Here is an 893,037-nt window from a genome sequence, read left to right on the forward strand (position 1 = left end):
GAGAAGTTAACACCAGAAAAGAATATGTTTCCACGGACCCACACCTATTTTCCCTACTCTGCTACCTTTCTGCCTAGAATAGAGGACTGATCTGAGAAAAACAAACAGCTTAATGCATTTAAGTGGGAAGAAATGTTAGTTATATGAGCTTCTAGCCTCCTCAAAGATGCTCTTAAATACATATCTTAAAGGGTTCAACCATGTTGACTTTTCTACGTGAGCATATCATAAGGACCACCATAAATTTAGGGACTTCCCGGGTGCTCAGACAGTAAAGGATCTGCCTCCAATGCAGGAGATCCAGGTTTGATCCCTGGGTTGGGAAGATCCTCTGGAGAAGGGAATGACTAGCTACTCCAGTATTCTTGCCTGGATAATTCCATGGACAGAGGAGCCTGGTGGTCCATGGGGCCACAAAGAGTCGGACATGACTAACTAACACTTTTCACCATGAATCTAAAGCTAATAGGGTCTCCCTGAAAGATCTGGACTATGTAAGCCCCCACCCAGGGAATTAGCCCAACCTCAATGGGATTGGGAGCCTATGAATGCCTGAAACTGAATTTCTCACCACCCTTACAAGATTAGAAACTTGAGATATATTTTGTGTACAGTTGTGGTAGTCATGAGTTTAAGCCTACTTTGTTGGCTTGTGTTAAGAGCTTCTTTTGAAACACACAATTACTTTAGCAAATATGTTTCCTAAATAGTGAAGCAATAACTGAATTTGGGACCTTTATGGTATAATCCCTAATTTCTAACACGGATATTTATTACTTCTGTATGATTAACATACAATTACTACTTTGGCTACCTCATGCGACGAGTTGACTCACTGGAAAAGACTCTGATGCTGGGAAGGATTGGGGGCGGGAGGAGAAGGGGATGACAGAGAATGAGATGGCTGGATGGCATCACCGACTCGATGGACATGAGTTTGAGTGAACTCTGGGAGTTGGTGATGGACAGGGAGGCCTGGCGTGCTGTGATTCATGGGGTCTCAAAGAGTTAGTCATGACTGAACGACTGAACTGAACTGAACTGACTGCTTTGTTGGCTGATATCTTTATCTCATCTACTTCTTCAGAGTTCTTTGAATTGTTCACCTATATCCACCCAACTTTCCCTCAAGGAGGTTGCTTTTTAACTTGAAACTTGGATTGAATCCACCGGGTTCTTTTACTATTGTGCGTGCTCAATCACCTCAGTTGTCTCCATCTCTTCGTGACTCTGTGGACTGTAGCCCGCCAGGCTCCTTTGTCCATGGGATTCTCTAGGCAAGAATACTGGAGTGGATTGCCATTTCTTCCTTCAGGGGATCTTCCCTACCCAGGGACTGAACCCATGTCTCCTGTGTCTCCTGCATTGCAGGCATTCTTTACCCACTGAGCTGCCTGAAACCCTCTTTTACTATTAAATAATCCCAAATTTTTTTATTCAGTATAAAGCATTAAACTATTTGCTGTGTAGATAAAATTATTCCTGGTAAGACAGAATGTTAATAGCAGAGTGCCAATGCAGAGTAAGCCCATTGGCAAGAGCCAGTTCCCATCAGCACAGAAACACAGTACTATTTTTTCCAGCCTTTACTTCTCTGATCTTATTTTAAACTATGTTTGTGACCTTGCTTTGGCTAAAAGCCATAGTACCATTTCCCTAACTTTCCTTTCATTCAAATCTCCTTTAAAATTTTGTCTATTGTTATTTCCATTCTTGTTTCTTTCTTAATTCCACTCCCATCTGGCTTTTACCTCTCACCTGACTCCACTCAAACTGTTCTTACCAAAAGTCACATGGTATCCGCATCATTTAATGTCCTAAGGTTGGGGTCCTCAAACTCTGAACCATCCTGAAACCAGCACCTCCCTGTTTTGTGGGAAAACTGTCTTCTACAAAACCAGTCACTGGTGCCAAAAAGGCTGGGGACTGCTGTCTAAGGGACTCTCAGACTTCATCTAATTTGATCATTAGAAACATTTGGTATCTGATCACTCCTGGAAACTCTTTTATGTGACTCTTTGATAGCACATTTCCTTGGTTTTGTTTGTGTAGGATCCTCCTCTTCTTCATCTTTTGCTATTGGAATGCCCCAAGCTTTAATCCTTAGATCTCTTCTCTCTCCTTTTGGTGATCTTATCTATAATAATTTCATATAACTTCTTTATGTTGATGTCCAAATATGTATATTCAACCTGGATTCTCCCCTGCCTCTATACTCATATATTTAGTCACCTTCTGAAAGTGAAAATGAAAGTTGCTCAGTCGTGTCCAACTCTTTGCGACCCCATGGACTATACAGTCCATGGAATTCTCCAGGCCAGAATACTGGAGTGGGTAGCCTTTCCCTTCTCCAGGGGATCTTCCCAACCCAGGGATAGAACCCAGGTCTCCCGCATTGCGGGCAGATTCTTTACCAGATGAGCCACAAGGGAAGCCCTCAGAATCTTCAATTAGAAGTCTTATACCGTCTCACATTTATCCAAAATCAAAATTGGGGTCCTTATCCTAAAATTGCGCACATCTGTGTTCATTCTCATCTCAGAAAATGGAAATGCCCTCTTTCCATTCATTCAGACCAAATATCTTAAAGTTACTTCTGACTCCCCTCTGTCTCACCCTTTTTCCAACCCATCAGGAAATTCTGGTGGCTACCTTTAAAACAGATTCAAGAACACAATCACGTTCCATCACCAGGGTGAGCCAGTCTACCATCATCTTTGGCTTAGTGTATTATGGTAGCCTAACTTGTCTCTCTGCTTTCACATTTGTGCCTTGCTATGGTTGCTATCAACAAGACAGCCAGAGTAGTCCTGTTAACTTGGCACAGTTATTTTGAAATTTCAGAGTGGCTCCTTATTTCTTTCAGGATTTAATCCATGGTCCTTACAATGTACAGCAAGTCCCCTTGTACTCTCTCACCTCTCTGACTGCATTTCCTGACCTATGTGCTGTTTTTTAAACATATGAGGCACATTCTTGTTCAGGGCCTTTGCACAGACTATTCCTAATGTTTGAAATGCCTTCTCACCCAATATCTGCCTGGCTTACTCCGCATGTACCTCAAGTAATTGCTTAAATGTGTTCTCACTGATGTCCAATTGTTGTTTAGTCACTCAATCATGTCTGATTCTTTGTGACCCCATGTACTATAGCCCGCCAGGTTCCTCTGTCCATGGGATTTCCCAGGCAAGAATACTGGAGTGGGTTGCCATTTGCTTCTTCAGGGGATCTTCCCGACTCAGGGTTTAGACCCAGGTCTCCTGCATTGGTAGGCGGATTCTTTACCACTGAGTCACCTGGGAGGCCCACATCCACTGATCCTCATAAATATAGAAACCTCCATCTAAAGCTGTAGCTCTTTCTGGCACTGCTGTTTTCCCTTATCCTTTCTCTTTTTATTTAGCCAGAGTACTTAGCCCGTTCTGACATACCATTCTTTGTCTTATTTATTATGTTTGTTTTCTGTTGTTTGTGTTCCTTTCTGGGAATGTGAGTGCAGGAAATTTTGTTGATTTTGTTTATCGAACACCAAGAGTAGTACCTGGTACATATCAGATGCTCAATGAATATTTATTGAGTGAGTGAGTAGATGAAAGAATGAAGTGCAATACAGTGTGCTGTGGTCACAGGCCAGAGCAAAAGCTCCATTCTGGTTTCACTGAGCTGTACTGAAGTGAGATGTGTCCCTGTGGTTGTGTCAAGCATTGCGTGATTCTGAAAGGGAGAACCTCCTTAAATTTTGCACACTACCAACTTCCTTACTCATCTCACATAGCACTGGCCCTGGCCAACCCTGACAACATCTGTTTCTTTTTTTCAATTAATTCGTTTATTTTGGCTGTACTGGTTCTTCACTGCTGCATGTGGCCTTTCTGCAGTTGTGGCAAGTGGAGGCTACTCTCTAGTTGCAGTGCTCAGGCTTCTCATTGCAGAGGCTTCTCTTGTTGCGGATCATGGGCTCTGGAGAGCAGACTCCGTAGTTGCTGCACACAGGCTTTGTTGTTCCACAGCATGTGGAATCTTCCCAGACCAGTGATCAAACCCATGTCCCCTGAATTGGCAGGCAAATTCCCAGCCACTGGACCTCCAGGGAAGTCCAACATCTGTTTCCTAACTAAATATTTCTGAATAAAGAAGATGATAAGGAAACAACAAAGTATATCTGAGTGAATTTTAAATTTTGTCCCCCATAAATCGAGGCACATTTTTCTCCTCTTTTTCATTGAGTGCCCTACTAATCACAACAGAAAAAAAGGGGGGAAGAAACCGTTTTCTTCTCAGGAATGCAGGTGTCTTCAGGAAGAGAACTGTGATGACCATATTTTTTAAAGGTTATTTGAGTCCACTACAAAAAATGTTGTGAAGTCATACATTAGTCTTTGCAAAACATTGAAATATAATCATTTACTGCTACCAGTTAGACTTAATATTTAACTCTCAGTTCAGTTCAGTTCAGTTATTAGCATTTTCCTTCTCAAATATGCAATCATGGTTTAGTTGTCTGGGAAATTCTTCCTAGGCTTTAAGAGTTCATATTCAGAAGACTTGTTGAGAGGCAGGAAGCTGCTGGAATGTTATTCACACATTCAGAAACCCTATGCTGCAGCTCTAACTGGCATAAACTCTTTTGTATTCAGATCATAATATTGCTGTCTGTTTAGATTTTGATATGGAATTCACAAAAAAGCCCCCCAAAAGAATTCATTTTATAACCCAGAACCTCAACTGTATCCAAAATGCTACTGCTTACTTTTTGGTATAAAGATTTCCAAGGAGGAAAGGAACCATCCTAGATTTTTATTCATTCGTTTGCTTGTTTCCTGCTGTAGTAGCAGTTGCAGCAGAGATTTGGAACCTCAAAGAGAGGGCTTGCTTCTTCACCAAATTAAAAGTTGTTCTGACTGCTTTAATGTCAGGTTTTATCATTTTTCTTTTCTTTAGTCACAGACTGAAATTGACATTTGAAGTGGCACAGCATTATAATTAACATTAATTATAATGGCTATAGCCCAAGAGCCAGGAGACGGTGTGGGGGGAAGCACAGTGGTCCCTCTTCAGGACACTCTTGTTAAAAGTGACCTGTTACACTCCTTCCTTGTGGCTACAGTTCAGTTTATTTCAACACTGAGCGGAAGGGGACACCTCTAATGTGAAGAGCTGTAAGCTCCCTTTTTGAACTGCAGTCCCTCATTAATATGTAACCTAATCAGCTAAAAAATAAATCTTCCATGCTTTCTCTTGGCACCACCTTTAACCACGCATGGACTATTTCTGTCCTTTGCAAGTGACACACCAGAGATGCAGGCTCTGAAAAAGACCGTGGGCAGTTGTTTTTGAAGTGTCTTTTTGGAGCAGGCCACAGAGAAAAATCCGGCAGAAGCAGATGTTTATAGATGCTTTTTATATCTCAAATGGAAAAAAAAGGATGAAGGCACTGTAGGGATTGCAATTTACATTTGGATTACTTATTTATATGTTAAACACAGACTCCCTGGGAGGAGTGTTGCTTTTAATGCAGGCAAGGATAGCCAACCATAACCTGGTATTCCTTCCTTCTGTGCAGGCTTGGCCACTCATTCAACCAACTGTCAAGCAAGGGGTTTGCCTCCTACCTAACTGACTATTCCCAGTCTCCCCCAGACTTCTTCAGTTTCTTCAGTTCAGTTCAGTTCAGTCGCTCAGTCGCGTCCGACTCTTTGCGACCCCATGAATCACAGCACGCCAGACCTCCCTGTCCATCACCAACTCCCAGAGTTCACTCAAACTCATGTCCATAGAGTCGGTGATGCCATCCAGCCATCTCATTCTCTGTCGTCCCTTTCTCCTCCCGCCCCCAATCCCTCCCAGCGTCAGAATCTTTTCCAGTGAGTCAACTCTTGGCATGAGGTAGCCAAAGTATTGGAGTTTCAGCTTTAGCATCAGTTCTTCCAATGAACACCCAAGACTGATCTCCTTTACAATGGACTGGTTGGATCTCGTTGCAGTCCAAGGGACTCTCAAGAGTCTTTTCCAGCACCACAGTTCAAAAGCATCAATTCTTCAGTGGGTGCTAATCTTACACATTTTCCTAAGATACAGGGTAAAATTTGCCTGGATATAAATTGCACTGCCTCTTGCTAACGTCATAACTTCAGACACATAGTGTCATGACTCTAAATCTGTTTTGTCATCAGTAAAACAGAGGTAATGATAGCTCTTATCTCATATAGTTTGTCTTGGGACAAAATCTGTGTAAGGCATTTGACTCAGTGCTTGGTATAGAGTACTTCTTACAAATACTAGCCATTATTATTATTACTATATTTCTTATTGGCACCATAGAATAGATACACCCCAGGTAATTTTCATAAAGAAAAATATAAACTTTGAGTACATGCTAAAGACTTCCTGGGATCTGCCCAGTTTGAGTTCACCTGAAAGTAGACACTGAAACCAAACATAGGTGGTACATGATCATAGTGATGATTTTTATTCTTCATTGTGTTAACATGTGCCGTATCACATTGATTTCTTTGTGGATGTTGAATCATTCCTGTGTCACTAGAATAAATTCCACTTGATCACAGTGTATGATCCTTTTAATGTATTGTTGAATTTGATTTACTAATATTACGTTGAGGATGTTTATGTCTATGTTCATCAGTGATACTGGCCTGTAATATTCTTTTTTAAGGTGTCCTTGTTTGGCTTTGGTATCAGAATGATGCTGGCCTTGTAGAATGAGTTTGGAAGCATTCCTTCTTCTTCAGTTTTTTGAAATAGTTTGAGAAGAAAAGGTGTTAATTCTTCTATAAAAGTTTGGTAGAATTCACTTGTTAAGCCTTTGGTCTGGAATTTTGTTTATTGAGAGTTTTCTGATGGTTGGTTCAATTGATCTGTTCATATTTTCTATTTCTTCCTGATTCAGTCTTGGGAGATTGTATGCTTTTAGAAATTTATGAATTTCTGCTAGGTTGTCCAATTTATTGGTGTTTAATTATTTGTAGTAATCTGTTAGGATCCTTTGTTTTTGTGTGATGTCAGTTATAACATCTCCTCGTTCATTTTTGGTTTCATTGTTTTAGGCCCTCTCTCTCTTTTTTTTTTTTAATGGCCCTAGCAAAAATTTATTACTTTCATTTATCTTTCCAAAGAGCTAGTTCTTAGTTTTATTGATCTTTCATATTGTTTCCTTAGTCTCTGTCTTATTTATTTCTGCTCTGATCTTTATAATGTCTTTCCTTCTCCCAGTTTGGGGTTTTGTTTGCTCTTGTTTTACTAGTTATGTTAGGTGTAACTTTGGTTTGTTGTTGTTTGTTGCTAAGTTCTGTCTGGCTCTTTTTGCCACCCCATGGACTGCAACCTGCCAGGCTCCTCTGGCCACGGGATTTTCCAGGCAAGAATACTGGAGTGGGTTGCCATTTCCTTTTCCAGGGAATCTTCCTGGCCCATGGATCGAACCTGCATCTCCTGCATTAGCAGCCAGATTCTTTACCACTGAGCCACCAAGGAAGCTCTATTTTTGGTTATTTATTTGCAGTTTTTCTTATTTCCTGAGGTAGACTTTTACTGTTATAAAATTCCCTCTTATAATAGTATTTGCTGTATCCCATAGATTTTGGATTGTTGTGTTTTCATTTTCACTTGTCTTCCAAGTATTTTTTGATTATTTTTTTGCTTTCTTCAGTGACTCATTGGTTGTTTAGTAGCATACTGTCTAGACTCCACATGTTTGTGTTTTTTTTTTTTTTTCAGTTTTTTTTCTTGTAGTTGATTTGTAGTCTCATAGCACTGTGATCAGAAAAGATGCTTGACATGATTTTAATTTAAGTCTACCAAGGTTTATTTTGTGATGTAGTATATGATCTATCCTGGAGAATATTCCATGTGCACTTGAAAAGAATGTATATTCTGCTGTTTTAGAGTGGAATATTTTCTCTCTCTCCTTCTCCCCCAACTTACACACACACACACACACACACACACACACACATATATAGAGAGAGAGTTCATCTGCTTTAATGTGTTATTTAAGACCACCATTTTGTTATTGGTTTTCAGTCTGGATGAAGCATTCACTGATGTAAGTGGGATGTTAAAGTCTCCTACTAGTATTGTGTTACTGTCAATTTCTCCCTTTATTTTTGTTAGTATTTGCTTTATGTATTTAGATGCTCCTATGTACGAGTTGACTCACTGGAAAAGACTCTGATGCTGGGAAGGATTGGGGGCGGGAGGAGAAGGGGATGACAGAGAATGAGATGGCTGGATGGCATCACCGACTCTGTGGACATGAGTTTGAGTGAACTCCGGGAGTTGGTGATGGACAGGGAGGCCTGGCGTGCTGTGATTCATGGGGTCGCGGAGAGTCGGACACGACTGAGCGACTGAACTGAACTGAACTGAACTGAACTGATGTTGGGTGCATATATTTGTACAATTGTACTTTGTGTTGGATCAATTATTTCATCATTGTATAATGTCCTTTTTTTTTTTTTGTCTCTTGTTACAGTCATTGTTTTAGTCTGTTTTTCTAAGTATTGCTATCAGAGCTTTCCTTTATTTCCACTTGAATGGAGTACCTTTTTCCATTTTTCATTGTCAACTTCTTAACTTTAGATGTGAAGTGAATCTCTTGTGGCATCATATATACATTTTTAAATCCATTCAGCCATTCTATGTCTTTGAGTTGAAGCATTTAGTCCTTTTTCACTTAAAATAGTTACTGATGAGTATGTACCTATTTTCCAGTAGTCATGTATGGATGTGAGAGTTGGACTATAAAGAAAGCTGAGCGTGGAAGAATTGATGCTTTTGAACTGTGGTGTTGGAGAAGACTCTTGAGAGTCCCTTGGACTGCAAGGAGATCCAACCAGCCAATCCTAAAGGAGATCAGTCCTGGGTGTTTATTGGAAGGACTGATGCTAAAGCTGAAACTCCAATACTTTGGCCACCTGATGCGAAGAGCTGACTCATTTGAGAAGACCCTGATTCTGGGAAAGATTGAAGGTGGGAGGAGAAGGGGATGACAGAGGATGAGATGGTTGGATGGCATCACCGATTCAATGGACGTGAGTTTGGGTAAACTCTGGGAGTTGGTGATGGACAGGGAGGCCTGGCATGCTGTGGTTCACGTGGTCGCAAAGAGTCGGACATGACTGAACGACTGAACTGAACTGATGTACCTATTGCCATTTTGTTCACTGTTTTCTGGTTGTTTTGTAGTTCTTTTTTCTTTTTTTCTCTTCTCTTGTAATTTGATGATTGTCTTTACTTTTCCTGACATACTTAGTCTCAGGAGCCTAATGCACATGTAGGCCTGGTTCATTTTTCAGCTATTAATAACCAGTAATGCCATTTCAAACTCCTATGCAGCTCTTTCTCTAGAGACACACCCAGAGTGCCCTGGTAAATGGGACCAGGAGAGATTCAGACAATATACTCAGGATCAGCTCTTCTTCCATCAGTATGGACCTTCTGATTAAGTCTAACTATTCAAATGAAACTTCTCCTTTCTAGATGATGAGTTCAATCTGAGAGTGGGATGGCCTGTTTTTAGATGTAAAAACTGTGCTGCTACTATAGCATCTTTCATTTGATTCTGCAGCTTTTGAAAAAGATGAAACATCTCTTATTAGTTGCAGCATAGAATTCTGGTGATGCCTCTTAAATGTATGGTCCCATGTCAGAGACTCAGATATATATGTGTGTATATATACATATATATATAAAGCTACCTGCTGAATATTCTACTTGGATATAACTTGAGCCCCTCAAAATCACTGTCAAATATGCTTTTCTTCTATTTTCCTACTCAAAAAATAGGAAATGCAATAATCGCTTACTCAGTTCCTCAAGTCAGAAATTTTAACATTTTCCTTGGAGCTTCCCTTCCCCTTACTCCTATGTGTAATCACTCACCGAGTCAGGTGTTTCTATTGAATAAACCTACCTCTCTCCATCCCCACTGCTACTGTTCTATTCTAGTCCATATCTCATCTGAACTATGAAAAAAGCTAATAAAACTCTAGACATTCCTTCCTTCAATCATTCTTCATATTATAGCCAGTATGATGCATCTCAAACACACAAACCTAATCATATCTCTCTATACTGCTTATAATCCTTCAATGTCCAGAATTCTGATGACCTGGTGTTGCTTATCTTTTAAGCCTCTTTTCATCCCACTCTCCCTCTGACAGCCTGCTATTTGTACACTAAATTTCTTTCAGTTCCATGAGTGATTCAGTCTCTGTTTCACTTATAGGATGTTGCACTAATATCTCCTCTACCTGGAGCATTCCCCCACCACTCTTCACCTGTCCAACTTCTATTCCTCTTTGCTTCTCAGTTTAAACGGTAGTTGAAATCTGGCACTCAGATTTGAGTAATTTCCTTTCTTGTGTACTCATAGCTCCTTTATTTATAGTTATCACTTTACTCTTCTTCAACTCCCAATAGATTATAAATCCTAGGAGAAAAGATTCTGAGTTTTCATCACCTTGTAAAACTAGCTTCTAGCACAGTACCTACTATGTGATCAGAGTTCAACAAATATTTGTTGAATGAATGAATAAATGAATTGTGGGAAGCCTTTATACACAGTTCATGACTCTCCTACTTCCATCATTATCAAATAAGCATCTAGGCAGTCAACAATAGAATCAAGTCAAGAGGTGCCTAGGATGGAAACTGAGTTTCTAAGTGTAGTTCTAGAAGAATTTACAGTTCTGTAGCTATCTTTTCTTTTTACTTTTTCTCTTTCTTGATGGTATTTAAAGATAATTCTATTTTTAATTATATGCATAATCACTGTACATAAAATATTAACCCATTCACCCAAAATAATACTTGTTTTGTTTCTATACCTATTGCAGTTGTGATCACACTGTGTTGTTTTTAAAAACATTATTCGTAAACAACATTTTAATGAACCATGAGCTGAAGTAACTCATATTTTGATTCAGTTGTTAAAATTATCTCTAGGAATATTAAAGAAATTTTAACTGCAATTAATATGAGCTTGAATTTCCAAAGAAAAGTATTTTGCAGTATATTGCTCTCAGCTGGGGTTTTTACCAAATGGATAGTTTCCCAGATTTTCTGATCAGGAATGCCCTGGCACTTTTTAAAGCATCAGAGTCTCAGATCCCATCTCTGTTGCTGTAGAATCCTCACAGTGAAAGTGAAAGTCGCTCAGTTGTGTCCAACTCTGCGACCCTATGGACTGTAACTCACCAGGCTCCTCTGTCCATGGGATTCTCCAGACAAAAATATTGGAGTGGATTGCCATGCCCTCCTCCAGGGGATCTTCCTGACCCAGAGATCGAACCTGCATCTCTTATGTCTCTCCTGCATTGACAAAAAGGTTCTTTACTACTAGCACCACCTGGGAGCCCAACAAGGGATATGATATAAGTGCCTTTGCTTGTGTCATGAGATGCTAGAGCAGTAGAACAGATACCAGGCTAGTAGTTACTGAGACAAGTTTAGTCCTCACTAACTTTTCCCAAACTCTGAGACTGTAAGAAAGCTATTTAATGTCTCCAGGCCTCAAGTTTTCTTAACATAAAATGCTGATTCTTTTTCCTATGCTATTTACTCCAGAAGAATGTTGACCAAATTCAATGCCAAGATAAATATATATAACTGCTTTGAAATTTACACAGCCCTGCACTGACATAGGCTTGATTAGCATCACATGAAGGGAGCAAATTTATCATTTCTATGTGTATGGTTTAATCAATAGCATCACACTTTTGCTTCTTTTCCAGTTACAAAGTTAAACCAATTCTAGGTGATTTTGAGTGAAATTTTAAATCAGACAGTGGCAAAGCTTTCTATTTAGATAAAATCTCAGTTTTCTCTATCTTATGAGAATAACATTTTGGCTAATCACTGAAATCTACAGGAGGAGCGACAGCTCATAAAGGCAGTACTTAGAGGATGGTCAGAGATAGGCTTGCATGCAGTCAGGAAATTTCTGTTTTTCATAGCTTTGATGTGGTTCTTTTCCCAACTCTCTCAAACAGCTTTTCCAGTTTTTTGAAAGAGTAACCATTTTAACTTAAAGACAGTCTTTTAAAATACTAAAATTATTTAATTATTTGAGTAGTGTTTACAATTGTTTTCATATATTTTATTTAATATACCAACACATTGACGAATAGAGCCATTCTTGTCGCTCTGTTTTCCTCATGATTGTTTCTCAAGTTATGCACGAAAACTTGCTCTGGGATCCTAAAGCTTGACTGACTCAATATCTTCTATTCATGGTATTGAGTAAGTAAAAAAATCATTTATCAACTATGTCATATGATATACAGGTTGGGGCAGGGGAGAGAAAGATTGAGATAAAAATAATACCCTGACTGGCTCTTAGTTCTTGTGGATACAATACATCATAATAGAAAGAACACAGGATTGAGAGTCAGATAGACAAGGTTTTGAAAGTGGAATCTGCCATTGCTAACTGCAATGATTTCAGGCAAGATTTCACATCTGTAAGTATCAGTATTCTCATCTGTAAAATACGAATCATAGAGCCTTGCTGGTAGACTTTGGAGAGAGAACACAGAGAAAGTACTGGCGTGAAGGAGGTGTTCACCAGGGAACACCTGGTTTATTTCTCCTGTCACTGGAGCGATAGTTTGCGTCTTTCATTTACCCTCCACATTCTTTTCCTATCATCAGGTGGCAACTTTCATTCAGTTTTGCTGGTGTGTTGACAGGGTAGATTTTTTTTTTTCCTATTTCACATTTAAAACTTTTGTTTGGTATCCCAGCCCATTTCTCAGCTGTGATTGCATTGCCCTTCAGTTTATAGGAGAAAGGAATTATAATACAGGTTAAAGAATAGAAAATAATAATAATAAAAGTGTCTGAAGCATGAGCAAGAAGCAAACATCAATTAACATGGCCCAGTAGAAGTGAAAGTGAGGCTGGTGCTGAGAAATAGTTATTATCTCACTTCACATCACATTTGTTGAGGATCTGTTAGGTGTGTGCTACTGTTGCAGCTGTTTTAAACGTCTGTGTCATTTTTAACACCGCCCTCCTTCCATGCTCAGCACAACTGTCCCTTTAATTTTGCTTAGCTTGGTTCTTTATATCTTGTACTTTCTTTCCTTGGTGTGAACATCCTTCTGTCTCTCCCCCTTCCTACTCCATCTATTTAAATCCCATTCATCCTCCCAGGCTATGGCTTCACTAACATCCTCAATAAGAACATTCTGTCTGCTTGAAACCCACCGAGGCATTCCTTCCTCTGCATGCCTCAGTTTCCATATTTGTGAAATGGAGGTAATAATAGAACCCATCACATAGAAGTATCATGAAGACCCTACTACAGTGTATATAAATTGCTTAGCAGAGTACCTGTCCTTTAAAAATGGAAGTGTTCTATTATTGATGTTTTATCATCACCTGTAGCATCATCATTGTTATCATTATTGCTTCTGAGTGCCCATAGTATTTTCCCTATGCTTTATATTTGATGTACGTTTTATTCTGCCTGATACTGGTGGAAGCTCCAGTGTGTTTCCTCCAGAGGAATGTACATTGCTTACAGAGAACAAGGTTCTTCCCTAACTGTAGCCCCAGAGCCTTGCCCAGTGCCTGGTGAAGAGTGCAAATTTATGCTTCCTGGGGAGAAGTGGACAAATCCCTTGTTTCCAGAAAAAAAAAATTTTAAGACATCCTTCTCTGTGGTTTCAGTTTAGCAGTTCTCATCATGAAAGCTGTCTCAAACATGCAGTGTGATTAAAAGAGGATTTCCTTTGTTGTCTTTTCTTTATTAAATGTTTAATGGTAAATTGGCATTTCCTTTTGCAAGGTAGTCCCCTGAGGCCAAGGGTTTAAGGGAGAAAATGTGATTATGTAGATTTGGAGTAATGGGGCTCTTATACCCGGGACCTGAGTCTTGGGAGTTGGTAAGGCCCACTGGGAGGCTCAGTCAGGCATTGAGGTCCCTGGAGAGTCATGAAGCTCGGTACTGTCAGACTCAGAGCTTGATGCTGGGCTGAACGGTCTTGGGAAAAAAGGCTTGCCTCGCCTCATTTCATTAAAACATCTCAGTCTTTGGAGTTTAAGTTATTTTTTAAAGTGATGGTATTGTCGTTAGAGTAATATTTCATGAACTAGATTATATTTCTCTGTGCAAGCCTGGTTTACAGGGTTAGCAGTTATAGTTTTATTACATTTAGGAGAAAGGGGCTGGATCATTCTATGCTTCAAACTTCTCTTAGGTTTGAAGATTGAAGGTGGCAGAGGAATCCATCTCTAGCTACAGGGATCTTGCTTCTATCAAGGCTACCAGTGGAGGACTCTCTCCCCTAGGGTTTGCTGTGGAAGTGGAGGCTGATCTACTGTTTGCATCTTAGGACTGTGTTCTTACATTTGGGAAGCTATCTTCTTGTAGAGACTTCTAAAGATAAGGGCATTTTCAAAAATTGTACTTTAATGAATTGGAGTTTTGAAACCTTAATAGAAAAAAGTGTAATCTCAAATTTTCAAGAAGTTGGGGGCTTGGATTTGCTTTTAAGGACAAATAGTTTTTTCTGAAAAGTCGGTTTCTATTGACTTTTGGTGGTAAAAAGGAAAGCAAAGAAAAAAAAAACAAAGAATCAAATCCATTAAAATATCAAATTTATCTTATTTGTGGTAAGATTGATCTCCAGATAGCACTTCTTTTAGGATTATTTTTTCCAAAATTATAGGTTAAGATTTCACTCCCTCTAAAAGAATTGTTTTTAAAAATGTGTGTATGTGTATGATTTTCTCATTCAAACAGTTATCCACACACAAATAGAATTATAAACCAGAAAATGATTGGAAGAGTTCTGGGACATGATCTCATCTCATGCTGGTGGAAGATTTGATTGCTGACACCCAACAAGAACCACGTTAAGGTTGTTGATTGCAGCTTTCCTATATTGATGAAAATACTCTTAGAAGTTATTTCGACTGACATAAAATCCTGAGCAAGATTGTAGGTCAAAGCCAAGAGTGACTACCAATAATAGGAAATGTTTTTTTTTTCAATGACAGTATTGAGCATTGCAAAAGCCAGTCATCTCAGAAGGTGAGGGATGTGGGATACAAAGTGAAGACTCTGCGAAGCAGACCTGGAGCAGGTGTCTGTGGCATGTGACACCATAGGGAGCAGGCATGGAGCTCATGTTCTCTTTTCTCTCTCTCTGTCCACCCCCACCCCCTGTGTTCCAATGAGTATGGCAGACTTTCTCCATGTGGAAGCAGGCTCAGAGCTAGACTGTGATACATCCAGGGGATCATAAGGTAAGGAGTTGGGCCCTTGTGGGTATGAGATCATTTATATCTAGTATTTGAGCTTGAGCATCTATGAAATGTAATTCCCTCTTGCTATACCCCAGTTTTCAGTAAAGTTCGCTAAAGGTTTTGGCCTGGTTTGGGCAGCATAGTATGGAACTAGCTGTGTCCATGCTTACCATGTTGAAGACAAAAGCGGTTTTCTTACCCTCACTTCCATTTCTTAACTCCATCTTTTCTGAAACCATTATTGTGGCTTCTGTTCAAGGAAAATTTGACATCTTGAAAATTCCTGAGGTGACTGGGAGTGAAATAATTGGTCCAGGGCAGAGGAGTGAACAGTGATATGGAACCAGTCAGTGCTATGAAAACAACCTGTTTCCTAATCAGATGACAAGAAATCTTTACCAAATGGTTAAGAGAGAGATTTGCTCAGCTCAGTTTAGTCACTGAATAATATTAACTTAGATGGTTTATCTGGCTGTCAAAGGACTCTGCCTTGTTGCTTTGATTAATGGTTAACCAGACAACAGAGATAATTTCTATCATATTTGTTTTATATTAAAACAACGCTCGATAATTTTGATAGATTTATTACTATGTTTCTAGGGAAATGCTAGGAATTTTGTAAAGTAGGGTGATATGGTAGTAGGTGAGAAAGAGCATCCCTATTGTTTTAGAAAATGACTCAATCCTATAGCTGAAAACAAAGAGGACTGAACGGTTCATGATAATTTGAGATAATTCCTCAGGTTTTAGCAATGAGAGATCATTTCACAGGTTTTATCAAGAGATGTCATTTTGCCAGAAAGAGCACTCCCACCACAACCACTGCCAACAACCCAGTCAATATGCAGAATGGCTGGGGAGGTAACACAGCTTTGGGAGAAAGTACAGTATCTCTTCTCTTCTTCCCACAAGATGTGCAAGAATTCTCAACAACCACTGCTCCCCACCCCCACACCACCTTGAAGATAAGAAAAAGGACATACAGGATAACTGATTTTAAAGTTCGATTGTTGCTTCATGGAAGGAGTGCATTCTTACTCCATGGTGTGTCTTCCTTACTAGTAGGACTGGTAACCATTCCCAGAGCAGTGCAAAGACCACTGCGGGGTGTGGAATGGTAGTATGGACAGAAAATGAGGAAGCAATACCACCTGCCATAGTATTCTTGGGCTTCTATAGCAAAATACTGCAGACTGGTGACTTAAGTAACAAAAGCATATTTTCTCACATTTCTGGAGTCCAAAAGTCCAAGGTCAGGGTATTAGCAAGGTTGGCTTCTCCTGAGGTCTCTCTCCATGGCTTGCAGACGACTACCTTCTTTCTGTGTCCTCACGTGGCCTTTCCTCTGTGCATGTGCATCCCTGCTGTCTCTTCCTCTTCATAAAGCCCCACTCTCATGACCTCATTTAACTCTTACTTACTTCTGTTTACTGTGCTATGGAGGTTCTGAGTACCCTGTAGCCTCCAGGCTTATCAGCCCTCTATGGCTCCAATTCTGGAAGGAAAACAGATTTATCTTTTATACTTCTTGAGAACATAATTTAAGGAGGAGTGGTATGAAGGACTCGATTGTGTTCCCCACAATTCATACATTGAATCCTTGACCTTCAGTGTGGCTGTATTTGGAGACAGGACCTGCCTCAAAATTTTATACTCATATATCACATTTGGAATTTTAAATATATATTTCTGCAGTGAATCTTTGGATATCATCAAATGAAAGTGCTGTTCATTTTCATTAAAGAGGATCAAGTAAATGTTTCATTTGGCATATCCTTAGCTTTCAGTTACAGGTGTCTTTTTGTAAGAAAGGAGATTCTTGGGCCACCTGAATCTGTCATCTACTAATGATTTCATGACATTTATGCATCTGGGTTATAACTAGGGCTTTATGGAAGAAGAAGAAGGACAGGGAGCAATGAGGTCACCTCACCCAGGTGCCGATACGGAACACCTTTCTGGCTAACAGCAAATGGCAGATTATAAAGGGGGGTGCAGAACACTTACTTGGATTTGTCTGACCTCTCATATTCTTAAGAATCATAACCTCTAAGAAAAGAGACATCATAATAACAAAAGCATAATTTAAACAAAGTCATAGTAATAATTAGATTTTCAAGGTCATGCTGCCAGCCAAATGAAGAATTTGAAATGGATTTCAGACATCTGCCCAACTAGACTGATCATAATATCCTTGTTATTTACCTCCAAAAAATGTCCCGCTGTGATGAATGAAAGGTGGGGGGGACATACAATCTAAAAATCCTTCCAAATGCGGCTGTGACAAAAAAACATCTCTGCAAGTCAATCTATAAAGCGTCTGTAATAATTCAGAGAAATTATTTAGCACTCAGGAAAGCATTGCCATGGAATGATGGAGGGGTCTGGCAGGAGAAATTGTCAGAAGATGGGCATCAATCACAGTTAAGTGTGGCGTCTCTGCTGATTACGTGTACCCTGCAGCGAGCCTGCCAAAACAGATCTCTGACACGGCAATGACACGCTGATAGGTGCCTGCGAGAGTGATTGATGGGGTGGCCGCTAGCATCTGGGACTAGAAGGAGCGGGTTGCCATCACTGAGTGTTTTGAATGCAGAGTAATGCTTTGTGATCCTGGCGTTACATCCTCGAGGCTCAGTGTACACAATGAGGAAGTGACTCCCTGTGGATTGGTTTTCTGTGTGTATGAGCCTATCCTCATTATTTGCTAGAGAAACCAAAGGTTTGAAATGACCCAATATTGGTCTGAAGTATCCCAAGAATCTGCAAAGAAATGCCTTTAGAATTTTTCTCATCAAAGCTTATGTTTACTGCATTTTCCTCATACTTTTTAGTGAACTCAAGAATAACACCAACAGCAGCTACCACATTTTGAGAGTCATTTATACCCTGTATACTTCATGCATTATTTCAGCTCTAACACTTGGCCTACCAACTGAATATTGCTAAGCCCTCTATATAACTGTGGGACTTGAGGTCCAGAGAAGTTATGTCATTGGACTGAAGCCACTCAGCCTGTAAGTTACAGACTTCCTGCTTGAGTTCAGGAATACCAGGCTCCAATGACTATTCTCTGCCCATTCTGTCATATCAGTTCAATTCAGTCGCTCAGTTGTGTCCGACTCTTTACAACCCCGTGGACTGAAGCACGACAAGCCTCCCTGTCCATCACCAACTCCCAGAGTTTACTCAAACTCATGTCCACTGAGTCGGTGATGCCATCCAACCATCTCATCCTCTGTCATCCCCTTCTGTTCCCGCCTTCAATCTTTCCCATCATCAGGGTCTTTTCAAATGAGTCAGTTCTTCACATCAGGTGGCCAAAGTGTTGGAGTTTCAGCTTCAATATCAGTCCTTCCAATGAATACTCAGGACTGATCTCCTTTAGGATGGACTGATTGGATCTCCTTGCAGTCCAAGGGACTCTCAAGAGTCTTCTCCAATTCCACAGTTCAAAAGCATCAATTCTTCAGCACTCAGCTTTCTTTATAGTCCAATTGTCATATCCATACGTGACTACTGGAAAAACCATAGCCTTGACTAGACATTTGTTGGCATCTGTCATATCACCATCTCCAAAAAAACTATTTACATGGTACTAGAGAGAAAAAGGAGAAGGCAATGGCACCCCACTCCACTACTCTTGCTGGAAAATCGCATGGACAGAGGAGCCTGGTAGGCTACAGTCCATGAGGTCACTAAGAGTCGGACATAACTGAGCAACTTCACTTTCACTTTTCACTTTCATGCATTGGAGAAGGAAATGGCAACCCACTCCAGTGTTCTTGCCTGGAGAATCCCAGGGACGGGGGAGCCTGGTGGGCTGCCATCTATGGGGTCACACAGAGTCGGACACGACTGAAGTGACTTAGCAGCAGCAGCAGCAGAGAGAAAAAAATGGCAACCCACTCCATTGTTCTTGACTGGAGAATCCCAGGGATGGAGGAGCCTGGTGGGCTGCCGTCTATGGGGTCACACAGAGTTGGACACGACTGAAGTGACTTAGCAGCAGCAGCAGCAGACACTGAGTCTGTTAAGAGATTATATAACCACCAGATGAGCAGTGGTGCCTTAGTTTTGAACTCGTTGTTTAGAACAATTAGGTTTTCCATAGATAAGAAAACTAAGAAATAATAGTTCAGTTATAACTTTAGCCCTTCCATCATGAGGCCAAAGTTAATCAGGCTCTGTCCAAGTCCTACATGTGCAAGAAAAGTAAGTAACTGATAGCTTGCATGCCTAGTAACTGCCTATCAGACTTATCATGATCTAGATCTCTACTGTCCAATAAAAATAGAATGCAAGTCACAAATGCTAGTCCCATAATATAATTTCAGATTTTCTAGTAGCCACATTTTAAGAAGAAACAGAAGGAATTTAATAATAGATTTTATTTAACCCAATAATTCAAAGGTTATCATTTCAAAGTATGATCAGTATATTAAGAAATTATATTCTTTTTGATACCATGTCTGAAATATGATGTACAGAATGTCTCAGTTTGGACCAGAAATGTTTCAAGTGATTGATAGACACATACTGAACAGTGTAGTTTTTGATAGTAAATGACTTGGCTTAACTGACCCAATGCCTTGAATTCAGACCAGATGTCTACTTTACCTATTGGTATATCTGTCTCATCTCTCTATCAACTGATTCATTTATACAATATTCATTTATACAAGAACATGAGGGAGCTGACATTCCTGTTAATATCATCAACCTCACCTACCAGCCATCTCAAACTTTGAAACCTTAACTTTGACCTGAAGTTCGGACCCCTTCCTCTTCTGTCTTCTGGAGATTCTGCATGGCCCTGAGAAAATTTTTCACTTGCTTTTCACTGAATTTTCCTTTTCTGGTAATGTTCACAAATCATAAGTAGACAGCCCAATGGATTCTCACTCAGAATTCAGATCAGAAAATCCTGCTAACATCCCAAAAGCCTTCTTTCACCTTCTTATAGTCATTGCCCCCTTCAAGATAACTACTATACTAATTTCTAACACAAAGATTAATTTTGCCCATATTTTTAAAAGTTTACTTTATTTTTGGCAGCACTGGGTCTGCATTGCTATGTAAAGTCTTTCTCTAGGTGTGGCGAGTAGAGGTTACTCTCTAGTTACAGTGTGTGGGCTTTTCTTTGAGGTGGCTTCTCTTGCTGTGGAGCTTAGACTCTTGCATGCAGGCTTCATTAATTGTGCATGGGCTTAGTTACCCCCATGGCATCTGGAATCTTCCTGGACCAGGGCTTGAGCCTGTGCCGCCTACATTGGCAGGTAGATTCTAAACCACTGGACCACTAGGAAAAGTACAGTCTTGCGCATTTTTAACATTACATGACCAACCTAGATAGCATATTAAAAAGCAGAGACATTACTTTGCCGACCAAGGTCCGCCTAGTCAAGGCTATGGTTTTTCCAGTGGTCATGTATGGATGTGAGAGTTGGACTGCGAAGAAAGCTGACCGCCGAAGAATTGATGCTTTTGAACTGTGGTGCTGGAGAAGACTCCTGAGAGTCCCTTGTACTGCAAGGAGATCCAACCAGTCCATTCTAAAGGAAATCAATCCTGGGTGTTCATTGGAAGGACTGCTGCTGAAGCTGAAGCTCCAATACTTTGGCCACCTCATGTGAAGAATTGACTTACTGGAAAAGACCCTGATACTGGGAGGGATTGAGGGCAGGAGGAGAAGGGGACGACAGAGAATGAGATGGCTGGATGGCATCACCTACTCTATGGACATGAGTTTGAGTGAACTCCAGGAGTTGGTGATGGACAGGGAGGCCTGGCGTGCTGTGATTCATGGGGTCGCAGAGAGTCGGACACGACTGAGCGACTGAACTGAACCGAAGCAGACTTTTCTGGGACTCACTCCTTTCTCTCTGCTTTCTTTCAGCCCCATTATACATGCAAGAGTCATTGTGTTGTTGCGTGTAGTTTGTGTGACTTCATTCTCACTGATGTGAAGTGTTCCATTGGATGACTGGATCACTGCCTATCCATCCACTCTACCACTGATATTTGGGTTGTTCTAATTTCTGACCATTACACGTCATGCCACTATGAATGTTTTTTTTAAGATGTCTTCTGGTAGAAAAAAAATGAGTGTGTATGTTTATGTAGAATGGCTGAGTCATAGTAGATTGTGCCTCTGGTAAGTAGAATAAAGGAGGACCCTCCCCCAAAGATATCAGGTCCTGCATCCTGGAACCTCTGAATTTTACCTTATAAGAGAAAGGATCTTTGCTGATCCTTTTTCTGTTAAGGATCTTGAGATGTGGGGGGAGGAGGGGTTATCCGGCATATCCTAAATGTAATGCCACGTTTCCTTACAAGAGGGAGGCAGAAGGAGACATCACACACACACAGGAAAAGGAGATGCGAAGACAGAACTGACATGATGCCACCACAAGGCAAAGAATGGGTTGGACGAGGCAAGGACTGTTCTCTCCCAGAGCCTCCAGAGGGAGCACAACCCTGCCAGCACCTTGCTCCCAGCCCAGTGGTACTGATTTCAGACTGCTGGCCTTCAGAACTGTGAGAGAATGAATTTGTGCTGTTTTAAGTCACCCAGTTTGTGATCATTTATTACAAGACATTAATAGTGCTAATTTGTTTTCTCAATTGACAGCTGTTTAAAAGAAAAATATCTTAGTTCTCAAATTACTAACAATATTAAAATGCAAATTATAAACTCTAAAGAGCAAGTTTCAAAAAGAAAAGTCTACTCTTGCCATTACCATGTTTAAGAGAAAACGTCACCATCCAGAGGGCTCAGAAGAAAAACATACTCTAAAAATAATTTGCTGAAAGACACAGATGAAAATTTTGGTAAATTGTCTAACATCCTTTGTAAAATATGAGTAGATATAAATTCTATTAAAAGAAAAATAAACTAGGTAAAGAGAATCCAAATTGCTGCATGTTAAAGAAAATAGTACAGCTATGTGGGAACTCTCTGTACTAACTTCACATTTTTTCTATAAGTATAAAACTGTTCTAAAAATAATGCTTAGTTAAAAAAATCAGAAGAATAGTAAACACAGAATTCAAGATCAGGCTAACCTCCACTGAAGCCACTTTGTGGCTTCTGTTTGGCATATTTGAATGACCAGCATCACTACTCATGCACTTTGGGACTGTTCTTAAGTAAAATAAGAGTGGCTTGGACACAAGCTCTGAGATGCTGAGATAGCTGATCTGATAGCCAAGTCAGCCACTAAGTGACTGACACACCGATAGGTGGAACAAAGTGATGATTTCGTGTCTTAGGCAGGATGAAGCGGGATGGCATGAACTTTCATCACGATACTGAAATGATGCACAAGTTAAAACTGATGAATTGAGTATATCTGGAATTTTCCATTTAATATTTTCAGACTGCTCTTGGCCACAGGTAACTGAAACCGCAGAAAGTGAAACTGAGGGGAAAGGAAGGGCTGCTGCAGAGGAATGAAGAGCTTAGAGCCTGGAATGAAGGTACTAGCAGACAGTACTCTCTTATATTGAGGGAGCAGCTATATATTGAACAAGCTCACTCTGCTGTCACTGCTGCTGCTAAGTCACTTCAGTCGTGTCCGACTCTGTGTGACCCCATAGATGGCAGCCCACCAGGCTCCCCCGTCCCTGGGATTCTCCAGGCAAGAACACTGGAGTGGGTTGCCATTTCCTTCTCTAATATGTGAAAGTGAAAAGTGAAAGTGAAGTAGCTCAGTCTAGGCAAAACTAATTAAGAGACCTACTTCTAGATACAGACAGAAAAGAGACACAGTATCTTACTGGTACTCAGACCAAATAAAAGAAAACCTTTCTAACAAAGAAGCAGTAATCAATTTACCACAGAATTCTTTTCTGTAACATTACATTCCACACAAATCATGGAACAGCACTTGGAGTTCTAGGAGAAATACTATGGCCCAATAATTATATAATTTAAAAATGCCATCCTTATACAAAGGTAATAGAAAGACATTCTCAGGTGTTAAAAATCCCAGGAAATAGGCTGTCCACATCCCCATCTTGGAAAAATATATGTCTTACTTCAAGGAACTGAGATGAAGCAGTACTAAGTACTCCAGGACTTGCAAAATCATAAAAGGGCTGAGCAATATTCATATTTAAAATATTTCATAGTATTTTAAAGTTGTTTGAAAATGGAATGGGGAAACAGAAGATAATTATGAAAAGATATATAATGTATAGAACTAATTTCACAAGTATTATCTAGATCTTTAAACTAACATATATACAAACACATACATATCAGTGGCTCCTAGGAAGCCTCCCTTCTGCGTGCCCTGATACCACCATTGACTGGAACCCTACTTGTCCCTCCCTGCCAGTACAGACAACCTCAGGAACATGACCTGCCTAAGAGACTGTAAGAAATGACCTCCATTTTTAACCTGAGTCACTTTGAACAGAAGCTCAACACTTTGAGGTCGTCTTTCTTTACTTTGACCCTCATCTCCACCTGTAAATTCCTTGCTCTAATGCAATCTCCTGTTCTCCCCCACCTTCATAAAACCTTGCACTGTCTGCCAGTCTCAATATACTCAGCTCTTTTCTGAATGATTCTTTTATCTTTTTAGTCTGAGACCTGATTCTGTCCTCTGCATATTGTTTCCTGTCATCTGTCCCCAAGGTAACTGTCTTCTCTTCACCACCTGTCAGGGCCACGAGTTAGGGCAGATATCCTCATTAGTACTCATTCCTTGAAGATGTTATAAGCTGACTCACTGTCCCTTTTTCCAAAATTCATCTTTCATGATAATTGGTGATATTGATGTCAATATCCATGAAAATCAAACCAGTAGACTGTTCTTCAGTAAATGTTCTATTTCTGCCTTAGCTCATATGGTAACCATTAGATACAAGTGCTATTAAGCATTTGAAATGTGACTAGTGCAACTGAGGAACTGAAGTTTTACTTTCATTTAATTTTAACTAATTTAAATAACCGCATGTGCTAGTGGCTGCCATTGTGGGCAGCACAGACACCAGTGAAAATTTCAGTAGCCAGTACTTTCAGTTTTTCATCATGTATTCTTCCAAGTGGCTTGTCCTCACTGCTACGTCATATTTTACTAATAAGACACAGTACTGCCCTGATTAAATCAGCACTTAGGTGACTAAATGTAGCTGATGAAAAGCACACAATCATGCCAATCTGTCTCACTTTATATCCACCAGCTTCAAGAGGGCTTTTACCTCTCACAGTTTTACTACATTTCTCTAGTCCATTCACTCTCACTGTCCTGGACAAATGTGCTGTGTCCAGTCAGACTCCTCTAACTTCAGACGCCTCATCTCACTGTGTCTTCTCTGCCAAAGATTTGGTTCCCATTTCACTAAGAAAACAGAATTAATGAGCACAGAGTTTCTATAATGCTTCCCCTGATGCATCTCCCAGCCCACCTGCACCTGTCCCCAAATATTCTGCTTCTGTTTGCATCGAAAGTGCAGTGGATTCCAATCCCCTGTAGCAATTAGGCTCCATATCTCCTGCATCATCAGTTTCTCCCTCTCTTCTACATATGCTCATCAATATGCAAACAAGCTACAATACCTCCCCATTAAAAAATAAAAGCTTTCTTTAACTTATTTGACTCATATTCCCCTTTAACTGTAATCTCATTTCTCTCTTCTCCCTTTCAGCAAGACATGGTAAAAAACTGTCTCTTCCTCACTCAGCATGATTAATCATCAGTGTTAGTGTAGTTATCACTCCTTCATGCTGAACTTTAAAAAAAATATTTATTTATGACTTTCAATGTTAATGGACTGAATGTTCCAGGCAACAGACAAAGGGTGGATAACTGGATTTTTTTTAAAATAAGACACATCTATAGGTTGCTTACCAGAGACTCACTTAAGAGCTAATGACACATAAAGACTGAAAGTTAGGGGATAGAAAAGCTATTTCATGCAAATGGAAATGACAAAAAAGTGGAAGACATAATACATCAGACAAAATAGTTTAATATTAATACAAAGTCTGTTGTTGTTCAGTTGCTAAGTCATATCCAACTCTATGTGACCCCATGGACTGCAGCATGCCAGGCTCCTCTGTTCTCCACTATCTCCCCAAGCTTGCTCAAATTCATGTCCATTGAGTCAGTGATGCTGTCTAACCATCTCATCCTCTGCTATGCCCTTTTCTTTTTGCCTTCAATCTTTCCTGGCACCAGAGTAATTTCCATTGTGTTGACTCTTTGCATCAGGTGGTCACAGTATTGGAGCTTCAGCTTCACCATGAGCCCCTCCAGTTTGCAAGGTTTATTTCCTTTAGGATTGACTGGTTTGATCTTGAAACCCAAGGACTCTCAAGGGTCTTCTCTAGCACCACAATTCGGTGGCATCAATTCTTTGGCACTCACCCTTCTTTATGGTCCACCTCTTACAGGCGTACATAACTACTGGAAAAACCATAGTTTTGACTCTATGGCAAAGTGATGTCTCTGCTTTTTAATATGCCTCTAGTTTTGTCATAGTTTTTCTTCCAAGGAGCAAGCATCTTTTCATTTCATGGCTGCAGTCTCCATCCACAGTGATTTTGGAACCCAAGAATAGAAAATCTGTCACCACTTCCACTTTTTCCCCTTCTATTTGCCATGAAGTGATGGGACTGGATGCCATGATCTTCGTTTTTTGAATGTTGAACTTTAAGCTAGCTTTTTCACTCTCCTCTTTCACACTCATCAAGATGTTCTTTAGTTTCTCTTCACTTTTGGCCATTAGAGTGGTATCATCTGCATATCTGAGGTTGCAGATATTTCTCCTGCAATCTTGATTCCAGCTTGTGTTTCATCCAGCTTGGCATTTCACGTGATGTACTCTTATATATGTTAAATAAACAAGGTGACAATATACAGCTCTGTTGTACTCCTTTCCCAATTTTGAACCAGTCAATTGTTTCATGTCCAGTTCTACCTGTTGCTTCTTGACTAGCATACAGGTTTCTCAGGAGGCAGGTTAGGTGACCTGCTATTCTCATCTATTTAAGAATTTTCCATAGTTTGTTGTGATCCACAAAGTCAAAGACTTTAGGGTAGTCAATGAAGCAGAAGTAGATGCTTTTCTGGAACCTGCTTACTTTCTCCATGATCCAGTGAATGTTGGCAATTTGATCTCCAGTTCCTCTGCCTCTTCAAAATCCATGTTATTCTCTGGAAATACATCTGGAAGTTCTTGGTTTATGATCTTCTGAAGCCTAGCTTGAAGATTTTGAGCATTACCTTCTTCTAGCATGTGAAATGAGCACAATTGTACAGTACTTTGAACATTCTTTGGCATTACTCTTCTTTGGGATTGGAATGAAAACTGGCCTCTTTCAGTCCTGTGGCCACTGCTGAGTTTTCCAATGTGCTGACATTTCGAATGCAACACTTTAACAGCATTATCTTTTAAGATTTGAAATAGCTCAGCTGGAATTCCATCACCTCCACTAACTTTGTTTGTATTAATGCTTCCTATGCTGGGAAGGATTGGGGGCGGGAGGAGAAGGGGACGACAGAGAATGAGATGGCTGGATGGCATCACTGACTCGATGGACATGAGTTTGAGTGAACTCCGGGAGTTGGTGATGGACAGGGAGGCCTGGCGTGCTGTGATTCATGGGGTCGCAAAGAGTCGGACATGACTAAGTGACTGAACTGAACTGAACTGAGGGCCATTTAACTTCACACTCCAGGATGTCTGGCTCTAAATGAGTGATCACACCATTGTGGTTATCTGTGTCATTAAGACCTTTTTTATATAGTTCATCTGTGTTTTCTTGTCACTTCTTCTTAATTTCTTCTGCTTCTGTTGGGACCTTATGGTTTCTGTCCTTTATCATGCCCATCCTTGCATGAAATGTTCCTTGATATCTCCAATTTTCTCGAAGAGATCTCTAGCTTTACCCACTCTATTGTTTTCCTCTATTTCTTTCCATTGTTTGCTTAATAAGACCATCTTATTTCTCCTTGCTATTCTCTGGAACCCTGCATTCAGTTGTGTGTTTCTTTCCCTTTCTCCCTTGCCTTTGCTTTTCTTCTCTCCTCAGCTATTTATAAAGCCTTTTCAGACAACCACTTTGCCTTCTTGCATTTCTTTTTCTTTGGGATGGTGTGGGTCACTACCTCCTGTATAGTGTTATAAACTTTCATCCATAGTTCTTCAGGCACTCTGTCTACCAGATCTAGTCCCTTGAATCTACTTGTCACCTCCACTGTTTAACCATAGGGGTTTATAACAAAAGACAAAAGAGAGTCTTATATAATGATGATGATAAAAGGATCAATATAAGAAGAGGCTATAGTACCCATTAACATAGATGCACCTAACATAGGCAGACATTAACATATAAAGCAAATATTAACAGACAAGAAGGGAGAAATTGATAATAATAAAATAACAGTAGGGGACTTTAACATTTCACTTATACCAATGGACAGATCATCCAGACAGAAAATCAATAAGGAAACAGTAGTCTTAAATGATATATTAGACCAGTTAGGTTAATACATGTGTATTATATGACTTGTCTTCCAAAAACAGCAGAAAACACATCCAAGTGCACATGAAACATTCTCTGGGATAGATCACATGCTGGGCTACAAAAATAAGTCTCAACAAATTTAAAAGGATAGAAATTATATGAAGCCTTTTTTTCTGACTACCGCAGGATGAAACTAGAAATCAACTACAGGAAGAAAAATGGGGGAAAAAACAAATACGTGGAGACTAAGCAATACTAGAGAGCAAATGGGCTGATGAAAAATTAAAGAGGAGATAAAAAAATACATTGAGACAAATGAAAATAAAAGCACAATTTTCCAAAAACTATGAGACCTTTAATTAGCATAGAGAATGTACCCAATATTTGATAATAACTTTAAATGAAGTAAAATCTATAAAAAATTAATCATGGTATTGTATACCTGAAACCAATATAACATTGTAAATCAACCATACTTCAATTTAAAAATTAAAAAGAAAGTTTATATGTGTTTATATATAGAATATTCAAAGAGAGAGACGTAGAAATTTTATGGTAAATTTTTTTACAACTAGAACATCTATGAATGAAGACCATGGGCTTTGAAAATTAAGAAAAATAATGGGTTGAACAAAGAAGTCAGAAGAGATAAAGATATGGAAATTATGGAAGAGTATAGAGTAACTAATAACAAGCTTTAACATATATCTGAGTTTCCAAAAAGAAAAAAAAAACTGGAGAAGCAAGTGAAGAGATAATATTATAACTGAAAGAAAGCTAGTTCAAAGAAGAACATAATTTTTAGATGGAAAGCTAGAGCAGATCTATAAAGCCAAATCCTAATCATAACAAAAGCTATAAAATATAAAAGGGAAGACTCATAATAGCTATCACAAGCAAAAGGCTCATTATCTGAACAAATACAATAATCAGAACAGCAGTCTTTCCATCAGTATAAATAAAAGTCAGAAGTAAAAGACCATCTTCACCAGCAATGCACAGAAGGTTCCAGTTTCTCCATATACTTACCAATACTTGTTTTGCTTTTTTATGTTATTAGTATAGCCATTCTAGTGGATGTAAAGTGATATCTCATTGTAGTTTTGATTCACATTTCCCTAATGACATGATGTTGAATAACTTTTTATATGCTTATTAGGCCATTTTAATATCTTCTTTGTAAAAATATTTATTCAAATTATTGCCCACTTTTAAAAATTTTTTTGGTATGAACCGTTTTCAAATCTTTATTGAATTTGTTACAGTATTGCTTCTGTTTTGGCTCTGATGCACGTGGGATCTTAGCTCCCCAACCAGGGATCCAACCCATACCTTCTGCATTGGAAGTCAAAGTCAACCACTGGAAAACCACTGGAAAGTCAGGGAAGTCCCTGTTGCCCACTTTAACTAAATTGTTTGTCTGTTTTTTGTTTACTTCTAAAAGTTACATGTACAAGTCTCTCACCAAACACATGGTTTGGTATGGTTTGCTCCCATTCTGTGCGCTTTTCTTTTTACTTTCTTCTTGATATCATTTGAAGCACAAAGATTTCTAATTATAGTTTTAGTGGATCCCCTAGGATTTTCTAAATACAGTGGGGAAAAAAAGTCATGTCACCTACAGATAGCATTTCACTCCTTCCTTTCCAATCTGAAAGTTTTTATTTCTTTTAGTTGCTTAATTGTTCTTTTTAGAATTTCTAATACTATACAGCGTTGAATAAAAGTGGTAAGAATGGATGTCCTTGTCTTGTTCCTCACTTTAGAGGGAACTCAGTTTTTCACTATTAATTGTGATATTAGTTGTAAGTTTTTCTTCTATGATCTTCATGGTATTTATCAGGTTAAGTTCCTTTCTATTCCTAGTTTGGATTTTCTCAAATGCTTTCCTTGCTTCTATGTTAGTTTTTCCTTTAGTCTAATAATATGGTCTGAACTGAACTGAATAATATGGTTTATTACATTGATTAATTTTTGTACATTAAGGCAAACTTACATTCCTGGGGTAAAGCTCATCTGATAATGGTGTGTGGTCCTTTTTATATGTTGCTGGATTCTTACCAAGATTTAGTTGCTTTTGTTGAGTGAATATTTCCTCACTTGTTTTATGTACTGAGACAATTTCCAAGGACTTAAAATTTTTATATATTTAAACTTTCAATAGTTAAATTGTTATTTTGCCAGGGATATGGTTCACCAAGCTCCTTATTCTGTCATTGTGAAAGATTTCATTTCATTCTTTCCTATTGTCATATAGTATTACATTGTACGAATAATATAGTAAAACTTTGTTTTCCACTCTGTATATATTTGATTTGTTTCCAGTTGTCATAGTTATTGTAAATTTTCTGTTCATTATCTATTGAATTAAATGTGTAAGAGTTCTTTTTTTTAATTAATTTATTTTTTATTGAAGGATCATTGCTTTACAGAATTTTGGTGTTTTCTGTCAAACCTCAACATGAATCAGCCATAGGTATACATATATCCCCTCCCTTTTGAACCTCCCTCCCATCTCTCTCCCCATCCCACCCCTCTAGGTTGATACAGAGCCCCTGTTTGAGTTTCCTGAGCCATACAGCAGATTCCCATTGGCTATCTATTTTGCATATGGTAAAGTTTCCATGTTACTCTTTCCACACATCTCACCCTCTCCTCCCCTCTCCCCAGGTCCATAAGTCTATTCTCTATGTCTGTTTCTCCACTGTTGCCCTGTAAGTAAATTCTTCAGTAACATTTTTCCATATATATGTGTTAGAATACGATACTTATCTTTCCCTTTCTGACTCACTTCACTCTGTATAATAGATTCTATGTCCATCCACCTCTTTAGAACTGACTCAAATGTGTTCCTTTTTGTGGCTGAGTAATATTCCAAAATCACTGCAGATGCTGACTGCAGCCATGAAATTAAAAGACGCTTACTCCTTAGAAGGAAAGTTATGACCAACCTTGATAATATATTAAAAAGCAGAGACATTACTTTGCCAACCAAGGTCCGTCTAGTCAAGGCTATGGTTTTTCCCGTGGTCATGTATGGATGTGAGAGTTGGACTGTGAAGAAAGCTGATCGCCGAAGAATTGATGCTTTTGAACTGTGGTGTTGGAGAAGACTCTTGAGAGTCCCTTGTACTGCAAGGAGATCCAACCAGTCCATTCTAAGGGACATCCATCCTGGGTGTTCATTGGAAGAACTGATGCTAAAGCTGAAACTGCAATACTTTGGCCATCTCATGCAACGAGTTGACTCACTGGAAAAGACTCTGATGCTGGGAAAGGTTGGGGGCGGGAGGAGAAGGGGACGACCGAGAATGAGATGGCTGGATGGCATCACCGACTCTGTGGACATGAGTTTGAGTGAACTCCGGGAGTTGGTGATGGACAGGGAGGCCTGGCGTGCTGTGATTCATGGGGTCGCGGAGAGTCGGACACGACTGAGCAACCGAACTGAACTGAATATTCCATTGTGTGTATATACCACACTTCTTTATCCATTCATCTGTTGATGGACATCTAGGTTGCTTCCATGTTCTAGCTATTGTAAATAGTGCTGCAATGAACAATGGGGTACATGTGTCTCTTTCAATTTTGGTTTCCTCGGGGTATATGCCTAGGAGTGGGATTGCTGGGTCATATGTTGATTTTATTCCTAATTTTTTAAGGAATCTCCATACCATCTTCCATAGTGACTGTATCAACTTACATTTCTACCAACAGTGCAAGAGTGTTCCCTTTTCTCCACACCCTTTCCAGCGTTTATTGTTTGTAGACTTTTTGATGAGGGCCATTCTGACTGGTGTGAGGTGATATGTCATTGTAGTTTTGATTTGCACTTCTCTATTAATGAGTGATGTTGAGAATGTTTTCATGTGTTTGTTGGCCATCTGTATGTCTTCTTTGGAGAAATGTCTGTTTAGGTCTTTTTCACACTTTTTGATTGAGTTGTATGTACTGCTTGTATATTTTGGAAATTAATCCTTTGTCAGTTATTTCATTTGCTATTGTTTTCTCCCATTCTAAAGGTTGTCTTTTTACTTTGCTTATAGTTTCCTTTGCTGTGCAAAAGCTTTTAAGTTTGATCAGGTCCCACTTGTTTACTTTTGTTTTTATTTCCCTTACAGTAGGAGATGGGTCATAGAGGATCTTGCTTCGATTTAGGTTATTGAGTGTTCTGCCTATGTTTTCCTCTAAGAGTTTTATAGTTTCTGGTCTTACATTTAGGTCTTTAATCCATTTTGAGTTTATCTTTGTGTATGGTGTTAGCAAGTGTTCTAATTTCATTCTTTTACATGTAGTTGTCTAGTTTTCCCAGCACCATTTATTGAAGAGGCTGTCTTTGCCCCATTGTATATTCTTGCCTCCTTTGCCAAAAATAAGGTACCCATAGGTGCATGAGCTTATTTCTGGGCTTTCTATTTTGTTCCATTGGTCTATATTTCTGTTTTTGTGCCAGTACCATACTGTCTTGATGACTGTAGCTTTGTAGTATTACCTGAATTCAGGAAGATTGATTCCTCCAGCTCCATTCTTCTTTCTCAAGATTGCTTTGGCTATTCGGGGTCTTTTGTGTTTCCATATGAATTGTGAAATTTTTTCTTCTAGCTCTGTGAAAAATGTCATTGGTAATTTGATAGGGATCTCATTGAATCTGTAGATTGCATTTGATAGTATAGTCATTTTCACAATACTGATTCTTCCTACCCAGGAACATGGAATATCTCTCCATCTGTTTATGTAGTCTTTGACATTTCATTAGTGTCCTATAATTTTCTGTGTACAGTTCTTTTGTCTCCTTAGGTAAGTTTATTCCTAGATATTTAATTCTTTTTGTTGCAATGGTGAGTGGGATTGAGTCCTTAATTTCTCTTTCTGACTTTTCATTTTTAGTATAGAGAAATGCAAGTGATTTCTGTGTATTGATTTTGTATCCTGCAACTTTGCTAAGTTCACTGATTAGCTCTAGTAATTTTCTTATACTATCTTTAGGGTTTCTATGTATAGTATCATGTCATCTGCAAAAAGTGAGAGCTTTACTTCTTTTCTGATCTGCATTTCTTTTATTTCTTTTTCATCTCTGATAGCTGTAGCTAGGACTTCCAGAACTATGTTGAATAATAGTGGTGAAAGTGGACACCCTTGTCTTGTTCCTGATCTTAGGGGCAATGCTTTCAATTTTCACCATTGAGAATAATGTTTGCTGTAGGCTTATCATATATGGCCTTTACTATGTTGAGGTAGGTTCCTTCTATGCCCATTTTTTGAAGAGTTTTAATCATAAATCGGTGCTGAATTTTGTCAAAGGCTTTTTCTGCATCTATTGAGATGATCATATGATTTTTATCTTTCAGTTTGTTAATATGGTGTATCACATTGATTGATTTGCATATATTGAAGAATCTTTGCATTCCAGGAATAAACCCAACATTATTATGGTGTATGAACTTTTTGATGTGTTGCTGAATTCTGTTTGCTAAAATTTTGTTAAGGATTTTTACATCTATGTTCATCAGTGATATTGGCCTGTAGTTTTTTTATGTGTGTGTTGTCTTTGTCTGGTTTTGGTATCAGGGTGATGGTAGAATGAGTTTGGAAGTGTTCCTTCCTCTGCAGTTTTTTGAAAGAGTTTTAGAAATATAGGCATTACCTCTTCTCCAAATGTTTGATAGACTTCTCCTGTGAAGCCATCTGGTCCTGGGCTTTTGTTTTGGGGGAGATTTTTGATCACAGTTTCAATTTCAGTGCTTTTAATTCAGTGCTTGAGTTCTTCATAATTTCTATTTCTTCCTGGTTCAGCTTTGCAAGATAAGAATCTGTCCATTTCTTCCAGGTTATCCATTTTATTGCCATATAGCTGTTTGTAATAATCTCTTATAATCCTTTGTATTTCTGCATTGTCTGTTGTTACCTCTCCTTTTTCATTTCTATTTTGTTTATTTGAGTATTCTCTCTTTTATTCTTGATGAGTCTGGCTAAAGGTTTGTCAATTTTGTTTATCTTTTCAAAGAACCTGCTTTTTGTTTTATTAATCTTTACTATTGTTGCTTTCATTGCTTTTTCATTTATTTCTGCTCGGATCGATATGATTTCTTTCCTTCTACTAATTTTGGAGTTCATTTGTTCTTTTTCCAGTTGTTTTAGGTGTAAAGTCAGGTTGTCTATTCAATTTTTTTTCTTGTTTCTAGAGGTAGGATTGTATTGCTTTAAACTTCCCTCTTAGGAATGCTTTTGCTGCATCCCACAGATTTTGAGCTGTGTTTTCATTGTCATTTGTTTCTAGAAACTTTTTGATTTCCCTTTTGATTTCTTTAGTAACCTGTTGGTTATTCAGAAACCTGTAATTTAATCTCTGTATGTTTGTGTTTCTTATAGTATTTTTCTTATAATTGATATATAGTCTGATAACATTATGGTTGGAGAAGAAGCTTGATATGATTTTAATTTTTTAAAATTTACTGAAGTTTGATTTGTGACCCAAGATGTAGTCTATCCTGGAGAATGTTCCACATGCACTTGAGAAGAAGGTGTATTCTTCTGCATTTGGGTGGAATGTCCTGAAGATATCAGTGAGATCCATCTCATCTAATATATCATTTAAGACTTATGTTTTCTCATTAATTACTGTTTTGATGGTTTGTCCATTGGTGTGAATGGAATGTTAAAGTCTCCTACTATTATTGTGTTACTGTCAATTTCTCCTTTTATGTCTGCTAGTGTTTTTCTTATGTATTGAAGTGCTCATATGTTGGGTGCACAGATATTTACAATTGTTATATCTTCCTTTTGGATTGATCCTTTGATCATTATGTAGTGGTCTTCCTTATCTCCTATAATCTTTCTTTTAAGGTCTATTTTGTCTGATATGAGGATTGCTACTCCAGCTTTTTTTGCTTCCCATTTGTATGGAATATATTTTTCCATCTTCTCACTTTCAGTCTATATGTGTCTTGAGGTCTGAAGTGGGTTTCTTGTAGACAGCAAATATATGGATCTTGTTTTTTTTATCCATTCAGCCAGTCTGTGTCTTTTGATTGGAGCATTTAATTCATTTTCATTTAAAGTAATTATTGATATATGTGTTCCTATTGCAATTTTCTTATTGTTTAGGGTTGATTTTGTAGATCTTTTTTCTTATATTTCTCGAGTACATAAGTCCATTTAACATTTGTTGTAAAGCTGGTTTGGTGGTAATGAATTCTCTTAACCTTTGCTTGTCTGCTGCTACTGCTAAGTCGCTTCAGTCATGTCCAATTCTCTGCAACTCTACAGACGGCAGCCCACCAGGCTCCTCTGTCCCTGGGATTCTCCAGGCAAGAATACTTGAGTGGGTTGCCATTTCCTTCTCCAATGCATGAAAGTGAAAAGTGAAAGTGAAGGCGCTCAGTAGTGTCCGACTCTTTGAGACCCCATGGACTGTAGCCTACCAGTCTCCTCCATCCATGGGATTTTCCAGGCAAGAGTACTGGAGTGGGTTGCCATTGCCTTCTCCTTGTATGAAAAGTTTTTTATTTCCCCGTCAATTTTGAATGAGATCCTTGCTGGGTCCAGTAATCTTGGTTATAGATTTTTTTCCCTTTCAGTACATTAAATATATCCTGCCATTCCCTTCTGGTCTGCAGAGTTTCTGCTGAAAGATCAACTGGTAAGCGTTTGGGGTTTCCCTTGTATGATACTTGTTGCTTCTCCCTTACTGCTTTTAATATTATTTCTTTGTGTTTATTCTTTGTTTGATTAGTATGTGTCTTGGCACGTTTCTCCCTGGGTTTACCCTGTATGGGACTCTTTGTGCCTCTTGGACTTGATTGACTATTTTCTTTTCCATGTTGGGGAAATTTTCAACAATAATCTCTTCAAAAATTTTCTCATACCCTTTCTTTTTCTCTTCTTCTTCTGGGACCCCTATAATTCGAATGTTGATGCATTTGATATGTTCCCAGAGTTCTCTGAGACTGTCCTCAGTTCTTTTCATACTTTTCACTTTATTCTGTTCTTCAGAAAGTATTTCCACCATTTTATCTTCCAACTCACTGATTCATTCTTCTGCTTCAGATATTCTGCTCCTAGAGTATTCTTAATTTCAGTAATTATGTTGTTTGTCTCTGTATGCTTGTTCTTTAATTTTCTAGGTCTTTGTTAATTGATTCTTGCATTTTCTCTATTTTGTTTTCAAGATTTTTTTATCATCTTTACTATCATTATTCTTAATTCTTTTTCAGGTGATTTTCCTATTTCCTCTTCATTTATTTGAACTTCTGTGTTTCTAGTTTGTTCCTTCATTTGTGCAGTATTTCTCTGCCTTTTCATTTTTTTTTAAGTTATTATGTTTGAGGTCTCCTTTTCCCAGGCTTCAAGCAAAGTTGAATTCTTTCCTTGAAGAAGGATGAATTCTTTCTTCCTTCTGGTTTCTGCCCTTCTAAAGTAGGTCCAGTAGTTTGTGTATGATTTATGAGATTTGTGCCGAGTTTTTGCTTGTTTGTTTTTCCTCTGGTTGGCAAGGCTGAGTGAGGTGGTAATCCTGTCTGCTGATGGTTGGGTTTATATTTCTGTTTTGTTTGTTGCTTAGGTAAGGCGTCCTACACAGGTTGCTACTGGTGGTTGGGTGATGCCACATCTTGTATTCAAGTGGTTTCCTTTGTGTGAGTTCTCACTATTTGATACTCCATAGGGTTAGTTCTCTGGTAGTCTAGGATCTTGGAGTCAGTGCTCCCACTCCAAAGGCTCAGGGTTTGATCTCTGGTCAGGAACAAAGATTCCACAAGTGGTTTATTATGGCATTAAGGGAGAGTAAAGTAAATATCCAAAAACGAGAAACCAAAGATGAACCCCAGATGAGTGGCAATTACAAAATCAGGTAAATAACAATTAAAATAATGAAATATACACATATACCATGAGAAAAGTAAAAACAGTCCAAAAAAAATAAAGTATGGTAGATTGATCTGGCAAACAAAGGAAATAAAAAATTATATTTACCAGTTAAGAACGAAAGTAACTTAAGCACAAACTGGAAAACAAAACTAAAGCAAAGTGCCAAGTGGGGAATAAAGCAATGAAAACAAAATTAACAAATATGTTGAGAGGAAAGGAGAAAAAGAAAAGAATAGATATTCAAAGTTAAATAGAGGTAGATAAAGAAGATTTATATACGTTAAAGATTAACTGCAAGGTGAAAAGAACAGTAGGAAAAGCAAACAAAGGAATAAATGTAGAAAAAATAATAATAGGTTTAAAAAATTAAAAACTAAAGTTAAAAAAAGAGAAAAAAAAAGAGGAAAACAGAACTGCAAAGGCCCAACATAGAGGCAGAGGTTTCTGACAAGAATAAAAAATGTGACTGAGGAAAAAGGAAAGAAAGAGAAAGAGAGAAAAAATCTGAAAGAATCTACAGAACAAGTCAAAACAATAAGAATAATAAATGTTTTTCTTGAGTCTCTGCTGTCAGTGTCCTTTTGCATGCTGGGAGTGGCAGTCCACCTTACCTCTCTAGGATGCCCTCTAACACTGTACTAATCTCTGGACCTGCTGTGGGGCTGCTCAGATTCTAATCTGGCCCTACTCCTGTGTGTTCTTGCCTCCAGTGTCCACAGCTATCAGAGCTACTGCGTTTTCTTTTGTGGGAGTTCTCAGTGTCCTTTTATATATTCCATAGACACGGAGTCTGCTTAGTTGATCATGTGGATTTAATCTGCAGCTTGTATAACTAGTGGGAAAGTTTTGGGTCTTCTTCCTTAGCACTGACCCTGGGTTTCAGTTGTGGTTTTATTTCCTCCTCTACCTATGTGTCGTCAGCTGGGATTTAGCTCCTGAGGCTGCCCTGGAGGGCTTGGGTTTGCCCCTGTGAGGGCCAGATGTGGAAGTGGTACAGCTGCTTGGGTCACAGGAGTTCTGGCAGCACCAAGGGTTCTTTAGGATATATACACCCTGACTAGTTCTTGGGTACATACAATTTCATTGGGTAATGTCATAGTACTCAAACTGTAAGTTGTGGTAGTGAGAATTCTTGATATTACTGATCTTCCCAACAGTTGTCAGATCTAAATTTTATCAGTGTGTTGGGTATGAAATGGTATTCTGTGATAATTTTATTTTATATATTTGAATACTACTGAAGTTAAGTATTTCTTTATACCTTTATTGTAATTAGTTTTCATTTCTATTTTTATATCTACATACTCATAATTTATTTTTCTAATGGATTATTTGGGTTTATTGATTTGTGTTTTCCAGTTTGGAAGTCTCATTTAAGAGATCCTTTCCTACCACAAAGTAACAAATATATGCTCACACATTTGCTCCTAAAATATAAGCTTTAACATTTGGCTTTCAAATTAAAATCCTTAAGCCATCCAGAATTATTTTTTGGACATGGTGTGAGTTAGGAATTAATTTCTTTTTTTCTTTGCTTGTTTGTTTTATGTTTCTCTTTGCTGCTGCTGCTAAGTCACTTCAGTCGTGTCCAACTCTGTGTGACCCCATAGACAGCAGCCCACCAGGCTCCTCTGTCCATGGGATTCTCCAGGCAAGAATACTAGAGTGGGTTGCCATTTCCTTCTCCAATGCATGAAAGTGAAAAGTGATAGTGAAGGCACTCAGTCGTGTCCGACTCTTTGAGACCCCATCCGTCCATGGGATTTTCCAGGCAAGAGACTGGAGTGGGTTGCCATTGCCTTCTCTTTTTTTTTTTTACAGTTCATAACTTTTATAAATAAAATAAATGTACAGTGAATAAATTCTCTGAAATATTTCAATATTTCTGCAGGTTTAGTAACATCGTAAAATACATTTCAACTAAAATTCACAAATCTAAAAACCTGTTAGGCATTTTTAGGCGTTTTAAGTTGGAAATGAAGACCAATGTTACATCGTAATATGCCAATTACAAATAGTACTTCAAATAGCAAATACTACAGTTTGTCCCAAACTTTAAAAACTATTCATGAACTCAACACTGAGCTATTGATGGCTATGAGAATTGTTTCCTAGCCTTTTTGAAAATTTCAACCCATTTACGTTTAAGGTAATTGTTGATAAGTACGATCCCGTAGCCATTTTCTTTATTGCTTTGGGTTCAAGTTTATACACTCTTTCTGTGTTTCCTGTCTATAGAAGATCCTTTAGCATTTGTTGGAGAGCTGGTTTGGTGATGCTGAATTCCCTCAGCTTTTGCTTGTCTGTAAAGCTTTTGATTTCTCCTTCATATTTGAATGAGATCCTTGCTGGGTATAGTAATCTGGGCTGTAGGGTATTTTCTTTTATCACTTTAAGTATGTCTTGCCACTCCCTTCTGGCCTGAAGAGTTTCTGTTGAAAGATCAGCTGTTATCCTTATGGGAATCCCCTTGTGTGTTATTTGCTGCTTTTCCCTTGCTGCTTTTAATATTTGTTCTTTGTGTTTGATCTTTGTTAATTTGATTAATATGTGTCTTGGAGTATTTTGCCTTGGGTTTATCCTGTTGGGGACTCTCTGGGTTTCTTGGACTTGGGTGATTATTTCTTTCCCCATTTTAGGGAAGTTTTCAACTATTATCTCCTCAAGTATTCTCTCATGGTCTTTCTTTTTGTCTTCTTCTTCTGGGACTCCTATGATTCGAATGTTGGAGCGTTTAACATTGTCCCAGAGGTCTCTAATATTGTCCTCATTTCTTTTAACTCGTTTTTCTTTTTTCCTCTCTGTTTCATTTATTTCTACAATTCTATCTTCTAGTTCGCTTATCCTGTCTTCTGCCTCTGTTATTCTACTGTTTGTTCCCTCCAGAGTGTTTCTGATCTCATCTATTGCATTATTCATTGTATATTGACTCTTTTTTATTTCTTCTAAGTCCTTATTAAATCTTTCTTCCATCTTCTCAATCCTTTTCTCCAGGTTATTTATCTGTAACTCCATTTTGCTTTCAAGATTTTGAATCATTTTCACCATCAAAATTTGAAATTCTTTATCAGGTAAATTCCCTATACCTTCTTCTTTTGTTTGTGTTGGTGGGCAATTATCTTGTTCCTTTACTTGCTGGGTATTTCTCTGCCTCTTCATCTTGCTTATATTGCTTTGCTTGGGGTGGCCTTTCCCTCTTCTTGCAGTTTGTGGAGTTCTCTTTATTATGTAGTTTCTTCGCTGTGTGTGGGGTTGGACGGGTGACTTGTCCGGGTTCCCTGGTTAGGGAAGCATGTGTCGGTGTTCTGGTGGGTGGAGCTGGATTTCTTCTCTCTCCTTTAGAAGACAATGGGCTGCTTTTCTGGGAGCCTGATGTCCTCTGCCAGTATTCAGAAGTTGTTTTGTGGACTTTACTCCGCGTTCAAATGTTCTTTTGATGAATTTGTGGGGGAGAAAGTGGTCTTGCCATCTTATCCCTCCACCATCTTGTTCCTTCCTCCCCAGAACACTGGATTCTTATATTCCACTTGGTCGTGGAGTATCTCTTCCCAGCTGCTCCAGCAAGGCGCAGCCGCTGTACCTTACCTTGGACGAGGGGTATCTCCTCAAGGCCGCGCCTCCTGCTTTGAATGTAGATCAGCTCCTCTCGGCCCTCCGGTGCCCAAGCAGCCACCGCCTCCTGAACGTGGTACAGCTCCTCTCGGCCACCGCCCTAACCCTGGGTGCGGGGTAGCTCATCTCAGCCACGATTCTGCATGTGGTCGGCGCCGCTGGAGCCGGGCGTCTCTCACGTCTGCGCCGCCGGAGCCGGGCGTCTCTCGCGTCTGCCGCCGGAGCCGGGCGTCTCTCGCATCTACGCCACCGGAGCCCGGCGTCTCTCTGCCATTGCCTTCTCCAATGTTTCTCTTTATGGATAGTCAATTTTCTTAGTACAAGTTATTCAATATCATTCTTTTACCCACTTATCATACCCAATTGGTGTATTTGTCTATCCTTGAAGTGAAGTGAAGTCGTTCAGTTGTGTCCGATGCTTTGTGACCCTGTGGACCATAGCCTACCAGGCTCCTCCACCCATGGGATTCTCCAGGCAAGAATACTGGAGTGGGTTGCCATTTCCTTCTCCAGGGGATCTTCCCGACCCAGGGATCGAACCCAGGTGTCCCGCATTGCAGGCAGACGCTTTAACCTCTGAGCCACCAGGGAAGCCCCTTTTGTCCATCCTTAAACCTTATATCCTTAAACCAATGTAATTAATACAAGATTATCAAGACTTTACTAAAAAGTTATAATCATATAGTATTATATTATCTATCCTTAAACCAATATAATACTACATGAATTATTATAACTGTTTAGTAAAGTCTTGATAATCTTGTAGGATAAGTTCCTCAGTCTGGTTCTTTTTTAAAATTGATTTAGCTATCCAAATGAGATTTTTATAAATTATAAAATCATGTTGTCATATTCCAAGAAAAATCCTTTTAAGTTATGATTCAAATTGTTTTGACTCTTTATATTAAAGTTTGGGATAATTGAATCTTCCTACATATGAATATGTTTCTCAACTTACATATTAAAAATATAATTTAGTAAAGTTTAAAATTTTATTTGTCTGCATTTGGAAATATTTGTATTGTTTCTTCATAAATATTTTGCATTTCTATTCTTTTTCCAAGTTATACCTTTTTTAGTCCATATTCTAACTCTTGTAAAAGTTAAGAATGTCACTGATTTTTACACACTGATCTTTTATCTATTAACTTTGCTAAACTCCCTTATTGACTCTACTAATCAGTCTGTTTTGGTTTTCTCGGTAAACAATTATGCCATCTAGCCTTAAATTCCAGAGAAGGCGATGCACCCCACTCCAGTACTCTTGCCTGGGAAAATCCCATGGACGGAGGAGCCTGGTAGGCTGCAGTCCATGGGGTTGCAAAGAGTAGGACACAACTGAACGACTTCACTTTCACTTTTCACTTTCATGCATTGCAGAAGGAAATGGCAACCCACTCCAGTACTCTTGCCTGGAGAATCCCATGGACAGAGGAGCCTGGTAGGCTGACGTCTATGGGGTCACATAGAGTCGAACACGACTGGAGTGATTTAGGAGCCTTAAATTCACTTTTCTTTTTCAGTCCTGTTACATTTTATTTCTTGTTCTCTCTCTTCTGTTGTGTTCATATGAGGTTGTGATCCTTTTCATTTTCTTCTTATTATTGTTTTGTATTCCCTTTTTTCTTGATTATTCTTATTAGATATCAGCCTTACTGTACTTTTCCCAAAAAATCTATTCTTTTCAAATATCTATTAGCTGTGCTAATCTTCTTTAGTCTGTCTTCTCTACTTCTTTAATTTATGCTCTTATATTTATTATCTTCTTTATTCTACTTTTTTGGTGTTAGCTTTGTTGTTATTTCATAAGTTGAATACATGGCTCATTAATTTTCAGCCTTTCTTAATTTCTAATGTAAGCATTTAAGACTATAAACTTATTTTTAAGTTCTGCTGTAATAACATCCTTCAAATTGTTTGTAAGTGTTATTTTCATATTACTCACTTTTGATAATTTTTTTATCTTCCATTGTGATTCATTTGAAAATTTTCTCATCAGAAAAGGTGTTTAAAGTTGATTTGCCCTGAAAATCTTTTACATTTAAAGAAAGTTATCTTTCTAATCACTCATCAAGGATAATCTTGTAGGAAATTAATTTCCTTTGCCCTTAAAGATCTCTGGTCTTCTCCCTCAGGGTTTCCTGGGTCATGCTAGTGGTAAAGAACCTACCTGCCAGTGCAGGAGATGTAAGAGACATGGGTTCAATCCCTGGGTTGCGAAGATCCCCTAGAGGAGAGGATGGCAATGGACTCCAGTATTCTTGCCTGGAGAATCCTATGGATAGAGGAGCCTGGTAGCTACAGTCCATGGGGTCACAAACAGTTGGACAGGACTGAAGCAACTTAGCACGCAGGCATGCACTTCTTCCTCAGTGCTGCTTTTGTTGACGTTTTCCGTCACTCATTGACTGGGTGAAGTTCACACACCACTCTACTTCTGGCTTCTCTAATCCTCATCTCATTCTTGAGAGCATCTGTAACCAAATGTCTTGAGGTCCTCACACAGTCTCTGAACTTTCCTCTACTGGCCAGTATCTCCATCACAGTCAAAGGTGACAGGCCAGAGCTCTGCCTAAAAATCCCTGGGCTTAATCCTGATGAGTTTCAACCTTAATGGATTGTACCTCCAATCATTTTATGTTTTGAAAAGTTTTTCATCCAGTTGTAATTCTGTCCCTTCTCCTATCATGGCCTTGGGTCCTAATTAGCTCAAAATCACTGCAGATGCTGATTGCAGCCATGAAATTAAAAGACGTTTACTCCTTGGAAGGAAAGTTATGACCAACCTAGATAGAATATTAAAAAGCAGAGAGAATACTTTGCCAACAAAGGTCCATCTAGTCAAGGCTATGGTTTTTCCAGTGGTCATGTATGGATGTGAGTTGGACTGTGAAGAAAGCTGAGCACCAAAGAATTGATGCTTTTGAACTGTGGTGTTGGAGAAGACTCTTGAGAGTCCCTTGGACTGCAAGGAAATCCAACCAGTCTATTCTAAAGGAGATTAGTCTTGGGTGTTCATTGGAAGGACTGATGCTAAAGCTGAAACTGCAATACTTTGGCCACCTCATGCGAAGAGTGGACTCACTGGAAAAGACTCTGATGCTGGGAGGGATTGGGGGTGGGAGGAGACGGGGACGACAGAGAATGAGATGGCTGGATGGCATCACCGACTCTGTGGACATGAGTTTGAGTGAACTCCGGGAGTTGGTGATGGACAGGGAGGCCTGGCGTGCTGTGATTCATGGGGTCGCGGAGAGTCGGACATGACTGAGCGACTGAACTGAACTGAACTGAACTTCCCCCATGCTATTTTCAAAGATTGTTTGAAGTGCCCACTCACCCCTTTGCCTCCCCACTTCTCTACCTCTCTCGTGTCCCGTCACACATATATACTTTTCCGTTTAGCTGATTTTCCAAGGCTGCTCACTGGCCACATGCTTTCTGTGTCTCCATCTTTAGCCTTGATCCTAGGTTTCCACACTTTGTTCCTTGCAGTTCTCCATACCCACAATCCTTTATTCTCTTATTCTTTGCCTTCATTTCTATTCCTTTATTGTAAATGGAAACTAAATGCTATAATATTTAATATTTTTTAATTTTATTTTTAATTGGAGGATAATTACTTTACAATATTGTGTTGGTTCCTGCCATACAGTAACATGAATCAGCCATAGGTATGCATATGTCCCCTCTCTCCACCCTCCCATCCCATCCCAACCCTCTGGGTTGTCTCAGAGCACCAGATTTGGTTTCCCTGCATCATATATTAAATGCTATTATCTTAACTTTTTAAAAAATTCTAGTTCTTACTATTAGGATATACTAAGCACTACTTAGTTCAGTTCAGTTCAGTCGCTCAGTCGTGTCCGACTCTCCGCGACCCCATGAATCACAGCACGCCAGGCCTCCCTGTCCATCACCAACTCCCGGAGTTCACTCAAATTCATGTCCACAGAGTCGGTGATGCCATCCAGTCATCTACTTACGCACTTTAAAAATTGTAATTTAGCTGATATTTATTACTATTGAGGGATAGAGTCTATTATTATCACTGTCATTTTATAACTGCAGTAACAGAGGCAAAGAAAGTAAATCATTCAAGAAGAAACAGCTATAAAGTGGTGGCATTGAGGTTTGGACCCAAGTAGGCTAATTCTGATAACCTGCTGTCAAGTGCTACTCCACCATGCCCTTGCAAAGCCCTGTCTTGCCAGTACTCAGATTTGTTCTCTTTCTTCCCTAAGCTCCCACTGAACCGTCTTTGTCCTGCTACCATAGTGTTTAAAGGAGGTTGCCTTTCTTACATGTTAATTTAGTGTTTGTCTCCTCAAGGTTCTATGTTCCCCAGAGTAGAGAATGTTCTTGTTTTTTCCATTCACAGAACTGACTACCAGATTGTTCAGAGTAACTCTTTAAAAAGTGCTTATTGAATAAGTAAGGTCTTTAATCAAGAGGCCACTCAGAATGCAGCAGTACAGGGGAAAGGGCAGAGAAACTTTGATCAGGAAAACCGAGTTAAAACTCTGGCTCTGGTGTTTGATGGCTATATGACCTTAGGCAAATTACTTTGCCTTCTTGCCCTTGATTCTCTTAATAGAAATAGGAATAAAGTCATCTAATTCATGTAACTTCAGTGTTTGATACAACATATATTTTACATGAATTATTATATTCTTCACCTCCTATTATTCCCTTTTTTTTTAAACTACAGGTCCACGAGTCTCTCCATCTTTCCCTCTTAATTCTATACAGCTCTGTCCTTTCACTTAGACTCACTTCTTCACCTTTTCCTCTTATAACCTCATCGTATGTATGTGCTGTAAGTCCCTAAACTTTTGAGAAGTAGCAACTATTTCTGTATTGCCCGCTGTGCTGGACTGTGCTATTATCACCTTGGTTAGGTGAGAAGCTAGATCTCTTCTGTCTTGGTAGCTGGTTAGAGTTGGCCAAAGCAGGAACCTGGATGAGATTTGGGAGGCAAATTGAAGCAGCAGTTATTATTCTCAGTAAGTTTTTTCACATCAGACACTGTTTTGGAAGGGTGGAGTGAAGCCCAGCAGTCCTAGCCTGTCTCGAGTCTACTTTGCTCCACATGCAGTCATTTCCTGCCCATGCTGGGCAGGGTGCTAAACAGAACAGCCCCAGATGCTCCATACAGAGGTGATGATGCTCCCCTTTCTCAGTCTCTCTTCAGCAACAGCATGTGCTCAACTTCTTGGATTTGCCTGCGAGCTCCAGATTGTTCACACACGCCAATGTCTAGGTGAACTGATTAGGGAGGGACTCAATGTCTAATATCCCAGCTGCCCCTTTCCAGACCTTTGTTTCTCCAGTTCCCCTCACATTTTAACAAAGGCTAGATATACATGCACTATCTCCAGCTTATCTTGTGTGTGTGAGAGAGAGAGAAAGAGAGAGACAGACAGACAGACCTGGCATAGAATAGGTACCCAATAAATGCTTGTTAAATTAATAAGTGAATGTAAATATATATACTTATTTAATTCCCCTATAAGATTGTTTAACCCCTAAGATTGAGGACTACATCTAATGGCTCTTTAAATATCTTTTACAGTTTTAAACTAGTATTTGTTAATTTTCAAAATAGCTATGGAAGAATCAGAAATAATGATGAACCCTGATAAAGAGATAGAAGGGACAGTTTGTAAACTGTTATGCCACATAGTTGAGTTCCAAGGGAATACAGTTAAATACTATAAATTTAAATAAAAGCACAGGGTGACTCAGACCTTTAAAAAATTTAAATAAAAGCACAGGGTGACTCAGACCTTACAAAGCTAATGTGGGATACGATTAAGCAAAACAACAATTATTATGAAGGATTCTCCTTTACATGCTTTTTCCAAATAATCTAGAAATAAATTTTACGTGTGTTTCATATATAGATAGATTTCATGTCTTAAGAGTCAAATCATGTCCCCTTTTTCTTATACCTTTCTACTTCCAGTGAATAACCAAGAAGAATGAAATCTGTAATAGGAAAATGTGGTACGTTGATTGAATATTATACATGTTATAAATCTTTTGAAAATTCTACTCTTAAGACTTCACTGTAGTCTTTCTTTTCCCTATTTTTTTCTTGAGTGTAATCATACCCACCCAAACGTTTGATCCCTGAACAAGTGTGATGTGTTCAAGAGGTATACTTCATTAAGTGAGGATTTAACAGGGGCAGTGGTGTGTAATTTTTCTTTTTGAACTACATAGAAAAGAGAAAGCCAAAACCTATGGTAATGTGACATTTAAGTTGCAAATTCAAACTGAAAAAAAAAAGGAAATGCAAAAGTTATGGTTGTCATAGCAATTCTAGCTAAACCTCAGTATGCAAGTGTATTTCCTGAAACTCATTTACACCATAGAATCTTTTATGTTACATATTGAAGCATATATTTTAATGTTACATGGTTCACAATTCCTACTAGCATATGCATTTATATGAACACAAAACAAGCTCTTTTTTGTTTATGTGTTTTGCTATAGTAGTTCACATAGTAAAAGCTGAATCTAAAAACTGCCTCTAAAATCATGCTAAAATTTTAAATTCTGAGTAGAGTTTCTTTGCTATGTCTTCCTTTCTCATCACCAGAACCTGGTGTTCAGAGTAGTGCATTCAACAATGTATGAGAGGATCCCATTTGGCTTCATCAGTATTCACATCAAAGTCCTCTTGACTTGAAAATGGAGCATTAAAAATTGTATAGAATGCTGGATTCTTTAGTCCCAGTTGACTTTTTCATCATTTCTACGTCCTGCATTACACATTGCATACCAGGTGCCTTAAAGCTCTTTCAGCCTGGAAATCCTGATTTCTCCCAACTTGAAGACTTCTTTCTCAAAAAAATAAAAACACCCCGTCACTTCTCCAACCACTGTTCCGCTATCCCCGAATGAGTACTTTTGAAATCTCATTTATTTTTGTAAGATAAGACAAAATTGAAGGATCCCTCAGGCAATGAATAATAGCATGCATATCATATCTTTTTTTTCCCCACTAAAAGTTGTGTTTTACTTAGGGCAAAACTTGATAGAAAAGCTAAGATTTTTATGAATAACTTGAAGGCAAATTATTATAGCTCATACTTTTAGAGCTTCAAATCATCTCATCCAAGAAAGTATATAAATATGCAATTTGGTGTATGTTGTATCAAACAAATCTAAAAAGGAAAGGATTTTTCAATTTCCCTGTTATTTTTAAGCATCATTCCAGTTAAACATTCCCCTTTTCTAAAGGAAGGCAGCAAGGCTGGTGCTCTCAGCTTAAACCAAATCCAGCCAGCCTGTGGTTGACCCTGGCATCCTGTTTGTTCATATCCCTTTTCTTAGTTTGTTTAGTGTTGTTTACTCATCTCTCTCCCAAGTAGAATTCAGGCTCCAGACCTTATCCTGCTCCTCTATTTTGCACACCATTACATTCTGCCACTTCCCAAAGTGAAGCGTGATACACAGTACATGCAGATATGTATCTGTGGAATGAGTTAATTAATGATTTATGGCCTACTAAGCCTCTGTCTCACTGCCATGGATGCTATTATTAAATTCAGGGTAGGCACTCAGTAAATTTTTGGTGAAGAAAAGGGGAAGGAAAGGGGGAAAGAACGTCTCTGGTAGAACTCTGAGGCGAGCTGAAAAGTTCTTTTAAGACATCCAGGAGAGGAATATTGCTCCAAAGGAAATCACAGACGTCAGCGACCACCAGCATGTTTGTTATTTTAAGAATGTAATATATTTGGCATTGGATTTTGAGTCTCTGTTGCCTTATACCAAAATAGTCACAGAAACGTCTAAATAAAATGTTTGCCTGTGGAGGGTTTTGCAAATCTCAGCCCATATTTGGCTGTCAGAACCCACTCAGATATTGAGAAATGTCGTTCTCCTGCATCCAGGTGTTTGGCTGCATCAGAGCCATTCTGTTTTCATTTGCCCTGTGTTCTCACCTGGTAACACAGTCCACAGATTGAAAAAGCTCAGCAGGCAGAGATCGTAATGACTTACCATTGTTCAAAAGAGCCTTGGGCAAAATGTCACCATTGCATAAATGCTCTGCAAGCATTTGAAAATCAGCAGATAAAGACATATTAGAGAAACAGTTTTCACTTGGTATAGGACAGGGAGTCACGGTAGGACATGGAGATGGGGGCGGGTAGTTCATTCTTCCTTTCTAAGACATCTATGTGTAGTTTTTGCTCCACTCTAAGTCTGTGATTAATACATTGGATACTTCTAATACTACTCTGTGGATCTTTGTTCTTTATAAGTATTAACTCATTTGATTCATACAACATTATTACAACTGTCCCATGATACTATTATTTGCTTAGCCAATATCCATTTCTTCCCTTTCTTCCATGTAAATAATACCATAATTTTGTTGGGGGGACAGTGTGGCCAGTTAAATTAGTAAAATCCACAACCTTCCTTCCATGGTAAATATGATGCAGTTCTGCCCAATGAGATAGAATTTTGAAACAGACTTGCATCATCAAATAATAAGAACTAACCAAGAGAAGACTTTTTTGCTTTTTGTCTTTCTGTTTTCCCCTCTTTCACATTCTGCCTAGAACATGAATATCTGTAGGTGCGGAAACCATCCTGAGACCTTGAGAATAAAAGTTATGTATTTGTTCCATACATTAAGGATGATGAGACAAAGCTAAGGAAAAAGTTTGATGGCCTCTTGGAGCCATTGTTCCAGCCCTGGACTGCCTCCATTCCGTTCCGTTCAGTCGCTCAGTCGTGTCCGACTCTTTGCGACCCGGTGGACTGTAGCCTACCAGGCTTCTCCGTCCATGGGATTCTCCAGGCAAGAATACTGGAGTGGGTCACGTTTCCTTCTCCAGGGGATCTTCCTGACCCAGGGATCGAACCCGGGTCTTCTGCATTGGAGGCAGACGCTTTAACCTCTGAGCCACCAGGGAAGCCCTACTCCTGACTTTTTGTTACCCTAGAAAAATAACCACTATTTAAAGAAGCCATTGAACTCACATTTGTTTTGTGCAGCTGAATCTAGTCTCCACTAATAGAGGTAGGGACTATTTAAATCCCTATGTTTGTAGTGAGGAAACAAGGCACAAAGAGATTTAGTAGCTTGGCCAAGGTTTGCCAGGCAGGAAGTGGAGGGATTCGGATAAGCACCCAAGCCAGTGGCTCCTGGACCTTTGCTTCCAGCATCCTGATCTGAATGTGCGCCCTCTTTCCCTACCTCTCTCTCTCAGTTTGGTTCCTACAGATCCTTAGGACCTTTGTACATTCTTCAAACCCTGGACCAATCGTCCTACTTCCCTGATTACAACAAAGAAAAAGACAAAGTCAGTGTCCACGACAGGCTTCCCAGGTTTCAGGCTTAAAATAGAGCAAATTCTTCCAGAAAGAAATTACTCATGATATTTTTTTCTCTGAGAAACACGTGAAAGTTTTAAACACAATCCTAAACTGCAAATCTGTCTTGCAGTGGGCGCATGAGGAATAAACTGCAAACTAAAGAAAACCTCTTTCATTTCCATGGGTTAAATCACTGTCTATCATTAAGACAGTAGTTCCAAGACAGCGCCTGGAGAGCTATGGCTTAGTCGTCAATCTTCAGCCATCATGCTCTCAATCTTTGCTCTCCTAGCAAAGTTTCAGTGGATGTGCATAGGCTTTGCTCGTGATATAAATTGTTTTAATTGCTTATTAAAATTGGAAATGTACAACCATGAAAAGCAAGAAGAATACAAATGTTCTGTTAGGAGCCTCTCTTCTGGGAAATCGCCCAGCAAGTTGCATGCCCATGGAGATCTAACTTTATCGAACGGAACACAGAGGGAGAAATGGACAGTACATCTAAGATCTGGAAACAGGATGAATCCACCCACTGACCCTAAGAAATATTCCAGAGAATGGTCATTTGGCTATAGGAATGACAGCCTTTACAATGCAAATTATTTTTCTATTCAAATAGAAATTTTCTGAGCACTAGGATTAAATTCTAGATGATTTTGTCAGAAAGACCTTAGAGCTGCATTTCCCAGAGGGTATAATAATCAAATTTAGGAAATACTATGCTTTGTAGACATTTACAATGTATGTTAGCATATCAAAGAATTTGAAGGTTTCTGTAATACAGTGACAGGTTGGATATTATTCAATATACTTAAATACATTTGAGGGAAATATTAACTTATGCAGATATTCAGAACATCACATCTTTACCTTACCAGGTTAATGCTTACATGGACACTAATAATCCTCTTCCACCACCACACCCCCAGTCATAAAGCCCTTAGCTATGTGGGAAGTTTGAATTAATTATACATAGTCAGTTCTCTTTTTGCATATCTGTATTCACAAATCTGCCTATTTGCCAAAATTTACTTGTAACTCCCAAATCGATACTCATGTTGCTTTTGTGATAATTTGCAGACATGCAGAGAGGCAAAAAAATTGTCTCTCATTGTGTGTGTTCACAACTGAGGGGAGAAAGGCAAGGCTCTGCCTTCTCATTTCAGCTCTCATACTGGAAACAAGTGGCTTTTCGCAGTACATTCAGTTCCACTTTTTTTTTTTTTTTTGGCTGATTAAAATAGCCCCATGTGCAGTGCTGAAGTGTGGTCTAGTGTTCCTAAGACCAAGAAGGCTGTGATGTGCCTACAGAGAAAACATATGTGTCAGATACAGACAGACAGGAGTTACAGTGCTGATGGCCAATATATAAGCTTGTGTATGTGTGTGTATATATATATATATATAATATGCATATGGTAATGGTAGTGGTAATGGATCAATAATATATCTTAAATATGTGCATGCTAAGTCGCTTCAGTCATGTCCAGCTCTTTGTGACTCCATGGACTGTAGCCTGCCAGGCTCTTCTGTCCTTGGGATTCTCCAGGACTGCCGTTTCCTACTCTAGGGTATTTTCCCAACCAGGAATCGAACACCCATCTCTTTTGTCTCCTGCATCGGAAGCTGTGTTCTTTACCACTAGCACCACCTGGGAAGCACATATCTTAAATAAGGTGTCCTTAAATAGTGACACACATAAAACAAGGCTAAGTGTTGATTGATTGACAAAAGTGTTGTGACCAGAGGCTCACACAAATCTGGTGCTGCCTTTCTCCTGTGAGCAATGTTTCAGTTTCTGCCAAGTCAGTGTTCAGGACAACTTTATAGAACCTAACTACCACAAACAACAAGAATTGATTGTGTTTTGTCAAATGTAATTTAAAAAATTTCTTCAATACATAAGAACAAGTAACTGATAAGAACACTTTATATATGACGCTTCTCATCCTCAGGACATTTTTATATAAGACGAGCAGGGTTAGAAACAAAAAAAATCTAAAACATTTACTGAGTGTTTGCTGGGGTGCTAGGCACTGTTTTAAATCCTTTATATGAATTATTTCAAAAAATCCTTAGAACATCCTGTGAAGCAGGAACAATTCCTTGTCCATATAGTATCTGAGGAAACAGACACAGGGAAGCTTAGTGATCTGACCGCAGGCAGGACTCAGCAGAGTGGGGATTTAAACCGGGCTGCCTGCTGAGTCAGGCTCGTCAACAGTCAGGCTGCGTGGAGAGGGGAAGGCAGCAAGATGTATTTTGATCCAGAACTCAGATGGAATGCATCAAAAACATTATGTTCAAAATGATACACACCTGCTTGAGGGTAATGAATAATACTGGAAATGTGTGAACTGAAGAGATTCCACTGGCAGTCATGGCATCAGATGCTGGAGGATACTCTGGTTAAAGGTGCTGCTCTATATGTTTGGGCTCTGAAATTTAAAGTACTTCGATTTAGGGCAGGTTTAGATCAGACGAGCTCTGAAGCAATAGCAGGCCCTGTGGATGAAGGGCCACTGGCAGATTCTTCTTAATTGCTGCTCCTGCTCTCCCTCAGACACTTGGCCTGCACGGAAGCTTGGTGCGAGACCCGTGGCAATCAGAGTAAGGGAGGAGGGGTAAAGAGTAGGGAGCAGAAAGGAATGTGCCTTGGAGTTGAGGACTGGGGAGAGGTGGATAAACATGGAGAAAGAAAAAACTTTCTGAAATACTGAAGCTTTTCATAGGTGATTTAGAATCCCTTTCTCTCCCACCCTAGCAACTTCTAGCTCTTCTTCAAATTTTAACGAAAACCTATGTGCTGATTGTCTTCAGGTGTCATCACCCGCCCAGCTCCATGGTTCTTCTTCTCTGCTGGGCCTCTGCAGGCTGTGTTCACTTCCTGGCTGCTGCAATTGCCTATGATTGGGCTCAGCGAATGCAGAGAGGGTGAAAGAAGAGAGAGGGCTCAGAGCAGTTCCTCTCTACCCCTAGGGTGACCAAGTCATCCCAATTTGCCTGGAACTTTCCGATTTTAGCAGAGTCCCCCATCCCGGGAAACCCTTCAGTTCCAGGCACACTGGTCCACCCAGCCACCCCACCTACTCCTCTCTACTGGGACACCATGTCTCTGAGTGCCTGCATCCTTCCACGACCACAGATCTTGTTAGGGGAACCCGGCTCCATACTTCCCTGTGTCATGTCTCTCTGGGTTCTAGTCATTGCATTTCCTTACCTCACCTTTTTGATCTGCAGCTGGAATCTAGCTGCCACACTCCCCTTTGCTCATTCCCTAAACCCTGCCCACACCCTCACCTTCCTTTCATGAACATTTCTATGTGAACTATCAAGAGTGAATTCTATTTCTGTCATCACAATGAATGAGGCTACTCTCATGACCCTATTCAGAAATCATATCCCATCTCCTTTCCATCACCTCTCAGACGCATCTCTCACACTGGATATGCCCCCTACCTTCTGCCTGGACATGGCAACACTTGTTTGCATGTTATCTCTTTGTGGGTAGAGACTGTGCCTGATACTCCTTTGTAGTCCTCACAGCATTTAGCGCAGAGCTGGACAATATGTGCCCAGTCGGTGGTTGGTGAGTGGGTTTCTGCACTGCTGCTTTGACTCCTGCACCCCTCTTTATTTTGCAGATATGACTCCGTTGAGATGTTTTCTTCCAAATCCCTAATGTGGCACCAAACAAAGATATGAATTAAATTTTAAAAGGCTCTACTGATTGTAGTGGACAGAATAATGGTCCTCCAAAGGTGTCACAACCTAATCCCAACCTGTGAAAATGTTGGGCTTTGTGGCAGAGGAAAATTAAGATTGTTAATTAGGTGACCTTGAGATGGGGAGAGTATTCTGGATAACACAGGTGGGCCTAATGAGATCACAAGGTCCTTCACAGTGAAAGAGAAAAGAAGCAGGAGAGGCAGTGTCAGAGGCTGAGTGAGGTTTAAAGATGCCACACTGCTGGCTTTGAAGATGGAGGAAGGGACCACAAAGCGAGAGATGTGGATGGCTTATGGAAACTGGGGAAGCTAAGGAAACAGACTCGTCTCCTCTGGAGCCTCCAGAAAGAAACCTGACTAGCCAGCACCTTGATTTCAGCCCACTGAGACCTGTTTCAGACTTCTGACCACCAGAACTGTAAGGTAATTAATTGGTATTATTTTAAGCCACTAAGTTTATGGTGATTTGTTACAGGAGCAGTGGAAAACTAAGAGTCAGGAACCAAAAAGTAATTGTGTTCTTTTAATACAGATATTTGTTTGATTTCATAGCCAAATCTTTTAGAATTTTTTTAAGAAAACTAAGCTTTGTCATTCAATTCATGTATCCAGCTCTACAGTGTGATTTTTAGAAGTATAAATTCATAGTCTTTTTTTGGTAGGGGGAGGGAGTTTAGAAACCTCTGATGAATGTTAATGTTGGGTCATTCATTGGCTTTGTAGGAAGTTGAAAATTACCTGCTCCTGGTTTTCTGATCCACAGTGGCTACCTTGGATCTCTCTTGCAAACCTTTCCTCTTTGCCGTCTGTGGTTTGCCCTCCTGTAGCTCATCCACAGTTAGTTGGTGAATTAATTCATTGGCTTACTCCATAAACCGGAATTTCCAGACTGCGGGGTGAAGTCAAGATCATACTCAGTAAAACTTAACAGCACACACAGTCCACTCATACTCACCTCCTCCATCCAAAGAAATTTTATCTTAGGCTTTCTGGCCAGAGATATTGCTAAACATCCTACAAAAAAACAATTATCTGCCCAAAATATCAGCGGTACTGAAGTTGAGAAACCCTGGTCTACATGGTTTACTACTTCCTCTGTTACCTACTTCATTCATCATTTTTTAAAAAAACAAACATTTGCTAAATAGCTACTGCACTCTTGACCCCATATAAAACTTGATTTTAGAGAACTTATAGCCTTGTTGGTAAGGAATTCACATTAACAGTCCTAGTTAAGAGAGATGGTGTAATCACTAAAATATAAACTCTATGAGGTCAGGGAGCTACTTTTTTTGACATATTCCTTGTGAATTATCCAAAAATACTTGTTATTTGAATCAGGTACTTAATACGGAGAGAGATGCACAAGAGTCTAGGGAACCCAGAACTAGTTTGGGTTGTCTTGAACTGGTCTGTCTTGAACTAAGAGGATCCGAATAAGCATCCTGAAGAAGATTGTCCAGACAAGAGTGGGATGTGGTGGAGGAGGGGTCGGGATGGTCATGCGGGGTAAAGAGAGGTGATTTCAGAGAGATCCATTTGGGTGTCATGATAAGACAAGATGCAGTCTCATTGTAACTGACCTTTTCAGGTATGTGTTCATGTCGTATCTCCTGCTCCTGTTATAAGCAGATTGAGAGTTGGGATTGTGTCTAATCCTTTAGCAGAGTAGCTCCCTTCTGTTCATCTCCCTGCTAGGGCCAGAGCAATGTCTTTCACATAGTGGGTGCTAAGTAAGTGATTGTTTATTAACCACTATAATTCACTATAAGAAGAGATAATAGCACCTTTGAATACATTATGGTACATGTATATTTGCATATATAGCTTATTCTATGAAATAGGTGAGTTCTGAAAAAATGTACACTAAATTTTGTAAATTTTAAGTTCTAAGAAATAGCCTAAAAAGTAAAGAAATCATAATTTATTGGATAATGCACAATATTTTTGTGATGGTGAAATTTTTCCCAATGTCCTGTATCTGTTTTCTGTGTGTAATTTAGCTGTCTTGGGATTCCAGAACTATAAGCTTTAAGATGGAAAAGAAGCATGAGCAAAGCTTCAGTAGGCTGTGGGACAACATTCAGCAGCCCAACCCATACCTGTATCTTGAGTTCCAGAAGGAAAGCAGGAGGCAAAGTTGAGGAAATAGTGGTTGACAGTTTTCCACATTTGAAGAAAACTGACCCACCATTCCAAGAATCTCAATGAACCTAAGCAGGATAAGCACACACATACAAAACCTACCTAGTATTAAAATCAAATTGTAGAAAAACAGTAATAGAGAGTCTTGAGTATTCTGCTTTTAGCTGCTGGTCCTCAGTTTTCTTTCATTTGTAAAACGGGTTTAATATCTGTCTTGACTTTTTTTTAATAGTAGAGCAGGTGTGTAAAGCAAACAACATGTTTTTAAGACCCCCATGACACAGTGATTGTTTTTCTTTAAGTATTTATTAATTTATATACTTGACTGTGCCGGGTCTTAGTTGTGGCCCAAAGAATCTCCCATCTTTGCTGTGGCATCTTTGAGCTGTGGCACGCAAACTCTGAGTTGTGGTATGCAGGATCTAGTTCCCTGACCAGGAATCGAACCCAAGTCCCCTACACTGGGGCTGCAGACTCTTAGCCACTGCACCACCTGAGAAGTCTCACCATGGTAATTCTTAGCAAAGGCTCAGGAAGAGCCTGTATCTTAAGCTCAGCTTGGCCACATAGGGAATCTCTAGCAGGTTACTTAAGCTCTCTGTACCTTGGTTTTCTCATTGGTAGGACAGGATGAAAACCATCCTACTTATAGTGATGTGAGGGCTAAATGAGGTGATGGCTATAAGATGTAATAGTGCCTGAAAATAGCTTAGTGTGCTAGCACTAAAATGATGTCCTCATCCCCAAGTTACATTTGTAATTTCCCAACCTGCGAACCCTGCTCCAGGCTGCTCGGGTAGAGAAAGTGCTGTGTAAAGGATAGAATCAAGCATCTACTTGGGGAGGGAAACTGCAAAACCAGGAAGAATCTAGTTTCAGTTAGGATCTCCTAAAACAAATGATCTATTTCTGCAACCACCATATGTTTAAAAATAGAAGAACCTTTTTAATAAAAAGACTTCTCTTTTTCCCCTAAAGAGTAGAAAAAAAATTTTAAACTATAATTGTAATACCAATATAAAGAATAAAACACTGTCCCTAGAACTTTTACAATCACTTTTGTCCCTGCCAGCTCGTGAGCTTCAGAATTGTAGGTTTAATTTGTGTTCTCAGTCATTATTACAAACACACAGATAAAAGAGAATCAACATCGCTCTTTGCACAAGAAAAAATAATTGACAATTCACTGAAAGGAGATCTGTCCATCATTCTTTAACTAAGATCCATCTTGCTTTGTTTGATCTGGCATCTTAGTAAAGCCTTTTTATCTTAAAAAGACCAGGGTCTAATTCAGTAAGACCTTGCTTAGGGTGTCATTTTGAACTTGTGTCATTTCATATCGTCTTGGGGCAAAGAGGTCTCGAGCGACATCTTGCCTCCCACTGATTTTACTTACAACATGGAGAATCTCTTCTTGGAGGAATGAAAGTAAGTGCATTATAGACAACATGTAAATGAGAGAAGATTAGTGCCTTTCCTGGTGAAATACAAATGACTCTACTTTCAAAAATGCCTGTTTGAAACTGACTGCTCATGACTGTATACAATTGACACTTGGAGTTATTCCATCTTCCCCTAAAGTGTAGGCAAACTGTCTTAGTCAGGGTTCTTTTGGTTGCAAGTAATTGACAGCAACTGAAGTTTACTTAAGGAGGGAAAATGCACTTATTGGAACATTCCTAAGTTCCCTTACAGAATTCAGGAGGAACTGGGCTTGCCAAGTACCTGCAGCCAGAACCTGAAAGGGAACAGGAATCCAGCCGTCTCTCTCTCAGCTCTTTGTCTCTGCTTCTCTGTGCATCTCTATTCTTTCTCTCTCTACTGAGACATTTTTTTTTATTATGCTTAATTTTTTCATTGAACTAGAGTGGATTTATATTGTTGTATTAGTTTCAGGAGTACAAGAAAGTGATTCAGCTGTGTATGTGTATATATATATGTGTGTGTGTGTGTGTGTGTGTGTATATATATATATATATATAATTTTCAGATTCTTTTCCATTATAGAGTGCTACAAGATATTGAGTATAACTTGTTGGTTATCTTTTTATTATAGAAGTATGTATCTGCTAATCCCAAACACCTGATTTATTCCTTCTTACCTTCTCCTTTGGTAACCATAAGTTTTCTATGTCTGTGAATCTGTTTCTGTTTTTAAAGTAAGTTCATTTGTATCATATTTTAGATTTCACATATAAGTGATATGATACTGAGGGCAGGAGGAGAAGGGGTCAACAGAGGATGAGATGGTTGGATGGTGTCACTGACTCAATGGACATAGATTTGAGCAAACTCTGGGAGATGGTGACAGGAAAGCCTGGCATGCTGCAATCCATGGAGATCACAAAGAGTCAAACACAACTGAGTGACTGAACAACAAAAATATGATATTAATTTTTCTCTGACTTAATACACTTAGTATGATAATTTCTAAGTCCATCCACATTGCTGCAAATGGCATTATTTCATTCTTTTTTAAAGCTGATTAATAATTGTATTTATGTTCCACATTTTCTTTATCCATTCATCCATTGATGGACACTTAAGTTGCTTTCATGTCTTGGCTTTTGTAAATAGTGCTACTATGAACGTTGAGGTGCATGTATCATTTCTAATTAGTTTTTGTCTTTTCTGGATATATACCCAGGAATGGGCTTTCTGGATCACATGGTAACTCTGTTTTTAGTTTAATGAGCCTCCATATTGTTATTTACTGTGCAGTTTTTCACCATCTCCTTTCACAGGAGAAGGTGTCCAGCCTACAACTCCCTCAGTTACATTCATTTGGTCATGTCCACAGGCTGAAATGAATGGGTTATCTCTGACTTCCAACCCTGAGTTCAGTTCAGTCATTCAGTCGTGTCCAACTCTTTGTGACCCCATGGACTGCAGCACGCCAGGCTTCCCTGTCCATCACCAACTCCCAGAGCTTGCTCAAACTCATGTCCATGGAGTCGGTAACACCATCCAACCATCTCATCCTCTGTCGTCCCCTTCTCCTGCCTTCAATCTTCCCTAGCATCGGGGTCTTTTCCAATGAGTGGACTCTTCGCATCAGGTGGCCAAAGGATTGGAGCTTCAGCTTCAACATCAGTCCTTCCAATGTATGTTCGGGACTTATTTCCTTTAGGATGGACTGGTTGGATCTCCTTGCAGTCCAAGAGACTCTCAAGAGTTACTCTGAGTTACTAGGAGCCAAACTTTCTCAATGAGCTCAGAGGGGATGTCATCTGGTGGTCTAATAGGCACAGTCAGTGTGGGCACATAGTGTGGTAGATGGTATACGACATGTGACACAGACACAAATATCTGCCTTCCATTTCTGTGAGGAGTTAGGGGCCATTGACTGAAAAAAAAACAATACACAACCTAAAAGTTGAGAATGTGTTTTATTTGGTGGACAAAACTGAGGACTTAAACCTGGGACATGGCCTGTCAGATAACTCTGAGGGACTGCTCGAAAGAGGTAAGGGAGGAGCCAGGCTGCATAGGAGGTTTTGCCACAAGGACCAGATAGTTGGAACTTCAAAAGATTACTAATAAAAAAACCCAAACATCTCAAGTTAGTAAATTTAGCACTTTTCTGAGTATGGAAGATGCAAGAGTCTGGGCTCATTGAATTCATTCCCTTGATTAGCACCTTAGCTGCCTGGGGCCCATGTCCTATTCTCTCCCATCCTGAGTCCCCTCAGGGTGCACCACTGGGGGCAGCCGCAGTGGCCATGGCATGGCAGCAGGCAGTCTGTTTGTCTCCATCCATTCCCTCAGGGCTCACTGGGTTGGCTCTGGTGACTTGATGGCTGCAACACCCTTTGTTTACTGATAGGGCAGCCAACATTTGTCACTCACAGGCAGTTTTCAGAGAGAAGGGGAATAGTTAGTAAATATCTGCACAAACATTAAAAGACTTGCCTTTTTTTTTTTACATAATAATAGCTATAAAAGATATCTACTCAGTGAAGAATTCAACTCTTTTATTCTATCAAAATGTATGTAAGCGGACAGTCCCATGGTCAACACTGGCCCAGCCTGAGAGAGGCCTTGGTGTGGAGAAAGGTGACTTGAAAGAGGCCAGATCTACAGTTGTAAGGAAAACACAGCTTGCTCTCTTAGGTCTCCTGACACTCCTCTTCCATGACCAAATAACAGAGTTTTTATAGGATTCTTTCTGCAGTTAGTAGGAATTTGAGTTCAAACTTAAATATTAGCAAAGATAAAATTTTATCTAGAACTTTGCACTGTTTAGTTTTTAAAGCATTAAAATTTATAGCTTAGTTGAAGTTGGCTTAAAGTGTAACAAAACATGGGTTATTCCCTTGATAAAGCCTGAAGGCAATTTCAATCTTGATGTGTTGACTTGATGATGAATTTAAACCTTTACCACAGTCTTTATCAGAATGTTCTTATATACTAACGCATATATATGGAATTTAGAAAGATGCAAATGATAACCCTGTATACGAGACAGCAATAGAGACACAGATGTATAGAACAGTCTTTGGGACTCTGTGGGAGAGGGTGAGGGTGGGACGATTTGGGAGAATGGCATTGAAACATGTATGTTGTCATATGTGAAATGAATCACCAGTTCAGGGCCGATGCATGTTACAGGATGCTCAGGGCTGGTGTGAGGGGATGACCCAGAGGGAGGATAAAGGGAGGAGGGAGGTGGGAGGGGGGTTCAGGAGGGGGAACTCATGTACACCCAGGGCGGATTCATGTCAATGTATGGCAAAACCTACCAATGTAATATTGTAAAATAATTAGCCTCCAATAAAAAAAGTTTGAGACTCCATAAAAGTCTCAGCAAAAAAAAAAGGGGGAGGGGGTCTGTGGTTATATAAATAATCAGGTCAAGTTTATTGAGAACAGATCTATTTTTTAAACAAGTCTTAATTTGGTTATAATTGGTAAAAATGAGGGTGATTTTAGGGAGAAAATGATGTTTCAATAAATGTTAAATCCCAGTTTGTTAATGGCGGTCTACCAATGGAGGTAGTAAGACTCATTTCTTGGATAGTTCCTTGCTGTTATATGATATTAATATAAAATTTAATTGAATTCTTAAAGAACACCCTAAGTTTGTTTCTGAAGCTTATCTCAGTGATCTATCTTTGGATGAAGATCAGATGCCTCGTGACCTGCAACCAGGACTGAAAAAAAGAAAAGGGCATAATTTAAAGGACTGTCTCCAACCTGGATGGAAGGACTTTTTTCAGAAGAAACTACACTACACCAGGATGAGAAGACGACGACATCAGAGGTAGACAGCTTGCCCAAGATGCTGGACCTGATTCGTATGATCATTTATAATGTTTTCTTGACCTCTTAGCCCTCTGCATATAAATCAAATGCTTTTCTACCATAGGCCTGATCCTACGCTAGTTTTAGAAATTAATCCAATTGTTGGGTTTGTAGTCATATAAAAGCTCATTCAGCTTATACAAAAACTCTGTTAGACTTGTGCCATCCTAATGTCCTTAAACCATGGCAACAGTCTGCTTCTAAATTGGAAAATTAAAAAGAATAGCTGGAAATCAGAGTCAGGGCTATGGGAAATCCAAGATGGCTGCTTGGCTTTTCCCAGCTCCCTGACAAACCTCATTTTTTAATTGATGGGTTAAAGCCTCCCTGGCTACAGGGCCTCCATAATGAAAAATCACGGAATATTAAGTTTTGTAAATTGTTAAATTAAGTTTCTAGTTTTGTTAATGTCTAGTGTTTACTAAGACTCACTGCTGAGACAGTTCCTTGTTATGTGATACTGCTAAAAGATTTAATTAAGTTATTAAAAAAGGACACTCTAGGTTAGTTTCTAAGGCTTATCTCAGTAACCAGTCTTCAGATAAAGGTCGGATGCTCCATAATGTACAACCAGGAGACTAACACCAGAGTATAATCATTTAACAAATGAAGTCAGGTGACTTGGGGTATACCAGGCTTTATCTAATGAAAGTTCTTGACATATAATTCTTATTTGACTAATAACTGCTAGCTATGGCTATATTATTTTCTATGTCACTTGTTTCACTGAGCCTGTGATATAATGCTGAACTGACAGTTCCATATGAGATCAATAATTGTAATAATGTGACTCTGGGTATGGGAAAAAGCAGCAAGAGGAAATATTTTCTTGGACCAGGAGGCTAGTAAGACAGTGGTCCAGAGATTTTTGCTACTTGCAAAGCCTGGTCCAATGTTAGCACACTGAGTGGCCCATCACTTCCCTAGACCTGGGAATGAGCCTTCCCAGCACCGCAGGACACAATGGCCATGAAATGGTGTCACATGGTCAGATATGTGGCTATGAAGGGACCCTGCTGACTGGAAGTTGGTAGTTGCCAGCTGCCTCTACAAAGATTACATCATGACCATTGCTAGCTGCTGACCTTCAACACCCCCTGAAAGAAGTTCAGGGTGAAAATCAGGAATGAGGCACTCTGTGCTCTGAAAAAAAACAAAACTGGCAGAACAGGCCTTCAGATAGTTAGATCTTTTCAGAGAAAGGTTTTATGAGTTCCAATTGCATCTTCTCATACCTAGAAAAACACTGACATCATTAATGGTGAAATCTGCTTTGGCTATTAAAAAAAAAAAATTTTTTTTTTTTACAATTAAAAGTCAAAATAGAGTAGCTATGGTTCAGACATCCTGGGAAATAACTATTTCCCAGATATCCTGAAAAATGATATTATGGGTGTGATTTCAGATTAGACGCTGTGACCTAATGTAGAACTTAATGTTCCTGTAATGCATTTTTGCTTCTGTACTTTGCTTGCTGCTCGTAAAACCAAAGTTACTCCATTTTAAGATAAGGTTGTTTTTAAGTAAAGATTCCTAAAATTGCTTTTGAAAAAAAAAAACAACTTAAAAATTAAAAAAAAATGTTCTTATATATTTTTTGAAATTATGTGTCATCTGCCTCCCTCCAATTTTTATCCTCAACTCATTCAGAATAAACTGCTTCTTCAATTTCTTTGTAACTTTCCAGTTCCTATGGACTCCAGGTCTCACAAAGTAGCTTTTCAGTTCAGTTCAGTTCAGTTGCTCAGTTGTGTCCGACTCTTTGCGACCCCATGAATCACAGCACGCCAGGCCTCCCTGTCCATCACCAACTCCCGGAGTTCACTCAAACTCATGTCCATCGAGTCAGTGATGCCATCCAGCTGCCTCATCCTCTGTCATCCCCTTCTCCTCCTGCCCCCAATCTTTCCCAGCATCAGAGTCTTTTCCAGTGAGTCAAACCTTCACATGAGGTGGCCAAAGTATTGGAGATTCAGCTTCAGCAGCAGTCCTTCCAGTGAACACCCAGGACTGATCTCCTTTAGAATGGACTGGTTGGATCTCCTTGCAGTCCAAGGGACTCTCAAGAGTCTTCTCCAGCACCACAGTTCAAAAGCATCAATTCTTCAGCGCTCAGCTTTCTTTATAGTTCAACTCTCACATCCATTCATGTGCATTGCATCAGTGATGCCACCCAACCATCTCATCCTCTGTCATCCCCTTTTCCTCCTGCCTTCAATCTTTCCTAGCATTGGGGTCTTTTCCAATGAGTCAGCTCTTTGCATCAGTTGGCCAAAGTATTGGAGCTTTAGCATCAGTCCTTCCAGTGAATATTCAGTGTTGATTTCCTTTAGAATTGACTGGTTTTATCTCCTTGCTGTCCAAGGGACTCTCAAGAGTCTTCTCCAGCACCACAATTTGAAGGCATTAATTCTTTGGCGCTCAGCCTTCTTTATGGTACAACTCTCACATTTGTACATGACTGCTGGAAAAACCATAGCTTTGACTATACAGACCTTTGTATGAGCTAGTTCTGTTCCGTTCCATTCCGTCACTCAGTCGTGTCCGACTCTTTGCGACCCCATGGACTGTAGCCTAACAGGCTTCTCTATCCATGGGATTCTCCAGGCAAGAATACTGTTTAGGAGTACCTAATAAGGGCCCTTGGGGCTTCACCAGTGGCTCAGCAGTAAAGAATCCACCTGCAATACAGGAAAAACAGGAGACACAGGTTCAGCCCGAGCATTCTTGCCTGGAGAATCCCATGAACAGAGGAGCCTGGTGGGCTGCATACCATAGGATTGAAAATAGTCAGACATGACTGAAGTGATGGAGCATACATGTGCAATAAGGGCCCTTCCATCTATGTAGGAGAGTATGCTTTATATGGGTCATTTTCAGCATATATAATCTCCTGGTTGTAGGTCATGGGGCATCTGATCTTTATCCAAAGATAGAATACTGTGATAAGCTTCAGAAAGAAGCTTAGAATGTCCTTTTAATAATTTAATTAAACTTTTGTAATAATGTAACATAGCAACAAAGAGCCATCTAGGAGGTGAGTCTTAGGCAGCAATAACTCAAAGACAATTAACAACACTAGAACTTAATATTCACAAAAGTATTATTCAAAGATGGTTTTTCTCTAAAAATCACTTTCATTTTTATCAAAGATAGCCAAATTAAGATATTCTCAAAGAAAGTCCAAACGGTGGCCCATAAAACAAATCTTACTAAATTTTAAAGGATTGATATCCTTTGCTATCAATATCCTTATTCTCCAGTCACAGTAGAATAAAATTAGAAATCATATAGAAGAATATTTTATATATTCACAAACATATGGATATTAAACAGCACACTCCCAATAATACATCAGAGAAATCACAAGGGGCATTTTGAAATATCCCGAGATGAATTAAAACTAAAACTCAACAAAACTTATAGGATAGTCTAAAATAATGTTTAGAGAAAATTTTTTACCTGTAAACACCTATATATTTTTAAAAGATATCAGTAGCATTCTACCTGAAGAAACAAAGACTATTCTAAACACCAATTAACAAGAAGGAAGGAAATAATAAAAATTAGACTGGAAATTCATGAAACACAATAGGAAAACAATAGAGAATATTGACAAAGCAAAAATTTGTCTTCAAAAATATAAGCAAAATTAATATACCTTTAGTCTTATCAAGCAAAAAATTACACATTACTAAAACTAGGAGTGGAAGAAGGGACATCCCTATGACTTTACAGAAATAAGAATTATTATAAGGGAATACTAATATGTGTGTGTGTGTCTCACACAATCAGGCTGATAAGTCCCAAGATCTGTAGTCACAATCTAGAGACCAGGAGATCGAGTGATGTAATTCCAGTCCATGTCTGAAGGCTTAGGAACCAGGAAAACCAACAGTGTCCAAATTCTAGAAGGTTCAAGACCCAGAATTAGCTATTGTTTCAGCATGAGTCCAAAGGCAGGAAAGGATCAAAGCAATCAGGGAGGGTCAACCTTTTTGTTCTATTTTAAATTGGTTGATGCTAAAAAAAATGTTCTACAACAGCCTACACAATAGGAGAAAATGTTTGCAAATAATAAGGGGTTAATACTCAAAATATATAAGGAACTCATACAACTCGATAGCTAAAAACAAGCAATGCAAATAAAAAATGGGCAGAAGAACTGAATAGACATTTCCCAAAGAAGACATGCAAATGGCCAACAGGTATTTGAAAAGGTCTTCAACATTATTAATCATCAGGGAACTAGAAATCAAAACCGCAGTTAGATATCACCTCACACCTGTTGGAGTGGCTATCATCAAAAAGATGAAAGATAACATGTGTTGGCAAGGATGTGGAGAAAAGGAGACCCTTGAGCACTGTTGGTGGGAATGTAATTTGATAAAGTCACTGTGGAAAACAGTATAGCAGTTCCTCAAAAGCTTAAAATAAAACTACCATACAGTCAATCAATTCCATTTCTAAGTTACTTATCTGAAGGAAATGAAAGCACTAAAGTTGAATGCATCTCCATGTTCATTGCAGCAATAATACAATAGCCCCAACATGGAAACAACCAAATAATCCATGTACACATACACACCAGGGAATTTCATTCAGCTATGAGAAATAAGGAAACCCTGCCATTTGTGACACCATTGGATGGACCTTCAGGGCATTATGCTAAGTGAAATAAGCCAAACAAAGACAAATACTACATGTTATCACCTCTATGTGAACTCTAAAAAAAAAGTCAAACTCATCAAAACAGAATAGGAAAGTGGTTGCTTGGGATGGAGGGGTAGGGGGAATAGGGAGAAGTTGATAGAAGAGTACAAATTTATGAATAAATTCTGAGGATCTAATGTAAAACATGTGGCTATTACTGATAACACTGTTACATAATTGAAGCTTGGTAGCAGGAGAATGTAAATGTTCCAGTTTAAAAATAAGTGAGACACAGGGTGTGTTAACCAACTAGATATTGAGAATCCTTCCCCAGTATGTATCAAATCACCACAGTGTACAATTTAAATATCTTATATTTGTCATTCACCCACCAAAGCTGAAAGAAATCTCTACAAAAAGTTCAGTCACATATGACTTCACTTGTAAATTTATGTTTGAAAAGAATGAACACTCACTTCCTCAAAAATCTAAACACAGAATTATCATATGACTGAGATTTTCCAATCCTATGTATATACACATAGGAATCCAAGGGAAGAGCTCAAACAAATGCTTGTTTGCCATTTGTTTACAATGTTGTTTACAGTGGCCAAAAGGTAGAAATAACCCATGTCTCCATTGACAGATGAATAAACAAAATGTGATGTATGCATCCAAATGAAGCATTATTCAGCCTTTAAAAGAAATCATGTTCTGATACATGCTACAATATAAATGAATTCTGAAGATATTATCTATGTGAAATAAGCCATTCATAGTAATAAAATAATACAAGGAGGAAATATTTCCCAACTCCTTCTATAAGGCAAGGGTTACCCTGGCACCCAAGCCAAAGAAATCACAAGAAAAGTACAGATCAATATTCCTTTCAAATATAGGCATAAATCTCCTCAGAAAAACATGAGCAAACCAAATCCAGCAACACTGAAAAAGAATTATACACCAGGACCAAGTGGGATTTATTTCAGGAATTAAATATGGGTTTTACATACAAAAATCAATATAATACACCATATTAATGGAAGAAGGAACAAAAACTACATGGTCATCTCAATTGATGCAGTAAAAGACATTTGACAAAATCCAACAACTTTTCATGATAAAAACACTCAAAAAATTAGGAATAGAAAGAAATTTTCAAACTGAGAAATCTGAAAAACCCAGAGCTAGCATTATATACTTAATGATGAAATAATGAAATTGTTTTTCTCTAAGATCAAGAACAGGTCAAGGATGTCCAATCTTGCCATTTCTAGTCATCATTTTACTGGAGGTTCTAGCCAGAGGAATCAGGCAAGAAAAGGAAATGAAAGGTATCAAAATGGGATGGGAAAATGTATCTCTGCAAATGATGTGATCCTGTATAGAAAATTGTAAGGAACTCCAAAAAATGGTTAAAACTAATAGCGTTGTGGCAAGATCAATATGTAACAGCTACTTGTATTTCTGTACACTAGCAATGAACAGTCTGAAAGTGAAATTAAGAAAGTAATTTCACTTATATCATCAAAAAGAATAAAATATTTAGGAATAATTTTAACAAGAAGAGTGCAAGACTTATGTACTGAAATATACAAAACATCATTGAAAGAAATTTAAAGATCTCCATAAGTTGAAAGACATCCTGTGTTCATGGTTTGAAGGACTTAATATTCTTAAAATGGCAATACTACACCAAGTTGATCTACAGATTCACTGCAATATGTCTAAATTTCAGGAACTTTTTTGCTAAAGTAGTAATAGAAGAACTCATCCTAAAATTCATGTGGAATCTGAAGGGATCTCAGAGATTTGAAATAGTCATGAAAAAGAACAAAACTAGAGGTCTCTCGCTTCCTGATTTTAAAACTTATTACAGAGCTACAGTAATCAAAACAATGTGGTACTGAAATGAAGACAGACACATAGACCAATGAAATAGTTTGTATATAAACCCTCACATATACAATCAAAAGACTTTTTTTTTTACAAAAGTGTCATGACTATTCAATGGAGAAAGGACAGTCTCTTTAACAAATGGTGCTGTGCAAATTTGTAATGGATCCCCATCTTATACCATATACAAAAATTAGTTCAAAATGGATCATAAGGCTAAATGTCAGTGCCCAAACTCTAAAGCTATTAGGGAAAAAAAAAACATAGCCATAAATCTTTATAGCTTTGGGTTAGGTAGTTGTTTCTTAGACATGACACTGAAAGTACAAGCAACAAAAGAAAAAATAAGTTATATTTTATCAAAGTTGAAAAATTTTGTACATCAAAAGACATTATCAAAGAAGTGAAAATATAGCCTATGGAACTGAAGGGGAAAAAAAGATTTGCAAGTCCCTTAGCCCATTTGATAAGGGATTCAGATCCAGAATATATAAAGAATATTTGTACTTCTATGTTAAAAAGTCAATCCAACTGAAAATGAGCAAAGGATCTGAATAGACATTCTTACCAAAAAGATATATAAATGGCTAAAAAGCACAAGAAAAATGCACAGTGTTATTAGTTGTTGTTCAGTCACTAAGTTGTGTCCAACTCTTTGCAACCACATGGACTACAGCACGCCAGACTTTCTTGTCCTTCACCATCTCCTGGAATTTGCTCATATTCATGTCCATTAAGTCTGTGATGCTATCCAACCATCTCATCCTCTGCTATCCCATTCTCCTCTTTCCCTCAATCTCTCCCAGTATCAGGGTACTTTCCAGGGAGTCCACATTTCGCATCAGGTGGCCAAAGTATTGGAGCTCCAGCTTCAGCATCAGTCCTTTCAATGAATATTCAGGATTGATTTCCATTAGGATTGACTGGTTGTAACTCCTTGCTGTCCAAGAGCAATATTGCATAAGAACCTGGAATATTAGGTCCATGAATCAAGGCAAATTAGAAGTGGTCAAACGGGAAATGGCAAGAGTGAACGTCTACATTTTAGGAATCAGTGAACTAAAATAGACCAGAATGGGTGAATTTAACTCAGATGACCATTATATCTACTACTGAGGGCAAGAATCCCTTAGAAGAAATGGAGTAGCCATCACAGTCAACAAAGGAGTCCAAAACCATTCAATATCACAGTAATCCAAGTCTGTGCCCCAACTAGTAGTGCTGAAGAAGCTGAAATTGAATGATTCTAAAAAGACCTACAAGAACTTCTAGAACTAATACCCAAAAAAAGATGTCCTTTTCATTATAGGGGACTGGAATGCAAAAGTAGGAAATCAAGAAACACCTGGAGTAACAGGCAAATTTGACCTGGGAGTACAGAATGAAGCAGGGCAAAGGCTAATAGAGTTTTTCCAAGAGAAAACACTGGTCATAGCAAACACCCTCTTCCAACAACACAAGAGAAGACTCTACAAACAGACATCACCAGATAGTCAACACTGAAATCAGATTGATTATATTCTTGGCAGCCAATGGAGAAGCTCTATACAGTCAACAAAAACAAGACCAGGAGCTGACTGTGACTCAGATCATGAACTCCTTATTGCCAAATTCAGAATGAAATTGAAGAAAGTAGGGAAAACCACTAGACTATTCAAGTATGACATAAATCAAATCCCTTATGATTATACAGTGGGAGTGACAAATAGATTCAAGGGATTAGATGTGATAGACAGAGTGCCTGAAGAACTATGAATGAAGGTTCATGACATTGTACAGGAGGCAGTGATTGAGACCATCCCCAAGAAAAAGAAATGCAAAAAAGCAAAACGGCTGTCTTAGGAGGCTGTAAATATAGCTGAGAAAAGAAGAGGAGCAAAAACCAAAGGAGAAAAGGAAAGATATACCCATCTGAATGCAGAGTTCCAAAGAATAGCAGAGAGAGATAAGAAAGACTTCCTCAGTGATCAAGGCAAAGAAATAGAGGAAACTGTGAGCTGTAGTTTCTGGGAAGTGAGCAGCTCTCATTCCAGTAACTCTTGTAATCCGGTCATTCCTGTGCCTCCTTCATGTGGATTCAGTACGGCTGTGGTGCTGTTATCCCTCTGATAGGAACTCTAACTCGGTGTGAAGCCCCAAAGGTCTGTTACTTATTTTTATTATATATTGTACTATATTTTATTTAAAGTGTTGTGTTTGTTTCAGGTGTATAGCAAAGTGATACAGTCATATATATGTAAATATGAATTAACAAAAGCAGTTCCCATCTTTTGATGGGGTGCTTATGGTTTATAACATAAATGGCATTATTTTGAGAGAGGGATAACTTAGGTATGGTATTGGGTTTTTTTTTCTTTTTGCAGCTTGAGGCAGTTGTAAAATAACTTAATGTAGCTTTTTACAACTGTGTATTCTATAGTATTTTTTCATTTGGTGGCTCAGAGGTTAAAGCATCTGCCTCCAATGCGGGAGACCGGGGTTCGATCCCTGGGTCGGGAAGATCCCCTGGAGAAGGAAACAGTAACCCACTCCAGTATTCTTGCCTGGAGAATCCCATGGATGGAGAAGCCTGGTAGGCTACAGTCCACGGGGTCGCAAAGAGTCGGACACGACTGAGCGACGGAAGAGAACAGAACAGATTCTATAGTATTTTTTCATTTGATGAAATTTTAACTGTTAATGTTTTTGGCATTGTGCTTTGTACCATTTATTAAATTAAAAAAAAAAAAAAAGAAATAGAGGAAAACAATAGAAAGGGAAAATCTCTTCAAGAAAATTAGAGATACCAAAGCAACATTTCGAGCAAAAATGGGCACAATAAAGGACAGAAAGTTATGGACCTAACCAAAGCAGAAGATGCTAAGAAGAGGTGGCAAGAATATACAGAAGAACTATACAAAAAAAGATCTTCACGACCCAGATAATCACGATGGTATGATCACTCACCTAGAGCCAGACATCTTGGAAAAGGAAGTCAAGTGGGCCTTAGGAAGCATCACTATGAACAAAGCTAGTGGAGATGATGGAATTACAGTTGAGTTATTTCAAATCTTAAAAGATGATGCAGTGAAAGTGCTGCACTCAATATGTCAGCAAATTTGGAAAACTGAGCAGTGGCCACAGGACTAGAAAAAGCCAGTTTTCATTCCAATCCCAAAGAAAGACAATGCCAAAGAATGCTCAAACTACTGCACAATTGCATTCATCTCACAGGCTAGTAAAGTAATGCTCAAAATTCTCCAAGCCAGACTTCAACAGTACATAAACTGTGAACTTCCAGATGTTCAAGCTGGTTTTAGAAAAGGCAGAGGAACCACAGATCAAATTGCCAACATCTGATGGATTATTGAAAAAAGAAGAGAGCTCCAGAAAAACATCTATTTCTGCTTTATTGACTATGCCAAAGCCTTTGACTGTGTGGATCACCAAAAACTGTGGAAAATTCTGAAAGAGATGGGAATACCAGATCACCTGACCTGCCTCTTGAGAAATCTGTATGCAGGTCAGGAAGCAACTGTTAGAACTGGACATGGAACAACGGACTGGTTCCAGATAGGAAAAAGAGTATGTCAAGGCTGTTTATTGTCACCTGATTATTTAACTTATATGGAGAGTACATCATGAAAAATGCTGGGCTGGATAAGGCACAAGCGGGAATGAAGATTGCCAGGAGAAATATCAATAACCTCAGATATGCAGATGAGACCGTCTTTATGGCAGAAAGTGAAGAAGTACTGAAGAGCCTCTCACTGAAAGTGAAAGAAGAGAGTGGAAAAAGTTGGCTTAAAGCGCAATATTCAGAAAACTAAGATCATGGCATCTGGTCCCATCACTTCATGGCAAATAGATGGGGAAACAGTGGAAACAGAGACTTTGTTTTGGGGGAGCTCCAAAATCACTGAAGATGGTGACTGCAGCCATGAAATTAAAAGATGCTTACTCCTTGGAAGAAAAGTTATGACCAACCTAGACAGCATATTAAAACAAATGCCAACATATTAAAACATATGCCAATAAAGTTCCGTATAGTCAAGGCTATGGTTTTTCCAGTAGTCATGTATGGATGTGACAATTGGACTATAAAGAAAGCTGAGTACCAAATAATTAATGCTTTTGAACTGTGGTGTTGGAGAAAACTCTTGAGAGTCCCTTGGAATTCAAGGAGGCCAACCAGTCCCTCCTAAAGGAAATCAGTCCTGAACATTCATTGGAAGGACTGATGTTGAAGCTGAAACTCCAAAATTTTGGCCACCTGATGCGAAGAACTGACTCATTTGAAAAGATCCTGATGCTGGGAAAGATTGAAGGCAGGAGGAGAAGGGGACGACAGAGGTTGGATGGCATCACCGACTCAATGGACATGAGTTTGAGTAAACTCCAGGAGTTGGTGATGGACAGGGAGGCCTGCTGCAGTCCATGGGGTCGCAAAGAGTCAGACATGACTGAGCCACTGAACTGAACTGAACTGAACTGACCTGTCCATGATACTTTCAAGAGTCTTCTCCAGCACCACAATTTGAAAGCATCAAATCTTTGGTGTTCAGCCTTCTTTATGGTCCAACCCTCGTATCCATACATGACTACTGGAAAAACCATAGCTTTGACTATACAGACCTTAGTCAACAATGTTGTATCTCTGCTTTTTAATATGCTCTCTAGGTTTTTTGTTTGTTTGTTTTTAATTTATTTATTTTAATTGGAGGCTAATTACTTTACAATATTGTGGTGGCTTTTGCCATACATTCACATGAATCAGCCATGGGTGTCCATGTGTTCCCCATCCTGAACCCCCCTCCCACCTCCCACCCCATCCCATCCCTCCGGGTTCCCAGTGCACCAGCCCTGAGCACCCTGTCTCATGCATCGAACTTGGACTGGCGATCTGTTTCACATATGATAATATACATGCTTCAATGCTATTCTGTCAAATCATCCCACCCTCACGTTCTCCCACAGAGTCTGAAAGTCTGTTCTTTTCATCTGTGTCTCTTTTGCTGTCTTGCCTATAGGGTCATCGTTACCATCTTTCTAAATTCCATATATATATATATATATATATATATATATATATACATGTTAATATATACATGTCAATATGCTATATTGGCGTTTTTCTTTCTGACTTACTTCGCTCTGTATAATAGGCTCCAGTTTCATCCACCTCATTAGAACTGATTCAAATGCATTCTTTTTAATAGCTGAGTAATATTCCATTGTGTATATGTACCACTGCTTTCTTATCCATTTGTCTCACAGTGGACATCTAGGTTGCTTCCATGTCCTGGCTATTGTAAACAGTGCTGTGATAAACATTGGGGTACACGTGTCACTTTCAATACTGGTTTCCTTGGTGTGTATGCCCAGCAGTGGGATTGCTGTGTCATACGACAGTTCTATTTCTCATTTTTTAAGGAATCTCCGCACTGTTCTCCACAGTGGCTATACTAGTTTGCATTCCCACCAACAGTGTAAGAGGGTTCCTTTTTCTCCACACCCTCTCCAGCATTTATTGTTTGTAGACTTTTTGATAGCAGCCATTCTGACTGGTTCTGAGATGGTACCACATTGTGGTTTTGATTTGCATTCCTCTGATTATGAGGGATGTTGAGCATCTTTTCCTGTGTTTGTTAGCCATCTGTATGTCTTCTTTGGAGAAATGTCTATTTAGTTCTTTGGCCCATTTTTTGATTGGGTCGCTTTTTTTTCTGGAATTGAGCTGCAGGAGTTGCTTGTATATTTTTGAGATTAATTATTTGTCAGTTGCTTCATTCGCTATTATTTTCTCCCATTCTGAAGGCTGTCTTTTCACCTTCCTTATGGTTTCCTTTGTTGTGCAAAAGCTTTTAAGTTTAATTAGCTCCCATTTGTTTATTTTTGCTTTTATTTCCATTACTCTGGATGGTGGGTCATAGAGGATCCTGCTCTGATTTATGTCAGAGAGTGTCTTGCCTATGTTTTCCTCTAGGAGTTTTATAGTTTCTGGCCTTACATTTACAGCTTTAATCCATTTTGAGTTTATTTTTGTGTATGGTGTTAGAAAGTGTTCAAGTTTCATTCTTTTACAAGTGGCTGACCAGTTTTCCCAGCACCACTTGTTAAACAGATTGTCTTTTCTCCATTGTATAGTCTTGCTTCCTTTGTCGAGATAAGGTATCCACAGGTGCATGGATTTATCTCTGGGCTTTCTGTTTTGTTCCATTGATCTATATTTCTATCTTTGTGCCAGTACTGTACTGTCTTGATGACTGTAGCTTTGTAGTAGAGCCTGAAGTCAGGCAGGTTGTTTCCTCCAGGTCCATTTTTCTTTCTCAAGATTGCTTTGGCTATTCAAGGTTTTTTCTATTTCCATACAAATTGTGAAATTATTTGTCTAGTTCTCTGAAAAATACTGTTGGTAGCTTGATAGGAACTGCATTGAATCTATAGATTGCTTTCTGTAGTATACTCATTTTCACTATATTGATTATTCTCTTATCCATGAACATGGTATATTTCTCCATCTACTTGTGTCATCTTTGATTTCTTTCATCAGTGTTTTATAGTTTTCTATATATAGGTCTTTTGTTTCTTTAGGTTGCTTTATTCCTAAGTATTTTATTCTTTTTTTGCAATGGTAAATGGAATTGTTTCCTTAATTTCTCTTTCTGTTTTCTCATTGTTAGTGATTAGGAATGAAAGAGATTTCTGTGTATTGATTTTATATGCTATAACTTTACTATATTCATTGATTAGCTCTAGTAATTTTCTGGTGGAGTCTTAAGGGTTTTCTATGTAGAGGATCATGTCATCTGCAAACAGTGAGTTTTACTTCTTGTTTTCCAATCTGGATTCCTTTTATTTCTTTTTCTTCTCTGATTGCTGTGGCTAAAACTTCCAAAACTATGTGGAATAGTAGCAGTGAGAGTGGGCATCCTTGTCTTGTTCCTGACTTCAGGGAAAATACTTTCAATTTTTCACCATTGAGGATAATGTTTGCTATGGGTTTATCATATGGCTTTTATTATATTGAGGTATGTTCCTTCTATGCCTGCTTTCTGGAGGGTTTTTATCATAAATGGATGTTGAATTTTGTCAAAGGCTTTCTCTACATCTATTGAGATAATCATATGGTTTTTATCTTTCAATTTGTTAATGTGGTGTATCGCATTTATTGATTTGCAAATATTGAAGAATCCTTGCTTCCCTGGGATAAAGCCCATGTGGTCATGATGTATGATCTTTTCAATATGTTGTTGGATTCTGTTTGCTAGAACTTTGTTAAGGGTTTTTGCATCTATGTTCATCAGTGTTATTGACTTGTAATTTTGTTTTTTGTGAAATATTTGACTGGTTTTAGTATTAGGGTGATGGTGGCCTCATAGAATGAGTTTGGGTTTACCTTTCTCTGCAATTTTCTGAAAGAGTTTGAGTAGAATAGGTGTTAGCTCTGCTCTAAACTTTTGGTAGAATTCAGCTGTGAAGCCATCTTGTCGTGGGCTTTTGTTTGTTGGAAGATTTCTGATTACAGTTTCTATTTCTGTGCTTGTGATGGGTCTGTTAAGATTTTCTATTTCTTCCTGGTTCAGTTTTGGAAAGTTGTACTTTTCTAAGAATTTGTCCATTTCTTCCAAGTTGTCCATTTTATTGGCATATAGTTGCTGATAGTAGTCTCTTATGATCCTTTGTATTTCTGTGTTGTCTGTTGTGATTTCTCCATTTTCATTTCTTATTTTGTTGATTTTATTCTTCTTTCTTTTTTTCTTGATGAGTCTGCTTAATGGTTTGTCTATCTTAGTTATCTTCTCAAAGAACTAGCTTTTAGCTTTGTTGATTTTTGCTATGGTCTCCTTTGGTTTTTTTTTTTTTTTTTTTTGCATTTATTTCTGCCCTATTTTTTATGATTTCTTTCCTTCTACTAACTCTAAGGTTCTTCATTTCTTCTTTTTCTAGTTGTTTTAGGTTAGGTTATTTATTAGATTTTTCTCCTGTTCCTTGAGGTAGTCTTGTATTGCTATGAACCATCCCCTTAATACTACTTTTACTGAATCCCATAGGTTTTGGCTTGTTGTGTTTTCATTTTCATTCATTTCTATGCATATTTTTATTTCTTTTTTGATTTCTTCTGTGATTTGTTGGTTATTCAGAAGTGTGTTGTTTAGCCTCCATATGTTTGTATTTTTAATAGTTTTTTTCCTGTAGTTGACATCTAATCTTACCACATTGTGATCAGAAAAGATGCTTGAGATTATTTTAATTTTTTTGGATTTACTAAGGCTATATTTATGGCCCAGGATGTGATCTATCCTGGATAAGGTTCCGTGTGCACTTGAGAAAAAGGTGAAATTCATTGTTTTGGGGTGAAATGTCCTATAGATATCAATTAGGTCTAATTGGTCCATTATATCATTTAAAGTTTATATTTCCTTACTAATTTTCTGTTTAGTTGACCTATCCATAGGTATGAGTGGGGTATTAAAGTCTGCCACTATTATTGTGTTACTCTTAATTTCCCCTTTCATACTTGTTAGCATTTGCCTTACATATTGCAGTGCCCCTATGTTGGGTGCATACATATTTATAATTGTTATATCTTCTTCTTGGATTGATCCTTTGATCATTATGTAGTATCCTTCTTTGTCTCTTTTCATGACCTTTATTTCAAAGTCTATTTTATCTCATATGACTATTGCTACTCCTGCTTTCTTTTGGTCTCCATTTGCATGAAATAACTTTTTCCAGCCCTTCACTTTCAGTCTGTATGTGTCCCTTGTTTTGAGGTGGGTCTCTTGTGGACAATGTGCTATCTAGGTTTGTCATAGCTTTTCTTTGAATGACCAAGCATCTTTTAACTTCATGACTGCAGTCACTGTCTGCAGTGATTTTCAAGCCCAAGAAAATAAAGTCTGTCACTGTTTCCACTTTTCCCCCTTCTTTTTGCATGAAATGATGGGATCAGATGCCATGATCTTTTGTTCTGAATGTTGAGTTTTAAGCCAGCTTTTCCGTTCTCCTCTTTCACCCTCATCAAGAGGCTCTTTAGATCTTCTTTGCTTTCTGCCATTAGAGTGGTATCATCTGCATATCTGAGGCTATAGATATTTCTCTCAGCAATCTTGATCCAGCTTGTGATTCATCCAGCCTGACATTTCACATGATGTACTCTGCATATACATTAAATAAACAGGATAACAATATACAGACTTGATGTACTCCTTTCCCAATTTTGAACTAGTCCATTGTTTCATGTTGGGTTCTGTTGCTTCTTGACCTTCCTACAGGTTTCTCTGGAGAAAGATGATCTGGGATTCCCATCTCTTTAAGACTTTTCCACAGTTTGTTATGATCCACACAGTCAAAGGCTTTAGCATAGTCAATGAAGCAGAAGTAGATGTTTTTCTAGAATTACCTTGCTTTCTCTATGATCCAACTAATGTTGGCAATTTGATCTCTGGTTCCTCTATTTTTTCTAAACCCAGCCTTTACATCTGGGATTTCTTGGTTCACATACTATTGAGGCCAGGCTTGAAGGATTTTGAGCGTTAACTTGCTAGCATGTGAAATGGGCACAATGGTACAGTAGTTTGAACATTCTTTGGCATTGCTCTTCTTTGGGATTGGAATGAAAATTGACCTTTCCAGTCCTCTGGTCACTGCTGAGTTTTCAAAATTTGCTGACATATTGAGTGCAGTGCTTTAACAGCATCATCTTTTAGGATTTGAAATAACTCTGCTGGTATTCCATCACCTCCACTAGCTTTGTAGTAATGCTTCCTAAGGCCCACTTGACTTCACACTCCAGAATATCTGACTCTAGCTGAGTGACCACAGCATTATTGTTATCTGGGTCATTAAGACCTTTTGGGTATAGTTCTTCTGTATATTCTTTCCACCTCTTCTTAATATCTTCTGCTTCTGTTAGGTCTGCACTTTACCTATAAATCAACTTTTAATACCTGATGCTAAGTCAAAAAAGGCAGATGCAAAAGGTCACATATTGTATGACTCCATTTTTATGAAAAGCCCAAAGCACGCTCATAGACGCAAAAAGTAGGCTAACGGGTCAGGAGAGAGGAAGTTTGGGGCAAATGAGGAGAGACCATAAATCATTTTCTTTTGGGGTTGATGCAAACATGCTAGAATTAGATGCTGCTGATGATTATACAACTTTCTGAACACACCAGAGACAAATATGCATTATTTACCATTCATTAAATTACAAACCCTGTCTCTCTACTGGGCATATCATTCTTCTCCCAGTAGGCAACTTTGTAGTTTAAGTGGCATATTTCATTATTGGAAATTTCAGAAATCCTGGTCTGAATATACCCTCCAAGAAAAACACATTCCATAGGAGGTAGGAAAAAAAGAATATCACTCACTTGGAAAGAATATTTATGCGAAGACTAAGAAATTTTCCCTTCTTTAAGTCTATGAGAACTATTACGGAACTAATTCTAAAGAGACATGTTCAGGTTCAGGGCGCCTATGTATAAGGCACATAGACATCATTCATAGTACTTGAGAATTCTCATTTCCATGTATAGCAAGCCAGGGAAATAAGCACAGCTTTGATTGATTTTTCTAGGAAAAGAATGCAATATGGTATAAGCACATTTCCTGTTTTCCTTTTCCTGAAGAGAATGGTTCTGAGAAAACTGCAATAAGTTAGAGAGAATCCTGGGAGCTGCTTTTCAACTTCTTCTATGGGAAGCCCCAGGGCTCATTGGAATGGAGGGATTCCTGCAGGCTCCTAACTGTGCTCTTTGAGATATAAGCCATTTCTTTCAGTTTCTCCAGTAATCGCTTTTTCCCACTACAAATTTAACAGATAAGCCTTCTCCAGTGAATTGCCATGTAGCTCACTGAGATAAAAATTAAAAACTGTGGAAACAGTATTAGATCTTGAATGTAATATACCCCAAACAGAATCATTGATTTCTGACCCTTCCAACCCTGTTCTTCCCCTAGTTCTCTTCATCTCAGTAAATGGCATCACAAACCATCTAGTTACTTAAGCTCACAACCCAGGACTTATTCTTCCTTTCTTTTCACCTTCATCATCCAGCCCATCATCAAGTCTATTGGCTCTGTAACTCCAAAACATTGCTTTAACTCATTTACTTCTCTCTAAACCCACTGCTACTATCCAAGTCCAGCCATTATTTTCCCTAATGAGGACCACTGCATAGCCTCCTAACTGATCTTTTGTGCTCCACAGTCACCCTACCACAAGCCACTCTCTCCTGAGTTACTAGATTGGTCTCAGCAGGAAATTCACTCTCCTATACAAACCCATCTCCTGACAAGTATTCCACTGGATATAAAATAAAATCCAAGCCACTTACAAAGCCCTGTTCTCTCAGACCCCTGCCTCCCCAACTGACCTCCTCCTCCTCTTGCTTCACTCACTAGACCACAGTCTTCTTTTTCTCTAACAGGCCGTGTTCACCCCCACTTTAGACAGTTGCATGTCTGAAACATTCTGGTCATTTCAGGACCCAGCTTAAGAATCACTGCTTCAGAGTATCTTGAGCGATGACTAATCTCATATATTTCCCCTTACACCACTGTGTTTTAATCATAGTGCTTTATCTCTGATTATCTAGTGTGTTCTTTATTTAAAATTTTTGTTCATATTTTTATCATCTCTGAAATATAAGCCCCACACAAGGTATATGCCCAGATGAGATTACTAAGGGGGATACCGAACATTTTGACAGTTTCTTCTATCACCGTGGAGACAGAGACTATTGATGTATTTAAAGCAGATTTGCCACTTAAAAGGTGTTGGGTTGCTAATAATAGCATAGATGACACCACCCTTATGGCAGAAACTGAAGAGGAACTAAAAAGCCTCTTGATGAAAGTGAAAGAGGAGAGTGAAAAGTTTGAAGCTCAACATTCAGAAAACAAAGATCATGGCATCTGGCCCCATCACTTCATGGGAAATAGATGGGGCAACAGTGGAAACAGTGTCAGACTTTATTTTTTTGGGCTCCAAAATCACTGCAGATGCTGATTGCAGCCATGAAATTAAAAGACGCTTACTCCTTGGAAGGAAAGTTATGACCAACCTAGATAGCATATTAAAAAGCAGAGACATTACTTTGCCAGAAGAATTGATGCTTTTGAACTGTGGTGCTGGAGAAGACTCTTGAGAGTCCCTTGGACTGCAAGGAGATCCAACCAGTCTATTCTAAAGGAGATCAATCCTGGGTGTTCATTGGAAGGACTGATGCTGAAGCTGAAACTCCAATACTTTGGCCACCTCATGCATCGAGTTGACTCACTGGAAAAGAGTCTGATGCTAGGAAGAATTGGGGGTGGGAGGAGACGGGAACGACAGAGAATGAGATGGCTGGATGGCATCACCGACTCGATGGACATGAGTTTGAGTGAACTCCGGGAGTTGGTGATGGACAGGGAGGCCTGGCGTGCTGTGATTCATGGGGTCGCAAAGAGTCGGATACAACTGAGCGACTGAACTGAACTGAACTGAACTGAATATATTATTATAGTTGATATTATGATTAAGGAAATAGACTCAGCACATTCCTAAATTGCTGGTCACATGGTAAGCCTGCTATGACAAGAAAACAGCTGGTGCCTGAGGAAAAGCCCCATTCACTTGGATGGGCCAGTCTGTAGTAGCATTGACCCAAATGCAAAGGCTGAGTCCAGGATGAGCAACATACTACCAGAGACCAAGCATCTCAAACTTCCTGCCAGACTGGGCTGTGTCAGGCAAGTGTCTGTACCAGCTTGCAGACCATGGTGTAGAGTCAGAGCAGTTCATGAAGTATTGACTGAGTACCTAGAGTGCACCAGATACTCTGCTACACATGGAAATACAGACCTAGCTAAGACATAAGGCTGGTGATACTGAATTATGGTTCATTTATTAAAACCCTGGGCTCATCTCTTATCATTTTTGGAGGTTAATTTCAAACCACTTTAATAATTTTACAAACACTTTCGTTTATTCTGTATGAAATTTCTGTGGTTATTAAATATTATCATCCCCATTTTTTAAAATTCAGAAAGTTATGCTACAGAGAGATTAAGTGACTAGACCAAGGGGACATACCTGGGAACTGGTAAGCCTTGCTCAATACCACCAGCATCTGCATCTGACTCAATGCCATGACTCTGCCTTGTGGACTCAAATTCTGTACTTCCCCATGGATTTGATCTTTCTCTTCTTGAAGTTGATCTTCTTGACTTGATATACATCTAACTTCTTCCTCTGCTTGTTGATTTTGTTAACATCTCAACCCTCCCTTGATGGGAGTCTGAACCAATTCATTCTCTGATTTATGAAATATCACCCCCCACACATACAACTCCCAAGTCCAAATTGTATGACAGAAGCTGCCTGTGGGCTATGAAGACTCTCCAAATGGGTTGGTTGTTTTGGATTTATCAATTCAACAAAAAACAGGAACACTGTGATTCCCACATAGACATCTTGGAAAATGCATTCATATAGGAAACAAAGCCTCCACAACCACAGACAAGTATCTTGAGTTTCTGCAAATAAGTTGCAATATAAATGCAAGACTGTTATATTTTCCAATGACTTAATTTGCCAAAGGGACACGAACAATGAACAACAGAGGTGAGAACAGCACTGCAAATAGACAACACACTTTAAAATGTGGGCCTCTTGTGGGGAAGTCGTAATTGTCATTTTCAATTTTTTAATGCTCTTCCACCCTATTGCCCTCTAGTCTTTTTAATAAGGCATTTCTGTGTATGCATGGGTATGCGTGTGTTTTCTTTTTTACAACTGAAGGAAATGGCTATGTACAATTGTTTTTGTTATAAATAGGAAAGTCCATCCACTAGTGATTACGAGCTCCACAATGAGTCATAAATATTAAATTTTGCTCAGAGCTTTTGGCACTCTGCAATGTTGTTTCTCAGACAATGTGCATATAACCTTAGTTCTTATTAGTTTATGAACCAAAGGTTAAGACCACAGTGAGAGTTCATCCCTAGGTCCTTCTGGATAATAATCCCTTACTTTCCAAGGGGCAAGCACTCAGAAAACTCTCTTTTCCCTTTATTATGTTTTGCTGAGAGGCCCAAAATAGGGGGGTTATGGATTCACGTATAAGTTTCCCTATTGCCTGTCCCTCTGCTTGTCTTCATGTTCCAGCCAGACTCTTGCCATCCCTCTCTTCTGTTTTCTGATCACTTGACCTCAAGCACATCCTGCATTCTCCTGGGGCTTCTTATGAGGAATCACTGACCTGAACTTTATTCCTGTGCCCTGGCATCCTGTACTGTCACTGCCGCCGCCGCCACTGCCTGGAGCTCTGTAACTGTCTGACCATGAATCTCGATCACCATGTGTCACCTGCCATCATTCTCTCTGCTGCCCAGACTGTCAGAGCACTCCTGTAGTGTTCCTAACTTGCTCTTCACCTCTGCACCTCATGTCTCCAGCTGACGGGGGAAACTGCTTGCTACCTTATGTCTTGCTGTTCGGAAAGTAAGAGAAGGGGGTCTTTCAGTGCAGTCATGTGAGCATCTGAATGTTGAGTTCTGGTTGTTTTATTTTTCATCCTTCTCTTACCCTAAACACTTAGGTATCCCCAAGGGTCCTCAGGGTGGTTCAAATATAGCCTCACTTCATACCTTGAACCAGTGACCTTCTCAACTCACACCATACTGTTAAGTCTGGTGCAGCCTATAATCTATGCCACCCAGTCATCTTCTGCAAGGCATCCAACATACCCGTCTACGTCTGAACTCTAATCCAAGTTTTTTCCTCAGCCCCAAGGAAGTGTCATAGCATTTAGCATTGTGTCACTCCCATTGGCCAACTTGTGACTGAGTGAGTTGAAAATGCACAGGGTTAAGAAATGGTTTTGATAGCAGGGACAAGGAAAGCTGGATCTGGAGTGGAGTAGCCAGTGCCGAGAGGCCAGAAAACGAGAGGACTCAGTGCTTACTCCACTAAACCATTGAGGATATTGGAGAAGCAACTAGACTGGATATCAAATAGAAAACTGAAGGGCCAGACCCCAGTAGGTCAAAAGCTTGGAAAACCAAGAGACTATATGGCCCAAGTGCAAAGCCAACTGGAGGTCTGAAGCCAACTCACGTGGTTGCACAGAGGATCTATCAAAAAGAGCTAGAAAATCCACACATGGGACTAGCATCAGGATAAGAACAGCAACAGCAGTAGCAAGGCGGGGATCTGGAGACAGAATTTGTCACCTTCTTCAGACTGAACCATCTCCAGTCCCTTGCTCAGTTGAAAGCTGATTGCAAGTCAGCATGGCCCAAACGCCTGACGGGAATGATATCAGAAGATAGCAAAGGGCAGGAGAAAGGCAGTCATTTAGTTTCTTTAGAATACCCATGACATCAAGGGGGATAGACAGCTCTGTGTGTGCATGTTACAGAAACTCCATAAGCTCATGAGCAGCTTAGGTTCTGGGAAGATCTTAAACCCCAGGGACTTCCTAAACTGTCCCAAAGTCCACTTGTCTACACATCCAAAGGCACGATGTCCATGGGACCACTGATACCGTCTTCTGGTGGTAAACAAGGTAGATAAAGTTTTTCCCTGGCTAGCCTCCATAAAATTACAAAGTTGAAAATCTCTAAATAGACATGCATCTTTATAACCAAAAGCAGAGTAGATGGACAAAAACCTTGCATGGAAAAATGAGTAATTTGGGTCTTCTGTTCCTCTTAAAGCCCTCATCTGCCCAAACCACCATTGTTCAGTCCTCTACATGCTAATTAAATTCAACAAGCATTTACTGAGGGCTCCTAGAGAGCCAGGGACAGTGTTAAGCAGCAGGAGAGATAAAGAAGAATGTCAACGCCTACTTTTGAAGAGCTTTTAATTTAGTCAGGGAATCAGTCAACTAAAAACAAATAATCATATCTTCCAGGTACCCCAGTAGGATATAAGAGTCTTGAAGGATGACTTGGTTTGCCAATTTGAGAAAAGGTCTGTCTGAGGAAGCAACTGAAACAATGCATGAAAAATGCGTGGAACAGAGGCTTTGGATAAAGGTGGCTGATTGAGTGCATGCATTTGATTTCACTCCCTTCTGAAGCCCTCCAAAATTTCACAGAGATTTTTAAGGCATATACTCACAAGAACAAAATAATATGGGAGAGGAGACAACAGTCACAAAACTTTGGAATCTGGGAAGCAAATAAGGAAAGTAAAGAATGCTAAATCCTAAGCTGGCCATGGGGAAGCCAAAAAGAAAACTGATTTATTCCACAGAATATACCAAAGTCTCCAAGGCTAACCACCCCAGGTATCTCCAGCTGCTGCTGCTAAGTCTCTTCAGTTGTTTCCAACTCTGTGCAACCCCATAGACGGCCACGCACCAGGCGCCTCTGTCCCTGGGATTCTCCAGGCACGAATACTGGAGTGGGTTGCCATTTGCTTCTCCAGTATCTCCAGAAGTAGGCCTTCTGGTGGTGCCTAAAGCTAGAGATAAACCTGATTAAGAAGGGTGAGGTCCTGACCCCCTTGCCCACTCTGTCCAGTTAAGGACTAACTCTTGCCCACCTTCTTCCTAGTAAACAGAAACCAGAGAATTTTTAACTAGAGGATACTAGAGATAATCAAGGGTGAGAGTATGATATGTAAACAGGAGGAATGAATGAATGATGTTGAAAAACCAAGCCTTCTTCTCTCAGTTAATTTCTAAAACACTGTCAGAGGGAAGGTCACTGAAGGATAGTAGTGAGCCACTGGAGGGCTTTTCTGTGAAATCTTTCCAGTCCAAAGGAAATGAAGAGAGTGATATGGTACCTCTCTAGTCCTGTCCCCGTACGGGGAGAGTCACACTGTACTAATCTCATATCCATGCTCAGAGTACAGCCAGGTTATAGTGCTTCATTCTGAAAAAATGAGTACTCCAAGGTCTCTGCCCAAAGAAAGGAAAACACACGTCCTCACAAATGTACATATACAAGTAACATTATTTACAGTAAAAGAAAACAGGAAAACCACACAAATATCCATCAGTGACTGAATGGATAAATAAATGTGGTATATCCATACAATGGAGAAGCAATATATGTGGTATATCCATATAATGTTTATTCAGCAATAAACAGGAATGAAGTACGGATACATGCCAATGTGGATGAACCTTGAAAACATTGTGCAAAGTGAGAGAAGCCAGTCACAGAAGGCCATATAATGTATAATTCCATTTAGGTGAAATGTCCTGAATAGGTAAATCCATAGAAACAAAGTAGATTAGACGTTTTTAGGGGCTGGAAGGAGATGGGAATAAGAAGTGACTGATAATGGGTTCGATAAAGGACAGAAATGGTATGGACCTAAAAGAAGCAGAAGATATTAAGAAGAGGTGGCAAGAATACACAGAAGAACTGTACAAAAAAGATCTTCACGACCAAGATAGTCACGATAATGTGATCACTGACCTAGAGCCAGATATCTTGGAATGTGAAGTCAAGTGGGCCTTAGGAAGCATCACTACGAACAAAGCTAGTGGAGGTGATGGAATTCCAGTTGAGCTATTTCAAATCTTGAAAGATGATGCCGTGAAAGTGCTGCACTCAGTATGCCAGCAAATTTGGAAAACTCAGCAGTGGCCACAGGACTGGAAAATGTCAGTCTTCATTCCAATCCCAAAGAAAGGCAATGCCAAAGAATGCTCAAACTACCGCACAATTGCACTCATCTCACATGCTAGTAAAGTCATGCTCAAAATTCTCCAAGGCAGGCTTCAGCAATATGTGAACCGTGAAATCCCAGATGCTCAAGCAGATTTTAGAAAAAACAGAGGCACCAGAGATCAAATTACCAACATCTGCTGGATCATGGAGAAAGCAAGAGAGTTCCAGAAAAACATCTATTTCTGCTTGATTGACTGTTTCAAAGCCTTTGACTGTGTGGATCACAATAAACTGTGGAAAATTCTGAAAGAGATGGGAATACCAGACCACCTGACCTGCCTCTTGAGAAACCTGTATGCAGGTCAGGAAGCAACAGTTAGAACTGGACATGGAACAACAGACTGGTTCCAAATAGGAAAAGGAGTACATCAAGGCTGTATATTGTCACCCTGCTTATTTAACTTATATGCAGAGTACATCATGAGGAACGCTGGGCTGGAAGAAGCACAAGCTGGAATCAAGATTGCCGAGAGAAGTATCAATAACCTCAGATATGCAGATGACACCACCCTTATGGCAGAAAGTGAAGAGGAACTCAAAAGCCTCTTGATGAAAGTGAAAGAGGAGAGTGAAAAGGTTGGCTTGAAGCTCAACATTCAGAAAACAAAGATCATGGCATATGGTCCCATCACTTCATGGGAAATAGATGGGGAAACAGTGGAAACAGTGTCAGACTTTATTTTTTTGGGCTCCAAAATCACTGCAGATGCTGATTTCAGCCATGAAACTAAAAGATGCTTACTCCTTGGAAGGAAAGTTATGACCAACCTTGATAATATATTAAAAAGCAGAGACATTACTTTGCCAACAAAGGTCTGTCTAGTCAAGGCTATGGTTTTTCCTGTGGTCATGTATGGATGTGAGAGTTGGACTGTGAAGAAAGCTGATCGCCGAAGAATTGATGCTTTTGAACTGTGGTGTTGGAGAAGACTCTTGAGAGTCCCTTGGACTGCAAGGAGATCCAACCAGTCCATTCTAAGGGAGATCGATTCTGGGTGTTCACTGGAAGGACTGATGCTAAAGCTGAAACTGCAATACTTTGGCCACCTCATGCGACGAGTTGACTCACTGGAAAAGACTCTGATGCTGGGAAAGGTTGAGGGCGGGAGGAGAAGGGGATGACCGAGAATGAGATGGCTGGATGGCATCACTGACTCTGTGGACATGAGTATGAGTGAACTCCGGGAGTTGGTGATGGACAGGGAGGCCTGGCGTGCTGTGATTCATGGGGTCGCGGAGAGTCGGACACAACTGAGCGACTGAACTGAACTGATAATGGGTACAGGGTTTCTTCCTGGGATGATATAGATGTTCTATTATTTGATAGTGATGATGATTGTACAACTCTGTGAATAGACTAATAACTACTGGATCATACCCTTTAAAAGGGTACATTTATAGTACATGAATTATGTCTCAAAAAAAAAACTGTTACAGTAAACACATCTGCATATCACATACATGCACAAAACCAAAATTCACTAGACATCTGAGGAGGGCTGTAACACAGAACTGTCCATTGGAAATATAATACAAGATACATATATACTTTTAAATTTTCTAGTAGCCACATTAAAATAAGTAAAAATTTAGAAATTAATTTTCATAACATATTTATTTACCCTGAAGACTCTTGAGAGTCCCTTGGACTGCGAGGAGATCCAACCAGTCCATTCTAGAGGAGATCAGTCCTGGGTGTTCATTGGAAGGACTGATGCTAAAACTGAAACTCCAATACTTTGGCCACCTCATGCGACGAGTTGACTCACTGGAAAAGACTCTGATGCTGGGAGGGATTGGGGGCGGGAGGAGACGGGGACGACAGAAAATGAGATGGCTGGATGGCATCACCAGCTCGATGGACATGAGTTTGTGTGACCTCCGGGAGTTTGTGATGGACAGGGAGGCCTGGCGAGCTGTGATTCATCGGGTCGCAAAGAGTCGGACATGACTGAGCGACTGAACTGAACTGAACTGAATATTATCATTTCAACATGTAACAAATATAAGAATATTAATAATATGTATTAAATACATCCTTTCTTTCATTCCAATTTCTCAAAATCCAGTGTTTGTTGAACTTACAGTACATCTTATTTTGAACTAACCAAATTTCAGTTACCCAATAATCCATATATCTAGTGGCTACTGTATTAGAGAACATGAACCAAAAATGAATCATCTGGACTAAAATAAACACAAAGGAAAACTAAAACCAAGTTTTCTTTTAGAGAAAACAAACTACAAGCAGAAAAAAAAATTAGAAATAAGCTATCTGAGAATTCCCTGGTCATCCAGAGGTTAGGACTTGATGCTCTCACTGCAAGAGGGCCTAGGTTCAATCCCTGAAGGGGAACTAAGATTCTGCAAGATAACCTGCACGACATAGCCAAAAAAGAGAAAGAAATAGGCTATTATTAATGTGCTCAGGGAATAAGAAAAAATTTGGACTCATTAACAAGAGCAGATTACTTTAAAAAAGAAAAGAGAAGAACAGAGGACACAATAAAGATTATTAGAAATTAAAAGTATGATGCTACTGCTACTGCTGCTGCTGCTGCTGCTGCTAAGTCACTTCAGTTGTGTCTGACTCTGTACGACCCCATAGACAGAAGCCCACCAGGCTCCCCTATCCCTGGGATTCTCCAGGCAAGAACACTAGAGTGGGTTGCCATTTCCTTCTCCAATGCATGAAAGAGAAAAGTGAAAGTGAAGGCGCTCAGTCGTGTCCGACTCTTCACGACCCCATGGACTGCAGCCTACCAGGCTACTCCGTCCACAGGATTTTCCAGGCAAGAGTACTGGAGTGGGGTGCCATTGCCTTCTCCAAAAAGTATGATAGCAGAAACTAAAAATTAAATAAAGGTGTTCAAAGATAAAATTAAGGAAATTTCCCTTGGAGTAGAGCGAAAGGACAAAGAACTAGAAAATTAGAAAACTAGTCACAGAGAAGGGAGAAAATAGTTAAGAAATATTTCCAGAACTAAAGAACTAGCTTCCTGATTGAAAAGATGCAGTGATTACCCGGAACAATAGATGAAAGTAGACTCACAATGTGATACATCAGTTGTGAAATTTTGGAACACTTGAAATTCAAAATGTTAGAGCTCTTTTTCCCTAGTGGTTCAGACAGTAAAGAATCTGCCTGAAATGCAGCAGACCTGGGTTCAGTCCCTAGGTCAGAAAGATCCCTGGCAAAGGGAATGATTATCCACTCCAGTATTCTTGCCTGAAAAATTCCATGGACAGAGGAGTCTGGCTGGCTACAGAGTCAGACATGACTGAACAACACCACTTTGAAATGAGAAGGAGATACTACAAGCTATCAAAAAGATAAAATAAAGGTCACAAATAAAAGACCGGGACTTCAGATGGCTTGGGGACTTTTCAACAGCAATGTTGGAAGCTAGAAGACAATGCATTCAGTTCAGTTCAGTCACTCAGTCGTGTCTGACTCTTTGCGACCCCATGAACTGCAGCACGGTAGGCCTCCCTGTCCATCACCAGCTCCCAGAGTCTACCCAATCTCATGAGTCGGAGATGCCATCTAACAATATCATCCTCTGTCATCCCCTTCTCCTTTGGCCTTCAATCTTACCCAACATCAGGGTCTTTTCAAATGAGTCAGCTCTTCACATCTGGTGGCCAAAATATTGGAATTTCAGTTTCAACATCAGTCCTTCCAATGAACACCAGGACCGATTTCCTTTAGGATGGACTGGTTGGACTCCTTGAAGTCCAAGGAACTCTCAAGAGTCTTCTCCAACACCACAGTTCAAAAGCATCAATTCTTCTGCACTCAGCTTTCTTTATAGTCCAACTCTCACATCCATACATGACTACTGGAAAAACCATAGCCTTGACTAGACAGATATTTGTTGACAAAGTAATGTCTCTGCTTTTTAATATGCTGTCTAGGTTGGTCATAACTTTCCTTCCAAGGAGTAAGCATCTTTTAATTTCATGGCTACAGTCACCATCTTCAGTGATTTTGGAGCCCAAAAAAAGATTTGGGGAATGATTTCCAACCCCGAATTCTATATATGTGTATTTAACCATTCTATTTATTACTTGTGTGTATTTTGTACTCAGTTGTATCCAACTCTTTGCAACCCCATTGACTGTAGCCCACCAGGCTCCTTTGTGGAAATTTCCAGGCAAGAATACTGGAGTGGGTTGCCATTTCCTCCTCCAGGGTATGTTCCTGACGCAGGGATCGAACCCACATCTCTTGAGTTCTTTTTCATTGGCAGGCAGATTCTTTACCACTGCACCACCTGGAAAACCATGTATTAGTTGAGATTTAACCCTAAATTTATTAGTTGTCATTTAACCTTTGATTTTTTTAGGTGAGATTGAGGGTTAAATGGCATTTCGAGTACACAGTGCCTCAAAAAACTTAATGTACATGCCTCTTTTTCTATCAGGCATCTGAAAGATGAGTGCTATCAAAATTAATTGGAAAATCAAATTTATGCATACTCATATATACATAAAAAAGGAAGACTTAAAATTCAGAGAGCACAGTAAGGAGAAGTTTAGGAAAGACCCCAGAATAGCAAATGTATACCAGACAGAGAGAGAAATCTGTCCAGATTAGAGCACGTGAAAAGGTCCCATGAAAGTCATCTTTAAGACGAAACTGGTAGAATAACCAGTGTATCTGAACATCTTGAGAAGGAATTTGAAGAACTGGTAGAGAGTTTGGGATGAATTAATGATAAATAATAAAAAATTAACAGAAGACAATTACCAGTCCAAAACTTGCCCCCTCACCACCAAAAAAAATATAGATAGAATGGACATGAGATTGTGATTATTGTAGTTGGGCACTGGGTACCTAAAAGTGTATCATGTATGTCTGAGTTTTTTTTGTTTTTAATATTAGAGCAGGCAAATTTGGCATTGGAGTACAAATGAAGTGGGGCAAAGGCTAACAGAGTTTTGCCAAGAGAACTCATAGCAAACACCCTTTTCCAACAACATAAGAGAAGACTCTACACATGGACATTACCAGATGGTCAACACCAAAATCAGATTGATTACATTCTTTGCTTCTTCTTGGAGAAGTTCTATATAGTCAGCAAAGACAAGACCAGGAGCTGACTGTGACTCAGATCATGAACTCCTTATTGACAAATTCAGACTTAAATTGAAAAAAGCAGGGAAACCACCAGACTATCCAGGTACAACCTAAATCAAATCCCCTATACAGTGGAAGTGACAAATAGATTCAAGGGATTAGATCTGACAGACTATGGAAGGAGGTTCATGACATAGTACAGGAGGCAGTGATCAAGACCATCCCCAAGAAAAATAAATGCAAAAAGGCAACATGGTTGACTGAGGAGGCCTTACAAATAGCTGAGGAAAGAAGAGAAATGAAAGGTAAGGAGAAAAGGAAAGATATACCCATTTGAAGGCAGAGTTCCAAAGAATAGCAAGGAGAGATAAGAAAGCCTCCCTCAGTGATCAACGCAAAAAAATAGAGGAAAACTATAGAATTGGAAAGACTAGAGATCTCTTCAAGAAAATTAGAGATACCAAGTTAACATTTCATACAAAGATGGGCAGAATAAAGGACAGAAATGTTATGGACCTAACCAAAGCAGAAGATATTAAGAAGAAGTGGCAAGAATACAAAGAACTATACAAAAAAGATCTTCATGACCCAGATAACCACGATGTTGTGATCACTCACCTAGAGCCAGATATCCTGGAATGTGAAGTCAAGTGGACCTTAGGAAGCATCACTATGAACAAATCTAGTGAAGGTGATGGAATTCCAGTTGAGCTATTTCAAATCCTAAAAGATGATGCTGTGAAAGTGCTGCGCACTCAATATGCCAGCAAATTTGGAAAACTCAGCAGTGGCCACAGGACTGGAAAAGGTCAGTTTTCAGTCCAGTCCCAAAGAAAGGCAATGCCAAAGAATGCTCAAACTACCGCACAATTGCACTCATCTCACATGCTAGCAAATGCTCAAAATTCTCCAAGCCAGGCTTCAACAGTACATGAACCATGAACTTCCAGATGTTAAAGCTAGATTTAGAAAAGGCAGAGGAATCAAAGATCAAATTGCCAACATCAGTTGGATCATCAAAGAAGCAAGAGAGTTCCAGAAAAACATCTACTTCTGCTTTATTGACTACACCAAAGCCTTTGACTGTGTGGATCACAGCAAATACCAGACCACATTACCTGCCTCCTGAGAAATCTATATGCAGGTCAGGAAGAAACAGTTAGAACTGGACATGGAACAATAGACTTGTTCCAAATAGGGAAAGGAGTACCTCAAGGTTGTATATTGTAACCCTGCTTATTTAGCTTATTTGCAGAGTATGTCATGTGAAATGTTGGGCTGGGTGAAGCACAAGCTGGAATCAAGATTTCTGGGAGAAATATCAATAACCTCAGATACACAGATGACACCACCCTTATGGCAGAAGGCAAAGAGGAACTAAAGAGCCTCTTGATGAAAGTGAAAGAGGAGAGTGAAAAAGCTGGCTTAAAACTCAACATTCAGAAAACTAAGATCATGACATCCAGTCCCATCACTTCATGGCAAATAGATGGGGAAACAATGGAAACAGTGAGAGACTATTTTCTTGGGCTCCAAAATCACTGCAGATGATAACTGCTGCCGTGAAAGAAAAGCTATGACCAACCAAGACTGCATATTAAAAAGCAGAGACATTACTTTGCCAACAAAAGTCCATCTAGTCAAGGCTATGGTTTTCCCAGTAGTCATGTATGGATGTGAGAGTTGATCTATAAAGAAAGCTGAGTGTCAAAAAAGTGATGTTTTGAGCTGTGGTGTTGGAGAAGACTCTTGAGAGTCCCTTGGACTGCAAGGTGATCCAATCAGTCCATTCTAAAGGAGATCAGTCCTGGGTGTTCATTGGAAGGACTGATGCTAAAACAGAAGCTCCAATACTTTGGCCACCTGATATGAAGAACAGACTCATTGGAAAAGACCCTGATGCTGGGAAAGATTGAAGGCAGGAGGAGAAGGGGACGACAGAGAATGAGATAGTTAGATGGCATTACTGACTCAATGGACGTGAGTTTGAGCAAGCTCCAGGAGTTGGTTATGGACAGGGAAGCCTGGAATGCTGCAGTCCATGGAGTCGCAAAGAGTTGGACATGACTGAGTGACTGAAATGAACTGAACTGAACTGATACTGTGTTCAGTAAACTGCATGGCTCAGGTGTAAAACATTTATTAAACATAGTAATGTTAGTGTTATCTGTTGATATGATCAAAATTATATAACCTTATTGGGAAGGGGAGAAAATGAAAAGCAGAAAGAGTGACTCATAAAAAGGAGCTAATTCTTAATCTTCAGGGTGGGGGTGGGGATAGGGTTCAATCAGTTGTCTTTAAACTTTAACTTGTTTAATGTCGTTTGCTTGTTGTTCAGTTGCCCAGTCATGTCCAACTCTTTGAGAACCCTGGCCCTCACATCTCCAGAAGTTTGCCCAAGTTTATGTTCATTGCATCAGTGATGTCTTCCAGCCATCTCATCCTTTGACACCCTCTTTTCCTTCTGCCCTCAATCTTTCCCAGCATCAGGGATTTTTCCAGAGTCAGCTGTTCATATCAGATGACCAGAATACTGGAGTTTCATCATCATCATCAGTCCTTTTAATGAGTATTCAGGGTTGATTTCCCTTAAGATTAACTGGTTTGATCTCCTTGCTGTCCAAAGGACTTTCAGGAGTCTTCTCCAGCAGCACAGTTCGGTGCTCTACCTGCTTTACAGCCCAGCTCTCACAGCCATATCTGACCACTGGCAAGACCATAACCTTGACTATAGGGACCTTTGTTGGCAGAGAACATCTCTGCTTTTCAACACATTGTCTAGGTTTGTCATAGCTTTCTTGCCAAGAAGCAACCATCTTCTGATTTCATGGCTGCAGTCACCATGTCAGACTTTTGAGCCCAAGAAAGGGAAGTCTGACACTACTCCACCTTTTCCCCCTGTAATTGCCTTGAAATAATGGGGCCAAATGCCATAATCTTAGGTTTTTTGGTATTTAGTTTTAAGCTGGTTCTTTCACTCTCCTCCTTCACCCTCATCAAGAAGCTCTTTAGGTTCCTCTTCACTTTCTGCCATTAGAGTGGTATCATCTGCATATCTGAGGTTGTTGTTCTCCCTTCTATCCTGATTCCAGCTTGTAACTCATCCAGCCTGGCATTTCTCATGTTGTGCTCAGTGTATCCGTTCCGTTCCCTCGCTCAGTCGTGTCCGACTCTTTGCGACCCCGTGGACTGTAGCCTACCAGGCGTCTCCGTCCATGGGATTCTCCAGGCAAGAATACTGGAGTGGGTTACCGTTTTCTTCTCCAGGGGATCTTCCCGACCCAGGGATCGAACCCGGGTCTCCCGCATTGGAGGCAGACGCTTTAACCTCTGAGCCAGCAGGGAAGCTCAGTGTATAGAGTAAACAAATAGAGTGACAGCAGACAGCCCTGTCGTAATCCTTTTTCAGTCTTGGACCAATCAGTTGTTCCATACAGGGTGCTGACTGTTGCTTCTTGACCTGCATACAGGTTTCTCAGGAGACAGGTAAGATGCTCTGGTATTCACATCACTTTAAGAGCTTTCCACAATTTATTATGATCCACATAGTCAAAGGCTTTGGCACAGTCAATAAAACAGAGGTATATGTTTTTCTGGAATTCCCTGTCTTTCTCTGTGATCCAGTGAATGTTGGCAATTTGATCTCTGGTTCCTCTTCCTTTCTAAAACCCAGCTTGGACACCTGGAAGTCCTTGGTTCACATAATGCTGAAGACTAACACGCCAGATTTCACATGCTGCTCTTGATCTATTCAGTGCCATTCCCTTGCAAACTAAATTTCTCAAACTCCCTAGACAGTTAGCTCAGGGCTAGACTCAGTCAATGAAAGGCAGCAGGATGAAGAAAGAAGCTAGGGCTTCCCTCCTCCAATTTTCCTGTGCAGCTAGAAAGATCTCTGACAGTGGCCGCCTCTTCTCCATGGTTTCTCTCTCCCAAGCCAGACTAACACCTCTTCCATGGCCCTAGCTCTCATATTGGGATTCTAAATCAGTAAAAAATGATTTTGCCAATCATCCCTTTTAAAAGAATACATGAAAAAAACTTTATTTTATCAATTGAAAATTTTAATCATTGCTTTCTTTCCCCTTTGGGTTTTTCAAATTTTTATTCTACTTCCTTGACATGCTTTTATATAAATGTAATGTTGAGAGTCCTTTATTAATCATTGTATGAAACAAGTATAAAACAAAATCTATATATAAAAATTTCAAATTGGTTTAATTTCCTATGACCTTAAGTCTTAATGTGATCAAATTATTTCTGGAGTAAGTTGTCATTGCAATTATTATTGGTAAATATTTGATCTAAACTATTTTATAAAATTTAATAAGTAATTAAAACATAGGAAATACAATTTTAGTGCAAGTGTCTTTCAATGAGATAACTTTTTTTTTAATTAGTACATGCATCTATGGATGAAAATGACTTATTGTCAAAATCAAATAAGGGTCATCACTGATTATCCATTAATTCTATAAGTGTAAGCCCTGAAAAACCATGTGCACACAGTATGGTATGAATATTATTTTTTCTTTTAAAAATCAATGTCACTTGATTTTTTAAAATTCCTTCCTGTTTATAAACTGAAATCCACATAGTGCTCTATCATCTAACTTTTTTCAAAGATGATATATATGATGTATCAGTTGACAATTTAACTGGATTCTTCTTTGATTTTGTGGAATGTGAAAATTGGAAGACAACTTGAATCAAAAAAATTTTTTATGAGTTAGACATTTGAGTCATTAACTTTTTATATTTTAGGAAATATAGTCTTTATCCAAGCTTCACTTCAGTTCAGTTCAGTCGCTCAGTCATGTCTGACTCTTTGCGAACCCATGAATCACAGCACTCCAGGCCTCCCTGTTCATCACCAACTCCCAGAGTTCACTCAAACTCATGTCCATCGAGTCGGTGATGCCATCCAGCCATCTCATTCTCTGTCGTCCCGTCTCCTCCCGCCCCCAATCCTTCCCAGCATCAGAGTCTTTTCCAGTGAGTCAACTTGTCGCATGAGGTGGCCAAAGTATTGGAGTTTCAGCTTTAGCATCAGTCCCTCCAATGAACACCCAGGAATGATCTCCTTTAGGATGGACTGGTTGGATCTCCTTGCAGTCCAAGGGACTCTCAAGAGTCTTCTCCAACACCACAGTTCAAAAGCATCAATTCTTTGGTGATCAGCTTTCTTCACAGTCCAACTCTCACATCCATACATGACCACGGGAAAAACCATAGTCTTGACCAGATGGACCTTTGTTGGCAAAGTAATGTCTCTGCTTTTTAATATATTATCAAGGTTGGTCATAACTTTCCTTCCAAGGAGTAAGCATCTTTTAATTTCATGGCTGCAATCAGCATCTGCAGTGATTTTGGAGCCCCCAAAAATAAAGTCTGACACTGTTTCCACTGTTTTTCCATCCATTTCCCATGAAGTGATGGGACCAGATGCCATGATCTTTGTTTTCTGAATGTTGAGCTTCAAGCCAACCTTTTCACTCTCCTCTTTCACTTTCATCAAGAGGCTTTTGCGTTCCTCTTCCTTTTCTGCCATAAGGGTGGTGTCATCTGCATATCTGAGGTTATTGATACTTCTCTCGGCAATCTTGATTCCAGCTTGTGCTTCTTCCAGCCCAGCGTTCCTCATGATGTACTCTGCATATAAGTTAAATAAGCAGGGTGACAATATACAGCCTTGATGTACTCCTTTTCCTATTTGGAACCAGTCTGTTGTTCCATGTCCAGTTCTAACTGTTGCTTCCTGACCTGCATACAGGTTTCTCAAGAGGCAGGTCAGGTGGTCTGGTATTCCCATCTCTTTCAGAATGTTCCACAGTTTATTGTGATCCACACAGTCAAAGGCTTTGAAATAGTCAATGAAGCAGAAATAGATGTTTTTCTGGAACTCTCTTGCTTTCTCCATGATCCAGCGGATGTTGGCAATTTGATCTCTGGTGCCTCTGCCTTTTCTACGGTTCACATATTGCTGAAGCCTGCCTTGGAGAATTTTGAGCATGACTTTACTAACATGTGAGATGAGTGCAATTGTGCGGTAGTTTGAGCATTCTTTGGCATTGCCTTTCTTTGGGATTGGAATGAAGACTGACCTTTTCCAGTCCTGTGGCTACTGCTGAGTTTTCCAAATTTGCTGGCATATTGAGTGCAGCACTTTCACAGCATCATCTTTCAGGATTTGAAATAGCTCAATTGGAATTCCATCACCTCCACTAGCTTTGTTCGAAGTGATGCTCTCTAAGGCCCACTTGAGTTCACATTCCAAGATGTCTGGCTCCAGGTGAGTGATCACGCCATTGTGATTATCTTGGTCGTGAAGATCATTTTTGTACAGTTCTTCTGTGTATTCTTGCCACCTCTTCTTAATATCTTCTGCTTCTGTTAGGTCCATACCGTTTCTGTCCTTTATCGAGCCCATCTTTGCATGAAATGTTCCCTTGATATCTCTAAGTTTCTTGAAGAGATCTCTTGTTTTTCCTATTCTGTTGTTTTCCTCTATTTCTTTGCATTGATCGCTGAGGAAGGCTTTCTATCTCTCCTTGCTATTCTTTGAAACTCTGCAATCAGATGCTTATATCTTTCCTTTTCTCCTTTGCTTTTCGCCTCTCTTCTTTTCACAGCTATTTGTAAGGCCTCCTCAGACAGCCATTTTGCTTTTTTGCATTTATTTTCCATGGGGATGATCTTGGTCCCTGTCTCCTGTACAATGTCACGAACCTCCGTCCATAGTTCATCAGGCACTCTATCTATCAGATCTAGTCCAAGCTTAGAAGGTTGTTATTAATTATACTTGCTACTGTTCAATTTAAAGGCATCATGCTTAGCATAAAAAAGAATTGAGGAAGAGTATAATATTGTGAACCATAGTATCCTTTGCAGTTGTATTATTTTCTGATAAAATACTATTATTTACTCACAATTAAATTTACATTCATCAAAACCCTAGAGCTACAGGTTTTGCTTATTCAGGTTACCAGAATTCTCTATGATATAACTTAGTTAGGAAAGCTGATTCTTTATTTTCTACCCATCAGCCATATAAAATCTATTTTCCATGCAAAAAAGTCTGATTCTATTTTTTACTTGAAATAAGCATATTATTATATAGTTCAGAGAATATTTTTCTAGTACATATAAAATAATAGACCACATCTTGCAAAATACATTATTAAAAATATTCAGGATTAAATTATTATAAATCTAATATAATTAATACATCCATTCTACAATATGTTTTTAAGATAATAAATCAATGCCCTGTTACTCATTTTCTACCTAATGAAAACGTAAAATGTTTCTAAGATTGTGTTTTTATGAAGCAAGAAGTATGATTAAAAAGACATGAAATTCAGTAAATATATTTTGATGTTTGGCTTTTAGGAGTAATAATCATATTTTAAATATCAGAAATAACTCTGCATATTCATGAAACATTACAGTCAAACTTTACTTAGGTATTTAATGAAAAAACATATTCTGCTAAAAATTGAATAATTGGTTAGCATTTTTTGTTAATCCAAAAAGAAAATACTGAATATTTTATGAGATAAAATATTTATTATTTTTGAAATAATTATTTTGAAACATATTTTTGATGAAATAGTAACTACTATTAAATGATACATCAGAATTTTAAAGTGATCACACACACGTTTCATCCATGGGTTTTACCCACTGTGTCTGAAACATTTGGATAGTACTGAGAAATATCCTAATTTTATATATTTATTTATTAAAACTTTTTTTTATCGTACCACATGACATGCATAATCTTAGTTCCCCAACCAGGGATCCAACCCATGCTCCCTGCATTGGAAACATGAGTCTTAACCACTGGACTGCCAGGCAAGGCCTTATGTTATACTTAAAAGGATCTACACCAATGTATACTCAATATGCCAGCAAATTTGAAAACTCAGCAGTGACCTCAGGACTGGAAAAGGTCAGTTTTCATTCCAATCCCAAAGAAGGGCAATGCCAAAGAATGTTCAAACTACACTCTCATTTCACATGCTAGCAAGGCAATGCTCAAAATCCTTCAGTCTAAGCTTCAACAGTATGTGAACTGAGAAATTCCATATATACAAGTGGGATTTAGAAAAGGCAGAGGAGCCAGAGATCAGGTTGCCAACATCTGCTGGATAATAGAAAAAGCAAGACATTTCCAGAAAAACATATACTTCTGATTCATTGACAATGCTAAAACCTTTGTGTGGATCATAACAAGCTGTGGAAAATTCTTAGAGATGGGAATACCAGATCACCTTACCTGCCTCCTGAGAAACCTGTATGCTGGTCAAGAAGCAACAGTTAGTACAGGACATGAAACAATAGACTTGTTCCAAATAGGGAAAGGAGTACATCAAGACTGTATATTGTCACCTTGCTTATTTAACTCATATACAGAGTATATCATGTGAAATACCGGGCTGGATGAAGCACTAGCTGGAATCTAGATTGCAGGGAGAAATATCAATAACTTCAGACATGCAGACGACATCACCCTTATGGCAAAAAGCAAAGAATTTAAGAACCTCTTGATGAAAGTGAAAGAGGAGAGTGAAAAAGCCGGCTTAAAACTCAGCATACAAAAAACTAAGATCATGGCATCTGTCCCATCAGCTCATGGCAAATAGATGGTGAAACCATGGAAACAGTGACAGACTTTAATTTCTTGAGCTCCAAAATCACTGCAGATGGTGACTGCAGCCATGAAATTAAAAGACGCTTGTTCCTTGGAAGAAAAGCTATGACAGTGTATTAAAAATATAAAACGCAGAGACATTACTTTGCCAACAAAGATCCATATAGTCAAAACTATGGCTTTTCCAGTAGTTATGTATGCATATGAGAATTAGACCATAAAGAAGGCTGAGCACTAAAGAATTAGTGCTTTCCGAACTGTGGTGCTAGAGAAGACTCTTGAAAGTCCCTTGGACTGTGAGGAGACCAAACCAGTCAATCCTAAAGGAAATCAGTCCTGAATACTCATAGGAAAGACTGATGCTGAAGCTGGAGCTCCAATACTTTGGCCACCTGAAGTGAAGAGCGGACTCATTGGAAAAGACACTGATGCTGGGAAAGATTGAGGGCAGGATGAGAAAGGGGATAACAGAACCTGAGATGGTCAAATGGCACCACCAACTCAATGGATGTGAGTTTGAGCAAGCTCCAGGAGATGGTGAAGGACAGGGAAGCTGGTGTGTGTTGCAGTCCATGGGGTCACAAAGAGAGGGACACAAATTAGCAACTAAACAACACCTATCTACACTGCTTCAGTTGTTGAAAGATGCTTTTTGTTCTCAGCTAGTTGTATGTGAGAATAAGTTTGCTGAGTAGCTGAAATGATTTTGTATTTTGATAATTTTTGAAACTGTTTCTGTGTTCAGTATCTTCTACTTCTTTGCTTTGCTCTTGTGGGAACTTCCCTCAGTGTTATGAAGCCTCCATAGTTAGGGACTTAAATAAATCTGTCATTACTGACATATTCTATCACATATCTGAATTCTGAATATGCCAGCAAGAACAAACGTACCCACTTTCCAAGAATAAGCTTCACCCAAAACAGCAGTTCAGTATGTATAAGAAAGGAGTATGTATGTATAAGTATGTATAAGAAGTATGTCCTACCAGGGAGTGGGGGCTCGATCCATCATTAACAAGCCTTCTCCTTTAGATGGCACTATTGAGATTTCTACCCACCAGGAAAGATTTTTCAATGAATGAAAAGAAACACCTTTGTTTTGTCAACTGAGAGAAAAACTTGTTTTTCAGCTACTGAAATTTCAGGAAAGTGAGTATATGGATGTTGAAAATCTAAAATTGAATATCTAAATCTGTGCCCGAAAAACCCTTGGAAAAAGTTTGTTTGCCCCAATTTGAAGAATACTGCTGCTGCTGCTGAGTCGCTTCAGTCATGTCCAACTCTGTGCAACCCCATAGACAGCCACCCACCAGGCTCCTCCATCCCTGGGATTTTCCAGGCAGGATTACTGGAGTGGGTTGCCATTTCCTTCTTCAATGCATGCATGCTGGCCTAATCCATTTTCTCCTTGCAGTGTTTAGATTCAGCTAATAGTCTTCTGTGTGACTTTTGCGGTTTGTGTGGGTGTGATATACTTATTAACTTGCCCAAGGATTCCTCTATGAGATCTCTATCCCAGAGGAACCTGGGAAAGTTTGACTCCAGAAATGACAGTGAATAGCTCGGTTTTCAGACTTGGTCTAATCTCTCTTCAAAGACCTGCTCCAGTCTCTACAGTGGTACAGGAAAGGGTGGGCCTTTTTAGCTCCTTTGGTCACAGCCACTTCCTGATTAGTGCATGAGCTGAAAAATTGCCCATTGTGAAGTGCCAGGATAACACTTCCTGTGTAACACAATTCACAAACCCTCAAGGGAGAGCATTGCAATGGTTTAACCTTATCTTGTTCACTATTCTGTGGACTTCATTTATATAATCAGAAAACATTATGTTTAATAGTGTTAGTGTAAGTTGTTTTAATTATTTTGTAATCTTCATCATAATTTTCAATCCGAATTTCATTAATGAAATATCCTATATTTTATGTCTTCAAATTTAAACAGGAACATTTAACATGTTTCCATTCATTCATTCAGCAAATATCTATTCAATACTCGTGTGCCAGGCAATTATAGTAAGTGAAGTGGATGCAAAGATGAAAAAAGACAGGATTGTAAACTATAGAGGTGGAGAATAGATTAGTGGTTGCCAGGGGACATGGACAAGGTCAAGGAGGTGCATGCCACTAAAAAGGGGTAACACAAGAGAGTTCCTCTGTGGTAATGGAACAGTTCTGAGTCCAAAGGTAGATGAAAAAAGATGTCGACAAATTTTTTTCTTAAAGGGCAAGAGAGTCATTATTTTAAGGAAGTTATGCTTGGAGAAACAATCAATATTAGCAAGAAAATGTTTGTCTTGTAGATGGTTCACTTTGAAAAACTTGAAGGACTTTTACAGCTATGTCAGAACCTCCAGATCTGAATCTACTATTTTAGGATGAAACTGGAGGCCCTAGCAACAGAGCAAAGGGATATACAAGTTTATGAGGAATATGGAGGAGAAAGAAAAGAAGGGAGAACTTTATTCCCACATACCCAGCAGAAGTGGACTCTGAAAAGACTGACACAGTAGGAAAAGCAATGATTTTATATTAGAGTTGGCGAAATATGACTCGGGCAAATCCGACCCACTGCTTGCTTTTGTAAGTAAAGTTTTTTTGGAACACAGCTCCAACTGTTCATTTATGTATTGTCTGTGCCTGTATTATTAGCACTACCACAGCAGAATTCAGTACAGTTGGTTCTCAGGTGTCTTAGGTATCCATAGGTTTGAATCTATATCCTTGGATTCAAACAACCTTGAATTGAAAATATCTTTTTAAAAAAATCCAGAAAGCTCTGAGAAGCAAAACTTGAATCTGCTGTGAACCAACAACTATCTGCATTGCATCTACATTTATTCAGTTCAGTTCAGTCTCTCAGTCGTGTCCAACTCTTTACAACACCATGAGCTGCAGCACGCCAGGCCTCCCTGTCCAACACCAACTCCCAGAGCCTACCCAAACTCATGTCCATTGAGTTGGTGATGCCATCCAACCATCTCATCCTCTGTCATTCCCTTCTCCTCCTGCCTTCAATCTTTCCCAGCATCAGGGTCTTTTCAAATGAGTGAGTTCTTTGCATCAGGTGACCAAAGTATTAGAGTTTCAGTTTCAACATCAGACCTTCCAATGAATACCCAGAACGGGTCTCCATTAGGATGGACAGGTTGGATCTCCTTGAAATCCAAGGAACTCTCAAGAGTCTTCTCCAACACCACAGTTCAAAAGCATCAATTCTTTGGTGCAGCTTTCTTTATAGTCCAACTCTCACATCCATACATGACCACGGGAAAAACCATAGCCTTGACTAGATGAACCTCGATTGGCAAAGTAATGTCTCTGCTTTTTAATATGCTGTCTAGGTTGGTCATAACTTTCCTTCCAAGGAGTAAGCATCTTTTAATTTCATGGCCGCAGTCACCATATGCAGTGATTTTGGAGCCCAGAAAAATAGTCAGCCACTGTTTCCACTGTTTCCCCATCTATTTGCCGTGAAGTGATGGGACCAGATGCCATGATCTTAGTTTCCTGAATGTTGAACTTTAAGACAACTTTTTCAGTCTCCTCTTTCACTTTCATTAAAAGGCTCTTTAGTTCTTCTTCACTTCCTGCCATAAGAGTGGTGTCGTCTGCACATCTGAGGTTATTGATATTTCTCCTGGCAATCTTGATTCCAGCTTGAGCTTCCTCCAGTCCAGCGTTTCTCATGATGTACTCTGCATATAAGTTAAATAAGCAGGGTGACAATATACAGCCTTGAAGTACTCCTTTTCCTATTTAGAATCAGTCTGTTGTTCCATGTCCAGTTCTGTTGCTTCCTGACCTGCATACAGGTTTCTCAAGAGGCAGGTCAGGTGGTCTGGTATTCCCATCTCTTTCAGAATTTTCCACAGTTTATTGTGATCCACACAGTCAAAGGATTTGGCATAGTCAATGAAGCAGAAATAGATGTTTTTCTGGAACTCTCTTGCTTTTTCGATGACCCAGCGGATGTTGGCAATTTGATCTCTGGTTCCTCTGCCTTTTCTAAAACCGGCTTGAACATCTGGAAGTTCAAGGTTCATGTATTGCTGAAGCCTGGCTTGGAGAATTTTGAGCATTACTTTACTAGTGTGTGAGATGAGTGCAATTGTGCGGTAGTTTGAGCATTATTTGGCATTGCCTTTCTTTGGGATTGGAATGAAAACTGACCTTTTCTAGTCCTGTGGCCACTGCTGAGTTTTCCAAATTTGATGACACATGGAGTTCAGCACTTTCACAGCATCATCTTTCAGGATTTGGAATAGCTCAACTGGAATTCCATCACCTCCAATAGCTTTGTTCATAGTGATGCTTCTTAAGGCCCACTTGACTTCACATTCCAGAATGTCTGGCTCTGTGATGTGAAGATCTCTTTTGTACAGTTCTTCTGTGTATCCTTGCCACCTCTTCTTAATATCTTCTGCTTCTGTCAGGCCCATACCATTTCTGTCCTTTATTGAGCCCATCTTTGCGTGAAATGTTCCCCTGGTATCTCTAATTTTCTTGAAGAGATCTGTAGTTTTTACAATTCTATTGTTTTATTAAATATTGTAAGTAATCCAGAGATGCTAAAGTATATGGGAGGATATGTTTATATTACATGCAAATACTAAATATCTTATATAAGGGGCTTGGACATTCAAGAATTTTATTATCTGCATGGTGTCCTGGAACTAATCCACCTAGTATACCAAGGGACCTTTGTAATCGTAACTAAGACAATATGGTCCACAAAGGCTAAAATATTTACTGGACTTTACAAAAAAGTTTCCTGACCCCTATTTTACATTGACTTTGGACTCTGTGGCTTTCTTTCTGTCATTGTGTTAATATTCCCTGTCAGGTATCATAAGCATAACTTGGGAGTTATTAATATATTGAGTTCATCATGCAGCAGAGTTCTCTACAGATGTTAACAAAATTTTGTGTACCTTCTATATGAAATAGAGAATAAAAAAAATAAATCTATGATTCAATTGAAAAAAAGTAAGTTTTAGAAGAGAAAATGTAGCCTAAAGTCATATAGAATATAAATACACTCATAAGATAAAATACATATTTTTGTATACTTGTAGAAGATGGTGAGGGTATAGGGCATTATCAATTTCTGATTTTCACATTTCTGTATTTATTTGGATTTTGTGTAAAAGATGTTATTTAGTAATCAGAGGGGAAGAAAAGCTCCTGAGAAAATAAACAAGTAAGAACACAAAATATTGCCAGTCCAGGTAGATTCAAAAAAGAGGAGATTATTTCCAATTAGTTGAAAGGAAGCATACAGCATAATAAGAAAATGCTAAATCCTAAAAGCAGTGTATTAGCAACAAGGCAACTGTGTGTGTTAGAATGGAAGGAGAAGGGTGGAGTGGGCAGAGATCCTGTGCTGTCAGGCCAGAGGGGAGGGACTATCACTATAAAGTCACCCAAGGAAAACTAAGGAAAAATAAATTTCATGATATGAGATTTTAAAATATTTTGAAGTATCAGGCAATTGTTATACAATATCAAACATGAGTAAAATTTGATAACTTTATTTAATCATTAATTTCTGAAATAAAGATGGCAGTTTATTCATTTTAATGAACTGACCTGACTTCCAAGACAATATGTATGACATTTAATATAAGTGGTGACTTCTTATTGTCTTGACTAAATTATCCCCCTCAATACCTCTCTGAGTAGAGTTTCTTACAATGCCCATAACAGGTTATGATTAAAGCCAAGAGACTTGTTTCTTAAACCGCTATTGATTTTTGTGTATGCTGCAATCACTTTTGTTGCCAATCTTAGCAAGCATTTATTTCTATAAGAAAACTTGTTCTACTCTTTTATTAGCCTATGAGATTGGCTTTGAGTTCAAAATTAGTTCCTAAATTACTGTCATAGATCAAAATTTCAGTTAGTTACATCGATTACAATTGTCTTCAGTGGGGAACTCACCAGGTGACAACTGTAGATTTGGTCGTGAAAGGTTGTAACCTTGCACATATTTCCATGGCAATAAATTAACAGACTGAATGTACCAAACTGATTAGTAATGTATGTAGAAAAAGACTATTCTATAAAAGAAATTATTTTAGTCTAGGTGAATTTCTTGATTTTAGGTAATAATGTTTTGTTTTTTTCTTATTTTTAACCACACTCCAATACAGCTTCAAGACTGGTAAGCTTTGAGCTTTGGAAATATATACAAATATATACATGTCAAACAGAATTTCTTAAATTTAAAGCGAGACTGGCTAAAATTTAATATTATACTATATATGAATAAAAGTAGTAGAAGAGAAAGAAAATTAATTGGCCAAGAAATCAGAAAATCTCTCCTAGTTACATAATCTTAGGCAAAACACATAGTTTCCTGAACTTAAGTTTCTTACTGGAAAATAACTGAAAGATATAGTCATCTTTCTTCCTCAAATGTGTGAGGGCCAAGATAGTCGTATATGTGGAAGTGCCATGTGAATACCGAACTACTAATGTCAAGCGTCAAGTTGTTTCTTTCTGTTACATTCATTGTGCTGAGTGATATTCAAAACAACCGTAGAAAAGAAAATTTCATACTATTTTCTAAAATACAGAAGCATAAAATTTCAGAGCTAGAAACCATCTTTGATATCATAGAGTTTGCTATCTTAACTATCTTAACTGTTTTAAAATATTCCCCTACTCTTTGCCTCCAAGACACCCTGTCGTGATGTTCTTCCTACTGTTCTGACCATTCTTCCTCAAGGCTTCATTGCCTGCACATCCTCTAGATTCAGGCTTTTTAATGTTAGAGTTCCTCCAGGCTCGTCTCAAGCCCCTCTTTTCTTCTTATGTTATATTTTTTCCCTGAGCCCTCCCACCTACTTCCAGAGCTTCTGTCTCCACCGATATGTAACTGTCCTCTAAGATTCTATTTCATGTCACTCCTCTCCTCAGTTCTACCCAACTAGCCAGTTGCCTACTTGACACTTCTGTTGGAGGTTTCAATAAAATCTTTCTAAAAATGACCTCATATTCTGTTTTCTCTCCTGCCCGCCCCCAAGCTTGGCTCTCTTCCAATGTGCTTACCTCAGCACATTTCATGCCCATGTAACCTGTTCCACAAATGAGAACTTGAGTATCATTGTTGTCATTTCTCTTTCTGTCACTTCCCATACCCAAGAATGAACTTCAGTCCTATAGATTTTGCCTTTAAAAAATATCTTAGGTCTATCTACATCTCTCCATCTAAATAACTAAATAACTTTGGTAAATACTGAGTTCAACAAAATCTATAGACAAAAATCTCTTATTTGTGAATTCCTCAGAGACTCTATTCAGTTAATATCTATTAAAAGTCTCTTCACTTATCTGCTTTCCCCTGTTTTAGAAACTGACATTCTGGGCCCCAAAGTGAGGGTATTTCCCTGGCATTTCCTTTAACAACTGTATGTAACTTTTAGCCTCTTACTCTGACTAGATACATAGATGACTATCTCTGGTCCAGGCCACCAACCACAGGGTCTTGGCTGGGACCCACTCAGTCCACATTGATGGGCCACCATAATTCCAAGTATCAGAGAGAAGATATGGGAAGGGAGCCTGCTATTTGTGCCTTCCTCCTCAGAAGAACTCTTAACTTCTCATGTGAATTGGGCCATCTCTGCCTAGGACCAGCTTTGCATCCCAAGGACCAAGAAGAGTGGGAGTATTGATCAAGTAAAAACAGTGTTAGCACCGTAGTTTGTAAAACTGAGTGGGTACTTTGGTTCTGTTCTGAAAAGTGAGGTCTACCCCTGTGACCTGCTGTTTCCGCTCTTCAACACGGGAGAGGCGGGCATTCTGTGTCTTCTTAAATCCTATTTAATCTCTGCCTTAACAGCTGTCTGGTTATTTGCCTCCAGGATTGTGAGGAGCCTTAAGTGAAATAAAGGAGTTTGTATAGTTTGTGGGATGGAATAAGTGCTTCATAAAGGGGAACTATTATTAAGACTGATTATTTTAATCTCCCTAATAACCTTTAAGCACCGTAAGGACAGGGACCAAGTCTTATGTTTCTTTGTATCCTCCTAGCAATTAGCATAGCGTCTGGCTCATAGTTGGCTTAATAAATATTTATTGAAGAAATGAGGTTGCTTACTTCACAGGTTTTTTTGGCCAGTCGATGGCCTTATGTTCCTTGAATCCCGTTCAGCTAAAGAAATCATTGTAATGTGAAGTAAACATTTGTTATTCTTAATACAAATGCCTCTGAAAAACCACCCCAAAGGATGCAGAAGAAGTAAAGTCTGAAAATTCCTCTTAGTTATGGCTACTATCTTGGAAGAGCAATTCCAAAACTGAATCAGACAGCTCCTTAGAAAGCAACCTATTTGTCTACATTGTAACATAAACTTGAAGTTAGTGCCTGGATGGAGTTTCAGTGAAACAGTTTCAACTCCAGCATCATCCAAAGAGGACTGGTACTTCTCCAGGCTACTTTTCCTCGCTGGTGAGTGATGCCTTGATAGTAATACGTCATCTGATTGGCATGAAAATCACAATCCAACTGTGGAGCCCAGGGCAGCCTACTGTCAGCTAGCTCAGTACAGGGAAGCTGGGAGTACAGGGACTGGGATGGCACAAGAGAAGTCTGATCCTTTGAAATAGGTTAGGGCTAGGAAACTCTCTCCTTAACTCTTTAAACCAGCACTAATCAGTAGACTATTTTACAATGATAGAAATGCTGTACATCTATGCTGTACGATAGAGTACCCACTATCTACAGGTGACTATTACAACTGAAGAACTGAACTTTCCATTTTATTTCATATTAATTATTTATTTAAAAAATTTTTTCAAGTATAGTTGATTTGCAGTGTTGTGTTGATTTCTTCCATACAGCAAAATGATTCAGTTATACAGATATTTTTCATATTCTTTTCCATTATGGTTTATCACAGAATATTAAATATAGTTGCCTGTGATTTATCATAGGACATTGTTGTTTATATATTCTTTATGTGATAGTTTGTATCTGCTAATTCCAAACTCCCAGTCCTTCCTTTCTCACCACCCCCAATGTGGCAACCACAAATCTGTACTCTGTATCTATGAGCCTGTTTCTGTTTTGTAGATGTGTTCATTTGTCTCATATTTTAGATTCTACATATAAGTGATACCATATGGTATTTGTCTTTCTTTCTATGACTTATTTTGCTTAATATAATAATCTCTAGGTCCAACCATGTTGTTACAAATGGCCTTATTTTGTTATTTTTTTATGGCTAAGTAATGCTAAAGCTGAAACTCCAATACTTTAGCCACCTCATGCATTGAGTTGACTCACTGGAAAAGAGTCTGATGCTAGGAAGAATTGGGGGTGGGAGGAGACGGGGACGGCAGAGAATGAGATGGCTGGATGGCATCACTGACTCGATGGACATGAGTTTGAGTGAACTCCAGGAGTTGGTAATGGACAGGGAGGCCTGGCATGCTATGATTCATGGGGTCGCAAAGAGTCGGACACGACTGAGCAACTGAACTGAACTGAACTGAATATTCTACTGGGGAATATTCCATGGGACTTCCCAGGTGGCACTATTGGTAAAGAACCTGCCTGCCCATGCAGGAGACTTAAGAGACACATGTTTGATCCCTGGGTTGGGAAGATCCCCTGGAGGAGGGCTTGGCAACCCACTCCGGTATTCTTGCCTGGAGAATTCCACAGACAGAGGAGTCTTGCAGGCTACAGTCCATTGGGTTGCAAAGAATCAGACACAACTGAAGTGACTGAGCATGCACACAAATATTCCATTGTGCATGTATACTGCATCTTCTTTAGTCATTCATCTGTTGATGGATATTTAGGTTAGTTCAGAATCCTGGCTTATATGCAGAGTACATCATGAGAAATGCCGGGTTGGATGAAGCACAAGCTGGAATCAAGATCACTGGGAGAAATAAAAAACCTCAGATATGCAGATGACACCACCCTTATGGCAGAAAGTGAAGAGAAACAAAACAGCCTCTTGATGAAGGTGAAGAGGAGAGTACAAAAGCTGGCTTAAAGCTCAGCATTCAAAAAACTAAGATCATGATATCCAGTTCCATCACTTCATGGCAAATAAATGGGGAAACAATGGAAACAGTGACAGACTTTACTTTCTTGGGCTCCTTAGTCATTGCAGATGGTGACTGCAGCCATTAAATTAAAAGATGCTTGCTCCTTGGAAGAAAAGCTATGACAAACCTGGACAGCATATTAAAAAGCAGAGACTTCACTTTGCCAACAAGGTCAAAGCTACGGTTTTTCCAGTAGTCATGTTTGGATTCAAGAGTTGGACCATAAAGAAGGCTGAGCACCAAAAAACTGACACTTTTGATCTGTGGTGTTGGAGAAGACTCTTGAGAGTCCCTCAGACTGCAGAGAGATCAAACCAGTCAACCCTAAAGGAAATCAATCCTGAATATTCATTGGAAAGATTGATGCTGAAGCTAAAGTTGCAACACTTTGGCCACCTGATTCAAAGAGCCAACTCACTAGAAAAGACCCTGATGCTGGGAAAGATTGAAGGCAGGGGGAGAAGGGGACACCAGAGGACAAGATGGTTGGATGGCATCACCGACTCAGTAGACATGAGTTTGAGCAAGCTCTGGAAGCTGGTGAAGGACATCTGGGAAGCCTGGTGAGCTGTAGTCCATGGGGCCACAAAGAGTGAGACACAACTGAGTGATGAATAGCAACAAATGTCCTGGCTATTGTAAATAGTGCAGCTATGAACATTGGGGTGCATTTTTTTGAACTATAGTTTAGTTACAGGAGTGGCCTTGCTGGATCATATGCCAACTCTATTTTAGGTATTTTGAAGAACATCCATACTGTTCTCCATAGTGACTGCACCAATTTACATCCCCACCAACAATGCAAGAAAGTCCCCTTTTCCCTACACTTTCTCTAGTATTTGTTATTTGTAGACTTTTTAATCATGGCTATTCTGACTGGTAGGCAATGGTACCTCACTCTAGTTTTGATTTGCATTTCTCTAATATTAATTAACTTTAAATAGTCACGTGAGGGTGAAAGTGAAGCTGCTCAGTCGTGTCCTACTCTTTGTGACCCCATGGACTGTAGCCTACCAGGCTCCTCGGTCCATGGGATTTTCCAGGCATGAATACTGGAGTGGGTTGCCATTTCAGCTATCAATTTGGACAGTGCAACCCTAAGCTATGGAATGCAGTCCTAGAATGGATAGTTAAACTAATGCTGTCTCTTTCTCTTATGCAGGGACTTCAGTTTCATAACCTGAAAAATGAACAAAAACTAATCTGTTAAGTCACAAGATTTTTATGAGGATCAAAAAAGATGAGAAATGTGAGAGTACACAGTGATGATAAAAATAGAATCCTCTACCAATGCAAGACATTTCAATACAGTAAGTACTACATCGTATGATAGATATAGATAGACAGATATATAGGCAGACAAGCACATACCTTTGAAGAGAGGGCAAAAAATGGTTTCCATTTTATAAATTCTGTCTTTCCTACAAGATGACTTCTTGCTTCCTGGAATCATTCTTTTAAACATGAGAAGGGAAGGAATGAGTTCAGATTCTTCTGAACTGGTACACCTCTCAGCATATTTTGAGAAGGGAGCTGACCCTGCAGCTGGAAGTTCTCTAAAATTCTAACAAGATGTATTCTGTGCACTATTGTTAGCTATGGGATCTGATTGCCAATTTCTGGGAATAGAGAAGGACCCCTTCAGAAACCTCACAGCAGCATGTTACACAAGGAAGGGGTAGAGGGAAAGAAGTGTGGGGTGGAAAGAACCTGGGCTGGGGTTAGTGTGATAGTTACAAGAGGTGGAACAGTAATGAAGGAAATTTGGTATGGAGCCAAGTGGCGAAACAGAGGCAGAGTGGATACGTGGAAGGTTAATGACAATGTTAGAAACCTGGAATACCCAGAAACTAAAGCAGGAGCTCTCACACCTGAAACAATGTGCACTTTCATTTCAGTGAGTACTTACTGTGCACTTGAACTGCATGGATCAATAAAACAAAGATCCATGTCCTACTCATACCCCAATAATCCAGTAAGGAAAAATCTCACAGTATTTTATCCAGAGCAGTTGCCCAGTATGGAAGGGTGACTGCTGAACTGAAATGTGGCTACTGACCTTCTGAAATGCAGCTAAAGTATAAGACACATACCCAGTTTCAAAGACTTAGTACCAAAGGTTATGTAATATACCTCCTTAATATTTTTTATATTGATTTCATGGTGAAGTAACATTTTCAATATACTGCATTAATTATTTTACCAAAATTAATTCCACCTGTTTCTTTTTACCTTTTTTAGCCATGTGCTATGGGAAAATTACAATTATGTATATATATAGCTCACATTATATTTCTATTGAGTTTTTGAGTAGTATTGATTTTGAGTCAACCCAGCTGAAAGTGGTCTGAGGCTCGCCTAAACTCTTACTGTGAATATTAGCACATAGCATTGGGTACCAATATACCTGTGAGAAGAAGGATGAGCCCTGAAAAATATCTGCAGCAGGAGTTGTCAAGTGGAGCCTCTCTGAGAAAGAGATTTAATAAATGCTATCAAAAGACCCACATTTCATGAAGAAGTATATTCTTGTTGCAAAAGAACCCTCTCAGTCAAGTCTTTTCAGCTTGACTAGATTCCCTATAATCTCTGAAATGACGTCTTTCCTAATGTCCCTTCCCCCTAAGGCTAGACAGTTTCTTTGATCCATTGAAACATATATGTATATACACACACATACATATTATCTTTATACTTGAAATTTTTGTATTCACACATGCAACTCACACAGATTGCATGACCTTAATTTATAGACCGTTTGGGAAAAAGCAAGCCTTAGGGAATACTTGACACTTCTTGCTTGCTTGCTTGTTCCTGTAAGAATCTACATACAATTTTTTCTTCTCTCAGGAGGTTTCAACTCCAGTGAAAGGTCTTGTGACTGGAGATCATTAGATAAAAGAAAGGATCTCTGGGACTCCTGGTTTTTGAAGATAGCTTCATGTGTTACTCTCATCTGACAAAACTCTATATTCATATATGTCTATAAACTGACTGGAGATACTACTAACAATGACCATTGTGCAGGAGCAGTGATCCAAGCCTTCTTACCACCTTTACTCGTGTGCTTATGGGATAGATGATTCTTTCATCAGGAGCTACTAACATAATCTTTTCTTTAACCATGGGATTCTTGAGGTCTAAAGAACTACTTCAGTGACCAAGTTAATCATTTTGGAACATAACACTGTATGTACATTTTCACATTCATGTGTTATGTCCAAAGAAGAAAATATGCATTTACAGAAGGCAGTCACCAAACCAATTTCATTTATAAAGAGAGGTTATGAATTCACATTCGTAACGTGTTGATGTTAAGTAGACAAGGGCTGTGGCTCAAGTAGTGCTGTATCTCTAAATGCACTGTCTAAATACAAAGATATATTTTCCATTTTTCATCTTTAGAGGAAAGGCTTCTCAAACTCAGATGCTATATTTAATTTCGAATCATTCATTAGTGTAAACTACTTAATATTTTCCAGTCCACATTATAAACATTTCCAAAAAGAGAAAACTTTCATAGTTATTACAGTTACCTGTTGCTACACATTGAACTGTGAGAGCCCACTCCAAAATTCATATGTTGAAGCCCTAACAGCAATGCAGAGGTATTTGGAGATGGGGACTTTGGAAAGTAATTAGGGTTAAATAACATCATAAAGATTAGATTCTTCACATGGAATGGGTGTCCTTTTAAGAAAAGACCCAGAGAGAGTGTCACTCCCTATATTCATAAAGACCACGTCATGGAAACATACAGAAAGATGGCAGCCAACTACAAGCCAGGAAGAGCCCTCCCCAGGAATTGAATTGGTCAGACCCCTGATATTGGACTTCCTAGCCTTCAAAATTGGAGAAAATAAGTTTCTGTTGTTTAAGTCACTCAGCCAACGGAATCTTGTTGGTCTCTCCATCATCATATTCTTCTTCTTTCTATGAGTGGGTAATCATCATCCGTGTTTCCTTCTGCACTGTATCAGAAAGAGATTTCCATGACAAACCTTGCCAACCAAAGGAATTCCAAGAATATTCAGGCAAATGGCTACTTTTGCTCCTAAAGATTCTTGTTACTCTTTCTCCTGAAATCAAACTGTTAAGTAAATAAGAAAGCCTGAAAAGGAATCTGTTTGTTCTTTCTGCTGTAACAAACTACCACAAACTAAGTACTTAAAACAACACAAATTTATTCTTACATGTCAGATGTCCAAAATTAGTTTTATAGGATTAAAATCAAAGTGCTGGAAGGGTTGGTTCCTTCTGGAGTCTGTTCCTTACCTATTCCAGCTCCTGGAGGTTGCCTGCATTCCTTGGTATTACTTATCTTTCCTGGGCTTGCAGCCACATAACTCTAACCTCTCACTTCCATCATTACACCTCCTACTTCTGTAGTCAAACCCACTCTGCCCACACTTGTGACTACCTGGATCATTCAGGACAATCTCGCCATCACAAGATTAATCACATCTGCAAAATACCATTTGTTGTATAAGGTAATATTCACGGATTCTGGGGACTAGGATCTGGATACTCTAGGCTTTCCTGGGGGCTCAGTGGTAAAGAATACACCCTCCAATGCATGAAACGCAAATTCAATCCCTGGGTCAGGAAGATCCCCTGGAGAAGGAAATGGCAACCCACTCTATATTCTTGCCTGGGAAATCCCATGGACAGAGGAGCCTGGTGGGCTACATTCCATGGGGTCACAAAAGAGTCAGTCAGTCATGAGTTAGCAACTAAACAACAACTCTCTGGGAGCCATTTTTCAGCCTGCCACAAATACCACCCCAAAAATGTCGTCAATTCAATGGGTATTATTACATAGTTTCTAACTTCCCATTTGATGATACAATTATTGATCCATTTCTCTCTGTGTTATATAGAGAAGGTGGCAATTTAACAGAATTTGAAACTAGTGGCATGGACAGTTTCCAGAGCAAATGATATTTTTTCCAGGATTAATCTAATTTTCTCATGTACTGGGGTTTAATTTTTCAACAACCAGGCAAGGTGGCAAAAGCTGTCATTCTTTCTCTTGCAAAATGCAACCAATTATCCTCATTTGTGGGTGAAATGACTTTTTGTTAGTAAAAAGGTGCAAATTATCTTAATAAATTGGATAATTTTGCAAGTTGAGAAATGTCATGCCATTTGAGATGTTTTAGATATTCATATGAGAATGATAACATTGACTCAGGCAAACTTTAGCAGATGACTAGGAAAGAAGCCTGAAACTGCCTAAGTATGCCCATGGCTTTGAACATAACAGACAAGCAATTAATATTTGTTTCATATAAAACTGAGGAGAAGTATGTGACTCAAAAGTTTTCTAATGAATCTAGTCCTCTCATTTTACAGATGAAGAAACCAAAGTGCAGAAAGTGGTCTAAAATCATAGACCTATAAAGCCCCTTGGGTATTTTTAAACTTTTGGAAATGTGGTATATGGTTAGATGGGCAACTATAGGAATGAGCAGGTTATTTTGCTGTTTAGATTGGAGATTTTGCCTGTAACAACCACCCCCCTTAGGTGCCTCCAATGTAAGCTCTCTCACACACTTGCACCTTGTTATCACCTGCACTGTCCTCCTTCACATGTACCCTGACTCCTGTAGAGGAAAGGAGGGCAAGCAGCAGACAGACCATGGGGAGTGGAGGGAAGAGCGGCCAGGCCAAGGAGAGAAGGACAGCCTGGTCAAGTCTGTCACAGGTCCTGGCCAGTAGTTTCGATCAAGTGTGAACTTTGCCAGTCAGCCACCTCCTAAAAACAAGATCAGAGACACTTCTCTCTGTGATGGGCCCAGGTCTCATTTGCTAGTCTATAGCATCACTAACTGGAGAAGGCAATGGCACCACACTCCAGTATTCTTGCCTGGAGAATCCCATGGACGGAGGAGCCTGGTGGGCTAAGATCCATGGGGTCGCAAAGAGTCGGACACGACTGTGTGACTTCACTTTTCACTTTCATGCATTGGAGAAGGAAATGGCAACCCACTCCAGTATTCTTACCTGAAGAATCCCAGGGATGGGGGAGCCTGGTGGGCTATGGTATCGCACAGAGTCGGACACGACTGAGGCAACTTAGCAGCAGCAGCAGCATCACTAACAAAAGCAGAGCCACAGACTGCTTCCCAAGCCAGTGCTTTGCAGAAGCAATCTGTATTTCTTGAGGCTCCTGGTTTATTAATAAATGAAGAGCTCTGAAAGCAGAATCACAAAAATCATAGGATATCTTATAGGCTGACATCAAAGTAATGGCTTAATATTTTTAAAAGGGTTATAATACTCTTATTTTTCATGGGATAACTATGGGATATATCTTATATATACATATGTAATTAAAATATATAAGATATAATTGTAAGATTCTTAACTTCACAAGGTAACTGTAGCATATATTACATAGGATATAATATTACATTACATGTAATATAATATAACATTATAATATAGTGAACTTTTTGTTGACTTCAGGCAGTGTATTCTGGAATAGAGACATTTGTTTTATTTTACTTCATTTTATTGTTGTTCATTCTAAGTATTATTTTTATTTCTTTTAAAATTTTATTGGAGTATAGTTGATTTACAATGTATTAGTTTCAGGTGTACAACAAAGTGATTCAATATATTCATTCTTATTTGGATTCTTTTCTCATATAGGTTATCACAGAATATTGAGTAGAGTTCCCTGTACTACACAGAGGTCCTTGTTGGTTATCTATCTTATGTATAGTAGTGTGTGTGTGCGTTCATGCCCAGGTCCTTATTTATCCTACTCTCTCCCACGCCTACCACCACATTTCCCCTTTGGTAACTGTAAGTTTGTTTTTTATATCTGTAAGTATGTTTCTGTTTTGTAAATAAATTCATTTGTTTCTTTTCTTTTCCTTGCTTTTTTATTAGACTCCATATATGAGTGATATCTTATGGTATTTGTCTTTCTCTGTCTGACTTATGTCACTTGGTGTGATAGTCTCCAGGTCCATCCATGTTGCTACAAATGGCATTATTTCATTCTTTTTAATGGCTTAGTAATATTGTATATATGTACCACATCTTCTTCATCCATTTCTCCAGTAATGGACATTAAGGTTGCTTCCGTGTCTTGGCTATTGTAAATAGTGCCTCAGTGAACATTGGGGTGCATATATCCTTTCTGATTATGGTTTTCTCCAGATATGTGCCCATGGGAGTGGGTTTGCTAGATCATATGGTAGTTCTATTTTTAGTTTTTTAAGGAACCTCTGTACTGTTCCCCATAGTGGTTATACCAATTTATATTCCCACCAACAGGGTAGAAGAGTTCCGTTTTCTCAACACCCTCTTCAGCATTTATCGTTTGTAGACTTTTTGATAATGGTCATTCTGGCTGGTATGAGGTGATGTCTCATTGTAGTTTTGACTTGCATTTCTCTGATAATTAATGATGTTGAGTATCTTTTCATGTGCTTCTTGGCCATCTGTATGTCTTCTCTGAAGAAATGTCTATTTAGATATTCTGCCCATTTAAAAATTTTTTTAATTAATTTATTTTTAATTGGAGGATAATTGCTTTACAATATTATGTTGGTTTCTTTCATACATCAGCATGAATCAGTCATAGATATACTTATGTCCCCTCCCTCTCAAACCTACCTCCAACCTCCCAAACCTCTGCCCATTTTTTGATTTGTTTGTTGTGTTTTTCTTTTGTTTTTTTACATAGAGCTGCATGAACTGTTTGTATGTTTTGGAGATGAATCCTTTGTCAGTCATTTGCAAATATTTTCTCCGATTCTGTGGGTTATCTTTTCATTTTGTTTATAGTTTCCTTTGCTGTGCAGAAGCTTTTAACTTCAATAAGGGCCCATTTTTTCAGTTTTGTTTTTATTTTCATTAGGAGGTGGATCAAAAAAGTATTGCTGTGGTTTATGTCAAAGAGTGTTCTGCCAATGTCTTCCTCTGAAAGTTTTATAGTGTTCAGTCTTATGTTTTTGATCCATTTTGAGTTAATTTTTGTGCATGGTGTTAAAGAGTATTATAATTTCATTCTTTTACATGTTGCTGTTCAGTTTTCCCAGCTTATTGAAGAAACTGTATTTTCCCTGTTGTACATTCTTGCCTCCTTTATTTTAGATTAATTGACCAGAAGTGCATGAGTTTACTTCTGGGCTTTCTGTCCTGTTCCATTGACCTATATTTCTATTTTTATGCCAGCTGTTTTGGTACCAAACTGTCAGAGCATTATAAAGCAGAGACTTTACTTTCCTGACAGAGGTCTGTATAGTCAAATCTATACTTTTTCCAGTAGTCATATATGAGTGTGAGAGTTGAACCATAAAGAGGTTGAGTGCCAAAGAATTGATGCCTTTGAGCTGTGGTGTTAGAGAAGACTCTTGAGAGTCCCTTGGACTGCAGAGAGATCAAAACAGTCAATCCTAAAGGAAATCAGTCCTGAATATTCATAGAAAGGACTGATGCGGAAGCTAAAACTCAAATACTTTGATCACCTGATGCAAAGAGCTGACTCTTTGGAAAAGACCCTGATACTGGGAAAGATCGAAGGTGGAAGGAGAAGGGTATGACAGATGAGATGGTTGGATGGCATCACTGACTCAATGGACATGAGTTTGAGCAAGCTCCAGGAGTTGGTGATGGGCAGGGAAGCCTGGTGTGCTGCAGTCCATGAGGTCACAAAGAGTCACAATACAACTGAGTGACTGAACTGAACTGTTACTATTTTGATGACTGTAGCTTTGTAGTATAGTCTGAAGTCAGGAAACCTGATTACACTAGCTCCAGTTTTCTTTCTCAGGATTGCTTTGGCTATTTGGAATCTTTTTTATTTCCATGTAAGTTCTGGGATTTGTTTTCTTCTAGTTCTGTGAAAAATGCCTTTGGTAATTTGAATCTGTAGATTGCCTTGGGCAGTATAGTCATTTCAACAATATTGATTCTTCTAATCAAAGAACACGGTATATCCTTCCATCTATTTGTGTCATGAATTTCTTTCATCAGTATCTTATAGTTTTCAGATTAGAGATTCATAGGTAGGGTTTAATGCTCAAAATTCCCCAAGCCAGACTTCAACAGTACATGAACCGTAAACTTCCAGATGTTCAAGCTGGTTTTAGAAAAGGCAGAGGAACCAAAGATCAAATTGTCAACATCCGTTGGATTATTGAAAAGGCAAGAGAGTGTCAGAAAAACATCTATTTCTGCTTTATTGACTATGCCAAAGCTTTTGACTGTGTGGATCACCACAAACTATGGAAAATTCTTCAAGAGATGGGAATACCAGATCACCTGACCTGCCTCTTGAGAAATCTGTATGCAGGTCAGGAAGCAACAGTTAAAACTGGACATGGAACAACAGACTGGTTCCAAATAGAAAAAGAAGCACATCAAAGATGTATATTGTCACGCTGCTTATTTAACTTATATGCAGAATACATCATGAGAAATGCTGGGCTGAATGAAGCACAAGCTGGTATCAACTGCATATCTGAGGTTGTTGATATTACTCCCAGCAGTCTTGATTCCAGCTAGTCAAGGCTGTGGTTTTTCCAGTAGTCATGTACAGATGTGAGAGTTGGACTATAAAGAAGGCTGAGCACCAAAGAATTGATGCTTTTGAACTGTGGTGTTGGAGAAGACTCTTGAGAGTCCCTTGGATTGCAAGGATATCCAACCAGTCCATCCTAAAGGAGATCAGTCCTGAATATTCATTGGAAGGACTGATGTTGAAGCTGAAACTCCAATACTTTGGCCACCTGATGCAAAGAACTGACTCGTTAGAAAAGACCATGATGTTGGGAAAGGTTGAAGGAAGGAGGATAAGTGGACAAGAGAGGACAAGATGGTTGGATGGCATCACCGACTCAATGGACATAAGTTTGAGTAAATTCCAGGAGTTGGTGATGGACAGGGAGGCCTGTCGTGCTGCAGTCCATGGGGTTGCAAAGAGTCAGACATGACTGAGGGACTGAACTGAACTGAGGTAGGTTTATTCCATTCAAGAGACTGATATGTTGTGTACACCAAAGAAGGAAATAAAAGGTTAGTATTGACCCCTACAAAGTCAAAAGCAATGCAAGAACTATAACTTGCCTTCTAACATCAATGCAGTCAATTCATGTTGGAATCCAGTCAGTTTATAGTCAACTTACAGATAGTAATCATTATAATAAGGAAAGCTTGGGGGCGGGTCAGAAAACCTGGGAGGGATGAGATGGAGGTGGAGTGAGCGATTTCTAGACTCTACGAAGCTTTGTGAATTTAGACCAAACCAGTCTACCTCTCCTTCTTTCCTTACACATCTGTTAAAGGGAAGTGAATAAGATCAAGTAGCTGAGTCACACTGCACATACTGAAGAATTCTGTAATGTGTTAAGAATGAATATTAACCTCGTTTCCACTCACTGTAGTTGTAATTGTTTTAAATTTGGTTATTCTCTATGGAACCTTGTAACCTAAGCCTGATATTCATATGTGGCTTTTTTTTTTTTTTTTGGAATAAGATAAAATAAAGTTAAAAAAATTTTGAAGATATTATTTTTTATCCCTTAACCTGCCACCAACAATATAGGCTGCTATCCAGTGCAGTAGGAAGAGAGTGCAATTTCGGAGCTGAAAGGATTTGCGTTCAAATCCTTGTTTTGTCAGGTTAGCTAGCTCTAGACAATTCACCTTGAATCACAGCACCCATATTAGAGTGGCATTTTAAAGATTCATGAGGCAAGAAAGTGTAAAATGCAGTCAGAACCTAGAAAATGTTTCTTTCCTTCCCTGCTTAAGAATTTGATCTCACCCTCAAAAAAGCACAAATGACTCAGGGAGCTTCTTAAAACAATCATAGAAAAACAAACATGTGTTGCAACAGTGGCTTCAGAGCAGCATTCAGTGTGCTGAATGCACGCTAGAATAATGAAGGATGGGAGATGTTATGGAGCACAGCATCAACAGCTTTCAAGAAGGCTTTTCCCTTTTGGACAAAGCACTCTAACTCTCTTAGTTTAATTATGTGTAACTGTGACTCTCCTTTAAAATATGCAGTAAATACTGGGTTCATTCTTTTAGAAGAAAAAGCTATACATCTCCAATATGGGAACTAAAAAAGATTTTAAAAGTAGAAATATGTTATAAAAAAAAAAAAAAGGAATTGGGAGCTTTCCTTCTTCCCACCCCAAATCATATCAGACAGTATTTGTTAAATGTAGAATGAATAAGCCTAGCAGGCATTGCCAGCTAGTATGTATATTTCTTCTCAGATCTTGCAGATGGTTGAAGGAAACATTGTTGTTATTGTTCAGTCACTCAGTTGTGTCCGACTCTTTGCCACCTCATGGACTGCACTGTGCCAGGCTTCCCTGTCCTTCACCATCTCCCAGAGCTTGCTCAAACTCATGTCTATTGAGTCAGTGATGCCATCTAACCACCTTGTCCTCTGTTGTCCCCTTCTCCAACTGTCTTCAATCTTTCCCACCCTCAGGGTTTTTTCTAATGAGTCAGTTCTTTGCATTCAGTTCAGTTCAGTTCATTTCAGTTGCTCAGTCAAGTCTGACTCTTTGCAGCCCCTTGGACTACATCACGACAGGCCTCCTTGTCCTTCACCAACTCCTGGAGTTCACTCAAACTCGTCCATTGAGTCGGTGATGCCATCCAACCATCTTAGCCTCTGTTGTCCCCTTCTCCTCCTACCCTCAATCTTTCCCAGCATCAGGGTCTTTTCAAATGAGTCAACTCTTCACATCAAGTGGCCAAAGTATTGGAGTTTCAGCTTCAACATCAGTCCTTCCAGTGAACACTCAGGACTGATCTCTGTTAGGAAGGACTGATTGGATCTTCTTGCAGTCCAAGGGACTCTCAAGAGTCTTCTCCAACACCACAGTTCAAAAGCATCAATTCTTCTGCCCAGCTTTCTTTATAGTCCAACTCTCACATCCATACATGACTACTGCAAAAACCATAGCCTTAACTAGATGGACCTTGGTTGGCAAAGTAATGTCTCTACTTTTTAATGAGCTGTCTAGGTTAGTCATCTTTTCTTCCAAGGAGGAAGCATCTTTTAATTTCATGGCTGCAGTCACCATCTGCAATGGTTTTGGAGCCTGAGAAAATAAAGTCTGTCACTGTTTCCATCATTTCCCCACCTATTTTCCATGAAGTGATGGGACCCAGATGCCATGATCTTCATTTTTTGAATGCTGAGCTTTAAGTCAGCCTTTTCACTCTCCTCTTTCACCTTCATCAAGAGGCTCTTTAGTTCCTCTTGGCTTTCTGCCATAAGGGTGGTGTCATCTGCATTTCTAAGGTTATTGATATTTCTCCCAGCTATCTTTAATTCCAGCTTGTGCTTCATCCAGCCCAGAATTTCACATGATGTACTCTTAATATTTTAATTTCACGGCTGCAATCAGCATCTGCAGTGATTTTAGAGCCCAAAAAAATAGTCTGACACTGTTTCCACTGTCTCCCCATCTATTTCCCGTGACGTGATGGGACCAGATGCCATGAGCTTTGTTTTCTGAATGTTGAGCTTCAAGCCAACCTTTTCACTCTTCTCTTTCACTTTCACCAAGAGGCTTTTTAGTTCCTCTTCACTTTCTGCCATAAGGGTGGTGTCATCTGCATATCTGAGGTTATTAATGTTTCTCCCACAATCTTGATTCCAGCTTGTGCTTCTTCCAGCCCAGCGTTCCTCATGATGTACTCTGCATATAAGTTAAATAAGCAGGGTGACAATATGCAACCTTGACGTACTCCTTTTCCTATTTGGAACCAGTCTGTTGTTCCATGTCCAGTTAAAAAGCAGAGACATTATTTTGCCAACCAAGGTCCGTCTAGTCAAGGCTATGGTTTTTCCCGTGGTCATGTATGGATGTGAGAGTTGGACTGTGAAGAAAGCTGATTGCCGAAGAATTGATGCTTCTGAACTGTGGTGCTGGAAAAGACTCTTGAGAGTCCCTTGGACTGCAAGGAGATCCAACCAGCCCGTTCTAAAGGAGATCAGTCCTGGGTGTTCATTGGAAGGACTGATGCTAAAGCTGAAACTGCAATACTTTGGCCACCTCATGCGATGAGTTGACTCACTGGAAAAGACTCTGATGCTGGGAGGGATTGGGGGCGGGAGGAGACGGGGACGACAGAGAATGAGATGGCTGGATGGCATCACCGACTCGATGGACATGAGTTTGAGTGAACTCCGGGAGTTGGTGATGGACAGGGAGGCCTGGCATGCTATGATTCATGAAGTCACAGAGAGTCAGACACGACTGAGCGACTGAACTGAACTCTTCATATAAGGTAAATAAGCTGGGTGACAAGATACAGCCTTTTCATACTCCTTTCCCAATTTTGAACCAGTCTGTTCCATGTCCTGTTATAACTGTTGCTTCTTGACCTGCATACAGGTTTCACAGGAGGCAGGTATGGTGTCTGGAATTCCCATCACTTTAAGAATTTTCCACAGTTTTTGTGATCCACACAGTCAAAGGCTTTAACGTAGTCAATTAAGGAAATGTGAAACCAGGAAGTGGGGTCAGGAGACCCGGGTGGTGGACATTGACATGTTATGTTTCACCGGGCCACAATTTTCTTAACCAGACATGACAATAAGGACTCTCCAACTTGTAGAGTCAAAGATAGGTAGATACTGTTTTCATCATTCCCTTTAAAAATTCTCCCTTTGGAGAGTCCTTCTTATATCTTCCCTTGATTACACCCAAGGAAGTCTTATTCTATGATTTTAAACTTTGGCTTGGAAAGGAATTACCCTCTAGGAGACCTTGGAAAATTATGTAGTCCTTCTTAGTCTGTTTTATCACCTCTAATATAGCAAGAATAATATCACCTCTAATATGGATGGAAAAGCCTGGTAGGCTACAGTCCATGGGGTCGCAAAGAGTCAGACACGACTGAGCGATGGAACGGAACGGAACGGAATATAGGATCATAGAGTTCACAGAGGTAGTATAAGGTTTAATAAGTTAGTTAATATAAAGCCCTACCTGTGTTGTGCTTAGTCACTCAGTCACGTCCGGTCACTCTGTGTGACCCCATGGACTGTAGCCCACCAGGCTCCTCTGTCCATGGGGATTCTCCAGGCAAGAATACTGGAGTGCGTTGCCATGCTCTTCTCCAGGGAATCTTCCCAACCCATGGATTCAACCCAGGTCTCCCACATTACAGGCAGATTCTTTACTGTCTGAACCACCAGGGAAGCCCAAGCCCTACCTGATGTATGGCAAATAATGCATGGCAAATAGTAAATAATTAGCTATTATTTATGATTAATATTATTTCTCCAAAGTATTTCTTATAATTTCTCTTTTCTTATGACTTTATTAATACTCTCACAGCTTGACCAATGTGTTAGGAATATGAGGTAACATTTTTGTTTCTAACTTGAAAATAAAATATTTAAGTGTGTATTTGTTGGGCAGGGTTTCAGGAAATGTGTCTGTTACTTGTCACATTTGCCACCTTGATGGCTGAATTGGACCACGTAAGAATGTATTCTGTACTACAGAGCATAGATGGGTGATCAGTTCTTTAGTATGTCAGGGTTCTATTTCTAACCTTAGTTTTTTCAGTGGTATCACAGGCATCTGAAGAAAGGCTAGTGTTTCTCCCACAAAGTAAGGTGGCCCAGCACCATCTGTCAATGACTTTATCTTTCTAGCTATAAGAAATCTGGTTTTACTGTTGCTGTAATAGACTTAAGGCCATGTGAAGCTGGTTTTGTCTTGAGTCTCAAAATGGTTGGAATGGATTTTTCTTTTGCCCCCCAAAATTGCCAAACCAGAAAGTTTTCAACAATTCCCAGATTACTCTTTACCGGGGGGGTGGGGGTGGTGGGTGGGGGTAGGCAGGAGAGGGTAGTATTTAGTCTTTCTTTATGAAAATTGGCAGATCAAAAAGGAGGTACATGGTTTCTCCCTGCTTATTGACCAAGAAGTCTGATAGCAGGTGGAGTTGGATGTGCTGCAAGATCCATTCTGCCTCCAAACTGCCAACCTTCAGAGGAAGGTCAGCCTGAGCCTTTCCCAGACCCTCCAAATTAGTCCCTCCTCCTTGATGAAGCCTTCTCTGTCTCACACTCAATCTAGTCCTTACTTATTGTCTTTAATATTTGGTCTGCATTGCTTATTAATTCCAACAACTAGTAAGTGGTAGATTATGCACTGCGTTGATCACCATGGGTAACACGATCACGTCTCTCCCCATGGTGACCAGAACAGCCCTGAACCTATAGTAAGTGCTCAGGCTGATCTATTCTGACATCACAGCTTATTGTTCAAAACTATCCCCTTTCTCAGCCAAACCCACATGTCTCCACCTGTGGAATCTCTGCTATGGTCTAGGTGACAAATACTGTGAGGGAGTCAGGAGACACAAGAGACTCAAGTCAAGAAGATTCCCTGGAAGAGGGCATGGCAACTCACTCCAGTATTCAGTTCTTGCCTGGAGAATCCCATAGACAGAGGAGCCTGGAGGGCTATAGTCTACAGGGTCACAAAGAATCAGACATGACTGAAGTGATTTAGCATGCGAGTGAGGGGGTTAGGGACGGGCTCATTCAACATGACAATCCCATAGCCCAGGACAGTGCTTGATACAGCAGACATGCAATATGTAATTGTTAATTTGAATAGAATTCTTACCATTACCTTTACTTAAAGCTTTACTTTCCCCTTCCAAAACACCACATTGACAGGAACTTTCAATCAAAAGTAAAGGAACTTCACTTTTTCTTTCATTTGTTTCTGCACTTCCAAGTGTGACAGAAATTTATCAGAATGTTAAGACTCAAGCCAACACTCTAGGTGAGGAGTAGGCAGAATATAGTGTCAAATTCCACCTGCTACTGGTTTTTTTAAATAAAGTTTAACAGAAACACAGCCATGCCCATGAGTGTGTACTTATAGCTACTATTCTCCAGCAACTATGGCAGAGTTGAGCAGTTGCAATCATATGGCCTATAAAGCTAGAGACCTTTCCTACCTGGCAGTTCAGAGGAAAAGCTTGCCAACCTTTGTTCATTTAAATTACAAAACCATAGTATCTCTTCTTGTGTATTAGTTATGAATAGGAAAAGAAGCCTTGAAAATTCCCCAGTAAAGAAAATAATAATATTTAATGCTAGTTTTATGATAATGGCTATACATTACATATCTACATATGTAAAACACATTTATAAAATTCTTTTATATATGTAATCTAATTTGATTCTATTAACATTTAGATGAGGTAGACAGGGAAATTATATCCTTGTTTTACAAATGAGGAAATAAACTACTTGCTCTGGGGGATAAATTGTTTTCAAAAATTGGATTTCCAGTTGGGTCTTTCCCTAATACACAGTCGTTGAACAATAACAAAATAATAATAATTTCACCTTGTAACTTTATTCCTCTTTTGCCACTAAGCTGGTGCCTGAAAACGTCCAGCGTTGAGCTTTGAAGAATGCTGCTTCATAAAACTCCCCATGCTGGAGGCACCATGGTTCTACCATACAGATAGAGTTTTACTGCATTTAAATTTTTCTGAGCCCCATAGTCTGAGAGAGCAGTGTCTTTGCTGCAGAAAATACTTGCAGCATAAAAAACAGGGTTGTGAAGACCTTTGTTTCCTGGAGTAACATCTGCGTCTTAATATTCTTCTAATGGGAGAGTAAGGAGTGCTGTGTTCTTTAATTGTGCTTCTATAAATGCACCCAAATTCAATATGTTGTTACAGAAGGTTTCAGACTTTTGGTCACTTCATAGGTTCCTGAAGGGAATCCAAAAGTCCCCACGTGTTCACCCCTGTGGACTGGGGCCAGAGCAAAGTAGTGACAAGTTTCACTGCAACCTCCTCTTCAGTAAATCCTGAAAGTTTGAATGTTCCCATTTCAGGCACTGTCATTCTGCATAACTAGTTAATGGCTCCTACTGCTACCCTAACTAGGAAATTAGTTACTTAACAGCAATTATATAGATCTGTGTGTGTGTGTGTGTGTGTGTGTGTATGCATAATTCAGCCAATAAACAGAAGCTAAGCCATTTATTTGAGTTCTGTTCAGTTCTGTTCTGTTCAGTCGCTCAGTCGTATCTGACTCTCCGCCACCCCATGAATCACAGCACGCCAGGCCTCTCTGTCCATCACCAACTCCTGGAGTTCACAACAACTCATGTCCATCGAGTCGGTGATGCCATCCAGCCATCTCATTCTCTGTTGTCCCCTTCTCCTCTGGCCCCCAACCTTTCCCAGCATCAGAGTCTTTTCCAGTGAGTCAACTCATCGCGTGAAGTGGCCAAAGTATTGCAGTTTCAGCTTTAGCATCAGTCCTTCCAATGAACACCCAGGATTGATCTCCTTTAGAATGGACTGGTTGGATCTCCTTGCAGTCCAAGGGATTCTCAAGAGTCTTCTCCAACACCACAGTTCAAAAGCATCAATTCTTCGACAATCAGCTTTCTTCACAGTCCAAATCTCACATCCATACATGACCACAGGAAAAACCATAGCCTTGACTAGATGGACCTTGGTTGGCAAAGTAATGTCTCTGCTTTTTAATATACTATCAAGGTTGGTCATAACATTCCTTCCAAGGAGTAAGCGTCTTTTAATTTCATGGCTGCAATCAGCATCTGCAGTGATTTTGGAGCCCAAAAAAATAAAGTCTGACACTGTTTCCACTGTTTTTCCATCTATTTCCCATGAAGTGATGGGACCAGATGCCATGATCTTTGTCTTCTGAATGTTGAGCTTCAAGCCAACCTTTTCACTCTCCTCTTTCACTTTCACCAAGAGGCTTTTGACTTCCTCTTCACTTTCTGCCATAAGGGTAGTGTCATCTGCATATCTAAGGTTATTGATATTTCTCCCAGCAATCTTGATTCCAGTTTGTGCTTCTTCCAGCCCAGCGGTCCTAATGATGTACTCTGCATATAAGTTAAATAAGCAGGGGGACAATATACAGCCTTGACGTACTCCTTGTCCTATTTGGAACCAGTCTGTTGTTCCATGTACAGTTCTGACTGTTGCTTCCTGACCTACATACAGGTTTCTCAAGAGGCAGGTCAGGTGGTCTGGTATTCCCATCTCTTTCAGAATTTTCCACAGTTTACTGTGATCCACACAGTCAAAGGTTTTGGCATAGTCAATGAAGCAGAAATAGATGTTTTTCTGGAACTCTCTTGCTTTCTCCATGATCCAGCGGATGTTGGCAATTTGATCTCTGGTGCCTCTGCCTTTTCTAAAACCTGCTTGAACATCTGGGAGTTCACGGATCACATATTGCTGAAGCGTGGCTTGGAGAATTTTGAGCATGACTTTACTAGCGTGTGAGATGAGTGCAATTGTGCGGTAGTTTGAGCATTCTTTGGCATTGCCTTTCTTTGGGATTGGAATGAAAACTGACCTTTTCCAGTCCTGTGGCCACTGCTGAGTTTTCCAAATTTGCTGGCATATTGAGTGCAGGACTTTCACAGCATCATCTTTCAGGATTTGAAATAGCTCAACTGGAATTCCATCACCTCCACTAGCTTTGTTCGTAGTGATGCTTCCTAAGGCCCACTTGACTTCACATTCCAAGATGTCTGGCTCTAGGTCAGTGATTACATTATCGTGACTATCTTGGTCATGAAGATCTTTTTTGCACAGTTCTTCTGTGTATTCTTGCCACCTCTTCTTAATATCTTCTGCTTCTGTTAGATACATACCATTTCTGTCCTTTATTGAGTCGATCTTTGCATGAAATGTTCCCTTGGAATCTCTAATTTTCTTGAAGAGATCTCTTGTTTTTCCTATTCTGTTGTTTTCCTGTATTTCTTTGCACTGATCACTGAGGAAGGCTTTCTTATCTCTCCTTGCTATTCTTTGGAACTCTGCATTCAGATGCTTATATCTTTCCTTTTCTCCTTTGCTTTTTGCTTCTCTTCTTTTCACAGCTATTTGTAAGGCCTCCTCAGACAGCCATTTCGCTTTTTTGCATTTCTTTTCCATGGGGATGGTCTTGGTCCCTGTCTCCTGTACAATGTCACGAACCTCCGTCCAGAGTTCATCAGGCACTCTATCTATCAGATCTAGTCCCTTAAATCTATTTCTCACTTCCACTGTAAGGGATTTGATTTAGGTCATATCTGAATGGTCTAGTGGTTTTCCGTACTTTCTTCAATTTAAGTCTGAATTTGGCAATAAGGAGTTCAAGATCTGAGCCACAGTCAGCTCCTGGTCTTGTTTTTGCTAACTGTATACAGCTTCTCCATCTTTGGCTGCAAAGAATATAATCAATCTGATTTCAGTGTTGACCATCTGGTGATGTCCATGTGTAGAGTCTTCTCTTGTGTTGCTGGAAGAGGGTGTTTGCTATGACCAGTGCGTTCTCTTGACAAAACTCTATTAGCCTTTGCCCTGCTTCATTCCGTGCTCCCAGGCCAAATTTGCCTGTTACTCCAGGTGTTCCTTGACTTCCTACTTTTGCATTCCAGTCCCCTATAATGAAAAGGACATCTTTTTGGGGTGTTAGTTCTAAAAGGTCTTGTTGGTCTTCATAGAACCGTTCTACTTCGGCTTTCAGCATTACTGGTTGGGGCATAGGCCTGGATTACTGAAATATTGAATGGTTTGCCTTGGAAATGAACAGAAATCATTCTGTCATTTTTGAGATTGCATCCAAGTACTGCATTTCGGACTCTTTTGTTGACCATGATGGCTACTCCATTTCTTCTAAGGGATTCCTGCCCACAGTAGTAGATATAATGGTCATCTGAGTTAAATTCACCCATTCCAGTCCATTTTAATTCACTGATTTCTAGAATGTCTATGTTCACTCTTGCCATCTCCTGTTTGACCACTTCCAATTTGCCTTGATTCATGGATCTAACATTCCAGGTTCCTATGCAATATTGCTCTTTATAGTACCGGACCTTGCTTCTGTCACCAGTCACATCCACAACTGGGTATTGGTTTTGCTTTTGCTCCATCCCTTTATTCCTTCTAGAGTTACTTCTCCACTGATCTGCAGTAGCATACTGGGCACCTACCAACCTGGGGAATTCCTCATTCAGTATCCTATCATTTTGCCCTTTGATACTGTTCATGGGGTTCTCAAGGCAAGTATACTGAAGTGGTTTGCCATTCCCTTCTCCAGTGGACCACATTCGGCTGTGGTCCATGTGATCAGATCGACTAGTTTCCTGTGATTATGATTTCAGTGTGTCTGCCCTCTGATGCCCCCTCGCAATGCCTACCGTCTTATTTGGGTTTCTCTTATCTTGGGTGCTTGAGAGGAGCTACTCCACGTTCAAGGTCAGGAGGGGCAGCCTTGGGGAGATACCCCTCATCCAAGGTAAGGTGTAGCAGCTGCACTTTCTTGGAGCAGCTGTGAAGAGATATCCCACGCCCAAGGTAAGAGAAACCCAAATAAGACTGTAGGTATTTATTTGAGTAGGACTGTTATAAAGCACTCAGGCCGAAGGGAGGAAAAGGAGAGATGGTATCTAGCCAAAAAACAATGTAGAGCAAGTCCAACAGTTGTAGTTGCAGGGATGTAGGACTTTTAAGGGCAAAGGAGTCAGAAAGTTCAGAGCTGCTGCTGCTGCTGCTGAGTCACTTCAGTCGTATCCGACTCTGTGTGACCCCATAGACGAAAGCCCACCCGGCTCCCCCGTCCCTGGGATTCTCCAGGCAAGAACACTGGAGTGGGTTGCCATTTCCTTCTCCAATGTGTGAAAGTGAAAGTGAAGTCGCTCAGTCGTGTCCGACCCTTAGCGACCCCATGGACTGCAGCCTACCAGGCTCCTCCATCCATGGGATTTTCTAGGCAAGAGTACTGGAGTGGCTTGCCATTGCTCAAATTTCATCATGCATCTGAATCACCAGGAGGGCCTGTAATAAACAGATTGCTGGGCTCCACCCAGTTTCTGATTTACTTGGTGATGCTGATGCCGCTGGTCCAGTGATCACACTTGAGAACCATGCTAAAGTCTGAGCCAGTATTTCTCCAACTTTGATGTGACTGTGAATCTCTTGGGGATCTTGTAAAATACAGATTCTGATTCAGCAATTCTGGAGGAAAGAGGGCTAAAGCCCTATGTATCCAACGTGTTGCCAGTTCAGTATATCTGGCCCATGTATGTTTGATGTTGTGTACAATAAGGGATTCCAAACTGTTCCCTAGAACAGGAGACCTATTTTACAAATGGAAGTAAGCTTCTGAAATTGCTGTGAAGTTATAGCTTACTTAAAGACTTTAAGTTTGAGTCAAATATTTTTTTTCCTAAATCTAATATCTATTTTTCTTGCTTTTCTTCCTCTTTCCTTTCTTTCTACTTTTCCTCTTTCAAACTCAAGTTTACTCCCTCATCTTTACCTGTCAGCTGTGAATGTGTTACAGAGCTAAGGAGAGCTTAGTATAGTGAAGACAGGTCTAAGGTTGGGTAACTTGCATTCTAGTTTGGGGTATGGTTCTGAAAGTTGTGGGGTGTTCAGCAGGTCATAGGATCTTTCTCAACCTCAGGTTCCTCTGCTTCAAAATGATGGGCCTGTTCTAGATGATCTTTAAGGTCCTTGAAGCTCACAAAGACTCTGCTGTGTTAAATGCAGTCAAAAGCACACCAAAAAGCTATAGTACATGTGCTGCCACCTTTGGGTGGAAAATATAACTTTAACTGGACCAGACAAAACTTTGAAATGAAAGATATTGTACTGAGGCTCATGGCCTGGAGCCCCAGTACCAATTAATGTTTCTTCCATATGATTGTAATTCATACTGACTTCCCTTTAACATAGAATTTCAGGCACAAGCCAATATAAATTTGATTTTGATGTCTTTTGTCTTTTATATATATTGAAACTTCACAGCCTGATCAATGTTCTGTGAATTTTTTTTCATGTTATGAAATTAACATGGTTATAGAAAGTTTGAATTATACTGGTTTATAATACATTCTAATTAAAATATTGATTATTAAGTAACTGACAAACCCCAGAAGTGCAGTAGAGGAGCAGAACAAAAATGTTAGATTTAGAGTACAATTAACCTGGATTTAAGTTTTTGACTATTCTATTTTCTGTGCTTTTTGGCAAGTCATTTAACTTCTCTGTGTTTGTTGTTGAGAGATCAAAATTTTTACCTCGAAAAGTCTATGGCAAAGTTGCTGACACTTGTGAGTGTTTAGTATATTGGAGATATTAGCAAATGACCACTGCAAGGTAGCCTGTGACGCTGAAAACCAAATGAGCTTTAAACCAGAACAATCTTTCATTCTGAGCTGTTCCACTTACCAGTTTCATAACCTTGCACAGTTCACTGAACCTTTCTGAGCCAGTTTCCCCATCTGTGTAATGGAAACCAAGACCTTCTAGAACTGATTAAGGATTACATGATATTGCTCTGGACCAAATTTTGTCTGCCTCCACCCTCTCCTACCTCTAGTTCGTATGTTTAAGCCCTTACCCCTGAGGTGACTGTACTTGGAGGTAGAGTCTTTTTAAAACAATATTTATTTACTCATTTATTTATTTGACTGCCCTGGGTTTCAGCTGCAGCAGGCAGGATCTTTGATCTTCTTTATGGTATGTGGGATCTTTAGTTGTGGGATATGGAATCTTGTTCCCTGATCATGGATGGAACTCAGGCCCCCTGCATTGGGAGCATGGCGTCTGAGGCACTGGACCACCAGGGAACTCCCTGGAGTAAAGTTAAATTTGTAATAGGTAAAGTTAAATGAGGTCATAAAGTTGGGGTCCTGACCCAATAGGATTAGTGTCGTTATAAGAAAAGATAATAGAAAGCATGCTGACTCTCTCTGGCTCTCTCTTTCCCTCCCGTTCCTCTGCGCATTTCCACCAAGGAAAAACCTCTGTGAACAGACAGGAGGCAGCCTTATGCAACCCAAGGGGGAAGCTCTCACCAGACATCCACCCTGCTCATGCATCGATTTTTAATTTTCAGTCTCCAGAAGGATGAGAACATAAACTTCTGTTGCTTATGCTACCCAGTCTTTGGTATTCTGTTATGGTGGCCCGACATATCAGACTAATACAATATCATAATGAAATGTGTGCAAAACCCCACTAGGGCTTTAAAAACATTCTCTTTCTCCTTTACTTTTTCCCCTACTCAAATCAAGAGAACATTAAAATGATTAACCCAAGGTATTTTCCTCACCACTAGAAACATACTTCCACTACCATACTTTCTTCCAAGTGCCACGGTGACATATAACTAGATCCAATTTTCTGGTTTTCCCATTTGGAGACAACTGTGAAAGATAAAAAGATCTGTGCAAGGCAAATGAAGTTGTCCATCTTCACCACTGACACCTGCAGACGGCACCCCGGAAATAGGTGACAGCTAATAACTGGGATCCTGCCATGAAAGCAAGCCATCATTGTTCCTCACCCCCAGAGTCTCATGTCTTCTACCCGAATCTATACTAGAGCAGGTTAACTTGTTAGCTTGTGTGTAGGGAAAATCTCAAACCCTAATAGTTCCTCGTGCTTTTTTATCCCTAAGAAACCAAGATCTTGTTTATCTTTATCCATCTCTAAATTTTTAGTAGGTAAAGTTAAATGAGGTCATAAAGTTGGGGCCCTGACCCAACAGGATTAGTGTCATTATAAGAAAAGATAATAGAAAGCATGCTGTCTCTCTCTTGCTCTCTCTTTCCTTGTTTATCTTTAAATATACTTCAAATATCTCTTCTTCATAAAGATGTCCTGGTTAGTTTTTGCTTGTATCTGTAAAATAGGAATAATAATAATATTTACCTATTTGGTTGTTGTGCAGCTTAAATAAGCTGATATATATAAGCATAAGTTACTTTCTACTTTGTATGCTTCTAATTTATTTTCATATATTGTTCCTTCTTTATACCTGTAGCTTCATTGGAAATAAATACTCTGGTGGGTTAATTTCAATGGTCCTCAAACACCTAGCACAAAGAGGACATCAACTGTAATTCATTCATTCATGCAAAAACGCGTATTGATCACCTGCTTTGATCACCAAGTACTGTTCTATCATGAGTAATATACTATAAACCGTTGACACTGAATAGGAACAGGGGGAAAATACTAATCTTAAATTTATTTTTTCTCTTTTTAGAGATATAAAAAGCAGGATTTGGGAATTAGAATCTGAAAAAGCACTTACTTATAGAATTTGAGCCAGAATAGGAAATTGCGCTATCAGATAATGTTCAAGATTATTGCATGTAATGCTTCCTTAAAACAATCTAATTTTCACCATTGTGGAGTATGGGTGGGGGAAAAAAAGGTGATGTAATTTCAAAGGTTTTTTCCACTGGTACCCAATTTGGTTGATTTAGGTGATCCCTGATTTTCTCGATTATTTGAAAATTCTATGCATCTGCAATTTCCCTTATCCAAGCCTGTCTCCTACATACTGTCTTTAGTTCTTTGCATGTGGAGCATGAAATCAACTTTCTCCAGAAGACAAGTCTCCTGGTTCAATTGGGTTGAGAGACTCCATCCATTGCCAGCTTTTGGCATCTGATACTGGTAGAGAAGGTCTCAGCACTGTAAGTGTAGGAAGGGTGGGGACATCTTAATGACCTCACTCTTTCATTGAATGAATGGGTTTCTCCTGATAATAACCAGTCTGAAACATGCCAACTGGAAGGGTAGGGCCAACTTCTAAAAATCAGTAGCCCTACTACCATCCATTCGGTCATGCCCTCAATCCCCTGAGAAAATAATTTTCCTAAACCATGGCTCAGCTGCTCTAAGACTATGCAAAATACATTGTCATCTCCTTGAGAGATGTCTGAAAAGATAGCAACATGTCATAATTATAATCATATTTGCCACAATAAAAATAAGCATAGATACGTGTCAGAGGAGATAGTTTTTCTTCATCCTTGACACAGCTCTATATTAAAGAGACAACAACAGATATTGCCTTTGCATCCTCTTGCTGGGATCCTTTTGCCAAATATAATTTTCTTCCTGTGTTTATTTTTTACTAACTCAAAGAGTACAAAACATAAGCAGCAGAAAACTCAACATTTTATAAGTAAAAAGTAGTATAACAGCTACCCAGGGAGCCACGCTCCTTCTCATATCACATAACCAAAGAAAAGCAAAGATGGCCTGGGTGTCAAGATCCTCATTTGTTTCCTCATCCTGAGAATCGTCCTCACAAAAACTTCCAGGATTACGTTTCCAAACAAAGCCAGCTTTTCCAGCAAGCCTGACATGTAGAGATACTATTACCTGAATCAAGCTGAAATTTATTTGTTACATTTGCAGGAAATAGAGTTTATTGGTATTATAGCACATCTGGTTCTGGACTTCAGAAAGACTTTGGAGGTCAGAAGGTGTCACCTTTAAACTCAGTAACTCTGCTTTCTTGTTAAACCAAAGTAGTACAAGGGGCCAGCAGAGTTCCCGTGTCAGCATTTTCAAGGAGTTGCATTATCTACCTCAGTGAACAGTTGGGCACATACATAAATTAGTCAGTAGCAAGGAGCTTCCCCACAGTCACCAAGCTCTATTTGTTTTCCAAAAATAAAGGGGTAACTTTCTGTTAACAAAAAGGATGTGCTCTAGTGAAACACCTTTTTATTGACAGAAACCTGGCAAATGAGTGCAAAAATAATACAGACAGCGTAGGGTTGCATCCTAAAGCAAAATGATTTTTAGATTATTAAAATCATCCCTTTATTTAGCTGGTTAATGAATATTCATCCACCGATTAACCCTTTCTGAAGGGTAATACAGGCTCTTCCAAATCTAGAAGTTTCAGAATCAAATGGCAGTCCTTTTAAGGGGGCTTCCCAAGGTAGGGAAGGATCTTCCCAAGGTAGGGAAGGAGCTTGGGGATGTAGAGTGAGAAGCCCACCTATGCATCTCTCTGGGCCCCCCCACCCCTGAGAATGTACTTGGGAGTGTCCCTCTAGGCTCAGAGGCCAAGTTTGTGGCCATCCTGTCTTTACCTGCCTTTCATTCCTACAGCTCCTTTCATTGTGAACAAAGTCCTTCTTATCAGTTTGGAAAAAATGCAAATAGTTGTTTGATGGTTGCATGGGTGTTACTTTAAATGCAATCAGTTTGTCAGCCCACAAGTGATCAAGACATCTCCTTGGGTTGTCTTGGGTTAAGAGTGTTTCTAAAGCCTAACTCTAGTTTAATCACTAGATACCCTGGCCACATGATGTTGCATGCTCTGAACTTTGTTTTCCTTTCTACCAGAACATCTGCCCTCCCTCTAATGTGAAGAATGAAATAGCGAGTGAGAGAATACTTGGGAGCTGTCAAGTGTGCTGCAAACGTGGGGATGAGGACAATGATGGTGATTACCACTACCGTGCGGCCCCAGACACTTTACCCCCTTGGAGCTCAGCACCCTCTTACAAAGTGTGTTTGTTTCCCAACTCCTCACTCCATCAGAATGTAAGTTCCAGAAAAGCAAGCTCTTTATTTTGCTGTAGTATCACCAGGTACCCAAGGAGTGTTTGTTTAATAAACAGAGAATGAATTAATGGTTCGTGTATGCTGTCAAGTTTTGTGTGTGTGTTTGCTTATTATTAGATAACAATAGCAAAAAGGAATTTCATTAGCCGAAAGTTGAAAAACCTTGTGTGTGTGTGTGTGTGTGTGTGTGTGCGCGCGTGCGCGCGCGCACATGCACGCACGCTACGTCACTTCAATCATGTCCAACTCTGCAACCCTATGGATTATAGCCCACCAGGCTCTTCTGTCCATGGGATTCTCCAGGAAGTTGTATAACTCAATTTCTTTGAGTGCACTTTTCAAAAATTCCTGTTTGTCATATTCTGTTTTTATTGGAGTAGAGATATTATGTAATATCTTAGAAACTACATAAAGCTAGAAATGGTGAGTAAAGACAAATACTGTGTTCCCATCTATGGGGGAGAAGTCAGAGGCCAGAGATGTGAAATTTCTTGCTTCTGAGGTGCAATGGCAGCATCCATGGGCTGACAACTGTGTACTTTGCCTCCAGGAAACACTACCTCCCTCTTCGTTCAGCAGACAAGTTGGGTGCTGGGTGTCCCCTGCCATTCTAACTTCTGCTGGATGAGGAGGGCTCTCTCTGTCAAGCTACTTAAGTGGGTGTTGTCACATGACCAAGAATAAAGAGGAAAAGGAAATAAATGGGAGTTGGGGTCATATAGATGGGGCATCAGCTAATGAGAAGAAAGAGATAAAAATGGGAAAAACTTAAATAACCTAGGAAACTAACAGTGGTCATGCATTCATTTAGGAAATACTGAGCCCCTACTATCTGCATGACTCTGGGGGAGCAAAGGTGATCGCCCAAGTTGATGTTTTGGTGGAGACTTCCTGTTGTCAAAGGAACAAACTGAATTGAAAGATAAGAACTTACTTTAGCTTGGTTTTCTCATATCAAACAAAGTTGCAGCTCTAACCAGGTATGGAAGGTATAAACTATTATATATATTATATAATAAACTATTATATAATAAATTAATAATTTTATCACTATATTTAGCTGTATGTATGTGTGTATGCTCAGTCCTTCAGTCATGTCTGACTCTGCTACCTCATGGAGTGTAGCCTGCCAGGCTCCTCTGTCCATCGAATTTTTCAGACAAAAATACTGGAGCAAGTTGCCATTCCCAACAGGGATTGAACCCGCTTATCTTGTGCTTCTTGCACTGACAGGCAGATTCTTTACCATTGAGCCACCTGGGAAGCCCAGCAACATGTATACATATACATTTTTTGTTGTTCAGTTTCTCAGTTGTGTTCAACTCTTTGCAGCCTGATGGACTGCAGCATGCCAAGCTTCCTTGTCCTCTTCTATTTCCCAGATTTTGATCAAACTCATGTTCCTTGAGTTGATGCCATCAAACCATCTCATCCTCTGTTGCCCCCTTCTCTTCCTGCCTTCAATCTTTCCCGACATTAGGGTCTTTTCCAGTGATTTGGCTCTTCACGTCAGGTGGCCAAAATATTGGAGATTCAGCTTCAGCGTCAGTTCTTCCAATGAATATTCAGGGCTGATTTCTTTTAGGATTAACTGGTCTAATTTCCTTGCTGTCATATATGTGTGTGTGTGTGTGTGTGTGTGTATCTTTATATAGTCAGCTGGATAATTCCACCTTATTTTAATGTATTTAAGACTAAATTTCCTCCTAAATCTCCACCTCTCATCTGCCTTTGGATCTCTTTCTCACTCCATCTTCCACAATGCTGTCAGAACAATCATTCTAAAATGCAGATATTACTACATATTACTTCTCTGCTCAAAGCCCCAAGTGCCTCACCTTGAATTTTAGGTTCCCTTTCAAAGGTAGTAGCAAGCAGGACCTTTCATTATATGGCCCCTGACAGCCTGTTGTAACTTAAAAAAAAATTTGTGTTTTTTTATTTTTAATTTAATTGGGGGAAATTGGTATACAACGTGTTGGTTTCTACCATACAACACTGCAAATCAGCCATAATTGTATCACTTCCTGCTTGAGCCTGCCTCGCCTTGTGTGCTGGCCTTTTTTCCCCTTCCCCACCTCTTCCCCAAAGCACACACATGCTCTTTGCTCTTTGCTCCTTCCAAACTGATTTAGTTTGGTTCTCTGGAGGAGTCCTGGTGTCTTATATTGGTGGGACTGAGCAGATGCAGTTCCTGGGCCTGAAATATTCTCTGGTCTTTTTGTGTAATTCAGGTCAACTCAAGTTGTCTTTAAGGAGTCTGTGTGGTCGCAGAGTCTTTGGAGATGTCCTCCGGTTTCTGGTAGAACTGTGCGTCTGTGTCCTAGATCTTACGCGGCGTCCTCGTCTGTTTTCCCCACCAGATAATGAATTCCTTAAGGGAATGAACCATGTTTCAGTCAACTTTCAATCACTAAGCCTGGGAAATTAATGCATTTAGAAATGAACAAATGCACAATAAAGAAACTTTTCTTGTTTATAAAGTTACCTATTAAAACCTAAGGAAAACTGGTTTTGACAGTGTTGTACAGTTATGTACATAATGTCATTGGGGAATCTGGGTGAAGGGTATGTGGGAATCCTTTGTACTATTTTTGCAGCATCCTGTGAGTCTTAAACTATTTGAAATATAAAGTATTTTTTTAATCTAAGGAAAAGAACAAATCCATGTAGCAATTAATTTCCTATAAATTATTCAAAAATCACCATGCTTCTAAAAAATTAAAATCAGTTGTTCTATTTTCTCCTGAAGAAGAATGGATGGCGTCTTCCAAGAATTTCTTAGGAAAACACAGAACGCTTATTTTGGTTATGTCTCCTTCTCCTCCCCTCCCCAATACCAGTGTTTTGTTCAAAGACAGCCTGTGATACAAAAAGACTTCTCTCCCTTTTCATCTGAGAATAAGCAACAGGTTTAAAAAGGATGTGAACTCTGAACACTGATCATTGCAATGTGCTGTGCAAACAGTTGACAGCAGCATGAGCTCTGACGCTATCTGGAGAAGGGGAGCATTTGCAGTTTTTCTTTGTATCACTCAGTGTCTGGCCCAAGCACTGCATCAGGGTCCCTGGCCAGACTTGACTTTGGGTTTGAAAAGGTTTTATTGGGATAACAGAGAAGGCACTCTGACTCTTTTAGGCTGGAAGCAGCAGGTCAGATTATACTTACGTGGTAATGGGCTGAAGTTCATCATCGTTATCTTAGCTTGGGCTGCTACAACAAATACCATAGAATGGGCAGTTGAAATCACAAACATTCCTTTCTCATAGTTCTGGAGGCTGGGAAATCCAAGATCAAGGTGCCTCCAGCTTCAATGTCTAGTGAAGGCATGCTTCTTAGTTTGCAGATGGCTGCCTTCTTGTTATCAGTCCTGAATATACATTGGAAGGACTGATGCTGAAGCTGAAACTCCAATACTTTGGTCACCTGATGCAAAGAACTGACTCCTTGGAAAAGACCCTGATGCTGGGAAAGATTGAAGGCGGGAGGAGAAGGGGATGACAGAGGATGAAATGGTTGGATGGCATCACCAACTCAATGGACATGAGTTTGGGTAAGCTCCGGGAGTTGGTGATGGACAGGGAGGCCTGGCGTGCTGCAGTCCCTGGGGTCGCAAAGAGTCAGACATGACTGAGCGACTGAACTGAACTGAACTGGCTAAGCACTGGTACTTAGGTTATTAGTATCATCCCAAAGGCTCCTACTGGCCCCCACTCTGCACATAGAGACGGTGTGCATGCCTCTTCCACATGTTCCAACAGGACCAGGTACTCTCTCCTCTTACAGGATCTATAGAACATATGAATTCTGGTTACTGGCTTGCCTGTCTGTCTTCTCCACACAGCTGTGATTACACTTCTTGAGAGAAGGGCCTGCACACTGTATCACTGATGCTTTCCAACATAGAAATAAACACCTGTTGAGAAAACAAAATGTTGTGACAACAGGTAAGATTCAAGGATCAGTCTCTTCTAAACCAACAATTCTATGATCCTGAAATTTCCTGTTGATTTTATATTTCCCACTGAATTAAAGGAAACTATTTTTGTTGGTAGTATGAAATCCAAAGTATACGTGAAACCAACAGAATGTTTAGCTAAAACAAAATCAAAGCCCAAATCAAAATAACCTCAGAAGATTATGTAAATCTGTATTCTTTCTCAAGAAGTACCCTTTGCTGTTGGCAGTGTACAATGAGTGGTCAACCAGTCTGCTTCCCTGATGGCCTTAGATAATCACTTGTCGTTTTCCCATCTAGGATGATTCCACTCTTCAATATGATGAATAATCTCTGGCACTTTTTGGAAGAGGTGATTTCCCAAGCTGAGTATACCCTGCATTGCTAGTATCTTTCTTTATCTCCCTCTTGAAGACAAAAGCTGCTTCTGTGACATGCATCTCCACTGAACAGATGTTCCAGTTGGCTTTACATAAATGAGCCATTCCCCCAAATCAAGACTTGTTCCCACCAGTGCAGTTAATGAATCTACCAGTTAATCAGCAAATGTTTATTGAAGAGCAGGCACTGTTCCAAGCACTGAGAATACAGCAGGGAACAACACAGAGAGCCCTGCCTTCAAGGAGCTCACACAGGCCAAGAAGTGTGATTGTAGTGATTGGCAGTAAACATACAAATAAAATTATAATTTATAAAATATATCCGAGGTAATAGCAAAAGGATTTCCTGCCTAAAGGAAATAACAGGGTTTCGCTTTGTTGAGTCACTGGCTCAGGGCCAGAAAAAACGCTAGTTGTAAGGATTATTATTGGAAAGAATTTGTTGTAATTAGGCAAACCCAAGTACTATTAACTCTGAGCTGCAGGGATATGGAAATAGAGAACTTCCTTTGAAATGGCACTGGCAGCTCTGGGATTTTGCCTATGGGCCATGGTGGGATTTCACATAGAACTGTATTATGTGGCACAAAAGGAATTTTCCTCTTTCCCCTGTTTGTCTCCAAGGAACAATATGAGGTATTTAATGTATGCAATAAAGTAAAAACTTGACTAGTTGCAGGAAAATTTGGGCACGTTTGTTTTTTGGTCAGCCTGACTCAGGTCACTCATCAGTGGTCAATTCCATCATAGAACCAGAGACACAAGCTGTGTGGGAATTTATCCCAGAATCAGAAGGTAGAACTGGTGTTTACTGTCAAGTCACTACTTCCTGCTGCCCTCTGCACAGTCTTTGACTTGCCTGTGTGCCACCTGTACTGTTACTTACACAGTTTTTCTTTATGTTGACTCATTCTTTTACTTCAAAAGCAAATTTGATGTCACCTGGATGGAAAAACCAGTAAAATTGCCGTAAATAGAACACAGCCCTGAAAATCAATACAATAAATCAAGAAATACTATTGTATTAGAGCTAGATAATGCTGTCTGCTAAAGGCTCTGGTTTTTGAGGTCTTCTCTCTTTCTGTTAAAAAGAGAAATTGACAACTGTTAGAGGGGTTTTAGAGACATTCCAGTATGAGAGCAAGGCATCTCCTTGAGACTGTGAGGAGGGGTGGCCGAGATCTGAAAAGGGAATAACATTTCTCAGTGTGTCATCTGGCATAATTATCATGTCTATGCATAAGTGAAAGTCACATACTGTTCTAGGAATGGAAGACTCTCTACACTTTGGGAAACACTGGACTAGGTGGCTGATGTTGAATGGCACCACACTCTGAGACACACGCTTGGTCGGGACATGAAGAGAGATGCCATTTGAAGCCCACCAAGAGTCAGCTAGTGCTTCCCCTTCTCCCAGCCCTAGCCAAAATATCACGTCCCATTTTCTGCCCTCCACCTGTTGGAGGCAAGTCAAATGACTCCAGCCTGGAAATCTCTCTTTAACAACACAGCTAAATAGAGGAAAGAAAAAAAGGTAGATCAGGTAGAGAACTAGGCATCGGGGTGATCCAGGACTAATGGAGGAAACTCTTAGCTCCTCAACCAAGTGTGTACCCACATGTCACCTGCTGTGCTGTGCAAAGTCACTTCAGTCATGTCCTACTCTTTGTGACCCTATGGACCGTAGCCCTCCAGGCTCCTCTGTCCATGGATTTCTCCAGGCAAGAATACTGGAGGGGGCTGCCGTGACCTCCTCCAGGGGATCTTCCCAACCCAGGGATAAAACCCTTGTCTCTTAGGTCTCCTGCATTGGCAGGCAGATTCTTTACCACTAGTGCCATCTGGGAATCCCCAGATCACCTGACATTAGGGTATTTGAAAACATCTCTTAGGGAAGCAGCATGATGAATCTTGATGGAATATGTCTCTTTTCACACAAATATTTGGAACCCTATAAACAGCTTCTTCTATCACCGTCTGTGCCCATCTATTCCCTGCCAGAATTATTTGTTGTCGTTTACACACCTTGAGTCCCATATTTAATATGCAGGCACACAAAATTCTAATATAGGGTCAGGACACTCCCAAGATTTGCTGATTTGTCAAGAAGGGAAAAGCACTAAATGGGCCTGAAATTCTGAACAAAGCTGAGGAGGAAAGTTAGAACCATTCACCTTCATTAAATTTATAAATTCTCAATCTTTGTTTTTGTTTACTGTCGCCCATCAGTCTAACTAATCTCCTTTTCTGCTTTGTTCAAGCAAGGAATTAGTCACAATTTAATCTAAGTTTAAAATGTTAATGAGCCCTCGAACTTGTTTTAGCTATTTTTAAGACCCTTTAGTTCGGGATACTCAAATGTTACTGTTTACCTAAGTCTTTTCATTAAGACAATGCACAGAATTTCTATGATTTCAGAAAGAGACCTCCCTCTTGTGGCAAGAGCAGTTTTTGCAACTAATTCTAGAGCATCTGAGTTCCTGATGGAAAAAAACTGGGTCAGATCTTAGAAAGAGACATAGACATACAGAACAGTCTTTGGGACTCTGTGGGAGACGGTGAAGGTGGGATGATTGGGGAGAATGGCATTGTAGCATGTATATTAGCATATGTGACCAGTCCAGGTTCGACGCATGATGCAGGATGCCTGGGGCTGGTGCAGGGGAATGACATGGGGGGAGGATATGGGGAGGAGGGAGGTGGGAGGGGGGTTCGGGAGGGAGAGCACATGTACACCCGGGGCGGATTCATGTCAATGAATCGCAAAACCAACCAATATATTAATGAAAGGTAATTTGCCTCCAATAAAATAAATTAAAATTATAAAAAAAAAAAAAAAAGAAATCCCCTTGTTTTACAGAGGCGGTAACTGAAACCCAAGGAGGACAAGAAGTGAGTTCTCAGTGTTTATTTCTGGTTGGTGACTGATTCAGTACCCAGCTTTGCTGTCTACTAGTCAAGTGCTGTTTCTCTATATTTCAGAAATCTTACTGATGTGATTTTTCCCCCCGAAGGTCCTGCTTTCTGCTGCCACTGAAAGCAGAACTGACAGACATGTCCTCACTCTGAATAGGCAACGTTCTTTCCACATAAAAGCTGATTCTTGGTGAGCTTTCCCTATGACACAATTAACCATTTCTCAACACTGGGCTGTAAGCTACATGCCTTACACCTGAGAGCAGTTTGGCCCAGAAGACAAGGATTCTCTTCTTCTCTTTGGGGACAGCCACCATCTCGCATTACTTAGATGCTTCTTCCTGTCTAATTATCTTTCATAGGTTTTGGCTTATTGGGGCAATGCTGTTCTGTGCTTAGTCTCAGTCGTGTCTGACTCTTTGCGACCCCATGGACAGTAGCCCTCCAGGCTTCTCTGTCCATGGGATTCTCCAGGCAAGAAAACTGGAGTGGGTTGCCATGCGCTCCTCCAGGGGATCTTCCCAACCCAGGGATCAAACCCAAATGGGTAGGGCCAAACACAGTACTGAGATATAGAAGGACACACTGACCACTGGCTTCCTATAAGAAGTAAAAATTTTAAGTACTAGAAATATGATGGAACTCTCTAGAGCCTTGCTCCTCTAAATGTGTTCTGTGATCCATTAGCATCAATATCACCTTCCAGAAATACAGAATTGAGTTGTTAAAAAGCATAATCTGATTTAGTAGATCTAGGGGCTGAAATTCTGCATTTCTCACAAGCTCTCAGGTGATGTCAATACTGCTGGTTCATAAACCACACATTGACAGGCAAGGATCAAGAGTAAATTTAAGTTACCAAATTGCACAGTTCTGTTTGTTCTGTAACTGTTTATAACTTGAAAGTTACTTATCAAAGTGAAGATAATTACAAGCAATTGTGTCTGCCTCCAATGAGGGAGACCCGGGTTCGATCCCTGGGTCAGGAAGATCCCCTGGAAAAGGAAACGGTAACCCACTCCAGTATTCTTGCCTGGAGAATCCCATGGATGGAGAAGCCTGGTTAGGCTACAGTCCACGGGGTCGCAAAGAGTCGGACACGACTGAGCGACGGAATGGAATGGAATGGAATCTCATAAGCTTGTAAAGGGAGGAGACCACTGACACAGCCTAACAAATTGTGCTTCACCTACATCGAGTTTAATCACCAGAGAGTAGAAAGAAAGACATTCATTCTTGGATTGCCAGAACACTTCTTAGACTGTTCAGGCTTCTTACCTCTAAGTCTATCATAGAACTTCAAATAGAGAGTTTCTGTTTAGAATATCACCCAAGTCCAGCAGATCCACACACTGAGCCTCTGCTATCTGTGAATAATTCAGTGGATTTCTATGAACCAAAAGATCTGTTCCTAACAAACCTTCCCATAGAAACATACATATCTGTCTTTGCCTGCTTTGACAATGAGGCAAGGAAAAGCCAGGAAGTGAGGGCATTTGGAAAAAGAGCAAAGCAGCATCAGAGCCTTAAGGGATGCCTGGTGGGGGGTGAGGGGGAGTATTAAAAAACAGAGACATTATTTTGCCAACAAAGCTCTGTCTAGTCAAAGCTATGGTTTTTCCAGTAGTCGTGTATGGATGTGAGAGCTGGACCATAAAGAAAGCTGATAGCCAAAGAATTGATGCTTGTGATCTGTGGTATTGGAGAAGATTCTTGAGCATCCCTTGGACTGCAAGGCGATCAAACCAGTCAACCCTAAAAGAAATCAACCTGAGTGTTCATTGGAAGGACTGATGCTGAAGCTGAAACTCCAATACTTTGGCCACCTGATGCAAAGAACTGACTCCTTGGAAAAGACCCTGATGGGAAAAATTGAAGGCAGGAGGAAAGAGAACGACAGAAGGTGAGATAACTGGATGGTATCACTGACTCAATGGATGTGACTTTGAATAAACTCTGGGAGTTGGTGATGGACAGAGAAGCCTGGCGTGCTCCAGTCCCTGGGGTCACAAAGAATCGGACATGACTGAGCGACTGAATCGAACTGAACTGGGAAACAAAGAAGCTGAACGGTCTAAAAAATACACCATCACACAGTGATTCTGGTGACATCTGAGAAAAATAACACTGATGGTTGTTCATGATTACTTTGACTGATTTGTAGCATATAGATAAATGTTTCTCATAGTTGTAATATTTTGGGTACATTAATTATGCATCATAGCCTCAAGTTTCCCATCTATTATGACTAGTAGAAATGATGAGACTTTTGGAAAAGCAACTCTAGTCCAGTTTGGAATTGATTTTATAAATAATCACTCTTAGCGAAGCAAATATGAAGATTTCAAGTCCCCGCTTGATACAGATGGGTAAGTACTGAGCCCAAGCAGCATTCTAGTGAGTTTCCAATGTTAGGTTGGTCAGAGGCCCTGAGAAACAGCCTCTGAATTGGAGATTTCCAGGAAGATGGTTTATCGGGGAGCATGATGCAGAACCATGTCTGTGAGGAAGCTGGTTTTTCCAGAAAGGATTGGCTAGAGGGAAAATTGATCTACAGTGCTCAGCAGATCCCATAGGAAACTCTGAAGTAGGGACACCATTCAGATAGGCCCCAGGTTGAAGCTGGGGGCCATGCATCTTTACCTGTGCAGTCATTGGATAGGCCACCATGCATTTTTACCTCTGCAGTTGTTGGATAGGGACTGCTCCTGGGGGGAGTGCAAGCTTAGATGAGGTGCTTCTTTGGGTTGAGGCAAGTCCCAGGCAGGAATTAGGTAGGAAGGGCATCTACAGCTGTCAACGGTCTTAGAAAGGACACTCAGGGAACGAGAGCCTTTGTCTCCATAGAGTGGAGGGGAACTATCTGGGTACCAAACCATAGCAGCCACTTCAGTGACCAATTGCACAATTTTCTCTTCTTGCTCCTCTATACCTTTTGACATCTTGGGGCTGCTGACTTTTGGTTTGGGAGTATTTGTCTAACAAACTAGAATCATCTGGGGCAACTTTTCAAAGTATCAGCACCCAATTCCTGCTCTCTGATTGAATTGATTTCAGTGTGCAGCCAGGCTTGATATCTCTCTATCTAATAGACCAGATAGTTATTCTTGAATCTGAAAGACGGTAGTATCTCTTACTATGTACGCGCAGCATCTCAGGATTGCATTTGGCGGGCATGAGCCAAGGTTCTGAGCTGAGAATTCCAGCAACCGCTGCTCCAAAGGGATTAATTAGAGATGTCAGATGCATTTAGGGGAATGAAACAGCCAACATAAACATATATACCACCACTTCAGTCATGCTGTCGCCTCCCAGGACTTTGCAGATGAGTTTTATTGGCTAGATTTTCAATGTTTAGAGCTTGTAGTTTGTTTCTTTTCCTAATTTGTAGTTTGTTTCTCTTTCTTCTTATTTTTGGTTCAATGTCTGCCTTTGGGTCTTTGTATAAAAGAGACTTTTATCCATCTAGTTCTTACAGTCCCACCAGTTTGGGCTGAGGTACAGTAGTAGTTGCCTTTCAGAGAAGACCAAACTATCCATGAGCCTCGTTCAAATCATGTCCCCTAAAACATAACAGACATGTGATGTAAAATCAAAAGTTCCATCAAAGATGCCCTTCTCTAAGATGCTGTCATTATAAAGTCACTCTTCTGATGTTGTACTTTTATATGTTATGTTTTGTGTTTCTGTTGTGTGTATATATACATTTATTTGTATTATGGGAATTTTCAAATATAGCAATGGAAATTTTCAAGTAGAAATGTAGGAAGTATGACATATTTGATTCCTCTTTATTACCGAACTTAAATAGTTATCAATATTGTGGCCAATTTTTCCATTAATACCTATAATTTCTGCCACCCCTTTCTCCGCCCCCACTCTAAAAAAACCTGATTTGTTTTAGGCAAACCCCAGATATATCATTCCATTCACAGATAATTCAGCAAAGACATGCTCTTTAGTCCCTATCAATATTACTAATTTATCAGCACATCTCCTGGTATTGATGTGAGCCATCAGTCTAGATAAAAGATGGAAGACTCCAGAATTATTCATTCAACAGACAGATTAGGCACCCTATTACATGCTTGTTACTTGGAACAGAAAATAGTATTGGAAATGGTATTTGCCTTTAGGAGTTTTAAGCTCTTTGTGTGTGGTACGTATGTAGAGGAGTGTGTGTGTCGGTGAGGGGGTGAGTGGGTAGGTAGGTATTTGGAGGGGGAGGCAGGAAAGAAATGCATAAAATTGGCAACAGTGCAATTTGTGATTGTTTTAGACAGAGAGTCACAAGCTTTGGGGAGAGTTCTTTGCCAATATCTTGAGTGAATTTTTGAAGATTCATCACCAAATGATCCAGTACTCTTGCCTAGAAAATCCCATGGACGAAGGAGCCTGGTAGGCTGCAGTCCATGGGGTCGCTACGAGTCAGACATGACTAAGCGACTTCACTTTCCCTTTTCACTTTCACACATTGGAGAAGGAAATGACACCCCACTCCGGTGTTCTTGCCTGGAGAATCCCAGGGACGGGGGAGCCTGATGGGCTGCCGTCTATGGGGTCACACAGAGTCAGACACGACTGAAGTGACTTAGCAGCAGCAGCAGCAGCACCAAATGATGATATGAAGGTTAAAAGATGTTCCGGGCAGTGGAAAATACCATCTGAAACTCCCCACCTCTGCTGTCTGTTAAGTGCCTATCTGCCCAGCATTGAAATTGCTCTGTCCAATCAGTTTTCCCAGAGGAGTCATTTAGCATCACTTAGACACTTGCTCACGGTCAGATTCTCATTCCAGACAGAACCTCCAGAATGAATCTAGTCACTAAGAGAGAACAGGTCTATTCATCTATGATTGCTTTGACAGCTTGTACCAGCATTTTTGCCTTGGATCTCCTGTTGTTGTTTAGTCACTAAATCACGTCAGACTCTTTGAGACCCCATGGACCATAGCCCGCTAGGCTACTCTGTCCATGGGATTCTCCAGGCAAGAATACTGTCGTGAGCTGCCATTCCCTTCTCCAGGGGATCCTCCTGACCCAGGTATCGGACCTGCATCTCCTGCACTGGCAGGTGGATTCTTTACCACTGAGCCACCAGGGAAGTCCCTGCATCCCCTGACCCACCTGGAAAAGTTTGGTCCAGTATGGAAGAAAATGTATATGGATCTGGGGGAATCAGAAGACATCATCTACAGAGGGTGACTTTGTGCCATCCTTTCTCTGTGCTTCCCACAAGGCTGTTGGATTTGAGTGTTTGCAGCGTAAAATGAAAAAGTAGATATGACATAGCCAGTGTGCCAACAAAACCAATGAAAGCAGCTCTGAAGGTTGAGCTGTTCTTTTCTCACATGTGTTCCACTGAAAAACTGTTAAAATGTTTGCAGGGAGAAATTGAAATGCCACTTTAGAGCATTTAGAAGTATTTTGTAATACATAGTTCATAGACCATTTATAATATTCAGTCCTAGTTCTTAGTAAGAAATTACTATGTGAAGTAACATATTAAATCTCTTTTCAGAAATTATTTTATTGAATCTTCACTACAGATTTATGAAGTAGGCCCTAGAATTATACCCTTTACAGATAAAGATTAACACACACAAAAATATGGTTTAAGGGACTTTCCCAATATCCTACAAGTGCTAAATCTGATGTTTAAACCCAGGTCATCTGCAATATTTACACCATGTAGCATTATATACACCATGTAGTATTTACACCACATAGCTTCATTTATAGAGTTTTTGATATTTTGTGACTTCCATGTATAGTCAGGCTATGTCATATGTTATTTTGAGACTATGAACCTTGCTTTGTGAAAATCATTGAACCAAGAAGATGTGCCTCTCTGCAGATGTCAGTACAGTATTATCTATAAACATACCCCCCCCCAAGTTGGAAATGGCTTATATTGTCCACAATAGAATAATGGTTATATATATATGGGCTTCCCTGGTGGCTCAGATGGTAAAGAATCTGCCTGCAATGCAGGAGACCCTGGTTTGATCCCTGGGTTGGGAAGATCCCCTGGAGAAGGGAATGGCTACCCACTTCAGTTTTCTTGCCTGGAAAATTCTAGGGATAGAAGAGCCTGGTGGGCTACAGTACATGGGATCACAAAGAGTTGGACACAACAGAACAACTAACACTTTTTCACTTTCATATGTGCATCTATACAATGTGTGCGTGTGTAGTATATCCATTTGATACACTCTCTTGCAGCCATAAAAAGACATATTAAAAAATAAATAGGGAAATAGAGTCTACTTGGAATATATAAATTAAAATGAAGCATTAAATTAGGATAAAAAGTATATATGTATACGTACATACATTACTCATATACATATATGTTTAATTTGCTTAGTGTATAATAGAATGGAAGAGGAGAGAATCAGTTCAGTTCACTTCAGTCACTCAGTCGTGTCCGACTCTGTGACCCCATGAATCGCAGCATGCCAGGCCACCCTGTCCATCACCAACTCCCGGAGTTCACTCAAACTCATGTCCATCGAGTCGGTGATGCCATCCAGCCATCTCATTCTCTGTCATCCCCTTCTCCTCCTGTCCCCAATCCCTCCCAGCATCAGAGTCTTTTCCAGTGGGTCAACTCTTCTCATGAGGTGGCCAAAGTATTGGAGTTTCAGCTTCAGCATCAGTCCTTCCAATGAACACCCAGGACTGATCTCCTCTAGAATGGACTGGTTGGATCTCCTTGCAGTCCAAGGGACCCTCAAGGGTCTTCTCCAACACCACAGTTCAAAAGCATCAATTCTTCGGCGATCAGGTTTCTTCACAGTCCAACTCTCACATCCATACATGACCACTGGAAAAACCATAGCCTTGACTAGATGGACCTTTATTGGCAAAGTAATGTCTCTGCTTTTTAATATACTATCAAGGTTGGTCATAACTTTCCTTCCAAAGAGTAAGCGTCTTTTAATTTCATGGCTGCAATTGCCATCTGCAGTGATTTTGGAGCCCCCAAGAATAAAGTCTGACACTGTTTCTCCATCTATTTCCCGTGAAGTGATGGGACCAGATGCCATGATCTTAGTTTTTTGAATGTTGAGCTTTAAGCCAACTTTTTCACTCTCCTCTTTCACTTTTATCAAGAGACTTTTTAGTTCCTCTTCACTTTCTGCCATAAGGGTGGTGTCATCTGCATAGAGGGGATTAAAAACAAAAGCCCAGATAATGATTAGAGGTTAAATGTATTAGGGGAAGTTGTGAAATATTTTTATCTATTTTATTGTTTTCTGCAATCATTTATACTCATCCAATCAAAAAAGAACTTTTTGTTTTTAAAGTACAGCTATCTTGAGCTTTGAGGAAATTAAACTTTTAGTTAAAGAATGTGTCATAGCTGTAAGCTAACCATGCAGTTTTACAATTGTACTTGTTTCCAATACTACTGCTATCCCAGTTTATGTTGGAAGAAAGATTCAATGAAAACTATAGTTAAATACTGTGATGAGTATTTCTAGTCTTTGAAAGTGAAAGTGAAAGTCGCTCAGTCATGTCTGACTCTTTGCGACCCTATGGACTCTACAGTCCATTTAATTCTCCAGGCCAGAAAACTGGAGTGGGTAGTCATTTCCTTCTCCAGGGGAACTCCCAACCCAGAGATCGAACCCAAGTCTCCCACATTGAAGGCGGATTCTTTACCAGATCTTTATCTCGACCCATTTCTAAATGTTTTTAACAGAAAAGAGGGATATACCTTTACTTATATCACCTTTCCTCAAGCCCCTGAAAATCTTTTTCTTCACTGGTATTTATCTGACACAGTAAGCAAAATGGTCATTTAGTCCATATTTGCAAGAGGATACATTAAGGAAAAAGATAATTAGAGTTTGCAAAATATTCTGTACTAAATAACCTACTGCAGTGCGGTATTGCACAATTTTCTTCAATTTTACATGGAGTCATACTTCTTTCATGAATACTGCATGCTCAGAGTTGTCTTTTCTTTAAATAATGCAGTAAAGTAATTAAATAATTAAAAATAAGTATTAAAAACTTTAAGCAGAAAAGGAGGAAGAGTGAAAGGAAAAACATGAACATTTTTAGAGAAAACGAACCCTTAATATATCTAATATTTAATGAGAAAACCCACATGATTGAGACCTGGAAGGAGAGGGGAAATGGCCATTCATTCTTTGTTAGAACAGGAAATTGGTGATTTTTGTTGATGGTCTCATTTGAGTAAGGCCTCTGGTGTTATTGATTAGATTGCAGAGTTTCAGGTAAATTTTAAATTACTTTATAGACCCATCAAGCATCCTTCACAATGCTTGAACTTATTGGAAACAAGCTTCTGTGCTCTGGTTACTGGAGAAGTCAAAAGCTGCATTTTGTGGATCATGTTAGCAGATTGGCAACCTTTATGGGGGAAGGTTAATGATATTCCACTTTCCTGCCCCTGTCTGGTTTTCTCCATATGTTGAAGGCTAGGAGATTATTTTGAATGGATTTTAAATATCTCAGAGAACAGAGCACTTTCCCCTAATCTAATCAAGAGCTCAAATCCTCCTACTTTGCTCAGAAATTGACTTTAAATCTTAAGGGAAAACAGAGAGTCATAAAGATTTTCATTGGTTGACGAAGAATTCCTTCATATTTTTCATCCTGAAGAGTTAGAGAACTTTGATTAAAAGCATTAAAAAAAATTCTTAAAATTTTACGGTCCCTAAGATTTGGCACTGAGAAGTGTACCAAATATTAAAATCATATGATATTTTCATCCTATTTAAATTCAACCCCCAACTCATCTTTTAAAACTTATCCCAAGCCCTATTTTCTCACTGAAAATTGTTGCCTAGACCACTTCAGCAGCATCTTCATCCCCTCACCTTCTTTCTTAGTGTCATCACTTAGCATTACAATTAGACACATTAAATAACAATGTACAATTCAACAGTTTCACCAGATGGCTTACAGCCTTATGAAACTGTGACTTCTGTTTTAGTCATTGATCATGGCACTTAGTCCAGGGTTAATAAATAATAATTTTAAAGATCTTGTTGACTATTCAACAATTAGTAAATTAGGAAGCATCCAATCTAGCAGATTAAAAGAAACTCTGAGGAGCTGTACAAAATGAAAGATATTTATAGGCAAAAATGAGCAAGTAAAAGGAAGTTATCAGTTCAGTTCAGTTCAGTTCAGTCGCTCAGTCGTGTCCGACTCTCCGCGACCCCATGAATCACAGCACGCCAGGCCTCCCTGTCCATCACCAACTCCCGGAGTACACTCAAACTCATGTCCACAGAGTCGGTGATGCCATCCAGCCATCTCATCCTCTGTCGTCCCCTTCTCCTCCCACCCCCAACCTTTCCCAGCATCAGAGTCTTTTCCAGTGAGTCAACTCGTCTCATGAGGTGGCCAAATTAGACCAAAAAAAAAAGCAGATTGATTATTGCAGAGTTACTTTACCTATAGGGAACGGGAGGGGCTTATCAGGTAGATTGCCTAACTGCTGTGATTAGGTGATTCCTGATTGACTGCTTTAAGAGTCCATTTCTGGGAAAGTCAAAACTGTAAAACTGAAGTCTCAGTCTGTTGATGTGTGGCTTGGCATAAGGGACTCCATTTGGGGCCTGTTGTCTTTAATACTACTTTTGATTGACGGATGGACGGATGTAGTAATACTAGTAGTCAGGGAAGTAGATTTAGGGAATGCTATCAGAGTTGAGATAAGAGCTGATTCATTTACCATATTTATTGTCCCACTTCTCTTATTTAAATTACATATACCTAGTCCCTATGGGGTCACACAGAGTCGGAAACCACTGAAGTGACTTAGCAGCAGCAGCAGCAGTCCCTGTAAGTCAGTTCAGTTCAGCCGCTCAGTCGTGTCCGACTCTTTGCAACCCCATGAATCGCAGCACGCCAGGCCTCCTTGTCCATCACCAACTCCCAGAGTTCACCCAAACTCATGTGCATCAAGTTGGTGATGCCATCCAGCCATCTCATTCTCTGTCGTCCCCTTCTCCTCCTGCCCCCACCAATCCCTCCCAGCATCAGAGTCTTTTCCAGTGAGTCAACTCTTCACATGAGGTGGTCAAAGTATTGGAGTTTCAGTCTCAGCATCAGTCCTTCCAATGAACACCAAGGACTGGTCTTCTTTAGGATGGACTGGTTGGATCTCCTTGTAGTCCAAGGACCAAGAGTCTACTCCAGCACCACAGTTCAAAAGCATCACAGTTCAAAAGCATCAATTCTTTGGTGCTCAGCTTTCTTCACAGTACAACTCTCACATCCATACATGACCACTGGAAAAACCATAACTTTGACTAGATGGACCTTTGTTGGCAAAGTAATGTCTCTGCTTTTTAATATACTATCTAAGTTAGTCATAACTTTCCCTTCCAAGGAGTAAGCATGTTTTAATTTCATGGCTGCAGTCAGCATCTGCAGTGATTTTGGAGCCCAAAAAAATAAAGTCTGACACTGTTTCCCCATGAAGTGATGGGACCAGATGCCATGATCTTAGTTTTCTGAATGTTGAGCTTTAAGCCAACTTTTTTACTTTCTCTCTAATTCTTGGAGTCTGAGAGGTCTAAAAGAATCTAAAAAAATGCATTAATGCATCTAAGGAAAAAAAATCTAAAATACATACAGCTTTTATTCATGAAGATATTCTCTGTGGTATTATTTACAATGATGAAAAAATTGGAAACAATTTAAATGTCTTACAGTAGAGCTTAGTAAATTATGATACATCAACCCAATAGAGAATGGTCATTAAAATGATAATTACAAAGGCCATACAGACATTTTTATAGTATATATTATGTAAAAAATGCAGAATATAAAAGTGTTTGTGTGTTGTGTTTATAACTTAATAAAGATATAGTTGATTTCATACCAGTACTGGGAGAGAGTACATAAATATGAAAATGCTATGTTTCAGTAGTGGGCATATTAGATATTTTCTTTTTTTTTCAAAATGTTCTAAACATATTCTCTTATTTATTATTATTTATGAAGATCAGGGTGATGAAGGACAACATGTGATAAATAGACAAATTGATAGGGAACTTGGAACAAGGAAGATATGGGAAGAAAGTAGGGATATAGGGGAAAGGAGTTTAATGTAAAGGGAAGGAGATTTAGTTAATGCTGCCTTGCTCCTGATAAAGCGTACTTTTGACATCTGCTACTTACCTGTATACTTTTGTGTGAAACTTTTCCTGTTGTTCTCAGTGTTCTACTGATAATTATGTGGAGCGTGTGTGTGTGTGTGTGTGTGTGTGTTACGGGAGAACACAGTTTTTAAAATGGCTCTATTGAGGTATAATTGACATAAGGAGAAAGTCCAACTTTAAAAATGTACCTGGGCCTTCAGGTAAGAACAGCTGTGATAATTGGATCACCTATAAAAGACGCCTGTGGTAGCTCAAACAGTAAAGCGTCTGCCTGCAGTGTGGGAGACCCAGGTTCGACCCCTGGGTTGGGAAGATCCCCTGGAGAAGGAAATGGCAACCCACTCCAAGACTCTTGCCTGGAAAATTGAGGAGCCCGGTAGGATACAGTCCATGGGGTCGCAAAGAGTAGGACACGACTGAGCGCCTTCACTTTTACTTTTTTCACTTTCATAAGACTCCTGTAACTGACAACCTTAAAACCATTCTTTATGGAGAGTGTCCATTGCAATGAATTTTGACGAGATTTCACAATCGCTTCTCCTAAAACTAGTGGAGTTTCATCATATGGGCACATTGCAATTAATCACATTCCGAGTTTACAGGACCTGGAAACTTAGCAAATGAAAATGAAAGCTCTGAATTCAATCAGAAAGGAGAAAAAGCACTCGAGACACAATGAATCCCACATCTGCTTTCTTCCTAGAAACTTTTGAAAGGGTGTTGATTTGGATATTCATCTGGGGACAGAGCTGAGAAATGATTGGACTTTGAGGTGAAGAAAGCTGAGGGGAGGGGTAGCTGCTACTTGATGACCGACTTGGAAACCCCTGAAGGAAGGCCCTTAGCTGTGAGGGCTCCAGTCTCTTTCCTCAACCAACAACAGGAAAACTTTATACAGTGAGTGACTTGGTAAATGCACAGGAATAGGATGGAAGTATGTATTTTAGGGGGCTTATCTTTGTAGAGACTTTGTTGCAACTCTAGTATGGTGGAATTAGCAACAAACAATTCAGAAAACCTGAGTTGCAGGCCAAGTCCTATCACTCACTAGCTGTGTGCAGCTGAAAACATCATTTCAGCACCCTCTTTTCATATCTGTAAAGTAACCCTGATGGTTGTGATAGTGTTAAAATAATGACAAAGTCTCCACTTATTTGGCATATCACTCCGAGGAATAAATCTGGTAATAACCTGAAATTATGTTGAAAAGTCTAAAGAAATGCTCTCTCGGTGCTCTATCAGAAAGAGTCCTCAAGAGTACTTGGGGTCATTATTTATCCAATCAAGAGGCAGGGTTGACTTTCACCTTGCCTATAGAGATTTCGGTTTCCTCTCTTTACTTTGATCCAAATGTTTGCAGGGAATTTTACTTTGAATTTGTAGAATGGAAAAGGCCTGTTCCCACCGAGATTCCACTTGGCAGAGAGTTTATCATTAAACATACAGAAGGCATGACTAACACAGGAGAAATTGCAGCATTCCAGGCCCGATGTAAGTCAAAGGCTATTGGATAATAGAATATTGATTAGATCATTTGTTTCAGAGTCATTAGTTTCCACACATAAATGAACCACTTCTGGAGCCTCACATCTTTCAAATCATGAGACTCCATCTGCTCAACCCAGAGCTCACCTCCACACAACACAATTGGGCAGAAAAAGTGTTTTCCAAAATGTCCAGGGTATTAAATGCAAAATCAATTCCATGTGCATCCAATTCTTTCATCTAGTCAATGGTGTGGCCTTGAATATTTTGCTGACCTTTAGGTGATCAGCTTTATAGTTGTTAAGTTTTTCATCTAGCATCCAGCTCCTTTGGGCCTAGAAATCTCAACTTCCACCATCCCTTAGGATTTTTTTTCCCTAATAATGCTTAGCCCAGTTTTATAGAATGTCACTAAGTTTTGCATTGCTGACATTTTCTGCAAAATTCTTTTCATTTTTCATTTCACTGCCAAAATGTCAACATGCAAATATCCTATGAGTTTGCCAACTTGTATCTGTATAGACACACACAAAAAATGTACAACAAAGACTAGAATAAGAAATGATTAATGATACCAACTATATTGCGTGTTTTTTCTGCACAAGATTTAATCTATATTCACCTCTCATGGCTCACTATGCCACCAGATCGCAAAACAATGCTCTAATTATTTTTTAGATAAATGAACAGCAGTACTAGAGAAAGATGTCCTCCTCCTCATTACTCTGATTACAATGCACAGTATTTTCATAAAACTTAGTCTCATCTTCACTCACAGAAGGCAGTGTTTAGCATTTATAAGCCTATTTTTATTATAGCCTTATTTAGCACATCTATGAATCTGGTTTCCCTGTTCGCATTTGGAAAAAATTGAAGAGAGAAGACTTATTCAGAGTCTCCAGTGGTTTAGGGAACTCTCAGTGCTTGATATTCTAGGGGAGCCAACTAAGTCATAGGACTTGAAAGGGTGGCACTGCCAGAGTTCAAATCATAGTCAGTTTTCTTTTTTTCATTCTGATTCTGGTTTTACGCCATCACAGGAAACTTGTAAATAAAAAGCCAGGAAAATATTATACTTTTTAAAAATTGGAAAGCCCCGAAAAAGCTTCCTGTTGAATTGTATTTCCACTGCCTTTAGACAAAATTTTATCAATGAATTATTTGTAAGCATGGGATACCTTTTTGAAAATAGAACATTGGTGCCATTCTCTATACAGAACAGTGAAGAATAGTAGCTGCTCATTGGCATGATGTTTAAACATTTTTTCTTGCAGGCAAACTATTAGTGAGGTTCAGCTCTGGAGTACCTTACTGAAAAATACTGTTACCATGTGTTTAAAGTGCAACAAAAGATGAACCTTTTTTTCATGCATTCCTAAAGTCTGAAGTGGGTTTAGGGAAGGATGGTAGGGAGCAGAAGCTTTACAATTGTTGTGTAATAACTACACCCAGAATACAATCAGAAGAATGAAGTGACATCATGCACGTGGGTGCTGAGTGATCTAGATACACCATTTCTGGAAATGGTGAAATGTAACAAGCGTAAAGGATGTACTCACACCAGGTATCTGTGAAATAATTTTTGTCATAATTTTACATTTTTTTCATTTATTTATCTATTTTTGGCTATGCTGGGTCTTCATTGCTATGTGTGGCCTTTCTCTGGCTTCCTGTTGCAGTGGCTGCTTTTGTGGAATGCAGGCTCTAGGGTATATAGGCTGGGCTTCAGAAGTTGTGGTGCCTGGGTCAGTAGTTGTAGCCCATAGACTTGCTTGCCCACAGCATGTGGATCTTCCCAGACCAGGTATCAAATTGGTGTCTCCTGCAATTGCAAGGCCGGAGAAGGCAATGGCAGCCCACTCCAGTATTGTTGCCTGGAAAATCCCATGGACAGAGGAGTCTGGTAAAGTGTAGTCCATGGGGTCGCTAAGAGTCAGACATGACTGAGCGACTTCACTTTCATTTTTTACTTTCACACATTGGAGAAGGAAATGGCAACCCACTCCAGTGTTCTTGCCTGGAGAATCCCAGGGACGGGGGAGCCTAGTGGGCTGCCATCTATGGGGTCGCACAGAGTCGGACACGACTGAAGCGACTTGGCAGCAGCAGCAGCAGCAGCAATTGCAAGGCAGATTCTTAACTACTACACCACCAGGGAAGTCCATTTTGTCATAATTTATCTTGTTTCAGAAAAACAAGTTAGTCTTCCCAGATATATTTTGAATTACAATGTATCATTTGGCATTACTGAATCAGATCTACACAGCCTAAACTCAAAAAATATTTTAATTCCAAGTGTCAGTTCAACTTGCTCTTTCTAAGCAAGATCAACTTGAGTCAGTAGTTATTAAACCCCCGATTCTCTGAGAGGCTTAAGAGTCTTGAAGAAAGGGTGCAGTGGCATTACAAAATGTCTTGAAGAAAGGGTCCAATGCCATTACAAAAAGAGCAAGACTTGACTCCTGGGGAAGGGCTGCTGCCATTGTCATAGGATTCATTTCTTTTGGTGGGTGAAGCTCCAAGACCCAAGTTTATTGCTTTGATTTCTCCCACTTCTCTACCTGTTTTTCTCTAAATTAGAATCTAAGCTAGGGAGAGGAGAACATCACATCCATTCACCATATCTATCCTGATGGATATACTGCTCAGAGATGAGGGATAAAACAGATAGTTGGTGTCACTTCTTCACTTCCCTGAAGGAGGTCACCCACAACCTTTACACTTCGCTTCCAACTGGAAAGCTTTCTGAGAACTAGCCTGTCAGTGTAGGATTTGAATATCCACAGATGAAGGTGTTATGTCAATCTAAGTCAACTTCAAGCAGCTCAAAGAAGAAGCTAAAGCTTCCCGAAATCTACAAGATGTAAGTCAACTGTCTGATTCCCACTATTTAAATATTATACAATAAAAGTAATATCAAGTCTTGAATTAACTTTTTTCCTGGGCTCAGATGTGTCACAGGTCATATTTTTAAATGGTGGTGGTTAAACATCCAAAGAATCTGAAATGTTAAGTCAAGTTTCCATTCTTCTGATTGAATATATTAACACAAATTTGCAAATTAGATTAGTGTTGATCCTAGGTTCATAGTGCACCATGTAGCCCTTCCTTTATTTATATTATTCACCTATTTCTTAACTTATTTTTCCATGATAGGATTAATGTATTCCAAATTAGCTTTTTAAACAAGAAAGCCAGTGTAAATTTTTTTTTTAGAGCAGAGTTGATTATCCTGGCTTCCCCGGTGGTGCAGTGATAAAGAATCTGCCTGCCAATGCAGGAGACACAGGTTTGATTCCTAGATCAAGATCCCCTGGAGTAGGAAATGGCAACACACTCCAGTATTCTTGCCTGGAAAATTCCACGAACAGAGCAGCCTGGCAGGCTACAGTCCATGGGACTGCAAAGTGTCAGACATGACTGAGCAACACACATACACACACAGTTGATTTGCAGCGTTGTGTTAGTTCAGGTGTACAGCAGAGTGATTTAGTTACACATATTCGTATTATCTATTCCTTTTCAGATGCTTTCCCCACATAGGTTAGAGTATTGGCCTCAGTTTTCTTCTCTATTATATAAAAAAGTTAGAGTCTACAATACCTAAGGTCTCTTTCAGTTTTGATATTCTGTGAATTAGATTAAAGCCTGAAATGTATTTGGCTCAGTGCCTGGCATATAACTAGTTCTTAATAAATGGTAGTAATAACTACCATTTATTATTATTATCATTATGAAATTTGACAAATTTTCACTGCTGATTCTGAATTTGATCGACTAGAAAAGTGATTAGAATCCCCATAAATTTACTGACTCCTCTACTTGACAGTGAAATTTCTAGGGGCAGCTTTCCCTCTTGGCAGCTCCAAACTGCCCATTACCAATTTATCACTGATTCACAGAATCTCAGGTTGGAAGAGATCTTAAAGGTCATTTTCCAACAAAAGAGGTAGCAGAGGAAGAAATGAGAAGTTTCAGAAGGCAGACTCCTCTCAGAATAATTCCCATTTGTAGAGTTTCAAGATGAGTCCCATGGAGTACTTTTTCACTTCTTGTACTAAACTGCCTGGGTTTCTCTTCATCGCATTTCACTGAATTTTTCTGCTAAGAGCTGTGAAGGACCTTGGCAGAGAGGCCAAACACTAGTGAGGCCTCATTATCAAGTAATATGTCGCTAAGTATCAGGCAGAGTAGAACTTAAAACTGCCGGGTTTCCTGCCATATGGCATGTAACGGAGGGAGAGAGGAGGGTCAGATCGTGAGTGTTACTCTCAGCACACAAAAAGGAAGCGTTTGGGGAAGACTTGGATTTCAGCTTTTTTTCCAGTGTTCATGCTGGTTGTACTCTAACTACTACTATTTCGTCAGTACCTTGTTCTTTTGGCTACTGAGGCATTGAAAATAGGGCTGAGTTGGATAACCAGCAGAGCTGAAGGTCATCAAAGGAGGTGGTTTTCTTTTTTTGCTGCAGCTATTGATCCTTATTTGAAAGCTTCATTCTGGCCAACTGGCTCTAATCAAGGAAGCTAATGAGTTCATTAAGGTAGACCCCAAAGCAGGAAGCAGTGTGTGCTTGTGCCCCAGTAGGAGAGGGGCTTCTTTGGTATTATTTCAGTTTGAGAATCCTACTCTCTGAGAAAACGCACATAACTGAAGTGGAACATAACCATGAAAGCCATGGACAACAAGATGAATGAATCTACATTCATATGCTGGATTTGACAGATGAATGGTGGCTCCAAGTCTTCATTTTTTTTTTTAAAACAGAGCTAGAGTTTTCCCTTCTAAGTATATAGGCATCCAGATGGAAGAATATACCCTTTGAGTAAGCTAAATGCTGGCCCAGGGATTGGTTTACAAAGCAGAAAAGTGGTTTACCCGTTTCCTACCTGACTTTCCAATTCTCTCTCATTGGTGCAGTGAATGCTGTGTGTGTGTGCCAGGCAGGACACACTTACAGAAGGCAAGGGTGTAAGTGGAAAGAAAAAGAGAAACGCAACATGGAGGAAAAAATGTCAGTGAGTAATTTGCCCCTCTTAGGAAACAACCTCCAGGCCTCAGGAGGCTTGGTGCAGAGGCGGCTCCCCATTATCTTCAGAAAGTGAAGCCCAGAGGCAACATGACTTACAAAGAGAAGCGATTGGGGGCTGCCTTTGCTGTTCTAAACAATAATGGCGCCAGAGTCCCAGAGAAACCGACAGCCCATGCTACAAACCCAAGTCCTGAAGTAGTTCCCACAGTGGCCACCCTCCTCTGGATCATCACCAGACAGGCTCTCCTTCCCATCCAACAGCAAATACCTTCCTTTCTGAAGGAAAGAAAGGCTGACTGGCATATATTGGATTTTGACTGAGGTCTTCCCATCCCATGTGAAGCCCATCAGTTTTCTAGAGGAGGAATAATCCAATGTCCTTATGAATAGATACAGGTGGTCTGGGTGACAATTAACAGTGACCTAACAGACTGTAAACTTTCTAGGCTCCAGGTTGAAGAGGGAATGTACAAAGGGACTAGCCAGTAAGGAGGCTGTAACAAAACTCTAAAGCCCAAGCATAGTACTTATGCTTTACCATCTACGAACAACAGCAACAAACCACGTTTACTCTCGAGTTATTCAGAGTCTGAAATCCACTAGTCCTTGTTGCCCCTTCCTCCTCTTTCGCCAGTATCCAGCACAATGCCTGGCACATTTTAGGTGTTGAAAAGATATGTGTCTAACCAGTCAAATAAGTAAATAACTAAAATACATGCCTTTCTGCAAATGATTTAGTTCCTCTGATCTTCCACTTCTTCAGTAGAGTGGGAAAAAAGTCATTTGGCGGGTTTATTTCCAAGATTAAATATGTAATGTGGCATACTTTATACGATGTGTAAAATCATAAAATGATAATTTTATGAATTTAACTATGAGTTTTATAAAATTTGCATGTTTTGATTCTGCAGCTTTGGTTCCGCTGAGGGGAGGAGGGAGAAAAGTGAAGCCCTAGGCAGATAAAAGAATCATTACCCAAGGTGTGATGTGTTAATTACCTTCAAATACAGTTAACCACAGCCTGGTAAGAAAGACAATGGGGGATGGGAAGAGGAGAGAGCAAGGGTGAGGCGGGGCGGGGGGTAGCGGGTTAGAGGTATAGTGAATACTTTAAAGGTCAACTGAATTATTTCATAAGGGGTATATTTTCTTTTCACAAGAAATCGTTCAGTGCCAGAAAAGGCAGGGAGGTTCTTCAGCAGAAGCGGGTAAATCCGAGCTTCTTCCTGCCTGCTGCAGTCACAGTGCAAGATACAGTAATGAAGGCGGCGCAGCCACACATTTATTTCATTCGAAATTCCTCTGTGGTCCTGTTTATATCGAACTCAGCACTGTTACAGGGCCGTTCTTGGAAAAGTTGCAAAACTTTTCCCTTGGTGGAGAAAAAGAAGTCCTCATCAGACTCAGTGGAACGAATGAATGAAGTTATTCCCTTGGCCCGACATCTCCATCCACTTTCATACCAAATAGTCCAGAAACATCTTTCCTCAATTCCGCGACTGGAGTTTTACTCTCCCGTGGTGTTGCCTAGTATTGGAAGCACGGATATGAAAGTCAGCAGGCAACACACTCGGCTTTGGAATCGCCAGTGACTGGCTTTTGCAAGAGTCGATGAGCCTTACCGTCCTGTGTGGTAGCTTCTCCCGGGAGCAGATTTTGTGAAATAAACAGTTGTTGAAAAGCATGAAGAATTAACGAAGTGAAAATCTCGGGCTATTTGTTCGGCAATTGACACGCAAGTGACCTCCTTAAATACTTACTTGTTTAAGGAGGTTCAGAGCTAGGATGAATGAATCTTGGGGGCGCTTGACCAGAACCAGCTTGTAAATCTCTTTAGTCTTTCGGGAAGTGATGGTATATGACTACAAATCCAGAAGGGAGAGGAGAGAAGAGGGTAAAACCCCCACACCGGAGCTCAGCTCTCAGCCCTTTGGAAAGACTCGCTTTTGCTGCTCTGGACCCTGGAGGTTACAGCCCGAAGAACCCAGCGGCGCTAGGACCTGGTAGGCGCCTCACCGTGGCCGCTTTCGGGCGGGCGGAGGAGGGAGAGGAGGAGGGGGATGTGGGAAAGGAGGGGTGTGGAGGGGGGCGGGGGGAGTCATTTATGCAGAGCAGGCGCTGCTGCCATTGCCACTTAGACTCCCAGCGCGCTGCTCGGAGCCGGAGGGAGCGCAGGGAGCGAGGGAGAGAGCGCTCGGAGCCTGGGCCAGCAGAGGGGGCGCCCAGCCGCTGCCTGCACCGCCACCTCCGCCGCGCTCGGGGGCCCCGGGAGGAGCGAGGGCGAGTCGGCGAGTCCGGGAGCCAAGCCCGGCGAGACCCAACTGCGGGAGGGCGCCCGCCCCACTCAGCCGCCTCCTGCGCCGGAGCCGGGGAGCGCCGGCCGACCGCCCCGCGGGCCGTAGAGCTGGGAGCACAGGTCCCCGGAGCCCCAGGGATGGTCTAGGAGTGGGTGCGAGGCTCGCTGCTCAGCTCCCTGCCGGGGCTCGCCGCCTCCCGCCGATCTCCCAGGGCTGCGAGCCGCGGCGGCCGGGGGCTGCGCGCTCGGGCGGCCCAGGCCGAAGAAGTTAGTTGTGCGCTCAGCTTCGTGAGCGGAGCAAGCGAGCGAGCGATCGAAGCAGCAGCCAAGCGCCGGGGCCATGGGCTGGGGGAGCCGCTGCTGCTGCCCGGGACGGCTGGACCTGCTCTGCGTACTGGCGCTGCTCGGGGGCTGCCTGCTCCCCGTGTGCCGGACGCGCGTCTACACCAACCACTGGGCAGTCAAAATCGCCGGCGGCTTCCCGGAGGCCAACCGCATAGCCAGCAAGTACGGCTTCATCAACATAGGACAGGTAACCACTGGCGGGCTGGGTTCTCGGCCCTGAAGCTGCGAGGAAGGGGGAATGGGGGGAGTCCCCCACGACCTCGCGCTTGTCCCCTCCTCGTCTGTCCCCTCCCCCTCTTCCAGATGTGTTCTTGCAGCTGTTGCCCTAACTCTTCTGAGATGCTCTCTCTCCTCTTTCTCACTCACACACACACACACTCGCTCTCCGAAGTTGCTACGATTTGTGTTTGTTTACTTGTTTCTTGCCAATCAGGAGGGACAGGTAGGGTCTCTGGAAGGATCGCGAATGTGCATAACCCCCTGGCAGTTTCAGACCCGACCGGACCTTTTGCAGTGGAAAGTCGGGGAGCAGTGGACTCTTTTAGGGATTAGAGGGTAAGCACGCCTCTGGTGCCGGCTCCCTGTGAGTTTCTGAGAGCCGGGATCAGGCGGGAGGCAAGGCAGGGAAAGCCTTTCCTGGTCGGACCTGAATGTAGCCCTGAAAAGAAGTTTCCTCTTTTAGGAGCGAGAGAACCTCTGGTCACTCAGTGAAGGCGCCAGAGGCGTGGAGGGCTGGAGCTAGACTCGAGAAAGGGGAGAGAGGAGGCGGCCGGACCCGGCGTGAGCGAAGGCTTGTGGGGAGACCTCCTGGCTTCCCCTCTCAAACTGGATAAGCGTGGGGGCTTCCAGATGGAGAGCCGGAGTGGGAGGTGTCAAACTTCCGAGACCACTGACTTGGTTCTGCTTTGGAAAACAGCGGGTCTTCCCTCTGGGAGTTACGTGCGGGACCCGGAGGCGGCGGTGGCGGGGTTTTCGTGAGGTGCTTTGGGCGGAGTTGCCCGGCTGGGGACTCGGAATTGAGGGATGTTATGGGAATGATTAGAGGCGCTACAGATTTGGAGGTACCTCCGGGCTTGGCTTCCTCGCTCTCTTTCCTGCAAGAAATGGGTGGAAGGGGAAGTGGAAGCAGGTCGCAGAAAGTGCTCCCCCATCCTTACACCCCTCCTACTCGCTTCCCCTGGCCTGGCCCGAGGAGTGGCGCTGGTCTGACTCTGCTGAGACTCTAATGGGGGAGGGAGGCGAGGGTGATAGAGGCGCCCTCACAGCAGACGCGCTGCTGGGACTGCTCTGGCTGCACACGCCCCGCGTGCTCTGCCTGGTTGAGGGGAGAGGAAGATGCCGGCTGGGGCCACTGGAGCAGGAGAGCCCAGACTGTTGGTTTCTGATGCTACGGAACTCCATGGCCAGGAACACGTCCTCCAGCATGGGTACTCTGGGCTGCCTGGGGCAGCATCCAGAGCAAGCAGAGCTGCTTTTGCTGCATCTAGCAGGAGCACTGGGGCTTCGAAGGAGCAGGAGGGGCCAGGTGGGGGGTCTTGCTGCTGTTTGAGGGGCCAGAGAGTGGACATGGTCTGGAGAAACCAGTCTAGTGGAGGGCTGGGACCAAGGCAAGGGGCATGGTCTGTATTTCTCCTCCCCCAGTCTAACGCACACTGGAAAGGAAGCCACAGCCAGCCAGATTTTTTGTCTTGAGTGCTTGTCATTTTCAGGAGAGTTTCATTCTAACAGCTTGTTAGGATTCTACCTGCTTCTTCTATCTTCTTCTTCTGGAAGAAATCATTAAGTCTATTCAAATCTTTTTTACATGAGCTTGAAGTTGGGGGGTGCTGCATGTGACCTGGGGAATGTAAAAGGAAAAGCTAATAATAAAAGTAGTCATGTTAATAATCTTTCCAGATTCATCTTTCAGGTTCAGCTAACTAACACTGGGCATCGCCCATAAAAAAGGCATATTTGGAAGAATAGTTCTTGACCATACACTTACTTCTTAATCCACAGAACAACCATTTTTGTTGGATATTACTTCACTTACAACAACAGGGAAGCCAATATTCTGGAGAAGTTACCGACAGGTCACCTATCTAGACAGTACAAGGGTGTGAAATCAGACCTAGGACTGTCTGGTCAAGGCCTACGCCTGCCTGTGAGGATGAAAGGAAGGCGGAAGAAAGTAAAATCCCCATTTCCCTGAATTCTGATTTAGTGACTCAGTAGACGGAAAGCAAATGTCCAGGCTTAATACACAGATACTTAATTTCAACCGACCTGGACTTCTTGAACCTAAGCAGCTTCAGGAATTATGAAAGTGGAAAGATCTGTATCAAAATAAACTCATTAAATAGAATTTATGCATTTGGAACCTGGCAGAATGGGGGAGAAGAAATTGTCACAGAACTCATTTTTGAATAAGCAAACATCGCAGTCTCCTGCAACCTTGCCTGACTTTTTACAAAGGGCTTTATAGTGAAGACCCATGGATTTTCATTTAAAAGGTAATACTAAGAAAATTTACATTCAAGTAACACCAAATGTGGTTTATTGTGGTTTTTACAATGCCAATGAGGAAATTGAGAGCTTACCCGGGTGACAGAGGACTCCTTGAACTGATGCCCTAACCAGTGTAAAAAGAATTCTTACAGTGAAAAGCATTTCCTCTGTAGATCAAAGGACTGAGTCTTGAAGGTGGTAAATTGAGTTCACACATGCAATATCATTGCACTGTAAGGGCCATCCTTTTGTTATTCTTTCTTTATATCAGTAAGCCAGCTGTGGTTCAGTTGAGGGCAGTAGCTAATTTGCAAATGTCTCTAGAATGTGCCCCTGTTTTTAAGCATTTGGGCTTGGGGTCCCGCCTAATGTGTCACAGATTGGAACTGAGGCCTTTTATTGCTTCTATAGTCATTTAATACCCTGGACAGCAGTAGCAGCAGTATTTTTGAGGTCTTTCTGTGTAATATTTTAGGTGAATAAGGTACTGACTTTGTACCACAGTAAAAATCTGGTTTTGAATATCTGTTCAGTGTCATGTTTTGTGTAGCATGTTAGCATTTAAAAGCCACCATAGGTAAATTACTGGCCTGGAGATTACTACAGAAAACCTGGCCTGTTGTGTTCAAGAAAGATAGTATGTGGAGAGCAACACAAGAGAAGTAAGCAAACAGGCAAAAAGAACATGCTTGACATTCTGGAAGGGAACAATAATGAAGTTTTTCTTGCCTTTGGTTATAGAGATAGCAGTTGTTTTGGTAGGTTTTCACATAATGTTTGTATTTTGTGAATGGTTATGCCTCGAAACTCTAAAATGATGTTGTAACTAGTAGTAGTTTTCATGTCAGTATGTATCATATTAGGCTTGGCATTACCATCAGCTCTAGAAGCTCCTGCATTTCTTCCCCTACAAGACCCAACTCCAGGCCATCTCAGTATTTATCATAAGCAGCACTGCTCGGTTGGCTGAGGGTAGGTGCATCTGTCTGTTGGCCCACATGGGGGTGGAAAAAGAGGCCTAGTTTTTAGCTAGCAGTGTAGTGGTGAGAGGATAAAAAAGACATGAAGGAATAAGACCCAGCATGATGTTAACTGTGAACCTTTGTTTGGCTGCAGTCTACAAACCTGGAGGAATTAACTTCTGGGTATTCAAAGCCAGAGAGATGGTCCTCTATAAAGATTGTTTGCTCTGTGCACCAGCTACATTTATCCTTCTGTGAGGTCCTTTTAATCCTTGATTCCAAACTGAGATTACCAGATTACCCTCCCCGCCCCCCCCCCAAAAATGTTGTGACTTATCTTGAGCAAGATTCCAGAAAGATAAAGCCAGCTGAGAGTAATACTGTGGAGAATGTTTTACCTGGCAGTCCCATTGAGAGCAGAGACTTGGAAACTACAGATGCCACTTGCAAGGTCTAGGAAAGCAGGAAAGTCAGTGAACTTAATGGAGCCCCTATTCCTTCATCTGTAAAAGAACAAATCAGATAACAGAGGGAGTCGGCTCTGTACTGCTCAGCACATACTTAAGTAGCTTTGGAAGGTTTGTTGAATCTGGATCTGAAATAAGTGAGATTCAGACTTTATTTAGGTATGATAAAAGGAAGACATTTTCATAATGGAAAATGCAACACACTGAAGATCAGGAAAAGATGTTTGATGACTGAGTCAGAAAAGCTAAATCAGAGCTCTATAGACAGGGAAATGGGTTTTCCATTTCAACTAACAATTTGAAATAGTTTAAAATAGTTTTCCACTGGGTTCTAAACAATTCTGGCTGATTTCCCGTGGCAGTGCTCCCCTCCCTGGTTGATCTTTGCTGTAATCCATTAAATAATGTAGGATAAGCTCACTGGACATGGAAGAAAGGGACAAAAAATAATCTGAAGACTGATTATTTTATAAAGCACCTTGCCTTGGTACATTCTGAGAGATCATATGTGAATTCCTATTTCACTTAATTCTGAATATGGTTTGCATGAGAAAGGTGACAAGAACCATTTTCCAAATCAGCAGAACAGGATGCTTTAGCAGGAAGAAACTTGTTCAGCAATGTCCTGAAGGTCTCTCACTTTCTTGGTTAGTTTTGACCTGTGAATAATGTGGGATGCTTGAAGTGCTGGTAAACAGTGCCCAGTGCTCATGAATGGCATCAGAAATAGGGGACAGGGCTAGTCTGGTCGGTTGTATGGGAGTGCACTGTGCTCCCCTAGTTGAATCCTTAGGCCTTTGTAAATGGATGTAGGAGTCCCAGATTGATCCCTGTGTGAAAAATCTGGCTTTGCACCAGGCAAGAACCTCGGCTCTGATTTCCACACCCAAGAACCTTAGCTCTGACCTCTGCTAGCCACCCTCACATGCGTAGTTCTCATGAGTGGGGGAGCCTTTAAGGAGAAAAAGCAGTTCAGAGTGCTTGGCCTGCTGATGGTGGGTCTGTTGCTTTAACCTCATAGGCTAGGAATGGCTTGTATGTGGCCATTGGGATTTTTGGGGTCTATTTGAAATGAAACACTGCATTTTTGTGAGCCCCAAGGCAGTTGAATTTGCCTTATGACTATCTTTAATGAGTTTATATCCAGAGGTCCTAACCTTAAAGGTCAGCCAGAGAAGCAGGGTAATACACTGGGAAAGTGTCCAGCTATGTCTGACTCTTTGGTTAAGGGAGGGAGTCCTGACCCAGAAACATCCCCTGGGCAGGGAGAGGTATTTGTGTTGTCGGTTCAAGTTATGCGAAGCAATGTCTGGGTTTTCCCCAAGGCTGAAGTATCTGCAGACATCTCTGTGCCTCCGGATTTGATCACTTGGCTAATTCAGGTTGGATTAAATGACAAAGAAGCCGACTTTGGCTTCCTGGGTGGTAAAAATGAACACATATAGATGCTCATGTTATGAATATGCTATGTATATGAATTTTTATTTTTATCAGGATTAAATTTGCACATAGTTAGGGTTGCAAAGAGTCAGACATGACTGAGCGACTGAACTGACTAGAGTGCAGTTGCTCATGCAACATTCTCTCTAGTTCAACAGATTACATCTCTCCACCTAAGTGTACCAGGAAGGAACTATCCAGGCCAATAAACTCTTCCATTTGAGTTAACCCTAGGAGGAAAAAGAGACTAGAAAGAAAACTAAACTAAGTCAGAAGGTTTGCATGAAACTCTAGGGTTTTCCCTTTTATTTATCAACCTGACTCTCAAGTTGGGGACCTGAGAACCTGCCCCATCTGCCTCTCAGGATTGCTGTGTTATCAAGTGCCGTAAGAACAAACATGAACATATAAATAAAGACAGACATAGGAAGAATTATATGATCTATAAGGGCTCCAAGGAGATGGAGGCTGCTCCGGAGGAAAAGTAAGAGAATGCTGGAATTACTAGGAGTTTCTCTAGTGGAGCACTGGTGAATTTTCTACACACAACACAAATTTTCTACACACAACACAAATTCTCTAGTGGAGCACAGGTTCTCGTAGTTGCCCCTCGGGATCTACTGGAAACAGAAATGGGGAGGAGTCAGTGTGGCATCTGACTCTACCATTGTTGTTCAGTCTCTCAGTCATGTCCAGCTCTTTGAGACCCCATGGACTGCAGCACGCTAGGCTTCCCTGTTCTCCACCGTCTCCCGGAGCTTGCTCAAACTCATATCCATTGAGTCAGTGTTGCCATCCAACCATCTCATCCTCTGTCAATGCCCCTTCTCCTCCTGCCTTCAATCTTTCCCAGCATCAGGGTCTTTTCCAATTAGTTGATTCTTCACAACAGGTGGCCAAAGTATTGGAGCTTCAGAATCAGTCCTTCCAATGAATATTCAGGACTGATTTCCTTCAGGATTGACGGTTTGATCTCCTTGCAGTCCAGGGACTCTCAAGGGTCTTCTCCAACAATGCAGTTCAAAAGCATCAATTCTTCGGCACTCGGCCTTCTTTATGGTCCAATTCTCACATCCAGAGATGACCGCTGGAAAAACCACAGCTTTGACTAGACAGGCCTTTGCTGGCAATGTCTCTGCTTTTTAATATGCTGTCTAGGTTTGTCATAGCTTTTCTTCCAAGGAACAAGTGTCTTTTAATTTCATGACTGCAATCACTATCTGCAGTGATTTTGGAGCCCAAGAAATAAAGTCTCTCACTGTTTCCATTGTTTCCCCATCTATTTGCCATGAAGTGATGGGACCATATGCCATGATCTTCAGTTTTTGAAAGCTGAGTTTTAAGCCAGCTTTTTCACTCTCCTTTTTCACCTTCATCAAGAGGCTCTTAATTCTTCTTCACTTTCTGCCATAACAGTGGTGTCATCTGCATATCTGAGGTTATTGATATTTCTCTTGGCAGTCTTGTTTCCAGCTTGTGCTTCATCCAGCCCAGCATTTCACATGGAAAGTCTCACATTTCCCCTGAGAGCCTTGGAGGGTGGTATAGGGATGGGACAATTGACCAGAGCCCCAAGCAGCCATGGCACCCCATCTCTTGGTTGAACAGCTTTGGTTTATAAGGCATATGCGATTTGGAGGTTGCATGATTTTTTATTTTTATATAGACAATCAAACATAGTCTAAGTTTGACTCAAATATGAGTTATGTGTAGGAGAGTAGTGGGAAATAAAACTGAAATATAGAGAGGCCCATAAAGAATACAGATGGGACTCTTTTGAGTACATGTGTCAAAAACCCAACTCATACTGCTCAAATAAAACCAATAAACAGGCAGATAAGGGAACAGGGAATCTGTTGGTTTAAACAGATCCACATGCCTTTGTGTGCATTCTGAAGGCAGAAGCTGAAACTTTTTGCAACCAAATCTCATCTTATCTATACTTTCTTCATGGCAAAAACCTACCCTGACCTATACTGACATCAATTAGGACATTAATGTGTTTGAGTGCAAAAATCTATTACTGAGTTTGATTTTGAGGATGTTGTCCTTGATCCACATAGAGTGTGTATTACATTCCACTGTACTTTTCTCATCTGAAGAATTATGAATTTCTGAAACACATATAGATTCAAGTTTCAGAAAAGTGATTGTGGGTCTATCCAGCTGAAAAGTCAGAGGTAGTACTAACATCGGATTCTTCTCTGTTTCCCTGTATTTGCTTCATTTTCAATCAGGTCCTTTCCATGAGCAGTAGAGCTCTTTTGATTCTTAGTACCTCTCTTACGCAGTCTTGAAATTAACCCCTGAAAAAGATTTCAGTTCTTTCCAGTTGGGTCATATCCCTATTTTCAGGCCAGTCCCTTTGTTTGTGGGGGTAGTGGTGTTTTGGTGAGTTAGCTTGGGTCACTTGTCCACCCTTGAAGTGAGGGAGATGTTGACATTGGGTGGGCACCCTACCAACTGAGGAAGGACAGTTTCCTAAAAGAGGAGAGGATGCCACTACTAGAATAAAGGAAAGGAGTTGTAGGACAAGAAAAATACCCATCAGATTATATAAAGCCTTAAATGCCTAGGTTAGGGAGTTTCAACATGATCAAGGAAGATAAAAAACTACATTGAAGATCCCTGAGAAGGAGGCAACAACGTATTGATTCAAAACACATGAGAAGCTACCATGTAATCCATAATATACTCTCTGCTCTCAGGCACCTAGGATGTTTTTATCCATAACCACTGTTAAGAAAGGCAAGTACTGATGGAGTCTCAGGCAGTGCAGTTTGGTTCAGCCCTGCCTGGTGGGGAATTCACTGGTAGCTGTGTGGTTAATGAACTGGAGGAGGCAGAGAAGGTATTGTTTTGGGCAAAGTTATTGTTATAAACACAGAACTTGTGAAAACTGAAAGAATAGATTCGGAAGCTCTGGTACAGGTGGATTCAATATGGCTCAGTAATCCCGTGGAAGTAAACAGTGAGAAAGAGTGAGAAGATGAAGAGGAAAGAGTTTATAGCTTGGGACCAGGAACATGGGGGACATCCGCGGAATGAGGACAGCCTGCAGGAGAGTTTTGGGGAACAACATGGGAGGTCCAGCTGTTGGGTTGTTGGCAGGTAGAGAGTCATACTGATGGAAATGTACCAGAACCAGGAGAGAATTTAGGGCAGGAAAGAAGTGAGGACTGCCACTCAGCCATCTCAGTATAAGTAGAGCTGTGAAAGGACGCAGGATGCTAGGATGTGAAGCAAACAAGATAGGAGGGCTGAGAATACATCCCGAAGGAATGTCTCCATGTAGAAGGCACGGGATATAGGCAGTAGATGAAGAGGGTGGGGAGGGCCTGAAGACACAGTCATAAAGCCACAGAGGGCTCCACTAGAGAGAATCTAGGTGATGAGAACGGAAACATGGTGCAGTGCTCTTAACACCAGTGCTTGCCTGAATAGTGAGGGGAAGTTTCACTGTGCATCTGCTTGCCCTCCTGCGTTATCTCCCTTCATCTCTTTCTCATCAATGTCCTGGTGTATTTAGGATCACAGGTATAGCACTAAAAGGGTTTGAATCCTAATACTGCCACTTCCTAGCTGGGGCCCCCTAGGCAAGCATCTTAAAGATGCTTAAAGAAGCACCCATCTGTCTTACTTTCTTCATGTGTGAAAAAGATCTGATAGTATTTCCCTCCTAGAATTGTTGTGAGGATTAGTTAAAAGTAGTTAGAATGGTGCCTGGCACATATTACATACCCAGTAAATCTCAATTGTTTCATCTTGTTTTTTTAAGCCAAGTTATGCTCAGTTTCTATATACTTAGCATTATATTGTGAGGCTTTTCCAATGTTACTGAATACTTTTACACACACTTTAATGGCTGCATAATTGAAGGTACCATACTAAGTTGCAATTAGTGTGACCATACACCAGTCAGTCCTAAAGGAAATTGGTCCTGAATATTCATTGGAAGGACTGATGCTGAAGCTGAAACTTCAATACTTTGACCACCTGATTCAAAGAACTGACTCATTTGAAAAGACCCTGATGCTGGGAAAGATTGAGGCAGGAGGGGAAGGGGATGACAGAGGATGAGATGGTTGGATGGCATCACCAACTCGAGGGACTTGAGTTTGAGTAAGCTCTGGGAGTTGGTGATGGACAGGGAAGCCTGGCGTGCTGCAGTCCATGGGGTCGCAGAGTTGGATATGACTGAGTGACTGAACTGAACTGATACCATATTTTGCAAGGGAGAGCACTGGTTTATGCCTGCAGTAAATCAACTGACCTCCATTCAGTATTTTTTTTAATATCCCCTTCACTTTCAAACATATCTGAGTTTGGCAGAGAAATGATATGGTCAGCCTGATTGAGTGTGTGTGTTTGTGTGGGGGTGTGTAATTGCATATCTGTTCTTCCATTAGCTGGGAAAGCCAGGCTGTGCCTCATTCCTATTTGTGTCCCCAGCACCAAGCACAGTGGGTGGCATAGGAGAAGCACAGTGGGCACTTGGGCAGCAAGCGTAATGGGTATACCTAGAGAGGAATGGATTTGGAAAGGAAGAGGAACATGGGTGCCTTGAGACCAAAGAGGAATGAGGGTGAATGGAGATTTAGGGAGTTCATGTTGGGGAGGAAAGGAAGTGAATGTGTGTGGACAATGGCCTGGATCTCATTATCAGTTCAGAGGCGAAGGCCACAGGCAGAGAAAGGGGGAACTGGGTGAAATTAGTGGCCCAGTGCTTCAGTGTTTGGGAACATTGTTAGGAAATTTTGATAAGAGATAATGACCAATGCCAGTGAGAAGAGTTGCCAAGTAGCCATGGCAATAGCTGCTTTTATGTAGTTATTGCTCAGTAAGTAGTGGTTAACAGAGTGAGAAAATGAACCAGCCTCCATTGTTTTGTGCTTTTGTCACTAATCCTCAGGAACCTGAGGTTAGATAAGGACAAAACAGGGAGTTAGAAAGTGTTAGGGTGAGAGAGAAAGGAACAAGAGGCTGTGGGAAGCTGGGGGTGATGGGGATTAATGGTTCTTGAATGCAAAGGATTCCATCTTTGAAATGATAGACCACAGTGTCCAGGTTTTGAGAATCTTGGTAGGGCCAAAACAGGACTGGTGAACCAAAGGAATAGGGCAGTTATAAAGGCTATAGTTCAAAATGAAAATGGAAAACCAGTTTGGTAAGAGGAATAGAAGTGGAAAGATGGAAGCCATCCCAGAGGGTAATTTTGTTTGTATAGATTAGAGCTGTTTTGCATAAAGTTAAGGTCCAAGGTGGGATGACCAGATAAAGAACAGGTGAAGGCCAGTGAATTGGATGGAATCAGAAAACTGTGAGACTGTGACATTAGCAGGGTTATCAGCTTGGTTAAGATGAGGTTTCCAAGTATTTCGTGCTGGTGTACCCGCTAGGCAGATAAACTGAAGTCTGCCCCATACTTCAGTTCTCCTTTGGTAAATTTAGGTATTATCTCTACTTTACACATCTGTGCATTACTATTTGCACTGCTGGTCCTGTGTCAACTTAAGGGATAAAGACAGACACATGAGCGATTGCTTTCAACTCTCAAGTGAGCCTTCCCATCTTTGATTTAAAAACTGAAGGTTGTGTTGAGCACTGAATATGGAGGGAAGGTTGTAAACAGAATGTGAAGCCAGGAATAATATTTAAGGGTGATTTTAAAATGTTTTATACGATGTCACATTTTATGTTTGCCTCTACCTTTTAGTTGTCATGTAGACTACTTTCCATTATAATAAATAACTATACCTATAATTTATTCACATCATGTATTCTTCCCTTTACATAATTATATAGTATAATGAAACTATGTATCTTTTATGTATTCTTAGTTTAACTTTACTGCCTTATAAGAATATGGATATATTTTGAAATGTGTTTTTAAACTTATTTATAATTTGCTCTCTGTATGATGTGTATTATTTTTAGATTGCTCTCTACAATATTAGATTAATCTTGTTGACATTTATATGTGAATCTGATTGTTAGGTTAGGGTTAGTATCATACAAGAAGCATGAAGTTTCTAGTTGAATGTTCTGTGCATTATGCGTGTATGCTCAGTTGTGTATGACTCTTTGTGACCCCGAGGACTGTAGCCCACGATGCTCCTCTGTCCATGGGATTATCCCAGCAAGAATACCTGAGTGGGTTGCCATTTCCTCCTCCAGGAGATATTCCTAACCCAGGGATTGAACCCATGTCTCCCTGGCAGGCGGATTCTTTACTCCTGAGCCCCCTGGGAAGCCCTGTCTGGGCATTATCTAAGGGGTTAATTCTGTCCTGGGCAAATTACTTTGTGGATACCCTGCCATCATTGAAACTGGTTAAGATTTGTTAAAAACAAGTCCTTCCCTGCTGCCTTTCCCAGTGTGCGTGTATGTGTACAGACACACAAATATATATCTCATATATATTTTCCCTGAGTACTTAAGGGCTGATATTTTTGTAATAAGTACTTAAGGCCTGGTATTTTTCTACTCTGAGAAGCTCTTACAGCTGTAAAAATATACCAGTTCTCTCCATATCAGTGTTCCCAGGCTTGTACCTTGTTTTCACTAGTTGAAGTTTCTCAACCATAATAAAACTGGGCAGTGCTCACGAGTTTGAATGCAGTGCAGGTGGGGAAGACAGTTTCAGGACCTTTAATCTTAAGTGTATATCCGTAACTACAAGTTTAGAAGTTTGCCACTTACTCATCCTGGGCCTATTCTTGGTGCATTTAACTAATATGTTTTTTTCTGTTTCCCCTTGTATGTGTGTGGGACCCATTCATCAATTTCAGTTTTTCAAGAGAAAACTAAATTGTAGGCCTTTTAAGATTTATTACAGCCTAGTTTCAGCAAAACCTTTTTTCTTTATTTTTTTAACCCTGGGGTGTCTTTCTACTTGTTTGGTGCTCATGAGCCAGTTTACCAAATGCTGCATTGTTTGACTCATGATAGGATGATGTCATTGCTTCTGGGCTGGTTGGTTGGACAATGCTGAGAATCAGTAAACAAAACTCAGGGATGAAAACAGGTGACTTGAATTCTCCTCTCAGTCTGCCCTGCCACAAATTTTCCACATACTTATGAACTGGTCACAGGTTTTTTTTTTTTTTTCCCTGTCTTAAAGGATTAGTTTTATTCATTGTTTTATTTTAAAAATAGTTATTGAAAGATACCATCAAGAAAGTCAAAAGACAACCCACAGAATGGGAGAAAATATTTGCAAATCACATCTGATGAGAGACTTGTATCCAGAATATATGAGGAACACCTACACTCAATATTAAAAGATAAATAACCCAGTTAAAAATGTGCACAAAGGATCTGAATAGACATGTCTCCGATACACACATGAGAAGATGCTCAACATCATTAGTCATTAGGGAAATGCAAATCAAAACCACAATGAGATACTAATTCACATCATACTCAATTGGACTGCTATAATCAGAAAGACAGATAATCACAAGTGTTGGCAAGGATGTGGAAAAATTGGAACTCTCATATGCTATTCGTGGAAATGCAAAGCATTGCAACCACTGTAGGAAGACAATCTGGCAGTTCCTTAAAAGGTTAAATGTATTAGTAGAAGTACCATATGATCCAACAATTCCACCCCTAAGTATACATTAAGGGGAAATGAAACATTTGTTCACACAAAAACTTGTAGACAAAAGTCCATGGCAGCATTATTCATTGGAGCCAGAAAAAATGAAAACAACCCAAATGTCTATCAACCGATGAATGGACAAACAAAATATAGTGTTTCCTTACATGGAATATTCTGCAATAAAAATGAAGTATTAATACAGCTTCCCTGTTGGCTCATTGGGTAGAGAATCCACCTGCAATGCAGGAGACACAGGAGACGCAGGTTCGATCCCTGGATCTGAAGCTCCCCTGGAGTTGGAAATGGCAACCCACTCCAGTATTCTTGCCTGGGAAACCGCCTGGACAGAGAAGCCTGGTGGGCTCCAGTCCATGGATTAGCAAGGAGTCTGATATGACTGAGCGACTAAGCACTAATACAGCTACAACGTGGATGAACCTTGAAAACATTTTCCCTGGCTAAGTGAAAAGAGCCAGTCACAAAAGGCCATGCATGTAGGATTCTGTTTATATGAAATGTCCAGAGTAGACAAATCTACAGAGAAAGAAAGTAGATTAGTGGTCATCTAGGACTGGAGCAGTGAGGAATTGGTGGGGTGGGGGGCGACTACTAATGGGTATGGGGTTTCTTTTGGGGTGATGAAAATGTTCTAAAATTGGATGTGGTGATTTTTTCACAGCTGTGTAACTGTACTAAAAATCACTGAATAGTATACTTTGATAAATGTATTTGAATTGTATCCCAGTAAAGCTGCTAAAAAATAGTTATTGAGCACCTATTGTTTAACAGCCATTTTAATAGATCCAGTCCTACTATATCTGTCTTTATAGTAAGATATCTGCTCACATGGGAGAAGGCAATGGCAACCCACTCCAGTACTCTTGTCTGGAAAATCCCATGGACAGGGGAGCCTGGTAGGCTACGGTCCACGGGGTTGCGAAGAGTCGGACACGACTGAGCGACTTCACTTTCACTTTTCACTTTCATGCACTGGAGAAGAAAATGGCAACCCACTCCAATGTTCTTGCCTGGAGAATCCCAGGGATGGGAGCCTGATGGGCTGCTGTCTATGGGGTCGCACAGAGTCGGACATGACTGACGTGACTTAGCAGCAGCAGCTGCTCACGTGGAGCTTATATTTAGTGGAAGGAGCCAACCTATGAGGCAGTTATGACATAAAATAATTTCAACTGATAAGTTGCTTTTGGAAAGCAGGATACATTGGTAGAGTCTAAAGTGCCTGAGGATGGGAGGACTCCTTTAGATAGTCTAGTTAGGGAGCCTCATTAAGTAAGGAGCACTTGAGCAGAGATCTGAATAAGGAGCTGGCTACCTGGAGGTCTAGGGTGGGGTGAGGTCCATGCAGAGGAGACAACAGTGCAAAGTCCCTAGAGGAACAGAAACTAGCTGGTGTAAATGAAGTCTAGTTACCGAGGATGAAGGCGTTGAGCTAGAGATTGAAGAGGATGGTCTTAAAGCTTAATTTCGATGATGCCATTTACCTGTTCAGAAGTCAACATTAGCCCCCCATTTACCTTCTGCACTTAAACAGATTCTTCGTCTGGGCTTTTAAAGGCTCCTATCTACTTGTCTCAAAATACTTTTCCTGTCACTTTTTTTTTTTTTGGCTCTGTCCCCTAACAAAGCCAAACTGGACTTCCCGTTATTCCCCAGCTCCTGCACGCAATCCTTTCCTGTTTCTGTGCCAGTCTTCCCACCTGGAATATTCACCTGACTCCTTGCTCTTCTAGAAATTCACTTCTTCAAGGTATATCTCAAACGTCACTTGCACAATACCTCACTCTGGAAATACAGGTAAAATACAGGTATAGGCATAGTCACTCTGTTATATCAGTTTGTTGACTCCAATTGTACTTTGCCCCAAATCCTAAGAGGCTGAGTGTAGTTAAGTTTTTCCTTCTTTTTTCTCCTTGTAAAAGGCTTAATTATTCTGTAGCACATAGCATGGTGTTAGCTCTACATAAATAATCATTAAATATTGATCAAATCCTAAAGTATATTTTGAGCCAGCAATGTATATAAAATTAAATCTGAATGCTAGAGAAAAATGACAAAAAATTCTACTACCCAGTCAATAGGGAAGGCTAACAGTGCATAGTAAATTCTATAGGGGAGAGTGATATAAAGGAGACATCCAGGATTGATGAGTCATGTGTGTGTGTGTGTGTATTCTAAAGTCCAGGGATTCCTGGGAAATAGCCTAATCCTTATCTTTGACTATTTCAGATCTTGGCATCATCAACTGGGTTGTTCTTCCTGGCTTTGACTTCATGAGAATTCTTAGTGGGAGAGTCAGAGTACACAGTGTGACATCTTCCACCCTGAGAGCCCAGTCCCAGATCATCCTAGCACTGGGATGGCTTTTCCAAGGATTCCAGGGAACCCTGAGGGCTCTACTGTCTGTGCTCATCTCTCTGGGGGTAACAGTGCAAGCTTTGTGTCTTTTGGACTGGGAGGAATAACAGCTCAGAGGGTCCCCCCAGTGATGGAATTGGTCAGTAGTAAGAGGAGGTTTCAGATGGCAGGCAAATTTTAGTCTGTGTGGAATCATGGGAGTAGCAAAAATAAGCAGATTTGGTGCACGTGACAGACCTTAAAGCTCTGTATAATATAAGCCAGAGAGTCTTGTGATAGTCAGAGGCCCATGGCTGGCCTACCTGGATCAGCCATGGCAGAGCTTACTTGGATGGGCCATTTTGAAAGACCGAAGTTCTCAAGTTAAATCTGCATGAGAGGAGGAATTAAGGCTCCAGGACAGACAGACATAAATTAAGCCCTGCAGCCAGTCCTTAAGGAGTAGCTTCAGAAATATCCTTGGAGATAGGAAATAAACTCAGGACAAATAGAGAAACTATCCATTGGGAGTTAGCGCCACTTAATTATGAATGGAATGCTCTTAGTTGGGTGACATGGCCAGAAGCCAGTCTCTCAATCAAGATGGGTCTCCCCATCTGACCTTTTCACTTTGATCAGATCTAAGCCTCAAATAACCAGTCTCTTCAGGTTCTGGCAGATAGAGGAGGCGAGTTTTATTTTCTGGGTCAGATGAAAGGGAGATGGGAAGGCTGAGTGTTCTTGTGCTGTATGCGGTTCTGGAGCGGAGCTGTTCCTTTCTTTCCATTGCGATGGATCTGCTGTGTGCACATGCATGTGTGCTAAGTCGCTTCAGTCCTGTCTGACTCTTTGTGACCTTTTGGATTGTAGCCTGCCAGGCTCTTCTGTCCATGGGATTCTCCATGCAAGAATACTAAAGTGGGTTGCCATGCCCTCCTCCAGGGTATCTTCCTGACCCAGGGACCAAACCCACGTCTCTTATGTCTCTTGCATTGGCAGGTGGGGTCCTTACCAACAGTGCCCCCTGAGAAGCCCCTGCTATATGTTAGCCCCCTGTTACTTCATGTGTGGACTGTCGTACCAGTCCGACCCTGTTCCTATGTCTTTCCATGCAAAACATGTCACGTAAGGCAGTTTAATTTTTTCAGAATTCTTCCTCTTCCTCCTCTGCTCTTCATCCCTCTTCTCACCTCCCCCTCCCCTCACCACTCCCCTGCCTGCCTGCCCCCCTTCCCCCCTCCCCCATCTATTCTAAATATCATTCAGCCTAAACCTTTTGCCATTCTTTGCGCATGCACTGCCCTGCCCTGCTTTCCTGACCCTGATCATGTGGCTCCCACTGCCTGGACATCCTCATGTTCAGTTCTTACTTGTTCAGCAAAGCCCTTCTCGGATGTCATTTCCTCAGATGAGACTGCCTGTGGATAAAACTTTTTTTTTTTGTTTAAACTCTCACTGAACTTGTAAGCTTCTTTTTCCTGGCATTTGATGTTTTCAGTTTGTAGTCCATTTATTTCTCTGTCTTCTCTCCTTTAATAGATATTAATCCCCCTAAAGACAGGATTTTCTGTCTGGTTCATCTTTGTATCACATATGGTACCTAGAAGAGTGTGCGCTGCCATTCAGAGGGCCTCAGAAAAATAGTCTGAAATGGAGAAATGGTTGTGAGTAAGTGAAGGTGAGAAGGAAACAGAAACAGTAGCATCATTAGTACTGGCCCCTGAATATTTTTGGTTCTCCTCCTCACCGTGTGATAGGATTGTATTTCCCCATTTGGGGTGTAAGTGTGCTCCTCTAACTTCTGTGGGCCAATGAAATGTGAGCAGAAGTGACACACATCCCCTCTTTAACTGTCAGTGCATGATTTACTGTGCTCTCCATCTGCCCCACTGTGATCTGTGAGCTCCAGGCGGTGGGTGCCCCATGGCCTGGGTCCTTGCCGGCCATGCTGAGCGGCGCTCCCAGCCAATGCACAATGGACGTGTAACATGAGCTAGAAACACTCTTTTGTTGTTTTCAGTCACTGAGATTCATGGGTTCATTTGTTTCTGCTGGGGAACCTGGCCAGTTCCCCTTAATACAAAAGTAAAATAGCTTTCTCCTTAGCCTTGCACACAGTATACATGGAGATCTGTTACTGAAGAGGGAGAAAGATCATGTGATATTCTGAATAAGAACCCTGTGACTTAATAGGAAGACCTCAGGGATCTCAGGTATGCATTTTACTCATTATGCAAGTGATAATTATATGTGTTAAAAAAAATCAGAAGCCAGATATTAGGTATTTCCCAATGTGTGTATAGGATTCTATTCCTTAGAGATTTGCATTTCCTGAAAGAAACCCTGAAGATCCCAGAGCTTAATTGCACCTCATTGCTTCTCTCCAGCCTTGTCAGCCAACTGGAGATTTGTTTCGTGAGTTCAGATATACATTCAAAAGACTAGGGAAAATTGAGGGTTATTTCCTTTTCCAAGGGAACAGAAACCATGTATTACAGTTTGTCTTATTTTTTTCCCGTCAAATGAAGATAAATGTTAGCTTTGTACCTCAATTAATTGTTTAATAGCGAACCTGCTTTCTGCTTGCCAACTGCACTTGTTTGTTTGTGCCTTGGCTAAGGACCACACCATACTCTCAGATTATAACACCCACTGCTACAGAATCCGCTTAAATTTGCCGCTGCATTCCATGGGCCATCGTGTCTTCATCGTTAGTGAACTGGCCTCCCAAACATGTGGCTATCCATGTCCTTACTGATTTATGTGAGGTGGACATAGTGGAGAACATCTGAGATTTAAAATGTTATGGCCTGAATTTCCAACTGTTGACATGAATCCAAAGCAGCAGATTTTTCTTCTTTGGCAAGACAGAATTGAAGCAACATGCAGTGATTTAGTTCGCCAATTTGTGAGCTGTTAAAAATCGGAATAACTTAAAATGAGGAGAGTAAGCGCTGCATAATGTGAAAAATATTCTAAAGGTCACATGGCTGTGCAGCCTTAGACAAGTTGAGCACCATGAAACTAGAACTATTTTGAATAAATTTGAAACTGCATGTGAATGAACATGTGGATATTTTTTTCTCTGCTAAAATATTGTTACCGAAGAAGTCAAAATCTTATTTACTTCACACTAAACCTGAAGATCTGAAGAGACAAAGGTTCTAATGAACCCAAGGAGGTCCTGATTCTGCCTTTTAGTACTGCAGCAATGGAGCCATTTCTGGCCTTTTTTTTTTTTTTTCTTTCTTCACTTGTGGCTTTTTTCCTTTGCCATCACTCTGTCCTTCAACATTCACTGCAAATATCTTAAAATATTTACCCAATGCTAAGTACACTACTAAACCCTGGAAATGCAGCAGAGCACAAAAATCTCTACCTTCTTTGAACTTACAAGGATTTACAAGCTTGCTTCAAAATAAATCACCCAAAACCCTATGGCTTAACATGACAGTCATTAACTACTATGAGGCTGTAAGTCGACTGTTAGATTCTTCAGCCAACTGTTGGGTCAACTAGAGCCTGGCTGGTCTGGGATGGCTTCACTCACGTTCCAGTGGTTGGTCTGGGCTGCTGGCTTAGATTATGGGGGTAACTGGCCATGGGTCTCTCATCTTCCAGCAATCTGGTTGGGTTTCTTCTTATAGTGACCAGAAGGTATCTCAGTAGCCAGAGAGAAATCCTCAGTGTGCAAGCTCTTCTCAGATTTTTGCTTGTGTCCCATATATGAACCTAGACAGTGTATTAAAAACCAGAGACATTACTTTGCCAGCAAAGGATCATCTAGTTAAAAAGCTGTGGTTTTTTCAGTAGTCATATATGGATATGAGAATTGGGCCATAAAGAAGGCTGAATGCTAAAGAATTGATGCTTTTGAGCTGTGCTGTTGGAGAACACTTGAGAGTCCCTTGGACTGCAAGGAGATCAAACCAGCCAATCTTAAAGGAAATCAATCCTGAATATTCATTGGAAGGACTGATGCTGAAGCTCCAATACTTTGGCCACCTGTTGGGAAGAGATGCTGCTGCTAAGTTGCTTCAGTTGTGTCCAACTCTGTGCAACCCCATAGATGGCAGCCCACCAGGCTCCTCTGTCCCTGGGATTCTCCAGGCAAGAATACTGGAGCGGGTTGCCATTTCCTTCTCCAATGCATGCATGCATGCTAAGTTGCTTCAGTGATGTCCAACTCTGTGCAACCCTATGGACAGCAGCCCACCAGGCTCCTCTGACCACGGGATCTGCAGGCAAGAATACTGGAGTGGGTTGCCATTAGGAAGAGATGACTCATTAGCAAAGACCCTGATACAGGGTCTTTGCACTGGTCATAGCAAACACCCACTTCCGACAACACAAGAGAAGACTCTACACACAGACATCACCAGATGGTCAACATTAAAATTAGATTAATTATATTCTTTGCAGCCAAAGATGGAGAAGCTCTATACAGTCAGCAAAAACAAGACCAGGAGCTGACTGTGGCTCAGATCATTAACTTCTTATTGCCAAATTCAAACTGAAATTGAAGAAAGTAGGGAAAACTACTAGACCATTCAGGTATGACCAAAATCAAATCCCTTACAGTTATAGAGTGGAAGTGAGAAATAGATTTAAGGGACTAGATCTGATAGAGTGCCTGATGAACGATGGATGGAGGTTCATGACATTGTACAGGAGACAGGGATCAAGACCATCCCCAAGAAAAAGAAATGCAAAAAAGCAAAATGGCTGTCTGAGGAGGCCTTAAAATAGCTGTGAAAAGAGAAGTGAAAAACAAAGGAGAAAAGGAAAGATATTCCCATTGGAATGCAGAATTCCAAAGAAAAGCAGAGAGAGATAAGAAATCCTTCCTCAGTGATCAGTGCAAAGAAATAGAGGAAAACAATAGAATGGGAAAGGCTAGAGATCTCTTCAAGAAAATTAGAGATATGAAGGGAACATTTCATGCAAAGATGGGCTTAATAAAGGACAGAAATGGTATGGACCTAACAGAAGCAGAAGATACTAAGAAGAGGTGGCAAGAATACACAGAAGAACTGTACAAAAAAAGATCTTCACAACCCAGGTAATCACGATGGTGTGATCACTCACCTAGAGCCAGACATCCTGGAATGTGAAGTCAAGTGAGCCTTTGGAAGCATCACTACAAACAAAACTAGTGGAAGTGATGGCATTCCAGTTGAGCTATTTCAAATCCTGAAAGGTGATGCGGTGAAAGTGCTGCACTCAATATGCCAGCAAATTTGGAAAATTCAGCAGTGGCCCCAGAATTGGAAAAAACCAGTTTTCATTCCAATCCCAAAGAAAGGCAATGCCAAAAAATGCTCAAACTACCGCACAATTGCACTCATCTCACATGCTAGTAAAGTAATGCTCAAAATTCTCCAAGCCAGGCTTCAACAATACATGAACCGTGAACTTCCAGATGTTCAAGCTGGCTTTAGAAAGGGGAGAGGAACCAGAGATCAAATTGCCAATATCCACTGGATCATCGAAAAAGCAAAATAGTTCCAGAAAATCATCTATTTCTGCTTTATTGACTATGCCAAAGCCTTTGACTATGTGGATCACAATAAACTATGGAAAATTCTGAAAGAGATGGGGATACCAGACCACCTGATCTGCCTCTTGAGAAATCTGTGTGCAGGTCAGGAAGCAATAGTTAGAACTGGACATGGAACCACAGACCGGTTCCAAATTGGGAAAGGAGTACATCAAGGCTGTATATTGTCACCCTGCTTATTTAACTTCTATGCAGAGTACATCATGAGAAATGTTGGACTGGATCAAGCACAAGCTGGAATCAAGATTGCCGGGAGAATCAGTAACCTCAGATATACAGATGACACCACCCTTATGGCAGAAAGCAAAGAAGAACTCTTGATGAAAGTGAAAGAGGAGAGTGAAAAAGTTGTCTTAAAACTCAACTCAGAAAACTAAGATCATGGCATCTGGTCCCATCACTTCATGACAAATAGATTGGGAAACAGTGGAAACGGTGTCAGACTTTATTTTGGGGGGCTCCAAAATCACTGCAGATGGTGACTGCAGCCATGAAATTGAAAGACGCTTACTCCATGGAAGGAAAGTTATGACCAGCCTAGATAGCATATTAAAAAGCAGAGACATTACTTTGCCAACCAATGTCCGTCTAGCCAAGGCTATGATTTTTCCAGTAGTCATGTATGGATGTGAGAGTTGGACTATAAAGAAAGCTGAGCGCCAAAGAATTGATGCTTTTGAACTGTGGTGCTGGAGAAGACTCTTGAGAGTCCCTTGTACTGTAAGGAGATCCAACCAGTCCATCCTAAAGGAGATCAGTCCTGAGAGTTCATTGGAAGGACTGATGCTGAAGCTGAAACTCCAATACTTTGGCTACCTGATGTGAAGAACTGACTCATTAGAAAAGACCCTGGTGCTGGGAAATTTCAAGGTGGGAGGAGAAGGGGACGACAGAGGATGAGATGGTTGGATGGCATCACCAACTCAATGGACATGAGTTTGGTTGAACTTCAGGAGTTGGTTATGGACAGGAAGGCCTGGTGTGCTGCAGTCCATGGGGTCACAAAGAGTTGGACACAACTGAGCAACTGAACTGAACTGGTACTGGGAAAGATTGAAGGCAGGAGGCGAAGGGGATGACAGGAGATGGTTGGATGGCATCACTGATTCAATGGATATGAGTTTGAACCAGCTCTGGGAGATAGTGAAGGACAGGGAAACCTGGTGTGGTGCAGTCCATGGGGTATCAAAGAGTCAGACAAGACTGAGTGAGCACCAAAAATAACGTGTATGAACATCTCCTAAGTCAAAGCAAGTCACATGACCAAGCCCAGTTTCAAGAGGCAGTGACATAAACTTCACAACTCCATGAGAGAGACAAAGAGTTTGTGGTCTGTTTTGCAGTCTATCACAGGGAGACTGTTAATAAATAATTGAATGATGAACAAAACGTGTGTCGACTGGTGGTAAATCCAGTGGACAGAAAGCAGGGAAAGGGGAACATCTGGAACAGTTTTTCAGTTGTAAACAGGATGACTGGAGAAGTTTTCATGGAAGAAGTGACATGGGTAAAGATCTATAGAAGGTGAGCTAAAGAAATGGACCTTCCAGAAATGTGGAGGAGACACATTCTAGTAGAGGAAGCAGCCAGTGTTAAGGCCCTGAACAGGGGAGAGCTTGATAGAACAAAGTAAAGGTGAAATGTTAAGGGAGCAATCAGGTAACAGCGGGGCTGGAGAGGCAATGGGGATGGGAAAGAGAGGTGAGGGAGATTCTGTAGATCAGTGTTTCTCACATTTAAAAATATTATTTGAAGTATGTTTGATTTATGGTGTTTCAGGTGTACATCAAAGTGATTCAGTTACGCATATTCTTTTTCAGATTCTTTTCACTGTAGGTTTTTACAAGGTATTGAATATATAGTTATCTGTGCTATATAACAGTAGGACCTTGTTGTTTATTTTATCACTTCTCACATTTTAATATGCACAGAGTCCCTTGGGGAACCGTGTCAAAATGGAGATTCTGATTAGGTCAATGGGGCCAAAGGTTCTGTGGTTCTAACAAGCTCTCCAGTGACACCACTGCTATTGGTCTGGGGACCACACTTTGGCACAAGCCTTAGGTCTCTGTAGGCCATGCTCAGTAAGGACTGGACTTTCTCTGAGGGAAGAGGAAGGCCATTTGGTAGTTTTGAGCAGAGGTGTGACCTGGTCTCTGTTATGTACTGAGATATTAATTGTTTAGAATGTTGACATCCACAGAGTACAGGAGGTGGAAACATCATGCCATCTGACGTGGAGTGCAACTTGATCTGGATTTAGCCTGCTGAGACTTTAGTCATCTGAATTTCCTTTCATCTACAGGGCTGTTTTCTTTTTTGTTGGTGAACATGAAAGAGACCTGTCTCTGAACATCCTTTCCCCAACCCCACTCCTATATGGGATTTGCTCTAGAATAAACTGGCTCCGTCTCCTTGCAGTCACCCAAGTCCTGATTAATAGAGCTGGGCTGGACTCAGCCTTTTCTTTCCCCCAGCCTCAGGGACCCTGACTAAGTGGCTGTCAGTCTGGCTCACATTCCAGCCACCTGGGAGCCTTTAAGGATACCTTCAGTGCTTCTGATGAATGGACCTTGAGTGGGGTCTAGGCATCAGTTGTCTTAAATATGCATTCAGGGTTGACAGCCACCACTGTGCTCAGTTCTTCCTCAGCACCTGATGGCCTGGCTGTGTCCCCAGAGCTCAGAGCTTCTCTCTCCCCAAGGAGGCCACCTGCCCTCTACTCTGGTCTCAGCCTTCTCTATTTTCATTACCATCAAAACACAGGACTTATTAGCTCATTTTCAACTCTGTTGCACTTTGACAATTTCAGCCTCAGTAGTCAAGTTTTGCTAAATTACAATCTATTTGCTTTTGGAGTGGGGTGGGGGTCGTCTTTGGATAGCTACACATATATAAATATTTGTTGATGTTGAGGTTCACAGATTTCTGCTTTTTGTGTGCAATTTCTGTTTAAAGGCCCTTGCCACATAATAAATCTTTAAGTGAACTCCAGGATCTTTACCCAGTGGATGGAATACCAGGAATATGGGCTGAAAATCATTTGGCTCCTGGTTTCATGTTTATGAAATGTCTCCCAAGTTGCTTATAGATGTACTTTCCTACCCTGAATACAATGTCTGCTTACTTTCATCTCATGTCTCATTACTACATTTCACTATTTATAATAAGTACACTAGAAATGAATATACATTGTGCATTCTGAAACACTGGTGGACAGCAGTTATATTTTTGTATTACACATAAGCACTTAAATAAATATGCTGCTTACTTAAACATTTCTTTATTTTACAATCCACCAGGCAGTGCAAAATATAGAAGTGGCCTGGAGTCTGTCTCAACCTTTGAGAGGTCCTTCTGAAAAAATTCCTTAGGAAAATGCTGTTATCTTTTTCCTTTTCATCTAGTCTGTAAGTATATAGGTCTTATTCTTTAATGGCTTTTTGTTTTCTAATCAGAGTAGGAAATAAAGAAAAATGAAAGGCCAGTGCAAAATATTATCTGAAACTTGTTACACAAATTTGCTGTATCATCATGTACCCGGAATGACTTGTCTGTGCATTATTAACTTGTAACAGATTTACACTAATTATTAACTCAACCAGATAGGTTTACTCAAGTGTTATCATAAAGGGTCTTGTGATGTGAGAGTATGATCAAGTTCCATAACATTTATTGCTTGAGTTTTGCTGGATCCAGCATTCCATTAAGGCACTACCTTGTGCATTATCACATCTGATTTGGCTATTCCTTATTGTTGGAAAGAAAGGGTGTGTGTGGGGGTGTTTTAATTAATGGTAATTTGTCTTGAAAGACAAATGCCACTTCCAACAATCTGTGGCTTTGGAAGATTCCTAATAATGTCTAATTAGGTAGCAAGACTCATCAGGTTTTAGAGTTGCTAGCAATTGTGTCTCCTAGATCTTCGTTGGAGAAGGCACTGGCAAGCCACTCCAGTACTCTTGCCTAGAAAATCCCATGGATGGAGGAGCCTGGTAGGCTGAGTCCATGGGGTCACTCAGTCGGACACGACTGAGACACCTCACTTTCACTTTTCACTTTCACGCATTGGAGAAGGAAATGGCAACCCACTCCAGTGTTCTTGCCTGGAGAATTCCAGGGGCGGGGGAACCTGGTGGGCTGCCGTCTTTGGGGTCGCACAGAGTTGGACACGACTGAAGCGACTTAGCAGCAGCAGCAGCAGCAGCAGCACATCTTCGTTATAAAGAATCTGAGGCCTCAAGAGAAGACGTATAGTTAGAGCAATGAATGGGCGTTTAGCAGACCTGAGTTATAGTACCTTTAAGCTCAGTGGAAAAGAATCTGATACTGGGAGGGATTAGGGGTGGGAGGAGACGGGGACGACAGAGAATGAGATGACCGGATGGCATCACCGACTCGATGGACATGAGTTTGAGTGAACTCCAGGAATTGGTGATGGACAGGGAGGCCTGGCGTGCTGATTCATGGGGTCGCAAAGAGTCAGACACGACTGAGCAACTGAACTGAAAGCTCTGATTTTAAAAGTGTCTCCTGAGAACTGTCTTATTAATAATATAGAGAAGCTTTTCTGGTCATCTTAATCCTTTATAGGAAGGATATCAGTTCAGTTCAGTTCGGTTCAGTCACTCAGTCGTGTGTGACTCTTTGCGACCCCATGAATCACAGCACACCAGGCCTCCCTGTCCATCACCAATTCCCGGAGTTCACTCAAACTCATGTCCATCAAGTTGGTGATGCCATCCAGCCATCTCATTCTCTGTCGTCCCCTTCTCCTCCCGCCCCCAATCCTATATCTTTAATAAGTATTGCTAATAATTTTTGTATTTATCAAGACCTATATTACTTTAGGAGATCTGTGAGAGGGGAAAATTTGTCAAAGGCATTTGCATGGATAGGTTTGTGGTGTATGAAAAAGTATCTCTATTTTGGAGGCAATATTCTTTTCCCTATTTCTGTGAAAAATCTCACATTTATACCTTTTGTTGTTAAACTATCTTGAAAAGAAATGTTAGATTTTTTTTCCTGATTTTGGTACATCGAAAGGTCATTTTTATGGTGGTGGCTGTTTAGTAATGAGGTAAATGATTGATCTAATGGCTGAAGCATGAATACCTTGCTTGATCTCTTGAACCAGAGAGCTGTTTTCTGGGGAAGGTCACAAGGCCCATTTTGGGAAAGGTAGGAGTAGTGGTCACTTTTACAAATAGGAATATGACCATGTTATAATGGGGGTGCTTGTTCCCATGACTGTAACCTGAACTCGGTTTTCCTTGGGTTTGTTAATCTGTATGATGAGGGGTAAATTGTTGTAGCCATTATGTTGAGCACATACACATTCCCTTTATGGGTCTATGGAAGTTCGACAGTAACTAAAATAACAGAATGGAGACATTTCAGCATATCACTGTAAGAATTCAAATTAATGTACATTTGAGATATGGGAGTAAATGCTTGTGACTGTCCAAACCATTCTCCACCCTGGGTCTTCATCACTTTAGTTTATTGCAGCTTTAAACCTATTTCACAATTTAGCTACAAAATGTTGGCATGTTTGAACCAAGAGGGAGGAAAACTTGCGAAGCCCCGTTTTCCTGCTAAATTGCCTGCCTCTATCTGAGTGATGAAAACATCGCAATCAGGCAATATCCAGTGTTTGGAGTATTAAAATAATTCATTGGTTAATTTTTAGTCTTGTGAATACCTCAGAAAATTAATATATATGAAATTCCCTTACTTTTTTTTTATTTATTCAGATGTGAGGTATTTGTCCAGGTAAGTCTGTGTCTTCAGTTACTGCAAAAAAACTGTAAACATGACTATGATTCTTTTGGTAAAACACTGTATTGCATTTATCTTTTATGTCAACAGTAAGTACTTAGGACTGACAGAAGGGAAATACTTACCTCCCAAGAACATTTTCTTAAACATCACTTTTGAGTTTCTATTTTATAGATACAAACATTTACTTGGTAGGCGTAATGGTTATTTAAACTCTCATTTTGGGTTTATTTGACATAAATTTAAGATCAGACAAGGTGCTGAGATAAAGGTCAATGGACTTTTTGTGTTAAAAAAAATTAAAACTTCAGCTGGCTCAAGAATTGCTGAGATAAAGATATTAATCCTACAGTTAATCAGGTAGGAGTTGAAGCTTTAAAAATAATTGAAAATAGGGCTCCAAGCACAGATTATGGTTTTTTTAGGTCTATTTAGGATTTGTATTGAGTAGTGAAACTAGCCCTGAGCTTAGTTTCAGAAAAATCTTGTTTCTGTTACCACTCATAATATACAGTTGGGTAAACTGCTGGATTTAGCTGGGCTTCAGTTTTATTATTTGGAAAATTGGGGTAATAATTCTTCACTTATTTCACAGTACTCATTCATTTATTCATTTTATGAAGGCTTAATGGGCAACCACTCTGTGCCGGGTGCGGCCAATGGAGCAATATTTAAAAACAGTAAGAAAAGAGCTTGATCAGATAGAGAGTAACTGAAGGTTAGAGAACACTTTTTCCAGGAAGTGATATTTGAGTTAAGATCTAAAAGATGAGAAGGAATGAGGCAATGGGAAATTGGAAAAAAGGGAATGCTAATTCAAATGGGACCACAAGTGCAAAGGTCCTGAGAAAGGTGGCCAGTGGGGTTGGAGCATAGTGAATGAAAGGGAAAAGTGTTAGAAGATGACAATAGAAAGATACATAGGCGCCAGATCTGGTAAGCCAGATCTCCTTGTGGGCCAGATTACCAATTTTTAATTTTATTATAAAATTAACAGGAAGTAGTTGGCTAGTTTTACAAAGGAGCATGATATTATCTTAATTACTCATGTAGAACAATGTAAAGAAAAGATGGAAATTAATATTGCCATTTTCTGGGATAAAACAAGACAAAAACCTGATGAATTATTAATCCTGTTTACAAAAGTGCAAAATTCTTAAATTTTGCAATGGTGCTAAAACATGCAGATCATCCAAAACACTGGCATTAAAAAAAATTATATTGGAATATAGCTGATTAATAATGTTTTGATAGTTTCAGGTGAAGAGCAAAGGTATTTAGCCGTGCATACATGTGTATCCATTCTTCCCCAGACTCCCCTCCCATCCAGGCTACCACATAACATTGAGCAGAGTTCCCTGTGGTATACAATAGGTCCTTGTTGGTTATCCATTTTAAATATAGCAGTGTGTACATATTGATCCCAAACTCCCTATCTCTTTCTCCCATTCTTCGCTCTTGGCAACCATAAGTTTGTTCTCTAAGTCTGTGAACACTGGTATTTCTTGCAAGTATTTTGGGCCAAGTTTATGCATGGATGTGAGGGGCAACAGATCTGCCTTATTGGTATTTTGCTTACACTGATGTTCAGATGTTGTTGCCTCTGAGGATTTATCCATAGGAACTTCCCTGGTGGCTCGGATGGTAAAGAATCTGCCTGCAATACAGGAGTCCTGGATTTGATCCCTGGGTTGGGAAGATCCCCTGGAGAAGGGAATTTATACACGGAACTAGATGTCACCTGGGAACTGGCATTGGATTAAATATCTGCCCCCCATGATCGAAAGAGTAGGTAGTCCATTTGTGCACAGTCATGAAGTCATAGCCGTTGGATATCGTGGACAGATAGTGTCAATAAAGCCGGACTCCAGAGGAAATATTGATAATGCAAATAAAGCCTTGTATATCTGATGGTGTAATTATGATGATATTTGGGGCTACTTTATACATCTTCTCAGTGCTTGATAAACTCTCAGATGGATGAAATAACATTTATCTACTAAGACATCTGTTGAAATATCAAAACAGTTTACTTGAAAAGAGGAAGAAAATCATGTTCTGATCTTTACAGCTTGAGATAGTTGTTGAAAATTTAGAAATCATTATTGATCCTCTACACGGAAAGCAGAAACTAAGAAGATATAGTCCATATTAAGTAGAATATGGCAAGACCTAATGGTTATTGTGAGACAACTTTTAATTTTTAATAGTTTCAATTATTAATGCATATATTACTTGTGAAGTTTTAGTTCTGAAACTTTATTCACTTCGTTATGGAATGAACTGATCCATCACAGATAACTATACCTCTCTTAGTACTATGAACATTATTAATGTTTTTAATTATCTCCTAAAATTGGGTTTGCATAAAATTCTACTTGAAATCCAATTTTATTTTAAATGTAGATTGGGCTCATAGCATTTTAAAAGGGCAAAGCCTATAATTAAAACCCTAAAACTGTGTAGATTGTATGGGAATATGGTGGGGGTAGGTTTGTACTTCACCTTGGCTGCACAGGTGAAGATAGCAACATACTCACATCCTTTTCTGGATGTTTTTTTCATCAGTCATCCATGATGGCCATGTCCTCACCTCTTGAACTTAGAGTTGGCCAAGAGGGAAATGACTAGATTCTGATTCAGGTTTGGGTTGGGCACGGGAGTGTGCACTTCTGCTAAGCTCCTGGGTGCTGTGTGTCAGTACTGCTGGTCCGATGCCTCTAATCCTGGGGCCATACTTTGAGAACCACCAATTTATAGATTTTTACTTATTTTCAAGGCAGTTAATGTTAGATGTCATTAACAAAATTTAGGAGACTGAGTCTCTTATGCTTTTTCATTTTTGTTTCAAAATCACCAGCCATATTTTTTACAGTAGCTTCATGTGACCCCATTCTTTAGCATCATCAGTCGTATTTGGTTGTGATTCAGGTGGCCATGTTTGTGGAAAACAGTCCTTTACTAAGAGATGTTGCAAGACTTCATTCCTTTGATAAAAAGAAAGCTTTACATATTGTGAATGGTTCTCAGGGTTTCTGTTTGCACTGTGTAATTCCAAATGTTGAAGTGGTTGCTATGGCTTTAGGGAAGCTCTTTAATTGGATAAAGCCAATTTGGTAATATATTTTAATCCAAACAACTCCTTAACTTTTTGCTTTTCCATTTACATCGCCTTTCCAACTAATTCACTTTTATTCCCGGACCTTTCCCTATACACATTTTTGGGGATCAGGTTTATTTGAGGTATTATTTGCATACATTAAAATCTCTATATAGTTCTGTAGGTTTTGACAAATGCATATAGTCATGTGACCACCTTCAAAATAAAGGTACAGAACAATTCTGTCACCTCAAAAGAATTCTCTAGCTCTCTTATGTAATCAGCCTCTTGCTGCTGCTGTGCTTAGTCGCTCAGTTCTATCAGACTCTTTGCAACCACATGGACTGCAGTCCACCAGGCTCCTCTGTCCATGGGGATTCTCCAGTCAAGAATACTGGAGTGGGTTGCCGTTTGCTTCTCCAGGGGATCTTTCCCACCAAGGAATCAAACCCAGGTCTCGCGCATTGCAGGCAGATTCTTTACCATCTGAGCCACCAGGAAAGTCCAAGAATACTGGAATAGGTATCCTGTCCCTTTTCCAGGGGATCCTCCCGACCCAGGAGTCGAACCAAAATTTCCTGCATTGCAGACAGATTATTTACCAGCTGAGCTACCAGGGAAGTCAATCAGTCTCTTGCTGCACCCCAATTCTTGGCAACCACTAATGTATTTTCTGGTTTATAATGCCTCTTCCACAATATCATATTAGTGGAATATGCATTTTTATACATTTTGAACCTGGTTTCTTTCCCTTGTTATAATGCATGTGAGATTCATTCCTAATTAATGAATGAGTAAATGCATTCCTTTTAATCACTGAGTAGTATTCCATTGTGGGTATACCAGTTTGTGTATTCGTTCACCAGTTGTAGGACAATGGGTTGTTTCCAGTTGTTGATGATTATGAGTAAAGCTGCTATAAATACTCATGTACAAGTTTTTGTATGAACGTAAATTCTTATTTTTCTTGGAGAACATATTTAGGATGGGGATTTTTGGGTCATATCATACATGAATATTTACTTTTATAGGAAACTGCCAAACAATTTTCCAAATATTCCCAACACTATGTGATCTTCCATTTACCTGCATCCTCACCATCATTTGGTTTTGCTGTTTTTTTTCTTTTATTTAATCCATTCTAATAGGGCTTCCCTTATAGCTCAGTTGGGAAAGAATCTGCCTGCAATGCAGGAGACACAGGTTTGATTCCTGAGTCAGGAAGATCCCCTGGAGAAGGAAATGGCATCCCACTCCAGTATGCTTGCCTGGAATACTCTCATGGACACAGGAGCCTGGCGGGCTATAGTCCATGGGGTCGCAAGAGTCAGACGTGACTTAGCGACTAAACCACCACCACCACTAGTTGTGTATCTGTGATAGCTTTAATACAAGTGGTCAACAGCTGCATCCAGTGGTAGAGCCTCAAGAGCTATAAAAATTGGACCCAACCTCACATCTGCTTAGATGGAAAACTGAACATCTGACTGGACACCTCTCCCACCTGTTTTCTGCCATTGTGCCACAGATGCTATTGCTTGTCCCCTGCTCTGGATTCTGTGTTTAAGGTCACTTTCCTGCAAGTGTTAACATGGCCAGTCTCCAGGAAGGACCAAGATAGAGACAAAAGAACAGGTCTTCTCTGAACAGCCATTAGAAAGAGACAGAGCTTCTCCTCCTAAGAAGGTTTTTTAACTGAGGGTGATGAGACCAACTGTCTTAAACACACATTGTTTCTCTCATGTGTTCTTAATGCTCACAGCTTTTCCCTCAATCTTCCCTTTTATGAATAAAATGTGTCATTTAAAATTCTGTAGAGCTCAACATAGCTTCTGTTTACCAGTACGATAAAAAATAGGAAATTCTCAATCTGGTTATACTAAATGCATTTTTCTAAAAAAATTTTTTTTGAGAAAGATGGCTTTTGAAATAATTAAAAGGATGAATAAAAGAACAAAACATACCAGTTACATTAGTGCTAAAATCAAATTGATTAGATACTTTCTCATTTAAACTTACTTTAATTAGATAGGAATAATTGAACAAAGATGATAGAATTCAGAGGAAATTGTCCTATTTCTGCAGAATTAGATGAATAGATTAGAACAGTGGTTGTTCACCTGTAGAATCATTTAGAATGCTTTTTCAAAGAAAATATTCATGCCCTGGCTTTAACTCATATCCTTACATCAGAATCTCTGGGCTGGATGTAGAGGGAAACTAATATTTAGTGTTTTTTTTAGCCTCCATATAAGTCTAATGTATGGCAAGGGTTGAGAGTCATTGAATATAAAGAGAAAATTTAGTGTTCCTGGTGTGATTCTAGAAATGTGGCCACCTATCAGAATCTGTTTGTTTCCATATAGTATATGGAAATGCTTTCAAGTTGCAAAGGTGATCTGTAATGAAAAGAATAATATGGGCTATGTGTGCTCTTTCTCTCTCAGCCTCTCCTGGACTCTCTACTTTGTGTGGATGTGTGTGTGTTTATTTGTGTGATATGTGTATTACAAGCAGGTGGAATAGGTTAAATATTAAACAATAATTTCTAGTAGTTTCTCCAGATATTACTTACATATGGCTTTTTAAAAACTTTTTAAAAGAATAGCTGACTATAAATAGCTGTCATAAATGTTTTTATCTGAGGAATATAGTATGAGGATTATAGTAAATTAAGGGCATAATTATTCATTTTGGAAAAAAATGGATAGAAGAAAGTAAAAGCCTAACACCATTTACAGTTCATTCTTGCATAACTGTTACAAACATATTATACATTGAATGTGAAATCCCATTCTTATCTATAATAGACTAATATAAAAATTATTTCAGTGCTCTTGGGAGAAATATTCTGATTCAATAGAGAAGATGTAAATTTCAAACTTGCAATTGACACAATGCAGTTGTCAGGGTCAGGTCAGAATGTTACCTGCATCTTAACAGGGTCTTTGCTTTGTTCACTCTGTCTTCAGTATCTCTGGATCAGTGTTTGACCTAGAGTGTGCTCTCAGTAAAGAACCAGATGTTTAGGCACGCTGTGAATATATAGAGCAAAATATAGAAAATGACATTGTATATTCAACAGAAATGTAAATTTCTATCATTTACATTTAAGAAGTTAAAATATAGACTGGAGGAGAACCAAATTAAAAAGGGCATCTGAGAATTTTTTAGTTGGCCAAGTGCATTCTGTTAAAAATATTTCAATTCTAAGCTACTTCTAATAGCAGGACATCACCCAGGGAGGTCATAGGATCATGAGTCCATTCTGGCTCCACCATACCTAGATTTGAGATGTGTTATGTTCTGGGCTCCAGGTTTTCTGGGGACGCATAGCAGATGCTGGCATGTCTAGGGGAAGCAACTTTGCGATGGCTTGTCTCATGAGGGAAAAAATGGAAAAACTCGGATGTTCAGCCAAGAACAGGGAAGACCCAGTCGGGACGTGTTGGTTGTCTGGCACACAAAAGAAGGATGACCCTATGGGTTGCCATCACAAGCTAGAACCAGGAGTGAGGAGTGGATTTAGACTGGTTATCTGGAATAACTTTGTAGTAAATGTGCTGCCCCAGAAAATGCAGTGCTCTGTGTTTAAAGGTTGAAGAATAGATTCCTGCACTCAGTGGAGGAAAGGCAGATCAAAATTCTGTATAAGTTTTTTTCCAACTTTGTTACTCTCTGATTTGTTTTGAGGCAGATCTCCTGTCCTGTGTGAATAGTGGGGTAGGTTGTAGATTTCTCACTAGAACCTGGGAAAATCTGGTGCTCACTCTATTTTCTCTGTCTTACATTTCCCTGGTCAAATTGTCATACCTGTTTCTTGCTTGCTTGGTATTTGTAGTCAAGATGTTTTTGATCACCCACTTTTATGATGAACTATAGGGACATATATTCTGCTATGCTCTGCTGATCAGATAGCTTTAGAATAAAATAATGAGGCCTCATCTTGGTGAGGGCAAAAGGGTAGGATAAAGAGTGGGTATTTGAGTGTGCACATTGAATTGAATGTGGTGATAGAAAACCCTTTGAATAAATTTTAAATAAAAAAATGCTGTGACTAGAAAAAGCTTAGATTTTTTGAGATCAGACTCGGACATTTTCTCACTTGGGCTTGTTACTTAGCTCCTCCCAGGTTTGGACTGTTTTCTTCTCTATGAAATTAGAATAATTCTCCTTCTTTTGCAGGGCTGTTGGAAAGATTGAATATTATGTAGGAAAGCATCAGCAAGTGGTAGCTATTGTTGTTAGTAGTATTAATTACATAATGGCTTTGAGAAAACAAGTGACTTACTCCTCTTTTGCTGGGCAAGTTGCTTTATCTTACTTTTCAGTTTGTTTTGAAGATTAAGCAAGAGAGTGTTAACAAAGGTGCTGAGCAGAGTACATCACTGTATGGCTTCCCTGGTGGCTCAGATGGTAAAGCATCTGCCTGCAATGCAGGAGACCGGAATTTGATCCCTGAGTTGGGAAGATCTCCTCGAGAAGGAAATGGCAACCCACTCCAGTACTCTTCCCTGGAAAATTCCATGGACAGATGAGCCTGATAGGCTATAGTCCATGGGGTCGCAAACAGTCTGACACGACTGAGCGACTTCACTTTCACTTTCACAGCTACATAGAAATTGATAACTGAATACCCAGAGAGTCCTGAAAATTATGAAATATAAACAGACTCCAATACAGTCTGGCTTCATTTTCTTTGCTTCTCATGCATGTCTACTGAGATACTAGTTCTATGTTGTATTAGTTTCTTATTGTTGCTGTAACAAATGATTACAAACGTAATGGCTTAAAACAACACAAAATTATTATCTTTCAGTTCTTACGGTCAGAGGTCCTAACCTAAAGTGAGGATGTCATCAGAGTTATCTTCCTTCTGGAGACACTAGACAAGATGAGATTCTAGACTCATCTCCTTGCCTTTTCCTTCTAGAAGCCACTCGAATTCCTTGACTCGTCTGTCACCCCTTCCTTCATCATCAGAGCCAGCAACATAGCATCTTCAAATCTCTAGGTCTCTCTCTTTGACCTCTTTTTCTTTCTCCCTGTCTCCCCATCTCTGATCTCTGTTTCCATCTCTCTCTCTCTCTGACCTATGCTTCTGCCATCACTTCTCTCTGACTTTGCATCTCCTCTTATAAGATTATCCAGGATAATCTCCCCATCTCAAGACTCTTAATTTAATCAGCTGCATTGTCCTTTTTGCCATAGAGGGTGACATAGCCACTGGTTCTGAGGATTAGGATATGAACATTTTTAGGGGACCATTACTGAGCCTGTAACATGTATGCATGTTTTAGAAAGTTGCTCTAAAATCATAGAGGTAATAGATTTTCACTTGAGTATCCTGATTTTTAAAAAATGATTGTAATGCTTTTGCTCTGATTTTATGTATTCTAATATGGTTCTCTGAAGATCTGAGTGATTGACTTGAAACTATAGGTCTAAGGAAAACATTTTTCATATCATTTTGTGGCATTTCATGGCCCAGTGAAAGCATCCAAGGTACTTGGTACCAGGTTTATACTTACTTAACTTAGAATGCCCCTTGAACTTCAAGGTGAAGGTGTGCCCTAAAGACACTTTCTCACCTACCTGAAGACACTGTTGTAAGTGTGTTGGGGTCAGTGATAGATTAGGAAATAGAGAACAGGTTTCCTGTCTGCATAGAGGACAGGGATGAACTCTCATTACTCTCAGGGATGCTTTTCAATACTTTCTTTTCTGTATCTGCTCAAAGTAGACAGAAATGTCCCTAAAAACATCCTCTCTGCATACAACTATTAGGAGCATCGTCTTATGGGTAGTTGTTTTAAATTCACCCTTAGAAACCTTTTATTTTAAACATCTTTTACAGTAGTTAACATATGCCGTGGAGTTAGGCTATCTGGAGTCAACCTGAGCTTGGCCTTTTCCTAACTGTGTGGCTCTAGGCAAGTTCTTAAAATTTGTGAGCTTCTGCTTTTGTGCATATAAAATGGAAACCGTGACACCTACCTCATACTGTTGTGAGGATACAGGGCAGTGATGCTGGGCAGTTCGTTTGCCCTTCATAAATATTAGCAGTTCATCAGATATCTGAAGTTACTTGCCTTCTAATTTAACATTTAATGAATTCAACAGCCTTGTTATACATACCACTTTGGTTCAGTGATTCTAAGAGGTCATTGATTATGATAAAATAAGAGAGGGAAATATAAAGGCAGATTTTGGTGACCATGTGGTTGTTCATAATAAATTCTTAATTTTTGAACATGTTTGCATATGATAATGTCATTCATTCATTCAACATTTAATAAGAGTAAAGTGTGTGTTATGTTATGTGTTAATGTTACATCACAGAAAGGGTTATAAAGAGATTTGCAAGAAGCCTTCCATAAGGTTTAGAGACATGTTCACTGTTGCTTTGATTACCTCAAGAGCATGGGCCATTCATTCATTCAATTATTTATTGGGATACCTGACACTGCTAATAAGAGCTAGGGCTGATCCAGCAGTGAGTAAAACAAAAATTCATGTTCTGTGAAGCTAACATTCTAGTAGAGGAAGACCAACAATAAATGGGACAAATACAGAGACTATATAATGTTAAGAAGATGATAAGTGTGAAGGGGAAAATTAAATCAGGGAAGGGGCAATGGGATATGCTGCAGAGGGAGATGGTAAATTCAAGTGGGGTGGTCTCAGAAATGCTCCCTGTGAAGTGGGCATTTGAGCAAACACTTGAAAGAAGAGAAGATGTGAGTCATAAAGATTTCTAGAAAAGCATTTTTTGTCACGGGAAAAGCAGGTGTAAATGCCCTAAAGTTGGAGAGTTCTAGGTGACTTTGGAGAAAGCAATCATGGCCACCCTCTCTTTGAGTCTCATTTGAATGTTACAGAGTCTGGAACACAGAAGGCAAATAATAACAATGGTTTGAATATTTTCAGGGAAGTACAGAGGAGTCACCACAGTCAACATTTTAATGAAGGGAAATCAGCTTACCCTGGCACTGCTTCTGGAGCTTTCTCTCTGAATGGAATTTAGCAAGCAGGAGTTTCAAAAGATTAATTGTGAGCATTAGAAAGATGTTGACCTGCAAGAATAATAATCTTACTGACTTGGTTTCTCCCCACCTCACCTGAGAGGATGGGAGAAAATCTGGACTGAAGAGCCCCTTGTCACTGGGTTCTTGCATTTCCCAGTCTCTGAATCATTCTACAGATGGGAAAGAGAACCAGAAGTCATTAGAGGAGCTACAACTTTTGAATTCACCATTATTGAGGTATAATTTAAATATCCCCCAAGGCAGCCATTTTTAGGTAAGATTAGATGAGCTTTGACAAACGTCCATACCCCGAGGTGTGCTTATAAACACTAAACAAGTGACTTTCAGAGAAAAAAAAGAAACCTTAATTGTAACCTTTGCCAATTTTTCCTGATGTGCTAAAAACTTCTGCCATTGTTGATGTCAGGTCATCAATGTAATGTCCCTGAAGAACGTGTTGGAAAAAGATGCGTTTGGATTTTGCAAACCTTCACTGAGCTAGTTCCAGCATGCCGGAGCACTTATCACTGATAGAATTACCACCACAGTCATACAGGAATCCCCCAGACTCAGACATTTCTCCAGGCTTTCCCCAAGGTTATCGCTGGTCTGTTTGTTGTCATGATAGAGTAACTGTCCTAGAATTTCTTATCAGTGGAATCATACAGTGTGTACTCTTGGTGTCAGCATGCTGTTTTGACCTTCATCCATATTGCTGCTTCCTGGTAGGCTTCCCTGGTGGCTCAGACAGTAAAGCGTCTGCCTGCAATGTGGGAGACCCGGGTTTGATCCCTGGGTTGGGAAGATCCCCTGGAGAAGGAAATGGCAACCCACTCCAGTACTTTTGCCTGGAAAATTACATGGATTGAGGAGCCTGGTAGGCTACAGTCCATAGGGTTGCAAAGAGTCGGACATGACTGAGCAACTTCAGTTTCACATGTTGATGCATGCATCATCAGAGGTTTGTTCCTTCTTATTGCTGGCTATTCCATTCTATAGATATACCATAGTTTATTTATCTAGTCACCTGTTCATGGATATTTGCATTGTTTCCAGTTTGGGGCTGCTATTAAGAAAGCTGCTATAAACATCTGTGTGTGAGTTTTTGTCTGGAAATAGGTCTTCATTTATCTTGCATAAATGCTATAAATGAAATGGCTGGATCAATAGGACGATATATGTTTCATAAGAAATTACCACATGATTTTCCAAAGATGTTGAACCATTTTCTCCTCCCACTAGCAATGTATAAAAGTTCTGATGCTCTGCAATCTCATTAAAAATTGATATTTTCTGCCTTTTAAATTTTAGCCATTTTGGTATGTGTATAGTGCTGCTATTATTTTAATTTTCATTTGAGCATCTTTTCACATGCTTAGTGGGCATTTGTAAATCTTTTGTGAAATGTCTGTTCAAACTTTTGCTCATTAAAAAAAATCTAGGTGTAGATTGGTGGTAAAAAAAAAAAAATTATCAAAAAAGAGTACATAATTTGGGGATATATGTAAGTTGGAGAGGGTGGGAAGGAAAATAAGGCAGACAAGCAGCCTTAAAGAACTACTGGTTTATCGAGGTGCCCGTGATCTCGGCACTTCATAACCAAGGTGACCAACTCTCCCAGTTTGCCTGGGACTGATCCAGTTTGAGCACTGAAGAGTCCTGTGTCCCTAGAAACATGTCCGTACTGAGCAAACAGCATGATTGGGCACCCTATAGAACTGTCTATAAGAAATTTGCAAACTCTGTGTGTGTAATGACTATAAGTCATTAGGCTGGTGAAGGTTTTAGCTGCCAGCACAAGTGAGTCTGTTAGTAGTGAATGAATTCTGACAGACCACAAGCTCCTCATCAGGGGTAAAATAATATGGGTCTTCTGGCTTCTAGCTCTCTGTTCAGAAGTTAACAGCTCACCTGTGACATAGGAATTTAGGAACACTGGGAAAGCTCTCTCCTACTGGCAGAAAAAGAGGGGGGAAAAAGCCTCTAATAATTCTGTTTTTGACAGTGATTTTTTTTTTTAATTGCAAGCACCGTGAACTCACTTATTTGGCTCATGTTTTAAATTTCTGATCAACTGCACTTGTGCATGGAAGAACCAGGGCAGTGTCTTACTAGTTATTTACACCTTAGTATAAAAGAGTTTATAAAAAGCCTTACCTAAGAACATAATCTAGTTTGAGCAAAAGTAGTGATAGGAAAATTCTGGGTGCAAGGGTGAAGGGCTATGACTAAGGAAGAAAAAGCATAAATGCTTGACAGAATTGAGAATGAGAGATGAAATTCATAAGCTTTGTGTTGTGTATGAGTTGTGTTGCTAGGCACGGAAGAGAGTAGCTATATAAAAGAGGAGTTTAAGAAGATCAAATGGGAAGGAATTCTTCTCGTTCCTTTATGTGGTGTTAAGGTCCCATCACTTCATGGGAAATAGATGGAAAAACAGTGGAAACAGTGTCAGACTTTATTTTTTTGGTCTCCAAAATCACTGTAGATGCTGATTGCAGCCATGAAATTAAAAGACACTTACTCCTTGGAAGGAAAGTTATGACCAACCTAGATAGTATATTAAAAAGCAGAGACATTACTTTGCCAACAAAGGTCCATCTAGTCCAGGCTATGGTTTTTCCCGTGGTTATGTATGGATGTGAGAGTTGGACTGTGAAGAAAGCTGATCACCGAAGAATTGATGCTTTTGAACTGTGGTGTTGGAGAAGACTCTTGAGAGTCCCTTATACTGCAAGGAGATCCAACCAGTCCATTCTAAGGGAGATTGATCCTGGGTGTTCATTGGAAGGACTGATGCTAAAGCTGAAACTGCAATACTTTGGCCACCTCATGTGACGAGTTGACTCACTGGAAAAGACTCTGATGCTGGGAAAGGTTGGGGGCGGGAGGAGAAGGGGACGACGGAGAATGAGATGGCTGGATGGTATCACCGACTCTGTGGACATGAGTTTGAGTGAACTCCGGGAGTTGGTGATGGATAGGGAGGCCTGGCGTGCTGTGATTCATGGGGTCGCGGAGAGTCAGACACGACTGAGCGACTGAACTGAACTGAACTGAAGGAAAAGTGTGAGCTCTGATCTGCTATTGATCATATATTTCATCTACTCCTTTAGTTCTTGATTTATTTATAAGATGTCCCAGTTATGTATTATTCCTTGTTTTAGTCCTTGTTGCTATTGCATAACATATAAATACAGTCATGTTTTGTTTTACATTACCCCAGAGGAGCTAAATGAAGTTCCTTCTTATAGATAATATTACTGATGTGTTTTCATACACTGTCTTTCTTTTGAATCACTTCCAACATGTTATGACTTTTTTCTCCTTAGTGTTTATTAAATGCCCTCAACATGCACAGTGTTGTTGAAAGAATATAAAAGACACAATTCTTGCCAATAAGAGACATATTACTAGATGAGAGGCATAATGATGCTTTTAGATGTTTATATATATAGATATTATTTTTATATTTATCTTAAACATATAAGAAAGATATGCAAATAGTTAATATAGATTACTTTGTTTGGATGAGGTAGAATAATTGAACTAATGCACACTGCTCCTTAGCTCTTGGCTTGCCAAAAAATATAGAGATGTCTCACCTACCACCTTCAGAACCATAATCCCAGAAGACTTGGTACTTCAGTTAGGGTAGAAATAAACCCTTTTTTTTTTGCTTTTTTTGGGGCCTTAATTTAATAGCTCTGTGATTCTCATACTGAAGATTTTGAATCATATATAGCTCTAACATCTGTAGCTTTAGCAATTTAAGTATTCTGATTTTCACATCATTCATTCAAGAGTCTTTTCCCTCCTGAGAACACGCTGTGTGTTGAGCCATGTACCAGAAGTTGGGAACAGACAGAGGCACCTCTGCCTCGTAGGAACTTATAGGCATGCAGGTGGGGACACAGACATTCAAAGAATAATTGCACTAATCCAGGTATGACTAAAGGTATATAATCTTAGGATTCTGTGAGATGATGTAATAAAGAAAGCTGACCAGGTCTGGGAGTTTGCAGGCTTCCTTCTTGTGGTGAGACCTAAAGGGTAAGGAAGAGAAAGCAAGGTGGGGGTTGCTGGTGGGGAACAGTGCTACAGGGAGAGGGTGTGTATCGGCACCACATGGTCCAGGAACTGAAGGAATTGCCCGCAAACGTGACTTGATGTGAGACAAGAGGAAGGCAGCACCCGATCCCACAGGCCCTGCAGGTCGAAGGTGGATCGTGCTCTTCACTCCATGAGTTAGGTAAAGCATGTAGACTGGTTCCTGGTACAGCATAAATGTTGATATGATGTTATTATTGTTTACTTTAAAAGCTATATTATTAGATAATATTAGATCTTACTATTTAAGAGAAAAGGGAAGCCACTCAAGGGTTTGGAGCAGGGGCATGACGTATGACAGTCAAATGTACATTTTATACTGAACTCTGGCCACTGTATATAAAAATAGGAGAGAGGAGTTTGGCGCAAGCAGTTGTGAGAAGCCCAGAAGCCAGTGTAGTTATTTAACAGACAGGATATCAGAGCAGACACTGTGGCTCATCCATCGCCTGGAGCTTGGTTTTGCCTGTAGCCCATGACTTCATAGGTACATAACTTGGAGGGTCTCTGTCACGTGAGATTGTATACGCATAAAATTACTTTTTCAGATGTCGTCTATCCAATTTGGAATGTTCAGTGGAGCCAACTGCTGAATCCAGTGCTTGGTCTGTTTTGAAAGACATTCACTATTGACTATTAAATAGCTTGGAGAATTTATCAGGAAGGCCAAGTTTAAGAAAAGGCCCCCAGAGCCACTACAGAATGGGCCGCCACCAGAGCAGCTGCCTCTGCTTCAGTGAGGCAGCTGAGGAGGGAGGAAGCTATCCTCTGATATCCCTGTAGTTCTCAAATCTCTTTCCAACTGACTGACAAAACAGGATGTGCAAATCAATGCCCAGAAAGCTAGCAACCAGGTACTAAGACCTCTACCACCACCATCGTTAAGAAACATAAGTGTCTCCAAGAGCATGCCTCACAATGCCATAGTCTGCCTTTTTTTGGTAGAACCTTAATCACATTCAGAACGCTGGTTGCATAGAACTAAGCTCTGCAGTATAGGAAGACTCCCTAGAAGGATGTTGGAATACATCTTGTGAGCCCATCCATGAGATGCACCATGAAACTTAACTAAATTTACCCCGACGTGAGAGAGTCAACAAAGGTATACATTTTATCACCTCACAATACCAGCTGTGTGCATTTGGACACTACTAGAGCCTCAACAGCCTCCTTTATCAAATTGGAGATAGTGATATTTGTCTTCAGAGGCTCTTAGGGAGATGAAGTTAAATAACAAGACATGACAGGCATTCAGTAATTGAAGCATCAGCCAATCAGTGAACACCATTCTGCAACCTATAGAGCAGTGGTCCCCAACCTTGATGGCAACAGGGCCTGGTTTCATGGAAGACAGTTTTTCCATAAACTGGGGGTGGTGATGGTTTCAGAATGATTCAAGAGCATTGTATTTACTGTGTACTTTGTTTCTATTATTACATCAGCTCCACCTCAGATCATCAGGCATTAGATCCCAAAAGTTAAGGACCCCTCTATTGAGGAAATGGAATCCCTTAAAGATGGATATTAAATAAAGATTACTGCTTAAAAGACTTAATGGCCCAAATAGATGTGGCCCTTGTATCTGTCCTATGGGATTGGATGAGCATATTTTCCCCTGGAAAAGTAGATGGGACTTGGTTGTGTACTGTTTCAGATATTTGTTTGTGTTTAAAAAAACAATGCATCCACATTCAGTTTGTCAAGTTTTTGTCTTGAAATACCCCATGCATATAAACACACATGTCCTCTAGATTCTCCCTTTTTCTCCTGAAAAAATTGGGTCATAATATATGCCTCTCTGCACCTATATTTATTTATTTACCCCCTACCTTGAAGATTAATCCATTTCAGTTCATGTAGAACCAATCACCCATTGATGGCAGCCAGTTGTTTGTCTTCTTTTGCTTTTACAAAATTTTCTCTGCCGAACATCCATTCTTGTTCATAGGTGACTATTATATCTGTAGAATTAATTTTAAGATGTAGAAAGGCTAAGTCAAAGGTTAAGTACTGTGTATAATTTTTTTGATATGACCAAATGACTCTCCAAATGCTTGTACCAGAGCTTTACCGATCCCGTATAAGCTGCATTTGTGCCTGCATCCTTGTCAACAGTGTATCATCAACCCTTTTGATTTTTGCCAGTGAAATAAGGGAGGTGATACCAGAGTAGATCAAGAGGAATCCTGACCAAGAGACAGAGGTGAGGGATTAATTTGAAGATAAGAGGTGAGAGAAGGTAGGATTTAAATTTCAATTTAGAAAGGAAACTCATAACCTTCTGCCACTTAACTGTGTGACAGGCAGTGACCTGACGAGGCAATGTACCTGCTGTTACATTCAATCTTTATAGCCATGTGAACTCATAAACACTGTCATCTCACATTTCACTCCGATGCCCATTCTCTCTCCACTACATTTCCTGTGTCCTTATTTCATAGTTGAGGAAACCAAGGCCCAAAGAGGTTAAGTGATGTATCCCAGATTTCAGCGAAGTTAAGTTAGGATAAAGTTTCCACTTTCCAGCTCCACGTACACTGCATTAAGCCAGGATTCTGGCCTGTACCATTGAAGCCACAAAGGATCTGAATATATTTTCAGGGTGTATTTCATCCACGGTTTAATAGTTGAGTCTAATTCAGTCGTTTCCTATAGTAGAAGAAATTGTGTAATAGTTGAGTGGACATGATCTTAAACACACTAATATTTTTCATGTTAGTAATAAATTCTTCCTCAGAGATTCTCTGTTCCTTTTCACAAAAACTACTATATTTATCCAAGGAGCATTCTTGACAGAAGCTCCATGAGATGAAAGCTCTAAGCTTCTTGGGATTTTAAGATTTTCTGATAAAGGATTAAGCAGCCCCTCCTGAATTCTACCCTTAGTCCTTTGGAATTTTAAAATTGGCCTGTAAATCCTTCTTAAAACACCCTTAGAGACTGGGACTGATACCTGTGCCCTATTCCTTATTGTTTTCTATCACTTCAGAGTTCAGGATCACTGAGATTAGAAGTGTTAGCCAGAATTTCCTCGTTTCCCACTTGTTTGCAGAGTCCAGGATCTCTTCTGTGTGTATCTGGGCGGTTTCCACTTGAATCAGAAGTGGGAGACTGCAGACATTCATATTTAATGAAGATAAGAAACATTCAATTAAAGCATGAAGTCCCAGTGAGGAGATGACTCTTAAATGGCACAGAAATTTGGTTAATCATCCCTGTTGGAAGGGTTGGACAATGTTTGAGAACGTGATGAAAAGATGGGAATAAAAATAAACCCTTTATCTGAAAAAGTAAGCTGAGTCAATGACTTCTGTTTTTTCAAATTAAGAAGGCCTAACTTTGGAATTGTCCTAATTGGAAAATATCCTGATCATAGTCATTCTTTTACAGTAGAGCAGTGGTGTTCTAGCAGTGGAGAAATAGACCCTTAATGTATTTGCCCAAAGCAAGGAAAGTATAAGTGTTAAAGAATGGAATCTGAGAGCTATAGTGATCTTAGATATGAACTAGCCTGAAGTCCAATTTTATAGACAATGAAACTGAGGCATAGTAAGTATATGCAATTTATTCAAGAAGACATTTTTAGTGACTGTAAGCCAAATCTAGAACCAAGCTCTCCTGCATTAGCTCATTGCATGATTTAATGTCCTTTATGTGACCCATATTTCATAATCTGCTGAAAGAATATGATTGTTTGGGATTCTGTTTGTTTTTTTAGAATGTACAGGGATTTATTTTTACAGCTATCCTAAACCTAATTGTTTTTAACTAAAGAAAGGGGTACATAAATGAGAAGACTAATCTGTTAAAGAAATAGTTAAGATAAGGGCAATTAAGCTATTTTCACACAGGAAACTTAGCTGATAAGACATGTAATCTTTTGTTTTAGAAATTCTGCTTTTAGTTTTGCAACACATGAATAAGGGCTATGTATTTATACTGTCTACTGAAGTCAGGAAACAAACTAGGTAGTGTTTTCTTTGCAAATGATAAACTGCTTAGGACTTGTTTCAAATTAATGATATAAGTAATCTAACAAGGTCTTTCATTGTACATTTATCAGAGCAAACAAAATGCAATGTGTTTTTATAACCAGATAGCTATTCGATTTTTTTCCCCCCACATTTGGATATAGATTGATATAGAATTACTTAAAATGCTGCATATAAATGAAACATTAAAAAGGAGGTAGGGAGAGCCTAGGCTGCCCCGTTACAATCTTTAGTTCTGCAGTCACTGCCTCAAGGACACTCATTTCATATCACATGTCCTTCCTTTGAAAAGTGATCACCAAGGTTCAAGTAACATTTAAGCGTGGCCAGCAACTGCATAATTTACGGACTTTTTTTTTTTTTTTTGGTTTAGTGTTCTTATTTTAATGACAAACCAGGAAAACGAAGATTTTTCATATATTAACTCTCTTTTGTTCCTTCCCTCCTACCTTTGCAGATCGGGGCCCTGAAGGATTACTACCACTTCTATCACAGCAGGACGATTAAAAGGTCAGTTCTCTCAAGCAGAGGAACCCACAGTTTCATTTCAATGGAACCAAAGGTAAGAAGAACCAGTTGGGTGGGGACCAAGAGATAGATCTTCTGCATTTTTCATTGGTAATCTCACACTAGGAGCTGGTAACTAGCACGAAGTCTTAAATTTCAAGAGCGATCATACTATCCAGTATCTTTGTTTCCTTTTTCAGACCAAAAATAGACAATGGTTTGATTTGTTATTGAAGTGCCTGTGTCATCCTAGTTGGAGAACAGCCCAGGGCTATCAGAAGTAGGAATTGGCATAGAGAAATGAAAAGGGAGTATATGTGAGGGCAGATAGGGATGTATTCAGAACTAGTGAAGTGTTAAGGAGACCATACCTTCTGCGTATTTGCTGAAGTTCTATCTGAGCTCCATAGAGGGGTCTCTTCCAGAAGCTTCCGGTCACTGTGATCCTTGCAGTTTCAGTTGGCATTAATACAGTCAATCCATTGGGAGCCCAAAGACCAGACCATGGCCAAGACCATGTCTGAGACAGGAGGAATTCTGAGCACAGGATGGATAGAAGCTGGCTGCTTCTCTTGGGGGCTCATCAGAGATCTTTCTTACACGTTGTCTTGAACCCAATCCTTTTGGGCTGTACAGAAAGCATAATCCTAGGGGAAGCTAGGAGGACATCTGTGTCTATGTCTAGATTCTCCCAGTCCATGTTGGTGGCAGTTCAGCTTTGAAATGAGAGATAGTAAGTGGTGGGCTTGTATTAGGGACAAACAGGCTAGTTAACTGGCAACTAAAGCTCTGGGGATGAGTTAACTGTCTGTCCTTATTAAGCTGGAGGAAGGGATTGTCTCTGACAGAGAACCACTTGGCCTCCCAGATATGGCAAGTAAGAGAAAGAGAGGACAGGGGCACCAACCTGGTCATCTGTGGGCTCATGTTTGTTATTTACTCATTAGGAAGCGTTGCTTTTTCCTCATTATGATTAGGGTTTACTGTGTGAGCTCATTTTCAAATAAATTGGTCAGCAAGTCCCTACCAGTGAGCATAACAATTTCACCTAGAGATTCCTCGAAAATTATATTCCTTATTAAAGCAACAAGGTCCCTATTTGAATTAATATGCAAATCAGGTTTGCAGTTTGGAGTCCTGCCCTCGGTTATGTGCCACAGTTTGCCTTGTTTAATTTTTTTCTGGAATATTATCACACAGTGTTCATGATTGTAAAGTTATATCTTGGTGGTTAGAAAAAACACTTTTGTCATAGGGCCCAATTTTCCATGGGTTAGAGGAACATCCCCTGATACTTAATACTCTGGCAGCCTGTGGATTATATAAATATATATATTTCCCCTTCATCTCTATTCAGAATTAAATGTTACTGGAAAAGCAATCTGTTAGGACATTCTTGAATTAGCAAAGTTTTTGAAGCGGAGTCACGTTTTTCATCTGTTAACTTTTCCAAAGCTTTCTTGAACTTCAATAATTTAAATGATTTTAATTTCAGACCTCATGTGCATAGTCAATGTGAATTTGAAAATCCAAGTACTGGTTGGTTTGGGAGGTTAGAACAGGAGAAAACATAGAGCTGTTTCAATCCTTAATGTTTTCTTGGGGATGCTCAATCTTCCCTTCTTATCTCAATGTATCAGATTGCGCGTGCAGGACCCAGCAGAGACCTGGGATGCTGGGACACATAGTGCTCGGTGTGTTCATCCTTCCCCACCCAGGGCAGAGAAGCAGGGCAGGTTCATGCCAGCCTCAGGCTACATGCTCAGTTCCTCTTCCTCCTCAGCGCAAGAAATAGCCCAGGGTAGGACTGTACCTTCCTCCTCGTTCTGACATGCCTGCCCCTCTTTCCCACCCCGCTGTTTATACAAGAGATGCCACAGTTCTACCAACTTTGCAGGTGAAGGGCCCCAAATGAGCAATTGCCCACAGTTTGTTGCAGATATTTCTTAAAGTCTGATCATTCCTTCAGTTGGTCATTTCTTGAGCCTCTGGGGTATGCCAGCCCCTGTGTTAGGCTTTGAGGATTTGTGGGTAGGGTGATCCCCTTAGCGAGCTTGCTGCAGCCTCCCACAGTAGCTTTCAGATGTAGCTTTTTTAAATTACAAGATGTTACAGTGCTTCTCAGTGTTGGGGATGGAGGAGCAAAGGAGATGGGGTCTACTATATTCTTCCTCCTTCTCAGTTTCCTCCTCAAAAAGCTCAGGCCTGCTTAGGTTAAGTTTCCTTTTTAATTAAAAAAAAAAAAAAAAAAACAACTTTATTACAGAGAAGTTGCAAAAGCATCATGAAGAATTCCTATATTTGCTTTCCAGATTCCCCAAATGTTAACCTTTTTTACATTTTATCATGCTTAGTTGATCATTTTTTCTCTCTCTCCTCTCTATACACGTGCAGTCACAGGTACATATATAAGTTTCTTTTTGAAAATTTGGGTGCAAATTGCAGACACAATGCCCCTTTAAATACTTTACTGTGTATTTACTAAAACCATGGACATTTTTGACACATAACCGGATGTACATTGGCTCACACTTTGCTAAAATCTGGATATTAACATTGATTCAGTATTGCTATCTCGTTTACAGATTTTATTCATATCTTGCCAGTTGTCTCTTTTCTGAGCCAGGAGCACATCAGTTGTCATGTTCCCCAAGCCCTCTCGGTATAAACACTGTCATACTTTCATCTTCTTTTTTGTTTTCTTTTTCCTTCCTTTCCCTTCTCTTCCCCTCTCTTTTCTTTCACGATCTAGAACTTCTGCAGAGTGCTGACCAATTATTTTGGCGAATCTCTCAAGTTGGGCTTGTCTGATTGATTGTGATTAGATTCAGGCTTGGCAAGAACCCGAGAAGTGCTGTGTTCTTCCCAGTGTATCAGATCAGGAGGTACATGGCATTGATGTGTTTCATTACCCTTGATTTTAACTTTGGTTACTTGATGAAGGTGGTGTCTGCCAGTTTTTTTTTTTATTTTAAAAATAAAGTTTTCCTCCCACCTAATTAATAACTGTTTTGTGGGAAAAAAACTTGGAGACTGTGTAAATTTCTATTGGCTGACTTTATATTTTTTCACTCCCAGCAGACCTCATGGGGAGTATAAAGTGTCAATGTGACTTGCTTTCTAGGCAGATCTCCTTTTCTTTAATCTTGGGTGTGTGTGTGGTGGGTGCTTTGTGTGCCAGAGTTGGAAGCACTTTTATGATTAGGGGATGGACCATGGGAAATGGCTTGGTGGAAAACATTGGTGATGCATAAAGTTATTTTTGTTCATCATAGTCTCCAGAATAGGAAAACACACATGGGTGAATTGCAAGGAATACATACACTCAACAGATCCTAGCATTTACTTGCGGGAGTAAATTGCATGGCTCCTTCTTCTCCCTGCTATTGTTTTTACTTAGAGGGTTCTAAAGAAGGATATGCAAAAGTAGCAATGTTATAAGAATAACCCTCTTGGTGCTAAGAAAATGCTGTGGTCAGTTAGGGCACAGGAGCGCAGAGAACAATAATAGACTGGATTCCCATATGTTAAAAGTATGTTATGATTAGCTTTCAAATGACAGGGATCCACAGACTTCTAAGATAGCATTGCTACACAATAATAACACAGTTCGGCGAAAAGTGTTGGTACAGTGTTACAGCAGTTGGAAGGGTGAGTCTTATAATGTTCTTGACTCACCAACTTTTCTCCAAGAGACCTAGGTTAAATTTGAGAAACAGCAGTCTTGAGTTTACATTCCCAGAAGCCTCTCATTAATCTGCTTAGAAATCTTTGCCAGCTCTGTGGCATTTTGGTCAAAGAGGGCGTTATCTATAGGAGCTCTTGGGAATAAAAGTTCTTTACAGCTCTTTAGCAAAATCCCATGGATGGAGGAGCCTGGTAGGCTGCAGTCCATGGGGTCGCTAAGGGTCGGACACGACTGAGCGACTTCACTTTCACTTTTCACTTTCACACATTGGAGAAGGAAATGGCAACCCACTCCAGTGTTCTTGCCTGGAGAATCCCAGGGACGGGGGACCCTGGTGGGATTGTGTCTATGGGGTCACACAGAGTCGGACACGACTGAAGTGACGCAGCAACAGCAGCAGCTGCCCATGAAGATACAGGCGGGGGCAGAGGAGATACTTTTCTTTCATTCTTCTCCTCCTTCCCCAGAACAGAAAGTCAGAATCCTACATTTCCCATTAGAGCAGACTTTTAAAAACAAAAATATAAACTGTTACTCAGTGAACCCCCATGACCTCTCCATGTGTAGTTAATATACAAACACAACTTCTGTCTTTGCCCATTAGACTTTATCTTGAAGATATTGGCCTTTCAGTCTTTTATCTTTTCTAATCCCTTTTCTGTCTTCAAATATAAAGATCAATTTTTATCCAAATCTAGGATAGTATTTGGAGAAGGCAATGGCAACCCACTCCAGTACTCTCGCCTGGAAAATCCCATGGGCGAAGGAGCCTGGTAGGCTGCAGTCCATGGGGTCGTGAAGAGTTGGACACGACTGAGCGACTTCACTTTCACTTTCATGCATTGGAGAAAGAAATGGCAACCCACTCCAGTGTTCTTGCGTGGAGAATCCCAGGGATGGGGGAGCCTGGTGGGCTGCTGTCTATGGGGTCCCACAGAGTTGGACACGACTGAAGCGACTTAGCAGCAACAGCATCATAGGCTCCTTAGAGTAAGATTTCTCTCTTTCTTATTCAATAGCTGGCATACCATTCATCATATTCCTATGAGGATCATTTTCAGATCTGTTAAACATGCCCAATGACAGAAAGCTGAGTAATGGACAAGGCAAACATTTCTATAATTGAAGAGATTTAACGCGTTGAGCTAAAATCTGCTTGTCTGTAACTTCTACCTATAGGATCTATTTTTACCTTCTAGATTTATACATAACAGCTCTTTATATATTTGGAGCCCCTCACTTAGTCATATAGAACTGCAATTGGTCCTCTATTGGTGTGACCCAGAATTAAGTTCAAAGCTTTAGCCTATAGAGAAATTGCTCATTTGTTACATTTGTACATAAGCCATTTCCTCTGAAGGGAATTTTAGAGCAGGACATTCAAACTTTGTACAATGACAGCTAAAGGAGTGTAGGAAAAATACAAAAAGGGAGAATGAAGTAATTAGAGATAGTTGGCAAGATCAGATGAAATCAAACCTGTGAAGAAGAAAGGTAAGTTCAAATTCCTTGCTAATCCCGGTTGGGACCAATTGTATCCAGGATTTGATTTTCAGATGATAGGAATTTTTCTTTTTGCCTCAAGGGTGAAGACCATGTGATGTCCCAGTTCATTTCACTACCCTCTTCCCCTCTAAGTGTCTATATGCTTGTTCTCTGGGTCTGTGTCTCTATTTCTGTTTTGCAGACAAGATCATCTATACCATTTTTCTAGATTCCACATATATGCATTAATATATGATATTTGTTTTGCTCTTTCTGACTTATTTCACTCTGTATGACAGTTTCTAGGTCCATCCACATCTTTGCAAATGATCCAATTTTGTTCCTTCTTATGGCTGAGTAATATTCCATTGTGTGTGGAATCCTTCTTTTCTGGATTTCTCATGAGAACCTGCTGTATAGCTCAGGGAGCTGTATGCAGTGCTCTCTGGTGACCTAAATGGGAAGGAAATCCAGAAAAGAAGGGATGTATGTATACATGACCTTCCCAGGTGGCACTAGAGGTAAAGAACCCATTTGCCAATGCAGGAGACATAAGAGATGCAGGTTTGATCCCTGGATCGGGAAGGTCCCCTAGACGAGGGCATGGCAACCCCCTCCAGTATCCTTGCCTGGAGAATCCATGGATAGAGGAGCCTGGTGGTCTGCAGTCCATGGGGTTGCAAAGATTGGGGTGCAGCTGAGCGACTTAGCACTTTTGCACATGTATACATATAGCTGATGCACTTTGCTGTACAGCAGAAATGAATATAACATTGTAAAGCAATTGTGCGTGTGTTTGTGCTACTGCTGCTGCTGCTGCTAAGTCACTTCAGTCGTGTCCGACTCTGTGTGACCCCATAGACGGAAGCCCACCAGGCTCCCCCGTCCTTGGGATTCTCCAGGCAAGAACACTGGAGTGAGTTGCCATTTCCTTCTCCAATGTGTGAAAGTGAAAAGTGAAAGTGAAGTTGCTCAGTCGTGTCCGACCCTTAGCGACCCCACGGACTTCAGCCTACCAGGCTCCTCCATCCATGGGATTTTCTAGGCAAGAGTACTGGAGTGGCTTGCCATTGCCTTCTCCGGTGTATGTGCTATATTCCAATAAAAGCTAATTTTAAAAAGGCCATGTGATGGAGTAAAATGAGCATACAAGAGTACTTTGTTGTACATAGTGGTCATGTTCCTGAAAAGTTGTATACATCTATTTATCAGGCAAACCCCATTTCCCATGGATTCACTTTATAATTTCAGAATCAGTTTATCTTCCCAGTAGATCACTGATCTATGGAGACAACCAGTGCATTAGTTTACTCTTTCTTAACTCTGAAGCAAACCATTTATAAGTTGTTTGCACACACCTGATCTGCCCAGGGGACCTTTGAAAGTAAAGAAACCTTATTCAGTTAGAAGTAGATGTTCAGCAGTGTCTGCGTTCCATCTTGCCCTATTCCCAGGGATGCACCACAGCTTTGCCTCTTCCACATTCCTTCTACCCTGAGTACAAGTGCTTCCTGTTCCGACTGCTGCCCCACTTCCTCTCACCTCACGTACCCTCATTGCAACTGGGGCTCCCCTGGACTGTTTTCTCTGGTAGGTTAGTTTTCTGCTCTCTGGTCTTAAATTGATGCTAACTTCATGATTTCACTTTGTTCTGTGAAGTGCAGTTTTATAACAGCATTCCTGGGCTTGTGCTCAGTGACTGTGTGGGCAGATTCTGGGTATGTTCAGTTTGGAGAGAGGGTCAGTCTCCTCTGGGGCAGGAACCTGAGGCTGTGTGTTCTCAGCATGTGTCATAACCCTAATGACTGCACAGTTGCCTCACAGGATCTCACCAGTGAATGGAAGTAGTTACCAGGTATCTTGAGAATGCCTTGTGTTCTTCTGGAAGCAGTGTGGACTTGGGTCTGATGATAAGCAGAAAGGATGTGGATGTAGTGCTCAACAGGCATGTTGGGGGGCTCTCTTGTTCTGGATGACCTTCTTTAACCACCTTTCACCAGTTATGAAATGTGACTGCTATGGCAAATTCCTCGCTTCAGATTTTGATAGCATTTCTGGGCCTTTGCAAACACCACTAGACTGTGTAGACTCCTGGGAGAAGCATTTCAGCTGTAAGTTTGCATCCTGTGATGAAGGTATAATGGCAGGATGGTTGGGAGTTTGGAGAGACAGAAGGAGTGTGTGGGTACAGATGCCACTAAGTCCTCCACCTTCCCTTCTTTTCTGTCTTGTTTTCCTATCTCCTAGATGTCTGAATGATCAGAAACCAGAGAGTCAGATTGTACACTGCTAGGTTCTCTAATGGGAAAGTTTGGGTCATTACCCAAATCCCTTATAGACAGGAGTGAATTCAAAAAGTAGTTTTTTAAGCTACTTTGGAAAAGTTGCAAATCTTTATTAGGGAGCACTTGGCAGCATTTCATTTTGAAAGTTGTAAACTCACATGCCCACAGTGGATGGGAGATAAGAAAAAAGTATGATGGGCCAGATGGAAAATCACTGGGCATAGGACAGAGGGGAGAGCCTCTGCCATGTGGGTGGGAGTAGCCACTGCCCAGCAGCATCATGTTGGCGAGCTGGCCCGGGCTTGCCACTTCAGAACCGGCAAGTCTGGACTTTCACAGGACATTTCTCAATTTGAAATGTTGGCCAATGATTCAAAAGTTTAAACATATTCATGGGGCCCACAAAAATGCATCCGAAGGGCACCCCAGGTTGTGATCCCTGAGATGGGCAAGGTGGGAAGGCAGGTGCCAGCACCTTCATAATTTGGCCTCGGTCTTACCCTGACCTGCACACTGGTTTTGGCGTGTCAGTCACACTCCCCTGGGTGGATCAAGCATGATTTTTCTCTATGTCTTAGTCTGCAAACAAAAATTTCAAGATTTTTAAGTATAAATAATAGGCTCAGGGCCCTTGAGTTTTGAGGAAGAGGCTGCTGCAGGTGAGGACACAGTGGTGGTGGTGGTGTGGGGAATGTTCATTCTAGCTCTTCTTATGTTTTTGACCAGTTTTCCACTGACAACAGTCTCAACAGGAAATGAAGCCTGGAGGAAACAGGATAAGTTGAAGAAAAGAACAAACAACAAATAAAGTAATGACCGTGTAAAAATAGGAAGAGGAATTAGATAGGATGGGGTAGGGTAGATTATGGATTTTTGCCACTTCAGTCACTTGAAGGAAAGGTCAGATGTAAAATCTTTATTATTTTCTTAGTTTATGTAGTATTTCTAAGGTATCAGCTTCTACAACAGGGGATGATGAAATGAAAATGAAAACAACATTCTGAATTTCTAGATAGGTCTGATCTTAGTTCAGATTACTTAGGACAAGATATCATAGACTAGGTAGCTTGTAAACAACAGAAATTTATTTCTTCTTGCCCTATAGGCTGGGAAGTTCAAGGTGATGAACTTGATCAAGTTCAAGATCAAGGTGCTGGCAGATTTCCTGTCTGGCGAGAGCCCACTTCCTGGTTCATAGACAGTCATCCTCTTACTGTAATATCACCTGGCAGAATAGGCAAGGGAGCACTTTGGGATCTCTTTTATAACAGCACTAATCCCATTTATGGGCTTCCCTGGTGGCTCAGAGGTTAAAGCGTCTGCCTCCAATGCGGGAGACCCGGGTTCGATCCCTGGGTCTGGAAGATCCCCTGGAGAAGGAAATGGTAACCCACTCCAGCATCCTTGCCTGGAGAATCCCATGGACGGAGAAGCCTGGTAGGCTACAGTCCAAGGGGTCGCAAAGAGTCAGACACGACTGAGCGACTGAACGGAACGAATCCCATTTATAGGAGCTCCACCCTCATGACCTAATTACCTTCCAAAGGCCAGACCTCTAGATACCATCACGTTAAGTATTAGGTTTCAACATATGAATTTTGCAGAAACACAAACGTTTGGTCTGTAACATGACTTAAGAAGAGAACTTTAGAGTCACAGATTCTGTTGAACTCTTGGGCAAGTTAGGATATAATAAGTAAGCAATAAGCGAAAACAGCAAAAAAACAACAAAAGCTAGCAACAACAACAAAACTCAAAGCTGTTTTATTTTTCTGACTTTGAAGAGAAACATACTGATTTATGTATTTATTTTAATGAATGCGAGAGTAAATAAGAGATCCAATTAAAACATCACCATTGAAAAGGCATGATTTGTTAAAAAAGCACTTGTGAATTTTGTTTCTGTGCTCCGTTCTACCAAATGTCAGTCAATTCTTTTGACATAAAAAAGAGGCAATATGGTACAGCAGAAAGAACCTTTGGATTCTTATTCTTGCTCTGATCTCTGGGGAGTGAGCACTTAATTTCCTCTGACCATTGATTCTCCCCTCATTTGAAGACTCACCTTTGTTCATGCATGTACTCAGGGAAATATTGATGTATAGTACAGTATAATGAGTTGTACATATAAGAAAAGATCAAAACATAGGTTAAATTCTTATAATAAAATAGTAAGTTCTCCGTTAAAATGGTGTTATAAATCTATACATACTTGTAAGGAAAAATCCTGAAAATAATATGTAAAGTAAAAAAAAAAAAAAACGGTATAGAAGGGCCTATCCTGTTTATGTTTTATGTTTAAAAACAAACAAAAAGACCTGTGCATATGTGTGTGTAGTTATATGCAGCGTAGCTTTGGAAGGAAACACAAACACACAAAAATAACTCAATAACTTCCACACTGTATGACTTTTAAAAAACTGTTTCTACTGACCCTGTTTTTGTTGATATCAACAATGCTTTGATATTTCGTATCTGGTGAATTCATTTCTTTTCTCATCTGCCTGTATCTTTCACTTGATGTGGTGATTGATCATTTGCTCCTTCTTGAAAAAGAACTCTGTTTCCTGAGATCATGTCTCCCAGTTTTTTCCTTGCCTGTCCTGTACCTTCAGTCTTTGTGGATGGTTCTCCACCACCTCACCTATAAATTTTAGAGAGCTCAGTGCTCAGCTTTATGCTGGTGTCCTTGCTTCTAATTTATATCTCCTTCTCTCACCTCCCTGACATCTCCAATTAGATATCTAGTAAGCATCAAAACCATTATATGACATATACAATACTTTTAATTTCTATCCATCACCATGGCACTTTTCCTTTCAAGTAAATGGCACCATAATTTATCTGGATATCCTAGCCAAAAATAGAGCAATCTATTCATGATTCTCCCTCTTTTCCTCATTTCCCCTCTTGGAACCAGTAAGAGATCCTGCTGGCTCCACCACTAAAATTTATCCTGAAGCTGTGAATCTGGGCTTTCCTTTCCTGCACTGCCACCAGCCTGATTAACCCACCCTTGTCTTTGACTTGGACCACAGCAATTGCTTCCACTTCCACTCTTGTTCTTCTGCAGTCATCCTCCACAGAGAGTAAACTTCTTAAACTGTACAGAGATCAAGTCTTATAAAGACTTTCCATGGACTTTGGAATAAAATCCTTTTTCTTAATGATCTTTCAGGGCCATCATGATCTGGCCTCTTCCTACCTCCATGAGCTAGGCTTTGAAATGCCTCTTTCTTGTTTATCACTTGCAGTCACATTGACCTCTTTCTATAAACACCAAACTCTTTCCCTTTGGCTGGAACAAATTTCCTTTGGTCTTTGCATGAAGGTTTCTTCTCACCATTCACATATCAAAGCAAATGTCACCTACTTTGAAGAACCTTCAGGAATCATCCTTGCTAATGTACATCCTTAAGCTCATCTGCCCAGCTCCTGTCTAGCTTTCCATATTAATTTTCTCTTTGATACCTATCTGAATTTGAAACCATATTGTTTCTTTATTTGATTATTGTGGGTTTTCCTTTCCAGGATAAGAGTCAGTAAGGGCAGGAGCCCCATCTAATTAACTGTGGTATACCCTTGACCTGGAGTAATATCAATAGGAGAATAAATGAATGAATAAGTGATATTTACAAATTAACTTTTACAGGAAAATAAATGATGGAGGAAATAATAAATGGGACTATAACTTTCTCTGTTTGCTTAGAACTCATCATTTTATGGTGATATACACAGTACTATCTCATTTTTGGACAGCTAGTTGGAGAGACTGTTTCATGAAATGAAAGAAGTATTGAATAGAGTTGGGATATTTGGATTCTGGTCTTAGCAATTCTCCTAGCTCAACTTGCTATTAGCAGGTCACTCCTCACTGGGCTTATTTCACTTGTAAAATCATGGAGCAGGTGATCTATTTTCTGACTTTCATTCCGAGCCATTAATTACCATCTTGAACCAATGTCACTTGTGATTTTGCTATTGGTCCACATTGCCCATCAAATGTTCCCTTTTCATATTTCTTGTTCTAATGTCTTTCCAAACTTCCTCCTCTTTCTCTCAGTACTTAGAATATTTCTTAGCACATTCAGCTCTCCCCCGGACCCTGTTCTACCCAAAAGAGTAAGTTTTGCAATTAGACTTGAGAATAATCTGGTTAGTCTTGAGACAGATACAGACCTTACCTATTCAGGAATGCATATGATAAATGAGGAACAAGTAACATTGCCTCTTTGTTTTCACAGTACCTGTCTCTCACTGATACGAAAGTATGATAAAAAGAATGGTAATTATTATTACTGATGCTCATGAATTCCAAAAGGCAGTTTTGTATAGCAAGACATAGTTAACACAAGTTCTTCTAAGGAATTTAATGTTTTATATGGTTTTTGGAGAAATAATACCTTCTGAACAGACAACAACAAAGGACAAATTTTTAAAAGCTTGCCGTGGAAATTAGAAATATATTGGGAGGGTAGTGAGAATGGTAGGTAGGAAGTAGAAATAGAAGAGGCCAAAAATAAAATCAGATTGAGTAAGGGTGGACACAGTTCATGGCAACTGTTGGTGGAATGTAGGTTCTTTAATCTGTTGACAAAGCTAAACAAGTGTTTTCAGGTTTGAGTTTTCAAGCTTAGGCAGTGATCCCACACCCCAGAAATAAAAATGGCAAAAGGCAAGCAGAGTGAGCAGATGGAGGGCAGGCCTGTGTCTTAGTGCAAATTTACTTGGCCCCAGCTCAAGGTCAGCCTTTGCTCTACAAAGAATGTTCCAGTAATGTCCCTCAAGATATGGACAAGCTTTGCAGACTTACTCTTTGGACCAGCAGGAAGCCCCTTTTCAGATCCATCTATTCACAAAGAGAATATGAGAAAGATGGAGACTCTATGGAGACTTGGGGAAAAAAATGGGGTCATTACTCAATACAGGGAAAACTGAATTCTCCCAGAAATGAGATAGCATGAGAGGACTGTCTGGAGTTCAGCCATTCTTTCATTTACTTTCTCCAGGTATAATTTTGAGAGCTTATCTTGTGCAAAATACTGGGCTAGACACCAGAGCTTTTTCCCTGTGGAGCTTACCCATGGAGCTTGCTACTGCTGTCACTTCAGTCGTGTCCAACTCTGTGTGACCCCATAGATGGAAGCCCACCAGGCTCCCCTGTCCCTGGGATTCTCCAGGCAAGAACACTGGAGTGGGTTGCCATTTCCTTCTCCAATGTGTGAAAGTGAAAACTGAAAGTGAAGTCGCTCAGTCGTGTCTGACCCTTAGCGACCCCATGGACTGCAGCCTACCAGGCTCCTCCATCCATGGGATTTTCCAGGCAATAGTACTGGAATGGCTTGGGTTGGTCATAACTTTCCTTCCAAGGAGTAAGCGTCTTTTAATTTCATAGCTGCAATCTTTAGGCTTTGGCCACTTGGGATTGAGAAGTCGAGCTTTGATTGCATCGTCCAGTGCCTTGTCATACTGCTGGATTTTCATATAGGCTGCAGATCTATTGCTGTATAAGATACAGTTCTGAGGGTCAACAGCCAGGGCTTCATTGTACAGAACAATAGCTGTGTGGAAATCTCCATCATGACAGGCCTGATTACTCTGACGAACTTTCTCAACAAATTCAGCTTTGCTCAGCACTGGTCCATCAGGACTTCTCCGGCCAATAGTCTTAGCACCAAAGAGAGGAATCGGAGCCGGCGCCGGCGGCGACTCGGGCTACCGCCGTCTATGACTCTGTGCCGGGGTCGACCCCGGGGTGGGCTCAGGAGCGGGCGGCGGCGACTGCTCCATCCCGGCGGGGCACGGGCCGCGTCCGCCTCTAGCTAACAGGCCCGCCAGCTAGGCGCGCGCGCCGCTCCCGCGCGCCATGTTCCCGCCGTGCCGCGCACCGCCGTGGCGTCTCCCATGGAGTAAACCTCAAGTCCAGGCCAGAAGCCAGAAAACCCAGTTCTCAGCATTAGTTCCTGTCCTCAAATAGAATTCTGACAACACTGGAAAACTGAGACTTTTGATACTTTTTGGGGTTTGGTTTTGATTTTTTGGCTAAACTATGTGGCATGTCAGGTCCTAGTTCCATGCGGGATCCTTGTTACCTGACCCGGGCTCAAACCTGTGCCCCCATACATTGGAAGCACAGTGTCTTCACCACTGGATCACCAGGGAAGTTCCCTTTAATAAAGTTTTAAAAGCTTTTCACGAACACTTGCAAGTTTGTATTTATATTTAGGCTTCCAAATAACAGAATATACTGTTAATACCAGCATGTCCCAAATATTGTATGGGCCATACTTCTATTAAAAAAATATGTTTTCACCTGAAATGGAAAGTTAACCGAGTGTTCTCTGTTATTATTTTGTATGTCTGACAATTCTAATTTATAGTCAAATCCTTTTGAGATTACAGTTATGAAAAAGCATACTGATACTGAGACATTAGTACATGTAACTACCGTAAGGCACAGCAAAGGATAAAATGGATCAAAACCGCCTTCTCCCATGACCACAGTAAATCAGGAGATTTCCCATGTTTCCTATGTCATGAAGTGTTCATTATCATTATATAAGAACCTGCTTAGAGTAACCATCATTTATTTACCATATATGTATGTTGGGACATTTAGATTGATTCCCTAGCTTATAGTAATGCCATTAAAGTTCCCCTGTCCCCACCCATGTTAATTGCTTCTTTGTTGTTTGGTAGCAAATCTCTTTCAGCCCCTAGTAAAACGTTTTGCAAACTGTTCTTGATTCCAAGAGACAAAGCCAGTTTTCTCTCTGGCTGAGCTCTGTATACCTGACCTCTGTGTGTGTGTGTGTGTGAGGGGAGGGTGGGTCACGACAGCTAACCTGAGAGCTGCCACAACAAGGGCATTTGAAATGAAAGCATCTATTTATCAGCCTTCTGATCAGCTGTGCAGATTTGCAGATTTTGTAGATTTTAAAGCAGTGTCATTGCAACAGTGCTCCTTCACAAGAGAAAGTTCCAGCTCCTTAGACATGAGTGCTAACCAGTCGTTGTTATTAACTGATAGGAACAGGTTGGAAGTCCAACCTGGAACAGAACCTGAGACTGCTAAATTACCCCTGAGAGGGCAAAGGCTCCTGTGAGGCTCTAAAGGAAGATAACAAGATGAATCACTAGTACAGGAAGCTAGACTCTTCCAATTCCTTGACGCTCCAGCTCCACCTTTGAGGGGCATTGAGATTATCTCACTGGGAATAAAATTTAGAGTGTTTCTCCCTTTTGCATCAGTTCTAGCATCTTGCATATGAGTTAATAACAGTGGTAGGGAATTAGGAAGCCATTCTTTAAGAGTCAATTTTCTCTTATCAGAAGTGTAAGTAGAGCCCATGTTTAGCCTTGTGTGTCTAATTCAAATTTATAGTTGAGCAAACTGTGAAGTGACAGGCACAGCTCTCTGTATTTGTGGCATAATTTACAAGTTTTGAATCTGATACATTACATGACTAGAAAGGATAGTCATGGGAAAAATGGTACCTAACAGCTTTTTGAGAGCTAATGGGATATGTTTTTATTAAATCCTTTAAAATCTTCACTGTGTTATGTATATATTTTAATTCTTTATAATTGGTTTTCCCTTTTCATTATGATTTTCAAACATACAGCAAAATTAAAGAATTTAAAGTGATCACCATTATACTTGCTGTCTAGAGTCCACCATTAGCATTTACATGCTTTTTTTAATCTCCTATCTATGTACTTATCCATCTTTACTCATCTGTTAGTCCATTTAATTTGCATATCTATGCACCTGTCTGTGATCATTTATCCATTTATCTGTCTGGTTTTTGATGTATTTAAAAATAAATTGCAAGCATCGGTCCATTCCCTTTCAAGTACTTCAGCATGCATGTCATTAATATATTTGCTTTCTGATTTTTTTTTTTAATGTAAACTTCATGTACAGTGAAACTCACAAATGTTAAATGTATAGTCTTGGAGATCTGACAAATGCATACATATGTGCAGCCTAAAACCCTTTCAGGATGTAGATTGTTCCCATCAACCCCCAAGCCTCTTCCCCAGTCACTAGTCTCCCTCCCGAAGAAAATCACTGTTTAATTTTTTCCCACCATAAATTGATTTTTTTTTAAATTAAAGCCTAATTTACAGAGTAAAATTTGTCCTTTTTAGTGTACAGTTCTGTTGATTTTGATAAAAGTAGACAACTGTGTAACCACCACCATAATATATAGATCTGTCCCATCACCACTGGAAATACTTCTGCATCGTTTATAGTCATCCCCCTCCTCCACACCCAGCTTCTGGCAACCACTGATCTGTTTTCCATCCCTGCTGCTGCTGCTGCGTCGCTTCAGTCGTGTCCGACTCTGTGCGACCCCATAGACGGCAGCCGACTAGGCTCCGCCGTCCCTGGGATTCTCCAGGCAAGAACACTGGAGTGGGTTGCCATTTCCTTCCCCAATGTGTGAAAGTGAAAAGTGAAAGTGAAGTCGCTCAGTCGTGTCCGACTAGTAGCGACCCCATGGACTGCAGCCTACCAGGCTCCTCTGTCCATGCGATTTTCTAGGCAAGAGTACTGGAGTGGCTTGCCATTTCCATCCCTAGTCTTGCCTTTTCTAGAATGTCATATGAATGGATTAAAGTAGTTTGTAGCCTTTGAGTCTGGATTCTTTCACCTGGTAGAGTGCATTTTAGATTTCATGTACAAGGTTGTGTGTGTATCAGTGGTTTGTTCCTTTTTATTGCTGAAAGAAAAGTGTTAGTCACTCAGTCATGTTCAACTTTTTGGGACCCCACGGACTATAGCCCACCAGGCTCCTCTGTCCATGTAATTCTCAAGGCAAGAATACTGGAATGTGTTGTCATTTCCTTCCCAAGGGGATTTTCTCCACCCAGGGCTCAAACCCAGGTCTCCTACATCGCAAGCAAATTCTTTACCATCTGAGTCACCAGGGAAGCTCTTTTATTGTTGAGTAGTATTCTATTGTGTGGCTAGACCACAGTTTATCCATTCACTGGTTGAAGGATATTTGGTTCATATCAGATTTTGGCAAATATGTATAAAGCTGCAATACACCAAGTGTAATAGATTTTTAAGTCTGCTATAAGGTGGATTTGCCCTACTCGGGTTTTGGTGTTTATTTGTAAATTCCCAGTCCTCTATCAGACATGGGACAAATGCATAGTCAGGAGTTGCTAGAAATGTGAATTATATGATCTGGGGGAAAAAATGTTTAGTTATTTCACTCATATGAAATTTGCAGCTTGTAAATCCAAGTTGTCAGTATGTGTTACATGACATTTTTCATTTTGACTTTGGAAGCCTGAAAAAAATATCATTAACTGTTTGAATTTCATAGTTTAAAGTGTCTGTCTTATGGATGATTTTTTTCAGTTGGGTTTGGAGCATTTTTCTCTCCTTGGCAGGACAAATATTTTTATTTTCTAGCCTCATTTCATAAGCAAGTATGTATAATTCACCCTGATGTACTGAGTACCAAGGGCAAAGAGTTGATGGTAAAGGAGCAAGAAAAGTGAGATTGGGAAGAAAGGATATGGGAGAGGGGAGGGCTCCACAGAGCAGTAAGAACCACCAATAAATATTTCATTGGGTTGCTATGTGGCAGCGGTTACACCAGGTCAAGTTGCCTAACAGTAAGTCCGCTTGATGCTGGTTTTTACTGAGCTGAGCGACTGATGAAGGGATAAATTTCGCCATAAGATTGTGCTTTTGTTTTGGTCAGACATCCAGTGCCAAATGTGAGAACCTGCCAGGTGCCTACTGGGATGAAACCTGCTTGTCTCTTCTTGCTCCTTGCATTTTCTGTGAAAGCAGAAATAATTTGGTCATTTTACTTACATGCGTGTGTGTGTGCATTCATAATAGAGTTGGAAATAGCAAAACAAAGAGCTTGCTTTGTTCATTTGCTCAATATTCACTAGAAATGTATTAAGCAGCTATCAAATCCCCACACTTTTGAAATTTTAAGTCAGAATAATCAGCCCTTAGTAAAAGAAAAAGATTTCTATGTAGTTTTGTCATTATTGTAAGAATTAAAGTAGAAGTGAAATTAGACTTATTTGCCTCAGTAAAATCCTGTGGGGATGATAATCTTCCCTCTTTTCTCTGAGCTAAGAATCAAGAAGGAAACAGTGATATAGAAAACTCTGGACTTAGCATTGCACCAAAAGGTGCTAAACGGAGAAATTTCAAATAGGAATAAAAGGACAGGAGGCCATCTGAATTAATAATAAATAATATTAACAATTAATAAGATTAATAATTGGTAATTGTGTGACTAAACAGTATATGGAAACAGAGAAAACCGAGTGATTTTGAACAAAACAAAATTTTGGAATTTTGTTTCTAGAAACAGGCATGTTCACCGCCCCCCGCCCCCCCGCCCCCCACGCCCATGTAGTTTGTTCATGATTTCTGAGACTGTCATCAGGGAAGCATTTTTTTCTTTATAGGTATATTATCGTTAAGATTAAGTTCATCAGTCACTTTAACCCTCAAGGAACATCAATAATCTGTCTTTGTGTTTGTAGACCTGGATGCAGCTTATGAATTTACAAGTGCACAAGTTGGTTAATGATCCTCGCAAGAGGGAGGGAAAGTGCATCCTTGTCTAGCTTCCTCTCCTTCTTCTCCTGCTCAAGAAAGCTGATGTCTCACCAGGAAGACTCTGTGGTACTTTATCCTTATTATAACGATAGCTGTGTTACAAAGTTATTGAGTTACAATGCCATGGCTTCTTTCAAGATCAAATTTATTCATAATTGCAGCTGTTACAATGGCAATTTGTTACACTTAAAATGCTTGGCTCTCCGAAACATCACTATTAAGGCAAGTGAAGAGGGAGTTTGGCTGCCTGGATCAATTGGATTTAGACCTGAGGAAAACCAAAGGGAAATAAATACATACATATCCCATGGAAGCCTCCAACCACTCAAGTCAGCCGACAGACAGGAGCATGGCCTGAAAAACTGTCTTACTCTTTCTCTGTAGGGCTTTCTCAACAGGAGACTAAGTCTGTGCAGCGCTTGCCAGGGAGAAAGGAAAATGATTAAAAAAAAGCATGCTAAGACCTTCCTTACTAGTGGTGGCATACAGGTCTCTGTAATGCTGTCTGTTGACATTCTATCTAAACTATGAAACATCTTTCTTTTCTTGAATACACATCTTTCTCAAAAACTGTTTTGGAAATATTTTCTGATTGACACTAAATGTTGACTGCATCCTAATAAAAACTCCATTTGTGTGGATCACAGTCATTCAAAATAGACACTTTGAAAGAAAAATTAGCATTCATCAAGCCCCTACTATATGCTGAATCCCTGTACTATGCAATTCATGAATGTTGTCATTTAATGTTTTAGACAAACTTTGAAAGAAGGGGCATTTCTTTCCAGGAGAAAGACTCGGAGAGGTTAGGTGGTTTTGTCAAAGCGTGTGCTGTTTAGACTCCACCATGCTTACTCCTGCCTTTGACAAAGATAAAAAGCAGGAGGGTAAGAAATAGCAGTTAAGAAAGTTTAATATTACTTAGGCTGAAGAATCAGCTTCCCTTCTCCTAACTCTTTAAATCCCCTCTCACCAACACTTTAGTCATTTCTAATGATTTAAGTAATTTTAAATAGCTTAAAACACTTAAACTTCAGTTTTAAACAGTAACTTCCAATTAATTCAGTTACACTTAACTGAAGTTGGGAAACTACTGTTATGTCTGAAAGTAAGAAAAAAAATCATCATCATAGATACTGATAGCCTGCTCATTATGTGTCAGGCTCTGTAGTAGTAGCTCTATATTAATATATACTAACTTGGTGTTTTGCAACTTCTTTTTCTTTTTCTTGTCCTCCCCAGGGGTGAAATTCAATTAACCTTATTAATTTGAATTTGAATTAACTTCAATTTTACTATAATGAGAAACATTAAATAAGTTCTTTTTAAACATTAAATAAGTAAGGAATAAGTTTTTGTCAGGCAGAGTTGAGCTGAGAGCACCACAAACCGTTCTAATGTCTAAGATCTTTTCACCCTCCAACAATAGCCCTCTTGGTGAGAATACATATACTAACTTAAATCATTTGATGCTAACCCTAAGAGTGAGGTCAGCCCTAAGAGTGATGACCTGTGATTAGTCTACCCACTTTACAGGTGAGAAAATGGAGACCTTGAGAGGTTAAATAAATTGTTTAAGTAGCTAAAGTTTCCAGGCTGTACCTTCTTAACCTTCTTGTACTGCGTTGCTTCTGACTCTTTAGTTATTCATACCAGTGGATGCCTTTTTATAAGTACATTTTACACTGTCTCAAACAGTAATCTTTGTTAGCAACGTGGTTCAGTCTGTCTGAGGCTGTCCTGTTTGTTGCCTCCTAGTTAACATACATTTGAGTTCTGGCCTTGGTATACTTTGTAGGTCTCAGCCTGAGCCCTTTACTCTGTTCTCTGTCTCAACACTTTACTCTTTTATCAACTTTAATCCTTCAGATAACCCACTACTGAACTCAGCAAACAATCCATATATTCCAAAGTGCATGCATGTCCTGAGTCACTTCCCAGATTATCTCCCATGGCAGCATAAATTCTGAGTGGGCGTTCAATATCTCATCACACTTTTGAAAATCTATTAATATCATTTAAATGTTTCTTTGAAGTAATTCTAGATTCATGGACAAAACAGTGAGTCAGATGTACCACCTTCCACGAAACCTAAGAGATTAACTGCAAGGAGATCCAACCAGTCCATTCTAAAGGAGATCAATCCTGGGTGTTCATTGAAAGGACTGATGCTGAAGCTGAAACTCCAATACTTTGGCCACCTCATGCAATGAGTTGACTTACTGGAAAAGACTCTGATGCTGGGAGGGATTGGGGGCAGGAGGAGAAGGGGACGACAGAGAATGAGATGGCTGGATGGCATCACCGACTCTATGGACATGAGTTCGAGTGAACTCCGGGAGTTGGTGATGGACAGGGACTGTGCTGTGATTCATGGGGTCGCAAAGAGTCGGACACGACTGAGCGACTGAACGGAACTGAACTGAAGGTGCAAACTAGACAGAAATATTGAAATGATAGCTGGGAGGCACTGCTGCCTGAAGATCAATTAGAGACGAAGATAAAATATTTTGGAACTTGGGCAGGATTATAAAACAGATGCAGTTTTTCCTTAGTGACTTGCTCTCACTGGTCTTCTCTCTTCCCTGTATCTTTACATTTTTTGTTCTCAACATCCTCAATATTCTCTTCCTCAGCAGTTCTGAGACTGACTCTCAAAACCTTTAATTCACAGCAAGTTATAAAAGACCAATAATATCTTCAAGTATTATTCCTTCCCAGAGGATTTGCAATTTGGCAGAAATTGAAGCTTAGACATTAAGGGTGACAATTTCAACTCAGGGGGAGGAAATTCACAGGAGGGCTTTACTGATGCTCCTGGAAGCCTCCCCAGATGGCTGTAGACTACAGACTCACCCGTAGGCCTGTTTGTCAGGTTCCAAATCGAAATGAGTGTTGGTTTCATGGGATTTCCTACGTATCAACCTTTTCCAAGATGTGAACTCCGTGTTAAGTGAAGCCCACCTTCTCCTGGCTATTGTGTCTTGTTATGAAACCATGTCTAGACTCGGTCCTAAGAGAAGGCTATGGGCCCAGTGATGAGTGAGATGGCTTCGGCTCTTGGCTCCTTCTAGTGGCCGTGTGGGTGGTCTTGCTTGCCTTAGTTTCTCCATCTGTTTTAGTGGAAAGGATCTTAACACTGTAGGAGATCCCAGAATGGAATGTGCTGTGTAAACACAAGGCAATGTTGTTACAATAAATAGCAAATTAGTGACTCTAGCTTAAATTTCCTACACTTGAGGACTTGTGGGTGGACCAAAGAATCAGAAATTGTCACTAGGAAAAAAAAAAAAATTTCTTCCTCCTATTTTCTGACAAAAACAGAATTTGAGGATTTTGGCTACCATCTGTTGAGAGACTCAATTCTGCCTCTCCCAGTGGAAGGCTGGAATGAGGGCTGCAGTGGAGTCTGCTGCTGCCGCTGCTGCTAAGTCACTTCAGTCGTGTCCGACTCTGTGCAACCTCATAGACGGCAGCCCACCAGGCTCCCCCGTCGCTGGGATTCTCCAGGCAAGAACACTGGAGTGGGTTGCCATTTCCTTCTCCAATGCATGAAAGTGAAAAATGAAAGTGAAGTCACTCAGTCGTGTCCGAGCAGTGGAGTCTAGCATTCTCTTAATGAGCTGGCTTGTTGAGATCTGCCTCAAGCGTTCTAACCTGTGTCTCTAGCTTTTTGGTTTTCTAATTTTTACAAATCTCATTTTTTTTTTAGTTTAAAATATCCTGTTGAAATATATTGCTGTATTAAGATTGGCATTTCCTGTTAGGCTCAAAGAGATGAGAATGTCTCCATTGTGATAGTCTAGCTTCCTTATGGAGACAATCGCGCACATATAGAGAGTGATGCTTGCTGGTGGTTGAGTGGCATTACTGTTTTAGGTGATTCTGTTCTGAGAGATTCTGTTTCCATTTCACGTCCCTCCCCCACCCCTCCAAGGATCCATAAGTGGGCAAACAGATCCTCCTTTCTCACCTGAGAGTGATAGTTTAAGAAATAGAGAAAAGGACAGCAACTTTGTGCCCTGAATCCCAGATCTTAGATTTGCCCCATGCAGTGTGCCATCATTTATTGGGGGTAATATTATCTGTCTTGTCTATCTAACTAGTCATTTTGAAGCTCTAACGACATTTGAAGATGCCTTTTAAACTTGAAAAGATCTGTAAAAGTGACACATTAGCGATAGCAAGTGTAAGATCGAAACTGGGGTAAACCTAGCTAACTTTTTTATGATGCCTGGGTGAGAACGGCCCCTGAGTTTATTAGGCTGAGAATAAGCTCAGCCTTTGACCCAGTTCAGGCTCAACCATGGTCAGGAGTTGACTTTTTGAGCTCCTGTCCCAGTTGGAATAGAGTGGAGTTCAGGGGTGGAGGATGAAGCAAGTTTATTAGGACATTCTACTCTGTGTATTCCACAGTGATTTGTCCAACCTGACTGTAAACAGCAGCTGGAAGACATTCTGCTGAGTCCCCATGTGTATCCATGGATTGTGCAGCTTGGAGTTCAGGGGAAGGGCTTGAGCTGTAGAGGCTTAAAAAAGCCAAAAAAATGTGTGCAGGAACAAGGCCACTACCTATGCGAGATTCATGAACTTAAAACTTTGGGACTCAGTTTACTCTGTGTGGCAGGGTTGTTTCAGAGATTAATTGAGATAATGCACATGGAATTTTCTTTCCATGGAAGCCTGGGCCCTTGATTTGAAATCAGAAAAAACATTTCTGTTTTTACTCTTCATTGACAGTGAACATTTGGGCAAATGATTTTTAGCTCTGTGAGCAAAGGTTTCCTTCTCTATGAAATGGAAATTCTGATAAGAACTCATATAAAGGTTACAGAGGTTGATTTATGCAGAAGGCATGTTATAAAATTGAAAATAGTGTATTCATTCATTTATTCATTCAGCCAACACTACACATCTACTTTGAATTTTTGCCCATAACGAGTTAGCAGTCTAGAGGCAGACAGGCAGAGAAACTGACAATCACAGCACAATGGGAGTGTGCCCATGACATGGAGGGAACACTGAGAAAAAAAAGTGCAATTATTTGAGGAATCTGGAATATCTTCCCAGAGGAGTGGTGACCCATAAACCAACCTTTATGGAATAGAAGTTGGACTGCAGGCAAGAACACTGACGTGGGACAAGGGTTTCTAAAGGAGAAGACTGGCGAGGCTTTCTGGCCTGTGACAGGAAATGATGGTACATTCGTTTTGGCTGGAGCTTAGGAGTGTATGTGGGCCAGGAGGCAGGTAAGATGGGGAGGTACAGAGGAAGAGTCTGATAAGGAGGAACCCTAGGAACCAGGTCTTGATGCACTGCCTGTGTCATACCCAAGCATGAGGGCTTCAGCTTGCATGTGTTGGAGTGTCACGTCCTGTATGTGAGACTACAGAATACTACGTACTTATTAAGAGAGGATGCTGCAGAGCCACCATGAGCTGCACGTGCATCCTGATACTCCTCAGCGCCCCTTCCAAGATGAGAGAAGGATTTTCACTAACCCACTGAGCTTCTTACCTAAGCAGTCCACCACATTCCAGGGTGGCCGGGCTTGGGGCCAACTCGGGGGCTTGCCAGGTTAAGCTGAAGAAACCTTCTGAGAGTCAACTCACATTGGTCTCATCTGCAACAATAAACATTCCAGTTGAAAAGCAGTTACTGGGCACTACAGTGTACATGGCACATCACTGTGCTAGGTGCAAGGGAGAAATAAAGACAAGTAATGACAAGCTGCCTCTCATCAAGCCCTCGGTGTGGCTTTGGCCTGGTTGTATGTGCTCTACGTGGGTTAACTCCTTTAAACACTCCGCTGAGATGGTGTTGTAATCCCTTTTCCTCATAGCTCAGAAGGAGCAGTGTTGCATATACACCTAGTCTGCAGAGGAGCTGGGCTCTCAGACTCAGGTGCCCAGGACGAAGAATCCGTGCTCCAGCGCCTGCTTGTGGCATGTGATGGAGACAGATGTATGCATGACTAAATGAATGGAAAGTGGAGTCTTGAGAGTAAAGGGAATTGTAGGAAATAATGTGGACTAGAATTAGGTTCCTTTCTCAACTGGGAAATGAAAACAGTGTTTATCACAGGATATTAAAAAAAAAGGATAGTAAATAAAACATAAAAATAGAAAAAATCTTTTGCTTACATTTCTTAAAATCATAAGTCAGAAGAATCAATCAGGGCAGATGTCAGATTCTAACAGGCTTACGAATTGAAGGAGAAATGAAAGAATGGGGAGGAATAAGATTAGTTTGAAAGAACCAAAGATAAGGGAAACTCAACAGGCTAGACTTTGGAAGGAGTGAGAAGTCTGAGAAAGCTCTGTGGGCAGCTAATCATTGAAAAGGAAGTAGGGGTGGGGGAAGCAAAGCCATAGAGAGAAACTGTCACAGAAAAAACTAATTTTTAATATTCAGGGAAAACAAGGCATGTGATCATGCTGGAAAAGCATGATTAAAGAGATAGCAAAAGGATATTTAAAATATTGAAGATTGCAAATTTGATCTTGTTAGTCTAAAGTTGAGTTTATTCGTTTTCTTTATCACAAGTTTGCCTTTGTTTATTACTCCTCCAAATCATGTACGTGGAAGAGAGGGAGGACAGAGTGAGCATCGGGCATCCTCAGGACTCCTGCCATGCTGTTTGCTCATATCTAACAGCTGTTTGCCAAGTGCATGCTAGCACCTCAGATCTCCGCGAGGTTCCATGATGAATTCTAACCTTCCAAAATTTTGAGAGTGAAAAGGGGTGCAGATGACACCAGGACAACAGGCTTGAACTGCAGATGTCCTGGTCCAACAGGGACATCTGATCACTCTGTCCGTGATGATTAAGGCTCTCCACAGGCTTAAGTTATTGAGTGCCTTATATATCAAGCTGCAGTCTGCATCCAATCACAATGAAAAGTGGAATGGTAGAGTGCTGAAGGACTGGGTCAGGCAGCAAGTACCAGCAAGGACAGTTTATTGCTAATCTAAGAGTTCTGTCTTAGTCCCTGAGTCCACCAGTTACTGTCGCCCCAACTGAACTGAGTCTTATGTGATCGGACTGAGCCTGAAATTCAGGTTTCTGTTACTATGTAGTCTTATGTCCCTGGCAAGGCACAGATGGTGGGGCTGATGTACCTCTGCAGGGAAATGATGCAGGGTTGCATTGACTTGATACAAAGTGACTTAACTCCAGAGAACATTCAAGAAATTTAGAGCTTTTTGGTCAACTAGTGACATTTTCTTAACAGTTTAATTGAGCAATTGGTTGACATTTTAGAATTCATTCTCTCATTAAATCATTTAAATGAGTCTCCAAAATGGCAGCCACAGTTGGCCATTGTGTTCTTGACATGTAGCTAGTACAGCAGGGTGTGTGCTAAGTTGCTCAGTCGTGTCCAGCTCTTTGCAACTCCATGGACTATAGCCTGCCAGACTCCTCTGTCCAAGGGATTCTCTAGGTAAGAATACTGGAGTGGGTTGCCAAGCCCCTCTCCAGAGGATCTTTCCAACCCAGGGATCGAACCTGCGTCTCAAGTCTCTTGCATTTGCAAGCAGGTCCTCTACCACTAGCACCACCTGGGAAGCCCATGGCTAGCACAGCTGTGGACCTCAATTTTTAAATATACTTAATTAACTTTAAATTTTAAAACTTATCCTTGATCCAGTTCTTGGAAACTGGGTTTAAGTATCTTTGATACAATTTGGGTATGTGACTCTACTATTTCCACTTCCAATTTTATGGCATCTAAGTACAGACCAAGTATTACCAATGAAAATTTGGTGTCCTATATGCAGATGACACTACCCTTATGGCAGAAAGTGAAGAGGAACTCAAAAGCCTCTTGGTGAAAGTGAAAGAGGAGAGTGAAAAGGTTGGCTTGAAGCTCAACATTCAGAAAACAAAGATCATGGCATCTGGTCCCATCACTTCATGGGAAATAGATGGAAAAACAGTGGAAACAGTGTCAGACTTTGTTTTTTTGGGCTCCAAAATCACTGCAGATGCTGATTGCAGCCATGAAATTAAAAGACGCTTGCTCCTTGGAAGGAAAGTTATGACCAACCTTGATAGTATATTAAAAAGCAGAGACATTACTTTGCCGACCAAGGTCCGTCTAGTCAAGGCAATGGTTTTTCCTGTGGTCATGTATGGATGTGAGAGTTGGACTGTGAAGAAAGCTGATCGCCGAAGAATCGATGCTTTTGAACTGTGGTGTTGGAGAAGACTCTTGAGAGTCCCTTATACTGCAAGGAGATCCAACCAGTCCATTCTAAAGGAGATCAATCCTGGATGTTCATTGGAGGGACTGATGCTAAAGCTGAAACTCCAATACTTTGGCCACCTCATGAGACGAGTTGACTCACTGGAAAAGACTCTGATGCTGGGAAAGGTTGGGGGCGGGAGGAGAAGGGGACGACGGAGAATGAGATGGCTGGATGGCATCACCGATTCTGTGGACATGAGTTTGAGTGAACTCCGGGAGTTGGTGATGGACAGGGAGGCCTGGCGTGCTGTGATTCATGGGGTCGCGGAGAGTCGGACACGACTGAGCGACTGAACTGAACTGAACTGAATTGAGATTTGTTGTAAGGGTAAAGTGCATACCTGATTTTAGAGACTTAGAACCAGAAAACAGAATGTATCTCATTAGTATATTAAAATAGCTTGTTAATAATTTATTATATCGTTTAAATGATGAGATGATAATATTTTGAAATAGTGTTAGAAATTATTAAAATTCATTTCACCTGTTTCTTTTTGCTTTTTAATGGGTGGGACCTCTAGCAAATTTAAAACCATGCACATGGTTGCTTTCTCCTTTTAATGGGTAGCTCTGATTCAGGTATTGATTACCTGCAGTGTCTCCAGCTCTGAACTTACCATAAACAGACTTGGAAGCAGTGAGAGTCCTGCCCTGGTAGAGCCTAGGGTCCCTGTATGGAGGGGGGGAAAATAAACAGATACACACAAATAAGCAGCATGATTCAGATTGTGGTAAGTGCTGCAAAGCAGTTATGCAGGATGATGCTGGACTGATTGGTGGAGGGAGGCCACGTTTAGAGAGTGTGGTCGGGGAAAGCCTCCTGGGATAAAGGGATGAATTGGCCTGAGACCTCGGAGGATGAGGAATTGCTGGGGGGATCATAGAAGGTTTCTTGGAAGAGAAGATCTTTGAGCTAAGCCCTGAAGGGTGGGTAAACTGTGCTTCTTTAGTTCATTCAGAAAGACGTCTTGGGCTGCTGGGTCAAAAGGAGGATGTAGAGAAAGCGCCTGGCTTGAGACCAGGCTTGGCAACTCGGAAGGCTCAGCTCCAGCTGGGCCAGGGGCCAGGCCATCAGCCAGCACATGAGAGAGTCTGTTGGCAGATTCACCCTCCTGCAGCCAGCGGGATGTTCAAGTTAGGAATGTGACAGAGTGGCCCTTCCATAAGACTCCAGACGCTTTCAGTTTTGACAGCCGGGTATTCACAGCAGAATACACAGTAGATTTTAACACTGTGGTTGGTACCTGGCTCGGTTGTTCCACCTAACCTTGGAAAGGGGTGGAATGCACTGGGATTGATAGTTATTGTCCTCTGCTCCCTGAAGTCTCAGCAGAGATTGGGAAGTGGACTGAGAACCAGCGTTCGTGATGGACACACATAATAGGCCCATCTGTAAAGAGTGGCTCTGTCAGCAGGTGCCATGAAACTGGTAAGATATCATCCCCAACTGGGTAGTTCAGATTGAAATGGGACCAACAAAAATGATGAGTGGTGACAGAGTCCTTAACAGGCCTCTCCAGGGACTCAGCACTGGTCCTGTCTTGCTTCTTAAGAAACGGTGTGTGTAATGATCAATCGCATGGGTTCTGGAGGCAGGTCTTGTCTTAATCCTGCCTTGCCAGTCCCTAGCTGTGAGCACATGGGCAGAAAGCTAAACCTATCAGAGTCCCAGCTTCCTCTCTGCTGATCACACCCTTTACATAACGCTAACCGGCCTCCTAGGACTGTTATGGGGACTAAGCAATAAGATATAGACATAGAGTCTCGCTTATAGAAAGTGCCTGATAAATTGTAGCTATTGTTATTATTGGTATCATTTTCATTATTCCCTTTTTTCTTTCTTTTATTCATTTAAAATACCATATAACAGCAGAGTTAAAGGATCAGCTCAGGCCCATGGCTCACTGGTTAGTCTTTTGGGGATACTTTATCTGACAATCAAGAGATCACCACTAACACCACTCTGGGGGGAAATAACATAGTCTTGGCTCTCATGGGCTGCAGGCTCTGGCAAACATATGGAAATCACAGCTTTCTTCTGACATTATTCTCACATTTCCAGTGTTAACAATTTACAGTGAAAATCTAAGGAGTTTTTGTGTCTGAAATAAGCAACTTGGAAGTAGAATTACAGGGAGGTATCTTCACCTGAATCATTTTGTTGGCAATGATTGCCCCGCTGCATTCTGACATTTAGTGTTTGTGAGGTTCTCAGCCAATTCAGAGAGTCATGGACTCTGTGCCAGGCAAGGAAGTGCAGGTAGTATCAGAGCTTTTATTCGAGTTCATTTTTACTTTTGGCTAAAGGATAATTGAATGATGGCTTACAGTGTAGCAGAAAAGCGTGGACAGAGCTGTGGGTTTGCATCCCAGCTCTGCTTGGTCTCATGGGTACCCTTGAACTTTGCTTAGCTCTTCGAATCTTGGTTTCTTTATCTGGGAAATGGAGAGAACATCCAACCTTTTGATGGAGATTAGAGACGGTCTAGGTAGAGTACCTGGAACTGATGGTGTGGTTCTTGGTGAGCAGAGCTGTTGGCACTGGTGGCTGAATTGTTCTCTCTCAAGAGAGCACGTTTACATGTGGAGGGTTGAGATGGCTCAGGCCGGGATACTGGGAAAATGTAAATTCCACACTTAGGTAGGTCATATCATAACAGGGTAAAAGTTCTTTGGCCAGAATATGAGTGAGTGTTCCAAGAATTTCTTATATCACCATTTTTTTCTTTCTTCTTTTTTTAATTTTTACCTCAAGACAGTGAATATTTACATTGCTTGACTAGTACATTTGGAACTTTGAGAGTATTCTCAGAACTCTCTTCCTGATATTATCTCAATGTACTTGAATATTTTTACACACATCTTGGCTTAGAATCAATGAAACAAAACTTGTGTTTAAAACACAGTTGTAAAAAATGCCAACAGTGGGATGAGTTATGGGGTGGTCAGCTCAACCTTACCAGAGAGTGGCTGCCTCCACCAAGCAGGGCTTCCTTCATACCTGGGCTGTTTGTCCGTCATATATTTGATGGTTACTAGGTGTGTGTCGTGCATGTTTTACGTATCACTGAGGGAATAAAGTCCACAAATGCCAATGCATGACTAATAACAGCATAATTTCAGTTTGATGAGTGCCATTATTAATTCATGGTTCATTTCCAATTCACATATTAAGTCCTCCCTACATATCTGCTCTATATGTTTATAAGGCTATCTCCTTGTAGGCTCACATTTTTTCTTTAAACTTTTTATTTTGTATTGGGTTATAGCTGATTAACAAACAATGTTGTGATAGTTTCAGGTAAACTGTGAAGGGACTCAGCTGCACATATACATGTATCCATTCTCCCTCAAACTCCCCTCCTATCCAGGCTTAGGCTCACATTTGTTTTTTTATTTTTTCCTAGGCTCATATTTTAAGTCAGTTTATTTTCAAAATTTAGAAAGCCAAGTTTATTCTAAATAGCACCTTTGTCTCTTCCTGCTGTGTAGAAGAGTCATTATCTGCACTGATTCTGTTGCATGTAAAAGCCAAGCATCAAGTATTGGTCTGTGTAAAGGTGGTCAAAGGGCAGGCCTCAGAGGAGGAAGAAAGACCTTCCTTATCACAAATAAACTCTAACCTCACTTGGATTCAAGTTCCTCGTTTGTAAAATGAAAGGTTTGAGCTAGATAATCTCTAAGATCCCTAGCCAAAAGGCAAAGAATCCATGGCCGAACGTGAGTCTGCTAACTAATCATGCCATGGGCCTGGATTCCATGTTCATTAGTGACTTTTTTGGTGAGAATGTGTCCCCCTTTCTTAGGTGTATGAAGCAAAGACTAATAGATGCAGAAAGCTAGCTAGTGTTTTGCTTGCTTAGTCACTGATTCCAGAATAGGAAGGGATTCTTGGGAAGAACAACATCCTTCACTCTGCACCTGCCACCCGAGGGCCACAGGTCCCCAGCAGTGATGGGGTTTGTAGTTAGGAAGCAGACTCTAGCCTGTGAGCTGTGGTGAGCACGTTAGAGAAAGGCAGCAGAGCATGGATGACATGCATGGTACAGTGTGCAGAGGTACAGACAAGGAGCCCGTGCCTGCCCACAAGGGGGTTTGCCCTGTAATGCCATCTTGACTGCTTTTGCCTCTCAGCCCCTGTGTTAGTAAGTGCATCTAGAAGTTACTCCAGGGTTAATGCCTCAGATGCATATCAGCTTGTACTGAGGCAGGACTGGAAGGGGCCCTGGAGGTAGGTCAGAGAAAGGAGAAATCTCTGGGGAAGTCCTGACAAGAGTCAGTTTCAGCGGGTTGTTTATTGGCTAGGAACTGGCCAAAATACCTCTCAGATACGGCTTAGACTGGTGATTGGGAAATCAAAACTCTGACAGTTTCATCCTATTCTTGATGTGAGGTAGCTTGAGACTGAAAAGTGACTTCATGGTTGTCACCTGCAGTGCTTCCCTTGCCAATTTTTTTTTAGTAGTCACTTACAAATACGGAAGCCCATTTATTGGATATTCACCCCAAAAGAGAGCAACTTACCACCCCAACCTGTGGGAATGTGCTCTTGAAAAAAAATCTCTCTTCTTGTTATATAGTCCTATGAACTTCGATTAAATTCAGTAACTCCATGTTTAAACCCCCAGAGTGTCCTGCTAGTATGTCAATAAACATATTTGACAGTTTGGTCTCAAGGTGGTGAGGGGATCGGAAAGGTACTATTTTCTACAAATACCTACTGCTATGTGCCTTGGCTCTCTGCAAGCCAACGTAACCTAAATTAGATAGGTCAGCTCACTTGGGCAAGGATGTATAGGAAGTGTTGCTCTCTCGAATTAAATCTAGAGCCATTTAGTTTTGGAAAAGTAGTTCTGCCTCTTGATGGCTTCTGGTTCTCTCCCTCAGGGCACAGTCAGCCTCAGTAAACAGAGAGCGTCCAGGGGGAAGGAGGTAATCCATTCCTCTGCAGCCTCACTGCCAATACAAGGTGATAGTTTTTAGCCAGGGCCTGTGAGGAGCCATGCTGTGCTTTAGATGTTCAACTTTCACCAACACTCCTTTGGGTGTGGGTTCCTATTTTCTTGGTCGTTGGTCCACTTCGCAAGACAGAGTGCAGCAGAAGAGTGTACTGCATCTTTCCAAAGGTGGCAACATAGAACATTTTAGAGCAAGAAGGGACCAAGGAGAATCCTCTTTTGCTAAGACATACACTCCTTGGTGTTGTAATAACTGCACCCCCGGGCTGTAATCTCCTAGAGGGCAGACCAGCCTGATCCTTAATTGCCAGCAATTAACTACATTGTCTTGCCTACTCTGGGAAGTCAGAGGCCTGTGGGTGGATTCACTGATGAAACACCAATGCCTGGCACCTGGTAGGGGCTCAGAAAAGGGGTCTCCAGTTGGGTTGATATGATAACTTATTAGCAAGGACCACCTCTGTCAAACAAACATGAGGTCAGTCTCAGGAACTAGGCCAGCTGATTCAAGACCTCGAATGCCAGTGCAAGTCTGTTCCAAAGTTCTGTTCTATTCTTTCTGTGTTTACAGGCAAATTGATTCATTTAGCAATCACTTTCGGTAAGTCCTTTGTCAGCCAGGTAATCTGCTAAATGCCAAGGACACTGACATGAGAAGTACAGTCTCTTCCTTCTAGGAATGTAAGCTTTCATCCGGAGAAGGCAATGGCAAGCCACTCCACTACTCTTGCCTAGAAAATCCCATGGATGGAGGAGCCTGGTAGGCTGCAGTCCGTGGGGTCGCTAAGGGTCGGACACAACTGAGCGACTTCACTTTTCCCTTTCACACATTGGAGAAGGAAATGGCAACCCACTCCAGTGTTCTTGCCTGGAGAATCCCAGGGACGGGGGAGCCTGGTGGGCTTCCGTCTATGGGGTCACACAGAGTCAGACACGACTGAAGTGACGCAGCAGCAGCAAGCTTTCATCAGGCAACCCAACAAATCAATAATAGTTCAAAGGTTTGTAATAATGGTTGTAGTAGAGATAAACGTAGGTTTCTCAGAATACACCAGAGGAGGAAAGTACACCTTCACCAAGAAGATATTAGGATAAAAGAATTTACCTACTGAGGTCCTCTGGCAAGAGTTTGGAAGAGGAAAGAAATGAGGACCAAACATTGTAGAAATCCCACCAGGAAATTATTAGGGAGTTCAGTGAGAAAGATATGCGAGAATGAGGATCTGAGTTAGGGTGATGGCTGTGGGAATGCTGAACGGTGGTCAGATCTGACCCATCAATGGTGAGGAACATTTGATACGGTTTGTGGGATCTTTTTGTGACCTTCTTTATTGTGAGCTTATTTAATTATTTCTATTATCTTAGAAGTCGTCATATACCTTACTTTTTTTCTAAACTTTGCTTTGGTAAACTCTAAGACATATGCGTTCATCAGAATTGTTCCTTGGAAGGTCTGGAAACCCACTTGAACGGGGAAACATCATGACTGCCCTCAGTGGAATTCTGGCATCAGTGTAGCTTTCCTTGGTTCTAGTCTTCAATCCTAGGCTACTGCTGATTAGTCCATAAGGAAAAAACAACTGGAAAGTTTGTGTGCACCCACAGACAAAAAAAAGAAAAATCTTCTCAGAGGTTAATGCAGATTGTCCTCATGCTAGACAAAAAGTAGGTATAAAAATTTTAGAAGTTCAGTGGAATTTTACTCACTAGGTGGTATCTCGGAACTGGTGAGGGTCTCTTGTGGTATGAAGTAAATACTTTATTCAAGAAATGGCCTACTGGGGAGGGTGGGGAGGAAGGGATATCCATTCGCCCTACTGTTTAACCCCACCTCCTTGTCTTTGGAGGTTACTCTCTGAACCCCTAAGGGTGGCTCACTCTTCTGGCCTAACCCCTTGAGCTTGTAGACAGAGAAATTGAAACCAAAGCGGTAACAAGGCTGGACACAGATCTCCTGATTTTCAGTCCAGTGTGCCTGTATAAAATTTTGACCTTCAGTGTCACTTTCTGGTCTATGGGGACCGAACTCAAGCTTGCAGCCTTTGGGCTAATGAGAGCAGTAAACTCCTTGGTGGGCATAGTTGGGCACACCAGCACATTGCCATGGCTGCATGGTGGGTAGTCTGGTGGCAGGAACTGTGCTAAGTATCTGACATGAATCACTTCCTTTAGTCTTCAGTTTCATTTGTCTGCCTCATTTCACATTCAGAGGTTAAGTAACTTGTCTGAGGTCAGCGTGCTTTGCAGTGGACGGGCAAGCATTCTCAAACACAGGTTGCCTGGACTTCAGAAACCTCACTTTTAATTAGTGACTATCATGTTTTCTTTTGTCTCATCTTGTCTGTTCAGTGTAGTTCAGAGGAGCTGGGTAACCAAGCATTTGATTACAGTGAGTTAGTGGGTTTTTATTTTTGTTGTTTTTCTTTTTAATTTGGGAAATATTTAGACATTGAACTTCATGGACTCTTAAGTTACAAGTCAGAAGGTGCCCTTGAGGGGGAAAAAAATTTTTTTTCATCACTGCCAAGGCTGTGCTGAGAATTCTTTTCCTGATTGAGATTTCTATTTTTCATTCATCAGACAATTCTCTTCTGCCATTTGCAGACTGAGTGTCTTAACCGTCTTAAAATACTTCCAGCTGAGTAATGGAGGACCTCTGCAAAATTCCTTACATTGGTGATAAAAACCCCAGTATTATGCCATTTCCTGTCTTACTTTCTTCTTTCTCTCACCTTTCACCCACTAAAACTTCTAATAAAGTGATCAGATTTGACTAATCTCCAGGCATAGAAATGTTATAATGAAACAAAGGGGAGGAAAAAGATATGTTCCCTCAACCCACTCCATCAGCTGAGAAGAGATTGCAGAAGGGATTCTCAATCTGTGTTCTGTAGAAAGAAACTTGGGCACAGATTTACCTGATCAGGATTCTTGTTTCAAATTCTGTGACTTGATCAAATCACTTAATCTCCTTGTGCCAGGCGCTCCCCACTGGGGAAAGGATGATCATGGGACAGTTTAATGGTGTTAAAGAAACAACAGGTAGATTTGATTTTGCACAAAACATGAAAAAACTCAGTTTTACTTTCAAAAGCAGTAACCAGTGAGTTCTTTACCCATTGGAAATCCAAGTACTGGAAAAAACCACCACTACCACCACCACCTGTGTGATTTCTTCCTTTGCCCAGCAGCAATGACCTCATTGGTCTATTTTGAGCCTAAATCCAGAGACTACGATGTGAAAATGACAGAAGATCATTTCCCCTCCTCTTGCCAGAGACTGAGAACTCCTGTCTTACCAGAACTTGCTTTTTGGCTTTCTCTAACACACTGGGGGCTGAAAAGTGACTGACCTACCTTTTATTCCTTTACTGAAAGAGTAATTAAAACATTCATTCTGTAAATCCTTTAGGGGTGCCTGCTCCAGACAAGGCATGGCATGGCTGCTATGGGGGCTGAGAAAGCCTGAGATGCTGCTTTCAGCCCCCCAAACCTTCATGAATTCTAGCTATCATCTTTAAGCCTGTTGCTTTGGTTTTCCTCCTCTGCCGTCCCTCCCCTCGATTCTGTGCTACCAAGTGTTATAATGAACCAAGTCTCTAGGAAGTAGACTCAGCAGGTGCTACAGTTTTGACGGCCCTTTCTCAAGTAGCCAAGACTCAGTGGGAACTATGGTCCAGGCCAGGCTCTCACTCCACTGCTGAGAGCCCAAATGTGCCAGAGTGGGACACGTTGGAGGAGGAGAGTGGGGCATAGAATTGCTGACAGTGCCTGGGTGCAATAAGGGCATCGCAACCCCATGAACACTGACACATCAGACTCCAGGGTAAGCTATCCAAAAGACACAGCAGGGAAAAAGGAAGCTTGATGGGGGAAAGCTGCGGCTCCTGGGTCTTCCCACTGAACAAGTGTCAGATTTGATGACAGTGATGAGAACGTGCTTTCTCTTTCCTTCCCTGAACCTCAGCCCCAGGGCTCCCATAATTGACTGTGGTGGGTATGAGTTACGAGTTCAGGGAGAGGGAGGCCCAGTGGAGTGACTTGGCACTCCTCCGCAGTGACACAGAAGCCGCCAGGAAGCTGGGAGCCAGGCGCTGCCTGGCCTTCACGGAGGGCAGGCGGAAGCTCCGTTGGGTGCACTCACTCATCAGGCTCCACTCCAGACTTTGATGTGCTCTGACCTGCAAGTTTGGTCAAGTACCATCTTGCTAGAAGCCTTGTCAGTGGTTTCTAAGGTAAAAGAACAGCAGTGAAATTGAGAAAACATTTGGTTTGCCTCAGGCAACTGGATTTAGGTGAGAAAATGCCAGTCCCATTCCCATTGGCTCAGGGATTTTGGACCATATTTTTCCCGGAGGCTGAAAGGCACGCTTTTCCCCCATCCTGACCAGAGTAGCTGTTTGCTGAATATTTCAGAGGGTGATGATGGTGTTTAAGAGCTGCCGCAATTCCAGTGTTTTTGTTGCAAAACATCCCTGCCCTCCCTGCCAAATGTAAGGTTAGAGTTCAGGGAGAAAAAGGGAAAAGAGTGGAAACCCAAGTCAGACACCTTCCCCAAAGGCCCACCTTTCTCATTTCTCTCTCGACCTTTTGGGGACCCAGCAGGGGGGTCTTCATCCAGACCTCTCCTCATCAGAGATGTCCTACTACTTGCTGACTTAACACATTTTGAGCTCATTTTAGGTTTAAAAATGTCAGGTAGCCTCAAAAGAGCATAGAACATTTGTGCAGACTTTGTGCATTCACTCCTGAAGTTGTACATCTGTCTTTTGGCAACAGCAGGAAGAGAAGACATTGATTTTTAGCCCAACCTCATTTGATTCATCACGCTCAAGCTTACCAACCTAACAAGCAGTAGTTTCTCGATTTCTAGGATTTGAGACCTTGACAATAAAGAGATTTACAGATGCTGGAAAGATTAAAAAACAGAAACTACCAAAGTATTGAGAAGACTTCAGATTGAAAAAAGAATAAAATGGATGAAATTAAAACTTCACGTACCCAATTCTGAATTTTTATGTACCCACCCCTCCCCCTCAGGTTTTTTCCCCTGTGATCAACTCATAACATTAGGGTCCATGGAAATTAGAAACAAAAGCTATTGCCATTTATATTTAAATAGCTTAGAGAATAAGACAATGTGTGCAGTGGAGCTGAATTAGTCACTGGAGAAGTGTTTCTCCTCGTATGACTATAACTTTCACAATCATTGCTCATGAGCTGTGGAATTAAGTGGTATGTTATATAAAGAAGTAAGATGCTGACACACTTTTGATATTTAGCATATCACCCCATGTCCTGTGCTTGGAGAAAGAATGACTGCCCTTTCCTTTGCCAGCCTTTGCCTATTTTTATATTAATCTCAGCTGAATTGAACAATTTCTCCACTCTGTACAAAATAATGCTCGTCTTTGTATTCACTTGATATACAACTTGAGGGCATCCAATTTTTGCAAATACAGATCTGGGAATATCTTGAATGTTTTATACACAGAGTTGCAGGATTGGTCAAAGAGAATCAGAATCTGTTAAGTGATTAACACTTTGTTTTAAGGTAAAATTGTCATTTTGGTAGTTATCTAAAACTTCAGCTCTATTAAGGGCAGAATGAGGTGTAGTTTTAAATGCTCAATGGATTTTATTAATTATCTTGCCTTGGCTTTCAAATTGCTTAGAGGACAATGATTCAAAAGGCAAATACACGTAGAATGAAGTCATGCCACTATGTTTTTAATGCTGTGATAATCTTGATCCCAGAGTGAAGCTGGAGGGAATTCTGTGCTGTCCCAATTTAATCCCTACCTTAAGATTACATTTAATCAAAAGTGTGAATTTAACTCCAGGTAACATGCAGACAGTAGAATTAGTTTTAGGTACTTTAGAATTCCATTTCCTTTTAATACTTTTAAGCAATCAAAATTGTTTTCAAATTTCCTCTCATTGCTTGCATTAATTGTCCTTAAGTTTAAAACAGAAGAACCTGAAACCCAACTTAAAAAATGTAAGATTCTTTGCCATTTAAGTATCTAATGAATTTATATCACTGGCTTTTCTTTCTACCACCTCTAGTCCATGTGCTAGGTGCATCTGTGGGCTTGCATACACAAACACACACTTTTCTTCTTCTTTTTTTTTTTTTTTTATAAAAATTGAATTCTGTTTTTATGCACTGGAAAGCAATTTAGCATGCCTAGGAATTGGGAGTTATTTTTTTCCCAAGAGGACAAATTACACTGGTCTCAGAAGACAGATATTTTATATTTGAATCAAATATAATGTGTCGTGCCCTCAAGGGATTTTAAGAAAGTTTAGGAAGTGACACATCAATGGGAAAAAGAACCTAAAATCTTCTGAGATTATCTTTCCTGGAAAGGTAAATCAAAATATGTATTGGGTTGGCCAAAAAGTTCATTCGAGTGTTTACTTTTTGGCCAACAACAATATGTTGTTATTGAACATAGGGAAAAAACTATTGCTTGTGGGTACTATTACTAGTGCCTATGATGGGTGGTCTTGAGTTTAGAAGATAAGTGTTCTTTAAAGGAATATGCCCCAGCTTGTTTTTTTCTTATCAGTTTGGCACCTTTTCTTATTTTGCTTTGAGTTGGTTTCAATCATTTTCTTGTTTTTTTATTCCCCCTCTGTTCAGTTCAGTTCAGTTCAGTCGCTCAGTCGTGTCCGACTCTCCGCGACCCCATGAATCACAGCACACCAGGCCTCCCTGTCCGTCACCAACTCCCGGAGTACACTCAAACTCATGTCCACAGAGTCGGTGATGCCATCCAGCCATCTCATTCTCCGTCGTCCCCTTCTCCTCCCGCCCCCAACCTTTCCCAGCATCAGAGTCTTTTCCAGTGAGTCAACTCGTCGCATGAGGTGGCCAAAGTATTGCAGTTTCAGCTTTAGCATCAGTCCCCCTCTGTAACTGCTTTTAAAATCATGCTTCTACTGTGTGCTTTGCTTGTGGACAAGTTGTTGACCATTTAAATATTGGAGATGCTCTTTATTAATCTGGGAGAATGCTTCCTTTAGCATTGTGGGATTTATTGACTTTATTTAACCCTGGGCCCTTGTAGTTTGTGAAAGACTGCTAGTTTCTGCAATAATATTCCAGGTTCTTGTACTATGTCAACCACTACTTCATTCATGTATGTTTATCCATTTTAATTTAGACACTGTCTTTTGTTCCTTCTAAGACTTAGATTGGTATTGTGGAAGAAATGGGCCCATCTCAGAAGATAAAAGTCTGTACAGCAATAGATTGCAAGTCGGGGATTAAACCAAGAAGGGTTCCATGATACCTTAAAGTAAGATTATTATGTAGAAAGAACCATCCTATTTATTGCTAGTAAAGTAAAAACTCTTGTGCTATCATTTTCCTTTTGTTGAACTGTGAAATACCATATTACATTTGATAGAGTTAAGCATATTCCCTTCTTAACACTCTCTCCTGTTTAAAATTTGCTGCAATTTTCTTAATAGCTAAAAGACCTAAACATACCTAATAGAAAATGTATTAATTCAATATAAAAATATTATCTATTCCTCTGCACCTATTTATTGAGGGCCCATTGTCAAGCATTGCCCTTGGTACCAGGAATACTAAAACTTAGTTTCTTTCTTTCAAGAAAGGGGGAAAAAACATGCAATTCAAATACAAGGTATTAAGTCCTGTATGACCCTGCATGCATTTATATAGCACAATATATTTGGAGCTTCACAGCAATAATGTTATTTACAGATGAGAATATAGAAAGTTAAGATGTACATGGTTTGCTCAAGGCAGTCAGGCTAGTGATTGGTGACATTCTATCAAGAACTCAGGTGGCACACTTTCCCAGTTCATTATTCTGCACTGCCTATCTGTGATATAGTCTAGCCTAACTCTGTCTGTTTGCTTGTATGAAGAGTACATGCTATATACTTTTACATATAGCTCCAGAAATAGCCTCCTTGCTTTTTTAATATAAACTAATTTAATGTGAGATTGTTTTGCAAAATTTGTACCAATATGCTATCCTTTTTTTCAAGGAGTTGCAGAGGTGGTAATTGATATGTCCTCGAAAGCTGGATTAACTATATCTTCTGTTTTCTAATATGTGTTCCACACCTGCTGTTACACTAAATAGCCTTTTATGCCCTTTGTTGTTGTTCAGGCGCTAAGTTGTATCTATTTCTTTGCAACCCCATGGACTGCAGCATGTCAGACTTCCCTGTCCTTCACTATCTCGCAGAGTTTGCTCAAACTCATGTCCATTGCTTCGGTGATGCCATCCAACCATCTCTTTTTCTGTCGCCTCTTCTCCTGCCTTCAATCTTTCCCAGTATCAAAGTCTTTTCAATGAGTCAGCTTTTCACATCAGGTGGCCAAAGTATTGGAGTTTCACCATTGGTCCTTCCAATGAATATTCAGAGATAATTTCCTTTAGGATTGACTGGTTTGATCTCCTTGGTGTCCAAGGGACTCTCAAGAGTCTTCTCTAGCACCACAGTTCAAAAGCATCAATTCTTCTGTGTTCAGCCTTCTTTGTGGTCCAACACATCTGTACATGACTATGGAAAAACCATAGCTTTGACTATATGGACCTTTGTTGGCAAAGTGATGTCTCTGCTTTTTAATATGCTGTCTAGGTTTGTCATAGCTTTTCTTCCAAGGAGCAAGTGTCTTTTCTGTCATTACCCTTTTCTCATGTTTGAATACTTCATACTTGGTTTCCTTTATATCCTAGGAGTCATTTTATAGTTTCTCCTCTATTTAGAGGACATCGAACCTGTGGTTTTTATATCAGTATAATTGAAAGAACAGAGTCTGCCTCAAAGCTCCTTACTGGACCCGTTTGTAGTGGCTAGAATTGCAAGAGTATTGTCAAGATGGTCTTCTGCCCAAGGCTTCATGCTTTCGAGAGCCTTACACTTTAGAGGGCCTTGTTGAACAGTTTTTTTAAGCTGAGTTTTTGTCCCTATCAGCTGAGGAGTGATGGGGTCTGGGAAACATGCTCACTCTGAACCTGTGTCTTCTGCTAGACCGTTTTCCCTGGTAAACTGGAGCCCAGAGTTAGTTGACCAGATGACTGGGAACCAGTTTGCATGACTTGTGTCAGTCTCTTTCCTGACATACATGCACTCTTGGTATACTCACCTCTAGGCCTCAAGGGATTGCCCTAGGCATCTGTGGCCCGTGGATAAGCCAAAATAGAGACACATAGTGTTTCAGGACCTTTGCATTAGTCATTTGCATCTTCCTTGAGACATTTATAAGACTGACTTTTTCTCATTCAGGATTCTGTTAAAATAGCACATCTTTCAAAGAGACCTTTCTTGACTGTCTTACCTAAAATAGCTTCCTCCTCCATAATCACTCTGGACTACCTTATGTTATTTACTTTTTGCCCCATTTAACATTATGAAAATCTATTACATAATCTTTTATTTATTTACATTATTATGACCTAACTTCCAGTAGAATGGAAAGTGCCTAAAGGCAGGAAATTGGTTATTTTGCTCACTGCCGTCCTGTAGCATTCAAAACAATGTCTGCCACGTAGTAGGTACTCAATATAATAATTTGGAGTGAATAGATGAATGAAAGAAAAGGCCTTGAAGATGGGGAGTAAATTTTACTGCTTTAATTGGATGTAACCATTTTCATTTTCCCCTCTCACACATCATTTTACCAGGAATCGGGAGGGAAAAAAAGCAGACAACAGTTTAGGAAATTAAAAGTGTGCAAATTAAGAGTGGAATAATTTGAGGGGATAAACATGACTTTAATTCTCTCAAAGTAAGTGATACAGTTACAAACATAATGCCATGAGTTTTTCACAAAACAAAATAAGGCATGATTAAATTAATGACACATTTTTAAAAATTTGGGATTCTCTTGGAGAAAGCCAGCTAATTATAGAATTTTAGGACGGTTGAGGTTTTCCACTGTGGCCTGTGTTGTCTTCTTTTACCCTGTTCTAATCATACGTGCAATGTTTATTTCACAACTTTCTTCTCAGTTGCCTTTGAAAATTGTACGATTCCTCATAGTCCTGATTAGACGATTCTCTATTATAAGTTTCTGATGCCTAGAGTCGTTAAATAGGATTCAGTGTGCCTATCTCAAAGAAATCAAGTGAAAATTCACCTGCAGATAAACAGCAATGCTTATTTTGTTCAAAAATATAGTTCTTTTAAATAGCAGAATTTGATTATGGTTTTTTCAACAAAAAGAGTGACTCACATCAAATAACAGTGTCAGTTCAGTTCAGTTGCTCAGTCGAGTGCAACTCTTTGCAACCCCATGAATCACAGCACGCCAGGCCTCCCTGTCTATCACCAACTTCCGGAGTTAACTCACACTCATGTCCATCGAGTCGGTGATGCCATCCAGCCATTTCATTCTCTGTCATCCCCTTCTCCTCCCGCCCCCAGTCCCTCCCAGCATCAGAGTCTTTTCCAGTGAGTCAACTTTTCGCATGAGGTGGCCAAAGTATTGGAGTTTCAGCTTTAGCATCAGTCCTTCCAATGAACACCCAGGATTGATGTCCTTTAGCATGGATTGGTTGAATCTTCTTGCAGTCCAAGGGACTCTCAAGAGTCTTCTCCAACACCACAGTTCAAAAGCATCAATTCTTTGGTGATCAACTTTCTTCACAGTCCAACTCTCACATCCATACGTGACCACTGAAAAAACCATAGCGTTGACTAGACAGACATTTGTTGGCAAAGTAATGTCTCTGCTTTTTAATATGCTATCTAGGTTGGTCATAACTTTCCTTCCAAAGAGTAAACGTCTTTTAATTTCATGGCTGCAATCACCATCTGCAGAGATTCCGTTCCGTTCCATCGCTCAGTCGTGTCCGACTCTTTGTGACCCCGTGGACTGTAGCCTACCAGGCTGCTCCGTCCATGGGATTCTCCAGGCAAGAATACTGGAGTGGGTTACCGTTTCCTTCTCCAGTCTGCAGAGATTTTGTAGCCCAAAAAGTCTGACACTGTTTCCACTCTTTCCCCATCTATTTGCCATGAAGTGATGGAACCAGATGCCATGATCTTTGTCTTCTGAATGTTGAGCTTTAAGCCAACTTTTTCACTCTCCTCTTTCACTTTCATCAAGAGGCTTTTGAGTTCCTCTTCACTTTCTGCCATAAGGGTGGTGTCATCTGCATATCTGAGGTTACTGATATTTCTCCCGGCAATCTTGATTCCAGGTTGTGCTTCTTCCAGCCCAGCGTTCCTCATGATGTACTCTGATATAAGTTAAATAAGCAAGGTGACAATATATAGCCTTGACGCACTCCTTTTCCTATTTGGAACCAGTCTGTTCCATGTCCAGTTCTAACTGTTGCTTCCTGACCTGCATACAGGTTTCTCAAGAGGCAGGTCAGGTGATCTGGTATTCCCATCTCTTTCAGAATTTTCCACAGTTTATTGTGATCCACACAGTCAAAGGCTTTGGCATAGATAATAAAGCAGAAATAGATGCTCTTCTGGAACTCTCTTGCTTTCTCCATGATCCAGCAGATGTTGGCAATTTGATCTCTGGTTCCTCTGCCTTTTCTAAAACCAGCTTGAACGTCTGGAAGTTCATGGTTCACGTATTGCTGAAGCCTGGCTTGGAGAATTTTGAGCATGACTTTACTAGCGTGTGAGATGAGTGCCATTGTGCAGTTTCTTGAGCATTCTTTGGCATTGCCTTTCTTTGGGATTGGAATGAAAACTGACCTTTTCCAGTCCTGTGGCCACTGCTGAGTTTTCCAAATTTGCTGGCATATTGAGTGTAGCACTTTCACAGCATCATCTTTCAGGATTTGAAATAGCTCAACTGGAATGCCATCACTTCCACTAGCTTTGTTCATAGTGATGCTTTCTAAGGCCCACTTGACTTCACATTCCAAGATGTTTGGCTCTAGGTGAGTGATCACACCATCATGATTATCTTGGTCATGAAGATCTTTTTTGTACAGTTCTTCTGTGTATTCTTGCCACCTCTTCTTAATATCTTCTGCTTCTGTTAGGTTCATACCATTTCTTTCCTTTATCGTTCCCATCTTTGCATGAAATGTTCCCTTGGTATTTCTCATTTTCTTGAAGAGATCTCTAGTCTTTCCTATTCTGTTGTTTTCCTCTATTTCTTTGCATTGATCACTGAGGAAGGCTTTCTTATCTCTCCTTGCTATTCTTTGAAACTCTGCATTCGGATGCTTATATCTTTCCTTTTCTCCTTTGCTTTTTGCTTCTCTTCTTTTCACAGCTATTTATAAGGCCTCCCAAGTCATTTTGCTATTTTGCATTTCTTTTCCATGGGAATGGTCTTGATCCCTGTCTCCTGTACAATGCAATGTACAGAGCAATATTGCATAGGAACAGGGAATGTTAGGTCCATGAATCAAGGCAAATTGGAAGTGGTCAAATAGGAGATGACAAGAGTGAACATCAACATTCTAGGAATCAGTGAACTAAAATGGACTGGAATGGGTGAATTTAACTTGGCTTGAAGCTCAACATTCAGAAAACAAAGATCATGGCATCTGGTCCCATCACTTCATGGGAAATAGATGGTAAAACAGTGGAAACAGTGTCAGACTTTATTTTTTTGGGCTCCAAAATCACTGCAGATGCTGATTGCAGCCATGAAATTAAAAGATGCTTGCTCCTTGGAAGGAAAGTTATGACTAACCTTGATAGTGTATTAAAAAGCAGAGACATTACTTTGCCAACCAAGGTCCGTCTAGTCAAGGCAATGCTTTTTCCCGTGGTCATGTATGGATGTGAGAGTTGGACTGTGAAGAAGGCTGATCGCCGAAGAATCGATGCTTTTGAACTGTGGTGTTGGAGAAGACTCTTGAGAGTCCCTTATACTGCAAGGAGATCCAACCAGTCCATTCTAAAGGAGATCAATCCTGGATGTTCATTGGAGGGACTGATGCTAAAGCTGAAACTGCAATACTTTGACCACCTCATGCGACGAGTTGACTCACTGAACTCTGATGCTGGGAAAGGTTGGGGGCGGGAGGAGAAGGGGACGACCGAGATGGCTGGATGGCATCACCGACTCTGTGGACATGAGTTTGAGTGTACTCCGGGAGTTGCTGATGGACAGGGAGGCCTGGCGTGCTGTGTTTCATGCGGTCGCGGAGAGTCGGGCACGACTGAGCGACTGAACTGAACTGAACTGAACTGACCAGTATATCTACTACTGTGGGCACGAATCCCTTAGAAGAAATGGAGTAGCCATCATGGTCAACAAAAGAGTCCGAAACTCAGTACTTGGATACAATCTCAAAAACAACAGAATGATCTCTGTTCGTTTCCAAGGCAAACCATTCAGTATTACAGTAATCCAAGACTATGCCCAACCAGTAACGCTGAGGAAGCCAAAGTTCAACGGTTCTATGAAGACCTACAAGACCTTTTAGAACTAGCAGCCAAAAAGGATGTCCTTTTCCTTATAGGGGTCTGGAATGCAAAAATAGGAAGTCAAGAAACACCTGGAGTAACAGGCAAATTTGTCCTTGGAGCATGGAATGAAGCAGGGCAAAGGCTAATAGAGTTTTGCCAAGAGAATGCACTGGTCATAGCAAACACCCTCTTCCAACAACACAAGAGAAGACTCTACACATGGACATCACCAGATGGTCAACACCGAAATCAGATTGATTATATTCTTTGCAGCCAAAGATGGAGAAGCTCTAGACAGTTAGCAAAAACAAGACCGGGAGCTGACTGTGGCTCAGATCTTGAACTCCTTATTGCCAAATTCAGACTTAAATTGAAGAAAGTAGGGAAAACTACGAGACCATTCAGGTATGACGTAAATCAAATCCCTTATGATTATACAGTGGAAGTGTGAAATAGATTTAAGGGACTAGATCTGATAGATAGAGTGCCTGATGAACTATGGACAGAGGTTCGTGACATTGTACGGGAGACAGGGACCAAGACCATCCCCATGGAAAAGAAATGCAAAATAACAGTGTCAGTATTTAGTAACTTCTTGATTATTTGTTAGTGATGTGAGAGTTGGACTGTGAAGAAAGCTGATCACCGAAGAATCGATGCTTTTGAACTGTGGTGTTGGAGAAGATTCTTGAGAGACCCTTATACTGCAAGGAGATCCAACCAGTCCATTCTAAAGGAGATCAATCCTGGGTGTTCATTGGAAGGACTGATGCTAAAGCTGAAACTGCAATACTTTGGCCACCTCATGCGATGAGTTGACTCACTGGAAAAGACTCTGATGCTGGGAAAGGTTGGGGGCGGGAGGAGAAGGGGACGACCGAGTATGAGATGGCTGGATGGCATCACCGACTCTGTGGACATGAGTTTGAGTGAACTCCGGGAGTTGGTGGTGGACAGGGAGGCCTGGCGTGCTGTGACTCATGGGGTCGCGGAGGGTCGGACACGACTGAGCGACTGAACTGAACTGAACTGAACTGAGATCAAGGAAGATTTAAAGACTGGAACATCCTTACATGAATGCAGACTTTCACTGGATTCTGATTCTTTCCCTAATTAACTCTGATTTCTTGATCAGTATTTTAGAAAACTTTGGGGATATTTTGGCTTCAGATTTTAAGGTTTAGAAGTAGCTTGTCAGTGCTAAATCATCTCCATCAGTCCCTTATTTCCAAAAGAAAAAAGTACATAGCCAATATTCCCTTAAGTAGGACTTTTTGTTTGTTTGTTTTCAAAGTTAGAAGAAAACCAAGGAGAGAAATCCCTTTGTGCTCCATTTCCCTGTTTTGTCAAAGCTAATAAAAATTGTGAAATATCGAAGCACGCATATTTATTTCCTGGCATCTGCTTCATCGAGTCATAAAAGTAGTAATATAGTTTACTGTATTCCTTTTTAAATATTCATCTTGCATCTGCACAGAATGTCTTAAGGTCATCTGTCCACAGGAGCACCTACGTCACCTCTGTATTGCATTTAACACGAACTTTTTATTCTCAGTCAAATCAGAGATAGACCACATACACAGATAAACATTTCAAAGCTAGAAAAAAGAGAGTAGAGAGCATATTTAGTCTGTCTTCTATTATTACAGATAAAAGACGCCCACAAAGATTTTGCAAGGTCACACAGGTGGCTGGTGGTGAATCTGAGATTATAAACCAAGTTCCTCAAATTCCAACCCATCTTCTCTTATTTACCCATCTTTTCTAATATTAACTGTTATACATTAAAACCACCTAAGGTACTATTTATATACTATGTTTATCATTATTGTTTTTAAAATATGTTATGATTTAGGCACTTGTCACATTTGATATTCTAGGATTATATAATAGTAATCAATGGAATATGTTAGAGGAAATTTAAAATCGTTTTTATAGATAACATACTTGCATAGTTCAAAAGTAACAAGATAGTAAAGGGTCAGCAGTAAAAACGTTTCCCTCCTGTTCCTGGATCTCAACCCAACCACCTAGTTCAACCCCCAACCCCCGACCCCCAACCCTCCAAGGAAGCATCCAGTGTTATCAGAGTTCTCTGTGTACAGCATGACCTCAATTCAGTTCGGTTCAGTTGCTCAGTCATGTCCGACTCTTTGCGACCCCATGAATCACAGCATGACAGCCCTCCGTGTCCATTGCCAACTCCCGGAGTTCACTGAGACTCCATCAAGTCCATCAAGACCATCAAGTCGGTGATGCCATCCAGCCATCTCATTTTCTGTCGTCCCCTTCTCCTCCTGCCCCCAATCTCTCCCAGCATCAGAGTCTTTTCCAGTGAGTCAACTCTTTGCATGAGGTGGCCAAAGTATTGGAGCTTCAACTTTAGCATCAGTCCTTCCAATGAACACCCAGGACTGATCTCCTTTAGGATGGACTGATTTGATCTCCTTGCAGTCCAAGCGACTCTCAAGAGTCTTCTCCAACACCACAGTTCAAAAGCATCAATTCTTTGGCGATCAGCTTTCTTCACAGTCCAACTCTCACATACATACATGACCACTGGAAAGGTGCAAAAATTGTATCTTTTATAGTCTATGGCATTTTCCTTTTTTTTTTTTGTCTTAGGCTACATCATGGAGACTATTCTCTGTCAAGATATAAAGCCCATTTCATTATCTTTTATGTACTCCACCATGTTGATGTGTTGTTATTTAGTTAATTAATCTCTGTCAGTATATATTCAGATTGTTTACTGCTTCAGTTATTACTAGAAGTGCTTCAGTAAATAGCCTTGCATTTGACATGTGTTAATAAAAATGGAGGACAGCAGAAATTAATGTAACATTGTAAATGAACTATACTTAAATAAAATATTTTTTTTTAATGTAAGGTGAATTTCTAAAAGCTGAATGACGTCTTCTTAGGATTTTTGTAGGTCATGTCCAGTTACTCTCCACGGAGTTGGATAGATTTACATTCCCATCCATTATGTGAGGATGACCGTTTTACATTCCTCACTGGTAAAATGTCTTTGGTATTTAGAATGTTTATATCCAAAAAGTGAGATGTGAAAAGCTTTATCTTGGTGTGGGTTTGATTTGCTTTTTTGTATTTATATTCATGAGGTTAGGCATGTTTTTATATGTTAAAGAAACTTGATTTACATTTTCAGCTATTATTGTGCTATTCTCTTTACCTGTTTTCCTATTGCTTTTTTCTCTTATTGAATGTAGGAACTCTATATCTAAGGGAAAGAGTATTTTATCTATGGTTGTTGTTGCTGTTTTTCAGTAACTCAGTTGTATCCGACTCTTTGCAACCCCATGGACTGCAGCACGCCAGGCTTCCCTGTCCTTTACCATCTCCTGGAGCTTGCTCAAACTCATGTCCATTGAGCCAGTGATGCCATTCAACCATCTCATTCTCTGTCATCCCCTTCTTTGCCTGCCTTCAATCTTTCCCAGAATCAGGATCTTTTCTAAAGAGTCAGCTCTTCCAAAACAAGTGGCCAAAGTATTGGAGCTTCAACTTCAGCATCAGTCTTTCCAATGAATATTCAGAGTTGATTTCCTTTAGGATTGGCTGGTTTGATCTCTTGCAGTCTCACGAGTCTTCTCCAGCACCACAGTTTAAAGGCATCAATTCTTTGATGATCAGCCTTCTTTATGGTCTAACTCTCACATCCATACATGACTACTGAAAAACCATAGCTTTGATTAGATGGACCTTTGTCAGCAAATTAACATCTCTGCTGTTTACTACGCTGTCTAGGTTTGTCATAGCTTTTCTTCCAGGGAGCAAACGTCTTTTAATTTCATGGCTACAGTAATCATCTGCAGTTATTTTGGAGTCCAAGAAAGTAAAGTCTGATGCTGTTTCCACTGTTTCCCCATCTATTTGCCATGAAATGATGGGACCAGATGCCATGATCTTAGTTTTCTGAATATGGAGTTTTTCTGGGTGTGTGTGTGTGTGTATGTGTTAGTGTTTATTTTTGGCTGTGCTGGGTCTCATTGCTCTAGGTGCAGTGAACAGGGGCTACTTTCTAGTTGTGATGCATGAGCTTTTAATTGTGGTGGCTTCTTTTGTTGTGGAGCACAGGCTCTAGGGCATGGGGGCTTCAGTAGTTGTGGTGCATGAGCTTAGTTGCTCTTGGCAATTGGGATCTTCACGAACAGAAATGAAACCCTCGTCTCCTGCATTGGCAGGTGTAGTCTTTACCACTGAGCCACCAGGGAAGCCCAAATGTTGAGTTTTAAGTCAGTTTTTTCACTTCTCTTTGACCTTCACCAACAGGCTGTTTAGTTCCTCTTTGCTCTGTGTTTCTCTAATTTGTGTTTACCTTGTTTATGAAGTAATTTTTGCCATGCCATGTTTATGCTTTATTTAGTTGAATTTATCAATTTTTCCAAATCTCTTTTTTGATTTGTATTATACGTAAACAAACATCATTCACTCTCAGGTTATTTCCTAAAATCTCCTAAAAAAAATCTGTGTTTCTTATGGTACTTTATGGGTTTATTTGTTTACTTTTAATATGATTCATTTGGAATTGATCCTAATGATTAAGATGTGGGAATGGTTTAAATCTTATTTTCCCCCCAGTTGTTTGGTGTTTCAACATCATTTATAATGTACTCTGTTTTTCCCCATTGATTTATGATAGCAACCTTATGACATAGTCTAGTTTTGCATATTTTTAGTCAGTTTGTTGACTTTCCATCCCATTCAGTTGATATAGATATTTATGTCATTATTTATTTCAGTCATTAGCTTTAATATCTAAAGGGAAGATTTCTTCTCACTGTGGGATGCATTTTTAAAGTGACACTACAGATTTTTTCAATTTCAGTTTTATTGAAGCATAATTGACTTTTAAAACTATAAAATTGTACATTGTTGTGATTTGATATATTTGATCTATTGAAAGAATTTCTCCCTTCTAGTTATTAATAATTAACACATCCATCACTGCCCATATTTATCTTTTCTTGGTGAGAACATTTAAGTTCTACTCTCTCTTAACAAATTTCTGTTGTACAATATAGTGTTATCAGCAATAGTCACCATATTTTTCCTTAGATCCTCAGACTTTATTCATCTTACAAGTGAAAGTTTATATCTTTTACCAGCTTCTCCCTATTTCCCCCATTACCCCCAGCCCCTGGCAGTCACTTTTTATATATTTTTTATGAGTTTGACTTTTTTTTAGATTCCACGTGTAAGTAATACATGCAGTATTTGTCTTTCTTGTAATACCACCATTGATTTTCTGTTTATATTTTGTGATTGGCTATATAATGGGCTTCCCAGGTGGCACTAGTGGTAAAGAACCCACCTGCCAATGCAGGAGATGCAAGAGACATGGGTTTGATCCCTGGGGCAGGAATATAACCTGGAGTAGGAAATGGTACCCCACTCCAGTATTCTTGCCTGGAAAAGCCCATGGTTAGAGAAGCCAGGATGGCTACCGTCCATGGGGTTGCAGAGTTGGACACAACTGAGCACACACATACTGTCCATACTTAGATAATACAGATTCATAGAATAATATCCCTTTCTCTGATTGGTGACAGATTTCCTTCCTCATGTATATAGTATCAGAAAGTTGGTAAATTCCAAAATCATGAGATATGAGTTCAGCTGAGACTGTGTAGGTAGGCTTCCCATAATCATCCATTAGCATGCTTCACTTGACATGTAGAACTAACAAAAGCAAACGTTTCAGCAAAGATCCTGGAGTGGCTGCTGCTGCTGCTAAGTCACTTCAGTCGTGTCCGACTCTGTGTGACCCCATAGACGGAAGCCCACCAGGCTCCCCCGTCCCTGGGATTCTCCAGGCAAGAACACTGGAGTGGGTTGCCATTTCCTTCTCCGATGTGTGAAAGTGAAAAGTGAAAGTGAAGTCGCTCAGTCATGTCCGACCCTTAGCGACCCCACGGACTGCAGCCTACCAGGCTCCTCTGTCCATGGGATTTTCTAGGCAAGAGTACTGGAGTGGCTTGCCATTGCCTTCTCCACCTGGAGTGGCAGATGTCCACTATTCATGTGGACCATGGCGGCAGTAAGCTCTGAATAGTGGGAGGGAGTGTCCTTCACACCGTGTACCACACATGTGGTAAAATTAATGGAGGCTAGACTGATTTCACAGGACTGAAGTTTTTCTTTCAACTCTGACTTTAATGTAGATTCATAATATATAGGAAGTAGAACATTTAGAAGTTAAACCAGTAAGGGAAAGCACACTGTTTTCCCTTTTTCCTGGGCTGGCCATAGTTTTATGAAAATAAATTTCTAAGTGGCTTTTCTTTGCATTGGGCTTCTTGTCAAGAGGTGAAACCTGTATAACGCATTACATCTGAGTTTTTTTTTTTTTTTTTAAGGTCTCAAGGGCAGACATATGGATAATGGTTTAAAAATATAAATATGGTCTTTCCAGTCATAGAAATCTTCTGCCCCAAGAGGTGCTTTTCCCGCTTTCCCAAAAATGTAGGGCTCAGGACTCATAAAGCACCAAAGCAAAATACATGGTGTTTGACACTAAAAAAAAAAACCAACCCAACTGTGCTTTTCTTGAGTTTTGCAGCCCTATGATCAGGCAGAGTAACTTATAGTCAAATGTAGATGTCAACTTGCTGTGTTACCTTCTAGCCACTGAGTCCTTTAACTAAGCGTTTTTGTTTGGTAAAATTACAGAAGAGATGGTGCTTGGTGAGATATTTTGTTCTATTTTCGTACCTATAGTTCATCTAGGAAAATGACTGTCACTTGCTTTTCTCACATGCTTATCCTATTTATCCATTTCTCTGTGTGTGTATACATAAGGAGAAATACATACTCACAGTGTCATTGTAGAGACAGCTACCCCACTGTAGACTTGTCCCGAGCTTGAGTCATTTCATTATTGGGTCCACACGAGATTTAATGTCTGATTTGTAAATACATAGACATTGGCAGTTCAGAATTTATGGAGGCTCTCTTAGGAAAGACCACCACCAATATAGGGTTAGTTTGAAAAGCATTCTGTCCAAATGGATCTTACCAAGTGTTCAAATATGAACTAGTTCACCCTTGCCCTCTCCCACAGAGGGCGAGGGTGGGATAATTAGGAGAATGGGTTGAAACATGTAAAAAAAAAAACAAACAAATATGAACTAGTTCAATCTTGTTGGGGTAAATCTTATAGACAGTACTATAAGAATTATAAATATAATTTGCATAGTCAAAATTTTCATGAATGATCTATTTAGTATAGTGATAGATCCTGCATCAGATGTCATTTATGAAGATAACATTTTTATGAAGTGAAGAACTGTAGAATACTTGCTAAATATTCTTTAGTAAAATTAAGTCCTTCAGAGGCAAAGATTATTCTTAGTCATCTCTGTATTCCCAGCCCAATGTCTGGTATTGAATAGGCACTTACTGTGTATTGAATGAATAAGTGAGTGAAAGAAACTCATTTCTTAGATTGTCTGAAATAGATTTAAATGTTTCCTTGAAATAGACAAAATACATACACGCCCATGCTTGCTGCTCTGCTTTGAGAAGGAAGTTGATTTTGTTCTGTGTTTTTAGAAACATGGTCACTTTGGAAATTAGTCTCTTCATTAAAAAAATTGTATACATTTTTAATGACACACTAGTTTCAATATGATTTCTAAACAACAGTCTCTTGAAATAAAGCAAAAACAAAATCCCTATTAGCTTGCCTTGGAACTATTGTTCAGTAGTTTAAAGAAATAATTTGTAATACCTTTTATTTGGGCTTCCCTAGTGGCTCAGATTGTAAAGAATCAGTCTGCAATACAGGAGACCTGGGTTCGATCCCTGGGTCAGGAATATCCCCTGGAGAAGAGAACAGCAATCCACTCCAGTATTCTTGCCTGGAAAAATTCCAGAGACAGAGGAGCCCACCGGGCTACAGCTCAAGGGGTTGCAAAGAATCATACATGACTGAGCAACTAACACAGCACATCTTTTATTTAGTGTGTACACATGTGTCTGTACGTGCATGTGTGTAAGTGATGTAGAATGATTCAGTGCCAGAGAGTCACTTGGTCTAGATTAATTAAAACAGTAACAGAAAACTTTTACTTTCCAGAATATTATTTTCATTTATTGACTTTGTATGCATAATTTTGCTTAAATAACCTATCAGCAAAAGTACTTATATGATGTTGAGCTGTTGATCCTAATCATAAATAGATCTTATATTTATTTGGGAGGCTATATGATTCTGTTTGCCTTGTTAGTGAGATAACTAAGAATTCACTATTTAAATTCATCTTGCACACCAAATCGTTGTTCAGTCACTAAGTCACGTCTGACCCTTTACAACCCAATGAACTGTAGCCTGCCAGGCGTCTCTGTTCATGGAGTTTTTCAGGCAAGAATGATGGCATGGGTTACTATTTCCTTCTCCAGGGGATCTTCCCAGCCCAGAGATCAAACCCATATCTCCTGCATTAACAGATGGATTCTTTACCACTGAGACACCAGGGAAGCCCTCCGATATTTTGTTGAATAATATTTTCCAATATGAGAATCGTAGAAATTTATTAGTTGGGCTTTTGGCCCTAGTATCCCTGGGTTGGGAAGATCCCCTGGAGGAGGAAATGGCAACCAAATCCAGTGTTCTTGCCTGGAAAATCCCATGGACAGAGCCTGGTGGGCTACAGTCCATGGGGTCACAAAAGAGTCAGACACAACTTAATGACTAAACAACAACAAACCTTGTTTATAGCCATGCATTTTGAGCCTATTCATTTCTCCTTTAATATTTCTTTTCCTCCAGTAATCTTTGAAATAGGAAGGAGAGGTTTTGAAGTCATTATTGAATGGTATGGGTATAGAGTCACAGTAGTGGACAATAACATCTGTGTCGCTCTGTTTTTAATTCCTTTATGGAGAATACAGATAAATGGTAGAAGGAAGCATTTTAGAATAGTATGACTAAATTATCTATGGAAAGAAGAAATCAACAAAAGGGAATTTAGGAACAAATTGTAGAATGCCACCTGGGCTGATATTACAGTTGAGATGCTCTGTTCAAGATGAAACATGCTTATTTTTATGTTGCCATAATGATTCCCTGTTTTTAAAAATACCCCCGTTCATACCCATATCATTTAGGTTACAAATCTGTATCAAATGCAGAAGTTCCCTTATGTTTAAACATAAGTTGAGGCTAAATGTTAAGACCTTGGCGTAGAGGTTTTGAATTTTGGAGCTGGCAGAGAACCTGTGGCTCAGGAAATTGAGTGACAACTCCCATTTTATGCCAGAAACAGGTCAAGTAGGGCTTTGATTTTCCGATTACCCAAATAGTGCTTTTCCCACCACTCTGTTGCGGATAGCCACTTTTAAAAAATTTGTGATCCTAGAGCATTTGATCCCTAGATAGTTTGATGTGTAATCCTAGAGCATTGAAAAATTTATGTAAAATTTGGCCTGTGGGCCAAATCCAGCCTCCCATGTGTTTTTATTCAATGTTTTATTGAAACATCAGTTCAGTTCAGTTCAGTCGCTCAGTCGTATCCGACTCTTTGCAACCCCATGAACTGCAGCCTGCCAGGCCTCCCTGTCCATCACTGACTCCCAGAGTCCACCCGGACCCATGTCCATTGAGTCAGTGAGGCCATCAACCATCTCATCCTCTGTCGTCCCCTTCACCTCCTGCCCCCAATCCCTCCCAGCATCAGGGTCTTTTCAAATGAGTTAGCTCTTCGCATCAGGTGGCCAAAGTATTGGAGTTTCAGCTTTAGCATCAGTCCTTCCAATGAACACCCAGGACTGATCTCCTTTAGGATGGACTGGTTTGATCTCCTTGCAGTCCAAGGGACTCTCAAGAGTCTTCTCCAACACCATAGTTCAAAAGCATCAATTCTTCGGCGATCAGCTTTCTTCACAGTCCAACTCTCACATCCATACATGACCACTGGGAAAACCATAGCCTTGACTAGATGGACCTTTGTCAGCAAAGTAATGTCTCTGCTTTTCAATATGCTGTCTAGGTTGGTCATAACTTTCCTTCTAAGGAGTAAGCTTCTTTTAACATAGTTACACCCGTTTATTTATTTACTGTCTATGGTGCTACAATGGCAGAATGAGTCGTTGTAGCAGAGATTGTATGACCTGCAGAGCTGAAGATATTTATTATCTGGACCTTCAGAGAAGAAGTTTGCCAGCCCTTAGTATAAGGTCAGGATGAATAAATTAGTTTTTAAAACTAACACTATCGATTTAAAATAAATTGGGAGTTAAATATGCTTTCTGAAAAAACTCTAAGGGATTGGCACATTGTTGAGAAATATGAATGAGCTTTCATAAAAGAATGCAAAACCTACCTGCCTTAAAAATAGAACCAGGATTTCTAGGGACTCCTGAAGCTCCTGGACGTAGATTCTAGTCTCCAGAATGAAACCCGTGACTGACACGGGATGGGAACTGTCTCAGATTGTCATTGATGTTGTGCTAACCTGGACGGAACTTGAACACTCACCAAATGTCCTTCTTGGCAGGTGGAGTGGATCCAACAGCAAGTGGTAAAAAAACGGACCAAGAGGGATTATGACTTCAGCCGCGCACAGTCCACATACTTCAATGACCCCAAGTGGCCAAGCATGTGGTATATGGTGAGTTCGGCTGGCCAGGGCCTGTGGCATCCTGTTGTGTGTTGTTCAGCGATGTTGGGACCAGGAAGACAGAGAAACAGTGAGGTCTTTCCTGTTTCAGGACCCACCATTGGAGGTGGGTTAATGGCCTGTGCTATTTTCTGGATCTTTTTTGAAGTTAACTCTCTGGTTCTAAGGAGAAAGAGGGACATTCTGATCCTGAAGGCATTTCTATTTGAGATCTTACTCTGTGTAGTAGCTCTGTAAGTTTGGGTCAGAAGATGGGAAAATAATATAAAGGGCAGACACCCTGAGACTTAGCAATAATTGTGTTCACGTCTGGTACACATCAGCTCTACCCTGAAACCAGTCTGGTTAATGGATACTGGTTCTTGGAAATCATTGAAATCACTCTGCTTGTAGGTAGCAGATTCCTAACTTGAGTTATCTAAATGTATCTTCTCACTTGGGGTAACAATTTTTTAAAAACTAGACTAGGAAAAAAATAGTTGAAGAGTGTTTGACTTGTAGCTTGTTCAGTAGTTCAAGCCCTCTCCAGTATTCTTGCCTGAAAAATCCCATGGACAGAGGAACTCACCTGGTGGACTACAGTCCAAAGGGTCACAAAGAATCGTATGTGACTGAGCACGCACACAGCGGTTCAAGCAAAAACTTTCAACAAGTGAAACTTAATGTGTTGGGAAGAATGATCTAGAAATTCACTTGATGTTGCCTCCTTTGAAAATTTACTTCTCTAACCTTAGGGTTTTATGTTTGTGATCCCTGAAAAATTGACTAGAATATGATACTTTATCATGAAATTTATATGTTATCAATTTGCTCTATAATCTGCAAAAAGACCTTAACTTTTTAAAAGTTGTTTTGAAAATCTTTATTGTAAATTACTGCCAGAATTATTCCCCCATTCTACCTTGTTTTTTGCAGTCCCTGACCCTGCTTCTCTATCCACCCATTGCATGCCAAATACGTGTCTCATGCTTTTCTGCCTCCTTGCATTTCATTCGTTCTTCCCAGAGTGGCCTTCTGTCCTGTCCCGCCTCCTCAGGTCAGAATTCTCCATCCCTCAGAGCCCACACCTGAGGCTGCCTGTTTCATGTCTCCCATGTCCTTGTCTGTCACTGTTTGTCCTTCCTCTGCTCTCCTGGGTCTGCTGTCTCTGCCATTCCGGACATCCTCCCCTTGGCACTTTGTTTTATAGTTTTTATTGTATTTTAAAATCTCCTCTGTTTGTGTGTGGGGGTCACTTATATCCTCCCATCTGAGAATGTAGCCTAGCACCTAGCAACACTAGGAATCTGTGTTCATTTTTAGATGGGTGAATGTGGCTGGCATTTCTCCCAGTTCCCCTCCTCTTAGTCTTACCCAGATGTGGAAGGTTGTGGAAAGATTTTGGACCCCAACCAGAGTTTCACACAGAAAACTCTTTCATGCATAAGGGGAAATAAAGGAGCCATAAAGCTAAGTTCAAAGGGAGATGAGACTCAAAACAACATTTGAGTAGAAATCAGCTGAGTGGACCCTGATGCTGGGAAAGACTGAAGGCAAAAGGAGAAGAGGGTGGCAGAAGATGAGATGGTTAGATAGCATTACCGACTTAATAGACATGAGTTTGAGCAAACTCTGGGAGATAGTGGAGGACAGGGGAGCCTGGCATGCTACAACCCACGGGGTCACAAATAGTCAGACATGACTTAGTGCCTGAACAACGAGAGGACAGTGAGACACTTGCCAGCTTATTAGCTCCAAGACCAAGAAAGAATAAACCATGAGGGAAGGCATTAGAGGGAGTGTTAGCAGGAGCTCAGGAGCATTTGTCTGTGCTGACAAGATGATAAGGATGTAATAGGATTAAGAAGTAGAATGGAAGCAACATCCCCTTACACCTCTCTTCTTAAGGCCCAGGGGCAGTGAGTCCCTCTTTGACTTGCATTTCTTTTTTGCAAGAAAGAACCACATTGCTATCTGCACATGTCCCACTGGACAGTCTAAGTGGACAGCAGCTCTCCCTGACCCTTTCATCACTCCAGCAGGTCACGCTGGGCTGTTGCAGGAGCCATGGTCAAAGTGACTCCAAAGATTTCAGTGTGTATAGGGGAAGATCTCCTTACACCCGAGAACCTCTGCCATTTCTTTGGAAATTCTCTTTTTGATGTGAGGAAAAGTTAAGAGAGAAGAGCTTTTGTTTGATTCTTTAAAGTACTGGATGTTTTTCAACACATACTTGATGGTAATAATTCAAATAGATCACATTCATTGAGCACTTACCACATACCAGGCAAGGTGCTTATACTTTATTCTAATATTTTTCTAATGTAGTTTAAACAGAGATGTGTGTTTAATATTGGCCCTGTGTTATAAGAGTTAGGAATCCAAGGCTCATAAAGTTTATATCATTTACCTAAGATCACCCAACCTGAAAGTGATGAAACAGCAATGCCAATCCAGGCAGGTTGACGGAAGTCCACAGGATGAACATGGCATCATAACCCCACCCTTCTACTATTCACAAACAACTGTAAGCAAGGCACTACAGCCCTCCAGGAACTTCTAATCTGTCCATGGAGAAATGACTGAAGTTCAAGGGAGAATCATGGGTGCTGTGTAGGATGGGCAAAGTGTCTTGGGAGCATGCAAAGCACTTCAAAGCTTCCTATTAAATACATACTTTTTCCTTAATGAAAGCAACAGGAAATTGTCTGGGGCTTCAGTTGGAAGACTCAAAGTTGTGACGGGAGTTGGAGGATCCACTGACAAGGTCACATGGCTGGTTTTTCTCCACCTGGGCCTCACTAGAGGGCTGCTTGAGTGGCCCTTTGCCATGGCTCTATCCTCCCCCAGGGCAAATGATTTAAGAGGTTGTGTCAGAGGTGGTGATGTCTTTTATGATCTAATCTCAGAAGTTACTTCTGTAATTTTCTGTTGACCACATGTTTGAACTCTAATTCAGTGTATGAGGGGACTACATAAGGGTGTGTGTACTAGAAGGCGAGAATGGTTAGGAAGCTGGTTACCATAATTAAATGAAATACTACATGGGAAACCTTTAGCACAGTACCTGGCAGTAGAAGACTCATTAAAATAAATTACAATTGTTGTTGTTCTTCTTTTGAATTACAATACATGCTGCTGCTGCTGCTACTGCTGCTGCTAAGTCGCTTCAGTCGTGTCTGACTCTGTGCGGCCCCATAGACGGCAGCCCACCAGGCTCCCCCGTCCCTGGGATTCTCCAGGCAAGAACACTGGAGTGGGTTGCCATTTCCTTCTCCAATGTGTGAAAGTGAAAAGTGAAAGTGAAGTCGCTCAGTCATGTCCAACCCTTAGCGACCCCACGGACTGCAGCATACCAGGCTCCTCCGTCCATAGGATTTTCCCGGCAAGAGGACTGGAGTGGGGTGCCATTGCCTTCTCCGACAATACATGCTATCTTCCTTTTATCTGTTTTCATTGCTACAGTTGAAGGGTGTGATCATATGTGCAGTGGACATCCCTCAGAATGCTCAGTGACATGTCATTGACACTGTTGAGACACAGTGCTGATTTCCTCCTCCCTTTTTCTGAGTCCTGGGCCCTGCTGCAGTGTTTTTTGAGGGTTACTTGGCGAACCTCCATAGGGTCCTGCCTTCAGCTCGTTAGCCTAGGCCTGGTCCTGTCAGTCTGTATTTATCACAGGAGAACAGAGATTAAAGAATGGCATGAAGTGTGCCTGAGTGTCTCTTTTAATTAATTTAAAAGCTTTACCCTTGTCGCTCCTCCCGTTGGAAACTGGTATGTGAAACCATTATGTCCAGCCTTGAGGCCTGGGCAGTATATTCAGGGAAAGGTGCATTTACAAGAGTTTGTTATGGAGACGATGGCTGGCTAATTACTCCTCTGACCTGAAACTCTGCTCAGGCTTCCAGGAGCTGGCAGGGTCCAGTGCTAGAAACAGAACTCACTTCTCATTGCATCGGTAGACTCCAGCATCTCCTCTTTGTGAGCATGGTGGCAAGTGCTGAGGATTTAGGAAAACATGCTCTGTACTTCCTTCGAAGATCAGTAAGGCAGAAGAGGAATATATAAGTGCCAATGAGTTTGCCAGACAAACAATTCTGCCCTGAAAGTGTCTCTGGGATCATGTGCATACACCCAGCTCCATGGGCTTTGGGTTCTAATTTTTGCTTATAGATTTGCTTCTTCTGTTAAAATGTCCTGAGTAGTAATGGATGCCCAAGCTTGGGTCGCCTATAAGAGATTGTTATTTTTGGTATAGAGGAGGGCTCAGGCAGCAAGATTTCATCAGAATCCCCTGGTGAGTCTAGCAGGCAGCCAGGAATCCTGAGTTATTTATTCACTGCCCACATCTGTGATAAATGCTCAATGAATGCTAATAAAATAGATGAGTAAACTGGATATCAATGATCATCTCCATAGCTGAGAAAATAATTGTCTGTGTCAAACATTTTGCCAAACTTTCATGTGCATTATCTTATTGCCAGTATTCCAGTGAGTTGGGACCTATTATTGTCTTCATTTTAGGGCTTCCCAGGTGGCGCAAGAGGTGGAGAACCTGCCTGCCAATGCAGGTGACACAAGAGATGTGGGTTTGATCCCTGGGTTAGGAAGATCCCCTAGAGGAGGGCATGAAAACCAACTCTGGTCTTCTTGTCTGGAGATTCCCGTGGACAGAGGAGCCTGGCAGGCTACAGTCCACAGGGTCGCATAGAGTCAGACACAACTGAGTGACTTAGCACACACACATGCATTGTCTTCATTTTACACTGAAGAAATTACAGAAGAGACACTGTTTACCAGTGGGCAGATTCGAACCAGTCACTCTGACTCCAGAGGCTAGACTTCCAACAGTTGCATCACTGGACTTCCTGATAATGACATCACAGATCACCTGGAAGGATTACAGCCCACCCCTCTCATGCCCCCCAGTGGAAATTTGGGAATTTGCATTTCTAACAAGCTAGTGCAGGTGATGGAATTTCAGTTGAGCTATAAAGCAGAGACATTACTTTGTCAACAAATGTCTGTCTAGTCAAGGCTATGGTTTTTCCAGTAGTCATGTATGGATGTGAGAATTGGACTATAAAGAAAGCTGATATTTTTGAACTGTGGTGTTGGAGAAGACTCTTGAGAGTCCCTTGGACTGCAAGGAGATCCAACTAGTCCATCCTAAAGGAATTCAGCCCTGAATGTTCATTGGAGGGACTGATGCTGAAGCTGAAACTCCAATACTTTGGCCCCCTGATGCGAAGAACTGACTCATTTAAAAAGACCCTGATGCTGGGAGGGATTGGGGACAGGAGGAGAAGGGGACAACAGAGGATGAGATGGTTGGATGGCATCACCGACTCAATGGACACGAGTTTGAGTAGGCTTCGGAAGTTGGTGATGGACAGGGAAGCTTGACGCGCTGCAGTCCACGGGGTCGCAAAGAGTTGGACACGACTGAGCGACTGAACTGAATAAGTTCCCCATTAATGCTGATGTTATTTGACTCTCAGGACCACTTAGAGATCTCTTTGCTCTAGCATATTTTCACCATGGGGTTTATGTGAACACAGTTGGCCTCCACCTCCCCATTATCAGTTGGAGGAAGAAGAGCTTTCAAAAAACTTAGAGACACTTTAAAGTGCCTTTGGTCAATTTAGCTTGTTTCTCTTGATCTTATACATTTTACTTACTGAAAAAATTTTCTATCTGGGAAGCCGACAACTTTAATATAAAAAGATATTTTCACTTTACTGGCACTGATTAAAAAGTGCCCTTGCCTAAAACAGTCTTTCAAGATGTTCCACAGACAAAGGGTATCTGATGGGAAAGATTGTGAAAATCTGGCCAAGTCTTCATGAACTTGGTGTAATAGAAATGTTTTTAATGTACAAAGCTGGTATAATGGGCCATTTTGATCCCCTGAAGAAAAGTCTCTTTGATTCTAGAAAGAGCGTGGCTAAGTAAGATGCCCCTTCAAGGATCTGGGAATGCCAATTGAGCAAATTCAGGAAGTTAAATATTTTTTATTACAAAATATTTAAGACATACAGAAATTTGAAAGAGAACCACAAATGCCAGTCCACCCACCCCCAATCTGAAGAATAGAATGTTATCTATACAGCTGAAATCCCTTGTGAGTCATGTCTTTATAGTGTCTGTTGATCCCTTACAGAGTTATGGCAGATGCTGCATTTGAAATACAGGAGGAGATGGGAATTCTCCTTTGTTGGCAGGATGGTTCTCTTTATGGGAGGGATTATTCAATTTATAGTAGATTTTGTATTTTCTGAAATCATCCTAAACCATTTATATATGAAATTTGTACTCAGGCTATTGACAACGAGTCCCAAGAAGGCCACTTGGAAATGAAACTTGGAGGAAGCTATAAGTTTAGCCAAATAGCTCTTTTATTCCTTTAGTCATGTAAATATTTTATTTCCTTAGGAACATGTTATAGCATTGTACAGTATTTCTTGTCTAACTGTTAAGAACTAATACTGATTTTGAAGAAGCCCATAGTGAAATATTTAAAAAAAAATTTTTTTCCTGCCTTATAGAAGGCAAGCTCAATTCCAAAGGGAAAAGTAAAGAAGGCCCTGTGAAATCTTGCTCTTTGACTCTCAAACTGGAGTAGTTGAGTATGACTGGCATCCTTAACACATAATTTTTTGTGATGAATATTGGGTGGCCTACTTAATATGCATTTTTAAAGCCAGGGTTTAACAAACAGGCTCACTTTTTGATGCACTACCTCAAATTTCATGAAAACTCTCTGGGTGGTTTTTTTTTTTTTAAGAGAAAAAAATCACATTTGTCGATCAGCAGAGTGAAAATTAACTGAGTTCGGCTGTGCGTGTGAGGCATATCTGCCAGAAGCTATGAACTAGCTAGGATAGTAATTGTGAAAAATGATTGTAAGCCACATGGTTCTTTCTCAGCCAACTGGATGGTATTCAGTTCTCCAAGAGTGTGAGGCATTGCTGTTTCTGTGGTTGGCACACATTTTCCTAATGACTTATACTGTCATTTGACTCTAATAAAATCTGGTGGGGTTTGTGGCATTATTGTCCTGGCAGCTTGGAGATCATCTTTTTATGGCACCCCATTTAGCTGTTTTAATTGAAAATGCAACATGGTGTAAATCTACAGCCATGTGGCCCATCTTGACGCAAGCAGGAGGCCTTCTGAGAAAGGACAGACTCCAGCCAGGCAGCAAATGATTTCCTGGTAAGAACTACTGGGGGTTGAGATGTGGTTTTGGCGCACTGATGTTTTGCTTCAGACTAGCTCTGCGTCCTGTGGAAAGGTATTTCAGCTCTCTCACCCTTAGCTCATCTGAACAAATGAGGAATCTAGACTAGATGCTTTCTTGAGGTCATTCCCGCTTGAACCTCCTCTAGGTCCACACGGCAAGTTGAACTAGAGATTGACTGTTAGGGAGACATATACCACTACATCTTGATTTCCAGCTCAGACCTACCCTGTTCCTGACTGCTGTATCCCATGCTTTTGTTTCATCACTGCTTCAATCTCAGTGTGTCCCCTTGTTGGGGTCCTTGAGACCACCCCCAGATTTGGTGATTCACTGGGAGGAGTCACATAATTCAGCAAAGAGTCATACAGCTATGATTTATTTCAGTGAAAGGATATAATGTGAAATCAGCAAAATGAAAAGCCACATGGGGCAAAGTCCAGGGGAAACCAGGCTGAAGCTTCCAAGAGACTTCTCTCAGTGGAGTTACAGGGAAAGCACTTAATTCCTCCAGCATGAATTGTGCCGTGTGTGACATGTTGGCTACCAGGGAGCTCTTGAGGGACTTGGTGCTCAGGGTTTTTACTGGGAGTTGGTTGTGTCGGTACCCAGGGCCTTCTATGTACCCAAATTCCATTCTCTTGGAGGCATTCAGCACAACCATATTGTTTGTGTAACCAGCTTAGACACAGTGAGACAGTTTTATGAAGGAATGGTGAAAACTCTCCCCAAACCCAAATTCCCAGATGCCGCCAAGAGTATTTGGGGAGCCAAACACATGAATGACTGAGTTGGAATTATGCTCCTCCTTTATTAGAACTTTGTGTTCACTGAATGAATAAATTAACACCAAAGAAAAATGCTCATAAGTGATAATTCCAAGAAAAAGCAAACTTGAATCCTAAGTATAAGTCCATATTTGTTTTACAGCCTGAAAAATCCCTTCATGAAGGATAATGAAATCATATGAAGTCATCATTATTATCGTGAGTTAATTAGCAAGCTCCAGTTACAGTTTTGCTATTGGCACCCTCAATGGACTACTCTCAACTGACTAGACAAACTGACCATGATATGGTTGTGGTGGAAGTCAGTATATTAGAGGTATTAGTGTTAGTCACTCAATCATTTCTGACTCTTTGTGACCCCATGGACTGTAGCCCACCAGGCTCCTCTGTCCATGGAATTCAATAGGCAAGAATTCTAGAGTGAGTAGCCATTCCCTTCTCCTGGGGATCTTCCCTATCCAGGGATCAAACCTGGGTCTCCTGCATTGCAGGAAGATTCTCTACTGTCTGAGCCTCCAGGAAATACATTAGAGGTATTAAGTTAACCTATAGTTTACTAGTCAAATTACTTTTAGAAGAGGCCAGTAAAAAATCACTTCGGATAATATTCATTGCTGCCTGGGACATATTATTACAACCTTTATTAATTGCCTTGAGCAAAATATAACTTATTCCATACTGGTAGTTCATCTTCTCAGCTTTACTTTCAAAGAGTAAAAGTATGTCCATAGTCTGGTCCTTTGGCCCTGACTCTAATATGATGAAGGTCTGTTAACAGAAACAGAGTTGTTTTTATCAAGATTTTAGTAAGATTTTTCTTTAATTAGTAACTCATTTTCTGCTGGAGAGCTGACAGAATTGACCCTTGAGCTCACTTAATCTGTCGTTGTCTTCTTAACATGTTGATTCAAGTTCCTTTATCAAAGTTTGTCTGAATTCCTCATTTCTTATTTACTTCTCACCCTGTATTGGGATTAGTTTTAGTGATCAAGACACATTTTTTGGCTTATTTTTTATACATTTCTCTGCCAATAAGTAGGGTTCTCTTGGTAAGTACTTCATAAATATTTATAGATATAAAATGAGGAGAGAATTGGTCATTTAGACATCTTCATTTTCCAGATTCACAGAACTGAGCTGGCTCTTCCTGAAAGATGATGGTGCATATTCAAATATCCTGTGTTGAGAACTCAAATTCTAAAGTTGTCTGAGACAGCAGCATCTGGAATGCTGTTTTTTCCTTAATTTTGGTTGGCAGTGAGCTTGACTGGGAAATTAATGGAGTAAAAGAAATAATTCTTAGCAATCCAATGATGAGAAGAATAAGAAAGAAGAAAAGGCCTAAATCATCTGGGGAGGAGAAAGTAATAGTTATCTTTTATTGAATGCACTTTGGTGTGTTTTTTTTTTTTTTTTCCAGTTTCTCAAATGTTAAAAAAAAAAAAAAATTCCTTTGTAGACTATCTCAGCCTTGGGTATGGGATTGTAGGCAGTGATAGATAACCTGGTATGCAAATCATATGGGCACCAAGAACTGCACCATACCAGATGAAGTGAAATTATACTGAGGCAAGTAGGATAAAACTTTAAGTTCCAGAAATATGATTTGATTACTTAATTGAATAGGTCAGAATCAGATTGGGTTCATAATGCAAGAATGCTCTTCTTGGTGTCAGACAGTGTGGACAAAGTACAAAATGCATTCACTGATTATCCTTTCCTTGATTAAAAGGAGAAGAACCTGATAAGAAACCTAATTTCTTCCATTACGTTAAGGAGAAAAATAAAAAACTATTCCATTTGGATGGTATCTATTCAGATATTCAGTACAACATTTACAGAATAATCTCAAAGACTGCTTGGAAGAAATGTAACTTTGGAGGGCTTTCTTTTCTCTCTCAATTTTCTGGTGAGGTGAATGTTGTCTCTTGTAAAAGCCTCCCAGGATAGACATTCTGATCCAGACATACCAAATTAGCGTGTCTGAAGCAAAGAAAAGAAAATTATGCCCAGGTAACAAGACTGTGTTCTCCTAATGATCTCTTTGCATGGTTTCCTGAAGATCAGTTAAATTAGTGTCTTAAAAACTTGATGTCTGGGTTTGTTACTTAGTGATAGAGGAACCATCCTTATGTTTTAGTGAACTCAAATTCAGCAGTAGTAGGTTAAACATAGCAGGTATACAGATTTTTTTAAATCATTCCTCTTCTGCTAGAATGTTTTATTTGACCATTCTCATTTTGCTTTCATGCCTCTGCTCTGTAGCCCAGGCCCTTCTGCTTCACATCCATGAACTATTCACAAGCACCCAGAAGCAGTGCTGTGTGTGTTTCTGCAGTTAGCACCTTGAATCAGGTGGTCTTTAAGAAAAAGATACTAAAAAAAAAAAGAAAAAGAAACACTGTCTTGTAGACCACCATATTGGGATGGGCCTAAATAATAATTTCATTCAAGCCCTCAGCTCATGCTCAGTCCCCATCTTGTGTATTTTCAGTTACCAGAAAAATACGCTACTTGGGCAGCCCTTTCTCTCCATAGTGAACATTTCAGTTCAAAAACACCTCCTTGCAGTTTATCAGAAATGTGGGTCCTTGTCACTCCACACACACCCAATGGTTTAGATTCCAGACTGAGGATTACATCTGATCTCTGTTTCACCAGCTCTCACTACAGATATTACAGAAACTTTTTGAAAATTTGAAACAAAAGTAGAGAGAAAATAGAATGAACACCGCTTTCCCATTTCAGTTCAGTTCAGTTCAGTTGCTCAGTCGTGTCCGACTCTTTGCGACCCCACGAATCACAGCACGCCAGGCCTCCCTGTCCATCACCAACTCCCGGAGTTCACTCAAACTCATGTCCATTGAGTCGGTGATGCCATCCAGCCATCTCATCCTCTGTCGTCCCCGTCTCCTCCCACCCCCAACCCCTCCCAGCATCAGACTCTTTTCCAGTGAGTCAACTCATACCAACTTCAAGGCCAGTATTCATTCATTTATTGCCCCCCACTCTGATTATCCCAAAGCAAATCACACATTTAATTTCATTTCAGCCTTGAGTATTATAGTATTGGGTTGGTCAAAATGTTTGTTTTAGTTTTTCCATAAGATATTACAGAAAAATCCGAATGAACATTCTAGTCAACCCAATATGTATCTCTGTAAGGAAAAAATTAACAAGAAAGCCATAATATAATTATCACATATAAGAAAATTAATGATAGCTTCTTTGTATTATCAAATATCCAGTACATTTTCAAATTTTCCCTATTGGCTCATAATCTTTTCTTTGTAATTTGAGTCAAGATACAAATAAGTTTCATATGTTGATTGGTTGTATACCTCTTCAATATCTTTTATCCTACAGATCTTTATTTTTTCCTTTGAAAATGTTTAGTTTAAGAATCTAGGTTATTTAAAGCTTCATGTGGTCTAGATTTTACTAACTGCATTCTAGTCCCAATATCATCAATAAATTAGTAGGTAGTAAAAACTAGAGGCATGATCAGATTCAAGTTCAATTTTTATTTTGCTAAGTGTGTGACCACTTACTATCTAGTTGTTATGTGTATGCAGATATGTTGTATCAGGAGGTACAACATATCTGCTTGTCACTCTGTGATATTACCATTACAAAGAATTACAAAGAATCAACCATTGTGTGAAAGTGAAAGTCGCTCAGTCATGTCCGACTCTTTGTGACCCCACAGACTGTACAGTCTATAGAATTCTCTAGGCCAGAATACTGCAGTGGGTAGCTTTTCCCTTCTCCAAGGGATCTTCCCAACCTAGGTCTCCCATATTGCAGGCAGATTCTATACCAGCTGAGCCACGAGGGAAGCCCAAGAATATTGGATTGGGTAGCCTATCCCTTCTCCAGTGGAACCCAACCCCGGAATCAAACCAGGGTATCCTGCATTGCAGGCAGATTCTTTACCAGCTGAACTACAAGGGAAGCCCACCATTGTATAAATCCTTTAATTATTCATTGGGATTTGCAAAGTAGTCATCTTCTCTATCTGTGATTTCTTCTTCACTTACTGCCAGAAATACTTGAATAGAGAGAAACTTTGCTGTATATTACTTGGTACAGTGAGGTGCAGTCCCTACAGGAACGATGTGTACTAGGGGTTACTTCTCTAGCATTCACTGAATGCTACCAATGAGTTTATTTCTGCTTGCTTCATTACTAGTTCATGGATTTAAATATATTTGATATATTTCATTGAAATTATAAATCTTATTCTTAAATTGACCCATCTTTGGTCAGTGAGAAATCATTCAATTTATCTCGTAAGTCTTTTGATATGACTTCAGCATTCTTTTTTTCTGGTTTGATAAGCTATTCCTTACTCTTGCATATTTTCTGTTCCAGATATGGAATCAACCATTTCCCCAAAGACCCCCTAGTTCCCTATTTTTAAAATTGATATTGAAAGACTACTGTATGAATGCTGAGACTCTCATTCAGTTCAGTTCAGTTCAGTCGCTCAGTCGTGTCCGACTCTTTGCGACCCCATGAATCACAGCACTCCAGGCCTCCCTGTCCATCACCAACTCCCGGAGTTCACTCAAACTCATGTGCATCGAGTCGGTGATGCCATCCAGCCATCTCATTCTCTGTTGTCCCCTTCTCCTCCTGCCCCCAACCCCTCCCAGCATCAGAGTCTTTTCCAGTGAGTCAACTCTTCGCATAGTTGCTGTTTTATCAGCATGTTTTAGTTTATTTCACATTCTGTGCTGTTGATGACAGATAAAAGACATTACAGAGATAAGCAGTCTTATAGCTTGTGTAGGAATATATAGATGCAGAGGAGCCAAATCATCTGTGCTAGCAACCTGGAAATTCATATTCTATTTTGGAGGGGTGACATTAATGCTACTAGGTCTGTGCCCAATAGCATATGATCATTTCTCTTACTGTTCCAGTTTAGAAAAGAATGTGTTAAACTTGCCATTCTTTATTGATACAAAAGATGAGATAAAGCAGGACTAGAAACATTTCTAATCGTGAAAGTTTGTCCAAGAAAATGAAAGATTAAAGACATCTGTAATGATCAAACCGGATGCACTCTGGACACGTAAAAGAAATGTGCAGTGAGCAAATCATTTAAACTAGTTGTACACACTAATGAACATTGAATTAGTTCTATCCTCCCAGGACTTAAGAACTAGGAGTTACCACAGACTGCTCAATAAAAGCATTAATTCAACATATAACAGGAGGGAAAATGTCAGAAAGCAACAGGGAATGTAATTCCCACAGAAAAAAGGTAAATTGGTAATGATTTTATTTATTCAGCAACTTGTATTGAGCTTCTCCTATGTATTAGGCATAATTCAAACTGCTGGAGATACAAATATAAAAAGATTGTGTCATAGGCAAGCTAGGAAATAGCTAACTTTCTGTAATATCTAACAGTGTATTTAAGAATTTTAACATTGAGTTATAATCTTTGGTTTGAGTACCTGGACCTCAAATTCATAACATGGAAATTGAAGTGATATTGAAATTAAATGGTGATACATGACAGGATTTCTTGGCAGTCAAATGAGTGATTTCCACACAGTTATTACAAAAATTATTTCCCATGGAACGTTACTTCTAATGATTGTTCATAGGCATCTCCAAAGTCAAGTGATTTGGGACATGCTGATATGAACAGACTTTAAAATGTTTTTTTTTTTTTAATTGCAGGACTTTTCAGAGCCTTTATTATCTTTGTGAATTGATAGGAGGGGGCATATAAATGGAAACTAATAATTGATCTATTTGTCCAAGAAAATACATCTTTAAGTGAAATATTATTTCAATTGACATTGAGTTGTAAGTGATCAGAAAATTCAGTCCAAAGTGGAAGAAGGAAAATTAAACAGTGGGCAAATGGAGGGAGTTTATTGACTCATGTAACTCCAGATGGGCATGCCAGACTTGATGCAGGAGGTACAGCAGGTCTCCATGAACCCAATTCTTTCTGCCACTCAGGGTAGCCCTGATCTATTCAAATAGTGGTTTCATTCTCAAACAAGCTTTCCATTCATGGTTGCAAGATAACAGCCGGCAGTAGTTTCTAGTTGAAATCTAATGGGTTAAAAAAAAATAGCCTTTCCTTTAGTATGCTGAGAAAAATCCTTGGGAGACTACCTTTTCCTTCTCTGCTCACTTCCTTCCCTAGTCTGTTCTTGTTTTCTGAACACTGAACCTCATCTGCCTGTGGAATACCTTTGGAATGAAGTGATTTCTAGGGAGAGTGCATACTAAGAGTTAGCTGGAATCCATAGAACATCATGAGGCTTGAGAATGGAGGTCACCCCACCCCAGCAGAAATCCAGGGGTATGGGTGAGCATCCTTGTCACGCAGGTTCCTTGGCAGAGTGAGTAAAGACAGCCGTTGAGAAGCCCTCACCAGATAGCCTGAAGAAGAGATAGTTGGCTCACCGCCTCAGCAAGGGCAATGTGCAGTGTCCAAGGCCAGGGTAGTGGGTGGTCTGTAGACACTGGCTTGGCTTCCACTTGGCTCCTAGTATGACTAGATGGCAACTGTCTCTTGCTGGATCCTCTTGAAGTCTGTCATTATGGCATGAGCTCTCTGCTCTATGCCCTTGGGAAACTAACTTTTTTTTTTTTAATTGTGCCAGAAATTTTTTCACCCCGTGTTTTGTTTTGATAAATTGAAATCTATAGACACATGAAAAGAATAGTAGGAACACATACATTCCATTCACCTGGATTTAACCAAAATTAATATTTTGCCTCTTTGCACATACACAGTTTACCCCCTGAATATTGAAATAAAATTGAATACACTGTAAAAATACACCCCTAAATATTTCAGGATGCCTATCCTAAGAATGGTATTTTTCTATATAACCAAAGTACCATTCTTACTTCTAAGAAAGTTAACAATAGTCTTATCCAATTTACTGTCCATATTCAAACTTTCCCAGTGGTCACAAAAATATTTATAATAGATTTGTGTCTTTTGATTCAGAACCTAGAATCCTACATTGACATTTGTTCCATCTTTTTATCTCCTTTAATTTAGAAGAGTCTCCCTACTGGGTGGTGGGATGGGAGGGCAGGGGGAGAGTTGTGAGGACTGATTTTTCATGTTGATGATTTTGATGAGTCCAGGCTGGTAGTTTGTAAAATAACTCAGTCTTTGGGTTTGTTTGATGGTTTTTCAGGACTTTAGAGGGATTAAACATTTCTGGTGTAAGAACTACCCAGATGAGATTATATATTTTCATTGATTCATATTAAGAGGTAGATTGTTAGAAGTCTCATTTTTAGTGATGTTAAATTTTTTTCCTTGATTGGTTGAGGTATCTACTAGATTTCTCCATTGTAAAGGAGAATTAATTAGCTTTCTAATTAGTAAGAAATTTGGGATGTAATAGTTTGAATCTCATGAATTATCTTGTTTCCTGTCAACTCTCCCCAAGGTTTTGACATCTATTGATGATGCTTGCCTAAATTAATCATTAGATCAGTGATTACAAGACGATGATTGCCTAACTCTGCAATCCCTTCTTCATTCCTCTTATCTTTTAATACCATTTTGAGTTCATGAATTCTTTTAAAATGTTGTGATTCATTACTGACATTATTTGTTTTTGATTCTTACATTGCCCCAAGTTTGGTGAGTGGGCAACTTTTCACATTGCCCCTGAATCCTTTTGAGAAGACCACAGTCACTTTTTTAGTGCTTAGGGCCTCTTCCTCAATGGCACAACAAAGTGTTCACCTTGTATTTTCTCTACCTCAGACCTAGAAATAATCAATTTATCCAAGTAGATTGTTTCTTTTATTGAGGAGTGATACTTAAAAGTCAGGATTCTGGTAGCAAGGGCGTCCTTGGTTGTAGGCGCTATTTCAGTGGACAGTGATGAGGATTGTGTATCTATTATTATTAGTGTTACCTCCAATTCTAATCCCATAATATGGCTTCATCCTCCTGCTGTTGTTCTTGAGTCACTAAGTCATGTCTTTTTGCAACCCCATGGACTGCAGCCTGCCAGGCTTCCCTGTCCTTCACCATCTCTTGGAGTTTGCTCAGATGCATGTCCATTGACTCGGTGATGCTATCTAACCATCTCATCTTCTGCCACCCTCTTCTCCTTTGGCCTTCCATCTTTCCCAGCATCAGGGCCTTTTCCATTGAGTTGGCTCTTTGCACCAAGTGGCCAAAGTATTGGAGCTTGAGCTTCAACATCCGTCCTTCCAATGAATATTCAGGACTGATTTCCTTTAGGATTGACGAGTTTGATCTCCTTGCAGTCCAAGGGAATATCAAGAGTATAATCCAGCACAATAATTTGAAGACATCAACTTTTTGGCACTCAACCTTTATGGTCCAACTCTTAAATCTACACAGGACTACTGGAAAAACTATAGCTTTGATTATATGGACCTTGGTCAGCAAAGTGATGTCTCTGCTTTTTAATAAACTATCTAAGGTTTGTCATAGCTTTCCTTCCAAGGAGCAAGCATCTTTTAATTTCATGGCTGCAGTCACCATCCACATTGATTTTGGAGCCCAAGAAAATAAAATCAGTCACTGTTTCTACTTTTTCACCATCCATTTGCCATGAAGTGATGGGACCACATACCATGATCTTAGTTTTTTGAATGTTGAGTTTTAAGTCAGCTTTTTCACTCTCTTCTTTCACCCTTATCAAGAGGCTCTTTAGTTCCCTCTTTGCTTACTGCCATTAGAGTAGTATCATCTGTTTATCTGAAGCTGTTGCTATTTCTCTGGGCCATCTTGATTCTAGGTTGTGATTCTTCCAGCATGATATTTCACATGATGTACTCTGCTGGAATTTTTCAGTTCATGTACTGTTGAAGCCTAGCTTGAAGGATTTTGAGCATAACCTTACTAACATGTGAAATGAGTGCAATTGAATGGTATACGTTTTTTGGCACTGCCCTTTTTTAGGATTGGAATGAAAACTGTCCTTTTCCAGTCCTGTGGCCACTGCTGAGTTTTCCAGGTTTGCTGAACATATTGAGTGCAGCTCTTTAACAGCATCATCTTTTAGAATTTGAAATAGCTTAGCTGGAGTTGCATCATCTCCAGTAGCCTTGTTTGTAGTAATTCTTCCTAAGGTTCACTTGACTTCACACTCCAGGATGTCAGGCTCTAGGAGAGTGACCATACCATCGTGCTTATGTGGGTCATTAAGACCTTTTTTGTACAGTTCTTCTGTGTATTCTTGCCATCTCTTTTTAATCTCTTCTGCTTCTAAGGACCTAAGGAATGTTAGGTCCTTACCATTTCTGTTCTTTATAATGCCCATCCTTTCATCAAATGTTCCTTTATTATCTCTGATTTTCTTGAAGAGATCTTTAGTCTTTCCCATTCTGTTGTTTTCCTCTACTTCTTTGCACTGTTCATTTAAGAAGGCTTTCTTATCTCTTCTTGGCTGTTCTCTGAAACTCTGTATTCATTTGGGTATGTCTTTCCTTTTCTCCCTTGCCTTTTGCTTCTCTTCTTTCCTCAGCTCTTTGTAAAGCCACCTCAGACAACCACTTTGCCTTCTTGCATTTCTTTTGCTTTAGGATGGTTTTGGTCATTGCCTCAAGTACAGTGTTATGCACCTCCATCCATAGTTCAGACATTGTCTACCAGAGCTCATCCCTTGAATCTATTTATTGCCTCCACTGTATAATCATAAGAGAATTTTTTTAGGGCATACCTGAATGGCCTAGTGGTTTTCCCTACTTTCTTCAACTTAAGCCTGAAATTTTGCAATAAGGAATTCATGATCTGAGCCACAGTCAGGTCCTGGTCTTGTTTTTGCTGACTGTATAGAGCTTCTCTATCTTTGGCTGCAAAGAATATAATCAGTCTGATTTTTTTATTGACCATCTGGTGATGTCCATGTGTAGAGTCATCTTTTGTGTTACTGAAAGAGGTGTTTGCTATGACTAGAGTGTTCTCTTGGCAAAACTCTGTTAGCCTTTGTCCTGCTTCATTTTGCATACCAAGACCAAACTTATCTGTTACTCCAGATTTGCATTCCAGTCTCCTATGATGAAAAGTGTATCTTTTAAAAAATTTTTTTTGGTGTTCTAAAAGATCTTGTAGGTCTTCATAGAACTGTTCAGCTTTAGTTTCTTCGGTATCAGTAGTTGAGGCATAGACTTGATTATTGTGATATTGAATGGTTTGCCTTGGAAATGAACCAAGGTCATTCTGTCATTTTTGAGATTGCTCCCAAGTACTGCATTTCGGACTGTTTTGTTGGCTACGAGGGCTACTCTATTTCTTCTAAGGGATTCTTGCCCACAATAGTGTATATAATAATCATCTGAATTAAATTTGCCCATTCCCATCCATGTTAGTTCACTGATTCCTCCTCTTAGCCCATTTCATATTTCTCTACCCCTCCCCCCACCACCAGTGAGAACCATGCTTCTCATCAATATCACTAATGTAGTGCTGCACTTACAAAATGTATTGGAATTACCATACCAATAGCACCACCATCCACAAACCTACTCTGGTGAAATTCAATGTTTCTTTTTATTTTTAAAATGTATCCGACTGAGGCAATACAGTCAGACTACTTGAATCGAAAGTTGGTTTCATAAATGCATTTTTCTTCTATGATTATGTCATAATCAACACACAGATTAGTTTGTTTCTGTCCTGTTCAGTTTTAGAATTCCCTCTCCCATCATTATATATTTAACTATGTTATTTAATTTTATTTCAGAATATGTAAAACATATATATCAAAGTGAGATACATAAAATACTATAAATGCATTTTTTCTTTTTTACTTTTATCACTTAATATACCCTGGAAATTACTCCTTGTTAGTTCACAGAGATCGTTCTTCTTTGTTTACAGCTGTGTTCTGGTAGGTTTACCATAATTTATTTGATTAGACATCGGTGAATGTACAGTTAGCTTGTTTTCAATATTTTGTTTTTACAAATAACTTCTCATTGAATAACCTTGTGCTATGTTTTTATGTTGTTAGAGTTGTATTTTTAGTGTAAATTCCTAACTGTGGGATTGCTCAGTCAAAAGGTAGATGCATATATATGTTTAATATTAGATCCCCCTCTGTAGAGGCTAGACCAGTTTATATTCCCATCAGCCACGCTCAAGAGGACCTGCTCCCCTCACCTTGCTTGTTGTCAGTTGCTTCATTTTTGGCTAGTTTGATATGTGAGAAATTGTATTTCTGTGTGTTTTAGCTGATGTCAGAATCACAATGCCTGCTTTTGTATTATTGGCATTCAAATAACCCTTTATTCCTGGGCATTTGAATTACTCTATTTTAGGAGTTAGATTCTGCCCTGTGAGCCAGTTTAAATGCATTTTTTTTTTTTAGAGACTTAAGATCATTTACATTTATAGATATAATTAAGGAGTCTCAATTTCGTCATGTTATTGTCACATTTGGTACATATGATTTGGATTGTGTTACATTTACTGTGTTTCATTATGTGGTCTGTTTTGGCTCTATTAAAATAATCTCTTCTGGCTTTTGGGAGGATTTATATCATATTTGAGTGACCATTAAAAATAACTTAAATCTTCTCAGTTTCTTTTTTCTCACTTAGGCATCTATATTTGATATATCAACTTTAAACCATATCCTTTAACTCTTACTTCACTGACTATGCATTAGTTCATTTGGTTTTATCATTTCTATTTCTTTTCCCCTTCCATTTTAAGTTCATTTTTCCTGCTTTGTCAGAACACATACCTTGTACTTACTCTTCTTCCATCCTTGTTCCCACCTTTGCTTTTATTCTTAGGCTTACAATTAAATATATATTCCAGGTGCACTCTCAGTTATTTTGCAGGTCATATCTTGATTGGATAGGCTTCCCTTGTGGCTAAGTCAGTAAAGAATCCACCTGCAGTTCAGGAGACCTGGGTTCAATCTCTGGGTCAAAAAGATCCCGTGGACAATGAAACGGCAACTCACTCCAATATTCTTGTCTGGGAAATCCCATGGACAGAAGAGCCTGGAGGGCTACAGCTTATGGGGTCACAAGAGTCAGACACGACCTAGTGACTAAGCCACATCTTGATTGAATAAAGTACATTCTCTACCAGACTACCTAGGAGGGGCTTGCAATAGTGGTTTTCCCTGAGATCTTCTGATGTGAAGAACTGACTCACTTGAAAAGACCCTGATGCTGAGAATGATTGAAGGCAGGAGGAGAAGGGGACAACAGAGTATAAGACGGTTGGATGGCATCACTGCCTCAATGGACATGAGCTTGAGTAAGCTCCAGGTGTTGGTGATGGACAGGGAAGCTTGGAGTGCTGCAGTCCAAAAGAGTCAGACACGACTGAGCAACTGAACTGAACTGAACTGAGATCTTAATTGTATTAATGTCATTGTAAAGCCTTGATACTTGAAGGATATCTTGGTTGATTTTTCTTTCCTTGAAAGTGACTCTTCTTTTTTTTTCAATCAATTTTCTTTAAAGAGTATTGTTAAAAATTAGATCTTTCTGCCTATTTTCTTTATTAGTTACTTGCTCTTGGGTCATTTTGACTTCTGCTTTTTTTAGTCCTTTTCATATATTTATGCCTTTTCTCAGTGTTCCTGGTTATACTTTCAGTTGAATCAACTCTCTCAATTTTTAATTTCTTCTTTATTTGCAAGATTAGTCAACTCTAGTTTCACATCTATGTTTTCTGTCCATATATATTTTTTAATGTTTTATATGAGCTATAGTTTCATATCTACAGATTTTTATTTTAGTGTATTTCACTTCGCTTCAGGTGTTATGTTACAGTTTTTTCCTCTTGCATTTTCGAGCAGAATTTCTATAAACTGGAGTACTTAGATTCACTGTATATTCTTGTAGAAATATTGAATGAATATTTTTATACTGGTTTCCGTTCACTTTGAAATGTTTTGTTTCCTTAGCCCATTAGTAGCAGTTGTATATAGAAAGCTGTGGGAATTTGGCTGACTTGTTAATAAGTTCCAGAGTTCAGTAGTGCTGGTATTTTGGTAAAGTTTATTTGTTTTGATCAATGTTTTTGGAGGGAGTTGAAGGCAGATAGTTTGTCTTGATTTTGTGATTTTCTTCTTATTTTGTTTCTTTACTTCTACTGTTCATCTCTTTCTTATATCCTTCTCTATCACCTCTTCAAGGAGTGCTCCTTTCAAGTTGCCCCCTCTCCCCAGAATCTCTGCTCCTTTGCACTATGTGGTTATTTCATCTGTTCTGTCACCACTGGGATTCCGCTCTCTTTATCTCTGCTGAGTCTTCACCTGACTTTTTTTTTGCCCCATGTCATCTCCAGAGCTGCTTCTGTAGGATTTGTGTGTTTTTCTCCCATTAATGTGTAACTTGAGGTTTGTTATATTTTTTCTCCCAGCTATGATGTAGATATATTATCAATATTTTAATATTTTCTCCTATTTGATCTATATTTGTGTATGTGTTGTGTTTTTTTGTTTTTTTTTTTTTTTGGCAGAAATTGAGATTTAGGTGGTTTTCATTATCCTACTGGAGCCAGGATTAGATTCTTCAGAGTCTATACTGGATATGAAAAACAGGGAACACTGCATGTTTCCTTATCTTTAAATCTCTGCTATATGGCATTGAAACACGTATGTTGTCATATGTGAGACGAATCAATAGTTCAGGGTCAATGCATGTTATAGGATGCTCGGGGCTGGCATGCGGGGATGACCCAGAGGGAGGATAAAGGGAGGAGGGAGGTGGGAGGGGGGTTCAGGAGGGGGAACTTATGTAAACCTGGGGCAAATTCATATCAATGTATGGCAAAACCAACCAATATAATATTGTAAAATAATTTGCCTCCAATAAAAAATAAATTAATTACCTAAAAAAAAAAAAATCTCTGCTATAGCAATCTCAATTCTTCCTTAAGAAACATAGATGCAGGTGGCTAAACCACAAGACAAATTATTATCATTTTATAAGGAAGTTGTTGTTCTGTTGCCCAGTTGTGTCCAACTCTTTGCAACACCGTGGGCAGCAGCATGCCAGGCCTCCCTGTCCCTCACCATCCCCTGGAATTTACCAAGTTCATGTACATTGCATCAGTGATGCTGTCCAGCCATCTCATCCTCTGATGCCCTTTTTGCCTTCTGCTCTCAGTCTTTCCTAGCATGAGGGATTTTTCCAATGAGTCTTCTGTTTGCATCAGATGACCAAAATACTGTAACTTCCGCTTCAGCATCAGTCCTTCCAGAGAATATTCAGGGTTGATCTCCCTTAAGATTGACTGGCTTGATCTCCTTGCTGTCCAAGGGACTTTCAGGAGCCTTCTCCCGCACCACAGTTTGAAGGTATCAATTCTTTGGCATTCTGCCTTCTTTACAGTCCACCTCTGAGTGACCACTGGGAAGAACCATAGCCTTGACTACACGAACCTTTGTTGGCAGAGTAATGTCTCTGATTTTGAACACACTATCTAGATTTGTCATTGCTTTCCTCCCAAGAAATAATAGTCTTCTGACTTCATGGCTGCAGTCATCGTCCACAGTGATTTTAGAGTCCAAGAAGAGGAAATCTGTCACTACTTCCACCTTTCCCCCTTCTATGTGCCATGCAGTAATGGAGCCAGATGCCATGATCTTAGTTTTTTTAATATTTAGTCTTAAGCCGGCTCTTGCACTCTCCTTCACCTTCATCAAGAAGCTCTTTAGTTCCTCTTTGCTTGATACAATTACCTTTTGTTAGATACTAAGGTACTAAGGATTGCCAGAGTTAGTAAATAAGAATACAAAGTGTCCAGTTAAATTTGAATTTCAGATAAACAATGAATAACTTTTTACTGTATGTCAAGTAAACATCTACTAATATCGAGAGGCTTCTTCCTCTGTGAGGAAAAGCCTTTTTGTGACTTCTTCCTTCCTTCCTTCGTTCCCAGTTGGGATACTGGTGAGGAATATAATAAGGGCAGTGGTGGCAATTATCTTGCAACCAAGAGGCACTTTCAGAGGACAGAGGTCAGCTAAGCATGGTGGCTGAGCAAATACAAAGAATCTGGTTCCTTAATGATGTCATTAAGCTACTGCACCAAACTGGAAATCCCTGCTTCCTGATTTCTTAAGTGATAATTAATTAGCTTTGTGACTGTGGTTCACTGGGCTTTCTTTTCTGTAGCTAAAAACATCCCAAACTAACACAGACCCTTTCTCACTGAAAAGTAACTTTAGGATTTATAGATTAAACCCATCTTTTTAAAGGAAGTTTCGTTTTTTGCCTGTTTGCTCTAGTTAGTCTTTTGGATACAGTTACAGTGATCTGTCACTTTGTAGTTCATTGTGTGCGTTCTTCCCTATTACTGAAAGTAAGGTGCTGCTGAGTGAATGGAAAGTGGGTAGGTTTTCCTGCCATGGTGGATGTGCAGCTCTTTGGATCTGTTCAACATGAATTCTTCATCTTTCAACATCTTTCTCTACTTTTTCCACTTTGGAAACTCCTATCCAAAGGTGTAAACATACCACTGTCAGATGTGGGATGTTTTGGGCCATGATTGTCTGTGAAGTATTTATATTAGTTACCCATGAAGAGCTTGCCAATTAGATAGGAAGGACCACAGATGCTTGGAAAACTATATTCTAAAATATGTATGTAGTCCTGGTGAATGTATCTGTGGAATGCTGAAACGTTAGTATTGGATTTAATTGTGTTAACATTACTGCTTTCATTAGCAAATGGAAAACAATGTGACTTGGGTTGCAAGAGTCCTATTCCAGTTTACCCTGAATATGCCATTATAAGAGCTACTATAAAGTTCAGCTATGTTTGTATAGCTACTTTTCTGGAATTGTTGTTTTTCTTTAACAGAAGGAATTCTTTAGGACACTTTTAAAGCTAGTTGCTTGGTTAAATTCTTTAAAGGAGTCAACATTTTTTATTAATGAGGAAAACATTAGCAACTACACTTACTCTAGTGTAGGATACAAATGACTTCAAATGATTTGGTTTTCTTACTCATTATACTTTGGGCTCTGGAGAGAGTCTCACCAGTCGAAGAGGCAATCTTCTCTGTAGGTTCCTTTATTGAGTAGCTTATCAAACGCATGATGGAATCCTTAATCCTTTCTGAAGCATCTACACTTGTCACAGGAGAAGAAGCACTAGACATATTGGTCTGTCCAAGCAAAATGTTTCATTGTCCTTTCAAGCCACTTTGTAGATTTTATACTCTTTTACATCTTCAAGTGAAAGCAAAGATGTCAGGGAGATTCCGATGATTACTTAGTCTAGAAGGAGCAATATTAAAGCAGGCTTTTTAGTAGCAATCTGAATTGATTTGTCTGATTGTCAGAGATTTTATTTTTTGCTTTGCAACATAGATTTATTTTTCTGTAGGTGCATGGCAGTAGTAGCATGTGTCACACTCTTTATTGTTATAGGTTTGTCTTAAAAAATGTTTTGATTTTACTTTGTTTTTGAAATGTGAAAATATTTTTTGTTTTACTTTTTGAACTTTAAATGATAATAGGCCTGAAATTTCAATGTTGCTCTAACTTGCTTTTCTAAGGCTAGGATTTATTGTCTGATACCTATTAACTGTAAAATTGTAAAGAACTTAAGGTATAAATTTAATTACACATTTCATTTGTTGCTATCCAAGTTCTCTTTTTTATTTTCTTTATGTTGTTCAGTTGCTCAGATGTGTCCAACTCTTTGCAACCCCATGGACTGCAGCACGCCAGGCTTCCCTATCCTTCACCATCTCCTGGAGCTTGCTCACGCTCATGTCCATTGAGTTGGTGATGTCATTCAACCATCTCATCCTCTGTTGTCCCCTTCTCCTCCTGCCTTCAATATTTCCCAACATCAGGGTGTTTTCTAATGAGTCGACTCTTCACATCTATTACCGTAATCTTTAATTATATTGTTTATATCATTTGTCTATTATCTGTCTACTCTAACTTGAATGTAAACTTTTTGAAGGCCACACCATGTGTTTTCTCATTCCCTGATGTAAGATCAGCATCTAGAAATCATTTAATTATCACTGGAAAATTAAAAACAAACTAATAAAACATAAGTGAATGAATGAAATATTTTGACAGTTAACCGATTTAGAGAAATGTTAATGGATCTGCCATTCATCTAGCTATTATGGGACAAAATCATTATATAATAGATATATGTCCTTCAGAAGGACTTGCAGATAACTCAACTGGGACAAGTATGAATTAATTACTGAATCTTACACAGAAGGTTGAAAATTCTCCAGCTGTTCATGTGAATGAATGAGCCATCTTAAACTTCCATGTCAATCAAGCCTTCAGATGCATGTAGCCTCAGTGAACATCTGACTGCAAACACATGGAGACCCCAAGGGAGAACCACCCAGCTGAGCCCTGCCAACCCATTGAACTATGTGCCATAATAATTTTTTCAGCCATGCAATTTTGGGATTGTTGGTTTGTACTATACAGGAAAAAGAAAAAGTTAACAATGTAAACCACATTTGTGGATACTAAGAAATTTCTCTCCAAGCAGTACAATTATTTTTTGACTCATTATAAATATCAGTTCTCTTCTTTGATTCTATAAAAACATAAAGACTAGATTATATCTGAAGAATTAATGTTACCAGGAAAAAGAAAAGATTCATGGGTGCCCAAGTGGGCTATTGTATTGACAAGAAAGCAAAAGTGAACTCAAATTTTGTCTGCAACTAATCATGGTCATGTGAGCTTTGACCACCCTGCCTCTCATGACATAATCACTTAATTTTAAGAATAAGAATTTTGACACACTGATAATATTACTCCCTCTTCTCAGTGTTTCTATACCACAATTGTTATAGATTCCTTGTAGAACGAATATATTTGAGATAATAACATGTTAAACAGCATAGTGAAAATTGTTCAAAACCTTCAGGAAGTTGAGTCAGTAATCTCACATATCCAGAGAGAAGCAAACCTAAAATCTTAAAAGACTTTGAAATTCCATACCCATTAATTTTTTTTTAATTTTTTTTATTGGAGGCTAATTATTTTACAATATTATATTGGTTGGTTTTGCCATACATTGACATGAATCCACCCCGGGTGTACATGAGTTCCCCTTCCTGAACCCCCCTCCCACCTCCCTTCTCCCCTTATCCTCCCTCTGGGTCATCCCCACATACCAGCCCCGAGCATCCTGTAACATGCATTGACCCTGAACTGGCGATTCATTTCACATATGATAATATACATGTTTCAATGCCATTCTCCCAAACCATCCCACCCTCACCCTCTCCCACAGAGTCCCAAAGACTGTTCTATACATCTGTGTCTCTTTTGCTGTCTCGTATACAGGGTTGTCATTTCCATCTTTCTAAATTCCATATATATGTGTTAGTATATTGTATTGGTGTTTTTCTTTCTGGCTTACTTCACTCTGTATAATAAGCTCTAGTTTCATCCATCTCATTAGAACTGGTTCAAATGCATTCTTTTTAATGGCTGAGTAATACTCCATTGTGTATATGTACCAAAGCTTTAAAAACTGGAAATAGAACGGCCATATGATCCAGCAATCGCCCTCCTGGGCATACACACCGAGGAAACCAGAATTGAAAGAGACACATGTACTCCAATGTTCATTGCAGCACTGTTTATAATAGCCAGGACATGGAAGCAACCTAGATGTCCATCTGCAGACGAATGGATAAGAAAGCTTTGGTTCAGTTCAGTTCAGTCGCTCAGTCGTGTCCGACTCTCCGCGACCCCATGAATCACAGCACGCCAGGCCGCCCTGTCCATCACCAACTCCTGGAGTACACTCAAACTCATGCCCATTAATTTTTATATATAAGTCCAACAGACTAACACACTTTTTTTGTCCTTTTTCAAGTATCAACTTTCATCTCCTTTCTTGAGGCAAAACTTAAGGAAACCACTACTTAAGACCAAATTTATGCTGCTCTCTATGTTAACTTTAAATCCATAGAGAAACTGAAGTTTATGTTCTATTAGGAAAGTTCAAGTGATTCTTATTCTGGAAAGGGATGAGCTGTCTAACAGCTCTGGACATCACTTGACTATGCATAGCTTCACTGTCGTGCAGATTTGGCCCTCTCTTCCTCTTCCATCCTTCTGTATCCTCTCCATTATACATATGTTTCATTTTTTGACTTGGTCTTGATTGAAAATATCCTTTCGAAGAATTGACTTAGGGACTTGGAAGTATTCATAAGTTCTGCAGGATCCTGGAAAGGTACACCTCCTTCAATAGAAATTTGAAAAAAAAAGAACATTAAAATATAATAAGCCTTGGAAGGTAAACCTGCATGTATTGTCTTTTTGCTTCACTGTCTATCCACTCTTGTCCCTCTGTCTGTTTGTCCATTCATTTGTCCATCCATCCATCTAAGAGAAAATGATTATGTGGTCAAAACCTGATGGCAGAATGCTTGAAGGTTTGGGAAGTTCTTGAATAGGTTTATGTATGCAGGTCAGGAAGCAACAGTCAGAACTGTACATGGAACAACAGACTGATTCCAAATAGGAAAAGGAGTACGTCAAGGCTGTATATTGTCACCCTGCTTATTTAACTTATATGCAGAGTACATCATGAGGAATGCTGGGCTGGAAGAAGCACAAGCTAGAATCAAGATTGCTGGGAGAAATATCAATAACCTCAGATATGCAGATGACACCACCCTTATGGCAGAAAGTGAAGAGGAAGTCAAAAGCCTCTTGATGAAAGTGAAAGAGGAGAGTGAAAAGGTTGGCTTGAAGCTCAACATTCAGAAAACAAAGATCATGGCATCTGGTCCCATCACTTCATGGGAAATAGATGGAAAAACAGTGGAAACAGTGGCAGACTTTATTTTTGGGGGTTCCAAAATCACTGCAGATGCTGATTGCAGCCATGAAATTAAAAGGCGCTTACTCCTTGGAAGGAAAGTTATGACCAACCTAGATAGTATATTAAAAGCAGAGACATTACTTTGCCAACCAAGGTCCGTCTAGTCAAGGCTATGGTTTTTCCCGTGGTCATGTATGGATGTGAGAATTGGACTATGAAGAAGGCTGATCACCGAAGAATTGATGCTTTCGAACTGTGGTGCTGGAGAAGACTCTTGAGAGTCCCTTGGACTTCAAGGAGATCCAACCAGTCCATTCTAGAGGAGATCAATCCTGGGTGTTCATTGGAGGGACTTGATGCTAAAGCTGAAACTGCAATACTTTGGCCACCTCATGCGACGAGTTGACTCACTGGAAAAGACTCTGATGCTGGGAAAGGTTGGGGGCGGGAGGAGAAGGGGACGACAGAGAATGAGATGGCTGGATGGCATCACCGACTCGATGGACATGAGTTTGAGTGAACTCCGGGAGTTGGTGATGGACAGGGAGGCCTGGCGTGCTGTGATTCATGGGGTCGCAGAGAGTCGGACACGACTGAGCGACTGAACTGAACTGAACTGAATAGGTTTATAGTAGTTCTTCATTATTTTTCTAACTGTAAAATGGATTTTTTCCCTTGCCTGAAAAATAGCTGCCTCTACTATTATGTTTCTGAAGAATATTGCTATTTATGAAACAATATAAATGAAGAAATATGACATTTTAATTAGGGTATTTGAAGATGTCCCATATCTTCAAATGATATTCAGATTTTTCCTCCTTGACCTTAAAGGTCTCTAATATTGTTTTTTTTAATGTTATCTGTCATTTCTTTTCAAAACGTCTGTGAAAACTTCTATTGAAAATTAGAAATAGTGGAGCAACTGAATTCTAAAGTCAGTTGGTTAGGCTTATCCGAAGTATGCTGCATCCTACTCATTGTAAAGAAAAGGCAAAGTCCTCCAATCTGTTGTCTTTTCTTCCTGAGATCTTGAAAAAAGAAGAGACAGGAGTTTCTGAGTAAGATTTCTACATAAAGGAGACAAGAGAGTAAAAGAGTTCTATGCAAGCAGAATTTTGTAAACTATGAAATGGCAATCCACTCCAGTACTATTGCCTGGAAAATCCCATGGACAGAGGAGCCTGGTAGGCTACAGTCCATGGGGTCGCAAAGAGTTAGACATGACTGAGTGACTTCACTTACTTACTTACTTATGTAAACAAAGAAGTTACATTTTAGAAACGAATGAGGTTTGTTTCTTGCTAATGTTTGCATAATTATTAAATAATGCTGAGTTGCTTCTCAAATTCATTTTCTTGAACTCCAGTGTAGGAATTATTTCTTGGCTTTATAGACTCTTGAGGAAAACATTTCAATTGATATTATCCCTAAGCAAACACAACTTACTAATTTACTAATTGCACAGTTTTGACAAAGATTAGTATATTATGAATATTTGCTGCTTGATTCATAATCAGGTAAAGTCATTTGGTAACACCAAATGTCTCCTCAACTCATGGAAGAATTTACTGCATAACGTAGAAGAAAAATAGTATTAAAATTAAGCCATTGACTGGATACCAGAGAAGGGTCAAGAAATGTTTACTTCAAAGCATCATACCCTGTATTGTTCCAGAGGAAACAGACTTGCATTCCCGAATTCCTCTCTGGCCAGGAGAAACTTCCAAATAGCCTGTAAGGGGATAACAGCTCATGTGTCACAGTGTTGCAGCTCTTTTGACATCTGCCAAGAGTGTTGAACATCATTCGTGTACTCAGTACCCCCAAATGAATGTCCTTTTTTATTGGAATGTGATTGTTAGTTTCTGCTTACAACAGTATGAATCAGTCATATGTATACATATGTCCCCTCCCTCTTAAATCTCCCTCCCACCACCCCATCCTATCCCTCTAGGTCATCATAGGGCACTGAGCTGAGCTCCCTATGCTATCCTGCAGCTAGCTGTTTTACACATGGTAGTATACATATGTCAATGCTACTATTTCAATTCATCCTACTCCCTCCCTTCCCCCATCCCTGAGTCCATAAATTTGTTCTCTCCATCTGCGTCTCTATTCCTGCTCTGCAAATAGGTTCATCAGTACCATTTTTCTAGATTTCATATATATGTGTTAATATATATTAATTTATCCCAAGGGCTTCCCTGGTGTCTCAGATGGTAAGGAATCCGCCTGCAATGCAGGAAACCTGGGTTCGATCCCTGGGTTGGGAAGATCCCCTGGAGAAGGGATTCTAGCATTCTGGCCTGGAGAATTCTATGGACTGTATAGTCCATGGGGTCACAAAGAGTTGGACATGACTGAGCCACTTTCACTTCCATATACAATATTTGTTTTTCTCTTTCTGACTTATTTTACTCTGTATGACAGGTTCTAGGTTCAGCCACATCATGGGTGACTCAATTTTGTTGCTTTTTATGAATGAGGAAATATGTCATTGATGGTCCCTTTTTTCTTGTATAATTCTTGGTGAAGGCTTTAGTCCTTGCACATTTCCTATTCTTTGTTGAACCTTTTGATATTTTTTAAATCTTTTGTTGGTAAAGTTGAATAAGTAGATGCCCTATTATGGGCCATGAGTAAAAGAAAAGATTTCTAGATCTTATTTGAACCTTTTCTATTACCTCCATTTATGTCTTACCTATATAAATTTTATTCTGCATTATATCTCAGAATTTACTTCTGCCTTCTCCCTTTAATATCAATTTATAAGCTGTTGAGTATTTTTACTATGAACTCCAGAGGTTATTAAAATTTGTAATAATGACTTCATTACTACAAGTAGCTTGAAATTTCATTGAAAAGATAAAACCTATATAAAATTAGAAATTGCTGGTATTAGGGCTGTGTGGGATGAACAGGAAAGCACTGAGCTTCCTGTGAAGGGAATGAATCCCAGGGAACTTGAAATTTGCTTTCAAATTGTATATTTGACACATTAAGTGTTCTTACTGTGCTTCCTCCTCAACTACAAAACCAATTCTTTTTCCCTTCTAGATAAGCTATCAATAGTTCACCTTGATTTGCTGATTTCTCCTCTCTTTCTGGCTTGGCTTACTTCCCTCAGACTTATAACTTTAGTGTTAGTTTTTGCTGTATAAAGACCACTCCCAAAATTTTGTAGTTTAAGACAACAGCTGTTTGTTAGATTTATGATTCTGCAAGTCTGAAATTTGGGCTGAATTTGACTTGCGGATGCATCTGTGAGCCATTGTAGGTCAGCTGGGTCTAGCTCATCTGGCATGAGTTTAGCTGGGACAGTTTTATCTATTCCATATAGTCTCCCAGCTTCTAGCAGGCTACCTTGGCTTGTACACATGGCAACCAGGAAGAATTACAAGTGAAAGGGTGTAGGAAGTGTGGAAATGGAGCGCTGTTACTTCCGCTACACTCTTTTGGCCAAAGCAAGTCACCAGGCCCACCCAGAATCAAGAGGTGAAGAAAAACCCTCCTGCTTCGTGAGAAGGAGTACATGTGCTATGGGCACAGGGCGTGGTGGAAATTGCGTCCATGTTTGCTGTCAGCCACAGGTGGTGATGGCCTTGAATTTGCTAAGACCGTCAAATTTATACACTATATATATATGTCCCTTAGGGAATTTGCACTTTGAGGCAACAAATGACACTAGACAGTGTATGTTCATTGCCAGCTTGTGAAGCGGCTCAGAGGCCAAGATGTTAGTGCTTTATAGATGTGAAATAGATTTGAGGTGGGAAATGACAGTATGATGCCAATATTTTAGGAAGAATTCACTTGTGGATCTGGGCAGAAAGAAACTTTAGATCCACATATCCAGTCGCTATAGACTGCTCCTGTTGGATGTTACTTAAATTTCCATGTTTCTAAAACTGAACTCACTATTTTCATTCTCCAGCCAAATTTCCCCCTCTTCCTGTGTTTCTTTTCTCAATAAGTGATCATTTGCTCTGTAGTCCAAGCCAGATATTTGATCTTTCTTGATTCCTCTCTCTTCTCTCACCATATTCATTCACTGTTGTTATCAACAAATCTGTAGAATGCCTGCTGTATATCAAATACTATGGCTTCTTTGGTTCCACTAATCTAGACCTCTGTCATCTCTCAATCACTAGTATTCTCTCCAGGTTTGGTCTCCATGCTTTCCTGTATGTTCGAGAAGACCCACAATGACTTCTTAAAACTCAATCTGTTCTTTCAGTTGGTATATAATTATTGAACTTCTGTGGGTTAGACAATGCAAATACAGAAATAAACAAGGCAAAGTGACTGCCTTCATGGAGTTTACAATCCAGTGTGGGAGACAAACAATAAAGAGACAAATTGATAGATAATGTGGTAGTCAGGAGTGCTATGAAGAAAAGGAAATCAGAGTCAAGGGCAGAGAATGACACAGCATGCTATCTCAGATAGGTTTACTAGGAAGAGCCTCTCTTCAGTCAGTTCAGTTCAGTTCAGTCGCTCAGTCGTGTCCGACTCTCCGCGACCCCATGAATCACAGCATGACAGGCCTCCCTGAAGAAGGCTGATCGCTGAAGAGCCTCTCTTAGGAGGTGATATTTGGACATAAGAGAGGGAACCCCACAGATTCTGAGGAAGAACATCCGCATGTGGGAGAAGTGTAAGTGTCAAGGCCCTGAGATGGGAGTAGGGTTGGAGAGGGAGAGGATAGTGTGGTGGAATGGAGTGAGTGGGAATGAGAGGGGTGGGCCAGGAGGTCAGGGAGATGGCTGCAGATCAGGTCACGAGCACTTTATTGGCTGTAGAATAGACAGGGAGTATATTGGAAGTGTGAGGTAAAGTCACTGGAAATTATTGGAATATTTATTGAGAATAACCCTGACACAGTTTATAAAGATCACTATCAACTGTTCAGTTCAGTTCAGTCGCTCAGTCGTGTCCGACTCTCCGCGACCCCATGAATCACAGCACGCCAGGCCTCCCTGAGTTCACCAACTCCCGGAGTTCACTCAAACTCATGTCCACAGAGTCGGTGATGCCATCCAGCCATCTCATTCTCTGTCGTCCCCTTCTCCTCCCGCCCCCAACCCTTCCCAGCATCAGAGTCTTTCACTACTGCATGCAAAATAGACCTTAGAGGAATAAGAGATGGTAGTAGCTAAAGTTGGTTTGTAGCCATGAAAATGGTGGGAAGAGGTCAGGTTCAGTAGCTGTTGGGAAGGATTTGCTGATGGTCGTTTATAGAGAAGGAGAGCAGCTGCAGATGCCATGCACTGTTGTGGGGGAGACCAAGAAGCCTGGGCCTGAGCAGCTTTGGAGAGGTCAGAGAGGGTGGAGATCAAGTGTTTTTCTTGAGAATTAAGTTTGAGATGCACTTTAGGCATCCAAACCATGTCAATCCCTATCTTACAACTCTTGAATGGTCTTTTCATTAAATTATGATAAAGTTCAAAAATTAGAGGCGGGGGAGGGGAAACACACGGCTTGTAGGAACGTTTACAGTCTGGCCTCTCCAGTTTCATCTCTTTCCATTTTTCTCATCTTCCCCCCGCCCCCCACATCTGTATCCTTCAGCGATACTGAATTTTTCTCCATTCTTTGAGCATTCCAGTCTCTCTTTGATTATTCTATACCCTCATTAAAAAAAAAAAACACATCCACTTTTTAAAAATTTATTTTTAATTGGAGGATAATTGCTTTACAAAGTTGTGCTGGTTTCTGCCATACAATGTGAAGTAGCCATAAGTATATACATGTTCCCTCCCTCTTGAACCTCCCTCCCTTCCTACCCCTCTAGATTGTCACACAGCATCGGGTTGAGCTCCGTGAACACATTCTCTTTGTCCCTTGCTTCCCCTCTGACTAGTCAACTCATGTTTGGGGGCTTAAATGTCATTTTCTCTCAGAAGTGGTGTCAGCCTTCCCACACGTTCCCCTGACTGGGTTCCCACAATACCCTGAGAACTCCTGTTAAAATACTTGGTTGTTTTTGGAAAAAAAGAAAAGTAAGCTCCTTGTTTGTTTGTCATACAAACTAGACTTCAAGGACTTGAGCATTGCTTTGGCCATATAGTGGCCAGAATGTAGTAGGTGATTGATAAAATTGTTTTGATGTCAGGAGGATAGATTGAAAATCTAAACGGGGTTAAAGATTAAAAGTATTGGATCAGAACCAATGACCTGAACTGCAAGGTGCTGTGAAAATCAAAGGAAACAGGAGAGAAAGGAGGTGTGGTTTAAGATCCAAATTTCCAGATCTGAAATCTGGATCTGGTTTTTTAATCTCAGTTATTTGAGAATAGTGAATTCTCAGGCACTTTCGACATGTTGTAGGAGTGATGTGGACTTTCTTGAGTTTTACACATTCATAAGTGAATGGGCTGTATCTCGTGCCTTTGTTGGTTTTCTGTGAGCTGTAGTTTCTGGGAATTGAGCAGCTCTCATTCCTGTAACTCTTGTAACCCAGTCATTCGTGTACCTCCTTCAGGAGGATTCAGTGCGGCTGTGGTGCTGTTATCCCTCTGATAGGAACTCTAACTCGGTGTAAAGCCCCAAAGGTCTGTTACTTATTTTTATTTTATATTGTACTATATTTTATTTATAGTGTTGTGTTTGTTTTTTTTATTAAAAAAAAAACTAGAATTTAAGAGAAATCAACACTTTATAGCAGATTCACTCATTTTAATCTCACTAGAGAAAGAAAAATATTTCTTTTGCTTTAATAATAAATTGTGTTATTTCTTCAGTAAATGAATTATAAATTTATTAGTTATGTGATGCTGTCACTGAGTAGGAATTTATGTAAATATCATTAAAATAATAAAGGTCACTAAAAAAAGAGAATAGTGAGAACCATAGCACATGCAGAGGACCATTATGTAAAGGTAGGCTTGGTGTTAGTGTTGCAAAAATATCCAGTAAGTTTCAGAGACTGGTTCCCCTTTATCATCGTGGTCAGGTAATGTAGCTGAAACCCGTTCTCCAAACACTAAACAAGACACGTTGAAATTCCTTAAAGAAAACAAGATTTGTTGTTGTTGTTGTTGGCTCCTTGTTTTTGCTTTCTTAAATGTTTTTAGTACTGAAAGTTTCTAATTCAAGATGTGTCAGGCTTGGAAACATTCAGAGGATCACAAAATTTACAAATGAGAGAAAGCTTGTCCACTAAACTAAATTCATAGATCATCCAGTTACCCTTTGGCTGATCTGTGAAATTCATTTTCTTTTCTTCTAAAAGACTAATTTTTAAAGAGAAGTTTTAACTTCACAGCAAATGGAGAGGGAGGTACAGAGATTTCCCGCATACCCCCTCCCCCGACACATACACAGTGTCCCTCAGTATCAGCATCTCCCTCTAGAGTGATACATTTGTTACAGCTGATGAACCTGCATTGATCTGTAGTTTACATTAAGATTCCTAGATCCTAGATCTGTAGTTTACATTAAGATTCACTCTCAGTGTTGTTCATTCTGTGGGTTTAGACAAATGTACAGTGACATGTATTCATCATTGTAGTTTCATACAGAGCACTGCCACTGCCCTAAAAATCCTTTGTGCTCTCCTATTTGCCCCTTGATCCTCAGTCCCTATCAATCACTGATCTTTTTACTTCCTCCATAGTTTTGCCTTTTCAAGAATGCCATATAGTTGGAAACATACATTTTTTTAGCCTTTTCAGATTGACTTCTTTTACTCAGTAGTATACATTTAAGTTTCCTCCCAGTCTTCTCATGGCTTGCTAACACATCTCTTTTTAAGCACCAAATAATATTTCATTTTCTATGGCACCACAGTTTATCTATCTATTCATCCTCAGACATCTTGGTTGCTGCCAAGTTTGGGCAATTGTGAATAAAGCTGCTGTAGAACTTCCCTTTGCAGGTTTTTATGTGGATCTAAATTTTCAGCTACTTTAGGTAAATGCCAAGGAACACAATTGCTGGATTCATACGGTTAAGAGTATGTTTAGTTTTCTAAGAAACTTCCAAGCAATCTTCTGAAGTGACTATATGATTTTAATTTCTACCAGCAATGAATGAGAGTTCCCATTGCTCTACATCTTCACCAACATTTGGTGGTGTCAGTGTTCTGGATTTTAGCCATTCTAATAGGTGTTTTAATCTGCATTTCTCTGCTGACATATGATTTGGAACATCTTTTCATATGCCTGTTTACTTTATGTGTATCATCTTTTTCAGTGAGGTGTCTATGAAGTTCCCTGGTTCATTTTTTAATTGAGTTTTTTTCTTCCTGTTGAGTTTAGAGTACTTTGTACATTTTGAACAACAGTCCTTTTGCAACTATTTTTTCCCTGTGGCTTGTCCTCTCCTTCTCTTGACATTGTCTTTCATGGAGCAGAAGTTTTAAATTTTAATGAAGTCCGTCTTTTCAGTAATTTCTTTCATGCATTATGTCCTTAGTGTTGTATCTAAAAAGTCATCAACATACACAAGATCATCTAGATTTTTCTCCTGTGTTATCTTCTAGGATTTTTAGTTTTGCATTTCAGATTAAAGTCTATGAGCTATTTTGAGTTAATTCTCACAAAGGATGTGATTTTTAAAAAAAATTTTTTTTTATTCATTTCTTTGGATGTGGTGGGTCTTCGTTATTGCTCACAGGCTTTCTGTGTCTTCTGCAACATGTGGGCTACTCATTGTGGTGGCTTCTCTTGGAGAAGGCAATGGGAAACCACTCCAGTATTCTTACCTGGAAAATCGCATGGAGGAGGAAAATCCTACCTGGAGGAGCCTGGTAGGCTACAGTCCATGGGCTCGCAAAGAGTCAGACATGACTGAGTGACTTCACTTTCACTTTCTTTTGTTGCAGATCACCGCCTTCTAGGGTGCCCAGGCTTTAGTAGTTGTGACACATGGAATCTAGAACACAGGCTCAGTAGCAGTTGGCATGTGGGCTTAGTTGCTTCGTGGCATGTGGGATCTTCCCAAACCAGAGCTTGAATCCATGTCCCCTGCATTGGCAAGTGGATTCTTAACCCCTGGACCACCAGGGAAGTCCCCCAACTTTTGTTTTTTTTTTGCATGTGGATGTCTAGTTGTTCCATCACCATTTGTTGAAGGGACTATCTTAGGTCAAATATATTGCCTTTGCTCCTTTGTCAAAGATCCACTGACTATGCTGCCTCAGTTTTTTGATTCTCATTTATGAGTGGATTTTTAGGAACTAGGTTTATTCTCATTATCCTCTATTTGGCGTATTTCATACAACATTTCTTCTAATTTTTTCTGTTAAAAAATTTTTTTTTTGGTATTAAGTGAGACACTCTTAAAATTTCGTGAGTGAGATATAATTTTCCACCAGTTACATTGTGTTGGCCAAAAAATTCATTTGGTCAACCCATATTAGGTGTGTTTAGTCACTAAGTCATGTCCAACTCTTTGCAACCCCATTGACTGTAGCCTGCCAGGCTCCTTGGAATTCTCCAGGTCAGAATATTGGAGTGGGTAGCTGATCTCTTCTCCAGGGGATCTCCCCAACCCAGGGATCAAATCCAGGTCTCCCACATTGCTGGCAGATTCTTTACTGTCTGAGCCACCAGGGAAGCCCCAACCCATATTATGGAAGATGTAAATCATGGTTCCAGCAGAGTTGACATACTAGTATAAATATGTGAAGTAAAACATGATGATTCATAGGGAGTCATTTGACCAATGTACTAGAAAATAGTTGGACACCATTCTCTCTTCCTACACCCCATTTGTAACCTCCAACCACCAGCTGAGGGCCCAGCCACAAATAAAAACTATTCAGATCATCTTAGCTATCCTTACAAGGATCAATTGCCCTTTCAAGTTTGCCCAACCTAAATCTCAAAATAATGAAGAGAATCATCATTTCATAGTAATCTATTTCTCCTTAGACCATAAGATTGCTTGGTTTTGAATCCTAATTCTACCATTGACCAGCTGTTTGACCTCTGGAAGGTTAAAGGCTGATTAAGTCCTGTGTTCTTTAGCTGTTAAAAGGAGATAATAAAAGTACCTCCCTCCAGCTGTTCTGAATCTTACATAAAGCTAGTTCATATAAAGGGATTAGTACAAGCTTGGCTATGGTAAGAATCTAGATGTCAGTTCTATGTCCACTTAAGGGATTCTATTTTTTTCCATTTCTTAGAACTCTTAGACTCCAGATTTTACAAAGAATTCCAGGCATATTTACACCTTAATAAGTTAACTAGATATGTTTCTGAGTTTGTCTATAAAATAGATTTAAAATTTTTATTTTAATTATTTTTATTGAAGTATAGTAGATTTACAATGTTGTGTTAGTTTCTGGTATTCAGAATATATTCTTTTTTTCAGATATTTTCTATTATAGATTATTATAAGACATTGAACATTGTGTCCTATGCTATACAGTAGGACCTTGTTGTTTATCTATTTTATATAAATTAGTGTGTATCTGTTAATCCCAAGATCCTAACTTATTCCTTCCTTACTTCCCCCATTTGGTAACCAGAAATTTATATCCTGGGTCTTTGAGTCTGTTTCTTAAAGCAGATTTTTATAGTTAATTCTACTCTCTTATTATCATTGTATAGTCAGAGATGCAGTCTTATGAACCACTGTATCAATGACAATGAACAACAGATGTTTTCAATGTTAACAGGCTATTGGCAGCATATAAATTGGCAGTTCATTGGAGACCTTAAGAACCTGGAAAAGTTTAAAAACAATGACAATGAGGGTTCCTCCCCACCCCCCAGTCTGAAGAAAATGATGGTGAGAGCATAACAAAGGTGTTTATTTTTGGTACAAACTGTTCTTTCATTGAGCAAACACTGTGATATGTTTATAAAGACACAAGAGAAGTGGACACACCCAGAGTGGTTTATAAGCAAAATAGCTCATAGCACTGGTATGGAAGAGGCTGTTTCTAGAACTCACAGAACAATCTCTCTAAAATTTCATTCCTGAAAAGAATAAAAGGTTTTATGGATAAGGACGTGAGAGACCTAGAGACCATTGTTTCTGCAGATATTTGCTGCGTTGTGTCCTTTCTAAATACTTTGTCATCTATGTGTAGACCATCATTGAAACACAAGACGTTTTTCAAAGCTGAAGGTACATAAATTTACTGTAAATATTTATCATACCTATACAGTGCAAATATGTGTTTTTCATCAGCTTCAAATGAGCTGGAAGTTTCTGACCCGTCCCTTTTGTGAATACCAGCCTAGGGACTGCATCTGTGGTAACAGAATTCCAGAAATGAGTTTTATTAGTCCTTCCAGTTCTCAACATGGCAGACGGAGTATGAGGAAGACATGGTTAATATGTGTTCCTTTGGTCTTTGGGTGATGCTCTAACATAGACTGCTGTCAAATAAAGAGAGTCCAGTTTAAAGACCATTTTGATCAGGCGGTTAAGGAAATGATTAATTCCTTTTCACTTGGGCCAAGTTGACTGGCATCGATATTCTCTTGTCTTTGCTCTTTGGGTACCTTGGGCATATGAAACAACATTAGAAACATGTTAGGAAGCCTGGACCACTTGAAATAGGTATTAAAAACCTAAAGGTCACATTCAGGTTAAAGGGTCCTGATTTAAGGGTCCGCTAAACTTGTGACTTGCAGAAACACCCCTGGCTCTCATTATCTTTTTTCCTTTGACATTTCAGCCACCTGAAATAGTAAACTATCCATATGAAAATATCAATTGCATATTTCCCCTCCTTCCTCTTTCTCCTGTATCATGTTGGCAGATGAAAAGAAAAAGTGGTACAAAAATATTTAATGGTGAAGTCAGAGTCAACAGAAGCAGAGGTGGAAGAAAGAAACCTAATTGCTCCACTTTGAACACACATGTTTTCCATACATGGCTGGTTTTCTTCAATTTTCATAATTACAATTTCAGGCAGCATCCTTCCACTCCAGGACGGTCATCCCATGTGTGGGTGACCCATTTCCTGTACACTTCCTTCCTCCAGCCCACTTCTTGGCCACATTAACATTACTTCATGTCACAAATGATACCACAGGTGGCCAGAACAGGTTTTGAAAAGGGAAAAATGAAACAGAAACCTGTCAGAGTTGCTTTCTGTTAAATTAAAATATTTGATGAGGTGCGGCCCAAACTGTTGGCCAGAATGAGACTTCCAAAAAGCATTGGCAATTTGGAAACCTGCACTATTTCTTTCGTGATCTATTAACCAAGCATTGGCTGGGCTATCTCTGACAAGGTCAGGGAAGCAAGCGTTTGGCAGTTGTGAACTTGGCTATAAAGTGAAAATATGCCTTCACTTTTCAGGTGTAATTGATCAGCTAATATTGACTGAAACCCTAGATTAAAATCGGTTTAATGCATAGTCTTTTAGGGGCTTACAGTCAAAGGAGACAAAATTTACATACAAGTTTCAACAGTTAACCATAGTGCAGCAGAATTCAGTGTGTAGGGGTTAGATTGTGTGGAACAAAATATATGTATGTGTGTGTCTCCATTCCTAAGAGAAGAGATAGCTAACTAGGCTGAAGGATGAGGGAAAGCTTTGTGGAAGTTGTTCCCAAGCTGTACTCCAAAAACTGGGGCGCAGGGGGAGAATGGAATTTGGGTCAGTGTGTGCAGGGCCTCAAGTGCCAGAAGGAATCAAGAAAGTAACAGAAAGTTGCAAATGTTCATAAAATATATAAGCCTCTATTTTCAACAGAATTGATATTATCTGGGTTGAAAGATGGGTATACCATTTGTTAGAATGAATCCATAAAGCTACTCAAGTGTGTTTGTAATGTTCAACAAAAGGCAATCTCCTTTGGAGAATAAATTAACAAATTCGTGTCAGGAGATACTAGAGGTATCTGCCACTTGCTACCATGTGACATTGAGGGATGAAATTTGGAAAGAGGTGAGCTTCCATTTTGTTGTTGTTCAATCGCTGAGTCATGTCCGACTGTTTGTCACCCCATGGACTGCAGTACACCAGGCTTCCCTGTCCTTCATCATCTCCCAGAGTTTGCTCAAACTCATGTCCATTGAGTTGATGATGCCATTTCATCCTCTGTCGCTGCCTTCTCCTCCTGCCTTCAGTCTTTACCAGCATCAGAGTCTTTTCCAATGAGTTGGCTCTTCACTTCAGGTTGCCAAAGTATTGGAGCTTCAGCATTAGTCCTTCCAGTGAATATTCAGGGTTGATTTCCTTTAGGATTGACTGGTTTGATCTCCTTGCTGTCTAAGGGACTCTCAAGGACTTTCAATTACGTTGTATTTAAAATAGGAGTCAATTCATGGCTACAAAGCTCAGGATGACCTGACTTCTGCTATCCCTTCTAACGTGCTACCTTCTGTGTCATTTCCCCTCACATCCACTAATCTTGCCTGGAAAATCCCATGGACAGAGGAGCCTGGCGAACTGCAGTCCATGGGGTTGCAAAGAGTTGGACACGACTGAGCTACTCAGCACAAGCACTACCAGGATGAGCTCTGAGCTCTTGGGCAAGCCAGCTCTTTCTCTTCAGCCATATCTCAACTCACATTTCACGTTCTCAAAAGCTGGGGTCTTTTTGGACCATCCTTCCAGGAGAGGTGTATGCTCAGTCCCCTCAGTATTGACTGCCATATTACCCTCTTTAATTCCTTTAAAACATGCTACAAATGGCCTTCTTTGTTTTCTTTATCATCTGTGTTTCCCGTTTAGGAGGTCATGAGGACAGGGGACCTCATTGTCCCTGTTCACTGCCAATCCCCAGCGTGTCACAAGTGCTCAGTAAAGTACGTGTTAGATGCATCAGTGTCAGTGGCGTCGTCATTATGCCTCATGCCTACAAAGCACAGGTTCCCCTCCCCTCCTGAAGTGCTGAACGGTTACAAAGCAGGAGGAAGATAGTGAATGGTGTGGACCTGGGGTGGCTTGCGTTGCCATGGCAGTAGGCTAGAGTGGCACATCCCTTTTCCTTTGTTCCTCTAACTGAGCCTTAAGAACCTGGAAAACAATACCACTCAGAGGGATATTTCACAGAGATGGACTTTGAAGGAATAATTGTGTGGGATGGATGAATGCTAGTCAATTATATTGGGAAGAACTGCTGGTTTAATTCATCTCTTGATGTGTTTGTATGTTGTAGCCATTGTGGAATGAAATCACTGCACATAATGAGCTCAGGTTCACTGGCTCTCCAGCCTGCCCTTCAAAGCCCTCACACACATTTTCCTGTGTCTGTCCCCCATCTGGACTGTGCACTCATCTTCCCTCCCTTCTCAGAGTAGTGCTGAATGACTCTGTTCACCCCCTGCAAATTATGGTGCAATACTCATTGTTAATTTACTGAAAGAAGTTTCAGGAGATTGTTATTTTTTTCTTTTTTATGGGTTTCTCACAGCAGTGGCACACCTCTAGCTGACACTGTACAGAAGCTGCTGAGGTTTTTCTCATTTGCAGCCGGGCTTTACTAGGTGCCTGGTTAAGAAATTATAATGTTCTTCTGTTATCTTGTTTGGGTTTATAAATGAAATGCTACAAGGCCTTTTTTATGTGTCATTAATTCATGTTAACAATAAAATGGTGCACTCATTGCTCTGCTGTTGAGATACTTTATCATGGTTTTCCAAAGGATCTATGGTATTAGAGCAGGGTAGAACTGGCAGAAGAGATTTCTGTTTCACTTGCATTACCCACATCTCTCCTTCCTCCCTTCCCCTGTTGTCATGTTGGAGATCTGTGCTTCTACTTGAACAGACAATCCACCAAATTCATTAATTTAATGTATTGTCTTAAGTAGGTCATTCTCCCATCTCCTCTCCATTGTTGTAATCTGCAATGTCCAATTCTCCCTCTTCCTCCTTTAGCACTGCAGTGACAACACACATCCCTGCCAGTCAGACATGAACATTGAAGGAGCCTGGAAGAGAGGCTACACGGGAAAGAACATCGTGGTCACTATCCTGGACGATGGCATTGAGAGGACCCATCCAGATCTGATGCAAAACTATGTGAGTGTTTGCTATGGTCAGAATGCCTTCCCTCCTGGGAAACAATGGAACTCATGTGAGGACGATCAAAAGCATGGAGGTTTCCCAGGTGACTCTGGTAAATATTCCACCTGCCAATGCAGGAGATGCAGGTGCCATCCCTGGGTTAGGAAGATCCCCTAGAAAAGGAAATGGTAACCAACTCCAGTATTCTTGCCTGGAAAGTCCCATGGACAGAGGAGCCTGACAGTCCACAGTCCATCTGCAGTCCATGGGGTCACAAAAGAGTTGGACACAACTTAGTGACTAAGCAACAACAAAAGGGGGAAAGTCACTGAAAAATAGCTGTTATGTATTGCTCCCATCTTACAGAAGATTCACTCTCAGAGGACAGGAATCAGGAGATAATGCTATCCACTTTTGTGTGCCTTTGATGTTGTGATGACAAAAGGCAGGTGATAGGTAACAGAAACCCCAGCTGCTGCTGACAACAACTGCTCCTCTCAACAATTTATCCATGCAGCCAGATAACACTCCTGCTTTCCTTTATGGAGAAAGTGTACTTATAACTCTTCTCAAGTTATTCTGTGAGTCTCTTTCTCTCTCTGCCTCTCCCCTTTTAAAGGACAATAATGAATATTCTCCCCATAGTCCTCAGGAATCAGTCAATTCCCTTGTTTAAGAAAGGACCATGATTCCAGGACTCAACATACGCTAAGCCTGAGATCGCAGAGCAAGTGAAAGGGCTGAGACTCAGTACTTTCACTGAAAACCACAGTCCTGATGCCCAGTGCTCACTGGACACAGGTCGATTTCTTTCCCGGGGGCCTCTCGGTCCCCTTTACCACTGTGATATTTCCTGCCTAGAAATATGTCAGTGACCCCTCTGTCCCTTACTCTCCAAACATATCCCTTCCACCAGCTTCTCCTCCCTAAGTTTGGTTAGAAGTCTGTAAGTATCTCCCAATATGCTATTCTCTGCTCCAAATGTGTGTTACCTGATACCTCAGTGTTCTCCCTAAAATATTTATTTTGTTACTGAAGAGCCTCCAGTGACTCCCTAGTGTCTGCAAATGTAACTCTGATTCCTGTCAGGACCCTGCAGAAACTCCTGGTAGCCCACTCACACCAGTGCCTCCTACACTGCCTTCTGATCTCTTTCCTGTTGACGACTATTTCCACTAGAACACTGGTATTGCTGCAAACCCATCAAGACTTCAGTCACTTTTACCCATGTCCCTCTCTATACTTCATGACTTCTTTTAATTCCAAAACTTTGGTTGTGTGAGTTTCCCTATATTGTTTTCATGTTGTTATTGAAAAAAAAAAAATTGAAGTTGGTGATTTTCTATCAGCTTACAAATTTCCTTTCACAGCCTTGAAAAGACAAGCAGCTCTAAATCATGATGAAATCAGGACTCACATTGACCCTTAAGGAGGAAAGTCAGGGGGCAGGTTTGCCCTGTGCTTCCAGAAGAGCCCCACAGAAAATTCTAAGCTATAACTCATAGGACTACACCTCCTCAGATTTTTTTCCTTCTCTCCTATTGGGTTGGCCAAAAGTTTCTTCAAGTTTTCATGTAATACTGTATTGAAAAACCTGCATGAACTTTTGGGTCAACCCAATATATTCATGGTCGTTAAAAGAGCAACGTCATTAAGTCCAGCCTATCTCGCTCTTCCCTGAGCTGGTGGGAGTCCTGAGAGAGGCTTTGCCCATAGGTTCCCTAAACACATCAGTACAGAGGATTCTCCATTCTCACAGGCCTGCTGCCTTTCTCTCCTCATTGCCCCTCCGGAACTGGTGGACACAGCAGTGGCCCTGAGGAAGCTTGTAGTGGATGCACTCAGAATGGACATGGCCTTTTCTTTAAGGCTGAGATTCCAAGAAAAGAATAGAATGTCCTCTTGAAATCTGCTATTTCTCTTTCTCTCTCACTGTTTGTCTTCAGCCTGGGAAGGCTTGGTTTCTCCTCACAGTGGAATCACCAGCTCTGTTTGTCTCTGTTACCATCTCTCTTCTGACCTCTCTGTCAAATACCGCCTCAGCTTCACATGAAACCATTTAGGTAGAAATGTCCATGTATTTTCTCCACTGTTTCTTTCTCATTTGCTTAATATCACTTATTGCATGACCCTTAATCTCAAATTAGTTTTCCTTTTGTCAGTCAAACCTGAAAAGATTCTCATCTTTGCAGATAAGATACTTCTAAGTCACTTCCGAGACACATCAGAAAGTACCACTGACTCACACAGCCACCCCAATTCCTAACCTATGAAGACCTTCTTTGGGCACTCAGGATCACCCAATATCACCTGATACTTTATCAACTTTAACTATTTTTCGTCTCAGTATTCAATCCTGTTGCCCTTTTCGTTTCAAAAATTCAGCGAAGAAACTTCACAAATCAATTTTTACAATGAAATATTGAAACAGTTTCTCCTAAATTAGATGATTTTCCCTAAGGTTGAAAAAGAGAGAGAGAGGAGGAACTGCAAATTCATTTAGTTCTCATTTGAACCAAACATTTGAGTGGCTGCCCTCACCCTGCCTCCAAGCATACACAGGTAAACTTCTGTGTCTTCACCGAATAGACTTTTAGAATTTATAAAGGAACTTCAATTCAGAAGTTCCTCATTTGCAGGGTAGACACTGAGGCCTGAACTGGGCTAAAATGAGTTAGCCCAGGTCATATAAAGAACAGAACTATGGCTGGCCATGATAAGAAAGATTTCTTGTCATATGCAATGCAGTTTTTATAGAGCTTTCCTATTCTCCACTGCATTGAAATGCATCCGATTAAATACAAAGAGGCTTAACCTAAATGTGATTGCATTCTTTACCTTTTTCATTTTTTTTCTTCCCTTGAAAGAAAACTCTCTAGAATTTCCCTGTGCAGTTAGCAGTACTGGTGCCCTTTTGGTTCTCCTAAAGTTAGAGCTGGTGAAAGTAGAGACGAGCACATTGGACTAGATGGGATGCCTGGGTTCCAGCCTTCACTCCATAGGCAATTCGTTTCACGCCTTTGGCCAAGTTACATAACCTGTCTCAGGCCTCTGTTTCCTTATGAGTAAAATTAGATGATATCACCCTTCATGCTTGAATGAACACTGAGTTGGGCTGCTTTGTATGTTTCTCTGTATGGGAAGCAGGACTTACTCTATATATCATGTGTATTTTACTTACTTCCCCCAAACATTTCAGACTCCCTGTACCTATTAAGTAATTTTCAGAAATAAGAGTCTTTGATAAGAAAGCAGAAAGCAAAGAGCATTAACGTTCACTAAAACTGATAACAGAAATCATAAAGCATAAGAAAATTCGAAACATCTTAAATTAGTTGTGTCTAACATGATATAAATTTGAATGATGGAATAATCCACTAATTTTTTTCTTAGAAATTTGAATATTTTTCACAATTGTTAAAAAAAAACAAATGCAGCTTTGGTTTCAGAGAAACTTCTGTTTCATTTGAAACCTTGACATAAAGTAAAACTTTATTATTTTGTTTGGGGCAAAAGCCCTTTGGGTATAAATAAGAAGTCTTGAATTGTAGACCCTTTCATAGTAGATAAAACATCTGAAACCAGACAAATATTGCTTCATAGAGGTCCCAGGATAACCTGATACAGTAGATTTCTAATACTCATTTTTAATTGACTTGCCAGTTATTTGTGAATGATCTTTGTCTCCAGAAATCTCTGAATTGTGATAATGTATTTGTACACTCAAGAAGTGAAGTAAGGAATAGAGAGAGAGTCTATGAAGAATAAATCACTTTGCTTCCAGGTGGTCTAGCAGTACTTTGCAGAGTAGGTGGTTATTGGGGTGAAGGGTCAATGTGAGTTTTGAGGGAACAGTGCTGGCAAGGATGGACTGAGCACATCTTTGGTCTGTAGAGAGTATTTATTCCCCTTTATGGGACAAAATATGACACTGTGATCGAACAAGGCATTCTGACACCACTGGACCATGAGTGTTTTATTTAATCTAATTACTCTCTTGCAGAACTGTGTTTAAGGAGTCATGAGCCTTCAGGTCTATGGGTAATTAATGAACATCTGTATCCTTTCTTCCTCTCCTCTGTGACCCAGGATGCTCTGGCAAGCTGTGACGTGAACGGGAATGACCTAGACCCCATGCCCCGTTACGACGCAAGCAACGAGAACAAGTAAGACCCCTGTGGGGTGGCTGGTGTGTGGCCCATACGAAGCTTTGTTTTCTGCTCTTGCCAAGGGAAATCTTTCCTTGGAAATCTTTGGTAACAAATGATCCCTAATTTGCTGTAAGATAAACAGTGTCTTTCTGTTAAAGCTTCTGGATATAAAAACGGGTGGTCCCCATGGTAAGAATGGTTGCAGAAAGAACCTGGGGGAATAACTTAAGGATGTGGCTGGGGAATATTGGTTCTCATGTGGTCACTGGCCTGTGACCCACTTGTTCAGGAATAGGGCTGCTCAAGGGAGAGGCAAAACAAAGTGTCGCCTGGACTTTACTCTGTCCAGTTCAACATATTGGATTGAATGTTGTGCTTGAGGTCTCTGCCAGGGCTTTCCGGTTTGCTTCTTTTTTCTACTCTACGGTGATTGTATTCTTTACTAACATGCCTGCAATACCTATATGGTTTTTCATGTATGGAACACATTATCACGCTTATCCTCCAAGTCACGAGCTTTAGAAGCCCATGTAGCCACATTTACACTTTCCAGTTAGTGCAGTAGTTCTTTGGAAAGTAAATGAAATGCACAATCATTTTTTGCTTATGATGACCCAGGTATTTTTCAAAGATTAGTAGAATGTTTCTAATCTCTAGATCACATTAAACTTTGGGCTTTTACTTCAAAGTTTTTTTCAGGATAATGTTGTGATTTAGATACTATCATCTGAATTTTTACTAACCTGTTTTTGTTTGGGATCACAGAAGTTGTAAAGAGAGGTGTTTTGTTCATTTATTATGTACAGTTTCTACCTTGCATTTTTCCTAAGGGAAAATTTTCTCACCTGGTATTATTTGATTAAGTCGATAAATTTAGATAAAACCATGCAGCCTGGATAATTGTGACTGTGCATGGGGTGTTCCCCTGCCCCTTCTTAACCATTTACAAAGAAGCCTTGAAAAAGTTACCGTGAAAAATATGCTATTTGATAATATTAGCAATTGAATCAATGTTATAAATCAGATTTAGTGGTGAAAGCATTAATATACAAATTGACGTAGATAGAATTTTCGAGAACTTTTGAAACAAAAAAAAGGGCCCGGGAGTAAACCGGATAGTTTTCCATCAAGCCTGGTCATTACTGTCTAGATTACACTGTTTAAAGTTATAATCAATAATCTGAGACAACGTGAGCTAATTTACTTAACCTAATTTGCAAACTAACATGAAACACTGAAAAAGAAACCTGAAGCTTCCATACTTAAAAGGTCACCTGTGATAAATTTCACTCTCTAGTGCAGTCTACTCTAGTGCAACATATATGCTCCTAAAAATACTGCTGCTGCTGCTAAGTCGCTTCAGTCGTGTCCGACTCTGTGTGACCCCATAGACAGCAGCCCACCAGGCTCCGCCGTCCCTGGGATTCTCCAGGCAAGAACACTGGAGTGGGTTGCCATTTCCTTCTCCAATGGATGAAAGTGAAACTAGCACTCTGCAAAGTCTAAAACCACAGAGTAATAGGAAAATGTAGTTGGAGCTCACACTCAGAAACTTCATCAATGACATGCACAGAAAAATGGTAGGCACCTATTAAAAATAATAGCCCAGTTTTATTCATTTTAAGTGATTAAGAAATGTATAAAACTAATCAATGTGGCACTTTATCTTAAAAACACCAATACAGTATACTAACGCATATATATGGCATTTAGAAAGATGGAAATGATAACCCTGTATATGAGACAGCAAAAGAGACACACATAGAACAGTCTTTGGGACTCTGTGGGAGAGGGTGAGGGTGGGATGATTTGGGAGAATGGCATTGAAACATGTATATCATCATATGTGAAACGAATCACAAGCTTAGGGTCGATGCATGTTACAGGATGCTCGGGGCTGGTGTGCGGGGATGACCCAGAGGGAGGATAAGGGGAGGAGGGAGGTGGGAGGGGGGTTCAGGAAGGGGAACTCATGTACACCTGGGGCAGACTCATGTCAATGTATGGCAAAACCAACCAATATAATATTGTAAAATAATTAGCCTCCAATTAAAAAAGAAAAAGAAAAAAAAATAAAATGGAAATAATAAAACATAAAAAAAAATTCTCCCAACAGTCCTTAGATGTGAAGCAAAAAAAAAAAGGCTCAGATAGGTCAAGTGGACAATGGTTAAACAGGTAGTAAGAGATGGAGATGTTAGGAAGCAAAGAATCCAACTCAAGTGGTTTGTTTACAAGCTCTTGCTCTGTATATTATACACAAGGCTAAGTTCTTAAGGTAATGAAAAGGAAAATGATCCAAGTACCTTTCATTTAAATGAGTTGTGACTAGAGATAATTGGTTTCAATAACAGTAAGTTTGAGAGAATGAAAGATTGAAATATTGACCAAAATCGTTTGACAATACAGAGTGCTGAGCTGACCTTTGACATCTTATCATAAAGAAGGCTAAAAAGTGTGTGCCAGTCTGGTACTTCAAAATAGAATATAATTCAGAGAGCTAGGTTGGGTTCAGAGCCCCTTTCCATCAGCTTTATACTTAATCTGTGTCTTATCATTATAAAATTAAATTCTAACTAGTTTGTTTATAATATAATTCTGTTGTGACACTGACTTCTTAAGCTGTACTGTTTTATTTTTATACAATTTATAGAAGTTATACTCCATTTACAGTTATTACAAAATATTTATTATGAAGTATTTCCTGTGTTATATAAAACATCTTTGTAGCTTATTTTACACCCAGTAGTTTGAACCTCCCACTCCCCGACCCCTATACAAGACCTGAAATTGGCTTATGGAAGTGTGTGCCCATTGCGTCTGCTTCTACTCACATGCTTGCCACTCCGTGTGCAAGAGAAAAAGAGGAAGAAAAAATGAGATAAAGATGAAAAATTTGAAGAACAGAAAATACAGAGGAAAATAATGAAATAGGCTGGGAGGAAGGAGTACAATTCAGCAGAGTGGAGGATACCTTCCAGGATGGTCTTTGGAAGCATGGAAGCTTGCAAGTTATTATGAAGTGGAAGGAGGGTTATCCGAGGTCAAAGAGGAAACAACAGCATCAGATGTAGACACATTGTGTTCATGAGGTGTGTAGTTCTGTGTGTTTTGTGTATTCCTACAGTGCTCATTGCAATGGCAATCCATTCCAGTACTATTGCCTGGAAAATCCCATGGACAGAGGAGCCTTAGGCTATAGGCCATGGGGTCGCAAAGAGTCGGACACAAATGAGCGACTTCACTTTCACTTTCACAGTGCTCATTGCAACTTAGTATGTTTTCTACATTCACCTAGAGTTTCTGATACAAAATTGTTCATAAACAAATGCAAATTTCACATTATATTCAGATCATTCTGTAGTATGTTAATGTTATTGAAAATTTTTTTTTGTTTTCAAGGCAAGCATTATAGTACAACTGATTATACCATATCCACTGGGTAAAGTTATCTCGTCAACATTTGTGTGTATAGAGAAAAGAGAAACAGGAAAGCTGGAGGAAAGTCAAGATGAAGTTAACACCCAAAGTATCCTTGTACAGAGTGTGAAGGGACAGGGGTGCTGTAGGTGGGAACTGCAAATGTGTAGTGCCCTGTAGCCAGTTCTGTCTGAATCTAGATGTGGCGAGTTTTGTATCAAAACTCAGTGGTAATGGCTATTCTCCTAAGGTGTATCTGTCCTGTGACTAACAGTGCTGACCACGAAGTGTGTATGTAAAGACAATTCTTTGAGTGTTGGCTTTGATGGCTTTTTTACTGACCGTCTTTTAAAAACTGTATCCTTTGTGAGGACACCTTTCAAACTTGGTTGCTTGCCAAGACCTTTGTTCAAGAAAAGTAGCTATCTTCCTGGTCACACTGGTATATCCTAGTGTGTGCTGTTTTGACCTGTGCTAAGTAGTGCTCTGGTTCATTGAGTGTAGTGTGGGTATGAGTGCTAGAGGACACAGGCATGTTCTGGATGTGTGCTTAGGTTTGTAGCTTTGACAGTGAAATATGACATTTTCCAGAGTGCAGCACGAGCACTCCTACCTCTGTTTTATGAAAATCAGCCGTCACCAGGGGCATCAGAAGGCCCTATCAATCCATGCACATCCAAGACACATGTGTGCATGCTTGGTCGTGTCTGACTCTTTTGGGACCCCATGGCCTATAGCCTGTGAGGCTCCTTTGTCCGTGGAATTTTCCAGGCAAGAGTACTGGAATGGGTTGTCATTTCTATATTCCAGGGGATCTTCCTAATCCAGGGATCGAACCCATGTCTCTTGTGTCTCCTACATTGGCAGGCATATTCTCTATCACTGCCCACTCAGGAAGCTCGCTGCTGCTGCTAAGTCGCTTCAGTTGTGTCCGACTCTGTGCGACCCCATAGACGGCAGCCCACCAGGCTCCCCCGTCCCTGGGATTCTCCAGGCAAGAACACTGGAGTGGGTTGCCATTTCCTTCTCCAATGCGTGAAAGTGAAGTCGCTCAGTCGTGTATGACTCTTAGTGACCCCATGGACTGTAGCCTACCAGGCTCCTCCGTCCATGGGATTTTCCAGGCAAGAGTACTGGAGTGGGTTGCCATTGCCTTCTCTGGGGAAGCTCACTGCTGCTACTGCTAAGTCACTTCAGTCGTGTCCGACTCTGTGACCCCATAGACGGAAGCCCACCAGGCTCCCCTGTCCCTGGGACTCTCCAGGCAAGAACACTGGAGTGGGTTGCCATTTCCTTCTCCAATGTGTGAAAGTGAAAAGTGAAAGTGAAGTCGCTCAGTCGTGTCCGACCCTTAGCGACCCCACAGACTGCAGCCTACCAGGCTCCTCCATCCATGGGATTTTCTAGGCAAGAGTACTGGAGTGGCTTGCCATTGTCTTCTCTGGGGGAAGCTCACTAGTGCTGCCCAATTTTCCTTGGCAAACCACAAGCATGTATTGGGTTGGCCAAACCCAAATGAACTTTTTGGCCAAATTTAGGCATTTAGGGTTAAAATATCATCTCTGTTCATTAGACCATAATTATAAATATAACTGATGGATCTGTCTTTAAGAGTGGGTCCTTAGATAGATAATTCTGTATTAGTATAAGTCAATTGACATCAGAAAATATAGAGTGGTTTGTAGTTTGAGAGTTGACTTTTAGCTTTGGTTCACCCTAATAGCTTTATGGTCTTTCAGTTCAGTCGCTCAGTTGTGTCCGACTCTTTGTGACCCTATGAACCACAGCACACCAGGCCTCCCTGTCCATCACCAACTCCCCAAGTCCACCCAAACCCATGTCTACCGAGTCAGTGATGCCATCCAACCATCTCATCCTCTGTCATCCCCTTCTCCTCCTGCCCTCAATCTTTCCCAGCATCAGGGTCTTTTCAAATGAGTCAGTTCTTCGCATGAGGTGGCCAAAGTATTGGAGTTTCACCTTCAACATCAGTCCTTCCAATGAACACCCAGGACTGATCTCCTTTAGAATGGACTGGTTGGATCTCCTTGCAGTCCAAGGGACTCTCAAGAGTCTTCTCCAACACTTTAGGCTTAACTATTCTGAGCTTTAGTATTTTTAGAAATCTCAAAATGGGCATAATACTTCCAAAGATTAGCAAAAAAATATGTAAAACAGCAGGCGTAGGGCTGACTGTATAATAGATGCTGTGAAGTGAAGTCACTCAGTCGTGTCCCACTCTTTGTGACCCCATGGACTGTAACCTACCAGGCTCCTCCCTCTGTGGGATTCTCTAGGCAAGAGTACTGGAGTGGGTTGCCATTTCCTTCTCCGGGGGATCTTCCCGACCCAGGGATCGAACCCAGGTCTCCCGCATTCCAGGCAGACGCTTTAACCTCTGAGCCACCAGGGAAGCCCATAATAGATGCTAGATAATTATAACTTATTATAATTATGTATTCAGTTCCTACATCCAGTTCTTAATTAATAATCTGCTAAAATTATAATTGTCTCAAAATACATGTGCATATGAACATTACAAATTTCACTTAAGATTTGGAAGCCTTTGTTTATTTCCATGGTTAGAGGCTTAGATGTGCTTTATGCTTCTATAAGGGTTGGGAACCATGACTTATTTGGTAGACAGTAAATCTGCTTTTTTGAAAAAATAATATTTATTTGGCTGTGCCAAGTCTTTTCTTCATTGTAGCATGAGGAATCTTTAGTTGAGGTATGTAGGATCTAGCTCTCTGACCAGTGAATGAACCGGGGCTCCCTATATTGGGAGCACAGAATCTTAGCCTCTGGACCACCAGTTAGGAGGAGTGTTAATCTAGGGGAGTCCTACTCAGAGTGGTCCATGGATGGCTGCAAGTTCATGAACTATTTGCTGATGGTGAGCATTACGGTAAAGAGCTTGTGTGTGCATGCTCGGTCACTAAGTCATGTGTGACTCCTTTGTGACCCCATGGGTTGTAACCAGCCAGGCTCCCCTGTCCATGGAATTTCCCAGGCAAGAATACTGGAGTGGGTTGCCATTTCCTCTTCCAGGGGATCATCCCAACCCAGGGATTGAACCCACATCACCTACATCTCCTGTGTTGACAGGCAGATTCTTTACCACTGAGCCACCTGGGATCACGGAATTTGCCAAATCTGCTTCTCTCTAATTCCATCCAATATTCCATCTCCCTTTACGGATCACGGTGCCTTAAATTTAAAGTGAAGCTATGGTTTTCCCAGTAGTTATGTATGGATGTGAGAGTTGGACTATAAAGAAAGCTGAGTGCTGAAGAATTGATGCTTTTGAACTGTGGTGTTGGAGAAGATTCTTGAGAGTCCCTTGGACTGCAAGGAGATCCAACCAGTCCATCCTAAAGGAGATCAGTCCTGAACATTCATTGGAAGGACTGATGCTAAAGCTGAAATTCCAATACTTTGGCCACCTGATGCAAAGAACTGACTCATTTAAAAAGACCCTGATTCTGGGAAAGATTGAAGGTGGGAGAAGGGAATGACAGAGGATGAGATGGTTGGATGGCATCACTGACTCAATGGACATGAGTTTGCATAAACTCTGGGAGTTGGTGATGGACAGGGAGGCCTGGTGTGCTGCAGTCCATGGGAGTCACAAAGAGTCGGACACAACTGAGCAACTGAACTGAGCTGAGTGAGGAGGAGGAATTTCTAAACATCACCTGAATGCAACTGAAGCATATGTTGTACAAGTATCTTCTCATTGTACAATCTGACTGGTAGGCTTCAGAGAATATTTGGAATTATTTGATACCTAGCTGTGTTTGTTCATTCATTCAGTGGATAATCATTGAAACACTACCTGTTGAGTGGCTCTGTTACATGCTTAGGGAATACAATGATGCAGTAATATAAGCTACTAACTAATTAGGTAATGACTTAGAATCTGTAACCTGAAGAGTTTTAGTCCTATCATTGGCTATTCCTAACTGTGCTATGGAGCCTGAGGGTGTGGAGGACTGACTGTACCGTGTCATTTTATATAAAGGACTTGAGCATCCTTGGAGTTTGGTATCTGCAGAGAGTCCCTGAAACCAATGTCCAGAGGATACCGAGGGATGACTGTACTACTAGACAATGTACCCTCGAAACTATATGCAAATCATCTCTCTCAGATTTACCTGATTACGTTTCTAGTACTAAAGCTTTGGGGTAAAGAATATCACCTCTGAAGTAAAAAAGTTATCAAAGTCCTTTTCTTATCACTTTTTTCAAGTCCCCAAACAGTGGTGTATCAAACCTAAATAACAGATAAAGAAATAGCATGATTGAGAGAGACCATAAAACCTGTTCTCCCATTTCACTTTTCCTCCATTCATATTAACTTGCAGAATAAAGCTGACTGCATTGTTCTAGGCTTAAAATAGAAAATGCCTCCCTGTGAATGAAACAGTCTCCTGGCATTTCATGCCACTACTCCCATTTCTGATAAATGAATTATTGATGTCTGAGTTAGATTTTTCCTTCCCTAGGTTGCTTCTTTTTAAATGTTCCCTCTGCTTAAGAGTCATAGCAACATATTTAGTGGGAGATGAGACCACATGTTGAATCTTGAATATGTACTTTATGAGCCCAGAATCTAATTCCCTTTCAAAACAAACCAACTCAGAGGTTAAAGACTCATTTTCCAAAAGGAATGGAGTTTTCATCTTTGTCACTCATCTCTATTCCCAGGAAGGTTTAGCCAGTGTGGATGGAAGTACATTTCTTCTGGTTCTTTAGTGTCCTTGTCACACATCATTTCTGGTTTTAAGAATGTCACCATGTTGTGTGGCCTTTTCATTCTCATCCCTGCAGATGAGGACTGTTGTCAGGAGATGGTATTCAAAAGCAGACCTGGTGAATGTAGGTCATGCTGTCCACCATTACAGCAACTATTTTATCCCGGCACTGGAGAGAAGACCACACTTGAAATCTCCAATCTTAGCCTGTAGAAGCATCGTTTCTTGATACCCAGGATTTAGCCACAGATGTTCAGATAAAATTATCCTGTAGCTAAGTAAGTCAGACAAAAATCTACCCAAGAGAAGTGGGGCCATTAACAGAGGCTGATTGTTTTTTTCCAAATATTTTTGAAAAATTTGCTCTCATCCCTTCACAGAATAACACTGTGATATACTCCTATGTGGGATTCCCTGGTAGCTCAGCTGGTAAAGAATCCTCCTGCAATACAGGAGGCCCCAGTTAGATTCCTGGATCAGGATGATCTGCTGGAGAAGGGATAGGCTATCCATTCCAGTATTCTTGGGCTTCCCTGGTGACTCAGCTGGTAAAGAATCTGCCTGCATTGCGGGAGACCTGGGTTCGATCCCTGGGTTGGGAAGAACCCCAGGAGAAGGGAACAGCTACCTACTTCAGCATTCTGATCTGGAGAATTCCAAAGGGGTTGCAAAGAGTCAGACACAAGTGAGCAACTTTCACTTTTATAGTACTATATGGGGAAGGAAATGGCAACCCATCCAATATTCTTGCCTGGGAAATCCCATGGACAGAGGAGATTGGTGGGCTACAGTCTATGGGGTTGCAAAAGAGTCGGACATGACTTAGAGACAAACAACAAAAATCACAACAATCCTACTATATACTTGATCAATGATTAGCACGTGAATTTATGTAAGTGAAGTCACTCAGTCGTGTCCAACTCTTTGTAACCCCATGGACTATAGCCTACCAGGCTCCTCCATCCATGGGATTTTCCAGGCAAGAATACTGGAGTGGGTTGCCATTTCCTTCTCCAGGCATTTATGTAATGTTGACTACAAATGTGTTCAAAAGAGATGGTTGTGAAAAATCATCTGATACTTTCCATATACATCTATAGATTTTTTGTCCATGAAAGAACCTGCAACAAACATTGTATAAAATTTGTTTCTATTGCATAGGTTCATGATGCAGTATGTTGAAATAAGTAACATTTGGGACCATCTTCTAGATTCTGGGAAGTGGTCCATGTCTGGGGCCTCACAGAAAGCTGATTAACAGTAGGAAAAGTCTGCTCTCAGACCAGAAGCCAGCCTTCCTGTCCCTTCCCTCACCAGCCATTAGTCACAAGTCCTGACCATCCTTACCATTTCAGTCCACCTCTTTATAGCTCTCCAAAGACTGATGCTCGTCTCCCCTGACCATCCATCCACACTAGCCTTCTGTTAGTCTAATCCCTTCTTCTCACCTGCATCCTTGGAAAATCTCCTAGATGGTCTCCCTGTCTCTAGTCTCAGCTCATCCTGCTACCCAAGTGATATTTTAGAACCAAAATAAGAATACTAAAAAATCTTTTATATACTCAATCAAAGAGAGTATCAGTCACTCAGTCACGTCCAACTCTTTGCAACCCCATGGACTGTGGCCGACCAGGTTCCTCTGTCCATGGAATTCTCCAAGCAAGAACACTGGAATGGTTAACCATTCCCTTCTTCAGGGGATCTTCTTGACTCAGGGATCTAACCAGGTGTCCTACATTGCAGGCAGATTCTTTACCATCTGAGCCACCAGGGAGATTTAATACCTTGAATTTTTATTAAAATGCAAGATCCTTCATGACCCGCCTCTTCCCTCATTATTAAGTCTGTTCAGCTCTGTGTGTCCACCCCTCCCCCCACTTTATCAACCCTGCAGGACTTGCATAGTTCCCTGAAGGTGCCACACTCATTCAGCCTTCCACCATCTGCATCCATGTAATTCCTCCTTTCCCTTCCATTCACATCACTTCTTCTGGGAAACCTTCTCTCACCTCCTGCATCCGAGTTGGATGCCCTCCAGTGAGTTTTCACAGCATCTGTGAACTTACCTCTTTTAGTGAATAAAACCTTTGCTATTGTAAATGGGGTCACACACACCTAGATAGGGAATAGAGAAGCAAAAACAGATTCTGAGATGAGTTCCAATTTAGTTTGGGATATGAAATGTCTGTTTGGTCGTACAAAAGTTGCAGAAGTATCAACCTTGACTGGCTCACCTAGATGAATTAGCAAAGTGTATCCCAAAGTAGTAACTATTAAAGGGTGTTATATATAATGAACCTTGTGTTAAATAGCTTTTACCCTCTACCCAGAAAGCTGACCTCTGAGGACTGCATTAAGGGACTCCCTTGCCCTCTGGCTTTCCACTGGATTTGGCCAGGGAACATTCAAGCAGGATATCAGTGGGATGCAGAAGAGTAAAGAAAGGATATTTGCTTTCTGCTCCCTCCTTGCTGAGCCTTTGGTGGTTAGCTGTGTCCCAGATGGTCATATTTCCCCTTAGGTGGCCCTAAGGCTGACTTCCTAACAAATGCCTTTTGTGGGTTCAGTGACCACTTCCCCAAACTTCTTAGATCCAGGGATTTCCCAGTGTTGCTAGTCTAGAATGTTGTATTCTTCCTCATTGATTTTCCCAAATCCTGTCTGCTTCTCAATATAAGTCCCTTGAATATACTTTTTGACACTAAGATATAAGGCCCTGAAATAAATTTTTATACTCAATATTCAAGAGTTCAGATATCTCTAAGAGAGAAAGTACCTACGCCCTTAAGAGTTGTCTTGGTGGCCGTTTATTTATTCTTTAATGAGAGCTGAGTAAATATAGAAAGTGGTTGTCTAACCTCAGATTCCTATAAGCCTAACACCTGAAGAGTATTTCTTTTTATAAACTAGTGTATGAATGATTCCAGGGCTCATAATCATGATTAAACTGCACAGTTTTCAGGCCCTTTGTTGTTCCCTCTGTCATTCAGTGTGTTCTCTTCAAGGACTTGGGGACATAGTCTCTTGGGGCTCACAGTACCAGTTCTGATAAAGGGTCTGATTGATGCTATAGGTTACAATGAAGTTTGGGTTTAATTTATGCTTAACAGTGCCCTATTGACATGAATAATTGATAGTGGCTTCCATTTAAATTTCTTATTTAAAAAACAAACTCACAACTTCCTAAAGCCTCTAAAGCAGATGGAAATTGGAGTAAGAGAGATAAGTATCCTTTTTAAATAATGGATTAAGCATTTGAGCAGGGTTTCCAGACAGGTATATTTATTTATCTTTCTGTTTTCATCATCTCCTCTAACCTCCACCTTGGATCCTTCTATTTCTCTTGTTTCCTTATTTCCAGAAATATGTATAATTGAGAGCACAGAGACCTTGAGAGGTCAGTGCTAGCACTGTGTTATTTGTATTATTATTACAGAGAGGTGGAGAAGGCGTCCAGCACCATTCATGTGTGATCAGCCAGTGTCCACAGGCTGAGCAGGAAACAAACTGAAGACAAAAACACTGTTTTTGTTTATTCCACTCCGTATATAGATACCTGAAGAAGAATATGCTGAAAGTATAATCAAACTGCAAACTAAGGGCTTATTTTAATATTAAGATATTATTAATATTTAGATATTGGTTGCGTTCTTATTCAAATCAAATGCCTTCTAAGATAAGGGACTGAGGTTAGAATTTTGTTTCTACAAGCTAAAGGAGATGTTATATTTTTGTTTTAGCAATTCAGTTAATGACAATAGAAACCTATTGTTCCAGTGTACTGAAGATAAATAAATGTGTGTGTGTGTAATATCCATGTAGCTGTCCTTTTCAATTTTAATAAAAGGTAGAAAATATGTCTTAGATCAGGACATACATGCTGATTTCTCTTCTCATAAAATAGGTCACCAAAGAAGGCAAGGTGATAGAAAACTGTCCCGATTTTGGGTGAGACCTGGTTAACAGTCTCCACCTTGCTGTTCATTTTTTCTGTGACTTTGGGGAGAAGCGTTCTTGGCAAAGCCTCCCCCTGCAACATCAATATCTCTGTGACCCTGTTTGACTTAAACAACAACAAATAATCTATATGTCTATGGGGTAGCTACTCAGCTGCATTTGAATGCAGTGTAAACAGCTGCTAATACAGTGAGCACGTCAGTGGGTGCTCTCATTTGCTGCTCACAACAACCCACTCTCAGAGACAGACTGGAGAGGTGAAGTAAAGTGGCTGTTGTCACCAGGTGGCAGGATCACAGCTTGAGCTCATTTGTTCCCATGCCATCTATTCACCTGCATAGTTAATTAACCTGTGGTCAAGTAGATGAGAAATTAATTCCTATGCTGATCACATGCTTCAGTAAGTTTACTGCCTTGAAAGAACTGCAATTACCAGAATGCCTTACCGCTGTATTCAGTAAAGAACCAAGAGCCTGGCTTTACCAAGTGCTAGTTAGAGTCTTGGAGAAGGAAATGGCAACCCACTCCAGTGTTCTTGCCTGGAGAATCCCAGGGACGGGGGAGCCTGGTGGGCTGCTGTCTATGGGGTCGCACAGAGTCGGACATGACTGAAGCGACTTAGCAGCAGCAGCAGCAGCAGCAGTTAAGAGTCTTACTTCTCCAGAGAGAGGAGGTTGGTCCACAGAGACTGCCAACACCTTATGTACACATGACTTTGACCAAATAACAAAAAATCCTTTATAACAGAAAATGACTGTACAGGTCTGACTTCACAGTGGCATTTATTCTGTGGAAATCAGTGAAGGCCACCCAAATGATTCTCCGAAAAGCTTTATAGATTTTGGGTTTGCTTTTTAAAGGATGGCTTCAGCTATGCTCTGATCAGAGGGTGCCATGTGGAAGTTAGAGCTTGGGTCTCTACTCTTAAATAATTATACTAGTATATATTAATAGCTTTTAAAAATTTTGAATGATTATCAGGTTGGTCATATTGTAAATGTAAGTAAATGTTTTGGTAAACTATATAAAATTTCCACAGATATGGATTCTGTTAAATATTATTAAGGGTGATAAGAGAGGAATAAGATAAAGTGTTAGTCTGATTCTCAGATGGCTGGTAGTTAATTTTCTCTGTATGGATATAGGGACTCTTTGAAGTTGGAATCACAAAACCTAAGAGACACTTTCCCAATGTTTTTACACGTAATTGACAGCCCTTGAGAGTGCTCTGGAAACATGGGTTGTGAAAGAATCTCTGTAGAAGGAAGAAACTGAGACCAATAAGAGCCAGTGGGAATCAGAAACCTTCTCCTGCGTGGAGAAGGTTTAGAGTATAGAAGGTATAAAGTCTTAAAGATGTGTCCTGCTTTGGAAAACTGTGCATTATCTTGCCTATAGAACACCTGAAATAACTTGAAGAAATTGAGAAAAACAGTTGACTACTCGTGATTTTCCAGCAGATTTCCCTGAATTCCCACTTTCTCTGCCTCCTGTTCTCATCACAAGCTGCCATCTCATGAATTTCAGAAAAGACTGACCTTTGCTAGAAGAGTTTATCTCTTCCTATTTTTAGATATCCTTACACCATCTGCATATCATTTACATATGCTAGTAAATGCATTTGAATTTGCATGAATTGCAGATAAAGTACCTGTGGCTAGATTCTGGGCTGAGAGTAGCTGACTACTCAAGAATTTGTATGACCTTTATGCTCTTGGTTGATTTTCCTTCTTTCTGAGGTTGATTCTCATTCCTCCTTCCCACACCTGCCCTGATTACCAAATACAGACTTTTATTTTCTCCCCAACCCTCTAGCATCTCCCCTCCTCATATCACAGATCTCTCTCTTCCCACGCCCCCCCCGCCCCCCCACCCAGTTCTGGTTGCTTAACCTTCCCGTAGGCTCTGGCATTAAATTGCCATTATGCAGAAGAACACATTTGTCACTCACAATCTCCTGGTCTTGGCACCAGTTTATATAGTTTGTACTGGGTGAATCTGGCTAGAACTTGAGTGATTCAGCAGTTTTAACTGTGACTTGTGTTGTTAATTTCATTGGCTGACTCTTTCATACAATTGAATTCCTTCCTAAAGGAACGACAGATCTCTTTCATGCTTCTCAAAGGAGAAAGGAATAGAAACAAAAACCCTTGATTATTTTTTTCTTTCTCTTATCCACCCATCTCACACATCACGTAAGGAGTGTTGTGGGAGACTGGGTAATGGGGCATCTGAGAAAGAACTGGGATTTGAATGGAAAAGACTTAGAGGTCTTGATTTGATTGAAATTTAATTCAAAGGGAGCAAAAGGAGCCCCTAAGTGAAGGACAGTCTCAGAAGTAGCTCCATGAACAACCATCCATCTGCCTCATCTCGTCTTCTGCACTGTGAAGCCCTACCGTTTATGGTACAATAGAGGCCACGGTTATTGTGACAGTAATTCTCCCTAGTAAGAGGTGCCGTAGCAACTGTGGCCTAATTTTTCAGTGTGCTGAATTTGTATCAAATTGCTCGGCAGAGAGTAATGCTGGTGGCATTATAATGGTAGAACCACATTCTACAACATGGAAGCATGGGGACGAGACCCGTTTTGCTGGTGTTCATTCATGTTTAGGAGTGTTTATTCACATTTGTTGAAATGTTTGTAACTCAAATGCAAACCTGAGCAGTTATTCAGGTTTACAAGTTATTCAGTTATTACAAGTTATATGGATATTCTTTCAGATTTTATGATTTTATGATTGTATGTGATGTTTTTATATCAATTAATGCCATTTATTATCATCCAATTTTCTAATAATATTTCTATGAGCTTCTGTTAGAATCTCGATTGTAAAACTTATTTCAACTGGAAGGTCTACTAACCCATGTTTAATTCATCCTGGTTGAAACAAAATACCTACAACAACTTCATATCTGTTAATGTTTTTCCCTTGTTTCTTATTAGAGAAATGTTTTTTCTGATGCTCAGAAAATAGACTTTGTTAACAGTGTTCCGTTCCGTTCCGTCGCTCAGTGGTGTCCGACTCTTTGCGACCCCGTGGACTGTAGCCTACCAGGCTTCTCCGTCCATGGGATTCTCCAGGCAAGAATACTGGAGTGGGTTACCGTTTCCTTCTCCAGGGGATCTTCCCGACCCAGGGACTGAACCCGGGTCTCCCGCATTGGAGGCAGATGCTTTAACCTCTGAGCCACTTCACATGTTTTTAAATGCAGACACTTCTGAAATCTTTATGAATATAATACACATAGATTTCCCACACATGTAACTGTAGTAAGCCAGGACAATGTGAATGGAGGAGGGAGGCCCAAGTAACTGTTAGATAAGTTGTTAAATAAAATTGAATGATCCTTTTATACACTGAGAGGGTGTTTTGAGCCATCCGCTCCAAAAGCATACCTGTGCTGATGCATGGACAAACACTACATGTTATTCATACTTGAAATTTCACGGCTATGTAATTATGATAATTTTTGAAGTCCAGTATACACAACCTGCTTATTTGGTTTTCCTGTGAACAGTTCTGTAGCTTTGATGAGCTTGGTACATGATTTAGGTGGGGGAGCGGAGAACAACTTTGTCCCTTAAAGAAACCTTGGCTGTTTTTCCCTTGGGCTATAAACTCAGCAAAGTCTAAATAGAGTTCATCAGGGTCAGTATGTTTTCCAAGAGAGATAAGAAAAAAGAGCAGATTTTCTGATTCCCTCACCTGGCATTAGTCCTTCCAAGACATTTCAGATTTTATCTTTTCAAATATAGAGGCACTATCTATCAAGGATACTAATTTATTTAGAACTTTACAGTTCACAAAGCATATTCTCATTTGACTTGTAAAAATTCATATCAGATAGGTAGTAGGTAGCGTTCTGGGCCCCCAGTGCCTGCGTTGTTTTTTTATGTGTAAGGAATGTTCTGTCTTTTGAATCTTGATGGAGAGCCAGGATTGCTCTCCAGTGTAGTGGCTAGCATTGCCAGTTTCAATAGTGACTTGCTCATCCTCCCCTGCTCTAGTCTTGGTCAGGGGCCATGTAGTCTAGATGCTAAAGATCATGTGCAGGCTGGTGAAAGAAAAGGCCAAGTAAGCTCTCCCTCACTTGCTTTTGTTCTTTCTCTGCAGCCCCTCTTTCCCCCAGCAGGTCCTTCCTCATAGAACAGCCAGGTGTTTTTCTTGATCCTTTGCCTCCATCTTGTTAATTCTGTGCTCCCAACCATTCTGATCCTCAGCTTCACAGTGTCTTTTGAACAAACTACTTTTCTGCTTAACTCAGTTGCAGCAGAGAAATTGAAATAAAGTAACACTGGCGTCCCTGTTTTTCCAGGGGAGGAAAATAAAATCAAGGCAGGTTCACATAGCTTATGAAAGTAAATCTTCCAAATTTGTGCTCTTTGTGTCACGTCATGCACTTTAATTTGGAACATGATACTTGGTGCTATTTTTGAATACAGTGTTGATAAATAATGAACACTTTTAATTCATGGCAATAATTGTAGTTATTTTTGAGAATCTAGTGCTTATGACATATAGTTTCATTCAGAAAAGACCTTCTGAATACTTACTAGGAGAATAGCACTTAAAAATCAAACTAGTGATATACTTCGAGTATGAGGAAATTTAAGATTTAAGCCACCATTTAACTAATACAGTGATCGGTTACTAAACTGATACAGTAAAAACAAGCCATTAGGCAAGATGCAATTTGGAGACCTTTTGTTTTTTGTGTTGCATTGAAGCCGGGAGTCTGTTGATCATTCTTAATAGGCCCTCTGTCAGTCAGGAGGCTGTGTGAAATGGGTTTAGTTCCTTCTTCCTCAACTAAACCACTCTCCTTTTTAAAAACCTCATTAAAATCTATTTTACTGGTAGTTTTACTCCTAAAGGGCTTCCCTGGTGGTTCAATGGTAAAGAATCCACCTGCCAATGCAGGAGACACAGGTTCGATCTCCCCTGGAGAAGGAAATGTCAAGCCACTGCAGTATTCTTGCCTGGGAAAGCCCATGGACAGAGGAACCTGACGAGCTGCAGTCCATGGACTGGCAAAACAATGGGAGATGACTTAGTAACTAAATAACAACATTCCTCCTAAAATCAGATTTGAAATAGAGAGTTGTATTTATACAGAACCAAATAAACCATTGTAAACCAGTGCTACAGACCAGAGGACTAGGTTTAGAAGAGCTGTCACTGGAGGTAGGTAGACATTATAATGAAGTCTTTGGAGCTGTGGCATTTGACCTGAGTCTTGAAAAATGACTGATAAGAGGGAATAATCATTACAAAGAGAATGTGTGGTGGCTGGAAGTGTCTTGATATTGGTGAGCTCCTTGCAAACTTTGGAATAAAAAGCATCTTCCTGTTTACCCATTTAGTTTTTTCTTTTTTGTTAACAGAAGTCATAAATTTCTTTTTTCCTAAAGCCTCTTATCCAAATTACAAATCTGAACATGATTTTACTCTGTCTTCAAGCCCTTTGTGACCAAGTCCAAACTCTTTAGATATATGCAAAGAATTCATAATGTCTCCTCTATTTTTAACTTATATTGCATTATACTCTAGTTTTAACTAAATTTTTACAGCTCTCTGAAAATAGCATGCTTCATTTGTGTTGGACACTGGTGAATAATAGACATGCAATAAGTGATTATCATTCTGCCATGCTTTGTAGTTATAAGGTGTAATCTTGATATGCATTATGATTGTTACTAATTTAACACAATTGAAAGCTGAGTTTCCCTATATCTCTGCTCTGTGGCAAGATCATTGCCCCTTTATTCCTTGAGAAAACCAGGGGAGGAAAGAAGACCATGAAATGTGGTGAAGAATTTAAAACCAGCATCAGAAATAAAAGATTTAAATTTATTTTAATTTGTCCTTATTCTAATATTCCAAGTGATTGAGTAAATTGCCCTAACAGCCATTTTTTTTTCTATTTGTCTGTATTGTTCAGTTGCTAAGTCCTGTCCAACTCTTCGTAACCCCATTGACCCCAAGCATGCCAGGTTTCCCTGTCTTTTACTATAGTTTGCTCAAACTCATGTCCATTGAGTCAGTGATGACATCACTGACCATCTCGTCCTATGTCACCCCCTTCTCCTCCTGTCCTCAATATTCTCCTGCCTTAATTGACTATAAATAACTAACAGTTTCAGTAACAAGAGGAAATCTTCCCTTTATATGCGTACTTGTTAGTATTTTCCTTAGATAAAATTAAGGAGCTTCATTTCAACTCTGAATAGCAGAGTAAAATTTACATGGAAAGAAAATATTGCAAGTTATGTGGAGCCATGTTCATTAATATCAATTGATTGTTAATTCTTAGCCATCAGAAAAATTCTAAATTAATTAAACTTTTATTAAAGTTTTGTTTTTCCTTTCAGATATTATATGCTGGCTTTTCTTTAAACAAGGAGGTAAATCAAGTAGTATAAGCCTAAAAAATTGTTTTCACAGAGTAATTTTAGTATGAAATGGTAAAAATAGACTATGCACATTTATTACTGATTAATGGAACTTTTGAGATAATTCGTTTAGAGATTTGAAATCTAGTGAAAATCTATCTTTCCATCTCATTACCCTTAAATATCTTTCTTCTTATTGTGTTCTCATTTATTAACTACAATGTTGATCTTAAAAATTAAGGTCAAACTGCTTAAATATTTAGCATACCTTGGAAAGCAGCATATCAAATAATTGGACCAACTTAAGGAACAGCTTCAAATTTAGAATTTAGCTGAAAAAATAAAAATAATAATCATACATGAGTTCTTCATACTCAAAAAATAATAATGATTGAGGTCAGACATTTCCAATTATGTTTATCTTTTACTGATATGAAGAGATTAGACTTAATCTAGAGATTAGGTATTAGACATGGTGATGTTTTTGAACTAGGAATTCCAACCGGAATTAGGGAAGGGTGTCTGAGCCGTGTGACTGTGAATGTAAAAGTCTGACGTGGGGAGACACACTAAATGGTTATAGGAATAACTTGAGACAAGTCTTTTTGCCACTGGGAGACTTAATTGTCTCTTATATATAAAATGGAGACAAAAATAGCTCCTTGAAGTTTGCTGTGAGAATTACAGATAATGCATTCTTAATATTCAGAATACTATAGGCCCTACTAGCCCATGTGATAATGCAGGGTATTACCGCTGCTTTAGAGGTTTTATCATCGGGAACACTTAGCAATGTAGCTGTGAATGAAATGAATCATTGATACTTTTCCTCCTATTTCTCCAGGGGAAATCACTTCTACCCAGTTTGGAATGTTTATATTCTAAAAGTGGAAACAGTGGGAGTGGTATATGGATTTTAGTGGGACCGGGGGAGGGTGCAAGCCTGAAATTCTCTTGGAAAAACTAAATGGACCCCAGCGCTTAGGGAGTTCATATACACTCTGTAACAATTGGTTGTTTCAAGAGTCTTTTCAAAGTTGGATTTTCATAGTCGAGTGTCAAAAGATTGAATATTCCTTCTGAATCTGTTCAAGAAAACTGATCAGAGTCAAGCCATTCTATGGAAATTACCACATTTCTTTCCTCATGCATTTGCTAAGAGGACATAGAAGAAGAGGAACATGATCATAAATTTTGAAAGGCATTCTTAGGTTTACTTAATTGCTATAAAGTTATCTTGATTTTTTAAAAAAACCCTTAAAAGATCATTTAATTTTGCATTTTATTACATGATTTATTTATTGGATTTACAGCAATCTGTCCTTCAAAGAATGACCCAGAAAACTCCTATGAGTACAATCATTACTGTGAATATGAAAAGAATTATGACAAAATAGTGGTGAACACACATCTTGGTGTGTTCCTGAGATCACAATATGCTCTCCATCCCAAGGCAAGAGAAAAGTTTTAAAACAGTGATTATTTCAACATTCTTGTTCAAAAATTTGATCTACCTTGTTTTCACCAGTTGGTGACTGGTTTCCATGGAAATGGAAATGGAATAAGCATTCCTCGTTTTAGATTCTCAGCTGCCCCATGCCAACTGAGAGCTGTAAATGCCATTTGGTTAACAGCAAGGATCCAGAATTCTTCCATTTTAAAGTGGCAGAGAGAGAGGAATAGAAAAATGTTTGCCAAGTCATTTTGCTTTTCTCCCTTTGAAAAGGACACAGTTTTATGATTGTCTGATGGTTATCGAACACATACTACGTCCAAGAGTGCCTCTTCTGACTAATCTGTTTAAATCTCTTTTCCACCCTTCACAAAGTGTCTTACCTCATTGAGATTTAACTGGCCTGTGATTGCCTTCCTGGTTGTCCACCTGCTGTCCCAGTGATGGTCACTGAACAGAAAAATGTTGTCAGAAATGTTGGAAGGAGACAGTGTAGTGATTTCAATGACCTGAGACTTGAAGGGGGAAAAAAATCTGTTGAAAAAGGGAGTGTGTGGGAGCAAGTTGGAAAATGATCACTCTTGAGAGAATGTTTGTTAATTTTGCCACGAAGAGTTCCTATTTCTGAGATTGTCATCTCCAGCTACTACATTTTCTAGGACTATTATGTAGGGAAGATAATGAAGAATACTATAAATAAATGCTTTAACCCCAAATATCTTTCTCAATACAGTTGTTTTCTTTTCTTTTTTTTTTTTTAGTCTAAAGGGTTGAATAGATCTGAATGCTAGAAAAGAACCTAGTAGTAGCATTAACACATGCTGTTTTCTTTTATATTCTAAGATGTTTAGATACTAGACCAAGAAGTTCTTAAATATCACCCAGTGGAGTTCTATGAACTCACTTCTTGTGGGACATAAAGAGTGTCGCAGTGTCTAATTTTAATAAAGAAGACCAGACATAATGACATCCAGCCACAGACTTTCCCTGTGTCCGTCAGTGTGGTCTCACGCCTAAGCCAAAGCAAGTAGTGTGTGAACGAAGGAAATAAGAACCTCACCACAAATTTAAGAAACTGCGTGACTACTTCAAGGGAAGTCTTACTGTTGCTGATCATGCGATTTAGGGCCTGACATTTTCTATTATCACATTGTATTCATGGGGGAGTAGCCTTCTCATGATTGTTTTGGTGTAAACAGCTTGTGCATTCCAGTGACAAGAAAAAGGCACTTAGTCTATGGAAAGGGACTTGCATAGAATATACAGTGAAGGTCAAGATAACAAGCTAATTCTGGACATGGCAGTGACTCAAACACTGTGACTGCTTCTGCACTCTCAAGAGAGGAGAGCAAGTTCCTTACTCTCTTACTTAATCTACAGCCTTCCTGGTTTGGAGAATCTGTGCATGAGGGACTCATTACTGAAATAAATGGATGTTGGGAGGAGAAAATGTTAAAAATGAATCCCCTTAAATTGGGGCCAGAGTCTTGTAATGAACGATACAAATGGTGTTTTATTTTAAACAATAAAACTAAAATGATGAAAATACATGTAGTTTATTACCTAACAGAACAGGCAGCTATAGCCATTCTTACATCAAACAAAAATGAATCATGTTTAAAGTTGTAGTTTTTATGTAATATTATGAAATTTGAATTTTAGTAGAGTAATAAACAGAGACTCAGTTTATAAAAATCTTTATCGGTTCTTCCAAGGACCATTTGGAATCATTTTATTGACAAATCATTCTCATTTAAAGCCACTGTCACGTTGCCAGCCTTGTTCCATTTTCACAAAATCTCGCTCTTCTGGATCCTCTTTCAATAAAAGCTTTCAGAGTGATTAAAGCTATTCTTGAATATTATTTTCGTTGATTTTATGAAATCCTGTGTCTTTTGCAAGTTCATTAGGCAGTTGTTTGCTTGATTTGCCTTGTATTGTTTGCATTTTATATTTACACAGAGATAAAAAGTTTCTAGCACTGAAAGGGGTGGGGCTGCTTGAGTCTACAGTGATTTTATTAGAGGTAGGATCAGTCGTCGGAGAAGGCAATGGCAAGCCACTCCAGTACTCTTGCCTAGAAAATCCCATGGATGGAGGAGCCTGGTAGGCTGCAGTCTGTGGGGTCGCTAAGGGTCCGACACGACTGAGCGACTTCACTTTCACTTTTCACTTTCACACATTGGAGAAGGAAATGGCAACCCACTCCAGTGTTCTTGCCTGGAGAGTCCCAGGGACGGGGGAGCCTGGTGGGCTTCCGTCTATGGGGTCACACAGAGTCGGATACGACTGAAGTGACTTAGCAGCAGCAGCAGCAGGATCAGTCGTGAATATCATTTTTACTTGCTTAGTTAGGAATCCTAATCATTATGATACCCAATTTAAAAAGAACCTGTGGGCAGTGATCTAAATAGCTTCAAAGGTGTACTTATGAGCATTCCTCTCAGAAAAAGCCTCAAGTCATCATGACTTTATTGGCTCTGCTGAGTGTGTGTGTGCCTGAAGATAGATACATGTTTTTCCATAAATTGATTATGCATTTGCTGTTTGGAAACACTAGGACTTGATGTCAGGAGATCTGGGTTCAAGTTCTTTTTTTTTTTTTTTAAGATTTATTTTTTGCTGTGCTGGGTCTTTGTTGATACTAACAGGCTTTCTCTAGTTGGCATGAGCAGAGGTTACTCTGTTGCAGTGCACAAGCTTCTCATTGTGGTGGCTTCTCTTGTTGCGAAATGCAGACTCTAGAACACAGGGCTCAGTAGCTGTGGCATATGGGCTTAGTTGCCCCGAGGCATGTGGGATCTTCCCAGACCAGGATTTGAACTCATGTCCCCTGCATTGGCAGGCAGATTCTTAACCACTGAGCCACCAGGAAAGCCCTGGGTTCAAGTTCTTTTGCAGTAAACTGGCTGGATTACCTTGGTGAAGTCACTTAGCCCACAGCAATCTCCATTTCCTTCCCTATAAGAGGGACAAAAGTATATGCAGTGCAAGATTATTGGAGAGATCAAATTAAATGAAATTTATGAGAATTTAGGTGAGATTATCTAATAATAAATAAGTGAACCTTACCATTTGTTGATTTGATGTCTAAACTGCAAATTACATTAAGCATTCTTTCAAAGGGAAATTAACCATTGGATGTGAATGATACATCATAGCTATTGAATTGATGAATTTACATTAAAAAATATTCAGTATTAGTATCAAATCATAGGAAGAGGAGGTAGAAAACATAGAAGCATGTGTTTTTAGTTAACAAAAAGACATAAATGGCTATGGCTGTATTTTCCCTGCATACCTAGAAACCAGAAATTTATCAAACTGTACAATGCAGGTAAATCTGTTAATTTTCTAGCTAAGAATATTTTTTACATTTTCAAAGGGTTAAAAAAAAAAAGGATATCTGACAGAGACTGTATGTGGTCCTATGAAGCCTGAGATATTTACTGTTTGTCCCATTGCAGAAAATGTTTGCCAACCCCTGCTCATAAACTCATGCAAATACCATGGGTAATAAAGACCCATTCCTTATGTTGTTTCTAAATGAAATATTATTTCTGTGCTAAAATGCTGAACTGATAATTAGGAATTATGATAAATTATATGTTTTGGAGGGAGGCATTCCTTAATTGTCGGTTTCATACCTCCATAATGTTGAGAACCTTCCAATATGTAAGGAAATAATTCTGATGGACTCTACAGAGAGAACCAAGAATAGCTGTCAATAAACAGAAGGGCTGGATGGTGCTTGGCGGAGCTGAGCTGAAGTGATGATCACCCAGTGAATAGAAGGTATTTGAGTTACTTATCTATACCTTAGGACCTCTTTCTTGAGTTCATAGGGGCCCTGGGACTAAGCACCACCCACTCCTTAGACCTCGGGGCCACGGTTTACCTACTGTATTGCAAACAAATAGGATTCTGTAGTAGTCACCTATTTTAGATTATTATTCCTTACAAAGTACAACTCACATCTTTAAAAGTGTTTTGACAGTTCATTCATGATATTGAAGCAGTTTCAAGCAAATTGAAGTCAAATATTTATAAGATCACATTTCCCCATCAGTCAATAGTTAACAGATTTTGAGTAAAACAAATATTTTTAGCCTATTTCACTATGTATAGACATTGAATGGTATCTTTACCTGAATATTTTAGCAAAAGCAAATAGAAGCAGAATGTTAAATAGTTTACTGCTAAATGAACAGAGACTTGTGAATTATTACCTATTTTTCAGGATTTCTAAGCCAACAGAATTCATTGAAAATACATTGTATCATGGCTATTTTTCCCACTATTTGAATCCTTAGTGACTAACACATTCCTTAGGATGTATTAGGTACTCAATAAATATTTGCTGAATGAATGACACAGAAAAGTTAATTAATTATGAACCAGGACATGAGAGTTGTCTCATTATACACACTTAACTAGGTAATTATAATATTTATAAAATGAGAATTTATCTATTTACAAAACCGTGGGTAAAATGGAAATATTCTCTGTGTAAGGTACATTCTAGCATCCTGGTCTCTTATTTTTGCTACTTTAGAAATATTTATATGAAGTGATTTTCAGTATACATTTGTAGAAGAGAAATATGTATGGAAAGAAATAGACCAGAAAAATCAAAATTATTATTTGATACAGGTCATTATTTCTTTCATTATCTTTATAGATCTTTTTCCAGTCTCTTGGTATACACACTCAGTATATTCTTCATATTTCATGCTTTCATGAGTTCTAATTATGAAATTTTCTTATAATTATGAGGATGCAGAATTACAGGAAAAATCAGTTCAGGTGTAAGGAGGAGACAGTTGTTTAGGCTGCATTTTCATAAACACCAACCTGAAGTCAGAACTCTTGGAGCCGAAATTTCTGTAACACCTTATACATACACCTTGATTAGTGTGTACCTCAATACTTGGTAATTATTTGCATGCATCTTACAGCACCCCTGTCAGTGATCTTAGTTCATTGGTTAGTTGAAATCACAGGACTCTTTAAGCCACAAGTGGTAATTAGATGGATAGAAATATCATGTTTTAGTAAGGCAGTGTCAACTATATTTCTTCAGGAGGAGTGCTCACCAGCTCCAGGATTATTTTTTACTCTTCCCCTATCCCCCCACCATGACCCAAGTGACACCCAAGTGACACTGCTGGTGTGCTAGAAAGAAAAGTGTGAGAGTCCCTTTGCCCTGGAAGCCTCATGCTCTTAGGAACAATATCTCTTGCAGTTGCCTGTGAACAGAACTTCCAGGGCCACACAGGGAAGGTCACACTCAGTTTCCAGTGTCCTCTCTCAGAAGCCCAAAGCCACAACTCCTCACCATGTGTTTATTGTTCTGGCCACAGACCTCCCAGTTCATGGTCACTCACTAATTAAAGTTCAGTGCTGTTTTTTTTAACCATAAATGGTGTTCTTTGGTAGCTGACATTCCACCTTTTTCAGATACCAAGGGAAATAGAGCTAGAATCTTAGAGTAATTTTCCCGTAGATAAGGAGAAAATCTTTCATTAATCCTTTACTCAGACTTTTCCCCACCAAGACTGTGAGTGCCATAGCTTTGGATACTTCAACTCTATATACCCCTTGTTAAGAAGATGTCTGGGACATAGGATGTAGATTATCTGGACTTGAGAAAGGAAGAAGGGACAAATGGAAGGAAGGAGGAAGGAAGAGCTGGGAGGGAGTAATATTGTTAACTAAAAGAATTCTTGGTAAGTACTTTAATAATTTTCAAAAAAAATAAAAATAAAATAGCATTCCTGACAGAGTTCATTGCTTACCTAAAAAGAAACTACATTTCTCTGTGCTGGAATTGTAGGTAGTAATTATCCTAGTAAAGCAGTTAGATGTCCAGTAGAAAAGATGGGCATCATGTTGTCCCTCCAGCTCCAGGGAAGATTTGGAGCCTCCAGATTCATTATGAACTTTCAAGAGAAGACACTTGACTCTCAGCTCACTAAAAACACATCTAAAAAGAATCAACAAGAATGACTAATTTCTGAATATTTGTAGTGAAGGGGTAAGGGAGATAATGTCTCAGGCCCCCATTTGTGGTGAAAAATTATATCAGACTGTTCCCAAAACTTTGACTACATGGAGTAAAAACTAGTTTGTGCAATTTTCAGAGACTGAACAGAACCCTCTGATAAGAGCTTAAGGAGCTGGAAGAGCAGGGTGATGGGCTCTTAATAGATCCAGTGGGGAAGGAATAGCATCACAGAATTACTTGGGGATATAGACAGGCATGGCAATGTGAATTCATAGAACTAAGCACAAGTAACATGTGGAAATCAGTAAATCAAAATAGTAATCAGTAAAGCAAAAAAGAGTTGAAAAGCATGGTGGGGTAAATTTAGAATATCAACCAGGGAGCCAAGTAAAAGGGCCTAATTTAATCATCATGATTAATGAATTTCATCAAAGGGATCTCTCATACCCAGTGCTTTGACTTTGTCATTGATCTATAAAGATAAGGGTAGGAAGAGAGGTAGGCTGATGAAAAGCCTATCTCTTGGTCAGCCACTGTATACAAAAACATGTATAAAAATGCAAAAATTGAAGTATTGTTGTTTTTGGACTTCCCAGGTGGCTCAGTGGTAAAGATTCTGCCTGCCAAGTGGGAGATGTGGATTTGATCCCTGGGCTGTGAAGATTCTCTCGAGAAGGAAATGCAACCCACTCCAGTATTCTTGCCTGGGAAATCCCATGGATGGGGAGCCTGGCAGGCTACAGTCCATGCGATCACAAAAAGTCAGACACGACTTACTAACTAAACAACAAACAATGGTTGATTTACAATGTTATGTTAGTTTCAGGTGTACAGTAAAGTGACTCACACACACACACACACACACATACATACATACATACATACATACATACATACATACATATGTAGTGTTGGTCCCTGAGTCGTATCCAACTTTTTGTAACCCCATGGACTGTAGCCCACCAGGCTCTTCTGTCATGGAATTCTCAGGCAAGAATGCTGGAATGAGTAGCCATTCTCTTCTCAAGGAGATCCTCCTGACCCAGGGATCAAACCTGTGTCTCCTGCATTGCAAGCAGATTCTTTACAGTCTGAGCCACCCAAAAAGCCCACATGTGTATACACAAACAAATTTTTACTCCATGTAGCGTGTCTGTGTTGCAAATTCTTTCCCCTTATAGATGATTACAAAATACTGAATATAGTTCCCTTTGCTATACAATAGGGTTATCTATTATATGTATAGAAGTGTGTGTGAGTTAACCTGCTGTGGGTTTTATTGTACTTCATCATTCCATGCCACGTTATAGCTGGGAAAGCAACAGAAGTGAGGTAAAGAACTAGATTTTCTAAGAAACCAAGCTATTTATTCTTTCCTTTAAACGTGAGCTAGTATGTTTAACAGTGATTTATTTAACAATGAATAAGTAATTTTCCTAGGCTAGGGAAGTTAAGGAGGAAGGAAAATGGCAGAGGTGAGAAAAAAATTCTAAAACATGTTGACCACTTCAGATTTATTTATTTTCAATATTTTAGGTTCTGACTGAAATATTCTTCTTGGATTACAATCAATATTATAAATAACTGTACAAATTCTTCAAACCTACAATGATTTTTAAACTTTCAAGTAATTATAAACTCACAGCAAGTTTAAAAATAGTAGCGGTCCCCCATATCCTTCACCTAAATTCCCCCAGTGGTAGCAACATGTGTAATTATAGCAAAATATCAAAGCCAGGAAAATTACATTAATGCAATTTACATACCATATTCATATTTTATAAGCTTTTAGGTGTATTCATGTGTGTGTGTGTGTCAGACTGACAATAATTTTAACCATCCAGGAGAAATATTCTGCACCTTTTTTAAAATACTTGCTAGTCATTTGCATATTATATTTCTGATGCTAATTCTTAGTAGTATTCTGTGACTATGTAATGCTCTAATACTATATTTTTTCATTTTCTTTCCTTGCCTGCAATGTATCTGTTAGGCTTTGGAGCAATTGATGAATGCTTTTATTAATCTCTTCAAATATTGTATATTTTACTCCTGAGAGCCAAAAGGAGGATTCATAATGTGCGTTGCTAGTTGTAAAAACTGTCATAATTTAAGTTCATGTTTAAATTTCTTGCAATATTAGGCTATCGAAAGGCCTGTGAATAAAATCATATCTTATGTGCCCTTCACTGTCTTAATTCAGGTTACGCTAACAGAGTAGGCTGGGTGGCCTAGACAACAAACATTTATTTTTCATAGTTCTGGAGGCTGGGAATTCTGATATTAAGGTGCTGGCAGATTTGGCTTTTGGCTTGTAGATGGCTGCCTTCTTCCATGGCAGAGGGAAAGAAGTCAGCTCTCTTGTGTGTTTTCCTATACAGGCACTCATTCCATCGTGATACTACTATTCATCACCCAGTTGTCTCCACAAGGCCTCATTTCCAAACATCGTCACACTGGGATTAGGGTTTCCATATGTGGCTTGGGATAGGATGGACAGAAACATTCAATCCATAACAGTTATTGTGAATGAATTTTTCTGAATTTCTTCCTAGTATATTAAAAAAATTTAGTATTATGGAAGCCCCAGTGACTATGTTTAATTGTCGTCACATCAGAAACTATTATCTTAATAGTCTCACAAAAACTAATCATCAGAAAGTTGACTGTGTGGTTTTTTTCCTCCCTAAAAATTTTCATTTACCCTTCCCCCTCTCTCCCCCACCTCCCTGCTGCCAACATGTTCCTTAAGCTTTTCACTGGAGATAGAGTGAAAATCTATTTTCAACTATTTCCCATTCTTCTGAAGTTTTCATTTTTAAGATTCTCAGCATTTGCTCCTTATAACTCAAGTTGAATAATTTAGTTTGGAGATTCTATAAAATATATTGTCAAAAATGTTGTCATCAATACTAATGAGGAAGTAGTTGCCTCTACCTCACAGAATAAGTAGGGTAGAAGAAAGGAAGTCAAGAAATCTTGGCCATCATTAAAAGACTTAGGAATATGGACCCCTGTGAGTCTTGCTGCAAGAGTGAAAAATATTAATTTATCTATGCCCAGGAGACCCAGATCTAGTCATTGCCCCATCACAGTTTATACCTACTAATCACTATACGACTGACTACATTTCTCGCAATAAGAGAAGTAGTGTCAGTTTTGCCTTACTTTGCAGAGTTGAAGTGAGAACCGGATGAGGTTAAAATACTTTGAGAAGTGGAGAGGGTGATATAAACAAAGTGGTAATATTATCAAGAGCTACACAAGCAATCAGAAATAAAGGCTCTGCATGATATATTGGAGAATACCTCAAACATATCATTATTCTTGTTGTCCTGTCCCTTTCTAAGGGGGCTTTTGAAGTAAGCTCAGATGGAAGGTTTTCACTCAGATTTAAACAAAATGAAAACATGCCAAAGAGAATGGACACATCAGATGTCAAAGGGACTAGAAACAGTGGGGGCAGGAGCCTGGAGACAGAATCCATGAACAGCCGAAGATGTTTGTTCTAAGAAAGAAAAGACATAGAAAGTAGTCTTTCTCCAACTGTCATTGCTTGATTCCATACAAGTATAATTTCAAGCAATGTAGTGATCACTAACCGGAGACCTCATGCTTGTGTCTTGATGTTTCTGATTCATTGCTGAGCTTCTTCACATCTTACCTTCAGATTCATGGTAAATCTTAAATGAGTTAATATTTCCATCCCTACTAACTCATATGAAATAAAAAAAGTTTATAGAGCAGTGTGACTAGAGTAGGAGAAAGCAAACGAAGGAGTGAAGGCAGTACTTTACCATGTAGCAAGATGTAACGGACCCCACAAATTTATACTCTAGCCTCACTTCATTTGTATGAGTTCACAATATTATAGAAATGAGTTAACAGGCACTCTCTGATCTGATTTTCCATCTTTTCAATCAGATAGCCAAAGTAAAACTTCTTGAGACCTATAATTACAATGGTTTTTTGTTGGGAACAGGTAATGTAGCAGATGAGAAAACTTATATTTCTGAGTAAGAAAAAGGGAAAGGACAAAGACAGATGTGATTTTTAAATCAAGATGTTCCTTAAGAGCCAAAATCATTTATTCAAGTAAAAATTGCATAATACATAATGTTACATAACACAACATTTTACACTTACTAGGGCAGATATAACAATACCCTTAAGGGATTCAGAGAATTGATGCATTTTTAATTCCTAGTTTCTCTGCATGTACTTTATTTTAGATGCTATTCAATTTAAGTCCTTGATTTATATATCCTTGTAATTTACATTATTGGGTTATCTTTTAGAGGTCTCAGAAAGTATGTTTCTTAGTAATATTGTGAACATATGTAAGAAAGTTAAACAGGTGACTCATTTTCTTTCCAAAGAACATTGTATGGGACTTGGATAGAAAAATTTTTATTTAGGTACATGTGGGTCCGAGCTTAATCTAATGAGTGTATTGTTTTCTAGACTAAAATCTACTAAGTCTTTCTTATGCTAAAAATACTTTAAATGCTCATACTCAGTCATCTCTGAAGAAAACTACCTCTGAAAAACAGAGTTTTGTTTGTTTTGTGACTTTCATATTTACTGACATCATGAATATACTTTTTGTTGACCAGCCTTTGTTTTTTGGGAGAAGGAAGAAATTGAGTCATGATCACATACTTGAATAGGTCATGATGATATATTCATTGTTCTATGATCTATTTAAAATCCACGTCAAAACAGAGTCTAACTAAGATATAAAAATAAAAAAGATGACTAGTACTTTACTTGGAATAATGATCATTGTCATCTGAAGAGTGGGCTGTTTAAATGTAGTTGAGCTGCAATTTGGACCCTCAATTACAGTATGCTGAAATATATGATTTAACTGATATTTAAAATATATGTGTCAGCAGTAGAGTATAACTTGCCTGTCTCCTCAAAATAGTCCACATATCATGATGTAGAGCCCTGTACAGAAGAAATGTTTTTATAAGGAAAATATTCACTGTGTTCTTCACTTACAAGCATTCATTTTACATGAATGATGCACATAATATGTGCAGGGCTTTTAGAAATACAGAACCAAGTTACTTCTATTTTTTTAGTAATATGATAGAACAGATATTCAATTAAATCTTTCCTCCCACAGTATATCTAAAACTCATGGGGAAATATTAAAGAACTTCTTAGTGCATAGTTGAGCTTATGGGGTGCTAGGGTATTTCTCTGAGAAGCCTCAAATCTGTAAACTAGGTGGGCAACACCAAGCATTTCCCAGAGTAACTAACCAATCCCAACCAGCCTGGAACTGAATTTTTAAAGTCCAGAGATAGCAGGAGACAAGGCTTTGGTCCAACGGGCTGAGAGAAGCTTCCTACATAAAGGGGAACCCCTGAGGTACTGTCTTCAGTGCAATAAACATAGAAAAAGAAATCCTACATGGGAAGTGAAAGGATGTATTTGACTTTCTCTCCCTGGTTAATAGATGGGACAAAGGAATAAATAAATAACTACTTTTGAGAATAAGTCACAGTTCTTGTGGAATTTGCACCTGTAATCCACATTACTCGTATTGCCCACATTTTTAATTTGGTGGAACAGGTCCTGGTTGGTGTGGCCCAAGGCATGTGTTAGAAATGAATTTAAATGAGTTTTAAATGAGTTTTCCATACCATCCTCAAAGAATTCACAAAAATAAAAGCCTAAACAGCACGATCTTCTAAATGGACAGTTCACCAACTGCATGGAGTAAACATTGCCATAAAGACAAGCCAGTAAAAACCACAAATAGTATAAATAGATTCACCTACTTAGAATTATTATTTATATATAATTTATTTATATCAGGAAATAAATCTTGAAAAGCATTTTTAAGAAAAATTGACTATCCAAATTAACCAGGGGGATTTAAAAAAAAGAACTTCAAAAATAAAGCGTATTGTACCTGAAAAGAATAATTTGGTGAATGGATTAAATATCAGGTTAGTCATGGCTAAAGACAGGATAAGTGAAATATAGAACTGAGCAAGTTACAGAGAACACAGCCAAGAGAGCAATGTATGTGGGAAGCCTAAAGGTGAGATAAAGATTAAAAAAGTGTGGAAAGGTCTAATGTATGCTTAATTGGGATTCTGATAAGAAGAACCATAGAATGATATAAAGGCATACATCAAGGTACTAGCTTACAAAGGTACTAGCTGAGACTTCTGAAAATTTAAATGTTAAACTACAGGTTTAGGAATTCCAAGAAAGAGGTTTTTAAAATCCACACACAGTATCTTAATGAACCTGCAGAATAGAAAAGGCAAAGATCTGAAAAGCATCCAGAGAATTCAATTGCCAGATGGCTAACTTCTCACCAGAAACAAGGGAAGCTAAAAAATTGTGGGATGGCATCTTTGAAGTGCTATTAGTCTAGAATTCTATACCCATTGAAAAAATGCTTCTCTACCTTTTGGCTAAGATCGAGTGTAGTATCTGTTCTTACTATTTTAACTATATCCATTGAAATTAGTTTTTAAGAAGAGCAGTAAAATAAAGTCATTTTCTGAGGCTATCAAAAGCCTCTCTGATGGATACATTTATAGAATGTTTTTCAGAAAGAAATCAGTGATCCCAGAAAGAAATAAGTGCTACAGAAATAAACAAAGCAAGAAATGTAAATCTAAACAAACATTGATTGTTCAAAGTAGAACAGTAGTGGGTGATTTCTAGTGTTAAAAATCCAATGTGTAACTAATAATTATGGGAGGATCATGTCAAGGGCTGGATAATCAGACTTAAAATATTCTGACATCTGTACTGTTTTGGAAAAGTTGAAAAAAGTATCAGTAACTTTGTGATCTTAGGTATCCATGATCAAATATCTAGGATAAGCACTAAATAATAGAATGTATAACATCCAAACTAGTACAGGGGAAAAATACAGAAATGATTACGTGTATATGAATATTTAGATAATATAAATGGACTAACTCTTGAGTCAGAAACAAAGATTGCCAAGTTTTAAAAAATTATATTCTATTTATGAGCTATAACTAATATAAACAGAATATTTGAAAGTAAAAGGATCAAGTGGTTTATAATTTAAATACTAACCAGATATCTTTAATTTTATTTAAGAAACATGAAGTGTTATTACATATTCATAAACAATTTGTTTCACTAGAAAGATTTGATAGTTCCATTCTAAAGGCAATAAAAATTGATAGAACCACAAAGAATATTAACAAATCCACAAAATAATGAACAAGCTTGACATGATAGACTTATCTAGAATAATTGGAAAATATACATCTTTTCAACCACATAGAACATTTATAAAAATTGATCACATACTTCACCATTTTGTGCACTCACAAAATTCAAACGATTGCTTCATAAAAATATTTTATCATAAGTTAATGAAGTTATTGATTATAAAAAATATAACAGCTGCAAACATTCAAAAAATTTAAATCATACTTCTTAATAACCCATGGGCCTAAGAATAAACCAAGGTAGAATTAAAAACAGATGTCCTTATGCTCCTGTAGAACTTGCATTAATAATAGATGCAATGTAGTATAAAAACAGTAAACTCATAAAGGGAATTTGACATTTGAATAAAAATAACCTACACCAGGAAGTAATATGCAACAAGAGGCTAATAAAAAATCATAGTAAATAATTGCTATGCTCAGGGAAAAATTAGTAGTTTAGCTTGGGACTTCCAAAAGAAGTATTTTTTGAAAAAGAGATCATTTTTTCTAATGATTAAACTGGTATAACCCAGTATCAGGGGGCAAGATAATTATGAGTATAACAAGAATAAATATTGTGTGTGACAACCTAAAAATGCCATAAACAAGATTTTCATGTTCCAAATAAAACATTTGGAAACATATTTATAACAGATATGATGGAAAGGCAATGAGTGATTTGGGCAAAAAGCATGAAGAGGTTATTCACAAGGCAAGACATAGAAATAGCTAATAAATATTTGAAAAGATGAACTGAACTGAAAGAATAATTGTAACCATTTAAATGATATATAGATTAATATTTACATAGAAAGAGAGAGATGACATTCAGTTCAGTTCAGTCGCCCAGTCGTGTCCGTCTCTTTGTGACCCCATGAACCACAGCACGCCAGGCCTCCCTGTCCATCACCATCTCCTGGAGTTCACCCAAACTCATGTCCATCGAGTTGGTGATGCCATCCAGCCATCTCATCCTCTGTCGTCCCTGTCTCCTCCTGTCCCCAATCCCTCCCAGCATCAGGGTCTTTTCCAGTGAGTCAGCTCTTCGCATGAGGTGACCAAAGTATTGGAGTTTCAGCTTTAGCATCAGTCCTTCCAATGAACACCCAGGACTGGTCTCCTGTAGGATGGACTGGTTGGATCTCCTTGCAGTCCAAGGGACTCTCAAGAGTCTTTTCCAACACCACAGTTCAAAAGCATCAATTCTCTTATTAGGCCACCATTTTTAAAGAGCTTGTCCTTTGCACTTGACACTTCTTTGCACTCCTTGGATAAGATCTTAGAAGTCCTATTAGCTAAATGATTTTCCTGATCAAAGAACTGTTATCATGGTAAGAATTAACAGACTATTTTTCAGAAAAATTTTTTACTTTACTGTCAGTCACATCTTGAAAGAGCAGGGTAAAGGTGAAAACAAACAGGTAAAATAGGTTTTGATAATATATTGTATTGAGTATTATATTTTGACATGTAATTGATATGAAATAAGTGCTAATGCATTATTTTATTGTGTCTTTTCACTCAAGGTCTTTGAAATTCTGTGTGTATTTACACCAGTCCCATTTTAGATGATAAATTTTCATCAGAGATCCTTGATGTGCATTTAAATTTCCAGTTTACAAAGTACTTCTTATATTCACATTCTTAAGTTTTGTAATAATTGAGTACTAGTTTTTAAATATAACTAAAATTAAAATTAATATGCAATCACGCCACATTTCAGGTATCCATTAGTCTTATGAGGCTAGTGGTTATCATGTTGGATGTTGAAAGTGCAGAAAATACAAAGAAACATACAATTTGATTTTAGCCTTCAAGGGGATTTTCTAGTTGAGAAAGCAAGTTATCGAAAAATAAGCATATGAAAATATAACCCAAAATAGAGTATAATTAAGTGCTAAAAGTTTGCTATGGACAGACTAAGTGCTACATGGGTAGGAAGTTCCAGAAACACCCACAGCTTGCTACATTCTCCACCACTTTGAGGTCTGAGTGGTGACAAGGACTTGTTGGGAGAATGAGGTGTCTTCCTTTAGAAAGTGTGTGTGTTCTCCCTACAGGCACGGGACCCGCTGTGCTGGAGAAGTGGCCGCCGCAGCAAACAACTCTCACTGTACAGTCGGCATTGCTTTCAACGCCAAGATTGGAGGTATGGGACCCAGACTCCTGTGAATGTAGAAATGAGCCAAGAGTTCTGCTAACTCGTTTTCATAACCCCTTTTGAACTAAAGACAAACATATGTTTGCATAACAGTGTTCAACTACTGCCGACAGCAAAGTGACTGTGTTAACCTGTGTTATTAAAACAAAGACTTTGAAGCAGCCCTGTGAAGTGTTGCAAACACAGAAATCTTTCTTTAAATAAAAATGAAAGGAGCTTGTCCAATAGCAAAAATGGGGTCATTAGTATCTATATGGAACTGTAAAATTGGTACCTAGGTCAGAAAGAACTAAAAAGATAAACACCAGCCCAGAATATCTCTATAGAAAAAAGCATTTTAAAATTCTGTTAAACAGAAAATACTTTTTTTTCTTTCCCTTAGGCTTTACAAAAAGTCTTTTAATTTCAGTTTAAATAGTACGACCTCCTTTTGAAAGAGTGTAGTAATACTATTACCATTAGTAATTGCAGATTATAGATAGTATATACACACACACAAACTCAAATATACCTATACTTACTACAGGAACCCAACACAAGCAGTATAAATTCAGATATTAATAGAAGCAAGCTCTCACTTTCACATGTACAATCATCTTTGTTAGTATAGCCTGGTGCCACAGCCACACACAAATGAGAAGAAAACATTGTAAGAGATGTGTAGATCCTGTTGGCTTTAGAAGTGTTCCCCTACGCATCTCCTGAAGAATTTCCTAAGATGAAGTTCCTGGAATTAGGCTCATTTCCAACATAATATTTGTCTCCACATGGTGAAAGTGAAAGTGTTAGTTGCTCAGTCATGTCCAACTCTTTGTGACCCTATGGACTATAGCCCACCAGGCTCCTCTGTTCATGGATTTCTCAAGGCAAATTTACCGGAGTGGGTTGCCGTTCCCTTCTTCAGGGGATCTTCCCAACCCAAGGATCGAACCTGCACTACAGGCAGATTCTTTACCACCTGAGCCACCGGATCTATAATATAAAAATGATAGACCTTTCTAAAGTAAATGTAGACATCTTATAACATGAAATAATTGCGGTATATGATAAAGATACTAAGAAAAGGTTTTCTGAGACTGTCTTGTATGTCAGTTGTCAGTAAATTCAACCTCTTCTCTTTATTTCACCTGGGTTTCTTAGAGTATGGCAGCTTGTTACCAGTAATTAACTGTACTTTGAGAGCATCTGCTGTGTGTCAAGTGAAACATTCCTAGAGGAGTTATGGAAAGGAGACATACGTCTCCGAAGAATAGTGAGGGTGCTAGAGGCCCCTGCTCTCTTCAAGATAATCAGATAACTACAATGGCTGTCCAGTCAACCCTCCTTGCAGTCCAGAACACACGCACTCAGACATGCAGAGACATTCTCAGTATTAGTCGCTCAGTCGTGTTCAAGTTTTTGCAACCCGCATGGACTGTAACCCGCCTGGCTCCTCTGTCCATGGGATTGTCTAGGCAAAACTACTTGAGTGGGCTGCCATTTCCTTCTCCAGGGAGACACTTTCGGGTCCCTGTCATTACTCTTCAGTGCTAACCCAGCACTTTTGACCTCGAGGGAATGAAAGCGTGAACTTCTGAACCTCACAGATAAGCTGCTCACCTAGCTGATAAGACCTCTAAAAAAAATGAATGTATGGCAATGCCTGACAAATGTTCAGTCATCCTGAAAACAAGAACCTTTTAAATGATAAATTTAACCCCTCCAGATCCAAGGCATGATGTCTCACACTTAGTTAAATGAAGAATAAGTAACCATTCATCTTTAAACTTGCAAAAATAAAATTCTTATTAATTTTTGGTCAGAAAATTAATATTACCCTGTAGATACAATTTTATCAAGCATGTTCTCATGGACGTCACATGAATTTCATGATGTAGAAACCAAATTCAGATGTGTAGACACTCCCATGTTTAGACATACTGGTTAGATTATTTCAGACCTCCCTGTAGTGGTGAAATAGTTCAGTTTTATGCTTTTGAATAGAAAGCAAGTATATGAAGTAGTTCATCTTGCTTGGTGAAAACCATGCAGAGGAGTTTTGAATATTCATGTCAAATCAAAACGAACTGATAGCTGCTGAGGACCCAGTGTGTGCAGAGCCTCCTGCTGGGTAATTTTCTCCTACAGAATAAACTGCTGACGAGTTTTCAAAGTATCTTTTCTCCAGTAATTTTTAAAGGGATATGTTCAAAACCTTTGCTTTTCACATCACCTATTTTTTTTATGCGCATGTGCTCAGTTGGGTCCAACTCTTTGTGACTGGATGGTCTGTAGCCTGCCAGACTTCTCTATTCATGGGATTTTCCAGGCAGCAATACTGCAATGGGTTGCCATTTCCTCTCCCAAGGCATCTTCCTGACCCAGGGATTGAACCCCTGTCTCCTGTATCTCCTGTATTGGCAGGTGAATTCTTTACCACAGAGCCCCTGGGAACCCCACCTATTTATATATAATACATCTCCTTTAAAAATATGCAAGTCTAGAGGAAAAGATAGTCATGAGATATAGTAGCCAAAATCTTTAGGGCTGCTTTAGGGAGATTTAAGGTTGAGTGGGTGTTTATTTCTTCCCTTTTTTGGAAACAATATTAAAGGATAGTGTCATATCTGTCATGTAATTTTAAATGGTTTAGCTTAATATTTATATTTTTAGATGAAGAAAATGTGGCAAAATGTTACCAGTTGTTGAGCCCTGGCTATATCTGGGTTCACTGTCATTCTCTGCGTTTTTCTATGTTCGTAATTTTAAGTTAAACATTTTTAAAAGCACAAAAAATATCTATGTCCTTCAAGAATGTTTTTTATATTTTACCAGAGTTCCTCAAGCCACATTGCCTCTAAAGCTGCCTGATTTAGAGTTTTATTATTTAATCCTCATTTATTGGTAACCAGTAAAACTTGAAATCCTCCTAGATAACAGCATTTTCCTAAGGAGTAAATTTGGGCTATAAAGATACAATTTTAAAATACTATCATGTCTCAGTGACAGTATTTAGCTTCAGCTGAAGGAAAGATATGTTTATTAACAATCAAATGTTTCATTACTATTGTTTATCTATAAAATTAAAAGAAGAAAGAAAGCTTTGACATAAAATTTATGTTTAAGATTTTAGTCTATTTTAGCAAATTAAGGTTAATAATAAATTCCTATCTGTCTGGTGGGAATACTTACTTGAAGATTAATGACTAAACATTGCCAACCCTTTGAGAATTATTTGATGTGTTACATGCACAAAGGGCATTCTCATTTATTATTTGACTTAATAAATAACTTGGCAAATAAGTAATATATTAAGTTCACATCAGTATTTCAGATTAGGAGATAATATTAAATATGGAGGAAATTGGAGCACTCCAACTTGGCAGCTTTCCAAATTTTCGAAGACTGCTTAGGTTAGAATGTTTTATACCAATTATGAGTACAAGGAACCTAATGAAGAGAAGTTTAGGGAAGATGGATTGCTTGAGGCTCTCTTTGTCAAGTATTCATTTAAGACAGGGATAAAGAGAAGGTAGAGAATGTGGAAACTTAGAAAAAGAGAACAATTGGTAAAGAAGTTTTGATCTTTTACATACAATATAGTTTCCATTTAAAAATGCTGCAGTTGAAATATATCTTGGTCTGTTTGGCTAAAGCTTCTCATAGAGTTGCTTCTCCTCTCTGTCTTGAAGGAGTTCGAATGCTGGATGGAGATGTCACAGATATGGTTGAAGCCAAATCAGTTAGCTTCAATCCCCAGCATGTGCACATTTATAGTGCAAGCTGGGGTCCAGATGATGATGGCAAGACTGTGGATGGACCAGCGCCACTCACCCGGCAAGCCTTCGAAAACGGTGTTAGAATGGTAGGTTTTTTCCATTTTAATTTTATTGGAGTATTGTTTATTTACAATGCTATGTTAGTTCCAGGTGTACAGCAAAGTGATTCAGTTGTACCTGTACATATATTCATTCCTTTTTAGAGTCTTTTCTCATGTAAGTTATCCCAGAATACTGAATAGAGTTCCCTGGTAACCATAAGTTTGTTTTCGGTATCTATAAGTCTGTTTCTGTTTTTTCAATAAGCTCCTTTGTTTCATTTTTTAAAAAAATTAGATTCCACATGTGAGTGAGATTATATGATATTTGTCTTTCTCTGACTTGTTTCATTTAGTATGATAATCTCCAGGTCTATCCCTGTTGTTGCAAATGGCATTATTTCATTTTTTCTGATGGCTCAGTAGTATTCTATTATATATATGTACCACATTTTCTTATCCTTTCCTTTGTTGGTGGACATTTAGCTTGTTTCTGTGTCTTGGCTCTTGCAAACAGTGCTGCAATGAATACTGGGATGCACATATCCTTTCAGATTATGTTTTTCTCCAGATAGTTTTTTCCAGGAGTGGGATTACTGGATCATATGATAGTTCAGTATTTAGCTTCCCACACTGCTGAGGTTCTTCCCCACGGGGGAGGTTCTGTGTGTACACCTTTTGGGCTTCCCTGGTGGCTCAGAGGTTAAAGCATCTGCCTCCAATGCGGGAGACCCGGGTTCGATCCCTGGGTCAGGAAGATCCCCTGGAGAAGGAAACGGTAACCCACTCCAGTATTCTTGCCTGGAGAATCCCATGGACAGAGAAGCCTGGTAGGCTACAGTCCACGGGGTCACAAAGAGTCGGACACGACTGAGTGACGGAACGGAACGGATGATCTTATCCACAGTGGTTGTGTCAATTTATATTCCCACCCACAGTGTGGGGTGTTCTTTCTTTTCCACACCCTCTCCATAATTTATTGTTTGTAGACTTTTTTAAAAATTAATTTATTTTTATTGAAGGATAATTGCTTTACAGCGTTTTGTTGTTTTCTGTCAAACCTCAACATGAATCAACCATAGGTATACAGATATCCCCTCCCTTTTGAAACTCCCTCCCATCTCCCTCCCCATCCCAACCCTCTAGGTTGATACAGAGCTCCTGTTTGAGTTTCCTTAGCCATACAGCAAGTTCACTCCTGTTGGCTATCTAGTTTACACATAGTAATTTGTTTCCATGTTGCCCTTTCCATACATCTCACCCTCTCCTCCCCTCTCCCCATGTTCATGAGTCTAGTCTCTATGTCTGTTTCTCCATTGCTACCCTGTAGGTAAATTCTTCACTACCATTTTTCTAGATTTTACGATATCTGTCATTCTCTGTCTGACAGAGGTTCATCCACCTCATTAGAACTGACTCAAAGACATTCTTTTTATGACTGAGTAATATTCCATTGTGTATATATACCACAACTTCTTTTTCCATTTATCTGTCAATGGACATCTAGGTTGCTTCCATGTTCTAGCTATTGTAAATAGTGCTGCAATGAACAGTGGGACACATGTATCTTTTTCGATTTTGGTTTCCTCAGGGTATATGCCTAGGAGTGGGATTGCTGGGTCATATGGTGGTTTTATTCCTAGTTTTATTCATATGGTGAATTTCATATGGTCATATGGTGGTTAAAGGAAAGAAAGAAAAGAAAGAAAGAATAGATATGCGAAGTTAAATAGAGATAGATAAAGAACATTTATATACATTAAAGATTAAATGCAAGGAGAAAAGAGCAGTAGAAAAGGCAAACAAAGGAATAAATGTAGAAAAAAATATAATAGGTTTTAAAAAATTAAAAGTTAAAATTATAAAGAAGAGAAAAGAAAAAAAAAAGAAGAAAGAAAAAAGGGAAAACTCCACAGAACTGCAGAAGCCCAACGTAGAGGCAGAGATTTATGACAACAATAAAAAGTGTGACTGAATATATATATATATATATACACCCATAACCAAATCAAAACAGTCCAACAAAAGTAAAGTACAATAGATTGACCCAGTGAACAAGAAAACCAAAAAGTATATCTACTAGTTAAGAACAAAACTAACTAAAGCACAAACTGAAAAAAAAAACTAAAACAAGGTGCCAACTGGGAAATAAAGCAATGAAAATAAAACTAACAAGTATATTCATAGGAAAGGAAAGAAAGAAAAGAAAGAATAGATATGCAAAGTTAAATAGAAGTAGATGAAGAATCGGAGAAGGCAATGGCAAGCCACTCCAGTACTCCTGCCTAGAAAATCCCATGGATGGAGGAGCCTGGTAGGCTGCAGTCCGTGGGGTCGCTAAGGGTCCGACACAACTGAGAGACTTTACTTTCACTTTTCCCTTTCACACATTGGAGAAGGAAATGGCAACCCACTCCAGTGTTCTTGCCTGGAGAATCCCAGGGATGGGGGAGCCTGGCGGGCTTCCATCTATGGGATCACACAGAGTCGGACACGACTGAAGTGACTTAGCAGCAGCAGCAGCAGATGAAGAGTATTTATATACATTAAAGATTAACTGCAAGGGGAAAAGAACAGTAGAAAAAAACAAATGAAAGAATAAATATAGAAAAAAATATAGGTTTTAAAATATTAAAATTAAAAAAAGAGAAAAGAAAAAAAGGGAAAACTACACAGAACTGCAAAAACCCGATGTAGAGACAGAGGTTTATGACAATAATTAAAAATGTGACTGAGAAAACCACTCAAAACCTTAATAAGATTTTATAATGCCATTAAAATTGACAACTACAACAGAGGGGGGAAAGAAAAGGAAAGAAAAAGAAAATATCCAAAAGAATCTACAGAACAACTGAAAACATAGGATAATAAATGTTTTTCTTGAGTCACTGCTATCAGAGTCCTTTCCCTCGCTGGGAGTCACAGTCCATCTCACCTCCCTAGGATGCCCTCCAACACTGTGCTGATCTCTGGACCTGTTGTGGGGGCAACTCAGACTCTAATCTGATCCTACTCCAATGTCTTGCCTCCAATGTCTACAGCTGTCAGAACTAGGGTGTTTTCTTTTGTGGGAGCTCTCAATGTCCTTTTATATATTCCATAGACACAGAGCCTGCCCAGTTGATCATGTGGATTTATTCTGCAGCTTGTATAGCTGGTGGGAAGGTTTGGGGTCTTCTTCCTTAGGCACACTGCCCCTAGATTTCAACTGTGGCTTTATTTCCACCTCTGCTTGTGGGTTGTCCACTGGGGTTTGCTCCTGAGGCTGCCTTAGAGGACTTGGGTTTGCCCCTGTGAGGGCCAGGTGTGGAGGTGGTACAGCTCCGTGGGTCACAGGGGTTCTAGCAGCACCAGGTACTCAGGGAAACTGGCAGCTAGGGCAGCAGGAAATATAGTACTCTAGAAGGGTATGCATATTAAAAAGCAGAGACATTGCCAACAAAGGTCCGTCTAGTCAAGGCTATGGTTTTTCCAGTGGTCATGTATGGATGTCAGAGTTGGACTGTGAAGAAAGCTGAGCGCCGAAGAATTGATACTTTTGAACTGTGGTGTTGGAGAAGAGTCTTGAGAGTTCCTTGGACTGCAAGGAGATCCAACCAGTCCATCCTAAAGGAGACCAGTCCTGGATGTTCATTGGAAGGACTGATGTTGAAGCTGAAACTCCAATAATTTGGCCACCTGATGCGAAGAGCTGACTCATTGGAAAAGACCCTGATGCTGGGAAAGATTGAGGGCAGGAGGAGAAGGGGACAACAGAGGATGAGATGGCTGGATGGCATCACTGACTCAATGGACATGGGTTTGGGTGGACTCTGGGAGTTGGTGATGGACAGGGAGGCCTGACGTGCTGCGGTTTTGGGGTTGCAAAGAGTCGGACATGACTGAGCGACTGAACTGAACTGAGAAGGGTATGGCAACCAGAATTGGCCAATACACTCCAGTATTCTTGCCTGGAGAACCCCCCTGACAGGGAAGACTGGCAGACCACAGTCTACAGGGATGCAAAAGTTGGACACGACTGAAGCTACCCTGCACATATAGATGCAAGAATTTTTCTGCCTGTGGCAGCTCTGCCCCAGTGACAGTTGAGCATGAAGGTGGCACAGCTGCTTGGCTTGCAGGAACCCTGGTGACGCAAAGTGTGCAGGGACATGGACTGCCTCCGTCCCAGGAATTATGGTCCTATCTGAGTCTTTTTTCGAGCCTCTTGTCACTGACGATCAGAAGACCTCTTTGGCCAGTCTTCTCCATAGCTCTGCCCATTCAGGCAGTTAGAGGGCCCCCTTTCCTGGGGTCTTCCTCTGTTGTTCAGAGCCTCAGGCACATAGAGGGGCCTCCGTGCCTGGGGTCCTACTCTGTAGATCGGTGCATTAGGCATTTAAAGGTGCACCCTGTGTGGGGTCCTATTCTGTAGTTTGGTGCATCAGTCACTTAAAGGAGTACCCTGGGTGAGGTCCTACTCTAGTGCAGTGCATCATGCATTTGATGGGCCAGCCTCTCAGTTGTTCAGCTGGGTATGCTGATGAGTCGGGAGAGAGGCTGTGGTGATGGCAACACCTCTTATGTGTGACTCAGCAGTGTCGTCTTGCTTCCATGGCTGCCTGGCTTTCCTCCACAGGCATTTTGCACCACAGTCTCCTCCCTCACATCCCCTCAATCTGTCTCTCCACAGTTAATAGCAGTCCTTGCCCTGGGATTGCTCCATAATCCCTAAATTCCAGCTGCTAGCCGCTGTGCCTTCCAGAGGACCCACATCCCTGTCTGTGGTATGTATGTCTGTGGCAAGGACTGTCTGATTCTCATTCCATTTAGGCTGCCACAGATCAGCTGTTTCACTCTCAGCCTTAAATGTTTCTCCTCTGACTCAGACAGTTGCCCCACTGTGGGGATCAGACCCCTGCTTCAGTTCCCCACCAGCCGAGGGCAGGTCCAGTCCTACTAACACTCCTGTTTTTCCCCCTAGGTCCTTCATCCTACCGAGTTTTGCGTGGTTCTATATATTCTTTACCACTGGTCAGGTACTCCTGTCTGTTCTTAACTGATGTTCTGCATGCACTTCTGTGTCTGAAAGTGTATTCCTGATATATCTGTGGAGAGAGATGTACTCCACGTCCACCTACTCCTCTGCCATCTTGTTCTCCTGTTTGTAGACTTTTTAATGATGGCATTGTGACTGGTATGAGGTGATGCTTCGTTCTCTGACAGTTAGTGATGTTGAGCATCTTTTGATGTGCTTTTTGGCCATTTGTTTGGGTTTTTTTGACATAGAGCTGCATGAACTCTTTGTGTATTTTTAAAGACCTCAGTTTAGACTGTGTTGCTTGGTGATCACCTCTGAAATGGGTTTCCAGTTCTCCCAACTAGAGGAATGGATGGAGCTCTGGGCTGAGTCAGTAGACAGGATTGTTTATTATATCTGTCCTGCAAATAAGCTAAGGGTTAAAGAGTTGCCTCTGATAAGAACAGAGGTATATTTGGATGCTTAGATTTGTTCAAAGGAAATATTTATTAATATGAATATTAACATCATCATTGTTGTTCAGTTGCTTAAGTTGTTTACGACTTGGTGACCACATGGATTACAGCACACCAGGTTTCCTTGTCCTGCTTTATCTCCTGCAGTTTGCTTGGGTTAATGTCCATTGAATCAGTGATGCCATCCAACTATTTCATCCAACTATTTCTATTTTTCCCCTCAATCTCTCCTAGCATCAGAGACTTGAGTCAGCTCTTCGTATCAGGTGGCCAAAGTATTGGAGCTTCAGCTTCAGGATCAGTCCTTCCAATGAATATTCAGGGTTGATTTCCTTTAGGATTGACTGGTTTGATCTCTTTGCTGTCCAATAGACTCTCAAATCTTCCCCAGCACCACAGTTCGAAAGCCTCAATTCTTCAGCACTCAGCCTTCTTTATGGTCCAACCCTCATATCTGTACATAACTACTGTAAACACCATAGTCTTGACTATACAGACCTTTGTTGGTAAAGTGATATCCCTGCTTTTTCATACACTGTCTAGGTTTGTCATAGCTTTTTTTCCAAAGAGCAAGGGTCTTGTAATACTGTGGCTGCAGTCATCATATGCAGTGATTTTGGAGCCCAAGAAAATAAAATATGTCACTGTTTCCACTGTTGCCCCATCTATTTGCAATGAAGTGTAATGGGATAAGATGCTACAATCTTCATTTTTGAATGTTGAATTTTAAGGCAGTTGTTTGACTCTCCTCTTTTTCATCAAGAGACTCTAATTTCTCTTCACTTTCTGCCACTAGAGTGGCATCATCTGAATATTTGAGGTTGATGATATTTCTCCTGGCATTCTTGATTCCAGCTTGTGAGTCATCCAGTTTGGCATTCTGCATGGTGTGCTCTGCATAGAAGTTAAATAAACACAATGACAGTATACAGCCTTGATGTACTCCTTTGCCAATTTTGAAACAGTCCATTGTTCCATGTCTGGTTCTAACTTGTTGCTTTTTGACCTGCATACATGTTTCTCAGGAGGCAGGTAATTTGGTTGGTATTCCCATCTCCATAAGAATTTTTCATAGATTGTTGAGATCCACACAGTCAAAGGCTTTAGCATAGTCAATAAAGCAGGAGTAGATGTGTTTTTGGAATTCTCTTGCTTTCTCTGTGATCCAGTAGATGTCAGCATTTTGATCGCTGGTTCTTCTGCCTTTTCTAAATCCATCTTGTACATCTGGTGGTTCTTGGTTCACATACTACTGAAGCCTAGCTTGAAGGATTTTTAGCATAATATTGCTGGCATGTGAAATGAGTGCAATTGTGTGGTAGTTTGAAGATTCTTTGGTATTGCCTTCCTTTGGGATTAGAATGAAAACTTTTTTCCAGTCCTGTGGCCACTGCTGAGTTTTCCATATTTGTTGGCATATTGAGTGCAGCACTTTCAAAGCATCATCTTTTAGGATTTGAAATAGCTCAACAGGAATTCTGTCACCTCTGCTAGCTTTGTTTGTAGCAATGCTTCCTAAGGCCCAGTTGACTTCACAATCCAGGATGACTGGCTCTAGGTGAGTGACCACACCATCGTGGTTATCTGGATCATTAAGACCTTTTTTATGTAGTACTTCTGTCTATTCTTGCCATCTCTTTTTAATATCTTCTGCTTTTGTTAGGTCCTTGCCATTTCTCTTCTTTATTGTGCCCATCTTAGTCTTAAATGTTCCCTGGTATCTCCAATTTTATGAAGAGATCTTTAGTCTTTCCCATTCTATTGTTTTCCTCTCTTGGTTTACATTGTTCACTTAGAGAGCTTTTTTTTATCTCATCTTACTATTCTCTGGAACTCTGCATTCATTTGGGATGTATCTTTCCCTGTCTCCTTTGCCTTTTGCTTCTCTTCTTTTCTCAGCTATTTGTGAGGCCTCCTCAGACAACCACTTTGCCTTCTTGCATTTTTTTTTTCTTGGGGATGCTTTTGGTCACCACCTCCTGTACAATGTTATGAACCTCTGTCCATAGTTCTTCAGGCACTCTATCTATAAGATCTAATCACTTGGAATCAATTCATCACCTCCACTGTATAATCATATTGGATTTGACTCAGGTCGTACCCGAATGGCCTAGTTGTTTTCCCTACTTTCTTCGATTTAAGACTGAATTTTGTGCTAAGGAGTGTCATCTGAGCCACAGTCAGCATCAGGTCTTGTTTTTGCTGATTGTGTAGTAGTACTCGTCAATATGTTAATTTTTAATTTGGATAAATTCTTGAAACCATGAGATTGAGAATTGGAGATGTTGAAACCCTCCAGCTGGTGTTGATGGATTGTCCCACAACACCCTGCTGTGCATTTCCCTTGTATAGTCGTCTCCCTCTATCCCAGGACAGAGCTTTACCTCTTTCCCAGAACAAAATTATTTTTATGCTGTTCCCACATTCTCTAACCGAGCAGCTTAACTCATCATCATTTTCTTGATTTCACTAAAGAATTCACAGACCACGCCTCCCCTAATTCTAATGTAACTAGAACAATAAAATTTAATATAATACAATATCTGTTTCAGATTATATCTTAAGAAATACTGTTTTATTTAAATAAAGAGATTAACGGATAGATACTTGTAATATTTCATCAAAAGCAATTCCTTTCTCTTTCTCACTAGTGAATGGACCATTATGTAACTTAAAGAATACATTTTTTTACTTTATTTTTTAAAAAATTATTGAAGTATAGTTGATAAATAATATTATATAAGTTGCATGTATATAGTGTAGTGATTCACAGTTTTTAAAGGTTATACTCATTTATTGCTATTGCAAAATATTGGCTATCTTCCCAATGTTGTGCAATATATCCTTGTAGCTTATTTTATACTTAATAGTTTGTGCCTCTTAATTCTTTTCCCCTATATTGCCCCTCCCCTCTGCCCTTTCCTGACTGATAACCGCTAGTTTGTTCTCTATATGTGTGAGTTTAAAGCACACATTTTAATCATGTTCATGTTAGGCCATTGTTGACCTGGGCCTGACCTCTTTTTGCTGCCTCATCTCTGTTTACTTTTTTGGAATTTAATCATTCACCACTCTTTTATTACTATTATTGAAATATATTTGATTTACCATATTGTGTTATTCAGGTGTACAGCAAAGTGATTCAACTACATATGTATTTTTTAGTTTATCTTCTATTATAGATTATTACAAGATATTGAACATAGTTTCCCATGCTATATAGTAAGTTCTTATTGCTTACCTATTTTATGTATTTTAGTCTACTAATGGGCTTCCCTGGTGGTAGAGTGGTAAAAAATCCACCTGCCAATGCAGGAGATGTGAGTTCAATCTCTGGGTCAGGAAGTTCCCCTGGAGAAGGAAATGGCAACCCACTCTAGTATTGTTGCCTGGAAAATCCCAGGGACAGAGCAGCCTGGCGGGCTACAGTCCATGGGGTCACAGAAGAGTCAGATATGATTTAGCAACTAAACAACACCAACAAGTCTATTTATCTCATACTCCTGATTTCCCCCTCCCCCTCCCTCTCCCCTTTGGTTACCATAGGTTTGTTTTCTGTGTCCTGAAGCATCCTCCACTCTCACTACCTAGTAGCATGTACTGCTTTCTCTGCAGTGTGTGGTCCTTCCCTCTCTCTGATGACCTACAGCTATACAGACAAATCCTATCTGACCATCGAACTGCAGCTAAACTCTTACCTTTTCCCAGGAGCCTTTTCACTGCCCGAACTAGAATAAATATGATTAAATTAGATTTAATAATAAATATGTGATCTCTACCCTGTTTTCCCTGTGCTTTGTATTCTTCCTGGTGGTATGTATAGTCTAACATATTGCGCTCTTTACCAGTTAGTTTTGCATGTATCTTTCTCACTAAATAATAACTTCTTGAAGAGCAGAGCTTGTACTCTATGTACCTTTATAGGCTTTCCAAACCCATAAGAAAGAAAGTGAAGTTGCTCAGTCATATCCGACTCTTTGCGACCGCATGGACTGTAGCCTACCATGTTCCTCCGTCCATGGGATTTTCCAGGCAAGAATACTGGAGTGGTTGCCATTTTCCGTAAAGTACATTGAATTCTAGTGAATGCTCAGCGAATGTTTGTTGAATCTAATTTAATCACTGAGAATTACGTTAACCATAGGGTTGTTATAAATCTAGCCCTAATTTGAAGCAGTGAAGTACATGCAGTTAATGTTGTTGCTGGAGTACAAATAATTATCATTCCTTTGTGGGATTGGTGTTAGAGTTTTAATCAGAAGACTAGACTAAGCCATCTCCTGGTTATTCTGAAAGAGCCTGCAGGAAAAGCTTCTGTACTTATTCTGTATGCACTTTCTAACTGTAGTTCAGGTTTGGTTCAGACTTTCCTAGCTCTGTCAATTTTCAGCTACATTAGAACCCTTTGAAACAATAGGATAATACTCTAAGTTGTTACATAGACTTTTCCTTTCACGGTTGCCTGAACACCAAATAAATGTACTCTAAGTAATCTGGTGATATTATTACCAAAGCTCTGGACTGCACATTATTATTCTCTGTGTGTATCACTAATGGAATGGTTATTCAAGTTCAATAAGTAATGTTTAGTTCATATTTCATTTTCAACTGTTTGTGTCTAGCATTTAACACAATAAAGAACAATCTGAAATTTCTCGTTAAAATGGATCTACTTATGTTAGTAATGCACAAAGCCTCATGAATATGTCCATATATGGAGAGAGTATCCTGTATTCAATAACTATCATTGAATCGCATGGTGTGGACCCATAGTTTTCAATTGTATTTTTGCTGCTGCTGCTGCTAAGTCACTTCAGTCGTGTCCGACTCTGTGCGACCCCATAGGCGGCAGCCCTCCAGGCTCCCCCGTTCCTGGGATTCTCCAGGCAAGAACACTGGAGTGGGTTGCCTTTTCCTTCTCCAATGCAGGAAAGTGAAAGTGAAGTCGCTCAGTTGTGCCCGACTCATAGCAACCTCATGGACTGCAGCCTACGAGGCTCCTCTGTCCATGGGATTTTCCAGGCAAGTGTACTGGAGTGAGTTGCCATGAATCATTCATTGAAAGTGTTAACTGGAAGTCTAATATAAAAAACACAAATGTGGTATGTTGATTGAAGTAGAAAAGAGCTAAGATTATAAACAAGATGATCTGAGAAAACTAGCAAACATATAGGAAGATTATATTCAGAAATGAATAATTTGAAAAAATTATTCTATGCTCATCATTACTTATAAAAGTAACCCATGCCTGTTACAGTGATCATTACTGTAACAATCAAATTGAAATAGATTTCCTGTCCAACTAGAACACTACTGCTAAGAGTATGGGCTTTGTCTTTCCATACTCTATCCACATTCATATGCCAAATTGGGGTCATATGTCTGTACATGTTGCTGTTTTCACCTAACAGTGAGGAATGGGTATCCATCTGGGGCATTCCATAGGATAGGATTTATTTATTATCATTTTTTGAGTTTGGAAATCCCATAGTTTATTCTGCTTTCCATAGAGGATCTTTCAAGGTTTTAATCTGGAAAAACAAGGAGTTTAGTTTTAAAACAAACCATTTATTATACTTTTAGAGTTAAGATAGTAACAAAAGAAATAATTCTTATAAAGAACAAATTATTCTCTCAGCATTGCATATCTAATTATGGAAAGGCAGTGATGACTCATTTAAATATGATAAGATCAGCATGAAAGGGTTTTCATGTGTTTAGTACACATGGGGCTTGGGACTTAGGCTAGCGTTGAGTCTAGTAGCATTTGTCATTTCCTGCTCTCTGACCTGATTTACATCAAATTACCTCTCTGCATTTCCTTCCATTTCCTCATCTACAGTAGGGCAATAATGGCATTTACTTACAAAGATATTATGAGTACTAAGTGAGATGATAATGCATATAGAGCAATTGACACAATGCCTGGAACATAACAGGTGCTCAAGAAATACCATATATATGTTTTTCTTTTTTTTTTTTTTCAGGAAGGAGATCTTGTCCTTCCATAAAACTTTGTATATATTCTCAATCCCCCATTCTTCTCTCCCATACCATTTCCACACTGTGGAGTTCTAGATGATTCTGTTTAGTTACTTATAGTGGTAGATTAAAATAATATGATAAAAGTCAGTATAGACTTTCTGAGTTCTGTAATGTCATTTATTTTGTTCTTCCTATGTCTATGCTGCTGCTCTTACTAAGTCACGTCAGTCGTGTCCGACTCTGTGTGACCCCATAGACGGCAGCCCACCAGGCTCCCCTGTCCCTGGGATTCTCCAGGCAAGAACACTGGAGTGGGTTGCCATTTCCTTCTCCAATACATGAAAAATGAAAGTGAAGTCGCTCAGTTGTGTCTGACTCTTTGCGACCCCATGGACTGCAGCCTACCAGGCTCCTCCGTCCATGGGAGTTTCCAGGCAAGAGTACTGGAGTGGGTCACCAGTGTCTTCTCCCTTCTGTGTCTATCAGTCAGTTCAGTTCAGTTCAGTCGCTCAGTCGTGTCCGACTCTTTGCAACCCCATGAATCACAGCACACCAGGCCTCCCTGTCCATCACCAACTCCCAGAGTTCACTCAAACTCATGTCCATCAAGTCGGTGATGCCATCCAGCCATCTCATTCTCTGTCGTCCCCATCTCCTCCTACCCCCAATCCCTCCCAGCATCAGAGTTTTTTCCAGTGAGTCAACTCGTCGCATGAGGTGGCCAAAGTATTAGAGTTTCAGCTTCAGCATCAGTCCTTCCAATGAACACCCAGGATTGATCTTCTTTAGAATGGACTGGTTGGATCTCCTTGCAATCCAAGGGACTCTCAAGAGTCTTCTCCAGCACCACAGTTCAAAAGCATCAATTCTTCGGCGATCAGCTTTCTTCCTATGTCTATATTCATCTTCAATTTTACTTGCCTTATAATAGCTCATCCTTAATTTCATTAAGATAGCCTATCAGTATACAGATTTATTTCAGTTATCTATGATTGCGGCTTGAATTATTTCCCATGGGCTGTTTCTCTAAATATCTGCGACTATATAATTTATTACTTTGAAAGTTGTATATTAGTCTTTTCCAAGTAAAAGAACTCATTCATTCCTCCATTATCAGGCATCAAATGAAATAGTAAAATTTATATTCTTTGAGATTATTTTAATTTGTGCTTTTTATATAACATTGTCAAATATATTGAAAATAATTGGATAATTACTTTATGTAAAATTAGATTAGAGAGCACAATAACAAAAGAAATAAGTGATATATTGGCTGAGTGATTTAAGGAATGAAGGAATAAATGAGTAATAAAATAATTCCTTCAAGGAACCAGTTGAAAACCCATGTGGCAATTTAAAGTCACTGTAACTTATTACAGTTTTACCTGCATCATCTACAAAGTACAAGAATGGATTTTCTTCTTTTTATTAAGCTTAGTGAACTTCCACACTGTAGATAAAAGAGAGAAGAAGACATCTAAGTTTTTTATGTAATGCCTAAAAGTTTCCCCATTCTAGCAAGAAGACAAAACAAACATAGAAACTATCAAGACTGCTGAGAGAAGGCTTAGAGTCCTGAATGAAGTTAAACTGATGACAAGGGGTGGGGTGCTGGGGAAGAATGTTTTAGGTAGGGAGGACAGGGAGTCATCCTTGAGGAGGAGGCAGTATATGAATGGCGACCTACATGATAAGAAGCCAGTCAGGTCAATAGATGTAAAAGGAATGTTCTCTGCAGAAGGGACAGCAAGAGCACAAGAGCACCCTGAGTGGAGAATGATTCGGGCGTATTTCCATAACAGAATGCTTGTTTGGGTGTTGGGAGCAACAGGGACAGGAAGCAGGCAGTAGGAGGTGGCCACAGATGGAGGCAGGAGGCTCGCTCAGCAGGGCCTCCTAAACCATGGGTGTTTGCCTTTGAATCCCACAGAGGAAGCCAGGGGAGGTTTTCAGCAGAGTAGCAGCCTGATGGAATACACAATTTGAAAACATCACTGCTGTGTAGAGGATGGACTGCAGGTGGGGTGAGGGATGGGAAGGCAAGAGAGGAAGGTTGAAATGGTCCAAGAAGGAGTTGTTAATGAGGTGCACTAGGATGACAGCAAGACCAAGACATCGGAAGAGACTGGTGGCCAGAGAGAGAAGACTTAAGGATCAAGAAAGATTTTTCACAAAGGAAATAAATTTTGCCCAGGGAGTCCAAGTATTGATTGCATTCTTTACTTCTGCTTGCTAATCAAAAAATATAGCAAATATTGAATTTCAAAGTGCTCTCTGTTTGTTCACTCTAAGTGTTTGACCTGGTAAAATGGAACACTGTTTTCAAAGACTTTAACAAAATCAGAATTGATTCAATTTATCGCCCCTTTAGAATTAATGTGCCAGAATTGCTTAAGAGAAACCATGTCACAGTTGACAACTTACTCTTTCTCTTAAAGATGTTAATAGCACTTTATTTGATGCTAGGGGGCCATAAAATTAAATGTAAGAATTAGAGTTATATAATTTGGGCTGCATGAAAATAATAATAGTAGTAATATATTTAACATTTGCCAGTCTATTATACTTTGCACACTCTCCTAAGCCCTAAAATAGATAGCTTTTAATCTTCACAATAATCTCATAAGATATATATTCTTCTCAATTTTGCAGAAAATAGATAGCATAGCTAAAGAAGTCAGAATTTAGGCTTCGATGAACTAATAATTTTGCTATTAAAGTGCTACACTCAGCAAATTTGGAAAACTCAGCAATGGCCACAGGACAGAGAAAGGCCAGTACTCATTCCAATCCCAAAGAAGGGCAAATGCCAAAGAATGTACAAACTACCATACAGTTGCACTCATTTCACATGGTAGCAAAGTTATGTTCAAAATCCATCAAGATAGGCTTCAGCAGTATGTGAACTGAGAAATTCAAGATATACAAGCTGGGTTTAGAAAAGGCAGAGGAGCCAGAGATGAAATTACCAACTTTCTTTGGATCATAGAGAAAGCCAGGGAATTCCAGAAAACACCTACTGCTCTTTCATTGACTGTGTGGATCACAACAAACTGTGGAAAATTCTTAAAAAGATGGGAATACCAGACCACCTTACCTGTCTCCTGAGACACTTGTATGCAGGTCAAGAAGCAACAGTTAGAATTGAACATGCAACATGGACTGATTTAAGAATGAAAAAGGAGAATGTCAAGGCTATGTATTGTCACCCTGCTTTTTAACTTATATGCAGTGTATATCATGCAAAATACCAGGCTGGATAAATCACAAGCTGGACCCAAGATTGCTGGGAGAAATATCAACAACCTCAGATATGCAGATGATACCTCTCTAATGGCAGAAAGCTAAGAGGAACTAAAGAGCCTCTTGCTGGGGGTGAAAGAGGAGAGTGAAAAAGCTGGCTTGAAACTGAACATTCAAAAAGCTAAGATCATGGCATCCAGTCCCAGCTCATGGCAAATAGAAGGGGGAAAAGTGGAAACAGTGACACATTTTCTTTTCTTGGGCTCCAAAATCACTGAGGATGGTGACTGCAGCCATGAAATTAAAAGACACTTGTTCCTTGGAAACAAAGCTATGACAAACCTAGACAAAGTATTAAAAAGCAGAGACATGGCTTAGTTCCATGGACTCCAAGGAGATTAAACCAATCAATCCTAAAGGAAATCAACCCTTAATATTCATTGGAAGAATAGATGCTAAAGCTCCAATACTTTGGCCACCTGATGCAAAGAGCTGAATCATTGGAAAAGACCCTGATGCTGGGAAAGATTGAAGGCAAAAGGAGAAGAGAGCAGCAGAGGATGAGATGGTTAGATAGCATTGCTGACTCAGACATGAATTTGAGTAGATTCTGGGAGAGAGTAAAGGACAAGGAAGCCTGGCATGCTGCAGTTCATGGGGTCACAAAGAGTCAGATGCAACTTAGGAACTGAACAACAACAAAGAAGTTAGAATGTTAGGCCTCAACAAACTAATATTTTTTTGTGTCATTTTTATACTGTTTAGTGCATCTAACCTTCTCCCTTCACCTGTGACCACATATTCAAATTTTTCTCTTGTTACCATGCCAAATTAATTGCTCTTCTACCTTAGTCTGCTTCCTCTATTTCTTCACTGAACCCCATTCCTTCTCACCTCATCAATGACATGGCTCAGTCAATTATCTTTTCTTTCATCTTCAGAACTTCTCTCTCAACTTTATTACTGCCATCCACATTCATTCGTACTGCTAAAAGGAAAGAGGAAAAGCCATCTCTGGTCTCCTTGTGCACGCGTGCGTGTTCAGTTGCTCAGTCGCGTCCAACTCTGTGACCCATGCACCGTAGCCCATCAGGCTTCTCTGTCCATGGAATTCTACAGACAATAGTAGTGGGGAGCAATTCCTTTCTTCAGGGGATCTTCCCAACCCAGAGATCAAACCCATGTCTCCTGCACTACAGGTGGATTCTTTACCATCTAAGCCACCACGGAAACCCTTCCAATTACTCCTTTTTTTTTTCACTTTAAAACAAAATTCCTTGAAACTGTAGTCCATACTTGCCCTCTACAACCTCATTTTTCCTGTTATCTGGGAAACCATGGCATCTGGACTCTGCCCCATCCTTCCACTAAAGCTGTTCTTGTGAAGTCAGTTCAGTCACTCAGTTGTGTCTGACTCTTTGCAACCCCTTGGACCTCAGTATGCCAGGCTTCCCTGTCCATCACCAACTCCTGGAGTTTGCTCAAACTCATGTCCATCGAGTTGGTGATGCCATCCAACCATCTCATCCTCTGTCGTCCCTTTCTCCATTTGCCTCCAATCTTTCCCAGCATCAGGGTCTTTTTAAGTGAGTCAGTTCTTCTCATCAGGTGGTCAAAGTATTGGAGTTTCAGCTTCAACCATCAGTCCTTCCAATGAATATTCAGGACTGATTTCCTTTAGGATGGACTGGTTTGATCTCCTTACCTGTTCAAGGGACTCTCAAGAGTCTTCTCCAACACCATAGTTCAAAAGCATCAATTCTTTGGCACTCAACTTTCTTTATAGTCCAACTGTCACATCCACACATGACTACTGGAAAAACCATAGCTTTGACTAGATGGGCCTTTGTCGACAAAGTAATGTCTCTGCTTTTTAATATGCTCTCTAGGTTTGTCATAGCTTTTCTTTCAAGGAGCAAGCGTCTTTTAATTTCATGGCTGCAGTCACCATCTGCAGTGATTTTGGAGCCCAAGAAATTGAAGTCTGTCACTGTTTCCATTGTTTCTCCATCTATTTGGCATGGAGTGATGGGATCATATGCCATGGTCTTTGTTTTTTGAATGTTGAGCCAGCTTTTTCACTCTCCTCGTCAAGGTCACAGTTAAACCCAGTACTCTTCCCTGAGTTCTTATCTAACATCCTGACAAGGAGGCCTGCCTGGTTCTTTCCATCCACAGTATAACACACATGCACTCCAACCCGTCAGAACCCCTTCTTAGCAATTTTTATTCTTCCTTCTGTGTAATAGATTTACTTACCGCGTTGTCTCTTCCATAAAGATCCAGAGTTTGTCTTGTTCTGTAGTATATCTCAAGTACCTAAATAGTGTCTTGCACTCAGTAGGGGTTTAGTGAACGAATGTATGAATGACTTCCATGCCCACTTGCTGCATATATTGAGTTAATTTGCTTAAGGATAACACTTGCATTGTTTTTGGTTAATATTTTGGAAGTGAATTATTATACATGGTATAGTTTAGTGATTACTGGACCCAGACTCTGCATTCAGACTCTCTAGTGAGTTCTGATACCTTGCCCTTTTCAAGTCAATTAGCCTCTCTGAGTATCAGTTTGTTCCTCTATATAGTAGAGCTAAATGCTAGTAATTACTTTGTAGGACTATTATGAGGATTATAGGATTAATAGCTGTAAACTATTCCGCAGAATTCTGGAACATAAGAGTCTCTAAATTATGTTATGACTCTTAATCGTTATCATTAGTAAAATGGCAAGAGTAATAAAAGTAAAGTACCAATTAATCATGTGAAATATTATAAAAAGTTTTTATTGTTCCAAATTTCTCGGTTTAATCAATTTCATATTGCTGAATGATCCTTAGGGAAGGTAAATATATAATCCTGAGATTGTTATTAGGGAGTGACCAAAATAAATGGAAGAAAATGGGAGGGTATTTTCTAAAGCTTTTCCAAAAAACACTAATAAAATGCTAAAAAGGGGGACCAATAGAGGGATTTTGCTATCAAATACATTTGAAAAACACCACTTACTACATGCTTCCTTTATAAATTTAAAAGCATGTTAAAAGCTTTGAGAAGTCCTCCAATAGAAAGATATGTTTGTTTATTTAATCAGTGTAATAAACTCTAACCACAAGGAAGCTTTTCTATTCATGACCTCTTTTGACTTGCTATTAAGTTTCATTTTAAATTCTTTAGAACTGCTTTGTGAAAATTCAACTAATCTTATTAGACATTTAGAGTCAGAATGGAAATAATTTTAGTGATTGAGTTGCTTTTGCCAATATTTATGTATATATTTAGTTTACGTTACTGCCAGTCTCCCTTCCTGAAACTTGTCATTTCCTCTTTCCTTCATTCTAGTCATGTAATAAGTCTTTCTTTCCTATCCTACTACTGAAAAGTCCATGGAATATGGCCTCTTGTCCTTAGAACCAACATTTCTTCTACACGCTTTGGCAATAGCATGATTTCAAAACTTCCATCCTCCCAGCTTGAGTGCCAACTTTCAATTCAGCATGAACACCGAAGCCGGAGTACTTTTACACGTACATCTTTACATTTGTCTTTTCTTTATAAAACTCATCACTTCTCCCTGTGAGCAACAAGGAACATTCTAAGCTTCTTTGGAGGGCACATAGGGTCTCTTTCAATTTTTGCAGGAGTCCCAGAATCAAAATCCTGAAAAAGGATAGTTTTAAAAAGTTGCTCTCATTCAAATGGATACCATTTCACTTACCATGGGATTCTTTGATTTGGCTCCTTGGTATGACTGGCAAAGACTCCTCTCAGGGAAAACTCTTGGCTTCATCTGCCCAGACAGTTCTGAATAAGAAATGATTTTATAAAATGAGTGAGTTGATTGACAGTGTTTCAGGGATAGGTGACCCAAGATTTGCGTCAAAATAAGGAGCTAATTGCCTAAAATTGTCTTCAATTGACTATCCATTCATTTATTTCTTACTGTATTCAGGAAACACTCACTGGTGCTTTGACTCCAAGCACTTTGCTAGGTGCTAGTGAAAGGTGCGGAGAAGGAAATGGCAGCCCGCTCCAGTGTTCTTGCCTGGAGAATCCCAGGGATGGGGGAGCCTGGTGGGCTGCCGTCTATGGGGTCGCACAGAGTCGGACACGACTGAAGTGACTTAGCAGCAGCAGCAGTGAAAGGTGAACAACAGTCAGGACTTTGGGGAGCTCAGCATATAATGATGAATAAACGTTCTAACTTAAGTGCCGACAGACTCCCAGATCTATTAAACAATAAGGACAGGATAAAAACACCTAATAAGAGAACTTACTGCCTTGCAGTCATCTTTTTTGCTCTATTTGGGGTATTAAACTATACCAATACATTTGATATTCATCGGCAGGCATTTAATGCATTGACAGTTTTGCAATTTCCTGCCAAATGTTTGTAATAATATCCTTTAGAAAACAAGCAAGAAAGCCTAGAATTAAATCTTTTTCTTTTCCCATAATCAGAAAACCCTATGTTGGGGTTACCAGAACTTCCCTGATTATTTTACTCAAGAACTGTTTCTTCTTTGTTCACTATATATCAAGCACTGATTTGACATTTAGCATAATCTTTCATCTGGAGAAATCATGTAGTTCACTGTAGATATTGTAGAAGCGTAACTTACAGTGTTTGCTTTGCCATTTTATCTACACAAGTATGCTTTATATTCCAGGTTCTTTTTATCTGAGCTTTTTAGGCTTCGGGATTATCAATTAAAACATTCCAGTGATTTCATACAGAACCAGTGTCAAGGATGAGGAACACAAGTAGGTGAAATCAGCATCAGTGGTGTCTAGTCTCCCTGTTGGAACAGTGGCCTTCATCCCATCCTCACTCTGCTCTCAGGAGTGAGGGAAACCAGGATATTTGATGAACATCTATTGGCATATGTCAGGCTGTTGAGTCTCTTGTGAAGTCTCTGATTAGTATGTCTCCTTTCTATCGTCAATTTTCTCTTCAATTCACCAGATTTTACAACTGATTAAATATTTGGAGTACCTGCTGAAAGCACAAGCTTGCTTTATTATCACACTTCGTCTCATTTACACACATGTGCACGTGCACACACACACGTTTCTTCACGCTTAAAGAAATACGTTCTCCAGAACAGGAGAGAAGAGATATAATGAGCTTATATAACAAAGCAATGATAATTGCTCAGTGTGTCTGACTCTTTGTGACCCCATGGACTATACAATCCATGGAATTCTCCAGGCCAGAATACTGGAGTGGGTAGCCGTTCCTTTCTCCAGTGGATCTTCCCAACCCAGGGATTGAACCTGGGTCTCCTGCATTGCAGGTGGATTCTTTAGCAGCTGAGCCACCAGGGAAGTCCAATAATTATAATAAAATTAACCAATTCCTCTTGGAAAGGATATGTTTTTATCCAATACTCACCCAGCTGTAGCAGACTTGGTACCAGTTTGCATTTTAATAAATGACAGATTGCTGTGAAATTAGTTGGCAAATGATGTAAAACTTTGAAATAAAATATGGGTAGACAAAGATAGACAAGGGAGCTTTTTTTATATCGGTTCCACTTCAGGAAAATTGACTTTAACTGGAGTTTGTTTTAAGAATCCTCCCCTAGAATTGAACTATGTCCTGATGGAATTCTGTGTTTTCAGAACATTAACAGAGCTAAGAAGTGACTTGCCAAATGGATCCAGAAGATCATTATCCATTTTAGAAACAAAGAAATATGTTTTCATAAATACATAGGTGGTTTCACATTCTGTAGTTGAAAGTTATCTGGTATCTGAGTATCAGATTCAGATTGCTATATCATTGTGAATTGTGCTGCATTTATATTGAAAGGAGCACATGTTTATCCTGCCTTGTATAATGCACATGTCAAGTGTCTTTTGTCACCTTGTTTTTAGTTTAGAGATTTGTTATTAACACTGTGAATAGTTTTTATTAACTTTTGCAAATTCCATTCTAATTCCCTTCATTCTTCTCATGGATTAACCAGATATCAAGAACAGTCCTCTTTTCTTTTAGTTTGTTTTGTTCTATTTTTAGTGACTACTGGGCTGCCTGGGGAATAAATGAAATCCTTATCACAGAAGTCATTCTAGTATAGTCTGGATGTCTGTGTTATAGGGAAGATACAACATCATACAAGGATTAGATTGGGTCAAGTTCAGGTTCATACCAATTCTGAGCTTCTGTGATTCTAAACATAGATTTGAGAAAGCTGATGGGGAGGACAGATACATCAATTTCCTTCAACAAAACATATCAGCAATCGGAAAAGACAGGCCACCGTGTAACAAACAAGGATAAATTGAATTGAGTTGATAATATCAAACAATTTAGAAGTACATATGACTTCCACTGAAGACTTTTTTTCACTTTCCCTGGGCCTATGTTCCTCATCTTTAAGATGAAAACAACCAAATTTAATATTCAGGATTGTAAACATTATGATGATTATTATCTCTGATGGCCTCTTGACTTAGGCATAGGGATAATCCTCACGGAACCTCCCCCAGTTTATCGATTTAGAAACTAAGTCTTGGCAAAGTAGGTAACCTGGTCATTAAGAAGCACGACTGTGAGTCAGACTCAAGCCACAAATCCAGTTCTCTTGGTCCCCATGCTCTGTGTGATGTCTGCTTTTATGAAACGCGTCTCCTGGGCCTGTCTCTACATACCCAGCTCTCAGTGAACAGCAGCTTTAATTCTGGTTGTGAAAGTGAACACTGCAGCAGGGATCTCTCCCTCCTCTGAACTTCTGGGAATTTATCATTTAGGCAACTGATTTGCCATATCCTACACTTCAATGTGTTGTCTCTTCCCTTCATCCCTGGATGCAGCCCATGATGATGTAGAAAGTACTGGCTTTAAAGTCACAAAGACCAGAGTTGAAACCTCAGTTTGGTTTCTCTCAAGAGTTTTGAAAAGTTGCTAAGTTATCAGAGTTCACACTTCCCTGAGGCAAAGCAATGATGACACTCCCTTTATGGAGCCATCATGAAAACTGACTGAGGTCCCACACACACACCTGTCAGACCAATTGCTGGTCTTCTCCCAAGAGGAAGGCCAACATTTGGTGCGTCTTTAAGGACCCTAGAGTATCTTTCACAATCATATGAATAATATAGGTGTAATATCATTTGTAATTTTTTTCAGAAGTGTGATTTGCTTTCATTTGAATCAGTATTATTATGGGAAGAAAATGTAAAGGACCGATTTACATCCTTTCAGAAATATTATGAGCTATCCCACAGAAGGGCAAAGTCATTGCTTCATGGAGTACAGGCCTGTGACATCAAGCCCCATGGTGGGCTTCAGAGAAGGGCAGCTTTGCTCACGCCTTCAAAGCTGAACTGGGAGTTAGAACTAGCCTGCAGGAGATATTCACTTCTCCAGAGCTACCTGAGAGAAGGAGATCAGTTTTTCATTATTACTGGATCATCCTCTATCCTTCTTTCCAAATACCTTTTCAAACATTTACAATAAATTGCTTTCATCGTTGTTGCTAAGTCGCAAAGTCATGTCTGAATCTTTGCAACTCCATGGACTGCAGCACGTCAGGCTCCCTCATCTTCCACTGTCTCCTGAAGTTTGCTCAAACTTGAGTTCATCGAGTCAGTGATGCCATCCAACTATCTCATCCTCTGTCATCCCCTTCTCCTCCTACCCTGCATCTTCCCCAGCATCAGGGTCTTTACCTATGAGTCCGCTCTTCACATCAGGTGGCCTAAATATTAGAGCTTCAGCTTCAGCATCAGTCCTTCCAATGGATATTCAAGGTTGATTTACTTTTAAGATTGACTGGTTTGATCTTGTATTCCAAGGGACTCTTAAGAGGCTTTCCAGCACCACAACTCCTGTTGATAATAAATGTTTTCATTCTCTGTGAAAGGAAGTTTTCAAGTTCTACTCCTTCAGTATAATTGAAAGGTGATGGTCTCTTTCTGGGCAGTTTCAAAATAGAGAATTAATGTTAATATTGAAAATATCCTTCTCCATTTCATAAGTCTGGCTCTCCTCAAAGTCTGAGCATGACACTGCATTTGCTTTGTGATGACCCAGGATGGAGAAACCTTTGGGAGGTGTGTCTCTTTTTCCCTCAAAAAGGGAGTGCTGGGATGGTGAATGTACCCAGAATAGCTATGTTGGTGCTGTTCATTCGTGTGATTATTTCTGAGGGCAGATGAGATTCACATGTACTTTTTCAGTTGCTTGGAATGAGAAACTGACAAACCCAAATTGCCTGCTCCTCCCCCACGACCAGTGTTAGCCTTCCGCAGGCCCTGAGAGAACCACTGGAACAGGGCTTAGAGCTTGCAGGACTGTGGGAATGACCAGGAGTTAATATTGGTAATAAACCTGAGTATTACTTAGGCTTCCATGAGTCAAATGAGGAAGACAGGAGCTCAGAAAAAAAAAAAAAAAATGGGGCATTGATCAGTCTGAATTGACCATAGTTAAAACATGAAAGGCAGAAAATTACTTGGAGATTGTTGACTTGGTAAATGAGATAAAGAAGGAAAAGAAGGATTTGGGGGTTTATTTTTTTTTTTTTCCCTCTCCTCTAATGCACCGTTGCTAAGCAGTGTTTCTCTAAACCATGTTGTTAAGCATTTTTAGCAATACCTAGTGTCAGCAATGGCATCCCACTCCGGTCCTCTTGCCTGGAAAATCCCATGGACGGAGGAGCCTGGTAGGCTGCAGTCAGACATGACTACAGTCAGACATGACTACAGTCAGACATGACTACAGTCAGACATGACTGAGCGACTTCACTTTCACTTTTCACTTTCATGCATTGGAGAAGGAAATGGCAACCCACCCCAGTGTTCTTGCCTGGAGAATCCCGGGACAGGGGAGCCTGGCGGGCTGCCATCTATGGGGTCGCACAGAGTCGGACACGAATGAAGCGACTTAGCAGCTGTCAGTAAGAGTCAGTGCGGGACAGCATTGTTTGAGGTGGGACTGGATTACCTGGTCCTCGCCCTGCCACTGATTGGCTCTGCTCACTTTATTCCCTTAACTTCCTGTGTACAAATGTAAAAATTCACTGTATGAGCCTTAAGTAACCAGTTTTAAATAATATTCATAGCACATTCTTGGGCTCCACATTTTAATTATGTGGAGTTTTAAAATGTACAGAAAATCTACAGGTTAACAGGAACAGAACTCCTTGCTTGAAAGCATACTTATTTCCATTAGTAAACACACCTGGGTCTTATTTACTCCTATATCTTCTACTATCCTTTCTCCCTAAAAGACTGATTTTCTTCTTCCAGTTAAAAATAAACAAGGTTAAATAAATCTACCCTGATGTCATACTATTCTCGGGACCCAAGGGTCGCACCATAGTGCACTTGGTGATAAAGTGCAGAAGCTGTATTGTGTGTCCCAGTCCTCAGTCAGCCCTTCGAAGAAAGGGCAGCTCTGATAACAGAATTGACTCTACACGTCTTCAGTGAGCTGATGCTCTACTGAATTTATATTCTGGCAGATATGGTGAATAAGCAACTCAGTTTGTTTTGTTATTTTCTTTTATATGCACTTGGTAAATATAATAGTAGCTTTTTATCAGGAACCTGAGACTGGAATAATTCTGTATTTGCAGTATTAATTGATTATTCTTTACCCTAGTCTTTGACTATATAACTGTAAGTGTCTTTTTAGAAAACTGAGCTAAAGTCCCCTTGAGGTTCCCTGAACTCAATGCATCATGCTGCTCCTTCATGTACTTAGACACAAAGAATATGGTGGAAAGACCTTAAATGTAGATACTTAAGTAGAATTTAAAATGGTGGCATTTTACCAGAAATGCTTTCAGTTCTCATCACCAGCATCTGATACTACAGTCATCATCAGCAGGCTTTCTATTTCTTTGAAAGGAACGTCAACTGCATGTTATATGCTCAGGAATCATATAAAATGGATTTTCTTCTGTTCATGGTAAAATGTATATGATCACTAATAACTCCATCTGTTGTTTAGTCGCTAAGTCATGCCGACTCTTTTGAGACCGCTGGGCTGTCCGTGGGATTTTCCAGGCAAGAATACGGGAGTGGGTTGCCATTTCCTTCCCTAGGGTTAGAGTCATTCCTCTGTTTACCTTAATCATCCTGAGAACACGATAACTAAACATTCTGAAAACAACCAGAATCAAGTGAAGCCTGTATCCTTTGCACATTGGGCCCTCCAACATTATGGAGTAGATCATAAAATCAGAGTCAGGTGTGCTTATTTTCCAGGTGAGGATGCTGTAGCTGGCAAAGGTAGTACCTCAGCATAGGATTGTTCCCAACAAAAGCAGCACTTAATCCCTAGATTCCTCACTGTCAGAGGCCACATCTCTTTCTTTTACTCGTTTAAAAACATCTGATATCCATCTGCCTCATTTAATTCCCTTGGGCATTTGTGGAGCTTGACCCACTTTATTCCCTGGGTCTTATTCCATCTCATATAATTAATTTCCCCATCCTCACTTTGCCCAGATTCACTGATTGAAGAAACAAGTCTCAGGCTTTAGTCTTTCCCAAAGACATCTAACATGCAGCTGTCCCCTGACTACATTCTCTTGGTGTCTTCCCAAAGAAGGCTTCCTCCCACCAAGTTACATCAATGTAGTCTCCAAGGCACCAGAAGCTGTATTCTCCTGATTTGTTTTGAATTATGGGTTAGATTTCTTTTCAGGTAACATTTAAGAAAACATTTTCATGTGACTCATCTGTCCTAGTGATGATCGTGACTCAAAGATTTATTAAGTATGACTTTAAAATGCAATATGTATATATTTAAAATTCTGAAACAAGCATCTTCTTTGTTGTTGTTACTGTTTTGCCTTTACATCATGATTCTAGATCAAAACTTATTTTTTCAGTGAACCTAGCTCTGTTAAGGAACACGATTTATTTTGGAAATGTTTGTCAAAATACTTTTGAGCTTTCAAAAAGATGAACAGTTCTCTTCATATCTCAGGTACTGAATAATCATAGGTATCCTTGTCTTTCTCCAACCTCTTCCAACCTGAAACCCCTTCCTGGTGAATCATGTATGGAAGAGCTTCCGTAGAGGGCTGCAGTCTTCTCTCACTGATGTGCAAAGATCAGAAAAAGGCAGGGAGCAGAGCACTGAGGGGTTTTGGTAAAATTGGGTATCAGGTTGTACTTGGAAGACATGGCACTTAAATGAGAGTTCCTCCTCCTGCAGTTGTTTCATTGTGCCCATGTCTCTTCTTGTCAACACATACAGATGTGTAGGTTCTGATCAGACTTGGTAGTCTCCCTTTCCTGTCTCCATTCGACTTCTTTACATTATAGTGTGCCTGTTACTTAATGTTACTCACCTTTTTATCTGTAAAAATGCGTATCTAAGTGGCTTGAAATTAACTGATAGATGTGAAAGCATCCAGCACAGTGTCCAGCCATGTCTTCCGTATTGCCGGAAGCCTCTGGTCATTTAGTCATGCTCCTGAAGAATGCAGTTGACCCTTGAACAACACAGGTCCACTTTGACATGGATGTTTTTTCAATAGTAAATACTATATGGTAAAGAGACGCAGATTTGATCCAGAAACACACAATTAGATACACAATGAAAGAGAATATTTAACATTTGGTCAAATGGGTCCTGTGTGGATTTCACAGTACATTTCACTGTAAATTTACTATCTTTTGACTTGGCACTCAAATTGGAGGAATTTTTTTTTCTCTCATTCAGAGTTACCAGTTGTAATCATATAACTTTACCACAGTATAAAATAATGTTATTTCCTATACTTTGGGAAAATATGTCTCAATATTTTTTTGTCTTTAAAATCTTCTGCCCAACTTCCCTTCTCCTTACATCCCACATTAAGATTTAATTCTTAAATTACTCTGAATTTCAGAGAAATGTCCAGATTTCTTTTACCCCATATGTTTTGGTTTTCCAAATATTGCACACTAATGAAAATTCCCTGTGCATCTGTAGTAAATAAACCTTTGAATTACTAATTATTTCAGATTAGCCCCCTAGATCTTTTGCAGCTGTCTTTATGGCATTTTCAGACCACAAATTCAGTCTGTTTATTTCTAGGACTTTAATCATCAGCCATACACACAGGCAGAGAGGTCTGGTTGCCTTGTAGACACAGTGGTGGCAGCATCTGTCTGTGCTGGAGCCTGGGGGCAGGGAGGGGGGGTCTACTCCTCCTTTATCTCCTCCTCTCACCTCCTGTCATTAGCTTGGGCTGCCAGGCTGCCAGCAGAGGATGCCGCAGCCTGGGTAGCTGAAACAGCACAAATGGATGCTCTCACAGTCTGGAGGCTAGAAATTTGGAAGTCCATGATCAGGGTGCTGGCAGAGTTCGGTTCTGGGAATGCCTCTCTCGTCAGCTTGCAAACAGCTGCCTTCTTGCTGTGTTGTTAGGAGGTCTTTCCTCTGTTCACACACTTTGGTTGTCTCATCTTAAAAGGACACCATCCTGTCTGATTGTGGCCCACTCTTAAGACCTCATTTAACATTAATTACCTCTTTAAAGGCTCTTGTTTCAAATACAGTCTCCTCAGGGGTTAGAACGTCAACATATGAATTTGAGAGGACACAGTGTAGACCCTAGCACAGCTTAAAGAGGAAGCTACATCTTCCAATAGACCCTCCAGCTCTCCTCTCCCCTTCTTGCCACAAGCTTCCTGCTCCGGGATACTGATCTCTACGGGCTCCAGGTCCTCTGGCTTCTGGTGGTGTCCAGCCAATGGGTACATTAGTGAAAAATGGGGGAGAGGGTGGAAGAGATGGGGTCTTGCTCAGTGCATAGTCCCCTGGGCTCCTTCCCTGCAGGACCAACATGGGCTGGCACATCCCCTGATCAGTTTTCAGCTCCGTTTAGCCCCACAGTCTCCAGTTTCTGTGACTCCCTCTCTCTGGCTCCCTTCTCGCCCGGGGATGTGGTAATGAGGTGATTACAGACTCCATACCCTCCTCCTCTGGAGTTTGTCTTTACCATGCTCAGTTGGATTTAAGCTTTGGGTCTGGTATTAGTGAGCATTTCTGAGTCCCAATTTGCTCATCCATTAAAAAAAAATTGATACAGACTTGAATTATGCAGAATTATTGTGTACAATAATAATAAAAGGCAGAGACATTACTCTGTCAGCAAAGGTCCATCTAGTCAAAACTATGGTTTTTCTAGTAGTCATGTATGGGTGTGACAGTTGGACTATAAAGAAAGCTGAGTGCTGAAGAATTGATGCTTTTGAACTGTGATGTTGGAGAAGACTCTTGAGAGTCCCTTGGACTACAAGGAGATCCAACCAGTCCATCCTAAAGGAAATCAGTCCTGAATATTCATTGGAAGGACTGATGCTGAAGCTCAAACTCCAATACTTTGGCCACCTCATGCGAAGAACTGACTCATTTGAAAAGACCCTGATGCTGGGAAAGATTGAAGGCAGGAGAAGGGGATAACAGAGGATGAGATGGTTGGATGGCATCACCAACTCAATGGACATGAGTTTGAGTAAATTCTGGGAGTTGGTGATGGACAGGGAGGCCTGTTGTGCTGCAGTCCACGGAGTCGCAAAGAGTCAAACACGACTGAGTGACTGAACTGATTGTGTACAAACAGAAAAATGTTTGTACAGTGCTTGATGTACAGAAAGCCTCTGTAAATGTTAGCCTCTGTGGTTTTTAGGGCACAATGAACCTTCAATGTGTAAAATTCCTCTTGATCATAAAACAGAAATTCTCTCTTAAGAATTAGCCCTGGGTTTTCAGTCTTAATGGAGAAATAAATGTGTTTGTCTCTGTTTATAAAAATCCTACATGGTCACAGTAGGATGGTATTAATAAAATAAAATTCCTTTCTAATCTTACTAAGCAGGAAAAATTCTATTACATTGTCACCTGATGGTAGCTTTAAGTATATCACTGTATTGCACATTAACTTCATTGCATACACAAGCACATACACTTCTAAACTGAGATTGTACTATAAAATTTTGTATCTTACATTTGTAATGATATTACAACACAAAAGTATCTTCCAAATATTGTCTTACAAAATATTTTTTTTATTTTTTGAGTCACATAATAACAGTGCTTTTTATTTTATTACTTCTTTTCAGTTTAGTCGCTCAGTTGTGTCCGACTTTTTGCAACCCCATGAATCACAGCATGCCAGGCCTCCCTGTCCATCACCAACTATCGGAGTTCACTCAAACTCACGTCCATCGAGATGCCATCTAGCCATCTCATCCTTTGTTATCCCCTTCTCCTCCTGCCCCCAATCCCTCCCAGGATCAGAATCTTTTCCAATGAGTCAGCTGTTAGCATGAGGTGGCCAAAGTGGAGTTTCAGCTTTAGCATCAGCCCTTCCAATGAATACCCAGGACTGATCTCCTTTAGAATGGACTGGTTGGATTTAAATTGGAGTAAATTGAATATGTTTTTAGATGTTTTTGTTGAAGTTTATACATAAGCACACAGTCATAATTTTATATAGATATATAAATGTGATTGTGCCATATGTGTTTTTCCCTCATTTTGTGGGTTTTAAGCCATCATCTGTTATGGGGCTCTTTAAACCAGGTAAGTTTTGGCATCATCTCAAGCATTCTGTTGACTGGTCAAGTAAAGCTCCCACACAACCATGCTTTTTCCTGATGACAGAGCTCCTCAGTGTGTGATGGAAAGGACAGATGTTGGTGATGAAATGGGACCTTCTTATTCTTCTCTGGCTGTGACGTAATGTATCTGAGATACAGATGTGGGTCAGTCATGAGAGTTTCTCAGTCTTGCCATCCACATCATAGTGAGGAGTAATTCCCTCTAGAGAATTAGAAGCATTGAACAAAATCCTTAGTTTATGATGTCTGGGTGATTTTTGCATCTTTCTGTATGTTTCATGAATATTTGGATGGGAAATTGAAGGATGGTAAACCAGGCCCAGCTGTCTAGTGGCAGTAACATCCAGAAGTTTCTCCCCCTTCTCTTCATGAATTTTTCCCATTCCTGTGTAGTCATATTGCATTTTTCCACATTGAAGGACAGAAAGAAATCTATGCTCAGGTCAAGTTGAATCCTGTCATAAATATTCTATTCCTTGAAAATTCAAGGTCAGGGAGAGTTTATCAAAGATAAACTCCAGATTCTTTGTCTCTCTTTCTTTGGCTCTTTTTCTAGAAATTCCAGGACAACACACTAAATACTCTGAGACCAGAAGACTTGGGGCCTGGAAAGAAATTTAACCATCACTAGCTTTGTGACTTTGGTTCTCACTTCCTAATTACAAACTAGCTTCCCACGTGGCACTAGTGGTAAAGAATCTGCCTGCCAGTGCAGGAAACATAAGAGATGCAGGTTTGATTCCGGGGTTGGGAAGATCCCCTGGAGAAGGAAATGGCCACCCACCCCAATATTCTTGCCTAGGAAACCCCATGGACAAAGGAAGCAGGCAGGCTACAGTCCTTGGAATCACAAAGAGTCAGACACAACTTCAGTTCAGTTCAGTTCAGTCACTCAGTCGTGTCTGACTCTCTGCGACCCCATGAATCACAGCACACCAGTCCTCCCTGTCCATCACCAACTCCTGGAGTTTACCCAAACTCATGTCCATCGAGTCGGTGATGCCATCCAACCATCTCATCCTCTGTCGTCCCCTTCTCCTCCTGCCCCAAATCCCTACCAGCATCAGGGTCTTTTCCAGTGAGTCAACTCTTCACATGAGGTGGCCAAAGTATTGGAGTTTCAGCTTCAGCATCAGTCCTCCCAATGAACACCCAGGACTGATCTCCTTTAGGATGGACTGGTTGGATCTTCTTGCAGTCCAAGGGACTCTCAAGAGACTTCTCCAGCACCATAGTTCAAAAGCATCAATTCTTCGGCGCTCAGCTTTCTTCACAGTCCAACTCTCACATCCATACATAACCATTGGAAAAACCATAGCCTTGACTAGACGGACCTTTGTTGGCAAAGTAATATCTCTGCTTTTTTAATATGCTATCTAGGCTTTAGCACACACTATTGTATTCCTAATTACAAAATGATAGATTTGGCCTAGGTTCCTCCAGCATGCCTTGTAGATTCGATATGGTAAAATTTCTGAAGGATTCGGCTATAACTGTTCTGAGAGATATTCTTCAAATTGGCTTATTTCTCTCTTTTCTCCTGAAGATCTCATCTTATATAGAAAAGTAGTCAGTACATCTATGTTCTTTGCTTCTTCTCCTTACTTATGTTATGACCCTAGGAAAGTCTTTGAGTTTATGCCAAGTTTTGTAAGAAAAACCAAAAACTTCTTGGATCTGGTTGAAGAAGATATCCACAAGCAAGTATGTTTGGAAATTACAAGTCATGCCACCCTGTTAGGGCTTTGCAGTGAATGGTCACTCACCTACAGCCTCTTCAGAGTTCTGCAGAAAAGGAACCTGTTTAATTTGCTTAACTCAGTTTCCCAAAGATTTTTGATCTTGAAATCCTTATATTTCTGGTAGCATCTATTAACATCCCTCATAATTAACGTACCTGCCATACATAGAGGAGACACAGCTCTAGAATGAAAGACATTGTCCCAAATTCTGCCCTTTATTGACAGTGTGATCTCAGAGTAAATACATTACATTTAATGTAATGTACAGAAGGTGTACTTCTGTACACCTCACATTGCTTATATATCAAATGAGGGTAAATAATAGCACCCACTTCATGTGGATGTAGATTTATAGGAATATCATATGACTATGATAGTGGTGACTAATAATATGCCACCTCTGAGGTCTGGCTGTCTGGGTTCAAATTTTGTCCTACCATTTACTGGCTTGTGACCTTAACGTTATTTCTGTATCTCAATTCTTTATCTCAGTGAGGGAGACAAACTTTGTACCATTCTCACAGTCACTGGAGGAATTCAGTCCAATTCGTGTAAAATATTTAGAATGGTACTTGGCCCACAGTAGGTATCTAGCAAATGTTAGCCCTTATTATTGTCATTGCTGGTGATCTTGTTACTTCTATGACTGTATCAGGTGAAAGGGATTATTTTTGTTTCTTTGTTTAGTTGGGAGATAGTTGACATTAGTTTCAAGTAGTTAACATTAATAATTCAATATTTGTGTATAATTGTGATCACCAGAGTGTGTCTGGTTGATATCCATCACCATGCATAGTTGCAGTATTTTTCTTTGTGATAAGATATTTTAAGATATACTTTCTTAGCAACTTTCAAATGTACAATATAATAGTATTAACCAGAGTCATCAGGCTGTACATTGCATTTGGATTATTTTCATTTTTAAAAGCAACCCCTCTCACCTCAGAAAGCAGCTCAGATCCAACATAGTATTAATATAGCATCATGTGCTGTGCTCAGTCATTTCAATCATATCCAACAGTCTGCAACCTATGGACTGTAGCCAGTCAGGCTCTTCTGTCCATGGGATTCTCCAGGCAAAAATACTGGAGTGCCTACCTCCAGGGGATCTTCCCAACCCTGGAACTGAACCCATATCTCTGGCATCGCCTGTATTGCAGGCAGGTTCTTTATCCACTGAGCCACCTGGGAAATATCATACCCCTCCTGCAAATGCTTGATTCTGCTGTGTTGATATTGATATTTTCTTCATGCGGAATCTGTGACCTATTTCTGTTTGTGTGCAGGGGCGGAGAGGCCTCGGCTCAGTTTTTGTCTGGGCATCAGGAAATGGTGGAAGGAGCAAAGACCACTGCTCCTGTGATGGCTACACCAACAGCATCTATACTATCTCCATCAGCAGCACAGCTGAAAGTGGAAAGAAGCCTTGGTACCTGGAAGAGTGTTCATCCACACTGGCCACAACCTACAGCAGTGGAGAGTCCTATGATAAGAAAATAGTATGTACCATTTGCTTCTCTGACATGATTGGTTTATTTATCTTGAAACACAAAGGGAGAATGCATACATTTATATGCACAAGTAATATATGGAAATAGAATGTTAGAATAGCTAATTACTTCCCTGGTGGCTCAGTCGGTAAATAATCTGCCTGCAATGCAGGAGACCCAGGTTCAATCCCCGGGTAAGGAAGACCCCCTGGAGAAGGAAATGGCAATCCACTCCAGTATTCTTGCCTAGAAAATCCCATGGATGGAGGAGCCTGGCGGGGTATAGTACATGGGGTCACAAAGAGTCAGATGTGACTGAGCGACTTCACTTTCACTTTCTTTCAACACAAGAACTGAACTGAACTGAACTGAACCATTCTGTTACCAAGTCATTGAAAAAGCCTGTCTGGGTCATTTACATTCCAGCATTGAATGTGGCCTTAGACATGATTAAGCCTCAGTTTTCTCAAAGACAAATGAATGGACCACATTCACCCTGTGAGTTAGTGGTAAAGAGACTAGGTGGAATTCTCAACCCAGTTCCCTATTACTCTGTCTCTATACTGTCTTTGAATTTCAACTTCAAATCTTTGGTTTCAAAGTAGGTACAACAAATTCAGTGTGACCTAAACCTATATCAAAAGTGTTTCTCTAACACCAGCACAAAGTTTGCCTGAACAAGAAGCACAGTAATCCTGTGTGATCTGCTTACCAAGATGCCCTCCTCATTATGCAGATGGTAAAATGGTTAAGAGTTCATGTTTGCAGAACCAGTCTGCTTAGGTTTCATTCACTGTTGAACTGTTTGCTAGCTGGTACCTTTGGACAAATTACTTAATTATTCTGTCTAAACATCCTTAACTGTCAAATGGGGGCATTTAATAATATGTAGTTTACAAGATTTATTTCAGTGATTATGAGGAAGTAGATAAAAAGTGCTTTGTACACTGCCTGATCCATTGGTGCTCAAGAAAGATCTGACTTTTGGGATGCCCCCACTCAGTGCAGCCAACTCTGAATTTCAGACACCTTTGCACTTTCTTCTTTTCCCAATCATGATTTTGCAAAATGTCTCAGGATTTGTCTTTTAAAGTGAAGCTGAGCTGCTATATCTGAATCTTTTTAGCATTTAGCCAACACCCTGCTTTTCAATCCCAGGATTCATGTAGGTTTGGGTCACTCTGCGATGCTCCCTCTGGCTTTATACAGTGCTGGAAATAGAGGTGATAAGGTTCTGTGTCCTCATGTAATACTTCATCCATATCCATCTGGTTCCTCTTGATTCCTGCTTATTATAGGCTTCATATTTGATTTCTGAGCTACCTTCTCCTATCCTCTTATTTTATTTATTTGTTTGGTTGAGTTGGGTCTTATTTGTGGCATGAAGGGTCTTCATTGCCTCATACAGGATCTTTCCTTGTGGCATATGGACTCTCGAGTTGTGGCACACAGGCTTAGTTTCCCCGTGGCATATGGGGTCTCAGTTCCCCAATCAGGGATCAAGCCCACGTCCCCTACATTGCAAGGTGGTTCTTAACCACAGGACAACCAGGGGAGTCCCCTTTTACTATCTGCTTTAGTTACATTTTCAGATTGATTTAAATAAAAGCCGCCTACCAATATGCATATAATACCTTCTTTCTCTGATACCTTCATAACAATTGGATTAAACATATTCATATAAATTCCCCTGAAAGTACTTCCATCACTCATCAGTAAACATATTCCACAATACAAAGTAAAATATGAAAGGAAAAAATACAGAGATGACAAGTTTTGAAGTATCATGGCTTTTTTCATGGGAAATGATGCTCTATGATATTTTACCTTCATAATGGAAATGCTTTCATCTAGGAATGTTTCTTTGGCTTCCAAATTTGCTTATCTCTCAGGACTCATTGGAGAAGGCAATGGCACCCCACTCCAGTACTCTTGCATGGAAAATCCCATGGATGGAGGAGCCTGGTGGGCTGCAGTCCATGGGGTCGCTAACAGTCGGATACGACTGAGCGACTTCACTTTCACTTTTCACTTTCATGCATTGGAGAAGGAAATGGCAACCCACTCCAGTGTTCTTGCCTGGAGAATCCCAGGGAATGGGGAGCCTGGTGCGCTGCCGTCTATGGGGTCGCACAGAGTCAGACATGACTGAAGCGACTTAGCAGCAGCAGCAGCAGAACTCATGGTCAAGGCCCATTAATACTGAGTGGCATCTATCAGTTCTGCATCATGAAAATCCTGATAAAACTCTCTGGAATAAGAATTGTCTTCTCAAACTTCTAGAGTCTGAATGCATCTTAAGGTATCTCACCATTGCCTCAAAGTAAACATGCCTATCTAGTGCTATTATTTCCTGTGGGACAGTTGTGAGAAAGGTGTTTTTAAGTTCCATCAATACCTTCCTTAAGAGAAGCTTATAGTCCAGTGGGCAAAATATCCAGGAAGAAGGAAGAGTTGCCTGGGTCCAGGTGGAAGAGCACAGTGCAGATAGAGGGACCTCGGAATCACTGCCCAGAGATTTATGCTTACACTTGACCTCCTCGGGCCTCTCATCCCTATCTCCTGTGATTGTGTGGCAGCTACTATGTCCCCCATTGACTGGGTGGTCATTTAGGATTCTCTCACGGATGGACAAATCAGTCATTCTGTGATGAAAGATAGGGCTTGAGAGAAAAAATGGACACCATGAAATAATGTCAATATCCTCAATTCAGGTCATATTTCACTTTTTCCTAGTTGCTGCTACTGATATCAAAACCTTTACTGACTCACTCAGTAAAGTTATCTATGCAACTTTTACTTGGCTCTACCTTTCTCATTCTACCTTTCTCTACCATTCTCATGGCAGCTACAATTCTTCTGTAGCCAGTTCTCAGAATCTCTTACTTTGCCTGAATCTCTAAATTACTCTTCATTGGACAGGAGTACTATAGCTGTTTCAAATTATAATCTCTAGCTGCAGACAGACCACTCAGTGGCTAAGTAACTTTCCTGGAATCTTGGTGACCTCATCTGTAAAATGGAGGTAAAGCCAGTACCAACCTCATGGATTTTCATGAAGATAACAAGATACTGAGCATAAGATATTTGCACAGCTCCTATGGCAGCGAGCCACCTAGTGAGTGCCTGGTATCCTTGTTTCCTAAGTCAGTGTAGCTTTCTGCATCATGGGAGCTTAGGCCGGTCATTTTTCCAGATGTTGTTAATGGAGGGGCTTCATTTTCCTAATCTGTAGAACCATGATCTGCTCCAACCACCCCATAAAGAAAGGCGCTTTGAAGGTGAACATGTTAACTAACAGTTTGAACATGAGTTGGCAGCAACATCAGCCTTTTATGGTCCAGCTACCCCTTTCCCTTCTAGATGTCAGAATGACAGATAATCCAGCTCTGCACTTGGGACCTTTTCTCCACCAGGCTTTGAACAAGTTGCCTATGGTCCCTCAGAGATGCCCGCATCCTGTTAGTGGCATCTGTGATTGAGTGTTACAGAAACAGTGTCTCCCTTTGTTCTGGGGCTCCCCTCCCCAGGCCATCCATTTCCTTTTGTAATTAGTACCTTCTCGAGAAGAGCACAGTTGTCATTCTTCATTCATAGAGCACCTTTGTGAGTTGAACTGAGGCAGACACTGAGGATCCAGGAAAGAGGAAAGGTCTCACTGCTTCTGGGAAAGCACTTTTGTTAAATAAATTTTACTTGTCTTTTTAATGGTGTTCCAGCAGGAAAACCTTGCCCTGAGTTTCAGAATGTAGCCCAGTCTCCAGCCCTCGTTTTCCTGCCATTACTATCGATACAGCTGTGGACCTTAGTATTCCACTCATGCTTTAATAGATTGAGGTCAGTGTTGGCCTTGAACCTTACTACAGCAAGCGAAGCATCCAAACTATCAAGATTACTATGATAAGAAGCTCCCCTATAAGCTAAACAGAAATCAGTGGAAATGACTGGCTATTATGAAATAATATATTTTTCTTAATAATACCATATCCATTTTATTCCATGCTGGACATGTAGTACTTATATAATTATATTGACATGTTGTAAATGTAACATTTTTTGCCCTTCTAATGTATATCTGTATACCTGGCAGCATGCTGTGCACATTCAATGTAGCATCTCTTTGTATCCTCAAACCCTATGCAGGAAATCAGGTATTGTACCCATTTTAGTGATGAGGAAAGTAAAGATTAAAAGAAACATAGATAGTAAGTGGTAGAGTCTGAATTCCAACCAAATTTGGGTTGAACACCCAGCCCACCTTGTGATCAATGTGCTGTCCTGTCCAGTCCAAGGATGTCCAGCATGGAGCTGTATGAAAGAATGGCATTTTTCTTGCCTGTTTGAGGTTCTGTTCACAGTGATCAAAAAAATGAAAAAGTTTGTGGAATATATTGGCATCCATTGTTTTTCACTACTTGGCCCACTACTTTTTTTAATATGGAAAATAATTTTAATTTTTAAATTTAGTACATTCACTTTCATTTATATTCTTAGCAACAGTGTATTCAAGTTTTATACACTCCTGAATACAATGAATAATTTGTTTCATAGTCCTTTATATCAGCGTTGTCCAGTAGAACTTTCAGCTGTAATGGAAAGGTTCTCCATTTGTGCTGCCAAACTGGTCGTCACTAGACATATATAGTTATTGTGAAATGTGGCCAGTCCAATGGAGAAGCTTTAATTTTAATTTGTTAAGTTGTAACTGATTTAAAGTTAAATATACACATGGAACTAGTGGTGATTACATCAAGCAGCATATTTTTATGGCTCACTAATTTTGAATTTCATGCCTTTGACCTCTTCTTAATTGCCTCAAACAATCAGTCCTCTTGCAAAACACCTAAGCCTTTTGCCAGTCTGCGTTGCTAATTCCTATGGCCTGTCGTTGAGCTCCCCAAAGTTACTATGCCTTTTGTGTGATTTCAAACCAGGACCTTATCATGTGAGACATGTCATCTGGCAGGTATACTGTTTCCCCAGAAACCACTTCTTTTATGCCTCTTCTCAAATTTTTCTTCAGGAGGAATGTTCCTCCTCACCATCCCTTGAAAGAATGGTGCTACGCTCCCCTACACTCTACTCTTTTATCAATTTTCTTTCTAGTGTCCTTAGAGCTACTTAATGTGATGTTACACATTTGCTTATTGACTATCCATTTTCCATACTAGACTGGAAACCACTTGAGGTTGAAGACTTTATTTTGTACCTTCCCAGAACCTGAGCTCCATAAATGATCAGGCATAACTGACTCTCAGACATTGGGAAAGATAGAAGCATCACAGAGGGTTCATATTGTGACAGGAGACAGGTGGGTATTCTCTCTCTTTCAGAGAATCTCCTACTGGTAGAAAGGTTGGTGAAAGGCAAAGGGTATTTGACAATATATTTCACATAGGAGATTGCCTGCAGGAATCCTGCTACATACAGCTGTGCGTCCAACCATTCTTAGTGTCAAGAAGCATTAAAGGTCCTGTCTTTATATAACCCTTCACTACCTCCCGAATTTCTCCCAAGTTCTTTGTTAGAAATAAGCTTTCCTCTTCCCCCAGTCATTCCATCATTAAATTATCTGCTTCTTTTGGAACTAGTTCAGCCTTTTACCTTTTTGTTTCTCTAGTAATTTGTCTCAGTGTTTGGAATATGGAGGCCATTGTATTCCTCCTCAGAGGGGTTTTGTGAGCCAAGGTTTAGAGAATGTATGCTCTGCTCAGCCCTCTTCTGATGTCATTTTATTCATTTATGTTCATGTCAAACTTGCTGCCTGGGGTATCTTAGGGTTGGCCTGAAAGACCAATTCCACTAGGAGGAATTATCTTATTGCTTTTAATATTCCTAAGCAGCTACACATTTCCTTTTGCAGAAAGTCCCCTCTCTCACTACCCAATTCATTATTCAGAAGCAGTCATTACTGTAATCTTCCTGTTTTTCCTTTTGATTTGGGAAATGTCATGATTTTTCATGAGTAAAAGCTAGAAAAATCCAGATGTCTTTAGTTTGTATGGACATTTGATCCATATTCTCTCAAGAATGTTAAATAGAAGGAGGGAAAATTTATTCCTGAAAAGTTCTAATATTGATTGTGGCCTGAGGGAGAATGGAGATACCTACCTGCTGACAGGGAAGGAGCCCAAGGGTGGTTCCCTTGAGACTGCCGGTGATAATCTGAAACTGCCACCTTTGCTCTGATTGGTGACTACACTCCATAGCTCAACTTTTTATTTTGCTGCCATTTCAGAATTGAATACTTCACGCCTTACTCGCTCTTCGGTGACTGCATGTCCTTGGGCTCATGAGTCTTTCTGAGCCTCCATTTCCTTAGTTAATAAATAGTATATCTCCCTTGTAGATTTCTTGAGGGATCACAGGTAATTTCACGTACACCAGTGTGTGCAGACACCTACACACCTGTTGTCCATTGCCCTCACTCTCTGCCCTTGCTGCGTTAGTCATTTTCAAAGCAGTGTATCTAGCATTAACAGTGCATCTAGTAAGAGGAACGGTTCTGCTTTCGCCCCTGAACTGTATACACACACACACACATAATTTTTGTAGGCTGCTTATAAGTTTATATGAGCCTTATTTAGAGAATCGATAAAGGAATAACCTTGAAGTCTTTCCTAACAAGTGGGAGAGTTTAAAATATAGAACAAAATGAGTAAAAAATAGCTTGACACTAGTAATTCAACGTAGCCAATACTTCACCTTTGCTCTGTACTCAGCACTGAACTGAACATTATAGAGAAGCAAAAAAAAGATTTAAGATGGCATCCTTCTTTAGTGATAGCAATCTCACATATATAAGCAAAACCTTACATTTGCACTCTGCAGTTACTGAATCTCATTGCAGCATGGGAGTGGAATTTTGTGTGGCCTTGTCAGTCATGAATGAATTCTACACCAGTCTTTGTGATTTCAGTGAACACAGAAAGCTTTTAGTTGGTCTTCAGTTCCTTTTTATTTGCTGGCTTAATAAATCAGTATCTCCTATTTTATTCATTAGCACATTTAAGATTTCATTTCTGTCCTTGGAGCACATTTCTAATCTAAATCCAAATCAACACCAGAAATAAATTCAACGTAACAGACAGAATCATTTCATGTTTTAAAAATATCTCTTCAGCTGTTCTTTTAACAGATATGAGACAATATGGCACCTTCAAAATAAAACAGATCACAGGGTCTCAGGGAGATAGAAACTCTTAACTGTAGGTTTGCTATAAAGACTTGTCATTTATGGCCAGACTCAATCTGAACTGAGATTCCCTGGAGAATTACATCAACAGGCTAGAATAAAAGATCCAATCAGCCCAAGTAATGAAATGTGAAATATTAGGAAATAAGAGTTTAGGATGAGAAAAAGGGATGGTTCTTCTCAGAGGGATCCTGACTCGACCTGAACAATACCCACCCCTTCTCACCAGATCAGGACGACATCCCTAACTTTGCAGACTCCAAAAGCCATCTGCTACCCATCCTGGGACAGGCTGAAAATCTAATTTGCTGATCAAGACAGCTTTGATCTGGCATGGGGCCTGGTGTCATCTCCTGTTTCCTTCACTCTGATGGACAGAAATGATATTTTCTTGAGCAATATGAGAAGTTCTGTGGAGAAAAATCCTGTTTCTGATTTGGGTAGTGAATTTAGGGAATTTGGAGCATGCAAGATGCGCCAGCGGGACCAAAACCAAATTCTGAGACGCTCTCTGAAATGGAATCGAAACTTAAAGTGCTTTGTTGTTCCATTTTCACATATCAAATCTCTGAACTCCCAGCCCCATGATGTGGGCTGACCCTTGAATACAGCTTCTCCTTTAAATTATACTGCCAGAACTTGTATGTATGCATTGTGATTAATGGGGTTACCCCATGTGGTTTCAGTTTGGGGAACATCGTTTTTCTTCAAGATTGCTTCTTGGTGGTCTTTGCCTTTTCCTTCTAAAGATAGACATAAAAATTCCCTGATACTGTGGCTTCTTTTAATGATGAAAACCCTGCCTTAGATCTTTTTGGTAATTTACACCTAAATATCTCCACCACTGACAGTAACTTCCTCTTGAAATGACCCAGCTGGAATTTTCACTTAAAGCAGGATGAGAAGGGAGTGAGAATGTTTTTGTTTCTTTTTTCTTCCTTTATTTTAACCTCCCTTCTGTCCATCACCTTCCTGTTCTAATCCCTTAACACCCTCAACTTGAGCTACTCACTGCTCAAGTTTCATTTAGTGAAATTGATTGGGAGAAAAATATAAAAGCACAACAATGATGTCGAATTCTACAAATCTATATTAATAGCATTTAACAGTAAATTGGTGTTTATATATAAAGGTACTGAGTAGCTTTTTATTTACATACATATCATGTGTGTCTGTGCCTGCTGACTCTATTTGGATGGGGCCTATGGCAAATCCAACATTATAAAATTTTTATTGTTCACGTTTGAGATTGGCTGGAGGTGGTTATTTATTAGATTCAAAAACACTACATACACACACTTGGAGTGTTTATTCTGGATTTGTTTCTGTGCATTGAAAGCGGTGCATTCTGGTGCAGCTGAAGAATAAGCAAAGTGAGCCAAGTGGAAAAACATCATGAAAAATCTTGAATTAAGGCAAAAGTCATTGAAAAAAAATAAAACTTGGCAAAGGAATGTGGCCATGAGGGTGAGGTAAAATGAGAAGAATGCAGGCAAGGCCATCTCTCAACAGCAGTGTATCTAGAGACCTGGAAAAAGGCTGCGTCTGAGGTGTTTATGCATTGACTTAGGGACCAGGCCTTTGGAAAATAAGGCTGCAGATTCACCCATATATTCGAATGAAATAGAAATCACTTTTTGGTAATCCATCAGTCCCACTTCTGGGTATACATCCAAAAGAATTGAAAACAGAATCTGGAAGAGACATTTGCACACCCATGTTTATTGCAGCATTATTCACAATAAGCAAGAGGTGGAAGCAACACATCCATTCATCTGTCATTTGCCCATTGACAGATAAATCAATAAAGAAAATATACTTTATAACACAATGAAGTAATACAGTGGAATATTATGCAACCTAAAAAGAAGGAAATCCTGCCATAGTCTACAACATGGATGAGGCTTGAGGACATTATTCTAAGTGAAATAAGCCAGTCACACACACACTCGCACAAAAAATGCTGGGTAATTCCACTCACATGAGGTACCTAGAGCAGTGACAGGCATAGAAGCAGACAGTAGAATGGTGGTTGCCAGGGAGAGGGGCTGGGGAGTTGTCTAATGGGTAGAAGTTCAGTCCTGCAAGATGAAAATATCACAGGGCTCTAGAATTGCACAACAATGTGCATGTAATTAGCAATACTGTACTGTACGTTGTTAAAAATTATTAAAACGGTAAATTTGTGTGTGTTTTTACCCACACCCCCCCCACAAAAAGAAATACCTTTTTAAAGTCAACAATTGAATATCTCAGAAGTTTCTTTTTTAATTTTTAAAAATTTTATTATTGGCGTATCATAGCTTTAAGGGCTTCCCAGGTGATTCAGTGGTAAAGAATCCTCCTGACAGTACAGGAGACACAGGTTCAATCCCTGGGTTAGTAAGATCCCCTGGAAAAGAAAATGACAACCCACTCCAGTACTCTTTCCTGGAAAATCTCATAGACAGAGGAGCCTGAAGGGCTACAGTCCATGCAGTCTCAAATAAGTCAGATGTAACTTGGAACTGAACAAATAACAACATAGTTGCTTTATAAAAATGTTGTGTTGGTTTTTGCTGTACAGCAAAGTGAATCAGCCATAAGTTACATATATCCCCTCCCTCTTCAGCCTCCCTCCCACCCTACCCCCAAACTACTCTCCTAGGTCATCACAGCACTGGACTGAGCTTCCTGTGCTATGAAGCAGCTTTCCACTAGCTGTCTACCCACTCTCCTCTCCCTACATCATGTTCCCATATCCCTTCTCTACATCACATCTCTTTTCCTGCTCTGCAAACAGGTTCATCTGTACCATGTTGCTAGATTTCATGTCTGTGCTTTCAGTTTAGCCACTCAGTCGTGTCTGACTCTTTGTGACCCCATGGACTGCAGCACGCCAGGCTTCCCTGTCCATCACCAACTCCTGGAACTTGCTCAAACTCATGTCCATCGAGTCAGTGGTGCCATCTAACTATCTCATCCTCTGTCGTCCGCTTCTCCTCCTGCCTTCAATCTTTCCTAGCATCAGGGTCTTTTTAAACAAGTCAGTTCTTTGCATCAGGTGGCCAAAGTATTGGAGCTTCAGCTTCAGCATCTGTCCTTCCAAAGAATATTCAGGATTGATTTCCTTTAGGACTGAGTGGTTTGATCTCCTTGTAGTCCAAGAGACTCTCAAGAGTCTTATCCAACACCACAATTCAAAAGCATCAATTCTTCAGCGCTCAGCTTTCTTTATAGTCCAACTCTCACATCCATATATTATGCATTATGCGTAATGTATAGAGTATTTTTAATGTGTATGCATTAGTATACAGTATTTTTTTCTCTTTTTGATTTACTTCATTGTATATGACAGACTTTATTAGGTCCATCCACATCACTACGAATGACCCAATTTCATTCATTTTTGTGACTAAGTAATATTCCATTGCATACATATACCACATATTCTTTACGCATTCACCTGTCAATGGAACATTTAGGTTCTTCCGTGTCCTGGCTATTGTAAATATCTCTGCAGTGAACATTGGTGTACATGTGTCTCTTTGAATTGTGACTTTCTCAGAGTATATGCCAAGGAGTGGGATTGCTGGCTCATATGGTAGTTCTAGTTTTAGATTTTTAAGGAAACTTCATACTGTTCTCATAGTAGCAGCATCAGTTTACCTTCCCACCAACAGTGCAAGAGGGTTTCTTAATGGAGAAACAGGTAGGGCTCTCTTTACCCAGATATCTCTTGAACATCCACAATGTGGAGGCTCCATGGATGGATGGCTAATCAAATCTGTGAATCTAGAAACAACTTTCCCTGCTTGCCAAACACACTGTCGGGCTCTTGCCCAGCAATCAGTTAGTCCAGAGAAGAGTACAAGACTCTTCTCTTCTCTACTGCCACCATATCTATGTGGTTATCTATATTTTTGTTCTTTCTCCTACTTCTTTTGTATCAGCACCTCTTTAGTATGGCTAAGCTGGTAACATGGTGTGCGTGCTAAGTCCCTTCAGTCGTGTCTGACTGTGTGACTCTATGGACTGTAGCCCGCCAGGCTTCTCTGTCCATGGAATTCTCCAGGCAAGAATCCTGGAGTGGGTTGCCATTTCCTTCTCCAGGGTATCTTCCTGACCCAGGGATTGAACCTGTGTCTCTTAAGTCTCCTGCATTGGCAGGTGGGTTCTTTACCACTATTGTCACCTTGGAAGCCCAAGCTGGTAATATTAGAGGTGTCAAAATGCATTAGGAACAGACAGTGAACACTGATGGTGTCGTGTGAAATGAAATCACCACGATGTCCATCTCGTTTTATAACTGATAATTAAAGAGTCCCTTCAGACATCCCCACACGACACCCAGGAAGCTTTTAGGGGAGGATTCATTTCTAACGAGTTACGCATTAGTTTCTTTTGGTGATGATCAAATTTCTTTCCAAATCAGCTTATCTGCATACTTCTCTTGAAGGATGCACCTTAGAAAAGCAGGGTTTTGTTTTTGCCACGTCTGTCTCCCTGCACATTTCTGCTGATCTTTCACCTGTTTTCCTTTCTTCTTAATTTTTCTTATAATTTTGTTTATTTATGCTGTGATGGGTCTTCATTCTGCGCGGGATTTTCTCTAGTTGCAGCGAGCAGGGCTATCTCTAGTTTCAGTGCCCAGGCTTCTCATTGTGGTGGCTTCTCTTGTTATGGAGCACAGGCTCTGAGGTGCATGGGCTTCAGTAGTTGTGACAGAAGAACTCAATAGTTGCGGCTCCTGGGCTCCAGAGCACAGGCTTTGTTGCTCTGCAGCATGTGGAATCTTCCCAGATCAGGGATGGAACCCATGTCTCCTGCATTGGCAGGCAGATTCTTTACCACTGATCCACCAGGTATGTCCTCACTTCAGTTTTTTTATCTGTAAAATATGGGTGATGAGAAAGCGTTACCAATGTCTTTCAATAGCTATAATGTGAGTCCTGGTAAATTCATCTCATAAGCCTTATACCTTCCCGACAGGAGGGCTGTTAGTCCCAAGGGGGGCGAGTGCAAAAATGGATTCTTATCAGGGAGGAAGAATTTTTATATCTTAGCTGTTATAATGGTTTGCAAAATCTTTCACCCTGATGCTTCCTTTCACTGGTTATGAAGAATCTGCATTTTTCTTCCTTCAGGAAATGATCATGAAACAAAGGTTGAGAAACCCTGCCCTTGCTGATGGGCGTGTTATTCAACCACAGCTAAAGTGAACTGGCTTCAAACCAAGAGGAGACAATGATCTGATTCTTACATTTTGGTTTTCCAAAAAATGGAAAATGGCTAATCTCCTATAGTGTTCAAGCATGTACTTAGGGCTGTTAATTTCACATCAAGTGCACTGGCTTCAACCTTGCTTTTAGTGTTTGTGTTAAATGTGTCAGGATTTAAACCTTGGTTCATCCAAGTCACATTTCTGTGTATCCTAAAAATGAGTCTGTAAGGAAATGTTTCTTCTAAAACAGAACAAATCTTTTGCTTGCACTTGCAGCTTTTCCAAGGTGATAGTTCTAGGAGGGCAGGAACAAGACCCTGTACTTTTATTCCTTATGCTGATCATGTTTAACTCAGTGTCTGGTGATTGGCTCAACATGTTTGATTATTTAAAATGTTGGGGTAATAAAAGTACATTGAAGTTAGCTAAAGCTGGGACCCGAATGAGGCAAGTGAGGTGGCTAGGTATAGATTTTAAGGATAAACTTGCACAACCTGTGTGTTTCAGGCCAAAGGCTCACCTTAGCCTTGACCCCGGTTGTAACACAAATAGAATCCAATTTCCAGACCCTTGCCTTTGCAAAGTTGATTTACACAGGCAATTCTCTGGAAGTGATATGGTCACAGGAGCACAGGAACCAGGAATTTAAAACAACTATTTCAACACCCCTCCATTCCAGTTTTATGAGTAAATTTCCTTCTACTTGCATGTGACTCACATTGACTCCAGAGCCCTAAATTTTCCACTTCTGTCTTCTAGATCACTACGGATCTGAGACAGCGTTGCACGGACAACCACACAGGGACATCAGCCTCAGCCCCCATGGCTGCAGGCATCATCGCACTGGCCCTGGAAGCCAAGTAAGCCTTTACCTTCATTTGTCTCCACTGGTGACAGCCCCTCAGCTCAAGGACACTTTATCCCTTTGTTAGTATATAATCCCTAGCACAACCCAGAATATAATCTTCACAATTCCGCCTTTAAAACATTCAAAGGGTAGGGCTTAACAAACGGTTCCCCTATATTAATGGAAAAGGCAACTTTGGGGGTTATCTCCTTAAAAAATCAAACAGTGTAATTACTTTATCGTGGAGTCATAGTGTAAGCATGCCAGTTGGCTGCAACACTCTTCTTGCCTTGTTGAGGTTTTTATTCTAGTCTGGGAATGTTCTGTGAGTCTCAGAACACTTAGGTCTGCCTACTTCTGGGCCCTTTCCCTGCAGGTCAGCAATGCAGCTCAGATTCCATGACGACAGAATCATCACAGACTCGCTCTGGGGAATAACGTATGTCAAGGGTCATATGCTGGGAGCCCAGGAAGAAAGGCAACCCACTTACCATAAAGCCCTGTTTAATGTAGTCAAATATGGTGTTTCAAAGACCCCTTTGAAAGGTCCCCTCAGGTTATTTTAGGTTCTTGGATTAGATTTGTATGGTGGTAGTTTTCATCTCTTCTTTCTCTAAGCACCAATAGTTCAATTTGTCTTAACTTTTGAAAACCCAGTAGAGATCGACACATTCTTATCCTCAATTTCAAAAGCCAAAATGCCCCCAAAACTGACAGTTGTTTTTGCAAATCTGAACACCAAAACTCATTTGATGGCAAAACTTGCCCTAAACTAATTTGAGGCTATTTACAGTTTTTCTTTATTGTGAAAATTCATACATTTCCCTGCAGAAACGTTAATATATTTGATTATGAGGTACTGGCTTGGACCTCACTGGAAGTTTTGTGTACTACATGCTAAGGACACTGTACCTGAAAAAATCTTGAATTCCAAACACATCTGGTCCAAGAATTTTGTAGAAGGGATTGTGAACCTGCACACTGAGGCCATCGTACAAGAGGGTCATGACAAAAAAGAACTGAAGTAATGACGTTAAGTGTTTTTCCAAAAATAGCTTTGCACCACTTCCCTAGGGAGGACTGGAAAGATTGTTTCATATAAATCTGATGTAGACCAATAGCAGGTGACAGGAAAAGAATATAAGAATCATGACGAGACTTGGGCATTAATAAGAACAGTACAGTTTCATTCTCAGTACACAGATGGCTTCCCAATATTTACAGCTAATTCTTTGTAAGGCAAACAGCCTCTGTAAGGCATCTGGGCCTCAATGTAATGTGGATTCAGTCAATTGCTAAGTCATGTGTAGTTCCTTGGACTGAGACAGGCAGAAGAACACAGACTCTGGGGATGGTGCTCTCTTAGCACATTTGAGCTGCTGTGACAAAATACCATAAGCTGAGTAGCTTATGAACAACACTTATTTCTCACAGCTCTAGAAACTGGAACATCCAAGATCAAGGTGCCAGCAGATTCAGTGTCTGGCAAGGACCCACTTCCTATTTGGCCTTACATGATAGAAGGAGAGGGCAAGGGAGATCTCTGAAATCTCTTATAAGAGCACTGGTCCCATTCAAGAGGGCTCCAACCTCGTGACCTGATCACCTCCCAAAGGCCCCACCTCCTAATTCTATCACATTGGGTGTTAGGTGTCAACATATGGATTTCGAGGGGACACAGATATTCAGACCACAGCAGGTACCCTATCTTTAGGTGGCTTCCTGCCCCTCAGCATTGACATTGAATGCTTGGGTTTTTTGGACAGTGTTAACTAAGTGTTAAATCATCTCAACGTATCATATCTTTTAAAGTGTTTAAAGGTTAGCAAGGAACTGGCACTTATCCTGTTCTCACTTGATAGCCTTTCTCTGGACTGTTGTGACAGGAGATTAAGTGTCTGTGTTTCTAATTTGGTGACTAAATTGGATTTTGAAGAATATATCATCTTCATTCTGAAATTCTAAGTTGTTTCTCTGGAATATTTTTCTGTCCACAAAATACTGAAAGAGAATCAGAAATTCTTCCTGCATCTCCCTGTTCCCCCTGTACCCCCACCAAAAAGAGACAAATAATCTCAAATGTGGCAACCAAGTACTATAACTGTGGCTATAGAACCACATGCTACTTAGTTACTTAAAATATTACTATAAACACTAATATTTTCAGCAATAATTTCTTTAACCGCTATTCAAGCTCAAATGAAAAATCCATAATTTTATGCCTCAAACAACACACTCAGTTGGATAAGGTTATTTGGGTCCAGGGAACACACTGGAAAGCTGCCTGTTTTATTTTCCCTTGCATTTTGAGCAAATTTTGAGTATTTTTTTAAGATCGATTTTTTGCCAGAACTGTGATGGGTGAAAGGAAGTTCGTAAAATACAGCTTAGGTAGAAAATCCACTATATTTTAAGATTTTTAATGGTCTGGTCCAATGATTTGGCCACAGCGTACAGTAAACAACCTGATCATATGAGAGAGAATAAATCTTTCCATCCATCTCCATCAGTTTATTCTACAGGCCAATCTCTGCTTGTAAGTGAAGCTGAACGTTAGGAGAAAGAGGTCTGAGTTCCTAAAGAGTGCGTCAAACATGGATAAACTAGCTTCAATTAGCAGTAGGCCTCCCACAGGAGAAAAAAGATCTAAAACTAAGAAATTGTAGTGAGGAACTCAAGTAACAGTGTACCATGGTTTCAGTTGTTCTATGGCTAAGTTTAACCCTGGTAAGTGTACAGCACACAGTCACTCAGCCTCTCCCACTAGTACTTCTTAGCAACACTTCAATATTGGTAATATTTTGAGACTCAGGCTTTACCATCACATGTTGAAGAGCCTGATAGTAGCTCCCCCTTATCCTTGTTCCACGACCCACAGTAGATGCCTTTAACTACAGATAGTACCAAGTCCTATAGTACTGTGTGTTTTCCCATAAGTACGTACCTGTAACAAAGTTTAATTTATCAATCAGGCACAGTAAGAAGTGGACAATAATAACTGAAAATAGAGCAATTATAATAAAACACTGTACTAGCAGTTATATGAATGTGGTCTCTTTCGAAGTATCTTATAGAACCACAGAACTGAACTTACTTTTCTTGTGACGATGTGAGATGATGAAATGCCTCCATGCTGAGAGGAAGTGGAGTGAATGACATAGACATTGTGATGCAGTTAGTGTTGGGTTACTGTTGACCTTCTGATGGTGCATAAGAAGGAGGGTCATCTTTGAGTGATCTGAATCATCACGCCATGGCTGGGGATCCCAGGTGGGACGGAGCTGGGCTGTATGAAATTTCATCACACTACTCAGAATGGTGTGCAATTTAAACATATGAACTGTTTCTGGAATTTTCCACTTAATATTTTTAGACCAGGCTCGATGGGTAATTGAAACCACAGAAAGAGAAAACAAGAATTGGGGTGGGGAGGTGGACCACTATACTCCCTTATAGAAGGAGGGAAGAAGACCCAGAGCTGGGCAGAATTCTGTGGCTCTTACTCTGGATGCTACTCCAACCTTTGACCCCCTGCCTTCTGAGTCTTCTTGTTGCCCTGAGGTTGGAGCTTTTCTGAAAAATTTTCTTAGGAAACTAAGGGAAGAGAAAATAAGTATAAGACATATAGACAAATAAGCTAAAAGTGTTCTGATCTTTTATCTGAATGCAAAAAATGTTTGATCATTAATTCTGCTGTAATAGGACTTGTAGGCCATCCTTATCCTATAGGGCTTGTAAGAACATGCGTTGCAACAGTCTCCACTGTAACACACCCCTTGATCCTGCGGTAAAACTGTACCATTCCCCAGACTGGAAGGATTCTCAGTTCCTCCAAAAAGCTGCCTGCCTTCTTTTTAGCCCTGAGTCTGAGCCTCTTTAAGCTCTACAGCCACCTCTGACAGCCTGATCATAACTTTACCTCTCTAATTACTTGGCAACTTCCTTCTGTTCCCAAGGATGCTCCCTGGGTGAAAGAAACTCTAAATATTTTCCCTTCTAAAAATTATGAGCAATTTCAGAATAAGAGAAAACACTGGTAGCTTAAAAGAAAGGAGAGAAAACTGTTTCTGTGTTGGGGTACCCTCATCACATATGTATTGATTCAGAGATTTATAGTATTTCTCTAATTTGGATTTTGTGGATTTGGGAGTAATTTTCTGGGTGTTTTTTTTTTTTTGAGTGAATAGGGAATATGTAATCATTGATTACAAGTAAACTAATTATCATTTAGGCCATCGCTACTTAAAATGCTGTCTTATTAAATAGTGTAACTGAAAACATTTAAGTAAAATGTGTCCTGAAAGCAGGTTTCTTTATTTTTTATTGAAGTGTAATTGATTTACAGTGTTGTGTTAATTGCTGCTGTACAACAAAGTGGCTCGGTTTATATATATATATATACACACACACATTTTGAAATATTATTTTCCATTATGGTTTATCATAGGATGCTGAACATAGTTGTTCTCTGTGCTGTACAGTAGGACCTTGTTTATACATTCCATGTACAATAACAGATTTGGAAACCCCAACCTCCTACTTATCCCTCCCCCAAACCCCTCCACCTTGGCAACCACTAGTCTTTTCTCTGACTGTTGAGTCTGTTTCTGTTTCATAGATAAGTTCATTTGTGCCATATTTTAGATTCCACACGTAAGTGATATCATATGGTACTTGTCTTTCTCTTTCTGACTTCACTTAAGAATAATAATCTCTAGTTGTATCAATGTCACTGCAAATGACTTTATTTCATCCTTTTTGATGGCTTAGTAGTATCTCATTGTATATGTATGTGTACCACCTCTTCCTGATCCATTCGTCTGTTGATGGATATTTAGGTTGTTTCCATGTCTTAACTGTTGTGCATAGTGCTGCTCTGAACATAAAGGTACATGTATCTTTTTGGTTTAGAGTTTTATTTGGATATATGCCCAGGAGTGAGATTGCTGTATCATATGGTCATTCTGTTTTTAGTTTTCTTAGGAACCTGGGAGCAGGTTTCTTAAATGAAGAAAGTAGTGAAACATGACTAATAGTTTTGAGTGAACAACCTAGAAAAACATCAAGTCACATTTGTAAGGTGCTTTGTATCTCAGTGCTAGTATGTATGACCAGTATTCCAGACAAGTAGAAAAAATATGTTGCTAGCAAATGATGTTTTATATAAAATGGTTTATAAAATAGAGTTGAAATAACTGACATTCATAAAAACATAGTGTTCACAATCATAAACTATCTTTTACTGAAAGTTTTCCTGCCTTGAGTCTGCAACTATTAGCAGAGGAAAGCCATTTTTGTAGAATGTTTTAGATGTTAAATTATCAGCATTAGCTCAAGAAATTCAAAATTTAAGTTCACCAAAGAAACCTTTTTGCCTTAAATTACAAGTGGTCTCTCACTGGAAATTTGAATAATATGAACTCGGCAAACTAGAAATGTTACACAGTGAATGGTAAATAAAAGGGACTGAGTTGGGTAGAAGCATCTGAAATTATTTACGACTGATACAAGGAATCTGCCATGAATTCTTGTTTTAAATGACCCAAAGCCTTTTCCTCAGATTTCATATCTCACGGACCAGAGGGAGAGTGCCCTTTGAGAACATATAATATAGCTAGATCTAAGTAAATAAATTGGGGTGGTAGCTACTATTCTGTTCTACTCTGTATTCTATGTTTTCCATTCTATACATATATCTATTCAATATCTGCACATATGTATCCTGTGTATACTAAAAATAGACCTGGTACATTGAATGTTAGTTGTCCTTGGTATGTGCTAATTCACTTCTTTCCTGTCTAACTCTTTGTGACTCTATGGATCATAGCTCGCCAGGCTCCTCTGTCCATGGGATTCTCCAGGCAAGAATTCTGGAGTGGGTTGCTATGCCTTCTTCCAGAGGATCTTCGCAACCCAGGGTCTCTTATGTCTCCTGCATTGGCAGGCAGGCTCTTCACTACTAGAACCACCTGGGAAGCCTGCTGCCGTTCGTATGCTACATATATGCATGCATACATACACACACATTCCTAGGTAGGCTCATCTACTTTCTTTTTCATCTGTCCTCTCTTATTTCAACTGTCCTATGACCATTGGTTTATAGAATATACCATATAGATATATCTAGAACAAGATTGTAGAACATATATAGGAAGAATATAGTTCTAGATAACTTAGACAATTTCTATTCTTGTACAGAAGATGTTTTTGTATGTAATAGCTTGCAAACAAGGCTTAAATTCCTTGAGAGTAAAGATTTTACCTTACAACCTTTATTAATATATATATAATCAATATCTGTTGTATACTAAAAACAATTTTTTTAATTTATTTATTTTTTATTGGAGGCAAATTATTTTACAATATTATATTGGTTGGTTTTGCCACACGTTGACATGAATTCGCCCCAGGTGTACATGAGTTCCCCCTCCTGAATAAAAACAATTTTTAAAGCATCATGATAGAAGCTAAGTGAATTAGGCAGGGCATAATTTAAATATTTGTAAAATATGTCACTTGTCCTCAGAGGATCTTTTAATCTCATTAGGGGCACAAATGGACACTAACATTCATGTATGAACACTTTAAGACATTGAAGTAGTTTTGTTGGAAAGGTGGTGGAGGGTGCAGGATTTGAATGAAAATCTACATCAGACTTGATGATCCAAATTGGAACCTTGGTGTCGTGACACCTTAAGTACAATGTTTTGAACAAGGTCAATTCTAAATAAACATTAAATATCCATGTATTTTAACCTTGTTTTTTGTACAAAGGAAATGAAGTTAACAGAATTGCTCAATTTCATGTATTTTTACTTTTCAGTTTCTCTCCTTGATACTGCCTAGCAACTTCTCCCATGCACTGCTCCAATTCATCCTACCCAGATTCCTTAGAACGGGGCTTAATCTGGGTAAAATAAAGACTTGATGTTATGCCCTCTTTTAGCTTTTAAAAGAAGTTCCTTTACCTTAGACCTTCAGTGAAAGGGATAATGTGAGACAAAAAAGACCTACATGCAAAGAATTAAAGACGTGTTGGGCCACAAGATGATTCACACCATATGCTGTTGGTTTCAAAATACTATCCCCAACATTCTTTTCTTAGGTAATTAAACCTACCATCTGCATTTCTTATAAGCCCCAAATGTCCATCTGTATAAATTTTATGCAATTCCCATTCATCAACCACTTCGTGTCTGTTTTACCTTTCATTGTAATCTCTCTCTTACTCGTGTATACTTCCAACGCAGGAAAAATATGGGCCACTGCCAAAAAAATTTGAAATGCCATTATTTTGAGAAGTTAATACATAAGACAATTGAAAGGGAGTCTGGAGTTTTTAACAAGTTAAAGTAACTCATTGAGGGGTTCAAAGTTCTTAAACCAACCGTCTTGAAGGGAGACCACATAGGAAGTATGGGATAGGCATAAACATTTCTAAATATTGAAGTTAGCATCTTAGGCCTGATACCTTGTAAACTGTTCTTATCTTCTTTGTTTCGTTTTAATTAGAACCACATTTCAGTATAAAATGTTCCATTAACAATTCTCCCAAGGGCCACATTCAGCTGTATGAAATGTTGCAGTGGGCGGAGAGCATGAATGCATTTAGTGATTGAGCTAAAACAACAGTGGATATACCAGTTCTTTCCCTTTAGGAGAGTTTTATTTATTTCAACTAGAACTTAGCACATGCACAGATAGTGAGCATACAGGCTGGTATGCCCAGGGTCTGTATAATTACAGGGTAAAGAAGGAGGTATTACACATGCCCTTCCTTTCACAGACTCTTAATGTTTCTCATGTATTGTAATGTTGTAGTTCTGGCGTAGAACTGAGCTGAGATTTCTGGCATCAATGACTGGGCCATATTCTGCAAGAAGGGGACAGAAAATTAAAATGTAGTCAAGGAGGAGGGCTGTAAAAGGGGTTTGTGAGGTAAAAACAGCACATATTTCCATATGAGGCTGAGCAGACAGAAAAGGGATGTACTGTGCTGGGTTGTTCCCTATAGTGAAATAATTGTAACCAGACCCACAGAGCAGTTACCACGGGCCTTCTGCCAGGACTGTGCTTGAAAATAGCTCTGTTATGTCTACACACACACAGACAATACACTGTCCTCTCGCACTTTTCAAGTTCAAATTATGTAGAGCCAATTTTCATTGAGCTCAACTTTGTACTTTAACTGATAGTCAGTGGTTTAAAACAATGGGCCTTTCAAAGTTATCCTTTACTGTTAGAAAGGTCTTGGTCATTAGGCTCATTCACGTTGTATTCTCTTGAGATTTAGCCAGTGTTTTTCCATCTCCTTCCTAAGATAAGGAAACTAAAAAACTTGATGGATGATTGAGTTGCTCAGAGACTCAACTGAGAACAGAGAAGCTATCAGGTTATTACTCACTGAAAGCATGTTGCTCTTAATACTGTAATAATAAAGATTATTTCTTATAATAAAGATTATTTCTTAATAATAGTTCTCAGTCTTGTTGCAATCCCCAGAGTTTTTCCCATATAGCTGATCAAATGTTATTTTCAAGTGTCATATGTTAGAAATGTCTCATGTTCTAAATATTCAAATTGTGATTTAACCTAAGCAGTAATGCTGAAAGATTGGGGGTGGGAAAGGTCTTTGCAGTGTCCTCTGGGGTTTGACTGATGTGATAGCACTGATATCATCATCTGTGATATGCCATCCTCTCCACCACCTTGACAGAAATCCGTCTGAAAGGACATTATCTCTGAGAATTCTATAAGTAATACAACCACTCTGAAAAAATACACAGTAGGAAGTTTCTCCCAGTTTAAGTCCACACAAAAAAAGAGGAGGTATAGAAGAAAGGAGTTCGGAAGGAAATTTCTCAAGTTTCTATCTCTGAAAGTTGTATAAAGAAACGACAGGTATTGGTAACTCTACCCTTGGACATCACCAGATGGCCAACACCAAAATCAGATTGATTATATTCTTTGCAGTCAAAGATGGAGAAGCTCTATACAGTCAGCAAAACCAAGACCAGGAGCTGACTGTGCCTCAGATCATGAACTCCTTATTGCAAGATTCAGACTTAAATTGAAGAAAGTAGGGAAAACCACTAGACCATTCAGATATGGCCTAAATCAAATCCCTTATGATTATACAGTAGAAATGAGAAATAGATTTAAGGGACTAGATCTGATAGAGTGCCTGATGAACTATGGATGGAGGTTCATGACATTGTACAGGAGACAGGGATCAAGACCATCCCCAAGAAAAAGAAATGCAAAAAAGCAAAATGGCTGTCTGAAGAGGCCTTACAAATAGCTGTGAAAAGAAGGGAAGCAAAAAGCAAAGGAGAAAAGGAAAGATATAAGCATCTGAATGCAGAGTTCCAAAGAATAGCAAGGAGAGATAAGAAAGCCTTCCTCAGCGATCAATGCAAAGAAATAGAGGAAAACAACAGAATAGGAAAGACAAGAGGTCTCTTCAAGAAAATTAGAGATATCAAGGGAACATTTCATGCAAAGATTGGCTCGATAAAGGACAGAAATGGTATGGACCTAACAGAAGCGCAAGATATTAAGAAGAGGTGGCAAGAATACACAGAAGAACTGTACAAAAAAGATCTCCATGACCAAGATAACCACGATGGTGTGATCACTCACCTAGAGCCAGACATCCTGGAATGTGAAGTCAAGTGGGCCTTAGGAATCCTCACTACAAACAAAGCTAGTGGAGGTGATGGAATTCCAATATATCAAATCCTAAAAGCTATATCAAATCCTAAAAGATGATGCTGTGAAAGTGCTGCACTCAATATGCCAACAGATTTGGAAAACTCAGCAGTGGCCACAGGACTGGAAAAGGTCAGTTTTCATTCCAATCCCAAAGAAAGGCAATGCCAAAGAATACTCAAACTACCACACAATTGCACTCATCTCACATGCTCGTAAAGTAATGGTCAAAATTCTCCAAGCCAGGATTCAGCAATATGTAAACCGTGAGCTTCCAGATGTTCAAGCTGGTTTTAGAAAAGGCAGAGGAACGAGAGATCATATTGCCAACATTGGCTGGATCATCAAAAAAGCAAGAGAGTTCCAGAAAAACATCTATTTATGCTTTATTGACTATGCCAAAACCTTTGACTGTGTGGATCACAATAAACTGTGGGAAATTCTGAAGGAGATGGGAATACCAGACCACCTGACCTGCCTCCTGAGATATCTGTATGCAGGTTAGGAAGCAACAATTAAAACTGGACATGGAACAACCGACTGGTTCCAAATCGGGAAAGGAGTACGTCAAGGCTGTATATTGTCACCCTGCTTATTTAACTTATATGCAGAGTACATCATGAGAAACACTGGGCTGGATGAAACACAAGCTTCAAGATTGCTGGGAGAACTATCAATAACCTCAGATATGCAAATGACACCATTCTTATGGCAAAAAGTGAAGAACTAAACAGCCTCTTGATGAAAGTGAGAGAGGAGAGTGAAAAAGTTGGCTTAAAGCTCAACATTCAGGAAACTAAGATCATGGCATCCAGTCCCATCACTTCATGGCAAATAGATGGGGGAACAGTGGAAACAGTGACTGTCTTTATTTTGGGGGACTCCAAAATCACTGCAGATGGTGACTTCAGCTATGAAATTAGAAGACGCTTACTCCTTGGAAGGAAAGTTATGACCAACCAAGACAACATATTAAAAAGCAGAGACATTACTTTGTCAACAAAAGTCCGTCTAGTCAAGGCTATGGTTTTTCCAGTAGTCATGTATGGATGTGAGAGTTGGATTATAAAGAAAGCTGAAGGCTGAAGAATTGATACTTTTGAACTGTGGTGCTGGAAACTCCTGAGAGTCCCTTGGACTGCAAGGAGATCCAACCACTCCATCCTAAAGGAGATCTGTCCTGAGTATTCATTGGAAGGACTGATGTTGAGGCTGAAACTCCAATACTTTGGCCACCTGATACGAAAAACTGACTCATTTGAAAAGCCCTTGATGCTGGGAAAGATTGAAGGCGGGAGGAGAAGGGGACAATAGAGAATGAGATGGTTGGATGTCATCACCGACTCCATGGACATGAGTCTGAGTAAACTCCGGAAGTTGGTGCTGGACAACTCCTGGAGTGCTGCAGTGCTTGGGGTTGCAAAGTGTCGGACACGACTGAGCAACTGAACTGAACATAGACCTTAGATGGAATCAGTCATTCATTCATTCAACAAACATGTATTAATGATCTGCTGGTTATCTGTTCCTATGCTAGGTGTTGTGAAATGATTGGTAGATTGACAGAGGTGGAACTTTCATCCTATTTGGTGAGGCAGTCTATTTTAAAAAAAAATCAAATCATAAGCACTAAGAAAAACAAAGTAGGATAACAGAGAGTAATAGGTGATCTCTGGGAGGAAGCAGCATTGCAACTGAGACCTGAAACAGAAGAAGCCTGCCTTGTAAAGAACTGGCCTGTGCATTTCAGGGAGAGGGAGGAGCCAGCTGGGAAGACCATGTGTTTAGAACAAGGTTTCTAGTTTTGAGTAGTAAGATCTATATGGCTAGTTTGAGGAGAGGTTTGGAAAGTCCAGTTTACATGTGACATCATAGTAGGTAACCACGATAGAGACAGATCTATGGAGTCTTCTAAGGAGGCAGACTTACTTTGATTAAATTTTTTAAAGATCATTCCAGATTCTCCTGGGAGAAGTCCTAGTGTGGGAACAAGACAGGTAAGCCATTTTGGAAGTTAGGGCCATAGTTCAGGAGAGGTTAGGATAGCCTGGTCTAGGTGATGGTAACTCAAAGAGAGGTGGATAGATCTGTTGTACATTTTGCAGGTACAGCAGACAGAGGGAATTAGATCATGTGTTTTGGGGAAAGGAAAAACTCAAGTCTTAGTTCGAGTTTCTCAGCTGAGCTCTTGGGTGGATTCAGTTCAGTTCAGTTCAGTTTAGTCGCTCAGTCGTGTCTGATTCTCCACGACCCCATTCTTCATATCGGAAGAATTAGAAGAAGCAGAAATGCCTAATGGAATAAGATTCCTCAGTTTATAGGCTTGTAACAAGACCTGTAGCAAATTTCTCCTGCAATTACTGACTGTGCTTTGGTGTATCATTTCCCTCGAACTTTATTAATTAATCCTCAGGAAATACTTCGCTGAGACCATGATGGCTATAAATGTCTAAGAAAATTTACATTTTAAAAAAGAGAAAGAAAATAAAGAGAATAGATTTATTTACATTATAAATCGCTCATCTGCTGCCATCTTCTTTAATATAAGTAGAGTGTTAATAGTAAATTAATTTTTATGCATTTATACCATAAAATTGCTTAGCAAATCTACTGATATATTATTGGGTTTATAAGAAGTATGTAAAATTCAGTATTTATATTTAGTCTCATGAGGATTTGTGGATTATATTCATTGCCAGGAAATTTTTGTTCTTGATAGTGTCTATGGTAACACTCCAAATACTAGCAAATATAATTTAACTTGCTAGGAATAAGAGAAGCTGACTTTTTTCTAAGGTTCATTATAGTTTCACATCGTAATCTGGTACTTAATCACTTTAATCAAAGCATATTTCAGTACATTCTGCAAAATGACTTATTGTCATTATGGCCTCCTCAGATACCACTATCTTTGTATTTGAAGTTTATCAGCTCTATTGAAACCCAGTTAAAATTCAAATCTATTTTTATAGCAAGTGTTCTTGGGCTGCATTTTGAATCAGTCTTGCCCGTGCCCACATTGTCTTGACCTACAATTTTTTACTTCTCGGGCATTTTTGTGTCATTTTTTTCAGAAGAGCATACTTGTTCCTAGTGACACTAGCATCTAGTTTTTGTATTTAAGTGATAACTGCAGATGGTGACTGCAGCCATGAAATTAGAAGACGCTTACTCCTTAGAAGGAAAGTTATGACCAACCTAGATAGCATATTAAAAAGCAGAGACATTACTTTGTCAACAGAGGTCTGTCTAGTCAAGGCTATGGTTTTTCCAGTGGTCATGTATGGATGTGACAGTTGGACTGTAAAGAAAGCTGAAGGCTGAAGAATTGATGCTTTTGAACTGTGGTGCTGGAGAAGACTCTTGAGAGTCCCTTGGACTGCAAGGAGATCCAACCAATCCATCCTAAAGGAGATGAGTTCTGAGTGTTCATTGGAAGGACTGATGTTGAAGCTGAAACTCCAATACTTTGGCCACCTGATACGAAGAACTGACTCATTTGAAAAGACCCTGATGCTTGGAAAGATTGAGGGCAGGAGGAGAAGGGGATGACAGAGAATGAGATGGTTGGATGGCATCACCGAATCAGTGGACATTGATTTGGGTGGACTCCGGGAGTTGGTGATGGACAGGGAGGCCTGGCATGCTGTGGTTCATGGGGTAGCAAAGAATCAGACACAATTGAGCGACTGAACTGAACTGGTTTCAGCAGACTTTCTCTCTTTGAAAAGAATTTTAATTGTAATACATTTTGCCATCATCAATATGAGAGACAAATAAATAAGAGAAATACACATGACAGATTGAAAGGCATGTCATTTCAATAACATATAAGATTTATTCATCCTGACATCAAGTCATTTGTGGCATTTGATGTGTCAAAAGTTCAAAGCAACAAGTTTGTGGTGAAATAAACTATGGTACCTGAAATAAAGCATGCAAGAAAACAGAAAGACATTTTGTTTGTAGAAGATTAGTTTCTTATCATCTTGGATTAAATTTTCATTTCTCTCTTCATTTTGATTCTTAATCTTATTGAGTAACGATATGTGTGAGATGAAGTAAAGTTTTCTGTTCTTTGCATATTATAGGGAAAAACCCCAATATTTCTGCAAAAGTTGGTACTGCCATCATAACCAATAAAGGTCATAGCACATCTGACTGTGCCATACTGTGTATAGGCAAAAGATTCTTCTTGCCACTGGCCCCAGATGAGTGTGAAAGTAGTGCATACAGATACAAGAAAGTAAAATAAAAATAGCTGTCAGCTTTTGTTGGATTCTTACTCTGTGCCAAATATTGTGCTCAGTATTGTCACTGGTCATCTCATTTAATCCTCAAAGCAGTGCTTACAAGATAGACAATATCACAGAATTTCAGATGTGGAAACTGAGGCCTAGAAACTTGCACAGGTACGAAGTTGAACTCAAAGTAGTGTGACACCAGAGGCCACCATTATATAACATCATCTATCTATTTTAAGAGTCGTAATAAGACATGATTTATGAATGGCTGCTCTGAAGTATAAGGGCTGAGAGTATGGAGAAGGGTGATGAAAGTTTGAACACGGATGATTTAGAAAGACTTTACAAAAGAAGAGGGACTTGATCTATACTTTGAAAAAAATTTTTTTGTAGTGGATTCACATTGTTGTGCTAATTTCTACTATACAGCTGAGTGATTCAGGAATTTCATATTCCTTTCTATTATTGTTTGTCACAGGATATTGAATATAGTTCCCAATGCTATACAGTAGGAACCTGTTTATCTGAAGAAAGTTTTCTCAGCTTTAATGTGCATATGAGTCATATGGAATCTTGTTTAAAAATGCAGATTTCAAAGTCCTCAAAATAGGCTAGGAGGAACCTCTCCCTTTGGTTTTTCAAAAGTATAGAAAGATATCTATTCAAGTTGCTGGAGTCAGTGGGGTGTAATGACAACAAGTTTAGCCTTAACTCTCTTTTTGTTGTTGTTTAGTCATGTCCAACTCTTTCTGACCCCATGGAGTGTAGCCCATTGAGTTCCTCTGTCCATGGGATTTCCCAGGCAAGAATACTGGAGTGGGTTGCCATTTCCTTCTCCAAGGGATCTTGACCCAGGGATGCAACCCACATGTCCTGCATTGGCAGGTGGATTCTTTATCACTGAGCTACCTTGGAAGCCCCATTCTTAACTCTAAGTATTGATTAATTCATTTAAGAAAATTATTGTTGTTCAGTCCCTCAGTCATGTCTGATTCTGCAGCTCCATGGAGTGCAACACACCATGCTTTCCTGTCCTTCATTGTCTCCCAGAGTTTGCTCAGACTCGTATCTATTGAGTCAGTGATGCCATCCAACCATCTCATCCTCTGTCTCCCCCTTCTCAATCTTTCCCAGTATCAGGGTCTTTTCCAGTGAGTTAGCTCTTTGCATCAGGTGGAAAAATATTGGAGCTTTAGCTTCAGCGTCAATCCTTCCAATGAAAATTCTGGATTGATTTCCTTTAGGATTGACTGGCTTGATCTCCTTGCTGTCCAGAGGACTCTCAAGAGTCTTCTCCAGTACCAATTTGAAAGCATCAATTCTTTGGTGCTCAGCTTTCTTTATGGTCCAACACTCACATACATACATGACTGCTAAAAAAACCATAGCTTGGACTATACTTACCTTTGTCATTAAAGTAATGTCTCTGCTTTTCAATATGCTGTCTAGGTTTGTCATAGCTTTTCTTCCAAGGAGCAAGTGTCTTTTAATTTCATGGCTGCAGTCACCATCTGCAGTGATTTTGGACCCCAGGAAAATAAAATCTGTTACTGTTACCATTTTTTCCCCATCTATTGGCCATGAAGTAATGGGACTGGATGCCATGGTGATAGTTTTTTGAATGTTGAGTTTTAAGTCAGCTTTTTCACTCTCTTCTTTTACCCTCATCAAGAGACTCTTTAGTTCCTCTTCACTTTCTGCTATATGGGTGGTGTCATCTGCATATCTGAGGTTATTGATATTTCTCCCAGCAATCTTGATTCCAACTTCATCCAGCCCGGCAGTTCTCATGATGTACTCTGCATATAAGTTAAATAAGCAGGGTGACAATATACAACTTTGATGTACTCCTTTCCCAATTTTGAACCAGTTCATTGTTCCATGACTGGTTCTAACTGTTGTTTCTTGACCTGCATACAGGTTTTTCAGGAGGCCGGTAAAGTGGTTTGGTATTCCCATCTCTTTTAAGAATTTTCCACATTTTGTTCTGATCCACACAGTCAAAGGCTTTAGTGTAGTCAATGAAGCAGAAATAGATGTTTTGTGGAATTCCCTTGCTTTTTCTATGACCCAGTGGATGTTGCAATTTGATCTCTGGTTCCTCTGCCTTTTCCAGCTTGAACATCTTGAAGTTCTCAGTTCATGTACTGTTGAAGTCTAGCCTGAAGGATTTTGAGCATTACCTTGCTAGCATGTGAAATGAGTGCAGTTGTGCAGTAGTATGAACATTCTTTGGCTTTGCCGTTCTTTGGGATTGGAATGAAAACTGACCTTTTCCTGTCCTGGCGCCACTGCTGAGTTTTCCAAACTTGTTGGTATATTGAGTGGAACACGTTAACAGCATCATCTCTTAGGATTTGAAATAGCTCACCTGGAATACGATCACTTCCACTAACTTTGTTTGTGGTTAATGCTTCCTAAGGTCCACTTGACTTCACACTCCAGGATATCTGACTCTAAGTGAATGATCACACCATCGTGGTTACCTGGTCATTAGGAACTTTTTTGTATAGTTATTCTGCGTATTCTTGCCACCTCTTTTTAATATCTTCTGCTTCTCTGAGATCCATACCATTTCTGCCCTTTATTCTGCCCATCTTTGCATGAAATGTTCACTGGTATCTCTAAATTTCTTGAAGAAATCTCTAGTCTTTCCCATTCTACTACTTTCCTGTATTTCTTTGCACTGTTCACTTAAGAAGGCTTTCTTATCTCTCCTTGCTATTCTTGGAACTCTGCATTGAATTGGGTGTATCTTTCCTTTTCTCCTTTGCCTTTAGCTTCTCTTCATTTCTCAGCTATTTGTAAGGCCTCCTCAGACAACCATTTTGCCTTTTTGCATTTCTTTTTCTTGGGAATGGTCTTGATCACCACCTCCTATACAGTGTCACGAACCTCTGTCTGTAGTTCTTCAGGCATTCTATCAGATCTAATCCCTTGAATGTATTTGTCACTTCCACTGTATAATCGTAAGGGATTTGATTTAGGTCAAACCTGATTGGCCTAGTGGTTTTCCTTACTTTCTTCAGTTTAAGTCTGAATTTGGCAATAAAGAGTTCTTGATCTGAGCCACAGTCAGCTCCTGATGTTGTTTTTGCTGACTGTATAGAGCTTCTCCATCTTTGGCTGCAAAGAATATAATCGATCTGATTTTGGTATTGACCATCTGGTGAGGTTCATGTGTAGAGTCATCTCTTGTGTTGTTGGAAAAGGGTGTTTGCTATGACCAGTGCATTCTCATGGTAAAATTCTGTTAGCCTTTGCCCTGCTTCATTTTGTACTCCAAGGCCAAATTTGCCTGTTAGTCCAGGTATCTCTTGACTTCCTGCTATTGCATTCCACTCCCCTATGATGAAAAGGACATCTTTTTTTGGTGTTAATTCTGGAAGGTCTTGTAGGTTGTCATAGATCCATTTATTGACAAATTCCTTAGCTTCTTATCTTGCTCCCAGCTCTCAGGAATTTTGCTCTATTGTTGACTTCAACTCTGTATTTAAATTCCCTGTCTCTCTCCTGAGTTTTTCCATCAATATTTTAAAATGTTTTCAAGCCTCTTCCATTTTTAAGATCTTTCTCAATCTCTACCTTTCCCCTAGTTATTACCTTGTTTTTCCTCACTTTGACAGCAAAAAAAAAAAAAAAAAAGAAATGTTTATTGAGTCATACTTGTTACCATCATTTCTTTGTTTTGAAATAAGCATTTTTTTCACATTTCTGAAATTGTATTGCATCTTACAGTCATAGTTATAATCTTTAGCACCGTAGTCACAATATGTGCCTGGTAATATGTTTGGAACTAGAAGATACCTATAAACAAAACATGTATGTTCTATGCCAGAGATACCAGGCATGGTGGAGCAGATTGAGTCAAGTGTATGGGATCCTTTGGACCTGGCTCCAGTAAAGCATACATTCCATAGATTAAAGACAATTACACTAACATTAAGTGCTATGAAAGAAAAAATAAAACATAATACTATGACAGAAAATAGAGTAAGAGTAGAGAAAGATCAGTAATAGCAAATAAAGATAAGGCAAGGCCATCAATGACAAGGGTCCTTAAAGTGATTCAACTTATACCTGGGTTTTGTGAGTTTTAATGAGTTATTGTTTGATTGCAATATTAACCAGGTTTCACCTTTTTTCATGCAATGGTGCTGCAGTCATGACCAAGAAGGCAACAGAAGGCCAAATAAAAGGGAGAAAAGCCTGTATGAGCTATAATTTTTTTAAATTTCTACAACCAAACTTAAAAACATGCCTGTATATGAAACTGGTGAGTATCACTTCAGAGATTACAATTGTTCATCCAGTCAGAACAAATACAGCAAAAACCACCAGTACATCTGAAAAACTTGGTCCACAATTGACGAATTTGGGGAAGAGAAAGGAGAATTTGAGTGAAATTTAAGATAGGCTTTCAGAAGAGTCTGCTTGTTATTTAGCTGTTGGAAACCTTTACAGCTGACTTGAAAGAATGTTGTAGAGAGCTTCCTGGAGAGAGCATGTTATGGAAGTGATCATATTAGTCACGCTGAATTTTTATTCATTGCTCTGAATTTTGGTGCCATTGGAGTTGACATCTCATACCCTCATTTTCCATAACAGATGTATTCAATTTTATAATTTTCATTGTGCTAAAACTCTCAATTACATGTGATACCATACCTGGAACATAAAATAATTGTTATCAGTTTGTGTGAGACATCATAACATTGGAAGGTTGCCCAGAAACCATCTGGTCTGTAGAGATGCTATTTAGTGAGAGTGAAGATCACTAGGCAAAGGAGAAGACTAGTAATGTAATGTAGCTTATTTTAAAAATAAAGTATTTTTTTGGTTAAAAAATGTTTAAGTGATTTATTAGGAAATTATGTACTATTTTTATATAAAATTTTCTTGATTATGTGAAATAAGGCTTTCCTTATTTGGCAAAATTAGAAGTTACCAATCATCCACTGATTCCTCTGCCAATAACTTCTTCAAAGCAACTAAATATTTAATATTGAAAGATCCTAGGAAGAACAACACCATAGCCACTAATATTATCAGCACTAGGACCATTTTTATAACTAGATTATCACTAAAATAATTCATACTCTTCGTTAAAAAAAGAATATAAATCTGCATGTTGCTTTCTCTTCAGATTTTGTTGTATATTTTGTCATCTCTTCATTAGCTTTTTTACCATACTTTTTAACTAAATAATGCTTTCTCTATTGTGCAATCAGGGAAGATAAAAGAAAATTTCAAATTTTTGTGGGTTGTGTCTTCTCCTGTTGAAAACTGGGTATTAGAAATTCCTAAATTGTTAGAATTAATATTCAAATAGAATTTCAGAAATGTCTTTCATTGTCACTCAGAAGGGTAGGAATGCTATGAATTCTCTATATATCATCTAATCTTTCATGTTATTAATACTTTTCTTACAGCTATCTACTCAATATATTACCCCCAACCATAGTTATCACAAATATTTTATTGATTTGTCATTTTCTTTCACGTTTTCTTCATACTGTTTTGACATAGAGAGTTTATATCTTTATTTTTTAGTTATTATTTAGTCAAATACTTGTGTTCTCTATAAGTTCTTCAGTTCATCACACCTCATCTTTTGGTACCTCCTGGAGAATTTTTTGTATGCTGATGAAAGCTATGTATGCTTTCCCTATAGAATAAGCCCAAACATACATAGCAGGGGATTTGCTGTCGCACAGGTTCATCCGTGTTCCCCAGGTTAATAACTCTTAGGTTAGTCCTTTCCCATCTCAAAATCTATTAATTACCAATTTCCATTTGCATCTAGTGTTTTCTTGATGCAATTCAATGTTAAAATCTAATCAATTTTTCCATTTTTCAATGTTAGTATCTAATCAACTAGAGCTTATTTTGGTGTTCAGTGTGAGCATCTAGATTGAATTTTTATAGAGTTCTCCATTTGCCCAATGTCATTTGTTAAGTAACCTACCTCCTCTCAAAACAATTTGTTTTCCATTCAAATTGCTGCGTTTATGAAGGCCTGTTTTAGAGTTTCCTGTTCTATTATTGTGACAATTTTTTTGACATTATAGTATCACCTTACATTTTTTTAAATTTCGCAAGTTTATAGCTCAGTTGTATCAACCTACACAAATTTTCCAATCACCTTTTATTTTTACCCTATTTTAAAAATTATTTAGTTTTAGAGGATAATATCTCTATAATATTGTGTTGGTTTCTGCCATATAGCAACAGGAATCAGCTATCGGTATACCACAGGTACCCTCCCTCTTGAACCTCCCTCCCACCTCCCATGCCATCCCACCAGCCCTCTAGGTTCACAGAGCATCAGATTTAAGTTCCCTGTGTCAAATAGCAAATTCCCACCAGCTGTCTAATTTTACACATGAGAATGCATATGTTTCAGTGCTACTCTCGCAATTCTTCCCACCCTCTCCTTCCTTTCCTGTGTCCACCAGTCCATTCTCTATATCTACATTTCATCACTGCCTTGCAGACAGTTCATCAGTACCATCTTTCTAGATTCCATATATATGCGTTAATATACAATATCTGTCTTTCTCTTTTTGACTTATTTCACTCTGTATAATAGGTTCTAGGTTCATCCAACTCATTAGAACTGACTCAGATGTGTTCCTTTTTGTGGTTGAGTAACATTCCATTGTGTGTATATGTACCACAACTTGTTTATCCATTCATCTGTCAGTAAACATCTAGGTTGCTTCCATGTCCTAACTATTGTAAATAGTGCTTTAATGAACACTGTGGTACATGTGTCTTTTTCAGTTATGGTTTCCTTAGGGTATATGCCCAGTGGTGGAATTGTTGGGCCATATGGTGGTTTTATTCTTCGTTTTTTAAGGAATCTCCATACTGTTCTCCATAGTGTCTGTCACCCTACTTTTTGACCATTCTCACTCTGTTCATCTTTCCAGATAAAATTTAGCATCATTTTGCTATGTTCCAAAAACAATACCAGTGATAATTTATGACAGTTATATGAAGCCTGATCTCTTTATAGAAGTTGATTTTCCAAAGTTTTAGACTTTTCTTTAGTTCCATACTTTGAGAATTAGATATTTTTGGAATAGTAAGTATTTGTTTTTGCTATTACCGATGCTGAAGAAGGAAATGACAACCCACTCCAGTATTCTTGCCTGGAAAATCCCATGGATGGAGGAGCCTGGTAGGCTACAGTCCATGGGGTCACAAAGAGTCCGACACGACTGAATGACTTCACTCTCACTTTCATTATGCCTTTAATTGATTGTTGCTTACAGAGGTATTATTTTTCTGTTTCTTATCTCTTGCCTCTTTAATTACATTACATTGTAACTGATTACCTTGAGGGTTTTTTTTTTAATACATAGCATCTGATAGTAATATTTACCTCTGTTTATTAAGTATTTTTAATGTTTGTTCTTATTGTATAAATTGGTCACTGTAAGTTCAGTTCTTGGAGTCAGGTTGATTTCGGTCCCCAACCAGTCTCTACACCAGTTTGACCTGTGTAGCCTTGAACAAGTGAAAACTAAGTTTCTTAACCTTCAGTTTTAGTTTTAGTTTCTTCATCTGAAACTTGAGTTAATAACCTAGAATCACCAGATTGTGACTAGAATTAAATAAATTTAGGTAATATGGAAGCTGATACCATGACAGTATTTTTATTAACTAACCATCTAAAATGTTAAATATTAAGAATGACAGTAGGCTTTCATGTCTTAGTCCTGATTTTCACTAGATTTTGGGGGGTATTTTTACTTACCTTTTTTTTTTTTTTTTAACTTTTTATTGATGTTTGTTTGTGATTAGTCAGAAAAAGAAAGCAAAATGTGTAGCAGCACAGTGCTATAAAGATTTTGTTAAGAACAGAATTTGGATTTTTTTTCTCAGTATCTGTTGAGATTAATATATAGTGTCTCATCTAGAATTGTTCATGTGACTTACTAGGATAATAGATTTCTTAATATATTTTATTCTTATATTCATGAATTAAATTTAGTTCCTTAATATGCTATTGGTTTGGCTTTACAATATTTTATGCTTTTGTGTGTATTTTTCTTAGTAGAAATTTATAATTTCTTTTAATGAATAATATGTGTGTGTTCTTGGTAGCAGCTTGGTAATAATAATTGTGTACTAGTGGCAGATAAACAGAATCTTTTAAAGTATTTTTTATTTTTTTTTTTCATTCCTCTTGTTAAAGGTAGCACAGGTAATAAATGAAGAGCCAGGCTTCCTAACCCAGATTTATTTGACCTTGAAGCTGGCCTCTGTCTCTGCCAGGTTTTGATACCAAGCAAGGTAAAATTCACAAGATAAATTGTGAAGTTTTGAATTTATTTTTTCCTCTGGAGACACTGAGGATTGCTGTCCTTATAAGTTTAAAGGAAATCATCTGGCTCTAAAGCCTCTTTGAAAGGCATGTCTCTGGTAAATTTTCTCAATTTTAATTTCTTCATTTTTATTCTCCAGAGTGATGTCCATTTTATATGAGGTTTTAAAAATTTTAGCCAATGATATATTGATAGATAGAGAATTATGTATATGGAGACGATCCCCTGGAGCAGGGCATGACAACCCACTCCGGCATTCTTGCCTGGAGAATCCTATGAGCAGAGGAGCCTCGTGGGCTCCAGTACATAGGACTGCAAAGAGTTGGACACAACTGAAGAGACGGAGCATGCATGCACACATGCACATATATATATGCGTGTGTGTATATTTATGTGTGTATAAAACTGTAATTCAATTGCATGTGATAACATTATGTGTATGTATATAGATAGACAGATAGATTATATATTGTCAACTGAAAACACACAGTCTAAAAGTTGAGAATTAATGTTTTATTCAGTGGACAAAACTGAGGACATAAGCGCAGGACATAGCATCTCGGATAGCTCTGAAAAACTGCTCCTAAGAGGCCAGGTGGGGAGCCAGGATACAGGAGTTTTTGCAACAGAGACCAAGTAGTTGGAACATCAAACAATTATTACTAATTAAAGAAAATCAGATATTTCAAGTTAAGGACATTTACCTCTGAACATATTTTTGGCTGCATGTCATTATTTTCTAAGAATGTCCTCCTGTTTGATAAAATGACATTTGAGAATAGTGTTAATTGTTTAACAAACTGTTTCTATTGAGATTTACTATTGACTGTTTTTTTTTCACAGCATTGTGGTCAGATAATAAAATCAGATAAGCAATGGCAGTGTTTTAAGAAGTATTGTTTTTTCATTAGGGCAATTGCTGAGATGGCCTAGTGTATCTTCAGCTTTTCTTCCAAAACTCCTTAGGTAATCCATGAATTCTGAAGTGTGTTGATATAAAATAGTAGTCAGAACCTAGAAGTTGAGAGTTATGTTTTATTTGATGGGAGTCTAGGAGATACAACTCTTAATATTTCCTGAAACATATTGTGTCCTTTCATCTTCCCTTGGACATCTTTAATCAAGTGTGATTTTGATTCCTGATAGAGTCTGCCATAGGCCTTCAAAGATTGCAGTCTAAGAGACTTGACTTCAAAGTCCCATTCTGGTTGTCACTGTTACGATTTTGAGAAAGATATTCAACTATTTGAAACCTTAATTCCTATAGGTTAGCCACAACATTTGCGTTTTTCAGTAACATTTGTAAAAATGGAGAAATGATACCTACCTCATGGAGTTGTTACGCATGCATTAAGTGAAGTAATGTATACAAAATACACAATAGAACATCTGATGAATAAATAGAAAAGACTAGTAGATGTCAGTCCTCAGAGGAAGACAAAGCTAGTATCCTGATGTAGCTTTCTGTTTTCTGTCTTTTGAATCTATCATTTTTTTCTTTCCTTGTCATCTCTTCACTATTTTCCTTAAAAAAAGGAATTGTGGAAAATTCTTACATTTGTATCCCACATCATTATTTCAGTTTTCCACATCAACTCCCCAGTATCCACACCTGTATCAAGTTATTCCCTCCGATGCAAACTCTGCTTTTGCCAATACCACTTTATACTCTTTTGTAATCTTTCTCTCAGCTTCTGTTTTGACATATCAGCTTGCTTACTTGACTGATGCCTTTTTTCTGCACTATCTTTTCTGTGGGCTCCATATTATTGTTTTTCTTCTATTACTTTCTTCTCTCTCTTCCTTTTCTTTCCTGTCCTTTTCAGTCTTCTCTTATGTTTCTTTTACCTTTACATTTTTTCTTTCCTTACTTTCTTTGTCTCCATTCTTTGCTTTATTTTTTTTTTCCTCAATGAGAAACTCTGGCTTCAAAAAGGGTATTATGCTGAACTGCTCTGGCTAGCATCCAGGCATGGATCTAATCCAATCTGCCATTAAATTGTGGGATGAGGGACAAAATCCTCAGTCAGCTCTGAGATGCTGGCAGAGATCCATCCAAAGTAAGGACTGACTGAGCACAGGATCATTTCCTACCCCTACTATCAAACTGGAGGCTTGCTGGCCAATCTCTACAAGCGTTATTACCCTGACTCTACCCTTCGTGGCCCCTCATCCAGTACAAGACATGGTGGTGGAATAGGTCAGACCTAGAGCTCTGGAGTTAGACTACCTGTAGCCAATTTCAGCTCTTGCTAACCATGTGACCCTGAACAGGACTGTTAAACTTTTTCCATTTGGATGCCTTTATTTCAGTAATAAAAATAGTACCTGTCTCATAATGGTACCTGTGAGAAAGAAATGAATAATATATATTGAGTACTTTTCACAATGTTCCTGGTGCATAATGAGTACTCAATAAACACTAATATTCTTTGGAGATACATATTTTAGGAATTTTATTTAGTAGCTAAGCGTGGCTAGTACAACAGGATAACCCCACGTCAAGATGTTGGTTCAGAAGCTCAAGGCTACCAAGGCCAAATCTGCGTTATTGCTTGACCTTCCCTTAATGACTGCTGCAGTGCCAGTCACCATGTCTGCATTCAGGTAAACAGAGGAAGGAAAGAAAGAAGGAAGATCAGGCATTGCCTGCAGCAGGAAAGCAGAGACTATCTCAGAAATGCTCAGTAGACTCCCATTTATGTTTTATTAGTCAGAGCTCTGTCTTTCCTCACTGGAAAGATTCTGGCATCCCACCATATAGAGTAGAGAAAGCAATAAAAGAGAAAGTTGAAATTTATCCTTTATTTTCTGTCATAGTTCCTGGGAATTTGAGACACTGATAATAAAGACGGGAGAGACATCAGAGTTAGTACATGGACTGCCTTAAAATTTAAAAAGAAGTCCTTGTATAGTAGGGAATTACCTACCTGATTTTTCAGTCCATTAATATCTTGGTTCTTTAATTTGGGAGAGAGATAGGAAAACAGGGCTGAGGCTTGGGGAATTTGTTACTTTATGCTCATCTACTTTCCTTTAGGCGACAAGTCAGCTTTGTTTTCTTAATGTGAAGTATGGGAAAGTTAAAACATTATTTTTTTCAGTCCAATCACGTCTGCCATAGTGTTATTTGAAATACCTCAAAAATTGTTTTAATAGATTTCTGTTCATCTTAGTTGATCTTTTCCTTGGTGTGTGTATGTAGCATGAAATTTTTGAAAAATATTCTTTGTTCCTATTGAAGTCTAATAATTAGAAAAATTGTTAGGAGTTGACAATAAACCAAGAGTGTCTAAAATAGGATAACATTTACTTAAAATTCTAGAATCCAAAATGCTTAGTCATTTTAAGTTTAAAATTAAAGCTGAATGTTGAAAGCTTCCATTTAAAAACATACTTTGTCAAAAAGTATATAAAAAAATGATCATTTTAATTTTGTATTTAACAGGAAAAACTAATGAGAGAAAAATTCTATAATTTAAAATAATAGTAATAACAGAGATGCAATAAATATTTTTGCTGCCTGTCCATGGGTTCACCTGCTGGCTTTTGAGGTGAGAACTCTGCAACTCCTTGAACTGTGTAGAAAAGTTTCAAAAACACTTTAGTCTGACAGTTCAGTTAAGCGAATAAGTATGTTCAGTCTTCATTCTAACATCTGGTACTTAAAAAGCACTAGGATATCAAATCAAAGAACATTTTTACCATCTTCTACAATGTCACATCAGTGTCCAGCCATCAAAAGAGATCTTTCCACAAATAGGATTCTTTACAATCACAGTGGGTACAAGCAGTTCTTTCCCAACCAGTCAGCTTGCTGCCTCCAACATCAGTTTTTAAAACCAGAACTTTTGTCACGTCTTAGTAGCATTATTATTTCACTAAACAGAAATATGTCAAGGTGTTGAAAATGCTATTTTTCTCAACTGTTATAGAAACTAAAAACATAATATTAAAATTTAGGAGCATAGAGGACAGTATTAGTTGCTCAGTCACGTCCAACTCTTTGCAACCCCATGGATAGAGGAAAACAGCTTAATTGAATGGAAGTTCATCAAATGTTAGTATAAATTCAAAAAGTGGTCCTTCTAAATTTTTCTAAGATGAAAAGTTGTTCCTCTCAACTAATCATAATGACTGCAATTTTTGAGAGCCCATTATAAGCCAGGCACTTCATATTTATTACTTCAAATTCTTGCAGCCAAGAATTTGAGGTGGTGAATTTGTTTCTGCATTTCAGGTGGGAAACTGAGTCCAGAAGGTTTTAGTAAATGATCTAGGGTGACAGACCTATTAAACAGTAGGTCATCATTAACTACAAGTCTTTCTGACTCCAAAACACATGTGTCAATATTGAGATTGGTATAAATCTCATGTGGTTGGTATAAATATACCAATATTGAGATTGGTATAAATCTCATGTGATTGAAAGCTATGTTCATATTATTTTGAGAACAAATTTAAATGAGAAATACATAATGGGAGTTATAGTGTCTTCCAATGGGACAAGAGCAATTAGCTTAGAATTAATGTATTTATTTATGCCCAGATGGTAACCCACTCCAGTGTTCTTGCCTGGAGAATCTCAAGGATGGGGGAGCCTGGTGGGCTTCCGTCTGTGGGGTCACACAGAGTCGGACACGACTGAAGTGACTTAGCAGCAGCAGCAGCAGTGCTAGATAGTGTACAAAATTAGCAGATAGGTAGGAGTGAGCTGTGTCCTCCAGTTTCTATCCCAGACTGGAGTTTCTCTTAGCTTGACCAGGATAAACTTAGGAAGGAAGCTTTCATACCAATATATTCTGTCCACTTCAAACAATTTCAAAGTTTGGTGACAAAAATGAGAATCATATTTAGCTTCCCGACTGTGGCTGCACAGAGAGGCCTTTTATTTTTTCCCCCTTTTTTATTGAAGTGCAGTTGATTAACAAGTTGCATTAGTTTCAGGTGTACAGCAAAGTGATTCAGTGATGATAGTGTGTATATGTTAATCCCAAACTCCTAATTTATGCCCAGCTCCCCACCCATGCCTTTCCCCTTTGGTAACCATAATTTTGTTTTCTATGTCTGTGGGTCTTTTTCTGTTTTGCAAGTTCATCTGCATCATTTTTTTTTAGATTCTTGTATATAAGTGATATTATATGATATTTGTCTTTCTCTGTCTGACTTCACTTAGTATGATAATCTCTAGGTCCATCAGTGTCACTGCAAAATGGCATTATTTATTCCATTCTTTTTTATGAACATGTAATATTTCAGTGTGTGTGTGTGTGTGTGTACACATATATACATTTCTTTGGCCAGTGGACACTTAGGTTGCTTCCAAAATGTAGGGGTACATATAACTTTTTGAAATTTAGTTTTCTCCAGATATATGTCCATGAGTGAGTTACTAGATCATATGGGAACTCTATTTTTAGTTTTTAAGGCGCTTCCTTATTATTTTCCAAAGTGGCTGTACCAATTTACATTCCCACCAACAGGGTAAGATGGCTCCTTTTAGGAGAGAGGCCTTTAGAATGGCCAGAATTTGTAATCTAGGGGTAATATTTTTGGAGAAAGTTGAGGGTACCACAGAGCAGGTGGAAAGAAAGTTCCATGACTGAATTGATTTCAGTGCATGTGATCTCAGCTTAGAGTACCTGTGCCTGACCTCTCATCAGATTTTATTCCATAAGCATTTACATAGCAAAGCACTTCAAGGAAATGATTATTGAGCTTACAAACAAAACATCATTTGTAAGGCTACAGGAAACTGAATTGATGTCTTTTAGGTGTAATGACAAATCCTACAGATAAGCCAGGATTTAAAATGGAAAGAAAGCACTTCAGTTTAAATGACAGAATTTTTTTTTGTAAATTAGGGGCTGTCTTAAATATGTATAGACACTAAGTTTCCATATCTTTGGTTTAGACTAAATTCAGGGAATCAGTAAATAGTTTCACAAAAGAGTAAAATAAAAATTTTACTTAGTTGATCTCACACGAGTTTTTTTTTTTTTCTTTTATCTTTTCTGCTTTGGTTCAGGTATGGATGGATCAGAAGCAGGGGTCCAAGTGATACGAATACAAGTCGTATTTCTAAATCTGGAGGTATTATTAACTGTGTTTTCTGTTACTACAACCCAACATTAGGCCTAGAACTTTTGAATAAATTTAGAACACAAAACAAATACATGCCCTTTAGTGATACACTCCTGCTCACAGTGGGGCTCACCACCTGGTGATCTGCTTGGAGTCTTCATTACCTGACAAAAGAAGCTTGGTGCCCTTTGTTGAAAGTTCTGTTGATCATTGTTGGCACATATAAGCTGCAGTCAGAGTAATGTTTTTCCCAATCTCTGCATGCTTTAAACCCTTCTGCCACATCTTGGTTATTCCAACTCACAATAAATCCTTTTGCATAATTGCTGACTTATTTAGCATCTGTACAATGACATTCATTTTTGGCTACTTATTCCCATTTTTCTTTTACACAATCTTAGGAAACATAAAAAGAGACTGCTTTGGTCTCAGATTTTGGGTTGACTATTTAGTAAGTTGGATATTTGATGATGGTGATTGCTCATGCTGTTTCCCTATAGGTCTGGTCCATGTGATCTCTCATCATAGCATTAGATGGACTCACTCTTGTGTTTAAAGAAGACTGTCCTGTTCAGGGGCTTCCCAAGTGGTGCTAGTAGTAAAAAACCTGCATGCCAATGCAGGAGACATAAGAGATGCGGGTTCGATCCCTGCGTTGGAAAGATCTCCTGGAAGAAGGCATGGCAATCTGTGCCAGCATTCTTTCCTGGAGAATCCCATGGACAGAGGAACCTGGCAGGCTACAGTCCATGGGGTCACAAAGAGTCAGATGACTGAAGCAGCTTAGCACGCACATGCACGTCCTGTTTAGGAAACGGTTTTCATTATTTGCATCTGCTGTTGCTCCTCTTATTGATCTAATCTCTTTCTGTAATAAGATGTGCATTTGTTTTTCCTTTTATCAGTTGTCCTTAAACCGCCTCTAATGATAGATCCATCTGGGGGTTTGAGGGAAAGGTGAGTTGTTTTTTCTTTTTAATAAATGCAGGTGAATCAGTCTTCGGGATTTAAAATTAGTTCTTATGTTTAAGGACCACCAAGCACAGATTTATTCACATGTTAGCAGAATTATCTGGCAAAACTCTTGGGGGAGATTTTTTTTTTAATTTACATGCCAGCAGTTGCACTTAGACCCACTCCAGTTTTCTTGCCTGGAGAATCCCAGGGATGGGGGAGCTTGGTGGGCTGCCGTCTATGGGATCGCACAGAGTCGGACACGACTGCAGCGACTTAGCCGCACTAAGCGACTCAGTTGCACTTAGAAGCACTAGACAGAATGTCTCTCCCGGGATTTGTCCTACTTCTTCTAAACCTGTTGGGCCCACGAAATACTTTGAACAGCTCAGAACAAAAATGCAGCACAAACACCAGGTAGTGATAGTGTTGTTCCTGATCCTGTTTTTGCAGCTGGCGACTGGAAGTATTTGGGATGAGGTTCAGCAGAGGCTCCCTAACTGGAGAGGAGTTACCTAATCAGGCTTTAAACCACATCAAAGTGTGAGTGTGTCAGGCAAGGCAACCAGTTCATAACAAATATTGAGGAATGATAGGATGTTGTGACATCTAGTATAAAATATTATTTTAGAAAGGGAATATGGCTTTTCCTAGCTCAGTATCTTTCTGTTTACCTTTGTTAGAGTGTGCCAACGTTTGGCCTTTGGAACCTGAAAACTGATTGAAGGCTCAAGAATCACCTGAATTCTGTGGCAAATAAAGCTTAGCCAGCTGGGTTGAGATTGACGAAGTGGGCATAAAATTGTGTGGCCTTGAGGACAGGATGTGCCATCTTTGGCTTCCTTACCCAGCTGTTAGAGAACCACCTGACAAACCACTGTGTGTACTTTGGTTTCAGCTTCATGGATCTATCTGTCAGTCAGTTAGTTCAGTCGCTCAGTCATGTCCAACTCTGCAACCCCATAATCACAGCACGCCAGGCCTCCCTGTCCATCACCAACTCCCGGAGTTCACTCAAACTCATGTCCATCGAGTCGGTAATGCCATCCAGCCATCTCATCCTCTGTCGTCCCCTTCTCCTCCTGCCCCCAATCCCTCCCAGCATCAGAGTCTTTTCCAATGAGTCAACTCGTCGCATAAGGTGGCCTAAGTATTGGAGTTTCAGCTTCAGCATCAGTCCTTCCAATGAGCACCCAGGATTGATCTCCTTTAGAATGGACTGGTTGGATCTCCTTGCAGTACAAGGGACTCTCAAGAGTCTTCTCCAGCACCACAGTTCAAAAGCATCAATTCTTTGACGATCAGCTTTCTTCACAGTCCAACTCTCACATCCATACATGACCACTGGAAAAACCTTAGCCTTGGCTAGACGGACCTTGGTTGGCAAAGTAATATCTCTGCTTTTTAATATGCTATCTAAGTTGGTCATAACTTTCCTTCCAAGGAGTAAGCACCTTTTAATTTCATGGCTGCAATCAGCATCTGCAGTGATTTTGGAGCCCAAAAATATAAACTCTGACACTGTTTCCACTGTTTTCCCATCTATTTCCCATGAAGTGATGGGACCAGATGCCATGATCTTTGTTTTCTGAATGTTGAGCTTCAAGCCAAACTTAGATGGTATTAAATAGCAATTGACTGCATACTGTGCAGCTGGTTGGAATTGTAGCTCTACCATGACCTACCTGTATGTATATCCTTGAGTTACTATGTGGAACTCAGTCTCACTTTTGTCATCTGTGAAATGGGAATCAAAACTTTATCATCTGCTTTTTTAAGATGACACAGTACACATACACATACAGCATTCAGTACCTGCCCCTGGCAGTAAATGTTGGTTACTATTTTGAAATCATCAAAGGATGCAAAAATCCCTTACGGGGAAAGATGACACATACAGGACTCCTCAGAAAATCATGTACTGTCTTGAAAGGTCATCACTAGTTAGCCACATTTTGCATACATTTATACATGTGACCTTTATGTGTATATTGTTGGCCAAGGGTAATTATTAATGATTCTAAGAAGAAACCCAAGGGGTATGTGGCATAACTCCTGGTGTTGTTTCTTTTTTTTTTTTCTGGTGGCTTATTATGAGATTGGTGGTCACCTGGCTCAGAGTTAAGAGGTACCACTCTTTTTCTCCAGGTTGGTTAGACTTTGGGCTTTTTTGATTGTTATTTGCCCTAAAACTTTTGAGGCTTTGGCTGTGAGAGGCATGCTGGTTGTCAGGCCAGTGGAGTGTGAGTCCAGGGTAATTGGCAGAATAGTGTAAGTTTCAGGGGGTCCTCTGATACTGTCAGGTACTGTGGTGTTCACAATACAGGGCAGCATGCTTTCACTCTGTATGTAGCTTATTCCATGTTTGATGACTTCTTCACTCCTACGTCATCCCTGTGAGCATGAAACAAGTAGGTCATAAAATGTGACTCAGACTTTCTCATAAATAAGAGTTCTCTCAGGATACTAGTCACTTAACCCACGGCTATTTTCCGAGCTGATCAATTACCCTCCCAGGTAGGAACACCGCTGCTTCAAAAACACATTGGTTTCCCATATTATCTTTCTCACTTTATTTTGGTGAAATTCAGGAAATTTTGAAATTAAATCATTTCTGAAGTTGTGCATTATCAAATGTCACAGTAAAATTATATGAATGCCTCCTTCTTTCCACGTGTAGTTTCAATTTCCTGAAGCTAATTTCTCCCTTCTAATTATGAGCACTCCAAGAAGAATTAGTTTTTGCAACTCAGCATGAGAGCAAGTAACTCTTATTTCTTCAGGCTGAATTGAATGCAGGAGACTTCCTGAATCTGCCTGAATACAAGTGCCTAAGGTACAAGATAAGTGTTTCCTGTTCTGTTATTATTATTCTATTTTTAATGCTAAGGGTCACTGGGGAAATGATCTCCCAATGGTCAGAACTGTGTGCTTGATATTTCTAAAGGAATTTTGCCCTGGTGATAGGTAACAGGAAAACCTGTGTGATTTCTTTTTTTTTCCCCCCGGAAGGATAACATTTTCGTGAAAGTTTCAACTGTGTGTTAAATATTATTTTAAAATTATAAGGTTGATTTAGACATATTTATCAAATCCAAGTGTACTTTTAGGTATCTTACTGTTTGCTCATGAAAAAAATAAAAGCATACATGTTCACTTGAGTGGATTTTGCTTTCCCATAAATAAGTGACTAGAATGTCTTTCCACACTGACCTTTTTGTTGTTCTTTTTGCCCCTCACCCAAGTAACTAGACTGGAAAAGGGAAAGGGGAGTAACATTGCATTTCAGGCAGAACTAAAACATCTTATGTTGAGAGTAGTGTTCAGAACTACCCATGGACTCATTCTTCTAATTTTCCTGACTGTAACGCATTAAATCTACCAAGGGTTTTTGCTGTTGTTGTTGTGTTTTTGTGAATTCAGTAGTAGTTAGCTAAGAACCAAATATGCTAATTGTTTTAGAACCAGAACTCTTCTGCTTCCGTCACACAACCTCCCTCCCTTTCTTGAGAGTTGTTGTACCTTGTCTGGTTCTAAAATTGGTTCCTAACAAATATTGTATCAAAACAAAGCAAAAATAATTCTGCTTTCATTGTTCTCATATCTTTAAAACTCATATGCTTGGGTTTTAATTCCTTAGTGTAAGTTCCTTTGTTAATGCAGTCTTACAACATGGTCAAGATCTTATCTTATTCCCTATGGAAACCTTGAAAATGACAGTAATCTCTCTCTCTTAATTTTCATCTGAGAACATAACAAAAAGGTATAAGAACTCTGTAGTACTTTTCTATCCCCATCTCCTTCATTTTCAGAACATTAAACAGGAACTATGGCTATTAACTTTAGCAAAATGATGTACTGTCTACCACTTCTAATGGCCTATTATGCCCCAGGAACTAGGTTAAATACTTGGCATGACAGTTGACTCTCGAACAACATAGATTTGAACTGCACAGTTCCGTTTATATGCAGATTTTTTTTTCACTAATTGTGTACCACACAGCCTGCTGTTGGTTGTATATATGGATGCAGAACCATGGGTATGGAGACCCAGCTATAAGTTATATTCAGACTTTTGACTGTTCAGGGACTGGTATCCCTAACCTCCACATTGCTCAAAGGGCAATCATACTTTAATTCAGTTGGTACAACAAAGTAAAGTAGATATTAGCATCCACATTATAAGTGGGGAAACTGACTCTTTGAAAAGTCAATTTCACATAGATAGAAAATGAAGGAGCCAGAAAATGGTCGCTGGGCCCCCTCTCATAAGGAGGCCACCCTCAAAAACATGGATATGGTGAGTACGATAAGAAAATGTAGTATCAAGTGAAACAGTGTGCAGTTTCATCACTGAAAGTTAGCTATCAAGATAGCGGGTTCTCTGTCTGCGTGGAGACACACCAGAGTACATACATGCCCATATGAGGGGGTGCAGAGATTACCACCTGCCCCTGTCATACCTCAAGGGAGGTAGCAAGTCATTCTCTCTTCTCCCCCAAATGTTCTGACCCATCCTTTGCAAATATCCTTCTAAAATGAAGGTGGTAGATGAGAAGCAAAGAAAATAACCACACAAGCTGCATGATAAGTTGCCATATTTCCAAGTTAAGTAAAAGAAAAAAGTCATAGCTCACATTCAAGATTGACTTGAAAAAGTATCCTGATTAGAATTTCTTGCAGGCACTGAGTCAAATGCTGTCTAGAAAATAACATGTTCTTTGAAAGAGAACGAAAGACTGTGAATATGTACTCAGATTTGTTTTCTGTGTGTTTATTAGTTTTGCATTTCTCTGATGAAAGTATCTTCCATTCAGTAGTGTCTGTGATCTTCAGTGCCAGCAGCCATAAGAAATAGATATTCAATAATTTAATAACTGTTTATTGCAAATTAAGATCACTCCCATAGCTGTCTGTGCCTGGCCGAGTGTTGGGCTCTGTACCACATCCTCTTTCCCTCAGAACACTGAAAATGGAGACTCAGTTTCAGCTCAGACTTTTCTTGAATCCCACACATCCATCCAGAATGGTTAACATTGCTAAGTTCTTTGTTAAATTACAGGTCTACTGCCTGGCTAAACAAGTGAACAAGAAATGTTCAAGAGCCCTTCAGTTTTGACTTTAACTTGTTGTAATTTTCTAATGATGATGCGAGATTCTACACACAGAATGACAGGGCCAGAATTGGGAGCCTTTTTGAGGAAACTGAAAATCTTCATCCTTTTAAAACCTTACATCCACTAGTATCAGATTATTTCTCAAAGGTTACATTTTCTGCCTCCCTAAGACTAATGTCACCTCTCCAAGTGGAAAACAAGAGCGGCATTTGGCATTCGTTTATCCCAAACCCAAATCGCTGACCCTTTGTTTTTAGTACTTTGCCCTTTTGCTTTTGCTTTTTTAATTTGCTTGTGACTCTCTGCTTCCCCCATCTTTTTTTTTTTGGTACAATGATTCTTACCTTGTCTTTCCCCAGTCCGTTTCTGACCTGGAGAGACGTGCAGCATGTTATTGTCAGGACTTCCCGTGCAGGACATTTGAACGCTAATGACTGGAAAACCAATGCTGCTGGTTTTAAGGGTGAGAACTTCTTTCATCTTCTGTCACAGGCAAAACATTTTTATTTTCCCCCATTTTAAATGGAGAGCAGGAAACAGAACCCCTCCACAGAAACTTTAAATTTTGTACTGACACAGGAAGAGATTGATCTCTTAGTAAAAAAAAAAAAATTAAAAAGGCAGATTCCTCTTTTTAAAAATTAAAACAACATATTTATGGCAGATTTCCTTGGCTTCCCATATCATAGGTCAGTTTCTTTAAAGGTAACCATCTCCCAAGTATTGTTGACCTATGAGGCTCCTCGTTAGCTTACTATTTGCTGTCCTTGATTATCTGAGTGATATTTGTCACAATGAATTTAAAAATTCCTTACCTTCTGGAGTGATTACTTCCAATTAATAACAGCTGGTATCTTTTGTTCCTTTGAGGGTAGCACTGTTAGTTGGTGGGCTATGTTTTCTATATATTTTGTTTTTGTTTTCCCCAAACTTCCACAAATAGGAAAACAGGCCTAATTCTATGACATTACTTTACATAAACTAATAATTCTTATGAAGCTTCATAATGCAGTCTTATGCACATATACACAGGCTATAATAAGTGCTAACTATTTTTCCCATGGCTGATAAGGATTATAGTTCCCTCAAACTATCTTACTAACAGTAACTATTTTGTTTGTTGTCATCCATAACATATGCTATAATCAAAAGAAAATAATTATATAAAGTGGATGTCCTACAGTTTAGTATCTTTACTCAGGTTTCAGATAACCTAAACTTTAAACCATTAATTTAAGTTATAACAAAGATTACTTTTTGTCATATCTACAGACTTAAATTTATTCCCAAATAATATTTGAATCATTATATATCCCTATAGATGAAAAACAGTATTCCATAACAGAAGGAATATCTACTTACAAATTGCAGTTCTGGTCCTCAGATCATTGGTAATAAGCTGAATAATTCTGGGCGAGTCATTTAATTTTTCCGGGCCCTAACTTCCCCAGCTTAGTTTAGAAGCTGAATAATATTAACTACATAGCATATCTTATGTATGATTTCCATATATCCATAGTGTATTATACTCAATGTATATAAATATTCATGCTGAAAATGTAACATGTCATTTTAAAAATTATTTGCAAGTAGCTTATTAGAATCTCATGCTTTGCCAAAACCTTTCAATATGCCAGTTAACCAGTGCCATATAAAAGAGTTCTTTGACTAACATCTTCACTGAAGACTTCACTTTTAGAAAAGATAAAGACTAGCCCTCTTCTTTTGAGTATTATCAAACACCTTTCCATGCTTGTAAACTATATAATGCAGCAGTGTTCAGTGAGCTTTTAATTGAAAGCATTGTACATACCAGTTGGGATCACATTTTCTGAAGCCCAAATCAAGACACAGTCCCAAAATAGTAGATGCTATGTGCAGCATCAAAAACATTTGAAAGTTCAGTTGTTCGAGAAAATCCAGGATGTAATTTGCCATATGTATGTTTCCTTTTGATTAGCTTCCACATGCTTCCAACCCCTACTATAAATTCAGGAAGTCAAGGGGCTGAGTTTGGGAGTAAGGGGGGGTGGGGGAAGGGATGAAAACATAACCTTGGTTGGTTCAACACTGCAATGAACTTTATAGTAGAAGGTTCATAGACTAAGTACATTGACCTCCATGAAGCTGAGGAATCAACTTTAAACCAAATAAAAGTCTTAGTTTTACTTATTCCTTTTTGGCAACTTAAAAAGAGCAAATGGTTCTAATAAAAAACGCAACTCTTTTGAAAACCTCTGTTGGTTTTGGAGACGGGGAAGCAGAGGCTTTAGACTGAAGCTCGCCAGATCCAAACCTGAGTCTGAAGGGGGCTATCCACTGCTTCTGGCAGGGGGCAAAGAGTGTTTTACTATTGCACGTGGCAATATTTAGTATAATATTTCACTCTTCTCTTAGATTACTGCCAAGAGTAACAATTAAAGTTCTCTTTTTCATAGATGAATTACCCTGAATGGTCTGGTCTCCCAGCGGAATTGTTTTGTAATTTTGTTGATGGCAAGCCCCATATTTCATCTAAACATGATCATAATAAGAAGAATTTTTGAAGTTTTCTTCCCTTCTCTAAGCATTCCCATCCCTTCCCTAGCATCCCACAAATAAAAGCGATGAAGGCAGAGGCTAGCAGGAGAGGAGTCGTGCTCTGGCAGGCAGGGGTTGGGGAATGCAGGTCACTAGGACTGGAGAAAGATGGGCTGACTTTATGGAATAAGAACTGAATGAACAAAAAATAGTGGAGGCTTGGAAAATGTTCATGCAATGAGAGTTCATATTTTAAATTAGGTCAGCCAGCTTTTGCAGGCCTTACTTAGTGGGAACACATGGCCAAGTGTTTCTCCTTAGGCAACAGAAGTTGCCTGCAAACAGAAGCCTGCAACCCTGGGTGTACGCCCTTACCACTGGGCTTAGTCCTAATGATGAGTGAGATGTAGGTACGAAACAAATCTGAAAACACCTGGGCTTGCTCCTATGGCCTCATGTTGAGTGATTTAACTTGTATGAAGAGTGGGGTGTTGGGGTGTTTTTTTTGAAATCACTAGAATTTCATAAACTGGTTGGCAGGTACTCTTCTGCAATGGGGCTGTCAGTATTAATGTCCAGATTTCCTCTTTCTCACTTGGTAAAGCAGACAGCTCAGTGTAGCAAACAGTTAGGTTTGGTGGGGGTCTTGCCATCAATAGACTTGATAGTTCTCGCTGATAACTTGGGAGAAGCCAGCACCCTACAGATCAGTCTTTCCCCAAACCCTGCCAAGTGCCTTTCATACAGTGTCCTTACATAGCTTTGAACCTACCCACGTGTGGTCCAAGTTAGAGAACAGACCCAGATGCTATCAGATCTAGACTGATGTGGGTCTCTGTTCAAGGCGGACTTGATCCACTCTTACCTGCATGTGTTATGGGCCTGGATTCCTGGCCCCTGGAAGGACATTCCTTCCAGAAGCTACAGATGGCTTCCGTTAACTGGCGTGGACAGATTGCATTCAGGCAAGGAAGTTGCCTAGGGAGGACTGACTCCTCTGTGCGTTTCTCTAAGAGCAGAGTTACAGATGAGCTGGATGCAGAGAACTTTCTTCCCCTTTCTCTGCACTCTCCTTACAGTAAGATCAATTTATAAACAGTCCTGTAGTGAGATCCGTTCACAGTGAAGGCAGCCCCAAACCTGGAAGCCACTCATCAACATTTTCTGTTATGGTAGCTTAACTTTTAACAATGTTAACTGAACTAAGATGAGTCTATCTTGCTGCTTCTTTTTTATAATAATAATAATCTAATATAGATAAAATACCTTTTGTAGAAGATCTGTTTTTTAAAATAAACATAATTCAATGAATACATACCTATGAAAACTAACTGGATGTTATTTTGATATGTTCATCCTGTGAATAATCCTAGCTAAGTTTCAGACAGCACCTTTTGATTTTAAACCTCTTCCAACATAGTTTCTTTAATAATAAATGGAATAAATATGATGCATCTATCAAATAATCTGAAATTATGCATGAAAATAGGAAAGTGTTTGCATGAAACCACATCAGCAGATGTGTTATCCGCCACTAGAGAACTAAAATCCAAATTCCAGTATTTTTGCTACTGACCAACATTTGCAATGCCTGGAGACAACTTTGGCATTCAGTTGTTTGGGAGTTTCTTTAGTATTTCTTTCTCCTTTTTTCCCTTTGCTCTTATGAAATGTCTTTTCTATTTTTTTCTCTTTTTAATAACCCCCTCGTGCTCCTTAAAATGTGCAAATCAACCATAGAAGTGAGGGGTTTGCCATCTGGGTGATTTTCTTCAACGAATTTAATTTACGTAGTCTCCTGATTTCAGTTCAGTTCAGTCACTCAGTCGTGTCCAACTCTCCGCGACCCCATGAATCACAGCACGCCAGGCCTCCCTGTCCATCACCAATTCCCGGAGTTCACTCAAATTCATGTCCACAGAGTCGGTGATGCCATCCAGCCATCTCATTCTCAGTCGTCCCCTTCTCCTCCCGCCCCCAACCTTTCCCAGCATCAGAGTCTTTTCCAGTGAGTCAACTCGTCGCATGAGGTGGCCAAAGTATTGGAGCTTCAGCTTTAGCATCAGTCCTTCCAATGAACACCCAGGATCGATCTCCCTTAGAATGGAATGGTTGGATCTCCTTGCGGTACAAGGGACTCTCAAGAGTCTTCTCCAACACCACAGTTCAAAAGCATCAATTCTTCGGCGATCAGCTTTCTTCACAGTCCAACTCTCACATCCGTACATGACCACGGGAAAAACCATAGCCTTGACTAGACAGACCCTGATTTACTTATTCACAAATATTTCCTGCAAACTGTCAGCAGGCCAGTCCAACACATGATGAAGCACACCCAAAAAGCAGAAGCAGAAGGAAATGTCCAGGTCCTATGACTTTGCCTCCTGTGATCTGGCTGCACTGTGATTTACCTGCAGAAACAGAAGTTTATGCTGTACTTTTTTCTCCCTCCAGTCAAATCCAATCAGTCTTTCAGGTTCACGTTTATAAAAGTGTCAGTGATCCTTCTCTCACCATCTAAAATGCAGCCCAGCCTGAGCAGCAGAAGGCAGCTAATGAGAGAATCTCTCCTGTGGCATGCCACATACATTTTGACGAGTTCTGTTTTTGCATAGAAGGTGTGTGGATCCTAGGGCCCTACCTAGGGCTTGCTTGAATTCTGCATTCTTCTAGAATTCATGGCTCAGAGCCTCTCAGGAAGAACACTCCCTCTTTCTGCTTTAATTTGAGGACCCTGCCTATTCCCTCCCCATCTCTCCCCCAGTCTCCTGGGCTGTGCTCACTGAATCTTTCTCCCAAATCCGTAGCCCTGGTTTGCTGATGCAGCTATGAGAAGTCTAATTGGATGCATGCAACATCAATGCTATAGTTTTTTTTCAAAGTGTCTGTATTTGGATATGATAACGATATTATACAGTTAAACTCTCTTAAATCTAGGAACAGGAATAGACGTCAGATAATAAATTAGGAACTTCTGTCATCTTTACTAGGCGAAAGAAAGAAAAAAATGTCATTGAAAATCAAAATGACAACTAAGTGAGCGAGGTTACCACGCCTTCCATTTCACTGCCCTCCCAGACTATGTAAGTCTCTTTTTTTCTACCAGCATGTTGCTGAAACCTCCCCATCCCCCACTGACTCTTTCTTTGACCACAACTAAACTACTAGATTTTAAAATTTTTATTTCTAACTGATTTCCCACTGTGGGGAAAACAATTGACAGTCTAACATGACTTCTTAGCCTCAAAGGCCCTTAACTTTTAATAACCTTTATTACTTTTAATTGCCATCATTTTATTTTCACTGGTAGGGCTGGTAATTTTAAGATGTTACAATATATTTTTAATACCTACTTGTCTTGCTTTCAGTTTGTAACACTTATTTAAAAAGAATTTAGAAGTGCTGAAACCATTAAGCATGCCATGTGTTGAATTGAAACTAAAAGTTTTGAAATGTGTGGGCTTTTTTGCATATATAAAGTGATATCTGATGTGTTACCATTTGAAAGAGTAAAGCTATATTGTTATCATATTATTTCACTGTACAAGTAATATTTAACTTTGCCATCTAGCATGCTGATGTGATGTTGGTAGCTATGATTAAAGTCCATAATGTAACTTAATTGGAAATGTGCACATCAAGTTTTCAAAAAAAGGTCAAAGTGAAATGTTACTCATCTGGTCAGTGTCAGAGGGGATATTCAAATCAGATGTTTGACTTCGGTCCCAATCCTGTTTTCAGAAATAAAGCATTTAGTTCTTTTAAAATGCAGAGAGGTATATAAATACATTTGATCCTACCTAATAAAATTTGCTCCCTAGAAATGCCACCTGAGTTTCTTTCAAGATTCTAAGTTTTATTGTACTCTATGAACTCATATTTATTTAATATATTAACTTAAAACCTTTCATTTTGTATTTATTGACCATTGAATATATCATCTTACCTTCTTGCTCATTTATAAAAAAAGATGAATCACACATAATTTAGGGATTTTACTTTTATTCTTTTGTCTTTCGGATGATGTACCTAAATATCTACCTGGTAACAGCCATATAGGACCCCTGACAGCCATCTGCCTGATCACTGCTCAATCTGGAGTCTTGTATTCTCAGTGCTCACTTGCCCCATCAGAGTGTTTTTGTCATACATACTAAATATGTGAGATTTAAAAATATTTTCTGCTAATGAAAATGCAAACAAAATGTTGTTTTCTTATTGCTTGTCTTTGAATGGTAGTGTTAGGTTTGTTAGACTTTGGGGATAATTTTGTTTTATAGCCCTACACATAGAAGATTTAAATGTATGTGGTTTCACACTTAAAATCCATCTTCAAAATAGAGTTAAAATGATGGTTGTACTACATGACTATTACCTCTTTACCAGATATAATTAGTTAATGAAGGGAATTATGTTTAGAGTAGTTTTGTGGTTTTACCACAGTCTTAAGAACCTTATTCTAGTAGAGAATCTGTTATTGATATTTTCTTTGGCCTTTGAAGAAACCAATTAAAGTTTTTGTATCTTGGGTTTTTAGAATGTGGGTAACAAAATACCAAACATAATGAGAAGGCTGAATTGAATGAAAAGTGCTTTGAAATTGGAAAATACCAAACATAAAAAGAGTCTTGACAAAGATAAGACTCTTAAAGTGTATTTTCATATGTCACACTTTCTACTGCAAAATGAGGATAAAGATACAGAACTACATTGTGAATCAGAATGCTGTTTAGGGGTGAAATTAATTAAATTATCTGAGTGAGCAAGGCAAAATGCATTAAGGCTTTTGTAATGAAATTACCACAATAGGTCTTCCTTAATTGCATATCAATGACTATACTATAATCATATATAAACACAGCTCTACTGTTTTGCAAATTAATTTTAATGTTCAAATATTACCTTGACTTCAACCTACTAAATCTTGAAAGTTTGTTTCAGCATTGGAACTAATGACAGAAATCTGAACTAATTATAGTTATAAATGTCTTATCAACTCTTTAGCCATTAATGTACAGTATAAAAGCTACGAACATAAAATTTGATTTTTTAACAATATGCAAAATTTGTATACTTAAGAGAGAGTTGATGTCTCTTTTTGTGTTATCACCTGGTGAAACTCAATTTTGCTAATTCTAATGAGGCTGGATTGCCTTAGGTATTTTTAGAACTCTTCTTTTAGCAAATGAGTTTGACTATCCTTCATGTTAACAAAGCTTAATATTTTGTGGTTACAACTGATATTTTAGACAAAGATAAAAATCATCAAGCTGTAAACTTGGTAATTACAGGGAGTGATCAGCCAGGGCCAGTGCTATTTCAGACCAAAAGTGTGTCGTTAACCATGAAGTAAGGAAATGGATTCACGTGAATCACTCATAATTGGATTCTGAATCCAGTTCTAACATGAGATGCCTGAAAGACTTAAGCCAAGGCTGTCTTATCGGAAAACACTTACCTACACATACATGCACATTCTCTCACAGAGATTTTTAAAATTCAACAGTGATTTTCTTATGTTAATTTAAAACAAACAAAAAAACTCACTTAGCATAGTAGTTTGGAGCACAGGCTCCAAAGTCAAGTAACCTGGGATTGAATCCCAGCTTTATAAACAAATAAACAGTACATCTGGAAATCCGCATACAGTCTTAACTTTATTGGAGTGAGTTTACATATTATAAGAAGTACTATTTTAAATGTCCAGATGTATATATCTGTATAACCATCACCGCAGCCAAGGTGTAAAACATTCCCATCACCCCAAAAAGTTCTTTTGCATTCCTTCTTATCCCCCACCCCACCCCCTCGATCCCACCCTGTGAAACCAGATATATTTGCTATTGCTATAGATTAGATTGTCTTTTGTAGACTTTAATACAGATAGGAAACTGGCTTTTTCTCTCCATATATTTTTTGAGGTTCATCCATATCATTAAGTATATGAGGGGTTTATTCTATTTATTACTGACCTGTATTCTATTGTAAGAATGTATCACAATTTGTATTATCATTCACTATTTCATAGATTTTAATTTTTACTCTTTATTGGGGTATATTTGATCTATAATATTATGCAAATACCAGGTACATGACATAGTGATTCACAACTTTTAAAAGCTGTACTCCATTTATAGTTATAAAATATTGGCTATATTGCCTGTGTTGTACAACATAGCTTATTTATTTTGTATTTAGTATCATACCTCTTCCTGTTTCCCTCTCCCCACTGATAGCTATGAGTTTGTTTTCTGTATCTGTGAATCTGTTTCTTTTTTGCTATATCCACTAGTTTGTTTTAGTTTTTAAGTTCTACATATATGTGGTATCATACCATATTTGTCTGTCTCTCTATGACATATTTTACTTGCATAATACCCTCCTGGTCCATCCATGTCATTGCAAATGCAAAATTTTATACTTTTTTATGGCTGAATAGTGTTCTGTTGTGTATATATACCATGTCTACTTAATCTATTCATCTGTTGATGGACCCTTAGGTTGCTTCCATATCTTACCAATTATAAATAATGTTACTATGAACATTGGGGTGCATGTACCTTTCCAAATTAGTGGTTTGGTTTCTTTGGATATGTACTCAAGGGTGGAATTACTACATCATATGGTTTTAGTTTCAGTTTTTTTTTGAGAAACCTCCATACTGTTCTCCATAGTGGCTATGCCAATTTACATTTCCACTAACAGTGCATGAAGATTCCCCTTTCCATGGATAATTTTACTGTTTCTAATTTGGGGGTGTTGTGAGTAAAGCTAGTATGAATATTCATGGACAAGCCTCTGTGTGGACAAATTACACTTTTTTAATTTTTAAACTTTACACATTTGGCAAAAGACTTAATTTAAGGAGAGACTTTGAAGAGTAAGGTGATGGTCCAAAAGACTAACCAGACGTAAAGAACATTTCAGGCCAGGCATATAGCACGTACTAAGACTCAACCAAGGAAAAGCTGGAAGACCGTTCATCCTAGCTGCAGTGTGTGGCAAAGGGAAGAAGAAGGAAAACAGTATCATATACAGAGTTGAGCACAGTTCTTCCTTCTTGGTAGATACTCAGGGAACTTGATCATCTACATGTTATGCATCTTTCTCATACAACATTTAATACTGAATTAATAAATGGTTAATATTGTTAGAATTTTGTATGATAAAAATGGAGCACACATTTTATATATATATATATGCATACACACACACACATAGAATGTAGCTTAGGAATGAAATAGCTCCACTCTCCCTTGCAAATATGCCTTTCACTACTTTTATTCACATATTTCTTGTAACACTTCTGTCCCCCTCTCTGTAGTCTATTTTATCTGATTTGGGGTCTTGTTTCCATTTGCCAAGATTTTAGTTAATGGTTCTGGATGAAGGATTAATTTCCTTATTTGTGTTCTCTGCTTTTCTGGAAGACTACTTGGATTTCAAGAAACAATAGGTAGACTCAGAAGTTTTGGAAAAAAAGCATAATCTGCTGATCATGAGTGATTTGAGTTAATGGTATGTATATAACCTAGATGAGAGACATAGATGAGTATAACAAGACTGTTGAACTCTCAGTTTGAGAGCTACTCCTGGGAACCAACTGGGAACCAAAACTTGTATGAAATAGTTTATAAAGCAGTTAGTTTAAATAGATGCATTATTTTTTCTTTATATCTCTTGGAGGATTTGGGGATTAAAACTGGAGGAAACAGCTGTGCTAAAAGCATTGGTCAGGATAAGGGAGGAGAGAGAGAGCCCGGTATGCAAAAAGGGTACGTGTCATGTGATGAGTGAAGTAATTTAAAAGAAACTGAGAACAAAGCTAGAGTAAAAAGTTCTTATTTGATTTGAAAAACATTTTGGAGCCACTGCAGTGATTTGAGAAAGTGAGCTGGATAACAGTAATGACTTTTAAGAAAGTCAATTCCAGTTGCTTTGATGTCAAAGTTTTCTTTTTTAAGCTGATTGTGTAAATCCATGGGTCCTATGATATGTGCTACAAAATAACACGGATAGAAGAAATTGACTTGCTAAAATGGGTGAAAATGCTCTTGCAGTGATGTTTTCTGTCATCTTAGCATGCAATTGTATATTCCTGACCTCAAAGGTTGTGACATTCAGTGGAATTTTTTATCATCTCTTGGTCTCCTTCTAAATGAGAGTTATAGAGGTGGTATATATAATTATCTTTGCTAAATTCTTTTTTTTTTTTTTTTTTTTAAAGAGAAGACAAGGAAATACTTTGAGAAATGGCTCTTTAATAAACCCAGTGCAAAGAGTGTGGTGAAGAGATTGCTTCTTGAAAAGTGTCAGGCCAGAACCTGTACTTTAAGAAGACTTCACAAATTTCCTTCAAACCAGTCTTTTTGTTGCTTATTATTGTTCACCATGACCTTCAGAAAGCCACTTAACTTCCAATATTTGAATTATTTTCACATACAGCTGTGGTCTTTGAATTTGCCATGTCAGTTTGCAGACATTTAAAGAAAGCAAGTGACACAATTCTGGTTACCTTCTGGAGTCACTGTGATACTCTTGCAGGTAGAGTGACAGATTCATTTACAGTTTATAAGTGACTTTTTCCCTTTCTTAAGTTTTATATTAGTATTCTTTTTCTTAGCTGTGAAGGAAACTTAGAATCATCTGTAGTCCTCGGAAGCTGCATAATTTTTTTGAACCTGCCAGAGGCTACAGCGTCTATGCTTTTTTAATATACTGTATGGGATGGTTTTGTTTGGAAACCCTTTGCTTTTCTTTATATGTTTTGCCCTCAGAATTGTCTTTAGAACCAAGGTAAAAGATATGTGTCCAGCTTTGTTTCAGAGTTCAATATTGTGCATCTTACAAGCCTAAAACTTGCACTAAATTCCAGCTATATATGATTAAACAATCAGAGGATATACCTAAAAATGCATGAAATGTCTATGATTACATGTTAGGGTGTACCATAGGTTTTTGCACAGATTATTTCACTGAACTAGGGAATCAAATAGGGAAATTGAGTGGAGAATGAAATCTAGCCTGTGATTGACTCAACAAGTCATGTGCCCCAGAGTGGGATGTTGTTTAGTTGCTAAGGTGTGTCTGACTCTTTTGTGATCCCATGAGTTGTATCCCACCAGGCTCCTCTGTCCATGGGATTCTCCAGGCAAGAATACTGGAGTGGGTTTTCACTTCCTTCTCCAGGGGACCTTTCTGACCCAAGGACCGAACCTGTGTCTTCTGTATCAACAGATGGATCCTTTACCACTGAGCTAACGGGAAAGCCCCCAGAGTGTGATGGCGTTCCCCTAGAGCAAGAGGCATCTAATTCACATGGGTCCCATGTAGGCAACCATGTTGCATAGAATTTGGTTGTAATTTCTCCCACAATTGTCAAAAAGGCATGGGTATCTTTTAAAAGGTATCTCTCTAGAGATGGTTTTGATCATTTTAACCTTCATCTATTGCTTCAAGCTTGACATTCACAGGACCTTCATTTGCAAAGTTATTGCATTCAGATAGAGTTTCCCAATATCTTTTTCATCATCCCCAGCTTCTAGACATAGTTTGATGTAAAATCTTAGAATTTTGAGTGAATGTGTTTAAGCACAAATCTATTTTTCTCTTCTTATTCTTTCTCCATTCTGTCTGATTTTTTGACCAAAAATGATTGAAACTTCATGCATTCAAATGCATGCTTATTTCATGTGGAGTCAGGAGATTCTTATGTGGGGTGATTAAAAATTGACATACGCAGGATTCATAAGCACAGGCATAAGGCAGTGGTGAAAAAGCTATATGAGATGCTTTCATGATTATCAACAAGCTGTCTTGTGAAGGTACTCCCAACAGACCTTCTTTTCTACAAAGGAATAGAGCTTTAAATGTGAGAGAGAGAGATGTGATTGAGGTGCATAGGAGGAACTCTGTCATTGAAATTAGTCCTTGCCTATCAGTTTTGGACTCTGGCATCAGCTTTCCCAGAAAGACTACGGAACCAATTCCCTGTCCCCCATGAGGGACAGGGGGCTCTAACTTGCTGTGACCATGCTGAGACCATACCAAATGGGCAGTGTTCCAGCTGTGAAAATTGGTTCAGGATCAGTGTACATGCTGTGCCATGCTAAGTTGCTTCAGTTGTGTCTGACTCTGTGAGACCCTATGAACCACAGCCCGCCAGACTCTGTCCGTGGGATTCTCCAGGCAAGAATACTGGAGTGGATTGCCCTCCTCCAGAGGATCTTCCTGACCCAAGGATTGAACCCATATCTCTTAAGTCTCCTGCATTGGCAGGCGGGTTCTTTACCACTTGCGCTACATAGAAAGCCCTCAAGATCAATAAGATAAGCCAAATGAACAAGAGGAAAGGGGGCCTTATTACATCTTTTTAAACTTTAGTAAAGATGGTTTAGTTCAGTTCAGTCGCTCAGTCATGTCCAACTCTTTGCGACCCCATGAATCACAGCATGCCAGGCCTCCCTGTCCATCACCAACTCCCAGAGTTCACTCAAACTCATGTCCATCGAGTCGGTGATGCCATCCAGCCATCTCATTCTCTGTCATCCCCTTCACCTCCTACCCACAATCCCTCCCAGCATCAGAGTCTTTTCCAGTGAGTCAACTCATCGCATGAGGTGGCCAAAGTACTGGAGTTTCAGCTTTAGCATCAGTCCTTCCAGTGAACACCCAGGATTGATCTCCTTTAGAATGGACTGGTTGGATCTCCTTGCAGTCCAAGGATCCTTTTTTTCTACCCATGGAGATCTTTATATCCATGCCAGTGTCTACAATATAAACCAGATCCAAGGATTCAAAAAGAAATCCTGAAAATTAATCCCTCCCTAGTTTTATGTGTAACTTCCTAAGGCCACTGCATCTAGGAGGGTACAGTTACACACACCAGGCGATCACTTTGTGGAATCTATCTGGATACATCTTCTGTGACATAAAAAGATTCAGACTTTTTTTTTTTCTTAGAATCTCAATTCAACTCTTTACACATGTTCACATCTTGCTAGCCTTAGGCATTTCAAAGCAATTAAACTTCCATCACACATCCCAGTAATAGTTTCAACAGGCTTCATTTTATGATGTTCTACCAGAAGCCATGGTACACCCTGAAGTTTCCAGAGTCATCTTTGAAAGAGCCAAAAAAGAGGGTATTGTGATCACTGCTGGATGTTAACAAATGGGAAGCTGCTCTTTGCCACTCAGTGCCATTCGTCCATCTGTGCATGCCTAGTTAGCTGTAATAAAAAAAAAATGGCCTCAGCATGAATATAAAATAAAGTAACTTTGCCATATTAATAATATTTTCTCACTCAGGGAAAACTCCTGATACAAATGACTGAAGAAGGTCATTTCTCAGCAAGAATAAGGGCTCTGGGCCAGTTAACTTTTCTTCCAAACTTCACATATATCTTTTTCTGCACATACTATTTTAATGAGGTTTGAAGAAGAGAGCAGTTTTTAATGCAGTTGATTTGCAGAAAGCAAAGAGGATAAAAATGTTCCAGTGTTCATTTGTGATGCATAGATAAATCCCAAAATGCCCCCCGACCTTTGCTGTCTTATTCTGAGAATTTATGATTGATTTGAGTACTTTAGTTGAAAGAAATATTATGTGTCTTTTGTATAGTGGTGATCACTGAATATGTATATAATAGATGAAGATTTTGAATACTTGGGATCAAGTCCCAATGAGTTTAAGAGAGTTTTTTTTTAATGTTCATGAGACTTAGTATTTTCAACTGTAAATTGTGAATAATACTATCTTGCTAATAGGATTATTTTAAAGATTTCATTAGCTAATATATTAAAAAGGTGCATGTAAGAGATATGTTTACCACCCATACAAAACTTCTGGGCCCTTCTTTTGGGAAGCATACTTGAAACATGCTTGATAAGTGCACTTCAGTTATAGAGGCGGTAGGGTTAAGAGATAGCTACCTCACTGCATTTGCTATTTTCAACATTGTGATTGACCATGATTTTGTATCTCAATCAAACACTGATTCTATACTAACAATGCAGAGAACTTAACTCTTCAAGTGATATGCATCCAAAGAGGAAAATACCTACATAAACCTGTGCTTGAACAATGAGGGATATGCACCTACAGATTAATTAGGATAACTTTATCATCTGAAAGTAGTTTTGTCAGAGAAGCAAAAACATTTCTGGTAGGTAGCCTACATGAAAAGATATTGGCATGATATTCTATATAAGCACCTTACTTCTGGTGCTTCTGGCATGAGGGCAGGATATTTGTAAACCATGCCTGCAGAGACTCAAGCCCTATGTTGGAGATATTAGCCTAATTAACCAGGCTTTATCATTGGTAAACTAGGTTTCCAGGAAAGATACTAATTGTAGTAGCTTCAAGAAGTGGCTCTGAAAGTGGGGTCCCTGAACCAACAATCACCCAGGAACTTGGTAGAAACGCAAATCTGAGCCTTGCCTTGAAACTGCTAATCGGTGGGGTTGCACAATGTGTGCCCTAACAAGTCCTCTGGGTGATGGATAACAATGATAACAATTTCTCTCAGATGATTTTTTCCTGTAGCTTGGATAAGGAATCCCATGTGTGAAAGATGCTCTAAAAAAATCTCATCTCTTGTCAGTCTCTTACTGCATGCATGTACTCCCAGCTGCATGCCTTCTCCTTTTGGTCAATTGGATGATCACATTCCCTTTTCAAACTTTGTATCTCCCATTTCAGGGGGGAGGGGGAACTTTTACATTATCCTCCTGTGTTAGTTCTGTGCTTCCTTACACAATTAAAAATTCCCAACAAGTAGTGTGATTTAGGGGAGTTGGTGATGGATAGGGAGGCCTGGCGTGCTGTGATTCATGGGGTCGCGGAGAGTCGGATACGACTGAGCAACTGAACTGAACTGAACTGAACTAGTGGCTCAGATAGTCAGGAGTCCACCTGCCATGCAGGAGACCAGGACTCAATCTCTGTGTTGGGAAGATCCCATAGAGAAGGGACTGGCAACCCACTCCAGTACTCTTGCCTGGAGAATCCCATGGACACACAGTCCATGGGATTGCAAAGATCGGACACAACTGAGTGACTAACACATCAGTCTGATTTAGCTGCTTCCATTTCCTTACTGTGTAGTCTTTTAATTCTCCTGCAGTCTTGTTTCCACTTCCAACTTTGAAGTGCAGTTACTCTTTAAGAGGTTCAACCATTTCCTGCTTGCCAGATCAGAAGGATCCTTGTTTTTCTCCATGGTTTCATGCTTTGATCCACACAGTCCAGAACTCCTTTTCCTTACCTTTTGTGCTGCAGAGATACAGCCCCGTTCTTTGATACTTTCCTGAGTCCTTTCTCTCCCTTTCCCTGGGCCATTCCCTCAGGACTGTTGCTTTGAGAGCTCTGGAGGGAGAACACCTTGGCTCTCTTTCCTTCTCCACTCCTCTCTGCCTTCTTCCTTTCCTCCCTTCACATTCTCTTAATTCCACATTCCTTCTGTTCAGTGACAAGGACCACCTCCTGACTAATGATTCCCAGTTCTACCATCTTCCACATTGACTTCATCCTTTACCGACCTAAATCTCTGCACAAGGCTCTCCTGCGTCATTTAAAACTCAGAACTTCCAAATTAGAACTATCAGTCATCTTCTATGAAGCAAGTTCTCCCCCAAGGTTACCTCTATCCTCAGGGAATATCCTTCTCTAGATCACCCCATTCGCTCTGATCCTGTTCACTCTGACTGAGCATCCTACAGTGTGAGATGTGAAATTTCTTTGCTCCTTTCTTATGTGATTTCTTATTTCATTCACCTCTTCCATAACCTTCGTTATGGTCTCCCATGCCTGCACCATTGAAATAACTAGTTCCCTGCCTCAGTCCTTCTGCTATTTCATACCCCACACATCAATGCCGGATCAGTCTTTCTAAAATATTAATTAAATGATGTCATTTTTTGATTGCTGGCTATTCATTACCTGCAGATTAAATCCATCCATGGGATTCCAGGCCCACGTAGCTTTCTTGAGGAAGACACCATTCCAAATATCCCTGTCTCATTCTTTACTCCATGAATTATACCACCATGAATCCAAATCTTACTCCAGGACATAAGGACCATCTCAAGTATTATTTCTTTTAAGAGAATATGTAGTCTTCTATAATGGCCTATTTTTCTGAGTTTTACAGAAATTTCCTTATTATTGTTCCTTATTTGAATTTTATGCAAATGAAAAGGAATTTTCACAAGAAGCCTTACATAGCACTTGAAACTTAAAAAGATAAGTGTTAGCTTTCTTCCCAACCAGAAGGTGACATTCCTAGCTGCAAGGAATAAGCTTTTCTGTGTATCACTCTTTGTGGTCTGCCACCCATCATATCGACAGTAGGTAATGGCATCATATCAGGTGAGCCGTGGACGTTTGGTGTAGTTGGATAAAATAATCCTATCTTTGTAACCTCTGTTAACTATTGAGTATGAAAATATACTCCCTTGAAATAGTCAGATTTTCTATTCCTTTATGCAAATTTAAGGAAAGGGCAAACACAAAGGAAAGTTAAATGAAGAGTTATCTATAAATAATATGTGAATAATTCAAAAATAAGAATTTTTGACTGCTGGCTCATTAAGATCCCAGTCTGGTAATTGTTTGTCCAGGTTATATGCCAAGAAGATCTAGGCTGGGGAGGTGACATATGGTCAATCTAATCTTCAATTAGCTTTCACCCAAAAGCCCTTGTGGGACATTTTTTATTTTGTTCTCATCTCTGTCTAAGCAATCATAGTTTCCAAAAAACAAGCCCAGTTGTGATCTATGTATGCCTAGGAATACATGGCTAAGTTTCCCCAAGGTAGTAAAATAGTTTTCCTACCTCCAGTCAAGAAATACTAGTCAAGTACCTTAAACAAATTACTTTCCTATTATAGTCACTTTGGAAGCAAACAAAGGAAGAATGGCCAGAGAAGAAGAGAAAATAATTTGACATGTTTATCTTTTCTTAAATCCCCTTCAGAAAAGGCAGGCATATCTTCTTAACTCTGTAAATTTTAAAAGATAACAGTAAATATGTATCTTAAATATGCATATATAATAAATTGCGTGCTGTGCACCAAGTATAATGAAATATATTGCACATGGAGGAGAAGAACTCAGCAGTGGTTTCCTAAACTCTTTTTACTTCATCTCTGTAATGATGAGCCTGTCTGACTACCTACAGCTGCTGACCAAACATATCCCGAGGGGCGCTTTGAAGTGCTGACCCCGCAGACAGCCAAGTATCAGTGTCTGGAAACCTTCCACATGCAATCCCTTGATAGTGCTGGTGATGGTTGGCATCTTTGGATCTGGCCGCAGTTGTTAGTAGAGCCTACAATTTTAGGAAAAGCAAAGGAAAACTAAAAACAAACCATGCAAAGTAAGGCAATAAGGCAGGTGCCGGCTGTGGGGTTTGTCCTGCCCCCGGGGAGTCTGCATTTTGCAGGAGGAGGCAGAAGAAAGCACTGCAGCTCTAGTTCTGATTTCTCTAAGAAGCTTATATGCTTTTCATGCTAAAATTTAAAGGGTACATAATAAAGAGATAGATGTCTGAGAAAGGGAGTAAGAAAAGGGAAGAAAAGGCTAATTCTGCAAGCATCCTGTTTTCATTTATCAAGATGTTTGGGTGTAGAAATGCTGACATAGACGGAAGGGTATTACTTCTGCTTCTTCATGTTTACGAATCTTACATTTTATGTTTTCCTATTTAGCTGTTTACTTCTACTTTAAAAGAAGCAGTACTTAAGCATTTACATTATTCATGTGCAGTGGGGTGCATTTCACGCCCTCGTAGGTGCTGGAGGTGCAGGGTCCCTGGTGGGAGCAGTTATTTCAGAACAGGTGGTTCAGCACATTGAGGATCAAAGAACCCAAAGGTGCGAGGACTCCAGCAGCCGCAGGAGCTCTTTGATCTCAGTCGAAGTTTCAACCCCACCCTGCAGATCAGCAGCCCTCCTCAAGCCAGGAATTTGCATTTGCCTATCTGTCTCTCAGTCTGGTGGTTTCCCCTTAGGTAGAAGAATAGCAGCCTGACTGATGGCAGAAGACACCCCACAGTCACGGTTGGCATCCAGTTCCCCCACAGTCCACTCTCTCCCCCTTACTTCCAGCCATGTAGACTGCTAATGCCCATCCCCTGCTGACCACTCTCCCCACAAGCCACGGCTGCCATTTTGCTCACTGCCCCAAAGAACGGTACACAGACCTGATGATTTTTTAATCAGGAGGCTCCGTTCTGGCCCCAGCTGTCCTCCCTGCATCTCCACCTTGCTGAATCCGACCAGAGCCCCAAAGCCCAGTCCAGATATCACCCTCCCCTCTATGTCATCTTCCCGACTCCAAATTTCAGCTAACATTCATTGAGTACTTTCTATAGAGCAGGCTCTATTGGTAGCTTTTAATCTGTTATTATTATTATTTTTTTTTTTTACTGATTTCTTGACTTTGGAAGTCTTTTGTACACACTTACAGTGATTACACAGTTACCACTTTTGTTTCTTAGTGAAATCATAGAGCTATTCTTACCTCATCCCCTGGCAGTCTGAGAACTCATAGCATTTTGTTTCTTTCAGAGCTTCATTGTGTTGACTTTAGCAGGTGCTCCAAACCGCACGAGTGATATCATAATTAATGGGCTCAATTCTTAGCTTATATCAGTGAAGTGTATTGAAACTGTCCCTTTCTAACAACTGAGTAACCAAACCTAATTTATCAACCACATTCTTCTATATTTTGATGATTGAATACATCTGAACAAAGTTCAGTATACCTGTACAGCTGCCTCCTAGTTACTAGGCTTTTGGTATTACAAGATGTGAAAGTTCAGTGCCACTCCATACTCCTCCAGTTCCACGTGCGGGGGCTACTCACCTGGTTTGCCCATGAATAAGGAGTTTCTCCAGGACATAGGAATTCCGTGCTCCAACCAGGACAACGTTGGGTAAACCTAGACATTTAGTCAAACTAGTCATAAGAAATGATTTCCCCAATGGAAGAAATTGACTGTACTTTTATACTAACTGCTCAGGAATGGATAGCTGTCACTTAGTTGTATTTTTTGCAGTCACAGGCAAAATTTTAAATCTCTCATAACCATTTTTGTTGTCATTTGCCCTTCTGGTTGCTACATAGCATTGTCTGTATATCTGACAGCTGGTAGCAAAAAGACTTATTACTTCAGGGAGCTCAAAAAAGTTAAAAAACAAACAAACTTGTTCCAATCAATTCCTTTATTATATTAGACAGGGCTTTACTAATAGCCATTTACAGTTATCATGAAATAGCCAATCAGTGTGATATTTCTGGGGTTTAAAATAGCTAGTATCAGTAAGGATATATCAAATTCCCTGGTTATAACTTCCTGTGCCCCAAAATTCCAATTTTTCTTTTCCTACTAAGTTTTCTAACTTTTCTTTAGAATTGACTCTTTTAGGTCTTATAGCTAGTACTGCTGTCTAAATCAATTGTTGTATCTGTTTTTGAACTATGCAATTATTTACCCGTATATTTAGTGACTAGCTCCTCTTGGCACTTCTAGTCTCATCAGAAAATGAAAATATACCTCCTGGGAACATCATCTATCTTCCTCTCTTTGCTTGTCCACCTGACTAGTCCAAGCAGGGAAGCCTTTGGATTACTTGGAATAAAAACTAGTTATACTTCTGGCACAAGGCAGTTCCACTTTTTGGAACTTCTCTGCATAAACAGTCATGCCACCTAATGGAACAAATATACTATTAAGCAAGTTTTTCAAATTCCTTTTATTAAGTTTGTTCAAACACATTCTTCAAAGAGTTAGATTTAGTTTCTAAAATACCTATCATAGCTGTGCTTCAAGATATTTAGTCTGTATACATGCTTTGTTCCCTCAATGTCTTTCTAAACATTGAATCCGTAGAATTTTGCATTTGGCACAGTGCCTGCATGGAGAGATTCCACTTGATCATCATAAAATTATTTTCAGGCTCAGGTCATGGCATGAGAAATGTGCATAAATAAAATTATTTTAGTTATGGAATGGTCATATCACAACCAGTTGTTTGCATGACATATTATATACAGGTAATTGTAAAATTTTTGAAAGTGGGAATATTGGCTCTACACTAGGATACATGTTTAGTTATTAATGATGAGATTATAGGAGTCTGTAACAAAAAGAACAGGCCTCCTAATTCCCCCTTACAATTCTCCTATAAACATTTTATGCCACTTGGTGAATTAAATACAGTTTCTCAGATCAGTTACATTCCTTTACTTCACAAATACATTTGGAACCTCTCCTCTAAGCCAGACGCTCTGCAGTCACGGAAGAGAAATCATACCCCATGTGGAATGGTAACAGTGGTAAGTGTGACGAGTGACATGTGACTCAGATGGTCACCAAAACAGAAACAAACAACCAAAAAAAAACACATGTTCTGAATTTATAAGTTAATTTTAGAGTGTGAAACTTCATGTCATATAAAATATTATTACATGTCACTTATATCTCATAAAACTACTAGAGCTTTCAAACCATTTAATGGCTATTTTCCCTGTTAACACAATGTTTTGAAGGAGTTTATCTGCCCAACACATTTATTGTGTAATTACTTTCTCTTTAGTATTTACCAAAACCCAAACAAATAACTGCCATTCAGAAGAGAGTTGATACATTGCTGGCACTGCCCCCCTCCTCCCAAAAAAGAAAAAATAAATTTAATTCATTTTTTTCCTTCAGCTGTGTATCATGATTCTGGACAGATTCTCAATTTCAAGTATATTAAAATATTTTAAAATGCTGCAAGTCTCCATTAGTGATTCGGTGGCCTTCAGTGATCTAGTCTAACTTCCTTGTTTATTAATATTCTATTAATAAACATTTTTTTCTGTTGACTCACCAGTCTGTAGTTTAACTGGAGCTACTCAGCCTCTGTTCTGAACACCTCCTTTGAGTATTGCATGAATAGACCTTGTCTCTGGAGGGTAGGAATTGAGTCGGAAAAGGAAACAATTTACAGCCTTCATAAAGACTCAAGGTGCTTTTCTACTTAACTCAAGTGGTTGTTTAACAGGCATGAAGTGTTTGTTGTCTTTGACAGCTCTGCGTGTTAATTTATTCTAAAGGTTGTTAAGTTGACAATTATTGGGGGTGGGGAGGTGGGGAAGGGCAACGTGCAAAGCTGAGCTGGGGCTGAGACACCCATTTTGCAGACTATTCAAAGTCCTTACCCTCCCCAAACCCACCCCTTCACCCTCTTCCCCACCCCCTTCATATCAATCAAATCTCTCATCTTATTTCCCTAAACTGAGATTAAATTATAAATTACACAGGTTTAAAATCACTTGACACTGGCTTGGGGATATTTGGGTACCATGAAGAGTTAGAGAGCCTCACATTGCGTCTTTGTCAATAATTTCAATTGCTCCAGGGCAAGAAAATACCTTTGAATATCCAAGGTGAAATGATATAGACTGTGGTTAAGTGATAAGTGACAACATAGGATTTCAGTGAACTTTAACAAAAGAGCTCCACAATTTGGTTTCCTTAATCCCAAATTTGACATTTCTCCTCTAAATTATATGTGTGTTATTCTGTATCTTTTCAAATTAAGGAGGCAGACTTGCCTCATGTAATATTTTGTAACTAAAACTAAATAGACTTGTTAATAGCAGTTACCAATTTGTGATGAGGTTATTGATGAGTTTTATTTATTCTTTTCTGGATGTATTTACAAGTTTTTACAGTGAACATACATTATTTTTTAATTAAGAAAAATATCATTTATAATAAAAGTTGCAAAAGTACCTGTATAAAAATTCTACATATATCTTTGCCATAGCAAAGTATGACTTTGTGTTAAATATAAAGATATAAAAGAGTTTAATGCAAGGTGGAGATTTTATGTATTCAACTGGGATTTTAAAGTATTTTTAGAAAGAATTGCAAATGTAGATATCACTGTATCATCATTAAATTTTCCTATATACAAGTAAAGTTTCTGAGAAAGTTAGGTCAAATTTAGCTTTAGATCAATAGATATTCTCATTGAGAACTAAAAGTTTACAACATTCGAGGATAAGGAGGTGTCATGAAAGTTTAGAAGCCTCCAAATATTTCATGCATAAACTTTAATAAATTTTTCATATGCTAGAGGAAAGGTAATGATTCTTGTCTTCTAGGATTTTCAACCAAAAAACTAGACATGTCAGAAAATTGGTATTTCTTGCATGCTAGTTCTGACTGCACTAAGAGAAGTTGTGTACACTTCTCTTTGAACCTACTAATTATTTTATCTTACAAACGGGATGGTGTTATCACTTGAATACAAGTGGTTAATAGTGGAGCCTGGGAGTAAATCTTTGTGGGTTAGAATTTGGCTCAACCACTGAACTGCTAGTCAGTCTCAGCCAAATTTCTTTCTCCTCATCCATGAGTGATAATAGTACTAGCACTAACATCTTAAGATTGTTAGGAGGATTAAATGTAAAAGTATGGACTAGTACCTGTCATGTAATAACAATTCATAAATGGTAGTTCTGTTACTAGTTATAGTATGTATTCAGTGAATAATATGCATTCATCTTATTTTCTTCTTTTGATTATTTACTTGTTTTATTTGTTTTTTAATTGTTGCTAGAAGGAAAGCTTGGCTCCCGTTGGGTTGTGTCTGGCTTTTCTACAGAGTGAAAGTATAAGTCAACATATATAGCATAGGTTGCTACCAACCATGGTAAAGCTGACCAACTTCTTGCCTTCTGTAGTGAGCCATCTCTATGGATTTGGACTGATGGATGCAGAAGCCATGGTGATGGAGGCGGAGAAGTGGACCACTGTTCCCCAGCAGCACGTGTGTGTGGAGAGCACAGACCGGCAAATCAAGTAATGTTTGCTGCAAGCAGACAGCATGACCATTCCCTAAAAGAGAGCTGGCCCATGCAGATGTCTCGAGACAGCCCTGTGTTGCACATGAAAGCTAGTAGTGTGTGTAGTTTTTTCTAATGTGATTATAAAATCTTAATAGAATGTCTAAGACCCTAAATTGTTAAATCCGTCCTAGTATAACCTGCCATGCCCCCCTCCAGAGGATCTTTTCAACCTAAGGATGGAACCCAGGTCTCCCACATTGCAGGTGGATTTTTCACCATCTGAGCCCCCAGGAAAACCCACTAGTATAAACCAAGGATCCTTAAAAGAAAAGCATATTTCATAAGGGGATGGGAGAACCCTTACAGGTGGATATTCTTCAAGTTTCTACTTTGTCAGTATTTCTGTTTGATGGTAGAAGTACTTACTTCCCATAAGTTGGAATACCCCCAGAACTAAACCTTATGTTCTGGAAACTTAGCTACTTACCATGTTGTTCTCTGAGAGTGATGCAGGATACACAGTAAATGAGATTGAACTTTACTCAGATTCCAGGGCCTAGTGTCCAAACAGGAGGATGTGCAACAGGATTTACCAAGTGATAGTGAAGTCTCTCCTAGGCACTGAATTTGAAGAATTAGGAGTTATTATAGTGATTTTATTAGTATTTTGCTTTTGTCTTTCTTTTTATAGAGAGTTAGCTCAGAAAAATACTTATGAACTTTGGTTTGTAATAAGAACAGAGCCATTATAATTCTTGAGGAAATTGTTAGGAAGCAGAAACAAATGGACTAAATTTTTTTCTCATTCTACCCATTTGTGGCAAAGAATATGAAAAAAAATAAAGGAGTATAAAGTTAACCAGTATTTATTGAGTTCCTACTATAGGTCAAGCCCTAGCAACTTAATGTGTGTTTTCTTCTTAAAACTAGATAACAACTTGGGTTTTATTCCCTTTTGACAAATGAAGAAATGAGATCAAATGGAATAATTGTTTATTTCTAGACAAATTTCATTTACCAATTCAGCATCTATTTTTCTTTCATTTATTGGATATCAAGAATGGGACTAGTGCCACATGCAGCTGGGAGGAGTCCAGATCTCCTCCTGCGTGTGCTGCATCCCTGTGCCCTTTCTGCCAGATGCCTGGGACCCTCATAGCCCAGTGAAGCGGCTCAGACCCAGCTGACCAGAGGCACCCAGAACCATGTCAGAACTTTGAGCAAGGCCTGGTGACAGGTACCAGCTGTCACCCACCAGTCTTCCCAATCCGACTTCAAGATGCTGAGCCTGAAGCTGCTGAGGCTGTTCAGCATGGAACATATGCCCCAGAGATCAAGCCTTGAGCCTTTGGAATAGGAGCACTGACTCCAAGACTAGGGAGTATCAAATAGTGAGAACTCATACAAAAGAAACCACTTGAATACAAGACCCTGCATCACCCAACCACCAGTAGCACCCTGTGCAGGATGCCTCATCTAAACAACAAAGAAAAGAAAAATACAAACCCAATCATCAGCAGACAGAATTACCACCTCACTCAGCCTTGCCCATCAGAGGAAAAACAAACAAAAAAACAAAATCTCCACACAAATTTTACCCTATACGAAGCTCACACGAACCACTGGACCAATTTTAGGAGGACAGAAACCAAAAGAAAGAAAGAATTCAACCATCATCAAGGAAAGAGTTCAAATTTCCTTGAAGCCTGGGAAAGGAGACCTCAAACACAATAACTTAAAAAAAAAAATAATGGAAAGGCAGATAAGTACTGCACAAATGAAGGAACAAACTAGAAACACAGAAGTCCAAATAAATGAAGAGGAAATAGGAAAACTACCTGAAAAAGAATTCAGAATAATGATAGTAAAGATGATCAAAAACCTTGAAAACAAAATGGAGAAAATGCAAGACTCATTTAACAAAGACCTGGAAGAATTAAACAATAAACATACAGAGACAAACAACACAATTACTGAAATTAAAAATACTCTAGAAGGAATCAATAGCAGAGTATCTAAAGCAGAAGAACGAATCAGTGAACTGGAAGATAAATTGGTGGAAATAATTTCTGAAGAACAGAATAAAGTAAAAAGAATGAAAAGAACTGAGAACAGTCTCAGAGACCTCTGGGACCATATCAAATGCAGTAACATTCGAATTATAGGGGTCCCAGAAGAAGAAGAGAAAAAGGGTATGAGAAAATTTTTGAAGAGATTATAGTTGAAAATTTTCCCAACATGGAAAAGGAAATAGTCAATCAAGTCCAAGAGTCACAAAGAGTCCCATACAGGAACCCAGGGAAAAACACACCAAGACATATACTAATCAAACTAACAAAGACTAAACACAATGAAAGATTATTAAAATCAACAAGGAAGAACAACAAGTAACATACAAGGGAAACCCCATATGCTTAACAGCTGATCTTTCAACAAAAACTCTGAAGGCCAGAAGAGAATGGTAGGATATATTTAAAGTATTGAAAGGGAAAAATCTACAACCAAGATTACTGGACCCAGCAAGGATCTCATTCAAAAATGATGGAGCTATAAAAAGCTTTTCAGACAAGCAAAAGTTAAGAGAATTCAGTACCGCCAAACCAGCTTTACAACAAATGTGAAATGGACTTATTTGGTCAAGAAATACAGCAGAAAAAAAGATCTACAAAATCAACCCCAAACAATTAAGAAAATGGCAATAGGAACATATATATCAATAATTAAATGTAAATGGATTAAATGCTCCAACCAAAAGATACAGACTAGCTGAATGGATACAAAAACAAGACCCATATATATGCTGCCTACAAGAAAGCCACATCAGACCTCAAGAAACATATAGACTGAAAGTGAGAAGATAGAAAAATATATTCCATGCAAATGGGAAGCAAAAGAAAGCTGGAGTAGCAATCCTCATATCAGATCAAATAGACCTTAAAATAAAGAAGATTACAAGAGATAAGAAAGGATACTACATAATGATCAAGGGATCAATCCAAGAGGAAGACATAACAATTGTAAATATCTGTGCATCCAACATAGGAGCACCTCAATACATAAGACAAACACTAACAGACATAAAAGGAGAAATTGACAGCAACACAATAATAGTAGGAGACTTTAATACCCCACTCACACCAGTGGACAGATCATCAAAACAGAAAATTAATAAGGAAACACAAGTCTTAAATGATATATCAGATGAGATGATATAATTGATATCTTCAGGACATTCCATCCAAATGCAGAAGAATACACCGTCTTCTCAAGTGCACATGGAACATTCTTCAGGATAGACCACATCTTGGGTCACAAATCAAACCTCAGTAAATTTAAGAAAACTAAAATTGTAACAAGCATCTTCTCCGACCACAATGCTATAAGACTAGATATCAATTACAAGAAGAAAAGTGTAAGAAATGCAAACACATGGAGATTAAACAACACGTTTCTGAATAACCAACGGGTTACTGAAGAAATCAAAAGGAAATCAAAACATTTCTAGAAACAAATTACAATGAAAAGATGACAACTCAAAACCCATGGGGTTCAGCAAAAGCAGTTCTAAGAGGGAAGTTTATAGCAACAGTTCTACCTCAAGAAACAAGGAAAACATCAAGTAGACAACCTAACTTTACAACTAAAACAACTGGATAAAGAAGAATTAAAAAAAAAAATTAGTAGAAGGAAAGAAATCATAAAGATCCTAGCAGAAATAAATGAAAAAGAAACAATAGTAAAGATTAATAAAACTAAAAGCTGGTTCTTTGAGAAGATAAACAAAATTGACAGACCTTTAGCCAGACTCATCAAGAAAAAGAGAGAAGAATTAAATCCACAAAATTAGAAATGAAAAAGCAGAGGTTACAACAGACAGTGCAGAAATACAAAGGATTCAGTTCAGTTCAGTTCAGTTGCTCAGTCGTGTCCGACTCTTTGTGACCCCATGAACCACAGCACGCCAGGCCTCCCTGTCCATCACCAACTCCCGGAGTTCACTCAAACTCCTGTCCACCGAGGTGGTGATGCCATCCAGCCATCTCATTCTCTGTCGTCCCCGTCTCCTCCTACCCCCAATCCCTCCCAGCATCAGACTCTTTTCCAGTGAGTCAACTCGTCGCATGAGGTGGCCAAAGTATTGGAGTTTCAGCTTTAGCATAAGTCCTTCCAATGAACACCCAGGATTGATCTCCTTTAGAATGGACTGGTTGGATCTCCTTGCAGTCCAAGGGACTCTCAAGAGTCTTCTCCAGCACCATAAGAGACTATTATGAACAACTATATGGCAATAAAACAGATAACCTGAAAGAAATGGACAGATTCTTAGAAAAGTTCAGTCTTCCAAGACTGAACCAGGAAGAAATAGAAGTTAAGCACTGAAATTGAAGCTGTGATCAAAAACTCCCAAAAAAACAAAAGCCCAGGACCAGATGGCTTCACAGGAGAATTCTGTCAAACATTTAGAGAAGAGAGAATGCCTGTCCTTCTAAAACTCTTTCAAAAATTGCAGAGGAAGGAACACTTCCAAACTCATTCTACGAGGCCACCATCACCCTGATTCCAAAACCAGACAAAGACAACACAAAAAAAGAAAACAGGCCAATATCACTGACGAACATAGATGCAAAAATTCTCAACAAAATTTTAGCAAACAGAATTCAGCAACACATCCAAAAGCTCATACACCATGATCAAGTTGGGTTTATTTCCAGGATGCACAGATTCTTCAATATACACAAATCATTCAGTGTGATACACTGATATTAACAAATTGAAAGATAAAAACCATATGATCATCTCAACAGACGCTGGAAAAGCCTTTGAAAAAATTCAGCACCCATTTATGATGAAAACTCTTCAAAAAATGGGCATAGAAGGAACCTATCTCAACATAGTAAAGATCATATATGATAAGCCTACAGCAAACAGTATTCTCAATAGTGAAAAACTGAAAGCATCCCCACTAAGATCAGTAACAAGAGAAGGATGCCCACTTTCACCACTGTTATCCAACATAGTTCTGGAAGTCCTAGCTACAGCAGTCAGAGAAGAAAAAGAAATAAATGGAATCCAAATTGGAAATGAAGAAGTAATGCTCTCACTGTTTGCAGATGACATGATACTGTGCACAGAAAACCCCAAACATAGTATCAGAAAACTACTAGACCTAATCAGTGAATTTAGAAAAGTTGCAAGATACAAAATCAATACACAGAAATCACTTGCATTTCTCTATACTAACAATGAAAAGTCAGAAAGAGAAATTAAGGACTCAATCCCATTCACCATTGCAACAAAAAGAATTCAATATCGAGGAATAAACTTACCTAACGAGACAAAAGAACTGTACACAGAAAATTATAAGACACTAATGAAAGAAATCTAAGACCACATAAACAGATGGGTAGATATTCCATGTTCCTGTGTAGGAGGAATCAATATTGTGATAATGACTATACTACAAAATACAATCTCCAGATTTAATGCAATCCCTATCAAATTACCAAGGGCATTTTTCACAAAACTAGAACAAAAAATTTCACAATTCATGTGGAAACACAAAAGATCCCAAATAGCCAAAGCAGTCTTGAGAAAGAAGAATGGACCTGGAGGAATCAACCTTCCTGACTTCATATTATACTACAAAGCTATAGTCATCAAGACAGTTTGGTACTGGCACAAAAACAGAAATATAGACCAATGTAACAAGATAGAAAGCCCAGAAATAAACCCATGCTCCTATGGGTACCTTAGTTTTGACAAAGGAGGCAACAATATACAAGGGGGGCAAAGACAGCCTCTTCAATAAATGGTGCTGGGAAAACTAGACAACTACATGTAAAATAATGAAATTAGAACACTTCCTAACACCATACACAAAGATAAACTCAAAATGGATTAAAGACCTAAATGTAAAACCAGAAACGATAAAACTCTTAGAGGAAAACATAGGTAGAATACTCGATGACCTAAATCAAAGCAAGATCCTCTATGAACCACCTCCTAGAGTAATGGAAATAAAAACAAAAGTAAACAACTGAGACCTGATTAAACTTAAAAGCTTTTGCACAGCAAAGGAAACTATAAGTAAGGTGAAAAGATAATCCTCAGAAAGGGAGGAAATAATAGAAAATGAAACAACTGACAAAGGATTAATTTCCAAAATATACAAGCAGTTCATACAACTCAATACCGGAAATATAAACAACCCAATCAAAAAGTGGAAAAAAGAACTAACAGACATTTCTCCAAAGAAGATATACAGATGGCTAACAAACACATAAAAGATGCTCAACACTGCTTATTATTCAGTTCAGTTCAGTCGCTCAGTTGTGTCTGACTCTGCAAGCCCATGAATCACAGCACGCCAGGCTTCCCTTTCCATCACCAACTCACGGAGTTCACTCAAACTCATGTCCATCGAGTCGGTCATGCCATCCAGCCATCTCATTCTCTGTCGTCCCCTTCTCCTCCTGCCCCCAATCCCTCCCAGCGTCAGAGTCTTAAATGCAAATCAAAACTACAATGAGATATCACTTCACACTGATCAGAATGGCCATAATCAAAAAGGCTACAAACAATAAATCCTGGAGAGGGTGTGGAGAAAAGGGAACTCTCTTGCACTGTTGGTGGGAATGTAAATTGATACAGCCACTATGGAAGACAGTATGGAGATTCCTTTAAAAACTAGGAATAAAACCACCATATGACACAGCAATCCCACTCCTAGGCATATACCCTGGGGAAACCAAAATTGAAAGAGACACATGTATCCCAGTGTTCACTGCAGCACTATTTACAATGGCCAGAACATGGAAGTAACCTAGATGTCCACTGACAGATGAATGGATAAAGAAGTTGTGGTACATATACACAATGCAATATTACTCAGCCATAAAAAGGAATGCATTTGAGTCAGTTCTAATGAGGTGGATGAACCTAGAACCTATTATACAGAGTGAAGTGAGTCAGAAAGAGAAAGATAAATACTGTATTATAATGCATATATACAGAATCTAGAAAAAATGGTACTGAAGAATTTATTTACAGGGAAACATTGGAGAAACAGACGTAGAGAATAGACATAGGGACATGGGGAGAGGGGAAGAGAAGTTGAGATGTATGGGAAGAGTAACATGGAAACTTGTATTACCATATGTAAAATAGATAGCCAACGGGGATTTGCTGTTTGGCTCAGGAAACTCAAACGTGGACTCTGTATCAACCTAGTGGGGTAGGATGGTGAGGGAGATGGGAGGGAGTTTCAATAGGGAGGGGATATATGTATATCTATGGTTGACTCATGTTGAGGTTTCACAGAAAACAGCAAAATTCTTTGAAGCAATTATCCTTTGATACAATATAAATTTCAAAAAAGGAACGGGGCTAGATATTAGGGATAGAAACAGGAATAAGAAATGCTTCCAAATTTATGGAGCTTATAGTCTATTGGGGAAGTCAAACCAAAATAAGACAATAAATGGATAATTACAAGTTATAATAAGTGAAATAAAAACTGTAGAAAATGAAAGGTAGGGAACATGATTTTCCTATGGTTCAATGATTGGCTTAGAGTGAAATTTAAGCTTTGCATATGTGACCAGTCCAGGTTCGACGCATGATGCAGGATGCCTGGGGCTGGTGCAGGGGAATGACATGGGGGGAGGATATGGGGAGGAGGGAGGTGGGAGGGGGGTTCGGGAGGGAGAGCACATGTACACCCGGGGCGGATTCATGTCAATGTATCGCAAAACCAACCAATATATTAATGAAAGGTAATTTGCCTCCAATAAAATAAATTAAAATTAAAAAAAAAAAAAAAGAAATTTAAGCTTTGATCATGAAAAAAGAAGAGTCAGCCATAGGAACAGCAATAAAAAAGTACTAGAGGCAGAGTAGCATATCCAATGTCCCTGAGCTGGGAAACTTGAATTATCCCAGAACTCAAACCAGTGCTGGTGTGGCTGGAACCCAGTCTTCAGAGGGCACAGAGGTACAGGAGGAAGTTTGGAAAGAAGACAGGACCTTGTAGGCAAGAGGAAGAGTGGGCTCTTCTTAGTTTATAGAGCAAGAAAATTTTAGACCAGGGATTTGAACTAAGGCCATAGTAGTCCGCAAATCCCCTATACTGGTGGTACACAAAGTGGATTCCATAGATCAGCAACATCACTGTCACTGGAGAACTTGGTGGAAATGCTCACTCGTGACCCACCCCAGGAACTCCAGTTCCAGAGCCTAGTAATCTGTTTTAACAAGATCGATATCCACTACCTTCATGAAGATCAAAGACACCTTAAATTCTCCATTCCTCTCATTTACATCGTTCTCACAGTCCAAGCAGGATTACTCCTTTAGGCAACCTAATCATTTGAGTGAGGGACTGGTCCTTTAGTATGCAGAACCCGCTGCTTATCTTACATCATGTAGTCCTGCCAAGCCTGCAGGTTCACTCAGTTGAGCTCTGTTGTGCACTCTGCTCAAACTTCTTCTCTCTGTTGCAGGACGATTCGCCCCAACAGTGCAGTGCGCTCCATCTACAAAGCCTCAGGCTGCTCCGACAACCCCAACCATCACGTCAACTACCTGGAGCATGTTGTCGTGCGCATCACCATCACCCACCCCAGGAGGGGCGACCTGGCCATCTACCTGACCTCGCCCTCAGGAACCAGGTCCCAGCTTTTGGCCAACAGGTACAGTCATGGCCCCTGACCATCAGTGTGCACTCAGCTACTCATTAAGCCGGAAAAAGAATAAAGAATCAGCAGTTCTTCATTTTTTTTTTTTTTTTACTTTTTACCAAGTTGAAGATTGTGCATGTACAAATATTATAAAATCATGATTTTTTTATGCAACTTTTAAAAATTACTTTCCATTAATAGTTTTTACAAAATATGGACTATATTCCCTGTGTGGTACAATATATCCATGAGCCTGTCTTATACCCAATAATTTGTACCTCCCACTCCCCCACCTATATATTACCACTCCCAACCCCATCCACTAATTTTTTCTCTATATCTGTCTGCATCATTTTTGTTATATTCACTAGTTTATTATAGTTTTAGATTCCACATGTAAGATATACAGTGTTTGTCTTTCTCTGACTTATTTCACTTAGTATAATGCTCTCCAAGTTCATCCATGTTGCTGCAAATGACAAAAATTGTTTTTATGCCTGAGTAATATTCCATGTATATATGTATGTATGTGTGTATCTATATAGAGATGTATGTATATATACATATATGTGCTCAATTGTAGCTTACTCTTTGCAACCCCATGGACTGTAGCCCACTAGACTCCTCTGTCCATGGAATTTTCCAGGCAAGAATATTGGAGTGGGTTGTCATTTCCTTCTCCAATATATACATATATACACACACACACACACACACACACACACTTATACCACAGCTTCTTTATTCATTCATCTTTCGATGGACACTTAGGTTGCTTCCATATCTCAGTTATTGTAAAGAATCTGCTATGAACATTGGGGTCTACTTATCTTCTTGAATAACAACAGGATTAAAAAATAGGCAGAAGAACTAATAGACATTTTTCCAAAGAGGAAATGTAGATGGCCAACAGGTACATGAAAAGATGCTCAATACCACTAATCATCAGGAGAAATGCAAATCAAAACCACAATGAGTTATCACCTCACACCTGTCAGAACTGCTGTCATCAAAAAGAATACAAATAACAAATGTTGACGAGGATGTGGAGTAAAAGAAATTCTTGTACACTGTTGGTGGGAATCTCAATTGGTGCAGCAACTGGAAAACAGTATGGAAGGTCTTCAAAAAACTAAAAATAGAACTACCATATGACCCAGCAATTCCACTCCTAGGTGTAGATTTAAAAAAAAAAAATTAAAAATATACAACTGTTCTTTAATTTCTTACTACCCTAAGAACTTCAGTGAGGGGCGCCACTTAGATGTCATGATGAGATGGTCATAGCTCTTACTGCCCACACATAAACAGAGTAATGAGCTGCCGAGAATCTATTGGCATGAAACAGTATAACACTTAAGATTTATGTAATATTAAAAGGATGTCACAGAAAAGTTAAAGGCCAACTGTTGTTCTTTATCCTATAAAAGAAATGCAGAACACTGACTCTACGCCTCTGAGATGGTCTTCCTGGCCCCTAAATGTCTGCTGGCATTTGTTGCAGATTAACTGAATGCTCTTGCCTGAGCACTTTCCAAAGTTAAAGGAAATTCTATTTGTTTTAAAAAAGATTTTGGCCTATTTTTTTCTACAAAGACTCAGTTAGTAAATGTTTCAAGCTTTGCAGGTCATGCATCTGTTACCACTCCTCAACTCTGCGATTAGAGTGCTAAAGTCATTGTAAACAACATAAATGAATGTGCATGGCTGTGTTCCAATAAAACTTTATTTATACAAACAGCCCAAGGGCCAGATTTAGTTTGAGGGCTGGCAGTAGTTTCCTAACCACTATTTAAAGGTTGGCCCTTTAGTCTTTATTGGCCAAGGGAACACTCACTTTCTCTTTGTAGCCTCTTCCATTCTCTCCACTCCCTTCAAACATTTCTCCAACAGGTAATTGTATTTCCAGGATCCTGCTGAAAGGTCAGAATGTTCTAGCACAAGTTTTCTTTTGCTCCATTGGCTTTTTGAGTGGTTGGGATCATGGGTGGGGGATACTTGTCAGCAAGTGGGAGCAGATGGGGAAAGGCCAGGTTTTCTTATACACCCTATTCCCTTTATGGTTCCAAACTACAAAGTGAGAAGCCTAAAAGTTTCCTTAATTTGATGTTTTTCTCCAAGAGGAACATTTAATAGGAGCAAAAACCTTACTGTCAAAGGCCTATACAGTCCAAATGAAAGTCAAACTTTTCTGTCGACAGGGCCACCTGTCTACATGCCAGGTGTCCGCGGCAGCGGTGATCCCTGGTAGGACACTGACAACAGCCCAGACGAGTTGAGGGGCCAAGTCCAATGCAGGCCTGCAGAGCCGAAAGTAAGACTGAGGAACTCTCAGTGGCTTTTCAAAATCTCCAAATTCATCTGCTGTAGAACAGTAAGAAAAAGAGAAAGCAAGAGCATTTCTAGAGTCTCTCATTGCATTTTATTTCTGTTCTTGGAAGTCTTCTTGTGTTCATCCCTAAAACCTAACATCTTTCTTTAGGGCATGAGGTAACCTGGGCTTCGTATTCTATGAAGTAAAACTTTGCCAGGATCAGTATATGCAGCTGTGAGAAACTGAAGGATGCTTTGGCATCCAGTCGCTGGACCTGCCCTCCTCCCTGTGCAATCAGGGATCTCAGCTGCTGCCAGGTCTTGCTACTACCTGCCTGAGGCTTCTCTTCAGCAAGCAAGGCCTTCAGATGCACAATTCTATATTTAAGGGAGATCACGTCAGCTGTTGTTACCGAAGCCAGGGAAGACCTTGTTCTTGACTTCTTTTTTCTTTTCTTGACTGCTGTTTATTTGCATTGAATCTGGAGTATCCAGGTGACCCCAGTGAAGTACAAAGGCTGGCTTCACACATGTGCAACTCTTCTCCCTGGAGCCCCCTCCATTGTAGAAAAACGGTCCACCCACGGTTGTTTGCTTGGAAAACAGTCCCTTCAGCCTTTCTGGGATATTCTGCGTATTTCAATATTTTTTGTTGGCTTCCCTGGAAATGACTTCAGTGAGGAAACTTGTGAGCAGAGAAGCAAGAGATTCCAAGACAGGCATTTGGTGAATTACAGTGTCACTGGCTCCAGTTCCTCATGAATTCTTCAACAGCAGGCATCCGCTTTGCTCTTTGCAAAGTGCTGAACCCCAACGTGCTGCCTGACTTGTGTCAAAAAAAGTAACAGGCATGTTTCGATGCTCGGTGACCCATCTTATGGTTCCCTTTAGTCGTCCTATAGGGACCCCCTAGGAATAAGGTCTGCATGCAGAGTACATCTTCTTGGTCTGGAGCATTTCTTAAAGTGCTGCTCTTTTGTCTATCTTCCACCTCAGCACTGAAAATAAGTAGCCACCCCCCAAAAAATGGTAGACAAAATGGAGTGGAGGGCGGGGACTGGAGATAGGGATGTAAAAGGATGTTATGAATTCATTTGCCCACAGTTCCCCCAAAACATTGCTATGAACATCTGACCTTTTAAATGTAAAACAGCTGCACTTGGTCCCCAAACCAGTCTGGCCACCTTCCAGGGCCTGGCTCCCCCATCCTTGTACTTGACACTAGTGGAATCCCTCCTATTGAGTTAGCTAAGGCAAGATGGTTTCTTTTGGCATTTTTTTCTTTCTGGCATATTCTAAAACTTTAATTTTATAAGAGGAAATCTCTCTTCAGAACTTCCCAGTCTCTGACCTCCCAGCAAAGAGGCTTCTGTGTCCTCTCACCTTGGCCCTGTTTCAAAGCACACTCCCAGGATTGAGATCTGAGGGCAAGAAGCATCAACAAGGGATGGGCAAGTGGTGAGGGGAAGGTCTGCTTTGCTCCTGGTGGCCTTCAAGTTGGCCTGCTGGGCTGGGCACTAATACCTTTCCTCAAGGAAAAGGTGACCAGGTCAGGGTTTAGAAGGAATTTGTATGTCAGAGATTTTTAATTTTTTTTTAAATTGAGGTATAGTTGATTCACAGTGTTGTGTTAATTTCTGCTGTACAGAACAGTGATTCAGTTATGTATACACACACACATATGTACACTTTCTTTTTTATATTCTTTTCCATTATGTTTTATCATAGGATATTACATATAGTTCCTTATGCTATACAGTAGGACTGCAAGGAGATCCAGCCAGTCCATTCTAAAGGAGATCAATCCTGGGTGTTCATTGGAAGGACTGATGCTGAAGCTGAAACTGCAATACTTTGGCCACCTCATGCAACGAGTTGACTCACTGGAAAAGACTCTGATGCTGGGAGGGATTGGAGGCGGGAGGAGAAGGGGGCGACAGAGAATGAGGTGGCTGGATGGAATCACAAACTCGATGGACATGAGTTTGAGTGAACTCTGGGAGCTGGTGATGGACAGGGAGGCCTGGCGTGCTGTGAGGGGTCGCAAAGAGTCGGACATGACTGAGCAACTGAACTGAACTAAACTGAGGACTTTGTTGTTTATCCATTCCATATGTAATAGTTTGCATCTGCTAATCCCAAATCCCCAGTCCATCTGTCCCTCACCCCTCTTTCTACTGGGCAGTCTATGTCTGTTTCTGTTTCATAGATAGGTTCATTTATGTCATACTTTAGACTCCACATATAAGTGATATCATATGGTATTTGCCTTTCTCTTTGTGACTTAACTTCACTTAGTAGGATAATCTCTAGGTCCATCCATGTTGCTACAAATGACATTATTTTGTTTTTCTTCATGGCTGACTAGGGTTCCACTGGGTATATATACCACACCTTCTTGATTCATTCATCTGTCAATGGACATATAGGTTTTTTCCATGTCTTGGCAATTGTGGATAGTGGTGTTACAAACATAGGGATGTGCATGATCTTTTTGAATTATAGTTTTTTTCTGGAAATAGGCCCAGGCATGGAATTGCTGGATCATATGGTAATTGTATTTTTAGTTTAAGGAACCTCCATACTGCTTTCCACAGTGGCTGCACCAACTTGCCTTCCCTCCAATAGTGTAGGAGCGTTCCCTTTTCTCCACACACTCTGTAGCATTTGTTATTTTAGACTTTTTAACGATGGCCATTCTGAGTGATGTGAGGTGATAGCTCATTGTTGTTTTGCTTTGCATTTCTCTATTAGTGATGTTAAGCATCTTTTCATCTGCCTATTTGCCATCTGTATGTCTTCTTTGGAGAAATATCTATTTAGGTCTTCTACCCATTTTTCAATTGGGTTGTTTCTTTTTGTTCTTGAATTTATGAGCTGTTAACATATTTTGGAAATTAAGCCCTTTTGGTCACATCATTTGCAAGTATTTTCTCCCATTCTGTAGGTTATCTTTTCATTTTGTTTATGGTTTCCTTTGCTGTGCAGAAGCTTGTAAATTTGATTAGATCCCATTTGTTTGTTTTTACTTCTACTGCCATGGGAGACTGACCTAAGAAAACATTGGTATGGTTTATGTCAGAGAATGTTTTGCCTATGTTCTCTTCTAGGAATTTTATGATGTCACATCTTATGTTTAAGTCTTTAGGCCATTTTGAGTTTATTTTTGTGTATGATGAGAGGGTGTGTTATAACTTCATTGATTTTTACATGCAGTTGTTCAGCTTTTCCAACCCCGTTTGCTGAAGAGATTTTTTCCATTGTATATTTTTGCCTCTTTTGTCAAAGATTAATTGACTGTAGATGTGTGGGTTTATTTTTGGGGCTCTCTATTCTAGTCTGTTGATACATATGTCTGTTTTTGTGCCCACACTACACTGTTTTGATTACTGTAGCTTTGTAGTATTGTCTGGAGTCTGGAAGGGTTATGCCTTCTGCTTTGTTTTTTTTCCTTAGGACTGCTTTGGCAATTCAGGGCCTTTTATGGTTCCATATAAATTTTAGGATTATTTGTTCTGGTTCTGTGAAAAAAATGTCATGGGTAATTTGATAGAAAGTGTTAGTCATTCAGTTGTGTCTGAGTCTTTGCAGACCCATGGACTGTAACCCGCCAGGCTCCTCTGTCCATGGAATTCTCCAGGCAAGAATACTGGAATGGGTAGCCATTCAATTCTCCAGGGGAATGTTCCTGACTCAGGGTTCAAATCCAGGTCTCCTGCATTGCAGGCAGATTCTTTACTGTCTGAGCCACCATTTGATTGGGACCTTATAAAACCTGTAGATTGCTTTGGAGAATATGGTCATTTTAACAATATTAATTCTTCTAATCCAAAAGATGTGATATCTTTCTATTTGACTCATCTTCAATTTCCTTTATTAATGTTTTATAATTTTCAGTATATAAGTCTTTTACCTCCTTGGTTAAGTTTATTCCTAAGTATTTTATTTGTGTGTCAGAGATTATTATTGAGGACAATAGTTCCCATATTAGACACTTATCTTTCTTTCAGAGAAGTCAGTATTTCTGAGGAGGACCATGTAAAACAAAGAACACTGTGCAGTTAAAAGACAGGAATTCTGAAAGGCTTTAAACACAAAGTTTTCCTCGTGGGGCCATCTGAGATGAAGAGTTAGAGCTCTGGTGGCAAAGTCATCCCTATTTGACCTCTCCTATTTCTCCATGAGGCACGACTCTTGACAGTGGACTGGGCATTGGCCTCTGTGAGAAGGAAGGATGCTGAGGTCCAGCTCAGACTCAGAATCCAAGGCTCACTCAGTGTCATCTCCCCTTAATGATGGCACGCATCTTCCCTTACCTAGACACTCAGACGAGGAGAACAAGCTAGGAAGAAAGCTGAGGGGACAGCAACCCTCCTCCCTTATTATCTTCATTTTGGTATTGAAAAACCTGTGTCCTAGTCTTGGGACCAGAAAATGCTATCCATAACGGTAAATTCCAAAAACAAAGGGGCCACGGTTAGCTTCCCAAAAGTCCTTATTTTCCTCGACATTTCAGGAAGGAGTGTCTTCAGTGTTTCTCAGCCCTTCACCATGGAAATTCCTCAAGAACAGATTTTTTTGCAAAGTCGCTGAACATGTTGCCCATGTGGGCCGTCTGGAGCCCCTCAGTGCCTCCCCATCCTGGCTGCTGGGCACTTGCTAGAGCTCCTGTGGAGAACAGCTGTTCCAGGAAGCAGGGTTTACCGGAGCATCTGCAGGTGCTGAGCCCTGGAAGGCACTCGGCAGCCTTCACAGCTAGTCCAACTCGAGCTGCGTGCCCCATCAGCCCAGCAGGCAAGCCCCAGCACCACCCTTAGCAGGTCAGGTTGAGGATTTAGTGGGTAAACAGAGCCATCCTGGAGTGGACAGTTAGTGCCTTCTCTTCCCTTTTATTTTCCTGCCCTCCCACCCTTCTGCTCCTCCTCCTGGACTGTCCACCCTGCCTAACAAAAAATCAAACCAAATAATCAGCACAAATGCTTTACTTCTAGGGAGACCGTGGGGATCTGGCATGGGTAGGGGAACCTAGGTGGGCTTAGATCCCTTTATGGTAGATACAAGAGCAACTATATTTCATCATTGTTGTAGTGAGCTTCCTTTTATTTTTTAAATTTATTTTTAATTGGAGGATAATTGTTTTACAATGTTGTGGTGATTTCTGCTGTACAACAGTGTGAATCAGCCATGTGCATACACATACGCCCTCCTTCTTGAGCCTCCTTCCCACCACCCCTACCCCATCCCTCTAGATCATCACAGAGCACTGAGCTGAGCTCCCTGTGCTGTACAGCTGCTTCCCACTAGCTGTCTCTTTTACACATGGTTGTGTATATATGTCAGTGCTACTCTCTCAATTCATCCTACCCTCTCTTTCCCCCACTGTGTCCACAAGTCCATTCCTAAAGCAACTTGAGATGTTACCCCTTATATGACCACATGTTCAACTTTTGCCTACAAATTTTCCAACAGAAAGCCTGTCCTATCACATTCTTCCTTCTACTGCATTTGTCAGAATTATAAAAACCTTGCTTTTTTTCGTCCCTAAATACCCATATACTTTCTTCAACTCATTGAGTTTTAGATTTAGTTTAGCTATATTGACTCTCTGTTCTAGATTTTGGCCTCTGACTGAAAGCTGAAACTTTGCCTTTCTTTCTAAATTTGATTACAGATGTGTATCTCTGGTTCTAATTATGGTCTTAAGTGGAAAGAAGGTATACTTTCTCATCTGCACAACCTATAGTTTCTATAATTAACTGTTTTTAACTGTTGTGTTTCTACCTGAATATTTTTGTCACTGCCCAAATGTTCAATGACAGACTACTGACATTTTGCAAAGTCATGCTATATAAATGCAGGTATGACTTGCCAAAATTACACTTTTGCTGTGGAAGTTTCACGTTCCAGCAAGGCCTCACCATGAGAAAAAACTTCTTTCTTTATTCAAAAGACAGTACTGCCTTTGGAGTTAGGGCTGGGGTGGTCTTGATGTCACCCATTTTTATGTTCAACTTTGGAAAAGTGATTTTTTTCATCTAGAAAATAGACATAGTTGTATCTGCCTCACAAGTCTGTTACAAGTAGTAAATAAGATAATACAGTAAGCTCCTAGTATAGTAAGCACTTTTAAGGGCTAACCCTTATTCACACAGTGCTTTTCTTTTTTTTTTTTTTTTTTTTTCAGAATGATTCTATTTATTTATTATATAGGCAAATACAGTTTTTTAAAAAAACTTTTAATTTTGGATTCACATACATTTATAAGAAATAGTAGCCAGAGATCACCTGTACCCATTTCCCAGTTTCCCCCACTGGTAACATCTTGCAGAGCTATGGTCAGTATCACAGCTAGGACACTGGCCCAGTCAAGATAGGAACATTCCCATCACCACAAGGATCCTTTATGGTGCCTTTTATAGTCATACCATACACTTGCCTTCCACCCCACCCCCACACCCCTGATCTCTCCTTAACACCATAGGCAGGTATTTTAAGGCTGTATCTTTGAAAACAAATCTGTGTGAAAAAATTTTTATCTTCCATACAGGCCAACTGATGTTCTACACACTGCTTTTCAAAACACCTTGCAAATGACTATCACACAGAGAGGACTGGATCCTTCTCCCACAGAGGCTGATTCTAAAGGTCTGGGAGAGGCCCATGGATCTGCACTTCTCATAAGCTCACAGTGACACTGAAGCTTCCTGACCTGTCCGGAGATCACATTTTTAAATAGCACCGATTTAAAAGATCACCCAACATTTTCAAGCACAGTCTTCTTATTTTCATGTCACCAAAAGACTTGTGAGCAATATGCTGCTGGGTGCTGTGAAAGTCACTTACAAAGGCATTTATAATGTAAACCAGATATTAGATAAAGCCTACTATTAAAGAATAAATCTTTAAGACGATTAAATAAGTACTTATTTACAAGTACTTATCATGTACCCACAAGGATGAATGCCTTTGGGGGTTGGTAAGTTAGTAATCAGAGAAGGCAATGGCAAGCCACTCCAGTACTCTTGCCTGGAAAATCCCATGGACAGAGGAGCCTGGTAGGCTGCAGTCCATGGGGTCGCTACGAGTCAGACATGACTGAGCGACTTCACTTTCACTTTTCACTTTCACATATTGGAGAAGGAAATGGCAACCCACTCCAGTGTTCTTGCCTGGAGAATCCCAGGGACGGGGGATCCTGGTGGGCTTCTGTCTGTGGGGTCACACAGAGTCGGACACGACTGAAGTGACTTAGCAGCAGCAGCAGCAAGTTAGTAATAGTGTACATGTTGAAAGTTTATTTTGAAACTTGTGTTTTTAGGTATTCCAAACTTCTAGAACCAGTACCTTTCTCTCAACGTTTCTTAAAGAAATGATTTAGGAGAGAGCAAAAAACTTAATAGTATGTTTTAAATACCTATTTCAGAAGCAAATTATTTAAAACTTACAAAAGGCAAGCATCTAAAGAAAATCAAAAGCTCAGTTTCAACTGAGCCAAATGAGTGCTTTATGCATTCTATCAGCTTTGTGTTAAATTGTGATTAAGCACTAAAAACAGAAAACAAAAAGAAAAAAGAATTTCCCAAAATATTCCATTAATGTCTAATTCTGTAGTGAACACAAATACTGTCTAGGAAGTTGTGGATGATTATGAAATTAATATCCATTTACATTTGGGAAATAATAATATGATAACATATAGCTGTCAGTAGTTATAAAATGTCTTATTATTTAGTTGCCATAACATCATAGAAGAATGTGGTAGCCCTGACACTTTGACTGACTCTTTTAAGTGAAAGAGGAGGAAAAAAGCTTATAGTAATTATATGAGTTATTTCCTGAGTTAAGTAACCCTCAAAAGGATGTACTACATTTAATGGCAGTCCTTTATACCACGTTTCATCCAAGCAATTTATTTGAAAACCGCTCACAGGGATATGGCTGTGGGGCACCATTTTAATAACTGGCTACATAATTTGTGCCACCACATGCATATATCATTTCAGTGAGCACACGATTATGAAGTCAAATTGACAGAACAGGGTTTCATTGCAATAGGAGATATGGACACAGGCATGGAGTTAATCTACTCCAGCTTTCAGCACACTGGTCTTGCTTTATTAACATCTGATCCACACTAATACTGCTGACATGTGTCTGTTTTCTTCACTGTTGGCAGAGCACAGACATTCAGGCAGAGCACAGACATTCAGACAGAGCACTGGACCTCTTAGCCGATAAACAACCACACAATTAGAATCTCTATAGCAGTGTCCAATGGTTTGACACTTGGTTTGAGCAAGTATATTTTTTGCAACATGAATCTCATCTGCTACCTATGTTGCCTTTTGTTATATGCAGACAGCACAAGGTTTTTAAACAGTACAGTACTAAAGATAGGGAATAGATTAAGTATTGAATTGAAATAAAAATAAAAGGGTGGGATTAGAAAAGTCAGTGCCCAGCTAGTTGAAACAACAACAATCAGTGTCTATTTCTCTCCTCATCAACTCTTTTAGCAAAATGCAGTGATCGTGTTTGGCTGCATTTTAATTCCTCTCCTCAACTTTTATGTCCACATGAAATTAATGAGCATTCCAGCCCTGCATAAAATGAAGAGACCAGGGTGGGAACCATTTAGCCAGAGAGACAAAGCCCATTTATATTTGGGCTTTAAGACACTTTTGTTAAGTAGTGAATTATGGATAGTTCTTCTGGGTACTAGTTTACATTTAATTTTCATTCCAAATGTGATTTTAAAATGATTGATAGCAGTGGAATGATTTTCAAAGTTGGAGAGGAAAGGGTGTAAGGGAAGAAACATAGGGTCTGCTAATCCAGCAGTCAAATAACTGACCCGTGAGTAATTAAGAGTTGGCTGAGGTTGTGGAAACAAGACTGCCCCTCATGTGATGGCAGCCTCAAGTCTCCTTTGTAGTTTCTGGACCTGAGGCAGTGAGCCAAGTGTTCTGTCTAAACTGTTTGGGAATTGCTTTTAAGTTCAGCACTCTTGGAAAGGTATTCCGTGACAAGTTGTTGTTTCAGTGCCCTCAAATGGCACAACAGCCTCAATGAACTGGAACCTAAATTAGAACTGAGAAGGGCTGAGAAGTGGTTCTAGACCAATTTTCTGCCTCCATCCATTTCTGTGTCAACATGTTCGCTTCAGTAACGTCTCTCTGGCAGGAAGAGTTATTTGAAAACATTCCTTCTTTTCTACCTCTATGTCTCCATTGCAGCCAACACACGCTTTCTGGGTTTTGCATGAAGGACTCAATATGTAAGTCAGTTGTTTAATGGCCCAGCAATTTCTTCCTGGCCAAGTCCAGTTTCAAGCGTTAACTTGTGAAACAAGCCCTACAGTGATAGTGCATGCATTGTAGGATCTTCTGGATATATGTACCACCCATGATCTATTGAAGATCATTTACAATGGAAAGACATTCATGTAAGGAGCCACCATTTCCATCTCTATTAGCATGAGGGAAGGCTCCCCGATCGAACATGGTCCTCATTGAAATGCCACACCCCTCTGTTCAGAAGTAACCTTTTACAGATAGTGTACAGATATTCTAAAAAAAAAAGAAAAAGGCCTTCTTCATTATGAATGGAGGCAGTGATTTTCAAAACTTATATGAAAAAGTCACAAAACATATATGAATATTCCAAAGATCTGTAATGTCCTCTAGTAAAGAGATCTGTTCAACTTTAACTCAGCCTTCTCAATTATCTGGACATGGGACACTGAGAATGCTACTAAAATACTTTTTTCTTCTTTCAAAAGCTCCGGAACATGTAACAGGTGATTTTCCTGTTTATTGTTCTTCTCCAAGTGTCAGCCACTTACCTTACACAGTCCCTAGTTACACCATCCAACCCTTCAGCTTGAGAAGCCAGCTGGTATTTTAGAGGGAGCCTCAAACACATTTATATAACACACACACAAAAAAATCAGAGTTGTTATGAATTAGTTACAATGAGATTAAACTGGTTTTGTTTTTAGAATGGCATATTTTTCTTCCAATGGAAAGAACCACACAGAAGTTCAAATTATAGCCACCAGTTTCCTTGGTGAACATAAAATTAAAGCAAGGAAAATTGACTGTATGTCATAAATAGCTATCATCCAGTTGTCATGACCTTTGTATTTATCTGCTCTGAAGGATAGATACTATCCTAGTAACTGGATGTGGTTCAAGCAGAAAAAGATTTCATACATGGAATTAGGAACTTAGAAAATTATCAGACAGACTGGAAGGACAGAATCTAGGCTGCAGTTCCAGGCATGACTTCCTGAACTGGATAATATTAATGGGCATGATCTTTTCATTTAGGGGTAATTTACATATAATTCACTTTCAATCAAAACTAAGTTTTGATAAATATATACTTTCATAACTATACATTAGTTTCAAGATATAAAACTGTTCCTCCACTCCCAAAACTTCCATCATGCCACTGCCTCCTCCCTCCTGGCCCGTGGCAACCACTGATCTGTTTAAGTAGTGTTTTCTATAATGTCATATGAAATTGAATCAGATAGTATATAATCTTTTGTGTCTGACTTTTTCCACTTAGCTTAATGCCTTTGAAATTCATTCATGTTGTTGCAGTTATTAATTGTTCAAATTTGTATTACTAGGGAGTGTTTCCTTGTATGAATATAGCATAATATATTTATCCATTCACCAGACGATGGACATCTCAGTTGCTGACAGTTTTTGACAATTACGAGTAATGCTGCTATGAACATTCATGTGGAGTCCTTTGTGTGGACACATGTCTTTACTCCTCTTGGGTAAATAAATATCTGGTGGGGGGGGGATAGCTTAGTCATATGGTAAGGACTGTTTAACTGTTGTTCAGAGCAGCTGCACCATTTTGCGTTATCTATCAGCAGTGTAAGCAAGCTTCAGTTGCTCCACATCTCCAACTTGGTACTACCAGGCTTCTGGGTAGAGTTTTAGCCTTGGTTCCCTGATACCCACATCATTATTCCTCCCAGATTTGTTACTGCATGACGAGTCCCATGCCAGTCTCCCAATAATTATGTGTGTGTATGTATGTGTGTGTGTGTATTTGGATCTACTAATTGGTGATGACTTGATGGACATGAGTTTGAGTGAACTCCGGGAGTTGGTGATGGACAGAGAGGCCTGGCGTGGTGTGATTCATGGGTTTGCAAAGAGTCGGACACGACTGAGCGACTGAACTGAACTGAATCGGTGATGCCTAGGATGAAGACAGTCTCCAGTGCTGAACTGAACATGGTTGGATACAGAGAGGTCATTGATCATGGTCTTGACTGGACCCTCACTAGATTTTAAACAACACACAAAAACAGTGTTTTATGGCTCTCTCTCAGGCTTTTTGATCATTCCATGGAAGGATTTAAAAATTGGGAGTTCATGACCATTCATTGCTGGGGAGAACGAGCAGCTGGTGACTGGATCCTGGAAGTTTATGACACTCCCTCTCAGCTGAGGAACTTCAAGACTCCAGGTAAGAACTCTCTTTCTATAATTTGATTTATTGTACAGAAAAACAGTGTATATTCTGGCCAATAAATGTGTTTCACATTCATATATCAATTTTATCCTTTATCATGTGGTTCTGTGCCTCGAGTTGTCCTCCTGTACTCCAGTTCTTGAGATTACCAGTAGGAAAGTAAAAATTTAGGATAAGAATTCAAGAAAAGACCTTTAAATATAAAGATAAGATAAAACATGACAGCTATTGATTGATATTTCAGAATTATGATCCATGACTCTAACCACCTTCCATTACTTTATCAAAAAACAAGCCAGCCTTGTGCACGTGCAATGGTTAAATCACATAGTCATAAGAGCAGGCAGGTTTCCTTCGATATCTTTTTTCTGAGTTTGCTTTAAATTTAATTTTCAGTGCAGACAAGACCTTGAGCTTGGCCTAAGCCAGCTAAACTGGTTGCCACTAAAGAAAATGAGTGATAGCATTCTGTCCTGCATGAGACCAAGAGCTAAGTAAAGAGAAAACTTTCCTGATATGTGAAACATGGTAATGAATGATGTCAACAGAATTCTTTTCAGGTCATCTCAGACTGTGTTGTCACACATGGCCTATTTCCCTCTTCCTGCTAATGTATGAACCTTATTTGTAACATAAAATAAGGAAAAGTACAAATGCAGTGTGAGATGGGAGACTGAACAGGTTTTTGCAGCACCCTGTGTTCAATATCAGTAATCCAAGTCTAGGCCCCAACCAGTAATACTGAAGAAGCCGAAGTTGGATATATCTATGAAGACCTACAAGACCTTCTAGAACTAACACCCAAAAAAGATGTCCTTTTCATTACAAGGACTGGAATGCAAAAGTAGGAAGTCAAGAGATACCTGGACTAACAGGCAAATTTGGCCTTGCAGTACAAAACGAAGATGGGCAAAGGCTAACAGAGTTGTGCTAAGAGAACGCACTGGTGATAGCAAACACCCTTTTCCAACAACACAAGAGAAGACTCTACACATGGACCTCACCAGATGGTCAATACCAAATCAGATTGATTATATTCTTTGCAGCCAAAGATGAAGAAGCTCTATACAGTCAGCAAAAACAACACCAGAAGCTGACTGGCTCAGACCATGAACTCCTTATTGCCAAATTCAGACTTAAACTGAAGAAAGTAGGGAAAACCACTAGACCATTCAGGTATGACCTAAATCAAATCCCTTATGATTATATGGTAGAAGTGACAAATAGATTCAAGGGATCAGATCTGATAGACAGAGTGCCTGAAGAACTATGAATTGAGGTTCATGACATTGTACAGGGGCAGTGTTCAAGACCATCCCCAAGAAAAAGAAATGCAAAAAAGGCAAAATGGTTGTTTGGGGAGGCCTTACAAATCGCTGAGAATAGAAGAGAAGCAAAAGGCAAAGAAGAAAAGGAAAGATATACCCATTTGAATTCAGAGTTCCAAAGAATAGCACGGAGAGATAAGAAAGCCTTCCTCAGTGATCAACACAAAGAAATAGAGGAAAACAATAGAATGGGAAAGACTAGAGAGCTCTTCAAGAAAATTAGAGATACCAAGGGAACATTTCATGCAAAGATGGGCACAATAAAGGACAGAAATGGTATGGACCTAACAGAAGCAGAAGTATTAAGAGGTGGTAAGAATACACAGAAGAACTATACAAAAAAGATATTTATGATTCAGATAATCACAATACTATGATCACTCACCTAGAGCCAGACATCCTGGAATGTGAAGTCAAGTGAGCCTTAGGAAGCATCACTACAAACAAAGCTAGTGGAGGTGATGGAATTCCAGTTGAGCTATTTCAAATCCTAAATGATGATGCTATGAAAGTGCTGCACTCAATATGCCAGCAAATTTGGAAAACTCAGCAGTGGCCACAGGACAGGAAAAGTTCAGTTTTCATTCCAATCCTAAAGAAAGGCAATCCCAAAGAATGTTCAAACTACTGCACAATTGCACTCATCTCACACACTAGCAAAGTAATTCTCCAAGCCAGGCTTCAACAGTGCGTGAATTTCCAGATGTTCAAGCTGGTTTTAGAAAAGGCAGAGGAACCAGAGATCAAATTGCCAAGATCTTTTGGATCATCAAAAAAGCAAGAGAGTTCCAGAAAAACATCAAATTCTTTTTTATTGACTGCACCAAAGCCTTTGACTGTGTGGATCACAACAAACTGTAGAAAATTCTTAAAGAGATGGGAATACCAGACCTCCTGACCTGCCTCCTGCTAAACCTGTAAGCAGGTCAAGAGGCAACAGTTAGAACTGGACATGGAACAAAGACTGGTTCCAAATCAGCAAAGAAGTACGTTAAGGCTGTATATTGTCACCCTGCTTATTTAACTTATATGCAGAGTACATCATGAGAAATGCCAGGCTGGATGAAGCACCAACTGGAATCAAGATTGCTGGGAGAAATATCAATAACCTCAGATATGCAGATGACCCCACCCTTATGGCAGAAAGCGAAGAACTAAAGAGCTTCTTGATGAAAGTGAAAGGAGAGTGAAAAACCTGGCTTAAAACTCAACATTCAGAAAGCTAAGATCATGGCATCTGGTCCCATCACTTCATGGCAAATAGATGGGAAACAATGGAAACAATGAGAGAGTTTATTTTCTTGGGCTCCAGAATCACTGCAGATGGTGACTGCAGCCATGAAATTAAAAGATGCTTCTTGCTTCTTGGAAGAAATGCTGTGACCAACCTAGACAACATACTAAAAAGCAGAGACATTACTTTACTGACAAAGGTCCATGTAGTCAAAGCTATGGTTTTTCCAGTAGCCATGTATGAATATGAGAGTTAGACTATAAAGAAAGCTGAACGCTGAAGAATTGATGCTTTTGAACTGTGGTATTGGAGAAGACTCTAGAGAGTCCCCTGGACTGCAAAGCGATCCAACCAGTCCATTCTAAAGGAAATCAGTCCTGAATATTCATTGGAAGGACTGGTGCTGAAGCTGAAACTCCAATACTTTGGCTGTCTGATGAGAAGAACTGACTCATTTGAAAAGATCCTGATGCTGGGAAAGATTGAAGGTGGGAGGAGAAGGGGACAACAGAGGATGAGATGGTTGGATGGCATCACCAACTCTATGGACATGAGTTTGAGTAACCTCTAGGAATTGGTGATGGACAGGGAAGCCTGGTGTGTGCACTCCATGGGATCTCAAAGAGTCACACATGACTGAGTGACTGAACTGAACTTTGTTGCCTGTGGTGGAACCCTGAGTAGTACTTGGCTCAGTAACAAATGCTCTCTCTGTTTGATAACTACCCCAGTTCCCAGCCAGCTGTGGCCGCATCTTCCATCATCTAATAAGTTGTTGCTTCTTAATCCTTTGTTTAGTCCATCTGCAGAAGAACAAGGCTTGAGGGCCATTATAGGACTGGTGTACAATTCTAAGTCCTCTTTTGATCAGAACAGATTAACCCAAACATTCTGTAGTTAACTGTAATGGTATGTATCATTTGGATACTGTGGGTTGTATCAGGCAAAAGAAGCAAACAGTAAAGTGAAGAGTGAAGTGTACATTTTAAAAAAATATTTATTTTTAATTTATTATGTATTTTGCTGTGTTGGATCTTACTGGAGTATGCAAGATCTTTAGTTGCAGCATGTGGAATCAAATCCAGGCCCCCTGCAGCATGTGGAATCAAATCCAGGCCCCCTGCATTGAGAGCAGACTCCTAGCCACTGGACCACCAAGGAAGTCCCCCTGATGCATACATTTGTCACACTTTTGCCCACCAGTCAGGGGAAGTTACTCATTCTGAGAGATCCATTTTTTGGGCAGACAGTTTAGCCATCTCTTATCCTTTATTCCATGATGTGGTTCATCTGTGTTGTCACAGTGGTCCCAGACTCAAGGGAATCAAAACCATCATGGTAGCAAGATCACAATGAATCAGGATAAAAGTTTTGTGAAAGCATATCTGAGCCCAGCACACCTGCAGGAGTCTTCATATATGTAATAATTGCCAAGATCTTACTCAGAAATCAGATGTTTGTCAACAAGGCAGGGTTGATAGAAAACATCTGAATAAACTAGATCCTAGTTACTGGAAAGCTTTCACTTGTTCCTAATCTCAGTTCCCAGGACCTTCCCCCCTCCTTCCCTCTTCTCTTCAAACCATGCTTCTTGCTCATGCCATGGAGATGCACTGGGTCAAGGCACTCAGGGGCAGTAGCAGGCATGGTAGCTGGACTGGGCTGCCCTGACCAAAGGGCAGCTCCCACTAGATCCATCAGCATGTGTCACTCTTACATCTCAAGAGATCTAAGTGAGATAAACAATGTCTAGATGTGGCAACTGTGTACCAAGAAAGCTGCATCCTACAGACATAAGAGGTGTGTTATCTATTGAGAATTTGAGACAGTTATAAAAGTAACTCTTTAATATCACCATTCTAATGCATCTCAGTGATAAAATGCTCCTCCCCACAAGCAGACTGCCCCTAGGGGCACACTGATGACAGACCTGGGGTTTGCATGCACGGGTGTGAAGCTATTAATCGCTCGCTCTGCCCTCAAGGAGTTCAGAGTCTATCCAGAGTTTATTGTGATTATCTGTATTAAAAGGTCTTGGTAGCTCTAATCATCTAGAGTTGTCTATTTCATAGCATTGACTTCTCCTTATACTGTTTAAATGTTTAACCCCGGTCACCTCCAGTCATCTTAAGAGATGTTCCTTTGTGCCAGAAGAGATACCCTAATGCTATACAACCTGGGGTCAGAAGGCTTTAATAGAAACACATGGTCTTCAGGTATCCTTTTTCAACTAACCTTTCAGATCAGGATTAGACACAATTTTGAAAAGGGACTTTCACTTTTTTATGTTTCTGTCATTGTTACTATGGCATACAGTCCTCCAATTAATGTGGGATTTCTTTAGTAATTCAGTTGCAGATATAGAATCTTCTAGCCCAATTAAATAGTAGAATCATTCCCAAATATATGGATATGGCTCTAAACTGAGTTTACATTTATTTCTTATTTCTTCCCACTTGTTTATTATTAAAACATAATAAGGTTTTTGTAGGATTTTTTTTCTTATTCTTGTTCCATTGCATATTAAGTCTATCTTTGATTTTTACCTTGGGCAGATTGCATTTGAGTGTTAGCAAACAGAATGGATTTTCTCTTATTCTGCATTATACTGCTATTTCTTCACAAGATATTGCCATTTCCACTGCAAAATCTCCTACAGAATTTAGCAAATGGAAAAAGTAGTAGGGGAGGAAATAACTGACAGCCCAAATATGGCAGCATTTGATGTGAATTGTGGCAGAGATCCTAAGGAAATAAAATTACATAATAAGTGAAAAATAAAAAGATAAATTGCCCAGCAAGGGTGTCCCCAGAGGGCTTATGATGTACTTCAGAAATGGCACCAAGGGAAAATAATCAGTTATGAGTCAGCACTCTCTAAACACTTACAAGGGTAAATTTTTAGATCCAAGATGATCTTAAGTTAAATAGACCAGATTTAAGAGTGACTGATGGATTGGATTTCCCATAGTGTCTTTGTATCATGTGCTCCAATTATGCACTTGAGAGATGCCATAAGGAAAAGAGGTTCTCTTTTTGCATTGCCACCTAAAGGCAGTCAGATACGTCATTAATTTCAGGTAGTCATTCATTTCTTGACAGCACTTAATGTCTATGACTTGAAATCCTAAGACTGAATAATACCCTAATTGAGATTAGCATAGTCATTAACAAGTGAGTCCAAAGAAAAGCTGGCAGAGGGCAAACCAAATATAAACCAGCCTGCTGGCCCAGTACAAATGTCAGAAAACAATGAATGTGGCCCAGAATACATTTATTTTTAAACTTCATATTCTTATACTCCTAGAAATGACCAGGAAGACAGAAGTATGTAACAGTTTAAGAATGTAAGATTTGGATACCGACTGTTTTTTTTTAATTGAGGGGTAACTGACATATTAGTTTTAGTTATACAATTGTACAATTTTATATTTGTATATATTGCAAAGCAATAACCACAATAAGTCTAGTGAACATCCATCACCTCACATAATTTTTTTCCTGTGATGAGACCTTTTAAGATACACTGTTTTAACGACTTTGTTGTTTACAATATACTATTATTAAATATACTCACCAATCTGTACATTATTTCCCCAGGACTTATTAATTTTTAAGTGGAAGTTTGTACCATTTGATCCCCTTCATCTACTTGATCCACTCCTATACACCTCCTGCCTCTAGCAACCACCAATCTGTTCTGTGTATCTACGTGTTCAATCTTTTTTAAAATTTTTTTAAGACTTCACATATAAGAGATCATATAGTATCTGTCATTTTCTATCTGACTTCACTTAGCAAGGTCCATCCATGTTTTCCCAAGTGGAAAAATTCCCTTTTATGGCCAAATATTATCTATATACATTTATATGTGTATGTGTCTATATGTGTGTGTGTGTGTATCCATTCATCCATCATTGGACATGTGGGCTGCCTTCTTTTTTAGGCTATCTAAATAATGTTACAGTGAACATGTGGGTACATATAACTTTTAAAGAGTGTTTTTTCTTCCAGAAGTGGAGTTTCTGGAACACATAGTAGTTCTGTTTTTAATTTTTTGAGGAAATCCCATAATTTTTCCAGAGTGGCTGAAAATTTACATTCCCACCAACAGTACATAAGGATTCCCTTTTCTCCACTTCCTCACCAATATTTGCTATTTCTTATCTTTTTGATAATAGCCATTCTAACAGGTGTAAAATAATAGCTCATTGTGGTTTTAACTTGCATTTCTTAGATGATTAGTGATGTTGAGCAGCTCTTCATGCTGGCCATCTGTATGTACTCTTTTGAAAAATGTTTATTTAGATCCTCTTCCCATGTTTTAATCAGATTGCTTTTCTGATGTTGAGTTGTATGAGATCTTTATATGTTTTGGATATCTGCCCCTTATCAGATATATGATTTGCAAATATTTTCTATAAGTTACATTTTCATTTAATTATTTCCTTTGCTGTGCATAAGCTCTATAATTTGATATACTCCCATGTGTTTATTTATGCATTTGTTCCCTTTGCTTTTGTTGTCAAATACAAAAAATCATTCCCAAGATCAGTGTCAAGGAGTGTGCCACTGGTTTTCTTCTAGAAGTTTTATGGTTTCAGGTCTTACATTCAGATCTTTAAGCCATTACAAGTTAGTTCTTTTTTTTTTTTTTTTTTACAAGTTAGTTCTTGTGCATGGTGTTAGATAGATGTCCAGTTTTTCTAACATCGTTTGTTGAAGACTACCTTTTCTCTATTGCATCAATATATTCTTGGCTTCTTTGTCATAAATTGACTATATACATGTGCATCTCTGTTTCATTCATTTATCTGTTTTTATGTCAATACCATTACTATTTGATTATTATACCTTTGTAATATAATTTGAAATCAGGGAGCATGATAACTCCAGCTTTGTTCTCTCTCAAGATTGCTTTGGCTATTTTGGGTCTTTTGGTTCCATAAAAATTTTAAGATTCTTTGTTCTCTTTCTGTGAAAAATGGCTTTGGAATTTTCCTAAGGATTACATTGAATCTGTAGATTGCTTTAGGTGGTAGGGACATTTTTATAATATTCCTATAATTCATGAACATGGAATATCTTTCCATTTATTCATGTCATCAATTTATTTCATCAGTTTCTTACAGTTTCCAATGAACAGATATCCCACCTTCTTGGTTATATTTATTCCTAGGTATTTTGTTCTTTTGATGCAATTGTAAATAGGATTGCTTTCTCTGATAGTCTATCATTTGTGTAAAGAAATGCAACAAGATTTTTATACATTAATTTTGTATCTTGAAACTTCTTTGTTGCTTAGTTCTAAGTTTTTTGGTAGAGTCTTTAGGGGTTTCTGTGTGTAATATGTAGTCTACAAATGTTTTACTTCTTCCTTTATAACTTATATGCCTTTTATTTCTTTTTCTTGCCTATATCCTTGTTCCTGATCTTTACTATGTTGACAGATGTTCCCTCTATAACCACTTTGTTGAAAGTCTTTTTCATAAATGGATGTTGAATTCTGTCAATGCTTTTTTGCATCTATTGAGATAATTATGAGTTTTAAGCCTTCATTTTGTTACTGTGGAAAATGAGAGTGATTGATTCTCAGATGTTGAAACAAGCTTTCATCCCTGAAATCCCATTTGATTATGATGTATTATCCTTCTAATGTATTGATGTATTCAGTTTGCTAATATTTTAAGGATTTTTGCATGTATGTTTACATCTGGTTTTGATATCAGAGTAATATGTATGCTCAGCTCAGTCACATCCTATTCTTTGCGACCACATGGAGCCCACCAGGCTCCTCTGGCCATAGAATTTTTCAGGCAAGACTCCTGGAGTGGATAGCCATTTTCTACCCCAGGGACTCTTCCCAACCCAATGATCAAACCCTTGGCAGGCAGATTCTTTACCACTGTGCCCCCTGGGAATCCATCGGAGTAATAATACTGACCTCATAAAATGAGTTTTGAAGTATTCCTTCTTCTATTTTTTGGAAGAATTTGAGAAGGATCGGGCTCCCCAGGTGGTGCTAGTGGTAAAGAACTTGCCTGCCCGGGGCAAATTCATCAATGTATGGCAAAACCAACGAATATAATATTGTAAAATAATTTGCCTCCAATAAAAAATAAATTAACTACAAAAAAAAAAAAAAAGAACTTGCCTGCCAATGCAGGAGACCTAAGAGGCACAGGTTCGATCCCTGAGTCGGGAAGATCCATGGGAGGAGAGCATGGCAACCACTCTAGTATTCTTGCCTGGTGAATCCCATGGATAGAGGAGACTGGCAGGCTACAGTCCATAGGGTCACACAGAATTAGACATGATTAAAGCAACTTCACATGCACACACAAGAAGGATTGGTATTAATTTTTATTTAACTGTTTGGTAGAATTCACTAGTGAAGGTATCTAATCCTGGACATTCCTTTGTTAGGAAGTTCTTGATTACTGATTCAATCTCCTTACAATAATTGGTCTATTCAGATTTCAATTTCTTCATGATTCAGTCTTAGTAGAATATATATTTCTAGGAATTCATTCATTTCTTGTAGGTCTTCAGTTTGTTAGTATATAATTGCTGATAGTAGTCTTATGAGCCTTTTTAATTTTGTATTAATTAAAATGTCTCCTTTTTAATTTCTGCAATTAATTAAAATGTCTTCTTTTTAATTTCTGCGTTGAGTCTTTTCTCTCTTCTTCATGGTGAATCTGCCTAAAGGTTTATCAATTTTATTCATAGTCTTAGGGGATGTGTGAATCTAAGCCCCACTAACCAGCAGAGCCAGCACCCTAGAGATGTCCCCTGGGTACCAGCTGAGGGTACAACCCCCTTTCTTTTTGGTACCAACAAGATGGAGAGGCCAAGGGAGAACACACAGATGGCTCCCATGAGCGTCCATCTTTGGAGAGTATTCAGTAGGTCCTTATCTGTATGTTAAATTACATGTCTACACCTCAGCCATTGCTTTAAGCTAAACAAATAAGCCTATTTCACAGAAAGTCTGGGTGCTTTGCAGTCAACCACCTCTGTACAATACCCAAGGGTAAGAGTCCATGGTGGTGAACTCTTTAGTGGACTCAAGCCCCACTGGCTTTCAGAGCTACATGGTTTGGGGACTCAAATGCAGGTCTTAAAAGTTGTGATACCCAATGTGGGGGTCAAACTTTTCATTCCTTGGGGGAGAAGCTGGGTGTAATGTGTGCCCTTCTGGTAGCTGGTTGCAGCACAGAAGGTGGAGTTTATGGTGAGATGTGTCTAAGCCTCTCCTACCCATTTTGACATGCAGTTTCCTCATTTTCCTGATGAGTAAGAGCCATTCCCAGGTGGTGCAGCAGTAAAGAATCTGCCCGCAATGCAAGAGACCTGGGTTCAATCCCTGGGTCAGGAAGAACCCCTGGAGGAGGAAATGGCAACCCACTCCCATATTCTGGCCTGGAGAATCCCATGGACAGAGGAGCCTGGCAGGCTACAGTCCATGGTGTTGCAGAGTCAGACACAACTGAGCATACACACACAGAAGCCACTCAGCTGCTTTGTTTTTTTTTCCCTGGAGGAAACCGTCCCACGTGTGGCTGTAGATTCACTGAGTATATGAGAAGCAGTGAGTTCAGGACCTTCCTATATTACTCTTAAATCAGAACTCCCAAATGGGTTTTAATATCAGTCTGCTTTTGGGAACTTTATCTGCCACTGTGCCTCTGTCTTCTCATCTATACAGTGAAAATATCTATTTCCCATTTATGACCACTGAATAGAATAAAAAATACTTAGCATATAGTAACAGACTTAAATTGAAGGAAGTAGGGAAAACCACTAGACCATTCAGATATGACCTAAATCAAATCCCTTATGATTATACAGTGGAAGTGAGAAATAGATTTAAGGGACTAGATCTGCTAGAGTGCCTGATGAACTATGGACGGAGGTTTGTGATATTGTACAGGACACAGGGACCAAGATCATCCCCATGGAAAAGAAATGCAAAAAAACAAAATGACTGTCTGAGGAGGCTTTACAAATAGCTGTGAAAAGAAGAGAGGCGAAAAGCAAAGGAGAAAAGGAAAGATATAAGCATCTGAATGCAGAGTTCCAAAGAATAGCAAGGAGAGATAAGAAAGCCTTCCTCAGTGATCAATGAAAAGAAATAGAGGAAAACAACAGAATAGGAAAGACAAGAGATCTCTTCAAGAAAATTAGAGCTATCAAGGAAATATTTCATGCAAAGATGGGCTCGATAAAGGACAGAAATGGTATGGACCTAACAGAAGCCGAAGATATTAAGAAGAGGTGGCAAGAATACACAGAAGAACTGTACAAAAAAGACCTTCACAACCAAGATAATCACGATGGCGTGATCATTCACCTAGAGCCAGACATCTTGGAATGTGAAGTCAAGTGGGCCTTAGAAAGCATCACTACGAACAAAACTAGTGGAGGTGATGGAATTCCAGTTGAGCTATTTCAAATCCTGAAAGATGATGCTGTGAAAGTGCTGCACTCAATATGCCAGCAAATTTGGAAAACTCAGCAGTGGCCACAGGACTGGAAAAGGTCAGTCTTCATTCCAATCCCAAAGAAAGGCAATGCCGAAGAATGCTCAAACTACCGCACAATTGCACTCATCTCTGCTGCTGCTGCTGCTGCTAAGTCACTTCAGTCGTGTCCGACTCTGCACTCATCTCACACACTGGTAAAGTCATGCTCAAAATTCTCCAAGCCAGGCTTCAGCAATATGTGAACCGTGAACTTCCAGATGTTCAAGCAGGTTTTAGAAAAGGTAGAGGCACCAGAGATCAAATTGCCAACATCCGCTGGATCATGGAGAAAGCAAGAGAGTTCCAGAAAAACATCTATTTCTGCTTCATTGACTATGCCAAAGCCTTTGACTGTGTGGATCACAATAAACTGTGGAAAATTCTGAAAGACATGGGAATACCAGACCACCTGACCTGCCTCTTGAGAAACCTGTATGCAGGTCAGGAAGCAATAGCTAGAACTGGACATGGAACAACAGACTGGTTCCAAATAGGAAAAGGAGCACGTCAAGGTTGTATATTGTCACCCTGCTTATTTAACTTATATGCAGAGTACATCATGAGGAACACTGGGCTGGAAGAAGCACAAGCTGGAATCAAGATTGCCGGGAGAAATATCAATAACCTCAGATATGCAGATGACACCACCCTTATGGCAGAAAGTGAAGAGGAACTCAAAAGCCTCTTGATGAAAGTGAAAGAGGAGAGTGAAAAGGTTGGCTTGAAGCTCAACATTCAGAAAACTAAGATCATGGCATCTGGTCCCATCATTTCATGGGAAATAGATGAGGAAACAGTGGAAACAGTGTCATACTTTATTTTTTGGGGCTCCAAACTCACTGCAGATGCTGATTGCAGCCATGAAATTAAAAGACGCTTACTCCTTGGAAGGAAAGTTATGACCAACCTAGATAGTATATTAAAAAGCGGAGACATTACTTTGCCAACCAAGGTCCGTCTAGTCAAGGCTATGGTTTTTCCCGTGGTCATGTATGGATGTGAGAGTTGGGCTGTGAAGAAGGCTATTCGCCGAAGAATTGATGCTTTTGAAATGTGGTGCTGGAGAAGACTCTTGAGAGTCCCTTGGACTGCAAGGAGATCCAACCAGTCCATTCTAAAGGAGATCAATCCTGGGTGTTCATTGGAAGGACTGATGCTAAAGCTGAAACTGCAATACTTTGGTCACCTCATGCGACAAGTTGACTCACTGGAAAAGACTCTGATGCTGGCAGGGATTGGGGGCAGGAGGAGAAGGGGACGACAGAGAATGAGGTGGCTGGATGGCATCACCGACTCGATGGACATGAGTTTGAGTGAACTCCGGGAGTTGGTGATGGACAGGGAGGCCTGGAGTGCTGTGATTCATGGGGTCGCAAAGAGTCGGACACGACTGAGCGACTGAACTGAACTGAAGCACTTATAAAAAATAAGCATCAGTTTGATGGGGATAATAGATGCTAACGGATAAATTATCAGAGAAGTTCGTCACTCTCTGGACTGTGACAGAGCCCAACCCCAACCTTACCTAGATTCTCTGTATTAATGCCAAGGTAAGGGGAAGGTCTAAGGTAGGGGGGTGGGGTGCGGTGGAGAAGTATCCTGCCTTCCTGCCAGCATATTTCCATGTTTTTAATGATTCTGTCTTGATCACTTTTACTTAAGATTCATATTAAAAAGAACTATATAAAGTCAGGGAAACATGTTTTCTCTTTACTTTTGGCATTAAAGATTTTAGTTTTATAAAGCTGAGAAATGAATGACTAAATAAGGATTAAGCAAATGTTCCTTGAGAGCCTACCATCCAAAGGAGGTAAAGCGCTTCCCTCGTATCCCGAGGTGCCCTTGGCCAGGAAATGCTCTGACAGCACCATCCAGTAGAACACGCTGCCAGTAGTGGAAATGCTTCCTATAGCTGTGCTGTCCACTGCAGTGCACTAGTCATATATGGTTACTGAGCACTTGAAATGTGGTCTGACTGAAGAACTGAGGTTTTAAATTTTAGTTACACAGAAACAGCCAAATGGGTCAAGTGGCTGTCACTGGACAGCACAGGTCTATCAGTTAATATAGTGATGTATTCTTAAGACTGACTGATCACTTGAATCGGGTGAAACACAGTAGTTGTTATAATCTTTTTATTTTTGATAAACAAGTCAAAGAATGTCGGTCCTGCTTTTAAATGTAAATAAGACCTTTATACCTAGAAAAAGAAGGCTTTCTGTAAGATTTTAGGATTATCTTAAATACTCATAATTTGAAATTCAGCCCTTGATCCAGCAATCTGAGATGGTTGTTTTTCACCAAAAAAAAGCTGATTAAATTAGGATGTATCCTGCAACTGTTACTCAGGAAATACATGGTATGTGAATTATTAAGTAGTTAATTCTGCAAGCAGTGGAAAATGCATTTCTAGCCCTGTATGTGATGCAATGATCCATATGAATCTGTTTCCTATAATTCTATTCTTCTACTGCTTTTTCTTCAGTTAGAAGGAATGAAAGAAATTGTAAAGCTCAAGAGAGAATGTTTGCTCATGATATACTTTTATTATTGTTTCCCAAGGTAAATTGAAAGAATGGTCTCTGGTCCTCTATGGCACCTCTGTGCAGCCATACTCACCCACCAATGAGTTTCCTAAAGTGGAACGTGTTCGGTATAGCCGAGTCGAAGACCCCACTGACGACTATGGGACGGAGGATTATGCAGGTGAGCTGGCTTCCAGTGAGAAGGCAGGCTAAGGAAAAAAACTCATGTGTCATTCCCCCAAGGAGACACACTTCTACTCATATTGTGACCTATTTTAATCCATCTTCCTTTCTATCCCTTAAACATATTTGTATGTGTACATTCATATATTCAAATATCAGTGTTTCTTCTTCAAAACTAAAATCACACTGTATTATATAGAACATTCATATCCTTTTTTCCCATTAAAGGTATTATTAAGAGCATGTTTCCCTGCTGTCAAATATCCTTAGAACACATATTTAAAAGACAGCATAAACGTCCATCCTGTGATTGTATTATATTTAATCCATAATCTGAGATGTGTAGTTTGCTTTACATTATGTTTTACACTGTTTTAAATAAGAGCTCAATGAATATCATTATCAGTTTTTGACTATTTCTTTAGAATAGAGATCTAAGAATTACCGCATCAAAGGGAATCATCAGTTTTAGGGCTTGGATATGTTGCTTTCCAGACAACATGGACCGGTCTACACCATGACCAGTGCATGAGTGTTACTGCCCTCATTCCTGCCAGCCTTGAGTGGAAAGAAAAAAGCAAAAGAACAGATTTAAATTTTTATAGCTTTGACTGCTAGTAAAGCTAAACATTTTTTTCCTTTGTAGTTCTTTGAATTGTGTGTTTTACTCACTTGTCAATTCAAAGTGGCAGCACTTTTCTTATTTATAAAAACTCTTTGTATGTTATTGACTCTCACACTGTCTCATATTTGCTGAAAACCATTTCTCTGTTATCACCTGCTTCCAAAATGCTGTTTTTATTTGGAGGGCAGAGTTTATAGTTTCATATAACATTTATAATTTCTTTTATACAAAATGTTTATTCTTTAAAAATATGCATATTTTTGTAATCTGATTTTACATTTGGCCATTAACTCATCTAGAACTTACTTTGATTTATAATATACAGTGTAAAGTGAAGTTCTGTGTTTATCTTCCAAACCTAATGACTGAGTTTCCATCCCTGCTTTTATTAGATTGTTTCCTTTATAACAGCACAGTAAGTTCTTATACTAGGGTCTCTTCTGGTACCACTTTTTCTGATTTATCAATCTAATAATACTTAATCCAGTAACTGCTGCTGCTGCTAAGTCACTTCAGTCATGTCCGACTCTGTGTGACCCCACAGACGGAAGCCCACCAGGCTCCCCCATCCCTGGGATTCTCCAGGCACTGGAGTGGGCTGCCATTTCCTTCTCCAATGTGTGAAAGTGAAAAGTGAAAGTGAAGTCGCTCAGTCGCGTCCGACCCCTAGGGACCCCACGGACTGCAGCCTACCAGGCTCCTCCATCCATGGGATTTATGCTGAACATCTCCTTATTCTCATAACAATTCTTAAATCCCCCTTTAAAAATCTCATTGAAATTTAGTTTGAATTTACATGCAATCTCATGGGAAGAATTGTTTTTACATTTTACAGTCTTCCCATCCAAAACAGACTTTTTTACTGAAATCCTTTAATTTTATGAAGTGCTTTTCTTGGTAGTGTTATTTCTACATATTTTGGGTCTAGTTACTACTGTAATGGAAAATATTCCATATTTTCTAACTACTGTATTCTGGTATCAGAGATATCTATTGGCTATTGTATGTTTACCTTACATCTGACCATTTCACTTAACTTGTGTATTTTAGAGTTGATTTTCTGGAGCAGTTAGGTACTGTGGCCATATCGTCTACAAATTATCTTTTCTCTTTCCCAGTGTATTTCTGAGTCCTGTCTTATTGTATTGTTTACCAGTTCCAGCAGCATTCAGTTCTTCTGGGATGTAACACTTAACGAAAAACGCTTTCCCTAATGGAGAACTGTTTTAAAATAGCAGTTTATTGTACCTTTAGACCGGAACCATCTTGTCTTCCTGCAGCTAAGCTCTCTGAGACTCTTTTTCATTAATCACTTTAACAGAGTATTTAAAATATGCATTTGGTCCCTTTAATTCTGAACAGGTAGTATCCCACTGTCAATAAGCAGCTTAGAGAATTCAGATCAATTGAACTAACCAGACTAGATTGTGTTCAACTTTTGCTTTGAGTTTATAACATAACTATTCATGTTACAACCAGCAAACCATTTATTTTGTCTTCTCTGATAGGGGAAAGTATATCTAAAAACATAAACGGAGCATAATAATAATATATTACTATGTGTCTTATGGTATGTTTCCCATTCAAATTTTGGTAATCTTAAAATTCTAAACAGTTATATACATTTTGTGGTTTTTCTCACTTCATCTCTAAAACGTCCACATTGGCACTTGTGAGAAAACAAAGACAATTATTTCATTATTACCCAGCAACCTAAAATGCTAAACTGCATCTGGGATAGTTTAAGATTATGAAAGAAACAGCACAGCATGTGACCTTGCCATACACAGTCCTTTGGCACATATCAAGAATAAATGGTTTGGGTTTGTTTTTTTTTAATTGTAGAAATCATCTGGTGAAAATTTAGGGCCACCCAATAACTCCTTTTCTTTGGAGCTGTGATTTTCACTTTCATTAAGAAGTCAGCCTTTGAGAGGGTCAGATGGCATTCTCATAACCAGGTCCCTGTACTGTTTCGTCGAATTCCAGGCACTGTGGCACCCACAGCTGGCTGAACTTCAACTCTTACACAGCAGAAGCACTCTCTCCCCGTGGACTACAGTAGTCAGCTAAAATGTTCCAAGTTGCAATAGCTGTGGAACTTAATTTCAAGATCAATTTTAAGGCTTTTGGGGAAATAGAGATAAACAGTGTCAAATGACTCTTATGATTAAGCAGAAATATACGTCAAGTCTGTAGCATTTTAAAATGACTCATTTCTATTCAGATCCAAAGGTCATGACTTACCCCTAAGTAGGAGACCTGAACTAAGAAGCAGGACCTCTGTTGACCCCAACTCTCCTAGCTGTATGATCAAGTAGGCAAGCCACTATAACTCTTGGAAAATCATTTTTATCTGTAAAATGACGGTGTATGACTACTAGATTTTTCTCCAGGTCATTCCTCCCTTACTTCTACCATTTTATGTTTCAATTTAGTAACTGTAGAACATAGTCCTACAATAACTAAAGGAAACCAAATTTCAACAAAAGTAAGACCTTTTGATTAAAATAAGTGTGGCTCAAGACAATTCTGGTACCCTTGACTGACTTTTGTGCATTTCATGCACCATGTAAATCACTAGTTAAAATCATGAGTTTTCAATGGGAAATAGCTTGAAGATTGTGAGACCAAATGTCTCAAACTATGGAAAACAAAAAAAGGGAGTCAAAGAAGTAAGTTATGTATATTTAGCCCATGTCATTAGAAAATATCTTTTCATCAATCACAAAATAGCTCTTTTTAGCATTTTTTTTCCTGCCTGTGCATTCTTTCTAGTTCTTCACCAAAGAATACACAGCAAGAGAGATGAGGAATTCCATCCTTAGTCTGGAATTCTTTAAGCTTGCTTGCATCTTTTAAAACTTATGTATAGTTTTCTTTTGTTGAGTTGCCCATTGGCCTATGGGTAGGATGCAATTTTAAATCTATTATCTGTGCCTGAAGTACCTGCTTTGTAATCCAAGACGAGATGCTGATAAAATTGTGCCAGATGCCATAATGATGTTTCTTTCTGGCTCCAGAATCTCAGAGGTACTCAGTGGCTTTAATGACCTTGGATGAGAGAGGCAGTCTGGTCAGGACATTGAATAACAGCCCTCTTTTCTTTTCTGCCAACAGCGTAAAATTCTCATTTTACTATAAATCCAACATTTTTATTATTATGCATATTTAATTGCAATAAGTTTTGTTTCTTTTTTTCTAGTTGCTGCAGTGGTTTTGTTCTTTGAATTCTGGATTATTTGTCATTTCCCACAAAGCAACTATATGTGTACCTTGAAGACAAGGTCCCGACTAGGAGTTACATGCTTGATACTTAGGTAATTGAGGTTCCCCCCTAGAAAAGCAAGAATTCATCTCTGGGCTTATAGCCACATTAAACATTATTCCATCTCACTGCATTAGAAACTCTTAAGGAAAACTCTCACGGCATAAGGGGGAGAAAAGGCCTATTTTTATCCCAAATTCAAGTTAACACTTACTTGCTTAAAATCACTTTTTCCAAGTGCTGTTCTGATCTCTTTTGGAGGTCCCTGTGACCCTGAGTGCAGTGAGGTGGGCTGTGATGGGCCGGGACCCGACCACTGCAATGACTGTTTGCACTATTACTACAAGCTGAAAAATAACACCAGGTAAGTACCTGAAGCTCGCTGCCTGGTGGCACTTCCTGGGAGCTCCCACAATGCACCTGGGGCAGGGCGTTCCGTGGCCTCCCGCCAGAGCCAAAGTCCAGATGCTGCTGCACGGGCCCCTACACCTCGCTGCATCATTGGAATAGTGAAACTGATACTGAACACCCAATTCTGATCTGTAGGCTAGGAAACTGCAGAGGCCTTTCCTCACATTTCAAAGGATGATGGGGAGGGACTAGTTATGCACATGCCTGATCTTCCCTTCCAGACCTTTCCATCCCACTGATGCTTGATGCCCCACAGCTGCACTTTCCCTCCAGGAAATGGATGATTTTCTGAATTCCTCAAAGTGTAAGCTTTCAGTGTGGCAGAGCTGCTGGTCCCTGTGCATTCTCACTACTCTGCTCTGGACAGTAAGGTGGGCCTGCTTGAACCCATGCTGCTGAGACCTTGGCTTCTGCCTCGAGCAGATATGTATCCACAGGGAAGGCTGTGGAACACACTGCTCATCAGAAGCCATGTTCTTCCAGGCCGTTTCCCACATCCCTAGTACCTCTCCCTCCTGTTTCAGAAGGAAACTCACCCTGGGAAGCCGACCTGCAGGGTATCCACACTCCAGTCACCCAGGAGGGTCCCACTCCTGTCACATCCATGCTGGAATTTCAGTTCCTTAAAGGGAATATAAAGCAAAAATTAAATTTAAAAAGAATTTTTAATTAAAAATAAATTTCTTAAAAGGAAAAGTCCTTGGCTACCCCAGCCCCTCTCATTATCTCCTAGACTGGCAAATGCCTGACATTTAATTAGTACTCAGTAAGTTAGTTAAATGAATAAATGAAGCACAGACCTTCAGTTATGGGCAAACAAAGAAGTTATTTTTTTTTTTATCATAAACAGCATTAAATTTTCAAATACATTTTTTTTTTCTTGGCTCTGCCACACAGCTGGCACGATCCTCAGTACCCCAACCAGGGACTGAACCCAAGCCACATCAGTGAAAGCCCAGAAGCCTAACCACTAAGCCAGTAGGGAACTCCCTAAATATATTAATTTAGACAATAGCATACACACCCCAGAATTCATATAATAATACACAATAGAAGTTAATCCTAGGGATTTTTGCATAAAATCATGGTTCACACATCACATCTTCCCTTCAACCCAACAGACAACCTTCTTGTTGAGACTCAGTTTCTAACCATCATCCCCTTTAAAGAACTAGACCTGAACTGGAAGATAGTTTGGACCAAGACATTGCTTGCTTGATGGACTTGGTATTATGTAACTGCAGTGCTACATCAGCACCCTACATACGAGAAGGCTTTAACCAACAGAATTTGGCCCTTTGGATGTGGTATTACCATCATGGTTTAAAAAGGATTTTGAGAATGAGGACACAGCTGTGTGCTCATCACCTTACTCACTCAGGACTGAATCTCTGGTGACACTGCTCTTCTTTATCATTCCACAACACAGAATCTGTGTCTCCAGCTGCCCTCCTGGCCACTACCATGCTGACAAGAAGCGATGCAGAAAGTGTGCCCCCAACTGCGAGTCCTGCTTTGGAAGCCACAGCGACCAGTGCCTGTCCTGTAAATATGGATACTTCCTGAATGAAGAAACCAACAGCTGTGTCACTCACTGCCCTGATGGATCATATCAGGACACCAGTGAGTTGATTCCCAAATTTATTTTTTAGAGAGGAAATATAAGGTTTTCACTTGAATGACCCTGGGAGGGATAGTCCCCCTCATGAAATCTAGGCCCTTTCTTAATATCAAGAAAGAGCTAGTCAATTTATAGAAGAACACTATTTTATAAAAATGAATTTGTAGAAAATTTTGCAAAAAATATTTTGTGTAAAAATGCCTATAACTCACTCCTTCAAGGGGTGCTCTGCCTCACCTTCAGATTCACTGACTTGCTAGGAGGATCCACAAGACTTAGTATATAATTGTACTCAAGAACTCATGGTTACAACCTACTATAGTAAAGAGATACAGAGTAGAATCAGCAAAGGGGAAAGGCATTCCGGACAAAGTCTAGAGGAAACTAGGTGCAAGCTTCCAAAAGCTTTCTTCCAATCGAGTGACACAGGATACATCCCATTCCCCATCAAAAATCTGTGATTATGTGTGAATGTCAGCTACAAGGGAACCTCCCTAGAGTTTCAGCACCCAGAGTTGTAACTGGGATCTGGTCATGAAAGCTCCTCTGGTGGCTCAGTGGTAAAGAATCCACTTGCCAATGCAGGAGACTTGGGTTTGATCCCTGGGTTGTGAATATCCCCTGGAGAAGGAAATGGCAATCCACTCCAGTATTCTTACCTGGGAAATCCCATGGACAGAGGAGCCTGGTGGGCTACAGTCCATGGGGTCTCAAAAGAGTCAGACCTGACTTAGTGACTGAACAAAAACATGAAGGCACCCTGTGCCTGTAACATACCAAACTTCCAGACTCTGCAAAGGAAAGCAGGTACTCAAACTATATTGTTTCTACAAACAGTTTAGGCACCATGAGCCACTCTAGTCAGGGTAATGGGAAACCTCATGATATCCAACTTCCCAGATGTCAGCCATGGGCCAAACTTACAAAGATAGCAGCCAGGCCTGTTTTTTTCTGCACACTAAGCAAAAGAAACAGACTTTTATGATATCAGTAAGGTTAAAAACATGACTTGTATGTAAATAAAGACTGGAAATTTATCAGAGAGTTCTTTAACCCATCAATAAAGGAACCTAAAGGTGATAAGTGGGTTCAAAGACTATCACGTATCACAGTCCACCAGGAAAGGCAAATGAACTCTATTTGCTGAGTTAGAGAAAAAACTGGGTTATTTTTTCAAATGGGCAGAACTCACTTGCAACTTTTATCAAACAAAAATTTATAAATTAACATGTAACTTCACAGAATGTGGGCTCTAATCAAATTTCATTAGTGAACAGACAAGGCACGCTCCCTAGAGAATCCAATAATCCTCGGGCACACCTCTTTTTAGACAGTGCTCTATTCTAGCCCTGGTAAGGACTGCAGGCTTTTTGCTTTATTTCTGAGCCCTAGATAATTTATCTGAATGTGTCACACCACAGTATGACAGTGAAATTTCTTGTTTCTACCCAACCTAAGAAAAAAGAAAACCCAACTTTAAAGGAACAAGAGTTTTTTTCTGTTTTTTTTTTTTTTTAAAGCAGCAAGAATCTTGAAGTGGATACCCTTGCTCCTTAAGTTTTTTGATTCAAACACAGGCAGCACTCCTCTATGAGGGAGATGGGGCTTTTGACTTACCTTTAGAGCAATGGGGAGGGGTTCTGGCTGTAGTTTTTATTTTCCCTCAAGTTTGGAACATGACCTGCAACTTACTGGAAAAAGGAGAGAAAGAATGCAGAGCAGACCTAAGGGGTCAGAAGTAAGTAGTATTCCTTGAAGAAAAAATTCAACATTCTGTCAAGAAGGTTGAACCTTGGAAAAGACGCCCAGCCCCAAGAGTGGTTGTGAGCCAGCTCTTCTCCCATCATGTGCCCTGGGGGGCACGCCTGAGCCACCACCACTGCCAAGAACCCCAGGACCAGGCACACCCTACATTAAGAGGATGATGACCAGCACACACTGAGGAAAGAGGCAACAGGCATCAGTACTAAAACAGTCCTTGCACCAAATATATTAAACCCACACAAGCTACACATAAACTCCCCCACATATAAACAGCCCTCCAAGACCATGGTAGGTAATTCTGTCTCCTAAATTCACAAGGCAAGAGAAGTAAAATGATGAAGAGAGGAACTACTCTCAGTAAAAGACCAAGAGAATTCCCCTGAAAGAACAATGAAACAGACCTTTTCAGTCTAATAGACACCAATTTTTGAAAGGACATAATGAAAATACTGAAGGAATTAAGAACGGCTATTGACAGAAATGCAGAATACTGTAAAAAGGAACTAGAAACTATAAAAAGAAATCAAGAAAAACTAGAAAAACTCATTTACAGAGATGAAAACTGAGCTAATGGCAATGAACAGCAGAATGAACATTACAGAAGAATGAATAACTGATCTGGAAGACTGGATTATTTCCATTATCCTATCAGGACAGCAGACAGAAAGTCAAATGGGAAAAAAAAAAAACTAGAAACAATATAAGAGATGTATGGGATAGTATAAAACATGCCAATGTACACATGATAGGGATTCCAGAAGAGGAAGAAAAAGAAAAGGGGATTGAAAATGCATTTTAAGAAATTATGGCAGAAAACTTCCCAAACATAAAGGAAACAGGTACAGGTACAGGAAGCACAGAGAGTTCGAAATACAAGAAACCCAAACGAATCTATACCAAGACATATTATAATAAAAATGGCAAAAGTTAAAGAGAGGATTCTAAAAGCAACAAGAGAAAAACAGAGGTAATGACAAGAAAACCCCCATAAGGCTATCAGCTCATTTCTCTACAGAAATGTTGCAGGACAGGAGGGAGTGGCAAGATATAGACAAAGTCCTGAAAAGGAAAAACCTGCAACCTAGGATACTCTACCCAGCAAGATTACCATTTAGAATAGAGAGATAAAGAATTTCTCAGATAAAAATCAAAAGAATACAACAATACTAAACCTATCCTAGGACTTCCCTGGTGGCTCAGACAGTAAAGTGTCTGCCTACAATGCGGGAGACCCGGTTTCAATCCCTGGGTGGGGAAGATCCCCTGGAGAAGGCAGCGGCACCCCACTCCAGTACTCTTGCCTGGAGAATCGCATGGACGGAGGAGCCTGGTAGCCTACAGTCCATGGGGTCCTAAAAGTCAGACACAACTGAGTGACTTCACTTTCACTTTTCACTTTTATGCATTGGAGAAGGAAATGGCAACCCACACCAGTATTCTTGCCTGGAGAATTCCAGGGACGGAGGAGCCTGTTGGGCTGCCATCTATGGGGTCGCACAGAGTCAGACACAACTGATGCGACTTAGCAGCAGCATCAGCAAGAGAAAATCACAGTTGGAAAGTAAAGCGATAGTTCCTCAGTCATGTCTGACTCTTTGTGATCCCATGGACTATACAGTCCATGAAATTCTCTAGGCCAGAACACTGGAGTGGGTAGCCTTTCCCTACTCCAGGAGACCAGGAACCCAGGTCTCCTGCATTGCAGGTGGATTCTTTACCAGCTGAGCCACCAGGGAAGCCCAAGAATACTAGAGTGGATAGGCTATCCCTTCTCCAGCAGATCCTTCCAACCCAGGAATCAAACCGGGGTCTCCTGCATTGCAGGTAGATTCTTTATCAACTGAGCTATCAGGGAGAAAAAAAAAACAGGGCTGCCATTTTGCACACAAATTGATAAGCCAGTACATAGATTTAAAATTAAATTAAAAAATTTCTATGAAAGTAACAATTACAATGAATAGCAAAAGGATGAACATGAACATTTAGCTGAAAGTTTTACCTCATTTTCTGTTTGAAGGATTAGTTAACAAAAGCAACCACTCATTGCACACACAATGAACAATTTTAATATTTTAATAGAGGATTATTTGACTTAGTTTCAATTATATAGTCATTAAAAAACAAGAAATGGAAGCAATATAGAGAAGTAACAATATACATTATCACCAAATTGGGCTGACAACCTACATCTAGACATGAATAGTGCTTTAAAGTCCTGAATGACAGCAATCTGGAGTCCCAGTTGGGAAACGGTCCCAGGAAGTATATACACTCCACGGGTTAAGACTTGAAATTGCAGTTCTGGGAGCTCCTTCTTATAATCCCAGGCCAAAAACTGATATATTCATCACTTTATATGCAAAACGGCAGCCCTGGTTTTTTCCTTTAACTTTTACAGTGCTGTTTGTTTCTCCTTGAGAGTCATAAGACTTCTTAGACCCTGCAGAGGGGAGAGGGCTGGCGAGGCCCTCAAGGGCTTAAGAAAATTCCAAGTCCCACTAAACTTTCTTATGTAAAGTGCCCCTTAACTTTCCAGCAACAAGTGGTGTACTTATAGGCAGGCACATAGTCCTGGCAGGGTCAGAAGTCAGAGGCCTGCTCTTCTGCTTCTGAAGCCTGAACAAGACTACCTCTATTTTAATTTCCCTAACAATAAAGATATAAAAGAGGACATCAAAGTTATAAAATGTGGAGAAGAGTAAGAACGTGTAGATTTTTTACTTCGCCTAGAATGGATTTGAGCCTATATGACTACCAGTCTAAGGCAAGTAGATATAGGAAGGGGTTAACATAATTGAAAAACAGGATAACTACAAATTAAAAACATACAATAGATTCACAGAAACCAAAGAGAAGAGAACATTAAGTATAATACAAAAAAAGATCAAGCCACAACAACAAAAAAAGATAAAGTGACAAAGAAGAAATTTAAAATAAAAGAGAAGAAAGGTTTAAAATGGCAATAAATAAATATCTATCGATAATTACTTTAAATGTCAATGGTCTAAATGCTCTAATCAAAATACACAGAGTGGCAACTTGATTAAAAAAATACAAGAGCCTACAATATGCTGCTTATAAGAGACCTATTTTTAGGGCAAAGGACACACAAGGACTGAAAGTGAGGGGATGGAAAAAGATATTTCATGTAGGTGCAAATGAAAAGAAAGCAGGGGTCATAATACTCTTATTAGATGAAATAAACTTTAAAACAAAGGCCACAAAGAAAAATAAAGGATACTATATACACCACATCAACAAATTAAAGAATAAAAACCATATGATCATCTCAATAGATGCAGAAACAGCTTCTGACAAAATTCAACATCCATTTATGATAAAAATTCTCCAGAAAGTAAGCATTGAGAGAATATACATCAACATAATAAAGGCCATATGTGACAGACCTACAGCTAACATCATACTCAACAGTGAAAAGCTGGAAGCATTTTCCCTTACATCAGGAACAAGACAAGTAGGTCCACTTTTATTCAACATAGTTTTGGAAGTCCTAGCCATGGCAATCAGAAAAGAAAAGGAAGAAAAAGAAGTGGAAAAGAAATAAAACTGTCACTGTTTGCAAATGACATGATACTATACATAGAAAATTCTAAAGATGCTACCAGAAAACCACTGGAACTCATCAGTAAATTCAGGAAGTTGCAGGATACAGAATTAGTACACGGAGATTTGTTGCATTTCTATATATTAACAACAAAAATAAGAAAGTAAAATTAAGAAAACAATCCTATTTACCATCGTATCAAAAACAATAAAATACCTAGGAGTAAACCTACCTAAGGAAAGTACTCTATAAACTATAAGACACTGATGAAACAAATCAAAGACGACAAACAGATTGAAATATACCATGTTCTTGGATTGGAAGGAAGAATCAATATTGTCAAAATGTACTACCCAAGGCAAGCTACAGATTCAATCAAATTACCAATGGCATTTTGCACAGAACTAGAACAAAAAAAAAATTGTAAGATTTGTTTAGAGATACAAAAGACCCTGAATAGCCAAAGCAATCTTGAGAAAGGAAAATGGAGCTGGAGGAATCAGGCTTCTTGACTTAAGACTATATAATAAATATATACTCATCAAAATAGTGTAATACTGACATAAAAACAGAAATATAGATCAATGGACGAGGATAAAAAGCCCAGAAATAAACCCACATCAGTTCATTTCAGTTCAGTCGCTCAGTCGTATCCGACTCTTTGTGACCCCATGAATCACAGCACACCAGGCCTCCCTGTCCACCACCAACTCCCGGAGTTCACTCAAAGTCATGTCCATTGAGTCGGTGATACCATCCAGCCACCTCATTCTCTGTCGTCCCCGTCTCCTCCCACCCCCAATCCCTCCTAGCATCAGAGTCTTTTCCAGTGAGTCAACTCGTCGCATAAGTTGGCCAAAGTATTGGAGTTTCAGCTTTAGCATCAGTCCTTCCAATGAACACCCAGGATTGATCTCCTCCAGAATGGACTGGTTGGATCTCCCTGCAGTCCAAGGGACTCTCCAGAGTCTTCTCCAGCACCACAGTTCAAAAGCATCAATTCTTCGGCGATTAGTTTTCTTCACAGTCCAACTCTCACATCCATACATGACCTATGGCCAATTAATCTACAACAAAGGAGGCAAGACTATACAATGGACAAAAGACTTTTCAATAAATGGTGCTGGGAATACTGGACAGCTATATGTAAAAAATAAAAGCAAACCAAAAAAAAAATGAAATCAGAACATTCTTTAACACCATACACAAAAATAAACTCAAAATGGATTAAAGACCTAAATGTAAGACTGAGTACTATTAATATAAAACTCTTAGAGGAAAACATAGGGAGAACATTCTTGGACATAAATCACAGCAATATCTTTTCTGATCCATCTCCCAGATGGAAGTAAAAACCAACAAATATTACCTAATTAAACTCAAATGCACTTGCACAGTGAAGGAAACCTAAACAAAATGAAAAGACAGCTCACAGAATGGTTAAAAAAAAAAGAAAAATGCAACCAAAAAGGGATTAGTCTCCAAAAGTTACAAATGGGCAGGAGATCTAAACAGACACTTCTCCAAAGAAGATATATAGATAGCCAAGGGGCACATAAAAAGATGTTTAACATCACTATTCAGTTCAGTTCAGTTCAGTTCAGTCGCTCAGTCATGTCTGACTCTCCATGACCCCATGAATCACAGCACGCCAGGCCTCCCTGTCCATCACCAACTCCCGGAGTTCACTCAAACTCATGTCCACAGAGTCGGTGATGCCATCCAGCCATCTCATCCTCTGTCGTCCCCTTCTCCTCCCACCCCCAACCTTTCCCAGCATCAGACTCTTTTCCAGTGAGTCAACTCCTATTAGAGAAATACAAATCAAGACTACAAAGACATATCACCTCACACCAGTCAGAATGGCCATAATCAAAAAATCTATAGACAATAAATGCCGGAGAGGGTGTGGAGAAAAGGAAACTCTACTACATTGTTGGTGGGAATGTAAATTGGTAGAGCCTCTATGGAGAACAGGATGGCGGTTCCTTAAAAAACTAAAAATACAGCTACCATATGATCCAGCAATCCTACTCTTGTGCATATATTCACAGAAAAACATGGTTTGAGAGAGTACATGCACCCCAATGTTCACTGCAGTACTGTTTACAATAACCAAGAAATGGAAGAAACCTAAATGTCAATCAAAAGATGAATGAATAAAGAAGATGTGCTACATATAAACAATGGAACATTCCTCAGTCATTTAAAGGAATGAAATAATACAATTTGCACCAACATGGACAGACCTAGAGATTACATACTCAGTGAAGCAAGACAAAGACAAATATCATATGATATCATTTATATGAAGAATCTAGAAGAAATGATACAAATGAACTTATTTACACAATATAAACAGACTCACAGACTTAGAGAATGAATGTATGGCTACCAGAGGGAAGGGTGAAGGGCAGAGACAGATTGGGAGTTTGCGATTGACATGTACATACTACCATGTTTAAAATAGATAACCAACAAGCACATGGAACTCTGCTTAATATTCTGTAATAACCTAAATGGGAAAAGAACTTGAAAACGAATAGAAACATGTATATGTATAATTGAATCACTTTGTTGTACACCTGAAACTAACACATTAACCAACTTCAATATTGTGCTCCGATATAAGATAAATTTTTTGAAAAAAAAACAAACAAGAAAAACCTCATATAAACACTTTCATCTACCACTTAATAAAATTAGAAAAAGAAGAATAGGGACTTCCCTGGTGACACTGTGCTTGGGAGTTCCCCTGCCAATGCAGAGGACACAGGTTCAATTCCTGGGCTGGATGGATTCCACAGGCCGTGGAGCAACTAGGCCCATGCACCACACTACTGAGCCTGTGTGCTGAAACTACTGCTGAATTCCATGTGCCTGGAGTCTGTGTTCTGCAACAAGAGAAGCTCCACAATGAGAAACCTGTGCACCACAAAAATCAGTAGCATCCACTTACTGCAACTAGAGAAAGCTCACACAAAGCAACAAAGACCCAGCACAGCCAAAAGTAAATTTAAAAAAAAGGAAAAGAACAAACAAAATCTAAAGTCAGCAAAGGAAGGAAATAATAAAGATCAGAGAAAAAATAAAACAGATATATTTTTAAAGTAGAAAAAAGTCAAAAAAAACCAAGAGCTGGTTCTTTGAAAGTATAAGCATGATTGACAAACCTCAGACCAGGCTCATCAAAAAGAAAAGAGAGATAACCCAAAAACAAAATAAATGAAAAAGAAAACATAACAACTGATAACAGAAATTCAAAAAACCCTAAGAGAATGCTATGAACACTTATATACCAACAAATTTGACAATCCAGAAGAAATGGACAAATTTCTGTAAACACACATCCTACTAAAATTTAATAAAAAAGAAAGATAATTTGAAAAGACCAATCACTAGAACTGAAATAGAATCTAATTTAAAAATTCTCAACAATATATGGCTACCAGTGGAAGGATGGGGGGAGTGGGATGAATTAGGAGATTGGGATTAACATATATATGCTGCTATGTATAGAATAGATAACTAATGAGTACTTACTGCATACCACGGGGAACTCTACTCAATGCTCTGTGGTGACCTAAATGGGAAGGAAATCCAAAAAGAGGGGATATATGCATACGTATAGCTGATTCACTTTGCTGTATAGCAGAAACTAACACTACATTGTAAAGCAACTATAATAAAAATTAATTTTAAAAAATTAAGTAACCACTGTAGTAAAAAAAAAAAAAAACTCTCTACAAACAAAAGTCTAGCACCAGATGACTTTACAAGTGAATTCTACCAAACATACAAAGAGGAACTTACTGATCCTTCTCAAGCTCTTCCAAAAACTGAAGAGGAGAGAACACTCTCAAAGCCATTCTTTGAAGCTATCACTTTGATACCAAAACCAGACAAAGACACCACCAGAAAAGAAATTTACAAACCAGTATCTTTGATGAATATAGATGCAAAAATTCTCAACAAAATATTAGCAACTGAATCTAACAACACCTAAAAAAGATCATACACCACGACCAGTGGGATTCATCTGAGGTTCACAGGGATGGTTCCACATATGCAAACCAATCAGTGTGATACACCAAATAAACAAAAGACAAAAAATACATGATCATCTGAATAGATGCAGAAAAGCATCTCACAAAATTCAGCATCCATTCATGATAAAAACCCTTACCAAAGTGGGTACAGAGAGAACATATCTCAACATAATAAAAGCTACTTAATGACAAACCCACAGCCAATATAATACTCGATGGTAAAAAGCTGAAAGCCTTCCTGCTAAATTCAGGAACAAGACAAGGATGCCTTTGCTTACTTTTTCTAGTCAACATACTAGGAAGTCCTAGTCACAGCAATCACACAAGAAATAAAAGGCATCCAAATTGGAAAGGAAGAGGTAAAACTGTCCTTATATGCAGATGATGATATTATATGTATATAAAACCCTGAAGACTTCACACAAAAATTACTAGAACTGATGAATGAATTCAGCAAGGTAGCAGGATATAAAATTAACATACAGAAATCAGTTGCACTTCTTTATACCAACAATGAAATAAGAAAGGGAATGTAAAAAAAAGAAAAACTTTTTAAAATTGCACCCCCAAAATAAAAGACTTAGGATTAAACCTGACCAAGGAGGTGAAAGACTTATTTGCTGAGAACAATAAAACATTAATAAAGGAAACCAAAGATGATTCAAAGAAATGAAAGCTACCTCATGCTCTTGGGTTGGAATAATTAATATTGTTAAAATGGCCATACTTACCAAAGCAATCTATAGGTTTAATGTGATCCCTAAATTACCGAAACGTCCAATACTTTGACCACCTGATGTGAAGAGCTGACTCACTGGAAAAGACCCTGATGCTGGGAAAGATTGAGGGCAGGAGAAGAGGGCGACAAAGGGTGAGATGGTTGGATGGCATCATCGACTCAATGGACATGCGTTTGAGTAAACTCTGGGAGACAGTGAAGAACAGGAAAGCCTGGTGTGCTGCAGTCCATGAGTCACACAGAGTCAGACATGACTGAGCTACTGAACAACAAATCAAATTACCCATAACATTAGGTCTGCTGCGTTGCAGACAGATTTCTTTACCAATGGAGCTACCAGGGAAGCCCAGAACTAGAACAGATAATCCTAAAATTCATATGGAACCATAAAAGACCCAGAATTGCCAAAACAATCCTGAAGAAAAAGGACAAATCAAGACGTATAACCCTCCAGACTTCAGACAATACTACCAAGCTACAGTAATCAAAACATTATGATATTGCCACCAGAATAGACATATGGATCAACAAAACAGAAGAGAGGTCCCAGAAATAAACCCACACACCTATCATCAATTAATCTTCAGAGGAGACACATATAATCTCTTCAGCAAGTGGTGTTGGGAAAGTTGGACAGTCGCATGTAAACCAATGAAGTTAGCATACTCCATTACATCATACACAAAAATAAACTCAAAATGGCTTAAAGACTCAAACGTAAGATGTAATACCATAAAGCTCCTAGAAGAGAACACAGGCAAAACATTCTCTGACATAAATCATACCACTGATTCCTTAGGTTCCCAAGACAATAGAAATAAAAATAAACAGGACCTAATCAAATTTACAAGCTTTTGCACAGCAAAGGAAACCATACATAAACAAAATGAAAAAACAACCTACAGAATGGGAGAAAATACCTACAAATGATCCGACCAACAAGGGATTAATTTCCAAAATATACAAACAGCTTGTACAACTCAACAACAAAACCAACTGAAAAATAGGCAAAAGACCTAAATACACATTTCTCCAAAGAAGAAATACAGATAGCCAACAGTCATATGAAAAGATGCTCAACATGGCTAGTTATTAGAGAAATGCAAGTCAAAACTACAGTGAGGTACACCTCACAATGGTCAGAATAACCATCATTAAAAATTCTGCAAAGAAATGCTGGAGAGGATGTGGAGAAAAGAGAACCCTCCTATACTGTTGGTAGGAATATAAGTTGATGAGCCACTGTGGAAAACATAGAGGTTCCTTATAAAACTAAAAATACAACTATCATATGATCCAGCAATCCCAATCCTGGGCATATATCCAGACAAAACTGTAATTCAAAAAGATACATATACCCCTATGTTAATAGCACTATTCACAACAGCAAAGACATGGAAACAACCTAAATGTCCATTGACAGATGAATGGATAAAGAAGATATGGTGTGTATACACACACACAAAAACACACAATGGAACAGTTCTCAGCCATAGAAACAAATGAAATAATGCCATTTGTAGAAACATGAATGCAACTAAAGATTATCATACTAAATGAAGTAAGTCAGAAAGAGAAAGATATAACACTTATATGTGGAATCTAAAATAAGACACAAATGAACTTCTTTATGAAACAAACAGAATCATGGACAAAGAGAAGAGACTGGTGGTTACCAAGGAGAAAGGCATTGGAGAAGAGATAGACTGAGAGTTTGAGGTTAGCAGATGTAAGCTTTTATGTATAGAATGGATAAATAACAAGGTCCTACTGTATAGCACACAGAACTATATTCAATATCTTATGATAAATCACAGTGGAAAAAGAAATTTTAAAAAGAATGTGTATAAAATGCATAATTGAATCACTATGTGTACAGCAGTAATAAACACTGTAAATCAACTATACTTTTAAAAAAATTTAAAGGGATCAGAAACAAGTAGTATTCCTTGAGGAAAAAAAATCAAAATTCTATCAAGAAGGCTGAGCCTTGGAAAAGAAATCTAGGTGGTACCTGATAGGAAACTGATAATTGAGAGAATCAGTTCTTTTGCCAGAGCCTGGAAGGTAGATAATTAAAGAAGAGTATTAAAACAATTACTTCACTGATACACCTGAAGAAGGGAAAGGCTACCCACTCCAGTATTCTGGCCTAGAGAATTCCATTGACTGCATAGTGCATGGGATCGCAGAGTCACAGATGACTGAGCAACTTTCAGTTCACTCACTGATACAAGTGGTCTGTGCAACTCTCTCCTTCTAGAAAATTGCTTTTTGTTTTAATTTCCTCCTTTAATAAGTCTATTTACATATAGCACAGTGATATGTATGTGACTAACCGGGAGAAATATCAATAACCTCAGATATGCAGATGACACTACCCTTATGGCAGAAAGTGAAGAGGAACTCAAAAGCCTCTTGATGAAAGTGAAAGAGGAGAGTGAAAAGTTTGGCTTGAAGCTCAACATTCAGAAAACAAAGATCATGGCATCTGGTCCTATCACTTCATGGGAAATAGATGGAAAAACAGTGGAAACTGTCAGACTTTATTTTTTTGGGCTCCAAAATCACTGCAGATGCTGATTGCAGCCATGAAATTAAAAGACGCTTGCTCCTTGGAAGGAAAGTTATGACCAACCTTGATAGTGTATTAAAAAGCAGAGACATTACTTTGCCAACCAACGTTCGTCTAGTCAAGGCAATGGTTTTTTCCCGTGGTCATGTATGGATGTGAGAGTTGGACTGTGAAGAAGGCTGATCGCCAAAGAATCGATGCTTTTGAACTGTGGTGTTGGAGAAGACTCTTGAGAGTCCCTTATACTGCAAGGAGATCCAACCAGTCCATTCTAAGGGAGATCAATCCTGGATGTTCATTAGAGGGACTGATGCTAAAGCTGAAACTGCAATACTTTGGCCACCTCATGCGACGAGTTGACTCACTGGAAAAGACTCTGATGCTGGGAAAGGTTGGGGGCGGGAGGAGAAGGGGACGACCGAGAATGAGTGGACATGAGTTTGAGTGTACTCCGGGAGTTGGTGATGGACAGGGAGGCCTGGCGTGCTGTGATTCATGGGGTCGCAGAGAGTCGGACACGACTGAGCGACTGAACTGAACTGAACTGAACAATAATTACTGCCAACATAGCTACCATTCCCTTGAATAAGGTCAGTAACTCCTCAACAGCAGCTCAGCCATAGTCATCATTGTAATATTTAGTTAACAAACAGAGATTGTGAACTTGTCCACTAGAAATGCTAAGAGCAGAATGCCACTCTAGGTCCTCTGGCTTCAGGTCCTATGCCATGTCCAGCATTCTCGATGACCCTATGATGGGGAGGTCATAGATGGTGTAGAGCTTTGTATTTCATGCCAAGGAGCTCAGAATTCTGAAAGGAGCTAGACCTCTAGGAGGTCCTTAGAGGGATCCGGTGAAGCAGTGCTTCTCTGTGGAACCCTGAAGAACACCAACGTTTAAAGAGCAGACAGAGAAGCCTATGGACAAAGCCTCATTCAGTTCTATATATACCTGAAGTTAGGATCCACCAGCGTCTCAGAGAAGGGATCAAAGTCTCCAGAAAAATTTCACCTGAGGTAAAAGGCCTTACTTAATATAAATCACCATTTTCCACTACAGGACAGTAACAGTACTTGCCACGCCCCCTCAACCTCCCCACAACCCGCCTCAATGTTTGGTATTAAACAAGAAAGCCAGTATTCACAGTGTATTTGTTCATTCAAATATGTTTCTGTTCTCCAGAAATGTAAGTGTTGTCTGAAATATAGTAACATTTATATTCATTCCACAGCTTCTATAAACTGTAAGACAATAAAACAACGCAAGAAATAATCAACCCTTACCTTGCAATCTTAAAAGTAGGTTCCCCTTTCAGTGTGGTTCATCGGAGTAGTCATTAAAGCTGTGAGCATGAGGTCTACCATTCCATTCTTCAGCTGCTAGTGTTGCCGCTCTGTACTTACCAGTGATGTGCCCCAGCTTCATTAGTGAGATTTTCACAGTTGGAAGTTAGGAAACTCTGCTTCGGAAAGATAACAGGAAGAAGAAAAAACCAATAAACTATTTAAGAATTAAGTGGGGTGTGGCTTTCTTGTCTATAAACTGGTAGCTATCACTAAGGTATTTCCCAATGCTATATATTCCTACCTGTATTTGATTTGCTGAGAAGTGATAGCAAATGTTGAGTCTGGGGCTTTTCCTACTCAAGGCAATGTATACTCTAGCATATATTAGCAAACATTAGAACATATGCTTTTAGGAAATCCAGCTGACCAACTGATTTATAACCTTGTTCGTTTATTTTTTTTTTTTAACAGAGAAAAATCTTTGCCGGAAGTGCAATGAAAACTGCAAGACATGCACTGAATCTGACAACTGTACAGAATGCAGGGAGGGGTTAAGGTAAGAGAGTGAAAGATTTCACCAAGTAACACAGCCCAAGGACTTCTCAATAAATTTTAAAAAAAGAAAAAAAGTAAACAGGTAATTCTCTTATAAGTCACCCTTGGTTTGACTCCCATTCAGAATCTCGATTGCTATTTGCATTATCTCTATCATTTTATGTGAAAAATTGGATGCTACATGGCCATTTGAGAGGCTTTCTTTGGGCGTTTTGACCGGCAGTGTATCAGTCAAGGATTACTGCGTAGGTAACATCAATGAATTATATTTAATCTCCCTGATTCATTCCTTTGATGGTCGAAACTATTCCCTTATCTTTATTATTTCTCTCCATATAGCCAATCATTGTCTTATCTTAAGCACCTCAGGCTGGTTCCATTATGCTGTGGTATGCACATAGATTTAATACCAGGGGATGTCATCCTTGAATGGATGAGACTTGCTCATTGCTAAAGCCAGACAGTTGATAGATTCTTTGAGAGAATAACACCCAGCTCAAGTGAAGTAGGTATTCTTGATATCCTTAAAGAAGGTCAGATCATCCCATGCTGAGTGAGGGGCTGGACTCTGGCTTTATTACATAAAACTAGAATTCTGCTCCATTCCATACCTTTTAAGAGTTTTCTGATGGCTTAGAGGGAAAAGCATCTGCCTGCAATGCAGGAGACCTGGGTTTGATCCCTGGGCTGGGAAGATCCCCTGGAGAAGGAAATGGCAACCCACTCCAGTATTCTAGCTTCCTGGTAGGCTACAGTCCACCGGGTCGCAAAGAGTCGGACACAACCGAGAGACTTCACTTAGTACTTCTATTTCCACTTTTGATCAAAGGCACAATAATCAGGGTCCAGGCAGTCTTTAGGCAGGCAATCCTTTACATTAATTAATAGGGGAACATCATTTTTATTTCAATTAATTGATTATTTTTGGCTTTCTTTTTTCCCCCATAAATGTATTCAGTGTCCATTTGTTTTGCACCTTGCATCTCAAGACTTCAGTTTTGATAAACGTCAGTCTAGTCATCATCCTACTACTTTTTGGAGAAGGAGCAGACTGTTATAATTTTTAAAAAGGAAGATAAATGTGGGCTTAAATCTTTCTCTGCCATTTATCAGCTGTGTGATCTTGGTCAAGTCCGTTCACTCCTCTGAGCTTCAGTTTTCTCATCTATAAAAAGGTGGTACTAACCTCAAAATTGCTGGATTATGATAAGGATTAATTGTGATAACATCTATAAAGCACTTATTCCAATATCTGACACTGAAGTGGTCCATGAAAAATAAAAGATCATTTTCTATATTTCTTAGGGAACATTTTATAGAGTAAAAAATGTTCTCTGATAGGAATGAGAGCCATATATATTAATTTTAAATATGTGAGTAGCCACATTAAAAGGAGTAAAAAGATAAAGGAGAAATTTATTTTAATGAAATCTTTAACCAAATATATCCAAAATATTATTTCAACATGTAATCAATATAAGACAATATGAAAGATAACCAGTGAGATATTCTATATTTTGTTTCTAGTGCCCAGTCTTCAAAATCTGGTATTTTACCCTTAAAGCACGTCTCAATTAAAACAGTAATTTTTTGAGAAATACTTGATCTGTATATAGATTTTATAAAAATTTAGTTGAAGTAGATTTTAGATAGCCAAGTTGTTCCGCACTTATTCAAAAGTTTTCTGATAATTGAATCAAGTGCCAATTTGTAAGATTTAGAGTGAAATGAACAAAAATAAACTGTTAAATTCTGTGCCTTGGCCACACTAGCATTTCAAGTGCTCTCGAGCCCACAGGTGCTAGAGCGTGTGGGACGGCACACAACTAACTCAGCTGGCTCATCCCAGCATGAACCCAGGGCCAGGCTCACTTACCTCGCCACCCCTGGAGTTTGGAAGAAGTCGAGTGCATCAGGGTTCCCAGCGGTGCTCTGCTGCACGTCCCACATAGCGCATTGCCTGCTCTCACACTGCACCCTCTGTCTCCAGCTGAGCAAGTGCCAAGCTCAGAAGTAATTTCCTTTGTTAGAAAAACAAGGCAGCTTAAAAAAAAACTTTGATAAGTTTATCAGTGGTCCTATTTCCTCCCACAAACGGGTTCATTTGATTCACTGTCCCCTTTTTCCAGCTCTAACAAAAGGAAAGGGATTTTCTTTTATTGGCTTTTTAAATGACACCTCTCTGGCCAGAAGAGAAGATCTATGAATGAAATACACTTTCTGTCTTCTTGAGGCCCCCTGTGTTTTTCTTAGGGACTTCTAGGGTTCACCATTTTGCCTCAAAAGACCTGTAAATTTTTAAATAGTGGCTAAGCAAACAGAAAAATATCTATGCATAAAATACTAGAAGGATATGGATTAAAATGTGAACAGGACTGTTTGGAATTCTTTTTCATCTACTTTGGTTTTGTTCTTTCCAAATTACTTTAAAGAGAAAAATAAATATATAAAAATATTTATATACATATAGTATAAAAAAATAAAGGGAAAACTAAATGTTAGTTTTTAATAGTATAATCCATATACAAAGCACAGTCAAGTAACATGTGAATTGCAGCAATGTAGAGAAATGTATTTTCTATAAGAACACAGAAAGCATTTGACCCTGTTGCTTAGATACCCATTTTCTAGAACTGTTTACTGGGTGACATGGGATTATGGTAACAGTCTCACTACTGAGTTATTCCATGAATAATGTTTGCATATTAAATGCTGTAAATTTTAGACATTTGTTTTTAAGACTCAATCCGTAGGCTATGAAAACCCTTACAGGTGATAAAAAATTAGAAGGAAAAAAATAAACATTCCTCATTCTAGCAACATATTAGGTAATGCCTAAGAGGACTATTTCGGAGAAGGCAACGGCAAGCCACTCCAGTACTCCCTAGAAAATCCCAGGGATGGAGGAGCCTGGTGGGCTGCAGTCCGTGGGGTCACTAAGGGTTGGACACGACTGAGCGACTTCACTTTCACTTTTCACTTCTTTCACACATTGGAGAAGGAAATGGCAACCCACTCCAGTGTTCTTGCCTGGAGAATCCCAGGGACGGGGGAGCCTAGTGGACTTCCATCTATGGGGTCACACAGAGAGTCGGACATGACTGAAGTGACTTAGCAGCAGCAGCAAGAGTACTATTTAGAGAAAACATAGCACAGATAACACCTAAAAATACTAAATAATAATGTAACTAAGAAAAGTTGAGATGTTTGGTGAAGCAGCAATATGAGTAAATAATTTTGCCAAATATTTCATTAGAGTTTAAAATTAATAAATGAAGCAATAGAAGCAAAAGTATGTTAGGATTCTCTTGTTTTGGTCCAAGAGAAGAACTAAAATCAGAAACACTTAAAATTTTTAAAAGGCTATTCCTGGGAGTTTGAGCTGAAGGTTGGGCAGGATAGTTGTACCCTTCTATTAAGGTGTTATTCATTTTACCATGTATTCCTACAACATATACAGTTACAGAACAACATTTAAGTTTATTGTGGAGTAGGTCTAGGAGGTCTGGGATTGGTAGGCATGTTGTTAGGTAAGGTGATTGTTTTGGTCCATAAAATACTTGTAAAAACCTCCAGGTTGTAAAATGTTGAGTAAAGAAAAAATGTGTCAGCCAGCCTAATAAGTAAGAGGAATGTCCTCCAAACTTGCAGCACATGTATAGGCTACAGACTTATTACAGGCACAGAAAAGCATTCTAGGCATCAGGAGGAGAAAAAAGAGGGGATGGGGCTATTTCTCCTGCTTTGAAGTTCTCCCAAATCCACTGACCTCTGGGGGAAACTATATATGTTACATACGGCCTTGGGGAGTCATGACCTCTTTGCCTGACCACAGCCGTCTGTGTTTTCAGCCTGCAGGGGTCCCGGTGCGCCGTCACCTGTGAGGACGGATGGTACTTCAATGGCCAAGACTGCCAGCCATGCCACCGCTTCTGCGCGACCTGTGCTGGTATCTCCTCCCCCACTCCTCTTCTTTATTTCTCTAGCTCTGGTTTGGCTTTTGTCTGTCTTTATCCATCAGTCATGCACACCCTCTTGGTAATTTTTTTTTTAATTAGATTTACTTTTCTAGCTTTACTGAGGCACAACTGACAAAAATTATATACTTTAAGATGTACGTGTGATGTTTTGATATACATAATACAAGGTAATTAATACAGTCATCACCTCACATAGTTTGTGTGTGGTGAGAACACTTAAGATCAACTGTCTTAGTTGAGTTTTGAGTATACAATACAGTATTAACTATAGTTACCATGGCGTACGTTAGATTTCCAGAACTTATTCATCCTGCGTAACTGAAACTACCCGTGGATCCAGGTCTCACTTCCCCACCCCAGGTCCTTGACAGCCCCCCTTCTATTTCTGCTTTCATAAGTTTGACTTCTTTTTTAGATTCCACATTTATATGAGATCACGAGGTATTTGTCTTTTCCTATCTGGGTTCGATTTTAAATGGAACAGTAATACTCAAACTTCTGTGTTGAAAATACATTCGAAGGAGGCCAATGGTAGATACAAGATGTGTGAGAGCAACCTCTTGATAATTTTAGTGGAAATGCTGGAGAAGCATGGAGCTTTTCTGACAATCATCATGCGTTCTCAAAAGTCAATCATCAGCAGCCTAACCTCACTGAAAATGTAAAATGTCCCAGCAATACCTCCTTCGCTTTCAGAGGTTTGATGTTTTTTGGCAAATGGGTTCAATGTAAAACTGAAGCCTTTTCCCCCAGAGAACATAAGGAAAAGTACAAATGTTACAGTTCTCAAAATTGCAACCTATTAATTCCATTTTCACCAATTATGCAAAAAGCAGCCCGCTGTGCAACCTTTTCTGAGGTTTTGTTTCTGTTTCCTGCATTTGTCTTGCTTTTAAGGAGCGGGCGCTGACGGGTGTATTAACTGCACAGGGGGCTACTTCATGGAGGAGCGGAGATGCGTGCAGAGCTGTAGTATCAGCTACTACTTTGACCACTCTTCAGAAAATGGATACAAATCCTGCAAAAAGTAAGTGGATCCCCCCCCATTTAAGCCCCAGTGTTTGGTGACTGGGTTCCTTATTTGACTGCTTTCATTAAATAATATGAAATGTACAATTATTAATGAAAAATAAGGTGAAAACATTTACCTATGGACACCACCACTCTGCAGCTTTAAACCCAACTGATTTTTGTGTGTGTGCCTCAGGAGCACTTTGAAGCCTCTAAAGTTGTATTTCTGTTTCAAGTGCATGCTCTCTCCTCTTTAAAATCAATCTACCTGCTGGGTTTTCTTTAATGTTGTCAATTAAGGCAATTCATTTCAGAATTGTGGCATCTTCAAAGGGAGAATTAAATTTAAGATGCTAAGAGACTGACAGTAAACACATCTTTTCCTGCGCCTGATGTGTGAAAGGATGATACATTGTACATTCTCCCCATAGATGTGACGCCAGCTGCTTGACATGCAATGGTCCAGGGATCAAGAACTGTACAAGCTGTCCCAGTGGGTATCTCTTAGACCTAGGAATGTGTCAGATGGGGGCCATCTGCAAGGACGGTGAGTACAACTACTTATTTTGATCTTCTGAGAACCGTGTGATCCTTCCACATTAAGGTCTAATATATATTTCCACTTGAAAATATTAACTATCAAGCATGTCTCAGATAGGACATGCTGATGTCTTGTTGGTGTTCCTTGAACTTATACCCTCAATGGGTTTAGTTTTCTGGTGGTTTTAACTGCAAAAAGAACTAAAGCATCCACTGACGAAGATGGCACTAGTTAATTTTTCTTAATTAATAGACTTTGTTCTTGAACACTTTAGAGCTTTGGGTTCAGAGCAAAATTCAGCAGAAAGTACAGAGAATTGCCATATATCCTCTGACCACGCTACATACGTACACACATACACACACACTCACTCACTATCCCTCACCAGAGTGGTATGTTTGTTAGAGTTGATGAACCAACACTGACACATCAGTGTCACCAAAATCTACAGTTTACATTAGGGTCCACTTTTGGTGTTCTATGAGTTTGGACAAATGTATAAAGACAAGTATCCACCACTGTAATATCATACAGATTACCCTTCACTACCCTGAAAATCCTCTGTGCTCAGCCTATCCCTTCCTTCTTCCCTCCCTCTGGAAACCAATAATTTTTTTTCACTGTCCTCATAGATTTGACTTTTCCAGAATGGCATATAGTTGGAATCTTACAAACACTAACTAGAAAAGGCTACATATTGTATTGTTTTCCAGTCTTCCATCATATGTACTTTTTGCTAGATTTTTAATAGAGTTTTTTACCTTGCTTTCTGCTCCAAGCATTAGATAAATGCTACCCTATGTTTTTACAAAATCTTCAGAAACTTCACTTTTAATAACAGCTTAACAGTCTCTCTTGTGGATATGCCACAGTTTACTGCCACTCTCCTCTAATCTGGATTGTTTGTAGTTGTGATATGTAAATAACAATCAAATGGCATCTGAATCTTTTATTAAGCCATGATAGACAGGCATCTATCTAATGATAAAACCAATTACAGATTGGTTCTAATGCTAATATTGGTCAATTTTTCTTTTCATTGCATCAGTAGTTCTCAACCAAAAGGCCAGGACCCTACACCTTCCCCAAGATTCATTTAAATTGGTCTTGTGGTAAAGCACTGTTAGCTTTCGAAGCTTCTGAAGTGTTTTTAATGTGCATCCATTCCCTCTGATAATTTGGCAAATGCCAAGTTCTCTCACTTTTCTAGCTTCCGTCATTTCCCTATCCATAAAATCAATGAATTTAAATTATTCCAACCCCAATCTCTTGTGAACTTTGACTCTAGATATAATCCGTGCAGAGGGGACTCTTAAATTTGTGCCTAGACTTTATGCAGATGTGCATCTCAACAATGCAGAAATAAAATGTTTGAACCATCATTGTTCTAAACATCTTGGACTGTTAGGGAAATAGGAAAATAAAAAACAATGCTTTTGGAACAGTTTTCCCTGATAAATCATTTTCCTGGGTTTAATCTTTGTGTTCCTTTGAATGGTTCCTCTTCTGAAAATTTCACAAGAGGCAGAAGAGTGCTATGGTTGGGAGAATGTAGATTCAGAAGTCAGAATGCATCATTCTTATCTAGACTCCAGACCTTGGACAGGTTATGAGTTTTGGGGGGCCTCACTGCCCTCATCTGTAATAATAAAAAGGATAATACTATTGCCCTCATATGGTTATCTGATAACTTCCCATTAGGAATCTCAAACAACAAAGATGTCTGAGCATGTGATGGCACCAACAGGGAAATCATTTATGCTCTCATATCCACAGAGTGTCTAAGTGACTTTGCATCTTCATAGCTCTTCTAATGTATGATTGACCTGGCAGGGACAGGCAGACCTACTCAGGCTCTGCATTCAGACTTCTCATGGCCAGGGCTAATTCTCACCACACAACACTCAGGTAAGAAGACTGGGAGTGATAGCACCCCAAATACCATGTAAGTATTACTTTCTAGTTATCAGCCAGTGATCCTTACCCTCACGTTAAAAGCTGATCCCCCTCTATCTGAATATGATCAGAATTTTTGTAGTTAGTAACTGAAAAACCGAGGAAGATTTTTAAGCCATTGACCCAAAAGATGCTCTATGACTTGAGAGGTTCACCCATAGTACTTGGTAACAGGCATTTCAAGGTTTATGATCTTTAACTGCTTTCCCTAAACCATGGTAAGCACAGGATCATTTATGCCAATGGCACTTTAGTAAAAGTGGAGTGTCAGGATTGTGGGCAAAAGTGGAAAATGAAGAACCACGATTTGTGATGAGTCCATTTTCAGGTAGGTTAAAGAATGAGATCATTGACAGCTCACTAGGCTTTTCAAATCACATGGCAATCACCATGTGCTGTTAGGGATGTGTTATTATTTTCTTTCAACTGTCATATTTCAGTGATTCTAAGACATACTTTTTTAGTATATTTTAATAGCTCTGGAATCAGATGCATCTTATAATCCGTGGCAGCTTACAACTGCTCTGATCCACAGGTTGATGTGATGCAGTTGTCATCGCCTATGACTTAGTCACAGATATATCTAGTCAACCGAGGCACATGATCACTCCTACTTATGTGGCATTTAATTGTCCTTCCTAATAGCTTCAAAAAGTTAAACTATTTCTCAATATTCAAAGGAAGAGTTATTACATAAGCCCAGAAAAAAAATATCATGTTATGCAAATTTAATATTTTAATAAGCATAAAACTTAATATGCTAATTGACAAAAGGTTATTGTGTCACCATTTAATAAGAATTTTTTTTGGCAGTACTTAAAAAAGTGGTGTATCTGAAATCCAGTGTCTTAGACTCAATGAAATATAGTGTAAATGAGTATATATGCTCTGCTGTAGGTAATTCCAGAAAGAAAAATCCTCGCTTGTATTATTATTGATTTCTAATTTATTCTTTTTCTAATCTTTTTTCCTTTTCATAAATGGATACCAATCACATTTACCGTTGGACTGCAAAACAATGCTTCTTGAAAAACAATGCTGTTGACTGAAATCACTTTGGGTGGACCAAATTTTCCTCCTGTTGACTACTCCCGAATGATCTCTTCCAATCCCCCCAATCTGCCTCTCTGGCCAATCACAACCTTCTTCCATGTGTGTCCATCATGCTGCTCTCGTCCTCAACTTCCCCTGTCTCTTGCTGAATTCCTGGAAAAGCAACGGAAGAGTCCTGGGCGGAAGGAGGCTTCTGTATGCTAGTGAAAAAGAACAATCTGTGCCAACGGAAGGTTCTTCAACAACTGTGCTGCAAAACATGTACATTCCAAGGCTGAGCTGCCATCCTAGATTTCTTTGTTCCTGTAGACTTATAGATTACTCCATATTATTATTAAAAAGAAAAAAACAAGCAAAAAAAAAAAAAGCAAGCCACCTCTCTCTTTCTTGCTCTCTTTTTCTCTCTCGCTCCAATTTGTGCAGGGAGATGGTGAACTGTTTTGTCAGAACTTAAATGGAAAAAGAAATAAACCTACAACAAGCCTACCTTTTATAACTGGGTGTTTAGTGCTAAACAGCCAGAACCACAGAGACAGTATTGTATGACCAAAGCATCTGATGCCAAAATTTGACGTTAAAGTAATGATTTGATTTCCTGCCCTGTTTTTGAAGGTCCGTTGTTTTTTTTTTTTTTTCTTTTGCATTTACTTGCTTGCTTCCCACTTTGAGACGCCTAAAAATCCCTTTCAAAAACATCACAAGAGCAGACATAGATCAAAATGAAACAGAAAGCTCTTGCATCCATCATTTTTCATGCTTGAGTCCACTGTTAAGGGAAATGGCAGAAAACTGGACCTAAGGGCATTAAGAACATCCCACAGAGTTGTGTTCAGTGTCATTTGTCTTGGTTTTTCACAGCTGGCCATTGATACTTTCCACACATAATTTACTTCATGCATTATGTGCTGGTTTTGGCATTATGCCCACTTGATAAGTCTGCTCCACTGGTTTCATCAGATAGACTTGCTGCTACTGGCTTTTCCATGGTAGATTTGGTTATTTTACATACAGCTGGTCAAATGGGATTGCTCTGCATAGTCAAATTGGTGATGGACAGAATGCAAAGATTCACAGAATAGCTGAGACTGATCTAGCTCCCCCCAAATCCAGAGTGTTCACTCGTAAACCCTGCACATGCTCTTGGTGCTATTCAGCCATTACTCCATAGCATTTTTTAAGGCCATCAGAAATTCCATGTGTTGTAGTGGAAAGTGTTTTGGATATGATGAAGGTCTCTTCCTCAAGTCAAAAGTTTCTAAAAGGTCCTGTATTTTTTAAGAAATGGAATTTATTTAAATAATATTTAAGCCCATGCCCAAGTTGGCAGGGTAACATTTTTCAATGGTGCTTATTAGAAGTGTTTTTCATCTTATCATTTTAAGAAAATAAAACTGGAAATGGAGTATGGGCAGCATGATTGTACCCTCCTAGTCCTGTTCTTTCCCCACTCCTCTGTCTCTCTATAACCATGCTGAACACCTGTCCACTGAATGTCAATGAGACCATCTGTTTTCCTGGAAATATATTCACTGGTTTTCTGTGAGTCACCAAACACATCCTGGAATCTAGTAGACTGACTTATGTGAATACTCTTTGGATCAGTGGTCATAAATGAGGAAGCTTGATAGACCTTTTTATAACTCTTGAGTTTCTCTATTTAGGAGAGCAGAGACCAATATCAAGTTTCTTCATGTTTCATATCAAAGCTCCATTGGTGACCTCATTTGCTTTGAGAGTGACCAGCTATCTTGCAGGCTTTAGGCTTCAGACAGCCTCACTTCCAAGATGAGAGGAGGAATGATATCAATATAGGCTATCCTGGGAAATGGATGCTAAGGTCCCCATCCAAGAAGCAAGCTAGTAAAAAAGCCTAACTTGAAAATTTGTATTCCAAGACATCAAAGTTAACATTTCACCCAAGGTGAATAATGAGTACGAAGTCTAATGACCCTTTTAATAGCACTGCAGTGATACTAAGTCATGTAATGATTCATATATAACTAGGGGATCAACTGATTTTGTTGAGTAATTTTTCCTCTTCATAACACTGCAGGCCCTTCTGACCTGAAGAAAGTAAGTTAGTCCCGGGTCTGGCTGTAGGGTCTTACATTTAAAGTCGCAGCCTCTTAAGTGGACAAAAGTAAGTGAGAGCCTAAAGCAAGGTCAAGTAGATGGTGAAACCAGATCTGCCTGCAGAAGAATCCATTTAACTGAACCCGCCCATAATATTTGAGGCACAAAGTTACTATGAAGGGAAAAATAAAAATGATGTCTGTGTTCTTAGACAAATAACCATCAATCTAACAGTCAAAACCATTGGGATCCACCAACATGTGTTCCATTTCTCACTGACCATGCAGGCACACATTGCGGAAATACTGGTTTAACTACTAGTGGTTACTGCCTCGTTTATCTACAGAATATTATTAACTAGAACATAATGCTTTCAAAGTTTAAGTTAATGTTATATATTATGTATAAATATATATATTCATAATGAGATATATGTAATGGATAGTACAAAGTTTGGAGACTTAACAAATACTCTAACCTAGAGCCAGAAGTCCTATTTTCTGTTTTATTTTGTCTTTTCATTAGTGATCCATTGTTAAATCCAAATTCACTTTTACTGAAAAATACTGTACATGTGTAAAATGTTCAGTTGTTTTTTTGTAAAATATAGTAGAATGGTTGTAATTGATACTGGCCAAAATCAATGTTATTCCATATTTTATTTTTTCTATTAAATTAACCTAAGTTCCTGTTTATTTGATCTGTTCATAACCATGTGCAAACACCTCTAAAAGGGTGAGGTCATGAGAAACTTCTGTTTCCATACAGAAGCTGAATATGGAAGAAAGGGTGGAGGTGAATGAAGCATATAAATAAGATTGGGAAGAAAGGGTGAACAGAGGTGGGAACTGAAAAAAGGAAAATGTAACATCAATAGAAGAAAAGAACAGTTTAGGTTTGGTCATGAATGACTGTTAAATCCCATTTTTAGTAAGCAGGTTGTGAGAAAATCTACAAAAGCTTGGTGCAGTCGCTACTGCATTGTACAGACGCAACGTCCAGTGAAACAGCCACCTGGACCTGCTCTTTCCCTGGCTTCCCCCAGGGCATGGTCTACTGCACACCTACCTGTGGGTGTTGGGTGTATGAAAGGGTGGGGACCATGGGGTTAGGCACAAAGAGGTGGGGAGTGTGAAAGACGTTATAGAAGATGGCCTTGTTCAGTCGGCTGATATCCTGTGCATCATTATCCCTGGCTGTATCATCATATCCCTGTGGCTGTATCCCTGGATGCCTAGAAGATGAGTTTGTCTAAAACTAGTCTCCAGTACATGCCACAGGGTAGAACTGTATAGTTAGCAAATAAACAACCATGGATCATAGACCTTTGTGAACCCTGCTTGTGATGGTCACTAGCCCTGAAGGTTCAATGCCCTGCCTTTTGCAAAAAAGAAATGAGAAATCAACAGAAGTGACACACATATTGAGCTCTGATTAGGTTTAAAGATTTGGGGAAACAAAAAGGTGTAAGAAAGAGCTTCTGTTGTCATGAACTCCCATTACAGAGATGGGGAGAAACTAATTTTACTGACCATTTACTATTAAATTGACTGGGATTGCATAACCAGACTCAGAATAATAAAAATAAAATTCAACAGTAAGACCATTAATCCTAAGGAGTGACTTCTAAATCTCAGATGAGTAAGTTAAGTTCAGACAGGTAGAAATTCCTTTGAATTAGGCGTTTCTTAGAGCAGTTTAGACTGGTATTGGATCTTGGAGGATGGCTGAGGCTTAACTAAGCAGATGGAACTAAAGCAGGAGGAGCATTACCAGCAAATTTGCTGCCCAAGAGTTGTTCAGGGAAGCAAGTCGATTGTTCTAATGGTTTTAACTAATTACCCCATTGCTACAAAGAACAGTAATTCAAGATGTGATGGATCAGTCAAGAAGAATTGACATTTTCACATTTTCCATAAGATGGATAGTGTGCCCATTCTTTTCAATTTCCATACCCATGGAAAACCTTTAATATTAATTCATTAATATCCATCCCTGGACTGATCAGCACTCTCTCACCTTTCAGCCAATATTAGAGCTCCATCATCATGCTACTCATCTCTTCTATCAGACTCCTCATTTCCACACAGCAGTCTACTCTTCATTTTGAGGAATTTGCAAACAGTGCTTCATACAGAAGGGAAAGTAACTGTTGTAGTAACTACTAAATTAAAATTTCTCCATCAAGTGATCAACACTATAGGCACATCTGAGTATGTAAGTATTTAACATCCCCCTCATGTAGAAAAAATATGCAGCTAAAATGTAAGTGGGCATGCGTTCTTAAATGCTTTCATATAATCATTCAGCTTCACACAAGGGGCAGTGACAGCAATTTGACAATTAGAGGAAACTGGAGGCAATCTTCTAACACAAAATGGGAGGGGAACACAATGGTCAACTGCAGTTTGACCTCACCTGTCCCAAGCTGGGCCTGGGCTCCAAACTCAGTATGTGTCAATGACAAAGTATAAACCATTTCTCTTCCCTGGTTGATGTCCATTTTCAAAGTTATTTTTGTTAAAACCCATAAAATCCAAAATTCTTGGCAGAATATTTCGGAGCCACTGACAAATTTAGCAAGGCATAGCCAAGATGGACTTAATTTCACTATGGCTCATTGGAGCAATTTGGCAATAATATTGGGGCTATAAGCCATAAAATCATGTCTCCTCTTCATCATGAAAGGCAAAGATCTGGCCCAAAGTCAATTCTTGGGCAAGAAGGATACAGCTATACAGCATCACTGAGTTTCCTAGGGCAAGTGTGGGACCTGGGAACCCCAGCTGTTCCTTCCTACCTTCTTCCTATAAGAGACTTAGAAAGATGTTTAACTGTCTTATTGCTGAAGGATTTTCTTGCAAGATTTCTTCTCTAAAGGGCCATTGTTGAGTCCCTCACCACAATAACTGTTACAACTCTTGGCTTTTTCCAGGTCAGATGTCAGGCAACAAAAGATATTTTGCATCTCCACTTCTAGAAATTACCAGAAACATTCCCTGAGGTCTGAATTGTAAGACACTTTTTAGAAAAGAATATACTACAAGAATACAGTGTTTTTAAGCTGGCAGAGTTTTACCACAATGGCTTTATTTAATTTTGCCCCCACAAAAATCAGAGCGACCTACAGAAACTAACTTCTGTTGCACAATTCACAGCTATCAAGGGTGATGGATTAAAATCAAGCCCAGAACATCAACTTTCTGTACAACACTGCCTCCCTGATATGAGTGCCAAGGAGAAAACAAGTTCATATTACATACATTGCAAGACAGGGGGTAAGATCCTTTTCCCAAGTGTGGATAGAAAGCACACTGTATTCCTGGACTTGACTTTTTCTCCTTATTAATCCAAGTGAATTGCTTCCATAAACAAACTTTGAGTTTCTGTCTATATACCAAGCACTGAGGTCCTTCATGCCCTCTTCAAGCTTATGGTCTAGTGGTAAATAAACCAGAATACATGGTTATAATATGAAGCTACTGAAAGGCCTTTTTAAAAGCATCACAATATTGCTGGGAGTTGAAAAGAGCAAGCACACTCACTTTACTAATTAACGGTTAAATGTACCGTTTCACATGATAAGCTTTCCAAGGGCATCCAAAAATAACATGAAACATTCAAAACAGATTTGCCTTTAAAATGTGCAAAATCAAATGATATTTTAATTAAATATCTACAAAATGCAACATATCAAACTAGTCAACTGCAGCTCAACACTTAAGGAATCACATAATTAATGTGGGATAAAGGTGAATTTTAATGTTTGATATCATGTGGTACTTACAGAGACAGGAGAACCTAGGATCTGTTGGGTTTCTAATTTAACCCTGCAGAGGAGGGACAGATTCACTCCTCATGTAGGGAGAGGATATATTTATACATATTTCTGATGTCTTCCCTCAAGATTCCCACCTGTAGATCCAAATAGCTACCTGCCATTTCCCTTCAGATGGCTAACAGGCATCTCAAAATTAACATGTCCAAAATAGACTTTAGACTTGCCAATCCCCTAAACATTATCATAGATTGTCTCCCATCTCAGCATATGGTATTAAAATACATCTAAAAATCCATCCATCCACCAGTTGTTCAAACCTAAACCCTAGGACTTCTCTTTTTGCTACCCTCAAACCCAATCCATTGGCAAGATCCCACTGACCTCCATGATATATCTCTAAGTGACTTCTCCCCACTCCGTAGCTGTAATTCTGGATTAAAACACCATCCTCTCTACCCTAAACTACTGCCAGAGCCTCCTAACCAGGCTCTCTGCTTCTCTCCCACTCCATGCTCCACGCAGATGGCAGAGTGCTATTATAAACACAAAATCTGATTTTCCCTCTCCCTATTCACTCAGAATAAAATCTTAACTCCTTACCTCGAGACCTTTCTGGTATCTTCTCATGCTCCCTTGTTCATCATATTCTAATCATACCAACCTTCTTTTTGTTCTCCAAACAAAACTAGCGTATTTATGCATCCAGAACCCTGCTCTTCACATGGCTGATATCTTCTCATCCTACAGATCTTAGTTCAAAAACAGCTTTCTCAGAACCAGCTCCTTCTACCGTTCACCCCACACCTGCCCACCTTTTTGGTCTAGCACCACAAACATGACATTCTACAGTTCATTGACTTGTTTATTGTTAGTCTCTCCCTCAGCACCACAGGAGCTGGGGTTTTTCCATCTTGTCCACAGTGGACAAGATGTTTAACACAGTGCCTTGGACAGTGTCTAACACAGTGCCTTGCTTAGTAAATATTCGTGGAATGAATGAATAAGAAGACTGCAGTGAGAAGTTACATTAGACTTCAGTCTTGAAAGATAAGCAGGAATTTGTAAGTCAAAGAAGGTGAGGATGTCGGAGAAGGATTCATGAGAGAGAGAACAGGTACAAATGGACAAAACCATCAAAGGGCTTGTGGACTGAGAGGCAGAGAGTGGGCAAGGTGAGCAGTGAAGGAAGGGAATGGGAACACCCCAGAGTTCAACTCACAAAGGGCCTAGGATGGGCTACTGCCCTTCTTCAACCTCTTTACTTTCTGAATCATCAGCCTTTCTTTTCAGAGAGGCTAACTGACTTGCTTAAGGACCCCATGAAGTCAACTCGTGGCCTCCTGCCAACAAGTGCAGGAAGCATTCATTCAGACAGAATGCTGAGAAGGCTGTATTTGCTTCAGTACCCAAGGGATTGATGGCTGCATTGAGCCAACTAAATCAAAGGACAGGGTACTAAGCAGAGCTCGACTATCAGATTAGCTCACATGAGAGGCGGCAGCCCACAGCTTCTCACCCCTGGGATGTCCATGACTAGAGCCAGAAATCTGGCAAAGCCTGTATGCAAGACGAGGGGACAAGGACTGGCTCAGAATCTTCCTTTCCTTCTAAAAGAAAACCCCTTGTCCTCTAAACTCTCAATACCAAAGGAGAGTAAAAGGAAAGAATGAAAACTATGTGAGGAACTACCTTCAGAACAACAGAACAACAGAAAGAGTAACTCCCATATATGGAATGCTTCCTATGTACTAAGCACTGTGCTCAATTCTTTATATGAGCTGTCTCATTCAATACTGCCAATAGCCTGATTTTATTCTTTCTACAAATGAGAATGCAGATGAGGTAAATGCTTTAAGCACCCCAGTGGTTAAATAGAAGATCTGGGATTAATTTAAATCCAGACGATCTGATATCAAAGTCTCCAAGAAATATATAAGAGCCAAGGAAGTTGTCTGTTGAAACAAGCTTCAGGCTGTGGTCACGAAGCTTACATCAGGATTATATAGGTCACCTGACAATGTCTGGCCCAAGGTCCATGCTGTCTCTTGTGAAGAGAGCAATCTTTACCCAGGACTACTGAGCATGGCCACAGAGTGTTTTCTGGGATCAAGCTAGGAGTGTATTTCAATATCACTATGAGAATTAGCAGTGACCAATGGGCCAGGTGGGCAAAGGAAATCAGATAGGACCTAAAGGAAATGAGGCAGTGACTAATAAGAAATGAGCACGTGATGTCCCTTTCATGCTAATTTCTCCTTGTCTTGGAAGTCATCATTTTCATTCTCTAGCCTCAATGAATGGAGAAGGCAATGGCAAGCAACTCCAGTACTCTTGCCTGGAAAATCCCAGGGACAGGGGAGCCTGGTGGACTTCCATCTATGGGGTCACACAGAGTCGGACACGACTGAAGTGACTCAGCAGCAGCAGCAGCAGCCTCAATGAAATGAGGAAGAAACAACAGAGATACAGGGAACAAGAAACATTACAGTGCTAAAAACCATCATAAAATACAAATTCCATGAGCTCCTCTGACAAATCCATTAAAAAAATTCTTTCCAGCTGAGATTCAACAGGATTTTCTTGACACAAATCCATAACTGTTGCAACATAATAAAATCTAAACTATCAAGAAAATGTAAGCTTTATTATGCACAGAAATGTAATTTTTAACTGACTTGTATCATTAGAAGCAAGGAGAGATAAGAAAGCCTTCCTCAGTGATCAAAACAAAGAAATAGTGAAAACAATAGAATGGGAACGACTAGAGATCTCTTCAAGAAAATTAGAGATACCAAAGGAACTTTTCATGCAAAGATGGGCACAGTAAAGGACACAAATGGTATGGACCTAACAGAAGCAGAAGATATTAAGAAGAGGTGGCAAGAATACACAGAAGAACCATACAAAAAAGATCTTCACAACCCAGATAATCACGATGGTGTGATCACTCACCTAGAGCCAGACATCCTGGAATGTGAAGTCAAGTGGGCCTTTGCAAGCTTCACTACAAACAAAGCTAGTGGAGGTGATGGAATTCCAGTTGAGCTATTTCAAATCCTAAAAGATGATGCTGTGAAAGTGCTGCACTCTATATGCCAGCAGATTTGGAAAATTCAGCAGTGGCCACACGACTGGAAAAGGTCAGTTTTCATTCCAATCCCAAAGAAAGGCAATCCCAAAGAATGTTCAAACTATCACACAATTGCACTCATCTCACACGCTAGCAAAGTAATGCTCAAAATTCTCTAAGCCAGGCTTCAACAGTACATGAACCGTGAAATTCCAGATGTTCCAGTTGGATTTAGAAAAGGCAGAGGAACCAGAGATCAAATTGCCAACATCCGCTGGATCATCGAAAAAGCAAGAGAGTTCCAGAAAAACATCATCTTCTGCTTTCTTGACTATGCCAAAGCCTTTGACTGTGTGGATCACAACAAACTTTGGAAAATTTTTCAAGAGCTGGGAATACCAGACCACCTGACCTGCCTCTTGAGAAATCTATATGCAGGTCGGGAAGCTACAGTCAGAACTGGACATCGAACAACAGAGTGGTTCCAAATTGGGAAAGGAGTACATCAAGGCTGTATATTGTCACCCTGCTTATTTAACTTATATGCAGAGTACATCATGAGAAATGCTGGGCTGGATGAAGCACAAGCTGAAATCAAGATTGCCGGGAGAAATATCAATAACCTCAGATATGCAGATGACATCATGCTTATGACAGAAATTGAAGAACTAAAGAGCCTCTTGATGAAAGTGAAAGAGGAGAGTGAAAATGTTGTCTTAAAACTCAACATTCAGAAAACTAAGATCATGGCATCTGATCCCATCTCTTCATGGCAAATAGATTTGGAAAACAGTGGAAACAGTGACACTTTATTTTGGGGGGCTCCAAAATCACTGCAGATGGTGACTGCAGCCATGAAATTAAAAGACGCTTGCTCCTTGGAAGAAAAGTTATGACCAACCTAGATAGCACATTAAATAGTAGACATTACTTTGCCAACATAGGTCCATCTAGTCAAAGCTATGGTATGGTTTTTCCAGTAGTCATGTATGGGCATGAGAGTTGGACTATAAAGAAAGCTGAGCACCGAAGAATTGATGCTTTTGAACTGTGGTGTTGGAGAAGACTCTTGAGAGTCCCTTGGACTGCAAGGAGATCCAACTAGTCCATCTTAAAGGAAATCAGTCCTGAATATTCATTGGAAGGACTGATGCTGAAGCTGAAACTCCATTACTTTGGCCACCTCATGCGAAGAACTGACTCACTGGCAAAGACCCTGATGCTGGGAAAGATTGAAAGGGGGAGAAGCAGACGGTAGAGGATGAGATAGTTGGATGGTATCACTGACTCAATGGACATGAGTTTGAGTATACTCCAGGAGCTGGTAATGGACAGGGAGGCCTGGCGTGCTGCAGTCCATGGGGTCGCAAAGAGTCAGACATGACTGAGTGACTGAACAGAACTGAACTGAATCATCTTGATCATCTTCCCTTGACCAGTCCCATACCTGATCCGTCAGCAAGTCAAGACAGTTCTACCTCCAAAATATATCTTGGATCCATTTTCTGTCCTTCACCTGCCACCATCCTTGTCATCATCACCCTGGGTCAAACTGCTTCCCGCCTCCTTACTGAACGCACCCCTTGTGTCCACACCCCACGTGTCCTCATCTTCTTGTTCTAATCTCTAACAGAATAGATTAGGCCAGAGTTCTATTTCTCTAGATTCAAAGCTCACATTAGATTCAACTGTTTAAACACCTCCATGGCTTCCCATTTCACCTAAGATAAAGCTGAAATTCCTTTCCATGGTAATCAGGCTACGGTCAATCTGACCACTCCACATCTCTAAACTCATCTCAAGCCATTCTCTCCTCCCTTCATATTTTTCAGCAACACTAACTTTCCCTGACTCCTCTACTCTGCTGTGACCCTATAACTTACCCATATGACATTCCCCCTACTCTAATACTATTCCATCCATAATTATCTACACCCAGCTACATCTTATTATCTGGATCTCAGTTTAAATGACACTTCATTTCCTGATCCTTACAGACAAGATTAGATCTCTTTTCTATAAGGTTTCATGGAAGCCTCTACTTTCATATCAATTATACTATTAATATATATTTAGTTGTAGGAATATTTGATGTATGTATTCTCAGTACAAAGCTTGTTCCACGGGGACAAAGTCTGTAAATGTCTTACATCTCATGCATTAGTTGCTCAGTCATGTCCAACTCTTTGTGACTCCATCGACTGTAGCCTTCCAGGCTTCTCTGTCCATGGAATTTTCCATGCAAGAATATTGGAGTGGGGTGCCATTTCCTTCTCCAGGGGATCTTTCCAACGAAGGGATCAAACTTGGGTCTCCCACACTGTAGGCAGAGTCTTTACCACCTGAGCCATGAGGGAAGCTTATATCTCATGACTCTAGCAAAATGTGTCTCATAGACACTTGATAACTCTTTGATCAGTAGATAAGTTAATAAATGAATAATTAAGTAAATAATTGAATAAATGACAGGGAAGATAAAGCCCTGGCCCAGACATCAGTACAACTAAATTCTATTCTTGATTCCATATAATTTGAGTATAGCCCCTTATGTGTCCACCCCAGTTTCCACTGAGATATGTCCACACATCTACAGCATCACACCTATGAACCTTTTAAGCCCATGTATTCACTGTAAGGGAAAATCCCAGTGACAGAGATTCTAACCAGAGAAGGCAATGGCAACCCACTCCAGTACTCTTGCCTGGAAAATCCCATGGATGGAGGAGCCTGGTGGGCTACAGTCCATGGGGTCGCTGAGTCAGACACAACTAAGCGACTTCACTTTCACTTTTCACTTTCATGCATTGGAGAAGGAAATGGCAACCCACTCCAGTTTTCTTGCCTAGAGAATCCCAGGGATGGAGGAGCCTGGTGGGCTGCCATCTATGGGGTCACACAGAGTCGGTCGGATACGACTGAAGTGACTTACCAGCAGCAGCAGAGATTCTTATCACTAGCCCTAAAACACACCACACACAAAACCTTTATCACAAACTCACTAAAGTGAATGTTTTAGGATCTTGCCACTAAAAGTGTACAGCTGGTAGTGTGGTGGCAGAGTTATAAAGTGTCCCCCAAAAATTACTATCCATTCATTGTTGTGAAGAGATTTTACAGAAGGAATACTATCAACTGACTTTAAAATATGGAGATGATTCCTGAATTATCCATATGGGCCCAAGGGATACATCAGAGGGATGCAGTAGAAGGAGGCAGAGAAGGCATGAGGCAGAAGAGGGGATCACAGAGAGAGATTCAAGACAAGAGAAGGATTTTACCCACAGTAACTGGCTTTGAAGAAGCAGGAAGGGGGCCATGAGCCAAGAAATGCATGCAGTCTCTAGAAACTGAGAACCATCCCCAACTTACAGGTTGTTAAGTAAACAGAGACCTCAGTTCTGAACTTCTGTCATCAACCTGAATATACTTGGAGCAGATTCATTCCCAGAGCCTCCAGAAAGAATGTAGCCTATGACACATTAATTCCAACCTTGTAAAACTAGGAGCAGAGAAACAGCTGAGCCATACTGAAACCAGACTACTAACCTACAGAATGGTGAGAAGATAAATGTTTTGTTGAGCCACAAAGGTAATGGTTACTTGTTACAGCAGCAATGGAAACTAATACATATTAGCTTATTTTCATAACTGTGACCTGAAGAGCAGGCTTCTAATTAAATACATATGTAAGGACCTACTATAATCTTCTGAAGAGATGAAAAGTAGATGCTATCTTTTCACTTTCCCTCTGCCATGCTACAAAGCACCAGTATCTCCCCAAGGGGAGCTTTTATGTCTGGTTCCCCAGTTTTTGTGGCTGCAACCCAAGGGATACCTCTTGACTACCTAGCTCTGGTGGCCAGCAAAGCTTGCATTCCTGGGTCCTATAGAATTTTAACCAACAGTTTGTGGCTGATCACAATCTCAAGGGAACCTGTGCAGAGAGAAGACTGAAATGCACCTCCAGTCTCTTTGTGAAAGAAGCCTATCTGCTTGCTTGGAGCTTTGGGCCTGATAGCAGGCTTCTGGTTTGGCACCCTCTAGAGTTTTACTCGGAGAAGGCAATGGCAAGCCACTCCAGTACTCTTGCCTGGAAAATCCCGTGGATGGAGGAGCCTGGTAGGCTGCAGTCCGTGGGGTCGCTAAGGGTCGGACACGACTGAGCGACTTCACTTTCACTTTCCACTTTCACACATTGGAGAAGGAAATGGCAACCCACTCCAGTGTTCTTGCCTGGAGAATCCCAGGGACGGGGGAGCCTGCTGGGCTTCCGTCTATGGGGTCACACAGAGTCGGACACGACTGAAGTGACTGAGCAGCAGCAGCAGCAGCAGAGTTTTACTAAAATGCACTCCTGGGACAGAAGCCAGTGGATGACATCTTTGTATTCCCCTTCCATCTCACTTCAGGTGGCTGGTATCTCCCAGAAAGGATCTTGTACACTTGTCTAGCGCCCTGATTTTTGTGACTACCTTTCAGGGGACACTTCTAGATCACCTGGCTCTGACAGCCAGCAGGATTTATACTTGTGGTCTCACAGAACCCTAAGTGTTTGTATACCTTAAAAGCTGCTGCCTGAGGGTCTGACTTCCAATCAACCTGAATCTAGGTGCTGACTGAGACCTTCCCCTTTGGGACATTGAAAGTTTTTAGCACAGTTCAACTACTGGGACCCACAAAAATAAAATCATGAGGATTTGAGAAACAACCAAGATCTAAGACAGGGTCGAATGACAAGGTTCATCCCCTACACAGTTACTCCTTCAACACTGAGAAAAGTGGTTGTTTAATCTTATGCATAGAAACTAACACAGAGAGTCAAGGAAAATGAAAAAACAGAGGAAAATGTTCCAAATGAAAGAACAAGGAATAAGCCTCAGAAAAAGTCCTTATAAGATGAAGGTAAATGATTTACCTGATAAAGAGTTCAAAATAATGGTCATAAATATGCTCACTAAACTTGGAGGAAAATGGATGCACACAGTGAGAACTTCAACAAAGAAAGAAAGCATAAGACTACCAAACACAGTTTAACTGAAAAATATAAAACAGGGGGTACAACAGCAGACAAGACAGAGTAGGAGAAAGGGCCAGTGAGCTCAAAGACAGGGCAGTGGGACTCATCCCAACAGAGAATCAAAAAAAGAAAGAGTGCAAAAAAAGTGAAGATAACTTAAAAGACCCATGAGATACCATCAAGCTGGTCACTATTCACATTATAGGGGCCCCAGGAGGAGAAGAGAAAGAGAAAAAAGAGCAGAAGATGTATTTGCAGAAATAATGACTGAAAACTCCTATAACCTGGGGAAAGAGACATTCAGATCCAGGAAGTCCAGAGAGTTCCAATCCAGATGAATCCAAAGAGACACCTACACCAAGATACATGAAAATTAAAGTATCAAAAGTTAAAGACAAGGAGATAATCTTAAAAGCAGCAAGAGAAAAACAACTTGTTATATAAAGGGAATCCCTATAAGATCATCAGCAGCTTCTTAGCAGAAACTTTGTGGTCCAGAAGGGATTGGCATGTACTAGTCAAAGTCCTGAAAGAAAAAAACTTCCAATCAAAAACACTCTATCCAGAAAAGCTGTCATTCAGAATTGAAGGAGAGTTTTCCAGACAACATAAAGGAGTTGATCACCTCTAAACTGGCCTTATAAGAATTGTTAAAGGGACTTCTTTAGGCTGAAAAGAAAGAGTACCAGTTAGTAACAGGAAAACCTAACCTCACTGGTAAAGATAAATATACAGTAAAATTTAGAATAATCAACTGTTGTAAAGATGGTGAATTAATCACTTACAAAGTTAGTAAGGCTAAAAGACAAAAGTAAAAAAAATATATATATATAACTAAAATAGTAAAGGGATACACAGGATAAAAAGATGTAAATTGTGACATCAAAGCAAATTATTGGGAGGGAGTAAAAATGTAAAACTTTAGAATGCATTAAAATGTAAGTTATTATCAATTTAAAACAGACAGTTATAAGTATAACTTGAGGCTTCCGTGGTGGCTCAGTTGGTAAAGAATCTGCCTGCAATGCAGGAGACCCGGGTTGGATCTCTGGGTCAGGAAGATCCCCTGGAAAAGGAAATGGCAACCCACTCCAGTACTCCCTTGCCTGGAGAATCCCATGGACAGAGGAGCTGGGCAGGTTATAGTCCATGGGATTGCAAAGAGTTGGACACGACTGCATGACTTTCACTTGCATAAGGATAGCTTATTATAAGTAAGTTTCATGGCAGCCACCATGAAAGCAAAATTCTGTAGCAGTACACAAAAGATTTAAAACATAAAAAAAGGAAGCTAACCATACCACTTTTGAAAATCATCAAATTACAAAGAAAGCAAAAGAAGAAACAGAGAAACTACAGAAGAGCCAAAAAACAGCTAACAGAATTGCAAAAGTACATACCTATCAAAATGTGGACTAAATTCTATCAAAAGACAGAATGACTGAATGGATTTAAAAAACTGAGACCCATCTATATGCTGCCTATATGAGACTCCCCTCAGTTGTAAAAATGCACAAAGACTGAAAGTGAAGGAATTGAAAAAGATATTCTATGCAAATAGAAACCAAAGAAAGCCAGGGTAGCTATACTTGAGACTAAACAGACTCTTTTTTTTTCTGGCCATGTGACATGGCATGCAGGATCTTAGTTCCCTGACCAGAATTGAACCTAGGCCCCAGTAGTGAAACCCAAGTCCTCACCACTGGACTATGAGGGAATTCACAAGATTAAATAGACCATAAAACAAAGAATATAATAAGAGACAAAGAGGAGCATTGCATAATAATAAAGGGATTAATCCAACAAAAGGATATATCATTTTAAATATTTATGCACCCAACACAGGAACACCTAAATACACAGAGCAAATATTAAAAATCTAAGGAGAGAAAATAGACAGTAACACAATTATAGTACGGGACTTGAATACCTCACTTATATCAATGTATAGGTCATCCAGACAAGAAAACAATAAGGAAACACTGGCATTAAATACCACATTAGGCCAGATGGACTTAACGGATACACAGAACATTTCATAACAGATACACAGAACATTTCATCAAAAACAAAACAAAACCCAGAATACACATTCTTCTCAAGCACACATGGAACATTCCCCAGGACATATCATGCTGTAGGCCACAAAACTAGTCTTAAATAGTTAAGACTGAAATCATATCAAGTATCATTTCAAATCACAATGTTATAAAACTAGAAACCAATTATAGAAGAAAATTGGAAAATTTACAAATATATAGAGATTGAATAACATGCTGCTGAAAATCAATGGGTCAAAAAAGAAAGCAAGAGAGAAATTTTTTAAAATACCTTGAGACAAATGAAAATGGAAACACAACATACCAAAACTTATGGGAGGCCATAAAAGCAGTTCTTAGAAAGCTGTTCATAATGATAAATGCCTTCATCAAGAAACAGAAAAATATCAAACGACCTAACTTTACACCTCAAAGCACTAAGAAGAACAAAAAAAGCCCAAAGTTAGTAGAAGGAAGAAAACAAAGATCCAAGCGGAAATAAATGAAATAGAAACTAAAAGTACAGTGAAAAGGATCAATAAGAGCTTTAAAAAAAAATTTACTTTTAGACTCGCCAAGGGAAAGGGAGGACTCAACATCAGAAATTAAAGAAGGTCTTACAACTGATATCACAGACATACAGAGAACAATAAGAGACAATTGTAAACAATTACATGCCAACAAATTGGACAACCTAGAAGAAATGAATAACTTTCTGGAAACACACAATCTACCATTACCAAATCATTAAGAAACAGAAAATATGAGATCAATTACTATTAAAGAAATTGAGTCATTAATCAAAAACCTTCCTACAAAGAAAACTCCAGGCCCATATGACTTCACTGGTGAATTCTAACAAACATTAAAAGAAAAATTAATACAATACTTCTCAAACACTTCCAAAAAAATAGAAAAAGAGGGAACACTTCCAAATTAATTTCATGAGACCAGCATCACCCTGATACCAAAACCAGACAAGGATATCACAAGAAAAGAAAATTATAGGCTAATATTCCTAATAAAATAGATGCAAAGGTCCTCAATAAAATATTAGCAAACTGAATTCAATAATACATTGAAAGCATAATGCACCACAATCAAGAAAGATTTATTCCAGGAATGCAAAGATGTGTCAACATCCACAAATTTATCAATTTGAGTCACTACATCAACAAAGTGAAAGCTGCTCAGTTGTGTCTGACTCTTTGCAACCCCATGGACTATACAGTCCAAGGAATTCTCTAGGCCAGAATATTGGAGTGGGCAGCCTTTCCCTTCTCTAGGGGATCTTCCCAACCCAGGGATCGAACCCAGGTCTCCCACATTGCAGGCACATTCTTTACCAGCTGAGCCACAAGGGAAGCCCGAGAATACTGGAGTGGGTAGCCTTTCCCTTCTGCAGAGGATCTTCCCGACCCAGGAATCGAACCAGGGTCTCCTGCATTGCAAGCAGATTGTTTACCAACTGAGTTATCAAGGAAGCCCTAACAAAGTGAAAGATAAAAATCATATGGTCATCTTGATAGATTCAGAAAAAGCTTCTGACAAAATTCAACATCCATTTATGATTTTTCAAAAACTCTGCAAAAAGCAGGTATAGAGAGAATGCACCTCAACATTATAAGACCACATATGGCATAAGCCCATAGCTAACATCATACACAATGATGAAAGCGGAAAGAATTTCCTCTAAGGTTGAGATGCCCACTCTTGCCACATCTGGAAATTCTAGCCACAGAATCAGGCAAGAAAAAGGAGTTAATAGCATTCAAATTGGAAAGGAAGAAGTAAAACTGTCACTATTTGCAGGTGATGTATATAGAAAACCCTACCGACTCTATCAAAAAACAGTTAAAACTAACAAGCAAATTTAGTAAAGTTGCAAGATACAAAATCAATATACAAAAATTTGTTCCATCTCTTTAATAATAAACAATCAGAAAGAGAAACTAAGAAAATAATCCCATTTACAATTGTATCAAATAGAATAAAATGCTTAGTAATAAATTTAACCAAGGATATGGGAGACCTATACACTGAAAACTCATGGAAAAGAAATTGAAGAAGACTAGTAAATGGAAAGATATTCAGTATCATGAAAGAACTAATTATTTTTTAAATGCCCATACTAACCAAAGCAATCTACAGATTCAATGCAATCCCCAAAGTTACACTAGCCATTTTCACAGAAACAGAACAAACAATCCTAAAATTTGTAGGAACCACAAGAGACCCCAACAAGTCAAAGGAATATTGAGAAATAACAACAAAGCTAGATGCATATCATTCTCTCATTTCAAATTATATTACAAAACTATAATAATCAAAACAGTATGGTGGTATTAGCACAAAACCAGACACATAGATCAACAGAACAGAACAGAGAGCTTAGAACCAGACCCATTCATATATGGTCAACTATAATAAAGAAGCCAAGGATATACAACAGTCTTTTCAAGTGATGGTTTGGGTAAACTGGGCTGCACAAAAGAATGAAACACTATCTAATACCATACACAAACCTCACTTAAAATGTATAGAAGATTTGAACATATGAAACCATTAAACTACCAGAAGAAAGCATAGGTGGGAAGCTCCTTGTCATCTGTCTTAGTGATAATTTTCTAGTCAGGTAGCAAAACATCTATTTCTGCTTTATTGACTATGTCAAAGCTTTTGACTGTGTGGATCACAGTAAACTGTGGAAAATTCTGAAAGAGATGGGAATACCAGATCACTTGACCTGCCTCTTGAGAAACCTATATTCAGGAAGCAACAGTTAGAACTGGGCATGGAACAACAGACTGGTTCCAAATAGGAAAAGGAGTATGTCAAGGCTGTATATTGTCACCCTGCTTATTTAACTTATATGCAGGGTACATCATGAGAAACGCTGGGCTGGAAGAAGCACAAGCTGGAATCAAGATTGCTGGGAGAAATATCAATAACCTCAGAAATGCAGATGACACCACCCTTATGGCAGAAAGTGAAGAAGAACTAAAAAGCCTCTTGATAAAAATGAAAGAGGGGAGTGAAAAAGTTGGCTTAAAGCTCAACATTCAGAAAACAAAGATCATGGAATCTGGTCCCATCACTTCATGGGAAATAGATGGGGAAACAGTGGAAACAGTATCAGACTTTATGTTTTGGGGCTCCAAAATCACTACAGATGGTGATTGTAGCCATGAAATTAAAAGACGCTTACCCCTTGGAAGGTAAGTTATGACCAACCTAGGTAGCATATTAAAAAGCAGAGACATTACTTTGCTAACAAAGGTCTGTCTAGTCAAGGCAATGGTTTTTCCCGTGGTCATGTATGGATGTGAGAGTTGGACTGTGAAGAAAGCTGATCACCGAAGAATTGATGCTTTTGAACTGTGGTGTTGGAGAAGACTCTTGCGAGTCCCTTGGACTGCAAGGAGATCCAACCAGTCCATTCTAGAGGAGATCAATCCTGGGTGTTCATTGGAAGGACTGATGCTAAAGCTGAAACTCCAATACTTTGGCCACCTCATGCAAAGAGTTGACTCACTGGAAAAGACCCTGATGCTGGGGGGGCTTGGGGGCAGGAGGAGAAGGGGACGACAGAGGATGAGATGGCTGGATGGCATCACTGACTCAATGGACATGAGTTTGAGTAGATTCTGGTAGTTGGTGATAGACAGGGAGGCCTGGTGTGCTGCGATTCATGGGGTCGCAAAGAGTCGGACACGACTGAGCGACTGAACTGAACTGAACTGAGCAAAAACAAGTGGAACTACATCAAACTAAATAGATCTGCATGACTAAGAAAACCATCAACAAAATAAAAAAGGAACCTTCTGCAAAATCACATATCTGATAAGTTAATATCCAAAATATATAAAGAACTCACACAAACACAATCTGATTAAAAATGAGCAGAAGATCTGAAAAGATATTTTCCTAAAGAAGACATAGAGACAGTCAACAAGCACATCAAAAGGTGCTCAACATCACCAATTTTCAGGGAAATGAAAGTCAAAACCACAATGAGATATCACCTCACCCCTGTTAAAATGGCAATTTTTATCAAAAAGACAAGAAATCATGAGTGTTGGTGAGAATACAGATAAAGGGAAACCCTAGTACACTGTTAGCGACAATGTCAATGAATGCAGTCATTATGAATAACACTATGGAGTTGTCTTAAGAAATTAAAAACAGAATTATCATATGATCCTGTCCATGGGGTTGCAGAGTCAGATACAACTGAATGACTAACAGTTTCACTTTCCATCATATGATCCAGCAATTCCACTTCTGGGCATGTTAACTGAAGGAAATGAAATCACTATCTCAAAGACATATGTGGAGCCCCGTGTTAATTGCAGCATTATTTACAGTAGTCAACATATGGAAACAACCTAAGTATCCACTGATGGATGAAAGGATAAAAGAACTATGATGTATTATTCACCCATAAAAAAGAAGAAAATCTTGCCATTTGCCAATAACATGAATGGACCTTGAGGGCACTAAATGAAATAAGTTAGACAAACAAAGACAAAACTGTATGATCTCATTTATATGTCGAATCTTTATATATATATATACAGATTATATACAGAGAAAAGATCAGAGATTGCCAGAAGTTGGTTGAGGGGGTGGGGGACGGTAGGGGTTGTGAAACAGGTTAACAGGGTCAAAAGGTACAAATTTCCAGTTATAAGATATATGTTATGGCAATGTCATATACAGTGTGGTGACTATAGTTAATAATACTGTATTGCATATCTGAAAGTTGCTAAGAAAACAGATCTTAGATTACTTTTCAGTATAGAGAAATATGAAATCATTATGTCGTATACTTGAAACTAATGTTCAATGTCAATTATACCTCAAAAATAGAATTTTCATTTAAAAAAAAAGAAAAACTAATACAATTAGAATAAAACCATGCAGCCAGAATATATTTTTTTGCAAAATCCTCAGGTAATCTATAAACACAAAGGTTAAAATGCACTGTCACAGATAAACACCTTTCCAGAGTGTGAGAAGTTTACCCTTGATTTATTGAGAGTCACTTCTACAAACTTCACAGTGTTAAAGGATGCACACTGAGGGATTAGGCAGCTGGTCCTTGACTCACCATTAATCATCAGAAATGAGGCAAGTTAACAGCAGTTTAGGTTAAACAGCCAACTAGAGGGCAGCTAGAGGGTTCTGATCCCCAATCTGATCAGGGAGCCTGAAAGACTCAGCTATTTGATCTGTGAATTGGACATTTGTTTACAGGCTCCCAACACTGGGTCTCAGCAAGAAAGTTGATGCAGCAACAAGTCTGTCCATAGTTACTTTAACAATCCAGTCAGTTCACCAGTAAGCTCTGCCTTGATCGCATTTGTACTCACAGAGATAAAGGACTCTGTCCTTGTGACCATTTTCCACATCTGTCCTCTTTAATGAGTTGCATGATCAGTTACATTTTTGGCAAACAGGCAAGTGCAAGACTTATCCTTTTCTAGTTCCCTTACTACAGGTTCAAAATTATCACCGGCTTACTGATAACCTACCTTAGGTCAGGCACAGTAATAGGACCTTCTGTCAGGCACAGCACTAGGGCCTTCTGTGTTCATCACTTGGCAACTCAGTGCAGTTGTCCCCATTTCAAGGTAATGAATCCAAAGATTCGAGTGGCTGATTGCTCTCTCAAGGACATGTAATTAGCCAGGTCTGTTCCTAGTCCAGTGCTCTTTCTCCAACAGCTACAACTATCTGTTCCTCTTCTTTCCACATCCCAGCCTTCCAAAGTCCTCCTATTCAGATGGCATATCTTCTACCACCTCCACCCACTTATGCATATTTGAGTAGTTACTAGGTTGAACCTAATATACTATTAAATCCCCAAGCATCTCTAAGCTATGAGACATGCCATACAGATGGGTCATAGTGAAGAGTTCTGACACAACATGGGCCATTGGAGGAGGAAAATGGCAACTCACTCCAGTAGTCTTGTCTGGAAAACCCCATGAACAGTATGAAAAGGCAAAAAGGTATGACATTGGAAGATGAGCCCTCACAGGTCAGAAGGTGTCCAATATGCTACTGTGGAAGAACAGAGGGCAATAACTAATAACCCCAGAAAGAATGAAGTGGCTAGGCCAAAGTAGAAACAATGCTCAGCTGTGGCTGCATCTGGTGGTAAAAGTAAAGTCTGATGCTGTAAAGAACATTATTACATAGGAATCTGGAATGTTAGGTCCATGAATCAAGGTAAATTGGATGTGGTCAAGCAGGATATGGCAAGACTGAACACTGACATCTTAGGAATAAGTATATTAAAATGGACAGGAATGGGCAAATTTTCAGATGACCATTAAATCTACTACTGTGGGCAAGAATCCCTTAGAAGAAATGGAGTAGCCCTCATAGTCAACAGAAGACTCCAAAGTGCAGTACTTGGGGTACTCAAATATGACAGAATGATCTCAGCTCATTTCCAAGGAAAATCATTCAACATCACAGTAATCCAAGTTATACCCCAACCACTGATGCTGAAGAAGCTGAAGTTGACCTACAACACCTTCTAGAACTAACACCAAAAAAAAAAAAAATCCTTTTCATCATAGGGGATTGGGATGCAAAAGTAGGAGTCAAGAGATACCCTGAGTAACAGGCAAGTTTGGCCTTGGAGTACAAATGAAGCACAGCAAAGGCAGTTTTGCAAAGAGAACACACTAACCAAGGCAAACACCCTTTTACAACAACACAAGAGACGACTCTACACATGAACAACACCAGATGGTCAATACCAGAATCAGACTGGTTATGTTTTTTGCAGACGAAGATGGAGAAGCTCTACAGTCAGCAAAAACAGGACCGGGAGTTGACTGCGGCTCAGATCATCAGCTCCTTACTGCAAAATTCAGGCTTAAATTGAAGAAATGAATGGAAACCACTAGGCCTTTTGGGTATGATGTAAATCAAATCCCTTATGATTAAACAGTGGAGGTGATGAATAGATTCAAGGGATTAAATCTGGAATACAGAGTGCTTGAAGAATTAGGACAAAAAAAAAAAATTAGGACAGAGGTTCAGAACATTGTACAGGGGGCAGTGACCAAAACCATCCCAAAGCAAAAGAAATTCAAGAAGGCAAAGTGGTTGTCTGAGGAGGCTTTACAAACAGCTGAGAAAAGAGAAGTCAAAGGCAAGGGACAAAGGAAAAGATATACCTAAGTGAATGCAGAGTTCCAGAGAACAGCAAGGAGAGATAAGAAGGCCTTCCTCAATGAACACTGCAAAGAAACAGAGGAAAACAATAGAATGGGAAAGACTAGAGATCTCTTCAAAAAAATTAGAGATATGAAGGCAACATTTCATGCAAGGACGGGCACAATAAAGGACAAACAGTAAGGGCCTAATAGAAGAGGAAGAGATTAAGAAGAGGTGGCAAGAATACACAGAAGAACTGCATGAAAAAGATCTTAGTGACTCGGATACATGATGGTGTCTTCCCTCACCTACAGCCAGACATCCTAGAGTATGAAGTCAAGTGGGCCATAGAAAGCATCATTGCAAACAGAGCTAGTGGAGGTGATGGAATTCCAGCTGAACTATTTCAAATCCTAAAGATGATGCTGTTAATATCCTGCACTCAATATGACAGCAAATTTTGAGAACTCAGCAATGGCCATGGAACTGGAACAGGTCAGTTTTCATTCCAATCCCAAGGAAGGGTAATGCCAAAGAATGTTCAAACTACCATACAGTTGTGCTCATTCCACATTAGCACAAGCTAATTAGCCAAAAGCTACCACATGAGCACAAGGTAATTAGCTAGCAAGGTAATGCTCAAAATCTTTCAAGATAGAATTTAGCAATACAGAAAAAGAGAAATTTCAGACGTGCAAGCTGGGCTCCAAAGAGGTAGAGGAACAAGACATCAAGTTGCCAACATCTGTCGGATCACAGAAAAAGAAAGGGAATTCCAGAAAAACATCTACTTCTGCTGCATTGACTACGCTAAAGCCTTTGACTGTGTGGATCACAACAACCTGTGGGAAATTCTTAAAGAGATGGAAATACCAGACCACCTTACCTGTCTTCTGAGAAACCTGTATGCAGGTCAAGAAGCAACAGTTAGAACTGGACATGGAACAACAGACTGGTTCAAAATTGGGAAAGGAGTGCGTCAAGGATGTTATATTGTCACCCTGCTTATTTAACTTACATGCAGAGTACGTCATGAGAAATGCCAGGCTGGATGAATCGCAAGCTGGAATCAAGACTGCCAGAAGAAATATCAACAACCTCATATATGCAGATGATACCACGCTAATGGCAGAAAGTGAAGAGGAACTAAAGAGTCTCTTGAAAAGGGTGAAAGGAGAGAGTGAAAAACCTTGAAATTCAAATAAATAAGATCATGGCATCCGGTCCCCATCACTCCATGGCAAATAGAAGGGGAAAAAGTGGAAGCAACAACAGACTTTATTTTCTTGGGCACCAAAAATATCACAGTGACGGCAGCCACAAAATTGAAAAGACACTTGCTCCTTGGAAGGAAAGCTATGTCCAACCTAGACAGCATATTAAAAAGCAGAGACATCACTTTGCTGACAAAGGTCCATAAGTCAAAGCTATGGTTTTTCCAGTAGTCATGTACAGATGTGACAGTCAGACCATAAAGCAGGCTGAGCACCAAAGAATTGATGCTTTTGAACTATGGTGCCAGAGAAGACTCTTGAGAGTCCCTTGGACTGCCAAGAGATCAAACCAGTCAATCCTAAAGGTGATAAGCCTTGAATAGTCACTGGAAGAACTGGTGCTGAAGCTCCAATAATTTGGCCACCTGATGTGAAGACTCGACTCACTGGAAAAGACCCTGATGCTGGGAAAGACTGAGGGCAGGAGAAGGAGGTGACAGAGGATGAGATGGTTAGACAGTATCACCAACTCTATGACACGAATCTGAGCAAACTCCGGGAGATAGTGGAGGATAGAGAAGCCTGGTGTGCTGCAGTCCATGGGGTCACCAAGAATCAGACGTGACTAAGCAACTGAACAACAATCCATCTCTAAATAAGTTCCAATACATCCTTTTCAGGATACGGATAGTTTAATATAATAATTACAACCACAGAATATGAAGGAAAGATGCCTGGATTCACACCTTGGCTCTGTTACTTACTAGGTATGAGATCTTAGTAAAAACCCACTTAATCTCTTGTGTCTGTGTCTCTGTCTCACCATTTATAAAATGAGGATAATAATCATCTCTCTCCCTGCTAGAGATGTTATTAGTTATTGTGAGGACTGAAACACTCAAAATGGTTAAAGCACTTGTGCTTATACATATTAGACACAGTATGTGTTGGTTGTTATTTTGACCTGAGCCAGAAACTTTGGATACATCCTCGGTGCCTCTTGCCTACATCTGACCCATCTGTAAACCTAGTTAACTTACCTCCTGACTATCTCCTGAGTCTGTCCTCTTCCCTCCATTTCTACCACTACCACACGAGGTTAGCTATCAAGACCATTTGGCAAAAGCAATCTGCAAACTATTCTCCTGCATCCTCTCCAGTTGTTGCTTTACAAAGAAACCTAAGTGACATTTAAAATATTCAAATCTTGCTGAAACTTTCTGATTTTTAGGTATATTAGGGGTCTTTTAAGACCCCGAAAGTTCTGCTCCCCACCAAAATTTCTTCTGTCTCTCTCCGTCTCAATGTCTCCCTGTCTCCCCACCTTTCATTCTGGCCTCCTTTCAGCTCCTCATGCTGGCCAATCTTCCCCTGATGTGGAATCTTTCCAGATGTGTCTCCCACTCCCCTCCTCCATGTCCAATTACCTCCTCCCTCAGCACTGCTGTAGTCACAATTTCACATTTACTTTTGTGATTATTTGACTGACAGCTGTCTACCATTCCAGAACCCAGTTGCTCTTGAAAGCAGGAAGTGCATTTACCTTCCCTCACCATTGCATCTCTGTATTTAGCACTGTTACTGGTATATAATATTTTGCTCAATAAACTTTGTTTTAATTAATGAATGAAAACACTGTGGCACAACTGTGCAGGCAGGACCAATAAGTGCTGATGTGTCTCATGGAGTCACCCCTGCTTGGAGGGAGGGAGGGTGAGGATTAAATTTTGCTAGCTTCAAAACTTCAAGTTGGAGAAGGAAATGGCAACCCACTCCAGTTGTCTTGCCTGGGAAATCCCATGGACAGAGGAGCCTGGTGGGCTCCAGTCCCTGGGGTATCAAAGAGTCAGACAAAACTAAGGAAGTAGCAGGCACTTGCGAGGCCCCAGAGTTTTTGATGGCAGAGCCAGAACTGTGGTTGAGGACTCCCAGCTCCCAGGCATCTTGATCCTGGCTTCTCTTACCAGATATGAGTATGGAAAACTAGAATCTAAAATATGCCTGAGGGCTTTCCTAGTGGCTCAGTGGTAAAGAATCCCCACCTGCCGATGCAGGGGATACGAGTTCCATCCTTGGTCTGGGAAGATCCCACGTTGCACAGAGCAACAAAGCCCGCTCATCACAACCACTGAGCCTGTGCTCTAGAGCCTGGGAGCTGCAACTACTAAGTCTCTGGGCACTAGAGTCCATGCTCTGGAACAAGAGAAAGCACCACAGTGAGAAGCCTACACACCACAACTAGAGAGTAGTCCCTGCTTGCCACAGCAAGGAAGAGCCTGCACAGCCATAAATAAATAAAATCATCAAACAAACAAACTTCAAGTCATTGGCTGGATAACTTGAGTAGATGCAACCTTTGCCTGCATGTCACAAACTACATTTGAAGCTGCTGAGCCAGCATAAGAGGCGCAACCAGAAGTTGGTTTAGCAAAGGTATCATCTCAAAATAAGCTGTGCTTAGTCGCTCAGTCATGTCCAACTCTCTGTGACCCCATGGACTGGGGCCCGCCAGGCTCCTCTGTCCATGGGAATTCTCCAGGCAAGAATACTGGAATGGTTTGCCATGCCCTCCTCCAGGGGATCTTCCTGACCCAGAAATCGAACTGGGGTCTCCTGCATTGCAGACAGATTCTTTATCAGCTGAGCTACCAGGGAAGCCCATCATCTCAAAATACACAGGTTTTAAGGGTTACATAATAAACAGAAACTGAAAAATAGACTTTCCACATTCTTACTACTTGAAACCTATTATTTCTTTAGGGACTACTCTCTAGAAAGATCTTAACCCCACCAAAAAAAAATACATGTTAGTTTGCTATTATCTTACTACTATGTGAGACCTTATTTCCTCCCAGCTCTGTGGGAGTAAAACTCCACGATCCAGACCTGTAAAGACCCACCCATACTGTTCCCACAGAATACAGTGTGAGGAAGTGGCCAGACATTTTCAGACCACAGAGGGCTTCTCAGGGTTGGCAACTTTCCGTTTGATATCTATGTCAGAAAGGAAGTTGACTAATAGGTATATCACTTGGGAATGTTCAAGCTCACTAAATTCTTTTTTCCTTTTTCTTGCAAACGTCATTTTATTTTCTTTTTATTTTTTAAATTATGAAAGTATGATAACACATTTACAGGAGACTTTGCAAATACAGAACAAAATTATATATATATTCTTACTATATATTGCAATTATTTTTAAGTAGACAAATTAAGATTTTTAGTTGGAGTTTCAATATCAAACTCTCAAAAAATAATAGAATAGATAGAAAAGTAGGATGCAGTAGACCTGAAAAGCGCTATGAACCAATTCAACATAATTAAGACTTACACAATTTTTACACAATATCAGGGTACAAATTCTATTCCCATAGAATATAAACTTCCCATAGAATAGAAACCAGGAGACACTGGAACATATCCAGAGACACAAAACAAGGGGCAAAAATTTCACAGTCTAAAGGTACTGAAAATACAGAGCCTGTTTTCTTATTGTGGGATTATGTTAGAAGTCAATATCAAAAGATACATGAAAATAACCTACATATTTTCAAGTGCAATGTGACATTTACCAAGAGCTTCGACTTAGCCATTGAAAGCCTCAATAAAGTTAAAACACTGAAAAAAACAGTGTGATTGCAGAGAAGCATTTCAAAATGAGAAATTAATGTCAAAATGAAAGATTAATAGCAAAGATATTTTAAAAACATCATATATTTGGAAATTAAATCTCTACTTTTAAATGATAGGTGTATCTAAGAAGCCATAACAAGGAAAATTAGAAAACATTGGCAACAGAGTAAAATGAAGGGAATTTATCAGAATTTGTTGCATGCAGCTGAAGCTGCTCGATGCAATTAAATGCAATGTAGAATCTTGAATAAGGTATGAAAACAAATAATGGACACTAGCATAAGATTTTGTGAAATTTGAAAAAAATCTGTACTTTAGTTAATAATACTGTATTACATGTTAGGTTCCTGTTTTTTGGTTTTGTTTTGCTTTTTTTTTACAACACATGGTATTTCTTTATATTCTCAGAATTGGATTACAAGTTTCAAGCCTCATTCAAAAAAAAAATTTTTTTTTAATCACTAAGCTAATAAGCTTTCTAGACTTTTAGCAGTAATACTAGATGCCAGAATAAATAGAACTATATCAAAGTTTTGAGTGATTAAAGTTCTAGCATTTATTCATATTTAGACAAACAAGTGGAACCAAAATGTCAAAATTTTTAGCTAGGCAAAAATTTATAAGTTTTTAAAATATGTATTACATTATACATATACCATTTACATATGGTGCTCAATTATATCCAACTCTTTGCAACCCTTTGTACTGTAGTTTGCCAGGCTCCTCTGTCCATGGGATTTTTCAGGCAAGAATACTGAAGTGGGTTGCCATTTCCTCCTCGAGGGGATCTTCCCAACCCAGGAATCAAACCTATGTCTCCTGTGTCTCCTGCATGGCAGGCAGATTCTTTACTGCTGAGCCATTGGGGAAGCCCCCAATTTATATATATATACAAAAACTTTTCTACTACACTTGATAAAGGCCTGAGAAAGAAAAAAAAAAGAGAGAAATTGGAAACATAAACTAACGAAATGGGCAAGCTCACTAAATTCTTCATGGAACTGGGAGAGTGTGAAGGTCAGGCTTCCTCCAGAATCTAATTCAGGCTCTGCCCCATTCCGTGACATATGCACTCTGGGCTTCTGATCGTTATAGTTTGGACTTTCGGTCTCATAAGCTCCAAGAACACAGGGGTCACATCTAGTGCTGAGAGTTCCGGATGCAAGTAGGTGCTTTAAAAATGCTGATAAGGATATCAACAGAAGCAACATCAGTCTGTTGGTATTGTCTTAGAGTAATTATACAGCTATTTATCTGTATCTAAAGGTTACAGAGGGCTTCCCCGGTGGCTCAGATGGCAAAGAATCTGCCTGCAAAGTGGGAGACCGGGGTTCGATCCCTGGGTCGGGATAATCCCCTGGAGAAAGGAATGTCAACCGACTCCAGTATTCTTGCCTGGAGAATCCCATGGACAGAGGAGCCTGGTGGGCTATAGTCCATGGGGTCACAGAGAATTGGACATGACTGAGCAACTACAATTTCACAACGGTTACAAATAGCAAATACTCTCCAGGCAGTAAACAGAATTTCTGACTCTGTGCTGGATCCCCCTCCTCTTCTCTCTTATATCCACCACTGAAAGACTTTATACCACAGTCACCAATCTCTACAACAGCCTGGAATATCCTTGTACCGTGCACACTGGCCACTTTCTTCTGCTTGTGCTAAATACTAACTTAGAGTAGCAAGCAAGATGGTGATTGTCCTTCCAAAAAACTCGAAGAAGAACAGCAGGACACCTGTTCTCAAACTTGAACAGATACCAGAATCACCTGAAGAGCTTGTTCAAACACAGATTACTGCTGCCCCACCCCAGGGCCTCTGATTTGGTAGCTTTAAGGCGGAAGCTGACAATTAACATCTCTGATAACGTAACAATTACATTTCTAATAATGTAATAACCAGGCGATGCGGATGCTGCTCGTCCCACGCTGAGAGCCACTGGCACTGATGTTGGTCACAGACCCAGTCATTAGACCAGAGAGATCTGGACTCAAGTCCCAGCTTGACCATTCATCGTGTAACCATGGATGTATTCCTGAAGCCCTCTAATCCTCACTTTCTTCATCTATTAAAAAAAAAGCAATGATGGCACCAGATAATCACAACACAAGATAACGCATGGTGATAGATGAGGGTGCATACAAACCACCTTCCTCTAGAGAGAAGGAACCCCTTTCCCTATCCCGTGTTCTGCTGCTGTTGCTAAGTCACTTCAGTCGTGTTCGACTCTGTGCGACCCCATAGACGGAAGCCCACCAGGCTCCCCCGTCCCTGGGATTCTCCAGGCAAGAATACTGAAGTGGGTTGCCATTTCCTTCTCCAATGTGTGAAAGTGAAAAGTGAAAGTGAAGTCGCTCAGTCATGTCCGACCCTTAGCGACCCCACGGACTACAGCCAACCAGGCCTCCATCCATGGGATTTTCTAGGCAATAGTACTGGAGTGGCTTGCATTGCCTTCTCCGATCCCGTGTTCTGCCCTCCCTCAAAGATACAGGATGCTCTCTGTGACTCTCCCTGGCAGGGCTGCTGTGGGACATCTGGGTGGTGGGCAGGGCACAGTGAATTCAGCCTTTGCCTGCCTCTCTGCAGAAGCATCCTGCCTACAAGGGTTCCTCCGCCCACCTCACAGAGAGAGAACCAGGCAACTGTCTTGACACTTCTGCAAGATCAGTATCCCCCATGGCTTGCTGCCCTGAGACTGACAGGTTATTAATTCATCCCCAACCACACAGCACTAGTGGGGAACTCCAGAGTTTGGACAACACATCATCAGACTCTTCTATCACCGACGTGCCCTTGGAATTTTGGTGTACCCATTTCCTATGGCTGCTGTAACAAATGACCACAACTTGGTAGCTTAAAACATACACATTCATTCTCTTATTAGCATTTATCTAACATTAATTAATTAAACTATTCATTTACTCACCTTTTTACTAAATATTAATACTATGTGCCAAGTACTGTCTAGACACAGGGAATATAATGAATGAGGAACCCTGCCTTTACTGCTTTTATACTGCAATGGTCACTCAGTCAGTAAAGAATCTGCCTGCAGTACTGGAGACCAGGGTTTAATCCCAGGGTCGGGAAGATCCCCTTGGAGAAAGAAATGGCAACCCACTCCAGCATCCTTGTCTGCAAAATCCCATGGACAGAGGAGCCTGGTAGGCTACAGTCCACGGGTTGCAACAGTCAGACATGACTTAGTGACTAAACCACCACCAGAAACAGATAAATGCTAGAGAGAAAGTAACCTGACTTAGCAATATAGACTATTAAAAAAACCCCAGAGAGGAAATACTATCCATGGATATGGTAGAGTGAATTGTCAGTCCTCTGGGCAGGAGGTTAGGAGTGGAAGGACAGAGTTGGAGAAAGGGGCTTGGAAGTGCCAGGAGTTTCTCTGGCTTAGAGTCTTGGTTTCAATAAGCTGGGGAGCAGAGAGAGAGATGAGCTAACGGTGCAGACCAGGGCCCAGCTGTGAATGGCCCCAAGTGCCCTGTAAAGGATCTAGACAGCATCATGCGCTCTGGAGAGCCACTGAAAGTTTAAGCAGCCCTTCCTCAACGTCCCATCCCCCAACAGCAACCAGGGCGCCAAGCAGGAAGTTGCGGATGCTCTGGCCTCCTTTTCCACATCTAAGTATCAAACTTGGCAGACTTAGCTGTGAAGTGGTACTGGTTTCTTTACGCACCTCCTGCCTTTTCTTCCTCACTGAGACCCTTTATGATTTATACTTTCAGAATTTTACTTTTAGAGCCTCCTCATATAGTGAGCCATCATCTCCCTGTCAATTTCATTTTTAAAGTACTTTCTCTTAAAAATACTGTTAAACCCCCTGGATCACATTTAACCCCCTACTCTATCTTTGGATGTCCAAAAGATAGATCTACTATATTAACTATTAGTGCCTTAGGTAGCTCACAGTAATTCTGAATGCTCAGGCAGTTATTCTTTTTTCCAGTCTGGGTGGTTTCTCTGAAAAGTGGGTTGATGAAAACTGTGATGTGAATTTAGTTGGGAATGCCTGCTTGCCTGGATGTGCAGTCCCTGTCTGCTTCATCCCTCCACTTTACCTCCTGAAACATAACCCTCCTACTTAGCATGCTTTTGTCAACCAGTATCATTCTCTCTGCGAACTTCAATAAATTGGCAGTACATTTCTGCGCTGGAAAGACATTTTGCATTAAAAATTGGACTCACAGCGGGCAATCTGCCTGGGGACCACATGTCTAGGAAGGCAGTCATTTTTAACTACGGATATTACAAGTCTAGATAGAATAGGGCTAGTGTATTCTGAAGTGCAACTGTCTAGCCTACTGGAAGCAATATTACTGTACTGCATGTTGGTAATTAACCTTGTCAACTAACTTTCGGAACAACTCCAGCTTAATGCCTACACTCACATCTTGGGTTCTATAGCTGTTGTTTCTGGATCTCATTATATTCCATTTGCAACCTGCATCCCTTGCCAGCACTCCCCAATTTGCTTGCCCTATTTGCCTTGTTTTCCCTGTAGCATTGATTAGCTTCTAATTAGACAAAGTTTACTAGCTCATTGTACTTATGGTTTACTCTCTACCTCCTGTGTTTGAACCAGGGAAGAGACTTGTGTCTAGCCCACCACTGTGTCCCAAATCCCTGGAAGCATGCCTGGCATGCAGTAGGTGATCAAAAATTATGTTAAATGAATGAATGCATACATTTCCACAGAGCTATCTACTACCAGGTGACTTTTTGGCATTCCTGACTCCAAATAGATTATTTACCAAAATGTTTTGACGACTTACGTTGTTTAGTCTCTGAGTCGTGTTCAACTCTTTCTGACCCCATGGAGCTCTAGAATTTTAATATGTGAGGCTAAGTTGAATGTCACTATCAACAGCATTCTGGTATCAAGTCCTTTGCCAACCAAGAAAAAACATGACTTCTATCATCTCTGGGTACTGCTTTGCCTTTATTTCTCTCTACAGTTTTCCCAAATGATTATTTTTTTTTCCCCTTAGCATAGCTGAATATGGACATGCGACAGGCAAACTGAGTGATTTGGGGTGAACTGTGTAAACTCTCATTTTCAGCTTTTTCATCTGTAAAAAAGGGATCTCCTAAGTGAATATCAGCTTGCCTGATAGTTAACTGATGAAACTTTCTTGAGAGATATAGACTTTTCAAAGTGCTCGCTCTCTTGAACACAAATAATATAAAACTCATGCTCTCACCTTACCAGGCACTTAGCCAGATTGATTAGCATTGATTATAAGGACACTGCTCAGCGCACCTTCCACAAGCAGGGCCTCTGATAGTGTGATGTGCCTTTAACCTACTAATGCTAGTTCACTTACCTGAGACTCGTCAGTGATTGAAAAGCATATTATAGGATGGGCATGAAACACAAGTAAGCATCTGAAATCACTATAAGAGCCCTTTGTAACAACTGACCTTCCTTCTGCATGGGTTTTATATTTGAATGTCCACAGATGTTTGACTTTTTTGCCAAACAGCCATCCCAGCCAAGAACAGGATGGCCCCTCCACTGGAATGTGTAGGTGATGACATTTCTTTCACATCTTGGCATCTAAACATGACACTCTATCTGGTAATAACGCACTGAGCTCCTGATTGCTTATGGCATGGCTCTTGGCAGAATGGGCTGTGAACGCCTGCACTATATTTTACTACATCAACTCTTGTTATACGTGTGTCAGATAGGGAACACAGCTGCTCAATGTTGAGCAGACCCAGAAAACAACCACTGTCAAAATCCTGCCTGGGGCATCTGTATAAACACACAGCACCATCCCGGGAGTTGTGCATTTTCAAAACATCTGCCAGTTCATCCCAACCAGCTTCCCTCACATTCTCAGGCCCTATCAATGCTACCACCGTTTCCTTAATCCCTAAAGTTCAAGACCATGGATTTGATTTCTTGTTCTCAGCTCATCTCCTGTGTGCTGGAGCCATCATTTATCAATAATCAGTAATCATATTTATTCAATGGTTATTATATGTCAGGCAGACTCCATGTTAAGTGCTTTTGAGTCCTTTATCAAATAGTTGTCACAACAACTCTATAGGTCTATTTGTATTCCATTTTGCAGCTATGGAAATGAGGTTAGAAGTAGAGCACCAAATCACACAGCTAGAAAGCGCTAGAGTCAGAATATGGATCCAGCTTTGTCTGTCACTAAACTGTACTGTATTCCCTCCTATGGAGCATTAATCATCATATCTTCCCCTTCTTTATAAGGCATTTTGAAGTTTCCAAAACACTGTCATAAGGCATATCACTTGATCCTCCAAATAAACCAGAGAACCAGGCAGGATGTGTTTTAATCCCACAGTCACTGAAGTAACTACAGCTCAGCATTTACCTGATTTACTCGAAGCCACATGTGCCTGAGTCTTGGACTCAAATCTGATTCTTTTCACTATTCTCATGAATATGTTTGGTTTTTTTTTTCCATAGCAGCTATTTCTTCTTTGGAAATGACTGATATGTGAAATTTACTCAGAAGCCATTTTGGTCTACTAACTACAAAGACATTTCTGACAGGATTTTCCAAAAATGGAGGAGAAGGAGTTCTCCCTTTTCCTTTTCATTCAAACACTGGGCAGTCACTGGACTAGAAACCATTGAGACTATTAAGCCTGATCCCTAAGGGAGGGGGAGTAGTGAGAGTAGATAAGCTCCAAAATCCCCCTCTCCCTGACAGCCTGTGACTCTTTTCTTGAACCACCTTATGATTTGGGTTGCAATAGCTCCAACTCCCTCACTCCAGGATTTCTGAAGCAGCTTCCGAGCTGACTTTTCAGACTGTGCCCCCAGTTCAGTCAGTCTCCGCTGAACAGGGTGATCATCCACCAAAGTTATTCTCATCAGTGACACTATTCCTAGATCTTCCACAGCTCACTTTGGCCAACCACACTCATTTGATACACCTCTGTCTGACGTTCCATGATCTGTATCCTCTATCCAAACTCAGTTTTGGCTTCAGTCAATCCAAACATTTTCCTGAGTCACAGAAACATCATGCCTCGTCCAGTCTCCCAATCCTTTGCTTTCTAAATGTTCTCCTCCTGAAATATGCTCCATTTCCCCCATATTTTTCAGGCCCAAGTCACTGATTTCAGTACAACAAACAAATATTTATTGAATTTCTCCCCCCAAAACACAAAACAAGTCTAGGAACTATCTTCTACTCATGAGGTAGAGCCACGAGGACCCAAAACGAAACAAGAAATGGCCCTGTCTTCAGGGAGGGGTACAATGAGAACCAGATGACCTGGGCAAACATTAAGTTTTGAACACTTGATTCTACACAACTTAGCAACTAAACAGCAGCAGCAGCAGCATGTTCCATTCATGCTATTGTACAGCAGAAACGAACACAATATTGAAAAGCAATTATACTCCAATTTAAAAATAAATTTAAAAAAAAGAATAGTGCAGGTTGCACAACAGAAGTGCCTAGGATTGCATATTGTGAACTTATCCCCATAAACACACACACAAACACCCCACCAGTTATTCGAATTTCCGGTACTGTGAAAGAGGCACAAGACACTGAAAGTGAGCAGGGCCTGGGATAAATACCATTTCCACTGTCTTCTGGGGAAATGAGCACTGCAAAACCAGGATTAAAGAAGCAGAGTTTGGAATCTAACCTCTTGGGTTTAAGTCCCAGCTCTGCCACCTGTAATAGGTCACTTCATATTTCATTGCCTCAACTTTTTCAACAGAAAAATGAGGATCATTTTTAAAAAACAAAATACCAGCTGTACACAGAGTCCTCCTTTCCCCCTGGGGTTATTATAAGGACTGATTTAATACATGCCAAGTGCTCAGGACAATTCCGAGCATTCGGCCATGAGTGAGTAAGTGTGAGCTATTTGAATTATCACTAATTCAGTGATCTTCGACAGATTAAATTTCCTGAGCCTCAGTTTCCTCATCTTCAAAATGAGAGCAGTGCTTACCTCTACAAGTTGGCTCTGAGAATTAAATGTGGAACCATCGAGAAAGCACCCAGCAGCTCTCCCAGGAAAGGTCCCCTTTTATCTGATCCAGGACCTGGACTTCTAATCCCCAAAACACACATGACATCCTTCTCCTGTCTCTGCTCCTCTTAGCAGTTCTGCCTGCCCATCATTTGTGCTACCGTAGTAAGCGTTTGTATTTATCCCATAGAAAATGCTGGCCTCTTACAAATTCATCTTTAGGAAATTACAGCCTAAATGACACTCAACGATTGCATAATCAAAAGACTGATCAAGTTTCCGAGCCCACGGGCAGCTCTTCCACAGCTTATGCCTGCCCATTTTGGCAAACAGTGAGCGGCAGAGACAGGAACCGGCCCTCTCTTGCTCTGGGAGGACTAGGGGCCTCAGGCACATCACACCATGTAAAATCTGGTTAAGATGAATATCAAGAGCAGCCTTGAAAGCAAAAAGGAGTCAAAGCAGGTCAGACAGCCGCCAGAGGGAGTTTGGGAAGGGGAGGAGAGCCTGACTCATCAGCTCTGCCTGCGGGGACCTCAGGGAGTTTATAGGGAGCGCCAGGCTTCTGGAGTCCTGGATGCCGAGCCCCACCTCTCCGCCTGCCGGCTGCAGACCTGAAGCCAGGGGCTGGTCCCAGAGGGCCCAGGACCCCCTACCATGGGGTCTGTTCCCCCACAGTGATGCTGAAGAGCCCCTCCCCTAGCCGGGACAGTGATGTAAGTAAAGCAGGAAGATGCAGTGGCCCCGGGGAGACACTAAGGGTCTGCTTTGAGGTGGGCTTGGCTGTGAAGAGTGGCGGTCAGGCCCAGGGGAGGAGAAGTTCCAGCACATGTGCAAGTTTACACAGGAGAGAGCCCTGGGATTCACAGCTAGGACAGCTGGTTCCAACACATTCAAGCACTTCACCTGTTCCAGCCTCTCTCCTCTCTCAGTGAGGAAAGGCCAGCACACAGTCATCCAGGGGCTCAGTGGGAAAGAGAGGAATCCTGAAGAGCGGAGAGGGAGGCTAGGGCATTCTATAGTAGTGCCAAGTGAGCTCCTAGTCTTGGATCCCATGCTCTGGGCAGAGCCTAAAGCTCTAATCAGACACAAACCATGAGGAAGGAGGCTGGTGGGCAGGGACGCACCTGAGACTCTTCCCTCTGACACCCAGGGAGTCTGAGGCCCCTTGCCTCACAACATGAACTCCCCCACCTATCCCCCTGGCCACACACGGAGCACACAACACTCACAACCTACACCACCACCCCCACTTCCACTGTCATCTGCTATGTGTGCCAGCGTCACTGAGACACAGCGGGAACGCTGTAATCTGTCCCGATGACAGCCAAGGAAAGAAGCTAGGGCCTGTCCTGGGCCTCTCACCTAAAGGAGAAGCGGGCTGTCCAAGTGCAGCACCCACCCCAGCATGCGGCGCAGAATCCCACGCTCTGTGTCCGTCTCAGGGAGACTCTACTTGGAAGAAGCCTCGTGTGCCTTCCTGAACTTCTGCTTCAGCAGCCTGAGAAGGGCATAGTCACGGCCTCAGAAGTTTCCACAGCTAAATGCAGGGAAAGCTGCCTGCTCTGATAGAGGGAGGCTGGCTCCAAGGGGCTGCTAGTTATGTATGAAGATGACGTTGCCTGCATGAGGTACGTGAGGTGTGCGAGTTGTGTCTTGCAGCTGAATTGCTTTGAGAAGGGATTGTTCTCCATATACAGATTGCTAATTTCAGTTGCCTCATTGCTACGGACCTATGCAGGCAATACATTCAAGTCCCCTCAAGGGTACAAAGGCACAATTTGGGCTAATTTCAGTTGCCTCATTGCTACGGACCTATGCAGGCAATACATTCAAGTCCCCTCAAGGGTACAAAGGCACAATTTGGGCTAATTTCAGTTGCCTCATTGCCACGGACCTATGCAGGCAATACATTCAAGTCCCCTCAAGGGTACGAAGGCACAATTTGGGATCCAGTGAGACCAGGATATATGAGTGATGGTCAGAGAGTTAACATTTTGATGCTTAAATTCCCAATTAAGTTGATAGCTCCTGCACTGGCTCAAATGGTAAAGAATGTGCCTGCAATGCAGACTCGAGTTCAATCTCTGGGTCAAGAAGATCCCCTGGAGAAAAGAATGGCTACCTACTCCAGTATTCTTTCCTGGAGAATGCCAAGGACAGAGGAGCCTGGCAGGCTACAGTCCATGGGGTCACAAAGAGTCGGACACAACTGAGCAACTAACACTTTCACTTCACCCTACCTTATTAATTTGAGGTTTAGTGAGATAACACACCAAAGTACATGATAACTGCAGCTACCATTCTTTTATCCACTATGCAAGGCACTTTCGGGACCATTTTCTCATTTGACCCCCACCACATTCTGTGAGAAAGAAAATATTATCCACAATACACAGTACACAGAAGAGGAATGTCAGGGAAATATGTGACTTGATTAATGTCAGGCAGCTGGAGAAGGAAGCCAAAATCAAACCCAGGTGGTGGGGATAAGTCTGAAATTTGTGCATTTACCCAAGACAGTTCTTCCTCCTAGGCTGGCACTCCACTGTAGGCACAATGCAAACTTCTGTTCCCTGTCTTATTTCCACACTTGAGTCTTTTCAAAAGTAGAATCTGGTTACTCTCAACAAAACATATGGCAGCCTGACTCATCAAATGCTTCCCCGGTCACTAAGGGACTGAGGTGTGCTGGGTGCCATGCTCCACTCAGACCTGTCACTAGGCAAACCGAACCATCTCTTAGAAGGCAGCATCCCCTGCCTGAGGATGGGGAGAGTTAATGATGACCCAATGAAAGACCAAGTTGTCAATTACCAGCTCAGGTGCAGATGGAGCCCTAGGCCTTCGAAGGCAACTTCCTTCTCTTTCCAGGAGCTTCACTTTCTCTTAATTAGCAATTAGTCTGCAACTTAGTATTAACAGGCAGGGCTTGAGGAAAGATTAAGGAAGGAAAAGGAAAGATTAAGGAAGAGAGAGGAAAGATAAAGACAGTACTTTGGATGTGTTACTGCAGAGCAAGAGTAGAAGGGTAATTTGAGGATGTTCCTTCCCAGGGGCAGTGGTGTTGGGGAAGGGACAGTAGTGGTGCCTTGATGGGCTTAAGACCATGGGTTTGGGCTTTTATGTTCATTTTATTTTTTAATTTTTAAAAAATTTTTATACAGTTTTTAAAGGTGACTTTGCATTCAAAAGGCAAAATGATAGGATAGTGAATGAGGAATTCCCTAGGTCGGTAGGTGCCCAGTATGCTACTGGAGATCAGTGGAGAAATAACTCCAGAAAGAATGAAGGGATGGAGCCAAAGCAAAACAAATACCCAGTTGTGGATGTGACTGATGCTAGAAGCAAGGTCCGATGCTGTAAAGAGCAATATTGCATAGGAACTTGGAATGTTAGGTCCATGAATCAAGGCAAATTGGAAGTGGTCAAACAGGAGATGGCAAGAGTGAACGTTGACATTCTAGGAATCAGTGAACTAAAATGGACTGGAATCAGTTCAGTTCAGTTCAGTTCAGTCGTTCAGTCGTGTCCGACTCTCCGCAACCCCATGAATCACAGCACGCTAGGCCTCCCTGTCCATCACCAACTCCCGGAGTTCACTCAAACTCATGTCCATAGAGTCATGATGCAGAGTACATCATGAGGAACGCTGGGCTGGAAGAAGCACAAGCTGGAATCAAGATTGCTGGGAGAAATATCAATAATCTCAGATATGCAGATGACACTACCCTTATGGCAGAAAGTGAAGAGGAACTCAAAAGCCTCTTGATGAAAGTAAAAGAGGAGAGTGAAAAGGTTGGCTTGAAGCTCAACATTCAGAAAACGAAGATCATGGCATCTGGTCCCATCACTTCATGGGAAATAGATGGAAAAACAGTGGAAACAGTGTCAGACTTTATTTTTTTGGGCTCCAAAATCACTGCAGATGCTGATTGCAGCCATGAAATTAAAAGACGCTTACTCCTTGGAAGGAAAGTTATGATCAACCTAGATAGCATATTAAAAAGCAGAGACATTACTTTGCCAACCAAGGTCCGTCTAGCCAAGGCTATGGTTTTTCCCGTGGTCATGTATGGATGTGAGAGTTGGACTGTGAAGAAAGCTGATCGCCGAAGAATTGATGCTTTTGAACAGTGGTGTTGGAGAAGACTCTTGAGAGTCCCTTGTACTGCAAGGAGATCCAACCAGTCCATTCTAAAGGAGATCAAGCCTGGGTGTTCATTGGAAGGACTTATGCTAAGGCTGAAATTCCAATACTTTGGCCACGTCATGCGACGAATTGACTCACTGGAAAAGACTCTGATGCTGGGAGCGATTGGGGGTAGGAGGAGAAGGGGACAACAGAGAATGAGGTGGCTGGATGGCATCACCGACTCTATGGACATGAGTTTGAGTGAACTCCGGGAGTTGGTGATGGACAGGGAGGCCTGGTGTGCTGTGATTCATGGGGTCGCAGAGAGTCGGACACGACTGAGCGACTGAACTGAACTGAACTTGCATTTACAGCTATTACAAAATATTGGCTATAGTCCCATGTTGTAAAATACATCCTTGAGCCTATCTTGCATCCAGTAGTTTGTAACAGCCACTCTCCCACCAGTGCACTGCCCCTCCTGCTACCAGTGGTAACCACTAGTTTGTTCTCTGTATCCATGAGTCTGTTTCTTTTTTGTTATATTCGCTAGTTTAGATTCCACATACAAGAGATATCATACAGTACTTGTCTTTCTGTCTGACTTATTTCACTTAGTATAATAACCTCTTGGTCCATCCATGGTGTTGAAAATGGTAAAATTTTATTCTTTTTTATGGAACAGTAGTAGTGTTTTATACACACACACATATATATACCATGTATCCATTCATCTGTTGATGGACCCTTAGGTTACTTCCATATCTTGGCAATTGTAAACAATGCTGCTATGAACATTGGGCTGCATTATCTATTCACATTGGCATTTGGGGTTTTTTTTTTTTTGGATAGGTACTCAGGAGTGAAATTGCAGGGTCATTGGCCACCTCATGCAACGAGTTGACTCACTGGAAAAGACTCTGATGCTGGGAAGGATTGGGGGCAGGAGGAGAAGGGGACAACAGAGAATGAGATGGCTGGATGGCATCACCAACTCGATGGACATGAGTTTGAGTGAACTCCGGGAGTTGGTATGGACAGGGAGGCCTGGCGTGCTGTGATTCATGGGGTCACAAAGAGTCAGACACGACTAACTGAACTGAACTGAACTGACGGTAGTCCTATTTTTCAGTTTTTTGAGAAACCTCCACACTGTTTTCCACAATGGCTGCACCAACTTACGCTTTAAAAAAAAAAAAAAATGAGCAAGTTTTTTAACCAATAAAATAACCAACAACCAATAAAAGCGGTTATTTAGGGAGGCTCTTTGGGTCACCACAGCAAAGGAAGTCGGGAAAGGCAACGGCAAGCCACTCCAGTAATTTTGCCTAGAAAATCCCATGACGGAGAAGCCAAGAGTTGGACACGACTGAGCGACTTCACTTTCACTTTTCACTTTCATGCACTGGAGAAGGAAATGGCAACCCACTCCAGTGTTCCTGCCTGGAGAATCCCAGGGACGGGGAAGCCTGGCGGGCTGCCGTCTATGGGGTCGCACAGAGTCGGACACGACTGAAGCAACTTAGCAGCAGCAGCAGCAGTAAAGAAAGTGGATGATAACCAGTCTCATCCTGTGCTTGTGTTCAGGACTCCACCATCACAGAAAACATTTAGATTGTATTAAGATCCTTGGGAAAGACTTTAGGTTCAGCCAATTCATGGGCTAGGACCTTTGTTTAGTTCAAAAGTGTCAGAAAGGCTCCACAGGCCACAACCCTGATAGTTTCACCTGCCATCTTTATCAGGTCTGAAGTGCAGGGAAATGATACAGTCCTTAAGGCCTCATAGCACCCATGATCACTCACTGGTTTATGGGAAGCTCTAGTCAACAACCTCTCCTTTCAAGTCACTCATTTTCTCAATAAGTGTCACCCAAGCGTGACCTGCCTCAGGTAATCAACCATGTTTTCCAAAAGGTAAGCAAGTCATTCTCCCAAATTATGGTCACTTACTTCCAGCACTGGGTATTGAACCTCACATAACCCCTTACAATGAATGTATCAGAATCGGTACGGTTTCTCCCATGAGTGGTCTCTCTGGTACAAATGGAGGGAACACTGAACACTGGGGGGATCAAACCTTACCTCCAAGGAAGAGAGGGATGGAGTGCCCAAAAGAACCTGTAGTGAGTCTAGGTTCACTTACAGGGAGAGCAGAGAGCATTACAACAGTTTGTATACCTCCAATGGGCAAAAAAATGGTTCCTACCCATTGAGCCCTGCTTGTGGGAAAGTGCTCACAGTTTCCCTCATCCACAGATTTAACAATAGGCTCTGTACATTTATTTTGTTTAATTACAGATAATAATCACACTCATGCCTCTTGTGTTCTCTTGTGCCTGATTCTAGAATCAACTGTTCAGTGTCTTTTTAATTTCAGCTTCCCTAACTAAGACAATGTAATGTAGGAGACCTGCAATGTAGGAGACCCGGGTTCGATCCCTGGGTCAGGAAGATCCCTTGGAGAAGGAAATGGCAACCCACTACAATATTCTTGCCTGGAGAATCCCATGGACGGAGGAGCCTGGTGGGCTACAGTCCACAGGGTCGCACAGAGTCAGACAGGACTGAGTGACTTCACTTCACTTTCACTTCACTTCAACTAAGACTTAAGAGTGATTTATCACTAACATAAAGGCAATGCAAAGTTCTCTTAATTAAGAAAAAGATATACAGGAACAAGTCCATCTATACTAAATTTTCATCTAAATTGAGGGACCAGAGAGAGGTTACTATAATTCTGATTGTAAGCTATTTCTTAGAGGTAGTTTATTTTGGTTTTAGACAGCAGTTAAGTATAGAAAAATCCCTTTGCAGAGCTCCAACCAATTATTTTATTCATTAAAAAAAAGTGGAGGGGTCTCCTTTAAGAGCTTATAACCTAGTAGACAGAATAAGCTGTTTGTAAGATCTAGATTCAATAAACAGAATTGTCTTTTAATAAATGGTGGCCATTGTATCAGAGAAAATAAATTCAGAGGGTATATTCAATCACTGAGTAAATCTGCTTAGTGCACCATGCCTGCTCAAAGTTCATTTGTTTACATAGTGAATTCCTTTTTGATACCCTTACCTCATCAAGTGGTTTAGAGCAGGCATGTACTCAGTTCTTTCTCTTCATAAATAGCAAAGCCACTTGGAACTCCAAAAGTGGAAATGAATTTGTACCAGGGAAATCTTGCAGAAAGAGCATGGGATCAGACTCAGACACATCTGGGTCACAACCCAACACTGTGACTGATCCAGTTGAATGAATTTATGCAAGATTTTCAACTCTCTGAGCCTCAGTTTCTCGTTTACAAAACAGACTGTTGTTTGGCTTAAACATTATATAGAACACTATTTCTAACATGGTAAGTGTCAGTGAATGGGAGTTTGTGTGATTGCTATGCTGCTAAGTCACTTCAGTCGCGTCCGACTCTGTGCGACCCCACAGACGGAAGCCCACCAGGCTCCCCCGTCCCTGGGATTCTCCAGGCAAGAACACTGGAGTGGGCTGCCATTTCCTTCTCCATTGTGTGAAAGTGAAAAGTGAAAGTGAAGTCGCTCAGTCGTGTCCGACCCTTAGCGACCCCACGGACTGCAGCCTACCAGGCTCCTCCATCCATGGGATTTTCTAGGCAATAGTACCGGAGTGGCTTGCCATTGCCTTCTCCGGTGATTGCTATATCACCACTCTATTCAGGTATGTTGGCCAAGACTTCACACTAGATACATTTTTTTTTTTTAGATTCTCACTAGTTATCTATTTCATATAATACAAAGCAGTGTACATATGTCAATCCCAATTTCCCAATTCATCCCATCCATCCCCTTCCCCGCTTGGTATCTGGATATTTGTTCTCTACATCTGTGTCTCTATTTCTGCTTTGCAAACAAGATCATCTGTATCATTTTTCCAGATTCTACACATAAGCTATATTATAGGATACTTGTTTTTTCCTTTCTGACTTCATTCTGCATGACAGTCTTTAGGTCTATCCATGTCTCTGCAAATGGAACAATTGCCATTCCTTTTCATGGCTGAGTAATATTCCATTGTATATAAGTACCACATCTTCTTTATCCATTCCTCTGTTGACGGACATTTAGGTTGCTTCCATGATCTGGCTATTTTAAATAGTGCTGCAATGAACACTGGGGTGCATACACTGGACACATTTTTTTTAAGAAGCCTGTGGTCAGGGTCCAAACACCAACAGCAGAAAAACTCAAAGGATCAACTCTTGATTCCTTACTCTTCAGACAACATGCAGGTTGAGGGAAACTAAATATTTGCAATGTGCTGGATCCACATTTTATGATATATCCTTTTTGCAGGAGTGTCCGTATATGTGGGCGGTGGGTGCCAGACTAGCCTTTCAGAGCATCTGCCCAAACCACACAGAAGAATACTAGTGCCTGAGAATGAAAATGCAATGAGATCAGCAAAGATAAGTTTCATCAATTAGAAAAGCCTATCCAACCAGTCCATCCTAAAGGAGACCAGTCCTGGGTGTTCATTGGAAGGACTGATGCTAAAGCTGAAACTCCAATACTTTGGCCACCTCATGCGAAAAGTTGACTCATTGGAAAGACCCTGATGCTGGGAGGGATTGGGGGTGGGAGGAGACAGGGACAACAGAGGATGAGATGGTTGGATGGCATCACCGACTCGACGGACATGAGTTTGAGTGAACTCTGGGAGTTGGTGATGGACAGGGAGGCCTGGCGTGCTGTGATTCGTGGGGTCACAAAGAGTCAGACACGACTGAACTGAACTGAACTAATGGGGGAGTAAAAGGGGGAATCAATGGCAGGTCAGGAGAGAGCAGCAGTAGCCCCCAGACACCTCCAGGCTGTGGAAACACTTCTCCTTTGAGTCGCTTGATGTTCACTCTATCTTTGTAAATCCTAATAGAAAGGAAAGAGTGTGCCAGCTGCCAGATTTCTCCACCGTCACAAGCTTTATCCACTTACTCATTTATCTCCATTAATATAAGGGGTCTCCCAAGACTCAATGGAACAAACTAGGTCCCCAAGATGGTTGGTGCTTTTCAAATGCATCTCCACAGGCTGATAATCCTGAGATTTTGGTTAAAATTAAGTATTGTCCTGCTAAGAAATAAACACATTGTGTAGACTTAGTGTGTGTGGCAAAATGTACATAATATAAAATTTACCATTTTAATAACCAACAAACACCTACTGTATAGCACAGGGAACTCTGCTCAAGGTTATGTGGCAGCCTGGATGGGGAGGGAAGTTTCAGGGAGAATGGATACATGTATCTGTATGGCTGGGTCCCTTTACTGTTCACCTGAAACTATCACCACATTGTTAATTGGCTATACCCCAATACAAAATAAAAAGTTTAAAAATAAAATTTAACTTTTTAACCATTATTAATGTATAGTTCTACAGTATTAATTACTATTCACACTGTAGTGCAACCCTTACCACCAAGGATACATCACAAGAACATTTTCATCTTCCCCTGCTGAAATTCTGTACCCTTTAGGCAGTTAACTCCCCCATTCTATTTCCCCAGCTCCTGGCAACTTCCCTTTTACTCTGCTCCTCTGAAGTTGATGACTCTAGGTACCTCATATAAATGGAATCATGTGATATTTGCCCTTTTGTGACTGATTTATTTCACTTAGCATATGTCTTCAAGGTTCATCCATGTTGTAGCATGTATAAGAAATTTCCTTCCTTTTTAAGGATGAATAATTGTGTAGACTTTTAAGTGAAGATATTACAGTCTCGGTTGATGGCCTCATATTTTGAGTCTTGCTATAAAACTCCACAGTTAACGAGGCTTTAAAACCTGAACTATTTCATTAGTATATAACTTATAACTAGTTGAAAGTGTTACTGAGCATATTTATTTAAGCTGATGAAATGCAATAAATACATAGATTTTTTTTCATGAAACTATCTTCACACAGTGGTATCTTAAGTTGGAAACTAGTTATTGACATCCCCGCAGAGAAACAGTATTATTTGATTAGCACTTCTGGTTGTAGAGACATTCAGGAAGGTCACATTCTATGGTTTCTGGTATCTGAGTGCTAAGGCACTTAAACAGAGGTCTACAGATAATTCAGGTATCCTAAGAAAGAAAGCTGACCGCAGAAGAATTGATGCTTTTGAACTGTGGTGTTGGAGAAGACCCTTGGACTGCAAGGAGATCCAATCAGTTCATCCTAAAGGAGATCAGTCCTGGGTATTCACTGGAGGGACTGATGTTGAAGCTGAAATTCCAATACTTTGGCCACCTGATGCAGAGAGCTGACTCATTTGAAAAGACCCTGGTGCTGGGAAAGATTGAGGGCAGGAGAAGAAGGGGATGACAGAGGATAATATGGTTGGATGGCATCACCAGCACAATGGACATGGGTTTGGGTGGACTCCCGGAGTTGGTGATGGACAGAGAGGCCTGGCACGCTGCAGTTCATGGGGTCGCAAAGAGTAGGACACAACTGAGTGGCTGAACTGAACTGAACTGAAGGTTGCTCACTGAAATAACTGGATCGAAAACCAAATGGCTGATTTCTTATCCAATGTCCCTCCTGATTTTCTCTAATTAATCACCCTTGATAAAAAGTTGTTTTAAACTCACATTATAATCTACTTATATGTTTATTAATTTACTGAGTTTATATATTTATTTGCTTAAATATTACAATAAATCTGGCTCTAATCATTAAAGAAATATTACAAGGTACAAAAGAAAGCATAGCATTTCCACGGGAGACATGAAGCTCTTCTGGCCCATGAAAGCCTAAAAAATATTGTCATGTGAGTCTCGATCAAATTTAGTATCTGTGGAGGATGTAATCAATGTTCACCTATTCTGGATGATTTCATAAAGTTTATTTATAACTTAGACTTGTTGAAACAAGCACATTCTGCAATGTCATCAAGAGGTAGAATAGGCAGACTAAGCCACTTTTACAGGTATTAATTTTTAAGCTGTGTCTGCAGAGACATCATTCCCAACCAAGAGACCCTACTGTCTCAGTGTCCTTTGAGATATTAGAAGATGAGAAAGAAACTGAAAGGAGAGTGAAAATTTTTTTGATGACAGAAGAAAGATAATTTGGACATGATAATAATAAATGAAGACACCAGAAGCAAGAGCTTGTAGGGTGAGGTGGAGAACAAAAATACTGACCCTTGAAGTCTGTGCTAAAAGTGATTTTTCCTAAGAATTTTGTATATCACACCTGTCATAAACATTCAGCTTCACTGTGCAATGAAGACAAATGACAAGAATTTATTGTTCCAACAACCAAAAAAAAAAGTAACTACGTTCTTGGAATCTGGGTTTTTTCCTTTTTTTTTTTGGTTTCAAATGTGCAGTGGAACTTTTGTGCCTCCAAGGGCTGGACTGGGGGTAGTAGTTTATGTAACTAATCAGACATCTACATAAATATGAAAAATGGGGCAGGTTCCTCTCTTCTCATCTGTTCTAAAGCCAGAACTTGCTCTCAAGTTAAGAGGCATGCAGACAGGAGAGAGATGAACAGTTTAGTTGTCCTACGCTGACTCTCTTACATAAGCTTCTGGGTTATGAGGTTTTCTCCATTTAGTTTCCAAATGGTAAAAGGGAAAAGGCTTGAAGAGTCACTTATTAGGGAAGAAAAATGCTTGGGAAGGTTTTAGGTTGGGGAGAACTTTTACAGATCTGAGGATGAAGACGTGAAGAAAACACTAAAGAAAGACTGGTGGGGAAATACCCTGAGGAAAGACTAAGAGCATTAGACAGAGAGTTGACAATGGCCAGGAAAAAAAAAAAAAAACATTAACTTCCTCAAAGACAGGGGACAAGCGAACAGTGAATAACACAGGAACTTTTACACTGAAAAAGAAAAAAAAAAGATGCCAGGGATACTCAGTATTTTAACAGCAAATTAAATAGTGACATCACATTCTGAGAAACAGTGGGGATAAAATGGGTGGGACTTGGGTCTTGGAAAGGTTGTGAAGTTGCTCAGCCGTGTCCGCCTCTTTGTGACCCTGTGGACTGTAGTCTACCAGGCTCCTCTGCCCATGGGATTCTCCAGGCAAGGATACAGCAGTGGGTTGCCATTTCCTTCTCCAGCGGATCTTCCCGACACAGGAATCAAACCCGGTCTCCCACATTGCAGGCAGATGCTTTACGGTCTGAGCCACCAGGGAAGCCCTTGGAAAGGCTGGCCTAGTCCAAATAAGGAATGCAAGAGGGAACTAGACAGATGAATGAAAAAGATGACCAAGCAGCCTAGGGCTCCATCTAGGGTAAGCTAGATTCATAGTGGAGCATAAGAAGGTTGAGTTTGGAGTGTGTACTTGAAATGTCAGAGATGGGGCAATTCCAAGTGATGATTATATCTAAGTTGCCATTCTGTGAACACCAACAGAGGCCATAATAGGTAAGCAGATTAAGAAGTACAAGTCCAAGCTGTCAGTGCCACCTACTGGCTTTGCCAAAGAGGAGGCAAATCAGATACAGAGTAGAATTTAAAATTTTCACAGAAATAACTGGATAACCCTTGCCTGACCTAGCCATGCATCACCTGTAATTACAAAGGAGATTCTGGGTATAGACATGGGATAACTCTCAGAACCAGCTAAGTAGCATTCGATTTAGCAGAGCAAGGTGTATTTAGTTTAAAATCCTGCCCTAGCATTGACTCTGATATATCATGGAGGTTAAGGTAGATGGATACTAGGAGCTGGGAGACCCACATCACTGTGCCAGTTCCTACAGGCATGGGTGCCAAGGCAAAGGGATGGTCTTTGCCTCTAGGTCTAGCAGAGTCTAGCATGTGCCCTTGCTTTTTTGTTTAAGACTTTAACCTAGCCTGTCCAAGAAGTCAAAGGCATGTGGCCAGCATTTGTATTATAACTATCTGTTTACAAATCATTTTACCCCAAAATCTTTGCAAAACCAAGAAAAGGGCCTTTTGAAATTTGCGTATCTAAATCTCACCAAGTACCTGGCACACAGAAGTTCAAAAAATATCCATGGAACGAATGAATGAGTGAGCTGTGTTCGCCATGATCCTACGTTTCTCTAGAATACATTTTCCTTAGGTTTAGGAGTCTCTGTGACTGTCTCCCATTCCTGTTGCACTCAGCACATATCTTTTGAAAGACACATAGCTGTCACCTAACTCTGTAAACACAGATCATTTTCATTGGCCATGTAAGCATGATCTGCTTCTTCCTACCTGGTCCGCCCTGGGTCCTCCTCTGCTCTTTACCCTGCTGATGCCTGTCCTGAAAATCACACGGCTCAACTAACTGTGCCTCCCTCAGGAAAAATGGAAGAGATTTCAGCAAGGGCAATAACAAAGAGGTGAAATGGGGGAACCTGAGTAAATAAATAGAAGGCTGCAGAAATACAATGCTTGTGTTATAACTGAGTGAGACAGTCCCATTTTGAAACCACCACTCCTACTAGATAGAAATCCCAGCTTTTTCTGCCTCAGGATGCTGATTACCAAAAGTACAACTAGTCCATTCTAACAGCTTTGTGTGAATTAGTAAAGGGTGCTCCCTACAGAGGCAGAGGCTGCCCACACCAGAGTGCCTGGCTTGGTGAGATGAACCTGGGGGGAGGGGTGGTTTTCCGCCTCAACTAGATGTTTTGGGCTTTTAGCGCAGTGAACAACCTGCACATCTGGTTCCTCACTCTTTAGGGGCTAGGCTTCTGGGAGTCACTCCTGGGCTAAGAACCACAGTCCCATTCTAAAAATTACACTTTTCTGGTCCACACTGCATCCTGGAAAGGAAGAAAAGAATCCAAGATATGCAGGGTGGGCCACTGTTACATGCTTGCTGTGCTCTGAGTATATATTCTTTTCCATTCATTAACAAAACCAGTAGACTCAGTCTCTGTGAAAGGCTTTTTCTGCTATGTAAAGGCAAATTCTAGTTGCCTCTTCATTTTCACTTCTGTGGTTTAGTGCTAGCAAGTGGAAGATTTATGTAGGTAAGGTCTGCCCTACCCAATTCTGCTAGTTCAGTAAAGCTATGGGGAAAGGCAGAGGTGGACTTCATTCTGCTCCTCATCAGTAAAGTTCAAGTTTCCCGGGCTTTTTGCAAGGCAACTATGATAAATCAGGCTGTGAATCTTGGGGTTTGATAAGACCATGTGACTTAACCAGGGGCAAGTCTTGCCCCATCCCTCTTCTGGCTGGATGGATCTCAAACTAACAACATTCAACAGGCTTACAGGGCTGTGAAAGTTGGAAGTGAGGTAGGGGGGGCAAGTGAAGGTCGTAACTCAACCGAAATCTGAAACTATATTTCCTGGGTGTAATCAGTTTCCAAATCATACAAAGTGGGTCTTCAGATCTGACTGAGACATTTTTCCACCTTTTTATTCTTTTTAAGACAATGACAATGTAGTGTGAATAAAGGGTTGAATTCAATGAATGGAGACCCATTATTGGATTATCACCAGCAGTAAGGCTGGCTTCTCTCCACTGCCTTTGCCATGTGAAAATATTTTTGATATCCCCAAGTTTGTGAAACTTTTATGGAATGTTCATGTGGGAAGGCCTCATATGGGTTTTTCCTTGGGAAAGATGAACTTCTCTGGCTATCTCCTAATTGTTACTCTCTCAGGGTGAGATGCAATTCACATCTGTCCAATGTCAGCCAAGATTCAATTGGCATTTCTGACTAGTAATCACAATCAACCCCTCACCCTGGAGCAGTGGGACAAGATCTGGACAGGCTATGCCTGTGGCTTGATCTCAACCAGGATTATACCTGGGGTCTCTGTGGGCCAGGAGCCCCCAGGTTTTAACAGGAAAGGTAGTAGGAACTCAGTAAAGGGGTCCTGTGGGACACCCCACCCCAGCCTCTTTGTACTTATATAACACATATAACACTTACATAACACATCTATAACACATGTTGACTAGATTCAAAATTATGTCACTGCCTTGTAACTTTCTGATGTTCTAACTTCTGGGACCCTTGGGAGAGTAATAGCTGTAACTACTAAGGAAATCAACTCTGAATATTCATTGGAAAGACTGGTGCTGAAGTTGAAGCTCCAATACTTTGGCCACCTGATGCAAAGAGCTGACTCACTGGGAAAGACTCTGATATTGGGAAAGACTGAAGGCAGGAGGAGAAGGGGACAACAGAAGATGAAATGGTTGGATGGCATCACCGACTCAATGGACATGAGTTTGAGCAAACTCAGGGAGATAGTGAAGGACAGGGAAGCCTGGCATGCTGCAGTTCACAGGGTTGCAAAGAGTCCGACATGACTTAGCGACTGAACAACAACATAAGGTCAGGATTTAGGACTGGTTGCTGAGCCATTCAAGGTCTCTTCTTTCTGAATTGTTTCCACTGTTTCTTCACAGCCACAGAGGGATCTGGCTGCTCTCATGTAGAAATAAGATAAACAACTAGATTTTGTTCCCCAGGAGAATACATCGATGAGCATGGCCACTGCCAGATCTGCGAAGCCTCGTGTGCCCAGTGCCGAGGACCAACCCAGGAAGACTGTACAGGCTGCCCTGTCACGCGGTGAGTGACCTTTCTCAGTATCTGCTGGGGTTGCAAGCTCATGAGAGGCAGGATGGAGAGAAGAGGTCCTTACCACCTGGAGGCACCCCTTGGGAACACAAAAAAAAGAATCATATTCCTTCCCCTGACATAGAAAACCACCATGGTCTGGCTACAGCTGACTTCTGTTGCATCCTCTTGCCATGGTACCCCACAACCACCATAAGAATAGGTTCCCTGGATACTAGATAAGCCTTCTCATCAATGAAGGTGGTGGTGGCTTTGATGCCTAGAATCTCATCCCTTTCTGCACACCCATCCTTCAACTATCATCTCCATCTGCTGATAAAATATCTACTCACATTTCTAGACTCAATCCAAGGGTGAACTGTTTTATGAAACATTTGTTACCTCTTTCCAACAGAATTAAACCTCACCTTTATGTCCCCTATATTCTGTACAAATTTCCATAATTGCACTTGTGACATTTTAAGACACTGATTCACAAATCTGTTTGTTAGACTGTAAGCCCCTTAAAATACTCATCTTTGTACCTCCATTATCTATCACAGTGCTAAGAAAATAGTAGGTACTCACTCAATGTTTGATAACTGAACGAATGAGGAAATAGCAAATCTCTGAATGGGACGAGCATCTTTGCTAATCACTGAGAATCTCTAGTGAAGAGAGTTGGGAGCACACTGTATTTTTTAATCAATACTCCTCTATTAATAATTCTAGTATGTAATATTTGTTGGTCTCATCACTGCTCTGATAAATGCAAAGGAAGCAGGGTCTCTCCCAAGATCAATATAATGAGGCGGCTCCAGTGACAAGTAAATCTCTAGCATGGACATCCCCTCTGCCATGCACAAGAGTTATTTCATCTAATTCTTCATCTGGACCCTAATACCCTGAGCAGGAACCGCTGTGTATTTGTCTCTTTATTCTCTAGTGATCAGCACACAGTAATGAATCAATAAATATATGTTTTACCAAACCTGATAAAGTATATAATTAACATCATGAGCCTGGCTCTCCAAATAGCTCCCTCAGAAAGAAGACAAGAAAGAGGGAGGGAGGGAGGGAGGAAAAGGAAGGGAAAGAGGAAAAAAGAAAGGAAGAAATAAAGGAGCGAAGGAGGAAAAGAAAGAAACAAAAGAAGTGTCTTACTAGGAATTCTTAATGCTGTGATAACATTTTCTAAGTGTCTTTTTAAGATAGCTATGCCTCTTGAATTTGCGTTAAGTCAGCTTCGAGGCATATTCTTAGACACAGACACCATTTTGAAAATACATTCTCTTTCTCCTGTTTCTCCTTTAAGTCCTCACCATATCAACAATCAAACCCTACAGCATGTTTGAACATCTTTGAAGCAAGGGAACTTGTTTGTTAGTATTTGTTTAATAAGGCAGCTACCATCATCCAGTGTATACTGCAGAAGTCATGACTGTCCCAGGCTCACCAGAAATGAGAAAAAGTCCAACTACCATCAATGGCCATTTTAAAAAAATCTAAGCTCACTGGTACAAGAAGATCGGAGGTTTCCTGGGCCATTTGGATAGTTTGGCTTCAGCAGCCCGTGGTTTAGCTTTTGAAGATAGAAAAACAAATGTATAGATCTCAGAAACTATTTTGAAAGATAGAGTCATTGACTTGTTCGTTCTCAAAAGGGCAGCAAGGTATTTTCTTTAGGTGTTCTCCAAAGTATTTTCTTGACTGGAATCAGGTCTATTAAAGACAGTCTTCAGCACCTGCTTTATGTCCAGTTCTGAGTTAGGTACAAGGTCCATAATTTTTTTTAAATAGGTGACTTGGGGGAGGTGGGTCAAAGTCAAGGGCTGATACACTCAGGGACCAGAACACAAGGACAGCTTTTACACCCTAGGCCTGAAGCAAAACCTGTAGCCTTAGAAGAAAAGAGACTTGATAGAAACTGGAGCTGGAGGGGACATAACCACTCCAGAACCATGCAAGGGGGAACCTAAGCTATGGCTCCAGAAGGAATAATTCACTGCCTCTCTCTTCCCACCCTCAGATCTCCTGCTGGTGTTTCCTTGTCTGAAACATCTGAATCCCAAAGGGAAACACCACTTACAAGTGAGGAAAGGGAGCTTAGGAATGCAGTCTCTAGTGGGCACTAGTAGGGCACAGCAAGTCAGAGAACGGCAGAGAATGGACATGGGGCAGCAGTAAGGTGGGGCAAATGGGACAAACAGGACTACTGGGCCCTCTGAGTTTCCTTCTATTCTTACACTTTTGGAGGATCTCTAGTACTGACAGAATAAAGGTCATCCCTAAAGGAGTTTTTATCTGGGAAAGAAATGTTAACTTAGAGGTTTTCTTAATATGAGAGAGAAGCAAATCAGTGGGAATGTAGACGAAATAAAATTGCTCATGCGCCGATAACTGGTGAAGCTGAAAGATGAGTACCTGGTGGGCGGGGGGCGGTTTCTGTTATGTCTTGTTTATTTTACACGTTTAAGTTTTTCCATAATAAAAATTTAAAAAAATAATTTAACTCTGAAGTTGTTTTACAGGAAATTGAAAAGCCCTTTCTTTATCTTCTGGTTTTCCCTTTGGTGGTGGTGCTGGTTTAGTCACTTGTTGAGTCTGACTTTTGTGACCCCATGGACCATATACAGCCCACCAGGAGCCTCTATCCATGGGATTTCCCAGGCAAGAATGCTGGACTGGGTTGCCACTACAGTTTCTACAAACCTCTGGGTTTATTTTGCTCCTTCGAGATGGTTAAAAACTTGGGGTATAGTCTTTGTCACTGCTATATATCAGGTTGGCCAAAATGTCTGTTTGGGTTTTCCCATAACATCTTATGGAAAAATCCGAATGAACTTTTTGGCCAGTTCGATAGCTCTATAATATCATGGGCCTCACTGCCCAAGATAATTTCCCAACCCAGTCCTGAAGGAATTGCAGACTCCATGAACTAATTAAAAACATGTAAAAGTTTTCTGACCCACCCTCAAATGTTTTATTTGATCTGTTTCAAGAATTCAGGAGGAAAAAAACCTTTTGTCAGATGTCACTGTTACAACATTACCAAGAAATTACAGTAAATATTCTTGTGATGGTTTTAGTTAGGCAAACCAACAGTCAACAGAGAGGTCCAGCTAACCCTAGCTTGCATCTTTTCTGTTTCAGTTCACTTCTCTCTCTCTCTTTCTCACACACACACACACACACACTGGGGTCTCTGGAAAATTTAGTGCCAATGTTGAGAACTTCACCTCCGGCAGCTCTTCAAGCACTTGGTTTTACCACCTTCTTCCTTTCCATGAGGCCTGTTGGACTCAGAATGGTTCACTGCTAATGAAAAGGCCAAGAGCATGTGTGACCTGGGGACAGAAGGGCTTCCCCAGTACAGATGAGCTTGCTTGGGTGTCTCAGAAATCCAAAAACTGGATGGCTGGTGTCCCAGAGATGGCTGGAGTTGGCTTTAAAGAAAATTTTCATCAGCCCCCTGAAGCCCAGACTAAGATAATTTCTTATCCTCCACTAGGGGAGATCTGTTGGTATCTGTGGGAATCTGTTTTCACTTGAGATGGGACTTTTCTTCAAGTTCCTTAACAATTTTTCTTAAGGAAGTTGGGGTGGGGGAGTTTGCAGAAGATGATCTAATTCAGTCCTTCACTCAAGCACAACTAGTTTCCTTATCATTCAATCCTTATAAAGAATTCAGTTCAGTTCAGTTCAGTCACTCAGTCGTGTCCGACTCTCCGCGACCCCATGAATCACAGCACGCCAGGCCTCCCTGTCCATCACCAACTCCCGGAGTTCACTCAAACTCATGTCCATCGAGTCGGTGATGCCATCCAGCCATCTCATTCTCTGTCGTCCCCTTCTCCTCCTGCCGCCAACCTTTCCCAGCATCAGAGTCTTTTCCAGTGAGTCAACTCGTCGCATGAGGTGGCCAAAGTATTGCAGTTTCAGCTTTAGCATCAGTCCTTCCAATGAACACCCAGTATTGATCTCCTTTAGAATGGACTGGTTGGATCTCCTTGCAGTACAAGAGTCTTCTCCAACACCACAGTTCAAAAGCATCAATTCTTCAGCGATCAGCCTTCTTCACAGTCCAACTCTCACATCCATACATGACCACGGGAAAAACCATAGCCTTGACTAGACGGACCTTTGTTGGCAAAGTAATGTCTCTGCTGAATTACATTCTTACAAAAACTGAGTATGTCACTTCTGCTTTCTTCAAGGTAGGGATAGAGGGAGGTGGCTTAAAACACAATTATTTGCTTAGTACTGTCTTAAACTCAGGCTCTCAAGTAAATATAGACGGCCCTTCCCCTACATAAACACGACAGCACTACACCCTTTGATCATTGCCACACCCACTCAAGTTTCTGAATGGTTTTAAAAGGTTCCAACCATTGACAGCATTAGATCACTCTCTCAAGAGAAATAATTGCCCCCCAAACCAATCTGTCATCTCTTCCCACAAAGAATAAAATGATGTACTTTCTATCTTTTTCTCAATTTAGCAAGAAAATGAACCTTCACAAATAAACATGCCCCATTCTCCTTCTTAGTGAAGAAAAGAGTAGTTCACTAGTTTAAAAACCTAAGAAAACTCTTACATAGTTTTTTCATAAAGGGAGGTTTTTGTCATGTTTCTTTTTTTTTTAACTAGCCACATCCAAATGATTCCTTGATAAATATTCTAGCTCAGAGACCAGAGCCAGGGTGGGGTCAGGATTTCCCAGCTAGCATTAGTGCCATCAGCTGAACGTCTGGCCTAAGAGCACAGTCTTCCCATTGCAGGTTGTAGTGCAGGAGATCTGTTCTGACGTGGACAGCTAGACGTGTGTGCATGTCTTTTTTAGGGCAGGGACTCCACACACTGCAGTGGACCAAAAGTAGTATTCACACCATTGTGCTGGGTAGGGTGACCAGAACCTGAGGGGCTGAGGATCCAAGAACAAGGTGGCCTTCTTGTGTGGCTGGCCTGAATTCCCTTCTGTTTCCAACCAGATGCAAATGACACAGACTTTCAGGGATGAAGTGGAAGACTACAAGAAACACATACTCAGGACGCCTTATCCCCACCCCAGTTTCCTCCAAACCCAGGACTGAAATGCCAGTCCTCCATTTAGGGCTGATTCTAGCTATGGAAACAGAAGAAGTTTGACAAACCAGTGCCACCCCAGGAACAAGTTGTGACATCGTTCTGGGTGGAGAGAGGAAGAACCCCTAGCAGTGTTTGCAGGCCTTCAGCTCTCCCAGATGTGACACCTCCAGGGGAGCATGTGTGCGCTACTCCTCAGTTACCCTCATGACTGACACAGCAGCTACTGCTCTAGGGAAGATCTCTGAGACACTGGTTTGCACCACCTGTATGACTTAGGTAGGAGTCATTTAGCAAGTTCCACAGTAACCTAGATCACCGCTGAGAAGTTTTCAAAGTAAATTCCCTAGACCAGCACCATGAACACGATCCAAGAACTTGTCAAAAATGCAGATTCTCGGCTCTCTCCCCCGAGGAACGACTGAATCCGAAACTCTGGGGCTGGAGGCCCTGCTCACTTCATCTGTTCACATTACTCATCTGACTTGCACTGAGACATTGTGTGTTTTTTCCTGAGCAAAATCTTAGACATTATGTATTTTTTTTTCTGAGCAAAATTCTTGGATACAATTTACTTCATCACATGGGATTACTTTGCAAGGGAAAGAAGAAAGAAAACTTTGAAAATATTAACCATGACATTATGATATATATATATATATATATATATTGCATGTGTATAAAATCAAAGGTTTTAGAAGCCCACATACTAACTTATCTGTGGTGCCCTTGTAGGTGATGGCAAACATGGTCAGAAAATGGACTGTGGTACACTATACACCAGGAAACACTTGCAAAAATGACACTCAAAATCTGAGTTCATTGATTACTTGCCATATGTGTAGGTCAAGTTTATAAGTAGCACCTAAAGGATAGTCTTCAAGAGCCCTTGGACTTGACATTTCCTTGCAAAGTGTGGGCACATGGATAACTAAAGAAAGATACTTTCTAAAGCCTCTGGATTCAAAGACCACTAAAGTGCCTTGAAAGTTCAAAGACCCCCATCTGAGTGATGACTGGGTTTGTCTGGAGCCTACAGTGTGGGTTTAATCCCCAGGGCACTGGTTAATTTGTTTGAAACAAGAATCAAGATTACATCCACAGCCAGTTCCTGGCATGCCTGCTGTTGGGTCCAAATCTTTGGCCAAGGATGGGTACGTGACTAATTCTCCCCATGTTCTAAGATGATCAGTACCAGGCATCACCCTTGTTTCTGGAACAATGAAACCAAGTCTGTGCAGCAAAACACAAACACCACATGTTCTAGTACTTAATGCCATCCCACAAAGCCACCCTTACAAACTAAAAGTCTGCTTGCCTCTAGGATTTTTGATGATGGCCGCTGCGTTTTGAACTGTTCCTTGGGCAAATTTGAATTCAAGAACCAATGTCATCCATGTCACTTCACCTGCCAAGAATGCCAAGGAGATGAGCCTTCCAACTGTACCTCCTGCGGAGTAGGTGAGGGAGTCTGGTTGCTCATTTCTTCCCCTTACTTCAACTTCCTCTCCCACTGGACATTACTTTGTTTGACTCAGAAGCTTCATCTCTGGGGAAGAGGCGGGTGAGATTAGACAGCTGTTAATTATAGAGTATGTACAACCTTGAAGTTTCTGCTTATTGTCAGAACATAAGTTCACACTGCTAGAGACACAGACCTACTTCCCCTGAGGAGGTGAGAGAGAAGCTAAGAGATGTTTTTCCAGAGAAGGAGAAAGTAAGGACATGCAAACATGATGACAGGCACGAGCTAGACAGCAAAGCTAAGCTTCACTGAGGCGAAAGTGAAAAGCTAGGAAATTAAGACAGACACATTCAGTCTTCAGGAGAAACAGCCTAAGAGAGGCTGTGTCAGGGTCCCCTCAGCCCTGAGTGATGCCATTTAGAAGCTCTCAGAGCCCTGTGGGATGGCAGGGTAATCTTTTCCAAACACAAATATGACCTTTTCTGTCCCAGACCTTCACAATTCTAAAGTTTCTGCTGTCAATAAATTATATTCTATGATCACTCTGGTCCTCTGCAGTTTGACCCTTGACTGCTCTCTAGCCTCCCTACATATGCCTGTCCCCAAGTTTGACTTCATGAGGGACTGATTTATATTTTATATAATTAAATTTACTTATCTTTAATTGAAGGATAACTGCTTTACAATATTGTGTTGGTTTCTGCCAAACATCAATATATATCAGCCATGGGTATATCTATGTCCCCTCCCTCCTGTAACCTCCCTCCCAACTTCTTCCCCATCCTAGGTTGTTACAGAGCTCTGGTTTGAGTTCCCCAAGTCATACAACAAATTCCCACTGGCTCTCTATTTTACATATGGTAATGAACATGTTTCCATGTTACTGTCTCCATCCACTCCACTCTCTCCCTCCTCCCGCTCCCCACACCCATAAGTCTGTTCTCCATGTGTGTGTCTCCACTGCTGTCCTGCAAATAGGTTCAGGGACTGGTTTATATTTTATTTGCCCTACACTTAAAATTTGAGTGAAACTGGGAAATTAAAAAAAATTTTTCTCTTGAAAACCTGGAAGATTTGGCAACACTGCTCCTTCTGGTCCTCAAATGATTGACTGGAGACCTCCAAGCTGCTCTCCATTTGCCATAGTCCCCACCCCTCCCAGCTGTCTCACTGATCCTGAGGGTGTCAGTTACCACCATCATGACATTCACATGGTTTTACTGGTGGGAAAGAATTATTTAGCTTTATTCTTGCTTGTCATAAAACAAAGAAAAATGAAGAATACATGAATAGTATCATGCATTTGCAGAAAAATGAGGGAGAACACATATTTTTGTATAAATTAAAATGATTTCTTTGTGTTTGGAAACAAAGTATATCTGTCCAATTTTACCTCTAGCCTGCTTATTCTGTTTCCTTCCTCACCTATAAGATGGTGATCATGACTGCCACCTTTAGGACTGTTACGAAAATGAAATGAGATAAAATAATAAAGCACTTAGAACAAGGTGAACTGCACAGGAAGCACACAAAAAATATTAGTAATGATTATTATTACTACTACTATTACTATTATTATTGTTTGTACCCATTTACTTCTATGGGTATTTCAGTCTCCAGCTAAGTTAGTTTTCTCTACAGCAGAAATTAAACATTTTTTTTACATTGGTTAATATCACCACTGATCTCATCAGAAAAGTTTTTGAGAACTGAAGAATTATCAGGCTCACAGTACAAGCAATAAACCCAACATTTAAATCAACTAGACTTCAATAAAAAAATTTTTTAATGTATTGTGCCACTCCTGTGTATAAGTTACTCTACATAGGTGCCATGGAAGATACAGGAAATGATAGCATGATACTCACATTCAAGTTAACAATCTAACAAACAGGTTTGTCCTCGTGTATTATAAAATGAGAACATATTAGATAAAGACTGAATGAATGGCAGTAACCCTACCACATGTCACTACTTTCAGCTGTAGTGAGCAAAAGAGGCTTCCTGAAGACGGGATGGTTGGGCAGGTTCTGATTAGCAGCGTGTTCTGCCTGTTAAGAGTGCAATATCCCAAATCCATGTATTAGGGCAGCTAATCCATGATTCGGTGCTACAGAAGATAGATGAGGGAATGGATGCAGTTCTGTATCAAGAGGCTTTATTCAAAGGCTGAAATTCCTCTGGCTAGGGAGCCCCATCCACACACATAAGCCTCTCCCAACTCTTCGTAGAAACTTCACCTCTTGCTGAATTGTAACTTTGTTAAAGTTAGGTCTGAATCCTTTTGGAAAGGCAGAAGTATAGCTCTATCAGTGAAAATTCCCTCTGGACTCTCACCCCAGTTTATCCTCCACCAAACTGAACCCGAAGCTAAATTCTAGCAATTATACAGTAGCTGCGGTAAGCAAAACGTTGAAGTAAACTTTATAAAGTTTATTTTCAGAGTCCTCAGCCTTTCTTTCTTCCTTCCCAGCAATCCTGTTCCCATCCTGCCTTAAACCTTTAACCCTCTTTTCCTCTGGCAAACATCCAATGACTTCACATTGGTCCACCCTCCCTTCTAACAAAATCAGCCGCCAAAAAATACTCTGAAAACAATTAATTACTCTTCAGTATAAATGAAAGCCAACCTGAACTTCTCTGGGAGTTCTTTGCTTTTTAACTTTTGTCTCACATTGCCACATGAAAGGTTTTGGCACCTAACAAAAATATCAGCCCTTCTACTATCAGAACCAGCTTCTCTTACATATCATTACAGGAACTTAAATTCTGAGACTCTGGGCAAGTAGCCAAAATTTTATGTATGATATGCAAATCACTGAGGTATACAAATTATCACTCAAAGCTAAGTGAGCTGCCATGCTGTCAAGCTATTAGAAATATGATCAAATCTTGGCATAATCCTGACCCAAGCAGGTGGGGAAAGCCTGCCATTTTGAAGGTGCCTAAGTGACTTCCTTTTGCACAGTCCATGTATTTTAAACAAGACCCTTTAAATCTCTGTCCTTTAAGCCCAAATTATAATACTCTAAGAGGTTCAAATAACAAAGCCATATCTGAACAATCAAAATGGAATTGAATAACATTTCTTCTAATATCTGAAATCATCATCATTCATTTTTAAGATTGTTGATCCAGTTGGATATGCTTGAAAAACAGGAATGTTGACAAATATGAATTCACTCATTCAATCATTCAATAAATATATATTTAAAACTCATAACCATATGCCAAGCTGTCCCCAAGCCTCTGGATCCTGAGTTGAAACTGCAATACTTTGGCCACCTCATGCGACGAGTTGACTCACTGGAAAAGACTCTGATGCTGGGAAAGGTTGGGGGCGGGAGGAGAAGGGGACGACAGAGAATGAGATGGCTGGATGGCATCACCGACTCTGTGGACATGAGTTTGACTGTACTCCGGGAGTTGGTGATGGACAGGGAGGCCTGGCGTGCTGTGATTCATGGGGTCGCGGAGAGTCGGACATGACTGAGCGACTGAACTGAACTGAACTGAACTGAAGGTGTAGGGGATGGACAGGAGGGTGGAGGATAGGGTGGGCTTTTCACTGCTAGCCTTCACATCTTACTACCTACATGTGGAAAGGCTAGCACTCTGTAAGACAGGATCTTTTCTCAATGAGTCATGGTGGACTAAAAAGAACACAACTTGGAAAGTTGACCTTTGTGTGGTCTCTTGAGATTCCAGGTCCCACCAGATTAGGATTCTGTGCTCCAAACCTTGATCTGTAGCTGTAGAATCACCAAATGCACGTTGCATCCTCCCAAACACTCCCTTCCTTTAGAGGATAATGTTCTTCTCGGTCTAACTTGGAAACTGCAAACACTTTTCTTTTTTAACCACCTCTTTGGAGGCTCTATTTATATTCCTTGTCCTGTAAGGGCCAGCAGACTTCTGGCATGAAACTGGCATCAGGAAAAAAGGGTGCTTCAGAGTTCATAATTCAAGGGTGTGGTTTTTAAATTATATTTGAAACAGGACTTCAATTAAATAAGAAAATTAGGTTAAACCTTTTTAAAGTGCCTAGTTTACAGGTAAAATAAAAACAGCTGATTGTTGGCAATTGCATGTGGTTCAATTTAATATTGTTCTGACTTTTGGATTTTGCACTTGTAACATGAGGTCAGCACTATCTAGAAATCTGGCAGCCTTGCTTCTCAAAGGTCAATGGTTCAGGATCTTCACGTGGTAGATCACATGATGAGTGAGCTCTAGACCCAGTTGTTTTAGGGAACACAGATATTTTCAAAACTAGAAACACAAAACCTGATTCACAGAAGACAGATGCCCTGGGCACACGCAGCACAAGTGAAAACTCCAGGGGGTCGGGGGGGTAGAGGCTTTCAGGTGCATCTACATTAATCTTGTGTATTTAAGTGTGTGATTAGAACTGATTAGAATCCTTTTGCATTGATTATGATAGTTTTCATCCATTTCTCCAGTGGCAACAATGGATTCTCCACAGGAGCAAATTCCCAGTCTCATACTGGGGGTACTGCTGATTCTTCCCTTGTAGAGCCCAATGTTGACAGGACCTCCAGGAATTCATCCAAAGGAGTCAAAGAGGAGCGTTTAGTTGACAGCTTCAATAGGCTCTCAATACAGGAGCTGGTAGTTGTGCAAAAATTCAGTCCTTAGACAATTAAGACAAGCATGTGAATTTGATAACAGAATTCAAAATCATTCTAAAAGATTGCACTATCAAAGAAAATGCATCAAGCACTTGTTTATTCTCATGGGATCTTTAAAGTCAGCAACTCTTGAGAACTTCCACTGATACCAAAAGGAATTCAAGGAAATCTTTTCAACTAAAAGTTCAATGATACTGCATTTTTCATTCAATCCATTCTTATCTCCTTGATCTGCTGGGAGTAAAAGCACTTGGTCACATCTTTTAAACAAAATGTCTTCAGCTACTATTATCTTTATAGCTAATTTTGTACATTTTCCCTCTTTTCATTTTGCTCCTTTCTCTTTAGACAAGCATGGCCGAGAGCGGTTCCTGTACTGGGGGGAGTGTCGAGAGAGCTGTCCCCCAGGCTACTACCCTGACGAGGGCCACACCTGCCAGCCCTGCCCAGACAACTGTGAGCTCTGTCACAGCACATACGTCTGCACACGATGCGTGCGCGGCTACTTCATGGTGCCCTCCAGTCACACCTGCCAGAAGTTAGAATGTGGACAAGGTAAAGCTGCCTTGGAGCCACTGCAGACAAAAGGGGCTGCACCCTGGATGCCCCAGAGCCTTGAATATCTACCTGGCGCAATGGTCGCACCTGGATGATTTCCCGTGACTCTACACAACAAGTGGGGACAGTGATACCTACCCTGCTCTCTTTCCCCAAGCGTTTGCTTAGACACAATCCAAGGACTAAGGAATGCAGCTAATCACATACATAGAAGGTGAACTCCAGTGGAGGGTTTATGGAAAAGGTATAATGGAGAGAAAATCAGATTAGAATTCAAATGTCCTGGCCAACAATTTTCTCCTTCCCAAGCACTAGTTATGAGACCCTGGGCAAAATCAATCTAATTTCTCCATGCCTTGGTTTCATGTGTGAGAGGGAGAGCATAGCATGCTCTGTGCTTGCTTCCTGGCAGGAGCCAGTGAGAGTTAGCCTACTTAAAATGACCTGGAAATATAAAAATGTTCTGGGAATATATTGTTACTGTTATTGTTCAATTCCTATTTACACTGAAAGAAGGGAATTAAAAAACAGTACATGTAGATTTTGCTCTTGTTCATGTAAAATGCTGCAGACTTTCTCTGCTATATAAGAATTATGCCTGTGCCTTCAGCACATTTCTAGAATAATGAAGACCTCTTTCTTTTTTCTCCTTAATGCTTACTAAGGTTGTGTGTGTGTGCTAAGTCACTTCAGTCATGTCCAACTCTTTGCGACCCAATGGACTGTACCCCACCAGGCTCTTCTGTTCATGGGATTTTCCAAGCAAGAATAATGGAGTGGGTTGCCATGCTCTCCTCCATCAGATCTTCCCAACCCAGGGATCAAACCTGTGTCTTTTAAGTCTACTGCATTGCAAAGCGGGTTCTTTACCACTAGTGTCATCCGGGAAGTCCTACTAAGGTAGTATAGAATTTAAAACTTTTTTTAAAGTATTTACAACAGACATAAGGAGACAGAGCTTCATTATTTTATATACCCAACCACATTTTCGAAAAAGAACTTACATCTTTAATAGACACAGCACACCAACTTGACTTCAAAACTAGTTGCATGGCATACAGTCTAACTCTGTTCCACTTGCACCCAATCAAGCTAATCAACCTACTAAATATTTACTAAATTAATAGAAGGAGATAAAAAATGTGAGTGACATACTTATCTCCAAAGCATGGTTTGGGGTTTCATAACTGCTTTACAATTTGTCTGAAAATAAGCTACACACCAACATATTTTTATAGCAATTATTTGTGTTTCCATTCAGTGAAAGTAAAGTGAAATTGTGCTTTTTTTATTTCTTTTTATATTGTGTAGGTGAAATCCAAGACCCAGACTATGAAGAATGTGTGTCTTGTGAAGAAGGGTGTCTGGGATGCAGCTTAGGTATGTCATCTTCCCTTTTGCTTAGAGTTGAAACAACTGTGTCCTTCACACATCCTCTCCTGTCATTCCTGCAACAGGGACTCTAGTTATTGTTGTCATCATCAATATCCATTATGTAGACTAACTCTGACACAAACGTGGTTACCGAGAGAGATACTCCCTTTTGAGGCAATAGATAGGTCACTTGTCTTCATGAAACTCAACTTTAGGAAAGGACAATCACGCAAGAAGGAAGGAGCATTTAGAGTCAAGAGATTTAAAGATAAAATACTAACTTTTTAGAAAGCAAAAACAGATCTAAACTAAGTAATGAAAGTCTTAAAATCCAAAAGATGAGCAATTCTCGTGTTTCTAATGAAGAGACAAGAGGTGGTCTTTCTTGCAGGGAACAAGGATAACTGTTTTGACAATCTTGATTTCACTTTTTTGCCCATCTCGGACCATATCTGCCCATTCCCAGCTCATTTGCTCACTTTCCCAACTAAATTTTGTGGTCTCTTTTTATACCTTTGCTATTGCGTATTGTGTGTCCATGCTAACATCTTTATGCATCATGGACAGAGGGGTGTGTGCCTGTGTGTGCGTGTGTGTTTGTGTGTGTGTGTGTGTACATGCATGTGCGTGTATGTAAAATCTCAAACCTATGATTTTGACTCTTAAAAGTTTAAAGGGATGGATGAACGTGTGTGAACTTATTTAGGATCAGTGAGAATCTTAGCATGGGGGCGGGAACAGTGACAACCATGAATATACCCACCCCTCCCCTAGTTGATTCAGTTAAAGATGAAACTGAGCCATCTTCCCTGGGAAACAAATTCCAAAGAAGACCCCAGCCATCTAGAGACTCAAAATCCAAAAGAATCAATCTGAAAAAAAGATAAATTAGATAGTTTGATTAACTTTACAAAGTGCTGTTAAAAGACTACATTCACTCCTTTAAGAAACTTTAATTGTCTACTGTGCGCAGAGCGTTGGCCATGGCAGAGGGAATTCAAAGGCAATATGATTGAGATTCTGCTGTAAGGACCCCTCTGGCTGCTGTAAGTGGCACACCTGGAACCATGTCTTTTACAAGTCAAACTGCCGGAGTAGAGAGAGGTGCAGCAGGAGTACAGAAAAGGGTGGCATAGAGTGACGCAGAACAATCTGCTAATTTCCAATTTGAAAATTTATCTTAATTTATAAAATCTCTAAATGTTGGACCTTGTATATTTAGGGACTGCCTTAGCTGAAATCAATCATCTTATTTCTGAAGCTTTCATTAATCTTTCCAATTGAATTCTTTTTTCTTGTCTCTCCTTGTTTGCAGGCCAATGATCATACCTTTTACTGCTGATTTGTGTAATATTTGGTGTGTACATATCTTTCTGCTTAGAGAGTAAACTATCAATACTTGCACACAAACTCTGTGACTTATATACTCTGCTCCCACTAGAAGTAACAGCATGTCTAAGGTATAATAAAAACACAATAAATGTGCAAACCCTTGAGAGTTTCCCAAATTCAAAACAGAGATGCATGGCTCAGAACACAAAGGGATTTAGATATATTTTCTCTAGTCAAATTGTGTTTATGGGCCTTTCTTCAGGCCGAAAACAGCATTTTACATAATACCATTTTATTCTAAGAGGATTTAATGCCAAATTCTTTGTCTTTCTAACCAATACCTTAAATGGAAATTTTAAATAAGATAAATCTACATAAGTGTCCTACATTATAGCTCTTCATTAATTGAGAGGATGAGCAAATAGGATCATTTTTACACTTGACACTTAACTATAACCTAAGATTTGGGGCCCATACCTACATCACCATTGACTTAATGATTGAGTTTAATCAAATTGTATAAGATCTCTTTACTTCCTTACCTTATCAGTGAAATAGAGGTTAATGCACCTTTATATTGGCTCAGAAACGGATGATGAAAACTGATTAATACCTGCTTACTAAAATAGTGGTAGTTCCTACTCTTGAGGGGAAATATAAATGAATTTGAAAATTTTTAAGAAACTGCAAAAATAAAAAAAAAGACTATTTAAACTAAGTGCCAATTAAGGGGATAAATATATGTGAAGTGAAGTTGCTCAGTCGTGTCCGACCCCATGGACTGTAGCCTACCAGGCTCCTCCATCCATGGGATTTTCCAGGCAATAGTACTGGAGCAGGTTGCCATTTCCTTCTCCAGGGGATCTTCCAGACCCAGGGATAGAACCTGGGTCTCCTGCTTTGTAGACAGATGCTTTACTGCCTGAGCCACCAGGGAAGGGGATAAATATATGTACCAAGTGAATTTAGCAAAGCAGGAAACCCCCAGGCACTCAAGTGATTAAGGAAGACTTCCAAGAAAATGGGACTTGACATAAATCTTAAGAGTTTCCATGGAATTAAGACAGATAAAAGAACAGGGTTGCACCATGGATGGGCTTTAGAACTAGACAATTGCAAAAAAAAAATTTTTGGAGGGAAGAATTTCTGCCATGGATTAGACACTGAGTGTACTAACTTTGCAGAAGGAACATAAGGCTATAAATATAAGGGAATAAGCAAGGAGAAGTTTAGAGAAGTGGATGAAAACCATAACTTGAATTCTGGACTCATAAGTTTAAAAGTATTCTGTGGCTAAAGGGGAATAATTGAAGGTTCTTACAGGGGAAAAAAATGCTTTTTAAAGAGGTGTTTTAAGAAGATTAATTTTGTAACTACGATAACTATTAATATGTTCAGGGTAGTTGACAGGGAGGGAGGCTGTAGGCAGAGAAACCAGCTAGATGACTATTTCAGAATTCTGGGTATGAAGTAACAGGAGCCAGAAAATAATGAAGAGAAAGACAGGTTTTAAAAATCACATGAAACAAATGGCCCTTAAGCATAAGAAAAGATGCTTAACTTCGGTCATTATGTGGGAAATGCAAATTAAAACTACTGTAACATACTATTTCTCACCTATCAGATTGGCAAGATTTCAAAAGCTGCACACACTGTACTTGCAAGGCTAAGCAAGCAGTCTTTTTTGTGACTGATGGTACAACAAATGTTGAAGAACAGCTGGCAGTACATAACACAATCACATCCCTTGACCCCACGACACTGTTTCTAGGAATCTGTCCTGAGGATATGCATCCACAAACTCAAAACAGCATAGTCACAGTGTTATTCACTATGGTATTATTTGTGGTATAGCAGTGTTAGTCACTCAGTAGTATCTGACTCTTTGTGACCCCATGAATTGTAGCCCACCAAGCTCCTCTGTCGATAGAATTCTCCAGGCAAGAATACCAGAGTGGGTTGCCATTCCTTTCTCCAGCGGATCTTCCTGATCCAAGGATCAAACCTGGGTCTCCTGCATTGAAGGCAAATTCTTTATCATTTGAGCTACCAGGGAAGCCTATATTTGTGGTATAAACATTTTATAAACCATTTAAATAGCATAAATGCCTTTTTGTGGAAGAAATTCATTGAATCAACTAAAGGACACACGCTAATGGAAACTGCATGAACTAACAGACATTGAATCAACTAAATGACACATACTCTTTTAAGCAACCATAAAAGAGCAAACATCTATATGAACTGATAGTGATTTTATGATATACTGTTAAGGAGAAGGCAATGGCAAGCCACTCCAGTAACTCTTGCCTAGAAAATCCCATGGATGGAGGAGCCTGGTAAGCTGCAGTCCGTGGGGTCGCTACAGGTCGGACATGACTGAGTGACTTCACTTTCAATTTTCACTTTCACACATTGGAGAAGGAAATGGCAACCCACTCCAGTGTTCTTGCCTGGAGAATCCCAGGGACAGGGGAGCCTGGTGGGTTTCCATCTATGGGGTCACACAGAGTCAGACACGACTGAAGTGACTTAGCAGCAGCAGCAGAAGGCAAAGTACAAAAGAACGTACATAGCATGCCATCTTTGTGGTAAGAAAAGATGGTTAAATAAGATATTTGTGTATATATATATACATTTTTTACTTAGTTTAAAATAAGAAACACAGAAAAGATAAATCAGAAACTAATGAAAATGCTTGTGTGTGTGTGTGCTCAGTCATGTCCAATTCTTTGTGATCCCATGATGGTAGCCCACCAGGCTCCTCTGTCCATGGAATTTTCCAGGCAAGAATACTGGATTGGGTTGCCATTTCCCACACCAGGGGATCTTCCTGACCCAGGGATCCAACCATGTCTCTTGCACCTCCTGCATTTGCAGGCAGATTCTTTACTATTGCACCACCTGAGAAGCCACGAAAATGCTTACCCATAGAGAAAAGGGTAAAGGGAATGGGAGTGAGACTTCTCTAAGTATACCTTATTATATGCTCTTGATTTGAACCATGTAAGTGTGTTACATATTCATACAAATGACATAGTAATTAGTGTGAATGGGCTCCCACTGGCCAATTTGGGACAATTTGAACATTAAAAAAAAAATGACGATAAAGAATTACAATTCAATTAGTAAAAATCCAGGGGCTTCCCTGGTGGCTCAGTGGTAAAGAATCTGCCTGCCAATGCAGGAGACACGGGGTTCAATCCCTGGTCCAGGAAGATCCCACGTGCTGCGGAGCCACCGAGCCTATACACCACAACTACTGAGCCTGCGCTGACAGGCCCCAGAGCCTGCGCAGAGAAACCACTGCAATAAGAAGCCCACACACCACAACTAGAGAAAAGCTCAAGCAGCAACGAAGACCCAGTACAGCCAAAAATAAACAAAAATCCATCCATCAAGCATCATATTTTAAAAACAGCAACAAAGAGAAGAGAGGACAAAAATTGAATAAAGCAGAAAGCTCTTCTTTACAGTAAATTTTCACCTGGTGTATATGCAAGAAAGTAATTAGAAAATTATCATTTTACACCCCCTACTGTCCCGACTCAAGGGAGAACCATCAGTGGAAGATAAAGTTATTAGGTGGAAAATTGTTTTGGAACAGAATAATCACACAGATTCAAAGTACTTCCATAACTACTAGTTAATCACAATAGAAGATTTGCTGATTATCAACTTAACCAAGCTATTGCACTAAACATCACCATCATTGGTTCCATATAACCTAACATCGTGTGTCTCCTGATATGATACATTAACAAGTACACAATATCACCTAGTAGAGCCGATAAAAGTGTCTAGACCAACGATTCTCAGCTGGAGGTGACTGTGACCCCAGGGGACATTTGTTAATGTTTTGAGACATTTTCTATTTTCATGACTAAGGAGCTAGGAATGAAATGTCATCATGTTTACAACTTATTTTCAAATGGTTCAGGGGAAAGAAAGGATCGAGGTGAAGCATACAAAATTGTTTCTTGTACAATTTCAGGCTTTCTGCAGATGTGAAAAAGTATTTTAAAGTTGGAGGGGAAAAAAGCACTTCATGCTCTGTCAGCCTAGAAGCAACACCTCAATAGCAACAAGCACACCTAGTGCCCAGATCTTGATTCTTAACACCATTCTTCAATAAAAGTTACCAGGGCTCCTTGGAGAATTGGCTGATTCTAGGACTGGGAGAGGAAATACACAAGATAAGGGGCAGCCTCTTGTAGTGACAGAAGGTAAGAACGCACTCAAAGAAAAACCCCACCATGATGGGGTGGGATGAGGAGACATCTGAAAGAGCTCCCAGTAGCTGAAGCAGGAACAATGTGGGCAATAACATAAATAAAGTCATATTAGCTTATAGCCTAAAGCATAAAATAAGAATCCAAGGGACTTCCCTGGCAGTGCAGTGGTTAAGACACTGTGTTTCCAATGTAGGGTGTGTGGGTTTGATTCCTGGCTGGGGAACTGAGATCCCACATGCCTCAAGGCATAGCCAAAAAATTTAAATTAAAGAAATAAGAATCCATGAGCTCATAAGATACAAATAAATAAATGGTAGAATAAATAAGTAAATGAAAGAAAGGAGACACACCTTCAGTGCAAAAGAATTCCAAATAACTACCTAGGACTCCTCCCTCTAGGATGCAGAGCATAACTCCCTATTCCTGAAGTGTGGGTCACATGTAGTGATTTCTCTCCAGGAGGGAAGCACGAAAGGGAGGAAGAGAGAAGAGCCCCACAGTACAGGAAACTGACAAGTTCTACCTCACCCATGTGATCAAGGTCAACATCAGCAGTGGCATATCAGATTAATAGGCAGGTACCCTTGATGTAATAAGATCAGGATGGCACTTTGCCTCTGCAGTTTTCCACGCGAAAACCCATGTGTGTGTATGTGCTTAGTCACTCATTTGTGTGAGTGTCACATCCAACTCCTTGTGACACCATGGACTGTAGCCCGCCAGGCTTCTCTGTACATGGGGATTCTCCAGGCAAGAATACTGGAGTGGGTTGCCATGCCCTCCTCCAGGGTCCCAACCCAAGATCAAACCGAGGTCTCCCACATTGTAGGCAGATTCTTTTCCATCTGAGCCACCAGGGAAGCCCATGTATACTGGAGTGGGTGGCCTATCCCTTCTCCAGGGGATCTTCCTGACCCAGGAATCGAACCAGGGTCTCCTGCCTTGCAGGAGGATTCTTCACCAGCTGAGTCACCAGGGAAGCCCCCTCAAAACTCATAAGGCCAGTCTAATCATAAGGAAAACATCAAACAAATCTCAATAGTGGGATATTTCATGAAACACCTGATTAGTACTCGTCAACACTGTTAAGGTGGTAAAACAAGTAAAGTCTGGGAAACTGTCATAGTCAACGGAAGCCTAAGGAAACATGAGAGCTAAATATGGTATCCTAGATGGGATCCTGGGACAGAAAAAGAATAAGTAAAAACTAGGGAAATCTGAGTCTATTACGGATTTCAGTTAATAATAATCTCATCGTCCTCATCATAAAGGGCATAAGGTACTATCCAGGGTATTGGAAATATTCTCTGTCTTGACTGTCAGGGGTGATTACATGACTGTATGTTTGTCAAAATTCATAGAACTATACACTTGAAAGGGGCAAATGTTACACAATAAAAATTGTATTTCAATACATGCGACTTAGAAAGAAAAGGGTAACATTACAGTGGGCCTACCAAGGCCCCTCTTTCGCATTTCCACATAGTTAAAACCATGACAGTCAACTAATTACTAGCATTTATTGAACACTTACTTGTGTTCTAAGAAGCAAGTGTAATTATCATTCTCATTTTTCAGATGAGGAGATTAAGCTCAGAACAGTTAAGCAACTTATGTAAGATAACAGGGCTGGTGACCACAGGACCAGGACTTGATTCTGGATAGCTCAAGATCAAAAGCCATGTGCTTGACAACCGCTCTCTCCATACCATCTAATGTTCTTCCCTTCTGATTCTATAGCAAAGAGTCTTATGCTTTATGGAATTATAAAAAGATTTTTAAAAAATTCTTATATCTGCCCCTTTGCTCAGTTCCACACACAATAGTGATTCTTTGTGTGGCTACAACTTTATGCAGATGCCATAACTAAATTTACCGAATCATGAAACTATTCATAACAGTCATGTAGATTAATCTGGGATCCCAGCTCACCTGAGACTGTTAGCCTTCAGGACCTGCATCTGGAATGTTCTGAGGTGGGGTAGAGAAGTCAGGGCAATCCTTTCAACAGCCAGATTGAGAGTAAATGGCACATTTTTGTTTAGCCCTGGATTCCTTTCTGTCACTTGACATTCCTTCAGTTCATTCACTTTCACAGTAACTCTCACAGAACCTACTTTCTGGAAAGTAGGTTCCATCACAAGAGACAACCCTCTCTTCTCCACGTGAAGATGAGGTGTGCTCTCTCCCCCGACCCATGTTTAATTCAAGCTTCAGATCTAGGAATTACGAGAACCAACCTCACTTCCTTCTGCTACTCGATTTTCTATTAAGGAGTGAGACCTCGTTCATAGAGGAAATAATATCAAGACATTTGAGACATGAAGCTCACATTTTAGTTTTCCAATGGAGCAGACATACAGGGTTTTTCAAATTAAACATCGTGGTCACAGATCGCTCCTTGAATTTTACCCAGATCTCCCTTTGGACCTTTTCCACAAAGTCCCTGGGGAACAAGAACAGTGTCAAACAGTTTTGGTGCCTTCCAAAGAAAAGGTTTTGCAGAATAAAATGTATACTAGGCTGGTGTCTCTTTTAAATTGGAAAGAAGTTGCTGACGGTAAGAGTGAAACACAGGGCCTTCTAGTGACCTACTGCACTACTCTCTGTCTGACCAGCCTTAGTGCATGGCCCAGGTGGTTTGCTACCATCATTTTCCATGGACAGATGGGGAAAGACAGTTCAAAATGCCTCTCTTCTTTAAAAGCCCAACACAAGCCATCTTCAGAGAAAGGACTGGAATCCAAATGTACTGTCATCAGTTTGCTGAAGAAAAGAGAAACCAGCAAGCTCCATTAGACAGTGCAGAAAGTACTGTCTTAAAGTGTGTGTGTGTATATATATTTATCATTTATCAGAGCCTCTTCCTCCCCTCATTTTCTAAGTGCTACCTTATTTCAAGGTGGTGGGTTAGAAGGAAAGAGACCTTAAGAAAAGAGAACCCATTATTGAAAGAATTTGCATAAGTTTTGCAGTTTCATGGTTCCTTATTCATCTTAGCTTTCTTGATGAATTCACTTAGCAAATATTTATTGCATACTTTTGTGCTTTCCCACTATTTATTACACAAATAATTGGACTGTTTAACCTAATATTTATCTAGCATCATCATTCATTCACCAGGCACTCCACTGAACACTTAATGTAGATGATGTGTTTTCACATCTACAATCCCGTGGTTTTTACAGATAGAGAAACTGAGGAGTAAAAAATTGCCAAAACTTGATCAATTTTATGCACATGGGAACTGAAAGAGAAGTTAAGCTGTCAGTTTCAAGCAATCTTGTGCATAACTTTGCTTACTCTTTTTCACAGAGGAAGCAGTTGACTTTGAAGCTGCTTGTCCTAAGTATACACTATGATAGGCAAGGTTGTGTTATGATAACAGACGATACCCAAATCTCAAGTTAATAAACAGCAAAAGTTTATTTCTCACTCATGTTACATCTCCACCATGGGTCAGCTGAGAACTCTGCTCTTCATGGTCCTCAGTCCAGGCCCCAGGGTGATGGAGCAGTCAGTAATTACCTTGTGGCAGAAGCAAACTATTGGGTTCACTAAAAACTTTTAAGATAATATGGAAAAGCCCACATGAACTTTGTGGCCAACCTGATACACTGGCTCTTAAAGGTTTCCCCAGGATTAACACTTGTAACTCCTGCTCACATATTTTTTGGTCAAAGCAAGTCATATGGTTCTCCCTGAGCCTGCAGACTGGGGGAGATGCAATCTTGCCAGGTGCCCACGAAAGAGAAAGAAACTAATACTGTGAATAACCTAAGGACATTCTCACAAGGTAATGACTAAGACTGTTACTGTATATGCTGAGGTCTCACCTCATGTATTTGTGCATGAAACAGCCCCAAACCTGCACCCCATCTGTGTCACTGATTTCTCTCTTCTGCAGCTCTGAATCTTACCCAAGATAACTGCCCACTATGTACCTTGGCAGTGTCTGGCTTTTTCCTTCTTTCAAGAAAAAAGACTCTTCTGAAAAAGGTGCTTTTTTTTTCAACTGATGGAGTGTTCCAAAGTATTCTACTATCTCACTTCTCTCTGATCCCTTGGCAACAGAAGAGTCAAAAAGAGGACCAGTGATAAATAACATGATAGGTAAACTATCAGTTGAAAGGACCTTGATCTTTCTTTACCTTGTACTTTCAAATCCCTATTATGAGAGTAATAAGATGCTGGTATCTCTTGCCTTCATCTGCTGCCCAAGAAATGTGCCATATGAGACCAGTCTTAGAAATCTGGACAACTTCTCTCCATTTTTTGGAATTTTGTTCAAGAAACACTTACTGAGCACCTATATTTGGCTAAGCCTAGGGATATAGTGTTAGCGTTAGTCACTCAGTCGTGTCCAACTCTTTGTGACCCCTTGGACTGCAGCCCACCATGCACAAGTGAAAAACATGCTCTCTGTTCTCAAAGGGCTCATGTGGAAATGGAAGGCTTGGTGATTCTCGGGCCCTGGTGCTTCTGAGAATCACCTGGGGTGGTGGGGGGAGGCAGTGGGAATGGAAAAATGCAGTGCTGAGACCCATTTCCAAGGTCTCTGATTTCATTGGTCTGGAGTGAGGCTCAGACACTCAAATTTTTTCAAAACTCTTGGTCTGATTCTAATGTGCAATCAGAATTAATTTAAGATTAGAATATAAAAAGATAACTTCACTAGCATATTTAAAACACTTCGTTGAGGACAGAAGTTAAAGCAGAGTCAGATAAATTCTATCAACTACAACTTATCATCCATTCCATATGGGGTGCTCAGCTAGGTAGGCACTTTACAAACGTGATCTATACTCCCCAATACAATCCTCTCTGTTTGAAATCCTTATCCCCACTTTACAGATGAGAAAACCAAGGCCCAGAGAGTATGCAACTTGCCCAAAGTCACATAAGTAGCAAGTTTCAGAACCAAATTTAAACTTACGACTCTCTGGCTCCAAACCAACAGAATATTCAAATATACGCTCTTTTTCCAGAGCAGACTGCACTCATGTACCATTTTCCTAGAGAATATAAATGAAGGTTGTTAAGTCAATCTGCCATATTTGTTTCACTCTTGGCTATATTCCCATGCTACTTAGTTGTGTTTCCTGAAGTCTCCCCCTTCTCCTCCTACATTCATGTTCACATTCTTAAGGCAATGAGGGAGAAGAAAATAGTGGGAAGGTATCCGAAGTTCAATGCTAGAGCAACTAGCTCATCATTGGCTCTTTACACTACTTTCCCCCAGAGCTGGGTATAATCAAAGTTCCTCCTACTTGTTGTGTAACTGACCTGCGAAGTCAAGCTGCAAGCCAAGGCTGTCTGAATCACGTATGTTTGCAGAGAAGAGCTGAACCAATTACTTCCAAAACAAAGCTAGTTAAACAAAAGCACAGAGTATGGCTGAGCACAACACACAGGCTGAGGGGTTCAGAAGACTGGCTGCCATTTCTGAAAGCACCATGGTGTCTGCAACATTAAACTGCCAGGAGTTAGAAGCAAAGAACACTTGGGCTGGATGGGGCTGGATTTCACTTTAACAGAGCTCTCTAGAAACCAATGAGAGTACCTCTTCTGTATTGGAAACACAAACTGGAAAAATGTTGCCACGTTACTTTTTGTAGTGAAAGGTATTTCTGAATACTGATACTCAGAAATCCCTCAGTAACCAAGAGTTCAGCTTATGTCTATCTGCTAATTTTAAAACAAAAGTAAAAGTGAGACCACCAATAGTGACTGGAATCTTGAATGGTTAAATCTTACTTGATTTTGTGGGATTGTGGAAAATGGAGTATATAATCATAGCATCTGTCTCCATCCTTCCCCTACCACAAATGAAAATCTTTGTGGTACACTTTTCATTTCCCAACTCCATCCTGTTTTGTAAAGGAAAACATACATAAGTTGCCTTCCTTCTACCTTCTAATACAGCCCTAGACATTACAATGAAAACTAGAAAAATGATCATATCTTGGGCTCCCTAAGGGAGTGAAACCAAGAGGCTCTATTATTAATACCAAAATAAAATGCAATTTGCTTTCTCTCCATTTCCACACTTTTTCTTTCCTATCATCTCTGCCGTCATCAAGAGGTCTGAGGCCGTATATCTAACTTGCGTGGCATCATGTCATAAGCACTTAGCATAGTGTTTGTCACCAGGTAGGCACTCAGTAAACACCTGTGATTTTTGTGCCTACCAGGAGCTGTCCTTTTTTGACGCCCAGGGCTCCATCTCCCAGGACCACTGCTATAGCACCATTTCACAGTCCTTTGCCAGATGGTAAGAAGCGCTTTAAGCTCCACTGGCAGAGGAGGAAAAAAACTGACTGAAGTCACAGAGCAGACACCAGAATCGAGAGAAGTTGAGTGTGGGTGAGGCAGGAGCATCTGCATGTTGATACCCAGCTGCTCCTCAGGCAGATCTCCAGCTAAGACTCAGGCCAACAATGAGTGTCAGTAAATTGCCTCTGCACCTCCTGGGTCTGAAATTCCAGCGTTCCAACAGTCAACAGGAGGGTAATTTGGTAGGAGTCCAGATTCATCCTTTCCATGAAGTCTCCCTGCAACTCCCACCAGAGGAACCTTGGCTGCAGCCTGACACACAGCCTCAGCTCAGCATCCAGCACAGTGGGCCAGTCCAGGGCACAAGAAGCAGAATGGAGACAAAATGGCCAAGCAAGCCAGAGACAGCCATGGGCGCAGGGACAGGTCCCAGGCAGCACAGATCCTCATTTCCCACTCCTTAGCCAAGTACCCAAAGTTGAAGTACTAGAAGGCAGGGGATAACCATGCCGACATCTCCAAACATTAGTCCTGTCCTCATTGGTGATGTTACCAGGTCAATCAAATCTGTTTTCCTCCCACCGGTGCCTATAGCCATCTGTAGCTGCCAACTTGTTTTTCAAATATTTCCCATTAAGACAGTGTGTTTTGTCTATAAACTATCCACCCCTAAGTGAGACAAGTAGATAATGTTTTGTATGAACTAAGCAAGCAACCCAGGGATATTTACCTCCCAGCCCCTTCCTTGTTCCATATCCACCAGGAACTGGGAGGCCCATGAGAGCACTGGGAGAGCAGCATTTCATTTCTGCCTGAGAAGTCCCCATCCAATCAGCTCATCAGGATCAGAGCAAATCCTAGGGTACACATAGCATTACCTCCAGACTAATGGCAACACATATAAACTGATCTGGAGATGCAAACGGTGGAATATTCGACTGGAAAAGTTTCTCAATCTCTCCAACCTCTAATTTGGATCAAAAAGAACTGACAGCTTGATTTATCATCATGATGGAACTTAATGCCCTAAAATAATTGCTAGAAACCTGGATGCTCCACTAGAAAAATAAATCAACCTAAAAATGTAGTCTCCATATGACCATGTCCCCAGCATTTCAGGATGACATCGAGCCATTGGGTGAGGTCTGGAGGTGAGTGTAAAAAGAGAAAAGAGGTCGTTCAGAAGGTGTGTTTATTGGAAAGCCTAGTACAATCACACTAGCTGCCCACACCAACTGTAAAAGTGCAGATTTATTATGTTTAGCAGAAATGCAGTCTGTACATCTGAAATATTATCCAAATGACCTGGCTTCAACTTAAAAATCTTCTATGAATTGAAACAAGTGAATTAGGAAGACTATTGCCTTTAGCACTGAAGGGCTGTAGGAGGTGAGTCAAGAACCATTTATAGTAGTGATAAAATACTATATTTAAGGCTATAAAAATTTGGCATACAAGGTCTCAGTTCAGAAGTAAAATTGTTTTATGTGTTCAGCAAAAGAGCAACTGAAAAGTTTTACAAATGGGAAGTTTGACCTACTGAGATTTCAAAACATAAAATCTGTCAATTATTTCTGGGGACTGGGTATCATAATTACCTCCCCACCGAATGTTAAAATGCAAATCAGAACCATGAAATCAGTAACTGCTTACCCTGACCATGGCACACATGGCTAAAGACAATTACCCAGAACCATTGTCTGACTGTCACATTATGTGCCCAGTGTGCATTAATGGGATGGGCCACCTGGGAACTTAGCAAGAAATCAGGAAAAAGCATTGGAACCCTGTCCAGTGAACAGAAACCTCATCTGATAGGGCGTAACACTTCCGCTCAGCCAAGAAGCCAGGGATCCTGTACTTGCAATTCTAAGCCTGATTCGAGTTAGAATTAGTAGAAAACGCTGGGCAACTGACAGATGTGCGTTTAAATCCAAAGAGCCTTACTAATTTTAGCCTCCTCCATGACTCTGACCTCAACACTACCTCTCTCCCCTCATCCTCACTCTCCAGCTACAGTGGGGGCTCCTGCTCATGACTGTTTTCTGGCCCATTCTTGATCCCAGGCCCTGCCCTAGCTGTGGTTTCCTCCACTGGAATACTTTAGATGTGAACCTGGCCGGCTCCTTCCTGTCATCACATTTCAGTTTAAACATCACCTCCAAGAGGCCTCCCTTCAGCACTCAACCTAAAGCCAGCCTTTCTTTCTGCCCTCTCTCTCTGCCTCTCTCTTTCTCCTCCCTGCTCCCACCCCTCACCTCCATTCTCACCCTCGACAAACACATCAATTACCTTTTTTAATGCTGGCAGATCACATGCAATGATCTCTTATTTCAATTTTGTATGTAATTTTAAAACTTGTTTGCTGTATTTCTTCATTAACACGTAACTGCCAGTCAGGCAGGCAGGGACTTTATTTTCTTTGCTGTCCTCTGGTCAGTTTCTGAATCCTGCCCACCCTGTGTAGATAGATGCTCAATCCACAGTTTTAGAACAAATAGACAAGCAGATTCCTAACAAGTAAACCTATGGTACAGGTTTGAAAGGGCCCTTGTGGGGAGTGGACGAGCCAAACTCCAGCCCCAGAGCACACTGTGCCGGCCAAGTCACTGCACACTTGTCTACGGGCCTCACATGCTTGTCTGGAAGCAGAGACTGGACTGTGAGTGGTCAGCGTCCTATTTTGTGAAGCCGTTCTCTCCCCCACTGTCCCGTTATCCCAATTTAGCCAGAACAGCTTTGCTTTCCTCTTTTTTTATGGATTTGATTTTTCATAAGTTCCCATTTGATGAAGGATTCTGCTGCTAAAATAAAAAATGTTAATCCTCCAGATTAGATAAACCCTTCGGCTTGAAATTAATCCAGGCTCAGCCTCTTTAGCAGTTGTCTGATTCTGGGAAAAGCATTTAACTTCTCTAAACTTCGGTATCATTGTACATACTGGGGGCAATTTCGGTACCTGTCTGGCGGCGTTGCTGGGAGTCAATCCCTCTTTCGGGGAGTAACAGCTCCCCCAAAGATATCCACACCCTAATCCCTGAATCCTACGAATATGTTGCCTTCTGCAGCAAAATGGACTTTGAAGATGTGATTAATGTTGAAGATTTTAAGATGGGGATATTATCCTAGATTATCCAGATGTGCAAAACCTAAGCACATGAGTCCTTAAAAGTGGAGAATCTTTCTATCTTCAGTCGGAGAGAGAAGAGAGAGAAGGAGAGAGCCGTCACTGCTGGCTCTGAAGCTAGTTGAAGCTCCCCCCACCCCCACTCAAGCCGAGGGATGTAGGTGGTCTCTCAAAGCTGGATACAACCCTCACAGATAGCCAGTAAGGAGATGGATCTCAGTCCTACAACTGTGAAGAACTGAATTCTGCCAACGACCCAGATGAGTAAGGAATTGCATTCTCTATGTAGAGCCCCCAGAAAGGAGCCAGCCCTGCCACAACTCTGATTTTAGCCGAGACCCATATCAACTTCTAACCCACAGAACAGTAAAATAATCAGTCTGTAATGTTTTCAGCTGCTAAATCTATGGTAATGTGTTACGACAGCAATAGAAACCTAATACACCATTTAAAATACATAATTAAGTACTTCGCATACGGTAAGGGCTCAATAAATGCTGGCATTTCTTATAGATATTATTAATGGCATAGTTACTAATATTGTTTTGTTATCTCAAAAATCTCTTCTTGCCTGGATGTTGAGCTCTGAATGCTGAAACCCCTTGTCCTGCCTCTCCTGGAACATCATCTTTATAGCTGTTTTAGAGGAACTGTTTACCAGTTTCAGGGGCTGAGTGGTGTGCTGGATTGCAGCTCAAGGAAATTTCTTGAGATGCAAAAAAACAACAGTGCAAATTAACATCACTAAAGAGGGGCAGATGGATGGATGTATGTTGTATATTTCTGGATAGGATGGCTTGAGAAGGACACCACATGACTTATGCAATAGTTTGGCTGAGAACGTTTAACCTGAATCTAACCAATACCAGTGTTCTTGCCTGGAGAATCCCAGGGACGGGGGAGCCTGGTGGGCTGCTGTCTCTGGGGTCGCACAGAGTCGGACACGACTGAAGTGACTTAGCAGCAGCAGCAGCAGCAACCAATAAGAAATATTAGGCAAAAGCAAAATGAGAAACATGCTATTAAAAAGGAACTGCTGCCTTTCAAAAATGTGTCACAAAGGACAAAGAAGACCAAGGAGTTGTTCCAGATTAAAAAAGAGACAAGATAACTAAATGCAATATGTAATTCCAGAACAGATCCCATTGGACACGACAGAGTCAACTGAAAAAAACTGGAATATAGAGGGTAGATTAGTGTATTTATCAATGATAAATTTCTTGAAGTTAATGACTATACTGTGGTTATATAAGAGAATGTATTTATTCTTAAAGAAATATACACTGAAATATTTAGAGATAAGGGCCACAATGTATGTATTTTATTTTCAGTAGCTCAGGGGAAAATATATGTAACCATTCCCTTCTCCAGGGGATCTTCCCAACCCAGGGACTAAACTTGGGTCTCTCACATTGCGTGCAGATTATTAACTGTCTGAATCACCAAGGAAACCCCTGTATACATACATGCAAACACACACATATGTTTGTAATGTATGTGTATATTTGTAAGGTATATATGTGTAGGTATATATGTGTGTATATATATACATATATGTAAAACCAAGTGAGTAAATTATACAGCAATCAGAGTGTAAACAACAGGTAATTCTGAGTAGAGGATAAATGTTTGAAATTACAGGCATATCCTGGAAGTGTTGCCGGTTTAGTTCTCAATCACCACAGTAAAGCACAGCACAAAAAAGCAACTCAACAAAATGTGTTTCTCCTCACCCAGTACAAATACTATGCTTACACTACACTGTAGTCTATTAAGTGTGCAATGGTATATCCAAAAACACAATGTAAGTACCTTAATTTCAAAATACATTATAACTACAAAGTGCTAACCTTCATCTGAGCTTTCGGCAAGTCAATCATTTGCTGGTAGAGGGTCTTATTTCAATGTTAACGGAAGCTGACTGATCAGGGTGGTGATTGCTGAAAGTTGGGATGGCTTTGACAGTTTCTTAAAATTAGACAACAGTAAAGTCTGCCACATCAAATGACTCTTCCTTTCACAAATGATTTCTCTGAAGCAGACAATGCCATCAATGTGCTGATGGCATTTTAACACAGTGAAACTTTTTGGAACAGTTGGAGTCAATCCTCTAAAACCCTGCCACTGCTTTATCAACTAAGTTTATGTAATATTCTAAATCTTTTACTGTCATTTCAACAGTCTTCACAGCATCTCTATCAGGAGTAGATTCCATTTCAAGAAACTACTTTCTTTGCTCATCCATAAAAAGCAACTCTTCATGTGTTCAAATTTCATCATGAGATTGCAGCAAATCAGCCACATCTTCAGGCTCTACGCTGAGTTCTAGTCCTCTTGCTATTTATACCACATGCATGCATGCTAAATCGCCTCAGTCACGTCTGACTCTGCAACCCTATGGACTATAGTCTGCCAGACTTCTCTGTCCACAGGATTCTCCAGGCAAGAACACTGAAGTGGGTTGCTATGCCCTCCTCCAGGCTATCTTCCTGACCCAGGGATCAAACCCACGTCTCCAGCATTGCAGGCAGATTCTTAACCACTGAGCCACCTGGGAAGCCCTATCCTCCACTGAAGTCTTGAACCCCTCAAAGTCATTCATAAAGGTTGAAATCAATTTCTTCCAAACTCCTATAAGTGCTGATATTTTGACCTCTTCCCATGAATCACAAGTGTTCTTAATGGCATCTAAAATGGTGAATCCTGTACAGAAAGTTTTCAATTGGCTTTTCTCATTGACTTTACCCTGATCCTCAGAGGAATCACTATCTATGGCAGCAACAGCCTTATGAGATTTCTTAAATAATAAGACTTGAAAGTCAAAATGACTCCCTGATCAATGGGGTGCAGTAAGGATGTTGTGTTATCAAGCAAGAAAACAAAATTAATCTTATTGAACATCTCCATCAGAGCTCTTTAGTGACCAGATACATTGTCTGTGAATACTAATACTCTTTTTGGTGATCAGATTTCAACAGTGGTCTTAAGATACTCAGACAGTAAAGAATCCGCCTGCATTGCGGGAGATCTGGGTTCAATTTCTGGGTTAGGAAGATCCCCTGGAGGAGGGCATGGCAACCTACTCCAGTATTCTTGCATGGAGAATCCCCATGGAAAGAGGAGCCTGGTGGGCTACAGTCCATGGGGTCACAAAGAGTCGGACATGACTGAGCAACTAAGCACAGCAAGCCATGTTGCAAATAGATGTGCTGTCATCCAGGCTTTGTTGTTCCATTTTATACAGAACAAGCAGAATAGAGTTAGCATAATTCTTAAGGCTCCTAAAATTGTCAAAATGGTAAATGAGTAATGGCTTCAACTTTGAGTCACCAATTACATTAGCCCAAAACAAGAGAGTCCTTAATGCTCTGAAGCCAGGCAGTGACATCTCTTCTAGCTATGAAAGTCCTAAGTGGTACCATCCAACAGAAGTCTGGTTTGCCTACATTGAAAATCTGTTGTTTAATGAAGCCACCTTCATAAATTGTCTTAATTAAACCTGGATAACTTGCTGCAGCTTCTATGTGTTTCACTTGCTGTTTCACTTTGCACTTTTACGTTATGAAGATGGCTTCTGAAACGTCATGAATCGACCTATGCTAGTTTCAGCCTTTTCTCTCTGTAGCTTCCACACATCCTCAGCCTTTATAAAACTGAAGAGACTTAGGGCCTTGCTCTGGTTTAGGCTTTGGCTTAAGGGAAATTTTTGACTGGTTTTCTCTTCTATCCAGGCCACTCAACCTTTCTCCACATTATCAATAAGGCTGCTTCTCTTTATCACTTGTGTGCTCACTGGTGTAGCACTCTTAATTTCCTGCAAGAACTTTTCCTTTGCATTCACAACTTGGCTGACTAGCTGGCACAAGAAGCCTAGCTTTCAGCCTACCTCAGCTTTTGACCTGCATTCCTCACTAAGCATAATCACTACTAACTTTTGATTTAAAGTGAAAGACGTGTGACTCCTGCTTTCACTTGAACACTTAGAGGCCACTGTAGGATTATCTGTTGTGTTGTTGTTCAGTTGCTCAGTCATGTCCAACTCTTGCAACCCCAATTGGCCTAATTTCAATACTGTGTCTCAGGAAACAGTGAGAAACATACAATAATTAAGAAAAGCTGAAAATAGTGTGAGAATTATGACAGAGACATGAAGTGAGCAAATGCTGTTGGGACAATGGTGCCAATAGTCTTGCTCAATACAGGGTTGCCACAACCTTCAATTTGTTAAATACGTAGCATCTGTGAAGTGCAATAAAATGAGGTAAGCCTATAAAATGTTAAAAGAAAAGCAATCCCAGTTTGCAAACCTGTAAAGGGAAGGAATGGGTAGCTCTTGGTGTCCATTAAAGGCAAGCCACATGTTCTCTTCTGATTTGTCATTTCATCAGATACCCATCTCATCATGCCTGTCCGTGTTCCAGGCATTTAGAATGTACAGCTTCCCCAACCAGCATCAAGACAGAAAATTTTCTCAAACTTTCCATTATATGTATTAAACATAAGTCTTAGAGAAAACACAATTTTCAAATAATCCACTAGTTTTAGACACAATAGTTCTTAGACCCTGAAGTGCTTGCCACCTTAGAAATATCCATACAGGAAGGCTAAGTAAATGCACTGCCTCAAAAAGGTGGCACAGCTGTCAGCCAAAATGTTAGATGAATGAAATAATCAGTTCATCATAAAAAATAATTACATGTATTTTCTGCACTTAGACAGAATTATTGACAATAATGCACCTACAGGTGGGCTGGGTAAATCACAGGTGCCTCCAAATAATTCTAAATGTTTGCCTATTGAATTCTCATTGCACTATAAGCCTTTTCATCTTTGACAGTGTTGGTAAAGAATGTTGGTGTTTGGGGCGGTGTGCTTATGGAGACTGAATCCTCTTCCCTTCTATTCACACACCAAAATATATGAGGTTTTGAGCCTTCTGCGGTCAAGCCAACCCCACTTCCCTCAGTGCCAAGTTTCCTTATAAAACACTGGAGATTCCTAAAATGTATCAAAGCTTTGGAAAATTGCTCTCATAACCAACAAGAAACACAAACGCGCTCAGGCACCCATGTGTGCATCCATCATTTGACATCTTATTCAAAACTGTCTCAAGACCCAAGAATGAAAATAGCAATGGCTCTCCTACCAGGTCGGTGGCTTCTCTCAAAGTGAAGAAAGAAACACTGAGCATCTCATCCATGTCATTCGTGACCATTAGAAAGACTGAGGGATGCTCTTCCATTTAATCCCTTTGGACTAACAACACAGCCCATCTGGAGCACAAAAACTCCAAGCCTAGAGAAAAGAGACAGCACAGATGAGCAGTTTTCACGCACTTTCTCCATTCAGAGGTGCTAATAAGGAAAAATGCCGAATTACTATGATTGCCTGTGACTTGAAAATAGCTTATCACCTGCCAATATGAATGAAGGCCCCTGGAGGGCTGAGGATTTGCAGAAAGAATAATGGCCTTAGAGACAGAATCTTTGTGGTGCCTGAGAGAGGAATCTCAGCTGACTGCAAAAGGGCCTGCCTTATAAAACAGAGCTCTTTTTCTAAGTGAATCCTGAAAACTAGTCCTGGGGTGTTCCCATGCCATGGAGAAAGAAAATAGAAGAGCATTCACAGAATAATCAGGCCTATAAAATACGAAATGAAGGGAAGACACCGCCAGCAATTACCTCAAAGAATCCTACAAGATAGACAGCCAATCAAAGATATTTCATGGTGGGGCCAAGCTCTCCGCAAATTCGACAGACAACTGTTAGCCTGCTCTCTACTTCATGTGTTATTGTGTAGAATTAATGACACTGTGAAATCCCTCTTGTTTTCAGACCTAAGTGCCACCGGAATTCTGTTAAAGCAGTCACATGAGATTCATTAAGAAGAGTTTGGCTTTGTAGAGATTGGGCATTCGGCTATTTCACAGGATCTTTTCTCTGTCATCACAAAGCCCCTGTGTTAGGGCTACTGTGGCTCCACAGTCCCGCATCCCGCATCTCCATCCCTGCAAGGCCCCGCAAGCCATCATATCTCAGGGTGACTTGCCTCATTAGCAGGTGCTATGTTTTTATTTTTATTATGATAATGGATTCATTTCCCCATGGACTGTTTGGATTAAGTATAGCCACAGCCTGAGTTCTCTTTTATGGTCAACTTTTCATTTTATTTACTGCAGCACCAAAACAACTAGGATTTGTTTATTAATCTTTGTTCTCTTTGGGACTGGCTACAAGGAGAAAGGGCTCTCAAAAACCTGAAGAGTCTTACCTTTTCATTCAGTAATTCATTGCCCACCCTCACAAAACCTATATATATGCTTGTGGGTACATTCATACGCACACACACGTTTGTTTGGGGAATACCCCGCCCCATACACCATAGACATTTCAGTATTCTAACATGTGATTGGGGGGTGGAGAGACTAACGCTGTGCTGGAAACAGGACATGTGCCCTTCATTAACAGGTGGGGAAGCAAATACATAAAAGTGTTTCTGCTTTTCCACTACCTTCTCTAGATAAATCAGTGCTGTGCTCATAGTGCTGCTTCTAACTTTCTTTCCTCTTTTTTTCTAATCCTAGTCCTCACCTCAATCCAGTACACTTAAGAAACCCTAAAAAACTACCAATTTGGAGAATGTGCTCAGAGGGTCTCTCCCTTCTCACCCCACCCATCCCATACATACACATGCACAGGCTCAGTTCCAGTACTTTGTTCCTCTACACCTGCAAACAAATGCCCTTCTTACTCTAAATAATATGCAGTGTTATTCAAAAAGCTCACACTGACAAGATTTGTTACAGCATCGCCAGTTGCAGGTGATCATGTGTGTGGATTTGTGTAGTTCTTAAAGAGCCGTAGTTTCAAGTGTATCTCCTGTGAACTCCATTCTACCCGAGAAACACTATAAAATGTAGTTTTGATCATCAAAGAACTTGAAGCCCTGGGCTAGTGGTCAGTAAATCTACACTGAAAGCTCAAACTGCCACTGATTAGCTTCTTGCTTAGGTCAAGTTCTGAAAAGTGTAGGTTTCAGTTTTTTTAATTTGTACAAATGGGGGAGAGGTGGAAACTGAACAATATCAAGGGCCTAACTTCAAATCCCTGCAGGTGCCAGGCAGGAACCACAGTTGGCTGGGCCAGCTGGGGAGCTCAGGCCTAGGGCCAGGGGTCCAACAATCCAGATTAAGTCATTTGCTGCTCAGCTATCTGTTGTTGCAGGTGGAACTTGAGCATAATCCAGACTGTCGTGAGAAATCTTTTGATTTCTTTAGACATAGTAGAGGTCAACCCTGTGCTGGTCCACCAAACATTTCTGCAAACCAGACTCCAGTTAAACAGCTTCTGAACTACCTGCCCTCCGAGGTCCTCTGGCCCTATTTTGTATAATGTTTAGAGTCATCCAGCAACTAGCATGCAAACCAAGTATTCAGAAGAACGTATGGACACTGGGGAACCCAGTCACTGAATCCCTCAGATCACTGAACAATGATGAGCTGTGGTCATCGCTCACTCAACACTGTTTCAGCAGGTCCAAGTGTTTGTGATGAAAATCAATATGGGATTGCTAACTTTTGAGAAGGAGGAGGGACTTAAAAGGAACATTAAAGGAAACAAAACTCCACTTTTAACTGTACATGTACTTGTGGCTGACAGTCTACACAATGAAGAGGAAGTAGGTCTCTATATAATCTACCACACAACTCCAGAGACTCAGCAAAACCTCCCAGGGCTGTAAGAAATCAAAGCAGAGAAGTACAGAAAAAAGGAGCAATCAAAACATACCCAGTACTCCACAGAAGCCATCAATAACACGAGAGAGAAAATGTGTAGTGACGAAGACGACATTGAACACAGAAAAACTCGCAGATCAAGGGAAACATTTTTTGAAGAAAACTACTTCCAAATTCTGTGAAGTTTTCAAAAGGTAAAGTAAGAAGCAAAGGCTCCAAACCTAGGGGGAAGGATAGATTCTCTGGCTGGTGCCACCTGATTAACGAGTAGAAAGTGATCCAGTTGCTATAGCGACTTGAAGATACACAAAAGAAAACATCACTTCTTTAAAATATTCCTGATGATGAATAGGCAGAGTCTTTCAAAATATCTTCTTAGAAATGAAAGAGGCTCCTTTTTGCTTTTTCCTTTAAGAGCCTATCACAGAGGATGTTGCTTAGATTTTCTTTTTTTTCCTCCAGATAACAGAACTTGTTTACACAAGCTCTAGTTTGCTTACACAAACGAGCAATTTGGGCAAAAAGTAATGACCAGAAAATATGTCTGTTGGAGAGTAAATTTTGTTTTTCAGCAGTTTTGTTTCTGTTTAGGCAGCAAGGGAGAACAACGTATGTTGTCTTGTTTTTTCTTTTTTTCTAACAATATGTTTAGCTGGAGAATTTCTGTGGATGCTGAGATTATGAAGTGCACCTAAACAGAGTCAGGAAATGAAAGGTTATGCTTTCTGTAACCTTCTCTTGTCTGAATAGAGAGGTAATAAAACATATGATTCTGGGGGGACTGCACACCCAGTCCCTCTGCCTTCTCCAGCTTGGCTCCCACAGCCCTGGACACTTATTTCAGGATCCAAAGGATTGCTCTGTTTTGCTCCAGGCAGTTTAACTTTGGCAGAGTATCCTGAATAGACTGGAGATTCCAAGCAAAGTCTGGACATGAAAACTGCAATGATGAAATATCCTGGGGACCCCTTCTGTACAGGGCGGAAGGCTCTTAGTTACACGATGTGGGTAGACTTAGTGCAAAGTCCAGCTGAAGTGTCCCAAGGCTGTGCCTGGACAGATATTCATTAGCTGACAATGTGATGTGGGCTTTTAATAATGGGTAGACGAATAAGCAGTCTTGAATAGCACAGTAAGCCTGCATATTAAGATCTTTTAGAGTGAGTGTGGGAATATTTTTAAACAAGGATATATAATCTTAAATAGAGGCAGTGTGGAAGAGATAGAAAAGTCACTTGGAATTCACAGGGACAGAAGTTTCCAAATCTTCATTTGTTCTGTATGACCTTGAACAAGTGACGGAGATTCCTTGGGGCTCAGTTTACTCATCCTTAAAATGAAGGGCTTGATATGTATAACTATGGCTGATTCATGTTGATGTTTGACAGAAAACAACAAAATTCTATAAAGCGATTATCCTTCAATTAAAAAATAAATAAATTCCTAAAAAATAAAAAAACGGAAAAAAAATTAGGGATTTGGAACACCTTCAATTCAGCCAATATATCAAGTACCTTCTACATGTCATCAGCTCCCACCTGTGTCAACGATCCCCTACTCCTGAGTATATGGTTCCAAATAGAATACCACTCAGCTGCTCAAGCCCAAATTCCCAGAAACTATTATTTCTCCTCCTCTTTCTGGGCTTTATTACAAATACCTCTCCCCACAATTCAGAACCAGGTGAGTATTAAGATTTTGTGGGGGGTGGAATACAGAAAGAGATCAAAGGATCAACTTGATTGTTCATACAGCTAAAGTAGAGAATACGTGTTAGATCTATAAAAAGTGAGCCTCCTAACACTCCGCCACCCCCATTAAACTTCCCATCTCAAGCATGCTGAGTCCCTTCTCCCAAACTCCTCAATCACGTAAGACAGAGCATTCCTCTTCCTCTTAAAAAGAAATGGGTGAATTACAAAGAAGAACTAGTAGCGTTCTTTCCAATATTTTAAAGAAGGCAGAAACACAAGAGAAAAAAATGATGGCCACTAAACACTATTATCACTGCATTCATTTCCAAGGGCTGCTATAACAAAGAATCACAAATTGAACTGGCTTAAAACAATAGAAATGTATGTTTCTCACAGTTTTGGAAGCTGGAAGTCCAAAATCATGGAGTCAGCACAAGTGACTCCTTTCAGAGGCTCCAAGGGAGGTTCTTTCCTAGCCTCTTCCTGGCTTCTGGTGGTTTCAAGTCATCCTTGCCTTCCTTGGCTTATAGCTACTTTACTCTAATCTCTTCCCCCATGATCTCATTAACATCTTCCTTCTGAAACTGTATGTCTGTCTGCACATGCGTTGTTATATAAATATAAATCACTGGATTTAGGGGCTACTCTAGTCTAGTGTGTGACCCCTAAATCCAATGACTGGGGCCACCCTAATCTACTGTGAGGTTTCCTTGGTGGCTCAGATGGTAAAGAACCTGCCTAGAAAGCAGGAGACCCAGGTTTGATCCCTGGGTTGGGAAGATCCCCCAGAGAAGGTAATGGCAACCCACTCCAGTATTCTTGCCTGGAGAATTCCATGGACAGAGGAGCCTGGTGGGCTACATTCCATGGGGTTGCAAAGAGTCGGAGAGGACTAAGTGACCTACAAGTAGGAGCTCATCTTAATTTTGTTATATCTGCAAAGAATTTATTTCCAATAAGGTCACAGTCACAGGCATCAGGGGTTAGCATGTGAACACATTGTTTGGGGGACATAATTCAACCCAAATAGTCACCAAGTCATTTCTACTTTCTAAACATTGTTCACTCTGTCCACTTCAACCCACATCCACTACTATAGTTCAGGTCGTAAACATAGTTCATCTGGATATTGCAATAGTCTTTTTAACTGGTCTCCCTGATTCTAATCTTTTTCTATTCTTTCACTTCTGAATTTCATGCTCTATCCTGCAAAATGGCATGCTTTCTAAAACTTAAACCTGTTGTGACAACTGCCTACAAATCTAAAATGATTTCCTACAGCTCTGTGTAAAACCTGTATTCCTGAGCATGACATAAAAACTTCGTAATTTAGCCACTGGTTTCTTCCATCTTCTCTTTCCTATCTCTTCGTGCTTCCTTGAGTCCTAACATCTACTTACAGGAGCTACCTCAAATTCTTTGGAAACCACTTTTGTATTTTTCCCATTCTTTAATTTAAAAACCTGTATGTTTTTAAGGTGAGGGCATCTATGCTGTATTCTAACAAGATTTTTGCTACTCTCTCTATGGTTTCTTCAAGAAGAATCTCATGAACCCGTTTACTAAAGGAATTATCTCCATAAATTCAGCTCTTTCTACCTCCAGGCTTTTCCACATTAAAAAGTTTCCACCCTCTCTCCCCCTCAAACTCATTTTTCAGATCTCATCTAAGCTTTCATTTCCTCAAGCAACCCCTCCACACACACACACACACACTTTTTTCTTCATAAATTGTTCACAATTCTGTTCGTAACACTGATCACATAGCATTCTATAATATCTTTTTACTTGCTGCATTGATCCATAGACCATAAGCTCCATATTGTACCAGGAACTAGTCATCATTGTAGCCACAGCATATAGTAAAACCCAAAATATACTTGCAAAAGGAATAAATTAATGCTGGGCATAACACTAGGGACTAGGGTTGCAGAGATGAGTAAGATATATTCCCTGAATATGCCAGATCATTAATAATTCACAACACCCCCACTGGATAAGAGTGGCAGCATAAACACAAAATTCACTGGAAACTCAGAAAAAGACTCATTCTTTGGAAGAAGCAGAGTATTCAAAAGAAACAAACAAAAATGCCTCATATTCTTCTAACATTTAAGCTGGGCTTTGAGCCTAAGTTCTCTTCTGGCTCTTATATTTTATGATTCCAAGTCTTTCATCACAATTTCAGAGAACTTCCTGCAACTCTTTTAGTGTCTTTCTGAAATGACTGATATTCTTTCATTCACCAAAATTTCACATCTTCTTCTCAAGGTATTTTCCTTCTCTTTATTAAGTCTCTTGATTCTTCTCCACAATCTACGAGCTGTTCATCTTCTTGGTTATTCTATTTTAGTATGATAGGTCTTCTTTCAGATCAAAGATATAATTAATTATACGTTTATGCAGTTTCTTGGTCTAATGCCTAGTTATCTTTTAACAACTCCGGAAAATTCTCAGGTATTCTATTCTCTTTGAACATTGCCTCTTTCACATTCTACCATCTCTTTTTGGAACTTTAACATATATTAGACCTTCTCATTTTAACCTCCACTATCTCTCATTGCTCTTTACTGTTTGCTTTTTTGTCTATCTGGACTGAATATTCTATCTTTTCTTTGTATTTGTGTTTTAGTTTACTAGTTTTCTTCCTCTTATGCCTAATCTACTTAATCTATCCATTGAGTTTTAAATTTGAATTTTAATGTCTTTCACTTACAGAGGTTACATATGGTTCTCTTCAACTATTCGGTTACTTTTCTACTCTCAAGTTCAGTTCAGTTCAGTTCAGTCGCTCAGTCGTATCCGACTCTCCGCGACCCCATGAATCACAGCACGCCAGGCCTCCCTGTCCATCACCAACTCCCGGAGTTCACTCAGACTCAAGTCCACAGAGTCGGTGATGCCATCCAGCCATCTCATCCTCGGTCAAGATGCACTTTCATTTCTCTGAAATATTAAATTTTTATTTTTATGTCAGATAATTTCAAGATCTGTAGTCTCTGTGGGTCTGATTCTGCTGTGTATTATTTCTGCTGACTTTCATTCAGAGCACCTGATTTCCTTATGGCTTATGTTTTTAAACTGTGACCATTCTCCTTTAATGTCAGAATATTTCTTTTTTTTTAACCAATTCAACATAATTGAGATTTATACCATTTTCACACAACAGTAGAGTACAAACTCTATTCAAGTTCCCATACACTATACACCAGGAGACACTGGAATATATTCAGGGACACAAAACAAAGTGCAAAAATGTCATGGTCTAAAGGTACTAAAATCATACAGAGTCTATTCTCTAACCACTATGGAATTACATTAGAAATCAATGTCAAAAGATGTTTGAGCTATACCCCAATACAAAATGTTTTTGATGTTAAAAAATTAAAATTAAAAAAGAAAACATACTACAAGTGCTATTGGTAATAAAAATGTTATACTAAAATGTGAAGAAAAAAAAAAAGGTTATCTTGAAAACAACCCACATATTTTCAAGTGCAATGGGACATTTACCAAGAGAGATCTTTGACTTAGCACTAAAAGCCTCAATAAAGTTAAAAAACTGAAAAAACACAAAGGGGAATTGCAGAAAAGAAAGAATTTAATGAGAAATTAATATCAAAATGAGAGATTAACATCAAGGATGAATGTGAGAATACTTTGAGATCTGGGTTAAGATTACATTTCTCTAGACAGGATTCACACTTGCCTCTACCAATTGCTTGGGATACTACCTACCTGAGTCTAGTTTAAGTTTTCCTTGTGAGATACTTCAGAAAACACAGATAACATGAATTCTGACTAAAAACCTATGTCAGAGCCAATGTAAGATGCAACATAATTAAAAACCTATGTAAGATCAAATTTCCAGAAGAGGTTTGTTGTTGTCGTTGCTTTAATCTACCCAGTGTCAAACCCAGGACCAGGATGGTTTGGTTGTTGTTCTGTAGATGTTGCCCTCTTCTCTGGGCAACTTTATTTTTTAATTCATCCTTACACTGAAACTGTAGTCCTTAGGTTCTCATTTTAGTCTTATATTTTATCTGGCAACCCTAACAATAATAAGAATACTCTGAATTTTTCCATTCAAAAAGACAGAGAAAGGCCTATTTAAGGGAGAAGAGAGGAGAATCACAACTTAGTTTCTTTCAGGCCCTAAACAAATACTTCTGTGGTGCTCTAGATTAAAGGTTTTTACATCTGTTTTACATTTTACTACATCATGATGTCTTCTCTAGCCAGCTTTGTTACTCGCTGTCCCCTCACCAGATTGCAAGCTCCGTGATTGCCTTTCTTATCTGCATATACTCTGTACAACATGAAAAGCAGTGCATGGACTGCTTTCAGTTAAGTGTTTATTGCTCCTAAGTTATTTCGTTGCTGAATTCTCCTTCTTTTCCATCCATCCAGGTACTACAGCAAGAGTCAGGGAGTCATCTGACTTCCTTATCTCTCACATCTTACATCTATTCTCCTCAATTTTATCTTCTCAATTTCTCTTAAATCTGACTTTTCTTCATGACTGCATCTATAGTATTAGTTTATCCCTAATCATTTTTCCTCTACTATATTCCTTAAAAGGGTGTTTCTCAATGTGTTACATGCAATAGTAGTTTTGCTATCTACAATTTAATAAAGGTAGTCATGTCTACAGTAAAATAAGTTATTTTCTAATACAATGCCTCATGTCTTCCCATGACTGTTAGATTAGAATGCAAACCTGTTACCTTGGTCTGTAAGACTATGTTTTATCTGGTCCTGCCCTGGACCCTGGCCTCATATCCTGACTCTCTCCCTTTCTCTTTATTCTCTTCAGCCCCACGGACATTCTTGACATTATGGGTTTTTTTAAATTTATTTATTTCAATTGGAGGCTAATTACTTTACATTACTGTATTGGTTTTGCCATACATTGACATGAATCTGCCCCTGGTGTACATGTGTTCCCCATCTCGAACCCCCCTCCCACCTCCCTCTCCATCCCATCCCTCTGGTTCATCCCAGTGCACCAGCCACGAGCATCCTGTATCATGCATCGAACCTGGACTGGTGATTAGTTTCACATATGATAATATACATGTTTCAATGCCATTCTCCAAAATCATCCCACCCTCGCCCTCTCCCACAGAGTCCAAAAGACTGTTCTATACATCTATGTCTCTTTTGCTGTCTCACATACAGGGTTATCATTATCATCTTTCTAAATTCCATATATATGCGTTAATATACTGTATTGGTGTTTTTCTTTTTGACTTACTTCACTCTGTATAATAGGCTCCAGTTTCAACCACCTCATTAGAACTGATTCAAATGTATTCTTTTTATAATACTCCATTGTGTATATGTACCAAAGCTTTCTTATCCATTCGTCTGCAGATGGATATCTAGGTTGCTTCCATGTCCTGGCTATTATAAACAGTGCTGCGATGAACATTGGAGTATATGTGTCTCTTTCAATTCTGGTTTCCTCGGTGTGTATGGCAGTTCTATTTCCAGTTTTTTAAGGAATCTCCACACTGTTCTCCATAGTGGTTGTACTAGTTTGCATTCCCACCAACAGTGTAAAAGGGTTCCCTTTTCTGCACACCCTCTCCAGCATTTATTGCTTGTAGATGTTTGGATAGCAGCCATTCTGACTGGCGTGAAATGGTACCTCATTGTGGTTGACATTATGTTATACCATAAACAGATCAAACTTTCCTGGTCTCTGTCTAGAACATTCTACCCTCAGAACTACACAGGGATAACTCTGTGTTATCATTCTGATCTCTATTCAAGTGTCAGTTCTTGAAAGGCTCTTTCCCAACTAGCCTAAGTTAAAGCCTCCCTTCTCCATCATAGTCTCATCACTTCTAACCCTTTATCTGAATGAATTATTTATGTTTTTCTTCTTCATTCAATGCCTATTTCTGGAGTGTCTGCTATGTGCCAGGCAATGCTGTTGGTATTAAGGTATTTTAAGAAAAACAAAACCAAGCAAAACAAGCTGTCTTCATGGAGCCTGAATTTTAGTGGCTACTTAATACATTTATTGAAAAACTATATTTTTTATTTAGATTCTAAAAATGATCTAATTTTTCTTTTATCATCTGTCTTCCCTCTAAAATGTAAGTCCTAGAATGAATGAATAAGTGAAGGAACCTACAGCTGTAGTGAGCAATCCTCACATGAACTCAGCTGTGTATATTCAGCCATCACTTTTACCTGCTAGTTGCTTTAGAGAAGGACGAAAATCCATAAACAGCTCAACTATTATGCTATTCCATTGTTGGAATCAGGAGACTTGGTAAAGACTAAAATCCAACCTAGAACAGAGCCCTCTCTAGCCAACATTTGTAGACAATGATTTAGATTATTTATTCATGACTCTTCTACTGTGTCCCTCCAGTGGGTTGTGCCCCACTGTCAGCTGCACTACTTGCATTACTGCCAATTCAAATATTTATTCATTGTCCTTGGACACCATTGAGGACAAAACGATTGAAAATCATCAACAGTGCCCCTAACCAAATACTTTGTATCCCAGCACCACTGAACCTTCCAGAAAAATCATCTGCTTTGACAAAGCTGTCAGAGGGTCCATTTCATATTTGAGTGTTCACTATTTGAAGAAATTATAAGTGCAAAGCATATTTGAATTATGTACTTTCTAGTGCTATTTGGGGCTTATAATTAGTTGCACTTTTTTGGCATATAAATCTTAACCCAGCTCATTTTTCTGGGGTGGGGTGAGGAACGTCACTGACTTGCCTACAGATTTGTACAGCACTGTGCAGTAACGAAGTACATATTTACTCTCAGAGAATATGCATTATTGACAATGTGCTTAATTATTTCCCTAAACAATTTAAGTACTGGCTGCTTATAATGCTGTTTCCTCAAAGGAAGCAGCAGTGCACCTCAGTAGGAGGTGGACATTCTACTGAAGCTCCAAGAAGGCTGTTTTAAAGTGGATGGCTCAAGGGATAGCCCTACCACTTAGGGAGTCTGAGACAGAGCCAAGAACAACCCCATTTCCCAGTCAACTACCTTCTTAACAGAATCCTATCAGAAAAACAATTCATATTAAAAGTGAATTTTTACAAGGGAGTTTGTACAAACATCTGCCACTGTTTTAATTGCACCCCATGGAAGAACGTCAGTCCTGTCCCAGTGATGTAAAATTAGAGAATGCTGAGAAGCAAAATGGAAAGATGAAAGAACAGAAGTGGGCAGGAAAGGGACAAAAAATGAAGAGCAGAACCAAAAGGCCAGCTTCCTTAGAGGAGATCTGTGGGCAGAGAGTGTTTCCAGACACATGGCCCAAAGGACGCCAGAGACTCATAACCTAAGCACTTTCTTTCTTCCCTTAATAGCATTTCTGATTCTAACAAATTCCATGACACACACTTATTAGGAAAATAGAAACATACACAGACACACAAATGAAATCACAGATGACTATTAACATTTTAGCTTTTTCTTCTGATTTTTTATAAAGTTGTATCTATACATACATATAGATGGATAGATTATACATGTACCTAGATATGGATTATCATCCAATTTCACCTAGCCTATCATGAAAATGTTTTCATATCTCTAAACACTCATGAGAAACAAAATTTGAATGGTTTTGTACTAGCCCATGTTATACAAATGTGCCATATTTTTTTAACTTGTTCCCAACAGATGAACTTTTAGGCTGTCTTTTGCAGGGACATGAGAACTGGTTATTTTCATCTAGAGAAATAAATTTGTGTTGTGACGAGTTGACTCACTGGAAAAGACTCTGGTGCTGGGAAAGGTTGGGGGCGGGAGGAGAAGGGGACGACCGAGAATGAGATGGCTGGATGGCATCACCGACTCTGTGGACATGAGTTTGAGTGAGCTCCGGGAGTTGGTGATGGACAGGGAGGCCTGGCGTGCTGTGATTCATGGGGTCGCGGAGAGTCGGACACGACTGAGCAACTAAACTGAACTGAACTGAACTGAACTAAATCTATAGAGGGTGGTGGAAAGGTACAGAAAGTAGCACCCAGCCCCATCATTAAAGCATGTTCATTAATATCTGCATTTTCAACCTTTCTTTCAACCCCAAAGTGCTAGATGAACAAGTTGATTAGAATTATAATCTGTCTATAAATATGGGCTGGAAGTCAAGAGCAGGCAGTCCTTAGACATATTCATATGAGTGAACCCATCAGAAAGCCATTCCTTTCAATTATAACTTTAAGGAACCAAATGTAAGACATATTTTGGGGAGTTTAATATATGAATTCCGGAGAAGGCAATGGCAAGCCACTCCAGTACTCTTGCCTAGAAAATCCCATGGATGGAGGAGCCTGGTAGGCTGCAGTCCATGGGAGCGCTATGAGTCGGACATGACTGAGCGACTTCACTTTCACTTTTCACTTTCACACATTGGAGAAGGAGATGGCAACCCACTCCAGTGTTCTTGCCTGGAGAATCCCAGGGACAGGGGAGCCTGGTGGGCTACCGTCTATGGGGTCGCACAGAGTTGGACACAACTGAAGTGACTTAGCAGCAGCAATATATGAATTCATTAGCTCAGATATGGCTTTTGGTTAAGTGTGGCCTGAGTGAGCGGTCTCTAAAGTATGCAAGACAACCCATTAGGGCTATAGAAAAATACAGAATTTGTATTCAAAATTATATTATCCTCTTAAATCTTCTACTTTAGCATGCCTTTCTGACATATGTAAAATATTCATGCACCAGTACATATAAATAATTTAGACAGACATATATGCATTGCAGGCACATGCTAATTTTTTTAAACATTTCAAAAAATATGGAGAGTACTGCTTTTGATTTGTGTTGTTATGGAGCTTTGGAAAGTTATTGGGACTAGAAACCTATATAATATGGTGGGAGCATCAGTTTGGTCTAATGCTTTGCCTGAGTGTAGGAGGCACTGGGAAGGCAGGTAAAGCCCCAGATTTTCTCAAGCCTAGGATATAGGTGACTGGACCCAAGAAGGTGACCGAGTCCAAAAGTTGGGATCATCTTGAGAAAAGCAAACAAGCATCCAGGGTATGCTGAATTACAATGAGGTGGGCACTATTTTATGGCATCTTTACGGATGTGGTCTAAGAGATCACAGTAGAAGGACCCTAATGAATCTAGAACACCCGAGAAGAGACTGAGGTATTAGGAGCCTCCCAAGACTGCGAGTTTAACACAACCATTAGTCTAGCATCCTAGGTAGTAACCTAGTAGGTCTTTGCAGTGATGAGACAGGGGTCATACAGGTTTCAATAGCCAATAGAAGATAGAGGCCAGGCTAGCATAGGGTGTGGATAAAAGTCCTAGAAACCTGAAAATGAATTTTGAGAAAAACAACCACAACTAAGTTGGGAGCACCTTGACATTAACATTTCCCTACAGTTCTGCAGAGAGTCAATTCTGCCTAAACAATCTCTCTAACTTCTGGCTAATTCTGGCATATCTAGATATTATATGATATTAATAAAAGGCTATTCTAAGGATACCAAGTTTCCTCTGCCTCCCTCAAATGAAAAATAAACACACAATAAGAAACAAGTTTAGAAAAAGCAAACTAGAATCATTTTAACTTGTAGGTATTTTTAATTATGTGGCTCAAAGTTTATGTAAACCATAAAAACAAATTATTTTACTCTGAACATTTGTAAATGTTCCGTTCCATCTCAAGTTTAAAATACCCCTTTTCCAATATAGTTGGTCATTAAGAACTACTAACTCCTGACGTGGCCTGATCCACCTGACTCAATGGTAAAGGCTGCAGGTATTACTGAGAATATAATAAAATGGCAGAGAATGTGAGCTGACCAGTGAAGGTGACACTGATAGCAGGAGTCGATGTCTCCACGAGGACAGTGCGCTCACGCTGCGTTCCAGCCCCGCTGGTCTCCAAGGAGACTATGGAAAAGGGATGCAGAGAATCACGAAGCTCTTTCCAGACAGAGTGGACACTGTAGTCCTACCTGTCCCAGCCCATCCTGTAAAAATGAGACAATAAAACAAATTTTTGCAAGAAGGGACATCTTGACAAGGCATCTGTTCATACAGTCTCCTTAGCTGGGATGTGAGCAGCTGAAAGTCAGTGGCTGTTTCTGAAGACTTTTTTTCCAAAAGCAGAAGGCTCTCACTGTGAATTCTGTCTGAACTTGCCCCATCCCTCCTCAAAATATACACTTTCAGCTCAAGTTTGACGAGATCAAATAACCAGATCTATTTAAATACCCTACTCTGGACAACACCTTCCAAGACAGTTAACAATTCTAGCTTGTTTAGACTCTTCAACCACCACTCCAACACACACACACACACAGTCAGGAAAATTTATCTTTCTTCCTTAAGCCCTCCTTACTATCCAAATGCCAACCTGATTTAGAGTCAACTTCCAGGTTTGGGATTGTTACCTTACCTTTATCCCATAGCAGCTGCCTCCCAGTGGTCAAGCTAAATCCATTTAGGTTATGTCTGACTTGTGAGTCTTCTGGGGTAAAAATTTTTTTCTCAACAATTCTTATGCTTTAGAACTGGTAATAATGAGCAAGACTAATGGGCATTCATAAGCTGTTATAAGACAGAGTTCTTGTTCTATGCATTATTCATTTATGCAAACTGTTGTTAAGGTACCAAATTCACTGTGCAACTGGGCTGGAAAAGTCCTGAGACTGGAGATTACATTGGTATGCACATTTCTGAGGCTTGGTTCTGTTTCACATTTTCATCAGTGACCTGCTTAAGGGAGCAGGGAGCAAACTCATTAAGTTCCTAGATGGGAGGGATGGCCAGAACATTAGAGAACAGGATTAGAATTTCCTCAGCCCTTGCCAAATTAGCAAAACTGTCAGAGTCAAATATGTTCATTGAGGACAGGCAGGGAAGAGGAAAGCTGCCCAAATGCAAGCCGAGTAGTAGCAATTTCTTTAGGAGCAGGACTAAAAAGAATGCAGATGCAAACACAGACTCATAGTGGGAAATAAACTCACCCAATATAACCACTAGTGCTCACTGGGACCTTTGCACCCTCTTAAAATGGACTCAGATCCCCAGTCAATGGATTGTAGAAACATAAAGCCCACTCCTGAGAATTCCACAAATTCCAGTGAGCTTTTCCTTTCCATGATGACACAATTCGCCTGGTTTATGATTCACTTTACTGTCCTGCTCTGGTCACCCTACAGTGAAACATGCTGACCCAGACACAGAAACTATTTCCCTCCCATGAGCAAATCATCGCCTCCTGCAGAAGGCTATCTCCTTGATTGTCTTGGCTCTTGTTTAATCATTCTGATTAAACTTGTATCCCAAGTGGCTTAACAAGATATTTTCCTAAATATAGACAGCTCTTTAGAGGAACTCTGGGACAAGCTGTTAAGATAATAATGTTTACATCCATGTTATCTAACAGAGGTGAGCATGACCAAGTCATGAGCCAACAGTGCTACAGCCAGGGGCCAGCACATGTAAAGTGACAGACGCTAAATACTTTCTAACTCTGTTTCAACCACTCTGAGGCTGTGGCATGGAAGAATTCACACACAATATGCAAACAAAAGGGGCCCCCCGAGTAGGCCATAGATTGCCTACTCCTGCTAGACTTAGCTTCAGAATATTTGACTTTGCAACAGTCAAATATTGAGGAGAGAGGCTTAGCAACAGTCTTATCCAACAGAATCATTTTATACCTGCAGAAATCAGCACTCAGAAAGTAGAGTGATGCTTATGCAAGTTCATAAAACAGTTGAGCCAGGGTGAAAACTTCAAATTAAACACAGGTAGAAGAAGGCTGATCGCAGAAGAATCGATGCTTTTGAACTGTGGTGTTGGAGAAGACTCTTGAGAGTCCCTTATACTGCAAGGAGATCCAACCAGTCCATTCTAAAGGAGATCAATCCTGGATGTTCATTGGAGGGACTGATGCTAAAGCTGAAACTGCAATACTTTGGCCACCTCATGCGACGAGTTGACTCACTGGAAAAGACTCTGATGCTGGGAAAGGTTGGGGGCGGGAGGAGAAGGGGACGACGGAGAATGAGATGGCTGGATGGCATCACCGACTCTGTGGACATGAGTTTGAGTGTACTCCGGGAGTTGGTGATGGACAGGGAGGCCTGGCGTGCTGTGATTCATGGGGTCGCGGAGAGTCGGACACGACTGAGCGACTGAACTGAACTGACTGAGCCCAGTTCCTAGGCCAGTGCCCTCTCCGTGGTATCATCACTAGGCTGTTTCCAGAAGGTTCTAGGGATCCCTACTTACATGGTAGAAACTCTTCTAGAAATTTTCCACTAGTTTTCGGCACATGTATTAGTCGCAGTATGCATGATACACAGCAGTGTTTAGGAGGAGCCAAGATGAAAGTCTGACTAAAGACTCAGATGAAGCTGACTCTGCCATCAAGGAGCAGACTCCTCAAAAACCAGAATAAAGCCTAAATTAAATTAGAAATGAAAACCAAGCACAAAGTTCAAAGGACATAATTTTATTGGGTTGGCCCAAAAGTTCATTTGGGTTTTTCTATAACATCTCAAATGAACTTTTGGGCCAATCCAATATTTAGTTTAAATAAAGTTAAAGGTGACATAAATCCTCATATACCAAGAGGAACATTTCAAAAAGGAGCAACTGTTTTCTATCTCCTTTTAGAACAAAAAGAGCAAAATTAGAGTATAAGTTAGATAACAGAAAGAACTTACTGGAAGTAACTCTGTCACTCACAAGAACTTCAGGCCAGAGCAAGTCACCAAATTGTCTTAATAACTGTATCTTGGAGTTGGGATCTTTCAGGGAGGGACAGGAGAGAGAAACAGTCTAAGTTAGTGATTCGCAAAGTCCTTTCTTTCTCATTAAGTCGCCTGAAAGTTGTAGGAAAGAGTCCTCTGAGCCAACAGGGACACAGTGAATCACTGTATTTAATGAGAACAGGACAGTTTCTTTAAGAGGGTGGTGAAGAGCAGAACAAAAGGATATACTGTATTAGAAAAATAAATAAATACTTATCCAGATTTCAAAGAAGCCTCCCAGACGAGACTCCCTCACATTGCCACTAAGGGGTAACTCATGAAAAATCCACCATTCAGGTTGGAAGCTTGCAGTCCCTTCCAAATGTGTGCGTGGACACACCTGAAGCCTTTACCTAGGTTGTGGTCAGGAGCTTCTTTATGTAGATCATTCATGATCAGCAATTTGAAGACCCAGTAGCTTAGACCTATTCCTCCTTGAAAGTCAGGGCCAAGTTTTTATGAGAACTCTTATTTTACTAGCTTTAATAAAGATAAATTGTAGCATACATCTTGTTACTAATTTAAAAATGGTGCAATCTACTCAAACATCATTTCTAGACAGTACATTTTGTGAAACCATCCCATAAGCATGTGTCTCAAGCCACAACTTTTCTAAAACTCAGTTTTTCAAATGATGAACTCGATGATTATTATTTTTATAATTATTTTCCAGATGATCCAGGAACCTGCACATCATGCGCTACAGGGTACTACATGTAAGTCTGGTCTTTTTTTTTTTTTTCCATGGCACTAACTTTTTCTGCAGTTTAAGCATTACTGACTTAATCTTAAATCCAGTGATTAAAGCAAAGAGGCCCTGCAGCCTGAAGCAACTCTCTCTTGTCAGGCTATTAATGAACAATTCTTGGATTTAGCAATAAGAGCCCAGCTGTTTTCTTGCCTCGAAAGGAGGTCCTCTCTCTCTTGGTCCTGGAAGTCACCCAGCCTGACACTGGTGTCTAGGAATCTTGCCATGGGTTACCAAGATTCAGACCTTGCTGTTTATGGACAAACTTTAATAATACACTCGACCCCAAGTAAGTTGTTTCCAAATGTCTGCATGGAGACCTCGTTCTAAAGGGCAGTCAGACAGTCCAGGATGAAGCCAGGTGTTTGTTAAGCTCTTAATCCCCCTACAGGCAATGAGAGATGAAGACCACTAGGTTAAATGAAATGCAGATAACCATCACCCCAAAGTTCTCTGACACAAATCCACAAATCAAGGATGTTATGTCTCAGTATCACCTCCCCCTCCTATTCTTGTCTCCCTTCCAGGATACATTGGTGCCTATCTTGGAAGAAAAACTAAGAAAAGAAGGGAGACAAGGCTCTTTGGGGTGGTGTATGTTTGGGTCGCCTCCACTTTGGTGGGCTGACTCCTTCTGTCAACACCTGGCCTTTCTCCTCCATCAGATTCCAAGAACTCAAAATGTGGTGGTGGGTAGAAAGAGGTTAAAAGGGGTGAGGACAATGGGAGAGAAGGGAAACCCAACAAGCTAAGACATACTAAAAAATAATCTATTAACCTCAGCATTACTTAAACTTATGGTTTTAATTCAACTTTTCCAGAATTGCCTAATATTCTCTACAATGACTATGTCTCTACATCCTCCTGATTAAATGATTTAAATTACTGTCCCATTTAAATAGGGGTGGGGGTGGAGAAGAGGCCCCTAGACTTGATTATTGTAAGGTAGACCAGATGACACTCAATGAGCAGCCAGTCCTTTGTCAGCACATTCATAGTTGGCATGTGGCCCACCACACTAACCCGCAGCAGACATGAAGAGCAGAAATGCAAGCATTTCTTGGCAAGGTCACAAGGTTGGAGGTACAAAATGTTCCTCTAGGAGCCAAGAAAGGAGAACTCAGACTCAAATAAAAAAAAAATAGCAACCATGCAGAAGCAGGTGAGCAATTCTCTTTGTCCCTATTACAGCTCTGTATCCCTCCACCCTGGGTCTTACCTGGTGGCTCAGATGGTAAAGAATCCTCCTGCAATGCAGGAGACTTGGGTTTGACCCCTGGGTAGTGAAGATCCCCTGAAGCAAATAGCAACCCATTCCAGTATTCTTGCCTGGGAAGAATTTCATGGACAGAGGAGTCTAGAGGGCTATAGTCCACAGAGTGAAAAAAAAACAGTTGGACACAACTTAGTGACTAAACAACAACCAACACCCCTCCAGCCTAGCTCTACCCTGCCTGCCTTCTTCACTTTGATACCAGAACACACCCCTTCACCTGCACCTACATCCTCTGGCACCTACATCCTGAGAGCCGTTTCCTCTGTTGGACTTTGGAGCCCACCTCTCCACTTCAGCACTGCACACTAACGAACACGTTTCATAAAACCCCTTGAGATACAAATACACTGAAAGAACATGGCCAGCATCACTAAGCATAAAACATCAGACATTTGTTTCCAGAAATACATATTAGCCCTTTATGATATGCAGTCATTTCTAATACAGCTAATTAAACACTGCACAATAGATGTTGTTAAGGAAGAAATACAAAGCTTCCCTGTGATATCTTTTTGACAGCGAAACTTACTAGAGGGCAAAGGTCAACTTCATTCCAATCCCCCTTCAAATGAACTTCAGTGGAGTCTGAATTACAACGCTTTACCGTAGAGCGAGAATAAGAGATGATCTATATAAAACGATATACACAGAAAAACTTGGGCACTTCATTGGTAATATCAATAATCTGGTAATAGACCTCATGGACTCATGAGACTACTTGAACTCAACACTGACCTGTTTCAGACCTGGCGACTGCCAGGTGGCAAAAGCACATAAGTTGTCTGTTCAAACAGACCTTGGGTAGAATCCCAGTCCCCCTTACCTATGTGATTTTAAGGAAATTACAGTTCCCTTATCTGGAAATTAAAGATACATAACAGCTACCATATGGGGATTGTGCAGAGGTTTAAGTGAGCTAATACCTGACATATAATCAGTACTCCATGAATAAATGTACCCTTCTCCTTCTTTCTAGGCCCCTCCCTGCGGTCCCAATAAAGGGAACTTGAAGTTTAGAGGGAGGTGGTTAATGGCACACACACAATAGACCCAAGTTTTCTCCCTTGAACACAAATATGGACCCCTTTTATAAACAATGTGTAATACAGATGGAGAGATAAATTAGGAGTTTGGCATTAACATACACAAATTACTGTATATACGGGCTTCCCAGGTGGTGCAAGTGGTAAAGAATCTGCCTGCCAATGCAGGAGATGCAAGAGACACAGTTCTGATCCCTGGGTAGGGAAGATCCCCTATAGGAGGAAGTGGCAACCCACTCCAGTATTCTTGCCTGGAGAACCCATGGATAGAGGAGCCTGGCGGGCTGCAGTCCCGTGGGGCTGCAAAGAGTCAGAGACTGAGGGACTGAGCACACACACACTATATACAAAATAGAAAACAAGGACCTACTGTATAGCAAAGGGGACTCTACTCAACATCTTGTAATAACCTATAATGAAAAGGAATCTTAAAAAGGAAATAAATATAAAACTGAATCTAAAGGAGAAGATATACGTGTGTGCATGTGAATCACTTTGCTGGACGCTAGAAACTAACACAACATAGTAAATTAAGCAGACTTCACTTTAAAAATGATGAGTAATGTATGCGTAAAGTAATTAATTTACAAGAATGCGTTGTACACACGGGAAACATAGCTAATATTTTATAACTATAAGCGTAATATAATCTCTAAAAATTATGAATCACTATGTGGTACACTTGAAACATATAATATTGTACATCAACTATTCCTCCTCAATAAAAAATTTAATGATGCACAATATTTGAAAATTGCTAGGAGAATAGATCCTAAAATTCCTATCACAAGAAAAAAACTTCTGTAACTACGATAACAGATGTTAACTAGACTTACTGTGGTGATCATTTTGGAATATATACAAATACTGAATTATTATGTTGTACATCTGGAACTAATGTAATGTGTATGTCACTTATATTTTAAGTTATTAAGGAAGAAAAGATTATAACTTCAAAAGAAATTATGTGTAGACACATAAGGAGATGAAATTATGGTGACAAAGAGAAATATGTTAACCCAGCTCATGGAAGAAACTGCATCTTATCTCCCCAGGTTCAAACACCACTGTTATAAAACCTGTCCTGAGAAGACCTACAGGGAAGAATTTGAATGCAAAGCGTGTGATAACAACTGTGGAAACTGTGACCAGAATGAGTGTTACTGGTGTGAAGAGGGCTTCTTCCTCTTGGGTAAGCCTGAAAATAGTTGCTCAGTTGCATCCAACTCTTTGCGACCCTATGGATAGTAGACTGCCATGCTCCTCTGTCCATGGGATTCTCCAGGCAAAAATACTGGAGTGGGTTGCCATTCCCTTCTCCAGGGGATCTTCCCAACCCAGGGATCAAACCACGGTCTCCTGCATTGCAGGCAGATTCTTTACCCTCTGAGCCACCAGGGAAGCCGCAAGCTTGAAAACAGGCATGGTACAAAGTGAGAACAAGGCTCCAGCGCTCTATTCAGAAACAAGAGAGCTTGTCTGATAGATTTTAGAGTCTTCCTGTGCCTCTTGTCCAAAGATGAATTTTACTTTGGTATGAAAATAAACATTAGGCAGGACTACTTCCTTCTGCTTTTATTACTGAAGCATCATTCCTACTTCACTAATTACTCTCAAGCATCTCCAAGCTGATGGAAAGCAGAGTGAGTGGAAGGGAGGGACAGACACTGAAGAGAAATAAATGCTTTGGAACTGAAGTCACCTGGAACGTTCAGAACAGGACTCTTTCCTTGAGACTTTATTCATGTTCTATATTCCCTGCACTATAAAAGTTAAGTAACATCTTTTAGTCTTAGATTTAAGTCAACTCATTGACTTTGATGGAAATGAATGGTTGGGAAGGAAATACACTGTGAGTCTTCCAATTGGGAGAGACAGTGGGGCAGACACAGGGACCTTCAGGGGTTCTGTATGTGTGGAGATCATTTTATCTGCAATTTTTCAAAGTCTTGAGAACATAAAAGTCTTCATGCTCCCAACCCTTGATAGCCAACTTAAATTTTCAGTTGAAAGAGGACTTAAAGTGTTGGATTTATTAAGACACAATTCTTGGGTTGAAATATGCGAATGTCATCACGGTTTCTTTAAAGATTAAAAAATGTTCCTCAGCCTCCCTTTGGCCTGTTTAGAACTTGGCCCTGCGCAGAGCACCCGGCTCAGCCAGCCAGGCTTCCACTTCAGGCTTCCTGTCTTATATTCTCACATAGGGGGCAGCTGCGTGAGGAACTGTGGCCCTGGCTTCTACAGTGACCCAGAGATGGGAAACTGTGAGCCCTGCCACCAAGCCTGTGAAACCTGCACCGGCCTTGGCCATAACCAATGCAGCAGCTGCCGAGAAGGCCTGCAGCTGCTACGGGGGACATGTGTGCGTCACGCCCAGACCCAGGAGGAAGGCAGCTTCTGGAATGGTATGTGCCCCCCAAGAGGGATCGCAGGTGTCCAGCTGTGCCCTCCCCCTCCCCCACTCCAAACCCTTGCTTTCAGGATACCCAAGAGACGCAGGCTAGGCAGTGAAACAAAAGCATGGCATCCCGGAGCCTCTGTGATGCTCACCACAGGAAAGGGCAGGAGGGTGTGGCTGGCATTTAGTCAGGAGCTGCTGCTGTTTAGTCGCTCAGTCATGTCTGACTCTTTGCGACCCCACGGATTGTAGCCCACAGGCTCCTCTGTGGGATTTCCCAGGCAAGAATACTGGAGTGGATTGCTATTTCCTCCCCCAGGGGATCTTCCCCACCCAGGGATCAAACCCACGCCTCCTGAATTGCAGGCGGATTCTTTACCACTGAGTCAGCTGGGAAGCCCTTGGTCAGGAGGGAAACACCAAAGGGCAACTGATCAGGCCACTTGTGTGTCTAGCTGGGTGGAGTGGGCTGCAGAGCACACAAAGAGAGAAAGAGAAATGACTACCACTTTCTCAAAGATTTCAGAATAGCTTCGATGACACTCACATATATCTTTAAGAAAAAGAGAAAAGAAAATCATTAGTGGGACAGCCTGTCCAGTTAGACAAGGAAGTGCTTAGTCGGTAAGTCGTGTCTGACTCTTTGAGACTCCATGGGCTGTATCCCACCAGGCTCCTCTGTCCATGGAATTTTCCAGGCAAGAATACTGGAGTGGGTTGCTATTTCCTACTTCAGGGAATCTTCCTGACCCAGGGATCAAACCCAGGTCTCTTGTATCTACTGCACTGCCAGGTGGATTCCTTATCACTGTGCCATCTGAGAAGCCCCTAGACAAAAAAGATGGGGACTTCAGCTAAAATGGCTGGTCTTTCTGGCTGGATTAACAGAACTTGCCATCATTCAAGTTTACCTTTTAAAATTTACCCTCTCTAGTTGCAGATGTGGGAAGCAGGTGGGCTTGAAAGGGGGCAGGAGGGAGAAAACGTGTGGGAGCTTAGAGTCTAACAGTAAAGACCGACGTGCATTCATTCCCACCTGAGTCTTCAGAAGTGGCCGCCAGACCCTGAAGCCTTGGTCACAGGCTTCCTGGTAAGATAATTACAACCTTGCAGTGGCCTCTCCATGTCTGAGGTGGTTAAAAAACAAAATCCTCCTCCTGCTGGAAAAATCTGACTCACATTCCATGCAGAGACACCGATGAAAACAAGAGATGCTCTCTGTCTTGATTTCAAGGCAAGGATTTGTTTAAAAAGGTCATTTCAGTGCAGAAGCAGCAGCAGCTGAAAGCAGGTCTGCTTGGGATGAGTCTTGTAAGAGCTGGAGGGAGGGATGATCTGGGGCAGGAGAAAAGCCTCTTGCTAAGTCTCAGAGGAAGGATGTCCGCAGCTGCTGTCTACGATGACAGTGTCGCCTACGTGACTTAACGCAAGAGCAGCTCAGACACCATCACAAACCCAGTGGCCAAAGGCCACCAAGAATGCGGGCTGATTTCAGAGGCAGAGCTGGGAAGAAAATCATTCATTCCAGATTGGGGTATCTTCCGTGAATTATAGCTGAATCAAAATGCTGAAAACGAGTTTGTCTGGCATGCAGGCATTTAAGAGGCGGTGCAAGCCAAGAGGAAAATAGTCTGTGCTGTGTTTCTAGCTCAGAACATCTGTATTTTATCTGGTGTCCAGATGATGAAAAGGTTCAGGGAGCCAAGAGCCAGAGCAGACTCGATTCCCCAAATGATTACACATCCCTTTCAACTGGACTACGCACTCTGCAAGCAGAAATCAAGGCTTCACTGCTCCCCACTTTGCGAGGCACCACATCTACCCCTCTGCCTTTTCTACTATCAAAATGCAATATTTGTGAAGAGAGAAAGGAATTAGTCCATTTGGGGAGATAGCACTAATGAGGGATTCACAAAGCAGATGAGACTGTTTCTCATGGCCGGACAAGAGCAATAAAGTCAATGACATAGCAGAACTTTTCCACACCTACAATCCAGGGAATAATACATGCATGCAGACTATGAACAATGAGAAAAAACTGTGTCTTCACTGAGCAAGGTGAGGCCACAACTCAGGTTCCCCAGCATGGTTTAGACACCACTGAAATGGACGGGAAATGGCAACGTACTCCACAAGGCCCTGAGTGTATTTAAACCAATGCCTGCATTTTTCCTCCTGATTTTTTTTCCTTAAGAAACAAGGCTGAGGTTGTAATAGGAGAGTAGACGATTCCAGAGAACAAGCACTGTTAGCTGCACCTTTAAGATGATAGAAAGAAGACTGCAGTCATTCTTGGTCAACTCAGAGGGAGCCCAGACAAACCAGAGTGCTCATGAGAGAATGGAGCCATCCAGGTGGTGCCAGCGAGGTGTTGTGGTGTTTTTGTTGTTTCAAACACAGACTCAGATACACGTAGGACAGAGCAGATGGGACAAACTTAATCCCATTTCTTCACCCACACTACTGCCAGTGGAAACAATAAGATCATGCTTACATCCAAAAGCTAAAACCATCCCATTGTCTATGTCAGCATGTGTTGGAAAAACAACGCTTTGAAATAAAAATCCAACTAGAGTCCACTGGACTTCTCTTTTAATAAGGTGGCTACTCATAATGAGAGTGCTGATGACGACAGGTCATCACCCTTTGTCAAAGCCCTTTGAGGGCTTCCCTGGTGGTCCAGTGCTTAAGAAAACACCTTGCAATACAAGGGACACCTGTTCGATCCCTGGTCCAGGAAGATCCCACAATCCCACATGCTGCACGGCAACTAAACCTGTGAGCCACAACTACTCGGCCCACACGCTGTGACTACTGAAGCCCACGTGCCTAGCGCCCGTGCTCCACATGAGAGAAGCCACCGCAATGAGCAGTCTGGTCACCACAATGAAGAGTAGCCCCTGCTCAGCCCAACTAGAGAATGCCCATGTGCAGCAACGAAGACCCATCACAGCCCCCCACCCCAAAAAAAGTTAAATAAATCAATCTTTAAAAAAAAAATTACCAACTGAGCAGGAATGTCTCCTACCCTGGTCCAAGATGGGGATTTACCTACACATCAGACCACAGCTGGAAAATCCTCACCCAAGACTAAGTCATCTCCAAAGGTTCTTCCTGCCACCAAAAAGTCCCCGCACAAAAGCACAGATCATCCCCAGACTGCCTGTCCCAGTCACTAATATATTTGTGAGGCCTATTTAGTCCAATGTCAAACAGACTGCTGCCAACGGCATCAGCAGGGCCTCAGGCATCGTGCAGACCCACTGTTAGCGGAAATGCTCAGGTGTGGCAGGCCATGGGCTTTGAAAGAAAACGATAGCTTCAGCTGGTTTCCTAAAACCATTGATGGGAATGGAAACAGTTTATTACTGTTAAATCATTTGGGTTTTCTTAAGTGGTTTCCCCCCTGGTGATGCTGGACAGTCCTCAGAATAATTCCTGCACATTTCCCCTACCCACCTATTTCCAACATTGATTAAAACCATGTTTGTAGCAGGTTCTAATTACATATTCTGATGGTAGTCTAATCTACAAAGCGCAGACATGGTAAATTAAATTTTTATCTTTGACCACATCCTAACAATTTATCACTAGTCTGTCTTTTGATTTTAATTCCTGTGTTCTGAGAAAAACCAAAATCCCAGAGTCAGTTACAAACCCTGGAAGCCACACATGTGTGAAAAAAAAATTCTCAACAGTGGGGAGATATGTTACTTAATAATAAGTGAACTTCAGACAATTTTTTTTTAAAGCCATAAAAATCTGATTTTTTTTAGAAGAACTTTGTGTATAGTTGCCTCACTTACAACTGCGGACACAATATTTACTTAACTAATCAATCATAACTCAGAGTGCAGAAAATCACGGCTGGGCGGCTAAGTGAACTTTTGGCCTAGTGATATGAAGGAGCCATATGTATCTGCTTACACTGATTATTAAACATCCAGGAATTTTATGAGTGGATTATTAAACAATTGGCAGCTTGAAATCAGCTATGGCAGGAATATTTACACCACTGAAATTGGTAAACATGACAAATCAAGTCTTTGTTGCTGTTTTGTTTTCCAAAGAACCATTTTACCAGTACATCACTGCTTTGACCTCTACCAAACTATTTTGAAACTAAATGAATTACTAAAACATCTCTCTAAGGAAGATAGAGTTTAAAATTCAGCATACCTGAATTCAATTCCTGGCTCTATTCTTTACCAGCTCTGTGACCTTGAGCAAGATATTTATCCTCTACGAGCCTCAGTTTTCTCACCTATAAAATGAGAACATGAAATGTCCCATACAAAGTCATTTTGAGAATTAAATGGAAGAATACATATGAAACCCCCAGCACATAGTATGGCACAAAAAATGTCAATCTATTCTCTAACCCGTTAACCTAATCCAGTTTCAACCCACGAACACTAGTTTACTTTCAAAACTGCCTTCTTGAGCTTATGAAATAAAGCAATTTGGAGGCCTAAGGAGTAATACAGGTCTGTTTAAAAAAAAAACAGTACCAGAAAGAAGGGCAAATGATAGTCAGCTGGGATGCCTAATAGCCAAGTTGAGCCCTGACTTAACCAAGAATGTGTACAAAGATATTGGCAGCAGTTTTAGTTATAATCTAAAAAAAGGAGAGTGCAATCTAAAAATGTAATGAAGAAAAACATTAAGTGAATTAAAATTCATGCAAAAACACCAATCAAAAAAATATTTTTACAAAGAATTTTCATGGCAAAAGAAAATTCCTATAAGATTCATTACATTAATGAAAAACGTAAGTTCAGTACTATATATGCAGAAGATGTCAATGATTACATATACGTACACATATGTAATTATACTCACGCATTCAATACAAAGATGGGAAATCTAAATGCCAAAGTATACAAAGCAGACATTTCTGAGTGGTAAGATTAAGGGGCAAACTATCTTCTTCTTCATCCTTTTTGCATTAAAAAAAAATAAAACATTTCTTTTTTTTTTTTAATAAAAAAAGTACCTGTGTCCACTGCAAGCCCACCTTTGGTGAAGAACCTGCTGCAGGAGCGACGAAGGTGGAAGTTTCTATTCAAAAGAGGTAACAGGGAAATAGGGAGGAGAAGATGACCAAGCATACCAGGAGAGTCTCTGTGATGTAAAAACCAACCCAAGAAATCAGACAGTGAGGAACAAGCAGGGATATAGAAGTCGTGAGAAAAATGGAGAGAGGATGGGACCTCCGATTAAAATATAAGTGGGTATCCAAAGGGAAAGACTGGGAGGAATTTCAGCAGTGGAGACTTCAAGAACATATAAGGACATTCCTGAGGCACAAAGTGGTTATTCTTGAGAAAAGTTATCAAGAAAAGCCTCTGGCCTTGCAGATCTTTAAGAAAAGAAACTTTTGCCTTCCTAGTCACTGCAGCCTTGTTTGAATAACAAAGGTTGGAAAAAACTAAACAGCTACCAACAAGAGTAGAAAAATGAAACATGACACAGCCACACAGTGGGATACTATGGAGCCATCAAAAAGAATGAGGAGAGTCTTTATATACTGATAAACAATGGTTTCCGAAATACAGAACTACCAAAAAAAAAAAAAAAGGCAACATGATAAACACTGAGAACAGTTTGTATAAAAAGGGTGGAGGGGGATGGTAAGAGAGACTTCACAGTATATACCTTATCTACATTTTGAACCTGTGAGCATTGCTTATTTAACCTAAAAGATTTAAGAAGAACCCATACTTTATTAGTCATATTTGAAGGATATACATTATATTTTCTTGGTCGAGATGATGTTTTTTTTGCAGGGGAGGGGGTGAGGTCCTGTTCAGTCTCGAATTTCTGGAGTGGAAAAAAGAGAAACTGATCAAAGTAAAAAATTTGACTTCTTGAGATCTAATCTTTTCTGATAAAAGAGCTCTCGCTGGGGAACTTTATCCATTGCCCAAGCCTGACTGCTAACGGTGTGTGCAGAGCACCCTCTAGTCGAGATGTGAGGACACTACAGAATTTTATACCAAGTGTATTGGAATGATATATAAAGCTACCAGAACGTGAGATATGTATGTGTAATTATAAACGTATGTATACTATGTGTAAATATATACATTATGTTTTTTAAATGTGAGAAAATTAATTAAAACGTCTAACTTTTAAAATATAACATTTTAGCACAAAAATGATAAAATCAAAACAAAATCAACCCATGGCCTGGATGTATAAAGATCTTCAAGGTGCTCAATATCAGATGAATATTTAGTTATTATTCCTTGAATAACTGCTCTCATCAAGTAAGCATCTTTTTCTCCCAGCTTAATTGAGATGTAACTGATATACAACATTATATAGGTTTATCATGTATAAAATGATGACTTGATATATGTGTATACTGCAAGATGATTACAATAAGGTTAGTTAACACACCCATCATCATCACTTTTGTGAAAATCTAGGGACTAGCATTGCTCTGCACTGGCTAGCTGGACTCTTAACAGAACTCCCCAGCAGAGTACATTAGTTAATCGGTATACTAGAAAACCAGTACAAAATTTTCTCTCACAGTTGGAAAGAAATTGCCACTCAGCATGGCAGCATGGACAACCATTTATGTCCACAGACCTCTATCTCTGGCTATCTATTGCCTACTTACCTTTCTCTGCAGCAAGGCTCAGCAGTATATTGACTGTGAGTGCCATCAGAGGAACCAAGTACTGGCTCCTGGTACCACTCCAAGTATGGAACAGAGGAAAGAGAATGGGAAATAAAACAGAAGCCTGAGAAATGGGGTGGAATGACAACAAACGAAGAAATGAAGCAGAAGGAACCACCATTCTCTGAGCCACTATGTGCATACTTTATACGTTATCTTACTCAGGTTTCACAGAGTCCTGTAAAGGAAGAATCACTTGCTCTGATTTTAGAGATGTGGAAAGTATTATAAGACTCGAAGAGTTTAATTACAGTATCCATGGTTACCCTACCCAGAAAAAGCACACCTGGGATCTGAAGGCAGGTGTGACTAGACTCTGCCAGACTCTCAGGAAGAGAAGGAAGGAAGTGACAGGCGAGAGAGGAAGGGAGGGAGAGAGGAAGACAGGGAGGAAAGAAGGAAAAACGGGGAGGAGGGAAGGGTGGGGAACGGTAAGATGCCAACAGTAACCACTGACTGAACTTCAGGGTCATCGGTGTGACATATTCTGAGCGAGAACTTCTTTTTCTAAATTTCCCCTGTATGAGTCATGCTGATTCCTGAGCAATTACTGGAATTTAGTCAAGATCTCTATGTGTACTGAGTGAGTGATGTCACTGAGGCTGTTTTCTTTGTTACACAACTATCCTGTTGAGTTGCTGCTGCTTTCCTGACAAAACCTGCCCAGCGAATGGTTGTGGGGGAAGAAAGGAGAAGCAGCTGGCATGTTTCTCAGATTAATAGCTTATTAACCTGGGATGACCTTCCTGTCACTGACCAGCCAGCAAGCTCTCCGATGGCTGCTGATGTTTAATGATGATTTTGGACAAATTTAAAAGATCAACTTAGGCTGCATCCCACAGTGTCTACTATGAAGAACACAGAGACCCAAACATTGACCAATTTACGAAATCTGGTCCTAAAGAACAAAAACAGAGGGGGCACAACGAATTCTCAGTTATCATCCTGGAGTAAAGAAAAGTGATCAACAAAGAATCTCGGAGAAATAAGTGATTACCTTTGACACAAAAACTCCAGCAGACATACACACAACCACACGTTTACAAAATATAAAATAAGTAACATCTGTTAGTTCAAATATCCCCCTATATTTAAGGCTATCCTGTCACTGGAAATTTGCAAAGAAAGTCTTGACATCAATTGTCAATGAAGGAGCAAGGAAAATAAAATAAATGAAGTCCACTTGGTAGGCAATGGATGGTGCCAACATTTAACTACTATCAAATTGAAGGGTCTATTTAGGGTGAAAAGGGAAATGAGATTACTCATGAGATTTTCCCAACAATGCTATGCACCTGTTCAAAAGAGGCAGACTTCTTGTTTCTTTCCTTATACAGACCTTTTGAGAAGACACCAGTCATGTCATTCTTCTTGTAAAACCTGCCATGGATCGGCAACCCTGTGCACTTCCTGTCCAAAAGGTGAGTGTGGCATGTTACAGGAGGAAGCAGTGGCCAAGCCAATTCAGTTATTTGTCAGCATCTCGTGATATAGTCCCACCACATGTTGCTGTCACAGTAGGAACTCTGGAGAAACACAGGGACCCAAACACTGCCCTGTAATATAAACTAGTTTTCAAGGGACCAGAACAAAAAAGAAAAGAAATGGTTCTTATCCAAAGCACGATTAAATTAGTGATCAATTTGGCCACAGAGTTTGCTCTGGCTGCCCGACATTTCTAGGGGTTCCATTGTTCTTTTAAAGTGCATTAGCTGAAACAAAAGAACTAAGGCAGAGAATCTACAAGGGGATGAAGCATCTACCTGGTATTTTTCTTCATTTTTGGTACTGATTTTAGGGGAGGGAAAAAAAGCACAACAACAGCTCAACAAATTAATGGCTTCATCATCTACAAAATCAAGTCAGAAATAACTTCCCTGAATTAAGGTGACAGTTTATCAACATGGCACATTAGAAACTAAGAATGTTATACTGCCATTAAAGTGATCATTATGTTAGAATGTGCAATCTGCCACGATTCTACTTCTACAATATATAAAAGTCAACAACAACAACAAAAAACTGACAATTTTCTTGGAATTTTGGAGTTCAGGGTGATTTCTGGGTTGTTTTAATGATGATGCACCTGATTTTTTTTTTCAATTAAAACTAAATAGATGGGCTGTCCATTAAAGGTGGAGTTGAATGAAAGGGTTGCTACTGTGTCAGTGTCCCAACAGATAAGCTTTGAGATGCAGAGCAGACTCCATTGAACTGTGTATACATGATTGCCTCACACCAGGAAGACAAAGGTCTTAATACACAGATCACTTCGGCAAAGGGAAGCCCCATGGTAACCCGCAGCAATACCAACAGGAAAGGCAAAGTCAAAAGTCTTCTGTTGTCAATTTCCTTTCTAGAGCTTTAACTCATCTTGGATGACTTAGTCATCACTAAAAGATGTTTTGGTAATCCTGAAATAAGTGTTCTGGATACTTGGGTCTTTGTTGTTGCTGTTTAGTTGTTAAATTGTATCTGACCCTTTGGACTAGAGCCTGCCAGGTTCTTCTGTTCATGAGGTTTTCCAGGCAAGATACTGGAGTGGGTTGTCATTTCCTTCTTTAGGGGATCTTCCCAACGCAGGGATCAAACCTGCATCTCCTGAGGAGTTAAAAAAGCTGTTGGAAGTTTTGATTCTCTGCTGGGGTGCGTGTTCTCTTAGAGCAGACACCTGATGATCATCTGACCTGTCTTCTTCCCTGGGACTCCAGGCACCTATCTGCTGGCTCAGACCTGCATTCCATCCTGTCCCCAGGGCACGTGGCCCTCGGTGAGGAGCGGCAGCTGTGAGAACTGCACAGAGGACTGTGCCTCTTGCTCCGAAGCCAACCTTTGCCAAAAGTGCCAGACGCGGCCAGAACACCCCCTCCTCCTCCACCAAGGAAGGTGCTCTACCAGGTGCCCTGAGTAAGTTTCCGCTTCCTTGCGCTTCCTTCTCCTGCAGCACTGGGGGCAATTCCTTCCTCTTCATCAAAGGCCTCTTCTCTTCCCTAGTTAGAGCACCTGTGTCCTCCTCCCTGCCTAACTGGCTGACATCACTCTCAGCCACAGCAGCCAAAGCTTACTTAAGGCCAGATGCACGCTTCTCCCTTGTGACCACAAGATGTATATATTTTTAGTCTTATGAAAATATGTTCTTTATTTTACCTTGTATTTATGATCAAATAGTTGTCAGGGGTTTTTTTTTTCCCATGACAAAAGTGAGGTTGTGATAAGCTGTGGAACGCACGAACCTCTTCTACATGTTGAAAGAGAGGTATGAATCACAGATAATAAATAGCGAGTAATGCCTGCTTAGTTATTTATTGATTCCTCATGGCTTCCTTGGTCACCTGGTTTACAATTCCTTTACTCTTCCTATCAGTGGTCCTGGCTCCAGGATTTACCTGAGTGGAAAGTGGGAATAGCAAGTGGAAAAGTTCATCAGGAAAATTTCAGTAACAGGAAACAAAATTGTCAAAGGGCCTGACACAAAATATGGGGTTTATTTATATATATGATACAGAGTTTGGAAGTGTAGCATTTATTATTTTGGTGGCCAACACTTCATTAGAAACCCACAATCTTTCCATTGCACGCTCGTATCTTCCATAGCTTGTCCTCCCCAGAGATCGTGTTGCCTGCCCATCCCCAGCATCATCATCCCACGCTGCAACCACCAGAGACAGAAAAGGGTACCTTTCTTCTTGTTTATCTCTTTTTAAGAGGAAACAAAACTTCCTCAGACTTCCCTTCACATCTCATCAGCCAGAACGCATCAATAACACCTTCCTAAACTGATCATTCTAAAAGAGATCAATCCTGGGTGTTCATTGGAAGAACTTATGCTAAAGCTGAAACTCCAATACTTTGGCCACCTCATGCGACGAGTTGACTCACTGGAAGAGTCTGATGCTAGGAGGGATTGGGGGTACGAGGAGACGGGGATGGCAGAGAATGAGATGGCTTGATGGCATCACCGACTCGATGGACATGAGTTTGAGTGAACTCCGGGAGTTGGTGATGGACAGGGAGGCCTGGTGTGCTGTGGTTCATGGGGTCGCAAAGAGTCGGACATGACTAAGTCACTGAACTGAACTGAAACTGATGCCTGGCAAGGAGAATGGAAATATAAGGACTGACGTAGGCTGAACAAGATCCGCCCCGAAAACCCACGAAAATCACAACACTGACAGCCAGGAAGAATGGAGAGAGGGAGGCAAGAAATGGGTTTGATGAAGCAGCCAACAACATCTAAAGGAACTAGAAATTTTATTTGCCTGCCGCTTAAAAGAACTTCATGATAAAAACAACTCCTATTTTCTAATGACCTGTTTATAGCCATTACTGAGATTGATCCTATAGCATACAAATATAAGTCAAGGAACTGACCTCAAGAAGCTTACCCAATCTACTGTAGAAGACAAACATATCCAATTCAATTCTACAGATACCTTTTGGCTGTTAAGAATTGATACTGGAAGCTACTATAAGCTTAAGTGAAGGGAGTCTGAGTTTGCAACAGGCTTATAATCCAGTAGGGAATGTTTACATCAATCAATGTCATACTTCTCAGGTCCTTAATAAACAAAGAGCTAAGAGATTCCAAGGGAAAAGAAACCATTTAAAAACAGATACTTACTGAGATCTTGCAATATCTAGGCACTGTGCTAAGAGTTTCAAACACACCATCCCCTTTATTTTTTTTCAATAAATACAGTACTACACAATCCATAGTTGGCCGAACCCACAGATGCAGAACCACGGATATAAAGGGCTAACTATGGGACTTGAGCACCCATGGATTTTGGCACTCACGTCAGGTCCTGGACCAATCTCCTACAGATATGGAGGGACATTATACCATTATTTCCCTCACTTCACAGATGAAAAAAAAGGGTGGCATGCCCAAAGTCACACTGCTAATACATGGCACAGTCAGGATTTCAAACCAAATCTCTCTAGCACTGAAATCCATGTGCTTAACCACTACACAATGTCACCTTCTCATTCAACCAGGGTTTCTTTTTTCTTTATAACAGCTTTGTTGAGTTATATTTCACATGCCACACCATTTACCCACATAAAGTATACAATTCAATGATTTTTAGTATAGTGAAAGACTTGTGCAACTATCAGCACAATCGATTTTAAAATCTTTCCATCACCCCCAAAAGAAAACTCTGTACCCTTTCAGCAGTTATTCCTAATTTCCCACAGCCCTAAGCAACCACTAATTTACCCTGTCTCTAGAGACTTGTCTATTGAACATTTTATATAAATAATATAGACTGTGACTTTTTATAACTGACTTATTTTATTCAGCATAATATTTTCAAGTTGCCTCCCCAGTTGGGTATTTTAAAAGAGGCTTAACAGTGAAAAGGTCAGGGTAAGAAAACCCAGCAGGGAGAAGAGATTTTTTTTCCTCCAAATGCACACACATGGATACATGGCAGCCTTTTTCCTTTTTTTGAGCAACAGGGAAGCTACTAAACTGACCTGAAAATCCTGCAGACTATGGAATCACAAGTATATGTTTTCCTGTCTTGAGTAGGGTGGTCTGATTACCATGGGATTCCCCCATCTTTATGTTTATCAAAAAAACAGGGGAGATAAAATCTGAGGGACATATAATACCCAGCTTGGCTTGGCAGCTTGTTTCTCTTTCTGCAAAATTGCCTGTTCGGATGTAATCCATGGCCACACCATGAAAAGATTGCTCTACTATAGCATGGTTCTTTTTAGTAGAAGCAATTAGACCCTTCCAACACTGGAGTTTCTCTCCTTTTATCAGTTGAGGGTCAGAAGAAGGAGAAGCCAAGTGCAAAGGGCATCCTATGACTATATCAAGTGGTGAGAGTTTATGAGTTTCAAAAGGGGTGGATATGAGATTCAGAAGTACCGATGCCAATGCTTTTGACCAAGGTATTTGGAAAGTGTCAGCTGCTCAGTCGCGTCCAATTCTTTGAAACCCCACAGACTGTAGCCCTCCAGTGTCCTCTGTCGGTAGGATTTTCCAGGCAAGAACACTGAAGTGGGTAGCCATTCCCTTCTCCATGGAATCCTTCTGGCTCAGGGAAAGAATCTGGTTCTCCTGCATTGCAAGCAGATTCTTTACCATCTGAGCCACCAGGGAAGCCCTAAGGTATTGGGAGGGCCTCTACAAATTTTGCCAACTGAGTCTTAATAATGTCATTCGGACAGTAGACTAAACCAGAGGATTGAGGGTAGTTAAGCAACTGAAAAGTTGTAAAACTGGCCGTACAGTGCAGACCTAAGTACATGGCCAGTAAAATAGGTTCCTCAATCACAATATGTTCCACATAAGGATAGTCTTTTCCAAAGGGATTTATTTCAGTCACAGAAAAGGCAGTAGCCTGCCTGCAAGGGAAGGCTTCAATCGAATGTGAAAACATACAGACCATGGCTAAAGCTTATTTACATCCATTAGACAGAGGAAGTTTTATGTAATCCATTTGCCAAACCTCAAGTGGTCTGGGCAGTTTAAAATGTCAGGGAACAGTAGAAAGAGGCTTCCCTGGGTTTGGCATAAGTAGTTTGGATAAGCAGGACAAGTAAGGTAAATATTTTTTGTGACCTTGTTAATGTTTCCCCATTAATACTGATTCATGAAGCCTATCATTTCATCATAGACTGAAGGTTTAATGCATGTAACCAGCGGTGGAGAGTGGGAATTTCAGAATCTCCAGTAGGACTGGCTTGTTATACAGTCCAAACGAGAGCTTTCTCTTTTCATCCAACTAACAACTGTTGAATTTCCAAACTTGTTTTTCTTTTTCTGAGGCCAGCTGTTGGACCTTTCTAGTCAGTTTTTCTAAATCATTTGAGAAAAGACATCATAAAACATCATTTGGCTGTGACTGGTCCCTTTAAGAGCAGCATTCCTTGCAGAAATATCAACAAGATGGTTTCCCTTAGCTTCCAGAGAGTCAAGTGAGAAGCCCCAAAACCGTAATAGCTAAAGGGATGGGCAGGAAGTATTATATTCACTAATTCTTACACATAGGGGGCATTTTAAGTTTTATTCCATTGCTTCCACAACATTCCAACACCATGAGTTACTCTGAAAGCAATTCTACTCTCAGTATAAACACTGGCAGTTTTGTCCTTGGCTAAAGTACAAACCTGTATAGGAGCATATGATTCAGCCTGTTCCGTTTAAGTTGCCACAGCTAAAGATGCTGCCTCAACAACATCAAAAGGAGTGGTAATAACATACCCAGTACACTATTTAGTGTTGTTACCTTGTTAAATGAGACCATCAGTAAACCATGAGAAGTCAGTGTTGCCCAGGGGAGTTTCCTGGAGATCAGTACAAGCAATCAGAAGGTGGTCGTCGGCACTAAGCAGAGGTGAGATCCTTCATCGGCAACAGAAGGGAGAGAGTAGTCAGGTTACGGGTATTCTAACATAAAAGAATTCGGTGAGGAGCAGTTAACAAAAAGACTTCATAGGAACTGTCTGGCTGAGAAATGTTGAATGTGATGGGAATTCAGGAGAATCTACTGCACGAGGAACAAAAATGGCTAAAGGGGATTCCACAACAATTTTCTCAGTGGCCTCAACTGAAAGGGTAGTGGCTATAATGACTCTAAGGAAAGAGGGGTATTCCCATTCCACAGGGTCCAGTTTCCGGCTACAAGTACCCCGTGGGGTCAGAGGTGGTCCCTGTGTTCTAGGTTTTTACTCCAAGGGCATTCCCCACCTTTTCATATGCAAAAACTGTAGATGTCATTAAACCTTTCGAGCCTTTCAAAAATATTTTAACTGTTACATTTTAAACTGTTTTTAAATGAAAACCATATTAAATGGGATAAAAAGCATTTTCTACTCTAACAAAACAAAAAAAAAGAACAAAAATTAGGAGATAAAATAGAAAATCAGAAGATGACTAAACTGTAAACAAATTAAAAAGTTGTTTTCAAACACCCTAAATTCACAAGGATAATACTTACCCCTTTCATTTAATTTTTTTAAAACCTGATTTTTTTTTTTTTAGTACCTTCCCCAGGAAATTTGATGAATTCATTTTAGTTGACAACAGCCACAATCTTTCCATTTTCAGCCCTAATTCTTGACTGGCAGGTGTGAATCAACTTCCTAGTTGGAAAGCTTCTCTAGTGGCTCCCTCTTCTCCCCATAGGGGCTTCTATGCAGATGACGATACGTGTGAGCACTGCAGCTCTTCCTGCAGAACTTGTGAAGGAAATGCCACCAACTGTCAGTCCTGCGAAGGAGGCCTTGTCCTAGACCAGGGGGTGTGCCGAGAAACCTGCCCCAAGAGGCACGTGGCAATGGAAGGGGTGTGCAAGCGCTGCCCGGAGATGTGTCAGGACTGCATCCACGAGAAAACATGCAAAGGTACCTGGAAGCCTCACAGGGGAGAGGGTGGGGGCCCTGAGACCGGGATGTCCAACACGATCTGGGGGAGACCATCTCCACGCCTTTACTGAAATTGACCTCTATGGGGGTCACTGAGAAAACGGAGCGTGACATAAAGCCTTTCCATGATGGATTCTGCAAATTAAGAAAGACAAGAGCCCATTTTTTTACAAGATTTCTCCCATACACATGTCCTGGGCAGTTAGGGTGTGACAAGAACTGTCCCAAGTGCTAGAGATACAGATAAGAACCCAAAATTTCTGCTGCTCTGATCACAAAATCTTATGGGACAGACTAATATTAACAAAACACAGAGGTGGCTGGAGAATTTCAACTGTTATAAAAGATACAAAAGTAAGGATTAGGCAACTGTAAGACTCAGAGAGTAGCCCTCTGGTTAGGAACTTTCCCTGAGATTATCTCCTGAGAAAGGCTATCTAATTTCCTCTGCAGAATAAGACAGATTAATTTAAATATCCAATCTGTCCAATCCAAAGGATTTGGTGACTGAAACGAACTGAACTGAAGTGCTTTCTGGAATTCCCCCACGAATAAGAGAATAGGCATAAATAAACAAATAATGCATTCTTCATATGGATTAACCATGTATATTTCATTAGTTTACCCTATCAGTGAATGGAAAATTGACTATTCCACTAATTCTGAAACTGCTTTCTGTATTAAATAGAGTCAGAAGTGTTCAATAGGAGTTTAAAAATCTGTTAATGCTTTCAGGACAATACATCCAGCATCTCAGCCCTGACTCATCTTCCCTTTGGTTTTTTGCAATCCAAGTGGCAGATCACTTCAGGATTTGAACCCAGGACCATCTAACTGGGCCACCATAAGTGGTTTCCTTTCCCAAGGCAGGGCTTGTGAGACAACGATGACATGCCCTGGGAGAGGAGTGTGTGTGTGCGTGTGTGTGTATGTGTATATATTCAGTCATATCTGATTTTTGAGACCCCATGAACTGCAGCCCACCAGGCTCCTCTGCCTATGGGACTCTCCAGGCACGGATACTGGAGCAGTTTACCATTTCCTTCTCCAGGAAATCTTTCCGACCCAGATACTGAACCCATGTATCTCCTGTGTCTCCTGCATTGGCAGGCAAATTCTTTGCCACTTGCATCACCTGGGAAGCCCCTGGGAGAATGGGGGTGAAGCAAATGTACCCTGGAGTCAAATGGGTCAAAGTGGTAGGGGATGGGCTAGCCCACTGCAGAACAAATAAATTCCTTTCTGCTGCTTCCCCATACCTCAGAGTGCATGCCTGACTTCTTCCTGTACAAGGATGCGTGCCACGAGTCCTGTCCCAGCCACTTCTACGCAGACAGGCACCACTGTGTTCCCTGCCATGAAGACTGTCTGGAGTGCAGTGGCCCCTCGGCGGATGACTGCGACCTCTGTGCTGAGGCGTCCTTGGTTCTCTACGATGGGCGGTGTTTAGATGAGTGTCCAGAAGGAACTTACTTTGAAAAAGAGACTAAGGTCTGCAAAGGTAAAGATTTCGGGGTATGTGGCCGAGCACCATGTCCCAGGGAACCCACGAGGATGATGGGTTTCTGCTGAGAGAAGCAGGTCTGAGGTTTGCACAGTTCCAGCCCCAGAGCTGCGGTCTCAGCGCTATACCTGCTCTAGTTTATTATTTTTAAATGAATCATTCCTTAGCTTCATGATGTAACTTACTAGCACTGAATCATGTTGACCCCCTCCTCACAATGGTAGCTGATCAAAAGGGATTCTCAGGTGAAGATTTACAACAGAGATGATGAGCCTTTGAAAGTCATCCAAATTATAGAAAAGTGAAAGCGAAAGTGAAATTGCTCAGTCATGTCCGACTCTTTGCCACCCCGTGGATTGTAGCCTACCAGGCTTCTCTGTCCATGGGATTCTCCAGGCAAGAATACTGGAGTGGGTTACCATTTCCTTCTCCAGGGGATCTTCCCGACCCAGGGATCGAACCCAGGTCTCCCACATTGGAGGCAGACGCTTTAACCTCTGAGCCACCAGGGAAGCCCAAATTATAGAAAATGTTTCTTAAAATGTTCATTCATTAGAGGTTCATAGCAGTGTAAGGAAAGCTGTGCCACAGAGGGTTTCTCCGTGTTTTTTGTCTCCCTAAAGCACCCTCTCCCTCATTATCACCCGCAGGCAGCCTCCACTGCCTGGGGTCCTCTATTCCACCTCCCATTTGGCATTTCAACCCCTATAGATTCAAGAAAGGATCTGTTATTAATTATGCCTCCTTATGTTTTAACTAGGCATGAATTCTTTGCTTCCTATTAGTTGTCAGGAAATAGAAAAATTAATTAAACTGCCCACCACTAGAGGAATTCTCAAGCAAGGTAAGAGAAGCATTCTGATTGAAAGGACTTTCCTTTTCCCTCCAGTTTTATTGAGATATAATTGACATATATAGCCTTGTATTGGAGAAGGAAATGGCAACCCACTCCAGTGTTCTTGCCTGGAGAATCCCAGGGACAGCAGAGCCTGGTCAGCTGTCATCTATGGGGTCACGCACAGTCGGACACGACTGAAGCGACTTAGCAGCAGCAGCAGCCTTGTATAAGTTTAAGGTATATGATGTGATGATTTGATATATGTATATTGATAAATGGTGACCACAATAAGGTCAACCAGCTAATACAGCCATAGCTTTTTTGTTTTTTTTCAGTAAGAACACTTAAGCTCTACTCTTAGCAACTTTCAAGTATATAATATACTATTGTTAACTACCATCACAGGATTCATTGCCATGAGGCAGTTAGTGGTAATTTAGTTCCTTGAAAGAAGTGAAAGTGTTAGTCGCTCAGTCCAGTCCAACTCTTTGTGACCCCATTGACCCCAGCACACTCCTCTGTCCATGGAGTTCTTCAGGCAAGAATACTGGAGTGAGTTGCAATTTCCTTCTCCAGGAGAGCTTCTCAACCCAAGGATCGAATCTGGGTCTTCTGCATTGCAGGCAGATTCTTTACCATCTGAGCCACCAGGGAAACCAGCTTAGCTCCTTATGTTGCCTCTAAGCAAACACAAGTTAGTCATCCAGAGGCACGCCTCCTAACCACAGTGAGAGCTCGAGGATGAACTCACGTAACAGGAGAATCTCGTGGCCACCCACATCCTAGAACGTATTCAGGAAATGTGTTTGGTCAAACGTGAAGATGTAGTACATTCCTACAGCCTTTCTGATCTAATCTTACGATCTGGATATACCTTTTTGTGTGTTTTAAGTAAAGCCCTATTTAGTGACAATGTTCCACTCATTTGTGAAAGCACATGAAGATGAGCGGCTGTACCTGTGTAGCCAACCTTATCGTGGTCACTACTTTGCAATATATGCATATATCAAATCATCACATTATATACCTTAAACTTAGACAATGCTGTATGTCATTTTTATCTCTATAAAACTAAGGGAAAGGGACCTGGAGTGAGCACACGAGGAGGCTGCAAACCTATGGGTCAGTGTCCACAAGAAGGTTAAAGACTCGGCCAAAGGCCACCTGCCTGCACTAGGGTAGTAACCAAGGATCGACTGGGCCTTTCTCTGGTGTTCAATAATAAAAGTAATCTGCCATATAGATAACTTTACAAGTTTAGAGTACATGTTCTTAATCTTCCTGATTTAATTTTCTTATTGAGAAAGTTCTCTGGTTCTCATCCCTGGTTGCCCACTTGGGGAGCTTTAAAAAATACAGATGACTGAACTCAGGCCAGCTCAACTATTGGGAATTAACCTGTTATATTTCAGGCCCTCTAATGGGCACTCTGCTTTTCAAAATGACTATAAAAGAGGTTTGTGGGGTTTTTTTACTCAAGAGGTATTTACAGCACACATTGGCAATTGTTATGTTAGTAATAAGCTCAAACTACTGGGAGGTCAGCAGAGGACCACAGAGGAGCAGTTACAGTGGTGAGAAGCCCACAGACTAGTGTGTGACTTTGCTGCCACAGAACTGCTGGTTATTATGCTGCAGTCTGGGTAATTATGGCAGTTCTTACTAACATCTCTGAAGTGGCTGCTGCAGGAAGGGACTGCCTGGGAATTGCAGAGAAAGTGAACCAGACATTTTTTTTCTCATCTTGCAACAAGAATGCTCCACCCTAGAGGCCAACTCCTGGCCCCACACCCTTAACACAGAGCCCTAAAAATCTCTGAGCAAAGACAGCAAGCACACTTTTCAAGGAACGGATTCCCTCGAGGGGTGACCTGACTCTTTCTCACTCTTGTGTGCTGTCCCCACCCCACCTGCAGACTGTCACAAGTCCTGCCGCGCCTGCTCCTCCCCAGGGGCCTGCACGACGTGTCAGGAAGGCCTGAGGCCGAACAACCACGGGGACTGCGTGTCTCACAGTGAATGCACTGCCATGGAGTACTGGGACAAGGAGGCACTGGCATGCAAGGCCTGTCACGCCAAGTGCTTCCACTGCACGGGGCCCTCAGAGCACCAGTGTCAGACCTGCCTGCGGGACAGCCTCCTGCTCAGTGAGTAACCTCTCCTCTGAAGAGAGCTTGTCTTTCCCTCCATCTGGGAGACTACCTTGTACAATGCCTGGTGCCCTGCAGGAATTGGTGTCTTTTTTTTTTTTTTAATTTTTCACACTCTATTTGGAAATTTTGAAGCCTACAGAAAAGATGCAAGAGGGAGAATAGTACAAAGAACTCTGCACACATGCCCTGTATCAGCTGACCCCTGCTGGCCTTACATATGCTTCCTCTCACTCACTCACCTCCCTACAGGAAATATTTGAGGACTTCAGTCTTCCTTATCCATCTGTCTTAGCTCCTCTTTCACATATCTCGGTAAACCTTCTTCCCAGCCGTTGCTGCTTCTTGAGACCATTCCAGATCTCCTGTCTCACCCCAATGCCCAAAACTTCTTTTCTAATTATCCCCAATCTAGAGTGTTACCAGAGACCACCTCAGGTGCCTTCATACAGACAGAAGATATCTATCACTGCAAGGTGATCTAACTAGAGATATAAATTAGACTAGAACCGAGATTTCAGTACTTGTGGTCCCCGCCAAAGCTGGATGCAGGCTGTCAAAGACTTGGTCTTCTCCTATTCTCCCACCCTGCCCATTATTGCCATTCCATCAGGGTCACGCTACTTATAAACTAGATAATTCCTCTGGAGGCTGTGGTAGTCTGAATAAGACTCTCCCTAAAAATGTACATGACTTAATCCTCAGACCCTGTGAATATGTTACTTTACATGGCAAAAAATATTTGCAGATGTGATTAATTAATTTAGCAGGACTATTCTATATTATTACAAGGGTCCTTATAAGAGGGAGGCAGGACAAAAGAGTCAGTAGTTGAAGTCTATGTGACGTCACACCATTGGAACATTGAGAAGAAACAAGGAGAAGGCTACAAGCCGAGGCATGCAGGTGACCTTTAGAAGCTAGAAAAAGCAAAGAAACAGATCTTCCCTCAGAATCTCTAAAAGGAACACAATCCCCAAGACCCACATTAAACTTCTGGCTTCCAGAATAATAAATCTGCACTATTCTAAGCCTACACATTTGTGGTAAGAGGAACCTAATACAAGGTGCTTCAACTTAGGGGGATTCAGGCCTCCCCCCTCGTTAACTAGATAACATTAGCTAGACAATAAACCATTGTCAACATCCATCTTAAACAGAACAGCCACTGAACCAAAACTGGCATTGTGTGCTGGAAAAGCAGAGATGAACGACATAACCGCTGTCCCTAAGCAGCTCAGAGCCTCCCAGGACAGAGTTGGGTGGATCGACAGCACTAACAGCAACTCTAATATCATTTAGGGTGTTTTTTTTTTTTTTTTTTGCTGTTGTTCCCACCAAGTGCCTATGCAAATGCTGATTGAAGTGACAGAGACACACGGGCTTCTGGTCCAGAGGTTTGTGACCAATGGCTCATGTTAAACTGTGAAGCTAGAAAATCTCAAGTTTTAACTTTATCATGAATCCACCCTTGCCTTCCATGCCCTAAATATTGTCAAGGAAGGTGAAAAGGCAAGAATCAAGACTCCACTGGGATGGGGGAGGAAGGACTGAGGTTATGTGGGGCTGAACCACAAACCTCCAACTCATCTTGCTGAGCAGAGGATTCATGGTTAGAATCTAATTCTTTAAATACATGGGCAAAAAGAGAGTCTCACTGCCCAGAGAACTTCGTGTCTCAATGGTAATGTTGTATGTCTGTCCTCCTACCACTGAGGAAACAAAGTTTAAAATTTCATTTTAATTCATTTGCATTTCAAGAGTCACACTGTCTGAACAGCACAGCAAAGCTGACGGTAAAATCTTATAGTTAAGGCTAAAAATAGTTGAAATTGTAAGAACTTGTCTTCGCACTGCCCCTGCACTTTGTTTTCTTCAATGGAGCCCTGATTCCTGCTATCCCAGTGCCCCTGCCCCAAATGTTCTCCCCATCCTAGGAGACCCTTAACTTCCTCCTGCATACTTTGACAGACAGTGGTTTCTGTCCTGCCCACCACAGTCCATCCATTCTGACCTCTGTTTTTCCTCAACTCCTAATGACCTTATGGTTGATTCTTGGACATTCATCTTAGCTCCTTGGATATCCATCAGCCCGCAAGGTCACTGTCTCATTCCTCCTGCATCCCCTCTCATCGCCCCCAACCCTGGTAAAAAGTGGGGAGCATACAGAGCTTTGGAAGACCCATGTCATACTTGATATCAAGTCAGACTCTTTCCTCCCTTGGCAGACAAAACCTGTGTGCAGGACTGCCCCGAAGGCTACTACGCTGATGAGGACAGCCACCAGTGTGCCCCCTGCCACAGCTCTTGTAGGACATGTGAAGGAAGACACAGCATGCAATGCCTCTCCTGCCAGCCAGGCAGGTTCCAGCTGGGACAGGAGTGCCTGACCCAGTGCAGAGAAGGGTAAGGTGCTCAACACACTATCCCATAACCACTCCAGATTTCACTGTCAGCAAACCCATTCTGCGTATGAGGAAGTTAACTCTTGGAACACTTAAGATAGCCAGACCGAAGTCTTACTGCCAGTAAGAAACAAAGACGAGAGTCCAACCCAAATGTAATTGGTCTCTAGAGGATTTCAGCCAATTCACAGTAATGGACAGGAAAGGCAGAGGGACCCAATGAGATAACACACAGAGTCAGACTGTCAAGTCAGACCCACGTGCCAAACATCACCAACTGCAAGGACATGATAATTACAAGGCAGTGGTGATTCTTCTCTTAGAGAAGTCCATGACCATGAAGGTAGGTTCTTTCTCTTCTGGATCTGTTCCTATCATATTTAATACATGAGGTCTAAGCAGTGGACGTGGAGCACTGATTTTTATAAAGGGCACAATTTCCATTAAATATCTCCACTTTTACCCCACTAATTCTCCAACCTGCCATGCCCCCATTAATCCACAAATTGCAGGTTTAGCTACCATAAGCAACCTAGATACACAGATGTGTCCTTTGAAAAGCATCTCACAGATAAGAGCTCTCCATCCTATGCTTATTCTGCTAGGAAACACTGTGAGTGTGTTTATCAGAAAGTCTGGTTACCAGCACATTTGGAAGAGGATTTGACTGGATCATCTCTTCCACCACCAGGCATCCCCAGAAAAGATAAAGACTGATTTCAGGTCTATTGTTAACTCTTCCTTCCCAGTCAGCAATTTAAAGCATTGAGAGTTTCCAGACCCAAATTGCAGGGCTGTAATCTTGGACTTTCCCCAAATGCTCTTGACCAAATGTGCACATCTCTTAACTTCAGTTCTGCAGCAATTGCTGCTTGTATCTTTGTCTTGTGTTTTGATTCACCTCATTCATTCAACACATGCTTAATAAAGAGTTAAGGTGAGTAATACAAACACTTTGTAAGAGCCTATCCTTCTTATATATCTCTTTCCCAGAAAATTATAAGCTCTTGAAAGAAAAACACACCTTACTCTTCACACAAGTTTCTACAACACTCAGCACAGAGCCACACACATTCAGTTCAGTTCAGTCACTCAGTCGTGTCCAACTCTTTGCGACCCCATGAATAACAGCATGCCAGGCCTCCCTGTCCATCACCAACTCCCGAAGTTCACTCAAACTCATGTCCATAGAGTCGGTGATGCCATCCAGCCATCTCATTCTCTGTCGTCCCCTTCTCCTCCCGCCCCCAATCCTTCCTAGCATCAGACTCTTTTCCAGTGAGTCAACTCATCCCATGAGGTGGCCAAAGTATTGGAGTTTCAGCTTTAGCATCAGTCCTTCCAATGAACACCCTGGATTGATCTCTTTTAGAATGGACTGGTTGGATCTCCTTGCAGTCCAAGGGATTCTCAAGAGTCTTCTCCAGCACCACAGTTCAAAAGCATCAATTCTTCGGCGATCAGCTTTCTTCACAGTCCAACTCTCACATCCATACACACACATTAGCAGCTCTCAAAAAACTCCAGTCACATAAATCAATAAAGAAAGGTTCCTGCCAGACTAGAGAGGGGATGGGGAGGCCTGGCTCAGCTCTTCATCTTTATCTTAGTAAGTGCTTGAAAAAATCTGGTTCACGTATAAAGAATCTCCATCTTCCTCAAATCAACTCATTAGATATTCTTATGCAGACATACACAGACACACAAAAATCTAAAAAGATTGCAGAACATGCAATTAAGAAAACAACTACTCCATAGTAAGTGAAGTTCCCTTTAGGAAGTGAAGCACAGGTTGCCATAAATCCCTTAAATGGGGAATAAATAGGGTATTAATTAGATATGTGGCTATTTTATTGAAATAGTTCCTTTCGTAAAATCACTGATCCACATACATAAACTTTGTATGTTAAATCCCCTCAGGAAGGCAGGTGTATACTCTTCTGTACCCTCACCCCATGCACATCATTATTTTGGTGTTTAACCTCAGAATGTTTTTAAGGCCCAGTTACTGTTTGTACTTATGCATGAGATCCTCTTCCATGCTATGAGGTTCAAGTGATTTCATAGTCACCTCATGCAAAAAAAGGGCATCCCTGATGACTCAGACAGTAAAGAATCTGCCTGCAATGCAAGAGACCCAGGTTTAATCCCTGGATTAGGAAGATTCCCTGGAGAAGGGAATGGCAATCCACTCCAATATTCTTGCCTGGAGAATTCCATGGATAGAGGAGCCTGGCTGATTACAGTCCATGAGGTCTCAAAGAGTTGAACTTGACTGAGCAACTGAACAACAACTTTGTGTGATCTGTGCTAGGTCCTTCCAAGTGTGTCATCTAACTTAATCCCCACAAATAGCAGGGAGGGATTGTAATGTCCAATTTATGGATAAGAAACTAAGACTCAATAGATGTGTATAATTGGTAATGAATCTAATAAGTAGACTCTAAAAGCACTCAGTTTGTAACCATGATTTTTCTCACCACACCCAACCTCTGAGCAAGTTTAGTACTGATCCTTTGCTTCTCTCCTTGGTTCAGATACTATGCAGAAAACTCCACAGGACAGTGCAAGAGGTGCAGCAGGAGCTGCAAGGCCTGCCAGGGCCCGCAGCCTACAGACTGCCTGTCCTGCGATCCATTCTTCTTTCTGCTCCGCTCCAAAGGACAGTGTCATCACACCTGTCCAGAGCATCACTACACGGAGCAAAGCACCCAGACCTGTGAGAGGTGCCACCCAACCTGTGATAAATGCAAAGGTAAGGACCCATCTAATCATTTTGCACATGTGAATGGAAAAATGCAAAGTTTTTCTTTCTGCTTTGTCCTTCTCTCCTTTCATCACCTTTGGAGGTTCCTCTTGCTTGCCAACCTCATAGCCGATCCTCTCTAAGATCAGCACCCGGTGCTCTCTTCAGCTTCTGCGCATCAGCCCTATAGCCCTAACTGCTCCTGCACCACACTGCTGCCTCATTAGATCCTCCCATCCTTCAAGGCCCAGATTCAGACATCATCCCCGACAACAAGTGTTTTCCACCTGCTGCCTTCCTTCTCTGCCTGACTAACTTGGAATCTGCCAGGCAGAATTAATTTCATTATTTCAACAATTATGTTAGCCTAAAATTGTTCCAAGCTCCATCTTATTGTCCAGAGACCTACTTGTCTGTCTCAGAGATTCTTAAAATCAACATGTCCCAGAGTAAACACAATCTGGGTTTCCTCTGATATTCACTCCTTCTGTTAATGGATCCACTGTCCAACCAACTGCCCAGGTCTGACATCTTGAAGTTATCTTTCATTTGCCTCCTGTATACTGACATACCCTCCAACAATGGTAAACTTCAAGGCCTATTTAATCTCCCCACTAAACATTTCTCTGCTCAGATTTCTTTCTCCATTCCTACTATCCTGATTCTTTATTCTTAGCATCTTAGATGATTTTCTGAAATAGTCGGCACACCACCCCAACTCTGGTCTTGCTACTGCATACCCAGGTCATCCTGTATAATAAATAATGCCAGAGCTATCTTTCTAAAATTCAACTTTGCTCGTTTTTCTCCATAGTCTGACACAGAATATTATGGTGAATTCCTCTCAACATTTAAGAAAGAAATACCTCCTATGATATTTTTATTCTTAAAATATATTAAATTAATATTGATAGCTGGTAGGATACATTTCAATCATCCTGGCTATAACTAGCTCTTTTTTTATATAAATTTTATAATCAGTCACATATCAGTTAAAAAATCCCTTGGATATTAATGCATTGCACTGAAATCCATCTTTACAATCTAGAGTCATCATGCTTATGAATGTGGTATAGCTATCTCTCCAACCTATGCACTTACTCTTTTTCCTGATACTTTAAATAAATATTTTCTATCTTTAAAAAGTAACTGAATTCTTTCCTCAGTCAGTCCTCTTAGTTTATGGTCTCAACTCTCCTTCCATATACCTTGAACCTGGAACCACTCAGCAGTCACTAAATAGATCATCATTTTCATGCCTCCATGACTTTTATCTGTGCATTTCTTCCTCCTGCTGCTGCTGCTGCTGCTAAGTCACTTCAGTCGTGTCCGACTCTGTGTGACCCCATAGATGGAAGCCCACCAGGCTCCCCTGTCCCTGGGATTCTCCAGGCAAGAACACTGGAGTGGGTTGCCATTTCCTTCTCCAATGTGTGAAAGTGAAAAGTAAAAGTGAAGTCGCTCAGTCGTGTCCGACCCTTAGCGACCCCATGGACTGCAGCCTACCAGGCTCCTCCGTCCATGGGATTTTCTAGGCAAGAGTACTGGAGTGGCTTGCCATTGCCTTCTCCCTCCTAGAGAACATTATTAACTCTCAAGTTAAAGACCCAGGTTGAATGTCATCTTCTCTGTGAAGCTTTAGTCTTCCCAGAAATCTTTCCTCTTCCTAATTTTACAGTCACAGCTGTTTTTACATTACATTGCAATTAAACGTGTCCATCTCTCTTACTAACTGTAAGACCCTCAAATCAAGGACTGGACCACATTCACTTTGTAGCCCCTATTTCTAGTCTAGAGTATCACACATAGTAAGTTTTCATTAAGTGTTTACCAAATGGATGAATGAATCGAAAATAAATTCTAATGTCTTTTTGCAAGTTAAAAAATGTCAGGCACTCTGTAACCAACCAGTCCTCCGTTAAGCTCTCAGACTGATCTTTCTACGTGACTAATACTGTAAGGACGTCTCTCTGCTTAAATAAGACTCTCCATTGATTTCAGGATAGAATCTTAACCTAGTTGCTTTGCATAGGAAGTTCTTCATAATGAGACTCTGCTCATAGTCACCTCTCACCCCTCCTCCTCCTCCACCATCCTCTAATCCAAGCACAATTAGTTACTGTAAACCTGAGCCAACCATGCTGCTTCTCCTTCTGGGGTACTTCTCCGGCCTGTTTTGTCTGGCTACCTCTTTTCCACCCATTAGTCAGCATTGTCTCTAGAAAGCCTCCTGTAACCTGTGTCCACTTATCTGTGTTTGTAAGTACTCTACAATCCTTCACCTTTTTATTTACGCAACACTTACCACACACTATGACCCAGATAATGTCAATACAACTGTGAACAGGAAAAACAGGTTCCCTGTAGTGGAAAGGGCATATTTTATAATGGCTTGCTTACTTTTTCGTCTCTCTTTAGACTGAGATCCTCAAAGGCACACAGTAATGTGTCTTGCTTACCTTGGCTTCTCTAGCACTTGGCATGGCCACGGGAACGAGTGGCAGCGGCAGCCGGTCACTTCAAGGGCTCCCGGGGGCGATGGTGGGGACCTCAGGCCAGGGCAGCAGAGGTCTGGTTCGCAGGCAGAGCCCCGCGCCTGCCCAAGGCCCAGGTTATGGTAGCAGCTACCGTGGTCCTCAACACACCTAAGGCAGTGGAGCTATGTGCTCTGTACAATCTCTGCCTCAATCCATCATGACCATCAGCCCGGCCCCCGCAGCTGGGGCAGACAAGAAGTCCATCTCCAACGGGGAAGTGATGGAGAAGCTGCAGGGCATGGCGCACACCGGCTTTCCAAGATCACCCCCAGCCTCCTCCACTTCAAGGGTGAGGTGGAGACAAGAGTAGTCAGTTCTTTCCTGGCCTGCCTCCAGGGCAAGACCATTCAGCTCAGCAGCTTCGCCGACGTCCTCAAGCTGAGCACGGCCGAGTTCAAAATGGATTTCACCACCAGCCACGACTGGGACTCCTTCTCCTGTGATGGAAGGAGTGAACGAAACGCTGCCGCGAGAGGCCGAACACGGTTCACGTGGCAGCGCGGGCTGCCCAGAAAATGGCTACTTCTGAAGGAGTAGGGCTCCAGGAAGCTGGGCGAAGAGGTTCTTCTGCTCGAGGAGTCTAAGTCTGAGGACATACGGCAGGTGACCCCGGCTGGGAGGGGATGACCGACCCGAACTTCCACACCTGCAGTCTGGGGGACACTGGGCCTTGGAGGTCCAGCACGAGGGGTCTTCCTCCAAGCCGCGGGCGCCGTGCGCGGGGTGCCACTCACATGCACAGGCGAGGCTTACAGAACCGCGCTTTGCGGCCTCCAGGTTCCTTTTGATGAGACCAAACACCTGAGTGATGCCTCAGTTAAGAACTGGTTCCTCAAGCGGCCGAAATTCTGCAGCTGAAACAGCAGACAGAAGATGCCAGAGAGGCAGAGGCACAGGAGGAGCAGAGCAAACATAAAGAACTAGAGGAACTGGAGAGAAAGCAGAGAAGCTTCCGCATGAGGGAACAAAAGCAGAAGGGCAGGGAATTCCATTAGAATCTTTCTAGAAGCTGCAAGTAAAGGAGCAAAATGCTGCGAGGGGGAAAAAAAAAAAAAAAACACAGAGAAAGGAAACCACAGCAGGTCAGGAGGAATCTGTAGCCCACAGTGTAACTGCGGGGCGCTGAGCCAGGCCAAGGTACCGCCCCCCGTGGCGCCCACAGTCTCCATCTCCAGCGTGGGACCGCCTCTTCCAGCTAAGATGGAACCTGTGGGCTCTTTTTGAAACTCCCAGCCACGACCTCCCTCCTCCTCCGCTGGCTGCAACCGTAACACACACACACACCCCTCCCAACAGTCTTTACGCGAAGAGGGGAAAAACTTGGTGAGAGAGCTCAATACAGTTTTTGTATTGTTTAAAAGTAACTCTAAGTAACGTAAACATTAAATTACTCATAGCTAGAAATGGCAACCCACTCCAGTGTTCTTGCCTGGATAATCCCAGGGATAGCGGAGCCTGGCGGGCTGCCGTCTATGGGGTCGCACAGAGTCGGACACAACTGAAGCGACTTAGCAGCAGCAGCAGAAAGTGCTTATAGGCTAGTGGACAACCTCAACTATCCTGGGAGTGGTCATGTGCTTTTCATAGTAGTCCTAGAATTTCTTTTATGGATCTCACAGCATGGTGTGTCACCTCCTATCAATAGAAAGATAATCTAAGGCAGATATATCTTAGTTTTTTCAGTCACATTTTTAAAAATAAAATTAATAATTTGTTAACTAACATATAACAATATTTAACATGTATCAATATGAAAATTATTTAGATTATACTTTCTTCTTTTTGTACTGAGTCTCAAAATCTGATGTTTATTTTACATTTACACACAACTCAAATTGCAGTAGCTACAGTACAAGTGTTCAGTAGCCACTGTATGGCTGCTGCTGCTTCTAAGTTGCTTCAGTCGTGTCCAACTCTGTGCGACCCCATAGATGGCAGCCCACCAGGCTCCGCCGTCCCTGGGATTCTCCAGGCAAGAACACTGGAGTGGGTTGCCATTTCCTTCTCCAATGTGTAAAAGTGAAAAGTGAAAGTGAAGTCGCTCAGTCATGTCTGACTGGTAGCGACCCCATGGACTGCAGCCCACCAGGCTCCTCTGTCCATGCAATTTTCTAGGCAAGAGTACTGGAGTGGCTTGCCATTGCCTTCTCCGAACTGTATAGTTAGGAGCTACCATATTGGACAGCTCATTTCTAATTTAGAACAGTGGGTTCAGATTGTATTTTAGCAGTAGGCCATCTTCTTCAGATGAAACCTTTGACTGAATCAGGGCTGCTGCTGCTGCTGCTCAGATTGGAGCAGAACAGGATATCAGAGCCCCATCTGATGCCCCCATTTGTCCCCTCCCAAGCACTTCCAAGCAGTTCTTGAGGCAGCTCCGTGAATCCATAGCATACAGTGGTACCCATTCTTCACTCATCTACAATTGATTTTCATCTTTCAAAGAATTACCTTCCAAACAAACTACATTTAAATAATCATTAATTTGTGGGCTTTTTTCCATTTCAGAGGCATGTATATTTGCCGCTCAGAACTTTTAATCAGGATCAGATAACAAACAAGACATCACAGCGAATTGGGGGTGAAGTGGGAGAGTAGTGGGAACTTTGCATTGTCATTGACTCTATGATAGTAAATATTGACGTTCTGTGAGGTGTTTTGGAGAGTTGAAGGTAGTACCTCTGCTGCCACTGTTACTAGATAGGAGGGGCTATCATTCCATCTAGGACTGCCAGATAAAACACTGTATTTTAATTTCCTACATATAAAAACACAAGTCCCATCTCCCTAGTTCAGCGCAGTGCTACTTGGGAGAGGAGAAACATTTGTTAATAGTTTCTAATCAGGATCAGGCAACCATCATTAGGTAAGTTAATGTCTCTTAACATCAGTCAATCAAAACAGGGCAACACCAGCTTTTTAAGAATTTTGTGGGGATTGGAAAAATTTGTAGTGATGTCAGCATAGTTTGAAAAAACTATAAATTTCTTTACTTGGATTTGGGATTTCCTGGGTGGATTAATGATGATTGTTTGGAGCATTCCCAGGCTCAAAAATTCGCCAATACCTTCAGATAATGGAATACTAGTCAGTATTAAAGGGAGATGAGCTATGAAGCCATAAAAAGATACAGAGGAAACTTAAATACCTATTAGTGAAACAGGCAGCTCTGAAAAGGCTTCATACTGTATAATTTCAACTATGTGACATTCTGGAAATGGTGTGGTTTCAGGGGGGCGGGGGGGGCAGGGGGGGAGGCTGGGGGGCGGGGGGTGTGGGATAGGGAGAGATGAATAGGCAGAGCACAGAGGATTTTTAAGGTAATGAAAATATTCTGTATGATACTAAAATGATGGATACATGTAATTATACCCTTGTCCAAACCCATAGAATAGTCAACATAAAGAGGGAACCCCAACATAAACTACAGACTTAGGGTGATTATGATATGTCAAAGAAGGTTTATCTTTGTTTTAAAAAAAATTCCATTCTGGTGAGTCATGTTAATAATGGGGAAGGCTATGCATGTGTGAAGGCAGGAGGTATACAGGAAATCCTTGTACCTCTCTGTCAAAGATTTGTTGTAAACCTAAAACTGCTCTAAATGAATAATAACAGTAAAGTCTTAAAGTTCAACACAGCCTCCCTGAGATTGTATTCCAGGGATGACAGGGCATAGCTGGGTAAATCTTAAAGCCACCCTGAGTGTTTGTGCCTCCTCTCCTGTATTTGACAGGAACCCCCGTATTCCTGGTCAATGCTTTCTATCTTTGATGTTCATTTCTTCTGCCTTCCTTTCTTCACCTACCACACACATCCTTTGCTGGTTAATGAATCTTTGTGCTGCCTTCTGATTTTGCAATTTAGAGATTACAGAATCTGGGGACAAGTTTTCTCCTGGGTTGTAAACTGGGTGAAAAAACAAAGGATGAATTCTTTCCTTCTTAAAGTATTAGCTGTCATACTGAGAAATGAGGGTGCATAAATACAGGGAAAATTTCCCACCCTAAGTAAGTAACTTACCAAGTAGATTGTGTTTCATTCACATTTGACTGCCCAATAATATTAGGCTGTTACAAAATACTTAAAAGAACTAAAAGGGTTGGGGAAGGACAGTCTACTAAGGACCAGTACGTATCTTTTATGCACCAGGTTTCTTTATAATTAGCTCTTTCCTTGCCTTCGTGCATTTCACTTTGTATTTATCCTCCACACAAAATTGTTTTAAATAAAAATCCAGGCTGGTTAACCAAAGCCTCCTAACTTTCTCAAGCTGCCTCTCTCTTCCAGTATGGAATGACACCACAGACAGACCCTGGGGTGGCACTACATTATTGATTTCATCCCGTGGGGTTCAGTCCAAGGGAGAGCAAATGGTGAGCTATTCTGAATTTTAGGGAAATACCAAAGCTGTCTTTATAGGTCCCAAGGTTCCTACAGATCCTTCGAAGCAATGATAAATGTAAGGTGTTAAACTTGAAAAAGAAATAGAAAACATTCTGGAAATTAACAAACTACCTTTTGCAAAAGACAAAGAGTACCCTAAGTATGCAGATTTTGTAACAAATCAGTGTAGGCAATGTAAATAGAGTCCTGGCTTGTCACCCAGAGGTGACAGGTCATACCTTTGGGAATTTCCCAGAATCCAAGTCAAATTGTTCCTGGCCTCCCGGAAAATGTAAGCAAATTTACAACCCAAGTTTTGTGTCCTAACCTTTTACACCCTTTTTTCCCCCTCTGTTAATTTCTCCTACCTTTAATTTCTCTTCATAAAGGAAAAAAACCCACAGTTTTGTATTTTAAAATTGGAGTAAGACACTGAAGATATATTTTAGAAAACTGGTGAGGGGGAAGGAAAGAAGTAGGAGAAGATTGATTCTTTCATCAGAGACCACAATTGTGTTCCAGAACATGTAGGAAATTCTGTGTGAAGCTGGAGGGAATATAGAAATAGATTGGCTTTGAATTTATATCAGTATAGGCAGCCCGCAATCTAAGAAGTTTGGTAATAAAGATTTATTATCTGAGCTGTTGTTCAGAAGTCAGAGTTCATTTTTTCACAGAAACATTATAAATGATAGTTCATAGATCAGATATGAAAAGTAGATTGAAATCCATAGCAAATTTAAGATGAGGACTCAAGGTTCTACTTCAAGTTCAACTAACCACCCTTTACAATATTTTTCTAATGGAAAGATCTATAGATCACATTCCAGCTCATGGTATCAGGCACATTCCATGCCTCATCTATCTCCCTGCTCCTGCTTCTCTTTCTAACGCAGTGAACTAGAGCTCAGTTCTCCTGTTCCCAAACTCTCTCCAGAAGTTATCCCTTGCTAATTGCATAGAAAGAAATGCTTGGGTTATCATTCTTTGGGTCTCTGAATTAGGAGAAAAGTGTATTACCTCCACAGGAAGACTTCCTCTACTTGGTTCATGTGTGAAGGCAACTAGTATGATCAAAGAGCACTGCACTGTCAGTCAACAAACCTGGTCTAACTCTTGACTCAACCATTCTCCATGTAACCTGGACTGGGCATTAGTTTACATTTATTTAAAAATTAAATAAATAGGATGTCAAATTTATGAGAAGAGAGTTTACTGCTTTCTAGAGAATTACAAAGGAACCTATCATGACAATGCTCAAAATTAAGAACTATTGGACAAAATTATCTGCTAAATTCTTTTAGCCCTAGCATTTTAAATTGCAAGTCTGGTGTTGTTTCTTAATTAGGAACTGCCCATACATGGTTTACTCATAAAGTTTTGGAGCCCTCCAAATCATTCTCATCCTCTCTACTAGTTAAACAATAAGCAGAATGATAAAAACTATTACAAACTTTCTATGTGATTTGTCATTCTCTGAAAATCTTTTCTTTTGCTGTAATAAAATATCTGTCATCTCCTAACCCATAATTTCCAAACTGAGAGTTTATATTGATTAGACTAACTGGATAATTTTTATGTCTTTACTTGGTATCTCATAGACTTTGTTTTTCCATATCCTCAATCAGTTCACTTTTCTACTTCAAGTTATTTGACATGTTCCTTGCTCCTGTTTCAGATCCAAGACAGAGGTTGAAATCTAAGGTCAGTCTCATAACTTGGAATCTTTTTTTTTCTTTCAGGAAAAGGAGCATTGAACTGCTTATCCTGTGTGTGGAGTTACCACCTGATGGGAGGACTCTGCACCTCGGACTGCCTTGCGGGGGAGTACAGAGTGGGAGAGGTACAGAGCTGGGTGTGATGTGCCTTCCACCATTACTGCAGAGGGACGTGAGCTAGTTTCTCCTTGTCATTTTGGGCAAAGTCCAAAAAAAATTATAAAATTGCTACACACACTATAGCTCAGATTTAATATTTGTAAATCTTCTACCATTGCACTGTGGAATAATGGTACTACCCATCTGTAGCTTTAATTCCAATCAAAGGAGCTGAGAAGACCTCAGAGAAATAATGGGAAGTTATTTAATGAGGACAACAATATTGCTTCAGCAATATGTGAACCGTGAACTCCCAGATGTTCAAGCAGGTTTTAGAAAAGGCAGAGGCACCAGAGATCAAATTGCCAACATCCGCTGGATCATGGAAAAAGCAAGAGTGTTCCAGAAGAGCATCTATTTCTGCTTCATTGACTATGCCAAAGCCTTTGACTGTGTGGATCACAATAAACTGTGGACAATTCTGAAAGAGATGGGAATACCAGACCACCCGACCTGCCTCTTAAGAAACCTGTATGCAGGTCAGGAAGCAACAGTCAGAACTGGACATGGAACAACAGACTTGTTCCAAATAGGAAAAGGAGTATGTCAAGGCTGTATATTGTCACCTTGCTTATTTAACTTATATGCAGAGTACATCATGAGGAATGCTAGGCTGGAAGAAGCACAAGCTGGAATCAAGATTGCTGGGAGAAATATCAATAACCTCAGATATGCAGATGACACTACCCTTATGGCAGAAAGTGAAGAGGAACTCAAAAGCCTCTTGATGAAAGTGAAAGAGGAGAGTGAAAAGGTTGGCTTGAAGCTCAACATTCAGAAAACAAAGATCATGGCATCTGGTCCCATCACTTCATGGGAAATAGATGGAAAAACAGTGGAAACAGCGTCAGACTTTATTTTTTGGGGCTCCAAAATCACTGTGGATGCTGATTGCAGCCATGAAATTAAAAGACACTTACTCCTTGGAAGGAAAGTTATGACCAACCTTGATAATATATTAAAAAGCAGAGACATTACTTTGCCAACCAAGGTCCGTCTAGTCAAGGCAATGGTTTATCCCGTGGTCATGTATGGATGTGAGAGTTGGACTGTGAAGAAAGCTAATCGCCGAAGAATTGATGCTTTTGAACTGTGGTGTTGGAGAAGACTCTTGAGAGTCCCTTGTACCGCAAGGAGATCGATCCTGGGTGTTCATTGGAAGGACTGATGCTAAAGCTGAAACTGCAATACTTTGGCCACCTCATGCAACGAGTTGACTCACTGGAAAAGACTCTGATGCTGGGAAAGGTTGGGGGCAGGAGGAGAAGGGGATGACGGAGAATGAGATGGCTGGATGGCATCACCGACTCTGTGGACATGAGTTTGAGTGAACTCCGGGAGTTGGTGATGGACAGGGAGGCCTGGCGTGCTGTGATTCATGGGGTCACGGAGAGTCGGACAGGACTGAGTGACTGAACTGAACTGAACTGAAATAACAAAGTTGGGATTAAACCTGGGGTTCTGACTCCTAATCCAGCATTTGATAAAATCTCAGCTGAGAAAGCATCTTATCAGCACCTGGAACTTACCAAACAGTGGCAATTTCCATTCCTTCTTTTTCTGCCTTCCAAAGTGCAAAGGTGAAATAAGAAGGTATGTTCTCTCATCCACATTTTCAGCACCAGTGAAATGAAGCAGCTTATTGGGAGGGAAGTCACTTTATCTAATCTCTCAACAATCTTTCAACTGATATTTCACTGTGTTAGCTAAACAGTCACGATTTATATTATCCTAGGGCAGAGGCTGAGAAAAGAAGGGAAGCGAAAAGCAAAGGAGAAAAGGAAAGATATACCCATTTGAGGGGCTTCCCTTGTAGCTCAGTTGGTAAAGAGTCTGCCTGCAGTGCAGGAGATCCAGGTTTGATCCTCGGGTTGGGAAGATACCCTGGAGAAGGAAATGGCCACCCACTTCAGTATCCTTGCCTAGAAAATCTCATGGACAGAAGAGCCTAGTGGGCTGCAGTCCATAGGGTCACAAAGAGTAGGGCACGACTGAACAACAAACACTTACTTACTTACACCCATTTGAATGCAGAGTTCCAAAGAATAGCAAGAAGAGATAAGAAAGCCTACCTCAGCAATCAATGACAGAAATAGAGGAAAACAACAGAATGGGAAAGACTAGGGATCTCTTCAAGAAAATTAGAGATACCAAGGGAACATTTTATGCAAAGAGGGGCTCAATAAAGGACAGAAATGGTAGGGACCTAACAGAAGCAGAAGATATTAAGAAGAGGTGGCAAAAATACACAGAAGAACTGTACAAAAAAGATCTTCACAACCCAGATAATCATGATGGTGTGATCACTCACCTAGAGCCAGACATCCTGGAAGGTGAAGTGAAGTGGGCCTTAGGAAGCATCACTACAAACAAAGCTAGTGGAGGTGATGGAATTCCAGTTGAGCTATTTCAAATCCTGAAAGATGATGCTGTGAAAGTGTTGCACTCAATATTCCAGAAAATCTGGAAAACTCAGCAGAGGCCACGGGACTTTAAAAGGTCAGTTTTCATTCTAATCCCAAAGAAAGGCAATGCCAAAGAATGCTCAAACTACTGCACAATTGCACTATCTCACACGCTAGGAAAGTATTGCTTAAAATTCTCCAAGCCAGGCTACAGCAATACATGAACCATGAACTTCCAGATGTTCAAGCTGGTTTTAGAAAAGGCAGAGGAACCAGTGATCAAATTGCCAACATCTGCTGGATCATCAAGAAAGCAAGAAAGTTCAGATAAACTTCTATTTCTGCTTTATTGACTATGCCAAAGCCTTTGACTGTGTGGATCACAATAAACTGTGGAAAATTCTGAAAGAGATGGGAATACCAGACCACCTGACCTACCTCTTGAGAAATCTCTATGCAGGTCAGGAAGCAACAGTTAGAACTGGACATTGTACAACAGATTGGTTCCAAATAAGAAAAGGAGTACATCAAGGCTGTATATTGTCACCCTACTTATTTGATTTATATGCAGAGTACATCATGAGAAATGCCGGACTGGATGAAGCACAAGCTGGAATCAAGATTGCCAGGAGAAATATCAATAACCGCAGATATGCAGATGACACCACCCTTATGGCAGAAAGTGAAGAACTAAAGAGCCTCTTGATGAAAGTGAAAGAGGAGAGTGAAAAAGTTGGCTTAAAGCTCAACATTCAGAAAACTAAGATCATGGCATCCAGTCCCATCACTTCATGGCAAATAAATGGGGAAGCAGTGAAAACAGCGGCTGACTTTATCCTTCTGAGCTCCAAAATCACTGCAATCATGGTGACTGCAGCCATGAAATTAAAAAACGCTTACTCTTTGGAAGGAAAGTTATGACCAGCCTAGACAGTGTATTAAAAAGCAGAGACATTACTTTGCCAACAAAGGTCTGTCTAGTCAAGGCTATGGTTTTTCCATTGGTCATGTATGGATGTGAGAGTTGGACTATAAAGAAAGCTGAGCACAGAAAAATTGATGTTTTTGAACTGTGGTGTTGGAGAAGACACTTGAGAGTCCCTTGGACTGCAAGGAGATCAAGGAAATCAGTCCTGGGTGTTCATTGGAAGGACTTATGTTGAAGCTGAAACGCCAATACTTTGGCCACCTGATGCAAAGAGCTGACTCATTTGAAAAGACCCTGATGCTGGGAAAGATTGAGGGCAGGAGGAGAAGGGGACGACAGAGGATGAGATGGTTGGATGGCATCACTGACTCAATGGACATGGATTTGGGTGAACTCCGGGAGTTGGTGCGGGACAGGAAGGCCTGGCGTGATGCGGTTCGTGGGGTCGCAATGAGTCGGACAAACTGAGTGACTGAACTGAACTAAGGGCAGAGGCACACAAGAATCTTAATAGCCACAGAAGCAGGGCAGATCATGTAGATAAGTGAAGAGTGCTGGGTCTAAAAAAAAAGACAGTGCAAACCTGACCATAGGCAGAATACGATATTTCATCTCTGTCTTGGTGACGTCAGAGCACATTCTGAGGACTGTATCAAATAGGAGAGCACAAAACGGGGCCACTGCCACTCAACTCCATCTGTCATATGCGAGTGATGAATCCAGTGTTGATTAAGTCTAATAGTTTTGAAAGAGAAACTTGAAACTGACTTATGTGTGAAATATCCCAATTTTGAAATGTAGGCAATGAGTTCAAAATTTTTTAAACCATGAAATCCAATTGAGTATGGACCAAACAAAACTTGTCCTTGACCAGGTACAGCACTTGGCTGTCAGGGTGTACCCTGAGCTATTCTAGAAGCTTGTTCTCTCACTATTATTACCAGCAGATCTCAGAGGAAAAGCTGAACACTGGCTCCATCGAGTGCAGACAGCTGGTTCTGTCTCTCACCCAGAAGAGTTAAAATGGACCCAGAACAAATCACCTTTCTGCTGTCCCCAACTTGCTTCCTTCCTTTATCCAGAGGAAAGGGAATCCCTATCTGGGAACTCTCATTGCCTTGTTAATTTCTCCACACTCAAAAGGAATCTGATTGTTCTTAACAGGGGGAGAAATTTAGCTGTGAAAAGTGCCATGAGAGCTGCATAGAATGCAAGGGACCTGGCCCCAGGAACTGTACCGTGTGCCCTGCCAACCTGGTGCTGCACATGGACGACAACCGCTGCCTGCGTTGCTGCAATGCGTCTGATCCCACCAATGCCCAGGAGTGCTGTGACTGCCATGACACTGAAGGTGAGGGGAGGGGAAGAGAGTTTTGCAGAACCAGAGGAAGGACATGTCTTCAGGATGCTCACAAGAGCTTGAGGGAGAGAGGGATGGGACATTTCAGAGGATCAATAGAGCTACCTTTTTTTCTAATGACTTTTTAAATATATTTTTTAATTGAAGTATAGTTGATTTATAATGTTAGTTTCTGTGCACAGCAAAGTGATTCAGTTATATATATGCATGTCTGCGTGCTCAGTTGCTTCAGTCGTGTCCAACTCTTTGCGACCCCATGGACTATAGCCCACCAGACTCCTCTGTCCATGGGATTTTCCAGGAAAGAATACTAGAACAGGTTACCATGCCCTCCTCTAGGAGATCGTTCTGACCCAGGGATTGAACCCTTGTCTCCTGCACTGCAGGCAGATTCTCTACCACTGAGCCATGGGGGAAGATATATGTTTTATATATATATATTTATATATAATATATAGTCTTTCATATTTTTCCAGTATGGCTTATTCGAACCGGGGTCTCCTGCATTGTAGGCAGACACTTTACCATCTGAGCCACAAGGGAAGTCCTTATTATAAGATAAAGCTATCTATTTATTGAGTGCTTACTATGTGTCTAGTATATTTGGAACTTTCTGTCCACTATTTAAGTAGATATTATCAATCCCATTTTACTGATGAGAAGACTTGGGTTCAAGGTTTGATTAGTGTGCCCAAGTGGTTCCCTGGTGGCTCAGACAGTAAAGAATATGTCTGCAATGATGGAGATACTGGTTTGTTCCCTGGGTTGAGAAGATCCCCCTGAAGGAGGGAATGGCAACCCACTCCAGTATTCTTGCCTGGAGAATTCAACGGACAAAGCAGTCCATACCAATGTTAAGAGACGCATGTGAAATTAGAATATAGATCATTTGGACTCAAAGCCAGCATTCTCTCCACTCCTGTGCTGCCTCCCAGATTCAAACTCAAGCAGGTCTAAAGTTTCATCTTTATAAATTTATAAACTTTATTCCTTTTGGGGTTCTTTTTTTATTTTGGTTTTTCCTTTCTTAGAAAAAAAGGAAAAGAATCACCTGTCACAGAAAAACTGATGCCAATATTATCTTGATTGTGTTGAAAAATCATTCTGTGGAAGTCAGTTCAAATCCAGGGCTCCCATTAGAGACTTAAGATGTTTTATAAATGAGTTTTTATTGAAGGCTTTCTTACAAAGCCCAATTTACCAATTCCAGCCCCCCAACTCTCTCCCCACCCCAACCCCACTTGTATAGATACTTGGTTCTCATTGGCTACAAGCTTAGAAAGGCCCCAAATGGAGTGATATCTTCTAAAAAGAAAAATATAAATTTTTATTTATTTATTTATTTAAATTGGAAGCTAATCACTTTACAATATTGCAGTGGTTTTTGCCATACATTGACATGAATCAGTCATGGGTTTACATGTGTTCCCCATCCTGAACCCTCCTCCCACCTTCCTCCCCATCCCATCCCTCAGGGTCATCCCAGTGCATCAACCCTGAGCACCCTGTCTCATGCATCAAACCTGGACTGGCGATCTATTTCACATATGGTATTATACATGTTTCAGTGCTATTCTCTCAGATCATCCCACCCTCCCCTTCTCCCACAGAGTCCAAAAGACTGTTCTATACATCTGTGTCTCTTTTGCTGTCTCGCATATAAGGTTATCATTACCATCTTTCTAAATTCCATATATATGCATTAGTATACTGTATTGGTGTTTTTCTTTCTGGCTTACTTCAATCTGTATAATAGGCTCCAATTGCATCCACCTCATTAGAACTGATTCAAATGTATTCTTTTTAATGGCTGAGTAATATTCCATTGTGTATATGTACCACAGCTTTCTTATCCATTCATTTGCTGATGGACATCTAGGTTGCTTCCATGTCCTGGCTACTGTAAACAGTGTTGCTATGAACATTGGGGTATACGTGTCTCTTTCATTTCTGGTTTCCTTGGTGTGTATGCCTAGCAGTGGGATTTCTGGGTTGTATGGCAGTTCTATTTCCAGTTTTTTAAGGAATCTCCACACTGTTCTCTGTAGTGGCTGTACTAGTTTGCATTCCCACCAACGGTGTAAGAGGGTTCCCTTTTCTCCACACCCTCTCCAGCATTTATTGTTTGTAGATTGTTGGATAGCAGCCATTCTGACTGGTGTGAGATGATACCTCATTGTGGTTTTGATTTGCATTTCTCTGATAATGAGTGATGTTGAGCATCTTTTCATGTGTTTGCTAGCCATCTGTATGTCTTCTTTGGAGAAATGTCTGTTTAGTTCTTTGGCCCATTTTTTGATTGGGTCGTTTATTTTTCTGGAATTGAGCTGCAGGAGTTGCTTGCATATTTTTGAGATTAGTTCTTTGTCAGTTGCTTCATTTGCTATTATTTTATCCCATTCTGAAGGCTGTCTTTTCACTTTGCTTAGTTTCCTTCATTGTGCAAAAGCTTTTGATTTTAATTAGGTCCCATTTGTTTATTTTTGCTTTTATTTCCATTACTCTGGGAGGTGGGTCATAGAGGATCCTGCTGTGATTTATGTCGGAGAGTGTTTTGCCTATGTTTTCCTCTAGGAGTTTTATAGTTTCTTCTCTTATGTTTAGATCTTTAATCCATTTTGAGTTTATTTTTGTGTATGGTGTTAGAAAGTGTTCTAGTTTCATTCTTTTACAAGTGGTTGACCACTTCTCCCAACACCACTTGTTAAAGAGATTGTTTTTTCTCCATTGTATATTTTTGCCTCCTTTGTCAAAGATAAGGTGTCCATAGGTGTGTGGATTTATCTCTGGGCTTTCTATTTTGTTCCACTGATCTATATTTCTTTGTGCCAGTACCATACTGTCTTGATGACTGTAGCTTTGTAGTATAGCCTGAAGTCAGGCAGGTTGATTCCTCCAGTTCCATTCTTCTAAAAAGAAAAATTAAATTCTTAAAACACTCTCCAGTGCAAAAGCATATCATTTCTTTGGGGTTCAGCTACATCATGTCTTGACCAAAAAAAAAAGAGACATATTTATGGGAGCCTGTCCATTTATAAAAAAATAAATCCCAGACCCCAAACCACTACTAGCCTTTTCTGTTTTATTTTTTTATCAACCTTTTCACTTACTTCTAAATATCCTCTTTCCAAAAACTGATTATTTCCTCCTTTCAGCAATTCTGCCTCCATGAGCAGCTGGTTTCCCCGGCTATTCACACACATCTACCTTCAGGGTCTGATTGCCTAATATTCATGCTGTATCAGCTAAGAATAATAACCCTCATTACATTGATGTCTTTAAATGAAACCAGAAGTGTGTGCATATTGGATGTAGAGTTTTAGCAAGCCTTTTACAACTAAGAACTACTTATTTAGCTTTCCTGGGCTTTCTGTAGCTCTTGAAGATTCACCTGAGGCAACTCTGCAAAAGACTAAATACTCTTGATTACCTGCTCATTCTTTACTGAGACACTCTGCTCCTTCAAAGAAGAATCCATAGCACAGAGGCTGACCCTAACTCTCCAGGCCTAAGAATGGAGGATAGTAAGACAGGATTGCATATGATGCCCTATTAATTGCAACAACCTCACAAGGTCTTTTATTGAGTCTCTTGTCTCAGACAGCATTTATCACAAGGTACCACATACAGAGGGCTTCCCAGGTTGCTCCAGTGGTAAGGAATCTGCCTGCCAATGCAGGAGACACAAGAGACATGGGCTCGATCCCTAGGTCAGGAAGATCCCCTGGAGGAGTGCGTGGTAACCCACTTCAGGATTCTTGCCTGGAGAATGCCATGGACACAGGAGTCTGGCAGGCTATGATCCATAATGTCACAAAGCCAAACATGACTTAGCATGCACACACCACACACAGATTGCTGTCCTTATTGCATATTGCTTATCCTTCCCTCCAGTGCTTTAATATTTCCTCCAGTGGAGAAAGTCCATTCTAGTATATTAATGACAAAGGTAGTCATGATGGTATTGTTACTTTAGGAAATGAAATTCTGTTTGATGGGCAAAATCCCACAAGGATGAAAGTTAGGATAAAATTTTAAAAAAAAACTTGTTTATCACTAGCAAAAAGAGAAGGGAAGAAACACATAGTGGTGATGAATCACACCTAATTGGCCAATATATATTAAGCAAAAGTAATTAACCCTAAAATAACTGCCACAATATTATATTCATTAAGCTAGTATACATAATACCTAGAATCTCATAAAACATCCTGAGGGCAGAACTAGTTGGTTCAAAAAATATTTATGGAAAATATCCTGTTGTATTTCAGTTTGTACATCCAGTAAAGCCTACTAGTCTTTCTTTCTAGTTCTTTTATACTCTCACACTCCCATTTGGTGGGTTAAAGATTAGGAAAAAAAAATTAGGTAAATCATACCACCTGAACAAATGAGTGAAAATGAGTTCATCACTGAGTTTTGAAACTGTTTTGGTTGCTCCATGTTCTCAATTAAGTCATCAAAACCAAGAATGATGAATGAGAGAGAGGCAGAGTTCTCAGCTTCAGAAATCTTAGTTATAATAGAAGAAATCTATCTCTCAATTTGGCAGTCAGAATTTAAACATGAGGGAAAAAAGAATTTAAAGATGGTAGTTTTCTTCCTGCCAGATAAGGTCCACAAGATGTCCAAAAGTAAAAAAAAAAAAAAAAAACACATTGCCGGTGTTTTGCCCTACTGACAATAGCCTAAAGTAAGGATTCCTGGGTTTGAATTCTGATCACTCCACAACTTTTAACCTCTGACGATGTGATAATTCACTTTCTCTCTGTGGGTCTCAGTTTCCTCAACTATCAAGCAACAGAACGACTTGTGATTTCTATGGCCCCACACAGCAGTGAGTCAATGGTTTTATAAATAATCTGTTCCTGTCTTTGAATGATGGGACAATCCTGTTGAATCAGGTTTAAATGTAAACCTGATTTAAAGCTGGGGAAAAGACTCAGTCTTAAAAAAGCTAAAGTTGAAACAGAAATAGAGCATTTAATAATTTAATAATTGAAACCTGGTCCAAAATGGAATATTTCTCTCAAGAAGGAAATAGAAGAATCGATCTGGTAAGGTTGGACTCTTGATGACTGACCCATGAGGTATGGGTATGACGGGGGACTCCCTTTGGTCCTCAGACTGACCTTCACCCTAGAAGAGTTTGTTGGTATCATCTGGGATAGGCTGAAACTCTCCTGAAGAACACACAGCAATTCTGTAGAGGGATATGCTAAGGAAATCAAAGGCAGTGGTTCTACTATAGATTCAAAAGATAAAGGTGAAACCATTTACTTCAGAAACTAATTTTCTCCATTCCATTTCTTCTCTTTCACCCTTCCCCTCTGTCCTCTTCCTTTGAGATCATCTTCCAACAGATGAATGTATCCTTCAAGCAAGTGAGGTTGAGCCTGCAGGTGAGCGTTCCAAGACAGCCCTGTTGATCACTTCCTCCATTATGCTGGTGCTTCTGCTTGGGGCAGCTGTGATTGTCTGGAGGAAATCTCGGAGCAGAGCCAAGTCAACAGAAAAAGCCGGCTATGTAAAGCTGGCTGAACCTAGCCTGTCTCACTCCTCCTATAAGAGCAGCAATCGTGAGAGCTTTGAAGAGGATCAAGTGATTGAGTACAGAGACCGGGACTATGATGAGGATGATGATGATGACATTGTCTACATGGGCCAAGATGGCACTGTCTACCGGAAATTTAAGTATGGGCTGCTGGATGATGACAATGAAGATGACCTGGAATACGATGATGAGAACTACTTCTACCAGTAAACAGAGGCCAAGCCCACCCCACCACATTCCACTCATGGGCATGCGTGTGAGCATTACAGTGTTGGATCTTATCCCAACACACCAGGCTGACGTGAGGGTGTTTTTCTTCTTAACCAAGAGTCCAACTAGAGTATATGAGAATGCTGAAATATTTTCTTCTTCTTTTGGATGGTTAAACTCAATTAACCATAATTATTCAACCATGACTGAGGGACAAGGATAAAATTCAGAGTAATTGTTCTCAAAACAATATTGCAAGACACAAAACATAGGAAGTTTAAAAAAAAAAGTGAAATTTTTGTGCAAACTGTTTCATGTGATTAAAAAAAAAGAAATAGACCTATAGAAATTCTGTTTCTCAGCTGCATTGTAGAGATATTTGCTACCTTTTTGATTTCTGATATTTCTGTAATTGATTTGGGGGATGAGGAGACAAAAGAACTGTTTGTCTTAGGGGATATTCCTCCCCTTTTAGTTCTCTTGGGGCAGAGATTTGTTACTTAAGAGACCATTAAAGAAAGTTCTCCTCCTCATGCCATTTATACCAATTACTCCATCTCACCCCTGAGTAATAGAGACCACCTCTGCTGAGGCTGATTAGAATCTATTTATAGACAGGAGGAAAGATTTGAGAGGTTGCTTCATAGCCAAGGAAGCATGTGTCCTCCATGCCCTGGTTTCTCTGCAGTAGTCCGTAGTCATGATGATTCTAGAGCAAGCTGAGGCCGGAGATTGGTGGAAGCAAGCCCAGGAGGAAAGACATCACTGTTTCTAAGAATGTCAATCTTACACTCTCATGATTTTTCTAAGGGTGTTTCTGGTTAGAAACATCAGCTAAAACATCAAGTAATAAAAAAAAATTGGCAATGTTAACCTAACATAAAATGGGATAAAATGACAAAAACTTCAGATACTCTTTTTTTAAAAAAAGGCTTTAGCTACTAAATTAAAGAGCTTTTATGAACAGCCCATCACAGAACTGTGGGCTCTTCACAGAAGATGTTAGGATGGAGTCTAACATGGAAATTCCCAACATCCTGCTCACCAGCTTAATCCAGCTGCTGACCAGCCTTCCAACATTCTTCATCTCTATGATTTTTGTTTCTAGACATCCTACGCATCCCTTTTTCCATCCTCCTGTCACATACACTCTTGGATTTGTGCACACAAGACAGTTTTTCTGCAGGCAATACAGAGAAGAGCTCCTGCTAAATGAAATTAAGTAAGCAGGGTTTTATGGATTTCCTTGTCAAAACAGAAGTGATAGGCAATCTTGGGAGTGAACCACCAAAAAGAGATATTTTCAGATAATGAGGACAATCACACAAAAAAATAAATGTATTTCACACTATGTACTAGGTACCAAGCTAAATAATTCATTTTAAAAACTCACCCTATTTAATATCACTGTAACTTCTTGAGGTTGGTACCATTATTACTCTTTTTTTTAAATAGGAAAGCCAAAGCTTATGAAAAGTTAAATAGCCCAAGGTCACAGAAAGCTTATCAAGATTTCAGAAAAAAAGGATGACTCTAAAGTATGTATTCCTAAAAACTATGCTACACAGACACGAAGTAGAAGCAGAAGCATCCTAAATCTAATAAAGGCCTATCTTACTTTATGATATGGCAATGCTATTTTCTTTCCTGAATGTGTACATTTTTTAAAAAAATAAAAAAACATATCCCTGACACAGGAAATCTTTGTAAAGAAGTCTTCAGTTAGCTGAAGGCCTCTGTGTTTCTTTAAGGGAAAGCTCTTAAAACAAAGATTGGCAAACTTTCTCTGAAAAGAGCCAGATAGTAAATACTTTAGGCTTTGCACAACTATCAGCTCTGCCATTGTGGCATGCATGCAGCCAACCCACAACAAATGGGTGGGCTGTGCTCCAAGAAAACTTTATTTATGGACACTGAAATTTGGATTTAAGATAATTTTCACATATCATAAAATAGTATTCTTCTTTTGATTTTTTTCCTCAATCACTTAAAAATGTGAAAAACCAAGCCAGTACAGAAACAGGTGATGGGCCAGATTTGGTCAAGAGACTGTAATTTGCTGACAAAAATTCCTAAGAGACCATGTATATCACAGACACATATGATATGCTCCAAAAATTTTTGATCATTTAAAATCACCCCCTGAAAACCTATTTGAACCCTTTATAGATCCTTTTCCAAATCTTAGAAACAAATAGAAGTACATGTAAGATAGCCATCTCATCATGGAGAATGAAATGGCAATCCACTCCAGTATTCTTGCCCAGGAAATCTCATGGACAGAGGAACCTGGTGGACTACAGTCAGTTGGGTTGCAAAGAGTCAGACACTACTGAGTGACTGAGCAAGCTCGCATCAGCCATTTTATCAATGGAAGAATTCTTCATCTCTTGTTGTGTAATTGGAGTGTAGCCTATGGAAATAAGTAATTTTGTTTATACTGTGTTGTGCATCTTCCCTGATAATTCAAAACTCTGATAAACTGAGTCTGACATTTCTTTGTGTACCCTGGAAATCATTTTCCAAAAAAATTCTGTCTTTAGGATACACAATTAAGCATTAAATGAGGTCAAGATGACCTTGAAAACTAAGAAAACTTGTGTCATTACTCCATGTGATCCTAAAAAGAAGATTCAAACTGTATATGGGAACTTTGACATCTTTCTTTCTTTGTTCACAGTTAGGCCATATTATTCTCAGACTTCTTTTGAATATTCCACTAACAACTATCTAAAGAGATAAATATGTAGTTGGAAAGCAAAGTCACCTTTTGGTTTTGTTTGCTAATAACTTGGAAATATTGAGAATCCTCATAGACTGGAAATACACCAAGAGGCTGGGCAAGAGCTTGGAAAGTTCTAGTTCATAGAAAGTAATTTTAAAATTTAAAATGAAATCAAAACCAGATAATGCTATAGCAGCTAGCTTATTAATGAATTACTTCAAAGGAGATCAGTCCTGGGTGTTCATAGGTAGGACTGATGTTGAAGCTGAAATTCCAGTACTTTGGCCACCTGATGGGAAGAGCTAACTCATTGGAAAAGATCCTGATGCTGGGAAAGATTGAGGGCAGGAGGAGAAGGGGACGACAGAGGATGAGATGGTTGGATGGCATCACTGATTCAGTGGACATGGGTTTGGGTGGACTCCGGGAGTTGGTGATGGACAGGGAGGCCTGGCATGCTGTGGTTCATGGGGTTGCAAAGAGTCAGACACAACTGAGCGACTGAACTGAACTGAACTGACTTTTTATGTGATTAGTATTATGCTTTACCAAGTAAGAGCACAAAGCAATGAAAGTGCTTCTTTCCCCTCCCTTTTATCTTTCTACTTCCAATGACTGAGTTAGTCACATCAATGATAAACCTTCTTAAAAATCAAATCCAATCTGTCAGTCCCATCATTACTGGCTCAATTAGGCTCTTAGTCTCTCTCATCTCGACCTTTACTATAAAACTTCTCCCGACTTATTACTGAACTTCAGTCTCTTGCTCCCAATTTATCTACCCTGCTATCAGTGGTCATTTCTAAGTTCTATCAGATCATCACCCTCAGGGCTCACCATCACCTACCTTGATTATAACATTCAAAATTTTGCAAGATGTGACGACTGCCTCTGTCTCCAATCTTAACATCCAGCAGTTCTTGGCTTCTCTCCTCATCTCCTAGCTTCTCTACTTACACTCAATAGTACTGAATTGCTTCTAAGGTCTCTGGGGTATATCTTGTTCTCTCATGTCCTTGGGCATACATTGTTCACTCTCCTTGGAATATTCTACCCCACCCCTACTTTGACCTGAGAAATTTCTAACCATTCTTTAAAAATCTTATTCCCTTATAACCTCTCTTGGGAGCCCTTCCCTGACCTTCTTGAAGAAGGTTAATCACTTTATCACTTCTCTGCTACCTAGATACTATGTGCAAATAGTAGTGTGTTTTCATATCGTACTCTATCTACTAAGAGACTGGGTACTTCTTGAGGCAACTACTATTTCCTTTCCAGAACCTAGCACAGTGTCCAGCACTTGATAAACAACCAAGAAATACTGATGGAATTGAATGTTAAGAAGACAGGACTCATAAATATGAAGTAATCAGGCAATGATATAGACATATATTATGCCGTCCATTCCTATTTAGTCTTGAGTGTAAATGATAAGGCAGGTGTGCAGGTGATTCTGTCAGTTAAATACGAGAAGTATGAGATAAACACAAATTAGAACTTGTTAGGGGTGGCTTCATGGGAAAAGGACTCATGCTTGGATTTGATTTGAAAAAAGAGGATGCAGAGTGTATTCCTCAAGGAAGACACTGGAGTTAATAAGTTGTTGACCTGGCCTTTACGATAATTATAATGTTTATTCACTAAGTGTGTATTAAGAATTTACCACATTCTAGGCACTGTTTGGGAAACAACAGAGAGTGAAATCAATCAAATCTTGGACCTTAGGAATTTGCAGTCTAGTGGGAGAGAAATAAATAATAACACAACTACCATTTTTGATGCCTTCTGTGTGCCAGTCACTGTATTGGGCCCTTTTCTCATATGACCTCATTTAATCCTTACAGCACAAATGCTGTAGAGTAGGAATGTGCTCCCTTTTTATATATGAGTGCCATCAGATGGGGTGTGAGTGTCCAACTGGGATGTGAATCTAGAACTTTACTCCATCTTCCTTCTGCTGTACCACCCTGCTTCTAAGGGAAGAAAGAATATGGCCTTTGTCAGTAATCCCTGGATTTCATTTGGGGATTTTTTTTTTTTTTTTAGCTACATGAAATTTGAATCATCAGAAAGTGATGCCAGGGAAGCACCCATGGGAGCCTGCAGTTCAGGTACCTAATTTCACCTAGAGGCATAGTGTTGAGGGGTAATGAGGAAAGAAAGAATTTTAGGTAATTGTGCACGTTAACTGTGTATAAGTCAAACTATTAAAATGTATTCATGAGAAAATAAAAGACAATTTTAAAAGATAAAAGATATTCATGAGAGATTCTACTATATAAAAGAAAAAAAAATTCAAACATTAAGAATTTCCAAGCGTGAAAATCAGAAGGGCATCAAGTGGGGAGAGAAGACTGCTACTTAGAGAAACTGGAGATAAAGATTTTAGGTGCTGAACACAAACACTTGACATTGGAATAGACCTTTTAAGATCTGTTCAGAGTTAAGGAGGTCTACTTCAGAGCTCATGAAAAAAGAAGCTGCTTAGGGTACTACCCAGTTGAAGACTGAAGTTCAGATGCCATCAACTGAAATGAAGAGTAGTCTGCATTTTACACTGAATGTGAGAACTGTAAATAGATTGTGTTTCCAAAGGAAATATATGAATTTTATCAATGAATGCTTGGCATAGACTCTGGGTCTAACTAATCACCACACAGAAACAACATCTGATACTGAAGAAGTGAGATAAAAATTTGAGGCTGTATTTGGAATTTCACTTTTAAAGCCTATGTCTACCTTCGGAGAATGAAAAAGCTGGCTTAAAACTCACCATTCAGAAAACTAAGATCATGGCATTTGGTCCCATCACTTCATGGCAAATAGATAGGGAAACAATGGAAACAGTTGCTGACTTTATTTTTCTGGGCTCCAAAATCACTGCAGATGGTGACTGTAGCCATGAAATTAAAAGACACTTACTCTTTGGAAGAAAAGCTATGACAAATCTAGACAGCGTATTAAAAAGCAGAGACATTACTTTGCCAACAAAGGTCCGTCTAGTCAAAGCTATGGTTTTTCCAGTAGTCATGAATGGATGTGAGATTTGGACCATAAAGAAAGCATCAGTGCTGAAGAATTGATGCTTTTGAACTGTGGTGTTGGAGAAGACTCTTGAGAGTCCCTTGGACAGCAAGGAGATCAAACCAGTCTATCCTAAAGGAAATCAACCTGAATATTCATTGGAAGGACTGATGCTGAAGCTCCAATATTTTGGCCACCTGATGCAAATAACTGACTTATTGGAAAAGACCCTGATGCTGGGAAAGACTGAGGGCAGGAGGAGCAGGGGACGACAAAGGATGAGATGATTGGATGGCATCACTGACTAGATGGACATGAGTTTGAGCAAGCTCCAGGAGTTGGTAATGGACAAGGAAGCCTGTTTTAAAAAGTCATAAGGTAAAGAAAGAGTTGAGGAATGAAGTCTGTTTTACTCACTTATGCAGTCTTAGTTACCAACACTAGGTAGAAAGGCCATTCATTTATTTATAGGAGTGAAAATCATTGCATATGAGTGCCTTTGGAGCTAAGGGTAGAAGCTAGAACAAGGTCCTGCAGCCATGCTTAACTGTAAAGAAGGCTTGAAAACAAGTATTTGGTATAAGGATATGAGATTCCCTGACGAGTTTAGCACAATCATGACTAATCTTCTAGGGCTTTGCCACCAGAATGAAAGCTTTACATCATCCAGCAAGAGGAGGGTAAAACAGAGTAGCTGTTAGGAAGTAGCCTGATAAGAAGGCCTCTCTAACAAAAGTGTTTCTTGATAAGAACTGATCCTAGCCAGCAAGGGAAATGATATAAGCCTTGCTAAAATATTAAGTGAAAAGAAATATGTTTGTACAACAGAGAATTATAACTAATACTAGAGCAGAACCCGGAGAAGGCAATGGCAAGCCACTCCAGTACTCTTGCCTAGAAAATCCCATGGACAGAGGAGCCTGGTGGGCTACAGTCCATGGGGTCGCTACTAGTCGGACAAGACTGAGCAACTTCACTTTCACTTTCACACGTTGGAGAAGGAAATGGCAGCCCACTCCAGTGTTCTTGCCTGGAGAATCCCAGGGATGGCAGAGCCTAGTGGGCTGCTGTCCATGGGGTCGCATAGAGTCGGACACGACTGAAGTGACTTAGCAGCAGCAGCAGCAGCAGAGCAGAACCAGATTGAGGTCAAGAGCATTATCATCCCTCTGACTAAGTTATTGTTATCCAGGAAGGCTCTTCGTTGTCCAGGAGTGTGATTCTGGACCTGATAAGCTGATCCTTGGACAATCTGGGTTTGAATTGCCTGGGCTCACTTACAAGCAGATATTTTTCAACAGTAAATACTATAGTACTGCTGTGTTTGGTTGAATCCCCAGATGCGGAGGAACCACAGATCTGGGGGACCAACTATAAATTATACCCAGATTAAACCCTAATGCTGTTTAAAGGTCAACTATCAATTCTGCCTTATCCTTTAGGCTTTTAGTTTTAAATGATAGAAAAGTCAACCCAAACTCGCCTAAATAACAAAGGAATTTATCGGCTCATTTAATCAAAAAGGTCTAGGGCTAAGGGTGAAATCAGGTACTGCTGGAAATGGGGCTCAGACAGTGGCGTCAGGTACAGGTTTCTCTCCGTCTCCTGCCTGTCTTTTGCTATATTGGCTCCCTCCTCGGATGTCTTCCTCACATTGACAGGATGAGGGCCTGCAATATCAGACTCGGTCCACTTCCTGTAGGAAAAAGGCCCTACCTCCGATCACATCTCAGGAAGATTTCTGTGTTATCTCATTGGCTCGGAAAAGGCATTTGCTAGTTTCTAGGTATAAATACTCCACCTGTGGCCAATTTCAAGCTTCAAATGTGATGTCAATTAATGTGCAGTTGGAAGAAATGCTTAAAGCTCAACATTCAGAAAACTAAGATCATAGCATCCAGTCCCATCACTTCATGGCAAATAGATGAGGAAACAGTGGCTGACTTTATTTTTCTGGGCTCCAAAATCACTGCAGATGGTGACTGCAGCCATGAAATTAAAAGACGCTTACTCCTTGGAAGGAAAGTCATGACCCGCCTAGATAGCATATTAAAAAGCAGAGACTTTACTTTGCCAACAAAGGTCCGTCTAGTCAAGGCAATGGTTTTTCCAGTGGTCATGTACGGATGTAAGAGTTGGACTATAAAGAAAGTTGAGTGCAGAAGAATTGATGCTTTGAACTGTGGTGTTGGAGAAGACTCTTGAGATCCCTTGGACTGCAAGGAGATCCAACCAGTCCATCCTAAAGGAGATGAGTCCTGGGTGTTCATTGGAAGGACTGATGCTAAAGCTGAAACTCCAATACTTTGGCCACCTCATGCAACGAGTTGACTCACTGGACAAGACTCTGATGCTAGGAGGGATTGGGGGTGGGAGGAGACGGGGACGACAGAGAATGAGATGGCTGGATGGCATCACTGACTCGATGGACATGAGTTTGAGTGAACTCCGGGAGTTGGTGATGGACAGGGAGGCCTGGCGTGCTGTGATTCATGGGGTCGCAAAGAGTCGGACACAACTGAGCAACTGAAATGAACTGAACTGAACTGGAAGAAATGTAAAGAGGGGAAGTATTATATAGCATTTCTATCACACAGATACATCAGATTCAATAACCTCAAGAACACAGCTAATAGTAGAATGTAAAATAATTAGGAAGGTATCAGATTTGCTTATTTGTTACCTGAATTTTTAATATAGCTTTAGTAGAAAATCTTATGACTTAATTTTTTTAGTAATAGCTGTGTCTTAGAGTCTACCAACTGATTCGCAAGATTCCTGACAAATTAACAACTGGGTTTCTAATCTGGGACAAGACAGCTTCAGCATTCCACTCTTCCACTCTTTTTTAGGTAGAATCTTTTCTATGATTTTTTTTTCTTTCTCTCAATAATAAATATCTCGTCAAGAATTTTCTTTTTTTCCCACAAGTTTCCCCACTCTAATACTCTCAGAAGACAAAAAAATAGTAATAATAGTGATAGTATAACTGTTATTATTATGCTCATTTCCACCAACAATCAAAGAAAAGCAAATTTAATCAATAATGTCACAGCAAAAACTGTTTTAATTATAGCATGTAATTCTGAAGTTCCGTCCACTGCCAATGATAGTGACATGGACAATTTCATGTATTACTTGGTATAGGGTATGCCAATATATCATTTTTTTATTCCCGCATCACAGACTGCCACAAATTTAGCATCTTAAGATAACATTCAGGACTTCCCTGTTGGTCCAGTGATTAAGAATCCACTTGCAGTGATTAAAAGTGCAGGGGACATGGGTTCAATTCCCGGTCCAGGAGGATCCCATATGCTATGGAGCAACTAAGCCCACTCGCCCTAGAGCCTGTACTCTGTAACAAGAGAAGCCTTTACAATGAGAAGCCCATGCACTGCCACTAGAGAATAGCCCCTACTGGCTGCAGCTGAAAAAAAAATCCTGTGTACAGCAACAAAGACCCAGCACAGCCAAAAATAAATAATTTTTTAAATTAGCATCCATTTAGTATCTCATAATTTTATAAGTCAGAAGTCCAGGTGGGCTTGACTGGATTCTCTGCCTGAGTCTAATAAGGTCAAAATCAAGGTGTCAGCCAGGCTGGCTCTTACCTGGAGGCTCTGGAAAAAAACTGTTTTCCCAGGTACTCAGATTGCTGACAGAATCCAGTTTCTTGTGGCTGTAAAATTGAGGTTCCTGCTTTCTTTTCTGGCTGTTGGCCAGAGGTCACTCGGCTCCCAGAGGTAATTCTCTGGGCTTATGCATGCCCTCACAGTGTGGCCCCCTTCAAAGCCAATATCCAAGTATTGAATCCTTCTCATGCTCTGAATCTGATGATCCCTCTCATTACCAGTTGGAGAAAACTTTGCATTTAAAATTGTGATTCCTCAATTAGGCCCACCTGGAGAACCTCCCTTTGGCCTTAGTGTAACATAATCACAGGCATGATATCTCATTGTATTCAAGGTCCTGGGGATTAGAGCAAGAAATCTTGAGGCCTTGAGCTGTTATTTTAGGATTCTTTTTACTATAAAAAATAAAATTATTTTACAAATCAATTTAACAAAATATGTTAGTCATTTCAATGTGTGTTCTACTTGAATTCACCAATTCCCTGCTAGGAAATATTATAAACAGAACCAAAGCATTAAAAAATCATTGTTGTTTATAATTTAAAACTACTTTACAGAACTCTTAATTGCCAACATTCGCCAGATTATCGAAAAAGCAAGAGAGTTCCAGAAAAACATCTATTTCTGCTTCATTGACTGTGCCAAAGCCTTTGACTGTGTGGATCATAATAAACTGTGGAAAATTCTGAAAGAGATGGGAATACCAGACCACCTGACCTGCCTCTTGAGAAACCTGTATGCAGGTCAGGAAGCAACAGTTAGAACTGGACATGGAACAACAGACTGGTTCCAAATAGGAAAAGGAGTACATCAAGGGTGTATATTGTCACTCTGCTTATTTAACTTATATGCAGAGTACATCATGAGAAATGCTGGGCTGGAAGAAGCACAAGCTGGAATCAAGATTGCCGGGAGAAATATCAATAATCTCAGATATGCAGATGACACCACCCTTATGGCAGAAAGTGAAGAGGAACTAAAAAGCCTCTTGATGAAAGTTGGCTTAAAGCTCAACATTCAGAAAACTAAGATCATAGCATCTGGTCCCATCACTTCATGGCAAATAGATGAGGAAAGTGTCAGACTTTATTTTTCTGGGCTCCCAAATCACTGTACATGGTGACTGCAGTCATGAAATTAAAAGACGCTTACTTCTTGGAAGGAAAGTTATGACCAACCTAGACAGTATATTAAAAAGCAGAGCCATTACTTTGTCAACAAAGGTCCATCTAGTCAAGGTATGGTTTTTCCAGTAGTCATGTATGGATGTGAGAGTTGGACTGTAAAGAAAGCTGAGCACAGAAAAATTGATGCTTTTGCAACTGTGGTGTTGGAATAGACTCTTGAGATCCCTTGGACTGCAAGGAGATCCAACCAGTCCATCCTAAAGGAGATGAGTCCTGGGTATTCATAGGAAGGACTGATGTTGAAGCTGAAACTCCAATATTTTGGCCACCTGATGTGAAGAGCTGACTCATTGGAAAAGACCCTGATGCTGGTAAAGATTGAGGGCAGGAAGAGAAGGGGACGACAGAGTATGAGATGGTTGGATGGCATCACCAACTCAATGGGCATGAGTTTGAGTGAACTCCGGGAGTTGGTGATGGACAGGGAGGCCTGACGTGCTGTGATTCATGGGGTCACAAAGAGTCAGACACGACTGAGTGACTGAACTGAAGTTTACAAAGACTATACAAAATGCCTTATAATAGTTACATATAATAAGCAAGGTATAAAAATTCATGTATACTACCATTTCATGTATATTTCTGAAATTAAAAATCTGTGTGGATTATGCAAGCTGAACTGTAAAAAGCAAAGACAAACAACATTATCTGTCTCTAAAGAGCTTAATACTGAAGTGGAAAAACAAATACATGTACAAATAACTACAAAATGAGGGAGAATGAAAGCAGTACAATAATTCCAGGGCGGGGGGGAATCACAACAAAACCATTGGAACACAGAGACTGTTAGATAAAGCAAATCGATTTCTGGGGAGAAATACTGAGGAGGCACTCATTCTTCACTAAAGTGATATGTTCTGGTTAAAGGGCCATATACATATTCCATAACTGGCCAAGTGCTTGACCTCTAATGAAACCTGTTTCTCCTCACACAACTTACCACTCTCTACAAAGCAACTAGCAGAAGAGTTTCTTAATAGAAATCCTATTTATACTGTGACTGTCCAAGAGAAGCCATGTTCCTACAATAAAACCCTCCTTTCTCCCCAAGTCTTAAAATCCTCAAATGTTAAGGTTTTGGCCAGAAAGCCACAGGTGATCTTAGCCATGTGCTGAGAACATTGGAAAAGGAAAGACAACAGGAATTTAAATCCTCTCTAGGTCACTTTCACTTTGAATCCATGTAGAAAAACCCTTAGATACAGGATTGGAATATGGCCTGAGAAGAAAGTCAGGAAGGCAGGTGCATCTGAACTGTGGAGGTGAAAACTCAGGAAAGCCTCCTTTGCCCCAAAGGGCTGAGCTAAGGATGAACATGTAGGCATCACACTGCTCCATTCAGCCAGTCAGCAGTGGGCTGGACTTCAGACATAAGGTGGGAGAGGGAGCTGTGCAAATAGGACAGGCAGAGGCAGGAGATCAGCAAGTCAGACAACTTGGTGGAAGTAAAACTCTTGTCTGGGTGCTGCAAGATTGTAAAAAGGTGGTGGTTGGCCTGGGTTCCAGAGTCCCTGGTCTCAGGCCAGCAGTCCTATAAAGATGGCTTCGGAAGTATTTTCAGTATCGATCTGTTCCTGAAACAAAAGAATACAGAAAGCGAATCAAATTGCAAATCAAGAAGTGACTGGACAAGGATAGAATTGACAAAGGCCAGACTTTGTGATACTTATCGCTGGGCTGTAAGGGATCAAAAGGGATCTTTGTGACGGATGCGCCAGGATTATCTAAGAAAAATGTCTGTCTCTCTCCCTCCCTCTCTTTTTGGCCTGGGACTGAAAATTTATTCCCCGTGATCCCTTTGGCTAAACTCCATGAGTCCTTTGCTGCCTTTGCAACATGCTTTGCAGCACAGCTGTATAACATGTGGATCATTTCTCTGTCCTGTTTTTCTGTTGATTTTCAATTTTAAACAGCTGTTTGCTGTTTCCCTGTCAAATCAATTTCATCCATTGTAGGTGGATTTCTGTTGGCCTTAAATAGACCTGCCTGCTAACACTTGCATGTGAGCATTAAAGGAGATAAGACTTGTGAAAATCTATGGTAAACCCTAAGGTGCTATACCAATGGTATTTCCCCTGTTCACCTGTAGTCCATCCTAGGCAGGCATGCCACTTATACTGTGGAAACTGGAAGAAATCAAACAATATTCTTGGGGAATTCCCTGGTGGTCCAGTGGTTAGGACTGCTGTTCCATTTCAGGGTGCCATGGGTTAGATCCCTGGTTGGGGAACTAAGATCCCACAAGTGCGCTTAAGAAAGAAAGAAAGAAACCCAAAAAACAAAACAGAAAAACAAAATTCTCAAGACAACCATCTGGGTGTGGTTTCTCAGAAAAATTAACTGGGTCAGTCAGAGGCAGCTATGTAAGTCGTGGGACCTAGAATAAAAATTGAGAATTTCAAGATGGCGGCAGCAGAGCTTTGAAACTAATCCTGGGGCCCTTGCAAGCATCAGGCCCTGTTCATCTTCTTAAGTAGCACAGCCATGAAGCTAAACATGACTTCAGTATATTCAAAGCAATGTGAGATTTGCAAAATGCATCCACTAATGCAAATGGGTCCAAGTATTTAGATACCAAAGATGGTAACTTAGGGGAAAAGGGATGAGAAGATCTTTAAGATCTACAAAACATGTAGCTATAAAGACAACATTAAGGAAGAGTTCAAGATATTGGAAGAGGAAGGATTTCTTTTCAGGATAAAAAGCTAAATCGAAAGACAACTGATCTTCCAGTCAGGATAACTTCATTTCCACCTTAGCTCTCTATGAGGTGCTGATTGAGTCTTTGGAGATGATGTCAGGGGCTGTGCTTTGTGTATTGTAAGCTTGTAAACTGCAAAACAAAGTGTAAACTTTTACCATTGCCATTTTTAAGGGTAGTTCTTGGTCCTTTTAGAAAAAACAGACACACATTCTGAGTTGGTTGCCACCTAGATGCAGCTGTATACTCCCTCCAAGGCAACAGATAGAGGGGACTTTGCGTGTGTGCCCGCCAGGCTGCTCTGTTCATGGGGATTCTTCAGGCAAGAATATTGTAGTGGGTTGCCATGCCCTCCTCCAGGGCATCTTCCCAACCCAGGGATTGAACCTGTGTCTCTGATGTCTCCTGCATTGGCAGGTGGGTTCTTTACCACTAGCATCACCTAGGAACCCCAGGAAGGACTTTATAGTCTCCCAAATCAGCCTCTCCCTCTGTCTTGCTCCCTCTTTTATTCTAGTTTCCACTGCCTCTGGGCTAAAAAGAAAAGCAAACCACCCTATCAGTTTGTTAATTTTATGTGTAACCTGTATGGATGTCTTTGCCCTGCTCAAAAGGGCAGTTAGGGCGGGAAGAAGAGCTGGACATAGTTACCCAGCCTGACCTTCCTTGGGTTGTGACATCAGAGCTCTGTTTACCTAGTTGAAGGCCTGGGAATGTTGGAATGGAGGGAGGAGACTGCATGGATGATTCAGGAGGCTACACCAGCTCTTATTTTCCTGCTAACATGTCATCTGTTCTGAGCGGCAAAGAGAGATGAAATTTGTAAGCTTCTCTGTCATGTGGCTTCATCTGTTCCCTTTCTCATATCTTTTCTGAAAGCCTTTTTCAATAAACACAATGAAGTAGACAACAGAGTATGTCTAGGAGAGCAAACTCATGTTTCCTCGAGGGTAGATTTTTGGCATCCGCAGAAAAGTCTCCGGCGCTGCTGTTCTTTCCTCCACATCTTGAAGGTACTGGAAAAAATAAAGGGACGCGATGCTCCCTTATTTACTGCATCTGGGTGAGGTAGAAAGTTCATGATTCCTGTCATAGAATACGTTCAACATATGGGCTTCGCAGGAGGCACTAGTGGTAAAGAACCCATCTGCCAATGCAGGAATGTAAAAGACACGGGTTCGATCCCTGGGTGGGGAAGAGCCTCTGGAGGAGGGCATGGCAATCCACTCCAGTATTCTTGTCTGGAGAATCCCATGGGCAGAGGAGCCTGGTGGGGCTGCGGTCCATAGGGTGACAAATAGTCGGACATGACTGAGGTGGCTTAGCACACACTCACACACATAGATCTGTGGACCAAAAATATACCAGGCACCACATGGGGCTGATGGAGATCAAGTCAAATCAAGTGCAATTTCTTTGGGAAACTGTATGTTCCTCAAAAACTGTTTTATTCCACTTTGTATCCTTAACGCACAACAGAGTGCTAAAACGCAGTAATTGCTCCATAAATATTTGTGGAGGGCCTCTTCGCTCACAGAAGTCATTGTGTTTAGCTGAACAATACTAGACACTTTGCATATAATCTCGGAAAGAGTTTGCAGTGTCCTTAAAGTTACAACGTTATCTTTGGCCAGAGGAGAAAATAACCACTTTACAACAATAATTAGCATTTATCAAGTAAACACTTTTTCAGGTACTGTGAGAACCACTACTCATGGATTAACTTGTTTAATCCTTTTGTCATAATAACCCAATGAGGTAAGCGCTTTTGTTATCCTTGTTTTACGGGTAAGACTCTAAACCAAAAAAAGGTAAAATAACTTGCCCAAGTTTGAATAGAAACTGGCTCCACAGGCTTTGTTTCTAATCTCCAAAACTACAGCTGCCTAATCCTTCCAGAACAAAGCACAGGAAGAGCAAATTAAAACAGGGGCTTTGGAACGTCTTTTGAGTATGATCCACAATTAAAAAAAAAAAAAATTTATACTAATACCTGTATAAAACTGAAGCAAAAGTTTCAAGAAAAGATACTTACCCAAATTACATTTTTTCCATCATGTTCTAAATTTTTTTTTAAGCTTACTACCATCAATTAATTTGATTTCACAATGCATAGCTTAAAAAACCCTGGGTGAGGGAAACGAATTCAAGATTACCTGGCTGACTCTGAGTTTGCTGTACTTAAAATGGATTCTCGGAAATTTCTCCATTGCGCCAAATATACTGCAATGCTTGTCGTGCATCCAAGCCCCTCTTAGGCCCCTCGGAGCCTGAGCCTGAGGAAGGAAGGAAATCCTGCCTCTGCTCATCTTCTGTGTTACATCACTGCCCCACGCTGCCATCTTGGGTAGAGTCTCGTTTAGACTTGGCTCCAGCCAACAGAGGTCCATATAGTCAGAGCTGTGGTTTTTTCAGTAGTCGTGGACAGATGTGAAAGCTGGACCATAAAGAAGGCTGAGTTATGAAGAACTGATGCTTTTGAATTGCGGTGCTAGAGAAGATTCTTGAGAGTCTGTTGGACAGCAAGGAGGTCAAACCAGTCAATCCTAAAGGAAATCAACCCTGAATATTCACTGGAAGGACTGATGCTGAAGCTGAAGCTCCAGTACTTTGGCTGCCTGAGGTGAAGAGCCAACTCATTGGAAAAGACTGGGGGCAGAAAGAGAAAGGGGCAACAGAGGATGAGATGGTTGGATGGCACCACTGACTCAATGGACATGAGCTTGAGCAAGCTCCGGGAGATAGTGAAGGACAGGGAAGCCTGGCGTGCTGCAGTCCATGGGATCGCAAAGAGTCGGACATGACTGAGCAACTGAACACAACAACCAGCCATATCTGCATTTCTGGTCCATGGGAAGCAGGCACCTTTGCCCCTTACCCTGTTCCCTCCATTGAGGATGAAAGTGCCCCCTTCTCTCTGCCCTGTTGGCTAAGGCCAATCCAGCTACAGCTTCTCATACAATTTTTATGTCCCACTTCCTAACTGAGGGCCCACAAGCTCTCCGTTGGATACACTTGAAGGGGCTACAGACAGAGTACACTGCTATTTATCTCCAAAGGAACGTTTCCTTTTCCCCTCTTCAACTCCACTCCCCCATAAATAGAAGATGGGTGGTGGGCAGAACAGTTTCACATTCTTTTAGCATGGCCTAGATTTCCTAGGATTTAGTATTGAAATATGGGGGATTTAGCATCATCTATTACAGAGATTTTCTCCTTGGCAAGCTCTTCCAAAAGCAGGATGAAAAGAAAGGCTTCATATTCACATCATTTTACAAATGGATGGGCTATGGGTAAGTGGAGGGAAAGGAAGAGTATGATCAGAGGCTGGGCGTCTGGGATAAGCAGAGTCTGGGGATTACTAGGGAACATGAGCTTGCCATGGAGGCTCCATATGTGATGGAATGAAGACTTATGTGTTTGTGAACTTTCTGCCTTTTTACTACCTCAACTAAAAGGTTGATCTCAGCATTGCTAGCTCTATCCTCTGTCTAAAACACTCCAGCTAGTAGAGGAAAGAGCCAAGCAAAGACTAAGCTGCTGTGTCGTGCAAAAACTGCAAACTCACAGGGAGCTCAGCTAAGTGCTCTGTGATGACTTACAGGAGTGGGATGGGAGTGGAGGTGGTAGGGGGGCTCAAGAGGGAGGAATAGATATATAGCTGATTCAGGGGCTTCCCTGATTGCTCAGCAGTCAAGAATCTGCTGGCAATGCAATAGACTCAGGAGATGCAGGTTAGATGCCTGGGTTGGGAAGATACCATGGAGGAGGAAATGGCAACCCACTCCAGGATTATTGCCTGAAAAACCCTATGGACAAAGGAGCCTGATGGGCTCCAAACAGTCACAAAGAGCCAGATACAACTGAATGACTAAGTATGACCATGATAGCTGATTCATGATGTCATATCGCAGAAACTGACATAACATTGAAAGGCAATTATACTCCAATTTAAAAAATAACTTTTTAAAAATAAAGCTGCTAAGTGATGGGCCTGGGGATTGTCCTCACCTACCACTCCACCATCCATAGCTCCCAGACTCCCATATACTCAACTCCTCCAGGACTAGGAGGCTAAGCCTGAGTCTACTAAGACTTATTCCCACCTGTAATGGGTGAAGACCTGGGTTCCACACTCAGCTCTGAAATTTTCTGCCAACACAGTTCAAGTGGGTCTGAGTTTACTTTTGACTTTCATTTTCTTCATCTGAAGTGTAATTACAATAACACCTAAGCAGGATGCCTCAGACTTCTTGTGAGGAACAGTGAAGTGATGTGAGGAAAGATACATCAAAGCTCCTGGTGGTACAATCACTACAGTTTACCACTGGGCAACAGATAAGATGGAAGAAGTAACCACTACCATCTTGAAAGATGGAGAGAATGTAACCACTCCCATCTTGAATCTCTATAGTGGAACATGGGGACCTTCCTCTTCTTTTGAATGTTCAATGTGTGCTTATCCATGCTTGACTTTTAAATGTATATTCTTACAAAGAACATGATCTCCTTCCTGTAGTTAAACTGTTGCAGTGATATTTCACATTAGCCATGCCTTTGCAAGACTGTTTCAAAAGAAATGAAGAAAGTAAACTTTCAAAAGGGGCAGAGAATCCAAGATAACACTTCCTTCTATCTTCTAAAACTTCAAAAAAGTATTCAAACCAAAGCAATAGGAAACAACAGAGAACAGGCCTAGCTGGTTAGACGAAGAGCTAGGGGGAAATCCTGTTTTTGAAATATGGTGGAAATCTCAGAATATTAATATTACATTTTGTCAGATTCGGGAGATAGATTTGAAAAAAAAACAAAAACACTTCATTTGAAAGAAATACTGTCATGGATGGGAAGCCTTTAATTCATTTCAAATATAAGCAAATCTCTAAGCAAAACAACTCCCCAGGCAACGGCAGAAAATATTTTGAAGGCTCAGAGAGGCCTAAAAGAGAACTGAGATTAACCTGGAATTCCCAAGTGTGACTCCTAGTTTGAAGCAGGTATTTTGTTTACATGGAGCCAAGGCAGAACCCACACCAGGGAATCCTCTTGAAGCCCCAGAAGGAGCGACTCTTCTAGGATTTATATCCATCTGTTTCCAGAAAAGTGCTTGCAGTGCTGTCTTTTACACATACAAATGAAATTGTTGACATGGAAATCGAGGACATGAACCCTGAGGGAGGAGGGTGTGAGTAGGTTAATCCATCCAAGCAGAAGTTTAAATATTTCTTACCAATGGAGGCATTTAATCAACCATAGTTTCCACCAGACAGTTGAGAGTGCTGCCTTTAAGTAAGAAGAGTGGGAAGGGGCAGAGGTCCCCTGGCTTGCCCATTGCCCAGGGCACTTCCTCTAGGCTCTGCAGCTCTTTGGAGAACATTTTGAAAATTAGGGTTCTAGACAATTATAGGTACTGTGATTGAACACTAGCCCTGAGCTAGCTGCCTGCAAATCAAGATAAAAAGAGAGATACTATGGATCACTTTTTCTTCCTTCAGTAAAACAAAAGTTTTCATCAGTCTCTGTGAAACATTCTAATTTAATATAAAGAATGCTGTACGGAGTGGCTGAAGGAGAGGATGAATGGCATATACTAAGATCATTTCCTTCAGAATTAGATAATAGTAGTGGATATTTGTCTTTTTTTTTTTTTTTTAATGCCCAGTATCAGAAGCTTCCCAGGTGGCGCTGCTGGTAAAAAAAAAAAAAAAAAAAAACCTGCCTGCCAAAGCAGGAGATACAGATTCAATCCCTGGGTTGGGAAGATTTCTGGAGAAGGGCAAGGCAACCCACTCCAGTATTCTTGCCTGGAGAATTCCATGGACAGAGGAGCCTGACAGGCTACAGTCCGTGGGGTTGCAAAGAGTTGGACATGACTGAGCACACACATGCACAGTATCAGAACCCCTTCTGATAAATATATATATATATGATAAATATATCAGGGAATTTATTTCCCACTGTGTGAGCCTTGCTAGAAAAGTTCCTCTCAGGGAAGCTGAAATAGCCAGTACTCAGTTTTCCAGCCCCTTTTGCAGCGAACACATGGGCACATGGCCGAAGCTTGGCCTATCTGATCCTAATCATATAAACATTGGTTTCTAGGGCCACAGAGCCAGGCAGCAGTGTGGAGGGCATGGATCTGCTGGAGTTTGATGGGAAGTTGTGACCTCCCTACTTAGCAGCACTGGCACTGCCCTCAGTGAACTAGCTCTTTGTGGTCATTCTGGCCCTGCTTTGAGGTCCCCTTTGCTCAGAGGTCCCCTTTTCCCACCCAGTTTCCATCTTTCCCATCTATTCCCTGAGCTACCCATCATCCTTCCAGTAAATTCCTTTCTAGCCTAAATCAGCCAGAATCCATCTGCTACTTACAAACAGATTCCCAGCTGAGATGGTAACTGTGAGGCTGTCTGCTATGGGAAATATAAAAGATGAAACGGTGCTGTGCTTAGTTGCTCAGTTGTGTCCAACTCTTTGTGACCTCATGGACTGTGGCCCGCCAGGCTCCTCTGTCCATGGGGATTCTCCAGGCAAGAATACTGGAGTGGATCGCCATGCAGGGGATCTTCTGAACCCAGGTCTCTCACAATACAGGAGGATTCTTTACCGTCTGAGTCACCAGGGCATGTTCAAACTCAACCTTTGCTATCCGAGTAAAGACTCTGTGACCAAAATGCAGAGAGACACAAAATAATTAAATTAGGTTTGCATTACCAAACAACCTAGGTTTTAGAAATTTAAAGGTAAGTTTTCTGGGACTTCCCTGATGGTCCAGTGGTTAAGATCCCACACTTCCACTGCAAGTTCCACTGGTCGGGGAACCAAGATCCTGCAAGCTATGTGGCCAAAACATTTTCTGGGTCCTTTTGACCTCTGTATCTGCCTTTTGTCCATGCTTGCTGACTTTTGAGGGTAGCCATTCCCTTCTCCAGGGGATCTTCCGGACCCAGGGATCAAACACTGGCCTCCTGCATTGCAGGTGGATTCTTTACAGTCTGAGCCACCAGGGAAGCCCTGGGGGCATATCATATCTAGTTCCAAAGAGAAATATTACAAATACTTTACAGATGATGCCTTTCTATCTTTGCTCTGAATTCAACAGCTCACACCTGTTTCCATTAGAGATAGAGAAAAGAGAAGAAGAGAAGGGGGAAGACAGAGGACGGAGAGGAGGAGAGCCTGAACAAGAGATAAAGGAAGAAGGGGAGAGGGGAGGGAAGAGGTCATCTACTTTGTTTCACATCAGGGGTTCTGGCTTAGTCTGTTCAGGCTACTATGCAAAACATCATAGACTGGATGACTCAGGGACAACAGAAATTTATTTCTCACAGCGATGAAATCTGGAAGTCTGAGATCATAGAGCCAGTATGGTCCAGTCCTCCTGTGAGACCCTCTTCCAGTTTGCAGACTGTCCACTTCTCATTATATCCTCACATAGTGGAAAGACAATGAGAGAGCTCACTGAGGTCTTTTTTTCTGTTTTTTGAGGGGTCTGCAATGGGTCTTCCTTATTGCACGTGGGCTTTCTTGAGTTGTGATGAATAGGGGCTACTCTGCAGTTGCAGTGTGCAGGTTTCTCATTGCAGTGAATTCTCTTGTTGCAGAGCATGCATCAGCTCAAGAGCACAAGCTTGGTAGCTGTGGTGCATGCATGGGCTTAGTTGCCCTGAGGCAATGTGAAATCTTCCCAGACCAGGGATTTACGTTAATCTGTGTTTTTATTTGCCACTATAATTTAACTACAGTGATCTGCAAAATTTTTGATCTAAAAAATAACATTTTGCATCACAATCCAACATACACACATATATTATATACATATATAAAAGTGAAACAAAAGTTTTGCCAAAAACATCTACCCTGCATATTAATTTTTTGAGGCCCCTCCCTATTTTTTAAGCTGTTTTAGGTTTACAACAAAACTGACAGGAAGGAACAGAAATTCCCCATATACTCCCTCTCCTCACATGCGTAGCCATTATCAACAGAGTGGTACTTTTTTTTTTAACCAAGTATGAATTGCATTAACACATCAAAGCTTAGGTCATTGATCTTTCTTTTCTTTGTATTTAAAGCTGTAATATTTTGATAGCATTAGCTACATCCTATAAACTTCTGTACATTGCATACCATCATTCAACATAGCTCTCCATTGTGGTATTTTTAAAATAATGGCATTGAGACATGTATGTTGTCATATGTGAAACGAATCACCAGTTCAGGGTCGATGCATGTTACAGGATGCTCGGGGCTGGTGTGCGGGGATGACCCAGAGGGAGCATAAAGGGAGGAGGGAGGTGGGAGGTTCAGGAGGGAGAACTCATGTACACCCGTGGCAAATTCATGTCAATATATGGCAAAAGCAACCAATATAATATTGTAAAATAATTTACCTCCAATAAAAAATAAATAAATTTTAAAAAATTAATCTATATTAAAAAAAAAAGACTGACAAGCATGAAATAAATCAGGGTCTCAAAAAATAAAATACTGTTTTTTCTCCATTATGTTGTGATGTGTTTGTTCACCAATCCTTAGAAATGTTGAGATGTTTTATATACCTTGTACAACAGCTGCAGCTGAGGTCATCACCTGACAATTTCGATAATACAGTCATTTCCCGAGACCCATCAAGTTTCTGCCCAGCCTGAACAGATACGAACCTCTTGCCTGCACTGGGTTTTTCACTGCGGCGTGCAGGCTTCTCTAGTTGCAGTATGCACACTCAGTAGTTGTGGCACTTGGGCTTAGTTGCAGTATGTGGGATCTTGGTTCACTGACCAGGGATCGAACCTGGGCCCCCTGCATTGGGACCGCAGGGTCTTGTTCACTGGACCACCAAGGAAGTCCCCGGAAGATAGGAGACTTTACCTTGAATCTTTCTGTATTTTTAAATGATGGCACTTTGCAATTTCCCAAGATGTAGCAGATTTGGTTTACTATTCCAACTTCTTTTGGCCCTTGTTATGGTCAGGGAACCAAAATGGGGATTCTTTCAGTTGTCAGGTGTGTATGTCTATCCCAAATACATACTCAGGAACAGGGGAGGTAAGCAGATTGTAGGTCCAAGGGCTGAGTTACCTGTTGCACAAGCTTGGGCTCAACCTCCATGTATGACTTGACCCAAAAGGACGCCAACTTCAAAGAAATGTTAAGTCCCAGCCACATTACAAAGAGCATGAGAGGTGAATTTGGAGTGTACATACAACATATGACAGCAGTCACAGACTCAGATCTCATAGCTCAGTGTCTATGCTGTAATCTGTCTGCTGAGCTTTAAATTTCAATTATTTTTTCATCAATATAAATTCTGACAATTCTTAAATCTGCCTGGTTTTTATAGAACTTTGTCATTTCCCCATTTTTGACACTCTTCTTTAACAATGACTTCAAGTTCAATATCTGATAATCCCTATATCCATCATCTTTATAGAGCTTATTTTGTAACTTTGTTTTTGCAAACTCTTGCTTATGATGGCATCTCTTTCTGCAAGGTAGATTTATTTCCTAGTTCAGTTCCTGAAGGTCAGATTGGTTCTCCTCCATCAGCCCCTGTCCGTTTTCCAAGAAGAGAACAGGAAAAGGCCAGTACTTTCACCAGGGAAAGTAGAGCTGTCCTCATAAATTACCAGTGGACTACTGCTTACATCTCCCTGATCAGAACCATGTTAACAGCCCTAACTGCAAGCCTTTAAGCTTCCATAATTGACAGCACTGGTGATGAAGTGCTGAAAGAACATCTGTGAATTTCTGCATATAGTAGAGATACGCAAGAGTCCCAATTCACTGCTGTGGGGTTGGTGACAAGTTATGAGGGTTACAGAACCATTTTGAAGCAGGAGATATGGAAAGATACTCAGACCTACTTGAGTGCGTGTGCTCAGTCGTGTCAGACTTTCCAACCCCAAAGACTGTAGCCCACCAGGCTCCTCTTCCAGGGGATCTTCCCAACCCAGGATCGAACTCATGTCTCCTGCGCTGCAGGTAGATTCTTTACCACTGAGCCATCAGGGAAGCATCCAGGCCTACTTACAGGGCCCCTTAAAGGCAAGGCCTCTGGTTTTAGAACCACTGCTGCTCCCCAGGTTCTCCCTGTAACTGTTGCCTGTAACTAACTATTCAGGGCCTCTAACAACTTTACAGTAACCAATAACCATCAACCAACAAATCAGGAATTCACACAGACAAAGCAAAGATTCAAACTGATACAGAGAAAAAGAAACATCACTTGGTCAAGATTTATTTCAAGGCCTGAAAACACTGACTAATCGAAAAAGGCCCTACTGCAATTTCTTATAATGTATAAATACTTAATATAAAACTTTAAAAAATGTAGACACTATTAACTTCTAAACCACACACTATATGATTTTCAAAAGCAAGTTATTTAACAAGACGTAAGGTGACAATATCAAACAATTTTCACACGTAATGAAGACATAACCAGCAGCAAGCTATTCAAACACAAATGTTTTTACACTTTCCATGTTGTTTTTAACTGTGTTTCAAAGAGCCGCTGATAATAAAGGCTTCTTTCAAGTATAGGATTTCTAACATTAAATTCCCACTCCAGTGTTCTTGCCTGGAGAATCCCAGGGACCGGGAAGCCTGGTGGGCTGCCGTCTATGGGGTCGCACAGTCGGACACGACTGAAGTGACTTAGCAGCAGCAGCAACATTAAATTATATGTCCTAAGTATTTCTATAAAGAAATGAAAAAGACACAGACTACATTGTTGGCCATAAATTCATACATCAAAATTAAAAACAATCCAACTGCTTTAATTCATGCTTCCCCCCTTCTCCAACATTAGCTTTAGATGTTTCTCTAAATATTATATATACAACAGCTCTGTTCCAATCAGTTCTCTCATTTATGCAGATTAGGAGAAAATGATTTTACGAGTTATCTTTCAAATTACCATTTAGATACTTCTGCCCCCAATCCCCTCCCCAAATCTGGTGTTAAAGTAGATAATATTACAATGTGCTACAAAAACCAAAACAATCTGTAGTCTCAAATTCCTAAATATCCCAAATATCTGTTTTTGTTCTGACAATATAAACAGAAGTCGTGAGTGGCTAAGAATCATTTCCTAGTAGTCAGCAGGAGGAAGAAATGCATAGCATGAACAGTAAACTGAAACTTTATTACTTATGCCTTCCTTCTAACCACAAGCACTGTTTAGCCTTAATTACATTGTGTGCACACAACTACAACAGTTTGTATTTGCTCAGGAACATATAACCACATTAAAAATAAGTAACTTTCTACTTCATGGTTTAGTTGGCTCTTAAATAAGTTTATTTCTCTGGTGGGTAGGAAATAAGTATCTTGCGTTAGGAAACTGGTATATATAAATGAACTGCTGTGTGTTCATTTAAACTTTAAGAAAACCTAAAGATGAAGTTTTGGGGTGTCTTTTCTTCAATCCAAGAGATATGCAACTTCACCACTGTTCATATAGTGAAGGGGTTGAATGGCAGATACAGATGCAACTCTACATTTTGTAAATGGAAAAACCGACGTTTACCACTGTTTGCAGGAAACAAAGGTTAAAGAAAAATGTTGAAGAATATCTACTCTTAAGAAGAGAGAAGTGCTATACAACACAAAAATGAGACCTAGAGATGAAAAACACTCATTTTACTGTTTTAAAAGAAAAACAAACAAAGAAAAGGCAGGTAGTCTAGACCAATTAGAACTGAGGCAGCTGCAACGAAAAATGGAACACAGTACAATGATTTGAGGCCTTAAAGGAAATGACTAATTAAAATGAAAATTCACCAGTCTTCCTGTCTTTAATAATACATAAATGTCCAAAATATAAAAAATATGAAGTCTGGCTTTTCCCCTTAGGTTTAAACTGTCAAACCTCTGCTTAATACAGTTACTTTTATAAGCTTTCTGATCAGCAGAGCATGCTATACAAGTACACGCATGCTAAAATTTTACCATGAGAATTACTGTTCACATCTCAAACTAATGACCTGCCTGTTACCCATATTTATACATATTTCATTTCCATTATAAGACACTTAAGACCTTTCTAGTGGTATATTTTAATCAACATATTACATAAAAATCTTGATTTTTTTAAAATAAACTTTTTTAGTACTGTGACATGATGGATTTAATCGAACAGTTAGAACATAATATGGTAACTACATTGCACTATTTAAACTAATTCACAGCTGTAGGAAAATGTTTGTTTTTTAAAATATAACCAAGATGAGACTGCAGAGTTATGAGCAGTAAAGTATTATGAAACAGTGAATGAATAAATAAGATGATTTTTCCATCAGTGGCCATTCATTATCTTGCTTTTAGGAACCTGGAAGAATTTGTCTTCTTTGAGTTTCAAATGTTCTGGTAAATCTAGTCGTTTCTTAGCTTCTTCAATATCACCATGAATTGCTGAAATAAGTGACTCTGTGGAGAGAATATACCAGGTAAAGATAATGAAAAACTGCTGCTGTCCTTTTTACTACTCCTTTGTTCAGCTTCTCCTTAAATCTCAGAAGCTGGCAGTGTCCCTGGCACAGGGTAGATACCCAGTAATGTTTGTTTCATCCTTTCTTCTAGACTTAAGTAAAAGCCAATGGTACATAAAGAATGTCCCTAATCGTCTTGGAATTACTTAGAGAAAGGCATTAGCAAAAAGGTACAAGTCATATACTAAATGAAAAAAACAACACTATCAATTCTCTTCAGTATTTACACTTGTAAAAGAAACTCTACATTAGAATTAAAACTATCACACTACAATAAGATATTCGGCACCAATTAGTTTAAATGTTCTGATTTACTGTTTCTTACACTTCAAGTACTGCTGCTGCTGCTAAGTCACTTCAGTCGTGTCCAACTCTGTGTGATCCCATAGACGGAAGCCCACCAGGCTCCCCCGTCCCTGGGATTCTCCAGGCAAGAACACTGGAGTGGGTTGCCATTTCCTTCTCCAATGTGTGAAAGTGAAAAGTGAAAGTGAAGTCGCTCAGTCATGTCCGACCCTTAGCAACCCCACGGACTGCAGCCTACCAGGCTCCTCCATCCATGGGATTTTCTAGGCAAGAGTACTGGAGTGGCTTGCCATTGCCTTCTCTGGTCAAATACTGCTAAGCACCCATTATTCACCCTATTAATTCTTACTTGTTCTTAAAATACAAAAGAAAATATATTTCACTAACTTCATACTGTTGGATAGACAGAGTCAGTTTGAATCTAGGCTGCATCGCTTACTATGTTGCTGCTGCTGCTAAGTCACTTCAGTCGTGTCCGACTCTGTGTGACCCCATGGACGGAAGCCCACCAGGCTCCCCCGTCCCTGGGATTCTCCAGGCAAGAACACTGGAGTGGGTTGCCATTTCCTTCTCCAATGTGTGAAAGTGAAAAGTGAAAGTGAAGTCGCTCAGTCGCGTCCGACCCCTAGCGACCCCACGGACTGCAGCCTACCAGGCTCCTCCATCCATGGGATTTTCTAGGCAAGAGTACCGGAGTGGCTCGCCACTGCCTTCTCCAACTTACTATGTTACCCCAGGCAAACTACTTAACTTCTCTAACAATTTCCTCACCTGCAAAATAGACTACATAATACTTCATGTGGTGGTTGTGGGGATAAAGTGAGTTGATTCACGTAAGGCTATTAAAACAAGGCCTGGCATATTACATGCTCAAATACAATCTGTCCTGCCATGATTATTATTAGGAGAAGCAGTAAAAGGAGCTGCAGCAATACCTAAGAATATCTAAAAAAGAACTTACCTAAAGAATCAAAGTTCTTTTCTGGTCTGAGGTAACCAACGATGGCCACTTTGAGGATTTCCCCATAGAAGTCCTCTTGGAAAGTATGCATGATATGAGTTTCCTACAGTTAAAAGACGTTAAAATTGAATATATCTTTATTTTTATGTGGGGTCATTGAAATGAAACAATTAACTGTCCTTAAATTTTTAAAGACAGGTTAAAATATTCACGCAGTTTTCCCTAAACTCTTCCATTGCTCCTGTCCTTGACCCTGACCTTATAGGTAAATATTATAACTGAGTAAGGTAGATGCTATCCCACAAATCCAGTGTGATTTGCTGTTTTTAGAAAAAGTTAACATGCAAAAAAATAATTAAGACTCTTCTTAAGGTGAAAAAACTGAGCAAATACACCAAAGAGGCAATGAGCAAAGAAACTCTTCCTCAAAAGACACCATTTCATTAATCAAAAAAAAAAAGCAACACAGTAGACATTTGTCATACGTAGTTCCAACAAAAGAATTGGATCCAGAATATATTAAGAACTTCTTTCAGTCAGTAAGTCAGACAATCCCATTTTTTTAAAAAAGGAGTAAATAAAGACTTCAACAGGTACACCATGTACATCTGTTATCAGCAAAGAAAAGGAAAAAGAAAAACTCTAAAATGAACCTCCTACCAACGGAAAACTGAGTTTCTCCTAACTACAGAAGGCACTCCTTAACTGGCTCTGTAATAACAGTTCTGTTATCTGAGTAGCTAAATAAGAAAAAATGAGTCATAGGATAGCCTCCCCTCCTTTCATTTCCTCGTTAACTCCACAGAAAAATATTTGTGTTCTTTCATCAATTCTTTTCTTTATCTATGCCAAAACACCGTTAATCCTGAAAAATAAGAGAACCATTGAGCATAACATTAAATAGTCCTGGACCACTTCTACTGCTTACACCAGCACTTTTTCAGCTAGCTTTCCAACTGTGACAGATTTCTATAAACCTTTCAAAGAGAATGAAATTTAGATGACCAAAAGATTCAGCCATAACTAGAAGATTAAGCACTTAAGCTGTGTAAATTTGATGGTAAAAACAGGAGAATATGTATACCCTCAAAGGGGGATAAAAGATGAGAAAAAGCATCATTCTGCAATTTTATCAGAAAGCACCATTCATAGAGTAAGTAGTTCTACCTTAAGAGGGTGCATGCGTGCTCAGTCGCTGAGGTCATGTCCGACTCTTTGCGACACCATGGACTGTAGCCTGCCATTTTCCCCTGTCCAAGGGATTATCCAGGCAAGAATACTGGAGTGGGTTGCCATTTCCTTCTCCAGGGAATCTTCCCAACTCAGGGATTGAACCTGGGTATCCTGCATTGCAGGCAGATTCTTTACCAATGTGCCTCCTGGGAAGCCCTAACAGAGTGAGCAATAATTAAAGGGTAAATGACCTACATTAACTGTGGCAAACTCAACTTTATTTTACTTTTATTTCTAATAAAGGTAAATACATGGGCAGTTATAAAATTTAATTACTGTAGTTTTGGTTTGTGATTCCACTTTCTATTTTCTCCATAATTTATAAAATTTATTAATCTATGTTATTGGGTACACAATGATGTAATCTGTGAGTTTTGGTATACTACCAATTTGGTATAAATTCAAAATGGATTTTTATAACTTTAGAATGTTAAATGCAGTCCCCATGGTAACCACAAAGAAAATATATATAGAAAATACACAGAAGGAAATAAGAAGGGATCAACACGTGTTACTAAAAAAAAAAAAACCTAAAACAAGGCAGTAATCTAAGAACCAATGGACAAAAAAGCTGGAAGGCATGTAAAAAAACAAAACAAGTAAAATAGCAGAAGTCCCTCCTTACTAGTAATTACTTTAAATGTAAATGGATTAAACTCTCTAACCAAAAGTCAGGGATTAGCAGAATAGTTAAAAAATACAAAATCCAACTATACCCTCCTTATAAGAGACTCACTTTAGATCCAAAGACACAAACAGCTTGAAAGTGAAAGGATGGAAAAGTTATTCCATTCAAACAGTAACTAAATACTTTTCTTTTAAACCCTTCAGATACACTGCCAAAATTCTAGAATCTGGATTACTGTTGTGATCACCACTGGTGAGTTCTACCTGCATATTATTCTAAATCATCATCTCATCCTCATTTATGGAGTGAAATACAATTCTTACCATGGATTTTTTAGTATTCTTGTAGTATGGGTTCCATCCTATGCTCACCACCATCTTATGGACATCTCCATTTCCAACACTAGCCCAACCATAATAAATGCCAGTAGATATATCAGCTGGAAGATTATCTACTACTTGTTCAGGAAAGTTAGCTAAACAACAGAAGAAAATACACTGTTTAGAGTTTCATATTCAATATTTACAAAAGTCACATGCAAGCCTAGTCTAAATCATCAAACAAGATTCCTAGGACTCTAAGACTATTAATACCATCGTTTCACACTCTGACTAGGATTTCTTTCTCTTCTTCATACCAACTGGTTAGGGAAAAAGTACCAGATTATAAGTGTGTAAGGTACCAGATTAGATATAAGTGTATCAAAAAATGTAAAGTCTCACAGTAGGAGAAGAAAACAAATACATGAACAGATGGATTTTTAGCCCTGGTCTTTCTTAAAAAGGCTCAGAATCTCTTGAAAAGATGCTAATTATTTGAAATACACATGCCTAGGCCTCAGGCTCAAAGACTACTTTTACAGGTCTAAGGGCAGCCCTGGAATGTTATTTTAAGGATGACTAAGCATACCTTCAGGAAAAAAGAAAAAAGAAAACAACGTAGAAAGACCAAAAATGATACCTGGTTCTCACTCAAGTGCCTGTGTCGTCATTTGGACACAATTTGCTAACGTATTTAAAGAAAGAAAACCATATTGCTGGCTTAAGAATTTAGCCTATCTGGCCCACATTACATTTTCTAAAAGGGCAAAACAGGCGCCACGCTTGGCTGCTTGATCACAGCTGGACTGGGAGGCGGGAAACGGGGATCCCGAAACTCAGCTTCAGCTTTCTGAGGTCACCACCCCGCAAGTCGGGTGAGCTCTGAGCCACGAGCGAGGACGCGCGCCATCAGCCCGACCAAAGGTCTTCTGCCTCAACAAAGGGGGACCGGGGCGGAGGAAAGTGTCATCTCTGCCCAAGGTCCCACGACCCAGCTTGGAGCTCCCCCGGCGGACGTCCCCGCTCCACTCCCAGGTGACCCAGCCAAGGGTGGGTGGGGGGCCTCCGCGCTGTCCTGCGCTCACCTGTAGGGATGCCCAACTGCTTGGAGCCGCGGCCGAAGCCCCGCACCACTTGGCCGAGGCAGAAATACGGCAGGTGCCTCATGACGCCGTCCGCTCCAGGTTCGGGCTGCGGCCCCGACCGCGAGTCCGGCGGGGCCGCCGTGAAGGCGGTGCCCGGACCCCCCAGACCAGCCGGGGTACACGTGAGGGAGCTCGGCCGGCCCGCCGGACGGGCGAGGGGACGGGCGCACAGCGGCCGAGCGGTGCGCACCACACGCCGCCGCGAGATCCTCACGCCCGCTGACCCAACAGAAGGTGCCAGACGCCTCAGAGGCTGCGTCCGGGCTTCGGGAAGCCGGCGACCGCGGAAGTAAGTGCGGGTGTGGGCGGGGAGCGCGGCGGGGGCGGGCCGGCGCGGGAGGCACCCCCGCCCGCGAGTGCCCCGGGCCTGCGCACACTGTCCCGGCTGAGCGCCCCGGCGCCCGTTCGGCTTCCGTAGCCCCGCCCCGGCCGTAGCCCCGCCCCGACCGTAGCCCCGCCCCGGCCGTAGCTGGAGAGTCGCAGCTTTGCCCTTCATCAGGTGTGTCCCCGGCGTTGGGAACTGAGGCGGAGATGCGTTTTTCTCAGCCTCAGAGCTGTGAAAAGCACTGTTCTCGTACACTCCTAAGTGTTTCTCCCCCTCTTTTCCTTTTCATTATGATTTGACCACAAAGAGAAACTTTCTTTAGCGCTTTGACAACTGCTAGATTGCTCTTCATTCATCAATCAGTCGCTCTTTAAACACTTAATAAACCTCAAAGATTTCAACCCGGAAATCACCTCTTCATTGAGGTTTTCACGACTACCTACCAGAAGTGATCCTCTTCTCTAGACCACTTGTCCACGGTCTGAAGTTATATTAGCATGTAAGCTCCAGGGAGCGTGCCCTGATCTGTAAACCTGCAATCCCAGAAACTAGCGGAAGGTTCAGTTCAGTTCAGTCGCTCAGTCGTGTCCGACTCTTTGCGACCCCGTGAGAAGGTTAGAGCGATGCATTTTTTTTTTTTTTTTTGATGAGGGACAGGGCTGTCTATCCACTCTCCCTCTTTATCTCCTGGTCTCTCTGAGGAACTTTAAAAGCTTGATACTAGTCTTGATCTCTACAGCATTGCAATTTTCTTCAGACTCTGGAACTGTAAACTTTACCTCCGGAAATAGTTTCTGAGTTTCTCACAAGACACATCCTCTTGTTCTTGAGATAGAAGTTTTAATTGTTTTCTTTTACTTTTCTCTACAAAGGTATGTGAAATTCTGTCCAAACTTTATAGTCATTTTCATTTTACCTTACATGTATGTAACTGATAGGGCTTACCCAGTGTTCCAATTATCTTCTTCCTATATTGGTACTGAGAAATGGGCTGCTGCTGCTAAGTCACTTCAGTCGTGTCAGACTCTGTGTGACCCCACAGACGGAAGCCCACCAGGCTCCCCCGTCCCTGGGATTCTCCAGGCAAGAACACTGGAGTGGGTTGCCATTTCCTTCTCCCATGCATGAAAGGGAAAAGTGAAAGTGAAGTCACTCAGTCTTGTCCGACTAGTAGCGACCCCATGGACTGTAGCCCACCAGGCTCCTCTGTCCATGGGATTTTCTAGGCAAGAGTATTGGAGTGGCTTGCCATTGCCTATTGCCCAACAAATCAGTAAACAAAGTGTGTCACGTCATCACAGATTATAGCCTTCCAAAGTGATCTGGGGAGCCCTGAGGGAACCCTGGAAGGAAAGAATACCTGCCATCCAGTAACCATCAGACTGTAGCCACTACCCTACTGGTGAGCGCTGACCGAAGGCAGGATGTGAAACTATAGCATATTGGCTCCAGATAACTGAAGTGCTTACCAAAGGAATGATTTCAGTGAGCCCAGACTCTTGCATAGTCTCATACATAGAAAAGCACTGAATTTATGAGATACCTGGTTTTCCTTAATGAACAATAATCTTTTGACCTTTGGAGTAACTGCCCTTTGTTGCAAACTTCTGTATAACCTTGATTCCCCCACCCTCGCTTCCACAGAGCAGTTCTCTCAGGGTTACTTGAGATGCTGCCTTTTGGGCTTGAAGTCCTAAACATTCCCACCAAACAAAGCATAACTCAAGTTTTAGGTTGTGAATATTTTTTAAGTTGACAGTACCAAAGGGGTCTTTGTTGGTATCATTGTTTTATTTACCTAACACTAGCATAGCACCTTTGTTTTTGTTCAGTCACTCAGTTATGTCTGACTCTTTGTGACGCTGTGGACTGCAGCATCCTAGGCTTCCCTGTCCTTCACCATCTCCTGGAGTTTGCTTAAACTCACGTCCATTGAGTCAGTATTGCCATTCAAACATCTCATCCTCTGTTGTCCCCTTTTCCTCTTCCTGCACAGCACCTGGTTTATAGCAAACATTTTGTAAGTATCTGCAGAAGGAATAAATTAATGAGCCCAGTGTTCACCAAGCACAATACAGGGTGCTTGGGGAACAAAGGTGTCTGAGACAAATATTTGGCCCTCAGAAGACTCAGTTTAGTGGCGGAGACCTATTGGGAAGCCTGATAACATAGCATTCTATGCTGTAAACAGGCCAATGAAGTCCTGATAAAGTGCTTGGAAAGTTGTTAGAGGGAGAAACCTGCACATAAAGGGCATTTCGTGCAGTTAATGGTGAAGTGCATAGGAGCTAGAGCTAGATAAGTCAGGGTTTGAATGCAGGCTCTGCCTCATTTAATTGCTGGGTGACTTTGGGCAAAATACTCTGTCTCAGTCTCAGTGTTCTTATCAACTAAATGGGAATATTAATAATTTTGTGGGTTTTAAGTGAGATAATGTATGCACTGCACTTAACAAATTGCCTGGCCTAACAGCAACAATGGCAGGAGCATCTTTATCAGTGATACACTAAATAAGAAAAGCCTAGATAAACAAGCAGCTCGTGCAACTCAATACCAGAAAAACAAACAACCCAATCAAAAAGTGGGAAGAAGACCTAAGAAGACATTTCTCCAAAGAAGACATACAGATGGCTAATAAGCACATGAAAAGATACTCAACATCACTCATTATCGGAGAAATGCAAGTCAAAGCTACAATGAAATATCACCTCATGTCGGTCAAAATGCCCATCACCAAAACACCTGCAAACAATAAATGCTGGAGAGGGTGTGGAGAAAAGGGAATCCTCCTGCACTGTTGGTGGGAATGTAAATTGATATAGCCACTATGGATGACAGTATGGAGATTCCTTTAAAAACTAGAAATAAAACTACCATGCTGCTGCTGCTGCTGCTGCTAGGTCACTTCAGTCGTGTCGGACTCCGTGCGACCCCATAGACGACAGCCCACCAGGCTCCACAGTCCCTGGGATTTTTCAGGCACAAGTACTGGAGTGGGGTGCCATTGCCTTCTCCAATGCATGAAAGTGAAAAGTGAAAGTGAAGTCGCTCAGTTGCGACCCCATGGACTGCAGCCTACAACTACTGGGCATGTAACCTGAGAAAACCATAATTGAAAAAGACACATTAGCCCAATGCTCGTTGCAGCACTATTTACAATAGCTAGGATCTGGAGGCAACCTAAATGTCCATCAACAGATGAATGGATAAATATGAGTGGTACATATATACAATGGAATATTCAGTTCAGTTCAGTCACTTAGTCGTGCCCGACTCTTTACGACCCCATAAACTACAGAACGCCAGGCCTCCCTGTCCATCACCAACTCCTGGAGTTCACCCAAACCCATGTCCATTGAGTTGGTGATGCCATCCAACCATCTCATTCTCTGTTGTCCCCTTCTCCTCCTGCTCTCAATCTTTCCCAGCATCAGGGTCTTTTCCAATGAGTCAGCTCTTCACATCAGGTGACCAAAGTATTGGAGTTTCAGCTTTAGCATCAGTCCTTCCAATGAACACCCAGGATTATCTCCTTTAGGATGGACTGGTTGGATCTCCTTGCAGTCCAAGGGATCTCAAGAGTCTTCTCCAACACCACAGTTCAAAAGCATCAATTCTCCTGCACTCAGCTTTCTTTATAGTCCAACTCTCACATCCATACATGACCACTGGAAAAACCATAGCCTTGACTAGACAGACCTTTGTTGGCAAAGTAATGTCTCTGCTTTTTAATATCCTGTCTAGGCTGGTCATGACTTTCCTTCCAAGGAGTAAGCGTCTTTTAATTTCATGGATGCAGTCACCATCTGCAGTGATTTTGGAGCCCAGAAAAATAAAGTCAGCCACTGTTTCCCCATCTATTTCCCATGAAGTGATGGGACCAGATGCCATGATCTTAGTTTTCTGAATGTTGAGCTTGAAGCCAACTTTTTCACTCTCCTCTTTCACCTTCATCAAGAGGTTCTTTAATTCTTCTTCACTTTCTGCCATAAGGGTGGTGTCATCTGCATATCTGAGGTTATTGATATTTTTACTAAACCATAAAAGAATGCATTTGAGTCAGTTCTAATAAGGTAGATTAACCCAGAGCCTAGTATACAGAATACAATAAGTTAGAAAGAGGAAAACAAATATGGTATATATTAGCAGATATCTATGGAATCTAGATGGAGAAGGCAATGGCAAGCCACTCCAGTACTATTGCCTGGAGAGTCCCATGGAGGGAGGAGCCTGGTGGGCTGTAGTCCATGGGGTCGCTAGGGGTCGGACACGACTGGGCGACTTCACTTTCACTTTTCACTTTCATGCATTGGAGAAGGAAATGGCAACCCACTCCAGTGTTCTTGCCTGGAGAATCCCAGGGACGGGGGAGCCTGGGGGGTTCCATCTATGGGGTCACACAGAGTCGGACACAACTGAAGTGACTTAGCAGCAGCAGCAGCAGCATGGAATCTAGAAAGATGGTACTGATGAACGTTTCTGCAGGGCAGCAGTGGAGACACGGACATAGAGAACAGATTTGTGGACACAGTGGGGGAAGAACAGGGTGGGACAAATGGAGAGAGTAGTGTAGAAACAGATACATTACCGTATGTAAACTAGATAGCCAGTGGGAATTTGCTGTGTGCCTCCGGAAACTCAAACTGGGGCTCTGTGACTGCTAGGTGCTAGGATGGGATGGAACGTGGGAGAGATGTTTAGGAGGGAGGAGACATATGTGTGCCTATGGCTGGTTCGTGTTGATGTATGGTAGAAACCAGCACAATGTAGTAAGGCAATTATCGTTCAATTTAAAATAAATTAATTGAAAAAAAGAAAAGAAAAGCCTAGAGATCAGGGCCTGAGAAAGCATATATGATGGGTTCTGCTCCTTCAACATTACAAGAAGTGTGACAATTAAATGAAGTAAAATAATTAAATGAGTCAGGATAAATGAGGAGGAGTGGTCTTAAGAATGAAATGGGTAATAAGTACGTCAGACAGTATTTCACGTAACCCTCATATGAGCTTTGGAGTAAAGCATTAACCCCAACTTAAAAAGAGGGAAAGGAAGACTTGGAGAATTTCTAAGATGAGGTATTTGGGCTCCAATTTTTTAAACTGTGTTGACATGTCAATTACTCTGCCGAAATTACTGTGTTATCAGCACAGGATATGAAAAGCAAAAGCCTAACTCTTTTCCACTGCTACTCAATAGCCCTTAATGGCTCCCTGGTACTACAGAATAAAATAGCCTTTCAAGGGTCCTCTTCAATTTACTGTCTGGGTTTTATCTCTAAGGACTCCCCTCAAGTACATTATAGATAGTCTAGTCAGAGACAACCCCCCACCCTACTTCAGTGGCCAAAGAATATGCTTGAAACAATTCTGGTGATTATTCTGTAGCCTAAAGCAGTGATCCCCAACCTTTATGGCACCAGGGACTGGTTTTGTGGAAGAAACATTTTCCACAGACCAGGGATGGGGGATGGCTTCAGGATGATTCAAGCACATTACACTTACTGTGCACTTTATTTCTATTATCATTACATAAGCTCCACCTCAGATCATCAGGCATTAGATCACGGAGGGTGGGGACCCCTGACCTAATGGATTTATTGCTTGCCCCACTCCTTTGACTATAAAAATATGCTACAGCATTTTCAGATATAAATCTAGAGTGTGTGTGTGTGTGTGTGTGTGTGTGTGTGTGTCTTTATGAAGCTCCAAACTTTTAACCAAAGAAATATTAGAAATATGCTTTTAGATTTGCCCTTTGAGCTGCACTGGCAGCATCATTCCTCTGCCAGTATGCAAAGAGCATACTTCTCTGCTGTTTACGTTCAACAGGAAGAAAAAGCACAGTTGGGAATCAAGGGGGAGCAGAACTGGAGAGACTTGTGAAGGAAAAAGAGAGGGCACACCATAATTAAACAATAAACAAGTAAAAAATGAATTTAAAGAACTCTTAAAACTCAACAGTAAGAAAACAAACAACCCAGTTTTTAAAAATGGACAAATAGTCTGGACAGACACCTGACCAAAGAATGTATAAAGATGTCAAGTACATATATGAAGACATGCAACATCATATGTCACTAACGAATTACAAATTAAAACAACAGTGAGATAACACTACCTATTAGAATGGCTAAAATCCCAAACACAGACAATACTAAATGCTAACAAGGTCGTGGAACTTCAGGAACTTTCATTCATTGCTGCTAGGAATGCAAAATGGTACAGCCACTTTGGAAGACAGTTTGGCAGTTTTCTTACAAAGGTGAACATATTCTTCCTGTATGATCCAACAGTTTTGGTATTTATCCAATGAGTTGAAAACTTATATCCACACAAACCCTGCACATTTATGTTTATATGCTTATAGCAGCTTCGTTCAGAATTTCAAAACTTAGAAGTATAAAAAATTAAACAGAAACCTCAAATAGAGTTGGAAGACCATAAGGGGGAGCTCTCTTTTTATCTCTGGGCAGATAGCAGAGCTCAACAGGAAGACTCCTTCCCTGGCCAGAACTCAGCCAAAAAAAGCCAGACTCTTTATTTGCTATATAGGCTTCCCTGGTGGCTTGGACGGTAAAGAATCTGTCTGCAATGCAGGAGACCCAGTTCGATCCCTGGATAGGGAAGATCCCCTGGAGAAGGGAATGGCAACCCACTCCAGTACTCTTGCCTGGAGAATTTCATGGACAACTCATGGCGAGCTACAGTCCATGTGGTCGCAAAGAGTCGTACATGACTGAGTGACTTATACTTTCATTTTTCCAAAATTCCTTTTCCTCTCTATAAAAGCATTCTCCTTCCTTTTCTATGTAGGGGACTTGTACATGATTTACAATGGTTGCTAACCCCAAATACAATTCTCTGCTAATCACAAATAGGCCCATCTTTGCTGGAAAAATATCTAGTAGTCTATTCATTTCAACATTTTTGTGACTAGTAAGAGACCACAAAAGACTTTTGATGGGGTCTCCTCTGGCCATCCAGTAGTTAAAAATCTGCCTGCCAAATGCAGGGGACACAGGGACAACTAACCCCAGGCATCGCAACTACTGAGTCTGTGCTCTAGAGCCCTTGGTCTCAGCTCCTGAGCTCGTGTGCAGCAGCAACTGAAGCCTGTGTGTCCCAGAGCCTGTGCTGTGCAAAAAGAGATGCCCTCACACCAAAAGGAAGAGTAGCCCAGGCCACAACTAGAGAAAGCCTGAGCACAGCAAGGAAGACCCAGTGCAGCCAAAAAAAAAAAAAAAGACTCCTGATAGCTCTGGGGCTGGTGAGCACACAACTGAGCCACTGCCACTCACTGCTTTCTCACAGGCCCTAGAGTTGGAGGTTTTTCTCCTGTATCTGAGTTTACGCCCTCTTTGCTTTATTCGGGTTTTACCTCTCCAGGCTTTACTCAGGATATATTCAAAGTTTTCTCTGTTCTGGTTAAGGCCTTGTTCTATATTAGAATATTCATTTGGCACTTTGCTCTGATTTTGTGATCAGACTGTTTCACTGAAACTGGCTAGTCCTGGCCATTCATCGAGATCAGGGGTTGTTTCTCTGAAACTGTTTCTGAAGAATAGCCAGGATTTTTCAGATTTGACCTATTCCTTTGGAATGGCTGTCTTCTGGAGACAGTTGAAAAAAAGTTTTTGGCCTGGCTCCCACCAAACCAACCTGTCTTCTTAAAACTGGCTGGTGTTAACTTGCAAGCTGTTTAAATTGAGCCATTTATACTGTAAGTTGCTTAAGCCATTTGAGAATTGTCCTTTGTTCTAAAGGAAAAATCTCTAGGATGGCGGTTTCCAGTTATCTAAGTGTTTTGAGGGCAGCCACACATAGGGACTCAGGCCAATTTTATGTTTAAAAATCCATGGCCCTTTCTTCATGCATATTTCTAACTAAATGGACCAACCTGACCAAAGGCAAGAGTATCAGTGACCACCATGGGGAATTTCTGAAATCTCCAAACTTAATTTTCTTAAAATTGAACTGGAGTACAATACCTCAAAAATTTCCAGAGTACAGTGGAACATTTATTTCAAAGCATCCCAACATTATCAGTAAACTAAAATTACTCTCTGCAAAATAAGATTTTAAGATTAACTGAGGCAAGGTGGTGGTCCAGTGGTTAGGACCATCTTCTGCCTTCACTTCTGTGCCAACTACCTCTCCACTCTACCCTGAAATCCCCCATAATGATTCTCTTGTCAAATTTCTCCTTTTCTCTGAAACTCTCCTACCCCTTTTCCCCCAGAACTCCAATGTATACTGTAGTTATCCATGTTAGTAAACTTCTGTTTGTTTTTCTCATTTTAATCTGCCTTTTATTACAGAGGGATCTCTGCCAAGAACCTGAATGTAAACAGAAAATTATTTCTCCTCTACACCTGTTGATGTGCTGTAGCGAATTTATTATAATTGGGTATTGGGTTGCCTCCAACAGGCCTGCAAGCCCTGTGTTTGCCCAACTTCAAGACCAAAGAAAAAGCCTGGAATCAGCCTCAGAGACTCCATGGTTTAATGGATGGGGAAAACTTGCATGACTGAAGCAAGAGCCTGGAGCACCCGGCCAGCACCCCAGCCTTCACTCCTGGTAGGGAGAGGGAGGTTACCAGTTATAGGGGGAATTTGGTGACAGTTGGCTCATTGTTTACCAGGGAAACCAGCAGTGGGCATGCCCCTCACTGCCCCTTTGATCAACTAGTGGAGATATTCTAAACTAAAGCTACTAATGAAACAATCACTGGCCAGAGCCTGGGTGTAGGAAGACCCGTCGCGTGTGTAGGGTATACGTGAAGCAGGTACTGGTTGAGCAGGAAATGTACAGAGACCAAGAGAACAGCCATCTTGAGTGCCCTGATCCTACATAAAGGGGCTGGCTAGGGGTACATGTCTTCACAATGCCATTCTTGAAAACAGACATGTAAGATCTCACATGAAACCCCAGTATAAAAGAGAAACAAAGCAAAAAAAAAAAGTATCACCCCAGTGTGTTTTGTAGTTTAAATGTAGAAAATTTACTTTCTATAGTATCAGTTCAGTTCAGTCGCTCAGGCCTGTCCGACTCTGTGACCCCATGGACTGCAGCACGCCAGGCTTCCCTGTCCATCACTAATTCCCGGAGTTCACTCAAACTCATGTCCACAGAGTCGGTGATGCCATCCAGCCATCTCATTCTCTGTCGTCCCCTTCTCCTCCCACCCTCAGTCTTTCCCAGCAGCACGGTCTTTTCAAATGAGTCAGCTCTTCGCATCAGGTGGCCAGAGTATTAAGAGTTTCAGCTTCAACATCAGTCCTTCACATGATAATTCAGGACTGATTTCCTTTAAGATGGACTGGTTTGATCTCCTTGCAGTCCAAGGGACTCTCTAGAGTCTTCTCCAACACAACAGTTCAAAAGCATCAATTCTTCAGCACTCAGCTTTCTTTACAGTCCAACTCTCACATCCATACATGACCACTGGAAAAACCATAGCCTTGACTAGACGGACCTTTGTTGGCAAAGTAATGTCTCTGCTTTTAAATATGCTATCTAGGTTGGTCATAACTTTCCTTCCAAGGAGTAAGCGTCTTTTAATTTCATGGCTGCAATCAGCATCAGCAGTAATTTTGGAGCCTGACAAAGTCTGACACTGTTTCCACTGTTTCCCCATCTATTTCCCATGAAGTGATGGGACCAAATGCCATGATCTTAGTTTTCTGAATGTTGAGCTTGAAGCCAACTTTTTCACTCTCCTCTTTCACTTTCATCAAGAGGCTTTTTAGTTCTTAAATTTCTGCCATAAGTGTGGTACCATCTGCATATCTGAAATTATTGATATTTCTCTTGGGAATCTTGATTCCAGCTTGTGCTTCATCCAGCCCAGCATTTCTCATGATGTACTCTGTATATAAGTTAACTAAGCAGGGTGACGTCCTCCTTTTCCTTTTTGGAACCAGTCTGTTGTTCCATGTCCAGTTCTAACACTACTTCCTGACCTGCATAGAGATTTCTCAAGAGGCAGGTCAGGTGGTCTGGTATTCCCATCTCTTTCAGAATTTTCCACAGTTTATTGTGATCCACACAGTCAAAGGCTTTGGCACAGTCAATGAAGCAGAAATAGATGTTTTTCTGGAACTCTCTTGCTTTTTCGATGATCCAGCAGATGTTGGCAATTTGATCTCTGGTGCCTCTGCCTTTTCTAAAACCAGCTTGAACATCTGGAAGTTCACGGTTCATGTATTGCTGAAGCCTGGCTTGGAGAATTTTGAGGAGAACTTTGCTAGCGTGTAAGATGAGGATAACTGTGCAGTAGTCTGAGCATTCTTTGGCATTGCCTTTCTTTGGATTGGAATGAAAACTGACTTTTTTCCAGTCCTGCAGCCACTGCTGAGTTTTCCAAATTTGCTGGCATATGGAGTACAGCACTTTCACAGCATCATCTTTCAGGATTTGAAATAGCTCAACTGGAATTCCATCACCTCCACTAGCTTTGTTCGTAGTGATGCTGTCTAAGGCCCACTAGACTTCACATTCCAGGATGTCTGGCTCTAGGTGAGTGATCACACCATCATGATTATCTGAGTCATGAAGATCTTTTTTGTACAGTTCTTCTGTGTATTCTTACCACCTCTTCTTAATATCTTCTGCTTCTGTTAGGTCCATACCATTTCTGTCCTTTATTGAGCCCATCTTTGGATGAAATATTCCCTTGGTATCTCTAAAATTTTTTTGAAGAAATCACTAGTCTTTACCATTCTATTGTTTTCCTCTATTTCTTTGCACTGATCACTGAGGAAGGCTTTCTTATCTCTCCTTGCTATTCTTTGGAACTCTGCATTCAATGGGTAGATCTTTCCTTTTCTTCTTTGCTTTTTGCTTCTCTTCTTTTCACAGCTATTTGTAAGGCCTCTTCAGACAGCCATTTTGCTTTTTTGAATTTCATTTTCTTGGGGATGGTCTTAATCCCTGTCTCTGTACAATATCACGAACCTCTGTCCATAGTTCATCAGGCAATTGTCTATCAGATCTAGTCTCTTAAATCTATTTCTCACTTCCACTGAATAATTGTAAGGGATTTGATTTAGGTCATACCTGAATGGTCTAGTGGTTTTCCCTATTTTCTTCAATTTAAGTCTGAATTTGGCAATATAGAGTTCATGATCTGAGCCACAGTCAGCTCCTGGTCTTGTTTTTGCTAATGTATAGAGCTTCTCCATCTTTGGCTGCAAAGAATATAATCAATCTGATTTTGGTGTTGACCATCTGGTGATGTCCATGTGTAGAGTCTTCTCTTGTGTTGTTGGAAGAGGGTGTTTGCTATGCCCAGTTAGTTCTCTTGACAAAACTCTATTAGCCTTTGCCTGATTCATTCTGTACTCCAAAGCCAAATTTGCCTGTTACTCCAGGTGTTTCTTGACTTCCTGTTTTTGTATTCCAGTCCCCTATAATGAAAAGAACATCTTTTTTAGGTGTTAGTTCTAAAAGGTCTTGTAGGTCTTCCTAGAACCATTCAACTCCAGCTTCTTCAGCATTACTGGTCGGGGCATAGACTTGGATTGCCGTGATATTGAATGGTTTGCCTTGGAAACGAACAGAGATCATTCTGTCGTTTTTGAGATTGTATCCAAGTACTGCATTTCAGACTCTTTTGTTTATTGTGATGGCTACTCCATTTCTTCTAAGGGATTCCTGCCCACAGTAGTAGATATAATGGTCATCTGAATTAAATTCACCCATTCCAGTCCATTTTAGTTCACTGTCCTAAAATGTCAATGTTCACTCTTGCCATCTCCTGTTTGACCACTTTTATATTGTAAGTTTTTTCAATGAGGATACATTAATGCATTGACAATCTCTAATATCACCAAATTTGGTTCATATTACTGTATACATTTTTATAACATAGTACATCCAGAAAATATCAGCATATTATAAGAAAAATATTTCATGAACTAAGTTCATAAAATATATATTTATAATAAAACTAAAGCACACAGTTTGAAAGTTACTAATTTTGTCTAACAGTATTATTTTGCAGAAAAGTAAACAGACCGAGAGCCTGAAACTTGCTAAATCCAGAAGAACATGAAGAATCTCTAGAAATCTGGGGCACCATCAACCTCTGATGGCTGTGGACCTAAGGTCACCCTTTCTGAGGGAGTCTACTGTCTCCAAGTCTTCTGTAGTCAACTATCCCATAATAACCCATAATGAAACACATGTTGCGGTTGATGGTATGTACCTCACACGTGGAGACAGAGAGTTGTCAATAGTACTAACAGATAATTTTTATTACCTTCAGAATGTAATGGTTTCCCTGGTAGCTCAGATAGTAAAGAATCTGCCTGCAATGCAGAAGACCAGGGTTTGATCCCTGGGTTGGGAAGATCCCCTGGAGAAGGGAATGGCCACCCACTCCAGTATTCTTGCCTGGAGAATTCCATGTACAGACCATGGAATCGCAAAGAGTTGGACACGACTGAACAACCAGCACTTCCACTTTCATACAGAATGTAAATAAAATTTCATCAACTTTCTGCCCAAATGGAAATTTAATAATATTTCTGGAAGATAAGATCCTAACATCAGGTGCTGGGCAGCAGCTGACCTTAAAAATCAGATTTTTAAAAATTCATTCATTCATTCACTCATTCATCGTGCTGTTTCAGTAGAGCATCCTCCAAGTCAGTTCAGTTCAGTTCAGTTCAGTCGCTCAGTCGTGTCCAACTCTCCGCGACCCCATGAATCACAGCACGCCAGGCCTCCCTGTCCATCACCAACTCCCAGAGTTCACTCAAACTCATGTCCACAGAGTCGGTGATGCCATCCAGCCATCAAGATAGGGATAATTACTAATTTTTTTTCATATATTTGAAAAAATATACTCACTAGGGAAAGATTGAAGGCAGGAGGAGAAGGGGATGACAGAGGATGAGATGGTTGGATGGCATCACTGACTCAATGGACATGAGTTTGGGTAAACTCTGGGAGTTGCTGAGGAACAAGGATGCCTGCCGTGCTGCGGTTCACGGGGTCGCAAAGAGTCGGACACGACTGAGCAACTGAACTGAATAGTCAAGTATCCACTTTCTTTATGCTTTTCCGAGTTTTTGCACCGAACAAACAATTATTGCTTATATAATTGGAAAAAGCATAAAAATACAATGTTAAATTCTCATTATAGGGGAAAAAAAAAAAAATACTACAATCATTCCATTCCATGTGCATCCACAAGGTGGCACATTACCACTTTGTTTTTTATTATTTCTCTGATACTTGCAATTAGAAATGCCAGCAGAAAATCAAAAGTGAAGTAATCGTGTTCATTTCAAACACTACTAGTCACAGGGGAATTCTACCCTCAGCCGAAGAGTTGGACTTACTGTCCCCAGAACTTGGATTTGGTTCTTTGGTAAGGAAGGACCCTTGAACTCTCCTAAATCATGAGAGTATTTGAGAATCAGTTGTTCTAATTTGAAAAGTTTATAAGTTTTGAAGCTCCATTTGAATTCATTAAGAAGAATAACATGGAAGAGAAGCTAGAATTATTCAATGGAAGAATACAGACTTCTTTCCCATTAAAAAAAAATGTTTTAAATTATATATTTGGTGTGACTATAATATAGGAGAAAGTGAAATTGTTAGTTGCTCCATCGTGTCTGAGTCTCTGCAACCCATGGACTGTAGCTCACCAGGCTCCTCAGTGCATGGAATTCTTCAGGCAAGAATACTGGAGTGGGTTGCCAAGCCTTCCTCCAGGGGATCTTCCGGACCCAGGGATCGAACCCATGTCTCCTGCATTGCAGGCAGATTCTTTACCATCTGAGCCATCAGAGAAGCCCTGGGGTAAAAGAGATGCTAAATTTTCTGAAAAGAAAGGTAAGAAAAAATTTCCGGGACGCTGGAATATTTTCAGAATAATTAGCAAATACTTCTCCGATTGTGGAGATAAATTTTCACTTCTTTTCAGAAAACTTCCTTTTTTTTTCCTGCAGTACAGATTGCGGAACCTTAGTTCCCCGTAGCCCTGACAGTGGAAGCATGGAAATCCTAATTCCACTGGACCTCCAGGGAATTCCTAGAAAACTTCCTTTTTTAAGGCAGGATTTACTCATCATAAAAATAGCCATTCTATCTTCAATGAGAGCCCCCATCTTGATTTCTCTCAGCTTCATGATAGCTTTACCATGTGACAATCAAGTTAAAAATATCAATGTTAGGAAACCTAATTACATATTTAATTATTTCAGTTTGTCTCTAAAATTACTGGTGTTTCCTTTTTCAAAATTAAGATATGAAATTCCTAAATCTGCCATTTTTTTTTTCTTCCCAGTATGAAAAATTTCTACACAGAAAATTTCTCTAATTCACGGAGTTGTTTTCATTGTGGACTATGGCTATACTTTGAAGATGGAAAAAGTATACATACGCAAGGTGATTCAGATTGAAAAGTGGTCACCAGGTGAATAAAAGATAGTGTGGTAGTTTTTAAATGTTCACAAATTCTTTGCCACTCCTTCGATGAAGAGGCGGAACCCATTTCCCCTCCCTATTAAACTGGCCTGAATCTGTAATTTTGACAAGTAGAATTAGGCAGAAATGATGCTCTGTAACTTCATAGAATAGATCCAAAGAGATCTAGAGCATTCACTTCACATGCGTTGAATGTTCTCTTAGAAGCTAGCCATATCAAGAATATAGCCTCCTTGCCAGTGACAGAGCTGTATGAAGAGAGACCTTAATACATCATGGACATTTCAGCCACAGCTGAGATCCCAGAAGAAGAAATATCCAGTTGCACCCCAGTCGACCCAGAGAATCATGAAAAGTAAAAAATTGTTGGGACTTCCCTGATGGTCCAGTGGTTAAGACTCTGCGCTTCCAATACAGGGGGTGTAGGTTTGATTCTGGTCAGGGAACTAAGATCCCATATGTGTTGGTGTGGCCATAAATAAATAATTTTTTAAAAATTGTTTTCACATTAAGTTTTGGGTAATTTGTTCTGCAGGAATGGATAGCCAAACCAGTTAGTGAACTCTGTTTTGCTAGTATTTTTTTTTTCTTTTAGTTAGACTTTAATTTTAAGACTAGGTTCATAGCAAATTTGAGCAGTTTTCGTATATCCCTGATTCCCTGTGTGACAGCTTCCCCCCAATCAACATCCCTCACCAGAGTGGTCCAGTTCTTTAAACGGATGAACGTGCATTAACATAATTTTCACACAAAGTTCATATCGCTTTCAGGTTCACTCTTGGTATTTTCCATTCTGTGCTTTTTAACAAATGTGTAATGATGTGTTATCTACCATTTTATTGCCATACAGAAGTCTCACTGCCAAAAATCCTCTGCTCTATCTATTCATTCCTCCCTATGTTGTGCTTCCTGGCAACTGATCTTTTTAAACAAAAAATTTTTTAATTTATTTATTTTTGGCTGTGCAGGGTTTTTGTTTCTGTGTACAGGCTTTCTCTAGCTGCAGCAAGCAGCGGGGTACTCTCTAGTTCCGGTGGACAGGCTTCTCACTGTGGTGGCTTATCTTGTCACAGAACAAAGGGGCTCCAGAGTATGGGCTCAGTAGTATGGGCCACAGGCTTAGTGGCCCCATGGTATGTGGAATCTTCCCAGAACAGGAATCGAACCCAAGTCCCCTGCATTGGCAGATGGATTCTTCACCAATGGACCACCAGGGAGGTCTGCAATTGATTTTTTTTCTTTTAATAATCTCCATGGTTTGCCTTTTCCAGATGTCATATAGTTGAAATTATATAATATGCAGTCTCTTTAGATTACTGTAAACTCTTTCCTCACCTGTCACTCTGCCTCTCATTGAATGCTTTCTGTGCCAAGACAGAAGAACCCATGCTCTACTGAGTCCTGAGACGTGTTCGGTGGTTCCAAAATCATATTTTCCTTCAGTTTATAGGAATACTGGATCATGAAAGGGAATTTAGGTTCTGGGAGCGGGAGGAGACGGGGACGACAGAGAATGAGATGGCTGGATGGCATCACCGACTCAATGGACATGAGTTTGAGTGAACTCCGGGAGTTGGTGATGGACAGGGAGGCCTGGGGTGCTGTGCTTCATGGGGTCGCAAAGAGTCGGACACGACTGAGTGACTGAACTGAACTGAACTGAACTGGCATTCAAAGAGATTAGAAGTCAGGACTCCATTTTAAAAACAAGTAAAAATGTGAACAAACTGAAAAATAAACAAGTCTTCTTAGATCTGTCAAAAAACTGAGTTCACAGGGCAAATGACTGCTACCAAAAATGGAGAGAGAAATTCGGGAGATACAACTTAGTGGAGCAGAAACCTCCATGGAATTATTGTCAGGGCAGGAAAATCTGAGCTCTAATTGGTGAATTGCTGGATGTTCAGTGCTTACAAGTCTGCCTGGAGCTCTACCAGAAAGGTGCTCACAGTAAATATCAGAGGAAAATCTCCTTGGGCTTTCAGCAGGGTGAGGGGAAAGTAACCACTTCAAATACTACATAGCATTTCATTCTTCTGAAGAAAGTCTGCCCTTCAGAGAAACTGCTTTATCAAAGGCCTAACTTATTGAGTTTTATCAGAGTCTAACTGACCTGAGTGAAAGAAAATACTCAGTTCCATCCCCCTCCAGACATCCTGTCCCACCTAAGGTTGGGAAAAAACTAAGAGGCCCCTGTGAAGTCAGATCTCATTGGTACTGGCTCATCAAAAGACCAGAGGCCTAATCCTGGGACTTCCCCTTCCCCACAGTTTGCCATCACATCACTAAAGGCTCATTTAAGTTGTTGTTTAGTCACTAAATCATGTCTGACTCTTTTGCAACCCCATGGACTATAGCTGCCAGGCTCCTCTGACCATAGTATTGCCCAGGCAAGAAGACTGGAGTGGGTTGCCATTTACTTCTCCAGAGATTCTGCCTGACCCAGGGATCGGACCCACATCTCCTGCATTGGCAGGTGGGTTATTTACCACTGAGCAACCTGGGAAGCCCAAAGACTCAATTATTGCAGTTTTTAAAATTCAGTGTACCAAGTTTGAAGTGAAGTCGCTCAGTCGTGTCCGACTCTTTGCGACTCCATGAACTGTTGCCTACCAGGCTCTTCAGGCGACAGTCCATGGAATTTTTCAGGCAAGAGAACTGGAGTGGGTTGCCATTTCCTTCTCCAGGGGATCTTCCCTACCCAGGGGTCGTACCAAACTTAACTTTCAACAAAAACTTCAAGGTATACTAAAAAACAGTTTGAAGAACCAGACCAAGCATCAGAATCAGACCCAGATAAAGCAGAGATGTTAGAATTATCTCACTGTGAATCTATCAATAAAACAACCACCATTCATGCTAGGGGCTCTAATAGAAAAAGTAGACAGCATGCAAGAATAGGCAGGCAATGTAAGCAGACAGATGGAAATTCTGAAGAAATGCTAGAGCTCAAAAAAAAAAAAAAACTAACAGAAATAAAGAATGCCTTTGATGGGCTGAGGAAAGAATCTCTGTGCTTGAAGATATGTAGAAGCTTCAAAAACTGACAAGTAAAGAGAAAAAAGCCTGAAAAAATTGGAACAGAACATCCAAGAGAAGTGAGACAACTAAAAAGGTGTAATATGTGCTTAATGAGGCTAACAGGAGGAGAAGAAAGAAAAGAACAGAAGAAATATATGAAGCAAGAATGATTGAGTATTTCCCCCCAATTAATGTTAGACACCAAACCACAGACCCAGGAAGCTGAGACCATCAGGCAAAGTAAATGTCAAAAGAAGTAGGTCATCTTCAAGTTGCAGAAAATCAAAGACAAAGAAGAAATTTCAAAGAAGCCAGAGGGAAAAATATCTTACCCATAGAGGATAAAAAATAAAAATTACATCCCACTTCTCAGAAGCATAAAACCTGGAAGGGAGTGAAATGAAATATTTAAAGTGCTGAGAGAAAAAAAGTCCACCAACTAAATGAGTGATTAAAATGAGGTTGCAGGATACAAGGTGCATATACAAAAACAAAGTAGAATTTGAAATAAAAAACACATTACCCTTTATATTAGCATCACCAAAGATAAAAGACTTAGGTATAGCTCCAACAAAATATATTGACTCAAAATGAGCTATAGACCTAAATGTAACAAAGCAAAATTATAAAATTTCTATAACAGAGGAGAAAATCTAAATAGCCTTGCATATGGTGATGACTTTAACACAGCACCAAAGATGTGATTCATAAAACATACAACTGATAACCTGCTGCTAAGTCGCTTCAGTCGTGTCTGACTCTGTGTGACCCCATAGATCGCAGCCCACCTGTCCCTGGGATTCTCTAGGCAAGAACACTGGAGTGGGTTGCCATTTCCTTCCCCAATGCATGAAAGTGAAAAGTGAAAGTGAAGTCGCTCAGTCGTGTCTGACTCTTCGCGACCCCATGGACTGTAGTAGCCCACCAAGTTTCTCTATCCATGGGATTTTCCAGGCAAGAATACTGGAGTGGGTTGCCATTGCCTTCTCCAACTGATAAGCTAGACTTCATTAAAATTAAAAACTTCTGTTCTTTGAAAGACATTGTCAAGAGAATAAGAAGGCAAGCCACAGACTAAGAGAAAATATTTGCTAAAGATGTAACTGATAGAGGACTACTATCTAAAACAAAGAGTTCAAAGTCAACAATAAGAAAACTAACAGTGTCTTTAAAAATGGGCCAAAGATCAAAATAGATACATCATCAAAGATATATACAGGTGGCAAATAAGCACATAAAAAGATGCTCACGTCATATGTCATCAGGGAAATGCAGATTAAGATAAAAAATGAGATACTATCACACAACGGTTAGTATGGCCAAACTCCAAAACACTGATAACATCAAATGCTGCTGGGGATGGGAAGCAATAGGACTTTCTTACTCATCGCTGGTGGGAATGAAAAATGGTACAGCCACTTTGAAGGACTGTCAGTTTGTCAGTTTCTTACAAAACTAAATATACTTCTACCATGTGATTCAGCAATCACACTCTTTGGTATTTACTCCAAAGGAGTTCAAATTTTGTTTCCATACAAAAAACAGCACATGGATGTTATTGCATCTTTATTCATAATAGCCAAAATTTGGAAGCCACCAAGGTGTCCTTTAGTAGGAAAATGGATAAACTAAATGATGGTACATCCAGACAATGGAATACTGTACAGCATTAAAAAAAAAGAGCTATCAAGTCATGAGAATACATGGAGGAAACTTAAATGCATATTACTAAATGAAAGAAACTGTATTAGTTTTGAATACTTGTGAGAGATACAAGCAAATGGCTAAAGGAATGCTGCACTGAGAACTTAGTGGGCTACATTTTTGTAATCAAAGAAAGAGTGGGGAGGGAAGAAAGCCACCTTCTTCCTCTTTCTCGAGTAGATGCTAAGCTTCTGTCATCAGTTCTTCCTCCACGTTGGGCAGGGGAGTTTTTGACCCTATGTGGCCCAACCAGAACTGTCATGATGCTACGGAAATAAGCAAAAAGGCAGTAACATATACTAAAATGTAGTAAGTTATCTCAGGTTTCAGTATAATGTCACCTTTTCCCTATATTTCTGTTTCATACATGTGGAAAAAATCTCCTAAAGAATCACCTGATGTGAAGAACTGACTCATTGGAAAACCCTGATGCTGTGAAAGATTGAAGGCAGGAGGAGATGGGGCGACAGAGGATGAGATGGTTGGATGGCATCACCAACTCAATGGACACGAATTTGAGCAAGCTCTGGGAGTTGGTAAAGAACAGGGAAGCCTGGTGTGACGCAGTCCATGGGGTCACAAAGAGTCAAATACGACCGAGTGACTGAACTGAGCTGAACTGAAAGGATCACTAACCTGCTGACTCCAATGGGCAGGATATAGGTAGGTATCGTTTCACCACTGTTCTATGGTTTGGGGCATGTCTCATGCTACTGTTGCATGGTTTTGTTGTTAAGCAAATCTGCTTGGTTTTGTTGCTAGGCAAGCCTGTTTGGTTTTGTTGTTAAGTAAGGGTAATTTCTTGGGTGATCATTAACATACTAGGGCTCCCATATTTTTTCTCTCTTATCTCCTAGGGGGATTAACTGTTTAATCACCAACTTCGTGCCTTTTCTCTGTTCTCATCAGTTGATGGCTAAAGCAGTGTAATTCAGATAATAAGACTGTGTTGAATACTAACATCACTGTGCAAGGCAGTGCAGGAGAGTACCAAATAAACATTATAGAAAGTATCTCTTAAAGATTTCATCTCTACTTTTCCTCCATCTGTAGCCAGTATGATTGTGATGCTGATGTGAAAAAAGTTTTATCAAAGCCTTGTCTAGTTCTTCTTGCCCATCTTTCATTCCAAAACACAGAGTAGTCTATTGTAGTAGATGGGACTAAAGATGATCAGGTAAGAAAAATTCTGGGAATGACAACACATGTGTTTAAAATCAAGGTTTAAAAATAGAGTATAGGGAGGAGGGAGGATTTATGAATAGGTTTATTTGAAGATGGCTATTGCAGTCCTCTGGGAAGCTACCACTTTCAAAGAAAATCAATACACTACTGATATTATGTAATTAGACGACTGATGGGAGCATACTGCATAGTACAGGAAACTCTACTTAATGCATTGCGGTGCCCTAAATGGAAGAAAAATCCAAAAGGAAGGGGATATATATACATGTACACCTGATCCATTTTCCTATGCAGTAGAAACTAACACAAGAGTGTAAAGCAATTATACCACAGTAGAAATTAATTAATAATAATTTAAAAAAACTAAAGGGAATGGGGTGGTGGCAGTAAGAAGCCTAAAGTTAGTTTTGGAGTTTGTTAATGCATGACTGAACAAATCACTGAACTAAGAGTGTGTCCTGTGTTAGCTGCACCTGGGCTGAGTGTTCATCCAGGAGCAGGAAAGGAAAGCCTGTTGAATTAATGTCAAATGGACAAGAGGAAACAAACATAAAGTTTAATCACACCCCTGTGTAACCAAGGTGTCACATACATACAGAACACTTAGATGTGTATAGAATTCCTTACTCAAGAAGCTGATTGTCCTGAGAAGCTGAGGTGGGGGTGGGGAGGAGTTAATAGAGGAGGGAAAGAGAATGTTCACTCAACACGTGTTTCTTATCAAAGCTAAGCTAAAAAACTAATTACTAAAAAAAATTATCGTTAAAAATAAGCTCTGTTAAGAATGTGTTTAAATATATAATGCATGAAAGTAAACATTCTGTAATATAAAATTTTGCCCACTGTTACAGAGTTTTGTGTGAGTTCCTCAAACTGCTCTTTTTGTTACAGATAATATCACAGGGTAGGTTGTTATCGGGTAAACAATGAAGTGATAGCTAATTCTAATTTCTACTTTGCAGTCAATAAAAAATTTACTTGTTTTAAAAAGTGCAAATGCTGCATTGTCCAGAAAAAATGTAACAGGTTTATTTACAGTTGTTATAAAGTTGAACTGCTAAAACTTATTCACTGAAACATTTCAGAGGTTTCTCGTTTGTTTTTGTAATTAATTTTTATTGGACAGTTGTTCCCAATGTTGTGTTAGTTTCTGCTGTACAGCAAAGTAAACCAGTTATATATAGTTACATACATATATTCCCTTATTTTTGGATTTCCTTCCCATTTAGTTCACCACAGAGCACTGAGTTCCCTGACCTATACAGGAACTTCTTGTTAGTTATCTATTTAATAATTCCATGGACTGTATAGTCCATGAGGTTGAAAAAGTGTTGGACATGGCTGAATGACTTTTACTTCTTCTTCTATCAATAGTGTATATATGTCAATCCCAATCTCCCAATTCATCCCAATCCCCCCATATATGGATCAGGACCCACAAAATGCAGGCTACCCCAGTGGCCTGGCCCATGTTACAGATCAAAACCTCAGTCTGCACTTTGTGGGAAACTCCAATCAAGGAGATCTAACACCCCCCAATCACAATCATCCAGCTCAGCTTATCCTTGAAAATAAGACCTGCCAGCCTTGCAAGGAAATCCCAGATCTTCTAGCCACTGATATCCACTCATGCATTGTCTCTATGAACGTTCTATAAAATTTGCTCTCGCTCAAAATCCCTTCAGAAGCATTCCACTGTTTATGAGGCACTGTATTTCCCACGATCCATGGATTATTTTCCCTTGAATAAAAGTCATCAACCTCATTACTAAATTGTACTGTTTTTGTCATTTGACAGAAGTGAGCTAAGCTTTTTGAATGAAATTGGAATAGAGCTATATTTAGCAAAGCAATATTGCACAGATCAGTGCACCAATTCCAGTGCTTTTCTACTTTATAGTTAAGAAAGCTCCGATTTGAAAACACTCATTACATTATTACTAGATGTTTAGTTGAGAACTTGATCCTTCTTATCTCATTTGTTTCCATCAAACTGGTCTCATTCCTCTCTAGGCATATAATGTGACTCACTGGTTCCAAAATAAAAACTAATCCATAGGAAAATTGCATTAGCTTCCCTGTGTTACTGGAATAAGAGCTCCCTATTAAATCTGGTATCTTAAAAAAATATGTTAAATAATGATATCAATAGGTCACTTTGATGTAAAATTTATTTATATTATAAAAAGTTTACTTCTCTGAATTTATGAAGTTTACTACAAACATGAGAAGAATGTGGTTAAATTTCTCTTATAGCCTTTGGGCTTTTCTTAGAAAGTCAAGCAGTTTTTAATGAAATGGAAATATTGGTTTTGAAAAGAAATAGTAGAAGGTAACTCTAACAGTATTTGAGTGGGGAAAATAGATATGAAAGATAATTCAATAGTTGTGTTTTAGAAAACTTTCTCTTTATCCTCCTCAAGACAAAGAACAAACAGAAAAAACCTTAAAAGATTTTGCATCTATCTTTTTATGTGATTTCCTATGTTCTGCCCTCAAATCAAGTTTATTCAGTGTTTTGAACTCTGTTGCCAAGCTTACCCTTTGCATCTTAGTAATTAATAGTAAGAACTGGAGCAACAGCCACGCCCTCGTATTTAATTGAAGCAAGCCTTGCAGGGCTTGTTTTCTATTTGCACTCAAAGGTAGAACTTTTTTTTTAAGTGTTGAAGGCAATGAGACTGCTTCTTTTATGATACTGAGCAGTTTAGAAGCTATGAACCACGTATGGTCACAAATTTGTCTTTTATCTGCTTTATATCTAAACAATGATGTAAGAAACAATTTTCTTTGGAATCAATTATAAAGTTATTTAGAAGTTCCTGAAATTATTTGCCTCGATAAGTACTAGTAAAATACAAGGAATCCTCCCTTGACTCTCCCTCTTCAGATGCTAAGACAAGGATCATAATTTAAGAAGATAGCACAAGAAACATATGGATGAAAAATGTCATCTCGGCAGCAGAGAAAGAAGCATGACAGATATTTGACAAAATGTGTCATCATTTTTTTTACCCATTTCAATGTTTATCAGAGTGTACTTTTCTGGCAACTAATTGAATCTCAGCAAGATTATAGCAAATCTCACTCACTTTTCACCTGTATGATGGCTTTATTAGTTGGTGTGCAGACGGTATAATCTCAGTAATCCCCCCTCTCCATTCTCTGTGCAGAATCCCTTACAGCCCCACCACGATCTTCATTAGCTTATTTACATGATTATTGGCAGAGTTGTCATCTACATATTTGTTAAATGAATGAAAGAAAAAAAGAAATTGTTTAAAATGTAAATCAATTTTTCCTATCTGGAACAGTGGTCCATCCTATTGTTACACTCTGGCTTGCATTTATTCTGAATGTAATTGGGCCCTAACATAAAAATTACTGTTTAAAAATAACTTCAAAGAGAACTCATTTAAACATATTATATACACACAAGGTACAGAATTGAAAAGGTACAAATATATGATATAGAATGAGAAGTAAGTTCCCACTACTGCCACCTCTCCCCATCTTACCTCTAGCCACAGAGTTTTCCTCTTTCCAGGTCACCACAGTAACCCATTTCAAAAACCCTTATGGGTAAAGAATGATGTGAGAAACAATTACAATTGGCTAGATTTGTTCCCCAAAATGACATGTCCCTTGCAGTTCTGCAACAAGAAAGAAATGGAGACTATCACAGCTGCTTTTCATGCCTCCGTGAGGTGAGAATTCTACAACTCTTCTAAGAATAACATACACTGTATAATACAGTCGAGTGAAATCCATAGAATTGAATCAATGTGATGCTATTGTTAAACTTTCCAGTGTGGAATGGGCAAGGAGTTTATTGAGACAGAATACTATTTTGATTTCTGAAATAATTCAAAGGTTGGCTTTTGTTCAAATTGGACAGAGTTGGTTCATAGTGAAATTTACCTTATTAGAACTATGTTTTGACATTTTTCTATCTACCTTGCATTCACTACTACGTGGTCGAGATTTCAAAGAGTGGTTTACCTTTGAATAAAAGGTGATAGCGTAGACTGTTTATACATTTTCTGAACTGTGATACTTTCTAAGGAGCCACCAAGGCTGGGGGAAGAATGGAAGAGTGTGTTTTCCCCTAGTGAAATGGATATTCCTCCTCATTGATAGAAAAAAAATAATCAGTCTTTATTCTCTGTTGAGTGTTATGAGAAGTCATCAGTAATTCAATACTTAGAGTTCCTTCTTTTTTTCAAAAATTAAACCGAACCTATAAATGGAAGCATTTATTCACTGATGTGAGTAACATAGAACTAGGAGATGAACAGTAGCTAATCTCTTTCTGTGTACCCTGTTCAAAATGAAAAGGAGAGAAGTTATATATTGACATCAGGGCAAGCATGATTCATTTACCCCACCTCAGGCAACAGTAAAAATGAAATCAGTCAACCTACAACTAAAATCAACAGACAGATACACTTTTCCAGAACTTCCACTGAAAAAGCATATTGAACCACCACATAAGTTTACATGTAAAGCATCACCAAAAAGCTAAGAAGAGACAGTGGTTTTATTTTTATTTTGCTTTTAAAATACTTAATATTTACCAAAAATAAAGACTACCGAGTTTAGGCAAATAGCTATTTTAGGAAAAATTGTTAGTTCTACATTTCATAATGTACCCTAAATGAATTACATCTGGATTAAATACTTATATGTAAAACATGCTTAAGTGTTTATATGTAAAAAAAAAAAACACCATAAAAGTAATGTAAATTATAGGTAAAATTTATCTATGAATTACAAGTGAAAGCTTTTTAATGTGTATTAAATATATAGTCATCTCTCCATAGCAGCAGTTTCTGTATCCGTGGAGTTAACTGCAGGTTGAAAATATTCATGAAAAAAAAATCTGAAAATTTCTAAAAAGCAAAACTTGAACTTGCCCTTTGCTAGCAACTGTATGCTGTGCATTTACATTATATTTACAACTATTTACATGCAATTTGGGCTTCCCAGGTGGTGCTAGTGGTAAAGAACCCGCCTGCCAATGCAAGACATAAGAGACTCAGGTTCAGTCCCTAAGTTGGGAAGATTCCCTAGAGGAGGGCACAGCAGCCCACACCAGTATTCTTGCCTGGAGAATCCTATGGACAGTGGAGGCTGGAGGGCTGAGGTCCATAGGGTCACAAAGAGTTGGACATGACTAAAGTGACTCATGCATATGTAATTTACATTTTTTGAGGTATTATAAGTAATTTAGAGATGATTTTAAATATATGGGAGGATGTGCAAAGGTTATATGCAAATATTATGATATTTTACATAAAAGAGTTGAACTTTTGAGATCCCCACCACCACCACCATTCTTGAGAAATGGTATTCTAAGTGAATGCCAAGGAAAAACTGTATAAAGATGAAGCTTTTGGGACTCTCAATGCAGAAAACTATAAAAGAAAAGACTGTTTCATTTGACTACATAAAACTTCTGAATGGGAACAAAATTTTTTAACCTGGAAACAGAATCCTGTCAAATAACCAATGAAAAACTGGGAAAAAAATATAGTTGAAAAAACTTTCTAGGCATGAGGTGCAATGTCTGCAAGCTGAAACTTAAAAAATTTTTCTGTCCTTGTAAATGTTCTGCCTGCAATGACTAGTCAACCACTTTGGTTGTTATTTATTTAGTTCCTTATTCCTTCTCAGTCCAAACAAGATTGACTGTGTGACCCCTGCCAATCAGATATTTTCCATTTTTCCTCTTTCTTCTTAATTCTTTATCCTAAAAAGGCTCCTGTCTTCTGCCCCGGCTTGTAGTTCTTTAAACTACATCCAGTGGATGTAGATCATCCATTTCAGGAAATATTAAATAAAGTTTGTTTGTATCACCTAAATTGTCTTCTCTAATCATTTTTTTAAACAACATGCAACTTTTGTGACAAGTAGTTTAATATGTAATAAATTCTTATAAATCAATAAGCAAAAGTTCCTGTAAGAGGATGCAATAAAAGGACAAAGGACACAAGTATAAAAATTTTCAACAGAACGATTCAGTTGGTTACTAAATCTACAAAAAAACATTCACTATCTGTTATGGATTGAATTGTGTTATCCCCAAATTCATGTATGGATGACCTAAGCCTCAATACCTCAGAATATGACTATTTGGAGACAAGGTCTTTAGAAAGATAACTAAGTTAAAATGACATTGTTAGGTACTTCTCTGCTGGTCCGGTGGTTAAGAATCCACCTTGTAATGCAAGGGACATGGGTTTGATCCCTGGTTGGGGAACTTAGATCCCACATGCCGTGGAGCAACTCAGCCCACGCACCACAGCTACTGAGCTCGTGTGCCCCAACTCAGTACAGCCAAACAATTTTTTTTTAAATGATGTTGTTAGAGTAAGCCCTCATCCAATGAGACTGATATCCTTATATGACAAAATCTGAACACAGTCACACACATAAGGAAGACCACGTGAAGGCACAGGGGGAAGACAGCCATCTGTAAGAGGAGGGAGGCCTCAGAAGAAACCAACCACGCTAACACTTCTATCTCAGACTGCCAGCCTCCAGAATTGTGAGAAAATACATTTCTGGGGTATAAACCACCTAGTCTGTGGTACTTCGTTGTGGCAGCCCTATTTTGTTTTATTATTGGAATATAATTGCATTACAAAGTTGTGTTAGTTTCCGCTACACAACATGGTGAATCAGTCACATGTATGCATACATCCCCTCCCTCTTGAGCCCTCCCCCACCCCTCATTCCACCCTCCAGTTCGTGGCAGAGCACCAAGCTGAGCTCGCTGTGCTGAGTGGCAGCTTCCCGAAAGCTGTCTCTACGCATGGTGGTGTGTGTACGTCGGTGCTGCTCTAATGGTTCATCCTACCTCTCCTTCCCCTGTGGCACTCACTAGTCCGTTCTCTCTGTCTGCATCTCTATTCCTGCCCTGCAGATAGTTTCGTCTGTACCACTTTTCTAGATACCAGAGGGTGTGGAGAAAAGGGAATCCCCTTACATTGCTGGTGGGAAGGTAAATTAGCATAGCCACTGTGGAGAACATAATGGAGATTCCTTAAAAAACTAAACATTGAAGTACCATATGACCTAGCAATCCCACTATTGGGCATAAACCATAAGAAAACCATAACTCAAAAAGATACATGTAACCCAAATTTCATTGCAGCACTATTTACAATAGCTAGGACATGGAAGCCACCTAGATGTCCATTGACAGATGAATGGATAAAGATGTGGCACATATATACAATGGAATATTACCCAGCCACAAAGAGGAATGAAACTGAGTCTGTTTCAAGTGATATGGATGAACCTAGAGCCTGTCATACAGAGTGAAGTAAGTCAGAAGGAGGGAAATAACTTCTCATGTTAAAATATCTTGGTAAAATCCCAAACAGAACTAACACCAACTGGGTGTACGACAATTTAGTTCTGACACTAACCACACAGAATAACATCAGACTCTGCAAATTAAAGACTTTGTGGTTCACAAGACAGCCCTCATTTCAGATGCCAGCCCTAAGTAAAGGTCCCCAAGCCACCTATACTTCTGATCTACTGTCTGTAGACTTAGGACTTCCCATGACTCACTTAGGTTCAATAATTCACTAGATTGATTCACAAAACTCAGGAAAGTGCTATACTTATTTTTATAGTTTTGTTATAAAGGATACACATAGAGTGAGGTCTGGGAGGGAACACAAAGATCCTTGCCCTCTTCTTGGAGAAACAGGCATGTTACCATGTCTGCACATCAATGTGTATCTATTCACCAAATACGAAGCTCCAATCACCTTCCATATCTAGAATTTTTATTGGGATTGCAATACGGAGGCATGACTGGTTTAGTCATTGCCTACATAAGTGAACTCTATCTGCAGCCATCTATAAGCTTCAGGAGGTTGGGCCAGTATCAATACAAATCATCTCTTTAGCAAAACAAAGATACCTTTTTCACTGAGAAAATTCCAAGGTTTTTAGAAGCTCAGTGCCAGAAACATGAGATGAAGACCCAATAAATTCTTTATTATGAAATATAAAATATAGCACATCAGTCCAAAAAATATGTGGGCAATCACAATTAACATGGTCTATTGAAAATACTGGGCTCCCCAACTGGCACAATGGTAAAGAATCCACCTGCCAATGCAGGTGATACATGAAACTCAGGTTCAACCCATGGGTTGGGAAGATCCCCTGGAGAAGGAAATAGCAACCCACTCCAGTATTCTTTCCTGGGAAATCCCATGGACAGAGGAGCCTGGTGAGCTACACTCCATGGGATCACAAACAGCTGGATACAACTGAGTGACTACACACACACACATTGAAAATACTAGCAATTGAATTTAGAAACGTTTATTATCTAGTTAGTTTAATATTACCAGACAGGATGATTTGAGATAAATTTGGTACAACACAGGGTTCTGGCCCTTCTATATTCTAGTTGCTGTGACTATTAAGTAAGTCTTCAGTTTCCAGGCTTTCAGTAAAATTCCTTTCATCTGGAACTTATCTGGTGGTCCAGTGGTTAAGAATCTACCTTGTAATGTAGGGGACGTGGGGAACTAAGATCCCACATGCCACAGGGCAACTAAGCCTGCGTACCACAACAAAATATCCAGCATGCCAGGACTGAGACCTGATACAGTCAAATAAATAAATATATTTTAAAAAAACTACTTACATCTCTCAATTGTTGTGAAGGGCCTCTGAGCTCATGCCTCTGAAAGAATCTGTAGCGTAATATGAAAACAATGATTATCATCGTGTATGACTCAGAGGTTAAGACTCTACTCTTCCAATGTGGGGCGCATGGGTTCAATCCATGATTGAGGAAGTTCCACATGCCAGAAATAAATTAACAAATAAAACAGCTGTAATGTCAGGGGATAAGCTGAGCAAGAAGGAGTTTTCTGAGCCGTAGGTCAGGGTCATGGTCATGACGCATTGGTTTAGAGTTCAGCCTTAGAAAAGTATACTAGCCAGCTTAGGATGCCATGGCAAGATACTACCAACTAGGTGACTAAACAGAAATTTACATGCTCACAGTTCTGGAGGCTAAGTATCCAAGATCAAGGTCATGGCAGGGTTGGTTTCTGGTGAGATCTCTTTTTCTGGATTGTAGACAGCCATTTTCTTACTGTATTCTCACATGATCTTTCCTCTGTGTATATACTTTCCTGGGAAAGCATATTTACTTTAATGAGCATAAACTGAGTAGTCTAGAGTTCCAATTAATTGATTTTCAGGAAGTTCTTAGAACAAACAATAATCATTTTTTTGCCGTTTCATCTTTCTGAGTAAGAGTTTCCTGGAATAGGAACGTCAAAAAAAGTTGTGTATGTGTAGACAGGAAGTTATTTCAATGTCTCAAAAGAAACCTCTTTTAACATCTTTCAAAACAATACTGATGAACCTATTTGTAGGGCAGGAGTAGAGACACAGACGTAGAGAACAGACTTGTGGACACAGGGGGAAGGAGAGGGTAGGATGAACTGGGAGCTGACATACATACACGACCATGTGTAAAATAGCTAGCTAGTGGGAAGCTGCTGCACAGCACAGGGAGGTCAACTTGGTGCTCTGTGATGACCTAGAGGGGTGGGATCGTGGGGGTGGGAGGAAGGCTCAAGAGGAAGGGGGTGTATGTACACTTATAGCTGATTCATGTTGCTGTACATCAGAAACTAACACAACATTGTAAAGCAATTATACTCCAAATAAGAAATAATTTTAAAACTTCCTTCAATCCAGTGTCTCCCCATCTCAACGTTATCACTCTCCTCTCATCAAACCCATTAAAATGTCACGAAACAGATCATAATAAACACTTTACTAGGAAATAAATTTCTATGAGAGCATAAGGAACCAGAGGTTCTCAAAGGGTGGTCCCCAGACCAGCAGTGTCAGCATCACCTGAGAACTTGTTAGAAATGTCCTTATCTACTAAATCAGAAACTCTGGGGGTGGAGTCAGCAATCTGTGTTTTAATCCACCCTCCTTGGGACTCTGATGCATTGCTAGGGTTTGAAAACCACTGCTGTAAGCCTCCTTATAACCCTTTTTAAAATTTTTTCCACCCAGTGCAGAACGGAGACAGGTAGGTGCCTTAGCAGACTAATACCTTTGAGTCCTTCGAGGAGACGGGCTTTAAATACTTGTCTGCATGTTCTTAGTAGAGATGGGAGCAAACCACCTTTTTTGTAAAAGGTGACAGCCTGTTTCTTTATATTGTAACTCATACTCTAATCTTCTCTTGTCTTTTCTGAGCTCTTTGAAAACAGTATTCTCTCTGCGCTAGGACTAGTGTATTAGTGAGGAATATAAAACGTACTCAAGATATTAGAGGAGAGCCCCAGGAGAGGGGCTAAATAGCGTGGTCTCAGGGTTTTGCTTTTGAAAAAAGTAATTCTGGGGGCTTCCCTGGTGGTCCAGTGGTTAACAATCCACCTTGCAGTGCTGGGGACCCGAGTTTGATCCCTGGCCAGGGAGCAAAGATCCCACATGCTACAAGGCAACTAACCACAACTAAGACCCGACACAGCCAAATAAATAAATCAAACATTTTGAAAAAGCTAATTCTGCCCACGTTCCCCAACACACCTCCATCTCCCCCCTCCCCTACTTGAGATAGCTCTTCTCCCATACCTCTCTTCTTGGCTAGGCAGCTTTTGGGTGGTCTTTCTCTTCTAGTTCCTGACTCCATGTATTCTCTTTGACATTTTCTTCTAAGTTCAGTTCAATGCCCATACAAGTTTCAAAAGTCTTTATCCCACCCCCACCTGCAAGCTAATACTATCTGCAAGGAAACTGGAGGAACTGTATTAAGACCAAAAGCTTTGTTTGCCTTGTGAACAAGAGCTTCCTCAGCTCCTAGGCTTCACCAAAGCTGTCCTGAGCAAGGGCGACATCACTTGATGTTTCCCTACATTGGCAGAGAAAACCTGAATTAAAACCATATCATGTTTCCAGTTCGTTCCAGTCTGACTGGAGTCTCCAGAGTCTCCTTTCATACGGCTGTTCCAACCTGGGTGAGGCGCCCTTAGTGTGGGTCGGGTCCTGCCCCCACTGTTCGGCCTCCCTCCTGGTTACAGGGAGCCAAGCCCAGTGGGCAGAATGAAGGTTGTATCCACAGGGTGTCACTGAGAAACTCTGTCTAACAAGTGCACATTGGAAAGAGGTCAGTGTATAGCTTCTGGGGTGCGGTGTTACCTGCTTTCAGACTTTATTGCACATTAGAATCACCTGGGAAGCATTATAGCTATTGATACCCTGGCCATTCTCTACATCAGTTAAATCAGAATCTTTGGTACAGACCTAGGCACCAGTACTTTTTTAAAAACTCCCTGAATAATTCCAAAATGCAGCCAATCTGAGAGCCACTGGACCAGACTGTGTATACAATCATATACTACACTAAACATTGTAACCGTTTTGTTCAAAGCCCTTCACACAGCTAAATTAGTTATACTGTCGTCACTTGCTATTTCACAGATGGGAAATTTGATACATAAAGGGAAAATGTGACTCATAAGCAAGGCCACAAATGAGCTGTTACAGGGGTTATAGAGGTGTCACCGCTCTCATCAAGGACTGAGACATGGTAAATGCTGTTATTACTCTTTGAGGTTTCCAGGGACCACAAAGAGTTTGGAGAATCTATCAGTAAATGAAGGATGCAGGCAATTTGAATGGAATCATCATGCATTAATTTCTGAATTAAGGTTTTCGGTGCGAGAAACCAGAACCCTGAAGAAGTAAAGTGATCATGAATTTTTAAATTAACAGTATGGTTTTGGTTTTAATATTAAATCTGACTAAGAACTATGGGAAATAATCACGTGTGGTCAGAACAACATCAAAATACTTTAACTGTGTTCCATAGCAGTTCACACCGTGTGTTTCTGGAGATACTTCTGTTCATCAACTCTGGCTCAAAACAAATGTCAAAAATATCAGACCAAAGGACTTGTCAGGTCACAGAATCCATGTCCTGGATGGTTACGGAATATTTAAATTACAGTGGGGGACAAAATGAGAGGAAAGGAGTTGATAGGGACAGAGCTTTTATTCTGAAAATTAGAGTTTTAAATGTCATTTCTTTTTTTTTTTTGTTCTCAGCAGGCAGATCTTAATTCCTCAACCAGGGATTGAACCCATGCCCCACTGCAGTGGAAATGTGGAGTCTTAACTAGTGGACTGCCAGGGGAAGTCCCTAGTTTCATATTTTTAATTATCCTTTTCTGTGATTGAGTGTTGATTATAAAGTACTAATCTCATCATTAGCGTCTAGTGTGAAAGTCATTCAGTCTGTGTCCGACTCTCTGCAACTTCATGGACTGTAGCCTGTCAGGCTCCTCTGTCCATGGGATTCTCCAGGCAAGAACACTGGAGTGGGTAGCTGTTCCCTTCTCCAGGGTATCCTCCCAGCTCAACCTCCTCATAACCAGTAGCTGAATCAGTCAAAAGAAGGGCCAGAATTACTTTTAGCAGAACTGTGTTTCGGCTGCTTCTGTCAATTTTCTATTTTGCACTCCAGAAATGAACAAGATGAGCAATGGGATGAGCAGAACAGAAAACATCACTGGAAAGGAGAAGCCCTTTGGTCTTGGATTATCAGAGTGGAAAACTCCATCAACCTCCCTGAAGATTTGTCTCACCTGGAGATTATATAGAATATCCTGCAACTATTAATATGTGAATGGAAAGTCAACATTCTTCTAGAGGACTTGTTACAGAAGAGTTCCCCCACCAGCCTGTGGATGAGACCTGAAATTCTTCTACCATAAATTCAAACTTTAGAATAAAATGCCATCCCTCTCATGGAAGATCTTGAGAGTTCTGCAGTGACCATTATCTTCCTCTTTTTCTTGACCGATAAAGCAGAGGATGCCCAGTTAAATCTGAATTTCAAATAAATAATGAATAATGTTTGGTATAAATATTTTCCAAATATTATATCCCTATGCTAAAAAAAAAAAAAAAAAAAAACAACGGAGAAGGCAATGGCAAGCCACTCCAGTACTCTTGCCTGGAGAATCCCATGGATGGAGGAGCCTGGTAGGCTGCAGTCCGTGGGGTCGCTAGGGGTCGGACACGACTGAGCGACTTCACTTTCAGTTTTCACTTTCACACACTGGAGAAGGAAATGGCAACCCACTCCAGTGTTCTTGCCTGGAGAATCCCAGGGACGGGGAACCTGGTGGGTTTCCGTCTATGGGGTCACACAGAGTCGGACACGACTGAAGTGACACAGCAGCAGCATGCTAAAAAAAACCCACATTTTTTTCTTTGTCAGAAAATCAAATTTAACAAGGTATCCTGTATATTTATTTATTAAACCTGGAACCCTTCTGCTAACCAAATGGAAGTTCTCTTTGTGGCAACAGTATGCCCATCAGCAAACATTTAGGTCATGATTGGTCTAAATTAATCATTTCCTCATTTTCCCAGACTTTCTTGCACCTGGTGGTGTAGTGTCCTGGTCATTGAGACATTAAGTGAAGTCTGTACATATATGCAGGATAAGGTTTGAAAATACTTTTTTTTTTCAAAAGTGACTAGTGGTTCCATCTTTGCTCTGTTCCTCCTTCTTGACTAGAATGTGGATATGGTACTGAGAAGGGCTTCCCCAGTGGCTCAGTGGTAAAGAATCCACCTGCCAATGCAGGAGATGTGGGTTCAGTCCCTGGGTTGGGAAGATCCCCTGGAGAAGGAAATGGCAACCCATTTCAGTATTCTTGCCTGGGAAATTCCAAGGACAGAGGAGCCTGGTGGGCTATACAGCCCATGGGGTCGTAAAAGAGTCAGACATGACTTAGCGACCAAACAACAATTCCTTTCATCCTCCCTTGCTTGGAACAATAGTGCCACTAATTGAGACATTATGCTATTGACTTGTGAAATTATCATAATTTCCACATTGGACCTGTGTTAAATAAAATATTAACAAAGACAATCTCATATAACTTGCCACCTCTCCCCGCCTGCGCCCCCCTCCCCCAAACAAGACAGTGAGGTCATAATAAAGGATTGTAGGGACAAAAGAGAAGAGATCTGAAGCCTGTCTTGAGGCTTCGCAGTGTTAAAAGGCCTGGGAGATGAAAGGAGATGAAAAAGAATCAGTAGGCTTAGAAGGAGTGACAGGAGGAAAACAGAGCATTCAGCGCCCAGTTGAAGAAAGCTTTTCAAGGACAAAGTGATGATTTGTCTGAAATGCTGCCGAGATGACGAATAAGATGAGTTCAGATAAATGCCTGCTGGATAACGTGGAGTTGAATTTGACAAGAGTGATGTCCCTGGGGGCACAGGAGGAAACCCTGAATTAGAGAGGGTTTAACAGAAACGAACAATCAGGATCTTTCAGAAATTCCCTTCGCCATGCTCAAAGGGAGGTTTATGTCCCCAGACCCTCTGTTCTGTTCTAGAACTCCCATCTAGAATCCTGCACAGGGGAAGGTATAGAATAATGACAGCTTCCTGACTGGTCACTGTGAGGATGAAATGATGGTCTGCTTTCTGTAAGGCAGGGTGGGTAAACTAATGCAAAGGGTGCCACATCCAATCATTTATGTATTGTCTTGGGTAGAGACAAGAGAGCCCATAGTGCTTTAAATACTTACTAGCTCTCTCTCCTTTTCCAGAAAAGTTTGCCATGCTTTGCTGGAAATAGGGAGAGAGAATGAATTAAGGCAGTAGGTAAAGGATGAAAGGGTTTAAGAAAAGGTTTTTGTTTTGTTTTGCTTTAAAGAAGAATGAAATAGGACTTTCTTCCCTCGTGGTCTCAGTTCAGTTGCTCAATCGTGTCTGACTCTTTGCAATCCCATGGACTGTAGCACTCCAACTTTCCTGTCCACCACCAACTCCCAGAACTTGCTCAAACTCATGTCCATTGAGTCGGTGATGCTATCCAACTATCTCATCCTCTGTTGTCCCCTTCTCCTCCCGCCTTCAATCTTTCCCAGCAGCAGGGTCTTTTCCAATGAGTCAGCTCTTCTCATCAGGTGGCCAAAGTATTGGAATTTCAGCTTCAGCATCAGATCAAACTGGCTGGTTTGATCTCCTTGCAGTCCAAGGGACTCTCAAGAGGCTTCTCCAACACCACAGTTCAAAAGCACCAATTCTTCGGCGCTCAGCTTTCTTTACAGTCCAACTCTCACATCCATACATAACTACTGCTGCTGCTGCTAAGTCACTTCAGTCGTGTCCGACTCTGTGTGACCCCATAGACGGCAGCCCACCAGGCTCCCCGTCCCTGGGATTCTCCAGGCAAGAACACTGGAGTGGCTTGCCATTGCCTTCTCCGATACATAACTACTAGAAAACCATAACTTTGACTAGACGGACCTCTGTCTGCAAAGGTCTCTATTTTGTTTTTTTTGTCTCTGCTTTTTAATATGCAGTCTAGGACTTAGCAGCAGCAGGTTGGTCATAGCTTTTCTTTCAAGTAGCAAGCGTCTTAATTTTATGGCTACGGTCACCATCTGCAGTGATTTTGGAGCCCCCCAAAATGAAGTTTGTCACTGCTTCCATTGTATCCCCATCTATTTGCCATGAAGTGATGGGACCAGATGCCATGATCTTAGTGCTTTGAATGCTGAGCTTTAAGCCAGCTTTTTCACTCTCCTCTTTCACTTTCATCAAGAGGCTTTTTTGTTTCTCTTCACTTTCTGCCATAGGGGTGGTATCATCTGCGTATCGGAGGTTATTGATATTTCTCCCAGCAATCTTGATTCCAGCTTATGCTTCATCCAGCCTAACATTTCACACAATGTACTCAGCATATAAGTTAAATAAGCAGGGTGACAATATACAGCCTTGATATACTCCTTTCCTGATTTGAAACAGTCTGTTGTTCCATGTCCTGTTCTAATTGTTGCTTCTTGACCTGCATATAGATTTCTCAGGATGTAGTTAAGGTGGTCTGGTATTCCCAGCTCTTGAAGAATTTTCCACAGTTTGTTGTGATCCATACTGTCAAAGGCTTTGGCATAGTCAATAAAGCAGAAGTAGATGTTTTTCTGGAATTCTCTTGCTTTTTCTATGATCCAGCAGATGCTGGCAATTTGATCTCTGGTTCCTCTGCTGTTTCAAAATCCAGCTTGAACATCTGGAAGTTCATGGTTCACATACTGTTGAAACCTGGCTTGGAGGATTTTGAGCATTACTTTACTAGCGTGTGACATGACTGCAATTGTGTGGTAGTTTGAACATTCTTTGGCATTGCCTTTCTTTAGGATTGGAATGAAAACTGACTTTTTCCAGTCCTGTAGCCACTGCTGAGTTTTCTAAATTTGCTGGCATAAGTGCAGCACTTTCACAGCATCATCTTTTAGGATTTGAAATAGCTCAACTGGAATTCCATCGCCTCTACTAGCTTTGTTCATAGTGATGCTTCCTAAGGCCCACTTGACTTCCCTGGTGGTCTAATGGTTAAGAATCTGCCTCCTAATTTATGGGACACAGGTTCAGTCCCTGGTTTGGGAAGATCCCACACGCCAAGGGGCAACTAGGCTCGAGAACCATAACTACTGAGTCTGCAAGCCCTAGAGCCCGAACTCTACAACAAGAGAAGCCCCTGCAATGAGAAGCCTGAACACCGCAACCCAAGAGTAGCCCCCACCGGCTACAACTAGAGATAGCCCAAGTGTAACAGCAAAGACCCAGCACAGCCAAAATAAATAAATAAAAGAAGAATGAAATAACATTTGTGTATGCAGAAAAGATTCAGGAGGAAGAATAAAAATTGATGTTGCAGGAAAAAAAAATTGCTGGTTGGTGTTCTCAAGTATCACAGAAGGACAGGGATCACGTGCCCAAGCAGAAGAATTGGCCTTGGTAGCACTAGAGACTTATATGTCTTTCACCGTTATTCTGTGAAAAGATGTGCAGTCTCACACACGTGAGGAAACATTCTCCAGGGCAATCACATGGCTCACCTGATTTGTTTCCTGTTTCAAGGGAATCACTGTCCTGTGCTGCCGGATGCCCAATTTCTTAAAACCATTATTTCAAAAATAATTTTGATATATTTTGTACAATTTCTTATTTGCTTCAGATGGGAAGTGTTAGAACACAAAACCCAACTGAGTAAGTTTTAAAACTTTTATTGGCTTTATTCAGCACTCTACAAATAGGATTCCAATCTAGCAGATAAGAAAGGAGCTCCAAGGAGCTGTACAAAATGAGAGACTTTCATAGGAGACAGGAACAAGGGAGTTACACTAGGCAAAAAAATTCAAATTGGTTATTGCAATGTTACTTTCCCTATAGGGGATGGCAGAGACCAATGAGGCAGATTGCCTAACTAACACTGAACAGGTGATTCCTGTTTGATTGGTTGAAATTTCTGTTCCTGGGAGAGCAAAAATTATAGTTAAGCCTTGGTTTGGTGACATGGGGCTTAATATAAGTGATTCCATTTTGAGCCTATTGTCTTGTTTTTAACAACATGTAATTTGGCTCCCTCCTTCCATTTCTAGTTGAATTCTATCAAGCCCTTTATTGTAGATAAAATTAGCTAGCTTTAGTGAATTTTCCCAAGTTTATTATATTCAATACACATAAAAACTGGAGCTGCTTTTCCTCATATTTCTCAACTATTTTATGTTTATACATCTGGCTTTGCATACTACCAGCAGAGGGCACTTTAGTCATATTTCAACCACTTACAAGTCAGAATTAAACAATTTTATCTTTGCGATGTTCCCGATAATATACAAAGAGAATTCTACTCCCAGCTTAAAATACTCTGTGAGCCCACCTGGCTCTTCTGTTTCCCTTAGCATGTTAGCCCACTCTTCCTGGTGTCCAGGCTGTGCTTAGTCGTTCACTTGTGTCCGACTCTTTGCAAACCCATGGACTATACAGCCCATGGAACTCTCCAGGCCAGAATACTAGAGTGGGTAGCCTTTCCCTTCTCCAGGGGATCTTCCCAACCCAGGGATAGAACAAAGTTCTCCCGCATTGCAGGCAGATTCTTTACCAGCTGAGCCACCAGGGAAGCAAAGTGTTAATTTGTTTTTCCTCCACTAACTCCAACCCTTTCCTTTGCTATACTAATGCTTCCTAAATGTGAAACTTCCTCGCAGCTTCTGCTAAATACTCTCGTCCCTTCCAAGGTGGCTTCTAGATGGGACACACCTGAAGTCCAGGTACATTTCTAGAAGCCTAGAGAGCCTCTGTTCTTTGAGATCCATCAACATTGCAAACTCAGTGTGTCCAGATCCTGCTCAACAAATCTCTCTTCTTTCTCCTTATACCTTCTAGTTTTCTTAAACAGATTAAAAAAAAAAAAATCAGTATTATTGACATATAGTTAATCTATGAAGAGGAGCAGAATATGCCATCCCCAGATATGCCTCTTTGCCATAAGGATTATGTTGGGTTGGTTATTTTTAAGAAACAACAGACACAAGTGAAGTTCTGAGAACAGTAGAAGCTACCCTACTGTATGGGATATTTACATTTATAAGGGGAATCTCCATTTGAAAGGGTGTCTTCCTCACCGTACCAGGAATAGGAGAATGACTAAGGCTCTAGAAATTCTAGAAACTACTGTTCTTTAAAAATAACCAGTTTACAATAATCAATATGCCTAATTTGGGGATAGTATATTTTGTTTCTCATCAGTACTACTTTCAAAACTTTAAAGAAGTTTCACAACTCAAAAACTAAATTGATTGATTGCTCCATGTCTTATTGAACCAGTCTGTCTTGATAGTAAGTCCACTCAGTTAAAGAGTTGTTTCTCATTTCAGGAGGTGAGTGATGCTCCTTTCAGGTCTGTATTACATGAATCGGAGATTTAATAAGAGGCATTTCTATGGAAGCCTTCCCTGGTGGCTTAGCAGTAAAAGAATCCTCATGCCAACGTAGGAGATGTAGTTTCGATCCCTGGGCCAGGAAGAAGCCCTGGAGAAGGACAAGGGAACCCACTCCAGTATTCTTGCCTGGGAAATCCCATGAACAGAGGAGCATGGCAGGCTATAGTCTGTGGGGTCACCAAGAGACAGACTGTGACTGAGCAACTAAACATGCATGAATCCACAAACATGTGCTACTGAAACATAATATTTCCCTCTAAAATCACGTAAGTTGGGCTTCTCTGCTGGCTCAGTAGTAAAGAATCTACCTGCCAAAGCAGGGGATGTGAGTTCAATCCCTGGGTTGGAAAGGTCTCTGGGAGAAGGAAATGGCAACCCTCTCCAGTATTCTTACCATACTAAAACCTGAAGTTCTAAAAATGTAGAAATCTTTTTTGGTTTCCATCTTAGTTGGAAATGCACTAATCTTTCAATTCCTCTCTAAATTTAATAGGATCTTCTAAAGGTGGAGATAAAAGGGCTTCATAAATCAGAAGATCTGCTGGTGGTCAGGAGACGTGAATGCACTGCAGTGGAGGTCCAGGATACATCGGCAAAGGACATTTCATAGGAAGGCCTGAAGTTGGCAGAGCCTCATAGAGCCCTGCAGAGTAGGGGGAATTTTAAGAGACAGCAAAGGGAGCCCTACTGCCTGTACCAGGTGCTTCTGCTAAATTCAATTCCTAACTTTTGGCATTTTTATGAGTAACCTGTATACTCTGGGCCTAGAGATTGCCTGGTGTGCTCTCCATAAATCTTATAGGGAAGAAGAAGCTAAAGCAGGTAGATGGGTCTGGATTTTGAGAAGGGGAATTTACATTGGATATAGACATTAATTCTGTCCTTTCTTCTTGTTAAGGGAATCCTTGTGGCTAGCATTCTATTTCCCTGTCTTCTTTTCAATTTGATATTTCCATAGGTATCCATCAGACAATTATTTAGAATGAGAGTGTTCTAAAGACTTTTTCTCTGTTGCATACTAAGTTGCTTCAGTCGTGTCTGACTCTTTGCAAGCCTAGCCTGGACCACAGACTGCTAGGCTCCTCTGCCCGTGGGAGTCTCCAGGCAAGAATGCTGGAATGCGTTGCCATGCCCTCTACAATTTTCTCTCTTAAACATAGCCAATTCAAAGGATCCATCATGTAGCCACTGACAAGTTGCATCTAATATTAGCCTCAATAGTGACTCACACAAATGAGCCTTTTTATGGTTTAACCAAAGCTGCAAGAAGCAGTCCACAAGAGAGTTCAAAAAATGCAGAAGAGTCACTCCCTAAGAAAGATCTAGCGGCAGATGGGGTGCGATCCATATTTCTGTCTGGTTAAATCAATAAAAACAGTGCTTCCTGGCATGCTGAGAATTCTCACCCTCTGCACACTTTTCTCAGCGGTCCCAGGATCCCTCAGCTGCAGCGACCCTGCAGTGGGCAGAGTCCCATCTGCATTGCCACCTGTAGAGGTAGAAAAGTTGTTCCTTCCTCCCTTCTAGGTTCTTTGGCTGGTCTAACAGTTAAATTAATACAAGATAAGTTAATAGAAAATTGAGCAAAAGTTTGATAACGTGTATACTGACTGAGTGACAGAGCACACACCTCCTTATATACATGGGAACCCAGGAAAACTGAGCAACTCTCTGAAATGGCTAAAGCTGCCATCTGAAATGCCATAGGCAGCTGAGACAAAAGATGATAGTGGTGGGGAGTCAGTCATGGTAGGTTACCAGGAAAAGCACAGGAAACAAGTGTAAGATTGTTATGCAGATTTAAGTCCTCATCTTCGCATTGGCAAGAGTTTTCTAGAAATTTGGATATCCTTCTCTTCCTGATACAGAGAGGGAGATACCCTTTTCAAATGAAGATTTCCCTTATAAATGTAAATACTTCTTACAGAAGGGCAACTGCCACTCAGGTTTCAGAGCTTCACCTGTGTCTGCTTTTATAGAAAAATAACCAGCTTAAAATAATCAATATACCAACAAGGCATACGTTGGGGTGGTATATTTTGTATCCCTTTAGATTTAAAATGAGTAAATATTAGTCACGGCTGAACAACCCAGAGGCAATCATAAACCTCTTCAGCAAGGCAAGTCAGGGACTAAGAAATAATTTCTTGAGGTCTCTTATTGGTTTAGATCCTGCCAAATCAGTTGAACCATCTGTACAGGGATAGTAGCATAAGTCAGGCTCTTAAAAGAGATATCCTTACAATGAAGAAAAGAAATGTTAAAGGTCTAAGATATCTTTAGATTATGGAAGAACTGGTCATTTTTTCTGAAAACTAAAATGTCAGTGCCCTTAGCAGTGTTATTTATGGTCTTGATTACCTCTCACAGAAGGGCATGTATGATGTGAGCATCATTTTGTTGGACTTCCTGGTGGCCCAACCAGAGGCTAGTGTGGGAAGACTCCAGCAAGTGTATGCATTGTCTGTGATGATGACGAGTCTTTCAGGGATGTATCAAGTTGTTGGGTTTCAGTTCCCACCATTTTCTCAGATCCTGGAGAAAAAGTCCAGCTATGAGGCCACCCTCAGACAACGCAAAAGGTTGTTATGCACATTTAAGTCCCCATGCTCTTAAAGTGCTGCACTCAATATGCCAGCAAATTTGAAAAACTCAGCAGTGGTCACAGGACTGGCAAATGTCAGTTTTCATTCTGTTCCAAAGAAGGGCAATGCTGAAGAAAGTTCAAACTAATGCACAATTGCGCTATTTCACATGCTAGCAAAGTGATGCTCAAAATTCTCCAAGCCAGGCTTTACAGTACATAAACCAAGAACTTCCAGATGTTCAAGCTGGATTTAGAAAAGGCAGATGAACCAGAGATCAAATTGCCAACATCTGTTGGATCACAGAAAAAGCAAGAGAATTCCAGAAAAACATCTACTTCTGCTTCATTGACTAGGCTAAAGCCTTTGTGTGGATCACAACAAACTGGAAAATTCTTCAAGAGCTGGGAATACCAGACCACCTTACCTGTATCCTGCAAAACCTGTATGCAGGTCAAAAGGCAACAGTTAGAACCAGACATGGAACAATAGACTGGTTCAAAACTAGGAAAGGAGTACAGCAAGGCTGTATATTGTCATCACCCTGCTTATCTAACTTATATGCTGAGTACATCATGTGAAATGCTGGACTGGATGAAGCACAAGCTGGAATCAAGATTGCCGGGAGAAATATCAATAACCTCAGATATGCAGATGACACCACTCTTATGGCAGAAAGCAACAAGGAACTAGTCTCTTGATGTTGATGAAGGTGAAAGAGGAGAGTGAAAAAGTTGACTTAAAGATCAACACTCAAAAATCTGAGATCATGGCCTCCGGTCCCATTACTTCATGGTAAATAGATGCAGAAACAATGGAAACAGTGATAGACTATTTTCCTTGGGCTCCAAAATCACTGCAGATGGTGACTGCAGCCATGAAATTAAAAGACACTTGCTCCTTGGAAGACAAGTTATGACAAACCTAGACAGCATATTAAAAAGCAGAGACATTACTTTGCCTACAAAAGTCTGTCTAGTTAAAACTATGGTTTTTCCAGTAGTCATGTATGGATGTGAGAGTTGGACTATAAAGAAAGCTGAGCGCAGAAGAATTGATGGTTTTGAACTGTGGTGTTGGAGAAGACTTGAGAGTCCCTTGGACTGCAAGGAGTCCAACCAGTCCATCCTAAACGAAATCAGTCCTGAATATTCATTAGAAGGACAGATGCTGAAGCTGAAACTCCAATACTTTGGTCACCTGATGTGAAGAGCGGACTCATTAGAAAAGACCCTGCTGCTGGGAAAGATTGAAGGCAGGAGAAGAAGGGGACAACAAACGATGAGGTGGTTGGATGGCATCAGCAACTCAATGGACATGAGTTTGAGCAAGCTCCAGGAGACGGTGAAGGATGGGAAAGCCTGGCGTGCTGCAGTCCATGGGGTTACAGAGAGTGGCACGCGACTGAGGGACTGAAAAACAACAATAAGGCAGAGTCCTGATAACAATCAGGGCAGTCAGGCTTTAGTTCTTGGTCAAGAGGGAGGGAGAAAAAAAGGAAACATAAATCTGGAAGTTGTAACCAGATGTTACAATTGAAAACTCGCAAGGGCTGACAATTTGTACTAGGTGACAGGATCTAATCCAAGTCATAGGTAAGGAATGAAATTGGCTTTTCCATAGCAATAAAGAAACAAATGAAATTCCTACCTGACAAATGAGTTTGCACATCCATCAGTGACCTGCAATTTACAAAGACATGCAAAATAGCTCAAAAACAATGAATAGAACCAGAATTTGATCACTCCAGAGGATGTGCTATTATTTTCTATGAAACATGAAATTTCTATATTCATTCCTCTTTTGATAAAAGATAGCCTTAAAGAAAGATTATTCCTTATCACAAAATAAGACTGGCCTCATTAAGATTGACCTGATAATTTACAGGGGTGCAACAAGAATGCTAATTTAACATATAAACCTTTTAAAGTTTGCTTTAATGGAATTCTTTCATAGGGAATTTCAGGTTGGACCTGTACACACATCTGAAGGTTAGGAAGCCAACTCATGAACTTGCCATCACATTTCACCTGCAGTATCTATGGATTTCGGTAAATCCCCCTCTTCTCTATGTCCCCAAAATTTTCTAAGATTTATGGACCTCTCAAAGTGACCTTTCTTGCTCACCTGTAAGGCTGGGAACCTGTAAGCCAGGTACCAGGCCAGTTTTTCTAAAGGGGCTTAGTAAGCCTTGGCTCTAGATTAAAGTCAACATTAGCTTCTTGAAAGTGAATAAAAGTAAGTGAGCATCATTTTCAAATTTGACACTCCAGCCAAAGCCTTGGTTTTATCATATCCTATTAACAAAGAGGAGAGAGTCTTACTGAACCTATGCAAATAATTATATTATCATGAAAATAAGAATGTTCAATAAGAGATTCTTAATTCTGAGGGAGAAAGCAGGGAAAAGAAAGATAAACTTCTTTCTTCTTTCTAAATCTTATTTTTATATATTTACTTAACAATTTTGGCCATGCTGCATGGCATGTGGGAATCTTAGTTTCCTGACCAGGGATCAAACCCCTGTCCCCTGCATTGGTAGTGTGTAGACTTAACCATTAGATGACCAGAAAAGTCCCTAAATTTCATTTCTGTTTATAAAAGTGTAGTCTACTAAATTGTTAATGAGTTACAGATAGCTTAAGGGAAAAGAGAAAGAGGTTCTGTATATCCAGAAAAATTAGAATATTAGGGAATCAGTAATATTGGGGGCAGGAGGAGAAGGGGATGACAGAGAATGAGATGGCTGGATGGCATCACCGACTCGATGGACATGAGTTTGCGTGAAATCCGGGAGTTGGTGATGGACAGGGAGGCCTGGCATGCTGTGATTCATGGGGTCGCAAAGAGTTGGACACGACTGAGTGACTGAACTGAACTGAACTGAATATTTCAAATAAAACTCAGAATCATCTTTTATCAGATCTTTATTCAGTCTTAAGTAATTCATGTTCTGATTGATCTCGTTTTGCAATCTCATGAATGCATCTGCTTCTCTAGAGTTCTGGAAATCTCGACTCATTCCACTAGTATATCCTCAAAGATACTTAAGTGATACCATTGGAGGTCTGTGCCCAGGAGTGCTCAGTTGGCAGAGTTCTTTTCCCTGGGTCTCTGGGACAGTCCTTCTTTGCAGAAAACAAAACACTCTGACCTATAGCTGATTTGTAGGCACATTTAGAGAAGCATCAGAGTAAAACAAAAATAACTATCTGTAGATGATGAAACACTTAGAGTGACCAGGGTTAACTTATAACTGATAATTTTCAAAAATGGAAGATCTGATGAGAATTCTTGACAAAAATAATGCAAGAAGCAAGCAAATTTGTTTATGTGGCATGCAAGAATGAAGTCAATCCAAAAATCAAAGGGGATTTACCTGAAAATAGGGTTTGCTTCTTGGTGGATGTGAAGCCAAAAGACATAATCAAGCCCAAGAGCAGAAGGAAGGATTTATTACTTACAACAAGTAAGGAGAAAACCTGAGGATGTTTCCCAAAGCAGTGTCTCCCTGAACAGTAAAAGTGGGAGGGCTTCCCTGATGGCTCAGTGGTAAAGAATCCATCTGCCAATGCCAGAGACATGGGTTCAATCCCCGATCTGGGAAGATCCCACAGGCCGTGCAGTAACTAAGCCCATGCACCACAACTATTGTGCTCTGGAGCCCGGAAGCCTCTTCTACTGAAGCCCATGTGCTTCAACGACTGAACTCCACATGCCCTAGAGGCTGTGCTCCCCAACGAGAGGAGCCACCACAATGAGAAACTGTCATGCAGTAGCTAGAGGGTAGGCCCCATTCACTGCAACTGGAGAAATGCCTGCCCATCAACAAAGACCCAGTGCAACCAAAAATAAATTTTAAAAAAATTGGGAAAGTTTTAAGTCAAGGATGCATGCATATTCATGAAGGGTCTTGAACACAGGAGAATTCAGCATAGAGTCGGGTAAAGGTGGACAGAGTCCAGTCTCCAGTTGACTGAGATCTAGGAGAGTCAGTGAAGTCAACAGTAACATTTCTTAGGTTCCAGTTAGCCCCTAGTGTTCCAGGGCATTGGGTTCCACTGAACTCCTCAAGAATGTCTTTCAGACTAATCTTTACCTTCAAAAGAGAGCTGGGAGTCTTTACAACTGATACATTATCTTCAATATGTCAAGAGAGTTATGTCTGGTTCTCTTCTTCCAGGGGACCTCTATGCTATCTGCCTGCAGTGGCAATAGAAGATTTTAAAAGTAAATATAGGAGGTAACATGGCTCTAAAGAACCATGGCTCTTTCAAAAGTGAATGAACATTGTTTTTCTTTTAAATAATCAAGAACATGATAAAGTCAACCCAAGGCACAGGAAGTTACTATGAGAAGATATAAAATGCTTGTCTTCTAGGCAAAATTACTTCTCCTTTCTTAAAAATATATATCCTGTAGGTTTTACATACAAAGTTGTCTCTTTCTGGTAGTATTTCTCCAAGTAGAGTCTCACTCACTGTAATGGGCTGAATTCATTTCAGTTCAGTCACTCAGTCGTGTCCAATTCTTTGCAACCCCATGAACTGCAGCATGCCAGGCCTCCCTGTCCATCACCAACTCCCAGAGTTTACCCAAACTCATGTCCATCGAGTTGGTGATGCCATCTAACAGTCTCATCCTCTGTCATCCCCTTCTCCTCCTGCCCTCAATCTTTCCCAGCATCAGGGTCTTTTCCAATGAGTCCACTCTTCACATCAGGTGGCCAAAATATTGGAGATTCAGCTTCAACATCAGTCCTTCCAATGAACACCCAGGACTGATTTCCTTTAGGATGGACTGGTTGGATCTCCTTGCAGTCCAAGGGACTCTCAAGAGTCTTCTCCAACACCACAGTTCAAAACCATCAATTCTCCTGTGCTCAACTTTCTTTATAGTCCAACTCTCACATCCATACATGACTACTGGAAAAACCATAGCGTTGACTAGATGGACCTTTGTTGACAAAGTAATGTCTCTGCTTTTTAATATGCTGTCTAGGTTGGTCATAACTTTCCTTCCAAGGAGTAAATGTCTTTTAATTTCATGGCTGCAATCACCATCTGCAGTAATTTTGCAGCCACCAAAAATAAAGTCAGCCACTGTTTCCACTGTTTCCCCATTTATTTGCCATGAAGTGATGGGACATGATGCCATGAATTATGGGCTGAATTATGTTCTTTTAAAATTCATGCATTTTAGTCCTAACACCTGAGTCCCCATATATGACTGTATTTGTAGATAGGGTCTTTAAATAGTAAATTAAATGAGGTCATTAGAGTAGGTCCTCATCCGATCTAAACAGGGTCCCTATAAGAAGACAATCATCTACAAGCTAAAGACAGAGGTCTCAGAAGATACCAACTTTGCTAACACTTTGACTTGTGTCAAGCCTAGGGGCCTCCAGCCTCCAGAACTGTAAGAAAATAAAGTGCTGTTGGTTAAGCCAGCCAGTCTCTGATACTTGGTTAGTGTAGCCTTAGAAAACTATTTAATACAGAGAGAACTATGATGTAAATAACTGTAAACTCTTATATATTGCCATATTGTAGCCGACTAGCCAACCTAAAGAAAATACATTTCAAAACTTTTTTCTATAGCCATATGTTTCCTTTGATCCCTGGGTCAGGAATATCCTCTGGAGGAGGGCATGGCAACCCATTCCAGTATTCTTGCCTGGAGAGGAGGAGCCTGGCGAGCTACAGTCCATAGGGTCGCAAAGAACAGGACTTAGTAACTAAACCACTACCACAAACATGTAATAGATTTTCTTGCTGTTTTTCAGTCGCCCAGTCATGTCTGACTCTGCAACCCCATGGACTACAGCAAGCCAGGCCTCCCTGTCCCTCACCATCTCCTGAAGTTTGCCCAAGGTCACATCCATTGTGATGCCATCCAGCCATCTCATCCTCACGCCCTCTTACTCTTCTGCTCTCAACCTTTCCCAGCATCAGGGACTTTTCCAATAATGTTAGCTTATTAATTAGAAAATCTAGATAATTTTAGGAAGAATGTGTCCAAATAGAATAAAAAATGTGTGCTTTTTTATGCTTGATGATGATAACTCAGAAGATAAGTTTTTATTAAAAACTTTTATTAAACTTACAATATCAAACTAGTGTCATTTTCCAAATATTTACCTAAATTATGTGAACCTGAATTCTTTAAATATTTGGGATAGTTTCTGCATAAGTACTTTGAAAGTACTCTTACTGAGTATTAAAATTTCATTTTAGAAGTATTAGGGATAAATATATTAGAAGTTCAATTTCTTTAATTTCTGGGAATTTTCTATTCAGTTCAGTTGCTCAGTTGTGTCCGACTCTTTGCGACCCCATGAATCACAGCACGCCAGGCCTCCCTGTCCATCACCAACTCCCAGAGTTCACTCAAACTCATGCCCATCGAGTTGGTGATGCCATCCAGCCATCTCATCCTCTGTCGTCCCCTTCTCCTCCTGTCCCCAATCCCTTCCAGCATCAGACTCTTTTCCAGTGAGTCAACTCGTCGCATGAGGTGGCCAAAGTATTGCAGTTTCAGCTTTAGCATCAGTCCTTCCAATGAACACCCAGGACTGAACTCCTTTAGAATGGACTGGTTGGATCTCCTTGCAGTCCAAGGGACTCTCAAGAGTCTTCTCCAGCACCACAGTTCAAAAGCATCAATTCTTTGGTGCTCAGCTTTCTTCACAGTCCAACTCTCACATCCATACATGACCACAGGAAAAACCATAGCCTTGACTAGATGGACCTTGGTTGGCAAAGTAATGTCTCTGCTTTTTAATATGCTACCTAGGTTGGTCATAACTTTCCTTCCAAGGAGTAAGTGTCTTTTAATTTCATGGCTGCAATCACCATCTGCAGTGATTTTGGAGCCTGACAAAGTCTGACACTGTTTCCACTCTTTCCCCATCTATTTCCCATGAAGTGATGGGACCAGTTGCCATGATCTTAGTTTTCTGAATGTTGCGCTTCAAGCCAACTTTTTCACTCTCCTCTTTCACTTTCATCGAGAGGCTTTTTAGTTCCTCTTCACTTTCTGCCATAAGGGTGTTGTCATCAGCATATCTGAGGTTATTGATATTTCTCCCGGCAATCTTGAATCCAGCTTGTGCTTCTCCCAGCCCAGCGCTCCTCAAGATGTACTCATACCATCTGTATTTAGGATAGTATGTATATAAACATATATGGATTTTCCAGGTGGCACTATTGGTAAAGAATCCACCTACAAAGCAGGAGACACAAGAGATGTGGGTTTGATTTCTGGGTCAGGAAGATCCCCTGGAGGACGGCAGGGTAACCCACTCCAAGATTCTTGTCTAGAGATAGCCATAGACAAGATATGGGCTTGTAGTCCATATGGGCTACAGTCTATAGGGTCGCAAAGAATTGGACATGATTAAAGCAACTGAGCACATAGCTAACACACGTAATACATATATTCTTATATGTATGTACACATATACATGCAAACAGAGACAGGCACAAATAGAAAGTTCACAGCATCAATGTCAAAATTTCAACTCATTGGTTCCTACAGATAGATGTGCAGCTCTCATCTCCTTCCCACCTCTATATTTTTACCACAATTGTGTTTCTAGCCAAGCATTACTTCCTCAACATGAGGCTTAAGCATCACCATGCATATTGGTAAAGCAGACCTTTAAGATTTCCTCTGCCCTGATGTGTAATTTTATGGAGTCTGTGGACTAAATTTGGGGAAAGGGACCAAGGAAAGATCAAGTGGTCATCTGTGTGCCTCCAAAGCCTATATGAGTAGCTAAAATATCCGGTCTGTTTCCAAAGACTTTTTTTCAGGCAAGTGTTACCATTGGGCTCCCTGAGGCCCTCAAGAGCCCCTGATGGGAGGAGGGTGTACTTTAAGGCTTGAAGTTTCCTGTGCTGCCTTGATACTCAAGGGCCTCACCCTGAGTTCCCCTGCTCTTGTCTCCACTCAGCTAGTTCCCCCATCAGCCAGACCAGATGCTCTCCTGACTCATCAGGGAGGAGTCTTACCTCCCTGCCAGCCCACACAATTATTTAAATAAGACATCACTTATTCCCATGGAAACCAAGGGTCACCATCACTTGTGTCTCTCCCACAGAGCCTGCCTCCCACGGGCCCTGCTGATTCACTCTGATGTTGAGTGTAACTCCCAGGTGGTCCTGAATGACACGCGGTCTTCTCCTCCCCCAGCTGAGCCTATTAACAAACTACTATCCGTCTCACCTGTCTAATAGCAGCTGTTGTGTCTTTGACCATCTGGTTCTCATTAGGGCAGGAGATCCTTCCTTCACCAATGGAGTGAAGAGGAGGTGAGCAGAACAGAAGGGGCCCAACGCTTAAGAGGTAAGGATTTGAGGGGCTGGGATGGGTACGGAGGGGTCCCACAGGGTGAATGGGGTTGGAGGAGATACAAGGCATTGAAGGGGGACAGATCAAAGGATTCAAGGCAGCTGAAGAGAAGGTTCTGATGATAAAAGGGAACAGGAGAATGATGGGAAGGGAGAGTTTGGCGAGATCCCACGTTTGCCAAAGAAGCCTCTGAAGTTCTAAATTGCTTTTGGTAAAGACTGCCATTTTTGAAGATATTAAACTGAATTGTGACAAGCAAAGACTCTCTTTTTGTAGGAAAGAATAAAAGTAACTGTTTACTGTGATTCAACCCACAGCTGATTCATGTCAGTTCAGTTCAGTTCAGTTCAGTCGCTCAGTCGTGTCCGACTCTCCGCGACCCCATGAATCACAGCACGCCAGGCCTCCCTGTCCATCACCAACTCCCGGAGTACACTCAAACTCATGTCCACAGAGTCGGTGATGCCATCCAGCCATCTCATTCTCCGTCGTCCCCTTCTCCTCCCGCCCCCAACCTTTCCCAGCATCAGAGTCTTTTCCAGTGAGTCAACTCGTCTCATGAGGTGGCCAAAGTATTGGAGTTTCAGCTTTAGCATCAGTCCCTCCAATGAACATCCAGGATTGATCTCCTTTAGAATGGACTGGTTGGATCTCCTTGCAGTATAAGGGACTCTCAAGAGTCTTCTCCAACACCACAGTTCAAAAGCATCGATTCTTCGGCGATCAGCTTTCTTCACAGTCCAACTCTCACATCCATACATGACCACGGGAAAAACCATTGCCTTGACTAGACGGACCTTGGTCGGCAAAGTAATGTCTCTGCTTTTTAATATACTATCAAGGTTGGTCATAACTTTCCTTCCAAGGAGCAAGCGTCTTTTAATTTCATGGCTGCAATCAGCATCTGCAGTGATTTTGGAGCCCAAAAATACAAAGTCTGACACTGTTTCCACTGTTTTTCCATCTATTTCCCATGAAGTGATGGGACCAGATGCCATGATCTTTGTTTTCTGAATGTTGAGCTTCAAGCCAACCTTTTCACTCTCCTCTTTCACTTTCATCAAGAGGCTTTTGAGTTCCTCTTCACTTTCTGCCATAAGGGTAGTGTCATCTGCATATCTGAGGTTATTGATATCATGTCAATGTATGGCAAAAACCACTACAATATTGTAAAGTAATTAATTAAAGCCTCCAATTAAAATAAATTAGTTAATTTAAAAAAACAAACAAACAAGAGGGGCTTCCCAGGTGGCGCTAGTGGTAAAGAACACACCTACCAGTGCAGAAGACAAAAGAGGCATGGATTCAATCCCTGGGTCGGGAAGCTCCCCTGGAGAAGGAAATGGCAGCCCACTCCAGCATTCTTGCATGGAGAATCCCATGGACAGAGGAGCCTGGTGGGCTAACAGTACCGGGGTTGCAAAGAACTGGACACAACTGAAGCGACTTAGCATGCACAACAAAGAAATCCAGAGCACTGGTTCAAGACCTGAACTTACCAAAGTTTCCTGAACTCACCAAAGTTTCCTCGAATCTTTAAACTGTTACCTTTGTAGGTAGAGGTCCATAGTTTTGGAGCCAAGTCATAACACCAGAAAACTGTCAAACAGAAACCAATTCCAGGTTTGGTAAGGGAAGACTTTATTCAAAAGGATTATTGCAATTCAGAGAAGGGGTTTATTGCAGTAAGGGGAGGGGAGATTATAATGGAGAATACTCCATTTATAAGATCTACAAGCTTTTGAAAGGTCAGGCAGAAAAGAGCCTTTCTTTCATGGGAGAGTCAACAAGCTAGAATGAGAGAGTGAGAGGAACAGCTGGCTTGACCAGGCAACTGACCAGGAAAAGTTTTCCTTGAGATCAGGAAAGGAAGGGGCTCCCCCTCCATCTCCCAACGTCCATCAGGTGGCATCAGGTGTCTCCCCAGCCAGGGATGTAACCCATGCCTTTCCAGTGGAAGCATGGAGTCCTAACTCCTGGACCTCCAGGGAATTCCCAGGAAGGGGCTTCTTGGTAGGGGCAATTAGGGTTTTTCCTGCCTCTCAATGTTAGCTTAGGCAGAGGGTGAATGAAAGATAGAAAAACTGGGGAAAGAAGAAATCCTAAATAAAATCAAGGGGGCAGGCATTTTATCCAGATAGGTAAGCAGGAAAAACAGTTCAGCTACTGATTTACGAGACGAGGAAGGGAATTTGGAGGATTCTGTATCTGGTCTTATCACAGGTGACTGAGGGAGTTCTGGGTGAGTTTTATCTGAGTTACTTGAGGAAAGGTGGTGGTTCTTTGCAGTAAGCTGTTTCCTGGAACACAAAAGGGTGTGGGGATTTTTTTTTTTTTTTTAATCTCCACTGTCTTTCGAGAGCACAGGGTTTGAGTTAAGTTTAATACCGTCTCCTTATTTGAGTTGTGCTTTTAATCACAGTTTTATTATATTTAAAAAAATGTATCAGAACAGTCATCACTGTAACAGCTCTGTTTATAAGCACTTCTCTGCATCTATAATATTAGAATAGTTAAAACTTGTAATTTTGAGTTTACTCCTCATGCTGGTTATTAAGATGTGGCTCAGTCAGGGGACTTGGGTTCGATCCCTGGGTCAGGAAGATCCCCTGGAGAAGGAAATGTCTATCCACTCCAGTATTCTTGCCTGGAAAATCCAAGGGACAGAGGAACCAGGTGGGCTACAGTCCATAGTGTCACAAGAGTTGGACATGACTAAGCAACTAAACCTACCTACCCTGCATCTATAACATTAGAATAGTTGAAACTTGTAATTATGAATTTACTCCTCATGCTGGTTATTAAGGTGTTCTCTTGGGACTCAAGTCCATTCTCTGTACTCGTCTGTGATGCTGCAGGTGTGGCAAAGCCAATGACTTTTCCTATAAGGTTTTGCCAATAGGGGGCGCTCGAGCAGAGCGGAGAGCTGGTGGCGAGAGAAGGGCTTTGCTCCTTGATATTTGGTCAGTGGGGAAAAACAATTCAGGTAATCTTTCCCACCAGTGTCACCAAGCAGTGGCTCTTTACCTGGCTGCGGCAGATGGTTCCAATTTTCCAGTTTTTAATCTACCCTCTCTTCCAGCCTCAACACTTGCCTTCAGAAGTAGCATGCCCAGCCGGGTACTCCGCTCCCCAGCCTCAGAGGTCTGAGTGCCTGCTCCTCAGGGGCATTCTCCCAGCTCTTAGTTTCTTCTTGTTTCACTTTTTATCTTGTATTGGAGTCAGGCCGATTAACAGCGTTGTGATAGTTTCAGGTGCACAGCAAAGGGACCCGTCATACATACACATGTATCCATTCTTCCCAGACTCCCCTCCCATCCAGGCTGCCACATAACGCCGTTCCAGCTCTTAGTTTTTGATAACCCCGCACTTCTCGCTCCAGCTCTACCAGAGGCAGCTGCTGCCCGCAGTTATGGGCATCTCTTTGTTACTGCCATGTTTCCCTTTCTGCTTTTTCAATCCTCCATTATATGTTTAATTCCTTAAATTCTTAAATTCTCTATAAAAATAACTGCTATAACCCCTAAGAGATCCAGAAATACTTTCTGAACTTGTATAGATGTATGATGGATTATAAATTATTGTGATAATTAAGAATAAGTGGATTATATCCACAGGATATATGCCACATCCAACTGACAAAAAAGATATATTCTAAAAGTTAATTTATAAGTTCATTGTCTGGATCTTGAAATGAATTTTCCTAACAAAAGAATACTACACATTAAGTCAGATGATCATTTCATCAATGTTCACAATATAACTGAACAAACTATACAAATTGTGTTAGGCTTGCAAATATATATTCAAAGTTGCAACTGTAATGCTAGTGAAACCAAGTCCCCTAAAAATGAGTTCCCTTGTCAAGTTTACGACTAATCTCTCTATTTAAAACTTTACTCTCCTTCCTGTCATGCACCTGTTCCCCTCAAGAGTGAAGAGTATCAAGCAAAAGGGGGGATTGAAACTGACCACCACCCTGTGGGACCTTCCCAGGAACAAAACTCCCTCCATGTTCCTTGTTTCTTGTCTGTAGAAAAAGGCTTTAGTCCTATATGCCAAAGAGCAGACTCAAGCAGTTATCAATTAGGAAAGTGAGGGAATGCAGAAACAGAGGGAAAGCAGGCAAGAAACAGTAGTGCAACACTAAAACATGCACCAATAAAACAAAGTCCTAGTTCCTCCTCGAGGGATATACAGAAGGATCTAATACATATCTTTGAGTTGTTCTCAGGAATCTAACACCCCCACCCACCCAGGTGCAGGATGCGGCCCACAAGCTGACCGGAAACAGTAGACCCCAGACTGGTGGGAACCAGAATGTTGATGATAAAGATTCTGGAAACAGCACCACTGACCAATCAGAAAAAAGTTCATGAGCTGCAACCCTCACCCAAATGGTTTCTTTAAAAGCCCTCCCCTGAAGGCCGTCAGGGAGTCTGAGACTTTCGATCATGGGCTGCCAGTTTTCCCTGCTTGGCACCCTGCAAATAAATGCTGTGCATTCCTTCACCAAAACAGGTGTCAGTAGATTGATTTTGCTGCAAAATAGGTGAGTAGACCCAAGTTTGGTTCAGTAACACTAGCAACAAATTGTATTCACTCTTTCACTCTTTTAATTAAAAATGTTTAAATACTTTAATAAATAGTATATCCAAAATACTGTCATTTCAACCTATAATTAATATTTTTAAATACATTTAAATGAGATACTAAATTTTTTTTTTTTTTAATATTAAGACTTCAAAATTGGCTGTGTATCTTACACTTTACTGGGAAAGGCCTGGTAAAATTGAGTAATTTTCCCAACTGGTTTAAGCCCTCACCTTAAATACCATCTTCCGTTAAAGATGAAAGATGTGGGGTGGGGTAGGTTATAGTCACTTTAGATAGTCATAAAAAATAAAAAAGAAAGCACAGTGAACAAAAGGAGTGTTGTGATGCTTTGATAAGAATTTCTAGAGGTTTGTCATTCTCCCTCTTCCTAGTAGGGCTTCCTTGGTGGCTCAGAGGATAAAGAATCCTCCTGCAATACGGGAGACCTGGGTTAGATCCCTGGGTTGGGAAGTTCTCCTGGAGACGGGAATGGCAACCCACTCCAGTATTCTGGCCTGGAGAAGCCCATGGACAGAGGAACCTGCTGGGATACAGTCCATGGGGTTGCAAAGAGTTGGGCATGGCTGAGCAACTAACACTTCCACAGTACCTCTTCCTAGTACAGGGAGAGAGACACCCTTACAAAGGTGTCATATATGATTTCTCTTATATATAAAAATATCTTCACACAAGAGTAACTTTAACTTGGTTTCAGAGCTTTTCTTATGTTTGAAGTTTCTTAAAAATAACCAGTTTAAAATGACTCTTATGACAAAGGGACATATTTTGGGATGGCATATTTAGCTCCCCTAAATAGGAATACTAAGTATTGATAATTAAAAAAACAAAAAACTGAAAATATTCTTGCTGAAAGCAAGTAAGAAAAAACTGGTCAAGTGAGGATGGAGGAAACATGTTTAACCTAGTGGAAGTGACAGGCTTAGTTTCAAACACTGAATTAATAAAATTTATGAATTTAATTTCATAATGCAGTATTAGAGTTTTAGTATAATTGCTTTCACAGTGGCTTGACTTAAGGAATTTAAAAACATCACTTTGTCTTTTAGTAAAAAATGTCATCTGGATTAGCAATAGATTGAAAAAAAATTGCAATTACTTTTTCTCTAATTCTGACCAATATGTACATGCTGTGTATATCTGCAGAAGATATTTTGGGTTCAGACTTTTGTTTCCATGATTAAAATATAAACCATGGCTTAGAGGTTCATGAACAAGGAGCTCCCTTTCCTTGTTCTAGGTCTTGCAATAACGCATTTTAAGAAGATTCCTAAATAAAATTAAAGCAAGACCTTCCAAGATTATTGGAGAAGGAGGAATATCCTTAGGCAAGATCTACCTCCCCCCAGGAATATCTCATTAGTGACTCCCCCATTGTCAGAATGGCTGGCCTGCTTGTTGCTGCTTTGCCCAGCAATGCTCTGGCACAGGGGTGGGGAGGAGGAGAGTCCAGAGCAGTCCTCTCAGAATGTTCCAATGTCTGGAAGAGGAAAGGCCAGGTCTCCATAAAAGAGACAGGTGGGTTGACTTGAAATGTGTGTGCGCTGCCAAGTGGCTAATTTATGTTCCACTTTCCTGGCACTGTCATCTCCTGCTCTGTGTGGACATATCTATACAAACACCCCTGTCCCCAGGGCATCTAACCCCATCAAGTCCAAAGCCCAAGAAGGTGAGCCTCAGAAAGTCAGTGGGTACCAGCCCTTCTCTTTGTGTTCACATTGTCTCCCCTGAGCAAGGACCCCCTTCGATTAGAATGATGAACACTAGACAAACTTCCTGTTACAGGGAAACCCGCCCACTCACAGCACCTCAGCTTTACCCCACAGCCCCCACAGGAACCCGTGGGTAGGGAAATGACTGTATTCAGTTAGTTCCTTCATTTATTTCAATGCATATGTGTTGAATGAATTAAGTGATATGACAATAAGTAAACTGTTCTGCACTCCAGGAGTTAAAAAACCAATGAAATAAAAAAATAGACACAATATTCCTTTTGCTATAAAGGAGATTGTACCAACTTTTATAATTGACACAATGCTACCTGCAGTGAGGGCAGGAGGGGGGTTTTCTACTCTTAATAGCACTGAGGATTGTTCCACAGCTTAGTTTTAGTTTTTGGTAAAGAACCCTCCTGCCAATGCAGGAGACATAAGACACGCGGGTTTGATCCCTGGGTCGGGAAGATCCCCTGGAGGACGGCATGGCAACCCAACCCAGTATTCTTGCCTAGAAAATCCCATGGATAGAGGAGCCTGGTGGTCTACAATCCATGGGGTCGCAAAGAGTCAGACATGACTTGGCCCTCATGCACACACACTCACACACGAATGTAATGAGTTTTTAAAAATACTAAATTTTTTAGTAAGTAAATCTCATGATGTCAACACTGTTGCCTAATTGAATCTTGGAGACAGAGTTTTGGATGAAGTAGAAAAGGATCGCTTTATTACTTTTCCAGGCAAGGAGGGACACAGTGGGCTAACTGCCCTCAAAACCTTATGTCCCAACTTGGGGAGGATAGTGAGAAGTTTTGTATTAACTGTTCAAAGACAGTGTGATCAGCTCGCAGGCATTTTTCTGATGGGTTGGTGGTGAGATAAGTCAGCACCATTAACCTTCAGGTCTAACTGCTCTGGGGTCTACATGCTCCTGGGCAGTATTGTTTCAGTATTTGTCGAACAGTTCAAAGATACTGCGTGTGTGTTTGTTGATGAAGAAAAGGGACCTTGCCCCAGGGCTGCTCTTGATTGTTTCTCCCTAGTCTTAACAACTGCTTAAATCTGCCCAGCGAAACTCAGGGAAGGTCATGGAGGCTGAATGGAGGCTGTTTCCTATAATCAAAGGACTGGGGGACACAGAAAGGCCTTGTGTTCAGGAGACCCACAGGGCCCTGCACAGCATCTCTCATCAGGGAAAACAAACAAACCCACATGGTCACATCTAATTTTAACACAATATAAAGACCTCAGGAATTTTGTTGTTATAAAACCTATTTTTAAAATCAGAAAAGACAGTGCTACCCATGGTTCCTGCCTCCCAGGAATACCCCTTACTCAAGTGCTTAGGCTCTATGCGGTTCTCCCAACTAAGAACCCAAGTCAACCTAAGGAAGGAGAAAGAGGAAGCACGCAGAGTCCAGCACTTCCAACAGAGAACGAAACGCCCAGAGGGCGCACTGACTTGGGCCAGAAGGCCGACGGCGGCAGAGGTCCGCGAGGCAGGGATGCGCTGGGCGGGGCCTAGAGGGGCGGGCCCAGAGGCGTGGCGCTCGGGCGCGAGGGTGGGCGGCCCGAGACCCGCCGCGCGCTCCTCCGGCGCCACGAGCTCAGTCATCCTCGCGCGGAGCAGCGTCCCAGTGCTGCCCAGCACCCTCCAGCGTCTTCCGGGCCAGGCGCTCGCTGCAGGTAACCAGCGCCCCACCAGGTCTCCTGCTCGGCTGCCTGGCTGCAGGGGAGGAAATGGGAAGGCTCGGCGGGAAAGGAGGAAGCCACCACTTAGCCAGGGCCCGGCTGCAGCGAGTGGAGTCCGCTCCTCCGGGAAAGAGGACGCGGAGCCGGGGCAGGAGAAAGAGGATGCGCGGTGGGAATCCGCTTCCAGCTTGTGCGTCCGGGACCGGGGGTGGTGCAGAGCGCCCTGCCTCGACCCAACTCTTCCGTCCGGTTCGGGGAGCCTGGGGCTAGGACTTTGGTGCCCAGTATCACCTGGAAGCCACTTATTTCTGCTGTCTTCCCCTTGGTTCACGTAGCGAGTAGTAGCTTAGGAATCGGGAGTTGGCGGCTGCGGGCGTGGAGAGGCCGGGAGCGAACAGTTTACTCACTGTTGCGCCTTGGGGGCCAGAGACTTGAACTTCGCTTAATCCTAATCGTGGCCCTGCAGAGAGGTATTTATTACCCCCATTTTACTGATAAAGAAGCCTGCCCCGGGATGTTAAATGACTCACCCTAGGGGCTAACCACTGGAAAAGAGACGCTGCTCTAGGGGCTCCGAAGCGCTCACGCGTCTCCCCATCTTCCTGTTTGCTCTGAGGCTTCACGCCACGTCTGGAAAACGCGCGCTGCTGGCTCTGTGTTGAAACAGGTGATTGTTCTTGAACGCATTCTGTTCCCTTCCTAGGTTTCTTTTTGGTTTTGTGTTGTTAGCGCCCAGTTTCTGATTCAGATGTTTCCAGTTTTTGTTGATAAGCTTTTTTTAAGGTGGAAGAAGCTCTCCCTCACAGCTCTTTTGCCCCCTGCCTTGCAGCTCTGTTCCTGGATGCCCGGCAAAACACAGGCACCCCAGCCTGCTACACACTTCTCATCTTTCTGGGTGGATGATAGGTCGCCCTTACATCCAGGCTGGGCCTTGTGGGCTGCCCCGTTGGAGGTGAGTCTTGTAGTCACCTGGCATCCTGCACGCTCGTTGGCTTTGTTATTTCGTTCTGGAGGAAGAGAGTCTTCATTTTACAAGTAGTAGGACAAGAGGCAAATTGAGGGGATATACAGTGTTCAGAGAAAGCGTGGTGCCTGGAGATGAGAACAAGGCCACAGCTTTTTGTGGTCTGCATTTGGTGAAGGTTAGGTGAGCATCCGGCCAGACACTTGTAAGCGTCTCTAGGCATCCTGCCCCTTTTTTAGAGCTGTTCTGAAGGGCAGATTTGTTTTACAGAGGGGAGGAAGAGGGCTGAATGGTTTTTAAAGATCAGTGTAAATTACCTGCTAGGAGCCCGGGCAGTTCCAGCCCCACTGCCCCGGATTAAGGAAAATGGCTTTCTGTTGTGGCTTAATCATTAAGCCTTCACGGATTTTTAACAGGCCTTCAAGACGGTCCTTCAGGGAAACTTTGGAGTTCTCAGAAATGGCTAACTGTTCCATGTTTAAAAATAAGGTAAAACACGGTGAATTTACTTTTACAGAGTTTTACTGGTAGATAAAAGAAGTTGATTTTTTTTTTCCCCTTCCATCTCATGGTGAGGGTTGGAAGGTTCCAGTCAGCTCCTCTACCTTTCCTTCGGCCTGACGTTGGAAAGTAACTTCTCAGCCTTGGCCCTAAACATGTACTGGATTTCATTTTTCATTAAATATAGTTCATCCTCGATTAATTATAGGACAGCTTCCAGTAACTGGTTACTTCTTATTTATTACTATTTGGTCATGTTGGGTCTTTGTTGCTGCAGGGACTTCTCTAGTTGGCGCCAGCAGGGGCTTCTCATTTTGGTGGCTTCTCTTGCTGAGGAGCATTTGCTTCAGTGGTTGCGGCACATGGGCTCAGTAGTTGTGGCGCTCGAGCTTAGTTGCTCTGAGGCATGTGGGGTCTTCCTGGACCAGGAGGCCAACCCGTGTCCCCTGCATTGGCAGGCCGATTCCTAACCACTGGACCACCGGAGAAGTCTTCTTTTCTATTTGCAATTTTGTTGCTTAACACTAAAGAACTGTTTTTCTTGAGAACTATGAACTGTCTCCTGGTGGGCTACAGTCCAAATTGTCGAGTTAGACATGAGTTAGTGACTGAACACAAGCAGGATCAACTATGTACAGAATGAAATTTAGGGACTTCCCTGGTGGTCCAGTGGTTATGACTCTGTGAGCTTCCATTGCAGGGGCCACCAGTTCAGTCCCTGATATGGAAACAAAGATCCCCGCATGTTGCTTGGTTTGGCCAGAAAAAAAAAAAAACACTCCAAATCTACAGGAACTAAATAGGTAATTCATGGGGAGAGCTAAATGGACTGTAATTGGTTCCAGGTGACCTGCCAACACCTGGGCTGGTATCAGCCATTCTCTCCCTCCAACCGTACAGGAATTCTAGCCCAGCGTGACCAGAGCTTCCCTACCCAATAATTGAACAAACTTCATTAAAAGTGACTTTAAATATTGGCTTTTTTTCTTTCTTAAAACACAAGAAATCAAATCAAATTTGGTTTATTCATCGAGTTTTCAAATCTCTTATAAATTGCTATACCTGGTGATCACATTCTCAAGTGAATGAAAAATTCTGACCTATGAGATATATTTTGTACGTTTTTCTGAAATGAGGTGGCAGGAAACAAATTAATACTATTGAAGGTGATCTCAGTCTCAATTTCTATTTTCTATGACGTGTCGGTTAGGTCACCTGCACTGACAAAAGTAGTTTTTTATGGGCCAACCAGGGAATTGTGTTACTGTTTATTTATAGTTCTAGTTCAAGCTGTCAGCTGCCTTACTCCCTGTCTTAGAAAGGGAGTTCCCAAATGACTGTTCTTATAAATCTGGTGCTTCTCCTGGGGTCTGTCTGTATTTTTAACCACACTGGCTTTGACACAGGAGACATGGCTTAAAGTTGTTATATGTCCTTGTTGCCTATATGTGGCAAATACGTATATGCTTAGACCAGAGTTCCTTCACTATGGCACTTCTGATGTTTTGGGCCAGATAATTTCCTGTTGGGATTGTCCTGTGCCTTGTAAGCTGTGTAGCAGTGTTCCTGGCTCAACCCACTGGATGCTACTGGTCCCTTCCATCTAGTTATAACAACCAAAAATGTCTCCAGACATTGTTAGATGTCCCCTGGGGAGCGTAGTTACCTAGTTGACCAAAAAAATGAGCGAATATTTAAAATGCTTTAGACATATATTAACTACACTGTATACTGAACATAATTAACTTTAAACTTCTAATGACTAGAGAAGCTATCTAACACTTTAAATATTTTTATAATAAAGATGACTGAATCAGTGTTCTTTCTGAATGGCCATGTATATCTTGCCAGACTTTGTCTTCAAAGAAATTTTAAGTGTTTGATGTGGCTGTCAAATTTCTAAAATTTAAAATGTGGAAGTTAAAAAGGAATCCTACAGCAGTTTTCATTTTTCTCATTTTAATTGCTTGATGTCTTTCAATTGTTTTTTAAGGTGATGGAGTATTAATGGATGATGGTTGTTGATTTGAAAAAATCAACAGTCTCTCATATAAGAACATCAAACAAAATTCTAAGCAAAAATTTAATAATGAGACCTGGTGTAAATTATGTTTAGAGTAGAATTTAGTTTTAAAATAAATTAAAATTTTTTTTTGCCTAACATCAATAGCTAGGAAAACTATGTGTTTCTGTAGTCTGAGAAATACTAATTTTATGGAAGAGAATGATAAGTAATATATGATTTTACTTACCAGAAGAAAAAAATGTCCTGCAAGTATAATCCTCGTGTGTAATCCTGCAATATAGACCTTAGGAAGGTTGAAAACATTGCCTTGTTTATAAAAGATGCATCGTTAGCTGCTGCTGCTAAGTCACTTCAGTCGTATCCGACTCTGTGTGACCCCATAGACGGAAGCCCACTAGGCTCCCCCATCCCTGGGATTCTCCAGGCAAGAACACTGGAGTGGGTTGCCATTTCCTTCTCCAATGTGTGAAAGTGAAGTCGCTCAGTCATGTCCGACCCTTAGCGACCCCACGGACTGCAGCCTACCAGGCTCCTCCATCCATGGGATTTTCTAGGCAATAGTACTGGAGTGGCTTGCCATTGCCTTCTCCGGCATCCTTAGCTAGGGACTGGCTATTCATTAGGCCTCTTGCAGAAATCAGACTAATTTGTAGGGCTCTAGGCTGGCTACAGAGTTTGTGGGGCCCCTTCTTTAAACATTATGAATTTTAAGATGGCAACAGACAACTGAGCATTAAGCAGAGTATAGGGTCCTGTGTGATTGCACACAGGAAACTGGTCCTGGTAGCTTGAAAGAGGATTATAATCACAAATACAAATCCAGAGAACTGCTCCTGCTACCATTAAGCACCCAGAATTTCTGATTCATTGATTGTACTAATATTTCCCATCAAGATTCTATGTGTATTTGAAAATCAGTGCAATAAATTTACTAAGAACTTCCTCCTGTGATGAATTTTTCTTTTGCTAAAGAGGGAGCCAGATTAGTTAGGCGGGTCCTGTGAACTTGAATGACCTGTTTATTCATTGAACCACTATTTACTGAGCACCTGTTTGATTCTAGGCATTGTCAACTCTGGCCTACAGCTGTGAATGGGATAGAAGTTCTCTATGAACCATTTAGTCTAGTGTCTCAAGGACAGGGGGACAGACCAAGCACATAGTCACATAGGCAATTACAGTCATAAGTGGTATTTCAGAAAAGCACAAGTGTCTGGAGACCGTTTAACCTGGAGACCTAACCCAGATTAGAGGAGGGGATTTCTCACAATAGGTCTTTTTGAAAAGAGATACTTAAAATGAGGCCTTAAAAATGAGTAGCAGTCAGGTGAATTAGGGTTTAGTGTTCCAGGGTGAAATGGTTGAGACCAAAGAAGGAATGTAGCTTGGGATGAGGCCTCTTGGGTCATCTTTTGGACTTTGCACTTTAATGAAAATGTAGTGGGAACTCATTGAAAACTTTTAAATGAGAGATAAGATGATTAGATTTGGGTTTTAAAAATAATCATCCTCACTGCTGTGTTTGGAAGGGTAGGCCCTACTGGCATATATGGTGTCTGTGCAAACCAGGAAAAGACTCCCTTCTGGGTGGACCAATTAGAAAAGATGTACTGCTTGTCCCACTAGGTCAGGCCAGAGGCAGTCCCCTGAGCCAGTCACTTTGTGTGGGCATAGCCTGCGCACACGCCCGGGAGGGGGAAAATGGGGTGTGGCCCGATAGTGCAAAGGCTTTTGCAGTCACCCAAGGGTAGAGAGGGGAGTAGATAGGGGACGGATGGAGAGCGTGAGAGAGATATTGAGTTTATAGTTAGAAATCAGTTAGAAGGTAGTTACTGTTTGGGTATAGTTGTTGGAGAGAAGCTATCAACGATGATTTAAAAGTTGGACATAAATACCTGAGTGGGATAGGTTGGTGAAACCATTTTCGGTTGAAGGGGACTAGGCGAGGAGTGGGTTTGGCACAGGTTGGGGAGGGAAAGTAATTCCACTTGAGTCTGTTTGCTTTTGAGGCATTCCAGGTGGAGTCAGGGAGTAGGCAGAGGGATCTCCTGAAAGAGATCTGGAATGGAAATACATATTTCGGGGCCATTGCAGATAAATAGTCCTTGCATATCCCTGGTGGCTCAGACAGTAAAGAATTTGCCTGCAATGTGGGAGACCTGGGTTCCATCCCTCAGTTGAGAAGATCCCCCGGTGGAGGGCATGGCAACCCACTCCAGTATTCTTGCCTGGAGAATCCCGTGGACAGAGGAACCTGCTGGGCTACAGTCCATGAAGTCACAAAGAGTCAGACACGACTGAGTGACTAAGCACAGCACACACCCGCATGAAAAAGATCTCCAGAACACCTGCTAGCTCAGTTCCTAAGAGGAAGAGATGCTTTAAAAAGATCACTCAAAGAGGGGTGTAGAATGAGAAGGGGAGGGGCCTGGCCTTGGAGAGTTTGATCATTGTGCTCAGAGGAAGAGGAGAAGCTGGATAAGACTGAGAAGCCAGGCACACCTACAAGGTAGGCAGGAATTGGGGGTTCTGTGGCCTGCACTTGTTTGTTTTTTCAAATTGAGATTGAAGAGACTTGAACATATTCTAACGCTGATGGAAAGTTTCTGGTACAGAGGAAGAGGGTAAAGATGTGTGAGTGAGAAAGAAATGCTAGGGCCAGGCTTCAGAGAAGGCGAAAGAAGATGGTTTTGAGAACACAGGTGGGAAATTGGGCTTTGATAAAAAGTGGGAGGGAAAAGATGGATGAAGTTGTCTCAGATTTGGGGACCAGAATTGTGAGGACTTTTTCTCTGAAGGAGGTGGCAAAACCATTTGCCAAGGTGGGTGTGTTTGTGTATAAAGTCAGATATTTCGTCAGCGCAGTATTTATTGAGCATTTTCTAGTGCCAGACATTGTGGTAGTCTTCCTGGAAAGTATTAGGAATGACGTTGATTGGCATTAGTGTTGGCCCTTGTGATATAATAAGAAATATATATTCGGTGTTTGTCTCTGGTTCTTGACACAGCTTCTAGAACCCTTGGTGTGTCCAGACAGATAGGGGTGTTAAAAAAAAAAAACCATTCACAGTGGGGCACCTTTCCACTCCTGATTTTATGCTAATGTGTGACTTAGGTGAGGGTGGGGAGGGATCCTAGGTAGCCTCAGGATGGGACTGGTCACCAGAGTTAGTTCAGTCGCTCAGTTGTGTCCAACTCTTCATGACCCCATGGGCTGCAGCATGCCAGACTTCCCTGTCCATCACCAATTTCTGGAGCTTGCTCATGTCCATTGAGTCAGTGATGCCATCCAACCATCTCATCCTCTGTCGTCCCCTTCTCCTCCTGCCCTCAATCTTTCCCAGCATCAGGGTCTTTCCCACTGAGTCAGTTCTTCACATCAGGTGGCCAAAGTATTGGAGTTTCAACTTCAGCATCAGTCCTTAAAATGAATATTCGGACTGATTTCCTTTAGGATGGACTGGTTGCATCTCCTTGCTGTCCAAGGAGCCTCAAGAGTCTTCTCCAACACCACACTTCAAAAGCATCAATTCTTTGGTGCTCAGTTTTCTTTATAGTTCAACACTCACATCCATAAATGACTATTGGAAAAACCGTAACTTTGACTAGGACCTTGGTTGGCAAAGTAATGTCTCTGCTTTTTAATATGCTGTCTAGGTTGGTCATAGTTTTTCTTCCAAGGAGCAAGTGTCTTAATTTCATGGCTGCGGTCACCATCTGCAGTGATTTTGGAGCCCCAAAAATAAAGTCTGTCACTGTTTCCACTGTTTCCCCGTCTGTTTGACATGAGGTGATGGAACCGGGTTCCATGATCTTAGTTTCTTGAATGTTGAGTTTTAAGCCAGCTTTTTTACTCTTCTCTTTCACCTTCATCAAGAGGCTCTTTAGTTCCTCTTCACTTTCTGCCATAAGTGTGGTTTTACCTGCATATCTGAGGTTATTGGTAAATTTCTCCCTGCAATCTTGATTCCAGCTTGTGCTTCATCCAGCCTGGCATTTCGCATGATGTACTCTGCATATAAGTTAAATAAGCAAGGTGACAATATACAGCCTTGACATACTCCTTTTCCTATTTGGAACCAGTCCATTGTTCCATGTCTGGTTCTAACTGTTGCTTCTTGACCTGCATACAGGTTTTGCAGGAGGCAGGTCAGGTGGTCTGGTATTCCCATCTCTTTCAGAATTTTCCACAGTTTGTTGTGATCCACACAGTCAAAGGCTTTAGCATAATCAATAAAGCAGAAATAGATGTTTTTCTGGAACTCTTGCTTTCTCCATGATCCAGCGGATGTTGGCAATTTGATCTCTGGTTCCTCTGCCTTTTCTAAATCCAGCTGGAACATCTGGAAGTTCAAGGTTCACATACCGTTGAAGCCTGGCTTGGAGAATTTTGAGCATTACTTTGCTAGCGTGTGAGATGAGTGCAATTCTGCGGTAACCTGAGCATTCTTTGGCATTGCCCTTCTTTGGGACTGGAATGAAAACTGACCTTTTCTAGTCCTGTGGCCACTGCTGAGTTTTCCAAATTTGCTGGCATATTGAGTGCAGCACTTTCACAGCATCATCTTTTAGGATTTGAAATAGCTCAACTGGAATTCCATCACCTCCACTAGCTTTGTTCGTAGTGATGCTTTCTAAGGCCCACTTGACTTCACATTCCAGGATGTCTGGCTCTAGGTCAGTGATCACACCACCGTGGTATTCTGGGTTGTGAAGATCTTTTTTGTATAGTTCTTCTGTGTATTCTTGCCACCTCTTCTTAATATCTTCTGCTTCTGTTAGGTCCATACCATTCTGTCCTTTCTCGAGCCCATCTTTGCATGAAATGTTCCCTTGGTATCTCTGATTTTCTTGAAGAGATCTCTAGTTTCCCATTCTGTTGTTTTCCTCTGTTTCTTCCTTTGATCACAGAGAAAGGCTTTCTTACATCTCCTTGCTGTTCTTTGAAACTCTGCATTCAGATGCTTATATCTTTCCTTTTCTCTTTGCCTTTCACCTCTTTTCTCAGCTATTTGTAAGGCCTCCTGAGACAGCCATTTTGCCTTTTTGCATTTCTTTTTCTTGGGGATGGTCTTGATCACTGCCTCCTGTACCATGTCATGAACCTCCGACCATAGTTCCATAGTTCTTCAGGCACTCTATCAGATCTAGTCCCTTGAATCTGTTTGTCACTTCCACTGTATAATCAAGGGTCACCCGAAAGACCAAGTAATTCGAAGTTGGGGACTTTTCAGCCCCACAGCTGACCTCTGGGAAGGGAAAGAGGTGCTCGGGACTGAGTTACACAGACACTTGGAGAAGCTGTTGGGAGACCTTCTGGGTTGATGGGCTCATCAAGGTCCTGGTAGAGGCAGCCTGTCCAGAGAAGAAGCCGGGACGCTTGGCACCCTTCCCCCATACCTTACCCTCTGTATCCCTTCCATTTGACTGTTCCTAAGTTGTATTCTTTCTAATAAACTGTGGTAGTAAGTAGAATGTTTTCTGGAATCTTAGCTGTGGAAGCAAATTTTCACACCTTTGGATTCATGAGAAGCCCTGAATTCACAGAACCCCCAAATTTATAATTTGCCTGGGCACCCCATTTGCAGCTGATGCCTGCAGAGGGCATTCTTGTGGGACTAAGCCCATAATATGTGGGGTCTGGGCTAACTCCAGCTAGTTTATGACAGAATTGAATATTTGGGTACCCAGTTGGTGTCAGAATTGGCTGGTGTCTGGAGGGAAAAAAAAAACCCACGTTGGTGTCAGAAGTGTAAAAACAGCTCAGTCCCATACACCTGATATAGCCTCTCACTATCTTTTCTTGAAATTGCCTTTGACCTTATACTTGATGACTGAAGGCATCATCTGAGAGCTTACTTTTGATGAACATCAAGGCCCCTGGGTGGGTGCCGGGCAGGCTGCTGGAGGGGAAGGGTATTCCCTAGCTCCTTTGTCAGTTTGCAGGTATGTGTCCAGGTTCTCAGTGTTGACTGTACAATAGGAACACCTGGCAGCTTTTAAAATTCCTGGCACTCAAGTCAAACTAGTGACTAACTCCATCGAATCTCTCGGGTAAGGGAATTGGTATTCTTTGAAAGCTCCCAGTGGTTCTAATCTGTGTACAGCCAAGGCTGAGAGCTGCTCACTGGGATACCAGGCCAGTTAAAACCATTTGCCCAATTAAGCTCCAGCCCACTGCCTGGAATTTGCCTGTTGTGTATGAACAGTTAGGTCCAGACCCTTATGAATGAAATAGGTTAGCATCCAAAGAAGGAGGCAAATGACAATTCTATGGGATGTTGAAGGAAAGTATGAAACCTTGTATTTATAATTTTGTAAACATTTAAGAAAGTAAGTCAATTATCGCAAGTCTCTGTTGTCAGTGGTGCCTTCTAGATGTGGTATCTTGTATGGGGCGTGTGATTTTCTCAGGAGGAGGTGAGGAATCCTCACCTGACCCCTAAGTGTATTGGGAAGTGTTGCAGTTTGCCGTGACAATGTCATGGAGTTTTGAGGTTTTATAAACACAGAGGCTTTAAATCATGGCACCTCTCAAACGTGAATGGAGACTTGCCTATGAGTGGGATACAGGTATCCTGAGATTCATTCTCACCCGTCTCCCTTCAGCACAGGGGGCTGAAGTTGAGCAATCACCTTCTTGGATATGTGTCCAAAAAGCATCGCAGCTTCAGATGGCAGATGCTTTATCATCCATTGTAATGCTCTGGGCAGGGGGTGTGACCATCTTTCCACCACTTATCTTCCCTGGTTCTCTTGCAGGCACACATCTAAGTAATTGAGTTTACCGGTGTCTGCGTTTTTCTTTAGCAAAAGACACAGTTTCCAAATTGCCCCTTCCCAGTTTTGCTGTGCCTGTCAGTAGTTGCGATTGTCTTCCCAGGTGACTCAGTGGTAAAGAATCTGACTGCCAGTGCAGGAGCCGCAGCAGACTCTATCCCTGGGTCGGAAAGATCCCCCAGACAAGGAAATGGCAACCCACTCCAGTATTCCTGCCTGGAGAGTCCCATGGACAGAGGAGCCTAGTGGGCTACAGTCCAGAGAGTCACAAAGGAATGGGATGTGACCGAGCACGCGTGCACACACACAGACCCCTCACACATCAGTAGTTGTTGTTACTTGGTAGAGCAGGAACAATCCAAGATAAAAGTGAAGTTCACACAAGGAGAGGGAGAGTGACTACATTTCAAAAGTAATTTATGCTACAGAGGCATTTGGAAATAACCATTTGGAAATGTTTGCATTGAATGTGAACATGTTGCCAAGATATATGGTAGATTTATAAGTCATCGAAACTTTGGAGTTTGGAGGAAAATGGCACATGTATATGTGTGACTGAGTCCCTTTGCTGTCCACTTGAAGCTGTCACAGTGTTGTTAATTGGCTATAATATAAAATAAAAAGTTTTTAAAAAATCAAAACTCTCCCCCTCCACAAAGAAAAAGCTTGGAAGCAAAATTGTCTACCTGTTAAAGTGTTTTAGGTGAAGAGTGTCAGTAAGTTTCGAATCTATTTGTTGAATTTATAAAAAAAAGTGACACCTGACTAATTTGCAAGAACAATTGATTGAAACTTACCAGTTGAATCTCATCAAGGAGCTTTGTCTAACTGGTGGATAGACAGAGAAGTATTCAGATTTAGGAAGGAGAGCTAAGAGTGTTCTTCTGTTTTTTGCATTGTATCCTTGTCACCCTAGACGGCCATTAATGCAAAATGTTACAGGACACTGAGCTTGGAAGCAGTCATTCAAGTGCTTGATGGCAAAGTAATTAACTTGGGTTTTCAAAGATAATGAAGCATGTTTAATTTATTGCTTCCATTACAAATATTAGTTACAAATTTGTAGTGAGCAAGAAGTTTTTGTCGTAATTAAGCTGAACTGAACTGAATTAACTGTTTCATCTTTTTATTTTGAAATGCACATCATTTAAAGATACATACATACAGTAGTACTTGTAATTTTGAAAGAAATATGCACATATTGAATGTACTTACTCAGAGCTTTTACTCTGAGTTGTTCGTAGTAAAAAATTTGCAAGCTTATCATTAAAAACTTTGAGCCAAACTGCTGTCTCCCCCACCCCCTGCCCCACAGTAGTCTGAACACTTGCTTCCTTGTAAACTTTAATCTAAAACTGCCTGTTCCCTATGCTCCTGTAGTTCATTCCATGGAAAATGAAATTGTTATAAGAGTAAAAATAAATGTTCACACACTGGAAAGTATTGAATACTGTCTTATTTCTCTTGAAATGTGTACATAAACTTCCTTTCAACAAGCCTGTTTGAACACTTTAAGATACAAACACAACAAGCCATGGAATTTCCAGAAATCTTATCATCAATTCTTTGCTCTGGGACAGGTAAATGCTTTCAGTCTTGTGACTGTCCATCCTTTTATAAACTAACCATGTCAGTGCTGAGGTCCATGAACCCACACAAGCCAGTCTGGGTAGTTTTGTCAAGCAGAAATTGGTGGAGGGCTGCAGTTCTTCAGGCAGGTGAAAGTTAAAAAGCCAGTCTCAGGTCAGCTGTGTCCTGTCTTGGGGCTCTGATTGCCCCTCCCAGGAAACTGACTTGAGGCACAGGGAATCAAACATTCCAGCAGGTTTCAGCTTACTGTTAGATTCAGCTGACAAACTTAATTGTGTAGGAGTCAAGGAATCAGCAGCTGGACTCAGGAATGTGTCCTTTTGGTGTAAACATAGGACATGCCTCTAGAATATCCCTAATCCATCCACATAGATGGAGCACCCTGATCTCACCTGGATAAGATTGTTAGGATTCCAAGTTCTGATTGCAGAGGGCACAGGTTCTAGCCCCAGAGGGGGAACTAAGATGGGGCACACTGCACAGCCTGGCCAAACAAAAAACAAAAAGCCAAGATTTTCAAACACATGCACAAATCAAAATGAGTGCCTTTGAGTATTCATGAAACGAATCAGGGCCCTGTGGGGCCCTCCCAAGGACAAAGCCTTTCTGTGCCACTTGCAGAAACCAGTACTTGATAAACCAAGCACCCCACTTGGAGGGTTGGAGAACTCAGGATTATTATGCCAGCGGGCCTAGAGGAGTTAACACTCCAAGCTCAACCCCAAACAGAGTTTTATACATGGACAGGCATGATTAAGCAGGTTTGTGGGTTTGCAGGGGCTGGACGATTGCAAAGAGCAGGACAAGGGTAAGTGAAGTAAACTCCAGTTCCTAGTATTGCGAGTCCCCACTTTCTGAGACGTACATGATCCAGACTTTGCGAGGAGCAAGCTGAGTTACAGAGGCAGAAGGAATAGGAGGTTATGTAAAATTCTAACTTTTCCTCTTCACCCCCACTTCTTGCTTGTAGGAAAAAGATTTTAGCCTCCTAGACCTTCCCTGAGTTCCAAAGGGCAGATTCAAATAGTTACTCATTAGAGGGGTGAGGGTAAACAGAAACAAAGGAGAGGCAGTCAGGAGACAATGGTGCAGCCATCCCTGTTCCTCCCGAAGGGATTTCTGAGCTCTTCTTCAGTAACATGGCCTCCCACGCAGGTGAAGGGTGATAACTTGAGGCTGAGAACAGGTCTGTGGGCCCCAGACTGGTTAGAGTCAGGAGGTTGATGATTGAGATTGTTGGGACACCACCCTGTTTCCTCCTCAGCCCCAGCCGATCAGAGGAAGGTTTCATACCCTGCAGACCTATCCCCAAATTTTGCCAATAAAAACTGTTCCCTCCAAACCATTGAGGAGTTCAGGGTTTCTTGAGCTTTGGCAGCCCCAGACTTAACAATAAAGGATGCATTTTCCTTCACCATAGCCCAGTGTCAGTAGATTGGCACAGATGCATAGACGCGAATTTTGTTCTGTAACATCCTTAGATGCTTCTGGTCACTTGTAGGATTGTCCTCTGCGCTGAATTGGACCCATTAGCAAAGGGCCCAGTGTTTGATGGTAGATGTGACTTTGGGACATGGTGAAAGTCAGCCTTACGAGGAAGCTTGGCCATGCTCCTTGTTAATATTAATACTATTGAGGGTGGGGTGGAATGGGGAGGTTAAAAATATAGTGTAATGTAAGAAAAATACACTAGATTTCTTGTTGGACTCACACAGATTTTTTTTTTTTTTCCTGTTTTTGGTTGTGAAATTTGACCTGTATTGAAAGCAGATGGGAAAAAAAAGACATTCAATGGCCATTGACCACATAGGAATCAGATTTCCCATCTGGGCTTCTGTGGATGGTCCCCTCCTATCCCCCAACTCCTCTCTCCCACCAAACTGGGTTGAGGGAAAGCAGTAGAGTGTGAAAAGGCACTTTCTGGAAGGGTGAATTCAGAGCGAACACTCAGCCTTCCCCTCATTGTTGACCCTTAGAAAAGTCACTTGTTTCCCTGTGACCGAGCTTCTTTAGTTAAAGAGGAGGGTGGGACTTGGGACTAGCTGAATTTTTTCCTTATGGGCTGGTAATCTGTGGCTCCAAAGTTTGTTCTTGGTCAAATAAGTTTGGGAAATGCTGAATACTCTTATCCCTTATCCTGTCTTTAAATATTCATGGTAAGCATTGCCATCTTAAGAACTATAACGAGGAAGAAGCCCAGGAATGCAGCATCTTGTCTAACTTTCTTTCTGACCACATTTCTTGCAATTTTTTGGACCACAGAATCTACCCCACCTCCACAACCTAGTAACTGCCCCCAGAGCTGGTGTTTCTGGCAGGAATAGATGCAATCTTAGGTTTCTTTCAGCTTTACAATAGATGCATTGTTTCCAAAATAGTTTTTTACTATATTTTTTGACCAAGCCTATAATTTTCCCTAGAAGGCTCAGCAAATAACCTTTGTGTGAATTCTTTGAGATTAGGGAGATGCATTTTCCTCAGAACCTGTATAATAGGTTTTGTATAATAGCTTTTTGTATAATATAGTGTTTTGTATAATAGCTGCTCCTGTGGAGTTAAATTAAGTGTATTTAGGTATTTGTTAATAAATTTCAAATACAGTTTCTTATTTGGGGGTCTCTGAAAAAAGTTACAAGTTTCCCTGATGGCCTAGCGGATAAACAATGTACTTGCAATGCAGGAGACACAGGCAATGCAGGTTCGATCCCTGGGTTAGATATGAATTAAATATTTGAACAGTGTCCACGTGAGGAAATATAAACAATAATAATAAACTGCTAATGTTCATTGAAGGTTCACTATATATCAAGTATCAGTTCAGTCAGTTCAGTTCAGCCGCTCAGTTGTGTCCTACTCTTTGCGACCCCATGGACTGCAGCACGCCAGACTTCCCTGTCCATTACCAACTCCCAGAGTTTACTCAAATTCATGTCCATTGAGTCGGTGAAGACAACTAACCATCTCATCCTCTGTCGTCCCCTTCTCCTCCCGCCTTCAATCTTTCCTAGCATCAGAGTCTTTTCAGATGAGTCAGTTCTTTACATCAGGTAGCCAAAGTATTGGAATTTCAGCTTCAACATCAGTCCTTCCAATGAATATTCAGGACTGATTTCCTTTAAGATAGACTGGTTGGATCTCCTTGCAGTCCAGGGGACTCTCAAGAGTCTTCTCCAACACCACAGTTCAAAAGCATCAATTCTTCAGCACTCAGCTTTCTTCATAGTCCAACTCTCACATCCATACATGACCACTGGAAAAACCATAGACTTGACTAGATGGACCTTTGTAGGCAAAGTAATATCTCTGCTTTTTAATATGCTGTCTAGGTTGGTCATAACTTTTCTCCAAGGATTAAGTGTCTTTTACTTTCATGGCTGCAGTCACCATCTGCAGTGATTTTGGAGCTCCCAAAAATAGAGTCTGCCATTGTTTCCACTTTCCCCATCTATTTGCCATGAAGTGATGGGACCAGATGCCATGATCTTAGTTTTCTGAATGTTGAGCTTTAAGCCAGCTTTTTCACTCTCCTCTTTCACTTTCATCAAGAGGCTTTTTAGTTCCTCTTCACTTTCTGTCATAAGGGTGGTATCATCTGCATATCTGAGATTATTGATATTTCTCCTGGCAATCTTGATTCCAGCTTGTGCTTCATCCAGCCCAGTGTTTCTCATGATTTACTCTGCATATAAGTTAAATAAGCAGGGTGATAATATACAACCTTGACGTACTCCTTTTCCTATTTGGAACCAGTCTGTTGTTCCATGTCCAGTTCTAACTGTTACTTCCTGACCTGCATACAGATTTCTCAAGAGGCAGGTCAGGTGGTCTGGTATTCCCATCTCTTTCAGAATTTTCCAGTTTATTGTGATCCACACAGTCAAAGCCTTTGGCATAGTCAATAAAGCAGAAATAGATTTTTTTTTTTCTTGAACTCTCTTGCTTTTTCGATGATCCAGCAGATGTTGGCAATTTGATCTCTGGTTCCTCTACATTTTCTAAAACCAGCTTGAACACCTGGAAGCTGATGGTTCACATATTGTTGAAGCCTGGCTTGGAGAATTTTGAGCATTACTTGTATCAAGTATGCTATGCTCAGATGCTAAGTCACTTCAGTCATGTCCAACTCTGTGTGACCCCATAGATGGCAGCCAACCAGGCTCCCCTGCCCTGGAATTCTCTAGGCAAGAATACTGGAGTAGGTTGCCATTTCCTTTTCCAGTGCATGAAAACGAAAAGTGACAGTGAAGTTGCTCAGTTTTATCTGACTGACTGAACGACCCCATGGACTGCAGCCTACCAGGCTCCTCTGTCCATGGGATTTTCCAGGCAAGAGTACTGGAGTGGGTTGCCATTGCCTTCTCCATGTATCAAGTATAGTGTAAGCATATTACCGGTTGGCTCACTTACTCTCTTTAAAAACTAATGTATGTAGTAGGATCCTTAACCCAATTAAATTGCTTAAAATTATTATTATTTTAACCAGTGAAGGAGCTGAAACATGGAGCAGTTAAGGGCTTAAGAATGTCTGAGTTGTTAGATGATTGTGTCCAGTTTTTGAAATGGATAGTCTGGCTCTAGAGTGGAAATCATTGCTACCAGACTCTCCTTTCTCTCACATGTAGACATACTCATATTGAGCCATTAGCAACAAAAGAAATACAAAATGAAACCTCTCTGCTGTCTCATTTTACAGTTGGAATAGGTCAAAAATAATTACACAGTATATGAATATGTACTACATAATTAAGATAATTATAGAGTCAATATAGAGAAAATGATACTCAGATATTAGGGTACTCAGTTTAAGTAAATGCTATAGTCTGTTTGAAAGAGCATCAAGAGCCATAGAAATGGATAAATTTTGATCTAAGAGTCGTCCTGGAATTCCAAGGAAAAGCTAAGAGAAAACAAAGATATACTCGTACATGTCCATAACCCATCTCTGAATGCCAGTTCATCTCAAACACCATTTTTTCTGTCATTACATAGAGAATTCCTTCCCTCTTGGACAATAATTTCAAATTTAACAGCTGGACCTAAATGTCATTTAGATAAAATGATAGATAAATGTTGCCCCTCAACTTTATGAAGCTTCTTAAAGGGAACGTTGACTCAGCTCACATATGTGTATCTGAGGGTTGAAGAGGTTGTTCTGCTGTACCTTTGGTCTGAAGTCTTTGAGAGGAGATTGTGTCACAGTTACACCTGAGGGAAGACTTGGAAGGTCCTGGGGCTCCTTGTAAGGTGAGGAGGTGGGGCAAGGTATAATTCAAAGCTGTTAATAACTGGATCCAGTGTGGTTCTTGGCTAGAAAGTCAGGCTGTTCTGCTCCCTCTCCTCTCTCCCCAGAGTCAGTTGTGGGTTGAGCCCCACCTCACCTCTTGCCTGCTGGTTAGCTGGAGCAGATCACCAGCAGATGGTCATCAGAGCAGTGAATGCCTCAGTTTCCTTAGCTGTTAAAGAGAAAATGTACGTAAAAAGAACTTGCCTAACATTTCCTTAAAATTTTTAAAGTTTCCAAAATTCTGCAATAACTTCATTTGTATGAACACCACCAACCTAATATCAGTCTTTAAGGCAATTACTGCAGTCCATGGGGTTGCAAAGAGTCAGACATGACTTGGTGACTGAACAAGAACAACAAAGGAAATTACAGAAAAGAAATCACCACAGTAATGAACACATAGTGTATGAATGCATCAAATGCCTGTCACTTTCAAAGCTATCAATGTGGGAAGAAAAATAAGGTCTCAGACTTGTGCAAATATTCTAATTAAGTTATTGTCTTGCAGTGGGACTTCCCTACCATTCTGTGCTCTCTTGACCCTCAACTCAGTCAAAACTCAGCCTTCTCCTACTGGTCCCTGTCCATCGTCCATCTGCTAAAGAACGGCAAAATGCTTTACCACTCAGGTGTGGGTCCCCGCACTGAACTCACCTGCTCTTGTGCACAGGTGAGGAGACTGAGGTGCAGGAAGGTTAGGAAAGGCAGGTCAGTCCTGAAGATAGGATGGGAGCCACCAGCACGAGGCCAGTCCTTTGGGATTTGTTTGTAGATGTTCATTTTATAAGATCCAACACAGAGTGCTTTGAATCCATGTTACACTCACTGACAGACTATAATTTGGAGCATTTAAGTACTGTACTTTAGTTTCTTTATCTGGAAAAGACTGAGGTAGAAGGCCCAGTTAACAAGAAGCACCCAAGATACCACCCTGCCTTTTTTGGAGTGGAAAGTGAAGTTGCTCAGACGTGTCCGACTCTTTGCGACCCCGTGGACTGTAGCCTACCAGGATTCTCCATCCATGGGATTTTCCAGGCAAGAGTACTGGAGTGAATTGCCATTTCCTTCTCCAGGGGCTCTTCCCAACCCAGGGATTGAACCCGGGTCTCCGGCATTGTAGGCAGACGCTTTACTGTCTGAGCCAGCAGGGAAGTCCGTTTTGGAATGGAAGGGAGTGGATTTTGCAATATTTAGACTTGTTTGTTTTATTAATTCTTTGAATCCTTATTGGCTGCATAAGCCTATGCAAGGCCCACGGGGCAGTGTGAGTAGGGTGGGGGAGGGATGGTGGTGTGGTGGTGGAGGGATGGGAATGAAGGGTGAGGCTAGATTACTGATTACTAGGAGCTGACCAAGCAGGTGCCTGGGTCAGTTCAGAGATGGGGATCAGTGGAATTTGACCAATGATGGTGATAACCCTTGTTTATTGACGAACTGATTCATACTAATTACCATGTTAGTTGCTTTATAGCTTGTTTTTGTTTTTTGAATCACCACCAACCAAATAGGGGATTATAAACTTCAGTTTTTAGATGAGGAAACCAAGGCTCAGAGAAGTTAGGTAGCTTACTGAAGCCACTCATTAGGACTTGGCATGGTTAGCATTTATTCTCAATTGTGTTTGACTTCACACCACTGTTTTCCTCTGTGGCTTCCTATAGTGAATGATATTGGATTTCAAAGAAGGGGCAGTCACTGTGGTTCAAAAAAGGGACCGCGTGCAAGGGGTGGAGCTGGATTTTAACATGTTGAAGGAAACTGGGCAAAGAGAGCACTTCTCATTCCTGCTGATGGTTAGTTGTTTATTTTTCTGTATGGACAGAGAATATTTGCTCTGACGATTTTGCTTAGTAAGCTGAAAATCCAGACAGGTGGTATGATCTGGAAATTTGGGAATTCTTCTAAAAGCAAGACAGAATCTAGTACTTTATTTATTTATTTTTTAGAATCTAGTATTTTAGAACTAGAATCTTTGCAACCCAGAAAGCGTTTAAACCCGAGAGTATTTAAAATTTAGATTTCAAAAAATTCGGGGCCTGTGGGCTTCATGATGATTGGGTGGGACAGAAACCAGAGCCACTGGTAAGGTGTTTCTGCTTAAGAATTGTACTTGCTGGGCGACCTTGCCAGCTGTGTGCACTCTGTGCTGACTTTTTCATCTTTAAAATTTAGTAAGGGGGGAGAATGAACCTTAAGATACCTTTGAAATCTAAAAGTTTGTTTCTATGAAACTATGCTCTGTTCAGTGCTCTCTTCAGTATTATAAACCACCTACTATTCATTTTTTTAAAAAAGGGAAGAAAAAAAAGTTTATTACTCTTCAGTCTGGAATTTTGAAGTGAACAATGAGACCTTTTATACTTATTTTGGCGTGTAGTGGTAAGGAGGTTGAAGATTCCTTCAAAAAACAAACTCTATGTGTGTGTATGTCTGTGCATAAATAGATGTATCTCTGTTCAACTCTGATGAGGTCCACCTCTGTGAATGAACTTAGTGCCCTAGAGGATAGGTTTTTTGCATTTCACATTTAGCTGTTACTTGTACTTGAAAGAGATTGGGATAATACTCTAGCCTCGTATGCAATAGAAACACACTGGCCTTTGAGAGACAGCCAGACAGATGATCTTTGTTCTTTCTCTCCAAATTTTCATGGTATGAAACTTGAAAAGGTCTGTCTTTGTGTGTTCAAACCACCTGGGGTCACTCCTGCCTGTACTCCTAACAAACTTCTCTTAATTTAAAAGCCTCTTCTAAGTAACATTTTTGCCTGAATGTACACCTACTGTAAAGGTGTCAAGATTCAAGCCAGTGGCATCTTTTTAAAAATCATCACAGAGCTTAAAAAAAAAAACCCTCGACTATAAAACTGTATCACTAATGGAATCAGGGAAAATTCAGTGGCATTAAGTATATTCAGTGTGTTGTACACCCATCTGCATTGTCCGTTTCTAGGACTTTTCATCATCCCGAACAGAAACTCTGTACTCACTAAACGATAACTTCTCCTTTCCCCCTCCCACTGCTGTGGTAACCTCTCCTTTCCTTTCCACCTCCATGAATTTAATTACTCTAGGTACCCCTTATAAGTGGAAGTATACAGTATTGTGTTTTTGTGACTGGCTTATTCACTTAACAAAGATGAATGTAGCATGTGTCAGATTTTGATTCCTTCTGAAGGCTGAAGAATATTCCACTCTGTGTGTGTGGAAGAAAACACCCCTCGTTTTATCATTTGCTTTTGCTAATTGCTAATATAATGCACTAATTTTGATATCTTAGTACAGTCATGGACATTCTTTTGGCTTTTAAGGGAATGTATACACCTTGTATGGGTAAACCTATATATATTTCTACCACTAAATTGTAAATTTGAAGAGAAGTTGAGTGAAGATTATTGAGAAACTATTGGTACCAACTGTGGTGGGATTAATGGGGCCTTTTTTGCTGTGGAAACCGCTTAGTAAGACTCAAGGGACACGTAATTGTAGATTTACAATTGTTGACCAGCTGTATTTCCCTGCACTCATTTCCTCATGAGCTGGAGCCAGTGTCTTCAAGCTGCTCTGTTTCTTTAGCCACAGGCCCCACGCTGGTGGCCAAAGGACACAGACAACAACGTGGGAAGGGGAGGCCCTCGGTTCATTCATTTTGATTCATTGTGTCTGGTGCTGCTGGTGCCCTCATCCCCTCCCCACCTTTCTTTCTTGACTCCATGAATGTATAAGTCTAGGTTCTTGGAAAAAAGGACAAAGAGCATTTATTTTTATTTCACTCTTTCGAGCTATCATTGAGTATGTAAAGAGAGATCCAGATGAAGAACATTCAGAGGGTGTGTGTGTGTATAATAAAGGGTGTACGAGGAAAAGAAAGCGTTCAGAGAACATACAGATCAAGTCTACTCTGTGATCTCTGTGTACTTATTGTTTGCCTTATATTCACAAAGGATATTTTCAGAACAGTGTCTTGGTTCTTCCCAGGTTTCCTTCCTTTCTGGGGTTGAGCATTTTCCTTATTACTGAGCAGAGCTCATTTGATGGATGGGGTGGGAAGCCAGTTCAGGGAGGACAGAGCCGTGGCCCTGGAGCCAGGCTACCACCACTGCTCCTTCTGTGCTGGGCTTCTCTACAGCCTTCTGGGCTGCTTCTCAGAAGGACTTTTTATTATGAGTGAGAGTTTTAATCATTTGGGGTGGGTATGTGTCCCCTGTTTATCATCGCTCTTCTGATTTCTTCACTGAAACCTGGCCTTAGCTTCCACGAATGTGCTTTAACATCTATTCATTGTCGTGGTTCACTATAACTGAGAAACAGACCTCGTGTCATAATAGAATTTAAAAGGAGGTCCCTAGGGTTAAGGAACGTGAGTGGTAAACAGCTATTATTTCTTCCTTCCTCTTGTTAAAGCTGCTTCTGTTACATATCACTATCTCGTCTTCCTTTCCAGCTTCCTTTGCTTCAGGCTTTCATTCTGTCAGCAAAATTTTCTCTCCTATTTCCTAGTATCTAAATCCTACCCATTTTCAGGATTCAGCTGGGTTGTAATCGAGGAAGCCTCTGTGGATCCTTTCTTTTCCTCTAGATGGACTTAAAGCTTTCCCCTCTGAAATAGTGCAGACTGGGGTGTATTTCATGGGTCCTGCCAAGCCTGTGTGCAGAAATGGTAGGTTTTAATTCTTGTTTTAGGCCATCAGCTGCCTAGCCTCAGGGGAGAAATGATGGCAATTGAGAAGAATGAATACTATTTCCAGGCATGAATGAAACGCAAGAGTTAGTTATTGAAATGATGTTTTGTCCTATAGTAGTATAATGAGTAAATGGAAAAAATTTTCTGTAGATCTTTTCATGTCATTAATTCAGACATGCGTGCTCTGTCACTCAGTCGTGTCCAACACTTTTGTGACCCTATGGACTGTAGCCTGCCAGGCTCGTCTGTCCATGTAATTTTCCAGGCAAGAATACTGGAGTGGGTTGTCATTTCGTACTTCTAATTCAGGCATGGAGAACCTTTTATTTATTTTTCTTCTGTAAATGACCACGCAGATGAAACCTAGTTTTATTTAGTTTCATCTCATTTAAAATTAGGGACAGATCATTGAGACTTCCATTAATTATATTTACTATGTACTTTAAAATTTTATATAATTATTAGATATGTTTTGATGTGAGATTAAACAGTTAGTGAAGATGTAAAAAGAAGGCAAAAATGGAAGAAAAGAAGTTTTAATAATTGTTCTATTTACCAAGACTTGAGAATATTAATTTATACTCAGTTCAGTTCAGTCGCTCAGTCGTGTCCAACTCTTTGTGACCCCATGAAAAACTCATTGACTATCATTATAGCTCTTAATTTTATCACCACCTTTAAGACTAGAAAAATGTAGCCTTTATGTTAATCAGAGTTTATAAATGCACACGGTTTGAAAAAGCAGATATTTCCACAAAAGTGTAACATCAAAGCTCTTAGACCTATCAAAGGTCTTAGGTTTTACCCTACTTGAAAGCTAGCAAGTCTGTCAGTTTTCACTGATGCTTGCAGAAGACCTAAGACTCCTGGGCCAAACACAAGGCATAGTTTACTACCTATAGCAATGACAGAGCAGAGTATTGGCATTTTTCATGTAGGTTCCTAAATCCTAGTTCCCGCAGGGCAGTATGAAGACAGCCAGATGATAATCTGCACAGAGAGTGGATTGCATTACAGGGAAGGAACCCTGAGCTTAGGGAACCCGCATCTTTTATGGTGGGCCATAAACATGCTTTCCCTTTGCTCCCAAAGATATTGCATTTATTATCCCAGCAGTAAGCACACTGGCCCTTTGCTAGTGAGGGAAGCACTGTCTGTCTTTCAAGGCTGTTCACTGTACAGATAGCCTTAAAAAAACAGTGCAGAATGAAAAGGCAGTTAGTACCTCACTTGCAAGATGTGCAGAAATATGAGGGACCCACGGACAGTTGTCTCTTAACAAAAAGTTGTAGTTATGAAAAGTAATCCTTTCCCAGTGACCCCAGAACTTCCTGCTCCTTAGAACCCCAGTGTCCAGTAAAAATAGGATGTAAGCCACAAGTAATTTTTTTCTTTCTTTCTCTCTTTTTAATATATTGCTCTTTTTTTTTTTCTTGCCCTCATGGCTTGCAGGATCTTAGTTTCCCAACCAGGGATTGAAACCATGCTCCCTGCAGTGAAAGTGCAGAGTCCTAAACACTGGACTGCCAGGGAATTTCCCTGAATAGTTTTGATTTGGGTTTGGTTGAATTCAAGGATGCAGAACTGACAGATACAGAGTCCATAGATGTGGAGTGCCAGCTATATAATATAGACTTGGGGGGCTAGATTTTGTAGGTTTAAATGTTAGCTATTCCACTTACTAGCTTTGTGACTGATACTGTGATTTATAATCAATGTTTATCTGTTCATCTGGTCCATTTCTGGCACAGAGCTCCTGTAAAACCCTTGGAATGTCCTAAGTGATGAGAGCAACAAAAATTGTCTATTATGTTAATGAGGTGACCCTTGGATCCCACCTGAAGATGGGGGCTGGTTGCAGGAGGACAAACCAAGTGATTAGAGGGTTGGAACTTTCAGTTCCATCCCCTGCATCCCTACCTCCCATCTCTGGGGAGGAAAGAGGATCTGGAGGTTGGGTCCCCCAATGGCCAGTGATTTAATCTATCATGTTCATGTAATGAAACTTCCATAAAAACCCAGGACAGCTTGGTGCAAGTGTGGAGATTTGCAGAGTCGTGCTCTCAGAGCATGGGAGCTCTGCATCTTTTCCCCATACCATGCCCTGTGCATCTCTTTTATCTGGATGTTCACCTGTATCCTTTATCAGATCTTTTCATAATAAACCAGTGATCTACTTAGTAAAATGTTTCTTTGAGTTCTGTGAGTTGCTCTAGCAAATTAATTGAACCTGAGGAAGGGATTGTGGAAATTTCTTATTTTATAGTCCGAAGGTCAGACTTGGCGAGACTGAACTCTTAAACCATGAAATTGACACTGTCTCTGGTTAGATATTGTCAGAGTTCAGCTGACTTGTAAGACATCTGGTCGGTGTCTAGAGAACTGCTTGTTGGTATATTCCCCTCCAGTGGAATTTGGATAAGAACTCCTTTAGCGACCTTGGTAGTTATATAACCTCTTTATGCCTCAGTTTCCTCATCTGGAAAATAGTGTCTTCTGTTTAGAGTTATCCTGAAGATCCTGAGTTTAGGTAAATCCTTTAGAAGAGCTCCTTGCACATATGAAGCATTCCAGAATGCTGGTGCTGTTTTTATAATTACTGATGGGCTTTGTCTTTTGGTGGTGTGCTTCTTGCAATAGCCTGCTGAGAAAAGCTACGTGCAACTTTGCGTGTATGAAAATGCCTTTATTCTATGTTACACTGACAAACAGCCTCGCAGGTAATATAGAATTCTAGGTTGAAATTGTGTTGGTTTCTGCCATATATTAACATGAATCAGCCATAGATCTACATGTCACCTCCCTCTTGAACTTCCCTCCCACTTCCCATTCCTTTTCACCCCTCTTGCCTTCCTTTTCTTTCTTCTCTGTGGAATGCCTGTTATTTAAATGTTGGATCTTCTGTATCAGTTTTCTCATTTTCCTATTTTCCATTTATTTATCTTTCTGCTCTGCTGTCTTGGGGCTTTCCTTAACTTCAATTTCTGATTCTTCAATTGAATTTTTAATTTTAGCTATCATACTTTTGCTTCTGAGAGCTCATTTTTATTCTCTGTTCCGTTTTCATAGTCTCTTGTTGTTTCATGATTGCAATAGTTTCTCTTATGTTTTGCTGATAAAAACCCTAGGATTTTTTCATCATTGCAGTTTTCATCTCTTGATCTTGATTTCTCCATGTGACAGAATATTTAATGAGTGCAAATTCCTCCCGTTGCAGTATCTGTGCCCCCTTGCAATGTGATTTTGCTTCCCTTCCCATTCAGAAGTAAAACCTTATTTCCTCTGGAATCATGGCAGGCCTGGTGACTTTCTCTAATGGAATATAACAGATGCGATGTTGTGTATATTCTGCTGCTTAGCCCTTATGAGGCTTTGGAGCTGCTGGGCTCTCTTGGTATGCTGCCCTACAGCTGCCAGGTAAGTAATCTCATCCAGCCTATACATGATGAGAGGCACCCCAGCTAACATCGAGTACTACTGCATGCAGATGTGAACAAGCTGTATGGAACCCTCCAATCTGGACAGTCCTCTGTCTCCATGCAATTGCCTACATGAGCCCAAGTAGCACCAGAAAGATTGCCCGACCAATTCCAAAAGTAGTGAGAAATAATAAGTTGTTTTTATTTTCTGTCACTAAGGATTGTGGTTGATTATATGGAAATAGTTAACCTGATAGCCTCCTCTGTTTTTTCCTGATCTCTTTTGTGTCATGAGCTTTTCTTGGATATCAAGTAGTTTTCTATTCTCTGAGGCTGAAGCCTGGGAGGTATGTGTGCCGGCCTGCCAGTATTCTGGAAATGAGGACCTTTGACTTAATTCCCTCATTTTCAGGTTGGTACTCCTGCCCTCAGTTGTGCCTTGTGCCCTCCAGGTCAGATATTCTATTTCATATTTTCCAGAGTTTTCGGGTGGAGTCAGGAAGGGTGTTTACTGGGTTGTGAAGAATAGAGGGAGGGGTCTGGGAGTCTTAAGAGTCTTTTAGGTAGATTTTCACTCAGTGAAGTTTCACTCCACTTCGAGCTGCTTCCAGAGGAGTTTGTGTTGCTCACTCTGAAGTGTTTGGAGGGGAGGGATCGGTGGCTAGTAGTGGGAGGGGAGGGCTGAGGGCACTGTGCTATAGATTGAGTTGCTGCTCAGCTTTCTCTGCTGCCTGCTTCAAGGTGTCAGCTTTCTGATACCTCCCAAGTCACTATCACTCAGTCCCTCTTGCAAAATTTTGGTGCCATTTCTTCAATTTTTTGAGGGGTTTAGTCGTTTATTGGGGCTTCCCTGGTGGCTCAGATGATAAAGAATCTGCCTTAATTTTAGAGACCTGGGTTCAATGCCTGGGTTGGGAAGATCCCCTAGAGTAGGAAATGGCAACCCACTCCAGTATTCTTGTCTGGAGAATTCCATGGACAGAGGAGCCTGGTGGGCTACAGTCCGTGGGGTCGCAGAGTTGGGCACTACTGAGCAACTAACGCACATACACAATCATTTATTATCATTTCATCTTTAAACAGTATGTTCTTTAGGCTGTACTCTCTAAGACAGGATAGTCCTTGCTGCAAGTGTAGAGAACTGGAGACAGAACTCTTCTCTGATAGTCCAAAGGGAGAAAGGATAGGTGTTTAATTTCTAGCAGAGGAACTAGCTCACTTGAGAGAGAATTTATTCATTCAACAAACATAACTTAGTGATTCTCTGTGCCACCTTCCGTGCCTGATTCTGGAACACGAGGCTCTGAAGAAGGGAGACATGGGCCCTCTTTCTGCTTCCTCACATCATCTGGCTTTAATTCGTGCAGAAAGTACCCTTTCCCAAGGGGCATAGGAAATGTGGTCCAGTCTTATAGAAGGTCCCCTAGTGCCCTTGTTTCCTTAGCTGGATCCTGAGAAAACTCTAGGATGGATCGTAGGGGACAACAGCCTGAACTGTGGAGCTTGGAGCTGAGGTCCAGGGACCCAGAGAGCTTCTCCTGGTCAATTTGGAGGGGCAGGCACTGTGGGGTCTCAGGAAATCGTTTTAACATGAACTCTCAGAGAAGCTAGGGAGCTCACCGCAGTGAGTTACAGAAAACAGCCAGATAGCAGAGACTACCCTCCAGGCAGGGCACAGCTGGCAGGAGACAGAGGCCAGGTACCCCTAGGTGACTCGAGAGCGTGGGGGTGCACGGGGCAGAAAGAACTGCAGTTGGCAAGCCCTCTGCCTTGGGATCTTACCTGCTTCCCACTCCTTCCCTTGGCCATGCTTTGGGGTGGCGTTTAGGCACCCTGGCTGGAGTCCCAGTCCTCTGAGATGTTACATGACCTTGGCATCAATCACAGTAGTGGGTATTTTGCTGCTGTCACAGCCTCCAGAGACCACAAGAACAGTGGTCTTTGGCGCGTCTGCGAAATTGAGCTCCAGAGGAGTATTCAGTGGATCTTGAGGGTGACTGAACCTAGTCTGAAAGCTTCCTGCTGCAGAAGGATGATGGGTCATGGACCCTGACGTATCCATCCAGCTATGTTTATGCAGACACACAGATGTGTGCACATACTTGGTGTGGACACACATGTGTGTGTGTACTTTTCTTGTGAAATATTTCCACTACTTAAAAAAATGGTACAATAGGCAACAGGCAGAATTATTCTTATCGATAATAGTTTTATTTAGACTTAAACCAGAATTAACTTTTGTGGAAATTGTTGAAAAAAGAGTTTACCTTTTAAAATTCTACTTTCTTTCATTATAGTTGCCAGTTATGTCTGTCAGCTTTAACCTTCATAAAGGTTAACAAAGCTAACCAATGCAGAGCTCTTACTAACTTTTTATTTTTTCTCACTTTTTAAAACTTAACATTAAAAAAAAAAATTATTTGGCTGCACTGGGTCTTAGTTGTGTCACGCAGGATCTTTAGTTGCGGCACGCTGAATCTAGTTCCCTGACCAGGGGTTGAACCCCGGTGCCGCCCCTCACCCGCCCCCACAAGTGTTGAGAGCATGGAGTCATAGCCACTGAACTACCAGGGAAGTCCCTAATTTAATTTTTTAATGGAAATATAGTTGATGTGTGATATTATATGTTATAGCTGTGTAGTATAGTGATCCACAATTTTTAAAGGTTATGCTCTATTTAGAGTTATTATAAGATATTGGCTATATTCCCTGTGTTATACAGTGTATCCTTGTAGCTTACTTTTTACATAATCATTGGTAGTTCTTAATCCCTTGGGGATTCCCAGGTGGCTCAGTGATAAAAAAAAATCTACCTGTCAAGCAGGAGCTACAGGCATGTGGGTTCAATCTCTGGGTTGGAAAGATACCCTGGAGGAGGAAATGGCAACCCCCTCCAGTATTGAGGGGAGAATCCCATGGACAGAAGAGCATTGTGGGCTACAGTCCATGGGGTCACAGAGAGTCAGACATGACTGAATGAGCTTGCATGCATCTCTTAATCCTTACTCCTATAATGCCTCTCCCCTCTTCCCACTGGTAACCACTTATTTGTTGTCTGTATTTGTGAGTTTCTTTTTTGTTATATTCACTAGTTTGTTACATTTTTTAGATTCCATATATAAGTGATGTCAGTATTTGTCTGTCTTTAACTTATTTCACTTAGCATGATGCCGTCCAAGTCCATCCATGTTGTTGCTGATGGCAGGGTTTCATTCTTTTTTATGGCTGAGAAATACACACACAAACACCGCCCCCCCCCACATCTTTATCTATTATCTGTTGATGAACATCATCTCTGTCTGGGAGTCACAGGTGTAATTAGAGGCTGAACAAGAAGATTCTGATCATTCTTAAAGGCGTGTACATATGTATGTCATATAAATATGATAAATCCTTTTGTGCCCAAGTTTTGAATATGTTCAGTTCAGTTCAATCGCTCAGTCGTGTCCGACTCTTTGCGACCTCATGAATCACAGCATGCCAGGCCTCCCTGTCCATCACCAACTCCTGGAGTTCACTCAGACTCATGTCCATCGAGTCGGTGATGCCATCCAGCCATCTCATTCTCTGTCGTCCCCTTCTCCTCCTGCCCCCAATCCCTCCCAGCATCAGAGTCTTTTCCAGTGAGTCAACTCTTCGCATGAGGTGGCCAAATTATTGGGAGTTTCAGCTTTAGCATCTGTTATGTCATATTAATTTATAGTGAAACATATATTATTCCCCTTTCCCTCCCTCTTCCTGCTTTGCCTTTCTTTTTATTACTAAAAAGAAATTAAGAATATATCCTGAGCCACATTTAGCTCACTCTTTTACACATTTTTTTCATTGTCTTCTTTATTTTTTGGTTTATACATCTGAACCACGTGTTTATTTTCTTTTTGGCTGTTCCAGGTCTTCATTGCTGTGAGCGGGCTTTCTCTCGTTGTAGCAAGCAGAGGCTACTGTTTGTTGTGGTGTGCGGGCTTCTCATTGCAGTGGCTTCTCTTGTTGTGGAGCTCAGGCTTCAGTAGTTGCGGCATGTGGGCTTAGTTGCTCCGAGGCATGTGGAATTTTCCTGGATCGGGGATTGAATTCCCGTGTCCCCTACATTGGCAGGCGGGTTCTTATCCATTGCACCACAAGAGAAGTCCATGTTGTCTTATTTATGTGGTGATAGTTCTCTAAATTAAACTAATATATGATTGAGATGAATATCATCATTTAGAATTGGGTTCATTTTAAAATACAGAGGCATGTGCTAGTGATATCTAGTAGATTTTAATTTTTAAATGCCACTGTAGCACTTTTTTCTTTTACATTGTGAAATCTTCTAATGTTTCTTTCTTATTCCAAGCTGAAATCTAGATTTGATGCTCAGTGAGTCTGGTCTTCTCTTCCATGCAGCTCCTTATCTGTTTATCACTGTGTAAACAAGCCTGCACCGAGTGGTGCCCTTTACCTCTACTTTATGTTTTTGATTAGCTCCTTACCATTTTGAGCTGTTGAAGACAAAGAGCACTTGGGAGACGAATAACATTAGAAGGAGGCCTTTGCTTGGAACAGCAGTGTAATGCTAAACACCCATGCTGGGCAAAGTACACAACCCCTATGTTTCAGCACCGGTCTCTCCCATTGCTCTCTGCTCCTAATATTGTTCTATTGAATCTCAAGTGAAAAACAGTGTTTTTACATTATTAAGACTGGTGCTTTTCCAAGCCAACCCATGAACTGCACTGTGATATTTTTTTTCATCATTGTGTGATTCTAATTTCTTTGGGGTCAGTAATGATTATCTCCCTAACCCCCTTTGTTTGCTTTGTTTTCAAAATAGTTATTACAGATTCACCCCCAAACTCTGTCAGTTGTTTAAATGGGCTTTCCGTATGCCTATTCACATCAGTTATTCCATCCATTTCATTTTCTTTGCATTCAACCTCTCTCCCACGGCCGTATGCTATGTTTGTCTGCTGGCGTGTTACACACACAGCCTAAGGTGTTCCTTTACTATCATCCTGGTGGTTTCTTTCTTTCCTTCTGGCGTTGTGATACAGTTTCTGATTCTTATGTTGTCCTCCTTCTTGGCTTACAACATAATTTTGATGGAGCTCATCAAAGTTCATTTCAGCTTCCTGAAAAAGGATGCAGGGGGTAAATATTTTGAAGCTTTTCCTCTCTTAATATGTAAAATGTTTTAATTTTACCCTTAATTTACATGGTAGTTCATCTAGTTCTAAGAATTCTCATCTGGAATTTAATATCTTTTAGCACTTTGGAGGCATTGCTCCATTATCATCTGGCTTCTTTGGCTTTTATGAAATATGAAAAGATTCTGCTTCTGAATCTTTTTCATGTGGCTTACCTCCACTCCCCCACCCCAGAAACCTACATGATACTCTTTTTCCCCAGTGTTCTGACATTTTGTGTTTAATAAGTACATCTTGAAAGTGAAAGTCTTTCAGTCATGTCTGATTCTTTGTGACTCCATGGACTATTCAGAATTCTCTAGGTCAGAATACTGGAGTGGGTAGCCTTTCCCTTCTCCAGGGCATCTTTCCAACTCAGGGATTGAACCCAGGTCTCCTGCCTTGCAGGTGGATTCTTTACCAGCTGAGCCACAAGGGAAGCCCAAGAATACTAGAGTGGATAGCCTATCCCTTCTCCAGTGGATCTTCCCAACCCAGGAATCGAATTGGGGTCTCCTGCATTGCAGGTGGGTTCTTTACTAACTGAGCTGTCAGGGAAGCCCTGAGCTATGAGTTCAGTTCAGTCTCTCAGTTGTGTCTGACTCTTTGCGACCCCATGGATTGCAGCACTCCAGGCTTCCCTGTCCATCACCAACTCCTGGAGCTTACTCATACTCATGTCCATCGAGTCAGTGATGCCATCCAACCATCTCATCCTCTGTCGTCCCCTTCTCCTGCCTTCAGTCTTTCCCAGCATCAGGGTCTTTTCCAAGGAGTCAGTTCTTTGCATCAAGTGGCCAAAGTATTGAAGTTTCAGCTGAATTCCAATGAATGTTCAGGACTGATTTCCTTTAAGATTGACTGGTTTGATCTCCTTGCAGTCTAAGGGACTCTCAAGAGTCTTCTCCAACACCACAGTTCAAACACAGTTCCTTGAGCTACCAGGGAAGCCCAATAAGTACATCTTGGTGTGGGTCTATTTTTTACCCATGATGCTGGTATTCCAAGGGACTTTTCAATCTGGAAACTATCCCTTTGTTTTGAGGTATAATCTTGGAATTATTTAATTGATTTAATTATTTACTTCCATTTTTTCTTCTGTTTTCTCTTTTTGGAGGTTCAATTCAGATGGTAGATCTCCTGGTCTAATTCCCAAAATTACTATATATATATATATTTTTTTTTTTTTTTTCTAATTTTCCATCAATTGGTTTGCCTGTTTGCTTAACCTCCCAAGAATTTTTCTCAACTATATTTTCCAATGCTTCTATTGAGTTTTTCAATTTTTGCTGTCATATCATTAAGTTTTAAGAGCTTTATTATTTGCCAACTGTTCTGTTTATGTGGTTTCTTGTTTTTTCTAATCATCACTGTGAGGCAAACCACCCCAAACATAGTAACATACAACATCGTCATTTTATTTATTACTCACACATTTTGTGGGTCAGGAATTCAGTTGTGACTTGAGTGACTAGGGGCTTGGGTCATCTGTGGCTTTTTCACTCACATGGCTGGCACCTGGGCTGGGATGAAGTGAGACTGGCTTCATCTGGGACTGTTGACTTGGGTACACATGTGTGACCTGTCCATGTGGCTTCTTTCAACATAGCAAAGAACTTTTCCTCTGACAGGGAGCTTCTGGGGAGTACATTGTCCAAGACACCCAGGTAGAAGCTGCATGGTTTTACATGACCTAATTACTTCTGCCATACTCCACTCGTCAGTGTACACATAAGGTTGTCCAAATTCAAATACTATATGTTTTTGAGGTTTTTTTTTTTTAATGATTGCCCTTGGAATTACCGAAAAGAGCTTCTTAACTTAGAATATTCTACTTTAGATTAATACAACTTAATTTCAGTAATAGTCAAGAACTTTGATATAGTTGACTTGATATCAAAATATCAGTCCTTTGAATGAATATTCAGGGTTGATTTCCTTTAGGATTGACTAGTTTTATCTCCTTGGTGTCCAAGGGACTCTGAAGAGTCTTCTCTAGCACCACAATTCAAAAGCATCAGTTCTTCAGCACTCAGCCTTCTTCATGCTCCAACTCTCACATCCCCACATGACTACTGAAAAAACCATAGCTTTGACTATATGGACCTTTGTTGGCAAAGTGATGTCTCTGCTTTCTAATATGCTGTCTAGGTTTGTCATAGCTTTCCTTCCGAGGAGCAAGTGTCTTTTAGTTTCATGGCTGCAGTCACTGTCCGCGGTGATTTTGGAGCCCAAGAAAATAAAGTCTGTCAGTGCCTCTTTTTCCCCATCTATTTGCCATGAAGTGATGGGACCAGATGCTATGATCTTAGTTTTAATATTGAGTTTTAAACCTGCTTTCTCACTCTTCTCTTTCACCCTCAAGAGGCTCTTTAGTTCCTCTTCACTTTCTGCCATTAGAGTGGTATAATCTGCATATCTGAGGTTATTGATATTTCTCCCAGCAATCTTGATTCCAGTTTGTGAGTCTTTCAGCCCAGCATTTCCCATGATGTACTCTGCATAGAAGTTAAATAAGCAGAGTGACAATGTACAGCCTTGACGGACTCTCTTCTCAATTTTCAACCAGTCTGTTGTTTCATGTCTGCTTTTAGCTCATGCTTCTTGACTTGCACATAGGTTTCTCAGGAAACAAGTAAGGTGGTCTGGTATTCCCATCTCTTTAAAAATTTTCCACAGTTTATTGTGATCCACACAGTCAAAGGCTTTAGCAGTCAATGAAGCAGATGTGTTTGTGGAATTCCCTTGCTTTGTCTATGATTCTTGGACTCAGAGAGTGTGTAGCCTTTTCAGATTGGCTTCTGTCACTTAGCAGTATGTGTTTAAGCTTCCTCCATGTCTTTTCATAACTTGGAGGCTCATTAAAAAAAATCAGTGAATAATTTTCCATGTTATAGATGTACCACAGTTATTTACTCATCTATTGAAGGACATCTTAATTGTTTCCAGTTTTTGGCAATTATGAATAAAGCTGCTATAAGATTCACATGCCTGTTTTTATGTGTAAATACTATTCAATATGGGTAAATAGCTAGGAGTGTGATTGCTGGGTTGAATGATAAGCTTCTATTTAGCTTTGTAAGAAACTGCCGAACTGTCTGCCAAAGTGATTGTCCCTTTTTGCATACTTGGAGCTCACTGAGTCTCTTGGATATTTGGGTTAATTTTTTTATAGTCAAATTTGGAATATTTCAGCCATTATTCAATTTTTTTTCTGGAGATACCACACTCCCTGACTTCAGGATATACTATAAAGCTACAGTAATCAAAACCACATGGTACAGGCACAAAGACAGACACATGGATCAGTGGAACAGAGAGCCTGGAAATAAATCCACACATTTATGGTTAATTATGACAAAGGAGGCAAGAATTTATAATGGAGAAAAGTCAGTCTCTTCAGTTAATGTTGTTGGAAAAAGTGGATAGCTATATATAAAAGAACAAGATTAGAAGACTATTTCTTCATACCATATACAAAAGTATACTCAAAATAGATTAAGACCTAAATGTAAGATCTGAAACTATAAAACTCCTAGTAGAGAACATTCAGAAAATACTCCGATAAAAATTATAGCAATAGTTTTTGGGAACTGTTCCTAGGTTAAAAGGAATTAAGGTAAAATAAACAACGGGACCTAATTTTAAACTTGAAAGCTCTTTGCACAGCAAAGGAAACCACTGGACAAGACAAAAAGACAATCTACTGAATCGGAGAAAAGGTTTGCTAATTATATTCTTTGCAGCCAAAGATGGAGAAGCTCTATACAGTTAGCAAAAACAAGACCAGGAGCTGACTGTAGCTCAGATCATGAACTCCTTATTGCCAAATTCAGACTTAAATTGAAGAAAGTAGGGAAAACCACCAGACCTTTCAGATATGACCTAAATCAAATCCCTTATAATTATACAGTGGAAGTGAGAAATAGATTTAAGGGACTAGATCTGATAGATAGAGTGCCTGATGAACTATGGACAGGTTCATGACATTGTACAGGAGACAGGGACCAAGACCATCCCCATGGAAAAGAAATGCAAAAAAGCAAAATGACTGTCTGAGGAGGCTTTACAAATAGCCGTGAAAAGAAGAGAAGGGAAAAGCAAAGGAGAAAAGGAAAGATATAAGCATCTGAATGCAGAGTTCCAAAGAACAGCAAAGAGAGATAAGAAAGCCTTCCTCAGTGATCAATGCAAAGAAATAGAGGAAAACAACAGAATAGGAAAAACAAGAGATCTCTTCAAGAAAATTAGAGATACCAAGGGAACATTTCATGCAAAGATGGGCTTGATAAAGGACAGAAATGGTGTGGACCTAACAGAAACAGAAGATATTAAGAAGAGGTGGCAAGAATACACAGAAGAACTGTACCAAAAAGATCTTCATGACCAAGATAATCGCGATGGTGTGATCACTCACCTAGAGCCAGACATCTTGGGGTGTGAAGTCAAGTGGGCCTTAGAAAGCATCACTACGAACAAAGCTAGTGGAGGTGATGGAATTCCAGTTGAGCTATTTCAAATCCTGAAAGATGATGCTGTGAAAGTGCTGCATTCAATATGCCAGCAAATTTGGAAAATTCAGCCTTGGCCACAGACCTGGAAATGATCAGTCTTCATTCCAATCCCAAAAAAAGGTAATGCCAAAGAATGCTCAAACTACCGCACAGTTGTACTCATCTCACACGCTAGTAAAGTCATGCTCAAAATTCTCCAAGCCAGGCTTCAGCAATATGTGAACCGTGAACTCCCAGATGTTCAAGTAGGTTTTAGAAAAGGCAGAGGAACCAGAGATCAAATTGCCAACATCTGCTGGATCATGGAGAAAGCAAGAGAGTTCCAGAAAAACATCTATTTCTGCTTCATTGACTATGCCAAAGCCTTTGACTGTGTGGATCACAATAAACTGTGGAACATTCTGAAAGAGATGGGACTACCAGACCACCTGACCTGCCTCTTGAGAAACCTGTATGCAGGTCAGGAAGCAACAGTTAGAACTGGATATGGAACAACAGACTGGTTCCAAATAGGAAAAAGGAGTACATCAAGGTTGCATATTCTCACCCTGCTTATTTAACTTATATGCAGAGTACATCATGAGGAACGCTGGGCTGGAAGAAGCCCAAGCTGGAATCAAGATTGCCGGGAGAAATATCAATAACCTCAGATACACAGATGACACCACCCTTATGGCAGAAAGTGAAGAGGAACTCAAAAGCCTCTTGATGAAAGTGAAAGAGGAGAGTGAAAAGGTTGGCTTGAAGCTCAACATTCAGAAAACAAAGATCATGGCATCTGGTCCCATCACTTCATGGGAAATAGATGGGGAAACAGTGGAAACAGTGTCAGACTTTATTTTTTTGGGCTGCAAAGTCACTGCGGATGCTGATTGCAGCCATGAAATTAAAAGACACTTACTCCTTGGAAGGAAAGTTATGACCAACCTAGATAGCATATTAAAAAGCAGAGACATTACTTTGCCAACAAAGGTCCGTCTAGTCAAGGTTATGGTTTTTCCCATGGTCATGTATGGATGTGAGAGTTGGACTGTGAAGAAAGCTGATCGCTGAAGAATTGATGCTTTTGAACTGTGGTGCTGGAGAAGACTCTTGAGAGTCCCTTGGACTGCAAGGAGATCCAACCAGTCCATTCTAAAGGAGATCAATCCTGGGTGTTCATTGGAAGGACTGATGCTAAAGCTGAAACTCCAATACTTTGGCCACCTCATGCAAAGAGTTGACTCACTGGAAAAGACTCTGATGCTGGGAGGGGTTGGGGATGGGAGGAGAAGGGGACGACAGAGAATGAGATGGCTGGATGGCATCACCGACTCGCTGGACATGAGTTTGAGTGAACTCCGGGAGTTGGTGATGGACAGGGAGGCCTGGCGTGCTGTTATTCATGCGGTCGCAAAGAGTCAGACTGAGCGACTGAACTGAATGACATGACCAATAAAAAGTCATTCCTAAAATATATAAGCAGCTCATACAACTCAATATAAATAAAACCAAACAACTCAATCACAAAATGGGCAGAAGATATGAATAGATACTTTTCCAGAATAGATATACAGATGGCCAACAGCCATATGAAAAAAATGCTCTATATCCCGAATCATCAGGGAAATGCAAATCAAAACCACAATGAGATACTACCTCATTCTATTCAGAATCACTATCACCAAAAATCTACAAATAAGAGGTTTTTGTAAGGATGTGGAGAAGAGGGCATCTTAGTGTGCTGTCGGCGGATTTGTCAGTTGGTGCAGGCACTGTGTGACGGTGCACAGCAGTGTGGACGTTCCTCAGAAAACTAGAAATAGCATTTGATTCAGCAGTTCTTTTACTGGATATTTATCAGAATGAAATGAAAGCACTCATTTGAAAAGATACATGCACCCCAGTATTCATATTAATGTTAATTACAATAGCCAAGATATGGAAACAAACTAAATTTTATGGAATATTACTCAGCCATAAAAAATGAAATCCTGCCATTTGAAACAATGTGGATGGACCTACAGTGTATTATTCTTAATGAAATAAGTCATGCAGAGAAAAACAAGACTTTGTTATTAGTTTTATGTGTAATCTAAAAAGTAAATCAATACAAAAAACAATGCAGAGACAGCCTCACAGATACAGAGAACAAACTAATAATTACCAGTTGGGAGAAGGCAGAAGAGGAGGAGCAAAAATAGGTATATGGAATTAACAGACACAAACTATTATATATAAAATAAATAAACAACAAGGATATATTGTACAGCACAGGAAGATATAGTCATCATTGGGCATTTGCTTTACATGGAGTATAATATGTAAAATATTGAATCTCTATGTTGTACACCTAAAACTAACATTAAAACAGCTATCAGTTCAGTTCAGTCGCTCAGTCGTGTCCGACTCTCCGCAACCCCATGAATCACAGCACGCCAGGCCTCCCTGTCCACCACCAACTCCCGGAGTACACTCAAACCCATGTCCACAGAGGCGGTGTTGCCATCCAGCCATCTCATTCTCTGTCGTCCCCTTCTCCTCCCGCCCCCAACCTTTCCCAGCATCAGAGTCTTTTCCAGTGAGTCGACTCGTCACATGAGGTGGGCAAAGTATTGGAGTTTCAGCTTTAGCATCAGTCCTTCCAATGAACACCCAGGACTGATCTCCTTTAGAATGGACTGGTTGGATCTCCTTGCAGTCCAAGGGACTCTTCAAGAGTCTTCTCCAGCACCACAGTTCAAAAGCATCAATTCTTCAGCGATCAGCTTTCTTCACAGTCCAACTCTCACATCCATACATGACCACGGGAAAAACCACAGCCTTGACTAGACGGACCTTTGTTGGCAAAGTAATGTCTCTGCTTTTTAATATGCTATCTAGGTTGGTCATAACTTTCCTTCCAAGGAGTAAGCGTCTTTTAATTTCATGGCTGCAGTCAGCATCCGCAGTGAATTTGGAGCCCCCAAAAATAAAGTCTGACACTGTTTCCAACTATACTTAAGTAAAAATTAGAAAAAGTCGAATTTGGAAAGTGTTCAGCCATTATTCACAGTTTTTCTTCACCCTCCCCCATGCTCATGAATGCAGCCCCCTCTTAGCATCATTGACTCATTGGGCATAAGTTTGAGCAAACTCTGAGAGGCAGTGGAAGACACAGGAGCCTGGTGTGCTCCAGTCCGTAGGGCTGGAAAGGGATCAGACACGACTTAGCTACTCAGTCGAAACCACTTCCTTCCTCATTTCCCATCCTCTGTTCCCCTTTGTTTCTGGCGCTCCTGTTGTGCATTTGGTGATGTGCTTACTGTTTTCTCGCAGATCCGAACCTCTGTCCTCTTTCTTACTCCTCTTTTCCTTTTGTACCTCCGGCTGTGTACTCTCGCTTGACCTCTCCTCATTTCCACTTATTCCTGCTGTGAGCCCCTCTAGTCAGTTTTCCAGTTCCTTTATTGTACTTTCAATATAATCAGTTCTCTCGGTTCTTTCTTATAACGTTTTTTTTTTTTATTGAAATTCTCAGTTTGGTTAAATACCTTTCTTATTATTCTGTTGCTCAGTTGTGTCCAACTATTTGCGATCCCATGGACTGCAGCAGGCCAGGCCTCCCTGTCCATCACCAACTCCCGGAGTTTACTCAAACTCATGTCCATTGAGTCGGTGATGCCATCCAACCTTCTCATCCTCTGTTGTCCCCTTCTTCTGCCCTCTATCTTTCCCAGTATCACGGTCTTTTCCGGTGAATCAGCTCTTCACATCAGGTGGCCAGAGTAATGGAGCTTCAGCTTCAACATCAGTCCTTTCAATGAATATTCAGGGTTGACTTCCTTTAGGATTGACTGGTTTGATCTCCTTGCAGTACTCTCAAGAGTCTTCTCCAACACTATAGTTTGAAAGCGTCAGTTCTTTGGGTCAGCCTTCTTTATGGTCCAAATCTTACATCTATACATGACTGCTGGAAAAAACTGACCTTTTCCAGTCCTGTGGCCATGCTGAGTTCTCCAAATTTGGTGGCATATTGAGTGCAGCACTTTAATAGAATCGTCTTTTAGGATTTGAAATAGTTCAGCTGGAATTCCATCACCCCTGCTAGCTTTGTTTGTAGTGATGCTTTCTAGGGCCCACTGGACTTCGCACTCCAGGATGTCTGGCTCTAGGCAAGTGTGATCACACCATCGTGGTTATCCAGATCATTAAGATCTCTTTTTGTATAGTTCCTCTGTGTATTCTTGCTGCATCTGCTTAATATCTTCTGCTTCTGTTAGGGCCTTACTGTTTCTGTCCTTTATTTTGCCCATCTTTGCATAAAATGTACCCTTGGTATCTCTAATTTTCTTGACGAGATCTCCAGTCTTTCCCATTCTATTGTTTTCCTTTATTTCTTTGCATTGTTCACTTAGGAAGGTTTTCTTAAGTTTCCTTACTTTGCGATTCTTTGGAACTCTACCTTCAGATGGGTGTATCTTTCCTTTTCCCCTTTGATTTTCACTTCTCTTCTTTTCTCAGCTATTTGTAAGACCTCAGACAACCATTTTTCCTTTTTGCATTTCTTTTTCTTGTGGATAGTTTTGATCACTACCTCCTGTACAATGTCATGAACCTGCGTTCATAATTCTTCAGGATCTCTATCAGATTTAATCCCTTGAATCCCTTTGTCACTTCCACTATATAATCATAAGGGATTTGATTTAAGTCATATCTGAATGGCCTAGTGGTTTTCCCTACTTTCTTCAATTTAACGTCTGAGTTTTACAATAAGGAGTTCATGATCTGAGCCATAGTCCACTCCTGGTCTTGTTTTTGCTGACCATATAGAGCTTCTCCATCTTCAACTACAAAGAATATGATCAGTCTAATTTCAGTATTGACCATCAGGTGATGTCCATGTATAGAGTCTTCTCTTGTGTTGTTGTCAGAGGGTGTTTGCTATGACCACTGCGTTCTCTTGGCAAAATTCTCTAAGCCTTTGTCCTGCTTCATTTTGTACTCCAAGTCCAAACTTCCCTGTTACTCCAGGTATCTCTTGACCCCTTTTGCATTCCAGTCCCCTATGATGAAAAGGACATCATTTTTTGGTGTTAGTTCTAGAAGGTCTTGTAGGTCATCATAGAACCGTTTAGCTTCTTCGGCATTAGTGGTTGGGGCATAATAGTTGGGGAGTTCTTAATGGTTAAGATGCTTAAGTATTTTAACAGTATCTCTTAATATTTGCTTTCCATTAAAGATTTGGAGTGGGGTAATAGAAAAGACAGTTGAAAGAAGATGAGAGAAGCAGCTAATTCAGCTGCAGGGTTGTCTTCAGTGGGCCAGTGAGCACTGAAAATTCTCATAGCAGGCATAGAGTATGTTGACTTTTCCAATCATATAGGACTATTAAGCTGTTCCTTGGCACACATTTTGGGAAATGCTACCAGAGTTTTCTTTAAAAAAGTTCAACCTAAATTGCAGGATGTCTTCAAACCTTTAAAATGTTTAACCATAAATACAGACTTTAAAAAAAAGACTGGAGAGAAGAAAATTTTAAAAGAGAGACATCAAGTAGTTGTCATTTTTGAAGAAAAAAGTGAATATTACCAGCCATCATTTTGAAGAAAAAAGTGAATATGTCGAATTAGTCGACCAGTATGCTTTATAAGGGTGTAGGGCGTATGTATCTCTTCAAAAATTTTTCTTTTTGTTTCACGTGTTTTTTTTTTTTTTTTAAAGACTCATGGGACATAACAGCACTGCTGGATGCCTGATACATTTAAGAAACCTGACTGCATAAGAAGCACTCTACATGGGCACAGGATGTTACCTGGAATCAGAGAACTAAATGATCCTGACTTTTCTTGATTTTAAATGGTAAAGTCTAATTACTTTTTGTAATATTATTCTGTACTAATGATAGTCACTTATCTTTATTTGTATTATCAATATTCACAAATTATTTCCTAATTAAGCTTTTAAAAATTCTAGTGCTAATTCTGGTGTTAAAATTTTTTCAAATCTCTATAAATCTGTTTTTGAGAGAGTTGATAGTATCTGACTTTCTTTGTTAGAACCAGTTGCCAAGTAATAAAATTGACTTTTGAAAATGAAACAGCATCTGTATGTTTGTAAACATTTTCCATAATAAAAGTGGGTTAGGCTTCTAGAATTTGAATCCAGCAAAGAGTCTTTCATAAGTTACAATTTGCATACGAGTGTTGTTTTTCAGCAAGGCTTAATTATTACAACCTGTTATAACCAGTGCAGGAAATACAAAGCTGTTTCTCTATTTTGGGTCATGTATATTTTCTCTTCCTGTGGTGCCTGTTATGGAACTGAACAAAGTGATGTCAACCCAAAACAGTTCCAAATCCGAGCTGGTTTCACCTGAACTTTTCTGTTCCGCTTTGAAAATCCAGTTGACCTGCTTTTCCTTCAGAGATTCTTAGCAGCCACAGTCATTTCTGAACGTCTCCTTCAGTGCACCCCACTCCTAAGCTGATGAAGAGTAGAATGGATCTGATCTCTTCAAATATTTGGGGTTGCTGATGCCAACTGATGGACATTAATGGATGTGTCTGGAGAAACCCAGATTAGTAACAATTTCAAGGCAAGGGGTGCTAATTACCACTGGCCCGGGATCAAAAACTCACCAACTGAGACTTTCCTGGTGGTCCAATGGTTAAGACTCCGTGCTTCCACTCAGGGGGTGCAGTTCAATCTAAGATCCCACATGCTGTGCAATAAAACCAAAGAAAACAAAAAGCAACAATAACCCCTCCCTCCCCAGCAAAATAAACACCAAAACTCACCACCTATGGAGAATTCAATAATTAGAGCCTAGGTCTTCAACTGTATTTTGCACCTCAATATACCTGAGAGGTAGTGTTGATTATAGGATATTCTAGCATATCCTTGTACTCAACTTTTTAAAAAAGATAATCTGGCATTAATACTAGAGATTATGGGTATCCTTTAACACTTTTCTTGGATTGACCCACTTTGTTTTTGTCTTCTGACCTCATAGCAAAGAGGACGGTTTTTGAACCTGATGAGAAGATGTTGTAAAAGATTCTATTTATATATGTGCGTGTACCCTTTCTATTTTTCTCTTAGTGCTATCGTCCATTTCAAGATGCCTTTGCACTTTTGATAAATGCAAACTGACAAATCTCCAGACCACGACAGAGAGATCAGTATTGCTTGAAGCCTGAAAGACTACCCTTAATAAAGCCAAGTCCCCAGTTGTTGAAATGCTGAGGAAGTTGTGGAGGAGGAAACTTTTTTCTTATCCCACTAAATACTACTTCTTATTTCTTGCTTTTTCGGTGGTCACATTCACTGTTTTAAGAATTCATCAAAAGACTGAATTTGTAAATTTTGGACATTTGGAGCTGTTTGAAGAGAATCCTAGTAGTAATATTAATTGCACCAAAATTCTACAGGGTGATGTAGATGAAATCCAAAAGGTAAAGCTTGAGAGTCTAACAGTGAAATTTAAAAAGCGCACTCGATGGACAAACTATGACTACATAAACATGACTGGTGATTGTGCTTCTTTCATCAAGAAGCGCAAATATATTACAGAACCACTCAGTAAAGAAGAGGCGGAATTTCCAATAGCATATTCTATAGTGGTTCACCACAAAATTGAAATGCTTGACAGGCTCCTGAGGGCCGTCTATATGCCTCAGAATTTCTACTGTATTCACGTGGATACAAAATCAGAGGACTCCTTTTTGGCTGCAGCTGTTGGCATCGCATCCTGCTTCAGTAACGTCTTTGTCGCCAGTCAGCTGGAGAGCGTGGTGTATGCGTCCTGGAGCCGGGTTCAGGCTGACCTTAACTGCATGCAGGACCTCTACCGGATGAATGCAGACTGGAAGTACCTGATAAATCTCTGCGGTATGGATTTTCCTATTAAAACCAACCTGGAAATTGTCAGGAAGCTAAAGTTGTTGATGGGCGAGAACAACCTGGAAACGGAGAGAATGCCATCCCATAAAAAAGAAAGGTGGAAAAAGCATTACGAAGTCGTGAATGGAAAGCTGACAAACACGGGGACTGACAAAATACATCCACCTCTTGAAACACCTCTGTTTTCAGGCAGTGCCTATTTTGTGGTTAGTAGGGAGTATGTGGAGTACGTGCTCCAGAACCAAAATATCCAAAAGTTTATGGAGTGGGCAAAAGACACATACAGCCCAGACGAGTATCTCTGGGCCACTATTCAGAGGATCCCCGAAGTCCCAGGGTCACTGTCCTTAAGCCATAAGTACGACACGTCTGACATGCAAGCGATTGCCAGGTTTGTTAAATGGCAGTACTTTGAAGGAGACGTTTCCAAGGGCGCCCCCTACCCTCCGTGCAGCGGCGTCCACGTGCGCTCTGTGTGCGTTTTCGGAGCTGGTGACTTGAACTGGCTGTTGCACGTGCACCACTTGTTTGCCAACAAGTTCGACACTGACATCGACCTCTTTGCCATCCAGTGTTTGGATGAGCATCTGAGGCATAAAGCCCTGGAGACGTTAAAACCCTGAACGTCGTAGGCAGTTTTAGAAATGCTAATAAGGAGGCAGGAGATCTACCCCCATTTGATTCTTCCGCCTCCAGAATCCAACTGGATTCTTCAAGCCAGAGAAGCTACATGGTTTCTGCAGAGCAGGGTCGGTTAGAAAGGCTGTATCTTTAAGCCTGGACTTACAGTTAATGAGAGACTTGGGCAGGTTGCAAGGCATTGTAGGGGAAGCTAGCTGGGGAAGAGGCTGAAGGCAGGCTAGCCTTTTAAAGAGCTCAGGGACTTAAAACTCTTTTAAGATTTGACTTGTGCCAAAATTACTTGGAGAGCTTTAAATATGAGGGGTTTTCCTGATTTGAATAGATTTATAGCAATAACCCAATTGGGATATAATTTATCTTGTAGATTATGTTTGTTGAAAAAGAAATTTGACTTTATTCTAAATGATCTTTGTAAATGATTGACTTTCTGCTGTTACTTTGAGCTATGTTGTGTATCTATATATGCCATCTCAGGGAACTTGAAAAAACGGGCTTGACTGAATGTGAATATTTCTCATTTTCGCTTTTAACAATGTATATGTGTTTTTAAAAGAAAAAAACAATTTCTAGTTTAGTTGATTCTGTGAATCATCTTAGGTTAGTTAAGTTCAGGTATCTTGGGTTGTTATAGTGTCTACAGAGTAATACTCAATTTTTTCAAATATGTCTCTCTCCTTCTCCAGTTTCCCCACACCCTGCTATCCAGCTGTATATAAACTAGTTTTCATAGTGACCCATATTACAGCCTCAGTTCTCTTACGTTTGGTAGTAATTGGCCTGTAGAACTAAGATAGGGTGAAGAGTCATATGTAGACAATTTCTAATGAGTGTTAAAAAAAACACCAATCTGTACTATCCCCAGAAATTAAGGATATTGCTCTTTGGATCAGCTTGTGTCCATACTTCAGACTCTTGAATCCAGCTGCCACTTCTGTCACCCTTTGAAAGGAACTGGCTTCCCCACTTCTTGTTTCTTCAAGTTACTGGCCCACTGGTTAGTCCTTAGCTCTTGCATTGTAAGTTCCCTTCTCTCTCAGAACCTGTGAGGAGGGGAAAGGTGTGCTATTGTACAACCTAGTGTGCTTGAAGGCCTGAGAATCCTAAAGGGGAACATTAGGTTTGGGACAGATCATCTCAGTATTGATATTATTTTTAGCATATAGTTTTTACTCTACTTTTCACCAAAGGACAGATTTGTGGTTGCTATTGCTGTCTCATATCTAAAAGGAAATGAAGATTTTTTTAAAAAGCACCAACTTGCACTTTTTCTAAGGTGATAGCATTCAGCCAAAGATCTAATAGGATATAGGAAGTTTTTATCATTACCTGAGATGTCAAAAAAGACAGTCATTAAATCCATGAACTTTATTGTTAAAACTTAGCCAACTTAAATAGTATATGGGAAGTTCATAATATCATACAGTGTTCAGGCATTCATCTGAGAAAACATTTTATTCCATAGAGTTAGGAAACAGTTTTTATCTTACGGAGAGATTTGTTATACTGACCCTCCTGAATGAAAGTTTCACACTTTGGGAGACTATCATTTGTAAATGTGCAAGTCAGTGGATTGCTATGGTTTGCATGATTTAACATGGCAACCAATGTCGGACCAAGAAAAATATACCCACACTGAAAATTCAAGACGTGATGTCAATGAGGGCATTATATGCATAGTGTTCTGTCTCTGTTGACTTCTAAACCAACTTGTTCTTTTAATGCATGTTGCATGTCTTTCTCATGCTCTCTTTTAAAAGTTTTGCCTATAAGTTAGGCCTTTAAAAAAAAAAAAACTCTAAAACTCATGATTTTCAGTGACATACTTCATGTCTATGTCTTGTGTTTTCTTAAATTCATTCATGGTGTCTTGACTACTGTACTATAGACATTTTCACTTTTTATTTTGAATATTTGCAAAGTTATAGGAACGTTGAAAGTAATGGTACAGTGAACATTATATAACCTTCACCTGGAGTCACTGGTTGTTAGCTTCGTGCCTATGTGCTTTCAGTTGTATGGATTTTTGAATTTAACAAAATTGAAAGTTTAAAAAGTTTATAAATATCTAAAGTTATCATTCATAGCACTGCTCTTATTGTAGTGTGACTAAATCTTATTAACGTTTAAATTGGCAGCTTTGAGGGATTATTTTCTCCCCATAGACATAAAAACAATGATTTTAGAATCCATTTTCCCAAGCCCCACAATAAAACTGTGGACCCACCATCTTTTATGAAACTGTGGTACCTTTTCTTTCTAGAAAGTTTACTTACTTAAATGTGTCTGAATATTACCCTATTGCTAATAGCTTTACAGGGATTATATAGCCATTAGGACTTTTATTAGGTCCTTAATTTTATGCTTTTCAACATAACTTAAATTCATACTAGTGTGACAAACAACTGGAAGAGTCAAGAAGATGGTTTCGAAAGGAAACCCATACTACATTCAGGAGGAGCAGAAATGTAAGTTCTTCGGGAAAGATAAATTACTTAAATTCCTATATGTCAGTTATTAAACACTAATTTCTTTTACTGTCATTTAAGGTCTTTTATAGGGAATTATTAGAAATTGTGTTCCCAAATCCTTAAACGTACAGAAACTGCAGTTTTTTAAATGGAAGTATTCTAGTTAATGAAGTGCTGATCAAGATTCATGTTAAGAATAAGAGTTAACAAAAATGGTTCTTCATAGGCGATTACCTCGGCTTTTCTCAGACCATGGTAAGCCACCACTCATTCTTGAAGATCAACTACTGTTGACTTTAAACATGTGTTGATATTTGTGTCATTCAAGAACAATTTACTTAAATGAAAGACCATACATGGATTTTCCTTTGTAGTCATTTGGGGAAGGAGGAAGCCATGTTTTACTTCATTTCACCAGTAGAGTAAACTGACCTGAACTTTTTTTGTTGGCTTAGAAAAGTAAAAATCATTTCTCATTATGGTAAAAATAAATCAGTAAATGCAAGACCTTCATGACATGTGTGGTTACTGTGGGTTTTACTCTTTTGAATATGAGTGTGACTGAATGCATTTGGAAGTAGTCATATCACTATTAAAATCAGCTATTCAGAAACTGGTGCCTGTCTCCACAAGTTAGTCTTATTTTGTTAGCTACATAAGTTACTATTATTTTGTTAGCTATAAGCACCCCAATATTAAATTTAGTAGTTGGATCTGATAGTTTGTAACCAACAAGTGTTTTGTGTGAGTAGTTATTCAAAACATAAAAGTTTATTCTTTAGGCAGAAATGTCTGAGAGAGAGGGTATTGTCATGGTAAAAAGTGTAACACAGTTTATGCCAAAAGAGCTAGACAGGGAACTTTAGAAGAATGCAGTTTAATAGCCAGTGTTGCTTTCTGGGCATCACTAGCTTCAGCTTATATCTGCTGAGGAAGCTTGTGACCATAAATACTAACAGGTTGTTACTTACTGCGGTCTGAATGTGGAGAGCACACCAGAGGAAAAAGGGAAGTCCCCCCGCTCCCCAAGTATTGAGTGCCAACTCCAGATGTCGCCTCACCTAATCTGGTAAACCCTTCTGGGTGCTCTTCATGAGTGTCCCTCAGTCATGTCTGACTCTTTGCGACCCCATGAGCTATAGCCCACCAGGCTCCTCTGCCCATGGAATTCTCCAGGCAAGAATACTGGAGTGGGTTGCCATTCCCTTCTCCAGGGGATCTTCCTGATGCTGGAATCGAACTCAGGGTCTCCTGCATTGTAGGCAGTTTCTTTACCATCTGAGCCACCAGGCTGACTCTGGGTGCTCTTTAGCCCCATTTTATTGTATTTATTTAATTGGAGTGTAATTTCTTTACAATGGTTGTGTTAGTTTCTGCTGTACAATGAAGTGAATCAGTTATATGTATATATAATCTTTAGCCTCATTTTAGATGAAACAGACTACAGTGTGGCACAGTTGATTAACCTCAGCTCTTTCTTGAAAGCTTGAGAACTTTATGTATCCTTTTTAAGTCTGCTTGTCAAGGATTTAATTTTAATATATGCTTAAAGTTCTCAGAGCTTGTCATCAGGATATTGATTTACTATTTTTCAGTGTAATAAAACCCAAACTAGAAATGAGTTATAAGTATTGGGAAAGAAAAGGCTGTTTTCATTAGTGCAGATGATAGTCCAAGTTGAATGCTCAGGAATCTGGACTTGAAATTAATAATACGTTAGCAAATACTGCCACACATGCAAAAACCAGTTTTTCCATATTCAAGCAAAAAAAAAGTTGTTTTAAGATGTAAGGGGAATAGGTTATCTTTGATCATGGCAAGAGGCTCTGTAAAGTGTATAGACAAACTTAAGGTGTGTGTGGGACCTGATGAATAAAATACCTCTGTAGATTAAAAAAATTTTTGCTGCTAGCTGGTAATTATTTTAAATATGTCCCTTCTGCCCAGATTAATCCATGATTCAAATATAAGTGCAATGTCATATTCTCAAAGGGTTGGTAAAATTGTTCTAAATTTCGTCCAGAAGGAAAAAATGTGCAATAGCTAAGAATGCTTTGAAAGGGATTAATGAAGTCAACTAATACTATATATAAAGCCATATTTTAAAGATAAATGTTAAGAGAGTATTATAAGTTATAATTGAACTCTCAGGCTTAAAACTATAATAGCCCAGAAATAGATGCTGGTATATATAAAACATTGCATAGCAACCATTGGAACATGGTGAGGAAGAGGGGACAGGGATAAACTTACTCAATAAGTACCTATTTGGAGAACATTAAATTATAACTTTATAATGTGCACCAAAATCCAGATGGATTAAGGATGAAAATAAACTGGAAGAACTTGTTGGTGACTGTCTTTGCATGTAAGGGAATTTTCCAGATAAAAACAATGAGATTCGTTAAAGAACAGAAAATTGATTTAATTCAAAGTGTGTATTTCTTGCATATGAGAAGGCAAAAAACAATGAGACTTGGAAAATTTGCCAACAAATTTTGAAAGAGGGAAATATGGAAGTTATTTTTGCTAATATTATTTTAAAAACAGCTTTTTGAGATAAAATTCATATACCATACAATTCACCCATTTAAAGTTTCCAGTTTAGTGGGTTTAGTATAACATCAGTCAGTTTTAGAACATTTCCTTCACTCCAAAAAGAAACTCTGTACCCTTTAGTCGTTACTCACCATCACCTCTCAACCCCTTATATTAATATATTTTTTAAAAGTATTAAGATACCAAGAGTAAAATGAATGAGTGCTAGTGCTAAGTCACTTCATTCATGTTCGACTTTTGGCAATCCCATGGACTGTAGCCTGCCAGTCCCCTCTGTCCATGGATTCACCAGGTATACTGCTGCTAAGTCACTTCAGTCGTGTCCGACTCTGTGTGACCCCATAGATGGAAGCCCACCAGGCTCCCCCGTCCCTGGGATTCTCCAAGCAAGAACACTGGAGTGGGTTGCCATTTCCTTCTCCAATGTGTGAAAGTGAAAAGTGAAAGTGAGGTCACTCAGTCATGTCCGACCCTTAGTGACCCCACGCAGTGGGTTGTTATTTCCTTCTCTAGGGGAGCTTCCTGACCCAGGGATTAAACCCAGGTCTCAAACCCAGGTCTCCTGCATTGCAAGCAGATTCTTTACCATCTGAACTACAGGAAAGTATTCACAGAAGGTGAAATAAGAATACAAATTGGCAATATGAAAAACTGAAATTCAATAAGCTAAAAACAATTCCTATGCATCAGTTTTGGTTTTATTTATTTTATGAGACTATATTGAGGAACACATGCACTTACTGCAGGAGGAGTGTTAAAGCCTATCATGCAATGTCTTTAAAAACACTCAAATTCTTTGATCAATAATTCACTTCTTGGAAAATATCCTAGGCTAATAACCAGAGATTTGGATCCACATTTAAACCCAGTTTTTATCAGCTCTTTATTTATGGTGAAATGTAAAAATACATAAATCTCCAGTGATAGAGGAATAATTATGTACTTTATAAAACATATGTTGGGAATATGAAATATTCTTATAGTATGCCTATGCCATGGAAAATTACTGTAGGTTAAATTAAGTAAACAAACTGAACAGGACTTATAATATGATCTCAATTATGTCAAAAAAAAATATGATGCTGAATGGAAAGGAGCATTCAGAATTTCCCTGAAATATCACCTCTTGATATTTTGAGAACTATACCTTCCAGCTTTATAGAATTGATGCTTGCCAAATATTTATTTGGAGCATTTTCCACATATGGTTTGCCTTAGGGAGTCTTACTGAGACTCCTTACCCCTGGCCTTTACTTGCTGGATTGGGGGAAAGGAGCCCTGATTTCCTGGATCAATCCTCTTTTATCTACAGAAATGTTTTTAGATTTAAGCTTTGGTGATTTTCAGTGTGTCCCGAGTCCTTATATTCTAGGCAACCCTGCAAGATACTCCAGTTGTGTATCCTGGGTGGAGAGAACTTTTTCCGGAAGAATCATTGAACCAGTCTCAAAGGACTGTCAACCTGGCTTCAGGATCCCAGGTGCTGTATAGATGAATTTCATTTTCTGATCCCAGATGTTAATTGCTTACTAGGTGAGGATAGTTTGGTTCCTTTAGCTGCATACCAATGGCAAAACAAATATTCTTCATCAGGAGGACAGGAAAAAATTCATATGGGTAGCGTGGGAGTCACTTGGATGAGCAATCTTGGTACAGAAGGAGGATCTTGTTTAACTCCATAGTTTTCATACATTTCATGTGAAGACTTCACTACCTTTAAGATTAGCTAAGAAACAAAAACCAATGCTTTCTTTGAAAAACACATTTTTTTTTTTTTTTAAAGACTTCTGCAGAACTAAGGCAACCCACTCCAGTGTTCTTGCCTGGAGAATCCCAGGGACGGGGGAGCCTGGTGGGCTTCCATCTATGAGGTCACACAGAGTCGGACACGACTAAAGTGACTTAGCAGCAGCAGCAGCAGAACTAATCAAGAGCTTAAACGTTACTTACTGGCTATTTACAGTTTACTTTCTTTGTCAAACTTACTGGTAAACTCACTGACTCAGTCAGTGTTCCTTCATTTAACTTTATTCAAAGGAGACCTGTTTTCCCTTGGGGAAACTTTCCCTACCTCTCTTTCTAAAGGAAAATGCCCCTTCAAGTATGTTCCTTGAAGCCCATTGAGAGAATAATGACTACAGCTAATATTGGTTGAGCATTTCCTTTCTGCATGTTCTAAGCACTTTTTAATACTTCTTACTTCACAACAACCTTGGGAGCTACTATTGGCACAATTTAGAAAGAGGGTAAAGAAGTATGTGAATCTGTAACAAATGGCACATCTTTTAAAAAAAAAAATTTTCCTCTGATCTGTTCATCTCCTTTCTATCTCAACTATGCCATCCGTTCCCCAGACTCTGTGCTGCTCTGAGTGTAGCATTTAAAAAAAAAAAGGCAAAGGATGGAAACGGAAAGAACCCTTGACTCTTGCTGAAATTATTCCCAAAAGAGTGTGTGGGAGTGAGGCAGGAGGTAGATGCCACCCCCTCCCCCCGCACCAGGGTAGAGTAATTGGAGAGTCATTCCCTATGGACTGAAACAGTCAAGAATAGCAGGACAATTGAGGGAGGAGTTTGGGCCCTGCCAAAACCACATATGTCTTGTTCAGGAGACCTCCCCGACCACACATGCACAGAACAGGTTCCTTGCAGGCCAAAGAGGGAGCAGTGTTAAGGGATGCTCTACCCAGATGCCTTTGCAGTAGGTTCCATCTTAGCTAAGAGATTGTGTGCACACATGGGAGGATCCTGAGATATATCAAATATGGACTGTGAACCAGGCAATCAAAATGATTGGTCAAATGAAACCCAGAAGAAGTACTCCATAAAAGTAATTCAAACTGCCACAGGGGTGTGACTCAAGGACTCCCTCTGAGTCGGCTCATATGCCTATCTACACATACAATCCTCTTTCATCTTAATAACTGCTTTACTACCTTCACTATTTTCCGTCTTTGTGGGAATTCTTTTCTGCAAAGCTGAAGGACCAGGGCCCTTGTGACTGACCACTAGTCTAGTGGCTAGGATTTGGCGCATTCACCACTGCGATCCAGCCCAGCCTCTGGCTGGGAACCCAAGCCCTGCTCCAAACTGTTGCAGACCAAGGTTACCTGAGATCAGAAGCAGAGGTGTGGTGAACTTCATTTTGGTGAGGGCAGCTTAAAGGGAGAGATGGGCCAGAAATCCTGAGCCCTTATAGTCTTAAAGGTAGAAGAAAAGGTGGGAGAGAGGAGTCTTGAAGCCTCAAAGGGGAATAGTTTTAACAAGCACCAGCAGTCTTCACACTTGAAGGTGTGGGAGGTTGGACAGGGAAATATTTGGGCATAAAATATATGACAAATGCCAACCTCCAGTTTCCAGAGACTAGTCTTCATTTAAGTATACGTTTCCTGTAGTCAGCGTTGTTTCTCTAACTAATAAGTATACCTTCAGACAAAGAAGGGTGGCCTGGGGAAGGTGAGGTAATTTTTGTTTGGCTGAGCCCTATTTGCTTGCTTTTGTGTTGCTGAGGGAATTATGTAAATGCATGGATTTTGCTAAGGATTGTGGGGGGAGGAGTTATCAGCTGGAAAGACCAGAAAGGACTACTGGGGGGGCAGGGTAGTGGGTCAGCCTACTGAGAGGAACTTGAGGACAGAGGGAGATTGTGAAGGCAGCCTTCACCTTTTCCTTGATGGTCGAGTGATCATCATCCTGCTCTGCTGGGGTAGAGGGTAGTCGGGGAGGAGGAGGTTCTTGGGACCTCAGATCTCCATCGCTAACACCAGGAGGATATGTTCACCCTTCCTTTCTCTTTCCACCCAAATCTTTAGGAAAATCTACATCAGTGAGAATGGATTTTATGCTTTCTGAGCATTAGCAATTTAGAAATCGGCCTTTGTCGCTCAGTCGTTTAGTTGAGTCCGACTCTGTGATCCCATGGACTGCAGCACGCCAGGCTTACCTGTCCATCACCAATGCCTGGAGTTTGCCCAAGTTCATGTCCATTGAATTGGTATGCCATCCAATCATGTCATCCTCTGTCGCCTTCTCCTTCTAACTTCAATCCTTCCCAGCCTCAGGGTCTTTTCACATCAGGTGGCCAAAGTATTGGAGCTTCAGCTTCAGCATCAGTCCTTCCAATGAATATTCAGGGTTGATTTCCTTTAAGATTGACTTTGCTGTTTGATCAGTTGATAAGTTTGATCATCTTGCTGTCCATGGGACTCTCAAGAGTCTTCTCCAACACCGAAATTCGAAAGCATCAATTCTTCGGCGCTCTGCCGTCTTTATGGTCCAGCTGTCACATCTGCACATGAGAGAGCCTGTAGGCAGGCACAAGAAAGAACAGAGGGCCCACAAGCAGGCCCAGCCACATACAGGTGGAGTTTCTCATTGAGGAGAGAATTCTACCCAAGCGGAGCATGGAGCAGGTTCATTTATGGAACCTGAGAAGCCTCAGCTGAACTGTTTGCATCCAGTCACTCCCACCTCTGATGGGGTCTTTGGGTTTACATCTTGTTGAATGGGTAGAAATCAGAATAAGCCCAACAAAACTGATTCTGATAGGTGTCAATGCACGTACCAGATCATACCCAGCAAACTGTGCAGGTTCTACTTGAGAAAATCCTTCTATGACCTACCCAGTTACTCAGTTTTAATCCTGAAGTGTCCTCTCTCCCCACAGCCTGTCCCTAAGGTTTCTCGATAGTGCTTCACTCCGCCGCTCCTCTGTCACCATCCATCTCTCTTCCTCTCTCACCTGCAGCATTGCTACTTGCCAGGCCGCCTGTTCTTAAATGCTGGCTTCCTGAAAATGTCCACCAACAATCTGGTCATAAGACAGAGCAGAGCCTCTTGCTGATGACCAGTGAAGGAAAGCTCAATCTCCAGGCTCCTGGTAGCATCTAGAGGGAGGAGGGCTCAGCCCGGCTACTTCAGAGGTTTTGAATTCTGCTTGGTGGGTCTGATGATGTGGGGTCTTGGATAATGACAGGGAAGAGTAGGATTGGAGGAAGCAGCGAAGGTGACGATTTTGAGGCAAAGGGTTCAAACAGTCCTGGAGTATAAACCGTCATTTGATGCTTTTTATTTATTGCAAAATTCATTGGTCTTAGAGGATGTTCCTGCAGTGAAAAATGAAGCTATTTGCCACTTCTACCTTTCAGGACAAGCGTTTTCTGGAATAATAATGTTGTGTTGATGAAGACCATGTGGGAGCAGATGAATTTGCTTCTCACCACCTTCCCTCTGACCTCTCACTCTTCTGATAACAGCAGCAATAACAACAACAAAGTATATTAGCACATTGGTCCTCACAACAGTCTTATGGTATGCACACAATTGTCCACATTCTACAAGTATAGGAATAAAGTAGTTCAGAGAGGTCAAGTTACTTGACCAAGTCACACATCACTTCCACCATCAGAGTGATTTGTCAGAGTGAAAATTTGGTAATTTCACGTTCGTTCTTAAACCTTTCAATGACGTCCTATTGCCTAAAAGATAAGTCCTGATTTCTTCCAATGACACAAAGGCCCTTCCTGATCTGGCCTCTGTGTCTCTCTCCAGTCCTCCTCTTTGTACGTGTTTGATCATCTTGATTTCTGTTTGCTCAGAAACGTGGTTTCTGAACATGCCTGTGTGCTCAGTCGGTCAGTTGTGTCTGACTTTGTGACCCCATGGACTGTAGCCTGCCAGACTCCTCTCCATGGAATTTTCCAGGCAGGAATACTGGAATGAGTTGTCATTTCCTACTTCAGGGGACCTTCCTGACGCAGGGATCGAACCCGTATCTCTTGCCTCTCCTTCATTGGTGGGCAGATTCTTTACCACTGCACCAGCTGGGAAGCCCTGGTTTTTCTGAACACATGATACTATTTTATGTCTCTTTGAATAGGTCTCATCTGGGGTTTTTTGCCCCCCCACTCACATTTCCAAGTGAAAGAAACCAATCTGAAAAGGTTATATCCTGAATGATTAAGCAAAACTATGGAGACCGTAAAAAGAAATTCTGTGGTTGTTAGGGATGGGGAGAGGGGAATAAACAGGCAGAGCACAGAGGATTGTTCCAGCAGTGAAACTGTTTTCTGCGTGATACTGAAATGGTGGATTCCTGTCATTATACACTTGTCAAAGTCCACACAGTGGACAATACTAAAAGGGAACCCTAATACAAACAATGAATTTTGGGCGAAGATGATATGTCAAGGTAGGTTCATCTATTATAACAAATCAACCACTCTGGTTTGGGGCGTTGATAGTAGGGAAGGATAGGGGTGGAACGAGGGGACAGGAAACATAGGAAAACTCTGCCCTTTCCACTCAATTTTGCTGTGAACTTAAAACTTACTCTAAAAAAATAGTCTATTGGGGGGCTTCTCTGGTGGCTCAGTGGTAAAGAATTTGCCTACCAATGCAGGAGATACCGGTTCGATGCCTAATCCAGGAAGATCCCATATTCATTGTGAAACAAAACCTTACTGAAAATGAAATGCTGCACCTGAGTTCAAGTATTCTGCCCTGCCCGCAAATATTTCTGTTCAGGGAATACAATCTTTAGTAATCTGTTGCTCTTTGCTCACTGCCTGAGCATGTGACCGAGGTTGCTGGAGAGCAGGTCTGATCTCGTATGCTATCACAGAGTTTGCATCTCAGGCAGGTCAAGGTTCCCTTCATTCCCTGGAGGAAGAAGAGGGAGGTGGAGGCACAGGGCATGGTCATGGGCCCCTGGACGTACTTCCCTTCACCCCAGACCTTTATGGAAACTCACAAACAAGGTCAGGGTACACCTGTTTCCTATGATGCTGGACTGCACTTTGTATGATATGCAAAGAAGGAAACAGGGATGGGTAATGCAAATGGGAAAGATAGATGTCTGAAAACTTGTGGGGAAAAATACACATGGCTTCTTGGCTTAGGATGAGCAACAATAAACCAGTAAGACAAGAGAGAAACGCCTTCCCCAGGCATCTTTCCACACAACTACTGCACAGTGATGGCTCAGATGATAAAGAGTCTGCCTGCAATGCAGGAGAACCAGGTTTGATCCCTGGGTTGGGAAGATCCCCTGGAGAAGGAAATGGTACCCCACTCCAGTATCCTTGCCTGGAGAATTCCATGGTTAAAGGAACCTAGGGGGCTATATAGCCCATGGCATCACAAAGAGTCAGACACGACTGAGTGACTAACATACACTGCATGGTAGGCATGCCGTTGAGGGGAAACGTGACTCAAAACTGCTGTGTCATTTCAGCAGTAAAATATGGCAGGAGGTCAGTGTCCAAGGGTGAGAAATTGCCTACTGTGATTATTACATCCGTGCTTGTAAGCAGATTTGCCTCAGCCTGGGCATGATTGACATTTGGGGCCAGGTCGTTATTTTGGGGGTGGAGTCTGTTCTGTGCATTGTATGATGTTTAGCAGCATCCCTGTCCCCTACGCTCTAGATGCCAGTAGCAACTGAAATGGCTCTAGATTTGCCAAATGTCCCCTGGACATTTGGGAGGCAAAATCACCATTGTTTTGAGAAGCACTGATTTAGAGGAAGAATTCCGTTCCCCTCACAGCTTGGAAAGAGTGACTATTATGTGAAAAATCACTGAGTAGTTTTGGACAAATATTCATGGATGCTGCCCATTTGATGCTTACATTTAGTGGATGAGAAGGTGGATAGATGGGTGGAGGTGTCTCAATAGGTAGATGTGGTTTCTCTTAGTTATCAGCCAGTGTTTGAAAACAAACAAAAACAGGAGTCCAAGCTACTTCCTTTCTAGCCTGTCATGGGAGCCAACAGTCTTTATGTGAATGCAGATCAAGTAGCTGACAATCAGAGCCTAATGACACAGGAAAAAAAGTTATCTTTTTTTAAAAAAAATTGAGGTATAGTGTATTATACAAATTGTTGTACACTGAAACTTGAAGTTGTACACCTGAAATTTATAATAGACCATACCTCAATTAAAAAAAAAGATAACTTTTTTCTGTGTCATTAGGCTCTGATTGTCAGCTACTTGATCTGCATTCACACAAAGACTGTTGTGGCCACCCATGACAGGCTAGAAAGGAAGTAGTTTGGATGACTATATTTTGGGCTTCCCTTGTGGCTTAGCTGGTAAAGAATCCGCCTGTAATGCGGGAGACTTGGGTTTGATCCCTGGGTTGGGAAGATCCCCTAGAGAAGGGAAAGGCTACCCACTCCAGTATTCTGGCCTGGAGAATTCCATGGTCTATATAGTCCAGGGGGTCACAAAGAGTTGAACACGACTAAGCAACTTTCACTTTCACACTTTGGTACTCCATTTATAGTTATTATAAAATTGGCTGCATTTCCTGTGTTGTACAATATATCCTTGTATCTTATTTATTTTTGTAGGGTTTAGAATTTCTCGACTCTGGGTAACATGACCAAAAATTTCTTTGGCTTTCACCCTCACAGTAATGCTACCCACTCTGCTTAAACAAAACAAAACTATTGTTGTCTCATGAACCCACAAATTTAGCTACTTCTCCATCTTTCCTATAGCTTCATTATGCACTACAGGTGTTACTTTAGCGCTTTCCTGAGTAGCCTTACACAGAGATCAGCACATTTTCTCTTCCTATTTTGGATGTTGATTCATTAATATTGAACTCATGGCCAACAGCACTGGTACTTGAACCAAGCTCCTCTCACCCATGTTTCTCTGTAAGGCACATATAGCCTTCTGGTGCTAAGGAATGCTAGACAACATTTCAGCTCTGCTGGAGGGACTGCACGCGTTGAGGGAAGGGAGGTGGTGCTGAACAAAAGGCACAGAGATGCAAAAATCAGGCCACTAATTAGACCACAAAAAGGACTATCTAATTTTTTCAGAAAGTGTGTGAAAAAAGTGTGAAAGCCTTAACAAGAAAACAGAGCCTTCCCTTTTTCTACCTCAACTAGGAGGGTGCATATGGGATGACTGAGATTTTTTACCTCTTTGTATTTGTTGGTGAGTGATCATAAAAGTGCCACGAGCGATGCTTTTGGGATTATTAATGCATTTTAGTTAGTATGTGAATTTGCAACTACAGAATCCACAAATAAGGAGGATTGATGGTATCTATATTTTTAACAAGTTCTCTGTGGTACTGTGATACACAGCCAAATTGAGGAACCTCTGAATTACATAATTTGTGAATGTGAGGTAGTGCTTTTATTTGTGACAGTACAAAACTTATAAAATTTTTGAAATACATTTAGATTTAATGTCCTGCCCTAATTTAAAAAAAAAAAAAAGTTAAAAGCTATGCCTATGCCTTGTGGTGCAACTATGGCTGTTACCATTGATTGAACTTTCCTTGAGGAAATCATTTTTATTCTTTTAACCATAGATAAGCAGAGAGATTTTTTAAAAAATCTATGTGATGGAAGTATACAAAAATTTTAAGTTACCACTGCAGAATTACGATAGGAAAGTACAACTGGAATAATCTTTCACTTTTGGAAAATCAGTTGAGCCTAAAGGAGCAAAGATCAGTGTATGGTGAACCTTTCTCTTTATATTTGATACTCAGGAGAAATGAGATACTATTGTTGGATTTTTTTCCCCCTAAATTGAAAAGAAAGTATCAAAAGACTCCTTGAACATGACATCTCCCTCTACTTCTTTCAGCATTCAGTTCAGTTCAGTCGCTCAGTCGTGTCCGACTCTCCGCGACCCCATGAATCACAGCACGCCAGGCCTCCCTGTCCATCACCAACTCCCGGAGTTCACTCAAACTCATGTCCATCGAGTCGGTGATGCCATCCAGCCATCTCATTCTCTGTTGTCCCCTTCTCCTCCCGCCCCCAGCCTTTCCTAGCATCAGAGTCTTTTCCAGTGAGTCAACTCGTCGCATGAGGTGGCCAAAGTATTGGAGTTTCAGCTTTAGCATCAGTCCTTCCAATGAACACCCAGGATTGATCTCCTTTAGAATGGACTGGTTGGATCTCCTTGCAGTCCGAGGGACTCTCAAGAGTCTTCTCCAACACCACAGTTCAAAAGCATCAATTCTTCGGCGATCAGCTTTCTTCACAGTCCAACTCTCACATCCATACATGACCATGGGAAAAACCATACCCTTGACTAGACGGACCTTTGTTGGCAAAGTAATGTCTCTGCTTTTTAATATACTATCAAGGTTGGTCATAACTCTAAATTACTTTTCTTACCAATTGCTGTGTTTTATTTGTCTCTCCTGCACAATGTAAAATACACTAGGGATTGTGTTTTTCTTATTTATAAACACGTCCCTGATACCTAGTGCATAGTAAATGTTCAAAAAAGTGTGCTTGAATGCATGTATTTTGAATGAGAAGGGAAAGGGGAAAGTGAATACTTATTGAGAACTTACTATATGTTAAGCAAATTACTATTCCATTTATTCCTCACAAACCTTTATCATAGATATTTTGAATCCCATTCTATAGATGAGAAAATCAAGACTCAGAGAGGCTTTGCAGGAAACCTGTGTCACTCCATCAGACATTATTAGTTGCTAACTTAGCTTGCATCTCCCCTTCTTCCTTGCTGGTAGAGCTTGAATTATGTTGAGTGTATTGCACACCCCCTTACCCCTAATCCTCACAAGCTTTAGAGGAAGGCATTCCTAACCCACATTCCAAGTGTAAGTCCTGACTAATTTAAGACAATCAGGATGAAGTTGTTCCTTTTTTAAGTGATTAATTTGGGGTTTGATATGTGACTCCGTTCAAACTAATGCTGGGGTTTGGATGTCCTGAAAAAGATTTAGAATTCCTAAGGGGACATTATAAAATGTAGAATCTCTGGATTTGATGTTTCCTGGGTATGATGCCTGGAATAAATACAGTCGTCTTGTGACCCAAAATAGCAAAATGGAGAAGCTGAAGACCAGGGTCTATGATGATGTGAATAAGCTTCTGAGTTAACTAACCTCAAAGTCACTCCACCCCTGGACTTGTCAGATTGGAAAAATCTATTTCTGTATTGTTTCAGGCATTTTGAGTCAAGGTAGTATTTTCAGATGAAGACATCCAGATTGACATGAATAGGTAGCTGGGAGTGGCAGGTCCAGATTTTTTTCCTATATCTCACTCAGATGTCTGTGTGCTTTCCACTCCACCGTCTTTCAGAAAGTGAAACTGTTTAAAACAAAGGCCAGAAACTTCTGAGTCCCAAGGGGAGCTGAATAATGGGCATTGTTGTAAACCACTCAACTTGTCCGCTCTAGCACATTCTTCTTACATTTGACAATAGAATTATTCACTGTACGGGTATATGTGAAGTAAGTACGCTGTGATGCTTAAGTATATTTTTTGTTTTTGGCTCTGCTGGGTCTTTGTTGCTCCTTTGGCTTTTCTCTAGTTATGGTAAGCAGAGGCTACTCTCAGTTGTGCTGCGTGGGCTTCTCATTTCAGTGGATTCTCTTGTTGAGGAGCATGGACTCTAGGGCACATGGGCTTCAGTAGTTGCAGCATATGGGCTCAGTATTGTGGCTCCCAGGCTCTAGAGCACGGGCTCTGTAGTTGTGGTGCATGGGCTTAGTTGCTCCGTGGCATGTGGGATCTTCCCAGACCAGGGATTGAATGCATATCTCCTGCATTGGTGGGTGGAATCTTTACCACTGGGTCACCAGGGAAGCCCTTCAGTATACTTTAACTTTTATTTTCTTCTGTAATTGTCCCTATCTTTTCATATGAATCCTAAGTTCTCTGAGGGCAGCATCTGTGCCTTGTTTTTCCATAAGTGTCTACTTGTCAGTTTCTTTTTTTCATTCTGATGGGTAGATATGCAATGTGAATTAATTGAAACAGTAAAGGATGAAATTCTAGCTGTCATAACCAAACCTCAGGAAGGGTGGAGCGGGCCTCATGCATGAGTGAACCCCAGAGTGGTCTGTAATTCATACACAGATTAGGGCTCGACAGCCCAGAAGGCTTTGCTGGGAACTTGATGCCTCCAGGTTCCCTTCCCTGGCTGGGAACCTGGTCACCAGCCATTTCCACATCACAGGCGCACAGCTCCTGACACACAAGAAAGGTGAGACTCTTCTTTGGCTTCTAAAGAAGCACCCTGGAGAAGGTCTTGGTCACATGCGCCTTCCTGGACCAGTTACTGTGGCTGGGTGCCATGACTGGCCTGTCCTGAGCTCTGTGTCCACACCTGGGTTCAGAGAAAGGAAAGTATTCTAGACAGAGAGGAAAAGGGCTACCTCATCCTCCCTGGGCTTCTTTCCAGGCTGCTAGGTTGGTGTTGGGTAAACAGTGGTCAGTATAAATACCTAGCGGAACTTGTGAATGAACACAAACTTGTCTCTGACTGGTCCCAAATGAACACACAGACACACACAGTGCCCCCTTACAGGCTTTTCCCCAGTTTCAGAACTCCATGCAGACACTATGGGGAGAGTTTCTGCACCCATATTTTAGACTTGAGACCCTTTTACTCCCAAGTCTTGATGATGACTTTAATGATGATTGCCAGATAGCATGAACCTTTCTCCATGCCCCTCCTTCCCACTGCCACCCCGTCCCCCCCGAAGGAATGTAGCAGAGAATTCCACGGTACCAACTCACACACATCAACCTTCTCAAAAGCACACAGCCTCGGCTCCACTAACATGCCTTTACCAGCCTGCTTTGGGATTGAGGATCCTCACTTTTGAAGCATTTAGCCCCCAACCTTCCCTCTCAGCTCATGCATGCTCAGTCGCTTCAGTCATGTCCAACTCTTTGAGACTCTGTGGACTGTAGCCCGTGAGGCTCCTCTGTCCATGGGATTCTCCAGGCAAGAATACTGGAGTGGGTTGCCATTTCCTTCTCCAGGGATCTTCCCAACCCAGGGATCGACCCTCCTCTCTTACATCTCCTGCACTGGTAGGCTGGTTTTTTACCACTAGTGCCACCTGGGAAGATTACTCCCCTCGTAGCCCACTCAAGCCTATTCAGTCTCCAGCATGGAGAAGAGAGCATGGTGATCACTGAGCAACTTGGATCCCCTGGGGACACAGGCTGAACAGGATGATTTCCCAGGGGGCATTGCTCTTCCAGCTGACCTGTCCTCATGCCAAATGCAGGCGAGCCAAGGAAGGGAGGAAACCATCCTACCTTCCTTTTCTTATTCACAAGCTATTAATACTGTCAATAGTGACATGCTGGAAACTGAAAGTGCTTAGTCCAGTTTCCATGTGGGTCTGTCAGCCCAGATCAAGATGTGAGAATGCTCAGGGCAGCCCAGAGAGTTTTGATTTTGAGCTGTTAAAGGAGAGTTTTGGTTTCTTTATCTAGTTTATGCAAGGATCATGTGGAAGCTTTATAGCTGGAAAAATGTTAGTATTAATTTAAAATATGTTAGTGTTGATTTCTTCACTGAAATGCCTGCATCATTTAAGCAGGAGAGAATAATACCTTTGTTGATATGGAAATCATCTTTGACATAAAAAGTGACTCAGCAAAAGGTTTTTCTGCATCTCTCAATGAAAACCAAACCAAAGAATTCAAAAGAGTAAGAGTATTTGCACTCTACATTTTCCCCCCTCTATATTAGCTTCCCCTTTGTATTGTATTGCTGTTGTAACAAATAATCACAAACTTAGTGGCTTAAAATAACACAAGTGTATTCCCTTATGGTTCTGGAAGCCCAAAGTCTGCAACCAGTTTCACTGAGCTGAAGTCAAGGTGTCCACGGGGCTGTTTTCTGTGGAGTCTCGAGAGGGGAGTTTGGTTTCCATTGCGTTTCTGCCTGGGCTGTGTTCCCTGCATTCTTTGGCTCCCAGCCATCTTCACAGCCAGCAGAGTAGCATCCTCAGATCTGCTTCTCTGATGATTTCCTCTGCATCCTTCTTGGAAGGGCCTTATGAGCACATCAAGCCCACCCAGGGTAATCTGAGACAATCCCCCACAGCAAGGCCATTAATTTACTCACATCTGCAGTGTCATTTGCCGTGAAGATAGCACATTTGCGGGATCTGGAGATGAGAATGAGGACATCTTTGAGCTATTATTCATGATTCATCCTAGTACACCCTTTTTACTAAATTAACAATATAAATCAAGGGAGAAAGGATGAATCAAGGGGCTATTTATTTTAGATTAGTGAAAAATTACTGGAAACATGTAACACATCAGGTGCTCCTTGTTGAGCTCCAAAATTTTTTCTTTTAAAAATTTTGTTGCCTCAAAACATATTAAAGAGTTAAAAACCTTTTTTTTTGAAGTATTGATAACAATGTATAATAAAATATACATACCTTCAGTATCTTTGCCTATGTGTATGTATTTGTAAAACCATACCCAGATCAGTATACCAAACAAGTCTAGCACCTCTGATGTCTCCCTCATACCCTTGCCAGTCAGTAACCTCCCCCCTACCTTAGTAGCCTCTGTTCTGATGGCAACCACTACAGATTTGTTTTTACCTGTTTTTCAACACACAAACATATGAATTCTTTTGTATTTTGCATCTTTTGCTCAATACAGTGTCTTTGGAATATGTGCATGTTGATGCAGCAGTAGTTTATTCTTCTTTTTTAAAAAAAAATTGCTGTGGATGCCATAGTATTTGTGTATCCTTTGAATGAATACCCAACTTTTTATTCTTTCTCACTTTAATGGACATTTGGCTTGTTCCCATTTGGGTACCATAATGAATAAATCCGCCGTAAGCATATTTGTAAACGTGAGCAGTTTTTAACGGTTAAAGAAAGAAACCATGTCCTCAGGCACTGTGGAAGACTTTGAAATTCGGCTCATCTTTTAAGATTTGGATCAAATATGTCCCCTGAACCAATAAATTTTCTTCCACCCCAGTGAGTATCAGTGGTTTTGACCTCTGCCCACCCATGTCCATATTTGATTTTCCTCTGTCATCTCATCTGGAAAAAGAAATGACAATGAACAATTTTGGAGGTTCCCTTTGAGAAAAAAATTTTGCATATATACTTCTCTGTAAACATATATGCTTATGTTTGTTTATGCGAAAGGAATTATACTCCACAAAGTGTTCTACGTACTTTGTTTCACTTATCGACAACTTTGTTTATAGTTGGACGTCAGTATAAAGCATCATTGCTTTTGTTTTTTAGAAGTTTCTTCCTTCCTTTATTTATTTCTTATTGGCTGCACTGGATCTCTGTTGCTGCATGCACGCTTTCTCTGGTTGTGGCAGATGGGGGCTACTCTTGGTTGCTATGCACGGGCTTCTGATTGCGGTGGCTTCTCTTGTGGGGCACAGGCTCTAGGCACACAGCCTTCAGTAGTTGTGGCATGCAGGCTCAGTAGTTGTGGCTTCAAGGCATGTGGAATCTTCCTGGAGCAGGGATCGAACCCATGTCCTCTGCTTTGGCAGGCAGATTCCTATCCACTGTACCACTAGGGAAGTCCCGGGATCGTTGCTTTTAAAGATTATATAGCATAGATGAACTATAATTTATTTAAAGAGACTCTCCAGTTAAAGGACATTTAGATTGTTTTTAGTCTTTTTCTGTAATAGATGATGTTTCAGTGAGTATCTTGATATGTTTTGGGAAACAGTTTAAAGCATCTCCATATGATTCCTGGCAATAATATTATAGGCTTAATAATACCTACTTTTTAAATGTTAAAAATACCACATTATTTTCCAAAGATTTGTACTGTTTTGACCTCTTAACAGAAATATTTGAAAATACCTGTTTCTGATATTATAGCCAACCTTGAGCATCATCATACTTTAAATATTTACTATCTGCTAGAGGAGAAAATAATGATTTGCATTTTTGGAGGATAATAGTTAAAAAAAAATTTTCTCTTGGTTTTATTGAGATATAATTGACCCAGAGCCCTGTGTAAATGGGGCTTTCCAGGTGGTATAGTGGTAAAGAATCTGCCTGCAATGCAGGAGACACAGGAGACATAGGTTCAATTCCTGGGTTGGGAGGGTCCCCTGGAGTAGGAAACTCCAATATTCTTGCCTAGGAAACTCCATAGACAGAGGAGCCTGGAGAGCTACAAACCATGGGACTGCAAAGAGTTGGACACTGAGCATGCATGCATGCACTGTGTAAATGTAAGGCGTATAGCATAGTGATTTTGACTTACATACTTCATGGAGTGATTACTACAATAAGGAATAGTCATCATCTTATATAGATACAAAATAAAAGAAAAATGTGATACACACATATTCATATGTAAACATACACAAATAATGGAATATTACTCAGCCATGAAAAGAAAGTCTTGCCCCTTATAACCACATGGATGAACCTAGAGGGTATTTATGCTAAGTGAAGTAAGTCAGAGAAAAACAAATACCATATTATTTCATTTATATGTGAAATCTAACAAACAAACATAACAAAACAGAAATAGAATCATAGATACAGAGAACATTAAGTGGTTGCCAGAGGGGAGGGGTTGGGAGAATGAGCCAAATAAATGAGACAGATTGAGAGATACACACTTTCAGTTCTAAAATAAATGGATCATGGGATGAAATATACAGCGTGGGGAATATAGTCAATAAAAGTATAATATCTTTGTATGGTGACAGGTGGTAACTACACTCATCATGGTGATAATTTTGTAATCATCAATAATAATAGTATAATATCTTTGTGTGGTGACAGATGGTACCTAAATCTATCTGGTAATCTTTTTGTAATATATGGAAATGTCAAATCATTATGTTGTACACCAGAAGCTAAGATCATGTTGAGTTGTATTTCTTTATGAAGTATGACTTAGGTTTCTTTTACTTTATATTACTTCTATAAACTCCACTCATAACTTCTCACCCTTTAAAAATTTTTTTTGGCTGTGCTGGGTCTTTGTTGCTAAGCAGGCTTTTCTCTAGTTGTGGTGAGCGGGGGCTACTCTCTAGTTGTGGTACATGGGCTTCTCATTGTAGTGGCTTATCTTGATGTGGATCATGGGCTCTAGGGCCCATGGGCTTCAGTAGTTGCAGCGTGTGGGCTCAAGTTGGGGCTCTTGGCCTCTGGAGCACAGGTTCGGTAGTTGTAGCACATCAGTTTAGTTGTTATGAGTTTAGGTTACAAGTTTAGTTGTCAGGTGGGTTCTTTACCAATGAACCACTAGGGAGGTCCCACTTCTGATCTTTTTAAATTCAGATTGCTTCATACACATTTTATTTTATTTATGAGATCTAGCTTTGAGATTTACTTAAATTCCTATTTATTGAAGTGCTGACTCATTGGAAAAGACCCTGATGCTGGGAAAGATTGAGGGCAGGAGGAGAAGGGGATGACAGAGGATGAGATAGTTAGATGGCATCACCAACTCAATAGACATGGGTTTGGGTAGACTCCGGGAGTTGGTGATGGACAGGGAGGCCTGGTGTGCTGCAGTTCATGGGGTCGCAAAGAGTTGGACACAACTGAGCGACTCAACTGAACTGATGATAGAATTGAAACTTGCTCAAAATCTGAAAAGTCTCAAAGCAATGCATTTTGAGCCAATTTTCCTTTAAAAGAAAAAAAAGAAAAAAAGTTTTAATGTAATAGAAATCTCTAGGTCACATGAAGGTCATTAAATTTTTTGACACACACTCATTTTGTTGTAATTGCTGTCAAAATCACTTTTCATCTTTTCTTTCTTTTAAAATGTTTCATTCATTAACTCAGGCCATCTCATATAGCAATGTTCTACTTGTAATAGGGCTGTCAGGAATGGACTGAAGTTAGCCAAAGAGTTCTCTGGGCACGTTTCTCTGTCTGCAGTTTCATTAATTCTGTAACCACTGTAAATTTGACCTTCTATAGTGGGCTCTAAATAATTGTAAACCAGAAGCCTTTTAATCTTTCTTCCTCTCTCACTTCATGGTAGTGAGAATTCTTCCCAGTGTTTTACCTTTCTTGGATCTCAGTGTTAAGGAAACTGATTTTTCGTAAAAACAAGCACAGGTTTCACTATAAGGATGTTGCTCTTAGCATCATTTGGGTTTGAAATAATCTAAATATTCAAATAAAGGGCAACAGCTAAATAAATTCATTCATCCATATAATGAAATGTTAAACAGTCATTAATGTGATGATGTAGACCACAGTCTTCAAATTGTACTTCCCAGATCAGTAGCATCAGCATCAATTGTTGGAAATGCAAATTCTTGTCCCCTCTCCCCAGCTACTAAAGTGGAGACTAGGTGATTGGGTGGTTGAAGTCCAAACACCTTGTATTGTATGGATCTCTTCAAGAGTATGCTCCAGTATGAGAAACACTGGATCTGTAAAGATGTCCAGATTGTAAAGTGTTGACAATGGTTCTCACTGAGTATGGAGGTTCCAAGTGACTTGATCTTTTAAAAACATTTTATTTGTGCTTTCAAACATTTCTTCAGTGAATACAAACTACATACATAATTTTAAGATAGGGTAAATTAATATTCTCCATTCAGATAGATTTGGCAGACAAGAGGGACCCAAGTACCCCCAAGTTTCACTCTCCACTTGGGAAATGTCTTTATTCTTGCTGCTATCAGCAGACTGGTAACTGGAGAGCAGAATTTCCTTCTAAATCTCTCACGCAGACAGCAACAAAATTGCTTTGACTTCCTTAGTATGGCTGGAATTTTTAAAAATATTTTGCCAAACATACTCAAAGATAACAGAAGATGAATAAGCCAGAAAATATGAGAAACACAAACTTCAGACCCTAGCACAGTTACCTGCTCCTTTTCCTGTTTCATATTTGGCATGAGATGTTTCTGTATTCTGGCTATGAGGGCAGGTTATCCCCATAAACGCTTCCTCATCCAGAGTTCTTCGGAAGCTACAGACCCAGCTTCACATCTGAAGGCTACATTTCCTTCCAAGTGTCTGGTGGCACACATGTCAGGCATGATGGATAAGCCTGTGCCTCATGCACGACTCTTGAGTTGTTATTTGTGTGTAGAGTGTGGACTCTACACACACGAATAGGCAATTGCTCTGTAACAGGTGTAACTTCACAGTCACGTCAGTCCACAAAATTCAGAGGCACAAGAATATAACTTTAATTTGAAGTAAGTCAGCTTTATGCAGAAGATCATGGCTCCATTTTCTGTCTGGAAGAAACATTTAATTTTGTTAATCTTGTGAGTAAATTTCTTCATTCTATTAATAGCCCAGGTTCTTAGCTTTTTGGATTTTTCAAAGTTAAACAGCTATCCCATTAGGGAAAATGCCCTCTTCCCAGGGTTTTTCTTCCTCTTGCCTTCCCTCGCAATTAGTTCTAAATTCCTGGATTCTTAAGCCACTGCCTATAATTGAGAGTGAGGAATGAGTCATCTTGCTTCTGAGTCTTTCTCTCTCTTGGTCCTCTGCTTTCCTTTGGCCCCCAGTGTTTACTTGGCATTTGTGTGATACCCAGGGTGTCCAAAGTCATGGCATATCTGTATGTGTGGATCACAGCATTGGGACCCATGGGAATGCGACAGTCTTACAGAGGTTATAATTTGTTTAAAAATACTCAGCCTAAACATTGTGATATTTTTGTATCAGTTTTTAGGTTAAGCCCAAACCCAAGAAGTAGTACAGTATGCATAGTCAAAGAGTGATTGGTTAGGATTAAATAAAAAGAGGCTACAGTCCAGAAGTGGTGGCTCTGTCAAAACAGCACTTTGCTAATCAGCATAGTGAATGTCAGAAAGGGGATTTTATTGGATAAACTAGTAGCTTAATTTAATAAACTTAATTACTTAGCATGACGATTCTTAGAAATGAAGTCTCAGTGGTGACATTAAAGGTATTCAAAATATGAGAACTGGCTAAAAAATACCTTAGAGAGGCTCCATAGTCTTGTATGAACAGAGTGTAACGTTTCAGTTCAGTTCAGTCGCTCAGTCGTGTCCGACTCTTTGCGACCCCATGAATCACAGCATGCCAGGCCTCCCTGTCCATCACCAACTCCTGGAGTTCACTCAAACTCATGTCCATCGAGTCAGTGATGCCATCCAGCCATTTCATTCTCTGTCATCCCCATCTCCTCCCACCCCCAATCCCTCCCAGCATCAGACTCTTTTCCAGTGAGTCAACTCGTCGCATGAGGTGGCCAAATTTAGGGAAACGTAAAATCTGGCTTGATCCCTGCTTGGTCGTTTGCCCAGCTGTTGGTGTAGGAGGATTTCTATATGATGCCAATTAGGAGGCGTAGACTCCTGATTCTGAAGCATCTGCCGCCTGTGAACTTTTCCTGCAGTGTGGCTGGATCACTGAAAGGGTACAGAGCTAGAATCTTATTGAGTTAATAGGAAAGTGTCAACTCTTTGATGACCGCCGATGAATATGCGTCTAACAGACAGCTATATGGGTGGCAGAATTTGAGTTGTGGTTGCTTTCCCTGTAACCTGATAGATGATGAGGATGTAGATAAATCTCACTTCCTCAAACTTCTAGTATTTTCTAATAACAACCTAAAACATTTATGGATTCAGGAGTCTCCCTGTTCTGGGTGGACACAGCATAGCTTTAACACAGTATCAGGATAGATGACATTATAGTGCTGTTGGGCACCAGAACTCGTTGAGGTTTTGGAAACAGGACCTAGAAAGAAAAGCTGAAGGAGGTGCCCAATAAAGGAACATTGGTGTGGTATCTCCTAGGTGGCTTCCCGCAGGGAACGTTAATAAAGGGGCAGGACAAGCACTATTCACAATAGCAGGACATGAAAGCAACCTAAATGTCCATCAGTAGAGGAATGGATAAAGAAGTTGGAATGGAATATACAATGGAATATTACTCAGCCATAAAAAGAATGAAATATTGCCATTTACCACAATATAGATGGACCTAGAGAGTGTCATACTGAGTGAAGTAAGTCAAAGACAAATATATAATATTGCTTATATGTGGATTCTAAAATAATGGTACAAACTGACTTATTTATAAAACAGAAGTAGAGTCACAGATGTAGATAACAGACTTTGGGTTACCAGGTAGGGGGCTAGGAGGAGAGAGTTAGATTGGGAGACTGGATTGACATGTACACACTGGATATAAAATAGACAACAAATAAGGCCTTACCGTATAGCACAGGGAGCTCTACTCCATACTCTGTAGTGGCCTATATGGGAAAAGAATCGAAAAATGAGTGGGTGTATGTATACATGTAACTAATTCATTTAGTTGTACACCTGAAACTAATACGACATTGTAAAACAACTATAATCCAAGAAAAATTTAAAAAAGCGGGGGGCAGCACAAAGGGATCTAGCCTTTTCCCTGAGCAAGTGGAAGGGGTCTCTCGAAACAGGGAAACTTGAGCATGTGTGGCTCTGTGGATGGGGCCCACCCCGCCGGCAAAATGTGAGCATGATCAGTGTTAATGCAATGGAAGACATTAGGGTTATGTTTTCTTAGGCCTTTGAGCCAACATGTTAGTAACCGCCAGCGCTGTTATTGAGACTGCCATGGCCCCTCAGCACTTTTGCCTTCGTGGGTTCCTTCCTCCATAAAAAAATTTTTTTCATCAATTACACTTTACAGCTGCATTAGTATAAAGATGAATATAACCCCGGCTGGGTTCATTATAATATATGTATATTTTTCTTTTGATTTTGAAATAAAAGTTAAATCACTTTTGTGGGTCTCTAAAAGCATCATGTGCCCCGGGCACTTTGCCGACTGTGACTAATGGATACGTTGTTCTTGGTAACCACTTCCCTCTGTTTTTTTCCAGCAGTTTTCTCCTCTGCTCTCACTTATGGCCCCTTCTGACTACTTCGTTGATCTCTATCCAAATCAGACTTTTTACTGACACTGGAAAGTTGCCCTGTAAGTGGGCTATGTTTAATCATTTGCCAGCTATTTCAATTAAAAAAAAAAAAAGCACTCATTAAGTTATTAACTTGTTGTTTTCTAAAATGGATTTGCTGTTTTGGAAAAAAATTTACCAATATACACTCAACATGAATTTTCTTAAAAGCAGAGAGCTATAGTTTTCTATGGGTACATGTGCCTCAACCCTAAAAGCTTTTAGTTTTTCCCCCAAATCCCAAATCCAGTTTTTTTGTGTCGGTTCAGGAACCAGGGAATGCAGTTCTGTGGGCTCTGATATCCAGAAAACACCTAATTCAACTGAGTCAGTGTACTTAACTTTCTTGCCAGCCCACCCTTAGGCGACCCCTTGTACTAGTTTCTCCTTGATGGGAAGGTGCTGCCAAAAAGTTGGCTCTCATATGAAAAATGAAACAAAGTAAAACCCCACCTTGTTCCCTGAAAAGAACTATGATATTTCCTTAGATTTCTATATTTGTCTTTTGCTCTCCATGTTGCTTACATTATACTATGTGTGTGTGTGCTCAGTCACTCAGCATGTCTGACTCTTTGCGAACCCAAGGACTGTAGCCCGCCAGGCTCTCGGTCCAAGGGATTTTCCCAGGCAGAGATACTGGAGAGTTACTATTTCCTCCTCCAAGGGATCTTCTCGACCCAGGAATCGAACCTGTGTCTCCCGCATTGGCAGGCAGATTCTTTACCACTGAGCCACCTGGGAAGCCCTAGAAAGAGGTTAAATGGATAAGATTGACTTCTTTAGGAGAGGGGGAATGATAACCCATCCCCAGATCTCGGGCAGATTGAATGTAAAAACCAAAAGTAGAAGTATATTCTTATAATCCACTGGAATATCAAGGATGAACCAGAAAAAAAACCCAGCTACTGACGTAAGATTTGAACTGAGTATATATGAGCCTCCAAGAACTTTTCAATGCATCATCATCCCTTTTCTAGAGATCGTTTGGCCCTAACTTGCCTCTCCAGTTGCATGTCTCACACATTGTTCCCTGTGCACTATGCTCCAGCCACCTCAAAGTTTTCATTATTCCTTGAACATTAGAATATGCTCGCTTTCAGCTCAGCAGCATGAGTCCCTAGAGGGTGGCCTCTCCCCTGACGTTTACTCCCTCATCCTACCACCTCCGCCTCTCCCTTCCAGATAGCTTGCATGACTCTCCAGCCTCTGTGATCCCATGGGAATTGGTTCACTTGGTTCACTCTTCTATTGCGGGACCCACCAAAGAAGATGGCAGTTTATCTGTTCAGGAGTCCTGTCTCTCTTTACCTGAAACAGAGGGCATACCTGGGACACAGGACTGTCAGTGTTAAAACCTGATAGTCCCAGATAAATGAGGATAGTTTGTTACTGTGTACATAGCAGTTAATACTTTGGCCACCTGATGTGAAGAGCCGACTCATTGGAAAAGACCCTGATGCTGGGAAAGATTGAAGGCAGGAGGAGAAGGGGATGACAGAGGATGAGATAGTTGGGTGGCATCACTGACTCAACGGACATGAGTTTGAGCAAGCTCTGGGAGACAGTGAAGGATAGCCTGGCGTGCTGCAGTTCAAGGGGTTGCAAAGAGTCAGACGTGACTTAGCGAGTGAGCAACAACAAAACAGCAGTCATGAACTTTTCACTAAAAAAAAAAAAAAATTTGATTAAAAAAAAAGATTTGTTGGCAAAATCAAGCCAACAAAGAATCAAAATTAAGAGGTCAGAAATATGATAGGCTTTGTAAAAGAAATGGTAATAAGCATTGACTATATTTGTGTTTAAAATGAAACCACTGTGGATGTTATAAGCCGGCATGTCTTGTAAGGTTTATAAATCTTAACAAGGTACTATAATCATGCAAATAACAAATGTTGAAAAGTAGAGAGAGAGAGGGAGTCAGGAGGTCCTGTATTGTGCTAATTTATCTTTCATGATAGGAACTTGATTCTGTTTGAAATTGAAACGAGTAGGGGAAAAAAAATGACAAAGGAAAAAGCCCACGGTGACCTCTACCTTCTTAATGGCTTTACATCATTAAAGTTTTTACTGAGCCTCAAAAGGATCTTTGGGGAATGAACATACCTCATTGTAAGGAAACATTTATTTGAAGTTACACTTTAATTCCTTTTTCTCCTTTTACAGAATTATTAAATTTAAAATTTTTGTTTTAAAACTAACATTTATAGTACAGGCATACCTCATTTTATTGTGCTTCATAGATATTGCATTTTTTGAAATAGATTGAATGTTTCTTACAACCTGGCATCAAGCATGTCTGTTGGCACCTTTTTTTAAAGAGCATTTGCTCACATTGTGTCTCTGTGTCACAGTTTGGTAATTCTCATAATATTTCAAACTTTTCATCATTATTATATTTGTCATAGTGATCTGTGATCAGTAATTTTTGATACTGTTTTGGGGTGAGTGAACATACCTGTAAAAGATGGTGAACTTAATAAATGTTATCTGACTGCTTTACTGACTGCCCTTTCCCCATCTCTGTCCCTCTCCTTTGGCCTTTCTGTTACCTGACACACAACACTGAAATTAGGCCAATAACTTCTCAGTGGCCTCTAAGTGTTCCAGTAAAAGGAACAGTCATGTGTCTTTCACTTTAAAGCAAAAAGCTAGAGATGATTAAGCTTAGTGAGGAAGGCATGAAAAGCCGAGATAGGCAGGCTTTCTGCACCAAACAGCCAAGTAGTGAATGCAAAGGAAACATTCTTGCAGGAAATTAGAAGTGTTACTCCAGAGTTAAGGAAGTGAAATAGCCTTATTGCTAGTATGGAGAAAGTTTTGGTGGTCTGGATAGAAGATCAAACCAGCCACAACATTCCCTTCAGCCAAAGCCTAATCCAGAGCAAGGCCCTAACTCTCTTCAATTCTGTGAAAGTTGAGAGCGTTGAGGAAGCAGCAGAATAAAAGTTTGAAGTTAGCAGAGGTTGGTTTATGAGGTTAAAAAAAAAAAGCCATATCCATAACATAAAAGTGCAAGGTGAAGGAGCAGGTGCCAATGTAGAAGCTATAGCAAGTTAACGAGATGATCTAGCTAAGATAATGAAGATGACTGAACAACAGATTTTCATTGTAGACTTCTACTAGAAGAAGATGCCATCTAGGATTTTCATAGATAGAGAAGAAAAGTCAGTGCCTGGCTTCAAAGGATAGACTGACTCGCTTGTTAGCAGCGAAGGGAATTGCTGACTTGAGGTTGAAGTCAGTGCTCATTTACCATTCTGAAAATCCGAGGACCCTTCCTAGTTCAGTTCAGTTCGGTTGCTCAGTCGTGTCCAACTCTTTGCGACTCCATGGACTGCAGCATGCCAGGCTTCCCTGTCCATCACCAACTCCCGGAGCGTATTCAAATTCATGTCCATAGAGTCGGTGATGCCATCCAACCATCTCATCCTCTGTCATCCCCTTCTCCCGCCTTCAATCTTTCCCAGCATCAGGGTCTTTTCCAGTGAGTCAGTTCTTCACATCAGACAGCCAAAGTATTGGTTTCAGCTTCAGCATCAGTCCTTCAATGAATATTCAGGACTGATTTCCTTTAGGATGGCCTGGTTTGATCTCCTTTCAGTCCAAGGGACTTTAAAGAGTCTTCTCCAACACCACAGTTCAAAAGCATCAATACTTTGGCACTCAGCTTTCTTCATAGTCCAGCTCTCACATCCATACATGACTACCAGAAAAACCGTAATTTGACTGGACAGACCTTTGTTGGTAAAGTAACGTCTCTGCTTTTCAATATGCTATCTAGGTTGATCATCGCTTTTCTTTGAAGGAGCAAGTGTCTTTTAATTTCATGGCTGCAGTCACCATCTGTAGTGATTTTGGAGCCCCCCAAAAATAAAGTCTGTCACTGTTTCCATTGTTTTCCCATCTATTTGCCATGAAGTGATGGGACCGGATGCCATGATGTTAGTTTTCTGAATGTTGAGTTTTAAGCCAACTTTTTCACTCTGCTCTTTCACTTTCATCAAGAGGGTCTTTAGTTCTTCGCTTTCTGCCATAAGGGTGATACCGTCTGCATATCTGAAATTATTGATATTTCTCCTCAGGGTGACAATATACAGCCTTGAAGTACTCCTTTTTCTATTTGGAACCAGTCTGTTGTTCCATGTCCAGTTCTAACTGTTGCTTCCTGACCTGCATACAGATTTCTCAAGAGGCAGGTCAGGTGGTCTGGTATTCCCATCTCTTTCAGAATTTTCCACAGTTTATTGTTATTATGATCCACACAGTCAAAGGCTTTGGCATAGTCAATGAAGCAGAAATAGATGCTCTTCTGGAACTCTCTTGCTTTCTCCATGATCCAGTGGATGTTGGCAATTTGATCTCTGGTTCCTCTGCCTTTTCGAAATCCAGCTTGAACATCTGGAAGTTCATGGTTCACGTACTGCTGAAGCCTGGTTTGGAGGATTTTGAGCATTCCTCTGCTAGCGTGTGTGATGAGTGCAATTGTGTGGTAGTTTGAGCATTCTTTGGCATTGCCTTTCTTTGGGATTAGAATGAAAACAGAACTTTTCCAGTCCTGTGGCCACTTGTGAATTATGAGGACCCTTATGAATTATGTTAAATCTGCCCTGCCTGTGCTCTATAAAAGGAACAACAAAGCCTGGGTAGGAGCACATTGTTTACAGCATGGTTTTCTGAATGTTTTAACCCACTGTGGACACTTACAGCTCAGAAAGAGATTTCTTTCAAAGCATTGCTGCTCATTGACAAGGTATCTGGTCACCCAAGAGCTCTGATGGAGACATAAAATGAGATTAATATTGTTCTCATGCCTGCTAACTCAAAATCCATTCTGTAGCCCATGGAGCAAGGAGTAATTTTGACTTTCAGGTCTTACTGTTGAAGAAATATACTTCATGAGGCTGTGGCTGCTATAGATAGTGATTTCTCTGATGCACCTGGGCAAAGTCAGTTGAAAACCACTGGAAAGGATTCATCATTCTAGAAGCCATTACAAACACTTGTGATTCATGGGAAGAGGTCAAAATCAGCATTAACAGAAGTTTGGAAGAAGTTAATTCTAACCCTCATGGGTGATTTTGAGGGGTTCAGGACTTCAGTGGAGGAAGTAATTGCAGATATAGTGGAAATAGCAAGAGAGCTAGAAGTGGAAGTGGCTCAGACAGTAAAGAATCTGCCTCCCAGTGCAGGAGACCCGGGTTCAATCCCTGGGTTGGGAAGATCCCCTGGAGAAGGGCATGGCAACCCACTCCAGTATTCTTGACTGGAGCATTCCATGGGCAGAGGAGCCTGGCGGACTGTAGTCCGTGGGGTCACAGAGTTGGACATGGCTGAGCGATTAATACACACACACACAGAAGTAGAAGTGGAGTCTAGAGATTGGACTGGATTGCTTCAATCTCATGATAAAACTTAAGTGGATGAGGAGTTGCTTCTAATGGATAAGCAAAGAAGGTAGTTTCTTGAGGTGAATCTACTCCTGGTGAAGTTGCTGTGAAGAGTGTTGAAATGACAAACATTTAAAACATTACATAAACTTAACTGATAAAGCAACCTCAAGGTTTGAAAGGATTGATGCCAATTTTGAAAGAAGTTCTGTCATAGATAAAATGCTATCAGACAGCTTTGTCTGCTACAGAGAAATTGTTCCTTAAAGGAGGAGTCAATGGTGTAGCAAACTTCATTGTCTTCTTTCAAGAAATTGCTACAGTCACCCCAGCCTTTATCAACTGCCATCCTAATCAGTCAGCAGCCATTGACATTGACCCTCCACCAGCCAAAAGATTATGATTCACTAAAAGCTTAGATTATGGTTAGCATTTTTTAGCAATACAGTATTTTTAAATTAATATATGTACATAGTCTTTTTAGATGTAATGTATTAGACGCTTAGTGGACTACAATATAGATTAAATATGAATTTCATATGCACTGAGAACTGAAAGATTCACGTGACTTACTTTATTGTGATGTTTGCTTTGTTGTAGTGGTCTGGAAACAGACCTACAATATCAGAGTGACATCTGTATATGCTTTTAATCTTTTGTCTGTATTTCTCTCTCTAGTTCCTAGCTGGCCATACAGAAGTTTTGAGGGTCACTAGATATGTATTGAGATTTCTTGTTGTGAGGCATTTGGATTTGGGATGAAGAGAAATAAAAATTCTTCTTTGTGATTTTTTCAATTTAAAAAACACTGTGATGGTTAATTTTATGTGTCAGCTTGGCTGGGCTACAGTAGTCAGATTTTTGGTCAACCATTATTCTAGATACCTCCGTGAAAGTTTTTTTTTAGATGATTCTGTTCTGTTCTGTTCTGTCGCTCAGTCGTGTCCGACTCTTTGCGACCCCGTGGACTGTAGCCTACCAGGCTTCTCCATCCATGGGATTCTCCAGGCAAGAATACTGGAGTGGGTTACCATTTCCTTCTCCAGGGGATCTTCCCGACCCAGGGATCGAACCCGGGTCTCCCGCATTGGAGGCAGACGCGTTAACCTCTGAGCCACCAGGGAAGCCCTATTAACATTTAAATCAGTAGATTTTGAGTAAAGCCGAGTAACCTCCATATTGTGGGTGGGCCACATCTAGTCAGTTGAAAGCCTCAATAAAAAAGACTGACCTCCCTCCCAAACGAGGGAATTATGCCAGCAGACTGACTTTGGATGTGAATGCCAATTCTTCCTTGGGTCTCCAGCCTGCTGGCATAAATTTTGGATTTGCCAGTCTCCCTAGTTATGTGTGTCAATTGCTTAAAATAAGTTTCTCTCTTTCTCTGCAGCTCTATCTATACATACATCCTATACTGGTCTGTTTCTCTAGAGAATCCTGACTAATCCCTGCACCTAACACACTTGTATAATATCTCTAAAAATAATAATATAATTACTTCTTTTTATAAAAAGTTAAAGCTTCCATATGAGAAAATAGGTCCAGAATCATTTGGGAAAATGTCCAAGGGGACTTACATAGACTCCTTCTACATTAGTTAGTGATGGATCTGAGGCAAAGACCTATGATTGACTGACTCAGGAGCTTACCCTTCTTTCCAGTGAATTATGATCATTATAATTACCTTTCAAATTATGATATAGAAACAAATACTTGGAGGATACAGAATGTGAGATAGATCTTGATGGGTTTTTAGAATTACCTGGAGGAAAAGAGATGATGAAGCATTTTTAAGGCAGTGAAAAGTGTTTTTTAAAGCTTTAGAGGAGAGAATGAATAAAATGCATCTCTGAGATTGGGTCATTGTGAGGCAGATATTAAGTGAAAAAAACCAAAGCATGAAGCAGTAGGAACGTTACTGTGTTTATATAAATGTATATGTATAAAATACAAATGTATATTTATAAACTTCGTATATATGTATAGTCAGTTAAAAAGAAATACATGCACATGTGTATATATGTGTTTATGCTTTTGGGCTTTTATTCATAAGGCCATATAAGGAAAACTGACCTGCATTTCCAGGAAGAAAGAGTAGCTATCATGCTTCCAAGACCTGAGTCCCTTATTCCCAAGGAGCAAATAAATACACCTGTGTTACTAAAAAGCAATGCTCCATTAAAATGATTCAGGGCAGGTTTCACAAGGACTATTAATTGTACTTTGTGGAAGGATAGGGAGACTTTTTTTTTTTTTTCAATTTTGTTGCCTTCACATTTTAAAAATCATATGCGTGAGTTACTTTTTGTAATAATAATTGTAAAAACTAGTTTAAAATAAAAAGGAAAAGATACTTATTAATGCCACTGAACTATATACTTAAAAATGGTTAAAAAGGTAAATATTATGTTATGCATATTTTAACACGAAAGAAAGAGGAAAGGAGGGGTAGGAAGGAGAGGGAAGGATACCATCCATTGATAAATATAGGACTGAAAACGAATGTGTAAAAATTGTTCTACTTTTACTGAAATTGTTCAGTCTTTGATGTGACGTGTGCTAAAAAGAAAAAGCATGCTACTTGGGCAGCTCTAAAATTATCCCCCTCAGCAGTGGAAAGAGCAATGTTCGGGGACAATATTTTTGGCCACATTCCCTCTTCCAGGTTGGCTGTGTGCTCAGGCTAAGGGCGGCCCCAGTGGGACCCGCCTTCACACAGAACAGCTCTGGATTTGACCTTCAGCAGGCTGCTTCCAGGAGCTGCCAAGCCCATGGCACATTGTCTGGAACTGTGCCCACGTTGTTATTTCACTCACTTTTCCATTAAAAATCGAGACAAAATAAAAACATCCCAGACCCCTGTGTTCCTTGGGTTAGAACTGGCCCAGCAAACTTCTGGCCAGATGCCCGCCAGTGGAGGGGCGGGGACGGGGGCACAGTCCATATACTAGGCCATGGAGGGAAGGGATGCTGGGTGTACTGCAGCTAGGCTGGACGGAGGTGTCTTGGGAAGCTGGGTCTCCATCCCAAGAGTCAGCTGGCTGAAACCTCTGAGGGCTTCACGTCACCCTGAGGGGGCCCCGCCTGACCTGACTCTTGCCTCCCTTCAGGCTTCCTTTTCTGGCCCCCCGTGTCAGGTAGAGAGGACACCTTCATCCAGCCTTGCTGCTCCCCCATGGGGGGAAGCCAAGACTTAAGGCAGATATTTTGACATAATATTTTTATAAAAATTGTGAAGTATACATAACATAAAATGTACCATTCTAATCATTTTTAAATGTACAATTCACTGGCATGTAGTACATTCGCGGTGATGTGCCTTTTCGTGCAGGGAACATTTGAAGACAGTCCACTTGATGCCATCATTTTTGTCCCAGCTTTGTTTTAAACACTTCAAAAGAATAGGACAGTGAATAGCCGTTCACCTAGATTAGCCATTTGTTTGTTTTTTTAATCTCAAATATTTTATTTATATATCATTTTGTTCTAGAGAGAATTTAAGGAAACTGAAAAGTAACATGACGAGACAAAAGTAGATTCTTCATTTAACATTTTCTTTATTTTTCTCTCTCTCAGTGTATACTAGTTTGATTTTTTGCTGAATCATCTGAGATTCAGTTACAGACATCATGGTGACAAGTCACTGTTAAAATTTTCTCCGTGTACTCCATAAACAAAGGTCATTTATTTTCAAGGCACATAAACTATTGTGTATTTTTTTTTTAATTCAGGATCCAAAGATCACATCGTATTTGATCATCGTGTTTCCTCAGTATCCTTGAATCTAGAACACATACTTATTGTGTGTGTGTGTGTGTGTCTGTCTTGACACTGTTGCTTCTGAAGAACCCAGGCCGGTTGTTTTACAGAGTATTTGTTGATTTGGTTTGGCTGTTTATTTCCTTGTGTTTGGATTCAAGTTGAGTCTTGATGGTAGGAAAGTTGTTATTTCAACACCGCCTAGGATACTGCAGCTCAGTTGTGGTAGTAACAGCTGGAGTCAGCACAGATCCCACAGTCTTCTGATGTCAGCTCTAAGTTCAGGGGATCCCCAGGCTACCCATCCACTGACTGACAAGCTGCAAATTCAGAGGTTTTTATTACACTCCCCCCACCTTGAGTTCAGTAATTCATTAGAATGACTCACAGAATTCATAAAAATGCTATTGTAGAGAAGGAAAAATACATTTCCCTCTACTCTTCTAGGTTCTTGGGTAAAAGAAAGGTTAGAAAGAGAAAAATAAAAGTTTAATAATGTGTATACTTCCTGTATACATGAGAGAGATCCAGGAAAACTAACTCCCCCAAATGGCCCAAGATACCACCTTAAATACCATCTCCAGCTAAAGACAAAAATAGACATTTGAGGGTATGGGCATTTGAGGGCACCAGTTATGGGAGCTTACCAAGCAAAGCATAGTAAACAAAGGTATGTTGTTATTGCAGATTTAAGTCCATGCCTTCTCCACTGATAAGAATTTCTAGTTTTAGTCATCCTCTTCCTGGTACAGAGAGGGAGACACCCTTACACATGGAAGTTTCCCTCATAAATGTAAGTGTCTCTTACAAAAGGTAACATCTATTTGGTTTTCAGAGTTTCTCTCATGTCTGCTGTTTTTTCTGATAATTCTTTCAAGTTAATTAATTAATATATTTGGCAGCACTGAGTCTTAGTTGTGGCATTTGGGATCCAATTCCTTGACCAGGGATTGAGCCCTGGCTCCCTGCCTTGACAGCGCAGAGTCCTAGCCGCTGGACCACCAGGAAAGTTCCCAAATGGTTATTTTCTAATTCAATAATGTTCTACATTTATTGTTGTTCAGTTGCTAAGTCATGTCTGACTCTTTGTGACCCCATGGACTACAGCACACCAGGCTTCCCTGTTCTTCATCATCTCCCAGAGTTTGCTCAAACTCATGTCCACTTAGTCAATGATGCCATCCAACTATCTCATCCTCTGTCGTCCCCTTCTCCTCCCACCTTCAATCTTTCCCAGCATCAGGGTCTTTTCGAATGAGTCAGCTCTTTGCATCAGCTGGCCAAAGTATTGGAGCTTCAGCTTAAGCATCAGTCCTTCCAATGAATATTCAGGACTGATTTCCTTTAGGACTGACTGGTTTGATTTGCTTTCAGTCCACGGGACTCTCAAGAGTCTTCTCCAGCACCACAATTTGAAACCATCAATTCTTCAGCACTCAGCATTCTTTATGGCCCAAGTCTTACATCTGTACATGACTCCTGGAAAAACCATAGTTTCACTATACAAGCCTTTGCCAGCAAAACGATGTCTCTGCTTTTTGATATGCTGTCTAGGTTTGTCATAGCTTTTCTCTCAAGGAGCAAGCATCTTTTAATTCCGTGGCTGCAGTCACCAGCCACAGTGAGTTTGGAGCCCAAGAAAATGAAATCTGTCACTGATGACAGTTTTTCCCTTTCTATTTACCTTGAAGTGATGGGACCGGATGCAATGATCTTAGTTTTTGAATGTTGAGTTTTAAGCCAGCTTTTTCACTTTTCTCTTCACCCACATCAAGAGGCTCTTTAGTTCCTCTTTGCTTTCTGCCATTAGAGTGGTACCATCTGCATATCTGAGGTTGTTGATATTTCTCCTGGCAGTCTTGATTCCAGCTTATGATTCATCCAGCCTGGCATTTCACATGATACACTCTGCATAGAAGTTAAATAAGCAGAATAACAATATACAGCCTTGCTGAACTCCTTTCTCAGTTTAGAACCAGTCCATTGTTCCATCTCTGGTTCTAACTGTTGCTTCTTGATCTGCATACAGGTTTCTCAGAAGGCAGGTAAGGTGGTCTGGTATGCCTGTCTCTTTGAGAATTTTCCACAGTTTGTTGTGATTCAAATAGTCAAAGGCTTTAGTGTATGTAGTCAATGAAGCCAAAGTAGATGTTTTCCTGAAATTCCCTAGCTTTTTCTGTGATCCAGTGTTTGTTGGCAGTTTGATCTCTGATTCCTCTGCCTTTTTGAAATCTAGCTTGTAGATGTGGAATTTCTTGCTTCATGTACTACTGAAGCCTAACTTGAAGGATTTTGAGCATTACTTTGCTAGCGTGTGAAATGAAGGCAATTGTATGGTAGTTTGCACATTCTTTGGCATTGCCTTCCTTTGGGATTGGAATGAAAACTGACCTTTTCCAGTCCTATGATCGTTGTTTTCCAAATTTGCTGGCATATTGAGTGCAGCACTTTCACAGCATCATCTTTTAGAATTTGAAATAGCTCAGCTGGAATTCCGTCACCTCCATTAGCTTTGTTCATAGTAATGCTTCCTCAGGCCCACTTGACTTCATACTCCAGGGAGTCTGGCTCTAGGTGAGCAACAACACAATCGTGGTTATAGTTATTCTGTGTATTCTTGTCACTTCTAGCTGGCATTTTTTTCTGTAAAGAAGAGCTTTCACTTTCCCCTCTGGTACTCCATTTAAGTTTTTAATAAAGTATCTTTATGAACTCATAGGTTCTATTACACACAGGTTTTTATTTTTATGCTGAAATTATCCTAGATTTAAATAATGAGAGTCTTTTCATGCTCATTCCTATATCCTATTTTGAGTACTTACTCTGTGGTCCAAAGTGAAGTTGATGAGGTTATTATGATTTTGTTAGGAATTGATGCAGCCATGAACAGTATGAAAAGACAAAATGATAGGATACTGAATGAGGAATTCCCCAGGTCAGTAGGTACCCAGTATGCTACTGGAGATCAGTGGAGAAATAAATCCAGAAGCTGGGAGGGATTAGGAGCAGGAGGAGAAGGGGACGACAGAGAATGAGATGGCTGGATGGCATCACTGACTGTATGGACATGAGTTTGAGTGAACTCCGGGAGTTGGTGATGGACAGGGAGGCCTGGCGTGCTGTGATTCATGGGGTCGCAAAGAGTCGGACACGACTGAGCGACTGAACTGAACTGAATAAATAACTAAAACAACCATTAATTATCATGTAGGAGATGAGTCAGTCTTCCTCTCTCAAAGAGACTTTTTCCATCACTGACCCCACCTCGCATGATGTGACTGAACTGGGGTGAAGGATGGGAGGGCAGTAAACACCCATGGAAAGATCACAAGTAGAGGAGAGCAGGGTCACCACACTGTCTGGCTCGGAAAAGACTGTCAAGCCCAGTGATGACTTTGAGAATTCACTTTCGCTTCATGGACTGCACATCAATTAGCTAATCGTATGTGTCCTTAACAATGGCAGTTCACTTTCTGTTAGTATGCATGTACACATACATAAAAGTATGTGTACTTTTTATTGCAGCCTTACTTATAATGCATGTCAGATGTATACTCAGCTCTGCAGAGAAATGTTTCAGGGGTAAAAAGGAGAGAAGGAAATTTTGGCTAAAAATGATAACATTTTGATAAGAAAAAAAAGAATGTTCAACTAAATTTCTTATGATTTTCTTTTAGCTAAGTAATGTCTATACATTAAAATTGTTTATGGGCTTTTATAAATAATTGTTTTGAGGGAAAAAACCTACTTTAAAAAAATTATTGGAGTATAGTTGATTTACAATGTGTTAGTTTCAGGTATATAGTAAATTGAATGAAGTATACATATATCCACTTTTTTGTTTTAAGACTCTTTCCCGTATAGACCTTTATAGAGTATTAAGCAGAGTTCCCCATGTAATTCAGCAGGTAATTATTAGTTATCTATTTTAAATAGTATGCATATGTCAATCCCAGTCTCCCAATTTGTCCCATCATACCTTTATCCCCTGGTAACCATAAGTTTGTTTTCTACATCTGTGACTTTACTTATGTTTTGTAAATAAGTTCATGTTTACCTTTTTTTATTTTAGATTCCACATATGAGTGATATCATATGATATCTGTTTTCTGTGTCTGACTTACTTCCCTCAGTAAGACAATCTCTAGGTCCATCCACATTGCTGCAAATGGCATTATTTGGTTCTTTTTTATGGCTAATATTCCATTGTATATATGTACTGTATATTTTTTGTCCATTCCTTTGTTGATGGACATTTAGGTCGCTTCCATGTCCGGGCTATTGCCAATAGTGCTGCAGTGAGCGTTGAGGTACATGTATCTTTTTGAATTGTGGTTTTCCCCAGATATATGCCAAGGAGCAGGATTGCTGGGTTACAAACAACCTACTTTTAGAAGAAGCTGATTTTAGAATATATTAGATTTTAAAAAAAAATTCAAGCTATTCTTTGAAAGTACTGTATGTTCATTCATAAATAATTCAAACAACACAGAACATAATAAGGTGGGAAATAATCATTTCAGTTCCTAAGTGAAAAATTATGCAAGGGAAGGCACTTAGAGATGGATTTCTCAACTTCAGCACAAATGACCTTTGGGACTGGATAATTTTTTGTGGTGGGGGCTGCCCACTGCATTGTGGGACAGTGAGCAACAGCCCTGGCCTCTACCCACCAGATGCTGGTAGAACTCCCCACCTCTAGCTGTGACAACCAGAATGCCTCCAGATTTTGCCACCTGTCCCCTGGGGGATAAAACTCCCTCACTGAGAACCAACGAGTTAGGTAAGGATATTCTATTGGACACATACCTGGTAATAAGAGTGATTTTAAAATCAAGATAACTTTGTCCAAAGCTCCAGTTTCAAAATACTCTCTAAATGAAAAGAGCCATGTCAAAACATCTTTGCTTCATCCTAGTCATGGTTATTATGGATCATTTGGACCAAAGTAGCCTTCCCTCTGTTTTCCCCCTTCCCACTCTATTTATATTTTAAAATTAAGTTTATGAGTACATAAACTCCCACCCTTGGCCTTGATGACTCCTTCCTCAGATCTCAGCCTAAGTGTGCCTCCTGGGGCATTCTTGGGATGTTCAAGGTGATTTCCATAGTCTTGTTACATGTTCCCACAACGTCCTGCCCTTACTTTTGTTTATAACACTTTTCGCATTTGGAATTACCCGTTTAATTTCTGTTTGTCCTGTCTGGCTCACTGCCAGTGTTGATCACTACAACTCATAGCGTCTGACATTAAGTATATGCCAAGGAAATATACTGAAATTCATTTTCTCTTTGGTTCCAAAATTATTCATCCTTAAATTCATATGTAACATTCTTTTTTTTTATCATGATGAATGCACTTTAACTATGGTGAAAAACAGTTAAGGTGCTTGAGGTACTTGTGAAGAGAAATAGATAACCATGGGTCAAGGTTGACTGCCTCCTTCCAGTGTGTGGCACCAGCCAATCCCAACACATATTTCACTCACTTTCCTTTTCAGAAGTCACAGGATAGTCTTTTATACAATGGTAAATAAAGAACACGATTTAAGAATTCTTTATATAAGTTGAGGAGATATAACTGTGAAAGCTCATGTGTTTTTTCCTTGTTGAAATGGTAATATACAAACTGGTCTCAATCTTGGGTGGCTTGGCCTACAGAAGCTTGAAGCAGGGTTCTGGTTCCTGGTCAGGAATAGAGATCAGGCCTTGGCAGTGAGAGCATGGAATCCTAGCCACTAGACCGCCAGGGACCATTGGCCAGTGACAAGACTCTGCCCATCATCTGTGTAGAAATAAATTTTCACATAGAGATGGAAAGTAGTGAAACAAGTAAAGTCTTTATTAGGAGGAAAAAGAATATGTATAGATAGACACACAGAAAGAGTCTCACACTCATAGGTTGAATCACTTTTAGGGAGTGTTTCTTCCAGATTTCCTTTGGCCAGTCATCTTGCTTTGCCCGGTTCTGAGTCTCTGTTTGGTATGTCTCAAGGTCTTCCCGTGTGTATGCGCACATCTCTTAGTCAAGATGGATTCTAGAAATACCCATTGCTAGAATGGGTATTGATATCACTTACTATGAGGTGGCACCCCCTCCCTTTTTGACCTCCAAGGAGCCTTTCTGCACATGTGGAGTCAGGAATGTCTCCTTGACTTCCAGAATGAGGAATTTGTGGTCTATCTCTTATCTGGGCAGGGGCTCAGCCTCCTCTCTTCTGATATTTTGTAGTATCTGTCCACAGGGGACAAATTCCAGCTACTCAGCCTGGGGCCCATCTATCTCCTGCCTCCATCTCAAATTACTCAAAAAATTCAAAAGATTCCTAAATTCTATTTTTTTTAATGATGTAGATGATGCAAGATTGGAAACAAAGTTATTGAGACTTTCTGTGCAGGATATTTTTGGCTTCAAATAACAGAGAACCCAATTCAAAATGGCTTAAGCAGAAAAAAAATTATCATTATTTTATATAATAAGATTAAAGGTGGGTTGGTTTCAGGTTTGGATAAACAGTTAGCTCAATAACATCTTAGAATTCCCAGCTTCTTTCATCTTTTCCATTCTTCCACCTGCACGTGTCAGTTTTATCTTTATTCTGGCTCAGCCGTGGTAACAAAATGGCTGTCCTACTTCTACAAGTCACATGTAACCCTCCACTGAGCAAAAAGAAACCGTGTCTTCCTTTGTGTTTCTTTCAAGATATTTAAATTTGCATAAAACTCACTTTTTATCGTGCAGTTCTTTGAGTTTTGACAAACACTTACTCACGTCATCACTCCCACAGTCAAGATACAGAACACTTTCATTAACCCCTGTTAATGAACTGGTTTTTTTTTGTGTGTGTGTGTGTGTGTGTGTGCTGCCCCATCCCTAAATCCAGCAACCACTGATATCTTCTTTGCCCTGGCCATTCTAATACGTGTGGTGATGTATCATTGTGGCTTTTATTTGCATTCCTCTAAAGCATAATGATTTTAGAACTTTTCATGTGCTTATTTGCCATCTGTGTATCTTCTACAGTGAAGATTCTGTTCAAATCTTTTGTCCATGTTTTTATGTTTTTATTCTTACTATTGAGTTTTGAGAGTCCTTTATATATTCTAGATACAAGTTCTTTCTTGTATATGTTTTGCCAGTATTTCCTCCAAAGGTGTGGATTGTCTTTCCATTCTTCTACTGCTCTGTTTTGTGAAGCAAAAGATTTTAATTGTGATGGAGTCCAATTTACCAATTTTCTCTTTCAACGATTATAGTTTTAGTGTGATATCTAACAAGTCTTTGCATAACCCAGGTTTTCAAAGATATTTTTCTATGTTCTAAAAGTTCTATAGTTTCCCATTTATACTTGGGATCCATTTTAAGTTATTTTAGTACAAAGTGAGAGGCACAGATTGAGGTTCTCTCTTTTTTTTTTTTAACATAGGGTTGTCCAATTTTTTAACACCATTTGTTGAAAACACTGTCTTTTCATCTTTGAATTGCCTGTGTCCCTTGGTCAAAATTGGTTGACTTTGTTTGTGTGGGTTAGTTTCTGAACTCCATTCTGTTTGTCTGAGTGTCTGTCCTTTCACCAATACCAAATTTTCTTGATTACTGTAGCTTTATAAGAGTAAATCTTGAAGTCAAGTAGTCTGAGTCTGTCATCTTTTAGAGTCAGCTTCTCAGTCTTTACAAAAGAAGAAAAATCTTTCTTTCTGAGACTTGATTAAGACTGTGTTGAAGCTATAGATCAATTTGGAGAGAACTGACATTTTAACAATATTGAGTTCTTCTAATCCATGGACTCGGTATAATGCACACTTTCAGTTCTAAGAGTGAGGAAGTTTTTCAAGAAAAGTTCCTGGAAGACTTTCCTCTTGTCTCATGAACTTGAGTGGGTCACTAAGCCCAAACTCAGTCATTGTCAAGAGGAGTAGGATTGACATGACAGGCTTAGACTAGTGTTTTGAAATTTGCCTCATGACTTATTAGTGGGTTCAGGAGTCAAATTTAGTGGGTCAGAGTTATCATTTGAAAAATAAATGTAATTGGAGAAGCATATCAAAGCATAATGCACATTATAAAAATAGATATTCCATTAAGCTTTCTTTTCAATTTTCTGTAAAATTGCATTGAATGCATATGTGTACTGGGTTGCCATGTGATATTTGTTTCTTACTCTTGAATGACAGTCTAAAAAGTTTGTAGTGTCAGATTTAATCTTGAGCTGGGAATAGAGCCACCCTCTCTGATGGATAGAGACCTAAACAAGATATGGATCTCTTAGGAATGGAGGAAGACTAAATATTACTAACTAGCAAGCAACAGAGCTTGTTACATCTCTTGACATCTTTTTCTTTGATGATGAATTCTTTGCTTTCCATACTTTTGGATTCTAATTAATGAAAATATGCCATTTTGCCCGAGTAACACAGATATTCTTATAAACATAAATGAATGAAAGAACACAGATATTCATGTAAACATAAATCTTCTGTTGCTCTCCAGTTAGGAGGCACTAAAAGAAAAGCTGTTGGTTCTCTTTTGGAGATAGGCAGTGGATACAGGAATAGCAATCTCTGATAATAACTACTTGACTTAGGAAAAAGAAATCAGTTCTGTATTTCAGATGGACATTAATAGATAATTAATCTGACAAAAAAAAGAGAATGCTTATACTCACCAATGCAATATCACCACACTAACACTATTTAAAATTTTAAACATACTATGCTCAGTCCCAGCTAATTCGTTATGTCAGCCATAAACCAAAGGTCTCTAAATGTAGTTTGGTGGATTCTCAGAGTTAAAATCTTTGAAGATAAGAAAGGAATTTTGTTGCCAAATACTGTTTCTTGGCACTTGCCCTGTTTCACCAGATTCTTAAACCTCCAAAGCAATTTACAAACTCAGTTTCTGTCAACTCACAATTCATAATTTTGGTTCAGGAGTCACTTCTAAATGTCAGAAAATGACATTTCACACACCTTAAAAAGAGAAATTACATTTTAAAAGTTTACCTCAAGTAAACATAGAGGTTAATGTCAATTCAGCTGGTCTGTGGGGTTGTGTGGTCTCTTGACACATGAAGAGGGTCTTACCTTCTGCCCTGTGTTGCTTTTTATGCAGGAATGTCCCAAGTGATATTCTTCGTAGGTCCTCATGAAATAAGAATAGACTGGATTTGACTAGACAATTCCCCAGATGAATGCAGTATCAAATTGATCTGTTTCTAACTTGGTCAGAGGTTTCTGCTGCAAAAACTTCTTTCTCCCTTGGTTGTTTTCTTTATTGAAAAATTCATGGGACTCACACAACCACCCCATTGATGTGCAGAGTAACCTATGTATAGAGTAACCCTTTAGGTATATTCTTTACATTATACCTGCTTTATTAGGAGCCAGTTATATATATTTTTTTCTTTTGGCTAAGGATCAGATTACTTAACTAGTAGATATAAAGGCATGTTTGTTTTACAACTACAGCAAGAATGTTTGAAGAAGTAGTGAGGGGGCAGGGGTACAACCCATAACAAAAAGACCAACTCCATAATCTGTTTTTTAGCTTAGAATAAAAACCCCCCTTTTCTACGTCCAGGGTTATTTCTATGCCAGCTGATTTCTGGAAGCTTACACATAAACATTTACTTAAACTTAAGGTCATGCCACAAGTTAGTAGAAACTGGGAAATTTCAGCTTTGATGGACACAGCTGCTAACTAAACATTTACTGGATTTTATAGTAAGTGTGAGAGGCATATCATTTCAAATGACTTAAAACACAGCATAAGAATATTATAAAAATATATAGTGTCTCTCTTCTAGATTGTCCTGTGTGTTTGAGACATTCGAATAACTTTGTATAACTGTGGATAAATTTCATGATGTTGAAATCAAGTCTGCTAGAAACTGAGTTCCCCTACTGGGCTTCTGATGAACCTCTCTATCCAAAACTTTATTCCCTTTCTTGTCCTGCCCCTGTTGCCCTCAGGATTGAGGAGTATCAAGGAAAACGGCACTGAAATCAAGCAGGGGTTAAAAGGTAATAAAAGCCATTTAGTGTCCCCAGTTTCTTGTTTGCTATTAAAAAAAAAAAAAAGGCTTTAGTCTCCTAGACCTTCCCAAGTTCCAAAGAGCAGGTTTAAGCAGTTGATGATTAGAACAATAGAGTCGCATAGTTTTGGTTCATCCTGAAGGGATATACATAGCAATCTGATGCATATCTTGAGTTGTTTTGCAGGAGCCAAGACCCCCACCCGTGGTAGAAAATGCTGACTATCTGAGGCCACAACCAAATAGATCCCAAACTGGTTGGAACCAGAAGGTTGATGATTGAGATTCCCAAAAGATCACTGTTATCACTAATCAGGAAGTCCACAAACTGATCACCCACCCTATCAACCTCTCCCCTAACACTTAAAAATTTTTTTTTAAATTTTATATTGGAGTACAGTTGGTTTACAATGTTGTATTAGTTTCATGTCTACAGCCAAATGATTCATTTATATCTGTACACATATATCTATTCTTTTTTTCAAATTCTTTTCCCATTTAGGTTATTACAAGATATTGAATAGAGTTCCCTGTGCTATACAGTAAGCCTGTCTTAATCCCTTCTGGGAAAGTCACTGGGGAGTTCAGGTCTTTTGAGCATGAGCTGCCCACTCTCCTTGCTTTGCTGTTGTTCAGTCCCGCACTCATGTCTGACTTTTTGCAACCCTGTGGAATATACCACACCAGGCTTCCCCATCCTTCACCATCTCCCAGAGCTTGCTCAAACTCATGTCCATTGAGTCAGTGATGTCATCCAACCATCTCATCCTCTGTCGGCCCCTTCTCCTCAGGCCTTCGATCTTTCCCAGTATCAGGGTTTTTTGCTATGAATCGGGTTTTCACATCAGGTGGCCAAAGTATTAAAGCTTCAGGCTCAGCATCAGTCCCTCCAGTGAATATTCAGAGTTGATTTCCTTTAGGATTGATTGGTTTGATCTTGCTGTCCAAGGGACTCTGAAGAGTCTTCTCCAACACCACATTTCAAAAGCATCAATTCTTTGGCACTCAGCTTTCTTTATGGTCCAACTCTCATATTCATACGTGACTACTGGAAAAACCATACCTTTGACTAGATGGGCCTTTGTTGGCAAAGTAATGTCTCTGCTTTTTAATATGCTGTATAGGTTGGTCATAGCTTTTCTTCCAAGGAGGAAGCGTCTTTTAGTTTCATGGCTACCATCACCATCTGCAGTGATTTTGGAGCCCAAGAAAATAAAGTCTGTCACTGTTTCCATTGTTTCCTCATGTATTTGCAATGAAGTGGTGGGACTGGATGCCATGATCTTGGTTTTTTTGAATGTTGAATTTTAAGCCTTGTTTTGCACCCTGCAAGTAAAGCCCTGCTTTGCTGCAAACACCTGCTGTCAGAGTTGACTTTCTGCATGACGGGCACACAGGCCCCTGTTTGGTAACAATATCTTCACCCCAGACAATTTCAACTCCTTTCCAACTTCCTCTACTCCACTGCTGTTTTTCTACCCTGGTTGGAGATTTGAAGCGTGGCCTCAGTGTACCTGGAGTTCAGACCTTAGAAAATTCTTCCAGCCTAGTTCCAGTAAGAGCCTATGCCTTTAAAATCACAGGACCACAGACACTAAATCTGAAATACTATTGTTTGTCAGAGTTAAAGGCATTTTAAGGAGTATTTGGCTTCATTGAAGGAGGAACTTGGGCACCAGGGAAATGGATTGGGGCCAGGAAATACATACCTAGTAATAATAGCTACAATTTATCTTCTGCTTACCATGTCCCCAGCACCTGTTACTTCACTTTAATCTTTACCTGTGAGGTAAGTATTTTTTATCCTTCCAAGAGTTTAAGTAAATTGACCAACATCACACATCAGGTATATTCTTTATCTTAGCCTTCTCAAGGACAGGGAAATTTCATTGTTCGTTATATCTTTGAAATGTAAAACAATGCTTGGCGTGCAGTAGGTGCTCAATAAATATTTACTGAATGAATGAATAAACAAAATGTATTAATCAAAGTGAAAAGGGTAGGATTAAAATGTGGGTGTTTCAGATCTCACTGTCTATTGTCTTTCTCTGTCTTTTGAGCATCCTCACAGGGGAGGAATGGATGTCCTTCCAGCATGATAGTTTTTGTGTTGAAGGCTCCCTCCTATGGGCTCCTCTCCCAGTGGGTGAAGCTGTTGAGGCCAGTGGACAGTAGCTTGCGCCTGCCGACTCTGACTTTGATTTTGTCTAGGGCATCCTCTGGGTATTCTGTCCTGGAAAGCCTTGTGTTGCCACCTCTGAGTCTTGTGTAGAGAAGACAGTAAATTGGACATGTGGCACAGGGACACAAGCTGGGTGGTGAGAGTGGATAGAAGAAAATATGAAGACTCAGCCCCAAACTGAGGGGAACCCACAGAGCACACAAACGTTTGAAATGACATGAGCATATAGATTTCCTTTTTCTTGTGCAACTGCTGGTTGTCATCACTTCTCTCCACTTGCTGAGATCTAGTGGGTGGGAGGACAAGGGCAAATCATACAGTGCAAATGAAGACGTTAACTCTCAGATGGCCTGAATTACCCTTGTCAAAGCAGAAGATGGGAACTTCCCTGGTGGTCCAGTAGCTAGGGCTCCACAGTCCCGGTGCAGGGGGCCCAGGTTCAATTCCTGGTCAGGGAACTGGATCCCACATACTGCAGCTAAGTCCTGGTGTGGCCAAATAAATAAATAAAGATAAAATTGAATATATATATATATTTTAAAAGCAGATATAATACTTCCGTCCCGTTCAGTCACTCAGTTGTGTCCGACTCTTTGCGACCCCGTGGACTGTAGCCTACCAGGCTTCTCCGTCCATGGGCTTCTCCAGGCAAGAATACTGGAGTGGGTTACCATTTCCTTCTCCAGGGGATCTTCCCGACCCAGGGATCGAACCCGGGTTTCCCGCACTGGAGGCAGACGCGTTAACCTCTGAGCCACCAGGGAAGCCCAACTAACAGTAATCCTTGTAGTTGGAAGAGACAATGTTATTTGTGTTGTTGTTGATAGGATCGGGAAAGGCAAAGAACCACGGTGTCTACTTCCTGTTTGTGACTTCTGAACCCAGTCAGGTGACTTTTTCGTCCTTTGTGGCATGTGGGATCTTAGTTCCCTGACCAGGGATCACACCTGTGTCCCCTGCAATGGAAACTTGGAGTTTTAACAGGACCACCAGTGAAGTCTCAAGTCCTATGTTTAGAGTTCCATGGAGCAATGTGCAGATTTCTTGAAATTGGCTGAGCTTTTCTTTCTTAAGACAAACATAAAGGTGAAGTGGAAGAGAAAATGGCAGAGGAGAGAGTGTCAGAGCCCAAGGGGGCTTGGGATTGTGACTCGGGCAATGCTACCACAGCTCTAAAGGGAAAATCAAAGATCTGGATGTAGGTTGTATATTAAAGAAAACAGAAACAGCTGCCTGATGAGATGGAAAGCAAATAAGATTTGGTGCAACAGAGAGCTGTGTTTGAATTTCTACTTTATCAAGTGCTGGTTTTTTAATTTAGAGTAAATGCCTTCATCCCTGAGCAGAACTCTTAATTGCCAATTTGGTGCCTCAGAAAACCGGTATAAATGGTGTCTCGAAGGCTGTTGTCATTGATGTGTGGCTTGTTGGTAGATTTGACTAATAATACACCTTCATTCTAGTTTCCTATTTTCAAGAGTTATTCTTACTTAATATATGTTCTGCTCTCTTGTTCCCTGCTGCTGAAGCAATGTGGATGATGACAAAGAAGCATATGAACTAGTTTTCAGTGGCACGATTATTATTTAAAAATTTCTCCTTCTAATTCTGATTGTTCAGAAGACACTGACTGCTTTAGTCACCCCTCTTGCATTACTTATTTTCCTCTGATACTCAACTTCTTCTGTATCATGCAGGATATCCTTTATCTTGCTTGATATGCATTAGATTCTGAATAAACAGCTATAATAATGATGATAATTCTAACAGGGATTCTGTGAGACTGAAGTTCTTCAAAAGCAGAGAACTTACTAACCTACTTATAGAAGGGACAGGTGCTGCTGATTGCTGTATAGCAGAGAGAGCTTTCTTCTTGAACAATAAAATTGAAAATAGGATTGCCTTCCATAACCAATACAGTGGTGTTGGAAAGTTTTACTGCTTTCTGGACAATTTCTTTTTTCTTTTGGATGCAGCAAGTTTTCACACCCAAACACAGTAACTATAGAGTCTCTCAGTTCAGTTCAGTCGCTCAGTTGTGTCCGACTCTTTGCGACCCCATGAATCACAGCACGCCAGGCCTCCCTGTCCATCACCAACTCCCAGAGTTCACTCAAACTCATGTCCATCGAGTCAGTGATGCCATCCAGCCAGCTCATTCTCTGTCGTCCCCTTCTCCTCCTGCCCCCAATCCTTCCCAGCATCAGAGTCTTTTCCAGTGAGTCAGCTCGTCGCATGAGGTGGCCAAAGTATTGGAGTTTCAGCTTTAGCATCAGTCCTTCCAATGAACACCCAGGATTGATCTCCTTTAGATTGGACTGGTTGGATCTCCTTGCAGTCCAAGGGACTCTCAAGAGTCTTCTCCAGCACCACAGTTCAAAAGCATCAATTCTTCGGTGATCAGTTTTCTTCACAGTCCAACTCTCACATCCATACATGACCACTGGAAAAACCATAGCCTTGACTAGACGGACCTTGGTTATAAGAACTACCAATTTAACGTTATGGTTTTGGGCAAAGCCATGCTCACCAATTCACTTGACACAACAATTTCTACTAAGAGAACATTATTGTGTGCCATGTGTGAACAAACTCATATGTTTTGCTTTGCATATATGAGATGGGCAAGAAGGATGAATGGGGAGCATCTTCTTAGACTCTTCATGCCTGTTATGCATGTATATTATTACCATATGTTTCAAAACAGTCTCTAAATTGTTTCTCCATGTTACAGTCTTAAGTGCATTTGAGTGTAAGATATCTGTAAACCACAGAAGTTGAAAACAGTGTAAAAAAAATAAAACATACATCCCAAAGGATGTTTAAAATCACTGCAGATGCTGATTGCAGCCAGGAAATTAAAAGATGCTTACTCCTTGGAAGGAAAGTTATGACCAACCTTGATAGTATATTAAAAAGCAGAGACATTACTTTGCCAACAAAGGTCCGTCTAGTCAAGGCTATGGTTTTTCCCGTGGTCATGTATGGATGTGAGAGTTGGACTGTGAAGAAAGCTGATCGCCGAAGAATTGATGCTTTTGAACTGTGGTGTTGGAGAAGACTCTTGAGAGTCCCTTATACTGCAAGGAGATCCAACCGGTCCATTCTAAAGGAGATCAATTGTGGGTGTTCATTGGAAGGACTGATGCTAAAGCTGAAACTGCAATATTTTGGCCACCTCCTGCGATGAGTTGACTCACTGGAAAAGATTCTGATGCTGGGAAAGGTTGGGGGTGGGAGGAGAAGAGAACGACAGAGAATGAGCTGGCTGGATGGCATCACTGACTCTATGGACATGAGTTTGAGTGAACTCCGGGAGTTGGTGATGGACAGAGAGGCCTGGCGTGCTGTGATTCATGGGGTCGTGGAGAGTCGGACACAACTGAGCAACTGAACTGAACTGAACTGAACTGAATACATAATAATTCTTCTCATTAAAATTCATGGAAATATTTTTTTTCACATAATAACTTTGAGAGCATCAGGGTTTACAGGATGAGTTAAATTTATGAGGTGAAGAATAGATTGGAGAGTTAAAAAGATTTGTATTCTGTATTGATATGTTCTAGCAACTCTTACGGAGAAGGCAATGGCAACCCACTCCAGTACTCTTGCCTAGAAAATCCCATGGATGGAGGAGCCTGGTAGGCTGCAGTCCGTGGGGTCGCTAGGGGTCGGACATGACTGAGAGACTTTACTTTCACTTTTCCTTTCACACATTGGAGAAGGAAATGGCAACCCACTCCAGTGTTCTTGCCTGGAGAATCCCAGGGACGGGGGAGCCTGGTGGGCTTCCATCTATGGGGTCACACAGAGTCGGACACGACTGAAGTGACTCAGCAGCAGCAGCAGCAGCAACTCTTAAGTACTGAAAGCTTTTGTAAAGGGAGAGGAGAAAAAGGCCATATAGTAGTTAGTTGAGTTTTTGACAAGACATAGTATTACATAATAATCTTAGACAAGGGCAAAAATGCTCTTTTGGTTTTCCTCCTACCTAATTCATGTTCCATTCCTGCTCAATCTCTTATATTGTCTCGTCTTTATTTTCTTGACCTCTGAATGTGAGGGTTCCAGATAGTAACATGCTGGTAAATGTTTAATATCTGACTCTATGTGGGAAAAAAAGCCCTGATGTGTGGTGTTTGCCAGTTTTCATGGTACGGATATCTCCATGATGGCTGATTTCAAGCTATTTGCATCATGTTACGGAACGGGGAGCTGGGAAGAGATGCGCTTAATCAACTCTCGCCAGCAGCTCACCCCTAGCTCTAGCATTTAATCAAATTTTTTTTTGGTAGTCATCTCCTAGGTGATCTCCCCACATTCCATGTCTTTAAATACCACCCCCATGCTGATGAATCCTAAATTAGATCTTATGCCCAGTTTATCCATTTGCACATATTCATATCCAACTGCCAACTTGACATCTTCATTTGGATGTCTAATAGGCATGTGAAGTTTAACAAGAATAAAACAGAACACTTGATTTCACCCCACTTCCCTTCACATCTCCTACCATCTCAGTACGTGGCTTTATCGCTCACCTGGTCACTCAGTTCTAAACCCTCAGAATCATTTCTGGCTCTTTCTCTCTCTTATACCTCACATGCAACTCATCGGCAGGACTTATTAGCTGTGCTTTTAAAATTCTTTCCAGATCACACTGTTGTGTGTCCATCTCCAGTCCCTGCCCTGTTCCATAAGCTTGATTTCTCTCTGCGGTGGCGTCCTTGCCTCTACTCTATCCCTCTGCAGTCGGTTCTCTACATGCAGCCAAAGTGAGTCTTTATGATAGAAATCATATTCAGTCATTCCGTTGCTTGCTTGCTGCTGCTGCTGCTAAGTCCCTTGCTTAACCCCCCCCCCCCAATTAGCTTATCATATTGGGAATAAAATTCAAACCCTGTCCCCTCCCATGAGGCTTTACTGCTTCCTCTGGCCCTTACTACCTCTCCAATCTCAGCTCTCTTGACTCTGCCTTTTGCTTGGGCTCTCTAGCTGGACTGGTCTGCTTGCTCTTGTGAACACACCAAGCTTGTTCCAGCTCCAGATATTCTCATTTCTGTACCCTCTGTGTGGAAATCTCTCCCCAAAGTCCTATCCCATATCTTCACATAGTCAGTCCACTTCATTTAGAGTCTTACTCAAATGTTATCTCATAAGCAAAGACTTCCTTGACTACCACATCACAAAGAGTCCCTTTCAATCCCATCGACCAACCCTGTAACCTCTCTATCTTCTTTCCATATTTGTTTTATTTAGGGCACTATCACTATCTAATTTATATTACGTACAGATTTGTTTCCATGAAAGTTAGATTTGTTTTATTGCATGCTGTATTTCCAGCACTATGAAGGTGGCATGCACACAGTAGATACTTAATAAATACCAGATGAATGAATAGATGCAATGATAAATGAAGCCATCTACTTCCACACAGCTTACTGTCTGTATCAGAGGTTGCAGACTTTTCCCGTTAAGAGTCAAACAGTAACTATTTCAGACTTGATGGCTGTACAATCTACATCACGGTATTTGAACTGTGTTTGTAGTGTGAAAACAGCCACAGACAGTACATAAAAGGAATGAATGTGGCTGTATTCCAATAAAATGTTATTTTCAAAAACAAGTCAAAGACCAGATTTGATCTAGATGACTGTGGCTATAAAATTCTGCTATCTTCATTAACGTGACCTTGCTATTCCACTGTCTTCATCATCATGACTTTTCTATTCCAGGAAATTCTTGCTCAAGATAATAAAAGTTGCAAATAGCTTTGGAAAGACTCAATTGAGTGAACAGTCAACTGCTGAGCTTTTCATTGAATAGCATCATATGCTGACTTTCTGACTCTTCAAAATGTATTGCAAAACCCTCACGTTGCTGTGTCTCCCAGTCCTAAACTATTATATCACAATCCTGCATTGAAAGACCTGCCTTCAGTCGGACCTCAACACCTCATAAATATTCAGTATTTTTACTTGATTCTCCCAACCCAGAGATGCTGCTAAGACTCTATCAAGGTGACAGTCTTCCTGAATACAGTAAAAAATAACTTCACAGCTACTTGCTGGCATTTCCAAGGAGTAGTCATAATGAAAGATAATCAGAGGAGGTTATTATATTATTTCTGCTATCATAATTTCTTGACCTCAAATTAAAGGACATATTCATTCAGTCATTCAATAAATATGTATCAAGATCTTATTACACATCTGCCTTCATACCAGCCATTCCTGATATGAGTGTCTAAATACAAATCAGACAACTGTGCTCTGTAAATATGATAGAAAAAGATAGTCTTTTCCTCTGCTGATTTGATGCCTTTCATGCTTACATTTTTGAAATTTAGAAAGTTGTGTGACCAGGGATTTTGACAGAGAAAGAAAATTTTGCCCATTAAAAATGAGGACTTCTTGGTTTGCCCTCAGCTTTTTATGTCTCTTTTTATCCAGTCTCTTGAGTTCACTCATCCAGGAGTCTGCAACTCACAGTGCATATGGCCAAAAGTTTTCTGGAGGAATGCCAAGCACAGCTGAAGCATCAACTTTCTGACTACTTGGGGGAAAAGTGGCCTCCATTGCCATCATCGTTCATAAAAACTCTGGAATTTATTTCACAAAGAGCTCATTGAGAGCTGACAGACCTGCTTCAGCCATTCCTTTTTTCCCATGGAGAAAGCGTCAGAAAAACCAGCTGACTGGCTTGTGCCAGTTCTGCACAGGCATTGTTGGAAAGTCTGGGCCTTGTGGGTAATCGGTGGGCCTGGCTGCCCTGATGGGCGGAGGTGTCAGAGAAGCCTGGGGAGCAGCCCAAGACTCAGAGTCAGGGCTTGACTCTGCCAACTGAGGCCAGTCACTGAGCCACCCAGAGCCTCTATGTCCTCATCTTGGAAAGGCAAATGGGAAAAAAAAGTAGCACATCAGTTCATCAGCTGAGAGAGTGGAGCTGAGATTGTTGTGTAAACCTGACTCTCCTCACAAATGCCCATCATTATTATTTCATTAAGGCAGTGATTAGAGCTGGCATTTTAGTAAGTCTACAAAATCTGCCTCCCCCCATAAGTGTCTTCCTTGCAGTGCCAGAATTTCTGTGAACAGAAAAGCAATCTTTTTTTTTTTGTTCTCTTCTTGTTTAGACTCTTTCTGAAAATGCAGGCACCTTCCAGAAGGCATAATACATCAAAGCAACCCAGACCGAAACACACGGGGCTTCTCGAATGTTTTCTTTCTCTCAGGAGGGATCAGGTAGCTACGGATGGATAACGAAGACAGGGCTTACTAAAAAGTCGGGAAAAGTCGTTTAAAAAGGAGGAATGACCTGTTGAATAACAGAATTGTAATCGCCTTGCAGATTATGAGCACCAGTGGTTTTTGAGGTGAAATGTTAGGTAGGTTCCTTTTATATAAAACAGAGAAACAAAACAAAGCTAGAATGGGAGTTTCACACACTATCACAGCCTCTTGCTTATGCCTCCACAACCCACAAAGGCCGCCCTCTGTGGAGTTTCAAGGCTGTGAGGAGCAGAATTGGAAAACCTCTGCTCCTTGGCCTCCACCTTGTCTAGCAGAGGCCAGTGCCTCCCAGAAGAGAGATGGACATACAGCCATTCTCCTAATGCAGGGCTCAGGGCTGTACCTAAACACAAAGTAATAATGATGAACATCTGATGTCTTACTATATGCCAGGCTTTTACCTTAATTGTGTGCATTGTGCAATTTAATCTCTAAAACAGTCTTGAGCACCAGATACGCTTTTCCTTCCAGTTTTGCAGATAAGGAAATGGAGGCTTAGTATGAAACAGTAACTCAGACTGAGACATGTGTGACTCTAGGGCTGATGTTCTGCACTACGTAGAACTCCTATTTCCTCATATTGTTTCCCTGAAGAATATTTTTGTCTCTTTCTGACCCTTGTCACCACAAGTGTCATCTAGAATGTCTATAGATTCTAGACGTGATTTCAATAAAGATTTGTCTGCAACACATGATGTCTTCAGTCTGGATTTATGTTTTGGAAGGAGAGAGAGTTTGACTCAAAATAGAAAGTTCTTTTTTGGGTGTAACAAGTAAGTGAGTCTACAGTCTTAGGCACAAGCTGAGGTTCTATTTTCCTCACATTTTGCCAACTTTGGGTCATTATTTTCTTTCTTTTCAAGTTTAGCATAAGCTTACTGAATAAAAGAAGAGGGGAAAAGTTGACATATTGCAGCAAACAGAATACCCAACCTTAAAATCTAAAATTCAGATGGGAGAATCACTCGGAAAAGGAAAATAACATTACGTTCATTAAAAACAACCCCCAAACTTAACTCATCATGGAAACTTTTAGGTGATCTCTAGCAGAGAGAAAGAGAAAGAAACCAAATGAATAAGGACATTCTTCTTTCAGTTTAAACAGCGTCAGACAGAAGTGAAAAAATATTTGATTCTCTTACTGGCAAGAACAGATAACCATTTTCATATTAGTCACCAGCAAAGTCATCATTCACTTGGTTCTGACAGCTATGAAATTATAAAAATAATAGTATTTTAGAGCTCTGAAAATTCTGCCCAAGGATGAACCAACCTCTCTTAGAGATAGGAAGATGGAAAAATGGAGCAACTGACGGCCAAGCAGTGCACTCTGGTTTTAATGGGTTATTTGGCTCATTCCTGTCCATTTGCAAGAGCTCTTTGTCTGGTAGAAACCCTAATACCTAGCATTGGCATTACTCATTTCTTTGAACCATATATTTTGTCAGTTGGTTTTTACCTGGCACATTTTCCAGATTTGAGTTTTTCATTTATTTATGTTTAAGTATGTCTGAGTCTTTAATGTTTTGGGATTCCAGTCCCAGTTAAGATATTCCTCATCTCTACATGGTATATGCCCTACATTTTCTCATAGTATTTTGTTTTTTCTTTTTTTTTTTAGTTTGCATTAAGCCTTCCTTCTTTATGTAATTTATACAATTTTGTATTTAATTTTGTTGTATTAATAAGTTTGGGATCTCTTCCAAAGCAGTTTTTAGTCATAATGATGGTGGTGAGCATCCCTATGTAGTTTCTGTTTAATTGAAATGGTTTTAGCATTTTGCACATTAGGCTATTATCTGCCATCAGTTTGATAAATAACCTTTACATATTAACTAATTTATTTAATTCTTATTTTACTCATGGGAATGGCTGCCACTTTACTAAATACATTTTAAACATCTAAAAATATGATCATATGGTTTTCTGCCTTCAAAGGACTGATATAATAGATTGTGTTTAAACTTCCTGTTTCTGAACCACCCTTGACTTCGTGGAAGAAGTCATGATCTGGTTTTTGTTTGTTTTTTGATATATGACTAATTCTACCTGTTAATGTTTTATTTAGATTTTGTGAATCTATACTTGAAATTTTCTTTAATTTTCAGTTTTATCTTTATCACCTTTAGGTTTATTTTGACTTTATAAAATGAATTGGAGTCTTTGTATCCTTTTCTATGACTCAGAGTAGTTTAAATAAAATTAATATTTACTTTAAGGATTAGATAAAATTCAGTTAGAAATTCATGCCTGGTAAGTTTTTAAACATTTGTATTTCCCTTCTCTTTCCCACCCAACTTTAAATACCTAGATTTTTTTTTGCTGTGCAGAAGCTTTTGATTTTAATTAAGTCCCATTTGTTTATTTTTGCTTTTATTTCCAATTTTCTGGGAGGTGGGTCTTGGAGGATCCTGCTGTGATTTATGTCAGAGAGTGTTTTGCCTACGTTCTCCTCTAGGAGTTTTATAGTATCTGGTCTTACATTTAGCTCTCTAATCCATTTTGAGTTTATTTTTGTGTATGGTGTTAGGAAGTGTTCTAATTTCATTCTTTTACAAGTGGCTGACCAGTTTTCCCAGCACCACTTGTTAAAGAGACTGTCTTTTGTCCATTTTATATTCTTGCCTCCTTTGTCAAAGATAAGGTGTCCATAGGTGCGTGGGTTTATCTCTGGGCTTTCTATTTTGTTCCATTGATCTATATTTCTGTCTTTATGCCAGTACCATACTGTCTTGATGACTGTGGCTTTGTAGTAGAGCCTGAAGTCTGGCAGGTTAATTCCTCCAGTTCCATTTTTCTTCTTCAAGATTGCTTTGGCTATTCGAGGTTTTTTGTATTTCCATACAAACTGTGAGATTATTTGTTCTAATTCTGTGAAAAATATCGTTGGTAGCTTGATAGGGATTGCATTGAATGTATAAATTACTTTGGGTAGTATACTCATTTTCACAATATTTATTCTTCCAATCCACGAACACGGTATATTTCTCCATCTATTAGTGTCCTCTTTGATTACTTTCACTAGTGTTTTGTAGTTTTCTATGTACAAGTCTTTTGTTTCCTTAGGTAGATATATTCCTAAGTATTTAATTCTTTTCGTTGCAACAGTGAATGGAATAGTTTCTTTAATTTCTCTATTTTCTCATTATTAGTGTATAGGAATGCAAGGGATTTCTGTGTGTTGATTTTATATCCTGCAACTTTACTGTATTCATTGATTAGCTCTAGTAGTTTTCTGGTAGAGTCTTTAGGGTTTTCTGTGTAGAGGATCATGTCATCAGCGAACAGTGAAAGTTTTACTTCTTCTTTTCCAATTTGTATTCCTTTTATGTCTTTTTCTGCTCCGATTGCTGTAGCCAAAACTTCCAGAACTATGTTGAATAGTAGTGGTGAGAGTGGGCACCCTTGTCTTGTTCCTGACTTTAGGGGAAATGCTTTCAGTTTTTCACCATTGAGGATAATGTTTGCTATGGGTTTGTCGTATATAGCTTTTATTATGTTGAGATATGTCCCTTCTATTCCCACTTTCTGGAGAGTTTTTATCATAAATGGATGTTGTATTTTGTCAAAGGCTTTCTCTGCATCTATTGAGATAATCATATGATTTTTATTATTTTTATTATTATGATTTTAATCTCTAAGCAAGGTGAAAAGACAGCCTTCAGAATGGGAGAAAATAATAGCAAATGAAGCAACTGATAAAGGATTAATCTCCAAAATATACAAGCAGCTCCTGCAGCTCAATTCCAGAAAACTAAGTGACCCAATCAAAAAATGGGCCAAAGAACTAAACAGACATTTCTCCAAAGAAGACATTAAGATGGCTAACAAACACATGAAAAAATGCTCAACATCCCTCATAATCAGAGAAATGCAAATCAAAACCACAATGAGATACCATTTCACACCAGTCAGAATGGCTGCTATCCAAAACTCTACATGCAATAAATGCTGGAGAGGGTGTGGAGAGAAAGGAACCCTCTTACACTGTTGGTGGGAATGCAAACTAGTACAGCCACTTTGGAGAACAGTGTGGAGATTCCTCAAAAAACTGGAAATAGAACTGCCATATGATCCAGCAATTGCACTCCTGGGCATACACACCGAGGAAACCAGAATTGAAAGAGACACATGTACTCCAATGTTCATTGCAGCACTGTTTATAATAGCCAGGGCATGGAAGCAACCTAGATGTCCATCTGCAGATGAATGGATAAGAAAGCTTTGGTACATATACACAATGGAGTATTTTTCAGCCATCAAGAAAAATGCATTTGAATCAGTTTTAATGAGGTGGATGAAATTGGAGCCAATTATACAGAGTGAAGTAAGCCAGAAAGAAAAACATCAATATAGTATACTGACGCATATATATGGAATTTAGAAAGATGGAAACCTGAAACCTGTGTACGAGACTGCAAAAGAGACATAGACATATAGAACAGTCTTTGGGACTCTGTGGGAGAGGGTGAGGGTGGGATGATTGGGGAGAATGGCATTGTAGCATGTATATTAGCATATGTGACCAGTCCAGGTTCGACGCATGATGCAGGATGCCTGGGGCTGGTGCATGGGAATGACATGGGGGGAGGATATGGGGAGGAGGGAGGTGGGAGGGGGGTTCGGGAGGGAGAGCACATGTACACCCGGGGCGGATTCATGTCAATGTATCGCAAAACCAACCAATATATTAATGAAAGGTAATTTGCCTCCAATAAAATAAAAAAAAAAATTAAATAAATAAATAAATACCTAGATTTTTCTGATATAATTTGGTGTTTTAATTTTATGTTGTCATTTGAATTATTCTTAGGAATCTTTTAAATCTTTCAAGAGCCCTCATTTGGACTTACCTATCTCTACTCAAGAGTCTTTCTATCTATTCGATATATGTATATACATACATGTATAAAAACACATTGCTTACCAGTTACTCTTTTTTTATTAATATCTTTTCCCATATTGAGATTTATATTCTGATTTATTTGATGTTTGTTTAGTGTTTTTCTGAGTATTTTCCTCAGAGTGCCTCAGAGGTATACTGATATGCTCTCTGAAAGCTTGCCTGTCCTTCCTCATATATATTTTCTATCACTCTCACAGGCTAATGAGATAATGCCTGGGTATGGAATTTCTCTCAGTACTATATAATGATACTTAACTGTTTTCTGGCTTCCAGCCTTGTAGTCCAATGTGATACCTGTTCTGATTATTTTCCCAGTGTAGATAATGTGTTCATTCTACCTGGAAACTTGCAAAATCCTTTCCTTATCCTTAGAATTCAAGACTTTCATTGAAATTTGGCTAAAATGTGCCTTTTCTCACAGTACTGCCTTTCTTTAATGAATAATGAAGTTGAACGTATACTCTTCATACGTATATTGACTATTTGTATGTCTTTGGAGAAATGTTTATTCAGGTGGTATATTTATTTTTAATTGGGTTATTTGCCTTTTTATTGTGGCTATTGATTGTGTGCTATATGCTTGTGTTGGATATTTGAACCCATGACTTTCTAATGTTTTCTGGATTTCTTTTTTCATCAGTGATCACATTAGCAACAGTAATGATCACATCACATCAATAAACAATGAGGTCCACATTGATCATGGTTAACGGTGCTCACCAAAGGAATATGTTCTTTGTTTCATCAGGAATTGGAAAATGTACTTTATGACCTTAATGTACAATGGCAATGAGATGTTTGGGGATGAGTGAAAGAATTAAAAAGTCCTCAAAACTCTGAATTACATTTTTAATGAATCCGTAGACTGTAAGGAAGTGAAGCTTGAAGTAAGTTGTCCAGTTAAGAATCTATGATTAGTACAATGACCTAGATGAATGGTGAACATTTTGGGGTCATGGGGATAATGGTTAATTGTAAGTGACCAAATAGAATGAAGAGAATTTGCTATTAGATTGACTGTGGTAAAGAGAAAAAGGAATATAGGGAAACACTAAGGTTATTATCCTCAGAAATTGGATGAATTGAATAATTTACTGATTTTAAAATGACTGCAGGAGACATAGTTTGAGAGTAAAATTAAGGGTTCTACTTTTAACATGGTAAATGTGAAATTTCTTTTAACTATCCTGCTTGGAATATTGAGTAAGCAGTTGGATCTCTCTGCTGAAATTCAAAGGAAAAGTGTTGGCTGGCAAGAAGAAATTTGGAAATTACTAGCAGATCGATGGTACTTAAAATCATGATACTGTGTGTGTGTATATACAGTGGAATATTATCCAGCCTTTAAAAAGACGGAAGTTTTGTCATTTGTAACAACATTTGTAACATTTGTCATTTGTAACAACAATAGAGGGCATTATGCTTAAGTGAAGCAAGACAGACAGTGAAAGACGAATGCTATGTGGTATCACTTATGTGTGGAATCTAAAGAAAAAGTTGGACTTATAGAAACAAAGTACAAAAGTAGTTTCCGGGGACTTGGGGGTAGAGGAAATAGGAAGAGGTTGCTAAAAGGGTAGAAACTTTTAGCTATAAGATGAATAAGGTCTGAGGAACTATGTGTTATGGTGACCATAGTTGATAACACCATATTGTGTAACTGAGATTCACTAAGAGCAGAAGTTAAATGTTCTCACACACACAAGTAAATACATGAAGTGATAGGTGTGTTAATTAACTCAGTGGAGGGAATTTTTTCACAATGTACGGGTATATCAATCAAATCACCACAATGTACACTTTAAATATCTTACAATGTTGTTGATTATACCTCAATAAAACTGAAAAAAAATTCATGATACTGAATGAGGTTACCTAAGGAATGAGTGCTGTATAGATAAGCAGAGATTTAAGGCTGGAAAATGAGAATGAAAACGCAAAGGAGGCTGAGAGAAGGCAGTCTGTGAGATGTGAGGAGAACTGAGAGAGATGGATGACCTAAAGCCCGGTGAAGACAGCGCCTACAGAAGGAGGGAATGCTCAGTTTGGTCAGGGGCAGCTGAGATGGAGTAGGTTGAATTGAAGAAGGGACTGTTGGATTTGCTGATATGGAAGTCACTGGTGGAGCTGATGAAAACTGTTTGGCTGCAGGAGTGGTGATGAAAGCTTGACTGGTGTTGATTCAAGAGAGAAGTGAATAAGGGATTAAGCATTTTTTCTATTATTATTGGCACTTCAAATAAAAAGGTTGTTATATTTCTTAATACTGAAACCTAATCATACCCTGGTAGGTAACTTCTGCTAATTTAAATTTAATAACTACGAATTAAAAAATAAAAACAAATAAACCAGCTATTGAACACACCCACAAACACACTTCACAGAACCAAGTACAAGACATACTATGATCCTCTGGGATTCCTTTTGGAATATTTGTGTAGAAAAGTGGGCAGTTTTAGTGGGAAGGACAACAGAGAAATGGGGCAGTGACACAAGGAAGTGAATGGAGAATCTTTCTTTTATGAATTGGGGGAATATTACGGCATAGGCAGTGAAGAGAAAAATATTGCTGCTGCAGCAGCAAGATGGAGCCAATTTCCGGAGCAACACCACTGTGTAGCTGAGAAATCTAGCCACAAGTGGCAGGGTTGACCTCAGTTAAGGAATCCACGTTTCAGCCAGAGAAACCAGAAGAAAGGAAGTGTATTTGTATAGCAAGGTGGGGACGTCACGCAGGCCTGGGTGGGGATGTGTTCTTGTGTTTTGCCCAGTTTGAACTCAGCGATGTCCTTCCGCTTGTTTACTGCTTTTGTTTGTTCTGAAATTATTTCACTTAGAGAACAAAGTGCATTGTGTGCTACACTTGAATCTAAGCACTTCAAACTGTTTTCATATTTAAGATATGATCTTCCTCCTATAGCAGTGCTATTTCTCTAGGTATATCTTCTGCTTGTTCGTGTCCATCTTCATCTCTCTTACTGTTGGTCTCTTCAGATGGGTTGTATTTTTCTTTGCTGCCTGTTGGGGATGAGCTCTAGTAGTCTGAGTATCCACAGTTGCGTACAGAAAACCTGATCTTGTTCCATGGTTGTTTCAAGGCAGGCAGGTGCCAGTTCCTGCTGAGAAACCCAGAGGAAATTTCTTTAACCCCTTTCATCTTCTTACATTTGCTCAGACTTGGGAGCAGAGAAAACCCAACCCATGCATGGCCTGATTTTTCAGCATCTTGTGCCTCAGGATGAATGGACACATTTATGTGGGCAAGTTTCAATCCCCCGCCAGGCTCTGGTCAGGATCCCCTTTTCTGATCCTCAGCTGCTGCTCTTGCACTGTGGTCCAGGCAGTTGTTCTCTGATGGTGGTAAAACACCTGCATGTATTCCTTCTCCCAGCCCCTAAAAGTTGCTTGCACCTCATATGCTATAGATTCCTGTAGCCGTTTCACTGAGGAGGGCCAGAAGTCAGGGAACTCCCTTATTCTTTCTGTAAGTCACTTCAGTGGTCTACAACCTTTTCATATTGGGTAGACATTTGTTGGTTATTTCCCATGTGCCAAGCACTGTGCCCATTTCTTGCAGTTTGTCCTGCAGAACATTAGCTGGGCATTGCTGCTACTACTGCTAAGTTGCTTCGGTCGTGTCCGACTGTGCGACCCCATAGATGGAAGCCGACCAGGCTCCGCCATCCCTGGGATTCTCCAGGCAAGAACACTGGAGTGGGTTGCCATTTCCTTCTCCTGGGCATTCAGTTCAGTTCAGTCGCTCAGTCATGTCCGACTCTCCGTGACCCCATGAATCACAGCACGCCAGGCCTCCCTGTCCATCACCAACTCCCGGAGTTCACTCAAACTCATGTCCACAGAGTCGGTGATGCCATCCAGCCATCTCATTCTCCGTCGTCCCCTTCTCCTCCCGCCCCCAACCTTTCCCAGCATCAGAGTCTTTTCCAGTGAGTCAACTCATCGCATGAGGTGGCCAAAGTATTGCAGTTTCAGCTTTAGCATCAGTCCTTCCAATGAACACCCACGATTGATCTCCTTTAGAATGGACTGGTTGGATCTTCTTGCAGTACAAGGGACTCTCAAGAGTCTTCTCCAACACCGCAGTTCAAAAGCATCAATTCTTCGGCGATCACCTTTCTTCACAGTCCAACTCTCACATCCATACATGACCACGGGAAAAACCATAGCCTTGACTAGATGGACCTTTGTTGGCAAAGTGATGTCTCTGCTTTTTAATATACTATCAAGGTTGGTCATAACTTTCCTTCCAAGGAGTAAGCGTCTTTTAATTTCATGGCTGCAATCAGCATCTGCAGTGATTTTGGAGCCCAAAAAAATAAAGTCTGACACTGTTTCCACTGTTTTTCCATCTATTTCCCATGAAGTGATGGGACCTGGGCATTAACAGGGTATTAATAGTTGTGTTATGGGAAAGCTGACTTTATAGTTAGTTGGTTCAAAGAAAAATGAAAGAAGTTAACTGTAGGACCTCTTGTTTCCAGTACTAATGGGAGCCCTGCAACAAGCTGGTCACATTTCTGACCAGTCTCAGTATTTTTTGACCATGAATCTTTTTTTTGAGGTATAGTTAAGAGAATACATCATGGGATGATTGCTGTTGAAGCATGCTTCAGAAAATGTGACATTTAGGGGTGAAACTAGACAAGCACATGTGTATTAAGTGCCATACTCCAGACCAGGCTCTTTATTGTGCATTGTGTACATGACCTCCCTGTTTCTTGACCTCAGTCCTGTGAGGCAGATAGTGCTAGGACACTGAATCTCCAAATAATGGCAGAGTTAGGATCTGACCTTGTTCTGTGATACCACCGCTTCATCACTTCTCCACCAACCTTTTGAAAATTGCTCAAAGAACTTTCAAAATCACTTAAGCACAGCTTAGCATTGTAAGTTAACCACTTCAGAAACCTGCTTCAGAGAGAGCATATAGTTTCTGGACTGCCATAGAGGAACTGTCCTTTTGTTGTTTCTTTTCCCAGAATTTAGAGGAGAGGTTGAAAATGTTTCAGAGTTCTTCAGTGTTTTCTTTTGGAACCGTGCCCAAGCAATTCATATTAGGGTAACATTGGCTCCTATAACAAAGATAAGCAAGAATGGGTAATAACTTAAACACAGTAAACTTTCACTTCTCTTTCGTTTCCAGTCCAGAATGGGGTTTCTGGTCATCAGGGGAAGGTTTTGCTCTATGCAGACTTGTAGGATTTCATCAAATGTTCGCTTTGTCATTTTCAAAATATTATGTCTCGAACTTCACTGTCGAGATGGTGTATTGTGGTCTTAGGGAACACTAGTGGCACACACAGCTTCCACTCACATTCTGCTTGCTAGAACTCAGTTACAGAACATATCTAACTGCAGGCGTGTAGAGAAATACCCAGCTGTGTGCTCAGGAAGCAAAGAAAACTTACTCTGCTGGACAACTAGTGGATTCTGCCACACCAACCCCTGAGAAAGATATTAATATTTTTTATTAAAAGCATTTATTAATATTTTATTTAAAAGATATTAATACCACAATTCAAAAGCATACGTTCTTCAGCACTCAGCCTTCTTTATAGTCCAATTCTCACATCCATATGTAACTACTGGAAAAACTATAGCTTTGACTATACAGACCTATGTCAGCAAAGTGATGTCTCTGCTTTTTAATATACTGTCTAGGTCTGTCATAGCTTTCCTTCCAGGGAGCAAGTCTTTTAATCTGATGGCTTCAGTCACCATCTGCTGTGATTTTGGAGCCCAAGAAAAGAAAATCTGTCACTGCTTTCACTTTTCCCCCTTCTGTTTGCCATGAAGTTATGGGACTATGACATGATCTTAGTGTCTTTAATGTTGAGTTTTAAGCCAGCTTTTTCACTCTCCTCTTTCACCATCATCAAGAGTCTCTTTAGTTCTTCTTCACTTTTGCCATTAGAGTGGTATCATCTGCATGTCTGAGGTTGTTGATATTTTTCCCAGCAATCTTGATTCCAACTTGTGCTTCATCCAGCCCGGCATTTTCCATGATGTACTCTGCATATAAGTTAAATAAGCAGGGGGACAATATACAGCCTTGTCATACTCCTTCCCCAATTTTGAAGCAGTCAGTTGTTTCATGTCTGCTTCTTACTGTTGTTTCTTGACCTGCATACAGATTTCTCAGGAGGTAGGTAAGGTGAGTATCTCTTTAATATCAGCCAATAAGAATTGTAATGATATTGATGATTTAAAAATCGAAAAGTACTTATAATTTGATGTTATTTACCAAATACATGAAATGTGCAATATACCAAACTAAGTGTTTTACATTTGTTATCTTTACTCCTCTCGTAAATCCTAAGATAAGGGAGAATATTAACCCTATTTGATACAGAAGGAAACTGGGGCTTATAGCAGTTTAGAAAATAACACAGAGTCAGATTGAGTGTCAGGGGCCAGGTCTAGAACTTGGTCAGTCGGCTTCAAAGGCTGTGTGTAATCTCTGTTCTACATTCAGAAAACAACTGTATGCTAGGGTTACAGCTGCTGGAAGATGGCGCGTAAAAAGATTCAAAGGAGCATATGAAGTGCATACTAGGCATTGTGTCTGTGGTGTGGTTTGTATTTTTCTCTGTTTTCTAAAACTATGATGGAAGAAACTTTCTCCTGCTTCAAATGACCTTTTCACTGGGATGCCATTTTTCTTTGAATTAAAGGAGAAGACTAATTTTACCAGTTAAAATGTGGAATTTATAAAAACAATTAAGTCAGATCACCTTCTTGGTCATCTTGGGAGGGGGAATGTGACCTTTTCTTTTTCCTGGAACTTGCTTTTCTATAGTCTCTCTGGGGCTTGTCTGTGGTTATAGAATAAGAAAAGCTTCTGGATTGTTTTGTTTGGAATGGGCGTAACTTTACCTCGTTCCACCTGAGTGGGTGACTTCCTGGAAAGGCATTCTGTTTGCTGGGAAAGGCATCCACGTGGGAATCTGACAGCCTAACACTTTCACGTCATCATGCTGTCGCGTCTCTGGATGTTACAGTAAGTCTTTTCTTTCTTCTGTTGCTATTGTTCTTACTAACACTGACGACTCATTTTGGTTTGCTGTTACTGCTGCTAAGTCACTTCAGTCGTGTCCGACTCTGTGAGACCCCATAGACGGAAGCCCACCAGGCTCCCCCTTCCCTGGGATTCTCCAGGCAAGAACACTGGACTGGGTTGCCATTTCCTTCTCCAATGTGTGAAAGTGAAAAGTGAAAGTGAAGTCGCTCAGTCGTGTCCGACCCTTAGCGACCCCATGGGCTGCAGCCCACCAGTCTCCTCCATCCATGGGATTTTCTAGGCAAGAGTACTGGAGTGGTTTGCCATTGCCTTCCCCCCATTTTGGTTTAAAATGCATTTTATTTTAAACAATCTCAAACTCACAGAAACTGCAAGAACTATACAAAGAACTTTTTTCCCTTGAACCATATGATGCCAAGTTGACTATGTGATACAGTGTCCTTCTCCTTCCCCATTGCATCAGTAGGTACTTCTTAAAAACATCCTTTTACAAAAGCGCAATGCATTCATTAAGAGCTGCAGATCAACATTGTTACAACTCCAGACCCCACTGAAGTGTTGTTTAGCTTCTTGAGTACATTTTAGCAAAAGAATCCACTTCAGAACCCTTTGTTGCATTTAGTTATCAGTCTCTTTCATCTGCTTGAGACCCATTTAAAAAAAAAAATTGAAGTAGAGTTGATTTAAAATGTTGTGTTAGTTTCAGATATACAGCAAAGTGATTCAGTCTTTTATATATATATATATACTTTTATAATATATATTATTATATTTTTGTATAATATATATTATATATATTCTTTCCAGATTCTTTTCCAATAGATTTTTATAAGATATTGAATATAGCTCCCTGTGCTATCTAGTAGGTCCTCATTGTTCTGTTGTTTATCCATTTTATATGTAGTAGTGTGTATCTGTTAGTCCCAGACTCCTAATTTAACCCTCTCTCTCTCCTTTCCCCTTTGGTCATCATAAGTTTATTTTCTATGTCTATGAGTCTATTTGTGTTTTGAAAATAAATTCATTTGTATCATTTTTTTTAGATTCTGCCTAAAGTGATATCATGTATTTGTCTTTCTCTCTCTAGCTTTCTTCACTTAGTAAGATAATCTAAGAAGGTCCATCCATGTTGCTGCAAATGGCCTTATTTCATTCTTTTTTATGGCTGAGTAATATTCCATTGTGTATATGTACCACAAGTTCTTTATCCATTTGTCTGTTGATGAACATTTAGGTGCATGTGTCTAGGCCCACTGTTTTATAGACATCACTCAATCTGGGTCCTTCTGATACAAATTTTAGTTTATAGATCTTTGACAGGAATTTCTCAAGTGCTGCTTTATTCTCATTGCATCCAATCAGGAGTATACAACTTCAGTTTTCTCTGTTACCAGTGATATTAATTTTGATCACTTGATTAAGGTAGTATCTGCCTCCATTTCCACTAGGAAGTTACTCTTTTCCTGCTGTCATTAATATATATTTTGTTGGGAAGTTTCTGTGTAAATATCCCATTCTTCATTAAACTTTCAGTGTATCTATTTATATTGCTTAGGTCTCATGGTTTTTTATTTTATTCAAGAAGTTATCATCCATTATAATGATGATGTATTTCCATGTTGAAGCTAGCATCTGTGTTCTTTTGATATGTCCCTATTACTTTCTTGTTTTCTGGTTCAAAGTTGATCCTCTAAATTCCTTTCCTCAGTCCTGCAATCAGCCATTTTCTCAGGAAGTAGAGGATGATTTCAAGAGTATAAGATCTAGACTGTGTTGATTGCTATTAAAGGCTGTCTTAGCAGGGTATATGTATATACCCATATAAACTTTTATGTATGAATATTCCATAATTTTGTCTGAAAATGGGCTTCCTTGATAGTTCAGACAGTCAAGAATCTGCCTGCAATGTGGGAGACCTGGGTCAGTCCCTGGGTTGAGAAGATACCCTGCAGAAGGGAACGACAACCCACTCCAGTATTCTTGCCTGGAGAATTCCATGGACAGAGGAGTCTGGTGGGCTGTAGTCCATGGAGTCACAAGGAGTTGGACATGACTAAATGACTCACACACACACATAAATATAAAAATAAATAAATAATATATATATATATTTACACACATTTTCACCTATATTTATTTGTATGTTTATTGATGATAGGGGAACAAAAATTGCCATCTCAGAGTGTCTCTCTGCTATGTAGATTATTTGGAACTGAAAACAATCAAGGCCCAAAAGACTCAGAAAGAAACTCTGACCTTTCCCTTAATTGCCTAAAAGAAAGTAAGTAGAGAACCTGTTCCAGGAAAGGAACTATTGTCATAGATAACTATAGTATGAACTGTGTGTTTTATACAGGGAGGGTCCAAGTGAAGTCTATTAAAATTCCTCACTGTGTCTCATGGTCTCTGCAAGACCCAGAAAACATTTGTTTACCAGACACTTGCTTTTCCATCTTCATGTGTATTACCTTCCTTCCTGCCGAAATCCCAAACCCTCAACATCCTCTATTGTCCTTAGCTGAAAATGGTATTTAAGGGGAGGGTTTCAGCCATTTTGGTGAGTTACTCAGTTCTTCTGGCTCTCTCCCGTGTGTACATGTTATTAAACTTTTATGTGATTTCTCCTGTTAATCTGTCTCCTATGAATTTTTAAAAATAATTTTATTTACTTTGGCTGTGCTGGATCTTCATTGCTGCGTGAGCTTCTTGTTGCAGCAGCAGTGCTCAAAAAGATGCCATGTAAATCTAAGGACTTGTGGTTTATATTGACCAAATATACCATTAAAGTACACAGTCTTTTGGACTAAATTTTATTTTTTAAATTTTTATTTATTTTATTTTGGCTGTACTGGGGCTTCGTTGCTGCATGGGCTTTTCTGTAGTTGCAGTGAGCAGGGGCTGCCCTCTAGTTGCACTGCTTGGGCTTCTCATTGTGGTGGCTTCTCTTGTGGCAGAGCATGGGCTCTAGGGTGCATGGGCTTCAGTAGTTGTGGCATGTGGGCCTAGTAGTTACGACTCCCAGGCTCTGGAGCACAGGCTCAATAGTTGTGGCACAGGGAATTCGTTGTTCTGGAGTATGTGGATCTTCCTGGACCAGGAATCAAACTCATGTCTCCTACGTACAGATCCTTTACCACTGAGCCACCAGGGAAGCCCCATTTTTCTCTTGTTAATCTGTCCTTTAGTGCAGGAGGTTTCTCAGACAAGGACCTAAAAGAGTAGAGGAAAAATCCACCTCCCCTCTCCCCACTGGCCCTTCTCACCCTGTTTGGACTCCCTGTCTATGCTAAGCCATCTTTGCATGGCAGTGCTCTTTTCACTGTGCTGGGAATCCCATACCCGGCATGGGCGTCTCTTACATGAGGGCCCCCTTGGCTACCTAGGCCCTGGTACAACTTATGCCTCACTCCCAGAGGATACGTGATTCGCTGAGTTCTGGCTAGCCACCCTGCTCTGGGCCACCACCACCTCTTCTCGAACTGGTCCTCAACCTTCTCCACCTCACTGATTGGCTTTAAGGCTGCATTGTTCTAGTGGAAAAGGGGGAAAGAAGAGGAAGAATAAGAAGAGAAACTGTCTTTCTCAGCCTGAAATGTTGTGGTGTGTCTGTGTTGTGTCTGTGTCTGTGTGTCTATGTGTGTGTGTGTGTCTTTCTCATATATATTTGGTCTTCATCCATGGTTCCTGGCTCACAGCTGCCTGAATCCTTGTAATTTCCCAAGCAACAAGAGTAATGGGACCATTACTTTTATATTGGTCTCTTGTTCTCAGCCCTGAAATCTTATTATAACAAATCCCTTTCCACCCCAACTGGGCTTATGTTAACTTATGGAAAGTACCTAAGGCTGGGACACTGGCAGAAGAGGAATCAACTATCACTCGAGGGTTAGATCTTTCAGTCCAACCCCCTGATTTCTGAGGAGGGCAGAGGGCAGAATGATTTGATCTATGACGCCTATGTAGTGAAGCCTCCATAACTAGCTGTCTGAACTGCTAGGTTGCTGAACCAGATACCTCTATATGCCACTGTGCCAGACCCCAGACTCTGCAAGGACGGAAGCTCCTCTGTTTGCGACCTCACCCTTGTATCATTTCCTCTGGTTCGTGTCCTTTGATATCTTCTGTTACAAACTGGCCTCCAATAAGTAAATAAGATTGATTTCCTAAGTCCTGTGAGCCTTTCTAGCAAATGAATCAAACCCAAAGGGGGGATGGTGGGATCTCCAATTGAGAACCAATGGCTCAGAAGCACAGGTGACAACTTGGGCTTGTGGTTGGCATCTGAGAGGAGGATAGTCTTGTGGGACTGAGCCCTTATCCTGTGGTGTCTCATGCTGTCTCTAGGTAGATAGTGTCAAAATTGAATTGAATTGTAGAACACCCAGCTGGTGTCTGTGAATTGCTTGGTATTGTGGGCACAATACCCCCACACATTGGAATTAAATGCAGAAACCTCACAGCCCTCAATCATCACTATGACAAACCCCAGGTCAACTCGTCAGATTATATGCTTCTGACCGAGTTTATTTTGGAGACCAACTGTGGGCAGGGTTGCAAATCTGGGTGATTAAGAGCTTCAGCAGACAGGGCACCAGGCTGGATGTTAGGAGGCCTGACCTCTAGTCCTGAGTCTGCACTTTATCAGGGGTGGGAATCCTGTTCCACCTCTAGCCCTTTGTATAAATGGACTGATAAAGAAGCAAAATGATCGAAAGGTCAGATGCCCAGTAGGAATCCTTTTTCTGCACATATGAAATAGAGATAGTCGAGGTAAGACATTCTGAAATGTTTTGAAAACTATATAAACCTATGCATATATGGCATTTTTTATAAGAAAAATATTTCATCAGGAAACACTAATAGAAAAGTTTTAGCTGGGAAATATCCCATTTTCTTTGATATACCCAAATATGCAGAGCTGGAAATGTGTGCTGGGGAAACAAAATATGGGACTCTGGGTAGGGGTTGAGGCAGAATGTGCTAGGTCTTGCTGAAACCAGAAACTTGTAAGTTTTTGGAAGAGCTTTGAAGAACGTCCAGTTTAATTCAGTTTGCATATTTATCAGTTGTTTTATTATGATCTTTCTTTTTTTAAAGTTTTATTTCTTGTGATCACATCCTAGATTAAACTATATTATAATTTTAATGAATACACAAGTGAGCAAAGCCATATGAGTAAATTAAAATTTTTATAAGTGATAAGTATATTATGATCTTTCTAAGAGCAAGATTATTTTCTTCAATGATACCTCAGTCCCCGAGTTTACTTCCCTGTCTCTTCTGTGGAAATTTCCTGTGTACTGATACTGTTGTAGTTACCTCTACAACTTCCTTTTTCATTACTGTTTACCATGTGTGTGGTGTGTAATTGAACTATCCTTCTGTTTAAACAAAAGAAGCCAACTCACTGGGGGTCTCTTAATCTGAAAATTCCTTGATCCCCAAAGTTTCCATTTATACAAAAAGAATGAATTTAAGAATATTATGAACAGAACCCCTCTCTGGGATTTTTATAAGTGATTCTAATAGATATTTAAATTACTTTTCACTTAGTTTTGAATGCTAGGATGATGAATTAATACATACAACCAAACCAGAAAAAGGCCCTGAGGCCACCAATCCGTATGGATTACAAGTAAAGACTGGCTTCTAATGTTACTTTCTGTTAGAGGGATTTGGGTTTTATTTTTTTTAAGAGTCTAGAAAAACCCCAAGAAAAATTAAGTACTGTTCAAAAGAAGAAATGTGGGCAAATTTTAGGAAAGGCAGTTGAGAAATCCCCTCAGTTGAGAAAGCTAAAGACAGCATGAACATTGCAAGGAAGTGGTCAGCTCTAGCAGAGAGCGGGCAGCAAGGTTGAAAGGAGATGAAAACCACTGACTCATGGGCTTCCCTTTCATTTGGTGGGCTGCCAAGTGTCATTACACATTTTTAGTTATTTCTGTAGGCATGTTGTAACTGCAAGGTATTTCTTAGCTCAGCAGATAAGAGCCATGTAGGTAACTGAGCTGAACCAGTGAATGAGAGGAGGAACAGACTCTCTACAGGGTGACCCAGAGGGTCTCACTCTATGGCACTGGTTTCAGCTGGATTGGATGACCTCTGAACATTAAGCTAATTTCATGTATATTTCTTCATTCATCCATTCATCCTTTAGGGAATAGTTATTACATACATAGGATTGTCAGGTAATTTAAACGAAAAATACCAGACACACAATAAAAATGTATAGACTAAGTTTTGTTTTTTTTTTTAAAGAAAGCAACACCTAAACTTCCAATAATATTGAAAACTTATTAGTTAGAGGTGGTGGCCTGGACAAACATATTTATCTTGGTTTTCTTGAAAGACTCCGTTAAAAATAATAGTGAACTTTACTTCAAAGCACAGATGCATCAGAACAGAGAGTAGAAGAAACCACAGGAAAGAAGGCAAGATGGAAAGCCAGTAGATGAGTGGGAACTGACGTAGCCAACTCAAAGAAGTGAACTCCTAAGGAGATTGTGGTGGGAAGGGAGTCCTCCATTCATTTTGCACCACAGGCCCCAGAAATGCTCAGAAATCCATGACACCAGGTCTCTCTAAAATGGGGAAAAAAACAGGTTGAAATGTTTTTGAGAAGCTGTTAGACCCCCAGTTCCCTTCTCAATGTCCTAGAGGTGAGGGTCGCTTCCCCACCTTTGCACAGGATTGAAGGTTCGTCTAAAGAGCTGCACGGCCGGACACAGTGGCCACTCAGCACATTGTGGTTTTCTGAGTGCTTGAAATGTGGCTCTTCTGAATCAAGATGTGCTGTACGTGTGAAATACACACTGGGTTTGAAGACCTAGCACAATAAAAAAGAATGTGAAATAACCTCTTGATATTTAAAAAAATATATTGATTCCACATTGAAACAATAGTGCTTTTGATATGTTGGGTTACATAAGAAAACATATTAAATTCATTTTCCTCTTTTTAAAACATTTTTTTTAATATGCTGAGAGAAAATTTAAGGTGATTTCCATGATTCCCAGTATGTTTCTGTTGGACAGCTTTGCTCTAGAGAGTGTGAACCAAGGGGGACTCTGGAGCAAGGGCACAGTCAAGGAGTTCCCATACTGAGAACAGGAAGGGCAAGTGAAAGCTAACGCGAAATAGTCAGACCCCTGTCCTTTCCCTCACTCAGATCCCAAAATGGCAGCTGGTCTGCTAACTTCAGGTTGGAGAGGGGAACACTAAGCCCAGGACAGCCTAGGAGAAGACCTGCAGAGCCCCAGGCAAACCGTGGCAGACCCTGCTATCTCCCAACATTCACTTCTGTGCATGAAGATGGGTTCCTGCAAATACCTGCAACTCTCTCGGGGATAATGTGCTTCTCAGCCTGCACATTCCAGCCAGAAATGCCAGAACTGATGTCCTTGCAGTTGGTGGATAAAGAGCCCAGTTGCCTGGCTCTTTCCCTGGGTAGACAACCCTGAGCTTCAGGACCCATGGGGACTCAGTTTGGCAGAGGACTGAGTTTGCTCACCCTGGACGGCCTTCTTCTCTTGTCTCACTTCTCTGCCTTGTTGCTCAGTCTTGTCCAACTGTGACCCCATGAACTGCAGCACACCAGACTTCCCTCCCTTCACTGTCTCCTGGAGTTTGCTCAGACTCATGTCCATTGAGTCAGTGGTGCAATCCGACCATCTCATCCTTTGTCACCCCCCTTCTCCTCCTGCCCTCAGTCTTTCCCAGCATCAGTGAGTCAGCTGTTTTCTATCAGGTGGCCAAAGTATTGGAGCTTCAGCTTCAGCATCAGTCCTTCCAATGAATTTTCAGGGTTGATTTCCTTTCAATTAACTGGTTTGATCTCCTTGCTGTCCAAAGGACTTCAAGAGTCTTCTCCAGCTCCACAGTTCAAAAGCATCAATTCTTCAGTGCTCAGCCTTCTTTATGGTCCAACTCTCACATCCATACGTGACTACTGGAAAAATCACAGCTTTGACTAAATGGTCCTTTGTTGGCTAAGTGATGTCTCTGCTTTTTAATACATTGTCTAGTTTGTCATAGTGTTTCTTCCAAGAAACAAGTGTCTTGTAATTTTGTGATGATAGTCACCATCTGCAGTGCTTTTGGAGCCCAAGAAAATAAGATCTGTCACTGCTTCTACTTTTCCCCCATCTATTTGCCATGGAGTGATGAAACTGGATGCCATGATCTTAATTTTTTTTTAATGTTCCTGTGATTACCTTGAAATTAATTTACTGTGCTCAGCTCCTTGTCCCTGGATCTGCTTTGGGAGAACCTAAGCTAAAACCCATTCTGAGAGTGGACGTTCTTTAGGAAAATAGCCCAGCTGTGTCTCTGCAGGGAAGCTGCTGTGAATATGCCTCAGTCACGCTCTCAGCTCTTTCCAGAGCCTAATTTTAAATATGAGCAGGAAGCCTGAGCCACCAGACATCAGAGGGAATCCTCTAATGATTCAGAGAGCAAAACAACATTTTTTTTTAAATTACGGTCTATATTATGGCTAATTTTTCTGCCCTGCTTATGCATGGAAGTAATATTTTGCCATAAGAATAAGACCGAATGCACAAAACGGGTGTGTGTGTTTGTGTGTGTGTGTATGTGCCTAGATGCCACTCACTAAGTCAGGTACTGGATACAGGGATTAGTGCCAGTCCCTGCTGTTGTAAGGAGATACAGTCCAAGGGAAAAGTCAGCCAAGAGGGGAAATGCTTATTGTGCAGCGGGAAGGAGCAGGATAGACTGCTCAGTAGGGTAAGGGCGTCCAAGTGGCTCTAAAAGAAACAGGCTGGGAGAGGGCATGAGGAAACATGTGCAGAGGGCCAGCTGGATGCTGCAGAAGGAAGGACATTTCCAGCAAGAACAGCGGACAGGACCATGAGGGGGAAACCAAAATATCCTGAGATGGCTGCACTAAAGGGTGTGAGCAGGAAAGGGTCCAGGAATGGGGCTGGAAGGGTGCCCAGGCCAGGCTTATCTTGCCAGTGAGGTAGGATGATTTTCTGCAGGAGCCCAGGCATCATTGAAAGACTCAGGGCAGCTTCACCTAAAGGAGGATATCTTCAGAGGTCTCCATAGTCCATGTAGAGGAAAGGCAAACAACCACTGCCTACCTCTGTGTCTCTTTTAAAAAGCTGAAGTATAGTTAATTTACAGTGTTGTTAGCTTCAAGTAAACAGCAAAGTGATTCAGATACACACACACACACACTTTTCCAGATTCTTTTCCATTGTAGGTTATTATGCAATATTGAGTATAATTCCCTATGCTTTATAGTAGGTCTTTGCTGTTTACATCTTTTACATATAGTAGTGTGTATATGTTAATCTCATTCTGATATGAAGTGTGATTGTTTTTCATCTGTTTGAAAAATAGCAACTTAAGTGCTCAAGGCATTCAGAATTCTTGTATGTGCTAAGTCACTTTGGTCATGTCCGACTCTTTTGATCCTGTGGACTGTAGCTCTCCAGGCTTTCCAAACTCCTCTCTCCATGGGATTCTCCAGGCATAGTGAGTTGCCATGCCCTCCTGTAAAGGGTCTTCCTGACCCAGGGGTTGAACCAGTATCTTTTATGTCTGCTGCGTTGGCAGACAGGTTCTTTACCACTAGCGCCACCCGGGAAGCTCATGTATAGTAGTGTGTGTATGTTAATCCCAAATTCTTCATTTATCACCATCCCCTGCCCCCCACTATCCCCTTTGGTAACCATAATATTGTTCTATGTATGTGAGTCTATTTCTGTTTTGTAAATAAGTTCATTTGTATCATTTTTTTTTAAGATTCCATGTATAAGTGATATATTTATCTTTCTCTGTCTCACTTCATTCTCTTAAGATAATCATATCTGGGTCCATCCATGTTGCTGCAAATGGCATTATTTCATTCTTTTTATGGCTGAGAAATATTCCATTTTGTATATATATATATAGATCTCACATATTCTTTATCCATTCATCTGCTGATGGACATTTAGGCTGTTCCCATGTCTTGACTATTGTGAACAGTGCTGCTATGAACCTTGGGGTACATGTGTCATTTTGAATTATGGTTTTCTCTGGTATATGCCCAGGAGTGAGATTGCTGAATCATATGGTAGTTCTATTTTTAGTTTAGTCTTTTTTTTTTTTTAAGCAAAGACCCCATACTGTTCTCCATAGTGGCTACACCGATTTACATTCCCACTAATGGAGTGAGAGGGTTCCCTTCTTTCCTCTCCAGCATTTGGTATTTGTAGACTTATTAAGTGATGGCCATTCTGACTGGTATGAGGTGATAACCTTATTTTAGTTTTGATTTTCATTTCTCTAATAATTAGCAGTGCCGAGCATCTTTTCATGTGTCTGCTGGCCATCTGTGTGTCTTTGGAGATCTGTATGTTTTGGAAGTGAAAGTGCTTGGGCCTGTGGCGCCAGGTGCAGAGGAAGATGGGGTGGGTGCCTGGCAGTTGTGTGGACTCTGCTGCTTGTGCTTAAGCGCCCCTCAACCCATGAGTGATAGCTATATTTTTGTTCCTCTCACTCAGCATCTCCATTTGGCCCATTTGAGCCTCTCACCAAGGAGCTGAATGACAAGCCTTCCTCCTCCTGAGACCATTCTGTCTGGGTCCCCCTTCCAGTGAGGAGTCAGTGAACTGGAAGCTCGGGTCCTGGCTAATGTAGAATTTTTCCCCAGTTACACAACATCTTAAACCAGTTATACAAGAAGTGTTTCTAGAAAGCGCTAAGAATGAGTCTAAGGGAAGAACATCTGACTCCTCACAGGGTGACAGGGAAGATATGTGCTGGTAGAAGTCCTCATGGCACCCCTAGATCTTCACCCAGACGTGGGGGATCTGGAGAGGCATAAACAGGAGAAGGAAGGGAGCTGCCAGGCAGCCCTGAAAACCAACTGCAGGCAACACAGTAGGGTTTTTCGCCATTATAGAGCCAGAGAATGGTTGTGGCTCTTAGAATAAAACTTAACCTACGAAAATAGGTGATGGTGGGCAAAATATGGCCTATGGGCCACCATTTGCCAACTCTGGTAGAGAGGTTAAAAAAAAAAAAATAGAGTCTGTGGGGAGACACATAAACTTGAACTCTAGTCCTAGCTCTAATGGCTATTAGATATATGGTCTTTAAAAAAATTACTTATTTATCTATTATTTTTATTTTTGGCTGCTCTGGGTCTTTGCTGCTGCAAGGACTTTTCTTTCGTTGTGCTGAGCGGGGACTACTCTGTAGTTACGATGTGTGGGCTTCTCATTGAGATATCTTTTCTTGCTGTGGACGTGGATGGGCTCCAGGGCATGTGGGCCTCAGTAGCTGTGGCCTATGGGCTCAGTAGTTGTCATTGCCCAGCTGTAGAGCACAGGCTCAATAGTTGTGGTGTGCCAGTTTATTTGCTCCATAGCGTGTGGGATCTTCCTAGATCAGGGATCAAACCCATGTCTCCTGCATTGGCAGGCAGATTCCTTACTACTGAGCCACCAGGGAAGCTCTAGATATGTGGTCTTCTGGAGGTTAGTTGACCTCTCCAATTCTCATTTCTCTTGAATGTAAAATGGGATAGTACTAGCCACAGCTAGTATAGTGACAAGGCTTAGATTCTAGATATAAAGACCCTAGCACTATACCTGGCTACATAGGCACCCAACAAATACTAGTCCCTCTTCCCTATTTGACTTTTCCTTAGGCTGGCATTGTTTAAAACAAGTGAAGAAGTGAAGTGAAGTGAAGTGAAGTCGCTCAGTCGTGTCCGACTCTTTGCGACCCCGTGGACTGTAGCCTACCAGGCTCTTCCGTCCATGGGATTTTCTGGGCAAGAATACTGGAGGGGGTTGCCATTTCCTTCTCCAGGAGATCTTCCCCACCCAGGGATCGAACCCGGGTCTCCCGCACTGTAGACAGATGCTTTACCACCTGAGCCACCAGGGAATGAAACATATGGGTATCATTCAATACCCATTGATCCTTGGTTGGTTCAGTGATCAAATGGCAGATCCCGGAGAGGTAGGTTGTGTGTCAGATATTTTGGGGTCCCGTATTTCTTGGATGAGATATCCTTGGGATGTTTGTGTAAAGTTTGGAAGTCATTAAAGGAATTTGAAAATTTCTTTTCTCAGTTAGTTGCAGGCAAAATAAACTGACTGGCTAATTGAAACAAAAAGGTAATTTACTGAAACAATATGGTATTGCTCAGAAGATACAAGAGAAACTGGGAAATTAGATTTAAAACTGATGACGCAGCTAAAAGGAGCCTTGAAATGTGAAAAAGTGTAAGTGTTAGTCACTCAGTCAAGTCTGACTTTGCAACCCCATGGACTTTAGCCCACTTGCCTCCTCTCGCCAGCAAGAATACTGGAGTAGGTTGCCATTTCCTCCTCCAGGGGATCTTCTCCACCCAGGGATCGAACCCGGGTTTCCTGTATTGCTGGACAGTTCTTTACCATCTGAGCCACCAGGGAAGCCCATAGAGGGAGACTTAGAAGCAGGAATTATACATCAGACATACCTAATTGCTAGAAAACTTTGTTTCTTTTATATTGAAATATTTAGCTTAACATTCAAAGTTCTGTAAAAAGTTTGAATTGGATGAGCTTGGTTCTATGTCTGCTCTTTCATGATACAAGAGAGGAAAGAGGAAAGATTCTTCAGGGACCCATTGACTTCCTCAGTTGAAGAGTCAGCACCTGGTTGAGTAAACTAGATTGTGATTACAAAAAGCTCTTATGAAGAGAAAGTTCTCAGACTCAAAAGAAGGCATCATGATCGTTGGGCTGAAAGGCCCGCCCCTTGTTTATCTGCTGTGGATTTTTCAACTTTGGCACTATTAATGTTTGGAGCAGAATCATTCTTTTTGTGGAGAGCTGTCTTGCAGAATGTGTAGCAGTGTCCTGGTCTCTACTGAGTAGAGGCCAGTAGCAGGACTTCCTCCCCTTCCATATCTCTGGGATGAGGGGTTGCAAAAATCACCCCAGGTTGAGAACTAGAGGACTGGTTCATATCCCAGGGGCTCTCTGAATGTTATGCCTTCTTAGGTCTTATGTAGCCATCCCTTAAGGATGTGGTCAACCTTGAGGATAGATTTAATTAGTACTTGGGATCCACTCTACTTTTTGAGGGGATCCTATATTATTCATTTACCACAAAATATTTTCATGAACTTTTCAATATGACCCTTTCTAAACAGCCTGAGATTCAGATTAAGCTTACCTCCCCAGTGGTCTAGACCCTCAAAAGTGAATACATGAATAAGTTTAATAAATAAACTTTTGAATGGAAGAGAAACATGCATCCAATTTTATTCTTTCTCTGCAGTGGCTATAGTAGTCCTTTTTGTGTCATCCCAGCTCCAATGTCTGTTTTTCCTTTCTGATTTCTTTCGAGGCATTACTTCCTCCTCTTCCACAAATCATGTGGTGGTAGAACTTGGAAACCCAGTCCTGCTTTCCTAGTAAGGAAGCCCGAGATCCCTGGGGAATTCTTTCTCTCATATTGTTATACCTCCTAGCAACTTCTAACTCAACTTCAACCAGTTAGAATTTTTCTCACAGGAGTTTGAGGGCTGAAAGGCAATAAAGGGGGAAGAGGGAAGAGGAATGGATAATTGTGGGATGTGGGTTTCCAAAGAGATTAAGAGCATCTGCTCTGTTGTCTCCATTGTTTCTGAGAAAGCAGATGGGCTCAGCACCATGAACTACTCTGTCAGGAAAGAGGGGACTGATGGAGCCTTTGGGAAAGAAAAAAGGGATAGACATGGGTAGAAGAGGCAGCAGGAAATCATGCAAGAAGGAAGAGAAGCTGTTGCTCATGAAGGCAGTAGTGTGGATCCACCTGCTTATGACCCAGGCCTGTAGCTTGCCCCCAGACCTTGGGTTAGTTACATGGAGAGTGAGTAACTCAGGGCCTCACCAGCTCATGGTGACCCACTATGTCCTTTGTAAACACATGAGGCGATGCTTCTGGGCAGTAGCTTCCCTTTAAAAACAACTGCCACTAGTTGTTTGTTTGTTATTAAGCTCTATGTAGTCTGTTCAGCAACTGCATCTATTTTTTCATTGATTCCTCCCAGAAAGTCAATGAGATAGGTGATAGTATTGTCCCCATCTTATGGATGAAGATATCGAGGTTCAGAGAAGTTAACTTGCCCAAGGGCAATCACAAGATTTGAATCAAGGTCTGACTCACTGGAGGGCCTGCGCTGCAGATGGTGGGGACTTCCACCCTAGAACCTGCTAGATCCAGATCCTAGAAAAATGGAGGAGGGAAAATGAGAGTTCCCCACACCTGAGTCCAGCTCAGATCCACTTGTATATCTCTGCCTACAGCTTTTGAAGCAGGACTTTACTATTTAAACGACTTTGATCTGGCTTTGGAAGTGCAGTTGTCTCCTGATCCAGATATCCAGCTCTCCATCTGGTGAATTAACTTGCTTTCCATCTCCTCCTCTCTCCTGGTCTATGGGTCAGCAGGCTACCTGATAGCATCTTGGCCAGAGAATCAGTGTATAAGGAAAGAAAACGAAGGAAAACTTAGCTCAACCCTTGTTACCTGAGGCGGCAGCTGAAACCAATGCCCACAAAGGGGGTTTTGTATTTCCCATGAATTTAAAATGTCCCTGTCGCTCATGCTACTAAGTGTCCCGAGGTGGTGATCCAAAAGAGAATGCAACCATTGTGCAAGCAGGAAAATGTATAAGGAAATACTTCATAGCACACATGTACGGTAAAAACCCAACTCCAAGGAGCTGTTTCTTTGTTGCTCCAGCCTTGGCTGGGGATGGGGTGAGGGGAGGAGTGGCACTGTTGAAAAGCCCAAGGCCTTCGGGAGTCCAGGGAGTGCTCCCCACTTTCTCTGTGGATCCAGGCCTTGCCCCCTCACGGCCTCTGTGCTGCTTCCTCATTCCTAACCCTAGGGTGGGGGTGCGACCTCTCTGTATGCCTTTTCCAGTTCTGGTCAGGGAACACTCAAGCTTGGTTTTTGAATTCAGGTGTCTAGATGTCAGAAAGGTACTGAAAGATTATGAGCAGCTACTGAGCCAATATTGGCTTCTGACAAGCTTAGCCATTGAAGGATATTTTCTGGTGAGCTTAACTATGAAGTTCTGGGGGGATCAGAGGCCATTCCTGTCAAAGAAATAATGGGTGTCTGCAAAACGTCTCTTTTTTCCTCTTTTCTCTTTCTCCTTTTGTGTTTTCCTTTAAAGAAAAAAAAAACTGCTCTCCCACACGGATGGAGAGGAGCCACTGTTGTGTAAGAAAATCCCATATTGGTTTACGACACAGAAGTGCAATGAAGCTCTGCTCCTAAGCCGAGGGGTGATTCCATTTTAGCTGAAGAGTGATTCTATTTTATTTCTGAGGTTGAAAGTGAAACAAGAAGATAAAGCTTCCTAATTCTGATTTAAGTTCTTTTCTAAAAATTATTATTTTTAGAAATGCCTTCAGTGTTAAAGATAATTATATTTTCCACTCTCTTCTCTCCCTTTCTTCTTTTAAAGATTTTCTGGAAGGTTATTACTATCTCTCTGACTTTTGATCATGAGGAAATCTCAAGCAAAAGTAAAAAGAGAAGTATAGTAAATCCTCATACACTCTAGGAAAATTTAAAACTAGCAAAAGTAGGGAAATAAATGGAATGAAATAGCAAACAGGTGAAAACAGGATTTTCACTTTTGAATTCTCAATAATAAAGACATCTCAATTACACACTGAGATGTAAATTAATAAGATTTTCACCTTTTGGGAGAGCGCCACCTCTGGCTCAGCCCCTGAAATATGATTTTGTGGTTTCTTTCTTGCCTCAGGGATTCATGAATGTACACAGGTCTTAGACGAAGCCAGATGAAACCTGGGATTTCAGCAGAGCCTCATACATAAGTTTTCAGAAGAGCTAGCAGACCATCAGGTTGATAACATCCTGGGGGAACTGCAGGTTGGCCCAAAGAGGAGAAGACAGAGGGATGGGGCAGACCAGAGAAAACATTTCCACTTACCTAGCCAGGCCATGAGGTCAGCTTGCAGCCAGAGAGACAGAGTCTTCTAGACTAGATTTGCACACACCCACAGACCACCTGAGGATCTTACTGAGGTACAGATGGAATCAGTAAGTTTGGGGGAAGCCTGAGAACCTGCGTTTCTAGCAAGCTCCCAGCCAAAACCAGCATCATGGGCTGAAACGTGTGTAGTCTCACAAGGCCCTGTGCTCAGAAGGGAACTGAGCTTGGCTTCATGGTCTACTGTCACCCTCTTGAAATTGTTAGTAATTTTCTATTTGAACTTGGGTTTTGAAGGTAAAGCTGGATTGTCCAGTGTGGCCTGTGTGAGAATGGAGCAGATGCATTCAGTGCAGTATGAATATGCTTGTCCCCTGTCTCTTGCTATGACACCGTTGGGTACTGCAATGGGAAATGACCTATGAGTATGAATTCTGGTGGGAGTTCCGCAGGTCTCAAAGCAAGTAGAGGGGAATGTGTTATATCAAGACTTAGGAAGGTTAGGAGCACTGACAGGCTTGGAACCAGAGTGTGCTGTGAACCAGATAGAAGGAAATGATGTTCTAAGACACATGAATAACCAAGGAACCATTTCATACCCTTTTATGTTGCTTCTCCTTATTAAGCCAGCCACTTATGCTAAAAATGATGCTGCAGAAAGAAAGGGAAAGTTTCATTTCCTTTCACTCCTTCCGTATTCATCAGGGAGGAGAAGGTACAGATTGTTCATAGAATATGTGCTTATTAAGAGGTAGAATAACAGTTGATATATTCAGTGTTTCCACTGTTCTGTGAAGAAGAAAATTCATCTGTGTGTACAATTACAAAATATAAATTGTATGATTCCACATATGAATTATATTTACTTTTCCATTTAAAACTGGCATTACATTAAAATGATAAATGGGAAATCCATGCTAGAAATGTAAAATCTTAAAGTGTCTGTACTTAGAATGACATTAAATAGCAAATATAAAACACCCCAACAATTTGAGGGGCTGTGGAGGAAAGAAACAACTGTATCTTCAGTACCTGTCATGGTATGTTTTTCCTGCTTTTTGAACAAAGGGCTCACATTTTGATTTTGTACTGAGCCATACATATTATAGAGCTGGCCCTACCCTTAGGTGATACTCATATTCCAGGGCACATTTTGAGAAAATGAGAGTCTAGAGCCAGGTTTTGAAGCCAGTCAGATCTGGGTTCAATTGCAGACACTACCATTTGCTAGTTGTTTCTGTGATCTTAGGGATTACTTAAAGGAATACATAAGAGAAAGGGAAACATCTTTGTATCTTAATAATTGTCTAATTTGATATGTGATAGTTTTGCTCATATACTTTAGTTTCCTTATCTTATAGAATGTGGATAGTAGTTCCTCCCAGCCAGAAATTCAAAAGGCAACCCCCTCCTCTAAATCTTCTTACTCTCTGCAGATGCTGGAGCTGAACCAGTGGTCCATCCCTCCTCTGCTGTAGTTGGAGGTTGACCTGGACTGCCAGGGAACCAATGTTCCACATCTTCTTTATCCATTCATCTGTCAATGGACATTTAGGTTGCTCCCATATCTTGGCTATTGTGAATAGTGCTGCTATGAACATAGTGGGGTGCTTGTATCTTTTTGAATTATAGTTTTGTCTGGATATATGACCAGGGGTGGAATTGCCGGATCAAATGGTAATTTTATTTTTAGTTTTCCAAGGAACCTACATACTGTTTCTATCTAGGTTGGTCATAACTTTCCTTCCAAGGAGTAAGCGTCTTTTAATTTCATGGCTGCAATCAGCATCCGCAGTGATTTTGGAGCCTCAAAAAATAAAGTCTGACACTGTTTCCACTGTTTCTACATCTATTTCCCAGGAAGTGATGGGACCAGATGCCATGATCTTTGTTTTCTGAATGTTGAGCTTCAAGCCAACCTTTTCACTCTCCTCTTTCACTTTCATCAAGAGGCTTTTGAGTTCCTGTTCACTTTCTGCCATAAGGGTGGTGTCATCTGCATATCTGAGGTTATTGATATTTCTCCCAGCAATCTTGATTCCAGCTTGTGCTTCTTCCAGCCCAGCGTTCCTCATGATGTACTCTGCATATAAGTTAAATAAGCAGGGTGACAATATACAACCTTGACGCACTCCTTTTCCTATTTGGAACCAGTCTGTTGTTCCATGTCCAGTTCTAACTGTTGCTTCCTGACCTGCATACAGGTTTCAGTCATGAAATTAAAAGATTGCAGCCATGAAATTAAAAGATGCTTACTCCTTGGAAGGAAAGTTATGACCAACCTAGATAGCATATTAAAAAGCAGAGACATTACTTTGCCAACAAAGGTCCATCTAGTCAAGGCTATGGTTTTTCCCGTGGTCATGTATGGATGTGAGAGTTGGAGTGTGAAGAAAGCTGATCGCTGAAGAATTGATGCTTTTGAACTGTGGTGCTGGAGAAGACTCTTGAGAGTCCCTTGGACTGCAAGGAGATCCAACCAGTCCATTCTAAAGGAGATCAATCGTGGGTGTTCATTGGAAGGACTGATGCTAAAGCTGACACTCCAATACTTTGGCCACCTCATGCGACGAGTTGACTCTGGAAAAGAATCTGATGCTGGAAGGGATTGGGGGCAGGAGGAGAAGGGGTTGACATAGAATGAGATGGCTGGATGGCATCACTGACTTGATGGACATGAGTTTGAGTGAACTCCGGGAGTTGCTGATGGACAGGGAGGCCTGGCGTGCTGTGATTCATGGGGTCGCAAAGAGTCGGACACGACTGAGCCACTGAACTGAACTGAACATACTGTTTTCCATAGTGACTCTACCAACTTACATTTCCACCAACAATGTAGGAGGATTCTCTTTTCTCCTCCAGCATTTGTTATTTATAGACTTTTTAAATGATGAGCATTCTGACTGGTGTGAGATGATACCTCATTGTAGTTTTGATGAGTTTGAGTGAACTCCGGGAGTTGGTGATGGGCAGGGAGGCCTGGCGTGCTACGATTCATGGGGTCGCGGAGAGTCGGACACGACTGAGCGACTGAACTGAACTGAACTGAACTGAATAATTAGCAATATTGAGCATCTTTTCATAAGCCTTTTGGTCTTCTTTGGAGAAATATCTATTTAGGTCTGCCCATTTTTGGATTGGGTTGTTTGTGTTTTTGCTGTTGTTGAATTGTAAGAGCTGCTTGTATACTTTGGAAATTAAGTCCTTGTCCATCACATCATTTACAAAAAATTTTTCACATTCTGTCTTTTCATTTTGTTTGTGGTATCCTTTTCTGGGCAAAAACTTGTAAGTTTGATTAAATCCCATTGGTTTATTTTTGTTTTTATTTCTATTACCTTGGGAGAATAATCTGAGAAGACATTGGTACAATTTATTACAAAGAATGTATTGCCTATGGTCTCTTCTAGGAGTTTTATGATGTCATGTCTTATGTTTAAATCTTTAAGCCATTTTGAGTTTATTTTTATGTATGGTGTGAGGCTGTGTTCTAACTTCATTGATTTACATGTGGCTGTCCAACTTTCCCAATGCCACTTGTGGTAGAGACTTTTCCCCATTGTATATTCTTGCCTCCTTTGTAGAAGATTAATTGACCATAAGTGCAGGGGGTTATTTCTGTGTTGTCTATTCCATTCCATTCATGCATATTTTTGGTTTTGTTTCAATACCACACTGTTTTGATTTTTGTAGCTTTGTGATATTGTCTGAAGTCTGAGTGGGTTATCCCTCCTGCTATGTTTTTTTCTCCCCTCTCAGGATTGCTTCAGCAATTCTGGACCTTTTCTAGTTTCATGTGAATTTTAGGATTATTTATTCTAGTTCTATGAAAAATGTCCTGGGTAATTTGATAGGGATCACCTTAAATCTGTAGATTGTTTTGGGTTGTTTGACAACTTTAACAATATTAATTCTTCTAATCAAAGAGCATGGAATATATTTCCATTTCTTTGAATCATCTTCAATTTCCTTTAGTAATGTTTTATAGTTCTCAGTGTGTATGTCTTTCACCTCCTTGGTCATGTTCATTCCTAAGTATTTTATTTTTTGGAGTTCAATTTTAAAAGATAGTGTTTGTTTGCATTCCTTCTGGTGTTTCATTGTTAGTGTAAAGAAGTACACTGATTCTGTATGTTAATCTTGTATCCTGCTACTTTGCTAAATTTGTCAGTTCTAGTAGTTTTTGTGTGGAGCCTTTAGGTTTTCTATCTATAGTATCATGTCATCTGCGTATAAGAACAATTTTACCTTTTCCCTTCCAATTTGGATACCTTTTATTTATTCATTTTTCTTTTCTGATTGCTATGGCAAGAACTTCCAATAAATACTGTGTTGAATGGAAGAGGTGAGAGTGGGCATCCTTGTCTTGTTTCAGATTTTAGTGGAAAGGCTTTCGACTTTTCACCATTATATTCATTTTACTTTAGTGCAGTATTCTACTTATTCCACATAAAACCCTCATATATCAGGGTCCAACTTTACCAATTGGTGATCTTTACTAATTCCACAGCCTTCAAGTTTGAAGTTTTCCCAGGATATTTTGAAAATTCCCAGGAAATTACATTTATATCCTCCGCTGTCCTCAAGGACAACTTCCCCATGTGACCTTTTTTGACCTTACATCAAGTTAGCCACAGGACTCTGTAAGTTTACCCCAAACAATCCACTTCTACGCAGAGCAAAGTGCTCTTTCTTAAAGAAACTGTCAGGGTAACAAAGACAGTAACAAAGAGGGGTGAGCCCCCCCACAATCAAAATTTAAACTCTGTCAGTGATTGTTTCATTGCAGATTCTCTCTTGGGCTGAGTGCTGTGAATTCTATCTCACCACCACTCCCATTCTTCTTTCATTTTTTACAGCACAGTTCATTTCTCCCAAATCACTATCAACCTGTACATCTGTGCTATCCTAATATGACACGTTAGACCTTCTTTTATCATAATCAGTCCTCTTAAGAGAGTAATTACAGTTTTATGTAGAAATATCTTTTGTTTGTTTTCATTCACACTATGGTTGCTTTCTCTGTAAAGGGTTTCCTAAATCTTCCCTCCTGCTTTCCAGCTTCTCAACAAAATCCCTATTGTTTACACCGTTTCTATTAACCAGTCAATACTTCTAACATGTAACTAATGAGGTTACATCTTTGATGGTATATACTCTATCTTTCTCTGTCTCCCTGTCTAGTTTTTTTCTCTCCGTACTAACTTTGTTTATAACAGGTCTGTCATTCATCTGTGGCCTGGCTCAGGAGAACTGCTCTTGTGTGTCTCTTCTCATCTCTTCCTGACTCTTCCCACAGTGACTTCTGGGACCTTGGGGTTGGACAGGCTCTGGGCAGGGAAGGAGTGGGAATCCCTTAGCCTGTGTTAGGACTGAGGGGCCGTGGGATGTCCCCCGAGTAAGACAGAAGGGACTCCAGTGGGAAAGAATCACCAAAGACCAGGACAGCTGTCACCCAGACTCGCTGAGCAGACAAGGACACCCTGGAAGAACTGGCTCCTTGCCTGCTGCCCTGCAGCCTATGGGTGGAATACTCTTTTACCTTCATTGGTCCCAAAGGGCTGGATGACTGTGGTGTCCTGTTGTCAACCAGTGTCGCTAAGATGTTCCCAGACCTTACTGGGTGGCCTGACCTCAGCCCGACCTTGTCTCATTCTCCTCAATTTGGAAATTGTCTCCACTGATGACCCTTCTCTCCAGGTGCTCCTGTTCATCAAGGTGGAGAAGAGAGTCTAAAATCTTCCTCATGCTGCTTGCAGGGCCTCCTCAAGAAAGGCTCTGGTGAATGGAGAGAAACAAGCTCCTGTTGGAGGAAGAGGCAGTGGATAAGGGGGTGGACCACATCTACGCCTCAAGGCAAGGCTGAACATCACACCGGTGACTGGAGGGACAGAGGAAGCCACCTGGGACTGTCTGGGGAGGATTGAAATCAAGTCCCATTGAGTCTGAGTTAAAGTGAGGCTGTTGGAGGTGAAGCGGGGAGGGTGGGGGTGCAGATGACAGCTGGGTGAGTCAGCACTTCGTGGGGTTGGAGACTCTTTCCCTAAAGGGCCATTTAGCCTCCTGTGGGATCCCTTTGTTTCTTCTTCACCCCATGTCACCTGGGCTCCTATTTCCTAGCTTGGAAACATGCCTGAAAGCGGCTGGCCTGAACCAGGACTCACTGTCTCTGTGGAAATGATGATTAATCTCTATCCTTCCTTCCTGTATCCTTCTTCCCAGCACAGCTTGTGCTACCCAGGCCCTCTGTACAATCCAGTAGAACCTGGATGAACAGAGGAGACTCCCAGGGAGGCCAGGGTGAGTGTGAGAAAGCCTTGGGGTGAGTGTGAAGGACTAGAATGACATGGGCACATGGGAGCGTGTGCATTTGGCTCCTGTCTTGTTCCCTGCAGTGCTCCTGGCTGCAGGTGGCCCACTGTGTTTCCATTGGCCACCTTGGTAACTCCCTGTTGAAGGCAGCTTTCTGCAGACTTTCCATCAAGCTCACTGCAGCCAGGGGTGCCGCCCAACACCCAGGGGAGCTAAACTTCCTGTGTTGTGAAAGCTGGTGGAAGACACCACTCCCAATGGGTCCCCCTGGGACACCCAGCTTCCTGGCCAGAGTCCTCTCTAACCTTGACATTCTCATCTCCGGCCACCACCCTCTTTTATGTTGTACCCACCCCATCAGTGTCCTTTTCTTCTCCTTCACCAAAGCGGGGTCTCTCTGCCATTGTATTTCAATTTTTTAGTGGTCTGTTTCCTACTCTGATGACATGTCCTTTCCTATCTAGCCACAAATCATTCAGACACTACATTGTGTTACCCAGTTAAACTTGGTTCCTGACCCAGTCTTCTCGTCTTACTTCATCTTATCAGGTTATCAATCTCCCACCTAAAAAAATTTTTTTAAAGAACACAGTTCTATTTATTATTCATCAAGCAGCAGAAGGGCAAGGGGAAGGGCCCAGCGTGGACAGCCTCCCAATATTGCCGTGGGTTTCCATTTGTTTCCCCAACCTAGAGGGCTGAGAGGCTCTTGGCTGTAGAAGAACATGAACCCAGCTGCTGACCCTTGGGCAAAACAAATGACCCTGGCCTAAGTACCAACTCATGAACCCCAACCCCAGGCCTATCTCACTAGGGCCACGGAGGCCTCTTGGAGCCAGGCTGGCTAGACTCTGGGGTTCTGATTCCAGGTTGTGGGCAGGCGGATTTAAGTCTCAAGCTCCAGATTAAGCTAAATGTCAACCTTCAAGTCCATAGCCTGAATATATCACAAACAAGCCACTGGGGCCATCTGGTATACTAACACTGCCATTTATGCTCCAGAGGAGTGGAGAAGTTACGGCAGTACAGCTCATCCTGGCTCGTCCAGGCTATTCACCTACTCTGGCTTCTGGAAAATGCCCCTAGAAAAGCAACCTTTAGTTCCTGTCAGGTGGGGCAGGCTTAGAGAGCAAACTAGCTTAAGGTATAGAAAAATTCATTTCTGCTTTAGATAATCTAGTCTATAATATTGCACATCCATCATTTCGCTTGTCTTTTAGGATATTCTACAAGTTTGGGTTGAAAACTGGGCATGATGTACTGAATGAAAGGAGCTGAATTAGGATTTATATTGATCTGGCCAGGCATTAGGCTGTTTATTGTTTGCTGTAGCTGTGAGAGGCTCCTTGTCCACAGACATCCTTATTTTTGTCTCCTTCATTGTCCCTGAGTTTCCCTGG

At 40.3% G+C, this 893,037-nt stretch overlaps 3 protein-coding genes and 1 pseudogene across 11 annotated transcripts; 3 read left to right on the plus strand and 1 right to left on the minus strand.

Annotated features, from left to right (window-relative positions):
* The first annotated feature begins 162,246 nt into the window (after positions 1-162,246).
* PCSK5 (proprotein convertase subtilisin/kexin type 5) lies at positions 162,247-670,227 on the plus strand. 3 transcript variants are annotated; one of them, XM_055426904.2, is made up of 38 exons: positions 162,247-162,939; positions 208,098-208,202; positions 263,340-263,453; positions 306,063-306,206; positions 310,281-310,357; positions 345,620-345,708; positions 349,392-349,564; positions 381,824-382,036; positions 395,185-395,285; positions 430,078-430,181; positions 452,985-453,102; positions 461,591-461,779; positions 475,443-475,579; positions 489,238-489,381; positions 493,538-493,640; positions 495,117-495,310; positions 509,759-509,843; positions 513,694-513,791; positions 514,720-514,849; positions 515,265-515,380; positions 569,948-570,050; positions 576,449-576,585; positions 581,590-581,796; positions 583,111-583,179; positions 621,025-621,067; positions 624,474-624,610; positions 625,626-625,826; positions 630,813-630,893; positions 633,848-633,931; positions 635,222-635,417; positions 640,657-640,874; positions 642,160-642,396; positions 645,154-645,384; positions 647,616-647,793; positions 650,330-650,547; positions 659,204-659,304; positions 663,836-664,022; positions 669,395-670,227. In XM_055426904.2, exons 1-38 carry the CDS (start codon positions 162,748-162,750, stop codon positions 669,793-669,795), a joined length of 5,655 nt encoding a protein of 1,884 aa, XP_055282879.2. In that variant the 5' UTR covers positions 162,247-162,747; the 3' UTR covers positions 669,796-670,227. The 3 variants fall into 3 exon arrangements, with proteins under 3 accessions (XP_055282879.2, XP_088694067.1, XP_088694068.1); XM_088837941.1 differs by lacking the exon at positions 630,813-630,893 and having other exon boundaries at positions 669,395-670,226; XM_088837942.1 differs by lacking the exons at positions 569,948-570,050; positions 576,449-576,585; positions 581,590-581,796; ... (13 more) ...; positions 663,836-664,022; positions 669,395-670,227 and adding an exon at positions 518,546-521,534.
* Positions 342,757-342,886, plus strand: LOC129557671 (U2 spliceosomal RNA; annotated as a pseudogene).
* Positions 670,228-694,194: 23,967 nt separating the features above from the next.
* RFK (riboflavin kinase) lies at positions 694,195-700,530 on the minus strand. Its single transcript, XM_055426906.2, has 4 exons — positions 700,092-700,530; positions 699,010-699,161; positions 696,826-696,928; positions 694,195-695,496 (listed from the first exon to the last, which is right to left on the minus strand). Exons 1-4 carry the CDS (start codon positions 700,171-700,173, stop codon positions 695,366-695,368), a joined length of 468 nt encoding a protein of 155 aa, XP_055282881.1. The 5' UTR covers positions 700,174-700,530; the 3' UTR covers positions 694,195-695,365.
* Positions 700,531-758,470: 57,940 nt separating this feature from the next.
* Positions 758,471-805,012, plus strand: GCNT1 (glucosaminyl (N-acetyl) transferase 1). 7 transcript variants are annotated; one of them, XM_055426914.2, is made up of 5 exons: positions 758,471-758,605; positions 759,441-759,563; positions 789,429-789,547; positions 799,217-799,354; positions 800,597-805,012. In XM_055426914.2, the coding sequence occupies exon 5, from the start codon at positions 800,734-800,736 to the stop codon at positions 802,018-802,020; it is 1,287 nt and encodes a 428-aa protein (XP_055282889.1). In that variant the 5' UTR covers positions 758,471-758,605; positions 759,441-759,563; positions 789,429-789,547; positions 799,217-799,354; positions 800,597-800,733; the 3' UTR covers positions 802,021-805,012. The 7 variants fall into 7 exon arrangements, with proteins under 7 accessions (XP_055282889.1, XP_055282888.1, XP_055282890.1 ...); XM_055426913.2 differs by lacking the exon at positions 789,429-789,547; XM_055426916.2 differs by lacking the exon at positions 759,441-759,563 and having other exon boundaries at positions 758,515-758,605.
* The last annotated feature ends 88,025 nt before the right edge of the window (positions 805,013-893,037 follow it).

The sequence above is a fragment of the Moschus berezovskii genome, chromosome 7 (genome assembly GCF_049115385.1).
Source record: "Moschus berezovskii isolate FMDL1 chromosome 7, NW_MosBer_1.0, whole genome shotgun sequence".
NCBI classification, from domain to species: Eukaryota; Metazoa; Chordata; class Mammalia; order Artiodactyla; family Moschidae; genus Moschus; species Moschus berezovskii.

Excerpts from the sequence above, each read along its gene's own strand:
- PCSK5 (XM_055426904.2), top strand. The coding sequence starts at position 162,748 with ATGGGCTGGGGGAGCCGCTGCTGCTGCCCGGGACGGCTGGACCTGCTC. Across the intron at positions 570,051-576,448 it reads ACAGGCTGCCCTGTCACGCG|GATTTTTGATGATGGCCGCT; the intron begins GTGAGTGACCTT and ends GCTTGCCTCTAG. Across the intron at positions 642,397-645,153 it reads AGAGACTAAGGTCTGCAAAG|ACTGTCACAAGTCCTGCCGC; the intron begins GTAAAGATTTCG and ends CCCCACCTGCAG.
- GCNT1 (XM_055426914.2), top strand. The coding sequence starts at position 800,734 with ATGCTGAGGAAGTTGTGGAGGAGGAAACTTTTTTCTTATCCCACTAAA.
- RFK (XM_055426906.2), bottom strand. The coding sequence starts at position 700,173 with ATGAGGCACCTGCCGTATTTCTGCCTCGGCCAAGTGGTGCGGGGCTTC. Across the intron at positions 699,162-700,091 it reads GCAGTTGGGCATCCCTACAG|CTAACTTTCCTGAACAAGTA; the intron begins GTGAGCGCAGGA and ends TCTGTTGTTTAG. Across the intron at positions 695,497-696,825 it reads AAAGAACTTTGATTCTTTAG|AGTCACTTATTTCAGCAATT; the intron begins GTAAGTTCTTTT and ends TTCTCTCCACAG.